Genomic DNA, 953473 nt, shown 5'->3' on the forward strand with positions numbered 1-953473 from the left:
GGGTGGGTTTGGCCCCTCTGCCCTGATAACTGCAGTTTGAAGTGTCCGTGTGGCAGTTAAAGATCACCAAGTGCTCGCAGCGAGTTCTCTCTGCCTGTCTCACAAAGCAGGAACCAAAATAGCTGTGTCAGTTTAGATAGCCAGAGCTTGGTGGTTAAGAGAACTGAGTGCTGCAGTTAAATGAATAGAATTATAGAGCTTTGGTTAACATTTTAAATCATATTTGAACAAGTTATGAATTTGAAACACACCGTGGTTACTTAATTTGGATAAACTGGAATCTACCAAACCATCTCGATTAGTCTATATTTATGTACAGTCAAGTGGGTAAACATACTTTCAGATTTTTTTTTTCTTCAGTTAACTTTATAAATTTGAATGTTTCTGCCTAAAATCCTCACCCAAAAATACTCTGTTTTATTTTATGATTTATTTGGACCTGTCTTTCCTGGTGACTTTACTGTGTGTCACAGTCAAATTTTAGAAGATGAAATATAAAGTGGGGGTATTTTTCATTCTTTACTGTGTGGAAGAAGGGAAATCTGGGAGGCATCAGAACTGAAGATACTGTGCTGCTTTTATGCCACATGTAGCATTACTGATTGAAACCAAACTAAAAATGGGATTTTCAGTGACAGGACTTTAAAAATGCCATTTTTTTTATTCCAGGTCTTTTGCTGATGAACATTGTGAATATTTTAATGATGTAAATGCAAGATAGAACCTTCATGAGCCAAAAAATAACAAGAAAGGCATATATAAAAATGCTAAACACAGACTTCAAGAGAACAGCTTTTCAGTAGGAAAAGAGGCTGAAAATAATAATAATAATAAAAAAAATAGAAATCATACAGGACTGTGTGGCAAACACTTGTTTTGTGCCAGCACCCAGGTACAACTTATGAATCATTGCTTACAGAATACCAGCAGGGTTACAGGATACTACTCAGGATCTGGCACTGGGTTCTCTGTGAGTTGTCCTTTAGCAGAAAGTGAGATGGCCTTGGATTAGGTCCCTGGGGCTTCACTTGTTCCTAGAGGGAGGGCCACGAGTTGTTCGGAGAAGTGCTGTGCCAAGGCAGTGAGGTCTGTTCTCATCTGCCGCAGGATCTGTGCCTGGAACCAGAGAGGGGGGAGATCACAGGGGTCACGTAGCTGGTTTATCGCCCTTGATCTTCATAGATCCAGCTATTTTGTGAAGTTGGGAAGAATTAACAGATAGTTCAGGTTAATCACTTAAGCATATAATGTGCTTCTTCATATACCACGTAATTCTGTTTGTTATTATTACCATATATTCATGTATACATTACTGTGGCACATAATGGTTTCAGTGGGATGCATGAGACCACACAGGCCTGAAATGCTGCTCTTAGTTTCTCTGAAGGGTTTTCAGACCCTGTTCTATCTCAGCTGCCCTCTATTTCCACTTCTACTTGATTGTGCTTCTAATATATATTAACTGTAATTTATTTCTATGTAAAAGAAATTTTAATGTCTTGTTTTTCTGCTGTTATTTTGCATCATTCTAGCTGCTACTGGTCTAAGATTTGTTTTAATTAAATGAGTGCTTCTGTCACATATAGTACTTGGTATTTTTAGTAAGCCTAATTTACTGTTCCTTATGTATTGAAATGGAAACAGGAAATTTTATAATTTCTTTCCATTTTACGTACAGCCAGACCTGGAGTCTATCAATGCTGAAGGTAAAAGTCCACTTCAGCCAGCATGGTAGATTGGAAATGCACTGAATCGGGGTTATCAGTGTAGCAGTAGTACCACCTGTGGTTCTTGAGTTCCAGGTGGCTCCTGAGCAGTTCAGGCGACTGTTCCCTGCAGCAGCTATGTCATATAACCAGCAGCAGAGCTGCAGTCATGGGCCTCTGTCTATCCAGATCCTCATGAGGGGAGGGAATAAGGCTTAATGAAAGTAACAAGCAAATCCTGCTGAGGCCAGAAACACTTGGTCCCAGGTACCCAGGTCAACTACATCCTAATAGTCAGGGCGTTCTGGGATCCTGGAGGAACCACTGGAACCTCCCATTTATGAATCAATCCTAAAGCTTCACTTTTGCTTGGCTACCCAGCATCTGTGGTGTGTGTCCTGCAGTTCTCATGGAAGAATTTAATCTGGCACTCACAAGGAAAGGAACATTGATGTCCTATATTATGGGGAACTGAGCACAAAGCTCTCTAAAAATGGATATCATTTTGTTTCTTTTGGTTTCATTTCATCCTCGTATGATTTTCATTTTCCTTATTTCAATTGCCTTTCACTTAAAGTACCTTTTTTTTGTATTTTACTGTTGTAGCATGTCCTGTTTCTTTTTTTCTTTTGTTATCTCCTTCTTCTTCTTTTTCTCCTTTTTATCCCATTCAGTTTTTCTCTAGCTTTTGAGAAGTGGCAATGTTCACTTTTAATGCACTCTATTGGCCTCAGTACTTTTCATCGTATGGAAAATGTAAAACATGCAGTCTGATCCCGTTGTTCCAGTTATTTATTACTGGGGTAATAAAGCTTGTGCTTGGAGTTTCTTTTTGCTATATTAGATGCAGAGTGCATTTCACGGTCTAAATGACTAAGCACGTATAACCTAACACCCAGCTCCCCTCGCCTTTGAGTGTTCAGATGGAAAAGCAGAATTTGGGGTTAGAATTAACTGTATGTGATTCTGTCTCATCAGTGTTTGTTCAAGGTCGGATGTCATATTTTAAATAGCATTTATACTTTTTACATCAAATGAATGTTACCACTGAATTCCAGTTTTTGTTGTAGTTACTGTCTTACATTGGAATTTTTTCACTTTTGGTTAGGAATAATAGAAATATTACGAACAGCCCAAAGACTGGATTAGCGGTGTGAGGTTTGGAAGAAAACATTGTTCTCAGCTTGGCTCTACATTGGAAGTCATGCATTTCTCCTCTTCTTACTTTTCAGCTCATCTGCACTGCCTCAAGTCTAATTAATCAGCCATTATGTGGGTGAAGTTATTTCTACAAAAACTGTGCAGAATCCACAAAGGTCTGTTCTTGCCAAGTTACATGAAGCATTACTCCTGCAGAAGCCTGAGTCTGGCTACCTCCCAAATACCTGGACTAAAAAAGAAATAGCAGTGTTATTTATTATTATTTTAATTACAGAACTGACAGACTAAGGCCAGTGGGAGAAGAGACAGAAGCAGCAGTAGGAAATGTGTTTTGGTTTGTTTGTTTGTCTGTTTGTTTTTAATTCAAGCAAGATAGAAACAGTTGCAGGAAAAATGAACAAAACACTTTTTCCTTACCCTACATTTTTTAGTATAGTGAAAATATGGTCTCAAGCCCTCCTCTCCACAGTCCGGTGATTTTACATATACTAGTGTGCACTGAACATGTACAGACTAACCAGTTCAGCTTTAGGACTGTATGCACATATGCATTAGACCTTTTCATGTGTAGCATATGGTGTATCACATTATCTTACAACTATTATATAGTGGTATAAAAGTAGTCCACAGTTTGAACTGTACAAATGACTAGCAGTGGTGAAGCATTAGTTCCTCTGTCTGAAATTCCAATGAATGTCACATCCATGCTGAACACGCATTTGGACGTTCCCAAGGCAGGGCAGCACACCTCTTTGGCCAAGGAGCCATGCTTGTTCTCATAATTACTCTTGCATTTAACACAGCTGATATTTTTGACAGAGTAGCGATAGCCATGAATTGGGGCTGCAACAATGAGATGTGAGAAATATGAGCTTTGGAGTCAATAGAAATTGACATAGTGTAGAAAGCTCGCTTACTTTGTCAAGGGGGAATTGCAAACTGAAACCTAGTTAAACAGTTATATCTACAAAATTAATCATAAGTTGGTTCCTTTCACAGTAACTGTTTCCTCTCAGCTCTAGACCAGAAATTCTGAAGCTCACTGATAGGCACTGCAAAATAATATGGTACCATTTGCATTTTTCAGGTATAGCATAGAATAGGTAAATTTTAAATCTGTTGCTTGCAACATAAAGCAAATGCCTCTTTCTGAAACTCTTGTAAAAGAGTGCAAAAAATAACTTGGGATAAGAATAATTGGAAATGTGCTTCATCTTCCTGCTACTCTGAATTTCTCACTGCTTTGAGTAATCTCAAAAGCTTCCAGTACTTGATAAACCTCATGGCCAGCTGGGCCAAGTGAATCACTCCTCTGAAAAAAAAGAAGTTGCACAAGTGGCATATCTAGTTTCATTTTTGCCTGTGCGGTTCCATAGCTTCTTTTTGACAGAGTGCACCACACTATTAGTTAACTATCGTGTTACTATGTACTGGGGAGGATCATTCTGTCTGAATCTTAACTTCAAATTTGCACTGATTTTTAGTTTCTTGTATTCGGTTTTATTTCTTACCAATACCATAACCACTTGTGCTATACCATGCTACAGCTACAAGAGTCAGAATTTGGATACCACCTTAGTTTCCCCAGTCACTAGTGAACGCACTCAATAGCACGTAGTATATCTGATCAGCTGTTTGCTCCTATTGAATTTCAAGTTTGGAGTAAAATCAGAACATGACCTAAGATATTTCCATAATTATTTTATTTTATCACCCCCAATTCCTCTTTTTCAGTATTAAATTTGTCATGGCCAATGTGTGTGTGTGACACACATCGTCCATCCATGAGTGGAATGCTAAATATCCTGTTACAATTCCTGTGGGATGTGTACTCCTTCGTGTGGATTTCAGAGGCCCCTTACAAGACATGTCTAGAAGTCTGATACCATGAAAAAGCTTCTGAATTTACACATTGCAATAGACAGTTGGTTTAAAGAGTGGGCAAAGTAAATGGCTGGCTGGCTGTCCTGCTGAGAAGTACATAGTGGTAAGGAAGCAAATTGCAATGTAAGATTTATTGTTTACCAGCAGTAGCTCTTGGCAAGAGGAATGAATCTATTTACAATAACAAATTAAGGGAGTTGTACTGGGTCAGACTCAATTTACATTCAGCTTCCAGCAGCTGTCAGTAGCGGATATCTAAAGAAGAATAGACAATAAGAACATGATAAACACAGCTAACCCCCCCCCGTACTCCTGCCAGGCTAAAACTATTCCTTTTGTTCAGAGGCCCTTGATGTATTTTTTCTACATACTTTTCTAATTGCCTTTTAATTCATGTAGGTTTTTGATACCCTGTAACACCCTCAGTTACTGTATAGTGAGGCAGAAAAAATGTTTTCCCTCATCTTCATACATGTGGTGATTTTATAGCTTCCTTCAGAAATTTTATCTCAGCGGAAGAACCTTGTGTATTCAGTCACTCATTGCATGAAAACAATCCCTACTTGCTCTTCTCTGTATATTTTCTATTTCTAATACATTTTTTAGAAGTTATGGGACAAGAAACATGGGTTATTCAAATTGCAGGTGAACGAGGACTTTTGAAGTGTTGAGAGATGCTTTCTGCTTTGTTTTTTAGTCCTGAGAACTCTGTCAACCACTTACTCTTTGTCAACTGAGCAGTGAGTAACATTTTCACGGGCCTACTGCAATTCTCTTTTATTGAGGAACTAATATTTAATAGTCAGGAAACTGGATAGAAAACAGACTAAAGCTACTCTTGGCAACCTGCAGAGCCCATTTCTTCCATATGTCTGCAGAGCATGGTCTTCCGGAGTTGCCTGTTAGCAGGCATCTTCCACTTAGTAATGCAGAAACGTTGCAAAAAGTTGCAGAAGGAAAAACATAGCTGTAAGGGAAAACTTCTCTGCAGCAAGAGATTACAGTGAGGGTGCCAGGAGCACAGCAGATTGCAGCAGTGATGAGGCAGTGGTTATGTTTCAACACATTACAGAGATATCAAAGGAAAGAAGATTTGGAAAGAAGGGGACTGAAAATCTGGATTATATCTAAGTAATAAATAATCACAGTTAAATAGTTGTGTTACAGATGCTTCCATGAATATGGCAGGTGAACAAGGAAAAGTCTCCTTGCAATGGAAACCCAAAACTAGGAGCAGGCCTGTGGTTCTCTGAGGAAATAAACAACATGCTTGCAGTGCTAAGAGGCACATAGATCTGTCACTGAGGAAAGGCAGGGGTAAGGCAGAAGCACAATTTATAATGTTAGTGACAGTATAAAGTATAAAACTTTAACTGTGCCGCCCTCTTCTGTGTTTTAGATACGGGAAAAGGACGGGGATTTTTAAATCTATCTTTTCTTACACAGAGAACTTTAGTTTTGTGTCCAAATGTGCATTTACAATGCTTAGAATAGCTGCATCTTTTATAAGGCTCCTGGTAGTGACTGATGGTGACGGAATTGAAACATTGCTGTCCTTTTTCTTTAGGTGATGAAGTCTGATCTTGTTTCCCATGTAGGGAAAACTCTATTCCCCTTTCATTTCAAGAAATAAAAAAGCTTGAAGCCAAGACAAAAACTGACACTCACGGGGGAGACTTACAGATTCGAATTAGAAAGGCTGTACACTTCTTTATAACCCAGTGCAGAATTTATGGTTGTCTTCTTCCGTGGTGAGTGATGTCATGGAATCATTCATGTAAGATATGTAGGCATTTGGGCGTGAGAGATGTTAGCAACTGTTCCAGGAGAAACCCAGAATTTGTCTGGTTGGAATGTGCTGAGTTTGGCAAATTCCACATTTGCGTAACAACAGTAATAGGCATCTCTGCTTCTTGAAAATGTCTCATGTCCTGCTTTGCCTCTGCTGCTATTTATGATATTATGATGAAGACCTCCAAAATTCTTATTGTAGAGATATAATGGAATTGTATAGATTTCATTATTTTCACTTTAACTTATCAAAATTCTTTCTGATTTCGTTCTTGAAAAAGAATGTAATAATAATGATATGATTCATTATCTACCAGTTTCTCTCCAAAAAGTATAAGATGATCAAGATCCAGGCTCATGATAAACTACAAACAAGCACAAATGTAGACTGAGATAACAGAATGATACAAAATGTGTACTCTATATAAAGAGGATTATAGGACACTACAGACATGAAAAACATTATTTTATAAAGGAAATGACACATCCCAAATGTAGACCTTAATTTTAAAGCTAGCACAAACCAGAGTAAAATGAATCAAAACTTCAGTGATAGAACTCTGTCCTAAAGCTAAAACTGCAGAATCTTGTCTTTCATCAAGAATATTCTACACCCAAACCAGTTGAAGTGAAGCAGATAAGATTTTTTTTTCCCATTCATCTTATTACTCACAGAATCAATACTTCGGTACCACATCTAGTGAATACCATGTCATCAAATCTTTGGAGAGGCAGCGGTATGCTGAGCTGCTGATCACATGGGGGAAGTGCCAGGGAGTTATTGCTCATGCTCTCAATCTCTGCATGTCTCATGCTTGGGGGCAGAGCTCCCTGTCAGAGATTTCTTTGACAGGCATATTACAATGTAAATCTTGGGGCCTTAGGCATTTAAAATTGTCTTTCTTAATTTTCCGAATCATCAAAGCTACCTATATTCGAAGAAGGACTCAGTAATCAACACATTCTCTGGTGGTAATGAAATTCAGCAAATTCTTTGCCTTTCACGGCATTTTTCCTGGTTTACAGTTTTGGAAATGAGATCAGAATCAGGCCTTGACAGTCTTTCCCTTTCTCTACACTTACTCACAGCAATAATTAACATTAACCAGGCAAACACTTCCTTGTCATCAGAGTCTTACGTCAAAAGCATTGGGTCTGTGATTTCACTGCCTGCTCATGCACCCAGGGCTGTGAGGGAGAAATGCTCTTTATTCAGCAGTTAATGTCAAAAAGAATGTGATGAATACAGTAAATTGCATTTCTTCAAAGGCTCTTTCTTTTCACACTCACTCTGCCCTCTGCATAATCCTTTCATAATCTCTACCAAAGAAAGGGCTATATATTTGCATTACTCCTCTGCTCGAGCACATCAGCACCACCAGAATCATTCAGATGAATCTACAGCCTTCTAAGGTAACAGCAGCACGTAGCTAGGCAACAAAAAAAGAATATAGTATTTTTTCAGGAAGGAGGGCTTTTCTAGATGATCTCATACAGATGCAGTGCTTTTTGCCTTATAAGAAGAAAACTGTTCATTGGAGAAATGAGTCTGTTATCCTGTCATCGTCAAGTCATATCGATATATAGGCTTCCCTTGATGAGCGCTGAAAGAAAATAACAAGGCATCATATAATGTACTTATTTATTTCTCTGTATTTATTACATATTTGTAATTTGATTTACAAAAGCTGAAAGCCACAAATGATTTTATGGCAGATTTCATTAACCATCATCCTAATTAAAACGGAATGCTTCAATAATTACCAAGTCAGCTGAAATAAATTGTATCTCAGTTCAGCGCAAATTGTGTCAGCGTTGAAGAAGAGATTTTGTAAGTGGAAAAGGCATTCTGTTATATGTACAGTCCATCACTGTATGTAGTGATGGAGTGCTTGTGAGTGGTGCACACTGATTTTATGAATCTGAACAGATTCAGCTGAGTCAAAACCAAAAAATTGATCTGGGCTAACGGGTACAGCACAGGCACCGGATGCCTTTGTACCCCAGGCAGAGAAGCAGGCTGAGTAGCTCCCCATCTGACAGGTACAGTCTGGCTCACAGAGGACTTAGGAGGTGCCAAGACAGTTTCTGCTGTGTTGTGGCAGCAGGAACTCAGGTTCTGGATAAAGACATTTGCCCCTGTTTCTCAGTGGGGTTTGTGCTGGTAGGGTCTCAGGACAGCCACTGACCCATGTGAAATCGTAGCACCATCTACTGGGGCAAGGCTAACCTGAGCATCATCGCAATCCACGATCACATCTGATGTGGCAAGTGGACATCACTTTCAGCTATCCCGTTTCCAATTTCTACATCACACTAATTTGACAATTTGTCTGTACTGTAATTTTATTTACTTGCAGAGCTGTCAAATCTTGTTTTACAGTCTGAGTGCAGCAGTGCAGCCTGCATGGCTGGGACAGGTCGTACAAAGCAGTGTCACGAGACCCAACAAGTGCCAGGAAAACATTCTCCATGGAGCAGGGAGGTCCCTCTCAAATTGTCCATGTTTGTGAAAGAACATGATCTGTACATTGCAGTTTTTGTGGCACATATTTTTTCTGGTACAGGCCTCAATGTAGCTGATCAGAGAGACATTACATCACAGTCTTGGCAGTTTTCATGTATGCATTTCCTCTCTTTGGCATGTTATTTTATTTGTATATTCCAGAGCCTGTTCTGTGGGATCATTTCCATTCTCCCCAGCTGGACTGAGCCACAATTCATACTATGTTGTCTCTTTCATCTTGTCATTCTTTGTGGTGTAACAGGGATTGCCCAGTTAGGCATGCAAGCCAAAAAAGACACAACTTACTTGCAGCCAGTGAAAGACTCAAACAACTTTTAAGAGGATAAAGACTGGATGTCAGGAGAAGGCATGCCATCTTCATAATGTTCATAACAAAGTTTCTGCAGTTTTAAAGATTAGTAAAGTATGTTGCAAGTATTAAACTAGTGTGATATATTAGCAGGTGTGTATACAATCTGCATCTAAACCGTAGTGTTTATTTATTGAGAAAAAAAAAAAAAGGAAAATTATTAATTGTATGACCTGTTAACTGCTTGAGTACATCTGTGGAGCTAAATGTTTAGACTGTAGATGAACTGAAATGTGTACATGCAAATGGCAATGGCATATGCATTTGAAATAAAGCTTTTGAGACTGAGGTTAAAGCTAATAAAACGTTTACTTCTTGTTTGCAAAATAAAATGAACTCTCCATTTTTTTGCTAGGGATGGTCCAATATTCTTCTTGCCAACAAAAATAAATATATGACAAGACTTCATCAGTTATACGCTAAAAATATAATCCAGAGTATAACCTCAATTAAAGCTGTCAGTTTGCAGGATCAGACCCAGAATGGTGAGTTTGAAGGGAAAGGGAAGACGTTTTTTAAATAACAGATCCTATTTTAAGCTCCTAGTCAATTTTTGTCAATACTAATAATCATTAATAAACTAGAATTTGACAGGCTTTTTTCATTATTGACTTATGTCTTCCAAAAAAACAAAAATGTCCAAAATGTATTGCTATGAAAACAAGTCAGTACAAATTTGTACAGAAACAATTTGTGTGACTCATTCCTAATCATTACCTTCTGTCCACCTCAAAAATAATTGTGTACTTAAAAAAGTTGGCTGCAATGTTAGTAAAACTGTTTATTTTCAGATTTTTGGTAGTAAAACTAGTTTTGTTCTATTAAAACAGGGGAAAATTGAATATGTTGGCATTTACTGGTTTTCCCTGCAAGCGTTTCAGATGATGTGGATGATTTATTTGTCAGAGTGACAAAAACAAATATTGCTACTTAGGTACCTTCACAATCCTTAGACAGGGCATGTGCCAACTCTTCCATTAGCAAAAGTGTAGAGAAATAAAGCTGCCAGGCATCCTGGGGTTAAGCAAATTGCTGACAATGTACTGAGGTTATTTTGGTCAGAGACATGTGTGACACATCAGATGGGAACCCAGATGAAACTAATTTGGGTAGATCAGGAAAAAAATTGCTATGATAAACCATCATCCCAAAGCTACATGAAAATAATGGAGAGAACCATATCCAGATGAGAGAGTTTGGCAGTCTTGGAAGACTTGTTGCTTGGGTCTTCCTGCTTGGCCCAGTGTGGGCACAGCTGCCGTCCACGCTCTCTTTGGCCGCAGTAGTTATGGTTTTGGCAAAGTGTGCATCTCCCTTTGTCAAAGTAAAGCATTAGTTTTACAAAGATACTTGTCCTCTTGCTCCTCTTTTCTCTGGCTGCTGTTTGTGAGGAAGGGGCTTGGATTTATCTACAGTGGGACAGCAAAGGCTTTCCTGTTACCTGCTGCAGTATGAGGGCACTTGGGATGGGCTGTGTAACAGCCCTGCAAGAGAGGATAGAGGGAACAGAAATCCAGGGTGAAGCTCATAGCTTGTTTCACATTGCTGTATCACCCTTCCTGACATTACCACCACACAGGGCACAGAAGGGTGGGAGATGCCTAGCATGAAGTCATGGAAGCTAACTCAGTTCCCCTCCAAGTGGGAGGTCACAGCCCCTAGCAAGCAGCTCTAGAAACTCATGGATCTATCTCCATGTTGCCACAGCCTGAGGCTGGGGACATTCCCAGATATGGGTAGCACAGTGAGGTGTTGTACGGCCCTGCCATTTTCTTATCTTTCTCTTTTCCTCCCAAAGCTACAGGGCAGCAGCTGCTCCCGATTCCCATGTTACATTTATTCCACAGACATGATGGAAATTATCTTCTGCCCTGTTCTCTCCCTCCAACCCTGTGCATGGAGCTGAGCTTAAGGCAGGAGCCAGGGACTATTAACTTGTAAAGAGCATATCTTTGGCATCTGAATCTTGTGTGTGCCGCAGTAAGATGCTGAAAAGCACCAAAACGGATGAGACAACTGGCAAATTACTCAGTGATCCTGATGAGTGTGTGGAATGAAGCTGGGACAGCAGGGCTTCCAACCATCCAAACAACCAGGATGTTTTTACCACTGCAGACAGGGCTGTTCCTTTCAACCACAAAGTAAAGTTAAACAATGGAGATAACCTGCCACAGGATGCAAAAGTTCTTTATAGGTAAGACATGAAGTAAGAAGTACATGAACAGATAATAAAAAGTACACAAGAAAGTTATAGAACTTGGCAGCATATATATTCTGCAACTACTGAAGTGCGCTGAACAAAATGAGGGCTCTTTGCTACTTGTATGTTTGGTAAAAATGTTTCGTATTTTCAGTATCTCATGCAAGGAAAAAAGGTTTTATATGCTTTCTGTTAAATGTTGCTGGCAAATGGTTGTGAGGCACACCAGCAGACTTAGATACACAGGTAATAGCCTCAATTTCCTGTTTTTTTCTCTTTGTTGATACTTTCCATAGTAACATTTGAAAGATTTTGCTATAAACATTACTTTTGTTTAAGGAAAAAAGTTGAGTCTGCCACTAGTTCAGTCTGTATTTATGCCAAACTGCATTTCATAAGGGAGAGAAAAGTGGTATAGTTATCTGCTTGACAGGCTACAGGGAAATGTTTTTAACAGCTATTAAAAAGAAAAAATTGTAAAACATGTAGTTTAAAATTCAGTGCTCCAGGGGAGATTCTTATCAAAGCACTTTATTGATGTAAACACATCAATCTTGAGCATGACTGGAAGACCAAAATAACATTTTATTTTTTTAACTAACTGTTCCCAGTGTGTAGTACACATTGCTCCATGCAAGGAACAGGGGAAATATTGTCCACTTAAGTGCAAAGTTCTTCCTGTCACTTCTATGGACAGTTCAGTTGCATCTCTGGATACAAAGCTGCTGAAATGCTTTCTAGCTGCTCATAATGAAACTGGGGGATGAAGAGTCTTCAGATGTGTTGTGGTTTAACCCGGCTGGCAGCTAAACACCACACAGCCGTTCGCTCACCCTCCCCCCTCCCTCTCTGGGATGGGGGGAGAGAAACGGGAAAGTGAAGCCTGTGAGTTGAGATAAAGACAGTTTATTAAGACAGGAAAATAATAATAACAATAATAATAATAATAGTGATAATGGTAATAGTATTAACAATAATAATGTGTAAGAAAACAAGTGATGCACAATGCAATTGCTCACCACCCGCTGACCGATGCCCAGCCTATTCCCGAGCAGCCGGCCCCCCCACCCCGGCCAGCCACCCCTATATATTGTTTAGCATGACGTCAGATGGTATGGAATACCCCTTTGGCCTGTTTGGGTCAGCTGTCCTGGGTCTGTCCCCTCCCAGCTCCTGCTGCACCCCCAGCCTGCTCGCTGGCAGGACAGAGCGAGAAGCCGAAAAGTCCTTGGCCTGGTGTAAACACTGCTCTGCAACAATTAAAACATCAGCATGTTATCAGCGCTCTTCTCATCCTAATCCAAAACATAGCACCCTACCAGCTACTATGATGGAACATTAACTCTGTCCTAACTGGAACCAGGACAAGATGTTTCAGATCACTGGTACCAGACAGCAGTGACAGTATGAGAGCAGCTAGAAAGTCTTGTTTCCTCTCAGGGAGCAGGATTGTGCATGCAGGCCCGAGTACGTGCAGACTGGCAGAGCCCAAGATGCACGAACTGTGTCGGTCTGCTGGCTCAAACACATGGCAGGTTACTCTAGTGCACAACAGAGCCAGCGGCCCTAGGGAGCTCTTGTCACAGTGTTTGCAGATTGAGAGTAACATGTGCCATTCAGCCACTCCTGGAGGACTCTGCCTACAGCCTAGGAATGTGAAACATGTCTGCTTCTGGCATTTTTCCTGGATTTGAATGAGGCTGTTTGTATTCAACACAGCTGCTCTAAAGGGTCATATTTTCTGATGGAATGTGTCTCATTACAAAGCATTCCAGAGACTAAATTTAGGGATAGGGTTTTTTTTGGGGGGTGGGAGGAAAAGAAGTCTGAAAATAAATACTTGTAACAGATTAATGCTTTGTCTCCCACTTACTCTCCATACAGCAGGAGCCAGCTAATGATCATTAAAACCAGGGAATGGAAGATTTTTGCTGAAACTGGCAGTGCATTATCACTCAGCAAGAATTCAAGCTGAGGGAGCCCCCTACAGGAAGAGCTGTGATCTCAAGCAAAGGAACTGGTTTGTCCTTTCTGTTGTTGCTATCATCTCATAAATGTAACATCCACATCATTTAAAGAAACATGCCAGATCCAAAGTTATGGACCTCTCCATTCTTAAGTAGCAGATATCAGACTTTTCCTTTGATACTACACGGTAGAGTCCCTTTATTGAAAAGTCACCCCCCAACTATGCACTATAAACAACCACATACCATTGCTTCTCTGAAAAGGTAAGCGGTGAAAAGTACACCCCTAGGGTTAGTTACTGTGTATAACGTGACTTGTGAGGCAAGTGCTAACATCCCAGTAAATTATTTAATATTATTATTATGTAGTGGTGAAGGCTAAGCAACAGAGATTCAATAAAACATAATTTACTGATTCCTTCTGTTTGATGTGCAGGTTGAAGCAATCTGTATGCAGCTTACTCGTCCTTCTATTCCCCTCTCCCCCCATAATGTTCCATTTCTGTCCTCCCCAAAATCTGGGAGGGCAACATTCATTTTCTGTTAAAAACAAACAAAACAAACAAAAATAAACAAAACCACAAACAATCAAAAAACACAAACAGATCAAACAAGCATATTGCCTGTGTGTTGCCTGCATGCATTGCCATGGTTGAAGTTTTCATTTGTGGTGCAAAGGCTGGCAGCATCAGGACTAATCATTTCAGTGATTTGGCAAGAGAGGTGGACAGGAAAGAATATTAACAGCTGGGTCATTCTGCTACTTTCCCATTATTAATACCACATAAATATTGTCTTTATTTACAGTTTCATTCAAATGTCCAAGGAAGTGCTGATCATTCAAAGGATGCTAAGCCAAATGATCAGATTAAAGCTGCTGCAGAGCTGGCCTTCTGTAGAAGCCCTGTGCAAACTGGGTGAGTCACTTCTAAAACTGGAAGATATGGATTTATTTCTATTATATTTTGCTGTCTGACTTTCTCCCTTGTACTTGAATCACCACTGCTTCAGTTTTGTCAGCTGCTCAACACAGACTAGCCTGGTCTACCAGGCTTTGGTTTACATAATGTTCATAAGGTTTACCCTTTTTAAAATAGCATCCGAGATCCTCCAAGAGAAAATACTGAAATGTAAAGCATTACCACCACACATCTACTTTTTAAAAAAGAAGTATACTAGTTGCTCTTTAGATAATTGATGATGATGAAGATACTGAATAATTGATATGTAGTATTGCATGTTTGCACCAAAATACAGGATTGTTAAAGGCTGTTATATTTCCCCATGGACCAGGTTGGAAACAACTCTTGCAAAAGTTTTAATTAATAATGGAATTCTATCTTAATGAATTTCTATATTGTCAGTTTCTACCAAAAGACAACAGTTTAGTAAGCACCATGTCTCCTAGAACAGAAAGGGAAGCATAGGCTAGGTATTAATGCTAAACCTGAATATGTTTAAAGCAAAGCTTCTGATTTAGCTGGAACATTACCAGGAAAGACTTTCAGCATTGAATAGCTGGACTGTCTGTACTGAAAAATATGAATGACTCCCTCCTGTCAGGTGTAAGGGAGTGACAGGTGAAGAAAACCAAATCAAACCAAACCCAAAACAAAAATTCAAAGATACTTGGTACTCATAGATAACGGTATTTGCCATAAGTAATGAGTAAGAAAAAGTAAATTACATTTTAAACAGATCTAGAGCCCTTCCTGGTTGGCTAGTCCAGGATGAGATAATAAAAACACAAGCAGATGATTTAGAATCCTTTACATTTATTGCTACAGATGTTTTACAACTTTGCATACATGAACTTGTTAAAATCCTGAGGTATGAAGCAAAAATTATATTATCAGTCCAAAACAACCATATGAGTATAAAAATTTTTAACTGCTATTTAGCTTGGTGGACTTGTGAAATCCAGTATGCAAAATCTGTTCCTAAAATGAAGTTTAATTATCTTCGGATAGTGAGAAACCTGTTAAAAACAGGTTTAAACCTTTTTAAAGTAAGTCCAGAAAAAAAAATCCTACCAGTGCAATAACTAATAAACTTGAAAACCCAATTTTCATTATGTTTTTGTAGCTGCCTACAAGCTAATTTCCCCCATACTATTTTTTGTAGAAATAATGAAACATTTATTTGAGAAAATCCAAGTGATTTTATTTTGCTCATAGATACATGTATGGTGAAATACTAGCATCACCACTTATATACAAAATCCGTTTAACACAGCAGAATATACCGGTGATTTCCTGATCAGGCAATTATGATCGGGCAGACAGACACTGATTCACCACTTCCAGTAAATGAGAGTTTTCCAAAGCAGCTGCTACACGTTCTTTATCAGCAAGCTGTTTATTAACTGTGCAGAAAAAAATACCCCCAAAAAACTGGTCAAAACATTGGTAGGGAATGTCTTTTTAGAAGCATTTTACATTGCAACATAATCGCACCGTTGCTATGGTAACTCAGACTACTAATTCTGTAGATGCTAAGTGCACCACAGAGTTGTGGTCTCAAGTCAAAGCTACCATATTACCACAAGTTAAACTAGCAAGTTATTTATGATTCATCAGCAGAGAGCTGTACATGTATAGGTTCAACAGGAGAAGAAATTTACCCCTGCCTTGCCCCTTTCTGAGCCCTCCAAGCAAATCAATAATAACGTGTGAGCACAAGTTGTCCAATGAGATGTTTAAAGTAAAGTAAAAAACATTTCTAAATTTCATTATTACACATGCCTGTTCTGTAACATCCCCCAGAAGGGGCTTGGTGCATGTAAAGTCCCAGATACCGAACAATTGCTCTGCAGGTGGAAAAATGTATTTTCTCTCTAATTTTCAAGATTAGTAAAAAAAAAAAACCACACAAGAGAACACTAAAAAGCTTACCAGCATGCTCAGAGGCATGTGTTCCTGGTGTTATATGAACATCCATCTTAAAAAGCATCAAGAAAGAAAAAGGTGTCCAGTTAACAAAACATTGGAAGTTCAAAGTAAAACTATTTAATGAAGAAAATACAGCAATAACAAGACAAAACAAAAAAGACATTCTTGCCAATGCCAGATACTCTACACTGCAGCATAAAACCAGGCCTAAAATCAAGAAGCCTCAAGATCTCCCGTGCCATGCTGTAGAGGCCAGCAGGTACCTTCCCATCATAACCCCACTCACCTGTGACATGGCCATCACAGAACTGGAACTCTGCACCCATTTTTCAGTTTAGTTCCTTCCCCAATTCCTAGAGTGTTTCCCTCCCCCACCATAATACAAAAGAAAAAAGCTCCGGTTATTTTATGCTGTAAGTTAGCTAGCTGGTTTTTAAACACCATTCCTCCCTTGTGCTTTCAGAGTGATTTCATTACTCACCTTAAATCTCTCAGGCAGAGATCTGATCAATTTTACTTTGATGGACAGGCCGATTAACGTCGCCATGCTGCAGTGGGGAATCGTGGGGGTGAACTCCACTGCCACAGTGCTCTCGGCATCGTTCACCTGTTGGAAAGCAAGCAAATAATTCCTGTGTGCAAAGCTCACTGCCTTCACCCCAGCTAGCTGGAGGCACGTTGTGTGCAACACAGCTTGAAGCTGTGCTTTGCTGCTTGGGGGTTCTTCACTGCTTTAGAGACTGCTAATGCAGTAGTTAGCTAATAATAAACCTCTTCTCATGGCACAAAACCAAACAACCAAACATCCTCACACAAACAAACAACCAGAAACAAAGCAAAAGAGAACAAGAAACCTCACTTTAACTCGAACTTGCTCAACAACATTCAGCTCCTCCAGGGTGAGGGGGTGCTCGGGATCATTGATGGAGCGGATGAGATGTGTCAGGTTAAGGAAAGGGCACTGTCCTGTGTCCTGTCCCTGATCCTGATCCTGATCCTGCCCTGCCCTGTCCCCCTGTCCTGTACCCTGCCCTGCCCCGGCCCGGCCTGGCCTGGCCCGGCCCTCCCGTCAGGATATCGAAGATCTCCCGGTCGTCGATAGAGTCGGGCAGCTCGTCGTCCTCCTCCCTCGCCGTCACGGGCCGCTCCCCGGAGCGGCGGTAGATGAGGGGGTTGGCGTTCTCCAGCGGCGCCCCGCCGGCCGGGCCCACCATGGCTGGAGGTGGCGGAAGGAGCCCGGCCGCCCTTCGCCGCCGCACCGGGCGGGCGGAGCCGCGCTGAGGGAGCGGGGCGGCCCCGCTGCCTGTGCGGCAGCGCCCTCGTGTGGGCAAGCGGCGTGCTGCCGCGCACAGCCCTCGTAACGGGGTTACCGCGCTGTGATCGCGCGGTAGTACATCGTCTGCTTCAGACTTTCTGCTGTATGTCTGGTTTCTCCTCACAAAAAAAAAGGTGATGTGTAGGTTTTTGTTGTTGTTGCTCAGGTGACACCTTGCTGCCTGCATCAAGTCGTAGTTATCGGTAGTAAAACACCTCAGGCTGCTGGAGGTGGCTTCCCCGATGACTAGCAGAAATAAAAGCTTGGATCCCGTGTTACTGATAAAAATATTTGTGCAATAGATGCTGGCATAGGTGTCGTAACTTCTTTGGCAGCCATTTGACACCTGTCACTAACAGGCTGTGAGGCTGAATACCAGGAACTTTTCAGTTACCACCAGTGGCTGTACAGCACATTTTATTCTGACAGCTCAACTAGCTGATTAGCTAATCAGCTGGGTGTCAGGTTTAGAAAACCTGAGTGTCAGCTTTAGAAAGCACGCACTTTTCTCTCTGTGTCGGTATTGTTGCTGTTGTAGACAGTTCTTTCAATTCAGAATACTATAATAAAAGTGAATATTGACTTTTTTTTTCTCTTTTCCTTTGTGCTCATTTGTTCTTTAGCAGATTTAATCAATGTAAATCACTATAAATTAAATAGCAATTTATTTAATTGCTAATACATCTGATACTACATTTGTTGACTGAAAAAGGAGAGGAAAATGGTAAGAAAATGCTGGTCCACATGGCTGAGGTGAGTAAGAGTTGTTAATTTGGGACGCACTCAGAGTTCATTTAAGCTGATTGAATCCCACTGCCTGCTTTTGTCTTTTGAGTCGGTCATTTTTACAGTGAAAGGTCATACAAGGAAGTTTTCTAGCCCATTCTTTGGAGGTTTTCGTGATCCAATACAGTATGTGGACTTCTCATTTTGGGCATCTGCATTAGACCAGCTAAGTGTTAACTTTGTATTCCATATAAAAATTGAGTGACTGAATTTGAACCAAAAGGTGATAAGAGGATAACTCATTTATATCAGATAATAGTGCTAACTCTGATTTACACTGTGAATTCATTTTCTGAGAGTTATTTCAATATTTAGTCATTGAGATGAAGACAAGGGATGGAAATCTGGGTTTTAAATTAAAAGATATGTTGTGTTAGCAGAAGCTTGGGAAAATGGGATTTTATGTGTCAGAAAGCCATTCACCTGGAAGGAGTCTCATTTTCCCTTCTTCAATATAGACCTCACCTCCTACTTAGATCTTTTCATTTTCAGATTGATCTGGAACAAAAATAACTGCAACAGAAAGAATTTTCCAGAAAGACTTGAGGGAAGTATTAAAAATAAGAGGCAAGGTATGTTCTATGATGCATGTTTGCACAGTTCCGAGTGAAATCTGTGAGAAATTTTCACACATCTCCAGCACTAGCACAACACAGAGACTTAGGAACTATATAAGAAATGGCACGTAGCTCTGAATTCTCTTGCACTGTAATTTTCGGATCATTTATGATCAGGATCGGGTAACAATTAGGTAAGTTACACTAAGGGATTGTATTTACATTTCGTATCAATTACAGCTCTGAAAGTGCTTAATGCAGTGTATGTTTGGAAGGGAATTTAGCTGCACTCCCTACCAAGAGGGCAGTCCTTGGGGACCTTTGTACTAATACCTTCCGTGTAAAAACAGGAAAAATATCTGGAATGCAAGTAAAGGAAAAAATGTCTCCTCAAAGCCAGATTTCTTTGTTTTATACCTTGGTTTGTAGTATAACATTTATCACTTGTGGAATAGAAGGTGAGATACAAAATCTTTTGTAACTGCTGTTGGGGAAGCAACTGCATTAACAAGTTACAGGGTAGTAGTTTTCAAAGGCAGTACATCTCTCATACTTGTGTTAGCAATCTGCAAAAGTATCCTAATAATCTCAATGCAAAAGTGACTGTTTTTGCAGGAGGAAACCATTTCTGAGATAGTTTTATGAAAACAATAAAAGGCCTTGTTTCTTAAATGGTAGAAATCAGAACATTTCTGAATTACCTGAACTATTTTGAAAATCTTTTGTTGGATGGTAAATAGAAGACGTTAATGATTTTGACAGTTACTGCTTCCTCTGAAATTGTTTTTAAGATTTATAATGTTGTACAGTGAATAAACTGTCCTACCTAGCTCCAGTTGTCATAAGCGGAGCCAGTTACGGAAATGTTTGGAAAGGGGTGTCTGTCATTGCACAAAACTTGAACAAAATTGAATAAGCTGAAATATTCTAAATAAAGGAGCTGGTAAAAAAACGCTTCACTGAAAAATCTGATAGTTATGAAGGTGCAACTTAATTATTTTTCTTATGTGTAATCTAGGACAGAATGGTGCTGAACCAGAAGTGACTATTGCGCATGGACGGCTCAGAGGAAAACAAGCAAACGTGAAGGGGACAGATAGACTTGTAAACGTTTTCCTTGGGATTCCTTTTGCAAAAGCACCAGTTGGATCCTTGAGGTTTTCCCCACCTGAACCACCTGAACCCTGGAATGATCTTAGAGATGCAACTTCCTACCCACCACTGTGAGAGCCATTCAGTTTGTTTATATATAAGACTTGCTCATGTTTGTCAGCGTTGTGTTTATTAGCATACAAATATCTGATTTTAAGTAAGGCACTTGGATTGACTGGTAGTGAAATACTTTGTAAGACCTGTGGGACTAGGAAGTATAAAGAATACCTGGTAAATTCCTTTATTTGGAAATCCAGTTTTCTTATTATACTATTCTGAATTAATTAATCTTTTAAAGTAAAAGTACAGAGCTATGTTTTTTACAGTTGACACCTCTAACTGTATATAAATAACACAAAGTTGAAGCACCATGTGGAAATTCAGTCTGATAAAGAAAATGTGTTTTGTTTATCATTGTTACATCATTGGTATTGCAGTTTTATTACTAATAGTCACACTTTCTTTCTTTTGTAAAGATGTCCTCAAGATCTGGCCATGTTGAAAAAAGCTGAAAAAAATTATCAAGAAAAACACATTCCATTCCGAACTTCTGAGGACTGTTTGTATCTAAATGTTTACAGCCCTGCTGGTTCAGACAAGAAGGACAAATTACCTGTACGTAAACCTATTGTGCAAACTTGTGTTGTACAAAGTTTGCATCTAATCATGGCTCCTAAATTGCTTAATTGCTTTTGAAAATATTATTCTCCATTAGTAAGAATAATATTATACAAAATTCACAGTCCACCAACTTAAAATTCGGTTCCCATTGACCTTCAGAGGTTAGAAGTTCCTAAATCTTTGATGTTGTCTCCCCCTTTCAAATGAAATCTGCCAAGCAATTTATAAAGGTATGTCTTACCCTTTTCTCTCGAAGGTAATGGTATGGATTCATGGAGGCAATTTTGTATTTGGTGGTGCTTCTAGGTATGATGGTTCTGCACTATCAGCCTATGAGAATGTCGTGGTAGTAATAATTCAGTACAGACTTGGACTGCTTGGATTCTTCTGGTAAGATGACCTGATCCACTTTTTACTAAACACTTTCTATCTTGTGTAAAGCATGGATAATTTTGTTTTCTAAATTGACTGAACTTGTACACCGTTGAACTTGTACACATTGTACATGCAGTTAACTGAAATCCGGACATGAGGTCATTAAGAATGTAGTCCTTAAATTCCATTTGCATTGCCATTTGAATACAGCCTACTACCAAACCATAGTTGGGCTTATTTGTTTCTCCATAGGGTTTTCCATTTTGCCATTAACTCTGTCCATCGGTGCATAAAACAAAAAATCATATAATGTAAAGGCCAGGTATCCATCTGTGCATGGATGAACAATAGAGGTCAGTAAATAAGTGGTCTTACATCTGACTATGAAGGGCTTTAGATCAGTAAATACAGATCTCTCCTTGGCCAAATAGGGCACTTCGCACAAACTGTAAATTGTTAGGGTTAATATTGTCTGGTATTAGAAGAACTATTACTTTTCCTGAGAAGTTAGCTTATACTGCTTTTCTTTCAGTACTGGTGATGAACATGCTCGTGGGAACTGGGCTCTTTTGGATCAAGTAGCAGCTCTTCATTGGATCCAAGAAAATATTGAACAATTTGGTGGAGATCCAGGATCTGTCACACTCTTTGGTGTATCTGCAGGATCTTGCTCTGTTTATGCACATGTAAGCATGCAATAGATATACTAAAAAGTAAAGTCTTAAAAAAAATTTTCAGTAGTAAACTCAACTGGTGTAACATTTAATGCTTATTCCAGTTTTTGAAAATAAAATTAGTAGCACATTGCTCTAAGTCTTGACACTTTTTCTGTAAGCATATAAAAGTGTTTATTTCCCCACTGAACGCAGCAATCTAGTTGGGCAAGAAGTCATGGGATAAGGACCATTATGTAGTATAAATACTTTCTGTTCTTCCCTTTTTTGGCAGATTATGTCTCCTTTGTCTAAGGGTCTCTTTCATAAAGCAATATCAGAGAGTGGAATTCTAATCCCCCCTAATAAAAATATACTTCTTTCAGCAGATCTTAAGGTAAGCTCATTTTTGCATTTTAAAGTCGTTGTAACATAAAATATTTCTTATATCCGATTCTTTCCTTAAAAGAAAAAGAGGAAAATCTGATTGCATATTGTGCAAAAAAGTTGATTTAAATTTATTTTCAAGGCATATCTATAGATACATAGTTTAGCACTAAGTAAGTTTTTAATTCAAACAGTCCATTTATTTTCAATCTTACCATGGTCATTTGGTGTTAGAAATAGATTGTATGGTTATGTGATTATAATGTCTGTGGGTAGATTTAAGTATTTTCAATTACACACATGCCCAGCTAGGCATTTACCCATTTTCATGCATACTGTCACTTATACAGTGACTGTGGAATTTATTATGGGAAGTTTAGTTAGAATCTAGAAGAGGTACTCGATTTTTATTCAGCTATGGTCTTTTATGGAGGGCTTTTACTTCAAATAAAGACCATCAAAACAACAATAAAAAAGCCTTGAAATTAAATTCCTCTGTAAAAGTATCTTTGTATTTCTCTTCCTGAACCAGTAGTCAGTAATAATGTCAAAATCACAAGCTGATTCTCTGAATTTTCTTATTTGATTTATGTCACAACTTAGTATTATCTCAACAGCAAGGTTTGTTATAGAACAATGAATGGAAATATAGCAAGAAAGAGTACACAGGAATGGTTTGACTTCATGATCTAATCGTAGTATTTCTAGGAAAATAAAGTGCTTCAAGATCTATCAATCTCACCTAAACTAGGCTTTATTTAAAGCTGCTAATAGTACTGAGTATAATAATTTTCTGCATATAAATTCCTCAAAGACTACCTCATAGCTAACAGTTCTTGTCTTTGTTAATAACTTTCAGAAAATTGCAAGTATATTTAAGTGTGAGACTAGTAGTTCACTTTCACTCATAAACTGCTTGAGGAATCAAGAAGCAATGGATATTATCTCTAACAGTACGGTAGGTAAAATTTTACTTACAGATTTTTTTAATGGCACACTTGTGGTTCATCTTCTGAATGGAGTTAATAATTGGCCTGTTCCAAAGTTTATTTTTCTGAATTTTTGTTAAAGTACACCCTATATATTCAAATAATTTCACAGAGTATTTTTTCAGAATTTTTAATGAAGCACCTGTAAAGTTGTGAGCAAGACTTGAGCACACATTTCAATGCTAGTTGGAAACAGAACAGGATCAGGAAATGGTTAAATTGCTCCTTAACATGCCAAAACCAGGCTAGCATTTCATACTCTTCTGCAAAACTCTAAATGTATGTTACAGTGGCTGTATATACCTAGATTTCTGAAAGTTCTTTTTTGCATTTGGAACATTAAATGTGGATGTTTTATTATGTGTTTTGAAGGAAACAGGAAAATACTATTGACAAGTAATTTGATATTTTTTTTCTGCTCATTCAGGAAATCAAGCTTCTACCCTTAGTTTTGGATGGAGTATTCCTTCATAAGTCGCCTGAAGAGATATTGACTGGAAAGGAGTTTCATACGGTCCCACTGATGATAGGAGTCACCAACAATGAATTTGGCTGGAACATTAGATCTGTAATTTAATGTCTATTCTTCATTTTTTGGAATGTTTGTATTAACAGATGCAGGCAAGTCTGAGAAGAGTAGGTGAGGTGTTCGCTGGTAGGATACCTTTTATGTATGCATTGTTGAAAATATATACAAGGTCAATTTTGCTTGAGTTATGATTCTGTGGTGACCCAGAACCAGCTGGTCACAAAACAGTGAGATGGGCTCCATCCTGCTAGCTGAACTATATGAACATCCTTGGATCTTCAATATTATACACTATTTTCTCTTCCTAAAATCATCCAGGCAGAGGAAGGAAAAATAATGCAGCAGTCAAGACTTTATTCTTCATAGAAAAATAAAAAGAATTATTTCCCCCACAACAAACACACAATATAAAAGATTGATACACAGGACATTTAAAATGCTACAGTGATCACTGTAAGCAGCTTACCCTTTATGTCCTGAACTCTGATGACTGCTGGTTATTTCATTGCCCCTGTGTTCCTTGTTATCATGTAGAAAGACCAATTGGCTGAAAATCTCAGATGGGAACAGAGGATGGGGTTAACGTGGTTGTCCATCCTACTCTCAGTGCATAAATTCTTTTGCACACAAATTCCATGGGTGACTCCAAGAGAGCAGTTGCTATACAGTGCAGCAAATCGCAGGGGGTGGATTTGTGAATTTTCTTTATAATATGATGCTTCAAAAATCAACACCAGCAGTTAGAATAAAGTGGAGTAAAGTTGTTTCAATATTGAAAACTTTGGAGAAGTTGCATGGCTGCCATAACATTATTTTTTTCTGTGCAGACGTCACCAATACCAGGTTTGAAGGAAGTGAAAGATAAAAAATCAATCACTTCAACATTAGAGCTTCTACTACCAATGATGGTAAGAATTGTTGTACTAATCCAAATTAAGATGTAAAACCTCTTTTTAATGCATATACCAGATTTGTGAAATTTAGTATTCTCTAATTTCCTGGTTGAGCCGTATTTTACTAGGGCTCGAGGTAACATTATGCTTTGAGGAGAGTCCCAGCAAAGCTGACAGGACTGCAGTGTATGGAGCTAATCAGAAATAGGATTGAGTCAGACCTAGTTTTTGGGAAATACGCTTTTTCTTCTAGACCTCAGAACCAACGTTTTTACGTTATGTATTTGTTTGTAGGATTATGGTAATAGTACCCCTAATCCTACAGTAGTTGATGTCTAATTGCCTAGCAGATGGGTTTCAGGTCAGGATTTTTCAATAAATTAAATGTAGCTTTTAAAATAGTTTTCAAAAATACTTTGCACTCCTTGCTTTGAAATGTATCATTCAAGCAGTTAAATTGTAACACTAACAACTTAAGCTATGTTTAGAGATCCTGTTGGTCTTGCTCTGCAGTCTAATAGAATCATAGGATCATTTATTCAGTTTTGGGCCCCTCTCTACAAGAAGGTCACACGTCAAGGTGCTGGAGCATGTCCAGAGAAGGGCAACAAAGCTGGTTAAGGGTCTAGAGAACAAGTATTATGAGGAGTAGCTGTGGGAGCTGGGTTTGATTAGCTTAGAGAAAAGGAAGCTCAGGGGAGACCTTATCGCACTCCATAATTACCTGTGGAGTAAAGGTAAAGGAGGCTATGGTGAGGTGGGGATCATTCTCTTCTCCCAAGCACTAAATGATAAGGACCTTAAGTTGTGCCAGGGGAGTTTTAGTTTGGATATTTGAAAAAAATTCTTAACTGAAAGGGTTGTGAAGTATTGGAACAGGCCGCCCAGGGAACTAGTTGAGTCACCATCCCTAGAGGTCTTCAAAATTGTGTAGATGCAGTGCTTAGTGACATGGTTTAACAGTGGACTTGGCAGTGCTAGGTTAAAGGTTGGACCAGAATAGTCAACACAGCTTTCAAGGACACAACTTGCTTTTGTAATTCCTCTCTCTTATCTTCTGAAGAAAAGAGATGCCAAAGGCATTATCAATATGGAGGAAATTCCAAGCTTCTGGAGCTTCATGGTTTCCTACAGAGTTTTAACCCATATAAATCTGTTGTAAACTTGACCTGAGGTTTGTTGTGTTGTTTTGTTTTGTTTCACAGGAAGTCTAAACAGGTTTTATTTGCCATCATACTTTCCCATCAATGTGGGTACTACCCTGCATTTTTGTGCCTTTGCAGAATCTCTGAAGTTTAAAAGATGACATTTTTAGATTGATATTTTTTCTGGTTGCTTCTTGTTCCACCTTTTTCTCTTAGGATTTACCAGCAGAGTTATTGCCTATGATAATGGATGAGTATCTGGGAAACACAGATGATCCTGCTGAGCTACGGGACCAATTTCTCGACTTGCTGGGGGATGTAGGATTTGTCGTGCCATCCATTAAAGCACTGAATTATCACAAGGGTGAGCTAGTGAATTCTAGCTAGTGGGCAGTCTCAAAATAGTACATTCAAACCTCTTTCTGCATGCTAGATGAAGCAATATCAAGAAAATCCTGTCGTGTAGGCAGCCCTTCTTGAAATTCCCACAGGGAACTTTGAGAGTGAAGAGTGATTTAGGTGTGCAGGACCATGGCAAGCAAGTGACACCTTTACCTTTGTACTAGTGTCTTGGACTTGTGTTCATACTCACAATATATTGAGAGCAGAGCATGATAACACAGGTACATGGTTTCTAAGTGAAGTACACAAGCTTAAAAAATAATTTAAAATAATAAAAAATAAAGGAACCAGGACTGTCTTTTGGCCCAATGCTACATGGGAAATCAGCAGCTCTGTAGTCGAGATTTTAGGGTATTTAAGTGTAGACAAGCCATTCCAAAATATCCAGAACTGGAAAATAATTGGATTTTACTTTGTTTTCTATAGGTATTCCTGGGATGATTTTTCATTTTCTTAATGCTGTACATTCTTCATTTTGAATTAAAAGTAAAAATACATGTTTGAGTGTAATGTTACATTTAGAAATGTGCCGGGTCACCTATAAAGCTTTGGGCGTACTGAAAGGAATATTTTAAGCAGCCGATGTGAGATATAATTTATGCACCTCTCCTCTAATACTCTAAGTGTTACATATTCTAGAGTCTGGAGCTCCTACATACTTCTTTGAATATCAGCATCGGCCCACTGCATACTGGGATATTAAACCAGAGTATGTGAAAGCTGATCATGGAGATGAAGTTGGCTTTGTCTTTGGAGGACCGTATCTGGCAGGTGATATAGGCCTACGCGGTAAGGAATGGAACATCATTGTTCATTTCTAAATTACCCACATAATACTGACATTATTTGGCATTGCTACTTCCATTTCAATCAGACTAAAGTGCACATATTAGTAGTGAGACCAAAGTATAACCCTTTTTCCTGTTTGATTTTGCTTAATGTTAGTTTACTGTCTTCACCATTCTTTATCACATACAGACTGTTTTTTCTGGACCACAAGAAGTTATGTATGCTGTAAACAATTTAGCAAATAATGATGTTTTCTAGCAAATTTTCTGTCATTATACTGGCACTGTTTGTGAATTTGCCAAATAGTTTTGGTTGAAAAACAAATCAAGGGTAAGATCAGTTAAGATGGCAGGGAATTAGCAAGGTACTCACGAAATTTCCCATGAAATCCGACTGCCTGTCAGGGCCCAGAGAATGGGGTATGATCTATTTGCAGAGTGTTCCAGCTTGTGTTGATCAGAGCAAGGCTGAGACTCCAGTGTTTCACTTCCACATGAAAATATAATAGTTAGGTTAAAGACTATTTTCTACCATGACTCATTAACATTTAATCATTTTATCCAACATGGAACTGGTCTGTTGAGGAAGGATTAAGGGTGTACTCCCAAAATTACATGTGCTTGAGCAATCTGGGCATTCTTATAGGAAATGTGGACTCTGGTTCCTTCAGGAAGAATCCCATGTTGCCACAGGCCAAATGAATGTGCTAATCACTAAACAGTTGAATAAAAAATGCCATCTCCTCAGGAATGTTACAAATCCAGCACTTTCCTTTAATTTCATATGTCTAAAGCAATAATATTCAGAATGGAGTCTTTTCTTTCTCATGATACAGATTTTCTTATTCTGAAAAAGAAACACAAAAATATTTTATGTGAATTCACCATTTATTTTTCTGCTTTTATTTTTTTCCATTTTCACGGTAGTTCATAGTCTTTTTCAAAGTCCACATAAATGAAAGCATTTCCTTTTACTCCACTGAACTTTGGAGCAACCCAGCTATGTTGTAAAAAGTATTCATTAATCTGTTACTAGAGCTTTTTGATTTTGCTTGTATTTTGTGTCTGTTTATTACTTATGAGTTCCTATACTAGAGAAAACTATACACTTCTTTTTCTATTTGCCCAACTTTACTGAAAGCATTAAAATATCAAATATTTTTCATGATATGTTGAGTTGTATTTAACATTAAACACAGTAACTAAACTTGCTTTCACAGAATTGATAGGAGAGGACATATGAGTAAGTACTTTTAGATTAATATTCTTAAAATATCGAGATGTGGAATGACATCCTTTTGGATCAGAATGAAGAAACCTTGCCTAGTCACAGTCTAAATAACAGATGAAATTTCAGTCCCACTACACTAGGATGAGATCTATGAAACTAAACCACGTGGCCCATTTCTTGAGTTGTAATGGGACTTGGAAGAGATGGATTTATTCTTTTTTTCCAGTTATGCTTCTGGTTTCCTGGAAGGGTACAGACAAATTGCTCTGTTTCCTTGTATCTAAACTCCCCTATTTGTAGAATAAGGGTAATAATGCTGACCTCATTCATAAAAAGTGCTGAAATCTCCTAATGATTGCTGGATTACTAATACATTTCAGGTGTGGTGCTTTTGATGTAACCAGGAAATTTTGTCAAGACCAACATATTCAGAGACTGAAATGCTGCTTGTGTAGCAACACGGTTTTGATTTTTGCCTCCTATAATAATTGTTTTACATTTTGTTTCTCAGATGAAGCTACAGAGGAAGAAAAAAACCTTAGCAAAACGCTAATGAAGTACTGGGCTAACTTTGCTCGAAACGGGTGAGAATGAGATTCATGACAGATAATATTACAAAAGTAATTTAGCTACTTTGTACTGACTCCCTAGTGAATCAGTTGTGTTGTTCTTTCATTCTTAATTGCTGTGATTGAATTCCCCAGTGGACTGGAGAGGGTATTCACTCTTTCTTTCTTATCATTTACAGAGATCCTAATGGGGAAGGTTTGGTTGAATGGCCATCTTATAACCTAAACGAAGAATACTTGCAGATAAACCTAAAACAAAAGAAAGCCAGAAAGCTGAAGGAAAAGAAGGTAGACTTCTGGAAAAAGATGATGTTTGAACAGACAAATAACAAAAGAATGGAAAACAGGAAGGTTAATTCAGAGTTATAATTTATAGTTTAAACATACATAATAGGCATACTATTAGGATAGCAAAAGAAATTACTTCAAATATTTTTGAGGATAAGATAATGTGTCCATTCCTTTCACGTTATCTTCACAGTTGTCATATTTATGATTATTCACTGTAATAATTCCAATGGGCCTATTTCCACTTTGTGATCCTTTAATTTTTCCTGGGTTCATGTCCACAACAGAAGCCTCACTTATTAAATGTAGTTACCAGATTTCCCTGCTGCTTAGGTTTTCCTATCGCTTTGCCATGATTGAAGAGGGAATGTAGCAGCAACTTGTTTTAATAAAGTTAAATCAGTAAAGACCAGATTTGGAAGTAAAACTGTCTTTGTTACATCAAGTGTATCAGTGGTGTTACAAAAGTTTTGGTCTGATTCACATACACAAACATCCTCTGTGAAGAAAAAATGAAACTAAATAAGTACTCCTCTATAAATCGGTTTTACAACTGAGATAGTTTGTTTCTGACTGTTGTGATACATAGTCTGTTACAGTAGTGCAGTGCTGGAATTAAGACTCCTCTCAAATGTTAGAAAAGAGAAAAATAATCTCTACTACCTCCATTATTTTCCTTCTAAATTTAGCAATAACTACTTTAGAAGGATCAGCTGTGGTAATATAAAGTGTAAGCTTTCTGTCTTTTCCTTGGTTCTTTACATTGTGCACCAGGCTGTTCTCTGTGCCTCCAGTCAGTTCCAGGTTCTCTGCACAGGTCACAGGCCTTCATTACTAGCACTGGAGAGAGATTCATTTACCATAATTATTCCAGTGCTCTTACCAGCTGATATGCTCATGGACTGCCAAGAACAAGTCTTAACACATCATTTCAGTGCAAAGATCTTCTATGCCATGTCATGTTGCTTCCTATGTCTGACCCCTAGGCTGCTCCAGATATCCCAGCCATATTCCTGACCGTACTGCTACCTCCCAGCAGCATTATGCAGCACAGTAGATCCTACAGGGATGTCCACATATTTGCCCACCCCACCCCACCCTTTCTTTAATCTGTATCTCTGGAATAATTTAAGATCATTCCCAGCTAGTCTAGTCATGTCTTACAGTAACTACCTGGACATCCCTTCTTTCTGAATGACTTTATTGGAATAAATAGGGTGGGGTTTCCTATGTCGTTCTGCCCACGTTCTGTTGCCAGTCAGAATTCAGGAGATCAGGTTAGACTGTTAGCATAACTGCTGTTTTGGTAAGTGAGAATTCCTGGTAAGAATCTGTCCATTGTCCTTTGTTTTAGCTAAAGTGTTTTGTGAAGGGAATATAATCTCAAAGTAGTCTTGAAAGATTTTAATTGTACACGTAGTTCCCCTGAGGGACTGTACCTTTCCCTTTAAAAGGAGACAAACAGGCAGCATTGTATGTATATGTACAGAATATATGCTTGTGTTGTACGTTGCATGCAGACATGTGCAGTGGAACTGACTTTTTACATACAGGCACAGCACTAAAATAACTTGCACTGGAAAATGTGAAGAGATTTTATTCCAATCTGCTTAGGGGTGAGTGCTCTGAAAATCTGTCCCACCCCAGAAATATTCTGGTGAGAGATTACCATGTGCTAAAGAGAAAGTGTTACAGCTGTAAAAGCTCTAGCTTCATAGACTGTAGCTCTAAGTTTTACATGTTCCAGCTTCATTTAGTCTTCATCGGGGATGAGTTTTAAAAAAATAAAAATAAACTGACCATTTTAAATGCATGTTTAAACATTTGTACCCTACATACTTGAAGCAAAATGTGTTTCTGAGCTCTTTTTTTTTTTTTTTTTTTTTTTTAATTGTGGGCCTATAAATGTGGTATTTGTCTCTATTTTTCTGTTATTGAAATCAAGACAGGTAGCAATGCATTAATGTATAAAGAGGCAAATGTCATCATATGGCAGGATTTTTCTGGCTTGGTCCCTGACTTGTGCATTGCTCACTGATTGAGGGTAAGCTGCAAAATGTTCTTTCTTAAAATTAAATGCAAAGCAGTCTTCAAAAATTCCACTTGCCAGGTACATAGCACTGTCTCCAGATTCCCAAATTTAGTAGTCTATATCACTAGAGTAAGGATTTCCGCATTTGCAGAGGTATGTCCTGTTTGTAGATCCATACAAAGGTCTGTAGCCAAGGTGGTAAAGATCTAAAATTCCATTTGTTTATTTTGTCATGTAAATCAGGTCATCACAGTTCACAGATAGCATTTTGCACTGGTAGTAATTTCCAGATGGCTGCTACCTTTGGCCTTCAAGTTGCATATCTCTGGGACCATGGATGGGATATGAGCTGAGACAGTTTGCAGAATGGGTACTTGAGCAAGGAAGAGTAGAACAATGAAAGATTGAAGAGTAAATCTTGGAAAATAGAATCGTAAATGAAGGGTGAAAATAAAGGGAAAGCAAATTGTAAAGGGCAGACTTTTAGAAAACCAGAAAGAGCAGGAGATAGAAAATAAATTATTTATGGAAATTCATAAGGTTTGTTTCAGCAAAAGGAGAGAGCAATGAGCAGATTGCACTGTGTTTGGCTTTGTAGCAATGGACTCCTCCTGTAGTTTGTGGGTTACAAGTAGTTGAGGCATGCATGCTCTTCAGGATGGAAGGCAAGTGTTGCAAGCAGGGATTCTTGTAGCTTCACCTTGCACTGAAACAGTTTACCCATGCTAGGAACCAAAGCAGTCCAAGGACATTCTGAGAGAACTTACAACAGTATTCAACCAGGCAAACAGGAGAGCAGAGTTTACTACTACAAAGTACTCCTGCTCTTTGCTTCCAGGAAACCTTTATCACACAAATAAGGTAGGAGGTAGTTTATGCTAAAGTCCATTACTTGCAGTCCAGGTGTCTGTTTCCATTCATTGCCTTTAACAGTGCATATGTGGATCAATACAGTACGGACTTTACGTTCATAACAGTACAGACTAATGCCAGCCCAGTTTTCATGGCATGAACTTTACTCTTGAGAAACAATACAGGAAAAAAAGGCTCTCAAAGGACATTTATAAAACTGTAAAAATTCTACAATGAAGTTACAGTCCACATTATTTACTTAGAAGCTCAAATGTGTTATCCCATTTGCCAGTGTATACTTGCACTAACCCTACATTCCGAAACAGCTGATAAGCCATCTGGCATTGGCATTAACAGTGTAGCGGCTGCATCACAGAGCTGCTGTAGTACAGAGGGCAAAAGTCTTCTGATAACGGAGTAAATGCTTAGGATAATTAGTATGCATTGAATATACACATCTGAAACAAGCTGCCAATAGTTTGCACCCTGAGCAGTCCAGTTTAAAGTTGCCTGGATTTACCTACATGAGCTGTGAATCACACCTGTCCAGACCAACTTAGATACTAGAGTAAAGCATCTCTTCAGAGTGCCTGAACACAGCCTGAGCACACAGGACCACTACACGCTTAACATACGTGCTCAACTAATGTAATGACTGTGGGTCTTAGGACACACGTAGCTGAAACAAAGGTATGGGCACTAAGATAATGTTTAGAAATGCTGTCTCAGACAACTGAGAATTATGATGCCACAGAATTACAAAATAGGCTTTCTGGAACAAGAGCTACTGACTCTTGCCAAAAAAAAAAAAAAAAGCAAAGCAAGGAAACATAGAACAAACACAACCACCTAGTTACATAGTAGATAATCTCTTTTACTGATAGTTTCTTTTATTTCTATTCATCTATGTCTTGCCTTTTTTTCATATCACGCCTGGGTGACAGGCATGAGTTCACATGGAAGTCTCCAAACGCTCCTGATTTCTTCATAGGGATTAAATGTGTGGTTACTACCCAAATCCTTTAGTATTGCTCCCATGCTACAATAGTTGAGAAAGCCTCTCTTTAGTATTACAAAACTCTTTTATTTTGAGATAAAAGACAAACATTCCTGAATGCACAGGACTGAGTGGTAGGTGGAGAATCCACCTTGCAGGAAAAGCTGAGATTTTTCCAGTATTGGTTTTGTCAAAAAATATCCCTTTATGAGATGAAAAATCTTCCAATTTTTACTTCAGCAAAGGCACTTTTTTCAGGATTATTGTTTTGGATTTTGGTCTTTGTGGATATGCTGTGTGTTACATATATTGAAATGAAGCAATTACATACTAAAATGAAGTAAATGTAATAAGATTATAGGGTAGTTTTCCTGGTTTCTTCAGCGTGTAGTGGGAGATTAAGTCCTAATTTTTCAAAGATGGTAGTGTTATTGTAGCAGGAAGAATCTCCTGATGTTATGAGGACTATTTACAATGTTTTTTAAAGCAAATAGTTGAGGCCTGATATTCCATGAATAAGATTTATAAGAAGCCGTGGGCAGCTAGTATGAAACTTGTGGAGACATTCTTCATATAGGTCTCGCTGTTCCCATATACAGACAAGCTGCTGTGCACTCCCCTTGAAGGGAGTGGCTTACAGTCAGGGCAGTTGCTCAGGCTGGCCACAGTTGGTTTGGTTTCACAGCTTGAGAAATGCTTTAACTAATCAGTGTTTGTCTTGCGTAACAGTTATACTTCACAGAGTATTAAAGGCAATACACTGAGGAGGTAAATGTGTGACTAGCATGCAAAATGGCAACTGAAAAGAACATGCTGCTGTCCTTAATTCTCACTGCTGGGATTACAGCACTTGTAGCTACTGGTAAGCTTCAGAAATGTTTTTCACTGTTCCCTTCTGGGAGGAGACTACCTATGGGAATCTCAGCCTTATCTGAGGACCTGGGCGCTCAAACTTGCTGCACAGAAATTAGGTCTGAATAGCAAATAGTTCTTCATTTCTTCTTTGTAATCTATTTTCAGGCATTTGTCTTTGTTGTTGTTGTTTTTACAACTAGTAAAATTAAATTCCTCTTGCAAAATTTTGTCTGCTGAGTCAGAAAAGACCAAAATGTGCCATGTTTTTAATTAGATACTGAGAATTTTCACAGTGATATTAAAATAAATCTTACCTAAATATTTACACCATTTGTATATGCCAGACTGTTTTTAGGTATATTAGAAGTTTTTTTCTTTTGTCTGTATCTACTATCGAGAGTCCCAAATATATATTGTGCATTCACAGATCCATATATTAAAAAGGAAATGCCTTTTCTTAATGAGAGTAGTCTATTGAACTTTTAACAACTTGGATCAAATGGATTATGATCTATACACAATTACTAATGTGTGTGCATAGTAAGAAAATATATATGATATACCTGAGGGAGATTATACATACAAACACAGTCAGAATGAAGGCTGAAATGATGTCATCCATACTGATAGAGTTTGTTGAAGCCTTATGTTTGAAAATAAGTTGTTTAGGCAAAAAAAAAAAAAGTATATATTTAGGTAGCTAAATTTCTTAGAAATTTTTCAATTACTAACCAACAGGCCACTCAATTATCTGAATTTTGTGTACACATCCCCCAGGACAAAAAGCAGAACAACCAGAAGTGGTGACCAACTATGGGAGTGTCCGAGGGTACCAAGTCAAAGTAAATGCAGCTGAGAGGAGTGTAAATGTCTTTCTGGGACTTCCTTTTGCTAAGCCTCCTGTTGGACCATTAAGGTTTTCTGAACCCCAGCCACCTGAGCCATGGAAGGGTGTCAGAGATGCTGCTTCCTACCCACCGATGTAAGACGATGAGAAAAACATTTGTCTTTGTCATGATTTTATATTACACGCAGTTCAAGGACACTGATAAGCAAGATGGTCAAAATCCACAAAGATAAATTTCTTGGTGTCATCTCACTACCACCTGCAATTGTTACAATGAATGCATTTCTAAAGATATCTTTATAAGCTGCTCTTTTTATTAAAAAGTGCTGTCTAATGGGCATCAGCAATGAACTAATATGGATCATCACTCGATCAATTATGTTTTATTTTGGGAGCATTTGGCCATTACATAACAATGTTTATAAACTGTGTAACTTTGGAGCAGAACCAGAAAGAAGCTGAAGAAATGCTGGAATAAAATACTGGAAGAAAAGAATGTCCAATGAATCACACGCTTAATAGAACATCTAAGAAACAGACCAGTTCTAGACTATATTATAAATATCTTATTCCACTTGTACTAGCGCCCTTCTTGGAGTGACTCAAGCCTGATATCTATAATTGCAATACAAAAAAACTATTGCAGATGTAAAATAATTACTTTGCATTTTCATTTAAGTAATTTATAGCCATATCCATTTGCAGGTATATTTCTGTAATATTTCGAAACATGCAAAATTATATCTGCCTGTCACTATGTACTGCTGTAGACCGTGACTCCTTTTTACAGAGCTTACTAACACCAAGTCAATGGAAGAAAATATATTAACGGTGAAAAAACATTTTATGTTTTCTGTTTCCAGCAATCTAGAAATGTACTAGAGATAGGTTTCTGATTCGTACTTGAAGTACATAAAAGCTACGCTTTGTACCACTGAGGTTTTAGTTATTTCTGTTGTTTTTTTTTATTTTATTCAGGTGTCTACAGGACAAAGTAAGAGGACAGTATTTTTCAGATGCTATTACTAATAGAAAAGAAAAAGTTCGTCTCCAAATGTCTGAAGATTGCTTATATCTGAATGTATACACACCTGTTTCTACAGAAGAACATGAGAAGTTGCCTGTAAGCAAAATCATTGTAAAACCTCTAGCAAACTTTATTGCTTCTGTGACTTGATGGAACAAACTGAGCCTGAACTTGAAACTTCTAAAAGCTTCCTAAGGATTATAATAATTTTACAGCAGATCTACAACCTGTACTATATGGAGACTTACAGGTGCAGTTCTCTAATGATGATCCAGTTACACACTTTACACCACTAAATATTTAATTGAGCTTTAGTAGATACAAAAAAAAAAATCCTATTTTACAAGTAAAATCTTACTGACACTTTACATCAGTAATGTTTGATTTTCTCAAAAAAAAAAAAAAACAAACTGTGAAAAGTCACGGGGCACTGGTTTAATTTAAGTATTTAATGAAATCAATGTCTGTTATAAGGCTGCTACCCTCCATTTCGAAAGACTTCTACTGTCTGTGAAATTTAATCTGAAAGACTCGGGAGTGAAAGCACAAAATACTATATTTAGTTTATATCACTGGAGCTCTTACCTGTGCTGAATTGTTTCTGCTTTTTCCTTTCCAGGTCTTTGTATGGATCCATGGAGGTGGATTGGTTTTTGGAGCAGCTTCGTCATACGATGGTTCAGCATTAGCAGCCTTTGACAATGTGGTAGTTGTAACAATTCAGTACAGATTAGGTATTGCTGGATATTTTAGGTAAGATATTCTATCCCAGTTTTTGCTAAGCGATTTCCAAAATTATATGTGCAAATCCTTTGTGACAAGACATGTAGAATACTTGCTTATGCAAATAAATTATATGTATCTTAATTACACATGCAAGTTGGGAACAATTTACAAGTCCCAAATCTGCTTCAAAATCTGGTCTTGCCTGATACTCTAATCTCAGCCATTTCTTTTTTAGTTATGTAGAGAGGCTATTTTGCAGCTGATTTCTTATACTTCAGATTGTATTTATCTCTACCTTTTTTCTTACATCGAGCATTTAAACATATTCTTTCTTTCTAGCACTGGTGATAAGCATGCTCGTGGTAACTGGGGGTATTTGGATCAAGTAGCAGCTCTCCAGTGGATTCAGGAAAATATCATACATTTTAGAGGAGATCCAGGATCTGTCACCATTGTTGGAGAATCTGCAGGAGGAGTCAGTGTTTCTGCTCTTGTAAGTTCACAACAGTCATGAATTTTAATTAATTAAGGAGAAAAAAAAACTGTCCACATTCTTTCTTAGTACCTTAATGAAAAATCAGTGAGAGAAAAAGGTAGGGCTTTATAGTAAACCACGCATCACCTTGGTCTATAATACAATGTGATATCAGTGCAGCTTCTGATTGTTGAAAAGGTTCTTTTCATACACTAATCTTGTAGTTTAGACCCAAGATGTTATTCATCATCTCCTAATTTGAATTCTGGGGTTTTTGGCTTTTGCAAAATTTACCCTTTTGAGAAAAGTTCTCTGAGAGGAAGCCCTGTTGCCCATTTCCTGTATGCTACAACAGGCACTTGTGCAAAGTAACCCAGGTGAATAGTCATGATATGTGTACTAGACTGGCATTTTATGACTCAGTGATGATGCAAAATTTTTACATCAACACTGAGCATATTGATTAAGAGATTCTTCTGTTCCAGTCTCTCACAATTTGCTACAGATCACATAGAGAGCCTGGGGTTCAGTGATGAATGCACTTCAGCAGTAATTCGTTTGCTAACCTCCTACGTTCTGTCTAATAGTTGTTTATTCCCTTTCTGCAGCACAGCCAGACTATCCTTGACATAGTTATCTGTTCCATATCTGGCTTGCAGTGTAGTTCCATGAAGTCTTGGAAGCAAGGTGCCATGGAAGTTGAAGAGGCAGGCATGAACTCCTTATCCCTGATATTACTGCCAAAGACTTTTGCATAGCTGAATTATGGTCAGAGTCTACAGAATAACAATCCTATGACATTTGTTTTCAAAATATTTTAAAAGGCATTTCCTGATAATGAAATTCTAAGTCAGTGGTCAGAATGTAATTCTTGTAATTCTTGTAATGCTTGTTCTTGCTTTTTTTCAGGTCTTATCTCCTCTGGCAAAGGGCTTGTTCCATAAGGCCATTTCAGAGAGTGGTACTGCAGTCAGGATTTTGTTCACTGACCAGCCTGAGGAGCAAGCACAGGTGGGTATCTTGTGGTTTTTTTTTGCATGTGTGTGCATTTTTGTGTTTTTTTTTTTTTTTCTGATATTTTTGCATACCTTAAATGGTTTATTCTAAAAAGCGGCACTAGACCTTTTTCTTGTGAAACTGCAATCACAGTCACTAGAGATAGTATTTCTGTGTGCAGATAATACATACTTAATGAATCTCTGCTTTCAAAATATGCAAATATCCACAGATGTCTGAGTGAAAGCAGAAGACTGAGGAAGCAGAGAGAGAAGGCAGGGAACAAGTACGAAATGTAAAGAAATACTGTAACATGTTATGTCTTTAGAAAAAGTTGAGCTGTAATTTTTGGCTGGAAAATGGCACCAGATTCTGACTACTGTTGTCTTTCCGTCCTGTTTGATGCCTGTTGTGCTCAAAGAAACAAGACTTTATTCAATTTGGTTATAATTAAAAAGAAGAGCTCACTTCAACCCATTTTTTTCACCTGCAAGAAAAAGATCTCCGGAAACCTCTTTTTGATAATCTGGGTTGTATTAGAGGCAATATTGTGATGAACTCTGTCTCTCTAATGACAGCTGAGAAATAATGTTACCCCAAAAAACTATACATCATTAAGAAAGGTGTAGCATGCTCTTTGTTATCATCTACATGTCTGTATTCTGAATATGGATCACTTGAGCTCCTTTATGCTCATGCCTTCTCAGCCCAGCATGATATTTACCAGAACAATTACCTTGGTCTGGTACTGTATGAAAATGTTTTGAAGAGTATGTTTTGTCTTTCTGCTCAGCCCACAACATGAAGGGTTATGAGAGCTCCCTATTCTCTGCATCTGCAGCTGAAACGTACCTGGCTTTGCTTGTCCTTTCTGAGAAATGTAGACTGCCACACACTGGACTCTCAGATTCAGTAACACAGAAGAGCCTTCTGTGGGAAGCATACGGATAATTAGTAAATTAAAACATGATTGTTCTTTTTATTAATTGCAGGGAATTGCTGCTGCAGCTGGCTGTGAAAAATCCAGTTCAGCTGCATTGGTTGAGTGCTTAAGAGAAAAAACTGAGGCAGAGTTAGAACAGATAACTCTAAAAATGGTAGGTGAAATTATACTACTTGCATTCAAATGACATTTCAAATTTTGTCATAACAGAGTATGCTGTTTGTGTATTGTAATATTAGGAGAACTTCAGTTTAATGTAACATCTGACTCTTTCTTCACCTTTTCAGGATATGACAACATTGCAGCTATGCTATACCTCATCAGAAAAATGTGAACAGGTTACTTCCCTTTAATTCTACATGGGCTTTGAGCTACATGTGTTTGCTGTCACACTCTACCAAGGGAAGGAAAAGAGCGTATTGAAACGTAAAATTTTCCTGGAGAATTTGAACATTAATTGATATCATATATTATGTCCTACTCAACATTTCTTGTCACTATACTGGCTTCCCTGTTCATTTGCAGTTTCAACATAGAAGTTAGTTCTTCCCTCACTGCTCCACACGTTCATACTGGGATTGAACTACCTAAGAAGAAGTGTAAATTGGATATCACCTATACTTCATGGATATTCAAAATATAATGCTAATCTTCACAATTTTTCTGTCTGGTGCAGAAAATCTGATGAGGAAAATTAAGAGAGAGCTTGAATACTATTACTTCGTATATTTTCACTTGGCACTTAATTTCTTTTGCTTTGCATCTATAGTAAAAATATGAAGATGTTTTCTAGAAGAAAAAAAAAATAATGTACTCTTGAAGCTTTCTTTTGTTTGTTTGTTTGTTTGTTTTTCTCCAGCCTCCCGTGTTCATCAGTGCATCTCTGGACGGCGTATTTTTTCCTAAGAATCCCAGGCAATTACTATCTGAAAAAGTGATCAGTGCAGTCCCATATATAATAGGAGTAAATAACTGTGAATTTGGATGGGTACTTCCTACAGTAAGAGACACATAATGGTTTTATTCATATATAATTTTGCTAATATAAGATTTCCTAATAAATACATAGCTTCTTTGTCATGCAGATGATGAAATTTCCTGAATTTACAGAAGGTCTGGAGAAAGATGTTGCACGTCAAGTGTTACAGAGCACATTAGCATTATCATTTAAGGTAAGAGACCATTTCCAGAATAACTCAGTGCTCCTTCTTCACTGGGCTGGTTCTATATTCATACTGCTGGAGGGATATATTTAAAAGTAGACTGTTCTTTTTGACAGCTTCCTAACTTGGGACAATAATTCCCAAACAGACAGCACAGATGGTGTATTCCTGTTGCTGCTAGTGATTGATAAACACAGAAAATGTTCTAAATTTCCATTCTAAATGCCCCGTCTTTTTTAAAAGGAGTTCTGTGGAAATCCAAGAGTAATGCAGTTAGCTAAGCATAGGTCTCTTGTGACATTCTGGATACCCTGGGTTATCTAAGCTACGTATAGTACTGGCAGGTATGACTCAAGACCTGTAGAACATACGGGCCTTTCTGAAGCAGCAGATGGAGACTAGAAAGGAGACCCTGAGATGTTTAAAATGGCATTGAGACCTACGTTTAGGCACTTGAGGTTTTCCTTCCCTGTAATTTGCAAAGTACTCAGTTTTCTGCTTTGTTTGAGCTCTCCTGAAGCTACTAAACATAGAAAATTGCAGATTAGTATGTAAGAATTAAGAACTTGATAAACATAGCCAGTACTTGTAATAGGTCATTCAGAGCCACGGATATGTATCATGAACTTGGAAAGGCAGAGCACAGGCTTGTTCTGAAAGGGAGTAAATGATGGCCATCTGCAGCAATAAATGAATTTTATGAAATCCTGCTGGATTTCTTTTCTCTTAAGAGAGTTATTTCCACAGAAGGGAGAACAGACTACCATTATCTATCAGCATCACTGACTAATATTTATCCAAAGATGTTTGAGGGCATCCTTTGTGATCTTGCAAGCCTCTTTCCCCTAAGAACATCTATACCTGGTAATGGTGTAACTCCCAACTCTGAACTTGGAGGTGCACTCTGGCACAGTTGGGAATTTTCTCTGAAAGAAGGTAATGTTTGGGGTTTAGCCATAGACATGCAGGTAGCATGCTCAGTTAATGCTGTTACTCCTTTTAATATTCATTGTCATTATAAAAAGTATCTTTATTATTTATTTCAGGATGCTACTTCTGACGTTGTTGATCTAGTATACAATGAATACATAGAGGCTGCAGAGAACCGTGCTCAGGTGCGAGATGGCCTTCTTGATTCAATAGCAGATCCTTTGTTCGTTTTTTCAGCCATTGAAGTGGCTAGACACCACAGAGGTGAGTCTCTAATTCAGCATCGATTAGAAGAAATATAGAATTATGTCCTTGGGTGTGTATGTGGACAGTGTGTATCACACTTCATTATCAAAAGAACTGATAGTGTTTTCATTTTATCAAAATAGCTTGTGATGAAAATTTATCATCTTTGATGACAGGCATTTTCAACACTAGCTCTCTTCTCTTTAATTTTATTTTCTACTAGATGCTGGCAACCCAGTCTACTTTTATGAATTCCAGCATCGACCAAGCTCAGCTGCAGGTGTTGTACCGGAGTTTGTAAAAGCAGATCATGCAGCTGAGATTGCCTTTGTCTTTGGAAAGCCATTCTTAGCTGGTGATGTATCCATGCTTGCTAAATCTTTTTAAAACATCATTGTTATTAATTGTACTTACCTGAGGGCTTTCAGAATAGAATATCTTTTAGAAATATTGGAATCAAAATAAGCATTTTCTGTCTTCAGTAGTAGTTACTTATCATGAAATCATTCATCTGCTGTTCTGTCCTAGATCTCTGCTCATGTAAAACTCCCACAGCCCAGAGTAACGAGTAAAATCATAGAATGGTTTGAGTTGGAAGGGACCCTTAAAGATCATCTAGTCCAACCTCCTCACCCCCTGCTACAGAACTGATTACACTCTATTGGAATAGATTTAACTGTTTTTTTTTATTTTTTTTTAATGTTGCTATTTCATCTCTCACTTGCAGGGAATGCTACAGAAGAAGAAGAAAAACTTAGCAGAACTGTTATGAAATATTGGACTAACTTTGCTAGAAATGGGTGAGAATCATAATGCTAATTACAGCTCAAGTTTTGTCTGTGCTGCCTGAAACATAATGGCAATACTTGTATGGTAGTTCCTATACATTTGGCAGAATTTAAGATAAGTATTGAAGCAAATAATTTCTGTTCTTAACAACTGCAAGAAAAAAAAACTTCTAAATTAGCCTGCAAACCAAACAAAATAAAATTAAATAAAAATCCAAGAGCGGTGGAGGTTTAGGTCCCAAAGTAATGGGAATTATTAATGTTGGCTATTCCAATGATGAGCATGTTGATAAAAACATCCAACTATTCTGGTACTAGAATTACATAATCTGAGCTCCTGTTAGTTTACTGAAATGATCTCAGCCTGAGAAGTCAGAGCACAAATGATAGGCAACTGGAAAGCTAACTTCTCATTATGTTGTTTCCAGAAATCCCAATGGAGAAGGCTTGGTACATTGGCCTCAATATGATCTGGATGAAAGATACCTGGAAATAGACCTAACACAAAAGGCAGCGAAGAAATTGAAAGAAAGTAAAATCAAGTTTTGGATGCAGCTTACAGAACAAATAATGAGTGACAGAAGAAGAAAACACACAGATTTATAAGAGTTGCAGAGGATACAGCTTCCTTTTAAAACCTGAAGTAAAGTCAAACATTAGTTTGTCAGAATGCAGAGTTTAATAATCACTTTCTAACTCACTAGTATGTAATCTGTTGTCATGATCACAGTGAAACGAGAGATTCAAGGGAAATGTAGAATGGTTGTGGGACTAAAAATCACTATTTAATAAATCACTATTTAATGAAGCAAGCAGGGAAAAAAAACCTGCAATCTTGCAGACTGAGCCAATGCTATCTACTCGGTGGATATCAAAACTGAATAATACTCCTGTGAGAAGGGGGAATGTAGGGGGAAAATTGGCAAATATATCGAAATCCATAATAAATTATGTATACAGAATATGTCTTAAGGGTCAGAATATGTTGTATGTTCATTCCACTTTTCTTTCAGAAGAGTCTTTAGCTGTCATTCATACAGCCTCTTTCCACTTTCTTTATGTGGAAATAGCTTGTAAGGAGCAGAGCATCCATCAGAAAACAGCTGTATGTAAAAAAAACAGCTGAGTGTATGGGCTTGGCATCTCACAAAGGAAGACAAAATCTCTACCTGCTTTCCTGTTTTGTAAATTGTTATTAATAAATGTTATTTTTGATTTTTTGGAACTTCGATTTCTTTCACCTAACTTATATAGGCTAGTTCAAAAATGGTATGGTGAAAGCCACTAGGAAGTCTAAACAAAGAATTTTTCTGAAAGTGCAAACTGGGAACTGTGAGGGCTCTTTCTTCCCAGGTGCAGTCAGGACAGGGTGGGACTGATGGGTTTGGCCTTGGGATACCTCCCTCTCCAGTCTGCACCGCCTGAGGCCTGCCTAGCTGCATGGCTGGATGTCTTGTGCACAAAGTGCTGTATGCAATAGAGGGACAGGCTGGGAACACGACAGAGACTTCTCTAATTTTTGCAATTTTGTCATTTCTCAGCTGTCCAGGGAGTGAGATGGCAGCCTAAGCTACTCCGTGCAGCAAGGTGGCCTTTGGTTTCAGGCTGCCCAAATCTGAATTTGGTACTTTGCTTAGGAGGCAAAGCTGCAGAGCGTGGATGGTCTGCACACATACACCAACCGCTGAGTTCAGGGTACAAATGTACATGTCATATGGTAAAGCAGCAGCTTGCATAATTATAAGGGTTTTCCTATCCATTTGCATGAGGTCTGTTGGCAGCAGTGCTGCCCATAGCTACGCAGCTTCTGTGTGAGAACAGGCTGGTTACCTGGATCCTACTGCCCCAAAGCAAGGGAAGAATAAAGGGCAGGTGAAGCCCTTTAAAAGTGAGCATGTGAAGTAGCAGAGCAGAGCTAACTGGTCCGGCACTGAAGTGGATGAAGATCACTCACCCAAAAGGTTGCGCTGCACAGCAGTGATTTCAGGAAAGGGTTGGTTAGGGGTGGTTACAAGGTTTCTTAGGATTAACTTGTAATAACACAAACCATTTCTGTAGAGATTACCTAGTTGTGACAGTTGTGGCCTTTGCTGATACATAAAATATATAAAGGATTAGTTACACCAGCCTACACCTGGCACTTGAGTACCAGTACCAGTACCTTTTCTTTGAATTACTTTTTTATTCAGCTGAAACAAGGCCTTATCTGATTTTAAAAAATTGTTTTCTTTTGCCACGATCATTACAGCATCTTGGTTACCAGGGCAGTAAGCTTCACAGCAGTCTTGCACACATGCCTATGTCCTTATCTGGACTAAGATTAACATAAATCTTCCTGTTTCTTTCCCCACAGATTTAACTCCACATTATAAATAAATCAGTGCTTGGGATATGGAAGCAGTACCAGAACCCAGAAACAGGTAGGGAATACATAATAGGTGTGTTTTAAAAAATTCTGATTTAAAGTAGTCAAGGTATTTAAAAACTTTAAAAACCTGAAGTAAATTATGTTGCTAATGTCTGCTTATAATTGAGTAAAAAAAAATTATATTGCAGATTTGTTTATGATTGAGTAAAAGTGTCTGTGTAACTTCAAAATGTTGTAATTGCTTGATATTACCTCAGGTAATTTTAGCTCATGTAATGTCTTTACCTGAAGAAGGATTTCCTTTATACTGAAACAAATGGCCTGTTTGGATGTGGGTGTAAAGAAGTGCATGTAATCTAGACAGATAGTACACGACTGGCTGTTCTTCAACACTACTGTGTATATGCTGTGGTTATGTGCCACTCAAAAAGCCACAAACGAGCCCTGTTTTTTACTTAAAGTCCCCCAGCCTGGATTTTCCAGCTTTCGTTGCCGGACCCGATCCTGGGGGCTGCAGGGGCGGTGTGACTTCCTGCCCTTCACCCCTCCTGCCGAGGGCTCACCGCGCTCTGAGCGGAGCTGGGCGCCCGCCGACAGGACCCCCTGCCAAGACCCCACCTCAGCGGCGGGGCCGCGTCGTGAGATGGCGGCCGCAGGCAGCGCGCGCCCCCTCCCGTCCCGTCCCGCCGGGCCCGCGCATGCGTGTGGGAGCTCCCCTCGGCGCGGGGCTGCGTTGCGGTGCCATGGCGGAGGGGAGGCGTCCGGTGCTGCTGGGGCTCCGCGACGCCCCCATGGCCGGGCCGTGTCGGGAGGCCCCGGCCTGGGCCACCAACAAGCTGGGCGGCTCCGCGGTACGGCCGGGGAGGGAGGGGAGCGGGGAGGGAGGGCTCTGCCCCGAGCCGGGGCTGTGGGGCGGCACGGCCGCGGCTCGGTGGAGCCCCCGCGGGCGTCCTCCAGCGGTGCGCGTGGTGTTGGCTTGCAGGACGCGCTGCCCGCCCTGCGCCCGGCCGAGCCCCGCTGCGGGGCGTGCGGCGCGGCCCTGGCGCACCTGGTGCAGGTGTACTGCCCGCTGCGGGGCCTGCCCTGCCACCGCCTCGCCAACGTCTTCGCCTGCCCCGGCACGGGCTGCTGGGGGCAGCCCCGCAGGTGAGGAGGGAGCGGGATGCGCTGTGCTGGCGGCTCGGATACCCCCCCGGTCAGCAGCTCTGCTGCTTCAACGCCCTTGTCTTGTTTTCTTTCCATGTGGCACGCTGAAGCTGGAAGGTGCTGCGCTCCCAGTGCTTGCAGACTCGGGAAAAGGAGGCACGAGGTTGCAGTCTAAAGCAGGTACAGCCAGCAAGCCGCTTTCTTGGTGTTTGCCCGCGTGAAGTACAGCGTTAAGGAGGATTTCAAATAAAAAAGTGGTTAAGCCGGGTGAGCTTCACATCTATGTGTACTAGTTTAAGCAGCCATAGCTGCCCTGTAGAAATTATGCCACGTGCTGGTTTTGAGTCACATGGAGAAGTCATCACAGTCACAGGTACAGCGAGCGCTACATGCTGCGTACTACAAGATCGATTTCTTACTTGTGATTTATGTTAGAGTAGCTTTAAAGTGGAGGTTGCAATCCAATTATATGGTTAAAATTGATATTTAATATCATAATGACTGAATCTACCTAAACACTGTCTTTCAACTGTTAAAGTACAGTGCAAGTAAAGTAAAAGTACAGTGCAAGTAAAGTAAAGTACAGTGTAAAGTGTTAAAGTACAGTACAGTTAAAGGACTGTGCTGCTTTAGGTTTAGCTCTTTAAGATGCTGTCTTTATTTTCTAATTTAAATTGATGATTTTTTTTTTTAATATCAACTTTAGTTTATCTGACTCAAGTATTGTTAAAGTATTTCCGGGATTTTTTTCTTGTGAAGCTAAACTTTGCATATTGGTTTAGGGAGATTGAAAGGGGAGGCTGGCTTTCAAACTAATGCTGATAGGCAGGAAGCATGCTTATTCAGCTGGTGTGTTTGCAATATAATATTTTGGTATGTGGTAAATGAGTTTATATTCTGATAAAAATAGTGCAGATATTTATTGTTATTATATTCATCTGTATCTGCTCTTTGAGCTTGCTGTGGTGCAGTAACTGGTTCAGTTAAATATCTCCAAACCAGCTACTGTCAGTCGTGCCAACAGCCTAGATATGGCAATGCAAGCCCATGTGAAACACGAACTAATTCTTGCCCCATTTCTCCAGTTTGAGATTTTTTTTTTGCCATAAGTGTGCTGCTGTGAGAAGCACATATGGTGGTACCTGGTATTCTGAGGGTAACGGGCAAAAAAATACTAAGCATTAGGTTAAGGTTTTACTTCTCTTATCCATTACAGTAGTAAAACTGTATTTAAAGTGTATTAGGTAGCTCTTGAAAGTGTTTTTCTTCTTTTTTTTCTTCCCCCTACCCAGAAACAAGAACCTAACTTTTCTGCGAAGGACTGGTGTGACGAGGCAGATGACTGGGGAGTCTGTGATGGAGCAGAATCTCCTGTGTGTGCCCTTCAGCTGCTTGGCTTAAATGAAGTGGCAAGCAGCTCCTTGTCCAGAGAAGCAGAGTGTGCATCCCAGTTCCAACAGCTTTGCCTGTCTGAAGCTACAGATGTGTCAGGTTCCCTGGATACGGATCTTCCGGTCAGGGAGGATATGGTAACAGCCACTTCAGCTCCTGTGTTCCGTCCCTATTACATTAGTGTTGTGGATGAGGAAGACTATGCTGGTTTCCTTGATACAGATCATGCAGATGAGCTATGGAAGGAGTATCAGCAGAGAGAGGGTGTTGATTTGGAACATTTGATGTCAGAAAGGTGCGCGCAGGTTTGAATTTCATGCTGAAAGCAAAAGCTAAAGCTTTTCTTATTCCAGTTGCATTTTTAAGAGCTTAGCTACTCGAGAATTTTCACTAGAGACTGGGATGATGGTATCAGATGGACTCCTGGAGTTTTTGATAAAGAAGTTGTTTGAAAAACAATTTTTGGATGTAGCTGCTGAAAATATTTTCAATTTTAACTTAATATCCAGACCATTTCTTTTTCAATTGTATTAATGTCTACAGTGACTTTCCCTGAATTGTGAACCATGCTGAATTTTTTGATAACTACAGCTACTGTCAATTGCAGAATATGCATAGAATGGTTTTTAGTTGTCGTGTTCTGTTGATTTTTTTTTTTTTAATGTTGATGGAATCATAGAACTTGGATTATGCTTAAATTACACTTCTTTTAAATTTATAATTAAGAAAACAAGACAACTGCTGAGCAGTTACTAAAGGAATTATTTTTTTAGGTTTAAATGGGTATCTAGTAGAATTGAATTAGATGTAGTGGTCTGAAACATTTAGTAAGAGATGCCAAAGAACTAGAAGTAGGATGTTCAGCTGCAAGCTGAAACAGTAACCACCTCTTAATTTAATATGTATATTTTTTAGTGTATTTATTTTAATGTGAATGTATAGTAACCACTGCTTATTTGAAGCATGCATATTGTACTGCATTGAAATTTTTGTTTCATTTCTTGTTCTCATAGTTTTGCAGCTGAAGGTGATAAAGAAAAATATGAGAAGAGTGAAGTCAAAAGTGGGGACCACACATTCCATAAATTTATGAAAAAAATAGCTGTCTGTCATGAACAGATTTTAAGGTACGTTGATCACCTGGTTGTAACAGGAAGATACAGAGCATAGATATGGACTGTTAGTAAATCAACATAAATTATTTGACTGGAAATATTTATTTTTCTTAATTGAAAAATTTGCTGAGAGTGCTGTTACCGTGCCTGAGTGATAAGACTTCAGTCCCTGGTTGGACTTTCAGGACAAAGTATTAAGTGGATGAGAGGCAAAGCAGAATCAGAGCCCCAGATCCGTCTATAGGAGACCTTCTTCAACGTAAGACCTGATGAGAGCAGACCCACGCTGTCTTTAAAGACTTACTGAAATCCAGGTGTAGAGGTTTTCAAGAGATAGTTTTGAGGTGGAAGTGTAATGCGCAGTGGTGTGCTGTGATACACTTCCAAGGCGCTCTCCTCTTCTAAAGTTTTCTAATCTTACTGTTACTGCTTATGTCTCAGTCTTTGAGATGTTACTGAAGTAAGAAATTATTCATTTTAAAGCCTGAGTTCATTTGCAGCTTATGATTACCCCTCGTGACTGCGTAGACTTCACTTCCTGTAAATATGTTACTTTCATAGAAAAAAGCAGATTAAGCCTCAGAAAAACTTCTTTCCAAAAAGAGGAATTAATTGTGAATGAGAGTATATCAGAGTTCAAATCAATTTATTTGTAGTACGAGATAATACCAATAACTTTCATGGATCATACAAAGTATTAGTCTTTAACAACTTTATTCTAGAGAGTCTGCTGCAACCCATCTGGTCGAGCTGTCTCAGTTTAGTGACACGACCTTTGTTTATCAGGTTTCCAGAACCAGGTGGAACTAACTGGTACCTTTTTGATGAGGAGGTAAAGTCTGAAGGGCTGGTTATGCACATGAGAAATAGTAGAAACTTCCATTAATTAACTGTCAAAGACTATACAGAAAAATTACTGATAGAGAGTGCAAGGAACGTTTTCAGACAACTTTTTTCCACTGGATCTATCATTTTGCAGTATTATGCTCTTTGAATTTTCCATTTTTCCAAAACATTGCATCCAGTGACCCCTGTGAGTATCGCTAGTTACAGTCTTTATGCAGCCCTCCCTTGTCCCTTCAAGAGCATTGTGAATATACGCAATAGGTGCCTGACACAAATGTTCAAACCCCATTTTTCCTGGGCTGCCGGATCCCTGTTGAGCTCTAGTTTGTTTAATTGAGTCAGGTACGGTATATTTTGGAGGTGTCAATTTAAAGCATTTGTCTCCTTTAAATCCAGCTCTTTTGTGAAGACTTTCCAGGTGTTGACGTTCGAAAGTCCAACTTTGCCATCTTTAATTTTTGTTGAATGACTCATCTGAAACTTAAGCAATGATTCTGGCTCCTAACAATGTTTGTGTGTTTTCCTATGAAATCTAGATTAAAAAAATAAATGTTTTTTCCTTTCTTCTCTTAAGATACTCCTGGGGTGGTCAGCCTTTATTCATAACTTGTCCTCCAGCCAACTTTAATGAAGATATTCCAGCCTGCAGTAATTGCGGAAGCAAAAGAATATTTGAATTTCAACTTATGCCAGCACTGGTCAGCATGCTCCAGAGCGATTCAGGTTATTGGCTTTTGACTTAGCTAAATGAATATCTCGGAAACAGTCACCTTGTTGGTAAAGTTCAGTGAACTGTAATTTGGATTGTTTCTTGCTAGCTATAGGCACTGACAAGCCTAACTACAGTGGTCATAGAATTATAAAGGTTACATACGGGTAGGTATATGCATATGGATTATACAGGTAATGTTTCCATTATAGGTTCCGTTAAGCAAATGATGTAACTGGTTTATAGGGATTCACGGATTTCAGCTTCATTTGCTCCCTAGTGAATTGTCATAACAACAATATAGATAATTCCATGACTTTGGGAGTAATTATTACCTTTTAAATGAGGCCTTGGAAAATAATAAATATTGTCAAATTGCAGACATGTAAGAAGCTCTTTGAAAATTCTCAGTCAGCTTGCTTTAAAATCTTTTAAATTAAAAAATGACATGTCTGTAGGAGACTGAATATGAAAAAATACTTTTTGAATTGGAAGATTGAACTGCAGTAATAAGCAATAGCCGCTGTCTAATTTTTCTAATACATGACATCCCTTTATTGTTTTGTTTTTAGATCTGTCAGTGGAATTTGGGACTGTTATAGTTTATACATGTGAGAAAAGCTGTTGGCCAGCCAATCATCAAACCCCTCTTGAAGAATTTCTTTTTGTACAAGAAGACCCTGATCAGAAACTATTTAAATAAATTGTTTATTTGCAGAGATGGGAAGTCTGTTTTATTCTTTTTTTTTTCTGCAGTTGAAAGTACGTAATTATACAACAGAGTTTTCCTCAAATGTGGTGAAAAATGAAATTGATTTGATGTCATGGTGCTTATTTCGTGGAATAATCTACAAGTTAAGGTGCCTCTAAAATGCAGCCACAGAAAACTTGCTTACTTTGTTTACATGTGCAAACAGGAACGTAGAAGTTGTTTCAGGATTCTAGTTACACTTTTAAACATGGAAACTTTTAAACACAGGAAGAATGTAAAGGAGAAAGGTCGCCTAACTGCACTCTGTTGTTATACTTTGCATTGATCAGTCTAATGGGATCCAGTTCTTAGAAACTACCAGCAATGAGAAGCTTAATCTAAGTATTTAAAAAAACAAATCTGCTTTATTTGTATTGATGACAGATTAGAAACTCAGTGAGTGGGCAGTGGCTGAGAGGGCCTTCCTGTAGCTACAGTTGTCGTGTGAGGAAGCTTTCCTGTGTGTTTTTCTATTGAAGGATGTTACATTTGCAGAGCTAGATGAGCTCTGACAGTTACTTGGGATGGAGAAAGTGAAAGCTTTTGTTAGCACTTCTGTTCTTGTGGGTACAGAATGGTACAGCACCTGCTGTGTTACTGCAGCATAGTGCTTGCAAGCTGATCACACTGCTTTAGTTAACAGTCTAAATTCTTCTGTGAACTCCCTGTTGGTTTAAGCTAAATTGCAGTATTTTAATTGACTTAATGGAGGAGTAATTTAAGTAAGTGTCCTTAAAGCTTTTTGTGCAGGCTGAATGCCACGGCATAAATTAATCTACTGAAGTTTTAAGAAAGTAAGAGGGGGAGGGAGTTACAATAATGAAATGTTTTTGCAAAACTGCATTTCTAGAGATGACTTGTAGCTTACCATGTCAGTGTTCAGAGGCGAGTCGGTTAGCTTAGGTTAAAAACTGCTACACTATAGTTCTAGAGAGTGCCTGAGCTCCGCGGGGGTGCCAGGCATGCCCTTGTCCCTCCGTGGCAGGTGGCCGAGAGCGCTGGGGGAGCTGCCCCGACACGAGCTTTGCCCCCCTCCCGGGGCTGCCCCGAGCGGCGGGAGCGGGTCTCGAACCCGCGGCTCCCCGCCCGGCCCCGCCCGAGCTGCGGCGCCCGCTGCCGCCCGTGGGGGCGGGCCGGGGCCCTCCCGCCGCCGGGGGGCGCTGCGGGGCCGGGCGGGCGGCGCTCTGGTGCGCGCCGGGCTCGCTGTGCGGAGTGCGGCCCGGCTGAGGAGAGCCGCGCCGAGCCCCGCCGCGCCGAGCCCCGCCGAGCCCGCCCGCCGCCGCCGTTCCCCCGCCGCCATGTCCGCGCCGGTGTCCGGCCCGCTGGGCCGCGAGCTGGCCGAGGCCGTGGCCCAGGCGCGGCTCTTGGTGGTGGGAGCCGGGGGCATCGGCTGCGAGCTGCTCAAGGACCTGGTGCTCACCGGCTTCGGCAACATCGACGTGGTGCGGGCCGGGGGGGTGGTGAGGGGCGGGGGGCGCGGGGCCGCCGTGTGGCGCGAGGGGCGTGAGGGGGGGCCGGGCCCCGCCGCATTCTCGGCGTGCGTTCGAACTGCCGCGGCCCGCCAGCGCCGCCGGGGGCCGGGCCCGGCACAAAGGGCCGCGGCCTGCGGGCGCCCCCTTGCCCCCCGCGGGCAGCCCCCGGGCTGGGGCTCGGCTCTCCGCTCGGCTCTCCTCAGCGCGGCCCCTGCTGGTGCCGGGGGTAACGGCCTGGCGGCGGCGAGCGGCGCGGGGGGGGGCTGCGTTTTGGGGAGCCGGCCGTAAAGCTGTCAGCCCCGCGAACCCGCCGGGAGAGCCGCCCGCGGGCTGCTGCTGCTTTCGCTTTTGCTTCCCGATGGTAATCTGTGGGGGCAGGAAGGGCAGAACCGAGGGGATGGCAATGAAATGACCTGCTTTCCAGCCCCTTACTGCGTTCTTACGGTAACCCTGAAAAGCGTTTTCATACTTCGTGTTAAGAAGTCAAGGGAGGACAAACTGAGCACAAGCCTGTTTGGTCGAATACGTTTTTACTTTTCAGTGCTTTGCCATGAGCCGCTTCAGTGGCAGGTTGTAAGAAGTTTGTTTCTGCGTTAAGACTTGTTGAGCAGAGCTCATTAGAAACAGCTTTTCTCTAAAACTGTATCAGCAGGCAGAGGAGTCCGGTTACAGGTTTGCACTGCTATTCATATAACTCAGGTCTCGCCACCAAAATATTTTTTTAAAGATTTGTATGATGTGCTAAAGTGTAATTCCTCACTGTCCCTTTGATTTGAATCTGCCAGTGAGAGCCTATCAAATTTTAACGTTATATGAGTGAACTAAACTTACGAAGGAAAGCAGAAGTCTGCAATTTCTGCAGTTGTTTTTTTCCTCCTTACTTACCCACCTTACTGTGTCATTTGTGTGCTCCTGCAGTCCATTGAAATAGAGTTTAGTATCTCCTGATTTTCCAGTTAGTCATTAAGCATAAATCTCATTGGGGCATGCTTATTGTTTCCCTTATTTTAGTTTGATTTTTTTGGATTGTCTTTCAAGTCTGACTTGGTTGGATTCCATTAACTTAAGTATATGTTGGATCAGGGCCATCTTAATTTAAAAATATTACTGGCAGTGTTTTATGCAAGAGAGTAACGTTTTGATAACATGGAGTGGATGGGCAAAAGACAAGGTGAGAGCAAAAATAGAATCGTTGTGCAAAGAGGAATATTGATATCAGTAGAAGAAATTGTTTTTGTCAGCATTCGTGATATTGCTGGGAGTTTTGCTTGGTTATTACAGACCAATAAACTCTAAAACTGTGAAAATGTTTTATTTTTTGTAGGTAAACTGAAAGTTTTTTTTAACAAAACATTAATACTAAAACAAATAGAATTTTGAACACCAGAAACATGTAACTTTATTAAGTACGCTTTGTTGAAACGCAATATCCTTCTTCTCGTGAATCAAGAACAAAATTAAATTAGTCAAAATCCAAGTCTAAATTAAGAACACGATTATGTATTCCTCTGAACTTCTGAGGTATATTCCTTCTAACGTACAGAAATGGGAATTACAAAAGTGTGAAGTTGTTTTAATGCAAGAACTGTCAAATTCTGATCATTCTTAGCTAAATCATAGTTTTGGTTGTTGTCTGGTGGTCTCAAGTATTGTCTTGGAGAAGAACTTCCTTTGCTTTTTTGGTCTTGGCAGTACTGTTCAAGGTCAGTTTTCAGCTGTAGCTTAAGTCATTTGTTATCATCTCCAGTTAAAGCGCTAAATAAAGGCTTTCTGGGGAGTGGATGTTTTGGCAGAATTATGCACTTAATCAGTTTCACTTCAAGTTCTCAAACTTCATGGCTTTGGACTGTGCAAGCATTCTGACTGTGCCTTACAAGAAAGGAAAGGTGGTAGAAGTGTGTTTTCAGGCAAATATTGTTTTAGTTAGGAGATGCAGGACCATAGCAGTTGGTTATGAGGATACGATAGGTAATAAACACCCTGGACCTCATAATGCATTTTTGAAAGAGTTTGTATTTTTGATGAGTTTATATTAATGAGTTTGCTCATTACCCGCAGGTTCTTTTGTGTATTTTTTAAAATAAAACTATTTGGCTATTGCAGCTTAGTACATTAATTTTTAATTCTTAAATTAAAAGTACTTCCTTCAGACGACAGTAAGTTTAATCTTGGTACCTGGATCTTGCATGCAATGAGAAGTGTGTGCATACCTTTTCTCATTACTCGAGTTTGGTTCCTAAAATGAAAAGCCGATGAGAAGCCCCTCAGCAGGTCGTGCTTACACCTCCCGCTGCATGCTCTGGCTCTCTGTACGCCACAGAGCTGAAGGTGCCGCGGTGCTGAGGGTGTCGGCATTGCCAAGGGAGCTGGGGGAAACGCTGCTGAGGCTCAGGAGTTGTCTCCCTCCCCCCTGCTATTTAAAAATGTTAGGGGCATGAGAAGACTAGCGTGAGTATAAAGGAAAAATAGTGGCAACAAAGAAATGAATAAATCTTAATTCTTGTGGTGGGGAGCAAAGACATTTGCAATTAGGATGTTCACGTGAGTATATTAATGAATAGAAACATGGCTCTTAGGGGAATTAAGGTCATGGCATACTTTCAGGTTGTACTTCATGAATTGTGTATGTTTTTTAAACATCTTGATTGCATGACTGGATTTTTTTTTTTTTTTAAGTGAACTTCATAATTTTTTAATATGCACTTAAGCAGTGGGTTCTGGTGTCCAATCGTAAAAGCTTGCCCCGCAGTGTATGAATTAGATGACAGTGCAGCTCTCAGTTTACTCTTTCAGTTGCTCAAAGCCATGTTCAAACATAAAGGAGAAGTGCTAATTAGTGTGCTGGGTAGCCTTTCCTGGACCTTGGGGAAGCACGGTGCAGAGCTCTGTTCAGGGTGACTAGTCCCGTGTGGGGCCTGACCGAATCGCTCAGTATTTCCTGAGTGTGTACGCTGTGCTCCTGATGAATTCTCACTGCAGTCTTCATCCAACAGTAAATAGGAGAGTCAGTTATTGACTTTCTATTAAATATTCTGCCTACGTATCTCAAAATTTTATGTGCAGTATACTGAGGACTCTTTCTGAAGAAAGTTTGTTGTCATTAAGCTCTTAATTTTTGAGATGATTCCATTGTTAATAATTATTTAAAATGAATGGATTCCTGAAAATGAATAAGGGACCATTGTGCCTTTACAGTTGCTGTAGTGCAGATGTAATAACTGTATGCAGGTCTGAAAAAGACCCACTGCATAAACTTTACAGATCCTATCACATTTGCTTCAAAATCTATTATTAATTTTGTTCCTTTTATTTCTGTAAAAGTGAAATGGTTGCCTTTTCTGTGTTTATAGATTGATTTGGATACTATTGATGTCAGCAATCTCAACAGGCAGTTTTTGTTTCAAAAGAAACATGTTGGAAGATCGAAATCACAGGTGAGGAAGAAGTCAAGGCTCAAGTCTTACTTATTCAGTATTATTTTTATTGACATTGTTAGAAACATGTCACAATTTTGTTTATGCTGTTAAGAGTAAGTGTTAGTTGGTTGCTCGTGGCTGTCTATAACATTGCATTTAAAAGTATTAAAATCTGTTAGGTAGTCAATTTACTCGATACTCAACAGGTATAGAGTCTCTTTAGAAAGATGGAAGAAATAATAAGTGTTGTTTTTGTTTTGTTTTGTTTTTATTTCTAGGTTGCCAAGGAAAGCGTGTTACAGTTTTCTCCAGAAGCTAATATTATAGCTTACCATGATAGCATCATGAAGTATGTTTGTTTTTTAAGCTCTAATTACATGTCTTGATTTTCAAGTACTGTTATTTAAATGCTTTAAGATACTTTACAAAGCTTCTGCAGTAAGAAGAAATAGCTGTAAATAAGAGGCTACCAAGCACCTGAGTAGGAGGAGTGTGAATTTTGCATGAGTTTTCTTAAGCTCTGATATTTGTAGTTGTTTGCTTATATGTAATTTGCACATTATTAGCAACATTTACTACATAAATTTCTACACTGTAAGGATGCCCTAATGAGCAATAATTAGATGAAAACAAATGTGAATGTTGAGTCCATGATTTAAAAAAACAAGGTTCTTTGTATGTATATAGATAACCAAGTAATATTTATATCGCTCATATGATATTATTATGCCCTGAACTGTTAGAATCTAGTCTTTGTGTTCCATAACAGATTAGTAAAGTACAAGATCATGTAGGTTTTCATTAGCCATATTTCCCACATTTAAATGCATATTTGTCCTTTTTTAAGGAAAAAAAAAAGTCATGTTCTGTAATATTAAGGTTTCAGCTCTGATACTGCTGTTAGCCACTGAAGCGTTGGCTCATTGCATCCTTCTCCTGAAACTGTAAAACAATTAATCCTATTTCCTTGCTACTCTGTCATCTTTGCCACTGCCTTCTTTAAGTCAGAAAAATGCAGTGTCAGGGTACTAAAGTGTCAAGATTTTAAACTCTCTCATCTTGGCTCCTAAGGGTATGGAGGCACAATCAAAACCAATTGAATTATGATATAATTCAATTATATATAAAATATAACTATAATGAATTATTAACAGTCTGATGAGCTGGGGAAATTACAGTATGTTCATTTTACCCTCAGCTGATGGTGTTTAAGGTCAGTGATCAGAGCTCAGCCAATTTACTCATTAGGTCAGAGCAGCATAAACACTTTTTCCATTGTCTTCCTATTCCATTGGTCATAGTAATAATAACTGGAAAAGTTTCCTTCCAGTGGCATGAAATTCATGCATTTACGCAGCTTTAAAATGGGCAGAAGACAAAGGGGGTAGTTAAAGGCTAGCAGTAAATTTATAGTACGTATAATTTATAGTGCTTTTTCCATATATGTAGTTTCTGTTGTGGCGTAATAACCAACAACTTTGATATGCCGTATTGTTTTTCTTTTCTGTAGCCCTGACTATAACGTAGAGTTCTTCCGCCAGTTTACGTTGGTTATGAATGCTCTGGATAACAGAGGTGAAGTTTTCACTATGATTTTATATTGGAGATAAGAATACTGTTGCTTGTTCCCAGGAACAGAACTTTAACATGTTATACTATAAGTACTTAAGCAATGTCAGTTAAATAACAAGCATCCTCCTAAGCCAGCTGTAGTTTGACTAATATTTTTGTTCTTCACTAGAAACTTGAAAGTGTAGTAAGTGCTTTTACAGGTGCTTTGTAAGTAAACGTTGGCTGCTGTGTCACTGCTTTATGGGAACTGATGTGCGTTGTGTATACATATATAACTTTGTTCAGTTGTTTGCTGTGTTTAATAGTGTCAATATATTTTGTTTTAATTGGAAAATTGGCTTTGTGAAAAAGGCGTAGTGTTCTTTATAGCAAAATAAGGCAGATTCAGGGTCAGTGTGTGCATAGGAGGCTAGTCTGTGTTTGGTGAAGTCAAACTTTTTTCTAATTATTCAAATTTTTCTTTACAACCTCTTGCTTTGCAGCTGCCCGCAACCATGTGAACAGGATGTGTCTGGCTGCTGATGTTCCTCTGATAGAGAGTGGCACTGCAGGCTACCTTGGACAAGTAACAGTTATTAAGAAGGTTAGGTTCTGTGTTACTCTTGTCACTAAGTTTAAATCATTGGCTATTTTAGACAACAGGGTGTTGGGCGTTCTGAGATAAAGTTACAGTTCATCTGATAATAGCATATACTATCAGTAGCCTTTGCAGCGTGACAAGTAAATATTTCACTTTTCACCAGGGAGTGACAGAATGTTATGAATGTCATCCTAAACCAACTCAGAAGACTTTTCCAGGCTGCACAATCCGAAATACGCCATCAGAACCTATCCATTGCATTGTGTGGGCCAAGTATTTGTTTAAGTAAGTTGTCTTTTTATTATTTTTTTTAAATAGATGCTGTGACTCACTCTCTTTCCGTAGGTTTCTAAACCTACAGATTAAGAAATAAAAAAGACACACTTCATTTGAAAATTAACGTGGATTATAGTGAAAATCTCCAGTTCTTTGGCTTTTTTTTTTTTTTTATATATACAAAGATAGCACATCAGTTAGTACTGAGCTGTTCTGATCTCACATAAAATCTGGCAGAAAAGTTTGTCAGAGCAGTGTAGCCTGAGGATGCTTTATCCTTGGCTTTTGTATGGAAGTTACATTTTTCAGCATAACAGTTGTATTAACAGAGATAAAGGTTGCAGGGATCATGGAAATAGATGAACTGTTGAATGAGTCAAATAGATGTTTTACTGTATTAATTTTTATATTGGACTTCTTGTATTGTCAGTGTTCAGTCTGCATGTGACAAATTCCAACAATTGAAAAAGCAATGTATGAAGTGGCATTCTGATAGCAAGAATTCTAAAGTGGATATATGTCAGATAGCAAATATTTGAGTCGTTAAACAGACATGATGAAAATCTAGTGTCTTATTGTTGTTTTATATTATAATATAGCCAGTTGTTTGGAGAAGAGGATGCTGATCAAGAAGTCTCTCCTGACAGAGCTGATCCTGAAGCTGCCTGTAAGTGTGATATAAACTGGTAACTTACCCTGTTACTAAAATGTTTTATGTCACAGATTGACTTGCTTCTGTCCATTTCGTAAAGTTACATTTCAACCCCACATTCTTCTAGGAGGTTTCCACTTACAGTGCCCATGGACAATATGAATTTTGGTTGTGTTTACGGCACAGATATTTGTGTACACCATGCATACTTTAGTTTCCTCATACTACCATTTATTAAAAGTTTGAAGCAGGCTCAAGGTGTTTTTTTTTTTAGTTAACTCAATGCACTGTGTATACCAGAGGTCTTTGTGTGGCCAGTGTGCAAAAAAAAGCCTTCTCTGAATGCCAGTGTTTTAGTAGTCAGCAGTCAGAACTGTAGCCCTTGTGGGCAGCCTAAAACATTAATGAAGTGATTACTTCAGCTGTCGTCAAAACCTTTTAATACAATCTAAGATAGGTCACTGTCGTGCACTAGCTCTCTTCAGAGACAGTGTGGGTAGAGCAGCTGTGAGGAGCACAGTCATTACGCTTGGTAATCATGAAATGCCAGTTAATACATCCAGGTGTGTGATAAATGATTTAGATGAATACGCTTATATATATTCAGAGATTCCTGTTCCCACTGGAGCAAGCTGTCTTCTCCATGTGCACACAGAAGTGAAAAGTGAATTTGATGTGAAAATTAGGTATTACTGATCTTCACAGAGCAGCATTTTTTTCGGTATATTTGGATTTGATGGAGTAATTCCTTCCCTGCAGCTGGGAGGCTTGCCTTCTGAACCAAGGACTGAAAACTGAGTGATATTTGTAGTCACTCTGCATTCTCCACTCCTAGCTGAGGGATTGCCAAATTGGGAAACAGAGAGATCATGTTTGAACTCTTCTAGCTTGAAACACTTCCACATTTATCTGCATAGGAATTATGCCCATTGTGAGTGATGTTTTTGTAGCTATTCTTTATTTTTGTATGGACAGTAACTGTAGTTACTGTAAAGTTGAATAAACATCTTTGCAGCTTCTCCTTTTGGATCCTTTTGAGTGGTGGACTTGGGAGAGGGAGCTCAGATCTGCCTGGGATTCTTCAGATTTTCTGTTTATCGGATAGCATTCACCTAACAGGTTGTTCCTACATGAAGTCCTGAATGAATAGCTAACTCTTAAGATAGTGACATATAAACTCACTTTAATCAACAACTGCTGGAATACTTGAAGGTAGCAGACGTAATGCTGCTTACTTGAAGAAGGATATCAGGGCAATTAGAGGAAGGGTTAAGCTGTAGTGAGCATATTAGCGAGAGGCTTCGTATCTGTAGCGAGCAAATTGTCAGTTGCTATAATGCTGATTACAAACATAGAATCATTTAGGTTGGAAGAGACCTCTAAGATCATCAAGTACAACCGTTAACCTAGCCTGGAAAGCTGCATCAGTTGTGGTGGGTACAAAGCTGAGAGAGGCTGGGGCCTTCTGCCAGGAGGATACCATCACTCCCTGGTCAAACTGGCAAAGCTTGGGATGCATTGGCAAACCTGTGGACAAGTGTATCTGGTTTACTCTATTTTGAATCTGCAGGGGGCACTCTTTTATGAGGAACCTAAAGGAGCGTAGATGTTATGGGCAAAAAAGGATGAGATCCTGAAGTGGATAAACTACGTAAATGGTACAGATAAGTCTTGATTAGAGGAATCTCTCAGACTGGGGATAGAACCAGTGCTGTTCAGCGTACACGATAAAGTAAACTCACTCAGAATAATACAGATGATGGCTAAACATTAAAAGTAGCAGACAGCTTCACAATACAGAACGACTAGGCAATGAAATACTAAGTAGTTTTTGGTGCAGATTAATATGAAATGATGTACTGGCGAAGGGCAGAACATTCACAAATTTACATATAAAATTATGGTCTCTGAGTTGATTTCCTCATTCAGTCAAGATTTTAATAGTTGTCTGAAAACATCAGCCTGCTGCTTAATAGTAATCAAAATAGCAATTGCTGGATGTGACTGGGAAAGAAACAGACTGAATAGCATCTGCATGGATGGAATTTTTCTGTATAGGGCTGGCCAGAGGTAGGAACTGATGCTGTCTTCAAGCTCTAACCAGATTAAGACTTCTCAGCCAGTAACAGAGACTGCTAAAAGAGGATGGTTAGAGATTTATGAAATCACAAAATAATGTGGAGAAAATTAAGAGGAAACAATATTCATTTTTTCCACCAATGAAGAATTAAGTGGCAATAAGTGAGGCTAGTGGACTGTAGTTGTAGAAACAAACAGGAGCAGTTGCACTATGTCTAATCTAGCTCTTATTGGGAACAGTAAAGCCATTTTATAGACCCTGAATAATTTTGGTTATTGACTAAGGGAAATGTTTGGATGTGGTTTTCTTTTTTCTTTCTTCCTTTTTTTTTTTTTTTAAATAATTTATTTTGATAATACTTCATTAATAGGGGAGCCAGCAGAAGCAGAAGCCAGAGCACGAGCATCCAATGAAGATGGTGAGATTAAACGTGTTTCAACTAAGGAGTGGGCTAAATCAACTGGATACGATCCAGTTAAGCTTTTTACTAAGGTATTTTTTTTACCCCCAATAAATGTCTTTATTTGAAGTGTATGAGGTGCTTTAAAGTCAAGTCAAAACCCAGTTTGAACACATAATACTAGCCATCGGTCATACAACTATGCTATGACTTCCACCAATTTTGCTGTTGTGTTGGTCTTGTTGTTTTATGGTATTCCATCTGTGTCTGTATGGACAACTTCAACAGCTTGTCCATATTGTATGGGGGAAAAAATCATTCAAATTACTTTTAATGTGAGAAGGTAAACTGTTGAATTCTGTAGGCGTTTTAGTAGGCATAAACAGAACCAGTTTGAGGACCAGAAAGCAATCATTCATGCTATGTATATAATCAGATGCTGGTATAACAAAATACAAACTGTTCTAGGAGTTTTCTTTCTAAATAGTTTCTAAAAGTGATAATTAGCGGAAACTAGTATAGAATGTCATGTTGATAGGTAGTAATAATTTTCCTTGGAAAATAAGTTGGCATGTAGGTAAGAGTATCTTGGGGAGAGTATGTGAATTGCTGTAGAGATGGCTTCAGTAGGCACATGGAGCCACTGTTTGGACTGCTGTTTCTTTATTTTACGCCCCCCTTCCCTGAATTAATGAGAACTGTCTGCTTTCTGCAGTAAATGTTAGGAGACAGGGAATAATAAGTTTTTCAAATCTGTGTTGTTTCTTTTTCCTGTGGGGTTGAAAATATAAAATATATGATTTTATATATTCGGTTAAATATTTTCAAGGAGAAAAGCAAAAACTGAAATCTAATGCTGATTTTCCAGTGTCAAAGGAGGTATAAAAATAAAATACCTTTTTTTACCTCTTACATTTTATTTTTTTAACGTTTTCTAGCTTTTCAAAGATGACATTAGATATTTGCTGACCATGGATAAGCTGTGGAGGAAAAGAAAGCCTCCAGTGCCTCTGGACTGGGCTGAAGTACAAAATCAAGGTAATTGTTCCTCCTCATGGTGTCTATTTGTAAGTCACACCTCCTGTTTCTTAATGCATCACGGTGACATACATTTTCTCCCTGTCACAGTTGAGTACTGATACTTAACATATTACTTCTGTATGACTCCTGGAGATTTTTAGTTTTTCACAATATAGAAAATATTTTTTTTCTAAAAACTGTTTTGGAATTATTTCAGATACTCGGTATCAGTCATAGAAAATTTGCATTTCACAAAATTAAATACCAGAGACCTTATCTCTCATGCACTGATGAATTTATCTCTAAAAGTTGATTTCTGGTGAAAATTTACATTTGCTATAACTTGTGCACATCTATTGATATGGTATAATATAGCTATTAGTTACAGTAGAAAATGTGGATTTTTTTTTAAATCTTGGCGCAACTGTAGTTTAAGAACACTGTTCTTCACTTAGAAAATAATTATTTTTTCTGAATTAGCAAATCATTAGCTCTTTGGGAGAACTTCAGTGGAATTTCTAAATATTCCTCATCTTACTATTTTTTTTTCCTTTTCTTGAAGAGAAAAACATATCTGACCAACAAAATGAGTCCTCCTCGGTTTTGAAAGATCAGCAGGTTCTCGATGTCAAGAGTTATGCACACTTATTTTCAAAGAGTGTTGAAACCCTGAGACTTCACCTGGCTGAGAAAGGCGATGGAGCAGAGCTTATATGGGATAAGGTTAGTTTACCAAATTTGTAAGAAACAGTTATATTCTACATACATACAACAAATGTTGGACTTCCTAAGTTTTACTCAAGAATAGTACTACTAAGAACAAAAATGGCTGACACATCACTGAAGGTACTTTCCATAAGTAAACTCCATAAGTAAGCATATACATACTTTATATGTTTTGTATTCCATTGAGTGTCAGGATTAAGTATTGTGATGTAAAATAACAATTCACCAACTTTAAAAAGCACACAAACTCAGTAGTAGTTGCAATATTTTCATTTTGACAATATTTTAATAATGCCAGTTCATTTTTCCTTTGCTCTAGCTACCTCTAAAACTTGCTCTGACATAGTCGTTTGTTGCTAGAGTTCTGCTGAGTTGGAAGTCATTAGTGCTGAGTAAGTGTGCAGTGTATTACAAGTTTTGCTGGAGAAAAACGAAGCAAATCAAGTCTCCCTTAGTACCAGAGACCATGATCTTCCCGTAGTCAGTTGTCACTGGCATAAGGAAAAAGCAGTGTGTAAATACAGGGTGTTGACAAAATAGTAAAATGATATTACAAGAGTTATTAAAAACAAAACAAAACAAAACAACACTTTCTTAAAAAAGTTTTTGAAACTAAGCATAAAGCCTTGTAAGGTTTTGTATCTAGACATTATTTTGAACATACAAGGCATTTTATCAATAATAATGTACTAAATTAATAATAATATACTAAACTAAAATACTAAATACAATTTTTAAATGCGTGTTTAAAGTATTACTGCTCTGTCTAAACATACCATTTGAAAGAGGAAGTACATAAACTTTGAACTGGAATATTGTATGGACCTTTTAAAAAAAATATCTGTTTTTAAGGTAGTAATTTTTTGTACCATGTGTTGCAAACTTTTCCCAATGTGTAATTTGATTTTTAAATACTTTTTATGTTAACTTCTTGTCAGGATGACCCTTCTGCAATGGATTTTGTCACTTCTGCTGCCAACCTCAGGATGCATGTTTTCAGTATGAATATGAAGAGCAGATTTGATATTAAGTGTAAGAATAAAATATAACATTGTTTTTCTTTAAATAATAATCTCAATTTGTAGTTTTCATTTGCTGTTAAAAATCTGCATACTCTTGCTTATTTTGCAGCAATGGCAGGAAATATTATCCCAGCTATAGCTACTACTAATGCAGTAATAGCTGGTCTGATAGTGCTGGAGGGTTTGAAGATTTTATCAGGAAAAATAGATCAGTGTAGAACGGTAAGTGGGAATATGATACTTTTACTTTCTTATTACTCATTATTTATTCAAGTTATGTTTAACCTGCTTTTACTAGTGTGTAGTTTGACTGTCACTCGTTGCTACTTCAGTACATTCTGAATGTGCTAGGAACCTTCAGCTATGATAGAAAGAAAAGTAGAAGTCTCAAGGATCATTAAGTTCCTTCTGATTTCATGAAAATTGGCTGCTTGATAGGAGAGACAACCAGACTGACATCACTTGAAACATGTCTGTCTGATGTTACAGATCTGTTTGGCAGTAGGTGGTCAGTCAGCACGAGTGTAATTGTGGACTAGCTGTAATACTCACTTTCTCCTGTTCACCGGGCGTGTCAAAGAGGATTAGAGAACAGGACAACCTATGAGACTAAGAGAACAAATCCGTAAGAAAACAGGTTTTATGAGTGCTGTTACTTACAGAATAACTTGTTTCATTCTTGTCTGTCTTCAAGATTTTCCTGAACAAGCAGCCAAATCCCAAAAAGAAGCTATTGGTTCCTTGTGCTTTGGATCCACCAAATCCTAACTGTTATGTATGTGCAAGTAAGCCAGAAGTGACTGTGAAACTTAATGTACACAAAGTTACTGTGTTAACACTCCAGGACAAGGTAAAACTTTAAATCTTAGCTACAGCTTTTGTTTTGATACTTATGTTGTACAGTATTGAAATTAGGTTTTTGTTCCATATATGTTGACTGAATGTTACCTGTTAACATTTGCTCTGCTCTGCATTTCTCTCAGCTACAAGAAAAGCTAGATTAGCCAGTATGCTTCTTGTTTATATGTGTTCGTATATGTGAAAGAATGTTTGTATTTTGTATTTTTTTGGTCTTTTAAAGCCTACTCATAACTAACAGCGAAAAAAATGTATTTAAGGTGAATAGTTCAGTAGCTACGTTACAGTAACAACTGATTTGTAATTGTCATTTTATGAGATAAGTATTTAAAAAAAAGTTTCAGCCTATCATCTGACCCTGCAAAGGTGAGACCGCAGATGTCATAGACATTCTTTTTGTGACTAGATCTTAAGGTTTCAGACAGCAAAAATATGATAATTTTTTTTAATGGGAATGAAAAAATAAAGTATCAGCTTTAGCAGATGCCTGAACATGGGTCAAGATAGGAAAATCAGCATAATTCAAGGTTATTTATTTAATAAGTATTATAAAGTCAGATATAGATTAAATAATTGTATTCATCCTTTCAGATAGTGAAAGAAAAATTTGCTATGGTAGCACCAGATGTACAAATAGATGATGGAAAAGGAACTATCCTTATCTCTTCGGAAGAAGGAGAAACAGAAGGTATGCGTATTGACGCTTTTTAGATATGAGTAGTGCTCATTTCTTAACGTGAAAGAAAATCTTTATATAAATAGCTCTATACACCACAGTATTTCACTGTTTTTCTAGCAAATAACCACAGAAAATTATCAGACTTTGGAATTCGAAATGGCACTCGACTACAAGCAGATGATTTCCTCCAGGATTATACACTGTTAATCAACGTGCTTCACAGGTAAGGAGTCTGAAAAAAATATTTTTGTGTATATATGTAGAAAGGTTCCATAGGGAATTTCCAATTAAGAATTTTAAATTAGCAAATACAGTTAAAAGATCAGGTTGCTAAAATGTAGTGGTTAAAGAGGAATTTTTTAATGAATCGATAGTTATTTTATTACAATAGTAATTGCTAAGAGTTTATCCGAATAATGCGGTCATTAGGCAACATCAAAATACAGTGCAAAGCTAGATTTACTTGTGGGGTAGCTAACAAGTGAGATACTGCTGTTGAAAAACAAACAACCTGCTGGAGTAGTAGATCATCTGCCAGACTACCTGTGTTCAGGTATGGCAATGCAAAGAGAAGTCAATAATTGGTGTATTTATTTAACTTTATAAGTAATATCAATGTTATATACAGGAAATTAACACCTTGCAATTTCAGTGAGCATAGAAATGTAAAATTGGGGAAGAAAAGTAAGCTTAGGTAATATTTTTTTTTCCTAAGCATTTGAAGGCATGACACTGAGTGGAATAGTGTTTGTGAATAGACAAAGCACAAATTATAAAGGGCTGATGAACACCTTTTCCTTTTTTAAAAAACGCATTTTTCTTTTTCCTAATTGCAGGGTGCTCTAGTAATTTGAATGACATATTTTGTTTGTGAAAAAAGACATGTTTTTATTTTCACCTGGTTGTTTATAAAGCATATGGATTTTTCTGCAGCGAAGACCTAGAAAAAGACGTAGAATTTGAAGTTGTTGGTGACACCCCTGAAAATGTTGGCCCTAAACCATCAGAACCAACATCTAAGAACATTACCAATGGTAGTGATGATGGAGCGCAACCCTCAACATCAACAGGTAAGTCACAATAAACAATCTTAAATAAAACAAAATAATATTTCAGTAGAACGGTTTAATTAAAATACTTCACTTTTATGACTAACTTGACTAACATGAAAAGAAAGACATAAGTTGCCTCTGTGTATACGTATAATAGTAAATGGTAAAAAAAAAAAAAAAAAGATTGCAAAGATTGTTACAAAGATTTTTGGTACATACACCTTGAAATGATACTATTTAACTTGCAGGTACCTGGGGGGTGGTCAGCTTAATTACACTATTTGCGTAGTGATTTAAATAGTCACTTTAAAAAGTTAGACCCATTCTATGTGATGGTCACCCTATTGCTTGACAGAAAAGAATCAACCAAATTCGTTGCTTTCTCCGTACAGAGTAAAAGTTACTTTGTGGATGTCTTTGATCATGTTTTATTTTGTTATTTTAAGAAGACACCTTTATTAATCTGCTTACAAAACAAATGTTTTTTGCCTCTTGAGCAAGAGATGGCAAAAAGACAAATAAACATACAAAAACAGTAGGCTATTTGCTACCCAGGAGGAAGTACCATCATTTTCTTAATATAGGCTGTTCTTTTGAATATACCCAAAATAGCTTAACTCAAATACAGGATATTTAAGCAGTGAAAGCTAATGTACTGGAAACATGGTACTGTTTTATTGTTGTGACAGATAAAGTTAAATATCTGTAATTCTGTCTTGAGTTTTTGGATGATGTTCATTTGCTTGTCATATGGTCCTATTTAAGATACATATAGAAGTATGTAGTCATTTCCACTTGCCTCTTACTTGTTTCAGGAGAGATTAAATGTGCTTACTGTGTTTTTAAGGGTTCTTTTCTCAAGGACTCCTGCAGGTAGCATGCAACTCTTCTATTCTGTACATGCAAAAAAAAGATGTGCTAATGCATTAGCGTTAGCTGATGTAAGAATTCCCCAAAAATATGGGAATACTTCTGAGTTACTGCAATGTTTTCCATACCTCTAATGAAAAGGAAATGACCATGTGAAAAGCGTGTTTTAGACTGTTTTCAGAGAAATTGAAAATATTATTGCAATTAAATAAGAAAGTATGGATAAAGAATGCTTGAAGATATATTTGTTGTCTTAGAGGTATCTTGTATGCAGTTTGGTTTGAGGGTAGATGATCCTTACAGTACCCATTGGAATTAAAAACATGTATTTTGCAGCTCCAGATCAAGATGATTTGTTGATTATCGATTCTGAAGATGAAGGCCATTCAAGCAATGTTGATGATATGGAAGATAAAAGCCGCAAGAGAAAACTAGAAGACAAAGAGTGCATCAGTACAAAGAGAGTGCGTATGGAGCAGACAGAGGAGCAAGATGAAATTATAGCGTTAGACTGAACATGCAAATGCCCCTTGACAAAATGATTGAGATAATGTAATGCAGTAACAGCATATTATTTTGGGATGTGAAAAATGTCCAGAACTAGACTAATTCTAAGGCTTTCGTTCCAAGGGAATACCAAACCACTGGCTTGAATAATTTGTCGTCTGTTTCTCTTGATGATAAAGCTGTCATCTCAATAGACTCTTTTAGAAGTTTTTCCATATTGAATTCCATATATTAAATGTAGTAGAAACATAGTTTATAAATACTTGCAGATAAGTATTTGCTTAAACAGTCATGAAAAAAGCATGTTATTTTTGTGTAAATACCTTTTAGGTATAATTCAATAGGACAAAAATTGTACTCCGTTTTAGTAGAGGGTCATCATTCGATGCCCAGATTTAAGTAACTAAATTTTTTATTTTTGCTTGAAGAAAGGTATTTTTAGTCCAGTCCTAAACATCTTTCACATCCTGAACAAGGAGAAAATTCACTAAAACAAATTAGTGCCATGTTTTAACAGTGTTCTTAAACTTCAACTGGCACTATGTACATTACTGTAAAACTGTTAATTTACTCCAATTTTTCAGCTCGTACTGCCTGGTATGTCAATGTAAGAAGCAAATTTTTTGTGTATTGTTACAGTTTCAGGTTATTTATATTTGATGTTTTGTAAACTCAGATACTACTACTATACTGTACATCTGATGGACCAAATAAATGACATCTGAAATACTTGCTATATTTGCTTGCACAGTCCGAGTTTATGCTGATTTATGGGATTTTACAATGTATAGCCTTCAAAATTACTGTACTATTTTCATTTTTCTAAACATAACCTAGTAGTACAGAACTTAAGCTTCACTTGTTTGAGGTGAAAGGGGAATTTTTTTAATAAAACTTTTGTGAATGTTTTTTTTCTTGGACAATCAATTATTGGCCTCTTCAGTTGGAACATTTGCACCACCACACACATGCTTTCAGCACCTCATGCCTTCAAAAAGAGAAAAGCACTGGTCTTTTGAATGTTACATTTTGTGCTTAGGGCAAAAGTGTAATGTTTAGGAACAGTATCTCAAAGCCTACTGCATTTATTTAATTACTTTGGTAGCTCTCAATACTATCAGTGTTGATTCTTAGAATGCATTAATCTGTCATTTCTGTCACTGCACTGAAATTACGTTTCAACTTTGTGTTAATGAACAAGAACTGCTTCCATTCATAAATAAGTAGTCAGTGATAGCCTCACAGAGTGGAGAAATTGAGCAGACAAGATTTATTCTGTTGCAGTTTGCAAACTGGACAAATTTTAAACAATGTTAATCATATAGAAAGAGAATGTAAAAAAACAAAACCAGCACCTTTTCTAAGTTTTGGTTCCTGCATCTGATTCCATCTAGTAAAAGGCCAGGTTTTCATCAGTGTTAGATTGTCAATGTGATACAAAACTATGACTCTATAATACAATTAATGTTTTATCTCTTTTTTTAGGTAGTAATAGTCGTATGCAATGGCTTGTTTGGAGACACAATACTCTACTATGAAACTAAATCTTTTTGAGTTAGTTGCTTCTTGGCCAGCATCAGTGAAGACTGAGAGGTAAAGATGTAAATAAGAGGAGTTAGAGAAACAATTTTCAACATTGTAATGGGAAGATTTTATAGTTCTCACTGTAAACAAAGCATTAGAATTTAATGTCTGATGACATTTTACAATAATTAAGGCTGACATTTTCACTTCAAGCTCTACTAAAAATAAAAAAAAATGGTTTATTAAATAAGTTGTCAGATGACTTGTTATGTGTGTAGTAGGATGAGATTCTCATTATGACACGGCAAAGCTCTATCTAAGCTACTGGCACGTATAATATGTCTAAGAATGTGATCTTATCTCACTACCCAAGAAATTTCCTTGCTTCCACAGATCTGTATACAGTACTTTAGCTTTCAAACTCTTTTTGATTAATTTAACAGCAAAAGCTGTAATACTGGTAACTATCACATTAGTTTGACTCGAGTTTGACTCGACTTAGAAGTTGAGTGTTATATGATCTGAAATGAAGCAGATTTCTACAATAACGTATGAGACCAACAGATGTGGGGTTGAAAAAGAGAAAGGTGTGAGGAGTTTTATTCAGTCTCACTGGCTTGTATTCCTTAAGTTACTAGTGTTACAGCATAATTTGACAATATTCAGGTAATTAAAGTATTTGGGATGCTTGTATGTTGGATGGGGGGTACCATTGCAGGACAGTGGTTAGGTTAAATTTTGGAGAACCACAGAGAATTTTAAAATAGGCATCATCATTTGGCTTGCAGCATGAAAGGTAGTATAGAATTTAGCTATATAAGCAATTACATGTTGATATGTTTAAGATATGTGATTGTACTGCTTTTGTCTGGGTAGTATGTAGTTATGTGGAAAAAAAATAGAGATGTTCATGCTTTCCTGGCCTATAGACCCTGGTAGCTGGCAAGCAGATTGATGTGCCATTTCAGGTTGTGACCTTTACAACAAAGACCTCTTGCTAGCCATTTATTAGATCCCAGAAGATAAGATAGGCCTGCATTGAGTTAGTATATACGACTAATATTGTATGCTTCAAGCTTTATCTCCACTGTCCCAAAGCTCTAAGTTTGAATTAGAAAACTAAACACACGCTGAATTAAGGAAAATAAATCCCCCACCCTGTTCTGTTTCTTTCCCTTTAAATAGAGATGTTTTATTTATTCTCTTTGCAGCTGTAAGGACAAGTCCTCCATTGTGTGCATCTAAAATATTGAACTTAGAAGAAAGCAGAAATTAGGATGAAAGTAATACAACAAATCTTACACAAGTCAGTCATCTATTTGCTGCTTGCCTGAGATTATTTCTGAGTTAGCATCTTAAAAAGATTACAGAGAGTACATACCTACAGGTAAAGAGATTGGGAGGAGGCAACTTAACGATGTGATCTGGAGGCCCTGATTCTTCTATAAGGGAGGTATGGGATCAAGTAAATAAATGTTCTCCTAGATATAGCCTGATAATTGTTTATATTAGCAGTAGGAAATTACTGTTTTAGATACCTGTCATTATCTCTCTCATCAGCATACAGCTTCATTCACATGAGAAAGATGAGAAATTTTCAGTATGATTTCCTAAAGAAAAGAAACTTAAGGAATTCCCCCACCAGTCCTCTTCAACAAAATATGAAGCTACTTGCAAACAGTAAGCAACTACATCAGTGATCTCAAAGCTACCGCAATTGTACAAGTAAGTGGCTCTTGACATAGAGACCCACAAAAGTGCTTCTGTGGTAACACTTAGCCTTTAGGTGCAGCACTTACACCTGCTGTATTTTGTCCATCTAAGTAGTGATTGGAGTTAGCAGGAGTGTGCTGGGAAGAAAGAGGGCAGCTGAGATACCTAACTAGAAGCCTGGGAAGCTGCCAGGAGTATTATCAAGGGGACAGGGAGAAGGCTGTATGTAGGTGGACCTGGAAGAGAATTAAAGGTGTTGTAGAGGAGTGCCAGAGATAGAAGAACACTTACAAGTCTGTTGAGGAATGTAGGCAAATATGATGGGAAGAACCTGAAGGTAGTGCGTGTAATGGCTTAGGGCTCGGGTAAGTTCTGGAGACTGTTGCAGAGGTTGAGCTCTACAGGCCAAAGGGGGGTGACAGTACTGCAATATTATTGGGGATTTGGAGAAAAGGTTACAAGCTGGAGAATGCAAAGAATGCAGAATACAGACCTGTATGAGACCAGCCATCGTTAGTTCCATTGGTTATGGAACAGCTCCTTACTTCTTGCAAATATGTTTATTATTTTCAGTTAACAAGTGTTACAGCTATCATTCTGTACTGTCTTATACAGAAAATACCATGCACAGTAAATGTAATTGGTATTCTCAACAAACATACATCCCCTTTCTTCTCACCATAGCTGGAGTGCCTTGTATTGTCAGGTCAGGAGGTCAATGCTCATAGCCTTCTGTGTTTCTTGGCGTGGTATAAAAAGGCACATACAGTTAGTCTGGTATTTTTTGCCAGCACAGAACAGAGGGACACGTATAGCAGTCTGCCCTTCGTGCAGTGTTTCTGTTTCTTTACTAAATGCGTTAATGCAGTCTGGTTTTGTTTTGTGGTTTTTTTTTTTTTTTCCCCTGGATAATGGTTTGCAATATTGTCGTCAGGACTTTGTTTTTAGCACAAAATAAATTTTAGGTCTGTGAAGTCTCTGTTTTTCATATTTTCAAGTCTGAAACAAGAATCTACATAACTAAGAACTCCTTAAACATATTAAGTGCGTGCACTGTTAACTGTACTGGCCAACTAAATTATGTATTTATGCATATGTAATAGCTGCTATTAAGCTAATAGATTGTGTTTGAATATACAGTGATTGTGTCTTCTGATTGCAAGGGAAGTATGACTAAGGCTGTGTGCAGTCTCCCAGCTATGAGCGAATAAGCTGCTGTGGCCAGGAATGCCAAAAGCAGAAATAAGTAAGAGAAGTGGAAGATGAAGCTATAAAAGAAATAAGATACATAAATGGTGTATTAGTCTTAAGTGCTTAGACATATGTTGTCTGTCTAACATAGCACGTTCACAAAGTGGCTGTTGTGACTGGAATTTTACAGGGTCTGTCCCAAGTCATATTTGTGCAGCATGGTGAATAGCTGCATTTGCAATGAATACGAAGAATGTAAAAAATGTTAAATAGTGTTTTATTGCAGATTTAGAATGAGAAATGACCCGTAAGCCTGCAGAGTAGTGTTAGTGAAAAATATTTTAAATAGTTGTGTCTAGCAGTCAAAGGTAGCCATTCAAATACACTGTGTTCTGCCTACCAGAAGATGGTGCCCTAAAACACATTCAGTAATTCCAGTTTTCAAAAACTGTGATCTGCGAATGAGTATTTAAAAAAAAAAGAAAAAGTTAAGGTACAGTGACAGTCCTAAAAATAAAACAATGGAGTCTTTTTGATGTTCTCATTCATATCCTGACATAGCGTATAAATAGTTGCCTGGGCTACTGCTTCTAGTCAGGTGGCTAGTCTAGCTTTAAATTATTTTGGAGAGCCTGAATAACCTTAATTAACATTATTTGCAATCAATTCACCCAAATATTAATGTACATTAACATCCAAACTTCATATTCCAACAAGCTTGCTTATACTTAAAGATATCACAATACAAATTAACATATAAGACCCAAACAAAACAAAGAAATATAAAACACAACGACAACTTCAAAGAAAAAATCTTCAGTCCCTTCTCTCAAAATAAATACATTACTCAATGTAATTTTTGTATGAGCTTCACAAGTATTTCTTTTTAATCAGGCTCAGAACAGAAAAAAGGAAAAGAATAATCATTACGTACTTCACCAAGAAACCAATCAATTTCAAAACTTGAGACAGAACAGTAACCTCTGTAAGTCTTCCTCACATTGTGGATTTCAGAGTATGATTTCATTGTTTTCTCGCTATGGGAGAGAAGGAGGGAATTTGCAAAAAGTCAGGTAGCACCCAAATCAACATGCAAATCTGCATAGCAGCTTCAAATTGTTAAATTGATGAGTCAGACAACAAACTCCTTCCTACATTGTCACAGTAAAGACGTTATAAGATATGCTGCAACAGTGGGATTTTTTTCTATTGTCTTCAATAGGCCCAAGGTTTTACCAGTGAATTCTTGTATCTACAGATTCTCTGCTTTGTTGGTAATAAACTGTTTGCAACTCAGGGAGACATAATCCCCAGCAGACCATTAATTTTCCCTGCCTGTTGGTTTGGCCAGCATTTCTTGAAGGCACTGGCAATTAGAAGAAACAGAAGTGTACTGCCTGTGAGGCCCAGCCGGATGATATTCACAGATCAATAACTCCACCTGGCTTTTTTGCTCCCTTTAAGTCTTAAACAAAGGAGTTTATTTAACAGAAGCAGCTGGCTTTCCTTAATACCTGTTTTGCTGATATAACTTAAAATCAGACACAAGGATTACCACAACAAATTAAGAAATGGAGTTCGTCTTTTATAATACTCTGTGATAGCTCATGTTGTTAGTTGCACAAGTCTTTTTGCAATATACATACTTACATCTGGTTGTAAATAGTAAGCAAATTTATTTTAAACAAATTGGGGAGAAAAACATGTCAGGACTGTCAAGCTGTAATTGCCTAGTACTTTGGTTTTTCTTTTATATAATAGTAAGGAGAATGATGGGGGTACTTATTATAGCGACAGCAGTTTAAACTCTACACTTCTTGTTTGCACAACTCAGCACATATGGTCCTCTATGAGAAATGCAGCAGTGCTATAGTGTGTTATGTACCACTGCAAACATATTTATTTCACCCATGTGGGCTACATCTGTGGCTATAGTGTGGATAAATGTTATGTTCATTATGTGTATGACAGGAGTACGATTTACTGGAGAAGAGCGGGTCTGTAGTATAGCCCCTGCTGTAGGGCTGAGACAGGAACACTGTGCAGGAATACTCTGGCCCAGGGCTGCAACAGACTTGACTGGGCCTTGCTTTGAGGATTTACTTTTTGAGCATAAGCTTTCAACAGTAAACATAAGTGATTTTCATCGTTTGATCCAAATTGCTTACTAAAAAGGGCTATTTCCGTAGATTCCCCAGACTCTCTCAGTCCCCAGTATGTTTTTCCCATGAGTTCATACTAAAGAAAGCACGTGCTTTAACTACTTACATACCGAGAGGCTTACTGTAAGAACTTGCAACCTGCTGGCAGCAGCAGCATCAGACTGTGCTGGAGGCAGAATGAGGGCTGATTTGTGGCTCAGAAGACAGAGCTATGGGAGGACAACAAGCTCCTCCACTTGAGCTTATGCTTCTGACTTCACACAGCATCAGCTCTGCAGTTCCCACTGTTTGGCTCCTAAAAACAGCTGCTCAGAATCCTTCCTTGTGCAAGCACACAGGCAGAGCCCCTCAGGATATGCTCTCCACACCCTGTTTGATTAATAATAGAGTTACCTACCGTTAAGAAGTTAAAAAAAAAAAAAACAACCATGAAATACAATAAATTAGCTTTTCTGTAGGTGCTCTGATGGCCTAGGTTCCCAGGTTGTCCATGAGCCTCTCCTAGATTCACAAGAAGACAACCTAATAAAAACTGTCAGTGAGTAATCCACAGCCAGTCAGAGGACAGATCATCCTAGCAAAGGCCCCAGGAACCAGAAACGGAGGAGCTCAGCACCCGCATGCTTGAAGGCAGCAGCCTGTGAGATGCCCACTGCCCGTAGTGCACTTTGTGCAGGAGTCCCTGGCTCAGCACTCAAGTTAACTGGGATTTCTGTGCGTGCTGCAGAAGGAGCCTCAGCTTCACCAGAAAGCACAAGGCTTGAGTGGAGCAGGGAATTGAAATGCTGCTGTGATCCAGGTCAGCGCCATGGCACCTTCGCAGGGAGGCTTCTGCTGCCATCGCCCAGGGCCTGCGCTGCGTGTTGTTTGGAACCGCGGCGGTACGCGCCAGGATGTGCTACAGCAAGAGGTGCTTTCAGCGGTCGCGCACCTGCAGACCAGAGGTGAGATACTACTTCTGGGAAGTAACCTCTGGAAGCATGTGGTGATACCAGCAGAAAGTGTAATGAGACCGCTGGAGATGTGAAAACGTAGCAGAGAAGTGGTTGACTCCCAAGATGGGTTGCTGATGTACACATACGTTCACATCAACAGTGAACAGCCTCTTCCATGTCTAACAGGTTTGCTTTTCAGGGCTGGTTTTGCACATTTAGATGGTTTGCCAGATTTCTTTTTTTTTTTTTTTTTAATATTTTTTGCTCACACAAACACATTGCCAATCAATTGCCCTCCACAGCTGGGGACATTTTCAAGTACACAGTTGCTTTTAATGTTTAATTAGGTATGATAACAGGATAAAATGTTCTTGGCAGGGACAGAGCACCTGCAGCACAAACTTGCAACATATTTCTCTCATTGCATTGACACTGCTCAGGTACCTATTGCTCGGGCTTCGTCAGCGTTTCTGAGATCAACACTGATGCTCATCAGGGAGTTGTACTTATAAAAAAATTAACTGTAGGCTACAGTTTCACATCGGAGGTCTCAGCTCAGTAGACTGGTGGTGTTTTCTGACAGACTGCTGCTGTGTGTATACAAACGTAAATGCCAAGCAGCACCGTGTTTGTTACGGGATCAACAGATAAAGCTTTCGCAAAATTACACAAACAGCAGCAAGCTTTTTTCAAGCTTATGTCAATTCGCAGATTGCTTTGGGCCACGGCGCGTTCATCGCGTCCCGGTATTGCTTTTATTTATTTATTTATTTAAAAACGAAGCCAATAAGTACAAGTAGCCCTCAGGTGCCGGGGCTCCGGCACAGGTGGGAGCCGCTCGCAGCGGCCGCGCCTCAGCCCCTGCCCGCGGGGGGCGCGCCCCGGCCGAAAGTTCCAGTCAGGGCCGAGAGCGGGAAACGGGAACGGGGCCGCGGCCGCCCCCGCCCGGCACCGGGACCCCCCCTCAGGGCCGGGGACTCCCCTCAGCCCCCGGCCGAGCCCCGTGGCGGTGACAGCCCCGGGCAGCGGCGCTCGGGAGTGGGCCGCGCTGAGGGGAAGCCGCCGGCCCCGCCGCCGCGGCCGCCCTCTCCCCGCCTGACTCGGTGCAAATCATTGTTTGGCTCCGGCATTAACTACATTCCAGCGGGACGCAGCGCCCAGTCTCCTTCCTCGCATTCCTGCCCCACACAAAGGAGTCCCTGCCTCGCCGCGCCCCGCGCCCCGCCGGCCGCCCCGCGAAGCCCCTCACGGACCGGCCGCCGCCTTCGCCCCCGCCCGGGGGTGCGGGCAGGAGCCGCGGCCCCGCCGCGGGGCGGCCGGCCGGGGGCGGCGGGGGCAGGGAGCCGCCGAGCGCAAATTCCTCCGCGCAGCGCGCCATTGACTGGACCCAGCAACTTATTTAAGGCTGGAAAGTGACACAGGGGCTCCTCGCCTCCGCTCGCCGCCCGCCGCTGGGCAGCCCGGCCGCGCCGAGCTGTGCAGAGCCGGGATGCCGCCGAGGTGATCGCCGCCCAGCCTGCTCGCAGCCCGGGCCGCCCGCCGGGGAAGGAGCTGCGTCCCGCCGGCTGTGTCCTGTCGAGGGGCTTTCTTTTGGGGGCGGGTTTTTATTTTTTTACTTTATTTATTTTTTAATCTTTTCCTCCTCTGGACTGCGCCTTCGCGGAGACTTTCGCCGGGCTCCGGCCGAGCATGGAGAAGTACGAGGAGGACATGGCACTGAAGGCCACCAAGCTCCTGGAAGATCTGTCCCTCTACGAGCCTTGCCCGGAGGCACCGTACGGCCGGGGCGGCCGCCGGGACCCGCCGCTCCCCCCGGACCTGGAGGAGACCAAGCGGGTGCTGGCCGCCCACATGCCGGCGGAGCAGCGGGGCCGCAAGATGAACGGCACTGCCGCGCCGCCGCCGCCCGCCGAAGCCTTCCCCTTCCCCGCCGCCCCCTGCGGCAAAGCCTACCCGCCCGCCGCCCCGCTCCGCGCCGCCAACGGCCGCGCCGAGCCGCCGCCGCCGGCCGCCGGGCCGCCGTGCTGCGAGGAGGGGCTGTGCACCCGCTCCGAGGTGGCGCTGCCCTGCTACAGCGGCTTCCCCGACAAGGGCAAGCGCTACTCGGCCGAGGGCTACCGCTACGCCGCCGGCAGCGCCTACGACGGCGGCTACGTGGCCAAGGGCGGCGGGAGGGCGGCCGGGGGCCCCGACGGCAAGTACGGAGCCGCCAGCCCCCGGGCCAGCCTGGCTCCCGCCGCAGCCGCCGCCTCGCCGGGCCCCGGCGCCGAGCACGGCAAGTTCTCCAGCCCCCGCTCCAGCCTGGGCGGCGCGGGGTGCTCGCTGCCCTACGAGAAGTTCTCGAGCCCCCGCTCCAGCCTGGTGGTGCCCGGGCAGGACAAGTACGGCAGCCCCCGCGGCAGCCTGGTGCAGTACGACGGCGCGGCGCTGAGCCCCCGCTCCAGCTACGCCAGCACGGCCAGCGACACCAGCAAGCACTCCAGCCCCCGCGCCAGCCTCACCAGCTACGACGGCGGCGGTGGCGGCGGCAGCAAGCCCAGCAGCAACCGCACCAGCGGCATCAGCATGGGCTACGACCAGCGCCACGCCAGCCCCCGCTCCAGCACCGCCAGCCAGTACTCGTGCCCCACCAGCCCCCGCTCCAGCTACTCGGACTCCAGGTACGGCCCGCCGGGCGGCGCCGAGCTGGACGGGGCCGCTGCCGCCGGCCTGGCCGTGGCCAGCCCCCGCTCCAGCCTCTGCGGGCCCCCCGAGGGCCGCGGCGTGCAGGGCGCTGCCGTGGTCAGCCCCCGCTCCAGCATCTCCAGCCAGAGCTCGCGGAGCTCCCGCGGCTCCATGAGCGCCTACCCCGAGCTGCAGCTGCCCTCGCCCCGCTCCTCGCTGCTGGGGCCCGGCCTGCAGGAGGACTGCGTGGTGCCCGAGCTGCCCGATGGCTACCACAAGATCCATGCCCAGTCCCCGCCGCGCCACGACCAGCAGCACCCGGCTGGCGGTGGCGGCCCCGACGCCGCGTCCCCCTACGCCTACAGCCCCACCAAAGGCTCGGCCTCGGCTCCCAAATTCAAGCTCCCCTACCAGGTGACGCCGAGCCGGGAGAGCGGCCCCAGCCAGGCGGAGAGGAGGCTGGAGGCGCTGACGCTGGAGCTGGAGAAGGAGCTGGAGATGCACATGAAGAAGGAGTACTTCGGTGAGTGACCCGCTCGGGGAGGCAGGGTGTGGGGCCTGGAGGGGGCGAGCGGCTAGAAGGTGATGGTGTGCGGGGCCTGCCTGGAGCTGGGTGATTTTAGCTCTGGGGAAGGTGTGGGTGTGATGCCCAGAACTGCTCTGGGCCAGTTACCCACTGAAGCCTCCGGTCATTGCAAGAGAAAGCTGGCTCACCACAGATACTGTCTTTCTAACTGGTGTCAGAAGCGTTTGCACTTTGCCTCGTACCTGGTGTTTTATCTTCTATTTCTTGTTTGCTAGGCTTTGTGACTCTTCCCCTTCCAGGTGCAGATAGGAGACTTGTCTGAAGTGTTACAGAAGCTGTTGGGGTTCACACTGATTTGCTTGTTTGCCTTCATCGATAAAGTTCAGCCTCCTGAGGCTGTGGTATTTGTGATCATACTTTCAGGCCATCTACAACGTTTAAGTTGTTAAAGACAATGAGCCTGGCTGGTGAAGCAGTTTTAGTGCCTCATTCAGTTACGTTGTCCTAGTTCAGAGTGCTTGTGGCATCCCAGCATTGTTTCCACCCCGTGAGGCCTTACAGGTCCGTGCCGCGCACGAGTCTGGTAGGGGTCGGTGTCATCCCTGGCACGTGAGGGGAGGTCAGGGGAGAGCAGACTTGTCTGTCCTTGGTGAGGTGGTGTCAGCTTTTTGGTAGTCATCCGGGTATCTTCAGTGCTTCTTTATAGAACAAAAGCAACTTCTTGAAACACGTGAACATGCTTTGTAGTCGTGTCAAAGTTCCTGTGTCTTTTATTTTGTACTGGGTGATAAAGGCCAAAATGCCTTTGAAAGATAATCCTGGAGCGTACAAATACTGCCCCGTTCCTCTGGGGACGGGATGAGCCAGGCGATGGCTGGGTAGGGCAGCTGGACCTGGGCAGCCCTTGGGAGCAGCTTGAACTGGGGCTGTGGGCTCTGTGGGGGGGAACTCCTGTCAGAGAAGGGAGAACAAGGCCTGGGGAGGTGGGGGGCTCAGGGTCACGAGGAGCTCAGTCAGCACCCAGCAGTGGCCCTGTGTGGGAACTGCTGAGTCCACAGCCTCTGAGGGGACGGGTACCTCAGCCTTTGTGTGCTGGCTGGGCACTGGTAGTGTGATCCCCGACTGACACAAGTGTTGTTCGAGATGGAGACGCATGTTACCTCAGCCTGTGATTTAAACGCTAAAGTTTGAGGCTGCTTTCGGTGTAGCATGGGTGTGCTCTGTGCGGGAGGGAGGAGTTATACGGCTTTGTGTGCTTGTAGTGAGACAGACCTGGACGGATCGCTTGAGGTAGCTGAGCGAGTGGTGCCCTGTCTTACTAGGAAAGCCTTTCTGTGAAGTGCGGCGGTATTGTTTTTACAAGCTCTTGTGCCTGGACAAAGGAGGCTGAATACAGTGCCAGCTTACTGCGGCAGCCTCGCTGTGCTTCCATCCATCCTGTGCAGGGCTGAAGAAGAAAGCTGATGGCGGGCCACTGCACCTGGTGTGGGGCTTCAGGTGCTGGCAGGCCCATCACCGGCTGGGGTCAATAACGGGTCACTCATGAGTACGTGCAGAAGCCGCATAGGGGCAGAGGGGGATTAATTAATGTGCTAACACCAAGAAATGTTACCTTCAAAATATCAGTGGTGTGCAGTGAGAGACAGAACTAAAAGGCATTTTGAGTAAGAAACATACCTTACAGCTGTCCTGACCCTCTGAGAGGCTTTTCCGGTGGCTAGGGAAGCTGGGTGTGATCAGGGGCTCCAGGAGCAGCCTCAGGAATCTGTGGTGTGGGTGGGTTTTTCTTATTTATAAGGACTTACCTGTTGTGAGTGTCACTACTTGCATGTATATTCTCTAGCAACATGTTGCAGCATGCCCTAAGCCTCGGCAGATGTGTCCTGTGTCGGATCGGCAGTAAGCTTGTGCCTTTATGTCTGGTAACATACGTACCAGCTGCCCCGTAGGTATTTGTTATAGCAGCAGAGTCACTGCCACAACTTGCACCTTAGAAGTAGATGAAATCCAGAAAACTGGGGTGCTGTAAGAGAAGAGGGCTGACTTGTCTAAGTCGTCAAGGTTTTAGTAAATCCTGGTGGGCTCGATCCTGCATTTCTGGTTCAGATCACCCATAGAAGTGAATGCTGAGCTTTGGCTGAGTGAGCATGTAGGGATTTGGTCTGGTATAACTGCAGGCAGATGGGACAGAGACAAGGAGAAAGCCCAGCATGAGGAGAAGTCTGCTTATTGACAGGTACAGGAGCAGGTTATTTAGGTTGACTTTTCTGGGAAGTTCGTAATGTTAGTAAAAAGAAGTGAGCAGAAATGCATTCATTTCTAGCATCACACATACTCGTGTCTGACACACTCTGAAAGCAATTGCAGTGCCCCGTGATGCCCATGGAGAACAGAAATGTTAAGCCCATAGTCAACAGAGCAGATGGTTTAATACTCCTTAATTAGATGAGCTCAATTGCCTGGTGAATAAATGTTCAAGTGGTGACGCTGATGTAATTTTACTGTGTTCTCTGCATCCCCCTGCCCCCAAGGAAAGAATACAGCGGTTCTTACTTTGTCCATTCAAAGTGAGGGCTATTCCACACGGTGCTGTCTGCAGACCACTGTGTTCTGTCTTCCATCCAAATACAACTTCCAAAATTTGGACAGTGGGTTATTTTGTATCTGAGGTCAAGTGACTAACCAGTCCTGCTTGGAGGAGGAATAACTGTACCCTGCATTCGTTCTGGTTGTGGGTCAGCCTGGGTGTTCCCCTAACCATGCTTGTGCTGGCAGTCCTGGCTGCTCTCCCAAACATCACTGCTCCATTTCAGAAGGAGCCCGTAGTCTGGGGAAGATAAATACAAGATGAAGCTGCTGTTGCTGTCATTGCTTTTGCCCTTTCCTCTTCCGGAATGAGATGGGCAGGGTGGCACTTCTGGATCAGGTGTCTGCCCCAAGTCAGAACACAGAAGCTTTAGTAGAAGGACGCAGAGAGAAGGGTCAAGAACCAGTGTCCTTTAGTAACACTGCCCAGACACAGCACCCCTGTTGGGCTGGCTTTGCCCTTGGGGACCTGCTGAAGTGTCCTGTGATCAGGGCATGTACAGCATCTGAGCATTGGAGAGGCTCTGGGGGAACTGGATGGTGTGTCCTGGCAGATCTCGGGGCTTGCAGCTGGCTCTGAGCAGTGCTGTGCTGGGAGCTTTGCTGCCTCACCTTCTCCATCCTACTCTTTCTTCCAGCAGGCTTCAGTGCATTTGTAGAGAGAAGGAAAGCTTCATTACACGATTGGTTTAGTCTGACCAAAAGCAGCAATGCTGCAAAAAGTGCCTTGCGCCTGCCCTGCTCCCAGTTGCACAGCTGAGAAGTAGCACCCTGCCACTTCCAACTGCTCCCACCAGCATGTTGCAGCCACATGTGCTCACTGAGCTCGGAGAAAAGAACGCCTGCAAAAAAGGAAGGAGATAGGAAGGGTTGTTTTGGGCTGGATCCGTGAGCTGCTCCGGATTCACCGCGTGAAGGGATGAATGAGATGGCTGGGGCTGACCCAAGGGTGCAGACAAAGGGCACAGGGAGGCTGAGGCTGTTCCTTTGGCAGCAGTCTGCCCTTGGTAGAACTGTGAGCTTTCGTGCTCGTGTTGCAGGGGAAGCAGGTACAGCTGCCTCTCCCCATACTGCTTCATCCTAAACCCCTCTGGGGTCCCCTCTGGGGACCTCTGTCCGTCCCCTCTCAAGGTACTGACGGTTCAGTAAGCGTGCTCAGTTTACTGGCAGATGCTGAGAACAGAAGCAATAAAAAAGTAATTTCACTCAATTCCATAACTGTTCTCAGATGGGCTTTGTATGCAATGAGGTAAACTGCCAAAGCTGTGTTTTGGGGATGTTTAAAATTGAATGTGCATTCTGAGGTGTCAACAGGACGTTCGTGGGTGTTGGGACGTCAGCAGCTCAGGCGCTGGCTTAAATTCTATTTACTTTGCAGAAACCTTCAGGCTGATGGCTAGGTGTTGAAAAAGAAAGTTTAAGGCAAAAACTGAATTTTGGCATACCCATCCAAGTCAGAGCAATCCTTTTGGGACTGACTGTAAACCTGTGACTTGTCATCTGCTGGGCAGGGAAATGTCACCCTGTCACGCTGATTGGGATGTTGTTTTCAGACAAGGTCTCTGTCCTGTGGCTCTGCTGGTGTTGTCAGAAATGGAAGGAGGGCCAACAGAGGGGCACAGGCAGCAGACGTGTGTTCCTGGCAGCCCCTGCTGTGCTGCAGCCATTGCCTAATGAGGGCTGTCTGCTTATCTTGGTCAGGGTGGTGGGATCCCATGCAAGAATTGATTTAGTAATTGTCTCACCATCTTGGACTAAAAACAAGATGAAAAAGTACAGTGAAACTATGTAGGTGTGGGGAGAGTGAGTTGTCTTCTGTCTGTGCAGTCTAGAGAGAAGAGCGGTGTTGGCACCTCTGTGCAGTGCCCTTTGTGAAGGTGCCCTTCCCAATCTCTGCTACACATCAGGTGCTTCCCACCCCCTCGCTGCCACCTCACCCCTTGTATTTCCTATCTGATAGGCAGAATGCAGCAAGTTCATGCCCTGCTGGAGGGGAGAGATGTTTCACTGGGGAAGGTGAAAGAAGAGCTGCAGCGAGAGATGCTGAGGTACCTATAAATTAGTAGCATCCTGGAGACTCAACGCTGCCAGGAGTCCCCTTCCTGTCACTAGTCCTGCACCAAGACATCAGGCAGTACAGTTTTATGTACTGAATGTCTGTATCATGGGTAGCAATAACCCTGTGTGGCAGGTTGAGTGTCTATAACTTGCACAGAAGCATGCATAATGAGCTGGGACGATGCTTCTTTACCTACAGTAGCAGAAAACTTGACTCTGAATGGGGGGGTTGTTTGACTGTTTTTTGCTTGTTTTTGTTGGTTGTGCTTTTAATCTTTGGTTTAGTCGGTGTTAGCGATGCACTGGGTGCAGGGGATGATGGTGACTTGCAAGAATTGCCATGTCTTCCGTTAGGGCTGCCACAGGTAAGTTCTCTGTTAGAGAGGTTTGGATGTACCATGCAGAATTGGTGCAGGTGTATACGCTGCCATGGTGTGGTAGGTCCTGGTTTAATGGTCACCCTTCCCTGTCACTGTATGCTTTAGGAAATGTGTGTGTTGGTGTACCTCTCTGGACATCGCAGCTGGTTGGTTTTGAGCCACAGGGCGATACACACAGTTTTCTGGATCTGAAGTAAAGGAGGTTGTTTAGATTTGAAATGTATGCAAAGAAACTTCTCACATGTTGCAAAGAGTCGATAGCCTTGCAGAAAGGAGATAGGATATAGAAAGGTAAGAGCTGAGTGGAGCCCATGTTGCAGTTTGCTTTGGTTTGGAGCCTGCTGCCTTGCTGGTGACTGTAGAGCCTTGGGGCTGCTGTGCAAAGCAGTCAGCAAGTTGTTAGATCTGCCTGGTTTCAGGGCTCTGTCACAAGCTCTGATGTTCCTGTTGCATTCCTCAGTTAAGAGGCACTCAAATTTCCAGAAGTAACAACAGGCTTTTAACACCCTTGTCATCCCGTGTTCTGTTCTGCCCCCCAAAATGGTCAGGTGTGCCTTCTTAGAGGGGTTAAGGAAACATCTTAAGCAGGATTCCAAGTCAAAATAATCCTGTCTGGTATAGGCAGTTGTTTACTTAGCCTCTGTACCTGACCCTCTACAAAGAATTGTATGTGTGGGCGTCCTGGTTTGGTGTCAAATCATGCACTGGAGATTTGTACACCATGATGGGTGAATTAGGAGTGGCCACAGAATCCATTAAATTGTATTTTGGAGAATAGGAAAATGACCCTAATTTGGAGTAATGGGTAGCTGTCAAAGTAGCTGTAGTAAGGTGAAGCTGATGCTTTTAAATGTAAAAGTGATACAACCAGAGAGAAATCTTCCACTGGAGAGGTAATTCTGAAGTGGGTGTTGAGGATGTGCGTTGTGTTTGCGTCCTCCTGTTGCTGGCTTGGTGGCAGCAGCAGAGATACCAGTCTGTTATCTTTGGCATCCTTTCTGCATCGTTAATATCCACGGTTAATGAACTAGGACATAAATGTCTCTGTTGTAGCCATGTTGGATGTTTAGAAGGCCTTCAAAGCAAGTGAATTTTCCAAATACTCAAATGATTAAAACCAAAAAGCCTGGCAAAGTCATTTTCAGATGTTTAAAAGGGTGGTTCAGCAATGGAAAGAAAATAAATCAGCAGCACTAATCCAGAAAGTTTTGTTTTACTAAAACCAAAAAATATCTGTAAAAATGGAAGGGGACTTTGCCTCCTGCCTATCACAGCTGCCACGGGGCAGTGCTTTGTGGTGTCCTGGCAGAGTTGTGGTCTGGGGTTTTCCTTGGCAGGGCGCAGAGCCCTGCAGCACTGGGGGCATCTCCTTTGTTTTGGACCAAGCTGAGGCACTCGCAGAGGGTGCGATCTGCGGTGTCCTTCGGTGCTGTCAGGGGAGGGCTGGCTGCCAGCCAGGCACTGGGGCGGTTGGTCTTACCGGGGTGAAGGTGCTGGCATCCTGTGGGACCCTGTTCCACACGTCCCCCCGTGCTGCTGGTTGGAGAGGGGGTGCAGCCGCTCCTGCAGTGCCTCAAAGTACGCGTTTTGTCTTGCAGCGTGCCAAGGTGGAGCACTTCTGCTGTCAGCATCAGCTGTGTCCAAAATCGCTTCTTAATTTGTGGCTGGAGAAACTGGGCGTCGCTCAGAGCACAATGTGGTGCTTGATTTATGCCCACCCCGGACAAAGTGCCTCTTCTCTGGCAGGGGTGGGAATGTATGATGTAAAGCAAAACTGAAGCAGCAAAAAAGAAGGACATACAGGAATGCGCATGGTGTCAGCAAGCTTTATTATGAGCTTAAAGAGGCTCGTATTGGAGGGCTGTGTTCAACAGCCTGCAAGGTTTGAGTCTTGACACGACAGTGGTACGTGGGGCTGGGATGTGGCACAGCTCAGAGATTCTTCCAGGGTGTGATGGCTCCCAAGGCTGGCAGTAGGATTCCTGTTGGCTTATTTGGGAGCAGGACCAGCCTTTAGTTCTTAAAATTAGCAGCAGTGCTGCTAATCATTCAATAAACATCTGGTTTGGGTTGGATTTTTATGTGATTTTTCACTTTGCTTGTGTGGATCTCATCTCTCGATGTGGATTTTGTCCCACTTGCTACATCAGAGTGGATATTTCTGGTCTGGTGTGTGTTATCTCTTTCTATTAACCTCACCGTGTTTGTTTTAACTTCCTATCAGTGTGGCCTTGTTGCTGCGCAGTGAGACAGAGGAGCACAGCAGAACGGCCAAGCGTGTCGTGTATCTCTTCCAGCTGGAGAGTTTCACATCATCTGAAACTTCATTCCTCGCTTCTTGGAGCGGTTTTACTAAATCTCTAATGTCATGTTTATGTATTCCAGCAAACTTTTAAGAAAAGGCCTATGACTCATTAAGGGGAAAAAAAAAAGCACAACAGCACAGCAGAGCCCAAACACTCATTTAATGCTCAGCTGAGAACTACTGTGCATATAAAACATGTAGGGGCTTTCAATGCGAGGCTCAAATGGGGCAAGGATTTGTTGCTAGTGACACCTATTTCCAAATTTGAGACCCTGGAAGAGTTCCCCTGAGCAGGTTTTGCATAAAAGCTTTAGATGGTTGTGTTTAAAGCGTTGTGTAGGTTGGGTTGCAGTGGTGCACGTGCTCTGACAAGTGCAGGTTAGCTGTTGTCTTGCTTGGTGTGGTTGTGAGCCCTGGCCCTCTCTACCCTGAGAAGGGGGCAAACAGTGGCAGCTATTGCGTGGCTTGGAAGAAGGGGTCTGGTTGCACAGGAGCCCGAGCCTCTTCTACAACAACCACATCAGCTCCAAGTCCTGGGGGAGGAGGGGGGCGAGGCACTGTGTGACCGTTCTGCTTGGTTATTTACGTGCACGGCTTAGGGCATTCCTGTGCACACGATGTGCATGCTGTACCCAGCAGTGACAGAGCTCCTCGGGCTCCTCTGAGGAGAAAGTTGTTGCTTCGCGCACAGCAAAAGCAGAGGTAATTCCCCAGTCCCAGACCTGGAGAGGTCACCCAGAGCTATAACTTTATAAGAAAAGTAAATTTGGGGTGAACGTGGCTTCCAGCACTGACTTGAGAAATTGGTACTGAAGATAAGCAAACTCCAGGGATGGGGAGTCAAATGATTTTGAAGAGGGATATGACCTGGTAGGGATAACAACACAAATACCCATGGTTGTGTCTGGGGGAGATGATTAGTTCTAATGCCTTTAACTGCAGACAGCAACACTCAGAAGCATCTGTTTGTTGTGAGGGTTAGTACGCACATTTGCAGATACTGGGAGAAGTGCAGGGAAGGTAGTGTTCAACTGTGAAGAATATTAATACCACGTATTGTCACAAAATAGCTAGGGAATGGATGCAGTGAGCAATGACAAGGCATTTAACAGGTGACTGAAGGTCAGGCCTGGGTTTACACCATTGCTTTTCTAAGAATTTGGCCAAACAAGATGTGTTTCGGTTCAGAACGTATTTATAGTTTTAGTGAAAAGCAGACAGCTATTGTGGAAGAACTGCTGGGGATTCTCAGATGGTTTCCTGGCCATCCAAACATTTGTTTAATTGGTGAACAGTTTCACTTACAACACCGCAGAACTTCTGGAAAGTGAAAACAAGATGTTTTCTCCCTTTTAATGTGGCCACTTGAAAAAATTAAAAAAATTCAAAGTTAAAATGAAGAGAAAAGAGAAGCCATTCCTAAATTCGGTTTGACAGTTGTGCAGATTTAGATGCTTTAGCATTGCTCCGGCTCGCTTGGATCATATTTCTTGTGGTCCACGGAGACCCTGTGGCCTCTCCCAGGCATGGGAAATACCATTGCATTCTGGCGGTCATTGCATAAACCTTTCTCCTGTGCGGCGGCCTTGTCCCAAAGCACATGCTTTGCACAGAGCTGGGTTCCCACGAGTAAAGCTCCAGGACTAGCAGATCACTGGTTCTGCTGCAGTGTCCCCTCAAATGTTACCTCTGTGCCGGAGGTCCCAGTCTGTAGGGCTTCAAAGAGCCCTCGGGTAAGGCCAGTTCTGAGTGCAGGTCCCTGGTGGGGTCAGCATGGCCTGGTGTTGGATTTGAAACACGGGGCCAGGCGACTGTTTGTGGATGTACCAAATTAAACTCTAATTTGAGGTTAATTTTTGAGTGCAGAATCTGTGCGTGGCCTTTGCAAAACTTAGTACATGTACAGGGTGTGATTGGTGGGACCCCTTTATTAAAAAGGGGTTTTGTTGGGGAGAAGTGTGATTTTTTTTTAATTTTTTTATCTGTAATCTAGTGCTGACCCTGATTGAATTGAGGCAGCGGACAGGTCTCTGCTCCTGTGGCCTGATCCCGTTTCCCTGGCATCGTGCATGTGCCGTTACCTTCAGTATTGTTAGAGCAGGATCTTTGTTTTCTGGTGTCTTTGTTCCTGGTGTGAAATTCCTGCTCAAATTCATTTGTTTGGGCCAGATGTTGAATGATTGGAAAATAATCAGGGGGGGAATGGTTCTGAGCAGGGGGATAGTGAATAGACTTTGTCACTCACCCGTGGTTTCCTCAGCTCAAAGGAGGCGTGCTAAGCCAGCCGCGTGCTGCTGCCCTGCCCGTTCTGTCATGGACATGAAACGCAGCAGCGTTAGATCCACAGTCCCCGTGGACTGTCTCACCTGTCACTCTTCCCACCTCTCCAGGGTTAAATTAATTCAAAGAGAATGTTATTTGTTATGTTTAAAAATAATGAAAAAGGCAGCAAAAAGTATTGGAGCCCAACATCAGCTGAGACTTACAAAACTGCTGATTATACTGGGAAGCAGAAAGAGCTGGAAGTGGTAAAATCCTGGGTCTCAGCGTTTCTCTCCGCGCTGTGGCAGTTGCTATGTTATTAACCTTCAGCATCCCAATATTCAGGGACAGTTGGGGGGAAACACCTAAGTCCTCAGAGGCAAAGGAGAAGTTTTAATGAATGGCTAATGCTGCTGCAGCTCTTCTTTTGCCAAGCAGTTATGTGAAAATTCTCTGTAATTGGTGGATTGCCCATTTTTAATCAAAGCCATGTTTCCCAGATCTAAACACTCAATAGAAAACAGAGCTGTGCAACAATCAAGTGTATTGGAGTCCAGATTTTGAGCTGGTTTGAGAAATAAGCATGTAATTTTCTGAAGTGTAGGTCAGTAGCTGGTATTCTTAGAAAGTGTGTTGGCTTGGTTTACCTGTTCCTGGCCAGAGCAGGGCCGAGCCTCTGTGGTGCAGCTCTGTAAGTCGGCACTGGTTCACATCGTGATGCATTTGCTCCAGTGAAAAAACACTGGGTCAGTGCAGACCTTAGTGACTTAACTTTGAAAAAAACGTGAGACGCGATTTTTCCCTAGTGCTGTTGCACAACAAGGGCAAACCCCCACGGACAGGGTAAGATGGTGCTGCTGAGCTGCACATGGGGGCTAGGATGTGGAGAGCGAGTCCTGCTAGCTGGTAAGAGTGGGGGCTCTGAGCATCCTCTTGCTTTGCTGTCCCTGTTTGCCCTCTGTCAGCTGCTGCGGTGGTTTTGTGTGGCCTTTTGTCGCACGGTTTCTCAGAGGTGCTTATTTAGAGTATTGTTGAGCAAATACTTGGAGCTGGGTAACTTTGTTCTAATGGGGCAAGGACAACATCATAGTGCTAGCAGAATGTCACACCTAGTGTTTTTGGGTGTTTTTATTATGCCCAGCCATCCCCTTTTTTTTTTTAATCCTTTACCAGCATCTTTTTTTTGGCAGTCAATCTACGAAACATTTGGAGGTTTTGCAGTTGTACTTGAGGGGAGTTGTAGTTTGGCTGTGGACAGGTTAGTGTTAGATAGGAATTTCTTGTAAGCAGTGCTAAATGTGAAGTCTGAAATAACACCGGAACGCTATGAAAAGGTGAAAAATTAAACATTAAATGGAAAAATAGATTTCTCATTTCACTGGAGAGGTTGCACAGAGCAGCCATGGGCATGGCTGATGGTGTATGGACATGTGAGACGCACTGGTCTCTGGTTTGCAGATGGTCATGTAGAGCCACCTGATGCTGCTTGAGCTGCAAATGAACTGCTAGGGCTCCAGGTACTAGTGCCCTTTTTTCCTTTGGTTGCATTTTTTGCAGCAAAATAGTGGTCCTGCTCACTGATGCTTAGTTTTTCCTGATGTTTTGGAGGCTATCAGGTGTGGATTCAAATACTGTTTCACAAACAATTTGAGAGAAGCTTCTTGCTTTGTGTGGCCTGGAAGGAGACTCTCCAAGTGTTATTTTTGTACGTGAGCTTAGGGGGAGAGCATTCCTGTGCTAGGCCTGCAAGAGTGGCACAAGGCTTCCTGGCACCAGCACAAGCGATGTCTTCAACACGGGTCACTGCTCTGTTGAGAGGAGAAAAATCAAATCCATGGCAAGTTTGGTGCTCGTTGGGGCTTGGAGTTGCGTGTGACTGCTGCACAGGGCAGGTACAAAGCAAGGTTTGCCCCTTGCTGCGGTTTCTGGCAGGGTGGTGACACGATAATTCACTGACCAAGTCCTACATAGCCCTGCAGCTTCAGAGAGCCACTGTGCTGGGGGCTGGAAGGACTCAGGAGTGCCAGATGGTGCTGTGGTGGTAGTGTTTTGAAACAAAAAGCAACAACCAAAACATACATAAAACACCCACTACCTCCCTGACCTCTTAGGTATAGGAGAAAAGAGAAGAGGTAGTTTGGGTTTGGCTGGAACAGCCTTACACGGGGTATAAGAGCGAACAGACATTACTTTTTTGGGAAAACATTTCCTCAGCCTGTGCTCCACACCTGGGAGGGATTCAGGCTGGTGAAGAACCAGCCCAGAAAGAGGTGATCCCCAGAGGCTAATTTGCATTTGCTCACAAAGAAAATACTTTGAAGATACTCCAGGTGCAGACTTGCAAGGCTGCTTCCTGGGGTGCCAAGCGCGTGAGGCTCTGCCTTTCCCTGCTGCTGCTGCTCTCGCCTCGCAGGGGCTCTGCCCGCCTGCCTGCTGGGGCTGACACCGGTGGGGAAGGAGCACCTTGGGCCCATCTGGCTGCTGTGGTGGCCTCACCCTGCCTGGCCACTCTGCCTCGCTTGGGTCCGATTTATTTCCATAGCTTGTGAAAGAGAAGGGGGGAAAAAAAACCTAGCTCCTGAGCTTAGGCCAAGTCTTGGAGTCCTTCACGAGCAGAGCTTCCTTTGAAATTGCTGGGTGTTTGGCTTGGTAAAGGACTGGCAGAATTGGGAAGCCTAGAGGTACATTATTGTGGGGTCAGAGAAAGGGTGCATCACGAGGTCTGGGGGGAAGCAGGGTTTCTTTCAGTTTTTGGACAAAGTACGCCATGAATAATGAGTGTTTTGGCTTAGAGGCTTTTCATTTCCAACTAGGTCAGTCCGCACAGTGCCCGTGCAGGGAATTTCGAGCCCTGCTCTGCAGGTGGGGAGATGAGCTGAGAAGCTGCTGAAGGCCATTGCCGTGGGTCAGGGCAGAGCAGGGAAGTCATGGGCCCGGCTGCCCTGCTCCCCTGCAGTGCTGTGTGTCACCCCGGGGGCTTCCAGCCTGTGCAGCTGGGTGAGAACGTGCACCAGCTGATCCTGATGGTCATGGTACTTCCCTACTCTCTTCTGATCCTTTCTGTGGAAGCTGACCCTACCTTGACTTCTGTCCTTTCTGAACCTGCAAAAAGGCTTGTACGGGCCAAAGGCTGTGGCTTCTGCAAGGAGGTAGCTGCTCTGGTCCTTCAAGGTTGCTGTGAATTTTGCTGTGGTATTTGGAAACCAGAGGAAAAAGCGTGCAGAATTGGGGCTGGGGGAAAGCTTTTCAGAGGGGGAGTCACTCTGGGAGTACCCACTGTGACTGAGCAGCTCACAGGCGTGTGCATTTGGGGAACTTTTAAATTGGTGTTCTTAGACAATAGTTATTACAAACTGTCACAAGCATGACTGTTTCATACCGAATAGTCCCATGTTTGGTTTCTATCCTGCAGCTCAGCACCAGGCACTGAATTCTATGCCTGCGGGGGGAGGGAGACGAGGCTTTTCTGTGATGGCTGGAGTGTAGATCTGAACAGAGAACAGTCCACATGCTTAATTCTAAACAGGAATGATGTTTCAAGTTTTTTTTTTCTTCTTGAAGGGCTCCTAGATCAGGTCACTTAGAAATAATAGCAAATAGTGCTCTGGGCAATATTGTACTGGGAAAGAAGTTGCTAGAGAAATCATTGGTTGGGAGACACCCAGTATTTCAGGTCTTTCTGTTAGTAGATGCTTGGGTATTAATTATGTTTCAGCAAGTAAAGGATTGAGTTTTAAAACTAGTGCTGTAGAGGAACATAGTTTTTTTTTTAACTTTTGGGGGGGAGTAAGGTGTAAGTTGCTCAGCTAACTCCTATGTCACACTGTATATCTTTGTAATGTGTCAGTTGGTGTAAGGAAACATAGGGATCGAAGCTATCAGATGAAAATCAATTGGGAACAACAGCCAGTTGTACTGATTGCTTAGTTTTTCTTGCTTGGTTTGAGGAGACATCTCTCTTCTTGGCTATTGTGGACAATAACTAGAGGAGATATTTTGTGTATGATACTAGACTGAAACAGAATCTGTTTAATGGAGGTTGAACAATGATTTCTTCTATACATTGGACAAAAACTCATCTCCCAAAATAATAAAATCCTTCTCTCAAAAGCACCAGTAGGAGAAGCAGGGAACATGTAGGCACCAGCTTAGTAATGACTGTACTTTGCTCTTAACCTTACAAAGACAGCCCAGTAGAGAGACTCTTCATTGATTTAGAAAAAGCTACCCTTATTTCCATGGATATAATCACAGAAGAGGCTGGATTCATCTGGAAACAAAGGCTCTAGTAATCAATAAGAAAACAAAACCAAATACACTAATTCTTTTAGCTAGTATTCAAACGAAGTTTTGTGCATTTTTTTTTAAGGGGACATTTACAAATTTATTTCTTAGTGGATACAGTGAAAGGAAAGGTTCCGAAAGGACTTAGCTGAAGTTAAGGGAATGGTTGCATTAGTTTGTGCTGCAGTGTTTAGCAAGTGACAACGAGCATCGCAACTGAGAGATTTGCACGCTGGTCCTGAATGACTGGCTTGGTCTCAGCCAGTCTCGGCAGCAGTGGTTATAGTGCCCACTTCTTAGGCGGATCCTTCGGAAACTTAAAAGACTGCCAGCAATTACTATGTTGATCATAATCAGCTGTGAATTATCTTTTATTCTTCTTGTCACGATTCGAATGTGAACCGCTGCTCTAATAGCAGGGAAGTGCTTGGCACTGGTGGGGTTTCCACCTGCTCTGTAACGATGAACAGACAGCTCAGCTGTGGTTACCACTCTCTATTGCTCCTCTGTGCTTTGCTGAGTATGTTAATTAAAACCAGATAGGAAACTTTTTCACAGGTTCCAATTTTTAGTGATTTCACCTGCTGTTGAAAATTTTATCAAGACATAACACTGAAGGGATGATGTAAAGAGGAATGAATGTTCCTTTTAGCTGCTATGAATAGAGCCTTCTCATATCAGTTAAGCGGTGACTTTTATTATTATTTTAATTATGAGAGGATTACACATTTGTTACTTTTTAGCTCATCCTCTAAGACATAATTAACTAACGTTTCACCACTTTGTATAACCTTTCAAAACAGAGGGGAGGTTTGACTGATAAATTGTGTAAGTTCACATTTATTTGGAGATTTTTTACTGAAACTAACAAAGTGGAAAATTGCCTTTCTAGCCCTTCAGTCTTTTCTGTCTGCTCATTCTTTCCCTGGTTTTGCATTTTTTGCTTCCTCTAAATAGTTTTAATGAATAATTATCTGAGAGGTGTTTACTCCACTCTGTTTTAGTAGTGTTTCTGTAAGTGTTGCTACAAATGAAGCCACAGCTCCTTTCCTATCTGGTGGCCATGGGTGGAGCTGATGTACTGCTCACTAAATGGGAGCTGTCTGGGCAGTGGGGTGCTGTGCTGAGTGTCGGGACTGGGAGAGAAGGCTCACACCTTGCTCGCTACTTTGACTTGATTCTGCCTGACATCCCGCTTCATGAGAAACGGAGTCCTCATTCTAAAATTTGGCTTAAGAAAGAGGATGTAGGGTAAGTGTGGAGGGAGCACCTGGTGCTAGTTTTGGAGCAGGCCTGCTGTGATGTGCGGTCGGGTCCCCAGCACTGAGGGCTGGCTGGCAGCTGCCCACACCTGCTTTGTGAAGACAGTGCTCACTAGGCACCAGCTTACCAGTGCTCTGCACAGGGATCCTTTCTAAAGGTAATTCCTCTCATCCCTCAAGCAAATAGACTTCGACATCAGCCATCTCTGTGCCAAGCTGCTGTTGCAGGACACGTGTTCTTTAACAGAAGCAGCTTAGCACTTCGGTAAGTAGTTGCAGGTTTCTCTGTAGACATGGTGGGCCGGGCTGTGGCTGCAGGTGCAGTGGGCAGGTGGTGAAAAGAGCAGGTTATGCCAAAACCACATTGTAGTTAGAGTTTCACGTCCTTTCTAAGACAACGCGGTCAGCGGTTTTTACTTCTTTTCCTCTGTGCCCAGTTTTTGCAGAGGAGCCCAGGCATTTCTGCCACCAGTCTGTCCATGCGAACATAAAAGTTGGGTGGTGGCAAAACCAAGCGAGGCTCTAGGCCTGCAGTCTTCTAAGTCTGGATGATGGTTTGTCACTTGTTGGGAGATGGTACAGAACAGATGGTGAACACAGACCAAAGTGTGCACAGAATTTACTTGAATGCTATAACCATGTCCATTTCCCTGCTCTTTTCATCTGGGAAAACTGTCTCTGTTCGTCTTCCCCCATTTTCTGTCCTTTTATATCCACTTTGCTCCTATTTTGCATCAAGATGAGTGAGACAGTGAAGCAGGCGAAGAGCGATGTTACTGAGTGTGATATTTGTGCATTCCTGGATCATTTAGCAGCACTAAACTGGACATAGATTGTGTGTGTTCACATTTCTGTTGAATTAGCCAGACAGACCACGTACCCTGGAGTTCATGCCAGCTGCTGGAGAGCAGACTGTTACCTGATCCAGAACAGGCAATACCTGATCCAGCAAAAAGTCAAAGCAGTCCAGACAGTTGATACCTGACCTAGCAGAAATCATGCCAATACAAAGTTAACCATCAGTACTTTACATTGTGTAGCTTCTTTTTTATGTGGTACTGAGCTGTAAAGCTGATTTTATTCCATCACTGGAGAATGGCCTCATCTACTGCACTGACACTGCCTGTTTCAGGGGAAAGGCTGCTATTGAGTGAAGTGAGATTTTCTCACTCCTAAGGGTCTAAACAGTGCTGTCTGGCTTTGGAGAGCAAGTCACAGAAGATGGAAATGAGCTCAGGTCTAGCATGGTTATGCAAAGCTCAGAATTGTCCTCTGGTAAGAATCATTGCAACCAGGAGACGGACACAAAAAGTTAAACAATGCTATTTGTATGCCTTTGGTCTGTGCTGGAGAGCAGCTGAATGTGTGGGACTGGCCAGGTTTGTAGAAGACTGACTCATCTTGCAGTGGATGTTGGCGATACGTTCATTTTCTGATATTTTTTTCTTTTCCAGTTGGATCCATAGGAAGGAAATGAGCCTGTATATATAGCATTTAGTGTTACTGTTTCCCAGGGGATAGGGAGGTGAAGAAAGCAAAATTAGAATATCCTGTTTACATGTTGCCAGTGCTGTATTTGACCAGCTGTCTTCAGGGTTGTTGTTTTGCTAGATCAGGGCAGGCTTTTTTCTTATGGTCTGCGAGTCTTCCTGTCCTGCTGGAAGAGGAGCTCCACTGTTTGCACTAGCGTTGAGCTCCTCCCTGGGCCTTACTGCCCGGTGAAGGACTAGGCTTTCACTGTAGCCAGGGCAGGGAAAATGGGGCTTGCCAGAATAGTTATTTTAGAATTAAAACGTTTCATGAGCTGGAGGTGTGAGAAGCCTATAGCAAATGACTTTCTGAAATTGCTATCCTTGGATGCCCTTACAGGAAGGTATGTTCCACCCTCCCCACCGTGTTTCGAAAGCATCCTTGAGTCACTTCACTTGCAATGACTTAAACCTCCAACCAGTTTGTGTTTAAGGTCACTGAGGTTTTTAGGTGATTTCCAGCTTACCTTGAGTGAATAGTTCTGTCTTTTTAAACACTGTTGTATAATATTTACCTATGTGCATGCTTTTTATTTAAGAAAACCTGTTTATAGTGTTTATAGAAATGATAACCTCCATGTTGGAAGGGGACACCAATGACTGTGGCACCTTAGCGGGGTAGGTGGTACAAGTACGGGGCTGATGTCAGTGCACAATGCTGGGGTAGTGCTCATGGAAGGAGCTGTTGAATTTATAACCCAATGTGGTTATATAATGTCATGCCTTTTCCAGAATGTCATGCTCATTCTGGAAATAGACCATTATCTAAGAAAATAGAAAAGTGCACCTGGAAACTTTTTGACTGGTCTCCCTATTTAATCATGAACCCATTTTAAATATGTCAAGGAAGGCAGCTGTAATATATGACCTTTTTCTGCCATATATTAGTGATGACTCATACAGGCGATGTCAGGAGAATGCAATGAAATGTCTCTCCAGCTTGACCTGCGTGCAGCTGATGTTTCTAGGTCTGACATGCTGGGTAATTCAGCGGTTTTGGGCTGCACTGCTGGTGCTTTCCGTGTCACTGTTACTTGGCTGTATGGATTCTTTGGAGCTCAAGTATTTAATTGATTATCTCTCCAGCGTTGTCTCAGAAGGCTTAACTGTCTTTTCTTTGAAAACTGCATAGGTGTCAGTGGCTCCCCTTTCCTGTATAAAGGAGCCAAGACTGGGAAGCTAAATGACTTGCTGAACACCCTCAGCACTCTCATGAATCACCTTCCCAACAAGAAATGTGCTCAGGAGCACCAGGGAGCTTTGGGTGTTGCTTTGGATCTTTTGGATTAGATCTTTCTGGGCTGAAACCAAGGTCTTCAGGAGCAAAAGTCATTTCTGCTGTATGGGTAACTTCTATGCCTCTCTGTCAGGTTTACCTGGCAGCCCCTGGATGCGGTGGTGTGTCCTTCCCTGCCAGCAGTCATACAAGCTCAGGTTTTTGCTGGCCTCAGCCTGTTGTCATCTGATCGCTGCTACCACTGTGCTGGAAATTGCCACTCCTCAAGCGGTCTGAATTGTATGTTCACACTTCACTATGTGTCAGGTGAAAAAAGCCAAGGTAAGCATTTTAAGCTGAAAGGCCTTGTTGACCTGGCCCTTTGGGGTGAAATTGGATGGCTGGGGGCAGACCCAGCCAGCTCTGCTGGTGGATCTGAAGGGACGGTAATGCCTTGTCACGGGGTGTTGGCGAACAGCTGGAGGTAGGTGTGGCACGGCACCCACATAAACCCTGTAAATGTAGCTGTGATAGGATGCGTGTCCAGTGAGGTGTTAGGCAGTGGGAGGGTGAGTAGGATGTGGAAGGGGTTTTATAGACATACTTTGCCTGAAAGAGTTGGTCATTCCCAGTGGTGCTCTGCTTTGCTCACAGCTGTATGTCTCCTTGCTTTGATAATCCCAGTAATAACAAGGTGCTTTTAGAAGCAGGTTTGTTTTTTTTTCTCCCAGTAATGCAGTTGAAATTATTTGCAAGTCCCCTTGTGCTTCTAGCTGTGGTTGTCAACTTGGGCATGAAGCTTGAGCAGTCAGCTGAGTTCTGAATCAGACATCGCAACCCAAAGCGGCACAGATCATAATGCAGCCCACAAGCACTATTTGGTCTTCCAGTTTGTTGCCTCAGTAGCAAAAGATCCTTCTATAAATGCCAAGTGAGAAGTATAAATTATCCTGGAACTGCCATGCACTAAATCAAGAAGCAGAGAAATGAATGAATATTTGTAAACCAAGTGTCAGTGTAAGTAAAACACTGTGGAGAACAATAGCCCTGTGATATGCCTTGTGCCGTCACGAGGCTCCATGGCAGAGTTAGATATTCGCACAAAAGAAAGTTATGCAGAGGCACGCCGGCTGTGGCCAAGGCAGGATGAACTCTGTGCAGATAGTGTCAGTAATTTCATGGTTCAGAGCAGTAATTTCACATACTGTATGAAGCAATAAGCATTTGCTGTACTAGCTTCAGGCTTTCACTGCGTGATTGGGTGGATCTACTTTAACAGTAACAAAAGCCTTCCAGTTTCCAGCAGCTGCTAATCAGAGCTGATACTGGCTCCCATGACATTACCCGCTCTGCGATGCTGACCTGGAGCTGCCAGGGTTTAATTCACCAGCACAGAGATTTGCTGAGTTTATAGCTGCTAAAATACAGAGTCGGGGAGGGTGGTGCCAGAGTCATTTCTACAGCCTTCTGTCTTTTCAAACTCGCACCCGTCACCTCACCCTACGTCTGAAACCTTGGAAAGTTTCCAGCCAAACAGAACAGCCGATGTATTTAAGCAGGCTGGAATAGGCAGATGCCAAGCCCTGCTGACCTGCTGGCAGCACAGATTCCTTCAGGCAGGTAAAGCTTGGCTCCAGTGTCCTGATCAGCAGTGCTGTGCCTGGAACTGGTCCCAGCAACTCCTTTCCTGACTTTGACCTCTCCCACCAGCTTTGTTCTGTGCAAGCCACAGCCTTGTTAAGTAACAGGCAGAGTGAAGGTATTTTTTCCAGGAGCTGAAACTTGAACATAGTTTGCTTCTACAAAACTTTTCAGTGAATGTGAGCTTCGTCGCATTTTAACTGGACAGAAATTCATGTCTAATTTCCATTTTCTGAGTAAGTTCTCTGCACCAAACCTGTAAATTGAGTAAGGCCTCCTGCAGTATGAGGGCACAGAAGTGATAGAGACCTTGTCAAGTTGGTGTGTAGGTATCTTGAGCCTGAGTAGTTTACTGATGACATTTTTATGATCTTTCTGTGAGGAGGAAAACTAGGTTGGGGGCGATGTCAAAAAAAAGTTTAATAATGACAGCAAGGAGCTTTCTGCTCTTGTTTAGATTAAGCTGGGACTTGTATTAGGTGGTGTTGTGGCCCGTTTCCCCCCCCTAGTTTAACTTGCTCCAGCCCCGTGTGTGGGTATCTGCAAACCAAGGCTGTGCTGCTGGCCAGGGCCAGGTCCCTCCCGGCCACGAGGTGTTGGGGCTCCAGCTGTGGACAGGCTGTGCCTGGGGAGGGAGTTCAAAAAGTTTACCTGAGCGTTTCCCACTTGTCTCAGTCTGTCACTTTCAACTTTAAATGAAGTTGTGATCTCTTTTGATCTTCCCTGGGGGGAAAGCTTCCCCGGGTAAGGTAGCTTACCCAGATGGTGCCTCCCTCATACCTATCCCAAAAAGGCTAAGCCCAATTCTTCATGCAATTATGTTGCTGCTGAGTGTGTCCAGAGTATATTTTTTAACTTGCATGTGTCAGATTTCATGTTGGGTAATCAAACCTTGAAAAATTTGCCGGGCTAGGTGACAAATTCAAGCCCTTCAGTGAGAGCTCCTGGTGGTGGCAAGGGCTGGGGTGCAGAGGGTTCCCAGCTCCTCCCTGCCTGCTGCGAAGAGCCTCTGCCCATGTCCTGTATAGGTGCCTTGTTTTTTCTATCAAGACTCTGACTGGGGGATGACGTGTGCATTGGAACATCCCTCCTCCTGTGTTTGTTGGAAGGAAGGGAGCATTTTTCTCTGCTGAAGTCACCTCACGGCATCCGGAGCTGCTGCAACCCAGGATGTCTGCACAGTAGCCACCGTCAGCTCAGGCAGGTAGCGCTGCACACAGCATGGCTGGCCAGCTTAAGGCACCTTTGATGCTTCCATATTTACCCAGCTTCTTAGCAGAATATTTATTAAAGGTAGTAACAACATCCTGTGTAAAACCTGCCCAGGTGTGAGAGGCTGCAGGAACGCCTCCAGTGGTCTGTGGCTCACGGACGGCTAGCACAGCCCCTCCGCAGTCCTGCTTTCACAGTTGGCTGCAGTTCAGTTTCTTTGTTCTTCCTGATTGATGGCTGTAGGTTTTCATTCCCCACATCTTGAGTAAGCCAAAATTATAGAAAATTTGTTGTGGATGTTTGTAGAGATAGTCTTTCCCTGTGAGAATAGAGAAAATGGGACTTTGCAGCAGCCCGAGGGTAAATTTCACCCACCATCTTCCCAGCCCTGCAGCATGAACGGAACTGCAGAGGCAGGGAGGGATTCATCTGTGCCATGTGTTAGTTGTTAATTTTAGCTTTACCATAACTCTTGACGACAGGGCATGGTTGTTTCCTACTGTAGGCAGCATGTAGCACTTATCCTGGAGATACGGTATGGCTGTAAGGCAGTAAAGCTGCAGCTCATCCCTGAGCTGTGGCGTGCTGTCAGGGAATGCGATAGCCAGATTCTCCCTCTGGCTCATGCAACTGCTGCTTGCTGAAGTCGAGAGGGGCCATATGGTACCATTTTTCTTGTAGTTGTGCTAAACCATTGACTCAGGTTAAGTGAGGATGGAATTAGGTGCGGGTTGAGTTCCACATGTGCATGAGGACAAAGCCTGGCCAAAAGGTTATTATACATCTCCCATTACATATAGGACATCTCACCTCTTGGCTACTGCCTTTTTCCTAAAACTAGGTGAAATCTGTATGAGGTACCAGTCTGCAACCTGTACTGAATGCTCAAAAGGACACTGCAAAGGCTTGTCAGGAGAAAGATCATCCCTGAACTTGATGTCTAGGTCTCAAACTGAGCTTAGAACATGTAGGCTACTGCAAGGAACTCTTACACCTATGTTACAGCAGGCTTACTGCATAGCTCTAATGTTTTCTCTAGGTTGCTGCTGGACCCTTTGCCCATTATACTGTGTCATGTTATGGTCTCAGGTCTTGGAGCAAAATCATTGACTGCAACAGAAAATACATGTCTAGGCTAGTTAAAATTTTTGTCTTACTTTCTTGTGGTGCTTTTATCAGGATTTGCTAATGTGTGTGCTAGCCAGAGAGCATTGCTGTTCTGGTGGCTCTGTTACTGTACGGTACAGTCAAGGTCAATGGAGTGGGCTGGTTACAGGTGTGGGGAGTGCAGGCAACATGCTGCAGCTAACTCTAGTAGGGACTCTCAGGGAGCTCCTTCTCTTTCTAGCATTGCTTTTTTTTTTATTGATGAACTTTTGCTGAGGTCCACAGTGCTTGTATGTTTAGTATTTTTTTTCTCTCCAATTTTAGTTAAATACTGTGTAAGGATAGAAACGTCAGCTAAAGAAGGCTGCAATGTTTTGTTCCAGCTGAGCAAACCTTTGTGCAGAATTCATGTATATGAAAGATCTTGTAACGTCTTTTCCCAGCTGAAGAGAGAGACCAGCTCTGTAGGAGAGTAGACCTGGGTGAAAATGCAGCAGTTGGTGTGCTAAGGATCTGGAGGTGCCGTTGGCTGCTTAGAGTCGAGGCGGTGCGAGGGGTAAGGAGTTGCACGAAGGCTGAAACACTTGATGTGAAGTCACGTAAAGTGAGGTGTCAGAAATAAGACGTGCTTGCTCTGTAACAGAACATTCTTCACAGGCAGTTTAACAAGCTTTGGAAATAAATCTGGAAAAAAAAGTGATGTAGCTGTTATGTCAAGGCTTTCACAAGCTTGCAATGTGCGGTCTGGGCTGTGACTGGTGGAAAACCAGACCTGAACAGCCGTGCAATCAGTGCTTTTCCTAGGCAGTTATGAGCTCACTGTATGCTCACAGCACAGCTGCGTATATATTTTCCAAAATACACTTTTGGAATTATACATGTGCCTTCTTAGTATGCTAATGGTCTCTGTGGTCATTTATTCCTGGAGCTAATGACTGGTCTTTTAGAGAAAATGAGTTAACAAACTGACAGCTGCTCTTAACGAACCACTTGCTGCAAAGGCCAATGTAAGTTTAACATTCACAATAAATCCTTTTGCTTCTGACGGTTCAGTGGAGCAATGGCAAAGAAATTAGGCAATAACTTCATTTATCAGAGGCTTATGGCTGCAGTAGATTAGTGCGCGAGAACTCATAGAGATGTAAGAATTACAGACTGGATTTCTGCTATCCTCGGAGTAAAATTAAGTGTAAATAGGAAAAGGTAGGTTTCTGTGTAACCTCCCAGCCAGGCTAGCAATAGCCATCTGTCTTAGGTAAACATTTGGTGTGAAGAGATGGGCAAGAAAGGTGCAGACAGCTGGGGAGCTCTGAAAGAGCTCCCTTCTGGCTCCATTACCAAGAGTAGACAAATATTGTATCATGACCTTATGCTGAAATTGCTCATTTCAGAAGTGAAGGCCGTCTTCTCTGCTCTCTCTCTCCTCTCTCTGAGGCCAGGAGGGACCACAGTTGTGTCAGGGCTTGTAGCACGTGAGGAGACACAGTAGGTTTGTGGGTTGCTCTGGCTGTTTGGTTTGGTTGTAGTGCTGGTGCTGGGATGCGTTTTCTGATCGGTGTCCCCAGTAATCAATAGCCATCTTTCATCAGCAGTTAACCATTAACTCATTGCAAATAGCAGACCTTTTTCATAACCTTTGGCTACAAATAAGTAGACATAACAGCCTTGGATAAGGCAACAAATATGCTGAAATTTCCATGTCCTGTGTCAGAGCTGAGCTTGTCTAAGGACCAGAATATTTTCCCAACACTTTGTTTGCAGTGAACTGATGGATATAGCTGACAGCTGGTTCAGGGTTACAGGCTTAGCTTGGGACATTGGTATCTGACAATATTAACTTTAATTAACTTCGGGCTTTTTTTTTTGCTATTTAAGTTTCTACCAGCTCATAATATATTAATGTTATATAAATATTTATATCTTCTGTGCGTGTATGTGAATGCATGTGCATGTAAAATGTTCACAGCACAGCAGGGGAAAATTCTGGGTGATTAAAGCCTGATTTTTTTTTTTAGTTCTTGATTTGCTAGACTTTCAAGTGTATTAGCGCATGCATCTGTAGAAAGAGGGCCTCAAACAGCACATGAGCACAACAGGTTCATTCAAAAGTTGTGAGAGGTAGAAAACACTTTTTTTCTACTGTATTTCCAAAATCACACCTTTATTTTGAGATGTACTGTACAGCAACAGTAGAGACCAATGGGCATCTCTGATAAACTTAGTGCTTCTGAGTATGTGGAAGGATGCAGATTCTCCAGCATTTCATTTCCTCTTTGTAGTGAATGCCCTGTGTGGGACTAAGAGCTGAATTTGCCAGCACTGTGTTGGCTCTTTGTACTTTGATCTCCTGCAGACTGAGAGGCATCCCCAGCTTCACCAAGAGCAAGCTCAAGCAGTGAAGGTGAATTCTGACCCCACTGCAAAACTGCCACATGGACTTCTTGCCCTTAGGAAGGCAGATGCCTTGCTCTTCTGTTTTGTAAGCTCCCAGGTTATGTTTATGAGGTTGCTTATTACTACTCATGGAAAATTAATTATTAAATCCAATGGACAAAGACCCATCTCCCTGCGCTGCATGGCTTCCACCGTGGGCCAGCACTGCTGATGTATCGTGTTTCTGAAGAGGGTCAAAGAGAAGAAATGTTTTCATTTTGGGCCTAATTTTTGTTTCATTAGTGATTACTGAACGTAATATGGTGGAGCACTTAGTTATGAAGGTCTCACTAGATTAGTTCTTCAGCAAATTCAGTTATTTACAGAGGCCATGCAGATCTTCTGTTCTGTTTGTGATTTCACCTGTCTTTCTGGGATTTCTGTGTTTAGCCAGCCTCAGTCTCTATGTGTTGAATCACTAGCAGAGGCTCTGCCCCCCCCTCTACTTCCCCCTTTTATTTTGGGTTAATTTCAATGCATCTATTTCACACAAGCTGCCTGCTGCTGACTTGAGTGAGTACTTGAATCTATTGATGTAGAGGAGCTCATTGATTTGAGGGTATTGTGAGTGCCATGAATCAATGGCCCAGAGCTGGTTTTAGGAGCTGCAGAGAATTCTAACGTTCATTCTGTTTCTTCTTTGTAGGTATCTGTATAAAATGTGGAAAAGGTGTGTATGGAGCGAGCCAGGCTTGCCAAGCGATGGGTAACCTCTATCATACCAACTGCTTCACGTGCTGCTCTTGTGGTAAGTCAGACTTACTATAGCCTTATTAAGTGGCTTCCTTTTGTAATACATATTCCTGTAGCAACCAGTGTGCAAGGTGAGACCTCATCTTGCTTGTTTCCTGAGGCAAAATTCCCATGCAAGAGTCCAGCTTCAAGAGTTATTTTTTATTTACCATCTGTAAGTGTTCAATGTTTTTTTCTTAAGTGACAGGCCAAAAAAGTAGTATTTGGTTGTTTTAAGGGCTGCATTTACAAAACGGCTTCAACCTGGCTTTTATAAGCACTACATACTTTAAATCACTTGTTTATGAAACTGTAATGCATATTTATTACTTTTACAGAAAAACAGTAAAATTTGTGCAGCCAAACCCATTTTCCCTCACTTTCTATTTGGAAATTCAGCTCCAGTCAAACACATATTTGTAACTTCTGTGTGTATGTGTGTATGTAGCTCAAAAATTGTTTTCTTATGTTTGAATGTGATAAAAACAAATAGTAATTGTGAGTTGAAACCCCTTGAGCTATTACAATGTTTTGATTTTTCAGAGGAAAGCTGTGTGGGTAAATCACTGTCTCCATGCTACTCTCAGAACCTTTTCAGGTTCCTTTTTTTTCATTTGAATGTAAGAGTGATGCACTCTGTGATTTGAGGAAGTCATGGCTTTGCCAGGGAAAACAGGGCTTGGAAAATACAGGACAGCACTTTCAGAAGTGCTTCCTTTTAGTTGGGCATTAAAGTGAAGTTGGAAACTTTCTCAGTGTCTTTGAAAGTGCCGAGCACTCTCAGACTCCCCACCAAGTTCAAGGGAAGTATGAGAACACATTTTCAGGAGTCAGGTAACTTTCCTTGATATAGCCACACATTTGCTTAGGTTGTTAATATCTGCCTGGATATTGAAGATCTTGTTGTGATAAATATACGTAGCAAAAGATTTACCATGAGCAGAATGTGCTGAGTGTGAATTGTTTATAAAAAGGATTAATTAAGGATTAGAAAAAGAGTAAAAGATTATTGGCATAGAACTAAGTAAGTTTATAATGAAAAGAACCATTGTGAAGTTCACTTCTGAAAGGAGAAGTCTTGTCTTTTCTCCTGAGATTTGTACAGATAAGTAAATATTTGTTTAAAGAAACCTACAACCTGAACGTAGAGTTCAGTGACCTTTATAAATCGCTCTGGACCATTACCAGGTTCTAGAATAAACTTGTCTCAGAGCTTCAGGGATCACTCATGACTTTGTTCAAGCCTGACACTGAATGAGTAGCTATTTTGTTGGCTCCCAGAGTAAACGAAGTGCTTCAGCATCCTGCTTAGCAAAGGATTACAAAATACGATATCGGATAATATCTATCTGCTCATCGCCAACATTAACCTAGCCTAATTGCATGGGTGAGTTCCAGCTTCCTCTGTGGGGCAGACTCTTTTTAAAAGTAGCCAGGATGTGTGTTTGTTGCCACAGGGGCCTGTACACAAGTGTCACATTCTTCCCCAGAAGAATATATAAGGGCTGGGGAATGTATTTTAACAGCAAAACACAATCCCAACTTAACTATCTGAAAGTACATCGAGCTTTTGTGACCATCCGGGCGAGCTGTGTGTGGCCAGTATACATCTAACAGAGGGCGACTTGAGACGTGCCCTTTCAGAGCGTAACTCTGCCTCACCCCACCGTGCTGGTGGAATTCTGTGATTCACACCACTTTCTGTGAGTCAGTCACACACATGCATGAGGAAACAGTGCTCCAGGTTGTCTCTGGGCTTCTCGCTGTGCTGTTCATGGGCTGGAGAGCACAGCTATTATCTGCCAGGAGGTTTTGCAAGCAAGAAGTGCTTGGATTTCCTTCTGTCTGCAACCTCCGATACAAACCTGATGAAAGGGGAGCGTGTGGGGCCTTTCTTATGTTAAGCACTGGAAGGTATCTAAGCTGTTAATATAGCAGCAGCAGGTGAAATACTTGATCAAAACTTATGGTCGACTGTGAGTCAAAAGCAGAGTTTTTCCTTTCAGCTCCGCTCCTGAATAGTATCAAAGTGAGCACAGCCAGAGCGGGGATGTTGCATTAACTTCTGGGACAGTGCAGCTGGTAGATCCAGACCTTGGGAATGAGGCATGCAGGTCACATTTGTGGGAGCTGCATCCTGGAATGTGCTGCTGAGAAGGCTTTACTGGACATCTCGTATGAGCAACTGAACATGAGCTTCTCACAGTACTGGAGTTTATGAACGGAGGGGTTCATTTTACCTTGAATGTGAGACCCAGCTGAGGGTTCTGTGCTCGAGTTTTGATGCTGGCTTTCAAAAAGATGAGGAAGAACTGGAGAGGATCTGATAGGAGGAGTTACGCAGGTGATAAAAGCCTGGAGAAAAGATAATCATGAGAGCCCAGTGTATTTTGAGTATTAGAAATAATAAAGGGGGAGGAACTTGGCTCGAACTGGTAATCAGCTTTTACCAGGAAACAGCATTAGAAAGTGGTTTCATGCATACTAGAGGCAAATGCAAGACAGACTTCTTCTGGAAGCTGAAACTACACAATTCAAATAGGGAATCAAAGAGACATTTTGTATAAGGAGGATGATTAATTGCTGGAACAAAACAGCAAGATAAGTGACGGATTGTGTGTTCTTCGGTGCTTTCAAATTAAGACCAAATGTCCTTTGGAAAGTGTCTTAAGTTGAGCCAAGCTTTTGGATTCAATACACAGGTAACTGAGTGATAATTGATAATTAATGACCTTTGTTAGGCAGGAAGTCACATCCCACAGGCTAATGTTCCTCCTGGCCATTACGGTCTATGCCTTTGACGGGAGAGTAGAGGAGTACATTAGTGGTTGCCTAAGACAGTTTCTGTGCAGATTCTTATTTATACTTGGAAATCTGAGATAAAGATTACACACTTGCCTTTTTTCCATTTCTTTCTAAATAAGAAGAGTGATCCAAACTACCCTATAGCAGGTACCTTGGAATATAGCAGACCTAGAAAGTAAGTCAGTAACCGAAGAAGAAAAATTCTGTACCTGAAGACATTTGATTTAGATAAAAGCCCAATATTTAACCAACAACAATGAAGTATATTTTGCACTCCTGGGAAAAGCTGTGGTTTGGAGACCACTCAGACTGAAATGTGATGATGAGTAGGAGAGCCTCCAAAGGCCTCAGTTCAGTGCTCAGCAGTGAGTATTTTCAGCTCAGCAAGACAAGTGCTGTTAGGCAGATAAATGGGAAGAGACCATGAGAACAAAGCTCTGGCAGAGTCAGATTCCTTTATTAGGTATCTCTTTAAGTTTAACTTTGGTTTCAGTGCTAAAGATGATCTACCAAGGTACTGTGGTTGAAAAGGGCAGCGTGTGGCAGAATGGGCCATCCTGTGCCTTCCAAGGGGAGCACAGGGCTTTCCCCAGTGCTGCCCTTTTTGATGCCTGTCAATGTGTCACACAATTCCTGGAGAAAATGGGATCATTTGCTGGGACCAAGTAGTTAAATGTAGATCACTATCCTCAGATAGTTTTCCTGCAGAAAACAACTGAAGTTTGTTAGGATGCTTTTTAAATGTAGATTCAAATCTTCTTTTAGCTCTAACACCAGTGAAACCTCTTTTTAGGCCTTGATTCAGCAAAATGCTTAAATGTGCTTGAATAAGTTACATTACTCATATGTAAGCATGCTTTGCTGAATCTTAAATAAGATGAATTTAGGCAACACTATACGTTGTCCCTTCCGTTAAGTGTAAAACTTTAGTTTTGGCAGGAGTTCAGTTGCAAATTCTACTTATGGTAGACAAGAGCTGAAAAATGTCTGAAAAGCTCATCATCTAATTCCTCTTGGTAGTATTTCAGAGCATGACAGGATTTCTTGAAGGATAATTAAAATAATGCCAGGTCACGTGCATGCCCTCAGTGAGGGTGGTTGGTTGGAGGAATTAATAGGATCTGTTTGCTGCTTGTTACAGAAAATAACTTACCGGGCACCTCTAGGTTTCAGGGGGCACAGCAATGCTCAAATCGTAGTGCCACCCACAGCATATCTTTTCAGGCTGAATATTTTAATCCAGTGGCAATGATTGTAGATACTGCAGTAAAGATAAATTTCTGTGCTGAGGAGGTACCAGTTTGATATTTGTTACTTTCATGTGGTACTTGCAGAGCTAAGGGTTGGAAGTCTCAGGCTCAAAAAGCTGAGATGTATTTTACCATGAAAAACAGGGACACATTCTGTTCTTGGAAGTCAAATGTTTGAGCATGCCATTCGTCTTTAATTTGCACTTTTGCCACCGGTTTTAAGGCACAGGAAATCACTGCAAGATCAATCAGAAGCCTAAAGCAAACTGTATAATCCCGAAGGTATGCGGCTTATTTCTTACCTAGTAGGTATTGATTAGACTGGAAAACTCATGGGGGTTTTTTGCAGCAGTTTCATTTTAAGGGACAGCTCGTGGAGGTATCACAGTTCAGCTGATTACTGACAGTGCTGCTGCTGCATCAGCATTAGCCTTTGTCCAGACTTCCCCAACCTCATTGCTACAAGCTCTAAGAGAAGGGTTACGGTGAAGGATGACAGCACACTCATTTTAAAAGGTCCAAGTGGGACGACTGTAGCAGTAGGTATTGTTGCCCTGAAGGTACGAAGCGCAGTTGTGAACTAGCCCATGCTCTCCAGCTGGTGTGAAAGAGGAGTCAGTTCGTGGCTGTAGATGCAACCTTTCTTTACACTTGTATTACATCTTGGAGACAACAGCTGCCTTCTTGCTGAAGCCACTGATTGCTTCTGTATGTAAATGTGTATTAATAGAAGGTTGATTATGTCCCTGCTTGTACTGAGAAGTTCCTTGTGACACTGGAAATGTTCTTTTGCGTATTTGCTGCCCCTGGTTGACCCTTTGTTTGCTTTTGGCAGTGGTAAGGCACAAAACATCTTAAGGTAGCTGAGTTTAAAAAAAAAAACAAACACAAACCAAACAAAAATAAAACAGCAAACTTCCCAGTGGAAGGTTTGTCTTGGTTTTCAATCCATATTTGTTCTGTCCCTCACAGCCTATTTATAAGTCTAGTGTGAGTCACTGCATGCAGATTGCACTATTGCCAATACTTGATTCAGAATTTTAAATTAAATTATCTGTGAATGCAATGTTCATGTAGAATAAAACAAAATTCAGCGTCAAATCTGTTACCTGTATTGTTCATCTACTGATGGGTTGGTAGTCACAGTGGTACAAATGTGTGTGTTGTTGGCTTTTAACTCTTTTAACTCAGTGCCTCGTGGCCAAATCTTAGGTGACTGAGTCGTAGCGTCAGTATCTGTTCATCTGCCTACCGCTGTTTCATGCAGCTCTTCTGGGCAGTGAGAAAACACTGAGGACGTGTAAGGCGGAGGAGCTAATGAGTATTGCTTCAAGGGGTACATTGCTGTGCAGTGAAAGTCTACTGGGTAGCTAATGTCCTCGCACACTTCTCTCTGCAGTTTTCTAACCACATACTGTCAGACCAGAGCAGACTGGAATTTTGGGATTTTTGGTCTGTAATCCTGCCAGAGCCATTGGCTAATACCTGGTGCTTAGGGGAAGACAAGCTGGCGGGTGATTCAGTGCTGTGCATGTGGGAACATTCCTCCCCGACCCCCGTGGCCTGGAGCGTGAGAGCTGGATGCCCTGAACTTGCATAACTGCAATTGTTACTCATCCCCGACTCAGACCCCGTGTTCAGATTGAATTTACGGCCACCTGAATGTTTGGTGATTTCCAAGCCATAACTGGAGCTGGCAGGAGCTCCTGATGCTGTGTGGTGAGGCGGTTATTTTGAGGAATGATTCACTGAGAAAGCTAAACACTTGGGAGAGGTGTGAGTTCAGTTAAGAAAAAGGACCGCAGGGTTTGTGAAGCACTAGTCTTTCAGGGGCTGTATATGCAGCTACGATTGCAGTTTGTGTAGCTGTGTAACTGAGACAACTCGCAGCGTTGCTCCAGGAGTGGAGAATTCTGCCTGAGTCATTCTGCGTCTTTGGGATAAGTTACAGCCTGCACTTAGCCCCGTGCTTTCAGTTCTAACACCTATCAAGATGGATAGTGAAAAGTTATTTCAGGTATGTCTGTAGCTGCGGTCCCAGACGTTCCCATTAATGCAAAACTCACCAAAAGGGAGGTGCTCACTTTTTTTTTAAAAAAAAAAAAAAAAGGGGCAGTCAGGTCATAGAGATGACAGCCGGCTTCAGACATTTGGGTTTACTTTGCGCAAGACTCTGAACCATGAATGAGTCTTAGCAAAGGAATGTAATCTTGTCTCCTGGTAGTTAACAGTCAGGCTTGGATACCAGCCCCTGTAGGAGCCCAAGTACCTTTGGGTACTGACTGGTAGGAAAATATTTCCTTTATCTTAACCCTTGTTAATCTGGTAGTACTCCAAGCTTTAGAGACGTGAGAAAGGATGGGGAATGGGTTATCAGAAATGTGTGAGATGGAACTGGTGGAGGAAACTCTCCTCTGTGTAGAATGTAGTTAGCTGTGGGTACAGTTTTTTTGTTTGTTTTTGTAGTTTGCACTGTTCCCTATTGCTTTCTGCCTCAGCGAAGCCTTGGTCTGACACAGCACTGATGTAAGTGCTTGCCTTTCAGATAAATGGACCGGTCCCTTGACTGCGTCCCTTCTACAGATGATAGATGCTCTGTCATGAAGGGTTTTCCTTTTTGTGACAACTTTACATCAAGTTAGTTCAAATGCAAGGTGGGACCTGTTTTTTAAGGGCAGCTCATCTGACCAGCCTAGTCCTGTGCCCTTGCTTTCAGGGGGACACCTCAGATGCTCAAAGATAAACACATGCGCTTACAGTTATCTTAACCCAGAGTATCGCTTGCCTGAGTAGCTAGCCAACAGAGAAATGGAAAACATTTCAGTCCTCCATTTCTGATTACAAGAGGGCATTGCGATGAATAGTTGGCCACTGGTTTGTCTGTCTCCTTGTTTCCTTGAAAGGTATTAATTGCATTCTGCTATTAATTATTCTAGCATTAAATCCATGGCATTTGATGGTTATTTTAATTGGTGGGGGTTGCCTGGCAACTGACGATGGAAACTTTTTCTCTGCATTGCTTGACTGACCATAGATGTATTCCTCCCGAAATATTTTTGTATTAATAATGTGGAACCAATCACAGACAGTGCCTGTGATCCTTTCGGGGTTTGGAAAATATGTAAAACACAAAAAATATACACTAAGAAGGCTTCTGCCTCTGTTTTTTATTTGTAAGAGCTATGGTAAATACTAGAGGGAACCTAATCACTTATGTAATTTTGTTTGGAATGCCACCTATTGTTTCACATAACAAGATTTGCAAAAATTACCGTTTCCTTATCAACATCTATTATCTGCAGCTCTTGATTGTCTTAGAAGCCCACATCTCTGCTGTTTTTGCCATCTTTCCATTCTGCTCTTCTCTTTCTTGCCTTTCCCTCTGCCCATTTAAAATGTTTTCTTGGAAAACATCTCTATTTCTCCAAGAGAACAGATTCCCTTGTGCTGCTGGGTTCATCTCTCAAAGGAGAAGAAATCCAGATAATCCAGAACAGAGCACAGGGAAATCACTGACATTATCAACAGATGTTTCTGCTTCCTATTTCCAGGTTCTGAAACTTCTGAGTATTACTTAAAACCAAAGGGAAAAACAGAGAGGAAAAAAAGTGGAAAAAAGAAAACAAATGAAAGGAGATGAGGAGTTTGCTTCATTTAACTTTGATCTAGGTTTTTGCTAGATGTTGTTCTTACGTGTTTTGCAAAAGGCTAGTGAATACTTTAGTATTCAGAGCAGTCACTTATCTGAAAGCCAGACCCTAGAAGGCTATAGCCTGCTGAAAGAACTTCTAATTTAATGTCATCATCACTCCTTAAACAATAAACGAACTCTACGTCCACATGTACCAGTTAATCAGTTTTGTCCTTCATCACCTCAGCACTCAGTAAATCAGTTCTTCCTCCCACAACTGATAGTTTTTTCCAGTGCCTATCCCAGTAAATGTGTGCCTCACGTGCAAACCTGTCTGTGTACACAAACATGTCCACGTTCATGTGGTTGACCTCCCCTCTAAATGTGTGTCCCTTGCATATTCTCTTCTTATTTGGCTCAATCTCTCGTTCCTCTGTCCCTGTCCTTTGGATGCTTGGAGCTCACTATTCCTGCTCTGGGCTGACTTGAGGTGTGCTTTGTGGGTCAGCATTAACTGATCCTTTTCCTGGTGTCTTGGAAGAATTAGACTTCAGTTTTTCTCGCGTGCACTTTCTGTGAGGGGGAAGCCACCTTTCTGTCTCCCTTGGTTAGTTCTTCCTTCGCTCTGCCTATGTTTGCTCTAGCATGCACCTACCCTACAACTGAAGAATTCAGACTATTATTTCCGGGCATCTTTTGTTCTTCATTTCAAATGAGCATAATAAATTTCTTTAGTAAAGACCTTAATTTAACTGCTTGTCAGTACATCTTTATCCAGAAATTTGTCAGCTTTCCCCCTTGTTCTTTGCACTGTTTGAAATTTCACTGTACCCCGATGACTTTCCACTTTGCCTAGTGTTATGTGTATTTTACGCTTTTCCTGGATTCCTGTGTTCCCAGGGTCTAAAGACTCCAGACTGCTGGCAGCCCATCATATCCCTTACCAAGGAAGCAAGATTATGATCACTTTGCAGCCATGGAAGCTTCACTACGTCCTCTCTCACCAACAGAGCTGCTCTTCCAAGCTGCCCCTGTACTTTTTCAACTAAATCATATTCTATTCTTAGTCATGTTGCCTGTTTTCTGTCTCTAGTCTTGGACTTCTTGCTGTCCCTTTTTCTGGTGATACTCCACACTGTGGTGGCAGGATGTCGGGCCACATGCACGCCTCTCACCTTTGCCTTGCGAGTCCTGCCAAAGTAGGACAGGATCTGTCAGTAAAATGTTTCATGAAGCTCTTGCTGATGGAGGCATCATGAAGTGGAAGCATGTTTTTGCTACTGCTGTTGTCCTTGTCCCCATGTGCTCTCTAACAAAGTGTGTGTGTGTACCTCATCCGTGTCTCCTATCCAGGCTAGGTTACCAACTAATCCTTAGGAGTTCTTGTTTACCACTTCATTCAAGGGAGACACATCTATGTGGCCTGAAAAGTCATTGGCGTTTAACAGCAGAAAGCAGCTGGGGCTTTATCTTACGAAATAATTTTACAGATCGAAGGTTTTCACTGCTGCTTTCCACCTTTAAAAATGCTTTTACTACTTATGAGTCCAGGAACTATGCTTCCCAGAATCTCCATACGTACAAAACAAAATAAAAGGTTTTGTTGGTATAGTTTGTCTTCACATTTATGAAATAAACAGCAGCAGACCTGGTGTTTCTGTCCCTGGACATGCGAGGACAGGGAAGACTTCAGCATTCTGTCTTTCAAGCTTCCTTCTGGCAGAGGATGTGAGCAAAAGACAGAGGCATTTTAGCTGAAAGCATTAACATGTTGGTCACAAAGGAGTAAATCCACCCTGTGAGTTGGAGGATGGGATTTTGCTCCACTCTACCACAGCTTTGTTGTCATCTTGGGCAGATCACTTAACCTGTCTCGCTTTTCCTATGTGGCTAATTCTTTCTGCCTATCTCACAGGAGTGATACTGGGCTGATTTCCTTAATATTTTGAAGAGAATTTGAGATCCTGAGTTAGAAGTATCAGTTCAGTGACAAGTTATGTAAATTCTGAAATAATTATATCACAAATAGATGCATTTGTGGGAGGAACCACTTATAGTATCTGGCATCCAAGCCATACAGCTGTTGCAGTGTGCTACTGAAAATAATTACTTTCTCAAATAATGCGTATTTAAAGTTTGTGAAAGAATATTTTGAGGATTATATGTCATTAAATACATGGACTAATGCAAGATTTAAAAAAGACTATTTTCCGAGCACTGTTCCCCAGAGCCCTTAGTGCATGGGTTCCCATTCCCCTGTCCAAGCCCGACATTGTGTTTTTAATTTAAGTATCCAAGGAATGCTGTTTCCAGTATTCGGAAGACTCTCTGAATCGGATGTGAGACACAAATGCACCAGAGAAGCTTATCAGAGAAACGGGCTTGGCGCAAAGCCTACATAAACAACCATAAATTTTTTCTCATTTAACTGACGGGACTCGGGAGGATTGGCTGATTATAGCTCCAGTGGGCTGTCCTTGGGCACCAAGGAAAGTGCTTCGGTGACCCCTGGTATTTGACATGAGCCAAATGTTTTGCTTGCTTATAAACTTACGGTTATAAAACAACCAGCTTGGTTCTGGTAAATTGACTTCTATAGGTCACTTTCCAGAGTTATTTATCAGTGGTGGATGCCATCTCCCATCCTTAGACTTCTCAGGAAACTTTAGCTCGGTTATAACCCAGGTAGGGTTTCCTCTCTGCTTCTCTCACTCTAAACACAGAGCAGGAGAAAAACGTGGTATGTTTGATCTTACCCAGAAAGCATTTTTTCCCATTCCAATAAATATCTCATTTCCTGAAAATCCTGCCTTTGAGCAGAACTTCTACTGGGACTTTTTAGATTTATCATCATTCGTGGCCATATCCAGTTCCGGTTACTGCCGAAGTACCTTTGCCTTTGTGGGGAGTAGCATTAGCTCTTAGCAGAGCATCAGGAGTCTTCTCCACTCACACTGACAGTGCTCCCTAGGTGAGCCTGTTCCTGTGTAAAAAGCAAGTAATTTTAATTATGAATGCAATGCCAGAAATAGCAAGGAATTAATTTATGGTTTTAATGAGAAACTCCTGTTTTACTAGAGTGAAGCTTCTCCGTGGGTGCCTTGTGTTGAACTCGCACAAAAATAAGAAATCTCCATGCTTGCAAACTCAATCGCCCAGTGCTGAATTAGGTGCAACAACTCCTTTCCAAAAACAAACCTGAAGCAGAACCCCACCACGGCCCTCCCTCATGGCCAATGTCCAGTCTGCACTCAGTGCTCCTCCATTTATAGGATTATTGACTGTATTTGGCAGTTCGCAGGACCAGTATCTGATTGAGCACAGTCAGTGTGCTTTGGCAGCCAGCAGACAATGTGATACGCTGCGCTATCAGCGCGCCTCTGCGAGCTGGTGCTGGGCTGCTGAGGGTGAAGCAGTCTGGCTGGGGCCAGCACCCCCTAATAAATGCTCTGTGCAAGTACCTGGTACTTGGCTCTCCTCTTCTTCCCGCGGCTGTTTAGTGCTCAGGGAACAGGTCTGTGGCCCTGGGCCAGAGTAATTGCTACTGTCGTTTGGGGCCGTGGAGGCTCAGGTGCTTCAGCATTTCGCCCGTGACATTGCTGTTTTTGGGTGACAGAACGACAGCCCTCCGAGCTGAAACGGCAAAGTCTGCTGCCACGTCCCACAGAGCAGAGTAACAGGTGAAGGTGTAGCTCAGCACGTTTGCATTTAACTTTTAATTTGTGTGATGGAACTAAAGAGATGTGGAAGCCTACCAGAAGTAGTAAACATTGTTTATGCTTGCAAAGGAATTTCTGCTGAGCCGTTTTGCAAGTACTCCTGTTGCCTCATGCAATCTGGGAGGAGGGCGTAGGAGAGGCTGCTGATGGAGTCATGGCCTCTGAGATGCATTCAAACCGTATGGTAAGCTTGGTTGGTTGTGAGGTTACTGGGGCCTTGTGAAATCATTTCCAGAGTCCCCTGAGAGCGCTCACTGCCTCGTGGCATTAGCAGCAGGCTCATGAGAACAGGTTTCATGTCTCACAAATGTTCTCTTCCCTCTTCCTGTTCATTGCATGGAGTGATGGTGGCGTGGAGGCATCTGAGCTGGGCACCCTGCAAGGGCTCGCCCTGCTGCCTTGTGCACCATCCTGCTACATCTGCACGAGCTCCCTTTATTGATGCACCAAAAAAAATACTTATTCCTTCCCCTTCTGTTCCGGGCCCCAACCAACCACATCCTTACCTCCCTATCTCTTCTGATTGCTGCTTCCCCCATGACTCAGCTGGCTGGTACCTAGCCCTGCCCTCCTCTGCTTCTTCCTCCATCCCTCGCCTGCAGCCCGGCCGTGTTCGGGAAGAGGCTCCCGGCTGCCCCGGCACCCTGCCTGCCTCCTGCAGTGCTCCCTGCTCTGGTTCCCTCCTGAGGCTTGCTTCTCTCTCCCTTTCCCCCCACACAAGCCCCCAGGCTGATTTTTCTTGCCTAAAACTATCAAGCCTTGACTCTGTTTGCCGCAGTCCTGTGAATTTGCACTGTTTGGAATAATAACGATAGAAGCGAATGATGAGCTAGGCAAGAAATAGGCAAAGAAACTGAGGAAAGATACTTTTAGAGTTTTTCCTGTAAGAAGAAATAAAATCACCAGTTACCGCTGGTGTCTGCCAGCGCAGCTGGCTGGCTTGGTGTAGGTGACTCAGTGCTTGCCTGCGTGCAGAATACAGCTGCTGACAGGAGGTCTGCCAGCTCTTTAATTGTACCTGAGCAAAGGCATTTGATTAATACCGATTTAAAACCATGGATGGATTTAGCAATCGGTTTTGATTACTGTCTGCTGTGTGTAAATGGTTGTCTATTGGTGCATTTGAAATCGCAAGTATGGCATGTTCCTAACATTGGGTGGGATGCAGCCATAGGACCTCAGTTACCTTGCTGGCTGCCTGGATACACTGCCCTGTCGTTTTTCCAACTGCGGTCCCTGCAAAACTCTTCCTGGAAATAATGCAAATAGCTTAGAGTGAGTCAGTGGATTCCTGACGTTAGGAACCACAGCAGTGTAAATTCAGGCCTATGGAAACAATTTGCTGGATCAGTATTAACGACCCAGTGTTTTCCAGAGCAGTAGGGTGCATGCATCCCGGGGGATGTGCTAAATGATCTACTGGGTTGCAGGAAGAAAACCTTAGAATTTCATAGCCTTTTTATATAATTTATGAACAAGTATATGTACGTTAGGGGTGCATGCTCAAAAAATTCTTAATGATAGGGCAGCACGATCTAAGAAGTTTGGAGACTGCTGCTCTAGATGAATACACAGCCAGCAGGACTTCTTTTGCAGTTTCTGCAAGTTATTCAACAAAGGAGAGTTTATACACTTGGAGAAATGAGGTTGGAAGCTGTCTACTTAAACCTTTAAGAAGGCACGTAGATGAGAGCCAGACATTGTGTTTTCTAAGCCTTGATTTTGAAAAAAGAAAAGATGTCTTTTACCTTTTTAAAATTCTAGTAGCAAATCATCCCTGTTGTTTTTCAGGCAGTGGTGTATGGGGCTGGCTCAAATAAAGTGGCCAGTGGCTAATATCTCAGAAGTACTGTGGCGTTTACACGATGATGGTGAAGATAATTCAGTGTTGGACAGGGAGAGAGTACAGCTTAGATGCAGGCATACAGAACTGGCACATTAACACCTTGGGGTAAATGATGTGCAGAGGGGAAAGTTGCCATTTATCAGTGAAATTCAACAGCTGGTTCTGTACGGGAATAAGGAATAACTTGGTGCTTATAGCAACCAGCGCATTTGTGGTTTGCTCCATAGCTGCCTTTCCACCCAAAGTCTTCCAGCCCAAGGTTTGGGCTAGTGAATGGGACATGAGAAAACAAAACCAGGGAAAATCAAAAGAGGGAATAACTAAGTTTGATATAAACATGGATGAAGGCAGAGGTTTTCATCGTCTTAGTCACCACTGGCTGTAGTGGCAAGCTGATGTCTCATGCTGGGTAGGGAAGCGGGGAAGGAAGTGGATTTAGTGGAAAATTGATTGCATCTACTTGGGCTCTTTCCAGCTGAATCCTGAGTTAAGTACATTCATCCTGAACTAATCGTTGGGGAGAATTGGCTGAAACCTCACATACTTCTTAAAAGGAAATCTAAGCATTAAAGGAACAATATCTTTATTGTACCTGAGTTCCAGAAGAAGCAAGTGTGTTATCAGGAGTCCTGCCTATTCAGCGCTCTGTCTTGAAATCTGCTTGTGCTTTTAGTTTTAATGTGACCTTGTGCAGGAAACTGGGGTCAGGCTGCCACAAAATATCAAGGACAGGCCGTTTGGGAGGGCAGTTTTCTGATTATATTTTGAATTGGCTGGGCAAGCCCCTCTTCATGTCAGTAATTCAGTACAATTATAGTTTTCAATTGTATGTTATCAACAGCAAAGTATACTAGAGTGTCACCAAAACACATCTAAGATGCTGCAAGGTTTGCCTGAAGTTATGCAGAATAAATCTGGAGTGACATTATTAACATCAGTGTAATCATTCGCTAGTGTGAACAAGGGAAGAGTTGTCTCTCTGTCCAGTTCTTTCAAACTTCCTGCTAAGTAATCTAAACCCAAAGACTGTGCTTCAGGGCTGGCAGAACATTTTAATGCTTTGTCATCCTGAGAGTATTTAGATTTTTCCCCACTGTCCAGTACTAACCTGTCTAAGACTTCTTAGCAGTTTTGGTGCTCACACAGAATGTATGTAGTTCCCCTTTTACAGATGATGAACTTCCATTATCACATGAAGAAAAGAATTTAAGCTGTTGCTCAAGATTCCATCTCTAGGTACTGCCAATCTCAACAATCTCATGTTATTGCAGAGATTTATCTTGGAATGAGAATGTGAGCGTTCTGAGCTTCATTTCACAAACGCATGGGTGCCATTGGTGTTGGATGTGACTCAAGCACTACCAGCGTGTTTAGGTCCAGCAGCAGCACCCTTTGATGCTACTCACAGCGTGGTGCTGACGCATACGATGCTACTGGGAGGAAGAAAGTAAACTGTTCCTGTGCAAATCCATTCTTGTTTCTCTGAGACAACTCAGAAGATAGTTTAGGGAAATTGCTCATCTCCCTTGAGGCACTGTTGCACGTTGCAACAGGATTGGGCTGTGTCCATTCCTTGTGTTCAGCATACTTTTATGCATAAACTGGTAGGAGAGAAGGTGATGCTGCATCTCGCTCGGTGCAGGGGTGATATTTGTCCATCTGACTCGTTTCATTGTACCAGCTCTTGATCACGTTTCCAAACATCATCTTCAGAGCCAGGCTAAGCTATGATTTTTAGTTGAGGCTGAACTGGAAAGAAAAAGAGAATAAGGACTTGCAAGAAGGAATTGGTGGCAATGGTGAGGGGTCTGCAGTGCCCTCATTCACCTAACTTTTGGTAGTTGTCAGGTCTCTGGTAGATTCCTGCTCTGAATGTCCAGATAGCAGAAGGGATTAAATGCCTTTTTTTTTTTCTCCTTTCCCTCCGTTTAGTTTTACTGGAATACAGTGGCTTCTTCTTTTGGCTTTATTCCCGTAGAAATTAATTCTGGTGTGGAGTACAGCAGTTCACTCTTCATGAAGACAGTTCCTGAACTTGAGGCCATGCAGAACGTGGTGGCTTAGTCACACCTCCCGCAGGGAGCTCGTGCGCAGCAAGAAGTTTCTGAGTCAGGGACCATCAGTTCCACGTATGTGTCCACTTCTGTGTTGTACAATGAGGGCCTTAGTGTGGAGTTTCAAAAGGCTACTAGATAAAAATACCAGCTGTGTCTGTGGGCCTGCACCTTGTCCATTGCTGGGTGCAGGTCAAGACTGAAGTTTCAGGGTTTGATTTACAATGCTGCTCTCTGGTCTGGTGGCTGTAGAGGCTGCCCCATTCTGCAGGAAGCACCAGAAGCTGAGATCAGCAGAGGTTTAAAACAAACAAAAGGGAACACTTCATACAATGCATAATGAAATTGTGGAACTCACTGCCATAGGGACAGTGGAGGCCAGGAGTATAAATGAGCTCATAGAGGAATTAGACAAATTAAAGAAGGATTGGTCCAGAGAGGCTATTAAACATAATAGTTCTGATGCAACCCGCGGTGCAGGAAGGCCTTAAGTGCTGGTAGCTGGAAGCTGAGAGGTTATTCTTGGGAACGCATCAGCCGGTGCGAGCCCTCCTTCTAAGGCTCTTTCCCATTTAGCTTCCACTCTTGGCCAGAGTTGGAGACAGGATGCTGTGCTGGAGAGATCCTTGCTGCTGCCATTGTGGTGGTTCTTAGTGGAGCTTAAATAAAACCACCCACCACGTTCCGTGGGTAACGGCTAGCTGGGCTGCTTGGGAAGGTTGCATCCTGCAGAGCTGGGAAGACTTGGCCTGGAACAGACTGGGGTTTGGTGATGGATGTATTTTGCCTTAGAATGGGCTGACACTGGGACCCCTGGGATAGCGTGATAAGACAAGTACTCTTTTAAGTCCCGGCTCACAGGCAGCAGCTGGAAAAGTTGAATTCATTGTTGATAACAAGCTGGGTCTGTGATGGAGCCACGAAAGCTTCCCACAGTGGAAGCTACCTTGGGGGCAGAGCTATGCCCCTTTCCCTTCCAGCTTGTTGGGTGGTGGGAAGGCCTCCAGTGGCTTTTACCCAGTGATCTGTGTCATTTTTCAATTGTTTATGATGTTACTTGCATTTGTGAACCCAGCCCTAAAAAACAATCCTAATTCGTGTACATTTGGAGCTTTATTTTACATTTCTCTGTTACTGTGTCTGCTTGCTAGCTTATAAAGAAATATATTTTAATGTATCAGTTAATACATATAGGCCAAAAATAGCTATTAGATCACTGCAGGCTGTTGCACTTCTGTTTTTAAATACATGCTTGGCTTACATTTTTACCAGCTCCTTTTTAAACGTAAGTTCATCTGTCAGAGCTCCATGGAAATAATTTATGCCTTAACCCTGGAATTGATGGGTGGTATGGGATAGAATAAATACATAAGTGGGGAAAGAAAGGAAACATCTGCCAAATTTTAACTTCTGCAAATTATATGGAAGCTTGAAAGTATCTATGAAGTTTATAATATGGTCTGCACAGGAACGCTTTGCCCAAATACCAGAGGTCAGAGATCCTCTAGTCCCTGCAGCATTAAGTAACCTTTTGGTTAAATAACCTGACAGGAGAGGAGGAGGACAGAGAAAGGAAGAGAGAATTCCACAGTAGAGTAAACATGGCACAGAGATTGTGGATACCCTGCCAAGAAAGGTGGAGTTTTCCAGCAAGGTAACAAAAGATGTTAGCTATCTATCTACATAGTCCTGCTGGAGACTGACAGTTGGTGTCACACAGCTAGGTTGGGCAGAAACATACCTCCACATCCTCTCCACCCAGTCCTGGGCCTGCTGACTTTGGTGTTGATGAATGCTGCACAGTGGTCAGAGCAAGACACATTACCAACCTATGAGCACAAATGCAAGGCTTCTTGGCAGCAACAGGGTGCTTTCTGGATAGAAGGATGTTCTCTTCAGCATGCTAGCTGACATGAGGCAAAATCTGAGAGAAGGTAATGAAGTTTTTCATTTTGACATCATGGCATGTTAAGGTAAACTGCAGAAGAGAGTCTAGAGTTTACCTTGAGCTACAAACATGTCAAAATGATAAAGTGCCTTGTTTTCATCTGGATTTTACCACATGTGAGCTAGCACATAGCAAAGACAGGAGTTCTTTCTGGTGAAGATAGTACCTTGGGACAGGTCTGCAGCTTGCATAAATTGTGATGAACTCAGTGATGCTGTGACGGTTTACACCACCTGCAAAGACAGCTTAGCATAGCTGTCTGCGGCAGGCAGCGCAGAGCCTGGTTAGCAGCACAAAGAAGAATTGGTCCTTGTTTTGTTCAAGGGGGTACTTCTGTGAGTGCCCAGACAAGAGCTGGGCAAGAGGAGCCAGGAGGAAAAACTGCTAACTGCCATCTGCCTTTTCAGGACAGACCAACCTGAGACAGATGGAAAAGGATGCTACTTTGCAGTCACAGCTAATTTGCACCAAGAGGTTAATTTTTTAGCATACAAATAAGAGTTGGTATAGGAATTTAGGCTATGGAGGGATTTTCAGTTAAGATTTTTAAAGATGTTTTAAATACATTATTTTAAATTATCACACAAATTTTTATACTTGCCCTGGACCCATATTTTTAAAAAGTAAGTCTCCTAATCTCTGAAAACTGTTAATTCATATATTACTATTTCTGCCTACCTGATGATAATATTTGATTAGAATTTGTTCACAGACTCTGAATACTCTTTCCTGAAAGAATCTATGTAAAGGGAGAAAACAATACACATCCTGTACTCCACCTTCATAGGCCTCTAGCATACGATGCCACCTTTTGTTTGCAAGAGTTTAAATTTCAAATAAAATCCCAGCATTCTTTTGAAAAAAAGGAAAGGGCCTCTCCCCTGCTTAGATTGTCAAATCCCAGACTAGCCCGGAATTGAATAGGCCAAGTCAGTGACCTCAGTCAGAAAGAATGTTGGTTATTTACGTAGGGCTTCTGCTATTTTAGCAGCAAACCTTTTCTTCTGAAAGGACAATGTATACTGTTTTGTGTTTATGGCCAAGTAAAAAGCTTGTACATTTGAGATTTGCATCGTAATAGCCTCGTAACTCAATCTACAGCATCCTCAAAAATAACAGTGCAAGACTCTGTTTTGTCTTAGCCAGTGCAGGTCTTTAAAGGCTTTACAAATGTTCTCTGAAAAACCGTCCTAAAGATTCAGCTGCTTATATGTTTGCTTTAGTGTTTTCTTTTTCCCTGGAGTTTTGGTGTTTTTTTTTTCGAAAACTGAATTTACACGTGGTTTCTTTATTAGCTATCAGGCCAGCTCAAAATATTTTGATGCATCTCAAGCTAAGCTGTGCCTGCAGCTTGAAACCAGAAAAATGCGTGAATGTATGTGTGTGTATAATTCACACACCAAGCATTTTTCCTGAAATAATGGAAGATCTTTACAAGCATTCTGGCCTGGTGGATGAGCCTGCAATTCCAAATGGTTTTTAAAGTGTGCCTTTCTCAATAGATCGTAACCATGAGGAGCTATTGTGTGAGTAAAGCACACATTTAGGATCCAATCCTGCATTCCTTAAAGTCAATGGGAGTCTGAGCGTGAAAGGAATGCAGGATTGGGTCCTGAAACGGGGGGACCAAAATTGTGTGCCAGATTGCTTTGAAAAGAAGAATACAGCACATCCACAGTAGCCACTTTTTAGTGTTTCAGATTTCAAACGGCTGCAGTCTGTGAAAAGTGGCTTCTGCCAACACGCAGTATCTTCTATTCAAAGGAATTTGGCATTGATTTTTTTTTTCTGTCTTAAAAACCCTGAAAGCCCTAGAAATTCACCCCTCCTTTCACAAAGCCCGAGCAACTGAGCATTGTGAGGAGGGGACCGGGCGGGGGGGAATGGAAATTTCACCCACCCCAGTTGCAGGGCGTGGAGTTGGAGCGCAGCTCTGCGCCGTGGCTCCTTCTCCAGTACAAAGAGGTTCTGCCCCGCGGCTGCACCCCGCTACTGGGGCCGCGGGTCCAGCTCGGGGCTCTGCAGACCCGGCTCTTCTTACTTGTGGAGAGGTTGTGTTCACGTTGCTCGGTGGCTTTGTGCGAGTCCCCTGTAGGAGATGGAGAAGAAAAATGTAATTAACAGTTATTCAGGAGCTAAAGCAGCCTTGGTGCTCCCCATTTTCTAGTGGGTGGAGTAGCAGAAACCCCAAGGAAAGAAAATCCCTGTGCAGATCTCCCTCATAAACCAGAAGGAGGGGTGGAGAACTGCAGGCCCAAACTCAAATGTGAGTCAAGGAGAAACAGTAACAAATAAATAAAAAGTATTGGAAGCTTTTGTTTTCTTCTGGCACATCTTTAATTCCTGGACAGATGAGTCTCCTCTACTTAGTGAAAGAAAATACTTCTCCTGGATGAAATCCAGCATCGGTTTTATCCTGTGATAACTGGTAGAGGATGTAACAGAAATGGGTTGTTGGTTTTTAATATTTTCAAGGTTTTATTCCATGTTTATAAAACTTGGTATTTCTCTTGAAGTGTCAGCTTCTGATTTTATTTTTAGCTTCTGCTTTTCAGACATACAAGTGTTCTGGCCTCAGGGTTTACAGAGAACAGATCAGATGCTGGATATTGCATTCGCCTTTCACCGTTTGGGTTCTCTTGGTCCTTGCTTCTCAGTCGCTAAAATGCATACCTAAATTTTTAACCTGGCATTTTTGAAATCCGAATCTGTCTGAAGCTATCAGAAGGCAAACTCAGTGGCTGTGTATTTTCAGAGAGTGCACACATGCTCTTCAGAGAGCGGCTGGCACCTTGCATGGCAAGAAAAGCTGCAGCATCTGCACCCGAAAGTTCAGTGTAATGCTAGGGACGGGGGTCCCCATTGTGGCACCCTGTGCTATCGTGATGGTGTCTGCAGCACCTAGCACAGATCTCTTGGCACCGATTGCCCTGGCGCAGGGTTCGTGATAGGACCCACAGGTGACGAATCTCTTGTAGTGGCAGCTCTGGCTGCAGGACAGCAGGCAAGCAAACACAACTGCTGCTCAGCCTCAGCTACCTGTGACTAGTCTGGTTTCACTCAAATGGGGCCCTGGCGTAATATGTGGGAACTTCCCTTGTCTCTTAAGGAGCTGTGAAATATTTGAGCAAATGTTGTGTATTAATCCTTCCTCTATATTTACATTTCACTTCGTCTGAATGCTTTGAGAGGCTTGCTTAGGATGCTAACATAAGACAATAATGATGGTGATGTCCCATCAGTTGCTGCAGAGATGGCATCTGAAGCTGTTAACAAGCAATTAGGTCCATGTTTAACATCGCTAAATAAAACAGATACGCACAATCCGTTGGTCGGTCAGGCATGAAGAGCCAGGGGCTGACGTGCTCAGAAAGCCGCATGAGTTGTGGACCAGAACTTTGAGAGTGTGGAAATCCTCACCAAGGTTCCTGGGAGCAGCGCTGGGCTGTGCCAGGGTCTTGAGCACGTCCTCAGTGCCGCTGCTGTGCCTGCAGCTGGTGGAGAGGTGCCGCAGCAGGGCAGCGCCCGCCTGGTCTTGCACCTTGCTGCCTGCGCAGGGCCGGGGGGGGGCCGTGCCCCCATGGGAGAAGCAGCGGCAGAGGCGAGGTCTGTGCTCGTGTGTGGTCAGACCTACCCAGGCATGTCTGCAGCAAACAGGAATAGCAGGTACTCAAATAATATTCTGTGGCGATAGCTTTGGCTGTTCAGGCTTTTAATTAGCTCTGCTTTAACGAAGGAAGTTTTCTTATCTCTAGCAGCAATACAGCCGACCTCTTCGATTGCGCTCTGTACTGGGAGGTTTTAATTACATTTTCTGAGTAAAATACAGGCCTCTTGTTCCATACAGCTGTAACATGAGAAATAAAAAGGATATTATTAGTCATCTTGCGCTTTGTTCCCCCCGCCTAATGCTGAAACCTTCCAGCATGAAGTTACAAGAGGCACATGTATCTAAAATACCCCAGCGGAGCTCCCGATGGCAAGGAAGCATGCCGGTGTGTTTTTTCAGCACGCTGGTAGTCTCAGGGACGCGCCGGGCGTTATCTGGAAGGCGAGGCTGAGACTGCTGCAGCATTCCCATTATGTCAGAGGGGAGCTGTTTGTTTTTAAGTAGCGTCAGCCACTGAGACAATGCAGACTTCTCACATGAACTTGCTTACACTACAATACTAGTAAATCATGATTATTACCCAACAGTTGCATGTTTTTAATCATCAAAGTACTTAAAATATTATAATAATGCTTGGCACTTTTCAACTTCAAAGCATGCTGCAAACAGTAATTAGGTCTAATAACCATGCTGTGACAGTGAGACGTGGCTATCTCCTGTTCTACAAAGGAGAGGGGGGGTCGGCCCCTGATTCGGTTGCATCATCCCGTGTGAGGCTGGAGATCTACCACTGAAGGCTGAGACTTGATAAATTCACCTCCCCGTAGGCAAATCCCCCACTGCTAGCAGCGGCCAGAAGGGCTTTGAAGATGCTTTCAGCGCTGCTGGGGAAGGAGCAGGACATTTTCAGCACTTGGAGCTTCTCCTTGAGACTGTAAAACCCGGTCTGATTCACATTTTGTTCCGTGAGGGCCTGGAGCAGCTTTTGAAACTGTTGGAAAAAGTTTTACCCCATCTTGGCTTCCTGGCTGGTGTGTTTTCACCACCCAGCAAAGTGTTGTGGAGACTGGAGAGAATAGTTGTGGACAGCATGTGTCAACTGTGGGTCGTTTTTCCTTTTGCAAGCCCAATCTTTCAGTTGAGTCCCTTGCTAAAGCAACAGCTCTCCTGTTCCTTCCTTTTAGATGCAGCACACAGGACATAAAAATTGTGCAGGAAGTAATTATTAGGCACACTTAAATGCCAGAAACTTACAAACTGGTTAAATGTGAAAATATATGTTAAAGATCTAGAGCTTTTTCTGATTTTATATTTTAAAAGAAAATTCCAAAAAGAGTGCTTTCTTTTGCATGTTTGTTGTCCTGGTTGCAAACACTGATTGTGATCATTCCTTGGAACAGAGTAATTTCCGGCTTACTTTTTACTGAGTACTAGAGTGTCTACCTGAAATGTCTCCTCCTTCACTGGGAAGGTCTCTGCCTGATATGATGGACCCTTGTTATCCTAGAGCACTCTACCTCATCAACAAGTTAGTAGGTGGGCAGGTGTTGTCACTTTGAGTGCATAAGGTTTGTTTTCTACAGTAAGCGAGGCTAAAGAGCACTCAGGGAAAAAAGGGCTTCCCTGTAACAGCTGATGTTTGATGTCTGTGCCTGGGCTGCAGGCTGGGCGGTGTTCTGCCCCTGTCTTTGGACCTGTGTGGTCCCCCTGCACGGTCCTGGCCGAACTGCTGCTGCTCCGGTCGGGTCTGAAACTGAGCCTCTTCCCTGCTGCTGCCAAAAACTGGTCTGACAGGGCGGATGTGCCAAGGTGGGTATCCAGCTAAAAGAGGAAAGAAGCACAGTGCTTGTGAAACCCCATACTTGTGAACCCTCTGCTAGGCTGCTCATTAAAAGTGCTCATTATTATTATAATGAGCTATCTGCAAGTTGCTTCAAGTTTTGTTAGAAACTCTGACTTTTGTTTCACTATTATGAAAGCAAATAGTAACCCGGACTTGGCTGTGCTCAGTCATTCCAAGGAAAACCAAGCAGCAGGTTCTCTGTACCAGTGGGCAGGATGTCTTTGCCTTGTCTAGCTGGCCAGGCACTTGACTCAGTTGGCTAAAGCAATGCGAGTTTTTTGAAAAAACTTGAAATCTTTGCTTGATTGACAATAATAGGCTACAGCTCCATGGAACAGACTAGTGCTGCACAGGCCCGGAGTAACTCCAGTGCCTCAAGAAGTGAAGCTGTGTTGCCTGGCTGATGGAGCTCAGGCAGCTGCCCCAGCCTACCAGGCCCTGCACCCACTGGTACACAGCTTCATGTCTGACTGTGTGCAACGCTGTCATTCAGCAGATGCTTCTGGAGGGCAAAAGGAACGTGTGTTTTTGCCTTTATTTGTAAGACACAGTATGTAGAAGCCAAAATAGTGAAGGCCATGCTGTTTGTGTGATAACTTGCTGCTTCTTGTTTATGAGATAATTATTGCGCTATCCCTGAATGAAATTCCTCTAAGGTAACAGGCCTGTCAATCATATTAATTATTGCTAATAATAGTAATTATCATGTGAGTAAGCGACTCGCTTTCTTTATGAGTTTAGGCAAGTCAGTTCCCTAATAGGCAGCTTGTTTTTTTCATCTGGAAAATGGTATTTTTTCTCACTTCAGAAAGGTGCTGTTCTGTGAGCGTATAAAACAGACTTTTTTACCACATCAGCTGTATGGAAAGGGAGGTTGGGTGTCTGTGTTTGGCAGGTTGGAGGATTTGCTGCGCCGTGTGTAATCAGTGAGCAGTGGCCCACAAGTTGTGCAGTGGCTGACAAAGGGACTCGCAGCTTTGCTGTGCTTGGGTGAGGTGAGGTTGTTTCATGTCACCCAGCAATCAGCTGCCAAACACGTTTGATAGCACAGGCATTGCTGAGAGCCAGTCCAAAACATCCTTTTTGGTGTGTTTGCATTGGGTCCTAGGCTTCCTACTCCTTCCTGGTCAGGGAAGCCTCGGACCATTGACTTCTGCCAGAGTGCTGTGCTAACAAAATAGAAGGACCTGGTCCTTCTGCAACCTGAATGCTGCCAGGGTCTGCACACTGAGACCTAAAGCAGGACACACGGGTTCTCGTTAACTTTCTGCCGTGCCTCAGGAGATGCTGATGCCTGCCCTTGCTGAGGGCATTCCTTTCCTGCAGAGATCCTTCCAGCAACAGAGTTCACAATTTGTCCCTAATTATCTCTGCTGCCTCTAACCATAATGGGTGTGTGGTGAGGGTGATGGCCAGAGCTTCACCACCTGAAGCAAATGCCCTGGCGCTGCACCTGTGCAGGCAGTGTGTGTGGGCACGGCAAGGTGCTGCCTCAGCACATCAAAGCCCAGGCTGCGGCCTGGGAGCGGCCGCTTCACTTCCACCATCTGACGGCAGGCCCTGTGTCCGGGCCAGGACTGGCAGAGCCAAGATGGCCTTTAAAAAGCTGTTCTGACCTCTTGCCTTTTCTTCCTTCCCTTACTTTTACGTTAGTTTATTGTTAGCGCCTTCATTTCTATTTGGGTAAAGGCATCAGGGCAGCAGTTCTTGTCTTCTTTTCTGGCAGCAGATTCCTTCCCTGGCCAGGTGTGCCCTTGCCTGGTTCTGGGCCTGCTGGGCCTCCACACCCCCACAGGGATGTGACTGCCCAGCAGCTGGCACGAGCACTGCTCAGAGGCATGGTGAGAGACAACGACACCACCACACAAACCGGTGGCATTGAGGAGACCTGAGAGACTCTTGGTGGGCCTTGGGCATTTGTACTGCCCTGCTGGCGCTGGCACCTGAGGTAAAGGCTGGTGGTGGTGCTGGTGGTGCACCTGGGTTTAACTTCGAGCAGGTCCTCACAGGGACTGACTAGCGCTTGAAGGTCACCTGAAGCATATTTATAGTTTTGTACAGGGCCCTTCTCAGCGCCGTGAGCTGGGAGATGTGGCAGTCAAGTGGGAAATGGCTTCTCCAGCATCTGCATAGGGAGGGTGTAAAGATACTATGTCCTTGACAACTGCAGTTAGATATTAAGAAAAGAAGCCTGTGCTTTCAGTGAGAAAGACCAAGAGCAAGCTAGGAAGGGCAGTGACAAAGCTTTCAAGGGACAGGTTTAAGAACAGCTGGATAAGCAGCAGGGGAGATCTAGAGGTGGTTGCTCCTGTGCCAGCCTAGGGAGGCCCCACGGTCCCCTGAGGGCTGTCCTGGCCCAGTGTCGTGTTTCTGTGACATATGGCATGGACCAGTTTTACCTCAGCGCCTCAGAGCAGATTGACAGTCTGAGTGCATTGCCTACGCCACTGGGCTCCTGGTCCCCACCAGAGCTACCAGGCAGCTGGAAAGACAAACAAGAGTTGACTCCACCTACCAGCAGTATGGAGACAGCAGCCTGTGAGATCGACAGCCCAAGAATGTGCACACAAAAGAAGCATTTCCCTCTGCCACGACAGTAAAACCGCCAGACGACCACATGCAGCATGTGATTTCCCAAAAGCATCAGCCCAGATCCCAACTTTTTTGTGCCACACACTGTTTCCCAGGATCGGATCGCAGTGGCAACGTGTAAAAGGCACTTTTAAACACTGAAAATTAATCATATTTTCCTCAACATTGTTTATGGAAACCGTGGAGAGCACTTCTGCCCCTCTGTGCTTGGCCAATTGGCTCAGCTTGCTGGCCCTGAGAGTTGAACCCTCCACAAATAGGCGGTGTTTACGGTGCAGCTACTCTGTTTTGGAGAAGTCCAAGCTTGTTCTGTGAAATAAAAGCTTCAGCAGTGACCTGGGACAGGTTGTCTGTTGACCTATAAGTACAGTCTTTTGCCCTTTTCATTGCTCTGTATCCCTGGCAGTGTTGTTGGTGTGCACTGCCATCAGCAGCTGGTATGCAGCCCACAGTATGCACCATGCCATCTGCTTGCCAAGGCTGCAAATGGCTCACAAGAGCACCCAAATATTTGGGAGCTTTGGTCACTGGCACCCTGACACAGAGTAGAAATAAGGTGAGTCAGTGGTTTCCATCCTCGCTCACTGGTTTTACATTGATAAAATCTCATTGCCTTCAATGTAGCAGCTCTGGCGTAAGGCAGGGATCTGATCTGTCATATCTGAAATCTGGTTGGGTTCAGTGATTTCTGGGTTCCTTTTTTAAATCCTTTTTTGTTGGGACTCTCTGGAGTCTGTTGTGTATTTCTTAACTCTAAAGGGAGCCATCAGTTTGTGATGATCACAAGCATTGTCAGTAGAGTTCAGCCAGCTTTAACGCAATAGCAAATGTTCAAACTCAAAAATGAAAACTCTTGTTTTCAGTGTGATTTTCTGTCCTCTCCATCATATATGCCTGGTATTGCTTTAATATCACAGGAAGCTCTGGGTGTGGCTGTTGTGACAGTGATTAATATATTAATATTTTTAAAGGTGACAGGCACATCCATATGCTGTATTCCATGTTTGTGGTCCTTTAGAGACAAGTACGTCACTGATGTTGATTCCAATGGATCTATGCTAGGTGAGATTTCACTTGCTAAGAAGATTGTTGCAATTTGCAAATGAGCCTTTCATCCAGAATAATCTTCATTGGTTTTAGATTTCAAAATTTCCAGGAATTGAAATGATCTGGGTTCCATCATTTTTGCTTACAAGTAATGTTTAGTTGATTAGGAATTTGCGAATGCAGGATGGAGACTGGAGCCTAATCCTCATCCATTTATTTGGATGGACGTTGCAGGGAGGAGAGAAGCCAAGGAACTGGCCATGCTAACACGTGCAGCAGGGTGTACTTTTTATTTGGCATCCTGAACAACTGGGTTTCAGAGCAGAGTACAGAAAACTGACGGCACACTGTTTTAACAGGGAGAAGACTACGAGGAAAAGCGTTCTACAATGTCAATGGCAAGGTGTACTGTGAAGAAGACTTCCTAGTAAGTAAGACTTTTGGCATTTTTTTCATTATTTTTTTTAGACCAAATTGTTCTTTTATATTGGGTTGTTTGCTTTGAGACATGGTTTACTCTTCTGGGACATCCTTCTGCCGGTGCTGAAATTAGGGTAGCATTTACCACTAACTCCATGAAGACAGAATCAGACCCATAGTTTGAAGTGGTGGTTATGAAACCAAGTACATAAGTACATAACTGTCCGTAAGCCATCACAAAGTGTAAATTATGAGAATACACAGCGGAGCTGCTCAAGCTTGGGACTTGAATTGCAGCCACAAAGGCTCTCCTGCCAAGCTCAGAGTCAAACATCTGGGGAATACCAGTCACAACAAGAGGGGAGACGTTTTTGACTGGAGCACGTCATCGCTGTGTACAATGTTGCTTTGTTGCAGGCGCAGTTTTAATCACTGCTCTGCTAGGAGTGATGTGGAGCTGCATTGTGATTAGCTAAAAACTGTTAGCCACGGAGGAGCAACTAATTTTCTCTCCATGCGCCCAGAGCTTTTATAAATGGTGTACTTTAATAGAGACTGGGTCATGAAAAGAAAAATGGAGCTTGTTGCTGAGCTGTGTTGTTCCAAAAATAAAATATTTGTGCAATTACGGGTGAGGATTGTGCAGTACACAGAGAATGATTTGATAAGTGGCAGACCATTTATAATTAAGAATAAGGGGACAGCATGGCTGGGAATTGAACTGATATATTTTAGCTTATAGGATGATGAATTGGAGAAGCAGTATGTTGAATTTACAGCACCTTTATTTATTGAAATACCATTCATTTAGAAGCATTGGTCTTCCAGAACAACTTTCCATTTCTAATGAAAATATGGCCATCCTTTTTGCAAAGGAATTACTCAAAGTATATCCCACAACAAAAATGTTACTGGCAGTTCAGAGTACGCAAATGCATTTCTCATCAATGCAATCCATAAAAATAATGGAAATTCCTAAAATATAAGCCGTATTTGCCTTCATATGTTATACCTTTACTCTCAGCCTACCACGGCTGGAGGCTGCTGAGAAGAGCAACTTGTATTTTGTGCAGAAACGTTTTGTGTTATAATTTAAACGTGTTGCTGTTTTGTTTGCTTTTAGGAGAGAAAATTATTTTTTCTTCCATGCTATTTTCAGCTTTCTTTCCCCCATTTCTGCAGAAGTGTAGGGAGAGGGAGAAAAAGTGGAGTGTATGATAGAGGGGCTCAAAGCTTTGAGATTTTTGTTTTTTACTGTGTTGGAATGTACTTTGACCATGCCCAAAACCTTTCATCCAGGTTGAATGACGTGATTGTTGTTATTGTTATTTCAGCCTAAACATGACAAAAATCTAAAAATCTACATCTTTTTGGAGAACATTCAGCTGGGGGGGGGGAACACAAAGGGGATGGGTGGAACTGTTTAATTCTTAGACATGCTGCAGTAGGCTTCTGAAGGGAGACGCAGTGATTTTCTCAAGAAAACTGAGGTTAAGGATCTGGTAAGAATATATTTTCTGCAAGTAAAGGAACAGTTGAGACATTCCAGGCATCGATTTTTAAGCCCAAGCCTCCTATGGGTGCATCTTAGCAGGTTCCTGCTGGCACAGGGAGATGAGAGAGAAGCAGACCAAGGGAGTGCAGCAAAAGGCAGTAAAAGAAATTAAATTCTCATGTTATCCCTGCCAGTGTTAAACTCGCTGCTTCTCAAAAAGTGATTTTATTCTCTTTTAGCTTCCTTTGAGCAGACCTCATAGCAAGAATACCAAGAATTGCCTCGTTTCTCTAATAATATCAAACAACTTTGCCTACTTTAGAGTCCTGAGGACTGAAAAAGCTCAAAGTGTAGCAGTCAAAGGAAAAGTCCGCAGAGTAGCATTTAAAAGGAAATAATATTAACTGCTTCTTGCCCCCAGGTTTTGTTCCTAGCCACTACAAGATCCCAGTTCTGTCTAAAAAAGAGGTGTTTTCCATCCAAAGCAGGTAGCCAAATGCTTCTTCCTGTGTAACTGAGAATTTAAATCTTCATTGTAACTCCAAATCTTACTGCAGCTTTATATACTGTGCAGTTCTTTTTTTTTTTTTTTTGATAGTACACTAGTAGGATGTTAGAGAAGTCAAAGATGGGGGTAGGAGTTTGTGTAAAATTTTTTTCCTTTTGGATGTATTAGGCTAATCTTGCACTGTGGCCTCTGACCGCTGCCACGCGCGCTTTGCAGGCCAAAAAGAGCACACAGAAGCAAGCAGAACTATGGGCGCTGCCATGCATTACAACAGTCTCTGGAGCCCTGGCTCCACAGGTCCCTCACAAAGACCTGTCTCGTCTTTCCTGCAAGCCTCCGTCCTGTCCTATAGCAGCTGCATGTATATAGAGCCTATATACATGCTCCTGTGTGCCCGGAGCAGGCAGCATGGGGCAGTGCTGTCCGTCCCCCTGCTACTGCTGTGTCTCATCGGTTTGCTCCAGGTGCTTCCTCACCACCCCCCCGGCAGCACTGGGGATGTCCCGCAGGCCAGGCCGGGCACAGGGAAGAAGCAGCACCCCGCTTTGGCCCTGCAGTAAGTTGGGCAGGAACAGTGACAAGGCAAGAAAGCTGAACTGGTTCTTGCTGTGAAACAGTCAATGGAGATACTTTTTAGGGAAGAATGGATATTATTTATGGGTTTCTACTTATTGGAACTTTTAGAAAAGTTTAAATTTTTGCCATATGTATCAGTATTTTACTTCTAGAGTGCTGCTGTTCTCTGTGTCAGAACAACTCCTGTAGAAGGAGTCTCCAGAACTGCACCTTGTAGCTCACAGAAGATACCTGGTACTTTAACTCTCAGATCAGCTCTTTCTATCAAAGGTGACACATTGAATTCATTGCAGTATTATTCATGGTCCTTGAAGGCAAGACCTCCAGAAATGCTGTTATCCGATCCTTGTTAAATGTTCGGCACCTGTTGTAAGAGCAGAGGTCACCCTCCTTGGCTAAACTGTCTGTTTCAAGGTTTAGCACAGTGCTGGTGCCACCCACTCAAGGTGTGTCCCTTCCACCCTAGAAGCAGTTGCATTTCAGTGGTGAAATGGCTCGCATTTTTTAGGAGAGCTCAGTTGTCACTTAAAGCACAGTGAGCGCCAGAGAGCTTTGTCTACCAAGTTGTTTCAAAAAAAATCATCTGTGAAAGTGCGACATGAGGAGCTGCTAGTGTTAAGCATTCCAAATCTGACCCTTTCTTTGAAAAGTGCTTTTAATTTCTGGAAAAGGTGTTATAGAAATGTAGATGTTATCATTCATTATGAGCAATTTCCACTGTGGAGCCATAAAGCAATCCAAAGCACAGATACACCCATCAAAACCTCTGGCAATAGCCGCAAGGTACATTCTTCTAACAAATAGTTTTCCCACATGTTTGCTCTTACTGAGGGCACAGATTATCTTTCTCTGAATCAGGCAGTTTATTTTGCTCATTCTTTCCAGGGAAGAAATGCTAGAGGTTTTTAGGCACACTCGTGGAGTTGCAGATGGAGAAGAGATGCCACATGGAATTGTTGTGGTCGTCTTTCTGAGAACGGTGCCAGCCTTCCTGTGTGCAGGGCTCCGAATCGATGCGCTAGGGATGGAAAACCCCCACTAGAGCGAAGTGTGTGGCATCACTCTGCCTTCTTCACTTGTTGTCAGCCTCCTGGTTCCCCCTGATTAGCTGCAAATTCTGTCACTGCTTAAATCCAAACCATATTGGCTAAATGTGATCAACGAATCAGACTTAAAAAAAATAAAAAATAATAAAAAATAAATAAATCACAGATATTCCACTTCCGCCTAAGCGTGGTGTAGAGATTGCCTAACCTGTGCAATTTCCAGTAGAAGCACTTGGGTAGTGATACTGTGTTACTGGACAGTAAAAAGAGCAGTAAAAAGAAGAAAACAAAATAAAAAAAACTTTTCCCTGGTTTGCTTTAGCTCCAGGGAAGATGCAGTCACTCTTCTTCATGCCACCTTAAGGTAGCAAATCCAGCAATACCCAGCTCTTTTCTCAGCCCTGTTAGGACAGTGATTTCATGAAAGGAAATAAAACAAATGACAGTTTAATCCTTCCCTGAAAGCTTTTAGGACACAGATGGCTAACTAGCCATAACAAGGACACTGTTCCTGGTGAAGTGAACAAAAAATAAATGCCTTACTGTATAATAAATAATCCCTGTCAGATGTTCTTGTTCCATTTCGTTGATAAATTGCTACCTAATCAAGGGTGAAGGAAAAATAGCTCAATAATTTTAATTTGTCTTTCCTGTTCAATGCTCAAATATCACGTAAAGAAATTTAAAAGAAATTACTGTTTTTCTTGGCAAAAAAGACTTTAAAAATGTCACTAAAGCAGCCTGAATCTTAGATCTATTATTGCCTTTCTTTTTCTTTTTTCTTTTTTTTTTTTTAACTTTTTGATAGGCTTTTCCTTTTTCTCTTGAGGTAATGAACATTATTGAGTGGGGGTCCAGCAGAGGTTAAGAAATTAGAGAATTTCTCTCCAGGGAGGAGATGAGAGGGAAAATGAACCTTGTGACAGATGTTAGTTACGTTGCTTAATGCACTACTGGAAGACACTCCGATGCTATGGAAATAGCCTATTACAGACACCACAAGCTGCAGTGCATAGCATTAAGGTCATCTAAAACTTCTCCTTTCAAGATTATCTCTTTCTCTAACAACTTTGCCAAATTTAATCTTTTAGGCTGAATATCTCCATGCCAGGATTGTGCCTCTGGCCATCTTTGCTGTCATTTATTGTCGAAAGTTTCATCTAAACCTGTTCATCCATTTCAGTAAGACTAGGGGAAGATTTGTCACTTTGCCCATAAATCCTCAAAGCGAAAGGCTCTAAAAATGTAATTTCGCACATGCCAACCATAAAGAGAGACTTAGGATGTTGCAAGCCTCCAGGAGGCCTTGGGGTGTCAGCTTTCTGCCCTTCCTACCCGCTAGTGCGGCCAGCCCTCACTATGGTTGTTGTGTGCCTCCTGCCCTGGCTTCCTTCCAGAAGAGGCAAGGGCTGAGGCTGTGGCGGAAGGGAGGGCAGGGCAAGCAGCCCGCGGGCAGTGGGGGAAATGGAGCGGGATGCTAATGGAGGACTAGCTGGGCAGTGGGTGTTTGGGAGCAGGATTTGCACCTTCATCTCCTGAAGCACCAAATACAATGAGACCCTGACCCTAATTTGGGCCGCTGGCATACAGGGCTACAATGTAAATATTAATAACGAGACTATTCTTCTCAGTTTGTGCACATGCTGTTTTCCAAGCTTGGCAGTGTGGGAAATGGCCGCCCCACTCGCTGGGGCCCTAGGAAGATAGTTTTTATTTAGAGTGATGGAAGCTGGTGTCAGCTGGAGTCAGGGGTTTGATTTTCCATCTCAGCGAGTATAAATGTTTGGAGATCCCCTTGGGAGGTGAGCACTGGGACTAGTACATTAGCCAGAGAGCCCATCACTGCTAAGTGAGACTCTCTCAGAAAAAATTGACTCCAGTTGAAAAGGTAAATGATTAAAGTTGCAGCTTATGTCCATTTCATATCTAAGGGGAATCATAAAGCAAACATAGTTCTAGATAATTGTGAGGATGTTGCATTTCAGAGACTCGCTATTAAAATGCATTCTCCAGTCAAAGAACAGACAGACACATTTGTTTATTGATGTGTTTAACAGAATAATGGAATGAAAGCTTGGACAAGGATTTGCTGCAATAGTCCTGGTAGACAGAAGCGTGTGGAAGTCTGTGAGCAGTTTCAAGGCACTGACCCTCTGGGTTAGGACAGGAGGTGCCTTCAAGTTCCAGAACGCTGATAGCATTAATCAGACATGGACAGATCCACAGCACATGCAGTGAAAGGCATCATGAATGCTGGGCTTTGCTGTGCTCCCAAACACTATCCCTGAAAACAAAGGCAAACAGATTATAGCATGTTCTGTAATCCGTGCAAGAGGGAGTGAGGTTCAAGTTGTTACTTGTGTGTGTCTTGCTTCATCCCCTCCCTGCCAAAAAAAATAATGAATACTGCTTTTCCTTATTTTTTCTTGACAGTTCATAGTATACCAGTGGTCCAGGTTTTGTTTTATAAACAGATTTGGCAGCAGTGATGATTAATTGGTGTATTCTGAATTGAAGTGTTGCATCAAACCTACAGATGGGCTTTAAGTACAAATTTCACAATATTTAGGGGATAGCCAGATACTTATTGGCTTGTGCAGTTTAGACTTAATTATCTCAATCACCCAGAGGAGCGTGTAGAGCTGGCAGTCTGGATTCACCTCTCATTGTACCATACCGTACTGCTGTATATCCCACATCAAGAGGTTACAAGGCCACTGAAGCTGGTGGCAGAACTCCCGTAGACTTCAGGAGGAGCTGGATTTTCCCCCAGGAATTCATCCCAGAGGACAAGTTTTTAAAGCTAAAGCCACGTTAAAATGTTGGCACCAAGGCTGAGAAACATAAGGCTGAATTCTGCAAACATTGCATGGCATGGCAGACTGTAGGCTGCTAATATAGGAAAATTGGTGTTTTGAAACAGGAGACCAACTGGAGTCTGGAAAAATCTCAGGTTTGTAAAAGAGCAATACACAGGCAGGACCTAGACCCACATGGTAATATAGATAAACATAATGTAATGAATGTCAATGTGTAGGATCTGTATTTGCTAAGAGGATGCTCAGTGTTTCCTGAATTGGGTTATGGATTGTTGAGTGGGTCACGGGAATCACTCTCTGAGCCATGACAAAATAGACAAGGAAGACAAAGATTATTTATTTATTTATTTTCTGAGACTTACCACTACGGACTAGGTCTTGCAGCTATCCCGTACTTCACATTTGCTAGTGGCATGTTGTGAAAAGTGTGTTACGAAGTCCAGTCGATTTCATGTCAGAGAGTCACTCCACTACTTCCTCTTGAGATGCTGATCCAAAAAGTCAGATTATCCCTTTTTTTCTTAATATTCCATTGAAAAATAAATTACAGTAACTGAAGCACACTTAAAAAGGAACTAGAGCTCTTTTTAATTATGTGGAACTCCTGCCAAACACTTGTAAGCAGACAGCATTAATTTTTTTCTATGGGAGCATTAGAAAAAAAAAACAACATGTGAGAAAGTGGTGTGTTTCCACTTCTGTAGTAAATGCTGGTATTAGTTGCTGTATGTTTTGAATTGAAATCTTTCAACAACTGTTTAGAATAAAATGCAGACTTTTTTCAGGAGGATGTGTTCTAGACAGTTTCTTTCACAGTGTGCATAATAGATGGTAGCATTGACAATAAATAAGCCATAGCAAGAGTATAAGTGCTACGCAATTGAAGGCACTGTACAATGTGAATTGAGTTCATAGATTTTGCGCTGTATGATACAGTGCTGAGTTAAATTTGTTGCTTCAGGTTTCTCTCTTGTTCATTGTCACTGCAAAGCTTCCACAGGATATTGTCTAAGGAAGATCTAGCTAAGAAAATCATTATTTTACTCATAATTAATCAAAGTATCCTTGGCAAGTGCTCACCTAGGGATCTCTGTAGGCTCCCCATGAAGTAGATGGCTGTTCCCTTCTCAGAGGCGATGAAATGCCTGACTGCTAAGGCAAAGTTAGTTACCAGCTAAATTCCTGAGTTTTGGCAGTGTTTTGTGCATGGCCCAACAAACTCTGAGAGAACACAAAGTCCCTCTCTGCTCTGTCCGTGTCCTTCAAACTTAACTAAGTGGAAACACAGAAGCATGAAGATATGCTGCTGTGTTAGTGTTTCCTTACTGGCACCAAGACAGAACAAAGCAACAGGAAGATATACGAAAGGGTTTCAGGCGAGATGAAGGGTAAAGTTCTGGACCATTCTGCTTTAGTTTAATCTCTGCCACCTGCTCTGAAGCTCCTGTATCTCTGAGCCTGTGAAGGCCCCATTTTGTTCAGTTTAGTTTAATGGTTGCATTTAGATGTGTGGGTAAAACAACAACAAAAACCCATCTGCATGAAACCAAATTTGATATTCTCTCCCTCTTTTAATGTGACCCTATGAATTTCTTGCATTGTTTTGTCCCATGTACTAAGGGTCCCATGCAGAGAGCAAACAATAAAGCAGCGAGAAGACAGATGCTCTGCTAATGGGAAACCAAGGAGAAGAGAGTCTGTGAGGGATTACAGGCAGCCTGGGGTTGGAATACATTATTAGCATAGCACCCAATTCAGAAATTAGTTTTCAGAATTAAATGCCTGCAGCATTTTGGCAAAAACTCCTGATCATCCCTCTCAAAAGCCCTTAAAGCATGAAAGGGTAAGAATCTCAATTCTAGGCTGAGCCGTCACATTCAGCAACTTTGCAGCGCTGTAACAGTTTTTACAGCTTCATACCATTGGCAGCAATTGCCACACCTACTGAAATGTAACCCACTTGATCTGTTTGCACAAACCTTTAGCAGGTTTTGAACATCCCCATCAAAGAAGAAACTGGGCCTGAATGAGATTCCAGGGTCTGTTTCCAGGAGGAAGGTTTTGTTTTTCTGAGTGCCTAACAGCAGGGAAGTGCATCAGCCTTTCCTTGGGCATGGTTAGGCATGTGAAGGAGGAGCAGCGACATGTCTTGTCAAAGATCTGACATTGCCTAAGGTAGAAACTTTAGGTCCTGAAGCCTTTTTCAGGCATGCTATTTTTTTTAATGTTTTTGCTTTTGAAAATTGTGATGAGAACATCACGCTGTGAAAGACCCTTGGTAGACAACCAAGATTCAGTTGAAGGATTCACGGCAGACAGGAAAAATGTTTTCTTACAGTACTCGGTGGGATTATCCTCCATGCATAATTGTTCATTATATACTCAAAATTCATTGTTAAATTCTTTTGGACATATTGCACATTAGACAGAAGAGTTCATAGACCCCAAGATTATCACAGAAGGACACTAACAGTCCAAGTATTTGGGACAGAAGGGGACTTGTTTTCCTCTTACACTGGAACAAAGACTCTTGGACAGAATCATTAGGCGTTTTTAGCCTGTTTGGTAATCAAAGTATAGTAGATGGCAAACAAAATAGAAGTTCATCCAGCCAATTCTTCTACTTTATTTTTTACTCTTCTGTTTTGACGTAATTGACATAATTTCAAGGTTTATTTAGTTTTCTGAGTCTTATTTTATATGAATATCATTGGGGTGCTTTAGTTTGAAGTCTTGATTCTTGCACACAGACTGAGATTTTATTATCCTGAAAGAGAATTCAAGGACAAGGTAAATATGGGAAGAAACAGTTGGGACCAAACTGAGGAATCAGGAAAAATAATATACCAGCTCTTCCATGGTAATGTTTTCTTTGCATTTTGATAACTAGCATCTTATTTCTAATTCACAGAAAAGACAGTAAAGGCTAATGCTTCATTTTGAGCTTTGAATTTCAGAGCTGTTTTATAGCAACTTCTTTCAATGTTTTTGTGTATGCCTAATGAACATCTATAATGAATGTTTGGGAAAGTTCAAAAATACGCTTATTTGTCCTGGGTATGTACTGTCTGTAGCCTTTTGAACATGCCAGTCTAGTTTTGAGCTTGGTCTGTATTTATGTCATCTTACTGGTCTGCCAAAAATTCCTTTTTTTTTTTTTTTTAAATGGCACATTTGAAAACGTTATAAAGTAAGCCTAGTTCTCCTTCCATCTGGAATGAAATTGTATGTATAAAATACCACGTGTACAGGAACCATATCTGTGATATGGCCTCCCCGTTAGGATCTTGCGTATCAGCTCATATTATTTCACTGTTTCACCTCAATCTGCTTTTCATGTCTCCAGATTGTGAAGAAGGGCTGGTATGCCCAAAATTTCTTTTTCCCCCTCCAGCTATGTCAGTAATGAAAGAAACTACAAGTCTGTACAGCCTAACTCCTCTTCTCATGCAGTTAAGTAGTTCACAAGTTCTGGGGGACCAGTGCTTCTTCCACAGAGCCACACTGGGAACCCACCATCAGGGAGGCTCTTGGGTGTGCTGGGATGACAATGAAGCCATTCTGCCTTGTCTACTGTCTGGAGCAAGTCACAACTTCTGTCTTGTTGCACACACAAGGCTTGTGAAGCTTAATAGTAATCGAGAGTTTCAAAGACAGAGGTTAACAATTTTAATTAGTATTTTAAGACTTTGCAAGCTTGCTTCTAAAATTGAAAACTTAGCACAACAGCTATGTGTGAATTCTCAAAGTTTCTAAAGAAGTTTTCAGGTGATATACAAAAATGTAAAGAAAATGTTTTATTCTTTACCTTTGAACAGCACTGTCCACAGTACAACTGCCATATAGAAAAATGATGCTGCTGGGATCCTAGACTATTTTTCATTTCCAGTCCAAGAAAATTTAAAGCACAAGCGGAGCCTAATCCAAACCCCAGCTTTCAGTGAATCAGGAGGTTTCCGGTTTGTCTGGGATCAATACTGTGATCAGAAAAGAGAACAGTGTAGTGGTGAAGGACAGTGAAAGATTTTATCACTGCTAGTAGACTTATTGCCATTTTGCAAAGTCTTAATTGGGTAATCCAGTTCTGGATGTGTTTGACAAATAACAATTCTCTTGTTAAAAACAAATCATGGTTTTAATATAATAGGGTTAGTCATATAAAGAGTGATTTTGTGTCAGCAAAACCTTTCTTTCTGACAAACAGTGTAATTTATGACAATCTAGTTAGCAATAAATGACATTAATCTGACCACTAAGCCATTCTGTTCCTGGGGAATAACGTTCCCTCTTAATCAATAGCTGGGTAAATGCTCCTTTGCATTCCTTATCAAATGACAGCCAGATGGTACTGGTAAATTCATTCCAGCAGGATTTTAGAATTAGCTGGGTTTGTATTATTGTTAATCCTCTGCTGTCTGCGCTGCCAGGACCTACCCACCTGTTTCCAGTAACCCTCGAGTTCACAACCTTAGGAAATAGTCTAGCCAGATGGTTACTCAGATACAGTGCAGCCAAGAAGCATCCCAAGTAGTGAGGCCTTTTTTCTACCTCAGTAAAAAGAAAAAAGCAAGTATTTGGATACAGAAACTACTACCTGAAATCAGGGAGGTGAACTCAGCCATTTCTCCATGTCCAGAACTGCACACCAGTTTCATTACTCAATTCAGAATGGTATCTTCCAGAAGTAGCCAGCTACGACTGCCACCCCTGGATGTGTTCCTCAACACTCTGGTCTCTTTGCTGAAGTTTCAAAGTTTCTTAAGATTGTATGAGCTGTGTTCCTTAGCGCATAGTAAATACAGAGCTGTGACAGCTACTGTAGCATCATTTACTGACTTTCAGGGCCCATCAAAGTGTCTGCAAGACCTTTTTCTTCATAATTGCTGTGTTGCATAGCAACAATAATTTTGCCTCCAAACTCTTGATGTGAAATAACATGTAATCCCCTCACACCAATAAAAAGGAAAACATATGGCAGCGCTAGGCTGTGAACCACTGGCTTTTGAAGTGAGGGGACAGTTAATCCCCACGAAATCAAGGGGGAATGTAGCAAGCCATAGGCTCTGTTAGGCTGAGCCTCTGAGGATGCATTAGGTGCTCTGAGTTAATTAACCTGAGCTCTGTCAGAAGAGTCCAGTTTGCCCTCATCCTCCCAGTCCCCATCTTTTATCTTACGTGACTACATTGTGTTTCAGGCGAGCTTACAAAGCTAATTGCTGAAATAAACATAGCAGAGCAACACCATACAAGTGCCTGGGCACCCCTTTACTCTGGCAGGAAGGAGTACACATGCTGCACTTCACTTCTATGGATGAGGGTAAAGTTCAGCCGCTGTAAATACCAGTTTCAAAATTACATGGCTGGAGTTCATCAAGCAAATGTCTCTTGCCTGTAGGGTAGTTGTTGGGTAGGTCAGTCACCTGGCCTGATAACCTTGATATTATTTGTACGTGTCTAAACATAGGGTTAAAGAAACTTTGGCATCTGAAACAGGACCTGCTGTAGGGGCTCAAGTACAAAGTTGAGATCAAAAATGTGCAGGGAGGGAATGTAGAGCTGTGGTCCCAAGTGGACAAAGTACTTCCCTGCGGCCATGCCCCAGGCACTGCACCCAAGAGGGCTCTGCTGCCAGGCTGCCCAGCCTGTCCTTTTCCCACTGCTTGCAGCTGGGCTTCTTATCGTCTGTCTGAGGTACCCTACCGTAGCCTGCGTTGCGCAGGGAACACAAGCTCCTATATCTGGACTTTTAAAATTGTCTCATTGATAAAAAACTTGGTATCCACAGGTAGCTAAATAGTCCTTGGGCCTGTCTCCATCTTTCCAGGCTGCATGTAGTACTGAGTGAAATGTAGGTCCCAAAACTGAGGTCAGTAAGCATCCGGTCACTAGTTTGAGCAGGAGTCAGGAGGTCAGTCCTGCATTTTTTACTTCTCCAATTATTTACTTTACCCCACTAGCAACAACAAAAAGAGTGACTAGAAGCTATTTCCAGCATGCCAAATGGATGCAAACTCCCTGAACAGGCTTCAAAACTAAAAATCATATTTTTAAATGATCTTGTTATGTTGCAAACCTCAATATTTACAGCAGATCAGAAGGCCAAGCTGGTACTTGAGCACACTGCAAGAGCAGAACAAAGTCTTCTGAATCAGTCTTCCAAACCTATCGTGTAGTTTGCTGTCAAACACAGCACAAGCTGGCAAACAGTGTGGTGTTCATTTAAAAGGTATTTCTGCAGCTAGAAGAGTGGTTACTAATAATCCTGTTTTTTCTGTCATTTTAACAGTATTCAGGTTTTCAGCAAACAGCAGACAAGTGCTTTGTTTGTGGACACCTCATAATGGAGATGGTAAGAGACCTAAGCTTCTAACTGTGGGATATCTTTTTGATGTATTTTGGATAGTGCTCTGTGAGACGTGCTTTTTCCCTTGTCAGACTATCATTGTCTCCATTATTGTAAAGGTAATTTTTCAAATTGAGGCAGTATCATAAATATATTCATGCTGTATTACTCTAAAGTACAGAAAGTTGGGCTTTTCTTATAACTGAGATCATGGGATCCTGTTGTTCTGCCACATGCCATCTAAAAAAAAAAATAATAATACTAAAGGGAGAAAATAGACCACAGCTTTTGTATGAGAACATAGTAAAGGAAAACAGGTGTTGTGCTCTGTAAGACAGTAGAACAGTAAGAGGATGGAGTCTGGTCTAGGGAAGAGAGGAACATTATCAGTAGTCCTGAGGTTTATTGCCAGCTCTGTGACTTGCTTTATTTACCTTCTGCCACTTGCTCCATGTCTGTTAAAATCCATTATTGCTACTGTGATGTGCAGGGAGCCAGCAGTCAGAGTTACTTTTATAATTAAAAATCAAAGAGCCATGGGTTGGGCCAGATACTGTTGGCTTCATTTCACTGGGAGAAAGTAGGATGAATTTTGTCTGTTCTTCCTAAGCAAAAATTCCCAAACAAATGAAATTGCTTGCACATTGAAGAAGTGCAGATCGTGTGTATGTCAGTGTTCTCCTCTTGCTTTAAAATGTATGTGAACATTAGCGTGCCTAACAGAAGTAGCTATTACATTGCAACACGGAGGTGCAGTAGGAGCTGGAATGGAGACTTCACTAATGAGGATTCTGGCTCATATCCTGGCACCACTGGTTGGACAAGGATATTGTTCGTTTTAGCCCAAGAGCAAATTTCTAGAGTTGTGTCGTGTGGGGAGGGGGAGGGGGATCCCAACGTGCATGCTTTGAGCTGGCCCTTAATTGCAGAACACCAGGCAAGAGTCCATAATATCTAGTTGGTGGAGCTCAGTAGCTGAAAGTTTGGCAGGTGCTCATCTGCTTTTCTCCCGTCAGCAAGTATGCTCCAACAAAAGGAAACAGCTCTGGGAGCTCCAGGAATTAAGCAGTCTTATTTGGCTAATTGCTCTGTGTTCCTCTCCAGGAGTGCACAGACACAAACATGCCTGCACAGTCGTATTACTGGTGTGCAGCTGAGGAACCGTGCTGCAGCCCCACAGGCTTGGGTGCAAGCCTGAAGCTGTTCAAGGCTGAAAGTGCAGTCGAATTAGGGATTGTTCTGTGCAAAGGGTGGCTGCGCAACCATGGCAGGCTAACAGTGCGTGTTTTGTAGCTGCTTGGATAGCAACACACGCACAGAGACAAGTTGTGTCTGGGTAAGAACAGGCTTGCAAATCAGAGTCTGATGCCAGTCATTGAACAGCGAGCTATAGAGATTTGTTAGAAGGGGGAAAAGGTGAAATTAAATTGACTTCACACATTTTTCCTATGCTCCTCACCTTATTTCATGTTGATTTGAACTTTATCTGTACGAACACCTACATGGCCGTGAGAGCTTGGTCAGTGGAGATTTTCCATCTCCAGCTTATTAATAGCTCCAAGCTGCGTGTTCTTGCTAGCAGAAACTTTCCGAGATTACCTTTCAAAGGTGATTCTAATACCTGAAATGTATGCAATTGGTGCTATAAGGTGGTGAGAGATGCCTGAAGATGATATTGTGTCTAACCCTTTCCAGAGCCCTGTTCATGGGCTTGGTGCGCCCGCCTTGGTGTCACATTATGTACAAGGACACCGTGAGGAAGGGATTTTTCTGTAGCAGTGTAGAGGAGACTCTGCATAAACCTGTCCTTAAAGCCTTTAAAATGCAGCAGGGAAGGACAGCATGGCAGAAGCCAGGGCAGTTTTGATTACCCATCGATACAGATGGAATTTTAACTGAAACTGATGGGCCCCAATGACAAATAGCCAGTCGGTAACTGTGGTGGATCAGGAGCATTAATAAAGAGCCTATCTATTTATTTGCTTTATTGTTTTAGTTTGTAGATTTGAATAATGACTGGTTTGGACTCTTTCTGTCACAGCCTGTTACATTTTTGTGAATTAACTCTGTATCTCACTGACTTGTATCTGCAACAGATTTTTCCAAGAAGTAGTCACTGAAACCATTTTTAATTTCTGTTGGGCAATATTGGCTCTGCAGAGCTAAAAGTGATGGGACTTAGCCTGATTTTCACAGTTCTCTGTCATTATTGGGAGCCTAATAGAAACCCACAGAAATAAGCAAGCTCATTGTTTTAAACGGCCCCTTGCTGACAGATCTCCAGAGTGGTAATTTCATTCTGAAGTGTGTTTCTTACTGTCATTTTTAAGAGTCGGACATAGCAGTGTATGGGGGGATCTCATGTAATCATGCATCCACTTATTTTGCTGTTTTGCCTCTTAAGATCTTGCAGGCCCTTGGAAAGTCATACCATCCTGGCTGCTTCCGCTGTGTGGTATGTAACGAGTGTTTGGATGGAGTCCCCTTCACTGTAGATGTGGAAAACAATATTTACTGTGTCAAAGACTACCATACGTAAGTAAACAAATCCATTGTATGCTTGGAAAAATTATACTAGTTAAATTATTGGTATAGTTAGAAGCATTGCAGTAGATAAAAAGGGTTATTTCTGTCTGCTGTGATGTCCCTCGGTGCTCTTCTCACATCTTGCATTTGTAAAATGTTTTAAAGTTTTAAATGTCACTTTGTGGGCCCAGTGTGACATTCAGGGGCTAGATGAAGTTGAAAATCAAGTTATGTCAGAGGATGTATTTCTCTAGTGGCTGCTTCTCTACTTCTTTCAGGATTTCCAATGCTAATTAGACAAGGCTAATTGTGCAATGATGTTAGGTTTTGCTGGCTTTAATAAGACTAGATTCTGGTAGTGCGTCACTGGAGAGTGTAAGTTACATTAACCTAGACTGGACAGTAGACGTGTAATTAGCAGCTAGTGTTAGAGTGATTTTAGCTTCACCTGACAAAAAGTTTTGTGGTTAACTGATTGCTTTTGGACTCCCTTCTGCTCTGCACTTTAAACTCAGCCCTACTGGTTTAACTGATTGCGTTGTGAGGATGGAGCAGATGTTGGCCCAGTAACTGTCCTAAAACGCAGCTGTGGATAAAACCAGTTGATGTATTTGGTTTAAGTAGGTCCTAGCCAAGATCAGCCCCTTTCCCATTTAGCACATCAGTTGGTGACATTCCTCAGGTCATGAGGTGCTCTGCACAATTTGAATGACTTTAAGAGTAAAGAGAGCTGAGAGAAAGAGTGTGTAGGGGAGTACGGCTGGGCTGACTATGCCTAGAGGTCAGGAAGACCTAAGGAATAAAGCTGGGGTAGATCTGCCTTTGTAAACCTCCTTTTCGCTAAATATTACCAAAAAAAATTAGAGATGCTTCCAAACCTGGATTTACATTTTGCTACTGAGAAGGCTTGGTTAGAATAGCTCTCTTGATTCTACTTTTTGGAGAAGCTTTGCATGTGATTTGAACAATTTCTTCTTGCACCCTAGGGTTTTCGCACCAAAATGCGCATCCTGTAACCAGCCGATTCTACCAGCACAGGTATGTGTTAACATGCACAGACTCTTTAGAGAAAACAGCTGTTGGCATATGAACACTTTGCAAAAACACATTAGATGCTTTTCCTCCCTCTTCCAGAGCCTGTAGTATGTCAGATACTAAATTAAATACAGTTCAGCAGTAATGTCACTCCCAAACATTCCCAGAGGTTGTAATAGTCATAGTACTTATGCAGCGTAGTACTTTGTATCTTTAGGGTGCTTTCCAGGTCTTGATTATGCTGTTATAAATCTTGTTTAATTGAAAGCCCTGACCAGGGCTCCAAGAACAACCCACGAAGTAAAGCCCTGTTTATTTTTAGAATCTCCCATTAGCTCAAATAGCAATTTTCCTTGTCTGCTACGTTTGTATTCTTGATGGAATGTGTGAAGATGCCCGAGCTTGAAAAGACTTCTGAGGGGTTACCCTGACCCTGTGAAAAGGCCACACAGCCTGTCATCCTCGGGTGGCACTGCAATAAGACTGCTTGAATGGGTGGAAAAGCAGGTAGAAAGGATGGCTAAAAGGAAAGCCAGATGAATGACTGCTGCTTGCAACCTCAGTCCATTGTGGCAGTGTTGTTAATACAGTAAGACTTGTACGTTAAGACAGTCCTTTCCTGCCTGCTGCAGTGATGTTTGTCTAGGACCCTCTGAGTTCCCATTGCTCAGGTCACTGACGAGCTCATTCACAAGCAAGAGCCTCAGCATCTCACTCATCTTCTTGGCATGTTTATAGAGCCAGAGCTTGCCTCCTGTAAGCTGCTGTGCTCTAGTAAAGCCTATGGCTAGAGCCTCTCGGCATGCCCACCTCTACCACTCTGCATGTTATTTTCCATTTGTAATTATTTCTGTTAAATGGCCGGGTCTCGCATAATTTAAAACCTTATAAAGGCTGAGACAGAACCACCTGCCTCACTGGTGGGGTGTAAGGAGAAAAGCCCTATGGAAATTTCACTTGGTTTTGTGTCATACAAAATTATTTATATTTTATATATGTTATATTTATATATAGATACAAAAATAAATGAAAAGAAAAAGCAGTCCTACTGCTGACTCATCTGATGGTTAGTGGGATAGACTCCATGTTCTTTCCCATGGAGGTTTCATAGGTTAGTTCAAGACTAGCAGTGCAGGTGCTAACTTGCCCACAGCTTCTCTCAGACGTAGTCTACATCATATCTGATGCTCTGACCACACCTGCAGCTGGAAACAATGCAGGGCAGCAAATTGAATGAGTTCTGTCTTCAGAGGCATTGGAGTGGCTCAGGGAAAGTCTGTGAGGTTAGCAGAAGGGTATGGGCTGCTCAGCAGGGCCTGGGGCTCAGCCAGGTATTACACAACTCCACTACATCCACCCTCATGCTGAGGTTTTGGCCTCTGCACGTAATTACCTGCTGGACTAGTATGTAAATCTCCATGGGGTACACAGTGACACATGTGTGTGCAAAATATCTGTGTACCATCTGGTTTGAGGGGAATACAAGTCCTGGAAAAATCAGGCCAGGATGTCCATAGGGAAGAGTGACCCAATCAGTAAGTCATGGTGTTTGGCTGGTCAAATCCTGGGTGCCCTTGGAAAATGATTTGATCGCAAGAGAAATTTGTCCCTTGAGCGTGAAGTTTTGCCTACACTTCCTAAAGGATCTCTACAGCTTAGCTCTGTCAGACATCCATGCTGCTGCTAAACTGCAAAACAGTGGTGCAGTGCTGTGCCTAGTGGGGCAAAACCCTCAGCATGCTCTGCTCTGCATAAGGAGAGGAGATCCTTCTGGGAAGCAGCTTTCCAAAGCCATAGGTTGGGCACTGAAAGAAGATAGAGAAAACACCACTTAAAACCCATTCGTACCTTCTCTGTGCTTCCCCAACAGGGCTCCGAGGAGACGATTCGAGTCGTGTCAATGGACAAAGACTACCATGTGGAGTGCTATCACTGCGAGGTAAGCGTCAATGCGTGCCTCTGCCCGGCTCCCCCACGGCAAGGCTTTGCTAATAGCGAGCATCCTCCTGATAGGTGCGTGACTCGCACCCCAGGGTGCATTTGCTGGTTCCTGCGCGCCTGGGCAGGCAGGGCTCTGCCCCATAGCTGCTGAAAGGAGTCAGAGGAAAGAGTGTGAGATGGGCTGCCAGTCCTGCTGCCATCTCCAGTAGCACCAGATTAGTTCCTTTTTTTCCCTCAGTATATTAATTTCAAAGGCTGGGTTTAATTTTAGTGGAATTTTCTCTGTACTTGTAGATGAGGAAAGAACAAAGAGTTGGTTCTCTTTTTTTGCCTGATCTTTTTGGATACAGTGTGCATGGCTGTGGTCTGAGGGGACTTGAATCCACATTGCCTTTGCAGGGAAAGACCATTACCCCATGCTGGGAAGGGGTTCTGAGTTTTTCCATGCTGGATGAACAGTGATTTTTTTACTATAAAAGAGACAGGGGTACCAGTGACTTTCTATTTCTTTTTGTGCAGCACATTTAAACATTTGGGGGGGTAGATCAGGTTCTGGGACTAGTGACCTTACTTCACAGGGAGGAAAGCTGAGTTCAGTCCTAGCTCTGCATCCAAGAGCATAAGGAAGGAGACAAACCCTTTAATTTGGGATCAGCCCAAAACTTCCCTTTTGCAGTAGGTATGGCTATCTGATAAATACATTCTATTATTCATGCAGGTGGTAATTGTGATAGCATCCAGCATGGCCTGTCATAAGCAGCAGAAGCAAAAAATGTAGCCATGCTGTCTTCTGTGTACTCCTGCACAGAAAGGTTTTATAGAGAGATTTCCAATTGAGGGAGAAAATAACAAAATTCAGTGCTTCTCGAAATGTACATGAACCTAAACCTGAGGAGAAGCCCATCCTCTTAGTTATCTCCTTCCAGCAGAGGTAGCTGACACTCCAGAGAAACTGGCACAGGAAATTTCAGCATTTTGGAAAGATGTATTTCCCTCCTCCTCCTCTCCTCCTCTATTGCTTTGTGGAGGCTTCACCTAAGATGACAGCTCCCTCCACTTCTCTCCCAGCCTATTGATGTTATATTAGAAAGTCCCAATAGGGGTTTATTTTCAGTTCTGTTTCATTATTCATTTCCCCATTCTCTTTCCAGTTTGAGGGAAATCAAGCTGCCTCCATATCTGCCCAGAATGGCAGAGTGCATTTATGTACAGAAATCAGGGGGTTACCCATGTGTTAACAGGGGCAGGTTACTGCCTAACATCCTCAAATTAGGCTCAAACTATACACACTGGGTTACTGCTGTCTCCAAATATTGTTAGTTCAGTTTGTACCAGTATTTTGAGGGATTCATATGGATGCTTTGCAAAGGCCGAATTTCTATGAAATGCTATTTAAGTTGTCATCACCACCTGTTGGTCACACGAAGTCACTAGTCAGTTCAGAAACTTTTCTGCTTTTCCATGTCATCTCCTCCTTATGCAACAGCTTAAAATCTGCTGTGAAGTTCAAGCCAGCTTGCAGATCAATAGATGCTCATTCTAGAACTGAAAACCACTGAGAAAGTGGACTTTCTTGTTGCAGAAAAAGGAATCCAGTTTTGGACAGGGAAAAGGTACCCTACAGATATTCCAAATGCTTTTAATGTATCTGAAATTTTTAAATTATAAAGAGGAACTGAATTTTAAATCTTAATATAACAGACTATAAAGTTAGTATGTAGCATACATTCACACATGGAAAATAGAAATTGGCAGAAGCTTTGATTAAAGCCTCCCTAAACTAACATTTCAGTTTGAAAAGTTTTAAAGTAAGCTTTAATTCTTATTTCAGCATTATAAAAACTGAAGATTTTAACATTAGCTATGAAAGCTGAAAAATCATACTTTGAGTCCAATTAAAAACTTTGCATTGGTTTCCAGTACTAAAATGACCTACATGCCCAGTTTGATCACATTTTTTCTTCTGTTAGGTGTTCAGTTACATATTCAAAATCTCTGATTTGTCAGAATTGGTCACAGTAACAATTTTTAAGTACATACAACTCTTGAAACATCAAATCCAAGCACAAAACTACTATAACTTTCAAATGTTCTCAAGATTGCAATGATAACTGAGCACCAGGATTATCTCTATTGCAGTGTACACAATTGTCAGCAGGCAGGATCATTGTTTACTCTGTTTTTTTTATTTCTGTTCCTCCACTGTTGGTCACTTATGTCATCCCTGTAGTTATGTGCCAGTCCCAGAGATACTAACATGTCTCCACCAAAAATACAGACCATTGGCCTTGAAATCTCTCTCTAATTCAAATTAGATTAAAAAAAAAAAAAAGAAAGTTCAGTCCTGATTTGTAAGTAAAATATGCCTCATCTCCCCTCCTGGCCCTACTCCTCTTTCTCATTCTCTACTTATACTCCCCTATTTCCTGCTCACTGCCTTGTTGTAGAATCAGCTCCTTTTCTTTTCTAACCTGTTCCACGTTGTGCGTGTATCAGGGTTAGTCCTTGGCCTGGTTTTATCTGATTTGCTTCAACATTTAATAGATGAAGATCAGTGGGAAACAGGAAAAAAAATGCGACAACTGGGCTTGGTACTTCTAGAGATTGTCCTAGTAGATTTCAGTGATGGCATTTTGTTTAATACAAGATAGTCAGGGTCTGTCTATCACAAACTCTTGAGATTGCTGCTTCTGGAGGCATGGGAGGGAGCTCTCACAGTTATGCAAGTCCGATCAACACTGATACGAGATGACCTACCTGAATCACTCACTAACCTGGGATTTAAATTTTTCTTCTAGGATTGTGGCTTGCAGCTCAATGATGAGGAAGGCCATCGTTGTTACCCATTAGAAGGCCACTTGCTCTGTCATGGCTGTCATATCAGGCGCCTTAATATTAAATTGCCATCACATCCACCTCCAAGCTATCCAATGCACGTCACAGAACTCTGAAAGACATTTCCATTACTAGTAAGCCGTTTGAAAGAGAAGACAGAAATCTTAAATGACTTTCCTGTTCCTTTAAAAATGATATCCCTGTAATAACCATCTAAACCAACTATTTATTTTTTAAATCAGAGGTGAGGGGTTCTTTCTGATCTTGTACATATGTGTTCTTTTATCTAGACATTTTCACTGAGACACCGTCTACTTGAACAAATAATGCACCACTAAGTTGTAACTGTAAGTGGCAGCATTTCTAAAAACAGTGGTATAAAGGGCTGTTCTGCACTCCCTACTCACTTTTCTTCAGTGGAGGTTTCGCCAGAGTAAGGAGTGCAGAATTAATTTCCAGAAGTTAGCACCTTATCATATTGCAGCAGGCATGATAAGAACAATGCTAGCATTTTAGCTAGTTTCATCGAATTCTGGTCTTAGAGAATACAGTCTCACAGTTTTAAAACCTTAAATTCCCAGAAGTAGTGCATAGGAAGCAAACAAACATTTTTAGCAATGGCAATTTTCAGCAGGGGTTAAGTAATGGCATTCTGTGAAGAAGCACCAGGCCAACTCTCCATTCTACATGGTTTCACAGTCATCCAAAGACTATTTTGCTTGTTAAAGAAATATGTCAAGCATCTCATGAAAAACACATTACAGGCAAACATATCTAAAAGATTGGTACATGCAGGTTCATAACAATTGAAGGAAGTTATAGACCTCTGTAATTGCTTGTTGTGTACAAGTGTAGCCAAGTTTCAAAATGCATTCATACCAACTTGACGATTTGGCACTTACTAAACAATCTTTTAAACCTGTTTTTGTTTAATAGGGTTAGCAGCCCCTTTCTATGCAAAGGTACACTTGCCTTCATGCTACTTGTTTTATACAAGAATTTGTTACCAACTGCTTTATGATTGTGTGTTGAGATGTTAGTAAAAAGGTGGGGGAGGGACAGTGGTTTTTGTATTATCTTTTCAGCTTTGTGTTCTTTTCTAGATATACTTTTGAACTGATTATGGTGATTATGTTCATGGGAAAACAAAGTACAGTTTAGCAGAAATAATAATTTAGACACAGACAATTGAAACATTGGTATTTTATAACAAGTATTAGGTGTACATAGAATGTACACACTTTCATGTTTTGCATAAGCTTTTACAGTAACCTCAGAGCTCTGGGGAAATATATGTCTTCCATATAGGAAGTTAGATGAATCTTTTTTATGGTTTGTTTTCTACCATGTGTTGATGATTTACATGCAAATCACACATCTGTATGTTTAAAAAATTCCTTGCATTCTCATGAGAATTGATCCAGCCTTCCTGAATTTATATTTTAAATAAATCCATCATTGCTGTCTTTGTATCCAAAATTACAATAAAATAATTTTTTTCTGCTCCAGAGGAAGTGGAAATACCAGACCAGATTCTCCGCATGTGTAAATTGGGACATTTCCATGCCAGTTTTCAACACATCGAGAATCTGACCAATCCGTTCAGAAATGGTCACGTTAAATTCAGCATGCAGACTGATGAAATGACTTATTTGGTAACACCATTGCAGTTTAGTTTCTTATGCTCCATTGATTTTTTGAAAGCCATTTGTGGTGCTCTTGAGAAGTACAAAGGGCATCCAATGGACACTAATTCCTAAGTGGAATAATTAACTCCTTTAACAGAACTTTTTGATAGTCTGGAATTTCCTTGGGGGGGTGGGGGAGAGCAAGGAGGCAGGAAAAATTCCTGTGAACTATTTTTTTCTGTTAGTAAGGAACAAAAGGTATGTTTTCTGAACTTCTGCCAAACTTCCATTGGCCTAGATGAACCTGTTTTATTGAATGCTCCTTGGCAAGTCAGATGCTCCTTTAAAAAGTAATTTTCTTATTAATATATAAGTTTAAAATTAACATATTTAATGTGAGAACTGTGTTTTGAATGGAATTACAATGCAACTAGTACCCTATTTCTACAGTTTGACCTAAGAGGCCTGCCCTCCAAAGAGTGGGCACTGGCTGCATGCACACTTTCTCTGCATTTGCAAGCATTACCTGTTTGTCCATAGTCACCAAACCGGCCTCAGATGGAAACAGAAGTACATTTGCCTCTTGCCCAAACGGCAAATTCTAGAAAAGGAAAAAAAAAAAAATTGTCTTAAATTAGATTGTATGACTAGGTCAGTTCCATTAAGGTTACTACAAACAATATGAAATGGAACCTATCAGACCTTCACGATAAACTTTTAGCCTGAGCTGTAATGTAATACTTTTCCATTTAAAGATGCTGTTTTAGCCCACATCTAGCTCTGAGGTACTTGTATTTACTTGTCTTTGTGATATATATTAAAGAATCCAAGTTAAGAAAACAATCATTAAAATACACAGAGAAGGTTTGGGTCTGTTCCTGTGAGCAAGCCATCCCGTAACAGTACTTACTGTACTGAACCATGCTTTGCTCTATCATCATAAAAGCAAAACCTTAAAAATCACAGTGGCCAGAGGAGGAGGTGACACTGGCATTTAAGCCCAGTCTTCTGCCAGGACCTTCCTTAGCACTTTGCCTCCAGTCAGGGGCAAGGTTAGGTTTCCAGTTCAACATTACTTTTCAAGGGTCAGCACACTATCTAACATGTACATACAATACCTTTTCTTCTTTTTTGAAAACGATCATACTTTAGAACAGAATAATACTTAATTTCACATTAATTTGTCAGTCTTGTAGTTCTACTCAGTTCCAATGTGTTAAGTATCATCACAGTAAATACTGAAAGTTACTGTTTCAATATAGAATAAGTAATATGTTTAAAAACCAGAAAGCAGCAGTTGTTGTTCTAGCAGTTTCTACAGACAGGTGCATTTTGTTTTTGGCTAATGAAGTACAGCTTTGCTTTTCCAGCATTAAGTATAAAAGCTGGAGGTTGAATTAAATTTGCCAGTTTTTCAATCAAAGAACAGAAAAAAATAAAAGCAAATCTAAACCAATAGTGTGCTGCAATCTGTAGTGCTAGTGACAGTTTCTTCACATTTTACATCCTGTCTGGGGAATTATGTAAATGAGAAAGCTTATTTTAATTATTTTCTTAAGGAGTATGCTTATATTAAATCAGTTCAACACAGATGTAAACTTTCTGGAGTTCATTTTATGATGTGATTGTTCATCAGAAGCCTTTACTGCATTCTGTACTGTCAGAATATTTCCATAAAGTTAAAACAGTAACAACTTGATCTCATTTGCATCAGGAGTACACCTTTCCATTTGGTAAGGCAGTCTTGCAAAGTCCCTACAACACAACACTGTCCTAGGCAATTCAGAGTTCCTCATGCACTGGAGGACATGATCCAAAGAAAGGACCAAAATAATAATTGGAAAACAAAACAAAAGAATGCACTCAGATAATTGAGCTTTCAAAAAGGGGTTGTTTGGGTTTCTTTTCACTTGTGTGTGTGTGTGTGTGTATATATATTTTGTAAGGTGGAGCTTCAGAAGGAAAACACAGTTAGAGGAGCTCTTTAAGACCAGAAATTCCAGAGTAGTTAAGTAAACCAAAGCTCTAAAGGAGACAAAAGCTGCTTTCTTGTGTTTCAAGAAAAGTTTAAAAGTTTATGATTCATCCTGTAACTAATGCCGTAACTAGAGTGTATAATTTGACTTAAATTAAGTTTCATTTGAGAAATATTTTCATTTTCTTTAAAAGAATATAGTTTTCTTCCAAGAACTTGGACCAACGTTGATTTTTATTTTGTTAGGAAATATATAAATTCCCTGTTTGTATATCATGTAACTAGTTTACATGCTGAAAATATACATTAGTTTAACTATTTTTGTATATATCCTTGTAAAACCTTCCAATGTGCTTCTGTCTTTTAGTCTTTAGAATTACTTGTGGTTTTGTGTTTCAGTGTTTGATTCCCTTGATTGTTGAAGAAAAAAATTGGGAAATGTAGATTTATTTATCTAAAGAAGAAGCTACTTGCTATCATCCTAAGTTATTTAATATTAAAGTCAGAAGTTTCATTTAACCTTAGATGCTATAATCTGCTTTTTTCAATAAAGACATTTTGTAGTTATCTTTGATTTTGTAGTTTATTACATTTAAATATTTTTTTTTAATCTAGGTGGGCTCTAACACCATTTTCAGGAGACCCTTGTATTGCCTACAAAAATGCCTAACTGATATTAATTGATTGCAGCTGCAGTCATGAAGGATTTTGGTCCTCCAGTGCAAGTGTTACTAATTAAGGTCTAAAATATGCCCACAGCTAATGTTTTGCAGCTGCACTTAGAAAAGAATTTAGCCACTCTGGCAATTTTTAATTAAGCTTTAACCAGTCTGGCTAGTTCACATGTAGGCCAGTCAGCATGGAGGAACACTTCCCTTTTCAAGATTCCTATTATTTCTTGGAGCATTCCAAAAGAGTAGTATTATCCTGGGCTATGAACCTGCACAGCATTAAGCACTAGGACCCTGGTTTCAGCGAGTTCTCTCAAGTTTCTTGCTAAGTCACAGTGACAATGAATCCACGGCCAACTTTCTGATAGGATCAAAAAGATTTTTTTTTTTTTTAATAAATATATTTTACCTTTTTGGAGCTCTCTGCCTGTTTCTTGCCTCCAGCTTCACAGCACAGATGGTCACATTTACCATGTACACAGTGGTCCTGTGAGAGCAGCTACATCTGTCAGGCAAAAGGATAGGCAGCACTGGTATCTTGTCTCCAACTATGGCCAGAAGTGGATGCCTGGGAAAGAGTTTAAGTTTTTTCCTGTTTTCTGCATACTTCTATTTAGTGGGTATCTTTTCAGTTAAGCTGCTCAGTCTTCCACCCCTGTGGATGCTCTTTCCCCCAGTGACTCAAGCCAGATATTTGCAAGCAGCTACTTCCAAGTGCAATGCCACCCCCTCCTCAAAGGAGGCCTGCCTACAGCTCAGCCACGCTGGCTTTTGTGAAGTACAAGTGACTTCATGTTTGGAAGTGAAGCTTACTGGTGGGTTTCACACGACGACTATTTTGGCAATTTTTTTCTTTTGCATAGTCAGAATGAGAAGTTACAAACACCGCAATTGTTTTAAGGAACACAGTCTGTGCTTTGAAACAGATGTACTACACCTCTATAAGGCCTTCAAATACAAGCTATTTTCTCACAACTTTAGGAAATTCATTCAAAATGAGCAATTCATGCCCTCCGTGAAGAAAAAAAAAGCACAGAGACTGTCCAGCTCATAAAGTGTTTTAACAGTACATCATCACGTGGGTGACACAAATGTAGTCAATAAAATCTAGGACATATTCTTAATGCAGCAAGTATTTATGCCAGCCCATAACCAGCCTGGCTGAAAAGAAAAGCATAGTTAAAAATACTAACTGCCCCTTGCGGGCCTCCTTGCAGGAAATACATGCTGGAAAATGAATATACATTCACTCCAGGAAGAGTATGAGTCAGGACCCAGCTCCCAGAGGGAAGCACCACAGAACTCTGCAGTGGCATGTCTCCCTGGCGTGGCATCTGAGCCACAGGGCAATGTGTAACTGAAAACTTGCATGATGCGTGGCAGCTCATCTGCTGGTGTGCAGATTATTCAGGAGGGCTTTGCTAGCCCTGCATTTCACCTTAACAGCCATCCCTGCAGGGGACGGTCTGCAGCTTTCAATTTGCAGCTAAAAAGGCAAAGAAGGTTTTGCCAAGTCTCCCAAAACTCTGAACCAAAGATGCTGGCTACTGCTGGGGACCATGAGGAATACATGAGCTAGACTGGTGAGTCCTCAGCACAGCTCCCTGTTACTCTTTTAGTCCCCCTAATGCATAGGCCGAGGAATGAGTGAGGTTGGGACAAGACTCCAAGTGCAACACCGCATTCCTTCCACAAGGCCCAAAAGCAGAGCTTAAAAAAAAAAAAGGCTTATATATGTGTAATACCTTAAATGTTCCCTTGGGTGTGGCATTGAGGAAGCTGGAATTGCAGGCTCATTCCCACTGCTACAGCATTTCCTAAGTGGCCCAGTCTGACAGGTACCAGTGAAGTCAGCTGCTCACATTTAGTGTTGCAGGTTTCTTTTCAAGACACCAGCTGGCTGGATCACGGCTGCCCATACCTTTACCTTCACACCAGCTAAGAAGAGCAAAAAGATGGCAGAGGTTAGCAAACCAAGAAAGATGAGGAACCAGGGCTGTGCTAAAAGTGATGCGAACAAATTTGGATCTAATACAAGCACTGCAGTTTGCACACATTTTTGGCTGGCATGTCTTCTTGCAAAGGCAACGTCTGTGGGGGTGCGTGTTTGTTTTTTTTTGCTATAACATTCTCATTTCAATCACCAATTTGTTTACATTAAACATTTGAACATGGCAACAGATGATACCTTCGCTTACGAAATGCATTTAAAAGCAAATGACAGTATTCTGCAATTACAGCTAATTTCCCATCCAGAAGTTTGGACCTTGTTACTCTGAACACAGTTTAGGGTGGCAGCAATCTGCAGGCTTCTTGCTGCTCAACTTGCAGCCTTACTGAAACGTGCTGAATTTCACTGTCAGACAGCCTCATGCTTGGGAACCACCTATACTTCCTCCTTCAAAGTTTCTTATCTATTCAAAAATATCTGGAAAAAGTCAGCAAGAACTGCTGGATGTTGAGCAGGATACATCAGTCTTTTCTGGGTGTCCAAACTAGACATGGAAATGTCACCCATTAAGCAGACAGCATTTGTTTCTGGAAGAAATTGCAGGCTATTCCTCAATGACCATCCCTGGACGCATCAGCACCAGAGAGCTGAACTGCATATTTTTAAAGCTATGGAGTTAACCACAATTTTTTTGGTAAAACTCCAGAAGACCAGAAATATTCTCCTCTTGTTTAAAATTAAGATTCTACCTGAGTGCTTACCCTCTCTTTACTTAACACTGAGACAGCAAAAATAATTTTTTTAAGTTGCCATATTATTTTTTTAAGAGCACATAATAAGAACTGGCACATTCTGCTGTACCTGCTTTTCTCTTGTGCTGTCAGTTTCTGTCCCATCAGAAGAAAATACTCAACCTCAGCTAGCATACATCGCTGCATTCACACACACAGCATAGGAGAAGTACAAGCTGAAAACCGTATAAGAGCTAAGAAACCACATGGAAAGCCGTTCAGCCAGAAATGATAAAATAAGTGTCTATCTAGAAATACATTTAAGACCAAACTCAAAGGTTTGTGCCATGGATGAAAAGAATTTGCAAAAACCCACGTTTGTAGGAACACATCTGGGGAAGTCATCACCTCAGAGAAAAAGTACTGCAGTGGTTAGTGATGATTCAAGTGGTTAACTGGACTATCAAAAAAAATCTTCAAAAAATTAGCACATTAAACTATTGCAGGAACATTAAAGCTAATTAATCAGTTAATTACTGGCTGCTCTGGTGAAAATGAACTCCTCAGTGCTTCCAGGTACAGCAAGGGAACAGTGACACACACAGCTCCCAGCTGGTACAAGTGGATGTGGCTCTGATAAAAGCAAGGAGCTCTGCTGGTTCATGCCAAATGAGTGTCTCATGTCCCCCAGAAGACAGGGCATTAGGGTAGATTAATACAAAAAAAATATTTCCTGTGTCCTTTTCCACCTAAAACCTGCAGCTGAAAGCTTCAGGCGTTAAATGCAGAAATAAAGGAAGTAATAAAGCAGAAATCACTTTTGCTCTGCGAAGGTCAGCTGTTGCATGGCTCTGGTCTCACCTTAGCACCTTTACCTGAAGTCTGCAACGTTCACACACTATGTATAAGGATGGATGCAGCAAAGGAATAGGGAAGAAAAAAACCCAGTGTGTATGGCTGGTTTCAACAATGGGGAGAGAGCAACAAGAATTACCTGTGATACCTGCAAGGCATGCGTTTAACTGCACTTACCTCTACAACTGGACACAGATCCTGGGGAAAAAAAAAAATCCACTAAGCTTCTATAATAGCATGAGGTAGAAAAGGGCACTGGTGTCCTGCAGCAAGAAATGCTGACGGTCTTCCAAAACAATGACAGTGGCAGCACTCCTCCATGCCTGGCTATGCAAGGTTGCTCAACTGGGAGTATTTCCTTTTTCTCACTTCTCCCTACACCAGAAAAAGAACAGGAAAAAAGAAAAAAAAAAAAAAGAGGAAAAAAAAGAGACATCAAAGCTTTGTGCATCATTCACTTCTCCATTTCTCAACAGTGCATTTAACCAAAAAGGGAAAAGAGGAAGGTGGCGCCCTGCTGGAGACAGGGCTCTGGCATTTGCCAACAGTCACTGTCACATGTGGATCCTTTTTATCAAAACAGCAAGTCTCAGTTCAAGAAACAGTATGCTAACTTTAGATACATCCTATTGTTTCTAGCAATGTCATATCATTTCAAATAGATCCCTTGCTGTCTAGATTCCCAGTATATAAAAGCTATACCTGCTATATCTTTGGCTCCTTCTTGTTCTGTCACACCAGATACCACACTTAATGGTCAAAGTGACAGACTCTCAGCTGTAGTAAGAGCCGCCTTCAGTTGGTTATAAATATTATATGTATATATATATATATTTTTAATAGAGAATAATATATATATATGTGTATATATATATATATATATATATATATATATCTGTAACCTTTTTAAAAACAAACAAACAAACAACAAACACATACTTTTCCTGCAATCAGCTGGTAGCCTCTCTCTTATCCACAGCACATTTTCCAAGCTCTGGATCAAAAACATACTCTAAAAAATATAAAAAAGCTAGAAAATCTGTTTTAACAATGAATATGCTTACTGCCAGGTAATATGCAATTGGCCAATTATTTTCCAGAAGCACTGTCAGAATGGGAAAAAATTAACAAGAATGTCTAAATGGAAGAGCTCATGAATACCTCTGAAACAAAGTGAAAGTCCTTAAACAATGTACAACTGCATCTTCCTAACTGAATCAAAAAGAAGGAAGCTGGAGGAAAACAAAAGTTTCTTTTAAATGTTTCTCATGTTATCCCGTAAGACAGCAAAAAATGTGCTAAATCTGTGCTAAAATGTGCTAAATCTGTCTGGCAACTGCCAGACAATGCTTTGATAAAGCATGCTAGATTTCATGATGTAACCTTCGGTTTGAATTTTTTTATTTTTTGTTAATCATAACATCCTCAGAGCTGAAATCATTTCACTGATAAGCTAGAAGATAATATGAAGATGCACATACCGCACTGCAATGAGCAATTTCCATATGATCTTTCCCAAATGTCTTGTGGCTCTGTTTGTATCCCAGGTCTAAGGATCTCCCACAGCTGGAATTCACTTGCAGGCTGAGCAGCACCATCAGGGAACATGAAGCAGGAGTACCCAAGACTGCTGCTTCATTTGAGTTAGCGCTTCAGCTGCAGCCTTGCATATGAACACGTAGCCTGAAAGAAAAGCAGATGTGTAGAGAGGGTGCTGCAGGGTCTCTGCAATGCTTCCATATTAAACACAAGCGAAGAAGAGGTGAGCAGGACTGTAAGTAACATACCAGCTGCTGTCCCTATTTGCAGAGGAAAAGCAAAGCAAGCCATTAAGCTCTTGCTGCACCAGCAAGAGCAGCCTCTTAATGCTTCATCCAACATCTCTGTGGTGCTATCACTGCACACAGTCCTTGGTAGCTGCCCATTGAAGTATCAAAGGTTTCGTTTGTTCTAGTAGCACCTCCCACCACCAATATCCCCAAACCCATATTCATGAGCTTACTGCTTATACTACATGCTATATGCAACATACATACAAAACATGAATCCACATACAGAGGTGTAACTAGGATGAAGGTCTGTAATGTGGAAATACCTTATTTTAGACTGAAATAGGCCACCATGAGATTCAGTGGCAAAGAGTTACAGAATATTTTAAAAGTATCCCAACATCATTGTTTGGAGGCAGGTGATAACAACTCTTGCACGTACATAAGTACATTTCCTCACGCTTTGTTATCTGGCAGCATACATTTTTCTTACTCCCTCTCCAGCTGAAGTTTACTAAATATCCCATGTTACCAGTGGGGAAATTCTCCCCATCCAAGTTGCAGATATGCGCTCAAGAACAGGCAGCGGAGGAGGCAGGAATGACACACGGGCTCTGCCAGGCTACAGCAGACAGCAAGGACCAAACTCCTGCGCTGCTTCTGGAGACTGCTTTCAGAGATACCACTGTGCAGCCTGCTGCAACAAAACACAGCCTCAAGAGCACAGCAAGAGACACCCTTCTGTGTGTCCTGGGGTTTGAGTCACAGGTGAAAATAAAGTTGCAGTCAGTTGAGCTAAAAATCAAAGACAGAAGTTGGGAGAGCCAGAGGTGTCCCAGCCAGTGGCACAGTTTGAGGAGCAGATGGCCACTGCTTGGCCTCCCACATGGTGCCAAGTGCACTGACTTTGAAGGACATGGGAATGTCCATCCAGAGGATGTTTTTCCAGTGGAAATATCAAAGTTATTTCAAAACAGATACCCCTGTGGAGCATACTCTGTCCTTCCCAGAGCCTCCCTCTGCAGGCAGCAGAGCCAGCTACCCAGCCACCACTGGAAATGGGAGAGCTGCATATCCTGTCTCTCCTTCTCCTTTTCTAACATGGCTGTCTGGAGCCACAGGCTGGCACAAAGCCTTATCAAATCCACCACATTGTATAACAGCACCTCTGCCACGTTTCTAGCCTAACAAATTCTGAAGGAAATCAGTAATTAATATCTCAGAGGCAGTGGAAGACACCCTCTTCCCATGCCTGCTGCTGTGCGTCTCCGTGAACTCCACTAAACTCCAGTGCAGCGAGTCCAGGTTTAGCTGTGCAACTCTTTTTTTTTATTATTATTTTTTTTAATAGAAGCTTCTGGAAGTCGCTAAAAATAAAATTGTTTGGGTTTTCAGACCTAATCCAAACACATTTTTGTTGTCTTTCAAGATGGCACTTCCCCCTTGTCCCTACTTGACAACAGACTTTTCAGTCATTAAGAATGCTCTGCATGCACAGAAATATCTTGGGCTATTTTTCCCATAATCAAAAGAAAACAAATCCCAGAGCAGCCCTGGCAGGCCGCTTCCGGCCAGCTCTGCTGCCCCCCCAGAGACCCATCATGCTGCTGCTGACTTCAGAGGGCAAACAAGAAAGTTTGCTTTCAGTATAAAATTAGACACTAAAATGAACTGACTTTTTTTCTTCCCAAAAACCAAACTCTTGCCCAACTACTTTTCCATTAAACATATTCCAAGGCAGTAATTTAGATGTGTATGAGTGGCTTGGATTGTATCAGCCAGCATTTACGTTCACTCCCCACTCCCCTCCTGCTGTCAGTACAATTTTGATGTATTCCTGGCCAACGCTAGAGGTTCACACCACATTGCAGTCACTCTGAAGCCGCTGTGATAGAGCTCAAACCCCACTGTCAGCTACCAGGATGCCCTCTGCTATTGCCTGCTTGTTTTCACATGCTTTGTCCAACAAGGCCCCTCGATTATAAAGAATTGGCATTTTGAAGAAACTGCAAAGTCACCTATTCATTATCCTCCTTTAAGACCCTACCTAACACCCTCACCTGCTGTGATGTCTGCATGAGCTCTGCCGATCAGGCTTGGTAGTGCTTGGTGGCTACCACCTGTACCCATTATTCCACCTAAAATCACAACAGTCAACTTCTGAGGGCAAAAAGCTTTTTTGTTTGTTTAAAAAAAAAAATGATTACACATTTGCAACCCTACAAGTTTACAAGTAAACACCACCAAATTCTTCACTACTGCCAAAATCTCCTTGACCTCACGTAATGGCACTTTTGCTACAGGAAGTACTTCTCTACTAATGTCTGACACTGAAATGTAAACATCTATCAAAGCCACCCCTAGCCGCAGTAGTGTACCTGCAGGAGATTTACACTGTTAAGTATAAATTACAGAAACTTACAAGCAGTTCACAATAACTTACCCAACTAGTTGTTTGCATTCCCTGCCCAGCAGAGATAACATGGGTTAGCAAATTGCTGGCCACTACCTGGAAGTGTTGCTAAAAACTTCTGAAACAACAAAAGTAAGCATGAAACAAGGCTGCAAAGCAGTACCACTTAAACATTTATGCAGAGTTATGCAGAGTTAGAAAAAACATCTGGGAGTCTAAACCAACACTTTGCTACCCATGTACAGCACCTAGCACAATGGAGACCAGGCGCAGCTAGGCCTTACAACAACAACATCTTCTCCAAGCTTGGTCCACCAGCAAGTCCTTCAACAAGGCCTAGAGCAGCTCTGCAACAAACTTGAGGATCACCAGAAGTCAGGGACCTACTGAAATCATAGGTGCAGAGGCCACGGGGAGCTCCAAAGGGTCTCCAAGCAGCATGAGCATTTGGAAAGCTCAGGACCAGACATTTTACTTATATTTTACTTACACACACTTACTCACTCCTTCCATGGTCAAATCCAAACCTCTAAACAAAAAGCAGCAGCAACACCAGCCAACCACAGCAATCCCAGCCCAGCCCCTGGACTGGAGCAGCTTCTGCGATAGGCTCCATACTTACCTTGACTCCACAGAGATGAAGGTTTCTGCAGCCAGCGATCGATCAGTTCATAAAAACAAAATGTCCTCATTCTTTGATTTTCTAACATCAAAGAAAAGACACCCACACAACCTTATTGAAGGTGTGTGAAAAAGCAGGGGTTTATCCTTTTGTCCATTCCCCAGCTTACTAAATATTTGTGTACAGGATGCTGCAGAACTCCATACAGCCACCTAGTGCTGAAAAAAATACCATGTCCCCACTTCTGTGACTGTTCTCTGCAGTCCCATAAATATTTGGGACTAAGCATCCGGAACAAAAGCCAAGTCTCTGCAAAAGTCAAGACTGCATACTTCCACTTATGGGCAGCAGCGAGTCTGAGAACAAAACAGCCGATGAACTGCGCACACAGGAAATGCATTTTTATCTTAATGAATTGAGATTAAGAAGGACATCCTACGAAAGATGTGGCTAGTGATCATGGATTCACCAATGGTCATTATTTGTGGCACCTCTCCTCTATGCTGCTGGCCTATGCTGAGTAGCAAGTAAATCTGTGTATTTTAAGGGTACCTGAGCTGCCCACCCCACTGCAGGTCCTCAGACCTCCTGCTCTCCAGCCACATTGCTCTCTTCTCTTCCTAACAGGGAGCCTCCAAGATTTGCTTCAGTCAAATCCTTCCTACTCCTTGCCATAACACGACCAAGTGCCTGTCCTCATATCTAATCATGGCTATAAAATACCTGGGATGTGCTTCCTCCACATCAGTTGCTCCTATGCTCACATGGCCTTGGCCTTCTCCCATGTGCTGGCGCATTATGCAGCCATGCAATGGAGCAGATCAGGGAATTTATTTGGGTTAGCACTAAACTAGCAAAAAAAAAAAAAAAAAAAAGAAAAAAAAAGGTTACATTAAGCCAGATCAATTACCTGATCCTGCTCACCACATAGGGGCTCAGATGCCTGTGCCAGCAGGAGAGCGGGGATAGCACTGGTGCAAGCTGGTGGCCTGATGCATTCAGCAAATGACAGCCCAAGACATCACCTCTGCCTCACCCCGGCCAGAAACAGCAAATGGGAGTCTAAAATACGCCCCGTAACACTTCCGTTGGGGCATAACCCTAGTTAAAAACAAGTTAGTTACTTAACACTTTTCTTTAAAACCATTATTTTTCTGCAGCTTTCAGACTGGCTGCCCAGAAGGTTGCAGTTAACCACTTTCAGGCAGTGCCCAGTTTGGATGTCAGTATGGAATATCCTTATTTATTGTTTTTTTTTTTTCCTCCTTAGAATTAAAAAATATTTTGCCATGCAGCTAGCTAACCAGGTCTTGGATTTTATTGCTTGTTCTCTTGCTTATAAGGGAAACTTGAAACAAATTAAAATTATTCTGGCCTCGAACTAAAGGTCAGCGTTGTGGGGAAAGATGACTTGTTTGGAATTCAGTCAGGAAGTTTAATACAAATAATCCAGCTTGAAGTTCTGTGAGAACAAGTCCCAGCCAAAAAAAAAAAAGTGCTGATAGAACTAATTTAAGTACTAAATCTCTCCTTTCCAAGCATTTTTTCCACTGATAAACCCAGAGGCTTTTAAAGCTGCCATGGGAATAACTATTTAGCTGAGGTGTGAAGGAGATACTATTCGTACCTTCTGAGATAAAGCTGGGCCTTTGTCAGAAGACTTGAACAGGAACGAGCAAAGGAAGGGATAAAGGTATTGCTGTAAGTTGCCATGCAGATGGACCATGCTGTACAGAGACTCCGTTACCTGTTACAAAACATCAGTCTGCAACCTTTTTTCAGCCAAGTGTTCATGCCACTAAAAAGGGAGAGCAGCTGATACAATCCAACTGTTGACTTGCAAATAAACAACTAACTTGTTATTAAAGAAATGTCATGCAGGTGTACAGATGCCTTCTGTATTTATAGAGAAATATTTCCTTCTCTGAGACTACATCCCAAATTACATTTGGAAGTGTTCACAACACAGAGAAAGCAGAGAAAGTCTTTAAGATATTCTATTCCCACTAGAAACAGATAATAAAAAACAGATATGCGAAATAGTGAAAAAGAGTAGATGCTCCACCTTCACATCACTGCCAGCTTTGAAAGGATGTCTTCACAAAGAATGGGAGAGAAAGCATTTGGATTTTTTAGGGTGTGTACATGTATGTAAATACATAAGCACTTGTATTTTTTTAATAAAGCCTACAAGGACACAACTGATTCGGAAATACCTTCCATAACACTGGGAATAAGAATATGAATTCTTGATTCCTCACGGGTTTATACCCGTGAGCTTGCTCTGACTGAAGCCAGAGGGACTATAAAAGCTTCTGCATCCAAAGATTTAAACCCAGACTTAACCACTCTGTGTTTTTCTGGCTGACCAAAAGCCTTCACCAAGAAACAAAAAAAATCTTTCAACCCTATGTTGTTGTTACAAAGCATTCATTTCCACCAGCAACTGGCTACTCACATCAAACAAATTGTACTTGGGACTAAACAAGGATCAAGACCAAACAGCTTGAAATGTTTTCATAACAGTCAAATAATACAGCAAGTTCAGAGTGCCACGGTCCAGGATGAAATTGTCCTGTAGTAAGACAGGACCATGCATTGACCAAAAAGCCTATATAGGTCTTAAAAGAATGTTAGTGCATTTCCAGAGCTGCTGAACTAGAATAATAATTAATCTCTTTGAAAATCTGTAAGCAAGCTTTAAATTCAGCTTCCGTACCTGAATCTAACAGAACAACTAGTCAAATACTACTACTGAAAAAAATAATAATAATAAAATCACTCTTTACATTTGATGGACAAATATTTTGATAATTTTGCAGGGAAATTTGTTGTGGCCTGTCTTTCACCATGAAACATACACTTTGTGGATGTTGGAGCAGTGTTATTACCACAATTCAACAGTCTTTCAAAAGAGGTTCCTGCTGTGTTACCTGCACATTCTATTTCAACCCTTCCTGTACGATTGCGACTCACTGCTGCCCTCTTTACTCCAATATCAGTTCCAGTGCCTGATAAAAACAGCACCAGGAGACCTCTTCCCACTCAGCAATTCAGATTGTTATTTAAGTATTTGTCCTCTCTTCACAACAAAAATAACCTGGAGAAAGTTATATGCTTCGTTCAGAGAAAAAAAAAGTCCCAGTAATTCGGGGGGGGGGGGGGGGGGGGGTAAGAAAAAACAAGAAGCACAACTGACTCACCAAGTGTTCACTTCCAACAAATAACAAGATGTTTTGCCACCCAAGATGTTATAACCAGACCTTAAAACATGGCTGTTTAAATTTGCCTCTAATGAAACATCAACAAAAGTATCTATAGCCTCTCTCCTTCTGTATGTCTCTGCGAGGCAGGTGCAGATTTCAGGAAGGTTCACAAAACAGACTCAGATGTGACCAATTTGTAAATTCCCAGGCAACTATCTGGAGAAAGGTTACTGCTGCCAAAAATGTGCACTTTGGAACGTTGTGGAATGTTTTCTGTGTTTACAGTAATGGTTTCACTTCATTCGGTCCTCATGATAAAGGATCAGACGCATTTCAGAGAAATATTAAGCACTACGGTGCTTAAGTGACAGTGTTGGTGTCAGTGCTCTCGCTCCAGCTGGTTAACAGATAGAGGCACCCGCAAGTGTTCTCCCAAAGGAACTGCAGCATTTTCCTGATGCATTTTAGAGGTTATTTCAGGGAGGAAAAGCACAATTTTCCATTTCCCAAATAAAGTTACATAATAAAGCATAGCCACCAACAAGCCAGCTCTGCCTTGAATAGAAGAGAGAGTTTATAAATGTCTTTTGGAAGGTAAGCTCTCCTGAACTACGTTCATGGAAAATTTTACTACAAACCACATTTCAGGTCATGCTTTCCTGGTGTTCATATACATTTAAAGCATAATCCACCAGGAGGTGAATAAACTTGTCTGGGCGAGGAACCTAACCAACTGCTGGAAGGGTGAGTACCTCCCTCTGAGCGACCAGCTCTTAGCAGGAAAGGGATACAAGAAGAGTTGCTTATCCCCCCTCTAGTTTCAGTTCAGACAAAATCCAACAGATTTTTTTTTTTCCCCCTACAGTATAGAAGGAAGAAATAACTACCTCATCAATTGCCTCATATCCTCAGATTCCTCCCTAAATTTTACAGCTTGGTTCTGAACCAAAAGCTTAAATAAAACCGTAACAAAGGAATTGGTATAACATAGCCGATAACATAGCACGAGAACACACACATTTCTTGAACGACTCCTGCATCACAGTGTCAGGGGGGAGGAATATTCCTTTCAGTGAATAAAACTAAATTTTTGGTCAAAGAACAAGCCCAAACATTGATTTCTTTCAATCAGTACAGATTTATTCTCTGATGACTGTGTAAAGCATCAGCTTCATACTAGCAATACAGAAATATTAATTTAATTCATGGTTAACTTACTCTTTGCCAGATAACTTTCTTGGGATGCCTTTTTTTCCAGTTTGTCTTGTTTCTCAAACCAGCAAAAATGAAAGGATTCACATGTGTCATTTTTAATGCTGAACATTAAAGACAAATGTTCCTTTTGGCCAAAACCAAGGAAGTTCCTACAACTCTGCTCTTCACTGGTAATAGAGTCAGACAGTCCATTACTTATTCTGTTTCATGATTTAGTCTACACAAAGTACTGAAAAATAAGAAACAGCAATGCTAACCCAAAAAGTAAGTTTCGTCCCAAACCTCTGTTTATACGTGCAATGCCAGCAAAGCCCTTTGGCATGACTGTTGCATAGCAGCCACCCAAATTTTGTACTCTAAAGGGAGATAAGCTTTTCCAACATACCTGTCAAGCTTCAGCCAAATTTACAAAAAAGAATACCTACATTTCTGCTTGTATTATACATTTGCATGTGTATAATACCCACGAGACAAAGAAAAGTGTTATCAGAGGTATCTTAAATGTCACCTTATTGCTCAAAGACAACAAAATAGATGTAATGAACAACCAGAACAAATACCATTTCTGAGCACCAAAGCCTGACACTCATCCTATGAGCAGCAGAAGTTGGAAAAGCGATGGTATTCAGAAGAAGCAGATGACCAGGAGATTTTCAGGCTCGTACTGGCCCACCAAGCAATGGTGGCAAACCAGACATCCCTCTGCCTTAGCGTCTGCTATTTATAAGCTGTTATATCAAAAAGCCAGTCCCACAACGGAGTACTACTATGAGAAACAAGCAGAGGCATGAATTAATGCATTAACACTTCGAAATTCCCTTTATGTTTGTCAGACTCTCCTAATTCACCGAACGAGGGTGAAGCACCCTGTACAAACAGCAGCTCTGTGCAGCACTGTCTCCCTCCCGTTACTGCTGCCTCCTGTTAAAGAACAACGTGACAGCAGTGACACAGAACAGCTGCCCCCAGAAAGTTTACTCTCGTGGGCCTGCCAGCGCCTACCATCTGCAGCTCCCTGCACAATGTCACATCTACCTTTCATGCTGCTCAGGGGTTTTAAAAGTCTCCAGAGCAGCAGTGGTGGCATGCAAGGGGGAAACAGTAAACCTTCTACCTCCAGATTACTTTAGCAGTTTTGAGGGAATTTTTTTTGCCATCTTGGAGGACTAAAATAGGTCAGAAGGCCTGTTTTTCCAAATTATTTACAAAGTCTTTTCATGGTTATGAGTGATTCATATGGCTCCTGAGGAGTAAAAAATAAATAAATTAAAACCCAAAGCCCAAGAAACACTCTCCTCTCCATGTTCATTTTTTGCTATACCCTCAAGCTCTGGAATGATACAATGGAGGGAAAAGGAATTCAAGTGTATACATAAAGGTCTATATAGCTACAGCATAAGTATATGAAAATGTAACCCACAAGAATACTGGCTGCATGCTCAAGAAGCCGGTAGCATACAAAAAGATTTCATTTGCAGAGCTGGACTCTAGACAGATGAGGTTTTAAGAGCTTCAAGAATTTGTGCTCAGGTGCACGCCTACTTTTTTTCCTAAATATTTTGTCATGCATTTTGCCACACACACTCAAGCCAAAGCAAGCAGCCTCATGCTGGCCAGAAATACAACTCTGCAAAAGAGACGGGCCAGCATGACCTGCGGCAGACACCCAACATGAAGGAAGCTTGCTTGCACCTCTCCTAGTACATCTGACCACCCTCAGGAGGACCTAAGCCCTGCAACTGTGCCCGTGACAGTGACATGGCACACAGGGGCCAGGTGGGAGCCACTGCTGCTTGCACACCTGACTATTCCCGAAGTTCCCTGCCAACAACTGTCATTATCTGCCCATTTACAGGGATCCCCCCGCCATAATCCTTCTCTTCCCTTCAGCCATTTGCATGTTGCCTCCCTGTAGGCAGCCGCTAGCCTCCCCTGCACGACCACTAGTAACAAACTTCATTTCCATCCTGGAGAGCATCTCTATCCATACACAAACCTTTGCTGACCTGAACTGTGAATTTGCCACTTGCTTTCTTTCCTTGTAGGGCAGTGATAAGATAACATTTACACTGTATTACAAATACACTGTATTCACCTGTATTTGTAAGTGGAAAAATCTTTTTAGAGCAGAAGCATAGCAGTTAATTTCAACTACATGAATAGCTTCTTGGAGAAGCTACACCTTTACATTTCCCACTGTAAAACCCAAAGATTTACTGGAATCCAGGCAGCATTAATGCTATTGTGTCTGCAGACTAACCAGGTAACATGAAAGGCATTCCCCTCATGAACAAAGCAAAACAGATGCAACTTAGGCAGCGTGATCTGCTCTCGTTAGGGATGCGAGTGGATACGTATCCCTCCAACCAAGGCACCTCAATTAAAGCTGTGCTTTCTGACCTTCGCAGTAACTGCGTGCAGATCTTCTGAAGTCCTTGCTAATGTGCATGGAGCTCAGTGTAAAGCCTATAAAGGTCCTTTAAACTACTGTCTTCACCTGTAGCTTCAGAGCAATTAATAGTTTCTGCACATGAACTTCCAAGGTACCTCCAGACTGACCAGCTCATGTGAGGTGGGATAGGCAACAATATGCATCAGAATGGATGGAAGAATGAATCTTAACCTACTAAGTTGTCGTACGGCCACTGGCCCTAGGCCACAGACTTGTTTAAAGACTATCCAGATAATTCAGGAAAGTAATGGTGCTATCATCAGCAGAGAACTGAATCTCTCAGGTACAGCATCATTTGTAATTAAACTAGCATTCATCGTAAGGAGCTGAATAGGCAAATGGTTTACGAACATGATCACACAGTTACACTGGGAAAGACAACATATGGACCATATTTACACACAACCCAAAAAGCACTGCAGCTCCACAAGGAAACATATAGAAATCAGATAAGTAATAGCAACTCATAGGAATGAAGCTAAGCATTATATGAAGAGAAATAAAAGCTCTTTCTCTTAGGGGACCTCTCATACTGTTGCAGGACATTTTGCCAAGGCTTGCACACATACCGAAAAGACTTCTGCACAATTCGATAATGGCTACATACAACCAGACACCAAACCTCAGAGCTGGAGAGAGTCAACAGATTGACAAAAGGACTGAGAGCTGCATTCTGAAACCTGAGCCTCTCTCTAATTGCGCAAAACAAGTTTCCAAAGCTGAGATTTCTAAAATGAGTACGGCTCAAAGCACACAGAGACATTTGTTTCCAAGTCTTTCTGTGGATACCATGGATGTCTAGCCTTCTAACATACTTTAAAGTTTTGAAGGGAGACAGTGCCATACAGCAGAGCGGGTTCCCGACAGCTGAACAGATAGCTCATTTGTGCAACTCTGCCTGAAGTGAGGGTGCAAGTACAGCACTTAACGCTTCTGCTCCTGCCTTCTCTCACTGTCTTTCTTTGAGCAACTTGCTTAGTCCTAAGTAACCTATCCACAGAGCTGAAATAGCAGTATTTATCTGCCAGTAGTATCACAAGCAATAATTTGTTGACATCTGTGTGCTGTTCTGACTGTGGTGACGGACACTAGAGAAACATTTAGAAACAGATGTCTGTGGAGAGGTAAAAAAAAAAACCACACCTGTGAATGTGTAAACATATAATATTTAGTACTTTTATAAATCCAACTCTGTATAGCAGAGACCTTCTAGTTAGTAAACATAAATAAGAGATGGTTTCTGAACAGATTGAACTACAACACAAAGTCTGTGTGATTTTTCCTTACAGAATTCAAACACAAGGTCTATACTTTCCACAACAGTATCAAAGCAACGCTTGTGAGACAACCAAGAGGACATTTTGTCCTGGACATCTCTTCCTGAAAACACACCTCTTAAAAGAAGAAAGTCAGTCGAGGTGACATAAGGACTGTACTTTAGCAAGCTTCAAAGTTTCTGTGAAGATTAACCAGAGTCAAGATCTCCTTTCCCATTAGCAGAGACCCTCAAATAGTGTATGTGGGAATCACACAGGTGATAGTTAAGGAGGAGGGATTTCTGGTATGTCAACAAAATGTGAATGTTATTAGGAAATGGTAGAAGTGAGACTCACAGGAAGTTTCTGTACACAGCAAAGCCTTGATCCGTATTTCAACAGGAGTGGTGGCTTTAGGCACCACCATACTCCTGCTGCTCCATTCCTAAATATCGGGATTCAAAGAGCAGTGTCTCGCTAAAGTCAAATGACAATACCATTACCTGCAACCTGTCCCTTCACTACCAGCAAAAAGTAATGTGCCACCCCACTTACATCCTTAATCAAGACTTCAAAACTGGCTGGGTAATAAGTGCATTTACTCTAACTTACAAGTAAGGTACAACTTAAGACTACTAGAAGTGATTTATCTCAGTGAACCAAGAAATAAGGAAATAGTAAGGGAGGGCCTGGGGCAAACACTTCTGGGCTGCTTATCTGGGACAGTTTTTAGCTACAATTAGTCGTTGGTACATTTTTGTTATCCTTCCACACCACTGTTTTCTTCAATTAAGGACAGCTGACAAAGTCTTTCACGGCATAGTTGAGACAAACCACAATTTTTTCTTCTGTACAAAATTTGTTGCTATTATTTAACATCTATTTTCCTTATTGTCTGTCTTGCATTAGTTCTTGTCCCTTCCATAGCTTCAGGTTCAGTCTATTGGAAAACGGTCAGCACAATAATCCCTATCTCACTCATTTCCCAGCAAAGAGGAAAAACATTTCTTCCTTGAAGTTTCCAGTGGCGGTTACTGGAAGAATTACACGGCTTGCAGGAAAGAAGTACACTTGCACACAGGGAGAAGAACGACCAAGACTGCTCCAGCCAGAGGTTCCCAAAGAGCAGGTGAGCAGCATTTACTCCTACTGAGATCACTCTCAAAACTCTCAAAGCCATCTCCGGATCTAACGATCAGTTCGACTCAACCCTAACCAGAATAAATCAAGGACAGAAAGCCTCTTCTGTGTCAACTACAAAGGTCTTTATCTTGTATTTTTTCTTTTTCTCTGATGCCACACAGCACATGGAACGGAAGTCCTACAGAGTACAGATATTCTGGCACAAATGCTCTCCGCAAACAGGAATGGCCACCAAAATGCACAAAGAGTAGATGCTGGGGACTTCACTGAGAGGTAAGATCCACATGTTCAAATCTCATCTTGCCAAACTTCAGCGACCTGGAGCAAAAACCTCTGCTTTGACTCAGACATAGTAGGTACTTGGTTTCTCATATCCCAAGTGCAAGCAATCTTTTTTCTGCCAGCGCTTCTTCCCCTATCTCATTTGTCCCAGGCATGTTCTGGCACAGTGATACACTTCAATTAGATTTTGTTCAGCCAAGAAATGCCTGACAATCTCTAATCTTAGCATTTATCTTCTCTCCTTATTCCCTGTGGTTGTCCTGTGTGAAAAGTTATTGTCTTGAAAACAAAAGCACAGAGCAGAATATTTATGACACTTAAGAGACTAGCAAATTCATGAGCTGCTGAACATGGGGAATCACTAGATAAAATCCACAATGCACAAAGCAAATCCACAAAATGCACAAGCAAAGCTTGTGCAAAAATCTTAGTTTTAATGCTGGGAAGAGCCTTTTACCATGGAACTCATCATGAACTAATGGTAACCTCTGAACCAGTGCACCAGGTATATTCCCTGCACAAAGGGACACTAGCAGACACAGACTCACTGTGCCTTCAACACTGTTGATGCTTTTTTATCCATGCAAATAAGTACATTGTGTTAAAAAAAAAAATCTCTCCATATTTTCCTAAAATGTACTTTCTTATGAGCAAATTATTACCTTGCATAAAAACCAGGTGAAACTTTAAGTCTTTTATCCAGCTTTCATGTTTACGTGACCTTTTTCAGGTATTGATATGCCTGAGCTGAAACACTGAGATCACCAAAATTCATGTAGTAGAAAAAGAATAATAGTACATTTGGTAAACAGAGAAACATAACAAGTGGTTACATTTACTGCAGAAGAGTTTGGATATAAGTCTCCCAAACAGCAAAACATGAAAACACCTTGCATTCAAAGTACAGCTGTTTTGCTTTTCAGTAAGAAATAGACTTTTAAAGCTAAAATCCCGTTAAACATGTAGGGAAAGGTTTGGCAAGACAGATTGTTTTCCATCATTAGATGAAATTTTGAAAGCTGTTTCCTAGCAGAACATTTCATTGCACATGTTTTGGACACTTTCATCTGACTTTCAAGTCAACTGAGATCACTGCTTACACCTCTTATGGTTAAAAGAGAAACAGCAGATTTCTGAACATAAAAATAGCTCTCCTTTCCAGAACAAAACCAGAGTTTCAGAGGGAAAAAGTGCTAAATTAATTCACAAGAGTGGATTTTTTTTCCCCAAAGAAATAAATCCTTCCTATAGTTACACTTGCACAGTGGTTTAATTAAATATCAAAAATCTCCTTTAAATAAATAAATAAAAATAATAGCTTCTAGAACATTAAAAAGCCCACTCTCCGTGTTTAAGTATCCTGTGGGAAGACTTGCAATACCCACTACCTAAGTTAATTTCTACAAACCCACAGGTAGGACTTCACTGTCCTTGAATGCATGCAGTGCACCATATTCTCTTCCCTGGGGACATACTGATTACTGATGCTTCGCAAAAAGAAGAGGACACAGCACGTTTACACTGCAACATACTTTCATACATCAGTGCATTTCTTGCCCAGCATTACGTTATTTGGGACGATTCCACAGAGAAAGCCACTGTGTCCCTTAGAAGTTCATTGACTCCCACCACAAAACACATCTCATCTTGGAGATGAATCCTGTCTCTGAGAGGAAGTGAGTGGCCACAGACTGCTTTGTTGGGTTGGAAATCAACAGCAGAGCAGGTAACTAATGAAGGGCTCTATCTAACTCCCATTAGAAACAACTACAACAACAACAACCACTTAAGCACACTGTGTTTGTATTACCTCAAGACATGAGAGAAATAAGCTGGTCTTCCAGGGGTAGGAGCCCTCACGTGCAAGTGCGAAAGCAGCAGCTACTTCCTCATTGACATCCAGGACACTACACGGGATCTCCACCTGTCCTGGGGGTGACTTTAACCACAAAACCCATCTGAGTAACTCCTAAGTAACAAATATGCTCAGAGCTTTCAGCAAAGCATTACAGAATCCTTGAAATATATTCCCTGCTCAGTGCAAAACGAATACATTCATCTTCCAAAAAAAAAGTTGAACGAGTTTATCAGAAACTTCCCTAGGATCACAGATAATGATCTCAAGTTCAAAACTGAAATTTCCCTGGATCTACTGTATTTTCTAATAGTTATGCCCTATTCTGAAATTAGAAAGAAAAGGTGACAGAAACAAAGCTGGTCCAGAGAAAGCAAAGACGGAGAAAAATTTCCCAGTAATTCATTCCCTTCACATCTTAGTGTATTTTTACCAGCTTTTCTAGTACAGGTTTTAAAGGTTTTTGGTTCAGATCACAGGACATGCAAAGTCTGCACTCTCTAAGCAAGAGCTGCATTCAAGTTACCAGGGCACTTCAGACAGTGACATTTCTTCCTGTTTTGCAGAACGGGCTGTTCAAGCTCTTCCCTTGGAAGAAAATACCTAGGGAACAGTATCACTAGTAGTTGGAAAACATGGATACTTCTTAAGACTTCAAGCAACACATCAACAATAGATAATACTTCACACAGAGGAATAATTCACAGGTTTTCTGCCAGATGCAGCTGTACTGGATATTACCAAACTGCACAGGGAGATTCAGCTGAATTGTGAAGGGCCGTGAAGTTAGGGCTAAAACTCTAGAGGAAACGCATGATGCTTCAAGGTGCCTCCAGCCAGTGGATGTTATGTGGTGAGCAAAGTGGGATGCTTTGCCCAGAACTTGGATGAGATGAGGAAAGTAAAGAAGAAAAACTGGAGACAATGATGCTCTGTGTGATACTGGGGAATCATCACTGTGAGCGTAGATGGCACTGTGTCACAGCCTGCCTTTTCTTAAAGGACAGCACTTGGGCCAGTTTTTAAAGACCAAGTAACTGGAGCTTTCTTCAACTAAAGACCCTCTTCATCCAGAAAATTAAGTACAAAAAGTCTTACAGTTCTCTCTAGAGATCAGTTCTAGGAGAAGTGCAGCCCAAACCATCCATCTCTGGAGAAGCACCACAAGCTTATTCCTATTTTTATAGGTCTTTTTCTATGAGATGTTACAAGGGCTACATGCTGCCAAATCAGTGGAGGAGGAGGCGCCCTGTTCCTGGGCTACATGACTCAGGCTGCTGAGAACGGCACACCACACCCCGTGCTCTTCTGGCTGTGAAACACATCTACTCAGATGGGAAAAGTGTTTCAGTGACACCTCATTCTGCTGGCAGGCTGCACATGGAATTAACAACAACAACAAAAGGAGTGGGACATTTCTCAGTGGTTTACAAAACAAACAGGGGAAAAAAAAAAACAACACAGAGAAATCTATGACTAATATGATACAGTGAAAGAAAGAAATCACACAAACATCTCTGTTTCCATGACAAGGCTTATATATAGCAAAATGGTAAACAGAAAGAGCTGTTGTGTTCAAAGTGGATCACACTGACAGTGGAAAGACAGCTTTAGTTTACAGTATTCTGATATAAATAAAACCTGTTTCTAGCCATATTGATGCATTATTGATAATCTGCAGTTAATGTTCATCTCTGTCTATATCTCCAGGATGCTAGTTCAAACAGAGAAGTGTATGATGTCTGATATTCACCTTTATAATAACTGAAGGTGATGCAGGGGGTTGAATTCTGACAGCTTTCACTATGAAGGTCACTTGAAGGAGCTGGGAGTGAAACATCAGAGCACTCATAGCCTCCTTGTCCTCCAGATGTGCTTTTCCAGGTATCAAGCCTAACAACCACCAGAAAGCAGATTTTAAGGCAACTGTTCATACACTGGGGTTCATGACACCAGGTATGGTCGTACAGTCACAGAGGGCTTCTTTGAGCCTAACAGAAATCCAGTTAAAGCTGGTATTTTTCCAAGTAGTTGTGCTCATGCTAAACTACAGCTCAAAGAGTAGAATTGCAGTCAGAAGTTTGGGAGCTTCTCAGGAAAACAATAATGGCATCATTCCCATTTGGCACTAGATGTGACTTCAGCATTCAGAATTGAAAATGTGTCAAATGAAACAAACACTCACTCGATACCTACCAAAAGCATACAGGTATTAGTCAGTACATCCTAATGCATTGAAAAATACTCCAAACATAAACCATAACCATTAAAAAAAAATGAGAGAAAGAGAGAGAAAGTTGATTAAAGTATTTGCTATCAGTGATCCACCCAACTTGATGAAAAAAAGAAAGATAACCGTATCTGTAAGCTATTTGTAGACATCAAAGATTTATCAGCAAAGCAATATGATAGTTTCCATGATTCATAGCTATCTTGTTAGATTTGTTGAGAAGGGCATGGTGGGCGAGAAGATAAAGACAAAAGAGATTGTTATTTTTCAGCTTTAGTCAGATGGTAGCAGACTATTTCAAACAGTAATGAAGAAAATGAGACTTACACACACCTTGCAATATTTATGAACAGCTGGGCCCAGATACGTTTCCTTATGCAAACTGTTGAGTATGTAAATCAGCACTCACACAAACAGATCTCCATGTGCACAGCCATTTCCCCATGAAAGTTGCTTATTTCTTAAGCCAAACCTACTTCTATTCAAATCTATAGTACAATTTCTTCTGACTTGAGACGAAGCAGGAATAGAGATCTGACCTCTGCAATAAACATTCTCAAGGTTGTTTGCTTTATTTTAAGTCAGACCTACGTATGAGACTGTCCATCAGCTTGAAGATCCTTCAGCAATTGGAATAGATTTATGGGATGCCACTTCCATGATCTTTCCTCAACACATGTTCAGAAAAGCTTTCACAAGTGGTTATTCCCTCTAGATTGTACTCAGACTTACATTTCTGGTGCACCCAAAGGCCCTAGAAGCTTTGCCTACAGATTGAGAAAACAGAGTCCTTTGCATTTGGGATGCATTCACATTTTATTCCAGATCTTTTTATCATAAGAAACATCAGATATTATAATTTTTATAAGGAGTTTGACAGAACTCTGGTGTGTCAAACATACTGAAGCCCAAAACCCTAAAATCTATTAATCACAGCTAGCTTTGCTTAAGCTCTGTACACTGATACCAATTGTTTCTTTAGTTCTTCATTTCTTTTCATACAGAATATTTTTTCTTTAGTTTTTCCACCTACCAACATGGTTTTATTGGTGGCTAAAAGGCATCCAGGAAAAGTGATCTGTAAAACACAACAATGCAGTATGTTTCACATGGCTACTCAAGTTATTAAAAGGTTAGTTCAAGTCTACAGGCAGTGAAATCATACCACCATTATCATCGCCTTGTGGGAGCAATAATTCTGGGTGGTCTGTAACACTACAACTCCTGGCCTCCTAGATAGTATGACGATATTGTCAAGAAGAGTCTATCTAGGAGTGTAACTAGGCTGAGGCTTTTTGACCTCATAGATAAATAGGTTTTGTTGAAAGCCGTTCTATTATTTTTCAGATTAGCTTAGACTTGCATTTGCTTCATTCTCTGTCGAGGGGGTAGGGAGAGAGAAGAGCCTTGAGATATCCAATAAATGTTTATCCAGCTGCAGTAGCTTGATTCTTAAAGTATAACTGTCAACATCTCCACTCCCTCATGCAAATCTAAATTTGTAAACAATCCTAATAATTCCTCCTCACTGTTGTTCGTTTTAGTTTTACATTCCTGACTGAACAGCTACAGTACTTGAAGCAAGGAAAGCAAAGCTAGCGAATCCAGTACTGTCTGTGGCGGAAAAAAATGTTGTACTAAAACCAGGGGCTCCCAGAACAGACTGTTCAATGCTAATTTTAAATCTTAAAAAATAGTGCCAGTTTGACATCAGTGGGCTATTTTTTCATATTTTTTAAATAATAAAGAGCAACTGTGTTGCCTTTTTTTCAGATGTTTGACTCAACTCCCATTCCCCTGTGTAAATGGCCTCAGAACATTTATGATTTTTAAGCTATGTAATTCCACAGAATTCCACTTTGCATGCATTTTCTTACCACCATACTTCATAAAACAAAATGTCTTTATCTAATTTTTCCATAGTTTGTTTTTGCCTAGATACACCATCCCGGCACAGAAAGTCTGTCAGTCTACTTAGGAAGGAGATCCACCAAGTTTTGTGTATCATGAACAAGTGGAATGTTACATTTTTTCCCCCTTTTTCATTAATAATTAAATAATAATAATAATGGAAGACATGGTACACCATCACTGAAGACATTTTATTCCAGGCACAGTGAAGAGCACTTTCCAGCACTTATGTAGCTTCAGCAACAGCCTGATCTTGCAAGTATTTATACACTGGCTTAACGGGGAATAGCTGTGATTGAATTAATGAGCCTAACAAACATCCAAGACTAGTCTCGCACATAAACATTTGTAGCACTAGGGACTAATAGCCTCAAAATTATAGAGACAATTCTATTTAAATATAATGTTTTAGAGATCTTTTTAAGATGTTAAAACAAATAATTCTCTGAGCAGCAAAATAAAGCGTTATTTCTCACAGTTTATATCTCACGATTGAAGTCCTTAGAGCATTCTGTAACGAACACAGCTTTTCCCTCAGAAAAAGTCTAAGTCCCTTTCCACTTTTTCTGCAGGTATTTTCGGATCACTTTAAGACAATAGGACCTTTGATATCTCTTTCTCTCTCAAATTTGGTTAGAAGTTGGCCCAAAAATTCAGAGGCTATAAGGGGACTTGTAAAGCAATGGCATAGACCCTGTTTCTAGCATGATCTCTTCAGAAAAAGACTGAAGACAACAAGTCTAAAACAAAACCTGCTATACCTTATTGAACCCACAGTTGTAAAAGACATGTCTAGTTTGTATATATTGATTTGGCAGGTTATATGCTAAAAAGAATGCCTTAACAGAAGGAGCTGGCCCAAACTTAACTCTGTACTTCCTATTTACAGTTTTGGTTCTCAGCTTTGACACAGCCTTTATATTGCTTTCTAAATGCAAAGGTTTAACTACACATTTCCTCACCCTCAGTCGGCTTACCAGCAACTGAAGTGAGTGCCACACAGAACACCAAAACTTTGGTATTTCTCTGTATTTCATGTGAAGTCTGCTTTCAAACATGTTCCTGCTGGTAGGGGGGAAACCTGAAATATAGATTCCTGTCCTTATTTTCTCTATTACTTCCTTCTCTCTTCTAAGACGTGCTAATGAGGCACTTTTTTAGAGGATTTCTCCCCCCCCCCCTTTATCATAGCCAAGAGCTTTCCACACTTCTCTGGAGAAAACATTTTGGTCAGTTGGCTGACAAGCAGTCACCTAATGCTATCTCTAGAGCCTTGAAGGTCCTAAGCTTTCAGGTGGTTTCGAGTACCTCTTCCCATCACATATTCAATAAAATCTTAAGGCCTTGGGTTGTTCAACAGGCTGATATTCCCTAAATTTGTCACCTAAAACGCACAATCTTAATGGTAAATACCATATTCACAAAGATACCAGAACTAGCACATGTTGCTACTGATGGTCAAGTCTCTTCATTCCTTTGGAAAAGACTAAGGACATTCCTTGGACATTGAAACTCAGTCTGGATTCTCTAGATTCTGAGAGGCAAGGAATTAGAAATAAGTCTCCTGGGAAGCAGAGAAGAGGTACTATATCCTGCTCCTGGACTCAATAAGTCATCCTTCAGCAACATTAATGATGGAACGTGATATGAAAAAGATTCACCTCAACCTACCAGGTGACATTACTCATGTCTGCATGACCCTAACAAGGACAGCACGCATGGCTGAAGGTCAGCTTGGTACACAGATGTTGCCCTTGTGATCTGACCCCCTTTCCATTTGCAGCGGGAAGCCCCACAGAGCAGCTGCTGAAGGGCTCCACAAGAGAGGATGGTATTACAGGGTTACAACTTCTCCAATTCCAGGCCTTTCAGAAGAGAATCTGAAGCCGATCCATTTCCCCAGTGATAGGTTCCTCAAATTTGGACCATTCATTCTGCCAAGTAACATTTTAACTTCCATTTCTTGTCCCTGAATTTCCTTATTTTCAATACAAACACAGAGAAGAATTGAAATGAGTTCCACTGCATGAAGCTTTCATATGTTTGTCCTTTCACTTCTTCGTACTTCATTGATCAGCCTTAGTTTTCTGTCAATATTTGTCACTAACAATCTGGCAAAACTCACTTGTAAAAATGACTTAAATAGTGTGCCATAAGACCTCGTCAATGATGCTTACAACACAGGCTTTGGTCACGCTTTGTAAATGCAGAATAGCACATACAGCTTTATAAGAAGGCATTAGAACGGCAGTCTTGAAATGCAGATTAAGCACATGATCATTTTGAGACCCTCTCTATGAAGCTTTGGGTGCTGTCACTGCAGCTCGTCCCCCATATCTCCTTGAGCAGCAATATCTTCAAAGAATTCCATCAAGGCAGCAAGGCGTGACCTCCATTTCCTGACTCTGTGTCAGCCCGCTGTAATCAAGCTGAGCTTTTCTGAGTAGTCTTCCATTTGATCTCTGAAAAAAAATGATTTATAGGACTTTCCCTCTAACGGATGTCAATCTCAGAGTGCCGGTGCATATGGGTGCTTTCCCAGTTGGAGAAGGGTTGTTGCACCAGCACGTGTGAGGCTGCAGGGAGCTTCTCTGAACTCAACAGCCTCGGCAAAATATTTCCCAAAGCTACTCCATTTCCCTCCTCACGAACCTTCCTGCTCTTGAGCAGGGGTGAATATTGCCTGTATACTGAGAGGGAGGAAGGACTCGGCCCCTGCCTCAAGTTACTTGGAGCAAGTGCCTGGCGCCGAGCAGGGTTAATGAAATGAGAGGGGAACAGCAGCAAGCTAATAAATCTCTATGAGCTTGAATGTGTGTCCTGGTCTGTATCCCATTAGTGACTGCTTATTTAAAAAAATAAATAAAACTAACATATCTAAGTGACACCTGGACACCAGCCAGTTCTCATTTTCTACCTCTAAAGCCCAATTCCTTAGTCAAGCAAATACTCATATATAAGAGAAATCCAAAATAAGAGCCATAGATCTTTGGAAAAACTAATCCCGGTTTCCAAAAAAGAATTCTTACAAGGCAGGTGCTTCTTTTAAAAGCATCTTTATTATGCTTATTGTTGAAGCTGCATGAAATCTAAGTTTTTATTTTTTTTAAAAGAAAATCTTGATGTCTGTTTTCAGTATGAAACAAAATAAAGACCTAACGTTCCTATAAATGGTAAGTTCTGGGTGAAACTTGGAGATTTCAGTGTTGCATTAGGATTTTGTTATAGTGCTAAATGTCGTTAATACAGCATAACTCATATTACTTTACAGCATTTACAATTTTTTTTAATTATTTTATTTTATTTTTTTAAGTACTGAGGTTAGACATTGTTATTTTGTGAAATACTCCTGTAGTTTGGGAACTTGGATAATTTCTATGAAAAATGTAAATGTTAACTCTTGTAGACTTGGTAATAACTTTGATTTGTTTGCTTTTGTACTAGTTTTGATTTAAAATAATTATGAAGTCTGGTGCATTAGGGCAGAATCTGATATGACAACACTAAGCATTTTTCTTAAAAAGCAGTGTAAAAGAAAGGTCAATAACAGATTGAGGTGTTTTGAACAATAATTAGGGTTTCTAAAGTTATATTCTATGGAAGGAAAAGCTTATTTAATTTCCTAGACAATTTTGCTAATATATAAGCTTATTAATAGATGAAAATTTAAAAAGTGATTACAGATTTCAAAGTGCTTTATTTTTTTCTAGTTAGATAAGTCAGATAAATCCCATATGCAAAGTAAATTTGTAGTGTCAGAGATGGACAAATGTTTCTGAAGATCAGTGAGAATGCTCAATGTGGGCATAGCTGAGTTCCCAACCTTCAAATTCTGATTATTTTTGAAAGCTTTTAAAGCAACTGAGTTGACCTTCCTCACTGCATCATTCAGAGACCGTATTAGAGCCATGCACTACTTTCATCTTTCCTAACAGCCATTGAACACAGAACACATCACATCATTCTACTTCAGAGACAGATCTAGCCTTAGCTTATGCAGCTGTGTGTGATAATGCAATTAAAAGCCCAACACCTTCTGCAGTAAACGAAGAACCAGTGGGGCTAATGTCAACTCCAGTTGCCTCTGAGCCCTCAGACAACCAGACAACCCACTGGGGGTGAATTCAAGTTACTCCAGAGCAAGGATCAAAATACTCCGATCCACAGCGAGGGCACCAACCTACCCCTGCCTCCTATTTCTGTCCCAGGAGGGTATAATGTATGAGCTCCAGCTCACTTGAAAGCTTGCCAGGCAGTAGTTGTTGAGCCTGATCAAGGAACACAGCACATCACAGGGCAACAGGCAAACTGGAACATCTATTTATCGAAGTAAGCCATAGAACAGAGGAGATTTTGTTCACTTGCTTTATGTGAAGTGTCAAATTGGCCTCAAGACTGAGCTATTTAAAAACAAACAGTCCACTGGATTTCAACTAGTAATTCTAGAGGAGATTCAGACAGAGGGATGAAGACCATTTAGGTGCGATTAGCTCTTTTCCCCTCTGCTGCTCTGTCTATGGAGAATTAAGCAAGGGGAACAGAGGGATGAAGAGGAAAGGACGAGTCAGGGTACAGTACCACTGCAGATTTTTTATGTAAGTTCTCACCAAACAACTCCACCGCAATGCTCTTGTTATACTAAAAGTCTGTACTTGCCACAAACCAAAGAAAAGCTGCATGGCTATGTTTGCCCCTTGAAAAAAAAAAAAAAAGGATTGCTTCTTTTGCCCTACAAAGTTTTGCCCTTATACCTTCCCTTGCCTTTATTTTCATTATAATCTTTGTCTTCCTGCAATGTCTGAGATTTCTTTTTAAGCTTTCAATTACTCCCCAATATCCATTGTCCCAACTCTCTACACTTCTCCTGTTTTACATGCAATCCATGTCCTGCAAGCATGTGAGGAGGCCAAATACCAGGCATCTTGGCACAAGCTAGTACTTTACACCTATTCACAAAGAGAAAACATTCCTCTTTTCTTAAGGAAGAAGAAAAAATAAAAAGGGGGAGCATAGCTCCACTGAGTACTCATAGCAAAGGGATGAAGTAATGTTTACACTCAGCCCAAAATATGTCTAGTCCTTTAATAACGACCCGTCAAAGCCGAAAATTAAGAGCGATAAGGTGAATCCACTATTATTAATTATTATGCATACTACAGTAATTTCCTGAGGTCCTGCGAGTGTCTCCATCACATTAGCTGCTTTACATCCACAAAACCAGGGGGACTTTGCTCCAGGGCTCTCCGAGCTTGCCAGGACTGCAACAATTCCAGGGCTTCCTCCGGAGCAAGTTGCAGCCAGAGCTACTCGCAGACCCTGCAGGCCAGTAGCCCCTCAGCAGTGACTCCCAGCAGCTGAGTCCCTCCAGATTTCCACAGCCAAGTCACAGCCTGGTGCTGGAGGGAACCTCACCCAGGCCCCATGACCACAGGCAGGAGTGCAGTACAGCAGCACCCGAGTCTCTGAAAGTCCTCCAAGCTTAGTCCCAGCCCCAAACCCCCAGAGCTGGCAGGGGAAGAGCAGAGGAGACAACAGAGAGAACAGGGGCAACCTTTGGGAAAGGGTCTCCAGCAGGGAAGGTCGGATGGGCAACAGTGGCTGCAAGCCAGCCGGGAGGGGGCGATGCCAAACAGAGCAAGAGCAGTGTTTATTTCAGGTAAGGCTCAAGTATTAAAAGAAGTTGGGAGCCTCTACATGTGACTGTAGCTGTTGGGTGCAAATATCCTCCTTCAGCCACTGACTCAAATGCCATGCCCCGTAGGTGAGCAGAGCAACACAGGTCCCCCACAGCTGCCACTGCTCCAGACAGCGGGCAGTCATCCGGCACGAGGAGGATGGGGAGCTCAGCACGAGCACCAAGCAGAAGTGGGGGGCTGTTCTGCCAGGCCTCAGTCTGGCATACAATGTAGAATTTTTAATTCCTCTTTCCTACTCAGCAAAATAAACTAATGTGAGCAACAACCCAGAATCACAGCAGAGGAAGATCTTTGACCCAAAGTGTGAGTTTATTTACTGTCACTGTACCCTTTTATTTCAGACTTGCTTCTTAGAACCAGTTACCTGCCATCAATTCACGAGTTGTATTTAGGGGATGGTAAGCACTATGCCATTCCTCAAGATGTAACTGATTATTTTTGGACTTATACCAAATTCATCTTACTATCTTAACATTTTAATCGTGCTGATTCAAATCAGATGCTTAGCACACACAAGCCTGGTTGATGCCACAAGATGTAAACCACAGGCAGACCAGTACAGGCCACTATCAGAGAGAGCTCTGTGCCGCCCTGCTCTCTTCCCACAGGCACTGGTAGTGTTAGCTCATTGACGTGCACAGCTGTCTGAGGATGATGTGCTCCAGGCGTGATGGAAAGCAATGTATTTCTTAGTTAGGAAACCTGCAGTAGTAATACCTACCAGAGCCTATTTGTTGTTGGTTTTTTTTTTTTTTTTTCCAGTTCTGAACTTTCAAGCCACTTCCAATCAACAAAAAGAACATATCATGTACTCTTCCTATCTAAGAGAAGGTAGATCCAGCCTCTTGTCTGAAGAATTCATAGTATAATCATCGCTTACATAACTCATTTTTATTTTCTAACATCACCAAAATGCACAATGGTTACTATTTTGAGATGAAGCACCACCCATGAACACAGAACAATACAATTTCTATTGATCATTAAAAAAAAAAAGAAGTAATAACCCATCAGGATAATGCATCTTCATATATTTCCACAAGTCCATCCTCCCAGGAAAACTTGTCTATTCTCACGGACACTTTGGCTGATAGCAAGGTATTCTCAACAAAGCCAAAAAGCACCCAGGATCCATTGGCTGTTGTCAAAAGGTGCCCAGATTACTGTTGCCCTGCTGGGGCAGCAAGAGCTGTGCCCAGGGAGAAACCTGGAGTTAAGGGCAAAGCAAGGCAAGCAGGGACCTCAGCAGCAAGCAACACAGTCCCACAGCCCCTGAGCAAGCAGAGCAGGTCCAGCGGCATTAACTGGGGTCAGCCACAGCCCCACACTCACCAGACAAGTTCTCAATGACGGGGCAGGTCCAAGGTAAAGTCTGGAAGGCAAGGTCAGGGTCATCAGAACACACAGCCAAGGACTGGCACGTGCGTGGTATAGCTCAGACTAGGATCTGAGCTTAAATACAGCTCCTGAACAAAGGGAGAAAGCCCCCAGCAATGCTTCTCACAGGTTTTTCCACAGCATCCTGATGTGAGGTTACACAGCTGCGCTCCATCAGAGCTGGAACTGATCACAGCCAGGGGACGGACAAGAGGTTGCAGCCCCTGTTGCCTTGCTCAGCACCTGACACCCACCTCCGGGAGCAGAGCAGCAAGCTCACAGCCATGCAGCCTTCCTGTCACCTCTATAGCTGGGCTTCTCAAACAACTTTTTTCTGTATTGTATAGACTTTCAATATGAAAATGTATTATGCAGGACAGCTGGTTTGTTTTGTTTTGTTTTTTCCCCACATACCTATTGGCTCATTTTTTGAAAGCAGACTGACTGGTGCAACAAATATAAATGTGAGTTTACCAATTACACTGAAGGATTCTTAACCCTATGCTTTAAGTTAGGTATATGTTTATGTGATGGCACATTTGTCAAAGCAAGAATTAGGCCATTCATGCATATTGTGGGGAAATACAAATGGGATTAGCTAGTCACATTTATAAAAATAAAGACAGCATTAAAGTATAAAGATGGAAGGCATAACCTTAAGATCAGTGGGATTAAAACAATAAACAAACAAACCCCCCCCCCCCCCCCCCCAAATCTAACACCCATGTTTACGATTCAAATGCATTTTGCTGTATACTAGCCATTCACAAGGGCCTATGCTCCACAAACACATTGCAGTATTTGAGAAAACTTCCAGTTACACACTTGATTTCTGGAAAACAAACAAACAAATCAAAACAAACCAAAAACCAGCATCACAACCATAATCTCAAACATCTATCAGCAGAAAAACAGCAAGGAGAACAAGCCAGAATTTTATTGTTGGGTCAGGCTAACTCAGCAAAGAAAGGTGTCTCCTCCCCCAAGCAGACACGTGCACAGCTGCAAATGAGCAAGGCAATACTCAGGTGATGCAAAACAGCAAAAACAAGGGCACAGAGGCAGGCCTGGTGCCTCCATTTGCCCTTGGCAGCAAACTGAAATTTGAAACATGCTACTTGGAAGAGATTTCTGCTTACTCTTATTTTCTAGGATTGAAGGAGGTTTTTTGTTCAAAGAACATGGACTTTGTTCAAACCTGACATTTCTGCAAAGCTGTATATTGTTGTAGTCTTGAAAAGAAATAGTTTAAAAGGTTAAAAGAAGAAATTCCTCATCAACTGGGATTTATTATGTGTTGTTTTTTTTTAAAATATTTATTGTGTGAATAAACAGATAGTCTTGTGATAGACTCGTGGCTATGAGAACTGAATAATTAATATAAATAATGCAAGTAACTGTATACAAAGCATACTGCTCCATGACAGAGATCAGTGCTGAATATTCAGACATATCTGTAGACCCATTTCAAATTATGTTCGCCTTTAAGTTTTTGTACCACTGCTCCCACCTCTAACAGCTCTGTATCATCAAACTGGAAGTCAGTTGGGCACACTGAAGTAGTGAATTTAATGTCTATAGTAGATGTGTCACAGTCACAACAGCTGACAGTTAAAAAACTCTCCTCACTAAGCCCTTCCTCAGGATAAAACGGGGATCCTTAAACTCCCCTATCACCATGCCTCACAGAACTTTTTTGCAAGCAATGAAGAGGATGGGGAGAATGGCACAAGAGGCCGTGCTGGTCCTTCTCTGCCTGAACCCACCTCTCAAAGTCACATTTCTTCCTCCTGTTTGAATGAATACATCTTGGCCAGGGGTTGCTCTTTTCCAAATAATTCACATTGGCCTCAGTCATTGCCCTGCTGGTAATGAGTGACATTTTATATCGTTTAACCAAAGTCTCGATTTTAGTAAGTTTTGGCTCTTTTGATTATGCATGTGAATTAGAGAGCCTACCAAGATTTTAGGGACAAAATGTAGTGAATTCCCTAAGACAATTTCAATGCACTTCAAGCACTGGTGATGTAAGTTTTCTCTCAAACTAAACTTTGATAATTGCAGCTAGCCAAATAAGGATCAGACAGAAAGTCTTACTGCTGTTTCTGCCCTGTGAGGTATCAGGCTCTATGGAGGTTTGGAACTGCCATTGTTTAAGCACAGCAATCCCAAAATGTCAAAGCAAGCAATCATGAAATACCTCCCCCCAAAACAAGACCCATTTCTAGCAGTTTTCCTGTATAGAGGCAATGATGAACAAAATGTCTTAGAATACATGCAGCTTACCTTGATTAAAAGACATACTACTTGTTTAAAATCAATCTATCCTGTATTGGTTTACAAGCAAAACAATCTGTATCAGCAAGTGTTTTTATTACTAAAGCTGTGTCTGCAGTCTGGCTTTTGCTTGCACAGAGACTTCCTCGAGAGAACAACAAAAGCCTTCAACAATCACCATTGAGGGAGGGAGAACACAAATTGTTGCATATTATAGAAATGTGCATTCTTTAATCATACAATTCAATATGCAAAGCAGACCGGATTTTAAAATGCTACAGAATTGTACAGGCCAAAAATAGAAAGCTAAATTAGTCACACCTGAAATTCTTTGTTGGTATATAGTCACCTTTCAACTGATGAGCATTTACCATCAACAGCTGCTGTGTCAAGAGTTGGCAGACTGAAAAAACAGAACAATATAAGCTTCACACTAGCCCTAAGGTGAAGACTTACAAGAACAAAAATTTACTATCTAATCTTTGCCATTTCACTCTTCAGAACGATTTCTAATGTGAGCAAGGTGGCATGATGTACTTATTACTGCATATTGTACTTGAAAGAGCATTTATCATCTGGGGAAGGAGCATTTTTGTTTGTTTAAATAGAAGCATTTCACTTCTGTAAAACATTTTCTGAAAAATAAGGAATATGTGAATTCTAATAAAAAGCTTTGGTCCAAGGAATATAGTAAAGATGGTCTTATGAAAATAAAGGTATATCGAGTTCATAAATAACAATCTGCTTCTTCTAAAAGTTACTTCTGTAGCAAGGCTGGATGTCCTTTGTCATTTTTCTCAAATCTATGTCTTTGTGTGTGTGGCGAAAAGAAACTAATTGGAAAAAAAAAAGAAAACATACATTAATAACATAGCCAAACACATATTTACATTGTAATTAGGAAAAAAAAAAAAAGAGCTGTTACCCAACATAATGCTTTTTTTCTTCCTTCCAAAAGAGTAAATCAAAATAATTTTTGGAATAACTTGGCCTAGTGCTTCCAGGTGCTGCATATACAAATACAGTTTAAAAAAAAAATCCATAGGTCCCTGCCAGATATTAAGTATATGTCAACAGATGGTTTTGATGAAGCCAGACCCAGTCTCTACACACTCCACGTACACACTCAGGACCAGCCCAGCGCCTAACAGTTTTTTTATCCTCAAAGTATAAAAGATGTTTGATGCTCTTTTTGTACACAAGGAAAAGAACAGGTAAATAAGATGTTCAAAGCCACAGGGGAAGCGACCCAATGTTCCAGCTGTCACTACTGGCCCACTTTCCCACATAGGAACACCTCAGCATCATCATGACCACAGTTTATTACAGCTACCTTATTTGTCACTGCTAACCTTGCAGGGCATGATATCTAACCACTCAGCATGAATTAACCATTCCATTAAAGTTGCAGGTCCATCACTCGCTTATATAAGAGCACCCATCTTGATATATATGCTCTGCTGTAAATTTCCTTTAGTAAAGACCACCTTGCTCTCCTGGTACAGCACTAACAGGAGCAGAGCCCCCAGGCATCCTCAGAGGAGAAATACTGTAAAGTGAGGTTTGCAGAGTGACTCTCATCAAGCAAGCCAAAGCTTCTGCTGGGCTTCTACTCAGCAATCCATGAAAGCTCGTTTGTGGTAGACAACAAGACAGGCTCGACTTAAACATGAATGTGCACATTCACAAGGAGTAAGCGTATTGTTGTTACTGTTTGCTCAAGCCCTTTTGAAGATGCAGTCTGTTTATGCTTTCTACGGAAAGATAAGTTTCTTTAGAGCTCCCTCTATTGTGAAATAGAAGAAAAATAAATTTTAATTCTGAGAGCAATTAACCCAAGGGATGATTGCTTATATATACTGGAGAAAGGCAAGATAAAAAAATAATGTAAAAGCAAGAATTAAATTAAATCATCTCAGGAGTTATTAACCACAAGTGAATATGTAATTTTTGTGTTGAGAAAGAGAGAGAGAGAGAGATGTGAAGCTAAGCTTTGGGGGGGGGGGGGGGGGGTTGTTTGGTTTTTAATTTTAAGCTTGGAAATCTTAGCAGAGAAGTCCGAAAAAAACACTTCAGCAGCTATTCAAACTACCCTCTTTCCATAGTTAAAAAAACAAAAGCAAGCAAGCAAACAAACAAAAAAACCAATACTTTCCATCACCTTTTCTCAGTGGCAGACTGATCATACTGGGATAAGCTCACTTCTGGTATTCCATTAATTTCTGTGGGGTCACAGTAGGAATGAATATGAGCCAGTGTTTGACCAGGATGGCTAATTCAGATGCACATTTTGAGTGAAATGTTAACAAAGTCCTGTGAACACTACAAATATGAGTAATGAGGATATTGAAGCAGACAAAAGCATACACCAAACCAGAACAGCATGACAAAACCTGAGTGGTGGTAGTAACTGACGTGACATTTTAAAATAATGACAAGACACTCAGTTCCATACTAAAGGCAACAGAACATAGGTATCACCTGGAACGCGTAAGTAGCTAGAACTTATCTAGCAGTAGAGCATAAAAAATCTACTCGATTGGAAATGGTTTACTGTGTTATATACACTGGTGTATATAACATTTTTAAGTCTAGAAGAAAAAAATCATTTTATGTGGATTTATGCAGTACATGGAGATTGACCATTTTGCTCATTCAAGCTTACTTTATGTGGCAGTATGTTTAAGTTTTCCAGTCATGTAAGGAAACCCAGTTCAATGGTGCTCAGCTCTTCTCCTTCTGCTTGTTATGCAGGCTCATGCACCACAGTCACATGTACCCCATCCAAAACACTGTCTTTCACCCATTTTCTTGCCAGAAAAAAAGAAGACCAGGAGTATCACCACCTTTCCTATAAGTGGGACAAGGGACAGACACACTTCCATTTTACAGTTGCTAAATTAAAAGCTACTAATTCATATCTATTCCCAGAAGAGAAAGGAAACACTTTCTTCAACCAACAGCTTTCTAGGCTGGCCAAGGTCTGGCAACAGTTCTTACCCCGTTCTGGTATCCCCAGAGTAATGCAAGAGTATTTTCAACAGGGAAATAATTAGCACAGCAGAGTGCACAGTGAAAATATGCATTCAGGTGCACCATGGTTTTAATCAGGAATCTAAAGACATTACATAGCAAGAGTCACTCCTCCAAACCACACGCCCCCCCCCCGCCCCTGCCCCCCCCCGAATCAAGTTATAGAGCCATGCATGTTTGCAAGGGTGTAAACAAGCCAGCTAAATCTTTACTCCAAAAGCAGTTCATGCATCAGTTTCCACCAATGCAGTGAAATTGTGAGGCTGCTGCATCACTGTGGGTGATGTATTTCAACGCACCTCTGTAAATTCAGGTGAGAGAAAGACACGGGAAATGAGGTGAATGCAAACATTGCAGAGAGAGTTGAGATTTTTTTTTCTTTTGCCTTGGAAGAGACACAAATAGCTGAAGGCTGGAGGTCACTTAAGCCCCCCAGCAAGTCTTTGTAATAATGGACAGCAGTCTCCAGGTCTGCAGGTGATAAGCTATCATTTTTTTCAGAAATATTCCATATACCTCCTGCTGAGCTTTTCTGGTATTCAAGGCACAAATCAATATTTGGTGTTTTCACTGCACTTGAGGTGCTATTGTTCTTTGTATTTGAAAACAGAGTAACTGTTCAGATGTTTGTAAAGGTAGCTAGGGCAGTTTCAGAAGGAACAAGAAGCAAAAAAAAATATTAAGTAAAAAATAAATCTTCAATCTCAAGTGGTTCCAAAAGTTTTATACCAAATCAAAGAAACAATATTTCTTGGGCAACACACACAGCAATTGTCAAAAGGCCACAACTGGAAGCCACTGTTACTTTTACTGAACTTTTTTCTAATAATTGCAATACTCAATTGAAGCAAGAACAAAGACTATAAATAAGTATGTGTGCCTTCAGACAGCATTATCAGAATAGTGCTTTTATAAATCAAAAAAACAAAACAAAAACACAAGTATTAGGCTTATATACATGCCACATTACAGCTAGTGGACTTTGGGAAATCCTATCACTTTTGAATGAATGAAGACTAAGCCATGTGCTTGAGGTGTGTTTGGGTGGAGTAGAGAAGGCAGAAGATCAATCATATTTACCCACGAGATCAGAACTCAAAATAATTGCCAGTTCTAGAGGACTTTTTCTCTTAAAAACAAACAAACAAAAACAGTTGATATCTTGATCGCCTACTTTCTAAAATACCTATGTTGCCTGAAGAGGTTTCAATTTACAAAACTTAATTTTATCTATATTTGTTGTGTTGTGTTTTTTTTGCCTCTCTTCAGCCACTCAGCCCTGAGCTGCATCATTCCAGAATAAGAAGCTGACAATGGAGATCAGCCATTTATTTGGATAACAATCTCTTGTTATTTAAAGGAAACATAACCAAACCTCACTCCTCTGAACATACCAGGTATTAATAAAAACAAACACCTGCTTACCTGACAAATCTCAAGTCTACCTTTCTGGTAAGGCTTGTGGCTCAAGAAATCCTGCCTCTCTGCTTCTGCTTTTCCTGTACTTCCTACCTTGTCTTCCCCTGTGGTGCACTCACGCACACAGCTGCACCTTGTCAGTCCCCCACACCTGTTCCCAGATAAATTCTCCAACAACCTGTAGCAAGACTTCGGCTCAACTTGTTGCCTTCACATCTCCGTGGCTTTCTGCTGTGGCTGTAGGAAAGGCTTTTCATTTATTTTCTGCTGCTATGAAAAGAAAGCATTTACCCTACCTACCAGCATTAACGAGGCCTATGGTTGCTTGTATATCAAAGAGCTGTAGCTGCTATAGTCATAAGGATACAAGGATGGAGGGTTAAACTAGCTGCAGATAAATGGAATCCACAAAGTGCCTGTAGGCTAATTGCACTCATCACTATTCCCAAGCAGCACTTCAGAAATACAACAACCTTCCAGCCTGCTCAAGGCTCTTTGTTACCATATTCCAAGCTACATTTTATTATCTTGCTAGTGGCAAAAGCACCCGCATTTTCATTAATATAGTCAAAAGCCACTCTGTTGACAAATAATACCAGAAAACAAGACCGGCAAGGGGTTCTGCCCATCCCAGACCAGTCATCAAACGATGCTATACCACCTGGCTTTCTGCAGACAAAAGTGACACCAAAAATGCTTCTGTTTCAAGTGTGCAGTCACTAAAGCCACAACGCTATCACCTTGGCAATCAGCAGCCACCACTCAGCCTCACAGTGTGACATGGCATTTATTCTCTTGAGGTCTCTTGTGCATTGAAGGCAATCAGTGAGCAGAAGTACAGCACAGTATTGCTTACTCCGCATTCATCAGTCCTCAGCTCTTCCCTGAGCATCGAGAAGATTTGTATTCTCATCGACATGGTAATTATACACAGAAAAGACAGGCTGAGTGACCTGGCTGGGGAAAAACACTTTGCCTGTCTGTTAAGGACCTCAAATACCACCTATGCCAAAGGTACACAACAGCTCATTACAAGTGCTGGGAGATCAGTTGTGAAACAGTGGATTTGAGCAATCCTAAGCACCTAACAGAAGAGGTTGCATCTTACCAGGCCAAGGCAGGCACAGCGCTTGTGCTAGACTGGTTTTCTTGGCCTTACCCCATTTGTGAGGCCTGGAAACAGGTCAGCCTTACAGAGAGTAAGTCTTCCTCCCCTTCTACTGTTTGGATGATAAATAGAGCCTAAGCCCTTCCTGCATGAAGCAACAGTTTTGGTTGTGCAGCTGGTAATGAACTGGAAGATTTTCAGTAGGGTGAAATGCAAACAGAGGAACTGGCTTTCAGCAACTATGCAGCTGCAGCAGTGACAGCAACTGCCACTAACTTGACTGGAGGTTAGCTTATATTTTTCTCTCTGATATATAATTTGACCTTTTAGGAAAAGGAAAAATGGATGCCTTTTTCCTGAAGTAGCAAACCTCAGGTATAGCCAAGGCATTCATGCTGTTTATGGTATTAAATATCTTTAATGCACAGGGTTAGGCACAATCAGGAAAACTTTTCATTCAAATCAGATTGTTAAGGAATATGACTGTAATTGTTTTATCTTCTTGCATAGTGTAGTGCAGAGTTGACTTTCCAGATAATCTGGGAATGTCACTTAACAAGTTCCATATTAATGCTAGTATCTAAGAGCATGATGAAGCTCTTAGTCACTTCAGATCTCTTCCAGGGGGACATGGCAGTTTGCAGCTTTTGATCTTTTACATAAGATTAGTAGTTTTAAGTTCGTTATAGGGTGTGTTTTGCAAGCTGCAGTTTGTAGAAGCATACAGAGTGGTGTTGTGAAGATCATTCTGGACTTTCCAGATATAACTACAACATGATAGCAGTAAGCAAGACTTAATGATTGATTCCTTCTAATCTTACAGTTCTACCTGCATGAGCAGAACAGAATTGTGATGTTCACTGTGATAGCACGTCCTCCAGAGGTTTTGAGCAAGCTGCCTAATTTCTGCCCTATGTTTCTGCATCCAGTCAGGTCAGGAGGAAATGGAGCTCTCTTACTTCACAACAGAGCCGGATCAGCCAACACTAGTAAAGCTCCTAGGATGGTACATGTTGGGTAATGAAGATACAGGCAAAGAATTTGAATCTCATAAAGGGAGTTTCCTTTGTGAGAAACACAAAGAAATCCTGTTTTGACTAGTTAATTGAGTAAACATTCCATCCAGCCCTAAAATATGCTTGCTATGCTTTTTCTGATTTTTTTTTTTAGTGGGGAGTGGGAATGTATCACCCCTTAGCATGTTCAAGTCTCCACCAGTCTGAAGAGCAACTGTCAGTTCCAGCACCCTGGGGCTCACCTGCTGCTCCCCCATTCCTGTTGGGTTGGATTTCTTTAAGCAGTTGACAAATAATTTGTGTTGGTTGTAGCAAATCCTTTCAGGCACTAGGAAAGGGAAGACTTTTTATTCACCACCAGATCGGCTGTGCTGCCCATTCCCCCAGCCAGGCCTCCCCCCGACTGTTTTCTGTTAGTGTCCTTTATCACACGTCGTCAGCCCTGCCTTCACTCGCCTGCCTCTCCCAGAAATTCTGGCTCAGAGCACGTTTCCACCGGGTGCTGCTTCATCTGTGCCAGACTGCCCTTCTGCCCTGCTCTATTCGAAATCCAAGTCTCTCCCATCACTGTCATCGCCTCAGAAATCTTCCCTCATCTCCCTGATGCTCTGACTTCTCCCCCTCTCTTTGCTGCGCTTTTGCATTACACACGTGCCCCCCCATCCGTTCCCCAGTCTGGCCCCCAGCCTGCATCCCCGGCCCCCCTCCCCACTGCACGGCATCCCAATAGAAATGCCAGGCCTGGGCCGCATGGCCAGGGTCTCTCTGTTTTCTGTACTGTACACTTGACATGTTTGCAGCCTGATGCAAAGCTCATTCAGCCAGCAGAAAGAGTTCCTTCGACTTTAATGGATTTCAAATGAAGACTTCAGACTATGCCTCCACAGCAGCACAGAAATAACGACGGTGTTGTATAGAGATACCAAGCCAGCTTTAAACTAATTAGGTTGGATCCCAATAACCATCTAATCATAGAAACAGGGAGCTCAATACTGGGTAATTTACCCTAATGAGACTGTAGGCTTGTCAAAGGAGAAAGCCTGTGTTTGCTTTAGTCCAGTTCCAATTTAACATCATAAGGCCACTGCCTTTTAAGAAACAACTAGTACTTTTAAAAATCAAACCAGCACATCAATATAATCTCTCCTTTTGTAGTAATGCAGCTGTACAGAGTAAATGTCTAAAATACTGAATATTTTGCTGTCAATTTTCTTCTCTCTCTTCTGCCCTTTAACACACTAAATGTTGCCTATAACTACAAAAACAACATTGTACAAAAAGACAGGAAACGAAGGGTACAACAGAATGTGATTTATCTATCAGCTTATTAGGGGAAAAAAAAGCAATAAATCCTTCAGTCCCCAGTACACACAGAAGCAGCTATATCTTCCTTGTAAAGAATGTAAATGTTGGTGAGCATTATTTTATCCTTTCAAAATGCACAAGTGGTATACAGGACTCTCCAGCCAGAAGAACAAGTTTTCCCTTGAAGGCCAGAGATAATAATACCCGCAATCTTCAGTCACAGGAAAACATGCTAAATTCCATACAAAAAGAAAAGCACGTTGAATGGACAAATTCTATAATGTTTCCTATATTTCAGTATGTACTCCAAATTCCAGTTATGCAAAACCTGCAGCATAGAAAATAACATTTGGAAGTGAAGCCTAACTTATTGTTGCATATCATTTTCTGATTTTTTCCCATTTGGAGTTTAAGAAAAGATTGATTCTGCTTTAAGTCCATGCACAAACATCATTGTCATGTTCATTCTGCCACAATTGTCCAAAACAAGTACCCACATTTCTGAAAGGAGACACCTGACTTCTTGTAGTGCTTTACATTCAGCAGCCACCACTTAAGTCAAAGGTATCTCTGTACTCTTGAAAACCAGCCAACATAAGCAGTAACCTAAATATGGATTTGCGGGTCTAACTTTGAGTTTCCCACTTTGAAAGGCATGATTTGCAAAGTACTCTTGAAATTGAATACCGTATGTTCATCACACATGCCTCAATTCCTGAAAGCAAAGCAGAAGGTGGCGGTGCAGCATTAGAGGAAAGCCTATGAGCATCTTCTGTAAGATTCTGTCAGGCCTGTGAAGATTAGCAGCTATGCCTGCAAAAATCAGATCTTTTCTGAAATAACAGGGTATGGGCAAAGGCATACACACATAGCAGTGTGCTGACAGAAGCTGGAGAGCTTTCGACTTGGGTACCTCAAACAGGACAATGCAAAACCCTTTGGTGCCTTCCCAAAATTGCTTCCTTTTGTGTAGTCAAGGGAAAGCTCTAAACAGAATATTTTTCATAAGTATTCAGAAGAGAAAGTTCAGCCTCTAGCTAGGCTGTAAGTTCCTTCTCATCCCCAAAACACAGAGGAGCTTGTAAGCAACTGCTGGTGTAAGTGTCATCCTTTGGAGTTGCCCCCAGTTCTCTAGGCTGGACCTACAACAGGTTTCTGGTGGTTTTGGAGCTCCTGTTAGGCTACAGCTTCTCCAATAGGTGAGAACAAACACAGGAAAAGTAGAATGGATGGTGCATTGAAGAAATTCCTGCTAAAACAGTGGTCGTAGGACTCCAAGTCCTGTCGTGTCCCATGTCCTCAGCAAACCCTGCACAGTTTTTACGTGCTGGCACAATCAAGGCAGTGAGGCTTGCCCAAACAGCAGAGGCCAAATTCAGAGCTGCTTAGCCTTGTCCCCCTCACATCTCCTCAGAGGGGTTTGTGGTAGACTTTTTGATCAGAATGCATCTAATGCTAATACCAGGCGTGGTGTTCATACAATGAAATGTCCTATTCATTTGTAGGATATGCACCATTTACTCCAATATTTCCAGTCTCCCTAAGCAAGTATTCTCTACTATAACTTTGTTTCTACTGTGTTTGGGATATTCTTGTATTCTGTGTCTTTTCTGGTGCAAATAACAGATATGAGAGATCTAAAGTCTTAAAAGATATAGGTAGGAGTTGTCACAGTTACTTTTTAACTATAAAAAACTCAAATGTTTCATAAGTCTTTTTTCCATTTTCAAATAGTAGAGTTTTATTTACAATTTTCTGGAGAAAACTGTTAAAATGTTTCAGCAAGCTTAACCTAGAGACTGAAATCCTATGTTTTGTCAAAGCTCTATATTTTACAAAATTGAGACTTGCATTTAAATTTCAAATCCCACAGTGCACTTATGTATTTTTAAAATACAGAAATATCTGCCAAAATGTAAGATATTTTTCTATAAACCTGAATCATCCTTCAAAGCTTTAATAAAGTTAATCATTATCTATCTTCATAATTAACATATTAGTTGGTGTGCCTCATTTCACCTAACGTTAATGTTTTACTTTTGAGGGAGAAGTGTAAGAATGCCAAAATATGTAACTGATTTGCTAACTATTGGGATTTTTCCAGTCACAGAAACATGAGGTATTAAAGATCAGTTTCAATTTGCAGATAATTACATCAAATACAGCTAATAAGAGAGGTAAATAAATGCAGATAAGGAAAAAAGTGTATATAATAGTGATTTAAAAAAAAAGATAAAAGGAAATAGATTACCAGTGGAGAGATTAGCTGTATTATTCCTAGAGTTAAAACATAGTCAGTTGGCTGGTGGACAAGGCAAAGTATTTTACAGATCTGACAAATCGTGACCAATGTACTTCCAACTCTGAGCGAATCCCAGCAAATACAGTCCTTGACCATGCCACTGATTTGCCCAATCAAACCATTACGGACACAAAGAAATACATTTAATCTAGTGGGCTCCACACCAACCAAAAGTTCCATCTTTGTGGGTGAGATTGCAGGATCAACAACAAGAAAACAAAGCTTTAGTGTTGCTAATGTCAGTGTTCTTTTTGTAATGACAGGCTTAGTAAAAATTAAGTTACATACCATAACTTAATAAATACAATTGGGAAGGGCATGAATTCCATGCATTTAACAGTTTGCTTCTACAAAAATAAAAAAGCTGCTTCAAAACAAGGAATATGAGTCATCTCTGTTGCCAACACTAAAATGGTAACATCTATTGCCCTTGTAAAGCCCGCATTTATACGCCAGTGGCATTACAGCACTGTTTGTAGTGTAGAGTTAATACTGGGGCTTAAAGGTACTTTGAAATATATTGACACTTGAAGGGAGATAAACACCTGATTGAGAGAGAAAAGACAAGAGGATGAAAGCAGCGAGTGCACAGCATGCCTCCAGAATGAATTCAAACTGTGGGGAAAAAATAAAATACAGCCAATCCTCCTGAAAGGTATTCATGTAGTGGGTCTTCCCCACCTATGGCTTGAAATTTTGCTCATTACCTCACATTCTAACAGCCTCTATGTACTTATAACCTTAAATTTGGTATGACACAGGGCTCTTTGGCTGCTTTACGGCTGAATTATCAGCATGGCAGAAGTGCAAGAGCACTGCCTCCCTGCTGCCTCTTCTGTGGTGGCCCAGGTGGCACCTGCAGAGAGGAGCAGGCGCAGCTGCAATCCCTTCTCCAGCTATCCTGCCTACATCCAAAGCTCAAATTAACACCTGGGCTCCTACTGGAAAGCAGAGCTGTCCAGTGCCTCTCATGGCCATCCCACACTTTCCTGACATTGCTAACATTGGACAAAAAAAAAAAAAAAAAAGCTGACTCCTTACTACCCCAGTAAAAGTTGCCAGTGTTTGGAACTAAGATGCTTCTATTCTCTTCTATCTTGAATACTACAGATTAAACTGCTGAAAGATTAATATGGAATGCAATCCTGAATACATGAGCAAAACATGGAACAGATGGCACAGAATACAACACTGAAATTTAATACTTCTGAGTTGAAAGCTAAATTTTATTTACATTTTCATATATTCATACTCAACTCCAAAATCAGAGTTCTTTCATGTAGATTTTCCCAACCACATTTATCAGAATGTTATGAAATTCTGTAAAATCAGTTCCAGAATTTTTACTTTTTACCCCAAACCAAGTTGGGGTTGCAACTTCTTCAGGGGCAGACTGTCATAGTTTTGCCCTTCTGCACCTGTTATCATACTGCCTACTAGCTTGCTTCATAGATTCTCCAAAGAAAAATAAGATGAAACAGATCTGTATTTGAGCAGGTAGTGGGCACCCCAACTTTTTTCAGGAAGGAATAATATTACTAAATTAATCTTTGAATGCTGAAAGACCCAAAGTTTGACCTTGGTGCTATGAAACATTTTGCCTTTAGAAAAGGTAGTCCTGCTGAAAAGATATAGAAACATAGCTGATTTCTAGAGTCAGGATTCAATGTAGTTTTTCTTAAGCTGCTTTCTCCAAACTCTAGCTCAGATAATCATATTCTTTCCTCCCAGATTCCCTTTTCAGTTTGGATTAGTTTCTAGCCCAGCACTGTTTCAGTCCTAGACAACATGGTATGCTGTTAAACAAACGCTTCACCATACAGGTTGCTGTACTTCAGTTAATATTAAATGCCTCTCAGCTTTTTTTTCCCCACAAACCACTGTGGGTGGCAAATTCACCTGCAAATCAAAGCTGATAACAACACTTTCTCATACCCCAGTCATTCCTTCAGTTTCTTATGTCATTTGGGACAAAGATTATTACTTACAATGATGAAGATTTTTAAAAGTGAGATGCTAGCAGGTGCTGAAGTTGGTGATTGTAGAGTGAATGCTTTACAATTTCAGAAGCCACCAAAAAACTTACCTAGAGACATTACAGACATACCACTAGGTGAGGCACATCTACACAAAGCTTTAGGGCACTGCTGCAAACTACATGGTAAAACTTAAACTTTACTAAGTCGTGCTTTCCTTGAAAACCCTATAGATTCTCAGATCTGATGTTTCTCATTAATTAGTGTTCAAAATTTCCCTCCAGCAGAAGGGAATGAGGAAGGCTCCAGCGAGCAGGAGGGAGCCTCCCACTGCTGGAACAGGATTTAAGATTCAGCATTACCACCTAGTGGACAGACAGCTCCTCCTGCATTTCTACTCCAGCCCTCTAAACTCCCTCCAAACGCGACATTCTAACGTTTCCCTTTGTTGATGTACTAATCAACTTGTAAACTGCTGGATCTGGATCTTGATCATAATTATTTGTTCTTAATATGCTACCACTGAAGGCCCACACCCAGTGAACCACAAAAACACCCATTAATGCTTCAAGCACGAGTCTGGATAAATTAAACCTCCCAAAATTATTCAGTCTCAGCTTGACATTCTCTGTCATTTTCCAACCGTTTTAATGCTTTCTACTTTGTATTAAAAAACTTAGCATTTCACAACTCTGAAAAATCCTGATCTTCATATTATAAACATATTAAGGATACCATTAACATGCTTTGGTTCAAAAAAAAAAAAAGTGCGCTCTGTTAAATTTAAAACCACATGAAAACTAAAGAGAAGCAAAGAGTCCAAAGTAAAGCATCTGAGACTAGACTGCAAAGTTATTTAGGTACCAGACTCCTGCTGATTTAGGAACCAACATACCTTGTAGACTAAAGCTGATTTACGATTCCCTCAGGGAATTCTGTGTTTCATCACTGAATTTTCTGTTACCATAACACTTGGTCAACATCCTCATTCCCCCGCTTTGCACCTCTGTCTGAATGGTTAATCTTCATTCTGCAAAGTCCATTAAAGGACTCTCTTTTACTCCTTTTCCCTTCGTACTGTTTGACTGCCTCACGTACCTTGAATTTCTGCTGCATTCCAGTCCTATCAGACTCTTGCAATACCTGTAGGTTAATGGCCTTATATGTAATAAAAGATTACACAAATTTAACTAAATCAATTTATAACTCCAGATTTGCCTATTTAGGACATTGCCTATTTTTTCTTGCACTTCTGTAATTCAGGAACATCTGTCCAGCTGGTCCCATTAGTATCTTCACAACTTCAGCAGAATTTAGATGTGTCTGCCCACTACTCAGATAGCTAACCACCCCATTTTTCTGCTACCCAATCAGTACACATTTTTCCAGCCAGCATCTACCTTTCTCCAGTGATGGTATGTTTTATTGTAGAACAGTGGCTCCATGAAACATCTCAAGTTTAGGCACAAACTCAGTGTTTTGACTGGGCGGATACATCTCAGAATGACCTACCACTTCTAAATCTGAATGCTTAGAGAAGCATGTTAGTGCATATTTTCCATCTAAAGCCACGTCTAGCATGGGACTCAACAGAGGCTAAGTTGTTACAGAGGTAGATGCCTCTAGGAGATGTGCCATTACAATGACCACACAGAAGCACTTTGAGCATTCGAGGAGCATTCACTTCTGTTTTCCCCCTTTCTGAACACTGCATATATCTGATTTAGAAGTCATTTTAATTAGAGCCCACTGGACATGAAAAATAGCAGACTGGCAACCCAGGAGGCTCCACAGAATGTGATCAAATAAAGAAAATGGGACTATGTTCCAAATCAAATCAGGTTGTCTTCTTCCCATATGCCATTCTCAGCTGTTGGCTTAATAGCACTGCATGCCCAAGGTCAGCTCTACTGAAAATGAATCCTGACTGCATCATAAAATTGGCTCCAAAACAGCAGCCCTTCATACAATCTGCCATGCTGCTTTTAATCAGGAACCCTAGATAATGCATGTGTACAAGCAGCAAACAACAGTACAGTATGTGAAGTTTTGGCTTAGAGCCATGTGCACCAGGAAAGAGAAGCTCTGTTCAGCAGCAGCACAGTGAAAAGGAACATTTTTCCTCACTTGTGCATATTAGTTTCACCCAGTACTAACATGCCTTTGAGGCTCACAAACTTTCCTCACTTTCCTAAACGTGAGCTAACCTCTTCCTTCGTTTTTCTTTGCCTCATTAATTTTAGGCACCTTCATTTTACTGAATACTTTCGTTTGGTTTTGTAGAGTGATCACTCAGTTACATTAACTGACTGCAAGACAAAAATAACAAAATGCAATAAAAATACATTTCTCTAAATCTTTTCATAAAATGTGATAATTACCTGTATTGTAGTAACAAGCAAGGCGCTGAGCACAGCTTTTTCTGCTAGGGCCATAACAAAACCCACAATTTCAATTTAACATGACTGGATAAAAAAAGACACTTTATTTGATGTGGTGTAAGCAATAATTATCTAATCACTGGAGTGCCATACTCTGCATTAGGACAGCAAAAAACCCTGGTGCAAAAAGAGGAACTGTGCATGTCCTTGTGTAGAACAGAAAGCTAATGCTATTAGCCCTCGTGTTTGCAGAACAAAACAAGCATTTTTTGTTTGGGCCCAATCCTGCACGTTTACCTTCAAACGTCCTTTCGGGCAGAGGAGGTTTCCTGCTAATGGAGAAAAAGTCACACAAGCCTCTCAAAAATTTGTTCCCTTCACCTGTGAAGACACATGGGGAGATCAAGCTCTGTGCAACTGTAAAATCACCCACCATATAGGGGGAAAAAAAAAAAAAAAGGCTTGTTTTCTTGGAACTGTCTTCAAGCACTCAAATTAGCTCCTAGCTACATCATGCAGAAGGGTGATTTCTTATTAGAAAATAATCATATTTTGTGTAGCTGCTTACTTCTGATACGCATATGCCAGGATGCCAAAGATTACCATGCATCCACCACAACCTAAATGCTGAAGATCACAAGGAGGCCAGTGAGCAGAGTGTCCATTCTGGTTAGAAGCGTCACTTTATTCTCTCAGGGATCTAAACTCTATCCAATTACCAGCTCTGTATCAATAAAAACTGCATCCAAACTAAAGGAGATCTATTAATTTCATTGTTCTGCCTTAATTATGGTGGTACAACCTGTGAGCACACAAGGCCTTAGCATACATAAAGAAAACATATCCTCAGAGGGACAGTGCGGTAAGATTTAATTCCCTTAAAGTCAGTGAAAAGACACTGGGGATAACTGAGGCCCAGTACCTCTGATAATGAGTACTCCTGTAGCCAAAACCCTTTGCAGACCAATTAATTACCTCCATACCCTGCTGATGCATTCCAAATTTTATTTTTATTTAAAAATCAAAGCTAAATAACTAGAAAAATCATGTGGCTGAGCCAAACTGTGACTTTATGGGTTTTAATTTTTGAGATTAAAGCAAAGTACAAAGACACACCCAGTCAGCAAAGTCTGGAGACAATAAGATGTAAAGCAATCCTCCTTCTGACCTCACATTAACACAGAAATCACCCTACAGCATGCAAGTGTCAGCCAACAACGGCACCTACTTATTTCCTGTCAGCTTGTCCCTTTGATCTAACCTGATCCTTCTTCACTTTATTAAAAACGTTCTAATCTTTTGTCTTTGATCTCCCTGTAGGATTCTTCAAAGAGCTTCAAATTAGCAAACATGCAAACAACAAAAAAATGTACTCTGTATCTGTATCTGCTTGAAACAATGATGTGGGGAGCTGTTTCCTTCCTCAACACACAAGTTTAACTAGGGGCAACATTTTAAAGCCAAAAGATGCCATAGTTATCTGTTGTTTATTGGCGTTAGGGTGGATGACAGAGTCCAAGCTTTTTTTTTTTTGCCCCCCCTTTTTTTTTTTTTTTACTGGGGGGTGGTTTGCTCTGAAGGTGTAACAAGGCAGCCCAGCAGGGGTAGCAAAAAAGCCATGTGCATACTTCATTCAGCATGCCAGATGAAAGGATTATGTCACATTCAAGAGCAACAAAGAGCTCTGTTTAAGTTTGTACCAGGCTGGAACTGTGGGGCAGCCGTTAAAGACCACCAAGGTTTTAAATAAAATCGGACACTTTTAAGTTTCCTCTAGCTTTCCTTGCGGTAAATCCACCCAATATGAAGGGAATGTCAGTATCTCCCAGGAGGAAGATCTCTGAGGGTTTAAAGAGGAAAGAAAGTTTGATGTACTTATATATATACGTGTGTGTGTGTGTGTGTATACACAACTCCCACCAGTAAGTATATATATATATATATATACACACACACACACACTGATGTATACTTTTTTTAGTAAAGGTATCCCCAAGTTTGAGGACATCACCATATTTATTTTGTTCCAGCAAACATTGCTTCTCTACCACAGTCGAACAGCTAGTATCATTCCTCTCCTGTAACTTTAATTTTGTCCCAAAGGTACACATTCCAAATAAAATTGGTGCTTTTTATCATTAAATACTGCTTACCTCTGAAGAGATCTATGAAACCAAGTTAGATCGTACAGACTGCGTTTTAGGTTCCTCACATGTGTCTGCCTCAGCATGGAGGCTTGCTTTTAACTCTCACTCTACAGAGAAGCATATCTGTAGCCAGGCTGAAACAGTCCAAAATTGTTGCAAAATACATTTCTCGAGAATTGCTTCCTGACTGCAGTTAATAATCCAACAACCAGATCAATGTCTGTTTACGTCAATGTGACATTTTCACTTGTATCTGACCGCCTAGTTTTGAACGGTGAGATAAGAGGCCTTCTCAGTAAAATCTCAATCCCATGCAAATAGAATTAAAGAGTATTATTAAGCTGGTATACATGCATATTGGCCAGCAGTCCTCCACCATTATACCACGCTCCACACTTTAACATTGGAATGGATGAAGACTCCATACCTTTTCCTTTTTCTGCTTGTCATTCTGAAATCTACTACTATTAGGGGTAGCAGCTATATAACCTGTGAACTGAACATGGCTTAGGCCATAGATCATCATAACTCTTCCAACTCCAAATGGTATGTGTTAGAAGGCTAGTGAAGATCAGAACTCATATAGTTATTGATGGAGAGTTGTGGAGAACTCCAGTGAGCCTCCATATGATGCCTTGTACTGTCTCTTCTAATACTGCTTTCTTAAGTAGTTCAGGAACCACTGCTGCTAGACCACAGATCATCCAGCCACGGAGCCATGCCAAAAGCCCTTTAGTTTTATTTAGTTTTATTTTTTTTTATTTAGTTTTTTTTAAATATCTATTTATTTATTTTATATATATATTATATTATATATATTATATATTATATATAAGATATATTAATATATTAATATATATTTATTTAATATATATTTTTATATATTTTTTTATTTTAATATATATAATGGATTTGGGAAATAAAGCAAATGTTAAAAAGACCTATCAGATAATTTATCAGAGAAAAAAGCAAAGCTGCGTAGAAATTTGTCTGTAAAATTAAAACGGTGTTATGGCTACAAATGCATTTCTTGAGAAAACTGGAGAGACAGTCCTAAAGTGCAAGCCACCTAAGTTAATGTCACTGAATACAATTTAAAAATAAGTCAGACTAATCATAAATGTCTTTATGAAAAGTTATCCTATTGATTTAAGCTCCTACTCCTACTGAAAACCAGATTGTGAAACTTTAATGCTCTAGACTTCATAACTCTGTTGTATGTTGAACGTATCTACTTAGCAATGTTCTCTCCAAAATCCATTTCCTTTCAAGAAAAAATAGCAGCAGGAATTGCTACAGCAGAATACTTCTAGGAATATGCAAATTTAAGCACTTTCATTGTCATGTTCTTCCAGGCAATATGAACAAATGAGGAAAAAAAAATTCTTTTTATTTGACTAATCTATATAGAATCATGGCTCACCTGCTGAAGCATGACACTCCAGATCTGCAAGTGCTTTTTGTTCTTGCAGAACAGCAATGGATTCAGTTTGGGTTTTCAGTGCAGCCTGGGAAATTTTGCTCAATCTTACCTTTCTTCAAGCAGTTCAAGCTCAAACCGTTATGATCATTAAGCCTGCAGGAACTCTGAATTTAGTGCTGGATAGTTTGGAAATTAGAACAACCCAACAGATCAGATAATTGCAAATTGGGCCAAAGGGGATCACTTATCAATTATAATAAAATTTTCTTTAAACAAAAGTGCAGGTATCTTTGCTGTAATCATAGCTTACAGGCTGTCTCTTTAGACCAAATTATAATGCAAACATTCTTCGTTTACTCTGGTTATCAGGTTATCACACAGCCTATAACAAGTGCACATCCAGTAGGAATACAAGGTGAAATTCACATCATTTTCTTTAAAAATATTAAATTATCTTAAGTAATTTTCTTCTCAAGAACTCTTTAAATACATTCACAGATCAATTTTTACTGTGAATGTTATTATTATGTAATCAATGTACCATGTTTAACACTTACAGTGCTATTTTACATACATATATCATTGACTTACCTGCCTACACTGATGCACTCCCATACTGTGTTTTCCTGAGGCCTTCAAGAGAAATGTGTCTTGTGGCTAACACACTGGGCTGAGGATCAGAAGATCTTGTTCCAGCTCAAAAGACTGATGAGTGTCTGCTTAGTTTAGGCATATAACTTCCTTTCTAGATAACTGTCAAAAAATATATACAACAAAATGTTCTCTTTTCCTCACATTTTCAGTCTCACTGGAATTCGATGTTCTCCAGAAGAAAAACTATTTCTGTGTTTCTTGGCCCATCTAGTAGCTTTTATTTTCTCCTGCAGCATAAATAATGATAATACTGTCTCATCAGGACACTCAGCCACGTCCCTTAGTTTCCCAGTCAGAACTGACGAGATTAGGCCTTTTCATTATGAGAGCGCTATTCATGAAGAACTCTTGGGGTTTTGTTCACCTACCTAGCTTGGTATTGCACAAAATTTAAACTGATTCACTAGAGCTCTAGTAGCAGAAACAGCGTCCAAAACTTCTCATGTGTTTTTTCCTTCAACAGGAGGCATATCATGGCTGGAAAGGACCAGCAGTGTTGGGTCAGTGCAGGTGCCCAGCATGGCCACCATCCCACCTCCAGCAGTGGTGGTAACGACACACATGGGGAAAAATGAGGAGGGGGCAAGCCTATGGTCCCTTTCTTGGCTCTTACTCTTCAGCTCTTGTCACTAAATGTGAAGTCCTGAACCATGTGTGGTTTATATGCATTTAATAATCCTCAAATTACCTTTTCAAACAGTGATCTGCCCAGTCACTCCTCCTGCTTTTTTTAAACTTCAGCATCCTCCAGATACTGTCAGGAAACTCCGCAAGTCTACTATACAGTCAAAAAAAAAAAAAGCTTTTTTCTGTGAATCCGCCTCCTGCCTGCCACATGTGAAGTCTCCCAACTTCTGGGGATCGTGCCCCCTTCTCTTGTTATTTTTGTCTGACCCTGCTCCCACCCAGCCCTCAAGCCATTCCCCTCATGGCTCACATTCAGGCTGGCGCCTGCCTCCCTCAGCTCCTGGTCCCTTCAGCCAGGGATGCAGCACAGCAATGCTTACCAGTTACCTCGGCAGTGTTGGTTTTAGCACCTGCCATTTCTTGTGGAAGAGGGGCTTCAAGCTAAGCATTTGGGTATTTAAAAGGAAAACATTCAGTGAGCAGACTGCCTAACGGACTTGTATACACATGGGGTTTGCCAGGCAGCCAGTCACCTTCACAGCCATCTAATCTCCAAAACGCAGCCAGTCTGTTCTCTTGCGTTTATTTGTACCTGTGACCGTGCCCTCTCACCCTGCCACGGGGAGAATCGCCATCAAAGCTGCGTCACCACCTTTGTCCTGCAGTTGGCTGTGGACATCAGGGATTTTGTCAGGCAGCAGTCATTTTCACACTCCACAAACTCTGATTATCAGTAATAATTCTGGTATCCAGCTTGATTCACCGGCAAGTCACAGCTGAGAACTCCTCCTGATCGGCATTTTACTCGGTCAGTAATTTCACCGCCAGTCAGCGAGTAACAGCGCCGCGAAAGGGGTAGAGCCCGCCATTTCCTCACAGGAGCGCCCGCCGCCAGGTGGCACCACGGGCCCGCCTTGCACGCGCCCCCCCCACCTTTTCTGCAAATGTAGGGGAATTACGACTTCCCTTTGAGCTCAGTCACGTCTACTATCCCAGAGCCTTTGGTGGTGTTCTTTCTGCAGCCATCTTCACATACTCCCACAATAAATAGCTCTTCCACAAGTCTGAAGTGACCACTGCTGGAGTATTATTTTATTACACACAAACAGTACCACAGTCTTTCTGCTGTTCTGCTTTGTGTTATGAGGTAAAATTTCTGGGGGTGGAAGTCTAAAGGAGTAATACAGACAAAACCATGAGCCTCCCCAGGACAGCCCTGGGAACATGCAGAATGCCACTTTACACTTACCTCTAAACAAAGTTTTAGAAGCTCAGATGCAGGAACTCTTACACAGCTAAAGAACAGTTTTAAAAGCTCTTGTGAAAATATTTCAACTCCCTCTGGTGGGCTATTTGTGACAGTGTTTTGAGGAGAAAATGCCTTATTAAAGTGATCAGGAACATAGCATCACTACACTTATACACAGCCTGAATTTAAATTCAAATCCAAGCAGACACTGTTAACCCAATGAAGGAATTGTTGGTGTGTCACATCAGCAATAACAAGGCTGCTGATGGTGCCAATTCATTGATTGGTAGCAAACATGCACAGTAAGAGTTGCATGCTCAGACTTTCTTGTTACAGTACAACTTGTCATTGTATGAGAATAAGTTATTCTTATTTTTCCTTTCAAGGCTTGTGTCTTACCTTTATTAAAGGTGGTTGGAACAACAGCCACAGCATGCTAATCTAGGGGGTAAGAGTTGTAGAGAATTAAAGGATATTTAACTCACTCACAAGTAGTCACATTGTTCTCTAGTCAGATTTCTGTTAGAACATTGATGCAGATTTAAGACTGAAATAGATCTAACACTGAAATAAACCATCACTGGAAGGTACCAAAAATACACTGCTGCAAATAATGCCAATCTTCAGCTTTACGTAGCTTCCCAAACTTCCAGGAGTTCAATACATCACTGTCACTGTAGGAACATCCTTCCTTTTTGAACAGCTGTCTGTGCAGAGCTTTCATAGCTTCTGGAGGAAATCAATACAGACCTACCAACAGTAGTAAACTTTCCATAATAGCATTGAAACATCTGCATCTTGCTCAAACACATTAACATAAAACCTGAACAATTTATAGCCATAGATTACTCGATTCTTTGAACATACTTCTAGCTTACAGCAGACCCAGTCCAAGGCAATGACATGCCCAACAAGTTGGTGCACTTGACTTTAGAGAATCTTACACACAGTAAAATGTTACTGGGTCTGTGCTTTAAAGATACAGAAAAATGAAAAAGTTTTACTCATCCATCATATCTTTTATTTCCTAATATCATGTGATCATCTTTAAGGAAGTTGACGGATAAGAAGTGAGGAACATACCAGCTGCACTTTACAGATCAACAACCACAAAAATAGAAAGCAACTATACAATCTCTGGGTTTCACAACTAGTTTTCATTGGTAACACTTGACGCAACAAGATTAACTGCAACAAGTGAAGAAGCTACATCGGTAAAGTGCTATTTTTCTTAAGAGTGGCTAAAAAAGCACAACTACAACAGACTTGAGTATTCGGTCGTTAGATTGTCGATGTCCTCAGAATCTTTCACTTCAGGCTCTGTGTTTTTTGATGAAATTGATGAGCCCATTTGTTGAGCTATCATGAGATGTCACTGGAGCATCTGACTCCAATTCAGGCTCAATTTTCTTGGCAAGTTGTTTTCCAAGCTCAACTCTGCATTTAAAAAAGTAGAACAAAAAAATAGTATTAGTACTAACTTAAGGTATGTTAAGAACAGGTGCCAGTAAAAAGTAACATGACGGTGAACATTATGGCTGACCAAATTATTTATTGTACTGCCATTCACAAACAACTGGGATTCTCACAAGTACAACTGCCTAGCTGAACAGACAGGTCAAATTACACAAGATATCTAAAGAGAAAAAGCTTTGTTTTGTATAGTCTTTCTGCACTGCAACTCCCTTTCAGTACTCATTTATGTTATGCAGTCCGCTGCACAGCAGAAGGCATTCAGCTTGCTCCTGTTCACCATTAAATACAGTATAAATCAAAACACTGACTTGCAGCACCAAGATGATGAATAAAAACAGCTGAGCTGTGGGACTGAAAGCTTTCTTCAGCACTAGAGGGCTATCCAGCCAAGAACCACCAAAAGATATTCCAACAGCTGCAAGAAACTAAACTGGTTCTACAGCATATTCTGCTTGCCCTCCCCACATTCCATATTTAGTTTTTGATTCCATTCTAGATTTTCATGTGCTACAGAAAGAGCCGTATTTGTATCCCACCCTTATTTCAGATTTTATAGCAGATAGTTACAACTTTTATTAGACAGTCTTCCATTTTCAGTTTCTACTTCACTGTTTTAGGGTAAAAAAACTGCTGTGGTAACATAGCTCTAAGAATACATTCAGAAGATCTATCATCCAGTTTTTATGAAGGGAGCTTAGTGTAAATTACTATTCTAGGCCTTCACAGCAAACATGCTCTTTGAAATAACCCCTGCTGTGGCACAGGCAGGTTTCACCTGGAAAAAAATGTTATTTTGTGGTACACTTACACAAAGATTTGGGAAAAGGATATGTTCTACAGTTAATATTACTACAGATTAAAGATAACATTTAATTATCTCCCGATGAAGTCTTCTATTTTTAAAGAAGCCAAAGTAACAGACTCCTTATTAAGCAGCTGCTTTCCACATTGAGCTCTACCACAAGCATAGGCAGAGGTGCAGCCTGCATTAGACTAGGGACTCCTATGCAGGATTATTGGCAGATGCCTTCATGTAGCTCCAGCACAAGAAAACTTAAAAGGTGGTCAGTCTTAACCAGCAGGTACCACTCAAGCTGCCTACCACACGTTTCTACAGATAATGCCTTTTTTCCCCCCTATTACAAGGAGAATTTTCCCCTTCTACTTGTCAAAGCATGCATTCAGCCTGCTTGACTATGTTCTCATTATTACAGTGTTGAGCCTGCTCAACTATCTTTTCTGCATTCAGTTAGTTGTTTATTATACCTAAAAAGCAAAGGTCCCCTAAGTGGAGTTGTATGTAGGGACATCATGCATGACTGAACAAGGATACATAGTTGTTTACTCTCAGAAAAGCTGGTTTCTAATTAAAACTATCCCATAATCATTTAATTATTCCACTATTTTTCATTGTCTTCTCTAAGTCATGACACATTAAGGAAAACCGCAGTTGGTAAGTACACCAGAAACAGATCAAGGAGACTTACCCCCACTGGTCATAGCTGTTAATATCCCAGACAACTCCCTGAACAAATATCTTGTGTTCATACATGGCTAAAACAGGAAAATAAAATCTTTATCAATAAGCTTTATCATAAAGCTTTAGTAAGCATTCACAGTTGAAAGATCTTTTACCTACCGATGATTGCTCCCAAAGTGAATGGGTTGAGTTTAGTAAACATGATGGAGTTGGTTGGGCGATTGCCTTCAAAGACCTTTGAAAAACAAGAGGTACATTGTAATATAGCATATTATAACAAGTTTCTGATGCAAGTTGCACATTTTTCTGACAGCCCACATTGGATTATTTGTATTAGCAGCAAAAATGTAATCCTTAAAGCTTTAAAGGCTAACAGTTTCAGCCATATAATTGTTATTTTCATATTCTGTATTATTTCCGTAGCCTATTACAAACAACGGCAAAACTATCTCCAAGCACTGCTACTCCCACCATGGCTATGGAAAGTTGTTAAACAAAGCCAGGGCAGTGAACAGACAACTCTTCCTGAAATGCCGCAAAAACCTTCCAGTCATTATACTTAATGGTAGTGCCGTTTACAGACTGCTCCACTATACTTGGCAAGGTAGAGCCTTTAATAAATATCACTTTCACTGTTGTCAAGACAGTAGCACTTAATAGCCACCGGAGGGCACTGCTGCCATTAACAAGTGCCATCAAGCAGCATACCAAGGCAGCACCCTCACAACAGCAATACCACTAATCACATGAAAACCGGCTAGTTACAGAGCCTGGTTACCTTGTGGGGAAGAAGCTTCTCCAGAGCATCCCCACTCAGTCCTGCTGCTTGCAGTTCCTTACGAGCTTCATCAGCAGTCTTGCCTTTCATCAAGGCCTCAGTCTGAGCAAGGAAGTTGGCCAAAAGGATCTAGCAGGTAGCAAACACAAACAACTATTTCATTAGCTCAAAATGAAACACTCAGTGCCTGAAAGCAGACAGAAGTCTTATTTTTAGCACTGAATATGGCAATAAGTTATGCTATACTTGTGTATAATGCCTGCTATTGCTTTTTACCTTGGAGTGCTGAGACACTTGATTACTACTTAATAGTGCATGCATCCAAAAACATCCAGGAATGCTCTGAGAAATCCTGCCCATTAGAACTGACAGCAAACCTAGTAAGATCAAAGGAGCTGGGGTTTCATGTCCCTTTCACCCAGCATCTATTCCACACCATATCATTAACGTAGAATGCCAGCTGTTTTTCCACCAAGAATAGTCAAAGTTGGACAATATGTACTCTGTCAAAGTTCTCACAATACACCACATAGCAATCCCTACCAATACAGCAGAAGTTTAGTTTCCTATTCCTTGCCTAATATTAACATGCAAGTTGATGGGTGGTTTTATCCTACCAGTTATACTGAAGATAAACATTTATGCTATCTACAAACCATAAAATGGTCTCTTGCACTATCATTTTTTAAAGACCATACTTGTCTGACAGAAGAAAATTGCTGGTACACAATTCAATACCTTCAGTGACAAGAAAATATGGGTGTCCTGATAAAGAACTCGTTACCTTGTGATGCAAACCGTTTCTGACTGGATGCTGAGTCTGGACTGGGATCAGAAAGTCACAGGGAATCATGCGAGTCCCTGCAAGAAGAGTCAAGTTAATAGCCTTACAACATTAAAGTTTAAAAAACTAATTCTTGTCCCACTTTGAGTTATTGGAAGACTTAGCCACTTTAACAATTTTAAAAGTTTTATATAAACTATGGGAAGTGACTATACAGTTCAGTTTCAATTCTAGTTGATGCTCCGTATTGTAGAGGTGAGACCTGCATCTGTAGCTTTCTAAAGCCACTAATTAAGGACACTACAGTCATGTCACACTAGCCTAGACAAGAGCCCAGCCTCTAAATCAGTGTCAACTCTGCACTCCTGCAGCTTTATGGTCAGAATTTAATTCCAAAACAAAAGAAAGATAAAGTCCTAGTTTACCTTGATGAATGAGCTGGTAAAAAGCATGCTGCCCATTGGTGCCAGGCTCTCCCCACACAATAGGACCCGTACTGTAGTCCACACGAGAACCTTTCTTGGTAATGTACTTGCCATTAGACTCCATGTCACCCTAAAAGGGAATAGTAGTTTTCTTGCAGAACCATGTACTATCAGTACGAAGTTCCATATATACTTCAACTATAGTAAGTGCTGCCTTTTTTTTTTTTTTTTTTTACAGAAATTACATAAATACGAGGGTTACAGCTGCTTAATTTATGGACACAAACTTAACTGAGATCTGAAGGAATAAGAAACACAGGGAATACGAAACAAATCTCTAAATTAATCAAAGAATACAATAGCAATCTTGGCACCATTCTTTCTGTCCTTGATTACATGAATTTACATGATTACAATTTTAACCTGAAAACATATTCAGGTTCTAGATCCAGGACAAAGGCACACTTACATCCTTGCTTCTTGAAACCTTCTACTCTGGTTGAACCTTACCTGCTGGAAGTAGGCAGCAAAGCGGTGCATGTATTGGTCATAGGGCAGAAGTGCATGGGTTTCACATCCGAAGCAGTTTATATACCAGACCCCCAGCATTGCCAACAAAACAGGCATGTTCTTCTCCAGTGGAGCCGTATGGAAGTGCTTATCCTTTTTAACAAATGAAAAAAATAACACTTCTCAAAATAATTGTCATCCCTCCCAAATCCTAAGTTTTTTAAAAAAAACTTATTTTAACCTAGAGAGCTCCCCAAGACAGTCATTTTAGAAGCACTGAGAGGGCATCGGGAGATGAACTTTAGAAACCAGTCTGCTTTCATTTATCTTATTAACTTATGCAAATCTGAAATAGGCATCCCACACTCACCATCCAGTGGGCTCCAGCAAGCAGACTCTCAAAGTTGTCAAAACCTAACAATGAAAAAAGTCAATTTACATTTACTATTATAGCTTAAACTTGCTTTTTCTGGTAGTTGAATTTTCCTTTATGCAGAAAGGCTCCCAACCACTAATGAGTTTAAAGTTGTACTTTGACATCTCCCAAAGTTTAAATCCCATAGGACAGATATTAGTTATGATTAAAGCTTGGACTTCAGAGCAAGCCCAATTTCATGGAACATACTTCAAAACCTTCGCCTAAACTCCCCATTCAGGCAAAATGAGCAACTGGAAGGAAAACAAAGACATTAAAACCAGAATCTGTGTTATTAAAGGCTAAGCAATTTTCTTACTTATTAGCCACAGTGGGAAAAGCTTCCCCAAAAATCAGGGCAAGGCTACTAAAGCAGGAATTTCTGCATTGGTCTGAGGATAAACTGTAATAAGGTTGTTTTGAAAGGTTCTTCTCCCTTCCCTGTTCTCCTGGAAAATTCACCTGATTTTGTTTGCTCTTTAAGTAGGGGATTTAACCATCATTTATTTTCACTGATTATTTTAACTGATGCCATCTTTTCTCACAAAACCATAAATCCTGATTGTTGTACAGAAAAACAGAAGATTACAGTGAAGTGTCTGGCAATCAAAGCAGAAGCTCTACCTATGGTCAGAAGCCAGCTCTGGTAGATGAAGGACCTAAGGACAAGCAGTACAGATAGCCAACAAAATCTAACAGCAGAGATGAACAGTTTACTGCAGACAAAACAGTAAGTGCCTGACTGAAATTTATTTTGCTGTTCAAATTGTTTTTTCCACACAACAACTCCTATTCATATCATTCCAAGAACACAACCAATGCTTTTTTTCTTATGTCAGTATAAGGGAATTCTAGCTTTTATTTGGAAAATATGTAACTATGTTTTGAGACTAACTATTGGAAAGGACTGGTTAGGGAACAAATGCAAGGCTGCTGAACAGCATATTCACCAAGAAACAGTTCTCAGAGCTCTTTCACATCCACTGTGTGCTCTCCACATGCATTTGAGACCTGCATCAGAGATGCCTATGGTGCCCCTGTAGCAGTACAGATAAGTGAGGATCTATTTAGAGAGTCTTTATCTTTGTTCCACAATCAACTACAAATAGAAAGAGCATTCATATATCATCAGGCTTCATAATCTAAGAGAATAAGTACTGGTGCTTATGATGTGATGGGAGAAGGGATTGCTTTTATGCTAAAAAACTCATGCAGAATTGGAGACAAGATTTGACACACTGAAGTTTATGTAGTTACATGAACTAGATACTCTTAAGAAGTTTAAGCAGGTCAGTTGCAAAAAATCTAGTTTTCAAGACTGATGTGACTTTACATAAGCCATGCACTTTTGGCTATGCAAGCAAATAGCTGTAATTTGACTACTTGTACCTAGATGAGTAACTTTGTAAACTACGTTTATAGTACTGAAGCTTTGACATTTCTATCACATTTGAATTTAGCAGAAGCTCAGAGAAGAGGTTGGGTAAAACAATATTTGTCCCAAATCTGATCCACAATCCAGTATTGTTAAAATATTCCAAAGATATACTCCCAAAACAGGTTCTTAATATATCACAGGAATACATACCAATATGCAGGGCAATGGAGAGACCAATGGCTGACCACAGAGAATAGCGACCACCAACCCACTGAAAAAAGAGATCAATTTAGACAGTAGAAGCATAAAGGTTTTAAATTGAAGCTTATCCAAACCATTAGGAAATAGCAGCATGTGTTTAGACTATTTTCAGCAAAAAAGATTCTTTTTGGCAATAATTCACTACAAATCATATGGCATGGCCAAGGGGACCTGTACCTTACAGTAGACCCAACAAATCCTTAAGTATGCATTTCTTTAAGGATTTAAAGTTTCCCAACTGGTCTAGAGCCTATGATTTATATAACATCTGTTGAAATAGCTCTCTTGATAATGACTGCAGTTCATTCTCAAATACTAGATTCACAGTTTGTGTTAACTGCTTTCCTAGTCCTGATCTGTAGGAGAGGCTTGAGTCAGCGAGATTATGACATTATATAGGAAAAGGTAATGCTCTAGTTAAGTTCTAAATAGTAGCTTTAAAGTGTAGTTTGTCAGGCAAAGTCAATGACACAGAAACCAGCCTGTTTCTGATTTTAAGTAGATAAGCAGAAAGGCCAAGGCTAAATGCACTGTACTTAAAATATGCATCTGCTATAAAACATCAAGTTAGACTGCTGTTTCTGATGTTTGACCTTTACAGACGTAGATTATATACAGTAGACCCCAACAGTCAAATGTCACAGCTTATAATAACTACTTACATAGAGGAATCAGCTAAGACTTCTATCTCCTATTACCCAACAGATGATTAGTCAGCCAAGAATACAGAAGGCTCTTCTTCAGACCTTCATCTACAGCAGGATTTGAATTGAGTGGCCAAGATACATGACTGCTTTACTTGCTTGGCATGCTCAGTTTACTTTTAGGCATAATTTTTCAAATGTTTCAGTACTGAGAATACAGCTACTATTTTTTTTAGTTTTGTTTTGGTTAGTTTTCAATCAGTTTGACATCTAATTAACACTTGAAATAAATTCTAATGGTTAGCATCTACTGCACAACATTAGATATTTACTTACATCCCAAAATTCAAACATGTTCTCAGGGTCAATTCCAAAGTCTTTAACTTTAGGCTAGAATAAAAAAAAGCATGGAAGAGAAGACAAACATTCTTAAAAACCTTGATGTCTAACAAATAAAAAGCACTAGTTTTACGCCTATTGAATAGGCAATTGCCCAATTACACCTTCTATTTTAAAAATACATAGCATCCATCAGAAAATACAGTGTACTTTTATTTCCAAATATCACTGTTGCCATTCAGCAGTCTTGAATTCAATTACAAAACACTCGTTCTATCAGTGGCAGTATAGTTAGGAGTTGGACTGATACTGTTTACATTCAACATGCCCAGATTACTACAAGGGAGCTTCACACCAGATTACCCAGCAGCCTCAATTGTTGCTGGGTCTTTTATTGCTGGGCCCTTTTGAATTGCTGCAGCTCCCCCCCGCCCCCTCCACCCCTTTTTTGAGTGAAATACCACATCAGGGTACTTTACGCTCATCATATACAAAAGATTATTTCACATAAACTACTTGTATCACTTCAGCACTTATCTTAGGATTTTGAGTAATATTTATTTATAGAATAATTGCATTCACACACACTTAAACAGTAATGGGTACCCTTCATTAATAACAGGATAGGTATTACAAGCACAACATCCTGATTTCAGATTTATAAGGCTCCAGCAGAAAACACACATCTATAATGGTGCTTTGGAAGCACTCCATTTATTTTCTGTAGAACATATATGCATCCTTTCAGTAGGAAAGCTAAGTATTAGTATACAAATAATGGCATCTTAAAGGCTTCCTTACAGGACTATACAATAAGACCATCTTAAAAGTACATAGAAAATCTAAATAAAATTCTTATACTTACACCATTGGTAGACAAGGCAACAAAGTGCTTGGCCACAGCTGAAGGCTTAATAAAATGAAAAGCGTTAGATCTGTAATGCTAGTTGTTTTTATTTCTTGTTATAAAACTGATTTGCTATCATTTACTTTTGAACAAAATATTGTTGACTATCATTAGTTATTTTCATGTTTATCAACTTGAAATCATCTTAATCACATATAGCATAAGATAACGCTCTGACAATATTTTCATGAAGGCCTCCCTCTGGAGGTAGTCAATACTTGGAGCAGCACTCAGTTTCCTTAAGAGTACATTACCAGTTTGGTTCATCACTAATACCACTTTTGGGCAGATGGAGTGTGTTGTACAAGTGCTGCCCTCCCTGCTAGAGTTGGAAGATCAGGACAACTGCAACCACTGAAATCTAAAGCTACAGATTTAGACTTGGGTCTTTCGGTAAGTGTTCGTGCAAGGATGAGTTGTCTTTAACTAATATAATGGGAGACTTCAAAGCCCTGCTCTCAAACTAAGTACAGCTACCCTGACTGGAACTTGTTAAAGACTACATTAACTACCTGAGCAGGCAGTATTGCCTTTCTTATAAGTTAGAAATTTAAGGGAATAAGCCAAAAACAAGGCTTCTGTTCATAGCACAACCATCTGCTACAGAATTATTTTACTGTTTCAACCATAACTTCATTTCTAGTTTTGAAAGATTTTCCAAGAATTGAAAGGTAATGACATGTAGACACCATATTCTTGGATTTCAGGGTCAGTGGTTCCACCAAACCATTAGCCAGCTCTAAGGTAGATGCAACTATCTATTACTTTAGAGGCAGGATTTGAGGGAAAACCATCCACAACCACCATCTATAATGGAAAACTTGTTTTGTTACTTTGTTCAGACATACCAGCCTGTCACTAACCATGATGCACTTAAATGTTGTGCACAGCATTTGCTATGCTACACAGCTTATGCTTGGGCAGCTATTGGCCCCAATCCAAAGCATGCTTAAAATGACTGGGGAGAAACTGCACAATGACAATCTGTTGCATTCTGTTATGTAATGTAAGTACATTAGACTTACATCATTAGCAGCATGTAGAAACCACTCTTTGGCCGTTTCTGCATTGGTGATCGTTTCTTGGGTGGTGAAAGTCTGTGCATCAGAAAATGGAGAAGTATATAAGACATTGTACTTAAAACTGAAACACGTTCAGGCTGCTAAAACATTTTTTCCAGATAACCAGATCACAGTAATTCTAGAGGTTCATAAGAAAGCTGCTACCAAATTTCAGCAAAAAAGCAAGCTTATCAATCCACATCAGCATTTTGCTGGAATTGGAATAGTTATTCCTTATTTCTTTCCCTCCTCCAAACTGTTACACAAACCTTGACACTAAAGTTTTCTCCTGTACTTTCACTAAATATGAAGTTATATCACTCAATTAGAAAGTAGCTAATTGAGCTTCACAACAGGACAACCCAGCTGGATTGTCCTCTTGTTCTTTTATTCCTTCTTTTCCATGCAAAAACACTAATTTTTGCTAAGACACTGCCATAACTATTTTGCTGATTAGAGAAATATTTTCCTGCTTCATGAAGTGTACAAAGAAGTTCAGTCATGCAGTTCTGCAAAGATCTACCACCATTCTGATTTACTCAGCCATCAAAATTTTGCTTTAAGGGGGAACACTACATTCAACCTACTCTCACCCATCTCCAGAAGTATTTCATTATGAAACAAGCCTGTTAGGGAAAACAAAAAATGCCATTCATCTTCTTCCAAATAAATCCAATTATCTAACTACAGCTTGGCAAATAGAAACTGAAGTGTTACTCTTTCAATCTGGCAGTTTTCTGAGCCTTTGAACCATGATGCTTGAACTCAATTATTCAAAAATGACCATTAGTGTTATTTTGTGAAGCTTACTTATTCCATAAGTTGCTCAGCTACAGTATTGCCAAAATAAAATAATGAGCACCACAGTAGAGCATGGTCAGCATTACACACATGTTCATTTATTGCAGATTCTGTCTTCAACAGTAAAAAGGTCCTACTGTGCTTTACAAATGAAGGCAATCCACATTATGTAATGATGAATTCTGTCTTCAGTTTCCTCTGATAAGGCAGAAGCCAGTATGTTCTAGTCAGCATACCTCAGAGGAATCTGGCAACTAGCAATTAAGTTTATGAAGTTATTAAGTAAGCTTGCTAACAAGGTGAGATTTACAAAGGTAGCTATTAAGTCCATATTCAGAAATAAAGTGCTGTCTTAAACTACCAGCAGCCTGTCTTCACCTATTTTGTAAGTAAAGAAGCTTAGTATTTACAGTGCTATGGGAACTCAGCATTTGAGTTACAGAAAGCTTTTGCTACTACCCTGAAACAGAATGAAGATTCCTAAACTACACTGATGTGAAACATTAATGCAAAAAAACTCTATTGACAACACTGTACTTCATTAGCAATATAAAAAGACCACAATTAAAAATAAGGAATGAGATGAAATCTTGAATTTCTAAGAAATAGAAGAAATGGGATCATGCATTCCACCCACAAAGTATAGTAACAAAATTTGGGAATAGTTTAAATTTGTGTTGGCTAAGAAACACCCAAAACATCAAATTGGTCTTGTGTATTACTTGTCAAGAATGAGTCATTTTCAGTGCTTGACTTCTGGATCCTTAAACATTTCAGTAGCAATATACGCTTTTATTGCAAGTTTAGGATTAATCAAAATAGTTATTTTTTTTTTAGAAATAGTGCATGCTACAAGTCCTTAATCTAGAACTTCCTGTGGACAGATGTCTTGACTGAATCCTTAACCATTTGAAGTATGTCACACCAGTGACCTTATTAGACATACCTTTGATGCAATGATGAAGAGCGTAGTGTCCGGTTTAAGCTCAGCCAGGGTTTTGGCTATATGAGTACCATCAATGTTAGACACAAACCAAACACGTGGGCCTCCCTTGGAATATGGTTTCAAGGCTTCAGTTACCATCAGAGGCCCCTGGAGAAAACCAAGTTCAGTTTTATCTTCATTGCAGGCATGTATACACAAAGATGTAAAATGTACAGAAGGTAGGTGCTTACCAAGTCAGAGCCACCAATCCCAATATTGACCACATCAGTAATGGTCTTTCCAGTGTAGCCCTTCCATTCACCACCACGGACTCTCTGGCAGGAAAAGAAACTCAGTGTTTTATACTATGTATATGCTCAAGTTAACAAATCTAACCCTGGAAGTATGATGCATTTGCAAGCACTACTGCAGAGGATCTTCAAAGAAAACTCAAAAACTTTTAGACTTTAAAGCCAATACTCAAAACTACCTTGCTGGGTAGACATTTCATTAACGCTTACTTCTGTAAGTGTTAGAAGTTTAACACATGTATTTAAAACAAACTGCAAAAATCAACCTAGCCTTCTTACATGTGGACTACTACAGCATTTACCTGCATTACCTAGCATTTACAGCATTGAACATAGAGACAACAGAAGTCAAGCTAGACATGAAAGAGCCTTAGGCATTGAATTATTTGCACAAGACATTTAAACAGATGCCTACATTAAATATGTACAGAACCAATAAACATTAGTGATATTTGAAGATTACTGTATTTAACTAGGAACAAAAAGCTTTGTGTTGCTGAAACAGTAGAATCATATATTAATCTGACCTAAAGACAGAGGATCTTTAAAAAACTACTTAAGCAGACCACAACCAAATTAGAAGTGAGCTGGGAGCTTCTTCCCTCTCTCCTTCTGATTTTAAAAGAATTTTAAGAGGCAGTTTCTACTTAAGAGTCAAGTAGTAAGAAAGATGTTAAGAAGAAATAAAGCAATATTTGAATGGGGTACTTCATGTTTTACAAGACTTCAAACTTCTGAAATAAATACTACTAAAGGAGTAAGATCTAGAGAGCCCATTAAAGAAAAGCCCACCTGCAAACTGACATGCAAGAAAGTCATGCTTAAAACAGCTCTAATTCCATGCTTGAGCCAGTACTGTTATAAACCTAATCCAACAAGTGCAGAATAGCTTGTGTGAACCAGTCTATAATCGGTACTTAACAACATGCCTGTAAGAGAACCTGGTTGACTATAATACAAACATAAAAGGTTATGGTGATATATTGTACCTGGCAGAAGTGTTTCATTTTGTCCAACACTTTGTTTACTTCTGGAACAACATCTTTCCCATCCACAAGTATTGGCACATTGGAACGATTTCTCAGAGCGATATGAAGCACAGCTCGGTTCTAAAACAAGAGGAAGAAAGAAGGAAAAAAATGAATTATTTCTTACTCATACTTCACCCAGAAAGTAGTACAGTCTTAAAAGTTGTTAATAATCCTTCAGATTAACTGGAACTGCTTTCAACTGCTGTCTGCTGTTAAACAAAAATATTTTCTAAGTTGTGGTAGACAGTAAAGACTGCCCCCATAATGAGTGGTCAGATATATGCGACCTTGTACACTGTCTTTGCACCATATTAGCCTACAAGTTCTAACTCATCAAGACAAACACCTGGCAATATCATGCTTGGGTGAACTATAAATAATTTCCACCTAAGAACAAACTGAGCAGTCAATGCCTGCAGCACCAAACACAGACAAGTCTTAAATATTTAAGACATGGCTAAAAAATGATCTGATGTAGAACAAGAATAGTAGACAAGTCAGTTCTTGCTATTAAGCAGCTTCCTTTTGTCTTACTGTTCTACATTTATTCTATAACACTGTTTGACAGCATTCTGTTTAACATCTCATGGCCATTTCATACTGTCCACATGCTCCAGAGCCCATTCAACTTCATTTGCTATCTCACATTAACAGAAAATGAATTAATCCAAATCTAATTCCAGGTCTTCTTACTGTAAATGAGAAACAGCCTGATAATGAAAATAGTCATCATGCAGGTAACCGCTAAACAAAGTCGCCATATTGAGACAGTATTGAAGTTGGGAGCTAGCAGCAGATGCCAAACACACCAGATAGTTTAATATTGTGTTCAAGTGCTATCAGGGAAAAATATATTCTTCTAAGACAACTTGAGCCATTATATTTGATCTCAGGTAAAAAATGAAGAATAACTCCATAATATACGGTCAGAGATAGGCTAACCTTGTAATAATCTGTTACATGGGGCTATTGGAAAGCAATATCTGAGAACCAGAACCAGGCAGATGTTAAACTTACCCACGTTTCCCCCGCTCCCTTTTTTCTTCCACTGTCTAAAACTCTAACTGTGTATTGAAGGCATTAATATAAAAGGAAGAGAAATGATTCTCCAGTGAAGCTTTCTGGTTTAGTCTGTGAATTTCTACAAACATGCAGTATTTACAAGCAATACAACATTCAGCCACTGAGTGATTTTTAAGTAAACTGCTTGTGCAAGAATTAAATCAGTTAACCAAGTCAGAGCAAATATTGATTTCTGCAAATTTACCTCAAATGGACTTAAATATTTAAGGTAGATCAGTAAATCATGTTACACTGATTTTCCAGTTTTCAACCTACTTTTAATTTAAAAAATAAGGTGCAACTGGTTCCTCTGTATTAAATCTGTGAAGATTTAACTATCATTACAACCCTCAGATCTACAGAGAGGAATATACTCAGTCTTACCAAAATACATGGCTAGTTTTTCAAGATGGCTTATAGTCTCTACTACTAGAAGTACCCAAAGATAAGTAGCATCAACAATCCAAAGCAGGAAGTCTTACACAACCCTTGCTAACACATTACATGCAGATTACTAAGCTTTATGAACACTCATTAAGAAAAAGCTTCTAAGGCATACCTGGAATGAAATACTCTTCTCTATGCCCTTTGCAAGACCTAACTCATCTTCCTCTCTACGAAAGTGAAGAGCAAGGAAAAAATACACCACCAACTTATCTAAAAACAATTTTTGTTGGAGGGAAGACTGAAAAGCTTTGTTCACATTAAGCTCTTAGAGATTCTCATGTAAGTAACAAAACAAAAGTTAAAACCACTTTCAGCATTTCAGAGTAGCAATTTGAGTGAGTTCAAGACTTCCCTTACAGAGATGCACAAACATCCATAATATAAGCACAACTGAAAGGTAAGAACTATAGACAGAAATAGCCTTACCTCAGTGAAGTTGATCTTCTCTCCACTGAACATTCGCTCTCTGGCACTTTCCACACCCCTTGACTTTGCCTGAGAAATGTAAAAATAGATTTCTCTTAAAAATAGTAAGTCAACATGTACTACAAAGGTCCAGCTACACTAAGGAGAGTAAGCATTTAGCACAAGAGAGCAAAACAGAAGTATATGGTGTGTTTTTCATCTAACTAGTTTTAAAGCATACAAAAGTTAATGCTTATTTTATAGGAAGTATTTTTATTCCCTTAAATAATGCTACATGGTAACATGTACTAAAAGATCAAGATGTAGTGAGTAGTCTTAATTACTCAGTTTCATCTTGACAGACTGCTACGGGATTAATTTCTTTGTAACAGCTTAGTTTTTTTTTTTTAAACAGAATAGCAGCAGAAGTAGTTTCACTTCAGCTATTTTTGGAAGCTTTTTAAAAAAATCTATCCAGTCTTAGCCTTTGGCTGAACCAATAGTTAAGGAAGGGTTGTAATTATGGACACCATGCTAAATTGAAGTTAATGACACAAGCTTCTTAAAATGCATTCAACTGCAAATGAATCTCAAAACTAAGACTACATGACACGAAAGAATGTATTTCCATTTGAGGTCTAGAAAATATCAGCTTCTCTTACAACTTGATATTCATCTCTTATTTTACTGCAAACCCCAGTAACAGTCCCATATGGCAGCTGGTTTGTTACAGACAAGTCTTGACAGACAAATCAGAGAGCTCAAGAGAGATCTGGGAATTGAAAATGGTTCTGCTCCTTGTGGCCAAAGGAAAATGCAATACTTTCAACAATGCCTTACTAGGCTTAAAACCATGTGACCTTGAACTTCGATCATCTCTTGAATTCAGAGCTAAATGTGTATAAACAATGATAGAATGAGTTACAGTTGAAAGTTAACTTCTAGAACACTGAATTAATAAAACAAAGTTTTCTTTAGTTACCAGTTCCACCAGCATTTTCATTACTTCTTCTGTAACAAGGTTCTTCGAATAATCCAGCAAGATATCCCCATGATCAGTATTCAGAGTCAAGCTGTCAAAACAAGTCACTTAATTACACCTTCTTAAAGAGTTTTAAGCAAGACAATGACAACTCTACAAGTAGTGATTAGAAACCTAGTTAGGCTAAGTTAATATAGATGACCTGAGGGACTAATTGGCCCCCACAAATTTTATAAAACGATTTACTAGGTAGTATACCATTTTAACTCTAGACTACGGTTTTCAACAACCTCAATTGTAGTGTTCATTTTCTGCTTGTGAAAGTCTAAATACAATTAAGTATATTTAATGCACAGCCACACAATCACGTTCCACTTTCAACTGAGCCACTAGCAGTCTCTAGCAACTAGTTTTTTCCTAATACATCATAGGTACCAAGCTTATCACCATCTTTTGCAGCTAAGAAAACTATACTGTCTTCCTACAGTTCATTTTAACAAACTTAGATATGTTTTTTATACGGCAGCCTAAACAAAACTGATTTACAAGTCTATACAACTGCATGTACAGAAATACTGTCAAGTAAGATGCAGAATTACTTCCTATTTGTGCACTGCATAGTCTCACTTTGCTTACTGACTCAGAGCTCTGCAAATGATTTTGCTAATCCTTCCCAGAGAACTATAGCCTAACATTTAAAAGACAGACTTTAGGTTTAGAACTGAGGTAAACCATGAAAATAGTCTATTAGAAATCAAGTAAGTCCTGTTGTATTTACTAGCCTTGTATCAAAACGATAATTTCTACAGTTGCTTTTTTGTCTTATACAGAAGTTTTCCATCCATTTCTCCTTTGCACTAATTAACAACCTAATGTACACATTTACTTTAAATTCAAGAGTCAGTCCTGTAAGTCATTCAGTAGACTTGATGAAGTCTGCTGTACAGTGTCTTTCTTTTTTTAAATGAGTTACTGTCATGTTTGCTCCACATGCTCAAGCCACAGGAAATTGCATGCATCTAAATTCAGTGTTTCCGTGTTGCTCATTATCTGCCCTGCCTCTAGTTTCTCAATATTTGGCAACAAATATCACTTCTTTTTTACTGCAAAGATATACTATGGACTTGGCAGGGACAAAACATAGTATTGTTGCTATCCTAAACAGATATAGCATGACAGAGCATGCAAGATTGGAAGAATGGGACTGAACTTGCAATAACAGTAATGACCAGCAAGGTCTAGACATTTAGGTGGTTTCATTTTTTTTTTTTTAAAAAAAGAATTCAAGACCAGAAAATTGGTCTTAAAACACAGAAGCAACTAAATAAGGAAAGACAGGTATCTTCAAGCACAGGCTTAAGAGAACATTTATCAAAAAATAAGGCAAGCAAGGAAAAACAGTATTAATACTATTTATCAACCTTTTCTTCAGGAGGGTGCAAGAAGTAATCCTGAAACGCCAACCGTCTAGTGTAAGAACACCTGGAACATAACTAGCTAAGCTAAAGACTTACCTCTCACCTGCCAAATTTGCTCTTCATTGATACAGTACAAAAAAGGAACAAATCCTTCACGTCTTTCTATTTAAAGTTAGATGTGGTATGTTTACAGACTGATCTCAGGTTTGAGCACATTTCACTAAGGGCACTACAAGACCATTAGTGTACTAATGATTCTTCAGTGCTACAGTTTAATCGTAGGAAGACAGTCTTAGTGTTCTTCATGAAGATAAAATACTTAAAGTCTTTTGTTTACCTGTCATATGCTTTATTTCTCCAATTTCTTTCTTTTTTTTTTTAACTTATATAAATAACCAACCTCGCTAGACTTAGAAATACCCTTTGAATTTCTGGCTGGATTCAAGTCACCACTGAGTTGAAGAAACTGCAGGAAGATGGTATCGCAAAGACACCATGAGAAAAAAAGAGCAATGGCTAACAGTGAATACAAGACATCTGATTTCCCAGTTCCCACACTGGAGGTACAACACAAGCACAGAGCCTCATCTCATCCTGAACCCTTATACGAGGAGTTCCACCCCTTCTTTAAACAGATGCACAGAAACGTGCAGCTCAATTGCATTCTGCTACACTACCCATTCTGCAATGCGGCATCTAGCAGTAGCGCTACCCAGGTGGAACGGAGGACTTGTCACGTAAGCCACATCCACACTTAAGTGATGTAGCCTTCCACTGTGAAGTGAAAGGCCCACTGTTCCTACCAGACCATATATTCAGGCAGCAGAGAAAAATCAAAAACATACTGTACATAGTTGACCCTGCTCCAAACCAGAAGAAGGGGCTATGCAAGTTTTCATCAATGGAGGCAAGACCGGAGGAAAGTCTTCTATCCATACTCAGTAAGACACAGCCAGTGAGCATAAGGTTCTTATAGTAAGATTTAAAAGATACTTAGTCTCTGAGATCAAGTATTCAGATTAAAAACTGATTCTAAAATTTCTATGGCACAAGTGTCATGAAGCACTATTACTGAAGTATATTTTTTTTCCCCTTAGAAGATAATCAATGATTTTATGATTATACCCAACGGATCTGAAGCATCTTCATAAAGATGATTTTCACATGAGGGAAGAGGTGCAAGTTAAGCAGAGAACCTTGTGGCCAAACCTCTGGGACTGGCTTTCAACAGATGTTAACTACAAGCCAGAGCCGCAGGATGGTGGTAAAGTGGTAATCACTGAGAAGTACACAAGCTGATTTATCAAACTAAACCTGGCTGTCAGTTTTGTATATTTGGGTATGACAGAATTTGTTGGGTAGTCAATAATGCTGGTTTATCAGGAAACAGGACCAAAATCATGAAGAGATGTCATTAATACAGATTAATGAATCAAACATCTCAACTGTTTCCTGTCCTTACAGTTTGCACAAAAAAACATTAAGCAGCTACTTGAAGTGAATACCCTCAGTACAGAGCATTTCACAAGAAAAATACAAATCAGATAGACACATTCTGAGACATACTTATAACTTCCAGCACGGAGAAAACATGCCACACATGAGTATATATGCTTGAAACATGAGTTGCCAAATACCTTATCCTCAGTGCACAGCAACTGTCAGTGTAACTCCCTTAGTCTATTACATATTCACAAGAAATTAAATACAGACTATTTGAAATTGAGCTCACATTTTACAGTTAAAGTAGCTTGCATGATAAAGTGACAGCCACTAAGACTAATATTCAGTGCTATTCCCAGTAGTAGCACTTGCTCAAGCCATTCAGGAAGTCTTGTACGAAGCAGCTCAGTTATACCTTTGGATTTACTCAGTCTGCTTCAGCTTTCCTTTGTTACAAGGATGTTAACAAATTCAGTCTTTTGAAATGTACTGGAGATAAGGAAGCATGCGACCAGGACCTTTTTTTTTGCTAAAGAGACAAGAGATTGAGCTTACAGATATTAATACAGTTTTAGCAGTTAAAGGTTCTGTTAGGAGAGCCAGATGAAGTTAATGCTCCAAAAACCTAGCATACCTTTCACATCAATGCAGAATGACACTAACTGTTGTATGCTGGTATGCAGAACTTCATATGTGATGTTGCATTACAATTCAGGTAGTATCAAATGAGCTCAAGAGGAGAAAAGTCACTTTACCAGTGAAAATTTTTGACACATGCAACAAGTAAGATGGCTCTTTCTTGAAGAAGTTGGCTGTGTGTATATTGCCCAGGCTCACTTTAAAAATCAAATCAGTGATGTACCTACGCACTAATGGACTTCCCAGATCGCTGGTGGAGCCCAGCAGTATAACCACATGTGACTTCTCGGCAGTCTCCTGAACACAGGAGACAGCAGCCCCGTTTTATGGGACGAGAACATTGCACGTTATCACGCTGCTTCCACGTCTTACTTCCTTCTCTAGGAAAAAGCCTTTGCAACGTGTCTGCTGTAGTAGGTGTAGCAGGGGAGGATTAAACGCCCACACCGCTCCGGGGCAGGGGCCGACAGGTAGGGGCACAGGGGCGGCCGGGGGCGATGCTCGGCGCTGCTCTTATCGCGGGGACAGGCATCTTATCGCGGGGACAGGCATCTTCTCATGACTAAGCAGGCGGCAGGCCCCAGAATGCCGCTGCGCCGCCGCAGCCCGGCGCTGTGCCGCCCGGCACGTCCCAGCCGCAAGGAGGAGTCAAGGACGAGCACACGCGGGGCAGCCGTGCCCAGGGCTGCCGGGGGGGGCTCCCACCTGCCCGGGGGGGGCCGCTGCTCGCCCTCCTGCCCGCCCAGCACCGCCGGGAGGCCCCGGTCGCTGGGGCTCGGCCTCGGCTGCCTTCCCCGGGGCGCCCGAGGCGAGGAGAGCGGCGGCAGCCGTGTGAGGGTGTATGGGGGTGCCTCCTGCCGGCGGGCCCTCTGCCAGCCCCGAGGCTCCCCAGTCTCACCTGAACTTCTGGAAACGCTCCTTGTCGCCCTCGAAGAGCTGCCGCAGGACGAGCTTGGAGGCGTTCGCCTTGTGCCACTCGAGCAGCTTCTTGAAATGGGGGTCGGCAGACAGCGCCATGTTAGCGGCCAGGCAGAGCTGAAGCGGCTCACACTAGGTCACGGAAGCGGGCAGGGCGAGCGGGGATGGGGCGGCCGCCCCCGGTTTTATAGCAGCGAAGCTCGGCCTCCTGCCCGCGGCTCCGCCCCGGCACCAGCCTCCTTCCCTTCGGCGGGATGAGCTTCCTCACGGCCGGGAGAGGCGCTTACAGAGGGGTGGCAGCGTGTGGGGGCCGCGGGTACCCCTGTTATGAGCCCCCCCAAGATGCTGCGCAACGCGGTTCCCCCGCCCCGGGGCACCTGCGTGAGGCAGCGGGGGCCGGTGGGATCGGTGTCGGTGTGTTGGGAAGGGACCGGGTTAGAAAAGATCCGGCTTCCCTGTTGCCGCTGCCGAGGGCCGTTTCTAGCCCGGTCCCCCCAGCCCTACTGGGGGCCACGGCGGCGCTGCTCACACCGGGGGCTCGGCGCCAGCCCCGAAACCGGCCTTGGGCATGGAAATTTCCGAGGAGCTGAGCGCAGCATCTCCAATGCTGGGTGCTGGGGCTTTGGCTCCGGCAGCCTTGGGTTCCCCCAGGCCCTTACATAAGGAGCTCGGCGGCTGGGGCCTGGGTGCCCGCCTGGCTCTGGGGCGCGGCCGCAGCCTCCTCAAGGCAGGCCGGGGCAGGCGGGCGAGCAGCTGCTCGGTTCTTCAAGGAAAAAAAACGGGCTGTTCTGGGCACAGAGCAAACGTTGCTGAAACAGGGGCGTATGTCGGCTTCTGGGGATTATGCGCTTGAGGCTTAGGTGAATAAATCCCAGTGAAGTCATATTTTAAGCACCTAAGCCCCTCCATGGATCTGGGCCTAAATCAGTCACAGAACGTGAATTTGACTCAGATCACTAAAATCACAGCCCAAGCCCTAAGCAATAGAATCTACATATTTTTCCTTACTGAAAATCCCCAAACGTTCTTAATTGAACCTAATTATGTTACCAAATGTATACCTCAGTGACAATAAACTGTATAACAAAGGTCCTTCCTTACCTCACAGCACACTTGCTTGTTTCTAAGGTTTGTTTGTTTGTTTTCAAACTTAACTGTTTAACAAGCCAAAGGATTTTTTTTTCTTCAGCATAATAAATCTTAAACACTTTATAAGTTTTTACTTCTTTTGCATTTTTGGTGGCCACTCTCATCCCTGCCTGTCACAGGTTTGGGCAACATCTCCAAGGCAACACAGGTTCTTTCATGCTGCCTAACCATCTATCAGTGACTGGTTCCCTGCATGCTTTCATGTAAGGATGGAAAAAGAAAAGACAGGTAACATCTGGACTATGAAGGTGATTCCACAAAGGAGCACACAAGTGCCCAGTAATCCTTCAGACGCCACTTCAGTCATCATGCACACTACCACGTTAACTTTATAAATTTTCCTCCCTTTTCAAGGTCTTTAGGATAATAATCCTAAATAATCTTCAATAATACTAGACTCCCATTCATAGGCTATAACCCAGGATGTAAAGTTCTTTGGCCTAACAAATATCTCCTATTTGTCATGGAGAGAGAATAAACACCCTTTTAAAAGTGTTAGCTTTACTGATAGAGTTTCATAGTCAGTCATGAAATATTCCTGACTCACCTGTACGATTTTTCTTAAATCAGGGCTAATGGGATTTCATTATAGTAGTCTCACTGCATCCCCACCAAATCCAGTGATCCCTGACACACATACATTTTCCTCAGTTTCTATTCTGCTGTCAACAGTGGTTACCCCACTATAATTGTACTCAGAGCAATCTTCATGCCTTTTTTTACTGATTAGTCTCAAAGTGAAGGTCTGCCATTTGTACAAATTTACATTCATTTCTCTTGCAGGTCTTCCCATCTATCCTGTTGTTTTCTTAAACACAGGTGACATCTCAATTTTGCTTCTACTTTTCTTCTTTTATTATTTACCCTTTGGCAATTCCCCTATCCTACCTTTCACTGTAAAACTGTTACATATAACAGTTATATATATATATATGACATATATATACACATAAGTTGCAATCCTCTTCTTGAAATTCAGAATTTAATTGCATCTTGATATTTGACCTGCTAAAATGTCTCCCTCTGATTCCTTTACTAATTTTTCACTCATTACTGTGCTTCTCTTTTTTTCTCACCTCACTGTTCCACCTACTTTGCAACCTACCCAACCACAGCACAGCTCTGTAGCTTCCTACTGCTCTGATCAGGTAACAATCTTGAATCATGTTATTGTTCTTTTCCTTTTCATATGAAATTTGAGTCCTATGTCCTTACACAGCACAACTGCCCAACTGTACCTCCGTCCATGATTCAACACAGCTCTATTCAATTTTGTTTCCCCTTCCCTGTCTTTTTTATTATGCTTCTTGCATAATTTGAATTGTCTCCAAATCCTTGAGATCTTAAATCTTCAAGATCTGCAAGTTCACCTGACCCAAACCCAAAGTCAGAAGGATTTTGTTTGCTTCACATCCCAAATCTGCAAGCATTCTCCTCATGCTTAATTTTATCTGTGCAAGAATGTATAGGCTCAGGTAATCAATAAGGACATACTAATTCTGTTTCATAGTATGGACCACAACATCACTGTCTTGCTGCCAATTCCACTCTCTAAAATGCTTATTTTGTTACTCGTAAGTACTGTGTATGCTGTTCACATACTGTAAATTCCATTTGCATTCTTTTGTAATACTTTATTCTAAGATTTTGAAATGTTTTCTCTCATTTCATTAACCTTAAACTTTTTAAATTATCTGCCATTTATACTTTCTTGCACATCCTTCTCTGCTGCCAGTACCTTCTTACTTCCTATCATCTTTTGCTAGGCTACAGGGTATACAACCCTTAGAAAGTTCTAGAGTTCAAACTACTCCTGCAGCAGACTATGCAAATTTTATGACATATAAAAGAGATATCCAGGTCAAGGTCCTAATTTTAATCTCTCAAGGTCTACAGGATAAGGTTTGTAGCTGTTCCAGGAGTTGCTTCTCTCCCTAAGCTGTGCAACAGCTGACCACTACAGGGACAGTGAGGCCTTGTCTACATTGAAAAGATCAATTGATTTCATTGTAGGGAGTAGGAGGATTTGGACCTGGGAGGTTCAGCAGCTGAGACAGCTGTTTCTTTGACAGCTGCTAGCTGTCATACCAATTTCCCCTAAGATTAATTTTAAGGCAGCTCTAATGTAGATGGAAGCCATGATGCAGAACAAAGACAAAACCTTAGACTAATGGAAGACAGATAGTGTGAACACGGTGATGCTTCGTCTTTTGCAAAGTATCCAGCTGAAACACATTCCCATTCCAGAAAGGCCAAAGGCTATCATAGCGAGGGATGACACCCTTCGGGGTTGAGAAAGGGCATTTTAGTAAAGGATATTTTGTAATTGATGGAGATCAATTTTCTGACCTATAGGGTACAATGGTGGATTTACCATTTTACAAATGCCAGCCTCCATTAAGAACAGCTGCACAATGACCTACTTATAAAAAAGACAAGTGAAAATTCCATTTTGCAAGACAGCTGCATAGAAATTAATATTTCCAAATGAATGTGTAGAGCCTAAATACTACTGCCTCAGGCACTTATGCCAGAAAGGTTAAGTGGCACATTTAATAGATAATCTCTATGATTAATTTATCAGAAAGAACCAAGTGGCTAATTTCCCCTAATTGAAATTTTCCGGCATGATAGAAATTTTTCAGATATAAATCCACTTCCAGCTAAATCCATCGTACTAACTCACTTTATTAAATGAAAGCAAACAAAACTACAATCTTGAATCCAGCTTTTGTTTTCTACTAAGGAAACAAAATATTTCCACAGTGGCAGAGAAAGTAGTAGATTCTTCTGAGGACTGACTGATAATAAGACATAAGATTTTCAAATCAAGACATCAGCAAAGAAGTTCATGCTGAGATTGGAGCAGGTTTCAGGGAAAAAAAAGGACATACCAATCTGAGGTCAGGACTGACTGTGCCAATGTGCTAACTCTGAAATATTTGAGCTGATCATCTATATCTACATTTTTAAGTACTTGTACTAACTTTAAGTGCCCTGAATTTTTAAGTATGGGAAGCTTTGCAGGGAGAGGTAATCTTTTTAGCTCAGACTGTGGTAATCAGATGCAACTCTTTTTCATGTTTGGCACAGAAAGAGCTAACTTCATGCTAAGGACAGACAGGAAGCAATTGCTCTAAGTTTAACATTGCTAGGTTAACCAGTCAAACATTTTGAGAGATAAAAGGGTACCAGCATCTGTGACAATGGAGGAAACTGGCAAAGTGAGAAATAATACAGGTCTTAGAACAGAGAAGTGCAGTTACACATTTCCTTTGGGCCATGAAGCAGTACACGTGTGGAAAGTTTCCATGTATTGTAAAATCAATGTCTCCATTATAACCATATGTATATATATATATTTTTTTTTTCTGCTCTGTCACTTTTATTTATCTTGTCTTTTCAGAATACTTTTTAAGCCCTTCTTGATGCTCAGGACTATGATCACAGGTGGTGATTACTTTGTTTAAAACTCCTGCTGCTAACTCTTTCTGCTTTATTGCTTGGCTATGCAAATTAACTCTAGCGTGCAGTAAGTGGTTGTAGTAAATGTACCCTTCATATAACCTTTATAAGGAATTTCGGTTCATTAGATAACACACACAGTTTTGGAATGTGCATGTTTAAGAAACATATTGATGGCTCTTGTGCAGAGCTGTCACATCTTGAATCCACTGTGCAGGTGCTTGGCACTTCTGAAACCCAGCTTGACATTGCTAAAAGAGTGAACCTTTGTGGTTTTCTGAGGATTTCCTAATGAGTCACTGGGACTAACTCACATTCCTAATTCCACGTCCTGCACCATATCTTCTGTATTAAAAAGCGATGCCATTGATTAGATTCATGATATGCAAGTACTTCTTGACTAGAAAGTGAAACTGTATTTTTAATATTCTTTAAGTCTGTCTTAGGTTTTACAGGCTTTAAAACTCACGCTGAGAAATTTTGCAAGTTGCTCTCCCTTCTCGTCCCCCTCAGAGGGGCTGGGGCATGTGTGCAGAATTCTTTGCTATTCCAGCTACAGTCCTGCCTGGTCTTCACCAGCTATGCCCCAGCGAGTAACTTCAGACATGGAAGAGGGACTGAAAAGCTGGGCCGGCTGCAGCCCCCTGTCACCCCAGGCAGTTCCCCGGCAATGCAGCAGGACAGGGCAAATGCCCTGCGAGGGAAACACAGCCAGTCGGAAGAAGAAAACAGTAATAACGTACAGCAGCTCTGCGTGGCAGTCATCGTTCAAGGTTCTGCAGAAGTTCCGCAGCTTTCCTAACCAGCTACCAACAGATGGCAGTACTGCACTGCTTATTCGGCATCTGAATACAGTTTGCTATTTGAATACATCTCATGTGGGCCAAAACCCCAGTAACATGGGCGTCCTAAGAACATAAATTGTATTATGCTGGGAAAAATCTTCCAGTGGTGTTAGAGGCATGGTCTGTAACAGAAGTCTTTTCTAAAAGTTTCTTATTGTTACAAATAGCCTTTCATCTACCAGAAAGGGAGCCAGAATATAAATGAGCATTAAGCCACCACATTTTAATTTATTGGCATTTTAAATGAGGTGACAGCAATAGAGGTGAAAACACAGGTAGGAAGTGGGCTTGTTTTCTCAGAAATACAAAAATTGTTAAAATGAGAGCTTCTTTTATACTAGGAATGGTAATATTTTGAAGAAAAATGAGTTTTGTTCACAAAGAAGCAGGGCCTACTGTGTGTTAAAATGGATTGCTGATAATAACCACAGCTTCTTTGGTTAGGTCCACTGTTTCATCACCCCTATATGTTAATGGACTATATTACAGGTAGTAATTTGGTAAAATAATATTAAGGCAGAAGAGGTTCCATTCTGAAAGAGAATAAGCAGCTGTATAGTAAGAACATACATGTTAGTGTGTACACATACATCCATATATATATACATGCATGCATACACACAAATAGTATTAAACATGCTCTCTCTTATTAAAAGTTGACACTGCACTAAAGATTTGGAGAACAGTGAATGTCATATAAAGAGTATGGTAAGAAGGAAAATTAGAAACTAGTAGGGTTTTCCTTTTGTCTAGCAATTTGCTTATTCTATTTATTATTTATTTATTTATTTATTTCTATTTATAATAATTATAATTATAGAATATTTATTTTAAAATTATTTTTGTTTAATTTTGGTTAAATGATTTTATTATTTACAGAGAACTTCAAAAGGCCTAATTAGACACCATCACATGGGTAGTCTGATGGCAAGCAAAACTCATCGTTGATAACTACAAAGTATTATGCTATGGGAGGGAAGAAGGTAAGTTATTTATGTGATTCACAGCTTTCTAAAATATTGTATCAGCTTAGAAAACAGACTGAGGCCACGTTTAGCTGTGGCTGACATCCTGCTTTGGGTGCGACTGTTCATATACTCTCCTGCTACTGTTTCTGACCTTTCTGGGCTAACCTGGTGGAAGATCCAAGGAGATGAACACCATGTAAGTAGTAAACATCTCTGTAAACACCTAATAGGGAACACATATGGGAAAGAATCCCAGTCTCATCCTTTCTGAAGAGCTTAACCTTTCCATGCTTCAGTTATCAACTCACAAAATGACTGTAATGCTAACACTGTACATGAATGGTAACTAGTTAATTAACATTTCTTAAAGTCCTGAAACCCCAGATTAATAGTGCTCTGGAGTATAAAGACATAATATTATTTCATCGAGCATTTGTCATTTAAAAAGCCCTATGCCTAAAGCTTTAATCAAACTCTGTTAAGATGAGAGTAATTTTCATTCTTGTCACATTTGGATCTTTTGTCTCTACTACGATGCATGGACAGTTCAACTACATATTTCTTTTGAGAGGAGCACAGGCACTACTATTTACACGACCAGGGATACCAGACCCTATAGTAGAATCCTACATTTGAGAGAGGTGTACAGTTGTTTTAAGAGTTATTTTTAGAAGGTATGTTTCCTGAATTTATAAACTGTGATCCCGTATTACTTCTATTTGCACAGAAAAATTTCTTCTCTTCAGTTAACTATAGTCTTGCTCAAGCTACCAAGTCATAGTGTCTCTAGAATCGCTAAGACTATTATTTTTAGTTATATAAAGCAATTACTGGTTACCAAATTTACACCTTTTTTGGTAGCAGAGGAATACATTAATCTTTGACACAATTCTTCTATAGGCATTTGGATTTTAACAAGGCAGGAAAATAATTTATAATCTTCCATCATGTTACATTAAATACTACAGAAAGCAAGGGTATTATTTTGAATAATGAGCGAAGGATGAATACTATTTAGTAATGTCCACTGCTATAGAAATCAGAGCTTTTTATGGTGGTCAAGAACACTTATTTGGACAATACAGCATCACTTCAGATGTGCATGTGTGACTTGAGGCTAAAATTTCATAGTCAGTTCGCATTCGTGCCATAAACATTAATATAGGAACAAAACTGAAAATGCCAAGATGCCAATGGCAATAAAATCAGGCCCCATGCAGTGGCGTTTTCAAGCTGCAGATGACACTATGGAGCATCAGACTGCTTACTGGGACACCAGTTTAGTGTCCATACAGAAATCCTCCTCTTTTCCAAAAGGTAACACAATCTTCTGCCAAAAAGATAACACACATTTCAACAACAACAGAAGTTTGTTATTCAGGCCTTTTCATCTTGGGCCAGCACACAGCATCAAGAACATCACTGCATGTACAACGCAGGCAACAGCAAGGTCTGAGGCAGTGGGTGTGGTGGGACTGCTCCTTTCAGAAGCAGACAAAAATTTCTGCTGGATCAGAAAGACTGCATAACGATGGCCTCCAATAAAACAGGTTCCAGTGACTACACAGAAGTAGCTCTGAGAGCCTGTATTCTTATGGTTTATTCCGGGAAGCTAACTTTATGCAGAAGGCTTTTCCTGCTTTTTTATGTAATCAATACTGACGGGTAAATTCCTTCTGAAGTACTTTTAGACATTAAATACAAATTTCACCCAGTCTCTTGCAATTCATTGTTTCTTTCCCTTTACCAGTAAAGAAGCTGAAATAAGATTTTTACCCTGAAAGTGACTGGAAGAACAGCAATGGTGCCTGCTCTGATTTTTTATTACATTCAGTTTAAAATTTCTGTAAAGATCTATTTATTTACTAGTTGTCAGCCTTGCCCACTTACTATAAAAGGTTATTATGGCTGACTTGAATATGAAAATGAAAAGAAATTCAGGAAGCACAATTAATAATTCTGCTAATGATGCAATGACCAGGAAGCTTACTCTTTCATAACTGCATTAGTGGTGTCACGCTAATGAGACTAGGTAGTAGAAAAAAACTAAGGAGATTTTTTTCTCATGTGGAAGGATGGTGAATTAAATTAAATACATAAAATAACTGCATGATAAATTATGTATATTTTGTCTATATTTTTGTCTATATTCATGGTAAAAGCACTTGCCTAGTTCAGACAGGAAATCATTGCGAAAGCCTGGCTTGAGGGGCTGTGATCGCCATCTTTGTCTCCTGTTTTTATAATGTGAGCCAATCAGTTAAGTAAAATATCGTTCCACTGAAAACAACGGGAAATTCATTCTGATGGTAGTGAAATTACGTTGGCTCCCATAACTTTTTCAGGTAATTGTTATATTTATGATATGTTATATTTGCATTAATTACATATTATTATAATTATGTGTAATTATACTTATATACATTTTACATAGTGTACTTATTTTGCACATATACTATAGAGAGGAAATGTCTTAAGACGAAGTATGTGGAGAAAATGCTACTTACTGCCAGGTAAAAAATACTTTTCACAACGGAAATGGTTTAATACAGTCATTTAAGTTACTTAGGCTTCTAGCAAAATACATTTTCTACAGTCACGAGGTCTGATGTCAGTCCCATTAAGTTTAACACAAAGATCGCTCATCTTAAAAGCAACAGAACCACTCTCTTGGAATATTTCTTTCAAATAGGCTTACTACTCTTAACTGTTCACTGTTGCTGCACTGAATAGCATACACATCTGAGGATTAAGGCTTTTGCACTATCAAACAGGAGGTAGCTTTCAGTTACACTATCTCGGTTATGTGCATATTAATTCAAAGTTCTAGCGAATTCCCTGTGTATGATTTTTAGATTGCCAAGAGAGTCCCTAATGGGAAGCGCAGACAACTTTAAAGTACCATTCACATGTAGTAATTCTTGGCAGCTGACCCACTAAAGCAGAGTTTTGAGACTTGTGCTTTGCACTATCATTTCTGCTACTAGTTTCCTTCCTCCCCTCTCAGTGGGACTCCTGTCGGGAATGTAACAGACATCACTGGAGTAACCAGTGATGTGCCAGCCTGCGTCTGCTACAAAGCGGCCTAAAAATAAAACCCAATTGGACAATGCCATTTGGTATACAGCAGCAAACGTTCCAGTAATGTAAACCAGACTGTCAGCAAAGATAAATGATTGTTCAGCTGCATGCCAAACGAATCTCAGGATCTTTAAAAAAAAAAAAAAGAAAAAAGAAAATATTCTTTGATATTCACTTATAAGCTTAATCTCTCAAGATTTATTATCATTGCAATTTAATGAATTATCACATCAGTGAAATCATAACGAGCATCTCATGAAAATTTTGTTTAAAATGGCTAATATTAATATTTTAATAAATTAGCCCATCTTGCAGCTTGTTTCAGTTCAAGGAAGTTCTCTGGTAATGTAGATTTTGTTTTACAAAATGCCTACCCATCAAGTGACATTTTTTCCTGTGCATATCAGAAGAGCTCAACTGTTTTGCCAGCATCTCTCTTTAAAATCTTGGTTCTGTAGACTGACTTTTTCAAAACCAATCTACAGGCTGATGTTGTTCTTTCTACTGATTCCATTTGAAATACCTATTTGTGTTTTTTCCCTGTGTGTATATGAGATTCCTTGAATTTAAAATGCTATGGTCACACGGAGTGCACAAGTAACTGATGCAAATATTTTCAGGCTCTTCAATTACAGATACAACTCTGTACCTCATCTTTCAAGCTACTTTACAATTTTGCAGAGGAAAACTCAAAAAGAAATCACATCCCTATTGAATAAGATTCTAAGGATATTTACAGTTCGTAATTCTTTATTCATAATTCTTTGGCCTTGAAACAAATGCCAACATTCATGTTATTGTAAAACGGGAGTAGAATTAAATGCCTAATGGAATCACATTAACTGCAGGGCTCAGGCCTTTAAAGAGATCGATAAATGGATCTCACAGCAAGATCAGTTCCATGATTCTTAAAATCATTAATTAAAAACATGACAAAGGCTAACGCGCTTTAGACATCTTCTGTTATTGCTACTATGTTTATGCCCAGAAACCCCAAAATTACAAGTATACCATTGTGCAGCTGGAGAAATGAGCTTTACAAAGATTTCTGTTTATGTATTTTCAGAAAAATGATTACACACTCTAAAAAACACAGGGTATAAAACCACTACAGATTGAACTTCGTTCTTATTATGTACTATGCTGTTTTGTCAGTCCTGCATGTACAAAATCCATGAGAGAACATCACAAAGTATTACGAGTTTGATTTTCTTAGGAAACCACCATTCCTAAAATTTGGAGACTAAAAACCATCAGCTGCATGCAACTTGCAATCAGAAGTCCAAAATTAGCAACTCTGAAGTCTGTCAATATGTAATTTGCTCCATATGAGGAGAAAAACAGAAAAACTCCTGTCAGGGACAAATTCATTTAATCCCCAAATCCTACTCTTCTGAAACCATCACTGGGGTCACCCTGTGTACACAGCCAAGAATTTGCTTGTTGGCACAGTGGTCAGTCAAGTTCACGTGTTTGTGGGCAATTATTCCAGGAAATAGCAAATCATATTACCTCAACAACTATACAGATTATTTGTTCTCTAAAAGAAATACTCAATAGAATGGGGGGAAAGGGAGGTAAATGTACACACTGTACATTTTAATTTAAGAACCCAGTAACAGAAATTTTTAATTACTTTTATGATTATTATCTAATACAGTCTCTACAACAGGACAGAATTGTCTCCAAAGGCATAGAGAAAATAAAACATTTAGATCTACATTGCTTCCCCAACTCATAATGCTGTTTACAAGCCCCAATGCCATTGCAGTTTATTTACCACCTTCTTCTATTTTTAGCATTGGTATGGTGAAAAACAAATTACAACTCTCTGTATTTTTATCACATCAATCTTTATAAAAGCATGTAATTTATTTATTTCTTGCAGTATCTGTGGTGACAACTGAAGCTAGACAAATCAGTGTATGTATTTATTCATGTACGTATGCATTTCATGCTATGTTTTAATGGTGTCTTTGAGCTGGACAAAAACGAATTACAGCTAACGTTAGTGAAATATAAAAAATGATAGGCTTATCGTTCTGATATCCTTATTTCATATCGAGACAGCATGTATTTACCTTACTTAGAGAAAGCTAAGCATAAGCTATTTTGTTGTGATAAATTCACGACAGGTTCCCCCACTAATTAGTTTTATTTCCTATATGGCTGTGCGGTACAATCTCTTTTCTTCTCCTTTAAAGCTAAACTGAGTATCTGTCAACTACATCACCATGCAGTATTCTCCATATCCTATTATTTCCTTCTTGTCTTCCAACTCCTGGAATTACAAAGGTCCTTGAGATGTATATAGTGTTGACAGTTAATACCAGTATCAAAGTCTAGTTTTGAAAGATCTATATAATAGCAGTTCACCACTCTCACTCCTGGAATTCCAAAAGAAAACTAACATATGCAAAATCCAACAACAGAAAACAACTGATGTATAGTATGTGCATGACCTACACGTCATTTTACTACTCTGCTATCTTTCAATAACCATTGTTTTGAAGTTATGTGCCTAAAAGTATACGAAGTACATGTATTTGGGTTATAGCATCTTGATTTGTCAGTGTGAAATTCACAAAAAGTGCACCTGTAGGTACTGTTTATCTGCTGCTTTGAATTATTCAGCAGTGCTCACACGAGGCTGAAATGTTTCTTCCCCTCAAACCTCAGCAGGCAGTTGCTGCCACAGGGCTGTTGTCTAATGGTCCCTCATGCCAACACGTATGACTTAAACAAGAGTTGCATACGTGCAGTTCCTGTGAAACTGAGGTTTTGTTTCCTGCCTCTTAGACCAGCAACAACTGTGATCTGACAGTCTAGCTTTTTAGTTGGTATGGTAGCTTTACATGGTAGCTTTTTACATCATCTTTTACAATACTGCAATTGATGAGATGTCATGCAAAGAGTGGAGAACCACAGCTAAAGTTACACGCAATTTATACTAATGACAGATGAATCAGGACCTTTGGAGCCAAATCACAGGAGAGAGGTTTGTACATGCCTCTTGACGTAGAAGTTGAGATAGGGGATGCAGAGAGCACCTTTAAATAGACCACTCAGACACAAAGGGCATCGATCTGCCTTAGATGCCCTGGTGCCTTTGAAGATGATGAAAGATCTAAAGTACTGAGGGATGCCAGAGAAATAACTTCTGGTAGCCCTTAAACTTCAAGCATATGAATACCCAAACAAGATGTTTCTTGGCTGTGAAAAAGACAGCAGTAGACTGAACCATAAACACTGTGAGACCTGCTCCTGGGTGCCTGGCATGTGTCCAGCAGCGCAGGATATTTGCATCTAATAACATAGCCAGCTGTGCGCCCTTTTGGCTAAGAAAGTTTAAAAAACAAACATAAGTAAAAAACCACTGGGAGCTGCATTGCCCACTTCATCTTAAGTGATAAGCAGAGTGAACTCTTCAAGCCTGATGTCAAATTTACCAAGGAGAACCAGATCCAGGTGGTGGACCACAATGAAAACAAACCAAATACACTCTTGGCTGCTGTTACAGAGAAAGTGTGAAAGCGCTAGAAGGTGACTAAATAAATCAAGAACCTGAAACCTGCCACGGAGGTCAGCTACGCTGGCTCTCCTCTTGGAGCCAGAGGAAAGTGGTACTGAGCCAACCAAGCATTGCTAACTCACCGGCCTCGTGGAATGCAGACAAGACTGGGTTGCCAAGTTTTAGTACATAAGTCCCACTCTCCTCTGTCAACATTTTCTCAAGCACAGGACAGACAGGTGGCCAAAGACTACCTCATAGGTATCTCACGTTTCATGATGTCACCAGGAGACCTGGACTGCTCTGGACAGGACACCTGAAAGAGGTTCTGTATTGAGGGGTTTATCAATAATTGCTTACAAAGAAAGCTTTGATAGTCTCGTATTTCATTGCTCCTGAGAAATGCCTTCCTGTAAGTGGATTACCTACAGCACAATCACACGCAGGGCCTTTGGGTATTTCTGTCATTAATGAAGAAACTCTAGGGAAAAGACTAATCCATTCAAGTGCCGTGCCTGCATCAGAACACAGCTTTTATCAACTACAGGTTTCCGTGTGTTAGCAAGTAATTTAACAAAGTTTTGACCATGAGATATTAGCTTACAAGTTTCTTTGTTATTTTTCTGTTCAACCTACTTTCATAATTCCATGTTCTACATTACGAAATTACTCCTTATTTGGCAGTTTTCCACAATACAACGTAATCTGTATAGGCAAAAGGTGGCAGCAGTACCACTAAGGCAGCTGAAATTAAGTTGCCTTTGTTACAGTACCCTGACAGACACTAAGGCAATGTGCTAACTAAAGCTTTCAGTCCCCTCTGCTGCAGGAACTACCATATGGAAATTCTTCAATACTACCATTTAGGCGTCCTTCCAGACCACTTCAAACATTTATAAATATTTATAAACATATATAAAACATTTCGCGTATTTATATAAAAATAATTTTAAATAAATCATCCAAGATTCACCATTCATCTGGTAATATGCTTCATATAGACCATTAAAATAAGAATTATATCCAATGTAAGACATTTTCTAAAAAAGTCAAGTTCTGTTATCTGAGACATACATAACACCTTACTAAAATCAGTTACACAAGGACAAGAAAAGAAAACATCATTTGGCAGCTAGTCACTGATTTCAAACATTTAATAGAAGGGATTCTATTTTTCTATACATGTTTATAAATGTCCCTCCAGAAATCATTCTAAATTTTGTTTTACTCCTTCTTAAATTGTGTTTAGACTCGATTACATTAGGAACCCTAAATACCCTATTAATAAATTGGGCCAGTCACACAGAATTACATTTTATTCCTGCTCACAATCTTACAATAGAATATACTTAGATACCATATTAATTTCTAGGTAAAAAAGACAGTCTTATTCTCATCACACATTTACAGCATATCTGTTTTCCAACAGTCTTCTAAGATCTAGTAGTATAAAATGTTGTCAACAACAGTTCTTTGTACCTCACAGTCTCTCAACATCTCCATACTTGCGGCATACTTTGCAAAGTTCTGAGCCAACTGCTAATGGCTAACCAATAATGAATTCATAATCATTTGATACTCATCAGAATAAATTTATTTAAAATACAAAAACTTCTACGGTATTTAGATGGTCGTGCAAACTATTTTACCACAGCTGGTTGAGAAGTACATTTTTGTGGTTTTGCAAGCTGACTCCTTTTTGTGAAAGTTTTCAAGAAAACAAGCAAAATGAGATCCCAGACATCTGAATCATCAGACTTCAAAAAAATTATACATGTTTAAGTAGTTGACTTCCTGAAGCAAAAATGTGAAATGCCAATGACTATTTTGTGCATGTAGTTGGGAGTGTTCCATTCCTGTACCCATCTAGCTTATTGCAACAGACAAAGAATTTATCTCAGGGTCTAGTCCTCCATTTCAGCACAACTGGAAGACAGTTTTTTAAGCAGAATAGCAACTTAAAAACAAACACATCTTCTCCTTCATCTCAGGATTAGGGACAGTGACCTTAAAAATATCTGAAATTCTTCCAGTGCCTGTAAACAAAAAGGGACTGCCGGCCCTCATGATCATGTGCCACTTACAAAACATTCTTACTTGTTGGCTACTTTTTGGAAAGGTTATTTGCTGTCAATCAAGTGACAAGTTCTGCTTATAATAATGGTGATGACATCAGACCTGCAGAAGAGAAGATTAGTATGGGGTGTCTAAATATATAAACTAGAAGGTCATGGGATATGTCCAACGTCAACTGAAGTCAATGGCTTCCATTCAGTTCAATCAGAACTTGACTGATACATGTAAAATAAGAGATTCTTTTGTATATATATTTATTTTCCCTGTAGCCAGTGTCATTGGCTTGCAGCCTAGGATTTTTTAAGGTGACCTGGATCTTTTATTTGTCTGAGAAGAAAAGGTGATTGTCCCTATTTTTATTTTTAGGTAGCCATATATAGTCAGTCATGTTCACTCTTTCCAAAGTGGGACTTGCCCTGTGGAAGTAACAGGCGAGAATTTTTCCAGACAACAGCCTGGGGGCTCTAACTAGGATTCCTTTTGCCATTTGGTAGTGTTTACAAAGAAGCTGGGCAAGAGGCCAATTCTCATTTTAAGCCTCAGGTTGGACACAATGGTTGGTCAATGTACTGAGGAGTATAAAGCATAGGTCAGCAGCTTTCCTGTTAGGCAGCAAATAACTAAATTTCATTTGTCTGAAATAGGATTTTAGTTGTCCAGGGCTGCAGGACAAAAGGACTGTTCTCACCCTGACAGCTGGAATGGATGATTTGTGAAATGTATTTTTAGAAGTCTTATTTGCCTACGTGTATGCCTGCATTGTCAAACATTCAGACAGCAAGAGCAAGTCAGGCTCTGAGCTGCGAGAACTGTAACATACTGTACAAACTATAATGTATCTAGGTCTAAAACTACATTTTCATTACTTCTCATCCTACAATTGCAAATATACAGTCCAAATATTGATGCAACACCATTGCTGTTCTTCCTGTACTTCGATGTACAATCACAACTTTCACAGTAGTTAGTAACCACAAAGGGAAAATCACTGTTGACACAATAGAACATTAGTGATCAAGCCTGCTTTCCAAAATCACCCTGGTTTTCCCCACATTTCCTTTTCCTATACATATCTCTATCTGATTAACAGAAACAACAATCCATGTAAATTAACTTCTACCCTCAACAAGACAACCCACTCCTGAGGGATTCTATTACTAACATTCATCCTCCTAATCTTATCCCACACCTTGCTGATACGCATATCCTTATTAACATTTGCACACTAGCTATTGTGCCAGTGCTGCTTTTTTTCTGAGCTAATGATTTCTTCCTCTACAGCCCCTGAGATCAGGTTGCACTCATAATACATTTCAAAGCTGGTTTCCTCTCTCACTAAATAGCATTGTTACGTTTTTTGTTTATGCAGTGCACCGGTTTCCTTCCCTTCCTATTCAATGAAGGTCTTGGAAAGCACATATTTTGTATATATATATGTAACATTGATAGGAAAATCACAAATATAATTGAATACATCTATTGTGTGCAGATCTACATAGGACTTTACTAAATAGTTAATCATACTATCATCTTTCAAAACAATTAGAATTCAGAGAATCAAAAATTAGAATATTCAGTATAAATATAGCATAACAAGCATTTAGGAAAACAAATTAATCATCATGTCACACTACGTATTTGTTAGTCCTTAGGAGTTTCCTCTTTCTTTTGCATTAGTTATGTACTTCTACTGAATTGAATGTTTTCATACTCTATTCATATGAAGAAGTGTGAACTTTGTATTTATTTCTCAGTCTGCATTAAATTCCTACCATCTGGTTAAGAAATATTAGCTTTAAGGCTAGGATTCTTATCAGTCTTCTGTGCATTTATGCTCTTAATCTATAAACTTCATCTGTAATAATTTTCAAATGAAATGTCTGACCTTTAGAGATGGTTAAGTGTTAAAAGTTGCTATATACCATCGTAAAAAAGATAATAACATGTAAATAAATCCTGTGAATTAAAATAAAAAATATGCTTATTAAAAAATTGTTTCAACACCACTGACAAAATCAAATTCTGTGCAGAGCCACTGAATACAATTAATTCACTAGGGTAACAAAATACAGAGCAGATTTGGACACCTACTGCTAGTATAAAAGAACATTTGAGCATTGTATTGAACCGTAAGGTCTGCAGAATAAATTTCTGCTTGTGAATACAGTATGTTTTCGTCAGCACAGCTTGTATAGTTTGGGGATCTGTTTGTCAAACTGTATCTATAGCACTATTTAGAAAACAGGACTGGTGGATAGCCATCACCTAGTACAGTATTTTTATTCCAATATTTGGAATATTTTGTATTCCATCATTTGCCAGCTATTCATCAGGGCAGGAGACTGTTGTGATCCTGTGAGCACCGTATTACAATCTTTACATGACCAAGAACTACAAGGTACATGGCTTCGATATCAGAAGGGAAAGAAAATTCCCAGAATATAGATGGGAAACGTCAATAGCTCAACAGGGATTACAGATTTCTTTTTGGACACGCCTGGACTGGACATGCAAGAAAAGTCCAGAACGAGTGGTAATGTTTGCCTCAATAACTCCTGCTGGTTTCCTTTTTCCTACAAGAGTCTCCAAGGCTGCTCTGTGCTGGCTACGTGGTGCAACCTCAGCGCAAGAGCAACACTTGAGCTCCTGGAGAGCTGCTTGCAGCTAAAAGGCTCCAGAACGGCCACTTTGCTTCTGAAGGACAGGAAATACAGGTATACCTAAAAACACGTGTGCTTGCCTGTGTCTTTCCCTTCTTTCTTTTAATAAACAAAACCAAACAAAAAACAGGAGGTATTTTGGGTCTTTCTTTGGATTATTTTTAAGGTGCAGCCACAGATTCTGGCCTAGGAGGAAGGAAAATACATTGCAGTATTTTTTCTCTTTCCCTTCCTTTTCAGTTATTTATACTTTGTTCCAATCAAAAACTTGTTCAAACCCCATCTGAGTCTTTATCTTTTTTTTTTTCGTTTTTTCAAATCAATGTTCACCTACCATTTAGCTAGTTAAAAGCAGAAAAAAAAGGTACCTTTTCCAGCCCCTTATTGCACTCCCAGAATAAAAAGAATGCTCCAGCACCCGTCTCTGTTGAAGGAGCCAACAATATGACAGCCTTCTGTTGCCTTGCTTGCTTTCCAAGTATTTCCCAGGTATCTCTTAATTTGAGGACTAAATTTACCAGGAAGAGACAAGCTTAGTAGACATACAAGAATCAGAAAAGTTCGGGGGCAACACATTGATGAGAAGCCCAGTCTGCCAGTAACCATCTGTTACAGAAAAGGAAACAAAGCCACAGATTGCTCCTAGGCAGCTTCCCACAGACACTATTTGAGGACTATTCCTAGCTTGTGGATAGAAGGTGTCCAATAAATTGTCAATTTTACTTCTTCCCACAGAGTTTTCTGATTAGCAGCACAAAAACTGGTAGAAATTATTTATTTTCACTTTATTAATATCATATTCTAGTGTTTTGTTGCCTTTTTTTTTAATATAGAGCCAGATGATCAGAGGCTCAGTCCTGTAAACAAAGTTTTTGCTTCTTTATATTCCAAGAACTTTTAACTATTTTCTCACTATTATATATGACGTTATTTTCTAACTTCTACCAACTATTTCTGTATGTACTTCTGTATGAACTTCTTGTTCCATTTCAAATGTAAGGTTCTAAATAAACCTTAGAAATAAACAGTAACCACCTTCTGCTAAGAAAGACAGGATTAACAGGATTTTTCTTTGGAAGTAGGATTTGAAAATACATTGAATTGCACAGCAAACCCTTCCGTATACAGTCTTCATTAAGAGTGAGGAATAATAATAAACTGGTTCAAATTCACACAGCAAAGCCGTCACGTACCAGGCCTGTTTTGGTTGGGGCAATTTGTAAGGCTGGCAGCACCATGATAATTATGCCCAAGGGGACCAATTTCAGATAACTTTGTGAGCATTTTACCCAATCCCCAAATAAACGTTTAACAATGGTGGTGAACCCCATAGTTTCCCTAGCTAGTGACTTTAAACAGAAGAAGAATACAGTACTTTGCAGTTGCTGCTGGCGATCTCTGTCACTGATCATTCCCGCGTGGAAGGACACACTGCACCTGACCATGAAACGACAGGACGAGAAACCTCGTTATTTGAGGTTAATATAAAATATGGACTGTTTTTTATTATTTCTCCTCTCCCCTCGTCCTCCGCTCTGAAATAACGGCCTGCCCGTCCCTCACCCTCCCCATTTGCCCCCCAGCAGCCGGGGCCGGGTCCCCTCACACGACAGGAGGCAGCCGGGGCCTTCGCCACACTTCGGGTGAGCTCGATGTATGTGTGTTTGCCTGGAAGGACATAGGGCGAGCTCCTCAGCACCCCCATGCCGGGACAAGGCCCCACACCTCCCCGCTCACCCCCCCTCAGCTCCCTGAGGCGCCGCGCCCCCCCCTCCCAAGCCCTGAGCCGCCCGCCCCGCTCCCGCCTTCCCCTTCCCGCTGTCAGTCGCGGCTCTGCCCGCCCCCGGCCGGTCCCTGCCCGCCTCCTTCCCTCCCCCGGCGCCCGGCGGAGGAGCCGCCGTTTCCGGAGTACACAGAGCGGCGCTGGCCGGGCGGCGGCGGCGGCTGTCGCGGGCAGGTGAGTGAGTGAGCGCCGCCGCCATGCCCCCGCTCCCCGCCGCCCTGCCTCAGCCCGCCCGCGGCTCCGCAGCCTGCCGGGCCCTGGCGGTGCGAGGCACCGGGCTGGCGTGGCCGGCGTTACCGCCGCTCTCCTTCGCTCTCCCGGGTGCCGAGGCGGGCAGCGGGCGTTCTGGGGCCGGGAGGAGCCCCCCGGCGGCTCGGCGGGAGGGCGGCGGTGCCCCGAGGCGCGGCCCGGGGGCTGTCGCCGCGCACCCTCGGCAGCGCCGGCCCGGCCCTGTTGTGGCGGCGGCAGGCTCGGCACAGCTCGGCACGGCTCGGCACGGGGCGGTGGCGAGGCTGCGGCCGCGTCCCCTTCTCCCCTTCCCTCCGCCGTGACCCGAGTGCGGGCAGCCCGGCGGGGCCTGCTCCTTGCGGGCGTTCCTGCGCCCCTTGGTGGCGAGCTGGGGCCGCCCGCCGCTCCCTCCGGCCTGCTCCGGCCCCGCAGCGAGCGACAGAGACCCTGCGGCGGGGGCCTCGCCTCAGGGCGGCGCGGCTCTACCCGGCCGCCTCCCCGCCTCAGGGCCCGGCCGGGCTCCGGGGGCTGCCCCCGGGAGGTGCCCCCCGGAGGGGCCTGGCGCTGGGTTCCCCCAAACCCCCGGCCCGCAGCGGTGTCTCCGTGCTGCCGCCCGCGCTCGGCTTTCACCTGACGCTCGCTTCCAGTGCTATTTAGTGTTATTTTTAGTCCCTTGTGTCCATATTGCGGGCTGAAGAGGGAAACTCTCGTTTTGGGGCATAGCTGAAAACTTTGCTAATATACCTTTGCTTCGCCCTGCTTGAGATGGGGCCTGCGCGGGGTTTTATCACTGAGTGACGAGGAGCAGGTATAAATTTGTCAGGTGGAGGGATGTTACCTCAGTAATTTGAAAGATTTTGAGAGCTCTCCTTTGTTTTTGTTTCAGGTGGAATTACAAGCCTAGTTGCAGGTACAAGTCAGCCATTATTATTAGTTTTCCAGAGGAACAGATGTCTGGGTGTCATGGTGAAGAGGGTGGCATACATCAGCCCTCCATAGTGGCGATAAGTGCCCGGCTCCTCACAGCTGGTCAGCCTGGGGCTTTGGAGGCACTTGTAGCTGGCAAAAGGTGCGGGTTTGGTTTCCAAAATGGCATTGGGCCTTGTAATAGCCAGCGTGGCCATTGGATAATCTTAAATCCAGAGGCCGGGGAAAAGGTCAGCGTTGGTTTTAAGGCCGTTGTTGCTTGTATGCTCAGCCCGACACCATCTTGGGGTGGTGTTGAGGAGCTGTTGCTGTTTTCTGTGGGTGATGGACGGCTGAAGCTCCTGCAATCCGCTCCCATTCCCTCACCTCTCTGAGGTATGTGGCATGTGTCGCAGGGCTCCGGCCACATGAAGGTTTTGGTATGCAGCTCATGGGATCAGGAGTGCTGGCCGATCATGGCGTGCACTCAGGTGCTATTTGTGTATCATGTACATCAACGTGATTCTGCACTTGGCTGGTGCCTTTTCCTGGGCAGTGTTTCTACAGAAGACCCTTATTCTGGAGAGAATTGCTATTCTTCCAAATTTAGGACTTGCGCAAGGTTTTTGCTTCTTTTTCTTTCCCTCCTAGAAGGAAGGCCTTTCTCTTTTAACTATTACAGTTGTGAAGAAGATGTGTTTCGGGTCAACATACACATTTCTGCTGCTTCATGTCACCTTTGAGGTGTGAGGAACTGGGCTGGAAGCAACGCGGAGCTGCTCCTTCATGTGCGTCTTGTGGTGTTGCTTCTTAGGTCAGCGTAAGGCATAAATCCTTCTGTTAGCGTTTTTCATTCTGAATCAGGAGTTACTCAGAGGTGTTAGGAAACTAGAAATACTGCATACAGGGAATGTTTTTGAGACAAAAGTCTCTTCTGAGACTTTGAAATGTGGTTAACAATTGATCCTTCATACAAAACAGTATGAAAATAATCTGCTGAAAATCTTTAAAAGAATAGTCTGAGTTTCTTCCATCTCTTAGGCATCAACTTGTATTTGATCACTTGAATCTTTTTTTTTCTGTGTTTTTTCTTCTGCCTCCAAACTGAGAGTGCTTTTTCCCCCACTTCTTCCCACAATGTATTATTTTTCATGACCTCCTCTTCCCCTGCATACAAATGACTGCCAGGCTTTCTTTGCAGGAAAACAATTGTATTTTTACTGTCCTGTGAGGTATAAGTAAGCTTCCTTTTGTATCCTGTATTGAGTGTAGTTTTAAGTGCTGCTGCTTGCCTCTCATTACTCAAAACAGGGTTGTGTGAAGAGAAATTGTGCTGCTGCTTTTGTTTATATAGTAGTGTTGTAATAGGAAAAGACTTGTTCTTGGTACAGTGAATGCTGGTACACCAGAGATCCTGCTAATGATAGTGATTAATAGGTGCTGCTCAAAATAGCTATCACTGTTGATATGACTAATTGTACCGTATGAAAAGAACTCCTTTATTCCCAATAATCTCAAGGTGTTTCTACAGTTCTAGGGAAATGCCTGATCTGTGCAGACGGATAAATGCCCAGTGAAATGCAGAACTTAGAGTGAAATGTGGCAATTCTTCAACAGCTTGCTGCTGTGCTGCAAAAACACTTGGGGCTGAAAATGAAGAATATCGTCTTGTGGTTACTGTAGGTAGATAGAGTATTATTACTGGAATTGGATGCTGGCCAGAACAACACCCTACATGTTACGAACAATGCCAGGGTATTGTTAGTAGCTATAGAAAGGGTTTTATATCATACATGAAAGATGACATTTCCAGCAGCATGGGTAACCTCATCACAAAAACAGTGTGCTGAAGCTGGTTCACAGGGCAGCTGATTCTGCTAGGCTCGACAAAATCTACGTTATAATTACACCAGTCCTCCTAGAGCTTGGTGATATCTCTCAATTAGTGTTTTTTGACCTTCATTGGCCTTTGGGTAACAACAGTTTATTAATAACATGCTGCAGGCAATCTTGTGCTCTCCAGGCAAGATTGTATTCTGGGATGTTTAAATTTTGTACATCTTGTGGCTGAAAGCAACTCTGGAAGCTTATTTGAGGACCACAGAAGGTGCTGTCTCTCGGTATCTGCAGAATCTGAAGCTCTGCTTGGTAGGATGAAAAAATGTTTTGAAAGCTAAGTGGAATTTGTTAAAGATGTGTTCCAAACTCACCGAGATGCTAGTATTAATGTTTTGTCGTGCCTTTTTGGCTTTGTGTGGGTTTCTTGTCTTCTGTTTTTGTTGTACTTAAAGGATTATTTTATAGTAGGAGGGATTTAGTCCCTTCTGCCCCCAAAGAAACTATTAAGTTGTGGGAGAGGGGAGCATGAGGCATTAATATTACTAATACTACTTTGCAGTTTAATTGCTGAGTTTGTCTGATATGATCCCAGTCTTCTGGTGTTCTGTGAATATATCATTTTGGTCAAATCCTTGAATTTTGCCAAAAACATGACATTGGTGAGATGTTTCACTAATGTTACAAGACAAGAATTATTTTGGGAACTTTGGTGGTCTTGAAATACCAGTCTTGCCTTAGTCAGCTGTAATTGGTGAGGATTAGTATATTGTTTTCTTAAAAATAAATTTGGGGAGCTTACTCTGCAAGGTTCTGTTAAGCTCATCAACTTTGCACGAGGCAAACTGACTTCCAGTGACCTGAGTTAGAGCAGCCTTAGACTAAGAGGGGAAGAGTGGGTGTGAGGGGGAACAGCAGAGCAGAGATTCTAGAAATGCAGGTTTAGCTTGGAAGAATGAAAGAAAAGGGCTGGAAAGGGGAACGCACAGTATTCCAGGTGGTGCTGAGGGAATGTTGAGGTGGCTGTGAGTAAAGATCAGTAGGGTGTGCATGAGGTGGGAGTAGCTGGGGCTGGTGGAGCATGTTTGGGAGTCATTTTAGCAAGTCAGACATTCTTCTGTCTGTGGTATTACCTGCTGTTGGTGGTCCATTGGCTTCAGGCTAATGATAACATACAAGAGCTTATCGGCGCAAGCACCTATTACAAATTTTATTAAAACAATGAAAGTTTTAAGTAGGATATTCCAGGCCTTTCCTTTGAAGAACCATTTTCACAAAGGAAATAAATACTCTCCCTTTGAAGGAAAGCCATTATAAGAGAACATGATAACACTAGTAAATATTTTTTTTGTACTTCTAAAATATAAAACAACTTCTTGCTGTAAAGTGGCTGCCCCCCATTTTTTAAATTAAAAGTTATCTTGTATGTTTTTTCTGGTAGGGTTACATCAGAGAAAGTAATTCCTTAGGAAACATCTTTAAAATACCTCCTTAAATTGCGACTACTTTCCAATTATGGTTTTCAGTAAAATTCTCTCCTTGGGATGACTGAACATATTTTCTGTTTTAGGCTAGCTCTCTTTTCATTGTCTTGCAACACGACTGTATTCCTTCTTTGTGGTCTTCGGTTTCTTGCTTTTCTATTAGTTTTCTACTTTTTCAAGTGGTTAGGCTTTTTTAGTAAATATGACTCTTTAATGTTCTATCTAGTCGTCTTTCAGTGGAGTACTTGTCAGAAGTTAATATTTATTGGTAGGCATTTCTGTACAATAGCATTGCAAAAGACAGATTTTTTTGGAAAATTTCAACAGGAAAATTCCTTTACTGCCCTGTCAGCCACCTCATCTCAGGCTTGGATATTGTATTTTTGTTCTTTCCTGACTTATGCGTTGGCTAGGAAGTTAGAGGGGAACATGTTAACTGATTGTTTAATAACAGTATTGAAGGTGTGATTCTTGTTTAGTTGTGCACTCAAAGCTGACATTTAAATGGAGTCGTCTGATTACAGAAAATTCCTCATAGGCTTCCGTGCGACATATGCCGGTGCAATCTGGGGATGGAACAAAAGTCCTGAACGTCAACAATTTCTGAATGTTAGGGGAAGTTGGTTTCCCTTAGAAATAATAATATTTAACTTTGACCCTTTAATGCTTTATTCAGACGTGCTATGTTTTGGGAACTTTTTAAAGCACCGTATGGAGTGTGTTGCAGAGGAGAGTGTGGGAGAAGAGCAGAAAGATGGGAATGTTATGGACCCCTTGCTTCGCCATAGCCATCCCTAGTGTGATTCATGCTTTTGTTACTGTGGGAGAGTAATCTAGCAAAGAAATTTATCTTTAATTCTTTCAGAACACACTGGTTTTAGTTACTCAAGTACGTTACTTCACTGTGATAACTTCGTATGTTTGCAAGTTTCTGGATAGTATTAGGGATTCCTCAGGATATACTGGGGTGAAATTACGCCCTTTCAAGTATGTCCGCATGCTCTGTCTGATACCAAGATATTCGAAGCAATGTTCTAGGTATTTTCCCTGTTTATGAAAGCTGAATTTCATGCTCTTCTGTACAGATTATAGAACTTGGCTGATTATGCTTTAGAAGAACAGTTTGAGTTCAAGCACAAGAGTTTCCCTAGAGAAAGATAAAGCACCTGAATGTCTACAGCTTACATTCCAGAAAAATCTGGAGATCTTTGAAGTGTTTCTTCCAAAGAGTGTAAGTACAAGGTAATACTTTAAAATGTTCCTTAAAAATACTTGAAGCTGTTAATCTCATCCTGAAGATGCTAGAAATTCTTCTTGCGTAGCCCAGTCATGTTACAGAACTGCTGAAAAACAATGAAAGCTGTAGTGACCAGGAGGGACAGACACAAAAACAACCCCTGTTGTTGTCGAAAGACTTTCGTTGTCTCTGCATCCTCAAAACTTGTGAAGAAGACTGAAGATCACAGGGAAAATATCACTGTGGGTAAATGTAATTCTATGCCAAAAGAATCAAGGAACGTGATCTTTCTGTTAAGTATTTCAAAATTTTTCTCAGAATGCTATTTGCAAGTCTTGCACCAGATAGTATTTTGTAGAAGGAGGAAGAGTACAAGGAGGAAGAGACTAGCTAAAAATTTCATTCTTTCAGTTCTATAAACTGTATTTTTCTGCGTGCATCTTGTCAGGTAACTTCAATGTAGAATGGTTTCATCACCTCCAAATGCTCAGATGAAACCATGTATGTCACATGAACGTAAAAACAAATGCAGCTTTTTGTCTTTCACTGGAAGCACTTGCGATTAGTGTAAAAAAAATAAAAAATAAAAAAATGGAAGGATTTTGAGACAGGAATATATTGATAAGGATTTTGAGACAGGAATATATTGATAAGGATTTTGAGACAGGAATATATTGATTTATTTGGAGTGAAGCATAGCAGTATTGCCTACTGTTGAGTGGTCTGCAGTTCTTTGTCCAAGCAGGAGTTAAGGCCAGATAGTATAGAACGGCGTTAACTAAACCTGTGCAAATACGTTGTACAGAATCCAGCTTCATCAGTGCATGTTTTGTAGCTCTGGAAAAACTGTATTTAGCCACTTACCAAGGATATAGTTAGGTATTTATGTTCATTTGGCTGAACGACACAGTTTGCAAATATTTGCATAACAAGGTAATAAGTTCTACGCTTTTTCCAATGTGAAATGACCATTTACAAGCAGATGATGTAGCTGAGAGCTTTAATGTGGTGCCAAAAATAGATCTAAAGCTAAATACATGTGTCATTTAGAAAAGCTTAAAACTTTAATTAATTTGATCAAGACCAAACAATTAAGAAAATGTATAGTGATAAGAATTTTACTTTCCTGAGCCCAGTTCTGAGCAGTGTAAATGAAATGATCGAGCCTGCCAGGTTGCTGCTGTTGTTGGCAGGAAAGCAGAGGTTTGCGTAGATACTCGTACATTCTTCACCTACAGAGAGCAAACTGACGTACTTTGCTAACTCACAGTGGAATACAAATAAACTGTGCTGGGCAGCAACTGGTATAGATACACAAGTTGTGATACAAGCCAAGTTAAAATTTTGGTAGTATTATAACCTGTACTTCTGTTTTAGCTACTTTTGAAGACAAGCTGCTGAAGTTCTTATATAGAAGAGCAGGGCTACATTAAAAATAAAATTTCCTGAAATAATGCAAATAAAAGCAGACTTTTATTTCTATGGCTTCTCTTTCTTAAGAGACTTCCATGCTAATAAAAATTGCATGAGGTGCTGGGAGGAAATGCCAGTTATTAGGACAAAATGCTGGAAAAAGAACACATATACCATTATTGGGAATGTGCTTGGTTCTGTATTAAACTGTAGAAAGAGTCCTTGCCTAGAGAGCTTCCAATTTTTCTGTATGTCTTGTGTTGCTTTCCGGAAGAGAGAAAACCTTTTCTCTTTAGCAATCCCATTAGATCTTATAATAAACCTTTTTTCTCTAAATGTTGCAACAAACTACAGGACAACAGATTGTGATGTCAAATTCACTTCAAGACCAAAGAGAAATGAGTATTGTAAAGTTTGAGACAAATTATTGCAAAATAAGCTAAGCAGTTATCAAACTTTATATAAAATTGTGATGATTTGACCATGAATTTAATATGGGTTTGTTCAAGTTCTTCTTAGCAAGTGCATTCTGCAGTCATCAACTCTAATTTAAAATACATTTATCTTTCATATAATATTTGGTCTTAAGACTTGGGTCATGGGACAGAATGTGAGGTAGTTTGGCAGTCTTCGGTCAAGTGCACTTCTTGGTTTATCCACGTGGAAACGTGGTGCAGCTGACCTGTGCTATTTTGAAATTAATCCGATGCTTGCTTTTGTGGTTAGAAAAGATTCGGCTCTGGTTAAGAGAAATCTATTGCTCTGCAGATGTTGCTGGACGTGAGATCTTTTGAAAACCACTAATGATACATGTTTTGTTTTTATATAGGAATGTTACATTTTTGTGGTGATGGATTGGTATGATAGAGTAAATCTGTAGTTGACGCACAAGACTAAGTGAGATGTTTTGGGGAAAAGTGCATTTTCTTCCTTTGAAGACACATCAGGAAGCGTCTTTTCTTTTTCCATTTTAGTTTCTGGAACAGTTAAGTTATTGTGACGTTTGATTAGAATTGTCTGATGGTCAGGCAAATGAAGAACAAACTGATTTGCCCCTTAATTGTGTTTCCCCTGAATGTGTGCTGAAAGACTCGAGCAACTCTTCTACCCTTACCTTCTCTTGCCTTCTCTCACTGTATCACAGTGACCCTGGTTTTAGTTGAGGGCTGCAGAGATCTCTTTCGAATCAGGTGCTGTCTTTCAAGCATCAGGAGATGTTCTTGTCACTGAATCTCTAATGCTTTTTAGGTTGCTGCTAATCAGATGTTAGTCACTACATTAAAACCTTTCACGGTGTCTTTGATTCGGAATGCTTTTCAGAAGAGCATGCTTTAAACAGACATGCCTTTGGACTGAACACTTGGTGTGTGGATGGGCTTGCAGGCACCAGAGTTGAGGGTTGAATAGCTACTCTGGTTATAAAGTACAATGTAGTAAGTTTAATTGGTTCTTAAACACCTGCACAGAGATTATTACCTATCCAATGTATTGAATTTTTTTGATAATTTAGAGTGTTTTTAAACTGAATTTCTCAAGTCAGTTTCTAAGGGAGTGTCTGTAATTAGCACATTGCTGTTGGTCTCTCTAGAATCACCTGTCCTTACCCTCTTATTTGTTGTTTTGTGTTTTAAAGTGCGTTTCCCCATCCCTTGCACTTTGTAGAATTACTGATGGAAAATGTCTGCCTAGGCTGCCTTCCCTTGTGTTTCATATCTTTTGCTCTGTGTTCCACTTGAAAGGTCTTAGTGTCCCTCAACTTTTTGTGCATTATGATATTTACAGAAACCTACTGTTAATATGACTGATAAAATTTTACTTGACATTAAGTTGTGTTTTTTTCTGAGATATTGACAATTCTTATTGACAATTTCTTAAGCTTGCAGTTCAGCAAGTGGATGCTCTTCTCTGTCTGATGTAGTGTGTTTCTTCCTGAAGCAGAAGAAAATTATCTATTTCAGTTAGTCACTTTCTGCTTAAAAGTTGAATTTGTGTTTTGTTCTAGGATTTTTAGCACAGATGAAGCAGTTTCTTCTTCAAAACATTTTTGTTGCTTCAGGGAAGGAATACATTCTCTTCTTTGCATATGCTATTTGATATATTCTGTTCGGGAGCACAAGTTGCTTGTCTCTACCGTGTTGGTTGTTTTTCATTGCACGTTAAATTGTCTATCAGGAAAAGCAAGGGTAAGTGTAGCTTAAGAAATATTCTTCACTACCTAATTGTGGTCCCTTCCCTTTTAACTTAAGATTTTGTAAGTGATACAGTCCTCAGCATGACAAGCACAGACAGGAAGGTATGCTGTATTTTGATCCAGTTATACAGCGTGTTAAAGAGTAACATGTGAATGTGGGGCATCTTGTGTGCTTTACCTTTGCTAAATGTATTTCTCTACAAGGAATCCTAAGTGAGCCAAGTTAAGCTGGCAGGATTTGCAACAGTGGACTTAGAGTGAATATTGTGCAACTAGGTATGTGTGAATACTGGTTACAATGCTCGGTGAAAAAACCTGGTTGTGCCTTAAAGCACTGTTTACTTAGTGAATTTCCTATCCCCAGCATAGCTGTCTCTAAAGGTTTGTGTTGTTAGGGAGTGGCATTTTCTTCTTTTCCTTTTGCATCACACCGTTGACTTAAGACCTGTAATTCACTGCCTTCGTTTACCTTACACTGTCGTAGGCAGATCTCATTCTGCCCAGAAGACAGCATTCTGAGAATGTCTTGCCCAAAATAGGGACAAAAGTCTACATAAGTGGAGTCTATACACTTCAACTTCAGAGGCAAAGAAATGCCAACAGAATAATCTGAAAGATATGAAAAACAGTCGATGGAAGCATTTTCTGTTCCAGACAGAGAACAATATGTTGGCTGTAAGGGGAGATACAAATGCATTTTGTAAATGGCTGTGCTGTTTAAAATGATGGTATGCATATAAGAACTCAAGCAGCAGAATGCCTTGCTAATAGCATTTGAGACACCATAAATAGTTTAAGCTAATTTTGATCATCATATTCATACACTGTAAAGAAAACCATCAGTTTTACTGCCGAGCCCGCAATCAATTCTTTTTCTAATGCTGCTGAATCCAGTCACTATACTTTTCTCTTGGTGATTTTTTTCATTTTGTAGTTATTTTTCCCATTTTCCATTTTAATTCCCATTGAAAATGCTCCTGTTTGTATGCATTGCACAGTGTGGATTGGAATGCTAGCTGAAGGAGGCAGAGAGAAGTCTGCCGCGTTGAAAATGTGAAAGATTCCTGTTGTTCTAAACTCGGTTTGGCTTAAACTCCCCTGCTGCACAGAAATACGAATGGTAGTTGAAGGTAAAATGCCTTGATGTATAAAATACTACTTTGAAGCTAGTCCCAGTTCTGACTTCAGTGTAGAGTATTCCTAATAAAATAGTTGATAAAGGCAAAAAGTGGTACAGTCTGCCCCAGCCACATAATGTTACTGGACACTTTGAAGAAAGGTCATTTTCCTTATTTTTAAAATGGAAATCATGAGAAAATGATTATTTTTTTTTGAAATTCAGTTCTCTTAGTAAAAGAGCACATAGCTGGTATGTGCCTATTACGTGATGTATTGTTAGGTGTAAGCAGGATGTATTTGTTGTGAATAAAACCAAATATTAATACCTTGATGAGTTGTAAGAATGCCTTTCTAATACTGTGGTTTTTAAACCTTCAACTAGGAAAAAGAAGTTAAAAATAGGACCAGTACTGTTGACTTCTGAGCAAAAATAAGATTTTTAGTGTTTAAAATTGACAGGTAACTACAGCCTTTATAATATAATATACAGGGAAAAGCAGAGTTTCTTAGGAAAAGATGGAAAAAATAAATCTAGCATGCTTGCATTTGTTTATCATAGTGTTCTCTGGGAGATTGCTACAGATATATGTTGTAAGCTTATGCAGAGTATAGAATTGTAATTGCCTGATAGAGTAACTCTAGAAATAGAGCAAGATCCTTACAGAGAGTCTTGGAAGGAAGGCATATCAGTAGCGGTAGTAACACAACTTTGATTTGTTTTTCTCCATATGATGCTTTGGAGACAGGAGTGGATAGAAATCCTTCCCACGGAAATGTGTTAGCTGTTTTGTTTGATTGTGAGGAGCAATTTGCACTTTCTTCTACTGTCAATAACTGGAGCAGGCTACACACAAGTTCGGTTTTCTGTCAGTTTGCAAAAAGGGGAAAAATGTGGAAGATATATTATCTGTAAATGGAGAACATAGTTAAGAAAAATGGAGAAAACATGAGCCTTACTTAGTTGTTAGCTCTACCAGCTTCTTTCCAAACAACTAATTGTTCTGTGGGGGACTATTACTGCACTGTTTATCTTAAAGCAAATATAAGGTGAACTTTTTACCCAAGTAATAATTCCACTCGTCTTCTCCTGGGACATGTGTGGAAGGAGTCATTATTTTTATTTTTATCTCTTAACTCTGTTGCAGGTTAGACAGAAAGGAGAGGTCCGTTAGCAATGGAAGAACTCGGGCAGAAGTGACTACGCTAGCAGACCGTGTTTGCCTTTTTTCTTCTGCCCAAAGCCCATCTCCCTGTGTTAGGAAAGAGAAGGTAAAGTATTTGAACATGTTAAACAAAAAATATATTTAGGGGTAGGGGAAAGAAAGCAGGGTATGTACAAGGCTAGATTTAGGAACTGTAAGAATTGTATGGGTTGTAGTTGGAAAAAATTTCCCATTTCTCACAGAGTGGACACCATCTAAATATTCAAGAATTCACTGATTTTTAGCTACCAAATTAAATTTGTCGAGAAAAAGTTGGAAGGGAAATACTTTAATGAACTGTTTGGCCCAGTCTCGATTACTGAATAATAGAGGAATGCTTACCTTTCGGAATAGGCAGAAGTCACGAGCTTACTTAGACTTTGCTTAGCCTGTTGGCTCTACTTTTTAACAGCTTTTCTTCATTTTGCTGATATATAAATAGAACGCTTTGTAAAAGAACCGCAGTGCCTCAAAGCAACCTTCTTCAGGGTTTAGAGCTGATCTACGAGCATCTCAGTATACATTTCTGAGAGCAAGGTAGAGGACACCTGTGTCCCGTGCTTCCTGAAAGCACCACGATGAGTTTGCGTGGTATGGGAGATGGGGGCTGCTGGGGTGCATAATGTTGATCATGGACTGGTAATGGGATGATGAGTGTGTCCAAAGTCAGCCTGGCTGAGCTGTATGTAGCTACTGTGTGAATGTTCCACTGCGGTTGGAAGAACTTGAAAATAAAGAATATGTCTTAGATGAGATCCATGTTGAAATACAAAATACCTGGCTGTGGTTCCTGAGCGGTGTCTAGCTTCTTGCAGGAAGGTGGGTTTCAAGCAGGTTGCAGGCTCACCTGGCGGGGAAGCTCTGTGTACGCTGAGTCAGATGTGTTGTGAAAATGTTTGATTCACAGTTTTTGGTAGGTAGAATGCTTTATGACAAAGAATACTCTTACGTGACTAAAACCACCTATGCTATGTTCCTGAAACTTTAAGACAGGTGGGGGTAGAAACAGTTATAAAAAAGTAAAGGCTTTCTTAATATTAGACTCAAGGAGGATTTTGGAATTATTTCTGTAATTCTTATTACTGAAAGCAGAGACTGCAGGGAAACCATTTATAAAATATTTACATCTGACAAGCAAATTATATTAGTACTTTAATTTTGTATTTTATGGAGACCACAGTAATAAAACATTTAATGAATTTAATATTTTGAAACAGTTATTTGGATTGTTGGGCAGTCATAGTGTGATACTCTTTTTCCATTTGAATAACAGTATCCTTTTTGAAAACATACTGGCAAATAGTTTCCTAGTGGTATGATAAATTTTTGTGGCCATCATTCATTGACATGAGAATTTCAGTGAGTTTTTTTTTGAGATGTTTTTAGCCCTCATTTTAGGATGGGGGGGGGGGGGAGGAGAAGCTTTCAAACATCGAACCTTAAGACTCAGTGAAATTACTGTCAGAAATATCTTCTTAAAATGTTTTTTGGTAAGGGAAGGGCAGACTTGACTTGTAACATCATCAACATATATGAGAATTTCTTTATTTTTAGTACAGATAGTATTGTTGTTTTTCTCCAGTTGCCACCTAGGAATGAATTTCACTTTTGGGCTGCTTCGGATTGTACTGATCCTGTTGGCATGCTAACTTCATGGTATAAACTGATCTGATAAGTATATTGATGAGATGACTCTGACTTAAATATTTTATATTTATTGTTTTCCAGTCAGTTTCAAAATCCAGCTCTGCTGCCCTAAGAGATTCTTGCACTTGTTTTTCTCTAGTCTAATTTACGTTCACTTATCTGCTTTTATTCTTAATTGCTAGGGGCTGTCTTCCCACTTGCACAGTTCAGTTTCTGTGGAACTACCAATAAATTCAAATGATACCCTGCTGAGAATAGGATGGAGGCTGAAGGAGGAGTGGGAGAGAGAAAGTAGAACATACTAATGGCATTTATTAGAACTGCCTGTGCAGACTAATGCAAAATAAACTGTATTTATTGTAAAACATGCTGATAGAATATATAAGTTTAACAAAGCATGTTGTAGCGCTTCATGTCTTAGTCCAAAGATTGTTCCTTCTTTCCTAATTTTGCTTGTGTAGCCAAGTTGTCCCAACAACTGATTATGTCCAAAATATAATTCAGAAAAAAATTTTTGAACTTCTAATGACAATTTGTTTGTTCTTATAATTCTAGGCTGACTAATCTTCTGATTAAACAAAGGAAAATAAGGCCAATATAGTTAGTCTTGTTTTGAAAGGCTATCTATTGGTTTGGTGTAAGCATTATCAATATTTTGATATATGGTGCATTGGAATTTACTATTTCTTTTTTTTCTTCCACTTTGACTGTGCGTAAGCAAAGATAATCACTAGTGCCTAGTGACCAAAGCTGTCCTTCACTGCAGAGTAAGCACAGCCAACTGAGCAGTGATAGGCATTCCCGCTGCTTTCCGAGACGTGTTTTCTAGAACTGAAACAGATTATTTTGGGGTAGGTGGAAGAGTGTTAGCATGTGGCTGATGAAAATGCAGACACGTACTTGTAACTGTGCAGCTCTGTTGAGGGCCTGACTGTGTCAGACTGCAACCTCCGGGTTTGGGATGCCTCCTGGAAACTTTTTTTTTGGCACTTTGGAGACAGAAAAATATTTTGTCATTCTTCGGGGAGTTGTTCTGTATCAAAGTGCTTCTGTAGGAGAATTTGTACATGGCGGGATGTTTCACCCTAGCAACTGTTAAATTAAATATTGATAAAAGTATGAAAGGGAGTTATGAATAGTGCTAACTAATTAGAAGTACAAATTTAGACCCCAATCATTGTGGTCTGGATAGACATTTGATCCAGTAGGCTATTTTGATTTTAATACATCTTGTGTAGGAAATGTTGCAGAATCAATGGTAAACTCTGTATTTTGTTGTTGTCCAAAAAAAAAAAAAAAGGCAGGTTTAAGCAAAATCCATCTAATAAGTAGATGGTGTTAGATGAGACGACTTCCTTTGTCATAAAACCCTGCAGTTTTTAAGACTTCAGCTTAATGTTTGCAAATATTCTCTAAGTCGCTCTAATTGCTCTAAGTTTATGCTTCACTTTGCAGACTGCCCTGAAATGCATTTCTGTTGTATTTTAAGGTCTTTATCTAAACCTTCCAACAAATAAAGCTGTTTCATTGCAGTGTAGTTCTGGCAGCAGTGTTGAAAACTTCTTTTTCAGAGGAGGCTTTTAAACCTATAATACAAAAATAGTGTGTGTTTCTAATTCTAATGCCCTTAAGTGATGTAAAATTGTCCTCGACCAGAAGCATATGGTTGTAGGTTCTGACGTAGTCTGTGCGTTATCATGGCTATAGGAAACAGTCTGCAGCGCGGAGGATATTTAATTTAAAAAATTGGGATAAGGGTCGTGAATTGTATGCTAGAAATAGAAAATAAGATTAGAGGTTATGTTTCAGGCATGGAGCCGTCTCTGGGGGGGGAGCAGAACAAGGTTACTTCAAGGTTTGGAGCCTGCTTGGGGGATGGGGAGAAGGCAGGAAATCCAGCAGGGCTAAAAAGGGTGCCTGGGAGAGTTGTTGTAATAGATTACGTAAAACTTGCCACGTATCTCCTGGGCGCTTGGTGCTGTGCCTGGTGATTTTCTCCTTACCATCGCTTGCTCCTGCTCCATCAGGCACGGGCAGCATGTGGTGCCACTGGGGTGGTTCTGCCTGGGCCGTCTGCATGCCCTCTGCACAAACAGCCCCAGTGGCGAAGAGGTTGCTTTTTCTAAACATAATACTTGGGAAACGTGTTTGAAAGGGGTCTGGCTGGAGCAGTAATAGATGCACCAGCTCGTATTGAAACACTGCTTGAATGTGTTTGGCATCTTTGCCATGTGTTATGGCTGGCAGAGCATTGCTGTGTCGCAATTTCTGCAGCAGAAAGCCCTTTGCCAACGTAAGCTACTGGGAAGGAGTGTTAGTTGGCTAAAATCACCGAAATGTGTAAGCCTAGTTTCACGTTTGATAATTATTTTTAAATATAGTTGGCGCAGCAGTAGATAGGTAAAATTTTAAATGTTTCTTTCTAGTCTTCATTTGTGAACAAAAATCAGCTCTGTTACTGAATATTGAAATCCAGCGGCGGATGTGCTTGGTTAGTGAAGTCAGGATCTTCTACTGCTGCGTGTGTGGGATATGTTTGACTGGTGGTACTAGGCGCTTCAGAGGGAACAGGACACGTCAGTTTTCAGAAGGATCTAATAAAGTTTAAGTGTTCAGGTTTGCTTATGGATGTTTCTCTGGTTTCTAGTCAATAGATCACATTCATTTGTTGTATGGGTTAAAACATTACATGTATTTCTCTTCCAAGATGTATTACAGCAGCATAAATCTCCCATTGTACCCTCTGCCGGGAGAGATTTCTTGCACAACTCAGTGCAGAAATTTCGGCACATAATAACCTGGTGACAAATTATGCAGATGGATGGGAGTTTAGCTGTTTGTATAAAACTGTCAGTACTTCTACTTTCAGGACATGCTAAGCTGGTCCGACTGTGCTTTATATATTGTAAATTAGGTCAGATAATTATTTAACAATTGATAACTTAATTTGGAGGGTTGTTTGGGGAGTAATTTTAACCCAAGAACAATGGATTTTTTTAAAGAGAAAATGGCATTGCATCAAATCACATCAGAATTTCTCTTTACATCAGTTTGTCTGTTGTATGCCTTTCCCTGCCATACGCTTGATGTAGTAGCTTAAAGCTGGAAGCCGGCAGAGCCGTGTGCGCTGCTGAGACGTGCCGGTGGAATTTCATGTATGCATTTGTTAGCAAATTGCTGTTGTGTTAAGTTATTTATGTTCCTTAGTAGCGTCTACACTAAGTTTAGAAAGTGAGATTTATTTCCAAATGTGCAAATTTAGTTTCCAAATGTGTAAATTTATTTTTGTTGATAGAAGTAAATAAACTTCATCGTTGAGTGTAAACCGTTTTAAAGAAGCAGGAGAACAGTAGTCTGCTAAAATATTAACATATTTGGCTTTTTTTTAATACAAAGAAAGTAGATGTAATCAAGCTAGTCTTCCTGGGAACATAAATGCAAAACCCAAACATCTAAGTGTCTAAGAAACTAGAAATTTCTCACAGCTGTATCAGTGTAAGGAGGGGATGGAGACCCAAGACTACACTAACAGTCCTCAGCCTTCAGTCTGCAGCTTTCTGATTTTTAAGTTGACCTGTGGCCTATTTTGACATTTACATTGTGTGGATAAAAGGCAACAAATTATTCCATGAACTGAAATAGGAAGCAGGTTTACTGAAGCAGCTAATAGATGGCACCAGATGCTGCAGTCTGAAAAGATTTAAGCTGTTGCCATTGTAATAAAAATGGGGTGGTACCTGCTGGAACCACAGGCTTGCTTAAGAAGGGCAGGAGGAGAATCCTTTTGTCTCTGGTGCTTAACTTCTGTTTGAACCAGTGTTAATAAGACTTGCAGGAGATTGAGCAACTCAGGGAACGTTTTTTTTAAGTTGTCTGCTGTAAAGCAGGCAGAACTAGCTAAGTGCTAAGCCAAGATGTAGCTGTATTTTTCCCGTTTGGTTTCTATTAGAGATTTAAAAACTGGAGGGTGCTCCTGCAGTTCATCTTGTAACTAATTGTGTTTTGACCCCAACTATGCAGGATGAGTTAGTGCTATTTTAAGTCTCATCTATATTTAATTAAGACTTATAAATTCTGGTCTTAATGAGAAGGAGAAGGCTGTGCTGAAGACATATAACCACTTTTTTGAAGAAAGGTTATGAAGTATGCATGCTGCCATTTTGAGTTTTCTAATCTTTATGATCTCAAATTACTTGTCACCACTGTTCCTTCATGAGCTACAGAAATTACTTCTACATAATTTAATGTATAAAAATGTAGATTCTTAGAAGCAAATCATTCTGACAGCTTCCAAAAGTCTCCTGTTATAAAGATCCAGTTCAAGAATGATTTTAGAATTAAAGCTGAAACTATTAAGCTACTACGTGATTTACAGTATTATTATTTGATGCATTTGGAGTATTATGTACTATGTACACACTGATGTTTGGTTTTCTTTTAGGAAAGAGGCTGCTATGCGCACTGGATTGCTCTGGTTTATTCATATCCTGTGACAGTGAATCAGATATTGCTGTCTATATACAGACTGAATTGCCAGCCAACTTCGGGCCCAAATATGGTAAACATAATTATGTTCATTTGCTATAAAAATACATTCTCCTTAGTTTAACATTTCCATGATTACAGTTTTCTGATAATTCCATAATTTTCAACATGAGAGGGATCTGAAAGGCCTAATCATCATGTCCCTCTCTTCAGTATAGACTGTAGTTTGTTTTCCTGGGCAAAACTCCAGCTGTTCACTGATGAATCTGCTGCTACTCAAATACAGTAAGCCTATAAAGCATTTGGAAAGTCAGAGCACAGGAGCTGTGGTACAGAGACATGAATCTCTCTTAGTTACATGGCAAAAATGCTCATGGTTGCAACTGTCATGAGACAGTAAGTGTATGTGCTGATGTCAGTGTTTCTGATATGATGTACTCCTGTTTTCTATTTCTGGAGATGCAATTCATATTTCAGAATGCTTAATGACTTTCAAGTAGGAAATTTCAATGAATGAGTTGTGTGAGGAGGAAGGCAAACATTAAAATAGATAAAGCCTCTAATGTGTGCTGAAGAGAACAAATATAAGTAAATGTTGGGTTAGACTTAAGTATCAGTCACAAGGAAATAGTATGGTAATACACTTATTAATATGAAAAAGTGAAGTTTGCATGTGGAAGCACTTGCTCATATTAGCCATTTCATTTGTTAAGTGGGTGAGGATCAGTATGTTTAATGCAACTAAGAAAACACGTTTGCAGTTTTTTTTCTTGATGTAGTCTAGCATCAAGAGAATGATGTAGTTATATTCTGTAGCAAGCATTGAGAATTTAGAAGCAGCATAATAATTTGGGAAAGGAAAGATGGTTGGTGTTGAGTTACTCCAAATGTTTTGAAAGGTTTCATCATGCTTGCTTCAAACAGGCAGAGAAAAAAAATCAGAAATCTTAAAAGCTTCACAGGATTTTCTGTACAGAATCTGCCTTATACTTCCAGTACTCAAAAATGTGTTGCTCATAGAAGAGCTTTAAAAGTATAGACGTTTTATAATTTTCATTGCCTTGAAACATTGCTTTTTGTCTAACAATACTAAAATCATACTGTACTCTGACTGGGTTTTCTTTTTAAAGTTGCATAGCATCAAAAACTCAGTTAAAACAGCCTTGAAATTTGGTTTAGGATTATTTATTTCGATGAAGAAAATGTGTTTGCTGCTAAGTGTGAGTACTGTGGCATTTATGTTGTATAGTATCTGTTTTGGCTGGAAGCCTTGTCTAAAAATTAACAGAAGTATTTTCTGATTGCTAAATCAGTTGTTTCAGAGCAGTTGTAAGTAGGATTTCATTGTGATATGATGCTTTTGATAATCACTAGGTTGTAGCGAGTAGGAAGGTCAAAAATGGCCACATTGATTCAGACGTCAGAATGGATCTAATTCAGCCTTGTTTAACCCCCATGGTGGTTATAAATGGATACTTAGGGAAAGGCAAGAACAGGGTAAACTTGGGGCCTATACCCATTTAAAACTGTCTTCAGTGATTTGCTGCATCTAGGGTTCCCTGAGCCAGTAACAGTTGGTTTGTTACTAAGCCAGAGGAAAGAAAGAAGGATCCAGAAACCAGAACGGCATGTTAAATTTGAAGTGTGGATAAAATGTGAATTTATAGGGTTATAACTGTTTTCCAGCTTTCCCAACACACACACACACTCCTTCGCTTATAGCTTGTAATGTAAGACTTAATCTTCTGACTGTTATATTCAGCATCAGGCTGACATTTTAGCAAAAACAGTTGTAACACTGAGATCAGGCTAGAGCCTGTCACTTTCTGTGTGAGGCTAGGAATGTTTTTCCCACGTACAAGTTGATAAATTTATCCGTAGTCAAACTCATCTCTTATTTTAGTCCCTCGCTCCTGTAAAGTTATGCCATTCTTTGTGTATATATTTAGTAGTGTATGTAGTATGTCATGCTTAAACACTGTAGTATTTGACTTGGGCTCTTACTTCCACTTGTCTTTTCAAGTCTTGTTTAAGATATAACTTGTTGGGGGCAATGAAAACTTCCCGAGAGGAATCTGATTTTGAAAGAAGAGTCGTGGAAGGTAGCATTTATAGAGTGCCTTTCCATTATTTCTGTAAGCGCTTTGCCAAAGGGTGGGAGTCATTGCTATTTTTATGGGTGCATAATCTTTTTATGAAGTATTTGGAACCATGATCAAATCATTTTAAAACGGCAGAAATAAAGCTCTACACTGAGCTCTCTTCAATCGCTTGATCTGTGCTGCTGACTCAGCAGTAGCTAAGCTTTTCAAAGCAATTTCCAAAAAAAAAAATTGTTAGGGATTTCAGAGATAGGCAAGGAAAAAATTTAGTTGAAATTTGTAGCATACATTTAACAACGTGTACTAAAAGCTTCTCTTCCCATTTGATGATACTGAAAAATACATCTGGCATTTGTTTATACAGGAAAACTGTAATTCATGATTTAACAAGGTACTTGAGTATGTGAGAGATACCGCTGACTTTACTGCAACTAATCATATGCTCTAGTCCATTGCTGAATTGAGCCCAAAGATTAAACTGCTTCCAGGTTTAAAAAGTCTATGATGCGACTGCAGGATTGTGTGTGTGTTTTCACTGTTCTTTGTCGTGTTTCCTCCTCCAAGTTAAAGCTGGCCTTCTGCAGAAGCATGGGAAACCTTGATTTTGTACTTACCAGAGAACTAAAAACCAATTACATTCCGTTTTCCTAACACTTGTTTGTACTGTTACATTTTGACTAAGAAATACATAAATGGCTTCTGCTGCACTTCAGGAAGGCTTTAAGTGTGTCTCCAAGAGTATGACGTGCTGGGTGGGTTTAGGAGGAAACACATTTGCAGAGGGTAGGGGCAAGTTATCTGAAATGGCCATAACTGGACCAGGATGCACAGGCCTTGCCAACTAATATTGCTGTTCACATGTTCTTTAACTGAATGAAATTTTCTCAAGTTCAGCCCTTTCTTCCTGCCTTCCCTTCAGCGGGAAGGGAAGTCTATGGCTGAAATATGTCACGTATGGGAATAGATGTTAACTTATTCTCAGATTTGTCTAGAAATTGTCTGCTTTCCTTCTCTTCCTTGAAACTACAGCCTTCGGTTCTTCACTCTGTTTTGAAGAAGAGCGTATTTTTTCAGGTGACAGGTTGCAAGTGGCTTGCTTTCAGAGAGAGCAGGCTTCTCTTCCCAAGCACTCCTGTAGGTAGTAGCAAGAACTTTGTAGACAGTACATTCTGAGAGGCAGAGCTCTTTTTTATTTTTTTTTTTATGGAAAGCTTATGATGTTTATGCTTGCTTTTACTGTGGTCCCATGAATCTTTCTTTTGTTTTTGTCTTAGCATGTTATAAAGTTCAGCAAGAGCACAAATGCTTGTGGCAGATGTGCACCCTTTTGGGAGATGAGAGAAATGGGTTTTGAGTCTCCGGTGGCAATCACATTGGACATGAATTTCTCATGCTTTGTGTAAATGCTTTGTTAATGTCCATTCTTGATATGGTAGCTTATCTTCTTTCCTTCTCTTCTGCATGAACAGTTGTCTTTAAAAAGAGAACTGGTCCTGTTTTCAAAACAGATAAGGTAAGCGTCTATTGCCAAGGGAGGATTGAAACAGTGATCCTGATCTGACACAGGCATCTATTTTTGACATTCAGTGAGGCACTGAAGTCTGAAAGAAGGTTTGGTTTAACACATTCCTTTCACCAGATTTTCCTTTTGCTGTCATATCTTACTGCTGAGATTGGAATTAGTGCCGTTCTGTGGTAAGTGTTTTACTTGAAACAAAATGTAAGAAGCTGCCTGACACAGTGTAGGCTCTGCCCTGGAAAAATCCAGTCAGTGCACTGACAACTCTGAATTTGGTTTAGAGATACCACCTTGCAGATATATTTCAAAGGGAGTGTAACTATATGCCTCAGGACTATGGATCCTTTTCTGGAGGATTGTTGGAAGCGAGGTGGTGTGGTGCTGAGCAGTCAAGACTTTCAGTCCTTACCTAGCTCTGAAAACTTGTTATTCTTCAGCTTTCTCCAGATCTCTTTGTTTCTGAGTGATTTTCATTACAAAGTCTTTGGTGATTTGTTTCTTTAGGTGCAGGGGATGGGGCTGTATTTGTCTTTGCTTGTGATTTAGGACATGTAGCATACTTGTGCTTCTAGAGGATTTTTCAGTACAAGGGCAAAACCCACAAATTGGCACCAATAAGCTAATAGACTTGTTTTAAGGAGGGTCATCTTGAGAAGGAAGAAAGGCCTAGACAAAATGTGTTAAATTAGTTGAGACTTGCCTATAAATATTAGTTGGATACTTCATTGATGAAATTTGTCTTTGATGAACTAATAAAGTGAAGTTGATGGAGCCTCCCAGTTAGATTTAATAAATCCTCATGCTTCTATTTGTAATTGCTTCACCACTAAATTAGAAAATTAGTTTCTGTATTAATAAATTGGTCTGTGTAGATTTATATAAAACTAAGCAGAATGCTCAGTTACAGCCTGGTTAAACTGAGGCAAACTACTTAATCCCTGTGGAGTGTGTCCTGTGAATTACGGACCCCAACTGGTGTAGTGTAGGGGGAGAGTGGGCCAGAGCATCTGGTGAGCTGGTTTTAGGAAGGGTAGACCTTGCAAAGAGGATGTTTCCAACAGGAGCTTTATGGGTTCACTAAGGATTGGCATGCCTACTTCTTGTTGTTTTTGTTTTTTTTCCTCTCCAACTGTTCTGGGCAAACAGCCAAGAAGGAATCCCAACAAGCAATGTGAGCTAACAGAAGTGAGATGATATTGGCTTAATAGTCTATCGATGTCTCTCTTCCCTGTTCTCCTCAAATAGGAGACTTAAAAATTCAAGAGGTGCCACAGCAGTCTACCCCATTAAAAAGGCTGTCAGCCTTGAAAAGAGGGGTTGGTTTTCCTTTCTGGCTTTGTAGCCTAAATACAGGCACCTGACTGAAAGCAGGGGGCTTTGGTGGCGTGGGTTGCCTGCCGCTAGGCTGAGCTACCAGCACGGGCATCCTCTTCCTGCTGGGGGGCGATGGGCTTCTCTGGTGCCTGTGGCCTGGCAGCTGCCTGGAGCGAGACCCTGAGAAACTGTGAGCCCTGTTTGCCCTGATGGTGAAGATGATGCTTGTCAACCCTTGTAAAAGCATTTGCATGCTTTCAGTATTTATGATGTGTTGGTAAGAAATCACAGGTGCAGGATAAGTGAGTTGATGTCAGACAGATTAATGGGTATTTTCCACCAGTCGGCATTATTTGGAGATTGCTATTCTTGTTTAATTTTCTGAACATAGTTTTAGCTCTTAAATTATTCTGAAAAGTTTCAAAAAACAAACCAGAACAAAAACAACCCACAAAGAACACTTCTATGAATTTCTTCCGGAAGTATAAGCTATGCTATTAATCAAGTCCTGGCTAGTCCTGATAAAGCTGATACCTTCTCTGTCTTCCCAAAACACACTGTGCTGTGTTTCCTCAACATCCTCGAAAGATGATTTTTGAGGGGTATTTCTGTCATTGGTGCGAGCCAGTATAAAATCACGCCCCCTTCTTTTGTTGGTTTTTGGAGATCCTGCGGTAATCAGAATGTGTTAGCTCTGATCAAAACTGCATCTAAACCCGATTAGCTTCTCTCTTACTAAGAAAGTGTAGAAGTTGTTATTGCTTGATTAAAAAAAAAAAAGGCCTCAGAGAAAAAAAAACAACAAAACAATAACAACAAAACCACCAAAACCACATTTCCTCAGCCAAGAAAGTGAAATAGTTGTTTGAAATCTTGAGCAACTGTAAATGACTTTGTGAAAAAAGCTGCATTCCTACCAGGAAGGTTAGATTAAAATGTATTTAATGTGAGACCTATTTTTGTCACCTTTTATATAAAACTAGTATATGAGAAGTAGCTTCTTGTTGTGGTAACTTGTTACTATGTTTATCAGGTTGCACAAGCTAATTCTATGTTTTTTGTATTGCAGATTTGTTATTGCTATGTTTATGGTTTTTGAAGAAAGCTTATATATAATTTAGAATTTTCCAGCAATACGTAGACTTTTGTTTTTAACTTATGTCTTCAATTGCATGACAATCCCTGTAATGTAGCTTAATTCTATGCTGTTTCTTTTGATGGATGGATCAAATGTTATACAGTTGTTGAGAAACTTCTGTATATTCTCATTGTTATTGATACGGCAACTTAAATAGTAATAGATGTAGCATATTAATTGAGAGTGGAGATGTTCTAGTTGAAGGCAGAATTGAATTTCTCAGCTTATGAAATTTGTTAATGAATTCTATTATTACTTGTTTTTCTCTGGCATGTGGATTTCAATTTCTAGTGGTTTTAAGTGGATCTGTTTTGTAGATGCTAAACATACTCTGTTGCTGTGGACGTAATCTGTCTTTAGTTTGGGATAGTTTAAAATGAATCAACTCCCAGTTAAAATGGGTAAGCCTTCTATACCAATATATAACTTCTAACTGTACATGAACAACACTTTGGCCTTGGTTACATAAAGGAAGGCATACAACTTCCTGATTTGTGGTATGCTAACTTTTTGAGACTTCTATACTTGATTTCTGAATATCTGTGTTTTCTGCAAAATGAAACGCAAACTTCACAGTTACATTTTGGACAGATAACATGCTACTCTTGTATTGCCAGAATGAAATCCTTTGAATTTTTTTCTGATACAGCATGGTCTGGATTGACGCAAAGTTCAAATTGTTAAAATGTGGAGTCCCCACTCTTAGTCCATGAGCCAAGAGCAGCGGTGGAGCTGCAGCACTGGGGAGGGAGGGGGGAGCGTGGGAACGGTCTTCTCTTCACTTTTTCAGGAAAAGATACAAAAGGAAGTGTGTTTACTTCATACATAGCATGTTGGAGTCTCATTATAGAATGTGTAATACTTGTAGTGTTACCCGCATGCCTAGTGTCTGGAATTATCAAGACCTGTCACTTCTCTCTTTAAAGAAACGTGTATCTTCTTAGATGCTAAGGACATAAGCTGTCCGCTGTAAGCTTTTGTGTTGGTTTTATTACAAGTGAATTTTGAAGGCTATGAGATGTTGAAGAGTTGAATGTGTTCTTAAAGATTTGCCTGTGAAAGTGTCTGTTAGTAAAACAGTGATCAATCGTCTTTGCTCATGGCTGTAGGAAATGTGAAAACACCATTTTTTCTATTAATTTCACTTACGTTTTTAGAGTGTAGCAGGTTTTTGTATGAGTTAAATATTGAACTGTTACCAATTCAGTACCTTAGTTTGATCCTGAAAGGTTCAATACGAAGAACCAGAGCATAGTGCATCTCTAATGCCTAATTCAGTGCTGTATAGCTCAAACTCCTCAATTAGTTTTTTCTACTTTTGGCATTAATTAACACTTAGATGTTTCACGATCATTTCTTAACTTCTTCTGCACTGTGAAATTCATGTCTACTTAGGGAAAATAATCACCAATTTACTTACATAATGCATATAGATTAACTCTTTTGTTCTGTCTACGTTTTTATGTAATCAAGAAAATGATTTTTCTACTGTAAGGCACTGAAGCTTTTAAAGTAAGAATCCATTTTAATGGGTTTACTACACTTAAATGCACTCAGTGTGAATATTGAGAGAAGTGTAAAGTTAATTATTAGGAAATAAAGTAATCAGCTTAAAGTACTTTAATAAGGGATGTTGAAATGCATATGGGAATGTCTGCTGTGTTTTTTCTGTTTGTCATGTTTTAAAAAGTGGGAATGTGGAAGAATATTTGCTCTAGATCTCAGAAGCAGAACCATCTGCAGCAGCGACTTCCTGAAAAACTCGTGTCTGTTGTTTTAGTGGGTGTGAGACTATCCCACTCCCTTCATGTTGTTCTGTCCTGCTGCGTCTTGCCTGCTTTTTTCTGAGGTTGTGTTTCATACGTCTGTCAAAACACATTATATGAACGAATTGATAGTTTTTTTTCTACCAGTCTGAAGAAATTTTGACTGAAGATACAATCTTTATTCCCCAGCTGTTTTGACAACATTAGAACAGGTTTCATATCTTAAATGTAATGGCAAAAGAAATATAATGTTATTGAATTAAAGGGTTCCTTCCTATTAAATCTAGATTATTCTTTGAAGTACTCGGGGGGGGGGGGGGGGTTACTATTTGATACTAACATTGTAAAATGTAATTGATGCAGTAAGAAGAAGAATGTCCTTGTTTGATGAAATCAACTTACATAAATCAACTTACATGCATGTGCAGGGAGAAGGAGAGAGTGGCTTACAGTGACTGATGCCTAGGAATGGATAGAAACGAGTTGTCTCTCTCTACATTATACGTCCCTTCTGATAGTGTCTTGACATGGTAAATCAGAGGGCTGTTTTTTTTTGTTGTTGTTTGTGGATAACTGTGATCATTGTATAGATACAACTTTTACTTGTATAGGTGGTCCTGAGATGCCAGACCCTGTCCAGTTAGGAGCTATGTTTGGCTGAGAGCAAGGACTTAAAGATCTTCGTGCCTTTTTTCAGAAGTTCCAGCTCTGGCCTTGAACGTCACCTGCTGCAAACTGACCCTTTCTCGCTGCTCAGGCTCTCTTCACCTCCCTATGAATGCCTTCCAGAAAGTGCTCTTGGCTGTCCAGCTGCGCCTCAGTTTGCCAGTAGGAGTAGGGCGGTACTAGTGGCTGTATTTCCTCCCTACTTTTGTGTCTGGTGGGATTGCTCTTCAGGCCAACCTGTTAGGCAGTTCTGTCTTGTATAAGATCTTGCCACTATGATAGATACATGTCATTGCTTTGAAACAGGGTCTCAGTTAGGATATAGACAGGTTTTTCTGCTGTTGTACTAAAAAAAAAAAAAGCTGCATGTTGATTTAGTAAATTACTAGAAAGAATGGGGAGTCTCATATTTCTGCAATGAATTAAGGTATGTGAAAAAAGGTTTCATTGACTTAATTTTTGAATTATTTGGAAAGGATAAGGTTAGAAAATGTGATTAACTCCTCCTAAGGTCTGCATTAATAGACTCTTCTGTTCTTAACTGTGTAAGGGTTGCAGTGGGGATTAACTGCTACTCAAGCTTGAGTCTAGGATGGGAGAATTAATAAGAAAACACTCAGGGGTGTTGAGTTCAGTGGCGTGACGATACCAGTTTGTAACTGCCTTTTGAACAGCCCGTACAACTCTCCCTTCCTTTCGATCTTATGTGTCATCGACAATGTATGCCTAGAGAAGTATACCGGGACGCTGCAGGAATTAAAATCTTAGAACTGCTCATTGTTCCATAACGTTCTAAACTTTTTTTTCTTCCTTCACAGGAAATGACCTAGAGGCCTTACAAATACATTAGTGCATTTTTGTTCTGAGTCTACAATTGAGGGCAAATGCAGTCTGGAAGCACCACTTCTTAATGTTACAACGGAAACAACTACCTCAACAAACAAGGAAAGGGGAAGAAGGCTTGCAATAATAAACACTCTAATTTTTAGTAGCTTATACTTGCAAGGTCTTCTGTAAACAGAGTCCAGATTTTTTTCCCTCCAGTATTAAGAAGAGACACTACAAGTAAACTGATTTGGCAGACTGGATCTGTCAAGACATTTGAAGATATTTGATCTGCTGACATAAGGATTTGCTTTTTTAAGGAAGAAGCCTCTGCACTGCTTTTATAATCGCTGTTGATCGGTGGTTTGCTCCACTTTTCCTGATATTACTAATTGGAAAAATGTATTAAAGCATTGCTTCTCGAAACATTATTTGCGTTGACAAAAATAACTTTTATAAACTTAACAGCAAGTGACAATAATACGCTCATGAAGAAATTGTAGGCGATAACTTCTCTGCTCCAGTGTTGCTTTTCTGTGTGCAGAGTGGAATACCGAACGAGACAGAGCATTATTAAGATACTTCGGCTTGCTTTCTGAGTACAGTTTATAACTGCAGCAGGGCTGCACTGAACACTGAAAATACTAAGTCAGCAAATCTGCTGCCTTTCTCACTGCTGATACAGATTATACAGACACTTGCCTTTTTTGAAATGCCTTTTGTGAAACCGATGTACACAGTCCTCCACTGTTACTGTACATAACTGTATATTTGGGGAAGGAGTTTGACAAGTGATTGTTAATTCAAGAGATCTTCGGACAAGCACTCACTTATGTATTGCTGTAGTGCACAAGAAAGCAAAATGGACTATAAGCGGCGCTTTTTGCTTGGCGGGTCCAAGCAAAAAGTGCAGCAACACCAGCAGTATCAAATGCCTGAGCTAGGCAGGACCCTGAGCGCACCGCTGGCATCTACAACCCCAGCATCCCCTTTGGTCTCCTCAGCTGCTGCGGGCAGCTGCAACCACCCTGTATCCCATACTACTCCGATTGCAGACATCCAGCAGGGAATCTCCAAATATCTGGATGCACTCAACGTGTTTTGCCGTACGAGCACTTTCCTTACAGACCTTTTCAGCAGTGTATTTAGGAACTCTCACTATTCTAAGGCAGCTATGCAACTGAAAGACGTGCAGGAACATGTCATGGAAGCAGCGAGTCGACTCACAGCAGCAATAAAACCAGAAATAGCAAAAATGCTGATGGAACTGAGTGCAGGCGCTGCGAACTTTAAAGATCAAAAAGAATTCAGCCTACAAGACATTGAGGTAAGCTACCTTGGGGGATTCTGTTTTGCATGCGGATTTATATCATTCCTTGTTAATTGGACTTTTACTTAAAATCAGTGCTACGCTGAAACTTCTTTCTGCCTTGCTTTTGTATTTGTGGGCAACACTGATAAAAGGAGAAGCGTTTTCATTTTTGTTCTCAAAATTATTACGTGACTTCCAGTGGTCAGTTTCAAACTACGTTGAATGAGATGTTTAGTGGGTATTTCTGTGTAAGGACTTGTACTACATTTAAAGACTTTATGAAATAAGATTAATTAAATTGTACTATCTACCTAATTATAAATGGTATTTTCTGTATGATTTAAACTTACGGAAGAGGTTACTGGATTTCTAGTTGTACTTGGGAAAACATGTCTAGTGTAGAACAACGAACAAATAAAAAAAATAAAATAATTAAAGCAAGGCAAACAAACCCAGCATCGCACTGCCCCAAACTAACAAGCCTAAGTAAGTAAATGAAAGTTTTAAACCTTTGTTTGATTTTAGGTAGTCCTGTGTGGAGCTAGGAGTTGGGCTCAATGATCCTTGCGGGTCCCTTCCAGCTCCGGATATGCTGTGATTTCCTGTTCTATGTTAGCTAATTTCTAATAATACTGGGCTATCGTATTCTAAATTAAACTGTATTTTCCTTAGTGTTATCCATTCTGGGTGGAAATCTAAACACTTAAGAGAGGGATGTAGCCATCAGTGCTTGCGTAAAACTGCATATCAATTGACAAATGATCCAAATTAGTGTAAAACAACACTTTATCACTCTTCAGACTATTTGTTTACTTTGTGAGCTGTTAAGCTTAAAAAGAAAATACCATGTGAACATGAAATATTTGTGCTGTAAAAATATGCCACAACTTTGCTTTAATTTCCATATGCTGGCAGCAGGTGCCCAGCAGTCAAAATTCTGAGATTTTGAAGTTTAGGATAGCATCTACAACTGCAATCCTGTCTGGCTGTATATTTTCCTGTAGTAAACTTCTTAATTATGTAAGGCATAATGCTAAATGTTTTCATGTATGAATCCCTGCTGTTTTAAGTAGTTCTTCAGATTTTGATGTATTTCTTGATTTCATAGCAGCCTTTGCAAAGTTCTTCCTACAGAATTCTTTCCTGAGAAGAAAACTTGTTCCTGAGTTCCTATTTTTGGTTTAGATTTCATCCTTACAAAGTTACCTGAATGTTATACTCACATGCTTATCAAGCGTGATCTTCTCTCTGTAGCTGTACAACTTATGGATGAAGTAGTTAAGCAGAATGCTATTTGTACTACATAATTGTAGTGAGAAGTATGATCAACGTTTTTTCATGTTGTATACCTAGTACACAAAGAATTAAGATTGCTATAGATTTTATAGTGTATATATTTGCTATAGGTATCTTCTCTAGATCTTTGTTCTTGAAAACCGTCTAATAGCATCGCTGTTTCTCTAGGGTTGCAGGAAAAATGTCTATTAATTAAAAAACAGTGTGGGTTCATGTGATTAAAGACAGTCACAATATCTGTGGTGATGTTTGCTCCTGAGCTCCGTGTGTACCTGCAGTGCTCTCTTCACCAGGTGCCTCTATCTATGGTAGGAACAAATGCAAAGAGAATGCAGGCAAAACAGCTTGGCTTCTTGGTTTCTTTTTAAGTGTACCTTGTGGTAATAAGTCACTTGTCTCTGTACTGTTCTTGCATCTTTATTAATGAAAGCTGTATCTTGCACATACTTTTATAAAAAGTGTGCAGAATTTATGGGAACTTTTGGACAATGAGATGAGTATTACATTCTACTTTTGCTTAAGAACCAGCAGAAATTGTTTGAAACTGACTCTCATGGTAGTCTTAGAAGTCATGCAGGGATTGTAGTGTAGATGACAACCTGACTGGATCAGCGTAACCCAGGAAGCAGTTACCAGTTGCTCACTGTCAAAATTGACCTTGCTAGAGGTCAGGATAGAGAATATCTTTAAGTTTGTAGGTGATCACAAAGTACACGGGGTGAGTGTGCTGCAAGATTTACTGAACTGAAAATGAACTAGGTTGTTCAGTTTAAGATTTCCAGTTGGGGTGAAATTTACAGGGGAAAACTAAATGTTATAGAATTTAAATAGAAATTATCCTCACAGTTGGTGTGGGCAATGCCCATGGGCAGGAGTGTTGCAGAACAATCCTAGGGCTTATGACAGTCCTGTGCTGAATAGAAGTCACTATTGTGCTGTTGCAAAGCATAAATCATCATTGGTGCTATTGCAAAGAGACAGTTGTCACGTGATTAACATAACTATAACCTGCATGAAGCATGAAATTAGTATTAAACTCTTCACTTTGACTATTGTGGCCTTAAATACAACGCTGCATCCAGGCACTACTGCTGTTACACTAAATGTAGTGAGCAACTGAAAGAGACATCAGAGGAGAGTAGCAGGAGTAATCAGGCATGCAGAAAATAGGACTTCAGAGGACAAACTAGAAGGACTGACTCTATGGAAGGAAAGACTGAGAAGGAAAACCAGAAGCCTGCAGGTATGTGAGAAGCAGCCAGAAAGACGTGGCAATGTTCTGTCCTTCATGTCCACGTAAGACTGAGCAAGAAGTAATGAAATTAAATTTCAGAAGAGAACATTCATATAGGATGTTGTGGAAATACTTTGTAATGTCAGAGAAGCACTGAAGTGGATTGCTACGAAGGGTAGGGAGCCTCCATCATGGAGACCTTACAGAACAGGTTATACCTGTGTCTAGCAGATCTGACTCAGTGAAATTACCCCTTGCTTGGGACAGTAGGATGAACTTTGGGGATCCTCTCCTAATCTGCTTTTCTATGATTTGAATACTGAACTATTTGTGCGAAAACTTTAACAAAAACTTTAACAAATTCTTTTTTCCCCTGATCTCTGAAATGTTAACATCTTCATAAAACTAGAAGCAGGATTAAAAAACTTCTGAATCTGCATAATGGAAGCAGAGAAAGTGTAATGCTTGCGTATGACTTCACCAGGGTTCACTAACCAGGGAAGAAGAGTGTGAGAGGCAGGATAATTTTTCATTGGACTGGGCGGGGAATATAATAATATCTGAAGTTCCCCTTCCAGCACCTCTACTAGGTGACACTCAGTGTCTTGAGTGGCAGCTCAGCAGTATCCTCTGAAGATGCTCAGGATCCTCTTATTTGGGCAAGGGTGTTAAGTTGCTCCTGTCTCCTAGTACTGCAAATGCAGAGGTACAACTTCCACTGGAATCTAGTTTATCTTGCAGGTAACTCTTTGTTAGCGAGCAGGATTGTCTTCTCTTAGAGGTGTTTTGGTTGTATGAGATCACTCTTCCGAACTGCAGGGCATTGCTACGTAGTAAAAAATGAGTAATATTCTGCTCACTTCCAGTAATATGTGGGAAAGGTGGTTATCTTATAATCTGGTACACCAGTTTGAGTAATGGCTCATTGTTAACTTAATTATGTTGCTATTTTAATCTGGTTTCTTCGGTGGGTAGGCAGGTTGTGCACAGGGCTTGTTGTCAGCAAAGCCTTAAAGAGCCATGATAAGGGAAATGAGGGTGGTAGGAAACCATTGGATAATTGTGTTGTGATGTTTTTGTTGTTGTTTGGGGAAAAAAAAATAAAAATGTAACCTACCACTGCATCCCCATCTGGTGCTTTGGTTTGTATGTAACCAGTTTGATTAAACTCATCATGTGCTTCAGAGACGAAGTCTGACACAACACTTCCCCAAAAGTCTTACTGCTTTCAACTGCCTAACTATGATGCCAGATTCCTTTTAGGTAAGGTCATTCCTAGATAGATCGTTGTCCTACCTGGTAAAGGGTTAGGAAAGTTAAGGTGCTAAAGGTGTATTTCTTGGGATAGAAAGTTTGCAAGCCAGAAAACATCATAGTACATGCAATGGAAATGATTCTAAGAAATAGTTTAAGAAAATACCACCATCAAGAGAAACCTACTGTTTGACAACTGCAACAGTTTCAGTTTGTCCTTGATTATTAAAAGGTCTCTAGTTTTAAGTTCCTATTATGGTCTAAAGCAGGAGAATTGAACACTTCTGCATGGCAAAGTAAGGAAAAATAAACTTGAAATAGATGGTGGTATTTCTAATTGTGAAAATACCACATCCATATGCTAATGTTGTTCTGCAGATATTGCAACAGAGATCTAGAGTATTCCTTTACACGCTTTGGTAACCGCTGGCTGACCTCGGCTGTATTTGTTAAACTGGTGGTGGTCGTACTTCTTTCCCACTGTGAAGACAGAGATTGAGCTCTTTGGAAGAAAATCCTCAAGAAGTGAATTTTGAAGCAAAGCGAGTTTGTCATCTGGAGTGAGCAAAAATATTCAACCGATTGAATTTTATTTAAGCAGTTAAAACCACTCTTACCCTTTTCTGAGGATGACTGAAATAGATTATTTTTCAAACAAAATAGAAGTTCAGTAAAGCAGATGTTCCTATTTGTCTTTACTGTTTAACATTATAAATTACATTAGGAATGTTGTGTGGTGCCACTTAAAAACTAAATCACTTGTTTATTCTGAGCATTATTCCCAGGCAGGAGAAACTTCAACCTCTGTACCTTAAATATTCTTTGAAACTTAATCAGCTTGACATTCCTAATGAGTCCTGGTTTCTTCTTCCTTCCCCTGAGAACTGCATTCTTCAAACTCAGAAATATTCAGATTGCCAGTCTTTTCCTGCAGTTTTCTTATAAACCTCTCTAATTTTGTAGTCAGGAAAGTTGGAGTTTTATTCACTTTATCATTCACTGAGTGTTTTTTTAATAGTGCAAACTGCACTTTCAGGGGTCAGTCAAAGTACCAAAAATGTTTAATTTTATGCCTTGTACAAAGAAAGGAAGTGATTGAACCAGAATGGAATGTCAAAAGGAGACCGGATGCAATGGAAAAAAGAATTGCCACCACGGAGTCTTTTAAAGTAGATAGCTAATGCATATAACTGTTTATGTGACTACAGCATCTTGCCAGTAAGATCATTGTCTGAATATTTTTATTCCAGAAGAATGTAGCTGAAAATAAGCCAGATGACTTACTTGCTCCAAGGCACAATGGCTTTGTACATTATCTGTGTATTTTATGAATTATTCCTAAAATGGAATGCAAGTCTAGTCTCTTAATAAATGAAAGCCAAATATACATTTTAAACCACTTTGTGTGACAAACTCCATAAAAGAAACAAAACGTTTTGAATAGCATTTAAATCCTTTCTATGGCAATTTGGAAAATACTTGCTTCTCTCCTGCGTCCTAGTTGTGCTTTGTCGTAAGCTTTTGTCCACTCAGGAAGGAGTGGCCTTGCAAGCAGGCAAAGCACTTGTGTTCGTGCTGCCTTGTCCTTCAGGTGGCCCTTTCACATGGTTGTACTCCACCAGTCCTTTCACGCACAGTGGCTGCGCCATAATGCTCAGTTTTGGGGATCTTTTTGTTTTGCTTGTAGTAACTGAGGCATATGTCTGTCTCTGGTCATAATTCTCAGGAGCAGCATTAGCATGAGGGAGGGAGATAGAATGGGACGGACATGCATGGGGTGCAGAGGACACTACTGTGGGTATCCAGGATATGGAGCTGACTCTGGCACCCAGAAGATTTGGGGTGCTGTTGGTGCCACCCTCAGCCTCTTCTGCTATGGGGACAGACCAGCAGCTCCTCCTGTGCTTGCTCTTCCCTACTCTTCCTCCTGCTTTCCAGATGAGTGGTATTACGTGACCCATTTTGTTGAAATATTCTGACGAGAAGATTTGTGCCAGTGTTAGCAGTTCCTGTCAAACAATGCAAGTGACAGAGCTGCAATTTTGTGCGGGTTTTCTGCAGTGACTGTTATATTCTAAAAGTGGTACTACGGTGCCTCTCTATATTATGTGGCAAAAGGTTTTTCATGCTTATTACTGATTGTCGCTCTGTTTGGAAGATAAACTTCTGGATTAAACTTCTAATTTTGTGATCATGTCTTAAAATAGCTGACTTTTTTAGCACAAATTCAGCTAGGTCTGTGTGCAAACGGGTTTTGCTGTTGACTCGTGATAATATGCTACTTTTTTATTGTTTCATGTGCTTGATATTGCGAAGTAACTTAAAGCTTTTCATTCTTCAAATAATCTTACCTTGATCTCAGAAGAAAAGACGACACGAGGCTTGCATCAACCATGTCACTCTGATCTCCCCTTAAATCACAAACTGTTCCTCACTGTAAATGCTTCACTAAATGGTTAAATGTCATGTGTCACTTTAGGTCTAATTCATTATTATATTTTTAATTTAAAAAAGATCTGAGTTTACTTAGTGGCTTACATAACCACTGAACAAAAAGGAAGAACTACTTCTATAAAATCTGTTTGCTTGAAATTGGTTTGTTTTTTTTTTCCTCCTACAGGTGCTTGGGCGATGTTTCTTGACAGTGATGCAGGTCCACTTTCAGTTCCTGTCACAAGCTTTGCAGAAGGTCCAGCCGGTGGCACACTCTTGCTTTGCTGAAACTGTAGGCCAGGAAAGAAAGAGCGTTAGTGGGGCCGGAGCCTCAAATTTAAGCCCCACAAATGAGCTGGAAGATGCAATAAGATCATGGAGAGGAGCAGCAGAGGTATGGAGGACTTGCTTTATACTTGGTGAAACCAAAATCCAAGCCTGGGTGTCCTAATAAGGGAAGAAAAAAATCTTTGATTTTAAAGAAATGCTACGTTTGAAGGAGGGAACACGGTGCAATTAGTTTCAGATGCTAAAGTCTGTTTTACCTATATGGTGTTTATACTCTCTCTGCTCTGTAAAAAGTTTTTATTCGTGATCGATTGTGTATATAAGGAGTGCACAAACAGTGGGAACAGCTGTTTGTTATTAGAAAGGAATTAACAGTGTTCAAATGTAGTTGAGTGGAAAGTCTTTGCAGATGCAGAGTAAAATTTTAGATGAAAAGTAACTTAGATAACATCTATACCTCTAAAATTGTGAGCATGAACTCAATTTTGTATTTTAAATTTTTTTGCTATCTTTTAACATCTGTCGTCTTCATGCTGAAGGAGAGTTATCTGTTAGGCTTGATGTTGTTTGATTCCATTTGGAATGTTAATCATATTACTTAAATACACCACTCTCTCAACTTGGGTTTTAGCTAACAGTTGCCATCTGTGGAATCCTTACTTTTCCTGCCAAAAAAAAAAAGGACAGGGAAAAATAGTTTTATGAGCTTTTCTGCTTTCCCTGTACACTATTGAAGTCTACAGACTGACAGATCAAAATAGCTTCAGACATTGAGCACATGGTTTCTTTAAATTTAAGTAACCTAGAGCATTGTGCTTTTGAAGTCTCATTTGGCAACGTGCATGGGCATGTTAATAATCTTGACTGGAAATCTTGTCAGGGTTCCCATTTATCAACTAACATCTGCAAGGTGTATGAAAGCAAACAAATTTCCCTTAGAACTCTGAATGTAGATGAATTATTGGTAATTTCTACTGCAGCATAGATTTCTTTCATTGGACGAAATAAGGATTTGGGAATGCTTTAGGTATATTACGTAGAATCTTAACAGTACTAATCCTGGTATAATTTTACGTCTTTTCCATAAGAACAGTCTACTTCAGCTATTTCTGTTAATATCACCTATATTTCAAAATGGAGTTGAATACAACTAATTGAATCCTGTATTAAACATCCATACATGGGGAAGAGGCAGGTTTGTGTGGGGTTTTAGGATAGTAAAGTAAAAAGTTCTTAAATAACTCTGTAAATAAATAATCTTTCTCTCCTCTGTCTTGAAGACAGACCAATTTGTCATATCGATTTCATCTTGATAGAAGGGAGACAAGAAATACTGAACTCTTTCTGAATTTTTACATTGGAGAGTAGAAGGCAATCCGTTATTTCCGTATAAAACCAGCCTGTTTGGCAGTAGACTATGTACTATACCAGAATAATGTTTATGATAGTTTTTGTGTAGCTCAAAATTACTTTTCCTTTTTAAGAATTTCACTTGGAAAAAGGTGTAACTTTGTACGTGTTGTAGAAGTAATCAATGCGTCTGTTCATTGGCTGCAGTAGCAAAAATTTCCAATTTGGGCATCATGTTTTAGAGCAAGACTCCTTAGACTGAAAAATCAAGTGTCTGAGGTCTTAAATGTGGTTGGGAATAGGTTTTTATTTGTTTTACTTTGCTCAGTAGTGTACTATTTTAATTGTCCTGTTACAAACAGATATTTGGCTTTTCATATTTTTCATTTTTTAAAATCATATTACATAAAGCTGCTGTGCCCTTGCTGTGCTCCGTTGATTTTAGTCTTGTGTGGTTCTTCTCGAATTGCACTGCAGTAACCACCCTTAATTTTATAAAGCATACCTTAATGTACATAAGTCTCTACTCAGCAAACCATGTTCATCATGTTGCCTGTGTAACCGGGATCCTTAGTGAAGAAAAGGAATTGAAATAGAGCAACCATTGCTGACTGGAGTTGCTAGCCAGCACCTATATGCCATACAAATTATGTGAGTTAAGTACTTTCAAAGTAACAGTAGAAATTGAATCAGTTATAATACATAATCAGCTCCAGATCCTTTCCACCAGCTGCTTCTTCTCATCTCCTTTGTAATGCTTCAAACTTTGTGTTTTTTTTGTTGTTTCTTTGTTTTTTAATAGTGATCTAGTTTATTGTTGAACCTCTTTACCCAATATTTTTTTCCATACATTACAGGCGACATCTCGATTGCGAGAAAGAGGCTGTGATGGATGTTTGGCAGGAATTGAAGTTCAACAACTTTTCTGCTCACAGAGTGTGGCAATCCCTGAACATCAGCTCAAAGAGCTAAACATGAAAATTGATAGTGCTTTGCAGGTGAGTTTTTAAAGTCTGTTGCTTTTATGTGTGTCTAGTACAGTCAGTGGATCAATGAATGAAATAGGGAAGGAATATACTACTGCAGAAATATGGACCACAGGCAGCCATGAGGTATCTGAGAATTACCAGTATTCAGGTCTTATATGATAAACGCATATGTGCTGTACAGGTTTACTCACTTAACAATTTCTACATGTGTATCCAGGTACAATGACTACCAGCTTCTTTGCTGATGTGGCTGTTCCATTTCAACTTTTTCTTTAATTTCAGGCTTACAAAGTGGCTTTGGAGAGCCTAGGCCATTGTGAATATGCAATGAAAGCTGGCTTCCACTTGAACCCAAAAGCTATTGAAGCAAGTCTTCAGGTATGATCTGCTAAACCTGTTCTCTTTCATCCCTCCTCACCTTGAAAATAACTGTTTAAAAAAAAAAAAATTGACAGCAAGGTTTTTTTTATGTCTTAATTTCCTTCTAATTGATCTATTCTTTTATACTTCAGGGCTGTTGCAGTGAAGCTGAAGCCCAGCAAACAGGAAGGAGACAGACTCCACCGCAGCCAATTCAGTGTGAACTGCCCACTGTACCTGTTCAGATAGGATCACATTTTCTGAAAGGGATATCCTTTAATGAGTCTGCAGCAGAAAACCTGAAACTGAAAACGGTAATAGCCCTGCATCCAACCATAGTAGTTAAAAATAAAAATCAGAAGAACTCCTTAAAACTCAGAGAACAACTGCAGTAGAAGTTCAGTGCCAGACTTGTACTTAAAAGTGCATATTTTTAGTCTGACTTCCTGTGGAAACAAGATGTGATAACATTGTAGGTCCATGCCTTTCTCTGATAACGTTTTAACCACCTGGGCAAATTCAGTTCAATCTAAGAGAAACACAAAAGTCTAGGAGGTAATGAAGCTTCTATGAACACTGAAAATAGGTGGTTAGGTATCAAAATCTGCAGAGCAAAGTGAGCCCTTACACATGCCCCAAGCAGGTGATGTACTTCAGAGCTTTTATCTTCTTAGGTTCCAGAATCAGACAGGTCCATGCCATTCTAGTGCTGAGGGGCGTGCTTTAAAAGGAACTTGATTACAAAATGCTTTTTCATTTCTTCTTACAAACTTTAAGCAATCTTTCGAAATATATTTAAAATGTATTTTTAGAAGTTGTGGAAAAGTTGATCAAATTTTCAATATAAAGAAAAGGTAGCCATTTGGAAGTAATTTGGGCAATTTTAATCAGCATTTTCACCCTTTCAGATAAGGCTAGTTCCCTGCTCCTGAAAGAGTAGAAACAACCCACAGCTTAAAATGTTTTTCTGTTGTCTTTGCAGTGCTTTTTTGTAGTTTTCATTAAACTGTTTTGCAAGAGCATAAGCTAAATAGTGTTTATCGTGTTGGAGTGTTTCAAATAGAGACTGTCTCCCATATATTTATTCTGCAGTTGAGCTTGTACAGTTTCACGAGACTGTTTAGAGGTAACAGACATTGTAGTTGGTTGAAAAGCTTTTGAAGATGTGTAGAACCAATGGTAAATACATATGGAGACATTGGTGTTAACATTCCTGGAACATGTGCTTGGTATGACAAAATTCTTGTTTTTTTCAGCACACAATGCTGCAGTTAATTAAAGAAGCTGGATGCCATAATGGACTTACACCACGAGATGACTCTCCTGTTACTGAAGTACTAAATCAGGTTTGTCCTTCGACTTGGCGAGGAGCCTGCAAAACTGCTGTACAATTGTTATTTGGCCAAGCTGGACTGGTAAGTAACTATAGATAGGCTTAACAACAAAAAAAGAAGATTATTTAAATATCCTGAAGAAAAACTAGATATTTTAAAGTGTTTGGAAATTTATTTCCTATGTCTTCCTCTTTCTCAGTTTTTAATGTGGTAGCTGATTTAAGTTATGAACAAGATGTATCCTCATGGAATACAAGTTCTTCATAGATATTATTTGTAGTTGATAGGAACAAGGGAACATACTGTGTACTTCATATTCTTCATGGATAATAGGGAACATAAATTTAAGTTCAATAGATAGATTTGAAAATCTTTCTATTTCGCTATAGATGACCATGTTAATACCGCCGCTTCTCTTAGCTCAGCTTTGAAAACTGCCATTTTTCCATTTCCTCTCTGTTTTTGAATGGAAGCAGGCTTCCTGCTCAACAGAAGCCAGGAAGTCCTCTGCACCAAGTAATACTACCTGACACCTCCAACACAAGACATAGCTATTAAATGATTTTCTGTAGATGTGTTCTTTACAAACAAACAGAAAAACGCATAGATTTTAGAGTATCTAAGTACTGCTAAAAAATACATGCTTGAAATGCATTCTGATGACAAAATGTATTTGTACTTCAGTAACTAATTACTGCAATCTCTTAATGAAGTGTTCACTCGTAACAAATACTTTTTTTGAACTATGAGTTCTCATTTATCTGGGCAAATAAAATGGGGGCAAGAGTGCAGTAGGATAGGAAGGATATGCATGCATAGAGATACACCGTAACCTATGATAATTTCTATCAAGAATTCTAATTAAATTTGATTTATTAATTTAATCAATTTATTAATTGATTAAACCATACATTTTTGGTATTGTTAATACATTCTCCAATAACAATGAATGTCAGATATTTTTGTTTCAATATTCTTTTCATATTAGGTATTAGATATCCACTTCATGTTAAATATGCCAGAGAAGTAGGTTCAAATCACAGTCGAATTCAACTGACTTGTCATATAAACAAGGGACAGACCATCAGTATCATAACAACGCACCTGCCATCAGTCCTTACTTCACTCTGATATGGTGATTTGAGGATAGGAAATGGTAGTGAATTAAGCACTTTTAGGAAGGCATAAGATGTGGTATCTTTGCAGGGATGGAGAGCAGGTGTGGAATAGTAGGATTGATCAAATTTCTATACAATTGAAAATGTGTGTTAAATATTAATAAATGCAAATCAACTAGAAAAAGGGCCATGGTTAAGTGAGATTGTCTTCAGCTGTCATAGTTCAGGGTGGGTAGGATGCAGAGAGCAGCAGGGTGTGGGAAATGAGGCCAAGAAAGAAACTGTTTCTCAGTAGCCCTGTGGGAGTGTGCTGTAATTCCTGACTTCTTGGCTCCTGAACATCTAGATGAGGAATGCCTTGGAGGACGCTGCAACCCCCCACCACTTCCTTTGCAGTGAAACAAAGGTGTAGGGATTTCATTCTTGCCCTGATGAGTGGCCTGATGAGAGTGGTCCCTTTCGGGGAGTGGCCTGAGGCACATTTTGACTCAGGAGACTTAAAATCTGGTGTCCCCTAGTCTAGACATAACAAGTTAGACCTGCTGGTAATTAAAGTGCTGATATCCTTCAGGTTTATCATAACGTAGGGAGAGTTGTCAGCGTAAAACTTACTTAGACATTCTCCCAGATGATAATGCTGGTGTAAGGAATATTACCTGAGTAGAAGCAAGAATGTCTCCAAAGGTTTTGCCTGAATCTCTGGTTCTGAAAATAGCAGGTTTTTATCTTCAAAGACACGGTAATGAGCTATATGCTTAGCAAAATACTTGCAAGCCTTTTCTCTTGATTCATTCTCACTTTTGATTTGTTACAATTTGAAAGGGTGTGAGAGTTGAGTTCTTCTTTGTAATGTGTATGCCATAATTTTTTTATACGATTAATTATGCTTGTATGTAATCTCATGCAGTGATGAGAAACTGTAATTTATTTCTTTAAAGCATTCTTTGGGTGGAGATGAGGGAGGAAACACCTGTAAAACGAGAACAATAGATGTCTGATGCACAGGAAGCTATCCTCTAAGCACCCACCAGGCAGGGAGTGACAAATGTGTTTATTTTAAGTTTATTTTGTGTACAACTCAGATAAATGAATTGTGAGACAATATTATGCGGGCTCTTGACCCTGAAAAAAAAGCACAAGACCATAAGCACTATGGTGCATCACTTCCAGGAACTGATCTAGATCTGCACAGATCACAATTTTGCTTTTTGACTTAAGGGTCTCAGATGCAGACAGTTATTTTCTTGGAAGCTGGGGGGACAAGAAAAAGTACTGTGTAGTCTTATCTCTCCTTAAACTGATTATATTTAGCAATATAGCTAAATCTATACCAAATTAAATAAAATTAACATGGTATAAACATGAAGGAAAAAAGTAATGTGGTTGCACTGTTATTGAGAGGTATTTTCATGAATGGATGATAGCATGGTGCCTCGTATAACTGTGCTTAGACACGTTTTTACAAGTTGGAATAAACTTGAGCAAGCGTTTAGAGACAACTGGAGGAAAACGAAGTCCCTATGTTAAAATACTGAAATGATGGGAAGAAATTGTTTAATTATCATTGGATTATTTTGTTAATGCAGGAGAGACAAGAAAATCTCAGCACTATTTATATTTCACATTTCATAACTAGTAAAAGACAATGAGATAGAAGTAGAACCAGTGTAGGATGATGGCAAAAAAGCCAGTAATGCCCCTTGAGGCTTTTTTTACAGAAGGACTTTTTGCCATTTCAAGGATAAATGGTACAGCTAATCTGCTAGTCACTGGAGCAAGAACTGCTGAGTGCTGCCAAAAAGCTGCTGGTTCAGCATGACCAAAATAGGAAATTATGGAAATGATCAAAAAGGCCAGCCCATGCAGACTGGACAACAACAGAAAGCAGAAACCAAATATGGAACTTACTATCACTGGTACTGAAGTTTAAATGAAGCTGAAGTGAATCCATTCCTTCTCAGTTTCCATAAAAAGAGTTTCATGACAGCAGATTAATTTGCAAGACTTTTATCTTCCATATAAATTCATGATGTCTTACAGAAAGCTGAGAATTCAACAAATTGAACAGTCACTTCTCTTCACTACTATTAATTCCCTGTTATAAATAGTTCCATTAAGTAGAGAAATGTTGGTATAAAACTTTGTAACCACGAGTGTGTGGGGGGTGTATGTTTATTAAAAATTACGAGCTATGAGAAGAGTTTCTGACTAAATACTATTAGTCTGTATCATATTGTGCACTGCAGTTAGGTTATTTATAATATTTTAATAGGTGTTTGAGCGCTATTAAGGTAGCAGTTGTGCCAGACTTCTCAAATATAAGGGCTGTTACACAAAGCCATTGATAACTACCAGCTGCTACATAAAGCAGTTGGTAAGTAGTTGGTAAGTACATGTTTGATACGTAACTATAGTATGTAATTGAGGAGAATTAAGTCATTGAAATATATGCTAACATATCAAACTGATCATTTGGTATGCTTTCCTTCCCCCCACCCCCAAGATATTAAAATAGAAATCAACTTATAATGATTTTGTGACTTGATTTGTTTTTATATGGTTCTTTTCGCACCTGTAACATGGCAGGGAGGTGAGACGATTGCATCTGTACTGCAGGGGTGATAAAGTAGAACAAATTCTGAAAATCGTTTCCCTTTTCTCTTTATTTGCTAGGTGGTTGTGGACACAGCCCAGATTGAAAATAAAGAAGCCTATGCTCCTCAGATAAGTTTAGAAGGATCCAGAATTGTGGTGCAAGTTCCATCAACTTGGTAAATAAAAATACTGTATTGCAGATCATACTAGTAGGTATGGCTGTTGAAGTATATAGGAAGAAATACAATGCAGTACAAATATATAAGGGAATACTATGATCTTCCTTAAATTCCTTTGCCTTGTACTGATTGAATACCACTACTGCTCAAAGATTGACCAACAGCTGTACTTAATGTACTTAACAGTCTTTGTACTGGTGCTCCCTCTGTTGGAGGCAAGGCTGGTGCACTGCAACATTCCTCTGAAGAGAAGAATGTAAAAGCTGGATGATGAAAGAGAAAGTTAAATATAAACCCAGAAATATTCCTGTTATGCTCCTCCCTGGCAGGTCTCCACAGCTGTTACCACAGGAAGGTCGGGCATCAGATGAGACTAAGACAAGAGCTTTGGCCCTCTTAACTGAGCTGTTCTTTAAGTGCTGTTGTGAACCGCAGAACTCTGTGTTTTGAGATAACTCCTTCCCTAGTGGCTTAATTAACTGCCTAGGAAAGCGTATTAGAACTAATCCTCATTCTCAGTCGAGGACTTCTCTTTTGAAACAATAATTTGGATTTAGAACACTTCCTGTCTTTCTTCAGTGTACTCAGTGTTACGAATTTTGGTGCAACACAAGTCATTCATGTGAATCCTTAGTGAGATAGCCTGTCACTAATGGTACCACTGGCATGTCCAGAAGTACAAGTCAGCCCATAGTCTGTTTATCCAAATTCATCTTTAATTCCTCTGCTGAGTAGAAACTGGCACTTCTGTTCTCTTTATATAAAGTGCTCTATTGTGAAAGAGCTAAAAAACTGCAGAGTGTTCTGAGCCAGGGTTTGTGTGCTCTGGAAGAGCTCCGCCTACTGACACACAGCAAGAGCGCCTGTTTTCTCTGCTGGAGGGCTCGTTAAATACTTGACAAATGTGCCAATATGTAGATTTAAGTTATTCTGATTTCACCTCGGTTCTGTGCCATTAATGAAAAACTTTCAGTATTTCTGCATCTTCACAGCTCAGTAGCATGTTCTACAGACTAGTGGATATGCTGAATCATTTTTCACTCTGTCAGGCTGGGTGTTTCTTAGCATTGAACTCCTAGATTGCACTCAAGATGTAAATGTCGTGCACTAGCATTTTTGTCAGGTTTGTTGAGTGCTCTTGCTACTTTCTTAAAAATGGGCTTTTGTGTATTTATTTCTTACCTCTGTGCTTGAATTATGCCTGCTCAGCTAAAGAGATAATCTTGATTTTTAAAACGAGCTTAAAATTGGATTAGCTGTATATTCAACAATTAAAAAGAGAAACTGGGACTGTAGGTGCCATCCTTAGGAACCCTTGGGTGTTCATGCATTATACTGCCGTACTAGTTGTACCTTTATAGGAGCAGCAGTAGTGTATAAATTAGCCTTTTATTATCTGACTAGTATGGTAAAATTGTTTATGTGAAATTCAAAGCTTTGATTTTTAAAAGTTAATCTTGATGATTACAGGTGTTTAAAGGAAGATCCAGCAACAATGTCTTTGCTACAGAGGAGTCTGGATCCAGAGAAGACTTTGGGTCTAGTAGACGTGCTCTATACTGCTGTGTTTGACATACACAGGTGGAAGGAGGGAAGGTACATCTCCTCTTGAGCCTCGTACTTTACTTTTCCCAGTCTAAACAAAGCCATCATCATTGAAAAAGCTGTACTGTAGAATTCGGATAGCACTAGTTCATCAGAAAGGGTAATCAGTAGTCAAACTTCCATGCAAGGAACTGGGACTCTATAGAAGTACCTTGTACCTATTTAGCATACAGAGAATTTTTTTTAAACAGCAGCTTATCCATGTGTACAAAAGTATTTGTTTCTCTTGCGTTAAAATATATATATATATATATTTTAAATAAATACCTCCATTTAGGTTTTGAAGCACAATTAACATTCCTTAAGGAAAGGAGAGTAATAAATGCTATTGCAAATGTTAGTAATATTTCAAATTGTTGCCATAGGAAGAAGCTGATGAATTTAGCAATCTGAGAGAGACCTTTGCTTTTATTTCTTCCACTTTCTATTACCCAAACGCATGTTTTTCTCCAAAATACAAACTCAGTTAAATTTCTTGCGACATCCAATGGGATGTTAGGATAAATGAAGTTTATTAGGTGGTTTGATAAATGTTTTTGTTGATGCAGGGAGCAAGCTTTGCCTTGTATTCAGATCCAGTTACAGCGTGAAATCTCAGATTTCGGGAATCAAGTTGACATGCCATCTGGAAATGGAAGCAAATCTTCAGGTGGTCTACAGAAGACGTTCTCAAAACTGACTTCACGGTTTACAAAAAAAACTTCCTGCACCAGTACAAGTAACAGTGGAAGTTATTCAATTCCCAATACACCTTCTAAAAATATCTTCATAAGTTCCAACTCAGAGGAGAAGACTAAAATGCCCACTAACATAGATGCACGGTTACAAAGCATTTTGAACATTGGTAACTTTCCTAGGACCACAGATTCATTGCAGTCAATTCAGAGCACAAATAATCAAATAGTGAATGGGTTTCTAGTTGAAAGACGGGACAACTTCTTCAAACCAGATGAAGGAAAGGATGACAAAGGTATGAATTTACCAACTGACCAAGAAATGCAGGATGTTATAGATTTTTTGTCTGGTTTTAACATGGGCAAATCCCAGCAAGCTTCTCCGATGGTGAAAAGAAGGAACTCTGTTGCCTCCTCTACAGGAACAGAACAAAAATCAGGAACAGTACAACAGCAGCCACAGTCTCTCTCTCACACACCACTGCATCCTTCTCAGCAAGGCTTGTCACAGCAACAGCAGTCACAAAAGCAGCAGCAGCAGCAAATGCAGTATTACCAACATTTGCTTCAACCTATCGGACCACAGCAACGTGCACCTACCAAATGGCTGACTAATTCTTCACAGCAGCCAGCCCAAGCTGTTGGAGCTGGATTGTCTCATATGAACCAATGGAACAATCCTGGTTTTTCAGATTTAAGCTCTGATTTATACAGTTTGGGTCTTGTGAGCAGCTATATGGACAATATGATGTCAGAGATGTTAGGACAGAAACCACAAGGACCTAGAAACAATACGTGGCCAAATCGTGACCAAACTGATGGAGTGTTTGGGATGCTGGGAGAAATTCTGCCTTTTGACCCTGCAGGTGTGTGTCTTTTCGTTATTACTTTTTATAAGGATCCTTTTACAAAGAAAAGAGTACTGTTAAATATTGCTAGCAATAATTATTTCCTGGTGCTATTTACCAGATGCTAAGGTGCTTAAAATGACAAGTTCTGACCTTTCCTATATGGATCACATCAAAGTGTTGAAACAGTTACTTACAGATAATGTTCTTCCTATTGTTATTTTTGAAGTCATTTAAAAGCATTGTTAACTTCCGAATGTATGTATTTTGCCCCCCCCAAATTATTTTTCCTGCTCTTTACCAGTCTTGAACTCCAGAGATACACTTGGATTGCATCTTTTCCATACCCCTGCATTTCAACTTCATTACTATGCAGTTTCATAGAAATCATATTGGTTTCTGCTCTCCAGCTGTTACTGCAGTGAAAAGCTCTGATGTTGAAGGATTAGAGACTAAAGAGCAAGTACCATGTGGTTTGCCATATGTATTTAAACCACCAATAAATTGTAAATTTATGGGGATTATTGTCAAAGAGGAAGTGAGATAACATTTTATATCCATAAGCAAGTAGCCTGAAGGCTATGAAATTGATCGTAGAGTCTGCATCGAAGAGGAGATTAATGAATTGTTCTCATACTACTAAGATCAACAGGCCAATCTATTCTCTCATAAATTTAATTTCTGTTGGCATGGAACATAGCTACAGGAACTTTGTAGTATGCATTTATTAAAAGTGCCTGGAGGGAGGCAGCACTAGAACTAACAGAAAAACCTTTCATCAAACCACAAATCCTTTTCCTGCTGTCATCTGTGTCTGTGTGATTAAAAAAAAAATTCCTATCAAATAGATTAGAAAGATAACCTCTCTTCATATAACATGCCAGGTTAAGCTGTGATGTAGGAGTTTTCAATCTAAGCTCTAGCTAGAAAGCTTGAAAAAGCATACACAAAAAAACCCTTTCACTTTCAAACTTTCTTAGGACTTCTGTCTTGTGAAACAAATAGATATACTCGATAAATATTTTTTAGAGTATGAAAAAGATGACTCTTCAGATGAAAATCTGCTAATGAAGAATTGAGAAAATTGATGGTTTTTCATGGTCAAAGACTTAAGGACCTACTAAAAATGTATTGTGCCATACTTTTATAATCTCTAAGAACTTAATGCTTTATTAGTCGAAGGAAAGTTGATACATCCGTGTTTTTTAAATTATTTTCACAGGTGAACCTATCTCATAAAAAGCTGTTTATCTGATATGTTTTTACAGAGGTAAAAATCAACACAAGTTGCTATTTTTGAATATAAGAGTAATTTAACACCTAATGCTATCCACAGAAAAAAGATCTGCATGCCCTTCAGAACCAATCCTTAGATCTGAGGATGTCTAGCTTCAAATCTCAGCTTAAATTGACGTATAAGTATTTCTCAAAGAAAACAACTATTACTGGGAACGTTTTGTTTCTGTACAGATGTCAGGTAGCTCTGTCCTATGCTTATATGATAAAGGATGTGTAGAAACAAAGTTATCTTTGTTATAGTTTTAATTTGTATGCAATAAAACATTGCAGAGCTCTTTTCTAAATGTGCTAAGTGAAAATGAAGAAGCTTTTCTTCAAATGCTGAACTGAACGTAGGGAAGCAATCGCATGAAAGATATCTTGATTTCTGTTTTCCAAGCTGTGCACACTTGGACGTTCTTCGCTCTTTAAAACTGAGACAAGCAAGCCAGCAGCTGTGTGCTTCGTGTTGTGACTATTACGCATGTAGTCGAGAAATTTTCCGTAAATTCAGTCCAACTGTAAAGCCTTGGAAATTCAATTACACTGTCTCCTGAGAGTATTTTTTTAATACATACATTATTTGTTTTGATTTATTGGACATTTAAAACACTTTTGGATTAAGGCTTTTGCTTCATCTGCCCAAGGTGGTGTATACTGCTTATTAGATAGTTGGGAAGTGTAAAGAATTTTAAGACTTGAAGATTTTTTTATTATTATTTTAAGGATTACTGCTTTTTTTGGTAAATATCAACCTTATTCTGAAATACGTTGTAGTCCAGGATGAGGATGTTTTCAAAATGGTTATGTAGTCTTTGTAGGAAGTAGCTTCTGGTCTGTATGTTCTAATGAGATCAATCTGACCTTCTGATTTCTTGAGAAGCAAGCAGAATCACAGCATAGCTGGAAATCATGTTGCGATCCCAAATCAACTGTACTAATTCAAATGTTTTTTTCTCTGAGATTGGATAAACATACAGTTTTTAATTCTGTCAGTGTCTGCTGATTGGATATTGGACTGTTCAGTGTATGGACATGATCTTAGTCGCAAATACTCCTCCCTGGAGAGAAGGCAAGGGGCAGGTGTATTTCCACCCAAGAATTATTATCTACCATGTACGATGGTACTTCTCTACTTTTATTAAAACATATCCTGTTAGTGTTCCTCACTGCTCCATTAAGAGGCATCGATTGTCTAGCACTTACTATCAGTGAGGGAGCTTATTTTCTATTGGGGGATGGTCAAGTCTAGAGGATTAAATGAACGGGGTAAGTGCAGTAGAAATAGCTGAATGTCAGCAACTGACTTCTTGATTTGTTTTATTCAGTTGGGTCTGATCCAGAATTTGCCCGCTATGTTGCTGGGGTCAACCAGGCTATGCAACAAAAAAGGCAAGCACAGCATGTTCGTCGTCCAAGCAACACGCGTAGCAACTGGCCTCTTCCTGATGATCCTCACAAAACCTGGCCCTTTCCTGAGTATTTCACAGAAAGGTAAGAGATTGGACAGGCTGCTTTTTTTTTTCTTCTACATCTTTAAAAACTGCACTTCATTATGGCAAGAGTGAGAAATTGGAGCCCTTCCCGTGTTGATACTGAAGCCCTGACATTTGTTTGTGTTCTTCAGAGTAGAATGGGTACTGAGTTTGACTCAAACAGAGGAAATAAGGGCTTTATAACAGATTCATTCAAAATGTTCCTATTTCAGTATTTTGAAAACCTTTAAGTTGTAGTTTCGATGAGGAGTGATGCAATGAAAGTTGCAGCACCTGACTGAATTCAGCTTTCCAGATTTTATCCATAACATTACAGCAGGTATGTTAGTAGTACTTAATCTCTGCCAAGTCATAACAATTTATTACAAAGCACGTGTTTCAAGAACCTCTGTCCATGTGTCCATATCATTATAGCTGTGAGCCTAAGGCTAGCTTAAAACCAGTAGAGCAAGTATGTATTCTAGCTCAGTTTTGCAGTGGAAGAGCTGAGAGCTTAGTGATTGCAAAACTAGTAATCATTTGTTTTCCTTTCCTGACCAGGAGAGACTGTGACAACTTTATATGATTTTAGTAGAATATATAAAGTGACTGTAACAGATAAAGCAGTGATGTGATCATTCAGAAGCAAATACGTGGAAGTATTTATGTTCCGCGTTTTACAAAATATTGCAATTTCTTTGTGCTCTGTCATCTGTCACAGAGATTCAGCATAGCTAACTAGGGCATACAGTCTGGACCAGGCACCGTAAGTACAAAGACTAATACAACTTTTTGTCTTACAGTGATGTGACAAACAGCTGGTCTGGTACTCAAGGAGACTCGGCCAGCTCAAGTGATGAGACCTCTTCCGCTAATGGAGACAGCTTGTTCTCCATGTTCTCAGGGCCAGACCTTGTTGCTGCTGTTAAGCAGAGAAGGTTAGCAAAATGAACAGAAATACACATCACTTTGTACAATTTGTGTGTTTTGATAATTTGAGTAGCCACACAAAGGATTTAACTCCTGCCAATTAGATGAAGTCATATGAATGTCAGTGTGCGTAGTACACTGTTGATCTGGATCAGTGTATAGTATGTCTGCTCTTAATGCTAGGAATTCAGACTGAGTTGTTAGCAGCTAAATCTTTATATAAATAAGCATCTGTGCAAATAGCTGGTTGTTGGCTGAAACTCCGTATCTGACACTTTCCCTTTCAGTAATGAATTTCTTGCTGCAACAGCTTGTACTTTTACCTGTACTGAGGAAAAACATGCAAAATGATGAAATATCAGTACATATTCTGGGCTGTCAACTATGACAGACTGAAACTACAGAATGGTGTATGGTGGTAGCAGATTAATGCAGGTGACTCATTAAGGGGAAAAAAAAAAGTAAATGTCACTCTTTTTTTTGGGGCAGAAAACACAGTAGTGGCGAGCAGGAACCTAGTACGCTACCATCACCACCTCTTCTTTCTGCAGCAGATGACCGTAATCAGGTAAGCAGAAAACGGCTTTGCTTAGTCATTTTTCCTACATGTGTGTTTTGGAGTGATTTTCACTAGGAAAACAACTAGAATAGCATCTATACCTCCAGATTGCACCTCAGCTAAAACCCAATTCATTCCCACTCAAGTAGTATTAGATTTTTTTCTATCAGTCGCCAAATTTAAAATTGCAAGTGATTTAATGTTTCCCTTGTAGCAAAAATTATCACGATAGAGAAAACAAGGTTTCACATTAAGTGAAGAGGTAGCACAGGCAACTTAAATTGTCTGTGCAGAGAAAACTGAAGTATCACCAGTATCACTTGTCTTACTAGAAATTTTGATTTATGGCACTACTATAGGTAAAGTCTAGTGCTTGAAGTAATTAAAGGTTTTTCAAGAGACAAGTAAATGAGTGAGTAGTTATATACATGCATCAGTTCTATTTTTAAAGATTAATCTTCTGAAATGTTGTAGAGAGGAAATAAGATACGTTAAGTATTGTCTCAAAAGCATTTTGGTCAAACAAAAACAACAACAAAACTAATTCTGGTTTTTTTTTTCAGGATAATAAAACCAAAACCTGGCCTCCAAAGGCACCCTGGCAGCATGCGTCCTCTGTCACGAATACACTACCCAGTCAGAGTGCGTCTTTGTATCCCATGAGCAGCCCTGTCAGCCAGTGGAGCGACACGATGCAGATCCTCCAGTCACCTGTGTGGGCAGCAGCCAACGACTGCGCCCCAGCAACAGGAATTTCCTCTAGCTTTGCCTATGCGCAGCAACAGCAATCGCAGCAACAGGCTTCCCAGCACAAACAGATGAATAAGGGCTTTAAATCTTTTCCAGTAAAGCACGAACGCAGACCATCTTACCTGCATCAGTACTAATTGCTTTTCATATTGGAAAATGCAGCACAGGGCCAAACAGTCATAAACTACATATCCTTTGTTTCACAACTGTGTATTGGCTAGATCCTGTTTATCTCATTAAATATGGAATTGAGGGGGCTTGGGGGCTGGGGTTGGGGGGAGGATCTACTAACTCTTGAATCTTATTTGCAGTGCTGAGCAATATGGCCAATATGTTTGTTTGATGTACATGGAACAGCCCAGAACTGTGATTTAGAAATGCTTTTAAAAATGTGTATATTGCCTTTACTTTCAAAAGCTTTTTTTAAAAAACTGCTGATGGACTACCATACAAGAAACACTGTATTTTATAGCTATTTTTCATATAGATTTATAGTTAAACATCTTACTGAAACACATTGAATATATTGAAGCAAATATATAGTGGTCACTTTGCTCAACACTGTGTTTAAATTTATAATGGACAAGCTGTAAAGCCTTTGTATTCTCCATAAATGGCCTTTGGGCAACTTTTTTTTTTAAATGAAGTATAACAGCAGCTTTTCATGTGCCACACAAGTGAGTTCATTATGAAACTGTTGCAGAAACAGTTGCGAAATTGAGTTTTGTGGTAGTTTCCTTACTCTAAGTATAGATCAACCGAACCACTCAAATTTGTGTCACAAATGTAATCTGAGCTGCTTAAAGTAGATGGCATCTGTGTGGATAATGTGACACTGGTTTTCAAATAAATAGATAACTTGTTACTGTTTCATTTGGCCAAAGGCTTTATCCACGCAGTGCTCCTTAAATGTGTGAAACTATAGCCTAAAAGACTACTTGCATATATTTAAAGTCTTATTTCAGATGCTACAGTTAATTAAAAAAAATAATAATTAAAAAAATAAAAAATTGTGAGCTGGCTCAGAAGATACTAGAACTGAAATGTGGGGTAGCAGTTAGCTAAAAAAAAACATTATTTTTTTTAAAACGATAAAGTAATTATTTGCAGTCAATATGTGCCATTAAGTGAACCTGTGGAATTGGGAATAATCTTCCAACCAAAGTGGATCTGGGAGTGACTGGTGCTTAAAAAGTGAAGAACAATGGTAAATATATGTATAGCTATCCCACTGTATATTAACTGAGATTACAGAAGATTCTTTATATAGTTAGAGCTTATTTAAATTTTCATATTTCATCTTTGAAAGAGTCTAAAAACCACAATATTTTCTGGTATAAGAGTTTTGACAGTATTAATCTTATTTTTGTATTTTTCTTAAGTCATATCATTCTAATATGTTAACTACTAGTAAAATGGGTTATTAGTTCTAACTACATAATTTTTCAATGAAGAGAAAGCACATTTGTTTTTGTTTTTACAAACTAAGTACATCTATATCTAAAGATACCAAAAAATAAATACATTATATATATATAAATAGGTATACACAACACTAAAACTATTAAACATGTGGGTATTTAAGACCCATCCACCTTTTTGTTTGTATGGTGACGGGCTATATTTGCAGGCCCAGATTGTTACCTTTTTGTGCTGTTTGAGGATGCCAATGTTGCCTGTATTTATGATATTGTCACCATGTTTTCTGAAACTTCATACTTACCATGTTTACAAAGATTTGTTTGCTGTACATAGACTTTTTACAGTAATGTGCTTTGCACAATCAGTGTGGCTTGTCTGTAAATTGTTAATGGTCTGTACTACTATAATTTTGAAAACCTTCTGCTGAAAATGTTAGTGGTTATTTAACTTGATGAATGGTTTTGAGTTTACTAAATCTTGTCATTTAGATCTAATATTAAATCCTAAATTTGGTTGTACTTACTGGTTATTCATACTAAGACCAAAACGGAAGTTACTGAAAACACTTAATTTTGAACTTTCCTAACAAGTGCCAAAAATTACTGCTCTAGTTTTTGCAGCTGATTCATACATACAAATGCTGGCAGGTTTCTGGACCTACATAAGTGAATTGAGGAAACAAAGTTTGTCTGCATTTTGATCACGTAGGTGCTACTATGTCCTTTGCTTCCCATTGTTCTGAACACTGGTAACTTTAAGAATTGTTGCACTTGGCAAATGAGTCTTGCCATTAAATTTCACACTGCCAAGTGCAAGGGTTTGGTGCTTAGTTAACTTACCCTTATTGCAGTGCTTCTTGTGAATAGCTAATGCTTCTGAACTGGAACTGTACATTTTGTATTTTAAAGCTTCTGTAAAAGTAAACTATTTGCTTTATTAAAGATATACATTTAATAGGTCATACCCGTTTAAAATATGCACCTTACTGAAAATAAGCAGCACCTTAAACTGTAACTTCGGTTTGTAAACAAAGATCTTACCTTCATTAACATGGGATTATTTAACAGTTTGAAAATTGTCAACTGCCTACTTACTCATCATATAAAACTGAACTTTATGCACTGTACAATCTGAAGCATCTTTAAAGCTATTTTTTCACATAGACTGCACTGAAGCGCGTGATTCAGAAAAGGCCTTAGCATTGTCTTTGAACTAGTGCAGAGAAACACTGCTCAAACTTGAAGTTGCTTGTTTCTGGCAAGGTAAATATTTTTGGTGGTAGTGAGTGAAAAGTTACCTTTTTTTTTTTTAATTGGGGGAAGGGGTATATTTAATTTATGCTAATCGTGCCACTGAAATGTATATTCAGGTGTAAAAGTAAGCTGTGCTCTTGCTGAAGGTAAGTGCTGACAAACAGCCAAGACACACATGAATCCATTTTGACTGTGCAAAAATTTACTTGTTTATGGAGTCTGTAATACAGAACATTTCAAGCAAGAATGAAAAGTCCTGATGCAAGTGGAGCTAATGCCAATCTCACTGAAATGGAGGTTACAGTTCTCCCTTCTGCTGAACTGCCTTATGTTATGCAACAGCCCCATCTTTCCTACAAAAGTTCGAGTTCCTATTTCACTAAAACTTTGTTAATCTGTCATTAATCCAGAGTACACTGCTTTACATTTTTGTTTAAGCATTTTTCATGATAAAAGACAACAAAACAGTCTATTGCTTACATACGTGGTAGCATCCACCATTGTCATCTTGGAGGTAGACAGAAATTACCTACCTAAAAGCTTGCCCTACTGTTACACAGCCTGAGTCATGAAGCAGTCTCTTCCTCACTGAGTACACAAGTCTTTCAAGAGCAGCACTGGTGGTGCTGTCCTGACAATCATGCTCCTCTCAGAAATATACTACAATTACGTTTTTCCTAGAGAAAAAAAAGTGACAATTACCTCCCTGAAGCTCTACTTATAGTAATAGAAGAAACAGCTATTCTAGTATTACATAAAGAACCTCCAATCACATTTTTGACATAAAAGTATGACTCTTTACCAGCCTTTCAGGACTACGCCTTCTCAGCTCTCAAGGGGGATCTACACAAGTGTTTCTACAGATTCTCAAAACCATCACTGCATGTGCGCCGGTACACGCCGTCAGTCTACAGCCTTCTGCGTGCTGGGGGGCGTTGCGTCAGCAATGGTCGCTAAATAAATGAGGTTTCTGTGCAGGATGTGCTGGTACCTGTGAGAGAAGGAGACGTGTTACGTGGGAAGGACCTGACTGCCTGTTCGCGAGTGAGTCACCCGAGCTTTAATGAGCACTTTTATGATTTGGCCAACACTGAGGGAGGGAAATACCCCCCAACAACCACCCCCCCCCAACAACGGGACTCAGGGTTGCCCGCCCCTCAGCCCCCCGCCCCGTCCCCACTCACTGCACGCAGTCGGTCGCCCGGCCCTTGCTCTGGTACTCCACGATGCAGCGCACCAGCTGGTCGTTCTCCTCCAGCAGCTGGGGCACACACACACACACACAGCGCCGTCAGCACCCGCTCGGCACCGGCCCCCCCTCCCCGAGCCCCCCCGCGGCCTCCCCCCCTCACCCGCTGCAGCGTCTCCTGGTTCACCTCCGCCTTCCCGCGCAGCCGCTCGGGCACGAACGCCACCGACATGGCGCCGCCACCGCCCCGCGCAGCGCCTGACGGGACGCCGCGGCCCCGCCTTCCCCTTGCCCCGCCCCCCCCCGCTGCCTCCGCCCCAAGTAAAGCCCCGCAGCCTGGTGTAATTGAACAGTTTATTCTGGTTTAAAATTTAAAAAAAAAAAAAAAAAGGGAAACAAAACCAAAACAACATCCCCGGCCCCCCCCCCTCTGCCGCGCAGGGTACACGCCCGGCACGCCACGCTACGGGGGAGCGCTGCCTTCACACCAGCCCCGCAGGAGCACGAGCGCTGTTAACATGCAGAAACGTTACTAAACAAGGTTATCTAACTCCTAGTGACCTTAATAAGGAACCAATTACAAAATACTTCCTTGTAGTGCTATACAAAAGTTATAAAATTAAGATTCTATCAACCACTTTTAAATATTCCAATTTTTCCAACAGTGCAGTTTTCCACATCTTTATCACCACTGAGTACTTTGAAGATAAAGTAATAAAAAAAAAATCATCAAATTAGATCAAAATGTTTTAATCTTTGGATCCCTTTATTCCTGTGGCCTTCATATACATATACAGACACAAATGACCAGGTCTCTATTTCAGCATATCAAAAAGTTGTAACTAGTCATTCAAAATTGGCAAAAAGTCCATACTATGTCATTTGCGGATTCACGGTCTTAGAACCAGGTTTTTATTGTCTCCAAGCTATGGTCTATCAAAATGCAAACAACTCCAAACACTAAGAATTATTTAAATTGCTTATGTCTACAGGTATTACATCAAAGTTAACATTTCAAGAACTGACAAATGGAGACATACTTTTTGTCCCAGGCGTGCCAAGAGAATTGCTTTAACTCATGTGCCCGGTCCATTATTTAAAAAAAAAAAAGTTAATATTTATCACTAAGTAAAATTAATTGCAAATTGACATATGATTTTTTTTTGTCCTTATTCGAAAATATCTCCTTAATTTGGTCAAATCCTGTGATATGCCAGAAGCTACAAAATCAATTTCTTGCAAGAAAAGTGAAGAGTGTATCCAGTTTTATGCAATGGAAGAACATTTTCAAATCTTCATTATACTCCAAATATAAAATCAAACACTTAAGCCTGAAAAGCTGCTAAAGAAAAAAAAAAGACAACTAATTCAGTGTTCTTCAGCATATCAACTTCTGCAATAACACAGTATGTTTGCCGACTTAAAAATGTTTATTCTTTAAAAAATTAGTTGCTTTTTATACAGCTATACAAAGTTTGTAATGTTTCTTTGGCAATGGGATATAATGGAATTTTACAACTATATAAAAAGTTTCCTTTGCCTAAGAAACAGTATTTACTGTGTGTACATATCTGACTGACAAAGCAAGTTTTCTACTGTCCAGCACCCTAGTTGATAAAGTACAACTATCTCAAAAGGGATATTACAGGATTTCCAAAAGACAACCTTCAGTGGATCAAAACACTCACAGTATCGACGGCCTTCTGCATACAATTGTCCTTACAACTTGAAGCAATTATCAAATACAGTTTAGTAATAAGAAAAATCCTTTCAGTGATGAAAAAATACTTAAACTCCATCGAAGTACTGCTTTATAATTAACTATACATAAGAAATTACTTATCCTTCTGTCTCAAATATATTTAATGCTCACTGTTTTCAAAGATGGCCATTTTTCAAAAAGTAACTGCATTACACCCCTTTGAAATTAAATAGTTAAATCCCAGTGCTGGTGACAAGTATACAGCAAATTAACTTCATTCTTTGCAGAGATTGAAACTAATTCTCTGGATGAAGATCTAGACGTTCACGCAGTTTCAGCTTTCCTGTAGACTATGCAGCAACTTTGTTGTCTTTCTAGAGGGAACAACAGTAGAATGTTACAATTAATTTTGCAATAACAAAAACAACAGATGAATTTGGGTAACAGCACTGGGAGAAGATGAACTGTGATGGCTACTACTCATGTTTCAAAATCAGAAAGGAGACCTCTGTAACTATTAGCATCTGGTCAAAGCACCCTCAGTCTAGCACACACTGAAGCAGCTACTCACTGACTAGAAGTATGGCACAAATCCTCGGTCTTTACACCACCTTCTACTTAACTGGAAAGATGTGAACCTTTTTCAGTCATTAATTCCAAGCTTTGATCTTTAACTCCTCATCTCAATCCATGCTCAGCTACCAAAAGTATCTTTAAATTACAGGACTAATTCTTGCAATTTAACATAGGAATAACTGAGGGACAGTCAGAAACCTTTGTTATGAAAAAAGACTTTTTTAATATATTTTTTAAAATTAACTGTTCAACCAGAAAGCCAGGATTTTGCACTGAGAAATTCTAGCTACTCACAAGGTAAGCTGCCAGAAAAAGTTCTTCTGAGTCAGAATGTAAGAGGCTACACTTAATTGCATCAGTTTCATTAATTACATTTGTTACTGATTCTGAACAGTATAGTTTGTCCTTTCAAGTTTAAGATAATGTCAAAAAAATGGCTTGCACTGAAATAGAGATTTCATTTTTTTTTTTTTTTAAGTTTTGCAAGCAACTCAGTTCTCCTGATTTATATAATCTGTCTGATCAATTAGTGTTGGAAAAAAAGGCAGAGTTTTAGTTAGTTTCTAAGAAAAAGGAAGTGCACCTAAGATACCACTAGCACAGAATACATTGCTTTGCTAGCTGAGGGTGGTATCTAATTCTGTCCTTTTCCTCTGAATGGCTGGCAGGAACAGGAGTTAAGAATAAGACATCTCGATAGCTTTGCAAAAGCAACAAACTGCCTGAGTACACTGTAAAAGGAAGGTTATGCCTTTTAGCTGCCGTAGCTCTTGCCAAACAAACTACTATTTCTACGTTTGCACCATGATGAAAGCATGTTTGTGTCTCAGGTTACTTCAGTTAACAGGCTTACATGGTGGTTTGTGCATAATGCTTAAAGAAATTTTACGCCTCATTCATATTCAACTAAAATGAAAGTAGTAATTTTAATCTTTTAAAAACCACCTTCTCTATGGGATGGGCAGGGATCTTCTCTTTCTGTTTTTATGCTTTATCTCCCACAGTTCCTTTTTACTACATGAGTAGCTGAAAAAAGTCAATTGTGCCTTAGCTTTCCCAACAGCTGTTTAACTATAGCTTGACGTAACTACAAAGAATGTATAACAAGCTTACACAACTCAAGTATTTTTTGACCTGCCTTTTGCAAAAGGTCATCTCTACACTTCAATTACTATATTTTAGTGGCTATACAGGATATTAGAAGTATATAAGCTTTGTGCCAAGTCACAATGAAGTCAAAGAAGTTCCTTGCACACTGTAAGCCAGTTAAATTTCTCCCTCTCAGCCTTCATGTTTTCCACACTGATTAGAAAAATGCTTGCAATTCTTACTTCAAATACTTGTATTGGATCTGTAAGACCTTTTACATTTTTCTTCAAATCCAGCTACAGAACAAATATTTAGGGCACCTGAAGAAAGGTAACTTTAAGTTTTGGTTGCTGCTGATTGTAAAGCAACGCTAGGTAACAAAAATTAACAGACTTTCAATTAAATACTGCAAAATACTATCCCAGAACTTCTAGTCCAACATCGAAACTAAAAGCAGAAGTTTTACCACCAGTTTCCAGAGCACCTGAACAGGTCATAATAAGATTAAATATATTTTACCCTATATTCAAAGTCAGCAAACTCCCTGCCTCCACGACCTCCTCTGAATCCACCACGAAATCCACGGGGGGCAGTGAAGCCACCTCTTCCACCTCCTCGCCCTCTTCCACCACGGAAACCAATCCCCCCTCTGCCTCGGAACCCTCCACGGCCACGATTGGGGCGCAGCGGTATTCCAAAGGTCTCTGCATTCAATCTTCTCTCCTCAGCCCAGGTTGGTCGCCGCTCCCTGCCACACACAAAGGAACAAGGATTGATTTGTTTAGCTGTTCAAAAAACTTTCAGAAGGAAGATTGCCTGACTTTGTTAGAATTGCCAGAAAGACAATGAAACGAAAAAATGATGCATTATCACACTGTAAATTTCCAAATTATGCCTTCTGTAAGTATCTACATGTGTGTCACGAATCATTTAACTCAGCAAAAAGGGAGATGTTACAATATTGGTTATAAACTGATAATACTTTAAGTTTCCTACAGAGAAGGACAAAGTCTGTATTGTCTGCACACAGCAAAATATAATAAAATAAGTAAGAGCTGTCTGCAATTTAAAACAGCAGACAGAAAGTAAGAGTTTGTAGTTACATGTATTTATCTTATCTAGCTGTCACTAAAACAAAACAAAAAACACCCCCCACACTCTTTAATCCAAACTAAGTTAGCAATCCACATCATCTTGCCTAATAAAAAGGCAACAGCAAAGATAAGCTTTTATTTTCCTGTAACGCTATCTTCCCATTTAAACAATCCTACTGGCCAAGATAGTTATGTAATCTGCTTAGAAACCATTAACAAATCACAGTCAACATTGATTTAACTAAGGTGCTAATTCTGTAACAAAACAAAAAAATAATGTCAACAGATCTGGAAAGGAGATTATACAGTACGTACACTCAAGTTCTAGAAGCATGATTCTAAAACAGTGGTTAAAAATGTCTTGCTATTAATGTATTGCATTTGCATACAGGAAAAGAAAAGCTTTCAAATTCCCGTTTTATTTTGTCCGTTGCATGTGGATTTAACCTCTACTAACTTTTGATTCAAAGTTCATCGTAATGAGTAGCACCTACACTACCTTATGACACAGGCATGCATTAAGTAGACTAACAAGCTTCCTCTTACAGGCCATACCTATTGTCATCACAAGAGATGTTATCAAAGAAGGATTTGGTTTTGTCATAGTAGCAGTTGGGTCCAAGTGGATCTTCCTCATCTGCATTCCCTTCGCTATTTTGGGTGTCGACACCTGAGTCACCTTTGTCTTCTCCATTTATGGGCTTCTCTGGTTTCTCCAGTTTGTCTTCTGGAAAATTAAACAGAAGCCTTCCAGACCAACAGACTAACCAAAATAGCAATGTTAACTTATTCCAAGACACACACACACACACACTCTTATAATACTGAGTGTTCAGAAATATGAAAAGCCCTTGTAAATAGAATGTGCAAGTCAATCTGACACACAAGTTAGGATGTTTCACTGCTGCTGTCTGTAGGTTTAATATCCTCTATATTCTTTGTGGATTAAAAAACAACACAGAACAAAGTTTCAGTAGACTGGATTTAATAGTTACCTATTTTATAGCCTCCTATCTACCTCTTTTCCATACTTAAAAGCCTCACTCAGTCACTCCTCCTACAAAAGCCAGTCCATGCTTTTTGCTCGCATTCATTACCCTTCTCCGTTGTCTTCTGACTCTGCTGTCTCTTTTTGAGGCAGATGGCATTCAAGATATGCCATGAATTGACTTTATATTCCTTTCCTAATAATGCTTGAAGTTCCAACTACAGTTTTGATTGGCACTGAAAAAAGCTGATGGTTCCACAGAACAACCTGTTATGATCCTGAAGTCTCATTCCTAAATGCTTGCATCTCAAAGCTCATGATGTCATGCGTGAACTTCAGATATTCCCCTCAGCCCTTTCACAACTCACACACTACCACTCACTCGGTCTCATGAGGTGTTTCCACTCACTCGGTCTCATGAGGTGTTTCTGTAATTCTCTATGATTAGATTTCCCTTTCTTATTATTCTGAAAAAAATAGTATCAACAGCAAACTCATGATCTCTATGCCAACTCATTATCTAAAACTGATCCAGAAGAAGCAAGCACCAGAGAACAAATCCTATGGGATTCTATGGGTGATTTTTCTCTACGCTGAAGTTTGACCATTAATTGCTACCTTTTAGCCAATCATTTACCCAAACAGGGAACTCCTTATTTTTTCCTGTAACTATTTTGTTCAAAAAAATAGTAGCAGCCATGTAACCAACAGGAAGGTGGTCACTAGAGAATGAGGTAATTAAAACACAAGCCTGTCAGAAAATAAAACAAGGTCTAAGCTGCTAGCGCTTCTAACTACTCCTGTGTTACTTTGGAAAAGGGTAAAAGCAAAGAAATGCCAGAAACCTTTAGAAATTGAAGCCCTCATGCATTCTCCAGCAAAGTTCTGATCCTAAACTCATGCTTTTATTATTGTTTTTGATCTATTAATAACTGGAAATATAGATTTTCCTTTACTGCATCTTCTCCAGAACTCAAGAGTACATTAACACTACCAGGACTTCTGCTTAAGTAATCTGCATTTTTAACTGACAGACTTGTTTAAGCATGCCATATATTTGCCAGTTAAAATTCTTTCAAAATCCAAACTAAAATATTAATCCAAATACTTAATGAATTAAGTAGATGATCATAGTTTACTTTTCAATTGCTCTTTTTTCCCATGCCCACAAACAAGATTTAGCAGGTTATATCTCTTAAAAGCTGGTTTTCCAAAGCAGCATTAAAACTTTAAACAGCAAGACATGCCTATTTTACCATGCTTAAATCTAAAGCAAGAATTGGTTTACCTTTTAGTTTAAGTTTACTATGAAATTCTCTATCAATTTCCTCCTTGTTGAATTGTGCATTTGCACTTTCGAAGTCGAAATCCTTCTCAAACTTCATTGGACCATCCCTCCTAATACCAAATCTTCCTCGGCCCCCTCGGTGACCTCCACGGCCTCTCCGTGCTGAAGGAGCCCCTGGAACTAAAAAAGGGAGGTTCTAGAATTAGAAAAAAGCAAAACTAACACCACCATCACACAAAAAAAAAACAAACTCCTGGGATAAAAGCATGGGACTTCATGCACCCTGCACTATTGTCGTTAAAAGTCCTGTTGGAGCAGCTTATAACTTGTAAACTCACTTACAGTGAGTATGGCAATGACACAGAAAGCAGAATACACTTAGGTAGTAAAAGACTTCCTAGAAGTCATTAAAAGCTTTCTGAAGAGATAAAATGCCAAAATCTTTCCAGTCAACTATTTTTGTAGCAAGTTACATGCTATTATGTGTATTCATGGATTTATAAACATAACAGCATGAAATAACACTTTTTAATTTTTATTCAAATCACTTAATATAAAACAACCACAAGATATTTTTTCTTCGATGTTGACTTTTTGTAGTTGTATCTACTCTGATCCAATGCAAAGTTGTTGTTACCCACTACAAACAACTCCGTGAAAACTTTCTAAATACTTAAGTTCTATATTACTATATTCTGGACTGCAAGATTTCTGGACTAAGATTTCCGAACACTAAAAACAAAGTCTTCGTACTTCTCAAAATATACATAATGCTGTAGTTTTTCGTAGTCTTTTAAAAAAATTAGTCATTGAAGTCTGAAACTAGAATGATAGCTATTTCTCAAAACAAGATTTACCAATTTGTCGTTTGCTTTCATTTCTGAGTTCATTTTCTGATCTTGAAACCTTGTGTGCTTCAGCTAAAGTTGGAAATAAAAAGATGATTTGTTTATCTAATTAGGTATTTTCTACCATACTTATGTATACAACTATATAGTTCAGATTTTCAAAAAATCTAGACCTATGAATTTAAAATGAGTTAAAATTTTAGTGAAAAAAAGAAATAATGTTTGACTTTAAAAAAAAAGTATATAAAATCCAGGTCTCTGCTGGCCAGTCCACTACTAATGGACAACAGGAAAAATCATATGTGTTAACCTTAAAAAGAGCATTTCAGCTGTGTACAGTAGAAAAGAACCCACACGACAATTATCAAAAGCTACCTCGTCTGTGCTCTTGATTCTCTAGTGATTTTTGGCTAGCTGACACCATAGGTCTGGCTGGTACGGGACTCCTCCTCCCAACTGGTGCTGGAGCAGGTAAGTGGGCTGAAGCTGTTTGTACAGCTTGTTCCATGGTGGGGCTCCTTCTCAAATGATCCATCTGAGGGCTCGAACGACCTAAAATAAATAAAAAAACCACAGTTATTTCTCACACACGAATTCGAGTTATTGGTCTCAACCAATCTAGACTGACAGGTTTATCTGCCTTACCAGTCAAGACAGCTGTGTCCAAAGAAGAAATAAATATTTCTGCACCCTCAGATCCACTAATCCAGAATGAAGGATATTTAGCAATTCCCCTTCCCCCAGTCTAAAAGAAAAAAATGGGTAGGACAATTAATCCCTACCAACACACATCCGTGATGTGCATTTAGCTGTGGAATGAAATTCTTTGGTTGATTGGAGGGATAAATACTCTTTCTGCTTCCCTGGAAAGCCAAGTGGAAAGCGACTGCTCCCAAAAGCAGAGATATTGTTATGACACTGAAATTTCATTTCATCTAGCACAATGTTGTATGTTCACTACAAGATTATGAACAGTGATGGCTAGTGCCAGGCATAATGTAGATGAAGGAGCTGTGAAAGCTTCCCCACAAAGTGCTCTTCATACATTTTAATTTGCAGTGTGAGTGATTGGGGCCAGAAGCATGTTTAGAATGGAAACATCCAATCTGACCAGGCAAATTTATGACACAATACAGATAGATCTGTTGAGAAATCAGTGTGGTAAGACTCAACTCTAGAGAGCTAAAGGAAAAGAATAAGTATCCCATAAAAAGTAAACAAAACCAAACCAAAAGAACACCACATGTATGATCTAAAAGGCAAACATTTTGAAAAGCAAATACACACAAAGAAACTTGTTGATGCCCCACTGGAAATTTTGTGGCAGAATGTTTGCTCATCTGGAGCATATCTCCTATTAAATCCAAAAATCATACAGGTTTTAATTTCATCTACAGGAAACCAAGCTACACTTTCAAGAGGGGAAAAAGTAAACGCTCAGCATAATTAATTCAAAAAACTAATCTGTGTTCGGTAATCCACTCAACTATTCCTTGAAAGCAGTCCTTATTGGTTCACAAACTTCAACTAGAATTTAAGAAAAGGTTTGCTACAAGCAAAGTGTTTTGCCTTTTAACATGACTGCAGAAACTTGAAAAAAAGCATCAGGACTATATGTTTGCACACACTTTTAGTCACAGCAATGAAAACTGGAAGAGCAGGAAATAATGCCTTTTGGATTTTAAGGAGTAATCATAGCACATTTTCATGACAAGTGAGGGTGAAGTTGCTTTACATTTAGTTTCTTTCCTCTTTGCCACTCAAAAAAACATCCAGAATTATCCTCATTGCTGCTTCTCTCTTTCTGCAGTATTACAGAAGAAACCGTGCAGTTTCTATTACTGTTAAGCTGATTTAACTCTCAATGTCACTATCTTTACAGGCATTCAGGTGTGCTGTCAATATTATTTATGTAAATACAAATTAATAAAAAAACACTTTCAGGAATAAATATGTAAAAATTGCAGGCTAAAGGACTTTACGATTCAATAAGCATGAACTATCTTGAGCTGTCATGCTATCAATAAAACTAGGTATCAGATTTCCGTATGTACCTATTTGCTAAAATTATTCAATTGAATCAAATCTTACTCCTCAATAGAGATGTTTTGAAAATAATGCGTTGCTAACATAGCTACCTATACAGCATGCCTAGATGTAGGAAAATACATTTAAAGAGCAAACACTCCGTTTTTTGTTCTCGTAATACTGAATGTTTTTATGACAGAATTGAGCTGTTTGGTCAACATTTCTGGCAACAACCTAAATTGCAGGGGTTGAGGAAATGACTAGTCAAAAGCTAAAACTGGAAAACAAATAATAGTCAAAATGATTTACCTTGAGACATCTGTGTTTTTAGTGACCTTGCATCTGTTGTAAATGCAGAACCAACTGCAGTGCTTTGGGACATGTTAGCACTGGCTGAAGAGTCTGTTCCAAAAGACGTTAAAGAACCTCCTGCTTTGAAAGAAATAACACAGTCGTAAAAGCTGTTTTAGACTTTTCTCTATTTTTAAAAACTAAACTAAATGATTAGTGAAACCATATTATGCAGTCATTCTGGAATACACAGAACATCTGCTCCCCAACGCTAATTAAGTTTAACGTACATATTCTTAACAAGTTGGTAGAACTGTATCATCTAGCTGCTTTTTATTAAACAAATAAGGAAACACAGCTAACTTCAATATCACAAGGGCTAACATAGCACGGTCATGATAGCATCTTACAGAATAACGCACAAATGCTATTTAGATGTATTTCAACTTGCTATCTTTCAAACAAAAATATGACTGTCAACTTTTATTTATTGGTACCAAGTTATAGCCAGTTCTTCAGCCTTCCTTTCACATGACTAGCGTTTTCACTAAAAACAGTACCATTGTCAACATAACAGTTACACAAATCCAAGTTTGTGATAAAACAAAAGGTGGAATACAAAAAAGACATCTGAAACTTCACAGGAGCACCTCTGTTCTCTCATCTCACTCTCAAAGATGAAGGCTTTCACCCTCAGGATTACTGCAAGCTATTAGCTGCATTTCACTAAACAAACATTTCACAAAATAAACATACTAAAGAGTGCTAAAGATCAGTTTATCTTAAATACAAATGAAGGTTCTGATTATCCTAGGAAAACACATTTTTATTATCACAGAAGATTAAAAAAGAAGTAAATTTTGAAGACTTAAGACCAAAATTTATAAAGCCCAGAATTTTTAGTATTTTAACTACTTTCAAAATTTTCAGCCATCACTGGAAGTGACGCCAGTCAAGTAATACCCATTGTGTTACCATATTCTATTACAGCTGCACTTGTACCAGTGCAACACACACTAGTTGCTAAACTGCCATAGCATGTAAGGCCTCAACTTTCTTTCCTGGCCCCAAAATTCTCATCTTAAAACAGTGATGCATCTACTTCGCCTCTACGCAGTGAATGAAAACAAGAGAAGCTTCATGCCCATTTTGTTTCTTTGTACAGTCATACCTGTGGGTTTGTTTTTGTTCTTTACTGCTGGGAATATAAACTGAGTTCTCTTTTTACTTCAGAAACTTTAAGGGAGAAATGAAACTTGGTCGGTGAGCCTTGGAGAGTATCTACTATTAAATCTACAGTAGAAAGGAGCAACACATGCAACTCACAAATACCTAAAGCAATGGATTTTGTGCCAAGCTAACATCTCATGAATAGTTAGAGGGCTGTCCTGGCACATGGACCACTGAATAATCTAAGTCGTTGGTGAAGGAACACGCTACCTTGGTCAGCCTAGGAAACCAGATATCCACAGCACAGCTATGAGGCTTTTCTAGAGTTGCTGCCTCTATCACTTATGAAATAGAAAGAATATAAGATGATTATAATGAATTTATATATGTAACATAACAAATGAATACATGAACCTTTTCCCACTCATCTCTTTGAGGGCGTTTAGTTCTCAATCATATGAATGTTTTGATTTGAGGTGCAAAGGGCATGAAAAACCCACTATTCCTCAGCTGAACTGTGGGACTGATACAGACTGAAGACTTTGGATCTGCCATTAGGCAGAAACATCGATGGACTTACAAACACTCATCGCTGTCTACATACACACATGGAACTTCACTTGCAGGAAAACACAAAATAATAAAAATGAACATACCAACTCCAACAGCGCCAAACTGCTGTCCCACTAGCGGGCTTGGACTAAACTGACTGTACGCAGGCATTCTGCCAAAAGGACCATAGGACCCCACAGACTGGAATGAAGATGTAGTTGAAGATCCTAGTGAAGACTAAAGACAAAACCACAATAAGTAGGAAACAGCTCTGCAAGGCAAGAAAGGCAGAAACTATTCATTAAGATTCACCCTAACACCACAACTATGGCTAGTACATACAAAGGAACCCTTAACATTCAAGAGCTTGTTTTAACATCAAGACTTCAACCATTTCAGTGCAGAAGCAAAGACAACAAAAACAGTGAATTATGCAGATTATTCTGAATGAAAAAACAATCAATAGCTGAAAACATTTTCACAACTACATATACAGTTTAGAAAGTGCCTTCCAATGCTACAAACCTGTGAAAACAGTACCCTAAAATTTGCAATCTTCTCTGGAACCTCAGATACTGAACTTTGCTTTTGTCAAACACCTGTATAAGGTTTTGTTGGCAAACCTGGAAAATGTCACATCTTTTCCCTAAAGTTTCAAAAACCACATGACCAATGCAAGGCCCTGGCATACTGAAGGAAAGTGAGCTTATTACTACTGCTGGGATTAGCAGTAACACAGTTCGACAGATCTCAAAGAACACAGACAGAAACAGTTGCATCAGATTCAGAAAGAGACCTTAGAGGATTACAAGTATATGCCTCAAAAAAATTCTCAAGATTTTTACCTTATGCAATAGCTAAACGTTAGAAATGCATAAACTTTTGTGTCCAGTGCACTGTACTAGAGTTAGATTTCAACATTGATTTTCAGTTAAAGATAGGATTCAAAAGAGGGAAAAAAAAATGTCTTTCCATAGTCCTTTACACTGGATTGTGAACTTCAAAGCAATGAAGGTTTTAATTTTTAGACACTCGCAGTTAAAGAGCACTTTAAGCTGCTAGGTTATATTTTATATGTTTATTGCTTAAGATACGTTTTGACTTACCTGAACAATAGCAGGGTCCTGTGGCAAAGAACACTGAGGCTTTGGTGGTTCACAGACAGTTAGGTCTTTAATGTCACTACCACGGAATATAATATACTCAAAGACTTCATCGCGAGGCGGTATAGGTCTATCAGTTGGTCTATCTTCTGTACCAAAGGAACGAACTGCAGACGTGGGAAGGGGAAAAATAAAAAGAACAAAACACCCCTCATTTAACAAAAAGGTTTCCAATATGCTGTAAAGACCAACAGTTCTATATAAAAAGAATAAAATGTTGTTGAGCAAAACAGTCTAACAGACAGTATATTCTTTACCATTATCAACTGCTCAGACAGAAACAAGTAATTTCATCTTACAAATCTCAGTTAAAATTCACGTGGAAAGATGCCTTTTCTGTTCTTTACTAAGACATGACTTGCACTGCCAGTCACAGGTTGAATATTCCGATTGTTTTGTGAGGATGAAGGGAAGCACCTTTTTTTTTTTTTTTTTTTTATGTTAACACTCACTGGAGATTAGTTATACTTTCAGGAATGCCAAGTAGCAACAAAGGTTGCTAAGTCCTACAAATCAAGGGCTACATGACTTTACATACTTCATATTATGTGTTTGCAAGTGAGGAAAAAGCTTATGCTAATACTACTAGAAATTAAGATATTAAAGATGACCCAAAGCAAAGTATTTCTTAATAGATTCAAGAATCTGAATCAAGATTTAAATTGAAAATTAGGATCTCTGTAATATGTGTAGAGAGTTTTCACTAAGCAGAATGTATTTTGCTCATTAGTGTAAGTTTCATACGATTTACATCAAATTAAGTAAACTCACTGGGGCAGAATTATCTTCCTAAGCATGCCCACATAGTATGCAACATACATTAAATTTATTTTTATGTACTTAGTTGAATTCCAACAATTTTCAGATTGCATAATGATGGTTATTATGCTTTTCCCTTTCCCCTATGTATAATCACTACATCACTTGCATACATGGATAGGATCACTTTACTTTCACTACACTCTCCAAGGCCTCTCCTCATCTTAAGATTGCCAACCCTTGCTGAATATAAAATGGAACAATAAAAAAACGTGTCTACAAGAGATCGAGTTTTGTAATCAAAAGTTAAACAATGAATTGAAAGAAATGGATAATACAATGTTAATACCATTCTTCTGAACATCAGCTTGTGTCAGCTTCGACAATCCCTCACAACTGTCTTTGCTTCACCATTTTAAGAAATTTTTATTTGCACTCTAAGATAGAGGTTATGCTGAGAAAACATCTGTATTTTGATTGAATGCATCAACAATCTGGAGACATCACTAGGCACTTATTTACAGTCATAAAATCTCCAGTCAAGAAAAACAGAGCTTCCTGTAGAGTTGTACAAAGTGATACTGAGTCATTGCTCAGGCTATACCATCTTCCATCACTGTTTTTCTTCCCAGTGATGGGGAGAAATCTGTTCATGTTCTTGCCCAGGCACATGAACATGAACAGAACTTGTCAGTCAACTATTACAAATCTTTTTTGAGAAGCATAACTGAGGGTTAGAGAGATCATTCCACACTAGAACGAAAAATAAAACTAAGTGGTTACAAATATTTATTTCACACTTATATCATCTACTAAGTTGAATGTAATCAACTTCTGTTTCTGTGCATCTAAAAGTCTGCTCTGAACGCTACTATAGAGAGTGTTTAAGAGCTGTCAAAAGGCAAAACTTTGTTAAAAAGTGTCTTCTCTCTCTACAAAAAAAAGACCAAGTTATCTGAAGGTAAAGAATTTGTAGAAATTAATTCAAAAGTAACGCAGAACAAATTAACAATATCAGTTAGTTGTGTGCTTTACTGCACACAGTTCATTCTGCTGCTTTTTATTCATTAGACCCTTCAACTTCAGTCCTGACCAAAGATACAGCTTCAGTTTCTGGCCATCCTATATACCCTATTAATTAGTTAAGTAGTTAATTAATTTGGCTCTTCATTACATCATTTGACCTGCTGTCTTGGCAAGTATAACAGAAGTCGATTTTCCATTGGTTCTCTGTTCCACACTGAGATGGTTGGTCTAGTAGCCATTTTGCCTACAAAGGTGCACAAAAATGACCAGGCTGTGATCAGTAAGTTACTAAGTATTTCTACTTTCTAGCAAAAGGGAAGGAACTAACAGCAGTAACACCGCAGAAATGGGTAGAAAACTAGAGAACACATTTAATCTTTATATAGAAAAACTCATCTGATCAATTATGGAAGAAGTCTGCTTTGAAAGTGCTTCTCTTGTATATCAGAGCTACGCTGTGTGCCTAAGTATATTAACATTAATACCAACAACACAAGACACCCGGCAATTACCTTTCTCCATTCTAAACTAACATAGAAAAAACGAACGACTTAACTTCCGCCCACTAACAAGTTATGAGAGGTAAAGGTATTCTATCGTATGTCAACAAGGACTTGTCTTTCTTCACGTCATAACGTAAACTTCAAAAGTAATTCCAACACCAAAAATTAGAATTCACCTGTAACAGATTCAATTGTCTATACAACTAGACCAAGACACAGTTATCATCATCTATGGTTTTGCAACAAAACACATCAAGAGCTGCTACTAAAAGTTTGGGCTTCTTTTTTCCTCCACCTCTTCCCTGCCCCAAATCAAAACAGTTTTAGCGCAACTTGTTTCAAAATACAAAAACCATGTTGCCCAATGAAGATTGCATACCCCTTCCCAACAGAAATAAGCTCCTCCAACATGGTGTTCAACCTTTCTCTCTCACCCAAAAAGCAATGAGAGTAAACACCCAGAGTCTGGTTTCTCTTTGGAAGAAAGGAATGATACGGGCTACTCAATGTTTTTGCAGTATCTATCCCAATTAGGTCCTTCATATACTGGTATAACAGTTTTCTGTTACTTTTAATAACTTGCAAAGGGATAGCTGTCTTTATAGTTTCTTCTTTCCTAGACTGGATTAGGATTTAACATAATCTGAACTAATTAGAGCAAAGATCTTAATATTAAAGGTGATCGATACAGTAGAATATTCGAAAGAAATAGCTTTTACCATAATTTTGCATAATCAGAAATACTAAGATACAGAGTATCAAAAAGATAAGGTACTGGAGCAGCAGCAGTCTTAGAGCTCTATCCAGCTCGCTCTCTTGGGCTATTTCCTCAGACTACTTCCTTCCTCCAGAACAAGGTGCAGTAGTTCATATATAGCAAAATACTGAGGAGCGAGAGGAAATGAAAATAAGCACACGTAAAATAACATAATCTTATAACATTTACAAGGACTATGGTAAACCCATTCAATCTTACCTTGCCAATTAAAAGTTGTTGCTTTTTTTTTTTTTTAAGTAAGCTAAACTGGTTTATTGACTTGCAGACAAAAACCTATCACCATAATATTAAAAGCAAACTTATTTTGACCAGCCTCAATGTTACAACTACATACTATATTTTAATACCTATTACTATATTATAATACTACGGTATCCAAGGAAACCATTGTAGCTTTCCCTATCAGTTAACAAAAGCAATCACCTGTTGGATGACAAAAATACTGTTAATCAGAAGTCACACTTTATATTCTACTAGCAAAAGAGGATTCTGTTCCCCTTTAATGTGCATTATTGCAAATATGCAGTTCAGTCAGTCTCTGCACACGGCTCCAAGACAGTCTCACCAGCCTTACTTTGGATGTATCACGTAGATGCAGAAAGCAGTCCTTCCCCACTCTTAAGACACCCATGAGATGTTTGGTGACAAAACTGAGGCCACCTCTACCAGAGCACTTCACTGTATCTCTCTCCAACACCTCACAACCCTTTCCCTACACACCACTGAGGTAACAGTACTAACATGACGGACACGCACCTTCAGAAACAGTAACTCAGTCTACATGTCCTTACTTACAGGAGTGTTGTGTTAACAGGGAGATAAGGCATGACAAAAGCAGACAGGAGTGGGCTTTGACAAGAGGAACCATTCCGCTGTGACACACTATGCACAGGGCTGGTTTGGCACACCTGCCATAAACCTCAAGATGTTGGGGGAGCATGCAACTTAACAGAGCCTGAAAAACAACTTCATACCAATTTAATAAAACTACCCCTTCCCTTTTTTGTACCCACCCTTGCACTATAGGGAATACTCAGATCTTCGCACAAATTTAACTTGCTTCTGTCTTCATTTCTGACTCTTTCACACAATTAATATTGTGTAAAAGGCTAAAAGAAAGGGAAGTTTTCTCTTGCATGCATCATTAGATGATGGAAAACACAGGTGGCTGAAAATGCCAGAATTTTAACTACTTATTAAGTTCATGAATGCAGCTTCATTAATAGCTATTAATTATAACGGTCCAAATGCAACTCCAACCATGAATCCCCAACAGCTGATTAAGTGAAACCTGGTATGTTATATCAGAGAGACTCTCTCATTTTCTTACACTTACATCCCTACTGTTGGCAGGAAACAAAGCCTCTTCTGAACCAATATGATTGTTCTTACAGGGCCTACCTACATTAAAAATCCCTCTCCCTAAGTCTGTGCCTTGAAATAGAAAGCCATTATGTATTGCAAGGCTGAAAGATCACAACTACTTTTTAGTGCTGCAACATGCAAGATCGACCACGACCTGCCATGACTATTCTACAGCTCCTCCTAGGTAGGACAGCAAGCACCACAGCAAGGAAGCTTTTATGCCTTCTGTCTGTGGCTTGCAAACAGTCTATTCTGAAACTGGCTGGACTCAATGACCGTTTAAACAAAAACAAGAAAAAGTGGAACTGGAGGCACATTCCAAACTAATTTAATTTGAAACTTGAGAATACAAGTGGGTGGTTTTTGTTTCCAATCACTAGCTCTGAGAAGGTGGAAATCCAAAGAAAACATAAGCACCGAATAACATACAAAACCATCAAAAAATTGGCTAACTTGCATAGTATTTGGAATTCAGTGTCATCTAGACAGCAGTTTTTATTTAAATAACGATTTATTTAAATGCACGATTTATGAAAGGATCCATTGCCTTCTATCATCAGCCTTATGTTATACTCGATACTTCAACAGTTGCTATCTGCCTCTAATTCACAAGGCCACAACTTTCACTAGTGAAAGGATCACAGCTTTGTAAATAAAATTCTGGCTAGAGAACTAGAAGAGACTGCCCCTCAGTAACTGAAGGCTACAATCTGTATTCTCTTATCAACCCAAAAATCATACTTCTGCCCAAACCACAAAAGATTTAAGATAGATTACATTCCACACGCACACCCTCCATCAGTTTAACCTCAGACTTCAGCTTAGCCCACTTAAGCCCAACTGTCAGACAAATCTGTAGCTATTCAAGAACAGATTCTATCCCTGCTTTTGCACTTCATGTCAAAAACAATTTCTTCTATTTCAGTTAGGAAAAAACAACAGTAAACTGTCATGCACTCAACTCAGGTAACAGTCACACAAAGCCAATTACAGAGTGGAACAAACTGGAAGCAACTTTTTTTTTTCCAGGCAGAAAAAGTTTTATCTGTGGTAAAGACCCCAGTAAATAGTTTTGGTTTGACTTCTCATCTTACCACAGAAACAGATAAATATTACCCAACTGACATATTTACACCTACAGACACTTTAGATGGAAGATGCATTTTTCTTCTTTTACAAACAGACCTAGCCGTAGTTAACCACGCTTGTCACCTTATATATACATGCTATTATACCACACGCATATGACCTAAGCCTTCACTTATTCAGAAGCTTGAATACTCTGTACAGTTGAACATTTTGTTCACGAGCACAGTGAGTTGTTTCGCAGTCTAACATGGTTGTTATCAGCTTCCAGATTAATCTTGAGATTTTTAGTTCCCAGTGGCCTAGAAATACTGGTTTATTCTCTTCTGAATCATGGCACTGTCATTACAAAACACACATTCTTCAGCTAACTCAGCCAAGTTCTATTAAACCAAATTTAATGGTTTAGATTTACATTTCTGATGAGAGCTATGAGAAGAGAGTAGATTAGATTTGTAACTGTAGTTTGATCCATCTTAACTACACTTTGGCAGATGTGCCATGACATGACTTAATCACTCTCGAGAACTCATGCAAGATCAGCTTGGTCAGCACTAAATCTGTCTAATTTAAGGTAAGACAAGCTCCTCAAGGATGGGATTCTAAGTGCTTTTGTACAAACCTTAACAATCATAATACTAAACTGGTATTTCTAAACTTTTTTTTTTTTTAAATCATAGTGCTCATTGTCTTCTCATGTTAGAAAAAAAAAAGCTACTTGTCCTTTTAAAACAGATAATTCAATTCCAGCAAGGTAATTCAACCTGAAGGCAACTTTAGAAATAAGTAAGATCACATCATGAAAGCTAAATGGCCTGTAAATGAACTACGCAAGCCAACCAAACCCACTGTAAGGTGTTTCAAAGCATACATGTAAGAATTCACAAGACAAAGCAATGTATTTCTTAAATAATAATTGTCCATATACTTGGTGGTGGGAGCGGCCTTAAAGTGACATGGCACACAAACAAAAATTACCGCAGACGCCAATGAGTGATGAAAGGAAACTGCTACGATATAAACTCCACAGACCAACTACGTATATACACCAATCATATAAAGAAATCTATAGACTGTCATTTCCCTAAAATGCTAAGCATACCCTATGAAACGGGAACAGAGGCTTGGAATATTCTCAAGTCTCACAAATTTAGTTTACACAAAGAGCAATTTTCGGATGAACTCTCTGCTTTTATATATGCATTTAGCTTATTTAGTCACACTTCAAATTCAAGAATTGAAAATTAAAATACCACCAGGTTTTGCAGAATAAAGAAAAGATTAAAAAGATATTAAAAACTCTTATTTTTTGACCTGAATATTGTACCTTGACTGAGATGGCTAACACACTTGTGTTGAGAGTGCATTATCACACGCAAGGAATGGTGAAGTCCTTCATGTGGCCATTTTTAAACTTTCCTTTCCCCCACTCCCCAGTCTCTGACATTCTCACTTCGTAAGCACATCTTCCTAACTTTCTGACACACACACATACGCACTTTGGCTTATATATTCTCAAGCCCGTGTCTGCACAGAATTTTGAGTGCCATATAGCTCACGATGAGCTTCTGAAATGAAGAGCTCACGATCAGCCTCTTTGTTGACAACCTAGCACCCACAGTATCTCCTGCAGACCTCAGCTGCCTCCTACTGCAGGATGCAAAAGAGTTCAGCGGTACGCGGCTCTAGGCCCTCGATATCCGGAATCCTTACGATGCAAAGAAGTCCTTCTGCCTGCCCCACTTCCTACTTTCCTTTCCTAACTCAGCAGCAGTCCCACCACTGAGCTCTGCGTACTTTTCTTCCACCCGCGCCTCCTTTAGCAGCCCCTCCTTCCCCCGTCCTGACCCGGGTACCGCTCCCAGCTCCTTTTTACGAGGCTCCCTTCGCGGCCCCTCCGGCCGCAGCCGGGATGGGGGATCCCCGGGGCGGCGGCAGCAGGGGATGCGCCGCTCTCTGCGCAGCTCCCCGGCCCCTCGCTCGCTTCCACCCCCGCTCCCCAGGGCGGCGGGCAGAAGGACGTGCCTGCGGCCCAAACCGCTCAGCTCCGAGAAGCCCCCACCGAGAACTCCCGGCCTGCTCTCGGCACCCGGAGCCTCCCCGTCGCCACAACGGCCCCGGACAGCTCCGCCGCGGTTTCAGGTTCTCGCTCCGCCGCCGCCCGCCCCGCTCCGCTCCCGAGGCGCGGCTGGGCCTCCAGGCCCCGGGCCTCGGCTCCGCCAGCTCCTCACCCTTGGCGAGCGCCACAGTGGAGTTTTCGGTGTCGATGGTGTAGAGGATCCCCTCATAGCGGATCTCGGCCTTGGAGATGAGGCTGATCTTGCTGCCGATGTAGGGCGTCCCCCCGCTCATGGTGCTGCCTCCTCGGTCAGGGACCCCCCCACTCCTTCCCTGCCGAGCGCAAACAACTAAGCGAGCCCGACTCGAAACCGCAGCAGGCGCTCTCCTCCTCCCGCTTCGAGGCCGACCTCCCGCCGATCCCCCAGCGCCGGCTCCCCCCGCGCAGACTCCCTCAGCACAGCCCGCTCCCGCAGCGCCCTAAAGCTCCCAACATGGCGGCCGCCTTCATCTTCCCTCAGCGTCGCCCCCCCTGCGCCCCGGCCGCGAAATGGATGCCGGGAGCGGCGGCGGTCTCGCGAGAAGTGCGGGGGCGGGGAGAGGAGGGGCGGAGGTCGACTTTTAGGGCGCCCGCGAATTTACCTCAGGGGCTATGAGGCGTTGTTTGGAGCTTTCTCATCGCGTTATGGGGCGCAGGGGCGCTTGGTGCCTTTCTACGGGGTTATGGGGTGCAGGACTAGTTGGGCTCGGCCTCATCGCTCTTTTTTCTGGGGCTGTGTAGGTGCTTGGGCTCCCCTTCCCCTAGCCTGGGAGCAGCGGGGGCGGTGTGCTAGTCAGGCGGGTGGTTTGGGTAGGTTTAGGTGGGTTTGTTCAGTCATACAGAGAGCCGCACAAGTCTAAATGACAGTAACTAGTCAGCTCCCGTTTCAAGGGGAATTCCTTTTGCTCAGGTGGTGGTGTTGATAGTCAGATCTTAGTAAGTGATGTGATTGTTGATGAAACCATGACTTTTGTGTGGAATTACTCCTGGAAAAAAATATCTTTTTAGTACAGGCAAACACAAAAAGAAATTGTGATTTTGAGATTGCAGTTTGCTTTTACACCTTATGCAAAAATCATGAATGAAGCTTCATATTGGAGACATAGCATGTTAAAACATGATATTGCCTTAGGGCTCCTTTTTCAGATTTGCAAGCTAGGAAATTACATGCAATAAAAACTAACATCTGAAAAGGGTACTTAATAGACTTTGTTACAGCAACTGAACGCTAATATGTTGTAAAAGTTCAGCAAGTAGTTTGTTCAAGATACGACTTTGAAACACAAGAGCAAGCCAGATTTTTCTGGAAGAGCTTGGGTGTTATTAAACAGGAGCCATGCTAGACTTCTGGAAGTTTCATGCTCATGTAAAACTGTTGGAAAAATCATGGAGGGTTTTAGTGCCCAGGGGGTATTACAGCCATGTTTCTAGGATGTGGTGGGCTATTGAAAGAAACTGGATGTGCACGGCCATATCAAGTCCATGGGAGACAACTGTTGAAAATCAGAATCTGTAACAGCTCAGAGTAAAGCTACTGTTAAGACAAATAAGGAAACATACCTTGCCTAAGTGATACTTAGGATTCAGGATTGGCTTTTACTTTACTTAAAAATCCAATAGCTTTTTTCCAGAGGAATTAGAGAATTTTGTTAACCAGCGATGTATAAATGTATTGTGGTATGTTACCACAATATGGCTGTTTCTGTACTTGACTTGAAAGGACATTAAAATTTTTTCAGACTGATGACTGAACAGCAATTTAACGAGTTTTGTGGTAGATTTTCTTCTACAGGCAATTTTAAAATAAGATTGGAAGTTATTTTTCTAATAGACATATTTCTAACAAAAAAATCAGGAAAAGTTTTTGTTTGAAGAGGTCATATGAGATGGTCACAGTGGTTGCTTTGAAAATATTATTCTAGACATTTTAGCTGCTAAAAATGAAAAAGGAAGAGCAACAAATTTATTCAGAAATGTCTTCTGTACTTTTCTGTGATAAAAAGTGTGTGACTGTTTGAGAAAGATTTTTATGATAAAACAATGAATACAGAAGTTCACAGAAATCCTGAACTTCACAACTCTCATTCCAAACAAAAAAGTGCAAGCCAAAAGCCAGTTTCAGCAACAAATTTATATACAATATTATGTCGATTTTTGACTTGAAAGGAGTCTAATGTGTATAAGTATGTTTTATTAAATAAAATATTCTATTATACTTCCTTCTGTGTGTTTATATATTAAAAAAATGGTTGAATTAAGAAGAGGTGAGTGGGAAGAAAGAGGAATTCATGTTTTACAGATTACCCACCCACAAATGTACTTTAACATTGTAATTAAAAGCAGGTCATTTTTGAAGTTTTGAAAGCTGTAGTATAAATCATGACTTGCCATTTTCTCCTTCTGGTGACGATTACTTTTTGTCTTCTAAAATTGCATAGCAATAAAGCTTTCCTTTAGGGTGTTTTTTTAATGGAGACACAAGTTTAATGGCAAAGTGTGTTAGAAAAATGTATGATAAAAACATTTTTCACAGTCAGGACTAGATGCAGAATCGTGTGTCTAATTCTCCATTCTTTCATAAAAACTGTGGAGATAGCAGTATGCAAAGTCCAGGTCAGGGCCTAGTAAGTGAAGGAAGCATGGCATATTTTCTGATTAAAAAATAAATTCGTAAAATATGGGGGGGTCTTTAAATGGGGGACAAAGTAATGTTGGATAGACTTTGATATCTACAAACCCAAATTAATATTCTTTATTTTTGTGCAATAGCAAACCAAGCGATTATCTAGTTTGTTTGAATCAAATTCCCAGGTAGAAACGTTTGTTAGAATTCACTTTTAGCATTCTATAAAAGCAATGCTCATTTGCTAAGCAAATTTTTGATATGTACATCTCCTAAGTACGCTTCTGTACTGTTTTTCACATGTACTACTGTGCTTTCACATTCACTTACTGCACAATCTCCCATTTATACATCCTGACTACCCCTTCATGCCTTCATTCTTTTACTGGCCACTTTAAGAAATATGCACTAGTTTAATGTGATTTTTAACGTTTAAACTTACCTAATTAAGCTAGCATAACCTTGTTTGGATATGTTTAATGCATTTTAGAAGTGGTTTATTTCATCACAAACCTGTTCCTAAAGTAAAAAAAAAAAACAAAATAAAAACACATGCAATCAGTAAAAACTGCCCTGAATAAAAATATGTAAACTGCATTGAGAGCCAATGGATGGTAACAAACAAGTCACTAACAGTTTAGTCTTGTGACTCAAGCCAAGTCATACTATGTATGATTTAACAGATTGAGCCTGGGAATGGAAAACAGTTGTGTGCAGGGGTGTGCTGTGAGCTCTTCACTCTTCTATTAGTGCATTGTGCAACTGAAGGTAGGTCATTCACCAACGCACATTCTTCAGTTTTGTGGAAAATGAAAAAATAAAGAATAAGTCACTATTCTAGGCCACAGAGTAGCAGCTCAAATACATCCAAGTTTGACATTATGCTTTTGAAGGCTAGCGGATACTAGAATCTAAGCTGTTTTCTGCTGGCAGCTCCAAAAATACCTGGTTTCTGTGTGCAAGAACAGCTTAAATGAACTGGGGCAGCGATTGCTCACACTAGCAAAATCATTTATTCTGAAGGTCCCATCAGAGCAGCTGCCCTGTCATTTGCCAAAGAAATTATGGGTTAAGGCCACTTTTCTTTTTACATGGCATTTCTAAATGCATGAGGCAAGCACTGATGGGAAAAGAGTGTTTAGAAGAGCAATGGCAAAGATGTAACAGAATAAACTACCTTAAATGTTCAGCGGGGATATTGAGGGAATGCTGTGGCAAGGTGGCTGCTGTGATGACGCAGAGAAGTTGGTTTTGGTTCACAAGTCTTCTGTTAAGTGTCCACATTAGGAATGGTATTACTGTAACCATTCCAGTTGAGGTAAAACAGTAGTTTGGACATAAGTGTCTAAACCTAAAGCAGACGCAGCAGTGCAGAGGAGTGCAGGCATTCTGCCTGTATCTTAGCATTTCAAACAGCCCCGGTAGCACTTGAAGTTGTCTTATTTGAAGAAGTCAGCGTACGAGGCAGCTGAGCCACTCACAGACTGCGCGCGGGCTCTCAGTTCTCCCTAGGCATGAGGAAAATTCTGTGCTGGCTGGAATTACTTTCTCAGGGTTTTTGTTAGCAGCCCTGCTAACAAAGGTAACACGACTGCGTGACACTGCAGAGGGCGAGCTCAGGACCCCGTGCCCCAGCAGCCTCTCAGCACCACAGCACCTGCCCAGGGACGCTTCCCGCGGCCGCCGCTCCCTCACACAGCCCCGCCAAACCCACACACACCCCGCCTAGACCGGGCGAGCCGCCAGAGGCCGCGGGGGAGCTGCGGATCTCACCGAGCGTCCCCAGACTCCGAAGGGCCGCGGAGGGGCCGGGCCGGGCCGGCCGGGACCCCGCAGCCTCCTGTCAGCCCGCGGGGGCCCCACGCCCCCTCCCCGACGGCGGGGGTGGGCGGCCCCTCCCAGCGTGCCCCGCGCGCGGCAGAGGCCGGGCGCGCCTGCGTGCTGCGCCGCCGGCTCCCAGCTCAGCGCAAGATGGCGGCGGGCGCCTCGGACCCCCTGGAAGAGATGCTGCTCTTCTCCGAGGAGGTGGACGAGAAGGCGGTCAGCGACCTGGTGGGCTCCTTGGAATCGCAGCTGGCCGGCGGTCGGGGCTCCGCCGAGGCGCCCCAGCCCAGGACCTCCGCCCCGTCCCAGCAGCAGCAGCCGCAGCAGCAGCAGGGGAGCCTAGCGGGGGGCAGCAGCCCCGTCCGGCAGCAGCAAGGGCACCCCGCTCCTACCCCGGCCCCGGCGGCAGAGGAGGCGGCGGGGCGCCCCGGAGCCGCGGAGAGCCGAGCCCCTGCCCAGGGGCCGCTCCCGTCCCCGTCCCCCCCGGCGGCAGCGGCGGTGTCGGCGGCGGCGGCGGCGGCAGGGCGGGGAGTGAGTGTAAACAGTAGTAGTGTGCAGCAATCACATGGAGCCGCTCTCCTCAGCAGCAGCCCCGCCGCCCCTGCCCCGCCGCAGCCCGCCGGCCCCCCTGCCCAGCCTGTCACCACCACCACCAACAACCACCCCCATGCGGCTGCCCGGGACGCGGCCAGCCCCGGCCCCGGCGGCAGCCCGCCCGCCGCCGACTGCCCGCCGCCGCTGCGAGCCGAGGCCGCGGGGGGGAGCGGGGCGGGGGGCGGCGGGCGGCAGGGAGCCGAGGAGGAGGAGGAGAGCGAGGAGAGCACCGCTGCTGCCGCCTCCTCAGCGCCCTCGCTGCTCCCCGGCGAGGCGGCGCCCAACGGGGAAGGCGCCGGGGGCCGGCCGGCGGCGGTGCCCCCAGTCAGCAACCATCAGAGCCGCGGCAGCGCCGACGCCGCCCCGGCGCAGCCCAAGCCCTCACACGGCCCGCTCCCCGCACTAAACGCACTCGGCAACTCCGCCAGCCCCGCTCCCGCCGCCGGCGCTGCCACCCCGCCGGGACAAGGCTCGGTCGCCAACTGCGCCCCGCCGCCCTCCGCCGCGGTGGCGCCCGGCGGCGGTCCCAAGCCCGCGGGCGTCGCCAAGGCGGGCGCTGCGCTCCCCGCCGCCCCCCAGGCCCTGTCGCCCAGGCCGGCGCTGGGCGCTGCCCCGAGGATCGTGGCCCCCCAGCTGATCGTCAGGCCGCCGCAGCAGACCACCATCCAGCTGCCGCCGGGCTTCACGATACCGCCGGGTAAGTGGCAGGGCGGCGGCGGGCTCGTGGCTCTTTGCTGACCCGTTTTCTTGGCCGAGGTTTTTCAAAGTTGCCGTTTTCCCGCTGCTCGGGGTGCCGGGAACAAAAGAAGAGGCGCCTGTTCGAAGGCAAGTTCTACCCAAGCGGCTGTCCTTAAGGAGGATGTAATTGGTGTGGGATGTACTGCTCCTATCGCAAGTAGTTGTGGCTGCTGTTGGGTGAGTTACTCCTTTTCTTGTGTTAGGGAGAGGGTGACAGGCACGGTAAGTTATTTAGTAATGCTGTAGTAAACAGCTGTGCACCACAAAAGTCTGGAATGTATTAACTAGGAGTAATTTTATGTCTATGTTCTGTGAGAAAACTTCTCTATTTTCAAGGAGTGTCTTCACATGTGAACCAGGTGACCATACACAGGCTAAATTATCTAGTCTAAAACTTTTCATTTCAGCATGTGTGATTGTGTCATTCCTTGCTGTGTATGGGCAGTCTTTACATCACTGGATTTTCTTTCTAACTCTGAAGTAACGATTACGTTCTGTTTATTCACCTTTTAGTTTCTTAATTTTCTTTACTGAAAATGTAACTTCAGCAGGTTGCTAACAAACCAACACAGCATCTCTTCAGCGTGGTGATTCCTTCTTGACTACGTTTTGCTTCATGCGGAATTTTGAAGGGTCTCAGTCTGTGCTCCTCTACTTAGATTTTCACATTGCATAAAGTTGGCAAGTTTATTACATCTTAATTTAGATGGATTAACATTTAAAGTAATTTTTTGGGGCTATTGATATCAACAGTGTGATAATACCTGGAGATGTCAATATCTGAAATAACATAATTCCTTCCCTACATTTCTTAAAATAGTTGATATTTGTTAACCAAGGTAAATAAGCAAAAATGTGATAGCGTAGAAGCTTGCTTTCAAGTAGACTTTTAGTAGCGGTTTATTTGACCACAGTTTATGAAACTCCAGCTCCAAATTCTAATGCTCCAACTAGATAAAGCTCGGTGGTTTCGTGGAGACCTAACTTAAAACAGATAAGAGCTTAGTTTAAAAAAAAAAAAAAGTGATATTGTTGCTCTTCAGATTGTATTAGGGGCTTTAGTCTTTGATTTGCCATTGTTAATCTGAGATTTCCCATTGTTAATACCTAAGATAATGTATATCGTAACTTTGCATACCGTTTATAAAGTTTATTGCCTGAAAACTTTCTTCTGCTACTTGATTTTTAAACGGAAGAGGAAAACAGCCCTTGAAAGCAATATTGTCAAAGATTTAAAAAATGTTCTGGAAACAATAGTGTGGAAAGTTACTTGAATTTGATTTTATTATCAGATAGTTTGAAATCTGTTAAAAGTGTTGCAATTAATTTGTCTATTCCATTAATTTTTTTATTCATATGGAATTTTACAAAGTTGAAAAGTAATTAACAAAACACCTGTGAATCAACATGATGCAAACAATATGTATTTTTTAAATGCATGGTAGGCATAATCCAGTGAAGATTTTTATATAAGGTTCACAACATACTCAAAGATGTGGTATCTGTTGGCCAGTTGGGGCAATGTATTAATATTTGTGTATCCAGATGCTTTAAGCATGGTGTATATCAAATACGTCATCTGCTTATGGATTTTTTTTACAAAGATAACCCCTGAGGTTTTGTGCTTGAAGGGCTAATGGGCCTAGAAAGTTACTTTTTTGTAAGATTTTTTAATTATTATTATTCTAAACTCTTCTTTTAAAAATTACTCTTTGGGTTTTGAAAGAGAGTTATGATCATGTCTTGTGGATGTGATCCTTGCCGTAGCTCTGTAGGGCTTTTACTTTAAAGCTTGACTTCTACAACTCCGGTTCATAGTGGCAGAAATTTGTCTTCTGTTGGTGATTTTAATAGTGAAGGTCAGCTGGGAGCATCTAAAACTTGGTGAGTGAGGACTTTTATTGATGCTGCAGTTCACTCACATGTTCATTATAGAATTATGTCCTGAGCTTTTTATTTTACCTGGGAAGCTAATCCTGAGAAGTGAGAATATGCTTGTACCTTCTTTATTGGCTCTTGAAAAGTTAAAAAAAAAAAAAAAAAAAAGTATGAATATGAAGAAATTTGCATGTAGAGATAAGCTGCAGAAACAGTCTACCATCTCTGTTACCAACAGACTAAAAGTGGTTTCCTAGATCCTTATTTTTTATAGATCCATTCCTCTTTGATACTATGTTGTATCCTACTTACATCTAGGTTAAATCATTAGAACGTATTCTGGGACTAACTCGGAAATTCTTTTTAAATTATCTGGCTGGAGAATGGCTTTTTAGTTCTCATTGAGCTGGAGGAAGCGCATTGCATGATTTGCAGTGATCTTGCATAAGTGTGAAGGTCCAGATGATCTAGGGGCCAATGTAGCCATTGTGTCCCCTTTTCTGACCTGCTGATTATGGAAATTTTGGGAAAGTAGCACTAAGGCCAAGACTGGATGGCACTGACTGTGTATTGCGTAGAAGACGTCTATTTCTGAAATGCGTTACCAGAAAATAATCTAAAAGTATTCCTGTTTACATCCAGAAAGTGTTGGAAAACACTTGTTTGTCAAAGTAATCTGTTCATTTAAAAAAATTCCTTTGATGGTTTCCTAAAATACCTGTGCTTTGATTGTTTTCTGCTGAAGACTAATTATGTTGGTTCTCTGGGTATAACAATATTTTTTCTTGATATCTAAGCCATATGTAGTGCCTCCCAGTACAGTGATGGTGGATGCCAAGTGAATTCATGTGTTAATGCTCAAATGTTAACTAAATCTCAAATATCGTATACTCAGTGTGTATGGCCTAATGTTTGCATGCACGCATTTCCTTAAAACAGTTGTTTTAGTAAAGGTCTCATGTAGTTGTCCCTGATATATTTAAACTGAATTCAGTTCTCAGCTACGGACTGTTGTTATAGTTTACTTTTAATGAATATTTCTTTCTAATTTTATTTTCCTGACCATAGCGACACCTCTGAAAGTTGCTTCATGCGTATACGCTCAAGTTACCATTTTTATTTTGTCACTGGTACCATAACTACAGTAGTTTGAATTTCAAACTGAATTGGGTAGTTTTTGTCTGCTATTGGAGGCTCCTTTTCTTCTTTGAAATAAGACCTCATGTTACACTAGAGTAAAAAAACAAAAGAAACAAACAAAAAAAATACAGGGTAACGAAAAATGTACAGTGCTGTACGTTGTTTTTATTCTGTGTTCCTTAGTTAGATGCTTCTTTGTAATTCTTCATGTTTTTCTTTATTCTGTATTTACTTTTACTTTATTTTCATTAGGTATGGTCTTGGTGCGCACGGATGCTGGACAACTTGTAATGGTGCCTCAGCAGGCTCTAGCACAGGCTCAAATGCAGGCTCAAGTACAAACGCAGGGACAGGGTCCTACCAGCATTTCACCTAGACTTTCAGTGCCCACAAGTGGCCCAGTTTTTCGCCTGTCAACAGCTCAGGTATGTCTGGCTTGATTTCACTTTGTTTTTGTGCATTGTGTTCTCTTCTGTTTTGTACATTATTAGTTCTTGGATTTTTACAAATGTTCTCCCCCCAACACACACTTCTTCTTGGTATTGAAAATAGAAAATACTTATTCAAATGCAGTTTATTTTCTGGGGCTTGCTATTTTTTTTTTCTTCGAAGAATCTACTTTATAGGTTTTCTCAAGAGCCTGATCAGACTGAGTTCATTGGGGGTTAGAAGGCTCACTCTTAGATGGAGTTTAGTTTGGAATTTATACAGCCAGTTTAGTAAATCATTCTTGTGTCCTCTGAATCAGAATTGTTGTGATATCTCAGCATGGTGAATGGATGCACTCAATAGCTAGATTTCACTAGAAATTAGAAAAGAAAAAACAAAGCACATTCAGTACAAGAATTTACAATAGTTAACTTTTGTAGTATGCTTCATTTAAAACAAAGGTTTGATTCACCTCTGGGTGTGATCAGTCTACACTTCAAATTTTGTCTGAGTTTTGACTAAATTTCTTTTTTTAATGTGAATTAACAGGGTAAATTACCTTGTAAACTGCTTTAGTTTAAAATTCTGTAGGGATGCAGTTCAGCTTCATGCAATTTAGGGCTAGTGCTGAACTATCCTACTCAAATGTAGAGGCAAACATCTTTGGATGTATAGGACAGCTATGCCATGATAATAATAATAGACAGAGTTAAATGTAGTTTTGCCAGTAGTTTTTTATTTGTAGAAGTGCTAAATAAACCTGAATGAAATGAGATGAAGAACATGCCTTTAGAATTTTTGAATAGCTTTTGTAGCTTGCTTGAAATTACCTGATTGTGTATTTCCCCATGTTTAGTATTTGGTTGCTGTCCCCTTGTATGCTTTGTGCATTACACCATATTTATAGTCTAAAAGATTGTGCAAGTAAAACCTGAAAGCAATGACAACTTTATCAGAAGAGAAGGAAGCCAAAATATAATTGGAGAATTGAAAGTGAATTAATAACATGAGGTAATCTAAAGCACAGAGTAGCCATCTAGAATGTAAGTTTTAATCATGAATGTAACTAGGAAGATTGTAGCTCAGTGGAATGTATCTGAGGAAGAGCCTAAAGAAAACCCTGGAGGCACTTGAAGAACTTAATGTTCTCAGGGAACAGGTAAGTGCAGTATTGGATGGAATACGTAAAAGAACTCTTAGAAGAAAAAGCAGCTGGTTAATATTTAAATTTGGGATATCTGGAAGGATAGTAAACCTGGAAAAATCCTTCAAATATAAATGTATGTCAAATACAAAGGTAAGCCTACGCTAATTTCCAGATTTTCTAACTAGCTCGCCAGCAACAAAAATCCAGGCAAGTTTCCCTGTTTAGTCTGTGTGTCTGTCATTGGTTTCATTGGTTGCTTTTTTTTTTTTCTGTAAATACATCACTTCTATGCTATTGACTACAATAAAAAAAATAGCACATAGCACATGTTCTAGCAACAGATCCCCAAATGAGAGTATAGCATAAACGCATAACAAATCATGGGGTGGGGCTGTACCAAGAATATGACCTCAGTCTGTTAAAATAAGTTAGCTTTAATTGGTTTTGTTTCATACTGTTAGTTTTCATATAACTTTGGTTGCTGTGTCCAGCATTCAGAATTAAAATTCAGAGTGGAAACATTCATAGCAAACTAAATATTAACAAATTATCTGTAGTTTGAAAACATTTGAGGAGCACATCTTTATTGAACCTAGGATCTTAGGACAAAAAAATGTAGATAGACTGCTTGGCGACGTGTTCTGTTTTTAGAAAATTGGAATTTCTATCCCAAAGTCAGCCTTAAGATGTGTACACAACAGGTGTCGGTAATTGATCATGTTGGCCTTAGGCAGGTGTTCTCAATTTATATGAAGCAGTTAAAATTGTGGAAAGAGCATAATCTGACTTACTGGATCTTTATAGAAATTAATCTCTGAGGATACTGCACATTCATGTGGTTATAGAGATGCTCAAAATCTGAAGGAGCTTCTTCTAGTAGCAGAGTGATGTTGTTGTTTTTCTGCAGGATTCTGACCAGCTGGATACCCCACTGCACAGCATTATAAATATTTCTTTAAACTTGTTGATGTTAATAAACTGCTTGAGAATAGAGGTAACCAGCAAGGCCTTATGAATGATAAATGTCTTACAGGATGCAATATTTTGAAAATTTTAGGGTGGCAGGATTGGAATAATGGTATTGCAGCTAATCAGGATTCATCTGCTTTGAGAGATATTTGTGGTAGCTGCCCAAACTGCACTGCATCATTTCTTTATTTGTTGTTATTAAGATAAGAAGTGTTCAATAACGTCCCTTGAAAACATACATTGAACTTCATGACTCTGCATGTAGTGTGTACTCTTCTTTAATTTTTACAGTGGTTATGTTTTGAATACATTTGAACTTAAAATGTAATTTAGAAATAATTGCTGAAAACATTTTAAAGCCACATTGTAAAAGTTTAATTTTTAAAGGTTTTACCATATCAAAACTAGATATTAGACTTTCATTTGGTTAGGTGGAAGGTTTATAACCAGAGGCTATTCATTAGTTTTCTGGAAGAAAACTCTAGTGATAAGTATTATGCTAAGTTTTTGGGAGTGTCAGTTATTTCAGGGGTCATTATGATTAGCCAAGAAAAAGGGACCAAGTTCTAAAATACAGAGATTTGTATGTATTAAAAAATAATTCTTCCAGTGAGCTGATAATTAAACTGTTTTCCCCTTCAGAATCAAATTCTGATGTGTCAGAAAGCTAAATTCTGTCAATTAAAAGTTTCAGTAGAAATTTTGGAAGTGTGAAAAATACTGTCTTATGGTTTTATGTCTAAAAGGTATAGTAGTCAGGAGTCCTAGTCTGAACTGACCCAAGCAGAGAAAAACTGTGTCCTACTAGCTCATGACAGGCAATATAAACATTCACTGCTTGAGTCCTGAGGTATTTCGGAAGATTGACAAAGATTGCAGGCTATGTAGTTTTAACTCTAAAACATCAAATATGTATCTTTCCGTTATGTTAATGGAATGGTTATTTTACACATAGAGCTCATAAAATTTATTACTATGCATTTTATCAGTTATTTTAAAATAACGTGATTTGGATTAAAGTGCAGGGTGCTTTACGTATGTAGAAATTAGTGATGTACTTTATCACTGGGTTTGTGTTTTACTCCAAGAAAACTATAAAGCTTTGTCTGTGGTAGCACAGACTTTCTACACGGATGGGAAATTTGCAGTCTGCCTTGAGCATTCTAGAAGATCATATCATACTGCAAAGAATACATGAGAATACCACCTTCATATGTGTTATGATTGCCTTTCTTCCATGTTGTCCTAATTTCTGGCCAGTGTCAATTATCACAAGTTACTCAGCTAAGTAATTGTTTTCAGTGTTGTACTGTGATTGCAGTGTCAAACACAAAAGTTCAGAAATATTAAGATAAGTAACTTCAGATGTTTATAGTATAAGCATCTAAGAAGTTAAACATCTAAGGTATGAAGATATAAAAGATGTTTATAGGAAACATTGGTTTGAATTACCAGTGCATATTTTTAATTGGAAATTTTGTTTCTACATATTTATTTTAGGTTCCTTTTATTTTTTGATAAAAATTATTTTCATATGAATATTAAAATTTCATTAACTTTGGCAAAATTTTACCTGCTATAGGATCTTAGTTAAGACAGGATTTTTAGGGAACAAGCTATAATTTGATGGAACTTCAGCTACTCTTAGAAAAAATTTGTTCTGGACTCTTCTAAGAGCAGGTCAAATAAGCACAGGTTTACTTGAATTACTACATTCTTCAGAGATGATCAGATTTAGAGACTTTTGGAATTACTTATTATTTAGATTGTATTAAATTTTTGCCTCCATATCTTGTTTTGGAGCCTGTACTTATGAAATTATGAAAAATAGGTAGGTGCTGCCATCTAGTTTTTCTTTGGTGAGTTTCTTTTGTTTATCTAAATTTTTCATTTGTACAGTTTGTCTTTTCATGCTTTTGATATAGAGTTTGTTTAATGGTTTCAGTATTGTAATACCCAGTTAGTTTTATATTCATAACCAAAAAGAAAAAAAAAGTTCCTTATTATAAATGATTTTCAATTGAAATTATTTGTCAGTGATTACAACATTAAGGTGCTGCTGGACAGCAGGAAAATATAAATGAGTAGCATACAGAAAAGACCAAAGTTATATTAATCCTGGCCTAAAATGTTTTACTCTGGAGTATGTGTTAATGAAACTTGCAAATCAGGTGAAATAATTTTTATTTGCTTCTGAGGTTGCTTATTGTATTATTTATCTGAAATAAATTCAGTCTTAGAGTTTGTTAATGTTTTTGTTTCAGGGTTGATTAAAAATGTGTTTTCCAGTAATAAGTTGCTTTGTGTAATGTTAGCAGTCAGAAAAGGTGTTGTAAAGTTGTATGTTTGGTAGTTCAGTCCGAATATTAAGGCATATAAATGGACTACTTAACAATTCTTGTGCTACAAATAAGATTACCAGTCATTTGAATTTTCTTTCCATTGCATAAATAGTACAATGAACCAATATTTATTTATTTATTGCTAAGAAAATGATAGTTCTAGCTTTATTTTTTCTTTAATTAGGCATTATTCTAACTTCCTGCTCTTCAGAATTTCAGGTTCAAGATATAAATTTTACTGATTTGTTTTCTGTATTTTGACATTCACTTTAGAGAGTTTTGCCTTAACATATGTTCTATTAAATGAGAAAAAATGGAGATTGTATTTGTGAAAAGTGCTGAATCACCTGCTCTGGATATGGCTATATTTTTTTTGCTATGGAGCATGCCTGATGCAGGCAACAGCAGCTTAGTCTTTACCATCAGGTGTGATGTTTAGAGCAGTTATAAACTTGTCTGATGTTTCAGAAGCTGTTCTTTCTAAAGCTGAGCCTTTCAAATCTGACATAGTTTTGATAATATGCTATGCCCATGTTTGCATTTTTGTCATCTTCTAATCTTGATCTTTTTTCTTGTTTATTGATTTTTTTTTACTGTTTTTCACATCCTTCCTGCTTTCCTGAAAAATGCTCGTTTTACGTTTCATAGAAATTTTAAGCAAATTGATAAATCTTTGTTTTTGCCTTAGGTGTATTGCCATTATTATCAAATAAGCTATTCCATAGTATTTTTTTTGTATAGACAACTTGTTTCTCTTGTGCAGTATTCTGGAGAAGACATTCGTGTTAGCAGAGCAGGTAGATTGAACGGCCAGAAAAATTAAAAGGTGTGTGGTCTTGGCTGTGCTTTAACCACAAAACTGTTTTCCTTCCTTTCCCTTGTGGTGGGTGAATCTTTTCTGTATAAGTGGATAATAAGTTCTGCTTATAAATTCTACTATTTACATTTTCATTGTGTTAACATATCTTTTTAAAACTTAGAATATCATCCATAGAAAGCTCCCAAACATTAGTAAGGCTGTAAAATGCAGAATGGAAAGAATTAAATAATGCAAAGGTTAGGAAATGCTATAAAGAAGGATCGCAAACTAATAGTGGCTCTCATGTAGTGGCTTTATACTACAAGATCTCATACTATTCTTGTTCTTAAGTTCTACAATGTCTAGGTTCAACAGCCTTATGAAGAATTAAGTAATATTTTTTCTCCTCTATTCAGTGGGTTGCTTTAGGCTTATTTGCTGCATAGTATCTAAGCTGCTTTCTGAAGTGGGAATTAATTACCAAGCGGTTTTTTTTGTTTTTTTTTTTTTGCAAAGCTTATCCCTATAATAAGTCTCTCAACAATGCAGTCAAGGGGATTATTAGCTTCTTTTTATAAGTAGAAAATAGAGACATTAGGTGATCAGTTACAAATACTGTTTTTTTTTGTCTTCAGTTTGACTTCATTGTTTTCACTTGCAACTGTGACCAATCCTGGACAGAAAACCCACTTTTCAAGTTGTGCGCTCATACATACATGGCATAAGAATATTCATTACAATAGATCATCTGTATTTGCATGCAGTAGAATATTTGTGCAGTAGTATGAGCACTATGCTGTTGAGGCACGGGTGGAATTTAATTTTAGGGCCCAAATTCACCTACTTTTTAAGTGCTATATTCTTTGGTTTGCTGTCCCTCTCTCCATGCCCCAGTGCATACATTTTTATTTTCTTGTTTTTTCTTTTCCCTATAAATATATCCTAGCAGTGGTGTCAAGTGAGGCTTATGTCCTGTACACTCCTTCGTAACCTATCTTAGATCTGGAATATGATTCTAGAATACCCATCCTAGACTGAAAGAAGCAGGATTTCCACAGAAAAAGAAGTCCAGAGACTAAGTATTTAGCATGGTTTTGCATGTCCTGAATCTTCTTCCCCTGTTCTCATACTTGGTGAACCCAGAAGTGACATCTCAAATATGAGGAACACAGCAGCATCTCCCTGCCTTGGATTCTGATGCTTTGCCCCAGCAGTGCTGTGACATCTAAGAATTTTGGTAGTAATGAAGGTTCTGCGTGTGTTGACTGACTTGCTAGTCATTTGCTGCAGTGGTGTGCAAATGTTTTAAAAGCAGGAGTCCTTTGGCACAGTTTGGCTATACTTTTACCAGGGTAAAAAAAAATTAAATCTCTAACATACAAATTGCTTTGCATCCAAAGCTTGAGTGCATTTTCCAGATGAACCATAACCAAAAGAATTCAATCTGAGGCAGTCAGTAAGCATATAAAGCTTCTTCACAAACACTTTAGAAGTTCGACATAATTTTAAGTATGGGAAAAGAGAGTTTGGTGATGGGGAATGTTATGATGCTTTAATAATAGGTAGGACTACCAGGCATACCTATAAGAAAGGCTGTATAAATTTTTCTAAACAACCACATTTGATCTTTACTCTATGCTTCTGCCAGCATCTGCAATCCCACCTTCACTTTTTCTTTGTTATAACACTATCTTTTATTGTTTGAGGCATCAGGTCCTCGAGTGTCAGCATGGCTTGTTTTGTTTGTAAGGAATCTTTTGGACTGATGATTTAAAAAAAAAAAAACACAAACACCAAAAAGACACGTTTATTTCTGATTTTGCAAATCAATCTGATCTCAAAGGCTGAGTTGTGCTAACATTGAGTTTTGCATAGCACCTATTGGTGTGTTTTCTGTCTTCCTTTCATGGTTGGTAATGGCCAAGTTTATTGAGATTGATCGTGAAAAATATATTTAACATCAAAAGTAAGTTGTCTTGCTTTGTAGAGCAGAGATTTTGTTCCTTAGCAGAGTGGCACCTTGAGTGTTCATCAGTAGGTGGTACTGTGGTACAAAATACACCTAACTTGTGTCTAAGGATTGACTTACATCAGTGTACTAACCTGTGGCAGTTTAAGTTCTCTTGATTTTAAAAGCCTGACAATACACAATGCAACTGTGTAGTCCTGCCTTGGCAGTGGTAAATAATCCCCAGATATTTTGGTGTATTTATTCCGTATTCAGGTGACCTGCTTTTTCAAATGCAGCCTTGTATATTCCTTTTAATATAGTGGCACCTTGTTTGTGCTCAGCAGGTACAAAATGATTCACTCCTGTTTATGCTTTGAGCTTTGCCTTTCTACCCATGTGTCCAGAGCTCTGGGGAGAAGGTCCAAATAGGAAAGTGAAGATGTAGTTACTTAAGGAGTGAATTTACAGTACACAGACTATTTCCACATTGGCTCCTTCTGTGAGTGATTATAGTGTGCACTGACTGCCTTTGTGGAAGGGACTTACTGCACCCTGAAACTGGAGTAATTTGCACTCTGCATGACTCGTGCCAACAGAATGAATTCTTGTGACATCTACCATCCAAGCTGCTCATAAGCTGGACCATTTTGAAAACTTTATTTCCACATTGACACCGTGCTGTGCCCTGCTTAGAGTATCTAAGCTCTTTGTGTGGACAGACCCAACTTAAGTCTGCATACAGAAGGCTGTCTTAAGTGCTCTCAAGTGTCTCTGTGGAGATTTGTAGTGGAATATGTATTGTATTCACTCATGTCCTGGTTTCCTGCCTGTTAAGTTCCAAGTAAAGTGGAAGAGCCCCTTAAACATTACTTTCTTATATCTGGGAAACATAAAAATAAGCAATGCATCTAATCAAATATAATACAACTACATTTGGAAAATAAATTCCTTTCTAAGCCTCGGTTAGTAATTTTGGAATTTAATCACTAACATACCAACCGTAGCTGTTGTTCTTTAAAGAATATCATAAAATCTTTTATACTGTTCCTGAAGGAGCTTGATACATTGGGTTACGATTTTTTTTCATGACATTGATCACTTTTGTTTACTTTTTGTTAGATTTCTCTTCATAGAAAATACAGCTGTTAGCTTCTGAACCATAGTTTTCTACTAGTTCTTGTTGATGTGTTTGTGTTGTGAATCTTTATAGTGTAAAGATTTTTAGTGTAGTCTTTTCTGGTAACTTGTAGTTGTCATTTGAAGATCATTTCCATGATACTTAACAAGAAACTAACCTCAAAAAATTCTTCTGTTTCTCATCTGCTCATTTCATCCTTACCTGTTAAACATTGGTGAGTTTTGGAATGACATTAGTAAACTGTTCCACTATTTTGTTTGTAGTTCTGTGTTAGTAAGGCATGTTCTTCATGTAGAACTCATTAATAGATTTTATTGCCACTGTATATCAACAGCTTTTGTCACTAGTGACTTTTAAAACAGGGTGAATTTAGTCTTCATGTCTCACAGCTTGCTCCTGTGGTCTGTCACAGTGGAATACTTTGTATGGAAGGTGTTGCATACTTAGCTGGGTGTAATACACTGTTACGATACTGAAATTTTATATTTTATTTATATGCAGTTCTTTTTCTCAAGCATATTTCTGTGAAGAATTGTGGGCATTTGTTAGTTGAGATGAATTTTCTAGCTAGCAGCCTGAGCTATGTATGTATTTACAGATCTTTTGTGGAACTGAGTAGCTGCCTGATTGTAGGTTGCCTGGTTGTCTGCTTTCTTTGTACATCCTCAACTCTGGAAGCAGTTACTGACAAGAAGGAGGCTGACAGCACAGGCATGCTGTATTCTTAGGTCAGAAATACTGATTATAAGCAAATGAACAAGATGTACAGTATTCATATTTTTAAATGTAGGCATACATCAGGTACATATAGTTTCATTTGACCAGTGTTTAAAGGAAATTGAGGCTATTGGTCTTCTATACAATTGAGAAAAGAGGTGTGGTATTTAAAAACAGAAAAAGCATTTATAGTAGTTCTTCCAAAAAGAGAGACAATTCTGCCTATTCACAATGATGCTGTATATTGCCTCTAGGCTACCTCAGTACGGAAGACATCCCAACTCAAGATGAAAAAAAAAATAATCTTGAAATCTATCCAGACCAAAAAAAAAAAAAAAAGCTTTGTTCAGGTGTCAGGTAGATTTGTTTATTTATTTATTTTCCCCAAATACAAAAGATTATTATCCAGTAGAGTATGTTGCTGGCCTGATTGGTAGGGAATGCTTGGGGCTTTTAATACCTGCCTGGGCCTTTGTTCCTTCTGGAGATCTAATAAGTATACTGGATATTCTTTGAAGAAGTATTTTATGTAGGTTTAATAGTGTAAGAATTTAAAATAAGCTGTTCTTTATAAAAATACTAACTACAGTGACATATAACTTATAATTTTTCTTTATTCACATTTTGTTATTTGATGAGAAACAAGATTGGTTATGATCTCTTTAGACACATAGAAAATTTGTCTTTTCTAAACATTTATTTGAATGCAAACCTCAGTAAATGCCAGTTATAAGAGAATATAAGAATTGAGACCAATGGGGTCTGCAGTTTTAATAACAAGTGGATCCCTTTTGTCAGAATTGCTTTATTGTATGATGTGTTAGTTAAATTACAGCTTTTCTGAAGACATTTTTTCCTCCTAAATCTCGTCAAATTAGTCCTTCTATATAATGGTGAGAAATCTATATACTAATCTCACCAGTTATGGTAAATTACAAAGACAATGCATATGTTTGCTGCTTAAAACAAATTTAGTGTTCTTGACTTGTAGAGTGTGCTACTGAGTGAAAGGCTGTAAGCCAGTTATTTTCCTTCAGCTGCCTTTAACATTCCAGTTGCTGATTACAGTGTGCATTCCAAGCTGACAATTCACAAAGAAATAGTGATTCTTCTTGCATTCACTATTATTAAAAAGCTTTGCAGCTCAAGTTACTAATGAGGGGAAAAAAATAAAATTCTTATTTTTCCCTTATTAGCAACCAACTTCTGTAGCCACATCTACTGTCCGCCTAGGACTTCCAGTGCAAGCCAAAGTTGTACAATCAACTGTGACACCTGTTAGCGCTACGTCTGCTGCAACTCTGCCAGGAGGCTCTATTCTTTCACATACCACAGTAAGTACTAAGAATATAAAAAGCAGAAGACTGGGGGGAAGTATGTTCATAGTTGTATGGTTTTCCTAATGTGAATTTTAATAAGAAATGTTACTATGTTTGCTTTTATCACAAACATAGAAGTGAATAATGAATGGATAGTCCATTTGTATTATGCAGGTGTTGAATGATAGCCTAGATTTTATTTTCTGTTGTTTTCTAGATAACAGACAAAAATGAGTAGTATAGTTTTAATATTTTTCATTAAAAACAACACAGTCAGCTGGGCTTGTAAGCATCGCTTCAGTGGTGGACATATTGGACTAGGTTTGTCCCCTGCCAAGAGCTGTAGTATCTCCTTCTGCGTGGTCACTAGTGCCACAGGATCCACAGTGTCACCCATCACAGTACAGGTACCTGGCTCAGCTTGTTCTGTGCCTGTGCCCAAGTCAGAGCAAAGCTCTGCAAGTAGGTTGGATCAGGAGGTCCTGATAGCTTCTGCTCAGCAAGTTGTGCTGCTTGGCTGAGCTCTCTAGTTTCTGCAGTCCCATTTGGCTTGTCTGTTTGAGACTTCTTGGCACTTGGAAGGGTAGCATATTTAGTCAAATCAAGTGTCAGAGCTGAACTGGATTGTGTATGTGTGTATGTGGTGCTCTTTTCAGCCTGAGGAGCTTTCTAGCCTTCTAGGCTGAGGAGTGTGAAGCAGGGTTTTTACATTTGGTCCAGCTACATCCAAGACAGTTTTGTTTGCTAGGGCTTTGCACTGTGCAAAAGCATATGTACAGCTGCTGAACTCAAATTAGATTGGGAAGCTGTGTTGGTGTGTTAGTATAATCTGGATCTGAGCTGTAACTGGGGTATAGATAATTGTAAACCTGATGATATAACAACAGATCCTCAGCAATAGTCTTATTTATATCAAGGGACAAGATCGCAGAAAGTTGAGTTACAGATGTAACGTCAGCATGGTCACCTTAAAGGACAGGATAATAGCAACTCATTTTTAGTGGTATGTTTGTTTTTGTAATAAAAAGAACTTTAAATGAGGATGACTTCTATTCTGTATGGTTAAAGGGTATAAAGGGTAACAACATTATAATTCTAATTAGTAAAGTTAATGGTTTTATTTTGTTAGTAAAGGTGTATGTGAAAGAAACCATTTTTTGGTCAGGTTTTTTAAGAATTTTATGGTTGAGCATAATACTTTAGAGAATGATCTGTTTTTCAATATAAAATATTAATAGGTATCAATAGTTTCAACAAGTGCTCAAAATGTATTCAAGACCACAGTAGCAACTGGAACATCAGCATCTCAACAACCTGCAGTAATTACTGGTGGACAAACTCAAGCTTCAGCACAGACGCAGGGTCAGCCTCGGCTGCCACTTCCACCTCATACAACAGCACAAGTACCAGCACAGCCTCAAGTAATACCAAGCTCTCCTGTACCTGGAACTACAGTTGTATCACAGGTAAGTATTAAAATACTAGATACTTGATTTTATTAATATTTTATGAACTTCTCAGATCTATTCAGAAGTGGAACATTCATGCAAGCACACTCCCTGTGATGGAACAAATACTTTACAAAGAAGAAACCATTTCAACTAAATGGAATACAGATTCTGAAAGCAGAGAACACTTATGGCAGGATGGGGAAAAATTGACCACATATGTTTCAACAGTGAAAGACCTATTCCATTTCTGTAAACAGAACAATCGGGCCTTTAGCCTATGGACATCATTATTATAATATCGCTGGGCCTCAGAACTGTGGTTACACTGAAATGTTACATTTCTGGTTCTCAGACCAAATTACAGCACATAAAAATAATAGCTTGAAAAATTAGAGCTTCTACTGTTATGCTGATGAAAAAACATTAGATATGATAATGTTTGAAAACTATTTCTAATTTGATTTTACTGCTGTAGCTGCTTTGTGCAAAAGCATATTGAATCAATAATTTAACAAATTAAGTAGCTTGTGGGACACTACATTGTATCTCAAAGGAGAATACATCAACAAATTGTTACATTAGTTCTCTTATTTATGGCTATTTCTATCAAATCAGACTGTAAGATATTAAATATATTTCTTTCATTGACTTTTGTTAGTCATTATGAGGTATGATGTTCAGTTACGTACAGAAGTGAAGAAAATGTCAGGTAACTAGCAGCAGTAGCAAAATAGCTGCAGAAGTATGTGAAATATCTCCTGCCTGAATTAGAACAATTTAATCATTTTCTCTATTTATAGTGATTAAAACATACAGCTATCATAATTGGAAGATAGCATGGATATGATTTTTTTCTTTTCTTTTTTTTTTTTTTCTCCAGGAAATGCAAGAAAATGTGAAAAAATGCAAAAACTTTTTAGCTACTCTTATAAAACTTGCTTCTCATAATTCACCTTCTCCAGAAACATCCCGTAATGTGAAAGCTCTGGTTCAGGATTTGTTGGTAAATACCTCTCACGAATGACAGTTATCTTTAAACTTGTTATTTATATGTGCTGAAAACTATTGCTTTGATCTCAGCTTTTTTTTTCCCTATAGTGGTAGAGAAAGGAGTTGGGCTGCATCAAAATGCAAATATCCTGTTTGTTACATATTTTCAAAAAAACTGCTAATGTAGGTTTTCTCATAGTTTCTGAAAACGGAAGTGCAACAAAGTATTTAGTGTGCATTCATCAAAAACATTCTTGTTTTGATGGATAATACTGTGGTCATGTTTTGAAAAATACAGTAAAATATGGGATTTTTACTTGAGGATACATTCAGTTTCTTTTCCTCCAAACCATGGTCTTTTCTGAAACAGCCTACATGCCCATATATACATTATAAATATATACATATATATGTGTGTGAGTACAGGAGTATATATGTAAGTCTATTTTTACGCGTGAGCTTGTTCTCATTATTATCTGGAAAAAACAACCAAACAACTGAACTGAATTATTGATGGTTTGTTCTTTTCCCTCCAAGGATGCAAAGATTGATCCAGAAGAATTTACAGGCCGCCTTCAATCAGAACTCAAATCATCGCCCCAGCCATATCTTGTACCTTTCCTTAAGGTAATGTGAATATTGTTTAGATTAGTTTATTCCAATGCAAATGTCAATACTTTAAGTTTTAAAATACACTTTTTAAGTGGAATTAGCTTCACCCATCTAAAGTGAGACTATTCAATTTTTACTTTGTGGTGCCAATTTCTCCTGAAGTCTGCACAACTTCAAAAATTGTACAGTAAAAATTGTACTTTACTGTTACAATGCATTTAATTATCTGTGGTCTGTCTTTGTAAAGTACAACACTCATGTAGAAGAGTTATGAGTTCTATAGAGTGCTTCAATTAATTAAATAGGCTTTTTCTATATTTATTGTAATTTATATGTGAATCACTTATAACTTCCAATGCATGTGTAATGGTGATTATGAAAAATGGAACCAGATAATGCTGTTGAAATAATTGATGAGCTGATTCTGCCTGTAATCTGGAACTCTCCTCATATAGAAGAGGGATTCCAAATGGATTTATTGATTGTTGGGTCCTAAAGTAGAAAATGTAGGGGTAAATTTAACTTCTGTTTTTTCTACTTTACCTAAAACAGTTTCCATATGCAAGATTATATGCATATATACAAAGCATGTTTAATTATGCCCCAACAAAACCACAACTATTGTTTTAAAAGCATTTTTCTTCTAGTCCAAGAATTCTCAGTTTAGGGCAAATTCCCTCTCTTTCTTCTCTCTGTTCAACTCTTCTTCAGAACTTTCTCCCTTCTGTTTTTTTTCAAGTTACCATTAACCCTTATTTGTGCTTATTCCTGCTCTTACTCTTCAGTCACTTTCAGCATGAGGATAAGTTTTAACTTGTTTCCTTTCTTTGAAGTCCTTTTTTTTTTGGCAACAGACATTACTTTTTAAATAAGTACTAGAAGTTTAGAAAGACTGTAGCTTGAGTTAAACATTGTTACGTTCTACAGCTGCCTGGGGGGGAGCACTTCAAAAGAATTCTGCTACCACTTAAAAAGTAAAAAGTTTATTCAGAAGGTATGGTATACTCTTTTGGAACTATGTTTTTTGGTTGAACTGGTCTGAACATGAAGCATACAATAGTACACTTTTCTAATGCAGTCAGAATACATTAGATCAGTAATAATAAAGTAAACAACTATCGCTGTAGGGCATCAACAGTTAAATCATCTTATTCTAGGTACTGGAGGCATGCCAAGAGAAGCAAATTGGTGCAGCTGATTTCTTCTAGCAGGCAGTGGGCTTTTCCTACTGTTCTGTCTTATCTTCCCTTCCCTTTCTTTCCCTTTTCCAAATACCTAAGCTACAAGTTCTAGATAGTCTTGAGGAGGGGAGTGTTATATGTTTTACCATTACCGTGGAATTAAGGCATGTCAAAGTCTGCAGAGTTGCTAAATTCACATTGAAAGCTTACTAAAAATGGAAACTGAACTTGCGCCCTTATAAAATGTGTTCAGTATTGTTTCTTGTTGATGACTGGGCAGATTGTACAATTTAACAGAAAACTGCATTCTTTTAATTATGTTTACAGCAAATTTCAGAAGATTTTTTGTCAACCTGGTAAACCTGATATTTCATCAACTTTCTTCTGTTTTTAGAAAAGTCTACCTGCATTGAGACAATCTTTACTGAATAGTCAACATTCAGTTTTGCAAGGACAGCCGTCTCAGCAGTCACTTCAACAAACCAAGCTATCACAAGTTATACCTCAATCTGCCTCTGGAAGTATTTCCTCTGTTGTCACAACGCAGACAATAGGAATAAGGCAACCAAACAACATTTGCACAGTCTCTGTATCAAATACAGTGCAGCCTCCTCAGGTTAAGGTGGTACAGTCAAATCAGAGTTCTCAACTGGTAGGTACTATAGTATGAAAGAGAATTTCTTAACAGACTGAATAGCAGTTTTTAATGTGTTTTTTTTTTTCAGCTTGTTTGGGAAATACTTTTTTTTTTGTATCATGTTCTGTACTGTGCAGTAGCACCTCATTTTATGGATCTTTACATACATTGTCAAACTTTGTGCCGAACCCTTAATTTAGATAACTTTATAAACATATCTTAAATTTTTAAGTAATACTCTGTATACTCTTGGCCTTTTTTCCAGAAATATGATTGTTGTGTGATCACAGTGGATTTTGAATTAATTACAGATGTAGAACAGAAAACTTTTCAAGACTTACAGGCAAGAGTAAAATTTTTAGTATGTTATTAGGTATGTTGCTTTGTTTAGATTAGTCTGCATTAAAATCAGCTACCTCATTTTTAACTCTCCTATACATAATTACAAAACTGTGTAGAACAGCTGGACTGTACCAGTATGTTTTGTTTAGAAACAGTGCCATATTTTATTTACTGAAACATGTCATTATTGTATATTGGAGTATTACATGGTTAGATTCATTAATTGCGGAGGCGTTACCAATAAGGCAACAGTACAGCCATTTAGTCACTGAGAGGGTGATGAATATATCCTGCTGGTGTGTGTGTGTGTACAGTTGTAATTAAAACTCATTTAGAATTTTTACCAAGGCATTAAGTTTATATAGGCATTAACATCCATCTAAGCAAAGATGTAAGAATTCTTTTGTCTGCAGTTTCTACGTATGTATGATTAAAGTACTTGACATTGGTTTCAAAATCAAACTGACAGGTTCCAGAAAGTGTATCAAATTGGTAAAAACGTATATTATCAAGATTCAGAGATGCACATATAACAATGTAACACCTTGCAGGGATCTATCCTTGTATGCTATACAAAGGAAATAGCTTTTAGGGTGTTCGGGGAGAGAATGTTTATTGTACTTTATTTTAAAATTAGCAGTACACAGTTCGAAAACATCTGAGCCTTGGGTCTTTTGAACCTTACGTTTTTTGGCTGTTAAATAATTAAATTACAGATGAAATAAATAGAATTTTACCAGCCTTTTGTGAACACAGTTTTAAGGTGTAAGAACATTTGACTTGTGTTTTTTTTTTAGACACACAACTTTGCTGGTTGTAATACAAACGAGATGTGGATGTTTTGCACCTTAACTTGACTGCTTTTTGTTCAGCCATGTGAATTCTTTTCTGAAATGTGTTCTTCCCACCCCTTCTGGATTGTTTTATTATTTAGAAAAGTGTTTCTTAGACTTTTTGTGACTTTATGATTTGTCTATGTCTTATAAGACTGAAATTGGCAATGGCATTGGTTCTTCAAGGTAGGGGAGCAGGAACTGGTTGTAATTACGAGCAGTAGGTGTACAAATTTAGTCTCTGTCCTGGAGAAAGCAAATTTCTGACAGCAGCTAGCAGGTTTCTTACAGGTATTATCATTCATGGCCAGTATGTCTAGTCTGCTCTTGCGTCATAGTCCTAGGGCTAAGGTACTGCCAGGTAGCACTGCTTTTTCCAACATTTTGCAACCCACTCTAAACACTCCAGTGACTGCTAGGCAGGTTACACCCCCCCCCCCCCCTCGAGAAACACTGATGTTGAACAACGAAAACGTCAGTAAGTCCATGAGGAGTCTCACTTATGCTTATAGTTTTTGTGGAATATTTTCTGAATGGGATAGATCCAAACTCATGTGAGACAGGTCTTTACATTCATGTGTGTGTGTTTAGTTTCTCTCTCCAACAATCTGATGCATACACAAAGCAAGCAATGATGATAGTAATGTGAGTGGAGACTAGTAATATGAAGATTTGCTCTGTTATCTTATTCAACATACCTGTGCAATACGAAGGAACTGACAGCTGCTAAAAGAACACTGAGGAGATTGGTCTGATTGGCAAAGGAAGTTTTCTGTCTGCAAAGGCTGATAGTTCTAGGACTGGATTTTCGTCTTACTGGGTACATGAGATGACCCGGTTTTTTTTTCTAAAGGTAGCAAATGCAGAGCAAAACTATGCTTAATACTTCCAGAACATATTTTATAGAGAAGTGAATACACAAAAAATGAAATTTCATTGGCTTTATTGTAAAACTGGCTTTTTGTATTTGTTTTTAATTTATCAGTAACATACATGATTAATAGAACCAAACATTGCATTGACCAAGCACTTCTAAATGGCCCTCAGATTAGTTCTATACAGACAAAAGTAGCATCAGACAATAGGAGTCACTGCATAAAAAATCCTATGTACCACAACAGCAATTAGCTCACATGCCAAGCAGACAACCCAGCAGCATCTCCATGTCACTCTAGTAATTGTTTTTAAGTACTGACTTTTTTTTTGTAGTGACAGTGATCACACTCTTCATACTTTTTTTGTGCTCCCCAAAATCAAAGCACAGCAAAATGCTGCTGGCAGTCTTGCCTGGGACTTTTCCGGAAGAGGAGGATTACAGCTGGCTTGCCTAAGGGTGGCCAGCACTGATGGAGGAAACTGGCTGAGCTCCAGACTCTCCAAGCCTGAAGCTCACTGGAGAGAGTTCCAGCTGGCTATGCAAACTGTCCAGCTGCAGAAGGGCAAGCCTATTTTGGAATATAGATCTTTTCAAACCAGCCAGTCACAGTAGTCCAGTTTCTTTTTAAAAAAGTTAAAAATCAGTTAACTGTTCATTTTGTTTGACTTTTCTGTCAAAAGGGATTTTATAAAGGGGTCAGTGCTAGGAGATAGTTCACAACACGTTTGGAAAGACATGATATTAATTTTTGTCATTGCATATATTGAGTCTTTCACAGCATCTCATCTTATAAAGTTTTGAATTTCATTAGTCAGAATGGTATTTTTAAAAAACATCGCCTTATGCAAATTCAGATCTTTTTTAAAGTCTGCCCTTCAACATTCAGTAGTGGTCACAGTACTCCCCTCTCTTAGCATATTTGGAAAGCTCATTCAGAAGTTATTCTGATTTGTAATTGTAAGATTCTGCTGTTTTAAAACAAACAAATGAAAAACATTACATTACATTAAAGCAATTTTATTATTTCCAGAAAAACAGTGTGAAGTGTATATGAGAAGGAGTTTAGCACGATTGAGATTTCTGAAGGTAAAGTAACATTGGCTTCACCGGTTGTTATTCCTAAATAACAAAGCATCCTTGATGTTCATTTGGGTAGAAATTAGCACAAGACAGAGCATATCTGTAGAACTCAGCAATGGGGTTAAGATGTGTGTGTTGTCTCTAGCCAGATTTGGCATATATACGGCGAACCCAGAACTCTGTAAGGTACTGAGATGCTAAGTTGTACTCAGGTTTGTTTCCCATCATACACAAGTTTTACCCATAGAACAGAACATAGAGCTTGTTCATGTGGCTTGTGGCTGTTCTAATGTGGTGATCCATCACCCTGTTACAGTGAGGTTTCTTGCAACTTGGGAGTTCTCTGTGTGCTGTTCAGCATGCAATGAAGATTGCACAAAGGAAACTTCATTAAACTCTAGTGTTAACAGAGATGCAAGAGGAGATTATTTATCTGTTTTGTAAAGTATACGTCCTGTTATAAAGCTATGTTATATAAGAGCTAGATAGTGCTATTAGTACTGGTTAACTACTACTAGCAGGGGAAATGTGGATGAATCTTGGGCTAATATTTCATTGATGAGACACTAATGAGATAAGCCAGCAACTGATTTCTGTAATTATTCTAAATGCAATGTTCAGAGTTTCTCTAAATTGTCATTCTTAGTGGGCAGGAGCTCTGTATACCCTTATATATGCAGACATTATCCATCTCATTCTAGGTGGTAGAGCAGACAAAATTTCTATGAATAACAAAGTTGGTTTTTATTTGTTAAAAGTTTTGAAGTTGTAAGTAGATTGTTGAGTAAAGGAGATTGATTTGCACTTTTTATATTGTGTTGACACTGCATCATAAGAAGAAAGTGCTCCTGGAGGTTGAAGCCACTTATTTAAATGATAAAGAAACAGTAAGAAATTTAAAGTGATTCATCTTAATTAAAACAAATTTAATTATCACAGAATCACCTAGGTTGGAAGAGACCTCCAAGATCACCTAGTCCAACCTCTGACCTAACACTAACAAGTCCTCCACTAAACCATATCACTAAGCTCTAAATCTAAATGTCTTTTAAAAACCTCCAGGGATGGTGACTCAACCACTTCCCTCGGCAGCCCATTCCAATGCCTAACAACCCTTTCAGTAAAGAAGTTTTTCCTAATATCCAGCCTAAACCTCCCCGGCACAACTTTAGCTCATTCCCCCTCATCCTGTCACCAGGCACGTAGGAGAACAGACCAACCCCCACCTCTCTACAGCCTCCTTTAAGGTACCTGTAGAGAGCGATAAGGTCGCCCCTGAGCCTTCTCTTCTCCAGGCTGAACAACCCCAGCTTCCTCAGCCGCTCCTCGTAAGACTTGTTCTCCAGACCCCTCACCAGCTTTGTTGCCCTTCTCTGGACTCTCTCGAGCACCTCAATGCATTTCTTGTAGTGAGGGGCCCAAAACTGAACGCAGTACTTGAGGTGCGGCCTCACCAGAGCTGAATACAGGGGGACAATCACTTCTCTAGCCCTGCTGGCCACACTGTTTCTTATACCAGGTTGCTGTTGGCCTTCTTGGCCACCTGAGCACACAGCTGGCTCATATTCAGCCGACTGTCAACCAGTACTCCCAGGTCCTTCTCTGCCAGGCAGCTTTCCAACCACTCATCTCCCAGCCTGTAGTGCTGCTTTATGTAAAGTAGTATAAAGATTGTGCAGATCTAGTTGGAGGCTCCTAGAAAGTGAGATAGAACAATGGAATTTGCAAATAAAATAAAGGGACAGAACAAGAATCATGTTATATAGCAGTGTTCTGTGTTGGTCTTTTAAATCTCTAGTGGAAGAGTAGAAAATGGCTATTTGGATAAAAGGAGTAGTTTATGTTAATGAACTAACAGAGAGATCTAGTTGCTGGCTTGAAGTTTGGTCTACAATGAAATTTAAATAAAAATGGATGCTGAGCAGTGGATATTTAGGATCCTTCAGTAGGAACAAAACCTATAGTTAGAAGATTACATGTGTGTTTCAAATACAGTTTAGTGAGTTTTTGTGTTATTTTTATGGGTTCTACTGTTGGAATTTCATGGGCTCATACCTTAATATAAGAAGGACACTGGCAATGCATGCTGTTTGGAAACCAGTAAAAAAATATGTCTGTTAGAGGACAAACTTAAAAGCAAAGGCTGAAAGAAAAGCTTTAGAGATACTAAATGCAAGTAATGTGGTCAAATACTGACTGAAGGAGAGTATCAAAAACATTTACAAATATTTTCAGGACTTAGGATAGACATAGTCTGTCAAATTAGATCTTTAGAACAGTCTAAGGGAGTATAAATATGAACAATGGGATAAAATTAAGCAAAGTAGGATTTCGTCTGGGTATAAGGCAAAATGTCCTTACAGTAGAACAGACTATTCGATGGTAATCAGTCTCCCAAAGGAAGCGATGAAAGAGCCATCACTGGAAACATTCAAAATTAGCCTAGATAAAGTACTGGGAAGGATCGTGTAGTGCACTGGGGAGCAAGTGGGTGCAGTGATCCAGTGGCTTGTATTTTTATTTACTTCATTGCTTCTTTGAAAGCATATACACAATGGAACAATATTGTTGCCGTATTAACATTAAAATTTATATACTGCATTAAAAAGTAGAAAAAGGTTTTGTGTTTGGGAGGAAAACAGTAATTGCTTATGCAAATATTGAGACATTGGTGAAAAATTCTGTTACTGTTGCATCATGTTTAAATAATGGTAAATATGAACTTAGGTCCGTAAATGCATGAACATTGGAAGTTAATGCTGCCAGATTACATGATAGCTGAGGTTTGATATGACATTTATCTTCAGGATTGAGTAGACTGATAAATCACAAGTGGCATAGCCACAAGTGAGTTAGCAAGTGTTTACTCATGAGTGAAGATAAATGTCATATCAGACATTTGGCCATTCTGAATTCTGTACATTTACAAGTGGCGTATTTGTTTCTTCCTTCTACAGTACTTTTTTTTAATGGAGAGAGAAAATGCTCAGTATAAGACATATTTTGAAAATTTATTATTATGTTCCATTTTTGCAAAAACATCTATTTCCTTTGCTGGTTTTATTGCTATATTTGTTATGCTTAAACTTCTGGATCAGATGCTTCTGTTGCAAATTATGTTTTATGTAAATCAAGTTAGGTTAATTTTCCAGCTCTTGTCAGGTAAGCGGAAACATACCACTGTGACCTTATGCATCTGTAAAGCAGCATCTAGATCAGGGAGACTTGCAAAATTCCTGTCCTTGAAGCCTTTAGCAGTAAGCTCTAATCTAATCGTCGTAAAGGTTCTTTTCTTTTAATGATTTGTAGGTAGTAGCGTTCATTTTTATTTAATATCTGCCATTTAGGAAGGAGAAAGGTAAAAGAAGTTACAGTCTTTCTGTTTCAACGCATTTTATGCGCCGAAATCTTTCTCAATCTGTTGATCATCTGTGTTTTTAATTATTGTCTTCTTGAGTATTGTGTTAATTATCTGTCTTTACATCTGTAATGTGTTCCTTGTCATGCAATAATACAGATGGTAGAAGATTCACACCTGTCATGACCATCACTTTTTGGTTTAAGATTGGGACCAGAGAGCACTATAATTTTATTGTCGTATAGTTATTGAATCTAAGCTTTTTGAGAAGGTCTTTAAGAAAAATGGATGTTTCAGTTGTGACCATTTTAATATTCTACTTATCAGTAATATGTCCGTTAAATATCCTTTTTTCATCCACAAATCTGTTTGTTCTGCACAAACACCATCATGTACACAGCCCTTTTTTCAGATGTGAAATTTTTTTCAGATGTGAAAACTGAGAAATGGACAGAGTAGTAGTCTGAGCATTCAGGAAGTGAGAGAAGGAACTTGTTTGGAGGAGCAGACAAACGATGTATCAAAGCGAGCCTCATTAGTGCAGCAGAGTGGTGATGGTTAGGGGGGAGTAGGATGGTGAAATAAAAGGAGAATACTTATTGTGAGAAGTGTGCTTGTTATTTTGCAGAGAAATGTTATTTTATAGAAAAGAATGAAGTTAACTTCTACCATATTGACATTTGAGAAGAAGCAAGGCCATGACTTTCTTGCTTTAATACATTCCTTGAACGGTTTTGAAGTGCAGCAGCCACTGAGATGATTCTTCAACTTTTGACTGATAGATTGAAGAGGAATAGGTTGATCTATGACAGTACTTGCGCTGTCATGGCACTGTCTTAATTGTAGTTTTGTTTGGTAATTTTGCTATTTTCCAAGATTATTAACTCCAAGCAATAGCTAAATCACAATAAACCTTCTGTGTTTTCTGTGTCTTTGTTGTTACTGTTCTACTGTTATGCTTGCTGTCTTCAGTGGCGGTAATAATGAAAATGAATTCCGTTCTTTTTAGTGGAGATGGAATGATGAGTGGTTTTTGTAAACTGAAGACTGTTTTCGTCTTACCACTTTTCAGATTCAGCACTCTTAAAATATCATTAATATTATAATTTTGGCAGTAGGGGTAGAATATCTAGGTTGGAGAGGACTTTGGGAGGTGTCTAGTCTGACCTCCTGCTCACAGGAGGTCCAATTAGAGCATGTTGCCCAGGGCCTTAACCAGTCATGTTGTGAACATCAAGGTGAACTTCCACAGCTTCTCTGGGTAACCAGTTCCGGTGTTTGCTCACCGTTATAGTAAATTGTTTTTTCTTACATTAGGTGGAATTTCCCATATTCCAGCTTGTGTCTATTGCATTACATCCTTCCATTGTGTATCCAGAAAAGCCTGGATCTGTCTTCTCCACACCTTCCCTTTATATAAGTGCAGACAGCAATAAGAACTCTCCTGTTAAAGCTGAAATAATGTCTCTGATAACCTCAGTATACTAAAAACATCCACTTCTGTATTTTCTATATACATCTGGTTTAGGAAATCCTGAACGAATTGGTCATTCAAGATTGAGTATATGAATGAGTTACATTAAATGGGGGTACGCTCGTTATGCACATTTTTAGGCTGTCGGAAATGGAACATAATTTTGGTTAAGTTAATCATCTCCCAGACTGGCTTGCCAGTATCTTGTTCATTGCCTATATTTTCCAGGCCAAATTCAGGACAAAATAGAAATATTTGTGTTATGGGGAAAATAGGCAAGAGGATTAGAACAATTTGAATTAGTTTAATTGATGAAGAGTGTAGTTTGTTTATAAATCGTGATGTAGCGTAAGTTACCTCTGATTCATTAGTTTTTACTAGGTACTTTGTTTGGAAAGAAGGTTGCACATTCTGTTTCACAAACAAATTGCTAATACTTATTCCTTAATTGATTCCAGATTTGAAGATCACATCTGTGTTGAAATGTATCTTAAAACCATATAGAAAATGAAATCCGAGTTACTGTAAAATGTTGCTCTGAGTTCAGATGCGGTTGTTCCTTGTTGCTGGTCAGTTTCAGTATGGAATTTAAAATGCTGATTCTGATCTACACCCTTTGGAAAAGATTATTTCTCAGTCATTTCCTTCATTTTCAGCACTTATGTTGAGGTCCTAGTACAATGCTTGTTAAAGAACATTTTTTGAATGTATTTTGAATGTATTTAATAATAAAGAAAGCATTGTCATTATTTGTGTGATCTTAAAAGGTTAAATATTAGCCTATCTTTAATGGTGTTAATGACAGACTTTTTAGGGTATTCACATGAAAATATTAATCAGGTGAAACAATTTGATTCTGAACTCTAGAAGTTGCTTGCTGCTTAATGACAGAAGATTACTGTAGTACCAGATGGTGATTCTATCTGCAGGTCACACATAATTCCTTTTTGGTCTGACTTTTGGCCAGTTAAGGTATGTCTGCTTTTCTTCAATATTCTCTGAAGACTCATCCAATATATTACTGTGGAAGTGGCAACATTCTCCACTTCTGTATCAATAGCCCTTTTTTACTTTCGGGCTATTATGTCTCCTTATTAAAATACACTTGTACATGGAAACTGTTTTGTGTGCTTGAAAATGGAGTCAAATTCAACTTTTTCCCTCGTATCGTCTGTATGTTTTTCCTGTGGTACCTACTTAATTCTTTCCCTTCTGAGTGTTACTATTTACTCACTGCCTGTCTTGACTAAATAAATTTATATCCACTTGTTCCATTTCCGTGCTTAGTCCAAATACTCTGTTCTCCTTCAGTGTCTGTAGTTGAAGCTGAATCCTTAATCTTTTTTTCCCCCCTTCTCTTTCTGCGAGTAGCTATTGCTAATACTTTTCCATCTGCAGGTTTATTATGACCTCTCAACTTCTAATATTTTAGGTTGTACAAAATGCAATTTCCTAACTTCACAATATTCCTATTTGTTTTTTTCTCCAGACTATATTAAAGGTCTTGTTCCCTCGCTACTCTGTTCTTTTATTTGTAGTTTTCATCTTCAGACTGGGGAACCGAGGTTCCTGCTGATGGAACACTTTCCTATTTGTTCCTCAACTTCTTAATTCTCTACTTTTACATCTCATTTGAAAACAAAACAAAGTATATATTTCTCCTTTCCTTTTCTCCATAGCACACTTTGAAGTCAGAGATTTTGTCTTCATTGTTCAGCTAATTAATATGGTTTTAGATACTTTGTAAGAATAACAATGAGTAAAGGTGCAGTGTTTCCTGTTTGCTTCGTATGGTGGCGTATGGCATTGTGTATTGTCTTCTAGGAGGTAGTACTGAATGGTGTAAGACAGAGACTTGTAATTCAGCAATGGGACCATTATGCTATGGCACTAACATAGTTGTGACTGTGAAGAGCACATGACTTCTGAGGTTTTCTGACCTGAGTTGTGGTTGTAATCTTATTTACAGCTATTTGCCTGTGTTTTGTTTTCAAAGTTCATTTAAGTTTTTTTTTTTTTTCCAGCTCTGCAGCATCCACATGTCTTACTCAATCTTCTGTTCTTTACATCTGTGCCTACCTTGTCCCTGATTTCATGAATGTACATTTTGCTATCGCTTAGGAATGACCCTTGGAGATTTTTCTTTTTGATTAAATTTATTTGTGAGTCAAATTCTAAGTTTCTGGCCCAGTTTCAGTTTTGGGTAAGGACCTCAGAATTTGTTTTAGTAGTAAGTGAAAACATGAGAATACCGAATTAACGTTTAAAAGACAAATACTGTACGATCACCACAAAACGTTGCATTCCTTCTTGTGTATTTCTGACCTTGGAACCCATAATATTTTGGAATTTACTTCTAGTATATACTTTCTTTAAAAAGCATAGGTTTATAGTGAGAGACCTAATGGTTGTAAGTATATATCACTCAAATTTTTGTAGCATTTTCTTCTACAAAAATGCTTTCTGAAAAAAATAATTCTGAAGACAAAGGTCTAAACTTTAATGTATACTGCACATCTTTGAAATATATTTTTGATGACGGTTGTGACATATGACATTTGTGTCAAATATCTGATTTTTTTTTTTAAGTATAACAGCTAAATATGTATATACACACACACACAACCACATGCATTACATGAAAATGACTTTCGTCACTAGCTGGTTGTGCTTGTAGAGATCCATATGCTTATATTAGTAATTAGAGGTATTAGTGTATTTACGGTGTGTGTGTTTGTGTATAAAGAGTATAATATAAGTATACTTTTTTTTAATAATAGCAGATTATCCAGTCAACATCTGCTCAAACTGTGAAACGAAACCCTGCTTGCCAGACTACCCAGATTAGGATGCCAGTGGTAATAACTCAGACCATTAGACCACAAGGTATGGGTTTAAATGTTTTAGTGAGATTGTTACCTTTGTATGAATTTCATTGTAATTACAAACTAGTAGCATGGGAAAAACTTACAGTGCTGACATTAGCAGGCTTGACACTTACTTTTTTATTTCATACTGGCTGAGGAGTGCATGTTTTCACTATGCAGTTTTGACATATTTCAGACTGACATAGTTAATTGTTTTGAAACTACATTACGACTAAACTCACATATGCTTAGTTCCTTATGAAGTTCTGAAAGAAGTCAGGAACTTGACTCTTGTATGCTCTAACTCTGGGCCAAGAAAGAAATTATTAATTTTTCCTGAAACAAAAAATACCTTAATGCTCACGAAGCAGAACATTATAGTCACTGTCTCTGCGGCTAGAGAAGTTGAGGTAGGAGTTTTAGAGAAATTTCTCAACCCACGTGTTTTTTTTCAGGCAGTGTGTTTACTCTGTGGTGAGGTCAGAGACTGATTGCAGCAACATGACATGCCAGGGGAGGAGGAGGTGTGGTATTATACACAACTTTCTTATGGGTTTGTGCACAGGTGGATTAATGTTTGATACATCCCACTTTTTAAGAGGATTTTTGAACCCTTCTTACTTTCTTAGTAAATATCCTTTTTGTTTCTTTCCGCCTGCTAGCCTTGGGTTTTGATTATGCGTGAGATCCTCTCTTTGGATGTGGGCACTGAGGTGATTGAGGGTTTGTAATGGAATACAGAGTTTATCATCTTCAAGTATTGAATTAAAGTAGTTTAAATGTACATGAAAGTATTGCTGCTTATTTTACTTTATTGCTTTGTCTTTTTCATTCTTGGGAAAAGAAAGCATCAAAAAAACAAAGATCACATTTAATAGCAGCTGGTATTCTACTTGTTCAGTTCTCTTCAGAGAATCCAAAGGCTGAATGGACATGGAGACCAAGCTGTCACTGTAAGCCTGTCGTAGGCTGTTTTTCCAGGTTAGAAAGAAATGCATTTACTTGTCATATAAGGTGTATTTGATAGCACTGACACTTATTTCCTGAGTTTATTTACAGGGAGAGTGTTCAGTGTCTTAGAGTATGAACTTTCACTTCTGACCAATGTCTGAGAGTGAAGGCAGTGATCGATTTCATTTCTGTGCTTGTTCAGTCTGCAGTTGTGAATGACAACAGTATGACAAGAATTTGCATGGTATTGGCACTTGTCTTTTGAACAGTCGATTCAGAACACTAATTTATTCATGATAGCCATTGATTGGCCTATGAAGTACTGGTAGTACTTAACTGGCAGTTTGGTTTAAGGAAGACAACAATTCATAAAGGCCAATTCATGCAAAGCCCTGCTTTCAGGTGAGCTTATTCCTATTGACAAGCTTTTTTAAGCTCACCACTACATTTATTTAATTATACCACCAAAACAGTCAGAATGGAAATCTAGAAAATGTCCCATTGTGAAAGCTATGAATCTTGCAGCCCATGTTTGGAGAAACGTCTGCTGTGTGTTTGCAGCTCTAAGTGCCTATGGCATACTGTCAGATACCAGTACATTTCAATCGTGATGCATTGTTAAAACTTTCTACTGTAAACACCAGTGTAATGGTGTTTTATACTGACCTCTCTATTTCTGTAGAAAGAGCTAAGATACTGGAATAGGACATGGTCTACATAGAAAATTACGGTAGTGCAATTCTGTGGAGTGTGACTATTCAAAGATGGTTATACAAGAATTGAGCTGACTTCCACAAAATGCTGCATTTCGCTTCTCAAATTGGAGTGAACGTCCTAGTATAATGCTTCTTTACATTAGTATTAATGCATTCATGTGAACAAACTAGAATGCTTTAAAAACAGTAGTGTAGATAGTTGGCAGACTCTAAGAACTTTAATATTAATAAATAGTATCCACACCAGGGGAAATAGCTTTATAGTTATTTCAGGAAAAATTTACACTTCTTTATCAAAGCAGTTATTAGTATAATAAATCTGTGAATTGTTCCTGCATCTTGTGGATGGAGGAATAGAGCCATGGAGTAAAATAATTAGCTGGATTCATTGCAGCTATTTGACCTGTGCAGAACTAGGAACTTAAAAGCTCCTAAATTTGGGCTTATTTCTCTGGATCATGCTACTTGAAATTTGGAACAAGGACCCAGTGGTGAAAAACTCTGTATGTCATTACCAATCCCATGAAACACATAGGCCCACAGGTGATTACTAGTTTTCAAAATATGCCCTGCCTTGTAGTATAATTTGGTATTTTAGCCATATTTTTTGTCTAACTCCTTAATAATGCAGAATTTTGTTTTAAACCAGAAAACTTATTTGTCATCCCCGAGCTTATATTTACTTTCCCAGATCCATTTGAGCAGAATTATTATATTGGGTGAAAGAAAGTGAGACAATTTTTTAGTATCCTGTATAGACATATGGTTTTCCTGAGACAAAGAGGTTAACTATTCTTTTGCTGTACTCTCTCCATATTTTTGGGGGTCAAAAGTTATCTGTGGAAAAGAAAACGTTGATATTGGCTGTTAAGGAATATAGTTTTAAATTCTGGAGGAGAGCCACTGCTTCCTTACTTGATACATTGCAATAATTTTTAAGGCTAATACACTTTTAATTTCCTAAATGCTAATTGTTGAAAGCAGAGATTTGCTGACTTTTAGTATTGTATTATTTCTTTCCTTCCAATTCACTTAGTCAAAAAAACCCTTTCAATTAGATGATCTGAAATAGATAAAATTGACTGGGCCATGAACTAATGCTATCTGTGACATCTCACAGACCTTGAATATTCCGATGACAAAATAGTTTTATTCCTCAGGCCTAGAGCCTAAATCCTGTTTTGCATTTGCTAATGTTGAGGGTCCACACAAAAATGCATTTATGCAGATTGAAGACCTAAACAAACACTCTTCAATTAGTTTTGCTTTGAGAGCATATGCTAAGGGTGATGAAGACTTCAAAATGAAAAAAGTAATGTGCTCATGCAAAGCTCAGATTTTTTTGTTTCAGCAAAGAAGTGTTATTAAAAGGATTTGTTGAGATAGTTGTGGTTTAGGTTTTCATATCTCTGCTAAGGTTCATACCGTGCCATTTTTATGCAATAGATCCACAGATATGAAGGAAAACTTCTCACCTACTTCTCAGTCTCAAATACTTTGTCTTTTAACTCTCAATAAAATTAAATGATATACAAGAAAAAGGTGAGATCAAGTAGACATATGGTTTAATTACTTTCACATGCCAACATACGGGTGGGTTTAAAGGAAACTGACAAAATATAACCTAAGGAAGCAAGTCTTAAATTACTAAGCAGTAAAGGTGGACTAACTCCAAATTTTTCATTTGTCATTGCTTTTTGAGTCAAATATTGATATAATGTTTTCTAATAATAATAATGCAGGTTTATGGATTTACCAATTAGTAACATAAACTTGTAATTATTTTTGATTATATTTTACAAATGTCAGAGAGGAATTAATATCCATTTATTAATGTAGTTTCACAAGGAGCTAAATGTCTACCACACTTTGGCTTGATTAGAAATTCCTCCCCCCGTTTTTTGATGTACATATAGACTTGTAAAATCTAGATATAGACATGAATTACTTTAAAAGAACATTTTCAAAAAAGGCAAAATAAAAGACAACCTTTATGAGGGGAGTTATGTCAAATTTTAAAATAGTATATTGTCTTCTATATACATACAGTATTAAAACATTAAAGAATAGTTAAAATAATGTTTTGAACTCTGAAAATATATCTTTTTCACTGCAACAAAGAACAATGACTATAAGAAAATGTAAAAGCTATAGCAAATACCTCAGGTGACTGCGACTTAAAACATCTATATTAAGAACATTTGAAATCAGGTTCCTGTATGCTGTGCAGATTATAAAGAAAAGTGGTTTACTGATAATTGCAAATGCACAACCGTTTTGTATATTATAGCGAATTATGGTCAATGGTTTTCAGTTTTGGAGTCTTCACTATAATGTAACTATAGAACAAACTGTAATAATATATTTTTTTTAATCTAAAGTTGTTCTTCTTCAGCAGTGTAATTTTTAAAAAAATAACTACTTCCTTTGTTTGCAATTTACAGACAGTTAAATTTAGTTCCTGGACAGAAGGTTCTTTGATGTAAATTGTCTAAGACAGCTCATAATAACATCGCTTGGTGTTTTTCAGGCACAGTAGGGAAGGCACCAACAATACAAGCCAGCAAAAGTCCTGGGGGCTTTGGTGTTCAGGTCTCTGCAAATCAGAAAAACAAGCTGAATGACCCTGGAGGTGGTTCTTTCAGGTAAAAAAAATAATGCAGGGGGGTAGCTGGAGGGTGGGGGGGCATCTTAAATATAAAATATAAATCAGAATTGGCTTAACACCAGAGGGCAGTGTTTTACAATAATTCCTGGCTTTCTTACTGTTACTGTGATTGGATGACAATTTTCTTATTTAGATCTATTTAAAAAATAAAAAAATAAAGGGAGCGGGGGCCCCTGTCTTTAGGATTTTTCTTTAAATACACTTTGGAATGTTTCATAAAATCTTCACCTCTGTGGATTCCAAAACAAATTCTGGTAAATGGAATTACATATATGAAGTTAAAACAAACAAACAAACAAACAACAAAAAAAACACCCAACATCCTTGCTTTTATGTATCAGATTTTAACATTCACGTGGAACGTATCTTGCTGAGAAAATACTAAATGTGATGACAAGGTGTCCTGTTGATAGATAGCTGCTAAGCTGCAGCTATCCCCTCATCAGCATACAGAAAATACTATATGTTTCTGGTAGTGTGCGAAGAGAAGAGAAAGCGTTGCTTTACCTGTTCTTCATGTGCTTACTTATGTAGCGGAGATTGGGACATTCTATGAGTTTCTGTAGTGATCTGGTGCTGCAAGGTTTAATACAGTAGCATTGATGAATTGAGCTGCTGTTATCGGTTCTTTTCTACTGCAAATTTCTATTATCTTTTTTCCTGTATTTTGGATATATTTACTGTTTGTAGAGAAAAACAAATCTTACATGTGTTGCCTTTTTTTTCCCACTGGTGAAAGTACATTAAGCATCTGTAATGTTTGAGCATTTTTTCTTCCTTTCTGTTTTTTTGTTAAATGACAAAATATTCATAGATTTTTATTTTCTTCTCAAATTCTTACGTTGCTCTGATGTCATCAAACCAGTAGTTAATTGGTAGGCTTAGACTTTTGCAGATGAAATGAAAGAAATTTTGTAGTCCTTTGTGAAATATCTCTGCTTTGAGGCATGTCAGTATTGCAACTAATTGTGGTAGTACTTAGTATTAATCTAGAAGCAAAATCATTCAATTTTTTACTTTCTGATGCTTTTGCCTCCCACTGAGTATTTAAATGATTTAAAATGTCTGTTGGGTTCAATTGTACTGTCTTAATAAGTATTTTTTATGTTTGTAAGCAACATGAGCATTTATTCTTCGTTAGTATAGCTTTCAATTTTACATACACCAAAAGGGACAGCATTTTTTTTTGACTGGATGTTGTAAACTGTGCCAGGATTGATTCTTGCATTCACTTAGTTTATACATAGAATATATTAGGTTAGTTGGAATTGTTAATTTTCCCTTGGGGAGAAGCAAATGCTCAAGGCACTGATTGATAAATCAATAAATCTTTAGTGAGTTTGGTAAATAAGCTGTCAAGGGTGTATGTCATTTTTCCTCTAGAGAACAAATTTTAGTCAGAATGAATGTGTTTGTTTCCTTGCATTGTTTTCTCCTTCAAAATAGTAAGACACAATGCTGCATTTAAATAAGTCCATAAAATTGCAAGGATTTATTAAACAGCAGCAAAGATCAAGCTTTTTCTTGATATCTTAACAAAGAATTCAGTTGTTTGCATATTTGCATTTCAACCCCTAACCTCTCCTGAGGACAAATAGATGTCTGACTATTAAGCCTAAAGGCACAGAGCTGGAAATCTGTATTAATCCTCTGAATGCTGACTAGTTTTCCTCAACATTCCCAGCGTGTGTGAAGAATGTGTTTTTAGCCAGAAGGCAAACTGGCATCTAAAGCAAAGCAAGAATTTTGAAAAATAGTTGTGTTATGTATAAATTTATTTTGCCCTTAGTGTTTTATTATTGCATATTTGTTTCATTATTTTATATTCTACTTTCTTTAAAATAACTTACTCTAGCTTTTCACTCTTGTGAGCAAAGTGTTGGTCACTAGCAATGGAAATGTGAACATGGTCATTAGAAATGGAATTGCTATTTTTGATTTCCTTTAATCATACACATTCTTAAACTTACGGTATCTTTCTAGGGTGTGGGAAACAGAGGAAAGAATTGCATCAGAGAGGCAGCAATTCGGAATTTCACAAATTGCAGCTTAGCCCTCAGTGTCAGCATTAATTAATGAATTGTAAGACTACCTACATGAATTCACTGGATATTATGCTAGCTGTCCCATGACGTACAGTTTTCAACCCTGAGGCTTCTGCCTCTAAAGCTGTTATATTCCTGAAATTTTGTCAACTTTTTTTTTTGTATTGAAATTTTTTGTTGCTACATTTTTCAGTGGAAACTATGGAGTGTTCCATTTAGCTGACTTTTCTACTACATTAATGAATATAAATTTGAACTCCATTCTCTGTAATGTTTTTTCTTTTACAGTAGAGATCCACGCTTCTATTTGTACCATAATATTAATGGTCCAGTTTAGAGGTTTCTGTAGTCGGGAGAGATGAAGCAGAAGGCCCCTTGAAATCTGAAAGGGGCCTGAATATTTCGCTACAACTGCTGTGCACATTGCCTGTCTCATTCAGTAACCTCAGAGCTCCTACTAATGTAATATACCACTGACAACAATGAAAACAGCAGACTCTTAAAGTAATTATTACCTACAGTTCAGACTGTGGACAATATAAAGGAAAACATCTGTTCCCCTGATACTAAGTTGAAATCATTTCAGTTGGAAAAGACCTTGGGAGGTCAACTGCTCCAACTTCTGAGTCAGAGCAGGTTTGGTTAGATCAGAGACTTGTCCAGTTCTGCATGTCTCCAAGGTCAGAGATAAATGTTTGTACTCCTGTATTATCCTACCACGTTCTAACTGAATTGAATAAGGCTCAATAGCATTGTATGCAAAATGGGGCAAGAAATGGGTAGAACTAGTCCATTAATGTGTATGATTCCGATAGTTTTCCATAGTGCACCTGCTAGGCAGGTGTTCCTTCCTAGAGAATTCTACTTCTCTACTAGTAGAGTCTAATTGGTAATAACCAACTGTATGTTCAGTCTTCCTTTGCCTACCCAAAAGACATGCATTCTAAATCCATTGCCTGTTACTACATTTTTATTTTTTTAAATAAAAGTTTAATAGCATAATTCTGACAGAACGCCTCAAAATGCGTGATGACGTATCTAATAAATTGCAAAGCATTGTGTCCCCTTGGGAATGACAGAAAGCTAATGCAGGTGTTAAATGGATAGCTTCAAAGATTTCGTCTCTGAATGGCACCTTAAGATTTAAGTTTCTTTATTTTTCCGAATAAATATTTCAAGCTCTAAGATGAGCATGTATTTTTCCACGTTTGTCAAAAAAAAAAAAAAAAAAAGAAAAAGTGCTGATTGCAAATGTTGTGTGTCATTCCTTTTTGCTTATCAGTGGTAAGATCCAACACAGACCTTGTGGGTGATCCCTACGACAAAACAGGATTAGGGAGAAATCTCAAAATTAAACCTTTGAAAGTCAGAGTAAGCACTATATTAATTGCACTATTTTAAAATGTAATACAGTAGCTGCTGTTGCTGTAATTTCAAGTGACTGCATCCAACATTTTAGCTGATCTCTGATCTTGTGATGCATGGAATTTGCAGACTTAGTGTCTTGCCACGTGTATAGGGACTTTCCTTAAGAACATGAAATTTCACTTTTGAGAGAGAGGGGAATCAATGGTGGTATGCTGTCTCAGTTGTCTTACATATTCTTGTAGCTTACTTGGGAGCAGCCCAGTATTGCAGATTGGGACATCTTGGGCTCGAATCTTAAAAGTGCATGAAAAGGAAAATAGTATGCAATCATGCAATTAAGATTTGTTTATAAGGAAAATGCTACCAGACTTTTGTAATGGCTTGTCTTAATTTAAACAAAATCTTTGAAGTAAGTTACAGACAACTGTGCAAGTGCTTCACTTTTTTTCCTGAACATTATTTTCAAGTAAGCGTTTTTTGTAGTTGCATGAGTGTTTTTAATCAAGAAGGAGAGAGGAGGAGTTAAAAGAAGTTGAATATAGGAATGAACTCTTAAACTATTTTAAAACGTAGCTTGCATTTGGAAACAGCTTGGAAAACCATGCTGCCTACTTAAAAGTAGCGTTCATATTGGGATATTAGATTTATCCAATAAGGCTCAGATTTTAATTCAGTAAGACAGAAATAACTAATATGAGCACAGTCATTTATGCCAGCAAATGTGAAATAGTTGAATACTGTGCTGGGATGAAAAGGGAAAGACATTAATCATCAATCTAGCCAACCACTGGATGGCATCTTTGTTCCACAGAATGACTTCTGAAGACTCACTCATCTAGAGTTAAAAGTTTACTTTTATAGGAAATTGTACGGCAAAAATGCCAGCCCTCTTGTATGTATAAATGTGTGTGTTTCAGTATCCAAAACCAAGCTCTCCTTTGTGTTCCTCAAAGTCAAGAAGGATACTGATAGAGATTTTGTTATCAGACTGGAAAATCTGTAGTCCCAACTAAGATTAAAACATTTCATATCTATTTTCCTTCTAATGTAAAAGAAAAATAGACGTACTCGGCAGTAGTAAATTGTTGGTATAAGATGGCAGGAAATTATTCTTTCCAAGAGTTACAGTGATGGTCTTATAAATACATGCTATTGCACTGCTTTTGATAACTTCACCAAAATTCTATTTTGTGCCCAAAGGAAAAAAAAAAAGTTTTGTTTCAGACAGTATTTTTATGTGCAACATGGCTGCAGATCTGTGCTCAAAATAAAATGAAAAATTAGAGTAGCTAAAATACTGAGCAGAAGGAAGGTAAAAGATTGATTGTATTTTCTCCATCTATTAACTAAAAGTACAGATAAAAAGTAACTTCCATTAAAATTTGTATTCTTTTCATTATACTCTGTACTGATAATTCATTTTAGCAGAGTTTCATAAGAACGAAATATTCTAAGAAGCAGAGTAGCTCATGGTGACTTTAGAAGGACGAGTACAATTATTTTTAAGTTCATGTGGCAAAATGCCATAGTTATTTTTATGAACGTGGAATAACAACTGTACTCTTTTAGCTCTGCATAATAGTACCTTTACAGGAGTTTACTAGGGGAAGAAATAAACATGATAATCAGTAAAAAGAAAAAGAATTCATGATTGAGATAGCAATGAGAAGGACTTCTGTTTTTAGGCTATGAGATGTGGTTGCAGAAATCAATTAAATATGAACAAAGAATTGATAAAACTGCTCTGGATAGATGTTTATAAGGCTTCTCTTGAAACATGTTGATACCCTAAATAGACTGAAAAACTTTGAATTTTTCACTTTGTTCAAAGAATAATTTCAGAACAATCATGCAGAAGGACACTGATTTATTTCGAAAGTTATCATCTCTTTATATGAAACTTTATTTTGATCTCTTACCAAATTACTGATACTAACTGCTTTGAGTTCGTGCCCCTACTACAGTGCCTACCAAAAAGAAAAGGTAAAACTTGGGATTCTCAGGATAATCAAAGTTAAGAAAAAAAAAAGTTCAGTGAAAAATGAGATATTTCTTGCTATTACATGGCATAGCAGAAGTTTCAAGCAATTTTTGAGGTGTAAAAACTCTACAGAATAGCCTGATTTGGGAACAATACTTGATCCTCTTAACCAGCTGACCTTTTTGCTAATGATTACTCGGTGTTGTATACTGAATAAAGACTACTTTCTTCCTTATTAATTTCAGGAGAACGTTGATAGTTCTTATGTGCTTATGTGTGTTTATTTAGCAAACCTTACTGTTGTAATCACTGATTTCAAATTCTAAATGTTTTTCTTTTGCACTGCCCTTTGAGGTGAAACTTGTCTTGGGTTTTCAAATCTCATAAAGAACTTTGGGGGCTTATGTAGATTGTCCCAAAAGGCTTGTCAGATGGCAAGTTTAGGGAGAAGTCAAGAATGCTATCTTGATTTTGTATGGATGAGTGCTGAAAGGAGATGAAAACACCTGAATAACCAGCTCCTGGAAACATGATCTGGAAATAGGGGAGAGTTAATATATTACTTATTGTTAGCCAGATTTATGTGCAATGCAGGGAGGATCTGGATTGTGGATTTCTAGATTTCTCTCCTTTCTTTTTTTCTCACACCTTACTTGTAGCTTTGGTTTTTACGGTAGGCATTAAAGTTTTTGGAAGGTGAAAGTGAGTATTCTAGGGTGCATAGAAGGGCATATATGTCATATTTTTTAATAAATCTTTTAAATTAAGCTTTTACTAGTTTGTTTAATGCAGTAGTAGGAGTCTGAAGTTGGATGTACTTGGATCTTTTCCATATATATATTCTCAAAGGTTATGTAGTTGCTCCTAGAAAACACTGAAATACAGCGTTAGTGTCATACATATCTCCTAAACAGGTAGCGCTAAAAACAGATGGTTTGTTTCCACGGTTATAAGTCATACCTTATAGGGGTAGGAGATAACAGATGCTTGGGAGATAAAGGTATGATCTGTCTTCTGAAACTCAAATTTTTCAGTCAATGCTTCCTCAAGCAGTTAGGAAGGGTATTGCAGGGCAAACAGTGGCTTGGGAAATGCTGCCATCATCTTCTCAAATGCAGCTCATTTTTTCTAAAACTAGACAGCATGTTCAACTGATTTTTGTACGTTACCAGAGAAAATAGTAGTGTATAGTCAGACCATGATCGGAAACCAAACTTACCTATATACTCATCAGGGTCAAAAATATCTTCACCAACCAGTGCTGAAAACGCTTTGGTGCGCATTTTGATAGGCACATGTGAAACAGTGCAAGATTCCAAATTCATGTTTTTGTTTTTAGTGTCTCTGTGTCCTATTTATTTATTTATTTAATGTATTTTATCATTTCACTCCCAGGTTTCAGCATAAAGAGAATTTTTGATCGGTCATTGGTGGTGGTGATTATTGCTCTTAGTTTCCTGACCATTCTGGTATCATTGCTATCACTGACTTGCAGATGAAGAAAAGACACCTCTGTCACTCCTTCTGTTAGAGACAAATTGTCCTGCTTCTGAAGGCTTCCTAATATATTCAGAGAAATAGTTATTTCTGAATTGAGAATATTTTGTATGAGAATTGAGACCCTGGTGGTTGTGCCTCAAACTGGCCCAGACACCAGGCATGTTGCATTTTGGCGAAGCAGTTAACATATAAAATGTATATATCACATGCAGAATTATTTTTTACTTCTATTTTCATTATAGAGATGATGATGACATCAATGATGTTGCATCTATGGCCGGTGTTAATCTAAATGAAGAAAGTGCCCGAATTATGGCTACCAACTCTGACTTGGTTGGAACCCAGATACAGTCCTGTAAAGATGAACCCTTTCTTGCTGCTATACCTCTACACAAACGCATACTTGAAATGGGTGAGAAACGTCCGCTCCTTTTGATAGTGTTTCCTTTTGTGTTATGTGGTTCTAAGTAACAGAATATGCTTAGCACTTTAGATTGTTAAAAATTGTTCTTTATGCATTGTATTACATAAACTTGTATCCTTAAACTTTCAAGGTTTTTATGATAAAAGTAACTTGGCTACCCCAAACTTGAATTAAAAAAAAAAAGTATACTGCTACTTTTATACTTCATGCTTTCCCCATGGTTTTTATATCCAAGGATCTCAAAACTCTTTGCAAACATTAATTATTTCTCACAATCCTCCTTCATGTTTTACACATGAGAAGATTGAAACAGAGGGGTAGAGTAAGTAGTTCAGGTCACAGAGGACACCTGTGAATAAGATTTAACATACTGCTGAAGTTATCTGTCAAGATTTTTTTCCCCATACAAACCAAATTCAGTTCCTAACACCTACATCTATTTAAGTTCATAGTGATATCTTAGAGCATTTTTTCAAAAAGATGTATTTATTTATCCTGACTAAAAGGTGTTTTTATTCACTCTGCCATTTGAAAACAGAAGTTAAAAACTTCAGTAGAAAAAATACGTTGTCAAAATTAGTGATGTTTTAAGATTAGTAAGTATGCCTAGAATATATTTCATATGACACACATGGTTAATATCCTATATATGTTCTGGTACCTAAATGTATCTTTTCATCACAATTTTTGGTAATATTTTAAGAATCATCAAAGTCTTAGGATGCAAAGCTCTAAGTGTTTGGGAGCATATATTTATTTTTTTCTTTTATAAACTCTTCTTATGTCAGTAGTTAAATTTATAAAAGGTTTTAGGGAATTAGTTGTCCTTACGATTTTAAAGATATTGTTACAAATCAGCATAGTTAGGTTTTTAAGATTTTAGCGTTTTAAGGATACTTCTGAAATGTTATTTGTGTTTATGTTCATTGAATTAATGAAAGCCTTTTTATATTGCAGTTGCAGGCAAGGTTCTTCATTGACTTACTGTCAAGCTTTGCTTTGTATTTTAATTAGGCGCCTTTTAAGTTGAAGCCATTCTAAGAAATGAATCATTTTATATGCTTTAGTTATCATGCTGAAATGATACGATGATGGCATTATGTGACGCAGTCTGGGCAAGCATGTGCAATGTTTTGTGAGATGGCTTATTGCCATCTGAGATGGGAAGGCAGAAAGGTTTTGATGAAATTTGGTTGAAAATGTGTTGTGAGCGATGCTCACATGATGGTTCATACAGGTGTAAGAAAACAAAAAGGAAACGGAGATGTAAAACTGTTAAAAAGAATGGGAAATCAGTAATGAATTTGCCATATAAGCCTTAATGAGCTGTCTGGGTGTAACAATTGCTGCACAACATGGAGCTGTAATTACAAGTGTAGGACTTACAGGAATCTGTACATACTTTAAGAGCCACAGAACCCATCACACTACTCATCACTGCCTTTTGGGGTTTGCTCCTCTGAGGAACAAATCCCTATGGCTCTTTTTGAAGCTTTATTGGCTTTGATAATTGAAATGAAACTTTCAAAGCTTTTAAAAGCAGCTGCAGGGATTTACTTCTCAAAAGCAGTGAATCCAAAAGAGCGGCCACTCCTAGTGATCTCCTGCAGCCACTTTTAGAGCTTTATTTTGGCTTTATATGAAGCCTTTTATAGTTTTGAAAGTGGCTGTAGGGTTCACTAGTGGCTGCTATCTGGGATCTATGGCTCTTGAGGAGAGAATTCCTTCAGCTGATTTTTGAAGTTTTAGAAGTTTGGTTTTCACTGTGTGTGGCCAGATTTGTTGATTGCATGGGACCACACACAAATTTGCTAGTTGTGCTACTGGGCACTTAAAATAACGACATTGTAAGATCACGACAACTCAGTCTTACCATGTGTTGCTATGCCTAGACACACCAGGACTAAGCAAAGGAGGCTGTGACCTTCTCAAGCACATTAGGTAAAGAAAGTATATGTGAGTCCTCATTCTTCCGTTTTTGTTATGCGTGTTGACAAACAAGATAAAATACATTACTTCTTCATTTTACCTGAATATAATTTAAACAGACCCTGTTTCCTACCTTTAAATCTATTCATATTTAATGATCACTTTAGTTTTAGGGCATGTTTTTAATGTTTTAGTAAAAGAGAGATTTGTGGTATGTACAGTATTAGGAAACTGCTCTTCTCTCCTTTCTCAAAAGCTAGGTCTTTCAAGTTTTCTGTAATATTAATCTCCTCCTCTCTTTTCTGAGTAACAGCTCTGTCGAGCAACTCAGTAGTGTTCCCCAAAGGCTGTTTCAGAGATTGTGCTTCCATTCACTAGAGTCAGAATATAAACTGCTAAAGTGAGAGCAGATGCTATTCAGTCTTTGGCAGTAACCACCAGCCAAATGCCTCAAAGTTATAGTGAAAGGTTTCTTAATATATTGTACGTTCTTATCTCTGCTGCTCAACTTGGCAGTGTTATCATCCAAAGTTTATTTTAAATCTAAATGAGTAATATTATTATTGATCCTTTTAAATGGAAGAAGTAACTGAAAGGTAATTCATGCAAAGATATTCATCCGCTTCCTTATCCAATTCTGTATCTAGTCATCTTTGGCTGGTAATCATTGCCATTTGTTCATGTAGGAAGACAGTGTTGCGACTGTTTCAAATTCTTCTTTGATGCAAAACCAAGAGTGGATATTTCTTAGTAGATAATGTATTTCTTTTGCTATTCCATACAGGATCATAAACTTTAAACCTTAATCTTTCTGTATGACAGCAGAATGAAACATATGCAAAGAGCTCTATGACTGCTGTTTCTCTTATTGGGAAGTCAAGAGGTGGAGATTGATGTTCTTCATGCACGCGCTGATGTGCATATAAATTTTTAAAACTTTTAGGCCTTTCACTTCATAAGTAAAAGGGTAATATTTCTTTAAAGGGCAAGATAAGCTGAAAAGTGCTGAAAAATCTGAGCTTTTTCATATGTTTTTCATGGGAAAGAAACAAGAAAAATAACTTTGTGCTTGTACTTGTTTCACTTCTATTCATTCATAAGTTTTTTGTTTTTTTTGGGGGGGTTAAAATGGTGTATTGGTTTCATTAGGTTTTAGAAGCTAGTTTTACACATTCTGAGTTTCCACTGTTTACCAAAGGGGGCAACACCTTAGTCAATAAAACAGTATGGCATAGCAAGTTGTTTTAAGAGTGCAGCTTCAGTATGGTTTGTAACAGTGTTGTGAAGATAGAAACTCCTTGACTCGGGAATTACTTGAATTGCAGCATTGTTTCTGAGGCTCAGCAGATGAGAATTAGGCTAAACTGTATTTTATATTTAATATTAGTTAACATTAAACATTAACAGCACATAAGGATGTGATAAAAAGGTGACCCTATTCATATTGCCTTATAATTAAGACCTTGGAAGGGAACAGATATGAAAGAGAAAGGGGAAAAATATTATAAAATACGATAAACAAATAATAACTAGAATTGTGTATAAATAAGAGTTGCATACAGTGAGATGAACAAGAAACAAATTATTAGCCTAATATCTAAATAACAGTCATTAACCTTATTCTTTATCCAACTCTGGTGAAACTGTTCTGGAGATTTTGTAGCAGTGCATGTTTGACTGGTACTTTTTTTCCTCATTTACTATTGTTTTTAATGGGAACATGAGTTTTTCGTAGCATAATACATTTTTTTTTGCATACAGAAGCCCTGACAATTATCTTCAATTTCGTCTGTTGTTGATGTCACTCAGCATGGGATGAAATCTGCTTTTCTTATGCAGGTTACTTTTTAAATTTCCACTCAGGACAATGTTACGTCCTTTACTGAGAAGCCTTCTTTCTGAGAATTGGTGGTCTCTAAGACTCTGCTAGGTGTTTGAGAAACTTTGCTGTTGATTTTGTGGTCACCAGAGCATGGTATACTCACAAGCTGAGAGTCTGCAGCAGAATATTAATCCCCACAGCTTTGTTTCAATTCTGATTTCCTCTCCAATGAGATGATGGCATGTTGCTTTTCCATGGCTATCCCTAAAATGTCACAATAGGTGGAGAATCTTAATCATAAATGTCTTAAAGCAATAATAACATAACACAAGTTTGGCATATTGTATTCCCTGAGTGAGATTTTTTCTTTCTCTTTTTCACTTCACTTTCAATGTTCTTCACCCATTTTTTTAACTTCAATTTGTATTGTTATGGAGTTCTGGCTAAACAGAATAATTACAAATGTGACATTCTAAGAAATGTGGGACTGGTTTGGCCATATGGAATCCATTTTAACCGTCCATCTTTTATTTTCAAATTATTTTTACCTAAACGTGTGTGATAAAAATATATTGGAGCATAATTTATGGTATTTTTATTTCACAGTGATTCATAATTATTTTTACATCTGTGCTAGAAAATTGATTTTTCTATAGGTTGTTTTTGAGAAATACTGCATTTATATCTGTTATCTGGCATTGATATAAATTTCCTTTGAAAAAAGTCTATTATGTTGACTAAATAGCACACACCTCTGACATTACTTACCAGAAAATTAGTACTGGATTCTCTTGCTTCGTCCAGATAGATTTTTAGGCAAGACTACACATAGTCATGCAGGGGATTTATTACGAAACTTGAAAATGCACTAATCAATCCGAATGCTCTTAGATCAGAAGTTAGGAGGTCTACAGTCATTCATGAAATGGCTTCAGAGCAGCTCAGCTTTATAGATTTAAGTCACTGTCTCTATCAGTGTAACAGTTGTAAGGTTAAGCTGAACACAATTTATAGATTTACATTTTTGTTGCTTTACATACAGGATATTTTTAATTGTCTAATGAAATATTGATCATTGATCTGCTTGATTCTTTCTTCGTTTAGTCACATTTGAATTGCATGTCTGCTGTAGAAATGCACGTTAAAACATAATGAAATAGCTTATCTGTGTTTCTGTATTCTGTAGTACAGTGAATCTACTATGTGGCATCACAGTGGCAGCGGAGTTGTATGCATATGTATACATTTTAAATAATTTGAATACTCTGGAGGGCATTTTATATTGCTAAACCACCTAAAAAGTGATTGGAATATCCTTCATGGAACCAGGCCAGTAGATTTCAGAGCCTCTGTTAAAAGCATTTGCTACTAGTTTAATAATAGAGGTGTTCTGTCATCTCTGTTTCATCTGTTTGTTTGTCAACAGTTGTATTCATGTTTGAATGAGATCACACTGTACTATTGATGATTGCTCTTTCACATACAGAGCAGTTCTAACATAAAAGTATACTTATTTCTGTGGTTGGTTTACTTTAGAGGGGTTTATAGCTGCTTAGAGTACAGTTGTGGATTCTGAATTTCTGAGCCATCAGATTGCCTGCAAACATATTTTTGTTTTCACTGCACTTTTTGTTGATCTTAGTTGTTTTCATTATTGACTTTTAACTTGTTATCCTTGAGTTGATTTGTCTTCAAACTGAAATATTCCTTTTAATATCAATTTTTTCCAACAGCATCTTTCTGTCATGATGGCCTCCTTAAATATCTGTGGACATAACTCTTGTGTTTGGAGATAGTTCTAATGTGCAAATTAGCCTATAAAGTGCTTGTTCTCCTTTAGCATAGCATTTTGAAGTTATACGTTATCCTAACAACATACTTAGTCCAATTGAACTGTACCTAGACTGGTGTTTTCTGTGATTCTAGATGCTGCTTCTCAGGGAAAAGAAAAGTTAGGTATTGTACAATTACAAATTGCAAGTTATTGGGTATGCCATTTATATTACCCTTCTATAGTTCCTATGAACTTAAGTATGTCACCTGCAGAGGCACAATTGTGAAGATGTATCTAAATTCTGACATCTGAAATAGTAACTTCCTTAGTGAGTGCAGAGGTTGTTTGTTGGTTGTTTATATTTCCCGCTAATACAACACAAGGAATTTGCTATAAATTTTAGATTAGGTGTGCACTGTTCTCATCCTCTTATCAATCCTCACATTTATGATCATCTAGCTTAGTATGTTGAGATTGGGAAAAGAGTTTATTGTATTTAATAGCAAATGCGTTGTTTTGTATTGCAATTCATTGATTGCTAATGTTATAATATAAGGCAATTAAATGTTGTTTACATTTATTTTTTCCTTTTCAAAAAAGGTGGGAATATGTTCCCATCTTAGTATCAGCAGCAGTGTTGCCAAATAAACATAACCAGTGAGTATTTCAGAAGATTGTTAAACTGTATTGTTGTTCTTTCTTTAATAGGTCCATGATTAGACTTCCTGTTTTACAAGATGTCCCAACATGTGTTGGAACGGTAACTTCAGTACCACCTGAGAGCTTGGAGTCTGCCTTTCTGTGAAAGGTAAGGCAGCTTCTGTTCAATATTTTTGTGTATTTCTAAGGTTTTCTTTTTATTACTCTTATTAGTTCTGCAATGCTACGGAATCTGAATTATGTTTTTAACATGATCACCTCTAAGTGTCAGAGCTGATGTTATTTCATCAAACAGTACTTTGTCAAAATAAATGAGTATATGTTCAAACTATGATTTATTATGAAGAAAATGAAGCTATTTCTTCAATCATAATTTTTAAAGGTTTTACTCTAACTGAACTGAGAGCGTGATTATACTGGTAGCTTCCACAAATACTGGAGAATTTAAATTTTATTTTCACCATAATATCTTGCTTTTGTTTTATGAATGTAGTGGAAAAGCCTTCTTGAAAGGTCTTGTTCTTTCTGGAAGTCAGTTCTGGCCATCAGGGCCTTCCAAAATAAGTTGCTCAGCCTCAGAATAAGTTTGTATCTGGGAACTGAATTACTTAAATTTCTTGGTCTCTCCAAAGGAGGGTTAAATTAGGATCACCATTACATAGAGATTCATTCTCTACCAGATTCATTCATAAGGTCTATCTTCTATCTAGAAACAGATTTCTAGTAATAAATATAGGATGTAGAATAAGAACAATAAAAAGAAAACCTTAGAGAACCATTCAATATTGCAATAAAGCTGACTTACATTATCCCTGTAGGCAAACTCCATGCTCTAGAGGTGGTACTAATGTCCCCAAAACTCAACACATGTTGGAACATCTTTGTGGAGGAGGAAGTCATTGATCAGTGAGCAGTATCTTCGAGGATCATTTAAGGGGGAAAAAGTAAAAGGTAATAGTTTCTAAAATATATTGAAATATTGTTCACTACGTTTATTTGGCAATCCTGCTGCTCATACTAAGGTTGCAATGTTTTTGTTTCTTAAATTATTGAGCTACCTCATAAACTTCACTTTAGTCTTTTTTCTCCTTTGAATTATCACTTCAAAATGTTAATGCTCTGTAGGTAAGAATGTAACTTTCTGTTTTAATACATTGCACTTGTTAGTCTCCAGGCTGGTGAGTCTACTGCATACAAAGTCCAGATTATAGTATAACTCACCAATTTGTCATGTTTATCAGTGGTTATAATATCAAGAGTGTTTGACTGTGGTTCAACTAGTTTTGTAGTGTCTAAAGCAAGTCAGAGACAAATGTTGCAAATTTTGAAATGGCACAAAGACATTTTACTGGTAACAAAGAGGTATTTGCTACAAGGAGGTAACTGTATCTCTGGATGTTGTGCTGGATGAGGTACCATCTGTTTTTGCACAGTAACATAAATATCTGATATAAACTATTGTAAAGCACAACTGTTTTGACAACATGGAATTACCATGTCTGATCTGGATTCATTTTGTAGTGGTGGATGATATGGTAATACACAGATTTAGTATTAATAAATGTGGCACAATGTCCTGATGTCACTTTTTCCTCTAATCCTGGACATAGACAGGCAGAGGTGCTGACATTTTCAAGTTCAGGTTATGGTCTTTGGTCTACCTTTCTGGTATCCTTTATAATTTCCTGTATTCTTTGTGCATATCCTTTCCAGGTGACATGCCCATCCTGCCTCCTTCAGGTGAGGCCTCATGTTGAACTAGTCTGCCTAATATCAGCGGACATCTCTAATACCTCTTCAGACATGTCATCTACAAGACTTTTATTGTGCCAGAGATTCTGTTTCTACAGGAAAAAAAAAAAAGCCAAAATGTCTGTATTTTTACATAATTGCTTTAAAAGAACAGAAGCATATAGGCAAATTGTACTCGGTATCTATTTTAATCCTTATGTGGACGTGATTTAGAGTTTGTTCTGTTACTGTGAGGACCATATTACAGTATGCTAGCATCTATGCTTGTCCTCTCTGACATTCTTGCAGTGGTTTTTCCCTATCTCAGTCTCACCTAACATAGATGTATAATGACACGCTTCTCTTACTTAAGCCTAAGATCCTGGAATGATTTAGTATCTTTTGATCTTGGGCTTAGACATGGGTAAGAAGCACACACTTCTAGCCTGTGTAAAAGCAGGTAGACAATAAGTCCCCAGCTAGCAACTTCTCTATTGTTTTTTCAGGGACTCTTATTGGTGTCAATGCCATATTAGTTCTTTCTCATCTGGTCCCCATGACAATCTCTTTTGATCTGACTCTGTTGTAAGTAACCCAACAAAAGTGCGTTGAGGCATGCACTATTATTTATAAAAGTAGTGAATGTATTTTCCAGTTCTCAGTCACTTTGTGTTTATTCTTGAATGTTCCTGAATGTCTTTGGACATACTTACTATTTTGTGTTGTGTTTATATTTTGAGAAAACTAAGACTGAAAAAAATATATATAACTGTAATCTGTATAGCCTGACTTGACTTGTTAAGACCTGCACTTACTTCAGTTCCCATCCCCTCCTCTTTTTCACTTGCCTAGCACTGTTCAGTCACAGCAGTACAGGTTATTGGGATCATAGGATAGGATCTGGATACAGATCCCAAGAAATCTTTGACCTTCAGCATAGGTCAAAGCTTTGGTAACTTCAGCATCTTCTCTTCTTTTGGGATGAAAATGATATGCACATGAAATTGCACAAAGGTAGTCTTAAAAAGGAATTATTAAAAGAGAAGGAATTAAACATTAAAATCAAGGATAATGTGTTTGCTTAGGACATTGAGATTTTGATTCATTCTGAAAAAAAAAGGCATGATACAGTTTGGTTACAGAACAAGTAAGGAAAAAAATGAATAGCGGTTGCTTCTCTTCCTTCAGAGTTTACATTCTCTTTCTGTCCTGTCTGATCAAGCTGTCAGGCTTCTTGTCTGTCTGAATACCAAGTAATCTCTTCTGCTTCTATATGCGCTGCTTACATGTTCATGCTTCCCTGATTTGTGGCAACTGCTTCCATTTTCCAAGGCTCTGCTTACCTGTGCATAATATTGTTTGGTGACTAGCTTGATTCCGTTAAAGACAAACCACTAAGGATAATAAAAAGACTCTCTAGGAATGATTAATAGCTGCCTTTCAGCTGTTTAATTATCTAGCTCAGAGACAGAATTTTGGAAACTGGATTGTCTGGTTATATATATTTTAGGTCAGACCTCTTCTCAAATTAGTTCTTTCTTTTTGCCAAAAAGTATGAATTATGTGTGGGTTCCCAGACTTAAAGTCTTACTGAGAATTCTTAAAGAAGTAAAGGCTTTATTTTTTTAAATTATGTTCCTCAAAAAATGCTAATCATATACTAGGGTTAAACAGTTTCTTAAGAAATTCTTTTTCCACTTCATGAATTTTTTGCCCTGCTCCAAATCCCAGTGACTTGCTCAAGAGCTTTGAATCCACACAGAAAATAGGATCAAACTTTTTGGCCTTGATTACATGTGGATTTTGCATCAGTACAGCTATTTCTCTGACTCTTTTGTGTTAAAATAATTGTGACCCCCTAGAAAGGAGCTATTTTTCAGTTTGGTCTCATTTACAAAAATTAGGGATATCAGATGAAATTAAGAGATGAAGTTCAAAACAAGCAAAGCAGTGTATGTTTTTGCCAGATGATTAGTTAAGTTGTCAACTCTCTGTCTTAGGATGTTGCAGGTTCAAAAGATGACTTGAAAAATTAATCAGAAAAAAATCTGTCTTGAGGACGTAGAGAGTAAGACAGGATCTCTAGCTTAGAATGGTTCTGGACCTGTATATTTTTTCAGTTATAATTGGACACTTTTATATACTTCTAGCAGCATCTCCCACTACTGCTGTTGGAGAATGGATGCTGGACTATATTACCCAGTATAGCTTTTCTTAACTTTTTATACAATTACATAAATTCAAAATATTCATTTTAGTATAATTTTACTGAATAAGTTAAATCCACTGTAGTACCTGAAAAAAGCTTTATGCGCAATTTTGTACTATGCATTCTCCTGCAGAGACTGAGCCTTAGCTGAATCTTACTTGGCTAAAATAATTTGGTTAGCATTTACTTTGGAGGAAGCAGGAGGAGAAGAGTGTTAAAATTATTGTAATATTTATTTAGATTTTTTATCCATTAAGTTACATTAGAATTGTATAGCTGGCTGTGCTTTATTCTGCTGTGTCTAGCACTAAAAATGGCTGTGTATTTTGGGGATTTTCATCTGTAACATGGATTTATTCATGTATTTTTTAAAAGTAACTGGTATTTCACCAATTTCTAAATTTCACAAATTGCTTCCTGGGGAATCATCTCAAGGTGAGTAGTCCTGAAATATTAGACCTCAGCAAGTCTTGAGTTCTGAAGAAGACTGTACACTTTTATCCAGAAGTGAGCTCATGAGATAACATTCCTCCTCTCATAGGATAAAAATTCTATTGTAAACAAGCTTACTGAAGTAATTAATGTGGAGTCGTCCATTGTTTTGTAAATAACAATTGCGATAAAATGTAGTTCTTTTTACCAAAGTCAACTTACATGAAGGTGAACTAGAAGTATAGCGTTGAACAAAATTGGGTACTGGTTTACAAAATTTTTCACATGCCAGTTGAGATAGTTCAGGGTTGCTTTGGAGCTGTGGTATATATCTTGGCCACCTGCCCTTCACAGAAGGGGTGCTGGTTTGTACCTGCTAGAGGGAATCGTTTACCAAAACTCAAAGCACTTGGCACTAATTCTCTCTAGTTTGGCAGGAAACACTCCCTAGCCTGTGGCTTCCCTAAACATACTCCAGGCTATAGGTTCGTCAGAGGCGCCTGCTCAAACTACTTTGGATTTGCTGTTTTTGTGGAGGAGGTTTCTCTTTTCCTCATCCTGTCTCCCAGCACCAGACAGGCTTAACAGTGCAGCAAATAAACTTTTATTAAATTATTTATTCATTTAGTTAGTAAGACTTACAGTGGAACTTTTAATTTAAAGGACTGAAAACAAAAAATCACAGCTAAATTCATGACACTGTTTCTTTTGCCTGGGATCACTAGGTTATCTTATATCTTTAGGAATCTCTAATCCCAGTCATCAGAGCTAGTGATTTGTTGTTTGCTACATCACTCCAGTTAACAAGCTTACCCTTCAGTGCTTCAGGTTTTAATACTTCAAGGTTGTCTGTGGCTCTGGCAGCCCCTCCAGCACGCCCCAAGCAGCCTCCTCAGTTTCTTCCTTTGTTGTGTTACAACCCCAACTGTCTGGTTTAATGTTTAAGATCGAGTTTTCCCTTTGATAGCATTTGGAATTCAGTATAGATGGCTGGGGACACTGCTATGTGGAACATTGGTGTGGTGCTTAGGGACATGGTTTAGTGGGTAGACTTGGGCAGTGCTAGGTTAACGATGGACTCAATCTTAGAGGTCTTTTCCAGCCTAAGTGATTCTGTGTTCCCTGTTCTCAAGCCCTACCTGACTAGGTTGGTACTAGTAAGTTCAGTGATTGCCATTTTATGGCTCCTCAGGATGCTGGGGGTTCTTCGTGCATTATGGTTGTGTCTCCTTTGTGTTTAGTCAGCCTGGTAGTTAAATGTTGTTGCTCAGTGTAGAATGATTGATGTCATAGTATTAAACAAAGCACCTATTGCTTTCTGTCGATTTCATGACTTGCTTTTTGTAAAGACCACACATGGTGTGTCTTAGGGCATGCAAATATTGCTTGTGTTGTTTTAGATGGGGAACTGCTCACCCTTTCTTCCCCATTTTTTTCAACTGTTAGCCTTCAGAAGTTTCTGTATAGTGTAAGCCTTGAACAGTGACATTGTACTTAATGATGTGTAATTTTACAGAGATGGAGGTGTTTTAAAATGTTTCACTGTTGACTCCTACAGCAGAACTATAAAATCATCACTTCCCCTTATGCTATTAAAACAGAGGAATGGAATTTATTAAAGAAGTTTATCATTTTAATGTTTTGGAAGTTTGCTGCAGATATTTAGGGGGTAGTTTTTCCAGTACCTGTTTTTTCCTGATGGGAAAGATCACAGAGGGATAGAGACCTGTAAAACTGTGGTGGTTCTGTTGGGATGAATGAGGAAGGGCGCTTGAGCCTATAATCCCAGGTGCGATCCAAGGCATAGTCAAGTACTTATGCTCAGGGGTTGGGGTACGTAGATATGACCAGATGGATCTTTGTTGCATTCTTTGAGATCTGATGCTGTTGAAGGAGGTTAAATAAAAGTTTAAACAAGTAAAGAGTATCCGTGATGCAAGGGGAAATACTTTTGTGGTTTGTTTCTGTCTTGCACAGTGCAGGCCAGCTGTCACAGCAGATGAGGCCTGGACCTAAGAAATCTGGTTGCAATTGCAGCTTGGGCCAACATTTAACACAAAGAATTTAAACTTTAAGAAGTTGCTCCTGGATTTAAATGATAGCAGTAAGTGCTTTCTGCAGTTCTGGCTGACCTGTGGTTAAGGGCAAATAGAGACTAATTATGCTCTCTCCCAGTGTTTGTGTTGAAGGACAAGACAAATTCAAGACCTAAATACATGCTGTTTAACTGTTTAAAACCAGTTCTTCAAGGTTTTTCTGTTTTAAGTGTAAACATAACAAGGTTTTATACAGGCATTCAATAATTTATCACATCAATAATCAGTCAGACCTAATGTTTTACAAATACTTTTTTTATCTTTGATCTCAATCCTGTCAGGACTCTTTAAGTATAAATTATTAAAGTAACTTTTTGATTCTTTGAAAGCCTATCTGCAAAGATACTATTTTTTTCCTGCTTCTCAAATAGGGCAGTACTCTCCTTATGATTTATTTCAGTTTGTTTGATCAATAAAATATAATTAAACTTCTAAAGCACAGCAAAGCCAGTACCTCCCAGATAGGTAAGCAGATATCACCCTTCAGAATTTTCACTTCTTGGGACCTGCAAGTTTTTGATGACAGGGTTTAGGTGCTTTTGTGTTTGTAAAAAAACAACCTTGTACTAGTGACATATATGCCAATACCAGAATAATATTGCTGAATGCTTATTCCCTCAAGGTTTTTGTAACTTATTTGCAAGTTCTAACTTTATAGAAACTACTGCAATATCTCAAACTTTTAAGTAGAATATAGTTTATTTGTAGCAAAAATATTCCAATACTTATACTTGCTTCATATGCTGTCTCATACACTGTAGAGCTTTATTAAATGCTGACTGAAGCATGGTTTACTACTAATTATCTCAAATGCGTAATTATGAAATAATATATAGGCAGACTTTATTGTGCTGTTCTATAAATGCTTGTCAGCTTAGAAATTTGTTCAATTTGGGGGTATTAATTTGTGATTCCTCATATTTTTCATATATGATAATGTGACTCAGCTTACTGCTTTAGTATTAATTGATACCTCAGAGGAGGGGTTGAGACTGAGTCCTGACATAAAGAATAGAAGTGTTCATGCTATCAGTCATCAATTCTTGATCTTGTACATTTCTGATACAGCAGAATTCTGTCAAGAATGTTTGAATGAAGAACATGACCTTAGTTATGCCTTTAAAAATATAAAAACTCAAATCCAAGTGAAAAGATTGGTTAAAATTATAGCTTGGAGCATTGCTTTGCTTCAGCTCCATTTTTGTTATCATCCTTGATGATGTTTTTTATCATAGCTCTAGGAAAAGTTCAGAATTACATTGCTAAAGTCATTTTAAAGATTTGAGGAGTATGCTTGTTGTTAAAAATGTTTAACAAATGTATTATTTAAAAGCATGCAACTTTTTTCAAACTATGCATTTCCTGATGTTTTAAGTGTGCAGCACTGTACTGCTTGAGAATGCAGAATTTGAGTTACAAAGCTCCAAGTTAAGATGTTCACATTATTAACCTTAAAGCACATTAAGGAGAACAGACACAAAAGTGGGGAAGAATTATTTTAATTTATTTTTGTTTATTTTTATTTCTTTATTTAAAAAAAAACATGACAGCAGTCTGTTGATAGAAATTCTTTTAGTTAATTCTTAGTTTAACCTTAATAGTTAATTCTTTTTTTTTTTTAATCTTAATTTTCTCTTTGGATTTTATGTGTCTGTATGAATGTAAGTATATATATTATGACTACTTTTGCGATGACCACATAGTGCATCTAAGACCAGGATCTAGAATTCTGGGACCTAAAAAATATCTGTAGTCAAAGTCACTGTCAAGTGATGTGGTTAGAAAGATAACTTATTTATGAGGTTATTTGTGTTTTATGATATAATTAAATATCTATATGTAAAAAACTGCATATACACATTTCTTAAAACTGTAAATTATATTTCTTTTCCCCTATCATCAGTCTGGTTATTTCTTATTGTGATATTTTAATGGACTGCGCAAATGTTAATCTTGTGAAGGGAATAGAAAACTTTCTGAATTAAAATTGGGAAAAATAATTACACACACTAGGAAACTGTCTTGGGAATTTCCTATTTGAGATCAGCATTATTTTCCTTTGAAGGCAGACAGATTTCCACTATGCTTTGTATAAATGGGAGTGAATGAAGCTTAGGAGGAGATATGTGATGAAGGAAAAGATACTAAACCTTCAATATAGAAACGTATAAAAATTAACAGTTTCCAGCCCTTTGCTTGGAATCAGTTTCTGCTTCTTGCCATTTTGTGTGCTTTATGAGATGGTGTCTTATTGCTACTTTTGCTGCTTTAATTATAGTTGGCTTTAAGAATCTAGTGAAATAGCAGAAAGAAAGAAAAAAAATGTAAAAAAGAAGTCTTAACAATGTTATCAGAACTTCTCTTTGGTCAGAAAATCAGTAAGGCAGTATGCATGACCATTTATGAGAGTATTTCTAGGCCAACCTTTCCAAGTATAGATGAAATTGTTGTTTCAGGAGCGTATTGGTAATTTTCCCATCTTTGCTCCAAGTACAATCCAGGTATTTAAGTAGTGTGCCAAATCTTCATGTAGTATGCAGCTTTGGAATGTACCCTGCTTCTGATGTCCTATGCTAACAGGACTTTGACTAATATAATTTAGAGCAGGGAAGACATGATACTTCCACACATGATAAATGTTTTGGATGACAAGTTGACTTTTAAATTTATCATTTTGTAGTCTGGTTTCTTGACACTAATTCATTTTTGGGGAAATTTGTGTTGTATTCTTTCTTCCTTAGCCTGCTTTCCAAAGAAAGCTATCCTTAAATGATGGAGCCGTCTATTTGCCTTCCTTCTCTCTCCCTGAAGATAATTTTTGAATCCATTGATAAATCAACAGCTAGATAGCCTTGTGTGTGTTCCAGTTGAGGGGAAAATCAATTTTTTTTTCTTCTCTTTGCTCTTCTGACTGGTTGGCTGCCAGTCAGCACTCTTGTACAGACTTGCCTCAGGGTGGGCTGGCTGTGCCCAGCTGGCAAGCTGGACAGATCTGGGCTGGGAGACATGCCAGGGGGTGATCTTAGATGTATGAGGGAACTAAGGGTATTGTTGATAATAAGGGATAACAGGAATATGGGAGGAAATTGGACCTATTTCAGGGGGGGAACATGGATCATAGAATTATACAGGTTGGAAGAGAATTTGAGTGGTTATCTAGTGCAAGTTTTTGCTTATATCTAGGTCAATATGAAATTCAGACTAGGTTGTATAGGGCTTTGTCCAGCTGAGTCTTAGAAATGTGCAAGGTGGAAGATTCTACAGCTTCTGTGTACAAGGTGTTCCAATACTTAATGAGCAATTCTTTCCTATGGCTAGTCAGAACCTCTGCTGTTTCAGTTTATGAATTTATTTCTCATCCTTACTGCAGGCATCTCAATAAAGAGTTTGACTCCATCTTCTCCATTACTTTTCCCTTAAACTCAGGTTCTGCTCATATAAATCATATAGTCCAACCCTGTAACAATCTTGGTGACTTTTCCCTGGACACAGGTTTTCCAAATCTTTCTTGTACAGGGAGACCCAAAACTGACTGCAGTATTTGAGATGTGGGCTGAATGAAAAGGAATAGTCACTTCCCTTGATATACTGGCTACTATTGTTTTGCTGTTGGTACAACCCACTACACTGTCTTCACTGGTGCCAGGATGCATTACTGAATCATGGTTAGCTAGTTGCCCACCAGTTTTTCACATACTTCCATCAGCACTGCTACTCTCTCTGGCAGGCAGTCCCTAGCCTGAATCGTTGCAGCGAGTTAGTCCGTCCCAAGTGCAATGCTTTGCATTTGTCCTCTGTGAATTTCATGAAGTTCCTGTTGGCCTACTCATCAGGTCCTTCTAACTGGCAGCCCTTCCCTTGAATACACTGACAGCAACAGGCAGTGTGGTGTGACCTGCAGACTTTATGGAGATGCTCTGTCTCCCTCTCTGTGTCACTGAAAAAGATATTAAAAAGGGTAAGTCCCAGGACGGAATCCTGAGAGACTCCATTCACGACCGGCCTTCAGGTAGCTTTCTAGATTTTTGAATATTGTTTTGAGGGATTTCAGGAGCAGAAAGTCTCACTGGTTTATTGCCAAGGCTGATGAAGAGGGTGTAGGACAAGAATCTTTGCGAAGCAGACATTTCAGGAAATGAGCCTTTGATTATAGGTGAAGTTCTATAGGCAAAACAAACCGCATAATGGTTGAGTTGACTTACAGCAGAAGTGCTGAAAATAAGGAAAATCTTTATCACAAAAAAAGTGCAAGATGGTGATAGGTCTTAATTATGAAAGCATTATTAATTAAATTCAAAGCATTACAAGTATGTTCATGTGTTCAGAGAAGTTGGGTAGCTGCAGTTAAACTGCTGAAATTCAAAGAATTATTTTAACAATTATTCATTCATACTCTTAACTAGAACACCTGGCAGAATTTTCCATTGCTAACCTCTTTTCTAGATACTATTTAATTAAATCTCCCTTTTTACTTGCACTTTATCTTTCAGACTTTTTTTTTTCTCTTTTTTTGATTGATAGCTTTGCTTATGCGTTTGCATAATAAAATGGTGCATGCTCAAATAGTTCTGGATATCGCAAGCCTGACTTGCACAAATAGCTTCTACCAATATGAATAGTCCTACTGACTTCAAGGACTTAATTTGCATGAGTAACGGTTGCAGCATTGGGATCTTAATGCGTATGTCTGCTTTCCATTATATGTTCAGCTTTCAGCAACTTCAGTGGAGTTCCATCTCTATTACAGGGGACAAATTGGGCACCAAGAAAGATGTAATTTTCTTTAGCGATAAAGCAAAAATCAGTTAAAAAGCATATATACATATTGCTAAAATCCTTAAGGTATCATGTACAATATGAAGTCAGTGATGGCTTAAGTTAGTTTAAGAGATAACGACTTCAAAGAATCATTAAAAAAATTAATATCAGAAATACATGACACAGAGAATTCAGCTCTGGGAAGCGGGGGAGTAATGTACTGTAGTGATGTAATAAAATATACATTTAAATAGACACTGCAGATCAAAAAAAAAAATAAAAAAATAAAAAAAGGGAGTGATGGGGCAAGGGAGAGCTGCAGGAAACATAAGCTCTCAGGAGGCTTGGTGCAGGCCTGGCTGCAGTTGACCTGAATCCAGCAGGCTCCTGACGGGCGCCCCAGGGCCGCGGAGGCCTCAGCGCCCCCTGGCGGAGGAGCAGGGCCTGGCCTGGCGCTGACAGGAGCCCAAGGCGATGCCAGCTCCTCTCAGCTCACCTCGCTGACTTAAAACAAGTCTCTGCACGCGTAAGGCCGCTGCTCACTTACTTGTCTTCATTTTTTAGACGTGTGAGGGTTTCTTGCTCTTGAATTTGGCTGAAAAAAGATAGGAATGCGTCACAAAGCAAACACACATTTTGAGGCCTCTCACGGTTGCGTTTGTTCGGGGATCTCCTCCCACAAATGAAGATGACTTTTCTAATGTGCCGTTCAGGGAACACTCCCCCAGATATCCTCAGACAAATTTCCTAGAGTGTTTCGTGTATACATGTCACAAATGAGTGTATTCACGAACAATTTTAAGATGTACGTTCATTTCAAGAACTAATTCTCTGTGAGCAGAATATTTGCTCCTTCATGGTGAGTCAAATCCAACAATGAGTACAGAATGCATCTGCTGAATTTTTTGAATATAAAATACATGTGTGTTAACACATGGTTTTCTGTGCAGGAAACTGCTTGTCCCACTGGGACTACTTGTGTCTATGTCTTCAGAGGGCTATGGCTTATTGTAGTGCAGGTATTCATGTAGCTACAAATTTATATCTAATATGTACTAATTATTTTAAGGAGTTTTGGAATTCTTAAGTACAACCCATATTCATGCTTCTGTAGCTTAGGTGGTTTTGTTTTTGTATATTTCAGTGCATTAGATTGTAGAATGTTGTTTCTCATATAAACTCGGCACAAAGTTTCAACTGTCGAAATAACTACAAACATGTCGGTTATCAGTGTTTGGGGCACAACGGGTGCTTTAAAGAACTATGGTTAATATGACTATTTCCTCATATGCAATTAAAGAATAGTTTCTTTTTAATGAATTTTTATTATCAGTAGTATGTCAATAATGTAGGCTAAAGTATGCAACAGTATGCTTTGGGCCAGCAGCCTGATCTCCTTGACATTGAAATTAATCTGCACTAGTGTTTCTGAAAATAAAGGAATTGCTTTTTCTTGTGAACAGAGAACTCAAATTGCCTCATACTTTGTTAAACTTTGTTTTAATAAACTAGGATAAACTGCAGTGAACTTCTTAAATGCTTTCTAAGGGGTAAAAAAGCAACTCTGATTTCTCTTTCAAACTTTGAAGTGCAATCACACCTGTTTTTAAGGAGTAATGAATATATCACCAAAGCTGCATACACTGTCAAAGATTTTTTGTTGTTGTTGTACAGGAAAATAAAGTTTTAGTTTTTCTTTAGAGTTCCTTTTGTGAGGGGTAAGCTAATTTTCTTTTCTTTTGTTTTGTTTTGCTTTAGCTAAAAAATTAGGAATTACTGATGTGCCAGCTGAGGTGGTTACTTTTATTTCCCATGCAACACAAAACAGATTAAGAACAGTGATAGAAAAAGTAACGGTGATAACCCAGCACCGCATGGAATCATACAAAGTAAGTGTGCAAATAAAGCCATTGGATATTATATAATGATGCAATGTGGCACATTTTTTTTCTTCGCACACAGTAGGTGTTTTGTGTTCGTTTTCTTTGAGTTTCAATCACAGATTTGTCTACCTCAACAAATAGGAAGTGTTGTGATGATGACACTGCTTGACAAACATGTCTTTCTTCTCTATAATAGATTTTGTGTGTAAAATTATGTTTTCCTCCTGTGCAGAAGTGTCTAGCAGGTAACATCTGTTAAGCTGTTTCTGCTCACGGATAGTGACCGAGACTGTTGATTCTTGATGTCTTCTCTTTTGACCAAGATAACCATAGATTGGATCAAAATTGCTTCAATATATAGGAATCTATAGTAACTGTACATGTTTTTGGCTGTGAGAAATCCTAATACTTTGACATCAGGGTACACTTTAAAAGTTTTGGCCCAAAACATAGAAAGCTAAAGAATACAATGATAAGCCAGAAATGAAGCTGTTTTCAGATTGGAGGAAAAAGCTAATTTGTCTTAAACCAGCAAGTAAAGAATTCAGCTGTAAATTCTTCACTGAAATTAAACAAAGATAGTCTCCTTAAAAAGAACATTTCAAGATAAAATGATAATCTGATCCCATTATTAGTTATTTTATTCTTGGAGAAAATTGAAATAATTTAGTTATCTTAAACCAGACGGAAAATTTTAGTGAGAATCTGCAAACTAGCTTGAAGTTCAAATAAATCAAACACCTTTATCGATTAAAAGTTTCTTTTTTCTTTTTAAAATAAAAGTTTCTACTAGTTGTTAAACTGATAAAAAAAGCAAGATGGTAATTATCATAATTGTGTGTTGTGTCTAAGCTGTGCTTAGATTTCCTTATATATATCTATTTATATAATCTCTCTATAGAGAGAGTAGACTTTTTTGGTCAAACAGTTTTGGACTGAATCCTTGTCCACCTATTTCCCAAAGCTGGGTCACAGTTGGACTAATTATATAGGGCATTCACAAGAAAATTTATCTTGGGGGTCTGTGACAAGAATCAACCTTTCTGGGACAGAAAAATGGATTTAAAAGGTAAAGGCCACTGTGTCTGCTACCTAAATCTACAGCTTTTCTTGCAATTGATGGATATATTCTACTGTCTTTAACTAAAGGAAACAACTCTTTTGTTTCTTTCCAATATTCTTCACCTGCTTCAGTCGTATGAAATCCCTCCTTCCTTTTCCCTGGGATGGTGTCTTGAGGCAAAAACGCTTCAAGTAGTCTGTGTTAAATCAAAGGAAGAAAAAAAGTTATATTAATTAAATAATTGTATTTTAGCTGCAAAATTAACTTAGGCTGGCTTCATTCCCCTGAGCTTAAATTTTTTTTGTTGTTAATACTGTGGAAAGATTTTAATATGTAACACTTAAAGTCTTCTTTAGATGCATAGTCTTGATGAAAATGCATATTTTCCTAAAATATTATTCTTACTTTACAGGACGATGAGTGGTATGAACAAGCTACAGATGTCCGATCACAGCTAAAGTTTTTTGAACAGTTGGAGCGTTTAGAAAAGCAAAGGAAAGATGAACAAGAGAGGGAAATCTTGCTAAAGGCTGCCAAGGTATCTTTTTTCTTATATTTTTAAAACTATTTAACAATTCATAGTCTTCAAACAGTTATTTAATTTCTTGAAATCTGTTTCAGGAACGGATTTAATTTTTTATAACAGAAAGATACTGTTATCGTGACACCACACCTTTAATTTACTAAGTCACGCTGTTTATCTATGATGACACCAGACCTAGCTAACTGGAATGCTTCTGCATTCTCAGGAAGATTACACCTCTGAATATGATGAGTTCTTGTTAGTACAGGAGACAATGGCTAACATTTTCAAAACAAAACTTGGTGAAAACATTTTCACAATTGCCTTTGAAATTTAATAGATACCAAGGTTTCTGTGCCATTTGAAAATCAGAGGCTACTATCTTGATATTTAATCACAATTCAGTAAATGATTATGGATTTTGGAGGCTTTTTAATTCCTGAGTTTCTAGAAATTTGTTTGAAACAGTTTTGTTCAGTTATTTATTTTAAATAGTAAGTGTCCCAGTATACATAAATTTGGTGTTCTACTCACCCATATATAGCTACATTATTTAATTGAACCATGTCTGTCTTCAGTTAACTATCAGTTCGTCTAGAGCTATTAATTTCTAACATGAACTCCAAAGTCTGAATTTTCATATGCACACAATACAACAAATAGAGGCGATACTGTTTCAAGACATATGTATAGATGAATCTCCTGTCCAAAACTGCAAATTTAATTACACTATACATATAGTATATCAAACGGCAAATAAGTTATCCCTTTATTTGAATTATTTGTCTGTTAATTTACATTTTCATTGAATTATTTATTTTACATTTTAAAGAGATTGTATGGTACAAGTCAATGCTCAGTAGTAACACTTAGTTTTGTAGTCCTTAGTTAAAAAACATTTCCCTGACTGGACAAAGCCATACACGGGCTGATCTGAGGCTGGGTTAGATGACTTCCTGTTCTCACTTCAAACTGAATCACCTCATGATGTCACGTTCTTTGGATTCTTGTTTTTGTCCTGAGTAATGTAAACTCCCGTGAAGTCAAGATTTAGGAAATAAATAACAAGTTTGATTCCTATAGATTATAGAAAGAACAAATTAAAGCATTATGCAAAAAAACATAAAGAGTCTTCTACTTGGCTTAAAGAAATCATCTTCTTGAAAATAATGAATATGTAAATCAGCATCGTAACCAGAAAGTGAGAGGAGACAGCTTGGCATAAAGACATGGCATACTAGAAAAAATATATGAAGGTCTTAAAAAAAAAAAAAACACAAAACCCACAAAATAGCCATGGCAGAAAAATGCTGATCTATCAGCATTAATGGGTAGAAAGAGAAGTTGAATATATTGTGAAACTTCTGGAAGGTACTTATGCAAATGTTGTGATTTAAGTTTTAAATGCCAGTTTGTAATTGAACTTAGATTGATAGTGTCTTTCCTTTATGGAGCATTCAGCTGGCTCTCAGCCATTCTTTTTGGGTGGCTTGACAACCCATTACAAAAGTTAAGTAGCACATAGTTCGGCAAAACATGGTCAGGTTACACCTTTTTATTTTAAATAATATGTTGTTCATGATTTCCTTAGAATCTAAGTTGCTGCACAAATGCAGGATCACCTGTACATTAACAGAGAGAACTCTTTGAGATATTATTCTGAATTCCTATGTACTAAATCCTTCACTGGGATTTTAGACTTTCTGGTCTTTTGTGATCTCAGTTGTCTAAGGAGATGGAAGACTGTGGAAAAGATGCAGTAATTGTAATGAAACAGTTATTAAACAGAGGGAAAAAAAAAAAATATAAATCTGCCCCAGCTGCTCTGATAACTAGTGATAAAGATAGGTAACCATTTCATGTCTGTTCGTGGCTAGCTGATTGATATTTGTGTCTGTGAAGAGGGTAATGATTAAACTGGCTGTGAAGACTGAAATACACCTTATGCAAAGATGTTTCACAGATCGTGGCACTGTTGTCACCTTGATAATGTTGCATCCTTAAAGGTTGGGATTTCAAGGTGAAATTTGTGTTTCTGTTTTTTTCTATAAATGCTTAAATCTAAAAATCATATATATATATATATATATAAACTACAGCTTCTTAATGTGCCATTTAGACAGTGATCTTTTATCCTGCACATGTTTTGACATGTTATTTTACAACAAGTTTATAAAGAAACTCAGCAGAATAATTTTAGAAGTTCCAAAATTACCTACTAGTGCTAGCCTTATTGTCTAGTATGGAACAGCATGCACAGGTTTAACTTGCTTAATGAAAGTTCTTTTTTAATTAAGTATTTACACTTTGAAGCCTTAATAGCAACCAAAGTCCAAGTATTCACAAAGAATAAGATAATGATGAAGGGAATATTTGGGGCACTGGAGTGCATAATCTAAAATAATCATCTTCATTAGGACCAAATGATGGAAAATGAAGGAACAGATTGAACTGAAGTGAGGAGTCTTCATGAATCTTTGGAAAGCTTTGATACCAATTTGGTAATTTTGCAGTAGAATTCAGTAAGGTGTAAGCATTCAGGAAGATATGTAAAGGATGGTTACAGAAAGTGTTGGTTTTGGATATTTTTGCTGGTGTTTTGGATTGTGTTTCTTTTTGGAGAGGAGATAAATATTTGATACTAGTGTTCTGATGGATCTGCTACCAGTTGTTACAGTAGGATATGAGTGTAGAATGTGTAAATAACACAATGGGGTAGATTTTGCTTCAGGAAATGTCTTGGGAAGAATGAAAGAGAAAATCAGATGGGGAGACCAGATAAAAACGAACTTAGGCTTCAAAAACATTTGAAAAAATTTTGTCATTCTGAGAAAAATTACTATCCAAATTAAAAATAATTGTGGAGCTGCAGGAGTATTTTTTAAGCAAAATAGCAGTATTATTTGTCTTGGTAAGTGAGCAAATACGACATCTTATGTACTATGCCTGGAAAGTAGTTGAGAAATAGAAACTTACCACAAGCTTAGAAAAATAATGACTGATGATCACTTTCCAGTGAGATATTTTGGAGGAAGACAAACTTGACAGGAAGATTCATAAGGTATACTGTGTAGTAGCAATGCACTGTATAGTTTATTTTTAATTTTAATTAATTTTTAGTTAAATAACTAAAAAACAAGACTATATGGTTTCAGGAGTTAGCATGATCTCATATCAGGGGTCTTTGCATCATGTCCCACAATGTATGTATACCAACATAGAATGTGTGGCCCAAAGCGTTTCTCTGATTTACTTTCTAGCGATACTTTTCTAATAAAAGTGTTTCAAGATACATTGATCACCAAACTGTGAGATCCACAGTTGTCATCTGCTAGGACAGCTCCTGTTTCAAACATTCAAATATGATGAGTTAAATACAGAAGCTGTACAGGGAGATACTACAACTGCTTTGATTATCATTACTTTGGGGTTATCTTCCTGATACATGAATAACAGGGTAAAGGAATAATGGCAGAAGGAGGGGCCATCGGGTGTGTGTGTATACATATACATATGCAAAGTGGACTTTCTTTAAAGAAAATATTTGGGAGGATCAACACTTTCCTTTTTTTTTTTTTTTTTTTCCTAGTAAGAACCCACTAGCCTTTGTTTCCACATGTGTACAGAAGCAGAGGTCTTTTGACTCTGTCTTTGGTGGCTGGTATGGGAAATCAGAAAAAGAGCTAAGGAAAGTCTTAAGACAGCAGAAAGGTCAAAAGCCAGACTGAAATAACTTGAGGAGTTTACGTTTGACATGGTGTGTGTTGTGTAGACTTTCTAAAAACACACGGCACAGGTCTTGCTATAGTAAAAAATGCTTTCATAGCTATTCACCCTTGCTGCTTTCATAGCTATTTCCAAAATCTGGAAAATGTAGGTTGTGTGTCAAATAGAATGAGGTTCTGGTTCTGAGGTAGTCGTGCAAATATTTCTGGCAGCAGGAGGAATAGGAGTTCGTACTGGATTATTCTATTTTGATTTTATTTCTGAATTTGTATTTGGAGACAGATTCTTTATGTAAGACATGCAGCTTGGGGTTATCCTTGTTTTCAGAAAATCAAGAAATAATACTTCTATGATGTAATTTATAATAAAGCTGATAACATTAAAATTACTGTGTTAATTCATCTGCTCAAACTGGCTAAACGCCTGTTTATTATCAAATTTATTGTGATGATTTTCTAATATATACATTCTATTGGTGTATTATTTTGAGTGTTTTGTCTTAGTTACACAAGCCTGTCTAGTTTGAGGCTCTTGAAATTTAAGTACAGTTATCACAGGAATAAGATCTGCTTTGTGGCCTCTATTCTGTAAAAAATATAATTAAGTAAATGGATTTTCTCTTTTTGGTGTTGTTTGCAAAGTTTAGTAGTATTTATGGATAATACAGATTTTGATAGTGCTTTGGGTTGAAGCGCTTTTTTATTGGAGAGACATCATTGAAACTTGGCAATGCAGATTTCCTTGCACTGCACTGTCACGTGCACCTCCTTGTCATTACTTGAAGGGGCTATCTCTCTGAGCGCGAGATGAGTTCAGTCGTCATGCCAATTTAATCATTTCCTTCTCTTCTGAGAGTACAGTGGATGTAATGCAGCTTTTTGTGAGACGAAGCGCTCTCTGAACTGAAACTTGTAACTCACTTCTGATGAGAGGAGAGCAAAGAGTGAATTATTGTGTTGAGATAATTTACTCAATTTTTAAAAATTTGTTACTTCAATTTTAATGATTTAAAAATGAATCTTCTTTTAGACTTGTACTCTTGCATTCCACCTTGCTGTGGTCGTAGCTCTGAATAGGGTTTTACCCTCAGCTATGCTGCTTTTAACTCTCACTTTTTATTAACAAAGCTAATGTGAAAGCAAAGTGTTTCATGTTGCCAATTTAATTTCTTTAATTAAAAGTGAAAGTTATAAGCTGGTACAGCCGTGGGTGAAGTTCTAATGTCATCAATGGGGAAAAATAGGTTTAAAATTGAAACTGTTGGCACAGCAGTGCCTCTCCATAGTACAGCACCTGCAGTTGTGACTCTTAACTTTATTTAATGAAAAAAGATGAATTTGAAGCATTAAAGACTTCCAGTATATGTACTGGGAAGGGTGAGTAGAGCTGTGGGTGCCTTAACTAGGCGCAGGTGTTGCTAAATGCAGGCAACAAGCTCGTGTCTAGGAAGAGAAACCCTGAGAGCTTTTCAAACACGGGTTTAACAAGCTGAAGACTTCAAAATTATTCTAAATCTAACAGAAAACTTTTTGTTCTTGTTGTTACTGGGGAAGAAATGTAGCAATAATGCACCTTTGATTTTACAAATTACAACAAAATACTGAATAATGGTCCTAGTTCAACACATCAGAAGGTCTGTTAGTTTGCCCATCTGCATAGATGCACAGAGTATCCTCCAGTTTTAAAAATATTTGTTTTGCATGTATTACATTGAAGTTGTAAAGATATTCTTTTAAAAATAATTTTGATTTCTAATTGAAGTCCATTGTATGTAATACAAAATGCACTTCTTAAAACTACACTGCTACATGTGTAATTAGATGTCTGTTTTTGTGGCATTCTTCCTTAACACAAGCAATGAGAAAAACTGAGGTTTGGAACATTAGGGAATTTGGTATCATGTAAATGAAGCCCAATATTTCTAATGTGTTTTGAATACACACATTTAACATATGCTGCTTTTCATACTTTCAAAGTCTGATATTTCCATAGAGCTAATGTGATCTATGCAGTTTTCAGATAAATAAGATAGCAAGTTCTCTAACACAAAGCACTTTCATTCTTAATCATTAAAATATCAGGCTGTCTGGTCTAATAAAAGTAGCTTGTGTTTAGGAGAAATGTTAACAAACCTGGTTTGGTGAATATGTTCTCAGTAGGAGACAGCATTTAATGTATTTAAAAGTATGTTATCTGGTTATGATCAGTCCTACGTTTCTCTAAAATTACTATGGGAAGCTGGCTTGCTTCTAAGGATGTTTATTCACCAACATGAAAATGTATTACATAAACCCAGCTTTCTTTATTTACAGATATAGACAAGAAAAATAGAGAGGGGGATGGAAGAGTTATGATGAACTCCTTGAAATTATGTGAGTAGGGAGTTCTGTGAGTGATGGGTGTTTCTGAAGCTTTAGAGGAAACGGGCATTGGTGCATTAAAGGATTTTGGAAAAACATGTTTGACAAAGCAAGTGAGATGCAGCATATTAACATTTGGAAGTTAGAGGCAAAGGAGAAAGGAAGACAAACTCAATAGAATGAGATGTCTTTGAAGAAAAAATTGAAACTCGAATGAAAAGAAAGGAACAACTAGCCAGTAGATCAATGAAACTCAAATATTAAAATATTTGGTGAATAAAAATGGTGAGATACAGGCAAGCACTACAAGAGCTGACTAACAGCAAATTTGTTCAAACTCTTCAACGGAAGGAAAAGATGCTTATGTGTGGAATGGAGTGTAAAGAGAAGCCAGTGACATTTTTAAAGCTTATATAGGCACCTCTATTAAGTTTGACATTTTTGTTTGCTGTATTCGTTTTAATCTGTGTTACATCAGTATTGAAGAAGCCTTTTGTAAGTTAAATTAGATGATAAAATGAAGAATTAATAAAATTGTTATTGTTTATCCTTTTTCTTTTCCTAACACACTTTAGTCTTCGTATACTGATGATTTTATTTCTCTAGTTTACTGATTTCCAAACTGACATGACAGTCAGCAAGAAAGCATTTTATTCTCAAGTCTGTTGGAAAACTCTGTTAAAATTTATCTGAACACAAAAAGAAACAAACTGATAGCTAAAATTCCACTATTTTATTAGTGTGATCATTACACCAGTAATCACACTTAACACCTTTTAATCTGGGTTTATATATCTAGCATTACCTGGTATTTTAATTCATCATTAGTGATTAAATCCCTGTATTTAATGTCACTCAGTTGCTGATAGCCATTTTCACCCATGTAACAATTTCTATTAATTTGTTGTGAATGAGCTAGAGGTTTACACAGAATAGATCTGCTTTGCTTTTTTGACTGCTTTCAAAGTCTGCTTTCTCCAATTATCCTGAACTCCAGATCTACTTTTATTTGGTCAATTCCTGAAAAACAACCAACCAGCCAAAGAAAAAAAAATATTAAATATAAAAAAAATACTTTATTTTATTTTATTTTTTAATCTGTAGTACTTTATAGAGTTTTTCCCTTCACTTACTGAGTTCAGGAAATGTAGATGTTATTTTGTATCTCTTGCTTTGATTTTTCTCACAATGTCCCTAAATGCAACATAGATCTGGTATGTTTTCCAGGATTCTTTCTTGTAGAAACTTGGTAACAATATTAGAAGTCTCAGCTTGATTCTCCAAGGACTCCATGCTTTCTCCTTAAGCTGAAGTGCTTTTAACTTGTGCTTTGCATTTGGCAAATGATTCAGCTTCATACAGTAGTATGAATATACTTTGTATCTCTGTACTTCTTTCACTGCAAGATTTGGAAGGCAATAGAAGTTCGTTGTACTTTTAATAAATTTATCATCAAAAAACATGAAAGGGCTAAATATGATTTCCCATACAGCATACTGGAGAAACTGAGGCACACAATGATTGTACTGTCATCACAAAGTGACAGAGCAAGGACATAATTCAGCTTAGTTCTTAAATACTTACCAAAGTCCATCTCCTAGAGAAGCAACTCGTAGAACCCCCACGCACATACACACCTCAATAGTTAAAAACATAATCAAGTTCTTAGTAATTGCTCTATGGAATAGAGTCCCAGCTCTCTGGCATATCTACATAATTTCCTGAATATGTGTATTTTTGTTCTTTAAACAGTAGCTAGGTCAGATTAGCTGCATTTTCTTTTTGTCTGACCACAGCAGATAGAAGCAATCTCAGTCTACATACAGTTGGAGTTTCTTTCTTGGTTGGCACAACTTACATGAGAGTCTAATTCAGTCATTAGTTATCTACAGATTTTGGTTTCTCATTACTGTACTCCAAACGCTTTCCTGTCAAACCACCTCTTATGCTAACAGGCACAAAGTCACTAGTAGGTGGTGGTGTAAAATGAAGCTAATGTACGCAGTGGAAGAGTCTAGTGCATCTTCTAAAGATCCCTTGATTGTTTAATTTGGACGTGCTTCATTAGTGTGTTGTATGTGTGTGCTATATTAGATGAGAAAATAATCTCAGTTCAATAAATAAATAAAAGCATAAAAAAAGGATAGAGAAGTCTGAGTTATTGTTGCTCTGTCTGCCAAGTCATAGCCTAGGTTCTCTCCAGGTAAGTCAACAATATCATATGTCCCTCTGCCCTTAAAACATACCTTGCTTTGGTTTTCTTCATGGATTTTTAACTTCTGAAAAGAATATGTTATGAAAAGTTCAAACAATGGGAAAAAGTAAGCCTATGTAAGTGTACAAATTAACACGCTTTCAAGTTTCAGGTCTGTCTTTAATCTAGAAAGAGGCAGAGAAAGGAGAGGTCATAGAAATATTATTCATTTAGGGACTGTGTAAATAATATTGCTTTAAATCTCCAAGAAATACTGAAATAAACAATTACATCTTTCAGGTATCTGGGACATCAGTTTTACGTGGATGTCACAAGTTTTATTTTAGCTTCTTAGAACTTTCTTTGGAACTTTTTCTAAAAATTGAGAAAATGTGCAGTTAAAGTAGTATAATAATACATATATTATCTACCTCTGGAGTTTTGAACTTCATCAATTTGGGTATACTTAGTGAGCATAAATAAAAACTTGGTAGTTTTCACGTATGGTTGTAAAACAAATATGTATCAGCAGAAATGTACTATTATGGGTTGTTATTGCAGTTAAATGGTTATTCTTAACGCATTTTTGGAGCTGTTCCTGTTCCTGAAAGAAAATATAAAAGTTGCTATTTAGTATTATGTGTTCTGTTTAAAAACTGACAACGTTAATCAACTTTAATATTAGTAGTAGTACATGAATGAGTTGAACTTGCATGTATTTCTATTCTGTACTCAAAGCAAGCTCATACAGAATGTAATATCTTTATTTGTGAAGGTTTGCTGTCTGAGAGGGTGACTTTACAACTGTTTTCTGCATGTTCTGTACCAACAGATAAAAAAAAAAGCTGAGTTGTGAACTGTAAATTATTTTAAAATAATTGATTATGAGGGGTTTAAATTAAAAAGATCAGTAGTGGAAAGTGCGTCACTCTTGGAATTATGGAAACTTGGCAAAAACAGTATTAGTGCTTTTTTAAAAAATTAAAATCTGGAGTAGATCTTATTTACAACTGAATATTTAACAGTCTTTTTGGTGAGGCCTACAGGTTTGAAATTGCACTTCTATGAATTTAAGCAACCCATCTTTCACACGTTGTGTCTTGTTCCCCTTTCTTTGCTATTTTTTAACTTACTGCAACAGATGAGGGGTTCTTAAACCATCTGTTAACCTTTTTTCCCCATTTTTTTTTTAAACATGTAGAGTCGCTCAAGGCAAGAAGACCCAGAGCAAGCTAGACTGAAACAAAAAGCAAAGGAGGTAAGCAGAGCTAGAGATCATTACACTTGACATTTCAAGGCTTGAACATATTAATTTTTTATGCCTTGCTACTTGTATATCGTTAATAAAAATCTGACTAAAAACTTTTTAGGATGTATTTGTTGCTTTGCCTTTGATCTTAATGTTTGCAAACTAATACATTAATACATGTGAAGCCTAAGGAGATTTTATAAGAGAATATTTCCATACATTACATTTTCATTTCCATTTTAGGTAGCTGTAGCTTTTGTTGGGTTGTTGATGACAGCAGCATTAGATTTTGGTGGAAAATATATGCCTTTGTCTTTTTGTAAAATGTCACTTTCTCAGAAATGTGTTACTTAACAATTTTGTTCTGGCAACAGTCTTTCAGGTCAGGTAATTGTCAGTCATTTTCTCTATGGTGGGGTTAGGCTGTACTGTTTACTCATCAGTCTACATTAGAATAATCTAAAAGTTATCAAATAATTTCAGTTGAAGTTTTGATATGTTAGAGTAACATTTTGTGAAGTACTGAGTACTTTAATTTGCTGTAAATGAGAGTGGCTGTCCTTTGCTTAAGGCATCTTATAGCTTAGGATCAAGTTGTGACTTAAACCAATTAAAAAGACTAAAATATCTATCAGCTGAAAGTCATTCCTGTTTTAAAAAAATTAGCAGCAACATATACAGCAAACTCATGCTGCTTTTTTTCTTTAGCTAACTTATTTGGGTATATGCATTAGAAGGTAATAATGATACATTAGAAGGTAATATATACAGAAAAATGCATATAACAAGTTCTTTTCTATTGACCTGTTCTTCCTGTTTTGTTTCGCTTCTGGCAGTATTCTGTAGTTCCGTTAGCTACACAGATTTTATATATGTAGCAGACAAAAAATCCAAGTACATAGTTGAGTTTTATTTGTCTTTTTTCATTATGTGATTACATAGTAAGATTCGCTGAAATGAGTTCTTGTAAACTTTAGGCCATGCCTTAGTGTTTCCATTGTTGGCTTTGTCAAGTATTCAAATGAAGTAGAGTAATTTGGCAGGAAAAGACACAGCATTTTAATACTACTTTAGTACGTGGCCAGTATATGCAAATGAAGAGTCAGATTTGAAAATATGTGGAAATAATTGATGGCAGGCAAAACTTGAATTTGAGCTGAGAACTAAAAGTACCTTGCTGCTGGAAATGAAAGCAAGCTAGAAATAAGTGCATTTCTTGCTGCCACAGTATTTTTGTTCATTGTAATTCTTTTTTGGTCACTGGAAACTTGGAGAAGCAAAGGCAAATAACAGGACTAGAGAAACACATTTCCTAATAGTCAGAATGAAATAGTGGCTCTCTTTATAGCTGTGATGGAAGATTTGCACTCTAGCCAGGGCTATTGCTTTTGGTGTGACTGTGGGATTACCTCTCCCTGGTATGAAAATTTGGAATTTCCATATAAGCTGCATTTCTTACCCACTAGAGGGAGTGACACGGTGCTGACACGTGAATAAAAGCAAGTGTATGAAATTGTATTGTAAGTAATGGTAATAATGGTATTAATAAAGAGGTAGTGAACATTTTGGTGGTAACCTCCATTAAAAATGCTCGGATCAAACTGGTATGTGATTTTCAAGTAGTGGTGTTCCTGGATACGATAACGTGTTTGAGTAAGTGCAGAGTGAGTACTAGGTTTTCTGTTTTGAGTGCTGCACCCTATTCTTTTGTACATTAGCCCTGCCTTTTTTCCCACCCTTCTAATGAAAGTGTATAATTTGCTGGCACCTTGCCTCTCTCTGAAGTTGAATTTCATTCTACATATTTGAAACCATAAGAAATATAAGCATGTCTCTGTTTTTAGTAATTAGGGTTCTAAGTCTCTTTCTTCAGCTAATTTAGGGACTTTCACCTAAAATATTTAAATATATTTAATAAAAACATATTATTCTGCATTAACTTTTGCAAAGGGGAAGGGGAAGTGGGATTGACAAGACTTTAGTTTAATATTTTTTATATTTTTTCTGCTTTGGATAATGATTATATGCCTATCCCTTAGTTGCATTGATGAAATTAAAAAAAACAACAAACACACACACAAAAATGGATTTTATAGTACAAATAGTTCATTAGAGGGTCTTTTGCATAGCTTTGTTATTTGAAATTAAAAGTTTTGAATCTACTTGTACAAAATTGTATAAATTTCAAAACTTCAATGCCAACTGGACTACTCTTAAATATGCATATGACCAATAACTGAGAGAGAAAATGGGTTTCTTCCAGGTTTTGAATGAGCAGATGAATATAATACTTTCAGCTTTGATAATAAGTTGAATTTGAAACTGTGTTTCTGTGATTTCCATGTCTCAAATATTGCCTGAAGACCCTTGCTGCTCAGGTATTCTTCTGGCCAGTGGTAAAGTGGCTCCTAGGTTGTGCTTTAAGAAGCATAAAGAGGACATGCAAAAAATCTACAACGTTTTTAGCTTGTGTTACATGTTCAGTGATACAATTGTCAGACAATTTTCTTATCAGCAAAGCAGCTGATAATTTCATTATTATGAAACATAATGTTATAGGCTTCATACTGTGCCTGCATTTGAACAGTGACACCACTGCATTCCTTCTACTAACAAAGCAGTCTTGAATAGTCCTCTCCAAAACTGTGAGATCAGTACTATGCCCTGGATCCCTGCCAGATAGAAATGGGTGAATATCTAAAACAAATGTGACCAATGTATGAAGTCTAAGAAAGATAATGTAGACTGTAATGGGAAGAAAACTGGTCCAAAGTGAGCTTCAAGATATTTACTGAAGACAAAAGTCATTGGGATGAAGTTAGTTTAGAAATGAGATTGGTAGAATGACGATTATTATATTTTTGTTCAGTAACTCTATCGTACTCCATTTATTAGCCAGACCTCAGACCACTCTGCATATTGTTTGAAACAAACTGCATAAATCAAGTTTAAATACTTACCAAAACAAACAGAAGGTCCATCTACGTATGGTCTTACTGCAGAAACTAGACATAACAGGCAGGTTTCATTCACACATAGACTTGCACTGTTTTAGTTAAGTCAGTACAAATCCACTCTTATTTCAGTTTGATTGACTTATTTTGCTTTAGCATTAGCCTGTTTCAAATGGACTTGAGTGAAAGCAGTAGGAGAATGTGCCTGTGGGGGTTTATGTTGCTTAAAACTCTCCATTTACTTTCACACTTTTAAATTGCTACAGCTTTCTATGGTTTTGTAGTGGACATTACATGATTTTAATGGTAAACCTATTTAACTAGTGAAATTATTTTCCACTAGGACTATTTCAGGGAACTATTTACATTGTTTTGTAACAAATTCTGAATCATTTAACTCTCAGTACAACTTGATATAAGAAATAACATCATTTGTGAATAGTGTCTATTTCATATTGCATGACTAAAGCTTTTAAAATCAGGTTTTAGAAAATACACTTTGATTTATGTTGTCTCTTGGAAGAATACTGTCACAAGTCACAAATATAAGTTAAAGAAAATGAGTTCCCTAATTTCCATTAAAAGGGTTCATTAAATAGGGCATAAAACAAGCCATATAACTGATAGCAGGAATAGATTAAGATTAGGAATAATTGAGTCAACACCTAGTAATTAATAATATAAATGACTTGAAAGAGAGATGGAGGAGGTAAGATCCTAAACGTCCTTTCTATCATGGATATTTTTCTACATATTCAGTGTCTGCTGGCTAAATATCTTTTAATTTAAAAGTGAAGTAGCTGAGTTTGTTGATCCTGAAAGATTAACTTGGTTAAAATCTTTGTGTCATCACCAACCAAGAGTATTGCATAATAATAAAAATTTAAAGCAGACACCATAAATGTCTGGGCATGTATCCAGGACCTAGATCAGTTCGGATAACTCTCAGATGAATCTATTCTCAGATGTTACTCGTTAACCATGCAAGTGAAATCTCAAACCTGTTGATATTCATAATAGAAGCCTTACTAATTTCATGGGAAGCCAGAAGACAGTCCATTTACATGCCTTTATCAGTGCAGGTAGCCCATCTTTCTACAGTTTGATGTAGTCCTTTAACAGTAGCATGTGTTTAAGCAGGTTGCTGCTGTGACTGTTACACTGGCGAGGAGCTTTGGAAGTACCCAGTTCTTGTATAAACTGACCAGGGTCTGTTTTTTTCCATACTCCCTGCATCATTGTGGAACCCATTCCACCTGGGTGCTGTCATCCCCCATATCTGCAATGTCTTCTGTAACTAGAACCTTGTTTATTTAAGTTTTAAATTTAGAAAAGTATTCTTTGCTGAGGTGTACACGCAAAAACATCTGGGCTGTTAAGAGAGAGAGTTCTGTAAGAAGCCATAGGATCCTTCTCTCACTTAAAAATGCTAATGAAATGTGTACATAATATGTAGATTTCATGATGTATATCTTACATAGTTCTAAAACTGCCTTTGAAATTGTAAACCCCACATAAGAACATAAATTTTCTTAGCAGATGTACTGAAACTCGAGTGTTATATATTTAATTATATTATGAAAACAATTTTATTCAGAATAACGTCTTGTCACAATATTAATATTTATCAACTCGATAGGAGTGGCTTCTTGTAAAATATTTAAATAATAGTCTACTGCAGTTATCCCTATTTTCAAAAGGCATTATTGAAATGAGAAGCAAATGAAAAGGATTTTGTTTGTTTTGGTAAGTTCATTTATTCACCTTTTTAGTGAAACTAACGTACTTATAGATTGTACCAGTAATCCAATATGTTTGGTGATGAGATATCTGAAGTCTTCTATTGTGTCATAACTGACATAAAAGTATTGATTCAGAAGCAACCATCTTCTCTTAAAAGGTTTCTTATAAAAATTCCACTGGGAAATGGAGCATTTGGACAGAAATAAGTTTGAATTAAACTTCCATTTAGCTCTGTAAACCATCTGAGGGTCAGTAGATGGAAGGAAGGAAAAACTATGAGTATGATAGCTGAAGTAATGAAATACTGCAACTGAAATACAGCAATATATAGGCAACAAAGAATCCTCAGAACTTGGTTGTTTCGTAAATGTTTTACTGCATCAGGTTACCAATGCTGTGGCCATGATGCAGAGGGAATGCCAGTGGTTTTGTCAATACATGCAGGAGGTTATCTAACAGACACTTTGTTTACACTTTCCCTTTTCCACAGTTCTATTGTTTGTACCCAGAAAAGTGCTTACGCTATTTTAGTACTGAGTCTGCACAACACTGCCATGGATTTGGCTTTAGAGTAGAAGATTCTCCTGAAGTTATGAAGTTGTTGCTGTGACTTTAAATGTTAATATTAAACTTGCATCTTAGAAAGAAGTGGTCTTGTCGTTATCAGTCAAAATACTTTCATGAAAATCCTGCTGCGTTATCAAGCTTACTGCTTTTATGTTAAAAGTATTTTTTCCTTTTGAGTAGAGATTACTTCAGATGTACAGATATATTATGATAACAGTCACAAATTTTGATAACTGTAGTTGATTATGAACTCCTGGGAAGGACAGGAGAGGAACAGTGTTATATTTGCATATGCAAATACTGCTCATGAAGAAAAGATTTATCTACAACTAGTAACAAACTTATTGCACATGAAGCTCGATGTGCAGATCTTCAAAATTGGGTATTAGTTTAAAGATAGTGGGTATTGCCAAAAGAGTTTCCTGTGTTTCCAAGGATAATGTATTACCCCGACATGAATTCTGGAAGTATTTAAGAGCTTCATGCAACAGTAGTCTTACTGTTCAGCAGAACTATTTGCATATACTTTTATAAAATTGAAGTCCATGACACTTCCAACCTGTTTTCCTGTGGTTGGAGCAGAAGTGATGGCAGGTGTTTGGCTGACGATGAAGTGTGGTGTTACCTTTGGTGTACAGAGTTAGAAAACTGGGTAATGGACAAAAAAGATGCCATGGGATCAAAGGAATGGATGTAATGCTTTCCAGTTGAGTCAAATTGTTTTTATTCCTGCTTAAGTAAAATGTATATTAATTAGAGTTGAGTCAAGGGCTAGATTGGTCTTTTTTCTAACCCAAGCTTGACCCAAGATTACCTCATTAGTCTAGCAGAAATCTAAATTAAAACTGATCCTGTCCAGCACAGTAATTTCCTTCTACAAAATCATATTGTTGGATTTCCATAGTGATACCTGATTTTAGTCTACCTACAGGGCCTGACTCTTGTTTAGTTAACAAAAAAGCTCATTTTGTGTGACTGCTGTAACTGTTGCTTTTAACATTATAAAAGGCAAGTGTTCTTTTACTGATGTATGAGCTAAACGTATGGCCCTTCTTAACAAACTAACTCTATTTTTGTATCTGATACCTTTTGGTAATATAAGCCAAGAACACTATTTTTGTTTATCATGGTTATCTAGAAAACTCTTAGAACTTAATTTGACTCCATTGCTAGATTTACATACAAATTTGAGTGCATTGTGTGAGAAGGATCAGTAGTATCTATTGATTTGTTGTGCTACCACACAGACCTGTGTCAGACTTGTCTTTGTATCCTGGGTGTTTGTAAGCAAAGCAAAAGGAAGTGGAGAACGGGGACTGATACAAAACAAAATGTGACGGGTGAGAATGACAGCAGAAAGGAATGAGAAGTAAAGCGAATGTAGTCAAGCATTATTCATTGTTTAGCTGGTGTCCAGTGTCACGATAAAAGTGATCTTGGAAGAGGTATTTGAAAGATAGCAGCCTTCAGTTTAACACAGCAGCATTGTAATTTCGTTAGGTTTTGTATAACAAGTGTATCTGTACTGATGCAATCTGCTACTTGAACCATCAGCAGCAATGCAAGCAAATGAAATACAGTAATAGTCTTAGCTTTCTTATCGAAAGGTTCCCATGTGGCTCTCCAAGAATTTGAGGACATAGAACAAGTAACAGTCATATACATTTATAAAAGTTAGCTTTTCTTATCTAGATTTTTACTTGATTTACAAAATTTCAAGTGTGTACTCTAATTTCAGATAAAACTAGTGAGGAACATTTGAGACTCATTCCCAAATTAGAGTTTAACTTTGCTCTGAAACATACTTGGTTTGTGCTTGAATATTTCCCAAAGCACAATAGCTGTTCTAAATTCTGCTCTACCTAATGTATTTAACTTTTTAAAAAGCTGAAAAGAAGGCAGGGGAGGGGAAATCCATCTCTGTTGTTTACATCGTCTTCCAGATTGCATACAGGCGGATGGAGTCCTGCCTGCTAAGATTGTTGTAACAAGTAGTCTGTTATTATAAAGTAACAGGACTACTTAAATACAGATTTCCAGAACTTGGGTGTATAATGGGGCAAGCTTTCTGGAGCTGAAAGAGGCTTTTCTGAATCTCGTCAAAATACTCCAGGAATTTTCTCTTGCTCCAGTACGAACTTTCTGTTGTCAAATGAACACTGCAAAGGTAGCGTCTGACTTTTCCACTGCAGGAAGGTAACAGTAGAATTTTCAACACTTCAGATCTCCTGCAATTTTTTTTCTATGTCTGTAGAAAAAAAAATAGTAGTTTTGGATTTTTGAAGCACTGCTAAACAAGTGGGTGGCAACTAAGGAGGTGGCAATGCCCTTTTTCTAACCACTTTTATGTGCCCAGACAGAGAGCTTAGAGAAGAGATAAGGGAACAGTTTTCTTCTACCTTTCTGGAGCAAGGTTTGTGATAACGATGGTTTGGCTTTGCCTCTCCTTAGTATCAGCGATTGCATCCAGAGGTTCCACGAGAGGCAGTGAAGAACGTATTCAATGGTACTTCCTTTTCCAAAACATTTTTTATATTCTTTTTATGTATTTGAATATATATTTATGTAGATATACATCAGATCAGTTTCTTAAAGGAAGACATGAAGACTGAATTTCCAGTTCTCTTTCTGCCTCCGACCTACTATGGGTCTTCCTCAGGTATAAACAACAGCGTGCTTAATTTGTCACTCTGGCACAACTTTAAATAAATAAATAAAATCATTTGGAGCAAGATGTGAATGTGGAGAAATCATATAACTGTTTTATGTAAACACCACAGCAGATTTAATTCCCTGCTGATCTGGAAAAATAATAGCGCTTTAGACTTTAGAATATGATTGCCTATTTAATAAGCAGAGGGCAGCAAATGTCAGCTGCGTTTGGTTGTCAGAACCTGAAGAGGTTGCTGGGACAACAATATAAATTATGAGCTGTCTTGGTCCCTTAGTCAAGCCTGCCCTGTGATACTGAGGCTTGCAGGGAGAGGTCAAGGTGTACTTAGGCTTCAGCCTGCAGGGCAAGTTTTCCCCCATCCTCTGTATGCTCATTGGTTTCTTACTCCAAAATAAACGTGAATGAGGGCTTTAATTCTGCTGCTGAGCTAACATGTTTGTAAGCCCTGTTTGGCAGCCTCTGAGCGCCTGAGGCGGCACACAGCTGCCAGCTTTCATCTGCCCCCAGTTCCTCCAGGCGCTGCGAGTCACATGGTGCGACCTAAGGGGATGGAGACGCACCTACTAAATCTTCTGTTCCTCTGCCCACTCAGTCTGGGTACTGCACATTGCACCGGCAGCAGGCAGCTGGCCATCAGCAATCAGCTGCATACCTCCTGCTGACAAATCTTCAGTTGCTTTTCTGTGCGAGACCCACATACGGACATCTCCCCGTGGTCCCCACATCTACTCCCTGTTGTAGGCTGGAAGGGCATTTGCATGTTCTGTCCTTTTACAATGGAATGCATACACTTGGTAGCTTGTACTGCATTTCATGAAATCTGTGATCTGTTTCTAGCCTGTTAGTGTGAGATGAAAGAGTTTATAGAAGCAAAGTTAAAGTTGGAACTGTAATGGTAAAATTTTAAAAAGGGTAATTTAAAACTTCCTTGCCAGCACATTTCTGAGAGACGTGAAATATGTGTGAGTGATACTTTTGTGTATTTCCAAGTAATTTATAAGATACACAAGACATTAATTTTCACAGACTTCTTGAAGAATATTTTGTTTAGCAGATTATGAAATTAAACACAAAGAAGTAATCTGATTCTTTAAGTCTGCTTGGTAAAGCCGTGCTATAATTTTCTTAAAAGGTTTGTCAGCATCTGTCAGTGTGTGCTAGGATGTGACAATGTATGTTTATGTATTTATATATGTATGTATGTACTGTTTAGTAATGTGAACATTAGCTTTTTTGTCACTGTCAGGTAGTTTGTTGTGGTAGTTTTGGCTATGGAACCTTCATACAGTTAACAGTAGGGTGAAAAGCAGCAGTTTTGACTTAGTAAATACTAAACATTTCTGTCCATAGCTGGATTATATAAGGATGTTTCTCTTCAATTGCGAGTCAAGTGGCTGGTCAGTAATACAAGTTGAGGTCGTGAAAGGTGGGTTAGCATCTATTTCCTAATTTTAGGTGTAGTCTTTTCATTAAAAAGATCTTTGTGTCAGCCTGTGAAAGTCTACCGACAGTTGCATCATCTCAGTTGAATAATGAGATACTGCTCAACATACCCTTACAACATATTTCCCTTCTTGTAATAGTATATTTAAAAAAAAAACGCATTGCTGCCACTCACAATGTAGACAGTATAGTTGTTTTTCTCTCACAGATGTGTTTACTAAAGATAGATATGATTATCTCTAAAATGTAGACATTTGAAAGGTGTTATGGCATTTCTTACTTTATTAGGCCGTTGAGTAAGGATTGGTAAGACCTTTGTTTTCATTTCATGTCAAATTGTTGCTGAGTTTGTGGCTAACTTCTAATTTTTCTTGGAAATGGTTAGAAAGTTGTGAATGGGATTTTCTAGAATGGGAAAGTATGTTATATATTTGTACCTATGATTTTCTGTACACTGAGGTGTTATAGTTACGTTGAAGCTGATATCTCTATGTATTCTCTAGGACTGAAGTGAAGCAAATTGAAAAACAGTATGATGCAATTACAGTTCCTAGGTTTATTGACTCTGCACAGCCATGCAAAAACCTGCATTGGCAATTTGAAGTACAGAGTATGTTTCCTTACACTTCTGTGTCCTTTCCCTTTACAACTGGTAAATCTATTTTTATTCACAACAAAAACTTGAATTCTTGAAACAGAAGCAACAACATGTAGATTTCTGAAAATCTTTGTTAATCTTCTTTTTTGACATATCAGTCTTGTGATGATGTAAAAGGTTTTTCACCCTACGTGGCCAAAGGTTGTATTCAAATGTCAAGCTGCATTAAAATCTAATTTCCCAAAGGTAAGAATAAATCCTGGAAGAAGTGCTCATATCTGGCAAACATGTCAGACAAGGCAAATAGGCCTTAAGAAGGTATACAAATATGCAAAACAGGGAATTAGACAACATAAAAACTGAAATCAGGTGTTAATTGTGTACAGGAAGACAGTACAGAGGTAGAATGTATGTATTTGGGGCTATAACTAGGATGTGAAATTGTAATGGATGGTAGAACAAAATGCAATTGATAAGTGACTGCAGTATTGGAAAGAACAGCATTAGAGCTGAATTTGAGTAGCCTCCTAATGCAAAGGAAAGGAAAACAGCTTTGTGATGAAATTTGCAGATGCTTACATAGTTGAAGTTGAGAATATTAATAGATCCAGAGGAAAATTCACAACGTCTGTAAACAGTACACAAAATAATCCAGTACATGTAATTTCTTTTGTTAACAAGAGATTCTAACCCTTGGAGATCTGAAGAAAAATGGGTTGAGGGAGGATTGCATGGGGCAGCCATTCTCTCTGGCAAGCCAAATGGCCTGGGGGATCCAGCCCCAGAAAAGGGGCCCTCAGCCCCCCCACCTTCCTCCTTCCTCCACGTGAGGTCATCTACCAGGCTGCTCCCAGCACAGCTGCCTTTGGGCCACTCATGTTGGGCATCACAGAGGCTCGCTGAGGTCACAGTGGCCACTGCTGCCCCGCCTTTGCCCCGGGCCCTATAAAACAGGCCCCCCTCCAGCTGGCCCGCCACTTGGCTCAGCTACTCGGCCCTCTGAGAGCCAGCGTACGTGGCAGGAAGAAGGCTAGAGAAGGAGCAAGGCGAGCGGCAGCCCTCCTCGGTGTGAGGACAGTGGAACGGTCTGAGGAAGCACCGAGAAGGATGGCAGCTAACGAGAGGAAGATGTGTCATGGGCAGAGGGAAAGCACCTCCGGCACAAAAGACACCAGTGCCCGGGGGATGTCTGGTGCCCGGCCCACAGACACGTATCACCGATATCATTGGCACCGCAGTGATGTGGGGAACAGGCTGGCCCCTCAAACATGCAGCAATAGGCGGCCTGGGCCTAACCAGTGGTGCAGTGGTGGTGTGCAGCAAAGGTGGGAGCGTGAGGCAGACAGCTGTGGGGAGCAGAGGTGTGCCTATCGGCCAGAATACAGCATAGGACCCAGCCATGGCCGTAAAACAGACGGCAGCATGGAATCCATGCCTGGAAATGAACTGGACAGTGGCATGGGGCCTAAAAGTGGAACTGGAAGACCCCCTGGTTCGGCACCCTGGCCTGAAAATATTCCTGATGGAAGGCATCCCATGTGGGCAGTCCCAGGCAAGGACTGGCTTGTCCTCGTGCCTAACACCGTGGAGCCCATGGAGGTGGGTCCACAAGAAGAGGTGGAGGAACCCATGGAAGTGGATCCACCTCGGCCACATCAGACCTGGGACTACCCCGGCAGGTCTTTGCTCTGTGAGAACACCAACAGCTTTGCAGCAGGGCCCGGCGAGCTCCCTACTCGTTGTCGCTCAGGCTCCATCCCAAGCATTAGCTTGGAGCCACCAAACACCCGGCAATAAAGAACTCTTGCCGATTCTCGGGGGTTGTGTGAGTGCTTCTCTCCCGTCCGCCAGCCCTTGTGCGAGAGGTGGCAGCCCTTCTGCACAGAGCCTCGAGGAAGAGCACAAGAGAGGACCCAGCTTCCTTCGGGCTGCTGCGTTGGGGTGACAGGAGGAGTCCCCAAGGGCCACCATGTGTGTTTAACATTTGTTAAAATAGACTGAGGGGTGAAAATAGTAGCTTGTAAGTGATTACAGGTGGCTAATTTCTTATATTAAGAGTGAGTTTCTATATCAAAGTAATTGGTAACAACAGCCATGGAGAAGGCGGAGGTACTCAGCAACTTCTTTGCCTCTGTCTGCACTGGTAGGCGGGCTTCCCAAGTCTTTCATTTCCCTGAACCCATAGATGGAGGCTGGGGGATCAAAGTCCCACCCACTGTAAGTGAAGAGCACATTTGAGACCACCTGATGAATCTAAACAGGTACATCAGGTACACAAGTCTGTAGGACCTGATGACATGAATCCCAGGGTCCTGAGGGAACTGGCTGATGGAGTTGCCAAGCCTCTCTCCATCATAGCTGAAAAGTCCTGGCAGTCAGGTGATGTCCATGGTGAGTGGAAAAATGGAAATGTCATGCCCCTACTCTTCAACAATTAAAACAAAGAATCGGACAAAGAGCACTACTCTTCAACAGTTAAAACAATTAAGACACATTCCTTCTTAGAAAGAGCAGTCAGGCATTGGGACAGGTTGCCCAGGGAAGTGGTGGAGTCACCGTCGTTGGGGGTGTTCAAGGAAAGTTTGGACGTGGTGCTTAGGGACATGATTTAGTGGGTGACATTGGTGGGGGGGGAATGGTTGGACCAGATGATCTTGAAGGTCTTTTCCAACCTTAATTTTTCTATGATTCTATGAATGTTCACTTTATAAGAAACGTAATAAAAGTTCAATTGATGAGAATATTTTTATGAGAAATAGGATAATTTTGTCTATTTCTTTTCAAATCTTATTTTTAGTAGTAATTGTTTTCTTGATCCTGTTTAAATGTAAACACTTGGAGAAAATTCTAGAATTCTTCTTTTTTCCGTCAGAAACTCATTTGGCCTTTCCAAATAGTGGTTTGCTGTTGTATTAATAATCTTGTTATTTTAACATTTCTGTGTCTTAAGAATTTAGCAAGAAAGTTGTGTCCTTTATTGTGTTATCTCTTCCCTAGTAGCAGAGAAGTAAATGATGAGATGGAAAAAGTGTCTGGTTAGTCCTGTTGATTTATAATTTTAGAAGAGACCATTTTTAGGACTATGTTTAAATTCTGGACAAGTTTTCATAAGGAGATCTTGGTCTTAAGGGAGCCCAGGGCTTTGTGGCTCTAGCTGACATCTGCCAGCTCTGGATAAGTGTGAGTGGCTCCCCAGTACGGGGTACCTGTAGAATATACAGGATATCTGCTGTGTCCAACTGGGACAGGTAGTAATTAAAAAGGTTACTGAATATGCAGTACTACTTCACTGTCTATGCTGCTGTTTAATTATTTTAATTAAAAACACTTTCAGCTTCCTGTTTTGAGGAAGACTAAGTTCAGTGTTCAACAAAAGAATTTTGTATTAATAATGAGCTGTTGTTAGCAGTTGCTAGCTTTTCTTCCTTAAGCAATATGTTCAGGGAATCTATTGTTTACTAGTGTGTATCAGAAAACATAAATATGGGATGATTTTTTCCCTCTAAGAATATAAATTGCCACTGGAGTATCACTTTAAAATGTTTGCATCTGTTATACCTTTTTAATTATCTGAGGTGACAGCAAGATGAAGTGATAGAGACTTCCAGCTTGCATGGAAGACATCTAAAGAACATGAAGCTGTATTGGCTAACCCTATAAAATACTCTGACTTACTCTTAGGTTAAAAATTTATTTTAGGATACAGAAGTCAGACTGTGCTCTGGATTGTACTAGCGATGTTATCTCAGAGGAGAAAGGTAATATGAGGTCATGAGAAACTCTCTGGCAGGGTTCTCAGAGAACAGTTATTAATTTCAGTTTTGTCAAAGTTTAATCTCAGTCATTTATATAGACATAAAACATACTTCACTGGTGAGTTGAAGTTTTGCATGTGTTGGGTGCAGTCATGATGCTCAGCAGGAGGTGTGGGATTTCAGTAATATGATAGTGTTGTGCTCAGTGGGTTTTGATGTGTTGGATGTAGAGCAATTGTAATACATTTTAAAATATCTTGTAAATTGTTGCATTATCAAAATGCATGTTTCTTTAATTTGTCATATTAATTGATGATTCCATGATGATTAATATATATGATGGTGTCTGTGATCTGCTCAGCTGTACCAAAAGTAAATGAATGTGCATTTCACAGATATTCTCAGGTAATTTTATCTGAGGCATTAAAAATAATTCCTCAGTTAAAAATGCTCATCTATCCATCTGTCTCTATGGAGAGATTGTCTCTGGTTAGTACTGAAATTTGAAAAACAACCCCCTTAAATCTGATGTTCCAATGGAGGAGGAGATGTCTGGCTTAGCATTCTTGCCATCATTTGGAAATGCGGAGATCATGTGATAGACAGTGCTAAACAGCAGAATAACCTGTTTTGTCTGAGATTAGTATTTTTGCCTTGTTTGCCTCTTAGTGCATTTTTGCCCCTGTCACTTTTAAAATGTCTGTTCTTAACATTTAAAATATTAGAAAATGAATTCTTCTCTATCACATTGCAGCAACACTGGAATAAGTCTACTGATATCAGTGACAGTATTCAAAACAGAATTCTTCCCTCTTGTATTAGATGTGATCTCATATCAAAACATCTCCTGTGGACAATTATGATTTGTTGTTGTTAGCTACATTTAACATTTTTTTTAAATGCAAAATATTTTTAATTATATATATAAAATAATCTGTCTTTATACATTTTGTTGAAAAATCAACTCAAAACATTGTGATTTTGGATTAGTTTGTAGTGTTGCATATTTAGCATACACTTCCAATCTCCTTACTTTGATTTTATTTAAGATTCAAAAAATGTAAAGTTTTTTAATGCACCAAATCTTTTGTCTTTTTGCAGTAGTTTCACATCTAATTACAGCTGGTTTTAATAATAAATTGTGAGCCTGAGTTCGTAATATATTTTATAAAACGGAGTCCTTTGCTGAGTTGGTTACTGAAACAATAAGCGTTTGTGACAGGTTGTTTGCTGAATACTTCCTCTGTGCATATGGCAGATCATAGTTCAGTTGTTAGCAGATTATCCATTGTGCCTTGATGTTAAAAGAGAATACTTTCCAGCCTGTGTTTAAAGCTGTTCTGCACTGTCCTAACAATGCTTATGTTGAGTAGGATCTAAGAGAAGTTAGTGGAAGTTCACATGTACTAAGGGAAAAAATTGAACACAACAGATAGATTGTAGTGATTTTAGCTTTCTGTTTATGATCTCTGATAATATTTGCTGTGAATTTTTTCCACTGAATTTAAAATTGCTTTGAAGCAGAAGTGAGTAAATCAGTTTTATACTAGAAAATCATTAAATATTCTTCAAATTTATAGCCCAAAGAGAACTTTTAAAGGCATTTAGAACCATTATTACTTCTGGGCAAGTATTTTAATCCCACACTTATAAAACTGCTCTGGTCAGAACAGTGAGGTTTTTTAGACATCAGTATTTTAAACAACAATTTTAGAATGTAAGGAAATTTTACTCAATTAGAAGAGGAAAGTCTGAAATACTTGTTTCCAAGATTGTGAGGAAGAGTAACATCTTATATGGGCATAGTCTATAGTTTTCCTTACTTATTTTACTGTGCCAGGGAATAAAGAGCAAAGAATATAGTGGAATTCTTCTGTCATGAATTATATTCTGCTGGTGGTGACACAGATCTTAGTTCTAATGTGTTGCAAGATCATTAAAATCATCTAATTCAAAGGTTCAATTGAAATAAATTGAAAATGAATTAAACCCCCAATGTGTTATTTTGGAGATTGGGAGAATATTTTTCAGAAAACCAGAAGGAAGAGAGAAAGATTGAAAAGTATTTTACCTAGAAAAGGTGAATGTAAGGAGCTACATTTTAGATAATCTCATTTTCTTTTTAATGCAAATTTGATTCTTTGATTATTATTTATTTATTTATCCTTCTATAAATGTTAACGATTCTTACGTATTGGGAATGTAGGCATTCTTATAATGTAAATAATAGTGCAACTATTGCATTAACTTCATCTGTTAGTGATAAAGGTTTTCAAGAAAAATTGACTTTGAATAAAATGAATTAATTAAGGTATTCTTAAAGTGCTAAGCTTAATGTAACTGCAATTCTTTAAAGCAGAAAAACAAGAGAGAAAACAAATAATGCCCCTTAAGCAGATGCTTTTTCATGTAGGATAGCTACTCTTTGATTTTGGAGAGGTGGTGTGACTTGCAGTTGGAAACCTTGATTTATTGTGTCGTTATTTATGTCTGCAATAAACGAGGTATAAGCATAAAACATGAAAAGGAAAATTAGGTATTACACTAGTTCTCTTACTTTTTGTATTTTATTTACATGAAATATACATTTTTTAATGGCATGTTGCTGTGTCTTTTGTTGACCATATCTGTAAGCCAGGTCTGTCTGCTTGTTTCCATTGGCTTGTCATGTTCACTAATTAGGGAACTGCTGCATGATTCACCTTGTTAATTAGAGGGACTTGCACACAAAGGCCCTTCGGGCAGTGCGAAAGAAGAGCCTAGCACTAGTGCCCTGAGAAAGCTGCAGCCTGTGAAGTAATTCTTCTCATCTACCTTCTATTTTTTATTTGAAATGAATAAATCATTGAGATTTTCCTTGTGGAGTGAGAATGCAAGAATTCACATCTTTGTAAGATGTAAATTATATGTGATCAATAGAAGGGGATGACTACTGTATTGTACTTACAAGATTCCCTAATTTACTACTTGTCAATGTATGAAAAATTGCTTGAAATATTTTGTCCCCACACTGGTATTTTGTTCCCTTGATCTGCAGGAGAAATGAGAAGTAGAGGTTTTGCTGCAGTTAAATCTAAAATAGAAAAGATGTAGATTATTTAAATTTCAAGCTTGTTTTGCATCCCCGGTGGAACTTCCATTTTGCAAGTGAACCCCCAGTACTACCCCCACAACTTTTCAGGGGAAAAAGAAGGTGGGTGTCTGGCTATTTTTGTTCCTCACACTGCTCTGCCTCAAATCTCACTTTTGAACAGAGCAGCATACTTGCTATACTGTGTATTCTTTAGTTGAATATAGTTTCAGAATAAATTAAAATTGTTTTTGTCATGTCACTTAAACTTGATCAAACCACGATCCAGGCTGCAAAAAAAGGATATTGTGTTAAAAGTGCACAACTAGTCTCCATTCTGCCCATTTCCCATCTGTTTATGACACTTTGGAAATTAACTTCAATCACATTCTTTCCAACTATTTGATTAAAATTACTTATTACAGCGAAATGCTTTTCAGTAGATTGCTGCATTTGCCTCATTTCCTCAAATGAAACTGGCAGTTCAGAGACAGCTTTCCCATAAGAATGGTGTAGAGTACTTGTATCAAAATCTGGACATTTTCTTTTGTAATGATCTAGTTGCTAGAGCCTCTTACCAGAATTTCTGGTTAGCTATTCTTTCTGTTATTCTGAAGTTTTGTAGTAATGGGATACAGGCCGAGAAATTTTACAAAAAAAACCAGAAATAATTTATTTTGAAGAATGGGGTAACCTTTGGCTGACTCACGTTTTTACGGTGTGACATACTGAAGTTGAGGTCTTCCTGTGTACCTCAGCTTTCGGTTTGCTCCATGGACAAACTAACCAAGAGCATACTTTCCCCATGTTTTTGGTGCTTTATGGAGAGTTTTTACTGTCCAAGTAGTTGTTGTATTACTCAGATATAATGAAAGATTATTTAAAGGATATTTTCCAAAATGTTTATTTCAGGAATAGTTAATCATCTAAAAAATAGAGCAATTGATATATGCCCTCATACAACCTTTAACTCTACAGTAAAACTCTACTAGATGGCCCAGCCTCTGGGAGTTAATGCATGCACTCCAGCTGCAAGTGTGGGGAGTTGATAGAAAGCCTGGTTGAGAGGTTCATCAGAGCCTTATATTTTCCAGTGCATGATTTAAAGAAGGCAGATCATGTTTCATCACTTCCCTTAATTGAGTTACCCTATTATCCAAGTATACCCTACCCCATGCTTCTCTCACATCTCCCTAACAGAAATCACAGCTCAACAGGTTTGCTGGTCTCTTCAACTCCAGTCTGTAACTATGAACATGACCATCATTTATATAGATTTTCACTTTATTTTATATTCCATGATCTTCATTAAAGCATCAGTTTCGGAATCCTCCCATCGTGTCTCACTTCAGGGGCAAAGGACAACATTCTAGAAATCTCAGGGGGTAGTAGCCCCCATTTACATTAACACTAGGAGAAGATCTTAAATTTATTGTCAGTGTCCCAGGAGTGAAGATCTCTTGCTTGCACTTGGATTCAGGAACCTGCAAGTGAGTTGTTAAAGTTTCTGAATGTGGTATTCTTACCATTCCTTCTGTCTGCCCAGGCTGCACAAATATGTTTAGTTTCCTTTGAAAAACAGTTTGAGAACATTTATAATTGTCTTGTTGAGTTGATCCAAAATAAAATGAAGACCTATAACAAAAAAATAGAATAACAAATCTTAGGGAGATTCTTTCAGAACTTCTTCTGATCTTACTACAGCTGAGTACAGACGTCTCAAAAAGTTGCCAGCTCTAATAATGCTGTCTTCTGTCATTCATCTGTCCCTCAGAAGCCCTTTCCTCAAATGATCTGTGTTTGCATCAGCAAATCTACAAAGCAGACTGTGGGACCTAGCAAATATAAGGGCTTAAAATAGGGGTGTCTCCAGCTTAATATATAAGAGCCTGGGACTGGTGCTACTGGAGATAAGTTGTTCGAGGCATAGTTTAACCAAAACCAGACAAAACGTGCTGAAACTTCAACAACAGATTTTCAGGAATGAAAAATTGTAATGAATCAGGTTACCGAAAGGGCACAAAGCACACTGCTGTAGAACTCTTTTAGAGGAATCTGAAAGACTATTATTCTAAATTTATTCTAAGTTTATTTAGAATATTTAAGGTTATTCAAAAAAAACCCAACACATTATTATGCATTCTGCTACTGCAAATATAGCTTAAGAAGTACTTGGAGAGTTACAGAAATAAATGGTTTAAAGTTAAATTAGAATAGTGCATTGTATTTGGAAGACCAAAAAGTCAAACAACGAAGAATATATAAATTTAACAAGAAGTAGTTCATAAACATCTGTGAAGAGTGTTAGTTGATGAAAAGGACTAGTGGGATAAGGATCATTTCTTCAAAGTATTTAGGGAACAAAATAACATTGGAGACAAAAGAATTTCTTCATGCTTTTGATTTTTTATAAGCTATGAGTAAGCTGTTAAAAGATTTGCAAGAAAACTAAACCTACAAGTATGAATATATATAAAAATCAGTTCTGACATTACTTATTATTGGGCAATGAGGAGATAAAATTGTTTAACTGATTATTATTTAAAAAGTCATACTTAACTAGATAATGTACATGACTTGAGAAAATTACGATTAAGGCTTGTCTTCAGGGAAGAATAAAAAAGGCAGGATGCACCTGGCATTTTCTATATCAGAAGTTTAACACATTCTCTCAAAAGTAATGGGGCAAATGTTAATGGAAATTTTGAGCAAACTTCTAGAACATAACAAGATTAAAAGTAATAAACAAGATAGGTCTCTTGCAGGAAATACACCTGGTCAAAAGTACCCCAGTTAAGGTTCCAGAACTGTATTGGTATGCTCATTATTTTTAAGAAACATTCATCTTGGGGGCTGAAATGTTCCCAGCTTAGTCTTTGCCCAGGGTGATTTTTCGAACACAGTGCAATAATTTTCAACTGTTGTTAAGTGTGTGGGAAAGAGAAAAAGCATGCACGCACCCCTTTTTCAGTACAGAAAAACCTTCATCTCCTTCAAAGAGATGTGCAGCCATCACAGGTGTCGATTGGAGGTTTTACTGTCTGATGAGAGTACACTTGTGGAGAAGTAGCATCTATCTTTACATTGAAGAAAGTTAGGTATGGTTTAGCAAAGCTGTGAGTGTTTGAAAGTCTCACAGGACGTGTTCAGCGTATGCTTTGCTATTACATGTGTAAGCCTTCTCTGTGTTGCGTTACTGCAGAGCCACTTCGTAACTTTAGCTACTTTGGGCCAGTTTCTTATCAGAAAGGTGTTGTTGCTGTAGGAGTTCTGTTGACCTTTAGACACTTGGGTAATGCAGAGGAGAGGAGGGAACCTAGCGTGGGCATTCTGCAGGCATTAGCTGTTTTTCAAGACTCTCTCTCTGAGGTTAACTGGTTTACTGATCCTTCTTGATCATTGTCCGGGACTTGTTGAGGTTACTGCCAGCATTTTTAATGAGTTTCATTTTTTTAATTGCACCCTCTGTCATGGACGTCTTAGGACATGTATAATGGTTCCACATTTCAGGCTCTCCTCAGCAAAAAAGATGTTTTTCCAGGGGGTGCAATCACTGTCTGAGACTGATAGATATATGCTGCAGAACCATCAATTAAGGCAGGCTTTTCCCAGCATATGACCCTGTTATCAAGAATTAAACCATCCATCGCAAACGGAATTAGAAAGGATCTCCATTGATGCCTATTGGCTAGAAATCAATGCTTAAATCATTGTTTATATGATCCTCCTTTCATCAAACATTTCTGCCATTTAGTGCTCTCTGTTGCCAATTTCCTGCTCAGTGTTCAGTCCTGGCTGTCTTCATTCTTGATTGCGGTTTACAGTCTGTCAATATTTATAGTTTGTGTTGGGCTATTAGCCCCTTCTCTGTCCTCTTTTCTTCTTCTCAGGCTGTATTTCTGAACTATGCTGGGGATTGTAAGTAGCCATAGTGTAGTTCTTTGTAAGATGAGTTGGCTCTGTGACTGTAGAAACTTACTTTTACAACTCTGCTTCTATTCCCTTATCAAATCCTATATTGATGGTATTTAAACATACTTGACTACCTCCTCAAGCTCTTCCTTCCTCTTTATCTCCACAATCATCTGTCTCTCTCTGTCACCGGGTTATTTTCCTTCCAGGCCAAAAAACACCCCTGATTTCTACCTGAAATTAGAGAAACACCTCCTTCACCTTTCTGTCTCTCATGTGATGCCACTCTCTTCTTCCTTTTATTTTTGAAGGTATTTATAGGTAGATATGAGTCATTAGCGGTCCGGTCATCCTGTTTCTGATCACACTGAAGGAAATCTCTCCTACTGCAGTCCTTAATGACCACAGCTCAGGCCCATATCCATCTACACCTCTGCTTTAAGGCAAGGGTAATTTCAATCTGCTCACTTTTTGTCCTCCATTTGGAGCACATTTTGCCTTCATTTCCAGATGCCTTTTGGTACTGGTTTTGAACAGCTCCTGTCTTTCTGATGTAGCCTGGTGTCTCATTTGAGGTTTGATACTCCTTTTCCTGTGGATTCAAGTGAGCAAGTGAGATTCACTGGAATGGTTGCATAGCTGATGTGAATGGATTTATTTCTCTTGGAATACTCACTTTTGTGTTCACTGAAGGAAATGACTCCTCTGATTCCAGTACAGATCACAGCCACAGCTAGGCCGTGTACTTTTCTGGGCTGGAGAGGTTGTTTGACCTCTACAGGTGCTTATACCAAGTATGAATTTATTTCATGATTGTCTTTCCAGACCAAATTGTTTCCTTGAACAAATTCACATAATTTATTTCTCTAGCCTTACCTTCCTTGAATTTCTTACTGTTTTAGTTGATCTTGTAGAAGAGTGGATTATTATAATACTAATTACAGCAATGAATGGAGGATTTAGGTCTTTAAGAAATCTTGAAAACGAATCCATACTAATCTTTGAAACAGGTGGTTTCTTCCGGTTGCATGGACTGCCACAACTGCTGGTGGAAGGAAAAATTTGAGAAGAAAAATATTGCTGAGCTTATACCAACACCATATATTTACTTATTAATATCTCACTGACTGTTCTCACAATGACTTGTAGTGCAGAAACAGCTTAAAGAAAATGCTTGGCTTCTGTTCCAAAATGATTTACAAAGCATGCTAAATGTGCTCTTGTTGTGTTTTGGAAGTTATTAAATCTAGATTTTTAAGCTTGAATGTTGATACTTGAGATAGACATATGGTTGTCTTCCTTGTAGCATATGGCTTGTGGCATTTCTTTTCTGAAATACCTAAATGTATCATAACAGATAATGGGCTAAGGAAAACAAACCAAAATTTTTAGAACCTCTGTTAGCTTCACTTTATTAAAGTAGTAAAATGGTGTTCTGTGTGTGGTTTTAATGTTACACTGACATACACAAGGAAGAAATTTTAATTGTGTGAAATAGTATTGGTATTTAATTCTTATACTGTGCTTCTTGTCAAAGGGATCTCTGTAAGTTCAAGTAATTAAGTAATGAAATACTTCTCAGTAAGTAAGTGGTATGCTAAAAATAAATTTGGAGCAGATAAGAAGCAAAGAACAACATGTCATTTGTAAGCATCTTTCTTGTATAATATATTGGAATATTTGTGTTTTAGATAAATATTTTGACTTTCAAAAAAGTTAATTGTTGTTGATTAGTTCCAAGTGAAACACTGCTTCCTTTCCAGAGGGCAGAAATTTTAATATGCTATTGATATATCCATATTAATTGTGGATGAAGGGAAGTTAAAGAGTGATATTGCATCAGCAGTCCAGTATGAAAATGAGAGTGTGTGAATGCAGCTATCAAGCAGTTGCATCCAATATGAAAATGACAGTGTGTGTGAATGCAGCTATCAAGCAGTTGCATTTCTTGTTCATTGATGTAGTTAGATTAATTTCTGCTAAATCATGTTAATTAACAGGAAATTTATCAAGATGTAGAGTTATTAACAGGTGCTTCATTTGTTTAAATATCTAGAAATTATTTACTGGCTTAGTTAAGAGAGAAACTTTATTGTAACACCAGGCTGCTTTTTTACTTTTAAAATATCACTGGCCATGTAAAGTAAGAAGCTTAGGTAGCTTTAGTTTCATAGGTACTTGTAGAATTAGTTTAAGATCACAAAAGCATTGAAGATGGCTACACTTAATTCACTTTATTTTTAGCACTGAAAATTCAGTAATGACTTTGGAACCGGGCAAAACTGATTGTAAAGTTATTCCCACTTGATGCAGAGAGCCCAGTTCCAGAACATACTGGGGAAAAGAGCTTCCACTGGTCAGGGTTATGCATTCGACATATGGTGGTACACAAGGCACATCTTAAACGTAAATCTCTGTTGACACCAAAGCAGAATGTTTAGTTCTATGTTAATTGCACAGCGCCCACAAAAATCCTTGGTTATTCCTAAACTTCTTTTGCAAGATACCTTCAATAACCGTATCAGGTTTTCTCACTGTTAAAAACAGCCTGTATCTTTCCTTGAATTCACTGAGAGACTGCTGTTGAGTCAGGTGTCAGCAGCCACGTTGTATGAACATCTCTATGACACGTATAGTGTCCCCTTCTTTTGAACTAAAGCCAAGACACTGTTTTTGGTTATTTCCCCAAATACAAAGACTAAAATTGGTGATATTTTTTTGATGTAGAGAAGGAAAGAGATTGGTAGAAGTAATCTGATGTAGGGTATGAAAACATAGGTGTATGTATGTGACTTGGAGATGGAAGCAAGAGAAAGTTGGGATGGGGGAATGAAGAAGCAAACAATGGTGGTAGGTGTGCTTCAAGATGTTAAATATCATCCAGAAATTGTGTCAAATGTCATGCTTGTAACTATCCATAAACTGCAAAGATGTTTTACTGTAAGCAAGTTGATAGTTAATAGTGAGTGTGCAAATATGTTCCCTTAAGCCAGCTGGAGTACACTAATTGCTGCAAGATTAATGTATTTTTTGATAATCAGGATCATAATTCTTTCAATTATTTTTAAATGTAATTTTATGATTCTCTGCCTTCAGATGAGCTTTTAAAAAAATCAGCAGTAATAACTAATTTTTAAGAGGTATGAAAATTTTTATAATACAGTATCAATCAAGTATTCCATCATTTCAGCCATAACTGTAATAAAACTTCAGGATACTATGATCTTACTGATAATGCATATGTGCTTTTGACATATTCGATATGTTTTGAGCAATTAAGGTTTATATAAGGAGGTTTATATTTTCTATTGAAGTACACCAAAGTGTGGATTGTAAAGCCAATATCAGAAACTGTATTGTGTTTTTATGTGGAGTTTTTATACCTGGCAGCATATTCCTTATTTGTGTTCAAGTAGTGCCTGTTAGTCACAATAGGGCTAGGTGATAAGTAAGGCACATAGTACAGGAGATCCGCGTCTGGAGAGCTTATCATCTTAACTGCTGGGTGAGGTGAGGTGAGAGGCACAGGGAAGTGAAGGGAGAGGTTTTGCCAGTACTCACACCGGGTGTCAGTAAAACAGCCCAGCTTCTTTGGCTCTGTGCTGAGCCAGGTTTCCTGTCATCTGGTAAATTAGTTAGTTGAAAATCATGCGTGTTTATTTGGGCAAGTGCTGGGCCAACACATTTGTCATAGATTAGTATTTGATATCAAAACTATCTTTAGCTCTTCTCACTGAATGAAAAATAAAGGACAAAGAACCTGAGAAATAAACGAGTGCAAACCGTTCTGCACACTCTTAAATCTATTTCATGTTTTGGTGAAACAGCACCAGAAACTTTGCAGTTTTCTATGTGAGGGCGGAATATATCCCATTTTATGGAATTTAGAGAAATGGCATGTTTTGCTTTTAATGTTTTAATGGCATGTTTTGCTTCACAATTTGCATGTGCAAAAATAAAACAAAAATTGTTCTTAGAACAGCCTTTCAGAGGCATTATGTGCATACATCACATGTTGAAACAATCAATGTATATTGCAGTACAGGTAGGACAATAGGCAAAGTATTAGCTTACTATTGGTTTGAATGTGTTGACTTTGGATAAGATACTCATATAATAACCTTTTTATTGTACCAGTTATCCATCAGACTATATTTCTGACCCGTACCACCCAGGAAACTAAAACTTCTCTGCTACAAAATTTCTTATTCTGTGAAGCCATCCACTTTACAACTTCGTCTGAGATCACTCTAAGCCAGTTGGCCCTAGCTTAAATATTCATCAGACTTCTGATAATTGTGATAACCCTTATAGGCTGGCAAGCATGGCAAATTAGCAGAAAGATGATTGATCTTTTTTTATATGCAGTTTTATCTTCAACCTTTCCTGGATATATGTTATACTATAGTAATAATTTCTTCTCTAAGGTATTTGCCAGTATCTGGATTTGCACATCTATTTACAGTTGCCTTGAAGCCTCATAATTACAATACAGCTGAAATGTCCATTTTCTTTCCCTGACTACAAATAGGGATCAATCGAATTTTAAATGACTGCTTACGGGCTAGCTTCCGATCATGACCTTTGTAAATGATTAGAGCTCACCACTGTTGCTATCTACCTTGAAAGGGTAAGCGGGCAGGTCTGTCTAACTGGCATTTAATCTGGAAGAGAGCCAAAGATATTGGAGCTAAAAACCTAATATGAGTTGGCAAAGAGAAGTATGTATAGACCTTTGCACTATTATTTAGATATTTTTCCACATTTCTTTTTTGTATTTAGGGAATTCTTTTATCCCGTAGATAAGTGAGATGCTTATTTGTATATAACTTTACATTTCAGTTCTGATAATAACTGAAGTTGTAAAAATATGTAGCATAAAAATGTGAAAGTGGGTTTTCAAACCCTAAATGTACTGAATTTGCTTTTTCTGAAGAACATGAAAATAATCCACTGGTAAATGAATAAAGCTGAAAAATGCATTAATTAAGAGTCATGAGGCAGACCTGCTTTTTCTACACAGAAGTGAATGGAGAAAAAATGCCATACAGTGTGCTTTTTTGCTTAAACCTCCTTTCCTTTTGACATTGGCAAGGTAGTTCAGGCCTCAGTTGTATATGCAGCTCACATTTAAGTAATGGCTGAGATTCTTCTATCTACATCTGTCAGATAAGTTTTATTTTAATGAAGAATTGTGCCTGTATCATGCAATGTCTTTATTATCAGTATTGAATTTCTTGAGGTAGTGTTCCGTGCATTTCTCTTGAGGTAGGATGTCCATGGGATTAGCTAACAAACACCTCCTCTGAATTTTTTGAATGGTTTTGTAAACCCAAAGTTTTGAACATAATAAGAATTATTACTAAGAACTAGGAATGCTTTTTATCTGATTAAAAACATGTACTGTTTACCTAATCAGGTATTTTTTGTGTAATATTAATTATCAGAATTTTTATTAAAGTAGTATAGCTCATGTAACTATGTCTCTTATCATTTACTCTATAAAAGAACTACACAATTAAAACGGGTATGCAATTTTACCTTTTCATCATGTGGTAGCTGGAGTATTTTATCTTATTTTTTGTAGCATGCTGCTCTGTTACATGATGCAAATGGCAGGTTGTTTCCTTAGCCTCACACTGATTGAATGTGTTGTTACCTAAATCCTAATCCTATAAAGCAGTTATAATTCAGTTTGAAGGGTTTTTGTTTCAGTATTACTTTCTGCTAATGTTCTGATAGAGGTCATATACATAAGTTTTGGGGTTTTTTTGAAAGCAAATATCAAGTCTAGTTAAAATATTCAACATAAATCTGAGATGAAAGGACGTGTGAGGTATTGCATTTTTTGAGGGTTTGAATTGGTATTTACATTCTTCCTATCAATTTTAAACTGGGGATATACAGTTAGCATATAGTACTTACTTACTGGCTAAGGCAGTTTTCAAGGATAAGAATGGAGATATATGGAAGTAGAAATCCTGTGAAAAGTCAAGAGAATTTCTGTAACTTTATTGCTCCACTACAAGGCTGTATGTTTGAGCTGCTAAAGTAGTATTTCTAGGACTATGATAGCACTGTTGGTGGTTGCTCATGTCGTGACTTTCAACTTGGGCTTTCAAGTGTGGGAATAACTCTGTTTGATATGACAACAGAATAAAATCTAAACAGATTTTTCTCCCTCTAATAGATGCAGCAACAAGAACTTGCACAAATGAGGCAGAGGGATGCTAATCTAACTGCGTTGGCGGCTATCGGTCCCCGGAAGAAACGGAAGCTTGATTCGCCTGGACTGCTCACCATAGGAGGAGAGGTATGTGTTTATACACAGAATAAGAGAATTGGTTATTTCAAAATCCAGTAGGAGTAACTGTTTTTTAAAAGTTAGTAGGACTAACTAGAGATGCAGCATACTGATATTTTCAGTGAACTGTGTAACTTGGAAAAGGAGATCTAAATTACTGAATTAGAATAACTATGAGTACAGTTTATCTTATTTGCCAGTTAAAATGACATCTTAGTTGTATTTTCAAGTGTTATCTTTCAATAGGTATTTAAAGAATATTTTAGAAGAAAAGCTAAACCTGAAGTATGTAGGTCTCTCCCTAAAAATGCTCTTTTTTTTTTTTCTAGTTTTCTTCTCTCTGTAATCTAAAGGAAAATAGAAAAAAGAGCATGGCATGAAAAATATCTGGGAAAACATAACTGTAGTCTTGCTTACAGTTTGAACTGAGATCTTATATTAATACTAGTAACTGTGGTTCTGTGACAAATGCGTCAAAACGTTTTACAGAATGGCCCTGCAACTGCGAGGATGAGTTTGTAGTCATGCTCAATTGTATGTAATTTTAACAAGAATACTGTGCTCTAGAAATAGAATCAGATTTATTAGCATGTCTTCCCTGTCATTTTAGAGGGAGAAATAGTTATACTACACAATGCAATGCAAAGCCCTCAAAAGCGGGATATATGTTAGCCAAGGTGGAGAACTGTAATAATGTGGTTGTGTTATGTTGGATAACTCTTACAGAGTACTGCATTGTACGGTACATATATAGTTGGGCTTCTTTTGTTTCTACTAAATATGCCTACACAATAGGAGCCAAAGTAATTCTTCCTATTATATGTCTGTTCTGAGGAAAATGCAAACATTTTGTTTTGAATAACTGGCGAACAGTTTTGGCTCAGACATTTGACTGTCTAAATGCCAGGCATTTCCAAAGGCCTTTTTGTTTCCCATTTTGGATAGCTTTTATCAGAGTTCTCTCCCTCTTTTCATGTGCTAAAATTAGTGCTAAGGAATTAGCTGAGCTAGGAATAGAAGTGAATCTTGTTTATGTTCTGATGTTGACCTATGACTTCAGATATGTAGGAAATATTCCTGTTTTCTGGTTAAGTTTGTGTTTCAGACTAAGAGAGCTTCTTGTGTTTTGTGTTGTCCTGTTACATTCTCTTCCTTTTGATCTCCTACCTGGTTTTCCATTCAATAAAGAATTATGTTCTCTTTGTAATGCACCTGTAAGAAATCCTGCAGCAATAGGGCAAGAGAAACTTTTATTAGAAGCTCAGTTGGTTAGAGATAGCATTCGCTTTCACACAAGATTCATTAAAAAAAAAAAGCCTTCTGATAATACATGGATTTGTTCAGTATTTAACAAATATGAATTTCCCACTTGTCTGTACTTGACCGGAAAAATATTTTTTCTGAGTATCAGAACTTAATTTTTATTGTCTATTGCTCTGGTTTTAAAAAACGATCATTTTAAAAGCTTTTATTCTATGATGAACCAAATTGTGGTCACCTTTGTTGAAATATTTTATTCATTTATATATATATATTTATAAATGAATGGTTTTATGGTGAACAGCTTCTGTCTCTCTCTACTTACTCTTCTGGTGCACAGCTTCAAGGCAAGATAAAGATCTGTGGCAAATTCCAAAGGCCATCAGAGAATTTTTTGCCTCCTTCTGTTGCTCCCCTAGCCCAAATTTAATTGAACTTCTCTGTTATTCAACTGGCAAATTATCCTTGAAGCTTCTTCTGATACATGGATTTCCTGGAGTCATGAATTCTGTGGTTCTGCCAGTTCAGACTGAATTGCTCCCTTCTCCTAGCTTCTAACCATGCTGGCCAACTCACACTAGTGTCTGGCTGCAAGCTGATTTCAAGGACTTGGAGACTGTATCTGGATTATTCTGTGTCTTTTCTGGGGTTAGAATTTAAAGCATTGTAGAAGCTGTGTCATGCAAGTTGGCTGCTAGAACGCATACACACACATGCACGCACGTGCTCCCTTTCTGTTAATCTTCTGAGCTACTCATTAGGGCTGTGATGCGGAAATAAACAATAAAAACTCCTCAAAAAAATTTCAGTCTAAAAGGTACTGGAAATTTGTGCCTGATTTCTCTTCTTTGGACTTCTGAAGCTTTACACACAGCATAGAAAGCTATTGTAAGACTGTTGCGTCTTACAGATGTCCTCTTAACCCAATTTCCACCTTGAGATGTCTGACTTCCATAGTAGTCTGTGACCCTTCTCTAAGCAATTTCTAAGCTTCTGAAGTCCTGCTGGTTATAATCTCTGTTAGCAAGGTCCAACTTGGCAAGAGGTTTCTTGGCCTCCCCCCCCGCCTTTTTTTTTTTGTCAAAAGCTCTGCAGTTCATATCAATCACGTTACTGGTCTCCTCATTAATGTCTTTTGACATATACGCCTGTTTTTGTTGCAGCTGGAACACTGCACATGTGCTGATCCAAAGAGATACCATTTACAAACCACCCCACCCCTCCATATTTCAGATGTTGCATTTTTTTTTCCTATTCTGAACTAACTCCTGTTTGATATTTTGCTTAGTCACATTGGACATTTTTTCAGTGAGAAGTCTTGGATTTCAATCCAGCTTCTTGGTTCAACAGAAATACTAGTTTACAATTTCTCTTTGGAAATTTGATCTTTTTAATAATACCCTTTTGATCTGAGCAGGAGGTCAAATTAGGGAGTAGTAATGATTATTTTGCTTAAGAGAAAAAGATGATGGAAAAGCTTGGTGTTTCTGTGATCAAGTACTGTTTGTTGTAAACACAGAAATGATTTTTATACAGCTTTTATAAATGTGAAAAAAAAAGTTGTGCTCATAATTGCAAGTATTTTTCTACCAGCACTTTGTTAAATAGTTTTCTCTAACCTTGTTCGCTGTCGTATACTTGGACAATTTTGGATCTCATTTGGACTGTTTTCCATCTTTTCAGGTCATAGCTATTTTTATATATATATATATATATTTTTTTTATTATTTTTTCTAATGGCAGGATTAGTTTAAATTATCAAGACTAGGCACACGAGTTACCTCTTCTGTGCTAGTACAGCTGTTTTTTTTGGATTAGCTTTACTTGGGGAGATGGAACACTATCAGTATTGGGGTGAGGTTATTTTTCCATTATATGCATTCTTTGATGAAGCCATATGAAAGATTGCTTTCCAAAAAATGGGAAAAAATATTTTAGAGAAAAGTGGATGAGGAAGGGTGAGGCGTCCTCAAATAGCACTGCCACCAGATATGTAACTAGTTTCAGACTGTGATTACACGGTAGCCTGAGCTAATCTGACTGTGATCTCTCTCCCAGTCCCTAGTAGTGCATTCCTACCACTTCCCATTCATTGGTTCTGGCTGTTGGTCTGTGCTAAACCATTTCCATTTGATAAATTGGCAGAAAGCTAACCTAACAACAACAAAAAGGGAATAGTTTCTGCTTAGCTTGCAGAAGTAGTTTGGCGTAGAGCCCACTGAGCACTGGAAAAGGAACCTACAACAAGGCAGAGGCAGCTAACTTGACATCACTTACTCCTCCTTTGCTTACTTTTTGCTGCCTTTCTTGTCTTGTATTTTAGATAGTCTGCTAGAATCAGCTTCCTCTGTAGCAGGCAGTAGTTCCATCCATAGTTCAGCCTGCTTATTATTATAATGCAGTTTAAATCAAGAGTGAAAGAGAAGGAGAAATGAGATACCTTTGGAAGAATTCAGCTTTTCTGTATTGCAAAGTATAAAATATTGCATATGCAGAATCTTATACTTTCATTTAATGATACCAAGCAAAATTATCGGAAAATATCTTTAGATGTTACTGCTTTTTGCAATTTAATGCAGGGATGTCAGATGGTCAGATGTGATGGTATGGAGCAGTGGAAGGCAAAGGTAGGGCGGGGGATGACATATGCAGGAGAGGGAGGACAGCAACTGTTGAAGTTCTTTAGTTAGTATCGTTTAAGCACCTCCATTGTCAGAGTAAAAACAATCAATTTCGAGACATGTTTATTTACCTTCTGGATTTTGAATCTGTTCAGCTTAATTTTGGAAGCTTTTTTCTTGAATTGTAAGGCTTTTAATAATTAGTATTAAAATTTCTTTTCATTTCTGAAATAGTTTGATGTAATTGTAAGAGTTAAAGCTTTAAGAACAGAATTAACCATCACAAGGCTTGTAGCTTTACAACTTAAATATTTGAGTAGTGCTAAGGTGGCATTAATGCAAAATTTGCATATTTCAGGGTTCCTCATATTTGTCTACAGAATGAAAATGTGGAGGTTAAGTGCAAGTATTTTTATTGATTTATTTGTTTAACAATAATACTAATAACATAATTTGGCTTTTCATTAAGACCTATGGCTAGTATCCCAAAATACATAAAGTATATGTTTGAAATATCTGAGGGTATAATTTGTTTAAATATCAAGTGAAAGCCCTCTCCTGGTACTTGCTGGCACAGATGGTTTTTGAATACTGAGCTTCCAAAGGCAGCTTCAGGGCTAGTTCAGTGAATCACCGCTTACTGAAGACAGTCATTTTAGGGATAAGAAAAAACCCTCTCTCTCACATAGTGGAAGAGCAGAGCAGTCATCTTAAGAATATTCAGCAAAGTTTCCTGGAACTCCATCTTCCAAAAATTTGCAGGCCCATTTGTTGGACCAGTGTTCAAGGGAGAGTTGGTAATTTGTTTCTTTTCACAGCCAGCATATATTTGATCCATTATAAGAGGGAACAGAATGTTCTTGCAGACCTGGAATATCCCCAGACAACTACAGTTAAAACAGTGATATTTTGTGTAGAGAAAAGCTAAGTTGTAAAGGACATTAGTGGTTGAAAATATACTTCAGATTCATTCAGTAGCCAATGTGGCTACTAAACTGATCATGAAATCTATTTCTGGCAGAAGGCGCCACATTTTTTCTTCTTATTAAATTCATCTTTACAATGGTATAATTTAAGCATTTTAAAGCTGTTTTCATGTTAAGGTTTTGTATAAAATGTGTTTAAGATCCTGGTTTAAGACTTGGAAATCTCTGTTATACTAGAGACTTGAAAATGCATATAGAGATAAGTTACTTAATATTCCTCTCTCTCAGATCTTTACACTACTAGTAGTTGGAAAGAAGGATGAATTCATGTCTATTTGGAAGGCACTTGGGTACTATAACAAAATTCAAAAAACTACTTTTGACTCCAGTCTCTTTTCAGTCGTCCAGTACTGAATGTGATTAATTTGTTTGCACGTTACAACTGGCATTCTCACTTCATGCATGAGTTATCTATAGTCATTTCAGCAGCCCCTGCAATTATCCCTCAAAACCATTGTTAATTTCTTTTTTTGTCCAAAAGAAATCAGTTTATTAGGTATTTTTCTATTTGGAATGGTTCACGCATGATAAACAAGTACGACAGAGCTGTCTCTTGGAAAACAAGACCTTGTTTCCTTCCTTTCTTACCCTTTTGAACAAAAAGAGATGTGCGGTCTGTCCTACCACAAGTCTTTGTTGCAGAAAGGTTGTACAGTGGGTTCTCTCTGAAGTGTCTACTCAATATTGTGTAGATACAGAAGTTCATAAATCAGCCAATATAACTTTGAGGCATAACCGCTTCTGACAGATCTGAAAGAGAACCATTTTATAGTCTTTTATTTGGGGGAAAAACACCAATCGTTGGGATTGCTGTGCTCTGAGCAAATCTTTGGGCTATTCCCTCACCTTTTTGGAACTAAGGTAATTTTATGGCATCCACTTTCAAAGGTCTTTGGAATGACTTGTTCTACAGCTCAAGTCTCAGCTTGGGCTTCATAGCTATATAGCTGGCTCTTGAAAAATTGCCTTCTAAGTGGTCAAGATATGTTTAAAAAGCAATTGAATCTAAAGATCCTTTACACTGGTTAAATTTGAGCTATATGAAAGCAGATGCAAAAGGTGTTACGGTCTGTTTTGAGTGTTTATGGTCCAAGAAGTTAAAGCTCTCTTCTCATGCTTTTAAGCCTGTGGACTAAAAGCAGAAGAGGAGAAATTTTTATGATTTATTATCTCATTGTCCTTTTAAGCACTCTTTGCTCCATGCATCACTGACATGATAGAATGCAGTGGCTATCTCAGTTCTGTTTCGGTGTAGGATGTCACTCTTGCAGATAGTTGTGATTTCCCTTTTAGGTATACCAAAACTATCAGATAAATATATGGGTTTGAATTTTCAGGTAGACAGAAGGAAATTAAGGAGTCTGTCCTTATCACTTATTTTATGGAATTACATGCATACTATGGAATTATATGCATACCTCCTAATGAATCTTTGAAAATCCTAAGGTCAGTTCAGCTATTGTGGCTTGTTTTGCTTATCGTTTTCAAAAATCAAAATGTGTAAATATTAAAATCATTCACAATAAATGTATTAATATGTATTTGAAAACCAAAGTCTTTTGAAAGACTTTACAGATATTTTCCTAATAATTGTACCTATTTCTCTCATTCTTAAGTAAGTGAGTTTTCAATTTAAAAATGAGTTGCCCCAAAGATGAAGTACTGTGTTTCAGATGTAATTTCAAATTGTTTTAGTCCATCGTGAATATTTATATATATATATATATATATATAAAACTGTGGTTTTATTTTGTAAAAAATAATTGTAAACATTAATTTAACACATTTCAGATTCAGCAATAAAAAGTAGAAAGACCTTAAATAGGATGGGCTATGCCAAGTTTACATTGTTGATGAATAATTCTAATTTGGAGTGAATGTATGGAACTACATTTCTGTGCCTGTTGCAAACAGGCAGAAATACAGACAGCGAGTCAGGAGGCAGTAGAACAATTTTGCATGGATCTCAGTTGACAGGAGGAAAAAAAGTCACTCGGCGATGCAAGAAAATAGAAAGTGGCTCTGTGCCAGCAAAAACATTCTTTTTTACTAGTAGAACAGGTTTGCGTACTGTATGTATTCCTTTGATCTGTGGAACACAAAATATTCTGACAGAGGTTCAATGATATTAATCATTTTTCCTTATTGGCCAAGACAAATTTGATTTTTACTTTATATGGAGATGGAAAGGGTAGTTGATCCCATCTGCGTAATGTTGATCTAACACACAGAAGGAGACCATTAGAGCATTTCTTTCTGTGCTTTTCAAAGGTTTCTTACTGGAGCCTTACATAGCGTTTTGTCTTTTAATTACAATCCTCCTTGGCTTAAAAAAAAGGAGGGGGGGAGGACAGCATTGCATGTTAAAAAGGAAAATAATTTTCAGTGTAGTAATTTTAAATACAACCTTTTTATTAATGGATACTTCATAAATATTGTCAGTGTGTGCAGCTTATTATGGGAAATGAGACCTTGGCAAAATGACTTTTGAGTAGTTAATAGTTCATCCATTGTTTGTCAGTGCCTATAGAGGTCTGTTGCTGTTACCTGTGGAAGAGAATTCTTTTTCTTCCTGCAAAAGGGAGCTACCTTGAGTATTTGTGGGGATGGAGGGTATGTGAGTGTGTTGTTGCTTTTTTAGGGTGTTATTTTGGTCTAGGAGTTGTGTTATTTATGTTTATTGTATTTTCAATCATCTTCTCCCTTCAGTATCTGAATACCAAGGAGAGAAATGCTAAAGTACATTTTGTGGCCGCTGTTTTTCTGACACTTGCAATTCTAGAATTTTTCTTTCTTCTGGCTAAGTACAATTGGTAAGTCTAAGAGAAAGACAGTCTGAAAGGGCCTGGCTGAGGGATTGTCAAAATTGACTTGAGAAGGTAAGGCCCAAGGTGCAATGACATTATTTTAGATGTCACTGAAACTAGTTCTTAAAATCCGAGCAGAAAGTTTCCATGCTATAATTTTTCAATATATGCACGGTAAGATTTGGCATCTTACAATAACAGTGTTTCCCTTCTAACTCACCCTCCTCCAAAAGAGTCATGTGAATCATCATATAGTTTTATTAACTTCTCCCTTCCATCCCATTTAATGCCAGATAAATTCTGTGGTGTTTTTGTTTGTTTGTTTGCTTAATTTATTTTTTTTTATTTTTGGCTAAAAAAATCCATTTACTGCAGCTGAGGTTCTGAAAAAGCCTGAAGAAATTTATTGGGATGCCCATTCTTGGACTTTATCAGTCTGATTCTATACAGGAGGTCAAGTCATCCATTGGTCCTACAAAGAGTGACAGCTTAGGGTATCAGTATTTAACATTTTAGTTTCCTCTGAACCTTTAGGCAAACAGACTTGAACTTCAAGGGAATCCTGTTACTAGCTTCTGAGATAAACAGGTTGTGCAGAAGTACTGAACATAATTTTTGTTATTTCACCCAATATAAATTGTAGAACCAAACCATTGTCTGAGCCCCCTTCCAAACACAAGTATCTGAAGTCTGCTTCAGTTCCTTCTGAGGTATTTCAGAGAATATCTCCTCACAGGGATAATGTGGTCTATCCGAGAGTCTCTCTTACGTTTCATAATAGAAGACATAGTGAAAACAGTTTGGAATAATCAGAGAAGCTCCTCTTTGAAAAAGTAGTTATCAGTACAAGCTTTGTAAACTCTTGAAGAAACTCCTGAAGTGGATGTGGCCACCGTTGCACAGTATGCTTCAGGTGCAACAGGATTCTGTTGATAAGGAGAGTCTTCTTGAATTCAAAAAAAAAAAAAAAAAAAAAAAAAAAAGAGGGGGGGGAACCTGGTAGATAAACTTTTCATTCAGAACTTGTCCTATCGTGTGTAGTAAAAACGATCCCCTCATCTTAAGTAGCTCTATTTTGGGGGGGGGGGAAAGCTGTGTGTATGAAAGAGAAGGAAGACAGGCCTTTGTGGTTTCCTTTTACCACATATAAGTCTCCCAAGATTGCACTGTAAGGCTGAATGGTTTCTTTATCAGTTTAGGAGTATTTCATGTATGCATAGTATTTATGTGCATTTGTGTCCAAATTTTACAGTCAGGCCCCTACTACAGGTTTTGTAAGTGATGACATTGTGAAATGACATAATATCAGCAGTTTGTGGTGCAAGCAGATTTATTGTGATGAATTTGTTGTTTAATGAATGTGATGTGTTATTAGCCCCTATAACCTACTGTGTACTGTAAGAATATTTTGATCAAACACTGGTTTAATTTGGGAATTAGTGTGCACACAACTTCTACCTGTTGACTAGTCTGTTAGAATCCACATTCTTCTTTTAGAATTTGGCTTTCTAAAATTAGTCAGTGATAACATTGAAAAATTGAAATATCTGTGGCTCAAATATTTAAACTTCAAGATGAAAGTGACCTTTAATAAAAACTCCTCAAGTTTACATGGCTTGCACATCCTTTCTTTGTAAGAGAGAGAGCCAAATGGGTCCTGTCTGGCTACATTCACAAGAAGTTAAGCATCTGAGCTCCAAACCTGCAAAGACATGTGCACATGCTTAACTTTAAGCACAGTGGTTGGTTTGTTTGAAGTTAGTAACATGCCTCATGTAGAACATTAATTACTTGCAATAAGCTTTTGTTGGATCGCTGCGTATGTCAGTGTTCCTGTCAATCCTTTTGCGCTTCCTACTGCATGAACTCAGGTTCTGCTCATCTAGAAAGGATTCTGATTTAGAAAATGCTTTACTGCTGTTTTCTTTCCGTGGTAAAAACAGGGTTTTCTTTCAGGAAACAGGCATATTGCATGCTTTTGGAAAGCATGCATTATTTGACCACCAAAGTCTTTGGGACTCAGGGTGTGTTACTTGCAGGTTTAGGAGGTTTCCCAATGTGTCTTTAATATTACAGGCTGTATGTTGCTTTCAAAGAATTAATATCGTAAAAATATCTGACAGTGGGATCTTCGTCTTGGTGTTCCTTTTGTTACATAGTCTGTTCTAGTGAGTGACTAGGAAAAAAGGGGTTTTTGTTTTTGTTTTGCCTGGAGTCAAACAGGAGCATGCTGGTTAAAGGGATTCTGTGGGGGAGTTGGACTGGAGAGGGCCTGAGGGAACTCGGAGAGACATCTACCACCAGCAGCTTGTCTGTGCTAGCTAATTATAGCTAGGGTACTGTTTACTTTAGTGGTATACTCCTTATTTATTAGTTACTTAGTTACTGCTTGCCTTCAAGTTACAGGCTTGCAGCCAGTTGCTGCAGGGGAGGTGCAATAGGAAGGGAAGGGCATCATGCAGCACTGCAAATCACAGCTCCCTGACCTTGGCATATTTTTAAACTGTTTCTTCTTTCTTTTCTTTTTTTTCTTTTCCTTTTTTTCTTTTTTCTTTTTTTTTTTGTTTCAGTAGAGACAATGGGAGAGAGAATCAAAGAGAAAAGTAGGCAAGTTTAAAAATGGGAACAACTTAAAGATTTTTTTTTACAGGTTAGAGGGACTGTGATGATAAAATTATTGCATTTCCATGACTTATGAAGCTGTTTTGGTTTTCTTTTTTCCTTTACCTCCTGCTTTCAGAGCAAAATCCCACTTTTTTGGTTGATGTGAAGTTCCACTGATTTGAATAAAAATATGATTTTTTATACCTTTTTAAACTGGTACCACTTTGTGGGAATCTGACATTAGTTTCACTTGGGACTCTTACTAACACAGTTAAGGTAGTTTCATTTACCTTACTAACTAGTTAAGGTAGTTTCTTACCAGTGCTTTTCCAAGCAGAAGTGAATCAACACATACACATTTAACATTTTTACACACACATTTTGAGCTAACTAAAACTAAGTTAAACTATAATAAAGACTGTGTATGGAAACCGTAGGTCATTTAAGGGTCCAAGTCCTGTTGGCTGTTGAAACACTGGGAAGATGTTACCCTAATTCACCACCATTTTTATCACGAGCTTTGAGCAGAACCTGTGGATTAGCTATGTGAAGGAGGCAGTGCAATAAGCTTATTTCTAGTGCTGGTTTTATTGTTGCTTTTGTTGTCCTGTTTGTAGTAATTTGGGTATGGTAACTATGTCAGCAATCCAAAGGACAAAGAACAGTAGCATTGTTTGGGGAGGCATGGGATTTTCTGCAATTCTGAGAAAGCAGAAGGTATAACCAGTGATTTCTGTGCTTTAGCAGCATGGAGATAACATTGGCCCATGCTACAATTATCAATAAAAGAGATTTCTCCAGTCTTTTTAAGCATGATAGTCTCTTGCAAAGCCTGTAGTAGAACAAAAGCTGAACCTCTGTATGATGGGCCAATTCCTGAACAATTCAGAGGAAGCTCTGTTAGGAGAATAAGCATATACTGTAAGATCCATGAAAAGGTAAAGTTTCTATCTCCAAAGGAGAAGGTAGGGAATAAAAGGAGTACAACAGGTTAAACAGCCTTGGCCAAAGAAGTGAGTACCCCTAGGCAGACCAGCATCTCTAATCAGTGGTAGTGGTACTAGCTCTGAGGGGAGGGAAATTCAGCCTGGTGCTCTCATGTAACATTAAAAAGGACAAGCAGTCTGTCAGGGGAAACAGTCATTGGCGTGGGATTTCTTCTCTTGATCAAAAAGACAGCAGCACTGCAGCCTGCTTTATCTATAAGGGAGGTGTCAGCAGAGGGCATTTTTTTCCCAGGCCATATCACTGGCCTATGATGTGGTTTTCCCAAGCCATAAAAGAAGTCACCTCCATTTCGCTCTTCAGCAAGGTTTTTTCATCCCTCTTTCTTCTGTTTTCATTTGTTTTCAATTTCATGCTAGTAAAATCAGATTTTTTAAGAAACATCTTACAAAGCGGAAGGGGAGGTAAATCTGATGGACCTGAAAAATATACCTGATACTTATCTCCAAAGCCAAAATTCATTCTGTCATCTCTATTAATTATTCTTTATGAATAACAACAACAACAACAAAATTACTTGAAGAAGTACTTTGAATCTGAATCTGCAATTAGTTAATTCTTAGTGTTGTGAAACGTTAATTCGGTTGATGAGCTTGCTTGTAACAGGACATGATCTGTGGGTTTTCTTGGTTAAAGGAAAGAAGAATTACAGAGGGTGATCTGATTCCATGCCAGATCATTTTCACGTTTGAGCATTTGTCTGTGTCCAAATCACTTAACGAATAATACTTTATCTTAGCAAACTCTTCTGGTAATGTAATGTGTGGAAAATTCTTAATGAAGCTCCAACTAAAACATCCAGAGTAAAGTAATAGGCTAGAGTCAACTCTGTTTATATTGACTCTGTCTCTATGTGGTCAAATGTATGTTCTGTATATGTTCTGCATTTCAGTTTGGCATCTGATCAGTTTGCAGCAATTAATGAAAATTAGGAAGGGGTAATGAGCATTTTAATGTTATTTTGGTTGACATTCTCTATATGTGTTAGAAAGATGACAACTTCTGAAGTGTCTTTAGAAATCTAAACCTATATCTGGATCTAGTTTGTGGCTCATTAGTTGGTCTTACAGTATTTGTTTTAACTATAATGACTAGTAAATCAGTTTGGCATATCGGGATTCCCTTTCTACAGTATCACATAATAAATTTTTTTAAAAAATATGTGATTGATAATCCAACTCATTTTACCTATTTTGAGCAGTAGGTCCTGGTTGTTCTGAAGTCAGATATAGTTTTTACACCAGCTCTAAAGAGACACAAAGTTTTCTGGACTTCAGAATAATTTTAAGAGGTTATATATTGTATTTTAAATTATTTATTGTAATGGTGATCAAAAGCAATTACTTTTTAACATCATTATCTATATTTCTGTCCTTACTGTATAAGTACTACATACTGCTGCAATAAGTTTATTAAATTGTACTAAGTGAGCAGGTGGGAGAAAGCAAAGTCTTAAAAATGCTTCTCTGACTACAAGTTCTACAAAATTATATTTTTTTCTTTTCTTATTTAAGTGATGAATTTCATTTCAATCTTCTAATTTTAACATAATTCTTTAACAAGGCGATATCTGAGTTATTTCATTTGACTGTATATTTGGAGTCATTGCTCTTGAATTTAAACATGTGGTCATTTAAACCTTAACAAAAATGACAGACTTTTAAAGGTTTTTGGTGGTATATTTATATCTACAGTAACCAGTTGGTATAGTGAATAGCTCTTTTTTGAAGTATTAAGATTTGTATTGCAATTTCTGATACAGTTTTCTCCCAGGAAACTAAAAAAAAAGCAACTCACTGATAGCTTTTTCTATCCTCTGTGTTCTCTCTCTCTCAAGACAAAGCTACCTGACTTAACATCTGGTTAGAATGAGCATCACGTAAAACAGACAAATCAAGCTGTGTCAGATTAATCCTCCTTAAGCGGCTTACACTCCAGTTGCATAGAAAGACACCATAACATGGAGAACTTGTTCAGAATTGACACCAAACTAGAGATTGCATATCAAAGAAAATGCTTTACCTACCTATTCTGAAGTCTACCCTTTAGTGTGAATTGTTCTTCTAGATCTGATAATAGAACACTTCTGGCTGACTGTACCATATCATCTTGACATTTGGAATACAGATATATGAGAAGCATGTCATGTTAACAGAACACTACAACAGTCATACTTTGTCTCAATTGATGGGGGAATTGCAGCGTACAGAGTAATTCATGTTGACAGTAAGAACTTGCAGATAGGCAGCCTAAAATGGTAAAGTCATTATAGAAATTTATTTAACTGGTTGAATGGCTATAGCAGATTGGTTGAGCCAGCCAAATCAAAGAGAATCTGAAGGAGATATCTCCTCTACTGCAACTTTTAAGATTAATTTATGGCTGGCTTATAAATCTTCAGAATAGATACATTTTTATCTGTAAATACTTGTGCTAATATCAACGTTAATAGTTATCAATTAAAAATCATGTACATCTTTTCATATCTATTGTTTGGACATTTAGGTATTTTTTCATGTTAAAATTTTGATAAATAATGTTGAAAAGAAGGCAACTATATAAATGAAAATAAGCCCATTGAGTTTTTATTTGTATTTCATTCTCATATACAAGAGTGTTTTAGCAATTTGATTAATAATAGTTTTACATCTTGTTTTAATTAGTTCACAAAATGTTTTCCAATTGCTTGTTACTCTGTGTTATTAAAACCCTTCTTGGTGATAAAATCAGATCTTTTTCCACAGAAATTGAATAAAGATGAGATTTTAGATGGGGAGTTGGCTTAAGTGTTTAAACAATAGTATTTAGGAAAGACTCTATAATTTTTTTATTTTGCAAGCTGCTACTGCACTTTTTGCATTTGTACTCTAAGATTCTTTTGATGTGTATTAGCTGCAGCAATATTTTACCTAGTTAAAAGATGGATGTGGCAACCTGTGTCCATAACTAATGCAATGACATCCCTAGGTGAAGAACAGGGGGATGGTATTTTGTCACTGCATTTTGTTTACAGCTAGAGCCAGCTCCTGTTCCCAAAATGTGATAGTCTAAACTATCTTGCTGTAGTTTTTGTTCGTACAGGACAACAGTGACTTACAGTGAGAGAGGGAAGCCTGCTCACCTGGCAATATTTTTAATGCTTAATTATTTTTCTCTGAAGCACTTGATACCACAGTCAGCACTGTGCCTTTATAATTAAAGGCAATTGACAATGAGAGGGAGACCTGGGAATACCTCCAGTTCTTGATTTTAACCAAAACCTAACCAATCACCTACATTTATGTATTTTCTGAGAACTTAATTTCAACAAGTTTTAGTCATACCCTCTAGGATCTCCATAATACAATCCTGTAGGTACAGCAAATTCCTTAAATCGCCGTTAGCAGCAGAGCACACAGGCATGTTACAGACTTTAAGCACGAGAGACCTAAGTCTGTAGAGAGAAGTATGCTTTGAGTATCATCTGTATAAAAAAAAAAAAAAAGAGATATCCCAAACTTTGCATTTAAAAATATTTCTCCAAAGTGTCTCTTTCAGTATAAATGCTGATGTGCATTGATATTAAATAAATCTATAGAGAACTCTCTGTATCCCAGTATGATGGGAATTCTTCCATTCTCAGTCTGGCTCTACTTCTGTCTGTGGCTTACTGTAGTTGACTTTATCTTAGTGCTCTTATCTTGTTCATTGCTATTCATAACCCATACTTGTGTGAAGATGGGCCTTTATTCATAAGAAATATTTGCCAAGTTCCTTGTTCCTTTATGTAAAGGAACAATAAATACTATTTGAACATATATACCTTTGATTTGTTTTCATTCTCAGTTTAATTATACAGCGTGTATTTTAGACACATAAGTCTGATTCTTGTCTTGTATTAATTTGCCTTTTCATGTTAATAAGCATGAGTAGAAAGCAAGCAAAAACAGCACTGCTTTCCAGTTATGGGGATGTTTCAGGCCATCCGTATGTTCTGCTGTTAGGTCTTTAGAAGAAGGTAATAGCCAGGTGACTCTCTATTTCTGGATAATTTAAACAAATCATTTCCAAAGATATAAAAGATTAAAGTTTGGCAGACCTCAGCTAGATGAGAAAAGAGGACTCTGCTGTCTGACTCCACTCCTGTCTTTCCCATTTATTCTCCAAACTCCTGCAACGTTTAGCTGGGGAAAAAAAGGGTGATTGCATAGTACAGCTAGGTTGTGGTGAGCAAGTGGAGAACATAAGATAGTTTTCAGTATCTTCTGCTAGCTTGGATAATTTCTGTCCACTAGGACTGAAATGTTCCAGATCTCTTCCTTTAGTAATATAACCAACTGCAGTTTAGGTGATTTATGGGATAGGTAATGGAGAAGTAATTGCTAAGAATTTCCAAAGCAAAGGAAAGGTGCATGAATCTGGGATTGATATTCTGATACACTACTGCACAGGTACTGTTTAAGGTTACAGCTTCTGATTGAAGTCTCTTTCCCCTTTGTATGAAAGCAGCATAATTAATCAGGCTGTAATGAATTCAGGTACTGCCAGTTTGTCACCTCAAGAGAAAAGTTACTACAGCAGGCTGAAATCTAATTGAAAATATGGTCATGATTAGTACTTAGTATTTAAAGAATTGTTTAACTGTGTAACAGTAGACAACTTTCGATGATGTTGGAAAATGTGTTGTATGGCTTCAAACATACCTCCAAAAATAAGTGCAACACAATTGAAAATTCTTATGCAAGCGTAAGTATTATTTTACAATCAATTTTACAGATTGGAAAGGGAATATGTCCTATCTAGATACAGAGTCTGCAGCTCTAAGTGTTATCTAATTTGTATATTTTACTTTATCTTTATTAACAGAAATCCCAGCTTGTTTCAGTGTAAATGTGGTCAGGTGCAATATACCTACTCGAAGTCAAGAATTGCCAAACAAAACAATATTTTGGCTCGAAGATTGTTTTTACTCTTAGTGATCTCTTATAAGCATATCTGAACAAAGGCAATGCTTTTGGTGCCATACACCTTCTAAATTAAGGCAAGTTTATGTCATTATTGTTGGTGCTGTTTTCTAATGTCAGTGCTATTGTCAGAGATCTGTAGTTCAGTAGAAAAATTCTGTGGGTGTTTTATGTCGTAAAAAAATAAATCAGGTTTTAGGCATTGCTTATTTGCATAAGTGATTTTTAAAATGCTTTCTACTTAAATTATTGGGGGAGATGATATTTTAGCAGTGAGTTTTCCAAGGCTTCAGAAAGACAATGAGAGTGCAAACTACTACACTGGTAGTGATTGTGTGTGACTCTTCTTATGGAGCTCACCACAGTGAAGTTCAGATGGTGGAATGGTTTGTACAAGTGCACTCACTTTAGACAAAATCAACTGGATTATTTTAAATAATGTAAATAGGTGGTATGGGTTAGACTGGCTGATATTGCCTGAAGTGAGTTAGGGAGCACTCATACGAACTACTCTGCTGGCAGATCTTCAGGATAATAACTTCAGCAGGGGGCAGTGAGGAGCAGCTGGGGGGCATAAAGCCTTTGATCAGCACAGCTGGATCCAAAGCTAACATCTGTCTATAGTCTTCGACTCAACACTTTTGTTAATACTGTGAGCTGTATTTGCATTTGTTAGATTATTTTGGTAACAGTACTTTTCTGTCTCTAGTGTTCCATTTCTTTCCATAATCCCCCCTCACAGCAAAATCAGTATTGGCAATTCAGAAGAAATAGAACAATTATCTTCTTCATGTAACCCTTTAACAATTATTAACTTTCCTATACTTTTCTAGCAACGGTTATATGTGTAAGTCTCAGTAAAGAGCAGCTGGGAAATTAAAATACAGGAATTACAGAAAGAAGCTGTTTAGTTTTGCTGCAGTTGCCATCAAAGAGTGCATATACGTACTTTCTCTCAGAACTAATGAGGAGCAGCACATGTGCCCATATACCCTGGATATTTCAGGTTCCTGCAATCTTGAAGCTCCTCTTCGCTTCTGCGGAAGTGAGTGGCTGATGGGAAGAGAGGAGGCTTGAATTTACAGGCCAGTGCACGCTTGACCATAACTGAGTTGATTGCAAACATCCTTGTAGTAATTTAGTGACAATTTAAAGAACACAGGGAGGAGAAACTAGAATAGAAAAGCAGTATTGTGGAGTAACAGTCTCAATATCTGTTAAGCTTCCCTGCATACACTTACATCTTTCTCTTTTCTTCTATGTTCTCTATGTGCTTCAGAGAAAGAAATCTTGTAAGCATTCACTTATGTTTGGCATGGAATAATAAAGCGGACAAGTGTCACATGAATGATTGTGACACTTGTACAAATATCTGTGAGCTCAAACAGGACAGGCAAATTATGTTTTGACCCATTAACTGTAGCTGTCTTAGAAGAAAAAAAAGCCTCTTTATCTAAACACTTTAATTCAAGTATACAGTTTGGACTTAAAAATTTGGCAGGATCATACCTTCTAATATTAATATTTTATCTACATATTAAAAGCATGCTAAGATGCATCCTTCCATCCTCAGTTTACTGGAAAAAAATATAGCTTTGAGTAGATGACGGGGAGGAAATTCAAATTGAATGTTTTGATTCCCTTTCGTACAGATGCAGACCATTATTTTGTCATTCCTACTGCTTATCCATTAAACTGAAAAGAGAATGGAGAAGGCTTTGGGTACATCATTCTTTGCCATTATCAATTCTTTAAATTTCCTTTTAACTCCTCATTGTATTGTGTTAAGATTATAGGGTAGTGGCAAGAAATTTTCCACACTGCAGATGTGACATTGAAAATAATTTTTCTTATTTTATATCTTTGATGCTGAAAATCATTTTATTAGAAAGATTTTTTTTATTTTTATTTTTTTGAAATGGACTGTCTACAAATTCTGCCATGTCTTAAAATAATTCAAATTTATCATTACTTCCTTTTTAGTACCAGTATGTAGTTGCATTACTGTGTTGAAGTCAGATGCCGTGTGAACTTTTCTTGCCAGCTCCCAGTAGTCTTACTCTAGAAAGATCATTCGGTACTGGTGTGATGCTGTAGCTGAAGCTCCCCGTCTTTTGCCTTTGTTTCCTATCTTCTTCTTTACTTGTTACTTATCTTAGCTTTCCTTACCTGTTCTCCTCTTTCCTCAAACAAGGAAAAAAATGTAAATCAATGCTAATATTTTTTTAATGCAGGAGTAGATTTCCATGAATTCAGACTTCACTTGTGAAGCATTTTTCTGAAAATTGTATTAATGTTAATGAATTCTCTGTTACTTGGTTATGGTTATGTGGCTGATGATATGATAATATGGTCTCAAGAATTTAGGGCAAAGAATAAAAGTTTGAAGTATTCATGTACTCTTAATTTTAGCATTCAAATGGGTCCTAAAAATGTAGCCTTTTATTAATAAGAGAGTTTGGAACAATATTAGCATTCTGTAGTAAGTAGTAAACAGTTTGAATGTACTTTTGTGTAGATCTATTTAATATGAAAGAGGAAATTAGGTTGGATCTGCCTAGGTGTGAGATAAAAAGCCCATCTAAGTAAAAAGGCATAATAGGAGTAAAAAAGCAAGGCAGTTTTAGAATGAAATGAGAGTGAAGACTTGGCAGATTAGGTTTGCCTTAAGTCTATGATAGTTAAAATAACCCCGTTTAAAATTTTGAAACTGTAATTTACATACTCCTTTATTATTATTCAGATTAATACTAAAAGGGCAGAAGTCATCCAAGGAACTTACACATTAATTTTCTTCCCCTTTGCTACTCTGAGGATTTCTTTCAAAATATTTTTCTAGTATCTTGAATGTTGTTGTTGTTTTTTGTTTTGACAAGAAGTAACTTTTCATTCTGGCTGTCTATTAATGCTGCTGAGAAATAAAGATGCTTTTACAAAATGCTTTCAAGCACAAAAGGAGATGGTTTTCAAGAGATTATTTTACATATTTACATATTTTACCTTAAGCATTTTGTAGTCACTGCCTACTGGTGAATGTATCAGATTTTTACACACACTTTCAAAATGAACCAGTTTTGCTTCTAAGCCATTGCAAAGGGAGGAAATGAATTCTAACTTTTTTCACTTCATTTTCACATCCTCACATTTCCTTATTTCACATGGTTTAAAACAAAATGCCTCCAGCATTATTTTTCCTTTCTCAAGAGCAAAGTGAATGTGACTTTTCTAAGGGGGTCACAGGATGCCTCTGAGGCCTGTGGGTGTTACTGGACTGCTGCCTGCTTTCAGCTTAACTGAAGGGCTTGTCATAGTTTTCATCTCCTAAGAAATTAGCCCTAGGTGCTGGCCAGAAGCAGGAGAAGGCAGCATTATGAGTCCCACGCTGGTTATTTCCCACTGACATCAAATCCTGAGGTTTTTAAATTAATCCCACACAAAGACAGCCCTTCATTTTGGTGCCAGTTTGAAATTAGACTGCAATAATGACCTTTTAAAGATGTCTAGTTGTTAAGATAACCCCCTGTTGAAACTTGAAGGTAGCTGTTGCACCCTGTGTTGATAAGACGTTACTGACGCTTTAGCAGATTTTGTAAAGGTGGCTGGAAGTCATGGCTAGTGACTTGACCTATGCTGCCAAAAGGAATGAAACCGATAGCCAACCAAGCCTGCCTCGCCTTCTATCTCCCTGCATCCTGGTTCCAGAAGCAAACAAAGGGGCTTTATAAAGTTCCAGCGGGCAGATTAGTTACAAACTAGTAATAGAAGACTTGCACAAAAGGGGACTGGCTTTACCACCAGAAAAAGTTAATAGTCAGCTCCGAGTGTGAGTTAAAAGCATGCCTTTTAATGCTTTAATGCTGGATGGCAACTGGAAAAGCTTGGAAAATGGTGCATTAACAGTAACTGCTAATATAAACAAGTAAAAGAGTGATTTACTATATGTTACCCTCAAGTGGTACATGCGAAGCGAAAACTGGCCCAGCAGAAAATGGGAAACACAGCACACATCTATGTAATATACAGGAGATTTTTGTCTATTGGTATAAATAGAAATCTGGTTTTGTCCAAAATTAAAATAACCCACCTAATTGTTCTGCCTTTTCACCCTAGGGTTTTGCATCATAAACCCATATGAATTTACCCTGTGCAAAATTGTCTTTCATTACCAGTAATAAATAGGTATGAAGCTGGAGATGATATCTCTTTGTAGTCAAAATAGGTGTATGTAAACAAAGATGAGGCACTGCGTACCTATGAAAAATGATTTTGGTAGCTATTAAGTCTTAGCAATTGTTTTTATACATTTCAATTACGGAAAAAATATCATATTGTATTTCTGTAAAAATTATGTGTCATTTTTATGTGTAGAATTGACTATGCTCAATTTTTCAGTGTTTTTAAATTTTGTACTGCTTAAAGGCAGTTACAGTTGTATAGAATATAACTTTGCTGAGGCAAATTTGATTATGAATTTAACTATACATAATATATGAAAATTTCAGCTGTTTAACCAGCATCAGTAGCATGTTTTCCTTAAAAACTGTAGTAAGTCTTACAGACTGAGCACTTCTCAGCTGTTTGAATACTCTACCTTTGACTGTTTTCAGTTATTTTATTTTTATTCATCAAAAATAGAAAATATGCATTAAACATTTTATTATTTGATGGTGTAGCACACCATCTGCTGCCATAATACACAATATTACTTGTTTTGAGAAATGTACTGTGAAATCTTAGTTTGCATTTATAGATTGTGAAAACATACAATATACAGACGTTTAAGCATTCCTTTTTTAACCCTTAGCATTGTTAGAGGTTTCAAGAGCCTTCTTTTCAGTATTTCCTAAATTAAATCATTATCAAAATGCAGACATTGGAAGAAGACTGTTGATATCCTGCATTTCTCTTCTGGGTATTAAAATAGTGGGATTATTTGCTTTATCAGTTTAGGGGGGTAGGAGAAAATTGAATCTTTCATTTTGTGATCATTTCTCTTCTTTAATATATTTCACCTAGTTTAGAAGTATGGATCAGAAACTCACAAGGAAAACTGATGCCCTTTCCTGCAGCTAAATTAACAGGAATCACGTGGAAAACAATCTGAGCCTTGTATGAAAAGGGGAGCCATTAAAATTAGCCCTAAGCTATGGACTGCACCCAATATCACTAGAACTGCACTCACTGCAGATGTGGAGGCTGGCTCTCAGGCAAACTGAGCTGTGTTGTATAGCTACAATTAAAATCAACTCCTCTGCCAAAAAATAAAAGGGAGGAGGGTAGAAGGAGAACATCAAAGACAGATTGAAATGTGTAGTTAGTAATAAGAGTGGTCTCCTCTTGAACCAAGCCCTGCAGCGATTCATGGCCCCCTTGTTAATGAGAAATTTTGACCTCTGGTTTGTAAGTTAAACTTGTAATCCCAGCTAATGAAGTAAATCAATCCCAACTTCAGTCTGTTGTTCCCATTTTTCTTTGCACAGTGTGTCTGGGAGTTAGTATCCAGGTCTACAAATACGATTTGGGGGAAAAAAATTGTTTGGCAGCTTTGTAACTTCTGTTTTGCAGATTCACTTAAATATGTCTAAAGCAGACAGATTATTTTAGCTTGTCTGTGTGCTTGTCAAATGTCCTATTAGCCTGGGTGTTTTAGATTTGTTAAAATAATAGGCCCAAGTTACCATTTTGAAAGATGGGTTTGTAACTATCCCGAAATATTTGTTTCTTAAACAGATTTGCACTTTAGATATGTAGATCTGTTTGAAATTATTTGAGGAACCTTATTTTAATTCTTGCTATGTATTTAAAAGGATAATGATGATAGTTTTGTGTCAGAAAAAAAAAGGTTTCCTACTGCAATCTCAGCTCTGAAAAAAAATGCTAGCAATGAAAATGAATGCAAAGCTAAGATGCTAATTTTCATAATGGTGGATCATCCTTTGAAATACATACTTCTATGTCTTGTAAGCCATTGAGTGACAAAAAACCTAGCCACAAATCCAGCCCAAAAGCCCTGGTAAAGCCTCTGAGTTGATGTCATGTCACACCACATTATTAAAGAATCTGTAAGAGATCAGCAAATGGTATAAAAGGAGGTGAAGTCTTTGTGACAAAAATAAGGAGATGCCAGATTCATAATGTGGTCCCTTAAAAGAAAGCATCATCAGCTAGTGGAAGAAAAACAATTGCTTCTAGCTGCTTGCCTTTCCTTGTATTAGTAATTGGTATCACTGTGGACCCTTCTAAATGATACAAACCTTTTTTTGTTCTAATCTGTTTGTCTATAAAGAGAGTTTATACATCAGTTTATGTCTCTTTTGTGCTACGAACACTGTTTTACAGGGACAGAAGCTTTCTAACAAATATGTATTTTTCGAAATCAAGGGGTATGTAAGTTCCCCTCTAATTGTAGGTGACTTTCTGCATCTTTGCATGCATCCCAGTTCTCGCTGGCAGTTGTGGGCATGGAGTGGTGCAGAGCTGTGGCTTTTAAGTTTTTGGCCCTAATGTTAGTTTTTTGTAGCCATGTTCCTCTGATTTGATCGACAAACCATAGAGCATATCACTGTCTTTTGTAGATGTCATGCATTTAGATTTCTGTTGTGAAGAGTGAACAAATGGCCAAGCGTTGCTGTGCTTTATGCAGTTTTATTAGAGAAAAGAGAAAAATTGTTTTATGTAGGTGAAGTAGGAGGCTCCAGGGATTGATGTAGCTCAGTTGTTGTTTTTCTGTGATGACCACAGAGCTGTGTGGTTTTTTGGTTTTGGGTTTTTTTTGTTTGTTTTGTTTTGTTTACCTCAGTGACTGTGCCTGTTCTATTCTTTCTGAAAGTAGAAGCCTTATTATTTTATGCCTCTAAAAAAAAAAAAAAAAAAAAAGAAAAAAAGGTGACTTCTGATGGGATTTGAATACTTGCTGCCAGAAAGCTGTCGGTGATTTCCCCAGGGCAGACAGTTGTCGCAGGGCTCTGGGTGCACGCTGGAGGGGATGCACTCCCGCTGGGCCGGGACACAAAGGCTCCTGCAGAGCTCCAGTGCCCCAGTGAATGACCTGGCACCAGCAGGTGACACCTGGCCCTTGGCTGTGCTTGTAACTGGGGGAGAGTGGGGAGCACTGGGAAAGGTGAGATTCAACCAAGCTTGGAGGAAAGGCTTCTTTGTACCTTACTGAAGGCTGTCTTCGAGCAGAGCCTTGCAGTGATGGCTCTGGAATAAGCTTCTTTTAGCCTTTCTCAGAAAATAAAAGCGAGTGAAATGGCGGGTATGGAAAGAGAGGCTGGTGAATAGACCTGCAGAGGGCCAGCAAGTTGTGGAGCTGAGATGCAAGAGGCTGTCTCCCAAGGAAATGGAGGAAGAGCTTTTCTGTAGAGGAACCAAATACTGATGCAATCCAAATATAGAGATTATACCCCCTAATAAGTTTTAGCCTGGAATGTATATTTTTCCTAAGGATGAAATGTTGTGAAAATTTTTATTACTCAGTGTTTTTCTGTATCTAGCAGGACTCCATTTGGTTTAAAAGTAACATATTAAGGATTACATATGCTCCTCAAAGTATACATGAAGGGCTAGATTAAAATTGTATACAATTTTTGTAGGTGATAATACTGTGTATCATCAACTCTATCTGGGTTATTCTTTGAAGATTCTCATGACCCTTATAATGATTTGAAGCAGGGTGGTTTATACGGCTACACATCATTAGTACATCATAGGCAAGAGTTTATAATAACCTATTTTTTATCTCACTAAATTTAAAAGAAGCTTTGTTAATTTTGACAACAAGTGGAAAAACACAGCAGTGAATCTGTTCTCAAGTGATATACCTTAGTATATGGGGGATCCTGTTGCGAAGAACTTCGAAAATAATCATGGTTTATTAGCTACACAGTCTTTTCCCCTTTGTTTCTATTCATTTAATTTAAAGTGAAACAACTCAGCATGCAAAACTAAAATTAGCTGCAAAAAAAGGTGTAAGTGAATAAACAGGCAAATCCATTAGAGTCGATGGGTTATTGGATCCCTTGCCATTCCTCAGATGGCGGCCTATTAAAAGTGGTAATGTCTGCCTCCAGCATGGCCTTAAGGCAAGAAAGAAGGCCAAGACAGGCATATTTCACATGCATCAGACACAAGAATTAAATAGACCAATGTTCCCTAAAAGACTGAAGTACATCTCTTTCTGACGTTCATCTCGGGCAAAAATTCATTGATCTCAGTATGTCCCTTGGCAATTATAAAATATTAAATCCAAGTCACACTTTTCTAGTTGGCTTAATTTTTTCTCTATTCACAGCTTTCTATTTGATCAATTTTAACAAGTTAGGAATAACATCTAATAAAATAAAAACTGCAGAGTTAAAAAGTTTGTTCATTTGACATTCTTATATTTTCTGCATTTAGTCTTTAGACCTGCCTGTCATTTTATTGTATTTTAAATAAATTTGCACACTAAATAGATTAAAAGAATATATATTTATACATACACAAAAAAACCCTCAACTGTATCCTTTGAATTAGCAGTTTCTTTTTAAAGCCAGGTATTCATATACAGCCGTGGTATTTCAGTGAAATCTGTATTTTAAAGTTAAATCTGTGTAGTTAATCACCAGAGTTTTCACTAGTGTCAGACAGTAATTATTTCTGCTGCTTTTTCCCTTTATTATGTCAGACTGGAATACATAATGTTGTTGGAGTCTTACTTCCAAATTACTACTTACAGGAGCTTTTATTTTTATTTTTTTTCAATTTTAACCAAAATTTGGTTTTATTTCTTTTGTGTAAATACCAGTCAGGTAGCAAAGTGAAAAATAACCTGTCAAAACCTGGATCTATTTTAACATAGATTTGGTGATTATAACATAAAATACAGCAGAAGGGATGTCTTTGCTGGTGGTCTTTGCTGATGAGAGAGGCCATAATTTGGGGGAAAATTCTTCCATCCAGGCAGTCTACCTGTTGTGTTAGCTTGTTCTATTCCTGCTTAGCATTCTCATTGGGTTGGCACACTTACAACCTTCCATTCCTTAAATAAGCTCATTTAGTGGCCAACAGCTATAAGCAATCTTGGCTGCAAAGATGTCAAGAAGAATGCTCAGAATCTTGGTTGGCTTTCAAAAAATGACAATTTTGATTATTTACTATCAGCAGAATTACCCCATGGAAAGGTGGGGAAGGCTAACCTGGAGGTCTTAAATTTTCAGAAAAGTTAAGTTTAGGATTTCGCTTTACATTTTGGAAACAAGTCCCTGTTGTCATGTTGCTACACGTTTATAAACCTCTTGCATTTATTTTAGTAAGAAAAGCTATTCTAAGTATTAATTAGAAAAAAAAAAAAAAAGAGTAACTGCTGGTGTAGTTACATTAACACCAATAGAGAAGTCAACTTGTCCTCTGTGTACTTGGTTAAAAATACACACATGGACCAAAGAGACATTTATTTTTGTGCTTTCTCAGTGGAATTTTAAACCTGGAAAACATTTACGTTAACATTCAGTCTAGCACATGTAAGATCAGGCTTCCTATCAGTGTTCATAGTCCTTGGCACAGGTTTGGATTCACTTGCCAAGTGAGTTGTGGCTTCCTGGGTGGCTGCAGGAGCTGGACTAGCTCTCTCCGGCAGTTGCATTGGTTGCACTCAGATCCCTCTTTGTAAAATGAGGATATTTGTACAGCCTATCTTCCATTCTTTTCTTTTTCCTCTTTTTTTTTTTTATTCCTTTTGTTAGATTGCTAATTGTGCCTGTCCCCCTTGCTGTGTCTTTGTGCAGCATATATTGTAAGAGCTCATTTTCAGATGGGACTTAAAGGTGGATATAGTTACTAATTGACTGGTGTCCATCTATCCTGCCAGTGACAAGCAAAGAGGTGTGGATACAATGTGGTGGTGTTCAAGTACATGGGAAAACTGTACTGGTGACTCAGAATTCTACTAGCTGTAGCGATTTTTTTCCCCCTTTGTCATAGAAATTGTGAACCAGACATTTAAAAGGCACTTCAAGAGCAGTGTTACTGAGAAGCATATTGAGTCATGAAAAAATGCAGATATAATTTCCCCTTTTTAGAATATATTTTTTTATTCTGGAATAGCCACAGTTTGAAAAAGATCTACAATATAACCTAGATCAAAAGGTTTCTGTGCATGTCCCTCTGTCTCTCTCGATATATATGTATGCATATACATAAATATAATATTTTCTACCTGTGTATCTTGTTTGCTCTCAGTCCTTTAATATAGCATTGTAAACCATCTCAAACATGGCTAGTACGAATCTTAATGAAATTAGAAGTCGTGTTCCGTGTTTGCTTGACCGTAAGTTGATGGGGTAAATTGGATCTTTTCAAGGTTCAGTATGCTACTTGTTAACGTATTCTCTGCAAGGGTGGTTTTGTTGAACAGCCAGCACACCTTTATGACCAGGCAAGATTTAATTTCCATTTCTTAGCTAATGGATCACACATAATATATAATTTTTTGAAAATCTGATTCTAATTGAACTTGTGTCTCAGTAAACATTAGTACACTGGATTCAAATGGTACTTTTGTTCAAAATTTCATTTATTGGGTCCCCACTGCCATCAACCATATACTCTTAATCTCCTGCTGTTTATCTCATCTGCCCTGAACATAACTCTTGCCTGTATGTCTTTGAATTTATAAATTGCATAACTAGGTTTTCTTTTGAAAACCACTTAAAATTCTGTATCTCAACAAAATGAGACAAAATAAGATCATTTTTAGCTAGCCCTATTTGTATGTTTCCACAACTTCGCATTATAGGAAAAACTGTCCTTCTCCAATTAGCAGTTTTATTTTATTCTGCAAAAAGAAATATAGCTGTTCTTAATTAAAAAAAAAAAAAAGGCAATAATAGTTTAGTCAGTTTTCTGGATGTTTACATCTTCTTTCCCAGTTCTACATCACGATGTTCTCATACATTATGCTATGATGTTATGATACAAAAGCGAAATTAATAGCTGTAAAAAGTGACAACATTCTGCTGTAAGGATGTGCAGCATTGTTTATTAAAGTGATATTGTTTAAAGAGCATTTTACAGAACTTCATTTTTCTTGAACTGCATACTAATTTTAAAGGTCAGTGTGGTTAGTTACCATAGTAGTGACCTAAAAATAACCTTTCTAGTGTACCTGTATATTTCTGATCTGTAGTGTTAGCATTCAGAAATGTTCTTTCCCTTAGAGTTTCAGCAGCTAAATAAGTTGCAACCCCTTCAGCTATACTCATAAAAATTTGCTTCCAGACAACATGGTCTGTTTATTGTGTAATAATCGAAATGGCACTAAATTGCAATGATTGCTGAACACTTAGGAATTGCATTAACCACTTAACTGCTAAACTATTTTCCATTTTCTTCCTCAATGTGAAGTATTATATTGATTTTCCTCTTAGTTAGAGCTGCTTACTCAACCTCTGAGATGAACAGAATATTTTAGTAGCCTCATACACTGTCATATTTTGAGTCAATCAGCAGTGACCTTGGCTAAGAATTTTCTAGAGATTTTTTAAAAAGCTATTAAGCAAAATAGCTTGCAGTGCATAGCCTTGAATCTTCACAGAAAATAGAGGGAAACACAAAACATCTCCAAGTGAGCTAAAAAAAAATTATAAGGAGGAGTAAATCTTTCTCTTTCCCTCTGAGGTGGGTTGTTTCCTATTGCCTTTAAAACACTGCTGCTAAGACAAATTAGTTAATAGTTGTAAGGCCTTATCCAGGGCCTTAATCGTAGCCTATAATGTTGTGCTTGGCATGTAATTAAAAATCTAAATACAGTGATAGGTGAAGACGTTTGGTAGTACCATTGCTCTCTATGGGGATGATGATGATTTTTTTTGTTGTTTTGTTTTCTAACAAGTCTTTGTTAACTGAGGTAAAACACAAACATTTGGGAAATATCAAACTTAAAAGCTCCTCGATGATACATAGCTAAACTAGTTTTGTTATCAAATATTTTAGTTTAAAATCGATTTCCTTTTTCCTTTCCAAGATTTCTAGAGATAAATTCTGTCTCTATTTCTGAGAAAACTAGTCGGAAAAAGCAGAGGGGTTTTGAGTGCTTTTTTGTTGTTTTTTTTTGTTTGTTTTCTTTTCTTTCTTTCTTTCTTTCTTTCTTTCTTTCTTTCTTTCTTTCTTTCTTTCTTTCTTTCTTTCTTTCTTTCTTTCTTTCTTTCTTTCTTTCTTTCTTTCTTTCTTTCTTTAAGCAAAACCTTTCTGAAATCTTGCTGCAAAAAAAAGGGGGAAAAAGGCTGATACAGGTAAGGAAGAGTTAAACAGAAATTGAGCGGGGATGCTGGGGGGCAGCAGTGCTGCAGAACATAGCAGTGTTCGTGCGAAGGCAAGTCATTTCCCGAAACACTGCAGACACATGGCCTGAGGCAGTCTAAAACCTTTGGAGACCAAAATGGCTCGCAGGAGTTAGAAGTAATAAGGTGTTTTTCCCTTCTTTCTCCTTCACTGAAATTCTGTAAGGTTGCTATGCATTACCAAGGAACAATGCCACTATTTTTGTGTTTTATATGGGTATTAAGATCCATTACAATTTGACATTTTTAAGATTGGTTATCCTGTAGTTTGGTGTTAAATTGAAGTTGTTTGTTTTGAATTTAATTCTTTCATTTTTCAAAGGAAAAAAAGGCAGCACTGCTGTGCTGATAGCTTACTGAAGTATGCCAGGGTTTGATGTTTGAATTGAATGTTTGCTATCCCAAAATACAGGCAAAATTATCTTTAAAAGAACTCTAGATTTTTTATTTTTTATTTATAATCATTTTAATGTCTGAAAGATGCTTTCTGGTTAGCTTTTCACAATCATATTGTAGAAGATATTGTGCATATATCTTTAAGGCATAGCATTTCTGGGATTATTTTTAACACTATGTTACACATCCGAGATGTATTGTGCTTAATGCAACCTGCTTATGATTATTACAACCCTATATGTTTGCAGCAGCTAAATAAACTCCACATCAAATAAATTACTGCAGCAATGTTATTAGGCCAGCAGCAATGTTAAGGACATCTGTTAACTCTTTTTCAAATGCCCTGTCCTTACTCGTTTATTCTAAACATTTCTGTTGTTAATTACTACTTAAGTATGTGAAATCATCGTTCAAACGTAGCTGTGAAGACCTGCTTAGGAGGACTGAGGCAGGCTTGGGTCCCATTCTCAGCCTTACTCCAGATGCAACATTGAGAGGGGACCCATAGCTTGTTGTTTTAAGTTGAACACTTAAAAGTCAGGTAAATTAGGACGGTTGACACGTATTTTTGTTACTGTTGTTCCAGCAACAGACATGGTGTACAGCATGGTCTGAGAAATTTCCCCCACTTAGGCCCTGAAAGTCTAACTTCTCGCTCTTAGTAAAGAAATTTGCAGCAAAACTTTCTCTGTCAAAATGCATTTTTCTCAAAGATAAAATGTTTAGTGAAAGTACACCTGTCTCCAAACCATATTTGTGAAGGAGGTTTTTCTGCTCCCGAGATGACATTTCTAGTGAGGCTGCGAGCCTGTTGCCCAGTGGCTGCGGCACCTGGGACATGAAGGCTGGATGGGGTCTTTGCCCCTGGGTTGGTGAGTCCCTCTGCCGCTCACTGATGTTATGATGCAGACTGAAATCTTCCAAAATGGAAATGGTCCCTGGTTTGGTTACCATTACATGGTAAAATGGTGCCTATTAAAACCCAACTCAGAGTTCTTTTAAAAATCTTTTCATTTGAAATCCATGTGAGACCGCAAGGTGTTTTGCTAGCTCGCACCAAGAGTGGCTTAGGTCACCATCTTTATTTGCAATTTAATGAATTGTAGATATTTGATCATGAAAACAAACAAATAGGGTGATGTTTTTCAGATGTTAGATGATGATACTTTAGTAGAACTCTTGTAAATTAAAAAACAAAAACAGAAGCAATTATAAAAGGATCCACAAAGAGCCTGTATAGACGGTGTCTAAAAGACTTCTGTTGGGAAGTTTGCCAGAATAGTGTGAATTTACATAGCTTTTCATCAACAGCGTATGAAAAATAGATGCAAAGTAAAGGAATACTCAATAAGTATGTTTCGCTTTTGTCATCTGAATATTGTCTGATTTTCAAATTACAGTCTTACATCTCAATGTGATTGAAGAAAACCTGTAGCATATACTTACAGCGTTGCCAATTCAAGCATTTTCTTTATTACTGGAATTCAGTTAATCACAAAGTGCGTGGCTTATTGCAGTGTGTGAGGCTGTGGAGGATCCCAGCTCTGATAGGAACCTCTAGTTAAATGATTCATCTGAGAGCAGACTGAGCGACCGAGGACAGGACGAACTGCTTGCAAGCGTTAAAGGTCCCGGCTGCAGAATGGCATCCCTTCCTTTGCCCTTCTTCTCGTTCTGGTGAGACCAAGGCGCTTAAGCAGAGCTTGAGCCCTTCACCACTGGTTGCAAAGCCCAGCTCTCGCCTGTGCTGCCGCCAGCCCTGGTGAATGCCTCTCCCCGAGTGAGATTCTCACACATGCTCTGTAGAGGCTGTCAGATAAGATCATGGCTTGGCCAACTTTTATTTATGGGCCAATGAATTATGCAGCTGGGGTAATTAGATGTTTTTGTTTTGTGAATCAGGATTATGCTCCTGGGGTGCCAACCTAGGAGAGCCTGCGAAACTGCATAATAAAAGTCATTTTTATGCAGAGGTGGAAATATTTGAATGCAAAAGAGAATGTGTGTGTGTGTGTAGGGAAGCTAATGTCCTCCTGCATTTGGAGAGGAAGAGTGAAGTGTAAACTCTAGCTGTTATCCATTAAAGCTTTTATTTCTCTTGCATTGTATAGGGAAGGAAGAGCCTGTTTTAGCATAAACTCCAAAAGAAAACATGTATTTCTCTTCTCCCCCAAGTACAGCTACAAAATACAGATGTTTTTGTGTAGTTGGAAAACACTTACGGAGTTATATTTGTGTATTCGGGGAGTCTGTGTATATGTATAGTTGCTGCATTCTATTTTGTTTAACAGAACCCTGATTACAACTAAAGTTTGATATACTTTAATCACATCATAGTTTCTATGGTGTCCTTCAATTGCATATTTTAGAAGACATTTGAGGTGGCAGACTAGTATGTATTTTTGACTATTCTAACCTACATGCCTTATGTTTGTGCCTCAAGATAACATTGAATAACATATTTAAACTACTCATGTGTGAAAAAGCAAAATTATATCTCATGAACTGATTTCTTCACACATTCAAAAAATCAAATTCCCGTTTTGTTCAGATACTAAACAAAAATCAGAAGGGAAACAATGTTTTTAGAAATGATGCTGTGTTTCAAAATGGTGAAGATATGAATACCTTTGATGAAAATGTATGGTGCTCATTTTAAAAGTTAAATCATTTTACAAAGGTAGTCTTTTATAAATGTAGTTTTCATTATGAAGGCATTACAGTCTGGTTCAGTTGATAATGAGTCAGAGTTTACTGAGCTGTTATAATTTAATATTTCAAGTTGAAAATAGATATTGTAAAATAGTAATTGGTGATTACCATATTTGCTTCTTTCTTCAGTTTCATCACCCATAAGAACTAGTGCTGTCAAGTGCTGATGCTGTATTTACATATAATAAAACTAGAGGTGTATATGTTCTTGTGGATATCATTAGTTTTTATTAAATATATATTTATGTTTTATATATGTATGTATGTAGTAGTTCTGTAGAGGTATGTATAAATCATTATACCAAGGCCATGGTCTTTCATGGATTTTAATTACCGTGTGGCTATTCTTTGAGTTTTTGTAAACAAGGCAGACTTTAAATTTAAAAGCAGTATGCCAGATGAGCTGTTCTGGCAGCCCTTAGAATTAAAGCTTAGGCTTTCAAATTCCTACATCTCAAAATAGAACTTGGTGACATGAGATGCAAGTCTTTAAAAACAAAACAAACAAACAAAATAACCTAGTAATAGTAAAAGTTTCAAGCATCCCTGCTCAATTTACGGAATCCGTCCTGTTTTCCTAACTTTGGAGAGAATTTACATTGATTTACCATTAGATTAACTTTTTATTTTTCAATATGATGCTGTTGTTCTTGTCTCTGTTTAATTTTTAAGGTGACTCAGTAGTGAGGTGGTAAGGTGTTATAGTAGTCTTGCTGTATGTGCAAAAACCAAATTAGAACTGCTCTACTGTATAGCATGACTTGGTTAGACAGCGGCTGAGTCAAGCAGTGTGGGGAACATTGCTAAAATATTAAAGTTTGTTCTTGGAAATTATTTAGTCCACTGTAGTTCCACTGAAAGTGATGCAGTGCTCAAAATAGGAGCATAACAAAAGCAAAGTACTTTGTAATGAGTATGTAATGAATGTGGCAGGATCTTGAGCAATGCTTTTCAGAGTAAAGGATGTTCTGGCTACTGATCTGTCTTATTAACTGGAAAAAAAAAAAAAGTAATTTTGAAGGAATTGTTTAAGACCTTGACAAAATAATGTCACCTGGGGGAGCAGTGAAGATTTCTGAAAAGTAGCATATAATCTGGCCATTATTTTGCTGCAATTTAATTTTAAAAGGATAAATATAAGCCAAGATCTAAGAACAGTGGTAGTTAGCAGGAAAAGCTGATATAGGATTATCAAGGTTAGGGTTCAGACAGAACAGATGGTAAAATAGTTATAGCCTACTGTACCATATGTTATTGCTGCACACGTTCAGGTAGCATATTATATGCATTGTGAGGAAAGATCAATGATCTTAACACAGGTTTTTAGAAAGACCAAAAAATAAGCTCCTTAAAAACTAATTTCATTATTTCAGGCCAGATTAACGAACTGTTACTGAATTCAGTATTCCAGAAAGGGATACGAGAAATTATGCATAACATGCAACTGTTTATGTTTTAATTCCCAAAAAGCTAAAATGAAGCTTGTGTTTCAGGAAGTCTATTTCAGGCTTGTTATACTTGAATTTCTGGGGTAAGTACTTAAAGGAAAAACAAATTTACAGCACATGAATTTAGATTATTAAAACAGGTTATGATTTGTTTTTTGTAACTTGTAATCAGGGGCCAGATTGTCAAAAGAGCGTGCAATCTTATTATGGTGCCAATGAAGTGATAAATTTCTTATCTGAAACAATTGCAGCTTCACTGTGGTAGAGCACTTTTGAAAATCTGACTCCTGATCTATAATTTCTGCTGTTATTATTCAGACACTTTTTAAAGAACCCATGAAATGAATGAAAAGAATACCATGAAAATGTGAAGGTGAAAGACAAGAAAGAGAAAAAAGGGTTAATCAAGTCAGAAGTACTGGGAGAAGAAGTGGAATGGTAGCAAAGAAGAAAAATGAAGGCAGAGAGTTGTGATTTGGAGTGGTGCTAAAGAGCCTCTGGGCTTGAGATTCATCTCGCATTTTATAATGCTCATGTTGTGTTGTATCATAATGCACTTGCTTCTACTAGAGCTAGCTTTTTCTCGTCTCTTATTGCCAATGGTAAAAATAGGCCAGTAGCATCATTCCATACTATTGAGCGCATTCTAAATTCCACACTGTTTTTTTTTACTTGCCTCTCTAATTAATTTAGTAATCCTCTTCAGTGTGTGTGCATGTGCACATTTGGGTATGTCTGCTCTGTTGCCCTCTTCCGTCATCTGTTTGAGTTCTCACATTGCTGATGATTGGTTGTGCCAGCTCCCTTCCAAAGACAGTGAATATATTACACTCCACTGCCTTTTGTTTAACTTCGCCAAAAAAAATCCCATCATGAATCTCTGTTTTTGGCTGGTACTTTTGGGAAAGATTCTTCTTCTGTAGTTGCAGCCCTCTTTTTTTATATATTACTAATTTTTATTTTATTTTGGGAGTAATTAGATATGTGAGACATCAGTGTATATATTGATCATTGTCATTTTGGGGGACCTATGAGTAATATATAATATTATATAATTTTTTCAGTTGAAGGCTAGGTTATGGTAGCTATGATATTTACTTGCTAATTCAGCTTTTCCTGTAGGTAGTCTGTGTGGTATCCAAACTTACCAGAACAGAAAAGATGAGAAGTTATCTCTAACTAAGATTAGAACTTTAACATCTGGAAACAATGTTTTTGTACATCACTGTCTCCTCCATGATTATCTGTAAGACTGAAGAGATTTTTCTTTAGATATTGATATTGGTATGGATTACTCAATCATTTTTTTTTTGTTACCGCAAGATGCAGTTGGTTAGAGGATGTTCTTGAAAGCTTTCATGTTGCATTTGTTCCCACTTTATAAAAAGAGGTGGATCTGGGATAATTGTGAGAGTGCAGGAGGGTTTACTTTTAAAAAGCAAGATTTTTTTTTAATGGCTTAGTTTGAAATTCAAGGCTTATTCTCTGTTGGTTGTGTTGAATAGAAGTTTAAAATGTTGGTTCTTTGCTTTGTGGTGAAATGGGTTGGAGGAGGATGAGGATTTTGGTATTCTTGAGGAAAAGGGGGAGATTACAGGTTTTTTTTTCAAATGCTAGGAAAGTTTAAACTGTCAGCATTGTGTTTATAAGTTAAACTGATCTGCCTTTTAGTCAAGGCTTGACTGTCTCATTTTGTCCTATAATGGAGCGAAAGAAAAAACCTGGATGGAAACTAAGAGGTTAGAGGAGCGTATCAAAGAGAAGTTGTAAAAAATTATGATGGAAGTATGTATGTTGAGGCAATTTGAAGATGGGCAGCAGATCGGATCGCAGTCTGGAGGGCAGACAGCAATGAAGAGCGGTGGAGGCACGCGGGTCACGAAGCGTTTCTGTTTTGAGTCCTGGAGAACTGATCCTGGCGTGAAGGAAAGAGAGAAGCAGGGGGCTTGGAAAGGGACTTGGGAAAGAGTATATCTTGATAAATAGCAAATTGTGACCATGACATGCGAGGGACTGCCTCAAAATGTAGAAGGAAAAACTACAGATCATGTTGAATGGGGGCCGCTGCTGTGAGCTTCCTGCTGTCTGTGGGAAGGAAAACACAGTTTCCTTTTTGGAGATATTTTTTCAAGAGCTATTTATGCTGGTATGACTTAAGGTTTTTTGGACTTGTTCTGAACAGAAAACCCCACTAACTTAAAAAGAGTCAACAGAATTAATTGTAAGAAACAGAAACATTAAGAAATAAAGGAATGGGTAGCTAAATGATTCAGAGACTTCTCCCTGCTGAACTCCGTCATTTCTCCCTAATGTCTGAAATACATCAGGCCTTAATTATATTCCATGATATTTGCAGTAATAGAAAGAGTGTTAACCATCTTCCACATTTTATTTATAAACATTGATGTCTTATTTCCTTTACACTGGACTGTTTTCTGACAATGTGTTTATCCTGCAAGCTGAAGGTATTAGCATTTAAGGCTTAATTTTATTGCCGCTCAATTCTGAGATAACTGCACTGCCTGCTTGCTTTTGCTTTATTTAACGGATTGGGTATATGAATTAGGGCCATATACTGCCCTCAATCTACAGAGGAGCCTCTGGTAATTATAGGGAAAGGTTTACACCACTATTCTCAGATTGTAACTAATCTGCTAGCAAATTTTGCACTGAAAAAAAAAATTGTGCCAAGAGCTGGTAGATCCATGGCTATTTTTGCCCTTTGTTTGGCAGGTAGTGCAAAAAGTCACTTGATTGGCACTTGCACAATTGCTGGGAGTGCACAAGATGGCCCACAGTTGCAAACATAATTATTTTAAAGTCTGGGTTATACATCATAATTAGGCTTAAGAACTGAAAGTCAGTGGAGATGAATGAGGGCAATTCATGCTCTCAAGGGCTGAGAAAGTGATTTTGAGTTTAGATTTCACATTTGTAATTTTTTTTTCCACAAGCATTAAGATGTAGATACTTTTCTCTCTGTCTCCCTCTCTTCCTCCCAAGGGAGGACTGGCAATATATGAAACAGCGATATGATGTCTGTGTCTCACCTTAAATAGGTGAGATGTAGCTAGCACATGAGGTGGCCAAGGTGCACTTCTTAGTGCTAATTTTCTTCTTAATCAGAAACAGCTACGAATGAATCCAGACTCCCACAGTTAGCTGGTCCCCTACAGTTGTTCTGCTCAGCATGTCTCCCAGAACAGGCCAAAAAAGCAATCTTTACTGGCTAGCAATTATGTATATTTTAATTAGATATTTAAACAATTAGATTTTACAGCTATATGTGTCTAGAGATTGATGAATGTCAAGAATATTTTAATTATTTTAAGTTTCTGATTAAATGAAAGTCACAATCATACAGGTTAGAAAAGAAGGGGCCACCCACTATGTAAAACTGTGATAGTTTTGAACTAATATCAGGAATTACCACAAAAGAAAAATCAGATGGGAATCAAATATGATTCAAGGGAAATGTGAATCATGCAAGTTCAGCTGTAGGGCTTCTCCTAAAGTTAGTTTGACATTTCTCCTTTCCCAGTGAGAGGGAATACAGGCATGTACAGCATGGTTGAAGTACAGTAATATGGGCAAATCCCTTAAAAGGGGAAAAGAAAAAAAAAACAACACATGCTAATATTGAAAGATGAGAAGGGAAAAACACCACAATGCTTGAAAAATAACAATAAAAAAATTGGCAGGATTAGTATTTCAAAGGGAGCAGCACTTGATTAAACGTTTGGAAAGCATGGGAGGAGAAGCATTCCAAGCAAAATGAAAATATATGTGTATGATGGAAACAGGATAAATAGAATATTCAACTTATAATTACCACTGCAAGAATGCAGTCCAAACTGAGAGTTCTTAATCAGGTAAAATTGTCATTGCTTTTAAGTCCAAGTAAGGCAGTGAATTGTGGTAGGTATGAGATGTTTGTGGATAAAGATGTTGGCAAGATCTGTGGTTCCAACGAGGAGCAGGTCCATGAACAAAGTAAATGAAAAGACCTGGAGACTGCACCACCTGAGGAAATCGCGTGTTGCAAGAAGATAGAGGATACAAGACATGTTTTTATCACATACCAAGTGAGAAGTGAGGGATACAAAAAGATCTTTGAAGGGTGAAAAGTCCTAGCAGAATGCAGACCCGTATCTCTGTGCAGGAAAAACTTGAGCTTCTCTTTCCCTCATTAATGCAGTGATTATGTAGAGATCTGCTTGGATAAGGTGTTTAAGAATTTGAAATTATTTGCAGTCTGGTTTCTTCCTGAGAATGACCTGTTGAGGACTGGGCAGTTGAGCAGTTGCCTCCCTTGAGCAGGTAAATGAAATAGCCCATATCTGCTTTACTGTTACTTGTGTTACTTCTTTCCAGTGGGGCAGACTTCTCTTCTTCCCAGGTTGTTTCTCACTGAAATGTTGCATAACTTGCTTTTTGCCCCTGTTCTCACTCAGTTTTTTGGGGGGGACATTCTCTCAGAAGAAGGAATAGGTGGTCAGGTTGGTAGTAGATGCTGAGTTCCTTCAGCTGGAACTTTTTGGTGTGATGCTGCTTTACAAAGCAGGTTTTCAATTATAATGGTACTTGCATATGTGACTTAGCTTAGCATAATAAAGGCAAAGAGCAGATATGTATAAAGCATTCTTTTTGTAATGGCAGTCCATTTAGTTGGGTTGAAATAACATCATGTAATTATAAACTAAAATGATCACATCTAAAGAAAAATCCTTCACTGTATCCATGTCTTAGTATGATTTACCTTCCTCTTACTATTTCTTAATATAAAAATTACTGCATGCTGTCTTTGAAATGTTGCAATTGTGTTGGTATTTGAAGTACTTGTAAATACTTGTGCAAATCAGTTTTTCTGATGTTTGTCTGCAGGGTGAGGTGTGTGTTTATGTGCCCAGGGGAAATGAGACGCATTTGCATCCAAGAGGGTGTAGCAAGCAAACGCGTGCCAAAACGGAGTCTGTAGGAACAGTTGCACTAAAATAGTATAGGATAGAAATGTTTGCAAATGAAAATAACTAGCTGCCTAAGAAATCATGGTATCTAATCCTCACTGTAAATGTTGCTGATCTGAAGGCCTAAATGATAGCTTTTGGTGATGAATCTTTCTAAAGATGTTTGTAATGCCACCATATTGTGCATATGAAGATGCACAGTCTTTCTGTGGATATAATTATGTTTCATACGGTATTGTTAATCTTTGGGATGCTGACGAACAGTTACTATTTACTTTTCTGTACTTCAGGGGAGTACTGATTTAAGGATGTTTCAGCTTTCATTTAAATCAGTGAAATCATTACTATTAGCCTCAGTAAGTGCTGAATTAAAGCCTAAGTTATGTGGGACAGCTAATCATACATAATATTATACCTGTTTTTCGTGTATAAAGTGCCTGTCAGCCAAAGATCTAATAGCACTTTATGCAAGCAATCATTATTGCTGCAGAATATCTCCAGAATATTTCTTATGATCCAAGACCTCTTAGCATAAGGCCAGACTAATGTATACCTTATTTTCCCGCTCCTCTTCAGTTCACTGAGGTTGGAGAGACAAAATTCCTTGTATTTTTTTACTCCATAGATTGCTTGGCTTTGAATTGTTCCTGTATGATTCCCACTTTCAGACTTTGGCTTGAAGTGCAAGTCTGCCACAAGGATGTGCCACGTAGCCTGAGAAGAAAACCAGCAGATCTTTTATCATTATTGCCTTGTCTCTCTGGGTCACAGAGAAGCAATAGCCGCAGTTCAAGACTATGTTCAAAGGAGAGATGTCAGGACTGAATTGTTTTCTGGTGAAGGAACGATGGATAAAATATTAAATTCAATCTTCTATTTGCCCTTATCTTTGTGTTTCCTGACGAGAATATCACAGTGTATTTCCATGGTTCTGTAATTCAATGCCTTTAAAAGCTGAAGGTGTACAGATTAGTGAAAAAAAAAAAAAAAGAAAGAAAAAAAACATTTAATTGCTCAACAGTAGAAATCACTGTTATAAAAATCAGTAGATTTTGTTACATATGTTTTTGTTATGTGAAAGCAATTCTGTTTCAAACGAGGAACAGCACGCTTTTGAGAGTTAGTCAGTTTAACTTTCATATGCCTGCTGCTCTAACCATTGTAATTTAATGCACAAAGAGATTTTTACTTTCCGAGCAGTAAGGGAGTTTGTCCATGAAAATTTCGGACGAGATGTGCCTGTCTTTCTCAGTCCACTTTCTCAGTAGCCTTTAAACCTTCTGGGAAATACTAACCAAACCTGGTGCGTGTGGAGGGGGTGAAGTAGAAGAGGGAAAGAGGCAGTAAGGAGCTGAGACCAAGCCCATGAAAACCACCATGAGGACTGTTAGCTCAGGCACAGGGAAGACGAGACATGCTGGTATCGGCAGCAAGGAGAAGGCTGCAATATAAGCTCAACAAGTTTCGGGGTAGGTTTGACTTTGGGGCCACATGTGCCGGGTGGGTGATGAGCACAGGCTCGGTGGGTCTGCCACCCCAGGGGGTGATGCTCGCCCGGCTGGCTCATGAGGATGGGAGAAGAGCCGGGCGTGGGGTGGTCCTGAGGCCATTCCGAAGGGAGCTAAAACCCCGGGGGGCATCTGTGATATGTGGAGGGTGCTACAGTGGACTGAGGATATTTCTGGGAGAGATGAGAGGTGATGAACGTGATGTAGAGGAGCAGGTTTTATTGTGGTAAGAAGTAGTACCAGAGAAATGCAATACATCTGGAAGAAATGAGGCTTCATTAGTTTCTCTGTTCACAGGAGTATTTGTTTTAATTTCTAGAATGTATGTTTCTTTGGTAGACAGTTATGTATGTTTACCTAGGAATCTACCTACTCTTTTGTTGTTACTTTGTTTTGAACCAGAGCAGAATAAAAATTATTCTGCTTTTCCAGCAGCATGAGTTTTCTCACAGAAGATGATCATAAAAATAGCAAACAAGCTGAGATGAGTGGCCCAAATCTTGTGTCACATCTAACATACATTTGGAATTGCTTCAAAATGTGCACGCTGAACCAGTTATTACTTCAATTCTTCTTCTTAAGCCATAGTTTCAACCTAGGTAGCTTCCAACAATTGAATTAAGCTTGACAGTCCAACAATGTTATTTAAAATACTGTAAGTTGTATATACACACGTCAGCTAAGCGTATCTGAAGTGTATTAAAGCTCATTAAAGTTGATGGAGTCTGACTGTTTCAGTGGGTCTTGGATTACAGGTTAACAGAGAGCATGGCACCATGGCCTTTTTTTTTTTTTTCCCCTTCAAATTCCTGCATTTAATTTGATTTTTGGTGAATTTCTCTTTCTGGCTGTGCCACGGCATGGTCCCTGCTGGCAGCGGGAGCTGTGTGTGTCTTCCCGGAAAGCCCCTTTGTATGGGTGCTGCACAGTGCAGAATAATTCGGTTGCTCTCTGCTGTCTTCCTTACTGTCCTGTGAGATTTGCAGCTACCAAGTTCAAGGCAGTCACCAGCCGCCTTAGTAGTACAAGAAAGAAAAATTGAAGCAGCAAGGGAAAAGAGACAGTGGGAAAAAGGAGAGGACAAGATGGAATGGGAAAAGAAGTTGCTGTAACTCATTTACGTAAGTCATTGCAAAATGAAGAGGCAGTAAGAGTCCATACATAAATTCTATATTTTTTTTTCTGGTCTCAAACATTTTAAATTTCCCTGAAGTTATAAATAGAAGTTCACTGATACCAAAACTGGTACTGATGTATATTTGAGTGGGTGTGATTTGGTAATAGCTTGGGTGTGGCAGGCAGGAAACAAAGGATGTAAACAATTTACAACCATTTATTTGTTTTTATTAGAGCTTTTATCTTTGTAACTCTTACTAGTTTCCATAGATACAAACAAGATCAGGCTTGTTTGTGTTGATGAAAAGTCTGTCATGCTGATTTAAAAAAAAAAAAAAAGTTTTTTTCTTGAGTAAAACCTGTGTTTCTTCAATTCCACCATTACTGGCAATTAACTAGGCTTGTATTCATGTATATAATTAAAAAAAAAAAGTGGCATTTAGTACTGTACTTAATGTAGCATTCCAAAGAATAATTTTGAGTACAATACAGTACCAAACAAATTGGTCTTTAATTTAAATTAGAGATCATATTGACAGTTACACATTATTGTCCTGTCAATGTACAACTGTGCTTTTCTACTTTCTAAAAACATTCTTACAAATTTTTTCACCTTGTGAAAGAGAATTACAGGGTGTTATCAGGTAACTGAGTAGCTCACAAGCACATTTATGAATGTGCACAGCTTAATTTCGTGTTATGGTGTTTCATTAAGTGTATGCTCTTACCACCCAAAAGTTCAGTACCTCAAGTGATAAATGCAATGAATATGACTTACCTCATCTTAATTCCAGCTACTCTGTCCAATAAATATAAAGCAATTATTTGCTGTATAGGTACCTCAAGTATTAAATGATTTTATGTGAAGAAATATATATAAAAGTAGCTTTTCTATTAATATTTGGTTAAGCGTGTGCAGGATGGTTCTGGTCCAGTAAGCTACAGATAGTATTTTTGAAGAGTTTCTTGTCATGAGTTTAAGGTGGCCACATTGCTAAGTGTTTTTGTTATGTTCAGGAACTGCAGTCAGCATGGATGTGAAAGAACTATTACTTGGAGCAGGGGGAGAGATTCACCGTATCAGAGACAGAGAAGAAAAATATTTTTGAGTCAGCTTGTTCAAAATAAATATAGACATGGTAGTTCCTTGGAGAGTTGGAAATAATGGCAACAGCCCTGGCAAAACAAATGCATGGTAAGAGTGCAGACAAGAAGCAGCTTAAGGTAGGGTATTGTTTCAGACCTGTGGAAGATAAAGAGTATGAGTTTAAATGATGCTATTTCTTTTAGGAATGGAAAGCGTTTTGGCATAAGGGCTGAATAAATTCAGAGCACCACTAATAAATGGATTGTGCACTGGGGATGTGTCTGTCTTCAGCATGGATGAGCAACCCTTGGAGATGCAGCACATGCTTTTCCTATGAGCAGTGAGGCTAGGTGGTAAATCAATTAATCTATTAACAAAAGCTACTTTATACTGGAGAACAGAATCCCTAAGACCAAATGCTCATGGCGCTCGAAGGTTGTGGGCTTCTCCTCTTGCCTCTAAGCTTAGCCACATTCATTTTACTACGTTAAGCATTTTTTGTGGTTATAAGAGAATAGGATTTGCCCCACTACTGTAATTTAATAGCCAGATATAGGAGAAATAACTTGAGCAGTATAGTTCTGCAGGTGAGTCTGATTTTGCCAGTACACAGAGAGAAAAACAGTAGTGAAAACAGTGTTATGTCTTACTTGCAATATACCACGTTTGTTTCCCCTACAACCTTTCAGTACTAAAATTATGCTTAACTGTATTTTTAATGGCTAGAATCAAGATCCTAGAATAAGTATTCCCTGGACAAAGAAAGGTAAGTTAAGAGCAGCAGTAAGTAGACTTGAAATAGGTATTTTAAAAGTTTTGAAAACTGTGCCAGATGCTTTAGAGGTTTGAAAAATAATTTAAACCTTTTTATGGATTAAAACCTAATTTTGTAAGTCAGAACATTTTATTTCACCAGAAATCAATTGGAAGCACTGAAAACAATGGCCTTTTAAGGATGAAAAAAGGGTTGAATCTATCCATCTATCACATTTCTGTTCTAAACTCAACAAGACTGCACAGTTTATAAATTATGTCCTTTCAATTTCTAAATATTCGCATCATAGTGTGCTCTGGCCCTGATCAGTAACTAAGGAATGTAGTTTTTGAATGTTATCTCTATACAGAAGGCCAGAATGAAGTATTCATTGATTCAGTAGCTTTGGACCAATTTAAATAAAACAAAAGATTTAACATAGCACTAGAAAACAGTACACCGATGTTTGTCTTTATCATCTTAGATGTCTGAGTTTTTCTTGCAATTTTTCTATTTAATTTTCCAACCTCTCAGCTGAGTAATGTGTTCTCTAGCAAGATTGTTTAGTATCTCCTCACAGCAAGCCTTTTTTCTTCAGTATGCCCAGAGGAGATAATGGGGGTCCCCATGGGACTGCTGAGGTTATTATGGCAGTAGCAACATTCCGGTACACCACTCACCTCTTTCCAGTCCTAGACAGGATGTGGAATAGCATTGTGCACACATTTGATATACCAAAGATGCCTTTATCTACTGCAATTAGTTTTGTCCTAAAAAAGGCTCTTGAAATTGTAGTGGTCAATTACATCTATGGCTAACATGACTGTAGCAGGAGAATTAGCCAGATATATTTGTCCTGTGTTGTAAATAAACAAGGTCTAGTCTCATGTGCATGTTTTCACTTGTTTCTTTACTCTGGTTAACTTGCTGAGGCTCAGAAGAACAGAAAAAAAAAAAAGAGAGTCATGTAATACTTTCAGAATGAGGCTCGTAATACATTTAGGCGTTTAAAATAATCCAGCAGTTAGTAGTTGTAAACCTGAGAGTTGGAGGACTCTCCACTGTTGCAGGACTTTGAACTCTGCTGTGTTTTCTTTGTAGGGCCTCAGTATGTCTGGTGGAAGTCAGGCTGGCTTGGGGACTCCTTCATCAAGGCAGTATGCCCGACAGAAAATAACTCGCGTAAACCTCAGGGACTTCATCTTCTACATGGAACAGGAAAGAGAAACGAGCCATTCTCTCCTGCTCTATCGAGCTCTGCTTAAGTAAAGCCAAGAATTGTACTGATTTCTCCATACAGAAGCTCAACTTGCATTGAAAAGCTGTCATTTTAATGTGCCTTCTATTTTTTTCAGAAGTCAATGTTCCAGTAATTTTGTTTTGTAAAATTGTCAGACACATGCAATAAATTCCCTTTATGTAAAAAAAAAAAAAAAAAAAGGAAAGAAAAAAGAAAGAAAAAATGTGCAAAAGGTTTTAAAATGTTAAATCCACAGATGTAACCAACTTCAAAGTCTTACTACATTTGGCCATTTTAGATGAGGCTAAAATAGATGGCATTGAAGTTACACAAATGGCAAGACTGCTGCAATGGCTTACATAAACCATCTCATACTAAGGAGGATTGGGTCAGGTTCACAGAATTGGGACCTAACCAGGGGATTAACCTTTTTGTTCACTTACGGTGCTGGTTTTCTTTTCCTTTTAGGTTTACTAGCACTGTTTCCAATGACTAACCATGGTGATACCTGATGTTATTTTAGATTAGTTCTAATTGCATTTTTTTGCACAGCTAAAAGAATAGCCAATGCACATTCTCACAAATTTTATATATTTAGGATTTTTGCTTTTACTGCACAGCTCTTTTCCTGAGCCATTTGCTGAACCAAATCCTAAGTGTATGAAATCTGTGCATTTGGGTCCCAGTGGAGTTACCTTGACTAGCTTCCAGTTGTTTTCTGAATCTATTCAACCTTTTGCACATTTGTAGCAGCTGGTTAGTAACATGAATCATTTTATTTTCTAAAATCTTAATTTATTTATTGCAGAGTATGGTTTAATGGTGGTTTTAAAGGAGAGTATTGTTCAGTAAAGGTTTTAGAGTATTCTATATGGATTTTTCAAGTCACTGTAAAGGAAGTTTCTGGGATCCAGTTCCACTTTTAGTAGCTGTCACGAGAGCAGAGGTGAGCCCTGCGAGCTTGGTGCCACTGGGCGGTCAGGGCAGCGCTGCAGGGACTGGTGATGCTTTGCCTTGGACGATTGGACCTGAGGACTCCAGTCCAGAGAGGCTCATGAACAAGTGCATGACTTTAAGCATATGGGTAGTTTTAAGTACTTAAAGGTGGGAGGAATGCTTTTTAAATGCTTTGCTGAATTGGAATTTAAGGGGCCCACACCAAAGCCAAGCAAAGTTAGTGTGAGTCTTTTAAATAGGTACAGATAGGAATGCTAAGCAAGAAGCTGGGCACAAGTTGTACTTCAAACCTAACAGTATTATCAGTAACCATGGAAGGGAGACATTTGCTTATTTATCTTTTCAATTTTTACTATGTTTTGCTTGCCACTTTTTTGAGGCAATATTTTTTTTTTTTGATGGGAAACCATAGCGAAAGCACAAATAGAACTATTTGTCCAATAGTTTTAAAAACAAAAGTTTTAATTATTTTTTAAGGTTTATGAAAAGCAGAAGAAAATTTATACTGCTGCTATTTAGCCAAAAGATTATTCATAAGGTATTTAAGGCCAGGAAGTGTAAAATTATGTTTTAAATGTATTGATAATTTGTACATATTGTTTATAAAGGCCTTGTGTTTATTAGAATTACGTTATTTTGATGATTTCTGTACATACTCGTAAATACCCCCAATTTGTGTGAAAACATACTCCCTTATTTGTACTTATTTTGTAAAGAAATAAAACAGTTTACTAAAGTAACACATCGAGTGACATACAGTATTAATTTATCAAACATGAATTTCACATTGTCTTGTAGTTCTTAAGCACTGTTCAGAAACATTTTGCATTAAAATATTAACAGAATACCCACAAAGAAATATTAAAACCAAATACTCCAATGTTTTGTTGTGCTGATTCTTATCCTTTGTCAAACATCTAATAAAATTGTCAACAAACCTTGATGCTATTAATACAGTGAATGAATGCACTCAACAGTTGCTTTTTCCAAAGCAATTAGTCCAATAAGCACAACATAACATTCTTTCACTTTTTTTCTGAGACTTGGGAGCCGAGTGGTGTAACAGGGTTGTACAAAAAGTGCTAGCAAAGACTAATGTTCTTCAAGCCACAGTTTCAGTGCTCAGAAAAAAAAAGAAAAAAAAAGGATCAGAACAATTTTGTTCCATCAAATTAGGTTAAAACCAGGCTATGTTTACTTTTTGGCCTTCATAATAAAAACATTTGCTGGCTGCACACCACAGTTTTATTGGAGTTTCTATGATATTTTAAAACCTGTTTTAGTGACACTGAGCAATGTTCTTAATTAAGTTATGTTGCTATGGTTTAAGGCCAGAAGTAGAAATTCAAATCAGTTTATGCTGATATTGCTGCATAAGAATACAGGGAAATAAGTAAAAAAAGATATAAATGAAACTGTAATAAACTTTAAATAAGTGACCTGAAGTTACTAACTAAAAGAACATGTCCTAGCTTAACTTTCTTTTTTTTTAAAAAAGGCATATTTCTTCTAACAAAGTGATTGTTTCCACATGTCTTCCTTGCCTTAGTGCTATTTTGCAGTTAATGTTGTGATGTCATGGCTCAAACTTTCCATCTCAAGTTCACATTTAACTCGGTTGGCGCAGCCTGGAACTTTTCATGATGCCACCTTTGCAAACTGCTGTAAGTACTCGAGCTGCTTTATTGATCTATAAAAAAAAATACGGTAAACACCAAACTGAAGAAAAACAAACCAACCAACCAACCACAAATACTTCAAATGGCTTTCTACATGTATCTGAAAGCATCCTGCTTCCAAGCTTGTGAGAGAGCTGTCTGCCTGCAACTTCAATGGGAGCAGGATGTGCTCAGCACCCCACAGGTACTCAGTGTCCGGTCCAGCTTGCAGACAACCTGTGCTGACCTCAGGGAAGGCTTTGCCTGAGTAAGAATGGCAGAACTGAGCATTTTTAAACATAAATGTGACATGTTCACCTTTATCCCCTAGCTGAGAGGTAATGAATAGAAAAGGATACACAGACAAGAGTTCAGCCTCTGCTAGTACTAAGTATCCCTGGTCAGGAGTGCAGGACAAAAGTGTATATAGGCTAAAAACATGAAGCTGAACAGATTATTTAAGTTTTGAACTTAAAGTGAACTCAATCTATGAAAGTAATAAATAAAACACCCTTTTTTTCTTTTCTTTTTGTAAGACATGGCTACATCAAGCTGAACGGAGCAAAAGGCCAGAGGAGACGCAATCAAAACTTCTCACCTTTCAAACAACAGGGGAAATACAGTGAGTGTTCCACCCTACTTGCTTATTTTTGATCATTTACTTTACAGAAATGTTTATGGCATGAAGTACTGTATAAGAAATGTGCATACACAAATACATGACAATTATACGTTAAGTTCTTTACAATATTAAATGTATAATATACAATTCTACAGATATCTTACAAAGGTGAATGCTGTGCCATATATTCAAATATGGCAATGCCTAGGAACTTTAGAATGTCATACAAGTATAAAACCACAAAATAAAATAACTTTACAACTCTTTTGAAGTAGACAGATTTGCTCAACTGTTCTGCTAAGAGATCTCTGGTTTGGATAAGCAAGATGAAAAAACCTGCAGAGGTCTGATTTTCTATGGTCAGGTATCCAGCACTTTTCCAAAAATTAGACCTCTGCCTAGATTGTAACTTGGATATTTAGTACAGCTCATCGCTTTTGAAAATATTAGTCTTAAACTTGAATCTTTATTTTGTCTGATTGCAATCATTAGGTATTAAAGAATTGTTGACCATTTAATACTGTTATATATGGCTGTATTTACGCATCTAAAATGTTTAATTAAAATTCAGCATCTACAACAGTATTCTATAAATTAATGTGGGAGAAACTAAATAGTGATTAACACATGAATTAGTTATTGAGGACCCAATCATGCTAAACAGCAATAAACAGGATTTAGCAGAATGCTATTTATAACCTTGCACCTGCAAACATGGTGCTGTCTCCTGAGTTAGGAAGCCCTGTAAGTCAGAGAGTCGATACTGATTCATGAATGGAAGAGTAACCTCCTACAGACCATGGGCTTCTTTAAAAATACAATTAAACAGATAGAGGGCAGCTACAGAATCAGTATTTTAATAATAGTTTAAAATAATAGAGGAAAAACACTCTAAACAAAACGTGACCTGCTTTCATCAGACAGTGGAAGGAGAGGTTTTTAACATCTTTTTGCAAAAATTCCAGACCCATAAAGAATAGCTTGTCCAAAATTCTTAATGTTTCCTCCTAAATGTGGGCTTATAACATGGTTAGTAAATGAACAACAAGAGGTGGCAGAGCTTGCTTGGGAGAACCACGCTTCTTTGATGATGCAAAACTTATAGTTTCTGAGTCAAAACACGACTGGCTTTAAGAGAACTACAGCTCCACAATAGGTATGTGGCCCTTGTTTGATGGTAGATGGAGTTTTATTTTGTGCTTCCAGATCCCTACTTTTGCAAGTATTGCCATAATTGGCCTCATCAATTTTTTGTTGCTTCTTTTGTTTGGTCTGTTCGTTTGTTTTTTTAATACTGAGCACCAGTTGACTACAAATTGGTCCTTTTCTGGTTCCGGATTCTGTCCACAGAGATACTTCAGTTGGAAATGTATAAAAATAAGCCATTTGCTAGCGTGAAGGAGTACAATCACAGAAGAGTTGTGTAATGTAATGTGTGGAGGTGTAAAGCACATCTGATATGAAGGAGGTGTGGCAGTCAGGGAAGATACTCAGTGCAGTTTTTAATGTACCATCTTCCTCTTGGAGGCCCCCACTTCCACGCATCACGTCAGGGTATCGTTGGAAAGGCTGTCAGAATCATTTCTCCTGCTGATAGATTCAAATTGCTTTAATTGGTCTTTCCACAGAAGTCCAATCTAGGGTCAGGGGTTTATGAAGCTTTGCCTTTTTCACCACCACAGCTGTTCAGCTCAAAGTACATTCCCACCAAACCTGGTATGCTGAGCATGCTCAGTATTTCATCGTGAAAAACGGACAACTGGTTTTTCAAATGCATTTCATGGCTGGCTATGTGACAGGTAGTTTCAAAATACCACTAATTGGCAACATAAAGTCAAAATCTGTTTGCTAATACTGTTTTGCAAATCCTTTGTGTTTCACATAAGGGACTATTAAACACTTCTATGGTTACAAAGGAGTATGGGTAGGGTCTAGTCCAGGGGCTCCTGTTTTATTCTGATCGTTGGAGTAGGTTGTGGTCGTCTGTCTTCGCGACACAGGACGTATTCGCTGAACTGAGAGGAATCCACTCCACCACCACATGAAGCTGCCACGTTAAATCCCTTCTGAAATAATCTTTCGAGCACCTGTAATGTGGAAAAAAAATCAGATTAATATTTAGCAAGTGCTAGTGATAAAAGCTTTCAGGAGCACTGGATCTAAATGACGAATTTAGTCTTTCGACTCCTCATAGAATGAATATTATTCAGCTATAATTCTGTAACTTATTCTTAAATGACTACACTGTGATTAAAGTCTTGCTCTCAGCAAACCTCTGTAGAAAACAAAAATTAATCAAACAAATAAGCACTCTACAGAGCAGCTTCCTACATTATATAGTAAAATACTGGACTGCAGTTATATTGATGTTCTCTCTTACAGCTGATACAAATCAACATAAGGTTTAAGTCCTAATAAAAAGTGCCCATTGTTCATTAGTAATATGAACAGTCTTATAGAAAGGGGCAGAAAACATTTCTGTGTTCTTCCTTGGCAGATGAAAAGTCATTAGGAATCTGAGTGACACTTCCATCAGATCTTCGTGAAAATCTCAGCTGTGGTTTTCCCTTGCTGGAAGGGAGTGCTGCTTTCAGAAAAGCATGGCAAGGATAGGATGTGGAGCCAAGACATGGACAACAAGGAAACATTCTGGCCCAAGAAAGAGGTTAATTTGTATTGCCCAAATATATATTTTCTTTTTCTCCTTCTAAAGAAAAGTTGGTGCGATTTAGATTCATGAATTTAAGGAACCCAGAGGCAACTTTAATTTCTGAGACTGTCACACAGCACATTACCCTAGGATATACTGATCTTGGCAATATGACGGGGGCCTTGTTTTCACACGGGTGAGCATGTTGATAAACAGTTTCCCCAGCAGAGCAGGAAGCGCACAGACTCTTCTCAGCACTCGGTGAGACTGGATGCCAGATCCATCTTTGGCAGATCTGCAGTGTAAGATCTACTGGAGGAGATGCCATGCTCCCTCCCTTCCTCCCACTGGCAGCTCTCCTGAGCCCAGGGCAGTAGCACCGTGTCTCCAAAAATGACAGTCTCAGCACGACAGAAGACACTTATACGCCCTTTGGAGCTCGGGCAATTCTTGTGTATTACAGGAGGTAGGAGCATGGGCAAGGCTCTGCTGTGTTACATATGGCAGAGCTGAACCAGACGTACATTTTAAGATTGGCTGAATAACGGGAATCTTCACACCCACATGTGAAATCTCGATCTAATACTCCTCCAGACAAACCTTTCCCAGAGCCCATGGTGCTGTAGCACTGAGCCAAAATACCACATAGGCTAGTAACACTAATAATACTGCAGCATGTAACTGAAAAATCAGAACTATGTCTAAAATTTGATTGATTACGTGAACTGATCCAATATTTACTTTAGAGGCAGGAAAAGTGGTTCCTGTGTTTATCTCTACAGAAAAATCTCATCAAGTGCATAACAGTCCCACCGCAGTACCACTTCCACTGCTCCATGCCATAGGGCCACTGCAATGCGATGTGAACCTGATGATTTATAAAATCTGATGAACCTAGTAATGACCTTCACATGAGAGTTTTCTGCCACCAACAACTGCAGGGACTAAGTTAAAAACTTGTTCACTCAACTTAGGTAAGTGTTTAAGCAGTATCCCCTAATTAAAGAGTAGAAAACTTGTATGCTTTCACAGGTTTCTACTACAGAAACAATTTGATTTCTTTTTTTGTTTTACCATGAGTGACACTGTGAAGCACTTTGCTCATGATACCTACTGCAGTAGTGCTTCAGTCTAAGTGTTTCAAGGCATGAGATGATTGCTACAGGGGGACTACAAATAGTGCCACGTGTTAAAGATTATCCTACCAGATGTCTGTCCACCCCTGCACAAAGACCCATGTGAGGCCAAGGTGCACCATTTCTTTTGACTGAGTGCTTGCTTTGCTTGCTCCAGAAGCACCAGTTTGGAGCCTTTATTAAAGGTAACTCATTTCAAAAGGACAACTCTATCCAAGGCACTATGGTAGTGCAATGCAAACCATGGCAGCATTTGCTGTTTCTAATCCAGGAGAGCACTCCTTTGAGGTCGTCTGTGTTAGCCATCCACATATTAATCAGTTTTGGGTTACTAGTGATAACATGTATCTAACTAAAAACTTGTATTTGCTACCCTGGCTCTTAAGGACAGGTAAAGGACAGGAAATGTACTAAGCCATGCAGAATCTGCTTAAATCAGCTTGCCCAAGGAGCTCTGCCTAGCCTTGGGACAAAGTGACTTACAGTCTCAGAAACTTGCACCAGCCAAATTATTACTGACTTTTGCCCTGAAAGTTGTAGAACTGAAAAGGCTAAAAAGCACACCAGTGTACAGAAAAAAAAAAAAAGAGGGGAAAAAAAAAAGAACCTGGAGTGATTAAGGGGGGGGGGGGGGTGGCTAAGATAATTAAAACCCAAAAAGCTTACAACTCTGTAATTTGTTTGGGCTGCACAAAGCCGTTAGGACAGAACTGGGGTGACAGAGAGAGGCCACAATATTGTTTTACTTGTTCGTGCTAAAAAAGGCAGTAGTTCGACAGGGAAAAAGGAATAAAACATCATCAAGCTGTTTCACAGGCTGGCATGTGTTTTGACTTTGTGTATCCCTGTTCTTAGATCAGGTAAGATGAGGACAAGAGGTTGCCCAGCTACAGGAAAGGAGACTTCTTCCACTAGCTGGATAGAGAAACAGAAGATTGACAGGTAAAATTTCAGAGACATGACTTTAAAACCTTGCTAAAAACTTTTAAAAATCAATTTGGTTGTAAGACAAAACCAGCACTGGGGTGCCCTAGGCTTGCCTCAGTCCAAAGCTATGGAAGGCTGCATGTTTATAGGACTTTTCTTTCCTGGGCCAGCTCTCTGAAAACACACAGTCCAGGTAAACATTACACCCTTAGAGCACCGCACACAGAACAAAGCAATTCATTTTTGCTACCTATATGCTCGAAGGACTTGACTGCAGGCTATAATCTAGTGTTAAGAACCTCGGTATCATCAGTCCTCTGAGTGAGAAACAAAACTGGTCAAATCCTGTAAATAATGCTGTGAATGTTTAAATATTGCAGAACTGTAAGTATAAGTTGAATGAGGTTGTGCTCAGTTCTATGGAGAAAGCCTCCTAAAGGCTGCTTTCCATATGCCCTAAGCAGTTGTTTGTATCCACCAATGCATGCATGAGACTAAATGGCATGTTGAACATGAACAGATTTAAATTCCATTTAGTGAATTTGGCCTTACGTGCATTACTTTTTCTGAAGGTAAGTGACAGACGGAGGGAAAACAGTAAGTGCCTGTAAATAAAATCAGAGCTACTTTCCTATAAATCTCCAAAGAGAATATGCCAAAAAGTAAATGAGTATCAGCTGTGATTCTCTTACGTATAGGGAGACATGCACACTATATTAAATAGAGGATTTGTGCTAAGATTTAATACACTTTGTCTCCCAGTATTCTGAGCACATCAAGATACGGGCTCTGATTTTGTTGGAAGGTTTTCCAAACAGAAATATGATACTTGCGCTTACTGTATTTTATTTACATTTTACAGAATACTGAAGAATACAGTCTTATTTATGGAGACTCGGTGTTTAGCATATACAGACATCACAGAATTTTCTCTAACGTAAGCTCATGTATCTCACCACAACCTATTGTGAGGAGCTGAAAAAAGCCATTCTTAGTCTTAAGAAAACTCTATACCAGTATGTGATTGCAAATGAGCGTTAAATATAGAGCTGCTATGGTTTTTGGCTGCCACTACCTACTCACTGTTGATATTCTGTGTTTTTTATGTACAGTTCCTGACACAAAGCATTTAGCGAAAATCTTTTCCAAAGATCTGAAGAATTTATACATATTGTAGTTGTGCTACCAAATACATTTAAGCAGGGCGTAGGGGGACAAAAGTGATGCAGCTCAGTAAGCAGCGGGCAGACTTATAAGGCCAGTCTTTCAGATTCTTTGGAAATGATTCTGCTCTTCCAACCTCTACACCTTCTAACCTTTCTCCCTTAACTCTACATATTTACATCATTGTACTTCTAACTTTTGATTTAATATTAATAATTAATATTGCCAAAAAATTGTGGGAAGGTAACGGAGAGTGCCTATGTGCTGACCAGAGTCCATCACAGTCAGTGATAATTAGCTGTTAATCTCACTGGACTTTTGTCTCAGAAATGCATCATTTTCCACAAAGTGATTGAAAACACTTTCTATTAATTATATAGTAAAATGATGTAATTGAATTAATTATTTAGACTGTAGATTCTTTAGCACAGAAATGTTCTTTCACAACATGAACCTACTAAGAGACTCGTTGATTCTGACAAAATTTTGACTGAATTTGAAACATGTTCAAGCAGTAACAATTAGCATTCAGCTTTTACTACAAACACACGCTTCCTACCAGTATGCCACTTAATGGAGCCAAGCGCTAAGCCATTTGGGCATCCAGCTCTGTGAATAGCTGCTTGCAGTGCCGAGCCTGTCAGTGGCCAGCAAGGACTCTTATTGTTTCAGTTATTCTAATTTCTCAAATGCATCTAACCATATCACATGGACAGCGTGTGGCTGAAACACAAACATGCTTCCCTACCCACTCACCTTAGCTGAACTGCAGCTGCTCCCTTCTCCAGCACAGTGATGAATTCATCACTATTCCCACTGCCAGCGAATGGATCTGCCTCCGACCCACCTCCAGCCTTCTATTTTTGGGGCAGCCCACTCTAAACCTTGCCAAACGTGAAATTGCTAAGGATTTGCAAAATTAACCACAGGCATTGGACTGTTAAATTCAACCAAATAAAACACTTGGGAGTCTTGAACCAAAAATCACTTAGAAATGCTGGGTTTTAGAATGGTTTCAGATAAAAGCTTCTATTAACATATTGTGTTATCAGTGAATGTTGTCCCATGGCAGAAGGTGGCAGTGTCAATGCAGGTTGTTAAAACTACCCCACCCACCTTTACATATAGCTGCAACTGCAGGTCTCCCAAAAACGTTGTCAGCTGGCAGCTTGGGAGATGGAGGGAACCTCAGCTTGCTGTGTAATAACAATACTGGGAAAAAAACACTCTCAGTTCTTCCATTCCCCGGCTATGCCTCCCTCTGGAACCTGTCCAGCCAGCCTGTCTCATAGGCCAGCTCTTTTGTGGGTATTTGCCCGTAAGGAAGTTTATGAGGACCACTACAGCATTTCCCACAGCCCAGCTAGGACCTCTGTAGGTGACGGTGACTTTGAAAACACACCCCTTTAGGCTGATTTCACTTTCTGTAATTAAATTATTCTTTGTAGCATATTTTAAAGGCATACATGCAAAAACCAAGAGCTCTATGTTTTCCCATTAAGGCATACATAAACAGCATCATCAACACCATTCCTTCTCCTCAGCCCAAGGACAGCTACCACACCAAAGCTCTGGCCACAGTGGTGGTGATCCCTTGTAAAATGGCATTTCTTGCTCGTAAGGCTGCTGCCTAAACACCAGCCACATATTTATTTCCGCCACCATCCACCTATCTGTCCAGTTATCTTCTTTTGTTTCATATGTTTAATTTTAAACCTAATGTCAAAACTCTGACTATAAAATGAAATACATTTTGTTTAAAATACTCTGGGCAATTTTTATAGAACATCCTTTTGAAAAAAAAAAAGTGCAGAGATCAATTTTTTTAAGTCCATCCCGCAGGCACCATCATTTAATTATGAGTGAGACATAAATTATGCATTTACACATTGTTGCATTTTCTATAAAATGGTGTGGAGATTTTTTTTTGTAGTTTTTGGAACTCTCTCTTTCTTCCTGGGGGCACTTTGGAGGGAAAAAAAACTGCTGCAGGCTATACATTGATGAAAAAATTAGCATTTATCAGTATAACACCATTATGAGACCAGCATGGCACTAACATACACAAAATCTAAATCTATTTTTCTGCTTAGACTTAGGAAAACCTGAAAGACTGTGATCTCACCAGGCAGAAAATGTCTCCTTGCAGTATAAGCACTAAAGGTAATTGGGCAGAAGCAAATAATTTGCATATAATTGAACAAGAAATAACATTAAGGAAAAAAAAAAAAACAACACCAGCATCTAGATGAGCCAGCACTGAAAGGCCATTACCTGCACTGAATTCAACCGGCAGTATCCGTTCAAAGGAAACCTAATAACGTGGGTAGGGTCTTGGTTCCAGCCTGCGTTTACGGAGTTGCACATGACGTCCCCGGTCTCAGGGAAGATCTCTTCTATTAAAGCTTTCTCCCCACTCAATGCAATTCTTTCCCCCAGATCTGGAGTCACTCTTACAACCAAGCAGTCACAAGGCTGGAAATGTTTCCTTTGTTCCTTCTCTTGTTTCCATCGTTCAAGTTCCTTAATCATTGGCTGCAGCTGGTAATACTTTGCTTCTTCATATAAAAGATTAAAGTCCTGGGAAAAAAAATAGAGAAACTAGAAATGCTTATAGTTCTCTTTTAAAAATGAGTATTGTTCCTGTTTGACCTACTTAGGCTTATGTATTGTCAGCAAGAGTGCAAAGGCAACAGGTATCCGTATACTTTGTCTTCGTCTAACACCTACACAGAAAACCACACTGTGTGTTACTGTTGAATTTATTCAAGCTGACCGTGAAGTTCCCATTGCACTGAATTATTCTTTCATTTATTATCCCACAAGCTCAGTGCCAGAAGGCTTTACTTTCAGATTAAGAAATCAAAATAACTGGTTACAATAAGCAAAGCCTGCTGATGTAAGAGAAGATGTCCTGAGCCCTAATCTTCACTTGGCCTCAGATATTCGCTTCTGATCTTACAACAGAATTTCTTGGGCTGTGCTGTCATCCCTCACATATGTGTTACAAGACGGAAATGTCAGTTCAGCTTCTCACTTCTCACCTGTCTTTGTCACATTTGAAATTCAGCTGCAGAAGCTCAGCTGCTCCCTATGTGATTATTCACGTTTTTAAAGCACACTTTGGAGCTCAGTAAATTATACTGATGCAGTGACCATCCCAGTGGCTGGGAGCTCAGCTGTGTACACCAACAACTTGAAAGAAAGTATTCTTTCCAGCCAGTTGTCAATAACCTAACTTGGGCCCTCGGGCAATTCAAATTCCCAGTTTGATCCAATTCCCAGTTAATTGACTGAGATCTCTCCTGCACGTGCTCATTAATAACTTTTCACCAGATTGCCAACAGATCTTCTCACCTCAGCTTAAATGCATGAGTACACACTGAGGAGCAGGGTGGCAGCAGCCCCCCAGACCCGAAGCAGCTGCAGCAGCGCCATCAGACTGAGCCAGAGAAGAACGAGGAGGGGAAGCACATGGGGCTGGTTTGCTTACACCAGCCCTACTGCCTCCTTCAGCTTCCTGAAGGGAAGAGGAGCAGCAGAGGCACAGCACTAGCTCCTCCGTGAAGACCTGCTGTTTGCTTCCTCTGGCTCTTCTGCCCACTCACAGATGGAAATATTGCATGGTTTGTACACTGTGTGACTTTTGGGAGCATGCTGTGGGTTAACACCTGGACATAAAGGCCAGTTCTCTACCACAGCATGAGAAGGAAATGAAAATTCATGAGTGAAATTACTGGAATCGCTTAGGATGGGAAGAAGGGAATGACAATAAGTTATCAGGAAATGGGCATCAAAATTACGTAAAAACTAACTGTAGCACTTCTCCAGAACTCATGGAAGAAAGAGAATCAAAAGCCATTGAATATATAGCACAAAGAGGTGCAACTTTTCACAGCGGCATGGAATTAACCTGTAAAATCTGCTGCTGCAGGATATTATTATTGAACCAAAACAGTTAGTTGTGTTCAAATTTGGCACCACAGACCCAGTGCCAGTAGTGGAGCGGTGCTCGTCCACCCCAGGGCTGCCTAGAGCCTGGAGACTTATTAATATTAACAATGACACTAGCGAGGTTATCACGTTACAAAAGGGACATCCGATCCTTTACATCTCTTTGATGTCTGTTAGGGCTGGGACAATACATACATCAGTAGTGGAGAAAAAAGGACTGGAGAAGGCACTGGGGTGATAAGAGCAAGTGTGAAAAAATGAGGGCAACAAACACACCCAAGAGAAGGAGCCAGAAGATGAAAAACAACAGGAAGATTAAAGAAGAAATCATATAGGAAGCATGCTGCACGTAAACTGGAGTTACGACCTAGCCAGCCAAAGAGGTGTGGATACTGACTGCATTACCTGGTGTCAGGTAAGAGAGTGCCAGCCCCAAAGTCTCATCCCCTGTAATACCAGCCCAGGAGTCAGAGGAAGGTAATTTTGCCCCCCCAAATCAGCATGCTCTGTTGAACCATTACTGCTTTCTTGTCTCCACCTGTGCAGCTCCCTGCTCACTGGACATGGGATCAGTGGCTGAAATTCAAACCAAAAAAATGACCTCTGCCTTAACTTTCTGGATTCTTCATGCAGGACATGGAAACAACAGAGTCCCCCATATAGCTGTTCGTTGCAGAGGTGTTTGCAAGGGACCTGTCAGATGTTCACTGTGAATCTGCTGGTCCCACATACCTCTTTCCTGAGCAAAGGAAAGCACGCAATGCTAAGGAAAAATGTAACGTAGAGGTGAGCAGGAGCATTCAGTGCTCACAAGTCAGTGAAACTGTTTCAGTAGATCCTGAGAATCTAGTTCCAGAATCTTTTTGTTCATGGTCACTGTAAAATAACATTATTTGTAGGAGCAATGAGTGTGTGCTAAAAAAACTCAACAGTTAAACTTAGAAGAGGTGGTACAGCCATATGAAAAAACTCCTCAGGCAGGAGGATGCAAAGCTCACTACATTCATGAGTCTTTTTGACTGACTTCACTGGGCATTGGGCTAGGTTGTGGGATCCCAGATCACGGGAGTTCAGTGGTCCAGCAGCCGCCAGCCATAACAATAATGCCATAAAGCAAACACAATCAAGATTACACCATCTCTTCTTCCCCCACAGCTATCTACTAGCCCACCACATGAAACGCAACTCTTTAGTAACTCCTGCTAATCATCGTTTGTCCTACAATAAACAAGACAAATTCTGGTATCATTTTGCGGTAAGACGGCGACCACTTTTCAAATGAAACAGCTCTTCCCTGTCTGTCCCCAGAGTGATCCAGGTACCCTTCTGGTTCCTGTAACTGGAAATCTGGCATTTCTGCACTGAGCAGCTGGAGCACCACTAAGGAAATCGACAATGTATTTGCAAAACCAGGAAAGAAAGTATGAGTGGCTCAAAGTGTGGGGTCTAATTCTCTAAAAGCTCACGCTTGGGCAGAATAATGGACTCAACACGCTTATTAATACACTATCTTCTCATGCAGGTTTTATAAACCCTTCAGAGAACTGTGCAGCTGGACCAGAAGTGATGCTCAGCTCTGGACTGCCTACACAACATGCTCAGGATGCTCAGGTAACACTGACATGTATTTCCTTGCACCACAGATTTAAAAAAAAAAAATCATACCCAGATGACTTGCAAATGTTTAACATAAAATATCAAGTACAAGAATTTAACCACAAGGCACCCCTGCCAAGGAGGTGCCACAGGAGCTGCAAGAAAAAAATTTCCATGCTGCTGATTTGGATAAGTTACCAAAGGCAGATGCAGACACGAATCGTCTTAGACCTATCCAAAAAAGGCACATTTCACTGAAACAGGAACAGGAGTAGCTACAGGGTGTTAACTGCTTAGCACAGTGGCAAAGTGCACACAGTTTTGTTGAAACTTAGCCTCAGAGCAGCCTGGTACAGCTTCTGTCCCAGGCGTATGATGATGGATGCATACATCCTCTCTCTCATAGAGGCTCCAGCACCCCTGGACAGTACCCGTCATTAGCACAGTTTTGCCGAGCAGCCCGCAGCATCCCAGAACAGATTTTGTATGGTATCCAGGAGCTCCTCGTCCTGCAGGACAAGGTCTCCCATCCCCAAGTCCCTGCTAGCGGTGGTGTGGCTATTGTGAGCCCTCAGCAGCACCATGACCCTTCAGCTTCTCGTGGCTGTGGTAGGAGTTAGTGAGGGAGTTCTGTCCAGTGACCTGGAAAAGGGAGCTTATAGCCAGACACGGTCCATACAGCCTTTCTCCATCCTCAAACTCTGGACAGCATTTAGATCTCAGAAGAAAGATCAACAGATTGTTCAAACATGCAGCTTTTTGGCTTACACAAAATCATTTTCTGTGCATGATTTGGTAGAAAAACTTTTTTTCTGGAGGATTTCATGTTGGCTAAATTCAGCAGTCACCTCTGATAAGGGTCACATCTTCCTGGGGAGGAGACAGGAAGTGTGATTTCAAGGCAAGTTGTGCTATTTTGACATCAATGCCAGCGTGTCAGTAAAGATCTACTAATTACAAGCAGAGACAGCCAACAGAAACTGCAAAACCATATCTTGCATGAACCTGATGCTAAAGAGATTACTTCTGTACCTCATATTGACTCCTGAGCAGGCTGAAATAGCTCCTTCTACTCATTTTTCACTTGTTATTCTTTGTTTTCATGAAACTGTCATCCTGACTCAACATTTCTTTTATATTTTAGTGCTGAGAAGATCTGCCTTCTGAATATGAGAGCAAGTTGCTCACTTCTGCTATGACAACTGTGCTGTTTGCTAAGGTCAGTCTGAGAGCACTTAAACCTAGACGTAGGCATGCTAATTTTAAAACTGTATTAATAAAACAGAGTGCCAGCCTTGTGGTCCTGGTCCTACAGGTGACCTCTATGACCCATGTGAAACTCAAATGTCCTCTGCATTTTTGCTCTTCCCCTTCTTAAGATCAAATAATGATATACACATTGCCTACACCTACTTTTGTTGGAAGATCTCTAAGAAGAGAGCGAGTCTCAAATAAGTAGGTACAATGGGCGTGGTCCTGGTTTTGTGTGAAGGTATTTTGCCAGTAAAGGGGACAGATGGCGGTCATAAATGTTTTGGGTAAACACCTCTGATGGGGGGAATCAAGGCAGATATTTGGGCTGCACAGGAGGGTCAGCTCCTCTGCCAGAGACGCCCTAACCCTGCAGCACGGCAGACCCAGGGTGCTGGCTCCATGCTTTGCTTGAGGACATTTTTCACCCAGGGTGGAGTGGCCCCTGCATGGGGCTGAGCCCGTGTGGGAGGAGGGAGCTGTAGGCAGCTCCTGATCGCTCGCCATCGCCTCGCTCGGCACAAGCTGGCTGCAATGCAGAACCAAGCCAACAGCTCACGGTAATTTCTCAGCATACTTAAAGAGGCCTAAAATCCCCCAAGCCCACAAAAATTATATGAACTATCAGAATGTTGCTTTCAGCAGGGAGACCTGTCAGATACTGAACAGTTTCAAGTTCTGGCTTATTAGTAGTTGGAAGTGTAATTAATATTCACTGTAAACACACCAGTCAGACTTGATAATAGAGAATCACTAGCCTAGGAACACATACTCCACTTTCTCTGCATTTCAGTGTTAAGTTAGTCTGAAAACAACACTTAAATAGCAAATGCAGTAAGGCTGGTGTGGTACTAACATTCCAAACTTTCCAAAATAACCATCTGAGCAGCAATTCAAGTTGAAAAGCAACTTGGCTAAACCTTGAGGCTAATAAATTGCTTGATTAAATTAAGGGGTAAAAACTAATAAATATTCAAAACACTTGATAATGCTTTGTTTGACATAAAGAACATTTAATGCAAGTCTCACTGGAAAACCTGTCAGGTTTTATACCTTAAATAGAGTTTTGCATTTAGAAACACCAAGTGATTCCATTTGCTGCCTTTGATTATTGTCTTCTGTCACTTTAATCATGCTGGTAAAATTACACGATTTCTGTGAAGTCAAATCCGTTTACAATGCAGTTTTAATACAGCTTTGCAGCGCATTCTTCTATGCATTTTTATTTAGTTACTCCCTACCTAGCAATACTTTGCTTTGTTCTTGAGCCCTCCTTAGCCTGAGGTTTGCTCTAAAGCTCTCAGAGAGGAACCAAATAAAATACAGTTAACCCTATGCAAAGATATGGTCTGGAACAACGGACCGAGTATGGGCACAGCGCCGGCTCTCCCAAGTCTCTCCCAGCCCTGCCAGCGGCTCGCTGTGCAGACAAGTCCTTGGCATCCACTGACGCTCTCACCTTGAGGCTCTTACCAAATCCTGCTGGTTTCGTTTTACAGCACCTCTGAAATGTCCTCCTGGGTGCCAGTCGAGGCCATGATCTGCACAAACTACATCTCTTCTACACTCTCTTCTCAATCCTTCTTGTGCTACCAGATTATCCCAAACACTGCTGCTAAAGGATCTCTCTGGCATTTCATCTGTACCATTTCTCCATCCACCCTCTTTACTTGTTCCATCTTGCAACCCACAGGTCTTTAGCTTCACTCCTACCTGCGCGTTTGCTCTTGTTTCTCTTTTCTCGCATCCAGCCTTGCATGCTCTGCCTCTCGCCCTGCGTCACAGCACCCCGTGCGCTCCCAAGAGACCAGTGCCCGAGACAGCCCTTTTGGGCTGGGGCTTCAAAACTGCCTGTGAATGCCAAAACGTCTCCCCTGCCTCGGCATGAGATGTATGCTCCCACTGCGTAGTGCGTCTGCTCTACGTTAACTTCTAAATGCTGAGATGCCGGTGTCAAATCCAGCTGTGCTCGTGATTCAGGCAAAAATGGCTGAGAGCTGGTCTGCAGCAAGAGGATCAGCTGTACTCCAGAGCTAAAACCCCACAGCAACCATAAATTTGGAATGACTCAGTAAGGCCTGGCCAAATTACCTTGTCTACCAAGTCCAACGTGAGAAATAAAACCTTACTACCCAGCGCGAGAACGTTCCTTTCCAGTAATTCTCTGCATTCTCTAACTCTGAGCGGAACCCCATTAGCACTCAAACTTATTCATCATTTCATCCTGAAGTTAGCTCTTTTGTTGAATCTTGTCATCTAGTTTGGATAGTTTTGTCTTCTAATTTTCATACATAAGGATGACAATGTTGCAAGTTTTGTAAGTGCAAATCCAAATAAACAAGGCTAGGAGGAGAGGTTTTAAACAACCAGAATTTGCAAAGCAACCCAGCATCATGACTTTATAGAAAGCACATATTGCTCCTTAAAAATCCCTCAATAAATTCCATTTCCCACGAATATTTTGACATTCATAAATTCTGTAAAAGATTACTTGTTGAAATCAAAGTATCTGCATTGGTTGTATCTAACAGAAACCCTCATGGGTTTGTTTAAGGGTGTTTCTTTTTCATACCAACAAGAAAAAGACTTACACAATTTAATTCCTCTAAGTATCAAATTTAAAACATTTTTTTTAGATTCTGAACATTAAATCCTGGTAAGTGCCAGTTGCTGGTGTTGCTTCTTAATTGTTGTTATACCCTGATAAATAAGCTAAAAATGTGAGAAAATACAATTAGTTTAGAAAAACTGATTTAGCCGTAAGCTTCATCGTTTAACTTTTTATGGTATCCATGACAACCATTGGTCCATTTATTAAATAATAGCATCCCTAGTGTAATATACAAGTCCTAAAAATCCTAACAATAAACAGCAACATTTAGTTAAGTATGTTTAGGTCAAGCACACAACCCAACCTGCTCCAAAATAAATGACAAAATGGGGGCGGGGGAGGGGGGGGAAATAGATGGCAGACTGTAGCTTTCCTTACCTTAAAGTCATCTGGGAGCAGTAGCTTAGATGTCCTTAGGAAGCTTAATATATATCTGAAAATTTCACCATCTCGATCAATGAAATAATGTTGCTTTAAACTGTCCAAGACAATAGGCTCAGTGCCATTAAACAGACGACTTATTCTGAAAAAAGAAAAGAAAAAAGAAATGGGCAAAAGAGACAAAATCTCATTACACCCTCAGGGCTTGAAAACATCCAGCCAATCTAGCTGCATCAATTCAATGTGCATAAAGTAATGCAGTATCTTAATTTGGTGACAAATGCAAACAAGGGCACCAAGACAGACGCCTTAAATGTGTGTGCATGCACATGCTCACACAGTGCCTGCCCGCGACTGCTCCTAGCACTAAGCTCGTCCTGCCCTGAATCAGGGCTGCAAATGAGTCTCAGCCCCAGCAAGGGAAGTGCCTACAAAGTTCTCACCCTGTGGCTGGCTGGATAATTTTGGAGAGAACATGTCTCACCAGGTACATTATACACCCGTTCAGCAGGTACCGTGAACGAGAACTGGATGGATACTCATAGATGGGCTCCTGGACATGAGCTTCTGCACCAGCTGTGCTGATATTTTGACCAAAGGCCATCCAAGCATTTCCATGTTGGAGGGGGGGGACTCCATTGCGCTGCCATGAGCTGGATGGCCCCCTCAGTGCTGCATGTTTGGGCACAGCAGCAGCCAGCGGCCTATACAGCATTTGCAGCGCTGCCTGCAGGACCGCATCCCGCACCAGTGGCTGCGCATCAGTGTCTGGCAGGAACAGCAACGTGGCAACCCTTTCCTGAGCAAAGAAAAGGAAGTGAGACACATGAGAGCAGAGATCCAGCTGGGTAGGTGTAAGCAGGACCAAAACACCCCATCAGCTGCACCATGCCAGTTTTCTCCACATCCTGACAGTATGCTGCAGAAAGCAAGCTGGGCATTTGCCGGGCTGCACTTCCTCCCGCCTCTCCCTCCAAATGTCTGGCTTCTTTCAGAAGGCTTTGTCTTCCCATGAGAAATAACCCAGCTGAATATATGTTCTTGAAAGGAAAATCACAGGAGACAGACAGCAACGACCTATTAAGTAATTGAGTCCATCTCTCTGACAGTGCAGCATTGTTCCCAACTGCAGAGTGTCTCGTGTTTCAAAGTCGAGTCTTAAATAACCCTGCCAGTGAGGACTCCACCATTTCCCAGTGAGACTATTCCACAGCCCGCCAGATTTCACTGTCGAGCATCGTCCCTTAGACTCAGCTATGCAATCCCCCAGTATCCCTCGCTGCGACCAGGGCAGGGCTTTCCCCTGCTGTGGAAAACGAGCCCACCAACTCCCTGTCCAAGGCAACAGCCAGCACCGCTGGCGAGTTGAGCGGCACGGCCCTGGCTGCGCTCCTGCTTTCCAGCCCTGCAGCGAGGGGCATGGGCGAGAGGTGCAAGAGGGCCCCAGCGGGGCTGGGGATGGCGAGCCCCGGGCTACGAGCCGGAGGGGCCGCGCCAATGCTCGCAGCTGCTCCACGCTCGGCTTGCTTCGGGCTGGGGGGGTCTTGCAGCACAGGTGAGATTCGCTCTCCAGAGCTGCACTTTGGTCTGATCTCCCAGCTTTTTTATGTAGTTGCAAATTTACTTCATGTGGCACTTATTTCTAAATGAATTTCTAAATGAAATGAGATATCGAGTAAAACTGAACTTAGCAATTCCCTGCTGAACTCAGCTAAAAACCCTTTTCCCCTTTTACGCAAGTTGTAGGTTTCACTGCCTGCTCTCCTCTCATGTCTGTGCTAGCATTCAGCTACTCTGAGTTACTTAAGAGAATAACCAAACAACCTAAACACTAATTATAATACGTTTACTGTTTTTCTTCAACCTCTAGCTCTTCAACTGTATCAGAACAATCCAGCTCACACTGCAACACTTAATTTATATAATCACAAGGTTCAGCAAGCCTCCAGTAATTCATTATTTTCCTTTTTATTGTTATTTGAGGTCTCTTTGCCTGAGACAACTAAATATATTGCTTGGTACAGCGTTACATTTTAGTCCAGGAACCAGACAGTTAATTTGTTTCCTTAGACATGCACACGAGCCTGTGTGCTGTTCTGGGTTAGCCTGAAAGCAGATAGAGCTACTTAACGTTCAGTACGGTAGGTGCATTTATTAAGTATTTGTGTGGCTACCAAAAGTTTTGAGAACTCATCTTTCCTACTTACTCCCTAAACAAGCTGGGCTGTGGCTCAAACCTCCTCCCTTTCACAGCCCTTTTTCTGTGAAGTCTGCAAACCAAAGCGATGGCTGCTGTTCAGCTCCTTGGTGCATATGAGGGAGGGAAGGTTTGCCAGCAAAGAAAGGACGCAGGGAAGACAGGATACAAAATTTTAATGGGCTGCTCTTTAATATAGTGAAGCATTTTTTTTTTTTTGGTAATGAAAACAAAACATGAATTTTGAGGCCTTTGTGGAGTGCCCTGAGCTGTATTTCTTCACCAGCAAAATTACTGCTGGGGAAAGAAACTTGCAGAGTGTTGAAAGACTTAACTGCCACCCCAAAAACAGAGTGATGAATAGTTTAAGGATTTATTTGACATTTTAGGGGGCCGCTATGTTCCAAGAACAAGCTTCACTGCAGCATGTTGTAATGCTGCATGCAGAAAGTGCTCCTGCTTCTCCCTCCTCACCAGTACAAACTGTACCTGCAGTAAGTCTATCAGAAAACGCAACTGTGAGAGCACAAAGTTAACGCAAATGACAGCTTTGAGGAAATTTTTGCATGTTGGCTGTACCTGGGATGTGTAAAGCCATGGACATACAGTGACTGACAGCTCCGCAACCTGATGCGCTCAGCAGATGGGTCTCAGACTGCATAGCAGACAATGCCATGTGCACAGAAGTTTGGAAGGGAAATGTGTGCAGGCTGTCGGGACATCAGCAAGTGCAAGGGGATAGGAATGGCTTTGCACTGCGCAAACTTGATATTCCACCAGACATGAGGTGCCAGGCTGACAGGAGGGCTCAGGCTCCCTCCAGCTCGCGGTGCAAGTTCCTGAGTTGTGGGGAGCGGCTGCAGCTCTCGGACTGGGCAATGGTCACCCCAAAATGGTTGCTTTTGTGAGCAGTTGTGGTGCCTGGTACTGGCAGACAAAGCGGGTAATGGCATTTTTGAGGAATTGCTGCTTGCTTATGGCATGTGGGAGTGGTGATTCCAGGGCTGTCTGTAAAGCAGTGGAAAGCAGAGGAAAACACAGACCAGACAAAAAGAGCTGCACTTAGATCCTACAGAGATGGGTGAGTCTCAGCAGTGACTGCTTCTGCAGTAGTCCCACCTTTTGGAAGAGACAATTCACTTCTTCATTTAAAAATGCTTTTAATATCTGTTTTCCCAGATTTAATTTCCAGAGAGCAGACCAAGCCAGGCTCAAGCAAAGCAGTCACAAAGCTTGCTTTCCCACTGCCTCCGCCTTCCTGGCCACATCTCACTGTGCTTCACACTGTCCTCCCTGTGCGAGGCTCTTCCCAGCCATGACTTTCTCCTGAACCGCTCCCAGCCACTGCCCTAACGCGTGCTGCCCACCCAGATGCTCGCAGGGCTCCAGCTCCCGGCCACCACGACTGCATGCCCCTGCAGAGCTGTGTTAGGAGGGGGCTGGCGCCCAGCCTCCCGCCCAACGGGTCTCCTGGTTCCTCCAGCCCAGCCGGCTGCTCTTCAGCCCTCTTCCCAACATCTAGAACACAACCTGTTGATCCTATTTCTACAATTTCTTTGTGCTTCTGTTGTTTCTGCTGAAGGCTTTTTTTGCATTTTTCAATAATGTTTAGCCAAAATGCCAGGGGGCAAGTTTCTAGCTTTATACCGATTTCACTATGATATTAAGATCTCCTTTTATTAGATTAAAAACAAACAGCACAGCCAGCCAACCCACAAGGACAAGAGCGCCAGTAAATTCTTTTCTGAGCTCCTTGGACAGGGAAGGAAGCTGTGTGCTGCGTTTAAGCATCTACAGACAACCACTGCTACCCACACACCCCGACAGCGCTCGCTACCATTTTCCATCTGGGGACCGTGCAGGCTCCAGGCTCCCTGCAGCGCTTGCCAAAAGGTGAGCATGGGACGGGAGGCTGAACACAGCGCAGCGAATCCAGCCCTGCTGCAGTCCTCACCACACATGATCTCATCCAGAGACTTATCCAGCTCCATCTCGGAGCAGTCAGGGCTTTTTGCTCTCCGGAGCACTCTGTCTTCCCAAGATTCTTGCCAAGCAGCGGCAGTGGAGCCACACAAAGCACATCACGTGTCGGGAGGTTCGGGAGCACTTTGGGAGAGGTGAGGGGTTTTTTTGGGGGGTACTGCTTTCTCTTCCTGGTCCAGTTTAGCTCTTTTCTTGATAGCTCCCTTTTCGAACAGAAAACTGAAGTTCTTTCTTACTAAATCTGGTTCCAGGGGCCTTGAGAGGAGCACCAGGTACAGTGGGGCTTGGAGGAAAATCAGCAGTGTCGCTGTGCCAAGCACCCGCAGAGCCTCTGCTCCCGCACCCCGCTGCGGCCCCCTGCCACCCGGCCCATGCTCCTACCAGCCAGCACAGCAACGGCGCGTGAGTGAAACCCTTTATCACAACATTGCACTAAAAGTATTAATTTAAGTAATTACATGATTAATATTTAACCATTCAGTGATATTTTTGTCATTCATAATTCAGTTGTTTGCATTTATTAAAAATTGATTCTGTAGACACTTTTTCTGCCCAATGTCAATTCAGCGGGGAGCGTGCATTTTAGAGAACTGTCATTAAATGTGGCTCTCTTCTAATTTCATGGGAGGAAAATTATGGGAGGAAAAAGGGAAAGGCCTGTCGGTGAGCCCCTCCAGCACGTGGGTCTGTGCTCTGCTCAGTTCCCTCCTCCGTCCCTGCTGCTCCACGCCGACGCAGAGCAGGCTGACAGGAGCTCTGCAGCTCCTCTGCTCTGTGCACGAAGTCTGCCGGCCGCTGTGGAGCTGGAGGAGGAGGCGGTAGCTGTGGGAAATGCAGCAGAGAAGAGGAAGAGGGTTGTTTAGGGCTGGGACAGACCAAGGGGCCGAACCTTTGAGCACAACCTGAAACCGCTCCATGGGACATGCTAGCAGTGTCCCAGGTGTGCGAGAAGAGTCCCGCCACGGCTGCTGAGCAGAAAAGGCTGCTTCTCTCTTAAATTTTTGTTCAAGGTGGGTACTATAGATACTGTTAGCTGCTTTGAGGAGAAAAAACATGCTGTGAACTGGAGCAGAGGTGCTCAAGAGATGGGAGCATATCATGCTGCATCTGATACGGCTACCTGGGCAGCTACACGGTTGTTGTCACTGGTCCTGCCACAGGACAGCAGCTTCTGGGAAAGGAAAGCCAAAAGCAGGCAGGGCGACAGAGCCCTGCGCGATGCGGGGCTGGTGCCAGGAGGCAGGGCCCCGGCCTGGGACTGCTCAGTGCCACCCACACCAGCACCGCCTGGGGCTGGCAGGGATCTTTACAGCTGCATTTTTCACGTTTCCCATTATTTTTACTGTAAAACCGAGTTGTGTCAGACTCAGTCAAGGGTTTGTGCACAAGCTCCCAGCAGCGCAAAGCATAATGGAGAGAGCGCCCGCGGCCACTTTCCCAAGGGACGCAGCCTGTCTGGGCAGCGGGCAGGGGTGGCCGCAGGAGGGACAGGGACAGGGACAGCCTGGCCGAGCACCAAAGGGGTGTCTTGGGTCTTCTGCCCCGACGGTCGCTAGGAGGGAGGACACTAAAACTGTCTGCCAGGACACATGCTGCCCCGTGCCCGGCACAGCCAGGCACATGGCTAAAGGTTGCATCTGCCTGCAGAAGTTTTTCTGATCTGCCTCCGTTTAAAACTTCAGCCCCATACCACACTTTCACAACCTGCTGCCCAACCACTAATTTTAAGCCTTTTCTGATTATGGGAAAATAACGCTAAGGGGAGGCACCGTCTGAAGCAGGGGTCTCTGCACACAACCTGGCCATGTTATGCTGCAGAAACACCGCGCAGGCTTTGCTGTTACGGCTCTGCAACGGTTTCTGTTATAATCAAAGATAACATCTTGACCACCTCAGATTGCTCCAGGCACACACTTGGCTCAGAGGGTGTTCAAGCCAGGGAGAATTTTGATTTAAGCATCTTTCAAATCTTTTATTTGTATAGTGACAGGAAAAAGTGTGTGTCAGGGGAGAGTCCGAGTCTTAAACTGGGGGCATAAACTGCTGCTCTGCAAACTATGAACATCACGCAGCCACGCGTGGCCTGGGACCAGTCCGTGTGCCTGCAGACACAGAGGGGTGACCCCAAGGGCAGGGGAGATCCAGCACATTGGAGCCCAGGCCAGGCTTCAAGCCGGGGGACAGCACCCACGTTTCTCCAGGGCAGCATCAGCCACCAGCACCCTGCAGGCACTGCCCAGCCCCATACACGCGCTGATCAGCTCTGGACCCTTCAATCCTGATGGCACAAGCCAGCGACCACAGATACACAAGTACAAAACTGATCTGTGAGAAACAAATGGAAACACTAAAAGCCTGTAACCCCCCCCCCCACACACACATCTCTCCATTTTTAACACCACCGGTGTATCTAGTAGTACAGTCCTGTCTTGGCAGAGGGATGAATGAGGTAACTCACAAGGTAACAGGCTTATCCATCTCTAATTGCTGTAACCTTGCGTGCCTGCTTTCTAACGTTGGCCCTGGAATGCCATAGGAGTTTTCTGAGCCACGTGCTCACTTTGCAGTGCTTCTGAAGGATATTACACTCATTAACTATTAAGGACCTGAAGGAACTGCAGGATCTGTTACCTAGATTTAATACTTCATATTTTGCTTGAATAGATATTCAGGCTTGGATATCTATTTTTACAATAGATCAGAGCTAGTATCAACATGTATTTTTAAAAGTCAATAATCCAGAAAGAACATTATCATCTACCACCCTGAATCATTTTTACAAAGTTCTGGAAGACTTTTTTTTACACTATCATTAAAAATTAGCATGTAATAGATCTTGTAGTTAAAACAAAGGTACGGACAATTATATTTTCAGTTCTCTGTTACTATCAATTCAAGTCCACGGAAGCAACAGGTAATAACAGCCACTGAAGTATAAATTGCCTGTTATTTTTGAAATACCACAAAGTATCCATGGTAATAAGGTTGAGATCTTGTGGGTCTTTCACTTGTGTTTGTTGCTAACAGTCTATCTCCACACTTAAGACACTTTTGCAGGTGACTATTTGATATATAACCTCATGGAAATATATACATATATATATATAGATTTTGATAAATTCAATTTTTGTTAAATTTGTAGACACTATTGCCTAATATATAAATTAGCAGTTAAGACAGAAATAAGAAACGCTAATCCTGGTGCAGGGGCCAGTCTCTTTTCCTGTGTTAAGGAACTCTCTTGCCATCAGGAGCCAGGTCGTGCATCAGCGGGGCTGAGCATCCTGTCAGGTCCTCAGGGAGAAGCAGGAGGGAGCAGTCACACAGTTATAGGGAACAGACCATCAGCTGAGGAAATCTGGGCTCCAATGTGCTTTCATTTCCATGCTTTTCATTTCCATCAGGTTTACGACAGTATTAACCCTAAGCCCTTCACCTCGTTGGGAGGCTGGAATTAGGCTCACCAGCACTGGCCGCTCATCCCAAATTTATCAGCAGCGTATTTGTTCCCTGAGGGCCCGGTTCTGCCACCCGTCTCCCGTAGAGTAAACAGTTCATGAGTAAAGCACTGCTTAGCCATGAGTAATGGTGGCAGAATCCAGCCCTAAGTCAGGCTAATGATTTTATTTTGCCTTATTAAACTAGCGTTTGTATATTTTAGTGTGTTATTTTAACAGCTATAAAAAGACTTTACTAAACAAACAGTTTCTAGTATGTTAATTGCTGTATTACGAATTCTTTCATTCTGTTCAGCGTAGAACCACATTTATAAGCTGGATAAGTAGAGACACATACAGACAGAACAGCACTCATCCTACCTACACATCATAATTCTGCCACATTCATTTCAGTCATCAGTCATGAAATGCATTTGCTGTGCTTAACAAGAAAAAATGTAACTTTCAAATACAGGTACAATTTGCATTTTCCCGTAAAGCTTCCCTGCGTGCCACTGACATGGTTCCTCTGGTCCTGTTAATCTTTTGTAACAGAGAAGGTGAAAACCAGCCTTCCATTAAACATACCATTTGCATTTGTTCCCTAAAGCCTCCGCCAGGCATTAGTCTGTTGGTCATACCCGGGCCAGAAGGCAACGTGCTGGCTTCCCAGCACCCGAGGGCTGCCCGGCTGGGGTCAGCTACGCCAGAGCGTGGGCTGGATGAGGTCTCTGCAGCGACTGGAGCTCAACCTGTCCTCATTGCCCCCTGAATCCTTGGCTTAAAGCTCCATGGGACATGGGCAGACACCTCTAATTCAGGTATGTGCATCGTGTTGGTGCCACCAAAACCAAAGCAGCAACAGCGGTGCCATCACTGGGTAAGAGGCCGGGGCTGTGGCCGGTGGTAACTGCCGACCAGCCTGACGCAGGCAGCGCGGCTGCAATTACTGCACTTCAAGATGGGCCAGTTCTGCCGCCCCTAGTCCTAACAACGACTTGGGAGAGTGTGAAGGGCAGAGTTTGGCTGACTTGCACAATTTTAACAGAAGCAACCAAATCATATTACACTATAATACGAACCTTCAAAACACAAAACTCGTTACAGGTAAGAGCGAAATATTTTTCTTTCAATGAAATATGCCAAAATTCAGCTAACTGCCCAGGAGCTCATACATTGTAGGTAATACCTCTGTATCTGGGAATTCATTTCATTTTAAATTGTGGACTTGTATCTGAAATTAAACAAGCACATTAGCTAAGTTAAGCATGTTAGATTGACTTCTAGTACTCTCACTTTTTCCAGTATGAAGTTCTGGTTACTCTTCCTCTTCTGTCTTCCAATTCATTCTAACTGAACTTATAACTAAATTGTTAGTGAAGATTAAAAATATTAATACAAGTTTTTATTGCTACATATAACCTGTGTGTATTGTACAATTGTTGCTGCTGCTCTTATTTGAACCCTGTGAGAGTTCTTGGCCTTTCATGGTTTCTTAGTAGAGAACTTACATTAATTTTAGCCATGAAAACCAATGCAAGAACAAAAATTCTTTAATTTCAAACAAACTCCCAAACAACCATCCTAATGCTCTCTAGTTTCCCAAAGGTCCCAATCCTGCAAGAACTGCATTTCAGTTCAAACCCTGTGGGAGTTGTGGGCACTCAACAGAATTAAGTTAATACCTGAGAAGATGCACAATTCAAATAAAACATTCCTGCCTATACAAGCCTTTTCTTGCTATTCCTTTAAACATCCCTTCCCCTAAATCATGGTACTATAAAGGACAGGATGAAAAAAGGGTTGCAGCAAATATCAGACCTCTTCCTTCTTGCCTCACTGTAACTTCAAGTGGGAGCTAACACAGTATTTTTACTAAGATTTTCAAATCTGACTAGATCTGGACATTGCTGCCACTAACATCAACCCTCTACAACTGCGCATGCTGGGAGGTTGGCAAACATGCAGATACTAGTTTTATTTTAATATAAATGGGCTAACTCTTTGCTCATTGAAGTCAACAGAGAAACTCCCACTGGATCTCAGTGAAGGCAGAAAAATTTTCAAATGTAACTCCTTTACCTTCCAGGGTACAAGTCCGGCCCTCTGCATCCTTCGCATGTGTGGGTGCCGTGAAAACAGCACATTTAAGTCCACAGCAGGAGCAAGGGGGGCAAACACTTAAGGTCTGCACCACCTTTATAAAATGTAAATGGTGACAGCTAACGCACTCGCTTCGGTACCCACTGCTCATGCAAACTGCTAGAATATGTCATCTGCTCAAACCATATCCCTGCACTTCTGAGCCCAGGGATATGAAAGCTGAGAAACTTTTTTCTGTGATTCTTTTATTTATTTCCAGACCAGCAGGAACAAGTCACCAGACACAGGCTGCCAGGGACCCTACAGCACGTCACTGCCTGAGCTAAGCACGAACTCAAATCTGCCCATGGTGCACACGCCTGCCTCCGCTGTATCAGGATGCTCTCCACTGACACCAACGGGAATGATACCAGTGTCTGTAGGTATGGATAAATTAACTTTCTGCTTACAAGAAACTCTGGCAGTATGGCAACATTGGCAGTTGGTGGGCATGCCAATTTGCTAAACTGGTAAAGCTCTTCTCTTGCTGAGAATTATAATATGGAAAAAACAGCTTATCTTACATTCATCCTCTGTTTGGTTTTCCTGCAGCCCATCCTTTTGTCCACCAGTGAATAAGCTATGCTGATTTTGCACAGTCTCAGCATGTAGCACCGCTGCAATTACACTGCTGAACACCTTGTACAGCTCACACCACTGCTTGCTTTGGCACAGAGACACCGCGGGCAGTTACAGGCAGACCAAAGGACGCAGCTGGCTGCAATTCTCTACAAGTGAGAGATGAAGTTGCACCCAGTTCTCTCTATCCGTATTTTTGTTGTCACACTTAAAATGATGACTGCACAGTGCTCCTGTTTATTTTTACATTTGATTAAGCTGTACTCAACATACTTTTCCTGGCTCACTTAAAGAAACTCAGCATGTCAAGACCGATCTGTGTTTTTGATTTGTGTTTTTTCAAAAAGTGTTTTTGAAGGGAAAACAACCAACAAAGCCTTATATCCACATCAAGTTAGAAGACTTGGGTAACAGTTTTTGCTGGTGAGCCTGAGCAGTTGGCAGGTGATAGGCAGAACCAAAGTGCAACTTCCAGTAGTTTTTTTGTTACTGCAGCAAGAAAAGAGCAGGGAAAGAGAAGCAGCTACATGCTGAGATGTCAGCTGCGAGAGCCCGGTTCTGCAGCCACGTTCCAGAAGAAAAGGGGAGCCCCTGACTTGGGGCTCCGGAGAGAGAACTGGCATGCCACAGGGAGACAGCAGTTGATACACCTGCTGCACAGAGGATACTATGGGCTTAAGCTTGGGAAAAACTTGAAATAAGGAAACCGTTAACTGTAGGATTCTGATGAGATACTGAAAACTGAACCTGGCTTTTTTATGTGACTGAGAGAGATTCATTCTTAAATACAATACTATGGTCATGGGTTTGATTCTGGTCCCAGTGAAGTCAAGGCCAAAACATCCTTTGACTTAATTGAAAGCAGAAACCAGCCCCCGCTTTAACCCTCGCATCTGCAAGGAGAATATAACTGGATGTGAACAGAAGAGGAAATGTTTGGAGCTGGTTACAAATCCATGCTTTTTTTTTAATGATTAAAAATCCGTCATTGAATTTTTCTCTCATTCAACAGCACTGTTAAGTACTTCTGGCCCAAGTTCAGTTCTTGTTCCCTCCCAGACAACCCCAGCACAAGCAGAGGGCCCAGTTTCTCTCTATTGTCATCTACTGATTCCCAGGGAGTTCCACTAGCCGAGTTTGTCCATGAAATCATATGTAAGTTCTGCAATGGCAGAATTTAGGCAGTGGTCCCCTGGAAGGCATACCACGTTCCCCAAATGCCAAAGCTGCAGCCTCTGATGCAAATCATACCGGTACAAGTTGCTGGCATAACATCGTCAACGCAATATGACACCAATGTTAAAAGAGTCTCTGGTTTTCATTGTCTGCTTTCTTAAGAGAGAGATTTGCTGCTGCAAAAGCTTCTACCAGATCTAAACGGATTACCTGCAGCACTGGTAGCATCTGCTCTCCATTAGGACAGAGGCGTAACGGGAGCCTGCCCTTTGGACTGGGATTCCTTCAGCGTTTCAGCTTTACGGTGCAAATCTCAGTTTCCAATGCTTGCCAACTGATCCTTTCTGAGTCTGACCAAGAGTAACGCTGCAAATGCTGCATAATAGCTTCCCAGCATCCACGTGCAGGATTCCTTTCAGGTATTGCTTTATGTGGTCCTCAGCAGATAAAAAAGCATGAATTTTAGCCTTTGAACTCATACCATACTACAGTAGAGTGAAATCAACACAGTACACGTGAACACTGGAATACCTCTGCTTAGCCTATTTGTCCTGGTGCCCAACTCTGACAGGCAGGCAGGCGTCACAGTGATTGCATCAATAAGGAATGCAAGAAGTGCACACATGCTAACCTAAAAGCCATCCCGGCTGGCAGAGCTTCAAGTGAGAGCAAATTAGGTAAAAACAAAAAACAAATGCAAAATCTCCTAAAATGTTTACACATCATTTCTTTTTTAAGCACCGAAAGATTAAAATACATGCTAATGACAGCAAATGAGGGGAAAGAGTAAGTAATTTGGTGGTTAGAGCATGGAGATAAGAGTTTATAACTCTGGAGCTTAACTCCAGCTCTGCAGCTTCTCCCAGCTACAAAAAAACATGTTAGTAGAGCCACCATCCTGGTGTAACCCTGTTTCTATCAATAGAGCTATACCGGGGATGAGAGTGACAATAGTTACCTGCTTCAATCACCAGATTATGCACTTAGTGTCACTATAGCACAACTGAACAAGCTGATGTGCTACAAGGACTAGGCGAATTCATCAATTTGTTATTTTCACCTAACAGAGAAACTTGGCAAAATCAACGTGGCTAGCAGCAGTTTGGGGTACAACCCATGTTAGCTACAGCCTGGTATGCTCCTCACCGTGTTACTATGGCGTGCTCGAGAGATCTAGCCTCCCTTATACTCTCCTATAGGAATCCCGTGTTTGCATGCCTACATGTTTCTTCCATTTAAATATGCACTTTGTTCTTAAAGAATTCATTAACCCATGAATAGATTAATTCTGATTTCAATTATACAGGTACAAGTTTGGAGTAACTCCTTCAAAGCCAGGGGAGCCACCTCTTTGGGAAGGCTATCTGACCATAAAAGGTACATGCACCTACCCATAAGGGCAGGAATCTTTTTGTCCTCACTTGCCTGTTGATTTTACGCATTCAGATGTCTGTAAGAACAAGTACCGGGGATAGCCAACAGTATATAGCACCTCGCTATAATGCTCAGGGTCTTGTAATCCCTTTCCTCACATCCTATCAGCATACATCCCTGGTGTAATTCCGCAGAGCTCAACAGGGTTACACCAGGGATTATTTTGGCCAGGCTTCTTATAAGGGCAGTTTTCTAAAAGAACAGGACTGCCTTTGTTTTCCTTTATGCTTACAGTACAACTCTCATCAACTTTACTGGAAGAGACATTTGGCCCAACGTGCCAATATCCAAACCACCTCCATTTACTTCAGTGAACGTAGGAAAGGAATTAATAAGGTCCAATGTATTTTTAAATCTTAGATTTCATAAATGATCACAAGCATGTAGGTCACAATATATACACAGTACGACACCTACGACAACCACCAGTGGGATCATTAAAATAATTAAGTTAGGCCTAGAGACAAATTCATTTCATAACATGTTCCTTACAAAACAGAAGACACTCCTCGCTTCATAATCTAGGGAGTCTGTTTTAAAAACTTCCTAAGTAGTTCGTGAAATATCCCCCTAAGCAGACCAGGTCTACTTGCCATTGCAAGGTCTTTATAAATCAAAAGACATACACCAGCAATGTGTATTCAAAGACCAAATATGAAGAGGTAACACCTCTCCTGCTCCACTGGTACGGTGGTTAGCTGTGACCTCAGGACACGATTTCCAGCACAAAGCTACTGAATCCGCACCTTTACATAACTCTGTCCATGCAATGTGTGTGCTGAGTGCACAGTGTACAAAGAAGAAATCAATAAAGGGGATTCCCCTTTGTTTTAACTGTAAAGCTGCTACAGCTGTGAACCTGGGCACAGGTGCGGTATTTTGCACCATGTTCATCAGCAGGAAAACAGCCTCCACTAGCAGCACATAAAAGGAGGAGGCAGGTTGCTTCCATAGCATCCTATGGGAGCATTTTCTCAAAACATGCTGCTAATGCTGATGCTTTTCATGTTAGCGCCCTGAAAACGACTGCTGAAAAATACTTAAATTGTGCTGCTGGCATGAAAGTGCCCTGGCAGGTGAGAGGTGAGTGGTGAGCAAAAGAAGCAACGAAAAAAAATGACAAAGGACTTGACCAACTAACCTCAGAAACTGCTATAAATATAGAGCGTTAAACAAAAAAAATGTTGAATTCTTGGTCTCCCTGTCTGCTGGGCTCTCTTTGTGAGTTTCAGTAAACCAGACTAATTTTCAAACCATTGTAAACAGGAAGGGTAGGCATTACTAACAGGCTAAACTCAACTCAGTGACAGTCACGTTAACGATGCAAAAGAACAAAGAGAAGAGCAGAAAATGAGACGTCAGCTGAGTTTTGCACTGAAGGTACTGGAGACACTGTCCAGCAGTCCTGAACCTCTCTCAGAGGCTGTAAATGACATCCCTCTGGCTGCAGCCAGGCTGCACGGACTGTGCAGGGAACACCTCCTCTCTCTTCTTCCCTTTTGACCAGCTGAGCCAAACAAGCTAATATCTAGACAGGAATGTGCAATTTCCTCAACTTCAGTTTTTTTGAGCTGCCTGAGCCAGGCTTAGCAACACAGTCATCATTTTATTTTTGTTAAGTCAGATGAGTGTGATTTGATATCTTCTCCTCTCCGTTATTAGCTTGGTCTGCCCCTTCCTAGGTGCTGTAATACCCATTGATGCCTATACCTCCACACAACCCGGGCTGTAATATATATGTACATATACAGAGAAATAATAATTTCAGAAAGCGTTCATCAGAGACTAGCTATGTAATATTTCCTTGCACGTTTCATTAAATATTCCAAGTAAACATACAAATAATTCATTCATTGACAGGCCCCAGTCTCAGCACCCAATTACAGTAAGATTTGTGCTCCCGAAGGGTAAACTCTGCTTTCCTCTCCAGAGCCTGTGGGCAGTCCCCAGGCAGCAGCTGTGCTGGGCAAGGCAGCATTTATGAAGTCCAGTAAGGAGTAAACACCTTTATCACAGCAGACAGCTCAGCTCTGTTGTGGCTCCCTACATGCCAGTTAGTTAGAGATCCTGGAGAGATGGACACAGACAGGTCTGAAGAATCAGCTTCCATACAAATTCCTTCCCTCCCATCTCTTGCAGTCACTGGAGTGAAGGGTTACATTGCAGGGCTTGTTCTCCTTTGCCACCAAAGCCACTCAACCTTGGGGAGCACGGGGAAACCTGGTTTGGGTGTACTTCCACGGGCTCTGCCCCATTTCTCAAGGCAGACCCTGAATCCAAGATTTTTTCACTCTAGTGAAAGTAGAGACAGGGTATCTAAAACCATCATTCCCAGCTGTAATTACATCTCTGTTTTCTTCCCACGCAGGCCACATCACGCTCCCCTCCTTTGGGACAGCTGATGGATGCCCTGGTGCTCCCAGACCTGGCACTGGTGTAACTGCTGCTGTAGAGGCTCCGGCCAGCCCAGCTTCGAGGAGGGAACGGCTTCTCACTTCCACCCACCATGCTCTGCCCCGCGTGCTGCCCAGGAGCTGCCCTGGGTGGCTCCTGGCAGCATCTCCTGCCTGCCTGTAACTCCCCCCCCACCCCAGAGCTTACTGAGCACTGCATGGACTTGGGTGACTGCAGCCCTGCAGCACCCTTACAAAACAGCAACGCTTCACTGTGCAAATGGTTCATTTTACAGTATTCAATTCAGAGTCTGGGAATGGGAGCTCTTTTCTTGATACAGCTCCCACTCAGGTAAGCACAGCACCCACAGGCTTAGATGCAGACTGTGGGGAGAGGGAGGATGGGAAGTGGAACGGCCCTTTTTAAGGAATTTCTTCATTAAGTGTTCTGCTGGTCAAAATTCCCTTGGAAACCGAGATTTGCCCCATCAACAGACAAGTAAGAAAAACTCCCAAGATTTATCTCTAAATTGCAGGTGGATGAAATTAAACAGAAAACGATTTTAATCTCCATGAAAATTCCTACAGTAACTCAGAAAAAGCTCTACGCGTAACCCAAACCTCTGGATTTCTGCTCCTTCCCTTGCTCCCTTCTGCAGCGCACCCCTAAGCGCCTTGCAAAGCAGCAGAGCCAGGGGAGCCCCTGCCAGGCTCACCCCTCTGCAACACTGGCGTGCCCGCACCCAGGCTCTGCAGCTCTGAGCATCTGTAGCACGCAGGAAGAACACTTGCTCCTACCTCTTCAGGTGTTTTCCTTTAAAGTCTGTGTACGCTTTAAGTTCACAATATCCATTAAAATTAATGAGCTTTGCGCTGCAGCTCACATGCAGGTGCGTTTTGTAGAGCTTTGCCTGAATGTGGGCTGCGGGCGCCGACTCAAGAGACTCTTTGCCTTTTGGGTAATTCACAGCGCTTCTTAGCATGGTTCTTCCGGAGCCTGGTGTCACCCCACAACCAACCGACCTCCGTGGGAAGAGCGCTGCTTAGCAAGGGTGCAGCGTGCCCATGTCCTTTGTGGCACTAAAAGAGCAGCACTGAGCAGGTCTGCATGGGATGAGTTACTGAAGAGGGACCACACGCCATACACGTGCCAGGTGGGTAAGCTGTGGTCAGCATGGCATGGAATTGGCACTGAGGGCTTTTGGAACACCTAAGTTAGCATCGATGCTAACGATGATACAGGGTGAAGGAGGGTGTGCTGGCCCAGGAGAGCTGGCATCGGTTCTGCTCCAACTGCGACCCTGCCCTCACATGTACTGTGGTTTATCAGTCACATTGTGGGCACCATCAGTCTCTAGCTATGAACAAATTTGGTCTTACCTTTCTGTCCAAGGTACAGGGCTCGTTTAAGAACTGATTTACACCCACCTGCCAGTATGTGGTGACAGAATTTGCTAATTGGCATTGTTTTCTTGTAATAACATCAAGAATCCACAGATGTGATGGAAAATTAGAAAATTAGTTGTGGTAACGGGGGCACTGGACTGATCCTATATGAGCAAAAAATGTGAGATGCTCTTATGTATGCTAAGTCTGGAGAATTACATACCCTGAACACATTTGAATTAAGAATTTCCCTGCTCCCTCTTGAGAAGAGCAGAACCTAGTAGGGAGTCCTTAGCATAAAGGACAAAGTGGAAAATCTGTCTTGCAGATCTCAGTAACGGAGGTGTTTGAGCTTATAAAGCCACTCTCTCTGGCTGTAGGGCATCAGCAGTCCTGGTCTGGCAGGGAGGAGCGCATTTCCCTGGAAGTCAAGCCAGCCTGGTGTGGCTGCAGGGAACGAGGGAGAAGGAAAAGATCTGAGGTGTTAGTGCTGAGCTCCCCCATCCAGAGAGATCGAGGTGTTGGAGAAAAAGGTAGGGGGATTTAAAAAACGCAGACATTTACAGTGCAGTTACACTCAGAAGGATGAGTTAGGTAGAAGAGGTTGCCCAAGTGTGGTTTTATACAAGAATGATGGTTTGCTTTGACAAGAAAAAGTCAGAGAAGACACATGCTTTAGGGGACTCCCTTGTAAATCCCCCAAAATGTTCACGGGTTCGGAGGAAAATGAGGCAGGGATATGCCTGAAAAACTCTACTATGCCTCATAACAGCTATGGTCATGTCACTGGTTTCTGAAACAGTTAAAAAAAGCCTGTGCTGTTTTTCTTTGGAGGACAGAGCCTCCAGAGGAGTGAGTGATGAAGCCAGGGTGCCCCAACAGCCGCGGTCAGGGCGTGTGCTGTTAGCACTGACTGCCTGCTTTGGGCCACAGAACTAAGAAGTTCTTTCCTAAAGAGGCAAGAAAATGGCCAGAAGTATCAAGGAAAGGTGGGTGCTGTAGGTTAGCCAGGCAGAGGAGGGCTGAGAGCAGACAGGTCCCAACCACCTTGTGCTGCCCACCACTAGTGGGGAAGCTCCCACTGGGAAGCCCCTGCTTCAATTCCAGTTATCCCTGCTCGCCTCTGTAACATGGCTAACACTGCTGGAAGCGTGACCTTTTACAACTATGTTTTGAAGAAAAGAACATGCTTATCTTTAATAGAGGCTTATACAACAAATACTAATTAACCAAGAATGTAAGGTAAATATATTTACCTTTTATAGCTGAACAACTCGCAAAGAGCTCACAGCAGTTCTCTGAGATAAACGTTACACAGGGCGGTAAAAAGGACAAGCTTCTAATGAAAAAGATCTTGTTCTGCTTTCTAACAGAAATTCAAAATTGTATCAAAATTGTCAGTGAAATGGCAAAACATAGGCTTGCTGTGGTATAAGGGGATTTGGAACTTTTAATTCTTTTCCACTTAAAGTCAATGAGCAGTGTGTCACTGAACTCAGTGGGAGTAAGGCTGGATCATCTGGCAGCATCTTTGGGTACTCCTCTCTGCACATTAAGAGCCTGGACTTTTGGTGGGTTTTTTTGTGCCTTTTTTTTTTTTTTTTTTTTTTAAGAACTGAGTCTCACTCCCTTGGATAAACACAATTTGCAACTCACTTTATAGATGTGCTAGAGCCTTTGCAGCCTTTACAGTCTGTCACATAAATCCATATTCAAGTGTCAATGTGTGAAGGGGCTGCTTTAGAGGTCCTGTGGGTGAAAACATGAATGGAATTTCTAGAGGAAATGCTCTCAAAGATGAGTAATTTGTCTGCTTAGCTAGTTACTTTAGAAATAAGATACTGATGGTATGAGTATTCAACAGTTTTTTTTCTTTGCACACCTGTAGCTCACAACTACCAGAGTTGGCAGTTTTGATGGGAGAACTTACTGAAAATAAACTATTGAAAGTAAGCCTCAAATCCACATAAGAAGATGCCAGCTTTACTGTACCCCCCAAAAGCTTGTTAACTTTAATGGCAATTTCAGGTATACAAGGATAGCAGCCACAACTAGCTGTAGGAAGAGGGATTAATAGTACACTTCCGAGATCATTTTTGTCACTACCATCATTATGCTGTCACTGATCACAATTTCTTTTGTGTTTCTTGTTTTCCTTGCCTTTCACCCTCTCAAAGGCCAACTTGCTTATTTATATGGTGTTTCATTCAAAAAGCCAACTGTAAGAGTAACGTGTGAGCATGACCAGTTTAGAAACCATCTTTGACAGTGGCTGTTTAACCCTCTTTCTTTGTCACACCAGTTGTGTGCTGCTCGAGTGTTCTCTTCTTTAGAGATTTTATGTAGCCCCATAAAAATTTACTGGAAAGAGGGTGTCTACCACCTTTAATGCCTAATCTGGCACCCTTTACTTATGCAAATTTAATCAGTGGACAAATTCTCTTCTCCCAGCAGCTGCACCAGCACTAACAACATCAAAGACTTTGACAAAGTTGCTCCGAAACAACTCTGGGATCACTGAAATGCAAAATTTGGCCTCCGACTTCACATCGCCAGCTACTCACTCACGTGAGTAAGATTCCCAGAATCAGGTCCTTTGTTTCCATGAATTAGAGCCAACCACATAACTTGGGAACAGTCAAGCAAAGCAAGCAAGTAGGCTGAGCACAGTCAATCCTAACAAATTACAATAAGAAATGTATCACGCTGCCTGCTGTCAGGTGTAATTTATGTCATACCAGAGGGGTGACTGGAGAGCAGGTATAGGCAGGAACTGGTCATACCTATACTTGCTCCTGCTGGGCCTGATCTGGCAAGCTGCTAAGAGCTCTTCCCTCCCACTGAAGTCAACGTGAACTGAGCTTATTCAGGACCTAACAGGATTGGGCCTCCTTTAAATACTACTGAAGGATAAACATGATTTAATGATTATTTTTCTATTTCCCTTTAGCATGTGACATCTGTGTATACATACCCTGATTTTATTTATACATGTGCTCATAATCTGTACGTGTCCTTAAACATACGTGCATTTTATATATTACAAGCTAAAAGACTGTTTGGGATTTCAGAGCACAGAGAAAGAAATAGAGATTGTAACACAAGTAAGCAGGAAGATTATTCCCACAGCTTTCACTTTTAGTGAGTGCAAATTGTATTTTATGTGACACGAGCTAAGATTTAGCAAAGCATTTCAGCGTATGCTTACATCTTTTGCTGAAACAGAAGCTACAGATTTGTTTAATTTCTTAGATCTGAAGTTTACAAGCTCAGGCTCAAACCAAGAGTTTAATATGCTGTCCAAAATAATCCAGGAAGCTCTGCATGTGGATGAGTATGGCTATGCCTCTATATGTGGCCATGCATGTCGTCTGCGAGCATACGCTAATAGTGCTCTGGCATTACTTCCAGATGTCTCACCCAGAACAGCTATCTCCTTCCTCCTGCATCTGCAAGAGACCCGGTCGCCTCTGTCATCCCAACCACTGCAAAGACAGCCTGCGCCTCATGGAAGCAGCACACCAGGGCAGTGAGGTGCCATCAGGAGCTCCTATCATCCCCGCTGAAACAGCTGCAACTTCTGCTCTGCTCTAACTGGGAATGAGAGCAGCCAGGCTCACAGGAGGGTAACCGACCAAGTCTACCATGCACCGCTGCAGAAAGCCAAATGAAGAAGGAGAAAAAAAAACCAAAACAAGTAAGGTTTGCTTCTAAACTTCAGTTGTACTCTCCATCGATAACGTATGTAGCAATAACGTCCTATTGTTGCTGGCGAGGGTTTATCTTTTGCTATAGAAATGTATCTGGTTACTAGTTAATCTTTCTGATTCACAGGTCTAGTACTGTAAGCTCTTCCTCCAGTAAGAACTGAAGTTTGAGCAGGTAAAAAAGCATTCAAGCCTTATGAGGTAAGACTGCAATACAAACATCATACAGTACACAACAAAACATCTGGCAGCACATGAGATCTGGTCACAGTTTTGTACTTTTAGCTTAAATAAAAGCACAAAACCTGAGGGAATACACTTTCGGTATTTAGCAAAAAGGGAAAAAAAGGTTTTAAACCAGTACCCTGTTCTCTCTGAATAAAATCTATGAATTTATGTATATTCTCTTAAAACTTACATAACTAAAGTTTTTATTAAGCAAGTCTGATATGGCATATTTTAAAAATAGTGTCAGCAGTGATATTTTAAACTCTGGAAACAGATGTGCTGTTCCATCACAACTGCTGAATCTTCTCTGTATTTTTTATACTATGAAGCCTTTGTCTGCTTCTCTGTTATAAATCTCTCCCCACTGAACAGATTTCTTCTCTATGATCAAAGAAGTACCACACAAACATCATTAAACGGAATCTGTCCTGAAAAATTATATTGTTTTGGCCTAACCATAAAATATAGGTATTTTAATAATTGTTTCTTTTCCATAGACAATGTTAGCAGCTACGTCTCCTTGGCATGAGATCACAGCTGTGTGCTTTATGACATCAGAGGCATTTCAAGGTGTCTCCATAAATGTCATTTATTGCTTGGGAACCTGCCAAATCTGTGCCAAAAAAAAAACTAGTTCTTTTAAAGGAGAAATCTTCAAATAAATCTATATTTTTATACTGGTTGTCTATACCAAAAAAAATAAAAAAAATCTGTCCCTTTGTGGAAATACTGGCCATGAAGGTAGCAAAACCTCCAATACCTAAATCTGCTGGCCTGAACTCTGGTTTGCTTTTGAGTCCATAGTGCCTGCTTTAACCAGTCTGACAGGCACCCTGATACTGCACATTTACCTACAGCTTCTGATGGTTGCATACAAGGCTCTTAGCCTTCTGAAGAATGAACAGCCTGAATGACAAAAAGCTGAATCTCTTTATTGATCATAACTGTAAATCAAAATCAGGTGTGTCTTAACACACTATTCCAATTAAAATGTTTCAACCCTGAAAACAGTGATCCCTTCCATATCACCACTGCAGGCCTGATGCTGCCCAGCATGCCCCATCTGTCATAGTGCCCAGTACCCCACGAGACTGGGACCTGTGCAAGTAATAAAGAGACTGTCTCATAAATACCAATATTTTCATGTCACCTCTGTTCATAATTTGACATATCTGCAGTCCCCTCTGCAATAATGTTGGCCAGAATCGAATCCCTCTTGCCAGGCGCACCATTAACACGTTCAGCACTAATCAGCTGCCCTTAACCATGCAAACTCCATCTAATCTGTGGCTACAAGCACACAGAGCAGGTACACTGGCCACTTCCCACGGGACATGCCTGCTGCCACAGAGGCACCGAGCTACGCCTGAGTTTAGGATTTCTGCTGGCCGACAGAAGCATCCATCAGTCCCAGTGTAACCGAGCTGTTCTGTTCTCCCAAAAGAAGGAAAATAAAAAGGAAAAAGGATTTTTTTTCTACATCTGAAAGAAAGAAGTCACTGGGTATAATTGGAAATAATCCAGGACAGGCACACCAACAGGTGCTTCACACGTAGCGCTACAGTGCTGAAGACGTTGAAAGAGAAAATGAATAGGCTCTCTAAATAATACATAAATTGTACAGGCGTTTTTTTCTATACAACCCCAGTGAAGTTAATGTATAAATCGGAAACTGAATTATTCATAAGTGGTGAATATATAATAAATCGTATTTCACACTGCAATATTCCGCACAGGTACATGCCTATTTCCATGCGATGAACAGAAAGAGGCAGAGAGCCTGAAAACACAGAGGTCTTACCTGGAGTCCGGGTACTTCGTCAGGGTAGCCAGGCTGCTGGTGTACATGTGTCCTCCTACATCGATGTGCACAGGAGCGTTCGACTTGGTGAGTTGAGCGGGGAGAGGAATTCCTTGAGCAGCCAGAGGAGAAACTGGGGACCGTGTTAGAGACAGACGGGACATGCTTCTTCCCTCCTGGAAACGGAGGACAAAAAAGAACAGTTTCTCTTAAATGTAGCAGTGTGTTGCCTTTATTTCCAGTGTGATCACAGATCTAATCAGATCATTTTTGCATCTGCCTGATCACATATTCAGCTAACAAATTATTGCCACCACTGTAATTAAGTGTATTTGCATCATTTTCTTCAAAGTACCAGAGGGGAAGAGAAAGATGCTTATTAGCAATAAGAAATCAAGAAAAAAATTTTTCAAGGTGTCAGCCTCAAGGGGCATAAAACAAACTGCAAAATTCTAATTAAAGGTCGCAGGCTTATGTGTTAGATGTGAAATATCCCCTGACAAACGAATAACCAATTTGTGAATTGGGATTCAGGGGTTTTTGCAAGTTTGTCTCAGTAACGAGACACCTCTAAATTAGTGACTTCCTCAGTACCTAAGGCATTTAGTTTATACATGTAGTAAATTTCACATCAAACTAAGATCAATTTTGTGTTTTATTTTCAATAATTGCAAAATAAATGGATAATTTTTAGTTAAGCCTTAATATTAGATATAAAGAACTAATAAGCTTTCAAACTGAATGCAATTAATACCTGGAAGCAGTGAAAACAGAAAGATATATAAACTGACCTGTGTTTTCATGACAAGAACCGTTAGAAATTACTACACAGTCTGGCACGTGAAATTACAAATTCAACAATCCACCTAATGCTTACTGCACTAAAAACATTTGAAAATGAGTGAAATTACTGAATCGAGTCCAAAATCTTCAGCTGATGTACTAAGCAAAAAATACTTAAACGTTTTAAAAATGAAAAGGACTACCAAAGCAAAAGAAAATTCCTCAGTTCTCTTCAGGAGGAAAAGCACAGCTTATTCTGCATGAAACATGTGTCTCAAAGCTAATTTCAGTTAAATCAGTATAGATAGCAAACATGTCAAAGAGCAAAAAACCTTCTGTAAAAGTTCATGAAAATGTCCATCCATTCTCCCCCTTATGGGTAAAGCAACATATGCAAAGCATTATAGCTGAAGACATTTCTGAATATAATCTAATTTTCTTGGTATTTTGTTTTGCAAGCATGCTACCAAACATCCAGACTCTTCCTTATATCTGACAAGCACTTTACATACAGCATTACAAAGTGAATTCCCGTTTCTCCCACGTTACTTTGACAATGTTTCTTAAAAATCTGAAGGTGGTCTCGCCTTTCTCTTAGCAGTAAGTATTTTGCACAAGGTGCCTGGCTACGCCACTCAACGAGCATACAATTAGCAACATTCTTTGTAAAGCAAAAATAAAAATCTGAGCTATACAGAAAGGAACTGAAAAATCTTAACACATCTGGACAGCTTCATAAAGTCATCACAACATCCCCATTTACTGCATTTCATCTAGTTTAGCTCCTAAGGATTTCCTGAATCTACAGCGCAGCAATACATCACCCCATTGTGAATCCACATCCTTTTCTCTTCGGAGGCAGAATGGACATCTGCACTGAACGCGAAGCAAATACCAACTCTGTCCTAGGACTTGTGTGTCAGTCGATGTGAAATTGGGCATTAACATTTTTACTACAGCACCACCTTCAAGGAAAGTGATTGAATCCTTTCACGACTGAAGATGTTGCTTGCTCGTTTCCCACAAGAGCCTGTTGTGGGCAAGCTGTACTAAGTGCATCATACAGCATAAATAGGAGAACTAACTTTTAAAAACAACTTAGTATGCAAGTACCTGCAGTATTTTAGCGGTGTGTTTACTAATCTGTGGGTGCCTCATCTGTCTGCCAACACAAAGACTTTTTTTTCCTCTTACCAAAGAGCACTGCAAACTCATGTTCATTCTCTGCTCCTTCACTTAAATGAAGGGGTCAGGAGACACAGGCTGAATGTCAGCCCTGTCTTTGTTCAGACCCTAACTATTATCACTAATGATAAAGGTACAGACCTCGCGCGGTACAGAGCTGCCTTAGAAAGACATCTCACGCAGCTTCACAAAACAAGTGCCTAATTAGGACTCATCTGCACCCCTTGTTACAATTTCCAAATGAAATCAAAGGGCTTCCAGTCCTCTGTAAACGAGTCTTGTATTTAACCGTTTGTCTTGAAATACAGACTTCAGTTTTAAAATATGCAGAGATAGCTAAAGATCAAGTGATCTGAATCTATTTGTGCATATTTAAACACTGCTGCTATCTTAGGATTTTGTTTAATGTTAGTATACCAGTAAATTCCTTGATCTGTAAAGAGTCTGAGATTCTCAGTGAGGCCATACTCACACAGTAGATATTTAATTTATACTATTCACTGGAGGGACCTTTTGAACAATCCTCTGCTTTTGGCATCTCTCAGCTAGAGCATGTGTTGAAAAAAACACTTAATTATAGAAAATCACTGGAAAGCTAAAATAGTTCTCAAACTTTTATGGCTTTTCATACTTACTGAGGATGCTACTGGCTTTTGGGGGGAGGGGAGGAGAAGGGGAATTAAAAGATGGGCTTTTCCCCTTCTTGGAGAGGATTGGTATTAAAAAAAAGGAGCTCGCCGTGTTTATTAAAGTTGTGGAGCTCAGTCATTTTGTAGGAGCAAATTATCAAGGGCCATAATTGTTGAACACTGCATTAAGGACATTGAAAAGACTCGTAGTGCTCCAACAAAATAAACATCCCGTATTTCTTAAGGTACCATAACCCTACTAATGACTCCTTCCTCTTCTTAATGTAAAACGCAGATAAAATTCATCACACCGAGTAATGCACTTATTTTATGCACAAAGCGAAATCCTAAATGTATTTATCCAGTGAAAGTCTTTATGCACATATTTTCTAATACTGATGTGAAAATTAAAACCTTAAGGGTAAATATTGCAGAAACACTAACAAACTTCATTTATTAAACCATGTAAAATAATCCCTGCTCTTTAGTTGCCTACAACAGGATACAGCATCCCAACTAGTGGCACAGGCAATAACCCTGCTCTAATAAGTAACACAGGAACCTGCTGAAGGCAAAATCAATAGAGCCTGATTCCCAAATTATCTGAATATTTAGTTTTTCAAACATTACACACCAAGATCTTTCAGAGCCAGCTTATCTTTTTCTGCCTTTCTAAGCTAACTGCATAAGTACTGCTTGTAAAAACTATTTGCCCATGCAAAGTGAAATAATCACAATGCCATGCTCATTTACACACAAAATGATTTTGTGTCCCATTGTGCTCACAGTTGTTCAGCTCTCTAGGGGTGATTAAACTAGCTATGCTGCTACAGCTTGAGATGATTTCACTGAATCGTTTCTCCATGAAGTTGCTTCTTTGCTAAGCTGTTATTTTAACCATAAAAGGTAAACAGAAGGCAGTTGTAAGAGCTCCATTCAGCTCCGTGCCCAGGGCTATAACCCTAGGGCAGAGAATGCTGAAAGACTGCAGAATTTTCCAGGGTGTTGCCTTTCTTGCTCTAAAGCCTTCAGGAATACTGTTCATTTAATACACACTCTAGATGATACATTTCAGATCCTACTAAAAGAAAGACTTCAAAAGTGTAAGAACTTTTGGGCGGATGAAGCTTTCCCACCTCTGCACATAGCTTGGGGCCATGGTAACCAATACTGCTGTTGATGTTGGGAAAATACAGTAGAAATAAACTGCAGAGAGCAGAGCAGACAGATAGGGACAAGGGAGGTGAAAGGTTGCAAGAGAGAAGCAAGCAGCAGTCTGGAAGGGATAACAAGAAAAAAGGGGAAGGAATGAAAAAGGAGGCAGCTCTGAAGGAGGGACAAAGTTAAATCAAGGAGCAGGCACTTAAAAGACTACAGATGGGAAGCAAGGCTAATTAAGGATGTAAAGGCGCTTTGTTGCTAAAGTTTATTGTTGCCAGGATAAAAATTAATTGAAACTAATGCTGTTATTCACTCGGGCAGTTTAATTCCTTCGTGCGCGTTCGCGACGCCAGCCGAGGGCTGCAGGTTGAAGGCGCTGCCGCAGCCGGCTGGCTCCCACCGGCCGCCGGGGCTGCGGGGCCCCCAGGACCGAGGCGGGGAGCAGGGGGCCGGGGGGGCTCTCCCCGCCCTCCCCGCAGCCCCGATCTCGCCGGGACGGAGCCCGAGGCCGCCCCGGGGCTGCGGGAGCGGGCGCGGAGGCCCCGGGAGCGGGCGCGGAGCCGGGGCCCGGCTCCGGCGGAGAGGCCGGGGCGCAGAGCGGGCGATTACCTTTGTCTCCATAAACACGCACGGCGACCGCTCGGGTCTGCCTCCAGAGCCCCTCGGAGACAATTGTTTACGGCGAGGAGCGAGCCTAAAGACAAAGAAGGGATGGGGTTACTGGCCGCCTCCGCCCGCCGGGGCTCGGCGATTCAAAGTCCGCAAACATTCGCGCACACACCTCCGCGCCGGCACCGTGACACAGCGGGTCGTGCCCAAAACTTTTCCGGGGGGGGGGGGGCAGAGGAGAGGGGGGCTCCCTCTGGAGGACTCCTCACCGAAAGGAAAAAATAAAAGGGGGAGAAGAAGACGAGGCTTTCCGCTGCGTCCCCTGCCCCCCCCCCCTCCCCGGCCCCGCGGAGACCTGCGGCCAGCACCGCGCCCGCCCGCGGGACTTGCGCCTCTGCCTGCCGCGGGCACCCCGTGCCCGAAGGGGAAATCCCCCCCCTCCAAAAAAATAAAAAAAGCACAACATGGCGTCCTTTACTTATTCCCACATAACAAGAAAGGAGATGTCTTAGATGAACGCGAGGAAAAAAAAAAAAAAAAAAAAAAACACGAATCCCCGCTCCTGTGCAAGCCCTGCGCAGCCAATGGTGGCGAGCATTAGCCCGGCTAACGCATTCATTTCGCAGAAGTGTGCCACATCGCATGCAGCAGCCCCGATGCAAACTATAGCCTAGAGTGGTTTGAAGTCTACCCCAGCCCGAGCCTTCCACTCTCACTGGCGCCAGAGTTTCATTCACAGCCCGCCCGCGGCTTCCAGGCGCAGCACTCCCCATTGTCGCCCGCCTTCCCTTTGTGCCCGGCCGCCGCCCCCGCGCAAACCCCGCGCAAGCCCCGCGCAGCGCTGGTCCCCCCCCCCGCCCCCCCCCCCCTCCCCGTACCGTGCGAGGGCGCGGAGCGAACCGCGCCGCCTCCGCCGCCGCGCCGGGGCCGGGCCGGCTTCAGAGCCGCGGCCGGGGGGGCGGCAGCGCGGGCAGCCCGGGCCGCGGGGCTCCGCCGGCGGTGTCCATGTCGGAGCGGAGCAAAACAAAACATACACGCACGGACACACGGCCACGCAGCGCTAGCGAAGCGGGGAGGCTCGCGAACGGCTCCTGTAGCTTTAAAAAAAAAAAAAAAAAGAAAAAAAAACCGCCCCTCCGCTCGCTGCTCCTCGGGAGCCGAGTTAGTTGGGAGAAGAGGCAGTTTCCCAAAAAAAAAAAAAAAAGGTGGGGGGGGGGGAGAAGAGGGAGAGGAGGAGAGGCGCGGTGCAGCGCGATGCGCAGCGCAGGAACGCACGGCGCGCCCCGGCCCGGCCCGGGCACCGCGGGAGCGGCCGCCGCGTTGCTTACCTTGAGCGGAGATCTGCGAGCCCCCCCTCGGCTTTTTGGGCTCGCTTGGGTTTGTGTGTGGCTGGGTTTAGGTTGGCTTTTTCTTTTTTTTTTTCTTTTTTTTTTTTTTTTTTGCTTTTATTACTGTCTTTGCCGCTCGGATCCTGCTGTGATTATTGTGATTTTTAAAGCTGCTCTCTCCTCGCTCGCTCTCCCCCTCTCCGTTTTTTTTTTTTTTTTTTTTTTTTGCTGCTTCTTTCTATTTATTTTGTCTGTGCGCGGATGTGTGTGTGTGTGTGTGCGAGGGGGGGAAAAAGCCTTTAAATGAAACTGCCGAGGCTGTTATGAGAAGAAAGGCAATAATCCCGTCTCTAAATAACAGAGGGAAGGGAGAAGAGGAGGAAAAAAAGCGAATTCTTGCTCAGGGCTTTGCAAACGCCTGCAGGGCAGAGGATTAGGCTACAATTAGCTCAGCCCTTTGCTCTCGCCCTAGCTAATTTTGCGATGAAAATTGGATATTTTCCCCTCCTTTTGGTGAAGGTCCCCACATTTATTTCCCCCCGACCCCCCCAGTAAAATCAAACACAACCCCTTGACAACGGAATGGGGCCGGGAAGGCGGCGGGAGCCCCAACCCGAGCCCCTCGGCGCCGCCGCCGCCCGCGGAGCCCCTCGGGGCTTTGGGGGGGGAAGGGGGGGGGGACCGCGGAGCTCCGCGCAAATCCCGCGCAGCGCCGCGCAGCCGGCCCGGCGCTGCCCGGGGATAACGGTCCGGGGCCGGGGAGGCTCGGGCTCGGGCCGCCGTCACGTCCTTCAGCAGACTTACTGGAGAGAAGAAGGAGGAAAAAAAAGGGGGGGGCGAAAGGGGGGGAAAAAGCTGATTTTAATCATTGTCATTTGGTCTGATGTAATATTTCCCCAGGCGTTTTCGACTAGGCATAAATTTTCGGCTCCCAAATAAGTAACGCAGGGCACGTTTCTCACATCTCTCGGCTCCTCGGTTACAATTAGGGTAGCACCCACTCTGCACTTGTTGATAAACTAGATCAAGTTCAAAAATAAATAATAAAAAATAAAATATATCAAAAAAAATACGGCGGGCCCCCAGCCCCCAGCGCCGCCGGGGCGCAGACGGGGGGTCCGGGCGGCGGGGGGGCCGCAATTATTGCCAGCCCTCGCTCCCCCCCGCCTGCCTCCCCCTCCCTTTCACCCTTTGCTAATGTCTCGCATTGTAAACGCCAAATTTCCTGTAGGCCATTAAAACCAAATGACGTCTATCGACATGCATTGTGCTATTGCGGAGCGCCCTGGCAGCCCGCCCCCGGCCAAAAGCGCCATTTCAATTAGAGCGCACGGCGCGATGGCGCGGGGCTCCGCGGGCGGCTCCGCGGGCGCGCAGCGCGCCCGGAGGGGAGGGGGGCGGGCAAGCGACACCCCCCCTTCCTAAAAAAATCATATATATATATATATATATATAATGTATATATATATTTTAAAAGCAAAGCCCGTCCGCCTTCAACTTTCAGCTCCGGCCGTGCCCGCGCCTTTCCGCGAGTCCCCGCGGGGCTGCGCTCTGCTAAGGCGGAGAAACGGGGGGGGGGGGGGGGGGGGGCTCCGCCGCGCTGCACCGCGGCCGCGGAAGGGGCGTCCCGTTGGCGGCGGGGCTGCAGCGCCTTCTAGCCGCCGAGCGCGGCCGCGCAGGGGGTTACGCAACGCTGCGCGGGGCCGCCCGGCTCGGGGCGGGGGCTGCGCGCCCCTCCGCGCCTCTCCGCGCCCCCCCCGCGGGGCCCGGGGCCGCCCCGCCGCGGGGAGGGCAGGCGGGACCCCGCCGTGGGGAGCGGGGGTAAAGTTACCTTCCGTGGCAGGGATAAACAGAAAGTTTTCTCCTAAGGGTAGCTTGCTTTTTTTTTTCTTTTTTTTTCTTTTTTTTTTTTTTCTTGAGTACAAACTACAGGAGAAGAGGGAAATTTTCTCATTAAAGTTACATCCCTGCAGTTAGTTCAATTACTTGATATATGCAGAAGATGTTGTAAATTTAAAGATTTAAATAGCTTACAAAGATGCCGGAGGCTCCATCAGTTAATTTCCTTAATTTATGGATTTTTAGCTGAGCTTCTGAAATGAAAAGGAGAATGAGAACTAGGTCAGCAGAGAGATTTGCATCCAGAACAGACTAAAATTTGTTTTCCTTGACCATCCCACCGGCCCAGGTGTGATCCTTCGCCGGGGTCACCGTCCTACCTCTGACCTGTGGGCTGCGACTCTCTGCGAGCGAGCGGCATGGGAGGCTGGATTTTATCCCGCAATAACCTCCGAGCACAAGCGTGCCCCCAGACAGCTGCCTCACCTCCTCACCGGACCAGGCTGCAGCCTAAGCAGCCTCATCTCCCAAATCTCCGCTCAACAAGTGGAGGACGGGGAGGACGAGATCCACTGAGGCTCAGTGACCTGGCACATGGCCCCGGCCATGCTCAGTGTTTCTGAAGGGGTGCAGGCAACTGTTTGGGAGGACTTGGCTACTACTTTCTTAGTTCCTCTGTGAACTACTGACTGCTAAATAAATAAATACGAGAAGCTTGAGCAGCAAGCAGAGCATCATAGAAATAGGATGCTTCTGCACTGAGGCGAAGCAAAGAGGAAAGAGAAGACCTAAAAATATTGCACTGAGCAAAAAGTAGAAATTGTTTCCTGACTCATCCTAACACATCTGCGACAGGTACCATTTAATTGTGCCGCACGGTAATGGGATGCGTGGCTAATAAAGATTTGTAGTGTTTGCTTGCAGACCAAAGCGAAGACTCAGTAGCACTTGGGATGAAAGAGGAACACGCGTGGTATGTAGCTTGTGCGGGATTGTTTTTACGGTATCTAGAAAAGAACAATGTACTTGGGAGCTTTGATTTTTTTCTTGCCTAGATTAATGCCAAGGATAATAAAAGTACGCATTATAGCTCTATATGCACTCATTCTTTTCTTTCTTCTCACTCAAGTGTGCGAATGCCTTTCTGTTGTTGTATTTCAATACGTATGAATATATACATATGAATTAATACTTAAAAGATTGATACAAACTAAACAGTTTTAGGAAGCAACATTGCAATACGATTAGTATTGGCGTTCGTGATTTAACATTTCTTTTCCCACTAGATGAAGTTTCTAAGATTTGCAAGGTACATGTCAAGGACGGGTATATAAATGGATTTTTATTTATTCACAACTCCAAGACTAATTGCTTCTCTTTGCCTGAAGGCCAAGAGATTGGTTTTAATATGACACTTCAAAAGTATTCATAGAACTACAGAGATACTAAGTGTCATTGTTTAAGAGAGAAATCTCGCTATGCTACTTGTGACCCTGAAAATAAAATCTTCCACTTCATTTTGAATCCTAATGTTGTTTTCCAGAGTTTCACTTAGAGCTCAACTATTAAGAAGTGTACAAAGGAAAATATTAACTAGTGTGTAGCGAAAAAAGAAGAAATACTGTTAGAAGTGAACATACATAACTTATTTTCTCAACAACTCTATTATCCTCCTTATAAAGCAATACAAAATTTATAACAGAAGATTCCTGAGCTTGATTGTATGATATTATAATAAACAGTGCTAAGTTATAACATCATGGTGTTTTAAAACTTCTTGGCTAAATGCCCAGCATGTGTTTATTAAGATACTAAATACTTCAAAATAAATACTTTGGATTTTTTTCTTATCAGCGGTTCTTTGTATTCTGTGTAAATGCTTAAAAACTGAATTGGACAGAACCACTCTGTAATGTGTGGTTGTTCTTTTTTTATCTAATTATTACAACTTTTTCGATGAACAGATCAAAAATTTCCTGACGCTCTTAAGACACTGTGAAATAGAAGTCCATAAGGAATCCCATGTCATTTTTCTCCATTTTTTGGTGTTTTCCAAAAATATTGCCTTGTGTATTTTTTATTGAACAGAAGATGACAAGATCATGAAAAGATGCAAATTTCAAGGAATAGAAATTTCCTTGATTTCAAAAAGACGTTACAAATACATTTCTAATTACATACAAAGTAAAGATCAGGTTTGAATTCTATTGGCTGTGTGAAAGAAGGTATCGTGAACTGAAAAATAACATCAACCTCTTCTACGCCATGATGTACGAATTAGTGTAACGATTTCCAGTCTGTATTGCTCTTGAAGGGCCTGGATGTAGTTATTTTGGTAGACCTCATCCTGTCTTAGTGCTTTTCCTTTTCCTTATGTGTCATAACTTGAGGTTTGAGCCTGACTTCAGGACTTCTCTTGTTACGTATCTGAACCTGAGGTTGATCCTGGCTTCCTGGTGGTGAGAGCGATGTTCCCACTAACTGCAAAAAGTGAAGGAAGAAATCCCCGGACTGCCTGGTCCTCTCTGAAACACTGCACGCCCCAGTAGGCATTTCAAATAAGACAGAAAGTCTATAATTTAATGGAATGTTTAAAGCAGGTAAGCAAGAATTAGTTTTTTTGTTCCGTTAAAAGAAAGGAATCTACATCTATATGTAGACTAATATTCTTCTCAATCACAGGTAAGACACGGCTGTATTCTAGATGGAGTTTTACTTGGGAGGCAAAGATTTGAGTAAGAAATTGGTGCTTCAAAAGTAGTTGCTGGACTCCAGTGTGCCTTCAGTCAGCAAAGCCTACATGACTTTGTTGCCTTCAGTGAGGATTCATGGATGTGACTGCCTTTAGTCTTGTTTCCTGGAGGGAGAAGACTGACCGCAGAAACACGGGGAGAAACACATCTGAGCGCAGAGCAGGCACTCCACGGGTCCTGTGACTAGCACCATCACCTCCCCCAGCGAAAATGAGATAGAAGCAGAGGTGTGGAAGGCTGATGTTACAAATGCGTTGAGCTGGTGGGAAAGGTTTGTTCTTGTGAGAAACCTGAAAATATTAAGCACCTTGAAATACCAACACTTGCCACAGTCGGTTGACATATAGCAAAGAAAAAAAAAAGGAAGAATTAAGGACATCTCCCAGTAGAAGCCAGCTGCAGTGCCAGTCATTCTGCAGTGGAAATTTGACCCAGGGTTTGCTAATTTAGACAAATTGTTTTGTAGGCAGATAAGGAGTTTCCTGGGAGCAGTAAGCATGACCACGCAGAGAACAAAATCTGATCATTAGGCACTCACCAAGTCTTGTCACTCTTTTCCCTTGAATGCTCTTCTATTCTTTTCAAGAAACGGATTGCTGCTGTGTGAATTTACAAACCATTACTTTATTGACTAAATACATACGGTCTGTTTTTAAGGCTATCCATTATCCAATGCCTAACTCATGACAAGAGTGTGATATCAGGAAATAATCTACACTGGACTGCCAAGATGAAATACCTTGTCAGGAAATACAGTATAGAAGAGGTTTGCCTGTCTCCTCTGCTTCTGACTGTTATAAGCCAAAAACAGTTCCCCAAATTAAATTTACTTAATGAAGATGTCCCATGTTAGCTCTCAGCATGGAATTTCTCAGTTTGTTGTTTTCTCTCACTCATGGTCTTAAACAGTTACAGTATCAAGGAATATTTTTAACCTGTTTAAGTAACTTCCATGGCATTAGTTTTTAGCTACTTATTAAATAAAGCTTATCCGTATTAAATACGTCACGGAGAGGAAAAAACTTTTTTATGGTTGAGTGTAATCCATTCATTGGTTTTTGGAGATGCACAGTACTCTGTAGCATGTCACAAATCCACATGGTGTCCCTGAGAGCTTGATTTTTGCATATGGATCGCTGACTTAGCTGAACGATGTATAAAATTCTGTGTAGCCAGGCAGCTCCCAACAGAATACACTTCTAAGGGAGGTTATATGCATAGCTTCTTCCAGCAAAGGTCTGGAATAAGTTACACTGCAAAAATACCACTTAACTGAATGCAGAGAATAAAGGAAAGAGCCATAATGCCCCTTTTGGATCATATCATGTTCTGTTTTTAGGACCTGTGGGCACATGCACATCTAGAATCATAGGTAAGTTGCTCTTATTTATGTAGCAGAATTTCAGCCCTCTTTTTCTTTGGCAAATAATAGACCGAGGGATCCGGATCTTGCAAGGCTGGGACAGAATCTGAGAGAGCAGTAGCTCAACAAAGCACAAGGACGACATAATAATGGAAGAAATCTGAGCAAATTCTTTCAGATACGGAGACTCCCTGTGATTCCAGAAAGGGACAGAGTAATCAAGGGAAGACCAGGGAAAGTCTGATGTCAGTAACAGGGAAGAAAATGTTCTTAAACACTGCAGTTTCAGACCCACTCTAAGTGAAAGGATGTACAAGCTGTTGTGACACCCAGACAGCAGTCTGAGTAGACGGATAAATTCTCTTGGGAGGCAAGGGAATGACTTCTTGGCCACTGAAACAGAACACGAACTTAACAGCACATGGAGAATGAATGAAGCACACTTTTGTGTTGCAAAATATCTAACAGAAAAAGCACAGCTGGGTGGAGGAAACTAAAAAAAATTAATTCAGGGTCATGAAATTCATCTGTTAGATGAAATGAATAGTGAATTGGAGTTTGTGGGGTTGAGAGTAACTTGCAAATTAGGACACACCTCAGAAAAACAACCAACCAACCAAACAAACAAAACTAATTCTCGATAACAGTCAATACAAAAAGGCAGCAGTAGCAGTGTTCTGGTTTAGGATTCCTACTGCTGCAACACAGAAAGACTTGGGGCTGACAGTGGGTTTTGAACGCCTTTTTTTTCAGGTCTGTCTACATTGTGATGCTGCTGCATCACAGCTCCAGTTTTCATCCCAGCGTCCTAACCCCGTGATGGTCGTCCCTGCCCACCTGCAAGGCGGGTGGGCTCAGCTGGAGCATTTCCACCACACACCGTGGGGGGCACATGCTCCTACCAAGAGGGTGATGCATGGCAGTGTTGTTCTTCCTGGCCCACTTAGACGCTGCTGGGGATGAGATTTTAGCTGCAGCCTGGATGTCTTTGTTTTAGCACAAAGAAGATGAGGGCTCTGAACCTGGACAGCTGAGCAGAGCCTATCCAAATCCCGTTATGCCAGAGACCCTTGGAAGGGAGGCAGTATGTCAGACATATGGTTGCAACATGCTGTGCTCCAGCCATCCTCAGCTAGCGTATGGTCTCCTGAGTACCATTGCCAGCTGGGCTCTAATTTACACTGGGCCTGAGAATCAGGGACCTTAACAGTCTCCCTGATGGTCTCTTCTACTTTGCTTCACTGATTTTAGATATGCAGATATTCAGAGCCTTTCATTCCTCCTGCCTGGCATCCTTTGAGGCAGACACAGGGGCATACACTTCTTTACTTGAAACCGTGCGTTTGGTTGAAAAAACAGAGACGAATATTCTGTGAGAGGAAAATTTCAGAATCCTGACCATAAATTCTTTAATATCAATGGTATCAGTTCAGATGTTGTGCAGATATGTGAAGTTAATAAAACAGATGTCTCCAAGAAGTCTGATATAGAAACAGCATTGCCAAGTAGTGGAAATCATACTTATCTGTTCTAACCAACATGTGCTGCAGCATCATTTTTCATGGATCTGTGCTCTTAACTCTTTAAACATTGGATTAGTTCACATTTCTGTCATGGATTTCTTCTCAGAGAGAGAAGAAGAGAATACCTTTCTTCTTGCTGGAGTAAACTCTTTATATAAGAGGCACATTTCTCATCATGAATTACGTATTGAAGGAAATGGTGCACAGAGGAGAGAATAACCAAATTCTTTGCTAAACTCTTGTTTAACCTTTAGTTTAAGTGTTCTATTATAATAATACAGTTTTTTCCACCTTGTAGTCAAAGTTTTCGGTTGGAAAGGTTATTAAAAGAAGTTAATTTTGGATTGTAATATCCAGCTTTTATTTGCAATTAGCCTATGTGGGAATTTCAGAAGGAACCTGTAAACAGATTAGCTCAATACAGTTTGAAATAAAAATGATTTAATGATACTGGACCCAGCATATTGCCCTCCTCAAAGTAATTTATAGCAACAATTAATACGGTTATGTTTTTGGCCAGTTTTGGAATGCTATACTCATTCTGCTTTATGCAAAGGACTGTTACCTGTGTTTAATATGTTTGTGAAGTATTATTTAGTTAAGTATTTTGTTGTCAAGACATCCTCTTGGAAAAGAAGTGCAGGTAAATTTTCAGACATATGATTTTCCTTGCTGAATGAAGGTAATCGAGAAGCCCTAGCATCAAGCAGTGTCTCACATTAATCCCTTGTTTCTGAACACACTGCATTATCCATAACACAGGAGACCCACCTTGTTCAGAAATGAACCTCTTCCTGGAGTTTATTTTCTGCCCACCTCTTCTTCCTCACAAGATTCTTCCAAGTTGTGACTGACCAAGGAACTGCTGGTGAATGACTACCTGTCAGTGGAGCCACCAGAAACTGGTGGTTCAGCAGCAGAAAGATAAATTAACTGAACTGGTGGAAACAGTCAACAGGACCATCAAGCTGTCCAAGGCCATGAAATCCCACCTATGTAACTATGACCAAACAATCCCTTCTTTTTGCTGCTTTTCTACTCAATTCTTGCACCTTATTTCAGATGACTCCGGGAATTTGAAGCAGCAAAGTGTTTTCCTATGTTTCTATGTGTGCCCAGCATACTGGCAACCTGTTTCTTACCTGGACTCCAGCACTCAGCGTGTGACCGCCGACAAGAGCCATGTCATCAGCTCCGGTGGGGTGGTTAAACGATGGGGGATAGTGTAAGGATTACACTTGGGTCTGTGCAAGGATCCCATACTGCTTCTGCATTCTCTGCCTTTAGGAGTTTCACTGTTCAGTCACAGGCCTGAAATTCAAATGCAGACTTTTTCCCCTGTGGGCCAGATATTTACTTGCTTTTCAAAAGCATCTACATTCATATTCCCAGAATGGCAGGGTGTTTCGACTGTGAAAAGGGCAGTTCTTCCAAGAGGATTAAAGGTTCTTCTTTCATGCGTCCAAGGAAGGAAAAAGCCTGATGGTAGCTGCTGTGGCGCTGAGGGGGGTGACAGGAATGGGGCTCTTCTTTCTCCTCACTCTGCATTTGTTGGGGCCGGTAGGAAATCTGGTTGGCTTTAGGAAAAAAAAGGACCAGAGGCCACTCTTACAGGGAGCTTCTTTGCAGTGTTGCTTCCTTGTCTCCCCTTTGGCTTGTCAGATGTGCTTTGCCCTTCATATCCTCAACTGAAGGCTGCCGCCTGCTCCTCAGCGCAGCCACGTTAGGCTAGCAAGTCCCCGTTTCTCTTGTTGTGCCACATGAAACTAAAAATACCAGCCCCACTGGAGTTACTGCTACATTAAAGATGTAAGTGAAATAAAAATCACTTTCAGAGCTTTTTATTTTTTATTTAATTTTTAATTAATCTTAATTAATTTGAATTTCGAAGCGATCTGAAAAATAGCTTTAAATGAGTATATATATATATATTTCGTTTTTCATTTCCAGTGCTGAGAGCATGAATAATGCAGGACAAACGTTGGCGCTCTCTGTCTGTAGGGCAGCAATCAGGACTTTGTGTGGATTAGGCAGGGGCAACCAAAGGGCTAAGAGGGCTGGGCGCTCTGCAGAGCTGTGCAGGAGAGTGAACCGGCCCTGGGACAGCCATGGGCTCCTTCTCTGCGTGGGGATGCCGGGCAGGACGGGGCCGGGACGCCGCGGTCGGGGCTGTGGGGATGGCGCCCTGGGCTTCCCTCCCGCTGCCCGCCTCAGCCCGGCGCCGCCGCCTCAGCCCGGCGCTGCGGCCTTCCCGCCACCCGCCGTTGCCGTGGCAACCGGCGGCTGCTCCCGGGGGGCCGGCAGCAAAATGGCGCCCCCGGGGTTGGGGGGCCCGGGCCCGGGGGACGGGACCTAGCACGCCGAGGGGGTCCCGCTGTGGGGCCGGGCGGTGCCTTCCTCGGGGCTGGCTGACAGAGCGGGGCCCGGCCGCTGGGCGGAGGCAGGTGGGCGGGAGGGGGTTCCAGGCGTGCCGCTCGGTGAAGGGAAAGGCTGCCGGTGTCGGCAGGGGCTGGGAGCCGTGAGGGGCGTCTGGGGAGCTGCCCAGCGAGCGCGCTCCTCAGGGAGGCAGGAGGTGGTGGCGCTTCTAATTAACGCCCCTGTGGTAGGCTAATCCGCGTGAGGTGCTCTCAGGAGCACTGCGGCAACCAAGGTGTATTTTAGGGCTCAGTTAATTAAAAGTTACTTGTCAATCTGCCTAGGTCCTGGGTTGCACTGAGTGAAACTCCGCTGTTGTGGCTCCCTTTACCACAGGAAGAAGCACACTGTGTTTATGCAGTTACAGCACTGTTTTGGCTACCCTCCTGTAGAGGTAGGTAGCTCCTCAGCTTCTTCTCAGCTTCTCCCAGGAAGGTGAGCTTCTCAGCTCTCTTCAGTCGCTCCTCACAGGGCACCAAGTGCTGGTTCTCCTCCTGCTGCCAGCTGGGCTGGTTGTGGTGGGGAGGGCTGGGCTGCTGCCAGCTTGTAGCCCTCGGGTGGAAGAGCCCCTTCCGAGACCCTTGGGAAGGGTGACAGTGCTGGCTTCTGCTGCAGGGCTCTCTCTCTGCCTGACTCTTATACATAAATATGTATAAAAGTATACACGTGTGTATATATGTACGTATTGCATGTTATTTTTGGAGCGAACTTGTGTTTTGAGATTGATAACAAGGGAGCAGGTCTCTCCTGACAAACTAAATTTAAAGGCAATAATCTAAGGTGGATTTGGTAGGTATGGTGACTGAATAAATCAAGCCATCTAGATATCCGTAAGCTCCAGAGTTTCACGCTGCATTGCAAAGCATGGCAAGCTTTTCTCAACTGTTGAGGTTTTTTTTTTTTTTTATTTTTTACCAAGGAATAGTGCGCCAACAGTGCTGACACTTGTCTTCCCAGAAATAGATGTTTAATCAAAGTGTTTGAATCTTGAAATCAGATTGCTGTTTCTTAAATTCTTTGTGGCCTATACAAAGTAACAGTGTAGCAAATTAAATGTTGTTTAATGAAGAGAAATACTATGTTCCTAGGATAGAAGATACACAGCATAGGGAATTACTACTCAATTCTAAGAAAATGTTGGAGTAAACTCCTTAAATAGGAAAATAAACACTTAATATTTTGCTTTAATCAAAAAACGTTCCAACCACTACTCTCTCCTGAGGTTTTTGTGCCTCTCTTCTATAAATGCAAAAAAAAAAAAAAAAGTAGTTGGAGGCCATGGCTGAGAATCATTTTCCTAATGATACTCAGGAAAGCTTGCCAATCTGCAGGTGATGTTCAGAATTAAAGCAAGATCTCTGAGCATTTTGGAGGAAAAGGATTATTGAATCATGCAAGATTCATTTCTATTTTTCTGAGAACAGTATCTGTTTTAAAACAAACAAAAAAACCCACTAGAGTACTTCTATTTTATTTCACAAATGTTTATCATGAAGGTTCTCTCTGACTGTGGAAGTTAATTCTTTTTTTTGTACTCTTAGTAGATGGCCAAAAATTCAGCGTAAGGGGCTTATTTTATCAAAACTCTTCTGTATGACAAAAGCACCAAAACTATCTTCATACCTTTAGTCTGTATGCTGCATAGAACAATTTTGTGAAAAAGGCTGATAATGCCAGACTACAGGATAGGGAAGTTTTGTGAAAATGCTAATGTTTTCAGGGACAACCACTTGCCTTTGCATGGCTTGCAAATGCCGATCCTCCTACAGATCTGATGATTGTTTTAACATGGCCAAAAGCAAGCAAGCAAACAAAAACCTGATGGCATTTCACAGTGGAGTTAGCAGAGAACAGCACTTGTGGTGTTCTAGGACTCCTATTTTTCATCTGCTCCCAGCTTGAAAAACATAATATTAGTTTAAGAGCATATACAGGACTGTGGTTAACTGTTTACTAGACAAATTGAGATGTCACAGGCTGCATAAAAGAGTATTTGATCCGTTGTGGAGCAATTAGGAAAGCAATAATTTCAGGACCAAAGCTTCCAGCTAGAACATAGGAAGCTTTTAATAGGAAGTAATGGGGTGGGGGATGAGAACTCGTACTTGTCTCTTTACAGGGGAGAATTACAGCATGCTTGCTGTACAAATAACAGCACTTAACTATTTGGTTAGCATTGTTGTCGTGAACCCATGTCCTTATTGCAACTTAAAACACTTAATTGTAATTCCTCCCTTGATTACTTAATGGAGCTGTACTTCAGATTGGCTTTGGTCTTCCCTGCTCACATGGATATCTGGTGATCTAGTGGATATTTTTTTCCTCAAATTTAGAACCAAGTACTGGTCTCTGTTCACCTACAGTGAACTTGGCCATGCAATTTAATGTTTTCTTTGTACCTCATAGTTAGTTATGCTAATGGAATAATAACTTTGTGATATTTAACGTTTACAGTGTTAATAGGAAAACATAGTAGCTGTGGCTTTATTGTGTTGGAGGTTCTTAGTATGTTATTTATAGATCTAAAACCTACAAGATATGATATAAAAGCCTTCAATATGAAAAATGTTACATTTCTGAGCAGACAGTGAGAAAATTGCCTTTTAGAGGTCAAAACTCCCAATGCCTCTGGCAACATGGCCTTGATGTCATTTGACAGGGTGGAAACACAGCCCTTCATGGGAATAAACAGCCAATACCTGCATGATTCATTTTGTTAGGAGGGTTCTCCCATTGTTGCTAGGCAATATTTGCTAGGTGGAGTTTAAAAAAAAAAAGCCAACAACCAAAAAAAAAAAACAACCCTAAGCCAACTGCTGTTTCCTTTCCTCAGATATAATACTTCCTGTAAGTTGCCTTACTGTTGGGGTTCATTTTGTTTGTTTGTTTTGATAAGGTGGTAATTTCTCCTTTCTGCAGAATTAACAGGAGAAGCAGTGACTGAATCCCTTTAGATGCCTTCCCCTGTGAAAGGCAGGGAAGGAAAGAGGTGGGAAAGAGTTGTCACCTGGTTAGCAGAAGGATTCCTTTTTATCTTCCTCCTTCTGTACCTTCTTAGAGCTGTCTGTATGGAAATGCTCAGCGGTTTTGTGATGTGCAATTCTTACAGAAGAAACATGGCAGAGACCAGCAGACATTCATTTGAAATGATTTTCATTCTCTGCATTCTGGAATGGACTTGAAAGCAGGTCTCAGAGGCAACTTGTATGTACCAGTTTGTCTTACATATTTATTTATGACAGACTTGAATCTTCAGGATGGTATTCTATCAAGTGACATACTCACTCAGTGTGATGTGTGTCTAAAAATAGGTCATTGTCAAAGGACAGGGAAGAAATTGTATAAATTCATCAAACTAAACCATTGCAGTCTAGTATGATAGCACAGTGAAGCTGAGGTAATTTTGTGTTTGAAATAAACTTTCTAAGGATTATTTTTCTAGAATAATATATTAGGACTATATTTATCAAAATAGGAGAAAGCTGGTTGCAGACCATAAGATGGCTAATGCTAGTGGGTTACTCCTGGCACAGCAGTTTGAAAATTGTTCTCAAAGTAAAACAAACCAGAGGTCATACCAGAAAATAACAGTATTGGACCAAACTTTACTCTCATGTTTAAAATACCCTTGAGTTCAAATAATTCATTTTTGATAGGTTAAATCATACCATAAAGCATTTATTTAATGTGGGATTTAGGTGTTTTGGCTCGAAAATAATGTTCCTTTTGTGTGCATTTGGCCAATGTAAATGGATTTTTTTCCCCTTTAGAGTAAGTAATGACATACTTGAAATATAAAACCACAAAGAAAGACCCTGTTTAAAAACATGACATCTGGGAAGGAATTCTTGTCCCCTTAAATAACCTGCTGATGTGTAACAATGTGCATTTTTGGACTCTAAGAGTTATTCAGATTTTTCTGGTTATGACGATGTAAGCACTACTATTTAAATAAGACCTGCAAACAGTTGCAGAAAGCAGCAGGCGTTCTGTTGCTTAACTGCCTTGTTTTTACTGCCAGTCAACTAGAGGGACTGATATTTATCCTCTGTAGAAGTGGTCAGTAAGGGCACAAATATATCTGTGTGTAAGGTTATGTGATAGGGTTTGAAGTTACCAGCTACAGGAGTAGGCAAGAAATAAAGGAGAAGTGTGACATCTGGTGGAAAGATAGTATCAAGAAGGAAAGATCTGTGAATGATAAACAGTCTTTCGAGGGAGGGAGGGAGGGGGGCTTAAAAGTGGGTTGTGTGATGTGTTAAGGAGTAGGTATACTACTGCTAGAGATTGATGAGATCATCTCCAGTGCATAACCTCACCTACTCATATCCCAATTGTATGGGATTTTCCACTTAAGCACAAGTCCTATTGCCTTTGGATAGTACTGTTTTTCCTGTATTTTTCTTCTATTTTAATGTTAGCATTTTATTTGCTAGGACAATATATTCTAAGAGCTGTGTATCGCAACTGACAGTGACTTTTTCATGATCTGGGGACAAACCCCATCTGCAAGTTTTTGCCTGCTCGCTCACAAATAACGCTTCTTGGGAACTGGCCAACTCTAGCAGGGAAACCATATAGTGATTATCTAAAGACAAATCTGGCATTTCAGCCTTCCAGTTCCAGCTGGGACAGTCCCAACAATGAGATGGGAGAGACCCAGCTGGGGTGGTTGACCTCTTCTTGGTCAGCCACACTGGGCATGTAACATCACCGTGAGCGAGTAACATGCTCCGTCAGGTAACCCGATTGCTAGAGTCACAAGCTGGGGGATACTTGTGAACTGTGACGTTTTAGTACCATGATGAGTAAAATCCATTGTTTACTCTGAAGAGTGAACTGTTCTGCTGTGCTAGCAGAACTGCAGTGCATTAGTCAGTTCTTACTGATATTCTAAATGAGTTTGAGTGGAAGGAGGACTCGGGGAAAGAGGTTGCTGGTATGTCCTGTGCCATTTAGTTTAGTTCAGTGTTGAGCTGTTCTTCCCCAGTCTACCTCTTCCTCGTGAGAATGGCAATAATTACACTTCTCTGTGTGTTTGAAGTAGGTTGTGTAGGCACACTCATAGTTGTGAAACCACATCAATTAAAAGCAGTTAAACTCTGTTACTGTACTGTCATATGAAGACTGGATGTAGGCCAAGCTTCAGTCTCTTCGTGAGATGCTTGGTTTATGTGTGTTTTATCTTGGGGGGGGGGAGAGAACAAGGCTGTGTTTTCCCTCAGGGAACCTAGTTACATCAGTCAGTAGCTTTCAGAAGATTACTGGGGGGGTATGTAGGTAGAGGAATAGTCCTATTAAAAAGGAGCAGTTACTCTAGTTTAACTGTCTTGGAGACCTGAATGAGCAACACAAGGTTTAGTGAAGTTGAAGCCTGATTATTTTAAGAACTCTCTAGATCTAACCTAAAAATCAAATTGGAAGTTTTGAGGGGAGAGGAGGAGTAACGGAAGGGTTTCTTAAGAATCTATTGCAAGAATTTTTCTGATAGAACTAAAGTTAGTGAAAGTTGGATATGAAACTTGCTTATGGAACTATACCACTGGATGCCACTGTTGCTTCATGGAATGTCATACTAAAATAACATTGGCTCTGCTTATTTGAAAATAGCTGCTTTTCCTTTACTCTTCTTAGTTCTTTCTTTATTACTTGAATCTCTTTCATATCAGAGGAAAGGAGAAATCATGCCCCACATATTCTCTCCAGCAACATGGTGATACGGTTCCCGTATCTAGAAGTGACAGCTTGTCATAAGGAAGAAAAAGGAATGACAAAGTTTTCTTTTTTTCCCCATTCCTTCTAAGGTAAAATCTTCTTGAAAAGAAGAAAGGTTCAGATGAAAGAGCAGCCAATTTTCCTTGCAACTAAATTCCTTCTCTCTGTCTCTGAATCTTGTATTAATCACACCTAGATTTGGATACTGAGACTTTATTCCCATTTTAATGTCATCCCAGAGAGCAGGGCAGAGGGTCATTCTTGCAAATACATGTTTATTTCCTTTCCAAAGTGTAGGGCATTTTGTACTTGAAAGTGTTTTTTGCTTGTTAGAATTTCTTTCTCTTTGGGGGAAGCAGAGAGGGTGAAAGTCATCAGGTAAATTTTTAATGGCTGTGTGTTTTCACTGGCTCACTGCTAATCAATTGATTAACAACTCTTGGTCTTTTCTCTAAGTCATATAGTGTTTCTTAATTTTTTTTGTTCTTTTTACTGAAACATACCCATACATTTTTAAAATGAAAAGCAATCAAAACCCAAAAATCTGAACCCCAGTTTTCAGTTTTATGTTTTTTTGTATCATGTGCACCTAATTCCTATGCTTTCCAATGGGAGAAGAAAAATATATGAGAAAACTGAGAGACTTAAGCTTTTTCTATTATCATGGTGGTATGTGCAGTGTACTAGCATGGCTTCTTCAGAGACGGGGACCACCTTCTGCTGTGTGCCTCCTTTATTGGGTAAGCCCTAAATGTTAGTGGTTCCATAAAGTGCTAGCCTAATTAATGACAGTAGAAATGGCGAGGAAAAGCAAACACAATGGGAACGATGTGTTGAGATGGCTCTGGAGGAAAAAGACAATAACCATGTAGCCCTGAGAAAGCACGTTTATTCTGTCTCTGCAAGCTGGGCGGGAGAAGGCAGACAGCAGGGCTTCAGCCCCGAGGCCTTGGCAGTGCCATGGAAACGGCACAGGAGCACCACATCCCTCCGGCGCTCCGGCCTCGTGGCTCTGCTGCGGATTTAGAGGCAGCAGCACCCACGCAACCTGTGTGGGGATGCAGGAGGGGGAAGGTTAGAACGCGTGTTTGTTCTGCTGCTTCACATCTGGCTTGTAAGGAAAATTAAGGGAGAGGGGAAGGAACAAGCAAATGTACTAAGTTTATTGTCAGAGATGGAATAGCAGCTGCAGCACAATCTACTCCACTGGATGTCTGACAGCCAAAACGGTTTAATTACGCCACTGCTCAGTGATAATTCTTTTCCCTCTGGAACCTGGGCTGAAGTTTTGCCTTGATTAGACTTCGTAATCTAAGTTTTCCAGTGGTCAGGACTGAATGCTGCTTTTTACGTTGTTGGAGGTACCGAAGGGAAGCCTGCCAGCAGAGCTGCTACTGCAGTTGATGCCACAAACTTGTAGCAGTGACCCAGATAACATTGAGACTGACACAGTAAGTTACAGTGTCAGGAGAAATAAATGTCTCCCACAGCCCCTCACTGAGCTCCAGCTGTGCTGCGGTACCTGCCCTTAAGCCCAATCTACCCAAGAAACTGACCCACTGCTGACAGTCTGGGGCTGGCTGGGCTTTGCTCAATTATGAACTAGTTGTATACCTACATTCAGAAAATGCACAGTGTTTATAGGTATTTGGAAATTAGGGTTATTTAGGGTGCTTATTAAAGTACCTCTGCAAAATGGTTGCCTGGGCTCTGCCATGCCTGTTAGGAATTCCTGGCAGTCGTCGGAATGTGACAGCTCTCTGGAGAGCAATTTTGTGCTCTGTCCCCTCATCCACCACCCTCTGCCCAGTTTTTCTCTGTCCTAGACCTGGGAGGGGGCTATTGTTCAAATCATGCTGATCAGAGAGTTTTAGGAGGGTCTCTTCTCTGTCCTGAAACCACAAGATCTCCTTTATATTACGCCATACAAAAAGAAGGTTCTCCCTGTTCTTATTGGCTTGCGCTAGGACTGGTTTCATTGCTGCAGAGTACCACGTGGTGATGCTGTGGCTTGATGTTGTGGGCTTGCCCAAACTATGAAATATGTGAGGCACTGCAAGATGGAAGAGGTGGATGTTTTCTGCTTCCAACTTGGGTATCTTTGGACAACATTCTAAGTAGAATATTGCTGTGAGAAAAATAACTAAATGAAGTTTGACTTTTACTCATGAAGGCCTGGGCTCTTACATTTAATGTGTAAACTGGTAAAAAGCGAGTAATATAGAATATTAAAGTACTCAAGCTTGCGTTATTGAGACATTGCTGGGGGGTTAGCAAGCTACCTAGCATATAGGGAAGCCAGAGAAGGATTAAAAACAAGTGTTTCACTTGTATGCCATGTAAGCTGTCTTCTGCCTCTTCGTTCCCAGGGTTTTTCAGCCCATGTCACTTCGAGAGTGACTGGATGCAGAAGGCTGCAGCTGAGCACTGCTCCCTGGCTTCCTCTTTACTTGTGTGTGTATGGAGAGATCAGGAATTCATGCTTATATGCTTCTGCAGTCTTGAGTTCCTTTTGAGTATTCCTTAAGTGTTGAAAATTCAGCCCCTAATACATCAAGAACTTTTTGAAGATTAAAAAATCATTGATTTGTAGCTGTGCTTATTCTTGTTTACTGGGAAGCTTAACAACTATCTATCTATAAACCACAGTGCCAGAAATGGCAAATAAACGTTCTATATCTCTTACAGGAAGCAATAGACAAAGAGCAAATGTGTTTTGGAGCAGAGGTTGCGAGTGTTTCTCCATGCCACAGGCATTGTCAGAGTTGTGCATATGGCTCTGTATGTGTGTTCATAGCCATAAATCCTTACAAAGCAGAAGCCAATTGGTTTTACCCCATGTAAGTCTCCACTTGCTTATTTATTTGAAAGCAGCAACTCATTCTTTTTTCTTTATTTGTAACCTTCACAACTTAATGTTTTTATAAATCTTAAAGGTGACATCTTCACAAGGTAGTTCGTCTCTCTGCAGGCCTTCCTTGTCTTTCATCCTGCTGCAGCGTGTTAAGAAAGTAAGTCAATGTGTTTGCAGCCCCCTCTTTTATTGGGGGTGGTCTTTGTAAACTTATCTGGCCTCTTAGGAGATGTTGCATCCTTTGGCTGGTGGTATATGAAAAGTAATTTTGTTCCAAATGCACTTAACTCTCTTTCAAGTGGTGCCTGATGTCTGCAGCTCTTCGCTACAAGTTTCTCCAAACTCTCAGACGAGATGTTTTTTTTCCAACAGCTCCTAGCTGATAAGCAGTTACTCCCCTGTGATAATCCTGCGGCCACTCATTTTGTTCCTTCAAGATTCTGTTCCTGTGTAGCTAACCTAGTCATTAGTCCAATTATTATTTAAGCTGATTGCGAATTGTGGTTTGGACTCCTTTTGCTTCTCTAGTGAGTAATTAGAGAAGGCATTTTTCCAATCAATCCGTACTGTTAATGGAAATGTTATCACTTGCAGAAGATACATTTGGACACTTGCAGATTCTTTTTTCTAAAGTGATTGAGTAGTTCAAGCTGAAGCTTGTAGCACACTCCTAGAAACTGTTGGCTTTGCAGTGCACTAGATGTGTAGGGATTTCGTGCTTGTGCTTGATAACATGAAAATATTCCCCAAAGATGTTTTTTATATCTTTCCTGTCCTCCATTGTCATGAATTCAAGTTCTTGCTGTTTCTGCTAGGGCGATATTTCAAGTGCATGAAATTATTGTTATTGTAAGATATTTTGGGACTTAAGTTCTTAGGTGAACGTAAGAGACCAAGGTGGCAGATAGTGGTGAGATTGCCATCATTAGGAAAAAGTATTCTGAAAGATAAAATAATCATAAGTATCTCTTCTAAAGCTGTGCAACCACGTATTCTTAGATGAAAAGAAACAGATTAAATCCTCGATTCAGTTAGTATGTGGACTTCCCTGAACATTCTGGGAGCTGGAGCAGAGTTAATAACAGAGGGTCAAAGAGAAGACTGGCTGGTTATTAATCTTAGTTTGCCTGTGGAATATAACTGAAGAGTGTTTTCTTTTTTCCTCCCCTGAACAACAATGCTATGAAACTGTAGGTTTTGCTCAAATCTAACTTAAAAGTAATTGAGGAGAAATAAGGGAAGTGGCAATATTGCATCTCAGTTTTTTTCTCGACAAGGAAACTTGGGAGGGGAGAAGACTTGCTGTGATTCAGATCAGCTGAATACTAAGACAGTAAAGATTTAGTGAGACTGCCAGTCTTTGTACAGGTCTGAAAGCATGTGTACAGGGGGAGTCTAGCTATATTATATTTGGAAAGTAGAAAGCATTAGAAAACAAATGAAAGCTGCATTATTATAACTTCATCCAAAGTATTTAATCATCTGAGATAAGAGAATGCAAAATGGCTAAGTGTTGCAATAAATATCTTCAGAACTGCAGATCTGTATAGAGAAGTACACATTCTGAATTGGTAAAAGAGTTGTATTAATTATATGGCATGCTACACTACACATGAACACCATTAAAAAGTCAGCCTTTATCTTAAAACACTTCCAGTTCCTACTGTCCTCATTATTAACATCCATATTCTGTATTAATGCTTCTGGCAAGAGGTAAAAGATATCCAGGGTGAAAAGAAATTAGTTTCATTTTTCAGTAATTATGGGGAAAACTCTGTTCGCTGGCTTTAGTCACCCTCTCAAGTTATTCTAATGCTGCTGGTTAAAAAGATCCTGATCTATGGTGTTTTGCTAATGATCAACAGTTTTAGAAATGACATATTCCAGCAGCACAGCCTCTATTATTGGGACACTTTTTCCCTCTTGGGCAGCTGCCAGATCTTTCAAAAACACGGAGAAAGCTTAAGGAGGATAAGATTTTTTTTAAACTTGCTACCGCTATTGCTTGAGATGCAGACTAATGTTTCTAGTTTTCAAATGAAAGGCTACCTCCTCCGAGACAGATATTTAAACTTAATCTGTCTGAGGGGAAAATACTGTTAGTATCACAACTAGGTAAAAGAAGTGCCACTATAGAGTATGACAAGAATTAAATGGAAATAACAGGACAGCACGCTAAGGTGGTAGCATATTACAATGTGGTGAACTCTATATGGATAAGAAAAATCTTAATTTGTCTGGTGTGTTTTCCTGTTTTTATTTCAGAAAGGTCTTTTGTTTTGTAAGGTTGAATGGCAGCTGAGTAAAAGGTTGCAGTAGGAGGATGGTAATGCATTTTGAGAGATGTGTCCTGGAGGACTGAGTAGGTACCTGCTAATGAAAAATAGGAAGGTGTGGTTTATTTTTCTTTTTCACTACTGAAAATTGGGCTTATGTTGCACTTGAAAAGATCAGTGGTCAAAATAGAGCTGACTACTAGATTGCTTCCTACTAGTGTAGCATGTTGTTGTTGCAGTAAACTTCTGGTATTTTGTCTCATATGAATGTTGATTTTTTTTTTTCAAGTTTTGAGAAGCTCTGACTTCCCAAGAATAAATGGCACTTCAAGTGACACGTTGAAATGGAAGCGAGCAGTAGCTCGGGTACTTGAATTGAATGACCATTTTCTTATTGTATTAAGTCCTTGCATATCTGAGTGATTTGTGTAAATAAGTGCATTGTTCAAGTGGCCTTGTGCCATCTGTAGCCATTTGCAGAATTTCTGATGTTTTGTAGTGGGTTAAGCCCAGTAAGCAGCTAAGCACCACACAGCCACTCATTCGCTCCCCATCACTGCAATGGGGAAAAGAATCAGAAAGGGTAAACCTGAGAAAGCTTGTGGATTGAGATAAAGACAGTTTAATAAATAAAGCAAAGCTGCTTGTGCAAGCAAAACACGGAATTCACTTGCTACATCTCATCAGGCAGATGTTTAGCTATTTCCTGAAAAGAAGGGCTTCATCATGTGTAATGGTTACTTGGAAAGACAAACACGATGACACTCAACATATGCCCCTCCTGCCCCGTTTTCCTCCTCTTTTCCCCAGCTCTTATTGCTGAGCATACCATATGGAATGGAGTATCTCTGTGGTCAGTTTGGGTCAGCTGTCCTGGTTGTCTTCTCTTACCGTCTTGTGTACCCCAGCCTACTTACTGGCAGGGCAGCGTGAGAAACAGGCAGCCTTGAGGCTGTGCAAGCACTGTTCAGCAGTGGCTAAAACATCCCATGTTATCATCACTACTTTGGGCCACAGTCCAAAGCACAGCACCCTGCAGGTTACTATGAAGAAAATTAGTTCTAACCTGGCCAAAACCAGTGCGTGCTTTCATTGACATTTATGCTTGAAATGCAATGTGGTGTAAAGAACCATTGTAAATGGTGGCGGGAGGAATGGATGGTGATACTTGCTTAGAATTGAATTCAGTCCGCAGAGAAACAAATAGTTTCTTGCTGGGATGGTTCTTGCCTTGATGCCCCTAGGTGGGTTTGCGGCTGTTGATCTCAGACAAACTTTATTGTGTTTTTTTATGTTGTGGGAACTAATCCAACTGCTTAATTTTTATTACACTTTCAATTGTACTTCAGATGACCTTGTCTGTGTAACTTTAATCTTTGAAGCAGTTCTGTAGTCTGTAATGGGGAGTAACTTAAGCTTCTTGTGCACTTTCAAATGAAGGCAGCATCACTTTTTTCTTTCTGAAAAACAGGCTATTAAAAAAAAAAAAAGTGTTTTTTGTTTGTTTACTGGATAATAGCTTTATGAGGTGCCATAACTTAAATAATTTTGGTCAAGGAATTTAAGTAGATCTTAAAATCATATTTTTTTCCCCACCAAGGTATTTTATCTTTCCAAAATAGGAATATGGAGGTCTGCAGATATTAAAACTGCAGCAAGATGTCTTATATGGCTAGTTTATACCTTTCTGTCACCAGATCACCTACATAATTAAACGTCCTTATCCTTTGATGTTACAGGCAGGCATTGGGATGCAATAGAAATATATTGGGACAAGATACATAAGACTGCCTATAGAGCATCAGAATTGTTCTTCTACTGAGTATGAAATCTTGCCTATGGCAGTAAGCTATAGTGAATTCTTCAGAAGGGAATAAAAGGGGGAACCTTTCTCTAAGCAGGAAGTTAACTTTGCAGGCAGAGCTGGTATAGGTGGATTTCTACCTCTTCTCCATTTGGTGCTTTGATTTTCTTTCCCTTTGTCTGGTCTGTCTCTTACAACAGTATTAGTTATTCAGTCCTTGGGAGAAAATCAACAAAACCGGTGATGGTAAACTCCATAGCTGACCAAATGCTGTACACACTGGTGTTCCTGTTTTATGGTAAATACTGCAAGATTTCACGCTGCTATGGTATTGAATAGGGTAAAAGGTGCAGTGTCCTTTTTAAGCTAGTGCTTGCTGAAGAGCTTTCTTTGATCAAAGTTAGTGCTTGTTTCAAGGTATTTGATAAAAGCTTCTTTATATATTTTAAAAAGCTATGTACCAAGCTATTACATATTTTTAAAGTAGCAGCATCACTTTTTGTCATTGCCTGCATCCAGGTATCCATCTGTCTTACCAGGAAAAATAACTTCTGTAGCTGAGAGGAACACACAAAGCGGTGCTGCTGCAGGACCAGTCCTGGTGGAGCTGCCCAAAGGTGGGGTAGTGCGTTCTCCCTTTGGGTGGATCCTGTAATGCTTCTCCAAAGCAATTTCTTCCTTTGTCCAGGGGCCCTGCATAGCTCTCCCCCTCCTTTCGCCCTGTAACTGTCTTTCTGCTTGGGACGCGTTCTGCACCCTCTTAAGGGACCACTGAATGAGGGCATCTGTAGTGGGCCTGGATGCATTTTTGGCTACCTGACTTGAATGCAGGGGCTACAGGTGCAAGTTTCTACTTTTCCCTGCAAAGTAATCTTGTAAAGTGGTGTTTTGTGAGGGCATGTGATCTTAATGGATTGGGGGGAAATGATGTAGAAAATTTATTAAATGTCGATGAGGAGCAAAATTCCTTAGGTTTTTAATCTTTGAGTTCTCATTTGATTTAGTCAAAATCTTCCCCTATGTTAGTTACCAGTGAGACTTAACTCTGAAAATGTGAAGACTTGAGGGTCTATCTGATTCACAGGGGGAGCAGTATCAGCCTAATGGGACCCTGGTTGAAACTTTAATTACAAGAAGGCAGTAAAAAAGAAAGGCAGTTTAAAAAAAAATCCTCCTTATCAAATTGTGTTGCTAGTTTAGTCAGGCTAAAAATTCTACTTAATCTTAATGATTAGTAAGAGTTCTTCATTTCTGTGAGATTTATAGTGGTGTTAAATAAATTACAAATTATTGAGGCAGTATATTAAAGGAGATCTAATCAAGATATCCAGAATATTGTGACACATTTAAAATCCCATAATATTTAAAGAAAAAAAATTTGGAGGGGGTAAAGATACTTTATATACAATTAGTGGCAGTGTGATTAATAACCTTGGGCATAGATTTGATGTCTTCCTTTGGGAATTGAGTTTTTTCTCCTATATCTCTGGAACCAAATATGCCTTAATTACCAATCAAACACTCAATGAAGGCAGAACTGAAGTGCAGATGTATATACTTGAATTTGCATTAGCATTTCTTCCACAAACTTGGGTTTGTGAGGCTGAGTATCTTCACAGATGTTAATTGCACTCACAGAATGTGTGTCCATGTTATGAACACAGACTTTCAAAGCTGGCAGGCCTGTTTCAGGTCATATATTCATGACATGTTAAACCATGAAGACTCTCAGATGGCTGGAGCACCTCTCCTATGAAGATAGGCTGAGAGACTTGGGGTTGTTCAGTCAGGAGAAGAGAAGGCTCCGGAGAGACCTTATAGTGGCCTTCCAGTACCTAGAGGAGGGCCCACAAGAAAGCCAGAGAAGGACCTTTTACAAGGCTGGGTAGTGATAGGACAGGGCGGGTAACACTTTAAGTTGAAAGAGAGTCGTTTTGGATTAGATATACAGAAGAAATTCTTCACTGTGATGCTGGTGAGGCACTGGAACAGGTTGCTCAGAGCAGCTGTGGGTTCCCCATCCCTGGCAGTGTTCAAGGCTAGGCTGGATGGGGCTTGGAGTAATGTGGTCTGGTGGGAGGTGTCGATGCCTATGGCAGGGGGTAGGGATTACACAATTTTTAAAAGTCCCTTCCAACTCAAACCATTCTATGAAAGTCAGTTGGATTGGGAAGCCCAGGGATTTGGAAGGTGTTACTCCAGCTTGTTTTGCCAAACCAGATGGATTTGCAAGGAAACTTATTTCTGAGGCTGAAGCTATGGTTTCTTGGGAATGGGAGAAGGTGTTCAAAACAAGTCCTTATGGTAACTTTGGATATCAGTTTCTCATAGTTTATGTGAGCAGTGAGGGAGAAATAGCTTCTTGTGGAAAAGGGTAGAAAATGGATAAATGGCATATGCTATTTGGGACCTTTCTGGGCAATGCAGCTTTCTGGAAAATAACTAAAAATGCATCTTCCAAGGGAGGGGGCAAGGGTTCAACTAAACTGCACCAGTGTAACTGAACTCATTTGTCACTGAATTAAACTGTCACTATGAAGCCCTTTAAGTTAATTGGAGTGTCCAGATACCAATGAAAACCCATTCATTTGGAAATCAGTTTCATCAGAGATGCAACACTTGAGTATGTACCACCTTTAGTGTGAGCTGAATTTTGTCTTCAGTGTCTTGCTAGTCCAAAATGACAATGTTTTGTTATTGACTCTGCCGGCCTCTCCTGTGCAGTCAGAGCTATGTGCAGCCTGTTTAGCCTGACTGTAACAAGTTAACTGAACTTGCTGTCACTTTGGCATGGATCAAATTATTTTTTTCTCACCATCTTCACAATTGCCTTACCCAGATACAGCTTAGGAAGTTGTTTTTCTTTTCAACTCGGTTACTCCAGAGCAACTGGGTAATGGTGGTCCAGTTAGCATTGGGCAAAATGTGTAGGTCAGTGTCATGATGCTATTTTGGAACTAGTAGTGCTGAAATAAAAACATGGAGTGTTTCTTTTTTTAACAGAGTTTAATAGGATTTCGCTGTCCTTGTATTTTGTTTCTTTGGCCTTCCTGTAATCAAATCTCCAGAGTTTCAGGTTGTATATACCATCCCTTTCTCGTGGATTTTACTAAAATTAATTTTACAATTCATTCATTACAGTTCATTCTGGAATGCTTTTGAGCAGTGACTTTTGGTCAAATATGGCTAGGCTCTGCTTTTCATTCCAAATGGCTATTTTTGAATCTCCCTATGAAAGAGCTCCGAGGTAAATGCTTTTGTTAATGACCTGCTTTCTGGGCTCCACAGACTGTAATATGCACCTGATGTTCGATTTTGGTGGAGTGATCTAATGAAGTTCTCAGACTAATTTTATATGATAAAAATAAAATCCTTTTGTGCAGAGATAAACATGGATAAATTGTCAGATTGATAACCTGTCTCATGTCTGCTGCACTTCCTGCACTGCTTGAAATGGTCACTGTATGCATGATTTATAAAGACAGCATCACCTTGATGAGTATATGCAGTGTCACTTGGGCAAGATTCATGTCCGTATGGATTTCAGTGGAGGACTCTCATGTTAGGCTGTATAAATATTGTAGCCTCTTGCTGTATTTTCTGTTGTTCAGATTTCCTGTGCTGTGGTGACTGACTTTTGTTATTAAGTTTCTTTTTCTGATATAAATGGAGATATTACTGGAAAAAAACAAAACAAAACAAAAATCCAGCTAAGACCCTTGCTGTTGCTAGAGATTAATTAAAAATAGGGCTTTGATTTCAATGAATGAAATTCCATGGAAAAACCCTAATGATCACATTGGTGTGAGGAATAGCTGAATATTTCTCAGCAGCAGATATGGGGAGATATGTGCAGAGCAGTTGTAGGAAAAAAGATCCAATATCAGTCAGATAACTTGAGTTAGACCTGATAAATAGTAGGCCAACTCTCCCAGTTACCTGCCCTAAGCATTAGTATACTCAGTGACTACTACTGGGTGTACAAGTGTTGTTGTGAATGAAGACTGTAGAAACAGTTCAGCTGTTTGACCTTTTATAGAAACAGACAGCTAAAACTGTGCCCTATGGTCCTCAGTGTGTGCATCTATACCCAGACTGGCATCACCTTCGTGTGACTTCTGTGGCTACATCGTGGTACCCAGAAATGGTTATGCTGACTGAATGTACACTTAAAACAATGATAAAATAACTTGTTCTTGTGATCCAAATGTACATTAGTCTATATCTCTGTATCTGAAGGTGAACTGTAGCCTGGAGCTTCCATTTGTTAGCAAAGGAGCCACCTCCACTAGTGTTTAATGGGTTGGGACAAGCTCTTATAATGCAGTCGCCTTAGGCCATTGCTTCCCATGCTGCTGCTCCCTCTGCTTGAACATAATCTTAACACCTTTTGCAGCTGGTGACATTACTTATATTTGGATATGTTGAGAGGAAATTTCCTGTATTAAGTGAAAATAAATCTGGACAGGAATCCTAGATAGGGAAAATAACTGTGGAAAAGTTGGATTGTGAAAGCCTCTTTCATTTTTCTTAACTTGACAGCATAATCTTAAGCTCCAAGAAAAAATGATGACACTGCTAGAAAACATCACAGATAGTCTTATAAAGCAGAATGGGAAACATAAGGCCAGCAATATTGTAATAGAAGAATTCAAGTCTCACACGAGGTAGGTATGTAATGGAAAAATTGATTTCCGCTGCAGTTCTGTTCAATTGTCTTCAGCTTGTTTAAAAAAAAAAAAAAAGCTGGTGGCAAAAATGGTGCTGATTGTAGAACATGAAAGAACTTACTTATGCAGCTGGCTAAAACTCACCGTGGTGCAACCTGCCTGGAAAATGACATTTAAAGACTTGCCCACGTGGAAGGTGTTGCGTATCTATGCTTCTTTCTACATGTCAGTTAATTGTTTGTTGAGTTAGGTGTAGGCATGGGACTTCCAAAAGTGTTATTTTTAAACTAATTATTTAGAGTCCTTCATTAAACCAGATCAGAAAACACAATTTTAAAGGCTGAATGTTTCTATTAGACTAGTCATAAAGCAAACTTTTATTCTCTGGCATGAGTCACAATTAACTGTATTAGTTGCTTCATAATACGTTATCCAAATAGCGTGGTTGCAATAAGCAAGGCTTAATCATGTCTGTCTTCCCGTTTGGTGTCAGTATGTTCTATGCTGTTTTGTCCTTACCACCCCAGCATATAACACTTCCACATACTTGAGGATTTAATTGGAAAGTGGAACTTGTGAGTGCCTGCCATTCTTAAAACTTTAAACATGCAGCTAGACACATGGTAGTTTCATTTTCGTCACCTTTATTTGAATGGATAGGTCTGAGAAATTTGGGCAAAAGCGACTTACCGGTGGCAGGTATCAATTGTCACGAGTGTAACTGTTGTAAAATGTGTCTCATGCAGGACTCCAGCATATCGTGCTGGAAGTCATTAGAGGTGTCTGTTTATAGGCTTGTCTAGTAGGCACCATTGCTGAAAGCTAAGAAAACTGCTCACCCTTCTTAACCAGTAGCTGCCTTCTTGGGATGAAAAGTAATTACATGCATCTTGCCATATGAAGCCCAGGACACTTCCCAAGTCATTGTTCAAGTGTGTTCAGGTGCCTGCTGAGGCTTTGAAGTCACCACAAATAACGCCAACCTGAAAATAATCCCTTGAAGCAATATCAGCTCAAACAGGCTGTGCTGTGACTTGTCTCTCATGTTGTGCTCTGAAGGGAAAAAAAAAACAAAAACCTACTGCTTCATGCAGATGCTGCTGTTCTGGTGTCACTGGAATTAAAGCGAATAGATTAGGCTGCGATTTGCATGATTGTTTCTTTTCCAAGTGTTTGGTTGGACTGTGCCCAGCTACCTGTGTGATTTCTTGCTGGGAGGAAGAAAATGTCTGTCAATGCAGTGATTTCAAGTAACCAGTGCCTATAATAGCAATAATTAAACTTTTTATCCAGAATTCCAGATAATGTTGCACTACTTGAGCTGGCCTGACTTGTATTATTGCTCAAAGAAACAAAGATCAACTGTTTAATAGGCAATGAATGTTTGACATTCCCTGTATTCATTTTATAGTTTATGTATGGAGGAGATATTTCGACTAATATATGTTTTCTTGCACCAAAGTTTTTCTTTTATTAGATACCTTTAGTATAATTTATTTGCACAGATTTTCCATGTCCTTTGTATGCATGTATGTAAATAGATGATTATGCATGGATCTATGTGATGTGTGCTCATGGTTCTATTGTCAGTAATGGCATTGCCCAAATGGGAGATAAAACTACAAAGAAATGAAGCATTAATGTACTGTGCAGTACAAGCAGCCTGTGCATTTGGACCTTTCTTATTCTCTGTGTCTGTCAAAAATGAGAGCATTTGAACTTTGAAAAAGTGGACTTTCTCTCTCTGTAAGTTATTCACCTCCCCCTACGTACAGCTTGCCGTAAGCCCACAAATCATTTAAGTTTCTCTTTATCTGGGCTAACAAATGATTGTTTAAAATAAAATCTTGCCAAAACCTACATCTTCATTTGTCATTAAAAACTTTATTCCCCTCAGTGCCATTAGCTTCTGTTGCAGTAGTACAGGTTTTTAAGTGAAGTAGACTTGGGGGAATGAAAAAGCACTTGGGGGTAGAAAAAGCACCAGATCTTGATATAAGAAAGGCAATTTTGTGGGTATTTTTTTCTCCACTTATACAGTGAGCACTTTGTGTGAATTTACCACCAAAGTCTTTCAGGTGTAAACATGACCTTGTGGCTCTACCCATTTGTGTGCATATGTAGACTAAGGTGAAAACCTGGGGTGAGGGAGGAGGAAGTAGGGGGAGAAAGTCAGGTCTCTTAAAACTACAGCTAGATTCATAGTTCTTTAATATTTCCCTCGGAAGTCTGTAAAACTAGCAGAGGGCTGAATGTAAATTCTTTCTAGCTTTGCTTAGGCCGCATCATGGAGCTAAACTATGAGCCTACATGTTCTCTTCTGCTGCAGTAGTGCTGGAGTAAGGGCAACTGTGGCTCTTCCCTCAGTGGAAGCTCACTCGCTGGCTTGAGCGAGTTTGGTGCTAGTCTGCAGGAGCAGTGCTAACGTGCTGTGCCCTGGTAGACCATCCTGCTTTGGTAGCTTATAAAATCAGACCCTGAAAAATAAACTGAGGGCTGAGATATTTATTATACCCCTTCCTTGTTTGGGTGCCTTTGTGCCTTCCTTACCTACAGGTATATAAATTATACTACTTGAATACCACAACTTCTTAGAGCGCCTAATATTAAATAAGGATGGCATAACTCAAATTCCCAGTGGTGTTCTTGACTATGCACAAAAAACCCTTCCACCACTATCAAAATAGATGCTTTCCTCTGCACTAGAAGAGGTTAAAGTGCCTAATTTTCCCCCAAATATCCCTCAGTGTGATCTGACAGAACAGCCCAGGTGAGTAGCCTCCAGCCTGTTTTGGGTTAACAAAAAATTACTTTGAAAAGGCTGTTCCCTGGTCATGTGAGCACATTGAGCATCTGAGTGGGTGGAAAGGAGGACAGGAGGCTAGCTGCAGCAGCAAGGCAGTGATGAGGAGCAGGAGGCAGAGAGGGAATGGTAACTGACTTTGTGGAACAGTGCAAGTTACCTTCCTAACACACACAGCCCTTCTCTGAGCAGAACAGGTTTGTACGAATGAAATTCTGATGTCAGTTATGTGAAGCATTTGTCAGCAAATTCTCAATACAAACACTTTTTGAACCATATTTTTGCCTACTAAAGTTTTACAAAGCAAAAATGACATGGGATATAAATACTTGCGATGCATGAAACTATTTGTATGAATAAAATTTTATTGATTTGGTCCTATAATTACAAAACTATCTGGAAACAACTGTTTCTTAGCTGTTCGTACACTTGTACGGTGCAGGTTTTGGTGGAATTCTGATCTTGGTTGCAAAATGTAAACTATAGAAGTAACCGAGGCATTCAAGTTTGGCATTACTGTAGAGTTTATGACTTGTTCTAATATGGCCTTCTAACTTAACTGTTGAAATAATTTATTTCAAGTGATTAAAGAACATGTAGACAAGGATACCATATACAGAGTTGGTGTGAAGACTTACAGAAGCAGTAGAAGGTCTGGTATTTGATTCTCACAGGAGACTTCTGCTAGATAAAAATGTCTCCTGTGAAGTATAGAAAACAAATAGCTGAACTACACTACCTGGAATATTTTCGGCTTGTGACATCAAATGTAATTGTTACTGAAATAGTATGAATTGTTTGCAGCGAAGAAAAGAATTATCTTGTTGGACAGGAAGTTGCATTTACTCCTGCTTGTTACTATAAAGGAAAGATGTGATACTCTTGGTGACTATAAAGATTAAACCAGAGATTTATGTTAATGCAAAGGATTAAAAGAATCTTAATAACATGCATAAAGATGCAAATGTTTTCCTGCATTTTATCTGCTTGCAGATGAATCTGCGGTAAGGGAAATACTGAAGGGGGGGAAACACATCCTCTCTCCCTGAATTGCAACATCTGGTTTAATACTGCACTCGCATGGTGACTGAGTATTAGTTGTCTTCACCAATGTTTTTGAATAGTGTGATACTTTCCTCATATTCATAAGTTAGGAGAAAATCGCTGTATGACCAACTTCAAATATGCCTGTTTGTTGTGTGGCTTCATGCTTTGCAGAATTTGATGAAAGATACATATTTCTTAGTGTATTTTTTTTCTTGATACCTTGTAACTTTCAAAGACTTGCTTTTCTGAATAGTGAAGACCTTAAAATATTGGCTCCACTGTAGAGCTGTCACCTGCATTGAATTCAGTTTCAAACTGTCCTCCCAGTGCAAACACAAGCCACACCAGCATGGAAAATTATCTGCTTTATTTGGGAGCCCTGACGTATAGTATTACACATGTATATACATACACTTCACATGGAGAAATTATAGAAAAATGATTTGAAAAAGGAGGCATTTAAGGTGAAGGTGTAAACATCACTAACCATTTATGTTCTGAGTTTGTTTTCCTGCTCTTCAACCAATTCTTTACTAACAGGAGTGTATATAAACAGAAGCCACCTGGATTTGTTATGCAATTCAGCTGATATGATCATGGAAGTGTCCCAGCTCTCAAATCAATACAAATCTTCAAAAGGTTTTGAGTAGTTGAACATCAAATAATCCATATAGTAAAAGTCATAGCTCCGTTGTCTTTGAGAAGGAGAAAGCTGTGCAAAGTATTGTTGCGTAATTTTAGTGGTAGTTCTTTCTTCATTGGAGTGCCTATCTTTGAACTTAGGGAAAGTCAAATTTTGTGGAGCACCAATTAGGTGCAAGAAGAAGTTTGCATCCTCTTCCATACTTTCAAATTTCCCAACAAAGTCATAGTCGATTAAGCATGGGCTGCAAAGCCTATTGACGTGATCCCAGTGGATATCCATACCCACTGGCCTGTGTACATCCAGGAGATACTGAATGAACTCTTTAAATTTGACACCAGAGCCTGTCCTTAGTGCTTCTTTGGTGGCGTTGACACGATACCTGGAAATGATAGCTTTGCCAAAAACCGGGTGATAGTAATTGTTTGGATGTTCAAACTTGTCCCGAAATGCAGACACCAGCTTTTCAAAAGGTTCACGAATGAAAAGCATCTTTGTGTAAGTGTTGAGCCTGTGATAGATTCCTTTGCGATCAAACCCATCCAGCCTTTTTAAGTAGTTTCCATAGTGCACTGTGTTGTGCTGGATGTCCTTTGTGGAAGCAGCCAGCCCGTTGAGAACCATGAGCACCCGTTTCCAGTTAGAGCAGCCGGCTTTTGGTACTTCGCAGTACAGAACTCTGTATTTATCTTCTACAAATATTCTAGAAACGTGGTAAGGAGTGATTATTCTCCTATTATTACTCTTGTATTTAGAACAAGTTTCCCTCATTATTTGCTTTCTTTCGCTTTGTATCTGATAGAGACTTTTCCACTTGCTGTAACTCCTGTCCTCGGATTTAAGTGTGGGCAAGTTGAGAGTGGAGCTGTTCATGGAAATCAGGATTGGGCTCTTTTTAATTACGAATCTCCTCCTCCGTTTATGGATCCTGATAGAATTAATTTCCTCACCTTGCTGTTGGTAGTCTTTCTCAAACGTTATGCTGCTTTGCCGTCTGTCTGTGCTCTGAAGCTTAGTGGGCACGTTTTCAGCTGGGTGTAATGAACCGCTCAGCTTTACCGTCACTATTCCATCTGCTGTATTTTTTCTTAATCTTCTATCCCGGTTATTGCTGGAAATGCAGTCCTGATGGAAAAATAGATGAAAGATGTTACTAAATGAGAAACTGTTTGTCACTATTAACAGCTTGTGCAACTTAATGTAGATCTATTCATACAGCTCGGAGTGCATTGCCGAGAGTCCTCGGTGCTGTGCTCACACGCTGGTTAGTGACTTTTCTTGTCTTGCCCTGTGCTTATGTTCAATCCAAAGGTTAAGATGAACCTGAGCTGGTAAAGTGCCGTTCAGATTTGGGTTTTACTATATTTTGTGTGGTGTCTGCACCTAGGTTTTGATAGATTTTTGTCTTAGATATGCTGTCTTAAATACTTCTTGTGGAAATTTCAGTATATTTTGAGGACTTATTTAATTATTCCAGACTGCCTGTTGTCTGTTTTAAAACAGACAGTAAATAAATAAACAGCCAATAAAACACACATCTGTTTTATTTACTTTGTTCCCCCTCATCCCCCGCTCTTTCTGTAGGCTCTCTTTGCACCGAGGGCTGTTGTGCACAGATAAAGCCTTCCGGGGCCGATGGTAGGGAGGGAGGGTAATGGTGCATGTGGTGTGAGGATGTGCAGGGAACAAGAGTAGGAAGAAGGAAGCAAAAAGGACTGCAGTGAGAAGATGGAGGCTTTGTGGAGAGGCAGAGGACTTGGTGAAAACAGCATGGATAGGGAACCCAAAGGGAGACGAGTGAGATGAGTTTGGGACCAGAGCAATTAAGACTTGATGAGCAGCAAGGAGGAGTCAGAATGAAGCTGTGAGTGGGAGTAGGGGAGTGAAAGCAGTAAGCAATGTGGGTCTATGGTACGAGCTTTCAGGAACCTGGTCTCTTTCATCAGGTGGATCTCCCTGGTTAATACTGTTTTTGGCACACAGCCCGCATATGTTCCATCACTTCCTGCTCCTCAAAGCAGCTGAACTAAATCCCTGTCTACAAGTCTGTGCCTCTGCGACTGAAGTTAGGTCCTGGACACTGTAACTCCTTGTCATCCCTGTTTTGAGGAGTCATCTGGGAGCTGAATGGCACATGAAACCCCAGGGAATATTTCAAAAGAGGATGCAGATATAGCTGTGGAATGTATATTGCTTATCTAAAACACTTAATGTTTATTTAGATGTCTTATAAATTGTAAACTTCAGATTTTTTCAGTCTACTTGCTCCATAATAGTGTGTAAGTGGCTTCAAAAATAAGATATTGGAGGAACTGTAAAGTGTACACATCAGTATTAAACAAAACTCACAGAGTACCATGCAAATTTTTGTAGCAGAACTTTGGCTTCTAAACTGTTTTGCTGGCTGTTCAGGTAGAGGTGGTGTGTGATGTGCTGGCTGGGAAACCAACTGACAATTTGTTACACGAGGCCCTATTCAGCTGTCAAGAGTGATTGTTCTACTCTGCTCTTATCTTCAGAGGTTGCTTTCAGTAGTCAAATGTGTATTAAGGTTTTTGTCTAGGTAAAACAGAAGGGGTGACACAGTATTTCTATCTGTTACCCTATGCATAGTGGCAGAAACTTGATCTTATTTACTCATGGTGTGGCGTGTATTTCAAGGTTATCAAATTCAGTCTTCCTAGATATTCACAGCACTGGTGATGATAACCTACACGTTTTGTGAAACACAAATGCCATGATTTGAATGTCTTCTGTCAATGTAACTCTTCATCCAGAAGGTCAGGCTGGAGCTGTAGAGATGGAGCGGTCAGCCACTGACACTGATTTCACTAGCTGGCAGCTGTGTAGTTGCTCCTTAGCACACTTTGCACTTGGGCTTGAAATCGTGAGTGGCTGAGGTGGGCTCTCACTGCTGCTGTCAGTGTGCTAGCAGCCACTAGATGGAGGAATTTCACCAGGATTTTTCTTTAGCCTATTTTGAAGTGTCTCTCAAGACACTCTGCTCCGTGTGATTTCACACAATATTAATATGCAAAGTTTACAGTATCTGTTAGCAATATCCAGTCTAGGGAAAAAAACTAATAAAACTAAGGTTGTGTAGCTCATAAAATTCATGTTTTAAAAGGCAAATTTCTACTTCATGACAAAGCTTTGATGCATCATTCCATTTCAGTGCTTCATCTCTAGTCTAGTGGTGTTATCTGAGCCATCTCTATCCTTACTCTGTACTCGAATATGGATGCAATTTTCCTTATATACTTGTGGAAACTTACTTTTTTAGGTTGCTGGAATCCCATGTTATATTTTATCCCTAAACAAAGAAAGAAATTACAGTCATTACTTAAAAATACAAACAATTTAAATTTTCTTGACTAATATCAGTGTGTATCATCTCAGTTACTAAAAGGAGAACAGAAATAAGTTATTGTTAGTACAATGATACAGACCAATGATGAATTGAAATTAATGTGTAGCTCATAGCAACAACGCTCCTTTGAAGGACTTTTTATAGATGTCAAAGCAATTGTGAAAGGTATTAAATGTCATTATTTTTTATTTTTCCCTTTTACAGATGGGGAAACTGAGATGGAAGAAAAGTGATTGCTTAACCTCAGCTAACAGAAGAACAAGAAACTCCGGATCACAGGTTAGAGCTCTGAATAAATGTTGTTCTTTGTGTACATTTTAAAATTTCCCAAACTTTGGACAGTACGACTTAATCATAATAATAGCTTGCATTGAGTACTATCCTTTGCTGTAAAACCAAAGCAATGCACTATGGAGTTATGTGTAAGTAAGGAAATGTTTGTAGAGTTTAGAGGAAAAACACACATTATATTTTGCCAAATCTTCTGGCTTCTACAGTTGAGCCTACTTGAAAATATAATGATAAAGATGCGAAAATCCTAGAAGGCAGCTCTAGGAGATGTGTATGATCTTTGCTGTTCCTAATCTCTGTTAATTAAGAAGTGTTTCCTATTATTATACTTATTTCAGGGCATTTCAACGTGGAACGCTGCTAGCATTGTTGTCAGTTGCTTCAGTTTAATAAATCTGCATTACAAATCCACAACATTTTGACAAGGACAATTACAGTGCTTTGTAACACCTTCCACTGTAAGTGGAAACATCACTGGAATAGTTCAGTCCAGATTAATTTTCATGGTACTATGAAAAATTTTGTGAAGAACTAGGTATGCACAGTGTTTCAATTTTAGTTAATCGCAGTTAAAGTAGTTAGTCCAACTTACATGATTAATCATGTTTTTTATCAGAACTACAAACCGTTGTTAATAGTAGAGTCTGAGTCAGATTGCTAAGGCTATTTCTATGCTGTTAGAGCTCATCTAGCAGTGTTCATCACTCTTTTGGCTCATGCTTGAGCTTTAATTCCACTACAGCAATTTGTTAGCAATAAACTCAAGGTGGATGGGAGAATATTGCAATTCTGTGACTATTAAAAGCAAGGGGCATATTATTATTTTTACTTCACCAGAAGTAGGTTCCAGACATTTACTGGAGTCTTAAGCTGCCTTCTAGCTCCTTTGCACAAGCATTTAGCTGGAAAATAAAGTAAGGAGGTATATTCTAAGGAGAAACGGAGCTAGTCTATCGTGTTCTTGTCTGGGTTATAGAAGTTTAAAACTGGATGCCTTGCACTAGGCTTTACAGATGTTAATGAGCAAGTATGAGAGCTGTTTTTTCCTATGATTGTTTCTGTAGCGTTGTTTCATAAAGGTAGCTTGCTTTAGAGACATAGTTTGCACTCATACTCTGTGCTTTGAAAAATTAAAAATAAATGCTGGTAGGTTATGAGTAACTGTTTAAAAATGATTCTTTGCTTATTGGTGTTAACACATAATCAGAACAACAATTCATGTTCAATGTAAATGTTTGGTGAAGCACTTGCCAATCTCTTCAATGTTTTCTGAATTTGTGACTTCTAAGAGTTGGCTTCTTTTAGCTGTCTTTCTCATGATACAGTCTGTCACTTCAGATTTAAAGCTACACGGGGAAAAAACCCTCAAGTATGGAGAATTCAGGGAAATTATATTGCACAGATCTACTCTGCTAATCAAATCTAAACTTAACGTTACACTGCATCATTGCATTTTGGCAATAATATCTGAGAGCTGGTAAGATACATGGAGAGTAATTTCTCTTTGCCTTAAATAACCCACGGGTGTCTGTGTCCAGGTAAAGTTAGTGATCATTAACTGTTTGGTGCTGGACACGACAGTGACCAACATCTCACTATGCTCAGACAGAATAGTGAAGAGATGCAATCATTCTATCAATTGTACATCGTTTATGTCAGTTTTCATGGTGTTTTTTCTCTTCCCCTTGTGCAACCATGAATTTCCAGACCTGAGCTTGGCCTATGTTATACGACTGCTTTTGTTGTCTTCATGAAATATGAGCCTTATGCTTCATCCAGTCCTACCATATAGTCAGTCCCATTGTGAGTTTCTTTTTTTTTGAATGCTACTAGCAACACAATAAAAGGGCCTTCATCTTCCCTGTGTAATATTATATAGCTTTGCCTCTCTGCCTTCTCCTCTGTCTTTGTTTCAAGACCTAATTTTGGTTTGCCTCTGGTGTTTTCCTCTGTTCTGAGACTGCACTACTGCTGAAATATTTTTTTTAATAAAAATGATAACTTCAAGTCTGCATCTGACTCTTTCCCTTTAGTGGACTTTCGTGAGCAGTGTATACTTGTTTGCTTCATCCTAGCTGATTTGTGAAATACATATACTCTGGAAGGGCTGTTAATATCACTGCATGAACATCTGTGTCAAGTGTCCTATTCTCATGCACTTCAGTTTTATGTGCTTATTCAGAGAAGACAACACATACTTAACCACAGAATCAGTAGTGGATTAGTACTGAGAATTCTGATTAGCATGAAAAATCTTTAGTTTCAAAAGGATTTTCTCCAAAATATTGTCCAGATCATTTTAAAATTCCAAAAAGGAAAAAAGATGAACTGTTAGCTTGTGCTAGTATACATGAACTTAACATTTCTTATCCTAACTTATTCCATTGTCTAATTGTTTGCGTATTTTAATTAAATTACTCATTAAAGTGGAAAAATACAGTTGCTGCTTCTGTGAACTATTTGTTTTTACATATATTAAAACTACAGTGTTCATGCTTAGAATGCTTTTTAAACTAAAACTGTTAGAAAATGTTTTTATACTGAAATTGAGGCCTAATCAATAGAAAAAACTATATATGGTGTGTATCTGTTTTGTTTACTATGAGTGTTTCCTTTTCATGTGTAAAAAACATTGTTTTAAAGAAAAACCACAGAAACCAACAAAGCACCTTTAAAGTCCCAATCTAAGCTACATACGCAGTACCGCATTTTAATAGGGGGAAATTGATGAGGCAAGGTACTGAAGGCTTAGCAAAATGGTAGGACATCTTCAGCTGTGTATCAAGAAAGAAGTGAATCCATACAGTAAATCTATATAATCTAACATCTCTGAGTCCTCAGTAAAGCTGCAAGTATGCAGTGTCATTTCCCACAGATAAGTCAACTTTTACAGTGATGTTTTGGTTAACTGATGCAGTGCTGAGCCATTGTCATAGCTAGATGCTTAGTGACAGGACAGGCACCTCTGTTTTACAGAGAATTGCAAAGTCATGTGTTTCCAAGACACTGTAGTGTCTAACTTCAGCTCATGTCTAATGTTACACTGATTGTTGCAATGTTAAAGATGATGCAAACAAACCTTACTGTATTCTCTGTCAGTGGCAAGGTGCGTGCAGGGAGACATAGAGCCTCCTGATAGCTGACCAAAGAATGTATTTGTCACTCTTCAGGTGAAGGCAATCAAACCAGGTCTCCATAGCATCTTTACTCCTGTATCACCTTTCTGTATCTGGTGGCAGAATAATTATATACATGACAAGAATGATCCAATTTCTGTATGAATTGGAAGAGTGAATTACTGGGGAGCTTGCTTGGAACGCACCTTTTTCTTTGGGGGTGTGGAAGGGTTAAATGTTACTGTACCATAATTTTATTCTGACGGCCATTGCTAAGGTGTGTACCACTTAGTGATTTTTACTTCTACATGTTGTGATGTAGAGTTGTTACCATTCTAGCTTTTTACACAGAAGATGCAATTATTGACTTCTCTCCAGTGCCCAATGACATCTTTTTGTTAATGTTTACAGCACTCCCTTTTGTACTTTTCCTGCTCTGACTGTTCATGCTTCTGTTCCTCCCAATAACTTTTGTCCCTTTACCTTTCTTTCCCTATATAAAGAGTTGTCAGTGTCTGCTCTGCCTGTGATCCAGCCTTTTGGAGAGCATAACAAAAGGCGAAGCTTGTAATCATTACAAAACACAGAATGGCTGTGTTTGACTAACTCCATTTTAATTGATACTGCTTACTCATGTTCTATTGCTTTACTATTGTCCTTGCCAGCAAAGTCGATGGTGAAAAATCTTTTCTTACGGGGAAAAATTAGGTGGGATATTCCATGCTCTTCAGATGTACGCAAATTAACAGCAACATCTGACAAGATTGGATTTTGTCTAATAAAAGATAAACTGCATAAAGGTGTTATGGAAAATAAATCTGTTTCTTTTCTTATGCATTAAATAAAAACTGCTCATTTGCTATGCATCCTGTTAAACCTTTTTCTGTTCTTATGCCTCTGATTCTGGTATGCAAAGTCAACCTCTCATTATTCTTAGTGGCAGAGAACCTGATCTTAAGTCCGTCTTACTGACTTAAAGAAGCTGCAAACTTCTTAAAATGTTTGGTGGTGATTTCCTTTGCTCAGGAAGGGATGGATAGAATGTTTCTCTGACCATTTCCCAGTCTCCAAAGGAGCCAGCCCTTGAGAGCTCTAAGCAGTTAAGTATAACTGGTGGAATAAAGAGCTTCTTTCTTGTTTGGGAAGGGATAAGAAGTTTGCCAAGCTACTAAGTTAATTTTTTACCTTTTTGTTTAATAAGCCTTCATTCATATGCAGGTTCCTTTGTAAATCAGAAAACTTGTTTTTCCCAAGTTCTTTGCTTTTTGATTCAAAACAAATCCCATCGTTGTCACGCATACTATTTTTAATAGCTGAAATGCAATCAATGTATTTTAGAAACTTTGAACTCTGACAAGTGACTTATTCTTAAGCAGTTGTGGCATAGTGGGATACATCAAAAATAAAAGAAACCATCTTCTCCCTCGTTTTCCACTTCCCTAAGTGCACAAACTGAGTTGTTTCATATTGATCTTGTGCTTCTTATTGATCAGAGTCAGATTCAGAGAGGTAGGCATTGAATCTAAGTAAAACAGTTGCTTCATATTTCTAAACCAGGCAAACTTGCAGTTTTTCCATCCCATAGGCAGCAGGCAACACGGTACCATGCTGCACTTGCATCATGGTTTATGTGTGGCAGTAGAAACCTGTGTGCATTTCAGTTGATTAAAGCACAATTACTCTGGCTTTTTGTGACTGAAATGCCTTTCCATCTTAATGATGTTAGGGAGTCTCAGGACAGAAGTACTGTATGTGGGGAAAGCAATGCAATTCTGAAGGGCATACCCTGCAAATAATTAAGTGTTAGGTTCATCCATCAGTTTGAACAAGAAAAAATTACAAATGGGCAAACCAAAGAAGAGATCAGTACACACATTAAATGACTTCTAATGTTTGTCACTTGAGGACTTTAATACTGTCAAGAAACTTGGTATTCCCAGCTCATTTGTGGTAGCAGTAACCAATCCTGTACATCAGAATCGAGTGAAACAGCGCAGTCATCGTTCTGAAGTGCAGTGCTTGCTGACTTGCGGCTTCTACCACCCTGTCATTGCTTCCCTCTTGATTTCCTGATTAGCTTGCTTCTAGCCAGTACTCTTGCCTCTTGACTTTTTTCTGACATGGGCCATCCTTTGTACACAGCATTCTATGCTTTTTTTTCCTAGTAAATGATTCTCGGAGTAAACGATCATTGCATGGGGCTGATACCCATCCCTTCTAAATGTGGCCACCATCTTCATAATGTTTTTATCTATACAGTGCTTTCCAGAGACCTGGACGAGATACCCAGCCTATCTGCCTGTTATTGTGCTTTCCTCTCATAAAGCTTTTTTACCGCTTGTCCAAGTTGCCCTTTGTCTGTTTTGCTGAATGTATTTTTGAATTAAGTACACTGGTAAGAAATCCTATGTCATTAAGTTTGTTTTCGTTGCTAGCTGAGTGGTTCTTGCTTGGTGTTTTTTTCCTTATTTTTTTTTTTGAAGCTATGCTGTTAGTCTTGTCCATAAGGTTATTCATTTGCATTCAGACTTTTAATGAGGCTTTCACCCACCTACTACTCCATTGCCGAGTTCATAAGTTGTTTGAGCAGAAGACTGTTATATTGCTCAAAAAGTTATCAGGATTTTCCAGTTCCGTCTTCCAGAAGAACAATAGAACATACATGTAAGCCCTTACCGAGAGACATACTACTGTTTTTTCATAATATTCTTATGTTCTAAAATGCCCTGTTTCCATCTCCTTGGCTACCAGCTATGTAACTTGCACTTGGTCTGTTTCTTGGATAGCTAATAAAGCAAAGGAAAATGCATAGTACCTTTACATTAATTTGAATGAATACAAGAAGCAGTTCCTTATAAACTTATTATGAGGAAGGTAATGCTACTTGTTTATTTTTTTGCTCTTTACATACAATTATTAGCAAGTGAAATTTTCTGACTTAATTTGTATTTGATAAGAATTTTACAAAGAAAGAAGGAAAGCCAAACCTGTGCTATTGCATTCCTTATTTTCCTATGGATTTATCCCTGGGAATATTGTTAATTATAATCAGTAGCTTTCAGGCATTGTCAGCAGTTAGTTGCTATATCTACTTAATACCTTTCAGTTATTCTCCATTCTCATTTTTAATACTTGCATAGCAATAGCCTTCGTAGTATGACTGACAAGGACATTACGCTTTTTTCAGTTTTTTTAAAAAGTAAAAAACTAAGGTTTAAAATGCAGCAGTGTATTTACATGTAGTAGCCTGTACAGACTGTTCAGGTAACTGCAGGAGTTTTGGTGAATCCCAGGCAAGCACTGTATGTAACTTGTGACTGTAGTGGAGAAAGGAGTGAGTTGATCAGAACAGCTCACATAGAACCCCACAAATGTTCCAAGAAATTGTGCAAAAGTTTCAGTGGCCTTCCTAATGGAGGGAAGAAGGGAAGATGAGTACAATTCTGGACCGCTTTCATGTCACTATGGAGAGATGTCTCTTTGGGGGAGGGAGAGTGCAAATGGGAAGAAAAGGCTGCAGGCAAAACTTGAAAGGCAGATCTATGCAGACATGCCTCTGAGTGACTAAGCTCATTGATCTGATAGATTGACCATGGATCAAATACCACAGATGTGTGTCCAAATGCTGTACAGTGTTGTGTTGCGATCAATTAGCTGGAACTGATACTGTTTCTTTCTGCTTTTCTAATGCTTAATTACTGACAAGTCTTCCTGGTATGTGACCAATATGTACTATCAAAAAAGAAAGTTAACATCTGTGGCTTAACTGCAAAGTATGGTGCAAGATGGGTGTTATTTGGGCAGACCTTGATTTGTGATGTGAGGAACAAGCAGATAATAGTTCCTGGGGAGCTGAGTATGAGGGGTTGAGGTCTTTGCCAGGACTTTTATTCCTGACTAATGTGCATCTGAAAAGTAGTAGCGTTAGTCACTTCTTATTGGCATTGAGTGGAGGAGTCCTACCACTTCTCATTGTGGAGGATTTCCTTTCCCTTGTGAAGGAGCTCACTTGCACTTAATCTCCGTACAGCCTTTTATAACTCATTGGTAGGAGAAAGCTTGCATAAGAATTTGCTTGGATTAATTTTTGTACCAGTAAGAAAGAGGAAGAAATGGTGTTGTTCAAAAACAAAGTTCTGACAACTTCCAGTATCTGTGTAAAACATGGGAGTTCATATGTATTCATGACATACTTCATGTGGCTAGTGTGAAGTTCATCTTCCAAAATGGTACGCTTTCTGCCTGCACAAGGGGTTGTAATCACCCTCCACCTAGACTGACTGTTCTACTGCAGGCACTGTACTGAGGGGTTTGTCTTTAGCAGCATGTTTCACCAGAAGTGTGTTATGTGGCAGTAGCTCACTTTTACATGCTTGAAAATAATAACAGTGCATTTCCAAGAAATCAGAAATGCATGCTCTAAGGTACCTGTAAGAAGTGTACTTAAAACAGAGGAGTGAGAACAGATTAGAGGCCTCTGGGTGGAATAGTTTTAATACAGTGAAGCCTCCAGATGCTCTAATGTTGTTTCAAGGAATTTAAGAAATTAAGGATGACCGAGCTGAAGCACAAATTAAGTGAACTGTTCTCAAGTCAAATTAATAAAGAAACAATCAACAATGCTGATGTGTCAAAGACCTTGGAGGATTTCAAGGTTATAGTGCCAGATAGCATAAAACTCCATCAAAACTCAGATGCAAAGAGTGGTGCCTATTCCTGACAAAACAATCCCAGCAGGTCTAAGAGGCAGTCAGATATTGTTATTGTCTCTGGGGGCCACTAGGCATATCAGCAGGCACTTCTCCATCAGTAAAGTGGCAGTTTGGTTTTCATGTTTTCTACTTGGCTATGTAAATGTCAATGAAAACTGGTAGTTAGACACCTGGGAAGCAGAACCTCACGTCTGGACAATTTGTCAAATGTCTCCTTACCTTAGTGTAAGGGACAGCGCTTGAGGACAGGAGGGATTTTTAAAGGACAGGAGTTTTCTAGATGTGGTGAATGGGATGGGATCCTGAGTATTAATTCTGCTGCCTGAGAAATCTCCAACTTATTAACCCTAGGCAACCCTAGAAGAAGCAATTTATAGTTACTTGAGGAAAGGGTACTAAACGGGGAGACACTGAAAAGATTCAGACTTTCCCAGTAAGACTTGAAACAAACTCAGGATAGAAATGGGAAAAACACCCCACAAATGCTTGCTATCAGATAAGGAATGGTGAGTCTCTCAGTAGGTCTAAACTCTTTTGTGCTAGGCTATGGTAAATATGGGCATGTGCTGCTGAGGTTTTCTTAATGCTTCATGTGGCCTGCTTGAGTTTGACAGGTTCATGTGCTTACAGAACACGTGGCGTGAGCTTAATGGAGCATTGTATCCTGTGACCCTCTGGACCCATGTAAGCCAATTCAGCAAGAGTAGGGCTTAGAGGATGATCGCTCTGCTAACCACTGCTTACAACTCTTACCAATAGGAACTGGTTATCTCATGGTCCATCCATAGCTGGGCCTCCCTCCTGTGCGGATAGCTTTGGTGCCTCTTTCCCCACACACTTCCCAGCGTACCTCCACATCTCCATTTTGGCATCTCACGTGTGACTACAAACTCTTTGGATGGGATGCACAAGGAGCTGCTGCTAAAGGAGAAAAACTTACCCTATCCACATGTTTTTTCCTGTTAGCTTCACTAGTCACTGCCTCTGCCAGGTCACTGCACTTGCCTTCCTCTCTCCAGCTGACAGAAATAAAAGGGAAGCTGCAGCAGTGGTGTGGCAGTATACCCCCAGGTACATGGGTGAGAGAGAACCTTCTGCAGGGACTGGCAATTGTTCTTTTTATCTCCACACCTGGGTGAGCAACATTTGTCTTTAAAAGGGGTCACAGCTACTATAGCAGGGAGAAAAAAAGGAAGGCATTCTCCATTTGGTCAGTCTTCCCATCTCCTGTAGGTGCCATTTCTGCCTGTTCAGCCCACTGCCTGGGCTGCAGGAACCAGGAGGGCTTTAATATACTTGCCTTTCTTTGGCAGTCTCTTAACCATCTGTCGTGCCTAATTTTTCTAGCATCTAGAATGGTACATTAGTCCAGGAAGGGGCCATATGAACTGAGAGGTGGATGGGGGGGATAAAATATTTTTACTTCAGTGGCTGAGTTCCTACAGCTTTATTAATTATTGTTCAGAAATGGAATATTAAAAACAAAAAACAAAACTCTGAACTCCACTATCACAAGATACGCTGCTCTCATCAGAATTGGAAGTGTAAGTTTAAAAACTATTTGTTAGTGCTAGAGTAGTAATGCGTTATTAATTTTGTGGGTGACGGTAAACTGGTCTCCTAATCTTTTTACTCATGCTGTGTCTTCTCAGAGTACTTTCCCTTCCAAAACAGTTGGGAAGTTTGTGCTGCTCCACTGAATCCAAATCTTTTGGAAAATTACAATTTTCAAAAATCAAGTTTTTTCATGTTAAATTGTTAAAAAAAAAAAAAAATTACTAAAATTGTCAGTTGCCTTTTAGTTTTAATGGGAATCTCACTTTAGGAAGACAAACATGCCTTAAAAATATTCAGAATCGAGTGTTGGTCATCTTTCTCATTTCTTTGTATCTCTTCCTCAAGAATAACTAAACCAGCAAGATGATTTATGGAAAAGAGCATTGCTGTTTCACACACTCACTGTTTTCCAACCTTTTCTCCTCCCTTAGAAAGGGACAGCATTTTCATAACTGTTGTGATGCCATGTAGGGAAGCTTTAATTATCTAAAAAGCAAAGGTGTCAAAAACTATATAACATAGACTAAATCAGAACGAGATAATATTTTGAATCACCATTTACAATGAATTTAAATGTCTCTTTCTTGATGCAAATCTAGCTTTGCCTTAAACTAAGCCCTTTTAGCAGTAATTATCTTTATGCTTTTCATGCAATCTTAGATTCGCTTCTGTCTTTACCATTGTTCTAAACCTTCTTTTCAGCTGAAATGAGCTGAAAGTGGTACACCTCTTTTAGTTTCAGGTAACTTGAAGTTCTGCTCTACAGGACAAAGATTCCATTAACTTGGAGAAAATGTATCGCTTTGAATACCTTCACATAACTGCTTGCACATTTGGTTTGTTTGCACAAAATTCTTCAGAGTATATTCTTGAGACCTCTCATGCTGATTTCAGAGGAACTTGTGAAAAAAATCATACCTTCACTGCAGTATTGATCTTCTAGAAGAATATGTGAAGAAATCATTAAAATCATCTCCCTTTATCTCTGAAATTTGAACCCATAGCTCAGTTTTTCTCATAAGCAAATGGGGCTTCAGCCTGTTTACATCACTTCCCTTTTCCCCCTTTCAGGAAGGTGGTAATTGCCCAACTGACAGCAAGTGCTGGAGGAAGCAATAGGAGTGATTTCCTTGGTGACTGTCAGACTCTTCAGACAGAGCTTTCAAACTACATTTCTAACAACAGAAATACACGGTGGGAAAGATAAGCAATGTGGTCTTTAGCAAGCTTGTTTCTTGCCAATATACTGAAATATTTTTCCATCTACCAGCCATTCCAGCTTCATGCTGGTGTGTTAGCTTGGGGAACTCACAAAGACTGAATGATTCATTGAATTCTTTATTTTTATGGAGAAGCAATATCAATTGAAAAGCTTAGAATCAGAACCTCTGATATAAGCTTTTTTTTTTTTTTTTTTAAATGTTACTAGTCAGTATTTTGGCTTCACAGCCTCTCTGGCCTAAAGTCACTGTGTACTAACCAATGTAGAAAATGAAAACAAAAGCTCCTTACAAAAGTTAATTTGTGTATATGTGAGCCACTTGCATGATTTTTAGGGTGGGTGTTTGTAACTTTATTTGGTTCTGTAGAATGCTTCAGACTAATGCAGATGGAGATATGTTCTGAGGTTATTAAATCACGAGGCTTTAACAGTTTTTAAAACACTAGATTCTGGTCATATTCTGAAAATCTGCATAGCCAAGGTTGTTTAAGCCTGCTTTGGTTACCTTTAGTAATATTTTCACCTTTGTAAGAGAACACAGGAGAACTTTGTATTATATTAAGGCTACAGAGATCTAAAACTAGCTGCTTTAGTTTCTCTCCTTAAAACATACTCCAAGTCTTCTAAAAAGAAATAGTCTGATTTATTGCTGTGCATCAGTTTTTCCTGCTGTCTCCTGCTTATTCTCAGGTTCTTCTCTATCTACACCCTAAAGGCATCACAATAACTAAAATGAATATATGCAAATGTCTCAAAGAAGTTCCTATTAGGATTTGTAATGTTTTGAATGTTTCCCACCTTCCCTTATTTGCATGTAGCTTTGTATAGAGAATAAATGTTAACCCAACTAGAAATCCTGATAGGGATTTCTCTTGTCTTCAAGACTATACAGGGGTTGAGAAACCCTAATTCTTTTGTTATTGAATTAGATAATTACTTAATACTAAAGTAATGCATAAACCCTGAGGCAAGCGAAAAAATCAGGTTTTTTTTTTCAGCTAGTTTTAATAATACTTACCTGTATTTAATGTTTCCTTTAATCCAAACAAACATTTAGGTATTTGACATGTAAAAAACTGCTACTAGTTCAAAACTACTTAATGAAAATTCCCTTTTTCTAAGGATAAATATTTTGTTGAAATAGAGGTAATAACAAACCTACTGTAGCCATTATTTTTATAAGAATAACGCTGATTTAATTCCAATTGAATTTTTTAAATTAAATAAAAATCTGTGTAGTGTCTAAGACTGTAAGTTACAGCACTAAGAACCTAAATCTTGCTAAACATAATCTAATAAGGGCAGAAAATGTTCTAGCTGACTTTCATCGTCCAAATTGAGGGATGGGTAAAGTACACTTCCTGCAAAGAGCATAATGTGGAAATCTGCAATTTTTCTTCTCTTTTTATAGCTGAAGCTGCTATTTTTAGCGTACATGAAAGCATTTATTTTTCTGGTATAATCATAAAAAGAATGTATTCTTGTAGAACTACATGCGACTCCTAACTGGGTTATGTGGTGAGGCTAAAAACTTGCCTGGCTTACGTGGCTTGCTTCCTGCAAGGCAGCCTGCCCAGTGCTGTTGTGCCCCGTCTCCCATCCGACCACAGTGAAGCTGTGTAGCAGCAGAAACGTGGGGATGGCAGGCTTGTAATGCCTCTGCTCCCGGGCCGTTATTTTTTCATTGATCTTTACAAGCCTATAACTCTTTTTAAAAGCATGTCATTAGATAGATATTGAAAGGAAAATGCTGATGATGGCTCTACAAAACCAATAAAGCTAGCTTTATTAGCTTTTATAAAAGCCTTTATTGCTCCTAGGGTCTTGGTCTCGGTAGTCCGTGAACCACATTCAGACACTTAAAGCCTGTCTCTCATAGGCATCTCCAAACCCTTCGCCCCTGTGCTTAGTGTTCCACTCAGGTGAACGTACTGGGGTAGGTGCAACTTTCTTTTCTCCTCAGATTTTCTGTCTCATAAAGTCAAAATGCAAAACCTTCAACATATCTACCTGTTCTTAAGTACTGGTAACCAGCAGAAGAAGTAACTGGTGGCTCCTGGCAAAGGAACGAGTTCCTTTGTTTCCAGTGTAACAATAGCTTAGACAGTAAACATTAATTTTCATCAAGCACTTTGCTATAAATCTCAGTTTAGTATCTGTTTCAGATGTTCTAGATAAATCCTTAACCTTTAAGTTGTTCCCTCTTGTAATCCCGTATCGCTGATGAATCTTGGCAGTGATAAATGGCGCTGCTAGACCCTGCAGCTACTTGTGTTCGTGTGCTTCCCTATGTGTTTTCTTTAGAGGGAGGAGGAGGCTTGGAGAAAGCCAGTTTGAATACTAATGCGTATAAATGGCTTCCTTCTCTTCATTCTTTTCCTCTCCATCCCTGAACTCCGAGTGCGTCTGTGAAGTTACCCTCTTAAACAATAACCAAAAACCCAATGCCTTGTCTCAAGTAGGAGCTACCTGATGTTGTTGAGATCATCTGCAATGAATGTGCTGCTTTTTTGAAGTCAAGTAACATAGCCCATAGATTGAAAAAAGGGTGACACACCTCTCTGTAAGAAAACAGTACAGAAGTACTGATTACTAACAATGATTTTTAGAAATGAAAAGAGAACGTCAGCCCCTATGTAACATCACAATTCTGTAGCTAATGCTGCTATTAAACTGTCATGAAACAGCAGAGAACTGTTGAAACAAAAATGACGTTCAGAATGAATATTAGAACTCCTGAAATTTTCCAGATTTTGTCTGATATAAAAACTTTTATTTGGGGTAAGTGCAGATAAATTCAAAATCTGAATTTCATACGGAAAACAGGCCTGCTGTAGCGAGGATCTGCACCGATGAGAACTTCTGGCGTGAACAAGCAGAACCCAGCTGTTGCATTGTGCTCTTGTTATGCAGTGCTGATCAGTTAGAACTAAAGATGCTGTATGAAGCTGCCCAGCGTCAGACTACAGGGGATCCCAGCTGTAGTGCCTTTGCTGACCCATAGCAGATCAGGACCTTTTGGTAACGGTGTAGCACCAGTAAGCTTTGAAACAAATGGGGGAGTCTTTCAAGAAAAAGGCTGCGGTATCACAGATCAGAAAATGGAGCCCGCTCTTTGATCTGACATAATACACGTCTACAGCTCCAGGCACATTTAAAAGAGCTGAGTGCATTCAGTACCTTCCAACACCTGGCATAGACCCTAAATTTTTGTGATACTACCAGCTCGATCTCGTTTCTGGTTATTGGTTCAGAGGGAATAATCTTTCTTAACAGCCTCTCAAGGGTACCACAAAACTTTATTAATATTAAGCAAGGAACTTGGAGATCCTCCACAATGATATGGATAGGATAATGCTTTAATAGTGTGGCTTTGTCACAGAAAAATAATTAATTCTGTCCTATTTCTTTGAATGACTGCAAAGATTTTGTGCTATTTGTTAATATATTTAGATCAGATGCTAAAGTGAAAGCCTAAACACCCTGTCATCTTCAGACACACTCAGGCAATTAGAGTGCAGCTTGTATTATTGTTTTATAATTCAAGCCTAGTGAAGTCGTAAATTAAGCTCATTAAATTTTCAATTGCATTAATAGGAAAATTCAACTTATTAAATTCTTTGGTAGGGCATAATAACAAAATATTGGAAATGCATCTTTTTCCTCTATTCTCATTAATCCTTGCTGGCCAGATAGCCTTGTCTACCCTTAATGTGGGAAAAATAAAGTAATGGGAATATAAATTGAAGAAAACAGTATCTGTTACACAGAGTTTAACGTTAATCTTCCTTGTCACATTTTAAAGAGTTGTTTAACAAATTCTCATGACTGACAGCCTGCCCCACAAATAGCTGCAGGCATCTCAGCAGCAAGGTGCCAGCATCTTTGCATTCTGTGCCTGGCACTGCTTGTTTACAGCAGGCTATCAGATAGACTGGTAACACTATTCTTATTTGGCAATACATGACACAATTTGATGTAAGAGGTTGAGCAATTTAAAAGAGAAAATATTAAAAATCTCTTTCCAGCAATTGGATTTTGTAAGTGTATGTATTTAATGGAGCGTGCAACTATGAACCTGCTGTGAGCCAAGTCCGTACTGGTAGAAATGGTTTCGTATCCATTAGAATCGTAATGACTAGATTCACAGTTGTGGTGGGTTTCATTACATCAGTGAAACTTTTTTTTTATACTAGATAATGGTTCAAGTACAAATTATTTGAAAATTAATGTAGCTCCAGCCAGTTATACTGCAGCTGCTTTTGTCGTGCTGTGTTAGTATGCTCACGTTATAACAGTACAAGTACTACAGAAATTCTTCATTCATTTTGATAAGTGGTAGTGGTGTTCATGGTGTTTAATTTATTCACTGCTTATCTAGGTTATTAACAAATTCTAGTGGGACAGAGGGAGAAATGAGCATGAGGGAGCTTGAAATCCTTTGCATGTAGTGCTAAGTCACTCTAGACAAGTATGCACACAAAAATATTTGGCTAGATAATTTGAAGGCTTCATCCTAAGTGTAGACTAATAACCTTCCTCTTGCCTGCTACCATTAAAAAGGTAATTTTTGACTGAGAAAGCTGTTTTCTATCTCTAGTTTATACTTATGAAAACCATATCAATTAGCTGTTTCCTCAAATTTTTTGCTCAGTCTGGCCAAATGCCAGAATGCAAAAGATGTGTCTTCATTTCTTCAGGCAATTCTGTGGCACCTGTCTCTGAACTCTGTTCCCCCAGGTGCAGAGGTGTGTAACCCAGTGCTCAGTGAAGTCCCGTAAGCTCCTGTGGGTTTCTGGAATTGTAATTGGTGACCCATTTAAATCCCCCCATTGTTTCTCACAGCAGGACATTTGGTAAATGGATCTTTTGCCACACAAGTATGGGATATTTGCAGTATTATCTCTCCCTTTTCCTCTTGGAAGACTCTGGGAAGGGGAGTATTTTTATTCATGCTTTTATGAGGTGATTTTTCTCTCTTTTAGCTGCTGTCAATGTGTGTGCTGAAGTTGGTTGCCAGGAGAACAGGACCTAAAGACATGGCAAAGTAACTACTTTGCAATTAACTACTTGCTATTTTAAGGTTTAAACTTATTAAGCTAAAATGATGGTACTTTTGAGGCTGATTCATGATTTTTCATTGTTCAAGATAGGTAACATGAGATGCATTACCCTTTTTTCACTCTCTTCCCCTCTAGTCGTTTACTCCAGCAGGCTGGAGTCCATGCTAGTGCAAGCCATGCTGCCTTTACTCAGGGCTCCTGGTAAAACCAAAGTAGTGGTTCTAGGGAGGCTTCCACGTCTTCCTCATCTCTTCCAAATTGTTGATACAGAGCTTAAAAACAAAGCCAAACAAAAAGGCAACCAATGGCCCCCACAGCCTGCTGTGTGTTGGAGTGTCTGGTTAGTTTTCCTTTCCTCGCGGGCCTGCCCAGGCACAGCAATGTGACTCCGGAACAGCACACTGCTTTCTTTGTGGACCAATGCAAGTCTTTATTTGCACTGCCATTATTGCTGGTTACTTTGACTTCTCTGCTGAATTCAGCCTGAAAACTGCGTACAACTGTTCCCTTTTTCCTATTACCAAATGTTATTTGGTGGGGTTTCTTCTCACCTTGAAAGAGAGCCCCCTCAAGTCTTGAGAGTTAGGAACTTCAGCATTTTCCTGGCCAAGCTTTGACAATAAGGCATTTATTTCCAGAGCTAAAGCTTGCCCTGGTTTCAAGACTGAAAAAGAAGCATAGCCAAATAATTAATATAATCACGGTAATGAAGATATTCACAGTAATGAAATATTTGTCTATGAATCTTCAGTAGATTTTTCCCCTCTTTCTGAAATGTGGATGATTACAAGTAAGTTTCTACATGCTGTCTCCTTGCAGAAGCACTGCCTTATCAGCCATGAAAAGACTTGGTTTAGTTTTCTTTTGAAAAAGTATAGCTCAGTCTCAGGCCAGTTGTTCTTTCCATTGGCAGTCTGCAGTTCCAGGTATGCAATTATCACTAATGCTCGTTGCACTTGGAGGTGGAGTAAAGAGCTGAAGTGCACCAAAGGCTGCATGGCTCATGCATGCAGGAGTAGGTTTTCATATAGAAATGTGGAATTTCTTGCAGAAATGTGCTCTACCTTTAAGAGGTTTTTAATTATCCTAAATCAGGAATGTATTGAAAATGGTTTTATTTGGTTTGGTTTAAGCATTTATCTTTAAAGTATTCAGTTAAAATTGAACAATTTCATTACAACATTTGTGGTTCTGTGCAGTGGTTTTGTAAAGATTTTTTTTTTTAGAGTAAGAGCCTCTGGGTTTTCAGTTTTTACCACTGTTAATCAAAATAAGTTTTAATCTACTTTTCCATGTATTTTTTAACAGCTCTACTACAATAAAACATGAAATAATTTCATTAACCTTGGCTTAGACTTGCACTAAGGATCTCCCTAATTGGGCAAGCGTAGCACAGATGTGAGGTCTACGATTACTGCAGCTATGCCAATCTCCTGGCAGTGTGTCATTTTTAATGTGACAGCTGTATTCCAGCAATCAAGGGTTACAGCTTCTGGCAGCGTGAAGTTCTTATTATGCCGTTTCTGCTCTGCAGTAAAATAATTATTTCAAAGCAAGCTGCTTCCTTCTCATCCCTAACCTGAGATCAGAAGTCTTCCTGTTTATTGTTTTGTGCCTGTTCATCTAATCATTATCTGCAGCAGCTGGGTTCATGTTCAAAAGTTAGTGTTCTAAAACTGACCTAAGATATATCACTTGTTCTATTATATTTATATAAAAACATTTGTTACTTTTTAATATATAAAGCAAAATCACTTCCAGAGTACATTTGTCCTTCAAGTAAATGAACTGGAAATAGCTAAAAAATTATAGGATTTTTATACTTGCTTAATTATGTCATATACGTTTGATTTCTTTAAATTTGTCATTCTGCTAATCTGCAAACTGTTAAAATGTTCTTTCTATTAAAAAAAAAAATCGCTTAAGGAATTTCAAACTAAAAAGCCACATAGGATCTGTTTTGAGAAATTGCTACAGCAGAAGCCTGAATCTATTTGACTCATTTCACTTGAGATACTTTAAAGAAGAATATTTTTGTTGTTTTTTATTCTGAAACTGTGAATTTCCTTTTAAAGTCTAACAGGCAAACAATGCATAAGTGAGCTGTTAAGAAATACTGTTTTATACAACAAAATATGTTCACATTTGCAGAGGTCAAAGTCTTTGGTCAAGCTACCTCTCTACGCTTCTTTCCCCTTCCGAGTTCTGAGGTTGTCCTGGGCATCAGAGCAACTAAGGGAGCAAAGGTTTTTTTCCTAGCGTCATAGACCAAAAAAATGAGCTCAATTAAAGGAGAAAGTAACAATAAAAAGCCTGAAGCAATCCTGAATTTTAACTACGTGACCAAAAATAGATCCCAGAAAACCTGATTCTAATGACTGCAATGGTGATAGCAATTCCAATGGAAATTAGCAAAGCATCTTGTAAAGAGAATCACTTTTCATCAGTACCTTATTTTTAATAAAATCAGTGCTGAATTTTAATTTGTAATTCAGTTCCTTTAATGAATTCACCTCTTGTAACTGAGAAATCAATATCATTGGATGTATTGGTTTTTGCCTCTTTACTTTAAAGGTCATGTTCTAATTTGACCAAGTACACAATTACTATTTTTCAGTAACATTAGAATAGATAAGACTTCTCTGTAGCCTTAAGAAAAGTATACTAACATGCTTTTGGGAACAAAATAGTTTTATACATTACTGATATGTGACAAAGCCAACACGAAATCTTTATTAATAATCCTATTAATGTTTCATCTAATGTGAAGGAAATGGTAAATAAATTGTGGCTTTAACCCACTGCTGAGCTTCCAATTACTATTTTTTCTCCCTTTCTGCTTGCAATACATCATCTTTTTTTAATATGACTGAAATGTTCTAACAATCAAGGGTTAGGATCCTAACAGCATGAAGTCCTCATTACGTGATTTCAGCACTACAGCAAAATAATGATTGTGAAGCAAGCTGTTCTCCATGTAACACTTACAGAATAACTCATAAGACTACCCATTTACCAGCTTCTGGTTATGGATTCAATTACTTCATGCCTCAGGTTTGTGGATGTTAGAATCATGTCATGCATCTGTCTTGAGCTGTACCATAAAAAGCATTCAAAGTGAATAAATTACAGGTGAAGTTCCCCAGAAGCACTCTGAGGTTTTTTGCTTTCTCCCAAGCCACTCAAGGTCTTGTCTTCTAAAAGTTTAATGAAGGTTTCATAAACCATGAAAAAGCCCACTAGAATGTCATGACCTTCTTTCATTTTCTGATAACGCACAAAAATCTACATTTTTTATAATAGTGAGAAGAATGTTACACTTGAAAGATAGCATTTAAATATCTTCCAGTCCCAAGTACATGTTAAGCAGAACTCAAGAGGTAAATAAATGGTATTTCTAAAGGCTGCGCAGATGCCATAGAGATTGTATTTTTTCAAAACAATAGGACTTTCTATCAGATTAAGAGTTTGCCTCCTTCAGTATGCAGTATAAAACTGGCAAGGAGATGAAACTATAAATACTTAATTGTTTGAAAGGGACTCTAGGTACAGCCAGGCTACTATTTCTTATATTAGGTATCTAGCAGGGGAAAATCCAAGGCGCCTGCCTGTACTTCATCTGACCTACAGCCTCTTTTTTCTTCCTGTTACTATAGGATAAAATTAAGGCATGCATTATTGTAAAGCTGACAATGTTTTTTGAGAAAAGTCTGATCTTTTGAGAGGAAGGAATCGTGCCGTGCTGACCACATAAGAAATCCTGCAAATGGTGAACGGTTGTTGATCGGTGATCTAAAGTAATTACCAAGCTTGAAACTCAAACCCATGTAAACTGTATCACAGTTATACTTCAATTATTGATTGTGCTTTTATGAGAAACTTAGCATCAGCTATTGTTTGTTTGCTGTCTGGAGCCCTGGAGAATGCAGGAAGGTGCTTGCCTGAAAATGGAAATAATGAATCCACTTGCACCAGGGTCTTGTTCTTTTCCTCTTTTTTTCCCCCCTTCTTTCTGAGCTTTACTCTGTAGAATTTCATGGAGAAGAAGGTAGTAAGGCTACCGATACGATCGTAACTCTCATTAACACCCGGTAAACTCCTACATGTTGTAGGCATATTTGGTGCTCCCAGCTGACGCTTGCCTTGGAGTTCCACAGAACTGATCAGCTGTGCTGAGGCAACTACAGAGGCAAATATTGCTGTGATAGCGCGAGTGCTGTGAAGTAACCTGAGGAAAAATTAAGATTTTTTCTGATGTGATGAGACAGATTATGCACAGTAAATTCTTAACTATTTCTGGAATTTGGCAGACTGCAGCAGACTGCCAAATGTTTCCTCTTGTGTCAGGCAGGGAAGGCCTAATTCAGGACCACGCTTGTTGTATTCAGTCAGTGGAGTGCCAGGATCAGACCACATACACGGACTGCACTAAAAAGCCTTTTGCTCTGTAAAATTAGGCTTCTGTACCTCAGAAAATGATGGCTGTTTTCCCAGAGTGTAAAATGTATGGAGAATTTTGATACAAGTACATAGTTTTGACACTTTTGCTGCACATGGAATGTGTGGCCAGTGAGTATAAAGTGGGAAATACTAAAACAGCTGGGAGACTTCCAATCAATGTGCACGGCTCTCTTGCTTTTGGGGTATTTTACCTATTGACAAGAAAAGAACTTAAAGTTATGGCTTGCTTAGGTCCAGACAGCAAACTATAGATTAAAGGAGACCGGTGCTCAGGTGTTACACTTCGGGTGAGATGCTTAAGTGTGTGGTTTTAACCAAGTCACAATAGTGACATTTTTAGTGATGCTTTGGATTTTCTAACTGCTACATTTTTGTTGCTTTCCAAACCTTACTTTCCTGACCTTTGCTTGATACCCCTGACTTGCAGGGTGACTCAGAGAGCAAAAAGATGCAGTTTCACACATCATTAGTTTCTTATAACCTCGGTATTTCTCATCTCTTGATATCGTTCCTTTCAGTGCTTAGTTTGCATAAAAGGATCATAACTCTCCCTTCTCCTACTCCTCCAGAACTTACGGATGTTACAAACACTTCTGTATCCACATAGCTAACATCCATGCATCAGCTGCGTGCCTTGTGGCAGCATTAGTGAGGAATACAGTGATCATGTTATTTGACTGTGCTAACGTAATTAATGGCAGAACATGTGTGTGAGCTAATGGACAATCTACTTTTGGGTCAATGCCTGCAAAATCATTACCTTGCAGCGTTACGGACGTGTGCCAGCTCTCTTCCACAGAGGGAGTGTTTGGTATAAGATGAATACCCAGTGTGTTTAATACTAAGTACTTAATTCTGCAAGTACCACCGGTGTCCAGAAAAATATTTAGTGGATAACGCACATAGAGAAAAAAGAATAAAAAGGTTCTTAGTGTAAATGCTACAGAGTGGAAAGAATGACATGGAAATGGAAAAGATTCCTCTTGTGTATGAGGTAACTGGATTTATTCTTGCAATTAAGGAAATCAGGAGGTACCTGAGCTTGTCAGGACAAGAGTCACAGGAAGTTTTTATCATCATCTTTAACATTTCCCACAAGAAAAAGATTTTAACATTATTTTTTTTCAGAGGTTTGCAGGGTACCACTGTTTTAGGCAAACGCAAGATAGGTGTTAAAGAGTGGATGTCTGAACTCTTTCTTCCTGCCAAGTCTTTCAATTGAATTCTAAGTGATTGCAGCCTCGGTGCAGGTTTGGGAAGCCCTGCAATGGCAGGAGGTAAGGCAACCCTTGAGCCAGTTGTTTCCCAAGCAAGAAGCTCAGCTGGTTTCCCTGATGGATGATGAAGCTGCAATGAGTGTCAGCTGCCTGTGGATGCCTGTGGGACCTTGCAACACGAGAGGCTGAGATGTGCCTAAAGCAGTTACTCCCCTTCAACCGTATTTTGCCTTACTAAAGATTTCCTTTGTCCCCCAGGTTATTTAAATTCCATTTTGAAAGAACTTTGTCGCTTTCCTATCATCCCTGCCTACATACTGTCTGTTTCTGGGAGCCGCATGCTCCAGGCTCAGCTGGAGCACCACAGATTTGGATCCTATCCTGAGGTGGCACTGGCAACAGTGGAAGTCGAGTTATTGCTCTGCAGCTTCTTTGCAACGTGGCTATTGTGCTGCACAGTGTGGCAGGTTTCTGTAGGAGACAGGTTAGCAGGAGTCTGCATCCTTGAGACTGGCTGGTGAGTTACCAGCTAACTCTGTTATCAAGCTGAGTTGCTTTTCAACTCGACTGTTAGGCCTCATGGGAAGTATGATGTGATGGACTGCCACGGCTTTTTTCAGTTCTGAGTGCTAAGGCCATTCTTTCCCATACTTTCTTTGTGGTAGCCTCTCACATCTGGAAAGTAAAAGGACAACCAATGGATCTACTGGATAGTCGTATAAATCAGCGCAGATTTTTAAAGAAAAGCCTCCACTTCAGTCATGGTCTTTAGTCTCTCTTCTGTATCCAAGTCAGCAATTTCCTGTATATTTTTAGTCATCCTTCAAAACAGTACAGAACAAGTATCACTGTTATAGAAACCTACAAGAGGATTTGGGGAAGGATAACATTCCCTTAAAACACAGGATAGGAATTAACTTAATTGCTCTTATACTTCATTGAGATCCTTTTCATTTCTTCCTCATTTACAGGAATATAATCACATAATACATGGTACAATACCTGTTTTGCTAAAGTCTCTTCACTTGCTTCATTGGGACTGGATTTTTATCTACAGTGCTTAAAATTGGCTCACACAGCTACACTTCTACAGATGTACCTAAATGTGAAGAATACTGATTATAAGAGAGATGCTTGGCCTCTGAGCTGAGAATTATAGGTCAAACTACATTGTGCACCTAACTAACATGTCAAAAAGAAACCAAATGTTCAAATAAATGGGCCATTTATTGCAACATGATCAAAAGGCAGAATTGTGAAGCCTAACTTTTACAAAAGCCCAGCTTGCTTTAATAGTTCTATATTTTCTAGAAAGAAACCTCAGGACTTCCATTCATAGACTTCACTAGAGGTTGGCTCTTTTATAATCTATCTTATTCTTAAATAAGAATGGAATTTATTTGCTTTTGTGGATGCACCTAAATGGATGCATCCTGGAGTGACTTTGCTACAGATTCAGGTATCTGTCATATCCCTGAATTATATTCTCACTGTCCATGTTAACATACCATTACCATTGTTGTAGTGGGAAGCACGTTAAGTTTCACAGTGAATATTGCATTTTTATTGTCGTATATTGCCAGCTTTTAAACAATCTTTTTGCATCTTGTAAATATTTTCAGCAATTCTTCTTTAAAAAGATCTTGCATTTGGATGCTCATGAGGCTTTAAATCGCATAATGCTCTGAGTACTATTCAGAGCTGTTTTAAATATGTAGAAACTGCTTTGCATCAATAAAGAACTCCAGTGAGTGTGTGGATACGCATCTTCTAACTGCAGTCTGTACACATACCTGCAGAGCAGAAAGACTGATCGAGACTCTTGAACTTTTGCCCTTGCATGTTTTGTTCTACAGCTGAACATGCTATTAAACTGGCCCAGGCATACCAGCAAACAAGATGTGATGAGACCTATTGAACACCGAATTTTCACAATGGAACAGCACAAATTTGTTTAACAAACACATCTCTCTAACTCTTAAACTCTGAATAACTCCGTGGCCTCTGCAGTAACACTTGGACCTATATAATGTGATTGATAAAATCAGGAATATTAGCTGGAATAAAATGCAACAGGAATGGCTCTACATGAATTCAGTCTTGACATTGGCTTTCCCAAATGCCCTGATAACAGAATGTGGTTAGCTGCATTTTAATGCCGTATGTGGATTCTGAGGGAGGCTGCTCTGTCGCGTATAAGCCACGGTAGAGTCGCTTTACTGGGCTTCATGTTAGCCACAGAAAGTGGTATCGTTAAATAGAAAGGGTGCCTAAGTTTTTACAAAATAGCTGTAGCCAAGTAATTCTTCCTGCGATGATTTGTTCAAAATGGTAAACAAAAAATGCATATTTTTGATTCTTCTTGTTATAATATAATGCTTTTAATTTTCTGTGTGATGTTCTGAATGGGAGCAGAAGGGCAGCCACTGTTGTGCTGCTTCAATGAAGCATTACAGGATTTTTCATTGTCACCATTCCGTTTCTGGCAATGTAGAAAGAAGTCCCAAAGACTTCCATATCACTGACTATGCAGTTTCACTAATTTTAATAGTGCTTTCTCTGCCACATGCGCCTGTAGGAAGCTGAAGCCATTTAAATGATTTGTCTTAGCCAACTGAACCTCCATTTGATGGTAATAACTTCTTGGTTACTACAGCCCTGTGCTGTAATCCAAGCAGTGACCTCGAGCTGAAAGGCTCCATATCCCATTGCCAGTCCCCGGCGTTAGCCGCTCTTGGCCCATTTTTCTTTTCCTCTGCAAGCAGCCGCTTCTGCCTCTGGAATTACCGACTGAAACGGCCGCCCAGAAATCATTCTGTGGCCCATATTTCCGCTTGGGTTCAGTGATCAGGATCACAACAGAAGCGTGTGTCAAACTGAAAGGCTCTTTCTGCTATTCTTAAATGTTCCCTATGATATAAATGTTACAAAAGCACTATGTATTCCAATTAAACTTAAACAGCAGCTCTAGCAGGGAGCAACTGCTGCGCACTCACAGGATAAATCAGCTTTCCTACTGAGCTCTGCAGCATACTTGGAGAGTGGGGGGAGTATCTATTCCAGTAACCTCCATAAAAGCGTATTTATCTTCTTTCTGACTAGCTTGCTTAGTCCTCCTTATACAGTTCTTATTCCCCAAGGATAATGAATTCCTTTCCGTCCATGTAGGGTCACATGGAGTGTGACATATCCTTGTAATTTTCAAGAGCCTGAGACAGCAGTATCTCTTCTCCATCATCTTTTGCAGGCAGGCAGTAGAGCAAGCTCAGCTTATCAGTGTTGAGCTCTACTTTTGTAGATCCTCTGTGTGATGTTGGGCAAGTCATTCCCTCCTGTAAGTGGGAATACTGATGATTTTGGCTGTTTGCTTCAGGTGGACAAAGAAAAAAATCTTTGGGACAGAGTTGTGGTGTGTTTTTTTTTTGATCTGTTTAACCCATACCAATTACACCGAGTCTTGAACTGAATCCCAGCTGGGGAGGATTGTCATTGAGCAGAACCAAATCTGTCCTGTCACAGTTGTTGTTGTTGCTGTCTGATCCATAACTGAATGTGAACCATGGAATTGGTCCCATTAATGAGCAGAGAAGGATCCATTTTGTGTAGCTGATTTGAGTACGTAGTATACATACTCCCTCCCTACAAGATATAGATACCCCATCTACAGGAAGGATAGAGTTGCTCAAACGTGTGGAGAAGAGCAATGAAGCTGGTGAAGGAACTTACAAGGAGTGGCTGAGGGAAGTGGGGTTGTTTAATCTGGAGAAGAGGAGGCTGAGGGAAGACCTTATTGCTCTCTACAACTACCTGAAAGACGTTTGTGTTGCGAGGAGTGAGGTGGGTGTCTTTTTCTTGGGTGACAAGCAATAAAACATGAGGAAACGGTTTCAGGTTATGACAGGAAAGGTTTAAATTGGATGTTATGAAGAATTCCCTTACAAAGAGGGTGATCAAGCATTGGAACGAGTTGCCCAGGGAAATGGTGGAGTGCCCATCCCTGGAGGTATTTAAGAGATGAGTAGACATGGTACTAGGGGCCGGCGTTTAGTGATGGCACTTGGAAGGGCAGGTTGGTGGTTGGACTTGGTGCTCCTGAAGGTCTTTTCCAACCTAGATGACTCTATGATTCTATCTATACTCGGTATGTATTGTATAGTTTAACCTGTGTGTAGTAAATCTTGTCTACAAAGATACGCTGGCACTCCTTATAAAGAGGACAGGCCATATAAAAGGTCATGATTGGTGGTAGCTCTGTGAACCACATTTTAAGACAGAAGATGTTATTTATGCTTAGCAGAAAAATCCAGTGCTGCTGTTTCTCCTGTGGTGCATCAACAAAATGCGTTTTTCACTTGGCCAGCTAGAAATACATATCTTACCCTTGGTTATGTTTCTTTTTGCCTCTTGCTACTGTGCTGTGGGTAGGAATGACCTTAGCAAGGCATATTAAAAACTGATATTTGCTTGTGCAATGCTCTGACCGATAATACGGTCATAGCCAAAAGGCTCAGACAGCCAACTGTGCCCTTCTGTGGTCTCCAACCTGAACAAAAAGAGAACAGATTTAATTAAGGCTATTATTGAAGTAGCACTGCATAATGATTTACCCTGAGTGAGAGCCAAAGTACCATTTGTTGGAGATTAATATAACTTCGCATGTTTGAAAGGCCAGAGCTCTGTCTGTTAAATGTAATAACTGAAATTTTGTATCTGCAAGCCTAGTTGTTCCAGGGATAAAATGAAAACCAACTCTGTATTTACTCAGACTATTTCTGTTGTTTGAATCACTTTATGGATACATGAAAGAAAGTCTGATGAAATGAACTATAGATATAAAAAAGAGCAAGAGTAACACGCGTTTCAGTTTTTTATATTGTATAAAGGGAGTCTTGGGAGTTGAGCATAACAAAAAATCTTTTTGCTTTTCTCCATTTTTGCCTACTTTTTTTTTTTTGCTATTACATATGAAATTGAGATGAGGACAAAGAATGATATTAAAAACTAATTTTTCTGACTCAGAATAGGAAGGATTGTGAGGCAGCAGGGTGCACTGTGCATTGTAGAAAGTGGGTAGCAATCAGTAATAGTGAAATTTTAAAGGTACATCATTCTATTAAATACATCAGTGGGACAGTAATCTGGAGGACATGTATACAGCATTCCAACAGGAGGGAAAGTTCTGAAGTATCCATTAGCTAACATTAATTGCCAGATTATTTCTCCTGAAGCAGGTGAATATCATTAGAAAGCCAGCATTGTAATGAACTAAAGGAGGAATCTTCTAAAGTGCTACCAACTAACAGAGGAGCAATAATTCACTTTGGAAAATGGACATCTTCCAGTATATTTTTTTTCCAGAAACATTTATTAGCTTTAAAGATTATCACAATGACTGTACCTGAAGTAGTAATGACTCAAAAAAAAATTTATCTTTCCAAGAAACACAGGAAAATAAATGGTCATAAAGGCTTTCTAAAGTCTATTTAGAGGAAGAGTCAATATTACACAATTAAAAAGATTTTCATTTGATGTCATGTGATGAAGTAAGAAGCAGCATTATCTTTGAATTGTTAAGATGGTGTTTTGTACATCCCAAGGTGATTTCTGCTAACTACGTTTTTCTACAGGTTTCACATTCTCTTGATAGAATGGGACTTTTTTTTTTTGAAGATAGATTACATCTGCCTTAAACCAGGAGGAAAAGGTACCTGAAGATTTTGTAATTATCCAGTTATCCTTAATGTAGAATTAATTTATTGTTATGTAGCTGTGAGTCTCTGTTGTATCTTTTGGAATTAACAGGGAAAAGGGAACAAAGCCAACATGAAAGGAAAATCTGAAAGCAAACAAGCACAATATTATGATTAATGTTTAAAGGAGAACTGTTCGATAATGGTGTTCAGCTGATTATAAGCATGTCTAAGGAAGTCGTTTTTCTCTTTAGAGTATGCATCACCTTGGATTTATAATACAGTTTTTTATTTTTCACTGATGTCTTATTAAACAGTGCTCTTTTGAAAGGAAGAAATGCTTGAAAAAAATCTTTAAGAGCTGGTTTATTGAAATACATCTGAATACCTGTGAAAGATTTCTTTTAGAAACGCCCCAAATCCCAAGCTGCATTTTAGATTTATATTTCCAAAATAAACTCTTCCTGGTTTGACTGAGAAGCACATAGTCTCTGAAACCATCCGATTCTGCCTTTGAGACATGCTGATATTCCACCTCGAACTGCTGTAAGGGTTTCCCTGCAGTGTTTCTGGGATTTGACACTGAGTCCTTCTGTTCCTGAAGTTGTCAGTAGTTGTTCTTCAGGTTGGCCATTTTAGGAGCCTCTGGGATGGAGTTGCAGATGCTCGTCATTAGTTTTGAAAGGTGTGGAGGCAGTTCTGTTGCTCTTCAGTGCACAGGCTGAGTATCTGGGGTTGTAGATTCCCTTATGTGGTCTTTTGTAGTAAGAGTTGTTGAGGACTAAACTTCCTCATGACTTAGGAAGCCAAGTGGAGGCGGGGAAGGGCAAGGCCTCAGCATCACAGGCTCCTGACCAGCTGCTGATCTCAGTGCCACGTATGTTGTGTGCCATGATCTCAGTCTGGTTTTGCTTCGGGTGTCTAGTCACAAATAACTAGAAGAGGTGCAAAAAGAAAAGCAAATATAAAAGGAATAGAAAAGACAGGTTGGAGGCCTGAAGTTGGCCCTACTTTGAGCAGGCAGTGGAGTTGGAGGCTTCCAGAGGGTACTTCTGACCTAAATTCATAGTGATTTTAAGAATAATTCAGGCAGCTGTGTTGAGAAGGAAGAAGAAGGAAGGCTTTTAATCTGGAGGTGAAGATGTGTCAGATGAGATAAATACAAGCTGTGTTGGGTAGGATGAAGGGAAGACAGGAGGAGCGAGGGGGAAATGAGGGAAGGGAAAGAGCACGTTGTCTAAGGGGATGCAAGAAGCCAGTGATGCCACGTGCCTAAATGAGAAGAAGGAAGGCCTGTTACAGCAATGAGTTTGTCTCATCTTCTCTGAGCATAAAAAGCAGGGTGGGGATTTCAGACGTGCACTATTAGTGCATGATGAAAAGCCACCACAGCAAACCCCCTGCAGATGCCACTGGCGGTCTGGGTAGAAGCCCTCATGCTGAGTAAATAGCCTCTAAGCATCGTCCAAACAGACCACTTAGTTACCTTTGCTATGTGACAGTGCTCTTGCTAATAAGGGACAATTCCTGGTAAATACTGTAAATGTCATTATGCAATTTTCTTGTTGGTTTTCATGGAACGTTATCATGGTTTTCATTGGAACATTATTCCAATCGGCCTGCCTATATTTTCTTAGCCAACATTTGAATGTCCTGATTGTTTTTCTTCAGACATAAGCATTTCAGCCTTTTGGAGAGGTAAGTTTTTGCAGAGAGCTTTGTTATAACTGTTTTAAAGTAAGTGACCTCTTTAGACACTGTTAGCTATTGATGTTATAACAGGAGTACTAGGATTTTCAGACCCAAGCAAAAGATGGGGGACAGACCCTAAAGACCTCAATGTCTATGAGGAAAGTTGGAGACAATGGAAACAATTTAAGACTGGAAACATTCATTATACTGCTTTTTGTTCCCAACTGAAAGAGAAATTTATCATAAACCTTGAGTGTTTCTAAAGCTTGAGTATTCTGTTGAAGGTTTATATTTTTCGTTGTCTTCTACCATAAAATCTCCAGAAATATTCTGTGAAATAGGAACGGTCAGCTTGCAAATATGGTGTCAGTCCAGTTTCATGGATAGCTATCTGTACAGCGGGAGGTCACAATGGAGTGCAATCAGAAAAGACATCCCAAGCTGTTATCCTGTTTCCTTTGAAGTATAATACATACTGCAGCTGTCAAAATTGCACAATGCATTCTCAGAGAGCAGATAAGATGGAATTAAAATGCTTCTGTTTTTGAGAATTAGAATAACTAACTGTAGTTGTTTGATCATAGGCTGTGTTTCTGGCTATCCATACTCTTATTGGATCCATTTATTAATAGGAGAAAGTAAACATTTTACAGGTCTAAGTATTATAAATTCTTCTCATTTGATACGATCAATTGATTGAATCTGTTGCCATTAGAAATTGAACTGTGCTGGATGTAAGAATGGGATAAAATGTCTTTTGTAAAAGTAACGACAGTCATTTTAATTCATCCAATTAGCACTTGATTTTCTCAGGTATTAGCACTCTTTTTACTACTCTTTTTTATTTTTATTTTATTTTTATTTATTTATTTATTTTATTTTATTTTATTTTATTTTTTTATTAGCACTCTTTTTTTACTACTGATAATTTGAGTAATAAGTTGTTTTTACTAAATAAGAGGTGATAACTATTATAGTTTACCCTTCATTTAAACAAAAACTATATTCCCCCATGTTAGGAACAATTATAAGGACAAGGCTTGCAGAGTTCCAAAATTCAGTTGCCAAACCTGGGTGCTTTTCTTGTTTGAATGACAAAAGCTGAAGAGAGGGTTTCTTTCTTAGAGAATCTGGCATTTTTACAAAATTATTTACAGAATTATTTTTATTGGAGAAAAAAATCCATACTTTGTTTAAGACTAAGGAGGATATTTTGGTGTCTACTGACTTTTCTCTGAAATGTTTCTGATAAAACAGGCACAGTTTTGTAAATCATTTCATTTTCAGTTGGCATTATTTTTCCAGTGCTTTAGTGAATAATGCGTACTGAAGTGTAGGTGGGATGATCTGTGCTAGAAGTTTGTATGGGCAGACTGCGTAGCTGTGGTGGTAATTGTGACTGAATAATTGATATAAAAAATTAATTGCTTCCTCTAGCTCTGCTGGCTGCAAATAGTGTGTTAAAGGCACCACATTCACACCTTGTTAAACTAAGAGGCCAGGTGATTTTGTTCTTTATCTTTTTCAAAAGTAAAATACAATATGTACTTTAGTGTTTAACATTGCAATAAATTACAGTGTCAACAGCACAGCCTTATGATCTCAGCTCAGTTATGGGTCTACAAGGCATCGGTATTTAGCATTCAGTCCATTACTGACTTGCAGTGTTCAAATCTTTGCATTTTGTTGAATGGCTGAAGTCAGAATGCCATCAAAGTTATGGTAATGTTTGTGATTACTAAATGGTAACCTGAATTACTTTTCCTAGCTATAACACTGTGTGTTTTACCTATAAATTTAGTCTACTCTTGAGACTTCAGAGCAAATAAAAGGTTTTCTTAACCTTGCAGCAGATTGTATGCTTCTAATTACTATTCACAGTGCGAAATAGCTTTGTAAAAGATTCCTCTCTTAATGTCTTTCCTTGCCGATAGCCTTTGCCAAGACAACATAACTGCACATTGTCACATTTATAGGCTGGCTGCAGCTTACCTGCTCTGATTCTTGTTAGATTTATAGGCGCACCAACTTAGATATGAACTTCAGTTAGATGTCTTTCATTGAAATTAGTAAGAATATTAGTTTACAAATGATATTTAAGCCCCTACTGGATAGGACTGCACACAGGCAAATTTACTGTATAAAAACAAATTTTTTTGAAAGAATCAGAATCAGCAAGCCATTTAAGTTGTTAACTTCCATTGACCCTAGTTTTTTATTTTCTTGTCATTTGAAAGTTGTGGAATTATGTAGGGCTCTGGCTATACTATCTACAAACAAGCACATTTATGGTCAAAAGTCAAAAGCACATAGGACTGTGTAATCTCAGACAAAGAGGCAACTGCAGAAATACAAATAGGGATTAACAGGGTGTGTAAAAACTCCTTATGTTTTCTTTTTAAATTTAAAAGCTCTTCAGGTTTGACTATAAAACAGTATTTCTTCCCTTTCTTACTAAGTTACTGCTCCCAAGGAATTTTTCATAGTGCTTCGCCTAAGTCCTGTCTAATTACCCTATTTACCAGGGTTCTGGAATCTTTAATGTCTATTAACATGTAGTCACTGCAAGACAACCTTAGCATATTAGATGTCAAAAAAATTGCCTGCTATTAAATACCTATTACAAGGGTAAATGTCCTTTAATTAAAGCACAAAGGAAAAAGAGTTGGCTGGCATTTAGAAGAATATTCATAACAGGTTGGCACACTCCGGTTTTGGAGTCAGATAGAAGATGAAAAGAATTCTGTTTAACTTCAGGTCACAGCAGAGAGCCTATTACAAAGGGCTGTGTTTCTGAAGTGCACTGTCAAACTACTTATGCTTTCTATATGTGCAAAATTTGAAAGGTAGAATGGTCTACTGTATTTGTAGTTCCTCATTAATATACATTATCAGTGAAAAATGTTTTAGCTTAATTTACAGCTTTACTAATGAAAAATAGAATAACTGGCTTAGCCTTAGAAGGCTGCAAATATGACTTCTGAAGTAAGTGTTAAAATCTTACCAGTTTAAACTTTTGAATCTCTTTTCAGGTTTTGTGCCAGTTTTTCCTTTTCTGACACTCAGGCTCTTGTCCCTGTAGTTAGTCTTGCAGAAATGTAGGGAATTTTAACGTGCTATGGGACACATAAGCTTCAGAGACCATTAAAAATGTTAGAATAGCAACTAGCAGTTGGATTTAGAGATTGTCTATTTTATATATATAGCTCTTTATATGACTTTGTGACTGAATCTTCAGACATCTTGGATCCTAAAATAACACAGAAAAGAACGTTAGCAGTGGGTTGGCTTTTCAGGGGCTTTGTCTGGAGATGGTTAAGCCTGGAAGAGGACAATGCATCATCTTGGACAGATTAAAGGTAGAGGGTGAAGAAAATAAAATTATGTATTTTTGAAATTAAGCCTGCTGGACAAGGGCATAATTGTCACCTAGTCTATTCTTTATCCTTCATGCTACTACTTTGTCATCTTGGGTTATATGTTGGGTGTGGATTTTGTGCTTTTACTTTGTCCCAAGTTGAATTCTGATCAAAACTGCATTATAAATAACTCCTCCTACTTATCTGCGTAGGAGTGAATACAGCAGCATCCTAACATCATTAGATGAACATCATTTGGATTTTAGGTGGAAAACAGAAATTTGAATGTTAGTGATGGAAATATTATAGTCTGGTTATCTAAGAATTGATGATACTGTGCAAATCTGCTCAGAGGTCTGAAATGACGTAATTTCAGCAGGATGAATTAGTTTTCAAAACTTTGAAAGTACATGAAAATGTAATTCATCATAAGATTTTGCAGCTCTGTGTATATTGCCAATGGATTTTTTTGTGTTTATGTAGGAATAATTTACCAGCATTTAAATGTGTAGGAGATAAAGAGAATTAAAATTTTGTTACGATACTTCCTTCGGCATTGTGATATGACCTACGTGTCCACTTTCAGTGCATGTTAGTCTTGTTCTGGCTTTAAAAAGAAAAAAACAACCCACAAATAACAACAGTGATACTAACAGAAAAACCCACGTTGTTTTTCTTTACCCTAGTTTGTCTGAGCCTTCCTCTTAAAATATATCCCTCACAACCATCCCCATTTCTCAAGCTTTGAAAAGAAGGTGGTTATGGTTTCCCAACCACACTCTGTGCAGTTTGAAAATAAAAAGATACTGCTGTCAAATGTTGAAAGAAATCCTCCCTTTTGAAAAGTAAAAGAAATTGTCTAGCTGGGATTAAACAAGGGCAGGAAGTGAAGCATTTGTTTTTTTTATGAAGTCTGGTGAGTTTTGATAATGAGTCCTCTAAAACATATGATTTTGAAGCTTTTCGAATTCCAGACAGATAAGAAATAATAGTTACATATTTCAGCTTCAAAGACAAAAGTAACCTTTTATCACCTAATTTAACAATCTTCTTAGTAAAATGTGTTAGAAGAATGTGGAATGTTATTTAAATAATAAAATAGCACCATCTTTGAATAGCAGAGTTTTTTTTTTAATTGCCATAATCAAAGTCCAAACACATTTCTCTTCTTGCTTTAAATAGATGCTCTTAATGACAGATTTTTCCTTAATGAGGAGGAGAACAAAGGGAACCTGTACATGTTGGTGTGACTTCAGTGTGACAAAAGTTCTGATTTTTGACAGCCCTCTGCTAGGAAAATATGAAACTGGAAGTGGTGTAATTAATGTGTAGGTATGAATTGCTAGTTTGCATTTTAAAATATAAACATTTTTACATTAGCATTTGAATATATATATTTTAAATAGGGAAAAATCACTGAAGTCTTGAGCTGTAGGTCACATTAATTCACACTTTTTGATAAATAATACAAAATATCTTAAAATTGGGCATTCTTGTCGACTGTACTAATGCTTTGTGAGTGATAAATAGTTTAGATTAATTACACATTTCATAGAGAATTTTTGGAGATTCATTCTTACTCCAGTATTAAAATCTGTGCTTTGAGAAAGGGAGACATCTAACAACTCGGTTAATAAAGAGCAGTTAGTGTTATTTAGATTCATGTGGTCAAGTTAACTGATGTGTACTAGTGCTCAATAGGAAAGGAGAAGGTAATCCCATACTTAATGGTGATTGAATTTTCTGCTCAAAAAATATGGTCCTTTGTAGAGATCTTTGTAGAGAGCATTGTAGGATTTAATAAAAGCAATGACTGATATTAACAACAAAGAAACAATTCAAATAAAATGTAAATTTTTTAGAAAGGATAGAAATTGGTGTTCAATATTGGATCTTGGAGCAGCTTCAGTGAGTCTCACTTGCCTGCTTGGAATCGTTTATGTTTTCAGATCTGATCATCTTCATGGCCCTCCTGGACTTGCTCCAACAGGTCCATGTCCTCCTTGTTTTGGGGGCCCCAGAGCTGAAGGCAGGGCTCCAGGTGTGGTCTCACAAGAGCAGAGCAGAGGGGGGCAATCCCCTCCCTCACCCTGCTGGCCACGCTGCTTTTGATGCAGCCCAGGACATGGTTGGCTTTCTGGGCTGCAAGCACATGTTGCCGGCTCGTGCTGAGATTCTCATCAGCCAACATCCCCAAGACCTTCTTCTCAGGGCTGCTCTCAATCCAGCCTGGTTTGCACTTGGGATTGCCCCGAATCATGCAGGACCTTGCACTTGGCCTTGAACTTGGAGGTTTGCACAGGCCCAACTCTCAAGCAGGTGAATGTCCCTCTGGATGGAAGCCCTCCCTCCAGTGTGTTAGTCTAGGACTTGTACAGATGTGAGGAAAAGGCAAGCTCTCCCCTAAATTCACTGTAGTCTAAAAGTACAGGTGCTGGGTGAGACAAGGAAGGGCAGTGAGGCTGAGCTGGGAGTGAGGGGGCAGCCTCGGCTGCTCTGAGCAATGAATTCAGAAATGCCATGCCCAGGAGGAGCGGGCACGGGGCCCTGGTGCTTTGGCATAGGAGGGAATGTTTGCACTCTTATGAGCTTTTTGCTATTCTTTCGAGTTATTTTTACAGCCACAGATTGCTCCAAGTATAATTATAGTTTTTAAGCAATAATTATTGTGATCTCCTATTAAGGCTGATTGATACCAGTTTAGTTGGAGAGCAAATGGCCATTGGTTATTGAACGGCAGCAATGTATTGGTTTTATTTACTTTTACTATACATAAAGCTCTGAAATGCAAAAACATATGGATAGAATCATGGCTGTTATTTGAAATGTAAATGAGGCAAGGGGCTAGGGAACATCTCCCTCCAGCCCTCCCCTCCAGTGGCATATGCTGGAAAGGTTACTGTGCAGGAGCAGTTTTGTAAGAATTTCCTCCCTTCTGCTCCCTTTTCTCTCAGCAGCATCTGGTGCAAGAAAACGAATTGCAATATGAAACTGGATTCATTATTAAAATGAGATTATAATTTCCACGTCATTCTCTGTCTTCTCCATGCCACCCCCCTTCCCGCTATTTGATAATAATCTAGTCTTGTAATGAAATTCATGAGGCCGCAACAACAAAGGAGCTCGTGGAAGAGAGCAGGAGCTTGTCAGATGGTATAGATTTGCATACTAATGAAGATTATGATGTTATTAATATTACAAAAACTTGGTAGTATCCAAATGCCACTGAAATGGGGAATGATAGATCATGATTAAACTCCAAAACCAAATTAAAGAATGTAGTTTACAATATAGCTACATCTTGCAACTCCTGAAAATAGCAGTAAACCTAGTTCTTGCAAACTGAATTGTTTTGATTTGTATGTCATTTCAAGAAGGTTAATAAATGTAGACTTGCAATATGTTTTATTGTCTGTACTATATTGGAAAAAAGTACTTGAAACTTCAATTTTCTTGCGAGCTGCAAGGGCTGATCACAAAAACAACAATGGGTAGGAATCCCTAGGACTGTGGTTCAGAAGAAGGCCATGCCTTTGACTTCCAGCTGTGAGGTTAAGACAGGATGCTCATTCTTTGCTGGGGTTTTATTCTTGTCTTTGCCATTGCCTTAACTTTGGACAGCCTTGTTATATTTTCTTTCACTTGTTTGTTCAGTAAAATAGGTTCATGAGTAAATGAGTTCACGAGTAAAATATGTTCATATGTACTGAGCTCAGGAAAAGAGAAACAAAGCAGAGTTAAAACTTGAGCAGCTCAGGTGCTAGGCTTTCTGTGTTCCACACCTTCTGAACAGGTAGAGGTCTTGGTTTGTTCCAAAAAAGAACACTTGGCATTTGCCAAGTCTCAAGTCTCATGTCAAATGGCAATTTGAGCAGCAATTTTCTGGGCTTGATTCCTTTGTCTTTCTGCTTTGCATGACAATGATGCCTGTGCAGACACAGACACGCTCTCAGCAGCATTATACGCGCTCAGAGGAAGGGGGCTGTGCTCTTATATCTATTCTGCATAAACAAAATGACTCTTAGAGTGCAGGGCAGTAGAGAATCTCACTATGCATGACTTTCAGTTAAATTGTGGAATAGGGAGGGAATGTGTCTTCTCTACCCTTATTACGTGCAGCACTATGATTTTTCAAGACATTATCCACTGAAGTTTAGCACATGGAAAGTGTATGTTTGTAGGAAAGATGAGGAGGATCAGGTTTGCACAGCATTTGGCTGCTATGAGAGACATACTCTGTAGCTCCAACAACACAAGGAATTAACTCAGTGTAAGAGAAGCCTCTGTCAATCAACAGGAATGATGTGCACAAGCTGGAGTGTCTCATTCTGTGGGTGAGACTGAAGGTAGTGATGTGTTTGGGAAGACCTCAATGACTTAAGGGCAATGATAGACTAGAGCAAAATTTAGTGTTTGTCAGGGTATGTGAGCCTAAGAAAGCAATTTGTGCTTTTCTGTTGCTCTGTGTAATTTATCAGGATCATTTTGTCCAAGTTAAAGTAGTCCAGGCCTCAAATCTAAGCTGGGAATGATGCTTTGACAGTGAACCTCGGTGGGGACAGCCTGCACCCTGCGGTTTTGCTGCAGCGACGTGGACCCAGGAGTTCTGCAAAGCACAGGTGCTAAAAAGCCCAGTGCCACACCTTGGCTGTGCTAAAGGTTTGTGTGTATTTGTGAGGTTTTTAGGAAAAGGTGGGGTATGGGCAGCCGTTTTGTGCTCCTCTTTGCTGCTCAGCCTCTTGCAGAGCTGTGAGGTGTACCTGCAGGAGGCAGAAGGGGAGGTGGCAGGTGCTGACCATCGGGGAACTTCCTTGGGCTCTGTGCAGGGAGCTTGGAGGGGGCCGTTATGCAAATACTTCAGTAAAGACAGAGACAGATTCATGTTCAAATGTTTTTAAGAGCCCGTATTTATAAAATTTGCCATAGGCAGATACTTCTGTCACACTGAATTTTAAATAATGAAAAAGTTTCATGTGGTTCATGTTGGAAACAGCTTCATTCTTTTAGGGATTGTGAAATAAGTGTTTTCAAAATATCGTCCTATGTTTAGTAGCCTTGGTAAGAACTGAAAGGTTTCCAGTATCCCTTTCCTTTCTCCCACTATAACAAAAGGTTTTCACTTCACTGTTAATGTGGATTAATAAATCTACATTAAATAAAACATGTAGAAAAGTGACAGTTCTGACAGCCTAAATTGTACTCATTTGTGCTGCCTTCTCTCAGAGGGATTAATGAGTGAGCAACTGTTCCATGTAGCTCTGCTTTATCTGATCAAAACCAGTTTAAATTTGAAAGAACTGATAGAGCATGGTAGCCTGGGAGGAAAAGACAGCTTGGTTAGCCACCCCCTCCAGCGCAGGAGTCTTCCCCAGTGGCTGTTGATGGGTGTCTGGTCCATCCATCACAGCCCACGAGATGGGTGATGGTACCTGTAGGATGATACCCAGCAGACGCTGGGATATGTCCTTCCTGATCAACACATGCAGTTAGGTGTTACACAGCTCTCCTAGCAGGGCTGCTGACAGACCAGCTCTGCTCTCCTTGGCTGTGAGGGACACATCACTAAACCTTCTTTGGTTGTTACTTTTCCTTCGGGCCTCGTTTTCATGCATCTTTGAGAACCCCCCGTGAGGTTGTCACAACCTGCATGTTCAGCTCCTGTGTCTCTGAGCACTGCTCTCATCTTCTTCCCTAACCCAGAGTTTACCGGGAAGCCAGATCGACCCGGTCCCAGCTGGTAGAGGTGGGGAGTTATTTCTTATAACCTAAGGCAGTCAGGCTGCTCAGTTGTGCTGCCCTTGGGCAGGTGGTGCAGAAAGGCCGAGTTCACTTCTTGGGTTAAGGGGCAAAGACACAGCTTAGAGCACCAAGACTAGAAAGGTGAACTCTGGTGGCAAAGCGACCAATCTGTGTAAAAATGCCATTGCAAGTTTGAGACTGGTTCATAATTTGTACCTCTGTGTTAAACAGTGCTAATCACCTGATGTGAAGCAGAGGCAGAGAAATGTTTCAGGCTTCCCTTAGCAACCCTTGTTCTTCAAAGGTATTCATAAGATGATGCTTTGGGTTGCTAGATCTTCTGACTACCAGGTAGAAGCCACTGTACTTCCATTTCTGTATTGTATTGCTGAGGAAAACAACGGTAAATAGACGTTTAATACTAAAACTGTAGTTTCATTGTAGTCTCCCTCAGCATTAATGCTGATCCAATGCCGACTTGCTAGTGTGTGTGTATGTGGCCTTTAAACAAAGCCCAGCAGCAGCCTGGTATTTAACAGCACAGTAAGTGCGTGACAGCATCATTTAGTGGAAGTCTTGGTAAAGCTAGATGCAAAAGAGCTCTCATCTTTTATTGTGTTCAGTAAGGTCTATTTTAAACATTTTTTTCCAAGGAACTAGTGACTGCTTTGCAAAAGTTATAACTTATTATTTATGTCTTGTTTTCAGTTCAGTGCAGGGACTCCATTTAGTATGGGGGCTTGGAGTGCCTACCAAAGCAACACCAGTGTGTGCTGTTTCTGTGTTTCCGGGAGTCTGGTGCTGAGCCGTAACTTCTGGGCTGAAATGTTGGTTCGTTTTGTGCCTGTACAGTGCACTAATGCATTCAGATACTGAGGTTAATCTTAGACGTGGTGCAAGGAGCCCATTAACATCACTAGGACTCTGATGACACGGGGGGTGAAGCTTCCTTTTCTTCCTCGCTGTTCTTACCCCCTAGATCACGTTAGTTATGAGAACATTGCTTTACGCAACAGAAACGAATTCATTAGCTGTGAGAGGACCAGTTTCTACAAAGCATAACTACTGGGGTCAGAAACACTTCACTTTCTTTTTCCAAAAGGAAATGTCAGTACAGTGCAATCTGGAGTTCTCTTGAATTCGTGCATGGCTTTAAATGAGTTCATAGCAGGACGCTGGGATAGCCTCCATTCACTGTTGTGCCAACCCCCACTGCCTTCCTTTCAGGGGGCAGAAGTCAGGGAGCAGACAGGGACTGTTGCTCCATCCCTATCAAGCACCATCTCCTCTGAATGCATTTGCACCACTAACAATGAAGTTGGACTTTCCTTTGTGTCGGATTTTACGCAATTCAGAGACCATCAGTTCTTGTTTGACAGAGACAATGGGAAGAAAATTGGCTCCTGGAAATACCTGCTCATCCTTAATCTTAGTTGTAGTCTCCGACAGAGGTACAACAGGCCAGGGCAACCTGACTGGACTTTGAAGTCTGCCCTGCTTTGAGCAGGAGGATGGACAGGAGACCTGCAGAGGCTGCTCACAGCCTCAATTGCTCTGCGCCTCGGTGATACCCTTGCTGTTTAGCAGGCCATCACGTTCATATTTTCTGCTGCTTAATGCTACATGTCACGGCTCCACACTAAAACACTTTACCTTCTTTTGGAAACATTAAGGTCTCAGTGGCACTTTCAATGACTCCCAAAAGAATTAAAACCAAATTTTATGAATTACATTTATTTTTGAGCAGAACTACTATACATGGCTGCGCTTAGTGATTTGGGGGGTGTTGGTGGGAACAGATGACTACAGGATAGTATTCCAAAGAAAAATGTGAGTTGAATCCTAGTACTTAGGAGGTGATTGCTGTGAGTCTTTGATTCCTTATTTATGATTTAAATTACCTGTCTGCTGTTTCCTTTCTGCAAGTAGTTTGCCTATAAGTGATGCCTAAAGCCATGTTCTGCAGAGCCTAAATTTTGCTATTTGAGGTTAAATTGATATTCCCTTCAGTTTAAAGGGAAAGCTCCAGGACACCAAACATCAATACTGTGACATTGCAGCTGCTGTTAAATGCATTGCACGTTTGGATCTTTTCCTGTGGCTTTCCCTTTGCTCAAATGCCTTTACAATTTCTGAATATTTTCCCATCACAACCATTTCCCACACTTTTTTTTTCCTCTTTTAATGCCCTCTTTAAATATATATATATATATGTGTATATATATATATATTTTCAAAGTGTTTTAAACACTTGGTATCATTACTGTGTGAAGTCTCTCTTCCTGAAACGATTACATTATTTCAGATCTACTTGTATATTAACAGCTTATCAGCGTTTTACCCTGTGGTCTTCATGCCCTTCTTCACATAGTTCCTGACCCCTTTATCAGCACTCCTCCCCTATTTTGTTCACAATTTAATCTCTGTATCTTTGTGGCCTTTCATCTCTCTATGCTATGCATATTTCAGTTCAGATTCTTTTCTATCCAATTAACTTTGTTCTATTTCCTCTGTCATTTGGCGAAAGCTTCCCTGATGAAATAGTTCCCATAATAAAACTCCCTTTTCTGATGTTCAGGCTATTGCAGTGTATGGGTCGGATCACCCACAGAAGTCAGCGGTGTAACTTTTAACGGGAGCAGTGCTACAGCCTTTAGCCCCAGGTGAGGTACAGTGGTCCTCTTTTGTGCCAGGTTTCAAACAAGCTCCTCAGGGTAGCAGTGAACCACGTTAGGTATTTCCAGCGTGGTTAGAGATGAGAAATGAAGCAATGTACAAACAAGAACAATGTCTCTAGGCACAGTCCATGGCTGAATGCTGTAACCAGCTGTATCTAGACTGGAATCCCCTGGTGAGCATCTGCTCTTTGTAATGGGTCACCTGGAATTTCCTCTGGTCCTTTGCTTTTTCACAGCTTTTGGGAGGTTCAGAATATGGGCCCGAGCTTTGCAAGATGAGTCTCTCTCTAATGCAGTTAAGCATCTTTCATAACGGATTCTTCAGTCTTCTCCTAGCAATTCAGAGAATGACTTTAGGGGTAGAATAAGAAACTGCAGAATCCAATATTTTAAAATACTTATTCAGGAGCAATTGCATGAGGATTTCTGTGAGAGAATCGTGTGCATTTCCTGTAAGTTCAAGGGAAAAGGGAAGTCAAGTTGTAACTATAGTCTTATCCCTAACGAGAGTCCCATTCCCACAGAAAATCCTGCAAGTTCACTGCTAGTGCTCTTAACATGAATTCCTTGCAACTGAATGTACTACATCTTGGTTAATTGCTGTTGTGGCCAGTAATCCATCCATTATTTGGATTGGGGTTAGGGCCTACTAGCTCGTGCTTTAGTGCTGACAGTCTTCCAGCACCTTCTGTAATTTTTCATGTTAATCTGGAGAGGACAGACAAGTTCTCCCATAATTTAACTACAAAGAGATCATAAAACAGATCCTGAAGAAAAATCTCCTGTGGTCTTCTAACGTCCTATACAGCTGAATCCTCCTTTTTAATCTTAAGTAAAATTGTCCCTTAATTGAAATATGCTAAGTTAAAACTGAGATTAGTGTTGTGTTCTAACTTGGTTAAAAAAAAAAAATGTAGGCAAGTGTGAAAGCCCTGTTTCTGACTGTGATTTGTAAGAAGGTGCATTAAAAATCAAAACAGGACCTGATTTTTGTCTTGGGCCTGATCCTGATCTTTAGCCCTTGTCCACCTGAGAAATAACTTTTATCCATCTCCTGGTTAAGGCTGTGCAGTCTGGTGTGAGTGTAAGCAGAATAATTAGCAAAGTGGTATGTTTCCCTCTTTTAATATGCTAGACCCCTAAATAGACTCAAAGGAAATTAGGGAGTTACAGAAAAGAAATGACCACGTAGCATACTGTGGTCTGTACAGATCCATGTATTTTTAATTAACGTTGAACCCATTAATTAAGGTTGTGTTTCCTCTAAAAGGAAAAAAAAAAAAAAAAAAAAGAATAGCCCATGATTTTGATCCTGTGTAGTAAGATATATTTGTGCCATCTGGATTATCAGATTTTATATCTGTATATTAGCAGTCAAAATGACAAAACGATGAATTAAATTTTAAGTGCTGAAACGATGCTGTGAAACATATGCCTTCATCTCCGAAAATCTGACAAGTATTTCCAGCCTTATTTCTTCAGTATGCGGAGTTGAAGAAACTCAGTGAATGTCCACACCAACATAAATTGCATGGTAAATAACTGCGGAATCGGAGAAAGCTAATTCAGAGTACCTTATTCTGAATAAATTCTGCTGCAATAAAATTCTGCCTTCAAGTTTTTGTGAGCAAATTTGAACTGTCAGACTGACTTTTGTGCCAGTTTAACAGTTTCCATGTGTCATTTCTGTCTGTGACCTTTGACAATTTCCCTTGTCAATGAAATGAAACCCACCACTTCGTGGAACTGCAGCTCGTTTCTCGCCTGGCAGCCTCTGCTGGGATTATGGGCTTCCAGTGTCTCTGCATCTTCTCGATTTTCTGCCTGGGACATCTAAGAAATCTTGTCCCCAGTGTTCAAACTGCGAGTTTTTCTTCCTGCTGATTGTAGAAGATGTAGTATTGTGTCCCTCTCTCTGCGTGCCCTGTCATGAAATTATTTTATTTTTATTGATATGAGGAAACAGGGAAGGCTGTATAGCAGGTGACTCTGGAAGACATTTGTTTATTGCAGGCCTAATAAAATCACACCATTATGTGCCCTTTATTTCCTTATAACTTTTCCTTTTGTGACACTCCAAGGATTGAGTGCAGATGATTTGTGGTTGTGGCTCTAAGCGTGCATCAAGCTGTAGGTGCTCATAAGCCAATAACAGACCAAGACTGAAAATCTGTGCTTTCTAGTGACCGCTTGGGGATGGCAATTGTTCAGCTGATGTTCCGTTCTCGTTAGAACTTCCAATTCTAAATACTACAAGAATTTTTCTTAAAAGAAGTACTAAAGCCCAGCATTGTCAGTAGTAGAATTTCAGATCTTTTAAATGTGAGTCTGAAACACAATCTTAAGATAAATTTCATCCTTATTTACTTCTTGTTTCCAAGTCGGTTCTTGATCGCATACAAATGTGTTTAGATGTTGCCTTCTGGCAGTTCTTGGAATAATTTTTTTCATAGCAATTAGGAATGCACCATTTTCATTTTTTTTTCTAAGAATAACTAGAAAGCAATTCAATCAAGGAATCTTTTGTGTGCATGTAAATGGCTTGCATGCATTCTGATTCTTGAAGTTCTGAGAAAATAAATGTTTGTGTGTCAGAGTAGGCAACGCAGGATTTTATTGTGATTATAATTTAATATAGTATTCAGCAACAGGACCATGACTGAAGGTTTAGTTCAATATTTGGACTGGCATACAACTGGAAACATAGGAAGAAATTTTCTAGGATATGCAGGCATACAGGTGAAAAGACTCGTTAAAATTTTCCTTATTTATTGGTAGAAGAGCAGACCAGTTAATGTAGCGTGTCTAGACTGTGTGTTTTCCACCTGCTTGTGGCAGTATGAGGCTTCCTTTGAATGAAACAACATAAAATGTTTGGGAATATTTAAAAACAAAACAAAACCAACATGATTTGTACAAGCATGATACACACTTTCTTAGTTTACAGAACAATGTACTTCAACACAGCACTGGGCAGACTTTCTTTGTACTGGGAATATTTTTCATAGTGCCTGTGATCCTATAGATATCCAAACTGTGATTAGATGCCTTTGCCTTTGCATTTCCTGAAAGCAGGTCTCTTCTGAAGCTGGCAGTGCACACTGAGCCAGAAACTCATTTGAAATCCTGACTTGACCAGTTCGGGTATGTGCTAAGGAATAATGAAATGATTTTTGTAAAGATGGATTGGTCTTCCTGAACTCTTGGGAATGATGCTCTTCAGTTCCTGGTAGGCTCCTGGCATTCAATTTTTAAAAGGCACATATAAAATTGTTCTTTGAAGTCAGTATCTAAATGAATCATTGTCCAAGTAATTTGTTCAGCTTGCATCTTTTTTGAAAGCAAAAGGAAAAAGGATGGTTTCTTTTCAGCTTGGACTAAACACAGTTTGTAGTATTGCTATGTTCTTACAGCTAGTAGGGAAAGGATATAATATTAAATGAGAAGGGTGTGATGGGCTATTTTGGAGCCAAAGGTGAGAGAGTGTCAGTCAATTGTGGCACAATACAAGGGATCAGACGAAAAAATTGAAACCTAAATACAAAAAGAATCCCTCCCCCCCCACTTCCCCTATGCCATGTACGCAAAAAACAATTAGATCAAAGCCCACTATAAGCATGAGCTTGATGAAATTTAAAGCTGGCATTACTGCCTATTTGGGTAATGAGGTGTCACCGGAGTGAGGATCACAAAATGTAACTACAAAAGAAAGAAGCCTGCCAGGCATTGTTAAACCTTTGCTTTGACTGCAGTCTGAAGATTCTCCTGAATCCTTTATGCAATAAAAATTTTAAACAATGTGATTAACCTTAACTATGTCGTTAACATAATACTGGATTTGAAGCGTGCTGTGCAATCTCAGCTGCACCCTCTCTGTTAATCTGGTATTTGTAATTGATTAGTGTATGTAATAGCAGGCAGAAAGATGCCCTTTAATCAACTGCATGCCACCTGTGCATGCGTACAGGCACGAGAGACTCCTGCTAGAGGAGCATTCACAACTTAAACGCACAAAGAAGTAGATGTGAATACAGATTCCAGTTGCTACCTGACACTAAAATTTAAGATCATGAAAATTTAGAAGTTTTGAACAGGTCACACTTCAAATGTAATGTATAATTTAAGCATCAATACTAGTACAATGTTAGACATAATCAAGATTGTAATTATCTATAGTGCTTAATCAAAAGGGCTATAAATTAATCATACTGAAGTTAATACGAACTTTTCTAGTGATTTGGTTTGAATCAGTATTGGATGCAAATAGCACTTTAATTTTACACCAGCTTATTTAAATAATCAAAACACTCTTATTCCTACTTCCATTGAAGAAATGCCAGAGCCATTCTGGGTCAGCAAGAACCTCTCCTGCTTTATTTCATTCTGGATCCCTGCCTAAAGTTATGATGCATGGAATGCCTCAAAGCATTTCCTCGATTGCAGTTTTCCACAGCTGTTATCTGTTGCTTCAAATGAAATCTACTTATTTGCATTTCTTCTTCCACATGTTTATTCTGGCACTAGCAATACAATAAGCTCTGGGAAGATGCTAAAATACTCGTATAGTACACACCACCACTTGAGAAATCTCAAAGAAGGGGATATTTTCCCACCTGCATGGTTGGAAAATGGACATAAAGATGTGCGTTTTACCTGAAATCGCTAATTCACAGCTATGCTCAGTCAGGGGTAAGCCTGCCAGTACTGTCCCCTGCTTCTGCAATATAACTCCTAGGCAATCACATTTGCATCTTATTTTATCCTTTTATTGCCCTAGATCAATCCAGTATCCAATATTCCTCAGATATTTGAGAAACTCATGTCTTATATCGTATATACTCTATCCAGTATGCTGGTTCTTACTGCACTGAATTATTTCAGTAGTAATGTGTGTCAGGATTTGGTTGAAGGTTAAACTTTTTATTTTGCATGGTTTCTGCAGGAAGGTGACTTCACATAGCAGCATGATATTGCTAACTAAAGTGTTAGAAAAAGAGGTGAGGCTGTGAAAGGTGAGCAAAACTTGCAGTTCAGAGGCTTCCCCTCTGCAAAACAGATGATTGTTCTGAGGCTAACCGTTGGAAAAGTTCGCCCCATAGTTGCTACCATTCTACCTGCCAGTAAATACTATTCAAGCAAAATATTTATGATCTTTCTTTTTATTTTATCAGCCGAATTTTGGCATCTAGGAATTGAACTACATTTGAAAATACCCTTCATCATCTTTCACTGAGTGTTTGATTAAGTGATGACTGGTTTATCTGAAGTGTTGCCCTTCACATTAAGCCTTGTATGTCGGCATGATGAGCACAACTTTAGTTGGCTAATGTTATTTTTCAGTTCGTCTTCAGCATATTTTTCTCTGAGATTGCCATGCATTTGCTTTTTTCTTCTCTTCTTGTTGTTCATAAAAGTGCATAATTCCCAACAGTGCCGCAGATTCATATAAAATTTGTAATCCTATGTACAAGTCAGAAAGTAATCCAATCCTCTGGTATCATAAGATTTGTTCTGTCAAGTAGATACTTATCCTTTCCCAAATAATAAGAGTTTTATAGAGTCTTAAATGACCCTCTGAAAGGTTTACTTAAGGTATTCATCTTTCCATGGACTGCAGATGATTAGTCCTTAAGGATATGGCTTCTTTTGTCTTACAGAAGATTTATGAATAACCTAATCACTTTTTCTTTGTCATCTCTTTTCGTTTCTCCTTTTATTTATTTTTGTATTTTGGGGGAATTAAGTAATGAGAATGGGGATATTTTGTCTCCAGCCAAGTTTCTGACTTGTTCTGTGACCTCTATATCTGAGTGCCTGTTTGAAAATAAATAAGTTGGTGACAAGTCAGGCAGGGGAAGTAGTGGCAAAACCCAATTTACAGACACTTTTGTTTTTAATTTAAAGAATCACTTTGCTTCAGTGGCCACATTGATCCACTACCTTAATGTACGACAAAATAGAAGCAAACTTAATTATCTTGTTGCAGAATGTTTTAATATCTAGAAAATACAGTACTTCAAAGCAAACCTGTAAGGAGAAAATAAGAACCCCCATATCTTAATGGTCTTTAAAGTATAGCTGGAAATAACTTAATTAACCACTTCAGTATGCTAATTGTGTTCATATATTTATTCTCAATAATGTCTTGACTGTTCTGAGCTATTTATAAACATTGCATTTATGTTTACATTTCCGTGAAGAATGTTCTTGTATTTCCGTGAAGAATGTTCTTGTTGCTGTAGTTTATTTAATATTGATTGCACAAGATCCTTATTTTCTTGCAGTCTTCATCTGCTAGTTTACCAGCTGAATTAACAGGTTTAAATGTTTTTCTATTTCCACCCTTAGGTGTCCTTATGATTATTCAAAGCCACCTTGCACTTATCCCCATGTTCCTATTACACACAACCTACTAGAAAACCTGTCAGTATCAAGTATTAAAACCCTATCTGTTTTATCATGATGTACTTTCAAAGACGTGTAAAATTCAGTGTTAGTCCAACTACTGAAGAGTTTTATTCAATTAATGGGAAAGAAAGAAAAGGGGATATCTTTAAAGAACAGATGCATTCTTAGAGAAATTAAATCCTGTCGGGAATGCTTGGTGTTCCTTGGCGGTTTTGGTGTGTGGTACACTTGGGGAAGAAACATTCATTTAAAATTTTATTAAATAAATAGTGCATCTTAGCCTGTAGATGCTAGAAAAGAATAGTAGCAAATAAATATTAATGAACAAAGTCTGTCTAAACTGTCACTTCATGCTAATAACCTGGGAAGTGCAGAACTTGCACTGACAATTCAGTTGCAACAGCCAGGCCCTAGGTCTTGGTGTACAAGATGCTGGATTTCAGTCTCTGCTCGAGAGGCCACATTACCAGCACTGCTTTCAAGGTCTCTCTCTTATGATCATCTATTGAGAGGCCGACAATCAAAACTACAGAGTAGTAGTAAAATAGGGAAAAAAAATAAAAGGAGAAAAGGAAGCAAACTGCAAAAAGGAAATACAGAGGCTTTGACTTTTTTTTTTTTTACAAGAATGCATTAAAAGATAATCTTTAGCTCCCCTAGATTTGCTGAAAAATCTTAAAATGAAAATGCACTTAAAAGCTAAAGTTTTGGCTGCTAATTTTGACTGTGTGGCCTGATCTCTGGAAAGGTGTTAGGAGATGCTGTTTAGAAAATGGCTTCAGTGATCCCAATTTTCCCACAATTCTCAATGCTGAAACCTTTTGTTTTCTCTGAAGACACTGCAGATTCTTGTCGGAGCTAGCATGATTGTCCAATTAAAAGGCAATTTCTTGCTGTTAAATGTCTGTTGGTATCATTTTTTTCATTATAATTAGTCATTCACAATAGCAATCAGTTGATTTGAATTTATAGCAGTGGCGGCATCATGACTGTCTCCAAGACAAAGTTCCTGCTAATTTCTCTTCCAGAATGATAACTCATTACCTTTGAATTCTTTCCAAAGTAGCAGGATATATTGCAGTGGCTTTACTGCAGTATGCATAATACAACGAATGAGGAGCAACAGTTAATGAAATTTTTTGTAAGGTACATAACTATATGAAAATAAATGGTAGGGGTATTTTTAGGTATATAAACTAATTATTGTAATTTCACTTTCCCTATGCTATCTCTTTTTCCTAGCCAGGGTAATGATCTGTCTTATCACTAAAGTGCCTCTACTAAATCTTTTGAAATGTCAAAAGAGAACTAATATTTACATCAGAATAATAACTACAATTACTAACCCACTTTCCAATTCATTTGGAGTCAATTATTCTTTAGGACTAAGAGAAATGGAGCCTTACTGTAATACTGGAATGAGTTTAATTAATCCTTTTTCACATACAGCAGGCTGATAAATGAAATTCAGCCTGTAATTTAAGACCTTGGGGAAATAGTATGATATTACGGATGCTTTGAGTGATTGACAGTTTAATTTATTACAAAGAGCAGTGCTCTGTCTTACCTTGAAGTTCATTCCAGCTTTGCAATTAATGATTTCAGCTGGGGAGAAGATCAGTGTTGTAGGAAGACTTTCCAAAGAGTTTTTATGGATTTCTTGGTTCCGTCTATCAATTGCTGCACACTTGTAACCCTTTATTTTGTAAAAATGACTGCTAAAGAATGCAGTATGTAATATCAAAAGTGGTGTTGAAAATTTCATGGGAGCTCGAGAATATGATATATTTGTCTAGCAGGATTCCCCACAAGTTGGTATCATATTTTCATCAGGTAGGAGAAAGGGTAATTGGATTTAAATGTCAAGATGTTCCTTATGTAGGTTTGAAGTCACACATCTATTTTCTCAGCTACAGTTTTTATTTGTGATTATGAAAACAGCACCCACTTGTCACTGCAGATGACGGTATAGAATTCTCCAGGAGTGAGTTAAGTGCTGAACTATGACCTGCAAGTTTAATGCAAGAAGCAACACAACACCACTGGCACAGATGAAGAATAAATTATTCCATTGGGTTTGGTAGATAGTAGGTGAAATAGTGATTTTTACTGATAAATCACTCAGATAAAGGTAAGATAGATTAATACAGCAACAGATTTCTAATTTGGGAAAATGCAGATTGAAATGTCCAGGAGGTGAAGACAGGACAGAGGAAAAAGCTGGCAGATTTGTTTCCTATCCCCCCCACTTTTCTAGATACTGAGAGGCAAAAGAAATGAAATATTCTTAGGACTTACTCAGTTATTTCCCTAGTTTGGCACTTGTAGGTATGTTTGAAATAGTAACAAAAAGGGGTGTGTTTGTGTGTTAATAAATGACACAGAAATGTGCAGATGATTCACAGTACTATTCCCTCGGCAGCAATTCTGTTCTAAGAGTTGGAACCTTACTGTTCCTCAGTAGTTACTGACTTCTGATTCCTGCCTCAAAAATAGCTTAAGCTGCACAGCTAACACTAATTCTCATTTAGTAAAATCTGGCAAATAAGAACTGCTGTCTTCTTTCAGTGCCTATATTGGATATGGGTGTCTGGCTAAGTTTTTGTTTTTGGTTCTTTCCTAAAATCTCTTTAAATTAGGGGAGAATTTTCTTTTCCATTTTGCAGAGGTACAAGAAGAACCCTGGTGAAGGCTGTGTTCTGGGGGTGTTGCATTAATGCTCCTCTGTGTCCTGTTCAGCTGTAACTGATCCCATGTGTAAAATGCTTCTTGTATTTTAAGTAAAAATGGTGTGATTTTGCTCATGCACCTGTGTGGTATTTGTGTTAGCAGTGCTAAATATACTTAGAATGGGCTTGGCTTACAAGAATTTTCTTCACAAGAACTGTTCTCTGTATGTTTGTTCTTCCCTTTCAGAGCTCAGATTTTATGAGGATGTTTATAATGCTTTAGCATATACACAGCTCATGGACACTGTTTGATACTGAGGTCACTTTTGTCCATCTCTGTCAGCCCATGCAGTCTGTTTTAGACATGCAGTATCTTTGCTTTCTCAGTTTTCTGCCTTTTTTTTTTCACCCCTACTTTGGACTGCTATCTCAAAGACCAGCAGAACTGAAGGCTGCTTTACTAAGAGTACTTCAGTATGTCAGGCTGTTCCTTGGTCTAATGAGGAAAATGCTGAGCACTGGGGGAAGAATTAGAGGTCGGTGATTACCTGTTGGGTGACACTGGGAGAATCGGTAATGCAGAGGCAGGAGGCTGGAAGCCAGTGCCCTGGTGGAGGGAGGGCACACTGACTGTCTGAGGTGAGGCAGAAGCCTGACCAAGTGACAGAAAAAGAAGCCTTGACCACTAGAACTCATTACAGACCTAGTTTTGCTTTCTAAGTGATTTCTAGTTGCTTTCTACTTCTGCTTTATCTTATAAGCGATGAACATTGAGAAACCTGGTGGTGGTGGAGTTTGGAGACCTTGTTCCGAAGTAGCTGGCGTGCTACCCGTCGTAGTTTTGACAGCTCCCTGATGGTCAGTTAAACCTCCAGAAGTCTTGCATGGACCCTACTTGTCTGCTGGCAGAGGAGCTGGGCCTAAAGCCCACGTGTGGGCTAGAGACCTCCGCCTTTGTTCAGATGCCAGTGGCCAAACCCCATGGCACAGTGACAACAGACAGAAAGTAGAGGTTACTGACACAAAACAAGTCTGTTCTGTAGAGCTTGCTCACATTTATGGAAACATAATTCCTTATTGCTGTAGCTAAATAGTTTCTTTAGCTAAGTGCAGGCAAAACATTTGCTTTTTCCCAGGTTAGAAATGGCTCTTTCCTTAGCAGCTGCAGCGCTGGGTGATTTGTGCTAAGTTTTCCTTGCTGCCTCCACACTTGACAGAAAAGAAGGCAGGAAAACGTGAAGACTGTCTGGGGCCAGAGCTGATCTACAAGGCTCCTCATGGAGAGGAGTAGCGTGCGAGTTTTGACGTTTGACTGATCTTCAGTGCGGTGGGTGAGTGACAGTCTTCTGGAGAGCACTTCTCCCCAGCTTCCTCGTGCTCGCTCTCCAGGTGCTGTAATGTTGATGCTCCAGAGCTGTTCTGTCAAAGTCGAGTTTGACAGCCACAAATTTCTAAATGAATTCCAGTTTTTGAGTTACTTAATGAAAACAATTCAGAAGAGATACTGGGTTGGGAGCAAGCGATAGCGAATAGCCTCCTGTTGTTGAACTGTTTATGATAGTGCTGGTTTATGCGTTTACCATACCTGTGAGCATCCTTGATAATGATATGCATTTGGCATCACTAAAATTCAGTGGGTGGAAGGCAGTAATCAAATGATTACTACATGGCAGGGTAAGTGTGTGGCAATAATTTTTAGTAAAGACACAAGTGCAAATCCCCATTCCTGCAAACAGCTCTAAATGAGCTTTCTTTGCATCATAAGCGTGGCCTCCTTCAGACAATGCGTAATCAGTGAAGTAGATTTTAGTCATTTTTATCTAAGGATGAAAGACTACAATTTATTTTTATGTGGTTTTACCAGTATATGTGGATTATAGCAACTGACTTAAGGATGTGAATACATTGACTTCATTTTTTATTTTCCCATCACTGCATATCATCACTTTACAGTCCCATGTATATCATTACTCACGGGGCTGTTATTTAAAGGGTTTTTATACCTTCCCTTGCTGAATATCAAGATAAATTGTTGCCCATACATCTGATTTTGAATTCCTAGTTGAACAGGAGCTTCAGGATGTGTGCTTATTATTTGTTTTCTTGTTGTAGGCTTTCTTCTTTTTAATCTATGAATGCCAAGAAAATTAAACCTCTTCTTTTCTACCAGTTCGCACTGACTGACATACCTGGCAAGGCTCCTGTACATCACTGGATTGCTATAGCATATATCACATGTACTTAATCCAGTCCCTGAAGCCAGTTTTAAAATTCTACCAGTTATATGCAGCAATACAGACTCCTGTCATGCTGTGACACATCACTGGCCCTCTGTAGTTTGATGTTGGGCCACACAGTAAACACAATTGTTACAAAATCATCCTTTCCGTGGTAATCGGTTAAGAAGGAATATTAGGAGTATCCTCGAGTTTGAAGAACAACCAGCCATTTAAAATTGACTACAAACCATTAAATGCTCATCCACTCATTAAAGGCATAAGGAAATCCTGTGGATTTTTCTTTTTTCAGGGCATTTCTTCCAGACAGAGCTAAGTACCTTATCTTAATGCTGCTGAGCAGGACAGGAAGAGAGAGATTGTGCAAGTGCTGTCTGGCACTGAGAGGAATGCTCCCACCTGCTGCAAGGGGAATATTCAGTAGAACAGGTCAGGAAAGTGAAGGTACATTTTAAAGTAGTTAGTGGCACGTTGGTTGTGTGATTAAACTACCTTGCCAATACCTCAGGAAAACAGAGGTTCCTATCCTACATGTTACTTTTCCTCTGTTGGAAATGCATAGTAAGACTCAAGGGTCATTCCGCAGCCATCACTCCGGAGAGCTGGGCACGATTGCAGGAGGCCTGCAGGTGCAGGCACACCAGCACAGACTGTGCATAGAGAAGGAGGAAGCTGAAGGGATTGGTAGAATTAATCAGTAACTATTTTTAAAGCTGTGGGATTTTTTTTTTCTCTTTTCCTTTTTTTCACAATACCTGAAATTTGCAAAAAGGGACTTACAAGGCCCAGGGAGGTGGTCTGGCAGGTCAACCCTCTTTGATACTGCCTTTGTTTCAAAATGTTTTATAAAGGGTCACATGGCAAGGCTGAGTCAAGCTGAAATCTACTACATATAAAAAACTTTTTGTACACTTACAAAGTTTAGGAACTGCAGCTCCATGAGAGGATGAAGTATACCTCTACAGTGCCTGACAGATGTCTGCCTAACCTGTGCCTATAAAGAATGACAGGGTTTCCATAACCTCACTTAGCCGCCTGCTCCATTGTAATTACCTTTTCATGTATAGAGTTTTTTTCCCAATCTAAATCCTTTTCACCTAAAATTAAGCCAATTATTTCTTGTCCTCTCCCCAGCAGACACAGAGAATAATTGATCAAACTCCCTCTTTGTAAGAGCATTTTACATTAAGATGATTCATCTCATGTCCTTTTCCAATCCTTTCTTTTCTAGATGGGGAGGGGTGGGGAGGGGGAGCCAAATCTTTTTCCTTCTTCTTTTATTTATTTATTTTCCCAAAGCAGTTAGCATTCTTACTAAGTTCCCTGAAACTCCCTGTTCTGATCTGCTTGCTCTGCTGGAATGTGCCTAGAAGCCAAGAAGGTAAAGATCTGGAGCCTGAAGAGAAGTTTAGGATGCCTGGTCCCAGGAATCAGTGACTAAAATAAGAATCCCTTAAGCATCTTGTAGCCACTGTTAAACATTTCCATAGCTAAACATAAAAATTCCTGAAATAGGATGCTCTTCACTTTTATTAGTGCTTTTCACAAAGATATCTTAGTGTGAGATTCTGGAGCTGATTCCTGTGGTTGAGAAGATGTAAAAGATACATACGTATCTATAAAAAATAACATCACTTTTGGGCCTGATATAACTTGTGTTTGGTGTCTGCTCACAAAACAATGTTTTGAAAAAAAAGGTTTTTGGTAAGAAATTGAATTTGCACCTGGATAAAAAAGAAAGAACAGAATGAGCACTGAGTTGGGAGCAGGAGCTAAGTCAATAGAGCTCAGTATACCAATAGCAAAATGCTGTATTTGTATTTCAGGTACCTGCTTTTAATTTTGAGTTTGGGGGTTGTTGTCTGAGTAATTTTATTGAATTTTGTGACTTCATGTTCTTGGCCATTGCACCCCTAACACTTCTGCTTTATTTAAAAGAGCATCAGACAATTTTCTCTAATTCACTTTATTATACAGGCACTGTCCTTAACCAGACACAGGCAAGGCAGCACATTTCTGTTACTGGTTTCTTCTGTGGATTACAAGATTGATTACTTCCCCTTTAATGTTAATGTATCAGGATATGATAGACAATATCCCTGGCAACACCTTAACCAGAAGAGGAATATAGCTTGCAGTGTCTAGCATACCAGAGCCTATTTATTCGTTGAGTTCATTTAAACTCTGGATCTGTGATCCTAAAGTGCAATGCAGTTATTTCTTTACCTCTAAATTAATGTAATTGAGGGGGTGGATTTATGGAGAGATGTAATTTTATCAGACAGAATTTTTGTTTGTTTTGATGGATGATTCTGAAAGCCATGGCACTCAGAATAAAGAAATTAAAACAATTTCTTGCTACATGTGAGGATCATTAGGATGCCTAATCTCTTATTTGGAAGCAGGATACACAGGGCTGGATGAAGCCGCTCATTTCAGAGATTTAAGATGATAAAAGTTGAGACTGAATTTCTTTCTGAACTCTTTATGAAAATATTGTGGTTGACATCCTGCTGCCTTTAGCAACGGCAGAGTTACCAGTGTGAACTACAGGAACACTGAGATAACATAATACTAAGATTTCCTTATCAGGGATCTGTATATACCAATTACATAATATATTTTCAGTCAAGTCTGTCATCACCAACTAAATGTAAAGTTGAAGATAGGTTTGAATAAGGGAAGACATTTTCCTTTGTAAAATCCTGTCTATTATCAGGAGGTTTTGAAATATTTTCCTTCTTGCTTCAGAGCAAATCCCCTTCAGGGAGTGGACTTGCAGTTGCACGTGGCCAGGTTAGGGTGTTTTCCCATGTTGCCATTTTCACGTGAGCTGCTTTAGGACACATTTAGTGTCCTGGCAATTGTGAATTGAATTTTATTTGCTGAAAGGTTCCTTATTGAGGTTTACAGTGCAACTGGAGCAGGCTAAAAGCCTGCACAGTCAGCTGCAGTGACTGAGATGAAGAGCAGTAACTTATATAGCTTTTGTAATTCAATTGGACTTTAGTTGTCTATTTGTACACTTCTCTTCACAGGCAGTATATTTAAGAGCCTCTGGAATTTATGATGTATTCCAGTGGTGTATCACAAACTTTTGAAAAAGACTTATGTTAAAGCTATAACTTTTCTCAAAGTTGGTGTTATTTCTTTCCTACTAGCGAATCTCTGCCATTTTGATTGCTGCTATATCATCTAGGCCAGGGATGACTTGTACCCTAAGGCTCGTAAGAACTTGTGGTTGTTCTTGGAATGCACTGTAGTTCAGGATTCCTTTCATATTTATATGCTAATGTTTTAATCAGATGAATTCTCCCTCACTCACTTTACCTAATGAACAATAATCTTGTGTATCTGCTCCACATCTAGTGATATATTTAGAAGTTAGGTATAAATCTTCTTGGCAAATGAATTGCTTCTGCATGTGTGCCACATGATGTATCTCTCTTTCAGTATAACAAAATGTTTTGTTTAAACAGGAAAACAAATTCCCTAGCATCTTTTTTTCTATTTTAATGCATAGAGTTATGCACTTCAGCATGCTTATAATAATAATATATAGCTAGAATGCTGTATTATGAAGACTCTAAGTATGTAATGTAGTAGATCTATTGCATGAAAGTATACATAACAAAACTTCATTTGAAGCTTGAAATCAAGGAAGTCAGTTCCCATTCTGTTCAATCACATACTCTTCTTGCATTCTTTTCCTCCTCTGTTTTGTCAGTAAAAGGTGTGTTTCTGGACACTGAACACAGGTTTTTCCACTCCAGAACTTTCTGCAATCAACAGAAGTCATTCACATAGGTGTAGAAGCACATGCATTGCAAATGGACTAAAATTAAGTCCCCTGTTTTTCATCCTGATCATTTTATATTTTTTTCTGTTAAATATTTCAGCTGAACAAAATAGCATACTAAAAGCATTGATTCTAACTCTTCAGGAAGAAAATCATTGCATCACATTATAAGTATCAGTACGTAGCACCAAGAGTAAATATGTAGTTCTTAATAAAGAGGCTTTTTGTAACAAGGATAGACTTTATCATGCCATCGATGTGTTTGTTAAAGAACAGGATATTCCCATGATTTTGCTTTAGGGTGTTTGTTAAATATGGCACAGGCTGAAGGAGAATATTCAGTGTATGTTCAGCAGGTTCCTGCTGGGCTGAATGCCTTGTCAGAAAGAAATCTTCATCACATCATTAGGTTGGAATAGAGTCTGTAGTTGATTATTAAGTCATTGGAGAAGGGGGTATGTTAGAAATGGACGTAACATCATTTGCAGTAAACCCTTCAAATGTCATCTGCATGCATGAATATTTTATATTTCAGATATCTGATGGTGAGGGTATTAATGTTAAGATTAAAAGACTTGACCCTACAGCTGCCCCCAGCAGAACCCCTACAGATGCCAGAAGTGGTTCTGACATGAAGTTCTGCAGTGAAGTGCTTTGAAAATTATGCCAAAGATGGAAAGAGAAACAGGACAAAGAAACAACATAAAGGATTCTAAGAATAAAGTGAAGCGGCTGTGAGCAAAACAAAGACTGACACAAACCTGTAAAATGACCTTTACCCAGAGTAGTGTGGATGTGATCAGTAAATTCAAGAAAAGCTGAGGTGCTGTACGGTAGTTTAATGAGCTTCATGGAAAGGGCAAGCATGAAATTAGAGATAAATTCATTTGTTGTAATTTAGATATTTGTCATCTTGTTCAGGAAGGATGTTTTCAATTATTTCCAGCATAAGAGTTGAGATTAATCTGCAGGTTTAAAAATCAAATGCATGGAGCAGCTTGGAGCAGATGTAATATCTTTCGTATTCAGCTGCAACTGTGATGCTGGGGAGAGGGATGTAATGAATGAATGAATAGCCTCAGTGGAAGCTCAGGGTGTGTGAAGAAAGGAAAAAAAGTGAGATATATAGAGAAGATATTTTTAGAATTGTCAAAATGATGTCAAATGCAGTTATAAAGTGGTGTTTCTTCTTGAATAGATGAAGTTAAAACTGATTAATTCACGTGGCATATTATAGACCTCCTATTTATTTTAGCTTTTGCTCATCAAAAAGAATCTGTAAAGAGATTCTGATTCAGGTGAGAAAGACTAAAGAACAAGAAAATAATGCTTTAACATTTTTGATTTTCCCATTGAAGTCTTAACTCCCAAGAAATCCTAACTTTGTAACACTGGTGCAAAAAAGCTGCTGGTTCAACAAACACTAACTCATTATTGTACGCCTGCGGGCGTGCACAAGGTAGTTCCCAACCTGAAGACAGTTTCTTTTGATTGAGTGGAAGGTGTGTGTGACTGCATTGGTGCTAATGGAGAGAAGCTGCGTAAACATCTTTCTTGCCAAGCCACTTGCGATTAGCGCCCCGAGTAACAGGAATTTCAAATACGGGATTAGAGATTCCAGAGTAACTTTAAATTAGAAATGAAGTTAGCCAGGTTGGTGAGAGCACTGTTAACAGCAGCCACCTTGGAAATTATGGGCATCAAAATATTTTGCAGATTTTATGTATGAATAAGATTTTTTTTGATGTACCTCCTGTAATTTTATGGGCAGTTACCAAGCCTGCCAGGTAGTTTATAAATCAAGCTAGAGTAAGAGATAAGCAGCTATTTGCTGATAGCGGGATGCCTACACAGAGAGTTTCTCCTTTTAGAAGACAAAAAACAATCAATGCAAGGATTGTAATGTGTGTGTGGAACTAATGAAAGAGAAGATAGCAGCAGATCCTGTTGAAAGGGATGATATCAGATGGCAGTTACTAATGATGTTCTTCAGAGATCAGTCCTGGCTTAAGCCTGCTCGTGGTATCAATTAATGATGTAAACTGCAAGGGGTGGACGGCCTGAGTGAAGTGCTGCAAGCACGGGGGACTGCAAAATCACCATGCAAAATTAATAGCACAAATTTGCTATTTGGGGCACCTTTAGTGGCCTAACAGAAGTTTATGTTACAAGTGTAAAGCTTTTGGAGGTGTTGGAGGAGGCAAAGGTCTGGTGGGCTGGAGAAGGGTTCCTGCGTGTGCAGCACTCGGCGCCCCGTAACAGCAACAAAGAACTACCAGAAGAGATGGCCTCACTGCCAAACGGGGCGATCGTGGGATGGGGGGAAAAACTGTTTCAAGACAGAGCTTATGGAAAATACTATGTTACACAACAGAAGATTTCTGTCAGATCAGAAACCAGAGGCATGGATTCTGCGAATAGATATATGAAAGGGGCTTGAGGACAGACCAGATCACACTTAGTAGTAGTGTAAGTTATGTTAATACAGTACTTCAGAACTCCTGTTGATCATATACAGAGGTGGACGACGCTGGTTTTCCTTTGACTAGTATTTATTTTTTTCCCTGCTAAGTTGATTAAGTGTAGGAACATTTTAAGCCTCTCAGCTCTCTGCGTTCTCTCAACCAGGAGGGCATCCATAAACTCATCCCCTGAGACTGGAAACGCCACCAGGTGTCTGTCCCAGGGCTGCACTCCTGCTCTGCGTTGCTGAGCTACCAGTACATTTCCTATTTGTTCAAATGGTGCTCCACAGTTCTAAACTCTGTGTCAATCCTGTCCTTTTTATCTTCCAAAGCTCACCCTCTGCCAGAGTATTTGTTTCTTTCGTGCTTGTGTGTGCTGTGGCTAAGCTGTGATACTACTTGGGGTGTATGTAAGGATTTTTTGTTTCTCAACAGGGTATCAGAGCTGGAAAACCTCACATATTACAGCAAGATATTTCTTTTGTCTGTGTGATGGAAGGGCTATAATACTCATTTTCAAAGTCTGTTATGAGTCTACTTTATGCTAATTTGCCATTGAATTACTATGCCTTGAGCTAGAAGCTTTAGGAAGCACAGACTTCAGTATTAGATAAAAACCTATTCAGTCTACTTTGACATCAGCTCCCCATGCTGCACAATGTTCATTTATTTTTAAGCTACAATTTCCTCTGTATGTGTATTGGAGAACAATACTGCGAATGCACAAAGGAATGTCACAAGTGGGTAGTGATCAAAGTGGCCAACTACCACACCTTAAGGAAAAAATAAAGGCTTAATTTGAAAGGTGCTGAAGTTAAAATGACGGAATTGGGCACTGTAGTCTGAAATGCACCTGCATCTGTCATTCATTCTTTTTCTTTTCATGGGAACCTCAAGTAGCTGACAATTCTAATCAAAGATGAAAAGTTAATTTTATATTGTTACCTTAGATGCCTGTGGTACCCAGCAAGTCTCCGTAAATTGTGGCATTCTTGTTTGCTTTGCATAGTACTGAAAAAAATCATCTCAGAAAGTAGGTAGTACAGTGTCACATGGTTATTTATTATCATGTTATAAGAGTTTTCTGAAGTTAATATCTCATTATAGGAATATATTTCTCTTCTCTCCTTGTTTTTCACTGACGAACTATTAAAAACCATAATGGAATGGCAATTAGTACAGCATGTCTGGATTTTCCTTGGCTAAAATTGCACTGATGCAGTGAAAAATATTCATCAGGTTCCCGCGGTGGCAGCTTGTGCTGTCCTCTGCCATTTTACTGCAGGGGCATCTCATGTGTGAGTGCTGTTGACAGGGCTCACTCTGCTTGCAGGATCTGAGCAGTGTGAAGGACCTTGGCTGTTTCTGTGCCCTTTGCCAGTGACTATATGGGGTCCTGTCTCTGCTGCAAGGGAAGTGCTGGAAAAAATCACCCCTTTGCTCTTTGAAAGCTTGCCTTTCAAAAAATGCTGCCAAGAATAGTCCGGTGTTTTGATGATAGTAGCTTAGGTAACCTCACGGGTCTGTTCTTTCTTTAATTTCAAGACATCTTTGATATCGAGAAATTTCATTAATTGGTGTGATAGACCATGCCTTTTTCTTACTGGTCACCAGCTTCTGGCTGGCAAAACAAAGGCCACGCTTACAACTGGCAGTCCAGGCTTTGCCTGCTCACATGCAGTCTGCTAACAAGCCTGAAAATCTCCAAGCTTGTTCTATGGCAATAAAACCTCTCAAAAACCCAACGATTAACAGGAAGGTCTCTGGATTGTGAATACGAAACTTCAGAGGAAAAAAAACCTAAAAGTTAAGTGAAAACAAATCATTCTTTTAGCTTCACGTGCACCGTGACACCTCCAATATTTTGGTAGCTGTAGATGCACATAAATTTCTACAAGCAGAGGTCAGAGTATTAAAACACTGCAGTGTAACCTGCATCTTTGGTACCAGCTGAACTACTTCCAGAGCGTGTAGACCCCTGCAGCTGTTGAAAGGTTGATGAATACACAAGGTGAAAGGTGTGTGAAATAGTCAAAGTGAAATGAAATACAACAGTGAATTTTATTTTCCTGAATGCTGATGATTTTGGCAGTGGGTCCATTGCACGTATTTTACTAATGTGTTCAAATATATAGACTGAAAAATTGATCTGATAAAATGAGATACATTTTAGATTCCTTTCTCAAATGAGGCTTTTAAACCCTCATAAGGTATACACTTTCCAACACAACTAATTGGCCATTTGCTGAAATTGGAAAAAAAAAAAAAAAAAAAAAAAGCCTTGGATTCTGATGTCTCAAATCTTTGGAAGAAAGTAAACAAATGTAATTCTGGATTCAATCTGGCTTCTTCACAAATAATGAGGATCCAGTGCCCTCATTTCAGAACAATATTCTGCTTGCTGAATAGTCCAACTGCGTTTAATGAGATGCCCACATCAGGTGCACTATGGACATTGTCATCTATTTCAAGGCTAGAAAGATGCACAGGAAGAAAAGAGAAATGAGGAATTCTGTTGTTTAATAATACCTATCTCCTGGGAAACTTCTGTTTGCACCCAGAATTGCTTGCTTGTCTCATCAGAAAATGAAATCCGTGAAGGCTAGTAAAGAGGGATGCCTCACAGTGTAGAGAGATGTTTCTCAAGATGTTTTTTCTGGTAAAGTCCCAAGAGAAACGGACCATTTATAAACACATGTAAAAAGGAAAGTTTCATTACATTTCAGATTTTGGGAGTTCAGGTTGCTATCCAGAATGTTACAAACTGCATTTCTTGGGATTGCACAGCAGCCGCTACTGTCAACTTCGGAGCAATTTTTTTCAGCTGTTTTGGATTCATGAGTGTTCTAACAAGATATCATGGCCACCATAAGCCACTAGAAAACATCCAATTATCATTAGCACCCTATTAGCCACCAGAGACTCCAAATCTTACATTAGCTGTGCTGCTTGTGGAACTACTTTTTAATTGTTTTGGTTTTGATTTAAAGGACAGAATATAATTTGTATGTGCTGAATACATTCTGTCTAAAAACATAGGATAAGAATTCACAGAAATGTAATGGGCTAAAAATCTTTTACAACCTTAGCTGGTTATCATATTTTCTGACTCTTTGTGTTTTGTAGCCCGGTGCTTAAAATTTATGGATGCAATACTGTTACCTCCAGAAATGCCACTTTCTCTTGAGGAATCCAGGTGATCACACCTCTCTGCAGCAGACTTGGAACGTGGTATTTTCTTATGTTTTAAGGTTAAATATGATTGATAAGATCCCTTCCCTGCACAAACATGGAAGTGAGCTTTACAAGGGATCTGCGAGGGCTCATGTCACACTAAGCTATGGGTTAGAACTAGTTTCTATGCAGTTGTAGAAGTTGTTGGTGCTCGGTTCCTAACAGGCTTATCCCTGTTCATCTGCCTGTCTGCAAGCAGTTAGTGGCCAACACAGGATGCTTCTCATTTAGTAGCTGCATGCTTATTGTGGTTATTTTTTTTTGTAGCCACAGGTGTGAACATATTTACTGGCTGCTGTCAGGAGGATTGTACACAGTATCTGTCTGTGTATAACTTCACTGAGAACATTTCCTAACATGATACTAATAAGCTACTGTTAGAGAGTTGATCATGAACATAACTTTTGTGTCAATGTTCTATCAGAACATGAACCTTTCGATGTAGGGCAGTCAGTGTAGGAGGGGATGCCATCATGTGAGCCATGATATTTTGATGACATCCGCAGGCAGGTATATATGACAGTCTATCCCTCTAGTGAAACAATACACAATTACACTGATTTATTTCAGATATAAATTGTAATATGTCTTTGAAAGCAACAGTCTCATAGCAAAGAGGAAAAAAGTTCTGTATCAGTGACAGGTGCCAAAAATTGTGATGTCAGCCTTAGGACTGCCTGACTTCAGGATCTTGCCTGGCTCATCTCTTTGTCTGGAAGTGAGCTTGGTACAGTAACAGACACTGCAAATTGAGGTTGTATGTGAGAGCTGTCATGCCAAGATCCAGGTCTACAACAAGAACACCTCGTGTCCGTCTTGGTATTTGGATAACTGCCACCAGTGTGACTTAGTTTTTTCCATGTTGATTGATAGAGTGGGAGCTGAATGCAGATAGCGTTCAGTTAGGTTCCTACCTTGTCCAAGATTTTCCAAGTGCTTTGAATTCCATAAACTACTTCAATGCACAAATGCAAGAAACTAGTAGTAACAGCGCTAATAGCTATTCTAACATTAGGGGCTTGATTTTAACGTTCACATGATCGTAACTGAAGAAAACAAAAGTTTATGCCTCCCTAAGACTCATATGCAGTAGATAGATCTTGTTCAGATGATGTTTCAGATACCAGTGCGATGATAAGGTCTGTCAGACTTCATTAGGAAAGTGCACACAGTTTTTGATTAGACTCGGGAAATATGTGTGGAGTTATTAGAAGGGAGTTACTTTCTGTGTCAGCTCTTGAGTGTAAAGCCAAGTGACAGTCTAAAAGCATTCAAAGCAGCTTGTCCTTAATTCCATCTGCCACTAACAGCTTCTTCATTACAAGGAAAAGGAGGGAAAGAAATACAAAGAAAGCCTCAGATAATATACCTATATATTTGCAAGCTTGTTTTCTGCCATATATAATTGCAGTTATCAGTTTCAATTTATAATCCAGTAATTCACTTGGTGAATGTAATTCCTGTTTTGTTTGATAGGAACAGTAGGAATTCTGATTGACGACTTAGTCCAGTGTGTTTGGGCCTAATTTTAAAAGGACATTTTGAAGCTGAGTTCTTGTAATGTATTTTTCTTACATTTTCAGGTAGCTGCACACAATTTAACCAGGCCTATTTTGGTAAGAATTGTGTGAGAGAGGGATGGCACATGAAAAAACTCTAAAGACTGGATTACCCAGCTGTCTGATCAGATCACCACTTTGGAAATGCACAAAACTAAGCATTTTAGCCCACACTAAGAAAAATGTCTGGATAAACGCAGGTGTATTGGATGAAACAAGTGTAATAGAAAATAAAAACACCCAGTTATTTGTCTACAGGGCAATGTTCAACCAGAGGCTTTGGAATAATGCCTCTGTGCCAGCTGCACACACACTGCTTTTATGTAAGAACTCTTCTGAAGTAAAAAGGGTGATACCAGGTAAAGCTGCAAGAACATCGCTTGGAGCATGTCTTGTATTGCTAAAACCTTGCTGGGTGCTGCAGGAGTACAGCACGCTGGTGGCTGGGCTGCCGTGCCACCTGCAAGGAACAGGCAGGGAGCATTGCCATGCCCCCACAGCGCTTCTGTGCAGCTCTCGTCATACATCTCTGCTCTGGCAGCTCGGGCGCTGTAGTCACGTACAAACAGAGTAGTTTGTCTGCGTGGCTCTGCTGCTGCTGGGCTTTGGCACAGGCAGCTCGTTGGAAGAGCTGAAAGGCCAGCTCCGATTTTACAAATTGCACAGGAATATTCGGTAAAGTTTAAAACAAACCACAGCCCCTCAGCTGAATTGAAGTTCCTTCATTTCAAATCCTCTCTGCATTCAAGTGTGGAGATTTCATCACATCCTGAGCTTGCAGCTCAAGGCACAACACTCTACTTATGCTGCTCAAATGATGTTGTAGCCATCAGTACCCAAAACTATACAACTGATTGCTTCAGTACTGCTCATATTTAATATACACCAGAAAGAGAGACAACAAAACAGTGTTCCATGTTGGTCATGGGCTCGCTATAACTCCCAGATGCCTCCCATCAGCCAACAAGATCTTTTATGAACTGTTTGCTCCAGAAAACAGGTGTTCTGTGCAACAGCAGCAAGATTTAATAGTGCAATTCCCATCTGTAGCAAGGAAGGGAACGTTTTTCTCTCCAGTTAATGATGGTTTTCCCAATTAGTAAGGGAAGGATAATGGTTTCAAATGAAACCTATCAATTTAATTGTTTCTCTATTTCATAATTTTTATTTTTTTCTAATAATGTTTGTAGCAGTCATGTGTCATACCTGAAACATAAGCTTCAGAAGTTTCAAGTAAAACTTTTTTTGTTCAGACAGTTTTCTTTTTCTGTAAGTGACCTGTGAGTATTTAAGAATCAAGAAACTAGTTGCAGAGCATACTGATGCTGGGACTTAGAAGAAAACTTTTAAGTGCTGCCTCTTGGGCAAACTGGACAGAACAAATCTGATTTACAGACTTGTGTTGGATTTACAAAAGCACTTAAGCAGTTTAAGAGCATAAGTACTATTGACTTGAAAGTCAATGAGATGTTTTTGAGAATCCAGTCCACAGTCAGTTAGTTTGTAACATGTAAATTCTTTTGCAGCAAAGGCCAGCAAAAAACGAGGTCACTGACTAAACATACCGAGTTATGTCCAAACCTTCAATTGGATCTTCTTGCCGTGAATCACTGGAAATCATGCCTTTAGCAATCGCATGGGGGACCAAGGTCTGTTTCAGCAGGATTAAAATCTTAGAAAAAAAAAATTAATCTAGATCACAAAAGTTTCAGTGCAGGAATGGAGAGTTAAGTAAAATTCTGTATTTTGTATTTATAGACAAGAGTCGCATTGCTGCTCTGCCTTTGAATATTTATGTGCTTGCTGTACTACTCCCAAAGACGTAAGTTACTCATAAATCTTTGAGGGTTTTTTTGGTGACTGCTCATTTTGTCTGTCTTGAGGTATTTTCATTAGGAAAGTAGGCTTTCTGCCTCTTTGGGGAAGAGAGAGGGGCAGATTGGAAAGTGTAAATACCTTCATTTGGATTCAGAAAAAGAAAGCGCAATGAAAAGTGGTGGAGTAGTGGGCTGTCTTTTACTAGCAGAATTATGGAGCTGTTTTTTTTTCCAAGTAGATGCTTAGAGTCAGGACTAACAGAAATATATGCCTGGGCAATGAGAGTGTTAAAAGCAGGCTTCCCTGTCAATCTATTCCACCAGTGTCAAGGTTTATAGCTAGTTGATGACATTAGTTTTTACTCGTTTTAATGTTATACCAATGTGGAGAAAAAAAAAAAAAGATTTACTGTTCCTGGATGCTTAGATTTTTCTTGTCTTTAACTTTTATTGGAACCGTGGTTGTAATTATCAGTGTGTTTTCTCTTCCTGTGCTGCTTTTCCTTCCCTGCTATTGTGCTCAAAAAATGAAGAAAGGTGTCACAGCAAGAGAATTGCATCTGTGTTGGCATGCTTTGACAGCTTCTTTATTTCTGCCCACTAATTCTTATACATACACTGTAAACATAGATGTTTCAGTTTGTATTTTTGTTTCATAATATTATTTATTTATAACATAAAATAAAAATTAATGTGTCAAGTCTGTCTAGCATACTTCCAGACTACCTGGTGGCATTTCAGCTGAAGCAAGAGTAAACTCTGAGGAAGGCATTTTCCTTCTAGCCCGTTACAGCATGTCCAGAAGGGGCTAAAATTAAGGTTGGAATTGTGCATCTTAATTCTCTCTGACCTAAGAGGAATTGTGATTTTGTTCCCAGTCTAACAAAACCATCCAATCTTTGTAATCCTACCAACTCCCATTGTTCTTTTTCTAGTCCTGGAGTATTTTCTGCTCTTTGCTGAAATGATTGTCTGGAGGAGGTAATGAGTGCTGTGGTGCAGGAGGCTGTTCCCACATACAGTAATGATGACTCTTGTAGCAGTTACAGAGGCACATGGAGAACTGGATGTGCAGAGACGTGGGGAAATGCCTGCTCTCATCTCTAGGGCTCTCTAGCATCATGTAGCTGAGCAAATGCATCTGCTGGCTCTGGAAAGGTTAGCAGACCTGTGAACGTGGGTGCTCTGTTCTGTGGGTCAGTAATGCCAGACATGGCAAATGTATGTGTGTACAATTACATACACTTTATGTGTGCATATTTGTGTTCTAGCAATAATATTCAGTGGTGCTGGAAGAACAAAGGGGAACTCAAACCTAAGCGGTCAGTGACATTCTATATTGGCCCCCATAAATCTGTCGGCTCGGGTAAGGGTTTGGGGATGAAGACACGTGGCTGGTTTTGAATCAGTGCCCATTTGTACCTTAATGCATTGGAGAGTTTGTTCAGGAACAGTTAGTTCATCCTTGTGAAAACATTAGCCTTCTGTTGCTGCCAAGGTCATTGTCTGCATAGGTTATCTGGTGCCCTGGGACACGTTTCCAAACCAGTGAAGTCCTTGGAAGGTTTGCCTCAGTGTCTGTCCTTTTCTCCGATATTGACATACAATAAATACCTGTTACTATTCTTACCACAAAGCAGATGCATTCTTTTGGGCAGCCCTTGAGCAGAGTTCAAAAGTGTTAAGACTGTTAGACTGAAATGACAGCAAACAGATTGCTCCAATTTTCTCTCTCCTAAATACGTTGCATCTGTTTGTGGTCTCTTCCCACAAAATGGTTAGCTGCTAGAATCAAGGTCACCGAGGAGGTGTGAACTTTGGTTTCCCCCAAGTGCTTGGTCTATAGAAGAGGTTGTTACACCTCCCTTATACCCCATCTCAAAGGTTGAGAGTCCTGCTATTACTACAGGTAGCCAGGGTTCACCGGTCAGAGAGGACTGGTTGTCGAAGTGCTGCTCGAGTTGGGTTCAGTCTTCATGGTGCATGAAGACTACGTGAGTAAGTTTGGCAGGCGGCTTAGGACTGTCTCAGGAGAGCGTGCGGTATATCTGTACTACATCTGCCCTACCTGCAGCCTAACTGCTGCTGGCAAGTACGCACTGGGGAGATGTTCAAGCTGCTTATGACCTGGAAGCTGAATGTCTTCAGCCTTTGCAGTTCAAATACTTTTCCATTCAACCCGAGCCCAGGCCAGTCTCCTAGAGCCGTAATTGAGCCTTAATTAGAAAGCGTAAAATTAGTACGTGAGAATTCTTTTAATTGGGACACCACAGTGGACCTATTATCTCCCTTAAAGGGAGAGTAATTTATTCTGCAGAGCTTTGAACGTGGCACATTCACATGTGGTAGATAGAATACATGGGCAGTTGGTAAGTCTAAAAAGGGAAAATACAATATCAATTAAAACAAAATCATAAAATATTAATTGCATTTCAGTTTTTAGGAGGGTTATTTTTTAGTCTTTTTAGGATAGCTTATTTGATAGAAGACAAGAACTGGACATTTCATGCCTAATCAACACCTGGTAAAATGCCACTTTACTTCTCAAAACTGACCGAATGTCACCATTAGGTGGAATATTTGATAATGCTGTCACGCTCAAGCAGCAGCTATTGTCAGTAAGTATCATGAAACAGAATTGCTTTCCTTGAGGAAAACCCAATTAAGAGAATTCTGAATAACAGCAAGCAGTCTGCTACATTCCTAATGCTATTGATTATGCAACAGATTCCTTTGACTACTGTAGGAGCTTAAGTCAGACGAAATCCTGTTATGAAGATAGCTTCATTTTTCATGTATGTGAGCATAAATGAAAAACAAAATCATGATTATTTATTTTGAATTCTTTGAAACATCATAACTAATTATTCAGACAGTGGATTTGTATTCTACAAATGAAAACCTATATAATGCAAGCTGAAATACGAGGAATTTAACATTCTAATATCTATCAGTAATGAGAGCAATGAAATACATGTGTACAGATGAATGCCATGATGCTTCTTATGGTAGCTGAACATGGAAATAAGATTTATGTTTACATGTGAATTTTGACACATTGGTATGTCTAAAGGTTTGAAATGGTGATCTATGCTGTAACTGAGTAACAGAAAGAATCAGTTGCACACCACCTTTTAACAACTTATTTCCTGACCTTCACTGAGGAAAACCCCAAGTTTTCCTCCAGTGGCTTGTTATGGAAAGAAAAGAGTTTATTGTGGGTGGAAAATTGACCTTTTGTTCTGAATTTAAAACACATTTCCATCTCCTGCAAAATTCTCAGTCTTATTACTAAAATCAACATTATCTGTCAACAATACAAAGGGTGAATGTGATTAACCACCCACTCACTTGGAACAAGTGGTATCTTGATTCATTTAATTTAGAACATCTAAAGCTGTCAATGACTTGCCATCTGCTAAGGGTACCTGCTGTAGTCTGAAATGCCCTTTTAGCGATATGCTCTTTCAGTTATATAAGAGATACCAGGTTTTTCATCTGTATTTTGAGAACATTTGTGTAGTTTTTACTTAGATAAAAACTGAGCAACGGAAATTGCTTCAGAAGGTGTAAATTAATTGCTCCCCAAATCAAATCTGTAAGGCCTCTCCTGTAATTTGTGTCAATACTGTAGTAAAAAGAAATCACACAGCTTCAATAATTAACTGTATATGTCCAAATGAAGATGTTTCATTATGCAAATATTTATGAAACACATGTATCCCAGCTGCTTTGTCGTTATTTCACAAAATATGTCAGAATGGGCCCAGTGGCACATGGTGGTCCGTGGAACCCAGGCTGAGCTGCAGGTTTGTGGGATCACCTCCCAGAGCAACATTGTCTTCTCCTCTACTTTCCATCCCTAATGAATCTGATTAAAAGATGGAATTCTGAATTAAATATATTGATTTCTACTTCAACTTCTATTTGATACTGTTTTGCTAACAAAGCATCATCGTTCCAACTGTGACACGGTTTTGACAGAGCAGAAGAGACTTGAGCTGGTCACCTTCCCTCACCTCTGGAGTGGCTGGTTTGAATAAACAGGTGAGGCATGTTTCATGGCATAGGACGATGTTGTAGTTTTTTTCAGCTGCATCTTTTATGCAGATGAATGCAGAGTATCAGTTCCCAGTTTTATCAGCCTGGCGCCTCTCATGACCATTGTAATGAAAGCCTTTGTGCTTGCCTTAGCCTACTATCTGCCCTAATTTGCATTCTGCTTGAAAATAAAAGCAAGCCTTTTATAAAAGCAGTCAGAATTGGTGAAATCAGTGCCAGTAATGCAAGAAAAAAAATGAAAACTGATCCCAGAGTTGAATGCTCTTTGTAATGAACTGTGGAAGAAAAGGAAAAATACAATTCTCTTAAATGGGAAATACAATGCCATTAACAATAAAATGAGGTAGCAGTGGCTAATGATTTCTATCACGTCTATAGCTTGGCACCACATGCTGCAGATATACAAAGGCTGGCATCAAAACTCCCTAAAAATCTATCAGAAGTCTTTCCTGTAGCTTCAATATGCTTTGGAGTAGAAAGAGGTTTTTTTTGGTAGGTATACAGCCACTCAGTTTTGTTTTCATTTTTAAATACCCCAGAATCTCTCATCTTGTGGTGTTACAAATCTTGACAGGTTTAAAATTCTGCTTTGTAAACATAACTAGTGCAGATTTAAGCATTTTTCAGAGTCATTTTCAAAACCTGGCCTGTGCGTGACCATGTAGTATCTTGGGAAAGATGCAAAAATGTTTTGGAAATACAACAGAAAATACACATGGAGCGCTTTCAAAATTAGCTCAGCCTTTCAGGAGGGCAGTGGAAAAGACTCACATCTATGGGCCTTTGACACATACACGGGCACACACCCTTTCATAGAAGCATGTTGTGTGCCTTTAGACTAAATACCAATAAATTAACATTGTCAGTATGGAAAGTGCAGTTTTGGTTGTTTCACATCTACCTTTAATTCTGTGTCAAGGGTCAGGAGCTATGCTTGTCCTCTGCTTCCTCTGCTTTTTTGAGTTATATAACCTTAAGGAAAGCAGACACTGGTGTTTGCACGTGGCTCAGTAGAGACAGGCATTTGGGCTTGGTTCAGAGGGATGGCATACTTAGAACAGCGGTCAGTTTTGTACTGGTCGTGTAGCTTCTGGTATTTTTCCCAAAGATTGCTCTCTTTCCAGCTTTCTTGTGGCTCCTCAGCGTTTTCTTGTACTATGAAGTACGTGTGGCCAGCTCTGAGCACACTCCTTGGCTGAAGAACAAGAATTCATTTAATTTTCCCGTGGCCCAGTTCCCCAGTAAAAAATGAGAGCAAATTTGGCTCCTTGGTCCCACCTGGGAGAGCAGGGGAATCACAGGAACTTCTCCTGGGGAGCACCGTGGGGTGCACCCAACTGAATATTTCTTTTTTTCTTTTTTTTTTTTTTACTCCTGTCTGTTCGTAGAAAAAAAAATAAATTAAAATTCATCATTTTGATATCAGGTTCTAAAATCATTCCATAAATAGAAACATTTATCCTTATCCTATCACTAAAAATACCTGCCTAGGAGATTTGGAATCAGTCAAATGATTTGTATTACAGGTGCATTTTATCACTTCCAGTGTAGGGAAGAAAAGTAATTTCCATTTCTTTTTAGAGCACAGCGAGCCAATTTGCTCTGAGGTTGATCTATAGGCTAAATTGTGGGGAGTCGCGCTGCAGACTTTGTTTTGATGGGAAGTGCATGTGGGGAGTTAATGCTGAGCTGAGAGCTCAGGTTCCTTCTTCTCTCGTGCTGTCAGTGCTGCATCTGACACTTTTTATTTAATCAGTTCACAGTGTCTCCCTGCACCATTTTTCTTGCTTATCAGCTCATTAGGAATGACTTAATTGCCGTCTCCTCTCCAAGACCCTCACAAGACCAGTACCTCAGCCACGTGATGTGCGTGGTGGTGTGGTTGGGTACTGGGCAGCTGAGTTTGGACACTTGGCAGTAGGGCATAAGATCTTTAACATCAAATCAGGCTTTTCAATGCTAAAAGCTAGCTTTGCTTTTTAAATATTTTTCTTTGAAAAACACTGTTTTCATTTCTGAAAGGAGCCTGCATGCCGGGTCTCTGCTGTAGTGCCTGCATTTTTCACCCTGGGAGCAGTGGGGTACAAGGCGCTGCTAAATGAGCGCACTGTAGACCCCTCCTTTCCACAGGTACCTTCACAGCACTTTCTTCTGGCTCCCGCTGTCTGAAATTGCTCTCTTTCTGTAACTAGTGCCTTCCAGAGACTGTTTTCATTTTGGTTGGGTATGTTTGCTGACCATGTCAATTTTTGTTTAAAATGGGCCATATGTGCTGTGTGCAAGGCAACCGCTTTGCTTATAGGTCTTAAGTGAAAGCAACAATGTCAAGGTTAGTAAGGCTTATCATCTGGCCCTCTTGAAAAAATAACAATGAAAAAAATGAAAACCTCAGAGAATTCCATTGTTAACTTTTTTTTTTTCCTCCCTTCAAATAAATTAAGCTACACACTTATTTGCAGTAGAGAGAAAAAGGATAGGCTAGAGGGAAAAAAGAAAATACTTGTCAAGGGCATGGAATTCATTAACAAAAAAAAATATATGCGAGGTGGGAGCAGGGTAACATGATAATACACAACTGAGGAAAAATAACTTTGTTTCTGAGCATCCAAGAAATCCCTAAACCATAAGAAGAAAAAGAATGCTTTTTTAATAAGACAGTAGCAGAGCACCCAAGATGACCAAGTGATAGAAGAAATAATCTTTTTTTTTTTTGAATGTTATGAACATAGACTTGTAAATGTTCCGTGAGCAGTAGAGGGTAATCCATATTTCCATATTTCCAAAGTAGGTTCCTGCAATTCTTGTGTTTCTGCTCCCATTTAATTTATTATGTGGGAATCTTTCACATATAACTTGGTAATGTAAATATGAATAACACAAGGTACATATTTTGCATAGTAAATAATAACAGGAGCCAGAAATGTTCTCTGTGCATCTGTTCCAAAATGTTATAATTCAGTACATGAACCTTTTAATTCAGTTTCAATAAATTGCTTACGAGCCCCTTGAAAGCTGGTCCAATTTAATAATATTGGATGACAAGAACTTTCATAAAAATTAACTCCATTATCTTTCCTCATTAGCAAAAGCACATCAGACATAAAGAATCCTACAGTTGCTCTGTAACAATACTATATATTTGTTTTTTAATTAAGACATTTAAAAATGAGTTCCTTTTGAAAGTTCACTGGTGATGGTTATTGACATTTAGGCCAGTTTTGTTATATTCCTCTAGAAGTGGGCTAACTTACTAACCTTATGAGGGTCCTTAACTTTGTTCAGGGATTTGTGATTTAACTAATTGCTGGTTTATTTGGGACATTTCAGACTCATAGCAAGCTCTTTCACAATCTGGATTTTCTAAATGATAGTTTTACTGTAGACACAGAGTCTATCTTCATAATCCTTTTTTTCTTCCCTTCTTTCCACCAAGGTGCACCAGTGCTACCAATGGAGGAAAAAACAATATTATCTTAGTTTAAAATGTATTGAATGATTAATTTACCAGAACAGCTACACTTAGAGAATTCTCTCTGTCAGGAAATAAGGATTGTATTTTCACAGGAGAGTGAAACAATTAGGTGCCTGAACTTGTAAATTCACATGCCCTTGGAATTTTGACCCTTAGTCTTGGAAGATGAATTTTCTTTGGAGGTTATTTGTCTGAACTCCCTTTTAGCAGCTCTTCTCCATCCTTTCCTTTAGGCCCACTTTTACTAATTCTCATGTCGTATCACTATGATATCATATAACTGAGCATTATTTTGTCCAATATCACACAAAAAAATTTTTCTTGTGTAATATGTAAGTCAAATTTCTCTTTTCTCTAAACTTTTTTATTTCCCTTTCCTTTCTCCTTTTGCTGCTATTGGGGTCTTGCTTTGCCAGAGGCTCCACGTGAAGGTGCCAAAATGAAAGAATGAAACCCGTCAGGAGTTTCCAGTGGGGAGCAATCAGTCTGAGAGAATGGAGACTATCACATCAACATCCACCTCATAATAATACTGCTTTCGGTACCATCAAGCTTAACTCTTCAGGGAGGTGGAATCCTTTGTTATTTTAGTTAAAAACTCACTTCTATTTATGAAATCTGCTTCCCCAACCCCGAAGAAAATGGCAGCGTTCCCATCAGGCAAAACTGCAGCCCAGCAGATCTTTGTCTCTGTTGTATGTGGTCTCCCAACCTATTCACTACTATTGAGTTATTTATAAATACATCTCTTCAAATAAAAATTTGTATAAATAAATAAATAAATATATATGTATATATATAATTTTCATCTATAAGATTATAAATAGATCTTGCACTTTCAGGACTCTCCTCATTTCATCTCCTTTTATTTCTAACCACTACTAGTCCGGCCTTTACTGACTGTTTATAGCATCCTTTTACATTCGTATTGAGTACTTTTGCAGTTGACCCAACAGAGATAAATAGCACCCTATAGGGATCCAAGCAGCTATGAATTTTCATGACCCTTTCATATGTATACGATTGAGAAGGAGTTGCCTTTCCAAAGAGAAACTGTGATTCAATTCCTGAAACCAAGTCAGAAGAACCCACTTTTAAAACTGATTTTAAGCCAAAGAATGTGTCAATAAAAAAAAGGAATAAAATTAGTGGACCTTGCTCTGCTGTACTGGAATTAACTCTTTCCTTTCTGATAGAGTAGAAGGTGGGAAATAAGGATGTGCAAGCATAATTCTGATTACATTTTACTGACAGACAAGGTGCTTGTAAGGATTTAATGGAATATCTTAAGGCATCATGTTCTGTCAGATTGAGTTACAAATCGTTCTCTTGAATGGATTTTTAAATCTGATACCTTAAAAGGGAATTCAAGTTGCTGATAAATAGAAATGACATGCTGTGCGTAAAACTTTAAAATAATTAAAAAAAAAAGAAAGTGATGTATAGAAAGCTGAATACACACATCTAAGTGAATTTCAGGACTTTTTTTTTTTTCTTCCTCCAGGAAAAAGAGACTGCAATTTTTACCATAGTCTTAAAAGATAGGTGCAGACAGGACTCAGCCTTTGTCTTTTTGCAGGAATAGGCTATCATTAATACCATCCATGACAAGATTCATCACCATCAGCTGTCCAGCCAGGTAGAAGCAGCAGCAGTCATTCTTTCTGAGAACAGCTCCTACAGTTAGGGGACACATAAGATATCCTCTGTTTCCTTTTGTACTGGTTGCAAATAATTTATTTATTTGGAATTAAGACAGACCTTGAGCTGGCTTTATCACTTATTTATAGCTACTGTTATGAGGAAAATGAAAGGCCTATTACTTGTGCTCGATGTGGTCTTCACTCTTTCATTGTGTTTCAAGGTGAGCTTGACCATGCTCTTGAACTGTTACAATTCTATTGTAAAGGTTGTGTTTGGGACAACATTTGGCATACTCAAATATTGTGACGTATCATCTTGTAAGACGCTGGGAGAATGTAGTGAATAGAAATCCTAGGAATACACTTAGGTCTCATTGCCTAATAGGCATTACTAAAGGAAGTATTTCCAATGGGATAAATCAAACACCTCCTCTACCTAAAAATAAAGCTTTCTTCTTTCTCTTGTACTGGGTTCTGAAAAGTGAGGATCAGATAATCTGTGTAGCTCAGCAGACTTGCCTATCTGTTTTCTGTAGAGGTTGCTCAGCTACAATGATGATGGCAATCGAAGAGTAGGGATATGAGAAAATAGAGAACAATACCAAACACTCCTTGTATTTGTATATTTTTGTACCACTTTAAGAGCCAATTACAACTGAAGTGCACTTGAAACAAATGGATTCAAAATAGGATTAATTCATTTCTAATTAATGTGTTACTTTAACGTATATCTGCTTAAGATACTGGGTGTTTCTTGTTTATTGGGAAAAAGGCAAGTAATGCAGGAAGGGGTTTCAGGAGGAAGAGTTTCAGTGGGACATGCATGCAGAATTCATTTGCTGCTCTGGCATTTGCTTCATGCTCAGCTATCCCACAGAGTTCAGTGGAATTTGGGGAACTTTACTGTGAATCTGAAATCAGGAAATGAAAAGAATGATCAAAGTGTATGTTGAAGCCTAGGAGGTGTGAATTGCTGTAGGAAAATTCGGGCTAGTTACTTGAGCTCAAATATAATGGATTACACTGTGATTTCACATACAGAAACTAATACTCAAAAGCAGAATCTGAAACCAGGGCCCTTCAACAGAAGAGCTTGCCTAAAATACTGAACCTTTAGCAAGCTCTGTGGACTTAACTGGAACATTCAGTTGTGAACAGCTTGGGAAATCAGTTCAATTTGAAAACATGAATAGGATTAAGGTACATAACTTTCCTGTCTCTAAGATGGGAGGTTATGACACTCAAAAGAGTGTTATGACACTAAGCACTATTCCTGCTTATGTATATGAATCCTGTTTTATGATAAATGTATTTCCCTTATGGCATGTTTCCTGTGTGATTTCTGGAAACAGTTCTATTTTTAGGTATGTTACTTGAAATGTTATACTGATGGCACATCTGAGCATTGCTAAAAACCCCTCAAAGTGCTTTAATAAGAATGTTTTTGAAGCATTTTTTCCAGCTTAGTGGCAGCTAGAAATATCTAAAATAAGCTATTAAGAAGCTAGTCACACTTCTTAAAAATTGATACTAAGCTGTTCATAACACATTTGAACAAAATAGCATTTTTTATTTGTTCATTATAGAATGGGCCTTAAGGAGAATGGATTTTATTGCAGTAAACTGCAATAGTTATGCATAGAATAAATACATGACAAAACGAGGAAATGGAAGAACCTTAAGGACCTGTACACCACAGAGTGTGAACCACTGTTTGTATAATGACTAGTTGTCCACATGAAAATCTGAGTAGGAATGTGTACTTACAAATGTTTTGACTGTGTAGTACTCTTAAGAAAGAAGTGGAAGTACTGGAGTACATGAAAATGAATATTTTGACATGCATTTCATAGTTATCTTTTACAGTTGTCTTCCAATTCCTTCCTCACTGATGCTTGTGTTATCAGTAGTAATGCAGACCTGACTGCTCAGTCCTGACATGCTACTGAACACAAGGAGCATGTCTGTGAAGGGTGGATATACAAAGCAAGATGAAGCAGCTTTTTCTGCATGTATCAGTGTCATTGTGGTGATGATATGACACTGTTGTGTGCTGCAAGTACTGTGAAGTTTTTCAAACTGAAATTCAGTATATCAAGGTGCTTTACTGAATTGAACAGCAGATGCTGCTGCCCCAATAGTTTTTCCAGCGGACAATAACCTGTGTATGTTCACGTGCTCTTCTGTTTCTCTGGGCTGGCTGGCCTCTTGCACTGCCTCTTTCTCCAGCCTCAAGCCCAGAATTTCTTCCAGTCTTGCCCTTGTGAAAGCAGATGATTGCTCAGCCTACCCGTACTCATCACATACATCTCCTCATCTTCTGACATTATGGACGTTTAGTAATCGTGACTTACTGTTTGCTTATGCATGGGCATAGGGTTATAACACACAGGCTTTAAAAATGCCCCCCTAAATTTTATATCTTAGCCAGCACAGGAGTATTAAGATTAAGTTGGCCACATTAATCCTGTGAACTGTAGAAACCTACTAACAGTAGGGAAGGACTTACTGCAGCAGTGCTCCCTGTGACACATTTGAACAAGACAACGTTGGTGACTGTGATCCTGAAGGCATTCTCAGAAAGTGGACAGTGCTGTGCAGACTGCCCAAAGAACGAAGTTATTAGCTCATCTGTACAAGGTAAGAAACAGCACACAAGGCACTGCTTGCTCTGTATGAGAATCCTAATTATTACCCTATTTGTTACCCTATTCCTTGCCATGCAATGGAGTGACCAAATGTAAAGCCCCAGGCAGTGTTGCTTTGCTTATTGCCCCAGGCTCTGAAGGTCTAGAGACCCTAGAAGGTCTAGGCCCCTAACCTCTGAAGGTTTAGATCTCATTACAGGCAGGCACCAAAGCCTAGCAAGTCTTTCAAAGGCCTATAATGTGGAAAGTCCTCTTTTAATTGAGGCCATCGGCAAGTGGTAGGACTTCCCTTCATTTGTCTTCCCAGGCTTGGAGGTTATGTTTTGCTCTGACAGAGCATTTACTGCGATATTTGGTTCCTTTCAATTGCAGCATCAGTTTAGACCCCGAGCAGGTAGTGACAGCCGCTCGCACCGTGCTGCATCTTGCCGGACACGGTGCAGCAACCATCCTGCTGTTTCTCTGCTCTAATAAATGAAGAACCTGTGGGTAAATTACAGCTTGTGGTGCATGATCACGGACATTGGATGTGGCTGCACCACAGTTGTCTTAGCAACAGCCACATCCCACAAGCTCTACAAAACAGCTTCTTAACTCACAAGCGTATAAAGAGATATTGATGCTTTGTATCCACGTGGAGAAATACATGCACATTGTATTAAGTGTTGTCCTCCACATTAGAAATAATTTATAGGAAAAGCCTGTGATAACTATGCATTTTCTGTTTTACATGACTGACTTGCATTCTTTCGTGCACTATGGGACACTGTAATTGAGAGGACATGCACACAGTAAATGTGCAAAAAGCAAAATGCCTTCGTATTGTTCTGTCTGAACAAGGACGTTCTCTGTACATAGGAAAAAAACACCTTGTCAGAAACCTGATGAAGTACAATGGGGAGTTTCAGAAGATTTTCAGTTATGATTGGCTTCATCTGTAGACAGTTTTTATGAAGGAAAGACTCCCCTAACTGTTGCTGGCTTGAATCAGAGCTGTGTGTTTAAAATAAGCTTCTAGGTTCTGTTTCCTGTGAGTGAGACCCATTGAAATGAAATAATTGATTTAAGCACCAAAACTTGATTATTCAACTCTTTTTCTAATGAATGTTTTTAAATACATGATTGTTTGAGGCAGGCAGTATGAATTGGGCTTGGGGGCTGTGTAACTCTCTCTGATACAGCATTATGATAGAGCAATGTCTGTTTGCTGTGCTTTTATTCTGTGCTGAAAGGAAAGTGATTACCATGATTGGATAATTTTCAAAGATTTTACTGGGGATTATTAGTTTTAGTGCTCTAATAAACATATAATTAAACAATGCCTCTATTATTGGATCCTAGTCTGCTCTGTACACAGTGGATTTACAGCATGTCAGTAAATATTGAAACTGTGATGTGGTAATTAAGATTTACATAAACCTTCTCGGGGAAGTGGACGAGATTTTGCAGTGTGAATCTGCTGAAGAGTTGCAGTGGTGGGAAAATATCTCAATGTGAGAAGGGAACATGGGCTAGTTCAGGCCTTTGTCCAGACTATCTAGCTGGGGGTAAGATTTCAGCCTTAAATATAGCACAGTCTGCACTTCGAGGAAGTGGAAGTCCTTCCTGAAATCTAGGACAGTGCTCACGGACATAAGCCAAGGCAAATGAACATCTAATCTACAATCTAGGAGATAACCTTGAAGCAGGAGAACCTACTTGGGAGCTCTCTTCCTGTACTGCAGTTACAGCTCTGTGCAGTTCGACATGCCCTGAATTCCCAAATGCATCTCACCAAAAGGCTTGAGCTGAGATGTTTGAACCTGGCGTTTGATTAAAAGCACAGTATTCTTCATTAGAACCAATGAGACATTTTCAAGAAAAAAAGACACTAAAAGATATTAAATAGTCAAACTGCAATTTAGATACCATATTTCGTGAATGTTTTGTGAAACTTGGTCACAAAAAATGCAGCTCTTGACAGACTTAGTATGCCCAGGTCAGTTCATGTAAATACTGCTCAGCCTTGAGCAGTGCTCGCACTCAGAGTTTTCTTAGCTGGGGAACACAGCTAAGCAGTACACTGAGCACACGTGCAGCGCCATTCCAGTTAGAGTGGGCATGGCATAAGTTGCTTCTGAAAACATTGGAAAAGTGGTCTCAGCAATACAAAATCCTAGACAAAGAGAATCTTTATCACCTTATCATTTATGGTAGGTTGTAGTGGTGGGTACATGTTGAGCCTACACCAGGAATGGCTGAACTCTAACATGCTCTGAGGTGAGTAGGATTCAAAGATGCCACGTTTGTTCCCACAGTGGACAACCTTAACAAGGTTGAAGGATGCTGACTAAAGATAGAATTAGGATAGAAAGAAGCTTTTGGTTACATGTTTCCAGCCATAACACGGACTGCAAGCAGCGGCACAGCGCATGTACTCACCAAACCAGATAGAGCAATCGATGCAATCTTTCTCTGCTAGCGTTGCTATGCACATTCCGTACTTCTTTTTTTTAAACTTAGTTTTTGTGGAGAAAAGACTTATACAGGTGCACTCTGCGTCTGTTTGTGTTTTCCTGTCTCTAGTAACTTTTGAACCCAGTGGCCAGTTCCAAGTCAATGGAACAAAAGAGGTCTCGGCTATAATTACATTATTACCAGCTTCATGGAAATGGGTGACTGAGTAAAAAAGCTCTATAAATGCCCACTTTAAGGGAATGTGGTAGGGTGAGCTCCCAGGCTGGATACTGTGCAAGAATTTGCAAGACAAAGACAGAATAAATGCCCCAGCTGTTGGCAGAGCTTCAGCCTGGGTTCACTTCTTCAGTCAACTGTGACAGACAAATCTGGAGGAAACCAGGGTTTCATTAATCCTGGTGCTTGCACTTGTACAGCCTTATGCAACCTGCTCCTTATACAACCACAGTTATCTCAGGCCAGACTGGATGGCCCCCTACTGAGAGCATGTGATAGAATCACCTGTTCTCTATTCTAGGGAGTGATACTGCTTTAATTATCATATTATCTTTGTTTTATTTTTATTATTTTTATTTTTATAAGAGAGAATCACTAAGGTTCTTTGAATTTACTTATAACCAAACAATATCCAGAAGGATATCATTCCCAGTATACAAATTCTTGGCTATGTTGACTCATTGATTTCTTGGTGGTGTTCAGGTGAGTGAGCTGATAAGTATGTCAGGTTTTCCAGAATCAAAGATCTAAAATTAGATTTTGAATTGATGCCTGCTAATTACTGCGTACATTTTAGTAATTTTCCTTTGGTTAGTAGATAGGTATGCTCTTGTTTCTGAAGTCTGCCTCTTGCTGATGGCCTGTTCATTATCGAACATGTGAAAGAGAAATGAGACTGGTGGGAGGAAAATGAGAGTTAGAGTAAATATTAAGGAAAATTAGACACCACTTACATTCATGTAATTGTCATTTCTGAATTGTGCTGCAATAACATCTACCCAACTAACTAGGCTTTTTCCTAAGGTAATTTGCATTCCCCCTCAGACATTAATATCAGCATTATAAGATAATTTAACTCTTATTTTTGTCAAATTAAGATGCTTTAAAAAATATTTTATAGGTTGTTCTTTGCAAAGCCCATAGAACAGATTATGTAATTATTATGTTGTGCTAAAAGTGTGAGTTTTATACTAATTATATGACAGATTCAGTCCCTGGAATTTTGCCATAGCTCATTCTATAATACTGCTCTCCTGGGAGCTGAATGATTTGGCACCTGATTGCACTAATTACTGTTGAACTTTAGAACCTTTAATGCAGAGAAAATTCAAATATTTAACATGCACTGGTATTTGCAGGGTGAGAAGATGGAATTTACACAAAAATATGATATCCAATTTCTTTCTGCAACAGTGCCAATAACTTGGAGTTAACTCTTAGTAACATTTAGTATAGTAGCAAATGTAAAAAGTTGTCTGTATAATGTCATGATTATCAACAATAATACCTTGGCCCTACGTGAGATTTTCTGCTCACGTTCATCTTTTGTGCGGCTTTATATGGGAGGGAAAGAAGAAGCAATCAACTAATGAACGAGTTTATAAATATCCAATACATGTGCTGACCTATTTAAAGGATTGCAAAAAGTGATATTATTGTGATGTCTAAATATAGGCAAAAGTTTCTGTCCTTATCAATAGTACATTTATTTTCTATTCTGTAGTTTCTAACAAGAATGAAAGAAAAGCCTCTGGCATTTAACAGCATGCAAAAGTATGTACAACTTTGAACTTACTAATCAGTGTGGTATTTTCAAGCGTACAGCATTTATGTAGAAAACATTTTAGATGTCTTTGTACTAAGTCATTTTGTATTCAGCTGCCATCTGCTATTACACATTTACCTTTTGATGTGTGGCTGGGAAGTGTTATTTTGCTTTATGAGCTTCATCTGTGAGAGTATCCTGTTAAGTGACTGAAGCGGACACTTGCTATCAGAAAAAGAGCCGAAGAGGAATTCGAGTTCTTCGATCAGAAGCATAGAGAATGATGTCTCCATGTATCTGATTTGTAACTGGTGTTTAAGTGAAGTTTCTCAGCCCCATTTTAGTTATTCTTCCCAACGCATCACTGAAATTGCTTTTTTACTCTCCCTTCCAAGTGTTACTTAGTGGTCCAGATCCCTTAATTCTCACTGAAAACAGTCTAAATACTTTGTCTATTGTGAGTACATCTTTGAATATTAATTGTCTCCCTAGCACACATAAATGCCACTTTCCATGTATTTTGAGTTCTTTGTGAAGGCTTCAAGTATGTTACCAGGGATGATTTGTATCTTAATGGATTCTGGTTTAATCATCTGGATTAGCTATCTGCAGGAGGCGCGAATACTGTGCTTTTTTCCAAACTTTACTTCTGTTTGTACTTGTCATTGCCCTTGTCTCATTAAATCACTGGAATGGTCCTAGATCATATCTGTGCACTGCATGAATAATTTCAATCGGTCATCATTTTCTGACAAAGCAGCCTGTGTAATTTGTGAAGATTTGCCTGCCACATAAACCCCAAACTGTCTCTTCCCAGAATTGCTAGCATCAGATCTACCTCTTGGAAAAAACCATGAAAACTTGATTTTTTTTCCTCATAAAAAATCATTTGGTGTTTATACTAGCATCATTGCTTCAAAAATATCTACCAGCTTGAAGCGAAGTCAGGTATTCAGCTAATTTAGCATGTGTAAAAGCTGATCCCTTCTAGTGATCCAGGTCTTTCAGATGACCACTTCGTTGAAAAGTTTGCTGATAGCTAGAAAAGCAGAGAGTGGGCTCCTAAGTCAGCTCATTGCTACCATTCTGCAGTGTCTTTGCAATGGTTACGTGACCGTTGCTTGACCAGCCCAATGTTGTCTGCTGGCACTGTGGGGTTGCTGGGAGTGGTTAACCTTGCAGAACCTCGGTTCCCTCCTACCAAGTGGGGATGATGGCTCATGGAGGTGGAGGTTGTGAGGAACTCTCTCCATGTGCTGCAGTGATGAGGACCAGGTAAGAAGAGCACTTCTTTCAGCCAAGATTCAAGAAAATTATTGTCTTGTATCTATATGTGAAGATGTGTATCCCAGTTACGATGCCTTCTGCCTCCCTGAACAAGCAATGGTGGCAAGCACAATTAAAACTGGGTGCTGGGTGCCATCAGCTTAACACTCACATACCTGAGGGAAAACCTCCCACAGGCCTTGTGCAGGTAACACACAGGGCTGGACAGCATTTAGGTTCTGAGTACAGCAAAATAAGATCTAATATTGAAGAAAAGTCTTTTACCCAGACGTGCTGAATAAGTCTTTATCGCAACATTCCAAATACATTTAAGTAATTGCTAATGCAGCGTAGATGCTGCTGACATGAAGTGTAGATTCTGGAATAAATCTCCAAAAGTCAACAAAAAATTGATGAGATTTAATGAATGAGCTGTGCCAGCCACATACTGTAACACTGTTTGCCTACTGTGCATATATAGATCTATCCTAATCACTTCTTCACCAAAAATATTCTTAACTATGCTCTTCCCACATTACAAATAAGAGTATGCATTCATAGAAAAACTACAGAAATCAGGCATGAAAAGTCCTTCAGCTGCCAAGGACAAATTTATTTTTAAAGAAACTCTGTAAGAATATTTGTGCTGCTTCAAAACAGACAAAGAATTAGCCGAGCAGCTAATCAAACAGTGCTCTGTGCGCTGGGGCACCCAGTGCAAATGCACCCAGCCGTGCTCTGGTGAACATTTCGGGTGAGCCAGGTGCTGGAGTCCGATGGGGAGCCATGAGGCACTCACACTTTCACTTCTGTTACTGCCACTGCTCTTTTTACCGTCGCTTAATCTTGAATTTCTGCAGGACTTCTTTTCCTAGCACTAATGATCTGGAGAAAAAGTACATCTTAGGTAATTTTTATCAATCTAGGGTTCAAATTTGGCATTTAAGCATGTTAACTTCATATTACGGCCTTTCTGCTGTCTCCCTCCTGACAAACCCAAGGGTCTGCCCGTGGTTGCACATGCACTTGATGTTCTGTCACATTGCTCTTCTTTGACTTCCCCAAGCTAGGCTAATTAGATGGCTCTGAAGAATGTGGGGAGTATTTTGGCTTTTGAAAATGTTCTCCTTTTCAGGCTGCTTTCCAACCTTTTCTCCCCTGCTTAATGACCCATTCAAAAAACTTCCAATGAAATTCTTAGTCTAGATTTACATAAGATCATTAGAGTATTTCAACTCCTTTACTTTAAAATATTCATGGCAGTCTCACATTGATGGCTTCACAGAACCAATTTCAGGCAAAACTCCCGTCAGCTTCACTGAATAAGGACGGCAGGGTAGAGCTCTAATTGTCAAAAGCTCAAAGCTTCAGCTTTGGTAGGTGTATTCCGTGTCAAGTACCAATTCAGCTCTTCATTGTGCGTCCTGCGCTCTGTGGAGTTGGGGAAAGGCAGGTGAGATGCTTTTTATTGTCCCCAATCTTTGAAAGCAAATTGCAAGAACTTGCTGACTAAAATCTCAACCCATGAAGGCTTTTCTGTATATCATGTGTGCATAAAACTTCACTGGATTTGCAGCTTTAGAAGTAAAGCCTGTGCATCATTATATTAAAAATTCTGTGCAGATTTATAGCTTACTGGTCTATTATAATATTTGCTCTGGACAGTTTTAGAATAGCAAGAGATTCTGTCTTATGAAAGGGTGGCTTTATTTGTCCACATAAATTGTAGGAAATTTCTATATATGAGGTGCCTCTTAGCTTAAGCAGGGAAGTTCTTTGCAGCCTCTCCAAACAGTTTCTAGGAGAAGCAGCAGTGGGGACATCATCTCAGTTCGCAGACAGGCAGGGAGGGGGCCAAGCTCCAGGCCCAGGGTTGGAAAGCTCACTCGAGGGTCACAGCAGCAGAGCAGGAAAAGAAGAATGTGAATTCTTGCTTTTGCCAAAAAAACGTTGCGTTGACCTACTGTGCTGTACGTTAACAGTGACTGCAGCAGCAGCCTGTAGGAGTAAGAATGCTATGGGCATCCCTGTGGTATAGTGCTGACAACGCTGGCCCTCGTTCTTGAGGCATATGCCAGCAGAGCGGAGTACAGTGCCTCCAATTCCCTCCTTATACTTTTACCACTTCCAGTGTTTGTGCCCAGTGACTCCAGATCCAGAAATATTTTGCTCAGTGTTGTACAATAATCCCTACTCCACCATCCCTAGCTTAATGAACAGCCCAAGATGCAAAGCAAAGTCTCTAGAGGACACTATGATGCAAAATGTTCCCCCGTCTTAAAAATTTATTACCAAAGCAACTGTGCTTGGATATTTTTTAAAATGGAAATAAATAATTTAAGACTGTTTAAAATATATGAATGTAACTTTAAATTAATTGTTTTTGTGCGTGTACGTGTGCACATTGCTTGGCAAATAAAAATGCCTCTGGGGTTTTGCTTTGTTTGTTTTGCTGTCGTTCCCCTTTCCCTTGCCTTTTTTTTTTTCTCCTCATAGAAGCAATTTTTAAAAACACTTTTAATAATGTTTCCATAAAACTGAAGCATGCCCTTTGTCCTCCCTCCAAACCCATGCATTTATGCATTTCAAAGCAGACATTCATTGTTATCTCTGCCAAGCAGGGACCAAGGGCAGATAGGAGAGAGATCTCAGTGACCACCTGAGACAGAGGGAAGGATGTTAAATGAGGGCAAACACATCCACCCCTGCTGACTGTGGCCCTCGCTGTCTCCTGGGGTGACAGTGGAGCCCCTGTGCAGGCTGTGCTGGTGGCAGCTGGTAGTAGGAGAGGGCAGGTAGCTGCTGCGTTGGGCAGGGACGGGACATAGCCAAAATGATTTGCGAGAGCTGCATTTATGAATGAGCAGCTGGCTGCAGAATAGGCAGATTTGGAAATTGGTACAATTTTATTTCTGTACAGCGTTTGCAGATTTTTCTAGGGAAATGAACTGCGTATGTTGCACTATTTGATGAAAGGTGTTTTAATGTCAGTGTTAAAAGGTGATACGTTAAGAGGAGATCAGTCAGTCAGAAAGTCGGCTGCTTAAGTCTCTTTCTGTCTGTTTTTCTAATGATGTGTATATTCAGACCTAACTTGCATACCAAGATCCAGTAAAAGTGACTGCATGTTGTATTTCTGGTTACTAATGACAGTCTAAGTTGGAGTATCATTTAGTGACTCCTTCCCAAGCTCACTCATAAAGAACCACCTGAAAAAGTAAGTGATACTGTCTACTGCTAGAGAAATTACCTGCTGAATTGTTAGTCCTGTAAGAAGTAAATGTTTTTTCCTCATTGTAGTGTGTTATATACGGTGCTGGCCAGTTCCATAAGCTTTGTTGCCCAGGTTTTTAATTTTTTTTTTTTTTTTTTTAATCAGAATATTTAGGCTCTGAGGGAACATCTGGTGGTTATATAGTGGGTTGAGGAAAGATCTTATGTCTGATATGGATCTGCCGCTTAGATGTGGCTCTTCAAGCTTCCATGCCTAAGTCATCACTTCATTGACTTCTAAATATGCTTCTTTCTAATTCATCCACTACAGCTGTTTCCTTTTTGGGGAAATAACTAAATATCAGTTGAGTCACAAAGCACATGGCTGACTGGGATGGGCAAAATTGAGACTGAAGCTCTTGTTGTGTTTAACTTGGTACAAGGACAGGATCTTAGGTCTTCTATAACCAAAGCGAATGTCACACCTGGCAAGCCATAGAGTCTTCTGGTCCCTCTCTCCTAAAATTGTCATTTGGGGTAGAACAAAAAGATTTTTCTCAGTGTTTTTCTGTCAGAAGTGAAAATAACAGTTTACCTGCTCCAGTTCTAGCTCCTGCATTCAGAGAAATTCAAAAAACTTGGCTTTAAACTTTTATCTTCCCTGAAAGTATGAGGAAGGCTAGCTTTACATCTTAATTTGCTTCACAGATCATTAAGGATTTAGGTGTTTTAATGTTTAGTGTACTTCTGTTTCTGTGCTCGGTGACGTGACGGTGAGCCCTGGCAGGAGCGGGCTGGCGCTGAGGCCTGTCAGGGCAGGGTCTGGGCCTGGTGGGCTGGAGGCCACAGAGGGGCCGACTGGCAGCACGGGGTGGTGCGGACGTGGAGCGCACAGCTCGATTTTGGTGTGGTCCTTGGAAAGCTTGAGTATAATTCTATCTGTGGTTCCTCTAAACAACTTGCTTTTCTGTGTGAATGAAGAGCAGCAGGATAGAGCTACGGTTTTATACTTCTGATAAATTGCTCGAACTGTTCTTCCTCTTTTTGGATTAAACGGTGAGACTGCGACGAATTGAGCTGCCCTGCAAGAGAGCCCCGTACTGAGAGGTATCTATTCCGTTTTATCCCTGCTATGTACAGACATGGGTATTTTAATATGACCTTAAACTTATTTTTCTATTTGCCTGGTATTTGGACTCATTCCTCATCATGATTTTGAGGACATCATTCAGGAACCTCCATATTTTGCAACTCACAACAATTTTTGGAAACCAAGTAGAAAATGTAGGTTATGAAACTGCTCAAATTGTGGTCACCACCAAGGATTTTATTGATTTGCCTATATTTGACAGTGATCGTGGCTCTGCTCCTACAGTTAATTAAAGGTAACGATTAGGGCCTTAGAAATTAGTTCTAGTCAGTTATGAAGTGCTCTTATTTAACTGCATATTCTTGATAGTATCTGATGAAAAAGGTTATTGGATCAGTTCAGTGCAAGGGTCACAAGAAATGAAAATGTAGAAGAGGTATTTCTGATGCTATCTGAATATATTCTGGCATTTCTATGAAAGCCAAAATGAGTTTATCTATAGATCACTAGGTAGGAAATGACAAACTGTCAATCACATGACTTGATTAATGCTGGGACAATGTTCTTCTGTTGCTTTTCACGCAAGGTCTGACATGTCATTGATTTATTTAGCATCTTGATATTAGCAAATACTTAAGTTGTCTAAAATGCAAACACAGAATACAAAGGTTTGTGTAGAGGACTGGCAAACATTCTTGGCCAGCACAGCATGCCTCAATGACATTTCACATCTGAAATGAAACCATATGGTAGGACTTTTTTTTTTGTGTGTGTGGTTTTTTTAATAAATCTTTCAGAACAAATATTTTCCAGTATCCAATCAGAAGGAAGATTAGCTTGTAAAGCTAGTGACCTTGTACAATGTTCCCTTCACTCTTCACAACCGATTCTTTTATCAAACCGCTTTCAAAGATTGTGATACAAAGATTGATGTATTGATGACACATATTTGGCATTATTCAGTAATTTATGCATTTTAACTTTAGAAGTTACAACTATTTACAGCACTTAAACAGTGAGCTATTAGAAGAGAAACATCCGTCTGGGAGCATAGCGGGGAAAACAAAATGATGTATTTAAAATATTATTTAATATGAATTAATTCTAAGCCAAGTGTGACAAACGACAAATGCCAACATTTCATCCTCTTGTAGCACTGACTTGTAGACTATAATCACATCTGTTGTATTAGTATTTCTAATAACTATGCTTGTGATAAATGATCACATCAAATTTTAATAGTTTTCTTAATGTTCACAAAAATGATTGCATAATGAGGTTACCTTGTCTTAAATTTACTATGCAAAAAATGTTGCATGTAGTATACTGACAGAAGTCGGCTTCCTACCAGAAGAACAACTTCCACAACAACTACTTTGCAACAGAGTAGTGAAATACTAAGCAGGGGAAACAAAGCTTCCCAGAAAAATCTCCATTCTGAAAGAGATAGGGACTGTCCTCCGTTCTGAAAGAGATAGGGACTGTAAGCATGATGTATTCCAGTGCGTGTCAGAGGTGGTAGCCCATTTATAAGTTTTCACTACAAGTCATTTTACATAGTATATGTCAAAAGCAAAGTAAAAACCATAACACAACCAAATCAGGAGAATAAGAATAAAAATCAAGATTCCTTATCTGTATACTCAAATTACTGCCTCTTACCATGTCAGAAGCATTTTTGCTTTACAGGTACTGTTTCTACAATTAACATTTCCAGTTTCATTTAATGAAATCATACCTAAAATATACTACAAGGCCATAGTATCTGCAAGAATTTATTTGAACCTATTAAGTCATTTCACATATCTTTAACATTAGCAAAAGTAGCAAGAGGTTCTTTCCCTACAAAGCCGGGCTTTACCCGCACTGAGCACAGAGGTAGGGATTGCACAAAATACATCAAAGCATACTGGTGGCTTAAGAGATGTCACTGTCACCAAATGCTGTCCAGTCTCACTTTCATGTTCATTTTACTTCTGAATGATATGGGATTCATCTTTTTCTGTATGTAGTTTGATTTTTCTGTAATGTACAAAATTTACAACCATATTCCCCAAGTCTTTCAAATTTATTTTTTTGGGGGCAATTTAAGCCCTTGTCAGAGAGGCTATGATAATCCGAAAAAAGGCCCATTTTGAGTCTTATAACCAGGCTGATGTCTAGGGTGAGTACTTACTTATCTAGCACATTTCCCTATCTACCAGGGCATGCCACCTCAGAGGATTTTGTATTACCCTCAGTGCAGAGAAAATGAACAAGGATAACCGTGCTTACTCTTTGGACCAGATTCTGATCTCAGTTACAACAGTTGGTATCTGCTTACGTACACTGGCCTAAAAGAGATCGCAATCTGGAGGCTTTGTAATATTAGGAAAAACTGAATTATCCAGTAATTTGGATCCTGCTACCTTTGTCGCAAGGAATCTATACAAATGGTGCGTATAGCCTAGCATTTCAGTTGTGTGTTATTTAGGAGCTTTTGTAATGCCATAACAAAGTATAAGAGCAAAGATCAATAGCTGATGCTTGAACTGAGATGTGCCTGCTTTGTAATCCTGAACACTTGCTTCTGTATGGTTTTATATGCAGAAAAGTCAATGAAACTAGCACTTGGGTAGAAAAAGAAATGCTCAGGTAGAAAGAAAAAGAGATCATTCTGGGTTTCCTGGGCTTCTGGAGCATGCTGTAAAATGCTGTGAAAGAGTCAATGTTACACCTTTCTGTTGTAGCTCAAATATAAAAATACCGCATAAAAGATAGGATTGTACTTATGACATAGAGTCTGCAAACATATACCTAGTTCAAGAAATTAAAATGGTATGAAACCTGTATTAAAGAAAGACTACTTTAGCGGCTACGTTAATGCAAAGAGGCATCCTGCAATGAACAAAGGACCACACAGCAGGATATTTATGGTAGCAAATACCAGTTTGTGCCTATTAGCTGCTGTGTAGAGGCTCGTGGATAGTATCAGGCATGCCATTTCCATGGGCTGTGGGTTTGCCATTCATCCTTTGTTCAGAGACACTGAAATGCATTGCATTAAATCTGTGCCTTGGCAATTGAGCAAATTAAGCAGGCGTGTCATTTATCAAGCTGCTGATTAAATCCATTCTGCTCTAATACATTAAGGGACAAAAGACCCCTCAGTCTTACTTTAAATTTTGATTTGCGTGTGTGTGCATGCACATACAAATTGCAGAGCATGGCTTTCACATATGTGTATATAATATGTTGTAGGAAATTGCATAGCCCAGTGGAAAGTTTGTTTATTTCTCTGAGGCCCCACTCATCTCTTAAGGACCTATTTTGGCTTTCCAAACCACTGAACTGTTCTAACTAACCAACCATATTTAAACTGACATGGCAGATGTGAAAATTTCTTCCTTTTTGCAGCCCCAAACACAGCTCAGATCTGCGGAAGTAACTTCTTTATGCGTTTTAGAAACTCCGAAAAACCACCAATGCTTAGCATATGGCAGGTTAGCAACTGGGGTATCTTCTGGGTGATCCCTTTGACTTGCCCACATAGAGCCTGGTAGAAGACAGGCTCTGGCCAATCTTGCTGTTTCAGCTCAGCTCCAAACTGGTATATGGAGGGCCAAGACAGCAGGCCTCTCAGCAGCCCAGCACATCAGCAAGCAGCCTGGTTGAAATCTTCAGTGGCTTACTGGTGTGTGCATCCCTGTGGCAGGGCTTGCCGTGGAGGAGAGCAGCATCCTGTTGCTTCCATCTGAAGAAGTGCAGTGATGCCAGAAGTCCCGGAATCAAACTCTGCCGCATTACCTGTCAGCCAGCTTCATATTTAAAATTTCACGTCTTGCCTGTCGAGCAACTTGCTGAAGTCCCAGGGACAGTGACCATTCACGTGGTGAGCCCCCATCCCGAGCTCCCACTGCAGGAGGGAGCAGGGAGCTGCCTTGCACTGCCAGGTTCCCTGCAGCGTCTGGGCTGGGAGATCTACAGGTGAGCTAATTATTTTGGTGACAGTTGGGAGTGCCGGCACTCTGCCAGGTGGCACCGGCTCTGTTTTCTTTGGGAAGAGATGTGAAATGATTGATCAGCACTGAAAGCATTTGCATATGCTGCAGAATTGCTCGTTACTTAGTTCCATATCTCACATTTTTGGGAGTGCAGTCCTCTTAATTGATCTACCTCATGCTTGTTTATACATGAAGCCAGAGTACGCAAACAAAATACTTAATACTTCTGCTATGGCATCCTCCACAGATGGCTGAGGGAGGTTTGTGGTGCGCAAGCATTAGGACTAAAATCAAGAAAACATGCTATCAGCAGCGTAGTCAGTCATTCAAGAAGGATTTTATATAATTCACTATCTTGTTAGTTGTCTGATCTTCTGAGTTTTTTTCAGTGCCCTAAGCTTGAGCTGACCTCAGGTCTTCAACTTGGAAATGCAAGGAAATTGGCTGTGGTGGGAGCAAAGGGTTATATGAGAGCAAAAGGCAAATCTCTCTAACACCAGCACTATCCCTTTACCAGCAACAGTGCCATTTGCTCAACAAAATATATAGTGACTACTGGTTAAAAAAAAAAACACTTTCCAAAATTGCCCTTTCCCCTTCCTCAGCTCATTTTTGAAAACTGATGGATCATTTATTTTGAAATACTAACAAATAAATAATCAATTCAAGTAGACATTCCTAGCATGGAAAATTTTAAAGAATGAGCTCCAAGTTTAGCAGCTGAAGTACAGGATCTTACAGGTCACTGCTGGTAACTGCACACGTTCACATTGCATGGTTCACATCTCCAGTTATTCCTCAGTTTCAAGGAGGACCAGGTGCCAAAAACTGTCTTCATGCAAAGTCATCTGGTTATCAGAAGTAATCTGGTTCAAGATGGAGAATTTGTGGACCTGGTTGCATTATCTACCCATATGATTCAAGAAAATTTGTCTCTGTGTAATCAGAAAGTAATTTAAAAAGAAAAGAGAAAAGGAAGAAAAGATAGCTTTGTGCTAGTAGTATAAAACTTGGATTACAGGGTTCTTCATACCGTTTTCACTTTTCCCACAGATTTTCTGTATAAAATGACCAAACGACTGAGTATTGCTTCCTTCATTGGTAACATGGGGACACTCACAATGTTTGGATGCTCTACTCGTATTTGCAAAGCACTTTGAGACTTTCAGATTGAAAGTGCTGTTAGCACATAGTACTGGTATTAATTATTAAATCATAATTGGGCTCTGTGGATGTCTCACAGCTGGCACCTGCAAACCCAGAGATTTTGGATGAGCAGTCCCTCAAATGAAGCTTGTTGGACTGAACAGGAAGTTTGAAAGTTGATTATTTGGCAAGGGTGAGCTTCGGAGATGCATTCATGGAATGAGAACAGATTTTGGCCCAGTGGATTTAGAGTGAAACTTTCAAACGTTTCTGGAGGTTTGGGATATCACTATGTAACTGGGGTAAATGCACATGGATTCCCTCAGTGCACCCCCAAACCATTCTGATGTGAGAGACAGTTTTCTTTGTGTTAGTACAGTTCTGCCCCGAGCTAAGCTGCTCTAACAGGTATGTTTGTAACCATCCATGAAGAATGAAGATGAATTTTTACAATCTGTGTTCCTTTGAAACTAAATGATCTTAGATTCATACAGCATTTTTGAAAAGCTGCCTTTTTTTTTTTTTTTAATTTCTGGTGGATAAGTATTAACGTTATTCCACTCTCAAGAATGGGAACATGTGTATCAATATGTGGGGAAATCTGTGTTTGAACATTGTGTTGTTCTTGTATTAGGTAATGGTGTCTAGGAATTTGGATAAGGAATAAAATTATGCCACATAAATATATTTTAAAAGGCAGGTTTAATTTTGCATGTATAAGAATATATTTCGGTGTTTCATATGGCTTATGAGTTCTAATGCAATTGTTCAAAAAAACACCCACTGTCTTTTACAACTTTAATTTTTGTTTCCAGCTACATATTGCAGTAAACGAGAGTAATTGATGAGTTCCACTGGGTACCCTGTGCCTTAGGTTCTTCCTGTGCAAGCTGGAGAGAAATATTTACTTCACACATATTGCAGAAGCTTAATTCATTTATATTTGGAGGGTGCTTTCAGCTTTTCAGCTAGAAAGGCAAATATTCATATTTCAAACTCATATTGAGGAACGTGCACGTTTAAAAATCTTTTTTCTCTGTAATGTGTGATCTGTTGAAACCACTTTTCTCCTAAGCAGACTGACAGAAGCTAATGCATCTGCGCTATGGCAGCTCATCAGTGGGAGCTAAAGCTGATCTGTAACTCTTATGGTGAGAACCAACATTGTGCATCTGTAGCACAGTAAGGATATTGAATAAATACTTTGTAGAGAGATATGAAATGGTAACCGTTGCCTCTTAAAGTCAGCAGTAGTTTGTATTGCTAGCAATATTTTGCAGTTCAGTTTGGGGAAAGTACTAATGGACAGAAAGCTGAACATAATTGTGAAAGGAGCTTTCATGCAGATTTCTCCCCCCCCCCCCCCCCTTTTTTTATTCTTTTTGAAACTGCCCCCTGAGCAACTTTCTGACACCAGAGCTTTCTAACATCTTTAAATGTTGCTGACTGAGAAAACAAACAACACTGTCACATTTGGAAAGTCAAAGCAGAAAAGTGTCTCATTTGTAGAGCGATTCATTTCGATTTTCATCTTGCTGCTGTCACTGAGGATACATGAACAACAGCAGTTGGTATTATCAGGAGACCTAAGCAGACCTGTTTCGTTGGCTGACTTGACAGCTGTTCCGTGAAAGAGATTCATGCTCACAAAATCAAAAAAGTATGAAGACCAGATTTTCTTTTTAACCCTTTTTTGGCTCACTGTGCCTTTTATTAAAAAAAAAAAAAAAAAGAAAAAAAAAAGAGAAGGGTCAGGTTGTTGTGGAAAACAATGGAAGAATTTACACACACGCACATATCATGTGTCCTGTGTAGCACTCCCCTTTTTGTAGTGTCTCTGGCCTGGTGTAGATCAGCACAGCAGTCACTTGGGAAAGTGAAAGCAGGAGTCTCTTTTCCCTGTTACCACAATAAGCACGCAGTGAGGAAGAGGTTTACGTTGTTCTCCTCACTGCATCAGTCTATATGTTGACCCCTTGATGCCAATGTTATTTATGCAGAAGAGTTCATCTCTCTGTTCTTTTGGCAATGGGAACTTTAATATCCGCCTGTCTGATAGGAGCAGTAGCGAACGCACTGCACTACAATGCATTGGTGGCACCATTTCATTTAGCTCCTGCTGCAAAACTCTGCAAGTTTATCATACGTTACTGTGAGGCGTTGTTGCTGTGAATTGTTATACTCAATGGGAAATAAAAGGCTGTGGAAATGAATCTCCATAAGAAAGTCAAAACTGATACAAAACTGTGCTCCATCACATGCGCATACGCCTCACCAATTACCCCAGAAGGATGACAGATTTCAGTGAGTATTTAGTTAAGTCTCTGGAGTTTGGTTCCGACTGCACTGAAGATAAAACGTAAAAAGCTGTAGTTTGTGAATGAAACTAGGGCAGTTCCTTCCAGTTAGCGTGGCCAGTGCTCCTGTGTATCTCTAGAAGGGCTTTGAAAGACACTCTCCCTGTACTTGGAGGCTGTGGGACCCTCAGTGCTGCCTGACACCAGTGGGTAAGCCATCTGCTTTTGGTCTACAGTCTCTTCATGGTGGTTACGATTAGTCGTTTTATATGAACCACCAGTTATCTGGGACTGGTGTCTTCAATTGTCTCTATGCAAATCTAGTTTAAACAAGATACTGTGTTAAGGCTGTGACGTTTAAGTTTAGAAAAACTCTTTGGGGTCACGTGCAGAGGCTTTGTTGGCTCTCTGATTTTCATGCATTGCGATATGGGTTAACTATGGCATTTGACTTCGCAGTCAGATATGAAAACTAACATGAGTGTACTTTTTCTACCACCATGAATGGGAGCACAGGCCGTGCAGTGCATGGATGAGCTCCATCTGTCTAGCATAGGAAAGCACAGAACAACTTTACGTGTTCAGTGCTACCACTAATAGCCATGGACAGGGCCACCTTTGCTAGCAAATGCTGCTTCCATTAGTACATGTTTACAGAACAAGTATATTAAATATGTATTAAACACTTTTCCGGACAATACATTGCATGTACATATGCTTGTAGGGAGGCGCAGATGATGCTTGCTTGAAATGATGCTCATCACTCATGAATTCATTGCTCCTGAGCCATTGAGGCTATGTTAAATACTGCCTCTTTTTCACAGGACATTTTCTGTGTATTGTATAGCTATCCCCAAACTGCATTCAAACAGAAGAGCTCGAGCTGGTTATGTATGTCCAATACAGGACATGGCTATGTCGTATGTCCGCTGCTGTTGGAAGAAAAGAGAGGAAAGAAATGACCAAGGGCTCTTCTTTCAAATGGGGCTCTGATGTTTTCTCGCCAGCTCAGATATTGCATCTGAAGAGGGTTTTATTTGCAACAGTGGAACCTATTTTTGCAACCAGCTGAAGGCCACAACCAGGAGTATTTTTTCTGTAGATGAATACAAGCACAAGGCCTTGTCTTTTAGTGTTGATTACCAAACAAGCACACCATGCGAGTAGCTGCCTCTCATTACAAGCCTTGTCCTGAAAAGTGTTGCTGAGCACCTGAAACCTTTTGTTTATTAGGTTGTTTAGAACATGCAGTGGCTTTAAGCAGTGAATGGATGTGTTTGGATGTAGAGTGTCATCTTATCATCTTATTGCCAGTGTGAGACCTGGCAATGAGGTTGAAATGCGAGATGCAGAAAGGGAGGGAGGCCAACCTGCTGCTTGCTTTCAGAAACCACCCTTCTCAGAGGAAGCCTCAGTTTAGCTTGCCAGAGCTGCTGCTACGTACAGAAGTCATTCTTGTAACTTTTTTGAGCATGTGAGCATGTAAGCAGTCCAGTTGCTTTCAATGAAAATAATTGCCCACTTCAAGCTTAGCATGTGAGGAAGTACTTCATTGATTCAGGGTGGCAGTCAGCCATTATCAACTTCAATTACCAAGCGCTGTTCTTTTTTATACAAGTCTAAGCACTCATCCCAGAATATTCAGCCCAAAGGCTCTTGGGACAGTCTACTTGTTGATACCTTAACTGACCAATTCCCCTAACAAGTTTTTCACAACCTGGGTATTTCAGCAGAGGGAGAGGAACTTCTGGCTTTACTTGCACCACAGAACATTCTTAGTTTGTCAGAAGTGTGATCTTTTTTATATTTTAAACATGATTGTTTTGCCTTTAAACAGAAATTTGTTGGCAGGACCATTGGTTCTAAGTTCTCTGTAAAGAGGATGTACATCCCTACACCCCACCCAGATCCAAGCCCAAGAATTGGTGCAGGCCTTGGCTTACATGTTTGGTACAATGAGTTGACTGCCTTACTGAGATTTTAATGTTTGGTAGCACTGGAGTCTCAACATTTTAAATAAGGCTGTCTCTTCTAATTCCTTTTTCACGAATGAATTATGATTTAATTAATTATGTGAATTTTATCCCATTTCCTCTTAAAAGGAGTCCTGCTGAGATTTTAACATGTGGTTACTGTGAAGTCTAGGTGTTTTAAATAAAGCCATCCTTTCCAACTCCTTACTTTTTTCATGAATAAATTATGAACCAATTATGTTTTTAATATCCTTCCTGAAAACTAGTGTGCTGTCAATTGTGTAAATACCTTCTCATATGCTTATTCTATTCTGAATAGATAGTTTGGTGCTGAGCCTCAGAATTTTTGTAACCTATTATAAAATTATAGAATGGTTATAGAATTATTATTCAGAAATTGTATGGGTGGGGGTCTCTCTTTCCTTGAGAATACGACCAGAACAGTAAGAGCTTTCATATTATTTGATTATTTGCATCATATGAATTAAGATTTTAAATATTTTCTTTACCTCTTTTTTTAGTATTTGTTATATCACATATTGGCTACAAACATAAGACATTTATCTTTTTTTCCCCTAAAATGAATACATGCCTAAAATTTTAGACATCATATACCATGTGAGTTGGTGAACATGAATATGTATCTATAAGCATGGAGTGAAGAAAAAAAAAGGCTGCAAAATAAACTGCAGAAATGGAATAAACAGCACTTCATTAGCATTTCTGTAAAATGCTAACCTTTAACCTCTACCTAACTTCTCCTGTGTATAACAACCTCTGTAACACACAACAGCTGTAGGATCCACCACTTTCCTACAGCGAAAGAAAGCTCTTCTGCGAAACATTTGAATTAGAAAGTGTTTTCTCATCCCTTGGCCTTTAGTGCTGTTTAAACTCAATCGATGTAAATATGTGCAATAGTCTCTGATTTAGCGGTGATGCAGATCTGCTCTCTATGAAGCAGAGAGTAACTGGTGTAAGTATTTCTTGTTTTGCTCCCCTAGCACTTGGTTGTCATCAGGGAGAGCAATCAACTGGCAGTGACCTGCTGCCTAAGGAATGACATTCCTACCGTATTTCTTTTGATTGTTTTTTCAGAATGAAATGTTTTGACAGCAGAGTCTGTAGGAGCAGGGATACAACAGTAGGAGGGAAGGTAAAGTGTGGATGTAGTAGCAATAGCAGTATCCCCAAAGCCTTCATGTGATGTTGGGCTCGTGGACAGGTACACTCAGCCTGGATGTTTTGGAGGAGAGGATGAGCAAGGAAAGGGAGTTGTGCACAAGTGCTGTTTTTGAGTGGGAAGTGTTTGCTCTTGGTATTTCAATTTCTATAAAGTTTTGTCTTCTCAGGGATGGCAACTGCTGAACAGCAGTACTGGGCAGAAATTATATGTAGGCAAAATAGTTATCCAACAACAATCTTTTATTTTAGTCTTTGAAGGTGAACATGAGAATTTGCCTTCTGTGTTCTCAGAAAGTTGGAATCTTCTCTTTTTTGCAGAGCGTGGCATGAGTGTAATGCAGTTAGATGGGGAGGGCAAGCCAGCTAAACAAATCAAGCCATAATTTCAGAAGGGTTGGTTCCTGAAGGTGAAGCCTGGGAGTCTGAGAGCCTGCAATGCACTTCCAGTGACATTGTTATTTCCCTTGTTTTCTGAGAGACTGCCTAGTAAATTCAAAAGCTGTAACATTAATTCTTGCTGATGGTTTCAACTACACGTATTCTCACTTTCTGTACTGAATAGAAGGGGGGAAATAATAAAATAAATTTATCCCTTAATACCTACATGCAGAAGTTCTGCTTTCAAGTGGTAGAAAAATTAGGTAGTTAACCTGATGGCAGGGGGAGTGTATGCAGCTAACACATTATAGGGTTTGTTGAGCCCATTACTTTGTCAAGGAAAAGGAGTAAAGTCTTCAGTTGGGGACCACTGATCTTTTGAGCATATAGAATTTGACATAAACCCATTTGCAGACTGATATTCTAATACTTCGGGTCCTATAGAAAGCCTGTGTATTTTCAAAAAGTAGAAACAAAGCAATAAACTCTGCTAGCCACTTATTTACTAAATGTGAGTCTTCCCTGCATACACAGAAGATTGATATTTGTTAATTGCTATAAATCTGTGTCCTTCAACTAATGCTAATAATTGAAGTGCATACTGAAGAGATGAGAATATCCTCTATTAGCTCAAACTGAAATTAAATAAACGAAGTCACAACATACTCTGTGCTTTGTTATAATGAGTCTCCACTCTAGGTGTTTATCTGCTGAAATGCAAGTTACCGTTAAAACTTGTAGGATAACAGGGCAATAAATAGAGAGCAGGTGGGAAAAGACATCCTGCGTCTGATGATTACATGTGTTACAGTAGCAGTTCAGAGATTACTTTAATAATAGACAAGGCTGCAGCCTGCTGAGCAGATGTATGACGATACGTCCTTGACCATGCACAGAACATGCCTAAGCATCTCGCTGCGGTGCTGAGCTTCACACAAGGACAGTTGGCTGCTAAAAATAACTGAAGGGATAACAAACTAAAATATTAATATGTTATGGGATGTGATGATGCCATGCACGCTGAACAGCACTGCCATGCAAATGATGAATTTCCAGAAGGAGAAGAGAGAATTAATTCTCATATTGCCACCTTGAAATGGCTTAAATATGCACAGAAGCTATTTTCAGTGACCAGACAATTGCATCCTGTATGGCTTTCTGAATGCGAACTGACAGGCTGCTAGAGGAAAGTGCAATGCAATCATTTTTGGGCTTGAGCCAGGCATATCAATCGAATCGTGGCTCCTCCATAGCAGCTCAGCGAAAGAAATGCAGAATGGACATGTCATTTTATATTGAACAGAAGGCTAAGAGTTTAATGACTGTTCTGGGACCTCAGGCTAGACTTCCATCAACATAGTTAGCCACTGTTGTTTTCAAAGGAGCCATGAAGTAAACACTAAAGCAGTGAGAATTGACTGTGTCCCTTGGCCAGCAGGATGCCCATGCGTGCTGCTTGTTAAATACAGCAGATTTCTTTCTTTTATGTCACTTGTGACATTTGTGAAAATTAGAGTTCCTAGTTAAATTAACTTCAGGTGTTTAGAGGGTCTCCTACTGTTGCCAGTAGATCTCCTACATTATTGGTACTTGCATCTTCTATCCAAGCTTTGAAGTCAGAGGGACATTGCTGCGATGTGATACAAAGTGTGAGGGAGCTCTTCCTTTGGCCTTGAGCACACGTACCAGAGAGCGTTTGAGCTTGGCTAGTACTTCGGATAGCTTTCGTGCAAGAAATTGGTCAATACTGTAATCGGTGTTGCATTTGGAATTGCTCATTGACCAAGAGCTCTGGGTAACAAGGACTGCACTTCTGAAATGAAAAAGCTACCATCTGAAGATGGCTCTGAACTGTGCCAGGCACTTTCCTTTTAGGCAGACACAGAGGTGTTAACTTAGAGCAAGAACAAATAAAACCTACAAACAGGATTATTTTCATCCTTTTATATCTATATGTATATAGAGAGCGATACAGATGTATATTTAGTTGACAAATTAGCTATCCTTGAGCTAATTTCCTGTATGATAGCAATGATTCCTCTTCTAAGTAGATTTTACACTTTCTTTAACCAAATAACAAGCAGTACAAATGCTGAACATGAACAGCTCTACTGTTTTATTACTCTTTCACCATGAATGCGATGCTGTCTGCAAAAGAATACCTTGTGTAGAAGACTTAATTAACCAAAGAAATCAAGCAGGTAACTAGATCCTTTGCTTCTGGCAAGGACTGCTTTGATGGATTTTCAGTAACTGAAGATCTGATCCTATTTTCTGTAATATGTCAGCTACATTGGAAGATGTAGTTAAAATTTATGTTCAAATGGGAATTCCACTAAACAGTAGCCCAAAATTTGTTTGATTGAATGAGAGAGTGGGGATGAACATGTATGAGGGAGGAGGTTGTTGCAGTGCTGTGTGCCTCACCAGGTGGGCAGGGATCTTGCATTTCTTAATGAAAATTGAATCTATTTGTTGCTTTCCATGATGTTCCCTCCCAGTTAAAGGCAACTAATTGCTGTTCGAGATGAGCTTCAGCAGTTCTAGACCTGAGTTTGCACTCAGGTCTATGCTGCTAGGGGTTTTCAGACTCTCCTTTTGTGTATGTTGCTGATTTCTGAGGATTAACCAGATGTATACCATATGCAGCCTGTACTTAAAGCTCTGAGCTCTAAGTGAATGCCATCTTCCATCTGATCTACCCAGCTGTGGTTAGGTGGATGTGGTGCCATCCAGTTGCAGCATATGCATTTGAATTAGTCTGCTCCAGATAAAGGTGTGTTTTTTTATGTGATTTTTTTTTTTTTTTTTTGCTATTTAATAGTACAACAAATATGATTATTTGCTGTCTTTTTCACTGATAGCTTTTTTGCAAAACTGGAAGATATGAAAATCCTGAAACGTATTTCCCTTGGATCATTTAACAACTCAGGGCTTGATCCTCTAAGCTGCAGGTAGTGAAAAAGCACAGCTAAGCCACTGGTAGGATTAAGGAGCACACTGTGTTTATCTCAAAGACCGGTAGGAGGACGGTGACTTAAAAGTCTGGCTCGTTGCTGAAATCTGGAGGGGACTGCTGCTGCCTCAGAGCCTGTGAGCCGCAAGGCTGGTGCCGGAGGGACGCAGTTTCACCACGTTCCTGCTGGTGTCCTTGTAGGCGGCTCTTGTAACAGGCTCAGCTCCCCCCTTTCCCTGAAGTCTGGTCCTTCTTTGCTCCTTGACAAACCAAGTTTGCAGGCAGTAGAAGGGGAATCCCCAGTCTTGAAGAGCCAGTCCAGTCTGTGCATCCTTCCTGTGCCTCTGCTGGGCCACTGGCAAGGAGCTCTTGCTCAGGTCCTGAGCAAATTGTGCTCCACATACAGCTCGAGTTAGCCTTGGAGGGAGGAGGTTGTAATTAATATGTATATATATATGTGTGTGTTACTAGTTGCCATATTTAAAAATTATTTTTAAAATCTGTTTAAAAAATGAGGTGGTTTTATTTTTTCCCCCCAATCCCTTGCTCCTGCAGTCAGGTGATTTTGTAATTCTTTTTCTTTTTCTTTTTTTTTTTTTTGTTCTTATGAAAAAAGTGTTCAGCCCTCACATTAGCAGAAAAATATTAGAGATGGCTACAGAAAAAAACACCTTTATTATGTTAAGATTAACCAAATAAATACAAGAGAATTAAAAATCATGTAAATTGATCCTGTGAGTTCCAACAGCCTTCAACATGTTAATGCTGTAGGTTCTTTATATCTTCAGCTGGCATTTTTAAATGAAAACACTGAATTAAAAAGACCTTTAGAAGAGGGGAGGCTGAAATATACACCAATACCACAAGAGAGAGAGAAAGTAATTTTGTAATGAGGGAGGAAGGGAAAGTGCAGGCATTGTTTCTTTGTTTCAGTTTCTTTTTCTCACAGTCCTCAGTGTTTACACAGGGATGCTTTTCTGTCCTTGTTGTATTGCTCCATAGTATATTAAGTATGAAGCAAATATTCACATTGTGTCATTGATGTCCATGGGAGCAGGCACATGATTAAGGCTTAGCATGTATGAATGCATTTGCAAATCAATGCTTCAGGCAAAGTCTTTCCAAAAAGATCCCTGCAATCTGGTACTAGACAGTCGTAGATGCGCTCTGGATGAAACACTTTAGAAGGTATGGAAATGGATTTGAAACCATATGAAATACTCTTCATGGATTCCCCAGAGTAAAATCTTTGTTAGATGAGAAAATGCATGAGGCTGACAGGCAAATAACCTAGGAGGCAGCTCCTTGTGGGCTGATGCTTTAGGGGGGACGCTGGAATCTTTCTTTCATCTAGAGCACGCGCAGGGGATCTGCTCCCAGCAGGTACTGGCAGCTCCCAGCCCCGGCTGCTTTGGGCAAAGGGTTAAGAAAAATGTCGTGACAGCAACAGAGCATGTGTCAGAAACTTCACAGCTCTTTCATGAATAAAATTGAGTGCTGCTCAAAATAGATGGTACTCTTGGGTATCAGTGCACCGTAGTTTTCATGCACATTTAGTCTGGCCATCTTTCATTAAAACCTAGCGCTTAACTGAGTTTGCTGAATGCATCTGGTCAGGCTATGGTCTGCTTGGAAATGGATAAGCCCTCGACAGGATGAGAAATCACGTGCAGAGGGGCCAGGTTAGATCATCTGAGAGAGAGAGTAGACTAAATTAAGTGCTAATGTGCAGCATTGTGATTCCACTACACTGTAAGTCACAGTTAGACTAAATGTATTTGCTGTGATTTCCTTTTTATTTCTTTTCAACTTCAACTATACAGATACTGCAAACTTAAAGGGACTTGGGACAAAGGCTGAATGATATTGTAGAATAGCTGTTTTCAACCCAGAAATGCCTTCATGGAATTTTAAAAGAGTGAGAATCCCAGGTGGGGAGAACCCAAGCTTCATAAAGGCAATGGCTTTTGGGTCCTTTCCAGCCAGGCATACCTTCCATTGACTTCGTTAAATCCTGGGAAGCAGCAAAAATGTCTGTTCGTTAAATAAAACCTGTAAAGTAACGTCTGAAAATTCAAGGCCATTTTGTGAAAATAAAAAAATTCATTATGTGAGCCTTATTTTTGATGACATTAACACCCATCTATATTTTCTATCAATTTGCAGAGGAATTTGCCAGGGTATAAATTACAGTGGAAAAGCGTGAACAAGAATCAGGCTCCATGATATCAAACAAACTAAACTTGATAGCTGTGTTAACTGATACGGTTTTGTTCCACTTGAACACCTCCTTGCTCTCCTTCATTTTAGTCAGAAGACCACACTCAAGAGGGCACAGGTAGAGAGCAAATTATGCATCCTGAGAGAGGTTTTCTTGCTTGCCTCTCCTCCAAAGGCATTTCTCATTCTTGAGGAAATAAATACTATTTCCCATACATTTTAATTTCATGGATATTCAGAAGAAGCACTTACATTACCAACTGTAACGTAAGGAATGAATAAGACATGATGCACTGCCCTATCACTCATGCAGTTCCATAAAATCAAGAGAAGTGGCAATAATAATAAAAAATCAATTTTGATTAAAACAAAATAGCTCTACCCTGGCTGATGTAATCGCAAGCTTTGGGAACTGGAGAGTTGATAAAGCCCAAGATTTCTAAGATTAGTCTGTTTCTTAAAACTGATTTCAGGTGTTTCCAATGAATAAATTAATGTATTTGCAAGCAAATATTCTATTATAATAATGTACCAAAAATATAAATATATAGGGTAACTAGCATTAAAATAACTGGAAGCATATTTTCAGTGCCACATTAATGCTTTTAAAAGCATGTATACAGTATGATATGTACTGTCTTGGCTGCCATTTTCATTTTTTGATGCTTTTTATATCAGAATGATACCACTGTGTGATTTGGGAGGCACAAAAGAACATACAGCTTCATTTCCGAACAGAGTAATCCTTGTACTCACTGCAGTGTTTTATCTTGAAAGCCTCTGGGAAGTAAGCGTGTTGCCAGATAATACGTAGTAGACACTGTCGCATTTTAAGATGCTGCCGTCCTTTACCCATTTGTTTTTGTTTGATTGCATCAGGCAAAATCAGTAATCTGAGCTCAAAGCACCTTTAGTGGTGGCTTACATAAAGGCAAGTTTGAACTAGCCCCTGGGCATGGCTGGGCTGAGTCCAGCCTGGCATTGTCTGAACTTGGTCGTGTGATTGTTTTACAGCCAGCAACTGTGCTGGTTCCAAGAGTTAGCCCTGGTGAGCAAGGATAGATGGATACGTACAGGAGGGTGAGGCACCTGGAGAACTGATTTGGTCTTGTTATAACCCAGGAAAAAAAAAAAAAAAGTATTTTTATTCATAACGGCTGTTTAAACTACTGAAAATGAAAATTCCCGTGATTTTTTTTGATCGGCCACATTGTGGGAACGGTGATCTCTGGTAGAGAGACAGAAACATTTAGATCATTAGGATTAGCTTCCTAAACTGAACTTCAGCCTTGGCCTCAGATATGTTCTTGCACAATACATTATTTTCCCCAAAGTGCATTAAGAATATTTGGGCACTAACAAGTGATCGCAGTGTTAGAAGGTAGAAGCAAAGATTTATTTATTTGTTTGTTAACTGTACTAGGCTATGTGTATGCTTCCCCTCCAGTTTCCCAAGCACATGGGGATGTAAACTTGCCTCTGTGGTCATTTCTTTGGTCAGAGGTCTTTAGAGTTTTTAAACAAATCAGGTTGTGAATGTCCGTGTCTATAAGCAATCTTGCTTTATCAGCATACAGTTTTACTGGAGTCCTTAGTAGTATAGCGCATATGATTTCACAGTACTGTGTGCTGTGTTCAGAAATTAAGTTTGCTAAATAAGAATTAGTATAATTAAAATGGAATTTTCCTAGCATTATTGCTGTGAACCATTTACTGGGATTCAGAGAAATCTGAGGCTAACCATACCACGCATGCTGCTACCCCGTCTGGTGCCTCACGGAACAATCCCACAGGGTTCTGTCCAAGATACTCCTGGTAAAGTCATCCAGAAACATGAATCTGTAATCATGAGAAGCAGTTTAATCCAAGTTCATAAATGTCAGATCTTCCAAATTAATGTGCATACTGTGGCTTGCACACATTCCCATATGCTTAACTCGTGTGTGCCAGTACCAGAAGGGAATACATCCTGCATACTCCTGTACCTAATGGGTGCCCTTTCATGCAGACTTGCAAATACTGACATGTGGCACAGAGGTACAGGATGACATTTTGCGTGTTTAAATTAGCTTCCTGCATTTTCAAAAATGTGCTCAGAGAAGGGATAGTATCTAAAAAAATGAAATAAAGAGAGTTCCTGTCCATGAATTGTGATTTTGAATTAAAAAAGGGACATATTGTAAAATCTTTTCTGTATGCAAAGTCTTACTGATGCTTGGCTGTGTCATGCGGCCAGACTCCAGCATACCTCCTCATGTTAATCAGAGGGGAGTTCTGCTTACAAACTGGCACGGGGAAGCTCATAATTATAAATACATGACTAGAGGCTATGAATTTACAACCAGCCTGACTAAAGTTGGACTCCTAAATCCATAATCATTCATCTAAATAAGTATTCTGGTTTTAAAAAGTGCAGTTGAGTTCAGTGGGGATTGTTCAGGAGTGGAAGTGTTCCAAAAAGAAATGTATTTATATGTGAAACTCTTGTGTTTGCATGCAAAAAAAATACATGTTTTTTCTTTTTGGGGTTTTGTTGGAGGTTTCAGTGGAAAAAAAAAAAGAAATAAAACTTGAGGGACAAAATCTGGTGTTTCTTTGTGGAAATGCAGTTACCTTAGGAATAAAAAGGTTTTGTTTGTCTAGAAATATCTTTAACCCATTTTGTTCAACAGTTTAGGCACTCAAATTATTTAAGGATTCAAGAATAAGTTTAGGGAACAAAACTGATACTTCAGTGTGCCTGAGGATCCTGTATAGTTTAGCAGACAGTAAACATTGCTTACTGAATATTTACCCTCTGGTCTTCTGCTAATAACAGCCAAAGTGATTCAAGTGAGTATATTTATACAAAATAATTAAATTGCAGATCTTCACAGAGAACTTTTGCATAGTTTTACTATTAATTTGACAAATGTAATCCCTAAGAATGAGGCTTATCACTGCCATAGCAATAGAATTTTTGGGGTGTTGCTAAGCTGCATTGTAATTACAGGTTTTGGATATAAATTGCTCTTGTGTGTGAGAGGAGGGAGGTAATGGCTCATGAAAATGCATCAACCTTTCACACCAGGGCGCTACACGATGCATAGTTGGCTCAGTCCAAAGATTCACCTCAATTTCCATAGAGGAGGAGAAAATTGTGAAATCAATAAAATCATTATAGGTTTAGCTAATCTTTTTTAAAGACATGCTTGCAAGCAATGTGCATTATTAACACAATGAGATGGGTCCATGCTTACGGGCTTCGCTGCCACTCAGATTCCCAGACATGAATATAACCGCACAAACCCTGTGGTCTGCAAAGTGTCTGACAAGTGTTTACATGTTAACATTCATTAGAAGGCTCGGTCAAGCAACTCATGCTTGATTAATTGATTATCCCAGGGTGACAGTTCATTTTTTGAAATAGCTGCCAACCTGAACAGGAGCAGGACAGTCAGTCAGACCAACGACAAAAGACATTGATGGACAAACACTAGACTTATCGAATAGCTGCTAGAGTGACAGACTGGCATCTACCGAATTTAATCAATGCCTCAAAGACATGGCAACGCTATAAAGACTGTTTATTTCTTTTGTGTGTATTTATGAATTGTTAATGCAGTCGATACATATTAGCTTTATTTGTTGTTTGGTTAAAATGCAATCTGAATTTTCCGAGTTAAGAGTTGCCTTGATATGAGTTTTTGTACAGTGAAATTTATGAGTCCTTACAGATTTATAAGGTTTTATTGATGGGTAGAAAGCCAAGCATAATTCTTGACTTTGTTTATTCCAGCATTACAGAATTATTAAGAGTTGACATTGCAGTACTTATTGAATAAATTCGTTTCCTTGGCAGTGGGTGCATTTCGAATTTTCGTGAGTTAAGCCTGAAAAAGTGGATGCATCAGCACAAGCTAGTAAATAGCAACTGCAAGAGGATTTCAAGCTAGACCAATGCAAGGAAGAAGCTCTAGCAGAGCAAATTATCCACAGACAGTAAATGTGTTGGAACAGATCATCCCTTACCTAATGGTACTGAAGTCCATTGAATTACCCAAGAGACGAGTTTGGCCCAATATTAATTTGCAGCAGATGTTTGACTAGCTAATTATTTGAAAGAGCTTGAGTGTATTGCGATATAATTACCTGATATTGCAGCTTACTGCTTTCAGAGCTTGTTTTTGTCTTATTCTTGCAACAGAAACAATAATGCAAAAGTTATGGTGTAAGTTTTCTGAATGATTGGTTTTATTCCTGAGTATAAAGCAACAAGGATCGCAAATCATTAAATGATGGCATCTTACAAGTGAAGTCAGGAATTGACCGATTTGCAACCTACACCGTGAGCAGACACTGTTTTAAGCTCTGATCAGACAAATATTCAGATAGCCTCTCTTCTCACATCACCCCCCTCCATCCTTCTCCCTCCTCAGTACCCCCTTTCCTTGCACGTTATATGAATAGAGTGATGGGGCGGGACCACACTGGCCCAGCAGAAGTGCTTCTTTCCTCCTTCTGGATCCCTCGCTACTGGTATGCCCAGGGAAGCTGCTGTAGCTCACTTCCTTCTTGACAGCCCTGCCTAAAGATTTGAGATTGTTCCCCTAAAGTCAGTAGGAGATACTGCTAAATTCAGTTGCAGTTTCCCCTGAATTCCAAAGTTTCTTGCACTGCTTGCAGAGTTTAGAAGCAAACAGGCTTTAGGAAAGTCTCCCCTACACATCCCACTTTTTGCACCACCATGTTGCATGTTTCTGTTCTGTTTGAATCCACCAGTTTCTGGTCCTTGTTCTTCCTGAAATTCAAACCATGCAGCCACTATCTAGGCATGACCACGATGCTGCAAACATTCAAATGAACAGGGAGAGGCATCACAGCCATGCCCTGAGCAGCTCTGGCATGGTGTGCCTGCTGAGTTACAAGATTGTTCAGGAGCCACAGAAGAAGAATTTCATGCAGAGAAATGAAAAAGATTGGGCTGCTTTGCCAAAGTGAAAAGAACTTTTAAAGAAATGTGAACGCTCCTGTGTTAGGGCATAGGCTGTCTTTTACTAATGAGAATGTTGGAGAAACCTTACTTTGATAGTACTTTATTCTGTGGCAGACTACCTTGCATCTTCCTCTAAATCGTATCATACCTCCCATTGCTAAAGACAGGATACTGCACTGGGAAGATGGGCTGCTGATCTAAGCCACCATGGCAATTCCTGTGCTCCTATTAACAGAGGCTGCTGTCATTTCAGTGACAATTAGCAGGCAAATCCTATTACAGGATCACCTAATCCTCAACTCCTGTGCACGCTATTCACTGTGATAGGTGTTTAATTATAAGGCTTCTGCAAGCTACAATACTTTGTGCAAAAATTTCAGAAAATACAGAAATGTGTTAGAAGACTTCACTTAAAAATGACAAGTTAGACACATGCTACTTCAGAATTATTACTCCAACCCTTTTAATTGGAATAACTACTTTTCTGTTCTGTTCAGAGAGGCTTTTTACAACTTGTGGTATTGTAGGAAAGCCAGCGAGGTCTGAGGTGTCACTAGCAATTTTCCTCTCTGCTGCATTTTTAACTTATTTACAAAGGTACAAAGCAAGAAAAAGATACTCTGAGAGAGCCCACCAGGTACATTATCCACTCAGTGGTTTGATCCTTTTAAACTTGTTCATTAGGTGTACCAAAGAGAGAGAAACAGGGAACAAGTGAATTCTAGAGAACCTGGCTTGCAGGCTGTAATGCACTCAGCCATTAAGCAGCCTGTCAGCGTGCTAAAACAACCCTTCTCTGGGTATTGCAGCTTGGCACACGCTAAAGAGTGTGGCAATTACTCAGCAATGAGGAAATCCATTTTTTATATAACAGAACTGTCAATACTGCCTTGGGATTTCTTCTTTGGTTGGTTTTTCTTTTTTTTTTTTTTTTTTTTTCCCTGATAGAAAAAGGGCTAACTCCAAGAAATACGAAATCTAACCAAAGTCAGGTGAGTTAAGGGCAACCTGCACTCTTTATTTATTTATTTATTTATTTATCTATTTTAGTTAGAGCATAGGACATGAAGGATGGTGCTATGTATTAGGAGAATCTCTCCCATTCTATCATAAGCTATCTTTGGACACATGTAGTTTTCTTAATAAATCTTGGACTTTGTCCCCTGTACAGCTTAAGTAGCTCTTCTTTATGTGATTTGCTTTCTACTCTTCAGTATTTGAAGTTTCTTTTGCTAAGTATTTAGCACCTCACAATCCACATACAAACCTTGACCATGCAAACAGAATTTGGCCTGAGAAGCTGCATCGTAGTATAAATTAGTGTAATGCTGCTTTGGACACTCACTATCAGTGCATTTTAAAATCATTTCTCTTTCTCTTTTACAGAGCTAGGATGACCACTCTGAATCTCTGTTACTAAGATATACATGCTGTTTCCAATCTTTTATTGTACTTAATTGTTCTCTGGGTTCATTTGTGAGTTGGGGGCTGAGAACCCTGAAGGTGTGCTGTCTTGAGCTGATGCTCCTTCCAGTTATCACAGTTAAATCTAAATTACAACAATTAAAACAAACTACAATCCTTCAAAAATTGTTTTTTCCTATTTTTTTTAGCAGCTCACATTACTCTCATTTTCCCCCATTCTTCTCCAAAACAGTGGATACATTTTCTCTGTAGCTCTTTCAATTACAAGTATCAATAGTATGATTCTTTGTCATTCTTTGTATTTTGTTATCCCAAGACTCTAAATCTGTTCCTTTTCTCTTCTGTGTTATCTTTAACATCTTCATAACAAAAGTGCTGCAAAAGTTATTGGAGAAAGATCAGTCTGTCTGACAACATCATTCTTTGCAGCTTGGTAGGTTTTGAATAGAGGCTACCGGCTCTGTTATGTGAAGTAGCGTTCTCTTTAACAAAGGAGGATAAGCATCAGAAGCATCTAGGGAAAACCTCTGATTCAAAGCGCTGCATTGTGAATATGAATTTAAACCAGTAATAAGAAAAAAACAGAGTATCTCCTTTAGTAAGCTGAGTTCTACTCTATTGAAAAAGAGGGGCTGAAGGAACTGATAAATACCTGGGACAGAGTGCAAAGCAAGTCAATGAAAATGTTCCTGGTGACTTCAATGGTCTTTGAATCAGGTTTTCTGAGGCCATTTTTCTAAGCACTTATGTACATGAATCCTCACATGCATTAAGAGCTAGCATAATTGTTGGGGAAATTATCCATTCATACACATAAATACCTAAAGCAATCCTAGAAAGATCTGTGCGCCCAATGCACCAAAAGGCCAGAGGTGGTGAGAATGATGGACCGCTGCTGCTTTTGGGTGTTAAAGTGGGAAGGCTGTAACCTGCCTGCAGGAGTGCTAGGTACTGTCCCTGCCCAGTCACACTTGCTCCCAAAAGGGCTTGTACTTTCACCTGGGCAGAAAGACAGCAGCTGGACCTGACTGCAGCTTAAAGCATGAGGTGGCTGTCAGGGATAGCAGAGGCTGTGGATGTTATTTCTGGGTCTTTTTTTTCAGGGAAGTTGAGGTTTAAACCAAACCAGGCATTCTGAAGCCTTAGATATTTCCCCAGGTATATCCTTACCTTTTTGTCGTTCCAGAAATCTAAATAAACGTTAATAAAAGAGATCCAGATTTACATTTAAGATTTACATTTGCAAGAAGGGTTAAATGTGGTTGCCACCAACAGCTGGAGTGTATCTAACAGAGAGTATATCTCTGTATCTGGCTCTGCTTGCTCCCAGCATGATGGACAAGCAGTAAGGATAACTATAGGGAGGGGAAGAGATGAGCTACATGAAAAGTTGTCCTCAAAAGTTCCACAGATATAAATAAAACAAATATGGTGTGGCTTCTGAAGAAATTGAGTGTTGTTTTTTTTCTTTTTTCCTTGAAGCTGTGCGAGGCTGCAAAAAGGTCCATTAATTGCACATTCATTTACTGCTGATGTGGGTCCTGCACTGGCCCAGTGAGATAATGCAAGTTTTTAGCTGTGTCTGGTGTAGGCACCCCTAGTCGTACACACCCAGGAAAGACTGTTTTTTACTTCACTCTCCTTTTGGAGAGATCATCTCTGTTTTGTAAATCAAACGGAATACATAGCTTTAGGTGCATTTCTGGCAATCATACCCTTAAAGCAGTAGTTTCTATCTTCATTCAGTCTGTGAGCCTCTAAAACTATTCTGTGGAGATACGGGCCTCTTTATATTGAGGTCTGTTAAGAGTAAGCTTACTTTTCTTGAAATTTTTTGGACCTTTTCATTACCTTAAAAGCAATCCATGGACTTCAGGGTCCACAGGTCATACTGACTTATTGACAGCTGCTGCACTGAAGTGTGTTGTGGAGGGGCACAAACATAGGGATTCCAGAGCTGTACTCACAGGCTGGCTCCATGGTGCCTCTGAGCATCCAGCATCTGGGCTGGTTTGGTGGAGGTAAAGTTGACATATGTACCTGTGAGTGAGCTGTACCAGACTGTTTATGGATTGCCTCTAGAATAACATTTTGCTGGGGAAAAATCCCTATATTGCATCATCAAACTAGGTGTACAATATTATTAGCTACAATCGTTGAATTTTAAGTGGAAAGTTAAATTCCCTGAGATCTGTACCAACTGCATGGTAAGGTTTTGTTGTGGGTAACAATATCTGTCGTGCCTCTGAATAACATATATGGTGCATCATTTTGTTTGCCACGTCCAGCAAAAAAGAATCTGTTGTAATTTTCAATTTTACTGCCATCAAATAATCTTTCCAAGTGCTAATTTCCTTGTAATGCATTCTCCCTTAATTTTGAATAGGCCAATGCAAACAGCATGTAATTTGTAGTTTTTCTTTCTTTTTTGAAGCACCTGAGGTAGGCTTTCTTCATAATTACTGTGTTTTAAAATTGATATCTAATTTACTACCCATATTATTCTAATCACAGAAACAACTCTCAGTTTGCATACTGTATAATCACACTTTCACATTATTCAAAACCAGTTTTTATCTGGTGAACTTCTGATAATTTTTTTCTTCAGTTTCAGACAGTTACTTAATTGTCTTGTTAACATGGATCATTTGATTTTATATCAGATTAAACTGCGGCCTCAATGGTTCATTTTTGCAATATGCTCTGCTGACAGAAAGGTACAGAGAATTTGAATGGATATATATCTTATTAAATGCAGATTTCATTAGCATATTATGTCAATATTCTTTTCAGTTCAATAAATTTGTGTGGTACTTAAAAAACTATTAACTTCTCTATAAAGCTTTGGATAAACATTGTGAAGTTGTATTTTGGAATTCATTACTTCTTGTATATGTGTTTTTGTATGTATTAGTTTTTGTTTATATATTTGCATATGCTTTTATATGAAGGTTTATTGCTTCTGGCTTTGGAAAATAGCCTCCTGTGGGCAGGTGCTTGCTCAGGCATGGTGCAGCAGGTGGTCGGTGTTCCTACATGACAGCTGATGGTCATTGGACTTGGGGGTGGTCTTTTTTGCTGTACATGTTTTATGAAAAGCAGGCTTTCTTTGGCGGCAATTATTTTCTTTAGGACTAGAATGCTTGAGGAAGGGATTATATCTTTACCTTCATACTATTCTCTAACTAAAAATAAGCCCTATTTTTTATATCCCTCACTTTATATCAGGTAGGTCGTCAAAATACCCACTCATTTCACTTGGTTCATGGAAAGCAGAGGAGAGAGCTCTGTGCAGCAAGAGAGCAAGTTATATTCAATGCCATGTTAAAAGAGAGTGATGGTTTGCTTTGTAAATATGAGGTTTCCTTTGACATGCCACTTGAGTAGACTGTGTCAACATTTTGAATTGGTAGCTAAACTAAAAAATAAATACACCTTTCTTTCCTGCTGCAATATTACCTATCTTTTGGTGTGGATCATTTTGTTGAATCCATAAAATTTCATTTTGTTTTGGGATGTGCTCCGTGAATACTGTTCACTTAAAATAATGGAAAGGTAAATAACAGAAAAGCGAATTTTCAAAAAAGAGATTTATGAACCTGTGAGACAGAGATTGCTATAAACTTTTGTACGTATTTTATTTATGGTTTTCTTTGCTGTAGTAGATATTCAATAGAACTGATGGAATATCCATTGACTAATTTACTTTTAATCATAAATTTTCTAGTGAAGAGACTATTCAAATTTCTTTAGAATATTTAATATTTTTCAATTCTTTTTTTCATTTACAGTTTTATTTAAGGACAGTAAACGCACTTCAGGAAACATTCTCTAATAGTCACTTAAAACTCTTTTTTTCTTTTTGCATAATCTTGCCAGCAAACTGCCTACAACATATGAAGAAGGGAAACCACAGCAGGGCAAGCAAATCCCCTAACTGAACTCACTCACAGAACTCTCCAGAACACGGGTGGGCCTTCCCACATTTGTCTGGGCTGCATGCAGCTCCTGGGCCATCACGAAAGGGGAGTTGTGGAGCTACCTGACGCATTTCCAGGGCTTTCCTTAACCTAGATCTCCACAGGCTCATTTTCACTATGTCAGAAGTATCCGTTGAACCTGAAAGCACTGTGCTCGTAGTGACAAGACCAAGCACGCAGGGCCTGCGGCCGTGGGGAGCCCGGGGTGGCAACACCTGGTGAGTGACCAGCAGGCCGGCTGCAGCCTGCGAGAGCCCTGGCCAGGGTGGGCCGAGCATGACAGGGGGGCACTGCCTCGGGACATGGGTTAGAAAGCAGCCCTAATACTGGTCGACGAGCTTGAGTAGTATTTGTTTTAAACTGTGATCTGTTGGGACGAACCAGTGACAAGAGCTATTTGGCATTGACACTCTGCAGTCATAACACGGCCTAGCTGGGTAACAGGCGAACTCCCAAATGCTTTCATAGGCTTTGAGCATCCATTTAAAAACAAACAAAAAAAATGAAATGTCTTAAGTTCAGGAAATGCAAAGACTTAAAACTAGAAAACTCCCCCCCCCCCCCCCCCCAGTATAAATAATCTACAAGGTAGATTTGATTTAAAGAAACATTGTGCATTGCCTTCCCCACCTCTGGGAGCCCTGCTGGTATCAGCTGCCTCGTCAGCTTGCATTTGACACTGACACCACAGTGCCCACTGTGAGGACAGAGAGACTTCCAGTCTGCTTTTATTACTCCTTCTACACGAAGGGGAAAATAACCCTATCGTCTTTAGGATCCAATTTTGCGCAGAGAATTGTGCAATTATTAAACCTGTGGCAGAGAAAACGAACTAGCTAAATCAATCCGGTATCTTCAGTGAGCTCATTAGGCACTACCTAGGCCTGCTGGTAAGGGAAAGGGGATATTTTAGCTCTGTAAGTTTAAATAGCATGGAGAGATAACAAAACTGGAAAACGTAGCATACAACTCTTCCCATGTACTTCGCAGGGGCGTTTTCTGCCTGCCCTGGCCCCCCCAGCAGCTCCCAGCCGTGAGGTGCAGCCTCCAAGCCTGTGGCTGCCCTCACCTCACCACATAGAGTGTGCTGGCTGCTGTAAAATACTGTGGTGATACAGTGGTGATTAGCCGTGCTAAATGTTGTTTCCACAACTGGAGCTCAACTGCTTTCTGCCCCTGCTATTCATCTGTCTGCGGGACTCCGATTTTTGTCTGTGGCAGCAGCCCTACCAGGAGCCAATGGGCATTCCTATCCTCTGCCTGTTTAGCAGTGAGTTTGCTTTGGCTGCGAAACCTGTATTTATTAGTCAATAACAATTTTCTCCTCCTTATGATAGAGGAATGCTGTCAGAGAAATGACTTGTGGACTGTGGCCTTCTGTGTCTGAACAAGCCCTCTAGGCCCCCCGCTGCTGCATTCCCATTTCCCCTGCATATTCTGTAGCTGAGCTGTGACTGTGTAGAAGATGGGCACAGCAAACCAAATACAGCTGTGCATTCGTGAGATCCTTGTGAATTTACTTCCAAAGAACATTTCAGCTTGTTAGATAAAAGAAATAAAGAGACAGGTTCATGCTACTAGGCTAAGAAAATGTGATCGTTATATGCAACTGATGTAATGTGTGCTTCGGATTTCATTTTCCCAAGGTAAGCCTCTAACTCTGAGCACCTTCTCCACTGAGACAGATGTTAAATATTTTGCTACTATCAAGACCAGTGTCACCATGCTTGCTTCCAATTGCTCTAAATAACTGTGAGAAAATGGTTTGTCGTAGCAATTAGAGAGGTTCTCATAGTAAATAAGGTTTCTCTTGGAATATTAACTATCTGCCCTTCACTCGGATGTTTTTACGAAGTCAGTGGTAAAAGGACAGAAACTCTGGATACCAAGAAGATTAACGTATTCAGAATTCTTGAAATGCTGCATCAGCAGTTCTTTGTGAAACATCCTTCATTATAATCATTACTATCTGTTTGTGGTGGCATGAAGGGCTGCGATCAAAGCGGTCTGAATGCTAAAAATGCATATAAAGACATGCACCCCTCTGAACTCAGCAGGAGCCAGAGTTTGACTCACACTCCCTAATTTGAGGAATTAGAAATCTAATTAACATTAAATTGCAACAAAAATATACAAAGACCAAGAGACAGTAGGATGCCTCCACTGTGTAAGGCAGCTACAGGGCTGGAAGCAGCCATTTTGGATGAGGAGAGGTGAAGGATGGCAGTGTGCAGTCTGCCATGTCCCTGAGAGGGAGACTGCAGCCTGCTCAGTCTTGTTCGAGGCTGTATTGTGTGAGACATTTAAAAGTCAGGGTTGTATCCGCCCCCCTCAAATTTAAGTAAATAAGCAAAAATATACAGCGAAGCCAGTGCTGCAGCAGTTTCTCTTCAAATCCCTGAAGTAAACAGGCCAGGCTTTGGCTCGGAGGTGCTGAGATGGCAGCTTTGTGTGGTGAGAGCACCTCTGCTGATTTGCTCAGAATCCTTCGGAGCAAAAAGGAGAATCTTCTGCACGCTTGGAACAGACGGTGGTGATGGCACAGCCAAGACTAATGTGAAGGGTAAATCAAGTTCAATTCAGCCTTTGAAGTTGAAGGGGAAAAAGAGTAAAATTAACTCTTCAGTGCTGCAGGTCTCTGATTTCTAATCTGTGATTTCATGGAGGAAGGCAATTGTGCCACTGAGCTCCTTTCAGGAACTGCCCTTGGCTTATTAGCTTGCTTTATGTGTTGTCCAGTTTCTGGGGGGGAAAAGGCTGCGTGTATGTGGGTGGTATTATTTTAGAAGACGTCTTAGTTAATTATTGTCTACTGAAACATCACCTAGGAGATATTCCTTCTCTGTCATGCAGCTTGATATTTCATGCAGTTAAAGGTAGCTCTTCCATAGTTCATTAAATTATGTTGTGGTGAACTTATCTCCACTGGGTCTCAATTAAGAAATGAAGCCAGTGCCTTTAGAGGAAAAGGCAGAGAACAATCAGAATATACTGACTATATAATTTGATCTCTGGAAACAATCAAGGGGAAAAATATGGTTGGCAAATGCGTAGACAGTAGGAAGGTGTTGGTTCTTACAGATTTGTATATGGAGCTATAATATAATAAGATCATTATTGTACATGAGGAATATTTAGTGCTTTTAAAACTTTAAGAAATAAGTTTGTTAGCTACTGTAAATTTACTGTAGCAAATATTCTTTTTCCTTACCACTTTCTCTGTCTCCATTTTAGTACCCCTGGGAACTTCAGACACACTGATTCTGAAGCCATTGTATATTAACATTAATTCTAAAACTGCAGTAAATTTTCTGCTATGTTCTAATTTAATTAAACATTTTGGTTTTAATAATATTTTTATTTTCCTTTTTTGAGGTGTTAATCAAGCAGAACTCATTTCTCTGGATGTTTTTCTACAAAAAAACAAACTCATAAAGTTCTCTTCATTAAATAATTGCAAATGTAAAGAACAGTAAAGGCAGTTATCTCAGCTTTTCTTTCTCAGACCCCCTTCCCTACCAGTGTGTTCTGTGCACATTTTATTTCTTGTTTCCCTCCCATTTATGTGCTCTTCTTTGCTAACAGTAGAAGGCTGTTATAATGGCTTGCTAAGGTCTGTTCATTTTATTTTCCTCCTACAAAATATAAATCATCCCAAGAAACATTCTGAGGTATTTACTAAAGTGCAGATATTGGTGAAATAGGTCAATGAAGCAGGTAGTGCCATGGCTGGTTTAACGTGCAGCACTGATCACATCATCAATATATATGTGTTAAACAATTCCTGACTTTGTACATTCTCAAGGAACTTAATTCCCTACAATAGCTTGAGAATGAGCAGCTCATAGATGCAGAATAATTGGAATTTTAATTAGGTGGTGACTTAAGGATGCCTTCTGTTTCGAAGGCAATAACATCTCCTGAGCTAAATGAATGGAGGGGCAGGTTTCAATTTAGCAGCTTATAAAAAAATCTGTTGATTGGTTTCGAATATTAATCTTAGCTGTTCATAGTATTTGTCTGTGCCCATGTTAAGTGAACTTAGTGGCTGAGGTACCCATGTTTGTTCAGGGCATGTGAATCCCATCCCTGCTCAAGTACTTACTGAGCAGAGTATCCAGGGTAAGTTTAAAACAATTACAGCAAACAAAATGAAAGTCAAAATAGGCACAGAATTGCTTTGCTCTGATAAGCACTGTACAAAAGTAGTGGTATCTACCTGCAATTATATACATTTACTTTTGTGACTATTTGAATATACACCTTTTCATTTGTTTACAGCTGAGTAGTGAGATGAATTTGTTTTCTTGTATGAGATAAGCATCATCATGTTTTTCCTAGCAGCTGCATGCACAATTAGTAGGACCCAATTAAAGTTGCATTCAGTTCGCACAGAGCGACGGTGATTGCTGTCTATAATTTCTCCTGTGGTTTGACTTATGGGCATTAAGCTCTGCAGAACTTTATTAACAAATAAAGTTGAGTCAAACAAGTCAAGAAAAAAAAAAAGATGGAAAACAGTATGTATGATCTCGTCCCTTGTGCACTACCTGCAGCTTGAATAAAGGAGCCTCTTCCACTCCCTCACCAGCCACTTTGCAAGCTGCCAGTTTCCTCTGCTTAGGTTTGTAGGGTCTCTTCTCCTGGCCACAAGAATAAGTATGTGTGTCTGCTCTGCTTCCGTGTAAGTGGGACTGCAAGTCAGCTACTGACTACAACAGGTACAAGGCATCCAAAGATTCCTGTGAATTTAATCCTAAAATAATTCTAAAGCTAAATATACCTTTGTCCCCAGCAATATTTGTGCCATCATTATATAAAGCCTAGCACTAGGCTTTATATTGGCATATCATGATGCTAAGTGGAAAGAGAAAGGTAAAGAATTAGAAGGTAAAAGGAGCAGGACATTAGAGTGATTTCATTCACAACCTGTTGTTTTTTTTCTCCTCATGAGGCTGTTCAGTTCCCACTGCTCCCTTAAGGAACCTGATGTCCATTGATGTCCCTCCAGCCTGTGCACCGCTCATTGTGTACGCGCAGGCACACCCGGTAGGACAGAATCTTTTGCTTTCATAGTTTAGGAATACCCAAAGTCTGTAAACACCGATCTCTTGGCTAATGTGCTACAAAGAGCAAAATATCAGATATCCAGTCCCTACAAAGAGTTTTATGATAAAATGTGTGGTTTTCAACTAAAAAGCAGGAACAGAAGCCCCAAAGGTCTCAGTTTTCTGTAGGTATGAACAGCCATTGGATAGTGAATCTGAAAAAAGAGGAAAAGAGCACGTCTGAATTGCCTTAATGTGTGGAAGTGGCAACAGAGTAAGGGCCTGGCTGGAGCGTTTTTCCACTTAATCATCACACAGGTCTTCTGAAGTGGCTAAGAGCGAAAAGGGGCAAAGATGGGACTTAATTCTACAAGATGCAGAATATCTCACTCTCGGACAGCAAAGCACTTCAGACATCTGCGGACACTGAACAGTCGAGCCACTTGGTTGATACTGAAGTGCTTTTCTGCATTGATGCTATGAGCTAGCATCACGTATGATAGGGCCTATACAGAATTAGATACAATCATTTAATCACCCTTCATATGTCAAGTGGTGACAGATCCAAAACCAATCACTTCCTTTCAAAAGTAAGTAGATTATTAATTCAGAGAACATGATAATGATGTCTACAAGAAGTTGTTCTTGTGTAGGACCTATACAAGATCAATTATTTGGCTTTTTATGCTCACTTGACTGGTGCTAAAGTAATAGGTAACTGACAGTTTTGATGCTGATACGCAAAGAAAGCCATAATAGAGGAAAAAGCCACCTTTAATTTCAAGCTCCACTAGAATTGTGAAAGGAAAATTAATGTTTACTAAATGAAAAAGGATGATATTGCTGGAGAGAGGAGGTTTTGTTTAAGCTTTTAGAGGAACATTAATGACTTTGAGAAATGGAAACATCCATTATAAAACATTTTTAAAATGGCATAAAATTTAGAAAATCCAGAAAGTATTTTAAACTTACCTAATCTCCTCAAAGTGGTATCAGGTTTTGAAAATCAAGCAAACTGACTGATAGCTGACATATGGAAGGAAGTTTTCTAGCACTGATACATTTTCCACGAAAAATCTCATATAGTCTCATATCCGAATAAATGTTTTGAGGTGACATGAAGGTCTGTTGATCAACTTTTGCACATTTCTGTAATGGCCCTGCAAATTTCTAGGGGAATCGCAGAAGCGTACAGCCTTGCTCCCCAGGAATGTACTTTCATAAAGCTGCCATTCTTAGAGTCCTCTGACATATCCCAGTGCTGCAGAGTTTTGCCTGTGATATGTTGCCAAGCACCATAAACGATTGCAGCTCTGAGATGGCAGGTCACTTTTTATTTTGCCAGACACAACAAAGAAGTGTCAACCTCTGACAGTTTTTAAAAGTAGGCTTTAAAAGAAATATCAAACCTTTTTTTAACCAGTCAGTATCTGAGAATAAATGCTTGCAGAAAAAGAGAGGATAGGGAAATTTGTGGAAGTGGAAACAGCACTATGTTATGAGTCTGATTTAGCACTGCATCACTCTGGTTTTATGCTGATAAATACATTTGGGATTAGGTGACAGGGACTTTATGCCATCAAATAAATGGGCAGTGGATCTGAGTTCAGGCATCTGATGTGTGTGCACCACTGCAGTGGGATTATAACTGCTGCCAGTCTTGCACTGGTTTGGGGGATAATCTCACAGTTGATAGCTTTGGTCTTGCATTTTTGTTGTAGGATCCTGCAGCCCTTAAGGTACATTGAGTCCCCTGCAGAGACCCCCTTTATAACAGGGAATGGAGGCATTTAGCAGGTGACTTGACTGATTTAACAGAATAAAGCCCAGTGTCTGAGCAGTAGGGCAGGACAGGAATGAGCAGCAGAAGGTTTGCACAGGAACACAAGTGCTCAGCCTCTGGTGAAGCACTGGCTGATGGCTGACAGGAAATCCTGGTCCTGCAAATGCTGACCTGTGACATTACAGCTGAAGAGCTGTATTTGCTTTAATGGACTTCTGGATAGCAATGCAGTGAGTTTTCAGCTGTTAAGTTGTGTTAACATAAACTGTTAAAAAAAAAAAAGCAATGTGCTCAATACCAAGTCACAAACAAATGCTGTGTTTTTCATAAGACTGCCAAGGAGATGGCATAGTTATGAAAGCAAGGAAAAGTGGTGTAGGAGATGATCTCTGTACATTACATGTGGTAAAACAGGCAATACGTGATTGTTTTCAGCAATAAACTCCATTTCTCTTGAACAGTACTCCACTGGCAGCATGGTACAAGGTATCCTTTGTAACCATCGGGACAGCATTTGATTCCCCTATAGTAGTAGATTGATGAAGCCATTGCCAGCATTTCTTCCCAATTTTCTAAATAACGAGATTCACAGTCAGTCTAAAACACAACCATTTCAAGCAACAGAAAAGGCAGTATCAGTTTCATAAGACCACATTTCCCTCTTAAGTGCCTTGCCTCTGCAGACATGGAGATGGATCTTTTTCTTTTACTCCTGATGACTGCAGACCATTGGGAACTGGTCTGCTCACAGGCAAATTCTTTGTCAGGGGGAGATGAGCTAAGGAAGGCTCAGAGGATGGGACTGCAGAGGTTCATCTGCTCTTGAGTCGGTGGAAACTAGCCTTACACAAGTAGCAGAGCGGTGCTTCTGCTTGAAAAGTGCATTGCAGAGTTCACTTGCCTCCTGTACCAGATTCTTTTCTTCTTGATTTCTGCCAGTGCTGTTAGTCGAGAAGCAGAGTAAATGGCTCCCAGTTTATAAAGAGAAGTAAGTTGTAAATTGAAGGAAAATTACTTCTGAAATTATGTATCGACACCAGTTCATTTTCAGTTGTGTTTATAGAAAAGTTTCCAGTACAACAAACAAGCATTACATTGTGCACTAGGAAAGTATTATGGAAATGTACCGCTAACATGGAGATGTGCATAGGCCTGTAATTTGTTAGTAGCAAGGTGTGTGTGCTCTGAATAAGTAATTAAGAAAGAGAAAATTTCATTACACCTATAATATTGATATTTGCTCTAAGGCTACCACGAGATACAGTAAGACTTGTGCACTGTGGCTCCCCTGTGCCGTCAGGTTTGCTACAGCATTTGTGTGCCAGCACTTCTGGCTGTCATCTCTCCTTTCTCCCCCTCCATCCCAACACACCCTTAGTAAAGCAGAAAGTAGAGAAGACAACAGCATTATGTTAGGAATTGGTACATGAGGGAGGGAAAGAGAGCAATTGCTGCAGAATCTCAGTCAGATGAGTTTCAGGCCTGGTTATATTCCTACTTGACTTTCAAATGCTGATACTGTCAGAGTGTAAAGCCATTTCCATTCTACTCTCGGTTTCCACCCTATTGGAGCTTTTACAACATGCATCCTTTGAGATGTATTTTCCACCTTTTACCAGCTTCCACAAGACTGTGGGTCCACATTTATTTACCTTAAAAGTTTTAATGGAAAACTTAGAGGTTTTTGAATTCAGTAACCATATGGCTAAAACAACAACAAAAAGCACAATAATTGTTCCCCATAGACTTATTCACCATATAGACAGTAATTTGCTACATGAGTATAGGTGTACAGAAATATTAATGCTCCTCCTGTTTTTTTTTTTAATTTGGCTACATTTTTTATTAGAAAAATATATATCATTTTAGAATATCCCTTCTTTAAAATATTTATCTTTAGAATATCCCTTAAGACTACATGGTCTTAAGTACAGCAATAGGTACGGTATCCCTGGTGCAAATGGGAAGCAGTGGTTCTGGTATTCATGACTATATGTGGCCACTTGGTATTCCTGACCACAGTCCTGTTTCCAGCCCATGGAGTAGCGCTTCTGCAGCTCAGAAGTTTCTGCAGGTGTTTTTTGAAACCCACCATGGAGCTGTTCGGGTGGGCTGAGCATCCTCTGGGCTCTTCTCTCGCTTACTGACACTGTTTGTCCAAGTTACTCTCTCTCATACTGCCCAAATGCAGCTCTCACAAATCCAAGTTTTCCATGGTGTTGGTGATCTCATACACTGCACTGACCTTGACCAAGGCTATGAAGGTGCTCGTTAGTCCTGTCAACTCTTCCACTGTAAATCCCAAGAGAGAAGGAGCAGGCCACTATGCCAAAGAAGGCTCTTGCTAACCACAGGGCCTGGACAAGCCCCAGGCTGGAAACGGTTCCAGGACAAACACAGCAGTAGAGTGGCTGCACCTTTAGTTACTTTAAAGTGACTTTAGTTACTGTAAAGTTTTGGTATCTTTAATATCCTACCACAAATAGGAGATACATCTATGCAGGGATTACTAGCATCAGAAAGGGGATGTATGTATTAAAGTTTGCTTGTGTACCAAGTACTCAACTTACCCCAAACAATTTTTTTTACAATCTCTGTTAAGAACAAAGTTTTATATAAATATACAGGGAGAATTGTTAGGAGAGCATTGCATTTCTGTACAATGTATGACTGTCTCTTATTCGTACTGCTTCTTAACCCACTCCCCTGCTTTATCCTGCATTCTCCATGGTAATAGCACCCTCCATAGAAGCCCAGAAAATGTCTGTTGTAAGTGAAGTTATTGTCTCTTTAATGACCCCAGGAATATCTGCTGCATTTAATGTATTGGCTTGGGAAATCTGTTTTGCCCACCCTAAATGGCTGTCTGTCATAAATATATCTGCTCAGAGTGATGTGCATTATATAAATAAAACTGTACAGACAGAATGCTTGTCAATCAGCAAGAAAGGCTCTACACCCACTATCCAGGGCACATATACTTTGTAAGCAGTGGTTTCCAACAGATAAATGTAATCAAGGTTTATATGCTCACAGAAGCCAACAGGATGGGATTGTTTCACTCGAAAGATCAGAAGAAAATTGTAACTAATGTTGTGGAAAATTACTTTGATATTGCTTTCTCAGTACAGCATCACAATTAGGTAGCAATGTGAAGCACAGGGAAAGAATAAATGAATAGTAACAAATCAACACAAACAGCTACTGTCAGGAGTACTTTGCTCAGTGAAAGTAATGTAAGCATTACTTAAAGTTTTATGACTGTGGATCTTATACTGGTTTAAGTAGTACATCAAGGTCTCACCATCATGCTTGCTTGGACTAAAACAATCAAGGGCAATTTCCAGAACAGACAGATAAAACTAAAGTACCAAAGTATTTTTATTAATCTTGTTTCATAAGTTGTACCATCTTAAATTAAAGATGACTGAATGTAGTAACAGTGAAAAATGCCCTTTTGAACAACGCAAAACTCTCCTATGGTGCTTTTCAGTGGAAAATAAGCATTATTGACTTTTCTACAGCTTTCCTGATGAGATTCCAGCGCCTGCAAATGCACTTTGCTACGTAGAAACTACATGGGAAATGCAAAACCAAAGGCTAATCCAATAAAACTCTGCCATGCAGAATCTGTTGTCCTAAGTAGCTTAATGACACATGCATTTGTTCAATTCTATTGAGGGAGCAATCAGACAAGCAAATTATAGCAATATCCAGTCTCCATTAGAAACAGACCCCTCTGAGGAGAAGCACTGAAAAGCGGAAGGGAAGCATCCTTTTCGGCACACCAAAAATGTCTCTTGTGACTGACAGATTTTCACAGGAGGCTGTCTAGCGATAAAATATGTCTACTCTCTTTTTAATGAAATGAATGGCTATTTTTTCCTGTGCCCTTTAAGCTGCCTAATATCTTTTAGTGATAACTGGCATCATTTTCAGAAGCAGTGGAGGTGAGGAGTTTCTGAGTCCACTGGGAGCTGAAAGCACTTAACACACATGAAAATCAGCCAAACAGAAATAAGAGTAATTGTATTGAGCACCTTTTACTCCAGGGTACAGTCTGCTTCCTATTAACATAAATTGTAATTGAATGTGAGAATCAAGCAATTGATTACACACCTTTGGCAGTAACAGCATTGTTGGGATGTTCATTTTTTAGCTATGCAGAACCCTACCGCCAGCAGCAGAACACATCACGGGGTGAGTTTCCCTCATGGGAATGCAGCAGGGAGGGATAAGGGGAAGGCCTTGCTTCAAAGTTGCTTTTATTTAAATGTGCTTGGCTGTCCCATTCAACAGTTAGATCCTTCTCAAATATCACCTCACAGTATATTACTATCAGCAGTCTGTTCAAGAGGTTTGTGACTGAGAGGACAGAGGTAATACAGGTAAAGATGAGGGACCAGCAATGAAAAAACAGAGATTGCACTGTTTTTGAGGTACCACTAGAAATACCTTCTCTTTCAGGAGCAAAGATTAATTTTTTCAATGCAAAGTTACACATTTAATGATGCATTAAACTCCTGCCTGTATTTGCTGTCCACATATCTTTCCCCTCACTCCCAGTCCACTGGCAATTTCAGATGACTCTGAGATGGACAGGAGTCTCAAAGACAGAAACTTTTCCCACCTTTAATGCAAGCTGGTGGCTGGGCAGAGGGAAGAAACCCAAGCTAGTGACCCTGCTGAGGAAGAGGACGTACCCCAAGCTCAGGAATTACCAGTTCCACTTGGCTCTCATGCTTTCTGTCTTGCTGTATGCTCAGACACAAGGATGTTGGAAGTGTTGGGGGAGGAGAATTAGGTGACCAAGGGAAGGGAAACTTCAGAGATTGCAAGAAGTTAAAAGTAACCAGAAAGGAGGTGATGGGAGAGAAAGGGAAGAGGATAAAAGTCTTTAGGAAAAGCAGTGAAGCCTGTTCTCAGAACAGAATAGCTTTTGTGCAGAAACATGATTTAAGTCCTAGGAACTGTCTGATCAGGAGTGCTACTGCATCTTAAAAAAGGGATTTGACCCACCATCACACATAAATCCAGCTGGGGCAATTGAAGCATCGCCTGCCTCTACCAGAGGTTTCCAGCCCAGCAGGCTAACATGAGCTTTAAGGTAATAACCTTTTAAAGGAGAAAAGGGGAAACAATCCTTTCCCTGTCACTAAATCCTTTGGAGTTTGGGCCCCTGCAGTTACTGGAGGTGATCTGTTGATGGCCTGATTCCTTAGGATCTAAATCCTGTACATTAGGGCACAACCACAGCATATTGAGTATGTGGCTAATAACAATTTGAAGGTGGGTTTGTTCTCAGTGTAAAACCAAACCACATTTACTAGATGGGAAGGCAGGCCCTGGACAGTGCATGCCTCAACAGTAGAGGTGCCTCAGTGATTTTTCTCTCACGTGCATTTTGTGCAATCACAGATGCACCAGTGAACTTGTATGGTAAATTTAGGAGGTATAATTTCTGTTTTTTTTTTTTTTCTTTCTTTATTTTGTGTTACTGTACAGACTTAATTGTAGTATTGATTCCAAATTAATATGCACAGGGTTGAACATAGCCAGTACTGTCAGTTTTAATCTGTAAGCTCTTTTGCATCTAAGTACACAAAAACAAATTAAAAAAGCACTGAAGTGACTACTTAGTTCTCTGCTTTCCATGGCACACTGATGATTCATTATATCTACAGTTTCAGCTGAGTGCCTGCTTTCAAAATCGGTGTGCAGTTGGACTAAATAATGAAAATATTAAAGTATAGATTGTTCAGTGACATGGAAATAAGGAATTAACAAACCTGGACACAGAAATTAGCACTTAATGTAATGATTTAAGAGTTCTCTGTGTTAGGGTTTAGCTACTTCGAAGATGTTACTAATATTTTATCTTTAAAATATACACAATCACATTGACTGTGCAATGAAGACATCAATTAAATAGACTTTTTATAAAGTATGCAGTTAGTCAAAGGAGAATTTCAGTGCATATATGAGCAAACACAATGACCAAACCTCTGAGCATAAGGGTATTATTATGAGCTGAAGTAACCGCACTGACATTTGTCTAGGCTCTAAACCAGCCTTCATTACAACCTTAGTCAAAGAGAAAGCGACTGTAAGTAAATCAAGAGAAGCCTTGTGCATTTTCACACTTCTTGTATGCCCCTTGTTTAAAAGGAAACCACTGTTCCAGTCCAGCTTTCCAGCTCTCACATTAATGTGTTCTTTTTGCTGTTTAAAGTTAGTAACCTGAGAAGATGGCATGCTTATGAATGAAACTATGAGATGTTTAATGAAAGTTATGCACATTAAAGAAATACATCCTCAAATATTTTAAGTTTCTTGCGTTACTTGTTTTATGCATCTTTTACTTTGCATCTCTATGACACACTGAATACTATATACAGGGGAAGGTGGATTCAGAGGCATGTATTTGTAGGAGTTGAACTTTGGACAAAATTTCTCAGTTCCAGATTTACAGTGGTATAACTGGCAGCAGAAGTGGGTCTCAACTTTAGCAGACAATTAACTCCATCCAGCTGGACCCAATATACCTTGGCAACAATTCCTGCATAATCAGTCAGTTGTTTCTTGGAACTGCTTTATTTGCAAACTCTTTTTTTTTTTTTAAACAACAACAACAAAACCAAAGTGGTAATTAATCTCAGAATAGCTTTTATTTAAAAAAAATACATACCTGTGTTCAGGCAACCTCTGTGAAATATGTAAAATGTGTTAAGGACATAAGTATAAAATGTTGAACATGAAAGAGCTAGTGAATCAAGCAGAAATAGGAAGGCTAACCTGGTGTCTGCTGATGAACTATTTCTTCTGGATCCTGCAGGTGAATGAAGACAATGAGTCCAGCTGCTCCAAACAGCAAGATGAAGGAGAACATACATGTCAGCCTCATAATTATTGTTCTCAGATCAATCCAGTTTTGACCCAGGAAAAGAACTGCACGCGATCTCCAGGGCGCTCTTCAATCATAGTTTCATCCTCTCATCTGGGAAGTCTGGCATAATATTGCCTACAAAAGGTAAAACACAAACCCCTAAAACTTAACACATGCAACATGTATTTGTTTGAGGTAGATTAGTTGATTTAAGTCCTTGTTTAGACCAAGTAACTGATTTCTCTAGTATTTCTTTGGTAAAGTTAAATGCAGTCATCCAGTCAGTTTCTGCCCCATTAGTTTGTCTTTAACTATATGTCACCATTTTAACATGTTGAAAATGCGATGTAGAATATAATTAAAAAAGTGTAACTTGGGAAAAATGGTCATGCCATGGCTGTAATTTAAAGAGAAAACCCTCGTAATAGTTCTCTTGCTTCGAGTGAATCACGTGTCACTTTTTATTTTCCACTGATGATATGAAAACCATAAAGTGAGATAATACGGCGAAAAAGACCACACGAGCACCCCGTTGCATGTCAAACATGGGAAGAATGAGGAACCTGCTTCAGCCTTAAGGAAAATAGCTGAACTAGAGTGGTGCACCTCACACACATCAGTACGCAGCCTGTTGAAAAAGCTCTGTGGGCATATTGATTTCTAAGGGAAATGCTGGTCACAGTGCTTGGGCCACCTTTCACTGGCTTACACAAAGCATTAGCAAGCAGAGCGCAGGGAGCAAGCTGGCTATCTGCAAGAGCACTGGACACTGGAGCTGCTGCCTCTCCTCCCTAGGGAACTCTGAGCAGATTTCTGGGCTCAGTTCTGCAATTCTCACTGCTGGCTTTTACACTTGCAGTTACGTGCCATCCCAGGGAAACAGCAGCAGCACTAGTCCCAGATGGGCACCGTGTATGTGATTCTAAATCCCTGACTGAGCACAGTCCTAAGGCAAATATTTCACTTTAAGCACACAAATAGTCCCACTGGAACCAATGTCCATTCTGGTAAGACACTAAGAAGTGAATAAATGAAAGAACAGGAACCATAGAGAAAAACCATTAGCAGTGCCACATGGCTTTAATAATTAAAAGAAATGCTTTTCCACACAAGTTTGCTGCGCCTGCATTTTTTGGTAACATATAGGAAGGTCCATTAGAGCACAGGCATTGGAACTTGTTCCTGATAAACATAGCCAGATTTCTTATCAGCAAATTATTTAACACAAGGACCCAGGTTGGAAACCAGCAACAGATCGCAAGAGTGGCCATCACTTCACTGTTACTGTATGTCTAATCGGAAATGTGAGCTGGTGAGAAAGTTTATGAAAATGGTCTTTATTTACAAAAGAGGTCTTGGATACAAAGAGACAGTGTTACATGAGTTTGCAGGATGAAAGATGATGATTCAAAGTAATTATTCCAGGAAAAGTCTTTAAAGATTTCTTGATATTCCTTGAATATTCAGTGTTAGAGGCAACTTGATTGCTTTTCACAGTTTCCATGGCTGGTTTTCAATTCTCCACAGGGTATTGGTTTTCTAAATTTCTAAAATGCACCAAAGAAGAACACCATTTGTGCAGTCCCAATGAAGTAATTTCTGTGACTCTGACTGATAAGGTTATTTAGTGGCAACTATATTTATTCCATGTGTAAAGCAGCCAGAGGTAAGCTCCAGGCCAGGAACATTCGTGGATGCTTGTACCTTAAATGAAGGCTAAGCACTAAGTTATTTTTATACATAGGCAAGTGCAGCTTTACTGTCTGTTAAAAATTATGGCAGACATTAACTGAGTATTTTTATTATTTTTTCCCTTAAACCTTTCTCATCCTTTTAAAAGTAAAAACAAAAGAAAATTATGTTAAGCAAAGCTGAATCTGTATGGGTCCTTGTGTGATTCCGTCTCTGTGTTGTGTGCATGTCTATGGATGGATGGCGTTTTTTTGCACATACATTCATTTTATATATATATATGTTTTCAGGATCAAGTACTGACTCTAAAGCCCCAGTGGAGCCAGATTAGGGAAGGAGGATTAGCCTTCAGAGCAGTTGTGTTACAGTTCCAACCACTGTTTCTGTAAGCAAGCAATTAGGGAACATGAACAACTCTGCATTGAGTTTACTACAGAATGTGTTCATGCTAAATAGCCAGTAGTTAGAATAAATGCGTATTTAGGACCACATCCATCTGTGGCAAGGCTGGTACAACACCAAAATCAGACCATCATTTTGTAAAACTGTACAGTCAGACCTTTCTAAGAATGATATTTAGTTCCCTAATATAAATATTTCCCATTTTCTAACCTACTTATGCTGTCTGCATGCCCGTGGGGAGGAGAATGCTACTACCCCAGTATCACAGGAAAGAAACGAGGTAAATTTCTTGCCTGAGATTATACAGGAAGGCTGTGATAGAGTGAGAATTGAAGGGTCTCCCAGCCCTGAGCTGGAGTCGGCAGCGCTGCCTTTCTCTGCTGGGAATGCCCAGGCAGCTGGTGGGGGAGAGCTGGCAAGAAATGCATGATCATAATTTGAGAGAGAGCAGCTTAAAAAATCCATTCCCAAATAACAAGGTTTTTGTATTTGCTTAATGCTGAGTTTTAAGGTCGTTTTTTGAATGAATTATACCCTTGAGCAAATGTGGGTTTCGCAAACAATTATTATTAGCTTAAAATGCTAAACCATTTTCCCTTTTTGATTTGTTGAAATGTTTTTGTTTGAAGTAAAGGCAGCATCAAGAAAGAAGGTCCCTAGCCAGTTTTTAATTACTGCGAGAAATGCTAGAGTAGCCATTTTTAACAGTTACAGTGTTTACATTATTCCATATCCTATAGCACATCTGTGCTGAGGATCACATAGTCTTTTAGGTTAGACACTGTAGTGTCTCAGAGACACCTCACAATGCAGCAGTAATGAAGGCTAGATGAAAGCATATATTGACAGAAGAAAAGACCACATGTGATTACATAACTCCAAAGCAAGACTACTGTTATTCCCTGTTCACAAATCTTTGCAAGGACTGAATGTAGAGGGAGTCCAAAAAGGAAGATGAAAGAGAGCCTCTTTCCCCTCAACAAAATTAATACCTCTCAACAAAACACAAACTTCAGAGATTTTTAAATTATGGGACTAGACTTTTCCCATCTCTATTCTCCTGTAATTATTTTTTCAATCAGTTGACTTTAATTAACGTGTCCTAGGAGAGCAAACCTGCTGAATGGGAACTACTGTTTTATAGATGCTGAGTGTGTGCTTCCCAAGCCCTGCCAGGCTGGGCGGTGAGCTGCAGGAGCAGAGAAACTCTGAAAACAGTTGGCACCGACTAATACATATGAATGAAGTATCCTCATTAAGAAACATTTGAAAATATTGTTTGTAGTTAAACTGCATCATTTAAAAGATGGATTAGATTAAAAGAAAAAAAAAAGTGGTGAAAAATCTTAGTGGAGCATCAGCTAACAGTTTCTTCAGGCAATGCTTCCTCAGGCATACGAGGCAGAGGCATGCTGCATGTGGCAGCTCAGGACTGGCATGCACAGAACCCCGTCGTCCAGGAGGCACAATTTTGTGCGAATCCATAGCCTTCAATTTCTACTTTGGATTTGTAGTCACATACTTTAACTGTGCTCCTCGCAATGGGCAATAAGATGTTTTTATAATTCTGATTAGTATTACTGGGAGTGCAAGAAGATAAGGTTGCAAGCAGCTTCCAATCAAAACTCCATTTTCAGCTGCCCTGAACTCACAAAACAGATGGAGAGCAGTTCACCAAGATGTGCCATAATGAATTGAAACATCTAACTTTTAATTTATTCTTCCTTTATACATTTCTGCAGTGGATAAAACTCCTAGGTATCAATATGTGTTTTTCTAAGCCTTCCCATTACAATGGTATGTGAATGTTCTGCCCTTGAAAGCAGCAGAACTATGTGTATATGCAGATAATAATTAGCACTCAGGTAGCACTTTCCAGTTCAAAGACATTCATTAATCACCGCAGCACTCCTAAGAATTGTGAGGTGAAGAAGTATTAGCATTGGGTAGGAGAAGAGGTGCTGCATCATTAAAGCAAACCTTTTCAGGAAAAAAGCTGTATAGTTTTAGGTAAAATTCATACAAATTTGTTTGTGGAAAATAGTTGAATATTTTAGCAAAATTTTCAGACATCATAGCTTTTATTTGCAAACATAGAAGCAGGACTAATTCCCTTCTGCTCCCAGGCAGGCAGTGCTGAAAGCCTGTTAGAAAGACACTGCAAACCAATGTGATGGGAGAGAGAGTTTGCATTAGCTGTTTAGTCGGAGCTGTGTTACTGTATAGTGCCTACTGCCGAGCCCGTCTGAACAGGAGTTACCTGCAGCTCCTCATGGAAAGGTCTGGCTCATAAAAGGAGGGCCTCAGCCTTCTGACAAAGCAATTTTTGTATAGATGAAAGTTAAGCTGAACTTTTTAATTTAAATTTTCTGAGAAGAGTGACACAGAAAGCAGTGCTTTGGAAGTCTGCTGTTTTTGCAGTTGCCCTCTGGAAGCCTGATGGGTGAACATTTTTATCATGAGCAATTTGACATTATGATAATGGTCAGTCCACGAAAGGCACAGAGAAACAGTTTTCTGCCAATGTCCCTGTTGTTTAATTCCTCATATGAGATGTGTTAGCCAGGCTGCACTTAGGATTGTGTCTGATAGCACACAGCTGTTTGTTCATTCATGAGTTCTGTGGACGTTACACTCTCTTCCTTGTCTGCCAACAAGTCTGTGTGAAGAATGACATTGGTAAGGTAATAATCTAGGGGCATGATTTACTTCCTTAGGTAGAAATGCAGGGGATTGCCTTTGGTCCATCTAGAAGAGGATCTTTCCCTAATAGGGGCCACAAGTTGATGCTTAGAAGTACAAAAACCTTTCAGGGCAAAGAGGTATGGATAACTTGCTCCCAAGAAAAGGTCTGTTGATCATTAGTGGAGGTCACCTTCTTATTTGCATACTGTATCTTAGACTGGCTGTCCTAGGAAAACATGATAGGGCATGAACCATTCACAGCACTACAAATGTTTTAAATTTTAACATTTAAAAAATGTTTAAAAAGTGTTTCAAGACCTCAGTTACTCAGTGAGAACAGGCAGAATTAGCCTGAAGATGGAAGAAATTAAGCAAAGACAAGAACAGAAGAGGCTGTTTTCCAATGTGGCACCAGGGGAAAGACCAAGGTGGGACAGAGACCCTGTAAGGTTCCTGCCCACTGCAGGAGACCTGCCTACTCTCCCTTCTGGGGCTCTGCTCTGAGCTGCTGACACAGCTCCAAGTCAATCAAGGAAAGCAAACTAATGCCAACCACAAGTTTACATTGCCATAGACATCAGCAAGTCAACAAACTACCCAAGTTGTTTGCAAACATCTACTGATTGCTAAATTGGACAATTACAAATCACCTATGAATCAATGTAAATGTCTAGTTCACACGTACACAATAAGCATCATTTCTCGTGCTGTGCAGGCTGCAACAACCAGTTCCTTTAGCTGATAACAGGCTGCTGGTTTAGAGCAGAGTCAAAGCCTGCCGTGTATTCAAAGGAGAGAGAGAGATGTTTATAAAGGCAGAAATATTTTTATAAAACAATCTTTACCAAATAGAAATAAAAACTAGATGTTAAATTTCAGCATTCCTCCAGCTGATCTGAGGAGGTTTAACTGAGAGCTGTTGGCAGCTGTGATGGGTTTTTGTCTTCTGCTGTACTCTGTTTTGTGTGTTCTGAAAGGGGGCCGTAATGGAGCACTCACTTCATGTGTTATTAAGCTAATTTTAGTTAGATTGTGTAATATAGTTATAGGCTGGGATAGTGACAGGGGGCAATTAGATGAATGGAAAATATCAAAATACTATTACTACAAGAATATTAGAAAAAGATTTGCTATTACTAGAGAAATGATCATTTCTAGATGCATTAGCTGTGTTCCTATCAGCTGTGTGAACAACTGCTGCTTCTCGGATCTGAAGCTGAGCCAAGGATGCATTTCCTTATGCAAAGCACTTACAGAGACAAAAGGCCTTCAAGCACTGGGCACTAAGTTTCCCTGTCACTCAAGCATCCACTCTCTGCTTTACTGCTGACTCCAAGATCAGGCTTGTCATGACATTTGCAGAACAAAAATAAAAATAATAATAATAAAAGGATATATAAACATTATTCATATTCATATAGGTAAAACTAACTTTTTATAGCAGTTTTACAAATGCAGGCATGGTACTTGAGGCGTAGATATTAAAAGTCATATTATTCTGTAGCTGTCAGCACTTCTTCTTGGAAATGGGAAATGCAAATGAATCCCAAGTATTATGCCCCAAATCCTCTAACTTTTTCAGCACAGAAAAAAATAAGGAACTATTAATTCTGTGACTGCTTCCATTCACCAAACATTCATCTTTTGGTGCTGGATTTTCTGTCACTGTTGGTGCTGATGTACCAACAGAACAAACACTTCGATTTGCCCCGAGACTGGGAAAAGACAAAATTGTTCCCGGCTGATATTTCAAATCAAAACATTTTAGTTTTGCTTGGTGTGCTTCAACTTTGTATGTAATTATGTTCTTCTTTGTGTAATAACAAAAAGCAAATATTTTGAAGAAGGATGAAATAAGAAATTTTAAGTTTAATTTCTTTAAAATGGCCCTGGCGAGTTCTTGGGAATCAGAACTGAAGTACTTTAGCAGAGAGAAGTGCCTCAGCCTTCCCACCTCTGTGCCATACCAGCCTCTCTCCAAAGCCTGATGGTGAGCCCTCACCCATGTAGCTCTGCTTGGCACAGTCTGAGCAGCTGGCCAGTGGTGCCAGATGCACAGACCAATTTAGCAGTTTGAATTTAAAGAAGAGAAAGCATAACTCGCCTCGTGTGATTTCATGCAGCATTACTTTAAGCTTTCAGTTTTCCTAAGAACCACTTGCAGAGGCAGGAATTGGCACTCGGGTGGATCAGACCTACTGACCTGCCCGATGAGCTGGCACCTCTTCTTCTCCACAGCTTCATTAGTGTCTCCTGTGTCCCAGCCCTCCTGAAAGCACACACTGAGCTGCCCACCTAAGTTATACCAACCCTGCACACACCATCAGTGTTGTAGGAAATCAGGCAGAACTTACTGCCTTTTAACAGCTCTATTCCCCAGTCTCTGATGTCATTATGCGTCTCGGCTTTCAGCATCTCCTCCAATTATGCAAAATGGGGATTTCTTGATATGAAGAGAATCCTGAAAATTGCAGGGTCCTTTTTTGCTCACATACACATGAACCCGTATTCTGCAAAAAGAGGGAAAAATTGGGTTCAGCAGGATTTCTCTTCTTTGGGTAGAAAATTGCTTTGTCAGGTATCAGTGGGTCCAGTTCTATTCTGTTGTGTCTGCCAGTTTTGTCCTTTCGATGTGTGCACCACTAGAAGGTATGCTAGCCCACATAACATGCTAAAACCTGAATTTTTCATAACTGCAAAAAGCTATGAAATTGTTTTATGTGGCTGAAGTCAGAGCAATAGCGCACGACCCCTTTTTCCCATTCGGAACCCCCTGGCAAAGCTGCTCCTCTCATCTCCATCACACGTACAATTGAAGACCAAAGACCAAAAGGGACAGCACTCAGTAAACAACCAAAATAATCCTTTCAAAGTCGAGAAGATTTCATTCCTATCTTTCTGGGTGCAAATCGTAGCAGGAGTCATGTGTTACTAATCCCTTCAGTACTGCAGTAGGTCTGTAGCAAGCTAATACACACACCTCTCCGAGGTCCTTGAGGGGTTATAATGCTATTCCTAAGCTAAAATATAATCTCCAAAGCAGTTTGAATTGGAAATGAAAAAACTCTACTTTGTTTCAAATTAACATCTCACAGGAATTGTACGCTGGCAGTGCAAATAGTGAGTGTAAATAACGAATTTGTCTGGCTTTCTTCTGCGCTGGTATGGAAAGGACACGATGCTGCAGATCCCCGCAGCCAGGCCCCCAGCCCTGCCAGCAAGGTTTGTAGGGCTGTTGTCCCTCCCAAAGTGCTTCATTACAGAAAACTCCACCGAATGCAATGAACTCTGTTCTGAAAGGTGGACAGAGGAAAGGTGCCCAGTCTTTCAGATACCCACTTGGTTCTAGGTAGAGCTCAGTCAGAATGCTTCCCTCTCCCACTACTTGCCACTTCTATTTAAAGCAACTATTACATTTTTCAAAGTTTTTTTCAGATGATTGCACAATTATATGACAGTGATGGTTGTACCTCCCTGAAATACCCTTCTTCAGTTGTCCTGAAGGTGTTTCATTTGTCTCTTGTATAGGGTTCCTGGCTACTCTGAATAAAAACACCTTCTCCCAGAAGATCTGGAGCAACTGGAGTGAGCTGTACTTCCAGAGGTAGGTCACCAAACAAGTGACTGCCTAGCCAGATTCTCTCCTTTATGTCTGTATGAAGCAAATGTACATTGGAGTTTGCTTTTATAAATTATTTTTTCTGTTCAGTTTTAAATGTGTTAAGGTTGGAAAGAGGACAGAGTTTAAAGAGTTTTTGAGCTTTTTTATATGTGTATATATGGACACATAAAGATTATGTTCCTAACCATTGGGTAAAAGTTCTATTCACGTGCCAAACGGCTCTACATCATGAGATTTTAAATAGTTTTTACAACAAGGATTATGAGTGGTTTCATGTATATGTGTGGGGCCCTGTCCTCCAACATTATAGCTTAACTCTGTGCCATGTGCAATGCGGTTCATGTAACGTAGTGGGGAGGTTCGTGATTCCCAAATGCTATTTTCTTTTCCTAAAACTATATGGAGAGTCTTTGTCTGGGAGTCATAACCAAGCAAAAGAAAACCTGAGGAAAACTGTCAAATGGTCCCTGTAAGCTAGGAATTAAAAACCTTTGTCACATGTGAGGGTGGTTTTAATTCTGCACTTGAGGAAACAACAGGCAATAAAAATTCTGCAAAAGCAGAAAGAAAACTACCTCTTAGCTCACACTGTGTCTATTTCATTGTGATGCTACTATGGTTACTTCAGGAAGACGAAAATAGCCCTCACAACCTTGAAACGGAACATTTTGCTGTGGCAGTTGAGTGGGTTCCTTTATTGACTCAAGCAATTTTCGTAACTGTGTACATCTGATTGTTTTCACCTAATACTAGCTCTCTTAATCCTCCTAGCCACGATGACTAATTTGTTTCTTATTGAAATTTTACAAATGCTTTCTCCCTAATGAGAGATCACCATCTGTTGAGTCAAGGTACTTTTTCACTTGGACTATGTCAGTATATCAGAGATAAGTTATTTCCTGTTGTTCTTGATTTGAAATGCAGCAGCTAATTGAAAGGAGATGCTCTGTAAGTAGGTTTATTTGGAAAACAATGTTTTTTCCTTCTCTAAAATGCTTGTTACATTTTCTTTCCAGCTGAAAATTTTCTCCTAGGATACATAATAAAGCAAACTGAAATAAATATTTGCATTTTATTTTGAAGTGCAAATTTCTAAATGAAACGGAATAGAATTTTTGTTTGGAATTCAATTGTCATGTTATGGCAGTGTATAAAGGGAAGCTGCTCTGACTGCTGGAGGATTATTTGGCGTGGGTGTACACAGACATAACTGTTACATGAGACAATCTGCATGGGCTGAGAGGTCTGAAACAGGGATTGAACCCCCCCAGCTTCCATGCCATGTGTGCCTAAAGGGAAAAAAAAAAGCCCTGCTGCCAGCTGAGAGATCTCCTAGGCATATATTAGGGAATTAAAATATCTGGGGGCTTAGTCGTCGCTTAAAGAGGAGTGAATTGTTGTGGTGTAATGACAGGTGAGGTAAAATACAAGTGGAAGCCGGTGTGTAATAAGGATTTGCAAAGAGTCAAGAGCTCGGATGTGTTTAGCAGGTTCTTGGGGGATGCAAGCCAAGTGTCTGGGGTAGATAGTGCCTGCTCAAAGGCAGCATGAAGGTATGTTTATCAGTATTGCATAGGAGCATTTATGTAGGGTGGTGAGCGTTTTCCCTAGCCTTGCACTGCTTGGCTTCTGCAAGTTTTGCATTTTGCCAAGGTCAGCTCTGGGCAAGGTGTTCAATACCACCCGCAGCTTTAGCACAGCCGTGCTCTGAGAGATGGGAGTGTGTAGATGCTAACAGAGAGAGCGAGGAGACAGACATGGTCTGTGCTCAGAAATGTGGCTGTTTCATTATGTGCTGCATACAGTAACTGGAGGACTGTGTGAGAAAAGAGGTGCATCCTCTTTTTTTCTTTTAATTCCCTTTCTTCCCCTTCTGGCAACATGTAGATCCCATCAGCTCTTTCCAGATTGTCATTCACATGGAAACTGGGAAGACCCTTGGACCACAGAAGAGGGATAAGTATTTTCAAAACCAGGAAGGTCTCAGAACCTGGTGCCCTTTTTAGTCTTCCCAGCCAAAGGAGACATGCACACAGGTGTCTGGGGAGGTGTGAGCTGCTGGTTCCTCATGGGGTGTGATTGCATCCCCCTCCTCCCAACCACCTGCTACGGAGCCGGAGAGATGCATGAGACATGTCCATCCCCAGCTCTGTGGCCCCATGGACCCTTCTCCCAGCAGTACCCCCAAAAAAAAAACAAACAACAAAGTATGAGCAAGAGATTTATAAGTTGGACTCTTCCAGTGATGTGGTTCATCAAACTGCCCCAGGAGCCCCCAGCCTCTCCTGGCTGAGTGGCAGTGCAGGGGTGTAGAGGGCAGCAAGGCACTGCAGGGGGACAGCACACAAATGCATCTGCACTTGGGGGGGCTGCTGCTGTGTTCCCACCACCTTGTCTCCTGCCATGCCAGGAAGGGCTCCTGGAAGCACAAGCTCCTGGGCAGAAAGGGAGAGGCGCCCAAACCATCCTGGGCCGTAATGTGTGATGAGGAGCTACTGAGCACCTTGGCACAGGTGCAGCTCTCACCTTGTGTCGGTTCAGCACAAGGCTGTCTGGCAAAGGACCACAGGTCCCCATTTACGCAGGGGAGCAGAGACCAGCATGATGGTCACTGTACAAGCAGCTGGGACACCAACATGGGATCCACAGTGCTTCCCTATCTGTATGCTACTGTGCTCCACAAATTCAGGCACTCCAAATTTCAGAGTCAGAGGAAACACGTGGATTTTAGAGCAACTACTCAGCCTTTTAAACAGAAGAGGATTTTCAATAGCGAGCTGTAATGAGAATCCTGAGTAGGCATGAACTCTCTTTAAAATCGGTTCTGTGATGGTAGTAGAGTGAGAGAATATTACTATTTGGTTTGCTGTTATTCAATTATTTTTAAGCACCTTTTGTCAGATTTGTAATAAGAACAGATAAGGCAACTAGCTGCTAGGCATACTTTGGTGCTGTAAATATCGGAGATCATTAAATGTCACTGGGAAAGTTCCCGTTGTTACATTGATACTCCATAGGAATGGATATACTTTATCGACTGGGTGCATTTCACATCAGACGTGGTTTGTAACTCCATCTGCATTCAGTGAGGGGAAGGTAGACAGAGCCTCAAAACTCCTGTCCCTTCCCCCCTCTTTTTGCTATAATATAGAAAGGCATAATGATGCCTGCTCTAGACAGTGGAACTATTTGTCAAAAGTATTTGTGACACCAAGGAAAAAAATGTCTTCTGGTATTTCCCTCCACAGCACCAATGCTTTGGCTGTGCAGTTGAGATCCTTACGAGCGTTAGGGCTGGTGAATGAGGTTCAGCTAAATAAACAGCAAAGATAATATAAAATGGGGTTCTTTGCCTGTGTGGTATGTTTGCCCTGTATCAGGCAGGGTTACTGTAGTGCCATGGCCAGCCTTGGCATCTGCATGCTGTGTCTCCTCTGGGTTGACACCGACCAAGAGTTCTGCCTGGGGGCTGTGGGCTGTTACTGCAGGCAGCAATATCTGCTTTCTTTACTGAAATGGAGGGATTTGCATCCAAAGAACCTGACTGATGCTCAAAGAAATGGATGTTAGTTTTCTGATGCCATTAACATTTAATGGTTCTGTTAGAGATACCAGAAGAATTAGGTTTTAACTGTAGATCTTGTGGTAATGTCAAAAAGTAAAGGAAGGCTGAGACTAAATAGGTGCAGAGATCGCTGGCCTGACTAAGACTTGGTAAGACTAATTTAGAGAGATTCTGCGCACACCAAAGCATCAGTCTTTGTCCTGACACCAGTAATACACAACTAAGTAATTCTTGATTTCTTGCTGGTTTGTTCTTACAGTTCCCATTAATGTAACATTTCTGCGCCTCACAGTCTTCATTCAGTGTTTCATTCAGTTTCTCCAACACTGGTCTGAAGGAAAGAAGTAATTGCATTTATTTTTATTTTATTATTCCACATAAGGGTGCATTTTTGCACAGGGAGGAGTTACATGATTTGCATGAGATCATTTAGGCTATTTCTTACAAACGTGATAGCTGATGCTGGTTTTCTTATGCCACAGATAAAGGCTGTAATCATGAATTCGTTAGCGATAGATAAAATTAAACTAATATTTTACACATTTTTTCCTGAAGACTTGTTCAAGTTTTTGTCTTTTAAACACAAAGCCCATATGGAATAAAATGTGTATCTGAGGGGTATTTCCTGCTAGTAATATTACTAGAGTAGCATCATATATAATCTTAATTCCATGAAGCTTGAAGAAACTTGTATTAAAAAAAAGAAAAAAAAAAGAAGAAGAATTAAAAAGAAATGCTATTGTAATGCAAAAGGTGACCTGTGAAAAGTCAAGGCTCGAGTCAAGGGACTGGGGGTGCTGCCATATGCTGTAGGTCTTGTTCCACACCTGCAGCCTGCTGAGCACTGCAGCTTTCATAGCAATTAAGGGAGGTCTAATTCTTCTCCGTTCTGCACAGTGTTTGGCAGACTGCTTAGCTTTGGATTTCATTGGTTGCATCATTGTAATATCCCTTTCAGACTTCAGTTTTCTGATGATAGCACATCACTAAATGGTTTTCTTGCTCAGTCATACCCTGCTTTACTGGGGTTGCTTGGGGAAACTGCACAGTGTGCAGCCCTACAGCTCTGCGTCTGGAGCTCCTGGGGCTGTGCGAGTATATTGTCCTACGTGCTCAGTTTGATTAAAAAATTAAAAACCTGCATTTTCAGATCTAGGGTTTCATTAAGCTTTCATTAAACTTAGGTGGCAGCAGCCAGTGGTTACAAACAGAAGTTCCCAGCAGATAGTTCCAGAGAGGCTGAGCTTCTCTGGTTTGCCCACAGCGGGAGTTATCCCCAGGATAAACTAGATCAACTATGCTTAACCTGTGATAAAAGATGCTTAGCAAATCTGTCCACAGAAATAGCCAACAACCGAGGTTCAATGGTCTCCTAGGACTTTTAAGGAAATAACCATTTTAATAATAATTTCTGCTTTTATCACCCTGCAATTATTTCATGATGAAGAAGCCTGGTGGTGGCTTAGCCAGGAGCGCTGAGGCGCACGCGGAGCCAAGCAGACTTCAGGCTGCCCACAGTGGGCTGACGACAAGTCTGCCATTCAGATCAGGACGATAAAGAGATAAGGTTTAACTCCTGCTTCCATCAAGCTGTTTTGATATTGATGTCCACACATCTAGAAAGCAAACTCCAACCTAGCTACTGACAGCTTCTTAAATCTTTCACAAAAATTCCCTACCAAACCACAAGGCTGTACATTTACAAACTGATTATGCTCCCCTACCCCCAACTCCGGTGCTGGCAAAATCCTCCAAAGCTTAATTCTGACTATTTGCATTTCCTGAGCCATCCATGAGTGCTCCATGGTTTCGCTTCATACACTTTCAAGAAGCCTGTCACAGGCACGGTGTTCTCCAGTGAAGCAGATGGGAACATTTACATTTGGTGCTCAGAGGTTCTGCTTTACGCCCGTTCTTGGGAATTAACCTTGCCTAATCTCTGTGAGCACTTTTCACTGTGAGCCATCCCACCACTGAAAGAAACCGCTAAGCTCACATTGTGTAAATATTTGTATTAAGCTATCCAAATTTAAAATCAAGACCTTAAAAATAAAATAGTTACTGACCTTTCAGCTCATTTATAATTAAAACCAGTTCTAATGTTGTGCATATAAATAATAGATAGCTGTTTTCACAGATCAATGCCTTCTCCTGCTTTATAAGAAACATTTTTAAGTAAAATTATTGTGCTTTTAAGTTTAATAGGAAAATTTGATGTGTTAGCAACTATGGGTTGATCTCTGTACATTTTTCAATTGTAAATTGCACTTTAAAAATGCAAACAATTATTAATATTGATTTGGACTAAAACAATATTGAATTTCAATATATTTCTGGCTCTTTTATGAATTACCCTGCGCAGCCAGTGTGATTATGATGAAAGAGTATTTGCACGCTCAATTTCTTTTCAACAAGAAACCTTGAAGAGTGCTAGTTGTGTTCAGGCTGATAATGATAAACCCATACATTCAAGGAAAATAAGACTACCTCAAAATCTCAACTGAAGCATAGTGAATGAATATTTCATCCTATCTGTGCACTTCTTCTATCATGCTAGCTAACTTTGGTTATGAGCAAATATTGAGAATTTGTTAGAATACAGCTCCGTGCCTGAGCCCTCAGTTTTGGCTGTGCATCACATGCAGTTATAAAATGATGTAAATCCATCATTGCAATTTCCTGCGACTAAGTAAAGAGACGAATATATTCATGGCCTCCACTGCTGTAGCACGCCAATTTATTTAAGTGCCATTAAAACCATGTTTCTATTCTGCGGCTGGAACAAACATTTCCTGGCTCTGCTGGCCGAGGTTTTGAGCTTTTCCTGAGACCTCAACTATAATCTAAAGGCTGTTTGCTAATTGCTTTCGGCGGCATCCCAGAATCTCCCTGGAGGCCTGATCGCGGGGACAGCCCTTCCCCACGCGCTGCCGCGGCCGGCAAGGTCGCTCCAGCTGAGTGCCCTCATTACGGGCCTGGAGGAGTGGGTGGCGCAGTGTCCTGCCGCGAGCAGAGGTGCGCGGGCAGAGCTGTCTGGAAAACAGAAAGCCTCGCCTCCAGGGAAACAAGATGTGTATTGAATCAGGACAAAATGTCAGAGTGAAATTTTTTGTAGAAATGGATTTTCAGAAAGAATTTAATTTATTGGGACCTCAAGTGGAGTTTTCATTGTGCTTTGCTGCTCCCTACGTGGATGCTATGCAGAAAACTGCTGAGAGTTTCCAGGCCCATGGAGGGCTCTGATTCTTCCTCTTCACCCTCTTCCCCTTACCTCACATGTCAGGAGGGCGCAGACTGGGGCTCAACTTCAGCAGCTCCCTAGGAAGCAGCTGCAAAATTCACTTTTTGCCAGAAGTGGAATTGCGAAGCATTTCTCAGTGCAGGCAGCAGCCGGATGAGCCATCATTTTTATCCTCCCAGTGAAAAATATGTTTTTCCAAACTTTCTATTTCCACACAGAAAGCTTCAGATCTGTGAAAAGGGCATTTTCTCACTGAAAATCCTTCTGCTAGAGAATTCCCCAACCAGCTCTTTTTCTGGAATTTACTCCCACATAGACTGAAAATAACCCAAACTTGGTGACTTTCCAGTCATGTTACAAAAGCTAATGTTTTGCTAGAGTCTCTGGTGACAGCTGAGGTGTGCTGCTTCTGCTAAGAAAGGGGTAGGTAGTCAGCCAGCAAGTGTCTGCAGGGCTGGTCTGAGTGCTGCTGGGCCTTAATTCAATTGTGCGTAATGAATGATTAATAACATTTATGCACTTAACCTTGAATAGGGTTGTAATTATCTTGATTATAAAATAAAATCCAGAAAGCATTTATGGCATTTGCTATTTTTAAACCTTGTTGTTTTGGAGAGCATGATTCAAGAATTTTGAACACTTGAAATCAGCACAGTAGAGAAATGAAATGAAGCATGCTGTTCCTTTATGGTACCTGGCATAGGTGTTCTCTAGTATGATTTCACCCTTCTGTGAGTAGAGTAGTGGGTATGTAACAGCAAATGCCTTGTGTTCCTTCATTTCATGGGTAATCTTGTTTCACAGTTTTATGCTCATATTCCCATAAAATTATAGTCACCTCTCTCTCTTTTTTTCACACTGGAATAGCATTGTGGCTTTGATTAGAGCCAGTCAATTTTCTTTGCCAAAATGGCTTCTTAACAAAATGGTCCCTTTCAGAAAACCTAATCTCTGGTCAGAATTTTGTGATGTAAAAGGTGTGTTCCCTGGAACAGCTTTCTGCGTCCCGTATTGCCAATACTAATACTGTGGATATTACTATAATTTTACAATATATACATGTTGCACGATCCATAGTACATTGATAAAAAATCCTCTGGTGGACTCCAGTCTCCAGGGAAAAAAAAAATGGAGCTGTATCAGTTTGATGTGGTACACAAGTAACGGTGCCTCTCAACAGACAAAAGTTGAGTTTTTAAGAAGGAAGGAAACTGTTCCTGTTAATTTTTCCTCAGGTTAATCCAGGTCCTCCCTAGTCACTACATTCTCTTTGGCTAGATGAACTTTGGATACACCACAGATGTTGTACCTTCCAATCCCAACAGCTGCAGCTCAAAGCTAATTCTGCGTTGCCTGAGAACAGGCATAATCTCGTGGCTACTGAGGATCCCCCATGGGGTGTTTTTATTGAGCAAGAGAAAGCATGCTAGCTGTCAGGTGATGGGGTCTATTACACTATAAGGATGTACTCCTAATAACTCTCCATCCTGGCTTTACTAAGTTGTATTTCTCAAGAAATTCCTTTCATCGTCCTGGTTTTAGATAAGGAATTTTAGCATTCTCTGTCCTCATTCTGGTTCGTGTCAGCCAGGGGATGTTTCCTGACACTCTAAGCTTGTCCCAAAATTCTTGCTTAAGTTCACTGCAAGCAACTTGTGGCTCCTTAGCACCTTTCTCTCCAGACAGATGCCTGCTCATCCTAGCAAGAGGGAAATATCCCGAGCCCATATCTATCTGTTAGTAATTATTGTATGTTCTGCTGCTTCATCAGATGACAACTCATGGTTTACAGTGTGACTCCAGTGGAGAAAAATCACTGTCGGATTTGAGGAAAATATACTTCTTTGAGTCAAATCAGGCTGCGCATTATTTCTATCCCACTTGCTATTAGCAGTGCGTGGGTTGATCACTAGTAGTAAGCTGTGGTTAGAACAGAACCGAAGCTTTGCTGCTCTGGGTGTTACATGTTGCTGTAAAAGTTTAATCTAACGAACTAGAGAAGCCATTAGAGGAACCCCTGTGGTTCCCGATAGCAATGTTTCAGCTCTGCAGCCCCCTTCAGGGCTAGCAATGACTGGAGTTTATGTACATTCACCATGGTGAAAATTACACTTTAGCCCATACACTAACTTGCTGTGTGGACCACAGTGTTAGATCCCCAAAATACTGTGGTATAACTGTGGGTTAAGTGCACCATTTATTCTGGACTTTTCCAGTTTTCAAATAGCCCACTCCATTATTTTTTTATTATTTATAATTTTCCGTTATATGTCTTTACAGATAAATCTCCCATCCCTTTTCAGTAGCACCATGACTATTATTAAATGTTGCATTGCAACACAGAGAGGGTCTGAGACCCTTTCAAGCCCTGAGCTCTGGTTTAAACATGCTTCCAGCACACAATATGTGAAGAAAGCACTACAGATTCTTTCCCACATGTATATACGGTAGCTGCTCTAATATCATAATTTTGTGCAAAATATTACTAGAGATCAGTAAAACATAATGAATTGGGAGCATCAGGAGTAACATATGTAAACTGTGCATCTGATGGTTAATGGTTATGATGTATTTGTGTTTTAGAGACCTACTGAAACATAAAAAATGCTATTTTGGTTTGCACTATTAATGGTAGCTTCCTTGTTGCCTCCATTTATCTTTTTCTCCTTCTTGCTTCACCCTTTTTTTTCTAGTCTGCCGATGTATAATGAGCAGCTTCCTGTTAAAGTATTTTAATGTCAAAGACATTCAAGTGATAACCCAGGGGAGCTGGGGGAAACGCAGACAAACAGTAACCATAGGCAGAGAACAGGGACTGTGTGGTGGAGGAATTTTCAAGCTGAGTGTATGTGGGCAATTTCTAAACTGTTCCGAAAAGTATCTAAGAAAACCAGCCTTGTTGTCATAGACTTATTTATCTGTTTAGGGATTCAAAAAGCCCAAGCTGAAGACCTGTTGGAGGTGGTGAAATGCATGAGCCATGTCAGCACTATCACCTGGCCTCGCTCTTGCAGCTCTTCTCAGTTCAGTTACAGGAAAAGGTGAAGTTGGGCAAACAGATCCCTTCCTGTTACAAGGCTCTTGTACTATTTACTTGGCCAAGTGTTTACCACTGACCAAAGCACTGATTCCTAATGATCATCAGTATCTCTTCACACTAAAAAAACACACTACAAAAATGAAATCATCTTAGTAGGGAAGAAATACACGATACTACAAATGAGGTTCTGAAGCACAGAGTGGAAGTAGAGCATGATCCTTTCTGAGCCGGTGGGCTGTTACTTTGGTGAGATGTCTTAGAGTAACTGGTGACTGCACCTTGAACAATTAGCAACTGTTTTTCTACTGCGTTGTGCTGCTGACTGTGGATTTGCTGCCCTTCAAGATGTTATGACTAATACATAAAGGGCTGCTCCAGACACTCAACTTTTCACTAGCTAGAGACTTAAAAAAAAAAAAAAAAAGGGAAAAGAAAAAAGCCATAAATTTGTCTTTGGCTGTCGGTCTCTAGGCATGTAACCTTTACTGTATATGCCATGCTGGCATTCGTTGTCTCGTCTGCACTGTGTATATCAGCCTCACTTCCTTGCTGTGTGCATTGCAGTCTCTTAAATCCTTCTGCATTTACTCTTCCTCCTCCTCTCCCGTAACTACAAAGCTAAATGGGAACAGGATCTCTTGCAAAAAGAATCCAAAAGGGTCTAGGCAATATTTTGTGCTGAATTTCTCTCCTTGGACCTTTATATATCATTGGTGTATCCTTCAAGACACCTTTGGGGTTTTGAAACCAATTTTCCATCATCATTAGTGAGAAACTTCATTCTTCCTTTCATTAATGTTTGGTAGAGGAATGAGAAGAAGTGCTGTATACGCACACTCTTTTTAACTTGATGCCATATGCAAATAATTAAACAAGGCACAAAAGCAATGGTTAAAAATTCTGCAAAACTTCCTCATTAAACTAAGCAATTATCTGCAAGAAGAGAGAGATCTGAACCCTCTCCCTCCATATCCATGAAAAAATCTTCACATCTTGCAGATGTTTCATTTTTGCCCAGGAGGAGAAGAATCACATTTAATTACTGTCAGGAGTGAGGACAACATGGTGGGTGCATAGATGGTGACATTCAGTTTGTGTCTGTCAGTGAGGTGGCTGTGACTTTGCATGTGATCTGTTTGGATATTGTATGCAAGATCACACCTCTATGCAAAATTGGTGGCAATGTTAATTGAGTTCCCGTGATGTCATGTGCTGCTGTGCAAAAAAATGATTCATGGAACTCTAGGGCCATGATTTCCTCATTAGTGGCTGTACAACTCAAGCAGTTCATACCTCCAGCCCTCTCGTCCTGCCTGCTGCATTACATTGGCATAATGTCCGTGAGCTGGGTTGTGAAGTGAACTGAGCAAACTGATTCAGCTGAGAAATAGTCCATCAAAAAAGAATGGCACTGAAGGAAAGTCACGTTTGTGGAGACAAGTGTATTTTCAAAGCACAAAATCAGAGTAAAACCCTGCGTGTTCTAGTCCTGCAGTACAGTTTATCTATTTAGTCACCTGCACGGTCCCTGTCACTTTAATAGCCAAGATTTTCACAATCTGCAGTTGTGAAAACAATGTTGTTGTTCCCATTTTACAAATGAGAACCCAAGGCAGAGAAAGCTGAAGAACTCACTTAGAGAAGTGGGAAATCTGGGGACAAGGAGAGGTTGAGTTTGGATTTTCTACAGCTCAGGTTAATATTCCAGCTACTGAATCATCCTCCTTTTCTTTAGTTACTGGAGAATAATGAAAAAGGTAAAATGTTTATTTTTTATATAAGAGGAAATTGAATATGCAAATCTGAATACGAGAATAGAATTTTTTAAGCTTACAGGCAGAAGTTGTGTAAATCTGCCAAGAACTTCAGTTAAGCAACTGTTTCACAGTAGATAGGATGTAGGTTAGTGGTTTCAACAAATACACAGATAATTAACTGAAACTTCCTTTGTTCTAGCTGACAACATAAAAGCAATGCACGAAACAGGAAAAAATCACTTGGGAGCAGTGTGGCATCTTTCAAGGTTTCCAGTGTGAGACACACAGGATTACATTTGTGAGGTTTTCAAGTGCTAATGAAGGGGTGTCAGGGTGGCAACACAAACCCCAATGTATTTGCTGAACAGGCACAACATGAGGAGTAGCCCAAATCTCCTTTTTCCAGACACCAGCAAACAGTTGTGAAGGGAAGACCACACACATTGTCTTCTCTTTCATTGGTGGTACAGCCTGCTGCAGCGAGCAGGTCCTGGGCTGCTACCCGCGCTGTGGCACAGGAAGCAGTTTGTGTGCAATATATAGCCAGGATGTCACTGCTGTCCCCGTGGAGTGCCCTTGCAGGTCTAAATGTGTGCAGAGAGGACCTGTTCAACAAGGACCATAAGACGAAGGGAGTTAACTGGCTGGCAAGCTCCTCTTTTCCTCACTCCCTCCAACAGCTGGTAACAGATGAGCAAGGCACCCTATTAGTTTATTGCAATAGCGAATCCTGTGGTTAGTGGGATGTGAATTGGGGCGGCATCTACCAGAAAGTAGGGAGCACCCTCACCAGCTTCTCTCTCTGTCTCCTTGCACCATATTGCTTTATTAGTAAAGTTAATTTTATTTAGCTTTTGTAATGGCAAAGACAAAAGCTTTGTTTCTATAACAAAAAGTTTTACAACCAAGCAAGTAGTGAGCGAGTTCACCGGTCAGGGCTGTGAGGTGCTCAGCAACTTTTTTAGATTAGTTCCTGATAGGTGTTTTATGAAGAGCAAGGTTAGCACTTCAGGATAAATGCAATTCTGAAGTTTCTGGGAGGAGCTGTAAAGTGTGTCTAACAGGCAGCAACAACAATCAGACACCAGCACTGGCAAAAGAACTTGCTGAGGTGTTTGTTGCTGCAGCCTTGTTTGCCAAATAAGTTGTCTGTAAACTCTGCCATCATTAAAATTCTCCGCAGTGATAACAGTACTTTCCCTGGAACATTTTGTTGAAGCTTGCAAATGGAATTATCTACTCTGACTGCTCTTTTGAGCAGTGTAAATCTTCAACAACAGTCCTAAATAAACCTGTGATATACAGTACATGGAACACCTAGTTTTATAAATATCTCTGCAAAGGAACGCTAGAGGTAGGAAGAATAAATTACAAGCAAGAAAATGGCATTTTAAAATGTACTCTAACCCTGTTTGCTCCCTGTCTCTCTCTGCACCATTTCACATTAACTTAGCTCTAGCCTATGGAAAGGCAAAGGTCACAACTTTTATTTACATAACAAAGTTTCTAAATAACAAGCATTAAAGGAGTAAACCTTTGCAGGGAAAAAAAAAAGATATGAACAAGAAATAATAATTTAGCCTCTGTGGCCAGAAAGATATCAGCACTGAGGAATAATATGCCACTTTAGCAGAAATACATAAACACTATCACCTGCATGCACAAGAAACCCCAGAAACACCAATGTCCCTGCTGGGGAAAGAATATCTCATTTCAGTGGAGGGACAGCAAATTACTCTTTGTTGCCTTGGAAGTGCTCAGCCAGTGGCACCTCACGCCATGTGCAGGACAACTGTGTTTCTGCTTCAGGCTGTGACTGCTCCTCAGAAATTTGAAACAATTTCCACAAACTTGGGTGTCATCCCAGGCATGAAGTACTTCTTAATCCAGTCCTAACTACTATGGTACGTAAATGTCCAAAGCTGACTTTAGTGCCCAGAAAGGGAAGGAGATGGTCAGCACTGGCCTTTTGAGCACCCACTGTGATCTCATGTTTTACAGCCCTGCCACGTCAGTGAAGTTCAGGCTGTTTAGAGATGACCAAAACGCTCTGCCACACCCCACTGCGGTGATTCAAAAGTCTGCTCCACCTTACAGCACGTATAGGAACAAGGAACTGCTCCTCCTCGCCCATTCCACCCCAGCCCATCTCATTCTTGCACTGCTCATTTTGGTCAGTTTCTGAATGAATGAATCTGGTCGGGCAAAAGACACTATAAAGTTCATATGGGATAGCGATGGTCCAGGTGTCTTATTGCAGAGCAGCTAACTAATCTAACAGATCTTATCCAGCAGAAACAGTTGCATTACACTGTCCAAAGGAGATTAATAACTGTAACCCAGTACAGAGGTTACAGTGCTGCTGTACCCAGTTAGCTATGCTATGCTACGCTATCGTACCTTTAAATAATGCAGAGCAGGAATGATAAATCCAGTCGTGTTAGGGAGCTTGTATCATTTTCTACCTATCTGGAAGATGACTTTTGTCACCCGTGCAATATAACTCTGATGCAGCTGCTACGACTGCCACATGCACACCTGGCAGGGGAAAGCTCAGGTTTTTAGGTCTTGGCCATGGTGAAGGATGACTGGGAAGAAATACAGAATTCATTTTCAGGATCACCTTCTACTCACAGCAAATGAGAAGTACATATGGATGTTTTCATTTTTCACACTATACTGCTGTCCCGTGGGGCTCAGGTTTTATAACTAGTGTCAATGCAACAGTCAGTTGGTATTCATTACACCCGAACTAGAGCAAGGAGTTTCTGAAGACCTGAAGGAAAACATATTTGGTTTCTCATGCTCAAGAGAAACTTTGGAAAAATCCCAAGCATGGAAAGAAGATGGGATATGAGTTTTTTGACTTTCAATGAGCCATATCTGCACATACATATTTCCTGTGTTACCATATTTTAGAAGGACTTTTGAGACTGATGAGATGTGACCAACCCCCCATGGTTTCGCAGAGATGCAGTGAAGCTCTGCTTCTCTTTCATAATTCAGGACTGTGGCAATAATACTTGCATTATACACTCAGTTAAATTACCCTTCATAGAGGCAATGCTCCAGCCTGCTCCTGGGGGTACCAGGATGCTGAAAACGCTGTCTGTGAGAGAACAAGTGAAACAGATTCTGGGTCCACTCAGTCCTTACAAGCCCCAGCTGGTAGCTATAACTCTCATCAAAAGTATTCAAAGCCTTTGCAAGGAGCCTGGCATTGCTTTCTTGTCTTTGTTGTGGCCTTTCTGTGGCTAGTACCTCTTACTTACTTCTGAGGTGCTCAGAGAAAGACAGTAGCCCAGGGGCCAGGAAGGGGTCGTATCTGGCACTCGTGAGGTGCACTGCAGAAGGGCCAGCTCAGCCCAGGGGAGATGGGAAGGGCAAGTGTGGGGCTGCTGGCTGGCGGGTGTGTGATGCAGGAGTATTTTTATGGAGAAGGGGCAGCTGGGGACAAGGTGGAAGCGTGGAGGAAGAAGGCTAGGATTGCAAAAAGGAAACTGAGTCCCAGTCTGAAGCATAGTTTTGGGATCATAAAGCCAGTGAGGGAAGAAACAAAGAGATAAGTGGGACTTCTGAAATGGAAGAGGCTCCAGTGGTGTGAAGACAAAGGGAGAGAAAGCTGTGGAATTTGTATCCTCACCATGTCCTACAGGTAAATCATGCTCTATCTCTTTTTTTCCTCTCCACTGTGCATAGTGAGTGATATGGCAATCTCTGCGCCCTGCCTGCATAGCTCCTGAATTCTCTGTGTTGCCAGAATATTGCTGTACGGTGCCTCAAAGGTGCCTCCCTTCCTGTGAGAGATGATGTGATCTCTGCTAGCATGCACAGTGCCCTCTTTGGTTCAGAAAATGTTTTGGAATCTTTGGGGTTGAAAGGTGCAACACTGATGTATTATTATCTGCTGAAAGGATATACCCAAGAAAGAATCGATAGCATCGCCTCAGCGCATTGCTCCTCACGCAGGAGGCTCTTGGATCCTGCCCAGTGTTTGTAAAGCATGTGTAAATTAATGAACATATTCATTATTAATAATGACACAAACATGTGAAAGTCTTTTAGATGAATACTTCAAAGAGTACTAAGCCTACTACTAGAATGAAGTCTAAGCTTCAGCTGCAAAATGCAGTAGAAAATTGTGGCTGAAAGGAACACGTGTTTAAAATTAATGTTTTCAGAGTGGTGAACTAAAATATAATTCCCACGCATACAGAAGACATATAGACTGGCTTTCAGTAGCGCAACACCCTGAAATACCTATACAAGTAACCTTGTTTGGGATCAGCAGGGCTTATTCTATTTATTAAATCAATAACTGTAAAGCCTGTGAACCATTTTAGTTATCAGCTGTTTCCAAATGAATATTCCAAGCATTTCTAATCACAACCATCTGATTTCCATTATTTTGACGTCCTTCTTCTTTGGCTGGATCAATAATGTCTGATGTAATAATTTATCAACATATACTGGGAAAATTATTGATTCTACTTGTGCACGTTAGATGGGAGAAAAATATGTCAGGCTCTCCCTTTAGTCTAAATGCCTTTCTGGATTTAAATTAAGCTGCATTCAGTGTTTGTATGAAGGATATTAGCGCTGTATGTAAAACAAATCACTGTAGCTGAAATGGATGTTTTACTTGTCCCAGTTCCCCTGATGCCTTTATGGCACCCATCGCTGCAGTATCTGTTTTTCATACTCTAATTGCCTTGTGAAATCTCTCGTTCCCCCTCTGCCTCCCAGCCCTGTGCGTTACACAGCAAACTGCAGCGCTGCCTGACACTTTTCATCTTGCCTCTTGGGGAGGCTGAACTTAAGGCCAACTGGAGATTTTATTTAGTTGAGTTGCAGTATATACATAGAAAGCTTGCATATAAATCCTGGATGTTCACAGAATGATCAAAAGCGTATGTGTCTAATGTGGTAGGATTACTATTTGGTCATGATGATTTTTTTGGGTGTGGGGTTTATTGGTGAAAGTATTTGAAAGAAGACGATGAAGAAAAGCTGCATGTTGTGTAGGTTACAATACATTAGACTAACAGTACTGTGCCTGAGAACTCTGAATTGCAATTAATCTACGAAAATCAAAGGCATGGAAACCTGGCTAGGTTTATTTCTTAGCAGCTCCATACTAATAGTACCTTGGAGGGAGGAAAATCAGAATACTAAACAAAATAAAAAAGTCAAAGTGCTGAGTCATTAAGTGGAAGAAGGAACCCATCCTCCTCCAGCTATAAGTTGTCATCAAATTACTTACCTATGTATATGTTGTAATAGCTAACTGTAGTTCCTTTTCCATATCCTATTGTTTCAGGAGGAGATGAAGCGACTTAAAAATTGCAAATGTTTTTCCCCTTAGATGCAAGAGCATAAATCACTAGTAATACTGAGCGCTCTGCCTCATATTGATTCTTTCGTGAACTAAGCCAGATGGGTTCAGATATGAGCATGATCTAATATTCCCCTTAGCTTGATTTATAGATTTCTTTGTGCATTACCTGACCATAAATGAGTCTTGCATTATTTCTTGTGTGCCTGTCAAATTAAAGAAAAATATTCTTGTTGACCTTTAAACCTGGGAGGAAAAAAAAAGTCGGAGACATTTTACTGCATGTATTACAGTGATCTTAGTGCTTACGTGCCAATTAGGAGTGTGTGATTATGAAAGGGGGCTAGTAATTTGTGTTGTGTGTAATGATTTCATTTTCTTGTAAAGCACGCAATAGATATACAGACAGTAGCATAAGCTACATTGCAGATAATCCTGGAAGAGAGTAAAAGAGAACAATTTGGCACAAGTCATTCCTTAATTTACAAAAACGAGCACTGATTGCAAGAACAGAAATGTTTTTCTGGTAGAAAATAATGTTCTTTAAAATGCAGGCACAGCAAGCAGAAATGCAGAATGACTGCCACATAAGGTGTTAATACCATTAAGGGCAATGAACATCACGAGTTTGCTGACCCTAGAGACCTCTTCTGTGAACAAAATGAGTTTAATATGTATGGAAAATAACAAGCAATGCATCATGAACCTATCATTAGGGCCCAACTCTGAGCTTGGGACTTGCAACCAAAGTCTGGTGGGATGCACTTAAGTTTTGTCTGCAGTTCATGCATAAGCTTCTTGCTCAGGGACTGATTTCAAAACAACAACACAGGACCTCCTCCCACCGCTCTCAAGAGTGTTTATACAGCCTAATGAGCCTCTGCATTTATCTGTAATTAATGCTCAGAGCTATCAAATCTACCCATTAAAAAAAATAAAAATCAATTTTTGCTATTCTTCAATTTCAGACCAGGTGAAGTACAGCAAACTGCTCTGAAACTGTTCAGCAGACCAGATCCCTGTCAAATATCTGTTCAGGTTGTATCTCTATTCTGTCTCTCTATCAGGAGATGACATTTTCAGCAAGAGCACAATTTTACCTTCTGTCTTCCAAGAAAACAATTTATTTTTAAATTTTCTTGGTCTTTTCATGCTCTGTGGGTATGCAGCAAAACCTGGCTGGTAGCCCTGGTCTAGGCTCTTCTAAGAACAGGCAGACCTGTTTGTGTTCTTAGCTCTCTCTTCTGGAAACTTCTCCATGTGTCCATACAAATATAAAAATCCCTTTTTAGATTTTCTCCAGCTCAGGTACGTTCAGACCAGCTAACCTCTTCCTAAAACTGAAAACAGGGGTTGGAGAACACTAATGCTCCCTTCCAGTCCCTTGTTAAGGTCATTGAACTGATGAGTACCCCCTGCCCAGCCTGCAGTCTTTGTTATTTTATTCGTAAATACTCTGTTGTTGCAAGAAAGCTTTTTTAAGGCTTCCAGTTGGCCAAAGGCTAAAGTGTACCCAGTGTTTTACATCTGTCCAGGGATGCACCTAAACAGGATATCTGTTTTGGGGACCAGAGTATTCATGAGAGAAGGTCCTAAGTACAGATTTTCTTTGATTTGAACACATTATTTGAATTTGAATGGCTGGCCACATTTGTTTTTTTATTACAGTGAGCTTCTAGTCCGTGAGACTGGGGTTCTGTGGTGCTAAAGACACTTTTATTATATATGAGACTTCAAGTGATAGTCTTTGCCCTGAGGAGCTCACAATAAAAATAAGCAGACAGATAGAGAGATAAAAGACATGATTCAGCATCAGATGTAATTTGCTGTATGAAGCTGATCCAATTGTATTCAAAGGATTTATTTTACAGATGAAGAAACTTAGGCGCAATGAAATTAAATGACTTGCAGAAAATACCACGAAAGTCTATGGAAAAGTAGGAACTAAAACTCTGATTGCCCCTAACTCCCAGGACAGCCCTTCCCTTCAAAGCAGAGGGAACTATTTATACCTTATGTGAACACAACTACACATGCTGTACATCCTAATCTGGAGAAATTATACAGCTCTACGTAGTTGTGCCATGCAGCAGATTTTTTATTCCTCTACTGAGCATCAATCTGGCACTATCTCTTGTTTCTTCTGCGAGCAGTTTTACTCAGAGATACTCTTTTGACTTCTAGCATAAATGGTGCTTTAAGGAGAGCTCTTTGTTGCATAAAGACATGGAAAATACATCTCAATTCCCTATTCTGGTCAGTATATTTATATGAAAAGTATTGTGGCAGTAAATCAAAATGCAGTGATTGCCATTCGCCTTCCCATGGTGATTTATAATTGTGGATTTACATCTGGCTAAAAGACACTGTTCAGACTGTCTGGCTTGCATGGTAATAACAGCAAGCTCTCCTCTATTTCCTTTCAGTATGGCAATGGAGACTGAGAGCCCCTTCACTTTAAACAATTCAACGAACACATAAAATGCGAGTTAAAACCTTTTGGAAAATACGAAAATAATAAAGCACGATCAGTGAAACCCTAAATCATAATGACAATGTGATCCAGTGTCAGCAGAGACACTCCCTGACTACCATGGAGTTTAAGCAAAGCATTCCTCTCTATGGTGAATAAAAAGAGGGAAGAGGCAGGGAAATAATATTCAAGAATTTCTTAATAGAATTGAGGGGCTAACAGCAGAAGAAAGCTATTCACCCTCCGGTACTACAGAGTTTTGCTTCACAGAAAAAAAAAAATAGGATACCATAAGATCATGACATCTTGTTCCCTTTAACAACATTTCTGTCTGAGCAGTATAAACATCCACAAGTCACCTTCACATTTATGAACCATAAATGTAATTATCTTTGGTTTCCTTTGTTAAACCTGCTCAGAAGTTGTTGGTTTTTTTTCTTCAGTTGCCTAGGAAAAGCAACTACACGAGGCTGAGAGCTGGTAGCTTGCTGTTGGTAAGGGTTGGACTTGTATTCTCGTTTGAGAAGTAAAACAACAGATTGCCTGTAAGATATTTACCATATAATGAAGAGGATCGTAAAAACAGACTGTTTGGAGGAGTTTTGTGCTGGCATCAGGAGTTCAGCTCTTGTCCTTTCCTAAGCTCCGCAGTGAACAGCCCATGAACCTGCTCGAGGCAGTCCTTGGGTTTGCACTGAAAGGAAATGCTGTAACCCATGCGTTTCCCCTGAGCTCTCCTTGCTTTAACACTCACAGAGCCGTATGGGCAGGATGTGGGTGTTAGGAATTCATTGTAGACCTGAAATGTCTGACAAAGACTAAAGATGAGGAACAAAAGACAAAATTAGCCTCTAAGTTTGCCCAGATACTCAACCCCCTAGCCATCCAAGCCACGTATCTTTGCAGTTCCTGACATCCTCCAAGGGGAACACGCTGTGCTCTGCAGATCAGCTGTGCGCAGAAGAGAAATGCCACTAAATTGCTGGGCACACCATACTGCCCCTTATAGGGCAGCGCAGAGATGAATTAAGCTGGGCTTTTTGGTAGTATCCATCATGACAGTCAAAGCATTAAATCCTTCTCCTTGTCCAGCACTTTATTCCATTATAGAAACAAAGGCAGTAGTGACAGAGAAAATCACTTGTGCCATCTAGTTTATCCTTTGCTTGGAAGAAAGATTGTTTCTTGTGTTTGTTGTCTTTACAGATGATACCTCGCCCCAAATTGCCACCTGACCTAAAGTCTGACAGAGAAATGGAATATTACCCAGACAAAGCACGCTGGGATTCCTGGCTTATTGTTTGTGTTGCAGCAGAGAATGAGATCAGGGTACGGTCTGCCAGATGAAAAGAGGGCAGGATTGTAAACCCTTCTGCTCAGGGGAGACTGTGAGGAAAGGAATAGGAGGAAGTGGAGCATCGTGTGTCTGCGAGCTGTGCTTTCCTAGGGGGGTGGTAATCTGCGGAGGTTGTTGTGAGTCACAGGAAAAGGAATAAATACTGCAGTGGTCTTGGCTGGATCCTGAAGGATCTTCTGGATCTTCTCCCCTGAACCAGGGGATTCTCTGGGAAAGGACTTTCTTCCCTAACTTTTTTTTCCTATGGGACTCAAGAAAGAAGTCACAATACAATATTGATCTCTGTTTCTCGCTGTAGTTGTAAAGAAGGGCAGAGAGGAGGAGAGAAAGGGGCAGAGGGTTATGTCCCGCAGGGCTCTGCACAGCAGCTGGAAGATGCAGTTGCTCCTTCGCACCAGACCCTCCAGGACATCACTTTGCAATGTTAGCAATGGCTTTTCATGGCTTCACATGTGCTTTTATGCCACAGGTTACAATTTAATTTCAAGCAGGTGTTTGCTTTTGCAACATTCAAGATGACTAGAACAACACCTAGGGCAGTAAAAACAAAACAAACAAAAAACCACAAGGCTTTGTCATGCTTTCACTGATGCAAGGCCCAGGCTATGGGAGACTCAGTAAGACACGCTGCCACAGGAAGTGCTGCAAGTCACCTAAATTATGTTCTACCCCAAGTTTGTGCCTGTATTCATCATCTGCATATGCCTTCCCTGCTCCTCTGGCCTCCTAGGTCTCTTTAAAAGCAGCCTTTTGTGGCTGGGCAGCCTCCTGTGCTCCATTGCACCAGTTCCTTGGGGCAGGGATAGCAGCTCTCTGTTCAGCTCGTCTGGCTCCTTCTCACTCCTGCCTTCAAGTCCTCAGCTCTTGCTCTCAAGCTTGCACCTTTCCCTTGCATGCCTTTTTTTCCCCCCTTTGTCTCTCTGGACAGTCCCACCCCTCTTTTCTTGCCTTTCGTAGTCACACCTTGTGCTGTCTTTGCCAGACATCAGTTTGTATGTTTTGAAGTCTGTGGTGTCTGGAAGGGGATACGGGGCTGACTCTGCCAGCACCATCCATTAGTAGGGGATCAGGAAAAGCAGAACTAATTGATCGGTGCCTCATCACGGGGGGCTCCTTGCACTCTCCCTGCCCGTTCTCCCACCCGGCTGTCGGTGCGGCAGAGCCCAGCTTGGTGAGCATGAAGCCCAGCCTGCTGCTGGGAGCAGGGCGCGCTGCCTGCCTGGTCCCCGGGCCTGCTCCTGCCGCCAGGGGAAGCCAGCCCCATCCTCTGCTGCAGGGTGACCAAGACCTTTGTGTTCCTTGTGCATGGAGAAAGGGGCTGGGCTGGCTAATCAGTTAACCGATAACTTGAGAAAACGGTGATATTTAGGGTGAAGACAGGGATAAGAGGTTCTTGCTCTTAGGGACAGACAGGAAATAGTGCTTTCCAAGAGAGTTTATTTTGCTGATGTTTCATCACAGGATTTATCTTCCCTCTCTTAACACTGTCAGTATACAGGGACAAAAAGCAGAGGCATGTTGGTACGCTGTTGTATTTAGAACAGCCACAGAAAATTAGGATCCAAATCAAATCCAAGGTATCACGTGATTACATGGCAGGCTTTCTTAGTTGGAGATCTTCTGTGCCACGTTCAGCCCCTGACAGAGCTCTCACAAGCAACGTGAGTGATGAGCTCCTATTTAGGAACTGACAAATTTGTGTGGATCAATGATTATTAAAAAGAAAATGTCATTAAAGAGGACAGTTCAGTGCAGTATCATCCAGGAGTTGTCAATGCGTCTGCTGGGAAAATTAAAATAAAGTCATCTTACAATGCATATTTCAAACATTTAGAATTTAATAATTAACTAACAGACAGAAGCAGCAGTCAATTTCCAGAGTGCATTTTGGCCTCCATTAAAAACACAGATTATCTGAGAGGCAGGAGATTATAGCTTCTTAGAATTCCTACTTAAACCTTACTGAAATCTTTCATTTACAACATTTTTGTAAACTATTTTTTTAAATGAGGGTGACAATTCACTAAATATCTTACGAATTACTCTAAGCTTAAAAATTCTTTTTGATCATTAAAAAAAAAGTTTATCAGAAATTATTTTAAATTCTGAAGACTTCTGTTTCAGTGAGTAAAGTGAAAAACTCATTTGGTTTTGGGACACACCTGAAGCAATTCTTCCCCCCACTAGTTTTGGATCAACCACGGAGCAGAGCAATGAATTATTCAGGTAGCTCGATTCTCACATGAACGAGCCCTGCAGATGTTAGTCCATTTCATATTGTTGTATGAAGTCAGCCGTGGCTCTGACGGGGCGGGTGAAGTGGTAGTAAAATTGGTTGTACTGCTAAGAGTAAATATTTGTATAGTGTGATGATGGAAGATCTTTTGGAAAGCTTGACGTGTCCTAAACGTTGGTAGTCATTGCTGCCATTGCTACTCATTGCTGTTAGTAGTTATTAGAGGTTTTTTTCCCAATAAACTTAGAACTAAGAATTAGTTATTTTAAATGTTATTATTAATAAAAGTATTTATTTCCTCATAAATTTTCAGAACTAAGACCCTAGATGCAATCTAACAGAAGCCCAGGATGGAAAGTCAGCTTTGTTTCAAACAACAGAGAGTTAAGTAAAAAGAGAGGGCTGATAGAGTGATGGAGAAGTACAGGGGAGAGCTGGAGAGCACTGGTTAGCATGATAGATTATTCTGTCCTACAGGGGACATCATTACTGTCAGGTTCCACGCAGCCATCAGAGTGAACGGGAGATGTGCAGAAATCTAATCTGGGCACATGCACAAAGGGACCCATGCTACAATTTAGAAGGTTTTTTCTATCTTCCAGTACTTTGATTTTCTTAGAAATCTTACTGTGGCCTAACTTCACAAATTTATGTTCAGACTTCTCCCTTCCTCATCCTTCCTCTTTTTCTGGGGAAGCTGTAACTCTTCCCCCATACAAAGCTCTCATTCCCAGCTCTGGTCTCCTTTCCCACAATGTGATACAACCTTTTCCTGAGGCTTTTTGCTTTGTATGTTTCTCGTTGCTAGATCTGTTATGAATGTTTGGAGGAGGAAAAGAAAAAAGCAGTAAGGTGAAGAGAGAGAGTCTCACTTCATGAACCACAGCAGCCTGCTGAGCAGTGGGGTTTGCTGGGCACTGCATGGGGCAGGCGGACCCAGCCCCGAGCTGGGTGGGCTCAGCTCGAGGGGTCACAAGGGCGGATCTGGCAGTGCCGCCAGACCAGAGGGTAGATCTAGGGCAGATCAAAAACCTCAAGACGAAGCGTTTCTCCTTTCCCAAAACTAAATTTCCTTCCCAAGAATTTTGTATTCCATGACAAGTTTTAAAAGTAAGGATTTAAATCTTAAATGAAACTAAAATTAGAGTTTTCCATAAGTCAGAAACTCTTATTTCAGCAATAAAACTGAGAGAGCCATGCTAAATGGAGAAAACTGAATGGTTTGGGCTGGGTAGCTAACTTTACTTTCCAGCATGGCAGAGAGGGAGGCCCTTGCAGTGGGCACAGGCACAGTCCCGCGGATAGCTCTTCCTCCCAGGTGAGCAGCTCACCTACGCAGAAGGCTGCACCTAACTCTTGCAAGGTTTTTGCCTCAAACAGAAGTTGACCCTAGGAGTTTTTGCTGTCAGATACATTCTTTAGCCTTGCTTTCTTCTGTTTATACCTTGGCAGCAGAATCGAGAGTTATTCAGTATATTTTCATTTGCCAAATTAAATTTGGAGAGAAGAGAGAGATTTCATAAAATAAACCAATATAAACAAAAACAGTGCCTCTGGGTAAGATGATATAGATAACTGGGGGAACTGCATGTAAATCCATATAAGTAATGGCTGTGCAAAGCCATGATGCTGTGTATTTCTAGTTACCAACCTTCAAAAGAAGATGATGAAAACAAAGGAGGGCAATGATACATGGATTAGAGAGTATAGCATGTGAAGAGGCTGAGAAAGCTAAATTCAGAGTCTAGTGAAAGAGAAGGCTCAAGGGGAACATGATCACAGTCTATAAATACCTTCAAGGTAACAATAGGAACGAAGGGAGGGAATTATTCACAGTCTGAGAAAATTGTAGGCCAGGGAGCAATGGCCTGAAGCTAAGAAAGAAAAAGTTTAGGTGAGATATTAGGGGGGAAAAAGAAGCCCTGACAAAAGAAAGCGACAAGGCAGTTTAATAGCTGGACAGGGAGAGTGTCCAGCGTAGCATAGCTGCCAGCTTTGTGCAACAGCTAGATGGCATATCACTGGGAGGAAAAAAATAAAAAAAAAAAGAGAGGTGGAGGCTTTAATCACATGCACAAGAGCCAGATCAGATCGCAGGAGTGCCTCTTGGTTGTGCGGTCTCTGCTCCACTAATGCCATGTAGCACTAGGTGGAATTCCAAGGCAGAGACGTCTCTGAGCTAGAGCTGCTGCTTCCTCTGCTGTGCTCACCTGTGTGTGTTGTTATCCGTCCTGGCCATGTGGATATCCCCACATCCAGGTGTGGATAAACCCAGGTCGTGCCCCCTTCCGGAGGTCTGCTTTCTGTCCTGCCAGCAGCGATGTCAGGAGAACAGCAGGCAGAAGGAGCAGCTGTTAGTAAGGCAAGGCCAGCAATGAGGCTGCTGACGTGAAGGGCTATCAGAGGAGGTCTCCAAGTCACATAGGGATGAGTAGCTAGAGGTTTGCTTTCTGAAGAGAAGGTCTTTCCTGGAAGGAAGGAGCAGGCAGGGCCCTGTCAACTGCAGTTGTGGGTCCCCACCGTGCCAGCGCTCCTCGCTACTTCTTTGCCCTAGAAATGTTGAGGGGATGGGGTTGGCCAGGTCTGAGACAGGCTGTTACTTCTCCAGCACATAGAGAAAGGTGTTTCTCATGTGTGCTGCACCTTTAATGCTGGTACAGAAGCAGCAGTGTAGCAGCAGCACTGGATCCAAAACAATTTTGTACAGTTTTAAGAGTTTAATTTTAGATTTGTTCTTAGTGAAACCAAAAAGCCTGATGAGTCTACACTGATGTCCTCCAGTGGAGGATCACCACTTTTAAGACTAATCCAGGCAGCTGATGAGTGTTTTGCCAGTGGTATCTTAGTGACAAGCATCTTGCAGAGGGAGCTTCTTGGTTTCATTGGTTTCTTGTTTACAAAGAACTACTTAATGTAATGATTCTCTCACGTCTTCACAACAGATAGTAGAAAAAACATTTCTAAAAGGATCTATGTAAAGTAAGGGGTAGGGCTGCATTACAGAGGAGATCCCTTCACGGTAATGCCAATCACTAAAAATATCAGGTATAATACTTTGAAGACCAGAAACAGTGACAAGTTCTGCTTTTCTTTGGTTTTAAAGCTAATTCTGTATCGCTTGCTGTGCTGAAAAATCACTGATAATTACTGGTGAAGTAACAAATCTAAAAGACTTGTAAAATAATTTTAGAAGTCCCTCTTTTTCAAAGTATTCTCTGTCCTAAGGAACCTAGATAGGAAGGTACAAGCATTTCCAGAAGGTATGTCCTTGAAAAATCTGGAACGAATAAAGGCACAAAAAAGCAGCCTGTGTCTGTTAGACCTTTCCCAAAGTTGCTTTCATTGAATAACTTGGCTATAACAACCTGCAGTTAGGTACATAAGCTCAAACAATCGTATTTCTAAATAGCTGTGTAACTGAAGGGAAGTGCAGTCATTCTAAAGACATATCTCTCTTACAGTCTATAATGAATGTAATCTTCAAGGGGCAATAACTCCTCTCAATTACACAATTTTTCTGTTAAAAATGTCATGTTACAATCTTAGGTTATCAGCTCCTCTGGCCATGAACGCGCGTTTGTCAGTAAAGCATCCTAGACACCCACAGTGTACTATAAATGAGTACTAATGTTAAAACTTTAAAAAAACACCTCTCATGTTAATATAATCTGTCAAGTTATTTTTCCCATGTAAATACAAAGGGCACAACAGCTATTTGGAGATCTCCAATTATAGCCATTTTCTGGCTGTGTCCACAGAAAATGCCTTTGGCTAACGTAATTTAAACCTCTTCTGCAAATGCGTTTTCATGCTTGGAAGTTAGCTAATAACTTCTGCCACTTAACAACACTGCTCGGTGACGTGCTTGCAGTGGCAGAAGGGGACGCGAGCCTTGGCGCTGCTACCTGCTGCCCACCCGCCTGCACGCTGCAGCGCGGCTCTCAGCTGGGCATAGCAGCAGGCAGCTGCCCGTGCTGTGATGAGCAGGACGAGGCAGCGGGGCTCAGAGCTGCATTTTTACAGCGAGCGCAGGAGGCCGGGTGAACTCCAGCGATCTGCCCGGAGTTAGGTCCCAAGGTCACAGCCCACATCAGGAAGGAGAACCAGAAATCACAAAGCGCTGGGCTGCAGCCAAGCCCCTGGGAAGCTTGCATTTAGCATATCATTCTTTGAGCAGCAGGGTGAAGCCTTAGCTCCCTTTCAGACAGAATTTGAATGGGGTTTGTTATAGGATCGCCAGCCGACTTTCCGTGATGACTCTGAGGCAGATTGTGATTGCATGGGGGAGGGGGAGCCCAAAATGATGATGATGAGGAGGATGATACAGCCCTATCAAATATTTATGAAAACCAGATGGATTTCTATGCTAGCAACGTGCAGATGTTATAAGAGACTTCAGATAAACTCTTGACATTAACTGAAATTCAGACTTCTCTCGATGTAATCCAGAGGCTAAATGAGCTGCCTCTGGTATCCTGAATTAAAAACGCTGCGCTGAAGGTTAACGGTGACGTAGTTAGAACAACACAATGCCGTTAAGTGCAGTGATGTCTTGGCTGTAGATGGTACTTCCAGACTGCCATCAGTGCTGGAGACCCACGTATAAGGTGCAGGGTTAGAAGAACTTGACAAGCTGCAAGCTCTTAGGGCAGTGGCTCCCATTACGCTACAGGGACAAGTGGTACTGAACGCTGTGGTGCTGGGCTGGGTCCTCCACGGGTGGCAGTGTAAACAGAACACAGCCTGTGTATGCCAAAGCACTAAAAAATCTTTTTTTTGAGGAACGGGTGAAATAATTATTTTAAAGATGGGAAAGTAACTTTAGATTTAAGATGTTGAAAAAAAAATCCCTCTAAGTGTTCTGTATCATAACCATAAAACCTCTGCGTCTAGCTGTTGCACCACTAACTCCAAGACCTGTGTTTCAAGATGTGAAATGATATTGTCGTCAGTCCCTGGGGGAGAAGGGGCAGCTGGAAAGCATTTTCCCCCTCATCTGTGAGGGAAAAGCACCGACATCAAGTGCTGGAGGAGCTGCCCTGGCTGCGATGGCACCGCACTGGGTGATAGCAAGCAGTGGAGACGTGAGAGCTTGGGCAGGGCTGAGTAAAGGCAGGAGAGAGTAATCCCTGAGTGGGCAGCAGCTTCCTCAATTTGATCTCTGTAGCTCAGAAGTCGATGAGAACCATCCTACTAGGGAATTGCAACTGGTTCTTTCAAGGACCGTCCCAGGACTTTGTGAACAGGGGACACACAGTTAGCAAGAAAGGCTGGCCGTGTGCTGTGGCTGATCTAAGTAGCTGTTGTGAAGAAAAGCCAGAAAAGTAACAAACTAGCTTTTGTAGATGGAAAGTGGTGAAAGTGGTGTTGTGTGTGGGTTTTTTGCCTTTTTTTTTTTCTTTAGAAGCAAGTGTGATGAAGTATACCCTTGGGGAAAGCTGGAATAAAGAATAGAAGCCTTTGTAAAACACTGTAGAGATGGCAGGGAACAAACTCTCCCTACAACTGGCAGATGTTGAAGTCTGTGTCGGATGGAGTAAGCCCTGCAGTGGGAGACACATAAATGAAATAGTATTTGGTCATGCTCTGTCACCCCCATCCCAGTCCTTTGATAACCTCCAAATGAACAGGTTTCAGTCACTGCAGATTAGGACAGGACTATCACTTCTCTTACAGGAGAAACCAAGCAAATACATTTCTGCCATGAGAAACAAGGGCTGCCTTCTGTAAGCACTTGTTTCTCTGAGTCTTTGGCATCTGCTAAAATGAAGAAAATAACTACTATTCTGAGCTACACCACGAAGAGGAGGTTCATAGCATCTGCCCCTATATGTGCCCACAGATTCATATCTTTTATTGACCATGATGATACTTTTACACTTTCTTCCTTTATCTCACAGCTCTTTTCACAAATGAATTTTGTAATTCCTGAGAAACAAGATGTCCAAACCTTTGGAAACTGAAGATCTGTAGGATTTTTTGGTGTTCTTTTTTTTTGGCTTTGTTTTTTTGCCGAATGAAAGAGCAATGTTTTTATTCCTTCTTATGCACTAGTCCAACTTCCGATGCAGCTTTCAAATTTCTGAAATTATTTTACTGATTCAGCTCAGACTGATTTATATGCTTTAAGCAGATTAGGCAGGTCATGCAAAAAAACTTTTAACGTCTATTAAATAATTATTTATGTAACGTCTTCCATTAAAGAACTTAAAAGCAACAAAAATTAATTGATCTTTGAGTTAAGTAGTGTACTCATTTCAGGATATAAAATCGAAGGCATATTAAATCAAATATTCAAATGTGGCTGCCTAAACTTAGTCATCCATATATGCGCATTACTAGTTGACTGCTGCTTTGGTTCTCCAAACTCAGAAGGGACGAGTTTTGCATTTGAGAGTCACACTGAGCAGAAAGAGTTACCAACATTTCTCGAACCATTTCTGTGAGGGTTTTAATGGAATTAAAAGGGACCCCAATTTAAATACCAGCTTCTCTTGCATCTTTGGCTCAAATTAGCAATTATTTAAAAACAAAGCAACTCTTATTTAGCTCCCAGCTATACCTGGATGTCAGATCACAAGGCATTCGAGTTCAAATGCCACTCTGAAAGTTTACGTAACTGATCCTGCAGCCTTTCCCAATGCAAATAGTTACTGCTAGCTCAATGAGTGTCGTTTACTTAAATTAACTGACTTTCAGGAGGTTGCTTCTTGTAGAGATGGGGGATGTAAGATCAGCCCCTAGGAGATTTCATCATGGCCTTGCTGCCCATCGGCAGCACTGAGTGCAGCATCCGGCCGCACTGGCCGCTGCGTGTCTTAAGCCTGGGCACAGCCTCCGGTCCCTTCTCCAGGGCAAGGACGCGCAGCTGCCGGGGAGCGAGGCTCTGTTCTGATTAAGAGTGAAAGACCATCTATGCATGCTGTGATATACATTTCAAATTAAGTATTTTAAGGGAGGTGCGATAATTGTCAGGTCTGCATATTTAATGGACCTTGAGCTATAAACATGCTCAGAAAAGTGCCTAGTTAATATCAGTTTGACAGTGAATTGGCACAGTGCTGAGCTCCGATGCATCAAATTAGCATCGATCCGCAAAATGTTACTGAAAGGCTTCTTAAATCTGCCAAGTTTTAAAAATCAATCCCAGAGAAGAGGGCTTCTCCCCAACCCCTGCCTTTTTTAAAGTCTTTTCTAATTCCCTACCAGCAGTCCAAGGGCATTCCTTTAGAAATGCCTTAGAAATGTTAATTCTTTTCAAACTTTGTCTTCCCATCCTTGTTCAATAGCGATCGATTCCTTTTAGGTTGTTTCTTCTGTTTTAAATCCTCTCTCTGGGTCAGGAGGAGCGGGGCTGTGACCATGCGGTGCCCATCCAAGGTGCAGACGGGCTCCGTGCAGCCAGCGCACATTCGCTACTCTGGGACGCAGGTGCTCTGCTGCCTCCAGTGGACGGATAACAAGGTCCACATGGGATCTGAAGGAACTGGCACTGCCCCATTACATTCCTCCATGGCTTTGGTCCTGGCAACTTCAACAGCTTCCCCTCTCCCTGTGTGATATTAATACAGCTGGGCTCAGCAGACCTGGCCACGCTGGAACGCCCTCAATAAACACAGGAAAGCTGGCACACTCTTCTCTCTCAAGCATCGGTGACTCTGCTGCAGTTCCAGCTTCGCCTGCCAGGGACGGGGTTTGTTAACCTCCTGGCAGCCTGCAAAGCCACCCTGCTCCGGGCTGTCCGGCCGGACAGACAGAGGAGGAATGTCTGGGAAGGGGAAGAGTTTGACAGAGGCTTAGGCAGCCAGAGGAAGGATCCTCCAGGGCAGCCTCATCCCAGTTGGTATTAGCTCACTTTGCTTGCATTTTGCTCTATGGATTTTCAATAACTATGATAGAAGAGCGTACATTGAAAGAAAAGAATTAAGATACAATGGTGACATTTTTCTCCACAATTTTTTATCTTAGTCTAAGCAGGGATACAAATGGTAGGGTGAGGTTTCAGTACTTAATAACAAAGCTTTCCTTGAAAATGCCCTGTAACAGCTATTGAAATGTTTTGCTAGCAAAAGTCACATCGCAGCACCTGCAAGGCTTGTGACATTCATCTTTATTCCCTGAAATAAGGGGAAATGGGTGGATTTCAGAAGAAAACCACTGAACGGGCTGTTTCCTGCGATGAGGGATGCGTGCTGTGGCACAGTCACCACGGGATGGCACAGGCCAGCACCAAACGGCTCCAAAAGCAGCGCTGCCAGACCTGGAAGGTTGTCCCCAGATGGCAGCCAGTGTGCTGCAGCAGTGTCCCTGCTTGTTCCAACCTCTCAGCCATCCTCCTGCCATGTTGCTCACCCTTGGGGTCATGCCACGAAGACCAGGCCCTGCCATCCCATGGCTTGCTCTCATCATGGCACGTGCCCTGCGGCTGGAGCCACGGTAGTGGCACTGGGACTGCAGATTGTGCCTGCGAAGCCTCTCCCAGCACAGTGACTGCTGTGGTTGTGCCCTCGTCCAGAAACTCCCAGAGATGTCTGGGGAACTCGTTTGGGGTTGTCCTCACCACATCCCGCTCACAACCAGGAGCAGACGGAGGCTGAAGGTGTCGCTCCTGTGGCTCAGCTGAGGTCGGGGAGGAGTGTTGGCTGCTGTGAGATGACTAAGGCTCACATGCTCTTTACTTCTATCTGTTAGAGCTCTTAATCACTTTGTGCTGTTTCATCCTATAACAGGAATTCACTTCAAGCTGTGAAATTCACCATTTTTGCCATGACTAATTTGTGAAATCTGCCACCTTCCTTCATGGTTTGCTTTGTACCCTAGTTAGGCATCGTCTGTCTGATTAGGGAAATCTGTGGTTTGTTTCTTGCAATCGAGCCAATACAGTTTTATTCCCCTCCTTTCGCCTCCTTGCACTCAACTGTGATTTCACTGTCACTTTTGTCCTTCCATGCACCAGGAAGGAGCAGCGTGGAAGCCATCTTTGCTGGGATCTGCACATGGCAAGTCCTGGCTTTCCTCTTCCACATAAAGCGTGGGCTGGGCTCGATCTTGCATCAGTTGGAACAAACCCGAAGCTCTACCCCTGGCTTTGGTTAAAGCCGCTTACGTCTATTATGTTTACAATCTTACGACATCTCTCCCTGCCTGGTTACTGCAATATTTTGGAAATCATCTCCCACCTGCCTTGCTAGTGCCTTGTTTCACGATATAGTCATCTGTTACTCTTTATATTGAACATTGCTGGCATTACTAAATGCTATAAATACACCCAGTATACTATAAAAATACACAAGCACCTGACTGGTGTTGCCTACAAGAAATACTATTAATCTTTCATTTTTCACATGCTCTGGGCAAGATCCAGGGGGTGCTCGAGGATCATCTCAGAACAGAATTGGGTCTTAAATTCTCATTGATTGGTTAATGTCTAAAAATATTTTCCCACACTCTTAATGTCTTAATTGTTCTTCGAAGAAGTGGACAGTCCATCCATCCTTTAACCTGTAATTTACACCCTCTTATGTACCCAGTGAAATATTATTTTAGTATTTCTGTCACTGAAATACAGTGATAAATTGTCTTGGTTTAAGATCAGCAGGAACAGTATAATGGATGTGCAGGAGAGCTTATTGACTTGCTCTTGCCAAAATGGAGTCCTGCCATGAAGTTCAGAGGGATCACAAGCTGCCCGGGGTACTACTCATGCTTCGAATAGTCCTTTTTAATGGTAAAGCATATGGGTTGTGGTATGCGGAGTTTGAGGAGGTAATGATAGGAGAGCAAAAGAACACCTTCCCTCCTAGCTCAACTCATTTTCACCACAGCTTTCCTTTCCATCTCTCCTTTCCCTTAGTCTGCTTTTTTCCCCACCAGTTTCACACACTCTGAGTTAATCATCTCCCTATCTGAAATGCAATCATGTAAATAAGATCAGCAGCACCATTTCTATTAACAGATAGATAAATGGAAAAATCTCTGAGAATCCCTGGTTGTAATTAACCCTTCAGCAGAAACCCAGAGGAGGAGATTCAGGAATATCCCATGTGCACGTTCATTACTTCCATCCAGCTATCAGAAAATCTGGGGGCCTGATCCTGCTTTGGCTCTTGTAGTTCATAACATCTCTTTGACTGACTCCGACAGCAGGATTGATGCCTGGTGCTCAGCACCCCATGCTCATCTCTACATCCACTGCATTCAGCATGGGACTTTTGCAACCCCGCTAGCCCAAGCTATTCACTTACCCCCATTGTGGACTAATCAGATGGCAATAAAAGCTTTTACTGTGCCATCCTGTTTGTGATCAGCAGAAACATAAAAAGCATGTTAGCAAATTGATTTTTGGCATTAATTGTGAGCAAAGAGCATTATACTGAGTACAGATACTTTTTTTTTTCCAGCAGAAAAATTCTATTTTAGTATTTTGAAGTGATTCTGGAAGATGCTGAGATAAGCCCAACGGACACACTTTTCAAATACCACAAGGCAAAGAGTAGTTACTGAATCTCTTCAGTCTTATTAGCTTACATAAACATAAAAATTTGAATAATGTTTAAAAAGCTAAATTCTCCAGATAATCCGTAATCAGTAAATGTTCATTACTGAGGTGCAGCCAATGTGCATGAGATTTCCCAGGTGACGTTTTGGTAAGTTACCAGATGCAAAAGGCTCAGCAAAGCCCTGCTCTGCGGGGCCTGGACAGAAACTTCTGCAGGTTCCTGCGGTGGCCGGGCAGCAGCCGGGACCTCCCCAGCCCTGCTCAGCCACCACCAGAGAAAATTGGAATTCACCATCCCGTTATACAGCTCTGGTGATTGATAAATAAATCATCCCCACGCGATGATTGATATCTCCATATAAATAATTAAGTCCTGACCTTACGTTATGACACTTGCTAAATTTTGGTGCTTGGAACTAATGGAAAATATCCTTGGCACCAGATAAATAAAGGTGGGGTGAGATTCGGGGCCGGGGGGGGGGGGGGTGGGTGGGAGGGAGAAGCCAGATCTTTGTTTACATTCTTTTTGTTCTGTTTGACTCCATCAGCTAATTGATGATGATGATTAATCTCTGTTGCTGTCTGCACTATGGATTTCATTCCTATCGGTGATTGCTGTTGAAACTTTGCTCCACTGGAACCAGCCTGTGATTACATTTCCAGCAGCCACAGTTTCACAGAGCTCCTCCAAATTGTTGGATAGCCTGGCCCGGGCACTTTGCACCTATTTTTGTTTGTGATTTATTTTGCTTGGTAGCAGAGCCCCAACAGCCCGGGTGTCGCTGCCATTCTCCTGAACCAGGCTAGATAGCAGGTGTCAGTGAAAGTTTAATTTGGAAGCTCATGAATTCAAAAGAAGAGCTTAGTGGTTATCCCACACAGAGAGCTTCTGTGGCCTGCTCCTGGAAAAGAGAAAATCCCAGGGACATGAAAGGAATTGATGAGACGCCAGACATCTGACAAAATGAAATCTCAGGATAAAGTAGGGATAGCTCTCTCATCAGCTGGTGAGCATCATTAATAAACAAAATGGATTAGCGACTATATTTCTGATTTTCACTTAGGAGACTGTTCAGGTTTGCCATTCAGCCCCTCTGGTTCTGTATGTACAGCCTATTCTCCGAAGAGCTGCAACTTTTAAATCTCGCAGTAAACCACAAGCATCTCGGGGTAAGCATCTAACATAAAAAAGCATCTCTGTGTTTTGGAAGCACGTTAATCTGCACACAAGGCAAGTCAGCTCTAGACAGAAAGCGACACTGGAACACAACCGAACGGGGCTTTCCTAACCCCTCCAAAACCTTACAAGAAAACACAACCGACCCGGTATTGCTTTGTCCCCGCCGTACCCGCCCTGCCCGGCCCCACCGCTCGCCGGGGCTGGGCTCGCCGCCCGCTCCCTGCCTGCGGCTCCGAGCTCCCACCGGCAGCAAGGAGCCCGGGGCGGGCAGGGGACCGCCCGCAGCCCTCCTCCCCGACCCCACCTGCGGACCTGGCGAGGTGCAGCGGTCCCCCTGCTGCAGGCGCACGAGCCGAAGTCCGGGCGAGCAGCGCTCCCGACCCGGAGAGACGCCGGCGCCTACAAACTCTACTTTGCCTCGCAGCCCCTCGGTGCCAGCGCGCAGCCGGAGCCCCGGGGGCGGGCGGCTCCGCGCAGCCCGCACCCCAACTTGCGGCCGCCCCGCACCGCCACCTGCCCTGCCCGGCGCCGCCCCGCAGCCACCGGGGGCTGAGGGGAGCTGGGGGCGTGGGGGGATCCCAGCGCGGCCCCGACGCAAGTTTGGGCACTTTCCCCAAGTGCCCCGGAGGGGCCGCCCCGCGCACCACTGACCTGCTCCGCGCAGCCTCCGCGCTGCTCTGCGCGGCTCGGCGGGGCGGGAGGAGGGCGCGGTGCGGGACGGCCCCCCCGGGGCTCCGGCAGCCGCCGCCCCCGCCCCGCCTCCGCCGCCCCCGGCCCCGGCCCCGCTGCGCACCTGCGGCCGCCCCTCGGCTCCTCAGCCCCGGCTGCGGGCGGAGCCGTGCCGCTGCCGCCGCCGCTCCGCAAGTTTGCGGCGTTCCGGGGCTGCCGTGCCTCCCCCGGCACCGCGCGGCCGCTGCAGGGAGGAGGAGGCGGCGGCGAGCAGGGGCGCGGGCGGCTCCCGGTGGAAAGTTGCCGGCCGGGGGCTGGTCCCGAGCTGGGAGCCGGGGACTCCCCTCCCCGGGCTGCATTGGGGTCGGGAGGCTCCGCGCTGCCGCGCTGTAGGCGCGGGCCGCCTGCCAGCCATCTCCTCCGCCGGGCTGCGGGTGGCAGCGCGGCTGGAAATGCGCCTGTTGTCGGAGCGGCCGGGAAGGTGGGCTGCCCCCCGGCACAGGCCCCGGGGGAGCGGCGGGGGCTGGGGCAGAGCTGCCGGCCGGTGTCCGCCAACAAAGGACCCGAGCGGATGCGCGGTGGCGGGGGCCAAGGTTCCTTGTCTGGGAGCGGGGATGTGAACTGGGTAGGGACTGCGCCGAAGGTGCCTCTTGCACTCTCTGCTGGCTATTTTCCATCTTAAAACGCCGAGACGCTTTCTCCTGCACGAGTGTGCAGCGGCGTAAACCGTCTAACGGCAGGACCAGGGTAAGGAAGTAATCCCCAAGGAGAGCCCCGGGCGTGCCTTGCTCTGGCTAGGTGTCACCAAGTGGCCCCGGGTGACCTCAGGCAAGGCCAGAGCAGAAGGCACCCCGCCAGGCCCCCAGTGACCTGGGCACGGCATTGGGACTGGCTGGCTCGCAGAGTCACCTCCGTTGCTCCATCCAGCACACCCACCAGCCATCCCCGATGAAACACTGCACATGGATGTGCACGTCCCGACGGACCTGTCCCCAACCCTCTGAACGGTTCCAGGTGTGCCGTATAAATCAGCTATGGCATTCGTCCTTTGTCTAGATTAGCAGGAATACATTACGCTTAGTCTGCTCCTGGCAATCAATTATTCCAACTAAGTAGGTGGTATTTATTAAAGTATTGATTAGGGACCCCATCCTGTAGGCTTTGCGCTTTGCTGAGGAATGGGACATTTGGCTGTGAGTTTTGAGATCAGACATTATGTAATTCTAGTGTAATAGACAAATAAAGCACACGTAGTACAGCTTTCTGGGGGAGATGCTTTCGTGCCACTTGGAGTTCAGAGGCGGAATAACACACGTTCCTTACACGAAAACCTTTCCTTGCGCTCCTGCTGTCACGTTCCTTGTGATGCAGGGCGCATAGGTTGTAACAGCAAAAATAAGTCTAACTGGGTGAGCGCACTGAGTTGCACACTAAATTTAAAGCATCCCCTGGTGTCTGTTGCCATGGCAGGTGACCTGGGAGAAGGCGGCACTCTGAGGACCAGCTCCGTGTCACATCACGCCGGGAAGCTCTCCTCCTGCATCAGCGGAGGCCGCTCTCGTGAGCAGGATGGGACGCTGCGTGCCTGGTTCAGGTCGTGCTGTGAGAAGGGCGACACCAGAGTGACCTTGAAACAGAGCCCGAGCGACAGGCCTGGCACTCGCCGTGGTGGCAGGGCGTGCTCTGCCCCTCGCCCCAAAGGATTCACACTTAGATTTCCTTCACTTTTGTCTCCCTTACTTGCAAAACATTCTTGGAAATTTGCTAATAAGGTATCTTAAAGCAGTGATTTCTGGGGTTTATTTTTGTATTTGAGAGGATTGATTTTTTTTCCTCTTTGTCTCTAATGGAACAGAAGGCAACATGAATCCCTTTTGTTTACTTCTTTGTTTCTGCCCTGACTGCCTAATAACACGAGCAGATACGTGCATGGCTCTGGATGTAGTCTGGTTTTAGTCAGAGGCTATTACAAAGTTAGGAGGAAGAGCACAAATCAAAAAGCCTTGGTTTGAGAGGAGAGAATGAAATAAGCGGGGGAAAAAAGATTAAAAATGTTTAGGTGTTTTGTTTAAGAAAAGGGTGTACTTGTTAAATGCATAGGCTACAACAATAAGAGCTTTTCATTCAGGTATTTACAGAAAATGAGGCTTCTTATTTGTTTTTGAGATTAAAACAAGTTAAAGCTAATGCAGTATTTACTGAAGGAAATAATTTCTGTTATTAGTTGTCCTGACTCATGCGCTTGGTGTGTAAAGAAACATCCCCGCATATGATGTTGGTGTTGTGGTTGTGCTCTAGTGATACTGGTAGCATGCTTGTAGTCAGGATTGTTGGCTACCTTGTATTATGAATTGTCACATAGAATCCTATGTATAATCCCACTTATTTTAAAATTGGAAGGAATCGTTAACCTTTGTTTAGTCATAAGCAAATGCAACTTCTATTTTCAGAATTCTTGCTGTGGAAGGATGTAGGGAAGAGTGAAATTAATTGTAAAGATGATTTTGGTGGTGTTTAGATGCATGTGAAATATTTCTGGTGGAAAAAAAATATTTATCTCAATGATTTGGAGCCTGATACTTATAGCAGTACTGTCTGAATGCTTTAGAAAAAGAGTATTTCCCCCATCCTGCCAATTATTTGCAAAAAGTCATAGGTTTTTTAAATATTATATATCATAGGAAAGTTCATCTTATATTGAGTCTTTATTCCTCTCTCAGAAAATAGCACAGAGAAAAATGAAGAGAACATATGGTGTCTTCTATCAGTCAGTCATCATTACTGCTTCTTCACACTATGTCATCACCCCACAAATAGCAAATGAGTGTGAATTTCTCCCTGCTGAAAGAGAAAGGAGAAAACTGGTTAGTGCAGCCAAGTAAAAAAAAAAAAAAATTAATAAATTTTACAATAACCATCAACTGGAAGATTGTATAAAATATTAACGACAATGTGAATGCAGAGGAAAAAAACCCTAAACTGTCAAACAATAGTATCAAACCTGCAAATGTTGAGCTGGAGCAGAACTCATGAATTTCTCTTGATTTGATAACCAAGCTTGAAATATTGATGGGACACAGTCTCTCTTGCCCATTCTTTATGAATGATTCTGTGCTATTTGAGGTGCTCAAATAGACAGTACTCAAATAAGAACTGCAAGGAATGTAATGTAATAGTTTGTCTCTGGGGCATCCATAAAATCCTGAATTTCCTTTTTAAGCAGACATCTAGGAAAAATATAATTTTATTTAATTCCCTGATGTTCCTATTACACTTCTAGTGTAAAGGTTGCAATTCAAATCCTTATCTGCAAAGCCTCGCTGCCATTCTTAAAGCCTCTTTCAAAGAAATATATGACAAAGCAGCTTTGGAAATAGCTGCCATAGGAACTTAATAAACCCCAACTGGAAACATCCATCCCAGCTTTGGAAAGGATATTTCAGAATCAACCTCCTCTAGAAGCAGTTGAGGATTATGGAAACAAACAAACAAACAAAACACCCATATACAGCTGGGAGAATGGGACGGTGCCAGCTGGGGTTTGTGGAAGAGGGAAAAGCGTAATGGTAAGTAATGCTAGGGATACAAGACAGCGGGATTAACTTTCGGTCCCTGAGAATAAAAGTGATTTTTCTGGGAGTCAGTCAAAAATAAGAAAATACAAAATATTTCCTTAGTTGTGTAGTACCTGAAAGACAGGAGTGGCAAGGTTTGTATGGCGAGGCAGTATCCTTATCAGACTAAGCAATATCAATTGGACTAGCGGTTGGGTACACAAAGAGTTCTTTGGGGACAAAATAAAAATCTCTGGAAGAAATCTGGAAACCTCAACAGGCAGAGTTGGAAGACATGCATGAGATCATATGGTTCATTCTTTGATAGCAGCAGCAAATTGTCCCCTAGAGACAGAGGACATCAGATAGTTCATGAAATATAGCCAAAAGGCCCAGAAGGAACAAGATGGTTTAGACAAGGAAGCCTGAGGTGCATTTGGTTTAGTCTAAGTGAAAGTAGCCAGACCCACCAGATCAAAATCCCCAAATCTTCCTCATAACTACTCCTCAGAAGCTCCATCGACAACCAGGCGTCAGAGCATTTGTTCAGTAGGTACGTAGCAGGCTGGTGCTGAGAGGGGTTGTTTCAGCAGGACACACACAGGTATGTCGGGACGCTCCCCGTGACAGCATATAAAGGCAGAAGGATCTCAAGTATTTGTCTGCTCCTGTGCTGTCCATCCCCGAAGAACGGTGATTGAGGTGAAGTAATTTCCTGTGGCCCATTGAGGGACTGGGCTGAGGGGTTGGTTCTGGAGGATAATGTCGCCCTCCAAGCCATAATTTGTTGTGAGCGACGTTCTAACTGTTATAACTTTGGGTCTCCACTATATTTATTCCAGTCCCATCCAGTTCTGGCACTTGGAGCTTGGGGCTCCTTAGGAATGACTTGTCTGTCCTGGATGTATTTGCTTTGTCATTTCCAGAGATAGTGAAAGTCAGGGACAGAATTTGTATGCACCTCCTTATCGTCTGTGTTTGGGCAAGAAATTGAACCCTGTTCTATCCGTATGGTGATGGACTTCGCTGTGCAAGCAGCCGGGATGACCCTGAGCATATTTTTTCAAGTGGATGAGTGGAATGAATCATACTGGAAAGATAAATCGAAGAAAAACATGCTTAATGCTGGCCGGCAAAAGTGATCCTCTGTGCCTAGTGGGATCCCTCTGTCACTGAGGAAAAGCCACCACTCTTCCATAGGTGACATGGACACGTTCCTTTTTAGGATGCAAGGGACGGGGGCAGATCTCTTGATACCTGGATTCAGCCTCTGGACTTTATGTGCTCTGTAGGGCTGTGGGGTGACTCAGCAGGGAGGGAACAGTGCAGGCGTGTAAGTCTGCTCCTGAAGTACTCATCTGAGAACCAGCCAAAGCAAAATAATTAGAGTGTAATAAGTAATGGTTTTCCTAGCCTCAAGTTAAGCTTTGCTCCTGCATCCCTTACCATAGACCTCTCTCTCTTCAGCCTGCCTTGCCTCCTGTTCCTACGCTTAGGGAAACCCCTCAGCCCCCGGCAGCGTGTCCCCATGCCATGCTTCCCATGCTCCTGCACCAGAAACACAAGTGCCTCTGCCCAGATTTCCCTAGCACCTCTTCTCTTGTCCTTTGTGGCCTCTTTCTTTTCTCTCTCATGCTACTATTGCTGCTTCTATTTTTTATTTTATTTTTTTACATATAATGTAAAGAATTGATTTTCCGTGTGGTTCATGCAGGGGGTTGGATCTGAAAGAAGCCAATATTTTTTGTTCTTCCTTCTACCATTCTTTTGCATCTGTCATGCTGTTTTCAATAAACAATTAAAATAAGTACAAGTATTGCAGCCAACCGGGATTTCACCTCGTCTGCTTGCTTGAATGTCTGTGGTGTGAAATGGGAATGTCTTGCTTTGGAGCTGTTACACGATGCACGGTTTCATTCTGTGACACTGCTCATGGTTTCTCCTGTACTTGCACCAGCTAAAAGAGGAGGAAAGCGGGGGGTAAAGGAGAAGCCGTAGATTTAGTTCAGGTTTTGCATCCCCTCATTGGCTGGGTTTTGTTTGCAAACCCAAGGGTGCTTGAGATTCAGGTCACTTCTCTCAATCCCCCTGCAGTGGTAGGCGTGTGTGTGAATGCATCAGAGAGGAGAGATAAATGACTCACGTTATGATCTATCTTTATTTCAAATAGTGCTCAGCAAAAGCGAGAGGGTGGCTTTTGTGTTGCAAAATCTTGTTGATTTATTTTCAGAGCCAGGCGTGGTTTGGGTAGAGGCACTCACCGTGCCTTAGCACCCAGAGGGTGAGGGCAGCACACACCTGCGATTTTACTTTTGCCAACTTTTCCGTGGAAAGCTAGTGGATCAATTTAGGGGAAAAAAAAAGTAAACTGTCTTTGGTCTGTAGTTTTTTTTTCCTGATTCTTCCCTCTCAGTTTTCATTTCTTAACAGGCATTGTCATCTTGTCTTGTTATAGGTAATAGAATCTGAAGGGTAAGAAGGCAAAAATCCCGACTATTGACATATGTGATTCAAACTAGCTCTTATTTCCTTTGTAAATGGGGGATTGTGGAATACTGTAGCAGATGTCTTGTCAACTGGGGAAAGTCTGCTGTTGTCCTTTAAAATCAGCTGCTGCCTAGGTGCACTGGCTTTCTTTAGAGCTAAAGCAGGGATGTTTCCAGAATCAGGCTTGCGATCTTTCCTGAATTTTGAATCACAAAAGCATCTCCAAGGTCACTTTCTGGAATACCTTTGGATTTTCATCACTTTTGGCCATCTGGTCTAGATGAGCAAGGTGATATCGATGAACTCCTTTGTGAACAACTATCCATATGACGAAGGGAAGAATGCCTTTAAATGTTGTGAAAAGGGGAGGCAGAAGCTCAGGGTTGAATCGGGATTTCAGTTTTATTTTCATCTGAGCAATGTAACCTTTCAAATTCACAAAGCATTGTCAGTTCTTATAATCCTTTATTAGGCTGCTTGGTTTTGATTTCTGTTTGTATTTTAACTATTTAGGGAAAAACAGCTTTTGGCATTCTTTAGTCCAAACACTGTCAACTGTGTTATTATAGGAATAAGGTAATAAGGTGAGTAAGAATTACTTATGTGAGCAAGATTTAATTTACCATGCAATTAGAAAACAACAACAACAAAAAGGAATATCTATATATTTTAATTCAAGCATTCTGTCCGTTCTGGAAATAAAGGAAGAGAGAACACAAGCTGCTGCATTTGTGTGATTGCACTAAAATAGCAGCTTGCGTTTACATTTTAACTTTCTATTATGAGGCTGCTGGCTGTATAGTTGGAAGCACACATTTAGGATGTGGTAAATACCTGTTTTTGTGGGCCCTGTGACGGTGACCCAAACAGCCAACACATAAACACATATCCCTTTGATACGAGTGCCAGCTTTTGGGGTGAAGACTTATGACACTGGGGATTTTGTTTTGACTTTGTAAGTGCCAGAAAATAAGAATATTCAGAAATACGAGATGCAAATAAGTTTTGCTCTGGCTCTCTGAGATCGATGCTCCTTGTACAGTGAAAGTAGTTGGCGACTCTTAATGTGACCCTGTTAATTCCACTCTGCATTGAATTTTTCCTTTATATCATCCAGGGCCAGATTCTGCCCTCACGTTTGTTTTGGATAGTTTCTTAGTATGCCAAATGTCTCATTAGTCTCCAAATGCGCTGTGGTGAAGCACGAAGCAATGTTTTATAGCAGGGCAGACTTGAAGCACCAACTGCAATGCAAATGCTCTCAGTCTTTTATCTAATTCATTCGCACTGGTCCCTAATAAAGGTGATCCCCTGCATGGCTTCCCCAAATACTGGCAGTGAAAACACAGCTGAGTACTAGAGATGCAAATGACCTTTGTATTTTAATAATTCATATTCTAGTTATGAAGCTGTACCCGAGGCCTGGAGGAGCTCCCCTCCTCCCGTTCCTTCCCCATAGTTTTTTGGAGAAACTGAATGAAGATCTGAGTCTAGGCTGTCAGCTGGCAAATCAAGCTGTTTCCTAATCAGCACAGCACTCAATTATTTGACCTTTTGCACCTTAAAGAAGCAGTGATACAGATCACTGATAGGAATTCAGTGATAATATGTCAACCCGTTTTTCATTAAGCTTGCCAGCTCTCATTGTAACCTCTCCTCTGCTGCTGTCAGAATACAGTAAACTTTGCTTGATCCCACAGGGTTCGTGAGGTTTATTTCATTACAGAGTGTATCTCCTAATGGAAACTAGGTAATAGTAATAGGAAGAACTAGCAAACAGGAGATTTTGTGTCAAAAGAGAATTCAATTTTAATTAATCTTTTCAGAGTAATTCAATTGAGTCTTCAGAAGCAACCAATTTCTGCTTTTCCCCACAGTTTCCTGCACTGATTCTGTGTATTTTAAATCTGCAGCTCAGTATTCTGGGAGTACATCTACATAGCAAGGAAGAGTTACATGTCAGACCACATCTTTGGAGATTTGCTTGTATACAAGGATTGGATCTTTTCATATTAGCAGGACTACTACATTGTGGTGGCAGAAGGAAGATCTTAGTGGTTTTTCCTTATCTCCTTCTCCCTCTCTCCCTCACACAATGTGTGTGTACATGTATATCTATGAGTATGCATATATATATATGAGTAAATTATACGTTCTTTAGCTTTGTATTGGGAAGAAGACTTTCCTCTTCTGACATTTAATATAAATGTGAGAGAGACGTTTTATTGTTGCTTTCTCTGCATCCATTTAGCAGTGCACGAAAGAATTATGTGTCAGCATGTAAGAGTGCGGTATATGTGTGTTTAGTCTCTGTCTATATCTACAGCCTACTGAGCCTGATGTAATAATTCATGCAGGGGTGACAGCCAGTTTAGAAATGATCCTCCTGAAAATGGAAAGAAAATACACAGAATATATAAACTGGTAGTGTTATCTCATTTTAGTTAGTTGTTCTCCACCCTCCTAACCATGGCTTTCTACATTTTTATTCTGGTCATCTTTTGGGCTGAAAAAATGATCTCTTGGAGTCATTCTGATTTTCCTGACATTGCTTGAAATTAAAGCACTTTTATTTCACAGACAATATTGTATTGTTTATGATGGGAATGCATGTCACCATGATGTGCTCTGCCTCCTCCCAGCCAGTGGGGTTCTTTCCTAAAGGATCGTGGGTGGAAGGTAGGTCAGGATTCACTTGCTTGAGGTGTAAAAGGCACAAAATCATGTAATCTCAGAGTAGTAGCTATTCATTGACACCCCCTTTGTGCACATATACCTAAGGGACTGCCATGAAAGCGAGGGGCTGATCAGCCAAGCGTGTGCAGGACAGCACAATCTGCTCGGGGGGAAACACGTGGCTCTGAGCAGGGAGCAGAGAACGTACCGTGCTCTCTCTCCCGCTCTCGTTCTTAGTGCAGCCTGTAACGGGCAATAAATTAACGTATTTGTTTTAACCTTAGGCAAGGAAGAGTGACATATATTGCTTATCTGGCAACACGGGGTGTCCGTATCATCTTTGACAGATGGGGAACATGCAAGCAAACAGAGACACCTTTGCAGAGTAGGAGCCCGATGAAAGGCGAGCAGTGCATCTCTGAAAGTGAGGGGAGCCTCGTGTTCTGGAGTTGGGCATTCAGTGCCCAATTTATTTTCCATTTAATTTTCACTTTAGTTTTAGTTAAAACTATTTTGATAACAGGATGCTTCTGGATTTGGGAGTTTAGCACAGGGAGGGGAGAACACTAAGGTTATGTCTTGCTGACTCTGTAAGTATTTATAATCTTGGTTTTGTTGTACAGTACAACTTGAATTTGGATGCAGTGCTTCCCTTCAATGCAGTAAGTAATACATCTAGCTGGAAAGCTTCAGTGGGATGGGGCAGGGCTAAAAAAGAGAAGCAAAGAGATGAAGGGAAGAGGGAAAAGAGAAAAATGGATCGATAGAAAAATGGAAAAAAATAGTAAAAGGGATAAGAGTAGTGAGTATGAATGAAGCAATCGGGTGTATGTTAGAAAAAAGAAGGGAAAACACAAAGTGACTTGAGGATAGCAAGGAATCTCATCCTTCCAATAAATTAGAGTCTCCAGGAGCCAAAACAAGAAATGGAGCAAGACTGTTGCCTTATGCCTGATCAATGGAAAGAGCTAGAACAAAAGCCTAGAAGTAGAAGTGAAGGGAAAAAAAAGGGGGAGTGCTTCTGAAGATACGTGCAACTGGTAACAGGAGGGAGGTGGTGCTGCTTTATACTGGGATGCAGAGATGCTGGTAGACCTGTCACTGGGGATTGTGATGGATAGAAATGCATGAACCTACCATGAGAACTCCCAGTTTGCTGAGAAATATTAAAAGAACTGTATTTGTATAGGACTATATATGAAAGAACTGTATTGCATTTATGGCTATTTATATAGGGGCTATTTATATATATGTATATATGGGCTATTTATTTGACATGCTGTAGAAATTTGCTTTTCATTAAGTGAAGAGAGAAAGTGAATCTGAGATAATAGTCTAATTTATAAAACAAAGGATCTTTTCTTTGGCATGCTTAATGAAGGAATTGTGCTCAAGCAGGGAAGGCAGCAGAAGGCAGCTGGAGCAAGCATCCGAGTGTGCCAGCCCCCGTGCCCAGCACAGGGTAACATTGGCTACTGGATCAGCAAATAGGCCTGGCAGCTACTGGCCTTTCTTCTGGGGCACTTCTGAAATCTCCTGTCTCACAGCTTGTGCCTACAGGAGTGGCTTTACCACCATGTGTTTTCCAAGAAGCACCTCGTACCGCTGCCCAGTACTGAGTTAGGTTTAGCGCTGTCTACACTGACAATATTTGTCGTCAGATAAATCCTCACCTTCTGCCTTCATATTTTTGTAAATTTACCTGCAGAGCAGGTTATAGGCAGGTGGGGCTGGGGATTGCATGGGGGAGTGAGAGGGGTGTGCTGAGGGGCCGTGGTAGAGAGCAAGGGTCTGGAGTCATCACCTTTGTCTGGACAAAGAGCTGTGTCTCTTGGAAAGCAAAACAGATCAATGAGGGCGAGGATCATGTACTCAGCTGCTTTAATTCTTGTGGGAATATTGGGACTGAGAAAAACTGGAGTAGAAGTATAAAAACTCAGAAAAGTAGGTGGATGGTTCTTGACAAGTGTGCTTAGAAAATAGGATAGGCAGTAAAGAACCCAAAGGAAAAATCCAGCTGTTCAGACCTCTCTATGCCAGGCTGCAAATACAAACCCTTTTTTCTTGAATGGAAATGAAGGAGTATTAGAAAAATCTGTTTAGATTTTATGCTGTTGTTATGGTATGGCTGGCATTTCATTGGCTACCTGCTAAGTAGCAATGTCTAGTTACAGCATACTTTTTATTTCCTTCTTTTTTTTTTTTTTTCATTTGTGTGTGTGTAATTTAAGCCATTCAAAGATCTAGAAGTGACAATTAAGGTAATAATTAAGAGAAATAATAATTAAAACATTTAAAAAGAATAGGAGCTGTGCAGTCCATGCACTCTGTGCTGGCAATAAGTGAGGTGGTGATGGTTCAGGCACTAGTATCACTGAAACCTATCACCATGCCAACCTCGTCAGCCATTTTGCTGTAGAGCTCTTCCAAAAGTGACAGTGGGAAATAGGAGCATTTTTTTTTAACGTGTTTGGGTTTTGTTTGTTTATTTGTTACTTTTGCTAGTCTCCAGAAGAGCAGCAGTTACGTACTCAAGCAGTCCAGGACAGAAGCCTAGCCAGGCGGCGCCCATCACCACCGCGTCTTTAGCACTGGGAGCAGAAGGTGGGCCTTGCTCCTCTGGGTCCTGTGCACAAGGCACAGCAGGGGTGTGGTGGTGGCACGGGGCCTTGGGGCCCTGCTGCACGAGCAGCACACCGTGTCCTCACCCCCACCCTCACTATTGTCACTGTGGCCAGCAGCGCTGCATGAGGGCCAGCTCGGGCTCAGCCACCAGGGAGCAGCTCCCCCACTGGAACAAGGAGAGCCAAAGCTCCTGTTGTAAAAGCAAACAAGGAAAGAAAGCGGTATGAACTCAGACCTACATGATCTTGTATTTTGGAAAGTCCAAAGGGATTGTAAAGCTGCTGAGAAAAAGGTTCAGTCCGGCTTTGTGTCTTTTCACTGTGCAAGTGGCCTTCAAAGGACGTTTCAAATGGAAATGTCTTTGCTGCTACTTGGTAATTGCTGTACCTTACCCCACACGGCATTCATATCTGTGCAGTGTTTTACTGAAAATTTGGCAAAACACAGTTTTTTGGCTGACATAATGCAGCCCCACATGTGTTGTGTAGGGGAACTGTGGCTCTGGGAGGGGATGCAGGGCCAGGAGCTTGGTGCTGGCTGGATCCCTGAGGCAACTGCTCCCAGTCTCCGGTTTGGGGGCTGGCATTGGGAGCCAGCTGCTGTTGTCTGCTTGACATGGGAAATAACCGAACCCAGTCCACCCAGTAAGTTACTGGCTCATTTTGAGTCTGGAGAGAAAACACAGCCTTCTGAGCTGCTGCCGCATGCAGGGGGTGGAGAGGGGCGCGCTGGAAGATGGGTTGTAGCTGCTGTTAATGGTGCGATTTGCCTGCCAGCCGAGGGGGTTATTAAAAGCTTCCGTGTTTTATGTTTTCTCTGCCCATATCTGTATTTTACTAAAATGTGACATGTGAAATGTAGATTAGGATAGATCAAAACCAGCCAGTTCTGGGAGCGTTGACTTAGATGTGGATGCCTGAATTTTTTCAAGCTTTAGGATACCTTCCTGAACAAAGGAAAGCTGCCCAGCCAGCAGAGAAAGTTAAACACAAGGGAGAAATAATTTCTTTGTTCATCTGCTGCCAAATGACAGACACTTAACAAAGCGTGCATCTAAACAAACATCTTCACTATTTTTCCAGCCATTTATTAGAGCTGTCGCTCTCAAGACTGGTTATGTTCGGAAGGACAGGTACGCCAAATTCCTTGGTAAAAAACACAGGGACTTTGGGGTTTGAAATTATTCATTTTATCTCTCTCTGTGCCCTGCTGTGTCCCCTTCTCACCCCGCAGCCTGCCCCTTTCCCCTGCCTGTGCGTCTACCCTCATCTCCCCATCCCCACATTCCTGGCCAGGCAGGGGGAGCAGCACCTCCCCCCCTACACTGCGTGCCAGCGGCTCTGCGTATGAACAGGTAGATAAAGAGCCTGGTTGGAAAGGATACACACACCACAATGGTCAGCAATACCGAAGGTACGCCATAAATTGACTGTCTTAGATAAAAGTAGCTGCAGCATGTTCAGATGGCTGCATCCTGTGCTGAGTGGGACCCAGCAAACCAGAATTAACTGCTCTGAAGTTAGCAGATGCTCAAGATCTGCATCGGCATAGTCACAGCTGGAACTGGGCTGTCTAAGAGGCCTGAAGCGAGGGCGTACAGCTCCTGTTGGGCTGAGTGCAGCTGGAGCAGCCCGGGAGCACCGGGGCTGGGGCGCCGTTTCACTCCTCCGTAGTTTTTAATAACTCTGGCTTTTAGCACTTCCACTTATTATTGCAGTGGCTGACAGGGGACCTACAGGAAAATCCAGCTTTATTGAAACTGAAAAGGTCAGTTTTGTTGAGCGTTTCCATGGTGAAAATAATAAATTAAATATATTCAGACTTTTCAGGCTATTCAGATCTGCGAGTGGGGCTGACCAAGATTTTCCTGCGAGCTATTTGAATAGTATCTTGTTGCACAGCTTTTATGACTGAGGTGGGGTTTTCTTCAGTCAGAAATAAGATCTTTTTCTTTGTTAAGCCAGATTCTTCAGCCGCTGCAGTGCTGTCAACGGGAAAAACACAACGAGGAAGGCAGCAGGGAAGGCAGCCTTTCCATGTAACCATTTCTGTTTCACTGCTAAGGCCGGGATTTGCTTCCCCTTCCGTTCTGCATGCAGACTCCCATTGCCTGACCTGGTAATAGGTGTTTTGAGTAAATATTCCTTCATTTGCCTCAGGCAAATGCCACTCAGACTCGTCCATCTCCTGCTGGTGTCAGTGAGGTCTTTGCTTTGTGTTTGCTGAGGGTTGGATTAGTCCATAATGGAGTGTGTTTTATTAGGACTCAGGCTGATGCTGGTTGATTCCTGAGGTAAGCTTTCTCTCATTTCTTGAGCATTGGGTGGTGTTTGCAGCTGCTGTGAACTCAGTAAGGACAGATATGGGCACTGTTCTCTAGGGCACTGGACCTTGAAGCTGCCCTCCTTCTGTCTGCAGCACAAGCCAGCAGAGAATTACTGCCCCAGCAAATGCATGCTGGAGCCAGAGAGACTGTGCCCGTGCCTCCTTGCATGAATTCTGGCATGGAGCAGCTAGCTCATTTCTTGTTCGGTGTTTGTAATAGAGGCCCAGTCCTGATCTATGAATTTTCAAATAATTTCTCATCAGTATCACGTACTTTATATATTTCTTTTCCTCTCTGCTTGTTACTGAAGTGCCATAGGCATGAAAGTGAGGTCTTCCCTTTTTAAGAGTTCATCCTTTCCTACCACTCACTGCTAATTAGTTCTTTCTTCCCGTAATTTTAATAAAACTCTCTCAGTCCCAGGGATGGTGGTATCTACTACTGGGTTCCTCAGCTCCTGCGGCATACAGCACTAGTGCTGTGGGAGCCTTTTTGCATAATCACATAAAAGGGTGTCCTATAACCTCCCCAGCAGTTGTGTTGATGTCGGAATATGTGTGAATTATTTAAAAGGTGTAGAAGGGAGATCTCACTGCAAAGGGGAACCTCTGCTCCACAGTTAGGTGGCAGTCCCTATCCCTGCATCTGATGGCCGTACAGTCAGGGCTGCAACGTGCTGATCCTGCTTGTATTTTGGCAAATGCTGTCCTTACTGGCCTTGCAGGTGAGCTACAGACCTGCTCCCCTTCCAGCCCAGGCTGGCACAGGCTGAGCTCGGCCCCAGTTTGTGCAGCAGGACCCTGAGGATGCAGTTGTCGTGTTAATTCAACACCGGCCTGGGTTTTATGATCTTGGATCTGTGCCCTTCACTGCCTCCTACCCCAGACTACTTTTTATCACGTCGTCTTCTGCTCACGTTGCTGCTCACCCCTGCACGACCTTTTTGCCACTTCTCTCAGAATCACAAGAAGCTGGGAATGGCTGAGTCTCCTATTTTACTTGCAAGACACAACTGTATGTAAATTGAGGGAATTAACTTTGGTTGTTGTTTTTTTCTTTCTTTCTCTCTCTTTTTTTTTTCCCCCACAGTAGACTGCAGTATGTATAATATCGTAATCCTTGTATAATATCCTCACAGTTTTTATAGCTCCCAGTTTTCCTATATCCTTATACCTGGCAGTTTCTGCATGCGATACCATCCACCATATGGCAGCATGGAGCTGGCAGGAGGCTTTGCAGTGCGCCTTGCCTCACCTGCCTTTCCATCCTCCACCAGATCTGGTGGTTCATCCAGAGAACTCACTGGTGAGTTTTTCCCACGTTGCACATGCATTAAATACTCATAGCTTTTAGCTGTTATCGCTGACTTCAGAGGCATTCTTCAGCCTGGACAGCTCAGACCTGTTTCATTTGGCATTCATTGCAGCATGAATTGAAGACTGAGGAACTGGAAAACAAGTAGATTGCAGACTTTTCTTATCCACTACCACGTTGAGTTTAGACTCACCCTGTGCTGTATATACATGTACTTGCTTACTCACTCATGGTGGTTTGGTTGTTTACTTCTCAGCACCGACAGTTTTTCTATTAAAATCTGCAGAAGTTTTATTTTTAAAAACAGATAAGCACCCGCAAGTTGGTATATGTGGCTTGGTATACATGGCTTTGTTCTTTTCCATTTCCCAGTGACACAAGTTTAAACGTAGCCAGCAAACTCAGAATAGAAAAGACCAAACATTTTTGTGATCAAAACGAAGACCCAGCAGTCGCTGTTTTAGTCTCAGTTTCTCAGGGAATATGGTGAACTCTGCAAAATTATTCATTTACTACACAAATGAAATAAAACAGGTCCTTGCCCCTTTCTCCCACAGCATAAATCCAATCCACTGTAACATAATATTACTGTGATGTATAGTATTGTAGGAAGCGGTTACGGAGATGGAAAGAAGGAAGAAATGCCCAAGAATGTTACTACCAATCATTATGTACTTTACAGCTGAACTGAAGGACCTACTTTTACTCAGTAAGTTTACATGCTCATACGAAAGACAACACAGGCCAATACAGAGATGAAAGGAGAGGAATTATCCCTACTGCAAGGGTAAAGAAATGAGGAACAGGGACTGTGATGAAGCTGCTCAGATGATGTGAGGAATCCATGGCAGAGCTGGAGCTCAATGCAGAGTCCCACTGCAGAAGCATCTTATCTGGAAGATCTTCCTTCCTCTTATTAATAATAATGTTTCAAATAAGATTTTATGTACGTTTAAATTTAATAACTCACCCTTCAGGAAGAGCTCAGTCCTGCTAGGTACTACATCCAATTTGGGTTGGCTTAGATCTGTCAGGAACTGAGGATGCTCCTCTTTTCCTGAATCAAGCCCTTAGTGAAGCTGATGCTATTGACAGATTACCATTTACAGCTCTTTATTGCTTACTGTAGGTTTATTGCAACCTCCTTCCCTGCTTAGTTCTCCTTCCCTCACTCAGAGCAAACATAATGTACAGCCCATGTAAATATAAAACATTAAGCAATTACTGGGTTATTTCAAATGCAGTGCTAATAGTACATCATTTCTGAAAACCACAGCTTCAAATGTAGGGCATGCTGTACCAGTCATCTCATACGATGCTCACTGGAAAGTGAGCTCAGCCATTACCGTTCTATCACTGAATTATTACTCACTCACCCCAGGAAACAAAGGGGAGTCCCTGAGGTTAATGTGGTTAGTAAAGCAATTTGAGGAAGCTGAGCTCATATCTGCTTACACAGTGTACTGAAGATATTTAAACAGCAGACTTCAATCTCCTGCTCTTTTCTGTCAACTCTTACATCACTGTCTTTCTTTTGTAATGACTGCAAGTGTTCTGCTGAAATAAGAAATGGTGAATTTGAGGATTTGCTATGTTCAGAGTCCCTAAGGCAAATTGCCTGGCACCAGCTTTAAGAGACGAGACATGGGTTCCTTGCTGAAAATGAAGACCCTCGGATTTGTTTGGCTTTTGTGCCCCAAATCCTCCTCAGTCCTGTCCTGCTCAGCCCTGGGTGAGTCCTGGAAGAGACCTGGGTGCTACCAACGGGGAAGAATGGCAGGGGTGCTGCCAGGGTCTGCGTCTTGGGTTCTCTGTGTCTGGGCAAACGGGAAGGAAATGTTCCTGCCCTCCTTAGGACAGGAATATTGCCCCAGCCGTGTTGGTAGAGAGGGTCCTCAGTGGAAGGCGGGCCCTTAGTGCCGTCAGTCTTTGATGCAAAGAACCTCTCCAGAATGTTCTTTCAGGCAATAGCATCCCCACATCTCTGTCGCTGGCCCCATGAGCTGACGTGGAAATGATGGGGCATTGAAGGAAGATGTGACGTCAACCTGCATCTGGTTAGTGCTGGGACAGAGCCACCTCTGAGAGGCAGGGAGGTGCAGTGCTTTGGCCTTGCTCCCTCTGCAATACATACAGCATATCTGAGGGTGTTAAATTTTTTAATAAGTGCCAAAGGCACATTGGTAGGGCAGACTCAGAGAAGTTTGTGCTGCCTGTGTTATGCCTGTTTGGTGGGTAAACAGCAGAATGAATCTCTGGAGCTGTCAATCCAGTGCCTCCACCAGCACTGAAGTCCCTGAAAAAGATGCTTTTAAAGAAAGCTACAGATGCATTTTGCTTCGTTGGAATAGAGAGATGAAAAAAGTTAGGATGTGCTCAAAAATCCTACTTGCTGCTATTTATAGGCTTCTTCACTCCCCCAAATAATCCGTCTTCTGAATTTCATTTGGCGAAACATTAAAATCCCCGCGTTGTGGGATCTCGCTGTGCAGCAGGCTCGGTGTGACTCACAGACAACACCACACTGACCTCTGCAAATTTCTGTGCCCTGCACTAATTATTTCTGGTTTAATAGATCTTGTTTTGAATGGAAATGTCATCGTTTCCAGGCAGAGGCAGGTCCTCCGTGGGCCGCGAAGGCTGGGGCTGTGCTGTGGGCCCTGGGCCTGGCCTTTGCGGGAAGGCCCGTCCGGCACCATGCGCCCCAGCTGCGGATGGCAGCTCTGCTTTTTTCTTCAGCTGTGATAAATGAGTTTTTACTGATGGATTTTTGGCTGGCCTTTTCCAGACACTTGGCTCACAGCTCAGCTAGTTGTCATAGCAGTAATGGGACTGCCCATGATCCCGATAAGGGGTCGGCTGGCTGACGGATTATCTTGCCCTTTTGCTTTTTTTGCTTCGTGAAAAATGCACTTCTTATGTTTTCTTGAAAATAAGTGATCTGTGATTCCAATTTGGGATGCTTGGTATTTGGATGCTTATATGGGAAGGGTTGGTGTGCTAGAACGAGATGCAAATGACGGGACTGGGGTGTGATTTCAGTCTTTGAACCTCGTTAAATTTGGAGTGTTAGAGGGTACCTCTGGTTCAGTGTCCGTATTTAATTTGTGCATGTGTAGGAATAAGCAGTGCTCACTTATCTCTGCATCATTTACCAATTACATAAACGGCATCTATAATTATGTTTCATTTATTTAGGTTTTCTCTTGTGGGATTTCCTTGAGGACAGAGACTGAGACAGAATTAAAAGTATATGGCTAGGTTAGCAGCAAGGCGTTATCCCAGTCTGGCTGTGGCTGGATGTGATTTCCATTTGATTTCAGTGTGTGAGGGCAGTAGCTGCAGTCTAATTCTTTATGGACATGATAAAAGTCTTCTAAGCTGAACATTAATTGACAGGCGGTTTGGGTGGCCCCAGTAATAATCTGTAGCAGGGCTGAGGCTTGTTTGTTTGTGGGGAAATAACTGAACCTGGGACATGGTGAGGAAGTCTCCACAAGCTGTGCTTGTAATGCACTTGTCTTGTGAACGGACAAATGTTTCCAGTGTCAAGCTTGCGCTTTTGTTAAATTCAGAATTTCAATGCATTTAAGAAGCACTGATCAATAGTTCTTCACATCTTTCTCTCTTTCTGATGTACAGAATTTGCTGATCACGGATGAGAGGCGCAGCTGTGAGTAACAGGCCTGCAATTCAGTCCTCTGGGAGATGCTGGCCTGGTTTGGTAAAATGAGTATTTTTTGGAAGAAAAAAAATTTCTGATAGAAACCTTAAGAAGCTGCAAAAATAAATGTTTTCAGATCAGAACTGGAGAAAATTTAAATGTTTTCAGTTTTACCATAAAAAGGTGGACTTCTTTCAGGAGGAGGAAAACCCCCCACATTTCTGCCATCTCTTGTTCTGTAACTCACCCCTCAAACATCCCCCACAGAAATTCCCCAAGGCATTCATAAAAGAAAATTAGATGGAAAAATTCCAAGCAACCTTGTTATTTACAAAGAGAATTTTTATCAGCTCTCAGTTTGCAGAAGAAAATCTCATTCCTCCAGAAGAAGCAACCTAGACATAACTCTTTTAATGAATTTCAACCACGAGCATCACTTTGTGATTTATTGGTCAAACTCTAGTCAAGACTCAGATATTGATAGTACTGCAAACAGAGGCGAGATTGGCAGATAACTTTTCTCACATTTTGCAGAAGAAATGACAAATCCTTAGAATTTATTATCCTTAAATAACTTGCCATAGTCCAAGGCTACCCTCTGCACTTAGCCAAAGCTCATGGTGACTTAGAATAATTTCACTGAGTTCACAATTTAATCTGAGAGCTGGGACTGAGCCATGTACCAGTGTACGAATATTAAGCATCCCACAAAGCTTTTTGAGACTTTGAGCAAGTTTTATTTGGCATTTTGTGTATAGTAGAGATATCCGGACTAACAGCTTGCTAGGAGGGTCTTGAATTTGTGTTTCCAAAACCCCAGGGACTGCCGCAGTCATGAGATAAGTTGCTATTTGCTTTCTCCCAGTATCTCTTATGTCAGAGATATTTGGATTTGCTCCCCTCTGAAAGTGGCAGAACCACTGGTCTACCCTGACAGGCTCTTGGGGCCACTAAATAGTTAATTATGCAGTCAATAGCACAAATGGAGAAAAAAGGCACTGCTGGGAGTTCTCCCAGCCAGGAGAGCCTGGGCACCTCCCTGTGGCATCACCATCCAAATGCTGATAGGAGTCAGCATGGACTTCTCTGCCTTGTCCAGAAATGCCTGGCACCAAGATGCTACTCAGCAAATATGTCAATGAAATAGATAAATTCTCACTTTTGGGGAAGGTGGGGGGAAGTTGATTAATTGATGTTTTCTGACAAAACGTATTTTGCCAGAAAATCCCTGCCCAGTTCTAATTAGAATGCTGTATCTGGCCTGCTTGTTTTAGGCTTATAACTCTGTTTGGAGATCAGATGGTGAATTTTTACCACTGAGAGCAATTTCCTAAAAATCTGTTTAGTATTCTGGCAGTTTGCAAGATGGGAAAAAAAATCTAAAAAATGCTTAGGGGCAAATTTTCTGCTTGGTGCACAGGGAGTTGTAATGCAATAATTGCAGCTGGGTGGGTAACTCACTGCACTGGAAATTTACTCCATAATATCTTGAGATTATAAGGCAAGGTGGTTTTCTACGTAAACTTTAGTTTCTTTGCCTCTTTGGATATCAACTTTGCAACTAAGAGGAAGTTGGCAAAATTTTAATGCAAAGAGAGGGGGAACGTGCACTATTGCTTAATCAAAAGCGGCTGAAATAGCTAAGGTAGATTTCTGCTGGTTGGCAACGTTACCATTTCTTAAAATTCATGTGGTAATTGAATCTAATGTTTGTGCTGGAAGCTGAATGCATTTCAAATGTGAATTAGACCTATGTAATGTAGAACAGCAGTGCATAATTAAGGTGTTTCATAAGTGAGATTTAGATTTGCATTATGCGCTGATTCTCAAGACATCTACAATCTTCTTCGCAAAATGAACCCAATACCCTTAGAGTACAGGTACCATTTCATCATGCACAATATTTTCATCCAGGAATTATGAAAATGAATGAGATGTTAAAAAAAATTGTGGACCAGATTTTCCCTTTTGTGCAAGCTGTATTAAGAACCTTTGCAAGTATTTGGGATGGAGGAGAAGTGGGGAAGACAGGACTTCAGTGTGGAGGTTTATGAAGGGGCAGTGGCTTGTTTTGAGGTGAGCCACCTGATTATCTCTGGTCTAGTGCTTAACAGGACATTGGGATCTGAACTTCTCCATGAACCACAAGATCTTTTCAGAGCATACCTAATACTTCTTAATTTCAGATAGCTTTGATTCCCTGAGCAAGGGGAAGATCTGTTCTAGGTGATCAAGCTAAATCTAATGCAGATGAAATCCATGATCCATACAAGCTGGAGATCTGAGGAGTCTCAGCATGTACTGCTTGCATCTCCTGACCCTTTCCAATTGAGCTGAATTGCTTGCTGATGGGGCACTGCTGAAACCATCTACATGGCTGCTTGATTTTCTGCTTGTTTCGCACTGGGTAGGTGTCTTGGTGAACATAAAAACACTCTGAAGGCATTAGAACTTTCTCTAATGAGTAGTCATGGACCCCAGGAATCAGGTCCATGGATCTGAGAGGTGAAACAGCAAAGTTTGATATACAAAGCAATGTTGAGAACAAATGCGACTTCTGTGCTACCAAGATTAGGAGGAATTAAATTCTGGCTCTGTCTCCAGAATGCTCTTAATTAGAGATGACTGGAAGATCTGATATACTTTAGAGGTTTTGACAGTGACTGAGACATGGATAACTTGGTGTGAGAGTTTTTGTTAACTTTAACTTCCAGATTGTTCTTGGCAGTGCTAGTAAGCATATTGAATAAGGCATTAATTTTAGTTTTAAATGTTCTCAGATTTCCATAATCTTTTATTTTTAAGTTCCTTCTGTTCAACATATATTACTAAGAGCATAGGAGATGTATTAATTTTAAAATTTCCCTAACCGTTAGGATATTTCTTAAACCATCCTAATCTGCCAACGGAAATGCAAACACAAATAATTCCCCAGTATTACACTCAAAATGTAAGGAAGACACAAAGAACCCAATTAGCCTTTCTCTATCACCATCAAATTGACACGGGAGGGATGAAGATCATGCTAAAAAAATCATGATTTAAAATGATTGTGTAAGTTGGAGAAGTTCTTCCTAACCAGCACTCACAGAATACAATGCCAGTGTCAAAATCCTCTCTTTGTGCAGAGAATTTTGAAAGAACAGAGAAGCAGAACAAAATGTTACTGAGAGAGTTCTGTAAAATACATGTTTCACTTCATAAGGGCTGCTGCAAGAATATTCTTCTGATTTTGACCTCTGTGAGTTTAACATTGCAATGCCGTGGCTGGAGCTTTGGATTCAGATGGAGACAAAAACCTAAAAATAAACCTAATTTGTTCTAAGACAGAAATTTGAGGCCCGTGTAACTCTAACGTGCAATTACAGGTGTGCTCAGGTTCACTCAGCTGGTTCCTATAGAGAATCAGTTGATAACACTTGCAGTGTTAATTTAAAGCTGGTAGCAGAAGCTGCCAAAAGACAAATCAGGCAGGTTTCCTGCAGCTTTATATTGCTCCAGAATCCTTCTTCCAAATGAGTAGTTTTCTCCTACTGCTAATTCATTAATGTTACAGTACCGCGCATTGCTGTTGGAATAAGATGTGGGATTTTTTCAGGGTGATTATTACCATTATGGCTATAAGCAGAAAAAAGCAACATGCTTGCAAATCAGATTTTCACAGGGTTTTTGCTATGAGTTTGATGCATTGTGGTCATGTCTAGGTGGTTGGGTGCAGCTCCTGACTGGTGATAGTCCGAGCAGGCTGGTGCGGCCGAGGTTGCGCTTGCTGGACCTAGACATAGGTCACAATGACTGCAGTAACATGCCCATGTGCTTTTGCCGAATAGACAGGGTTCTCCTAAGTTCTTCACCTTCGCGGTGCTTTTCAGGAGTCTGGGGTTTTGGGATACTGATGGAGGGTTCCCTGCCACTGTCTGTGCTTTGGGAAGCTGTCTGCCATAGGCTGTGGAATAGGCTCTCTGCAGATGGCAGAAAAGCTCTGGGCTGAGCAGCAATCCCAAAGATGCGGAGCTAAACAGTAAGAGGTCAGTGTGAACTGAATAGTTCTCCAGCAAGGGGGCATTTTAAGTGCAATTGCACAAGCTTGTCTGATCCTAAAATTTGATTAAGAACAAATAAAATTATATTGCTGGGCAGTCAGAGACTTCTCTGAGACCACTTTAAGTCCTTGCCTGGGGCAGTCAATGAATATTCAATGTGATGACCTCTCTGATAATATTGCAATCACCTGAACATACCAATCATGACTTTTCTTTAATCATTAAAGTAGGTTGTTTTCCATTATTGTTCCCTTTGATTGATTGGCGTACCTTGAACTCAACTCCTCAGTAAACCTTCCCTGATCATCGTATGCTGATCTTGGCAATGCCTTCCTTATCCCATGATTGATTATTTGAAGTCTGAGGTAGTCGTGTGAGTACCTGCTAAACCAGTTCCAGATTATCTGGGTGGTTTTGGCTTTTCTTCTTCTAAAAACTGTCATCTTCACACTGTCTATTAACCAGCTCTATCTTCATGTGGGGCCAGGCTTTCTGGGGTCCTAGCGGAGACAGATAACCCTCAGGGCATCGGGATACTCCCGAATGTCCCCTCTGGGGGAGTTCCCACCTCTGCCCACCTGGGCACAGGGATTGGCTCCTGCTGGGGCAGAAAGCACACTATAGGCACATGCAAATTTGTCTGCAGCCCTGATTGGAGACAAATTGAGTGGTGGGCTTATTGTGTCCCTTCCTGCAAGCCCCCATCTTCTGTCATGGGTTGTGAGTTGTCAGCAGGCTGAGGGCAGCTCCTCCCCGTGGGGCAGCAGCAGTGCCTGCTGCTGGGGGCTGAGGCTCGTGCCTGCGGTGGCTGGCAGCGAGCAGCGCAGTCACGGTGCCGGCAGGCTTCCCAGATATCATCCTGGCTTATCACATGGCCACACGTACCCATCTGGGAGGGAGGGAATCGGAGAGAAATGGGATGGCTGAGGCACCTCAGGAAGCCATTGTTCCCGTAACTGCAGTTCCTCACAGGGTCTCGTTAACCCGTTCTTAAAGCCCCCCGGCCTGGTGTCTCCTCCCCAAGGGAGCTTCAGTGTTTCTTCAATACTTCAATGTTCAGAGGATTACAGCATTTTTTTCTGATGTCTAACATGAATCGTTCTCGCCGCCATTAAAACCAGCTGCTTCCTATTTGGACAACTGTGGACAAAGAAAGCATTTGATTCCTTGTGGCTTTGCAGGAGAATGTTAGGCTACACAAAAGTGCTCATTCACGGGGGCCATGTAGGCCCACTTCCTGGGCTTCGACCTTTCTCGCTGTTCTCCTTCAGACGCGTATCAGTTGGTCCAGGTCTCTCCTGAGGGGCAGTGCCCCAAACTGGCTTCATTTTTCCAACAAAAGCCTTGTCAGTGCTGGGAAGAATGGAAGGGCTGCTCTGCACACCTTGCAGACCATCCTTTATGCATGCATGTTTGTCTCTTTCAAAATTGTGGCATTCTTGATTCACACTCAGTGTAATTTACTGTAATTGCTAGATCCTTTTCTAAAGAACTTCCAACTAATCAATTTTTCTCCATCCTGTATTTGTGCAGTTGATTATTTTTGTATGCTCTAATTGAAATGAACCCTATTGTCTGTGCTAGGCCTCCAGCTTGTCAGGACCATTTGTAATTCTGATCCTATCCTTGCACACATTTGCAGTCCCTTCTGGCTGGGGGTCATTTGCAAATGTACTGAGAATATATTCTTTCTCCCAGGTCACTAATGTGGCATTGAACAAAACTGGCTCAGGACAAATCCGCAAGGAATCCCTTTGTTTTGTGCATCCTTCCACTCTGACAGTAAACAATCAATAACTCCTCCCCGGCTGTAGTCACCTTGTCTTTCTTGCATTCACTTACAGGAGTTTCATCTACATTGTGTATCCATAACGTGTATACAATAGCGTGTGAAACAGTGTCAGAGACTAGGTGAAGTATGACATTTGCTCTTCTCCCTTATCCACAAGGTCTATTACCTTGTTGCAGAATTAAATTATATTGTTTTGACATTATTTTTATTTGACAAATTCATCTGTGGTGCTGTTCATCTCCTTCATGTCTTCTGTGGGCTTACAAATCACTTGTTTGTTTGTTCCAGGATTCTTGGCTGTCCTTTTATTCTCCAGCTCTGCCTTCTTCCCCTATGTTAAACACAGGCACTGTTGTTCTCCAATTGTCCTGTGCCTCCTCCGAGGCTTCTCGAAGGTGAACTCCTTCCCAGGGACTCCTAATGATGTCCCTGACTGGTTCAGCCTAATAACCGACAGGATCTATGTCTCAGAAACTAATTGGCCAAAGCAATCAGAAAGATCTAACTTACCAAAGTACCCTCGAAAGTTTTTTATTTTTCTCTTCCCTTAATGTAGATGGTGATAGAAACTTCCATCAGAAGTTTTAATTGTTAGTTTTCTACACTGAGTTGACCTTTTGATGGAGATTATTGCTGAAAAGAAAGCCTTGAAATCATCAGCATTCACCTCTGCTGAGCCACAGAATGACACTCCCACTGGTTTTCATCTTAATATTCAGTTACACTCACAGTGTCTTAGCTGCACCGTTTTGTGATATCTCTTCACTGATTTTGCTCAGCCTACTTTGCAGTTTATTAATGTCTGCCCCAATAGGGTCAGGCGCTTTGTAAAACCACGTCACCCCGGGAGCAAAGAGAGAATATCCTGCAGGGTGGTGAACCAGAGGTCTGCTAAGGACAGCCCTTCTGCTCGTCCAGAGTTGCTCAGCGATCAAACAGAAATAGGTATGTCTTAAAGCCACTTCCATCCCTTGTTCTGGGTCCATGCTAAGTCAGTATAGACTAATGAGGTGATCTGGCCCTCATTTTACCATTTAGGAGGCGGAAGGCAACTGGTAAATATCACAGACAATCCCTGTCTTCATGCGTAGCTGCTCTATTGCATTTCTGTCTTACACGGCTGTATACAGTGGAGCCAAAGGACAGCAGCTGGGAGGAAATTGCAGACAATGAAAGTCCTCTGGCCCAAGCGCTCATTGTGATGTATGGAAGAATTGTGTTAATTTATATGAAGTGCCTTTTGCTAAGGCTGCTTCTGCTTGAATTTGATTTTGAAAAGAAAAAAATTATTCTCCCTTCTTACTGCAGACTTCATAATGCCTTTTGTATTCTGTGGTCAGGTCACTCAGTACCTGAAGCATCCCACTGCTTCCTTGCTGCAGATAAAACAGTGCCTTTTGTTTCCCCTTGCCCAGGCCTGACCCCTCCATTTACCTTGCCATCCACTACTTTCTGGTGTCTTAATTTTAGTGGGCTCAGCAGGCACGTGAGAAAGACTTTGAGGAGGATTTAAAGGAGACAGTCTTGTGGGTACTGACATTCTCCTCCTGGTTTCAGCCCGGGGCCTCTGACAACAGTAGCAGGGTCCTCTCTCCAGTGCCCTACTTCAGCCTGATTCATCTTCCTTTCAGCACGTAGTGAGAGCCCTCTCACCCTCTGCATGGCGAAGTTACATTCCCCCAGAGGGCCCGGTCCACAGCCTCCCCGAGTGTGAGCCAGCCTCAGAATTACAGCCAATTCCCATCAGAGCTGGTCTGTTTATATCCCAAGACTGCCACGATCCTTTGGCCCTTGACGGGTAATAGGCACAAAGTGAGAAGTAATGGAGGGATTTTCATTTGCACCACTTTTCTTACATGAATCAAAAAGTCCTCAGGCCTCGGCAGCTGCTCTGGCATCGCCGTGCCCGCACTGGGCAGCTTACACGGGACACGTTCATCATAGAAGTCTGGTGATATCCATCACGTGTCAGCCCTCCTCTTTATGGGATAACCCAAGGGTCAGCGTCAGGCCAGCGGTGCCCCCTGATGTATGTGCTGCCGTGAGCAGTGAGGCTGAACAAGGGGGCGGCCTCCTGGGGGGGCTGCCTGCAGCCGCTGCCTCCTTGGTAGGAGTGTGGTGGGGCTTGTAGCTGGGCACGAGCCTTCCCTGGGGGACAATATCATCTCCTCTCTTTAGGAAATACTGTCTTTTTCCTCTAGACTTCCCAGCTCTTTTAACCAGGATCCATCCCCGGATCTTGACTTCTGTTTTACCACCTCTTTTCCATCACTCAGTACGCAAGCTGGAAAAAACCTAACAACCCCTTCACAACTAATAAAGCATGACTACTCTCACCCTGTGCTTTTCTCCCTGTACCTCTGCTATATCTTTCTTTACTTATAACCCCTCCACCTCATTTTCTGTCTTATTACTCCTCTCATACTTGTCACTCACCCATTTTAAGACTTTTCTGTACCTGATAGATCTGGTAAATGAGAATTGGATTCCTAGTAATTAGATAAAGTTCTGACTCCTGTGTGAAGACAGGGTTAGAAAGGTCAATACCAGCTAGTTCTGAAGAAAACTAGCAGGAGCTAATGTATAAATCAGAATTTGAAGTCAAATTTCTTCCTATTTACTGTTTCAAGAAATGAAAGAACATAGAAAGTTTAAATTGCATTAAAAGACAACAGTTTTCAAACTAGTATTTTTTAACATTAGGAGTGCACGGAACTTGCTACTCTTGTATTGAAAATAGTGATGTTCATGGGAAAAGGAGTGAGGTATTTATGTATATGGCTAAAGAGAATTCATATCATTTGGGAAGATCTAATAAATAGAAGACATTTGTAAGATGTATATTTAAGATATATTTATAAGTGTGAGTGTGTATACTTGGAAATAAAATCCTTGGCTTCAGACCATAAAGCAACCACTGATGGGAGAGAGTTTTGTTCTAAAATGTGTAGCTGTGTGTGTAGTCCTGTGAAGCACTCGGTGCTGGGTGCCACCAGAGACTGTGCATGGGACAACACGAACCACGAGTCCCTGTTCAGGTGCCTGTGGCGCCAGGTCGAGCATCTCTTAGCTGTTGACACCGCAGGGTGTTTTAGGCAGCCTGGTTACATGTGCTGGGTGGCTTGTGTTCAGGATAGTAAAAGTAGCATCTCTGTATTTCAAAAAAAAAATCCAGGGATCTCTAAATGGGAACAAACAGCCAGGTGGGTTTTTGCTTTTATAAAACTTTCTGTGTTAAATACACAGAATAAGGCTCGGAAGGAGTTTATGCTTTGTGTTCCCAGCACATGCCACAGAGCAGTTCTGTCTGGGAGAGCTGGTACCTGGAAGATGCTTCACTGAACACGCACCTTGAAAGATCTCTCTGCCCCCAGATATGTGGACATGTATACAAATATACATGTACACATTTTCCTGAGAAGCATTTTCTCCTATTGCTTAGTTTAAATATTGCACATCAATATTTTTGTCACTATTTTGTTCTTCATTAGCTCTTTAAAGCTGATATTAACTAGTAAATTAGATCCAAAACCAGCCATAAAAGCTGTCACTGACTGACACAGAAGAGCTTGGTATTTGATTGGAAATAACCACAACTATTGCAGCTATAGCATTGGCAATAGAGTAATAAAACTAAGCACATCTCTCGAGGGCTCTACATACTGAATGATCTAAGCCTTGTAAATCTTCTGTCATGCAGCAAAATACCAGTATAACTCATTTACAATAGACAAGCTAAGGTAGAGCGTGAGTCAGTCTCCAAGAGTCAAAGCAAACCCTCAGCAGCTGAGGAAAACAGCTACTGGTGAGTGTGTGTTTAAGCTGCACCGCACCAATATCCATGTGCGTGGTGCTGTATAAGGACAGAGCAAATTGAGAGGCTTCATCCGAGGCGTGTGAGTGTGGGATGAGGCAGAGCGGGAGGTGTGTGAAGTTATGGGGAGGAAGTGTTGGTCAGCAGGGTCACTGCCCCACAGCCTGCGCTTCGTCAGCGCTGCAGCAGCATGGGCAGCCCGTAGTAAAATCGAGCCTCTGACCACACATGGAGACGTCTGCATCAATAATGGTAGAGGATTAGATATTGTTACAACTCGTTGATGGATAGCTACAGCAAATAAGGGGCAGATAAGATGCTGTGATAAGAAGACAAATAGGTTACACAAGATACACTAGAAAGAAAACAAGTTGGATAGTTTTATAAATCACACCAGAGCTATGTGATACAAAACTTCGGTCTTTGCCAGAGAGGCTAATGGGGAGGTACGGGCAGCACCCCAGATCAGGAGAGCAGGACAAAGGTAAATGAGAGAAGCTGCGTATCAGGAGAGCCATGTGAATTCCCGGACGTTATCATTCTGTCAGCTCTCATTTAGACCTGGCACTTTAGGCAGACCTGGATTCACATCTATCCTTCCACTTTCATCAATGACTTCAGCTTACAGAGCAGCAAAGCTGTTCACAAAGGACTCAGGGTTCCTGAAAAACTCCTGGTGATGTTAGTGGCCCGGGGAGCAGACCCTGCATCTTGCTTCCCTTTGCTGTCAAAGTGCAGTGTGCTTCTTCATCCCTCCGCACCTGGGATCACACCTCACGCGCTCAGGAGTAGCAGTGTCAGGGCTTCCATCCCCTACCAGGCACGAGGGTGATTTGCACAGCTCCATCCATAAGGCAGTAGAGTAGAAATCTGGGTAGGATCCTATTTTGCAGAGATGTGGGGGCAGCTGAGCCATGAGCCATGTGGGGGTGTTGTCAGGATTTCTGAAAGTCCCTCTGGAGCTGGTGTGTTTCATCCTTTTTTATAATCTTCTTGAGCTAAATGACACATTGATAAACTGTCTAGGATAAATAGCATTTTCCAGACATTACCAGACAGTGGGGACTTTTTCAATGATCCTTTGTCACCGTTTAAGATCAAAAAGGTTTGTAACTACCGAAATGGGAGGAAGAAAAAGCTTCTTGCTATTGCAGTGTTTAAGTATCCCATTGTTTAGTTAACATGTTTTGACAGATGTGGTTTCAAGATGCATAGAAGTTTTAAAAAAATACCTATATAAACCTCATCGGTCGAGGATTGGAATTTAGATTTACTTCTTACTGAATGGTGCTATTGTGTTATACCATGCAGCTCGTGAAAATGCATAGCCATAATAGTGCCTGGATTTAAACCACTATATACCAGGTGGACTTGCACAGAGTGATCAGAATACTAAGTGTCACCCGTGGTTTACAGTGAGACTGAGAGATTATTTGTTTTAGGAAGAAAGATGAGTAGGCCTGCTATAAGAGCGTGAACAACGTCTGATTGGGGGACACATGGTATACGGGCCCAACATATTTCATTATGATTAAGCAATCTCAAACGCTAAAAGTTGGATTGCTTATTCCAGTTACGCTGTTGCTCCCTGTGTGTCATGGCAAGTTAATCTGCGCCTCTGGCTCAGCAGTAGCTGGGGGATACATTTTGGCATTTGGAGTATGTTTTATCATTTGTTCCCCTTCTTGGATTTCTTTATTTGTAGTAGGGTCTATGTGTGAGAACAGTCAGTGTGAGCTTTGATCCACGTCAGGGTTTGACCCGATGTCACTGTAATCTCTGCCATGCAGAACAGAAAGCTTTAAAAAGTGTGGCACAATCTTCACCAATTTTGAGCTGCGCTTTGATAAGGTTTGCACTGCTGTTTGATTTGCAGCATCCTGTAAGCTTCTGCTTGTGGTGTCTGCTGTGCTAGGGCTTCAGAGGTAAATCCCTGGGGACCTTACCTGCTACTGAAGTTCCAGCTTTTGATCTGATCCTCACCTTGCTCGCTGCAGAGGAAAGGTGACATTGCCAGCATGTCATGCAAGCATGTCACTTAGGTAGGAATTCATTATTTTGAGCCTTTCACAAGCAGCACAGACTTCCTCGCACACGACGAACAGAAGCAGTAACAGTACTGCTAAACAACAATATTTGTAAAATGGCAGGTTTTGGTTTCCCAGCACATCCCTCCTTGTTGGCCAGCAGTGCTCTCTGGAAGGTTGACCAGCCTTGGCTGTGGTTGTGTACTGCTGGTACATGCTTTTGGCAGAAAACCGTACTGGGAAAAGCAGGCACAACTACCAGTTTGGATGTAGTTACACTTGCTTACATTGCACCGGGTTTGATCCTCAATGCTGCGGTAGCATTCAGGTTTCTGCTGCTTTGCTGTGTCTGCTGTGCTCTCTGGTCACCCACATGCAGGGACAATGCTGCAGCCACTTGGTGCTTTTGGTAGTCTTGTTAGTTAGGGTTTTGTAAGGGGGTTGCTTTTTTCCCCCAGATATATCTAAGGAACTAGTAGCATGATGCTCAGCTTTAGTGAGCCAACAGCAAAGGAACTGAGCGCAACAAGAGCAGCAGGAAAAATACAGCAGAAATGTCAGGGATTAAACAACAGGCATCGTCTCATCTTACCAGCAAAGCTTTTACTGAAATGTCTTAATGGAAAGAATTGTAAGGATTCTGATTTTACACAGAGTAACATTAAAAATAAACACAAAGCGTTAAGCATCCTAGCATTTCAATCACTGGAGTACCTCAGGCTCTGGCATTATGTAATTACACCTTCTCTTGTTCCCAAGACTGTACTGGGGTGATTTGGGTATTCCTGGGGTAAAAGGGGAATGGTCCTGGTGGATGGCGTCAGGGTGGCTGTAGGTGTTGTGAGATCTCTCCCGGCCACTAAGGACGAGGTGCTCGGTGCTGGTGTTTGTAACCAGGAAGGCCGAGGTGTCCCAGGGCTCTGATTCCTGTGCTGCTGGCCCTCTGTGATTCACAGTGAAGTAGGATGATGTGAGCAAGAAAAGAAAAAGGAAAAAACATCCAGTGTCTGTAAACGTTTTTGAAAAATTGATCCAAAAAAGTGTTCAATGAGTATATTCACTAGTCATTTATGCAGCTGTATAGTCTGAAAAGAAAGATGGGAAGGAGGAAGGTGAATCATTTTACACCTTATTCCAAATAAATCAAACAAGCCTTTGTATCAGTCATTCATCAAATATGAATCAAGCAACTTTCTGTCCTCTGTGGCCCTGTGTCAGAGAATTACACCTAATTTGTGTTAGCTTGGCTCGCCGGTGCATCTTGTCTGGACCTTGAAATTATGTAGGCCAAATTATTAAGCTGTTCAGATTCTTCAGGAATTTCTTTGCTCATTTTGGATATGTATGCTAGACATCCAAACAGATGGATGTCATTGCTGGTTTTATTCCTGAATGGTTTAGTTTAACCTTACGCCCTTGGCAGGTCCTTCATAGTAAACTGCTGAAAAATAATTTCTGTGAATATCTTCCCATTGTTTCCATTTACTGTGGCTGATGCCTTGAAGATTTCTGTTCCTTTACCTCCTTGTTACCCGATTTGATTTAGTTATTAGCTTGTAAATGTCCCTGAGAACTTAAAAAATCTTGTCCAGGTGGATTGATGGCTCATTATTAATAGAAATAGCTTTTCAGAACTCATTTTATGTTTTGCTGGTATGTTCTGCCCTGTTCTTAAGAGTTCATGTCTACTCTAATTTGAGAAAAGACTTTGATTCTTAATTTTGTACCCAAATACGGGAATGCTAACTGACAGCATCTCTTTGCTTTCCTTTCCATTTTAATATACACAGTGTTTAAAGCGAAACCATGCAAAATCACTCATTGGCTCCTTAATTATTAAATTTGGTGGAAGCTTTGCCAAATGAGGATGGACAGTTTTGGCTGGTTACCAGTTTTGGTGCTGCAGGAGTACTGGAAGACCACGCTCCTTATCTCCAGTGCCTCAGACAAGCGTGAGACTGAGGTGTTGGGGAGCGTCAGGGAGCAGAAGTGGCAAAGGGGCTGCAGGATGTGGAAAGGGAAGACGTACAGATTTGGGAAGGAAGACTGGAGTACAGAAGTAGAAAAATAACTGAACAAGTAGAAAAATCTGTGTAATACCCTGTACCCGTGGTATCATTTTCAGAGGCAGCTTCTTATTTCACTTGACTTAGACCCATGTACATGTAATATTTGATGACTTAGGCAGAAATAAGTCTATTTTAAAACTAATCTTTGCATTACACATTGAATCCATTATAGATTCTCTTCTGCTTTAATGAAAACCTGGGTGAATGACTTAAACAAAAACAACTTACATCATGAATTTGATTGAGGCAGTTGCTTGAAAATTAGCATAATATGTTGCAGTAAATATTGCCTCAATCAAATAAATAGTAATACTCAGTAGAACTATTCAAAGAACTCAGTATGAGTAAAAGAGACATAAATGTATTCTGCATTCTGTGGCATTTTTCTGTGCCTTTTTAAGGGACAATATTTCTGCAGCACTTAAAAACCTCTTTCTGTATTGTGATGCAGTCTCTGACACATGAGTAAGTCCCACTTAAGCATCATACTCAGATCAAGAATTTATGGCTTGTGTTTAAAAAAAAAAAAGAAGAAAAAAAAAGTGGTCATTCTATGGAAGATATGTGGAGCTAAGATATAAATCGAGTCCTCCATGACTCAGACAACTTCATGGAAGTACAAGCCTCCATGTATTGTATCCTCTGAAGGAACTATCCAAAGGATGCATCACAGCAGTTCTTGTGGTTGTTGCATGTATAGGAACAGAAAAATAGGGCATAATCCTATCCTTATGCAGTTTTATTTCATTCCAAACTACTGCTCTTTCACATTGCAGCCCTCTCCTACCAAAGAGAATGATTGTCAAGCAGATTGAAATAATTGGGTCAGGACTGTGATTACAGTGAAGTTCTGCTTTGCTAGTTAAGCTAGTGTTTTAACCCCCAAAATTCAAGAATTTTGGACTCATAACTGAAATAAATAAACAGAATAAGAATGGCAAGCATAGTAAACCTGGACCCACTCTATGATTCATTTTTATATTTTATTTTCTTTCCCGAGGTTCACTGGGCTGTACAAATGTTGCCTTGTTGTCATTACTGCAGCCAATACGTTTTTCCTGCTCGGTAAGAGAGCAAGCCTTCTCACTCACTTTGAGCATGCTGTTCTCACAGGTAAAACTATTATTTATTTATAGGACAAATGGGAAAGGTACTTAAAGGAGTTCAAGTATGTAGAATGAGATGGCAAGGTTTTCTTTTGCATCACAGATGGAAGTGATTTGCTGTCATCCCTCATTTGGAAGATTATCCTTGCTGTGGATGTCCTAACCCACCATCCCCATGCAGCGAATCCAGGTCCGTGTGTGCTGCATTGTCATGGGCACCCCTGCTTACCCATGAACTCTGCTCCAGCAGAGCCTAAACAATCACACACAGACTGAGAAGAATTCTCTTTTCATCACAAGAGTCGAATTTGTGCTCACGCTGTGTCTCTGCAGAAGCTTGTTTGCTCAAACACAGCAATATGGAGTCAAATGTCAAAAGAGCTGCAGCTTTCAAGTCAGGAGTGAAAGGATGTGTTTTTGCAGAGGAGTCTCTTGCAGTAGCCTTGGTCAATGAAGGAAATTAAGGACCCCCGGGCAATTTCAGGATTTGGTCCTGCCTCTCGACTGCTCCAGCATTCATGATAGTGGCCAAAAAATAGCTGAGTGACTGTCTACCAGCTGGCTGCCAGCTACTCTCCTTCTCCTCGGAGAAGTAGAAGCAGCAGATTGGAAGTAAATCAATACAAAATGGAGGAGGATTCAAGCTTCCTGCCCCCAGCTCCACCTACTCTATAGATGTTTCCCAGCCTGTGGCCTATAGATTCCCAATTTTTGGTGGAAAACACAGGCTGATCTTGAAATGTGATAATTCAGAGGGAGGAAGGAGAGACTACCAGATGGCTCTGTTTTGCACCTACTTCAGTTTGCAGGATAACACTTCTTTATTTGCCATAAATTTATCATTCTCCCCCATCTTTGTAGCATGGAATGAAGTTAAACTTTTGGCCTCTTGGCCCCATCTTTCCACAGAACTAACAAAACGATGCAGTAACATTGAAGGGAGAATGAACAGAGTTTGTCTTTTCTGTATGCATATGTGCAAAAGAGGAGAGAAAATGGGGGTGGGGGTGTTGTGCAAGAAGGAAAGAAGCTCATAAAGAATATAAGTAGCAGATCTGGAAACACCCCCTCACTACCCACAGCAAGCATCTCATTCCTCTGAGAGTCTGCCTGGAGGTGTCTTAAATCCATGAGAAACAAGAAGGAACTATTTCTTCTTATGATCATCATCCAAGGCGGAATTATAGCCAGAATTCACGAACTTTTTGAGGTATATTGTTTACTAAAATACAAATTTAAATGACACTTTCTTTCCTAATTTTCTTTGCTCTCTTCCTCCTATTGCAGTGTAAAACCATGAAGCAATTCCACTGGGGCATGGTGGGCCACTAATCTTCATGCAGAGAGACAGCAGGATGTGCTGTGCTTTCAGATCTGTGCTTCATCGTCCTCCTCTGTCCTCCTTATGGCATCTCTTCAGAGATTCCACGGAGAAAATTGTAACCATGTTGTTATTTGCTTTCCACATAGCTATTAGGCATGGGATAATGTCGTATTGTACGATTATTTTGTTGTTGTTATACCATACTCATCTCAAGGACTAAACAGTAATAAGACTTTAAGTACCCATTTCATGCCCTAGTACAAGCTTCCTGGTTTATGGAAATGTTAATTTTCTTGTATGATAATCTGCACAAATACAGTATGTGTAGCAGAATGGGAGTTAGAAATTTGTAGTTAGGAGCTCTAATTTTGCCAAGTTCAAGAAAGAATTCAGCACAGAAAATATGTCAATGGTAGGCTTTTAGACCATGTGTCACTTTTGCATAGAAGCTCAGTTTATGCATGCAATTTACATATTCTGATAAAATTCTCAAGCAGGCTTTTAAAATTATAGTCCTAAAATTTGAAGTGCTGTTTCAGCATTTCCAAGTTCAAATCTAGGTTTGTGCCTGCACTAACTTATTTAGCAGGATGGTGAGGATCTATCACCAGCATACAGAGAAACCAGCTTTCTAAAACAGCTTTGGTCCCCAGCATTGCGTGTGAGTTCTGAGCAGAAGTCTTTTGTGTCACTGGCAGAAAGAGGAGTTCGGCTCCAGGGAAATCTGCAGCCCAGTCATCAGCTCAGACGCCATCCTGCTGCAGCCCAGAGAGGATTAGTGGTCCTACAGCCCCCTGGAATTGCCTCAGTTGTACCTCAAAGCAGTCATCTCCAAACCCCACAGGTCCTTTTTAATGAATTGTATGAACAATTAACTATGCTTAATATTTTGGATGTGATCTACATCTTTTGATAAATAAATCAAAATCTATCCATTGGTTTTACATTCTAAAATCTATGCAGTTTTTCAGTGTAATTTTATTTTCAATGACTTCCTAATGAGAAGGCTGCCATAACAACTTGCCCTGTAATACAACATAAGTGCACATAATTCAATATTTGCTATTGTTTCAGATACAGATGTCTCAAACATGCTTCTTTGTTCAGAGATATCCAACCTTAGGATTGGGTATAATGGCATTTACTGTAAACTTGCAAGCAGATTAATGTCTGCTCAGGAATGTATCTAAGCATTGTTTTGCAAGCAACTCTATGTGCAGAATTTTTGTTTTCTCAAGAGAGAAATGTGCAAACATGCAGTCTAGGTAAGAATAATTAAACCCTTTATGTCTGTTTCTATTTTAAAAGTTCTTCAGTGCTATTGCAGTGGCTACAAGGGCAAAGCTGCTTTTGCTACAGAACATATCTAAATGGAAATAGAGATAGTTACAAGTATGGGTACTGTGCTGCAGATGGTCTGGTCAGAATAATAGCTTTAATATGAGAATGCGTGCTTTCTCAACAGCTCCTGCTTTATTTTTGGTACCTGACAAGGACTCTAGGCATTAAGAATAAATTCCTTTTTCTATCCAAAAACACTATTCAAATGAAAATTGCAACTTAGGCACAACAGCTATGATTTAAAATAATCTGAGCCAATTCTAAGAGGAGAATCTGTCCTTAATAAAACATTGATCGTAGTCTTATTTGTCACCCCTAATGCGGTGTTTCTTACAAAGCAAGAACTGTCTCCAGAAGGTCTGGTTTAGGCAATAAAGCAGGATGAGAAGGTTCCCTATTTTCCAGACTGAGTTTTGTGGGGGAAAATTGTATTAAGCCTACATTCAAACGGAAACTCAGCAGGAAGAAAGCAATGAAAATAAGCATCATTTTCAATCAGCTAAGACTTTTATAACTTTTTAATTTATTTTATTTTATTTTTAATGAGACTTGGTGGTAAATCTGCTAGGACTGAGAATTTGCAGTTTTCATAAAAAAAAAACAGGCTCTATTTTTTTTAATTCAATCTCTAAAGTGCTTTCAGTCCCTGGAGTGAGTTGAGACTGTTCATTGTAAGCAGGAGGTCTTTTGATTGCTATTTTTATCGTTCGGAGCAGGATGTCATGACAATCAGCATGATAGGTGGGCTCAGCACTGGGAGGATGATGACTTCCCTGAGCGGTTGTGGTGCCGGTCGTGTGCATCGAATGGCTGATAGCTTCCTGTTCCTTCCAGGCTATGGTATTGAGCTCTCTCTTCTGGTCAGTGCCTCACAAAGCCACAGCTACAGGATCTTGGAAGTAAACAAGGCAATGACATCTGCACACTGTGCACTCCTTGCCTCTCCATTTGCTCTCGCAGAGAAGTGCCCGGTGTCAGTGTAAGGCCCGGTGGTCTGAACACCCTTACGTCGCCAGGAGGTTTTCCGATTCACCTTAACATAGGTGTGTCACCTTGGTGCTCAGAGAATGACACAAGAAAAAATCACTGCCAGCTGAGATGCAGCTGAAATATTTGTGCCAGATCAGAGTGATTTTGGGACATTTAGGCAGGGTTTTTGGACAGATTGGCTCAACATGGGCCCCATTTACTTACTGGCAGGACAGGCTGGGCTCAGAGCAGGAGGCGTGGTCTCCCTTGACATCTCACGTTGTCCACAGGAAAATGACATCCACTTGAATTTTCTTCTTGTGAAGCGGTGTTGGCCAGAAGGCAAGGGATTGCTTCACCCCAAAACGAGTTTGAGCTCATCCCTCCCACCTTCCAGACGTTTGTCTAGGGTCTCATTGTAAGCTGGTATTTTCTGGATAGCTTTGTCTCAGCAGGTTCCACATTTGTCCATTTGTGAACAAATAAATGCCGTGCTCGAGTTCAAGCTTCCAAAGCTTGTCTGTGGGAGAAAAGCTACTCTTTCTTGCACACAAACACTTGGTTTGTGCTCTGGCACCACAGAGCGGGCAGGCTCTGTGGACCCCTCCACCAGTTTGTCAGTAGAACTCCCTGTTTCAGAGGATGCTATCGAGTAGCATAAACCTCCCATTGTTTGCACAACACCCTGGGTCAGTAGGGTTTTGGAAATCACATAGCATTTTTGTGAAAAACATATCAACATTTAATACTTCTTAATCATCTCTGTAAGTGAACAAAAGGACAGCATTTTGTAGATAAAAGTCTGGTGAATGGCATCTCTTTCTTGTTGGCTGCGAGAACAGATTTAACATTGCCTTTCATTAAGCTTTCACAGCACAGGTCTGTCACAGTAATGCCCAGTCATACTATGACCAAGATCGATTGTTCCAGGACTACAAGGTAGGAGCTGTTGCAAATACTTTGATCATTTCACTTCTCCACAGCATATACACAGCTTTTACGAAGGCTTTAGAAAATCCAGTATAAATAGTTTTAATCAAAGGAACATGGGTGAGAAAGTCAACCATGGTTATATATATGTGTGGGTGAGAACAGAAGTTTTGCACCTGGTATGGGAAGGCTTGTGCATTCGTATCACCCAGCCCATCTGTTTATCAATATTATGATCACTCGAGAAAAGCTCTGCATTTTAAAACCCTTAGTTTTGATTTTCATAGTTTTGTCAGCAATTTATATGTGATTGGCAGAACTTTGGATATAAAAGCCTCCTTCAAGCACAGAAACATTAGGCTCAATCATGAGATTTTATAGCTACTGCATCTGGATCCATTTCACTTTGCTGCCGAATGCTGAAACGCTGAGGATTCCCACTTGCAACTTGCTCTGCTACCACGGTGTCTAAAAATAACTTACATAAAGAGCTATACCGTTTTTGGATACTTTGCTATACATTTTGTGTTAACCTGTCTCCACATATGGTCTTCCTGAGGAGCACAAATACTGCCAGATGTACAGTCGTGAATCCTGTATTTGCAAGACGGGTGCAAACAGCTGAATTAGCACCACTCAGTGCGTGAGCTGTGCTACCTGCTCCCGTGCACTCCTGGGGGGGAGTCGTACATGGTAGCCTTAACTCCCTGGGTGGAATATCCTGATTTAGTCTTGACTCTTCCAAGTGATAGCAGAGGTTTGACACTGTGTGTCTGAGAGCACCCTTAATTATATTACTCTTCCTCTGCTCGCTACTGGTATAATGAAAATATTTTTTCATTTCAATGATTGAAGTCTATGTGACATCTAACCAGTGACTCAGACAATAAAACCGCTGGTCCTTTTATCTTTCCATTATTCCTTAAGCAATCTGATTCTGTATTTTTCATTTCATATGTACATTGGCTGAAAACCTTAACAATATTACAACTGTAAGTTTTATCTATTTTGTGAGGTAGATTGTTCTAGTGCCTTTCCAAATAATAGCTATTTCTCCTTCAGGTTCTTTGCTTGAAGACTTTAAAAGTCTTCATATATCTGCAATTACCATCTGTTAATCCAACAGTGTAATCAATCTAACACCTCCATTGTATTAGATTTTTTTTTGATGTTTTTTCTAATTTAATCTCATCTGAAAAATTTGAAATGTAGCTTTCAACTCCATCAGTCATGTCATTTGTATATATGATAGTACAGTGGAAAGATTGAGTTCAAAAGTTCAGGCACATAACTTTTTTCTAAGTTCTTGTTGGGTTACAGGTTATTTATCCTTTCTGTTTAGGCTTTCTCTTCAAAACCCTGTGAGTTACATTCGATGCCTTGAAATTCTGTCCTACCCTTTTTTTTTTTTTTTTGTAAAAAAGCTTGGTTTTTTAGCCATAGTTTTTGGTGGTTTGTGTGTTTGATTATTATTTTTGTTGTTGTTTGTTTTGTTTTTCTCCAGAAAAATAACACAGGTTCAATTCTCAGAAATGTAATCTCTTATTTGGGAATAATGTGACATACCACATCATTATTTCTTCCTAGGGATGGTGTCTGGTTGCTTCCAAACTGATCTTCAGTATGGTTTGACTTCTTGCTTTAGAGAGGACTGAGCCATTTGGGACTGGGAGAAGGTCTCACAGGTGGGTCTGGAGTGGATTGGAACCATCTCAACCATAGACACAACCCTGTGGAGCACAACTGATACTGATTTTACTACCGAGCTGATAAAAAAATAGCCACATTTTAAAGCACAGAGTCTGAAAATTTTTGTGATTACAGCTTCTGAAATCCACAGCAACATTAGCATTAAAATTGTCATAAATATATTTCAAGACATCTTGGAAACAAGAAATTCCAGTACATAGGTCAACCAAAGACTTGGGTCAGTTGGAATCTTTCCGTAAACTTCTCTCAGTTTTGGATCAAGTCTTGGAAAAGGTGGATAGAAGTAACTGAGGTCTCTGGTCATTATGGTCACCAGGCCTATTTGGGTAACAAGCCAGGACAGAACAAAGCAAGGCAAAATTGTCTATCTTCTTCTCCCTCCAATGTTGTGTAGATAGGTAGATGTATTTGTTTTAAAGTATTTCTGTAGTGTTCAGAGCACGTGGTATTCTTATATCCTGCCATTCTGTCACCAGAATATTCACCTTCAGGTCTGTGAACCTAAAAATGTTCAAATGGAGATTTTTATAATTATTAGATTTTTTGAAGAATTTAACATAATTAAATGGTGTCTGTTGTCTATCTTTTACTTTAGTTTCTTCATCTGAAATCAAGTTTCTTTTTCTAAGGCCAGCTCGCTGCTGCCCATAGAGAGTCTACACGTGCTTGGGAGGAAACGTCTGTTCACACGTTTGGATCAATACTGTGTTTCCCTGGACATCCCTGAGCCCCTTTCATCTGCAGGTACTGCAGCAGTCTCACACCGGGTGCTTGACTGGAGGCCTGTGGATGCTTACACATTGCTTGTTACTTCTTCCCAGCTTTGTAAAGAAAGACCAATTGGTCAGATTAAAGTTTGGCTAAGATCACATAACTTCAGCCAGAAAAGCGATGATATTCATGTTCCACTTCCTGGGAGCAGCTGGGAATGCCTGTTTGAACAGAAAATACTGTCTGTGCAAAAGCCACCTCCTGCATGGGCTGGCTGGGAGCTATTGAAGCTATCAAATGCCTGCAGCAAGAGGGGAGGTGGGAGGAGGAGAGGCATGCTGCCGGCTTTTGGCTGACCAGCTGGCATAAGAGCTGCCTTGTTTGCGGGAGAGGTCTGGGGAAAAGGAAGGGTGGAAAAGAGACCCCTAAGCTGCTGAGAAACTGAGACTATGTTTGATAGGGTACACATTAAAGGCTATGTCTCTACGTTCCCTCTGATTTTGTTGAAGTCACTGGAACCTCTCAAGGACCCAGCTGGCTGCCTAGGCACAACTGATTGCAGAATTGAACCCAGATAACTGTATCTGAAATTATCTTTAAAATGGTTAAAACATTTTTTGAATGTCGATCATGTGAGGAGAAATCTGTTATCTTTATCAAATCTATTCTTTGTATGATCCTGTGCTCAGAAGAGTCCTTGTTATACTTTTCTTTGTACTGTTCATACCATCGAGGTAACTTATCATTGTTGCACAAGAAAAAGAAACATATCAAATGAAAAAAATCAGTTTTATAGTTGGCAAATGCCTGTATTTTGTCTTTGTATGATATGTTGTCATTCATCATCTAACCTTGGGGAAATCATGGGCACTCTAACAATGTAAGAGGCCAATAAAAAAGAAAATGATTTCAGTAAAATTGTAGCTGGGGATATGTAAAAGAGAAAAGCCCCTGGGTAATAAAAATTACCCATGCATAATGTCTGTGAATGTATCAAGCAGGCGTGCTGTAAACAATGTGCTGCATCAACTCAGCTACAGGATGTCCCTGTCACCAGGCTTGGGCTTTCAATGGTGAAGGGAGAAGAAGAGGAGAGTCAGGAGAAGAAGAGGTCAAGCCCAAAGCAAAGGACTAAGAAGCCACGTACTTGGTAAGTGCTCATGTGTCTTTACCTATCTCTTTTCCTTCTTTGTTAGAGCTGTCTCCTTTGATCTTGCCTTTCTCATTATTGCCTCTGCTACAGAATTTGGGCTTAGTTCCAAGGTCGAGGTCTGCTCCTGCTGAACATCTCCCATATCTTTCCCTTGTTAGTCAGGCTGTCTCATTAGAGTCTGGCAGGCTTGCAGGGTGCCTGTAGCAATGGTATTTCTCACTCTTTCTTCGGTGTACTACTGTGACTGCTTTCCAATTGATATTTGGATAATATTTTCTACTGTCATCCCCTTTGGGTTTGGTTGGCATAGCTTTAGGAGGCTTCTTAATGTCCAGATCTTTAGCCTTCACTGTACTTATTTGAAGACCTAGCCCTGATCCATGCCTTAGTAATGACCCATGGTCCTGAATACTTTGAACGAGGCAGTCTTTTACAAGAAACTGCTTTTATCAGCAAGTCCTGTTCTCACAGACTGCTGTCTCAGCAGTGCTGCTTGTGGTGGAGGTTTAAAGTGTACTAGATGTTTTCATTTTATATTTTACATTTTTGTTTATTGCACTTTTTAAATGTGCTGACTCTCACACTAGTGAGAAGAATAAATCTAGGAATAAATCTGATATTAGGGTTAGGTCAATAGGTTAGTTAAGTGGGACTGTGTCCTTCCTCATAGCCAGAAGTTACCATACAATGAGCATTTGACTGCCTTGGGCAATTAATTGCCTATCCTGCTTGTCTGACCAGCTCCTAACAAGCAAAAGTGACATGTATAAAACAAGTCATTGTTGATACAAAATTATTACAAATAAAGGGTGTTTTTTTCCTGCCAGCTACTCCCAGTGATGTGGGAAATGTCCCTGACCTTTGACTCTAAAGTTAAGAAAGTCTTCCAGAAGCAGTCAGTCAGAGCTCTCATAGCACATAAAGTTCTCTGCAGATAAACAAGTCCAGACATAATCCCTCCTTCTCTTCTGCTGCACATTACCCCAGTGACTCTTTATTAATAGGAGTCTCCTTCTTTTCCATGTGACATTTTCCATTTGCAGTGACATAAAGGATGCACAGTGAGGGCTGGACCCCTCCCCACAGCCACTGCATTTTTTGGCTCGCTGCCTCCCTGTTGTCCACCACTGCAGATTTAAGATCCTTGTCTCCATCTCTGTAGACTGTCACAGCTCTTATTGTGAGCTACTGTGAGTTTTCTCTGTGAATCAAACTGCTGCTGAATCAAGTCCTTTGTATCTCCTTATTCTGGTTTTAAAAGGGTTTTACTAATCCTGTTGGCACAAATGTTCAAGCCAAAAAGCTGGGTAAATGAATCCATGATGAGCTTGGTGCTGCTGTAGCTGACTTCCTCTGGTACAAAGCTAGGTGGTTTCAAATTAGCTGGGGTGTCAATACGTTCCACCGCAGTCATTTCTGCGCCTGAAGCAGAGATGTGCCCAAAGAGTCTAAATTAGTAACAACTTCACTGATTTTATTCCAGCTGCACCAGCTGTTTGTTTATGTAGATAGCCAAACAGCAAACACCCACAGAGCTGTTAGCTCTGCAAATCTTCAGTAAGTATTTCCTAAACTACTGCTGACAAATTTCTGACGAGACCTTACTCTCTGCAAAATCTATTGGGTGTTGTCAAAGCAGCATTAGTCAGCCTGTCATCGGGCAGGCGTTGCGGGTGTGACTCAGGGATTTGCATTGCCATAGTCAGTGCGGAACCGCCGCGCTGGGAAAACCTCCCACAGGGCCCGAGCCTCGCTGAGGTGGGGGACCCTGCTGAAGTGCCCAGAGCTGTGATTTCAGAAAGAGGCCTGAGCCTGGAGAAGTTTCTCCTTCTCTCCCCCCCCCCCGCCTTTTTATTTTTTTTTTAATCTGGAAACAAGTGAAACTCACCTCTTTTCAGTCTTGGGACAGCAGCAAATGCTGTTGCTTTTCTGCCCCTGCTCAACAGAACGCAAAGGGGCAGAGCGGTGGGAAGAAAGGGCTGCCGCACAGTTAAGGCGTGCAAATAGTAACAAGTAAAACAACACATAAAATCAGGTCCTAAATTAAAACAGCTGTGTCACATTTAGTGGTGGAGCTTTTCTGGTTTACACGTGCTTTATACGCCCTGGTCCTCTGTAAGCCCCCAGGTAGTTCCACTGGACGGGGAGCTGGCTGGGGGGAGCGCAGGCCGCACGCGGGGTGAGGCCTACACTTCGCTCACTGCTCCTTGGCATCTCCCCCGGTTCTGAAACTCAGTAAGAACCCATGTTATTTTCTGAAGCCAAATTCTTTATCTCTGACCCTAGTGTGATGCCAGCCTGGACTACAGGAGTCATTGCTGTCAACAGTAATGGTAGCAAAAAAATTACCACATCTTCTGAAAATGAAAACAAAACAAAAAAAAATCACCTCTCCTGCCAGCGTAAAAAGCAAGGACACCAGGCAACAGTTCAAACAGAGCCCCCGCATACAAACAAACAAAGATGCCTGTCAGGGCTTAAGGGGAAAAAAATGGCACAGCTGTAGCACCACATTAGCGAAATTGTATGAGCCTTTTTATTTTCAAGGATGCAGACAGATGCCACCTGAAATATAGGATGCTTGGAAGTACCACACACACATACACACATGCACACAATTAAACCACACACGTTCTTTGAGCTTCCTTTCTGACTCTCCTTAGCACAGATTGCTTTAACACTGCAAATGCTGATACAAACCAAGTGAAACTGTTCTCACAGTAGCTTAAACTTGTACAGAACTAAAGGATAGTTTAGCAAAACAGAGTTTTTGAGACAGCAAATAACCTTCTCTGAGAAATTACTGTTATGTTTGTGACTGTAAAGTTAAAACCAGACAATTATACCTGAAATTAGAGGCTAGCCAGCAAAGGAAGGTGACTGTGGTTATTATGTTTGATGCCCAAGTTGAATCTCATTGAGCCTAATTTTCATGCAGATATTTGTAAATATTTGTGCCCAGAAGTCGTGCAGGGAGGTTGCCAGCGAGAGCAGCAGCTGTGCCCAGAACCCAGCAGGTCCGCTTTCTGGGAAGGAAGGCTGTGTCTCTGAAATAAACCCAGTCTTGCACTCTGATCAAACTGATGCTCTTTGAAAAATGTCTCTAAATATGACCCGTTTTTAAAATAAATGCTAGTCAGTTGATTCATTAAAAGGCGAAGAGACATATCACATCCTCAGTACAGATAGGAGGCTGCTTTGTACATTTGGCACAGCTTCCACTGCCGGGAAGAAAGGCTATATTTTGTCTTTTGCAATTGTCTAAAATACCATTTTTTACAGTTCAAAAGATAATTGAATTCTCTGATTCATGTTTTTTATCTTCTCTGTCCTCTAGCATATTCTTGCCCAATCTCCTCCATTCCCACCTCAGCTGCCATGTTAGAGCTTTCTCATGGGAATGGGCTTTGGATAACGGGGAACGTAATTGGGCTGACCAAACTGAAACATTGCTGTAGTCACAGGGCATAAAATATGATTAGATAATCCGATAGGCCAATTGCTTAGCACTTTATTTTTAAATTGAATCCAAGAGCCAGCTGGGTTGAATTTTCAGTCCAATGAAGAGGAGATTAGATGAGCCATTTCTATGAATAGGAAGTCGTAGATCTCATCTTCTGTGGTTGGTGCTGAAGACGAGCCCTTGTTTTCACTTTGGGGCAGGAGCACCGGTGACTTTTGGCCAGAAACAGCTGCACGAAGGAGTTTGTGCGCTGTGGCAGACGTGTCCCCAGCAGCACTGCCGTCCGTCTGCTGTTGCAGCCCCACTGTTGCTGCATGATGGAACAGCGTAAAACGGGCAGAGCTGAAGAAAGGGCTGTTTCAGTCATTAGAGGGCAGTATCAGAAGAAGCAGGTCTTTCTTTTCTAGCAAGGAGGGTAGGGCTGATTCATGTAGAAAAAGGAAATATCATCCGTGCAAAGCCTGGATGAACGTATTCACTCATTCAGATTAGCTGCCTCTCTTCACAGTCGGCTCTAATTTGTGCAAGAGAAAGCAATTTCTTTATCATCAACAAATGTAAATCTTGATAAAAAACCAGTAGCTTAAAATTTTAATGCAAGACCTCAGAGTGGAAAATACTTTCCATATAAACAATAAATAATTAAAGAGGATTTTCTGACAAAAATGTGGAAAATCTGACTTGAAATCAGTGTGAAGATATGAATCATAATGTACAAAAGCCTGAAGGCATTAATCTTTTGAGAAAATATTTACAAAAGCATCTTATAAGCTTGTTTGGGGATTTGTTGTGCACTAGGTGGAGAGTATATTATGCAGACTAATTAAAGAAAAATTAAAATTAGTAAACATGTTCTGTATTATGACTGTACAATATATTGCTAGGGTTCAGGTAAATTTGTGGTAGCAAAAGGAACTTGTGTGGGAAATGATACTTTCTCATTGTACAATTGGTCAGATGCTCACAAATGCAGGCTAGAGCAATTTTTCTGTCACATGGTGCTTTAACTTCATCAGTTTCTTCCTCCACTAATACTGCAAGAGGTGGTGCAAAGCCCCTCTGCCTGCCACTAGTGCCACTTCGGGTTTGCCATTCACAATATAGCCAATTTACCACTTCTCTGCAGAAAAGGCTGTGCATTTGAAAATGACAAATGCTGAGGGAATAAATCATGAGGAATGTGAAATAACTTTTTTTCCCTCAGTTGTTTCCACAATAACATTTGTAATGTTGTTGGGGTAACAGCTGCAGTAATACTACATTCATGTCTCAAAAACAGTTTTGTAAAATGTCACTACATCCCTTTCTGTAAAATATATACTTACTTAGAATAAACAGAAACGTCCATACTAATTAGCAACAATTTAAAAAAGAAATTACAGGATAGTGGCTTACCTCTTACACCTGGCAATTGACCATTACTGACCTGCGCTGACATCATGCAGCACGTTTTTATGTAGGATAAGGGAACACAGCTTAGGAAAACAAAGGAGACAGCTCAGGAAACATGGATCTGTGCACCTTGCAAAGGGCACAGAGATGAGGGTAATCTATGTGTCCATGGCTATGGGTTAGCAAAAAAGCCAATATGTGAACAGACTGAAAATCGTTGAGAAGTCTCCTTTTATTGAAGCAAAACAATATGTGGCAATACACAAAAACTGATTCTTCAAAGCTGTCAGAGATTTGGAGGAACATTACAGAGATCATCACATTGGCCACCAATTCCTACGAAAACAAACAAAAAACAACAATAAACAACTGAGCCCCCCACTGAAAAGAACTGTTCCAAGCATTTTTGCTAGAGCTGTTGTAATACATGTTTTATGAGAGAAGGGTTCCTGTGGCAGCAACTTACAAATACAGTGGACAAAATGATTTAAGTGGAACATTGACAGTCTATACTAAGGAGCTGCCAAAAAAAAATCCCTACCCAAAAATAAAATTATAAAAATTTATAAAAAGCAGTTAACAGACTGAGAAGTTACCTTAGAGTCTCCAAACCTTGATGGGTGCATTTTGATCATAGTAGATTTTCTTACAATGAAGTGAAAGTCAATGGGGAGAGTAATGAGGCAGTATAATGCTTTACCTTTCTTGTCTTTTATAATAATTTAGTTCAAGCAGGCTTTGGGAAAATCACACTTTTATTTCAAGATCCCCAAAAAAATCAATACAGTAGTATACATTTAGTGCTTGAGGGAAAATCTACTCAACATTGTTTCATGATGAAAATGCCAAAGGCAGATGCTTTTCTTCAGTCTGTTACTTTGAAGGGACAAAGATTCAGTTACCCTTTTCATACAGGGTAACTGAAGCTATGAATGCACACATTGACACTGCTGAGACAATAAGGTGAACTCTAAGATTTATTCTGCCTGGACAGCAGAATAAAAACTTAAAATACACAGGAATGAAGAACAATTCACAGAAAAATGAAAAATCCTGGTACCAATTTATCAGTGCTGGTTTCAGAGTGGCAGATGCAGGAGTGCAGAGTGTGCAGAAGAAAGAGAGGAGCAGCGTGGAGTGCAAACTGCTCAGGAGCTGGGAGGAGACGCACAGCTGAGTCTCAGAGGTGAGGGAGAGGAAATTTTCCTAGTGATCCTTGGGGACTCTGCAGCTTTATGTAATTCAGAAAGATGCTGCCTGGACTCAGAGCAGAGCAGCTGTTCCTCCCCCATCACCTATGCAAGGAGACGATGGACCAGGGCATGCTCATGTTCAACTCTTTTTTTGCTTTGCTTTGTCTCATTCCACAGATCTGAATTGTCCCTATTTAAGAAGTACATTGTTCTACTCAGTGTTTGAATAACAGTTGAAGAGAGAACCCCCACCATGCCTTTGATATGACTACCAGGCAGATTTACCTCAAAAATCTGGCCAGTGCTAAATCCAACTACATGTTCCAGTGTTGGAGCTCTTGTACACCCAAACTGCTACAATGGCAATTTTGAAGACACCAAAAATGCAAAATCAGGCCTTCAACTTGAGAGAGGATGATCTTTACCATGGAGGTAAATGCTATTGGGAGGTAAGTGTCAGTAATGGCTGAATCTTGTTATAGAGGGAAATGCTCTAAACTAGTCTCTAAGATATTAAGGTTGCATTATCTCAGTTGCAGAGTCGAATGCAGTGCAAAGAGAAAATCAGAATCACCTGTGTGTGCAATAAAGCTGGTTGTGCCTTCAGTTTGGCTGCCAGTATAATTTCTGTGGTTGGGATTTCAACTGGCTACCTGTATAGCCATCTTGCAAATGAGTTTAATTTGCATATATTGCAGGAATTTCACTCATTCAAGTCCTGAGACACAAGAACAGGATGTCTTAGGTAATAAACAACATAAAGTAGTGTTTTTTTGTTATTTTGTTTTTGTTTTTTCCCTTTGGAATGAAGAAATAGAGTCTTAGTTTCTTCTGAGATTTAATACAACGCAGGTAACTCTTCTAACTCTCATCAATTGTTTTTGGAAAGAGGTTAAAATGACAAGGGTAAGAGATGAGGAAATTAAAATAAACTGGAGTAAGAGACCCAGAAAACCTGTTTTAGAGAACAGATACTACAAGACAGGAGACCTTTTCTCTAAGGAGGGCAAGAATGTCAGAAGCCATTAATAACAGTATTTGGAAGAGTATACCGAAGATTTTTTTTCTCTATACTTGTGACAGGAAAAGAAAGAAAGGCAAAGTGAGCTTCCCTGCCTCCTCCCACTAACTCTGCTCAAGTCTAAGCAGAAAGCATCATCACTAGGGACTCAAAGCACTGCAATATTTTACTCCAGTTTACATTAAAAAACGTTTTCATTCTTTGAGTAAACAGGAGGAAGTCCCATGCAACTCAACAGCTTATCAATAAGAATGTCTAAAGAGGGTATTGGTCTGTTAATCTGGGCCCCCAAAAAGTATTTTTCTATTGTCAAATGAGCAGTCCAGGGAAGAAATTTCAGATTCTTGAATTATATATTTTGTAGCAAATGTGACCCTTGGGTAAAAAAATATAAAGAGCTTGAGGATGACTAGGTGACTTCCAGTTTTCTTAATATGCATGCTCCTCTCCAGACTTTCTGAAATCAGTCTTTCCCTTTGATTGCCCTTCAGCTTTCACACACCACTTCAGAACCAGCTGTGGAGCAGTTGCAGTTTTCTCCCCAAATTTGACCATCAAAAAGGCATTTAATTATGCACATTTCTTAATAATACTGCACAATTTTGTTATAACAAACATTAACTTCATCTGCAACCTTCATACTTCTTGACTTTTGTCAGCCTCTTCTTGCCGATAACTAGTGGTAGGACTAGAGGGAATGGCCTCAAGTTGCAGTTGTGTCTGAAAATGCTGAGGTAGTTTTGTAAGCGTCACCTCATGTATTATTTTCTTTTATAAGAAGCACCAGTTAAAACAATCAGTTTCCAGAGGTAAAAGCTGGAAATAGGACCTTTTAAAGGGATTGCTTGCTTTCACAAATGAGTTTACAGTTGCTCAAAAAATTAATTTATCATGCCATGGTGCTCTAATCCCTGCATGAGATGCTTTCTGCTTGCTTTTAGGAAGTGTTTTGAAGGTGTTTTGACTTGGATTTGAGGTGTTTAACAACAATCATCAGCATGGTCCACTGCAGCCAATACCAGTCCTTTGGTATTTGGTACACTGAGCTGACTTTTGCTTCTATCCACACCGATTTCTTCAGAACCTGAGTTGGTTTGTTCTTGCTTCAACAAGGAACCAACAATTCATGTGCTAGAGCCAATGCTAGGGCTGATACATGGTCAATAACTGCCATGCACAGCAAAAGAAAATACTCAGAAGCATAAACTACTGGATAAAGAACGAGAGAGAAGAGTTCTGCTGTGCGACCTGAATACTTTCCATAGCTGGACTGTGCCTCAGTAAAATAGTGATAAGTACTAGTCTGAGCTGGCAGCTTCTCTTGCATACCGCTGCCCTTCACTCTGTGCAAGGAGAAACACAATTTTGAGTTATCGCTCTACTGCTGATGAGCAATGCCTTTTCACTATAGGTCTGACATTGATATCAGAAGAAAGTATTGTGATACAGCAAAGTATTTGGGTAAAGCACTTTGGAAGGACTGTTTCCACGCCAAGTGCTTCGCAAAGAGACAGAAGAGCAGAGCCTGACTAGGCAGCCATGCTGCTGCAGAGCCAGGCTGGTGTTGGAGAAGTGCTGCTAATCTTTGTGAACATTGGGCATGATTTGGTCAATAATACATTCAGCATTGCAATACTACCTTGGCATCCACAGATACGGATCCATTTTATAGATGCACAGTGAAATGGCAGGGAAGGAGGTGATAGTGATGGATTTCTTCCCGTGCAGAGACATAGTCCAGCACAGATCCAAGTGCTGCTGCTATATGGGGTCCTGCTCAGATGAGCAGGTACTCAGGGCCATGTCCACTGCCAGTGCTGGGACTCACTCCATCCAATAGCTGTACCTAAGCAAAATAGGTTTGGGACTAACTCTACACAGATAATAAATGAAACTTCTCACCTATTTTGACACTGAATATGAAAAATATGTAAAATAGTATGTGTCTTTTTCTATTAATATGAAAAAAATGAAACAGCTAATTTGAAGAAAAGTAAACGAATCACACTGTGTTAAGGGATTCAGGAATGTCACAGTTCTTCATGTGATCACTAGTCAGCAATTGTTTATTATAGAATCACAGAATCGTTAAGGTTGGAAAAGACCTTCAAGATCATCCGGTCCAACCATCACCCTACTACCAATGCGTACTGGGTCTGGCTGGGATGGAGTCAACTTTCCCTGCAGCAGCCCATACACCACCGAACCATGTCCCTAAGCACCACGTCCAACCTTTCCTTGAACACCCCCAGTGACAGTGATGCCACCACCTGCTGGGCAACCCGTCCCAATGCCTGACTGCTCTTTCTGAGAAGAAATGTCTCCTCATTTCTAACCTAGACTTCCCCTGCCACAACTTGAGGCCATTCCCTCTAGTCCTATTGCTAGTTATGTGTGAGAAGAGGCCGACCCTCAGCTCCCCACAGCTGACTTGTAGGTAGCTGCAGAGAGCAATGAGGTCTCCCCTGAGCCTCCTCTTCTCCAGACCAAACACCCCCAGTTCCCTCAGCCGCTCCTCATAGGACTTGTGCTCCAGGCAGCAGCACCCTGAGACTAGAGAGGACCGTACCACCTGCATTTTTTTATTTTTTTAATATTTGTTTTTCCAGTTTCTGTCACTCCGCAGCGCCTCGCTCCCCTTCACGCTCCCTCCGACCCCGTCCCTCCCCGGCTCCCCGTTCCCCGCCCCTGCGCCGAGCAGCCCGCCCGGCCTGCGGCCCGGCCCCGCCGCCACGTGACGGGCGGAGGGCGGCGAGGCAACATGGCCGCGGCGGGGTAAGCTCCGCTCCGCTCCGCGGCCGCGGTACCGGCGCCAAGCCTCGGCCGCCCGCCCGCACCCCCTGTGGTGGACCGGCCCTGCCGGGGCGAGGGCGGCGGGGAGGAGCCGCGGGGGGGCCCTGGGGGTCGGGGGTGGCGGCGGGATGATGGTGGAGATGGCGGCGGCGGCTCCGGGCGGCTCGCGGTGCAGCCTGTCGCCTGTGGCGACAGCCCTCGGGTGACAGCAGCCCGTGTGTTGCGGCAGAGCCGTCGGGGGTGCCGCGGGTCGCGGCGGTGCCCGGTCCTTGCTGGCTGCACTCACAGAGCCTCCCTGCCCCGTCTGTTGGGAGGTGATGCAGGCGGGCAGGCACAGGCTGGTAGCACAAGGGCTCGATTCTTTTTTTTTACGGCCGAACTCTGCCGTTTTTCCAGTGCTTGGAGAGTTTGTGACAGGTCCTAGCGCTGACATTCCTTGCCAGGTCCAGCTGATAGCGAAGCTACGCCACAAGTGAAGGAGCGGATAGGACATGGGACGGGACAGCGACTTAAAACTGCTGAGGTAGTTACAAGAAGTGCTTAGCTGGCAGTGAGGGACACGTCCAGTTTGTGCCATAAAGGCAGCAGTTGCTTTCACTGTTTCCCTTGCATAGCATAGTTGCTAGTGCTGCTGTTAGTGTAGGCCTCTTGATGTGCTGTGGAAACAGCATCAAAAATTGGCTAGAACTCAAGCTGATGGTGATGATTCTGTCTGTTGCTCAAAACAAATAAATAAGGCCCAGCTAACAGATAACTTCTGGAAGAATAGTTTCAGAGTTTCTTAGCTTTATTAAAATCTGGATCCTGTCTTCATGGCCTTGGTAGAACAGATGTGACAGACCAGAAATTTTCTTCTGAAAACCAGAGGTGCTCAAAAACAGACATAAAATGGAATTCCTGGTTGTTACATCAAAACAAAACCAAACATTAGATGGATCATACCATAACAAAGTATCTCTCTGAAAATATAAAAATTCTGAAATAAACCTTGAAAATGGACATTTCCAAGCGCAAGAAAAATATCCTTTAAAGAAACAGATGCAGTTTAATGTTCTTAGGTACACTTTACTTTGAGTATGGTAAAATGAAAGAGCTCTTGTGTGGGCTTAGGCCTAAATGATCATAAAAATTGTATGTGACAGGCAGCAGGGAAACTGCCAGCTGCTGTGGGAGGCCTTTCCAGACTGAGTAATGGCCGAGTTCTGGTACCAGGGTAGTAAAATGAGGAAGCTGAACTTCAAGTGTCCTCTCCTGGTCTTGCAAGTAGCCATTTCTAACACTGACTATTGCTTATTTGCGGAAGTTTGCATAGGTTCAAAGATGTATGTGCCACAAAGCAGTGCTTACTTTAAATACTCTTCATTACAAATTATCATATATATAGTTCTGTGTTACAGTTCTGAGTTGAGTTTGTGGCTGTAGACTCCAGGCTCCCTGTGCTAATGGAAGAATCAGACCTCAAAGGGGCAGCCAGGGTATCGGAGCTAGCCAAGTTCTGGTATTTTTATGTCTTGTGTGATGTAAAGTAGGTGAGTGATCAGAGATCACAGACCAAAACTGAATGCTTCCAGTTCCTTCTTGAGAAGGAACTTTGTGATAGTAGTGTTAGGTGGCGAATTCACAGAGAGCTTTGTGTTGATCCAATTGTGTGTGTATTTCCAGGATTGATACACGTTAGGCAGTCATATACGTGCACCCACTCAATTTACTGTATGTGACATTGCAGTGAATTATATTTGAAACTGAAGTGCTAAATAATTATCATGGCTATACTGCATAGACACAGCATTTTGAAATGGCTGGACTGGAAGAAATAGAGAAAAAAAGAATAGGCTGGTAGTAACCTACTTACCTGTTGTGTATGGCTTGCCAATAGAGCAATGGTCACAACCGAGGGTGGTTACACAGCCAGTCCCGTGTTTGAAGACATTTACTGTGATCTTGACTAGTGAGAGAGTTCTCTTTCCAAATCACTGCTGGCAATAGAAAAGCAGGTATGTAGCTGTGCTCTTTTTCTTTAGACTTAAACACCTGTGTAGGTGCTAGTGTCTGACAAAACTCTCTGCATAAATTGTGGAAAGCTGGTGCTAGGGCCACGCGTACAGAATGAGTCAACCTCTGCAGGCAGAGCAAAGCAGCACACCTTTGGGTGTCTTACTGTGGTGTTATTCCACCCCTGTTTAGTGAGGTTGCCATTGGTTTGGTGTCCAAGTGGATGCAGGAAGGAAGACTTGGAGGAAGCAAACGTCTTAGTCTGTTCTTCCCTGAAAGCCACATGCTTTTCTCTACAGATTCTCACTTGTGAAAGTAGACCTGTTGCCTGGCAAGTCTGTACAATCCAAGGCTTTAATTCACATATGAGCAGAGAACCCCAGCTGCTAAGCAGTATTTGCAAGGATGTTCAGCCCAGCCCTCCTGTGTCCTTCAAACCTTGCTGTGGGATCTGACACATGCAGCAATTGTGATTGTTACTGCAACCTTAAGATAGAGACCAAGGCCGTGCCTGTGACAAAACTGTGCAAATCTAAAACAACTGTATACAATCAAATGATTAACATTGTGGCATCAAACTTAAGCAGGGAGAGTAGGATCTGGTATATACATACAAGGAAAACTCCCTTTTTTGCCATGGGGTTAGCTAAAATGTGCAGAAGAGCGATAATTTTACATCGTAAAGCATTTCAGCCTGAGTGTTAAGATCACACTAAAAGATAGTTTTGAAGTGGTTCAGGGAGACTACGAGTAAGAATTCCTGCCTGACATTATTTCTCCTTTAGTCTCATTTTGGTTGTTGAAGGTTTTAAGTGCAGTAAAAGCATTAACAGTAAACTTATCAGAGATGAAAATGCGTGTGTGTAGCAGTGTCGTATCAGCTCTGGGTTGTAGGCGTACGCCTAGCGGAGGAGGGAGGTCAGAGCCTGTTTTTTTTCCAGAGCAAAAAAACCTGTGAAGACAGTAAAATTACAGTGGAAGTGTCTTTTGTTCTGTCTTCTGAAGCAAAACATAAAAAAGATTGTGCTATAACCTCCGCCCTTTTTTTGGTTTTATTTTCTTATTAGCAGATAAAAAGATCTGAGAGTAACCTATGGCATAAGGGTATCAGATTATGTTCTCTCATTCCTTTTATATTTGCAGTAAGGTGAGCATCTGATTTCCAGTCCCCTGCATGGAGATACTCCAGGGGATGAGCTTGCTTGGATAACAGTTTTCAACATTTTCTGCAGTGCCAAGTTGCTGAGCCACCGCTTTGCACCTGAAAAGTCTTGCCCTTAATTTGTTTAAGGTGTACTATCTGATTTTAAATTTTCAGTAGTTTTTGCTAGGATTGTTTGAACTCGCTTCATTCTTCCGAGAGGCCAGGGTATTCCAAAATGAAAGCTTATGCTGTGCTTCCATGCTATGCTAATGTGCCTCAATAGGTAGTCTGCAGCCCTTGTAATTATCGCCTGCCATGTTGCTGGGTTATCAGGTGTGTGGGGGAAGTAATAAAAATAAATACATTTGGGTTTTGTGCACCATCAGCTGAACTCCTAGGCAGACAGTTTGAAAATTGGATTAGTAAGAGCAATCTTTCACCTTCTAAAATTACTTACACTGTTATATAAAGTAGTTATAAACAAGTAAAATAAAATATTTTATTAGCTCTTTTATGCTGTGTCTGCAGTATGAAATTATAAGGTTTACATTTCTGATGCTGATAAAGCCTTTCAGGAGATTATTTCATGCAGCTATAAATCAAAGGTTACTTTTCAGATTGCCTCTGAAAACTATATAGTAATTAAGGTATGGAGCTCTGCATCTCTAAGGTTAAGTCCGGTCTGTCATTTTAGCACACTAACAGTTTAATTGTAGCTTTCTATCATCTCATCCAGAAGCATTATCTGATAAAAAAACGACTGTCCAGCCATTCAGAAGAATGTCTTCAATAAACTGAGAGAAGCAGAGATGGAGGAGCAAATTGGACTTAAAGCATAGGTTTTATTGATAAAATAGTGTTCATCTGTAACACTGAAGCTTCAAAGTACAACTCTGTTATGTTAAACATGAAGGAAGGGAAAAAAAAAAGGGAATACTCTTAGATTTTCTCCTTGTCCAATTAAAAAAAACATCCTGCACCAAGCCCTAGGCTGCTCCTATAGTTAAGCTACAAAATGTGCAAGTGTGGACCTATAACAAACGTGAATGAATCAGTAATATATTTTTGTAGTATTTTAAACACCTTAGTTACTTAATAAACCTTTTATTTTAAAAACAAGCTGTTTACCTTTAAACTACGTTCTCCAGACAGCCTCTGTTGAGTACAATCTTAGAGGAACTTCGTAGGCTCTGGGCCCAGGTTGTGCTGCCAGAGCGAGGTAGTGCTGTACGGCAGGAGGTCGCTGATACCTGGGGCATGCTCCCATTGGACGTATGTATGAGCTCACTCGCTCACTGAAGCTGCTTCTGTGCGTGCAAGAGTAAACGTATGTACAGATACAGCACATTCACAGATACTGCGCGAGCGTGGGGAACTCACCCCATGCCTGCTGACTGCTATCTTCTCTCTAAGGTCCCTGTGTCAGCTACTCCAGCGCTTGCTTCCCAGAGGGCCTTGATGAAGTTTTGCCAGACAGTGTAGCCTTTCACTTCAGTTTTCAGTAATGCAGAACTCACTTTCTTCCCTCTTGTTTTGCCTTTATTCAGCAGAATTAGGCTGTCACTGCTGTCTGCGTCTACTTTTCATGTTACTTTACATAGAGAAAGGTAATGTGATATGCTGTGGGCCATAGCTCCAGCCAGTTGTATCCGCTGTTGCCATCTTTTTCCTTTGGTACTAGTGTGAGCAATGTCTAATTGTAGCCAGAGAGCACTGGTTGTATGCAGCATCTCTTCCCCTGGAGTGATAAGTGTCTTGTTTGTTGAGTTGCATTAAACTTACTTTTTTCTACTAAAGTAACAAGCACTGTGTGTCTGAATTGTGCCACCCACTGTCTGTCTTCCATTAACTGCCAATTAAAAAAAATCTCTTCTAGACCTTCTTTTTGGCTGGGGAATGAGACCCTGAAAGTGCCTGTAGCACTCTTTGCCTTGAATAGAAGACGGCTGTGTGATCGCCTGAGACAGAATAAGGATGTCCAGAAGAACTCAATTGTTCTGCTGCAGGGTGGAGAAGAAACCCAGAGATATTGCACTGATACTGGTATCGTGTTTCGCCAGGTAAGGGTTGAATCAGAGCTTCAAATCAAATTAAGTAACCGCCTCTAACTGCATGAATTTTTAAACCATTTTTAATTATTCTTCCTTTATCTCAGATGTGTCTGTTGCTTTGCTTCACTGAAATAAATTGATTTCTTTGTTACATCATTGCCTCTTCAGCTCTGGTTGCTCTTATTCTATCAGTGCTTTCCTGTGTGGGCTCATGTGGCTTAAAGGGCCTAAACCAGTTCTTACCAATTGTTTAACAACAACATTTAACAAAATGAACATCATCATTTAACATAATATTAAAGGCAGCAACTGAATATGTCATATTTTTTTCAGTCTTGATTGTCACCAAAAAAAAAACCTTCTTTCTGTAATGAAACATGTTACAATGACCTAAACCAAATTAATTCATAGAAAAGTGTATTTAAAGTATATTCACTGTTTATAGATAGTGTATTCCACATACCAGGATGTATCTCAGAATTTACAATGTCTTCTCAGATTAGACACTTCCTTAAATACTCACATGTTCTCCTGTCACAGAGAGGACTTAATGACTTGTTAATGTCATGATGAACACATTATTAGTACAAATTCATTTTGTTTTATGAATTTAATTGAGCAGTTTTACATTTTGAAGAAACAAAACCAATAAATTCCTGTCTAGATAGTGTGCATCTTGATGTAGTTATTGGTCTGCGTTTAGAGATGAATGTTTCAGGGTATCAGAGTGAATGCCTGTCCTTACCAATATTCATCTTTGTATTTTTTGGTATTTTGTTGTTTGCATGTTTGTTTTTAAAATAACTCTTGGCTAAGAGCTGTTGAAGCTTCCTTTTTCTCTCTGGGAGACCGAGTCTTCACTTCAGGACCAACCCAGTGAATCTGCACTCTACTTTTGCCTTGTCTCATGTGACATGATTATTTCTTCCTGATACTACATTCCCTAATTCTAGACTGGAAGAATGTGTATTATTATGCTGAGTTGACTGTTTTTTATTTCTTATAGTAGCTTATTATCTCTGGTTATTTCCAGTTGCCAGCAGAAGAATTTATTAAAACCTAACACTAATCAGTCTGAAAAGCTTTAAACCTAAACCACTTCCTTTACTTCCCGAAACAAAATAGATCTCTTTCAGTATGTAGTGTAGTGTATTTTTAGAGTTGCTAGAAATGAGGGTTTACTTTTAAGAATATATTTTGTCTTAACCTAGGAATCTTACTTTCACTGGACTTTTGGAGTAACTGAAGCAGGCTGCTTTGGAGCAGTAGATGTTGATACTGGAAGATCCATGATTTTTGTTCCACAACTCCCTGAAAGTTATGCAGTTTGGATGGGAAAGTAAGACATATCTTTTAACTGTGTTAAGATGTATCTGGGTATTTAATGCAATTGTCTGAAAAGCTGAAATATTACCTGATTTTAATCAGATGCCTCCAAATCATTTGGTGTGAACTGTAGTGATATGTCTATGCAGTGATGCAAAATGTGATCAGTTGGTATTGATCAGGTGACATCAAATGATCCACCACCATTCTGGAGAGAATACGTGTCCAATTGAAACCTATGAATCTCCTGGTATCCATGAAAGGAAGCTGAACAATAAAGAAAAGTAGAAATCTTCTGTTAAATCAGAACAAGCTATTTAGTAGACTTTTTCAAGCTGCTTTACCAGGTTGCAGCCTTCTCAGCTAATGAGACTTTTTGAGTGGGAAGAGGTAGTTTAGCCTTTGATACTTTATTTTTTTTAAAAGAACCATCTGACTGGGGAATGTGATTTTAATTCTGTTCTGTGAGTATGCTATAAACATCTCTTTTTCTATCCACATAGGTAGTAAATATTGCTCAGTGCTATAGTAGTGAAGGGATTAATTTATTTATGTGCACGTTTCCTTTCTCAATCTTAATAGTATTTATACTGTTCAACAAGCTGTAAATTTTTTTTGGTGTCCACATGGTCTCAGAATATTGGATTACTTCTAATTTAATATTTTAAGCCCAGGTTGCTTAGTTTCTAATTGAAGCTATCACTTATATTTTAATGCTAATTTTGGGAAAAGGAAAACAATTGCAACCAATCCCATATGCTGAACTGTTAGACCATATGGTAGGGCATGGCTGCTGCCTTCTCAGAGCGTTTATATGAATATCACTCCCTTAGACCTGTCTTGGAACTTAAATTGTTTATGATCACTTTAAAATGCAAATACTGCTCTCTGAAATACTTCAGCTGAGTGCTGCACCTGTATGGGAGGGTAGCTGCTGTTTAACTCCCATATGTCCTGTAAACTCTGTTCCCTAGTGGAGGTTGTTCGCGTTTACAGACAAAGCTTTTCCTCCTCCTAGGTTCTTTTCTGCTAGTTCAAATCATCTGTTTCATACCCATGCAGATCATACCTAATCTGGAAAGTCTTTATAATATTACTGAAATTCCACTGTGTCATTTTATATTTTTAAACAAAATGGTGTTGTTTATATATGGTAGCCTTTTTGATTTGTTGTGCAACACTCATTATTGGTTCATTTACAGAATTACAGGTCTGGGTAAAAATGGTTTATTGCCATTGTGTCTTTTCTTGTGGAATATAATGAAGCAATTGCCTTTATTGCAGTGTCTTTGTTTTCTAAATTCTCCTCCTTACCCTTCCTGCATCCCTCTGTTTGGATCTTGTTTTCTTTTCTGTCAGCCCTGGCCATGTACTTCTCCTGCTTGTCAGAAGGATAGAGGAATAACTCATTTGTGAGGCAGCAGCAGTTCTGCTTCATAAGTTAGTTGGCGGGGGGTACTGCACACAGCTAGGGATTGTGTTCCTTCCCAAAAGAGTCAATTTTAAGTCAAAAGTAGCACTGAAAGAAAAACAATTTGCTTTCCATCCTCTGTTTACCTACTATAGTTTGCCTTGGAAGTGCATTTTTCTGTGCATGTGGAAGGTATGATCTGCCCATCAAAGAAACATTCGTTTGACATTGATGAAGCACAGATCTATGCAATCCCTTGTATGATATTTGCAAGGTTGGTATTTTAGTGAGGTCTATAGCTGGTCTTCTAGTTCATAGTACAGCATGAGGTTGATTTGTCTGCTATTTATATTGCCCTCTATTTAAGACAGATGTGGGAATCTGCTACTTGAGTTAGTCAGAAATATGCAGATTCTGTTAAAATAAGTGCAGAAGGCTCTTTTCTCCTACTGTATTACTAAAAGTCCTGTGTAATGTTCCGGCGTGCTTCCACTTTTGAAGGACGTACCTTTGGGCTCCATCAAAGACATCACTTAGGTAATATGGCAGTCAGAAAGGTTAACCTTTTTGCCATTAAATAGTGCAAAAGTGGGACTACTTTGCTTCTTTCAAATTGCAGTGTTAGGTTGGCCAAAACCAGTGAAGTGCCAGTGAGAGCATTTGGTTGGAGATGAATAGACTATTAGTTTACAACAGAGACCATGAACACTAGAATTATTTTTAACTTGCCAGTTACACTTGCTTCTGTAAGTAAGGGGTGATTTTGCATGCTGATGAGAGTAGGAACTCTTACCAGCTCACCTGATGGTGAACACAGAGAAGAGGACTGCACCATCCTGGGCTGCTATCTGCCAGTATCCTGTAGTACCGGTGGTGACGGGAACGAGCACTTGTTTGGGAATGTTACTCATCTTGTAGGACTTCTGTCCGTATGTGTATGCTCTAAAAATTTGTAAATAGCTGTAGGGCTGTTTTTAGAAATCCTTCAAGCTAAAAATAACCTCTGCAGATTTAAAAGGGAGGAGAGATTTAACTAAACTCACAATTTAGACAATGAATGTTCTCAAAAAAAAAAAAAAAAAGGCAGCCCCTTAAAAAAAAAAACAACAGGGAATTGCAGAATTGTTACGAGGATATTTGTTTGACTGGTGGTCCTACTTCCATGTTGAGAAGGAACAACAACACTCAGTCTGTTTTTAAATTTTCTCCAGCCAACAACTAAAAAAACCATTTTGCACATTTGATTTTTTTTAACTCTACCCACTACCCCTCCAGTTATTTGTAAGGCAGAAACAAAGACTTTCATGAGATGGCTCAGAGGATAAGCTTTTGCTCTTCTGAATTTTTTTTTTTTCTATTCTTACTTTTGGAGGAAGAGTTTAAGAAATGAATGTGATAATAGAAAATTGTAAAGGCTTCAGAAGCGTAACTGTGTTATGAATGCCCCTCTTTTCCTGCACAGTCTTACCTAGTCAAGTTTGTGGTGCAAAGCTGTTAGCAATTGTTTTTATTCCTAGGAAGCATTAAGCTGGTATGACTGTATGTCTTGCACAGAGACTTCAATTTCACTAATTATTGCTGCACCTGCCATTTACCTCCTTAATTATAAATGACAGAACTAGTCAGTGTGCTGATTAAAGATATTTTATAAAGTAAAACATACTGTACAGCAGCTGCTTTATGTGGAGTGGATGCCAAAATAACTTAATTGCCTTGCCACATAAAGAATGTTTTTAATGGAAAACAAAAATATTTAACACTTTCATTCTCTAACTTTAGAAATACATATTAAATGAGCAATATTTATAAGCAGTTTCCTTTGTTTTCTTTCAAGCCCTGATGGCTAATTGGTAAGTGTAACAACATTAACGTTGCATCTGATGTAAGTAATATTTTCCCATGAAGCTGATTGGAAGCTATCTGTATTGGTGAAGTATAACCTTGGTGTGGCACTTTGGAGCTACAGTAAAGCACAATGAAATGCCTTACAAATGTGAAGATTTCTCAGTGACCTAATGAGGAAGCTTCTCAAATATTGTCAACATTTTCAAAGTAGATTATAACTAAAAACAAACCTTGGTTTTGGTGATTAAACTTGTCAGATTTCAGCAAAGCTATCAAATTGTACTGCCCTTTGAAAATGGTGCAAAATTATGTATATACTTTTTCCCAAGAATTTATGTAAAAAAAGTTTTAAGGCTCCATGTGTCAGTTTTTTCCTATAGACTATATGTGGTCATGAAAATTAGAAGCTTAGATGCAAAGAAGTCACTTTCTCTTTCTCCTTTATGAGGATAGGTGAATTTTTGTGGCATTTGTATTTTGAATAACTGAGCGTTAAGTTTATGTACAGCATGGTATGCTTATCCAGCTGCGTCATGGCAGCTGAGGCTGGTGCATTGATTGGCCCAAGGTTTGGCTTCAAGAAAGCAAGGTCTGTACTAAGCCCGCTCTCAGCAAGCTGAGATTTGAGACAACCCCTGACAGGTAGAGGGGTGTATGTGGGTGCTGTAGGGGACAAACTGTAAATCACCTTAATCATTCTTGACGCAGATTTTGCAGGAATGAAGGACACTCTCTAGAAGTTTTAATGATGCTGTACTTGTAGGCCCCTTTCTCTGTAAGGTGCTCTGGAGCTGTGTATCCAGATAATATACTCTTAGGAGGGTCTTAATTTTACCTTCTGAACTATCTGGCATGTCATCCCCTGATACTTTGTCTGGCAGTTTTTCCTTTAAGGTAAAATATACTTGATGTTTTCCTTTGCCATGTGTATCAGTTCAGTCCTTTCCCAACATTTATCCTGTTCCCTTACCCACTGAATTTTTATTTTGTTGTTCAAAAAAATAATAAAATTTGTTTTTTAATCACTTTAGGTCATCTTATTACTGTTTTGTACCAACTAGCAATTGCAATTTATCTGCAAAGTTTGTTACCACCTGCAAATACCATCTGTGGATCTCATGAACATATTCAGTCCTGCTTCTGCTTCTGAATACCATCAGAACTAATTTCAGTCTTTGCAGTATCCCACTAATCAAGACTTGCAGTCTCTTGCTGTTTATCACTTTAACTTCTGAGAACATCGGTCTAAATTGATACAGCACTTCTCAGTGTGGTAGTTGGAGGGTTTCCCAGCCCTTGAAAAGCTCATCTTTTTATTTATTTTTTATTTTCTGCTTTAGGTCTTTCAAGTCCAGGTCACATCATAGTGTTCATGTCCAAGCCAATTTGAGTTGATTTTGGAGAGTAAGATTCTTCAGAGAGATATCTATCAAATATTTTACTATTATTCTGGTAGTACATCTGTTGCTTTACCCTTCATTCAGTCCTTTTGAAACTCTGTCCAGTAAAGCTCGTTGCTTTTGATTGACGAGAATGATTTGTGTAATTCCCCATGCTGCTTCTTTTCCAAGATTCTGTTTCTCTCCATGGTATGGTGATTCCTGTTTCTTGTTTTCTATTCATTTATTATGGTATTACTCTGTGGATAAAAAAAATACTTCTGTAGACTAATTACTGTCTGAATTGTGCTTGCCACTTCACTGATGATCGTTTTTCTCTAAATAGTGCTGCTCTAGTGCTCTGACTTCTCAAATTATCACTTTAGTTGTCTCAGTGTTGCAGTTGCCCACAAGCTTCGTTAATCCAGGACAAATGTGTACTGTTCCTATCATGTTTACTTCAGTGATTATTTGTATAAATCTTTGCTTTTTAGATGCTTAACTTTCTTTGTGTTTCTTGCTGACAACATTAAAAAAAAAATAAGTCATATCAGTCCATTGATTTGCAGTCACACCAGCATGCACCTTTGACTGGATGCACAATTTGGCAACTCAGGCAGTGTTGAAGTGCTTTTTTGTCCTCTGCTCTTTTTCATTTAGGTGTGTTGAGAAATAGAATGGACCCGAAGTAAATCTGCCTAACAATGCCGCACCAGAGTTTTTAGATGTGGCTTTAAACCACAGCATGAGGAAAGTTAAATCTTGCCTGTGCACGTTTCATGCCTGTGGTAAGAGGGGAAATGTTGGTAACCCACACCAGGCATTTCTTATTTTATACTTTATTTAATGCGCTAGCAGGAGTATCGAGTTCAGTGGTATAAATTTCTGATAACATTTTGAAATATCAGAGAATCCAAGTTTTCTTTGATCAGGCATGCCATCTGTTTTTCCTCCAAGGATTCAGATGCTGCTGGTAGGAAAGCAAGCTGCAGCAAAAGCAATGCCTGTGGGGATTTTCCAGCAGTGCTCCAACAAGGATCTGCACCTCCGCTCTGTCTTCTGCTGCGCAGCTGCCTGGTTGGAGTGCAAAGCTCTTTGCTTCTCATGGGCCAGGATTCGAGGAGGCACTGCAGGATGCAAAAAACCCTCAAGTGAAGTATCTACAGCGCGGCCTCTGTTCTTGCACTTGTAAAATTGCGTTCTCAGCTGTTGCTGTTAACTGTTTTCTTTAGGTTTTGTGTTTGCTAGGACCTTTGCTGTGTCTGCCCCAGCACACTCGCTTTCAGTGTTTGAGGCAGGACTCTGGAAGAGTATTGTCTGCATTGTGCTATGTCAGGAGAAACGTACAAAGGGGAAAAAAACAAGTGTTTTGTAAAGTAGGGTAGGGAAAAGTGTAATGAATATTAATGCATCTTAAGAGCTAAATGTGGGTGAAAAACAGACAGGCTGTGTTATACTTGCTGTGTACCCCTTTGCCTGTGTACGTGCTGGAGCTCTTCTCCTCGACCCTGCTCCTAGGAGATGCCAGGTGCTTTTTTGTCTTAGGGTGGTGTGATGCAGTGGATCGGAGACTGTTTGCATGGATAGGTTCTTTGTGTCCTATGAGTTGTTTTGGCAAATTCCTTTAATTTCTCTGTGGTTTTCCTTCCTTTACAAGTTAGAGGAGAGGAATATTGTCACCCTCTTAGAGCTGTTCAGGTCATTTAACACTGCTGTAAACATAGGTACTGCTTCCTTTCATGCTGTTACCAATTAATATGGGAGCTATGGGGCATGCTGCACACGTTTCGGACCTTGCTGTAATGCTTCTAGTTGTGGGACATAAAATACTGCTGCTTTTCCTTCCAAAATAGGTGTGCTTCCAAAGTGAAAGCAGAACATCTGCTATTGACAGATGCAATGTGTAACTTTCTAAGTTAAGAAGCATGAATTTCCACTGGTGTATAACACGAAGTGGAACACTGTTACTATATAGTGACCTCGAAATTATACTTACCCTCTTAACCAGTGTAATTGTGTCCTTTGTTGCAAGGAGAGATTTCTTATGAGCATTTGTCAACAGTATTATGCCATGGGAAATCATTTTGGGATTTCAGTATATAAAAATTTCCTTTGTTACAGCTTTTTCTGTGCCTAGTACAGAGTCCTTCTCCAAGCCAAAGAATTTTATTTGCAGAAAGAAATAAAGCAAAGGTTACCACCTTGCAAGTTTTCTGTGATTTTGTTTTTTCGGGTAGCTCTTGATAATATCTTTTAAATATCAAATCAAGATGCTGCCTCTTGAGATAGAATTTATAGAAAGCTTAAAGGTCTTTTCTTTGGGGAATGCATATGATGGGAACAGCTGAGCAGGAGCCGTGAGACAGCCTATAAAATAGACGAGTTTGTTGAGAGTTTGGCCTTTATTAGGAAGAACTGTGAGAGTCTCCTCAACAATTTATTTCTGATTTCTTAAACCCAGCAGTCTGTATGTTGCTCGTAGTTTTCCTGCTTCTGCCTAAGCTGTTTGTGACCTTGGGAAGTCAATATCTAACACCCAGTGTCCTGCATCCAGTATCATGCATGTGGACTCTGCTGTTTTGTTGTTCTCCAGCATGGGACCTCAGTTGCAGCCCTGCAACTTTTTTCAGTCAGATCAGCCTGAGTCTCGATCTTCAGTTCAATTTCTGTTAAATTCTGATATATTTTTTTTATATCCATCTGCTGTATTTTTTATATCCATATTTTTCTGTGCTATATCAAAAGGAACAAGGAAAAGAAGTTTACATGTACGCAGGCACTTCTGTCCTTCGAAGGATAAACAGAAATCTAGAAACATGTGGAAAGGGACTAGCATTAAGGTTGTCAGAATACATGCTGGAGACTGCCTGTGATACCAGCGAGCCCATTAATGCTGTTTCTTGTTAAACCTAACTGGATGCCTTTTAATCTTCCTGTTAGATAGTGAAATTCCTTTTGGATATATAGGTGATTGTATTTTTTTTTTGACAAAGTCAGGAACATCTGCTGGTATCTTGTAAAGCCTCCTGTGTTGCTCTTTCTAGCAGTTCTCAACACCCCCTTGTTTGGTTAATGTTTTGCCATCTGTTAACGTGATGATATTGTAATGAGGAGGGAGTTTATTGGTGAAATTCTGACAGTATTAAAACATTGCTTTGGTATCCCTTTTCCTCCTTCACCTCTGCTTTGCTGATGCATTGTATTTATCTGGGTTTATTATTGCCTAGGTTCTTACCCTTCGTATGCAGTCCCACTGAAATTTTTACTTTGCTTTAAGCTCTTTCTAGTAAGGCCTGAGGAATGGGTTGTTTACTGGGTGGAACTTCAGTTGCTGAAAGCTCTGCTTCTCCATCCAATTTACTCCTTGTGCATGTGTTTCCTCTCACAGGAGGAAAAATGCCATGCAACTCATGCGGTGGCTTTATAGTTGTGAATTTGTGCGTGCTCCAATGCCTTGTAAAGGCACAATGTGCAGGCTTATGTATGTGTGAGCTTTGCTTAGTAGAGACTATTTGCTTAAGAAGTGAGTTTGCCGTGAGGTGGCGGATTATGTCCTTTACTCTGAATGTGAAACTTAAGGTAAAATGGAGTAAGCAATATTGTTGTGTCCCTAGAAAACCAAAAGCATTGACTGTAGAGTTTGCTAGTTTTAGCTTTTCTTTCTCACTGCCTTAACAATCTTCCCGTTCTGATTTTGTGGTATGAGCTTTGAGAGTTTTTCCGTGCAGTTGTGGCAATAATATTTGGAGGACTTTTTAAGAGAGCACTGCGCCTTGAACACTGTTGTGTAGAAACCCTTTTGCTTTAATCATTAACAATGTCTTTGATATTTGCCTATTACACTTTTGCTTCAGCTATGGTAATTCTTTTAATTACTGGTTATAGGAATGTCACTTTCTGGTAACATCCAGAGGCAGTGAGTCTTAAAGACTTGCTTGTACTAAGCAGTGGATGAGGCACGTGGATCTGTGTTTGAATTGCAGCAGGTAGTCTTTAGAAGGGCATGTCTTGCTTTGTGTCAGTACGTACTTTCTTCCTCTCTAAGATGCTAACAGATCCTCAAAATGGTTGCTGACTTTGATGCAGAGGTAGAACTGATTTTTATAATGTGTAAATAAGCATAACAACTACAATGCATTGAAGCGTACCAATGGTTCTCACGTTTCTGCCTGTTTGGACAAGCTGATGATGGGAACTTAGCTAATGGGGAGCTCTGGATGAGGGGACAAGCTTAGGGCAATGAGTTAGAATGACATGGAAGAAAGCAAAACTGGCAGCTGTAATTCAGACCAGTGCTAGTAAATGGAAAGGTGCAACTGCCGTTTCTTCAGTGTTACTGATGTAACTGTTCAATAAAGTATTTTCATTCTGTGTTTGAGGAAAATGAAAAATATGTGAAGCATTACAAAGTGATGGTGATGAACTTTTTTCTCCTCCGGTGATAAACCTGCAGAAAGTTGAATTGCTCCTAAAGATAATGTTTTTGTCTAGATATTTTAAAAGATCTGACCAAAGGGCTCCCCCACCTGCTGTAGCAATTCAAATATGGAACAGAGAGTAGATCCTGTTCGCAAAATCTAATAGCAGGATATGTAACAATATCAGATGCCTGAAAATCAAACGTGTGCCTGTTCTGATCTCTCCTGGCTTTTATAATCTGTGAATTGCTTGCAGACATGTTAGGAAATATAAGGTATGTGAAAATAGCAGTGGTGTTAAAACAGCCCTGTGATGGGCCCTTGCAATTCCGTGGACTTTTTATAAGTCTGAATGTCCGGTAGTAGACTAATGCAGGACTGGCTGATGCAGCAAACTGTGTGGCTTGTTTTTGTTTGTTTGTTTGTTTGTTTTTCTATTTATTTTATTAACAGGACTGCAGAAAGCTAGATCTTTTTGCTTAATCTGTGTTGTGGGCACTTGCCCTGCTAAAGGTGCTCTGGTCATTTCTGAGGTGTTTACCTGTATTTACATATATGTTTGTGTGTGTATCCGTAATCCTTTAGTAACAAAATAAGCATTCAGGGTGAAGTTAGCCTTACATATCATGCCAATATAACCAATCCAAGTACGCATCATAGATGAACAGTGGTCTTTTTTGTGCTCATGGGTGTTTGTTTTTTTTAAAGTATATGCTTTGCCTGTACTTATAGATTTTTTTGACTCTGGTGCAGTCTCAGACATTGGATCTGTATCTCCCTACCCCATTGTTGCTCTCAATGTTTAGGCTACATAGAATGAAATAAATCGGCTCTTTGTGTCAACCTGTCCTGGTTGCTCTACCTGAGTAGGATATTCAGACATAACCAGATTCCCAAGGAATTGGTTTTTATGCTATAAATTTATGTTTACTGCCACATAATATAAAAGAAGACAAAAAAACAGTACTTGGAGATGAGAATAAGTGTTATATACTAATTGTTATGGAATAAATCTAATATTTTTAGCCAGAAAAAAAAGAAGTGGATAATTACAAGCAAATATTCCTTTGCACCCCAATCTATAGAATTTTATTTAAGGTTTCCTTATCTATACTTTCTGCCAAGCTGCTTTTATAGCTGGCAATTTATTATAGGGTGGCCTATTTGACAAAGTGATAATTAAATAACTCCTAGCGTTAAAAATTTGAAAAAAAAAAATTTTTTTTTTCTTCCACTGTGAATTTAGTTGAACCAAATGGAAAAGATTAGAATAAACTTGAAGGTTATGTTAGGCTATTAAACTGAGTGCAGTTCCTGCTTCCTAGTTTGTAATGCTTCTCTCACTTAGTCTTTTGCTGGTGGTTTTTGTTTGATCAATGTCTAAGAGAAATGGGGTATTACTTCAATGTCTGACTTAATGCTTCACACTGTATGTTTATAGTGAAAATATTGCTCCTCCTCCTCCTCTTCTTTTTCATGTTGCTCCCTCAGTAGAAATTTTATATATCGAAGTTGTCACTTGTGATCAAAAAGTGAATCTTTGCTATTTGGCCCCTTAATAAAGCTTCAGCTTTTAAAATTAAAAAGCACATCAGAATTTGAATATTTTATTTAAAATGTAGGATATCCTTAGCATTTCTCAATTGCTTCAGAGCAAGAAACCAAGTAGGTGAGGTAGAATGAGGAAGAGGGAGGAGGTAGGAAGCACCAGCAGACTGTAAGCACGTTTGGTGTTTAACCCAAGACAACTCAAGCTTTTTTGCTGGACTAGAAAGTGCGATGAGTTCTAAGTGGTGAGCTAGAAACAGTCTCTTCTTGTAGGGAACCTTTGGTGACGGAAGGAGAATGTAGTACTGTAAATAAGTAGAAGTCTTGGACTCCAGCCTAATCTTTCTGACTGCCGTTATCTGTGAGATGCCAGATTTTTGGCAGGCCTCTTGGGTGACGGGGTGCTTGGGCTTGATGGGGTTCCAGAAATTTGGAGTTGCTTATTTCCATGAGGAGATAAAATGACAACTTCTACTGTTCCAGAGGCCCACTACTGACATTTCCAATGAACACTAGTATTTGCTAGGCTGAATTATAAAACTATAGGGAATGGAGATTGAGGGCTTCTTCTGAGGGCTCAAGTGCATTGTTCTCCGTAGGTTTCTGCTCATTTATGCTCACAGTGAATCTAAAAGTTTTTATACAGTTCTTTCCCCCAAAGCCTGTGAAAACTAGGCTGTAGCTTCTGTTCACATCTGCTTACAGAAGTTAATTTTTTTGGATAGGTAAGGAAATACATGATTCAATAATATTTGGGATCATGTCTTCCACTTGGGTAATTCTTCTAATTAATTTATGACTTGCTGTGGGGTTTTCTGCTTGCAGTCTCTGTGGTGATTAATCAGAATTTTGAAACTGGCAGCCCATAGCAGTGTTACAAAAGACAAAGCCAAACCTAAAAATTGTAACAAATTAACTTATTCTACCTGCCTGAAAGTCATTTATAGAGAGAAGTACTCCTAATCTCTATAGAGCGTCAAATGTACTGGAAATGATCAGAACTGAATATAACCTTTGGTTTCCATGAGGCCAGTGAGCGTTCTGTGCAAGGTATAATTCCTTGTGACGGGGATGGTCGGTGCTTGACTTTAATGTGTTCTGCATTTAAATTGTGTAAAAATGAATCCTGAACCCTGTCACTGCTGAGAAACTGCACTGGTTCTCTCTTGCAGTAGCTGATGACGGTGCATGAGGACCTTTCATAGCTTGCCACCAAAATGTGAGCTCTGGTGTTGGTGCCAGCGGTAGCTCAGCGTGAGGTTACACTGGTACAAATTGCCTCTGAATACAGCATGCCTGGATGTGGTTGTAGCTGTGTATAGGAAAAATATGGGTTTGGGGATCTAAAATGTGCGGGAAGAGATGGTGAGATGGTGAGATGTCACAGTGGTGGGACAGAAAGTACGTTGGATGAACTGGAGAGAGAATGGAAGAGATTGGAGGGAATATAGAAAGGTCTTAGTGAGGATCGTATTTGCTTTCCTTTCTCTCTGAGCTTTTGTTTTGCCCTCTTTGCTGCTTTTCTACAGATGATAGTACAGAATTTTTCTGCTTTAATGCAGACTTCCATGTGCATGTTTTCCTTCTGCCTGTTTTGCAAAGGGTGGGTCTGTACAGAAAGCTTCCCAGTAATCCACGGGGAGAGGTGGCTTCTATACCGAAGCATTGTGGCTCCCATGAGATGGGTAGGGGATGGTATTTTGTGGGAAGTGTATGTGAATTTATTTTACCAGTCAGAGGTGCTAATGAATGACAAAAAGATGTGAAGCAGAACCTTGAATACTTCGGAGAGGAGCTGAGGTCTCTCTGTACTTTGTGCTAAAAGTTTGCTGGCTTTCTGTGCAAGGCGGCCAGAACAGGACCTGAAGGAGGGACATGTCTGGGAAGCTCGGTAGCTTGTCAATGGGTGTGATGGAGTCAAAAGTGTCTGAAGGATGACCTGGTTTAATAAACAGAAGCTTAGAACAGAGTGGGAAGCTGCTGGTTTTTTTTTCTGTCCAAGTACAGAAAAAAATCCTCAGCCTTGAAAGGACGAGGAGCTACTTGTGTTCCTCAGATGAATAGAGTGTTCGTAAGGGGAGGTGCTGGATGAATTACAGCTGGAATGGAATCGATAATGGTTTAAAATTAACCGTAACGAAAGAATTAATTTAGCAGCACTTTGCTGTAGACCATGCAAGTATATGAATTAACAAACCAAGAAAAGGACTTTAAAAACAGTTTGTGGAAAGACGGAAGTTTTCTTACTGGCATGTTGGAAAGTGAGACCTACTCTTACTTAAATGGCATTAAATGAAGTTAATAAAATCCAGCACATCTGTGGGCTTACTTTTAAGAAATGTTTAATTTACAAGAAAGAGTTACCGCATCCAAACAATACAGCTAATTGTAAATAGTGCTTTGGAGGTGTTTCTGTAAAGGCTAAAGCATACCGTAAATCGCCACTGGCTGTAAATTAACTGGTTTTACAGTGGGGATCCTTCCGAAACCAGAGGAATTAGTTGAAACTGTAAAAGAGAACAAAAATGGAAAATGCTAAATCTGTTCGTGATGTTTCTGTGGAATATTAAAGTACTTTAATGTGTGAGGAATGAAGGAGGGGGGGAAAAAAGAGATACCTACACTGTAAGCAGAGTATGCAGAAGTTGGAGGTAAGGGAACTGTAAAGAACAGGGTACAGAAAGATAAGAAGATAGAGTGATTTTTTTAATTATATGGAAAATTAACTAGGGAGGGAAGATAAATTATAATTCCTTTGAAATTTCAAGCAGTGATGGGAAGAGTCCACAAAAGAAGCATTGCAAATGAGAACTTACAATGAAATGTTTGTGTTACTTTTGAATAATTACTTCACATACAATTAGATTTAAAAAAAAAATCTGCAATTTGCTGCTTTGGAGCCTGCTTTCTTCATGAGAATACTAAAAACATTTCCATGTCATTGTTTGTTGTCTGGGCCCAATATAATTTGGACCATAAAGGGATGTAAAATGAAGAACTAGTGCACAAGATTGAAAGGATGTCTGAAATCGGAGATGGCAGCCAGCTGACAGCGCGGGCAGCTATGCCACATGTCTTTGTCACTGAGCACCTCCTAAAAACGTTGGGCTCTTGGTCCCACCGATCTGCAAGTTAGATTTTTTTTTTCCGTTTCTGGCCTAATTTACTCTCTTCTTCGTTGGACTTGGGCTGCTGTGGTGTAATGTTTAAACAACTGAAGTGTCTGTCCTGTTGCGCCTCTTGCCCCCCTGCTTTCTTGCAGGAGGCATAACTCACAGAGCTCCCAGCTCCCCTTCTGTTGTCCATGTTTTTCCTCCTGTTTTCATTCCTTTGAGGAAGGGTGTAGGGTGGGTGTGGTTTTTTTGTTGTTTTTTTTTTGTGTGTTTTTTTAAAATTTATTTTACATTTTCAGAAGTCCTGATTATTTTTGTTTCAATATCGGGGGGAGATAGAGATTGGAATTGTGGAATTGGAGAGTAAAATCTTGTGAGTGAAGGACTGAGCCATCGCACAGCCACTGTGTGCCACCAGGGCCGCGGGGAAGTACAGGGGTGCTCGGCCACGCCAGCATCTGCAGCGATAGACGGGAAGCAGATCTTTCACGTCACTCCTGCACTATTTTTCCTTTGCCCAGCTGGGGCAGAAGAAGGCAGAAGTGATTTCATTTTGGACATGGACCATAAAGTCGCACACCCTGTTAGGTTAGAGGAGTGAAACTGTGGGGTCCTGAGGAATAAAGGCTGCAGAACACAGCCCAACAGTCCTCGGGCTGCTTCGTGCTGTGCCAGGGGGCTTACAGCAGGGAAGAGGGTCCTGCAGTGAGTGAGCACCAGAGCAGAAAACGAGTATCTTGTTCATTCTTCAAATATAACACAGGGCAGAGTGGTCTGGTGCTGTTTCAATGCCCTTCCGCCATCTGGTGAGTTGGAAATTGTACACAAATGGCAAAGTTCTTTTAAAAAAACCTGTCTTGTGTAGAGTGAATGGGAAAAATAAAACTTTAGTTCAGGAGGAGACCATGAAATCTAAGTATTCAGCCTGGACTGGATTGAAGCACAATGATTTTGTGGCCGTGGCAACTGTTCTGTGTAATCTACTATTTTGAGAAATTGAATCAAGGTTAGGATTACTAAAACATTCCTTGTATCTGCTTTTTTACTGTGATAGTAGATAATGTAATTTCTTTGTCTGTAGCCTTAAACTATTAAATGTAGCAGTAAAGCTGAATCCAAATGTTTCTTTCTCCTGTTTTCCAAAGGATTCACCCCCCTGAATACTTCAAGAAAAAATATGCTGTGGATGAAGTCCACTACGTGAATGAGGTGAGTTGTCTCTGTGTATGAATATTTTTCTGTGAATACAAAATGGACATGTGGCAGTGATTTTGCTCCTTATAAAGCACTTGTAATTTTTTTTTAAATTAAAGAAAAGAAAAGAAAAGCTGCTACTTTGAGCTGAACACTAAAGTCTTAATCCAAAGACCATCTCATAAACAAGTCTGGGGCATCGTGAGACCTGTCAGTCTATATCTTTATCCAACAGAAACATGTTGCTAAATACATTTCTTTTTTTCAATGCCTTGGAGATTTGAGGAGATTGCTGTCAGGGAGATTGCATGTTTTAACTCCGACTGAGAGCCTGCACTTACTTTATGCATACAAAGAGCTGTGAGGAATAGCTGCCTGCCTGCTTTACTCTTAGTTCGTGTTGAATCACTCTAATATTAGAATAAGCAACCATTTCCCTATTTTTAAATGTGTGACTTTCTTAGTCAGGTTTCTCATTTGGTTTTTGAGCAGATGTTTATATACTTATGCACCTGGCCAGTCATCTTTTTTTTTTTTTTTTGGTAGGAAGGCTCAGCAGGATGAGGGCAATATTCCTGCCAAGCTCTGTGGTTGATTTTCATGGAGAGCAGCTTGAAAAGGAAGATTCTGATATTCCTGTCCCTGCAGAACACTAACTATGACTCACAAGACCCAAAACTTTGCTGTAATCAGCTGTGAGGATGTTTCATTTCATTTTCATAATGAGTCTAATTATGAAATGAAGTTTGATCCTGTATTTCAGTAGCTGGGGTAGAGGAAGCTGTGCAGAGGTTGCTTTTTGACGTGAGTTAGAATCACACAGAGTGCAGACACTCCTCTGTCAGGCAGAGAAAATTGCAAGTGGAAAATGTATGTTTTATTTAAAAAATAAAAATCACGTTTATTTTGGGTTACTTTAGTTACTTTGGCTAGCTTTCCACCAATAAATGACTTTATTACAGTTCTGTTCTTACTGTTTAGAAACCTCATTGATGAGGAAAAGAGCTGATTAGGTGGAGCACTACATTTTCCCAAAATAAAGGCCATGTTCCACCTGAACTACTTGGATTGAAGTTTGGAGCAGCTGAAGCCTGCAGTTAAGCTGTTTAGCTTTCAAAGGTTCTGTCTATAACTTTTGCCTGGTTTGCCAAGGAAGTGGTTTTCCACCATCAGGATACTAGGGGCATTTTGCACAGGATGGTTTTATGTCAACAAATGACCCATCTGTGTAAGCATGTAATCCTCATTTTTCATTAAAAAAAAATAAAATTTGGAAATGGTATTTTTATACCTCACTGCCATATGCTTTATTTTATTAATATTATTACTATGCTATTAAGCTACTTTAAAGTTTGTAGAACAGTGCCGCATGGAATTATGTTGTCTGTTCATTGCCTCAGGAAATGTTTAGTTCAGTGCCCACGTTTCTGCAGCAGCTCTTGAAGCCCAGTTGTTATTCGTGTATTGAAAGGGCACCATCAACTTAAGCACTAAATATTTTGTGATCTACTGACTCTTGTTGCAAGTGTCATGTAAGAGTAAAATATCTGAAAGGTATGAGACGAACAATTTTGTCTTTCCAAGTTGTTTAGTCTATATACAGTAAATTTTGATGAAATAGGTATCATTGTGATTATGAGGAAGAAAAAGAAATAATAACAATCTAAAACTTCTTTTTAGATATCCAATGTCTTGGCTTCGAAGAAACCTTCTGTGCTCCTTACTTTGGTGAGTGATACTATTCTGAAGAGTAACTACCAATTTCCTTCAAAAGGAGATCAGTTCATTAAATACCTCTATACACTGTCATTCTCTCCCTATCTTTCCCTTCCCATCCTTGCCAAATTTGAGGCCATCTGTATTAATGTATTCTTCTGGCTCCTCCATGACCTCAGGATTTCTAACCTCTGGGTTTCTAGTCTATATTCTCAAAAGCTTTTCCTGTGTTCTGGCAAAACATGACAAGCCTATCTAATGTTGACCGTGCTATTCTCCAGCCTATGTAGAATGCCTTCAAACTCCATTCTTCTCTAATGCTGCTCAAGCTACGTCATGAGCATATCTGGACTTTTCTTTGGGAACCCCATAAGGATTCATGGAATTCTTATTCTGCATATACTGGGTTGATAAGAATAACTTCTGCAAGGAGGGTGTGATGGAATGCCTGCCAAGTATTTAGAAAGGGGCTTGCTCTGGAAGTGGGATGAACGAGTGGAGGTAAAGCCTGCAAGCTGCTTCTTCCCCGTCACCTCATCCCCAGCTTTTTTCCCCTGATGTGTTTGGTAAACCTCTCTCGCTGTTACGAGTATCTGATTTGTTGTCTTCAGTCTATGTAAGAAATGATTTGCGGACTCTGAGCTTTCCCTTACAGCAAATGCAGTGGCAGCTCCCGGATTTCTTGTTTTCCCATGATAGTTGCCACACAGGTCTTACAAAAAATCCCTCCTTAGGCAGACGTACAGTATGAGATCTGAGCTTTTTATCCATTAAGAAGATGTCCTAAATACAGTCTTTCTTCCACACAATGTATTAAAAGGATGAACCTATAGTTTTATTTCATGTACTTTCAGAGAAATGAGAGTGAAAGGGAGTATTTGTCCATCTTGCATTCCTTATTGTGCATTTCTGCGCATCAAGTTGTTGATTAGTTGTCTCTCTGTGAGCATCCCATTGTAGCTGGGAATTTTCACAGATTTCTTGCTGAGAGAATGGAGCTGTGATGCTTTCACATTCCTCCCACTGCCACAATGAAATTCATAGAGAACGGCAGAGCTCTTCTCCTAACGTTGGCTGAAGGGAGACTTGGTCCTCTCCTGTGGTCTCATTCTAAATAAAGAACTGTAATGCTGCTCCACAGGGTTTCCCATATGCATGTCAGAAGTGTTCGTCTGCTGTGAAGCAGCCAAAATCCTCATGCCTATGCTACTTGCTTGAATGGAAAGCTGTAGGGAAGCGGCATGCAGATTTAAATAGTAAGCATTGCCAAGGCAGTGTGGAATAATTTATATTTAAATGAAATTACTTTAGAAGAAATCTTGCCTGTTTGTTATTCCCTTGTTCTTTATTATCGTATAGGTCTCTTAGCTCCTTTCAAGGCTTAAGGGAATTCGAAATCCAAGCCTGCCGTTTTCCTAAGCAGCATATCCTAACCTGAGTTCCGTGCTGGTCTCCTTTGAAACAAATGATGTCTTAAATTGGTTTACATTTGAACAAACTGTTTTTTTTTTTGGTTGTTTTTTCTTTTCCTTTTTGTAATAGTGATTCAAGGAAATGTATAAGTTTTCCTAAAGACTTAGTGCAGTTATGTTCTCTCCATGATTTAAATTTTAAATACTTGTGTTTGGCTCAGAATCATGGTCCTTTTAATCTTTTTCCCTCCCAAGCGCGGTGTTAATACTGATAGCGGAAATATCTCCAAAGAAGCTTCATTCGAGGGAATCAGCCAGTAAGTGACACAGCTTTTTATGTATTAATTGTTTCATGGTTACATTGAATTCATCTTTATTTCACATTTAAATGATTCTTTTCCTGATAACATAATGTTGAATGGCAAATCAAATATATTGATAACTTCTTTGGAAATAAAACTTTTGACATGTTTCTACTGATTTCAAATGGGGGGTGGGGGTTGGAAAGCTTTTGCATCAAAGATCATTTGATGTTTTTTGTGTTTGTTTTAAGCAGATAAAACCAAACAGACCCACCCCTAATTTCTGTTTCCATTTTTAGGGATAGAATATTTGATTTTCAGATTTTAGAAAAATTTATTTTTAAGAGTATCTTCTTTCTTTTATTGACTTCCTTGTACAGTGTTAAGTCAGGTATTAGGAATTCTGGCATGCACATTTTTCTGAAAAGATACAGCATTACATGTCCAAAATAAAAGATCACCTTTCTGCCTAGAAATGACCTTTTACTGTCCCCTTATATTGTATTTTTATGGAGTTTGGCTACTAGTAGAGTGAAAATGTCCTCCTACATGAAGTATTTTGAAAAGGCAGTTAATAAAAATACATCAGAGACTGCTTTTGGAAGTGAAGATGATGACCTCAATTTTGAATTAAATGCAATTTTTTTTTTGATATCCTAAAATGAGATCATTTTTCATTTTATCTCAGACGTATGGCAGAAAAGAAACAAAACTTCCCATTAAAAAGCCTGTTAAAATAAACACTTGTGCTGAGATGTTGAGTAGGTGGCCTCTTGTGATCCTCGACTCCCAGTCACCCTGCTGTATTTTTCCTCCATTCACCTCTGTCCACAGCATATTAACTCTGAAGTGATAATTACAGTGCACAGAATTTACTACAATTCTGGGCAATCATTTGTATAGTCAGATAGCACGTGTTCTCCTGGGACAGTCTTTTCTCCATGTCATGTGAACTGAAGTCTGGAATCTGATCCCATAATTACTTTGTTCTCTCTTCCACAACCTAAATAGAAACTTAATGAATGTCAGGATTATTGGGGACCCTGCTGGCATTTAGACATCTTTTGCTGGCCAATATAAAGTATATAATACCAATAAAGTATAACTATTCTGAAATATAACTATTTCAGAACATAATCAAACCATTTTGAGTGAATATTTGGTGTCCTTTCTGTTGCTTTTACCAAGGAGATACTCAGTTACCTTATGCTCTGCAGGTACAGATGGACTCCAAAATCTGTGCAGAGAGATGCCTTCAGTTTTATCTGAGACACCTCCACATGAAAAATAAGCAGTTACTAACTCCAGCCGTAATTCTTTATGGGAACCATGTACAAAGGTCCATTTGAAGTATCAAAATTCCTTTTTCCTTCTGAATTTCACTGAGACACTAGAGTGTAATTAGTAACACATTCTATTACTAGTCAACATTAATGTAGGAAGCCACTCCATTTGACACTTGACTTGAGATTTTGATAGCGTGTGCTCTGAAACACTTCAATGGATTAATGGTATTTTCTCTCTGGCTTCCCAGTTTGTGGTAAACATGCTCTTTGTTTGCTCCAATTAGAGTACTTCATTCTTTAGGGGAGCTTTCTGGCAGTTTAGCAGATAACTCTTTTGAGACCTGGGATGTGCTCTCCCTCTCCACCCCTAGGCACCGAACTGTTCATTTTGATGCCTTTGACAGATCTGGTTAGTGTCTTTCCCTCTCCTCCCATACTGCAAGTATGGGAGAGCACTCATTGATTTTGTTGTTGAATATGCTGGAGATCTACTCCATCTCACCTCTTCTGACAGATACGGTGCCCTCAAACCACTTGTCACTCGAGCCTTTCCTTGATCTCCCTAACTCCTACTCCTGTCGTCTCGGGGGGCTGTCAGTTCACAGCGTGCTTAGCTTCTGTGCCTGCAGTGCACATCAGGGAGATTGAACGCTGCAAACTGAGGGTGTGCACGAGGGGTGAACTTCCTTCTAAAGTCTGCTCTCAGATTTTTGTAACTGTATATAAATCAACCAGTTTTGCATTTCTTTTTGACAGACCTAAACCAATTTCAGCATTGCTGCTTTTCAATTTCTCCTCCTTTCTTATATCACATTTCCTTTACTGAAACTCGTGTATTTCAAATGTATTGATTTGTTCTAAGAGGAGTAAAACTGTTGAGCTTGTACCAAATAACATGTTCTTTCACATCATGCTCCCTCGTGCCTACCAGCAAGGGCACATTTTCCCCTCCCACTGTCCTTTGCTTGGTGAGCCTCTGGTTCAGCTATGGTGTTGTATTTTATTCCTTTGTTCTTGTTTGTTTGTTTCCGTTTTCTGGCTACCTGCTGAAGATGTATTTGCTTGCTAGGGCTCTTTTGTGTTTCTCCTAGACCCATTTGTCTTATTTCTCCTAGACTGACTATGCTCCAGTGGTGTGCAGTGTTTTTTTTTTTTTGATTGTTTGTTTTTTGCTATGGATAATTGTGTAAGTAATGTATCACTTCCTAAAAAGCAGAATCTTGCTCTCCATGCAGGCTGTTCATCTGGTCCTGTCAGAGGCTACTTCTTTCTTGCCCTAACGATGTCGCTTCCCTGCGTTACTTTTTCAACCTTTTGAACTTCTTCTGGAACAAAATTATCTAAATTACTAGATTAATTTTTGCAGTGTAATAAATAGTCACTTGGAGCAAAGTGACTACTGTGGTCACGGGTTATTTCTATGCTCACCCTGACGATCACCCCTAAGTTATTTTTGTCCTGCTAGCAATGATCAAACTTGATTCTATGCAAATAAGAGAGCCCATAATAGTGAATTATATCAGAGCTTCTATTATTTTACATTATAGCTCTCTCTTCTGTAGCAAAGTATGCCTTATATTTAAGAGCTTTTATTTATTTATTTATTTATGAAAAGGGGGTAGGGCTGGTATGTTGCTGCAGTCTGTAAAAATGGAGATTTATTGTACTTGGAAAACCGTCCTGCTCAGCAGTAGATAGTACTGTGGTTCAGCGGAGGCAGAAGTGTGGGACAGTGACTTAACACCTGGACCATTTGATAAAGTCCTTGCTGTTAACTCCCCTGAAGTCAGCTCTGTACGCAACTGTTACGAATCCTACCAAAATTACTTTCCCTCACTTACTCCAGATAGTGTAAGTGTAGAAGGCAGATTTCTAAAGCAGTTCTAATGTATTATTTTCTAGAAAAATGTACTTCTGTCTGCCAGTAAAGGCTAGCTCCTTTTTTATTTTCTTCTAATTCATGGAACCATTTTTCAGACTGAAAAAACATACAGGAATTTTTAAAATCTAATCACGTGGCTGTTATGTAACACTTGTAAAAGTTCTGAGGTGTGTCTTACCATATAGAAAATAGATTTTGAACTTGTATGCCTAAACAGTAATATGCCACATACCCCAAAATACTGTTAACAAAGCTTTACTCACCATGTTAGGGGCTTTTCTTTATCCTCAGAATCTATTGATGTAAATGATAGACAGTTCAAGCAATTATACTTAATGTTTAATGTTTTTCAATTAATTCATTTGTCTCAAAACTGTACCTGTTGGGTATGATGAAGACTAGCTGACTGCTTGGCCAAGGCTAGTTCACTATTGCTGTGAGCAAAGTCAATCATTAGAGGAAAGATTCTCCATATTGAAGAAGAGTAGGAATTTCCAATATGTTATAATAACACATCAGAATAATGTGTTTTTAATTTTTTGTCACCATATATACTTTCTAAACTGACAAAAAAAGACTCATACAGTCACTTTTATACAGGAGGCATTGATTTCTAATCTTTTTTTTAAACTAATGAAATTGTCTTGCATGTTAAAGGACAAGTGAGTATGAAATCAATTTAAACATGCCATTCAATGTAATATTTATTACTTCTATGTTGATTAAATGGGAATATTGACACATTACAGATTGCAACAGTAGCAAATGTCATTTTTTCTTCCTCAAGACCACATCTCTCATCATCAAGTATTGTCAATTTGCAAATTGCAGTAAAATGTAGAATTGGATTGCTCTACATGATCCTCTTAGCACTAGGGCACCGTGGTTTTTAAAAGTAAATTGATTATTGTCTAGCAGGATCTAAACTTCCGAGTAGAATAAGGTAGGATTATTTTATATAGAATTTTGTGCACAAACGACATGAATTAATCACTATTTGTGCACTCCTGTTAATGATGACATGCTCTTCCCCTTGAGCATACCATTTAATTAGTAATTTCTGGAATGTGGCTTCTTTAGTTGCCTTGTTCCTAATGAAAATAAAGCATAATTTGAGTAATTAGCTTTAGATGTTTAGCAATCATAAACAGGTGGTCTTGTGGCCACTTAAAGAGGACTTGTGGTTATCACAAACTAAGCAGAATTGAGATGGTTCAGTCCTTAATTGTTGGCTTCTTTGAAAAAGCTACATACAATAGATCAGATTCTCTTCTAAATGTGAATTCATGCCGTGTCCTGCAGATCTAAGATCGTGTTTTATATTTGACAATATGTCAAAGTTTCTTGTTCAGGTGAGAGAGAGAACTGCAGTTCTTTTCATGACCTCCTGCATCCTTTCCAACACCCACCCCCCCCCCCCCCCCACCCGCACCCCTTTGTTTTAATCCTGTTGCCTTTCTTTGTGTTCAGTTAGCTTTCCAAATTGACACCAACCAGTTTTTAAGGAGCTGCTGCATGGTAGGTGGTCCCAGCCAGCAAGTAAAACTTGCATTTCTGGCAGCATAAAGATGGTTCAAGAAGAACCTTTAGGGTTTGGAAAGGCACAAACGGGTGACTTTGCTATCTAAGGATGCAGAAAGACCCTGGTACAATTAGAATTGACTTCTAAGTATTTTTTTAATTGGATTTGTGCTTTAGTTGATCCCTTTTTGAGGTATTATGGATAGCCAATAACCCGAAGTAGATTTATTTTTTCCTTCAAAATTGTGAGAAAATGAATTGTTGCCTTACAACATCCTTCTGAAGATCTGCTGGGAGCTTTGGAGCATTTTAATTCTCTTAAATGCCCTAATTGAAGAGCCAGCAGTCCTGAGTCAGACAAAAGTATCTTTGAGGGTTTTTTATGCTAACAATTTAAATGCTTAAGGAACGTTCTGCATCAAACAATGCTTGAAAATTCATTTGTGTTCCACTTAATTACTCAACTTCTTACTCCATTGGCCAGTGTAATGTTATTGTTTAGAGAGCCTTAAAATAGTTCCAAGAAGGCATGAATTGCTAATGCAGAAAATAAACAGGAAAAAAAAAAGTTTTGGAGGCAGAAGCTTTCACTTTGCCTCTTCTGTAGATGACAAAAGAAGAGGAGAGGTTATCTGTCTTTTCACAGTCTGTCTGAGCAAATCTGTTTATCATGTGCCATGTTTTGCACAAGCAAAAATTGGAATATGTAAAACAGAGGGTGAAATTAGCAATTTACTGTACTTAAATTCACTGAAGGGCTTTTGGGGAGTGAAGTTAAAATCACAGAACAGTTTTGATTGGAAAGGACCTCTGGAGGTTGATCTGGTCAAACCCGCACTCACAGCAGTGAATTGGTAACTTAAAATTTTACCTTTGTCAAAAGAAATTCTCCAAATATGTCCTGAACATGCTGTTACTCTGGTTTCTGCATGTTCTTAGAAGTATGCATCTGGTTTAGTCTTACGTATTTCAACATGAAATACTTGCACAGTGAAGATGAGTGTGTGCTTTCTTCTCAATGTGAGTTACTCTGATCAGTACTAAATTCAGATCTAATACTAGCCTTTGCAAGTTTTCACATCCTCAGAGAAGACACAGTTAAAAAAAAAAAAACAAAAACTAGTAACTATGCCATCTCTGCCTTTGTTTGCGTAGTTGTTTTTTGATGTTTGTATTTTTTTGCTGTTTCTAGATTCAACGTGAACAACAAAATCCTTCATCCTGAAATTGCAGAATGGTGAGTGGTGTAAAATCTTTGTTTGAGTAGTTGAGCATGCTTATATTGTGAACAATTGCTTCGGAGATGTTCCCTAAGCAGAACCTCCTAGTTTACTATGTTTTAAGTTTAGGCAGGTTTCACGTCGTGGGCTGGAAATGAGGTACAAAAGTAAAAATATGGTTAGGTAACAGCACTGAGAAGTGAAGAATTTATGTAATGTTTCTTAAGCCTCGAGTCTGGATATAAATTTTCATAGAATGTGTTTGGAACTAAGTCACGTTTGTGTGAATGTGAATTTGTATGAATAAGAAAAGAACTGAGGATAATTCATATTCTAGCAATGAAAATCAAAGGCAGATGAAAACTATGTCCGAACAGGTAATATTTAATAAGGTGTTATTACTTCTCCAGGATCTATTTTAACAGCATTAATTTTGCTGAATTATTACTCATGTAACTATACTTGGTAATTTTAGGGGAATTTTACTACAGCTTATCTTGAATAGAAAAATTAGTGTGTGTGACTAAGTGTATTAGTAGCTTGCAGCTCTACTGCATTTTACCAGCTTTCCTCTTTTGGTCAGCGTTGTTGACTTTGTCCTCAGAATTGCTTCATAACTAGGGCTTTTTAGTTTTCCATTTAGGAAATTAACTGAAGACACAACGTAGAGGATTTTTGTAAATGAATTAGATTTTTATATAAGCGTTTTGAGTGTATTTATCTGGAAATGAGGAAGCAAATCATTGGTTAAGAGAGATAAGCTGAGAATCTTGAAATACAAACAGGAAAGTGTGCACTCTGGCTACAACTGCTCCTCCTTCTTGCATAATACTATAACCAAGTTCTCCAAGTGACCTGGCAAGCTGTTGGAGGAGTGGAGCTACATCTTTTTGTGCCCTGTTTCTTGCCTGCCTTCTTGTACTCTTGTTAGCAGAAAAGGGTGAGGGACAGGAAAGGGAACATGGAGGGGCCTGGTCTGATTCCCAAGCTTTGATCTATAGGTACAGGCACACTGCAGGGAGACAGAGAATTTGAGCTGCAAAGGGTTTTGGATTATGGCTACAAGCTTGTTCCCAAGTCAGCTTTCCAGGTACCATTCACCATACCAGGATGTCACCTGGTGGTAATGTCTCTGTGGTTTGGTGTAGAAGGGAGGGTTAAATCTTCTTCAGGAAGCTCAGGGATGGACACGGGTGAGGTCTGTGCCCTAAGGTGACCATAAGGACATAGCAGTAAGGCAATACAAAGGCAAAACTTCGAGATGTTTGTCTTGGTATGGAGAGAATCTCTTCTACGAGTAGTGAATGCTAGTCCAGAACTCTGATTGTGCCCTCGCTGTGGTCTTACGTGGGGAGAAATACTTGGAACACTCAGTATGTACCCTCTCTGCACTTGGATTTGAAGAAAATGGAATTTTAAGCGAAACCAAAGTTCATATTTGCATTCAAGAGTGTTTTGAAAAGGTTTTATCAAGTTTGGGGGCTTTTGTTTTAAGTTAAAGGTATGTTAAAGACCATGGTTAGGTTTTAAATATCTGGTGAAATCAATATGTGAATGACAGGCTGCATATATTAAAGCTTCCTAAATTAGAAATTGCCTTGGAATCTCAAATTAATGCCCAAGAAGCTTTCTTTGGAAAACAATAACATGTTTAGAATTAAGAACATTTTTATTTTGGGAAGGTGAATTTTTGGTGGTTATTTGATATATTCGAGGGCAGGGTATGGCTTCATTTGAATCATATGCTTGCATTGATGCACACATTTCAAATTCAGCAGCTCTGGACTGTTCTGTTTTACGTGGTACTTGTCAGAAAAACTCCGTTATGTCAAAACTGCCAACGAAGTGAAATGGCTGAGCTTTCCGAACCAGCCAGGAAGAACTGTGAGCTGCAAAAGACATCTCTAGTATTCTCTTGTCTTCTAATAAAATGCAGAAAAAATGGTTCAATACTGACAAGGGGCAAAGTGTTTGTGGTTAAGGATCTGTTGCCTCCCTTTTTTACTCCATCCTTTTTCAAGATCTCTTTTTTTTTTTTTTCTGACTTACTGTGCAACTTCAGGATAAACCAGAAAAGAATCTCACTTCAGACTGAGTTTTTTAAGTTCAGCAGAAGGGTGTTTTTACTTTTTTTTGGTATGAATTTAGACATTTAAACACTTTCATATTAAATTTTAGGGTTGTCTTTTAAATCTGTTGCTGAATATATACGGAAGTATTGATTCCATTGTTTTGAAAATAAAACAGCATCTGTGAGAAGACAAATTCCAAACTTGTCCAATTCTTCTCCCTACTAATGAGAAAGAAATTTTAATACATCAGCAGTTAGTGAAATGGACTTTTTATACTGTACAGTAACATTGTCTGTATACTATAACTGTGATGTCTTAAAGCTGAGCACAAGCTTTTTGTGTTATCAGAAGTTTTTTTTATTTATGTTGCAAACCTCTAATGTGTTTTTTGACTTGTCCAAGCATTTGGTATTTGTGCAGCTGTCTTCCAGAATGTTACCAATAATGTTTCTCCTTTGCCCACTTGCATTACCATGTTGTTGGATTTTATACAACTTCAGTTAGCAAGTTTTTATGCTGAAGCTTGCAAAAGAGCATAAATATATCAACTGTGGCAGAAATTTGTATAAATGAAATGTGGAAAGGTAACAGCAAAAAAGAAAAAGGGTGAAGACAAGGCAGGAGTGCAGTCTGTTGTTTGGACAGCATCTATGCTTACTAGGTGGTTTGTAAGCGTAGTTTCCAGGACAAGAAGTGGAGGATGTACCCTGCTGTGTTCCATGTGTGTCATGGAAAGCAACCATTAACATTGCATGCACGTAGTAAAAACAGCAAAGCAAGATGACTGATGAACACCGAACTGATAACTAGCAACAATAACCAGCAACAAATACTTCTAAGGGCATATTCAGGAATGCTGAATGCACATGGAGAAACAAATCATAGAATCATAGAATATCCCGAGTTGGAAGGGACCCACAAGGATCATCAAGTCCAACTCGTGGCTCCACACAGATCTACCCAAAAACTCAGACCATGTGACTAAGTGCAGAGTCCAAGCGCTTCTTGAACTCTGACAGGCTTGGTGCTGTGACTGCGTCCCTGGGGAGTCTGTTCCAGTGCGCGACAACCCTCTCAGTGAAGAACCGCAGTTCCCGCTCTGGATATTTGGACATCTTTGAGGAAAGCACTGGTTTAGGAAAATGCAGTTGAGTTATGCAAGTTCCAGGCTCATAGATGCCTAGAATTTTGTGTGCTCTTGATTAGTGGGAAATAGATTGTGCATGAAAATTGGTGTCTAGCCCCGTAAAATGACCAAAGTCATTTCAGGACTGGAATGATACTTTCTTGTACTAACGCTTTTCTGTTGGATGACTGGCATGTGTGAAAAGATGACCTCATATGGCAAGTGCAAATAAAAGCCCAAAGTATATGTAGAAGAGGAAAGTGAGGAAGAAGTGTCTTTACACTACTAAAAAAAAATAAAAAAAAAGTGTAGGTTAATTCTGAGAGTGTTAAACTTGTGCTTCTATTTTGCCTTGATTTCATTGAGTGGTTTGCCTGTTGATTTAAGAACTGCATTACGTGCTGAATTTGTACATTTTTGCAATTGCATTAGCTGGAGCCTGGAAATGATTTGTTCCTGCTAAAATATTAATTCAGTATTCAGTGTGTAACTGGTCTAAAAGCTGTTCTTAGTAGAACATCAAAGTTCACGTTAGTACTCAGAGGTAGGGCTTTCTAGCATTATCTTGGAAGTGGGAGGGAAAAAAGTAAAGAAAACCCTGGATCGTTCATCACCCATGAAATCATACTGCGGTGCTAACAAAAAGTGCAGAACTGGCAACACTTCAAACCTGGCTTGGGTGAGTGCTACTTTTTATCACAGTCAGTCAGGAGGTGTTGAGATACCCTTCTGCTACCCAAATATTCTGGTGGGAGCTCCATCGACAGTACTGTTGGAGTCAGCATAGGAGCCCAGTGACTTCTTCTTAGGGGATCTGCTTGCAGATAAAGTTGATGTTGTTTCCTGCATGATTGTACACCTTCTGACTCCCCTACTAAGAGTTGGGTAGTGACTTTTGTTGGTCTCAGAATGACTAAATGTTTTCTGTAAAATGTTTCAGTGCTTGACCTTGGGCGATTGAAGGTGATGAATCCCATACAAATTTGAACTCTAAGGCTAAATATGAATTTGTATATGCAGAAAGATACCAGAGCAGTTGTGGTTTCAAATAAATACCTTGACCCTGAATGAAGCCTTATGATCAAGTCAAGTAAAATAGATTCTAATACTGTTTGCACTTGCAGCTAAGCAGTTACTAAGCTGTATTATTACCAGATCCCAATAAAGAGATGAGACATCTGAATTATGAAACAGCCTATTTTTCAAGCACTTGTAGAGCAGGAATATGTACTGTGTATTGAAAGTAATATAAAGGCACATCAAACAAATATTAAATTACCATGCTAGCACATGCAGTCTTCCAAAGAACAGGGTTTAAAAAAAAAAGAATCTGTAAGCCTTTGCTACCTCATTCTAACATGAATATATTTGAGCTACTATTCTTTGTCTCAGCTAAAAAGCAGAAGTTTGTTTCCTCATCCATGGTGAGGAGCTTATACTGTTCCAGTGTAATTTTTTCACCTTGGTGCACATTTTAAAACTTAGTACTTCTCATTCTCATTGCACATAATGATCTTATTGTGTCATATTCCAGTTTAATAAGGTTGTCTAATAGGTTGTCTAATCCATTCCCCTCTGCTGTTTTCCTGTTTGTAAGAACATTATGATTGATCAACATTTAAAAAAAAAAAAAAAAAGGTATCTTTACTCTTGCCAGAAAAGTTGTTTTTGAATGGGAATGGCTGTGCCACATAGCAGTGCAGTCACTGTCTGTGGGAAATGCTCTTATCACACATCGGAGGCCCTGATGGCTCAGTAATCTGTTTCTGGACTCATTAAAAAACTACAGGAGCAGAAGTATAGTAAACAGTCTTCTATAGCAGTATAAGTAAAAGCAAGTTATAATAAAAAAAAGAGGTGTCTTGGTGACAGTTTCAAAATATAACAGTTATGGTACTTCATAGCTGCTCCACGCTCTGGAATGGAATTGGAAAATACAATTTAAATATTTTCACCAAATTCAATAGATGTAGTCCTGTTCTTTGTAAACTGCAAGTAAGTATTTCACGACTGCCTTAGAGACAGATGTGAGAAATATTAAATCTCTATGCATAGCAGCAGCAGAGTAGGCGATTTTCAGTAGAAGGTATGGAGCTGTCTCTGCTGCCCTGTTGGTATCACACAAAATAGCTGCTTTTATTTGAAATAGATGGTAAAAAGCAGTGCAAGTAGATAAGAGTTTAATGTTAATTTTTTTAGATGAGTTCAGAACTGAGTATCGAGGCTCATGTATATAGATGCGTGTTCAGCATCGCATAAGGCATGAAGAACAGGGTGTTGGGTTTTCTGTTTTGTTTTCTGGAAACATTTGAAAAAGAGCGGGCCTTGTGGCTGCAGGTTCTGCCTCTGTGGTTTCTGAATTTCATGGTTTGGGTCTTTTTAAATACTAAACAGACATAGAATTTATTCCCTCCGCTACCCCTTGAGGTACTGTAAGTAGGTGGGGGTTGGGATTGTGCTGAATAGAAATTCTGTAGCTCTGGAAATTTCATTATGTAAAGTAGTTTCAAATTGTGTTTAAAAAAGTAAATCAAGTATGCTAGTAGAAATGTTCCACTTGAAGTAGTGTTTGAGTGATGACAAATCCATTGCTTTTGTTCCAAATGTATTGTAGAACGAGTTGAAAAAATGTTGATTGGACCACTTGTTTATTCATATTGAAATAATACAGGGTGGTGTTTGAAATGCTATGACTTTCCTTTGTAAGATTGTTTTGCTAATGGTGAATCAACGCCAACAAAACCTCACTGTCATGAATGCTGTAATAGCTCTTCGCTCTTCAGGTGTACATGATCTAATTTTACTGTAGGTGATGAATATTATTTTCAGGTTATTTTGTATTCTTAAGCTGAAAAGTTGCAACCTAACCTGATATGTGTTCTACTTTTCTTTAAGTCGTGTGATTAAGACAGACATGGAATTGGAAGTTCTGCGCTACACCAATAAAATCTCCAGTGAAGCTCATAAAGAGGTAATAGATCCTTTACTGTTAATAATTTTTGCTCTTAGTGTAACAGTAGTACTCAGAAAATGTTCCCAGCAGCCCTGAATTGCTTAGTAATAAAATAATAGAAAGGCTGGATAGAAATAAGAGGGTAATATCCCTCCTATTACGGCCCAGTAATATACCTTGCATTGTCCTTGAACTCACCGGTGCATTTGCAATGTGTGAGAAATGAAGTGTGGTTTTGGTTAAGAGCTGGAGCCTCAGCAGAAGGTGACCTGCTTGCAGTCTATCTGTCCTGTATGCACAAATACCTGTATAGTGATGGAGAAAGAAGAGATCAGGATTATTTTTATTCTGGCCCATGTAAGTGTGTGCAGCTCTGAAAAGTTTCACTCCAGCAGTTTGCTCAGCCCTTATAAACTGAAGGAGTGTTTGCATGCACAGTGGAGGAGAGTGCAAGTTTCCTTAGAGTGCTCCTCAGAGCAATCTGCTCTGTATGTGCTCCCATGCCCCTATGCCCCCAGTACAGTGCTTCAGCATGCTGTTCTGTCAACGTAACAGCACGGCAAAAATAAAGCCAGGCTGAGCAAGGCTGCTCAGGTTGGACCTAACACACTATCAGTAGTCCTACTGCTCTACTGGTATTGATGGTATCACTGATCTGAGTATCCATCCTTCTCTGCATAGTGACGCAGAGATGCCATGAGTTCTGCACAACAACCACAGGGAGCTTAGGGAAAAGCAGCTGATGCGGTTACTGATTAAACAGTTGTCTTTGCCCTGGCTCCACAAACTTCTGAACTGTGAAGCATGAAAATATTTTAAGGAGAAATTGTAAAGTTGCAGTTTGAATAAGGTCACTTGCATTCATTCTCTGTGGTCCTTCATAATCCTTGAATAATCTCATCCCATCTGAGATAATTCCTTCCCTAAAGTAGCTGCCTAGAACTTCCATAATACAGAACCAGGCAAAGGAATAACACTGGTGCATGTTCTCAGCAAATCTGAGAGTAAAATTCAGACTTACGAGGTGTTAACAATGTTGACTCTAGTAGATTTCTATTGATTCAGATTAGAAAGTACAAAAGCAAATCTTCCTTTGTAGCATGTTCCAGCTCAGTTTTGTTTTGCTGGTGTTTCATGTGCGTAAAACAAAAGGACTTGCTGCCAGGTTCACCAGAGCTTTCAGAATTAAGCTTTGGTATTTTGATGAGCTGCACTTCATTAGGATATATTTTGGCAATTAAACTTGTTTTATTGCTGGAGACTGTAGGCATTTATAAAGATTAAAATGGGTTTGATTTCTAATGTAGTTTTAAAATACATTTACTAATGTAAATTTATATGAAGTACAGATGAAGTATTTTTGCAATATAGGTTCCTCTGGAAATAGTCATGTCATAAATTTATAAATACGTGATTCCCTCTTGTTAAGAATGTCCCATGTTAATATGTATCTTACAGGTAATGAAGGCAGTAAAAGCTGGTATGAAAGAATATGAGCTGGAGAGGTAAGAGGTCTTTTAATAAGTGTGATAAGAAGGAAAAGCTGCGTTTGTAGCAGGGCTTGATGCAATAGCTGAAGCAAAGCAGTAGCATTGATTCATTAGAGACTGAGAGCTCATTTCTGTTTGAAGACTGTTCTAAGCATTATTTTATTATTTTGAGGTGGCACCTCATCAGTTTTAGAGATGTATTTGATGATGGTTGATTATGTTTTTGTCATGGTTTAGCATAGTATAATTTTCGTCCTGGAGTTTTAGTAATTTACAGAAGCTTTAGGAAATAGCTGTTGTTATTGTTTGAAGGCATCCAATAAAATGGTGCTTATGGATAAACATTGCCCTTATGCTAGTTATGCTTAGAAGACTACAGTGTTAGTGTTTAAGAACCTTACAAAAGGCTGTATTCAATTACATTTTGCTTGCAATTACAAGTTGGTATTGCCTGTACAAAGAGCTCATCTCACAAATGTGGTGGATATTATTAGAGCTGTTAAGAAGTCAACAAGAGTACAGGATATTTCTCCGTGTTGAAGAAAATATGTTGTACAAGCATGTATAGGAGGGTTTGGCTGCTTGCAACTGATACGGTAAGTGATGTGTCTAGATACAGGGAAAACATTGCTTCCTCTTTTAAATCAATATTTACATTGGATCATCATCTTACAAAACATGGTTTTGATCACCGAGTCCACTTGTTTTTAGCTCACATACAGTATTCTTAATTCTCAAAGTATTATGTAGTGGAGAATTAGAAAACGGTGATATCTCAAATGCTGTTGTTTCTTGACAATCATTTTTCAAATGTTAGCAATTTTCCTGTATTCCGTATGTTCTAATGGTACATTTAAATGGACTCTGTAGGCTCGTACTCGATAGACTGCTTCAAATTGCAGTTATAGATACTACCAGGCAACTGGGAAAAAATACATTGCATACATTCCCCCATTAACTTTATTAATGCTCCTTGTATTTGTGTTCATTTTACTTACTGCCCATGTTACACATGCTGATAGTGAAATTTTGGCTCTGGAAGTCAACGGTAATTTAAAAAAAATTCCACGGAGAAGAGTTTGCTCTCAAATGCTTTTAAATGTCAGGAGCCTGGCAGTTCGGTTTAAATGTCACACAACAAATATATATACTCTTCTCTAAGTCTATGAGGTATATTGCATTTTCACTCCAGGACTTCCATTCTTCTTTGTCTAGGTTCTTCAATACATGTGAATGTTTTGAAAAGATTATTTGTGCCTTTCAAAATAGAATAAAAAATAAAAATCAGGCAACTGTCTATTAAACCTACTTAAAATTGCCTTCTGTTCTTCCATATGCCTTGACAGGTTACACTTCTTGAAAGAATTTGAGGTTATTTCACTAATGAAAGAGGTCTTGGCAGACTATCTATGCAGCGTCTGCCTTTGAGACTATAAATAGAATTTAAGTTTCTGTTGCTGCACGGAATTCATCCTTGCACCAGTTTCTGTTGCCTTATTGCTTAGGGAAGAAGAGTCCTAAAAATGCAAAATTGCAATTCCCACACCTTTCTGACAAAGAAGTGTGTGGCTGCAGTGTTTAAAAATAAATTCAGAATCAGTCTATGAAATCTGTGTTCTGTATACAGGTAAATCCATTTATGTAGTCTAAGTAGGAAATTTTCAAAGACCTAAAAATAGGTAACATCCAAAAATAGACAACTTCTGTTGAAACTGTAGATATTTTTTCATTTTTTTTTCCTTGTCAACAGGCGTGTTAGTTTGCATTCAGCAGATTTGGCACATCTAGAATCTAGGGATGCAGAGAACTGAAATTTTTAGTTTGTATAGTTTTATCAAAAATATTCACACTTGTCTTTTAAGAGATCAATTAAAAGTTAGTGATGCTTTTCACTTTCCAATGTTTCTAGGGCTTCCACTCTTGTGAAAGCTTTCTGAATTGTGCAGCCTTCTTTCCCAGGTGTATTTGGAGTTCCCGCTGCTGTGAAATCATGGCATTTTGAAATGAATACAGATATCTCTTGAAACGTGGCCAATAAATCTCCCTTCATATTGCTTTATTTCATTCTCTGACATTCTGGAATATAGCACGTGTTTTTGAGTAGAAAGCTAGTCTGATCCTGTCTGCTAGGAAGAGTAGTGCCAGGGATCCCAAAAGCAATTAAAAATTTCTATTACTGCATTTAAAACCTAAGAGTTGCCTTTTCTTTTTTTGCTTGGGCAAGCAGCCTTCCTACAAAAAAAGTCACGTTACTTCTGCTGTACAGTATAGCAAAAACATCTTAAAACTCTAGGAATTTTATCTAAGAGTCAACAATGTGTAAAGCTAGTTTTATTTCTAGCTTTCTGAGAACTAATTGGTAGGAAATTGTGGAGAAATCTCTTGATTAACAATGTCTTTTATTTTGAGGGTTGAAAGCTAGCTACAAAAATGTGTTGAAAGTATTCTGTATGATTAAGGTCCACTGATAGATGATTTTGAACCAGTAATAAATTAATACTGAGGTATATAAAAAATGAATGTTATTTAACTACAATTCCAATCAGCCCTGACTTTTTTTTTGTTTGATGTTGTTTAACTTTAATATGTGGTCAGTTGACTTTAAGGAGACAGCCAAGCCAATTACCTACAAACAGTAATTCACAGCACATGTAATTGCACATAAAGCCATTTTGGTAGGTCAGATTCTGGATTTTCTCTGATGTAATTTGTGCTTATCTCATGTTTAATTAATTTTCTGTTTAATTAAAGGCTTTTAATTATGAAACTGCTCTTTAGTGAATATATTGTTAAAAATACAGCAAAATGATAAATCACTTTAGCTTGAGTTATGTAAAAAAATCTGCTTTCAGCTAAGTTTTAGTGTATATATGAGCAAAACTATGTATGTACACATATTTGTATATACATTTTTATGAACACATTTTGTATATGTATGTATGTACACATATTCAGTGAAAGTAACAGTTAAAACCTACCATTATCTGTTTCAGGGTGCTCCATGATGCTGGAGACACCTCCTCTAGATCAGTGTTTGCCAATTTTTAGAGTTGTGCCTTTCACCTGCTTATTATTGACCTCATCAAGTTTTGAATCCTCCGTGCATTTTCTCATTTGTTCCCTTTTTTGTTAGGTAGAACAATTTTAAGGTTGGGATGGTTACGTGTAATTGTTGATTTGCTTGGAAAATGATACAGCAATGTACATTAGAGCATCAACAGTAGTAAGAGATAGTAATGTGCTATGCATATGGTATAGGATGCTTAGCTAGCCTGTGCATCGCCCCTTTTTGTGGTTGGTTACCCGGTTCTTAATAGCACTGAAGGCCCTGTGGTAGCAGTATGTGCACATTCCTGGATTCATTAGATTATAATGCCTTCTTCATTGTCTTGATGATGCTGGGCAGCACAAAGCCACCCTAAACGCTCCTTCCCTTGTCCGAGATCTGCCTGGGTTATTGAAGGATCTCTGAACCCTCTGCAGCTGCTGAACACAGGAACATCTTAGTGTTACCATGCAGATAACTGCGATTGCAGTACCTGCCATCCAAAAACTTGGATCCTGATCCTGCAGAGTGGGCTCTTAATGCAAATGAGAACTAGTGTAAAGGGCAGGTCGTGTGATTGGTGGTGTAACTGCAAGCTACTGGTGCTGAGAGAATTTGGGGGGGGATTTCTTTATGTGGCTCTCTTCAAAGCAGCAACCCTGAATTACTTTGGTGATTCCATCAGTAAAAGCAGCAAAGAGAGAAGAATCTGACCATACCTGCTCAGAGGATGTGTGATCCTGCAGCTCTCAGGCACTGGTCTGGCACCACAAAAGCCTGCTTTTACAATCGACTTACCTAGGATTCACCAATTCATCTTGGTGTGACTGCTTTCCTCTGTAAGGTTTGCCTGCATTTTGTTGGTTTGTCTTCAGTGCTTAGCGCTAAGGCTGGTACAAGTGATGGAGGGCAATAATAAATGTTCCATTTGATCTCGCGGTGGCTGGTTACCACCAGTCCACTGGAGAAATTCCTGGGTGTAATACTGTGGTTGTCAGGTGGTGTTGTAGAGGGGGTGTTGGAGTTGATTCAGAGCATGCCAGCCCAGTCAGGAGCTTGTCCAATTGTACCCGTGTCCCCTCTGTGCTGCCTGTAGCCCAGTGGATCTTTTAGGGCCATGCAACTATGCAACTAATCGCAGTGATTTTGCAGTGGTTAATGGTACACTTTAACTCCACTGTGGTATAACAGAGACAATCTAAAGAATAAAATGGCAAGAAGTGGAAAACCACTACGGTGTTTTTTCCTTCTTGGTTTACAATGCTTTCAGACTATTTTTACAATTCACCTCTCCTACGAGCTGAGAGTGATATGAATTCTTTATCCTTACTCTTTTTTTCTAAAGAAAGAATAAGGTCCCTGATTCCAAAGCAAGAGCTTAGACTGAGATGAGTTGCTGTCGTATCTGTCAATGTTAAATTTCACTATCTGTGGAAGTCTGAGAGTGCTCTCATGGATTATGGCTCTCATCTTTCATTTATCTCTCTCCGCTCTCCTCCAGTGGAACAAACTGAGAATAAAACATACATGTGATTTCGCTAGAAAATAGCCAGAATCATTTCATTTTCCATTGTGTATTTCCTTTTAGTGAAATGCTTATTATTTTAGCTAATCTGGATTTGCCACTTCCCATCTCCTGATAGATTTTGTTCTTTAAATGTCCTTGAGAAAGCTACTGACTACTGCAGCAAAATCATCTTTAAAAAAAAAATAATTCATGCTTGATCTACTTCTTGCATTTAGAATTTCAGCTCAAGCATAGTCTTTGTAAAACCTTTGCATAAGTATATGTGGAGACTAAACAAAAATGACCACTGCAACTGGCAAAAATATATAAATGAATTTATTCACAGTCGCTTTCTGAGGTAGGAATGATGTCATCTTGTTCTGTGACCCTCACTGGTATTTGTGCAGAGGATTTATTTTTATTAAGCAAGAGACTAGTATTAATCTCAAGCAGCCTGCCAATCTGCTTAGTTACTGAAAAATGATTTTTTTGCTATAAAAATAAATTTTAAACAGTTGTTAGCATTGTGGAGCCTGAAAGTGGCTTGACTGCCTCGTTTCCCAAAGCTGCCTCACAATTAAAGGTGATGTTTGTTTCATTATAGATTGATATTATAGAATCTATATTTTAGATTGTTTTGAATGGTAAGGGAACCAAAACTAGGTTTTTTTTTTGATACAGAGAATGTTTTTTTTTCTGGATGTATATAGCTATTGCTTAAAGTACCTTTAAAAAATACATACTTGTCTGGGGGAATTACTTGGTTTACTATCAGAGCCACGAAGCGCACAGGAAACGTAAGTGTCTACAGCGTAGTGGAGCTCTGACAGCAAGTGTCGGGTAGCTACTCCTGGCCTAGGTGAGTTAGCCATTGCATTTCAGGAGCCCAGTGCCCAGACAGGAGTCAGGTATAATACCTTCCTGGGAAGAGCAGCTGGATTCAGAGAGACACTTCCCTACAGTCTTTCCTCTCCTGTCTCCCTTTCCTCTGCAGGAGCACATAGCATGGATCTGCTAACTGGCTCTGTAGACAAGCTTAGCTCAGCTGCAGTATCCTGGGTTTTAGTTCCCATATTGCAGTTGCACTGGAAATTCAGCTCCAGACACTTTTCTTACTTCAGTATAAATTCACAGATTTTTCAGTTGTTCTGCTTGCTGCTTCTTAAGTTTTCAGGTCTTGACTTTGCAGGCAGTGAAATGTGTAAGAAAAGGGATGTGAACATTTTGTAAAGCATTAAACAAAGGTTTGGTTCTGACCCAGGCCAACCTCGAACCTTGGCTGAACTCAGCAGGATGAGCTGGGACACATTGACAGGTACAGCTGGTCTGTTCATGTTTTAAATTAGGCAGACCCAGCCAAATTCCTAATCCATCTGAATTAAGTTGTAAATAGTCTTAAACTACATCTGAATTTAAAAATTGGTTTAAAAAAAACTGAGCATTGCTTCTCTTCGGTGACACAGAGGCACAAATGCATGTGCACATGCTGCACTTGACTCAGCTGGTGAGGATTACCTGCTGAGCATGGAAACCCTTCTGTCAGTACCTCAGCTGCTTTAGGAGAGGTTTGTCTTTGTGGTAAATCCACCTTGAAAGGGTCCAACTGCCCCAGCCCTGGCAAGCACATGCCCATTTCCAGATGTCCTGTTCTCCTCCTCTCCCCAGCTGATGGGAATATGCAGGGGGCAGAAACCCCCTGGGGAGGGAAGAGGGGAGGCAGTGGCACCTCCAAGGCTGGGTTCACCTGAAGTGCCGGGCCGTGGGGTGCTGGAGGAGTCGTGCACTGCTGGCAGGAAGCGCAGCAGTTGCAGTATGTTCACAATAGCCTCTCAGTGGTTTCCCTTTGCAGGAGGTCTCGTGGAAAGCTCATACGTTCACTCTTTCAGTAGAGGACAGCTTGGTTCACCTCCTGGACATCACTTTAATTAGCTCTTTGTGTAGAGGAGAGCTGTTTAATTGCACAGGTCTCTTCTGTGACTTGTGACTGAAGTTCCATGTAATTGGGTTTTATCTTCTAAGAAAAAATTGTGGAATTGGACCATGCGAGAACTTTAAAATAAAACCTTCTATCAGCCTGCAGATGACAAAGAACAATTACCATGCTGGTATTGGAAATTGGCTCCCTCCTTTCAGAAAGGGAGCAGTAGAAGGTTGTATGCAACGTGCATCCATACAGAACTAAGTTTGCTTGCATAGCAAGATATAACCCAATTTTAAATGCTCTATCATTGTATGTCCTTACAAGGTTGTTAATATCGTTTGTGCTGTGATAACTCAAAAGTAATTTTTAATATCTTTTTGGAAATCAAAAAATAGTCATAATTTTTATTTACATTTTCAGTCTGATTGAAAATTATAAGCAATATTAATTTCTGTGGGTGTTCTGTAGAAGGACTGTTAATTATTATTTATATTCGGGAAAGAACGCATTTTCTTTTCAAATTAGCAGTGGTTTCAGTTTTTACTGAGTCTAGCGTGGCATTGAGATAGTGAACTAATTAGCATTACTAATGACAAGCTCAGATCGCAGATATGTGACATGGAAGTCTTTGTAGAAGACAGCAGGCTGAACTGATTATTATTTGCTGTGGATTTTGTTCATGCTTGTTCAGACAAGTCGAAAGTAAAGCTTCTACCATATGTGAGGCTTTATCTGCTTTGTGAACTTTGATTCAATAATGTTTGCTAATTGCTGTGGAAGCGGAGAGATCAGAATTTTGTGTTTGTTTGCCCTCATCTTTTGATAACCAGTACTATCATGTAATTGTGCTCTGAGACTGGAAGCACTACAACTCGAAGGGAATGTGTAAAATACCATGAATGCCCATTAATAACAGGATGTTGCACACTGACCTTCTCAGAATCAAAAGCATTTTAGACAGATCAAAAGAAAATGAGAAAGTTCTGTTCCTTGCTGCCAGCATATCCCCACATAAATTCTTCTCCAAATAGTTTCCTAGAGCATCCTCATCACCGCTGTGTGCGAGTGCCGCATTCTAGCATGGTAAGCAGCATTGCTTGCATCCATCACAGTGTGGTGGGGTTTTTTTGTTGTTGTTATTTGCTTGTGGGTCCCCCCACAACTCTGTAGAGGAAGAATTGAACAGATCTGTGTCCTGTTTTCGCAGGTGATGGTTTTTTAGTGTAGCTATTATGAACAGTATTGAAAAAGAAGATCAAGGTTATAATTGCTATATTATACATGAAAGTCGTTTTTTGTTTGGTTCTCTGTGCATCTGAGCTTGAATGTTTTCTTGCTCTCAACTGTTGTAATTTCTTTGACCTAGGCCTTTGTCAGAGGGCTTTGAGAGCTGTTCAGAGATGGTTGGCTTAGGTCACCCAGTGCTTATTAAGGTCTGAGATCCCTAACAGGAACTGAAAAATACATGTATGGGAAGTTAGTGAAGGCTGGACAGACAAAGCTGCTGGTGGTTGCCCATAGTGAGAGATGCAGCAGTACTGGAGTTTGCTTAGTGCTGAAGTCTTTGTGTCCAGGTGTGCTGCATTTCTGCTGCCCAGGCAGAGCTGATGACAGCCCGTGTAACTGAACTTGAGTTGTACAGGACACAACAGAGTTGAATTGCCAGGCAGAAGTGATGGAAAGTGGGCTCCAGGACTGGGGTGGAACCTGATGCATATTAGACAGTAGCGGCTAAGTAGAGGCTAGTTTTCTTCTAAAAGGAATATGCCCATGCTGATAACTCCTCAAAATGCAACGTTATTTCTGGGTTGGTTAGACTTTGCTTTCACCAGCTTTTCCTGAGTACATGAAATTGAGCCTCTAGGCAGTTTTGGGAAGTGAGGGATATGAAAAGCTTTGCTGAAAACAGTCTGTCTTCTGGTTCATCTAGGGAAACCTGTGTTTAAAAGAACCAATGAGATGTGGTTTATTTGAAGTCTCTGTTATCGTTTAAGTTAATCCTTTAGTGTGAGGTACAGTTGCCATCAATTCTCACTTGGTGCAATCCTCTTAGAATATTTCTCGTCCATCACGAGTTTGGTTGGATTTCTGAGATGTTTGTGTTCTTTAATGTGACAAATCAAATTTCTGCAAGTAAGAGATTCCTCTTCGAAACAACGTGAGCCCAGTGGTTTGAGCATTCATGTGTTGCAGTGCTGGGGAGGATGGTTGAAGTCTGTGTGTGTGGTTCAGGCCCGAGATTTGCTGAGCCTTGGAGTGAGCTTCTGGTAGGTGAGAGAGGAGTCACCTGGTTTTGATCAGAAATTCTGTTTCTGTGAGAAGGCGGATAGCATTACATGGCAGGAGACATTTAAGTGAGAGACCTGACCAGCACTGGTTCATCCTCTTTTGCAGGTCACAGAGCCTGCTGTATGTGAGACCTTCACAGGGCATCCGGGATTTATTTGGTCAGGAATTACTGGAATCTAAGAATGTGGATTAGCTTGGTTATTTGGTGCTGGTTGGGCAGGGAGGTCTCTTACTTGGAAGAATTCCTGCATGGGTCTTGTAACTTTCTGGTATTTTCTGGTACTTTTCACTTTGTGCTTAATTTTCATGTTGGTTCTTGCGCTGGGATCAGTGTAGTGATTTTATGACCTTGGAACTAGATTTGGCAGCTTTAGGAACACTGCTAAACTGCTGCTCTCTGGGACCTTAGTGCACTTCAGGATATATATTGAAAGTTAATCAGTTCTTATATTTCAGCCCATCAGTCTGCCGTTAACCTCTGCTTTATGCTGTTGGTGTTTGGTCTTTCTGCCCTTCTCTTCTCTTCAGCCAGCTCAGGTGCAGGGAGAAAAGCCTGAGGTCAGGTAAAAAGGAGCAGCGTTTGCAGAGCTGGTGTTTGTGTGTTGTTGAGGCCAGTGAACAGATCAGCGTGATGCTGCGAACAGGTTGCGTCTTGTTCGTGAATGGGCTTGGGAACAGGCAGGTTTGGTGACTGGCTTACAGAGCACCTGTGTAGTTGTTTGTGTCTCTCTCTGTTAAAAAAGAAGGGTCAAAATGTGCTCAGTCATTAGGAGGGAAGGTGTCAGTCATAGGTAGGCTTAGCAGTCGCAAAATGTGCCTGCATCTTCACCAAGTGAATGGAGTCCTGCTTCTTCAGATTGCATCCCCAGAAAAATTCTGACTTCTGCAGCTTCCTAAATCTGCTTCAGACATTGTCATCACAAATTGAGTGTTATAATCTTCTAGTATCCTCAAGGCAGTAGGTTTACATATCCCATGTGACAAATTACTGCATTATTCTCTAAGAATAGCTTGAGTATTCAAAAAAGTATTGAGGGCAAATAAAGCTCTATATTGGGACCCCAACCTACTTCTAATCTCAGCCCTTGCCATGCTTCTGCTTATATTGTGTTGTTGAACAGAAGCTCAAACTTCAAATATTCAATTTGAAACTGAAAGGAAGATTGTGAAGCATTGGTGATTACGTTGGCATTCTCTGCCACTGAATAGCACTTGTGTGTTATGTGCTATGTGGGTGGCTGTGTATTTGCTAAGAAGCATAACTGAAGATGAAAGTTTAATTATTTCTTCAAGGCAAATCCTCTCTCCCATGGACTTAAACTTGCATAAGAAAAATGAAAATTCATAAGGAGTGTAAAAATTGGCTAAAATTAAAAACCATTTATTTTTACCCTATTTATTCTTCTGAATAATAAAATTTCCCCATGGGTTTTTGAAACATATGTGGAATAATTACACTGTAGAAGTGGTACTTTAGTTCAGCTTCTAGAGCTAGGGCAAACATTGTGATTATGCTGCAAGCTTAAGTCTAGGTTTTATAGAAAATCTCATTCAAGGCTCCGTTGCCGTCAAGTGCAAAAAACTGTGACCCGTGGATTGGTCCCTGTGGGAGCAATTATTCTTTGCAGAGATTTTTTTCCAGCACTGAATATTATAAATGTCAGAAAAAAGTTTAACCCCCAGTACCTCTAAAAGAATGTTTCCATACCTGCTGGCAAGATTATAATTTTTTTGCTTGTATTTGCAAGCAATTTATGTCGAGGCCAGGATTTTTTTTTTTTAAAAAAAAAGTCTTTATAAACAACTCAAAAGTAACAGTGCTATCTTTGAGTTATACTCTGCATGTCTCAGTGAAGACAAAATGGGCTGAAGCTGCCTGATGCTGCTTAATGCAGTGCTGCGCCTGAGACTCCCGTGATGGGATTCTTGCATGTTGGGTGCAGTGCGAAGTGATGATTAAAACCTCTTGCTACTGGTGGCAAAGGGGGGAGAATGTGGAGTGAGCATGGGGTTGCTTAGGAACGTGGGTTAGCATCTGATATTCAGTATGGATGAGTGAAGTGTTTTGTTTAACAAGAGGAATGTGTTCATCTTGCAGCCATTGGTCTGTGGAAGGCAATGGGTAGAATCGAGGGTAAAATCCCAGGAGACAATGCTTGTCTTCAGCAGAATCTGCTTCCTTTTGAAGAGACGTAGTGTGTGCATTTTCCTTGCTTAATTCTGGCTTTCGTGTGTTTATTTAAATTTCATCCATCAAAATATGTGCGTTACTCCTAACACAGATTAAGATAATACATTTCTATTACTTAAAATAGCAGATCCAAACCCAGCACCTTTCCTGCCCCTGTCCCTGTTTTCTTATGTTATCTTCAGTGCTGGGCATGGTTTGGTCATTAACTGTGCTAAAGCTGTGGTGAAACGTATAGAGTTTGCATCATGTGTTCATGATCACATGATTCACATCATGTGTTCAACGGCTTTTGCAAAGTGAAAATAGTTGTGAGATGCTCAGAGGGATGTTACAGAACCTACCTGAACTTCAAGTTTGAAGTGAGCAGAAGGATCTTTCACTCACCATAATTACGGCAGTGAGGTGTAAGAGAAAAAAACGGTCCCAAACATTCCAGCCCTAGGACAGGAAGGGTCACCCTAATTTGTACTTGGAAATGAATAGGAAGTTGAGGTGTTTTGTTCAGAAACGTTAATGGTCACAGACTTACTTAAGGGGATGTGAACTGCTTTCTGCACCAGCTTAAGGTTCTGATCGGCCTCCAAAGGTAGCCCTGGAAGATCCCCTTTTTGCTTTTTGTGTGCAGGTGGTCTGCTGACATACTCAGGTTTGGTTCCATAGTCTCTTAGCCTGTCAAAAATTGAAAAGAGACTTGGATCCAGATGTTCAGTGAGATTTCTGATGATGCCACAAACAAAAAGCTGACTTGATTAATACCAGAACAGAGAGGTTAACTCTGTAACTTGTCACTAACCTGTGTGTTCGTTCCTTCAGGATATGGGCTAGATCTTCTGCAGGCAGAGGAGATGATTCGGAGGCATTTTCCTGCTCCATCATTGAATTTGTTCTTAATCTGCCTTATGCTACGGTATATATAATGAAGTCATAATGGTTTTTATTCTTCCCATTCTATTTGGAGCACAGGGATTCAGGTGTCTATGACCAAAAATGTTAATTGTTTTGATAGGGTCTTCATCAGCTCTGCAATTAAGCCACACTGATAGCTGCTTCTTCTTTCCCTTTTCCCTTTTCCCTTTTCCCTTTTCCCTTTTCCCTTTTCCCTTTTCCCTTTTCCCTTTTCCCTTTTCCCTTTTCCCTTTTCCCTTTTCCCTTTTCCCTTTTCCCTTTTCCCTTTTCCCTTTTCCCTTTTCCCTTTTCCCTTTTCCCTTTTCCCTTTTCCCTTTTCCCTTTTCCCTTTTCCCTTTTCCCTTTTCCCTTTTCCCTTTTCCCTTTTCCCTTTTCCCTTTTCCCTTTTCCCTTTTCCCTTTTCCCTTTTCCCTTTTCCCTTTTCCCTTTTCCCTTCGATGCAGCAAGGCTGTATCAAAGACTGCAGCTGAGAAGATGCTGTTCTCAACAGCAAAGTCCTTATCTGGGGAATGCTAGAGCTTGTGCAGCAGCAGGCTTGGGCACTGACATGGACCTGCTGTTTGTAGCTATATGCGCTCTCTGCACAAGGTCTCTCCTACCTGGCAGCAATGAAAACTTGGCTTTTAAAGTATTGGCTTTTCTCTAGAAAGAACCTGGGTGAAAGGCTGAGTACTGGTGCCTGCTGAAGGACTGGGAAAGAGAAGTGGCTTGTTTGAGCAGTGCCTGCCGGCAAAACTGGAAATAAAAGGGTTGAACTTCACTCAGTGGTATTTCAGAGACAAAAAAAAAAAAAAAAAAAAAGAAGAAAAGAAAACTTTCCATACCATCTTTCGTATCATGAAGAAATGCAAAAGTTGATAGGGATGAGCAGGAAGGATGTGTCTTTGTATGTATTTTTCCTTGCTTGGAGATAAAGTGGTAACATGAGTTTAAAATCTTTATTTCCTGAAACAAACAAACAAATAAACAAAACCATTACTTACTGTTTTAGATGGCACAGAGGCCAATCACAACTGTGCATATTAGTCTACACCAGCAGACCTTGCACTCCATTTTCTTGTGTGAGTTACTCTTAGCTGGTTTTACATATCTTGTTTTCTTTCTTACCTTTTTTTTTTTCCTTCTTGAACAAGTATTTTGTGTCCATGGATCATTTATCTTGGCGGTTCTCTGTAGAACTGGAAGAAGTGGAAATTCATCTAGCTGCTGAAAAGGGATCTGGGAAAAAATAAGCATCAGCTGCCAGGATAGGTGGTGTGCTTGTAGACCTTGCCAGTGGCTTAGAGATCAAACAGCAGAGAAATAGCTTCATGGTAAGGGCCCAGGAAATTCTAAGTAGGTAATGAGTAGTGGCTTTCTTTTGATTTACACCATGGCTTTGCTATCAATCTATAAAGCTTTGAAGAGAAAAAAATAAACCTCCAAGGGAAAGGGAAGGGCCATACAATTAGTTGTTAGTCTGCTTACTTGTCTTCTCTAATTCCAAGTATGTGTGCTGAAAATGAGTGATAGTGTGCAAAATCTAAACTATTGGCCAATTCCTTTGTAGATTCAAGCTGAGATATGGTTCACATCATGCTGGTTCTTGGAGAAAATTCAGTTTCATCTTAACTATAGATTATGTGTAGACTGGTGTAGTTGGAAGAATTTGACAAGGGTTGTATCTGTGATGTTACTTTCAGCTCTTGTATATCAAATTCCTGCTCTGATCTCCTTTTCTTTCATCTCCACTATGTGTCTTTCATTAAAGAATTGGCCGGTGAAGTGGATGTGATAGCTTGCAGAACATTTTGAGAATCACATGCAAGAGTATTTTTTTTTCCCCAAGTAAATCAATACAGTTCAGAAAACTTAGGAGTATTGCACTGGAATTTGGATTTGGGAATGCAGTTTATAATTGTCAAGACAGTATTTGGTTGAGACTGCTTGGTCATTAATTTGTGTGAAGTTGACACTTGAGTTGAAAGACTAATAGCTACCTCAGGGCATTGCACAATTTTAAATCTAATCTGTTACAGAGTTTGGGTGTACTGTGACTGTGGATGTAGTTTGTCATTTTTATAGCTAGTGGGGCAATACTATTGTTTGGGGATCTGGAGATTTGCTATTCACATGCGCAGGCTTTTTTGTGCATTAGTAACAACTTGGACGTAATGAAGAGTGGATTTTTTCGATCTTAAAGTTTAAATGTGCTTTATGGCAGTTTTTTCCACTATTCAAAACAGTTTGTTTACTACTAAAATCCAGAGAACTTGTATTTTAATGATCTGAAAAATTGAGAGATTTGGTCAAAAGTATGGGTTTCATTCCTGTAGTGTGTACAGAGTGCTGTCAATGGCATTGTTGCTGTATTAACATGTACATAATTTCAGGGCTTTTAGTGCATGTGACAGACTTCTGATAAGAAACAGATGTGACTTTTGAATAGGATTTGTGGGGGATTTTTAAAAATGTGGCTACTAACTGCATGTATGATGTTCATTTCCAAAACTAGTAACTTGCAAACTCAGATAAGGTTTTCATTCATAGTAACAACCTAGCTAGTGTTATTTGCTTTTCATATTTCAAATTAATTATGATTTGTTAAAAAAAACAGCATTTCTCAGTTTTGTTTCTCAATATACATAGCAATATTAATTTTAATATAGAAGATAGTATAGGCATGAATGAATCTGTTTCCCCACTCCCAATACTAGAAAGCTACCACTTCATTAGGAAGCTGTCTAATTTTTTTTGGTCTGTCAGCTATTAATGTTTCCACAGCGTGGTTCCTGCTTTGCTCTCTTATGATTTAGGCAGGCAATTGTCAGCAGACAATTCTTTGTTGTTGTGTTTGTTTTCAATGCTTACTTGCCTGCACCCGTTTGTTATTCTACCATCAAGAATACTTGAAACTTGGAGCATAAACTGTGAAATATTTGGTGCGCTCTTTTACATGTTAATAGATGTATCAGATCCCCAAAGTGTAAATCAAATTACGTAGCCTATTACACTTTACATAGGAGAAATAAAATATGAAATATTTTACAATACAGAAACTGCATGCGAATCAAACTTTTTTGTTGTTCCTAAGGGATACAATTTTGACAATTTTATGAGGTTGAAATTTACTTGTAGGGTGAGTTGGCGCATGGTTTAGATGAAAGTAATATTCCTACAGTATACTGCTAATAAGAATACTTTTTTTAAAGCCACTGGTCTTACTGATTTGTACTGTTATAACAAAGCATCTGTTTAAACTCCCTAGAAGTGTGCCTCTCCACAATATACTTAGAATCCCTGCATGGTAATGCTGGTTTAAGTTTTTTTTTTTTTTTTTTGTTTTTTTTTGTTTGTTTTTGTTTTTTTTTAACAATGTAAGCTTTCAATCTATGCTGAGGAACATTTATATGTAATAACATAAAAAGAAAGCTTTTAAGAACTGAGGGAAAAAATGTATTTTTTTCAATACAGAATTGATCTTATGCAAAAGACTCGGCAAAAAATGTTGGCCTTGACACGCTCATGCTGTGAAAGAATGGTCTGATGTGACTGTCCAAAGAATTATTTTGAAAGGAATGAAGTTTTCTTGAACAAAAACTTCAAATTATTGTCTTGCAAGTCATTTGCTCTAAAAATGTTAAATCATATTGGATGCTGGACTGAATATATTTTGTTATATATTTTGTTTTAAATATATGCTATTGCAGGGAAAATTTAACATATAATGTTATTTCAAAATACATTTACTGTTATTTTTTAAAGAAATACTGTTATTTTTAAAAGGCCACTAGTTAGCCTCCAAAATGCATTTTTATCATTGGTGAAGTTATTGCAAATACAGATCATGCAAAGTCTGAAAGGTGTGATTGAATCAGGCTGTGTGGAGGAAAGAAGAATGAAGTTTGAATACTTTAGTCAGGTTTGATGTATATTTAAAATATTTGTATTTCAGTTTATGGAGTTTGTATATACATATGCACACACGCATGTACACGCACACACTTTTTACTTTACTGGAGCACAGTGTCTTAGGGGATTTAGCAGCCTCGGGACCTACAATTACAGGTATAAAATCAGTCTCTGTTAAAAGGCTGCTGGAGTGGGCTGTGTCCTGTGGGGTTATTAGTGGCTTCTGAAGGTCCTTGCAGTCCTAGTCGTACAGTTGCAGTTTTGAGAAGAGAACACAATAACTTTGCCAAAATTTTATCAAGAAGATCCACTGTTTCTTATTTATCTCCTGATCTACATGCAAGCTGGCAGAAAATTAAGAAAAATCTTAAACATCTGTATCTGCAGAGGTGTGAGAAGGAAAATCCCACTTTGTTTTGCCTTTTATGATCAGTTATTAAAGTTCAACTCTGCCTGCTCACTCTAGGAGTTATGTTGGTTTTTCCTCTCTGTTAGGGTGAAATTTTTGGACTTAGAGCAGTGTCTAACCAGCACCTTGGTCCTTCTCAGCTGAACATTGTCATCTAAGAGGAGGGAGGAGGCTTGTTTTCCTGGTAAAAGTCCATGTTTCTTCCACTACCCTCTAAAATGAACAAAAATCCCTTGAAGATGCTCTGCTTTGCACCTCTGGACTCCTCCCAGTATTATGGACAGGATTTACCTGTCTCACTGGATAGTGGATGAGGAGTATATTCTGTAATAAATTTTAGGATTATGGGGCAAAAGAGCATTGTAAGAATGTAGAATATCTGATATTCACAATTTTCCAGGGATTACTAGTTGCATTGAAAAGCACCTTGATTTCCTGATGCCTCAATTATTTTTAATGCTCCCCACAAGGTTTAGATAATCAGGCTGAATTGCTCCCTGTGAAGTTTCAATTTGTTATGTGAAACACAGCAACATTGATTCCTGATAGTTTGTTTAAAGACAGGAAAAAGAAGTGCCAAAAGTGACATTATTAAGGTTGCTCTTGTTGTTTTAAACTGCATGTCAGTAACTAGGAGAAGGCAGGCCACAGCTGCTAAATGCACGCTGCTTCAGCAGTGAAGTAGAAGCCAGCACAGTGGAAATGGTGACATGGGTGTTTTAAAAGCATATCCCTGGATGTTGGCTGATTACATTATTTTTAGGTATATTGAGAATTAGATGAGATACTAAGAGGCCTTTGCCACAGTACATCACTCCTATCATAGGATTTGTTACATGCGTCTTTGTTCTGCCAAAAAATATTTGTTTGTCATACCTGACCTGGGATCACTGTTTGTTTTTTTTTCTTGTACCACAGTGGTTAGGGCCCCTGGAATGAGGAATACAAAACAGCACACCTCAGGTTTCAGAATAAGTGAATACAAATGGGAACAGTATATTGCAGGAAAATGCCTCGGCAGCATGCAAAGATTTAGTGGGGATTTGGTATGTTGTTCTCATCTGTTGTCTTAAAAATCTGGGCAATAAAAAAACAGTATCTATAATCACATTCAGAGGTCTTGATTTTCAGAGTGATTAGAGAAAGTGAATGCTGCTCTGAGTCAGAATGAATGATGAAGAAGAGACTTTGCTGAAAGATACAGAAGATCAGAGGTATTAGGGAAGATAGGTGCTTATAAGGCTACTAAACCTAGTAGCAAATACAAGAAAATACAAACATATTCTTTAGTGAACAAAGAATCCACAAAGGCTCTGCGTGAACTCTGTTACTGGAAAAGTTCAGTGGAGGGTAAATCAAGAAGATGTAAAAACAAAACCAGATTAAAACCAAAACCAGTTAACAGGGCTTTGGGGAAAGGAGAGTGGGGAATGGGAAGCTCAAGGATGACATTTTACTTCTGGCAGTGTGAGAAGTTGCTAAGATTTCATCAGGTTTGTAAGCAGTTACTTGTTTGCATGTTTGTTTATTCTTCTTTAGTCAAAGAACGTTCACAGAGAAGTAGTTTGGTAGTTGTAGATAACAAACTCAGGAGCTGTACGTGCCGGATTTCACAGATATGATTATATTCTCAATAAAAGTAGGTAGCTTGTAGAATATTGTATGCTTTATCTTCTTCCAGCTAGGAAATAGTATGTGATTTATTTTTTTAGAGTGAAGTGGTATTCCCTATTTAAGGATTTATTGCACTTGAGAGTCCTTAGTAAATGAATTACTTTTTGGACTAAACATATGGCTTTCTCTGAGGCTAAGGAGTGTTGTTCTATGTGTGAGTGCATGAAAGCATCAGTATGTGCCAGCTTGGCAGTGCATTATAGCCTTATGAAGGCAATGCCCCTTATACATCCTGTGGTGTGAAAATATTTATTTAATACTATTAAAACAGATAATTTATTAATGGGGGTAGATGAACTTGTCCTGCACAGCTGTTACTAAATGGGAACAGAATAGAAAACCAGATTATAATAAATGCTCATCTAATAAATCAAGAAAGCTACCAGTTGAGACACTGCCAACCTGACCTGCTTGGGCTGGGATCAGCATATCCAGGGGCTAAGGCCTGGGCTAGAAGTTAAAAAAAAAGTGTCTCTGTGCTGAACTCTGCCAGGAGATGCTAAAATGTCTCTTTTTGTTGTTTCTTTTCTCTGTGTAGCTGGAACAGAAGCTCTAATTCTCCATACAGTACCTAGAGCAGCAAATTGGTGGACTCAACTGGATATGTTGGTGCTCTGACATAATACTCGAATGTGCTTCAGAAGCCACCCCTAAGACCTGCTTTCCTTTCAAATGCAATATACAGCTTCCACAGTTCTACTTTTTCAGTGTGTTAAGGTTGAATTCCAGTTTTCTGTTAAACTAATCAGGCTCGCTTTTCTTATAAGCTTTTGTTGTTGTTGGTCATTATGAGGTAAAACAAACAACAAAAACAGAATTCAACTCAGGAAATTTCTAATGAAAGGAGCAGTAGACTTGTTTTTAAATATTCTTAACACAGTGAATATAAGGAGAACAAAATGAAATATTTGGTAAATGAAGAAGTAGGAAGACTAACTAGTCTGGCTAGTCTCTAAATTACAGTTCACCCTAACATAGTAATTGCTGTAGGTACTGAAAGCAGCTGGAATAAACAGGTGAAACTCATTTTACCTCAAGGAGATGAGTATTTGTAAATGAACGTTGCAAGACTATGTAGAAAACTTAGTGAAGAGAAACACGGTAAAATGCATTCTATAAATAATAGTATGGGGGAAAAATACCACTTTTAAGCAGCTTTGTATGCCTTACTCTTGTTTTGACTAGCAAAGATTATGAAGATGCAAATTGAGTATTTGTATACTTGGAAAAGAACTTGTAGCAATTTGAGGAGCTTTTATTGCATTGATTATTTTGTAGGAAAGTAATTAAAATAGTTTCTGGAACTGCAATTTATTTAGATATTTATGTGTATTTTAACAAATGTGTCTTTTCAGTTGCAATTACTAGAAATCTAAACAGAGAAATTAAATGTTGTCTTACCACAGAGTCGTCCTAATTTTAAAATGTTATCCATAAGCTTCTCCATTCCCAGTTTTTCTAATGAAGATGGGTAGAAATAATTCAGTTGCTTGAAGAAATGGGAAGAACGTGTGCTTTCCCAAAGGCAGGTGTGGGCTGTTAGGGGCTGGTGGTTGCAAGTTCACCTGGTGCATGAGAAGCTGCGAGTGAAATGGACCCATCTGTTTTCATTGTCCAAGCTAACAGGAAAGGAAAAGTAAGGCTAGATAGCAAAAAATATATTGGATTTCTTTCAGCTTAAATTATCATGGTGCTGCTGCTAATGTAAGTAAGGACAGTGGTTTCAATTTTCAAGAGTCCTGTAGTCCTGCTTCTATAGTGCCTTTTCAGTAGAATTTAAACTTTAAAGGCCAGATTTTTAAGGGCAGCTCTATCCTATTGGATACGGTATGAATCAATGATTTAGTATTTTGGGAGTGGGGACTTACATTTCCAAGATACTTAGATGCTTTCTGAAATGACGTTGAATCTTCTAATCCAGTCTTGATTTAAAAGCCTGTCTAATAATCCCACGTTGAAGAAACCAGTGTCCAGCAGCATAGGTTCACCATGCAGGTCTTCTGTTTCTGCCTCCTGTCCTGAGCAGAATTCTGCATCTAGAAGAAAGTTGCATGAAGTTCTATATCTGTTGAAGTTCATAGTAGTAATTAACATAAATGCATGAAATGCTTGAGTAAAAGTGCTTTTCCCATTGCTTGCACAATGGGAAAAGAAAACAGGTTGTTGCCCCACAGCAGAATCGTGCTGGGGGTTGTTGCATCCAAGACCTCTGGTGCAACACAGAATAGATGACGCAGTCTTCTTGTGTGACCTATGGCATTGCTGTATATGGGTTCTTGAGTTCATGATGGCAGCTGTTCATGATCATGATTAGTCCTGTTTCAGCTTAGCTCAGTTGTACGGCTCCATAGAAACAGGTGTACATAAGCTATCTCCTTATGAACGCTATGGTGTTGCAAAATACAAACCTGGAATTTCATAGAACAGCAAGGGAAACATAGCAAACGTTTTAATATGTTCAGAGCTTAAGAGTAAATGGCAATATTTCTGTGTTTGCTTGAGCACTTCTCCAATAGTTATTTGGGTTAAGTTTACTCAGGTTCGGAGACCTTTTTGGTTTTATATTGCTGTACATTGTATGGGGTTTAAATATGTTGTTGTTTAGAGCTAGATGGTGGCAAATGTGTAGAAATGTTGTGAAAGAAATATGAAATGAAAACAAAATATAAATGCTATCATGATTGCTACATGTTTTTGTTACACAAAAACAGGAGGTGATGCACAACATCTTAATTATAAAGTTTTGCTTTGGTTCTTAATATGAATGATATTGTTGGTTCATGAAAACTGGGCTCTGCCTATGATGCTTTATCTATCATGAAGCTGGGGTGTCTGCCTAGTTAAAAATTACCTCTTCTACTAGGCCATTTTTTGTACAGATGGCATAAAACTGAAGAACGATTTGACAGGACAAAGGTGAAGCAGAAAATGATATTTAAAAGCCAGGGCTACCTCTAGCAAAGCTTCTGTGTTTCCTCCTTTCCTGCAGTGATTTTCTGATTAGTTCTATGTCAACAGTCTCCTTTACCTCACTCATTCGTGTAGACCTTTGCTCAAATACCCATGTTAAGTAATTCTAATTTATTATGATAAGCTATATGCACTTAGCAGTTCAGCAGAGTGCTTGTCACTTTGCTTTAGATCATCTCACATGTGATGCGGCCTAACCAATTCTGACAGCGGAGAGAGTTCAACTTCAAGGTAGAGTTTTAAAGTTATTTACAGTGCTGGAAGGCCTGTCTGCGTACAGTGTCCACTGATCGGGTCTAAATCTAGGGAGCTGTCTTCTGGTTCTGCCGCTTTCTCTAATGGCCATTAATAATAGCTGTTCTAGTCACCCTTCTGACTGAAAATCTATCTGGAGCTGTTACATCTCATGAGGCAGATCAAAATTGACATTTTTTTATTGATGTGACTGGTTTCTGCTGAATACTTGGGGACAAATAAAAGTAACTGAACTCAAAAAGAAGGGGAAAGGTCATTTGTTTGGTGGAATTACCAGCCAACTGACAGCTGTAGTTAAACAAGTAATCCTTTAAAAATACAATTTTACTTTGAAAAATGAAGAATTAAAATGAGCTTTTTAATTATCAATTGCTTTAATATATCACATTTATATTCTTGAATATAAAAATCATTTAATGATTCACTTTATTAAACGAATCCATGATGCAGACAAATCTCACTAAATACTAATACTACATTCACCAGGGAAGAAATAAGAGTCTTAAAAGTAGAAAAACTGCACATTTTAAAATCTACACATTTAGAATCATAGAATCATTAGGTTGGAAAAGACCTCTAAGATCATCAAGTCCAAGTTAATGTAGCACTGCCAAGTGTACCACTAAGCCATGTCCCTACGCACCACATCTACACGTCTTTTGAATACCTCCAGGGATGGTGACTCAGCCACTTCTCTGGTGTCTTAAGAAAATGAATGATCTTTGTTTGCTGTTGCTGTTTCCTAGCTATTTTAAAATCAATATATGTATGCAATATAGAAGATATTTAATATTTAATATATTAAATATTAATTTAACATTTAAATCTGATCATCCTGTTCTGATTTCCAGTTGGGGCAGGGGGAAGGTGAGCAACCATTAAGCGCAAAATGTGGCTATGGAAGATGCCCAGTTGAGTTCCTGATGAAGGAAGCTTATTTGACAACACCGGCAATACTGATACAAGTTCCAGTAGTGGAGGAGAAGTGTTTATTTCATTTGAGTTAATGTGATTTTATGGAGGACATCCTATTAAAGAACCCTGGATTTAATTTTTTTAATTAGATTACATTTAGTTGATAGTTAACTCCATGGCTGTAATATACTTAGCCTTCTGTAATGCATATGACTTACTATCACCCGACATTCTGATTAGTTGTATACAATATTAATAAGGTACACATCAAGTGGATTAAAAACTGGCTAACTGACAGAAGTAGTTGTCAGGAACAAGTCATTTTCTAATGCGTGGGCTTTTGCTTTTTTGCCCAACAAATAGGGTTACAGGGGAGTTGATTTTAAATCTGATGGTGTTTGAATGATCAGAGGTAATTTCTAGATCCCAGTAAATCATATAGATGTAGGCTATCAAAATTATGCGAAGGTTAAAGCTGTAAGATCTGTATCATTTGATCAGCTGAGCTTATTAATACAAAATGTTTTTAATTATAGACAAGAGAGAGGTCATAAGTTATAGAAGAAAGAATTTAGATGAAAGCTACAGAACACTGGACTTGTGATCTGGAAATAATTCAGAAATGAGAGCTTGAGAGCTTGCAAACACCTGAACATATCCTCTGTATAGTGAAATTCTCTCAAAGAGCTAATGAGATTTTTACATATGCATCAGAACAAAGGCTTTATTACCTCAGGGAATGAATCTAGTCCAAGGTAACTTTTTTGAATTCTCTCTATATACTACCTCTGTGTCTGATGTCTGTGTAAAAAGTAGTATTGTAATGTCAGCTCCATTTTGAAAAGGATGCAAAGTGAACAGTTTTTTCTTGAGAAATAAGAGTGCCTATACACGCAACTATGCAAGTATAGTCATTTGGTAAATGCTATAAAGTGCCTCCTTTAAAGTCAATCCTTTAAAGAGTGTCTTGTGTTTACCTTCAGCAAGGTTTAAGTGATCTGAACAATGTACATGTACTGCTGGGGGCTACTTGTGCACCTAAACAAGAAGCCCCTACATGCTTGTTGGCTGTATGGTGAAGCTGGACAAATTCACAGAGAAGCTGTGGTAAGAAACAAGGGAAATGGTGAATTCTACCTGTTTAGGAAATCAGTAGAAAACCAGCTTATTTTGGCAAACACTTTCCTAAGTAAGGGCCTGTGGAAGTTAAGCGTAAGTTCAGAGAAACTCCAGTGCCCACGTGTGCTCGCTCCTCCTGTGAGGAGAACTCACAGCCGTGCTGTCTGCTTCTTGCCTCTTGCTCAGTCTTCTGCTCGTGATTTGGGAAAGATGTGGTTGATTCTCCTTGTTGGCGATCCCTGAGCTCTGTCTGTCCCTAGTCACCCTCCGCAGGCCTTGCTGGCATCCCATGGGTGCGTGGGATCGGGGTGCCCATACTGGCAAGATGGCTACGCTGTCGTGCTCAGCTCCCAGCTCTCCTGGGCCAGGCCTCACTGCTCCCTGCTGCACCTTCATCTTCAGCAACACGTCCCGCTCTTCTAATGTCCTCCCTGGTCTTGGCTCTGTCTGGCACTCAAGGTATGCACTAGATTGTTTTGCCTTGTGTTTGTGGAGACTGTTTTTGAATCTGATGGTAAGCGGGGCTGTTCCTGTAACCTGTATGTGGAGGTTTTGGCGCTGGTCTCATCTGATCCTGTCAGCAAGGAATGGCAGATAAAACCTGTGTTTCTGTTTATATCTCATAAGCTTAGTGGAAAAGGGTTACCTCTCTCCAGAGGGAGGTAAAGAGTATAATATATTAGTAAAAGGATAATTGCCATCTGAATGAGGAAGGATTTAAAACACTTTTTATATTCCTGTCAGAACCAGTGCCCATAGCTGGTAGGCATTCAGGGCCGTCTGTTGCAGCTGCTCAAATCCCTGTTGCAGAGATTTGCAAGGCAAGAAATAAGCGTTGAGAATTTCTATAGATCAAACCATGGCTGCTTGGACATGACACTGCACTCTGGGGCGTGCTTTAAGGCAGTGTGACTATGTAGATTTTTTCCGCTGTCTTCAGGGCTGTGGTTGCTTGTTAGTTTTACACCATCAGGGAGCACAATAGACCTTGTGGGGCTAGTCTTGGAGTTGTTGTCCTGCACGTACTGCCTCCATGTTGCCCTGTTTTCCTGCTTGCCTTCATCTTTCTTCAGGGAGAAGGAGACGTGTTTGGTGGGTAATAAATCTTCTATAGGAGGAGAATAGATGATGCCATTTTGGTCCAAAAGCATGACTGTGCCTCCCAGCAGATACAGCCTTGTTGTGCAGTTTCACATCTTGACACAACCAGTTTCAAGCCCAACATATATGTGCAGCATGAGGACAAAACGTTTTCTTTTTTTTCGGACAGATCCAAAAATTGCACTGTTGGCCAAGTAGTGGAATTTGTTTTATTTACTGCTAGTGGAGGCTCTGCAATGCCAGGAGTGGAGTAACTGAAACATCCTCAGAGTTTTAGACATGCAGTAAAATGTTAACGCTTGTTTATAGTTGGTTGATGTCATCTTCCTAATCCGTATGGTTTTAATTCTTTTTGATAAAAGCAGTAGATCTGCAGAAACTGATGAGCAGTGAGCTGGGCAATTTTCTCTGTGTTGCTTATGAGCAGGTAAGTGGATTTGTCAAGCCTTGCATGACAGCTTCAATTGTTGAAAGTTCTGTTGAGGCTATAGTTTCTCTTGCTTTCACCTGAATGATGATTCCTACTTGGCAGTGTGGACCAAGGGAACCATGATCAGTCTTATGGATTTGTGCTTCAGACTCAGTATGGAGGGAAGCAAGTGCTTCACAGCTCCTTTAGAATTACCTCTACTGAATGCATTCCATTTTATTCCCCATACCTGGTAACAGTAGTTGCTTTGAAAGTGGTATATAGGCCGAGAGTTCGCAGGAGCTGGAATTAGTTAACGTGGTTTTGAAACTATATTCTCATGAATTCAGCTTTGTAAAGTTCTCCCTGAATGAGCAGAAAAAGAGGTATGTTGGAGTTTCCAGGGGAGTTTGCAGGGGAACGTAGCCTCCTCTGTCCCTTGAAAAAGCTTTCTGTTTCTGTTCTACCAGACCAACTTGAATTTAGCTTCCTAGTCTGTTGGGACAGAAGGTTATTGGAGGCTCAACAGATTAATCTGGACACTTCTAGTCATATAATGTTAAAGTGTTGATACATGTTTTCTTTACTCTGAGTCTTTTTCAAAGACTTATAAGTCCTCTCTAGATTTTTATAACAGATACTTCATAGCCCCAAGAGTAGATCCTTGGAGTCATCTATCTCAGGCTTGGCTCTCAAAAGAGTAATTCCACTGGATTGAAGAGGCAAGTGTTTGAAATTCAGGAGACTATAAAATTGATTCTTCCATAAAGAAGTAATTTGTGGTAAATGGTGTAGTCCTCTGGGCAGCTATTCACTCACTTTATATGACCAGGACCCTTGAAACATGGACAGAAAGATTAGAGAAGGACATCTATGATCTGTCATTTATCTGCACAAGCCAGGAAAACTTTGGTTTTCTTTGACGACGTAGTATCTGAGAACAGACCCAACCAAACACGTCATCTTACTCTAGGATGCTGGGAGGCAGTGGGTTGCTGTTGATTTCTTGGTCAACAAAGGAAACTGCAATTTGAAGAAAAGTTCAGTAATACTCTGGAGTTAATTAGATGGAATACAGGTTTTCAATGTTTAGTTGCATTGTTTCTGCTAGTGAAGCAGCAAGGTGGTGTGCTACTCCAGAAAGTGTATGGGACAGCCAGGAGGTGTTTCAGGGTTCTGCGTTCTGGGAACTAAAACTGACTGGCATGAGTCTTGCAAAGTATCCTCTGCAGCAAATGAGAATCTTCTCCCTTTCTACGTTACCGGTGTGCTAGGCTTACCCAGAGTGAAAGCAGGTATGCAGCTGGCATTTGTGTGCTCTGTTCTTGCTTTAGTAGCAAGCCTTTTAGAGAAGGAAGTCAGCACTTACTGTCCAGAACGGCATCTTCAAGCAATAGTGCTTACTATAGTTAGCATTTAAATACACCAGGAAACTAAATTGTAAATAAGACAAGGAGTTGCTTTCTGCTCTCCATATATCTATATCTATCATAATGTTATTTCTATTTCTGGTATTGGCCTTATTGCTGTCCTTCCTGAGCACTTCTCTAACAGCTAGAATATTTCTTCTAGAATATTTCTCATTTAATATGATTGTACATGCTGTCATTAAATATATATGTTCATGGCCGCATACTGGGAGGCACTATAAGAAACAGTAAGAACAGCATCCTGGTTAGGACGACAGGTGATACGAAGTGTTGGAACAGCAATTGTATGCTATATGTAATAAAATTGAGAGTGTTTTTTCTTCAGGGTATGTCTATTGTAATCTTTTAAAAAGTAAGGAGTGTTTTTGATAAACCTTGGTAGAGCACATTGCCACAACAGCATTTATTCCTCACATCTGTTAAGTATGAATACTTAAATATTCAAAATGACCTTTCCAGGCATGTTCTTTTGAAGAGATAGTTATATATTCTTCACAGTAATCTGTTGTTTCTGTTATTTATTGGGATATAAATGTGCAGTGCATTTTTTAAAGAAGTAAAATGTAGTCCCTGCTGCCAAGAGTTTGATCTATAAACAGGAATAGACAAAAAGGAAATGAGAGGATACATATAAATCAAACTATGCAGCACCTTAAGTCTTGTGCATTTTAATATCCTTACGTTCAATGACCTCATCATAGGTGCCTGTGATGTGAAAACATTGTACTATCAACATTTGTTAATGTAAAAACTTGAAGAAAACCCAACAATTTCATTAATTTACCCAAACAGTAGAAATCAGCTTATGAAAATTAAATTTAATATGTCTGAGCCAGTAAAAATAAACTAATGTGTATTTTTGGATTATTTGTAAAATACAATTTAATGGGTAAATTAACCAGGTTTCTTCTATAAGCTTATTAAGTTTCCTCATGCCAGATTCAGATCACTGAAAGCAGTGAAACCCTAAGGCTGAATTTACTCTGTGAAACTACTACTTGGAACATGCAGAGTTTAGAAACATATTTAATAGCTGTAATTTATTGAATGTTAGGTTGTCTCAGCAAAAAATACCTATTGTAATAACATGCAATTTTGAAGGCTGGATTACTACGGGATATTGATTGTTCCTGACCAACTATCTGTACACTCCATTATTCAGAAGGAAATAATTTGTTCCGTATTTGCATTAAAAACTGAATTAGTCATAGCAAAGAACGGTTTAACTTCCATCATTTTCACATCTCAGCCTCCCATTAATGCAGACAAGAAGGAGCTGGCTGTCATGATCACATTGTGATATTTAGGGCAACGAAGCTGGTGAGGGGTCTGGAGAACAAGTCTTACGAGGAGCGGCTGAGGGAGCTGGGGTTGTTTAGCCTCGAGAAGAGGAGGCTCAGGGGAGACCTCGTCGCTCTCTATAGGTACCTTAAAGGAGGCTGTAGAGAGGTGGGGGTTGGTCTGTTCTCCCACGTGCCTGGTGACAGGACGAGGGGGAATGGGCTAAAGTTGTGCCAGGGGAGGTTTAGGTTGGATGTTAGGAAGAACTTCTTTACTGAAAGGGTTGTTAGGCATTGGAATGGGCTGCCCAGGGAGGTGGTTGAGTCGCCATCCCTGGAGGTCTTTAAAAGACGTTTAGATGTAGCCCTTAGTGATATGGTTTAGTGGAGGACTTGTTAGTGTTAGGGCAGAGGTTGGACTAGGTGATCTTGGAGGTCTCTTCCAACCTAGACGATTCTGTGATACCGCCCTTCCCTCCCAGATGGAGGAAAAGGGATACCCTAAGTAAATGAAGCTGGTGGCACCTGCAGTAATTAGAGCATCTCTTGGCTCATGTTGTTTCCTAAAACCAGAAGAGGAGAGAAGTAGGAAGATCTGTACGGATGTCACCTTATATTTTTTTCCTTATCTAGCAGGTTTTAAGTAGCCTTGTGTTTTGAGTTCACAAATCGTGAAGACATACAAGTTTAATAATAAGGATGAAGTATTTATCTTTATTATGGTCAGTTACGGCTAATCTCCTTTTAGAGTTTTAACAGGGATTTATAGGGATTCATTTGAGTTTTAGGATTGGAGATAATTAAGTAAGTACCTTTCTTCTGCAAAGAAGGAATGGAGAGAATTGGCTCAAAGCTAAAACAAGATTCCTGTACTAGTGCATATATTAAACTTCCCTTTATTTGGTTGTCACCCCAATAGGAATGATTAGTGGGTTGTAAAGAAAGAAAATGTATTGCATTACATCTATTAAAGCATGTTTTATATGTAACAGTAATTAAAATATAATTGAAATCATGAGTTCTTCTAATTATTGGCTTTACATAATGCATAGTTAAAGAGTGAGCATCTATAAATGTGTCCTTTTTACACATCCAGAAATGGTTTGCTGGCAGCATTTTAATTAAAGATGGATTAGTTAAAATGCAGTTTAATCATTCTGTCATCAAAGGATTTAGACCTCATTAATTAGCTGTTGATAAATAGGTTTAAACTACAAAAAATTAATTTGAAATATGCCAGTTGAGATCTAGAATTATTAGAGTTGGAAATGGAGCAATGAGACTAAGAAAATTTCATGCCATCTCTTTCTGTAATATTAGATTAAGTATGAAATTCAGACCACTGCAGAAGTTGGTTTTGCATTGTTACATTGTTATTGTTATAATGTGCATGGCTGCGCACGGACTTCAGAGTTGTTGAAGAAATGAAAAGGAGACCCTTCTTAATGATCATTGCTTTGCAGCATGGTAGTGGGGATCTGTTCTCCATTTATGTTTGGTGAAGGTTCAAAACTCATTTAAAATTCCCTTCTGCTGTACAAAGAGATCACACTGCTGTGTTAGCTACCTAAACACAATGGATGGGGAGTTTCAGACTTGCAGGCAGGAGGGGGAGTCAACGTACAGAAAGTGGTGTTAGCACAGTGTAGAATAACAAGGTTTCCACCTTGTGCTCTACTACTGTGATCTCCCTTGATACCAATATTGAACCACCCAACCAAAGGGCTGTTGAAGACTGTCTGTTACACTTGCTGTCGCAGTGGATTCCAGAATTGTATACGTAGTCTGTTACCTCTATCAGCTGCAGGGACAATTACTTTAATCAATTTAATTTCATTATTTGCAATGGTCTAATCATAGGTGCAGCCTTGGTGATATCACAGTCCTGTACTACTTCTTCTGTGGTTACCTAATGGTAGTTCTTTGACTCACTAGAGCTCTAATGAAATCCTTTGTAATAATAACTTGTATTATCTCTGTAACAGTCCCATTGCAGACTTGCCAACTATGGAAGAGACGTGTGTAGTACAAAGTTGGAGCAGGTTAAGCTGGTACAGGCTTTTTTTTTTTTTTTAAAAAAAAAAAAGAAAGAAAAAAGAAGAAGAAAGAAAAGAAAGGCATGTACACCTTTACTTGCAAGTTTTTCAGAATTAATGTTTAAATTTGTGCAGGTTGGTACTATGAATACCATAATCAGCTTAATTTCTATCAAACAGTAACTGTAAGGATTTCAATAGTTGTCATAATATTTGAATCTATGTCAGCCATTTTTTATGCAGACAAGTCTCTTCTGACAAATGACAGATGCATTTTCCAAGTAGAGTTGAAAGAGTTTTGTGAAAATAATAATTTGACAACCATATTGAAGACTTTCTTAAAATGCTTCTTGAATGTAATTTTCAAGACTGACTTATTGAAAGGTGTGTTTACAGCACACTCCGGCAGCTGTCCTGTCTTTAGGGTACCTGTTCAGTTGTCTTGCCATGCTTCTGGAAAATAAGTAGTTGAGTATGGCGTTAAACATTTACGTAACTAACGTTTTCATGTGAATGTTGGTAATGAAATGGGTTAGCAGAACTTCTGTGATAGTACATAATTTGATGAATTTCTGGAGTGGGGTGGAGAAATGTCGCATCAGTGTGGAATTAGATGAAATACAAAGCAAGTAGAGGTAGGTATATGAACCTCTTAAAAACTACATTTTTAAAATGCTTGCCCTTTCGTCATATTAGAAAAAAAAAGTTGGATTTATACTCAAACAGAGCTGTTAGAAGAAACTCTTATCAATCTCTCTGGGGTGGCAAAAGGGAGATAGTTCACAGACGTTATTAAACTGCTGCTGTATCATAGCATCATGTTGTTTCTTTGCTTCCTGTCCAAAAATCTATTAATAAGTTTTAGGTTTGCAAAGTGATGGGAGAAAGCTTGCTTCATATGGAATAGTTAGCTTTTGTAATAAAAGGATGGCTGTGAAATTTAAAAACAAAGAAAATGTCTGAGAGAGAGAATATAATTCCAGTTTTTCTAAAATCACCAACCTGTGTAGTTTCTTCAAAAAAGCTGAAGTATCAATTAATGTCATATAATTTCCTCAATTATTCTCTAAGTAAGACAGGTAATTTGTAATTCCCAATTATACAATTAAAATGCTAATTACCCCTCACCTAAACTCTCTGTTCTTGAACTGAGATTATCAATTACCTTCAATCATTGCAAATCATATATGACATTTGTGACAGTGCTGGGGTTTGTATTATTTATGGACTTCCTGTTTAATGTGTCTCTGGTTTCCAGGTAGCACTAATGGCTGGTGAAATGCCTCTGCCTTAGTGGGCTTCCTTTCCTGAAGGAATGCCATCCCTTCTGATCTGTGTCATTTTGTATGCCTAAAATATATCTGCATTTGGGGGTAATCTTGCCCTCTGTTCCTACAGAGTTCTGGCTTGTCATCCATTTCAGTAGAAAGAAGTAGCACATTTAGAAATACCAGCAAGAATTTTTGATTACCAAGGTGAGACCATTCACTTCTATGCTGCTTCTACACAGCTTTTCCTTATTTCATAATAGATGTTCTGCACTGTAGTTACATTAATATTCTACCAGTTCCATGTCATACCTGCTTACTAAAGTAACAGTTCTTCTGTCCCCGCTGAACTCATATAACATTTTTCTCTTCTAAGCACCTATTACTATCTCGAGTTTGCTGAAAATAAATAAAAATAACTTAGATGAAGAAAACATACAAAAAATGACAATGGAGTCTAGATGTTGGAATTCGGAACGATCAGCATTTTTCAAAAAAATTCACATTATTTCTACTTGTGCATGGTACAAATGAGGGCAATAGTAAATTGTAATGCTTCAAAGTGTAGCTGATTTCAGTACTTCTGGCTAATAATAAGCTTCAACAGCTCCACTCCATGGCAAAACAGCCCAGCCAACGATTTGAATTTCAAAAAAAAATCATCAGAAGTAGCATAAATAGTTAGGTTTTAGAAGTCAGTGCAGAGAAGTATTTTTTTTTCCTGTTGTTTATGGACAGTAAGTTCAATTCTAAGCAATTTCCAGTCATATAGACCACTTAGATAATAATATTGCCTTTGTAAAATCTTTAATGACGTTGTCTCTGAGATGTAGAAGAAACCTCAGAGTGCTAATTTTGCTTAGTCAGATGAAAGTCTTTAATCCGCCATTTGCTCGCAAATAGTAACCTGTATTTCTTCTTCACGTCCCTTCTTCATTCTCTCACAATGAAGTTCTGACTTTTTTGCGTTGAAACAACCTTGGACACGTTTTGCAATATTGCAGTGTTGTGTTGTGAACTCTATGCAATTAGGATTAGATAAACTAAACCTTAAAGCATCTATTTGCCCATGGAAAATGAGTGACGTTACGAAAGTAGTATAACAAAGGGAAGTGCAATGTGTTTAAGAACCTTAACTGTGTCTAGTGTGGGACTAAACAAAGCATTGCTTACCTTGAGCACATACCCACTGATCAGCTGCTACCCCATATAATGGACACTTCCTCTTTCTGTGTGTGCAGTTAATTCTTCCAGCCTAGTTTGGTGCTAGGTAGAAATACTTCAGGTATCGTGAACAAATTGTTTCAAGTGTGGCTTAGCAATTGCATGTTATTTGGGCTTTACAGCTTCTTTGTATGAAGGTACTTATATGTCTAAATGATCAAAAGAATTGCTGTCAGTCCTGGTGTAATTAGAACAGCTTCAGAAGTTTTGGCCTTTCATGAATTCTTTAAAAAAGCTTTGTTTTTTAGCCTGTCTCATGGCTATTCTTGATATTGACACTGTACAAAAGCATAAGGGCACAATATAGTTGTAATTCAAAAGTAATTCAGTTCACAGATAACTAATAGATATTCACCTGTGTCTTGCAACTGTACTCATATAAAAAAAATACAGAAAATCCTCTGAGTTCTGTACCAAATTCCCTTAAGCTGCTGTGGTTTCAATTCATAGTTCAAAACCACCTGCTTGCATTTCAAGGCAAGTCTCAAGGGCTATGTTGAAAGAATAATATTCTTGAAGTGTGTAAAGGTTTCTTTTTATTAGGAAGCAACTTTCTCAAAGGTTCGCTGAGGAAATTATTGTGGATCTGAAACATTCTCAAACCAGTGAGTGATCACTTGTGGAAAAAAAAAATATAAATAAATGTATTTTCAGTACAAACATCTTAATGAGGTACTGACCCAAGAGCGTCCTTGACTCTTCTGTGTATTGTATGCTTCACAAGGAAAGTTATGACAGCCGATCTCTCTGATAGTCTAAAAAAAAAAAAACAACTAGTTTCTGAGCTACCAGTATCCAGCAGGTGTTCTTGAAGTGGCTCCAGTGTCTGGAAATAATGAGCAGGGTTATTTAGAGGTTTTGGTCATCTGTCATAGGAAATGTTTGAATGAAGAACTGTTCCTCTACTCCAAAGAGCTCACCTTGTTCTGCAGCACCTCTCTGTAGTTACCAGGGATGCATAGCTTGGGAAGCAGGAGCATCATGACATGCCACTGAGGCATGCATTGGGCAATTTGGGTGTTTTGTTGGATATTCTCACCACTTTCTGTTCCTTCTCTTTCTTTTTCTTCATACTTAATGCATTCCCTGCAATTACAGTTTTTACCTCTTTTGCAGCACACAGACCACATTACTTAATTGGATTTTTATTTAGAAGTTGAAGCTTCCTGATCTAGAATTATCTTGGTTTTGGAAGTGAATAGTTGAGAAGTATAAAACGTGGTGGTCTGAATATTTGTTGTGACTGAGAAGAGCCAACAACAGGAATGCAGATTAGACATTACTTATTTACTTCTTTGGGGAAATAAAAATCACACTTGGCGGAGTATATGTGAATATGTTTTATTTTAGTGATGAGGAATATCTGGAAATAAGAAGTGTGAGGGAAGTCGTTATAGATTGTTACTGTCCCTCCTGCCTTAAATGCCTTTGTTCCATGAATCTATTCAAGTTAGGAAAACTGTTAACATTAAACTTCTTTATTGGATTCAGTTTGCATTCCTGGCACAGGTCTGGTTGGAGCTGTCAGAACGCATTAGACAGCAGCAGAAACTGGACTGTAGATGATCTTACGACACAAGCATCATTGGTCAGAGTGGTTCGTGTAATTTGTCAGAAAGATTGTAGCAGATTTTACTTCAATGGCTTTTTAGGAGGATCGGTGAAAGTGATTTTTCAAGCATTTTGGAGGTTTGTTTGGATGTATGCAATATTCCTTAACATCTCAAAAATGCTTTTCTCTTACTTCTAATGATGATGAACCCATGTTGTCAAGACTTGGCAGAGCAGTGGGGATAAAATGAAAATGTACCTCAGCAAATTTGCAAGTGTTGGGGGGCAAGAGTGCTCATGTGAGATACACTTGAGTAAATGAGGGGTGGTTCGCTCTTCTTTAAATTAATGGGGAAAAAAAACCACAGACACACAGTTTTTTTGAAACTTTAAACTCCATTAAAAATACTGTCAATCAGTTAAAGATTATGGTATTTTTTTGTATCAAAACTGGGATGTACTCCTACATTTAAAAAGAAAAAGGGAAAAAATATTGTTTCAAAGCAATGAAAAGAACATGCCATGTCAAACAAATCGATGTGCGTTCAAAAGGTAACATCTGACATGCAAGTACACCAATGGCTGATCTGTATACATGAGTGAGATAGTATGTGTATGATAAGTAATATGTACAGCCTCCGGGGAAATACTGCATAAAACATGACAGAAAAGCTTTGAAACACATGAAAGAAGGAGAAAAGAAAGAGGTCCTTAACTCTTGTATCTGTGTTGGCTGCTTTAAAAACTCATGGCAAAGCATCCAGCACCAACATAAAACTGCCTAAACATACATGTATCCTCCAATCAGATAGACCAAGCAAAGTTCAAGGTGCAGTATTTGCAATATATGTGGAGCACCAGCTGAAAAGATATGCTATCCAACTGTTTCAGACTTTCACTTTTGTATTGGATTCTTTGATAAAGATTCTCATAGCATGTAGACAGTGAAATCCTGGTGTAATGAAGTTTAGCGGCAGGATCTGCACTGACTTCAGTGGAATGAGGATTTTAACTACAAAGTACTGGCAGCTTCTATAATTCTGCATCTGTGCTTCTTTTAGCTTTGAAAAGCCAACATTTACCATCAAAGGGATATGCGATCCTTCACTTATCTTGGACATGTTATACAAGGATGTTAGCTGTCTCTGATAGCACTGATGAATTTCTTGCCAGCTGCTTGAACATGTGTCTGATGAGTCATAGCCTGAAAAAGTAAATTCATGGCAGTGTGAGTAGTTTTACTACATGTAGCAGAAGACTCGTTACCTGGCAAAGTTACACTGTCTTCAGCTCAATCACATAAACAACTACAACTACTCACTCTTAAAAGAAAGTCCATAATGTTTGATGAAACCGGCAGGTTTACTTTTTTTAGAAATCGGAAATAAAGTTCAGGCAACAGCTGGATTATATGAAGCCTGTCTTAATTTATTTACTACTTTTTACTGCTAATTGGGAGTACTGCAAAAGGTGACTACTGTTACTCTACTGCACAGCTTCATATAAATTCCAGCCATGAATATGTGATCAGTTGTCATATGGAAAAATAAACACTCCTATCCCTGCATCAGAGATGATGGAAGGATGTTTACAACCTTCATTATTTCATTTTTAAAGCTCTTTAGAATGTTACTGAAAGTTGCTGTCTAGAGGAGATAGTTTATCCAATCATTTAGTGTGAAAGGTCTATAAATACGCTAGAAGTTACTTCCTAGAACATAACTATACATATATAACAGTATAATATGTTATTTTGCAAAATGTTTGTGCATAGTATCATGTTGTGTAGAATAAACCTTGTCTGCAAGTGTGCTAGGAAGGAGCAGACCTGTAACTTCACCTCCATATGACATGTCTGTTTGGTGAAGAACTGTCTGCACCACAGCAAATGATGATTTAGATGATACATTTCATTAGCCAAATTTATTTCTCTCTCTGCTATGCTCTCACTGTGTCAGAGTTTATTCTTAGGTCCTCTGTCATTTGACCTACTCTTTGCAGTTACTGGCTTCTGGGGCAATGAAAAATCAGTATTTCTGACTTGTAAAACCAAAACATTTTGAGCAGAAAAGAAGTCTTGTAAAATGCGTCTGCCTATACATATGCCCTTAAATGTAGACTTCTATTTTTCCATGTGTGATATATTTCTATGTTTTGTTTAGTTTCTCTTTAAATACTGTCATTTTATGTAATTCTAAAATCTGGTTTGGACTTACAAGCGTATAATGTCTTTAATATCCTTCAAAGAACTTGAATTGTGTTCTGTGGATTGCTTCTGCAGAAGGACAAAATCACAACATCTCTATTCTTTGAAAAGCACCATTATCACTCTGTGTTAATGAAATGATTTCAGTATTACAACAAATGAGTTTTTGAAATCCATTCAGTATTAAAGGGAATTGGATTGTAATTAGAGCATATTTCAAAAAGAATAAAAGGATCCATGATATGCTCTTAGCTCTTAAAGCGCCTAATCCTATATTAATTGTGCTCTGGGCACATCTGCCCTTATGTGAAGGGGACTTTGACAGTAAGGATGAAAATATTTCGGTGCTTTTGAGGCCAAACAGCTCCTCCAACAGGATGTCATTGCAACAGGAGTAATGTTCAAGAGCACGCGGCTGCTCTGCTTCCCTTCTCCATCCCTTGTGTATTGCAGTGTTCTTTGTAGGTTGTCAGGGACTTCGGCTAATGTTATCTTGTGGAGTGGGATCTGTGTTGAATTTTTTTTTTTTTCCCCTTGTTTGGTCAGGGGAAGATCACAGATTTGCACAACACAGCTGTACTGAAGCAAGACTTGTCCTCCCTGTTTTGTGGTAGTTTTGAACATATTGAATATATTATTAATTACTATCTTTCTTTCTTTGCAGCCTTTTCCAGCACTATTGCTATACTCGAGGTGGCATGCGCCATACTTCCTACACTTGCATCTGTGGCAGGTAAGTCGATGGTTTATACCAAGCTATTGCAGTGTTTATTGTCTGTTTCCCACTGGATATTTGTAAAATTGTTCCTTTTTGGCATCTGATGTGTTTGTGAGTGCCAACAGAGTGAGTCTTGAACTGTTTCCTCTGGAAAAGCAAAGGGAAGGTGGCAAGTGTTGTGTCTTAAAGAAATAACTCAGTTACAGATTCTGCTAGACTCAAGAGATTCCACAATGAGTGCTGTTGCTGCCAAGATTGCATTTATGCTCACATCTGTGCTGCAATTGGCTTTTTTATTAAACAGTGTTATGAAGAAGGGCTTTAGAGCTATTCTCTGTTCACAAATACTTTCTTTGAAAAGTATTAGACCTTAAGTATTTCATACCGCTTTCGAACTTCTTTGAGAATGTTAGGGTGCACTAAAACTAAATTTCAGGGGTGAATTTTTGAAGTTTTTTATGCTCGCTCTCTCTTCTTGCTGAACAGCTGGTGTTGAAGCTGTTATATTTGAGAAAATAATATAAAAATTCTCCCTGCAATTGTAGAAATACACACTTTTAAGAATTTAAAAACATTTCAAAGAATTTCAAGAGATCAGTGTAGGGTATGTGTGAAGGACAGCTATTTACTGTATGCGGAGATTAATCTTATTTACTCACTGGAATAAATCTAGTCATACATAGGTATGCCTCATCTGTCATATATGTTGGTATATATGCTCCACTTGTGGATCTACTGCTATGCACAAGCATTTGCCTGAATTCACATGGGTTTATTGTAAAACATAATTTTTAAGATAACGACTATAATATTATATTGATTTGGGGGTAATGAGGACAATTAGCATCTCTGCTTCTTTCTGCTGTTTACTCAACTGGTTATTTGTAAATGCAATTTTTCCAATTTATATGCAAAATTGCAGTATGAGCAGTTTTATGGCAAATTGTGCATCTAAATCGTTGGAAAAAGTTTCCTGTTTTAAGTACCATCATGTAACTTGAGAATTAACGTGACACTGCAGTGAGACTTCACCTCTATGGTATTGTTACAGGCTGAGATGGTAAAGCTAAGTTGTCTCTGTGTACGGTTTTCCACAGCCATAGGGGTTTCCCATTTACTTACAGCAAACCAGAACCTGGGCTGCAGGATCTGATCTGGGTGCAGAAGCTAGAAACAGGGATAATATAGCTAAACCTGTAGAAACCCTTTGCGACCTTGAAATGCCTTGAAATCCAAACAGTATCCTGATTTGCTGGGATATGGCGGGTTATTGTTATTTAGCTGGGAGATGGTGTTGTATCCTACCACTACTGTCAACAGTGGAGATAGACTGGATTTAAAAACAAACAAACAAAACAAAACAAACAAACAAAAAACAGTAAAAAGGCCTTTGTCAATAAATTGCTATATTCTGAATGATGCAGTAAGAATGAATAAAATTAACCATTTTAGGCTAGGACTTAATGAAATGAAAGTAGATCTATTTGATTAATTCAATTAGCATAATAATGGCAAAAGTAATAGGCATGTTTAATTACTATGAAAATGTCATTGTAAATACTACACTTAACTACATTTGAGATTAAAAATAGCTTTTGCAATTAGGGTTTTTGAATAGTTGTGTATTATTCTATTCATGCTGAGTTCTGTTGTTTTCCCAGCACTTAAAAGTGTGATATTTTGACAGGATCTTTCTTTTTAGGTACAGGCCTGATAATAATTTCCATAGAAGAGAATCATGTTTTTAATTAAAATATGTTTGCTATTCAGGTTTTAAGAAAGATGCTCACTAAACCAGAAAACAAGAGTAATCAATACTGTATTTCAGGCAGAAATCACTTGGTACGCTTTGAGTGCATGCATTTATTGCTGTCTTGGTCCAGTGTTTGCACTCTTCAGGAGACAGTTACTGAATAGTTGGTGTGACCAAGTACGCTTTATGTATTCACTTCTATATATTCACTCTCCAATCAGTTAAGAATAATAACACACGTGTTAGTGTTACTATTGGTCATCACCTAGCTAGGTTAGTCCTGCAGTTAGCAATGCTTTCTAACATTGTCAACTTGTAAGTGGTTTGAAGTGCAAACAGATGTCGTATAAGTGCAATTAAATAAGAATAGTAGTACTGGTAAATGTAATCGGATATATTTAATACTAATTTCCAAAGTGTTGACTTCATAGTAGTGTTTAAATGCTAATGAACTTTTCATTGCAGTGCCTTAGTGTACCAAATAGCCATTTTTAGAGAGGAAAAGAAAGGTTAAGTTACACGCATGGTGCATCCTGTGACCCTACAATGGATGGCACCCACTGGTGACAAGGCACCAACATCTGTGCAACCACCACTGAGGCTGTGATCAGCTGCTACCTGATGTTGTGCCATCTTAGGTGTAGGTTCAGATCTTCTAGATAGATGTCTCTAGGCAGATTACAGCTCTCACCAGGTGATACCAGTGATTACAAATAATGCAGTCCAATAAAACATGTTTCGCTGTCTGAGGATCATCATAATTAAAGCTTTTTGGATAAGGTTAGGGTACTTACTGAATATGTTTTTCCTTTTTCAATCCAACTTTAAAAAATTTAATCTCTTAAATGAAAAAGTGGAGAGAAGGCTGTTAATGCTTCCCACTAGATTGGCTCTATTATTTAAAACCTGATGGAAATAGTTTGCTTGTTTAGTTCATGGTCTATTGGTTTTTCTTTAGATCTTAATGTAGAGCTAATAGCTGCACTTTTTCTTATGTTTGATACTCAATTTAATTCTGTTCTTAAAATATTGCTGACATTTTTCTTCTTTCTTTCTTCTGCTCCTTCGTTTTCAGAGCTTTCTGATTTAAAATGTATTTTGAGGCCTGTTTTTTCCTTCCCTAGCAATCTGAATCTCTTCCTCCCGTTTGCATTCTCAGTGGTGTTAATTTGCAGCTTTGCTGCTGCTTCACGTAATTCTTTCTGCAACAAACATGTCTGGCACCAGTTAGATGCAAATTATTAAAGGAATAAAAATAGATATGTAGAAAACTCTTGTAGTATTTTTCAGTTGGGCTGCCTGAAGGCAGGCACTGACATCCCCACGTGTGGTGGTTTTCAAAGGTGTGCTGGCCTCCAGGAAGGCAGCGGAGCTCCCCGTGGTCAGCACCTCCCCACAGCACCTCATTTGAAACCCCAGCTTTGGCACTCTGACACGAGGCCTTTCAACTGTTACTCCTTGGAAAGAAAAGAAATAGCTTTTACAGGAAGGCTTGTTGGCTTTGCCAGTGCTTGGGGGGGGGGGGGGGGGAAGGAGGGAGGTTGTTTTAATTGTTCTGAAGCCCCCTTGAAAGTCAGACAATCGTTACAAGCAATTCCTGGTTAGCTGCAACGTTTACCTTGTGGGTACACATCACTGCAGTGAAGTTTCTGTGGCCCTGCTCCTAAAGTGTCTTCCCTGCCTCCATCTTGAGGCGGAGGTAAAGGTGCTTCCCGTGAGGGAGGTCTGACGTGCACCTCCCGGCAGCAGCAGGCCGGAGGTGGCCACACGGGTGCAGTAACCCAGGCCAACCCTGCCTTTCTGAGGTGAGAGCTCCCGCCTGCCCTCCTATGGGGCTTCAGTTTGAGCCGGGGACCAGTCATGGAGTGCAGGCTGTGGGTTTCTTTTGGGTGACAAACAACTGGGGGAGCTTTCGGGAGCAGCTCTCTTGTGCCCCAGTTGCTAACGGGCGTTCAGTCCGTGGGGCCTGCCTAGAGCCAGCCTGAAGTAAACAGATCTCTCACCCCGATTGCCTCAGACAAAAAGAGTGAAATGCATATGGTGTGGGTATCTGGTCTTCCACACCAGCTGCTTCTCTCTGTGGTACAATCCCATTTATGCTACAGAGCCAAGATTTGCATGAAAGATAGGGAGTTTCCAATGCCAAGAAAGATTGTGCTGCTTAATGCTTAAGTAACGGCAGAGAAAAACAGATTTTCATGCATCTTCTGTAACAGTTGGTGCCGAACCTTACAGAAATATTTTGTAAACTAAAACCTTTACGTTAAACTGTGTAAAGGAAATCCCTCATCTTTGTATTTGGAATGCCAATTGTTGAAAACATTCGTGCAGTGCTCATATTTGAATATATGACTTGTTTATGCAGCTGGTATGATATATAACACTGAGAGTGCCAGCATATGATGATAAGTAAACAAGTTATCTGCAAATATGTTAGCATGAAGTCATGCCCTTAAGCCTCATGATAATTTTTTTTTTAAGTTGATCGTAAATGCATGCATATGCTATCTGCTTCTATTCCTTTATCCCTATTTTTAGAAAGAGATAAAGAATAGTATATCTAGCTAAAATCCTGACAAGCTGCTGTGGAGCATGTGTGTGGATGCCACGTAGGGGAATGTTTTATTTTTGTGTTTTTCCTTTAAAACCAAGCATGTGGATTCACAAACAGTGGCACACATAGCATCAAGGTCATTCCAGTTGCTTCCAAGTGCTCCCTCCCTGCCTCCCCTGAATCATAGCTCTCCACCTGGGAAGCAGTTCCTCAGGCAGCACGTGATGCTGCATCCTCTTGTCAGTGCTGATGGACTACAGCAGAGGCAGGAGCTGTCTGTGCTGCTGTCAGCTGCCTGTGGAAGCAGAAGGCTATGGCTGGAAACCCGGTTCTTGCCATACATGTAGCCTGACACAGAAGGCCTTTCCGTGGATTACACTCTATTGTCCAGTTATAATTTTTTTTCGTGCAGAGCAAACTAAGTTTGAACGTGTCCTGGCATGGAAAGCTGCAATTGTGGCCAAAAGGAACTATTCCACAAATGCCCAGGAGACAGGAAATCTCAGAAGGAGGCTCACTTGTGTCTTCATCTTGTATGCAGGTTTTACGGGGCTGTTTTTAGTTATCTGCATGACAGAGTAGGTTCTCAGCTCAGGCAGCCAGGAAGCAAAAAGCAGCCAGCTACTAGCCAGTTGTAAAAATGTGCTTACGCCATTGGACTAACATTACAAAGCAAATCTGTCACAGCTTTAATTGTGTGGTTTTTTTTTAACTCTTGATTTAGCAACTTTAATTTTTCCCTTCAATGTTGTATAAGAAATACACTTCCTATCAGAAAATCATTCCTACGATTCTGAAATGTTGTCCCTCACTGCCTTAGTATGTACTGATTTCCTACTTGCTAAAAAATAGAGATAAAATGTTACTACTTTGAAATTATTGACATGATCCAGCCCTTTGGATTGAGAGCCTTTGGAAATTTAAGAAGGCATCTGCTTTCTCCTCCGTAATCCCAGCTTATGGAATTGTTATATTTGAATGAATTAATGGTCAGTTATATATCTAAATGATCACAAGTACTGTGAATGTATCTTGAAGGTAAGCTCTTTCTGGATACAGTGCATATTTACTGGGTTCGTAATTGCACGTACTGGAAGTCTAATATGAGATGTATGTCAGATGGCACATTGACGTCAGGTACAACAAGATTCACTGAAATTGAGCCTCTGATTCCTTCCACCTAAAATAGGAAGCTATTCTGCCATCATAACTGAAAGAATTAAATTTGAGCAGGATGACCAATACGACTTTGATAAAGAGTGAGATAGACTGGCAAGTAATCTTGAGGGGTCAGAGTGGTGCCACAGCAACCCTGTTCCAACACATGTATTTTTGGATATGATATAATTTTTCTAGCTTTTTGAAGAGAGAGAACATCTGTCTGAGGAGAATAGTAAAAGGAAAATAGGTAGAGCTTGAGATCTTTACCTGTCTTTTAACTGACGTTTGCTAGACCTGGAGGAATAACAGTAGACAAGAGAGGGATGCCAAGACCAAATACAGGTCACTGAATGGATCACGGAGCTTTAGAAGTGCAGAACAAAGTCCATCTTTCTCTGGAGATGTTTTATTCCTGTGAATCAGCAGTTTAGTCTAAAGGGTTTTCAGGAATAAAAATCTTTTCTTTATAAGGTGATTTTAATAAGAGATGAAAATAGTGATGGGTTTTGTGCCAGATATTACTGCTGACATTACACATCACAAATGTTCCCCTAGCAGTGTGCAGTGAATTCATTCCAGCAGAGATCACGCATAGCCATGCCAGAGGTGAACTGGAACTGTTTACTTGGACAGCTGATTTTTTCCAGCCCCAATAACTCGTAAAGCATTTCAAACACTTCATATTTTTCTCCAGAGGAAACTTGTCTTTTATGCTTCAGAATATTTAACCTTAAGTAGGGAAATGTATCAATAATTAAAAAAAAAATCCAGAATGAAATAAATGGGTACAGGTTGAAAAATTACACTTACATAATTGCTTCCTTGACACTTTCATGGATGTGGGAAGTATTTATATGAACTGTGCCGAGTTCCTTCTGTGGAAAGGTCACATCTTGCAGCCAGAATAGCAAAACGCCTATTCTGTACCTATTTCAGCTGAGTGAGATGCAGAATATGTTATCTTAGCCAATGACTTGGCAGATTCTATGGCAGTATTCACAGACTGCAAAATTTCATGCTTAATATATCAAGTCACTGATGTTTACATGTTTACAATGCCACATTTACAATGTTCCTTCTCATGTTGTGTGTTTTAATGTTTCTTCTTGCATTAATTATGCTGAATTTTCTTTTTACCTATCAGTGGTGAGAACTCTTCTGTTCTACACTATGGGCACGCTGGAGCCCCAAATGATAAGACTATTGAAGATGGAGACTTGTGGTAAGTAAAGGATTAGAGCTTGTCTGATGTTTTTGTTACACTGCTGGCTTCGTTTCAATATATGTACTCTTGGACTTAATTAGTAAAATGATGGCTGCATAAGGAGAAAAGATCTAATCTTTAAAACAGCATGTAACTTTGCATGCCAGGCTATTCTGGTTTCTTCCAAAGGTCCTGTATATCTTTATCTCCAGTTTAAGGGGAATGGGATATTGTTTTCAAACTGCTCTGTTCCAAAGGCACTTTAGATTTTAGTTTAAGAATGGCTGTATTTTAAATAAGGGCACTTGCAAAAACTGAAATCTAATTTTGCTTTTGAAATTCAGATCCAAACCTCAGCTCTGATGGTTGGGGGTTGAGAGGGTGTTCACTACTTTTAAGAAAAATGGCATAAAATTGTAATATAGATTATATATTCCAAGTGCCTTCATGCACCCAGACACCCTAGCCTGAAAGTGGACTTTTTGAACATGAGAGGTGATCAAACTCAGCTCAGTTCAGGTTAGGTCAGGGTGCTTCTAGTCCTGTATTGTGCCAAAAAATTAAAAAAAAATAATCTGTAGAATTTAGCATTGCAAGAATATGATTGCAAATACCACACATTTCTCTCCACTTGTATTACATTCCACATGCTTTGTAGTATCGCTGCAGATAAAAGCAGTGTGAATAAAATCACCAAAGACGTTACTATAAATTTCAAGACAAACCTAATTGTGTGGTGTGTAGCATAGCAGAATATAGCTTTTGTACTTCACCTCCAAGGACTTTGATCAAAAAGCCTGCATTTGTAAAAGGACAAAACTAGTTCTGGAGGAGTTAATCACAGATATTTAGTGGAGGATATGTATTAGATTACTTTTGTAGCATGTGCAAAGAGACTGCAGGTATGTATTTTCACAGTTGGATGTAAAGATGTGGAGGAAAGCAAATGAGTATTATCATAGGCTCAGAAGCTGTTGTGGGAAACAAATTGGTTCTCAAGGTTCTCAAAAGTTTTTTTAAAAAAGCTGGTACATCTACAGAGACTGCAGAGTGCATTTAATTACAGATATGTAATTTCTTTTTAATACTGTAAAAAATCTTTAAAAGCTTCTTGTACAATAGTTTATGTATTATATTCATCTGTGGTGAATAGTTTACTAAACCAATCAAATACTAATGTTAATTTATTGCTGTATAATAGCTTTGACTTATTGATCACATTGTCTTTGGATAGGTAATATCCTATGAGGTTTCTTTTGAACAGGTAGGGCACACCAACATGGTTCTGTATTGACTGTGACATTTGATTACATTTGCAAAAAAAGACAGTGTGTAGCCTACAGGAAATCACAGTTTATGTTACTGAGAGAAGATACACCACAATGTATTAAGATGTCCTGTACATAAAATCAAGGCATTTAAACAGTGAGGGGGATAATATTGCTGGGAGAACTCACGGCTGACGTATATAAATAGAAGCTCTTGCAGGCAGCAGCTCCACATCGTAGCCATCTCAACAAGGAAAGCAAGGATTAACCCAGTTTGAAATACCTTCTTCCTGAAATGGTCCAGCCTCACGTCTTGATTAGATCAAGTTTGTCAGGTGTAGATTGGCTCTTAGCAAATAGGTGCTCAGATCAGCTTGACCTAACCCTTTCTTTCCTAGTGGAAGAACAGGATGACAAGGTTAGCCTGGTTGTGCTCACTGGGGTGCAAGATAAGCCTCCTGTTCACTGGCCAGTCTCCATCACTGTGTTGTGTTAACCATGCCTTGGTCTGGCTCTGTCTGAGCAGCTGCTGATGTCCCAAGTAGTTCGGGACCGAGCTCTTAGCAAGTGTATTGAGTAAGTTTTGTTCCTTTCCCACCAGCCCCTTGCAGGAGCCCTTTCTCTGAGTGCACAAGTGCCTGCTGGGGCTGCAGTCTCTGCCCCTGCCTCTTGCCCTGTCTGATAGGCAGGTGGCAGCCAAACTGTGCTCCACGCACAATTTTATTAGCATTTTTCTCAAGTGCATGTAAAGAAGTAATAAAAAAAAAATGTAATTGCATTTGTATGAAGACTATTTAAAAATATACTCATTTTCCGCAGTTTAAAGAAGCTGTGCTAACTTACTTCAGTAGAATACAAATTAACACAAGGAACTTCCTGGGTGATTTTACTGTGTGCTTTTACAAATTTATAATTTGGGTGTAGGCGTGCCTATAGTGCATACAGAATAGGTTGTTAAAATGACAGCATGCTGATTTGCATGTATATGTTAAGAGTTCATGTGTTTGACTCTCAATTAAGCTTTTGAATAGCTACTGGGAGCCCTCTGTTGGATAGTTTTAGTCTCTTCCCTGAACATAAGGAAAAGCAACTTCACTTTTGGTGAAAAAGAAGTGTTTAAAGGGTTATTTCTGCTTCTGCCAGTAATTTGGGTATAAATCTAATGTAACAACTCCATAGAATAATGGAATAATAGAATCAGAAGATTGGGTACTCGGTGTGATTTTTATTAAATTATTCAGTAGAATTTCAAGTCTTTTTCTTGAAATGATTTACTTGATATGAAAAACATTCAAGAATTTTGCAGAAATGTGCAGCTTGGGTGTTTTATGTGCTAAGTAGTACAATGCAGTAGCTGTCAGTAAATACATCAACAGCACCTGAATATTAGAAAAAAATAGATTTGTAAGACTAGTGTTTTGCTTGTTTCAAACACTCGATTACATGCTTTGTTTGCTCTTCGAAGAATATTAGTTACAAGGATTTGCTGGTATCAACAAGAGATCATAGGCAAAAATACTTGGGGTATTGCAATTTTTTAAAAATTATTTTTAGACTGTTACTCAGACCTCTCATTAAAAAGTCACATCTAGAACACTGATTTTATGACTTTCATTTTTGATAATTAATCTACATGAAGTGGGTTTATTTCTGTAAGAAACTGGTATAGGATTAAATTGCCAATATTGCATAATAATCCACATTTTTATAGGTACAGCTTCTGTTCTAGATGACCTCAGTACAAGACGGGCTGTAAAGAGAACTTCTGGCACTTCTTTTCAATACGGACTGTTTTCCTAAGCAGGGCTGTCATTTTCAGTCTATTAAATACTAAAAATGAAATAGCTAACACGAAGAATTACCATTGACATAGAAATCAGTATTTTAGGGTTTCAATATTCAATAGGCATGTGCAAAGCACTGAACTGATATTAAATGTAAATATTGCAATTATGGCAAGTCAGTGTTTTACATAAATAATTCATGTCGTATAACATCTATGTAGTGGGCATGTAAATGAGTATGGTCAACATGATCTAAAACAAACACTTTTCCTAAGCAAGTGTCTATTATCTCCGTGGTCAGAGAGGTCCTGCAGATAAATTGCTAGGCTGAGCACCCTTGTGAATCACAGCACTGTGCACTCTGCCCGTTCACTTGATATTACATTTAAATAAACTCTTCTGCTCAAAATGTTAAAAATCACTATTACAGATGTATACAGTGCTGTCATATGGCCAGGCTAAAATACAAATACTGATTTTCTTATGTCATCTTAAACCTGTGACAGCTCAGATAGAAACCGAGCCTAAGATTGAGGTTTACTGCATTATCTCAAGGTATTGCATTATGCATTGCGTGCTAAGACGCCTGCTGTTTCTGTGGTGAGGCTGTGGCTATGTTTTGTAATTTGGAAAGTGGAGCCATAAGCAGTTCTAGCTTACAATCTCCTGTCCTGTTCACGAGAGGCCTCCATCGGGGTCCGAGTCGGGAAGTAACCACAACCTATTTTCCAGTGATTTTTGGAGCCCCACCACCTCTACCAACCCAGTTTAGATAACAAAAGGTCTTTTAAAGTTTAGCGGGAAGATCTGACACCCTGCTATGCACAAATCAGGCGCAAATAAGCACCTAGGGTCCTGTCTGTCAAGTGGTGTACCTGGCGTTACTCCTGCTTCCTGGGCCAGTTTCTCACAAGCTCTCCTTTTGCAGCTATTCTGTGTTTGTTCAGTCTAGGGGAAGAGATTGGTTCAGTAGCTGGAGAGCCCTCACGGGACACGGAAGTCTCTGGTCTCAGCTCTCCTCAGATCAATCTCAGAGATCAGCTGGAAGTTAGGACTTGACCTGGGAAGTATCTTTCATGAAAAATTCAGTTGAAGCCACAGTGTTTCTGTGAAAAGCTTTGGTCTCAACAAATCAGCATCTTCTGAAAATCTACTTCCTTAAAAAAGAAGGAAACAAAGCCCATTGGGTCCTTCCTTCTGCCCTACCAGTGCTGCCGCATGGAGCCACATCATAGCTGTGGGGAAAGGAGAAAACCAGACGTCGGCACAGGTGGGGTGCAGCTTGGGGAGTGTGGGGCCAGACAAACGTCTGTCCTCACCTTTGTGGTTCGGTGCTTCGTTGTAGGAACCCTCAGAGGTGCCAAACCTGAAATGTGTACGTTACCTTTTGATTTTGAGAAGGCATTTGGGAAAATGATAGTTTATTGCATTTACTTCGCTGCCTCGCGGTTCGTGCCACCTGCCTTTGTTGATTCCTGCCATTGCTGCAGTGCTGAAGGCACGTCAGGAGTTGATTGTTTTATTGCGATTGATCAGCAGGGCTCCTGCAACGTTTGACAAATACAAAATGCTTCTATGATCTTAAAATAAAGATTGATCCTTCATGATGAGGCTCTCGCATAAATATCAGAAATGTGAGAAAATAAGCCTGACCCCAGATGTCACTGAAATAGATACGGCTATTACCTGAGATGGTTTTCTGCACGTGTCCTGAGTTGCAGGTCTTTGTCTTTCATGGCTTCTGACCAATTTCTCAGGGAAAATTCAGCACTTATTAAACCAACTTTTGTTGGCAAGTTTACTGACCTTTTAGCACTCGATGACCTTTTTTGGTGGTTAGTTGGTCCATTCTTCGAAAAATGCTGAATATAATTGTATATTCTGAAGCAATTGGCATGTTTAACACTTTGAAATACCCTCCTAAGTCAGGATCTTAAGGAAGATCTCCCTGCTGCCTGGCACAGTCCTGTCTGCGCAGGCCCTGGGCTGCGTCAGCTCCATGCACCTTGTGGACGGGCGCCGTGGCTGCGGGTCCCCAGTGGGCCCAGGGCCCAACGGGGATTGCCCAGAGGGTACTCCCCTACAGGGAGTCCCACTGTGTAATGTATTAAGAGGGCTTGGGTGAAATCATAAATAATGGGAGGACAGCATCTACTGCCCGTGAAGTGCAGCAGACCTGAGAGAGAGATACCATTAACCTTGTATTCACAGTGGGCCTATCTGTTTATAAACTAAACCTAACTTGAAAAGCTTTGGCAGAAACAGGTTCGATCATCAGATGATGTCATTCAATTTATTTGACTGTTTCTTTGAACACTCTCAGATTTAAGCTCACTGTAATGAAAGCATTGGAAAGAATAGGGTATCTTTGGTGGAGCAGGATATTTCCTGCTGCAAAGGTTCACGGCTATTTTGGCGACCCACCAGTGATGTCAGGAAAACAAATTTTACTTGCAAATAGTTTTATTGCATTTGGGTACCAGAATTTAAACACTAGAAAAGTTTTATTAGTGCCACAAAATCTGTTTTACATTCTGATACAGAAGTGCAATCGTAGCCTAATGCATCTACGTGAGATGTTCCAAATGTGTCTTGGCTGTATTGGCAGGTATTGTTATTTGCTTAGTCAAATAGTGGAGCTGGGCACATGGAAGGCAATCTAGCATTGCAAAAAGATTTTACCGGAATAATTTAACTCTGAGGAATACTTCTTTCCTTAGTATTCTAATGCCAGTTAAATAATAAAAGGGATAATATTGACACCAGGGGGCACTAAAATAAATGCTCTCTGGAAGGAATTAAGTATTGACCCATGGTTTGATGCTGGCAATGTCTTGATATTAGATACTTACCAGAGCAAAGGCTCGGCACCATCCAGGAGCATTGTCTCTGCATGTAATGTGTATTCCACTTACGTTGTGCTAAATTTGCGCTTGCTTCCTTCTGTTTGACACTTCTATGTGCCTTTTTATAAATATGTTAATATTTTCTGGTGCTCTCAGAAGATCCTGTTTTAACTTCTAGTGCTCCTTTTCTTGTCATTTCAGAAGCTTTGTTATAGGGAGCTTGACTGCATATATAAGTAGTTAAGACAGATTTTTCTGGGTGAAACAGGGAAGATACTAAGTTTTCAGGGGTCTTTATCATTTAATTACTCTAAAGATACGAAGGACCATTTTTAGATCTTCTGGAGTTGTCGATCACTCTGAGGTGTACAAAGAACATTGTGAAAGAAAGTTGCTTGTTACAAGAGCTGGTCAAATCCAGTTGTCCATGTTTATTCATAAAGACAAGGTCCTCTATTCACTAAAATATGTTACTTTTCTAATTTTACCTATTTTTGATCTGAAAGCATAGTATAGAGGTTTCTAGAATCAAAAGAGCTGTCATTTTCTATATAAGCTGTGTGCATACATCTTTTACATATGCACACAATATGCATACGCAGTATACATATTTCCTTGAAACTAGCAGTATATTTCCCTTAGTATTATCCAGTTTTGTTTGTAGAAAAATGCATTGTTCATTTTTCTGCAGGAATGAGTAAGCGTATAACATGAAAGAACTTTTTGTGAGTACTGGAGCTATCATATGTTTCAGGAAAACATCAAGAAGACTTTCAACTACTCAATTAAAAGACAGGTTAGCTTAAAGAAAAAGTATACTGCACACAGAGAAGTTTGTTGTGACTCTTTTCCAAGTGGAATTTACACTGTTTTACAAAGTTTTACGGTATTAATGCCAGCCTATAAACCAAACTGCATTTGTCCAGGTGGGGGCAATGTTGCATTAAAAAGCAGGAACTGACCAATATTTTTGCATCAGATAATAGAAGTCCTCCCTTTTCCACCCCCAAGTACTTCATTGTCTGCTATTAAAACAATTTATCCTACGGAACAAAATACTGTATTTATTACTTCTTGAAAGCACTGCTTTTAAGATCCCAGGATATTAATGTGTCAGATGTAAATGCTCATCTATTTTATGTAGGTGAGGCTAGTATTTTCATTTGCCCATGTACATTTTTTATGCATTTTGAAGTTTGGTACTATAATAATATGCAAAAATTATGGTTAGCTTTAACCTTTCAGTCTGCAGTTTTGAAACAACTTGTTGTTAGTTATGGTTTTGTTTCTAATAATAATACAAAGTACATTGCTACTACTTACTGGTTGATTGCAAAATCAACTGGCTATCCATTTCTGAAATAATTCCTTTGGCTTGATTCCTCTGGTTTGAGTAGCATTTACTATTTTCATCAAGTGTAGGTATTTTTCTTCCTGTTGTGCCTATAGACTATATTAATTTTATGCTAATCTACAAAAATTGATTAGATTAAATATAGAGAAGTATATTTGCTAGAATTGGCAATAGTACTCCTCTAATTGATTGTGTGATCTGGATAATTCAGGGCTTTGGGGTTGCCTGCTGTTAGAGATGTATAAGCGTTTTAGCCAAAGCAGAGATCACTAAGTAATAATATGTTTGCTGTAACAAATTTTAGCTTTCCTTTAAATACCGTGTTATGGCCTGCTTCTTAATTTGATGGTCTTCATATGTTGTAGTGCATATGATATTTTTTAAATTATCACCTGCAAATGAGATTCATCTTTCATATTTTTAGATTAACATTCTCAACAGAGTCTCAAGAAACCTGAGGGCATGAAGTTGCTTTGGCTGCTGCTGGACTGATTTGGCTAGGGTTGCTTAAATAAAACAAGTGGGGTACAGTTCAGTATTTTTTTAATAGCTGTTGATTTAATATTGATCATTCACAAATGCCGTTTAGTTTAATCCATCTTTTGTGGTGGTCTTTGTTAACACAGATGCATGTAAAGTATTTAAAAAATACTCCGACAGATATTGCTTATCTTGGATACATTTCAGTAGCAAAGTCTTTCTTACTGTTCTTGGTGTGGGGAACTCAATCATATAGGTCAAAATGCAATTGTAGAGGGAGTCTTAAACTACTATATGGCTCCAAGTGAAGGTGCTGTTAATCTCTAGCACACCCTTGGTGTATCCCCCACAAACCAGGTGTAATTCTCAGGCCCTGCGTTCTGGGCAGTTTTGGGTCTCTTCCCTTGTGTCTGGTCAGGGAGCCCTTTGTTATTGCTGTGGTGGAGGCATGACTCTGAGCCAGGGCCTCACAAGGAGTCTTTCTGGTATAATACTGCTCCACTTTTAGGCTGAGCCAATTTAGGTCTTTAAAGAAAGAATATTTCTAATTTCAATTGTACATTGCCATATACTGTACTTTCAGCTTGAGGTGCTGCTAGGAAGAGTAGTGTTTTTGTTTTGTTGTTGTTTTTCTGAATAGAGAAAAAATGTTCTTACTGGCAAAACAGCAGACTCATCTAGGGATGGGCAGCATCAGCTTCCTTTTCTGAAGAACTAGTTGCTGCTTTCGTTACTGCACGCTTGGCTTGAACATTTGGACCTTCTCTCCATGAAAGGACTAGGAACTCTTTTTTTGCCTTTGGCTGGCATCTTCTGTACAGCATTCTGAACCCCCTGTCTGATGGATTCCTTTTGAAAACTGATAATTTAGAGGTTCCTTGAGCAATCCCAAGAACAACTACAGGAAGTCAAAAAACAAACAAACAACAACAAAACACCACCTCCCCCCCCCCCCCCCCCCCCCCAAAAAAAAAAACAACTTACATGAACCTGTGCCATTGGTCACTGTCTCAGTTTTCACTGTGGAAAAAATTGGAAGCTTTAACCTTTTGCTTGCAGGACCATGTGTGTGTAAGCATGCACACATAAGAGAACTTGATAGTATTTACAGTGAAGATCAATGAGTAGAGGTCTGACACTTCACCTACTCCTGTAATCTCCAGTGGTTGTTTGCCCAGGTCAGAGTGTCCAAAAACGGCAGCTGAAAGCTAAGGCTCTTAAGTCCAAATGTAGCAGAAACATCAAACTTCTGCTGTTCAGCTTTACTAGGTATCTTCCACCCCTAGACATCTAGAGATTGACTGTATGAGTTAATTGCAAAATTTTGGTAACTTGAAAAAGTAGCTGCCTTGTTCCTATCCTATGCTGGTATCTCATACTCTGGTGAGGAGCTTATGAGGTTTGTTCTCTTCAGTGTGACTGGGAAGTGTGCAGCTGCCAGTACAGGTTTTTCCTTGCACGTTTCCTTCTCTTCCCTGCAGCCCTGACATCCTTTCTCCTTGTTTGAGCAAGTCAGCCAGATACTGCGCTCCCAGTATGGAGGCTCGTGGCAGCTGGCCAGTGTCACGTTTGCAGTCATCTCTGTTTCAGGTTGACTTTTCAGCAAAGAATTCTCTGCTAATGAGAGTACTGTCACTTACTAAATATGCCAATTAAAAATGGATAATAGTTACAATAATGAAACCAGGAAAAACCATCCATTCAGCAAAAAGGCGATCCAGTTGTCAGAACTTTACCTGACAGTTTGCCTGATCTTTGGCATATTGCCTGCATGGGTCTAGCAGAGGTGTGAAGCGGGCAGTAGAGACACTGCACCTTCTGTGCCTTATAAAGCCTGGAGTGCTGCCTCACCCTTCTCCTAACCTGGCAATACTAGCTTTGGGTTCCCAATCCCTTTTTTGTATCTAATGCTTCTTTCTATATTGGGGACATCCAGCTGCTTACCAGAAACACTGGGAGATGGCTCTCAGGGGTGAATTTAGCCATGAAAAAGGTAATCAAAAGGGGTTTTTTTTTGGCTCTTTGCTCTGGCAAACATTTTTAAGGCGACATTGATGCAAATTGCATGGGGGTGAAAGAGGGACGATCCTTGATCATGGAAATTGGCTTATTTAGTGCAGAAGCATAAGGCAGTTGTCTTCAGTTTCTTCCACAGACAAATATTGAAAGCAAGGAATTCCTTCTCAACCTGTTTGTGAAAAGAATCAGTACAGAAAATCTTACAATGTGGGTGTTTACTGAGCCAACTCCTACGTCCAGCTCATTCAGTGAATTCAGTGACATTTAGATTTCATATCCGCTGAGATAAATGGATCTGAAATTCTTCTGCTTGGCTCAAATTACTGAGTGAGATGACACTCCCACGTGGTGTTGTTGTTGGTTTAGGAAACCATTTTTTCTCTGCAATACAGATGGAGCAGCAGAGCAGAAGGGCGCACCTTCCCCAGTGACCTCCGGGCATAACCATGGCACACCCACGTGCAGCTGCACATCTCTGCATCAAGCTGCTGCACCGCTTCTGTGAGCTGCTGTTTCTGTCTGTTGTAGTAGTGAAAGGAAGCCCTAGTCAGGGCACGAACACCCGGAGGAGGTTTTTTGTTTGATTGCTCTTTTTGTTGTTCTTTTTGATAACTGAAACTTGTGTATGTTCTTGCCACAGCCACTGAGGATCCTGAAGTTGGCATCATGGGCATGCAGTCTCCTCTCCTTCAAAATTCAGTGAAGACAGATCTTTTTGTTTTAGCCTTTCCTTTTTGGAGCAAAGCTTAATTGCATATCATGTATCTCTCTGAGAGAAGGTTGAGACAAGCCTCCCATTAGCTGTAGTAGTCTGGGAAAGCCTTTAGTGAGACAGTGCTACAAAAGGAACAAATATGGGGAACCCATGGAGAAGGTGGACATGAAGAGACAGTTGAGGACAAGTGAAAATATGAGCCATATATAAATCACAGCAAAATGTGTGTAACAAAGAATAGTTGCACTGGCATTTTGTGTCTCTAATTGCATTACCTATGTGGGCTCCAGGATCTTCTCTTGAACACGAGACTTGCACAAAAAGACTGATGTTTTCTTGTGACTATCCAGAACCCAATTTCCTACACACAAAATATTCTCTAACATTTTTCCAAGGTTGCTCTAAGCTGCAGGGGTGTTGCCAACAAAATGCTGGCCTTACAATCAACAAGCCAAGCCTGGCTTTGGGACAGAGCCAGTACAGGCTCTCTCTGTACCATGTCAGATGGAATCTGGACAGAGCAGAGCACCCCTTCCAAAAAAGCTTCCCGAGCATGGTAGGACTTTACCCTATTCTGTTCCAGCTCTGTACTGAGTTTTGTGATGTTATCTTACTCAGGGTTGTTTTTTTAAAATTGGTAATACTTGGCTGGTCATGATACAAGTGGATGAAAAAGTGTGTGTCACTTAAACTCTCCATTTTTTTACTTCTGCTATCATTTACTATAATTTATTCTTGTGGTTGGCTATTAAGCCACCCTATTTCCAAATCACCTGGCACATTTCCAAAGATGTATCTCATAAAAATACTAATACCTATTTCCCTCAAGCTTGAAATTGCCTTGAAGTGTTTAACCAAACAGTCAGATTTTGTTAGTGTGTGACTACTTCAAGATTTAATTGCTGCATGAAGTCTAAAGCACAAAGCGTGCTCACTGCGAACTCGGAGCAGTGTGTGATGAGTTCATACAGAATAAAATCTCCAGCTGGGGATAACTTGCTCTTATTGCGGTAAGAAGAGGAAAAGGTTGTGCGTACATCTGTTCCTGTTGTCCTGGAACAGGGCTGGCACCAGTTCATCTGCGTGGTGCTCATCAGCGTCTTGGTTGATAATGGCTCAGAACCCTAAAACCTCAGTAAACGTAGCTGAGTAAAGTGCATCAGTAGTCATAGCCGTGCACCTTTAACCCAAGGGACGAGGAGGGCATAGTACGACGCGGTGGTATCAGCTTTCTAATCACTGGTCCAGGAGCCTGCCTGGGGGAAGGGGAGGTTTTGTTCTGAGAGCAGGCAGCAGGGGCTCCGCGCACCCCGCTGCACTGGGGGAGTCCCCCGGGGTCTCACAGCAGTGGTGGCTCTGCGGCATTAACCGAGGGAGATGAATTTGTTTTTGTAACTCTCCTGAGGAGACCCAATTCTGATGCACGCAGAGCATCTCTCTAGAGCAGCAAGGTGACAGTTTTACGGGTTAGGTTAAAGTAGCTGTAGGCTTCCCAAAAAATGCCTGTGAGAGCTTGTCGTTGGGTTGGATTGGTGGTTGGATCACTAGTGATTCGTGCACATGGCTCAGATACCCCAAATAAAGTATTCCTTCCCATTGTGATATTGGCCATAATTTGCTTCATTGCCTGGCAGTTTCAAATTATTTGACAATAAAAATGTCAGCAAGCCTATAAAAGTTAAAAACATGCTTAGAAGAAGATGATGCTTTACTTTGGAAAAAAAAAATGTATACAGTGACTTTATAAAGAAAAGAACCACAGTTTTCCAATCTGAAGTGTTACACAGAGTGTTTTGTGATGCTTCACAATCAGAGGCTTGGAAAGCTGAAAGCAGTATCAAAACACCTATTATTTTTCTGGGCCTTAAAGCCAAAAACATAACTATAAATTTGCGTTCTGTGGTGCCAATGTTCTGTGAGGCTCATCTGTGTTGTTTCAGAGTGACTTCAAGGGGAACGTGCGGAGAGCTGTTGTGCATAGTGTCATGTAGCATTTACAGTACAGCAGTGACTTACAAGCCTGTATTCTCCTTAAAAGTCAACAGGACTTAAGCAGCCTTGAAATATTTTCTCCACTCTGCTGGCCTGGGTAGCCACAGCGGGGAGCAGAACCCAGGTCCCTGGGGCGAGGAGAAGCCACTGCTGGTGGCCCCAGGACCTCCCGGGACAAGCTGAAATGCTCCTGACAGAGGAGGCAGGATTGGCCGCTTCTTTCTCTCCTTGGTGCCTGTCAAGTTGCAGGGTTGTGGCATGGGATGCGTGTTCCTGCTTCTTCTCGACTTCGTACTGGTTTATGTACAAATTGATTTTAAGTTGTGGTGTCAGGCTTTTTGCCTGTGAGAGGAATTAGATGCAATTAGTCATTTTTGAAAGGTAATTCTAAAACAGATGCAGAAGGCACGTTTTTTATTGACCCTATTGGCTAACGTTGTATTAATGATACATAAGCAAGTAATTCTGTCAGTACAGTAACTGACAGGTTATCTGATTTTTGTAATACTTTGCATTGTTTAGTTCTATCTAAGTATTTTGCAATATGTTTGGGAGGAAAGATTACAAATATATATATAGAGAGAGAGAGAGAGAGAGAACTGAAGCCTCCCTTAGGAGATCTCTGCCCATGTTTAAAAGGAGGAATTTATAATATTATTTTCTGTGTCTCTTACATACAGTATAGCTTCTTACTAATTCTAGACAACAAATTGAAACGGTAACATGGAATTTTTAGTGTGTGCTCAGGTCTTCTGACTGTTTAGTATTCTTATATACGCTGCACTTTTCACCCTGAAATGAAGCCAGGTAGGTTTTCATTGCCTTTGCTCCCAACAAAGCAATGCAAAGCAAGATTAGCTCTTCTCTGTAAAGGTTTTGAAAGAAATTGAGCTATGCAATAAAAGACTTCATCAGGTTCAGCCTACATCAGTGAAGACTTTGACACATAGCGGCACGCCTCTCTCTGACCAGCAATAGTCCTTCTCTGGCCACCTTCCCATCTGAGGCTCCTCAGAAACCTGACGACCTCAGGCTCCTCATCTCTGGATGCATTTGAACCTGCAAGTAACAATTGCAGCCTTCCTGCAAAAGGGAGAAGGGTTTTTCTGGGCTGAAATTTGTCTTCATTCTACCAAAAACTGTACTCACAAATTTTATAATAGACAACATATGTAGTCTGCTAGACATCTACCATTTGTATTTCCCTTTTAGATAAAATAATAGTGTTTGGAGGTACTTAGTTCTGTTATTGCATATGGTAGCTGACATTAAACAGTCCTTAAAAGGTAAGCTGCAGATCAAGATGCCTATAAGGCCTATTTTCATTTGTGCAGTTAATTTGTTTACAGTGCTGCTATATTTGATAGTAGTCCAAATAGCATGTAGTAGCTGTTTCTCTACATGACCCTTGTAAGACTGCATCATCAGACAGTTAATTTTGAATGCACAATTGATGCACACTAAAATACATTATTAATGCCTCTCTTACTACCAAACAGTTACCATCTAATTCCAGATTAAAATAGTGTATTTTATCTAAGGAATGAGCATTTAAGTAACCTGCTTGTAGAAACTTTTTTCAGTTAGTCTACAGAAGAAGATAGTAGCTCACATGCATTTTATTAGACTTAAATGTGCTTCACCACTTATTTTGCCTGGCAAGCAAAGATATGAAACTGGGATCTTCTCAGGCTCCCATTATTTCCTCAGGATAGCTACAATATTTGGGCTATTTCCATGTCTTGGGAAACATTTTAACTAATGGATATGTTCCCAACTGAAGTTAAATGGAAGAGAATTCCCAGTAAGAGCCAAAACATCTCCCAGATGTACAGTTTGTTTTGGATGCTTTTTCACTGAAGCATACAGACTAGATGGTGTGTTATTGCTCTGTGGTGGAATTTGAAAGATCATCTTCCCTCATTGCTACTCTTGTCTGGAAGCCAAGAAACCTGAACAAATGGTGCTTCCTGGCTTGCAAGCCTTATTTTGGTGTACCATCAGCTTTGTAATAGCCTTTTTCCATTACTTAGTGCTCCAGTAACTCTAACAACGATTTAACAACCACCAAATGATGAATGGGGTTGAGAAAACACTGATAATTGTACAAAAGAAATCGCTGAAGTGTATTGCCTATGGTAAGTTCAAATTAACTGTTCTCCAGGTAAAATATAGAAGGCATGGTAACTTCCAGTAGACTTGCACCAGGGCTTTTAAAAGCTGCTGTTCACAACTTTACTGTGACCATGCTGCATTGACACTTACATTTGTAAATGGGACTGGGTTAGGCCACAAAACTGTAAATCCCATCAAGCACGGTGAAACTTCACTTATGATATGGAAAGGGTTCGATTTGGGATAGGTTGAAAGATTCATAGCTATACTAAAAAATGTATATGGTTGGCCTGTTAGAGAGCCTAGCAGCTTCTTACGTGAGTCTTAGTTGCTGCAAGTAGTTTTCTGCATCCTTAGATTTTCTGTACGTATCATTCGTTATTTTTAGAAGCAAGTCTAACCATAAAATCAAAACTTAGACAGTGTTGATGGGGTTTCTGATTTTGAGGTTTGGCTAGGCTTGTTTACAATTGCTATGGTGGTGTCAAATCCTGCTTTTTCACCCCGTGGGTCTGACATTTGCTGTCTACTGTATATCTTTTTTCAATTAGCAACTTTCTGTTTCAAAATACTATATTTCCTATTGAAGTGAATATATAGAGCATTTGCATTAGCTCTTTGTGTACATACATAACTTTGCAATTGTCCTTGTAATGTTCTCCTAGAGAGTTTGTTCCTGTAGCTTTAAACCTCGAGCAGTTCTGCATCTATAAAACATAGGCCTGATTCCTGAAGTTCCAGTCCTGCAAGTCACTCCGTAGGTGAACCTTGCCCAGTGTGGGGAGGCTGGGGATGACTTCAGCAGGGCTTGCACTAAGTACAAAGATTCATTCACAGAGGAAACTATAGGGTGGATTTTAAAATTTGAGTAAATATTCAATGTTGAGTAAATATTGAGTATGTGTATGTCTGTGTATGCAATGAAGCAAGAAGAGTCACAGTGCTGCTAAAATACTATTTAGTTTTACCATGATTGCCTTCATTTAATTTTTGTCCGTTAATTTCAATAGCAGTTGCATTGGAAATGGTGCACATTTACAACTGAGTGCTGTAGCACTTTTTGGGGTAGCTTATATTTATCCTTACCTCGTCATGTATGCTGGCTGGGAGCAGAGGTATGCAACACAGTTTTCCTCATTACTACTGTGATTAGGACTCAGTAACAGAGAGGGTGATGTAGTAAAGTGCCCTTCCTTCTGCTCACGGTGTCCAAGTGACCCTGCTGTGAAGCAGTAGCATGAGGAAGAAAACATCAAGGTTTTCAAATGCAGCAGAGGAAAAATACTATATTTCTTCATATGATGACAGTCACATACAGTTGTTTGAGCTGACTGTAGGAAGACAAATAAGCAGATTCCAACTGTGATTCATTACCTAAGAAATCGGGAGGTCACATACATACTGTGTCAAGACCAAAGTCTTATATGTAAAATGTGCATTCTTGTAATCAATATATGATGAGCTGGGGGGTTATTTGCTTAAGTAATGTTTGGTCCAAATGGTTATTTGGTTATTTGCTAATTTTTGAGCCTGCTGAAACCAGTGCAGTGCCTTATCAGGTAGGCTCAAGAAGCATAGTATTGCAAATGTCTAACCAGGTTGTCACAAGGGCATAGAGACCATCTTGCTGCTCTTGTAGATTGATTTCTGGCGACTGAGCAATTAGTAGGGAGTCATGGATACATATGTAGGATAAATATGATTCTTAAAAGGTAAAACATTTTTCCCCATAAAAGAAAGCACTTTATAGTATTTTTCTACCTCTGATGCAGAAGTTTACTGATTTTTTTTTTTCTGTTTGGATCTTCCCATAATGCTTGTTTCTTTAAGCCCTGTTAGGCACGGTTGTTGTAAAGGAAAGTTTATATTGTGAGCGGTGGCAGTCAACCTTTATTGGGGACATTTTATTTAAACTATCAGTGTGTTTTGACACACTTACATACAAAAGGCCATAATTTAATTAACATTTCTCAGTTAAGTTTTGAGGTTAGATTCTTTATGTGGTGCTGGCATTTCTCAGGAAAGAAAAAGAAGTCGTTTCTTCTGAGAAAAGGTCTTAGGAACTGAAACTGAAGACCTGGAAGTAGATTCCTCATGTGCTTTTTATCTTCCTTCATGTGTTCTTGTGGTGTTTCCATCCAGGACCAGAACAGCTGGTGAAGGTGTCCATTTAAGTTGTATGTAATATAGCAAATACCCTTCAGCCAGGAGAGAAGGCAAGAGACTGTTGTCTCATTTTACTTAAAAAGAGCATTGAAGTGGTGATTATGTGGCCAACTGTTAAAAGGCAGGTGGTTTTTAAGTGCAGATCAAGAGAAATGCCTTCTGTTGCCTCAGAATTAAATTTTCATTTCTTTCTCCTTTGTTTCCTTTTTAGCCTGTTTGATATGGGAGGAGAGTATTACTGCTATGGTTCTGACATCACCTGCACCTTCCCTGCAAATGGAAAGTTCACTCCTGACCAGAAGGCTATCTACGAAGCGGTGCTGAAGTCATCACGTGCTGTAATGAAAGCAGTCAAGCCAGGTAAAAGATCAGTACATGTCAGCAGGAATTGACAAGCTTGATGGCAGCGTTCAGGCTGTCAAGACAATTATGTTTGGATGTCAGGAAGTGCTGGAAAGGAACGAGATGAGAAAACTCATTTCCGTAGTTAAACAGCTCTTAGTAGGTGAATGATACCCAACATTCTCCATATAATATTTAAAGAAATAACACATAAGCAACTATTAATAGTATTTAGAAGGTATTTTAATCTCTCGCTTTTTTTTTTAATTCCTTAAATACTGTGGTGACAGTTGTTACTCTGGTGTTTACACTGGCAGATATCTTTTCAGGAAGCTTATGCCAAAGAATGAAGTAAGAGCTTGAGTGAACATGTGTCATGCTTCAGTTTGTTTCAAGCATTTTCTGTATTTTACATACAAACTCAATAGAAATCTTCTAATGAAGAGAGGATGGAGCGTGTACCTTTGGGAAGGACACTTAATTAGCCTTTAAAAGCTTTAGAAAGCACTGGCTATTGGATATTTCACTTACGCCTTTAAGTTGCAGGCAAGCTTGTTCAAGTGTACATATTCATAGTTGAAACAACTGCCTGGCTTCATGAAAATCTTATTTTTTTTTTTTTCCAATTCTGCTTTCGGGGAAGCAAATAAATGCTTTTAGAGCCAGCAGCTTCTGTGATCTTGAGTATTTCACTGGTGAAGGTACTTGAGCATTTCTCAGTATTACTAGCAGAATGGCTTTGAGGAAAATGTACTTAATGCACAAAGCACACTTGTCCATTACATTTACCACGTTAGCTTTCAGTCTTCAGACCCTGACTGCATGGGCTTTCTGGATTGCCAGTCAGAGCATACGTAATTCTCCTGTTTTACAAGCTGGCAGCAGCACTGTTCATTTGAGTAGCTTGTAATGAAGCAATAATACTTGAAGCTCAGCTGCAAACGGAGACCAGATATTTTGCCATTTTAATAGCAGTGTGCATATTCCATCATCTGCTGTTTCTCCCCTGAAGAATCCTGTTCCCATTCATCTTCACATTTTGCTCACATTTCCGTGTCACCTCTCGTGTGGTATTTATCAGTATTTTGCACTAATAAATTGTGGACTATCTTCAGAACTTAAGAGCTAATATGATTCTGTACTCAGAATGTTGTGGAGAATTCCTCAGTTAACTTATCAATTTATTTACAGTATCAGAAAATAAGGACATACTAAGCTTAATTCTGCAGATTGGTTGCAAGGATTATTTACTAGCATTGGGAGCTTGAGATTTATAGACAGTTTTCAAGAGAAATAATTCTTAATGTTGGGGAGAAGACTGAATGAAGAAGAATGTTGGGACAGGACTGAACTTTCTGTTCTCTCGCTGTGCTTTAGTTTTCTTGCCTGTTTAGAAGAATGGTGCAAATGCATTTATTCTGCTCATGAGGCTAGTAATCATGAATTTTCTGGCCACAAAAAGCAGATTAAATGCACATTCTGTGGACTGGTTCATTGATTTGGTTCATCTGGTACTACTATGTGGTGAAATGCAACCTGTCCCTTTTGTATTGTGTTGAATTACAGTTCTGAATAGAGTCCTGCAATGTGCAAAAATATTCACCCTCTGGAAAAGTATGCTTTTTAGGTCCATATGACTTGTACACGTGTTCTTTTTGCAGGCTTTAACCCTTCTGTCCACTGGAGAGAGAAAAAAAAAAGCTTTAAAAAATATTTTCCTCCTATGAGGAGGAAACACCCTAAAGACCAAGACTCTTTACTACTGGAAATGATACAAAGCATTTAAGATAGGTAGCTGGCAGGAAAGTATTTACAGTGTCTGCAATGACTTTCCAGTGTGACAAACTGCTTGGGCTGTTGAGAAAGCCCCGAGCCTCCTGAAGGGGTGTATGCAAACTGGATGTGTTGCTACTGCTGTACAGGGAAAGCAGTTTCTGTGAGAGAGGCTGCAGCTTCCTTACCCTGGTTGAACAAACCTCACTTGTTAGCTCATTGACTAAAGCACCAGGATCAGTTCGGGGGGGGGGTCTGTTACAGTCACAAAGGGGAGCAGCAAGGAGTGATGTGAATTCAGCTTTCAAGTATCTCTGCTCCCCATCTAACAGAAAGTAAATACTTTAGGTATCCTAATAAGGAGGCAAAGATGTTTGTGGGTTTAGAGGCAGTAAATGTAAAACCCAGCCCCATCATGTTTTAGTCAGATTTTCTGAATTATGGAGCCCTTGCTTATTTTGCTGTTATTTTTGTTTGTCTTCATTTTCCAGGGTTCCTAAGATCAAAAGAGGGAAAAAGACAGTCAAGTGACTTGGCTCACATGACAGTAACCATTAGTGTGGCAGGCTGAGTAAAAAGAAGTTACACAGCAAAGTCAGCAACTGTAAAAAATGTTATTTCTCTCCAGCTGCAGAACTGGGGCCTTCGTTGTGCCTTGTGGCAAAGGGTCACAGGGGACATCTAGTTGTTGTCTTCGGAAGGTTAATGATTCCCAGAGTCTTTCTTGTTGGAAGATAGGAAGCAAGTGCTATAGAGAGAGTCACTAACTAAATACTGTGTTACATAACTGTGGTTTTGGAAGGACACACATTTGCTAGCAACTTAAACATCTTATATAGATGCGTATAGTTCAGGGGTTATTTGGTTTTCATGTGAACCTGATTGACTATCAAGTGAAGATGCTTTCTGAGAGATAGCAGACTTCCTACCATTTTTTTATACTTGTTGTATATAAACAGCAATCATAATTTCAAAAATACTTGAAAACATCACATTTTATTGTAGAAAAATATTCATCTAAGTCCTGTGTGTGGTCCAAAAACACAAGCAGCTGAAATTGTATCTATGGGTCTTCATACCTTTCAACTGAAAGAACAGAGTGCCTTTTGCAAGCCAGATAATGTATTCTGAAAGTTAAATGCTCTTTGTGGGATTATAGCCATGTTCAGTGCAGCCGTCACAATTCCTGCCACAAACCAAATCTATTTAGAATAAAAGGGGGGGAAGACATACTCGGTTCTATTGCATAAGCAGCAATTTTGAAACTACTGTACGTGGATCTCTTACAAGGGCAGCAGTGCTAAGTCTGTGAAGCGAAAGAGTCAAAAAGGCATGCTTGTGTGGCAGTGGGTAATTGTCTCTTTCCTACAAAGTCAGACTCGTGATCCAAAATGTCAGAGAGGAATGCAGAATTTCTGCTTAGGGGATATTCTTAATGCGTCAAGTCCATCTGGGTTAAATTTACTCTTCCACAGAACTGAAATACAGGGGCGGATGCGCAAAACACTGACACTTCCACTGCTTCAGTGGCTGAGGCATCATCTACTTGTTCCTCAGAACAGTGATTTCAGAAACAATTTGTCTTTACATAGATACTGTAAAGGATTTTAAATGGTGAAATTGTAAAGCCAAGTGTCTCAGAGTATTCCAGAAGTTAGTGTCTTGATTTGTCTAAGTTGGGTGTTGTTTTTCAATCTCATTGGATTTGCTAAATTGTTTGAGGCACACTAGGTGCACTTCTGGAGCACATTGTCCTGTGTGGTTTCATCTGAAAAGAATTCAGCTCAAGCCCTTCAAGACTCCACTGTGTAAGCCAAAATACAGTAAGTGGGGACTATCAAGAGGTTCCACATCCTAGGATGATAAAAACTGTAGTACCACTGCAGAGATACCCATTGTTTCCCCCATTGCTATCTTCATGCAATGCACGTAACAGAAAAAATTCAGCTAATGAGCAGCTATTCAGTAATTTATTTTAACGTTTTGTGCCATGCATGGCCCACAGTCTGTTTACTGTCTGCTGTTCAAAACCTGCTCTGAATCCAGAATTATTAACATCCTCACCAGTTTTTCCTCAGAGTGCTCATCATGTATGCACGTGTTTGACAGGCAGTTAGTTCGCTTGCACTTCATCTTAGTTATGTGGAATTGTGCAGCAGTTCCCCTTCCATAGACAGTGGCAGACAGGCTAGAGAAGCTAGTGTAAAAGCTATTGACTCGTTTTGGATTCCAAGATTGAAACCTCACGTGAGATTTTTCCTTTAAGTGTTTACCATAATGCTCCTGCTCAAAACCCAGCTGTTTTGACCTCAGTTACAGCTGTGCCTAGCATTTCTGCAAGTCAGACTCCAGATTGTCAAGCCAAGCACTGAAAAAAAGAAGGAAAACAAGTATTGAACGTATGTAAAATAAATACAAAAATAAAACACGTGTCTGGGGCAAGGATTGTGAATTCCCAGTGGCAACGTTGCCAAACCCTCAATCTGCCATTGAGAATAGGTATCTGAGTTTTTTTCTCATAAGCTAGCAATAACCTTTCCTCTCTGTCCATTCTACCAAATCCTGTCTCTTGTCTAGTTTTGTTTACCCCAGTTACATAGGTTAGATCCAATGTCAATGTAATAGCTTGATTAAATTAAAAAAAATCATTTGTCACAAGTTACACCTGAGAGAACAGTATTGTTTGCTCTTTGTCATTAATATAAATTTATGTGTAGAAATGTGTAAAATAATTAGCTTTGCTGCAAGTCCCTCTCTGAAACTTCTAGAAAATTTCTTGAAGAAATATGATGTAGCTTTGAAGTTAGCCCTACGTGGAGCCAGGGCTTGAACCAGATGCCTTCTGGCATCCCTCCTAACCTGAATCACTCCATGATTCTTAATACATTCTAAAATATGCAAAAGAAAATGTCAATCATCAGTGTCGATGAGAATCAGTGACTGTTCCCAACTCTTGCTCTTAATTGGGGAGGTAATATTTGCAAGTCAAACAAAGGATGGTGGCATGCTGCAGTTTGTGTGCATGAACCACATTCAGATGTAACTCAGCTTTGAGTATCGCTCTGTTCTCCAGTGGATACTTTACTGTTCGTTACACATATGGGTACAATGAGGTTTGGGAAGTTGCTGTGGAATAGCTTCTTTTTTATTCTGTAACAAATGGCTGTGTTTTTGTACTGTGCCCAGCCACTCAGGTGACTTCCGAAGGTTATTATTTGGAATATTATCTTGAGCTTTTAGAGAATGTTGAGAATTGGAGTTCCGTAATTCTGAGTTGGTGAGGACTGTAGTGGTAGCATTAGTTACTCAAATACATTTAATCAGCTGCTGTGCCTAGAAGAAATAAAAAGGAAGCATGCTTATCTTCAAATCTTGCAATTGAAGATATTTTGGTTTAATGCATTAGAGAGTAAACAGTGTCTTTAAGATCGATGAGCTAAGTATTGGAGTAGTTGTGAACTTCCCATTTTTATCCCTTTGCAGTTGCACACTGGGATCACTGAACATTCCTCCCTTTTCTGTAATGGAAAGTCCCAGGAGAATGGGAAGGAAGGGAGCTTGTTGTGCTTAACATTCCTAGTACTCCTGCAAATCTTGCGTATGTTTAAAAAAAGAAAAAAGAAAAACTTTTACCAATATGTTATATGTGTTAGTGTTTTTGGGGAGAGAGAGAGGGAGAATGAATTAAAACACCTCAATCAGTAAGTTCTATTGTCCTAAATTCCAGTTAAAAAAAGATTTCTTTGTCTAGCAAACTGTTCCCAGGGAAGAAATTGAGTAAGGCCAGGTTGGCAACCACTCAATTCCCTATCTCTACATTTATATGATTTAAAAAGCTTGTATATCCAAAGTCCCCATTGAACTCAGATTGCATTCAGACATTAGCAGGGCAGCTGGGAATATTTGCTGATTGATGTTTGTTTGTTTCAATAAAATAAAAAATAAAAAATTGTTCCAAAAGTGCACAGAAGTTGTTGTTCACCAAGCCAGTTTATATGCAGTGTGAAAGCTTTCCTCCTCGGGACGCTGACATTGCTATAGGGTCTCCCCATAGGATGACCCCTATAGGGCCTATAGGATTTGTATCTCTGATTATTTTTTTTATCAAGTTGGAGCTCATGCTTGTATATGTTTATCCCCAAGTCCAGCATTTTACTATTCAAGGGAATGAGTATCATATTGTGTCTGGCTTTCAGGCTTTGCTTTTCTGATAAATGCTGTTGGGGAATGTCTTAAAAGGAATCTCCATCTCAGGACTAACATCTCTGATAAGATGCAGGTTTCTTCACACTAAGGCTGGAAGATCCCTTAGTAATCTTGCCTGTTTGTAACTTTCTCAGAACTCAAGTTTTACATAAGGGCTTGAAGACCTCATTTCTTTAAGTCTTTTCTTAAAGGATTAAAGATCAGCCGTTGCAGACTTCATTGCTTCAGGTACCAGGATTGCCACGTAATCTTTGGGCAAGAAAGTCCAGTCAAGTGACCACCAAAAAACATTTCAGGCAAAAAAAGGTAAAGCAACACTTAAGTAAATAAGATGTCCTTTTACTAATGAGAGTGTGCAACGTTGTGATAGCACCCTACTTTCAGGAGGGATTAGTTTAGAAGAAATCAGCTAACTGTGAAGAGAGAGGGTAAGAATGATGGAGAGGTAGGGACAGTATGAACGGTACGAAGTTGAGACCTAGGAGAGACATTTGGGGCAAACAGCCAGGAGTGCAGGTCAGCAACTATCTGGCTTGGATTTTAGAAGTTGTCTGTAGCTGATGGTCCCTGCTGCAGCTGCCTCGCCAAGCTGAGTCTTGCATTTTGCAGTTGAGAATCAATTTTTTAAGATTTTTCTCTCAAGTTAGCAAGTTCTGCTCTGTCATTTCTTTGTTGTGTTCAGTAGGTTTAGAGCCAAACTGTGTAAGGTGCAATCCGATGCAGAGGAAGGCATTAAACCCTTCTGTGGGTCTAATTGAGGCCTTCCTTTAAAGACAAGAAAAAAAAAAAGATCCATGAGAATTCACTAGGAAGAAACTCATGGACTCCATGGTGTGCCACCTGCCATAGGCTCCCTTAAAATGAGGCTCAGCATGTTAGTATTTAGGATGCTGCTGCGGTCGTTCCTGGAGTCTGAGCGTTTAGCTGCTCCTCCTGGTTTCCCCTTGGTGGCATAGGAGCTAAGAAAGCCCTGTGTATTTGTAGGTGCAGGATGCTAAGCAAAGTTAATCCCTCTTGATCTGCTCATGGGCAGCTGTATTATGCTGAGCTACTGTGTGAAACTGTGCCCACTTCTTATTCCTTTTCTAATGATTTCTTACATTTTTGCTCCTTGGCATAGCTTCTTAGACATGTTGTAGTAGAGAGGCCTTTATTAGCTGATTTCCCCAAATGCATCCCTCCAAGGAATGTTGTACGTTAGGACAAATCAAAGCAGCCTCTTTATTTTCCAGTGTTTTGCCTCCTTCCTGTTTGACTGCTGCTAAAGGACTCAAGCAGAGGGAATTGAGTCCCTAGGACTCAAACTAGGGAATTTAGAAGGTGAATGGTCTGTATTATTTTGTACAGCCAAATGTGAAAGCTTGGGTGGTATGTATTCTTGAAAGCTTTTTAATATGTAAATATTTGAGGCATGGCATTTTCAGAGTGACTGTCAGGAGGAGGTAGTGTTTAGTGAACACGTGTCGCTTTCATAAGTAACCTACTTTATACAACAGAAGGAGCTGTGATTTGAGTTCAAAACACTAGTATGATTCCCTGTTCTGTCTTCTCCACTAATCTTTTTTAAAGACATTACTCAAATTTAGTTTGGGCAGGATAGTACTAGGACAAGGGATTAGAATAACCCAATTAATTAAAGAACTATTTAATTGGAAACTAATAGCTAGGGTATTTGACATAACAGATATTACTGGCAGTTGTTTCTGTTATTAAATTGAGCAGAGCTGTGCTTAGAAAAATCTGCAAATTAAAAATTGTGAATATACAGATCACTTCTTCAGCACTTTCGTCTATTTCAGTTCTGTAACTTCTTAAAAGCTCAGATTGATTTTTGTTTGCTACTATTTTGAATAGTGTTTTAGAGTAATTGTCACTGTATTCAACTAGGATTAAAATCTACTATCTCTAAAGAAAATAATTGAAACTGTTATTAATATTTATTCCTCCCAAATAAGGTTCTCATTCACATGCAGTGGGTGTTTTTTTGCATGCAAGTAATTTGATTTTTATTTTTTGTAGTCCAGAGTTGTACTTAGTAGAATACCATGTAGGCACACTTGTCTGTTTTGCTGTATAAAATCAGTAGCTAATTTTGATGAACTTTTAGAAAGAAATTGGGCTGTAAACTGGACCTCCTGACAATAGAACAACAGGGAAGGGTGTGGGAGCACAGTCTAGTTTATAGTTTGTATAATTTCAAAATGCCCATATGAATTATTCCCATTCAGATGGTCATATTTTAGGGAAAGTGCTGCTGATAATTATTAATGTGCTGTAATATCTGAAGCAAAAAAAAAATTATTCTCAGGCATAAAATATTAATAACAGAAGTTGAAGATTTCATACCAATTCTCCTGAAGAACAAATGCTTTCAGGGCATGTTATAACCAGTACTTGATATTTGAAAGTCCTACTGAATGACACTGCAGTATTTTTTTTCCCCTTGCAGCTAAGAATGTGTTATTGTGTTAAAGACAGATTGGAAAATAAATCTTGTCAATCTATGCTATAAAAAAATATTTGTAATCTGCTCTCTATCTTTTCTATTCAGTGGAGTTTGCTGTGTTTTTCTAGCTAGCATTAAGGTTCATAAATAAGTTTACCTTTGACTACTGGCTTTCTGAGTTTGACCCAAAAAGGTAACGTAGCTTTCTGTGGTAAATTAATTCAGTTATTGTCAGTATAAATGCCTAAAGCATCAGTTGCCACCTAAGAAATAAAAGTTGAAGGAAGTAAAGGATGCACAAACAGTGCTGACAGTCAAGTAGCAATCCTTGATCCTTGCAAGATACTATTACATAAATATGGTGTCATTGCTTAGCAGAGAGCTCATTGTTAGACATGTAACCTACCCTTGCCCAGAATAGCATTAACCTACAGCAGGGGGTGAAAGAAAAAGGCTTTTTTTTTCTGTCAAATTCAGCAGATCCTCCAGTCCCTCTGTGCAAGCAACAATCTGTTGAAATGCAAGATTTCAGACTGCGAGTCTCACTGCAAACCACCTGGGAGCCGTTCTTTGCTGTTTGTGACTAATACACAGGAGCTGACCCATGCATACAGTGACCACTGCAACATTAGTAAGACAAAAATAACACTGAGTTATTTCCAAGTGTATAAAACCAAGCACTTCCAGACAGTTGGGCCCTTCTGCCCTGAAGTCACCCTGGTGTGCAGCTCTCTGACCAGTCCTGGGGGCAGTTTCTCCATGAGACAGGGGCCAACTTGCAGCTTTCCAGCTATGCTGTGCACATGGATTTTTCCACTACTTTCAGTGGTTCTTCAAAAATGCTACTTGTACAAAGCAAAGAGAAGTCTTAGAGCCTGCATTGGTGGCAGTTTTCTAGCCTCTCTCAAGTGAATAATGTTTTAAGACTGCTTAAAAAAATAAATCCTGTTGTCTTAATTTTGTAACAGGTACACGTTACAACTGTAACGTTGTACAGTCCTGATTTTAGCAGTGGCTTTGGGGGAATAACCTGTTACATGGTCTGACATGCACTGATTTTCTTCCAGTGCAGGATTCAGGAAATGTACGTTACACGTTGTAATTTGAGTTGGAGTACAAAGTTCGTGAGTCTTTCGATCTTGACACTATATCAGCTGTAGCTGTCAGAGTGCAAACCTGCTAGACAGATTATTCTGTTTGCCCTGAATCTTATCTAAACAGAGTCTTTTCTAAGCTTCAAAGATTGATAAGTTTCCACACCACAATCACTCCCTCTGGGCACTTTCTGCCTTCCCCCAAGCCTTTTCCTCTTTTCAACATAAACCTATGTGGAAGAAGCATGCAGTGAAATTCGTAGTATCTGACAGTGCTGCTCAATCTGAATATTGCAGATTTCCAGACATGGAAAAAATCCTTCCACTTGCTCCACATCTGCGTCTGTTGAAATTGCTTTTCTTAAGATCTTGATGATCCCTGTGATGTGTTTTAGAGCATCATATGTAGACTTTATAGTGGGGAGGATGGGTTTTACCCCCTAAAACCGCTGTGATACTGATGCAGAAGAAATACCATGATACAACCCAGGAGTACAAGGCTATTCATTCAGCCTTTTGAAGGTGTGGTCGGTATTTTGGAGGTAGTGGGGCCGTCACTGTTTTCCTATAGCAGCTCCTGCTCCTGTCAGCCAGGTACATCTTACTGGGGGGTTGAGGGATGAGTTTTTTGTCTGATGCTGGCTGTGACTTGTACAGGCAATTATCTACACGTGGTATGAAGCTGAGAACAGCCTCACTGTTGTCCAGATGCTGTCAGTGCTTGAGTACAGACTTCTGGTTTCTTGCTCTTGGTTTCTATGCCCTGTGGCCCAGAGTTGCCTTACCTGGCTGGAAACCCAAGCAACTGTTTGCTCTCCGATCTAGTGTGCCAAAAGGAAAGCGTGAAAATCAGAAAGGCAACAAATTCTTCTCTAGCACCCAAGTGAAGAGGAAAGAAATAATCATTTCTATGATTTAAACAATGTTTTGGTTTGTTTTTTAAACTGGGTTTGATTAGAATTTTTAAGGACCTATTGTTTTGTCTGATATGGTTACTGCCTGTTGGCAGGTCTTAAGCTGTTCCAGTGGTTTGTTGGCTGGACAGGGATTGCATGTTGTGTCTGCATTTCAGTGGCACTGCCAGGGGACATCAGGCCTTTTGCCCTTGTCTGTGGACTCTCAGAAATACAATGTAGCTTAACCTTAGCACAATTTGGGGAGAAGTTCCTATAACCTTGCCATACTAATTTTTTTAGTAGGATTGTGACATCTGTGCTGGCAAAAAAAAAAAACCCACCCTACAACAACAAAAAAAAACCCTGCTAAATCATTTGTGGTTTAATCATTGTCACATTACAACCACAAAGTGCCCTAAGTAGCGGCCAAAAAAATCCTGTTAGGCCTTTCCAGAGCACTTTCCGACCAAAGTAGCTAAATAGTACGCAGTAATTCCAAATTACTTTTGTATGCTGCTTCTGCTTTACGTTCTAGAATGGCTTCTAATAAAGCATCAGAAAATAATCCCTTGAATGAAAATAACAGTGAGGTAGCAGCAACTGAGGAACAGGTTGTGGTGTGATACAGCAACTCATTTTTAATTCTACTATTTAGAAAGTTATGCCATGTTCATTAAAAGATAGGTATGTTTTTAATTGCAATTTTCACTAGAAGCATTTCTTTTCTTTCTTTTGGAACAAAAGTCTTCCCCATCAGTAGAACGCTCAAAAAGGTGTCCTTATGAGATCTTTCTGAGTCCTGAAAACATAGTGTTTTATCTGAAATTTGGTGGTTTTGCCAAACAGAAAATCAGAGAGGAAATACTTTCAGGGAAGTAAAACAATACACATTTTATCTTTCCCTTTTCTGACACAGCAATTATCTAAGACTATTGGGTAACATTCAGGTTGATGGGATCAAATTAGAAAAAAAAAAAAGTGTAATAAACTTAATGTATGAACTTTGCCATTTTTAAACACAGTACCTCACGCTTCTGTGAAGCTCTGTTATACAGTTAGTACAGTAATATAGTAGTAGGTACCTGCCTCTGAAAATTAATAGCCTTTATAGTTGATATATTTTTTAATTAATCTATGGTCTGTTACATTTCAGTATTGGACATATGCACCTCTGGTCATTGCTGTGTAGTTCACTTTATAACTCAAGGGATGTCAAATACTTAGGTTGCGTGTGGTGCTTTTTGCCCTGGCCTCTTGCCCAAGCGTATGCTACATGGCAGGTAATGAATTGCAGCCTAACGAGCCTTGGTAACTGAGCTTTCCTGGGGAGCCAGCCGTTGGTTCAGTGACCTGTATTACCCAGTATCTCGTTTGGCAGAGAATTAAGAATGGAGCAGACACATCATCAGCAGATTTTCCTGAGTGCAGACTCATTTTGGTACAAGCTTTCAAAGTCCAAGGACCCTCCAATCTAGCTTTCTAAACCCCATCTGTCAGTAAGTATAATTGGTTTATAAAATGGCTTAAAGATGATAATGGAACTAACCTTTTTACACAAAAAACGTGTCTGCAACTATGATAATCTTCTCCAAAGCTTAAAAATAATAATCCTGAATAATAAATCAGTAAAATATCCTAGTGGGTGATTGGTGGTGTGAGGCTAATGCAGATTGGTGTTGCAATACCATCAGCTGTTGCGGTAACACATACAACTGATGTTAGATCCACTTGTGTGGAAGTTCTTTGTGGTTTTTAGTTGTTTTTTAACTTTTTCCATCTTGCTGCAAGAATGTTAATACAGTGTTTGACTTCTGGTGTTTCAGCTTGCAGCAGGTGACAGAGCTCTCTATGCTCTGAGCATGGTTAATCCAAAAAACTGATGAGAAGCGTACTGAAGAAATCCTGTCCATGGCCTTCCTAGCAAAGATAGCCATGATATTTATTTTTTCCTCCTTTCTGTGCTTCTCACAGTTATTGGAAGTTCAGTATTTACATAGGAAAATTAATTTTGTACTTCAGGTATATGTGCTAGTTAACTTAAAATACAGTTAGGTACAGACATGCTATAGCCAGTCCCAGAGACAGGTTTGGATAGGCCATTGTATTGTAAAGATTCCAATTGCTAGGTAAATCTAACACTATTTTAAGTTTAAAATAAATCTGAAGAGTTGTATATTAAATCTGTGCATCATGTGAATATACTTTAAGCAAAAAAATGTACTAAGATCTTTATAGAATTAGGACAGCTTCCTTCCTTCAATAGACTCTCCAGTGCTTCTAAGAAGTTCCCGTATTACTGAAAAGTAGTTGTTTCTCTTAATGCTTTTGAGACTATAAAGGTAGTAGGAAATGTTTGAAGAAAAATCGATGTTCAGGTCCTCCTTGCCTGTCAAATCCCCTGTTTAAAAAGCGAGGGGGGGGAGGGTCTGTTTGCACTTAATTATCAAAGTTTATTCCTAGCGTGATGGGAGTCAGTTCATAGCAAACAAGACAAGGATATCACCATTTTTTAATTGAAGTGCGGTAAGGTCACTCCACTTGGTTCACTATCTCTACTTAGCTCAAAAATGTCCTCACATTTTGTCTTAGAACACTAATAATAGCCTACATATGTATGACTGTTGTAGGTTAAGTGGTTTGGAGGAGAGTGGCCTAATAATGCAAAATCCCACCACGCTCAGAGTAATGATAGAATGAAACACAAAGCCAGGCAGTAAAACAGACAGTGTAGTGCATCTCAACTTTTTGTCTAAGAAGCTTTGACCACCAATTTCTATTTACTTGCACAGTGGGATTAGCTGTAGTTAGCAGGGTGCCTCCGGCAGTCTGTCGTCCCTCTGGCCGTGCTGTCCCAGCGCTCTGTCCAGCTCTTGCAGCATGCGTCTCAGAGCTGGAGCTGCAGCGCTTCCCCCAGCTAGCAAAGCTGATGGCAGTGGCTAGAAGATAGACGTATCACTGCCCTTATTCCAACAGAGAGCCCGAAGCTGCAAGATTTCCATCCGGCTTCATAATTTATTTTGCAGTGCAGCTTTTTGTTGTCCTCAGTCTCTAATGAAAAGATAAGAGGGATGAAAACCAAAGCATGGAGAAGACAGAGCTCCAGGGGGAGGGGAAAAGGGCAAATAGCCATGTGTTTTCTCTGTGAGGGCAAACAGAAAAAAGTAGAGGGGAGGGGATAAATGGGCTGTTTTGGATTTATTGGTCAGATATTCAGGATTTACAAACACGGTAGTCTTTCCAGTTAGGGAGTAATATCGTTGATCTGCTCTATTAAACTTCTGCAGAAAAATGGATATGTGTTCTTTGTGTTTTCTGTTTTTTTTTTTTTTTTAACTTTATGAACAGTTTAATCCTGTCTCTTTATTAGTTGCATCTCTTCCTGAGCTTGATAAAAGGTCTCTGTATCTCTTTAAGTGGAGTCCGTGGGTTTGGATTGAGACAAATAGCACCAGCACAGCTGTGGAGGGAAGCTTTATTGCGAGCAGCAGACACCTCATCTTCAGTTCTTCTCCCAGGCACCTCATTTCGTGTTTATGCAGAGCATCCGGGACACAGTTGTGCTTTGTCTTACAGCTGCAGAATTGTGACCTTTGTTTACATCAAAAGAGGATGGAGGCTTCAAATAGTTGACCGGGGTCAGATATGATACGTAGCTTTACAGCCGTGGAGACAAAAATAGAAGACTTATAGTAATACTCAGCTAAGAAATCATGGGAGAGTTCTCAAAAAAAAAGTCTGATTTCCCCCAGAAAGAATACTGAAAATTTTTAGAGCAGTCTGAGTTTATCACCAAGAGTGGAAGCTGAACTGGGAGGTACATACAAAAATTCTGTATTCCTACAGCTACAGAATAAACAGGAAAACAGCCGTGATTCAGTAATACTGCCAGTTTGGTATCAGTAACATCTGTGTGGTAGATTGTAGTGGTTTCAATTTGTCATATGGATTGGAATCTATTGTGAGATAGTTGTGAAATAACTTTGGGTGAATGTAAAGAAGTGAAAATTGCAGTACAGTCAATGTCCAAAAAAGATAACATTGAAATGCTTTTAAAATATAATTACATTGATCACAGCAAAGAACAGGTGGTTATAGCTATATTTATACTTACTGAAGGAAAAATCTAAATTTGTTTCTAAGGGGAAAGAAACACAAGACGGCACATTTTGAACTGGAAAACTGCACGAGTTTTGTGGACGAGCATCACTCACTTGAGCGTTGTTGGCTTTTGGGAGAAAACAGGATTTGTACAGTGTGCTGTGCGGCACACCTCGGCCTTGTGGTGCTGCTTGGGAAGGTGCTTCTTCAGCTGCCTGCAGACAGCAGGCTGAAGAGGTGATAGCTCAGACATCTGAGGGAGAAAAGGAGCTGGCGTGTTAATTTGCATGCTGAACCAATTCTAGGCAGTGCTGGTGGGAGCTTTAAGGTACATTGCTGGTGGTGTGGACGGCATGCAGTATGCAGCCTTCAGTTTTTTTCTGGCCTTAATATCAGAGCCGTGTAAGAGAACTGAATTTTATTGAAACCCTCCCATAGGTTCATTTTATTTCAGTTTTTGAAGCCTCAGTACTTTTAACAGTAAGTGCTAATGTAATTTTGATATGACGTTAAAGTTCACGAGACCCTAAAGCTGTGTGTTTAACTGGATTAAAGCAAATGGAATTTGATGGGGCTTTGGCCTTAAAAATTGCTGGGGTTTTATTTATTTAATCATGCCAAAATTGAACAAGGAAAATATTCTTTTACTGTACCTTAGCCCTAGTTGTCTTGACTCTGCAACTGCTCTGTTGATGACTCAAAGCCATGGTGAACTAATTAAGACAGTACTGTGTTACTAACAAAAGAGCTGCTTTCTTCCTCCCTCCTCCCCCCCCAGCAGTTTGTCAAACAAAATTGTATCCTATACCAAAATAATAGAAATCTAATGCATCCTGGCACGCTGTCTCTAGTCAACCAACAGTATTTTGTAATGCTGTGTTAGTATGTGTATTAGAGGACTTGTGTTTTATGCAGCCCATTAACACAAGGGAATCATTAATTTCTGGAGAGTGCCTTTGCCAAACGATGTGGGCTTTAAATCTTCCACGTACATAGAAAAGTACTGTCCATCTCAAATGCTGTAAATGGATATAATAATTATTGAAAATAATTGGTATGGTAATGTTTTATGCTGTGTTTTAAATAATTGCATTGTACAGTTCATATTCTTTTGAAAACCTCACTGATACTTATGCATCTGCATAGACATAGATGCAGCATCTTAATTTTTTTCATGTGGAGCTGAATTATAGGATGATGCTGTTCCTCTTGCTTGTAGTTTTCTGTGCTTTGCATGCATTTTAAGATAATTTTGTCTTGTTTAAAGTATTTTTGTGCTAATGTAGTTGCTCTTTCCACCTTTGTTTTTTATATAAACACGTGTTACATCTGCTTTTTGAAAGTTGTCTTTAAAAACTTCTAGCAATAGTTAATTCAGCTGCTTGTTTCTGCTCTCTAAGGGGTCGCCTGGCCTGACATGCACCGTCTGGCTGACAGAGTCCATCTGGAGGAGTTGACAAAAATTGGCATTCTGAAAGGCAATGTAGATGACATGGTGAAGGTTCATCTGGGTGCAATATTTATGCCACACGGACTTGGACATCTACTTGGAATCGATGTGCATGACGTTGGAGGCTACCCAGAGGTTAGTGTTAGTCCATTCTCAACAGCCTCGTAGATTAACCCCTCTGATTCGATCAGCATTTCTCTTAGCTAATGCGTGATTAGTCGGTTACATCTTCTCAGAGGTGGAACAGAGGTGCATTTAAGTGTATCCTTTTGATATTTTGTGTATCCTAGTGATATTTTATGCAGTTCACTTAAGGGGAATTTATTATTTCATTGAAATATATATTGCTTGTAGGGAGAACTCAACTGATGCTGCCCTCTGGGCATTCTTCATCTGCTCAATTTCTATATACGTTGTGGTGTACCTCCTAGATTCACCACTGTAACATATGTCACTCAGGCATAGCCATGCCATGACAGAGAGCTACGTAGTGTACCTGAGCCACATGAAACCTGTAGTGAGAGGACTCACTTGCTCTGTTCCAGATGTGAGACAGCTGTGGGAACCCACTGTTGTGACTGGGCTAGTAAATCCTGATGGCTGTGGCATATGGAAACAAGCTGGTTTATATTCCTGTCTTGAACTTTAATCTCTGCTGTCCACATGGGCATCGACGTAGATGTGTTGTCCTGGAACGGGAATAGAAGGGAAGTGTCCATAAAGTCTCCCAGTCTTTGCAAATGTGAAAGCATGATCTCTTGTATTTGAGTTTCTGCAGAAATCACAAAGTGATTACCTTTTCCCTTGAATTAACACAGTGGTTTGTGACTGCAGTCAGAAAGCAGAATAGGTAAAATTCTGTACCCAATGATAAGATGCTTGCAATGATACTGAAAAAAAATAAACCCTCTCTAAGGAAATTGAACTTAACATTTGAATACAAAAAGGAAGTTTACAGTAGCTTCAGAAAGATTTCAGAAGGATTTTCTGTGTTACATTTTGGTTACATGAGGCTGACTGTTTAAGGGTTTTCAATAATATATTATGTGAACAGATCAGTGGATTTCTTTCTTTCTTATGTAAGGTAGTTCTCCTACATGAACCAAAAAAAAAAAAAAAGTTAAAACTTATTAGGTAAGGTTTAAGCATATTTAGAAGCTTTTTCGTGTTGGATGCATGGGCTGCATAACAGCTGCTCTTGCTGATTTTGCTTTTGCAGAGGGAAGAAACAGGATATAATATTTGAGGGTACTTGTTATTTTTAAACACTACAAGATAATTGTTGTTGACACACAGTACTGTGATGACAATGTATTGGCATCAGCTATTATACTTACATGTAATAAAAATTAAACAAAAATCAAAAGCAACCCTATGCTGATTTTAAGGTTTCTTCACTAGCTAATACAGACAGGATGGATGTTTCTCCTCCTCTCTCTCTCCCAAGTGCATTCTCTCTGTGTGTAAATGGAAGGCATTCAGCAAAGCGCAGGGGATGTGGTGACTTGGGAGAATTCATGGACTTTGAAATCCAGGACCCCAGCGTTGCATGCCTCTGCTTAGATCGTTTTCGCTTACGTTGTGAATAACCTTGCTGGATTTGGTGCAGTTGCTGAAACTTGAGCATATGTTCAAGACTTGGTACGTTAGAGAGAACTAAATTTTAGGAAAAAGTGAGAAGAATTAAGAGAATGAAAAGTACCGTGTTGGCTTTTTATTTATATTTTTTTATATAATTTAAGAGACATTTTTTCTGAGAGCATTCTGATCCATCCAGAGTTCTGTAAGAGCAACCTCTTATAGATAAAACTAGATTTAGGGATTCAATTTTCATACAAGTTACACTCTCCACTTTTATATTGAAGGTCTGTAAAAAATACCAGAGCTCTATGCAGATAGAGAATTTTATACTTGCAGATGTTAAATTTGTTTGTGTAGACATGCAACTACATTCTTAAATTAAAAATATTTGCATGGCTAATTCCCTTTCAAAATCTGATCCTAAATAACAAATTTCCTGAATATGGGGGAAGCATATATGTGAACTCATGAACAAATAACTGAAGACCTGTCTTGGCATATAAATGTGCATGTTGATGGCTGTGTGGCATCAGCTTAGTTTGAAAAACAGTGAATTTGGGCTTCTGTAGAAGAGCAGCCCCTTTAAAGTCTCTCTGCAGCATTGATTCCACCTCTGTTAGACCTGTCACATCTCTTCTGACCCAGAGCATGAGATTCCTTGTATTGGGTCATTTGGCTAAGGTGAGGTACCCGAGCGTCAGAGCACCTGATGGTGGAAAACCCACATCAAAAGCCTGTCAGTGGCATGAACTGCGTTAGGTGCTTCTGGGCTTGAGCCTCTAATGGGAGGCACGGTTCCTGCCTGTGGCAGCAGGAAGCCATGGGGCTGCGGCTCCCGGGTGGTACTGGGAGGCTTCGGGGGATGAGGTTTTCCCCAAGCAAATCTAAACGTGAGCAACTGGACTCTTCTCGTGAGTCTGATACGTGTCCGTATTAAATAGGAGAAGGCTTTTTTTTATCTATGGCTTGTTGTTTCATGAGAAAATGTGTTTTGAAAGAATCAAGTGGACTGTGGAGTGATTTTTGGTGTGTTTTAAACATTTACTACCTAGCAGGATTTTCACAAGGAACTTTATAAAGCTATTTGTGTGTTTATTGTACGCTGAGCCTATGCCATGTATCTTGCTCTTTTTTTCTAACTGGTTAAGAAGCAAGTTATTTTATTTTGGCCGAGGGAATTTCTGGGAGTATTACAAAGGATTTTTTAAAAATAAAAACTTTTTCCAAGTGGATATTATTCCATTATTTTTCCTCAAGTGTAAACAGTTACATTTGGAATAATACAATAAGCTTTAATTTCCTAATTTTTACCCGTCACAAAGTTTTGTGTGTTCCAAAAAAACTATTTCCAGACATTGTTAGCTTAGATTAGTTATTCATTAGTAGCCAAAGTTTTTTGGTTTGCTTTTTTTTTTTCAGAATTGGCAATAATAGGTTTTCATCTTTTCCAGTAAGCTGCTTTCACATGCAGCACTGAACAAGCACTTTCTTCCTCTTTGACAAACACTAAGAAGTTTGCACGTTTTCTGTAAAGGATACTCTTGAATATTAGAAAATATAACATTTCCCATCCTTTATTGCCGTAATAAAGAGTAATGAGTGTTGGCCAGCTATAAACGTGGCTTAGCTACTCTGTTTAAGACAAGATTTTTAAAAGAACATAACCACTGGTGTTCCCTTTTTAAGCACGCAAGTAAATGTCCTGATTTTCAGAAGTGCTCTGCAGTCAAGAGCTCCTTTGAGAATGCGGCCTCCCGTAGTGCACCACGTTATTCCTACTGGGGAAGCTGAGCGTTGAATACTACTTTGAAAATCTGTCTGCTTCTTTTAAGGGTCTAACTAAAACTTGAGCAGCTCTGAAAATCCAGCCCCAGTGGTACTAATCACTTCAGAAAATCTGGCCCTCAGTCAGAAAGAGCTAGCTTCAAAGGGTGAAAACTCCACTGGGCTTAGCTTCAGCTGTAAAATTTAATCATGGAGGTGGTTTTCCCACACTCTTTCATTTGTTTCTGGGTAAATTCGATATGGGATATAAATGAGGGTTTGTGCCTGTTGCAATTGAGAAAATGTGGTAGGTGATCCCAAATTTTCAGACCCTGAGGTAGATGGGGCTGAAGTTTTCATTTAAATCTAGGTTCTGTGTCTCTAGATGCTTAAGTTGATTCAATTTCATGTTATATTAATTGACTGTAAGGCTCTGAAGAATGCTAAGTACATTTGATGACTTTCTGTAATAATAAGCCAGTTAATTTAAGTTAGGTTAATAACTACTGTGATTTTAACATCTTGTGAATTAAGAGTTTCATTTTGTTTTGTCTTTTAAAATTACAAGATTTACCTTAGTTTAAAGTTTTAATTCAGTTCTCTATTCTCATCTGATCCTTTCATTGCTATTCTGCATCAGCAAATTAAGGTTAGCGGTTTGTTTTGATCCTGGAGTTATCCATGTCCTCCATGACTGTGCGTGCTTGGGGAACATCTCTGCTGTTCGGAGAGGTGTGCAGGCTCCGTCTGGCTCAAACAGAAAGCTTTCTGCCAGGTCCTAGATGACTGTCTGGGGATTTAGGTCGCCAAACATACTAGAGAATGCAGGAATAATCTTGGTCCCTTTCTTGTTCCGGCAAAAATTATTTTCCTTTTGTATCCTAGTTTATGCTGAAGCAGAAGATTTCATTTTTTGTGGTTAGCATTGCAAATGATGCATTAATGTTTTTTTCCTTTAAGAAGCAGAGGATGAGGTGAATTTACCAAGGAGCCTAAAGCTGTTATGTGGAGCCCCAGTGATGCAAATCGCTTCACTTGGTCATAACCTTGCAAAGCCTTGCTGCAGCTTTGTGTACCCAGGACCTGCAAACATGAAACAACCTGTATGGTAGGCACTTAAATGAGCAAGGAGAAAAAGGGCCTTTTACCAGTTTTAGCATTTTTTTTTTCTTGTAGTCAGTTTTGTATGCCTTGAGAAAAGATACAAGAAATTTGCTTCTTATGCCTCATGGGGTCCCCTTGAATCACTTTCTTTTGATTCTTTGCATTCTTTTATAGCAATAGCAGAGCCGTGTGGTTGGGTGGGCCACTGAGCAGGCAGAGTGCAGGCAAAAACCAAACTGGTGAAGGCTTTCAATTCTGCAGCATTTCCATGCAGAATAGCACTGAAATCCAGAGTGCTTCTTGTCTGTGTTGGGTCAAACACCAGTAAAGTTCCCTGCGGCACTAAAGGTTCTTCTGTGGGATTTGAAACCCCTCCCAGAGTTAGGTTAATCTTCTTACGCTAGCTGTCACATCTTTCACGTGCTCAGAAAAGTTGTGATCAGGTCCCAGCAGCCTTTCCCTGCAGGGACTGATGCTGGAGTGTAGGTGTTCTTGGAAACTTAGGACTTGGGCAAAGGCAGAACAGGAGGGAATGTCCAGGTGCTGTGTCAGTGCAGTGCCTGGTGCAGACCTTGGCCTGTCTCCCCCACAGGATTCCCCTCTTCCTCTGAGAAAGAAAGTGTTGTGGACTTGTTTTTTTTATTGCTTGGATTGGGTTTCATTAATTCTGGTATTTGTTTTTTTTTTTTTGAAGGAGATACTTGCTTATGTTTGTTTTACTTGTTGAAGTTTGTTGCAAAACACTTTGTGTGCTAAGAGAGCTTTTATCTGAATATTTGTTGTCCAAATCTTTCTGAAAGTTTAGCAGAGCCTAACAGAACTTGTGTTTTTGAGCAAGTCACTCTATGTGCAGCAGGAATCTAAAACCAAGATAACACAGTTCAGGCTTCAACTGTATGTAAAAGTAAGGTGTATAAAGTGTCATGGGATACACTTCAGGGGGGTTTTGCTATGCAATTTCCGTTAATATCCAAGTATTCCAAGTATCAAAAGATCCACAAAAGAAAAATGCCTTTCACTTAAGGCTATAGCCTATGTATGTTTTGTTTATGTCACAAAAAGACACGTCTGTTACATTTTAAAACAGTGCTTGTCCTGGGTCTCATCTTAAAGCAGTGTTGCTGTTGGCTTTTGAAACTTTTTATCCAAATTCTTACGAATTATCTATCTAAATAACCTATCTATCTAAATAGTATTTTCCTCATCTTCCAGATTTATGCTGTAGTTGTCAAGTTAGTGATTTTTACTATTTGCTCTATTACTCTCACTCCTAGGTTTTAAGAAAAGAAAAAAAGACAAAATCTGTACATTGCATTGTTTCCGTTATGATAGCAATGGAGGTTGGTGACATCTGGGGATCAGGCAGTAAAAATGACAGGTGAAGTTCTGGACAAAACCACGTTAAAGCAATGGATCGAAATTCAGCTGTATCTGACTCCGCTGTTTCAGCTGATTCAGCTGTATCTGAGCCGGCAGAGTTACCTCCACTAAGTGACAGGTGATTCTTCCTCGCTCCCTGCAATAGCAGGAAACTTACCAGGCAGTTTAAACCTGATACCACAGTTAATACCTAGGAAAAGAACAAAAATGTTCCAAATAAAAATAGCCAGTTAATATCATTTGCCCTTCATTCCCCCAATATTAACTTTGAGCTGTGTCCCAGAAGCTCCAGCTAGTAATTAGATTCTCGTGCAGAAGTGGAAGCTTTGACTTGCAAATGCCACAAGTGGTATGTGATGCTTGGGGCATGTTCTCGGGTAACCTGCTGCTGATTTCAAAGGCACGACTAGCAGTACCTTCAGGTGACTATAGGCAGCTCAGGCTGCTGGGGAAAAGCGGGACAGACTGAATAAAGTAATCTTCATTAGCAGCACTCAGCTAGAGAAACAAGGGCTGAGAGGGAAGGGACCAGGAGACAAGTGAAATGGAATTCAGGCCTTTTATTTTACTAGCCACATAGGGCTACATTCTTTTTACAATAAATGAGCTAATTAGATGTTGGGTATACACAGTGGGAGAATGGGGAAGAGGGAAAGAGCTGAGATTTCACTTCAGTGTTAATTTTGTATAATCTCAATACAGCGTTGGTATTCTGTTGAATTAAATATTTGTTTGAACTCAATTTGGTAAAATGGTTAGGACTTCACTGTATCGGATGTGGTCCAAATGGGACAGTCCTATTTGTCAGGCTCAGAGAAGTTCTGTGATGATTTAACTGGAAAAAAGCACCAGAAACTAGTTTTGTGTCGCTCAGTATTTGCAGTTATGAATAGCTTTGGTGATCTCTGCTGTGGCCGTGTTTTGCTGCTATTGCTGGCTTGAGAAAACTTGTGGGTGATGCCAACTAAGCCTTGCAGCCCTGGTTTCTGTGTTTGTGCATCGCCAGCTGGTGTATTGGATCTGTAGGAGATGAGCAGCCAGGAGAGACATCACCTATGTATTTTTCTTTTGACCTGATGTAAAGACAGACCCAAGATCAGTCTCACCCAAGGGGTCCAAGAGCTCTTTGTGCTTCCCATCATTGTGCCTGGTAGCTGGTGGCTGTGGGACAACATCCATCCTGATGCGCATTGCAGTTCTTCCATAGAAGAAGCAACATGTACCACCATTAACCACTGAGCTGCTTAAAAGCAGGTAGCTATTCATCCTTACATTGAGGTATTCTGGGGATATTGCAACTTCTAGTCTTCCGTAACTACTTTCCTGAGCGTTAGGCATATCTGCATACTTCGTAATTCCCTCCTTATTCCAAAAATAGATCTATATTTTATATTACTCTCCACTTAACTTAATTTGAACTTTTATTTTGCTTACATAGTAATGAAATCAGTTTACATAATAATTCTCTTGTTCCCTTGACAGTCCTTATTGCCTAGACATGCTGTTTTTTGTTACCTTACATGAACCATTAATTGGAATCTGATGTTCTTGGCAGGAGTACAGTCACAAATGACAGTGTCATACATCTGTGCTTACTGTGGGAGTGTCTCAATTTTAAAATGTGAGCAGAACCTCCAAATAAAATCAGTCTTAGAAAATGGTTTTGGATATAGTTTTTTGTTGCAGTATACAGGAAAATAAACAGTTCTTTGAAAAGTAATATTCCCAAAATATCACTAGGAGTCTCTTTTTGGATGCCTAGGTGTTAATATTTTCTAGATTATTCTCTATTCTTTTTTTTGTACCATCTTACGCTTTACAATTGTACGTACAGCACTGAGTGTGACAGGGTCCTGATCCATGGCCAGGCCTCCAGGATATAACAATAATAGAAACAGATATTCACAACTGCTGCGCCGGCATTCAGACTTTTACTCTTCATTTCATCTAACTCCAAAACAACATCGTGGTTATTGTTGAAAACAAGGCATTAGCTGTCTAGTTGCAAAATACGTGGAAGCTTCCTCCTTACACAGAAGGAAATCTGTTAACGGCAGAGGATTCATACCAGCGGAGCGAGGTTTCCCCAGCAGGCTTTGCTCCCAACAGGGTTTGATGTGATGATGGGACATGGCAGTGTCCTTGTTTCAGACCTCTCACCTTCCGTTTGGGGAGGGAGCTGTCTCAGTCGTTAGAAGAGTCCTCAGTTGTCCTGGTTCTGTAAACCACCAAAGCAGAGCTGGTGGACATGGTACCTACCGAGATAGTCACAAGTGCCTGATATGTCACTGGGGATGCTGAGGCCATAGCTTTATGTATGTTTTAATCCAGTGCTGCTCTCAAAAGAAGGAATTTTGTCATCCCCCCCACATGATCATCTTCCCTGCCGTGCTCTTGCCCTTCCTCAGCACAACTTTTCCTTCAGCTTCACGTGAGACAGACTGGGTATGCATGGCCACATACAGGTGACAGCCAGAAACCCGCTTCTCCTCTTCCATTTCACGCATCTCTTAGTGAACACCTTGCCAGACTCTACTGAAGGGGCAGATAGGGCTTCCCTGCCACATGCCCACCCACTGGTGTCCTGCTTTCTGTCCTTGATAAGCTGAGCAGTTACCCTTTCTCCAAAGGCCCATAAAAGATGCTTTCGTGGAAGAAATGCAGCTGCTGCCATTTACCCAGTGGCTTCAGTACCCACAAAATCCAAGGATATGAAGATGAAACCAGGAGCTAACACAATGTGGAGTTGCTAGGATTGAGGGAATATCAGAAAGCTTGCAAATTTCTTCTGCTTCTGTAGGAGCAGGACTGGGGGCTGCTCCCTTTGTTGGTGACTGTCCAGGGAGCTTCCACCTCCGAGGGCATCCACTTGTGTGTCCCTGGCTCTTGCTTGTTGGCTGTAAGCATGTTGTTAGCTTCCTGGAGGGAATGCTAAAAGCAGAATCAGACTGCAGACTGTCCAGACAAATCATCTGAGTGTTGCTTTAGCGCTTGTATGGAGAGACCTGAGGTGGGCATCCAGGCTCGATCATCACACCTGGTGTTAAATCTCCTTTGCTTTAAGAAAAGGCAAAAAATGCACACGCAATGCCAGCGCTGCCTTCAGAGGATGTTTGCCATTGTTTTTCTCACTGTGCATTCATCTTTCTAGCATCTGTCTTGGATTGACTGCCTTAGAAAAGGCATTTACAAACAGAATTGAAGGGAAGTACACTTAAAAGCCAAATATGGGTTGTTTGTTGTAAAGCAGCCGATAGATAGTTGGCAACACACCAAAAGGTCCAGACACTAATCTAATTGTTTACAGCTCATGGAAAGATTAATCCACAAGATTGGATGCCCTCATTTCCTTTACGCATTACAATGAATGTGTGAGATGCCAAACCCCATGGGGCAGCAACAAAAAAGAAAAATGGCTCCATTTCTGCACAGTTATTGTTTCAAGTTTAGAAATATATTGATTTTCTTTGATTTTTGATAAGAATTTAAATGCAAAGTGCTGTGCTTTAATATCAGACTATTTGTGTTTCCTGGCCTCAGTACATCAAAATCGTGCTTTCTGATTTTAATGTAACATGGAAAGCATGGATTGAATGTTTGGAATGGAAGGTATCAATTATACAGTGAAAACGGTCAGAGTATGTTTGCTGCATCCCATTGGCCTGGCTTACAAGGGCACCAAGAACTGCATATGTTCAGCATTTCTGAAAAATGGGCACATGCGGATGCCCAAGCTGGTTAGCTCTGAAAACCTTGGCTACTGTAAGATGTCATGCATTGGGACAGAATAGCTCTGCAAAGGAAAAAAAAGAAACCCCGTTATTGCTTGGGTGACCGGTGAGAACAAAACAAACAGTGCTGAGTGGCTACTGCAGGTTCTGCTCCTGTGAGATAGGCTTTCTCTGAACTGAAAGTGGAGCTCAAGAGCAAACAGTGCTGTGGGGTTAGACACACTTTGAAGAGGGAGCGATTCAGTGAGATTTAAAACATGGCTAATATGCAGGGTATGCCCCTGCCTACCCCCGGCTTCATGGCACTTCTTCCAGAGGCGTGGAAGAAATGCAGGAGTGCAGCCTTGCCAGGCAGCCCTGGCTGCCAGGAGCAGAGGGTAGCGTCCCGGCAATGTGCTTCCCCTTCCAGAAGGGAATGTTTCATCCAACTGGTACCAGTTACAGTGCTGGTGCTTTTGAAAAGAGTCAGCCTGCTACCGACAGGAAAACTGTGATGACTTTGGCCATGAGAAGGCCTTGGGAAAGTGACCTGGAGACCAGATAAATAAAGCCTTTGTCTTGCAAACCCACTAACCTTTGACTGGCTAGTTTGGAAAAGTTTTCATGAGTGAAGTTCAACGTGTGTACATGTTTGTAAGCTGGCAGGCCTGTGATCTGTTTGCTGGTCATCACAATATTTGTTGATGAAATTTTGCTACAGTTGCAAAGGATTTTCAAAAAACTAGTGGGATCAAGATATATTTATTCAGATGTTGCAATACCTGGCACATTTGGGGGAAGAAAATTAATATCCTGAACTAGTCTTTGTAGTGTTTCTAATTCCTTGACTAAGCACGTCCTCATATATCATTTTACTTTACCAGCTTTTGAGAAGAAGAGAATATTTTGCTAGTCAGAACTTGTTTTGACATGGTGCTGACTGATATTATTAAAAACTATGTTGCCTGAAAGTCTGAATCTGACAAAAGTTTAGTTTTAAATGGGCTGCTTTTATGAGGTCATGTGTAGACTCATTGCTCATGAATCAAGATCATAAATGTATAAGCTTAATAACATACAGTGAGAATAAACATTTGCATATCCTTGGAGAAATTGTTCTCTGTTGCATAGTTCGGCTATTTCAGCCATGATGTGGAGGGTGCATTTCAAGATTTTCATGTTGCTTAAGATATTATACATTTCAAGAGAAGGTACCGAAAGAAATAGTGCAAGAAATTATTTATTCTCCAGAAACAGTGCATCTCCCAAGGTAGAGTGTGACAGTACCGAGCACATCCTAAAGCCAGAACTTCTGCAGCCTCAAAAATAGTTTGGCTATTGAGTTGAAACCTGGTAATCACTGTGCCTGAAAGCTAAATGAGAGAATGATGAGAGAAAATTGTATAGCACAATTTCAGTCCTCTAATTCCCAATTATTTTACGTGTTTTGGATGTCTTATGGAATGGTCAGCATAGGATGGTCTTGATAAGAGGTTTGTCACAGATGGTGTTTCTGTCCATCAGAACTGGTGTTTTTTCCCCAGGGAGTGGACCGCATTGACCTGCCAGGGCTCCGAAGCCTGCGCACTGCCCGGAACCTGGAGCAGGGCATGGTGCTGACCATCGAACCAGGCATCTACTTCATCGACCACCTCTTGGACCAAGCTCTCCGCGATCCTGCGCAGTCCTGTTTCATCAACAATGATGTCCTGCAGCGTTTCAGGGGATTTGGTGGGGTGAGTAATTTTTGGCTGGATGGCTTTCTGAAACCCTTTTTCTGTTCCTTTCCTATATACTTGAGAAGTTTTAATGTCTTTTATGGGGGTCTGTTCCTGAAACAGTACCTCAGGCCATTTTGCCCTGCAGACAAACTGGTCTTTTCTTGTTATTTTTAAATGTAGTTTTATACTTGTGATATCTAATTAACAAGAGACCTGTATTTTTCCATTGATTGAAATACCTTCTGTCAACACTGTACAGTTACGTGCCAGGTAGGAGTTCTGTCCAATCCAAGACGTGTATATGTTATGAAATAAGAGACTGAGATTCACATTCCAGAGTTACAGCAGCAGCAGTCGGGTGCTCCGTCCCCAGGCAGGAGAGTCTTACGCTGTTCAAGTCAGGCATTAGAGAAAAACAGCAATAATTACTCTTACTGCATTATTGCCAGAATGGCCTGAAACTGATTAATGTAAAACCTTCCCCTGTTTTCCTGAGGAATGGCCAATGGTTTTCATGAGCTCTCGTGCTTAAGGTATCACATTGCAGGGCTTATGTAGTAGCATGTGTGTAGAAAAGGTTGGCTGACTGAGGAGGTAGCAGTGGTCCGAATGATCGTTTCCACTCAGAGAGCTGCTGTGTAAATAGAAGGGCCTTGTTTCTCCATGCTCTCCAGGGCATTTCCCATTCAAAACCACCACCCTAGCAGAGTGTGTAGCAGTTGCAGTGGCTTCCAGTAGGTTTTCATTTTAGCAGAGCGAGCATTTGAAGGGTGCCGCATTGTTCTCTGGGCTTCCGTATTCATGCACAGAGAAGATAAAGCAGGCAGCTGTAGTGCCCCATCCTTCTCTTGGCTTTTCTGCTAAGTCTCAACACAGCTAACAATCGCTGGCAACGGCGGTGATTTTCTGGTATGAGAAGTCACTCATTAGGAATTGTCTGTTGCTGCCATCAACTAATTTATCACTGTACGCCAGCCATGAGAGGGTAATTACTGTAACGCTCTTGGTCTGAGCTGGCTTTGAACCACCAACCCAGACCAAAAAGTTGTGTGTGCCATTACCAGCTGTGTGAGTCACTCGGGCTCCTGGGCAGCCGCCTCTGGAAGCTCGCTATCCGGTGTGAGCAATCTAATCAAGAGATGTGGGACTTTACCCTCTCTGCTATTTAATTCACTGCTGAGGTTTGAGACGTTACCTGTCTCTGTGTTGTTTCTTTATCAAGACTTGCCAGCCAGCCAGCTGAGATACAGATGAATGAAAGGCAGTTAACTCTGCGTTTTCTAATTTTGAACATGTTATATGTGGTACCATGCGCTGAAACATATTCTAAAGGAACACTGTAGTGCACTTATGTAGCTTAACAGCACAATGAAAACAGTTTTAACTATTTTCATTTTTCTTGCAAACACACTGTGGGAGGTTTTGGGCAGTTGAATTGATTCCTGGTGAGCTTTCTTTGGAAGCGTTCAGTGAAGCCCACATTTTTCCATGGTTTGCTGTGAATGCCCACTCCAGCTCTGCTGGCTTGAGGCATGCACATGGCTCACCTGCTGTGTGTGTTTGCATGCAACAGGAATGGCAGCACAGCATCTCTACCTTGGTATGACTTGCTGAATCAGTCACTTCTGTTCCAGAGATTCCAAATGAAGTCTAACTTTCTCCCCTGTTTTTTGCTTAGCTTCCTGTAATGATGACTTGTAAGGAGAGCTAGCCAACAAACTTTGCAAAAAGGGGGAGCTGCCCAAAAACGATTGAGCAAAAATCTAAATCTCCGATCCCCCTGTGAACAATACATTTTACTTAGAGAAAAAAAAATAATACACACACACCCTGAGCCAGATGTTGTCACTTGATTTTGTCCAGGAGAAGAATGGAAATAAAATCTCAGACAGAAATGCATCTGAATATTTCTGAATTCTGCACAAAAGCTGAACTGTAATGCAATCAAAATGCAATTTGTGTTGTTCAGAGTGCTTAGTTATCTGCATGCTGGTTCATTTTAGCTTTTCCAGAATGAATGAGTATTTGTCTCAAACGTATGTCAGAAAACTTTCTCTCTACATGATTTAAAGATCTTATGAAGCCCAGTGTTGTTACTGATGTGTAGTCATATGTAGTCATAGTAGTATGGGGATTAGTACTGATGGCAGTTCTAGCCAAGGAGCTCACTACAGTCATGTCCAATGTTTCTTTAAGTTTGAAAGAAAAATACGTACTGAAAAAGGAAATAACTAGCCTATTTTCCTCTACAGAGTTCAGCACTAATTAAAGTATTCTTAATTTGGTATGGTTTAATTCACTTCAAAAATGAACTTATATTAACCAAAGTAACACCACTGTAATTCTGAGTAAGATGATCTACACAGGGATTTGTGGAGTTTAATGAATTCACCTTGAATTCATGTCTTTTTTGGTTTTGGATAATTTTCTTGAATGTGACAAGTCTCTGCACTGAGAACAGAAGCCCTCTTGCTGTGCCAGAAACACTGTAGCCATTTACTGTAATTCATGCTGCCTAGTGTTAGCTGTAAGGAGATTATAAAAGCTTCAGAGCAAGGAAGAATGGAGAAAATGAGAGTTTTTCCTTCTGTAACTGTGAATATCTGCTGGTACCCACCGTCGGTGCTGGTGCAGCAGCACAACTGCACACATTCAGACCAGGTGCAAGGCAGCCCAGCCTTTCTGCCTACGTGTAACGCAAACACACCCGGGCTGTATGGCTGTAACTGCTGCTCGGAAACCTTGTAATTTGGCCCCTTCCCAAACAAGAGCTGTTCTTTATCAAATATGGATCCCTCTGGAGCGAGGCAAGAGGTTTTGCTGAGGGAGCTGCTTCTGAGAGCGCACGTTGCTCTGTCTGAAGCCCTAAACTCGTACTTGACAGACGTGAAGTCCAGTTTCGGGTCCACTACAAGCTTCCTCTGCCAATTTTGGGAAGTCACTCGGTCACATGTACTTTAGTTCTCAGTCTGTGAAATGAAGGCCCAGTTTACGGAGGTCATAAACGCTGTGGGGCAAGGGCTGCCGTCAGGCGGTGGCGCAGCACCTGTCCCAGGGCACCTCTGCTCTCCCCAGGCTCTGTGAGCGCTGCTCTGTTGCATAAACAGAGAGGTGCAAGTAGAGCACATAGAGGTATGTATACATGGTTGTATGTTTTGCTCAGGAAAAGCATTTGGTTCCTGAGAGAAGGGGAAATACCAACTCCAAATGCTGCCCTTTAGGGTTTGACATTTCCATTCTTCATAAGCTGATTTCTGATTCATGCAGTTCATATGATGTTTTCTCGAAGACGCAGTAAAACCATTCAGTCTTTTTTTGGCCTTAAGTATTCAGTCTCTGTTCAGGCTATATTTTTCCCTAAGATTTGTAGAACCAGCACTGCACTTAATATGTGAAAACTGTATGTAACTTAGAGAAAATGCTCCATCACAGCTAAACGATGAATATATTACTTCCTTTCATTTGCAGATTTTTCTCGCTTTAAAGTTAAATAGAGTTACAATACCTAGCTCTTGAAGATCTGCAAAAATTATTATATTTTTTGAAACAATAGGACTTCCCTATTCAGGAAGGAATGTTAAACCAGATAAAAAGCAGAAAATACTTCTCTGTTTTGCATCTCTGAAAAGATATTTAATTGCTTCTACCTTTAGCTCACAAAGCCATGCAGTTGTCTTTATCATTATTTCTATTTTGCATAAGGCTGAGCTCTGTTCCTGGGCTTGTGGCAAATGTGTGTTGTGGAATGAAGTAGCTTACTATGCAATAAACATTATAATACTCATCTGCTTTTTAACATTTCACATTATGCAACAGTAATAATGCTACTCAACATATTTTGGAAAAGTTTTCACAGAAAAGCAGTTGTCTTCATGAAAGATTATAGCTTTCTGTAAAGTTTTGAGAAGTGATAGTCGTAGGCAGCCCAAAATCAGTGACTAGTTGCTTACAAACCTTCTTTACCCTTTTCTCTTAAGTTGTCTAATTAATGTAATTAGGTTAAACTAAGAGCAGTTGCTATTAACCTGTATTTAGCTTATAGTTTATTGCTTCTTTTTGAGGCTTGATGAAGGGAATGTGTGCCTCAACCTTCTTTGTCCAGCCATATCAGTTGATCTAATAAAATGCATGGCCTCACCCTGCAAATCTCGATCCTCTTTTATGAAATCTTTATATGTAGACCTTTAAAATAAATTGTGCCTGACACGAGGACTTGCTTTTGAGTAAGAGAAGGGAGACTGGCAGCAGGGGATAAGAAAGAGTCCCTGCACAGCAGAGAGACTGTTAGCCTCTGAAGGAGACATCCTTGTGTTACCTCTTCATATAATGTTGGAACAGGAGAGTGCCAGATGTTTCCCCAGTCCTGCACCATACCCACCTCTCCCTAACTTTGACATAGGGGTGAACCTATTTTCTAATCAATCCTTGTATATCCCCATGAAGTATGGAAGCTGAACTCTGTGACAAGTTTGCATACAAGTTTGCTGTATTAAAATTATTGGTGAGTCGATGGCTCAGTCCCCTTGTCTACACGCATCTGCCTCTGCAGGAAACAAGCTATAAAAGCAGATGCATGGCTTCTTCAGTTGGCCAGAAACACATGTGCTAATTTACTTTGTGTGGCAGCACATGTGGCACATGTCCTGTAATCCTTTCCCAGGCAGGTCTCCTGCTCTAGGATCTTGTAGTGATAGTATTGCTGATTTCCACAGCCATAAACAAATGCTCAATAGATTAAAAAAATGGAGACGTGTCACCAGTGGTCTTTTTTCATCACATCTGGGATCTGTCATCGTGCAGATCTGGACTATTTAATTGGCCAAAATTGTTTCTTGACTCTCAGAAGCCTTTTATATATATCATCATCCAAAAGAAATGAATGAGTGCTACAACCCCCTTCGCTTGGAAGATAACACAAGAGGCTCTGGGGAGCATGACTGTATTAGTTAGTCAGGACAAAGTGCGAGGCTGTATATATAGCTGACAGCAGCATGGTGTTTAACTCCTGTGCTGTCCTTGGCTGTGCCCGCACAGCCTTGCTTTGGGACAGGCTTAGGTTCATTGAATCAAGCCACATGATGGTCTGTTGATGGCGTTAGGCAGTTGTGCAATCAAATGTATCTAAATAGATCATGCCACTACCCATGATAAGAAAAAGGCGTTTTAGGATCCTGGCGTTCCTTTGCAGGAGTGCTTCCTGAAACATGCCATCTCATGCTGAAAAAGCAAAGTCCCTCCTGGGGTGTTTGCAGGGAGCCCCTGAGAGCCGCTGCTGCAGTGATGGCCCCACACCTCCCTTTGCTGTTCCTTTAAGCCGCGTTTGATTCCAGACCACGTTGTAGCCCTGAAACGAGCAGCACTGCGGAACAAAGAGCCTGCAAACAGGGACAGCTCTAAGAGCAAGTTTCATAACAACTGTCCCCCACTGGGAAAGGCAGTCCCAAGTTAGTAAGCCTTGCCAGCCAGATCCAGCATCTTTTGTCCATTTGGACAGAAGACAAGACCAAGTGCCGGGCTCTCCTGGAGGGAAGGTTTTGCAGGTCCTCTGAAGCTGCTTCTTGCTGCTGCTGAGTTTAAGCTCATTGTGAAGCACTGATGATGTGAACAGAAAAGCAAATGCAAAAAAAAATTCCCCTCTTGAGAACCTGTGTTCTTCTGCACTTGTGTTCTTTTTAGGTAAAGGGATCGTATGCACCAAGAGTGGGAAGTATTTCTTCTCTGTTATGGCAAGTGCACACTTCAGGTTAGATTCATCCAGGCAGAGGGATGGTTGGATCCTGGAGAAGGAGCTGGAGCTTCCCTAGGAGTGCTAGATGAGGCGCTAGTGGAGCGGCACGTTCATGCCTCCAGCTGCATCCTGTTGACCCGCTGAGCAGCTGGTGGAGAGCAGCAGGAGACACAGGGCTGGCTCTGCTGCCTTACACAGCAATCCACAGCAGCCTCCTAACAATCCTCCTCCTATATGACCAGTTGCTGTGTGTGGCACTCCAAACTTGTGGGTCTCCCCTGTCCTCTTCTGTTTGGTAACTCCCAGTTTTCAGACATAGATGGCTCCAGCACCCCCCTGTGCTTTGCTTGTTCAGGGTCTTTTGCTTTCCACCTCTGCCAGAACCTCCTTTTCTGTAGTCCTAAGCCAGCCCCCATCTCTTTGTCCCTTTATCCTCTTACAGAATTGCCCATTTCCAGGCTCCAACCGTTCCAGACTTTACCTCTGCATCCATTGTTTGTCAGTCCTGTCTGGCCTCACTGTATCTCGCTTTCCATGGCTCCTTTCCTCACTCTAGCTCCATTTTCCAGCTCATTCCCCATCCTGATTTTCTCTTGAGGCATATATAGGATGCAGTATTGACAGATTGCCCCGTGTGCTCTTCCCCATGTTAGGCTGCCTTCATCTGCTCTGCTTTCAAGGCTGTCTGTCCTCTCAAGGAGTGCCCAAGTTCTGGTGAAAGCATGAGATGCTGAACTGGAAAATAAGATTTATTTTTCTTTTTTTGCTAATCTTACTTGCTAAGCAGATGAATTGTGACTGAAATGTCTCTGTAGCAGATTCATTGGTGACTTTTAGCTCAAAGAGGTGAAACTCTGTTCAGCTGGAGGTGCTTGGGAAGGGGCTGTCCCACAGGCAGTTCTAGCTGTGGCCAGCCTTGCCTCGGATGAGTTACTTTGGCGCTTATATTTTTACTTTCTGCATCAAAGCTGTGCCCAGAGCCATTTTCACTGGCGAAATGGGGTGTTTGGGCTTTTACCACATCACCAGACAGACCTACCGCACGGATTCTAGCACTTCTGCACACTGACTGGATATACCAGCAGGTTTCTGGCAGGGCCTGGAGCACCCAGCCCCAGCAACGTGCTGCTATCAGAGGCAGCAGGATGGATGCTGGGGGCTGAATCCTTGGCTTATTTTTCATTCAGCTGGCAAAATTTGAAGCAATGAATCAAGAAAACAACCCTGGTAAAATCTGTTGAAGTGCACAGACTTGTTCATTGTGTTGCTGATTTCCCCTTCTGCAGCCTGGTGTGGGCCTTTCAGACTCACCGAGTGGAGAGGGACTTGCAGCTTTCAAATTTACAGCTGTCCAAATCAAAAGTGTGAACTCAGTGGAGTTTGCTTATTTAATTCTGCTTTATAATACACTTAACTTGATACCAACTAAAAGAAATAATCTGGCAAAGACATCATTAAACAGTTTAATAAGGGCTGGATGACTCATTTTGTTTGAACAAATGGATTATTTTGCAATCAGAAGTACAAATGTTAACCAGCTTTATTTTTAGTTGAAAATGTCAAGAGGTCAGAAACAATTAAAGCAACTGTAAGGTGGGAGTCCCCAGAGTTTGTGTTCTCTTGGATTTACACCTTACTAAAATTGCTTTTATTGCAGCTTAGCGACTTAGTAACATTTTTCTGATAAGATAACGGGAAATGACTATGTAGGCATATTTACTGGTAAGGAGAGATTAGAGACAAACAGAAATGGTACATACTTTTCATTTTAACAGAACAAGAGCTGGAAAACTGAGAGGACCTGTTTTTTCCTTGCGTGATTTAAAGTGCAATCATTGTATTTTAAAAGGAATGTCTGACCTGCTTAGGATTTTCTCATCGGCTCCAAATTCAATGTTTTGAGTATCAGCTACAAGCTATTTGATGTCGCCGTTCCTCCTTTGAAAGTTGGTTGTATTTAGAGAGAAGGGAACGTGATTTTTAAGTGCAAAGTAGTTAACTGCAGCTCAGCAACAGAACTGCTTCAAGAACAAGTACTTCAGATGTTAGCAGGCACTGCTCTTCAACCTGTCCCTAGCGAGCTGTGCACTAGCAAGGTTGGAGGCTAATTCAGGGGGAAACGTACCTTTTTCTGCTCCTGATGTCAGAGGGTGGAGATTTATTGGCCCCATGTAATTACGCAGCATGAGCTCACTGAGGCAGCATCTCACTCAGCCTGTCCCTGGGGCATCCGAAGCAGCAGAGGCACCACCTGCGTCACCTGCAGACCCACCACAGGGGAGGGGAGCCTGTGTGGTGCCGGGGCGGGTGGCAGGAGCCCGCGGCCCAAGGGGGATGTGGTCCTACAGAGCTCTGTGCCACTGCGGTGCCGAGGGTAAATGGTGCTGCTTGCTTTATGTTTTGCCTCTGTTCTGTCAACAACTCAGACTGAAACGCTCCTTGTGTTCCCACTGCCATCGCTTCCTGATGTGCTTCTCGTCTCCAGCTGGAATACCTTGATAACTGCGTCTTCTCTGTAACAGGTCCGGATCGAAGATGACATTGCAGTGACAGCCAGTGGAATGGAGCTGCTAACGTGCGTCCCACGTACTGTTGAAGAAATAGAGGCTTTCATGGCAGAAGGCCAAAGCAGTGTCAAGTCATTTGACTCCTTGTCCAGCCAAAAGCAGTAAACTGGAGGGGGATACTTAATGTCTCATGCTAATCAGTCATCATTCTGATTTAATGCTGTGGCATATAAAATGCATCTAATTCTTAGTAGTGAGAGAAGCAGGCTGGCTATTAGCTGGAATGATTCATTAATTAAAAATGAAGGTAGAAGGCTTCAGCACTGGATATCCAGGTAAACCAAATGTTACTGCTTGCAGTCAGCAGTTTAAATGACAAGTGCCACCTGAATAAACCTGCTGCATAATCGGTGGGGCTTACACTTCTATCAGAGCTTAGCTCTGACATATCTTTCTTCCAATGAAATCTGAATTTTGATGATACAGACTCTTTAAAGTAACAAGTGGATTATATGAATGCTGTCAGCAGTTTTAACAATCTAAGTCATTTATTAAACTTCAGCACAAGTATTGCGAAAAAGAAAAAATCAGCTATTCTCAGTGGACACAATGACATGTATATTTTTCTTATGGATCTTATTTCAATGAAAATGGAGTAAACAGAATGAAATTTTTATTAAAATTCATCCATGGCATCATTTGTGTTCACAACTTTGTGTTAATTATGTTCTTCTGCTGCCATTTCCTCTTCTTTATCTGACCTTTCTACCAATTTGTGCTCTGGAAATTTCAACCCATCATTAGACAGATTTTTCTGCTCTGGATAATGGGTGTATTGATCCTTTACACACAGCTCAGGGCTTATGAGATTTGTCCATCTATTTGTTCCTTAAAAATGTAGATTGCTGTGGTGTTCATGAGCCTTAAAATTTGCAAGAAGGAAGTATCTTGGTTACAGGGATTGGGGTCATTTCAGCAGCATGTGCTCTGTGAAATGATAGAGTTCTTTTTAACTGTCCAGTGCTAGCAGGTTCAGAATTAAATAATATAAATTTTATTTGGATAGACCACAAACATATTAATAATCATCATAAAATGATTTTCCATTCATGCAAGATTTAAATTACCCAGAGAATCCTTTCTTTACTGTAGGTAAAGCCTGCAGGAGAATAAATGCTCTTCTTGCATCATAAAATAGTCCTGGTTGTTCTAACTACATAAAAATAATCTTCCTTACTGAACACATCGTGCTTATGTTCATTGCTTATGAATATGTGAAAACTCCTGTTTAGTCTTCAGGCTCTTTTGCACAGTTGGACTACGAAGCAGCTTCAGAGCATTCTCTCCACCGTACCTGGGGCTCTGGAGTCACAGCAGCGTGTCAGAGTCCTTCCATGTCTTATCATTTGCCAAGGGAGGATTTTCTCCCTGTGAAGAGATCTCAATCATCTCTGCATCTCCTGTCCTGGAGATGGTACATGGGCAACAGCATCTGGGGGCCTGCAAGCTCCTGTCTTATATGGGGCATGCAATGCAGCATGGGCTTAGAGGGTGTCGAAAAGCACTGTGTTGCTGTTAGATCTGAAATAAGTTCTTTCAAAATTGTTAAATACATCACTCTTTCTGCTAATTGGGTTGATCAGAGTGACAAGGACCTGTTCTTCATTTCTAAATGCTTGTCTAAATGCATTGCCAAATAGGAAACTTCACGTGTTGGAGACTAAAGAATCACATTGTGAAATAATCCGGGGGACTTTATAGGCTCATTTTTTAGTAAAGTGACGTTAAACATATTTACATTTTTTCATAGGTTGTTTGGCCGTAGTCTGTAAGAGGTAAGTACAGGAGGTGTTGAGCGAGAAGGGGAAGGGATGAGGAGGGAAGGACGTGCGATCAGCAGCTTTACCTGCAATTGTGCTAACGCTTCCTTTTGAGGTGACTGGCAGGCTCATGACCTGAAATGCAGTACTCGTGCAAAAGTCTCAAGCTTTGCTTTGGTAAGAATAGATTTGGTTTGTGCAGATACAGAAGCACAGAAACCTGCTGGCAATGCTCCAGGCTCGTCTCCCCTTAAACCTCGGGAGGTTTTTTCAGTGCGAAACTGTGCTCACGGCCTCGGCCTGCTTCCCTCTGAGTCAAAGTACGTTTCTGCGGTGTGCTCTGAACACACCCAGGAGCTCGCTCACTGCTTTGGGCACTCTGAAACCTGCAGTTGCTTTGGTTCAATAGCAGTTACTATTTTAAAGTAACACTTCACAGATTATCCAAAAAAAAAAATAAAAAATCTTGGAATTGTTTCAACTAAGCTGTAACCCCAGTGTAGTTAATAGGCCTTTCCCTGCCTGTGATTAATCTTGGCAAATACTGGTCTCTGCTGCTGCAGAACAGGTCGAGCAATCTGGTGTTGTGCAGGAGGCAGAACTGGTTTTGCTTCGACATGTACCAGCGAACAGGAGCTTTGCGGGGAAGGCGCTCGCTCACGTAACCGGCTGCTCTTTTGTTGTGCTCGCCCGGGACAGGGAAGCGTTGCAGTTGGCATGTGCACTGTCCTCCATTTTCCTTCCTAATCAGGCCTGTGAATTCAGTCACTAGAAATTTCACCCTTCCTTCCAGAGCTCTGTTCTGTAATTATGATAATTTTTATCCACTTAAGCAAAAAGTGAATTGGAATTATATTTTTAAATTAGCATTGGGGAGGGGGGCGAGGGCAGGGAAGGAAGCCTTTAAAAAAATGCAAAATGTTATTTAATAAATTTTAAATGTATGGGGAGGGGAGAATGCAGGTCATGACAAATTTTCTTTTTGGCTACATTAGGATTTGTTAGGCTATTAGCTGTATTTTCCCAAATGCCTTTCCCCCCTGGTGCAGACTCAAGGAGAGTCGCACCAAAATAGCAGAGTGCATTGTGTTGAGCAAGTTGGCGTGTTTAAAAAGGTCCAAGTAGTGAGCTGATATATTTAAATTGCTTCAGCTGCCTGGGGTTGGAGGCGCTCTGGGTTTATCTGCCATGCAAATCATGCTGCTGCAGCGACACAGTATAATTAACGTGGTAGAGCCTCCTAGTGCTCATGGAAGTTAGAGTAGGGAAGTTCTCTTACTGGTACAGGAATAAGGTTTACAGGTGAAATGTAGAGTATTGTAGCACTTTTTCTTGTTGTGAGAGGCACTATGTTCTGTCACAGACTAACTGCTATTAAAAAAAATGTATCAAAAGGAAAAAATATTAGTTTTTATAGGCCTATACTAAAATTTTCTTGTGTAGATATGTATTTATTCCAGTTTTTCCTTAGGAAGAAAAGAGGTTCTTCCGAGTCACTTCACTGTGAGAGCTCTCCTGTGCCTTACTGGAGATGCTCAGCTGGATGGGGCTGAGGCTTTTTGCTGTCAGTGACAGGGAAAGCCTCACCTGCCTTTGATCCGCAGGGGGCTGAGATAGCTGTTGTGGCAGAAAAGGGCTTAAAATAACAGGCTCATGCCTCTCTTGCAACCAAGATCACACTGTGAGTAGATTTAAAAAAAAAAAAAAAAAAGTAAAATCTCTGGTCTGTGGCCTCCCATGTTGAAAGTGACATGCTGCACAGTCTGGATGCTTCCCTAGGCAACCACAGCAAGTGCATGGACTGCTAAGCCGGAAAAGTCATCATACAAACTAACAGCTTTTCGTAACTCGGTGGTTTTGTTTTAAAGAAGGAAGTGGAATTGGTGCTGTCAGGAGTACAAGGTGGTGAAGTGACCTACGCAAGCATCCTAGGTCTCCATCAAAAGTTTTATTCCTACTCCAGAGATTTAAGAAATCATTAATCTAGAGGTAGCCCGTTTTCACCAAAATCAGAAAAACACAAGAGAGATTTGGAGCTCCTGGTTGGTTAGGTTATCTGGAGAGAAAACCACATTAACCTGTCAGACCAATGGCAGGATAACAGGATGATGCAGTCTCAACTCATAGAGCAAAGAGGAGACGAGCTCCTGCGTTTTGCACCAGAACTGCTACCCATCTAACAAACGGGGTGCAGTCAGGTCATCTTTATCCTTGTACAGTTGTTTTCCCTGCCCACAGCCGCCCAGCCTATCATAATCTTTTAATTGCAATACATGTTCAGGAAAGGTAGCTGTGAGTTTTGGTTGGTTTTTTTTGGTTGGTTGGTTTTGGTGAAATTGGATATTTAGGCTAAAGTGTAATAAGTTTCTGGTTCTCTTTCCACTGAATAAAAACCTAAGTAGAGGACAGTAACAGAGACTGTTGCATGGATTTCTCAATGACAACAGCTGCTCAAGGTGGCCACCTCTGTATTTGAGCAAAAGAGAAAAGGGACAGGAAAAACAAGGCCAGCACTAGAGGCAAAATGTTTTTATTAGATTCTGATATTTCAACCCTACCTATTCAAGCTGCAGCTAGAACCAAAAAAACATATCTCTGTAAAAAGACTACCATAGTCCAAAACAATCCATAAAAGACTGCATCTAATTACCTTTGTATTAAAAATTTAAATTCTAAAAGAACTTTTAAAGGCTTTATTTTCTAACAGCATCCTCATAGAGATAATATCAAAGTTCTTTTCCTAAGTACAGATACAAGGCAAACAAGCATCCTACAAAATAATCTATGGAAAAAGGTAGTGTAGGAGAGAAATTAAGACAGTGTAATAATCCACTAGCCAGACACACGGGTTAAATGTAACACAACCATACAGTCAATGAAATATTTAAAAATGAAAATAAATTAAGGTTACATCAAAGTTCCTGCTTTACTTTTGTTGTTTAAATCCTCAATATAGTACATACCACTGCATTATGGATCATGGCAAAGACTTATCACTAGCATTTAAAAAATTGCTATAGCAAAACTTTGATGGAAATAAAATAAGACTGAAGATACTCCTTCACACAACTCTATGATGGCTATAGAAATTCTGCTGAGTCAGGTACTCAAACTAGGGCCATTTATTTTTAAAATCACTTTCTATACGAACTTGGCTACAAATCTGAACGCCCATGAAAATGGAAATGAGTGTCGGCAAGCAGTGATCCATACATTCTGACTGTACAGATGCTACCTTAATCCTTTCATTGCTTAGCCAAGCTGTGCATTTTGTTCTCCCTGATACCTGCACCCGAGCAAGAATGCAGTTTTGCAGAGCAGAGGTTTTTAGTAGCATTTTGCCATTTTCTGAAAACCAAAATCTTGTTCTCTTAAGGCCCCAGAGTCACTGTGTGAGCAATGTTAACATGTGAACACAGGCTTAAAAGACTTTGTCAGTGTGCTGCTTTACCTCTTATACTTGCTTCAGACTATCATTTGCCTTTTGGAAGCCAACTGCCTGTACATATTATTATAGTATATTGCTGTTTTTCTAGAAAACATCAGTAAGCATCCTAGCTCACTAATACTACACCCTCCCCATTAACTATAGCCAGATATGAAAGACCTAAGTGGTGCTTTATAGGACTTGCTCTACAGGTTTAAAGTAGTTGACAGGACAGCAAACTCTCTCCACGGCCTTTGCAGTTTGTAATACATAATGGAGAAAACAAAGGGCTTAAATACACTAAAAAGTATTTAAAAGACAATTAACCCAGTTACGATTTACTGATACTACAGTGAACCATCCCGATGGATTCCTCCCATTATGCAAAATATAAGAAGGTAAGTACACTTCCGTGAACATGTTATTTCCCTAATGCTAAGCTCCTTGTTGACTATGAACTTAGATCTGCATTTATTAGACAAATCTTCCAGAGGAGAAAAATATTTAACGCTTTTAACAAATAGACTAAGCAGTTTCTGGTTTAATCGTATCAAATCTTCAGTGTTAAACCTAAAAAGATCTCCAAGAAATGACGGTTAAAAGAACACATCTTTTCCTCAGTTACTGCATGGGTGGCGCAGACAAGCTGTACCTCGAGAGTTCATTTCATGAGGTCGCGACGGTGCCTACTGTCCACTGTTCTCTGGGTTTGTTGTGGTGGTTTCAGTGCCAACAGGTTGCACATTGTCTGCAAGGTTGTGTGCGTGCTCAAGGAACAAGTCTTTCAGTACGCTCAGCTCCTTGGTTAGGAGCTTAATTTTTGCCTCCAAACGTTCATTTTCTTCTTTGAGCTGGGTGACCCTTTGCAGCGTGTCTTGTGCTTTCTGCTTGCTTTTTAACCGGCTCTTTTTCACTGCCATGTTGTTCCGCTCTCTGCGCTGACGATACTCATCACTGTTTCTATCCACAAAGGAATTTTTCTTTCCCTGTTTGCTTGGAGGCACGGCTTTGCCTCCACCACCAGGACTAACGGGAACCAGCTGGGGAACCTGCTGCAAACCACTGGTGTGTGCCTGGGTGTGAATCACGCTTACTCCGTTCGCATCTGTAGCGGTGTTCTGTTGGGATGTCTTGCTCATTTGGACAGGCTCTTCTTTGACACAACAGAATATATCAGGAGACTGAAAACTGTTTTCTAGAACGTGTTTCCAGCGGATCTTCACATGGATTAAGAGCAAGGTGAACCTAGTAGGAAAAAAAAATGCTGTTAAAGTTTTGCCGGGTTTAGCTACAGTCTTATACATCGCTGGCTTTAGCATAAGGTACTGATGGTACATCTGGCAGTAACACACCAAAACTATTCTGGAAGTGGAAAAGCTGCCAACTGCTGGGACATTTCAGAAGCCTCTCGAACATATTTGGATTGGAAGGGACTGTTACTGGGTCATCTAGTCAAGCTGTTTGCATTGTTCACTGGATTTACTCAGTTATTCCAAAGCCATCCCTGATGGATGGGTGTCTAGCCTAGCCTCGAAAATCTCCAGTTTCACAACCTCTGCCTTGGCAACTGGTTCCACCGTCTAACTTTTCCTCCAGTTATATAATTTTCTTAATTTTTAGACTGAATTTTTCCTTCTGCAGCTTAAACCTATTAACAGCCTGACTCTTGACCAACAGGAGTACTTGATCCTTGTCCTCTTCAGACCATCCCTCTGGGTACGTGCACAGACACATTCATTGTTGGCCTGTCTTTTCTCTGGAGTGAGTGTGCTCAGGCTATCCACCTTTCCTTCAACATCTCACAGCATCTTCTAGTGCTTTTACCAGCTCTAGGACTGTTTTACTTGCTTCTTGAAGATGGTGTCCAAACTGATGATTGTTCCAAGGTCTCGCTAGTACTCAGTGGAAGAAAGTAACACATGGGAGAAGGTAGTGTGATGTGATTGCTGTGACCGAGTGCCATGAAAGGAACCCCTACTAAGACAAGTACTGTAACAGTACTGCAATGAGCAGGTGGCACAGGAAAGCACAGTGAGGACAATGTGAGCATCGCTACACTTGAAAGCCAGGGGAGTGTTGCCACCCTTAGGGAGACCACAGCTGACATGCCTACAAACTACCTTCCTTGGCTGTAGCTCTTGCCCCAGTCACTGCCCACTCTCCTCTCCGGCAGGCAGCCCGGCCTGAAAAGCAGGACGCCCTCTCACCTGACTCATGTCCTCACGCTGAGGTTCAGCCTGCTCCCGACCTGCTGGTGGTACAAGCAGGACTCCACTACAGCTGCTGCAGGGACATGGCCCTGTCAAGGCTAAAAGCTGCGCCCCTTCTCTTCCCATCTCATGGGGTGTGACCTCCTAAATGTCTGAGAGAAAAGTTGGGGAGAGAAGAGGGGAGGGGGCAATAGGGCCCTTCTAAGTTCCTGAAATCCCTGCCTGTGGCTCCAGTGAAAAGTACTTCCAGACTGCTCAAATGAGTATTTGATTTCTTGTTATATTAAACAAAAGCATCTAACTGGCATAAAACAATCCTACTCAGAGATCGTTTTGTGTTACAAAGGTGCAGCCCCACGCTCTGTCACAGGTGTACGTGCTAGCATATGACAGGTATTTGGCTACTTCCCTGCCTGCCGCTGGGAGGACCCCTGGGGATGAAAGCACCTGCGGCTGGTGGGGGCACCGCAAGCTGCCCGGCATCCGCAGCGCCAAGCTCAGGGCTCATGGCTCTCCCGTCCCAGCAGCACTGCGTGACTGCAGCCCTGCGTCCGGCTGCCGAACACGGTGAGTGGCTGTAAACGAGCTGCGGTGTGTCACTCCTCGTCCTGCACTCAGGTTCGTCAGCTGCTTGCTGCTCTTGTTTGTTTGTTTTCCTCAGCAGCCCAAGTTGCCACTTTACCTTCTGCTAGGTTATCATTAACGAGGTTAAAACGTTACTGTCTAGATCAGTTCCAGTTTGCGTCTCATAATAGGAGGGAGCCAGAGCTAGATGCAGTTGCAGAGCGTGGTTCAGTAAAATGTACAGAAAAGCCTGTTAAGTTTGGCTTGGAAGCTATTTAACATTCTGTCATGACGAAGTCTTCTCACTTAGAACAAGTGAAGAAGGGAATACCTGCACCCCTCCTCAAGAAATCAGTTCATTTTCATATTTCAGGGCAGATGTCAGCTCTGACATCTGCACAGCTAAATCTACGTACATACATGCCTAACCTTTGTATTTATTATCTTCTGATTTCAGCTCTTAAAGCAATTTTTGCAAACCAGGTTTAAGCCTTAGATTCCGACCAACTAAGCAATGCAGATCAGTGGTTGAGCCGAACATACAGCTAACAAGATGTCACTGTGCACAAATAGCAGAGTTGCAAGGCCACTTACAGTAGCTGCATGCATGATTGCCCAGATATTTTTAAAGTCAAGATGCAAGTGTATATTCTCTTCTGGCTTTGTCTCAGCTACATTTCTGAAAACAGGATTTCTGCAGCCCTCAAATAGTACAGAGCTCTGTTAGATCACCTCCGATACCTGAACTTTTTTTCCCCCCGTTTTTTGGCATGTTTTCAAAGTCACACAGCATGGTCTCCTGTCCCCTCTATTTCAACACAACAGTGCTTACTAACTTCATCTGGACAACCCAGTTTAGTAACACATGTCAGAAACATTTTCACCAACTGCTTTTTGTGCTTGTGGATACTGCAGAGGAAGGGGCAGCTCCTGCCCCAAAGATGAAGAACCAAAATGTCCCGTTTCTCAAGCTACTCTTCTAGCCCTGACTTACAGGGCACTTTGGAATAGATCTTCCTCAGTTCCTTCCTACTGCAGCTGATCCATTTTGTATCCAATAACTATTTCTTCAGTGAGACAAGCTCTAATTTGGCCTGACGATCAACAGAACACTTGCCTGGGAGATGTGACACCTGGACTCCTGTCCTGCTCCAACTAATATTTATGCAGAGCAAGTAGCACTGACTGTGCTGTATCACAGATAACCCTGGAGTCATAACAATTAAGGCTTGAAGCTAATCACCCCCCTGGTTATCTGGAGGCTGGACCCACATCACCAACTGTCAACTACTCAGTTGGGCAGCGAGAGGGAAGGAGACCCTGGTTGGCAGCGGGTTCTGCAGGGCATCATTCAGGGAATGCTGCCAGGATATTTACAGGCCGCAGGTAGGAGGCATGCAGAAGGGGCTCTGCAGAAGGCAGAGGTGAAGCACACAGTACCTGGGGAAGGCCAGGAGGCAGCTGGGGCCCAGGGCTCAGGTATCGTGCCACACAAACAGGTTGGCTCGCTGCAAACGGGTGATAGCTGTGACACAACAGGAGGCAGCTCCTTGGAGAGCTAGCTCGAGTTTCCCAGCATCTTGTTCCCATAAAGCAGCTCATCAGCCGCAGCTCGGTGCCAGCCCTAGGCTGGTTCCACCCAGCACATGTTAGTGTTTCCAGTGGCCAGTCAGAACTGCCTTGTTCTCTCCTTGGGCCACCAACTGGCCACCCAGGACACCGGCTGGCCACCCACTACAGCATAATAGCTGGTAGCTCAGGGGTGTCCTCGCAGGCAGCTACAGTCTGACAGCATTCCGCAGGGACCGCAGGCTCCCAAGCACATCAAGACCTTTATTATCTTTGCTTCCCCCCGCAAAAAAAATTTAAACTTCCAAATGTTTGCCTTGGCAGAAAAAAAAAAAGTGTTTTAATTTGTTAATTAAATCAGTGTTGTTTTCTGTATTTTTTTACTTAGAAGCAAAAACTACAAAGCATTTCTTTATGCTCCTTTTCCGAGATGTGACTCTGTAGATTCTGATCGTTAGTCAGGACAGCTTCACTGCACAAATTCACCCAGCTGCCTTGGCTGTCCCGTGCAGAATCAGCCCAAGCCTGAGCAGCAAGAGGTGGCCTCCCTTCTCTTTGACTTCAGTGCGAGTACCCCAGCAGGACCTGACTAAACCCAACCGCTGCTGCACAAGGAACGGCGTAAACCTCCGGGCAGTTGTTTGCTGAGCGCTGGGGGAGCCCCGTTCTGCAGGGCTTGCTGCACGCCGCGCTCACGGGGAGGTGTTTTGGACAAGGTGGCTTCCATCTGCCACCCGCTGCCAGAGCTGACAACGCTGCGCTCCCGCATTGTTCTCATAACCTCCAATTACTCCTTGTGAAGGGAAAACCCTTCCTCACACTGCAAAACATGCAGTCCGACATCTTTAAAAAAAAACAACACTGGGAACACCTAAATACGTATTTTAATTGCAGCCTGGCAGCGCTGATGACGCGAATCGCGATCCCGGGTGGCAGGAAGCAGAACTTCAAGGGGTCGGGGGGGCCGGCCTGGGGGCCACAGGGGCCCGCTGAGCCCCCCCGGCTCCCCCCGGCTGCCCCCAGACCCGGCGCGGTCCCTCCCGGAGCCCCCAGAAGTCCCGCAGCGCTCCCCCGGGGCGCTAAAGGCCCCTGTCGCGACGAGCCTCGTGCTGTCGCGACGTGCCGCAGCTCCGGGGCCCCGCCCGGGCGGCCGCTGCCCTCGGGGCGGCTCCGGGAGCCTCCGCCCGCACCTGGCCCGGGGAGGTGGGAGGGGGGGCACCCCCGGGACACCCCCGGGGCCCGGCCGCCGCCTCCCCGCCGGGCCCGCAGCCCGGGGGCCGCCCGGCCGCGCTCCTCCCCCTCCTCCTCCTCCTCCTCCTCCCCCGCGGCCGTGCGGGAGCGCCAAGCCGTGACTTCACCGGGGGGAGGAGAGGCGCGGGGCCGGGGCCGCCCGCCCGCCGATTGCATCATGCGCGCCGCTCCCCATGGCCGCCGCACCGCCACCGCCGCCACCCGCCGCGGCAACGGCAGCGGGCAGAGCCCGGCCCGGCCCCGCGCCCCGCGGCGGCGCCCCCCGCGCGGCCGGCCCTTACCTGCGGCGGCGGCGGCGGCGGCGGCGGAGGGGAGGGGGGGGGGGGCGCGGCCGGGCCCGAGCCTCGTCGTTAAAGCGCCCAGCGCGGCCCGAGCGGCGATTGCGAAACCCGCCCCGCGCCCGCCCGCCCCCGAGCCCCCGCTGCAGCCAATCGGCGCCCGGCTGCCCGCCGGGGTGACGCAATGCCCGCCGCGATTGGCAGCCCCAGCGGCCAATCCGGCCCCTCCTCGGGTTTAAAGGGCGAGGCCGGCGGGCTGTGAGGGCGCTGCGGGGCGGCCCCACCTCGGCGCCCTGAGGCGCTGCGCGAGGCCCCGGCCCGGCACGGCCCGGCCCGCGGGCGCCATCTTCTCACCTCAGCCGCTGCGGGAGGCCCCGCGCGAGGCGGCGAGCGAGCTGAAATTACGGGGAATTTCGAAATTGCGTTGGCTACTCGTTTTTCCCCTTGTGAACACCTCAAAACAAATAAAAAAAACAACGACTAAAGGTTTAAAACAGGTTAGGAAACACCTGTGTGGTAGTTAAATGCCATAGGAACGTTGGGTGCAGTTGTGTTTTGTCATAAAATGCCTCACGTCTTGTGAAGGACGGTTTGGGCCCTTAATGCTATTCAGAGGCATCGGCTCACATCTCCTTAGCTCTGCCTGAACAAGATTGCAATAAAAAAAATACATGTTTGCATCTAACCTGTAGATTCATAAAATGCATCTAATAGCTCTTTGAAGGGGAAACGTGTACCTCAACAAGGAGGTGTACGTGTTCGCAGTGGGCAGAGAGAGAGAGTTCCAGTCTCTCTGGGGCTCCAGTTTGGCATGTAGACCTACCTGGGGAAACTTTTTCTATGTAAAAGAAGTGAGAATAATCAGATTTGTGAACACAGTTGCAGAGCTTGGTAACGTAGATGTTTGTATTTGCCATTTTTATGGTTGTCTGATGTTGAGTGTTTTTGTTGTTGATGTTTTTATAAAGCCCTGTGGAAAATAAACCACATTTGCAGAAGAATTCTGAGGATTAGTCTGGGCAAACAGTTTTACTCAGCTCATTACCGTGAAGATACTGTTTCCTTGTCAGTCATCAAGTATTTGCTTTAATATCTCAAATGTTTTTCTGTTTCTCAGTTGAAACTGTTATGTTTTCTCTGGCAATGACTCATCCATCTGTAACTAGAGCAAAAATTCCAGGTAAGCATTAAACATTATCCTCTACTTAAAATAGTTAAGTAGGTGTATGCTCTTAGAGTGCTTTCCTAGGATTTTAGAGTACTTTATCATCATTTATTCATTAATCCTCATCAAAGAAAGACGAAGAAAATAAAATGTAGACAAACTCATTCTCATTCGGTCTGATTATTTTAAACATTAAAGCCCATACGTAATTCCATGCATATAAGGAGCTCCAATGCTTGGTTGGCATTGTATCCTATTACAGGAAAACCATCACACAGTGTACTTAAGTGTTTGCAAGATAATATTTTTCTTTCCCACAGTAAAAATGGATTATGGTGGAAGCAATTTAAAAAGTAATCACAAAATATATGGACTACTGCTCTTGAGGCATGGCATTGAAATACACACCTTTTCTGCTTACTGTCACATATGAGTTACACGAGGTGTGTCAGTATCTCTGGAGTCCGGTGTCATGAGCTGGCCTGTCCCTGCTGGGATGGAGTCCTTCTCGCTCTGATGCTGGATGTCTTCCTGTAGCAAGTCTGCCTATAAGACTACAGATAACATTGTAATAGCAGCTTATTTGCACATGCATAGTCCAGTCTTATGGTTCTTTAAAGACTCCAGTTCCTGAAAAAAAAAAAAATTACAAAAATTTTCAGCATCTTCAAATAGTATATAGCAAATCACAATTCAAGGCAGAAAAACTATTGAGGAAACAGAAGCTATCTATGGGAGTCGGAGACAAAAGTTTTAGAGGGGAGAGGAACTTTGAGGGAAATATCCCTGTTTATTGGTTGTTCACTTAATGCTTACAAAAACATTTGAGAAGTTTTCTGTAGTAGAACTCAGTGTGAAAACTGTTATGTCTCTGAATCATTTTTATTGTCTGTTTACAGTGTTTATGGTTGTTACGTCTGTGTTCATGGGCAATTAATTCTTTGTCCTAAAATAGAAAAACATACAAACAGACTGGACTACAACCTACACTTTTTTTTTTTTCCTTCTGCAAGCATTCAATTATTTGCCTGCATTTCCCTCATGGATAGCCTTTACTGGACTTTTTACTTCAGACTTGAACATTTCTGTTAAACATTTATCTTTCACACACGATTTAACTGTATAGTTTTTCCCTTTGGTGTAATATCATGTCTTTTGAATTCTTCTAGCTGAGAATTTAGTCATTTACTTTCTTGTGATTAGAAGAGAGGAAATTAAATATATATATATTTTACAAGTAGAAATAAATACCCTCCTTAGGTACTGTTTCAGGTTGTGATGTAAAGTGTGTTAGTGTGTTTGTAGGCAAATGCACTGAATGATACTAACGCTTTCTGACCTATTTATAGAGATTATCCAGAAGCTGAAGAGACAGATCTGTAATCCACCCCCAGCAGCCTGTTAGTGTTCTAGTTTTAATCTTTCAAAGAGTGCAAAGTCATGATAGAATAGTAAACAAATGGTTAGAAAGCAGCAGTAGCATTCTCTTCTTGTCTGTTTTGACACGAGGAAAAAAAAAGTTACTAACCTTCCTATTGTCAGTCTTGTTATAAAAGTTTTTCTTAGTAACTGCTACCCCTGTTCTGTTAAACTAGATTTGCTTGAAACTGGGCAGAAAAACTCTGTGGAATATCATCACATTCCTTATGATCACCAAGCAGATGACATTCATTTAGAAATATCCTAGCAATACAAAATTTGTAGTAGAGTTTTTTCCCTAATCTTATTATTGCAAAACTCTTCTCTTAATAACCCTTGTATTTTGGTGTTACAAGACTTATATTTTGCATTCAGGACTGACCTGCATCAAGATCAAAATCCTACTGTTAGAAATGTCTTTCAATTTGATTCGATAATTTAAATGGTAGAAACTTGTCTATTAATAGTTGGTTTGTCAGAGGTAGCCTTTTTGAATAGATGAAGAGAAAGGAGAGGAAACATTGCTTACTGGTGATCGCTATTTCAGGACTGCACTTCTAATTCTAGCACTGACTCACTACAGCCTTGGAAAGTTACAGTGCTTTTGTTCTAGCAAATACTAAGTAAAGAAAGGAGCCATTCTATTCAAATAGCAAACATCCATTTTATTGTAACGCTGCCTGGAGTTCATTTACAGGAAAAATTCAATGTTTTTGTTCTTTCTCTCTACGCAGCTAATAATTTTTGCAAGAAAGTATTTCCAGTTTCTAGTTCAGCATCTTCCAGTTCTACTTTCCTTATTTGCAATTATCAAAATATTAAAGCTACCCAAATATCTCGAATTACTTACACTGGTTTCTGAAAAGAGATCAACTCCGTTACATGTGCAGAGTAAAAGGAATGTTTCTCCAGTGGAGGAGGACATTAAAAAAAAAAAAAAAAGCCAACAGCTGTTCTTTCTCCCACAACTTCAGTAGGCTATTGTGCGATAGCAAAATGAATCAGACTAACACAGAAATCTTACAACGTATTAGAGAAAACTAATGCATTAATGAGCTTTTTTTACTAGAAACCCAAACTGTTGCTATCATAGGTGCTACATACCATACTTTTCTCTCCACCTACTTTTTTATTTTATTTTATTTTATTTTATTTTATTTTATTTTATTTTATTTTATTTTATTTTATTTTATTATTTTTTTATTTTTATTTTATTATTTTAGCATATATCCATATCATCCTCTGTCTTTAGAGTATTCCAGAGGACTTCTAAGAAGATGACCAAACTATTCTAACTATATCAAAGCGACTAGATATTGATTAGAGTTCAGTAGCCGCAAGTCCCTTCTAAGTCAGTGAAGCTGCTGGACTTACTATTTGTGACCTTGCATTCAAATATCTGGCTATGGAATTGGAAGCTTTCTTGTAGGTATTTGAGTTTGGAAAAAGCAAGCATGTCCCTGAAGAATGTCTGGTCTGTGGGGAAGCTCTAAGTTTGTCACGTTAGTGATAGGACCAGAGGGAGCAGCATAGAGCTGCGACAGGGGAGGGTCAGGTTAGACATTAGGAAAAGTTTCTTCACCGGGTGGGTGGTTGGGCACTGGCACGGGCTCCCCAGGACAGTGGTCACAGCACTGACCATGCTGGAGTTGAAGAGGCATTTGGACAACGCTCTCAGACTATGGTTTGATTTTTAGGTAGCCTTTGTGGAGCCAGGAGTTGGACTTGATGGTCCTTGTATGACCCTTCCAACTCAGTATATTCTTTGATTTTATGATTACCCCAAAGAGTTCGAGTCTCTGGGAGAGGATCTAACAAAAAAAAGGAGTGCCACATTCTAGCAAGGATTGTACAGCTTTGCTAACCTATGTTTGAGCATTCTCTGGCTTTGCTCTGAAACCTAGTGCTGCAGTTAAAATTTGTGTAACCGTTGTGAATATCACTGGGGCCTGGCTTGAGTTTTAGCTGAACTTCATTAACAATTGTGCTCAGCTTAATGCAAACTGCATTTTTTTCTGATATCTGTAGAATGCAACAGTGATTTTTAGACTGCCACTGATCAATATTGTTTTTTATTTTCATGTGCATGTAAAATGTTAGGCAGGGTGAAACTGTATAGCTAAATATGAGTAAAAACAAAGTAGATAAATGGATTGAAAGGAAAATATTGTGTATCATCTGTGTATATATAAAATGTTGTTCAAAAGAGACTTGTTAGAACTGAACAAGTCTGAGCGAGAATTAATGGCCCACACCTGGGAATAAGAGGTGAATTCTCAAGTATCCAGGTTTAGTAACTGCCACACCTGTCCTGTATTCCCAAAAGCATAAATGAGGTCTGCAAGGATTTAGATAGCTTAGCTTCTGAATGCACAGTGCCATGGCTCTTTTCCAAGGCATCATCAGTCACCGCATGAAAATCCCCACCCATAATTACTAGGGCATTATTTGTCATGGGGTATACTCTAATGAAGAACTTCACCTTATTCATATGATATCAAGAAGAGTTAATAGTTTGAGGGATGAATTTTACCCTGACTTCGAAATGGTTCTTCACAACAGAACCCTAGAGTACCCTTCCAGAAAAGCACTGAAATTGGAAAGGCATCTTCTGAAGTTTCATCTTCAGTCCCATGGTGTTGGGAGAAGAAGGAGCCAAACTTCTTTTTTATCAATGTCTTTATGATTCCCTGAGACCTATATATGGTCTCTGAAATACCATAAAAAGCACAATGAACAACTATGTGAAAAAAGAAGCCAAGAGCTTGTCACCTTGGGGGGAGGGGGGGTGTATGGTCCACCTGATTGTTTACCCTGTGTCACTTCTGTTCATACAAATGAAAAGAAAGTTAGTTATTTATGCCTGGATGATACAAAATATGCAGGAGGGACATTTGAGAAAGTGTACTGGCAATTACAGAATGTCTGTCATTGAGCTGCTGCTAATAATATCTAGGATAATTTTGTGCTAGATAATCAGTGATGGTGGTATTTTTGTCAGGCAGGTACAGTGTCTCTCTTCTCCCCAAGAGAAAGTAAAGGAAGTACTCGGTGCCATCGTCCTTCCAGAAGGCTGATCATCCCAGTTTGGTGAGTTAACTCACAAAAAGGCCTTTTCTTTTCCTGCATCCTGAAATAGAAGCAAAAGTAACAGAAACAGTGGGGCACAGCTCTCTGCTCTTTGGCTCTGCATACTCTCTTAACATATTATAGACTTCCAGAGGAACAAAGAAATTACATTTACACATGCAGGCACCTGAACATCTCTGTCACAGAGAATTTACCAGATACAATCTAGCATTAGGTTTCTATTGAATATAAATGCTGCAGCCAAATTTGTTGGGGGGAAAAAAAAAACCACTTTGGTAACATGTCCCAGGACAACAGTGTCACTGGAGAAGGGCTCATCTGATTTTCTCTCCTCTTGACAGTCAGTAGATCAGATTTCCCTCTTCCCTCTGATAGGCAGCAAAAGCTTTGTGTCCCTTCATCTCTAGTCTGCCCATTGAGGTCATGTTTCTGTACCTCACCAGTCTTAAAAAAAAATCAGCAAATCTCTGTATAGGAAACTGTCCTTGATCTGATTTGTTGTGCCAGGGTTCTTCTGCACATTTTTTATGTTTTTTTGGGGTTTTTTTTGGTCAGAAGATTATCAGGAATTTTGCCTGAGGAAAGAATTCAGGATCAGTGATGTTACAATAAAGTTGATGTTGGTGAGTCATAGGGGAAGAGCCTGTCTGTGAAAATACGGAAACAAAAAAGAGTAATGTGCAAAGAAAAGTTGATGGAGGCACAGAACACTTCAAAACACTATGAACCATGTGGTGCAGATTCTCAGTGGTGCACATGCACTGGCAGTCAATATAAATGCCAATAGTCACTTGGCAGAAAATGAGACTTACTCTCCTAAAGCGTCCCTGAAGACTTTCTCCACATACCCAACATTTGCTGAACATACACATTGCAAAGAGGACTTTACCAAGGTGTACACAATCCTAGAAACCTTCAAAGCTCCGCAGTGAGTGTGGTAACAGTTACAATCATTTGCACAGGTTTTTGAGGCCCTCCTTCAGGGAGTACAGGTATTGCTTTGAAGTCACCTACCGTTCCAGTGGAAATGTGGTTTGGCAGTTGGAGAAAAGGACTTTGCTTACCAGGAAATGAAATTACTGGAGGTGCATTGTTTATGTGTACTTTTACCTCACATCATCTTTTTCCTCCTTTCTAAAGCCCTTTGACGTTAAGGGACCCTGCAGGTGGGACAAAATTGAGGCTTGCAAAGCGTGTGCTGGTGTTTTCCTTCCTGAAAAAAAAAAAAAAAAAAGACAGGATGAGTGCACACAGGTGTATGTGTACTCCTGGCAGCAATACGTGCATGGGCAACCAGTCCCAGAGAACTCCAACTAGAAGCGATTGCCTTACTTCTAACAAGCTAATGTGGGATGTTGTGCTATGCTGATGCCATAAATAACTGGAAAGCCTTGGGTACAAATGCCAATGCCTTGAGCACAAAAAGTTCATAACAAAACATTTCAGTTACATAAACACCGTCCTAATGTGGGGACACTTAAACCATACTCTGTAGCATCAGCAGAGAATACTGCAGCATATTCCGAAGCCATCTGTATGTCTTTGGATTTCATCATGTGAAGGGACACTAGTTGTGGCTGTAAGTTTAATGGGAGTTCACAGGTAGCTCTGATACTTCATGCTGTAGCAGCGTTGGTAGCTGAGCTATGGGAAAGCTGAAGAGCATGCATGCTTTTACTTAGTATTTGAGTGCTTTTGAATCGATTTCTAGAAAGATTTTCAGTCAGCTTAAAATTTGATACATGCCACGTATTTTGCTAATCCACCACGAGATGTATTTTTTAGCCTTAACCAAAACATGTAGACCCGAGGACTCACAAGTTTTCTAGTCCTGCAAGGGAGGTTGACTGAATAGCTCTGACCTACTGAGACAAATAGGCCAAGGGGCACTGGGGCAAAGTGTGGTGTCCTGAATATTGAGTTTTCAGTTGATGTGTCAGGAGACATGAGCTCTACCTCAAGGATTACCCACGGTTTGCACAGTTAGCCTTTTCTCATAAAAGAGACATCTATTTGTCTTCCATAAAGGCATAATTTTTTGTGTATCCGGTGGACTCAGCAGCTGAGCTTGCACAGCTATGTGCAAGGAGACCCATGGTGTTTTCCACTTCCATAAAAAAGAAGGAAAGAAGCCTTTAATTTTTCTCAGTGGCATGCTGAGCTGGGCAACCCATGTTTCTTTCAGTTAATTAATAAAGGAGAAAAGTCATTCCCATGTGGTGAGGGATCTAGAGACACTACTGAAGATGCAAATGATCTCTTGATGGCTTAAGTTAAATGTAAATAATTCATAAGCCCTGCACTTAGTTATATAAATATTTGCATCTACTAAACCTTTCTAAAGGTCCCAGAACATTCATGGTATTGTGGGATAGCCCTTTCAATTTTGTGGAAAATACTGACCCACTACCAACTGTACTGTCATATCCAACCTAAATACTAGCTGTGATGGCTACAGTAACTGTCGGGAATTGTTTCTCTAACAGAGAGCTACAGGTTTCTGTGCTAAGTTAGACTTTTCTGTCCTCCTTTTTTGGCTGCTGAGTGTAAAATAGCACGTAACAAGTATGAATCCTTTCCTATATTCTATTTTAAATGATTCAGCCTTCTCATGCTATGAGTTCTGTGGCATGCAGGTTTTTAAATCATCATCTTCCTTTCAAAATCATACATTTTAAGAAAATAAAATCCAGTACTGTAGCACTGAATACTAGAATGTTTCATAATTCTTTTTAGAACCATGCAACTCCTATTATTAAAGATCTGAAGTGTTTGCCTGCTTTTAAAGAACATAAGACTTATTTTTCTAAAATTAACTTGGACTTTTCTCTGTTAAATTTTACTTTATGTCACGTTTACTACATTTATGTCATAGATATCAGCAGTTTGCACTGCTCACTTTCCCTGTTAATAGAATGTTGGATTTTTTTGTATTATGAGGACCTGGTTGGATAGCTGGTTCCTTTTTTACTTAAACACAAGAAGTTTGCAAGGGCTTTTTGTTTGGGACTAGAAACCTCTCAGCCTCAGCCCTGGGCTTTTGCTGAATGATTAGCTTTGATTAGACTTAGTTCCACTATTAACTGTATGAACCAGTTGTACATGACATTGTTGATACTCCAAGTTGAGGGGCAGTGACTTTTCAGTATGGCTTTATGAGTATTTAGATATGAAAACTTCTTGCAAATAGACCAGCACTGTCGTTGGATTTTTACTTTCTCAAATATTTTTGCAAACAGAAAAACATTTTTATGCTTCTGTAAAATGAATGAAAAATATGATGGTGTCCATCAGAAGAAGTCCTCTGTTTTTATTTGTATGAATTCTGATAATATTTATTTAAAGCACTCCGTAGCTCTACTGTCAGCCACCCTTAAAAACTAAGCATAAGGAATGACTTGTTCCAAGCATCATACTTTGAGGTAGCCAGTCCAGTTTTCATCTAAAACTTTAAATGTCCTTGCTACCTCCTGACTTTAGTTTCTAGATTTTTATGGGACTGTGATCCACTCGGGAAAAATCTACTGATCATTAGACTGATCTGGTCTGTGATTCCCCTTTATTGCACATAAGATGAAGACTTGTTTTATGCAAAGCATGACATTCCCATTTGAACAGAAAAATGTAAAAAGGTCTCACAGAAGTCATTCAGTGGTGAGTAATGCCTCATTTTTATTAACAAGACTGCTATGCTGAATGTTACTGTGTGTAATCTGTCTTTCTACGAAGGCTTAGAAGGCAAAATAGATGTTATCTCAGCAGGTAGGAGTGCCAGGTCCTTTCACTGGGTGTTTTCAAGTGAGCTTTGGAATCTCTGCAGGGAATGAAGGGCCATGTCTCACATCACCTGCCCCTGGTTACACGAGAGAGCCTCTGCTGCCCCATCAGTGTGCTACATGGGCAGTCTTGAGGTGATATCACACCGTAGCAGGGTCAACATGCTGCAGACGGGAACTTCAGTGCTGTATTTCAGCTTGTAAGTGTAAGCTGCCTCTTAAGTCTTGTCTTTGTGCAGCACTTATTCTTAGGAGAGACGTGGAAATTCTGATGCCAGAAGTATCTCTATTATTAGCTTGGAACTGATAACAAAACCAATAATTTTCAAGCTGAGATTGCCTCTGACTTGCTTCCTTCCTCCATGCGTCTGTTGTTTCCCATGTGCTGGCTGCTTCTTTGATCATGGTTAGGATTCATTTGTGATGTCACTGGGCAATTCTAAGAACTTTGCAAAGCTTCCTTGTGATTCCCTTCCCTCTTGGTGCCTTTGACATTTTTCATTTAGTAGGCCAACTCCTGCTTAGATTACTCATGCCAGTAATCCCTGGGCTGGCAGTGGTATAATTAGAAAAAGCTGAGTTTGGCTCAACAGAGAGGTCAAACTTTCAGATACTGCTCAGCATCTACACTGAGCAGTGAGACTGTTTTCTGTTAGTATAGAGTCAATATATTTTAAAACCTGAAATTTCAAAACACTAGTCAAATGTGGCCCCAAACCTTTCTGCCACTGAAGTCAATTGCTTCATGATATTCATACCAGAAGGGTTGTACCAAAGGTGCATAGTTTTTATATTTCCATGTCTTAGTCCTTAATTCCATAGATACTTAGAGCATTGAATGTTTCCAGGCTGAGAATCAAAAATTCTGAGCTGGGTAGTGAGGCTATCCCATTGTCTGACTTGTGATATATACAGAGAAACGTAAAAAGCCCATCGGATCCTTGAGTTCTCTGAGAAGCCTCATGCCCTTCTCATACAGCTGAAGTCTGCCACAGAGTCAGCAGTGTGTTCACCTGTGGAAGGACAGCAGGAGGCTTTCCTATCCATACTATAGAATGTAACTTGCCACATTTTCACTCTAATTTATAGCCTTGTCAGTCTCATCTAAAGAGGAGTAAAGTTGATTTAGAGATAAAGTTGATTTAGAGACAACATGGACAAATTAGTCCATGTCTGGGACTCAGTTTTGTGACAGAATGTGTCACATACTGAAATACCTAATTAAGAAACAGCATGACCTTATTTTTATAAGCTGGTCTTCCTCTTCTTTTCCTGTCCCATCGCTCTCACTTTTCATATATTGTTCTTCTGATTGTAAATTCTTTGTGTAGCAAAGAGTCTCTTGCTATACTTATGGAAAGTGCCTAAACTATTTTGGTATTTCCATAATTCTGCAATTTTAGTTTTTGCAGATACCTTTAGAATAATGTCCACAGCTCAAAAAAGAACTGCTTAGAAAAAGTGGTAAGGCCTGAGCCATGCTGTACCATTGTCTTTTTTGAAAGTCCTTTGAGGTCAGCAAAAAGTGGCACCTAGGTTAGTGGCAAGGTTCATCATTACCTAAGTGGCCTTCTCAAAATGTATTAGTCCATCTTTTCAAATGTACCTTCTGAAAACTAGATGATTTGTGGCTGACTTTACACAGTGTCTGTACACATTGCCAAGGTTATGCTTACCCTAATAAACCGCCTTTTGCATTAAAATAACAGGTGTTAATCATGTTACAGGATGACTGAATGTTTTCAAAGGATTAATGCGGTCAGAACATAGGTGTAATAGACAAATGAGTATTTTCTTCCTGTGATTCTGTTACATTGCAGTGTTTTTGTAGGTGTGCAACAGTTGCCAATATATGTGTTCAGCCTTACACTTTAGAGTTGCAAGTGAGTATTTTAGGAGCAGCTGATAATCATAACACACTTTGGGTATCAGGGTGAAGTACTCGTACAAGAGAGAGGGGCTCTTTCTGTAACTAGTAAGATTTTGTTAAATAGTGATGCTAACCCAGGTGTATCATCCAGCTGGCTTTACGCATGACAAGACTATCAAGACCCTCTCTGTGTTATTTCAGAATCTGTTTTTTTTAGGTACGGTTCAGAACATTCAGATTTGTGAGCCTAAGTTCCCTACATAGCTCATGTAGACACTTGGATGCCATCTAAATTAAATGCCTGAAGTTGGTGTCACACGTGTTCAAACAGACATAAGAAACTATGGTCCAGTTTGCTAGACTTACTAAGAGACTAAATCTCCTTTCTTGGATTATGTCTTGGGTGACACTGTGAGAAGTAGCTAGCCATCTACTACGAGTTAAAATCTCCAGAGAGAATTTTGAGAACATTCTGCCCCTAGAAGTGGAGTTGGGAACTGAGTTCAGAGTATGGTGCTAACTGCCCTATTACTGTTCTGCTGCATAATTTGTCTGTTAGCTGAGGTTTGTGCCGGTTCCCACTCAAATCAATGAGCCTTCAATTCAGCAGAGTAGGAGTAAGCTCTAGAGGAGGAGTAACAACACTTTTCCACCTCCCAGGGAGATGTAACTATGAATGAATAAAAAATCGTGAGCCATTTGTGATGATAGAAACCACTGAAGTTTGTAAGGTAGACAGAGGATTGAAAAGTGATTCAGGAAGGAAAGAAGGAAAGTCTTTGTTTAGTCCGAAGTAAAACTCTAGAGAGAGAATGTGTATGATTTGTGGATAGGCCAAATATTGAGCAATGAAAAGTATTCAGAATATTCTGGGCACCATGAATACGGTCACTAAAGTACAATCCTAACTACAAAAGAGAAACTGTCTATTTAATTGCTCATTAACTATGTAAAACTTGTGAGTGGGTAAACTGCTTACAGTTTCACACCCTGGTTGTATGTGATTACAGGTGACAATTAGGAAAGATGGGGTTATGAGTCCCACGTGAACGCATGCAAGCCAGTATTCAGGCAGATGGAAGTGGAAAGGCGCTCCCAGTCAGTAGCATGGTAACTGCAAAGGTACCAAGCTCTCGGAGAGGAGTCAGCAGTTAGTTGAGCACAAGGACAGCAAGGGTTGAGGACATGGTCGCAGAGACCCTGAAGACAAGGGGAATTATATGAAAAGGGAACAGGAAGATAGCATGGATTTGATTTCATTCACCTTGGAGTTGTAAACACTGTTTCTGCAAAGGAGAAAAGCTGTAACGATAAGTAATTAAATCATCTGTCATTAGACCAAACTGTGCACAACAAAAATGGTGATCAGTCACCAGCTGCCTTTCCCAGCTGAAGGGAAGGTCCTGGTTGACTTGTCATACCATGCTGCATACTGATCTACCAGCCTCCAAGGCTTTGGCACATATAGCCTTTTCTTTTGAAAATTGTCATGTGTGGCAGTTTTTACATGTACAGTATCATGTTTTCCCTCCCTGGGGCAGAAAACACAGGAGAGGGGAGAAGTTTGTGTTTCATTGCACCAGAAGAAATAAGACGGTACATTGCCAGCTCCTTATTCACGCATAAAACTTCTGCTCCTTCCCTGCCTACTGCCCTGGTGCACCCATGGCATGGCTCTGTCCCCAGCTGAGGCTAACATCCCCTCATCACTCCCAGGACAGCCGTACTGCCCTTTCTGCTCTGTAGTGCACTCCCTGTCCCTAGCCAGATCTGTCTCCTTTCCCCTCACCCCTTTTGCAGGTAGGAAAGAGGAGGGGTTGGGCTGTGCTGGCACTCATGCCCAAGGAGTTTTGCATGCACACAGGACATTCTGGAGCTTTGTCAATAGCAGTGAGACGCTCTAGTTTAACAAAGTAGTAAAATAAACTTGTAATGGCACTTTGATTCTTCACTGGGCTGCTACATGCCAGGTTCCGTACTCCCAGACTGGTGGGTCAGAAAGGAGAGCGCTGCTGTGCTGCCCGTGCAGCCAGCTGGGATCCTGGAGCAAGGCAACCTGTGGGAGCCAACGGCCTGTGAACAGCACAGGAGCTGAGTTCAGCCGACAGGAAGAGAGTTCAGCTCTCTGGTGCGATTAAAAACAGTCACAAAATTCACTTCAAAATTCAGCAGGGGTATTTACATTCCCCCATGATTGTGATTTTCTTTTGTTTCCGTCCTTACTAGCAGAAGCCAGTACAGCTGACTCTGTATAAATGACTTTCGGTGCTCTTTAGGGTTTTGGAGCATTTTCCACTCCTTCCCTGATGAGATCTGCTTTGAGATGGAAGAATAGCACCCTCAAGAGTTGACAGCCGTGCTGCTTCAGCGATCCATAGCATGCAACAGACGTCCTTCCCCTTTTAGTTAAATTAACTCACTGACACATGCAGCTGAAGCAACGAGACAGAAAATTTTCTCTTGCCATTACATTTGAAATATTTGGTATCGGTCACCGCTGATAGGAGTGAGGAAATCTGCATTTGCGCTTGTCTGAGGGATGACCAGCTTCTAAGCATTTTATTTGCCTTCAAAAAAGGAGAGACAATAAAAAGAATAAGAAATGTCTTATTTATCTAAATCTGGGAACTTCATTTTATACCATATTAAAAAAATTTTGAACAGGAATTAATGTCTTTGTGTAAAAAGAGATTATTTAATAGTTCTTAACTTAGATAAAAGGGGTCTATGTAAAAAGTACTGAGCAAACCAGTCCTTAAATTGTGGGGACTTGTTCGTTAATTACAGTAATTAGGAATGGAATCTGATCCTAAACTTTCTGATTTACTTTGAATTTCTTTTAATATGTGGTTAGGCCTGAAATTCAGAATGATTATAAAATGTGAGAGCTTTTTAAGACTACAGAGGCGTAGGTATTGTTATTAAATGGCAAACTTAGTTACACGCTTCTGCTGTTTCACGCAGCACTGACCTTTTATTTTAAATGTGCCTGGCCTATTCCTGCAGAGTCCGCTGAGGCCTCCAGAAAGCCGGGAGTATGAGCTAGTCACCACTGCTGCTCCCAGCGACATTCTTCCCAGTAGGCAAAAAGTCAAGTTCTGGATTTGTCCCTTTTCTGTGAAGGGGCTTAATGGGGTAGCGCCTGCAGAATTTGGCCAGCCAGATGCAGCTGGGGACATGTTACTCTCCATGCTGAAGCATCCCAAACTTGTTTCTGTCACAGACTTGAGGCTTTTCCTCTGTATCGTGACTTTGCTCAGAGTTCTTATGTGTGTTTTGCTTGTTCAGGCAGTGGCCTTTCTAGCCACTGCTTATGTGTTGAAATATAATTTCAGAAGATACTCACCATATGTAAAACGAATTTAGGATTTTAATTGTTTTCTATTGTTACTGAAAGGTACATTCTGTGGTCAGAAAGCCAGCTGACTGCTGCCTTCCTTCTGCTCATGAAACGGAGGTTCACATGTGTACTGTGTGATACAAAAAAACGGGTTCTTGGTACATTGTAATATTGTTTCCTGATTAAGATTTTGTCAATTACTGTTAGTTGCAAGGAATCTGTCAAACCCTTTCTGAGCAAGCAACTTGCTGTCACAAGTTTCTGGCTTATTAAGACACCCAGGACTAAGAAATACAGCATTTTTTTGCCAGCCACCGCTACGTTTGAATTCTCTGCAGATGTTCCTCTAGCAGTTGCCTACACCTGCTCCAGAAGCCTTGACACGTCCTTTCTCTCTGCCTCTTTCCAGGTGACCCGGACCACCAGAGCTAAGTGCCAGGGGGCTTCCCGACGCGAGGAGGTAGGCGAGGGAGCCCCGATACGCCTCGTCTGCGGGCTGCGGGATGGCGGCAAGAGGAAATCCCGGGCGTCCGCACCCCTGCCGAGCTGAGGCTGCACACCGGGCTCCTCGGAAGGCTGTGCCCAGGAGCAGGCAGGTCCGTGCGGCCCCGGAGGGAGGGTGGGCGGCCGGGAGCCGCGGGGCGCCGCAGCCCGCTGGAGCATCGCCTCCTCCCGGGCCACCTGGCTGCTGCCGCCCCGCCGCGCCCCGGGTTTATCCCGGGTGAGCGCCGGGAGCCGTGCCGCGCTGCGGGCAGGCTGCAATTACACGGACCTGCTCCATTCGCGCTGCGGGACCGGGAGCGGGGCACAGCCAAGCGTCCGCCCCGCATCGTGCCAGCCTGCGGGCAGGGGCAGCTGCCGGAGCGGCCCCAGCGGCCCGGGCCGAGCCGTGCCGAGCCAAGCCGGGCAGCCCCCGCCGCCCCCCGTCCCTGCGCGCTCCCCGGCCGGGTCCTAGCGCCGCTCGGGGCCGGGATCCGCGGGTCCCCGCTTCTGCCGAGCCGGGCCGGGCCGGGCCGGGCCAGCCGCGCTCCGCAGGTGCGGCGGGATGGGGCGCTCCGGGCACAAAGCCCCTCGGCTAGAAAAGCGCCGTCGGTCCTGCGGCAAACCCGGCGGGGCTCCCCCGCGTCTCCCCCCGTCTGACCAAATATTTGCGAGCACTCGCGGGCGGTGCTGAACTTTGAGACTTTCTCCGCGGCGCCGCCGGTGGGAGGGCGCCGAGCGGCCCCGGGCACGCAGGGGGCGACGGCCCCGCTCCCCGCACCTCCCCGGGAGGCTTCGGGCAGCTCGGGGACCCCCCCGAGAGCGCAGCCCAGCGCCGGGAGCCCGCCGAGCTCGGGGCGGCTGCCGGGGGCGGGCGGGCGGCTGTGCCCGGCCGGGGCGCTAAGACCCGGCTGCGCGGTGGTCAAAGGTTCCCGGCAGGAGGTGGACACTAGAGGGCGATCCCCGGCCCTGCTGCGGGGGTGTATATATACGGCTCACAGGACCCAGGCAAGCCACTAGCAACAGGGCAGGCAGGCAGCGAGCGGGGCTCGGCCGGGCTGGGGCGGGGGACGGGCTCCGGGCGCGCCGAGCCGCGCCGAGCCGAGTCGTGCCGAGTCGTGCCGAGCCGCGCCGTGCTGCTCGCCGCCGGGAAACCGCGGGGTGCCGCGGGCTTGGCAGAGCCGCCGCCGCCGCCCCGTCCGAAACCTGGATTGCAGGAGCCCTTCACCATGCCCGGCAGACTGTAGGTGCTTCATGGAGCAAGCCAACTTCTACGAGGTCGATTCCCGGCCCCCGATGAGCAGCGGCCAGCACCACCAGCTCCAGACTCCCCTGCCCGGCAGCGCCTACAGCTACAGAGAGGCTCCCTCGGCGGCAGCACCTGCTGCGGGCGGCGCGGAGCTCGGCGACATCTGCGAGAACGAGAACTCCATCGACATCAGCGCCTACATCGACCCCGCCGCCTTCAACGACGAGTTCCTGGCCGACCTCTTCCAGCACAGCAAGCAGCAGGAAAAAGCCAAGGCCATCCTGGCCGGGGATTTCGACTTCCACAGCATGCATGGGGCCGGCGCCGCCGCCTCGGCGCCGGGGCACCAGCAGCAGCACCACCAGCAGCCGCTCTTCGGCTGCATGGCCGGCTACATGGACGGCAAGCTCGACCCGCTCTACGAGCGCATCGCCGCGCCGGGCTTGCGGCCGCTGGTGATCAAGCAGGAGCCCCGCGAGGAGGAGGAGGTCAAGTCGGCGGCCCTGTCGGCCCTCTACCCCCACCACGCCGCGCAGCAGCACCCCTCCCACCTGCAGTACCAGATCGCCCACTGCGCCCAGACCACCATGCACCTCCAGCCCGGGCACCCCACGCCGCCCCCAACGCCCGTGCCCAGCCCGCACCACCCGCACCACCCGCACCCCCCGGGCGGCCTGCCCGCCGCCGGCGCGCTCAAGATGATGCCCGCGGACCACCGGAGCAAATCGAAAAAGACAGTGGACAAGAACAGCAACGAGTACCGGGTGCGCCGGGAGCGCAACAACATCGCGGTGCGCAAGAGCCGGGACAAGGCCAAGCAGCGCAACGTGGAGACGCAGCAGAAGGTGCTGGAGCTCACCACCGACAACGAGCGGCTGCGGAAGCGGGTGGAGCAGCTCACCCGGGAGCTGGAGACTCTGCGGGGCATCTTCAGGCAGCTGCCCGAGAGCTCGCTGGTGAAGGCCATGGGCAGCTGCGCCTAGCGCCGGGACTGCGGGGCGCCGTCGGGCTGCCACGCTCACCTACATATACATATATATATATTATATATACTGGAGCGCAGCGATCTCAGATTGTTGGGGGGGGGTTGTTTTTTTTTTTGTTGTTGTTCGGTTCTTTTTTTTCCTTTTTTTTTTTGAACAATTAACGACCAATAAAAGAAGCCAGGCAGCTGTAGTATTAAAAAGGTTTGTGCCTTAGGGATGACACACGAATAAGCTGAAAACATGGTGAGTTTTATAAGGAGAAAGGCGAGGGGAAGGAAGAAATAAAAAGCTCACGTGTCTACACAGGGTAAATAACAATAATAATAATAGTAATAAAGCACATATAGTGACCCAGATGTGCCTTAAAAGCTGGCTGCAGGAGCTCTGGGGCTTTCTGTGCCCCAGCCTGGCAGGGTGCAAGGAAGCAGGGTGAGGGCCGGAGGGGCCGGCGCTGAGGAGCAGGCAGCAGGGAGCACAGGCAGCAGGGCCTGAAGCCTCTTGGAGCAGCGGGAGGCAGCTGGGGGGCCCCAGCCTGGCCCCAGTGCCTCCAGGCCACCCCGGGACCGACAGACACAGCCTGGACTGCCGGAGTAGCAGCTTGTGAGGGAGCGCGGTGAGCTCCCCGTCTCAAAAGGAAGAGCAGCAGCGTCTTGTACTGTATGTCACGACATGGCGAAGCACAAGTGAATAAATACCTATCGATGCGGGTATTTACTATGAACTCTCAGCGTATTTTGCTTTATTCCAGGACATTCAGCTCCTCTCCAAGTCTCTGTCTGTCCAAGCTGTGCCTCATGTAATGTGAAAGCCTTTCCGTGTATACTAGCTACACTTTATTTTTATTGCATTACTTAGATCTTTGCCATCACATGACTTTCTTATCTGGTGACAGAGACTATGCCCTTGTGCTGCAACGTTATTTTATTATTTGTGTGGGTGGGTGAGCGAGTGTGCGCTGCGCTGCCTCCAGCGCGGGCCCGGGCCGGCCGCTGCCTCCCCGCCGCAGCACCTTTGGACTCCGGAGCTTCTCCCCGGCAGAGAGCGGAAAAAAAAAAAAAAAAAAAAAAAAAAAAAACAACACACAAACAAACCAACCCAAACAAACCGCCTTCGCCGGAGCGCTCGTAGCTGGAGCTGGGCAGCAAGTCGGCCCGGGGCCGGGGCAGCGGGAGGGCAGCGCCTGGGGCGTGCGTGTGCGGGGGGCGTGTGCGCCGCGGGTGGGTACCCGGCGGTGGGGTTGGGGGTTGTCTGGGGGGAGGGAGGGCTGCATATAAAGTTTGTCCGAAGTCCTGGTTACACTCATAAATAAACAGCATATATTCGACCATAACCGCCCGCCTCTCCGTGTGGTGACACTTCTTCCGGGCGGGCTGAGCAGCGCGGGGCTGCCGGCCGGCTCCGCCAGCTGCCTGCTCTTCTGCGGCCGCCTCCCGGGGCACGGCAGCTCCCCGCACGCCGCCGCTCGGTGCCGCGGAGCCGGCCGCCTCGCTCGGGCCGGGGCGGGCATGGCCCCGCAGCGCTCCCGGCTCCCGGCCCGGCGAGGCGCGGCTCGGCCGCTCCCCTCCCCTCCTCTCCTCTCCCCTCCCCCGGGGAGTTTCGCCCCAGCCGGCCCGGGCCCACAGACACCGCTCCGGGGCTCCCGGCCGGCCGCGGGGCCAGCCCCGGCCGCTGAGCACGGCCGGGCGGCACCGCCGCGGGTCCCCGCCCCGCTCCGCCTCGCCGCGGCCGGGGCCGGGCCGGGCCGTGAGGGGAGGCGGCGCGAGGCCCGGCGGCGATAGGGCGCGAGGGCTCCGCCCCGGCGGCTGCCAGCGGCGGGGCCGGGCCGGGCCGTGGGGCCGCGCCGCCCGCGCCAGGCACCGGGTGTGGGGGGGTGGCGGCCGTGAGGGGCGGCGGGCGGGAGGTGAGGTAGCGGCAGGGCTGCTCGCCATGCTGGGCACCGCGAGTCGGGGGCTTGTCCCTGCCCCGCGGAGCCGGGACTCCGGGGCACGGAGAGAAGGAGAAGGGGAAGGGGAAGAGGAAAGGGAAAGGGAAGGGGAAGAGGAAGAAGGGGAAGGGGAAGAGAAGGCCCTGCAGAACACACCGTGGCAGTCCATGAGGATGGATCAGAGGGACATGAACGTGGACCAGAATTAAGGATTTCACTTTCCAGTTAGGTTCAAACCAAGGGATTGATAGCGCGTAATTTTCCAAGGGGAGAATTAAGTTCTACTTGCACTGGGCAAAACCAATGGTTTTTACTTGTGTTTCCTCTTTCCCCCAGCCCTGTAGAGCTGGGCTCCTGTCGCCAGCGATGCGCCTCCCTGAGTAATGCTGTCCAACGTGTAAAGTGGGGAAACGTTGTTATCATTTGAGCAAAGATTATTGCAGGGTATATGTGGGAGGGACTGTAATCTGGTGGTTAGAGCATGGGAATACAGTCCTGATCATTTGAGTTATGTTCTGAACCATGACTCACTCTGTGTGTGTGGTTTCAGCAAATCACTTACGGCCTCAGACATAGCAGATTTTTCCATTAATTTAAATGAACTATAGATTAGGCAGGTGTTCAGCGGCAGAAGAATCAACCATGTTGTGATTCAAAATTAAGATCACCTATCTACCGCATAGGTGTTTCAATAGTTATATAAACACAGCGTGCCACGGAATATTAGGAAGGGTAAATTATTGATAGCAGAAAAGCGTTTAGAGATGCTTGCCTTAAACATAGTGCCAGAGTGAGCAGCGTGCCCCAGTCCTAACCCAAACCCTAGGCTGAGCCCCAACAAAAGGGTCTCGCAGCACGGTGCTCTGCAGCCTCGCTCTGCGCTGGCAACCCCTTCCTGCTGCGGTTCTGCGTTTTCTCTTGCTCTCCAGCAAGAGGCTGAGCTTTTGACACGGCCCCAAGTCATTGCCCAGATGAGGAAGGTCTCACAGCAGCGTGTGCAGGGATGTTTGCCCTCACACAGCAGGATCACAGTGAGCAGCGCTCCATCTCTCTGGAAGGAGAGGGGATTTTACAGCCATCCTGCCTCCCAGATGGGAGTGTGAGAGCAGGCCCCTGCTACCGCAGATTACACTGTCAGATTTCCTCCTCTGGGGGGAAATGGCAGGGGTCCGCAAACCTGGGCAGCAAGAACTGAGCCTCACCCTGAAGAGCACTACAAGCATTATGTCACCAGCGTGGCGGGCCGTGGTCGCACCAGCAGCTTCTGCAGCATGCCAGCCACGAGGGCCGATGGTCACCCTGCTAGCAAGCGTTGGCTCCAGCAGCAGTGTCCTGCCAGCCTGGGCAAGGGGACGCAGGTGTGGGCTGGTGTTAACTCGGGTCTGGTGCCTGCCTCTGTCGTAAAGGTGACCTGACAAGTAATGCAAGAACATTTGTCAGAGCTGTTTCCTTGAATGGAGGAATGCTGTGTGTGACCCCATGCCATTGCCCTCGCATATGAACCGAACTGTTTCAGTAGCATTTGGGTGTGTGTTAGGGGCAATAGGAAATGGAAAGGGTTTTCACGTACTGTCTGCTCCAAAGATCATGGAATAGTTGGAAGGGATAGCTGGAGACGTCAGGGGATCGTCTTGACCAGTGGGTTAAGTGCAAACAGGCACCATGCTGTGCTGCTGCGGACGCGGTAGCAGCAGGGGCTGCCCTGCTGCGGGGTGCAGTAACGCAGCAGGGTGAGCCTGGTGTGGCTGCGGGCAGTGGCTGGCCTCATATGCGGTCCTCCTGCTCACCTCCCTGCACACATATCTGCTGCACCAGGACCAGTTACCCTGACTTGGCCAAGGGCTTGTGCAGCGCCAGTGTTGGGTGGGTGCGCTCTCGAAGGCATTTGTCTACACAGCCGTGGGGCAGCCTTTTGAAAGATTCCCCCCGAAGCCTGTTCCTGTGTGCGGTGCTACTGCAATGCTGCCAGCCCCTGCCCATCCCGACACACAGTTCCACGGCGGCAGTGCAGCCCTTCCTTCTCCACCCCATGCCCTCATCAGCCCCAGGCCTGGGGCTGGGGACACGGAGGGGGCGAGATGCGGGGGTGGGCAGATCACATGCTAGGAGGGCGCGGGGAGGAAAGGAGTAGTTGTCTGCTAGCACTGTGTGCAGAGTTGAGAGGTTGCTCATGATCATAACAAAGTCCTGCAGTCTGGAGTGGCTCAGGGTGGGGGAGGAACATCAAGATTTCTCAGTGATTTATTTTTTTTTTCTACTGCAGTGGGGGAATTACCCCAAAGGAGATCGTCTTCTTCACCTGCTTCAAGTTGTTAGAGGTTAGGAGACAGTTTCTGGAGTACTCCACAACAATTCCCACACTGAAAGGGGGCAGTGGAAGATCCTTGCTGTTAGGAGAAAGCAGGTGCTTCTCCATGCTATGTGCTGGCTGGGTTTGACCCAATTTGGTGGTGAAAACAATGACGAATGTCTAATTGAGTAAAGGGTGGAGGAACAGGCCCACTGCCCTCTCTTGGCATACTAGGTTAAGCCAAAAATAATGTTTTATACGTCGACATCTGTGGTTCTGGCCTTCTCTTTCTTCCCCTGGAATGAAATCCTCATTTATACAAGTGAAGTTGCATACAAACAGCTTGCGTGGAAATATCCGTGTGTAAGTCACCTTATCTGAGGTACAGCATTTTAAAGCCAAGACAACACTTAGTGGTAATAGATATGCCACAAGAAACTTCAGAAGAATCAGAAAGTCTGTTCAGATAATTCCTTCCAGTCCGTATTATATTATTAATATTTTTTAAGGTAATACTAAGAGTCTCAAATGTAGACTATGGATCTGAAGAGAAAAAGTCAGACCTTATCCCAAAGAGTTTACAGTTTTGGTGGAAAATCACCGCTCATATATCCAGAGTAACCCAGTTCAGTGTAGGTAGCCTGAAATAAAAATCAGCTGTTTGGAATACATATATATATATATATATTTATGTCAGTTCCATTATCAGGCTTCTCCTTGAGCTGGTAAAGGCAGCACGGTCACACTGCTGCCTGCCGGGTACTGTGCTGGGGACATCCATAAAAGCTCCCTCTGTGCAGGAGCAGTGGGCTGATGTTCCAAGGAGTATGTGGCTGTAACTCCTTAACTGGAAGGGAATTCTCACAAAGGGAATCTGATTCATTTACTCTAAATATTTAAGTGCAATTTTCTTAGTTTAACATCCTATTCTACTGCAGTATTGCATCTTGCCTCCAGAATTAATAGTTAACCACTGAGAAAGACAGGTCTGGCAGAATGGAAATCAGGCATTATATTATCCCATGAGTCATGCGCGTACAGAGAACCAAACAAGTGTCAGCCAATGGCTTTGAGCCCAAAATATGTCAAAGATGAGATGCGTATCTTCATTTATATTAAGGAGATAGAAAGCTTGTTGCTGTTCCCATTAAACAGGTTGGAGTCCTGCCACTGACTGCAGTGGGAACAGGATTGGGCCCATGCAGCAGGCACTGGCTCCGGTTACCTGCCCTGACTTTATTTTTTGTGCAGCAGGGGCAACTTACATTTTAACAACTGTTCCTAGTCAACAGGAGATTCAAGACCTGCCCTAGTTTTAGACATTATTCCCTCCTTTACTGGACGAATCGGTTTCTCCTTTGAAATATGAGGATGCTTGGTAGGAGGCAGCAATGGGAGCTTTTCTGGGTGCAGCTTCACTGGGAGTCAGGAGCAAGTGACTGAGGAGAGGGATTAGCACGTCTCCTTTTATGAGCAGAGTTTTTGTGATTTCTAATTATTTAGGTTAAAAAAGAGCCACAGTTTGGAATTAACCCTGCTTTAGGCATTCAAACCACTTCCCTTGGCAAAATCCCACTGGAGTTAGGGAAGGTCTTGACCGAACAAATGCCTCGAAAAGTTTCAGAACATTTTTGCATATGGTGGGACTTCTGTATCTCAGTTTTCTCACTCTCGATATTCCTTCTGCAGTGTCTAATGCATCTTACTGTAGATCTGCCTCAAGAACCAAATAAATCTCAGGCTACTAATACGTATTGGATCCACCACGTGATTTATACTAGTGTCCCTCAGGGAGAGGAGATAACCCAACCAAATACCAGTAAATATAACCCAACCGGTAACGGGGAGATCAGGGCTGACTGCCAAACCTGCTGTTGGTCACTGAGTATCACATATTCTAGCTTTCATCATATACAACCATACAGTCATCTCTGTCAGATATATGTCTTATTTTTGTTATGTTGTCATTTATATGTTAGATTTCTCTTTGGTGGAACAGAATTCAGTTTCGTGCAGGGATTGGTGGACTAGGAATGTATATTCATGAACTTTTAAAAAATTATTTTCACATTTTTATTGACGAGCCAGTTCATTTAAAACACTGTTGACAGAGTCAGGCTGAAATGAGTATTTGTTGTTGACTCATAATTGTGAAAATTAGCATTTAGACTTCTCGTAAAATAGTATAAAACCTGGAAGGCTCTGTGCAAGTGCCGCTTGCTTCACTCCAGTCAGCAGCCCTCCCATGTTGACTGGAACTCATGCTAAATTCCGAAAGAATGGGACTAGCAGTGTTTTCATACCAACATTTTCTTGACCTATCTTATTATTGGTTACAGAATTGGCTTATTCCCATTGTAGCTGAAGGCAGGGGTAAAGAAGGGGTTGCTGTTCCGTGCAATAAAGCTAAGGTTTGCTTCTCTAGTCTGCAGTTTTAAGAATAGCACTGTATTATTTGGCTCACTGAGTGAAGAATGTATATAAAAAGTACTGGCAACATTTATTTTAAAAAGTCAATATATGATTACCACATGAAAGCATCAAGTTTTGATTGTAAGTGAACATGTAGGTAGTGTAAATAAATAAAGCTCTAGGCATACTGTTTAATGTTTACATTGTGAGCAATAACATTTGCAAATATCCCATCAAGAATTCTGAGTTGATAAAACCAATTTAAAAGCAGCTTTTGCTAAGGCAAATTCCAAGTGGGTATTTCATGAGACCTGTAACAACACATAGGACGTTACATAATAGGTAAAGAATGACGTTCACATTTTGAGTTATCTCACGTAACTTATTTTGTAATGTCGTGGCCAAGTGGTGTTGGAAATGTGATTCTTCAGCTATCAGTAATACAACTGTAAATTTTTAAAACTAATTTGTATATGGATGATTTCCTTAGAATTATAAACAGTGGCAGATGTTTCTTGACACTGCTGGTGTTCGTACTTTTGTTCGGTAGCTGGGTGCATTTCTCAGCGTTACGTCAGTGACCTGAATTATCCCTGCAAGAGCTCACGAGCAGCACTGAGAGAGTGCTCTTATATTTGTTGTAGTAGATGAAATTTGCTCTTTCTGTAGCCCTATAGGAGAAGACCTAAAATAATGAAAGTGTTTAGGGCTCATAGGAACAGTATGTATTTTGGTATGAAAATGTGATGTGGAGGGGAAGGTAGAGAAGAGAGAAGACAGACAGCTGCTGTTGGGGTGCAGAGCTGAGGACATTTGAAGTTTGCTTCTGCTGGTGACAAAAGTCACATCATCTTTACCAGGGTTGGGAGCAAATCTTTGAAGGAAGGTGGGTCTGTGGGAGAGCCAGCTGTCCGACTACTGTAAGAGGGCCTGGTGCTTGAAAAGGTACCCAGCTGAAGCCTGTGGTGTGTGTGCACTTGGTGATGGCAGACAGGGAGTAGGCGTGCTGAGGCCATTATTTTTTTAGCTTTCATGTTATACAACATAATCTGTTTATTTAGAAAAGCATATTTTTTGCCCCAGTCAGTGTCATTTCCCATGAAAAGCAAAGTGCTCTTGCTGGAGGACTGCTGGGTTTTGTGAAATATGAGAACGACGAGAAATGTTTCAGAAAAGTTTGAAACGTAGGGGAATCCTTCGCTGCATTTCTTCCATCACAAGGGTCCCACCCAGAATTCCAGTGCAATGGCAGAGTGGGGCAAGGGAAAAACAGTTCATGTCTTGGGTGTGTGCACATCCTGGGCACGTTTCTGTGATGTACAACGTGAAATAGATCTTCTCACTGGGGGAGGAAACACACAGATGCAAGTTAGACTGGCTGGCAGCTATTAGCATGGAACACAAATGTGGGACGTCAGTTTTTATAGACAATTCCTTAGTTAGGGTTTAAAATGCAAAATTACCTTCTGATATTGCCATTTTAGAGCAGCAAACTTGCCCTGTAAGCACCCATGAATCCCAGTGACAGCATTTGCATGGCTGTGTGTGTACAGCACAGCTAATGAGTCTATATTGTTACTGCAGTTCATATGAAAATTATTTTTACACACTGAAAATCTGATGCATTGTTGTGCATGTGAAGGAAGCTGTTATTTACCTGTATGTACACTCTTCTGATTTGGACAGGCAAATCTAATTTTTCTTGAAAATCTTGCATTCTACTTAAAGTGCAGGTCAAAGGATCACAGGATTTTTCAAGCCAAATTGTATTTTGAGGGAATCAAAATGTATAGGCTATATAGAGTTCCTTTAAAATGAGCTTTCTAGATTTCATATGTGACTGCATTAGTAGTCTATAATCTGTTGGCAGTTATGACTTCTAGACCTTTGCAATTTCAGTAATTTTTTGTGCTAATAAATGGCTCATAGGCAGCTCCCTCTTACCAGCCAAAACAATAATACTGACGGAATCGGGAGACTTTAAAAAAAAAAGGAAAAAAAAAAAAGAGAGAATGAAATGTGGAGATGTTTTTGTTCCGTGTTTTGATCTTGTGCTCTTTTAGCTTAGAGCACTTGAGATAGATTTTCAAGCTTTTACATTATGTTCATGATTTTTAATAAAAAAGCATTAATTCTTATGAGGTCAGGGAAACATCATTTGCCTTGAGAGCTGTGATCAGGTCATAAGCTGCGTGTACAGCTGCGTATCATCTTGCTTACCAGAGCTGAGCTGATGCATATGACTTGGCCAGCACACATCTGGCCGCACTGCTGCAGATACCTGAAGGCTTCAAGCCTCTGGGATGCCCAGCGTTCGTTCGGCTTGCACGGGTGGGTGGTACAAAGCACCTGCGTGAGGAAAGCCTGCTCGATGCTCTCAGCACAGCTTATATTCAGAGGTGGGCTGGGGGTCCCAGCAGCCAGGGGATGGGCGCGTGTGCCAGGCTCCGTCCAGAGGCACGGAGGGTAACAAGCCCGGACTACCTTAACTGTGAAAGAGTGACTCAGCTGTTTCTGCAAAGTTTTGAGTTTCAGCAGAATATTTTTTCCGCTATGCTGACAGCTTTTCCACCCACGTATTGCAAATGTGGCTCAGTGCCATAGAGGTATTTTAGGATTATAAAGCCTAGTGTAAATTTTTAGCATTACGTATGAAAAAGGTGCCTTCTGGATCTTGAAATGTGCAGGTTTGTGTGTGGAGTGGGGGAATAGGGGAATTCTCTGTAAATCCCAAGGCTTGGGGGAGATACGTTCCCATCTATCATTTACCTATTTTTATTTATTCCACTGGAACCTAGTCAATGATGTTCTCAGCCCACCTGTATCTACAGAAATAGAAGTACGCTGAAATCCCCCCCAAGTTTTGGCAGTGCTTTCATTGCGGGGCAGAGTTAGTCACTCACACACCTGGTATATACTGTTCCTTTCTTGATCCTGTTATTGTAAGGCATTCCCAAACAATCCTGCAGGGAAAATAAAGTGTAGAGAGATATACAGGGAATTAAAACAAATAAAATGCAGAAGGTTTCTTAACCTGTCAAATGTATTGCAGTATTCAGTGAGTTACTGTACTCAGCTGAAGATGAAACTGGACGGAGTGTGCTTGTAATATTTTTCCAGCACATCGAGCCCCTACATGCAAATAGATCCAGTCTGCTCTGAGCCAGTCGTTGCCAGTCCTTTGTGTAAGACCGTGACCCTCACTGTCAGTCTGTGGGTGCTGCGTGGATCAGGCACGGGAGGACTGATTTTGGAGGAGGACAGTTAGGAGCTGGGGTTGTGCTTGGTCATGTATGTGTTTGGGCAATCCAGCTGTGGAATCCAAAGGTTTGTCACAATTGTTTTATGCCACAAATGCTGATACAGCAGCAAAAGCCACTATCAAGGGCTTCACCACATGATGGGACTGGAGAAGAGAAAGAGCAGAAGTCTGGAGAAGAGATGTTAGTGACCAGTAACCACCACTCTATGGCAGATCACTCTTGTGAAGCCAGCAGGGCTATGGCTTCTTTTGACTCCGTGTCAGCTGAAGGAGCAGTAATTCACTCGCGATGTCTGCAGCAGTCCTCAACTTTCTTTGGGGTTTGGATTTTGGGGTTTGGGTCTTTGTTTAGGTTTGGTCTTTTATGAAGTAATTTCCAAAGAAAAGATGTAATACAAAATGACAGCATATATTAAGCATAAAAGCATTACTGTCCTCTGGGAGCTGTCGGAGAAACAAACACAGAGCCACTGAAATGCAACCCCACCAGCTGTCCTAAGTGCTGCCGGCAGGTCAGCAAATCTCTGCAGTCATTGCTGGGCAGATCTAAGGGAGCCAAAGGGACAAGTGACTCTTGTCCTTGGCTAGCAGGGAGCCGCCAGCCAGGGGAACAAGCTTACCCTTTGTTTCACCCTCGGGCTGCAAACGGACCAGGAAATCAGTCCTTCCAGCACCTTGCGCTGGATGCTGATCGTGTTTTCCCTGTGTCACAACAAGGCGGCTTGGTTCCTCCACCATTTCATGCATTAGTGTTCAGAGAAAGGGGAAGAGTCCTGCTCGATCGCTAGAGCTCCGGCTTGGCAGAGCTTATCGCTCTGGGCTGAGTCTGAAAATTTGTGGGCCTGAAATTCAAAGTGAAACTCGGTGGATGTGAGTGCCATGGGAACCAGAGCAAGCCAGAGGTTTGCACAGATCCCCTTAGGGTTAGAGCTGCCGAGTTTCATATGGTGCTAGAAAAAAAAATACAGTGTCTCTGGAAAAAAAATCTGTCTGTGTCTTGAGGCAACTGTGGGCACCTCCAGCCAGCACCTGATTCACTAGCGAACAGTTACCTACGAGGCATTTCAGCTGGCAGACACTTGTCCTAGGCGCCGCAGGCCGTGAGGGCTGTTCTCAGTTTAATCTATTTTTAATGTGGCGCCTTATTCCAAACTGCTGAGTTCTCACATTCCCAAGCTGTCATGGTAATAGGATTGTGCAGTCTTATTGGCTAAAGTTTTCCACCCCAAGTGCCAAAAGTTAGACTCCTAAATCCATATTCAAATTCCTAAATGAGGCTGATGAATCCCGCAGGAGTCAGTAGGAAAGTGGTGCACACCTTGGAAAATAACCCAGGCCATTAGATGCATGAGCAAAGCCTTGCTGTAGGCACCCCAGCTTTCAGATGTGGGACACCATATGAATTGACTGAGCCCAAACTATGAGGATGTATCCCCAAAGGTCAGAAAGGTTCAAGTACAGGTTCTGTGTTCAGCCCTGCTGTGCCTGCTGTGAGATGAAACTTTACGGCTGGTGACCGTGCGAGCTGTTTTGTGCTGCACAGGGCGCTTTGAAGGGCCAGGCTTAAAAACAACCCATCTCCTTCCTAGTGTGCTGGTCTTTTTATCAGGACTGGCTGTGAGTGTCAATGTGAAGGAGGGAGGTGAGGTTAAACAAGTGGGAATTTTGTCAGAGATTTGGAAATGGAGCGCGTTCAAAATCGTGGCAAGTAGCAGAGAGCAACAGCATGCCTATCCCTTTCATTGGCTTCCTGTCTGCACTACTTCCATACCCGTGATCTAATGCTGCATATTTTTACTCTGCTACCTTCTTCTGCTATTCTATTTGTAGCACCCTGCTAGACTTGTTTCCAAGCCAATCCAAAATTCTTCTGAAACTCCCCGTGCTAACAGCGACGTGAAAGCAGAACTCTTCAGTGGCTGCAGCAGCTATGCTAGAGGTTTAGCTTTAGTGGAGTGGTGGTGGTCACTTCAGCCCTCCGCGTTAGACTGAAAATGGAAATGCCATCTGCCAAGAGAAACAGCTTACAAAAATTGTATTACGTTGCTTATTTTTCATGACAGGCCTGAAAATATGTTACACGGAATTACCAGCCAACACTTGAAACATGTTCTTTTATTTCTTTGTTTTGTGTGGAATGCTTGTTTTCTTGTTGTTGGTATTGAAAGATAACACATAAAGTTGCAAAAGTACAATGCACTTTCATCCAGATGAGGCAGAATTTATTTATTACACTTTAAAGAGGGTTTTACTGCAGTATGAAAATGTCAAGTCATTTTTTCTCCCGTTGTCTACAAAGGGGGAAGAAGCAGTTTTCAAAGTGTCCTGTCCCACTGTCTCAAAGGTAAAAGCTTTGAGAAGTCAAAACCAGTTCCCACAGAACATTGCCATTCACTAGCCAAAGGACCACAAAGCCTCAGCAAACCACATCCTTTCACCCAAAGAGCACAGATGGAGTGGCAGACCCTTGTTCTGGTCGTGGCCCTCGGGCACCCCATCACCGAGCCCTCAGGGAGATGCTACGTGGCTGCTGGCCCGCGGGTGCCACGCTCAGTGCAGGGCACGGGGCTAGGAACAGTGATTGTGGTGCTGTCTCGCCATAAAGCCAGATCCTAAAACCAAAAGCAAAGCTGATGTGCTCAGGCTTCCCAAGCACCAAGCATGTTTGATATCCAGAGGTCAGCCTGAAAATATGGGTGTTTCTGATCTTTTTTCCACTCTTGCCTCTCTTGCCATCCCATCAGAGCATAGAAACCTCACTCAGGGCTTCCTGCTTGAGTCCTCTGAGGACTCCAAGCCCAGAGTCTTCTCCCCAGGGGCAGTGCCAGCAATACCACTGAAGTGAGAGAGGGGTGCTCCTTCCTTATGGCTGGTGTCTGTCTTCTAAGTCACTGTCTTTTATTTTAGAGCATTCACTGAGGAAGTGGGAGACCTGGGTTCAATGCGTTCCTCAATCTGCGAGCGCTTGTCTCTCACTTCCCATGAGACTGTCTAACTGCCCGCCGATCAGCTATTCTGGGTGAAGCTCTTCAGAGTGAAACCTGCGTGAAACCTCTGCTAAACGGATGTTTGCTCTCTCCGTCCTGCTGGTGGTGGACAGCTCCTGGGTTAGAGTGAAACGATCGGAGCTCCATGCTGCAAGGAGCCTCAGGATGCATTTGGCTTGCCGGGAGCTGGTTTGCAAGACCCCCACCTCAGGGCGTTCAGGGAAGGGGTGGCTGCATCTTTGTGTGCCCGTGGAGGCTGGTGTAAAATGCAGCTCCTTGGAGATGCTGTTCTGGGCAGGTTTGCCAGCAGAAAATGTGAATGTGAACCAAGGAGAGACCACAGAGTGCAGGTGGCTGAGAGACAGGGACCTCTGCGAAGCTGGACTTTTAAGTCTAAAAGCCGAGTCTGGTTTTATGCACTCGAGGCCTTTATTGGTGGCAGCTCCTTAAAGCTCAGCTCTGCATTTGGATCTCTCCTGGGCACAGACCCTGGTGGATCAGCCAGGATCTCTGCCGCTGCTTCGATAAACATTTCCAAGGTTTATTAAATGTGCTTGATGACGTTCTTTTGTGGAGACAGTAATTTGACAGTCATCACGTGAGAAACTCAGGATTTGCCATCTGGCCTGGCAAGACTTTTTTCTTCTCACCATTAATTAAACTGACGTTATTGCAAACTTTTATTACGGTGGTTATGATTTGGCCTGCGATAACGCTGGGGCTAGTACTGAGGCATGCAAAGCACCTTCCACTTGCGTGACGTTAGCAGGAGGTGCAGCTGAGCACTTCGCTGGACTCCAGTGTCAGCTCCAATAACAAAGTTTCAGGGCCAATTCCTGCGAGCCCCATTCAGGCACCTTCCCCTGGAGCGGGTTCTTCTGGTTCTGAGGGGATA

General features: G+C 40.2%; 17 protein-coding genes and 4 long non-coding RNA genes across 71 annotated transcripts; 12 read left to right on the forward strand and 9 right to left on the reverse strand.

Annotated features, from left to right (window-relative positions):
* Window positions 1-15722: 15722 nt before the first annotated feature.
* CIAO2B (cytosolic iron-sulfur assembly component 2B) lies at window positions 15723-17764 on the reverse strand. The gene is made up of 5 exons (XM_080552862.1): window positions 17553-17764; window positions 17336-17413; window positions 16958-17083; window positions 16480-16525; window positions 15723-15950 (listed from the first exon to the last, which is right to left on the reverse strand). Exons 1-5 carry the CDS (start codon window positions 17688-17690, stop codon window positions 15853-15855), a joined length of 486 nt encoding a protein of 161 aa, XP_080408988.1. The 5' UTR covers window positions 17691-17764; the 3' UTR covers window positions 15723-15852.
* Window positions 17765-18318: 554 nt separating this feature from the next.
* LOC308176361 (uncharacterized protein) lies at window positions 18319-43258 on the forward strand. The gene is made up of 29 exons (XM_080551985.1): window positions 18319-18544; window positions 19070-19149; window positions 20153-20357; window positions 20763-20901; window positions 21164-21297; window positions 21815-21968; window positions 22231-22332; window positions 23182-23280; window positions 23739-23879; window positions 24668-24748; window positions 26095-26242; window positions 26920-27069; window positions 28811-28883; window positions 29048-29219; window positions 30143-30209; window positions 33822-33899; window positions 34670-34874; window positions 35718-35862; window positions 36386-36519; window positions 36832-36985; window positions 37877-37978; window positions 38956-39060; window positions 39194-39244; window positions 39766-39906; window positions 39992-40078; window positions 41116-41263; window positions 41469-41600; window positions 41973-42045; window positions 42462-43258. The coding sequence occupies exons 1-29, from the start codon at window positions 18513-18515 to the stop codon at window positions 42637-42639; spliced, it is 3510 nt and encodes a 1169-aa protein (XP_080408111.1). The 5' UTR covers window positions 18319-18512; the 3' UTR covers window positions 42640-43258.
* A 1835-nt stretch (window positions 43259-45093) lies between these two features.
* Window positions 45094-50336, forward strand: PDCD2L (programmed cell death 2 like). Its single transcript, XM_080552841.1, has 7 exons — window positions 45094-45252; window positions 45384-45547; window positions 45658-45727; window positions 46840-47234; window positions 47953-48066; window positions 49475-49623; window positions 50182-50336. Exons 1-7 carry the CDS (start codon window positions 45100-45102, stop codon window positions 50310-50312), a joined length of 1176 nt encoding a protein of 391 aa, XP_080408967.1. The 5' UTR covers window positions 45094-45099; the 3' UTR covers window positions 50313-50336.
* A 1178-nt stretch (window positions 50337-51514) lies between these two features.
* UBA2 (ubiquitin like modifier activating enzyme 2) lies at window positions 51515-68469 on the forward strand. 2 transcript variants are annotated; one of them, XM_080552815.1, is made up of 17 exons: window positions 51515-51802; window positions 55183-55266; window positions 55527-55597; window positions 56759-56823; window positions 57303-57403; window positions 57564-57685; window positions 58276-58343; window positions 60779-60900; window positions 61747-61846; window positions 62391-62551; window positions 63493-63586; window positions 63686-63798; window positions 64271-64426; window positions 65026-65122; window positions 65231-65336; window positions 66047-66183; window positions 67372-68469. In XM_080552815.1, the coding sequence occupies exons 1-17, from the start codon at window positions 51659-51661 to the stop codon at window positions 67548-67550; spliced, it is 1920 nt and encodes a 639-aa protein (XP_080408941.1). In that variant the 5' UTR covers window positions 51515-51658; the 3' UTR covers window positions 67551-68469. The 2 variants fall into 2 exon arrangements, with proteins under 2 accessions (XP_080408941.1, XP_080408942.1); XM_080552816.1 differs by lacking the exon at window positions 51515-51802 and adding an exon at window positions 51984-52276.
* Window positions 68470-76620: 8151 nt separating this feature from the next.
* On the forward strand, window positions 76621-155323 carry WTIP (WT1 interacting protein). 3 transcript variants are annotated; one of them, XR_013938517.1, is made up of 9 exons: window positions 76621-78254; window positions 103179-103280; window positions 120925-120991; window positions 129969-130036; window positions 142760-142822; window positions 145221-145351; window positions 146329-146380; window positions 148248-148316; window positions 151117-155323. XR_013938517.1 is itself a non-coding variant. In XM_080552832.1 (8 exons), the coding sequence occupies exons 1-8, from the start codon at window positions 76757-76759 to the stop codon at window positions 151267-151269; spliced, it is 2136 nt and encodes a 711-aa protein (XP_080408958.1). In that variant the 5' UTR covers window positions 76621-76756; the 3' UTR covers window positions 151270-155323. The 3 variants fall into 3 exon arrangements, 2 of the variants coding, with proteins under 2 accessions (XP_080408958.1, XP_080408959.1); XM_080552832.1 differs by lacking the exon at window positions 120925-120991; XM_080552833.1 differs by lacking the exons at window positions 120925-120991; window positions 129969-130036; window positions 142760-142822; ... (2 more) ...; window positions 148248-148316; window positions 151117-155323 and adding an exon at window positions 111851-114894.
* LOC308176736 (uncharacterized protein) lies at window positions 130043-208920 on the reverse strand. 3 transcript variants are annotated; one of them, XM_080552867.1, is made up of 11 exons: window positions 208440-208920; window positions 208121-208210; window positions 207370-207531; window positions 163177-163264; window positions 160446-160647; window positions 159904-159976; window positions 159142-159339; window positions 157173-157365; window positions 155837-155995; window positions 153308-153382; window positions 151134-151265 (listed from the first exon to the last, which is right to left on the reverse strand). In XM_080552867.1, exons 5-8 carry the CDS (start codon window positions 160560-160562, stop codon window positions 157292-157294), a joined length of 462 nt encoding a protein of 153 aa, XP_080408993.1. In that variant the 5' UTR covers window positions 160563-160647; window positions 163177-163264; window positions 207370-207531; window positions 208121-208210; window positions 208440-208920; the 3' UTR covers window positions 151134-151265; window positions 153308-153382; window positions 155837-155995; window positions 157173-157291. The 3 variants fall into 3 exon arrangements, 2 of the variants coding, with proteins under 2 accessions (XP_080408993.1, XP_080408994.1); XR_013938557.1 differs by lacking the exons at window positions 159904-159976; window positions 163177-163264 and adding exons at window positions 130043-140450; window positions 148226-148465 and having other exon boundaries at window positions 151093-151265; window positions 207370-208210; window positions 208652-208920; XM_080552868.1 differs by lacking the exons at window positions 163177-163264; window positions 207370-207531; window positions 208121-208210 and having other exon boundaries at window positions 208652-208920.
* Window positions 208921-209124: 204 nt separating this feature from the next.
* On the reverse strand, window positions 209125-249648 carry GPI (glucose-6-phosphate isomerase). 2 transcript variants are annotated; one of them, XM_080552837.1, is made up of 19 exons: window positions 249542-249648; window positions 249279-249340; window positions 225731-225821; window positions 224770-224838; window positions 222793-222912; window positions 221744-221827; window positions 221514-221660; window positions 219731-219802; window positions 218664-218708; window positions 217796-217849; window positions 216765-216825; window positions 215132-215175; window positions 214762-214914; window positions 214252-214381; window positions 213827-213903; window positions 213043-213171; window positions 212424-212499; window positions 212272-212338; window positions 209125-210745 (listed from the first exon to the last, which is right to left on the reverse strand). In XM_080552837.1, the coding sequence occupies exons 3-19, from the start codon at window positions 225749-225751 to the stop codon at window positions 210622-210624; spliced, it is 1473 nt and encodes a 490-aa protein (XP_080408963.1). In that variant the 5' UTR covers window positions 225752-225821; window positions 249279-249340; window positions 249542-249648; the 3' UTR covers window positions 209125-210621. The 2 variants fall into 2 exon arrangements, with proteins under 2 accessions (XP_080408963.1, XP_080408962.1); XM_080552836.1 differs by lacking the exons at window positions 249279-249340; window positions 249542-249648 and adding an exon at window positions 230129-230663.
* Window positions 249649-249714: 66 nt separating this feature from the next.
* Window positions 249715-303008, forward strand: GARRE1 (granule associated Rac and RHOG effector 1). Of its 6 annotated transcripts, XM_080552727.1 has the most exons (17): window positions 249715-249860; window positions 261246-261369; window positions 262885-262958; window positions 267391-267507; window positions 276758-278091; window positions 284481-284687; window positions 286789-286929; window positions 287203-287298; window positions 287433-287594; window positions 288537-288695; window positions 292406-292503; window positions 293977-294102; window positions 294660-295651; window positions 298240-298405; window positions 299190-299324; window positions 299806-299884; window positions 300439-303008. In XM_080552727.1, the coding sequence occupies exons 5-17, from the start codon at window positions 277597-277599 to the stop codon at window positions 300760-300762; spliced, it is 3180 nt and encodes a 1059-aa protein (XP_080408853.1). In that variant the 5' UTR covers window positions 249715-249860; window positions 261246-261369; window positions 262885-262958; window positions 267391-267507; window positions 276758-277596; the 3' UTR covers window positions 300763-303008. The 6 variants fall into 6 exon arrangements, with proteins under 6 accessions (XP_080408853.1, XP_080408851.1, XP_080408856.1 ...); XM_080552725.1 differs by lacking the exon at window positions 262885-262958; XM_080552726.1 differs by lacking the exons at window positions 249715-249860; window positions 262885-262958 and adding an exon at window positions 250845-255371.
* On the reverse strand, window positions 294583-304799 carry SS18L2 (SS18 like 2). 2 transcript variants are annotated; one of them, XR_013938489.1, is made up of 4 exons: window positions 304653-304799; window positions 304485-304561; window positions 304103-304291; window positions 294583-294736 (listed from the first exon to the last, which is right to left on the reverse strand). XR_013938489.1 is itself a non-coding variant. In XM_080552777.1 (3 exons), the coding sequence occupies exons 1-3, from the start codon at window positions 304719-304721 to the stop codon at window positions 304204-304206; spliced, it is 234 nt and encodes a 77-aa protein (XP_080408903.1). In that variant the 5' UTR covers window positions 304722-304799; the 3' UTR covers window positions 303481-304203. The 2 variants fall into 2 exon arrangements, 1 of the variants encoding a protein (XP_080408903.1); XM_080552777.1 differs by lacking the exon at window positions 294583-294736 and having other exon boundaries at window positions 303481-304291.
* Window positions 304800-304829: 30 nt separating this feature from the next.
* LSM14A (LSM14A mRNA processing body assembly factor) lies at window positions 304830-325433 on the reverse strand. Of its 4 annotated transcripts, none has more exons than XM_080552755.1 (10): window positions 325027-325432; window positions 317222-317385; window positions 316220-316352; window positions 314412-314531; window positions 312450-312626; window positions 312084-312146; window positions 311227-311406; window positions 309506-309677; window positions 308376-308604; window positions 304830-306565 (listed from the first exon to the last, which is right to left on the reverse strand). In XM_080552755.1, the coding sequence occupies exons 1-10, from the start codon at window positions 325145-325147 to the stop codon at window positions 306542-306544; spliced, it is 1383 nt and encodes a 460-aa protein (XP_080408881.1). In that variant the 5' UTR covers window positions 325148-325432; the 3' UTR covers window positions 304830-306541. The 4 variants fall into 4 exon arrangements, with proteins under 4 accessions (XP_080408881.1, XP_080408880.1, XP_080408883.1 ...); XM_080552754.1 differs by having other exon boundaries at window positions 314412-314534; window positions 325027-325427; XM_080552757.1 differs by lacking the exon at window positions 312084-312146 and having other exon boundaries at window positions 325027-325433.
* Window positions 325434-327962: 2529 nt separating this feature from the next.
* On the forward strand, window positions 327963-474756 carry LOC308176663 (transcription initiation factor TFIID subunit 4-like). 4 transcript variants are annotated; one of them, XM_080552733.1, is made up of 16 exons: window positions 327964-330631; window positions 333943-334115; window positions 344379-344516; window positions 345740-345967; window positions 346833-346955; window positions 347480-347569; window positions 349130-349387; window positions 360120-360222; window positions 364401-364515; window positions 371675-371844; window positions 379755-379781; window positions 391026-391156; window positions 392626-392751; window positions 402218-402274; window positions 429172-429294; window positions 472921-474756. In XM_080552733.1, the coding sequence occupies exons 1-16, from the start codon at window positions 329488-329490 to the stop codon at window positions 473086-473088; spliced, it is 3174 nt and encodes a 1057-aa protein (XP_080408859.1). In that variant the 5' UTR covers window positions 327964-329487; the 3' UTR covers window positions 473089-474756. The 4 variants fall into 4 exon arrangements, 3 of the variants coding, with proteins under 3 accessions (XP_080408859.1, XP_080408858.1, XP_080408860.1); XM_080552732.1 differs by having other exon boundaries at window positions 327965-330631; window positions 360117-360222; XM_080552734.1 differs by lacking the exon at window positions 379755-379781 and having other exon boundaries at window positions 327966-330631; window positions 360117-360222.
* A 2381-nt stretch (window positions 474757-477137) lies between these two features.
* KCTD15 (potassium channel tetramerization domain containing 15) lies at window positions 477138-521629 on the reverse strand. 5 transcript variants are annotated; one of them, XM_080552765.1, is made up of 6 exons: window positions 520125-521629; window positions 518797-518881; window positions 514430-514605; window positions 491964-492108; window positions 484448-484753; window positions 477138-478383 (listed from the first exon to the last, which is right to left on the reverse strand). In XM_080552765.1, exons 2-6 carry the CDS (start codon window positions 518806-518808, stop codon window positions 478228-478230), a joined length of 795 nt encoding a protein of 264 aa, XP_080408891.1. In that variant the 5' UTR covers window positions 518809-518881; window positions 520125-521629; the 3' UTR covers window positions 477138-478227. The 5 variants fall into 5 exon arrangements, with proteins under 5 accessions (XP_080408891.1, XP_080408890.1, XP_080408892.1 ...); XM_080552764.1 differs by lacking the exon at window positions 520125-521629 and adding an exon at window positions 519675-519966; XM_080552766.1 differs by lacking the exon at window positions 520125-521629 and adding an exon at window positions 519488-519612.
* LOC308176689 lies at window positions 492124-514423 on the forward strand. 5 transcript variants are annotated; one of them, XR_013938491.1, is made up of 4 exons: window positions 492124-496280; window positions 496398-496548; window positions 500194-502108; window positions 504787-514423. It is a non-coding gene; the product is annotated as an uncharacterized lncRNA (long non-coding RNA). The 5 variants fall into 5 exon arrangements; XR_013938493.1 differs by having other exon boundaries at window positions 492125-496548; window positions 504787-504857; window positions 507283-514423; XR_013938495.1 differs by having other exon boundaries at window positions 492126-496548; window positions 504787-508461; window positions 511145-514423.
* A 161-nt stretch (window positions 521630-521790) lies between the features above and the next one.
* Window positions 521791-704430, forward strand: LOC308176684 (uncharacterized protein). 16 transcript variants are annotated; one of them, XR_013938477.1, is made up of 7 exons: window positions 529909-530046; window positions 530302-530411; window positions 555404-555478; window positions 619894-620016; window positions 620126-620189; window positions 624135-624231; window positions 628135-629390. XR_013938477.1 is itself a non-coding variant. In XM_080552774.1 (5 exons), the coding sequence occupies exons 2-5, from the start codon at window positions 530373-530375 to the stop codon at window positions 646844-646846; spliced, it is 399 nt and encodes a 132-aa protein (XP_080408900.1). In that variant the 5' UTR covers window positions 521791-529411; window positions 530302-530372; the 3' UTR covers window positions 646847-654428. The 16 variants fall into 16 exon arrangements, 4 of the variants coding, with proteins under 4 accessions (XP_080408900.1, XP_080408899.1, XP_080408902.1 ...); XR_013938476.1 differs by lacking the exons at window positions 624135-624231; window positions 628135-629390 and adding an exon at window positions 645492-645830; XR_013938479.1 differs by lacking the exon at window positions 628135-629390 and having other exon boundaries at window positions 624135-625533.
* Window positions 550487-682079, reverse strand: CHST8 (carbohydrate sulfotransferase 8). 4 transcript variants are annotated; one of them, XM_080552759.1, is made up of 4 exons: window positions 681942-682079; window positions 597731-597920; window positions 555105-555142; window positions 550487-552954 (listed from the first exon to the last, which is right to left on the reverse strand). In XM_080552759.1, the coding sequence occupies exons 3-4, from the start codon at window positions 555126-555128 to the stop codon at window positions 551806-551808; spliced, it is 1173 nt and encodes a 390-aa protein (XP_080408885.1). In that variant the 5' UTR covers window positions 555129-555142; window positions 597731-597920; window positions 681942-682079; the 3' UTR covers window positions 550487-551805. The 4 variants fall into 4 exon arrangements, with proteins under 4 accessions (XP_080408885.1, XP_080408886.1, XP_080408887.1 ...); XM_080552760.1 differs by lacking the exon at window positions 597731-597920 and adding an exon at window positions 571712-571824 and having other exon boundaries at window positions 681942-682014; XM_080552761.1 differs by lacking the exon at window positions 597731-597920 and adding an exon at window positions 577841-580170 and having other exon boundaries at window positions 681942-681985.
* Window positions 704431-704436: 6 nt separating the features above from the next.
* Window positions 704437-722252, forward strand: LOC308176695. Its single transcript, XR_013938504.1, has 2 exons — window positions 704437-705691; window positions 720781-722252. It is a non-coding gene; the product is annotated as an uncharacterized lncRNA (long non-coding RNA).
* Window positions 708350-738821, reverse strand: LOC308176691. Of its 4 annotated transcripts, none has more exons than XR_013938497.1 (3): window positions 725909-738821; window positions 715648-715987; window positions 708350-712984 (listed from the first exon to the last, which is right to left on the reverse strand). It is a non-coding gene; the product is annotated as an uncharacterized lncRNA (long non-coding RNA). The 4 variants fall into 4 exon arrangements; XR_013938498.1 differs by lacking the exon at window positions 725909-738821 and adding an exon at window positions 725767-725832; XR_013938499.1 differs by lacking the exon at window positions 725909-738821 and adding an exon at window positions 725428-725760.
* Window positions 738822-777113: 38292 nt separating this feature from the next.
* PEPD (peptidase D) lies at window positions 777114-911904 on the forward strand. 3 transcript variants are annotated; one of them, XM_080552747.1, is made up of 15 exons: window positions 777115-777263; window positions 782294-782477; window positions 783680-783807; window positions 798654-798717; window positions 800383-800430; window positions 802086-802147; window positions 808014-808058; window positions 814135-814210; window positions 815651-815697; window positions 851945-852013; window positions 858611-858688; window positions 875621-875769; window positions 891665-891849; window positions 902798-902989; window positions 911225-911904. In XM_080552747.1, exons 1-15 carry the CDS (start codon window positions 777250-777252, stop codon window positions 911372-911374), a joined length of 1491 nt encoding a protein of 496 aa, XP_080408873.1. In that variant the 5' UTR covers window positions 777115-777249; the 3' UTR covers window positions 911375-911904. The 3 variants fall into 3 exon arrangements, 2 of the variants coding, with proteins under 2 accessions (XP_080408873.1, XP_080408872.1); XM_080552746.1 differs by lacking the exon at window positions 777115-777263 and adding an exon at window positions 777654-777804; XR_013938464.1 differs by lacking the exon at window positions 783680-783807 and having other exon boundaries at window positions 777114-777263; window positions 902798-903318; window positions 910901-911904.
* On the forward strand, window positions 815704-851938 carry LOC308176696. The gene is made up of 3 exons (XR_013938505.1): window positions 815704-838411; window positions 840242-840303; window positions 844981-851938. It is a non-coding gene; the product is annotated as an uncharacterized lncRNA (long non-coding RNA).
* A 3639-nt stretch (window positions 911905-915543) lies between the features above and the next one.
* CEBPG (CCAAT enhancer binding protein gamma) lies at window positions 915544-922476 on the reverse strand. 2 transcript variants are annotated; one of them, XM_080552772.1, is made up of 2 exons: window positions 922332-922476; window positions 915544-917701 (listed from the first exon to the last, which is right to left on the reverse strand). In XM_080552772.1, exon 2 carries the CDS (start codon window positions 917593-917595, stop codon window positions 917143-917145), a length of 453 nt encoding a protein of 150 aa, XP_080408898.1. In that variant the 5' UTR covers window positions 917596-917701; window positions 922332-922476; the 3' UTR covers window positions 915544-917142. The 2 variants fall into 2 exon arrangements, with proteins under 2 accessions (XP_080408898.1, XP_080408897.1); XM_080552771.1 differs by lacking the exon at window positions 922332-922476 and adding an exon at window positions 920671-921927.
* A 15968-nt stretch (window positions 922477-938444) lies between these two features.
* Window positions 938445-941033, forward strand: CEBPA (CCAAT enhancer binding protein alpha). Its single transcript, XM_080552762.1, has one exon. It carries the CDS (start codon window positions 938723-938725, stop codon window positions 939698-939700), a length of 978 nt encoding a protein of 325 aa, XP_080408888.1. The 5' UTR covers window positions 938445-938722; the 3' UTR covers window positions 939701-941033.
* The last annotated feature ends 12440 nt before the right edge of the window (window positions 941034-953473 follow it).

Source organism: Anser brachyrhynchus (genome assembly GCF_964034855.1).
Source record: "Anser brachyrhynchus genome assembly, chromosome: 12".
In the NCBI taxonomy this organism is placed as follows: Eukaryota; Metazoa; Chordata; class Aves; order Anseriformes; family Anatidae; genus Anser; species Anser brachyrhynchus.

Coding starts and splice junctions, on each gene's coding strand:
- CIAO2B (XM_080552862.1), bottom strand. CDS start 17,690: ATGGTGGGCCCGGCCGGCGGGGCGCCGCTGGAGAACGCCAACCCCCTC. Junction 17,414..17,552: donor ACGACCGGGAGATCTTCGAT/ATCCTGACGGGA, acceptor AACCTGACACAT/CTCATCCGCTCCATCAATGA. Junction 16,526..16,957: donor CTCTGCCTGAGAGATTTAAG/GTGAGTAATGAA, acceptor ATGCTTTTTAAG/ATGGATGTTCATATAACACC.
- LOC308176361 (XM_080551985.1), top strand. CDS start 18,513: ATGGTAAGAAAATGCTGGTCCACATGGCTGAG. Junction 20,358..20,762: donor GCAACTTCCTACCCACCACT/GTGAGAGCCATT, acceptor TCTTTTGTAAAG/ATGTCCTCAAGATCTGGCCA. Junction 34,875..35,717: donor GCTGCTTCCTACCCACCGAT/GTAAGACGATGA, acceptor TATTTTATTCAG/GTGTCTACAGGACAAAGTAA.
- PDCD2L (XM_080552841.1), top strand. CDS start 45,100: ATGCGTGTGGGAGCTCCCCTCGGCGCGGGGCTGCGTTGCGGTGCCATG. Junction 45,548..45,657: donor TGCTGGGGGCAGCCCCGCAG/GTGAGGAGGGAG, acceptor GGCACGCTGAAG/CTGGAAGGTGCTGCGCTCCC. Junction 48,067..49,474: donor TGTCATGAACAGATTTTAAG/GTACGTTGATCA, acceptor TCTTCTCTTAAG/ATACTCCTGGGGTGGTCAGC.
- UBA2 (XM_080552815.1), top strand. CDS start 51,659: ATGTCCGCGCCGGTGTCCGGCCCGCTGGGCCGCGAGCTGGCCGAGGCC. Junction 55,598..56,758: donor TACCATGATAGCATCATGAA/GTATGTTTGTTT, acceptor TCTTTTCTGTAG/CCCTGACTATAACGTAGAGT. Junction 63,587..63,685: donor GAGCAGATTTGATATTAAGT/GTAAGAATAAAA, acceptor CTTATTTTGCAG/CAATGGCAGGAAATATTATC.
- WTIP (XM_080552832.1), top strand. CDS start 76,757: ATGGAGAAGTACGAGGAGGACATGGCACTGAAGGCCACCAAGCTCCTG. Junction 78,255..103,178: donor CATGAAGAAGGAGTACTTCG/GTGAGTGACCCG, acceptor TCTTCTTTGTAG/GTATCTGTATAAAATGTGGA. Junction 146,381..148,247: donor AGCCGATTCTACCAGCACAG/GTATGTGTTAAC, acceptor CTTCCCCAACAG/GGCTCCGAGGAGACGATTCG.
- LOC308176736 (XM_080552868.1), bottom strand. CDS start 160,562: ATGGTGCTGCTCAGCCTGCAAGTGAATTCCAGCTGTGGGAGATCCTTA. Junction 159,977..160,445: donor AAATTGCTCATTGCAGTGCG/GTATGTGCATCT, acceptor TATATTTTTTAG/AGTATGTTTTTGATCCAGAG. Junction 159,340..159,903: donor ACCAGCTGATTGCAGGAAAA/GTATGTGTTTGT, acceptor TTTCTGGTGTAG/GGAGAAGTGAGAAAAAGGAA.
- GPI (XM_080552836.1), bottom strand. CDS start 230,247: ATGGCGCTGTCTGCCGACCCCCATTTCAAGAAGCTGCTCGAGTGGCAC. Junction 216,826..217,795: donor ACATGTTTGAATTTTGGGAT/GTAAGTAAATAT, acceptor CTCTTTTTTCAG/TGGGTTGGTGGTCGCTATTC. Junction 213,172..213,826: donor GAAACGGTTTGCATCACAAG/GTAACGAGTTCT, acceptor GCTACCTGCTAG/ATCCTTTTGGCCAACTTCCT.
- GARRE1 (XM_080552727.1), top strand. CDS start 277,597: ATGTATTGCTGTAGTGCACAAGAAAGCAAAATGGACTATAAGCGGCGC. Junction 294,103..294,659: donor CACAGGTGGAAGGAGGGAAG/GTACATCTCCTC, acceptor TTGTTGATGCAG/GGAGCAAGCTTTGCCTTGTA. Junction 299,885..300,438: donor CAGCAGATGACCGTAATCAG/GTAAGCAGAAAA, acceptor TTTTTTTTTCAG/GATAATAAAACCAAAACCTG.
- SS18L2 (XM_080552777.1), bottom strand. CDS start 304,721: ATGTCGGTGGCGTTCGTGCCCGAGCGGCTGCGCGGGAAGGCGGAGGTG. Junction 304,562..304,652: donor ACCAGGAGACGCTGCAGCGG/GTGAGGGGGGGA, acceptor TGTGTGCCCCAG/CTGCTGGAGGAGAACGACCA. Junction 304,292..304,484: donor CGGGCGACCGACTGCGTGCA/GTGAGTGGGGAC, acceptor CTTCTCTCACAG/GTACCAGCACATCCTGCACA.
- LSM14A (XM_080552754.1), bottom strand. CDS start 325,147: ATGAGCGGGGGGACGCCCTACATCGGCAGCAAGATCAGCCTCATCTCC. Junction 314,535..316,219: donor GTTTGGCGCTGTTGGAGTTG/GTATGTTCATTT, acceptor TTTCTTTCAAAG/CAGGAGGTTCTTTAACGTCT. Junction 306,566..308,375: donor TTGCTGACTTTGAATATAGG/GTAAAATATATT, acceptor TGTTCCCTCTAG/AAAGACAACAAAGTTGCTGC.
- LOC308176663 (XM_080552732.1), top strand. CDS start 329,488: ATGGCGGCGGGCGCCTCGGACCCCCTGGAAGAGATGCTGCTCTTCTCC. Junction 379,782..391,025: donor GCCCATCCTGCCTCCTTCAG/GTGAGGCCTCAT, acceptor GTTTTGCTTTAG/CTAAAAAATTAGGAATTACT. Junction 402,275..429,171: donor TGAAACAAAAAGCAAAGGAG/GTAAGCAGAGCT, acceptor TCCCTCTAATAG/ATGCAGCAACAAGAACTTGC.
- KCTD15 (XM_080552765.1), bottom strand. Junction 492,109..514,429: donor ACGAAGTACCCGGACTCCAG/GTAAGACCTCTG, acceptor TTCTTTTTTCAG/AATAAGTCGTCTGTTTAATG. Junction 484,754..491,963: donor TGCTCCCAGATGACTTTAAG/GTAAGGAAAGCT, acceptor TTTTTTTCCCAG/GACTTTAATCTTTTATATGA.
- LOC308176684 (XM_080552774.1), top strand. CDS start 530,373: ATGCAGTTACAGCACTGTTTTGGCTACCCTCCTGTAGAG. Junction 530,412..555,403: donor TTGGCTACCCTCCTGTAGAG/GTAGGTAGCTCC, acceptor TCCCTTTTACAG/ATGGGGAAACTGAGATGGAA. Junction 555,479..645,491: donor CAAGAAACTCCGGATCACAG/GTTAGAGCTCTG, acceptor TCCCTGTGGCAG/GGCTTGCCGTGGAGGAGAGC.
- CHST8 (XM_080552758.1), bottom strand. CDS start 682,050: ATGAGGCTGACATGTATGTTCTCCTTCATCTTGCTGTTTGGAGCAGCT. Junction 555,143..681,941: donor AGTTCATCAGCAGACACCAG/GTTAGCCTTCCT, acceptor TTCTTTGTTTAG/GGATAAAATATAACATGGGA. Junction 552,955..555,104: donor GATTCCAGCAACCTAAAAAA/GTAAGTTTCCAC, acceptor TTTTTCCATCAG/GACTGCATTTCCAGCAATAA.
- PEPD (XM_080552746.1), top strand. CDS start 777,773: ATGGGACGGGACAGCGACTTAAAACTGCTGAG. Junction 815,698..851,944: donor AAAGAATATGAGCTGGAGAG/GTAAGAGGTCTT, acceptor CTTTCTTTGCAG/CCTTTTCCAGCACTATTGCT. Junction 858,689..875,620: donor ATTGAAGATGGAGACTTGTG/GTAAGTAAAGGA, acceptor TTTCCTTTTTAG/CCTGTTTGATATGGGAGGAG.
- CEBPG (XM_080552772.1), bottom strand. CDS start 917,595: ATGAGCAAGACATCCCAACAGAACACCGCTACAGATGCGAACGGAGTA.
- CEBPA (XM_080552762.1), top strand. CDS start 938,723: ATGGAGCAAGCCAACTTCTACGAGGTCGATTCCCGGCCCCCGATGAGC.